Source organism: Pleurodeles waltl, chromosome 4_1 (genome assembly GCF_031143425.1).
Source record: "Pleurodeles waltl isolate 20211129_DDA chromosome 4_1, aPleWal1.hap1.20221129, whole genome shotgun sequence".
NCBI lineage: Eukaryota > Metazoa > Chordata > Amphibia > Caudata > Salamandridae > Pleurodeles > Pleurodeles waltl.
Window position 1 is genome coordinate 184868139 of NC_090442.1, and position 1119371 is coordinate 185987509.

A 1119371-nucleotide genomic window follows, 5' to 3' on the forward strand; every position below is an offset into this window, starting at 1 on the left:
ACTGTCCAACTCTATACTCCACTCTGTTCCTGTACACATGATTGTACAACACTATTCCACTATATAGCATTTTTCTATATGGCACACCCCTCCATCCTACTGTACAAGACCCCACTCCAATGTATAACAGTTTACTACCTATGCTCTACCACTACACTACACTCCACGCCACTCTACAACACACCAATACACTCTATTGTACTTTACTCCACACTACATTCATCTATTCCACGCAACTCCACCCCACTGTATGAGAGGTTACCTCACTTTATGCTTCTATACAACAATCCACTCTTTGAAGCTCTACTTTTGACACACTCCTGTACTCTATGCAACTCCACTGTACAACACTCTACTCTACACTGTACACTACACTGTATGCCTCCCTCTGACACTTTGCTCCTATTTATACCCCTACACTCTACTGTACAACATTGTACTATACTGAATGTCACTGTACAGCACTCTGCCCCACTCTGTGATGCTCTACAATACTCTAGTCCACTACATGACATTGTATGCAACCCTTTGTATGCCATTGCATCCCACTTTACTCCGCTCTACTCTATGACACAGTACCCCACTCTATGCCACACACTCTACCCCACTCTATGCCGTTGTACAGTGTAACACTATACGTCAATCCACTCTACCACACTCTACAACTACTGTAGTGTACACCACTCCACTCTACAAAACCGAACTAGGCTGTAGGCCACTCTACTCTAGTCTACATCACATTCCAATACAGTACAACACGCCACTGCACTCTACTGAACAGCACAGTCCTTAAATGTATGATGCTTTAATTGACTGTATGCTACGCCACTCTGCTGAATTCCATGCCACTATAGTCTAAGATACACAACTCCACTCTATGACACTCCACTCTACACCACTACTCCAGTGTACTCCTCTCCACTCCACTCCACTCTACTCCACTTTATCTCATTCTATACCAAAGTACCATACTGCGCTCTACGCCACTCCAATGTCTGGCACTCTACTCCACTGTATGCAACTCCACTCTACAACACTGTACTACACTCTGTGACACTCTACATCACTCTACGCACATCCACTCTGTGCCACTGTACTACACTCTAGGTGTCATGTTTTGTGTGTAACAAGGTTTTTTTCTGTCACATCTGATGACATTAGGTCAGGAGGAAACTAATCATTAATAATTCTTATTTATCTAGAGGATTGTGTTAGGTGTTGTTGCGTTATTTTCTGTATTGTGATTGGCTGATCCATTGTAACTCACCCTGGACAGACAGTGTGATTTTTGCTGTATATTTTCCTAATAAACAAGTCTTATTGTGGAGGAGAGACAGACTTGCTTTGTGATTTGCTCTGCTATTGGCCTTGCCTGTCTCTGGGAGCTCTTCTCTAATTCACAGAAAACAGAACTATACTCTCAGATTTACTTAAGACGTTCTTCAGGTCTTCTCATGCCGCATCAATGCTATTTGTCTGATTATTGATTGACTAAATCTTTCTGCCTTCTGTAATGATTTTATAATATTAATACAGCTTCATTATTTCAAATTTGCTGCTGACTCAAGAAGGCTTATTTCTTGAATTCTCTATTTAATTCATTGACAATGATGACTTGTTATGGCCACATTACCTCATGTACTTTTGAGTTAAACACTGCCCCGGATCCTTCATACATGCTTTTCCTTCGAATCTTATCAGACTATCAAAGATTGAATCAAAAAATCAACAGAAGCATGGGAAAACATACGGCGTTGGAATCATGAAAAACGTAGCAATTTATTAGAGAAAGCCACCGAGCTGTGGCAAATGATGCCAGTGATGCAGAAGATGGGAGTTTATGGTCAGGCTGAATTTCTGCAGACCCCCGCCCCATTTTGCTAAATATACTTGGGCATTTATAACGGAAAAAGGTACAGGTCTGTCTGCTACACTCGGAGAGGGAGGGTCAACAAGGCCAGGATCTACTCAAGCTGGGAAGTGGTGGGCTTTTACAAAGTTCAAACCCGTCTGAGATTTGAGATCATGGGAAGGTGAGCTAGAACTATTCCCATGTCTCCAGATGCAGGTACAGTTCACCAGAGGGCCACATTCTCTCCAGTCTAACTACTGATTTTGTTCAGATGATTGTAAAGTTGAAGGTGCAGGAGTCCCAGTGAAGGATGACCATGATATAGAATTGTTGGTGTGCAACTGTGCAGAATATGGTGGTGGAAGGTTTTACGAACTGGATTGGTTGCTGAACCTAGTTATTTTAGTCTGCTTCGAAAAAAAGTTTTTTTTATCGAATGGTAATGCATGTTTATCTTCAGACAAAGTGGGAGTAGGAGCAGGGCAGGAATGTGAAGAAGGCACTCACATCCTAGGCAGGAAACTTTGCAGACAAAGCATTTCCTGCATTACAAAATAGGGAGAGACTCAGGGTACTACGTCATGCAGCATAGAGACCCATCTTATGCATGTAAAATGCTGCACCTCGTTGGTAACTGCATTTCTCTGTGTCTTCACAAAGAAGATCCTCTTAAGAAGATGTGGGTTCCAAATCCTTTTATCAAGAGCACTTTTAGGCAGAGGAAACTGCTGGGTGATGACCTAGCTTCTACATGGCTTTGGTGGCTAATCAAAATATTTTTGTAAACCTAGTAAATACACCAAATCAACTTAACTCTGCATTAAGAATTTGTTTTCCTGGGAAAATGTGCCTCCTTCATTTAATGTCGTCCAGACGGGGACTGTATTGAACTGTGTGCCTCCTATGCGTGAGTCCGACTTAACATTTATAATCCAGTTGCATAGGAAATACACTCCTACATTATCTGCTGAGGGAACAGTGATCTCTCACAGAAATAACAAATGCAACACAAGCTCAAGGAGAATCCTATTTAGCTTCCAGCAGCCCTCATAAAACTATTTTGTGCTTAGTGGGGCCAGAAGTATCTATCCGGTGGTCCAATAATGGTCTTCTCTGGAGGGTAGAATTATTTGTCTACTAGGGGAGCGTGCAACTCCAAAACTGCTTTGCAACAGTACTCAACAGGTGGCAGGATATAAGACAGGACATTCCATTGGCTCACAGATGGCACTAGGTGTCCTTTCCTGTTAATTGACAGTTGTATCCAGATAAGGGGAAATCCTATTGTGTTCCTTTTAGGACTTAAACTCCTAATGAGCCTGAAAACCCAATTCTAAAAATGCACCTGCCTTGGTTCTCACAAAATAGACCTTGCGGTGGCTCATCTACACTCTACCAAGAAGAGCTTTGTGGCTGACATTCAATAGAAGACCTCTCGTGCCCACCATTACTTTCTCCAGGTCCACTGTGGAACGTTTTTTATTTTGTTTTGGCATCAAAGTCTGATCATAGACACCTGTATGAACTCTGCTAGAATACAACAGGATCAATATCCTGGTGCAGGTTCAGATATTTATCTCTTCCTTGCATCTTGCCAATGTTCGGACATAAGAACTTCAGAACATGACCAATGGACCACTCCATGCAAATGCCTCACTCTTAGAATTCCAAGAAAAACCTCATCATTTATCCCGAGTGAGAAAAAGGAATGTGGAATCTGAAGATGAGCCATCAAAGTCAAAAAGTCAAGAGCATAGCATGTTCATCAGGCAATCACCACCCCTCCTCTTGCTTGGAGAAATGTCTGCTCTCAAACTAAGATGACCATGAGCAATGGGTAATTTCAGGACTTCACACCTTCTTACTGTAGTGTGGTTAGTTTTACGTATTCTTTGCGCTTTAGCTTCAGGATTTAGGCCTTTGTGCATTTTGCCCTGAATATGTTTTATTCATTTGCTGACAGCTTAGAGCCTCTGTGCACTCTGCTCTACATGCTTTTTATTAGGCTTCGTACTGTTATTTTTCAAATAGCCAGTTCTACGGTGTTGTTTTTTATTCATATCACACTGTTTTGCCTACTTCAGCACTGGAGTTCTCCATAACATATTTACTCTGTGCTTCAGTCAAGGATACAGTCTGGTACATTGCCGATAGACGTGGTAAGAGTTTAGACTTGGCATTCCTGCGTAGGGACATTTTGTGATCACGATGACTTGTTAGTTATAAAATCACTTCCTTGTCCCAATACACGCGAGAGGGAGATTCCGACCAGGGAACCACAACTTGACGCTGACTGCCTCGTTGCAGATGCTGAACCAAGATCACAGGTCTTTGCTCAGGTATGAGGGCTGATATCCCCATAGTGATTCTAATAGGCAAGCTAGAAGCTTAACATGCTGTGCTCTAGATAGAACAAGCAGAGGGAGAGTAGAAACTGTTTGACAATATGATAGCATTGTTTTTATGTTTTACTCTCCTGGTAACTATTACAATCCTACTGTGTTGTATCGTTCTGGTTATTGCGGCTCACGCCTTAATATCTAAAATACAGTCGTTTTATTAAAACATTATATAAAACTTATACTGTCTTTGTCATTTGTATATGAGATCATATTGGAAATAAGAGAGTTGGTTTGGATCTGAGTAACCACGACTTCCCTGAGAAGTTCCAAAGATGTCATGCGCTCGGCTGCCAAATCATTCCTTCCACGTGGGAGAAATGAGGCACTGCTAGTTAGCCGGAGCAAAAAACGGATTTAGGGTGACAGAGTTCTTTACACGTGGGTCAGACTCAGTCCCCCACACCGTTATCGATCCTGCTATCTAGAAATCCAGTAGTCTCATTTAGAATAATGAGAGCCCACGCGACATTACGACACCCTCAGCTTTATATCCTGGAAAATATATTTCTTAAAACAAAGGAGTAAGACAGAAGGTAACTTTGTTCCATGAGACAAACCTCTGCTGCTGGCTGGCAAGGCCCCTTTCCAGTCACATTTTAAAAATAGAGCCTCATCCTGCTAAAGAAGTTTGTAGACATTTTCTACCATCAAATGGTTTTCGTGGCCACTTAGACTAAACTGTTAGTGTAAGGCTCTCTTCTGACTTTAATTTCCACCTACCAGTCCTTTTTATTTCAGCCCACTTCGGATATTATTGGTTTTAGTTTTTACGACAGTTTTGTGTGATCTAGCAATATTGTGTATTTCGTTCCAAGCCTTTCTTATTCAGTTCGTTTCAGAATTTCCTTTGAGAGGACATTACATTGTTTAGCTTATCTGAGTCGTGCTGAGTCCTCCTCAAGAGTATGAATAGATTCTGCTACATCACCCCTACTCTGATAGGACTCCACTGGATCCCATCACCCGTCCATATCATCATTAAGACTAGCTGCATTGTCAGCATAGCCACTGCAGTTGGCATGCCTGCCTATTCTGGCTGGGAACTTTATCACTGGTGTGCCTTAAGCAACATAAGTCATACTGCGAAGAGGGAACACGCGGACACTGGAGTTGTATGTAACCAGATTGCGGGCACAAGATCTCAGCTTCTTTTGATTATTCCGGTCACCTCTCCAGTGATGTGTATGAGGGATGTATGCATCTGTGAGTGGCATCCCTCTTCAGAGAGAAGGGTGTCTTAAAAGACACCACATGCCTCCCAAAAGCAATGAAAATGTCAAAAAGTCCATCAGGGAAAACCAAACCGGGCACCACTGTAAGTCTACCAATCCCATACCCAATTAGCAAGACAGTGGAGCATGCCAAACAAATAATGTAAGCTGCAGCAGGACATTACTACTCGAGTTCATACTTTAACCTGGTGGTGAGTCAGGGCCCAAGCACTGATCCATAGGGGTCAGGATGCAGTGACGAGCTTCAGATGTTCCATTGGCATACTGGCAGGAGGATGCCTGGAGAGTCTGAAGTCAGTCCATGCTTCTGATACCTTTGAGTGTTTCTGTTTATTGTTCAGAAATCAGAGAAGGCTCATTGCTGGAGTCACTTTGGCTGAAGACTGCATTGAAGAGACCTGGAAGCTTTTCAATAAGTTTCTGAGGTCTTCTTCCAGGCCACCTTTGAATTCCATATTCCTCAGTGGAAGGGCACTGACCCATCTCTCGAACAGCAAGATGCTTTGTACATGTTACCAGGGGACCTCTTGTGGTCTGTGTTGAGGCTGTGTGTGCACAGCATGTGGGTTGCTTCAAGACCACCAATGAGCTGCTGCCAGGTCACTTGTGGGACACCTTTGTGCAGGTGAGTCATGGTCTAGGTGAGCTGAAGATGGTAGCAGGATACTGTTGGGCTGAGCAGATTGAACGATGATGGGTATGGCTGTCTCTTCAAAGTGTCATGGATGCTTCTTGATCTTTGTCATAGTATTGGTGACAATCCACTTAGAAATTGACTCATTTTACACATGGTAGCAGCGATGGATTACTGGAAGCAACTGGAAGGATGTTGTTGTCCCCAGCTCACTCACCCTCACAACAAGGATATCTGGATTGTTTCCTTTGTTGATATTGTCAGGATCGATTGATTGGATTAGGGTGGTGAAGGTGTAGCAGAGATGTAGCTATTATAAACTTTAACTGAAATGGTTGTAACTTCAATTTGTAACGTCTTGATGGTCAAAAGATTGGCCATAGATTTGCAGTGGTTCTTTCTTGGTGTGTTGAGTCTTCTCATGAGAACAAAGAGGCTGTGCATCATGTAACCGGATAGACTTATTATAATTGCTGGTGATGGATGAGCATCTTCGACCTGTGCAATATGTTGATGATTCTTCTAAGTGAGGATGCCAAAGTAAGGCAACCGGTGACAGTTTTTGAGCAGCTGCTCATTGAAGGTATGGGTAGAAGCCCTGGTGTGCGTGCAGGGGGCTTATTCCTGGTTCTCCCACTAGGCCTTTACTACGTTTTTGTCACTGTACATCAGTGGTTTGCTATGTGTGGCTTGATGCTTCCACTCACAGTCTGCAGTATGAGCCCTTGTGATGTTGTTATCTTTTCGGGTAATCTAACCTGATCAGAGTCCATGGCGAATTCTCCTTTTCATGGTCAGGAGCGGTCGTCAGGACAATCAGCGTAGAGCTGCAGGTTACTCCCTGTGTCTGTTCTCAGTATTCAGGCTTGGTACCGTCTTTGAGGTCAGGCCAATGGGGCCTCTGGTGGAGTCTTGACAGTGAGGGAGGGCACCTCGTTGGTGCATGTCAACTCTCACTAGTGGACTTCAGGCACACTCAGATTCCTGAGCAGAGGAAGAGGCAGCAGGGGCTGTGGGCAGGAGTACTGGCATGATCAGCCATTGTGGTTTCATCAGCAAGAAGCAGTAAGTAGTCTTTGGGGCATACTTTGGCAATGGGACATGCACTCCATTAGTTTGCTAGAGTGCAGTAAAGCAGAGCAGGACAATGTCTGCGGGTGATCCTTGCAGGACCCTAGGGGGCATGTTGGGTTTCTGCTCCTCACCTTTTTATTTCTCAGAGAGGAGAGCTGAAGGCTGGGCAGTGCATGTGTGTTTCAGGCCTCTCAGTCTTCTTACTGACTTAGCCTGGGGCATAAGCTGCTAGTAGGTGCAGAGGACAGGTGGGTGAGTGGTGCGTCATTTATTCAAGGCTGCAGGGACGGGTGACACTGAACTCTGTCAGGTAGGCTAGGTAGGCAGCAGGCAGACCTTCCTCCCAGGCACAGGAACCGCGTCACTGTGGGTCTCCTCAGGACAGGCTGCGGAGCGCCAGGTCTTCAGCCATCATGGGGACAGGTAAGCTGCTTTCCTGATACCAGCAGCTAGCAGGCGCACCTAGCGGGGGACACTGCGGGGCGAGATGGCAGCACTAACTGGGATTGGGCTTCCCAATGATGGAAGCTGCAGGCAGGGTCACATACTCACTCTCACCACTGAAGTGTCCTGTGTGTTCAAGGGTTTAAGGCTGCGCAGAAAGGAAGGGTTACATGGACACTGGAGGTGAAGTTAGTTAGAGTGGGGTCTGTTGCAGCTTATTCAGTGAGATTTGGCGGGGCGGGGGAGTGACTCACAAATTTCCCAAGTAAAAAAGCAGTGGGCGTCAGTGTGGAGATGCGACATTACCGAGGTTCTGGATGGACTCCTTCCATTAGGATCAGGGTTAGTAATGATTCCCATTTGGTGGACCTCTGTCTAGAGTGGCACACAGTGGGTTGGAATGCTAATCCGAGCCATTGCCATTGGTTAGACTATTTCCAAATATTCATTCCATTACCTTTTGTATGTTTGATCACCAGTACTATTCCTGCAAGATTGAGACTGGCACAGCTTTCCAATCCTACTATTGCTAACGTTTGTGAACCCAAAAAAGTAGTACATTTGAACTCATACAAGGAGTTTTTCTATAGGTGCAGATTTATTACTTTGGTGGTAAACCAGTCCCCACATAAATTTAAGATACAGATCCAAAAAATTAACCAGTTAAACCCTCTAAGTGAAATGAAACAATGCAGGCCCGACTCAGGGACCCGAAACCCAAATACCAACCCAAGAATGCATCTGAGAGGTATCACATCCCAAATGCCCGCACTGAAGCTACACCCTTGCCTGTGCCACCTGGGTCTGGTAGTTCTCCCTCCATGCTTATGACTAATGTCACGTAAAACAAATCAGCCTAGAGTTCCTGCCCTGGGATCACTTATTTTCAATGTATTTTTTCTGCAAGCACTGTTCTTCGTCTCTGTTACAAGAAGCCTTGATATTAGAGTTGTCAAGTCGGTACTTGAGGCAGGGCTCCATGTTTGTAGTCCTCGCCATTTACAAATGATTTTATCAAGTGACTGACGGCCCCATGTACTAGACTTGAGTCTCAAATGGAGGAGTGCATGAAGGCGGGCGGAGTCAGAAACAAGCCATGGGTATGGCTTGACAGCAAACGTTTGCATATGAGCTGAACCATGAACACGTTTGGCATATATATCATGCAACAAAATTAATATGAATATATTATACAATCTCTTCAAAGTTTAAAAAGTGTATCTCTTTAACATGTGGAAGCCTTTCACCTTAGTACATGAGATTTAACCTTAGCACTGCATAGACAGACATTTATTAAAAGTGATAGTTTTTAGAAACATCCATGGCTCGGTCCCAACAACAATGCCACTGGTGAACTTAGAGGCAACTCAGTAGTTCTGTAAACCTGAAACGTAGCCTAGATCCTTATTATAGATGGAGCAACACTATAGTCTATTAAGTCAAACGTAAGAGGTGCTTGTACAATGCACATCCTGAACTCAAGTATTTAAAGTGTGCTTACATTTGGTAATAAATTAAAAAGGAGGCTCATACAGTTTGGACAAGCAGAAAAACCAATATTAATTCCAGGGTATCCAGTTTTACATGTTGAAATGTAACCACCAGATGGGTATTTCTGTCTCTCTCTCCCTTTTAAATAAAATCTCACTGTTTTGTTTTTCATTCTTGGCACAGGACGAGAAAAAACAACAGAGGGATAGCAGACCCGACTCTAGCTACCAAGCCAAGAATGGATTTATTTGGGAGGTGTCACACCCCAAGAACTCCCCCTGAAGCTACGTCTTTCGTGTGGATACAAACACGTGGCCCACATTTTTTTAGCCCAGACACCGGACCAGTGATGTAGGTGAGGGATGGGTGTAGGAATGTGTGTGTGACTACTTGGAATCGGCTGCCCTTAGACCTGTCTTAATGGATGCGCCAACCATCTTCGGAGGCTTTAACTAGGAGCTATGGCACTGGCAAATTAGAACGAAAAAATGATCAAAGGAAAGTAAACCGTAAACAGGCCTTCTTCTATGCACCCAGGACCTGGAACAACATTGCTATATCCATCAGCACTCTTTTGCTTCAGGAAAGAAGTGAACAGACAATTTTCAAAGGGCACGACATCTCAATGCCTTCTAAATTCTCCCAAACCTACAGCTTCCCAATGTTTCTCCCACCCAGACATCATTTACCAACGCTATTCATGGCAACATTTCAGAAGAGGAAAGGGGGAGATTTAACAAAATAATCTGGAGAATGTTTTCCCCCCACAGACTTCTATTAAAGCACAGGTAGCTTCAGGCGGGAGCCATTTTTGGCTTCAAAAATCAGGAGTCTCCAAGTTGAATTGGGTCTATTGGCATTTACAGTTACCGCCCCTCCACTTCCCCCAGCCCTCCTCCTCCTGCCCAGCGGCCTCTGATTGCACTCTTTGCATTTGGCCCTCTGCACTGTTATGATGCTCCATAGGTTTGCACTATATAAATACCAAATTCTTACACTCCCTGCCAAGCCCCTCAACACACGTTAATCGAACGTGTTTCCATGCATTTTCCCACATTGCCACACTGACATGCAATGTCACATTTTACCAGCTGTACTCTGTCCAGTGCCCCTGGTATCAAGTGCTGGAGCAGTCAGCTTGTGAATTACTGCCAATGCGATCTGCCATCGGGGGCTCTTTACATGCCTGGGGTGAGATGAGGCGAATGACTGCTGTGGATAAAGTCAGACTCCTGGACCCAGCTTGTTTCTATTTCACCCAGGTAGTGGCAAAAGCAGCACAACACCCCCTCAGAGCCGAGCGGGGGACCAACAGTGAGGAACATCCCTGCAAGCAGTGCTTAATTTGAGCTGGTGGTTGCCGGTAAGGTGCACCAGCACTCATTTTTCGAGACGCACTTAAATCTCTACATCAGACATTTCCCAAGACCAACAGAGGGAAAAACAAACAAAGCAAAAAGACGGACAGAGAGAAATACAGAAAATCTGTCACCAAGGGAGAAAGCAGAAACCCGTAAGATTGCAATAACGGGGTAGGGAGTGTCTGGCAGTGAATTAAAGAGGCCTGGGGTGGATTCAGGCTGTGCACCCTTGCTATTCGCATCCTCACATTGTATAGCACCAGCTGCGGTGTCTGAGCAGCGCTTTGAGCACCAGCACTTATTATTTTACAAATAAAGCACTGGGTGCAAAGTATCACCAGCCCAGCTCAGACTAGTAAAGCTGTCAAAGAGCGCGCCTGTCCGGCAACAGAGAAGGCAAGCATCTGTCACAATTATCTGACTGAAAATGTAAGTACTGTATTTCTAAAATATCGAAAATTGCAGCTTCTTGAAGAGGTCATGAGACTACAATGAGGCCTCATTCTCCGCCATTGATGAATCCCAGCTCATCGGTGCTGCAGACTCCCTTCCAGTGTCATGTACAAGAAAGGCAGCTGGAGCTGGGAGGAGCATCGAGTCCCGCAGGTCTGGCTCTGTTTACTGAATACTCGGTGAGCATACGTGTGTGCTGTGTAGAATTTGTTGTATTATTTTTTGGTAAAGAAGCTCTGCACTTTCACTTTGCATGATATTTGTGCCATGAAGGGCATGAGTGACCTTTCAACAATCTTAATTGTCAACTGGTTCTCCAGTTTTCCCATTCTGGGCCTGCATTTAATAAATCAATCAAAAAAAATTATAAAGCGCGCTACTCACCTGTGAGGGTCTCAAGGCGCTTGGGGGGGGGGGCAGGAGGGTCATTGTTCGAACAACCATGTCTTGAGATTCTTTCTGAAGAGCAGGAGGTCTTTGGTTTTGCAGAGGTTGGTGGGTGGGGAGTTCCAGGTTTTGGGGGTGAGGTAGGAGAAGGACCTGCCTCCTGTGGTGGTGCGTTGGATGTGGAGGACTGTGCCTAGGGCGAGGTTGGCTGATCGGAGGTTGCGGGTGGGAGTGTGGAAGTTTACTCTTTCGTTGAGGTATGTCGGGCCAGTGTTGTGGAGGGATTTGTGTGCGTGGATGAGGATCTTGGGCATTTACTTACTTGAGCCTTTATTTAGCATTTACTGTGCATTTACTTAACTCTGAATTGCAGTTGTAGTTGTAGCCTTTGTTCCCCTTCAATCAAGTGGACTCAGATATCTGAAAACAAAACACTATTACATAACTGGAAAGCATAGACTTTAAAAGTACCGCCCTCCAAAAAAGCAGAAATATTGCAACCTTTTATTTTAAGAGATAGTGTGTCTGCAATGAGTATATTGTATGCAGAGCTCCCAAATTTCCCAGGTTGATATTTGAGTGCCTCATCTAATCCAGGTGGTTGCTTTGCATTCTGGGACTTGTAGTCCTGGTGTTTCTAAAGACAGGAAATCTCAGGATGTAAAGTGAAAGCCTGTATTGGTAGACCTATATACATGTAGGACTTGGGAAACCAGAGTTCCTTATATATGTTTTCTGTTGAACAAACATAGGGTTTGCAGTAGCAATGAGAGGGTTGTTTCGCGAAACAGGATTTTGATCCTGTCATGAGTGAGATATTAGTTTGATGAGGACAGGTACTGTATATGTACTTTATTTCATGACAAATAAATGTAAACTGACCCCATGCTAACAAAACAATAATAATAATACAGTGGTGTTGTGTCTGACCTTAAAGAGACTAACAGCAGTTTAAAATCCCAAGAATTGCAACAAAACTGAGACTGCATGCACACTAGGTCCAAAGTCACAGACAGGTGTATACCAACTAACCGACTGTTCGTTATTTCCATTCCTGCTCTCAGACTTATCAACAAAGAAATAGCTTTGTTGTACTCGCAATAAAGTATCACTCAAAGTGGCACACGTTAGGCATTGAAATGTCACACATATACGTATAAAAACGTCACACAAAAGGCATTGAAATGTAACACAGACGCAATATGAAAATGTTATACATAAGGCATTGAAATGCCACGCATACACAGTATGAAAATGCACACATCAGGCATTGAAATGTCACACATAAGCATACTAAATACTTGGCATTTGTGCATAGGTACATACATAGGAGCTCATTTATAAGCTCCTTGTACCGCCGTTTTGTAATTATTTTATGCCATGGTGGCGCAGAACAGTCCCGCACCTCATGCCATATTTACAAATTGGTGCAATGGTAACATTGCGCCAGCTTGTAAATCCTTGTGCCACATTATACCTGTGCCAGGTATAATGCGCCTCATTTATGAGGTGCCACCAGAGTGTCACATTTTGAGACGCTCTGGTGGCGCTGTGCAGTGCACCATATCTACAAGGCAGCGTTAAGCCACTTTTCCTGGGTTAACGCTGCCTTGTAGATATGGGCCAACCGCGATGCAGTTTTCTGTGGCTAAGGGGCGTGCAATGGGTGCTGCTTTGGGTGTATCCATGCAACACCTATTGCTTTTTGACAATGCATCACATTTATGAGAAATGCAAACCTGAGGCAGCCTTAAAAACTAGTGGCGCAACGAGGAGAAATACATTTATTTCTCCTCATTGTTTGCTCTTTCTATGGGTGCTGGATTCTGCAGCACGCATAGAATGAGCAAATCGCAATTAAAGATTGTTTTTGTGCAGGAAGGAGTCCCTTCCTGCACAAAAAGAATCTCCCCCACAATGCAGGCATCCTTTACCCATGGCGCAAGGGTGGCTCCATTGGCACTAGGCAGCTACTTTAGCGCCGGCGTTGGGGGAAACACGGGATGTGTCATATTCTTTTAAATGCGGCGCATCCCTACATTTTGGAAATGACGCAGCTCGGAACAGCAAGATTGCTTGCAGCACCGTGCTGCACCATTTCCTTGTAGAAGAGGCCCAGTGTAAGCAAAGGAGGCGTTCCCCTGCTAGGAGGACCGCAGGAATGGCGGTGGGAAAACTAGAAAATGTCACTGCGTCATTATAGCGTCACTTTTTAAAGCCTCCTCAAGAGCAGGCGTTAAAGTGATGCTAGGCTGTTTTAAATGGGCCTCCCTGAGCCTTGCTGGACTAGCGTCAAAATAGTTTACATAGTCTAGCAAAGCTGTGCTGACGAGCTCCATGATGCACTGTATTGTAAATACAGTGCTACTAAGGTGTTGTTAGGTGGGCACAGGGCGGCACAAGCAAACTGGCGCATTGTGATCGGTGCGCCAGTTTGTTGTAAATGAGGCCCATAGTGTTTCCAATTCTTTCTCCAACTCTAGACTTTTCCACTGGTCCCAGTTATTTCTGCAGTGACAGACTCATCTACTCTTTATAATTCTATCTCTAATGCTAAACCTGCAGTTCCAGACTCTCTCAGAAGAGAGCAGCAGAGCACTTTTCTTAATGTTAATCTGCGTATTCAGTCCTGCTCGTGGAGTCACATTTGTTGCTATTTCACGTACTTGAGCCATCTATACTTAGGAACATATCACCATGTTTTTCTAAAAACTATTTTAGTTTTGTTTTCACTTCTGAACTTGTAGCACTCCTTTTTCTTCCGTGAAATGCTGGTGTGTTATTACATCTGACTGTCACTCTGAAGTGTTTCGTGCTAGGGTTAGATGCGCCCACTTTTATAGCGGTTTCCTTCACATCTGGACAGGTTCTGAAGAAACTGAACGAAAGTGTGGTCAAATCTTTTAAAGAAACCCAATTTTTACCCTCCCTCGAAGTTGTATTATATCCTCATCTCACTTCCATTATTAAAGCAAAAATTGGAGAAAACCAGTTTGCAAAATGGTTATTCGAGTATTTTAAGCAGAACGGTCTTATGGAGCTGGCACGGACTGGTTTCATGCCAGGTGTGGGTGCAGCGGCTCACAGTCACCCTCACACAAATGTGCCCATATACTCACACTCACGGGGCACAGTCCAGCTATCACAGTCACTGGTCTTCACCCACAAGTACGGGTGTGGAGGAGCCCTGCTTTAATAAACATGTTTCATTAGGCTCCTAAGGCCTCAGGGCTCTGGTGTCACTTCACCTGCTGCACTAGTAAAGTGGCCCGCCTGACTCGCTCGACCTCCCTCTCAAAATCTCCACCTCACTTGTTTAACTCACTCACACTGCCCTCACTTTCACTTATTCAGATCCCCCTCACCCTCACTCATTGATTCTCACACTCGTTCACTCCCATTGATATTCTCAAAGACTGAATTAACACGCTCTATCACTGTATCTCACTCTCTCCCAATCACTCACGAGCGCACTTTCACTCACACATACACACAGAAATAGCGCTGTACATTTTTTCTACTTACAGTTCCACAGTAGGTTGTATGAGACACCCCACTAACTGCAATACTTCCCCACCACAATTTGCCTGTTCCCATAATATCAGGGGGGCAGAAGTTTAAGGACAACATATTAAAACAAAATATTAAATGGTAAGAAACTCCACATATATGTATCTACATGGTAGAAATATCTTCAAGGTACGTAAATACGTAGAGAATATTCAATCTATACTTCCTTACATGCAATTACCTTTTGATACTCTGTCCCTCGATATTTAGGCCCATATTGAATCTTTTTTAGCGCTACATTAGCATCATTTTATGACGCAAAAGCAGCGCAAACTTACAAAATACAATTGTAATGTGTAAGTTTGTGCCGCTTTTGCGTCAAAAAAATGATGTAAATGCGGTGCTAACAAAGTATAAATATGGGCCTTAGTTCCTCGATATTCTTGTACCACAATATTGTTGGTGTCGATACTCAGTAGTACACCAGTCCTTCATCCGGATCAACCCTTGTGCACAATTAATCGGCAGTTTAGCTGCAATTTAAATCTAGGCACTTAAGCATTGCACTTTGTCATTTTATTATAGCTCTAAAAGTGCAGCTGTGGGTGGCGCAACGAGGAGAAATACATTTATTTCTCCTCATTTTTTGCTCTTTCTGTGGGTGTTGGATTCTGCAGCACACATAGAAGGGGCAAATCGCAATTAAAGATTGTTTTTGTGCAGGAAGGAGTCCCTTCCTGCACAAAAAGAATCTCCCCCACAATGCAGGCATCCTTTACCCATGGCGCAAGGGTGGCTCCATTGGAACTAGGCAGCTACTTTAGCGCCGGCGTTGGGGGAAACACAGGATGTGTCATATTCTTTTAAATGCGGCGCATCCCTACATTTTGGAAATGACGCAGCTCGGCACAGCAAGATTGCTTGCAGCACCGTGCTGCACCATTTCCTTGTAGAAGAGGCCCAGTGTAAGCAAAGGAGGCGTTCCCCTGCTAGGGGGCCTGCAGGAATGGCGGTGTGAAAACTAGAAAATTTCACTGCGTCATTATAGCGGCAATTTTTAAAGCCTCCTCAAGAGCAGGCGTTAAAGTGATGCTAGGCTGTTTTAAATGGGCCTCCCTGAGCCTTGCTGGACTAGCGTCAAAATAGTTTACATAGTCTAGCAAAGCTGTGCTGACGAGCTCCATGATGCACTGTATTGTAAATACAGTGCTACTAAGGTGTTGTTAGGTGGGCACAGGGCGGCACAAGCAAACTGGCGCATTGTGATCGGTGCGCCAGTTTGTTGTAAATGAGGCCCATAGTGTTTCCAATTCTTTCTTCAACTCTAGACTTTTCCACTGGTCGCAGTTATTTCTGCAGTGACAGACTCATCTACTCTTTATAATTCTATCTCTAATGCTAAACCTGCAGTTCCAGACTCTCCCAAAAGAGAGCAGCAGAGCACTTTTCTTAATGTTAATCTGCGTATTCAGTCCTGCTCGTGGAGTCACATTTGTTGCTATTTCACGTACTTGAGCCATCTATACTTAGGAACATATCACCATGTTTTTCTAAAAACTATTTTTGTTTTGTTTTCACTTCTGAACTTGCAGCACTCCTTTTTCTTCCGTGAAATGCTGGCGTGTTATTACTTCAACACGCCAACGGTACACAAAGTTTCTAACATTAAATCAGCTCGTCAGCGTGACGCTCACATTCACCCATAGAATTTATGGAATTCTCTTCTGAGCAGCGAGCAGCGCCTACTGGTAATTCTATGTCGCAGATTCATGAGCTACTCGTCTGTTGACATTCATCAAGCCCTGATCCCCGGATGACTGTCACTCTGAAGCGCTTCATGCTAGGGTTAGATGCGCCCACTATTATAGCGGTTTCCTTCACATCTGGACAGGTTCCGAAGAAACTGAACGAAAGTGTGGTCAAATCTTTTAAAGAAACCCAATTTTTACCCTCCCTCGGAGTCGTATTATATACCCATCTCACTTCCATTACTAAAACAAAAATTGGAGGTGTGGGTGCAGCGGCTCACAGTCACCCTCACACAAATGTGCCCTCACACTCACGGGGCACAGTCCATCTATCACAATCGCTGGTCCTCACCCACAACTACGGCTGTGCAGGAGCCCTGCTTTAATAAACAGGTTTCATTAGGCTCCTAAGGCCTCAGGGCACTGGTGTCACTTCACCTGCTGCACTATTAATAGCGGGATGCAGGTGGGCACAGAGCTTGCAGGTCCACTAACATTCTTCCTACTTGGGAATGAGGAAATTATCCCCTGTGGACATTTCAAAGGAGCTGGGAGTAAGGCAACTTGGCACTGGCCAAAGGCACATAGTGCTGCAGTGGAGAGCTTCCTCGCGATTGGGTAAAGGGCACGTCAGTTATCCAAGGCAGCAAGGACGGGTGACACTGAACTCTGTCAGGTAGGCCAGGTAGGCAGCAGGCAGACCTTCCTCCCAGGCACAGGAACCGCGTCACTGTGGGTTCTCCTCAGGACAGGCTGCGGAGCGCCAGGTCTTCAGCCATCATGAAGACAGGTAAGCTGCTTTCCTGATACCAGCAGCTAGCAGGCGCGCCTAGCGGGGGACACTGCGGGGTGAGATGGCAGCACTAACTGGGATTGGGCTTCCCAATGGTGGAAGCTGCAGGCAGGGTCCCACACTCACTCTCACCACTGAAGTGTCCTGTGTGTTCAAGGGTTTAAGGCCGCGCAGAAAGGAAGGGTTACATGGACACTGGAGGTGAAGTTAGTTAGAGTGGGGTCGGTTACAGCTTATTCAGTGAGATTTGGGGGGGTGGGGAAGTGTCACACAAATTTCCCAAGTTAAAAAGCAGCGGCTTCAGTGTGGAGATGCGAGATTACCGAAGTTCTGGATGGACTCCTTCCATTAGGATCGGGGTTAGTAATGATTCCCATTAGGTGGACTCTGTCTAGAGTGGCACACAGTGGGTTGGAATGCACATCCTGAACTCAAGTATTTAAAGTGTGCTTACATTTGGTAATAAATTAAAAAGGAGGCTCTGTAAAATACAATATCTGCACAGGATCATACAGTTTGGACAAGCAGAAAAAACAGTATTAATTCCAGGTTATCCGGTTTTACATTTTGAAATTTAGCCACCAGATGGGTATTTCTGTCTCTCTCTCTCCCTTTTAAATAAAAGGTCACTGTTTTGTCTTTCATTCTTGGCACGGGACGAGAAAAACCAACAGAGGGATAGCAGACCCAACTCTAACTACCAAGCCAAGAATGGATTTATTTGGGAGGTGTCACACCCCAAGAACTCCCCCTGAAGCTACGTCTCTGGTGTGGGTACAAACACGTGGCCCACATTTTTTTAGCCCAGACACCGGACCAGTGATGTAGGTGAGGGATCGGTGTAGGAATGTGTGTGTGACAACTAGGAATCGGCTGCCCTTAGACCGGTCCTAATGGATGCTCCAACCATCTTCGGAGGCTTTCACTAGGAGCTATGGCACTGGCAAATTAGAACGAAAAAATGATAAAAAGGAAAGTAAACCGTAAACAGGCCTTCTTCTATGCACCCAGGACCTGGAACAACATTGCTATATCCATCAGCACTCTTATTTCAGGAAAGAAGTGAACAGACAATTTTCAAAGGGCACGACATCTGGATGCCTTATAAATTCCCCCAAACCTCCAGCTTCCCAATGTTTCTCCCACCCAGATATCATTTACCAACGCTATTCATTGCAACATTTCAGAAGAGGAAATGGGGAGATTTAACAAAATAATCTGGAGAATGTTCCAAATACCCCCTCACCCCCCCCCCCCCTCCCCCCCACAGACTTCTATTAAAGCACAGGTAGGTTCAGGCGGGAGCCATTGTTGGCTTAAAAAATCAGGGGTCTCCAACTTGAATGGGGTCTATTGGCATTTACAGTTACCGTCCCTCCACTTCCCCCAGCCCTCCTCCTCCTGCCCAGTGGCCCCTGATTGTACTCTTTGCATTTGGCCCTCTACAATGCTATGACGCTCCATAGGCTTGCACTATATAAATACCAAATTCTTGCACTCCCTGCCAAGCCCCACTCAACACAGGTTAATCTAACGTGTTTCCATGCATTTTCCCACATTGCCACACTGACATGCAATGTCACATTTTACCAGCTGTACTCTGCCCAGTGCCCCTGGCATCAAGTGCTGGAGCAGTCAGCTTGTGAATTACTACCAATGCGATCTGCCATCGGGGGCTCTTTACATGCCTGGGGTGAGATGAGGCGAATGACTGCTGTGGATAAAGTCAGACTCCTGGACCCAGCTTGTTTCTATTTCACCCAGGTAGTGGCAAAAGCAGCACAACACCCCCTCAGAGCCGAGCGGGGGACCAACAGTGAGGAACATCCCTGCAAGCAGTGCTTAATTTGAGCTGGTGGTTGCCGGTAAGGTGCACCAGCACTTATTTTTGGGGACGCACTTAAATCTCTACATCAGACATTTCCCAAGACCAACAGAGGGAAAAACAAACAAAGCAAAAAGACGGACAGAGAGAAATACAGAAAATCTGTCACCAAGGGAGAAAGCAGAAACTCGTAAGATTACAATAACGGGGGAGGGAGTGTCTGGCAGTGAATTAAAGAGGCCTGGGGTGGATTCAGGCTGTGCGCCCTTGCTATTTGCGTCCTCACATTGTATTGCACCAGCCACGGGTGTCTGAGCAGCGCTTTGAGCACCGGCACTTGTAATGTTACAAATAAAGCACTGACTGCAAAGTATCATCAGCCCAGCTCACATTAGTAAAGATGTCAAAGAGCGCGCCTGTCCGGCAACAGAGGAGGCAAGCATCTGTCAAAAATATATGATTTTAAGAGGTAGTGTGTCTGCAATGAGTGTATTGTATGCAGAGCTCCCAAATTTCCCAGGTTGATATTTGAGTGCCTCATCTAATCCAGGCAGTTTCTTTGCATTCTGGGACTTGTAGTCCTGGTGCAATCTCAGGCTGTAAAGTGAAAGCCTGTAGCGGGGGACCTATATACATGTAGGACTTGGGAAACTAGAGTTCTTTATATATGTTTCCTGTTGAACAAACATAGGGTTTGCAGTAGGAATGAGAGGGTTGTTTGGCCAAACAGGATTTTGATCCTGCCATGAGTGAGATATTAGTTTGAAGAAGACAGGTGCTGTATATGTACTTTATTTCATGACAAATAAATGTAAACTGCCCCCATGCTAACAAAACACTAATAATAATACAGTGGCGTTGCGTCTGACCTTAAAAAGACTAACAGCAGTTTAAAATCCCAAGAATTACAACAAAACTGAGACTGCATGCACACTAGGTCCAAAGTCACAGACAGCTGTATACCAACTAACCGACTGTTCGTTATTTCCATCCCTGCTCTCAGACTGATCAACAAAGAAATAGCTTTGTTGTACTCGTGATAAAGTATCACTCAAAATGTCACGTTAGGCTTTGAAATGTCACACATATAAGTATAAAAACGTCATTGAAATGTAACACATACGCAATATGAAAATGTTATACATAAGGCATTGAAATTTTCTTTTTTTTAAAAGAGATTTTCACTGTATTTTGGCTAATTTCTTGGCCTCCTTCAGGGGAACCCACAAAGTCTGGGTATCTCTAGAATCCCTAGGATGTTGGAAAAAAGGACGCAAATTTGGCTTGGCTAGCTTATGTGGACAAAATGTTATGAGGGCCTAAGCGTGAATTGCCCCAAATAGCCAAAAAAAGGCCTGGCACAGGAGGGGAAAAGGCCTGGCAGCGAAGGGGTTAACGCTGCCTTGTAGATATGGGCCGCCCGTGACGCCGTTTTCTGTGGCTAAGGGGCGTGCAATGGGTGCTCCTTTGGGCGTACACCTATTGCTTTTTGGCAATGCATCAGATTTACGAGAAATGCAAACGTGGGGCAGCCATAAAAACTAACGCCTCCCCAGGGGCGGCGTTAGAGTGGCGCAACAAGGAGAAATACATTTATTTCCCCTAATTTTTTGCTCTTTCTATGGGTGCTGGATTCTGTAGCAGACATAGAAGGAGCAAATCACAATTAAAGATTGTTTTTGTGCAGGAGGGTATCCCTTCCTGCACAAACAGAATCTCCCCACAATGCAGGCATCCTTTACCCATGGCGCAAGGGTGGCTCCATTGGCATTAGGCAGCTACTTTAGCGTCGGCACTGGGGGAAACACAGGGATGTGCCGTATTCTTTTAAATAGGGCGCATCCCTGCATTTTGGAAATGATGCTGCTCGGCACAGCAAGATTGCTTGCAGCACCGTGCTGCACCATTTCCTTGTAGAAGAGGCCCAGTGTAAGCAAGGGAGGTGTTCCCCTGTTAGGGGGCCCGCAGAAATAGCGGTGTGAAAACTAGAAAATGTCACTGCATCATTATAGCGTCAATGTTTAAAGCGTCCTCAAGAGGAGGCATTAAAGTGACGCTAGGCTGTTTTAAATGGGCCTCCCTGAGCTTTGCTGGACTAGCGTCAAAATAATTTACGCTAGTCTAGCAAAGCTGTGTTGACGAGCTCCATGATGCACTGTATTGGAAATACAGTGCTATTAAGGTGTTGTTAGGTGGCCACAGGGTGGCGCAAGCAAACTGGCGCATTGTGATCGGTGCACCAGTTTGTTGTAAATGAGGCCCATAGTGTTTACAATTCTTTCTCCAACGCTAGACTCTTCCACTGCTCCCAGTTACTTCTGCAGTGACAGACTCATCTACTCTTTATAATTCTTTCTCTAATGCTAAACCTGCAGTTCCAGACTCTCCCAAAAGAGAGCAGCAGAGCACTATTCTTAATGTTAATCTGCGTAGTCAGTCCTGCTTGGGTAGTCACTTTTGTTGCTATTTAATGTACTTGAGTCATCTATTCTTAAGAACATGTCACCACGTTTTTCTAAAAACTATTTTTGTTTTGTTTTCACTTCTGAACTTGCAGAACTCCTTTCACTTCTGTTATTACTTCAACACGCCAAAGGTACACAAAGTTTCTAACATGAAATCAACTTGTCAGCGTGACGCTCACACATAGAACTTATCGAATTCTCTTCTGAGAGGCGTGGTAATTCTATGTCGCAGATTCATGCGCTACTCGTCTGTTGACATCCATCAAACCCTTATCCCCGGTTGACTGTCACTCTGAAGTGCTTCATGCTAGGATTAGATGCACCCACTATTATAGCGGTTTCCTTCACATCTGGACAGGTTCTGAAGAAACTGAACAAATATGTGGTCAAATCTTTTAAAGAAACCCAAATTTTACCCTCCCTCGGAGTCGTATTATATCCTCATCTCACTTCCATTATTAAAGCAAGGGTGTACTTTCTGTGCCTGCTTGTGTCCCCCCCGATGCCCTACAAAACCCCCCTGGTCTGCCCCCCGAAGACGCGGGTACTTACCTGCTGGCAGACTGGACCGGGGCACCCCTGTTCTCCATTGAAGCTTATGTGTTTTGGGCACCTCTTTGACCTCTGCACGTGACCGGCCCTGAGCTGCTGGTGTGGTAACTTTGGGGTTGCCTTGAACCCCCAACGGTGGGCTGCCTTGGCCCCAACTTTGAGACTTGTAAGTGTTTTACTTACCTGCAAACCTAACCTTTACTTACCTCCCCAGGAACTGTTGATTTTTGCACTGTGTCCACTTTGAAAATAGCTTATTTCCATTTTTACAAAGACTGTATATGATATTGCTTTTATTCAAAGTTCCTAAAGTATCTAAGTGAAGTACCTGACATTTAAAGTGTTTAATGTAAATCTTGAACAAGTGGTTCTTAAAATAAACTAAGAAAATATATTTTTCAATATAAAAACCTATTGGCCTGGAGTAAGTCTTCGAGTGTGTGTTCCTCATTTATTGCTTTTGTGTGTACAACAAATGCTTAACACTACCCTCTGATAAGCCTACTGCTCGACCATACTACCACAAAATAGAGCATTAGAATGATCTCTTTTGCCACTATCTTACCTCTAAGGGGAACCCTTGGACTCTGTGCACACTATGGGGGTTATTCTAACTTTGGAGGAGGTGTTAATCCGTCCCAAAAGTGGAGGAAAAGTGACGGATTTACCACCAGCCGTATTACGAGTCCATTATATCCTATGGAACTCGTAATACGGCTGGTGGTATATCCGTCACTTTACCGTCACTTTTGGGACGGATTAACACTCCTCCAAAGTTAGAATAACCCCCTATGTCTTACTTTGAAATAGTATATACAGAGACAACTTCCTACAGCAAGCATCTGTCAAAATTATCTGACTGAAAATGTAAGCATTGTATTTCTAAAAAATTGAAAATTGCAGCTTCTTGGAGAGGTCACGAGACCACAATGAGGCCTCATTCTCCGCCATTGATGAATCCCAGCTCATCGGTGCTGCAGACTCCCTTCCAGTGTCATCTACAAGAAAGGCAGCCGGAGCTGGGGGGAGCATCGAGTCCCGCAGGTCTGGCCAGCAGAGCACTATTTTTAATGTTAATCCGCGCAGTCAGTCCTGCTCGGGGAGTCACATTTGATGCTATTTCACATACTTGAGTCATCTATCCTTAAGAACATGTCACCATGTTTTTCTAAAAACTATTTTAGTTTTGTTTTCACTTCTGAACTTGCAGAACTTCTTTTACTTCCGTGAAATGCTGGCGTGTTATTACTTCAACACGCCAACGGTACACAAAGTTTCTAACATTAAATCAACTCGTCAGCGTGACGCTCACACATAGAATTTATGGAATTCTCTTCTGAGCAGCGAGCAGCGCCTACTGGTAATTCTATGTCGCAGATTCATGCGCTGCTCGTCCGTTGACATCCATCAAGCCCTGATCCCCGGATGACTGTCACTCTGAAGTGCTTCGTGCTAAGGTTAGATGCGCCCACTATTATAGCGGTTTCCTTCACATCTGGACAGGTTCCGAAGAAACTGAACGCTAGTGTGCTCAAATCTTTTAAAGAAACCCAATTTTTACCCTCCTTCGGAGTCATATTATATCCTCATCTCACTTCCATTATTAAAGCAAAAATTGGAGAAAAACATGTGGCAAAATGGTTATTCGAGTATTTTAAGCAGAACGGTCTGCTGGAGCTGGCACGGACTGGTTTCATGCCAGGTGTGGGTGCAGCGGCTCACAGTCACCCTCACACAAATGTGCCCACACACTCACGGGGCACAGTCCATCTATCACAATCGGTGGTCCTCACCCACAAGTACGGCTGTGCAGGAGCCAGCTTTAATACACAGGTTTCATTAGGCTCCTAAGGCCTCAGGGCCCTGGTGTCACTTCACCTGCTGCACTATTAATAGCGGCCCGCCTGACTCGCGCGACCTCCCTCTCAAAATCTCCACCTCACTTGTTTAACTCACTCACACTGCCCTCACTTTCACTTATTCAGATCCCTCTCATCCTCACTCATTGATTCTCACGTTCGTTCACTCCCATTGACATTCTCAAAGTCTGAATTAACACACACTATCACTGTATCTCACTCTCTCCTACTCACTCACGAGTGCACTTTCACTCACACATACACAGAGAAATAGCACTGTACATTTTTTCTACTTACAGTTCCACAATAGGTTGTAGGAGACACCCCACTAACTGCAATACCTCCCCACCACAATTTGCCTGTTCCCATAATATCAGGGGGACAGAATTTTAAGGACAAAATATCAAAACAAAATATTGACTGGTAAGAAAGTCTAGATTATCTACACATGTTTCCACATATATGTACCTACATGGTACAAATATCTTCAAGGTACACAGATACATAAAGAGTAGTAAATCTGTCCTTCCGTATATGCCCTTACCTTTCGATACTCTGTCCCTCGATATTTAGTTCCTCGATATTCTTGTACCACAGTATTGTTGGTGTCGATACTCAGTAGTACAACCAGTCCTTCATCCACTCAACCCTTGGGCACAATTAATCAGCAGTTTAGCTGCAATTTAAATCTAGGCACTTAAAGCATTGCACTTTGTCATTTTATTATAGCTCTAAAAGTGCCTCTGTGGTCTACTTTTTCTGCACCCCTAGTTTGCCTCAGTATTTCACAGGGCCTCCCCAGCACTGGCAGCCGTCATGGGGCAGCATCTGCAACGCACAGTTCACCTGTTGAAGGTGTCCCAAGAACCACTTGAATGCAATGTTTTAAAATGTTACTGCATAATCCAGCCGGTTAAAAAAGCAGAGCTAAAATGAACACTACTAGGATATTTGGACATCACGTGATTCAGTGTCATTCGCATCGTTCATTAAACCAAAGTCTGAGACCGCGCTTCACTTACACAGACGGACAGCGGCAGCGCAGCCTTTCATGCACAGAAGAGATGCAGCTCCAGAGAGAGGCCCAGGGGTCTCTCACATACAGAGAGGGCCCAGGGGTCTCTCACATACAGAGAGGGCACAGGGGTCTCTCACATACAGAGAGGGCATAGGGGTCTCTCACATACAGAGAGGGCACAGGGGTCTCTCACATACAGAGAGGGCACAGGGGTCTCTCACATACAGAGAGGGCATAGGGGTCTCTCACATACAGAGAGGGCACAGGGGTCTCTCACATACAGAGAGGGCACAGGGGTCTCTCACATACACAAGGGGTCTCTCACATACAGAGAGGGCCCAGGGGTCTCTCACATACAGAGAGGGCACAGGGGTCTCTCACATACAGAGAGGGCACAGCGGTCTCTCACATACATAAGGGATCTCTCACATACAGAGAGGGCCCAGGGGTCTCTCACATACAGAGAGGGCACAGGGGTCTCTCACATACAGAGAGGGCACAGGGGTCTCTCACATACAGAGCAGGCCCAGGGGTCTCTCACATACAGAGAGGGCACAGGGGTCTCTCACATACAGAGAGGGCACAGGGGTCTCTCACAAACAGAGCGGGCACAGGGGTCTCTCACATACAGAGAGGGCACAGGGGTCTCTCACATACAGAGAGAGGCCCAGGGGTCTCTCACATACAGAGAGGGCATAGGGGTCTCTCACATACAGAGAGGGCACAGGGGTCTCTCACATACAGAGAGGGCACAGGGGTCTCTCACATACAGAGAGGCCCAGGGGTCTCTCACATACAGAGAGGGCACAGGGGTCTCTCACATACAGAGAGGCACAGGGGTCTCTCACATACAGAGAGGGCACAGGGGTCTCTCACATACAGAGAGGGCACAGGGGTCTCTCACATGCAGAGAGGGCACAGGGGTCTCTCACATGCAGAGAGGGTACAGGGGTCTCTCACATACAGAGAGGGCACAGGGGTCTATCACATGCAGAGAGGGCACAGGGGTCTCTCACATACAGAGAGGGCACAGGGGTCTCTCACATACAGAGCAGGCCCAGGGGTCTCTCACATATAGAGCAGTCCCAGGGATCTCTCACATACAGAGAGGGCCCAGGGGTCTCTCACATACAGAGAGGGCACAGGGGTCTATCACATACAGAGAGGGCACAGGGGTCTCTCACATACAGAGAGGCCCAGGGGTCTCTCACATACAGAGAGGCCCAGGGGTCTCTCACATACAGAGAGGGCCCAGGGGTCTCTCACATACAGAGAGGGCACGAGGTCTATCACATACAGAGAGGGCATATGGGTCTCTCACATACAGAGAGGGCACATGGGTCTCTCACATACAGAGAGGGCACAGGGGTCTCTCACATACAGAGAGGGCACGGGGGTCTCTCACATACAGAGAGGGCACGGGGGTCTCTCACATACAGAGAGGGCACGGGGGTCTATCACATACAGAGAGGGCACGGGGGTCTCTCACATACAGAGAGGGCACGGGGGTCTATCACATACAGAGAGGGCACAGGGGTCTCTCACATACAGAGAGGGCACAAGGGTCTCTCACATACAGAGAGGGCACAAGGGTCTCTCACATACAGAGAGGGCACAGGGGTCTCTCACATACAGAGAGGGCACAGGGGTCTCTCACATACAGAGAGGGCACAGGGATCTCTCACATACAGAGAGGGCACAGGGGTCTCTCACATACACAGAGGGCACGGGGTCTATCACATACAGAGCAGGCCCAGGGGTCTCTCACATACAGAGAGGGCACAGGGGTCTATCACATACAGAGAGGGCCCAGGGGTCTCTCACATACAGAGAGGCCCAGGGGTCTCTCACATACAGAGAGGGCACAGGGGTCTCTCACATACAGAGAGGGCACGAGGTGTATCACATACAGAGAGGGCACGAGGTCTATCACATACAGAGAGGGCACAGGGGTCTCTCACATACAGAGAGGGCACATGGGTCTCTCACATACAGAGAGGGCACAGGGGTCTATCACATACAGAGAGGGCACGGGGGTCTCTCACATACAGAGAGGGCACGGGGGTCTCTCACATACAGAGAGGGCACGGGGGTCTCTCACATACAGAGAGGGCACGGGGGTCCATCACATACGAGAGGGCCCGGGGGTCCATCACATACGAGAGGGCAAGGGGTCTCTCACATACAGAGAGGGCACGGGGGTCTATCACATACAGAGAGGGCACGGGGGTCTCTCACATACAGAGATGGCACGGGGTCTATCACATACAGAGAGGGCCCAGGGGTCTCTCACAGAGAGGGCCCAGGGGTCTCTCACATACAGAGAGGGCACAGGGGTCTATCACATGCAGAGAGGGCACAGGGGTCTCTCACATGCAGAGAGGGCACAGGGGTCTCTCACATGCAGAGAGGGCACAGGGTCTCTCACATACAGAGCGGGCACAGGGGTCTCTCACATACAGAGAGGGCACAGGGGTCTCTCACATACAGAGAGGGCACAGGGGTCTCTCACATACACAGAGGGGTCTCTCACATACAGAGAGGGCCCAGGGGTCTATCACATACAGAGAGGGCCCAGGGGTCTCTCACATACAGAGAGGCCCAGGGGTCTCTCACATACAGAGAGGGCACAGGGGTCTCTCACATACAGAGAGGGCACGAGGTCTATCACATACAGAGAGGGCACGAGGTCTATCACATACAGAGAGGGCACAGGGGTCTCTCACATACAGAGAGGGCACATGGGTCTCTCACTGTAGGAGGCTGGACTGGCTTGTAGTGAGTACCAAGGGGTACTTGCACCTTGCACCAGGCCCAGTTATCCCTTATTAGTGTATAGGGTGTCTAGCAGCTTAGGCTGATAGATAATGGTAGCTTAGCAGAGCAGCTTAGGCTGAACTAGGAGACGTGTGAAGCTACTACAGTACCACTTAGTGTCATATGCACAATATCATAAGAAAACACAATACACAGTTATACTAAAAATAAAGGTACTTTATTTTTATGACAATATGCCAAAGTATCTTAGAGTGTACCCTCAGTGAGAGGATAGGAAATATACACAAGATATATATACACAATAGCAAAAATATGCAGTATAGTCTTAGAAAACAGTGCAAACAATGTATAGTTACAATAGGATGCAATGTGGGAACATAGGGATAGGGGCAACACAAACCATATACTCCAGAAGTGGAATGCGAACCACGAATGGACCCCAAACCTATGTGACCTTGTAGAGGGTCGCTGGGACTATTAGAAAATAGTGAGAGTTAGCAAAATAACCCTCCCCAAGACCCTGAAAAGTGAGTGCAAAGTGCACTAAAGTTCCCCTAAGGACAAAATAGTCGTGTTAGAGGGAAAATGCAAGGAAAACACAAATCAGTAATGCAACAACGATGGATTCCTGACTGAGGGTACCTGTGGAACAAGGGGACCAAGTCCAAAAGTCACAAGCCACTCGGAGATGGGCAGATGCCCAAGAAATGCCAGCTGTTGGTGCAAAGAAGCTCTTACTAGGCTGAAGAACTGTGAATACTGCAGGAACGACAAGGGCTAGAGACTTCCCCTTTGGAGGATGGATCCCCCACGCCTTGGAGAGTCGTGCAGAAGTGTTTTCCCGCCGGATGGATGCCAACAAGCCTTGCTACACGCAAATCGTGCGTTTGGCGTTTTTGGACGCTGCTGGGGCCCAGGAGGGACCAGAAGGTCGTAAATTGGACCTGCAGAGAGAGGGGACGTCGAGCAAGACAAAGAGCCCTCACTGAAGCAGGTAGCACCCGGAGAAGTGCCAGAAACAGGCACTACGAGGATGCGTGAAACGGTGCTCGCCGAAGTTGCACAAAGGAGTCCCACGTCGCCGGAGACCAACTTAGAAAGTCGTGCAATGCAGGTTAGAGTGCCGTGGACCCAGGCTTGGCTGTGCACGAAGGATTTCCGCCAGAAGTGCACAGGGGCCGGAGTAGCTTGCAAAGTCGCGGTTACCAGCAATGCAGCCCAGCGAGGTGAGGCAAGGACTTACCTCCACCAAACTTGGGCTGAAGAGTCACTGGACTGTGGGGGTCACTTGGACGGTGTCGCTGGATTCGAGGGACCTCGCTCGTCGTGCTGAGAGGAGACCCAAGGGACCGGTAATGCAGCTTTTTGGTGCCTGCGGTTGCAGGGGGAAGATTCCGTCGACCCACGGGAGATTTCTTCGGAGCTTCTGGTGCAGAGAGGAGGCAGACTACCCCCACAGCATGCACAAGCAGGAAAACAGTCGAGAAGGCGGCAGGATCAGCGTTACAGAGTTGCAGTAGTCGTCTTTGCTACTATGTTGCAGGGTTGCAGGCTTCCAGCGCGGTCAGCGGTCGATTCCTTATCAGAAGGTGAAGAGAGAGATGCAGAGGAACTCGGCTGAGCTCGTGCATTCGTTATCTAAAGTTTCCCCAGAGACAGAGACCCTAAATAGCCAGAAAAGAGGGTTTGGCTACCTAGGAGAGAGGAAAGGCTACTAACACCTGAAGGAGCCTATCAGCAGGAGTCTCTGACGTCACCTGGTGGCACTGGCCACTCAGAGCAGTCCAGTGTGCCAGCAGCACCTCTGTTTCCAAGATGGCAGAGGTCTGGAGCACACTGGAGGAGCTCTGGACACCTCCCAGGGGAGGTGCAGGTCAGGGGAGTGGTCACTCCCCTTTCCTTTGTCCAGTTTCGCGCCAGAGCAGGGGCTAAGGGGTCCCTGAACCGGTGTAGACTGGCTTATGCAGAATTGGGCACATCTGTGCCCAACAAAGCATTTCCAGAGGCTGGGGGAGGCTACTCCTCCCCTGCCTTCACACCATTTTCCAAAGGGAGAGGGTGTCACACCCTCTCTCAGAGGAAGTTCTTTGTTCTGCCATCCTGGGCCAGGCCTGGCTGGACCCCAGGAGGGCAGCTGCCTGTCTGAGGGGTTGGCAGCAGCTGCAGAGAAACCCCAGGAAGGGCAGTCTGGCAGTACCAGGGTCTGTGCTACAGACCACTGGGATCATGGAATTGTACCAACAATGCCAGGATGGCATAGAGGGGGCAATTCCATGATCATAGACATGTTACATGGCCATATTCGGAGTTACCATGGTGAAGCTACATATAGGTAGTGACCTATATGTAGTGCACGCGTGTAATGGTGTCCCCGCACTCACAAAGTTCAGTGAATTGGCTCTGAAGAATGTGGGGGCACCTTGGCTAGTGCCAGGGTGCCCTCACACTAAGTAACTTTGCACCTAACCTTTACCAGGTAAAGGTTAGACATATAGGTGACTTATAAGTTACTTAAGTGCAGTGTAAAATGGCTGTGAAATAACGTGGACGTTATTTCACTCAGGCTGCAGTGGCAGGCCTGTGTAAGAATTGTCAGAGCTCCGTATGGGTGGCAAAAGAAATGCTGCAGCCCATAGGGATCTCCTGGAACCCCAATACCCTGGGTACCTCAGTACCATATACTAGGGATTTATAAGGGTGTTCCAGTAAGCCAATGTAAATTGGTAAAATTGGTCACTAGCCTGTTAGTGACAATTTGAAAGTACTGAGAGAGCATAACCACTGAGGTTCTGGTTAGCAGAGCCTCAGTGAGACAGTTAGGCACCACACAGGGAACATATACATGCACACCTATGAGCACTGGGGCCCTGTGTGACAGGGTCCCAGTGACACATACATATAGGCCACAAACCTATGAGCACTGGGGTCCTGACTAGCAGGATCCCAGTGACACATAACAACCATACTGAAAACATGGTGTTTTCACTATGAGCACTGAGGCCTGGCTATCAGGATCCCAGTGAGACAGTGAAAACAGTGACAAACACCCTGACATACACTCACAAACAGGCCAAAAGTGGGGGTAACAAGGCTAGAAAGAGGCTACCTTCTCACACTCACATACAGAGAGGGCACAGGGGTCTCTCACATACAGAGAGGGAACAGGGGTCTATCACATACAGAGAGGGCACGGGGGTCTCTCACATACAGAGAGGGCACGGGGGTCTCTCACATACAGAGAGGGCCCGGGGGTCCATCACATACAGAGAGGGCACGGGGGTCTCTCACATACAGAGAGGGCAAAGGGGTCTCTCACATACAGAGATGGCACAGGGGTCTCTCACATACAGAGAGGGCACAGGGGTCTCTCACATACAGAGAGGGCACAGGGGTCTCTCACATACAGAGAGGGCCCAGGGGTCTCTCACAGAGAGGGCACAGGGGTCTATCACATACAGAGAGGGCACAGGGGTCTCTCACATACAGAGAGGGCACGGGGTCTATCACATACAGAGAGGGCCCAGGGGTCTCTCACAGAGAGGGCACAGGGGTCTCTCACATACAGAGAGGGCCCAGGGGTCTCTCACATACAGAGCAGGCCCAGGGGTCTCTCACATACAAAGAGGGCCCAGGGGTCTCTCACATACAGAGAGGGCACAGGGGTCTCTCACATACAGAGAGGGCACAGGGGTCTCTCACATACAGAGAGGGCCCAGGGGTCTCTCACATACAGAGAGAGGCCCAGGGGTCTCTCACATACAGAGAGGGCACAGGGGTCTCTCACATACAGAGAGGGCACGGGGTCTATCACATACATAGAGGGCCCAGGGGTCTCTCACAGAGAGGGCACAGGGGTCTATCACATACAGAGAGGGCACAGGGGTCTCTCACATACAGAGAGGGCATAGGGGTCTCTCACATACAGAGAGGGCCCAGGGGTCTATCACATACAGAGAGGGCACAGGGGTCTCTCACATACAGAGAGGGCACAGGGGTCTCTCACATACACCGAGGGCACGGGGTCTATCACATACAGAGCAGGCCCAGGGGTCTCTCACATACAGAGAGGGCACAGGGGTCTCTCACATACAGAGAGGGCACGGGGTCTATCACATACAGAGAGGGCCCAGGGGTCTCTCACATAGAGGGCACAGGGGTCTCACACATACAGAGAGGGCACAGGGGTCTCTCACATACAGAGAGGGCACAGGGGTCTCTCACATACAGAGAGGGAGAGGGGTCTATCACATACAGAGAGGGCCCAGGGGTCTATCACATACAGAGAGGGCCCAGGGGTCTATCACATACAGAGAGGGCCCAGGGGTCTCTCACATACAGAGAGGCCGAGGGGTCTCTCACATACAGAGAGGCCCAGGGGTCTCTCACATACAGAGAGGGCACAGGGGTCTCTCACATACAGAGAGGGCACATGGGTCTCTCACATACAGAGAGGGCACAGGGGTCTCTCACATACAGAGAGGGCCCGGGGGTCTATCACATACAGAGAGGGCACGGGGGTCTCTCACATACAGAGAGGGCACGGGGGTCTCTCACATACAGAGAGGGCACGGGGGTCTCTCACATACAGAGAGGGCACAGGGGTCTCTCACATACAGAGAGGGCACAGGGGTCTCTCACATACACAGAGGGCACGGGGTCTATCACATACAGAGCAGGCCCAGGGGTCTCTCACATACAGAGAGGGCACAGGGGTCTCTCACATACAGAGAGGGCACAGGGGTCTCTCACATACAGAGAGGGCACGGGGTCTATCACATACAGAGAAGGCCCAGGGGTCTCTCACAGAGAGGGCACAGGGGTCTCTCACATACAGAGAGGGCACAGGGGTCTCTCACATACAGAGAGGGCACAGGGGTCTATCACATACAGAGAGGGCACGGGGTCTATCACATACAGAGAGGGTCCAGGGGGTCTCTCACATACAGAGAGGGCACAGGGGTCTCTCACATACAGAGAGGGCACAGGGGTCTCTCACATACAGAGAGGGCACGAGGTCTATCACATACAGAGAGGGCACAGGGGTCTCTCACATACAGAGAGGGCACATGGGTCTCTCACATACAGAGAGGGCACAGGGGTCTCTCACATACAGAGAGGGCCCAGGGGTCTCTCACATACAGAGCGGGCACAGGGGTCTCTCACATACAGAGCAGGCCCAGGGGTCTCTCACATACAGAGAGAGGCCCACGGGTCTCTCACATACAGAGCGGGCCCACGGGTCTCTCACATACAGAGCGGGCCCAGGGGTCTCACACATACAAAGAGGGCCCAGGGGTCTCTCACATACAGAGAGGGCACAGGGGTCTCTCACATACAGAGAGGGCACAGGGGTCCCTCACATACAGAGAGAGGCCCAGGGGTCTCTCACATACAGAGAGGGCCCAGGGGTCTATCACATACAGAGAGGGCCCAGGGGTCTCTCACATACAGAGAGGGCACAGGGGTCTATCACATACAGAGCAGACACAGGGGTCTCTCACATACAGAGAGGGCACAGGGGTCTCTCACATACAGAGAGGGCACAGGGGTCTCTCACATACAGAGAGGGCACAGGGGTCTCTCACATACAGAGAGGGCACAGGGGTCTATCACATACAGAGAGGGCACGGGGGTCTCTCACATACAGAGAGGGCACGGGGGTCTCTCACATACAGAGAGGGCACGGGGGTCCATCACATACGAGAGGGCACGGGGGTCTCTCACATACAGAGAGGGCACGGGGGTCTCTCACATACAGAGAGGGCACGGGGGTCTCTCACATACAGAGAGGGCACGGGGACTATCACATACAGAGAGGGCCCAGGGGTCTCTCACAGAGAGGGCACAGGGGTCTCTCACATACAGAGAGGGCACAGGGGTCTATCACATGCAGAGAGGGCACAGGGGTCTCTCACATGCAGAGAGGGCACAGGGGTCTCTCACATACAGAGAGGGCACAGGGTCTCTCACATACAGAGCAGGCCCAGGGGTCTCTCACATACAGAGAGGGCACAGGGGTCTCTCACATACAGAGAGGGCACAGGGGTCTCTCACATACAGAGAGGGCACAGGGGTCTCTCACATACACAGAGGGGTCTCTCACATACAGAGAGGGCCCAGGGGTCTCTCACATACAGAGAGGGCCCAGGGGTCTCTCACATACAGAGAGGCCCAGGGGTCTCTCACATACAGAGAGGGCACAGGGGTCTCTCACATACAGAGAGGGCACGAGGTCTATCACATACAGAGAGGGCACAGGGGTCTCTCACATACAGAGAGGGCACATGGGTCTCTCACATACAGAGAGGGCACAGGGGTCTCTCACATACAGAGAGGGCACAGGGGTCTCTCACATACAGAGAGGGCACGGGGTCTATCACATACAGAGAGGGCCCAGGGGTCTCTCACAGAGAGGGCACAGGGGTCTATCACATACAGAGAGGGCACAGGGGTCTCTCACATACAGAGAGGGCACGGGGTCTATCACATACAGAGAGGGCCCAGGGGTCTCTCACAGAGAGGGCACAGGGGTCTCTCACATACAGAGAGGGCCCAGGGGTCTCTCACATACAGAGCAGGCCCAGGGGTCTCTCACATACAAAGAGGGCCCAGAGGTCTCTCACATACAGAGAGGGCACAGGGGTCTCTCACATACAGAGAGGGCCCAGGGGTCTCTCACATACAGAGAGAGGCCCAGGGGTCTCTCACATACAGAGAGGGCACAGGGGTCTCTCACATACAGAGAGGGCACGGGGCCTATCACATACAGAGAGGGCCCGGGGTCTCTCACAGAGAGGGCACAGGGGTCTATCACATACAGAGAGGGCACAGGGGTCTCTCACATACAGAGAGGGCACAGGGGTCTCTCACATACAGAGAGGGCACAGGGGTCTATCACATACAGAGAGGCCCAGGGGTCTCTCACATACAGAGAGGGCCCAGGGGTCTCTCACTTACAGAGAGGGCACAGGGGTCTATCACATACAGAGAGGCCCAGGGGTCTCTCACATACAGAGAGGGCACAGGGGTCTCTCACATACAGAGAGGGCACAGGGGTCTATTAGAAACAGAGAGGGCACGGGGTCTATCACATACAGAGAGGGCACGAGGTCTATCACATACAGAGAGGGCACAGGGGTCTCTCACATACAGAGAGGGCACATGGGTCTCTCACATACAGAGAGGGCACAGGGGTCTCTCACATACAGAGAGGGCACAGGGGTCTCTCACATACAGAGAGGGCACAGGGGTCTCTCACATACAGAGAGGGCACAGGGGTCTCTCACATACAGAGAGGGCACGGGGTCTATCACATACAGAGAGGGCACGGGGTCTATCACATACAGAGAGGGCCCAGGGGTCTTTCACAGAGAGGGCACAGGGGTCTATCACATACAGAGAGGGCACAGGGGTCTCTCACATACAGAGAGGGCACAGGGGTCTATCACATACAGAGAGGGCACAGGGGTCTCTCACATACAGAGAGGGCACAGGGGTCTATCACATACAGAGAGGCCCAGGGGTCTCTCACATACAGAGAGGGCCCAGGGGTCTCTCACATACAGAGAGGGCCCAGGGGTCTATAACATACAGAGAGGGCACAGGGGTCTATCACATGCAGAGAGGGCACAGGGGTCTCTCACATGCAGAGAGGGCACATGGGTCTCTCACATACAGAGAGGGCACAGGGTCTCTCACATACAGAGCAGGCCCAGGGGTCTCTCACATACAGAGAGGGCACAGGGGTCTCTCACATACAGAGAGGGCACAGGGGTCTCTCACATACAGAGAGGGCACAGGGGTCTCTCACATACACAGAGGGGTCTCTCACATACAGAGAGGGCCCAGGGGTCTCTCACATACAGAGAGGGCACAGGGGTCTCTCACATACAGAGAGGGCCCGGGGGTCTATCACATACAGAGAGGGCACTGGGGTCTCTCACATACAGAGAGGGCACGGGGGTCTCTCACATACAGAGAGGGCACGGGGGTCTCTCACATACAGAGAGGGCACAGGGGTCTGTCACATACAGAGAGGGCACATGGGTCTCTCACATACACAGAGGGCACGGGGTCTATCACATACAGAGAGGGCACAGGGGTCTCTCACATACAGAGAGGGCACAGGGGTCTCTCACATACAGAGAGGGCCCGGGGTCTATCACATACAGAGAGGGCCCGGGGTCTCTCACAGAGAGGGCACAGGGGTCTATCACATACAGAGAGGGCACAGGGGTCTCTCACATACAGAGAGGGCACAGGGGTCTCTCACATACATAGAGGGCACAGGGGTCTATCACATACAGAGAGGGCACGGGGTCTATCACATACAGAGAGGGCACATGGGTCTCTCACATACAGAGAGGGCCCAGGGGTCTCTCACATACAGAGAGGGCCCAGGGGTCTCTCACATACAGAGAGGGCACAGGGGTCTCTCAAATACAGAGAGGGCCCAGGGGTCTATCACATACAGAGAGGGCCCAGGGGTCTCTCACATACAGAGAGGGCACAGGGGTCTCTCACATACAGAGAGGGCACAGGGGTCTCTCACATACAGAGCAGGCCCAGGGGTCTCTCACATACAGAGAGGGCCCAGGGGTCTATCACATACAGAGAGGGCCCAGGGGTCTCTCACATACAGAGAGGGCACAGGGGTCTCTCACATACAGAGCAGGCCCAGGGGTCTCTCACATACAGAGAGGGCACAGGGGTCTATCACATACAGAGCAGGCCCAGGGGTCTCTCACATACAGAGAGGGCACAGGGGTCTCTCACATACAGAGAGGGCACAGGGGTCTCTCACATACAGAGCAGGCCCAGGGGTCTCTCACATACAGAGAGGGCACAGGGGTCTCTCACATACAGAGCAGGCCCAGGGGTCTCTCACATACAGAGAGGGCACAGGGGTCTATCACATACAGAGCAGGCCCAGGGGTCTCTCACATACAGAGAGGGCACAGGGGTCTCTCACATACAGAGAGGGCACAGGGGTCTCTCACATACAGAGCAGGCCCAGGGGTCTCTCACATACAGAGAGGGCACAGGGGTCTCTCACATACAGAGAGGGCACAGGGGTCTCTCACATACAGAGCAGGCCCAGGGGTCTCTCACATACAGAGAGGGCACAGGGGTCTCTCACATACAGAGCAGGCCCAGGGGTCTCTCACATACAGAGAGGGCACAGGGGTCTCTCACATACAGAGCAGGCGCGGCAACGCTGCTAACACACTTGAAAGGGGTCGAGAAGAGTTAAATATCTACTGTGCAACCCACTAACAAAACAGAATATGAATACGTGTGATTGCACAGATAAACATTGTGGCAAAGAAAATAAAGGTAATGCATGTAAATATGATGAAAATGAACAGGTCATTAGTTGACATGAAGTACAAGACTATTGGAAGTAAGAGCCAAACCACTCATGACATTATCATACATTCGTGCACTGACACTGAATGATGAACGTTCGCCTATCTAGTAAAGTATTATTTGTTATCCGGTTCCCCAGCTAGCACTGGGAACCATCCAGGAGTCCCAGTCCCACTCTCCTGATTGTGGGTTCCCTAGTGGGGGTAAGCCTATGTCCCTTATATTCACACGTGAGTCTTCCATTTGTTGTACTGTCACACCAGCATGAAAACATTGTATGGGTGGACTAAATATGTTTTTAATTGTGTCTTCCTGCAAAAGGACTAAAACAGAAGGGTTGGGCAACAGGCCCTGCTTGTCTTTTCAATAAACCTGCTGTGCCACTTATAGATTAGCCTTATATGGTCAGGCACCTTCCCCAGGATTGTAGGCCTCAGGATCTCACACTAAGTCTTGTGAAACAGTTCCCGCTTCCTAGCACATATTTTGCAAATGCATCCTTTGTATCCTTTGTTTATTTCATAAGAGGGAACAACAGCATTGATAACATCCCTTCTCAATTGAACAGGTACATCTTAGGGAGGAGCAGTGCATGTGTCTCTCCCCGTCAGGGTGGGTACAGCTCGGGCAGTAGCACTGCAAGCTTTCCCACTCACAGGGCAGACACAGCTTGGGCAGCAGCCTTGCAAGCACTGCTTTCTCTCAGAATGGGTATAGCATGGCACTAACAAAACAAGATACCACCCCTCACATAATGCAGCCCCAGCTCAAGCGTTCTCTCCTTGCAGAAATAATCCAGCAAGGCACAAGAGTGTAAGCTTTCATTGTTTGCAAAACATGCATAGTTAAGGCATGAGTGGTATACATAGTTTACAAAAAGAAAAGATCTATGGGATACACTCTTACAGGTTCACTTCTATATATGGACCAGTAGATTCTGTTTCACCCTTAGAAAAGTACAGGTTTCAACAAAATTACCAGCTTCAGTAGGAGAAACAGAGGCTGTGTCCCTTGTATCTCCCATCATTTATATGGAACTAATACGTATCGGGTAATGATCGATCCTAGCGAAGACTGTTAGGAATGCATTTTATTGGTGCATAGACATGTGGACAAAATATCATGTCAAGAATATCAAAGTCAATTTTTTTTATGAAGGTAAGTTTCTATGGGTAAGAAAAGTTTCAATATAGATAACTCCACATATATGTACCTTGATTATATATATATATATATATATATATATTAGATCCACGTAGATAAGTTAAGAACAGTAAATCTATACTTACCTATTTGCACTTACTTTCTTGATATTTTGGTCCCCGATATTTTTGCCATAATATTCTGTCCACATAATATTTTTGTTACTGATATTCTGTCAGTGATCCATTTTATTTATTTAGTTATGGATTACTAGAATACAATTTAACAAAGGATGCACACATAAGAGCCCACAGTGTTTTTGTAAGAGGCTTTATTAGTATTGTTAGACCTGTCAGACTTAAGGTGGTCTTTCCCCAAACCTTTTGCCTGCGTGCCTCCATTTTTTCTGGATTTTCGCTCTGTTCTCCTTAGGTCTCTGTGCTCTTTATCACTGCTGACCAGTACTAAAGTGCTTGCGTTCACCCCCTAAACATGATTAGATTGGCATGGTTTGACTGGCATATACCTGATTGAAATATTTAATTTACTTGGAAGCCCCTTGTAGACCATATATCCAGGGCCAGTAAGTTAAATGCTACCAGTGGGTCTGCAGCACTTATTTCGCCACCCACTTAAGTAGCACCTTAACACATGTCCCAGGCCTGCCATTGCAGCATGAAGGTAGTGTCTCACTGTCGTGTCAACTTGGCAATTAAAAACCCTTGCCAAGCTTTAAACTCCCTTTTCATTACATATAAGTCACCTTTGAGGTAGTCCCTAGGCATCCCATAGGGCAGCGTGCTGTGTAATTAAAAGGTAGGACATGTACTTTTAAGTTTTACATGTCCTAGTAGAGAATAACTACCAAATTCGTTTTTCGCTACTGTGAGGCCTACCGCTCCCATAGGATAACATTGTGGCTTCCTTATTACATTTAAAAAGCTGCAATTCCTAAATAAGAGGAGGTTGCCATGGCATGTTTGGTACCTATGAACTTGTAATAATAAACCCTTGTTAATGGTAAAGTCAAGTTTATCATTACAAGTTTGAAAATGTACTTTTAGAAAGTTAGCATTTTCATGCCCTTAGCCCTCTGTGCCTGGAGACTGCCTTAGGTCACCTAACTGGGTGTAACTGACAGTTGAGGCTTTGTTCACCCCACACAGTCACACAATAGTGGGATTAGCTGAGTCTGAATGGCTTTTCCACTGGCAGGACTGGAGGGGGCAGAGCTGAGCACAGCCTCACTTGCACCTGACCTGAACAGGATGTGCCCTGGCTCCTCACAATAGGCTTAACAACCCTGTATTGTCAGTACAGCCAGCTTGGGGCCAGAGCAGGGTAGGCAGGAAACTCCAAGAACATCAAAGAACCTTCCTGGAAAAGTCTCCCACCTTCTAGGAGCAGGGCACCAGGGTATAACAAATAGGGCTGTCAGACCCACTATTACAGAAGGACTCTCAGAACACTGCCTGCTGCCGTGACCATCTGTGCACTCTACCAGTCTGCTGCTATACCTGGAAGGATTGCATTACTGACAGGAGCCTGCCTGGAACCCTCAGAGGCCAGCCCTGCCGATGAGCCCTGCATCTTCACCTGCACCTGGAACTTCCAGAAGTGACTCCAAGGACTAGTTTGCTGACCTCCTGTTCAGAGCCACAGGGACATAACAGGCTCCTACCATCTTGAACCCGCACCTGGACATAGCTTGAGTGAGTCCTGAACCCCTAAAAGGTCTACATCCACTCCTGGACACTTGATTGTGGTGCTAAAGGTGCCCAGATGACCAATTTCCAAAACTGAGGATATAGACAAAATTTGGCCAAAAACTCCTTGGAGAACCAAAAGGAGATCGTGACCAGCCTGCTCGCCTATCTGTCTGAGATGCTTCACCAGTCGAATTGACTTTGCGACTTTTTCCACTACATTCTTCTCAGCAGCAGCAAATCTGTTTCAGCAGTCCTTTGCCAAAGAGGTATCCGACCTCATGGTACTGTTTTCGGCCCACTGAGGATTTTCGACTTCCATCTCGACGACTAAGCCCAAAGGTAAAAATCTTCACTGCGGCTTCACTCCAGGGCTATCCAACGGTGGTGTTCCCTCCTGGGACACTCCTGCAGCATTGCTGTGCTGAACATCTACCTTCCCAGAGAGTTTTCTTTTAAAGCATTTTCTAAGTCTGAAGGTAAGCACTGACCAGGCCCAATCCACTTTGTGTATCCGAACCATGCTTCATTGCGGTCGGCCTTAACTTTTGACTTTGCCCCAGTCTAGCGTCACCAGAAGTCTGCCGTTGGCGTTTTTTGCTTTTAAATGCTATTATGAATCTTACATTTAAAAAATGTATAACTCCGGTTCTACTAATTGGATTTTTGTCGTTTTGGTGTAACATAATTCATTACAATGTGCTCTATTTTTCTAACTTGGTTTGGTATTTTTATTGTATTGTGCTTTCACACACATACTTTACACATTGCCTCTAACTTAAGCCTGACTGCTTTTTGTGCCAAGCTACCCAGAGCTAAGCACAGGTTAATTTAGTGAATTTATGTGGTTCACTCTGCCAGGGACTGCAGCTGTTGCTTGACCCTGGCTCACACCCCAGTCAACCAACAACCCAAGGTCTCACTAGCAATACCAGGCTGGGACATGTTTCGGGGGGCTACTTAAGTACATGGCACAATCAATGCTGAAGGCCCACTGGTAACATTTAACTTACAGGCCTGAGGTGTACTCTCTTAAATTAGGATTACATAGTCTCCATGCATCAATAAGAGACCTCTGAGTTATTGTAATGAGAACCTGTTCATGCATTTTACTTGAAATAAAAGTTAATTTAGAATTCCTTTCCAGAAAAGGATCAGCTATCTGGTTACAATCTCCACCAAGTATTAAATTGTCATCAGAAAATTCCATTAACTTTTGAGAAATTGTACACCAGAAGGCATTGTCAATTTGGCCAATATACAATAAAATAGTGAAAGCAACATTCCTACTAAGTAACTTAACAGCCACCCATCTTCCTTCATCATCATTCTCACGAGAAATAAGTTGAACGTCAAAATGTTTATCATATCAAATTATCACTCCATCTCTTTTTCCTGAACCTGGAGAGAAACAAAATAGCATACCTCACCTAGGAGTTTTTAAGCTTCAGTATTTGTTTTTCAACCATATGTGTCTCCTGCAAAAATGCAATGCTTGCTTTAATTGTCTTTTAATAGTAAAGCCTAGGGGGGATCATCTCCCCTCCGGGGGACATGGGATCTTTCTGAGAGTGGCTGGCTAGTTACAATGCTAATGCTCCATTGGAGATGTTTACCTATTTTGCCTTCACTTCATTGCTTGTTGTACATGGTGGGATGAGATGCTCCACCTCCATGTTGTGGGGGGGGGGGGGGGTCTTCTGGTTGGGAATTGGGCATGTATGATATTGTGGTTTAGTCCTACTTGTCCAGGGTCTTGGAGGAGAGGGGTTTTTATGTGGATTCACTGCCATCTTGACATGAGGAGGAGTGCAATGTTTTACCTGCATGTAATTAGACATAATGAGTACACCTGGAACGTGTAAATTCTTCTCTTGGAATGTGCAGGCTTAGGCTCCTACAAAAAGTTCTACAAGGTGTTATCACTCCTTAAGAGACACATCTGGTCATTATGACCCTGGCGGACTATTGACTGGCAGGGTCGCGGTGGCGGTCTGACTGCCACATTATGACCGCAGCAGTAGCGCCGCAGTGGGACCATCAGCATGGCCACTCTTCCGCCACAGGATGGACCGGCGATGCTGGTGGTCGTAATCTGCCAGGCCAGCGCTGCAAGCAGCACTGCCCTGGGGATTACGACTCCTCACTCTGCCAGTGGTTTCATGGTGGTACACCGCCATGAAACAGCTGATGGACACGGGGCGCAGGGAGCCCCTGCATGGGCAGTACAAGACCCCCCCCCCGGCCAGCCCTGTTGTGATGGTACCTGTCTGCTTTGGCTAGTTACAACACTAATGTTTCATTGGAGATGTTTACCTATTTTGCCTTCACTTCATTGCTTAATGTACATGGTGGGATGAGATGCTCCTTGTCCGTAAGGAGGTGTAAACCGTCCGCTGAAGTCATAATGACCCCCACAGTATTGTTGTTGCCGGTCTGCAGGAGACCCACCTTATGGATGTGAAGGCTATGAAGCTGGCCAGGAAATGGCAAGGCCAGGTGCATTATGACAATTTCTCATCCTTCTCACAAGGGGTTTTGATTTGGTTTGCATCTGAGGTCCCTTTTGCATTAACCTATACAAAGGCAGAATCAACAGGGTGGAGATCACCATTGTCAATACATATAGGCCCAACATTCATGATGCATCCTTTTTATCTATCTTTATGGGACGTTGTTTCCACTGCTCTGGATTCCTGGGAGCTATTGGCTGAGGATTTTAATTGCATGATGGATGGTACTCTTGATCGACAACCCCCACGTACTAATGCTAAACCTAAAATGACATCTGCGCTGCAGGAGGGCATGGCGCAACTGGGTTTATGTAATATCTGGAGAGCTTCCCACCCCAACACTAGGGAATATACATGTTATTCCCTAACACAAAGTACATTCAGCAAACTTGACCGTATCTTGTTGCCTGCCACACAGGGCTCTAGAGTCTTAGAGGTGATGCACTTATCCCGTTATTTGTCTCATCATGCCCCTGTATGCTGGGTGATTGACTGGGGAGGGGTGCCCAATCACCTTATACCTGGAGGTTCCCTTCAGACCTGTTGCAGGACGCTTCGGGCAGGGATACGCTAGCATCTTACCTATGGAATGGGTGCAGAATACAGATTGAGCTAATACAGAAGAAGGAAGACTCGGTGCTCATTCAACAGCACCCCCCAGATGATGTGGAGGACCACGGGGGGGAAGTGCCTGCTATCTGGCAGGTGGTGACTGTACGGCAGCTGCTATGGAGGAGGACAGACTTGAGTGGCTCCGGGCCTAGATACTGCACCAAGAGATTGCCCACCATCACATTCTTCATCTTAAGTCCTCTCAGGGGTGGGAGGTTTACACGCAGAAAGATATTGTGGACGTCCTTAAGACCCACCTGGAACAAATATATCGTAATCCGCAGCTGCCTGACCCAGAGTGAGTTGCTTGCTTTTCAACTGCTCTACTGATCTCGTGACTGGACGATGTTGCAGCCCAAGAATTGGACATGGCACTGGCGGAAATCTGGACAGAGCTTGCACTTCCTGCCCAAGGGGAAGGCCCCGGGTAGTGATAGCTCCTCTTCCGAATGTCACCAGCCCTACATCCCCATACTCACACAGTGACTGCTGGAGGTGTACCAGGAGGCAAGGGGCACTGCAAGACTGTCTCCATCCATGCGGGACAGCTGCATTCCAATGGTACTGAAACCTGGCTCTGATGCATCAGACCCATCGGCCTATGATCCTCTTATGATGATTAATACAGACACGAAGTTGCTTTGTAAGGTGCTACCCCTTCGATTGGATCCATGATGACCAATGTAGTTTTGTACCTGGGCGAGGTACCACAATGAATTTAGAGCGGCTGATGCATGTCCTGCATGAGGAGGAGGGTGGATTTGAGGAATTAACCGTTGTCTCCATCGACAGAGCCAAAGCATTTGACATGGTTGATTGGCATTATCTCATGATGGTGTTGAAGGAAATGGTTTTTGGTCTAAATTTCTGAGCCTGGGTGTGCTTGCTATACAGTGTTCCAACGGAGAAGGTAAAAGTTAGCCGATTGTTTCCGAGCCTATGGAGGGTAGCGGCACCCGCTAGGATTGCCCATTGTTCCCCTTTCTTTTTGCTATGGCACTGGAACCTCTGGCCATCCAGATTCGTCAAGCCATGACAAACCTTGGCATCAAAATGGGCGGTTACTCATCAGGTGTCCCTTTATGTGAGTGACACCCTTTTTTTATCACTCAGCCCTTCGGAGATCCCTCCCTCTAATACTGCACCACCTGAATGTCTTTTGGGAACTGTCGGGTCTTAAAATTAATCACAAAAAAATCACTGGTGTTCTCCCTGGGCTCTTTAGCTCCCCACGCACCAACCGCCCTCCAGAAATCGCCTCTGCGCTGGGAGACAGATCAGTTCCACTACCAAGGGTTCATGGTCGCACACAGACACAACAAAAAGCACATACAGTATAACATTGGAAGGATTGCTGAAGGCCTGTGATCATCCGTTCACTTTTGGAACACCCTCCCCCATCCCTTATGGGCCAGGTGGTGATTGCTGAGATGGTGTTTTTACCACGTTGCCTCTATTCTATGCAGCACTCATTCATCATCCTTTCCCGCGCGGTCTTCAGGATACTACACTCCCTCCTTACTACAGTGATATGAGCTGGAGGCCTCAGTAGAGTAGCACAGGACTTCCTGTTTTGGTCCTTGGTGGAGGGGTCTAGCAGGCCCCAATCTGGACTTATATTATTGGCCGCTCACATTTATCATGTGGCGCAGTGGCTCACTGATGGGGTAACTGGGAGAAATTGCTCATAGACTACGGGTCATCCAGCTGTTGATGTCGAAAGGGGTTGGGCGTGGCCCAAGTGCCATACCTTGTCAGACACATGGCCTCTTTGTGGGAGAGAACTGTCAGGGTGGTACAGGGGAGGGCCCCTTTCGCCAGGGAACTTACCTTCTGAGACCTACCAGCATTCCGAGTTCTTGCGACACGGTGGACGTGACTGCTTGGAGGGGGGTGGTTGCAAGGCCCTGGGAGACTTGTACCCCAATGAAGAGTGGGGTGGCACAAGGTCGTTATGGAGTGGAGCCTGGGCAATTCCTCCTCTATGCTAGTACATTAGCTGCGGCTCCAGCCACTTCGCTCATTTTCCTGGCTCTGTGGAGTTTGGGGGCTGCCATCTGGTCTCCCATTTTTAAAGAGCCATGACAGCTGATGGTAGGTGCATTCCTTACCCTGCCGGGCGGCTTGAAAACACTGACTTGGGGACCCCACTAGAGGATGCACAATTACCCATTTTAATTGCCTGCATCGCACGTTCGTAACGCAGGTACTTCTACACAAAATGAACCCCAGTAAGTCCTGTAGCTGCCCCAGATGCCAGGCTCCACTGATGTATTTTTTTCATTTGACATGGAACTGCAAAGTGTTGCATACATTGTGGATGACGGTTATGGCGCGAGTGGCTAAAGTGTTGAGAACACTGATTGTGGCGGACCCAGTTGTTTGCCAGTTGGGCGGTATCGGATGGTGGAAGGGCCAGAAAATAGAGTTTACGTTTTTACACTTGCTGTTGCGCCTGGCAAAGCGATGAGTTGCAATTACCTGGACAGGTCAGATTGGCCCTGGTGTTGAGCGATGGGAGATGGATGTGGCTAAATGGGCAGTAGCTGAGGTGGTTTGTGCCTAAAAAAATGTAGAAATGATGAAAGGACAAAGGAAGACTTGGGGGTCTAGGCGGAGCTACCTGCAAGATTTGTGGACCCAGTGGGCTCTCAGGTGTTCTCCTCCACCGAGGATGTCATCCCACTGACAATGATGGATGACGACCCCCTCCAAGGTGAGAGGGGGTTAATTTGGGTGTATCATCATATGATGTGTTCATGTATGGCACAAACTGTATCTTTGCAGATCTTTGTCAAAAGGTTACAGATGGCTATTGTTGATGTTTTTATTGTTATTGTTCTATTGAAACCAATAAAAAGGTCTTAAAAATAGTAAAGTCTAAACCCTTGCTGTTCCTTGAAACTACTCTTAGTACTGTACTGAAACAATAAGTTAAAAGCTAGAAGGCTACACTTGAAAGAAGTGACAAAGAAGAAACACAGACTCAAAAACATGAATTTATGACATTGAATAGAATTATGTTAAATTGGAAAAGGAGAGTTTTGGAAAATGGACAAGAAAGGGAGATAGAAAACAAAAGACAACGAAAGATAAGGAGGAACAGTAAGCACAAGAAGAGAACAAACAAAACAAAAAGTTGGGGTTGGTGAGGTCACAAGATGAAAACGACATGCCTGCACTCCAAACTTCTCAGCATAATAAACCCACACTGATGCCAGTGTGGGATTTATTGAAAAATGCTTCCAGGGAGCATCTTAGAGATGTCCCCCCTGTATGTTAGCCAAACTGCTAATGAAGGACTGACCAGTCTGTGCCAGCCTGCCACTTGTGGCCAGAAACAAAGCCTGTCCTGCGTGGCGTGGAGGTGCTTCACACCTCCCTCCCCGGAACTGTAACACCTGGCTGTGAGCCTCAAAGGCCCAAGCCTTGTGTTACAGTGCCCCAGGGCAATCCAGCTAGTGGAGTTGCCTGGCACCCGGACATAGCCCCACAATTGGTGGCAAGTCTGGTGGGAAAATTAGGGAAAACAGGGAGGAATGACCACCCCAGCTAGGACCACCCCTAAGGTGTCCAGAGCTGAGGTGACCCCCTCCCTGCAGAAACCTCCATCTTAGTTTGGAGGACAGGGACCAATAGGGTTAGGTTTGTGTCCCCCTCCCCAAAGGGAGCGGACCCAAGAAGGGTGTAGCCACCCTCAGGGACAGTAGCCATTGGCTACTGCCCTCTGACCTTTGTAATGCCCCTTAATCCAGGATTTAAGGGCCCCCATGAACCCAGATTGTCAGATTCCTGGCGACCTCACAAGAAGAAAGAAGGACTGCTAAGCTAAAACACCAGCAGAGAGGAAGGAAGACGAAAACTGACTTGGCCCCAGCCCTACCGGCCTGTCTCCTGCTTCAGAGAACCTGCAAAAGAAGGTGGCGTGTCCTGTGGGTCCAGCGACCTCTGCCAAGTTTCCAGATGATTGCCTGCATCACAGAGGACCAAGAACTCCCCTGGACAGCGCCCCTGTCCAGAAAGAAACTCCATCTAAGGACTCCAGAGCCTCCTCGGCACCACTCCGCACCCGACGCCTACGACCCGTGTCCAGGTGGCCCAACCGACTAGAGAGGATCCTCAGGCGATTCCAAGCAAGTGCCAACCTTGGGCTGACCTCTCCTGTCCCCCACAACGACGACTGCAGTGTGAATCCAGAAGACACTACTGACGCTAAAGGTACGGACGAAGATACCTGTTGCCTAAAGGTCCACTACACCTGCAGCCCCCTGGCTTTGGGGAACTCGACCTCCAGTGCAGCAACGTTCAGCAGGCAGCCGTCTTACTTGTCCAGCCTGTGGTTTTCTGAAACCGACCCCCTAGACCCAGCCTGCAGCATCTAAGTCATCCCCAGGGTCTCCTCATTGGAAAGCATTGGGAGCTCGACGCTCTGTTTGCACCCTGCACCTGGCCTCCCCTGTGCCGCTGAGGGTGTGTGTTTGGTGCCTACTTGTGCCCCCCCCGGTGCGCCTCTAAACGCCCCAGGTCTGCCCTCCGAAGATGCACGTATTTACCTGCCAGCAGATCTGAAACCAAATGCTCCCAGTCTCCTTAGGAGCCCATGTTAAATTTGCCTCAACTTTGACCTCTGCACCTGGCCGGCCGTGTGTTGCTGGTGGTGGATGTTTGATGGTTAACTTGAACCCCAACCTGTGAACTTCCTAACCCCCGGAGACTGGAACTGTAAGTCAAGTACTTACCTGTAAATCGTACTAACTTTTCTTCCCCCCAGGAACTGTTTCTGAAAATTGCAGTGTCAACTTTTAAAACAGATTGTTGCCATTTATTCTTAAACTGAATAACTTACCAATTCCAAACAAAGTAATATTGATTCATATGTGAGATACATATTTATTGATGTACTTATCTGCAACTTGACTCTTGTGGTTCTAGAAATAAATTAACAAAATATATTTTTTCTATATAAAAACAATTGGTCTGGAGTTAAGTCATTGAGTGTGTGCTTCTTCTATTGTCTGTGTGTGTACAACAAATGCTTTGCACTACCCTCTGATAAGCCTAACTGCTCGACCACATTACCACAAAAGAGAGCATTAGTATTATATACTTTAGCCTCTGTTAGTCCTCTGTCTGAACCCCTGGACTCTGTGCACACTATGGTGGTCATTATGAACATGGTGGGAAACACCTCACCGCCGGCGGTGGCGGTAACTACCGCCAACAGTCTGGCGGTCCTGACCACCAAATAATGAACCACATGGGAAACATCCAGCGTGAAATCCACACACCGCCAGCATAGGAGTGTCGACAGAGACGGAAGAGGCCGCCCACAGGCCGACGGAAAGGCCCCACCCACCCAACAAATAATGAAGCACAAGACCGCCGTCAGTTCCGGGGCAAAAACAAACCAAATAAATAGCAGACATGGAGATAGAGTTGCAAATAATGCCAGTCCTACTCCTTGCAATGTACCTCCACGACCGTGACCGCCCACGAAGACGATGACGGTAAGTACCGCAACCTAGTAAAGACGGGAAGAAAGGGCATAGTTACACACCCACCCACCCTGCAACGCACTCCCAATCCCTCACACCATCACAAGCCATACACACCAGGACAAGCGATACTTACCTGACACAAGGCCAGTAAAATCTGGCCAAAGTACAAACATGTGCACACCACACCCACACAATGAACGATGAACCACGTCTCCAGATTGTGCCAACAGCAAAACTGGGCACACAATTTTTAATAAATGAAGAAAACTGTAATGTCCAAATAAGGCCATCGGCCAGTCCATGTGTAACAGGCTGAAGGGCCCAAATGGCCCGAACCTTACTCCCACATGTGCACATGGTACTCCACCATAAAGGGACATCAATGGGGCAGCCAGGCACCTCAGGGAACAGGGGCAGGGGGTGGTGGGGTGGGGACTTACGTCTGGGACGGGGGGCTTGGGCTTACGTGTGGGAGGTGGAGGGGGTTTGGATTTGCCCTTGGGAGGTGGGGGAGTGGGCTTAGACGGGGGTGGCAGATGGACCTAGGCCAGCACAGGGCTTCTTTCTCTCTGGGGAAGGGGCACAGGAATGGGAAGGGCAGACTGGGGCAGACTTTGACGTGGAAGGAGTGGGCAGGGCAAGGAGGTGGGCATGTTTAGGGACGAGACGGAGTTGGCCAGTGGGTTCAAACAGGTCAACACGAACAGGAAAAGGTTTTTAGGGGCAGTTGGGGTGGACATGGAGGAAGGTGTGGGAGTGGAGGTAGAGGGAGTGCTTGTAACTTGTGTAGGTGTGCTGGATGTGGATGCAGGTGCCTGTACATTATGCTGAGGTGTGGTGGATGTGTGTTGTCTGGGTGTCTGCAGGTCTGGTGAGTGTGCTGCATGTGACAGTCAATGTTGTTGTGGTGAGTGCAGGTTTGGTGTCTGGGGTGCATGACTGGATGTCTGATTTTGTGGTGTCTGCAAGAATGGGGCCTGCAACAGTGCTTGTGGGTGTGCATGTTGAGGTGACAGGCAGGGAGGCAGGAGAGGTGGACACACTGGGGGGGGTGGATGCTATTGTGTGTGCCATTATATGTTGGCTGTGTGTATCCTTGTGGTGGGAAGTGTGGTGCTTGTGTTTCTGTGTGCGCTTCTTGTGTGTTGAGGTGTGTGCATGGCTGTCTGAAATTGTGCTTGGGATAGGTGAAGGGAGTGGGGTGCTGGAAGGTGAAGAGGTGGTAGGAGGGGGAACGGAAAGACCAGGGACACTGGCTGCCGTCAAAGAGGAGGCCAGAGCCTGAAAAGATCTCTGTAGGTCAGACATGGCACTGTGAATGCCATCCAGGTAGGCATTGCATTGTTGCATCTGGGATGCTAGCCCCTGGATGGCATTCACAATGGTTGTCTGCCCTACAGAGATAGTCCTCAGGAGGTCAATAGCCTCCTCCACGAGCGCAGCAGGACTGACTGAGGCAGGAGATGAGGTGTCTGAGGTGAAGGAGACGCCCCCCCCCCTTCTGGGCGAGCGGGCACGGGCAACTGGGTGGGGAGCAACTGGGAGGACGGTGATGGTATAGGGGATGGCAGAAGGTGACACAGAATGGGTGGGCCCACTAGGGTTCACCACCACCACGGAGCTCCCATTGGAGGAGGTATCAGAGTTACTACCGCCAGTGGTAGTTGCCTCCCCCGTGGTACTCCCCTCGCCCTCCAACCCACTGGTCACCTTGGCGTCGGTCGACTCTGCCTCCTTGGTACCATGGGCTGCTGCACCCCCACTCGCCGGTGCCACTGCTCCCACGCCAGATGATGCTAATGTACACAAAGAACACAAGAGCACAGGGGTAGGGGAACAAAACATGAGAGAAATCTGTAAATACCTGAATGGATGTACATACTTGGCGCACACACACTTCCACCCAGCTACACACCTACACGCAGCACCTACAACAAATGTCATGACTATGCCCCTGACTAGTGGCCAATACCCCAGCATACAACTCATTTCCCACATGACACAAGGACCTGAGGAACTGCCCAAATCATCTCCATGCCCATGGGGGGCAGGACTGCTGGTAGACAACTGTCAGAGTTCCTGGCACCAGACAGCATACAAACAACAGCACCCCAGACATCCATCAAGGAGGCATGAAATGGGGTTGGTACTCACCCCCTTGTGGCTGCTGTGCAGCCTTGAAGCGCTGATCCAAATCTGGATATGCCACAGCCAGAATGCAGCACATTAGAGGGGTCAGGGTCTGACGGGCACCCCTTCCTCGTTGGGAGGCCTTCCCCAGTTGGGCCTCGCAGGTCTTCCTGGCCCAGTGCCGCAGGTCCTCCCACCACTTCCTGCAGTGCGTGCTCTGCTGGTTATAGACCCCCAGGGTCTGCACCTCCCTGGCGATGGCCTGCCAGAGTGCCCTCTTCTGATGGGCGCTGACCTGACACACAGAAAAGAAAAACAGAGTTCAGGATGTGTCCATATGATACAGCTGACTATACGTCCCCTATGGGATGGACACTTCACAAGATGATTTCACCAATTCACTCACAGTACTTGCCACACATTCTACGCCTGTGCAGTTTCATATCGACCACACATACATACTGCCATCCGCCACCATCACAAACATCCATGCAAGGCAACCGCCTACTCACCTGCTCCTCTGGTCGCCCATATAACTTGGCATACAGGGAAAGGACCCCGTCCACCAGTGTTTCCAGCTCCTCTGTGGTGAAGGCCGGGGCTCTTTCCCCTGTGACTCATGCCATTTGAGTAACCAGAGTCAGGACACAGCAGCATACTCAGTGGAGTACTTCCATGCATGGGATCCGGGAGTCAAGTGAAATCATGGTGACGAGATGGCGTACACTCCGCGGTGGTGTGCACCATCATCACCGGCGGCAATCATGATAGGCCCAGGTTTCCCATTAACAACCATGTTAACCAATGAATGGGTGCACGGCGGTGAACACCGCCTTACGCAATCAGAACAACCGCCAGCGGAATGAGGTCACTTCCACTCCTACATATCTGGATGGCAGGAGGCTGCCATTTTGCTAGCACCACATAAATATTTCATGGTCAAGGGCCCCATTCAGGCCCTAGAATCCCAGTCCTTAGTCGCATGCCCACATGAGTGTCTGTTCCTCACATCAGACCGGAGATATCACTGCATACATGTCCCTAATGTAGTACATCATACATCGCTTGTGTTTGTAAACTACATGTTGTGCAGCAGTTATTCTTACACAACATGTTTTGCATATGTATGTGTGTCCCTCATATGTGTTCTCTCCTCCCCATAGGTACAGACCCATGTGGCGAGGGAGGGCCCCATCTGTGTACAGACCTCTTGTTGATTTGGATACCATGGTGGAACGTTTCATCATTGTCACCTACAGACCCAATCGTACAGCAATCCATGACCTATGTGCTTTACTGGATCCTGTACTGAGACCGGCTAATCGGAATCAGCATGCCATTCATACTGAAGTGCAAATGCTCTCTGTACTCCATTTTTTGGCTACGGGCTCATTTCAGGTGACAGTGGGCATGGGAACAGGGTTCTCACAGCCAATGTTTAGCCTAATCCTGTCCAAATTCCTGGATGCATTTGTACAACACCTGCAGCCATATGTAAAGTTTCCCCAAAGTGCTGAACTTTCTGCCATCAAGTCTGACTTTTATGCCTTTGCTAACATTTCCCATGTGATAGGTGCCATCGATGGTACCAACATAGCCCTCATCCCCCCAAGAGTGAATGAACAGGTGTACAGGAACAGGAAGAACTTCCACTCAATGAACATACAATTGGTGTGTGCTGCTGACCAGTAAATTTCACATGTGAATGCCATGTTTCCAGGATCAATTCATGACTCCTTTGTCCTGAGGAACAGCAGTATGCCACACATGATGGACCAACTACAAGGGGACAGAGGATGGCTCATAGGTTTACTCCAGACAATGTTGTGTGTGGGGTACTATTCTTGCAATAAAGGTCTGATTATGGAATTGATTGGCACATGCATTCATAATTACAATTGATTCTACATTATGACAGGGGACATATAAATTGGTGTAAAGGTGTTTTATTATGTGTCACAAATGCACTGGTGTGCAGTACAGTGATTGGGAGTGGGCTAATGGTGGATGTCCATACTAGGTACATGGGTTCAGCAATTGGTGGCAGTGGGTATAGGTCCATATGTCCCTTGCAAGTTGTTAAGTTACTATTGGCGGGTGAGTATGGTAGGACAGTGGCACACTTGGGAGACAGTCCATGTCAGAGTCACTTCTTAGTGGGGGCCTTGGTCTTGGCAGGTGTTCCTGTGCCATATCTGGGTCTGAGGGCCCATTTGAGGGTCTGGTGCAGGGCTGCACGGGTAGGGGTGCTGGTCTCTTGTGTCTCCTCTGCCAGTGCCACTAGTCCAGTTTCTGCTGCTGATGTTGAGGGCTGGTCTGTGTCCTGGGCAGTGGTAGGGGCTTCCTGGTTTGTGGGAGTCTCAGGCTGGGTTAGGTAGTGGTGCTGCAGCACCCCTGCAATGGTGGCCATGGTGGCATTAAGTTGTTTCCATAGCTCCATGGTCTCTTAATGTTGAGCTATCTGCAGCCTTTGCCTCTGTTCCAGGGTGGCCAGGATCTGGCCCATCCTGTCTTGTGTATGGTGGTATGCTCCCAGGACCTTTGAGATCACCTCCTGGGCTGCAGTATCCATCCTTTGGCCTCCCCCCTAGGCCACTGATACCCTCCCACTGGGCCTAGCCCCCTGTGCCTGTGTCGCCTGTACAGGTATGGCAGCCCCACTTGCACTGGAGCCATCATCATCCTGCCTGTTAGTAGGTGGTGACTCTGGCCTCTGTACTTGTGGTCCACCAGTCTGTGACCTGGAGACACTGGTGAGCGGTCATCTGAGCTGATGTTGGTGGCTGGGTAATAGGGGTGTCAGTGGTGTCCTGGGGGGCTGCTGGAGGGTGACAGTCCAGGACTGTGTAACAGTCCAGGGTTTTCCTCATTGTCCACACTTCCCTCTCCAGTGTCCTGAGTGGGGTCTCTGTCTCCATGTGGGGTGCTGGCACTCCTTGGCCTTTCCGTCAGGGTGGCATGGGTGGTGGTGCCTGTGGGGGGGAATGGACATGTGTGTTTCATGTAATTATTCGAATGAGGATGCACAGCTCTGCCCTATTTTGTGCTGTGTGTTCCCCTGTTGGGCCATGCAGGGAACAATTGTGGGGTTGCCATTACATTTTACATGGGATGTGGAGGTGCATTGTGGGTGCTGTAGTGCCATTGTGATTCCTTGCAGGGGTAGGTGGCTGTGCACCGGGGGAGGGATGTGGGCCTGTTGGTGGGTTTGTGGGCATGCAGGGTGACTGGATGTAGTGATTGTGGCCTGGGTGGGATGTGGTCCTGGTGGTAGTTGGAGGGGTGGGGTAGTACATGCATTACAGGTGTGATGGATATGAAGTATTTGTAGGTGACTTACCCGAGTCCATTCCTCCAGTGAGTCCAGTGAGGCCCTCCGGGTGCAGGATAGCCAGTACCTTCTCCTCCCAGTCGGTGTTGTTGGGGGGTGTAGGTGGGGGTCCTCCCCCAGTCTTTTGGACTGTGATGTGGTGCCTGGATGCCATCGACCTCATCTTCCCGCGCAGGTCGTTCCATCTCTTGCGGATGTCATCCCTCGTGCGTGGGTGGTTTCCAACTGCGTTGACCTTGTTTACTATTGTCTGCCATAACTCCATCTTCCTGACGATGGGTGTGTGCTGAACCTGTGCCCCGAAGATTTGTGGCTCGACCTTCAGTATTTCGTCCACCATTGTCCTTAGCTCCCTATCTGTGAAGTGGCGGTGCTTAGGGGGTGCCATGGTGTGTGTTGTGGGTGGTGTGTTGTAGGATTTTTGGTGTGGGTGCTGTTGTGTGGTTGGGTGTGTGTCTTGTGTGATGTAGAGTTCAGTGTATGCGTGTTGTTTTGTCAATCTCAGCTGTCCTATTGGTGTTGCAAAGGATTGTGGGGTGTGTATGTGAGTGTTTTATAGTGTCATGGATGTGTGTCAGGTGTGTGGGTTTCAAACTTGCCAATGTGTGCATTTCTTGCTGTTGGGTCCACTTGCTGGACGTGTCGGTCCGTACCGCCAATGGTCGTTCGGCATCCACTATCCGCCGCAGTGATTTGTGTATCATTATTTGGAGGGCGGGGGATTTGTGTGCTTGGCGGTGGCGAGGTTGGGTGTGCTGCCTTTCCGCCATCAAGGGCCCTGGCGGTGGCTGGAAGTAGCAGAATTGTTGGAGGTTTCTGTTTTTGGCATCATTATATGACATCATTATGTTCGCCGCCAATGGCGGTCTTCTGTTCACAGTCGCCACGGCGGTCGGTGATGTTTCCCGCCATGTTCATTATGAGGACCTATATCTCTTTTTGATATAGTATATAAAGAGCCCGCTTCCTACAGTCATCAATCTATGTGCTCTTTGAATTTTCATAGAAGCTAGTGATGGTAATTCTTACACCTTAGGTATGAAGGTTTGAAAAACCTGAATAGAATCATTCCCCTTTGATTCACCTGGCAGGCCATAAATTCTGAGATTATTCCCCCTGTTGCGATTTTTCAAATCCTCTGTTTGTTTTTGAAGAAGAGATATTTGTGACTGCATTTTGTTGATCTTTGCACTAGAGTCCTCTAAGTCCCTCACCCGTTATTCAATATCAATCATTCTTTTTTCAAGTGAGTACATTTGTCATCCAGTGTTTGTAATTTCTCATTAGTTTCTTCAATATATAGTTACAAAGCTCTGATCTCTTCTGATAGTAATTCCATTGATATGGAGGAATGTGTTTTTACTGGTGAAGAAGGATAATTTTTAGGCCACTTATGTGTAGAGCCGCCAGGCTTTAGGGTCACTTTAGGTATAAAGTAGATGGACGTGTTTGCTGCTGGAACCAATTTTGGTATCAAGGATGGGGCATTTCCATTTTGCTTGACAGTATAAGGTTATTCCATAGTTTCAGGAGAAGATCCTTCTAAATTCAAAGCATTTCCAGAAGATTGAGAATAACAAGTAATGTTGGTATAATTTTTCTCATGCAGAAACCTGGCTGGTGAAATATTGGTAAACATCTCAGAATTAGAGGAACTACTGGCTGCTAATGACAAACGATATCACAACTCGAACTATAGTAAGTTAATGTAGCATTTAGAAACGTGTTGGTTTTAACTGCTTTCCTTGGGCCTATGCCATCCACATGGATAAAGGTATTTATCAGTAAACACAAATGAAAGAGTATAATCCCTATACGATGAAAGGATCGTTGAAACAATAGCAGACAATGAAAAGAGCATTTGGCATTTTTAATTCTCTAAACTTGATGCTCCAACAGCTTATTAAAAAGTAAAGCTCAAAAATTATTTTTTTGTGGGACATTTTACTTACGTACACATAAATAAAATGCCATATTACCTGTCAGTAAGCAAAAGATCGTAACAAATGTGAGGTGCAGCCTCTTTCAAAAAGCAACAGCACACTCAAGAAGCTGACAATAAAACTACAAAATTACACACCCTTCTTCTCTATTTGGTTTTTCAATATAAACCCATTGCAATTTGCATTTCAATTGAAGCTAGACAAGTGGCTTCCACTGTTGGAGATTTATGGCCTGCCTGTGACCTTTAATATATAGCTTGATAAAGTTACCATATTTTCTCTCTGGCTGTAATGCCTTTTAATTAATCTAAGCAGTGTTGGAGCTTTTAAAGTGGATCTCACAAGTAAACAAATATAGTCAGCAAGATCTCCATGCATGATGGCCTCAAGCTGAGGAGGCAACTGGTTGCTTTATGCAAAAATGCCTTTCTGTACCAACAGCACTGAAAAACATTTTCAGTTTCTGAATGAGAGAAAGGGCTGACTCACACCTTGTTATCTTGTAATTTTGTTATGTACAAAATAAATAAACTGCTGTCATTGTCAAATCATTCCAAGCCATCATTGAGCTGAATAAGCAGGCGACACGCTTCTCGGCGTCAAGACACACCCCATCTAACTATCCTTTCTCTCACATTCCTTTCTCATAATTTCCTCTCACGTGGCTTATAGCTTAACATTCTCGTAAACGCTCTCTCAAAGATTCAACTCTCTGTTCCAGACACTTTTTTTTAGGAGCGAGCGCAAAGCACTCCGTCCCATGTTGTAATCTCTCTTTGGGCTTCTAACCACGCCCGGCACGTCAGTCACTTTCATTGGTTTGTGGGCTTGCCTTTTAAAATCCGCTTACTTTCATTAGTGAAAGGCATGCATACACCATGCCTTTTCAGGTGTTTAGCCCTCCTCGAGCGCACTGACCAACTATTGAAAACATATGAGGCTCGATGTTTTCCGTCCGGTTTCTGGACTACTTTTTCTCTCTATTTAGCAGCGCGATCTCTCTGGGCAGTAGTCGAGCGCTTTGCATGACATCGACCCTATTACATAGGTAATTGCACTTTGCCAGACACATAGATAATTGCACTTTATCCGGTAGGTTTAACTGCGAGTGAACTTTTATTTCCCGTTGTGTGTCTGCGTTGCGCTGATGACGGCCGTCAGCTCACTTATGTGAAGCTTTTACTTTTCAGTGTATATTGCAAGAAAAGTTTGGTTAGTTATGTGAAACTGTTTTACTTTTCATTTTCAATTTATGTGGCAAGAAAAGCAGAGTTAGGAGTTTACAATGCTAATAGCTCTAACCCGAGCAAACGCGAGACCCATTGCATTGCAAATGCTTGTTTTACCAATCCATTCTGATTAATATGCACTATTATACCCTCCTCTCTCACTGAAATGCTCCTCTCACATGTACGCACAGATAGATAGGCCGAGATATATGGTGGCCCAGCGCCATTCCAAAGCCACATTAGCGTCATTTTTTAATATGCTAATGTGACGTTGGAAGGGCAAAAACGCCACGCCATATTTACAAATACGTGCAGCGAAAAACGTATTTGCATGTAGGAACCAGACCAGCAAGTCTGTTTTTTAGTTCCTTCTAGAATACACTGCAATGGACACTACCTAGGGATGCTGAACAATGTGCATATTGCATGTCAAAGCAAATAAGACACCTGCTGCTAATACTTTTTAGAGATTATAAGTGTGTGGTATCAATAATCTTGGAAAATTGAAGCAAATTGCCCTTGACTATCCCATTTTTTAGCCCCATGTCTGAAATCTTTGAATGATAATCAGGAGATAAGGTCATTTTAGACTATGACAGAATTTTCTTTCTATAGTCTGATGCCAAAAAATTACATTTTAAGGCTTATTTTTGTAAGGTTTGTGGTAACATAACTAAATATTTGTGCACATGATTGTTGATGTCATATATAAAAACCTGTTTTTTGTCTATAAAACTGTGAAAATTATACACTAAAGATTTAAATTCTAATGATCATCGGTCCACACACTCAAGAGATTGATAAACTGAAGTTTGAGCAGGTGAAACAGAAGTATTGGTGTTGCCTACATGGTCTTATTGTCAACTGATGCTAAAATCTTGTGCTGTGGAACAAGCTGCCTTTGTGTTTTCAATTGCTGAACCAGTTTAGCACGTGTCCAAAAACACAATCTGTAATGATGTAGTCTATTCTTATTAAATAAATATTGTTCCAAATCCTTCACTTCCTTTATATTCCTTCACTCCAGCTGTGGTACATTAGTTAATTGTACTTGACAGAGCCATATGGTCACATAGTTAACACATTTCACCATGGCATATTGTGCCTTGGGCTTTTATAGGGCAGACATGAGGACTAGATTATATATATATATATGTGTGTGTGTGTGTGTGTAAAGGTCTTATACAGTCTGATGTTATGTGCACTGTGGTAAGACCTGAGGACAACTGAACATGACACGAATTTCCATCCCACTCTTTGCCTCTTTGTGTAACGTCAGAGTATATGAGACTGAGACCATGGGATTTATTATGATGACATGAGTAAGAGGTGATGAAACAATTCCTTATGTTAATTTATGTAGGTCTTCCCATTCATAATTAACTCAATAAATTGAATTGGAGAGAACATGCCAAGATCAGTGCAGCGGTGCATACGATCATAGGAGTAAGGATGGAAGGACCTGATGTTACAGAGTTAGTTGATCTACAAACTTATCACATAGATCCTACCAAGACAAACACAAATTCAGTACTATTATATCAGATCTACAAAAACATAAAAAAATCTATGATGCTTGAGGCATATTTTAAAAAGACAAAGAGGGTAATTACAACATTGGCGGTAAAAGCCGCTTACCGCCGTGCAGAAGACCGCCAACACACCGCCGCGGCAGCGGAAATCCGCCATAGCTATTATGACCCACAGCACGGAATCTGCCAAAATTCAGACACCCACACAAGTCCGCCACACCAAAGGTCAGTGATAAACTGGCGAAAACAAAACCTCCACCGTCACGCCAACAGAAATACGCCCACACTATCATGACCCACGAATCCACGTGGCGGTCTTTCAACCGCGGTATTCCATTGGCGGTACACACCGCCGCACTCAAAATACACACACATATACAAAACACTACCACATTGGACAATTCGAAATACACACACCTGATACACATACACACACCACTCCCACACACCCATTACAATATAAAACACACACCCACATCACCCAGAAACCCCTACGACAACAATTACTGAGAGAAGGCCAGAGAGAGACACCACCATCAACAATACTAACATCCACAAGCACACAACACCATCACCCACATAACTTCTACGCACCTCACACTACACACCACTACATATCAGCACACTTATCACCCCACACACCACCCCACACATCACCTACACCACCCCATGGCACAGCAAAGACACCCCAGGTTCTCGGAGGAGGAGCTCAGGGTCATGGTGGAGGAAATCGTCCGGGTAGAGCCACAGCTATTCGGAGCACAGGTTCAGCACACCTCCATAGCTAGGAAGATGGAGCTATGGCGAAGAATAGTGGACAGGTTCAACGCAGTGGGGCAGCACCCAAGAAATCGGGAGGACATCAGGAAGAGGTGGAACAACCTATAGGGGAAGGTGCATTCTGTGGTCTCAAGACACCACCTGGTGGCTCAGCGGACTGGCGGCAGACCCCCTCCTCCTCCCCCACAACTAACGACATGGGAGGAGCAGGTCTTGGCGATTCTGCATCCTGAGGGCCTCGCAGGAGTAGGTGGAGGAATGGACTCTGGTAAGTCAAATCTTAACTATTACATCCCCCACCCTACCTGCATGCCAGCACATACCCCCACCCTCACCCCCATCACTCTAACTCTTCACAAATGTCCCAACATCACAAACCACACATCCTAACACCAAGCCCTGCATGCAACAACAAAGCATGGACACCCATCACTAAAGCATGCCCACTGCACATACCCATACACATACCCATACACCCCCCTAAACCACCATCACACAAGGTCCCACACAGGAATGCAAGCACTGGGGTACACGGTCACCCACCCATTGCACACCATGCCACACACAGATGTAATAAACATCCTTTTATACCCCTGCAGGACCCCTACCCAACGTCACCGGACAGGAGGGTCCACACATGTCCACACCACCAACAGAAGAAGCCCACAGTGATGACAGCACCTCTGTCCAACTGGATCTAGATGACCAGCACGGCCCATCGGGGACCTCGGGACAGTCGGTTCCCCTCACCCAGTCACAGGCCACCACAGACCTTCCCCCCTCTGGAAACACCAGCACAGCACCCACCCAGCGGGCCCATACCTCCGTCCCCAGGACACGTCAATCAGCAGTGTGTCCACCACTACAGGGAACCCAGGATAACCCACCACCCCAACAACAACAGGGACCTGGGGGCAGTGGTAGTGGGCACACGGTCCAGGGGACGGAGGCCCAGGAACACAGGGGAACTGGGAGGGCTGCTGTGCGACAGGGGGCGGACAGGCCCAGGGAACCCACTCTCCACAAGGCCCTCATGGAGCCTACCACCACTCCCAGGAGACGATGGCAACGGTACTGGCCAAGTTTCAGGAGACCCAGTGCCTGCAGGAGGAACAGTATTCGGGCTTCAGGGAGGAACTCAGAGCCATTAATTCCACCCTGGGCACCATCATAGGGGTGCTGAAGGAAGTACTCAACACCAGGAGGGACACTGTGGCACTATAAGGGGGCCCTGACACTAGCATGGACGATGAGCTGCCCACCACCTCCACTGGCGCTAGTGGATAGGAGGCACCGCCACAGGACCACCACACCAGCACCCCACCCCCTGCAGAGGGAGAACCACCTCGCAAACGGTCCCTGAGATCCAGGACAAAGACACAGAACGATGCCAAGACCCCCACCAAGAAATGAGACCACTCTGATTTGTCATCCTACTGTCCCACTTTATCACCCTGTCCATCCTTAAACTGCTCCAGCTCCACTTCCTATGCCCATTAGAGCAATGCACCTGTGTGACTAATAGACTGGACTCTGCCGTGGACATTCCTCCACCATCAACCCTCACCATTTTGCTATCCCCTCCAATATTGAGCACTTAAATAAACACCCTTAAAGCACAAAACAATCTGGAGTCAGTCCGTGATTTCGGAATACTGTATTAGCAGTCACTGTGGCAAAAAGCTCTTTCATTTGTAATGTCAACATACCTATGTCACACAGCTCTAGTCCATGAGGAATCAAAGCAGATGTCACACCGTGGGACCCACATCTGTGAAATCGTAAGGGAAATTGACAACTCAGTGACCATAAACTGGGTGAAAACGACAGACAGTAGAGAGGTAGTAGTGTTTAAGTACATGTAGTAGGCAGGTTTGTATACTTACCTGTGTTTCACTGGAAATATTGCTGGATCACTGAGTCCCTGTTGTCCATGTCTTCTTCTTCTGCTTCCTCGTCTTCACTGTGCACAGGCTCCACAGCTGCAACAACACCGCCATCTGGACCCTCCTCCTGCAGAAAAGGCACCTGTCGTCGCAAAGCCAAGTTGTGAAGCATACAGCAGGCCACAATGATCTGGCACACCTTCTTTGGTGAGTAGAATAGGGATCCACCTGTCATATGGAGGCACCTGAACCTGGCCTTCAGGAGGCCGAAGGTCCTCTCGATCACCCTCCTAGTTCGCCCATGGGCCTCATTGTAGCGTTCCTCTGCCCTTGTCCTGGGATTCCTCACTGGGGTCAGTAGACACACACTAACCTGTAGGGTTATCCCCAGACACACAAAACCATTCCTACTGACTTGCTTCCAGGTGCTCACCTGATAGCCACACACAGTGCCTCTGGAGTTGACCCATCACATAAGGGATGCTGCTATTCCGCAGGATGTAGGCGTCATGCACTGAGCCAGGGAACTTGGCATTCACATGGGAGATGTACTGGTCTGCCAAACATACCATCTGTACATTCATCGAATGATAACTCTTCTGGTTTCTGTACACCTGTTCACTCCTGTGGGGGGGGTACCAAAGCCACATGTGTCCCATCAATGGCACCTATGATGTTGGGGATATGTCCCAGGGCAAAGACATCACCTTTCACTGTAGGCAAATCCTCCACGTGAGGGAAAACGATGTAGCTCCGCATGTGTTTCAGCAGGGCAGACAACACTCTGGACAACACGTTGGAAAACATACGGTGGGACATCCCTGATGCTATGGCCACTGTTGTTTGAAATGACCCACTTGCTAGGAAATGGAGCACTGACAGCCCCTGAACTTGAGGGGGGATTCCTGTGGGATGGCGGATAGCTGACATCAGGTCTGGCTCCAACTGGGTACACAGTTCCTGGATTGTGGCACGGTCAAGCCTGTATGTGATGATCACATGTCTTTCCTCCATTGTCGACAGGTCCACCAACGGTCGGTACACCGGAAGATGCCGCCATCTCCTCACATGTCCCAGCGGACGGTGCCGATGAAGGACAACAGTGAGCACAGAGTCAAACAACTCAGAAGTACGTAAACACAGCTTACACAGAACACCAATCATAATCTAAAAAGTGGCCTGTATGTGTGCTGAGTCTAGGCCTAGGTATGTGTGACGCAGTTGAAAATGAAGCCATGTGGTCCCCTGAAATGGTGGCTGCCTGACCTCTAAAGTGGGACAATGGGATGCGAGGTAACTGCGCTGGCGTTGTACACCGTCGCGGTAGGCGGTCGAAGCCCGCCTGCGCAATGCTGCATTGGTTAACATTGGACCCTAAGGGTCCCAGGAGCCAATGACGATGTACGCCGGCAGTGACGGTACGCACCGCCGTGGACGTGACTGCCATTTTCTATCTGTTCAATCACTCAATACCTGATCTTCGACAGGAGAGGACCTACACTGCAAGTGCTGCTGTGACCTCGGTCTGGAAGAGACAATGGCTCGAGTGTCTGGGGAAAGGGCCCCTGCCTTCACATCGGAGGAGTTGGAGAAACTAGTGGATGGGGTCCTCCCCCAGTACACGCTACTCTACGATCCTCCAGACAAACAGGTAAGTACACTGGGAGCATGCTGTATGGGCTACGCCTGTGTGGAGAGGTGTGGATGTAAGAAGGAAGGGGGGAGAGTGCGCCGTGCATGAATCGACGGTGAGTGCATGTGCCACATGGCAAGGGTAGGGATGGGGGCCAATGACTGTGACGGTGCAGTTGCTAATAAGTTTCTCTTCCCCCTGTACAAATCATGTAGGTCAGCGCCCAGCAGAAAAAATATATTTGGCGTGCCATCACCAAGGACGTTCGGACCCTGGGGTCTACCACAGACGGAGCACCTACTGCCGGAAAAGATGGGAGGACATTCGCCGCTGGAGCAAGAAGACGGCCGAGGCTCAGCTGGGGATGGCCTCCCAACGTGGAAGGGGTGCCCGTTGCACCAGGACCCCCCTGATGTTCAGGATCCTGGCGTGGCGTACCCGGAGTTGGATGGGCACTTGAGGGCATCACAGTAGCCACAAGGGGGTGAGTACACTCTCATTCTGCTGATTTTGCGCGCAGTGGAGGTGTCTGGGTGGGGGAGGTGGGCTGTGGGTTTCCCTAGGCCAGGGCGAGTTCCGTAGGCAAGGTCCTTCCGTAAAGGCAGGCCATGTGGCACCCCACTGCACCTCTGTAGCGTGCCAAGTACACCTAGTCATGCTCCTGTGTCATCCATGTGTGCAGATGTCGTCCATAGCCTAGTAGGCCATTTCCCAGGAATTGAACAGTGGAGCCCAAGAGCGCGGCGTAGTGCAGGTGGCTTGTGTGTCTGTCGTGTCCACCAACAGTAGCGGTAATGCATGCACTGAACATGTCTTTCTTTTGTCGTCCCCTCCCTTTTTGTGGTCTCCCTGTTTCTGTGTGCATTAGCATAATCAGGCAGAGGAGCAGTGGCACCGGAGCACGAGGGGCTGCATCCCACATGGCCATGGAGGGCCACACTACGGAATCAGACTTCACCAGTGGGACGGAGGGCGAGGGGAGCTCCACGGCGGGGACAGGAGCGGAGACCAGCGACATGAACTCGTCCTCTAATGGGAGCTCCCTTGTGGTGGCGACAACATCTGTGCATCCCCCATCTACAGGCACAGCCGCCACCCCCCCCTTCCAGCACCACCCTCCCAGCAGCTTCTCAGTCTTTGCCCCATGCCCGCTCACCCGAGAAGGTGGGCATCACCTTCGCCCCAGGCACCTCAGGCCCTGCCCCTGTCACCCCTGCTGCCCTCAGTGAGGAGGCCATTGACCTCCTCAGGTCCCTCACTGTTGAGCAGTCTACCATTTTGAATGCCATCCAGGGTGTAGAAAGGCAGTTGCGACAAACAAATGCATTCCTGGAGGGCATTCCTTCTGGTCAGGTGGCCCTTCAGCGAGCTTTTCAGACTCTGGCCTCAGCACTGATGGCAGCCATTGTTCCTGTGTCTAGCCTCCCCCCTCCAACTTCCTCCACCCAGACCCAATCCCCTGTACCCCAGCCTCTCCCAAGCACACCTCTAGACCAGCATGCACACACATCAACACACAAGGGAAGCTCAGGCAAACATAAGCATCACACATCCCACAGGCACTCACGCAAGCATCACACACATGCAGACACACCAACATCCACAGCCTCCACTGTGTCCCCCTCCTCCTCGTCTCCCTCCTCCCTCCCAGTCTCGTCTACACTAACACCTGCATGATCTACCTCTACAGCCACTACTACCATCACCAGCACACCCACCACCACACCCCGCTCACGCGCAGTCACCACCCCCGCTACCATTCATACGTCCCCTGTGTCCTCTCCCAGTGTGTCTGTGACGCCCCCTCCCAAGATACACAAACGCAGGCACACACCCACCCAACAGCCATCCACCTCACGACAGCCTCCAGCGCATGCACCTTCACCCAAAGTCAGCAAACGAACACCTCCTACAACCACAACCTCTTCCTCCACTCCCAAACCCCCTCCAGCTACCCATCCCAGTGTATCAAAAAAACTTTTCCTGTCCAACCTTGACCTCTTTCCCACACCTCCCCCACCCCGTCCGTCTCCTAGGTCCCGAACTAGCACCTCAGCCACAACATCTCCGGGACAAAGTGGTGCCTGTAGTCACCGGAATCTGGAGTGCATCGGCCACCAGGGCAGCCAGTGTGGCACGGAGCCACAGCACAGACAGCCCCCCACCTGTGAAGCATCAGAAGTTGGCCAGTGGAAGGGGGAAGACTCCAGCCACCAAAGCCGCTCCCAGGGGCCCGGTGGGAGTGTGGAGTCACCTGCGACACCTTCCAAGGTGGGGAAGGGCCACAAGAAACCAGGAAAGTCTGGGAAGAGCAGCACGGCGGAGGAGACCCCCATCATCCCCGCTGCCCAGGAGGTCACAGCCGTCATCCCTGCTGACCAGGAGGCCACAGCCGTCATCCCCGCTGACACAGAGAGGACCGCCAGCACAAGCACCGCTGGGCTAGAGAGGACCGCCAGCACAAGCCCCGCTGGGACAGAGAGGACCGCCAGCACAAGCCTCCCTGGGCTAGAGAGGACCGCCAGCACAAGCCCAGCTGGGCTAGAGAGGACCGCCAGCACAAGCCCCGCTGGGACAGAGAGGACCGCCAGCACAAGCCCCGCTGGGCTAGAGAGGACCGCCAGCACAAGCCCCGCTGGGCTAGAGAGGACCGCCAGCACAAGCCCCGCTGGGACAGAGAGGACCGCCAGCACAAGCCCCGCTGGGCTAGAGAGGACGCCAGCACAAGCCCCGCTGGGACAGAGAGGACCGCCAGCACAAGCCCCGCTGGGCTAGAGAGGACGCCAGCACAAGCCCCGCTGGGACAGAGAGGACCGTCAGCACAAGCCCTGCTGGGACAGAGAGTACCGCCAGCAGCTGAGTCACTAAAAAGGAGCCCGTCTCTCCAAGCACCGCTGAACAGGGCACCGTCGTCTCAAGCACCGCTGAACAGGGCACCACCGTCTCATGCACCGCTCAACAGGGCACCGCCGTCTCATGCACCGCTCAACAGGGCACCGCCGTCTCAAGCACCGCTGAACAGGGCACCGCCGTCTCAAGCACCACTGAACAGATGATGGGTTAGTCTCTAAATATAAATAGAGAGGACATTCAGAATATGAAAACAATATAAAACAAGCACTGGCAGACCCAATAGGTCTGGCCTTTACATACGAATGGAATAGTTATTAAAAGTTTAAAAGCAATAAAAAAGCAAAAATACTGCTGCCTAAAGGTGGGCTGCCCAGGCTTGCTACGAAAAAAGTAGAAAATTGACCATTGCTAAAAAAAAAAAAAAAAAAAAAATAGCAGGCTTGCCAAGGCCAAAGCTTTTGGCTTTGTCAATACTTGTTTAGTGTTGCTGTTTCTCTTACCCTTTGTTTATTTTCTATCAAAAGGTCAATCATAGTTCCAGGCAAAAGTGTTATGTGACAAATTTGACAAGGACTTTTAAGAATGTTTTGCTTCTTTTGCTCAGCTGAAAGGTAAAAAGCACGAAGTGGAATGAGATAACGATAACTGGCAAATTACAGTGGTTTTGTTAGTTTCAAATGGTATGTTTTTCTTTACATTTCACCTAACTATAACATCCCATTGAACTTTTTCAGTGAATTTTTAAGGTTCTTTTTAATGTAGAACAATTTCTATAACGTCACTTTAACATTAATTTTTTGCAAGTGAATTTTGAGGGTTGTTTTTAACCTAAAATAGGATATCCATTGCAATGCACAGTGGGGGGGGGAGGGTTGGATACATTGCCTGGCCTGGCATTGTCTATTGTGCAGCCCCCGCCCCCCCAGCCCAAGCTTGATGCCTCTGTACCCTTCTTCTTGCCATCCATTGTCCAAATCTATTCCCCTGCCCCCTCATTACAGCCCTATTGGGCTATTGTTCTACCACTGCCCTGCCCACCAGCACTGAACTTTTAGGTTGCTGACACACTCACCTCATCCCTGCCCTCAATTGTCCATGCACCAGCCCTTCCCTACTGTCCTCCTGTCCTGCATGGTCTGATGTGCTGCCACTGCCCTTTAATTAGCTTGCTACCCCTGCCGTCTCCTCCTGCCCCCTGCTACTCTAATCCATACCTGTCACTGCCCTCCTGCTTAGCCTCTGTCAGTAGCTTGCTGCCACCTACCTGCTTCCCCATGCCCTCCGATTTCAGTGTACTTCCCCCTACTCCCTCCATTTTTCCCACCATGTTCCATGGAGTTGCCCCTCCCATCTACTCTGAGTGTTCTGTTGCCCCTGCCGCATGCCCAGCACAGTATAATGGCTGCCACCTGTCCCTGCCTCCTCCACCCTGCCTTCCATTGTCTGTGTTCCATGCATCTATAGCCTCTGCCCTGCACTCCATGGTCCATTCTGCTGCCACCCTTTCCGCCCTCCATGCTGTGTTGGGCTGCAACTGCTCCTGCTACCACCCTTCATGATCTGTTGTGAAGCCCCTGCCCCCTTTCTCTGCCCTCCGTAGTCTGTGACCAGCCTCTACCCCTTCCTTCTGCCCTCCATGGTCTTTTGTGCATGCCCCTCCCCCTTGCCCAACATGGCCTTTGTGCTGCCCCTAATGCCCCCGCTTGCAATGCATGGTCTTTTGTGCTACAACCGCCTTCCCACATGCCCTGTGTTGTCAGCACCTCACTGCTTCCTACACAATAGAGGAGAATTCCAGGCACTTGCCATCACATGCTGCACGTCATCCTTGCAGTTTCTGCTGAGACCTGTTGCCTTCTCTGCCTTCATGTGGAGGGACTCTTGGTAGACCAACAGACCTCTTCTTTACCCACAAATACAGGTATGGGGGACATGTTCCTTTCGGGGGGCCTGATGTGCAGATTAGGGCTTACACTGCCATGCTCTTGTATAGAATATTAGTAGTACAGGTAGAGATTCTAGAACCATTGTTGTGCCAGTATGGTGAGACTTTTCCTATGTTTCACTTTCTTTGCCACTGCCTTGCTTTTATTATGTTTTTATCATCCTTATAATTGCAATACATGCCTTTTTACATAGAATGCAGTTGATTCAATAAAATGTATCGAACCTAGGGCCAGATGTAGGAAAGGATTTGCAACTCGCAAACGGCAAAAACTGCCGTTTGCGAGTTGCAAATCGCATTTTCCTATGCAGAAATGCATTCTGCGAGTCGGACCGACTCGCAAAATGCATTTTAGAATCGCAAATAGGAAGGGGTGTTCTCTTCCTATTTGCGATTCCTAGTGGTATGCAATACCATTTGCGACCGCATATGCGGTCGCAAATGGTGTTGCAGTTACCATCCACTTCAAGTGGATGGTAACCCACTCGCAAATTGGAAGGGGTCCCCATGGGACCCCTTCCAGTTTGTGACTGGACCCAAAAACATTTTTTCAGGGCAGGGAGTGGTCCAAGGGACCACTCCCTGCCCTGAAAAAATACTGAAACTAAAGGTTTCGTTTTTTTTTTTAAGTGCAGCTCGTTTTCCTTTAAGGAAAACGGGCTACACTTAAAAAAAAAATAAACTGCTTTATTTAAAGCAGTCACGAACACGGAGGTCTGCTGACTACAGCAGGCCTCCATGTTTGCGAGTGCCCATAGTCGGTATGGGGCCGCAATTTGCGACCCACCTCATGAATATTCATGAGGTGGGTCATTGCGACCCCATACCGACTCGCAGACGGTGTCTGAGACACCGTTCTGCATAACATTTTGCGAGTTGCAAATAGCGAGTCGCTATGACTCGCTATTTACAACTCGCAAAATGTTACTTTGCTACTTCTGGCCCCTAGTTCTGCTTTTGGTTGCCTTTGTATGTGTGAGACGTGTGACTGAGAAAAAGGGGTAAGATCTGTTCCACCACGGTTTCCCTGAGAAATCTAGATGTCATTCAAAGGGCTGCCAAAAATCACCTTTACTCTTGGGTACTGGTGAGGTTCTGCTAGTTGGCCGGAAGGGTTAAGCTGATAGCTGTCACACAATGCAGGATCAGGCACAGTTCCCCATGCCCGGTGGTGCTGCCGCCAAACTCCAGCAGTCTCATTACTATAATGGGATTCTATATGACAATGGTCTGTTGTACACCAACAGCACCTCTGGCCTGTCCTGTATGGTCAGATTGCTGCCTGGTCTCCTTACCCCCACCCTCTATAGTCTGTATGCATGGCATTGTGCTGCACTACCCTCCCACTTACCCTGTGTGGTGTTCTGCTGCAACAGCTGATGCCTGCCCTGTTAGGTCTGTTTGATGCCCTTGCCACCTCCCTCCTGCCCTCTATTGTCCAATTCCATGCCCCTACCTCATCCCGCCTGCCCTCCACTGTCCATTGTACCATACATGCCAACAATTTTGAACTTAGTAAGAGGAAGATTTAAAAAAACATTTGGGGGAATTGATGTTTCCCATTGACTTACATTGAAAAAGAAGTGATTTTAGGCAGGAGACAGGTCAAGTAAACCCCTTTTGGGCTTAAACAAATTGTGAGTCTCCAGTCTGAATTGGGTCTGCTGGCATGTATGGTTGTACTGCCACTACCTCTCCTTTCTGCTCGCAATGATCTGTTGTGTTGCCACACCCTCGCTTCCTGCCCTACATGGTTGGTTTGATGCCCCTGCCCCCTTTTTCCCTGCGCTCCATGGTCCGTTGTGCTGCCACTGCCCCTTCCGCCTGACTAGCAGGGTCAACTTGCTGCCTCTGGCCCCTCCTCCCTGCCCTCAATTGTCTGAGTCTGTGCCCCTGACCTCTGCCTCCCCACAGTGTTCTAATGTACAACTAGACCCCTAGCATTCTGTATTTATCAGAAAAGTGTAGCACACTTTAAGCCATCTTGATGGAATCAAGACTGTAAAACCTAAATCATTTCCTTTAGAAATGATAAAAATGAGGGGGTCTTTCTCCCATAGAAATTATGGATAGTGCTCTAAAAGCTTAAATGAGGACACATTTTCTGAGTTCTCAAATAGCGACAAAGTACATTTGTTATTTGCTATCTCTATGTTTTTTACCCAGTAAATCACTTGATTATTTGTTGCACTTAGGGGGGTGAGGATGTGGTGTTATGGCCAGAGCTGCAGACTTTGGAACTGGGGAACCAGGTTTGAGTTTCGTCATCAGCTTATCCTCTTTTGATTCTGGGTAAATCACTTAATCTTCCCATGCCTAAAACCAAAATGAATATGTCCTTGTGTAATGTAACTGATGCTCATGTAAAGCACTATAATACCTTTGAGTCACATCTGTGCTATATAAAAATAAAATTAAAGCATTTTGCACACTTCTGTCATTGGGCTATACTTGGGCTATGTTCGGGTGTGTGTGTGTGTGTGTGGGTGAGAGAGAGAGAGAGAGAGAAGAGATACCTGGGCTACATTTGTGCTCTCTTTTTTCTCTAGCAGCCATCTTGGGAGACTTGTTGTTAAGAAGCGCACCAATTTCCTCATTTACTGTAGTATCCTTAGTAGAATAAGCTTTCAGTTTTCCATTTCAATTCAAGATGGCAATCAGATATGCCACACTTTTAACATAAATTCAAAATGTTACCTGTTAGAAATGGGGTCTCTATTTGGCAGTCGGTTTGCACCCTGTCCAAGTAGGGACCCTCACTCTTGTCAGGACAAGGGAGATACCTGCTCAGATAACCCTTGCTCACCCCGTTGGTAGCTTGGCATAAGCAGTCAGGCTTATCTCAGAAGCAATGTGTAAAGTATTTGCACATAACACACAGTAACACAGTGAAAACACTACAAAAGGACACTACACCAGTTTTAGAAAAATAGCCAATATTTATCTGTGTAAAACAAGACCAAAACAAGACCAAAACGATACAAAATCGACATACAGTAATAGAGTTATGAATTTTGCAAGATTTAACTTAAAAATACAGTTCCTTGAAGTTGATAGCTCCACCTGGGGCTTTCACGGCATCGTGATCAACAAACCAACAGTTTGGCCGGCTGCGGCAACGCAGGCCAGTTATGGTGTTGGGAAGACCCGCAAACAGTACCTTTGGATTTGCAGGGCATCATGGTCCTTGTGGTGAGCTCCGGAGAGCGGCGTTGGGGTGTCAGTTCTGGAGTCAGTGTGGGGATCGTTGGGCCCTTGAAGTCACACGTGTTGCGGATCGAACTCCGGGCTGATGAAGTCTGAAACACAGGCGTGGATGGCGTCTGGGCTGTGGTGTGAAGCGGGACGATGCGATGTGCAGTGTCCACAGGTCACGGTGCAGGCAGCGGCTCGGTGACGGCGTTCAGCAGCGTCTGTAAGACCAGGGCTGCGGTGTGAAGCGGGGCAGTGCAGCGTGCAGTGTCACCAGATCACAGTGCAGACAGTGGCGTCGTCGTAGTTGCTGAAGAGATGTTGTTGGTAGGCTTAAGTCGGCAGTGTGGCGTGGGACAGGCTCCGTGTGGCGTCCACGGGTCGCGGTGCAGACAGGGACATCTATTGACGACACTGGAGTCAATGGTGCTGGCGTCGGTGGACTGGGCTGCGGTTCGGGATGGGATGGTGCTTCATGTTCCTCACAAGCCGTGTCCACAGGCCACAGTGCATGCAGCGGCACTGGTGTCAGCAGGAGCGTCATTGTTGAGGATGCCCAGGCTGTGGTGTGAGCAAGGTGATGCCAGGGTGCGGGGCCCACACGTCACGATGCGAGCAGCAGCTCAGTGAAGTCGTCCGATCACGGCGTCGGTGAGACCAAGGTCGCGGTGCAAGGCAGGGCAGTGTGGCTCCGTGCGGCGTTGGCAGGACACGGTGCAGGCCAGCAGCATAGTTGATGGTGTTGCTGTGTTTTTTCTCCTTGAACAGCACACAACACACAGTTCCCAGTGCTGTAGTAAGAAGAAGCTGAAGTCTTTGATATCCCTGAGACTTCCAACAGGAGGCAAGCTCTACTCCAAGGCCATGGAGAATTTTCTCAAACAGGATACACAGCAAAGTTCACCCCTTTCTCTCTTTTAAGGCAGAATCCACAACTGCAGGCCAATCCAGCAAAGCAAAACTGCAAAGGGACAGTACTCCTCCTCCAGCTCTTCAGCTCTTCTCATTGGCAGAGATTCCTCTTGATTCCAGAAAGATTCTAAAAGTCTGGGGTTTTGGGTCCACTACTTATACCCCTTTCTGCCTTTGAAGTTGGCAAACTTGAAAGGAGAGCTTCAGTTCTTTACAACATCTTTTCTTGTCCAGGCCAGGCCCCAGACACACACCGGGTGGTTGGAGACTGCATTGTGTGAGGGCAGGCATAGTCCTTTCGGGTGTAAGCGACCACTCCTCCATCCACTCTAGCTCAGATGGCTCACCAGATATGCAGGCTACACCCCAGCTCCCTTTGTGTCACTGTCTAGAGGAGAGGTGTAAACAGATCAAGTGACCCAGACAGGGAATCCACAAATAGGCAGAGTCACAGGGTGGTTTAAGCAAGAAATGCTCACTTTCTAAAAGTGGCATTTTCAAACTAACAATCTAAAAACCAACTTCAATAAAAGATGTATTTTTAAATTGTGAGTTCAGAGACCTCAAACTCCATATTTCCATCTGCTGTCAAAGGGAATCTGCACTTTAAAGTTATGTAAAGGCAACCCCCATGTTAACCTATGAGAGGGATAGTCCTTGCAACAGTGAAGCCTGAATTTAGCAGTATTTCACGGTTAGGACATGTAACACGCATCAGTACGTCTCACTTTTAACATACACTGCACCCTGCCCAAGGGACTACCTAGGGCTTACCTTAGGGGTACCTTATATGTAGTAAAAGGGAAGGTTTAGGCCTGGCAAGTGGGTACACTTGGCAAGTCGAATTGGCAGTTTAAAACTGCACACACAGACACTGCAGTGGCAGGTCTGAGCCATGTTTACAGGGCTACTCAGGTGGGGGGCACAATCAGTGCGGCAGGCCCACTAGTAGCATTTGATTTACAGGCCCTCGGCACCTCTGGTGCACTTTACTAGGAACGTGCCAGTAAATCCAAAATGCCAATCCTGGATAAACCAATCAACAGTACAATTTTATAAAGGGAGCACTTGTACTTTAGCACTGATTAGAAGTGGTAAAATACACAGAGACAATAAACCAGCAAAAACAAGAGTCCAGTGCACCATAAAAACAGGAGGTCAGAAGGCAAAAAACCAGGGGAGACACACCAAAAAGCTGCCAGGTCTAACATTACCACTCTAGTTGCTCATCAGAACACTGTGGTAAAGCTGCTGTTGGTCGCTAGGGAGTTAACGGGCAGTCTGCTTCTGGTGTTGAAAGTGCATGTTTCAGTCTGCATGTCAGAATGTTTTACTGAAATAGATGAGGAAGATATTTGAGAGCTCATTTAAAATGTGTCCTAATTGTGCTTTTAACAGCACTAATCATAATGTCTATGAGAAAAAGATCACCCTCATGGAAGGACTGAGTTAAGCTGGAAGGCCTGCGTTGCCATGAAAGGACTGAGTTAAACTATTTGAATCCTCTCTGAGAGCAAGAGGAGGGGAAGGATTAATACCTCTATGGAAATAACATATTATTTTATACAATTTAGGAATATACGAGAGGAAGGTGTATGAAACCCTTCGTGAACTATATATTGGGGAAGGCAAAGGTGCAGATGAATGTATGGACGTATGCCAAGTTAAGTTTAGAAAATTAGAAGAGTAATTTGGATAAAAGATTAATGTCAGACTAAAGAGGCATAGATTCTTTAGTAGAGTGAAAGGGAAACAAGAAAAGATAACCAATTACACGGCTGTCCATAGAGATAAAAACACTTCCCACGTTGGTACACTGTGTGATTTCCTTATAAGGGACCAATTAGTAAAATGCATCAACATTCGCTGTATTAAAAACAAGTCTGATGGCACAAGAAACCCAATCTCCAAGAAGCTATTGATATTGCTAAAGACACATAACATGCTGCAGAGAGTATGAAAGAGAAGAAAATATCTATTGAATACCTCTTGAATTGGTTAATGAAATTGGAGAAGCAAATGTGAGGAAGTGTACAAGATAAGAGAAGTAAAAGTCAACATCCTGACTAGCAGTCACATTGCCAACAGTATGAGTTGTCAAGCTTGGAATGTAGTGTGCAGAAAATGCAATATAAGAGGACATTTTGCTGGCACGTGCTAGGCACACAATGGTAAACAAATTCATTTGATTGAGTATGAAACTCAAGAAATTAGTAAAATGGTGCTCCAATTGTAGGATGGGGATGATACCTGTAACCTATATTAACCACTTTGTGATATCTTGTTAGATCACTTTTCCAGTATATGCTGCTTTGTGCTCACCGCATATCTTAATTGACAAAAAGATATTTCAAAAGAGGTTTGGCAGGAAAGGGTACACAATTGTCAACACTGATGTCACTTTGGGAGGGGTGGAGTATGATGGAGATCCTATTTCTCTATATGTCAGGATGCACATTTCTTTTAAAGGTCACTCTACAGGAGGAAAAGTGTACCTTGCTAAACATTGTTCTAACTTATTAGCATGGAGGTACCAGAAGGAATTAGGAATACATGGTCTACGAACAACGACGAAGACGTCATTTTGGTGGAGAGTTTTATCAGCATTGATGGCATTTCTGAAGAGTTTCCTGAATTATTTTCTGATTAATTTGGACTGCTTCACAATCTGTAGCATAAAATCAAAATTAAACCCTGTGTGTGGTACAGAACGGCTGATCCATACCACATTTTTAATGAAGAGCCTTGAAAAGAAGAACTGAAAAACTAATTAATTTAGGGATTATAGAGTCCATAGAGTCCTTGAAGTGGTTACTTCCCGCAGCAGTTGCTAACAAAGCTGATGGGAAGGGCATCCAACTATATGTGGACTTGAATAAACTCAATGCTAATATATGGGTGGATAGAAATCCCCTACCCGGATTTAATGAGATGTTATGTACTTTGGAAGCATGATTGATTTGTCCAGAGCATACCATCAAATTAATTACACCCAAAGTCTAGGTTGATTACTTCTTTCATTGCTCCCTTTGGAGTTTACATATTCTGCTGACATCATATGGCTTGGCATCTGCTATGCAAAGATTCATGCTACATGTTATGAGTGGAACACACAACAAATTGTGGTGATGCTGGGCTTACCATCAAAAGAGAGAAATGTCAAAATGGGGTGGGCTTTGTAGATTACTAGGGACAAATATTAAATCTAAGAGCAGTTTGACTGTCAAGAATTCCCCTTGACTATCCAACACGGAGGAACTTAAATCATTTTTAGGTATAGTGGAATTCATGTTAACATTTGCAAAGAATGTTGTGGCCATTTCAAACACCCTGAGAGAACTTTTAAAGAAGGGCACACTCTTTTACTGGGACCCCAAGTGCCATGAAGCCTTTGATGAAATAAAGGAAACCATCATCACAGCTCCTTCTCTGGGAACCTTTGATATTAACAGGTAAACCACATAACTACCAATTCAAGTACAAAATGACTAGGACTCACCCTTTTCCAAGTGGTAGAGGGGCAATAAAGGATTGTATTGTTTGCAACCTTGCCTCTCTTGGTTATGAACATAACTGTTCGACCCAAGAGAGGCAAGCCCTGGCCTGCTATTCAGCAATAAATAATTTCAGATTTTTCTTGGGGGGTCTACAATTTACCTTAAGAAAAGATCACCGACCCCGTATATTTGTATTTGCCACTAAGGATGCAGAATCCACCTTTCTTATATTGCTAGATGGGTACCTGGGATGGAGGGGTAAGGTTTCAGAGTGGATTACCCGTAATCTGGATTACATATTTTGCAAGCATGTAGATAGTAAAGAGGAAAAAGATCTGTGTAAAGAAGTACTAGTCTTGGTTGTTAACACCCCTGCCATTTTCAAGGGAAAATGGAATGGATGTGTGGTGAAAGATTAAACCATGACCAAATAAGAGAGAAAAGCTTCCCAAATGTCCTAATGGAGGACTTGAAAGGTTTTTCAGAAGTAAGAAATTAGTTAAGTTTTGGTTAGGACAAGGTATTTAGAGGGAACAAATTAGTGCTACTAAAGAAATTGTGGGAAAAGTATAATTGAATTATCTCATGAGGTTGGAGCCATACTAAGTGATATTACTATTGCTTACTAGAGAAGTAGAGGGCTTCCCAGGCATAAATTCGATATCGAGCATAAGGCATTCTCAAGGTACTGATAACAAATAAAGGAGTACAATTTACATCAGACGAAATTACAGATGTTTTTGCCTGAAATGTTTATATATCACCAGGAAATAGCACTGTGGTGTCCCAAGGCCAATGGGTTGGTAGAAAGAGTAAACCACATAGTAAAAACAAAAATGCATCCAATTGGCCAATGTGAATGGTAACCCTGTAGCAGGGTTATTCAATGCATGTTACGATGTTATCACATCACCTTTAGCATGATCACCTGAGTTTATTATTTTGTGCCCCGTAAGAGTAGACAAAGTGGCACTGTGAAATCTCCAAGTGGTTGAATGCTGGAGATCCTCTGTGGGTTAATAGAAATGTCACTAAAGCTAATGTGTTAAACATCAATACAGGTATAAGAAAGGGTATGATAGTTAACAAAGTGTGAAAGCATGAAACTGGGTTGCGGAGGACTGGATAAGGTAAAAAGACATGAATATTGTAAAAATAAGTCAAGTGTGTTTTCAAAACCCATGAAGATCACTCATATAAAACTCAATGTAGCATTGATGGACAATGGACAAACTTGGAGCATGGACATGCTGGATAAATGCCCATTAGTGCCATACTCGAGGTAAACCTTAGAAGAGCCACAATGATAATCTATTGCAAAATTGAGACTATGTTGCACACCTAAATGTCACAAACACTATCAACTGAATTACTCTTAGGGACACCTCCTTGTCTCACTGTAAAAGGAGATGGTGCTGTAATCCATATTTGGTTGATTATATAGTTTCCTCTTTAAAATAACATATTTAACCTGTTCCTATGATGCAAATATACACGATTATGTTTGATATATTCCTCTTCCAACCCCTTCACCCTTGCCCAGCCTCATAGTATGTTCCACCGCTATTGGCATTTTGACATGTTGGCGTTCTTATCTGAGAGTGACTGAGCAAAGGTTCGAAGCAGACAGGTTAAAGTTTATCTTCTATATCCATTAGTTTTCTTTTCTTTTTATCAGAAGAGTCAAGAAGTTAGGCCTTTACTTATAATAATTACTCAACACTGGCGAAGGGGGAGATCTGAATTCCACATGACTTGCATCCTGATACACGCCCGTCCTCTACTCTGCCAGCCTACATCATGTCTTCACCCTCATCTGAAGTTAAGAATACAGCGAAAAGTGATGCAACATGGCGCCTCTGCAGATCTGTAACCCTGATCCATGTCACAGTCCCTGACTCACTGTCCATGGGAGACCGGTCATCTTTCATTCTAAATGACACCCACAATCTGGGGCCAAGGTGATGTAGCTTAGTTAAAGAATTTGACGTATATACTGTCTCATTTGGCACTGAGAATGAAAGACACCTCATCTGCCTCCTGATGCATTGTGTTGGCCCAGACACCCATGATCTGATGAAGAGAAGGGAGTGTGGTATGATGGATTAAAGAGGATTCTCATGGTGAATTTCCTTTCAAAGAACATCAATTAAGAATACAACTTGTTCCTTTCAAGTTCACCAAAAACTGGCAAAACAATTGATTTATTCATCACAAGTCGGAAGCAACACGTTCAACACTGCAATTTGTAAAATTACAGCTGTAGAGAAACCATTGGCTGGTTGTGAATCTGATGTGTTCCACCAGAGACTGCTCCAAAAACCAAGGAAAATTGACAATATTTTTTGTGTCATGGGTAGGACAGATCAACATTCAACTATCAGGCATAGGTCATTCGCCACAAAAAAAACCATCAAAAATGTAATTGATGAATCCATTAACTGTGTCAAAGGCTTGCTGAACAGGGACCCCGGAGAACATGCTCTCACTGTGCTTTCTGCCTCCTTTGCCACCTGAAACTGTCTCAGCTCTTGGCTCCTTTCTGTACCTGGACAGCTACTATTCCTGGCACATACTTGACTTTGCATCAGTCAGTGCGTCCCTACGTGAACTCACAAGGAAGGGGTACATTTTCCTAAGGTCCCCCCAGTGCCGGCAGCATTTGAGGATATCCGTGCAAGAATGACTGACGCAGGAAATCTCACATATCTTGACCATTCCCTACTCACTGAGCAGGTGGTTGGTTCTTGTTGGTTTTAGGGCCGTTATTGCTCGAAGACACATGGATTCTGAATTCTTTTGATGGTCATTGCATGTGCCAGTGGGGGCCTCACAGACTCTGAGAAGCCTACCCTAATGAAGCACAGGAGAGCCTTGCTGTGGTGTTGGCCTGCAATCGCTTCCATCTATTTCTATGTGGTAAACCTTTCGCTGTCATAAACGATCACCAAACACAACTCTCAATCTTTCGAAACCCCAAGACAAAGATGCCACTATGGACCAAGAGATGGGGACTTCATTTACAGGGCGAAAAATTCAAAATCATCCATGCAAACACAAAAAAACCCTACTGATTTTGTCTCCAGATGCACACTTACCACATAGAAAACAAAGCCTTTGGTAACTGAAGAATACCTTCTCTATGTGATCAGAGAGTGAAGTCCATGGGCACTAAGGAAACAAGACACGATCTGAGCTCTGCTGAATGATATGACAGAGATGACATGGAGAGATATTGTGTGCACAGAAACACTGCTTTGGCAGAGCTGTACCAAAGATCTCAAGGCATTCAGGCATGCTCACAATAAACTCGCCTGGCACCATAGTGGACTAATAGTGAGATCGTTGGGTTTTTTTTGGTTTATTTTTTATTTGTCGTGGCAGCACAATAAGATATACAACTGAGAAAATTAGATACCATTGACCATTCAAATGCTGTAGGAATGCCTATGTATAATACATTTACTGTCGAATGGTTTGTATAATTGACATGCACTGTGGTCACGTAAAAATGATGTGCACCGTACAATGCTCAGTAAAATGCAATAAACTATGCGTTAGAGAAATCCTCAAGAAGACAAATCAGGTTGTCAAGATCTCACACCGCCCCATTTCGGAGACAATCAGCCAAATCCCATGTGACTATAAGACACCCCTCAGAGTAGGACTGGTGCCTCTCTTGCTGAAGTTATGTTTGGAAGTATAATTTGTACCAAGCTCCATCACTCCCTTTAGGAGCTGGCTCCCTGTTCCCCTAAAGTGTAGAATCTTGAAATGCTGTTAGAACATACAAATGAAGTGCTAGGAAGATATGCAACTTCACACCGCTTCCCTCTGTTCCCTCTTCTGTCACATGGCAACGTGACTTTGGTCCAAGTTGGAAAGTAGGTGCCTGACTGAGGGTGGGGGACAGAAGAAGAAGCAGAATGCAAGGGGTCACGGAAGCGGGATGATGCCTCACTCGGCGCTCTATATCTTATGCCTTCCTGGGAACTAAAGGTGTTTATAAATTAGTACGCCATAGCTATATCTCCTAAAAATGTGATTCCAGCTAACCAGTCTCATTAACGTGAAAACTCTGAATGAAAGAAGGTTGATTAAGTCAAGAAGGTCTGAATTTACTTGTTACAAACCATCAACTCAACCACATGAGGATCTGAATTTTGGTCCAGAGGTCTCTTAACTGATGAAGCCTTAGCCTGCATTATTGTAAAGTTTTCAAGATTGTGAGTGTGATCTGTTTTCGCTTTTTCCTTCAGATGCACTTCATGAGGATGTAATTTAAGAGTGTATAAGAAACAAAGCAATTATGCAATGGTTGTGTTGCTTAACTGCATCAGTGAGCTGTTTGAGTAGGTCCTGGTTGTACGGTTACTGAAGCAGAAAAGAAAGGGAGAATTCCTGATAACTTACACTGGATTCAGAGAGGGTGCATCTTCCTGTGGATTTTGGTAGGTAGAACAATGATACGTAGAACAACTGTATTATATTGCAGTTTTATTTCTCAGCAGCATCCGATGTAGTTGGAGATATCAATATCTCATCAAAACTTAAAGCTGGGTATAAAATTACCATAATTATATTTCATCCCACGCTCATACTCTGCTACTTCAACCAGACTCAAACTAGGAAGGACCGGCATGCAAACACCAAACAGTCACACTACAAATAAACAGAAATAAGGCTGCATTGTGGTTTTGTTCGCCTATGCTGCTGCATCCCTGGGGGCCGGGCCATTTCATTAATTTTTAACACATAGACTACTGAAACCACCCAAGTCTTTTGATTTGTCTACCTACAGCGATGCTAACGGTACTCCAGTCCTGATTAACTGTTCTTCTGATCCATTGGATTGGTAGTGCTCCTACCTGAGACCAGTATTCTTATCCATGTCTTCTAATCAACTAGCTTACCACAGCCCAAGTTAGATTATTGGAAGTCTTTTTTTTTTTTTTTAGCAAGAACTGTTCTAGGAACCAAAGATCTCTACCACTGTGAACAGAGATTTTTTGATTCTCAGACTCCCAGATGTTTTCTCCTCTGTTAGGCCTAACCACCAGGTTTAATGCAGGGGTCATCTTCATGTTATCAGGATTCTACAATGTGAATGGTGCCTTCTTGGGCCAGCTTTCAGACTAATTTAGAACAAATGTTTCAGAAAGCAGCTGTCCAGATATTGCCAGGAGCTCAGAACAGAGATCACTTCTTCCTACTCTGGCATCCGTTCATTGCTTACCAGCGGCACATAAGATGGAAATTAAGATTATTTTTGTTGCGATGCTCGCGCACAGTGTGTGTTAACACTAGGCTCGAGCATCGCTAGGTAACGGGGGGTTCGAAGGGAGTTGGAGAGGAGACGATTGATGGTGAAGACGCGTTTCTGATGTTGTCCTGTTATCGGGGTCGCACTCACGTTACGAATAAAAGCTTGCCAATCTCATGATTGTCGTAACGTTTCTTCTTAACAAAATTGGCGACGAGCGACCCCGACGAAGAACCCACACGTACATCAAGCACATTTCTTCACAGCTTGAGGCTTGAGGCAGGATCTCCAGGAAGTTGTATTACTCGTTTTTTCCTGCCGTTTTCAACAGGACTTTGGGATTGCTGTAGCGGTAGGATTAATATCTTGTTTACCATTGTGTTTCATAAAAACATCCTGGTGCTACTTCAATGAGCTTTTCGGTTGTTGTTGTTGCCAAGCAAACCAGACTAAAAACGTCTTCGCGCCGCATCTCGCGCTCTGAAGTTGTCTGACGTTGCCAAGCAACCAAGTCTCTTCGTGCTCTTGCGCAAGGCCTGCGCACGTTTTTTTTCATTTCGCCATTTTCAAACAGTGTTTGCAGTTGCTTAGCGACCTAAACTGGATGAATAAATATTTTTCTCCTTTCTTTCTTTTCCTTTTAAAAAAAAAAACTTGCTAATTTTTCAAAAATAAGAAAATATTTGCTTTATAGTTTGTTTCATCATATTTTTTGTCATGGCTTCAGGAAATGCATGGAATCTTAGCGCTCCTGAGCCATTCTTGCCTAAAGATGGAGAAGCTACTTTAAAATGGGAGGAATGGCGAGAATATTTTGTAAATTACATTTCTACATTTGAAGATGAAGAGGAACTTACTCCAGAAAAGAAGAAGAAAATTCTTTTACACTGTTTAGGTGCAAAGGGCCTGAAAATTTACAACAGAATTAACAAAAAAATTAGAGCACCTGACCAAGGAGATGTTTTTAGTCATGCTCTTGAAGATCTTACGGAGTATTTTAGACCTGCCGTGTGCGTGGCTGTTGACCGATTTAAATTTTATCATAGGAAGCAGCAATTTGAAGAAACTGTTGATGATTACGTTGCTGCACTCAAGAATTTGGCTTTGTCGTGCAAGTTTGGTAACCTTCATGACGAACTTATTAGATTCCAAATTATAATGCACACTGCCAATCCACATATCCAAGAGAAACTTTGGTCTAGAGGGGAAGCACTGTTACGAGAGGTTATTGATATGGTCAAAAGCGCTGAACTCACTGGAAGATGCGCAAAGGCTGTTCTGCGCAGTGAGGAAAAATCATTTTCGAAGTTGGAAGACAATGCTACTATTGCCATGGTCAAGAAAAACAACGAATTGTCGACTAAGAGAGTCTATTCGTATCAAGGGGAGAAAAAGAATTCAGTTCTGAAAGACAAAATATCTTGTTTTAGATGTGTCAGCATGTTTCATCTGGCAAATGATAGGAAATGTCCGGCTCGGAATCAGAAGTGCTCAAACTGTGGTGTTTTAGGACATTTTGCTAAAGTGTGTTGCAGAAGAAAATTTGGTGGGGGTGACGTGAGTGTTAAATGTGTGAGAGAATGTGACAGCGGTTCATCGGAGGAGTCTGATTCTAATTTATGCAATCTTAATGTTGATGATAAGGTACAGAACGTCAAAAACAACATTAGTAGACCCTTATGTCATGTCACGATTGCTGGCATTGATATTTCGGTTGTTGCTGATTCTGGTTCTCCCTACACTATCCTTAATGAGGAAATTTGGCAACAATGTTTTGAACCTGTCTTAGGTAATTGCTTTGAAAAAACAGATATTTCTCCAAAAACATTCACGGGTGAACCCATTAGAATTGTGGGTTACAGAAATTTGCTAATTGAATTTAAACACAAACAAGCGCACTGCAAAGTATATGTAGCGGTTTCTGGGCCGTCTGTACTGGGTTGGAAGGACCAAGGAAAGCTGGGTATTATTTTTAACCCCAGTAGTAGTTCACCTGTGTCTATTGTACAACATACCGAAGATTTCTCAGGAATTATTGCAAAAAAAATTCCCAATGTCTTTTCTGGCCAAATTGGAAAACTAAAGGGTTTCCAACACAAAATACAAATGAAAGCTAATGCCACACCTTGTATTCACAAAGTCAGAAACATACCTGTTTCTGTGAGGGACCAGGTAGAAGAAGAACTTAAAAACCTTCAGTCAGACGGCATTATTGAACCCGTTGAATCTACAGAATGGGTCGCACCTTTAGTCGTAGTTAAAAAAAAAAAAAGGCAAATTGAGACTATGTGTGGATCTCAGAGATCTTAATAAGAGTATTTTAGTTGATCAATTTCCCTTGCCAAAAATAAACTAAATGTTAGCTCGCACTAAAGGTATTAGATGGTTTTCTAGTATTGATCTTAAAGCTGCTTACCATCAGGTGCCTTTACATGCAGAGAGTAGAAGTTTAACAACTTTTGTGACACCTTTTGGTTGTTACAGATTTAAAAGAGTACCTTTTGGGTTGGCTTCTGCAGCCGCTATGTTTCAGAGGTTAATGCACAAGGTATTATCGGACATAAAGGATGTACTAATTTTTCAGGACGACATCTTGATAATGGGGAAGGACAGAAATTAACATGATCGCAATCTAGATAATGTTTTGCATAGACTGAGCACACATGGTTTAACGGCAGAAATTGATAAATGCAGATTTGCATATAACAAAATTAATTATTTAGGTCATGAAATTTCAGATGCTGGTATTAAACCCAAATTGGAATTAGTTAATGCTGTCATAAATGCCCCTAGACCTCAATCTAAAGATGATTTGCAAGCTTTCTTAGGATTGGCCGAATTTAATGCCAAATTCGTACACAATTTCTCAGAAAAAACGTATGTTCTGCGTCAACTTCTTAAAACTAATGTTAAGTTTGTTTGGAGTGAGGCATGCGATAAAGCATGTGAAGTAATAAAGAATGATGTGGCTAATGCCCCACCACTTCATGGATATGACCCCATGTTGCAAAATGTTGTTACAACGGATGCCAGTTCTAAAGGCATAGGTGCAACTTTATCCCAAATCAATGAAAAGGGAGTTGAATGGACCATAGCTTTTGCCTCACGTTCGATTACACCGACTGAGGAAAGGTATTCTGTGATCGAGCGTGAGACACTTGCATGTGTTTGGGGTTTGGAACATTTCAGACAGTTCATTTGGGGTTTTCATGTTTTATTAAGATGTGACCATAAGCCGTTCACTAAAGTGTTGACAACAAAAGGGTTAATTTCAGCATCACCCCGTATAGCTCGTTTGTCTGTTAGACTTTTAGATTTCAATTACAGTGTACAATATGTTCCTGGGGTCAAAAATGTGGTGGCAGATTTTTTAAGCAGAATGCCTTTACCTGTTTACCTGTGATGAGGATACTGATATTGAAAATTTTACATTAGCCAATGTGTTAGCTGATTGTCCAGGTATTACCAAAGAGGACTGGGAACAAGCTCAACCTCAAGATGACATCTTTGGTGTAGTTAGCAGATATATCAAGAATGGATGGCCTAATAAACATTTGTTAGATCATAGTATGCGTGTGTTTTGGGAATTGAGACATGAACTCTCTCTGGAAGGTGGTCTAATTTTTAGGAATGGCAGGGTTATTCCCCCCACATCTATAAGAAATAGGATTATTGATATATGTCACGAAGGACATCTTGGCATTGGTAAAACCAAATACAAAATTAAGTGTACTTATTGGTGGCCAGGTTTGGACTCAGACATTGAAAGGAAAGTTAGAGATTGCTATGCCTGTAATTCGTCCGACAAGTCTCAGGTAACATTCAGACCACCTCTCCATCCCATTCCGTGTCCAGATGGACCTTGGGAAAGGATAGGCATAGATATTGCAGGGCCAATAATGTATGATGATAAACAAAAAATGTTATTAGTGTTGGTTGACCATTTTTCATAATGGCCAGAGGTTGAGATTGTTAATAGGGCTGATGTGGATTCAATTGTGCACTTCCTAGACAAGGTGTTTCTGAAAGAGGGTTTACCTAAGTGTATAGTAAGCGACAATGGACCTCAATTTATTTCTCGCATTTTCAAAGATTTTGTACAGGGGAAAGGTATTGTACATAATACTACTGCTTTATATCATCCGGCAGGGAACGGTGCTGTTGAGAGATTCAATCGGGTGATCAAGGGTGTCATCCAAATGGCAAATTGCAACAATTTGGATTGGAGATGTGAATTAATGCAGAATTTATGGTCATACAGATCGACACCTTGTGTTTCTACAGGGTATTCTCCCTTTGTGTTGATGAGAGGGAGAATTCCCACTGGGAAAGATAATGTGGGTTGGAGCTCTGGGGATAAGAAGGCTGATTCGACACTTAAACAAGTTAAACACAACATTAAAAGTTACCAAGAGCAAAGCAAAATGTACTATGACACAAAACACAAATGTAAAGAACAAGTCATAAAAGTTGGTGATGTGGTGAGAGTTAAGAAACCAGGTTTCATAAAAAAAGGTAATCGATTTTCAGATCCCCTTAAAGTAGATAGAATTTTTTGCAATTCTGCATTATTAAGTGATGGTAAGGTTTGGCACATGTCATCATTGTCCATGTGTAGGAATGTTAATTCTGGGTTGGTTGGGAAGGAAGGAAAAGTTATCAGCCCAGAACGCAAAGAATGCAAATTTGACTGGTTAGATGATTGGAAATATACGCCTTCCTGTGATCCTGGTTATAACTCAAATGTACAGCCTAATGTTCCTATTGTTAACAATCATTTTTGTGTGCCTGCAAGGAAAACAAGCAGGTGTGGTCGTTTAGTCAGGACACCAAGCAAATTTCAGGATTATGCCTGTTTTGCATAAAGCTAAGAATGTGAACTTATTATTCTTTGAGGGTAAAATTGTTCTTGTGTTGAAATTGTATTTTTTTCCTTTATTTGTTGTATTTTCTTTTTGTTAGGGGGAAGATGTGTTGCGATGCTCGCGCACAGTGTGTGTTAACACTAGGCTCGAGCATCACTAGGTAACGGAGGATTCGAAGGGAGTTGGAGAGGAGACGGTTGATGGTGAAGACGCGCTTCTGATGTTGTCCTGTTATCGGGGTCGCACTCACGTTACGAATAAAAGCTTGCCAATCTCATGATTGTCGTAACGTTTCTTCTTAACAATTTTATGATGGAACAGGCGTACTATGTGTATGAGCCTCTATTTCTACAAAAGTATCTCTTCCCAACACCTTGTGGACTCCGAACTTCACCAATGCCATTTTCATAAATGTTCTCGGGGTCCATCAGGACTGCACCGACTATCCATTGTTTTCTACCTATGCACTGACTCTGGAACAATAGTTTTTCGCCAAAAATCCTGTTTAGAGGTACACCCAAAACATACCATTTTTTAAAAGAAAAATGCACAATCAAGTTAGTATCCCACCTTCTTCTCTTCCAGGGCCAAGAAGGTTTAGCGTCTACAAGAACTTTATGGAGCAAAATAACATGAGATAAAATGTAAAACCTAAAAGAAACATTGGATCTCATGCACCCTCCAGCAAAGCTCCTGGTTTGAGGAGAGCCACGTACGTTTGCCAGTTTTTCTCAGAACGGCTAAACTTCCCAAGAAAACGGGATACAAAACTGTTCTGATACTTGCTTCTTCTCTGCGGATTTAAATTTTTTTTTTAGAAATCTCCCAATTTCATTTATATACTCCGCTGCTACAGGGTGAGGTCTAGGGATTGAATGTTTTGAATAAGTCAGTACAGGCACGGCAGAATTTCGGCTTAAGGAAATTATTATAATGGTGCCATCTGATAACCTGGAATCTATTAATTCCACAATTTGGCGATCAGATTACTCCATTATGGTTTAGTTTCCTACAAATAACTACTTTCCTAAAGAATAATTATAGCGCCATGAAAGCAAGAACGTATACCATAGCCTTTCATCTATATAAGAAAAATGTTGGGAGGAGTAGGTAATTGGTACAAACTACTCCATCAGCAGGTGAGTGAGGTTATACTTCCTGACTTACTGATTAACAAGTTGTTGATACAGCATTAAGGAGTGGCAATACCTTTCTGAGACAGGCTATAGGTCCATTTGTGCGGCTAATTTTAAGAGAATGGTGTTCCTGTCTCGCTGGGCAGCCTATTATACTCCAGCAAGGTTGCACAAGATGATCCCCTCATATCCAGATCAGTGCTTTAGATGTAGATCGGTAATTGGGGGAGGATGGCCTCACATTTTCTATGAATGCCCAATGCCTCAACTTTTCTGGGAAGAGGATTTCAAGCAATAAGTGAATCTTTGAGGGTGAGATTCTCTCCCTCGTCAATGCTGGGTCTTTTTGGCACAGGCTATGAAGTTTCTCATCTATTAAAGTATCAACAATATTTTATTTCCATAGTGGTAGCAGCGGCAGGGTCTTTGATTCTTCAAATGTGGAAGACAGAGTTGCCACCCACGTATGCGTATTGGCACCGTGAAATGGTTAGGACCTGGACTTTCGAGAAGGCTTGTGCTAAGCGAGTGGGAGCCCTTCTGAGATTCATTTTGATGTGGGAGGGGTTCGGTTAGTTGATCAATGGAGAGCTAAGAAGGGAATTCAGGTAGCGCATAGGGGAATTAGTTTAATATAAGGGATTGAAGAGCATAACCTTTACTTCATCTGTTGTTTCTTACTGATGTCAGTGGGGCAAAGTACACTTGGGAAATGTCTGCTTAGCTAGTTTGTTAGATATACTGCTTGCATTTTTAATATATTTTTGAAATCGCAAATGCATCCCTGCTCGATAAGTCGATTATTTTTAAAAATCAAGTAGAACTGTTTAAAAACTTAGAAATAATGAACTCGATACAATATGCAGTCCTAATTTTGATCAAATATATTGCTGCTTGATAAATTGCTATTTTTAGAATAGGCCAGAATTGTTTATATGTTGAAATGTATTAAGTTTTTGATATGATATGGACTGTTGATTTTGTTCCCCACATCTTGCTCAAATAAAAAAGATATATAAAAAAAAATAAAGTGTCTCCTTATGGTATAATGTTGATGGATAGGACACAGCTGAGTTCACAGATGCTAGTTATAGTGCTGGAAGAGCAGAATAGACTTAACTCTCTTATGGTTCATTAAAATGAGACACAATTGAGTGTTTGGAAAGTGTTTTTGAATAAGTCTGTTCATTAACCATTTTGATTAAAAACAACTGAATGTTTTTTATGTTCACCTGGGTTAGAGTTTTGCTTTTGTGTATTCCTACAAGGTACATCAAGTAGTGGTACTCAGGTTGGTACAGTGACCTCAGGCTTTCAAGGGACTTGGAGCAGAAAAGCCCACAGAGTGAGAGGAGGTGCATATTATATTGATGATTTTATGCCAAACTATTGAGAAAAAAATATACTGTGGAGCAAAGAAATAGAGGCTTATATGTTGAGAACTAAAATATTGTGAAGATAGGGGTACAAAGGTAAGTACGCAATTACTATTCTCAACACCGCATCCGAGTACTTTGACGACGTTTATGAGTTTTTCTTGATATTTTGATGGAAACCTCTGTGAGACCATTGAGTCTCCTACCATGGCCGAAACTCTGGTGAAAACAACTTCTTGAAACAAGCGAGTCCTGACAGCCCTGATTTTGTCAAGCAATATTAAAAAACGTTCACAGAGAAGGCTCGACATGGGTAGCCTGATGTATGTTTTGTATTAGAGCTGTATCTGGCAACCTCAAATACACAGAACTGAATGAGACAGGACTGATGACAGCATGAGGAAGTGTGAAAGTAGTGTAGCACGACACTAGCACGCTGGGGAGGTGGGGGCATGCGGGCAGGTGGGGCTTATGCCCCAGCTCCATATTTCCTGGCTCCCCCACTTTTGAACCCCACCAACACAGCTGCAGAATGTAGAAAGAGGCAACACACATCAAACAACAGACACTGCTCCTTGCGATGCACATTAATTTATCCAACTACTTTTCATTTCGAAGCAGTGCTGTTTGCTTAAAATGTTTTAATCTGACTTTGTAAACTTCCTCATACCTGTTTAATCAATCCTTTCAAGATTCTCCAGCCTTCATTATCTGAAAGAATCTTATGAATTCATACAGTCAGTAGTCCGATGGAGCTCTAGTTGATGTCACAGTGTTGACAGTTATTACTACGTGCAGATTTTAGTAGGGTGTAGTTATAAAAATGTAGCCTCAAATGATTGGCATGGGGTTTATAGCACTGCACATTTACCTATTGAAAGGAAGGCTACTGCATGCAACTGAGCTGAAGGCTACTCAGATAGACTGGGGCCCTCATTACGAGTGTGGCGGTCTGAAGAGCACCACACTTGCGGTGGGGGTCTTACCGCCACGGGCTCAGTGGTAAAGACCGGCATATTATGCCACAACGCCGCCAGTACCACCAGGGCCGTTGGACCGCCGAGCCGGAGGCGAGCACCTCCGGCCCTGGGGCAGCCATAAAACCACTGGCGGTGTTATGACTCAGCAAACCACCAGACTTTTCACAGCAGTCGCACTGCCACGAAAACCCTGGCGGAAACGCACCCGGTGACAGGAATCCCTATTCCTGTCACTGGCACACGCACCCCCACACGTCCACTCACCTGCAGACACGCACTCCCACTCACACACTTCCTAACACCCCCCCCACCCAACCACACGCACCCACACAAACACCCCCACTCACACGCACACAAACAGATATGCACCCCCATCCGTCTGCATACATTCACACCCCCACCCCCTCCGCATACTTACACACCCCCACCCCTCCTTCACATACTTACACACCCCCTACGCATACTTACATACCCACACAACCTCCACGCACACATACATATATACACACACAAGCATGCGCACACACACACACACACACACACCCCTTTCAGTCGGTCCACCTACCTTTCTGGGCGAGGTGGTCGTGCTGGAAGGGGATTGGTATTGGCACTTCCACTGCCAGTGCCGCACCACCGTGCAGGGACCGCCGTGCTGTATTACGTCTCGTAATATGGTGGGCGGAGTCCCTGTGGTGTGGTGGTGCTGGCGGATGAACCGCCTCTTACCCGCCATCAGTCGGGCCAACGGTGTTGGATTTCCACCTGTCAATGGGCAGAAATCTGTTGGTGAGTCATTATACGGTGGTCTTCGGACCGCCAACACTGGTGGTATTTTGGCGCCCGCACTGATGGCGGTCTTGTCAAAAGACCGCCAATGTCATAATGAGGGCCTGAGTGTGTGATGTCAAGAGTTAAAGTCCATAATTAAAGTGTTGTTTCAATAAAATGTCTCTATTCTTTATGTATCAGGAGTTCTTACTATGGATGACAATGCCAACTCGTGCCTACCCTCCAGTCCGAGTACATGTTCAATTATAAACAAGCACTACGCAAAAGACTCTGGAGAAACAGGGACACCTCTCCATACTCATCCACCACCTGTGATGAGACACAGTACATATTAGATACAGTTATATCAAGAATGCTATTTATTGGTCTCAACGCTGCAGGTTGCTGGTGAGACATCACCCACTCCGTGAGTAACCTCCAGTCGCAGACTCAGAGCAGATGTTGCAGAAAGTACACTAATTCTTTATAAGCAAGATTGGTGGTAGCAGGTTGCAGGAGTGGAGTTACTGAAAGATAAGCAGGTAAGCACCAAAGGGAACTAAAAGGCAATGAGCAATCAATAAAGGTGCATAAAGAGAGGAGAGCTGGGTGCGTACTGGAATTACAATGGAGAAACGGAACAAAATAAAACATTGCCAATCAAAGCATTCTGAGTAGCACAGGGTTATATACTGTCCTTTTCCATGTTAACCCGGAAGCAACACCTTCCACCATCTTGAATTGGGAAGGGATGCATACTCCAGGTTAGCCACAGGTACCATGATGGAATGAGAAGAACTCTAATCCTCTGCTTGCACTTTTTGATGTCTCCTGTCATGTGTTATGGGACTCCATAATCTCCATGTCCTTGTATATTATCTGCATCTCAGTGACATTATGTTATTGTATCTATGAAGACAGTGGGTCTCCCTTCAAATCCTAACGTTATCCTCGCCTTTCGTGAACTTGGGGAAGGTTACGTCAGTTAAAGGTGGGAATAATCCTAGGATCTAAAAATACATTAAACAGTCTAACTGGGAAACCCAGTTGCTTTGTAGCAAAGGTGCTTGCATGTGTTGTAGTTAAGGATTGGTACTTTATGCAAATGTTTTTTTTACAGTTATTTATGATGTAGTTTTATCAAGAGGAACATGTTTCCTATAGTAACGCCAGAGAACTTGACAATGATTAAATGAAATAAAACATTGCAGCACATCGTCAGAGTCTAGGTGGATGGGGATTGGTCACAACACTTGTTCTGTTTGAGCTCAAATCACTGCAAGTGTGAATAATTTGCTTTTGAAAGGTTTAATGGGTCGATTGCTGTTTGGGTCGGATCTCTGGTTGTGGCTGACAACATTTCAGAACCTAAGCCCTTGTAACCCAGTGATCTTCCTGAATGATCTTTGGTTGATCTGATGGGTGGACATTGAAAGAATGGGGTACAGTGAGGTGCCAGTTTATATAGGTACACCGGGTCCTTCCAGTGTGCTGTATGTACTGTGCACAAGACTTTAAATGTGATCCTGGCAACAACGGAGTCAGTGTGGTAAATCACTCACTCTACGCCATGCAGTGCACAAATATGGACTAAGTCAACATGCATTAAAGCCTATGGTGCATGCCACAATTATCAACTTAAAGCAAAATGTGCATGCACATGGCACCTCCATAATAGATGTGCAAGAGATACCTGCATTATTCCAGTTACACGATTCAAGACAAATGGGTACCACTTGCCCCATCATCAACTTGCATCTTCTCTCAGTAGCCTGCGCCTGCCAACTATCCAGCTACTGGCAGGATACATAGAACCCACCAGTACACTACATTTGGTGACATCACGTAGAGTCACCAGGTCATTATGATGCATCAGCTTCCATGGTTGCTCATGTGGACTTCGAAAGAAAACTCATCCACCACAAAACATTAACATTACATGTCTCTCCTCATAAAAATATGAATCTGTTCTTATCTGAGCATGAAATATTGCGACATGCGCCAGAAAGAGATGCTGTGAAATAAGTGAAAGGATACCAAAAGGACAAGAATCGTAAATGGTAACATGAACAGTAGCTATGCACCATTTTAGATGATTTTTTATTCTTGTATTTGTTCTTTCTTACGATCATTATTTTTTACAGTAGAAACACCGTCTACTGCTGAATAAATACATCCCATGAAGGAGGAAGGAAGTGGAAGAGAAATCGAGGCTAGCAACCTGAGCAGAAACTACATGTTTTAAAGGCTAGTCCAAAGGGAGCCAAACTCTTGAGTAGGGTTTGTTCTTCAAGCCCGTCTCAAGCTTTTTAAGGCTCTTAAAAGCAGACAAGCCGGGCTGTGGTTCAGACCTCAGCCAGACTGGCACCCAGCACATGCGAAGGTAAGAGAGATGTTGCTGCCTCAACAATGCAAGAGTCTGCCTTGTGTTACCCTGCTTGCCTCCCCCTCCATGCGAGCCCAATACTCTTCTTGGATCCCAGAGATCCTCTTTCTTACTAATCTATATAAGGAGGCACCCTCCTGACCTTCTAGAATTTCCTCCCAGAAAAACTTCCTCTTTCATTATTAGTAGTGAATGAGATTTCAGGGTAAAAACGAGACAATGTGGCGGATGGGAACTTACTCTGCTTCTATTATTTCGGCTATGGCAGCAGCATGGCACCAATTTGGTTGTAAATTGTCCAATCTTAACCCGACAAAGTTGACCCTTGGCCCGGTTCTCCCTGTTAATTTGTTGGTTCGCCCACCTACACTTATCAGTGTAACCGCCCTCCTTGAACACTGGCAGGATATTGTGGCTCCCCGGCTCTGTTTCAGTTAAACTAATCAGTTTTTAGTCAAGGTGACAGACTGGTATCCCCTAATCTTCTACTTGGAACAAAAGACTATTGCCGAGCTTCATGAGCTCTAAGGGGTAGAGGGAAGGGTTTCAAGGTACAACTACAGAGAAGAGACAGGAGCTAAGATTGCATCAGATGCCCATTTACAAAGTTTGATCTAATATAAATTCTATATTGAATATTGCTCTTGGGTAAAGAGGTTGATTAATGGTATTTGCTGTGATTGAGGCGCTGACTTTCTACCCCCTGACTGTTTGGGATACTGATATTATAAACATAAAAATAGTCCCCAGTCTTCCATTACACTTATGTTTGTACTTTTTTCAAGAAAAACATTTTGACATTTTATACATATTTTGTATGGTTGGATTAACTTGTGATACTTGTTTGGTAAGAGGAGTGATTTATCCAGTGGCTGAGTTGCAGTGTGTAACCAGGAACCTGGGTTGAAATATAATACTGGCTTCCCCACTTGACCAAACGTGTGTGATCCTACACAAATCATTACTTTGCTGTTCTTCATACCAGTTGAGTGGCCATTCTTAAAGAGATTCAGTTCAGAATGTGCCCTATATGAAAACATCACTCATACATGATTTAGGCGACAATAAAGTTTTGTGGCAACGTATAACAACATTGCTCATACATACATTGCACATGAGAAGCTGGTATCTCTTAGTGCATGCATTGTAGTGGCATCAGGGAGTAGGGGTAGGAAAAAAAACAACTGTATTACTAAAGACAGATATACAAGATTATCAAGGACAGTTTACAGAGCGACAAAATATCGAAAGGTAGGTGCACATAGGGAAGCACAGATTTACTATTCCTAACTCCATCTCTATGTACCTTGAAGATATATGTACAATGTAGGTACATATATGTGTAGTTAGGTACAGGTTACTTCCCTATCAATATTTGTTTTCAATATTTTGACCCCGATATTTAGAACCATCAATATTTTGACTTCAATATTTAGTATGGACACTGGAAACTACAACTTTTAACAGATGTCAATGAGTGATACATTCTACAGTACTAAAGTGAAAGAGCAGCACTCAAGGAATAACCTATTTTTAATCTGAAAGAATCTTTATCACATTTGTGCATGAACTATGCAGTACAAAAGACATGCCCAACCCTTTGGTGGCTCAGGTTTCTGGAACCAGACCCCAGACTCAGCTCTGGCTTGGCTCTTCCAGTGAGTGTATTTGCTCGCTCACCTCTATATGATGTTCAACCATTCCTTCCACTGCTTTGTATGATGCCCTCAACTATAGATATCATTTAGGAGTTGCCAGGGGTCGCTGCTGTTAATATTTTATTATTTACTATTAGTGTAATGAGAAAAGGAGCAGCAGGAACTGAAACTGGACCTTCACAGGCAGCTAGTAAAAATGCATTTATATGTATGTTGTGTGCATGATTGTAGGTGAGACAGAATGTGTGTATATTTGAGCATGTGTTATGTATGAATGAGCATGTGTGTGAATGAAAGTGAGAGCCAGTGATGGGCTTTGTGTGAAAATTAGTGAGGTTGAGCACAAAGTGGTGAGTATGAGTGTTGGGGAGTGAGAATGAGTGTGTAAGAATGAGTGTGAGGAAGTGTTAGATAGTATAAGTGAGACTGGTTGTGAGTGAGAGTGAGTGAGTGACATTGAGTGAGTGTAACTGTGAGAAACAGTGAGTCAGAGAGAGTGAGAATAAGTCAGAAAGAGTGAGTGTAAAAGTGAGTGAAAGTGAATATGAGTAAGCATGAGTGAGAGTAATGAGTTAAAGTGAATGTGAACGCATGAGTGAGTCAGAGTGATTGAGAATAAGTGAGTGTGTGAGGATGATAGAGTGAGAGCAAAAATTAAAGCAAGTGAGTGAGAAAGTCAAGTAAGAGTTAGAATGAATGAAAGTAAGTGAAAATGAGTGAGCGGGAGTAAGCAGGAGTGCGAGTGAGAATGAATGAGAGCGAGTACAAGTGAGAATGAGTGTGAGTGAAAGAATGTTAGTGAGCCTGAGTGACAATGTCATATTATGCTTGCAAATCTGCCATTGGCCCTGGCATAATGAAGATTATTCTTGGCTTACAGAGTCACCCATGGCAAAACACTGGTGCTAGCATACCAGAGTAAATTCTTAGCATGACAGGCACCTATGATAAAATACTGGCACTAGCATACTGAAGGTAATTCTTGGCATAATGGACACTCATGTTAAAATATTGATACTGAAATACCAGAGGAAGTTCTTACCTTATGGGGCAACAGTGGAAGAAAGCTGGTGTTGACAAACTTGACGAAATTAATGGCATAGGGGGACCCATGTCAAAATGTTGGGGCTAGCACACTGGAGGTAATTCGTGCCATAAGGGAAGACAATTGTGGCATAAAGGGGTGGGGGCAGCCATGATAAAATGCTGTAGTAATTTTGGCAGATAGTACTAGTGGCAACATTCTGACACTTGCATATTGTGTGCAATTTTTGGCATAAGAGGACACCTATGGCATGGATGGGGGCCTTCAGGCTCCCTCACGTTCCCAGCCAGCTCTCCGTCTTCTGCGGGAGCCGACACTTCTGTCACAGAGAGGGAGCTGCAAAAGATGTGGAGAAGTGTGGCACAATGGTTAGTGCAGCAGACCCTGCTGCAGAGATCTGGCCCAGGACCAGGGTTCAATTCCCACCTAGGCGGGTCTTGGGCTCAATTCCCTTGGACCAGATAATTCTTGCCTCGGTGCCTCATCTAATTAATGGGTCCCACTCTGTAACTCTGGGCAATAGCTTGCTTAATCTCCACAATGGCCCTCACAGCGCTTGGATGCCTGGATTCACCCTGGGGCTGTCCAGGAGTGGGCGCCTTACAGGGAAAAGCCAGGAGGGGTTCCACAGCAGTATGCGAACAGCGCCTTGAGACCCTAACAAGTGAGTAGTGCACTATACAAGTGCAAAGATTACAGTTTTTTTAAAGATGTAGTTCCCTTTCTGTAAGAGCAACTGTTTCCTCTGTGCCCCTGCCTGTATCTCTGCAGGCATGAAAACAGAAGAAACCTCCGCTTCCAGCAAGTGAGAACTGTTTGACAGCTCTCCTTTTCTGTAAACGGAGTGTTTCTTCTGACTTGGCAGGAGATGTCAAAGCTCCCGCCAAGTCAGAGCAAACACCTATGTCCTGGGGTGGGTACTCAGGGACATAGCAGAAGCGGGCCCTGGGGGGGGGTGGCATTCCTAGGGCCATTATTGGCTCCTCAAGGAGGTTGCGTGGCCCTCCTCCAACACTAGAATTTGCCCCGGGAAGGAAGTGGTCCCTGACTGGTCTGCAATGGATCCCTTTCATTCCTTTATTTTAGCCCCAGGGAGGTGGCGGTCCCCGGGGCTGTGGGTGGGCCGCACCCCCCCCACACTTCAATCAACATTTGCCCCGTGGAGATGGCGGTCCCCTGGGCTGCAGAGGGGGGTCACACGGCCCCCTGCATATAATTTAACATTAGCCCTGGGGAGATGGTGGTCCCTGGGACTGTGGGAGCCGTGCCCCCGCATTTCAATCAACATTTGCCCTGGGGAGGTTGTGGTCCCCCTGGGTGCGGAGGAGACGCGTGGTCGCCTGTGTTAATTTAATCTTTAGTCCCGGAGGGGTGGCGGTCCCCAGGGCCCTGGGGGAGGCCATATGGGCCTCCCCCATGTCAATTTATCGTTTTGCCCTGGAGAATTGGTGGTCCCCAGGAGAGTGGGGGTGTGCAGTCTCCCTGACCATTAGTCTCCGATTGCCCTGGGGAGGTGGAGGTCCCTTGGGTGCGGGGAGCACCGTGTGACGCCCCCCTGCATATTTGTCTCTGATTGGCCCATGGAGGTGGTGGTTCCCAGGGCAAATACAAGCCCTACAACAGGGGTCCCATGCGCTCCCCTCCTTTTTAAAGCCCCCAATGCCCCTGTGACCTGGCCCTCCCGGGGGAATTATTTTTTAAAAGGGCAGGAGACCGCCCTTTTTTTTTTAAATGCCAGGAAATTACGCAGATTCCGATTTTCAGGACATAAAAAAAAAAAAAATGCTATTTAGCCCTGGCGGAGTCCGTAAGGGACTCGTAGACCAAGGTTAGGGGCTCAAGGTGACCCTACCCTGGCCCCTTTTCTTTTTTGCTTTCACTTTTTTCTGGGACTCGGCTGAAGCAGAGTCCCAGGATGGCTGCCAACACTTCTTTGCTGAAGTGTTGGCAGACAATCAGATATCAGCACGGGTCCAGTTGGACCCACGGAGTATCCACGTGCCCATATATATATATATACATATATCTTTTGCCCTTTAATATCTATAAAACCATTGAACAGATTTACATCCAAATCACAAAAATCTTGCTTTCTGAGCCAAAAGTTAGCTTTCTGACAAATTTGGTGTCATTCCATCCAGCAGTTTGGGCTGTAGTCGTGATCAAAAATGTGAAAAATCCCATTGGCATAGAATGGGGGGAAAGTGTTTAGGGACCCCCCTTCTTCTCGGCCCCTGCTTGACAGATCAGACCCGAAACTTTCAACACAGCAGCTGAATGTACTAAAGTATGTTTCGCAAATTTCGCAAAGATTTGTCAAGCGGCACAAAAGTTATTGGCAAAACAAAAAACGCTTTGTCTATGGAAAAATAAGGTCCTAACTATAACTACCTATTGGCAACCGCCAGTAGATAATATATATATGTATATACATATATATATGTATGTGTGTGTATATATATATATATATGTGTGTGTATGTGTACATATATACACACACACATTTACAAGCCTACCGTATATATATATATATATATATATATATATATTATATATATATATTTATTTTTATTTTTACCATATATATATGTTTAAGTGAATTTGGATGTTTTTTCAAAATTCTATTTCCTAACTATAAAATCCCTGTAACTTTTGTTCAGCGAAAAAAAAAAATATATATATATATATATATTATATATATTTGTGTCTCTAGTGTCTATCGCAAACCACTTTGGGTTACCTCAACATGTGGTGGCAATATTGTGGTAACTTAGGTCCTGACGTGTCCTTGAGTTAAAGGTAAACATTAAAAGATTGACATGGGTTCTTATGGTGTGGACAGTGCACTGAAATTCCCCTGCTTGGAATTTGTGGCCCGAGAGGGATAATCTGCTGTGTCACAACGATGACTGTTCTTACAAGACGTGACCTGCTATGGCTTGCAGCTGTGTTTTTTCACATGACTGCACGTACGCTGCGCCAGCTGCGATGGGTGTTCTCCTGGTACATTGCCCTACACCGTGAGTCACGTTTAACTGTAAAGCGGTCTTCTATTGAACTGCTAAAACCCGGAAGTTCCCGTTCAGTGACGTGTACAGCGCGTGTAGGAAATCCCAGCCTCACCCCTCCGTGCCGCCCCAGTTTGCGAACTTCCAGAAAATATTCAATCTAGCCTTGAGATAATAATTAGCAAAGTACGTCACGGAGCCAAGGAGGAAGAAAATGTTAAAGTTCCAAAACCCGGGCAAACCGTTTAGTGAACATTTTTGTGGTCACAAGCGCTCCGATTTAGTTTGCGACCACAGATATATATATATATATATATATATATATATATATATATATATATATATATATATATGTATATATATATATATATATATATATCATCTATGTCTTATTTATGAATGAAATAGCAGTCGTACATTATCGAGAAGAGTTACCGACCCCCAAGTTGGGGTAGTAACCCATTCCTAAAACAAAAGGCGGTACTGGGTACACGGGTTTCCTCTGAACGATCACCTGCTGGCTTATGAAGCTGTCTGGGTCCCTTTCCTTTTCTAGATTCACTGTTGATCCCACGGGAGCCCCGAGAAACCCTGTAGGGTAGGAAGCAACTGGGATCTTGTGAGCTGGAACCGTGCGCACACCCCACCGCTGGGGGCTTCTTGCTGAACAGACCTGCACACCTGGGCCTATCTTAATAGGTGAAGCGGGGACTAGGGTAAATAGGTCGGCGTTCGAGCCTTTTCTTTATGCTATGTAGATGTGGGCATGTTGATTGGTAGTGGGTTTCCATATATTTAGTGGATTTTATTCTGTTTTTTTTTTTAATTTTCCTCAAACTGGGACCCTCATGGCACTAGACTTGGGGTGGAATGTGTCATCAACTAGAAAACTTATTGTGTATTTTGTACTGTTGATATTATGGATGTACTTGTATACACAAAATAAAAATATACAAGACCAAAAAAGAAGGGGTTCCCTTGGGATTCCTTTCCCTTTGTTAATGTTTAAAACAAAAGTTGTTGAGGAGTAGTCAGTAATCCAAGTGACCACTGCGAACTCTCAACCTAGCAAAAAAAAGTGCAATGTTCTTTTTGAAATCACACCCATTTCCTTTAAGGAAAACAGGATGCATTTAAAAAAATGTTTACTTTGTTGAAAGGCATTCACAGACATGGTAGTCTGCTGACACAAGCAGGCAACATCCTTGTGATGCTCTCCAATTAAAGTGAGGCACAATTTCTAACCTATTTCATGAAAATTAATGAGGTAGAGTCAATTGCGACCCACTAGGTACCTCAATTTTTCGGACTGACCTATTCGTACTTAGGTCAGTTTGGAAAATGATTTGCCAGTCGGAAACATACCGGTTGAAAACTGCGACAAGTATTTTGTAAGCAGTAAATAGTACATCTGGCGCACAATCCTTTTTAACTCTTGTACTTGGACAGTATCTGACCAGCATTGAAAGGACACTTTTTCAGTCCATTATGCCATTGATGAAGCAGAATGACAACAAACGCCACAAAAAGTGCCATCTTAAAGTCCACAGTGTGCTTTATGAAGCACAGAGGTCTCCGAACAAATAGTGCAATAATATAGTAATAATGTAATTGGATTTAAGGATCTGTCTGCAAAAATTTACCTGAATAACCTATGCTCCTTTTATGTTTAAGGGCTTTCCTTTAGTCAGTGGCAAATCAAATACAATTTTCTGTGCCCCCTTACTTGTACCTCATTTGTTTGGTTAGGTATCTAGGTATCTGGTGCTCAGAAGAGGGACCCAGTATAACCCAGTATAATTTGGGCGTGTGGTTGGTCAGAAATAGTGATGAGTGTAGATTGGTCTTCTTGACCTTCACGTGGGCTGTGTTTTATGTGGTTCAAGGAGCTGTGCATGGGCCATCCAACTTTGATTTCAGAGTGAACATTTTATGTGGGTGGTGGTCTGGAGTGAAGAGATTTGTAATTCTTGCTTGGTTAGATGATTCACTGAGTTTTGGCTGTAGACGAAGCACCAGGCATTTATTCCCCAGGATCACAGAGATTGCACAGTAGGTGAAAGCACAGCTTTTTTGTTAGTTCTGTACTGTGCTGGGCTGAATGTCTGGTGCATTGATTTAAGAGCTTGTGGGAGCCCCGGAGGTGATAACGATGGTTGGAGGCTAGATTTGTGCGCAGTGGGAAGGCATGAATGAGGAGAGTGCCAGAAATTGTTATGGTGTGTTCACCCATGCCCAAGAGAAATGTGGGCAAACTTTATCGGTGGGTCCAGCAGCAGAATCTGGGTAAAAGTTGGTTAGTTGTCAGCGGCCGCAGTTTGTAAATTGTAAATGGGTGGCTTCTCAAGGCTGGGAAGCCACGTATGTCTGACTACCAGAGTGAACGCTAGCTGGAAATAGGTTTTTCTTTTTTATTTCAAGAGTGTTTTATTGGGATTTTATACAATAGGAAAATTAAATAACATTAATGAAAAGAAACAATACATTGTACGGTACCATCAAATCAAATGAGAATAGTAGTTTAGGGTGTAGCATCAGGAGTCTGTCCACATTTACAAAAGTAGAGGGGAGAGATAAGTGTATTTGTTTGCAATTGTGAGGTGAGGTTAATCAGTGTATGTATTGTCACAGAGGGGTTTTTGATGTTGTGGTGCATGATTAAGGTACCTCAGTTGTAGATGAATGAGTCAGAATAAAAGAGAGAGGAGACGAGAGACGAGATGAAGAAGGTGATAGGGGGTGAAAAGTAGAGAGTACATGGGGAAGGGGAGATGGGTAGGGAGAGGAGGAGGAAGTGAGTGAGTGGGGAGAGAAAGGGCAGGGTGGGAGAATGAGTGAGTGAATGCATGTATGATTGAGTGATCAGATGATCGTGGTTACATAGACGAGTGAGACATAAAGTTGTCTCGTTTGCACCAGAGTTTGCCATTCTTCATTGGTGATGTCATCAAGTATAGGTTTAGTGAGTTACAGGCAGTTCTGGTGATTTGGACCCATTCTCACCACGTGTGGGGGGAGAGTTTGGTTGAGTCTTTCCATTAATTGAGGATAACTTTAAAGGCCAGTATTGGCTCGAATGTCCCATAGGAGATGGTCCTCTTTGTTTAATGTTAGTAGGGAGGATGCCCAGTGTAATAGAGGCTAAAGTAGGAGCCATTTTGTATGAAATTTTTTAGATATTGTATTACTGATGTCCTGCCAAAACATTTTGGTGGGGGTGCACTCCATTAGCTTGTGTTTTAAGTCTCCTGTTTCCTTCTCACAGCACTCCAGCAAGTTTTGGAGGATCAGAGGCCCAGTTTATAAAGTTTGGCTGGAGTCCAGTGGGTCATATTGCCAATCTAGTATCTGCATTGTGCTAGTGATGGAGTTATTATGTTGGAAGTGAGGTTACTCCAGGTAGATGGCCAGTCCGGTGAGACCTTTGGAGTGTTGTTGGAGTCTATAGTAGAGTTTCCCTCTTGTCTTGTGTTGGTTTATTTAGTCATGTTTTTATAGGGGCTTTAGGGGGTACAGTTTGGAAACTAGATGACCGCCTTTGGTAAATGTTTCTAATGTGTCGGGTAGTTGGGGGTGGGGGGGGTTGGAGGTTTATGTTTGTTATAAGTGATTTTATTTTAAGGAAATGGTAAAGGTCTAGGTTGTTTAAGTCAAATTTGTCTTTAATATGAAAAAATGGTATGGGTTGCCGATATCTCTTACCAGGATAATATATTTTCCTGCCCATTGTTCTATATACATAGTTCTCCCTTCTAGTTTTAAGTTTTCACTGTGTCATAACAAGGCTAGACATGAGGGTTTAATTTTGGTGGGTAGTTTGTTGTCAATTTTTTGGAGTGCCTATGCTGGATAAAATGTTTATAGAGTTGTGTGTTTTAATTTTTTGACTGTTTGCAATGAAGTAAGGAATAAGTGTTTAGTGACAGTGATTTCAATAGAGAGCCATGGCGGCAAGGGATTGGTGGTGGTTAGGAGCCAGCTGCTCCTCTGTTTTGCTAGGAAGGCATGTTAGTATCTCCAGTAGTTGGGTAAGTTTAGGCTGCCAAACTTTTTAGGAAGACTCAGTTTCTTTAGGGCAATTCTGGGCTATTTAGACTTCCAGAGGAATTCAGTAAGTAATGTGTCTATTTTAGTAAAAAAGGTGTCTGAGGGGTATAAGGGGGACATGCTGATTAAAAAGGTAATGAGGGGGGTAATCATCAATTTGATAGATTCTGTTCTACCTCACCAAGTAATGAACCTGGTTGACCATTTGTCTAGGCTATGTTTCATGTTATTGAGCATCTTTTTCTCGTTGATATCGATGGAGTCTTTAAGGTTATGGGTGAACCACATACCCAGGTATTTTATCTTTTCTGGGGCCGATTTGAGTCCATAGGGGCTGATTTGTGAACTGTTGCAGTACACATTGAGAGGAAGAACCTCTCTCTTTTCCTTGTTGAGGCAGTAGCCTGGCATCTTAGAGTAGTCATTGATGGTGTATATGATGTGCGGCAAGACTGAGGCCCTCATTACGGGTACCACCATCAGGACGCCTGTGTGGCCAGAACACCGCCTGCCCTATTAGGAGCTCACCGCAGGGCCTTAACATTGACACCGGCTCCTAATCGAGCCAGCACCAATGTGGGAGTGCGGCAGGTGCAGCAGCACCCGTCACACTTTCCACTACCGTAATTTAGGCAGTGGAAAGCTCGATGGGGCTGTCCATGGGGGGCCCCTGCACTGCCCATGCCAAGTGCACCCCCTTTCTGCCAGCCTTTGCATGGCAGTGCTACGGCCATGCAAAGGCTGACAGAAAGGGTACTCGTAATCCCCAGGACAGCGCTGCAAGCAGCGCTGCCCTAGTGTATCACAACTGCCAAGACAGCCAGGCTGTTGACTTGCAGCACCCTGGCAGTGCCGGCGGTGCTTAAGCAGCTTTGGCGGTGGTCCGAATGTGACCCTGGCGGTCTGGTGACTGCCAGGGTCCTAATGAGGCCCCGAGTCTGCCTGGGTGGTAAAAAAGGAGAATGTCATCCGCGTAGGCGATTTGTTTTTCTGGGCCTGATGAGAAAGGGATACCTGCGATGAATGGATTTTCTCTGATCAATGTTAGTAGAGAGGAAAGATGGCATGCTTGTCTGGTTCCTTGTTGGAAGTAAAATGGGTTAGACAACATTCCACTGATGTTTATCCTAGCTTTCAGTTCTTTGTATAGAGCAAGGATCATTTTTGAGAGAGCAGGGCCAATGTTGAAGAAGGTGAGTGAGGCTTAGAGGAAGGTCCACGATACCTTATCAAAGGCCTTCTGTGCATCTAGTGCTATAGCGAAGGTTGGTTGATGCAGGATTTTGCCTATTTCAATCGCGTGGCCAAAAAGTGTGATATTATCCACGCTGAATCTCCCTTTGGTAAATCCTGCTTGAGAGGGATGTATTATGCTTTTGACAATGGGCTCTATTCTGAGGGCTAGGATCTATGAGTATATTTTGCAGTCTGTGTTTGTGAGGGATATGGGTCGATAGTTCTTGGGATTGGACCGGTCTTTCCCTTATTTGGGTATAACAATTATGGTTGCCTCCCCGGCGGAGCCCTCAACGGAGCTGGTGGAATGGGCGAATAAGTCTTCTAAGGGAGTGGTTAGGGAGGTACTCAAAGTTCAAGAGAATTATGCCGGGAAGCCATTTGAGCTCGGGCCTTCCTGGCTTTCGCTGTTTTGATCGCGTTTATGATTTCTTTGCAAGAAATCGGCTGTTCTAGTGACTCTTTGGTTGATTCATCAATCTTAGTTCCATTAATTTTGTTGAGGTAGTTTAAGCATATGCCATAAGATGTGTTATTAGTTTTGGAGTAGAGGGTATGGTAATATTTTTCAAAAGTATTTAGAATGTCCTTCTCGTTTGTTGATATGACGCCATATTTGTTGGTTATACAGGTTATTCTTGTCTTCTGAAGGGTCTGTTTTAAATAAGACAGAAGTATTTTGCCAGCATTTTACATCCACAGAAATTGATGCCTTTGTATTTTTGGACTATTAGGTGAGCTTTGTTACTCAGAATCTTCTTGTATTCATACTTGAGTTTAATTAGATTGTTTAATTGAGTTTTGTTTTTGGTGCATGTGAGATTTTTCTCTAATGCTTTTATTTTTAGTTCTAGTTAGTCTAAGGTTTTGTTGTCTAATTTGTTTTTCTTTGACATAAGTTTAATCATATGCCCTCGGATAGTACATTTCAGAGCATCCAGATGATTTGTGCTTTTGGACCAGAAGACCTATTGAGTTCTATGTATTCATCAATCTTTTTTTGATTATTTCCTTGAAGGGGGGTTACTCTGTGAGGAGGTTGTTCATTCTCCATGTTTTTGTTCCTGGTGTATTGCAAGCAATATCGTAGAGTAATGAAATACAGGCATGGTCTGAGACTAGGATTGGTTCAATGGTTGGGGAAGAGGTGGCTGAGACGTGAGATTTGTCAATTAAGATATAAATCAATGCGAGAAAATGTATTGTGCAGATGGGAGAAAAATGAGTAATCTTTCCCTGTGGGATTGAATAGTCTCCATATGTCTGCATTTAAGAGAAATGCACATTTAGCATTTGTTTATAGGATTTGCTGGGTTTAAATTGACATGCAGAATTCCTGTCAAGTATGGCATCCCAGGGTAATTTGAAATCTCCTCCAAGAATCATTCTGGAATTGGGAGGTGCTGATGCTGTACCGCATGAGCAAAAGGTGAAAAAAAGTTGAAAAAAGGTACGATGAAGTGATCACGTTATTTGTATTCTATATGCGCATACGTGAGAACTTATGCATGCATGTGTCATTATACAAGTATGCCTCCAAAATTACACAAGTCTCTTTTCTTTAATTCACCAATTCGAAATGGATCTGTGAACAAAACAAATGTGATAAAGCACACTTTTTGATACGTATCAAAAAGGTAAACATCTTAATAAACAAAGAAGACTGGTAGGTGGGCTGGCAATGGAGGAAGGGGTGAAGGCAGGAAGTAACAGGAAGTGGGAAGGAGAGTATAACACTGAACACAGGGGAACACATAGATGAAAGAGAATATAGAGCATAGAGAGTGAGAGAAGGACAAAAGGGAGACAACTGAAGAACACATACACTCTCAAGGGGTGCGCGTAAAAATCTAATAGCATCAGTTATTTAAAAAAAATATTCCTTTTCAAAATTGGTTTTAACAATAAACTTCCTGTAGTCATTCAAAGGATGACAAATAAAAGTAATGTACTCTATAGCTTGAATGCCACCCACATAATTTACAGCTTTTGCTTATTAATCCTATATTGTTCCAATTACTCTAACTAAGAAATAGAGTTTGAATTCCAGTGGATCAACAGGACTACATGTCCCAGATTGCATTTTGATCTTTAATGAAAATCCATGACTAGACCACTGCCTCCTTGATGATATTAACTAATCTGGTAACCTTATTTACAGGCCGTACTAAAAGAATGTATTGTGACCTCACACCACTGAAAGGCCTCTATAACCTTTGTGTAACGACAAGAGCTCTGACCAGTTTATACATGGTTTAATGCTGTGCACAAGAGGTTGTGGTAAATGGGGTATGAGTTCACTGGCCTGCAGTGCCACCACTCAGATATGAACACCTCTCCAGCAGTGATGTCACTGTAAGGTCTCTCAAACGGTGACAGATGTCCAAGTCCAAAAATGACTGCAGGGTATATTGCAGGATATCAGGCAGCCATTACATTAAAAAAAAAATATGAATTGCAAGTTATTTTACAAATTAACAGAAGTATACATATAAAAGGTGGTAAGTGACTTTTGTGGGTGTTGTGCAACAATAAAATAAGATGTAGGAAGAGATCACAAAAAACAATCCCAAGTGTTTGAAGTCAGTTCAGCCTTCAGGAAAATGTCCAATGTTTAATAAAAGACGAGAGTGTGGAGATGGGATGGTTGCCCGGGGAGACCACCCTACAGTGTCAGAGCTTTGGACGAGAACCACAGACAAACTTTAGTGTGAAAAAGGCTGCTTTAATGAAGCACATACACCCCACAAATAAATGCCTTAGGCAAATCGCCTTACAAAACTACCAGCCTGACAATACAGCAATAACCACCTACTGTTTGGCCTACCCCCCAGCCTTAGGTGTCTCCTCCTTGTGTCCAGTACCCCAGCTCAACTGCCTGTCACTGTCACTATACTCTACCTATTGAACTTATTTTTACTTATTAAAACTGTAATCTTTAACTGCCTGCCTTCAGGAAGTGTAAACGTACTCCTACCCTCCCATTCAAACTGCTTCACCCAACAAACTAGCAAAAATAATGATTCAAACCATGTAAACATCTCAGCAAACCACCTACAAAAAAACTGCTCATCAGCAATAATTCCATTACAACAACTTGTGCTTCTTGTCCATATGTATGTCACTTCTCATGCGCTACCCTTCCATCTCATGACAAACAAGGTGTTGGGTGGAATGGCCAAAAATTGACCTATACTGATCTACCAGCCTCCATGTTAAATTACCACATAATGGTGGATGGTAACCCAATCTTGTTTACCTTAATAATCTTGCCCTGCCCCATTCCTGCCTATCAATATAGGCCAGAACTAGCTGGAGTCCTCTGGATTGTACCATGGCCCAAAAACGCCCTGGCGGGCACACAGACCATGATCAGCTGCCCCCCAAACCGTAGTTTAGGAGCTCAGCTAAAAATGTGAGGCCAAAGGACCGGTCTGTGCCTCACCATACTCTGCATGGACGATGCTCTGCTTCTCTCCCTTCTGTGTGTGCATCACCCCTGGCCCTCAGGAATGTTAGCAGTACACATCTCTTGTGTCAGGGTTGCACTTCTCCAGCCTCTGCAGCCCCTGTGCTTCCAAAATAGAAAAACACAAAAGGTGATAGGGGAATGCCTGCAATTATTCTAACCTTCAGCACTGTGTTATCAAACACTACATTCTTGCTCACCCTGTGCTTCCGTCAAGGCTACAGTCTGGTACATTGCCGGTACACGTGGTAGAAGTTTAGTCTCTAGTGTCCGTAGACGATACACATCCTTACGTAGGGACATTTTCTTAGAACACCTGCGTGTTAGTTATAAAATCACTTTCTAGTCCTAGTACAGGTGAGAGGGAGATTCCGACCAGGAACCTAAAACTAGATGCTGACTGCCCCGTTGCAGATGCTGATGCAGCTTACAGGCCTTTGCTCAGGTATGAGGGTTGATGTCCTCCCGGGGGAACCTGAAAGGCAGGCTTAGAGATTCACATGCTGTGCTCATAATATAACTTAGAGAGAACTTAATATAGTTGCACTATGATAGCCTTATTCTTGTGCTTCACTCTCATTGTTACTATTTTAATCCTACTGTGTTGTTTCGTTCTGGTTATTGCAGCTCACGCCTTACTATACAAAATGCAGTCGTTTTATTAAACCAATCTTTAAAACGTAAACTGCTTTTGTCATTTTTATATGAGACCGTACTGTGTATGAGAGCACCGGTTGTGACCTGAGTGACCACGACTTCCCTGGGAAGTACTAAGATGTCATGCGCTCGGCTGCCCAATTGTCTCTTCCCTGCGGGAGAGATAAGGCACTGCTAGTTAGCTGGAGCATGACCCGGATTTGGGGTGACAAGGGTCCTTCACCGTGGGTCAGACTTAGTCCCCCACACTGCGAACGGTCTTGCCGCCCAAAAATCCAGTAGTCTTATTAGGATAATGAGAGCCTACGCGACAAAATCACCCTTGACCTTGCTTCAGTATGAACAGTCTAGTCTGAACTGCCGGGCCAGGTCCTCCCTAAGCTAGAAGACAAGCAACCCAAGACCGATTTCACCCTGATTGTATCTCTTCAGTTGGGTGTAGCTTGGTTCCAGTGGCACAGTGAGCACGGGACCAATGACTGGACATACTGTTGCCCAGTTAAGGTGTTACATCAAACATAAAAAAGGTGATGGGAGGAATATCTCGCAAATACTTTTTGCGAGCATTGCTTCCATCACCTATTGTGTGTTTTTCTCCCAAAATGGAATCCACAGCCCTATATGTTATGAACCATCCACTGACACACGCATGCAACACAACAAATACATGCACAGCATGCACACATAGGTATCACGCATTGACAAGTGCTGCATGTAACCCACCCAGGCCAAGGAAGAGATAAGTACACAGCCTGGATCTTTATACAAGTGGACTGTATGCCCCACTCCTGTGACACAGGCTTGGTCACATTATTGATTCTACTGAACACAAACACAGGTATGCTGCCACCACCGTGCTTGTGTCACTTAACTCCAGGTAAGGGCAGTAGTCCTGTATCTTTATGACGATAATGCCTGGTGCCCACCTCCCAGTCTAAGCAGGCTGCAGTACCATGAGACAGGCCTAGGTCATGGAGCACACACATGATACATGTTCACTCATCACCAAAAATCAGTACCAACGATGGTGTTATTTTTGCAGCTGGGGCACTCAGGAAAAGGTGTGTGTCTGTCAGCATGTAGGGGACTTTTCCATGCCAACTTCTCCGTTCTGGAACTTGAAGGAATATGTGTAGTCTTTGCCTGCTAGAACAGCATTTGCTGCAAATTACTTCAAGGCAATTACTCTTTATGCCAGTTCTTTAGGCCTCGTGGCTCTCTGCAAGGATGTAGCTCAATCATGTCATATGAGAACTAATCAAAGTGGGGGAGGTGAGAGCAAATATTTTATTTTCATTTAGGATACCACATATTCCTGGCAGAGTCAATAACAGGTGGTAATAGTGTCAACTGATTAGCTCTAACTTATTGAATCTAAGGAGTAATAGAATATGTATTAGGCATTAAACACAGGACTTGTCAGTCATACAGACCCAAAATTAGGTGTGTTATCCCAGTAAGCATGATATTTTGAGACATCTACATGTGCGCAACCTCAAAACAAGCAAGCCTCACATTCTGATAACCAGACTGAAAACTTTTGGGCAACAGATAGAATTACAAATATTTCATGAGCTTACTGTCATTTCACAGAAGGAATTAGTGAAAAGAGTTGTTGTCTTGAAATAGCTTTGTGAAAACTGGTCAACGTTTTAGAACAAAAAAAGTGGGAAATTTAAAAAATAAATAAAAGGGGCACGGATTAGCCCCACTGACTTTTTTTTTAAGCAGACGCAAGTTCAAGCGGGAGACAGTTAAAATAAAGTTGTTTTAGGCTTCATAAATTGTGACCTGAATCAGATCTATTGGCATGTATGCTGGTTCTAAAGTGCTTTGTATTAGAACAGGGTTTTTTTGTCGTCAAATCACGCATTCCCCTTTGTTTAAAAGATTTCTGTCAGTGGTAGGGTGACCAGATTTTGAGAAGCAAAAACTGGGACAGGTCAGACATAAAAGTAGGACTAAAGTCTTTCATGTTACCTTTATGTCTGGCCTGTCCTGGTTTTTGTGTAGCCATGTAAATGCATGTGTGTATATATATCATAGGGACATAAAAGAAAGATTAACGTTTTTCATATTTCTGGCCTTTCGCCGGTTTTTGCATAACCATTTAAATGCATTTGTGTGTGTGTATATATATATATATATGCATATATATATATATATTCATATATTTACAAGCATATACAAGGCTACATTATATAACATCAGCTGTGGCAGGCCCTCCAACCTGAGCCCCGTCCTCCCTTTCCTGTGAGCACATAGCCAACCTTCTCCAGCGTTGCCTGAAAGAAGCAGACAATAGATTAAATCACTTTAGATGCATCTCTTGAAATGAGAGCATAGTCCTATTCTGCTTTGCAGAATTACTTTCTCTGTGTCCCAAAAACCGTGACATTTATTGAAAATTAGGGAAAGTGCTGGAACACTAGAACTGTCCTCTAAAAAGTGGGACTACCTGGGGAAATACAGGATGTTTGGTTACTGGTCTTTAAGCATTGCCAAAACCACTAAAAACGGTTTTGGGTTTGACCCTGTGTTTAACCGGTTCTGTGCCTTGGACGAGGTGATCTCGTCCTCGGCGCCGGTTCCCCGGTGCCTTGGACGAGATCACCTCGTCCTGCACCCGGCCCACATGGGGGAGCACTAGCGCTCACCCCGTGGGCCCCCCACCCACACCCCCGGTCGTGGATGGAAGGGGAATCCCTTCCCATTCCACCCCTGACTCCCCCCCTCGGCAATCTGATGACGTCAGCGTGCTCACAGTGCGCCGACGTCATCAAGTATTGCCGAAGACGCGCTGGAAGCCATTTGCTTCCAACGCGTCGGGGGAAAGGAACTCAAACAGGTGAGTCCTTCCCTTGTTGGGGGTTTTGGGGGGGAAAACAGACACGGGGGAAGGAAAGGGTTTTTCCTTCCCCCGTGCCTGTTTTCAGTGGATTCCTGGTCCACGATCGCGGGCGAGGCCTGCAATGGTGGACCCGGAATACCCACTAGACACCAGGGATTCTTTGTCTGATTATCTTTGGGAGCGACCCCTTGGGCAAGGGTCGCTCCTATGGGGGGCTATTTTTTTTTCACATTTCGGCCCCCCCTGGGGGCAGATCAGCAGTTTTTTTGGCCGATCTGCCCCCAGAGGGGGTCGAATCCCCACTAGACACCAGGGATTCTTTGTCTGATTATTTTTGGGAGCGACCCCTTGGGCAAGGGTCTCTCCCATGGGGGGCTATTTTTTTTCTTCATATTTCAGCCCCCCTGGGGCAGATCGGCCATTTTTTTCGGCTGATCTGCCCCCGGGGGGTGGGTGGGGGTTGAATCCCCACTAGACCAGGGATTCTTTGCCTGATTTATTTTTGGGAGCGACCCCTTGGGCAAGGGTCGCTCCCATGGGGGGCTATTTTTCTTCAGATTTCGGCCCCCCCTGGGGGCAGATTGGCTGTTTTTTCGGTCGATCTGCCCCCAGGGGGGTCGAAAGCCACTAGACACCAGGGATTTTATTTTCACTAGGATTTTTGGGGGGAGCGACCCCTTAGGCAAGGGTTGCTCTCCTTAGGGGTATAAATAATCCTTTTTCGGCCCCCCCTGGGGCTAGATCGGCCATGTTTTTGGCTGATCTCGCCCCCGGGGGTTGAAACCCTCTAGGCGCCAGGGATTGTTTGGTGTGTGTTTTGTGTGTTTGGGGCACCTATTGGGCATGGGTCTCCCCCCCAAGGGGGGGAAATTAATATTGGCTATTTCTGCCCCCCTTGGGGGCAGATGGGCCTATTTTTTTTAGGCCCATCTGCCCCCCAGGAGGGCAGAAACCACCAATACGCCAGGGATTTTTTATTTTTTTTTGTTCTGGGGGTGCCCCCTTTGGCAAGGGTAGTCCCCTAAAGGGGGCACAGAGCTGTTGGCCATTTCTGTCCCCTTGGGGGCAGATCGGCCTATTTCTTCTAGGCCCATCTGCCCCCATGGGGGGCAGAAGCCACTTAGGCACCAGGGACAGTTTCTAAGTTCTTGGTGGAGGGGTGTTTGTCAACTGGCGAAGTATTTGTATTTGTGATTGTAACAGTTTATTTCTTCTTTTTGTTCTAGTTCAAAGCTTTTGCTTCCTTTGCTGTGGATCTTTGCGGTTATGGCAGTAGTTGTCCTGCGGTTTGCATAGTTGCATGTTTTAGGTAAATGAAAGCAATGTACTCCAAAGGAGTATTGTTGACATGCATGAATGACATGTTTGTAGGTGGTGTACTAAATGTTGTATTGTGTGTGAAATTTTCCTTAGATTTCGGCACAATGATATTTGTGTTGTCATATGTCTAATTTTCTTTTTAGTGGGATATCATTGGTGATTGCTGTGTCTGTGCAGAGTAGTTGCTGGTGAGTAGCTTTTTCAGGCAAGTGAGTGGTATAGTTTTTTAGTAAATAACGCTTTGTGATAAAGCTACACTTTGTTTATTACTTATTTTAGTGCTGGTGGTTGTTGGCAATCCATTTGTTAGTGAGGATCATGGCTAGCCGCAGAGTGACCGCTCAGCAGGTTTTTGGCATGCTTTTTTAGTTGTCTTCAGACCATGATTACGAGACTGACTCTGCATCTGAGGCAGAGGAGGAAGTGAGAGATTCTGGCAGTGAGTTTTCTGTCCGAGAGTATTCTTCTGATGAGGAAGCCACTTTTAGTGCAGATGAAGGGCCTGTTGTAGAGGAGGACATTCATGTGCCAAGAGTGCAGCAGCCTGGGGCTGAAGGGTTTCCCATTAGAAGATCTGACACCTGGATTGCCCCAAACATGGAGCAGCCACAGTTACCTGCATTTACTCGTCTCCCAGGGTGTAGAGTCAATACGGAAAACGTTTTGCCTGTCAATTTCTTTCACTTGTTTATGGACAATGTATTTTTGGAAGAGATTGTGGAGCAGACTAATGTGTATGCGGAGCAATATTTGAGTGACAACGCTGCCAGTTTTTAGGTTTGACTTTTTTGATGGGGTTGATAAGGAAGACGTCACTGGCTTCTTATTGGTCTACTAGTCCCTTGATGGCAACGGCTATATTTCCTGCAACTATGACTCGTAACTGCTATTTGCTTCTTCTTCGTATGCTGCATTTTGTAGACAAAGCTTTAGCCTTGCCACGAGATCACCCTGATTGTGACCGTCTTTTTAAGATTAGGCCTGTCCTTGATCATTTTGTAGATTGGTTTTCAGAGGTCTATGTTCCAGGCAAAGAAATAAGTGTGGACGAGTCTTTGGTCCTTTTCAAGGAGTGTTTAGTTTTTAAGCAGTACATTCCTAGTAAGAGGGCACGGTATGGGATTAAATTGTATATGCTGTAAGAAAGCAGTACAGGATACGTGTATAATTTCCAGGTCTACACTGGTAGGGATTCCAGTATTGACCCTCCTAGTTGTCCGGCCACTTTTGGAGTTAGCAAAAAAATTGTATGGGAACTTGGTAGATGACTGTTTAACAAAGGTCACCATTTGTACATAGATCATTTCTACACTGGAGTGAAGATGTTCAAGGAGTTGTTTGGAGTGGACACTGTTGCTTGTGGCACAATCCGTTCTAACCGGAAAGGTTATCCAAGGGAGCTTGTCTGAAAAAAACTTGAGAGGGGACAGTGCAGTGCCTTGCGGAATAATGAGCTGCTAGCTCTGAAATTTTCAGACAGGAGGGATGTGTACATGCTATCTACCATCCATGATGAGAGTACTTCCCCTGTGACTGTTTGGGGCCAGGTTGCGGAAGGCAATAGGCACATGGGTGGTGTTGATAGAGTAGATCAAAGGTTGGAACCTTACACTGCTCTACGTAAGTCTTATGTGTGGTATAAAAAGTTGGCCCTACATTTATTTCATTTGGCAACTTTTAATGCCTTTATTGTGTTCAAGGATTGTTCACCTGAATCTAGGATGACATTTGTTAAATTTCAGGAGTCGGTGATAGAGAGCCTTATTGTGGTGGAACAGGCAAGAGTTCCTAGAGTAGCAGTGGTGGAGGATGTGGCTAGATTGAAAGATCGCCACTTTCCAGATCACATTCCTCCCACTCCCAAGAAAGACTTACCCACTAAGAAATGTAGAGTATGTGCCCGAAGAGGTATCCGGAGGGAGAGCCGGATGTACTGCCCCAGTTGCCCTTCAAAGCCTGGGCTGTGTGTGCCCGCCTGTTTCAGAAATTACCACACTAAGAAAACTTTGGGGGAAACAACGTGAGCGTCAACTGCCTATTTTATATTTTCGTATGTTCAGTTTCGTGGTTGGCATTACTGTCATGTATTTAGTTAGAGCTGTTGTGTTTGTAGTTTTGTACTTTTTTATAATTAGTTAGTGGTTTCTTTGTTGTTTATAAACGTGAAAAAAGTGATGGTGTGTGTGGGGTAGCGCTTGGCTGGCGGTGTGTGTGGGGTGGCACTTGGCTGGCGGTGTGCTTGGGGTGGCGCTTGGCTGGCAGTGTGCGTCGGGTGGGGCTTGGCTGGCAGTGTGCGTGGGGTGGGGCTTGGCTGGCAGTGTGCGTGGGGTGGGGCTTGGCTGGCAGTGTGCGTGGGGTGGCGCTTGGCTGGCAGTGTGCTTGGGGTGGCGCTTGGCTGGCAGTGTGCGTGGGGTGGAGGTGTGCGTGGGGTGGTGCTTGGCTGGTGGTGTGCATGGGGTGGCGCTTGGCTGGCTGTGCCAGCCAAACGTCAGTCCTCACACTCCCATCAGCTAGTGTGACTGCTGTATCGCTTGGCTGGCAGTGTGCGTGGGGTGGGGCTTGGTTGGCAGTGTGCGTGGGGTGGGGCTTGGCTGGTAGTGTGCGTGGGGTGGCGCTTGGCTGGCAGTGTGCTTGGGGTGGTGCTTGGCTGGCAGTGTGCGTGGGGTGGTGCTTGGCTGGAGGTGTGCGTGGGGTGGTGCTTGGCTGGAGGTGTGCGTGGGGTGGTGCTTGGCTGGTGGTGTGCATGGGGTGGCGCTTGGCTGGCTGTGCCAGCCAAACGTCAGTCCTCACACTCCCATCAGCTAGTGTGACTGCTGTATCAAGTATGTGGGTGTATGTAAGTGATGTGGGTGTATGTAAGTGATGGGCCCTTGAGTGGCGCTGTCTGTCGATGCGAGTGTTGTAATGTGCTGGGCCCGTGGCTGGTGGCGTGAATGTTCTGGTGCATGTCATGTATGAAAGGTGTGTGAATGGACTGTAAAACTGTTGGTGCCTTGACGCGGCTTTACAGCTCACGAGCTGTGAGTCATTGGTTCTGTTTTTTGGCCTTTCAGTTATTAACAGTGCATTTCACTTTTGTGAAATCTCTTGTTAATAAAATTTGATCTACTGAACCATCACTCACACTCGTGCCAAATCCAACCAGTATGTGTGGTACAAATGACAAAACCTGCTCCGCTGTAATCAGGCATCACAGCACACTTGTGACACGCTAGGTGTCTCAGGTGGGACCCCGATGATGAAGCATGCCACCAACTTGGTTGGTGGGTGAGGGGTCTTTTTCACATAACCTAAGTGTGTTTCTTTTCACAATTTTAGTGTTTGGCACATCACGGACGTACGTGGACACATCAAAATGATATATTGCAAAACTACCTGTGTTTGGGGGGGCACCTATGTTTTTGGTCATGGGTGCGGCCTTCATCTAGGGAAACCTACCAAACCCAGACATTTTTTAAAACTAGACACCCCAAGAGGTCCAGGGAGGTGTGGCTTGCGTGGATCCCCCAACATTTTCTTACCCAGACTCCTCTGCAAACCTCAAAATTTGCTTACAAACGCATATTTTCCTGACTTTTCTTAGTAGGATCACCGCTCCAGCACAAAATTCCTACTCCCCAGCGTTCCCCTCAGTCTCCCAAGTAAAATGACACCTAACTTGTGTGGGTCCCCAAAGCAGAGTCAGCCTAAAGATGTATAAAAGAAGAATATGTCCTTATCAACTTACTGTGCTATCCCCTCTATCTCTATAAGTTTTTGGCCTTATTCTGTTGCAGGCACCTGGCCAACCCACACAAGTGAGGTACCATTTTTATCAGGAGACTTGGGGGAACGCTGGGTGGAAGGAAATTTGTGGCTCTTCTCAGATTCCAGAACTCTCTGTCACCGAAATGTGAGGGAAAAGTGTTTTTTAGCCAAATTGTGAGGTTTGCAAAGGATTCTGGGTAACAGAACCTGGTGAGAGCCCCACAAGTCACCCCGTCTTGGATTCCCCTAGGTCTCTAGCTTTCAAAAATGCACAGGTTTGGTGGGTTTACCTAGGTGCCGGCTGAGCTAGAGGCCAAAATCCACAGGTAGGCACTTTGCAAAAAACACCTCTGTTTTCTGTAGAAAAATGTGATGTGTCCACGTTGTGTTTTGGAGCATTTCCTGTTGCGGGCACTATGCCTACCCACACAAGTGAGGTACCATTTTTATCGGGAGACTTGGGGGAACGCCGGGTGGAAGGAAATTTGTGGCTCCTCTCAGATTCCAGAACTCTCTGTCACCGAAATGTGAGGAAAAAGTGTTTTTTAGCCGAATGTTGAGGTTTACAAAGGATTCTGGGTAACAGAACCTGGTGAGAGCCCCACAAGTCACCCCGTCTTAGATTCCCCTAGGTCTCTAGTTTTCAAAAATGCACAGGTTTGGTAGGTTTCCCTAGGTGCCGGCTGAGCTAGTGGCCAAAATCCACAGGTAGGCACTTTGCAAAAAACACCTCAGTTTTCTGTGGAAAAATGTGATGTGTCCACGTTGTGTTTTGGGGCATTTCCTGTCGCGGGCACTAGGCCTACCCACACAAGTGAGATACCATTTTTATCGGGAGACTTTGGGGGACATAGAATAGCAAAACAAGTGTTATTGCCCCTTGTCTTTCTCTACATTTTTTCCTTCCAAATATAAGAGTGTGTAAAAAAGACATCTATTTGAGAAATGCCCTGTAATTCACATGCTAGTATGGGCACCGCAGAATTCAGAGATGTGCAAATAACCACTGCTCCTCAACACCTTATCTTGTGCCCGTTTCGGAAATACAAAGGTTTTCTTGATACCTATTTTTGACTCTTTATATTTCAGCAAATTAATTGCTGTATACCCGGTATAGAATGAAAACCCACTGCAAGGTGCAGCTCATTTATTGGCTCTGGGTGCCTAGGGTTCTTGATGAACCTACAAGCCCTATATATCCCCACAACCAGAAGAGTCTAGACGTAATAGTATATTGCTTTAAAAAAATCTGACACTGCAGGAAAACGTTACAGAGTAAAACGTAGGGAAAAATTGCAGTTTTTTTCACCTCAATTTCAATATTTTTTTATTTCAGTTGTTATTTTCTGCAGGAAACCCTTGTAGGATCTACACAAATTACCCATTGCTGAATTTGGAATTTTGTCTACTTTTCAGAAATGTTTAGGTTTCTGGGATCCAGCATTGGTTTCACACCCATTTCTGTCACTGACTGGAAGGAGGCTAAAAGCACAAAAAAATCGTAAAAACGGGGTATGCCCCAGTAAAATGCCATAATTGTGTTGAAAAATGTGGTTTTCTGATTCAAGTCTGCCTGTTCCTGAAAGCTGATGATTTTAGCACTGCAAACCCTTTGTTGATGCCATTTTCAGGGAAAAAAACACAAGCCTTCTTCTGCAGCTCTTTTTCCCATTTTTTTTTTTTTAAACGAAATTTTCTCTGTATTTTGGCTAATTTCTTGGCCTCCTTCAGGGGAACCCACAAAGTCTGGGTACCTCTGGAATCCCTAGGATGTTGGGAAAAAAAGGATGCAAATTTGGCGGATAAAAAGTTATGAGGGCCTAAGCGAGAACTATTCCAAATAGGCAAAAAAAGGCCTGGCACAGAAGGGTGAAAAGGCCTGGCAGCGAAGGGGTTAATACTCACAATTGCTATCCTGACCTTCACATACGGCCCCCTGATCAACAGCAGCACTGGGCTGCTGTTCACGGGACTCAGCACTCACATTAAAAAGATGTTAAATATTGAGGCAAAAGCCTTTATTTAAAGGTTTAGTGAAGTTAAAGAAAGGAAGTAAGTAGGTTGTCCTGTACCACCCAACTTCAGTAATTTTCAAAGCCATCTTGCAGCAAAAGTGTAAAAATATGATAAGATCTCTTCAAAAAGTGTATTTCATTAACATCAAGAGCCATTTGACCTTACTGTATCAGCTTATGTCAGTGCATTGAAAAGTATAGCCAGTATGGTTTTAGGAAGGGACGAGGTACGCTCGACCAGTGCATCAATCTTGATCTACTGATCGGGAAGTACTAACTATGGGGTGAAATAACTAGGATTACCAAGGCGCTCAGGATTCAAAAGGACCAAAGATCTCAAAGTAAGAGGGAACCTGCACGAGGGTAATCACCCGACCCTCCAAAAGGTTCCAAAGAGAACCTACAACCTAAACACATCAAAGTGCGGTACCCCTCATGTAACAATTAAATGGATTGTAATCTGAATAAAAATCACTTCCCCACAGAAAAAAACAATTCGGAAAGTTGAGATTTAGCCAAAAAAGTCAAAAAACATTAATTGTTGCTCTTGAAAATTACACTTCGGTATGATTACAATTTCCAAAATCACTTTGGACACACAGTGTAACTTGTCCAACAAATTTTATAATTCAAGTCAATTTATAACAATTCATTCATTGTAATACACAATATTTATAACAATTCATTCATTGTAATACACATTTTTCATGCAATTCACGCCACAATTCATTTAAGAATTCGAGCCCGCCAACACGTGTTTCGTCTCAGGACAGTGTTGTCTCTTGTCCCAAACGACTTCTTCAGGGCACTTGACTCTGATAATTCGTTCCCACTTATTTACAAGTCCTACTACTTCCAATTTTCCATCACAACTTTGTATGTGACCTAATCCAATGCGAATCTGGCTCAAACAGGCGATTGTTTGTCAGTAATCGGCACTGAAACACGCAATGTAGTGAATATATACAATGCGTGAGTTCAATAACTCCAGGGCATATCTGAGTGCCTCCGACGGCGTACTCGCAACACGGCGGTCTTACTGTTCTGAACGTCGGCTTTTGATTCCCGTCGGAGGCACTCAGATATGCCCTGGAGTTATTGAACTCACGCATTGTATATATTCACTACATTGCGTGTTTCAGTGCCGATTACTGACAAACAATCGCCTGTTTGAGCCAGATTCGCATTGGATTAGGTCACATACAAAGTTGTGATGGAAAATTGGAAGTAGTAGGACTTGTAAATAAGTGGGAACGAATTATCAGAGTCAAGTGCCCTGAAGAAGTCGTTTGGGACAAGAGACAACACTGTCCTGAGACGAAACACGTGTTGGCGGGCTCGAATTCTTAAATGAATTGTGGCGTGAATTGCATGAAAAATTTGTATTACAATGAATGAATTGTTATAAATATTGTGTATTACAATGAATTAATTGTTATAAATTGACTTGAATTATAAAATTTGTTGGACAAGTTACACTGTGTGTCCAAAGTGATTTTGGAAATTGTAATCATACCGAAGTGTAATTTTCAAGAGCAACAATTAATGTTTTTTGACTTTTTTGGCTAAATCTCAACTTTCCGAATTGTTTTTTTCTGTGGGGAAGTGATTTTTATTCAGATTACAATCCATTTAATTGTTACATGAGGGGTACCGCACTTTGATGTGTACTGATCGGGAAGTATACTGAAGCGAAACCCGGTTCCCTGTATCTTTGTTTTGCTGACCTGAGCAGCGCATTCGATATGGTAGATCATTCCATTTTATGGCCAACTCTGTTAAATTTAGGAGCCCCAGAAGGCATAATCTTTTTCCTCGCTAGGTTATACGAGAAATTTAAAACTAATGTACGTTTTGGAACCAGAGGAGAATGTACTCCAAAAATCTGTGTTACACGAGGAATTAGACAGGGTTGTGTTTTGGCGCCCCTTTTATTTATTAATGGAATTGATGATATTTTAAAAAAGGTTAATGCTGATGCTCCCCAGATCAACGGTGTTCCGGTGCCGGTGTTACTATATGCCGACGACGCTGTTTTACTCTCTCGAACACCTGTCGGATTACAACGACTAATGGATAGTTTTTCCTCCTTTGTTAAAGATAGAAAACTAGTAATTAATAAGGGAAAAACGCATACCATGACCTGCGGAGCTAAAGCTAAAACGTTAAATGCCTTTTTCATAGACGGCGAAAAGGTGCAACAGGTGGATAAATTTTGTTACCTAGGTATTACCTTCTCTAACGACAGGAAATGGAACAATGAATTTAATAACATCCGGAATAAAATGGCAAAAATGCTTATGGTATTTATAGATTTGCTGCAAAAGTTGGGGATCGTCGAACCAGGGATATGCTCAAGATTTACCAAGCTAGATGTGTGACTATTGCTCTGTATGGGGCAGGAGTATGGGGTTATAGCTGTACCTACAACTTACAGTTGGAGGAAAATATGTTTTTAAAAAAGCTCCTGTTTTTGCCCATCTCTGCCTCAACTGAATTAAGCCATCGCGAATTAGCCATTAATTATTTAACTGATCTGATATCACTTAGACCATTGATGATCTGGCGGTCTTTTTGGCTTGGCGATGAGAAGCTACTTAACAGGACTATTGTTGAGGATTGCCTACGTTTGGATAAATATCGAGATATTCCCTGGGTTAAATATGTTGTCTGTTTTTCAGACATTTTTAATCTGAATATTTTAAATAATCCTAGTGCAGCAACCACGATCTCCAAATCAGAAATGAAAAGTATATTCCTAACTTATGCAGAAAGGAAACGAGCAACCATAGCCGGATCATTGTCCTCCGTCATTTTTTATAATAGATACAATCTAATGGAGGGTTTTCCATCTTACCTAACTATGGTGACTAGGAACTCACATAAATTTGTGCTAACCAGACTAAGATTTGGGATGGCACATTGTTTAGTAGCCCATCCAAACATTAAGAAACACCCGATTGGGCCATGTAGGTGCGATAATGTATCTACACAGAGCACTGTGCACCTTCTTCTGTTCTGTAAACTGTATACATGTTTTCGTATAGTATTTTTGAAACCTCTGTTTGTTAAATACGGAACACGTACGGTTAAACATGCCATGGCTTTAATTTTTAATCTGCAATCGGCAGATATTTGTTTTTACACTGCCACCTTTTTAAATCAGTGCATCAATTCCAGGAAAAGTATGAGTTTTTAATGTATTTTATATTCATTTTATATATTTATGAATGATCATATGTATTACTCAATGAGCCATTAACTATAATTAATAACTGTTAGTTTTAATTGCAACGTCTTTGTAAATACGTACTGTTGTCTTTTTTTTTTCTTCTTTGTTCATGCTTTTATGGTCATTTGTATGTGCCGAATAAAGCTTTATGAATTGAATTGAAAAGTATTTTTAAGTGATAGTTTTCAAACATGAATTTAGACACATTCATTCCTCGCCCCCCACAGACTGACAACAATGCCAATAGTGAACTAAGAGGCAAGTCAGTTGTTATGTGCACTCGTAGGGTGGCCTGGGTTCCTATTCTGCATGAACAACATTATAGTTTAATAAATCAAACACAGGAGGAGGTTTTGTATCACGCACATCCCGTAACCATGTACTTCGAGGTCCCTTTGTATATGATAATAATAGAAAAAGGAGAGAAAGCTACATAAAACAATTGCCAAGGATCACACAATTTGGTAAAATGGAAACTAGGAGTAATCCCAGGTGTTCTGGGTTAACGTTGTGCAATTCAACTACCAGATGTTTGGGCTTCGCTTCCCCTATTCCCACCTTACCCCAAACTCCTCCCCATCGCAGAGTAAACTTTCTGGCCCTTGGGAAAAAGTTTGCAAGTATCCGTGAATTAAAGCTGCCACAACACTGCTGATGCATTCGCCGCCGCGACTGCGTCTCCTTCTGCAACGAGGGAAACTCCCGGCGGCTCTCCCCAAACGAACAGATTAACCACGAGCGAGCAGTAAAGCGGGTATCTGTATCCCTGCCGGTCGCATAGGACAGAGTGACGCGGCGAAGTTTCTTAGCCCCGCCCCTCCAGGGGCTACGTCTCCCCGCCCCTCCCTCGCGGGGCACTTTTGCAACTTTCAGCGTCACTTCTCACTGACAGTTTCTAGGAAGTGGAAGGCGCCTTTACGTTTCCCTCCTGCAGGTAAAACGCTGAAAATGGATTTAAAATCTGCCGCTTTCAATCTTTCTTTTAAGGAGCTTCGTTCGGCGCCGAGATGGGGGCGAGCATCATCCCGTTTCATTAAACACGGCAAATAGGGTTTTGTTTTAATTTTTCACATAGAAAGGTTTGGGGCTGGCCGGCGCAGGTGTTTCACGTGCCCTTCAGACAGACTTCCAGGCAGTCCCCTCGACCTCATACTTGGTGTTGTTTGTATTTGAAAATGCGGCTTTTCACTTCAGGGGCTGTTGTGTGTAGCGCCACAACTTGTCTGCGGTATTTCGGGTGTAGGTAGTTCGCCCATTTTCTCTCTTTAACCTCAGTGCTTGATGGTAATTGTGGTTCCGTGTACAACATGGGGGCGGCGTAACAAAGTATCTGAATGCCAGAAAACCTGACCGTTGTGGACTTTAGACTCCCTGATGCAACGTAGCCTTTTTTTGACTATTTTCAAGCTTCGAAGCACATATAAATGAGGTATTTATTCCCTTTTATAGTCCATACCTTAGTTTCTTCAAGGAAGCATACATGCCAAGCTTCAGAAGTCCATGTGCGAGGAGCTAGCCCTGGCGTTTTCCTTGCACTCTGGCGTCTGGAACTTGTTAAACCCATGCATGCCAACCCTCCCGATTCAGGCGGGAAACAGCCGATTTCGAGGGTAGTTGCCCGCCTCCCGGTTCCTGCGTGAAGAAATCCGATAAAGATTGCCAATTGTGATCTGCTGGACACAAGGCAAAAGGTGAAATGTTGATGCCTGGCAGGAACGCTCCTAACCTCCTCCCCCCCCCCCCCACACTCTAAGAATTACTTAGGACATTATAGGTTAACAGTTTGTAATTAGTTGAGGTTGGAGATCAGAGCGCGACAAGCCTCAACACTTTATTTTTGACAGTTTTCCATAGCGCATGCAAAAACAGAGTTCACGATGTTACCCAATTTTATTAAACTACCAAATATAAAATGCTGATTGTCTCTCACCTTACATGCCAAAGACCCGCTTTAGGCAGATTGCCTCTGCTTCGCTATAAAGTCAATCGGGGGGGGGGTCCATTCTCCCAACTTTTTTTTTAAAACATTCCACTTGCATCTTCTAAAATGTTGTCATGTATGTAAACTGGCTTCAAGTGGATCGTGGCCGCCAGGTCTCAGCTCTGCTAGTAATTAAAACGGACATTGAAACGGGTCCCTATCAGGTCCTATATTCATGTCGTTTACTAGAAACAACACTGATCCAGTTTCTGAACTGTGATTGTAAAACATGTCAATCTTATCCACGTCAGCGAGTTAGTTTCTGTTTGTCGTTCACGTTTTACTGACTTTTGCGTTCCCTAGTAATGTTATCTATTTCCTGGATGTTGTGTTTCCGTATTTTTTCAGTTTAGTCCATTACGCCTTTAAAGCGCATACTTTGAACCGAGGCACCCCCGAGTGTTAAAAATGAGCCACAATCGGGAGCTACTGAGTTGAAGCTGAAAGCGGTGCACACGTCTTACAGTGGTTGTCAGTGGATCCTAATTGTGTTCTGAACACATGATCATTCAATGCTTGGCCTCTCTGTCGAGCGCACAGAGCAATGGTCACATTTTCAGTCACAATTGTGATTCTGAAATGTGTATGAAGGCGGTTCACGGTTGTGAAAATATTGAAAAGTTAAAGAAAGCCCAGTGCTTACAGGTGAGTGGGTGATGTGTGTTTAGAGGGTGGTGAAGTGAAAGATGCAGTAAGTGAATTCAGGAGAGAGTGAGGGAAAAAACGATCCAAGAGGAAAGAGATGATGGACGAGATATGCGGATGGACGAGATGTGTAGAGAAACAGTGCCTACGCCTCTATCACAGAGTGAGCACAACAGGAGTGATTGTCTCTCTTAAGACAGCTACCCCTTCAACAGCCCTCAATAATGTTTAATTCAGTCTCTTAATTTCAGAATTGAAACATTTTCATTACACTTTCAAAATTATTCACAACAAAATAATTGTTGCTTATTTATCTAAATAAGTGAACAACCATTGACAAAGCCAATAGTCCTGGTTGGTTAGGTGTATGTCAGCTGTTTGCTATATATCTAGATGCAATAACAGAAAGCTCAGTGGAACCAAAATGCCAGTCAGGACACCTGCTACAATAATCACAGGAATGTAATCTACGTGTTTAAGCCGTTCCCTTAATTACGCAGGCCAGGCCCGTTTATAGACCCTCCTGCACCACACTTTTTCATCCCACTGAAAGCCCTGGTTGTAATCCCCATAATTCATGTTTACCACGTGGCCATTACCACGCAGTTAAGTTCCATGAGAGCTTTCTATGGCACTTCACAGCACTGAACTTTACCACACAGGTAAGTGTTTTTTTTTGTGTTCATTGCATTAAATAACAAAATTAAAGGAATATGTTTTTAGGGGTGGGCAGCGGTATGGGGTAGTAGGATTTCAGAGGGGTGCAGATGAATAATTAGGATAGCTAATCTATGGATTATATATATTACCCAGTGGCGGTCACCGTTGGGTAGTTATAGTTAGGACCGTGTTTCCATAGGAAAAGCATTTTTTGTTTTCCTAACAACTTTGGCACCGTTTGAATGTTTAGAAAACTGTACAAAAGAAACGTTTTTCCCCCCAGCTCCTGGAAAGTTTTGGGGTCATCCGTCGAGCTGAAAAAAAAGTGGAGGTGCCAGAACGGGTTTTCCCCATTCATTTTTCCATAGGAATTTTAGAGACGGCTACAGCCCAAACGTCCGTGCGGCTTTACACCCAATTTGGCACAAAACTGGATTTGGGTCCATAAAAAGTGCTTTTTGTGATTTGGTGTGAATCCATTCAGTAGCTTTTGGGCAATTAAGGCTCAAAAACTTTGTCTATATTATGCCGCGGAGGCTCAGCGGACACGAAAGATCTCATGCTGAGATATGACTGGCTGCCACCACAACAATAAGGATGTGGCAGCCGGCTTAAGACTCTGGACTAAGTCCTGAGTCCTACAAAAAAGTTGAAAGAAAGACATAAGGGAGCACAGTAGGGTTACCCTGAACCCCTAAAGTGGGGGGGAGGAGCAGTGGTGGACCTTCACCTGCTGTGAACTTGCAGAGGATCTGTGGATCCGCAGCAAAATATATATATATTTTTAAAAAGCACTACTATTGAGAGAGAAAAATCTGGGGTTGGCCAGAGCCTGGGGGCTGCAAAACATTCTTTAGGGGAGGTAGGCATGTAGCTCCCTCCCTGAGCCTCTTGGAGGCCCGGGGGACCCAATCCCCTGGGAGTCATGAATAGTAAGGTGAGGGGGGTCCATGCCCCCTTTCCCTGAAGCTCTGTAGGATCCATGAAAGGCAGACCCCCGTCGCGCTCTTACGGTTCACAGATCACATTCCGGGCCATTGTGACTCTGCCTTTCATCATCTGTGCTCAATAAAGGTCTTTATAGTTACCGTAGAGGGCACATTGATTCCAGAACTGTGTCTACACGAGGCACCTATACCTGAGGTCAGGGCAGAGAAGATGGGCACTGAGGGGACACCCCCCGCTAGAGTCACAACTCTATTTTAAACTAGTGAGGGTAATGCTTATGCAGAGTTCATTTGTCCAGATTCCCAAAACATTTTTGCATTTGCATAACATACATTGTCTGTGTAAGCCGCATGCAAATGGACATGTTCTAAGGTTGAGGTAAGGAACAGAGTTAAAGGTATGGCAGACGACAGAAGCAGGCACTGCGCTTGTGTCCGTCCCACTTCTGTCAGACCCTGGCGCCTGACTCCTGCAGAAAAAATGTTCCAAGCACACAATTGTGCTCCATACACGCATCTCCACTGCGCTAACCACGGGCACATCCAAAACTTGTTACAAATCTCCTCATAGGCCTGTTCATAGCAAATAGCTCCCACGGACACATGGTTTTGGCATGAGGGTAATTGTGTGTTTGTGGTCTGTTTTGCCCAAGTCACCCTCATTCCTTGGTGCCATGTCTTATCGTGTTTGTTTTTCTGTTTCCTTCTTTTAGCCATGCTGCTGTACAAACATGGCTAAAAAACATTTACAAAGGCAATCGCTCTCTCGTCGGTGAAACCGATTGGCTTTGCCATTGCTTGATTTAACTGTATCCATGACAGTTGCCAGTTTATGTGAAGCTGAATAGGCCTGTGTTGTTTAAGATGCAAACCTAAGGATACAGGTTTGATCAGTAGGAAAGGTCATATCAGATTTCATAGGTTTTGACTGTTTAGTATGAAATGCTATGACAAAGCCAGTAGGCTTGACGTACTTATAGTGAAACGTATTAATTAATGGTAATAGGCTTTTGAAGGTAGATTGTTATTACACTGTGCTAAAGCCTGCAGGCATGTATAATGAGTACCCTAATATGCAGGGGATTTGTTGTTAGTGACCCAAACCCAACTGAACACACTGTAGGGTGAGAAGATGTGCACTGCAATAATCTGTATGTCTGTTGGTTGGTTGTGGGAAGGGTTACATTCAGTGCAGCAGGTCTGAGATGCACTGATTTATGGTGACAGCCAATGATAACAACTATAGACCTGTCTAGTGCACTGGGGAACGCTGTGCCACAAGCCTTGGATCTGGTTGGTTTGTTTTGAAAAGGTGTGATAAAAGCAGGAAACCTAACTTTTTTGATAAAAGCATTTTTTTAAAGCCAATTAGGATTTCAACAATGAATGAACAGTTGTCAGGCTGTAGACAGGTATTTTGTTACATGTGTGCTCACAGATTACCAAAGTAGGCAAGGGTTTCAGCTATGGTCACCCACTCTGGCAAACCTTGGAAGATTTTCACTGTGATGATTCTAGTTAGGACCTATTCAGCAAGGTTGTATATTATTTTGCCAACTACATTTGTGTACCTATTTGTATAACTTGATGGTTGCCAGCTTATGCACACTTCAGTAGGCTTGTGCTGTATGTACTATAAAGCCAATAGGGCTTATTGGTTCCTTGGGTGTGATCTGTTAATAATTAAGTTATAGCAAAGCAAGAAGGCCTGACTTTTTTTTTTTTTGTTTGTTTTTAAACAATAAACATGTGTTAAGGGTATTAGGCTGTTAAGGGTGGATTTTTATTACACTGTACTAAAGCCTGAAGGTGGGTATATTGTTATATGGAATCTAGCGGACTACAGTAGTAGGCAAGGGCTTTAGTGTTGGTGACCCACCCGAACAAACCATGAGGTTAGAATATTTGCTCTATGGCAGCCCTTAATAAGCTCTATTAGGAAGGATTTTAGATTGTGATGACAACTCTAGATTTGTACGTATTTTATTAATGTACACGTGAAGGCTGTCTTGTGTGAAAGCATACACCTACCACAATAGGTCTGGGTTGGTTATGGTGACAATGCAATGATAAGTGTTATAGACCTGATTGTTCATTATGAGATGTCACAATAAAGACAGTGAGCCTCACATGTGTTTAAAAACATATGTTAAAGTCAATAGACGTTTAAGGGTGGATTGTTGTAACTTTTTATAAGAAAGCCTACAGATAGGTGTCTTGTTACATGGCATCTAATAGATCACTGAAGGAGGCAAGGGTTTTGGTGTTGGTTACCCCTCTCTGACAAACCATGTTTATAGAAAATTTGCACTGTGAGAATCCTTTTAAAGCCCTCTGATGGGAGATCATATTTTGTTTTGCCAACTGTAATTTAGTATACATCTGTAATGTGATGACTCTGTGCCACATGTTTGCCTTGTGGGAAAGCGTAAGCTCACTACTATAGGCCTGGGTTGGTTATAGTGATAAGTCATTACTACTAGCTATAGGCCTCAGTGATTCACTAGAAAAAGGTGTTTCAGATACTGTAGCTTTGATCTGCTTATTACTAAAAATTATGACAAAGACAGAATGCCTGATTTTATTTACTATGTAGCACATCTGTCAAAGCCAACAGGCTTTTCAGGTTGGATTGTTTTTGCCCTATGTTAAAGTCTGCAGTCCAGTACTTTGTGACACAAAATCTAATAGCTTACTACTGTAGGGAAAGGTTCTGGTGTTGGCTATCTCTCTGACAAACCCTAGGAGGTTTAATTCTTGCTAGAATCTCTTTGGAAACCCTGACATGCTTAGCTGTTTGTCAGGATCTTGTAATAAAAAATCATTAAATATCTATATAGATGCATAGAGGGCTTTTGGTTCAGCCTTCTGCCATTGGTCTGTCTGTATGTCATTTGCACTTTGCGTCCATCCATGGCAGAGTAGTGCACCAGGTAACGCTCCTGTCCGTATCCTTCATTGGCTCTCTTGCCCTGTAAAAATTGGCCTTTTCTTATCACATGTGGACACCCACCTGAAAATACGTGTGATTCAGTGTTGGAGCAGGTTGGCCAGCTCTTTATTTTTCAATTTTCTCTCTTTTTTTTTTTTTTTTGTATTTTTTATTTTTTTAATTCCCTATTCATTTTTTTGCTTCTCATTTTAATTTTTATTTAGCGGATACTACAGATGTCCCGGCAGTGCTAACGGGTCGCTTGCTTGATGCTCATTTCATCTGCAGTGTGCTGTATCCCACGAGGCTTCTTTCTCTAAAACCGGCAACAATTATGAAAAGCATTTGAATATAGGGTATCATTGTTTTACCATTCTAAGATGACCATCACATTTATTCCGAATGTGGCAACCATGCTGTAACTTTGTAACAACACTGGAGTTGGTACAATACCTCTGCATCGTACACCGGCGACTGTGGTTAGTTGCGTATTGCAAGCATGTGCAGAATGTGGTTAGAGGCAGCATGTTTTTGTTTCTCAATATGTATTCTTTTAATTTATCTTGCTTAAGTTGAGTTTGTGTTTTTATTGTGGTCGTGTCAGAAGGCAAATGCAAGAATGAGTCGATGGATGGATTGATGCATGAGTGAAAAAGTGCATGTATGTTGTGTTTTTTTTTTTTTTGTTGCCTAAACCCATCAGTGACTAAAAGGCACTTTCACTCATAAATCAGACCTACTAACATTGCCAATACTTTTAAGAGTTGTAGGCTAATTAGATGGATTGATAAACTTGAAAGAATATGTAAAAAGAAAGCCCCTGACTAGGAAACCAGCGTCGCAGTCACAGGGTTTTCTCTCGTAACCTCATTGATAACTCTTGATGTTTTCTTTCCATTTTGGTACTTGGATTCCTACGTTTGTAGCTCTGTGTGTTGCAGTTAGTCAAACCGATTTATTGCCAACAGTATACATAGTGTGCTTTGAATCCTCCCCTTTCAAACACTGGCTTTTTCAGCCCACCCTTTCCAGCAATTGGCTAGAGACTTTACCAATCACACTCGATCTGGTGAAGTATTTCTCGCTTATTTAAATCTGTTGGCTGTGGCCTTTCACATCCTCTTAAGTGCTTGCATCATGAGTGCTATAGCCCTCTGTGCGGGCTGCTTCAGTATGTCTCATTCTGTGTTAACACTGCATGCATTAGCACAGCATTTCCCAAACTGGGTCGTGAGCCAATGTTTGTTGTTATTGTGGCTCAAGAAACCTGCGCAGTAAATAAGGATGCCTTTAAATTCTGTGGTTCATCTTATCACATTTTCCAGGCTATATGTTCTGACAAATTGCTGCTTATTTTTTTTAACATGATTTGTGTTTATTTTGTCTTAGTCTAACTGCAAAGTGAGAACAGTTTTTTTTAAGTGACGTATGTGACAATCTTGCTGAATTACAGAGTGTGAAAGGGAAGACTGTAAAATGATTTTTGCAACTCACAACAACATGTAAGTACCTGTAAATTGATTGTCTACATTCAGCAGTTAGGGAAGGAAAAATTACACACTTTTTTAAAAATAGTTTTGAACTGTACTGGGAACAGATTTTAACCCCTTAGCTACTAGGCATCTTCCCTCCCAGTGCTGAGCCATGTTTTTGGCTATTTAGGGGTAGTTTGCGCTTAGGCCACCGTAACTTTTTGTCCACATAAAATATCCATGCCAAATTTGCGTCCTTTTTTCCCCAATGTTCTGGGGATTTTAAAGGTATCCAGAGTTTGTGGGTTCCCCTGGAGGACGCCAAGAAATTAACCAAAATACAGCTAAAGAAAGTTTTTCCTCAAACGGGGAAAAGGGTGCTGCAGAAGAAAGCATGTGTCCCCCCACCCCCCCACCTCAAATGGCAATAACACAGTGTTTGAGGTGCAAAAATTACCATTTTCTCAGCTTTCAAGAACAGGCAAACTTGGATCAGAAAACCTCTTTTTTTTTTTTTTTTTAACACAGTTTTGGCATTTTACTGGGACTTAACCCATTTGTACTTTTTTTTGTTTTGTGTGCTTTCACTCTCCTTCCAGTTAGAGACCGAAACAGGTGTGAAACCAATGGTGGATCCCTGACAGCTCAACATTTCTGAAAAGTAGACAAAATTCTGAATTGAGCAAGGGGTCATTTGTGTAGATCCTTCAAGATTTTTCTACAGAAAGTAACAGTTGAAATTAAAAAAAATATTGAAGCTGAGTTGAAAAAAAAACAGCCTTTCTGACTGGTTTCTTCCGTATCTCTTTCCAACTTTGAAAGATTTTTTTTAAAGCAATATACTGTTATGTTTGTTGGACCCTCCTGGTTGCGGGGTTGTACTTGTAGGTTCATTAAGAACCCGAGCGACTCAGAGGCAAGAAACGAGCTGCACCTTGCAATGGGTTTTCATTGTATACAGCAATTCATTTGGTAAACTATAAATAACGAAAAATAGGTATCATGGAAACCCTTTTGTTGACGAAATGGGCACAAGATAGGGAGTTTAGAAACGGTGGTTAGTTGCACATCTCTGAATTCAGGTGTCCCCATACTAGTATGTGAATTACAGGACATTTCTCAAAATGACTTCTTTCTTACACACTAGCTACATTTTTGCCTTCCAAATGTAAGATAATTGGCAGTTCTTCTATTCTGTGTTTCCCCCAAGTCTCCCGATAAAAATGGTACTTCATTTGTGTCGATAGGCCTAGGGCCCTTGACCGGAAACTCCCCAAAAAGCAACATGGACACATCACATTTTTCGATTGAAGAAGGATGTGTTTTTTGCAAAGTGCCTAGCTGTGAATTTTGGGCTGTAGCTCAGCCGGCACCTAGGGAAACCTACCAAACATATACATCTATTGTAAGTAGACACCTAGGGGAATCCAGGATGGGTTGACTTGTGGGGCCCTCCCTGGGTTCTCTTTCCTCAAATTACGGTGCTGCAAAGTTCTGGAATCTGAGGGGAGCCACAAACTTCCTTCCACCCAGCATTCCCTGAAGTCCCCGATAAAAATGGTACCTCACTTGTGTGGGTAGGCCTAGTGCCCGTGACAGGAATGGATCACACAACAGACAATGTTAGTCCTTACATGAGGTCAACTGTTGACGCTGGGATCATTCCTGACACAGGCATTAGGCACAGGCCCTTAAGTGAGGTAGCGTTTTTATCAGGACAGGTGGGGAAACACTGGGTGGTAGGAATTCTGTGGATCCAGCATATTCCTGTAGTTTGTGTAACAGAAATGGAAGAAAACATAGTTTTTATTCAACATTTCACATTTGCAGGGCATTCTGGGTAAGTAACTTTTGGAAAATAGACACAAGCCACACCTCTGTGGACTCCCCCGAGAGTCTAGTTTCCAGAAATGTCTGGGTTTGGTAGGTTTCCCCATATGGCCGCCGAGCCCAGGACCGAAAACTCAGATGCCCGCATTACAAAACCAGGTCGTTTTGCGATAGATAATTTTGATGTCTTCACAATATGATGTGGGCAGTGGAATTTGGGGCTGAAGTAAATTGGGGAGCTCCCAAGAGAGCACTTTGTCTGTGCTTGCCACCACATGCACCTGATCTCTGGGTTGGATTAACCCCCAATCGCCCCGCTGTACAGGCTGTACTTGTGAAGGGACAGCACGACTGCCCTCATCACCTCCCTCAGAATCACTGGAGTTGTCGGATGGGACTTCTACTGAAAAATCACTCTGAGTCTGCTCCATTGTCCTATCCCTGAGATGCTGTCCCAGCATCTCCTGTCTCAGAGACGCCATCTCTGCCAAACTGTCCCTCTAAAACACTAGACTACGTAGACAGTCACAAAATTGTCTGTGTGCTGTGTGCAACAATAAAGGTCAGTCACCTTACCTTTGCGTGTTCCCTCAATCAGCAGGTTCTCTGAAGACACTGAAATAAACAAAAAATACACTATTACTTCACCTTGCCACATACTCATCGTCACAGTCTTTAGCGCCTGTGGCACCCAGCTCGACAATCATTTTTAGTGCTGCCATGACCTCCTTCTCGGAATCCCTCACTACCACCCAGCCAAAGTGACCTTCATCTTTCCATAGCCCCCCTCGCATATATATATATATATATATATATATATATATATATATATATATTTCTTCTTCTTCTTCTTCTTCCCGATCGCAGCCCCCAGGGAAACCACACATCTTGCCCTGCTCACGGGTGGCCCCTGTCATTTACAAAAGTTTTTTAAACTTATTTTTAACCCCTGGGAGGCACAATCGCACCCCCCTCCCCCCCCAAAAAAAATAGGTGTAAACTTACTTATTTAAAAAAAATTGTTTTCTGAGTGCCCAAGCCCTGTGTCCCCAATCCCCCTTCCAAGGGTAATCCCTGGTGTCAAGTGGGGTTTCCTGGCCATGAATCTCCCCTTTCAAACAAGGCCTTCCGGAAAGGTGGAGTGCCCTTTTGGGCCCATTTTCCCCACCGGAGCAGAAAGCGGCCTTACCTGCTGCTGCCTGCTCTGGTGGGGAAAACAAACGGTTACGTCACTGGGGGGCTGACTGGAACCCTATTTCTACACATTTTCAATTGTGTGCTGTATAGTTTTATCAATAAAACTGTATGTCTGTGCAAAGTTAGTGACCATTTCAAGGGGAGTGTTCTGTCTGTAAATTACAATGAGCTACGCCCGACAGCGAATGAGGTCTCGGTGATGAACCTGCTAAACTAAACCGGTGGCGTGCGCATTCCAAGCTAAGTATTAAAGTATCAGACCCCCGCCCCCCCTCTCGACCAGGCCTCTTGCATACCAGTGGTAGCACCAAACAAAGCCCACATCACATCAGCATAGGGTTACCAGACGTCCCGAATTTCCCCGGACTGTCCCGGTTTTTAGAGGACTGTCCTGGTGTCCCAACGCTTCTCTGAATTTTAAACAAATGTCCTGGTTTTCGGGACAAAGGTCAGATCATTGAATACATGTCCCTGTTTTTGGGACAAAGGTCAGATCATTTAGGGAAGCATAAGTAAAGTATGAAATATTTAAAGTAATTTATCTGTTACTGTCAGGCAACACAGTCCTGTGTTTGCTCCCAGCAGAGAGATGGAGTGGGGAGCAGAGAGAGGTGAGTGGGGGCGGGTTGGGTGTGCAGGGTCGGAGGTCAAACCATAGCTAATTATATATTTGGAGTCTTGTAAATGTGTGAGTGTATATGTGCGTGATATATATGTATATATATATATATATAGATATAATCACGCACATATTCACAAAGCTACGCAAAAAGAAACGGGACAGACCTGAAATAAAAGTGAAAGTAAAGTCTTTAGTCCTTCTTTTATGTCTGACCTGTCCCGGTTTTTTCTCCTCAAAATCTGGTCACCCCACATCAGCAGTGGGCACCATCACCTGTGGGTGAGGAGGGTGGTGCGCGCGGCGGTCCAGCTCCGTGACCTTTTGTCTTTCAGAGTGAGCGCGCGCAGTGGTGGCGGCGTCCCTCGTGGAGTCCGTGTAAAAGGGCAAGGGGTCGTGACTCACTCGAAGTACAGTAGTATCGGTAGCCCTGGGGCTCTAGTCGTGAACCGTACCTACCACAGCTACAACCCAGGAACCAATGGGTGAGAACGCTACTAGCTCGTTGCACTCCATCCGAGGGGCTCTCGCCCACCATACTGCACCGTATGTGGATACTGCAGCAGCCAGTGAACAGTAAATGCGTACACTGCAGTCTAGTAGTGGTACAAACACACTACGCTACCCTGTGCCCTTCACTTTAGGGACAGTAACCGGCCGAACTGCTTTCTCGAAATACTAATCCTGGTGCCACGCATACGGTTCATCGCACCTAGTACACTTTTTTTTCCCCTTCACATGTTTACACAGGGACCCCGGGAGCTGAACTGACTTGCCCAGAATCACACGGTTGTTGGTCGAGTGCCAGAGCCGGAATTGGATCGCTACACGAGGCCAGCCTTCCAGCTACATGACTATCTCCTCCGTAAACATTATAAAGCGTCGTTCAAGACTCGTTGCTCCGTTTGTACCACAGCACAGACTGGGCAGACTCCCGCCCACGAGGGCCTGCAGTTACCAGAGGACTAGAAAGAAGATGGGCCATAGCAGCTCCATAGCAATATTTCATGTTAAGCTAGAGCACTGTGCAGCCTGCGCCACACTCGTAAAAAATGCATACAATTCATGTTAACAATGTTTTTTTTGTTTTTTGTTTTTTTTAGTCATTTACACTTTTGAACTTGTTCCAGTCCAGCAGGCCCGGTTCTAGCGGGTGGGCCAGGTGGGTTAGGCCCACCCAAACATGACCTTTGGCCCTCCCAGTAACAGCAAAGGAGGCCACAGAGAAAGTACCTGTTGAGTGCTTCCTCCATGTGCCAATGTGACTTTTTGCTTAACTTTTGATAACTTTAATTATCAGTCAGGAGTCAATGAGAAAACTCTAGAATACATTTTATAGTGCATTGTTTTAATAATAGCTGTTTTACTTGTGTACTGATAGGGAGAAAAATACCACCATTATATATATATATATGATTTTCCCTATTTTTCTACTCTGAGACAAAACTCTGGGCATGCTTGTGAAAAGAAACCAGTCCAGTAGTACGCAGTATTCATAAAAGAGCGCTTGCACGATGACATGGGCTGTATCCTACCCCTTGCGCTTCAGCAGAGGTACTTTGGATTTTATTGTACGTTGGCATAACGTGTTCCAGCAATTTCTTACAAGGCCATGTCCGTGGGCTTGATTTGTGCTTGTTCTAGTAAGCACCACCACCTTGATGCAAAACGTTTATGAATGTATTTGTTTTGTAGAGAGACTGGACAAATTCAAAGGGATATGAAGGTTGGCTTTGGTGATTTCGCCAACTGGCTGTCATATCCTCCCTTCTGTTATCACTTTACCCAGTTTCTCTTAGTAGCTACTGGTACCTTAGAGCAGAGGTCTTCAAACTGGGGGGCGGGCCCCCCTAAGGGTGCCTCAAGTGAGTCTGGGGCGGGGGGGGGGGGGCACAATACTCTAGCCAAAAGAAACATTATACAGATAACAGGCCTTTGGTTTAAGCAGAAGCATGTTACTGCATTTTTAAAAAGGTAACAGTACTTAACTGCAATGTTTAAATTGATCTAGACATATTTAAAGATTGCCATCTATATAAAATAATTCAGAAAAATTCTGAGGAGGGCCCCAATGATTTTTATTTTTCAACTGGGGAGGGGGCATGACATTAAAAAGTTTGGAGACCACTGCCTTAGAGGCTCTTCTGCGCTGATCTTACCTGTAAGATTTTTTTTTTTAAAAGGCACTTGTACCACTTGACGTTCAAAGCCTGAACCTCTGAATTGACTATTTTTTTATTTTTTTGTTTCTTCTGGAGAGAGTTAAATCAGCAGAGCTCTTCTTGTGGTTGGCCTGAAGCTTCAGAACCAACCTGCTTTCATTGGTTTGGCCTGAAGCCTACCAGAAACCTGCTTCTTTTGGCTGGCTTGGAGCAAAGTGGTCCGTCTCCTTCTATGGACTTTTGGCAGTCTGTCTGCTTTTAGCACCTTGCCTGGTGACTAGCCACCTATGTGCCTCAGGAGCGTAGCAGACCACCCTCCTACTAGTGACTGTCATGGAGGTAAGCACCCCACCTAATTTTATAGACTAGTTTTAAACTTGGCACTCGCTTTTGTAATGCATATGCTGCAGCTTGGCAGCCCACCTGCTTCTAATGAGAAGGCTAAAGCTTGGTGGTCCACTTGATTCCATGCTGGTGTGGAGCTTGGAATAGATGGGAGGGTGCTTAGCGGACCTCTTGCCAATAATGCGTAACCTGGAGCTTATAAGTCAGCCTACTTCAACTTTGTTTTCCTAAAGCCTAGCAGTCCCCCTGCTTCCATAGGCTGGAATGAAGCCTAGCAACCACCTGCCTCCATTGGCTGACCTGAAGCCTAGCAGCCAAACTGATTCTATTGGCTGGCCTGAAGTGTGACAGCCTTTTTCCTTCAATGGATGCCTGGCAGTCCACTTGCTTCTAGTATCTGGCCTGGGGCATGGCAGTCCATCTGCGTCTATTGGCTGGTCTGGGGCGTGGCAGTCCATCTGCGTCTATTGGCTGGTCTGGGGCGTGGCAGTCCATCTGCGTCTATTGGCTGGTCTGGGGCGTGGCAGTCCATCTGCGTCTATTGGCTGGTCTGGGGCGTGGCAGTCCATCTGCGTCTATTGGCTGGTCTGGGGCGTGGCAGTCCATCTGCGTCTATTGGCTGGTCTGGGGCGTGGCAGTCCATCTGCTTCTATTGGCTGGTCTGGGGCGTGGCAGTCCATCTGCGTCTATTGGCTGGTCTGGGGCGTGGCAGTCCATCTGCGTCTCTTGGCTGGTCTGGGGCGTGGCAGTCCATCTGCGTCTCTTGGCTGGTCTGGGGCGTGGCAGTCCATCTGCGTCTATTGGCTGGTCTGGGGCGTGGCAGTCCATCTGCGTCTATTGGCTGGTCTGGGGCGTGGCAGTCCATCTGCGTCTATTGGCTGGTCTGGGGCGTGGCAGTCCATCTGTGTATATTGGCTGGTCTGGGGCGTGGCAGTCCATCTGCGTCTATTGGCTGGTCTGGGGCGTGGCAGTCCATCTGCGTCTATTGGCTGGTCTGGGGCGTGGCAGTCCATCTGCGTCTATTGGCTGGTCTGGCGAGTGGCAGTCCATCTGCGTCTATTGGCTGGTCTGGCGAGTGGCAGTCCATCTGCGTCTATTGGCTGGTCTGGCGAGTGGCAGTCCATCTGCGTCTATTGGCTGGTCTGGGGCGTGGCAGTCCATCTGCGTCTATTGGCTGGTCTGGGGCGTGGCAGTTCATCTGCTTCTGATAGATGGCTTGGGAAGTGGCAGTCTACATGCTTCTAGGCTGGGGTACTAGAGCTTAGCATTCCATCTCATTCCTAATTGGTGCTTGTCAATTCACCTGCTTCTAAATTGACGTGCTGGAGATTAGCTTTAGTTCTGGTGGTGCCCCGTGTGTGTGTTTTTTTTTATATATATATATATATATATATATATATATATATATATATATATATTTTTTTTTTTGGAGCCTTCCCCCATGACTCCATCATGGATTCTCTCACTACCACCCTCTAACAGTGTCCCTCACCCTCCCAGAGCCGCTCTCTCACATGAAATCCATTTCTTGTATAGCGCTACTCATACCAGTGGAGGGTATCACAGCACTTCACATCTCACACACATTATACAGACACAGTGAATGGTGCATGTGTAAATTAGACTATAGGAAATGTTACATAAGGCAATGAAGATCACAAGGTGTAGGAATCATGTCATATTAAGTCTGGAGAAGCACAAACTCAGGATTTGAAACGTACACCACACTTTTGAGCTGGCTTTTCTCATAAAAGTGTATTTCTACTCAAACTAATCCTTTTTAGTAACGTTAGGAAAGTGAGAGTGGGTGGAGGGGGAACATAGCGTTCTAACCTATACAATGCAATTTGCACGCAGCTCTTTGACAGTTAATAGGTCACTGTGCTGTATTAGAATGGTAATTTATGATCTGCAAATAGCAATAGGATCTCTGTGAGAAAATCAGTAACCCACTAGGCCATCCACATAAAATACAGGTCTGTGAGCTGCATGGTACACGTTCTTTGCAACAGGCATATTAACCCACTGCACTACTTTATGAGCTGAAACTGCCATTAGACAAAACAAAATCTCTCCCCAGCAGGAACTGTAATCACTAGGGTTATCTTGACATGTTTATTGTTGCCTTCAAAGCTTCTGAACACAAAAGGAGCTCTGCAGCAGGTGCTTTTAAATCCATAAATTATTCTTAAACACTGTACCCCGCCCAGCTCAGTGCCAGGTGTGGCTGCCCAGGTCGCACCACCCTATAGCTGGCCATGCTCGGCTGGCACTGTGCCTATAAAGACTCACTAGGTATTTGTTGGTTGACCTGCTTCTAGGCTAGCGTAGAGCTTGGCAGGACATCTGCTTCTAATGGATGGATGGATGGGTGGATGGGTGGGAACCTAATGGTCCACCTGCCTCTAATGGCAAACCTGCCTGCAGCTTAGCAGTGTACCTGCTTCTGCCTGGATTTCCTGAAGCGTAGGAGCCCGCTTGTATCTCATGGCTGGCCTGAAGCTTAGCAGACCTTCTATTTGCTGGCCAGGAGCTTATCTAACCACCTGCTTTTGTTGGGTGGCCCAGAGCTTAGCTGTCCAGGCTGACTGGCATAGAGCTCGGTTGTCCACCTGCTTCTAGCAGCTGATCTCGTGCATAGCCATCATCTACCTACAATGGCAGGAAAAGAAGATAGGCCCTCCTCCTTTATAATGGATGTCTTGAAGCTTAGCAGTCCACTTGCTTTTGGTAGCTGACCTAGAGCTAAGTTTCCCCTGCAGTTACATCTTCTCTGACACTTCCTGTCAAAAATCAGAAAAATGTATTGCATCACAATGGCGCTGCCATATTTCCCAGCACACTAGGCTACATCTCAGTCTGGCTTCAGGTTTGGCCACAGCACACAGGCAGCTGTGGCTGTGATGTAGTTTAACCTCCATCGAATATTAGGTGTCACATGCAGCTCCACTGATCCCATCTGTGGGGTCCGATTCCTCGGATCCTCTGATCCTTTTGGAAGGTGCTGAGGCTGTGGAGCGTTTGGTGATGCCTTGAAATGGCCCTCAGCATTTCTGTTGGAGTGAAGCAGGTAAAAGCTTTCTGATGCGCCTTTTTTCTGTCCTGATCCTGGCCCGGTTTCCTTCCTTTCTGTTTTTTTCTGCGTTCTGTCGTTGAGTATGGTAGAGGGTGTTAGATTGGCTTGATTCCCATCATGCACATATGAGATGCCACCTTATGTCTGTGCTTAGGGTTGTTATACCACCAGATTAGCCTTCAGGGCCTGGTAGTTCAGGAGTAGAAGGGACAGTTCCAGGAACCATAGCTGCAGTGATCGGCTTGGGTGACACCAACGAGAAGCTCAGTCAGATGGCCGTATTCTTGGCAGAAGAATTAGTTGAAAGTGACGTGAAGGAGAGTTGGGCTTGGCATGTTTGCTGGTTGGCGAGCGGGATGTTACATAGTAAGACGGCTTGTGTGATTAGGGTTCTTGTACCCCTTCAGTGTTCCAGGGCTTGTGAGCTGGAAGTGTGACTCAGATCAAGGTCCACATGCATTCTGGCTGGAATGGGTTCTAAAGGTAGATAATGCATGGTAAGTCAAATTACCTTGGTGAAGGCCCCAATGTGAACTCTTGGCTCTGTGGAGAGCCACTGGTGGATTCTGAGCATGTGGCAGCACTGCCCAGAACGACGGCCACAGAACATCTTAAAGGAGCAGATGGAATTGGCTTGTTTCTAGGAATTCCAAACTGAGAGGTGTTGAAATCCAGTAAGCAGTCTGCATTTTGGTAATTAATGGAAGGATCTGTTGTGGAGTGCACCGTGCTGGTGTTAGAATCACACTCAAATGGAGAGTAGAGTGTGTGCTGGTTATGGCACATAAAACACAAATTGCTCACACCAAATGATGAATGTATTGTTTTGTTTAACAGTTTTATGTAGCGCCAAGAGCTGAAAGGCGTTTACCAAGAACAGCAGTGAAGCAAAGGTCTAGATGCAACAATCCTAGAACTGGTAATAGCTACACTATATTGATTTATTGAAGGAGTACCAGGGAACTGGGCAATGAAAACTCGGAAAAAGTTCAGAATGGGAGATAATGGGTCGGAGGTGATAGGTTGAAGAAAGGAGGAGGGCAGGCGAGGAGGAGAGAAATTGAGGAGAGAAGGGGACTGAGAGTGGGTAATAGAAGGTGAATTGTCTAGTTAATACTAACATGAAAAATTCCCCATTTTAACTGTGCAGTAAAAAAAATTCCCCAGCAGTGGAAGAATGTAATCGGTGTAACACAGGAGCAGTATTTCGATACAATGTCCTGCTTAAAAATAGTAAAAAACAAAAAACTGCAGCAGTCCGCAGCCAGCAATTAAGTCGCTGATCTACATCTCTGGTCAAGAATGCATAATAACTTGTATTTTTGTGGTGGGGGGACGGGGGAGAGTAAAGGATGGTCTACCATTGCAAACCGTGTTAAAACTTAGTCCCAGTTTTAACAATACCTCGTGGCAATTCTGTGCGAAATATTCCACCCTTACTTAACCTTGTAGACAATTGGCTGATTTTTTTTTTTAAATATTGCTATAAATTCTTACAGCTGTGGAATTATTTTCATGATATATCAAGGGATGTGTCATTGCCTGACATTCGCATATACTTAGGGCTCCAAGTTTTATGTTACTTATGTTTTTTAACATTTCCATCTATATTTATCCATTTATTTTTTTTGCCCATTTTATTGGTATTTTTCAATATTTATTTTGTATTTTCAAAAATAAATAAAACTGTAAAATGGTATATTTCGACATTTAACTGATAAATGTACCCCTTCTCTTTGCTGTCTGAGGTGTGTTAGCAAATTAAGCAGCCAAACTTAAAACACTAGAACCGCAGGTAAATATTAGCATTATACTACAAATATACGTTAACATATGTCTGTGTTTACGGGACTCCTGTTTTTTTTTTTTCTTCTTTTTTTAATACTCCCTATGCTGTCTATCTGCTCAGTTGGTAGTCTGAAAACTGCATGGAAAGTCCCTCACTAGAAGTCCAATTTTCTATATTTTTCAACTTTGAAACATAACTAGAGACAGGAAACAGTGTTTTAGGTCTGTTTTTATCTGGAAGAATGGGAGCCTTGCATTTACTGCATTAGCACCTTGCCAGCAGCACCTATGCATTATCTTCTGCCTACCCTGGGTCTATGGCCCCCTTGGCCACCTCCGATTTCACACACTTACCTTGCTGTGCCTTAAGGTCCACACTGACCGCTATACCACTAAACCCCCACAAACTCGTGCACTTCCCCCACCCACTACTTACCTTTTTTACTCATCCCCGATTGACACTCGCCAAACATTTCAGAAAGAGCCAACTTGTCACAAAGTGAGTTTATGGATGCCCTTAGAGCTCCAGATTTAGTGATAGTCTGAGTAACTAAATCGATACTGGCCTTCTCTATGCCTCGTTGTGTTCTAAGACGTAGATTAGTAACCCAAGTGCTACAGTCACCGCAGCTGCCCTTCACCCCAACCATGTCATCTTCTCCCACAATCCAGAGAATTTACCCTCCTTAAGGAAGGTGAGAAAATACTATTACATTGCCTTGAAGGGTCTATTTACATTTTGAAATGTATCTTGTGCCCAAGATGCAAAGTGTAATTTCAAACATGGATTAAATTTACTATGATAAAGCACTTTTTCCTCTGTACTGCAGTGCTTCTGCCAATGAGAGAACATTCACTTGATGTGGTTTTTGTATACCTTTGTCCACTCTGATAGAGCAGACTACCAAGGTGTTGGTCTTCACTTCGGCTTTTCACTCTACATCATACCTGGACCTGGATGAGCCTTCTTTGATCAAATCACCACCACTACACTTGCACCGTATTTAAACTCCACACTTTTTTGTAATCTACTGCGAAAAGCCAACCACACCACTGTGATCAGAGGAACCTTCTTTGAGGCGGCTTTGGACCTTATCCAAATATTTCTTGCTCTCTATCCTCACCCCCAGCCTATATTCCACCTGTCCCCAATCAGTCTATTCATTTCCACCCATCACTTGCCACCCCTGAACTGCATATTGCATCCACTATAACTCCTTCATGAAAAAGGTGTAATATCTCACCCAACCCAGTCACTCTCTTATCGAATACACAGTTGCCACCTCTGATAATTTTCAATTACATGCTGTAGTCTACTTATTTATTTTTTCAAACAGATTTTATTGAGTTTTAACTACACGTACAATCATCAGCATAACTGTGCCATGGTGCAAAAACTGTACTTACATCCGTACTACAGCCATAGTATTCCTTCTACAATTATCTGATTTTAGTGACTGTGTGGGACATATAGCCTATTCCAAGGTAGATAGATATCCTCCTTCTACCGACCTATGCATTTCTTGCAAATCAAGTTGCCGAACAGTAATCCAGCCCACCCTCCCCAAAATTGGCCCTATGTCCATTGCTTATTCAGATAATACTGTAAATAGATTCTGTTGCTTTCGCGTAGTATTCAGTAATCATACCGTATTCAATAAGTTTCCCGATGCCCCTTCCCGTGCCGCCTCCCCAACCCGACCAGTATCCTGTTGTGTGCAGTTCATATAAGCTTGTGTGTTTATCAACTGAACTACTGGGGGTTTCAATGTCAATAGTCCTATTGAGCGAGTTCCTCAACGGACTTGTTCTTACACTATTCTAGGAGGTGTTCATTCTTGTTTCGTGGCGGATGGTGTGGATTCTCTAGGCTCAGTGAGGGATAACCTAGTCATATCTTTTAGGGCTTTAACCAGTTGCTCCCACGCTTGTGTTAATTCTGGGGAGCCCCTACCTTGTCTGGCCTCTCGTGGTAACACTAAGCTTTCGTGTTCTGCCCATAGTGCTAGTTCCTTCTTCCAGTAAAGAAGCCTGGGGCCTAATGGTCGCTTTCAGTTCCTTGTTGTCTCTCTTTTGGCCAGGTTATATGCGAGGTCCTGTAGCCTACTAGTGGCTTTATTCTTGGAAGTATGTGGAAACCAATGAAGTAGACAGTGGCCCGGCGTGCAAGGTATATCGCGGTAAACCTCCGCTATATGAGTCGTTACTCCACTCCAATATTCGGTTAGGTTCGCACAAGCCCACATCATGTGTATGAAGTCTGCAGCTGCTTCTCCGCAGCGTGGACTCTGTGCATCCGCTACCCGTCGAGTGAAATATGCCCTGTATATTACATAAAAGTGTATTAGTTTGAACCGGGCATTTCGAGATACCTTTGGTGCCCTCTCTAATATCTGCCCCCCAGGATTTCTCCGGTATCGGGATCCCCAGTTCTGTTTCCCATTTCATTCACAGGCCCTCCAGGGGGCACAATGCTCCTCTACAAATTTACCCGTATAAGCTGGTTATGGCCTCATATTTACCTTCCAAGGTTATTATATAGTTGCTGACCTCATGGGGTTGCGGTTCTACACCTTCCAGGTGCCAGTGTTTTTGATGGTGTGGGTAACTGCTCTGTGTAGCAGGAACTGACCTTGTGGGAGATCATATTACTGTCTGAATACCTCAAAGAGCAACAGCCTCCCATCTCTATACAAATCTCCCACCTGTGTGGCCCTCCCGTCCACCCAGGTTGCCAGTCCTCCCCATTTTCCTCTGTGGGGCATCCATCCTAGCCAAGCCATTGGGTTATCAGGTGAGTAAGGTGTGCTTGTGTCAGTCTTTTGGAGACATCTCTTCCAACATTTACGAATGACACATACCTCCGGGGTATCTGGATCAGACCCAGTGAATTGAAAGATCAGTCCCACCAATTTAGGGAGATGAGGAATCGTTGAGGTCGGTTTGGAGTCGACACCCCGCCGTCCACTGGGTCAGCCATTGTGATTGGGCTGCCAGATGGTATGATTCGTAGTCCGGAACTGCCAGCCCCCCTCCACTCGTGGTCTTTTCTGTGTTGTGATGGCCCCCCGGCATCTTCCGGACCCCCTTATGAACGCAGTGATCAGGGAGTCGCTCCCTGAAAAGCACGGCAGGGATCCAGAGCGGCAAGACCACAAAATAATGAGTCTTGGTAGCACCACCGCCTTAAGGAGTGCTATTCTCCCAGCCACTGACAATGGAAGTGTCTCCCAAAATTCCAGACTGGTTGTCGGCGCCCCAGTGGTGCTATCTATGTTACCCTATAGTATAGCAGCCCTGGTGTGATAAACCTTGACTCCCAGGTAGGCCATACATCGAGGCTCCCAAGAAATATGTCCCAGCTCTCCCGGTGGGTTGTAGTCTGCTGAGAGTGGGTAGAGGTGGGATTTCAGCCGTATTACCCATAGACCTGTTAGACTGCCAAATTGTTCTAAGAGTGCCTGGGCTCCCTCAAGGTCTGATCCCGTAAGAACATGAGTAGATCGTCCGGTTAGATTGCTATTCAGTGAGAGTTGTCCTTGTATAGTAGACCCTGGAACCAAGTAGCAGTCCATGCTTGGACAGCCAATGGCTCCATTGCCAATGCAAATAACAAGGGCGAGAGGTGGCACCCCTGCCTTGTGCCCCTCTCCACCCTATATAGTTTGGATATGGTGGTCCCGGTTCTAACACGGGCTCTGGGATCTGTGTATAATAACTGTGTCCATCTAATGAATCCCTCTCCCAGCCCCATATGCTCTAGGACTGCATATAGGTATTTGCATTCCAGGCTATCGAATGCCTTCTCTGTCTACTGCAAAGACCGTCGCAGCTCTTTTGTCTGGTATGTCAGCGTCCAATAGGTGGATAACCTGGCGGATATTCTGGTCTGTGTTTCGGGTGGGGATGAATCCTGCCTGGTCTGTATGGACCAGGCAAGTAATGAATGGCAGCAATCTCGTCACTAGAATTCAGCTAAGAATTTTATAGTCTGTATTAAGCATGGGCCTACAGGCTCTACTGTCATTTGACGGTTTACCTGGTTTCAGTAGTGGAACTATCTGGGAGGCAATTCTGTTCTCTCGCTGTCTTATAACTGCGTGAGTTTAGGGGTCAGATCGTTAATGTATGTGGCATAAAAGTCTATGGGGAGCATGTCTGTGCCTGGGGTTTTCCCACATGCTAGACCCTTGATGGCATCCCTAATTTCTGTCTCTTCTATATTTCCTCCTATAGTTTACTTCTCTTCCTCAGTGAGGTGCTGGCGTGGGAGAGGTTCAAGGAAAGCCCTTATGTCACCCTCCCCACCCTGCGCAACACTAATGTATAGAGTGGTGTAGTACTCTAGGAAACGGTTGTTAATCTCTTCCTGTCGTAATAATCTCTGTTCCGTGAGGGTGATGATTTCTATAATGGGTGTCCCCCTCTTTGAGGGGTTGGCTAGTAACGTGCCTGTTTTTGTCCCTTTCAGCATGGGCTCCTACAATCTAATTTTTATAGTCCAAGCAGTGGAGTCTTCCAGTGTACTCCACTACTTTCTCCCTGGCCTCGCTCCCTTCCCTTTGTAGCTTAGGATGTTCTGGTCTTTGTTTTTCCAGTGTGCATAACTTATCTTCTGTTGTCCTGACCTCCCCTAGTAGCGTCTTCCGGATTCCCATCGATGCGTCTATGCAATTCTCTCTAATCACTACTTTAAATGCATCCCACATTATCTGGGGATAAGGGGCAGTAGCCTCATTGTTCTCAAAATATCGTCTGATGTGTCCCCTCACCTGCTCTCGAAAGGCTGGGTCTTCTAAGGATTCTGGCTTGAGGCGCCTGGTTGGTATTCATGGCTTGGTTCTCTCCCAGGCAACCTGGAGAAGGACAGGATTGTGATCAGAAATTGTCCTCCCCAAATATTCCATTTCCTGGACCTGACTATGTACTTCGGGTGTGCAGAGAAATGTGTCTTGACGTATATGTAAGTCATGTACATTGAAAAAGGAGTGGTGTTTGGGTAAAGGTGTCTATACGAGTCTATCAACCACCACTCAGACTGCCACCCTCAGAACATTCCAGCCATTCTGCCCACTGGTGACCCCCTTAGTGGGGGATGCGTTCTGTCCAACTCTGGGTCGGCCGCACAATTAAAATCCCCCGATCAAAACTGCGTGTAGTCGGTGAGGGGCTAATGTTCCCGAAAGGTGTTCCAAAAATGTTCTGTGTTTGGTGAATATATACTGATAAGTAGTATGTCCTTTCCCTCTTGGTGGCCAGTAACCACTACATAGCGACCATTTTTGTCAATAAGTGTCCTGTTTTTTTTAGTTTATTTTTTTAAATTTATTTAAAAGGGGACTCCCGCCCTGATCCATATGAGTCCCCCGCGCACACGCTGAGTAGGCTGTATAGTACACCTGGCCTCTCCAGCTCTTCTGCAGCACCACTCCCTCTGCCACAGTCAGGTGTGTTTCCTGCATCATCACTATATGGGTCCCTCTTCTTTGTTAAAAGGAGAATACTTTGTACCTTTTAGTCATATTGTGCATATCCCTAATAATCCAGAATGGAACCTTATTGGTTTGTGAGTCCCCCGTTAGGTTTGCTTGTAATGTGACTGTTACTATGCATCCCCTTTCCATGGACAGGTTGTATTGATGCAGTATCCTTCTTCAGGATTACTCATCGGGTGGTACAGCAACCGGGTTCCCTTAAAACAGCAACCAATTAACTTCTCAAGTCCCATACCCCAGGACAGGTGAAAATACAACCCCCCCACCCCATCCAAACTAGTTGTAATCAAGAAAACTCTCTAATGAGCTGCATGTGACTAAGCCCGTAGCGGTGCAGGGCGCTCTGCTCCAGATCCACCGCATCCAGTTTCATCTGATCCTGGAGCTGTGTAACCTGTCCACTCTTAAGCACCCTGCAGCGGGCTTTTCAATGTTTTTGTCCTGGTCTCTCACAGGAGTTTCATATGATGTCTTCAGAGGTCGTTGGTGTCACTATTGGTAGCTCCACACTAGGCGCCGGCGAGCCTCCAGATTCTCCATCTGACTCAGAGCGCTGCACATGTCCCCCTTTTGCCACAGAGCGGGAGCTGGACTCCCCGCTCAAGGATGCCACGCCTGCAGTAGCTCGTATTCTTTCCCTCCATACCTCCTCCAAAGATGGTGCTGCTTCACTGCGCCAGGGTCCACATGACCGCTGGCTCCTGGGTCAATTCTTCCGGTGTGTGTAGGTGTCAGCTGCTCCTGATCTACCATCCAATCAGTCTTGTGCCTCTTGCGGGGTTCGAAAGAAGTGTGCTCCCTGGCCTTCTGCCACACTCAGCGTGGCCAGGAAGAGCATAGCATATGGAATGTTCAGTGTCCTCACTTGCTTCTTGATCTCCAGGAACGCGGCCCGTTTTTTCTGCACTTTCTGGGAAAATGCGGACCATGTTGTTCTCCACTTTTATCTCTTCTTGTTTCTGGGCTTGCCCGAGGATGTGGTCACGATCTTTGTAGTGCAGTAGCAGGGCCACCACCGGTTGTGGCGGGGCCCCCCAAGGAGGTGGCCTAGTCGGGACTCTGTGTGCTCTCTCAAAAACATAGAACTGTGATAGGCCCCCTTCACCCTATACTATCATGTGAATTCGCCAACCTAAAAGATGTACAAATACAAGGCTTTCTGGGACATAATCACGATGCCAAGAGAGAGGAAACTGTACTTCCAGTTCCAAATAGGCACCTTGCCACTAAGATTACTTACCAGTCGCTGGTCACATGAAGAAACAACCATCTCCCCAGCTTGCAAAGCACCCATTGAAAACCTCCCTCATGTCTAATTTGTCTGCCCTGCATACGCTGTGTCTTGTAGGAAATGGCTGTCCCCAACCTGTAGACTGCTGGGGGTTCGCAGGTCCGACAAAGCCCTTCGAATTCTCAGACCAGACACTTGCCCTACGTTAGTGATTGCTGTTGCCAAGTTCCTTGGGGCAAGTTGGGTTGTTAGAGGAAAGGTTTTATCTGTATTATGGTTTTAGCAAGAATGTATCAATTCACTCTGGGAGTGCATTTAATTTTATTTAGTTATGTGCTGTGAGAAGGTAGCCTCTTTCTAGCCTTGTTACCCCCACTTGTGGCCTGTTTGTGAGTGTATGTCAGGGTGTTTGTCACTGTTTTCACTGTCTCACTGGGATCCTGATAGCCAGGCCTCAGTGCTCATAGTGAAAACACTATGTTTTCAGTATGGTTGTTATGTGTCACTGGGATCCTGCTGGTCAGGACCCCAGTGCTCATAGGTTTGTGGCCTATATGTATGTGTCACTGGGACCCTGTCACACAGGGCCCCAGTGCTCATAGGTGTGCATGTATATGTTCCCTGTGTGGTGCCTAACTGTCTCACTGAGGCTCTGCTAACCAGAACCTCAGTGGTTATGCTCTCTCATTACTTTCAAATTGTCACTAACAGGCTAGTGACCAATTTTACCAATTTACATTGGCTTACTGGAACACCCTTATAATTCCCTAGTATATGGTACTGAGGTACCCAGGGTATTGGGGTTCCAGGAGATCCCTATGGGCTGCAGCATTTCTTTTGCCACCCATAGGGAGCTCTGACAATTCTTACACAGGCCTGCCACTGCAGCCTGAGTGAAATAACGTCCACGTTATTTCACAGCCATTTTACACTGCACTTAAGTAACTTATAAGTCACCTATATGTCTAACCTTTACCTGGTAAAGGTTAGGTGCAAAGTTACTTAGTGTGAGGGCACCCTGGCACTAGCCAAGGTGCCCCCACATTGTTCAGAGCCAATTCCCTGAACTTTGTGAGTGCGGGGACACCATTACACGCGTGCACTACATATAGGTCACTACATATAGGTCACTACCTATATGTAGCTTCACAATGGTAACTCCGAATATGGCCATGTAACATGTCTATGATCATGGAATTGCCCCCTCTATGCCATCCTGGCATAGTTGGCACAATCCCATGATCCCAGTGGTCTGTAGCACAGACCCTGGTACTGCCAAACTGCCCTTCCTGGGGTTTCACTGCAGCTGCTGCTGCTGCCAACCCCTCAGACAGGCATCTGCCCTCCTGGGGTCCAGCCAGGCCTGGCCCAGGATGGCAGAACAAAGAACTTCCTCTGAGAGAGGGTGTGACACCCTCTCCCTTTGGAAAATGGTGTGAAGGCAGGGGAGGAGTAGCCTCCCCCAGCCTCTGGAAATGCTTTCTTGGGCACAGATGTGCCCAATTCTGCATAAGCCAGTCTACACCGGTTCAGGGACCCCTTAGCCCCTGCTCTGGCGCGAAACTGGACAAAGGAAAGGGGAGTGACCACTCCCCTGACCTGCACCTCCCCTGGGAGGTGTCCAGAGCTCCTCCAGTGTGCTCCAGACCTCTGCCATCTTGGAAACAGAGGTGCTGCTGGCACACTGGACTGCTCTGAGTGGCCAGTGCCACCAGGTGACGTCAGAGACTCCTGCTGATAGGCTCCTTCAGGTGTTAGTAGCCTATCCTCTCTCCTAGGTAGCCAAACCCTCTTTTCTGGCTATTTAGGGTCTCTGTCTCTGGGGAAACTTCAGATAACGAATGCAAGAGCTCATCCGAGTTCCTCTGCATCTCCCTCTTCACCTTCTGATAAGGAAACGACTGCTGACCGCGCTGGAAGCCTGCAAACCTGCAACATAGTAGCAAAGACGACTACTGCAACTCTGTAACGCTGATCCTGCCGCCTTCTCGACTGTTTTCCTGCTTGTGCATGCTGTGGGGGTAGTCTGCCTCCTCTCTGCACCAGAAGCTCCGAAGAAATCTCCTGTGGGTCGACGGAATCTTCCCCCTGCAACCGCAGGCACCAAAAAGCTGCATTACCGGTCCCTTGGGTCTCCTCTCAGCACGACGAGCGAGGTCCCTCGAATCCAGCGACTCTGTCCAAGTGACCCCCACAGTCCAGTGACTCTTCAGTCCAAGTTTGGTGGAGGTAAGTCCTTGCCTCACCTCGCTGGGCTGCATTGCTGGGAACCGCGACTTTGCAGCTACTCCGGCCCCTGTGCACTTCCGGCAGAAATCCTTTGTGCACAGCCAAGCCTGGGTCCACGGCACTCTAACCTGCATTGCACGACTTTCTAAGTTGGTCTCCGGCGACGTGGGACTCCTTTGTGCAACTTCGGCGAGCACCGTTTCACGCATCCTCGTAGTGCCTGTTTCTGGCACTTCTCCGGGTGCTACCTGCTTCAGTGAGGGCTCTTTGTCTTGCTCGACGTCCCCTCTCTCTTCAGGTCCAATTTGCGACCTCCTGGGCCCCAGCAGCGTCCAAAAACGCCAAACGCACGATTTGCGTATAGAAAGGCTTGTTGGCGTCCTTTCGGCGGGAAAACACTTCTGCACGACTCTCCAAGGCGAGAGGGATCCGTCCACCAAAGGGGAAGTCTCTAGCCCTTTTCGTTCCTGCAGAAACCTCAGCTTCTTCTGTCCAGTCGAAGCTTCTTTGCACCCGCAGCTGGCATTTCCTGGGCATCTGCCCATCTCCGACTTGCTTGTGACTTTTGGACTTGGTCCCCTTGTTCCACAGGTACCCTAGATTGGAAATCCACAGTTGTTGCATTGCTGGTTTGTGTCTTTCCTGCATTATTCCTCTAACACGACTATTTTGTCCTTAGGGGAACTTTAGTGCACTTTGCACTCACTTTTCAGGGTCTTGGGGAGGGTTATTTTGCTAACTCTCACTATTTTCTAATAGTCCCAGCGACCCTCTACAAGGTCACATAGGTTTGGGGTCCACTCGTGGTTCGCATTCCACTTTTGGAGTATATGGTTTGTGTTGCCCCTATCCCTATGTTTCCCCATTGCATCCTATTGTAACTATACATTGTTTGCACTGTTTTCTAAGACTATACTGCATATTTTTGCTATTGTGTATATATATCTTGTGTATATTTCCTATCCTCTCACTGAGGGTACACTCTAAGATACTTTCACATATTGTCATAAAAATAAAGTACCTTTATTTTTAGTATAACTGTGTATTGTGTTTTCTTATGATATTGTGCATATGACACTAAGTGGTACTGTAGTAGCTTCACACGTCTCCTAGTTCAGCCTAAGCTGCTCTGCTAAGCTACCATTATCTATCAGCCTAAGCTGCTAGACACCCTATACACTAATAAGGGATAACTGGGCCTGGTGCAAGGTGCAAGTACCCCTTGGTACTCACTACAAGCCAGTCCAGCCTCCTACATTGGTGGCAGCGGTGGGATAAGTGCTTGAGACTACTTACCACTCTTGTCATTGTACTTTTCATAAGAGAAAAATATACAAAACAAGGTCAGTGTATATACACATAGCCAAAAAGTTTTGCATTTCCTCTTTTCACTCTTTTCTAAGTGCTGAAAAGTACTCCTAAACTTTCAAAAAGTTCTGCCTCCTACATGTGCTGTACATATTTTACATAACCTTGTGTATTTATTTATTGCTGGTATGTGCTTTTATGGCTCTTGTAGCCGAAATAAAGTTCTCTTGACTGACTGACTGTTAGACCCCCCCCCCGCTCAACCTTTTGGGGCAGTCCCACTTTTCAGATATTATTTTGGTGTGATCTATTTTCGGCGTCCTCAGCGCGGACAGCGAGGGCCTTCACCTGCTGTTCCAAAGCAGCCAGTTGGTCTCCTGCCGCTGATAGTGTTTGGGTTGATGTTCACAACATCCTGCTCCGTCGGTGTCATTCTCTCTGCCAGTCGTCTTAGATCTTCGCGCAACAGGCCCAGATCAGTTGTCAGCATGTATATCTTGGAGCCAGGACCTCCCTAGAGGTCGTGATAGCCTGCAGTATGGGATGAGTTCACAGCCAGCCTATCTGTAGAGGCCAGTTGTTCAGTCCTGGTGGTAGGTGTCTTGGACTGCAACCCAGTGTTCCCCGCCATTTCTCCTTTCTTACTAGGTTGTCCCATATTCAGCGGCGGAGACACCAAATGTTCCTGCAGAAAGTCACGGCAGGGGCTTTAGTAGGGGGCGGCTTAGACACAGGATTATCTCCTTTGTGTCCCTCTTCTCCTGGTTCCGGCAATATGGAGCTGCACGCACTGTGTCAATGAAGGGTGCTCACTCCCAGTTGCTGCAGGGTAGCCCAACGCCTCCTTCCTGAGGTTTATGCCGCCAGACCTGCTCCGAATTACTTTCCGGTGGGGGGGAGAATTCGCAGCCAGTCTTTTGCCCCATCTCCTATATCTCGCTGTCCTTCCGCTGGTCCCAACAGGGGGAGGCGAGCAAGGAGCGCACACCCCGCTCCAGTCCACCTACAGTGCCTGCCAAGGCCCGGCCTGCTCCCTGTCACCACCATCGGGCCTGGCGAACGCCGTACGCTGTGTGTAGGAAAGTACCATCTTGCCTGGCATGTTACCCCCATTTTTCACTGTATATATGTTGTTTTAGTTGTATGTGTCACTGGGACCCTGGTAACCCAGGGCCCCAGTGCTCATAAGTGTGCCTGAATGTGTTACCTGTGTGGTGCCTAACTGTCTCACTGAGGCTCTGCTAATCAGAACCTCAGTGGTTATGCTCTCTCATTTCTTTCCAAATTGTCACTAACAGGCTAGTGACCATTTTTACCAATTTACATTGGCTTACTGGAACACCCTTATAATTCCCTAGTATATGGTACTGAGGTACCCAGGGTATTGGGGTTCCAGGAGATCCCTATGGGCTGCAGCATTTCTTTTGCCACCCATAGGGAGCTCTGACAATTCTTACACAGGCCTGCCACTGCAGCCTGAGTGAAATAACGTCCATGTTATTTGACAGCCATTTTACACTGCACTTAAGTAAACTTATAAGTCACCTATATGTCTAACGTTTACCTGGTAAAGGTTAGGTGCAAAGTTACTTAGTGTGAGGGCACCCTGGCACTAGCCAAGGTGCCCCCACATTGTTCAGAGCCAATTCCCTGAACTTTGTGAGTGCGGGGACACCATTACACGCGTGCACTACATATAGGTCACTACCTATATGTAGCTTCACAATGGTAACTCCGAATATGGCCATGTAACATGTCTATGATCATGGAATTGCCCCCTCTATGCCATCCTGGCATAGTTGGCACAATCCCATGATCCCAGTGGTCTGTAGCACAGACCCTGGTACTGCCAAACTGCCCTTCCTGGGGTTTCACTGCAGCTGCTGCCAACCCCTCAGACAGGCATCTGCCCTCCTGGGGTCCAGTCAGGCCTGGCCCAGGATGGCAGAACAAAGAACTTCCTCTGAGAGAGGGTGTGACACCCTCTCCCTTTGGAAAATGGTGTGAAGGCAGGGGAGGAGTAGCCTCCCCCAGCCTCTGGAAATGCTTTCTTGGGCACAGATGTGCCCAATTCTGCATAAGCCAGTCTACACCGGTTCAGGGACCCCTTAGCCCCTGCTCTGGCGCAAAACTGGACAAAGGAAAGGGGAGTGACCACTCCCCTGACCTGCACCTCCCCTGGGAGGTGTCCAGAGCTCCTCCAGTGTGCTCCAGACCTCTGCCATCTTGGAAACAGAGGTGCTGCTGGCACACTGGACTGCTCTGAGTGGCCAGTGCCACCAGGTGACGTCAGAGACTCCTGCTGATAGGCTCCTTCAGGTGTTAGTAGCCTATCCTCTCTCCTAGGTAGCCAAACCCTCTTTTCTGGCTATTTAGGGTCTCTGTCTCTGGGGAAACTTTAGATAACGAATGCAAGAGCTCATCCGAGTTCCTCTGCATCTCTCTCTTCACCTTCTGAAAAGGAATCGACGGCTGACCGCGCTGGAAGCCTGCAAACCTGCAACATAGTAGCAAAGACGACTACTGCAACTCTGTAACGCTGATCCTGCCGCCTTCTCGACTGTTTTCCTGCTTGTGCATGCTGTGGGGGTAGCCTGCCTCCTCTCTGCACCAGAAGCTCCGAAGAAATCTCCCGTGGGTCGACGGAATCTTCCCCCTGCAACCGCAGGCACCAAAAAGCTGCATTACAGGTCCCTTGGGTCTCCTCTCAGCACGACGAGCGAGGTCCCTCGAATCCAGCGACTCTGTCCAAGTGACCCCCACAGTCCAGTGACTCTTCAGTCCAAGTTTGGTGGAGGTAAGTCCTTGCCTCACCTCGCTGGGCTGCATTGCTGGGAACCGCGACTTTGCAGCTACTCCGGCCCCTGTGCACTTCCGGCGGAAATCCTTTGTGCACAGCCAAGCCTGGGTCCACGGCACTCTAACCTGCATTGCACGACTTTCTAAGTTGGTCTCCGGCGACGTGGGACTCCTTTGTGCAACTTCGGCGAGCACCGTTTCACGCATCCTCGTAGTGCCTGTTTCTGGCACTTCTCCGGGTGCTACCGGCTTCAGAGAGGGCTCCTTGTCTTGCTCGACGTCCCCTCTCTCTGCTGGTCCAATTTGCGACCTCCTGGTCCCTCCTGGGCCCCAACAGCATCCAAAAACGCCAAACGCACGATTTGCGACTAGCAAGGCTTGTTGGCGTCCTTTCAGCGGGAAAACACTTCTGCACGACTCTCCAAGGCGAGAGGGATCCGTCCACCAAAGGGGAAGTCTCTAGCCCTTTTCGTTCCTGCAGAAACCTCAGCTTCTTCTGTCCAGTCGAAGCTTCTTTGCACCCGCAGCTGGCATTTCCTGGGCATCTGCCCATCTCCGACTTGCTTGTGACTTTTGGACTTGGTCCCCTTGTTCCACAGGTACCCTAGATTGGAAATCCACAGTTGTTGCATTGCTGGTTTGTCTCTTTCCTGCATTATTCCTCTAACACAACTACTTTGTCCTTAGGGGAACTTTAGTGCACCTTGCACTCACTTTTCAGGGTCTTGGGGAGGGTTATTTTTCTAACTCTCACTATTTTCTAATAGTCCCAGCGACCCTCTACAAGGTCACATAGGTTTGGGGTCCATTCGTGGTTCGCATTCCACTTTTGGAGTATATGGTTTGTGTTGCCCCTATCCCTATGTTTCCCCATTTCATCCTATTGTATCTATACATTGTTTGCACTGTTTTCTAAGACTATACTGCATATTTTTGCTATTGTGTATATATATCTTGTGTATATTTCCTATCCTCTCACTGAGGGTACACTCTAAGATACTTTGGCATATTGTCATAAAAATAAAGTACCTTTATTTTTAGTATAACTGTGTATTGTGTTTTCCTATGATATTGTGCATATGACACTAGGTGGTACTGTAGTAGCTTCACACGTCTCCTAGTTCAGCCTAGGCTGCTCTGCTAAGCTACCATTATCTATCAGCCTAAGCTGCTAGACACCCTATACACTAATAAGGGATAACTGGGCCTGGTGCAAGGTGCAAGTACCCCTTGGTACTCACTACAAGCCAGTCCAGCCTCCTACATTGGTTGTGCAGTGGTGGCATAAGTCCTTGAGACTGCTTACCACTCTTGTCATTGTACTTTTCATAAGAGAAAAATATACAAAACAAGGTCAGTATATATACACATAGCCAAAAAGTTTTGCATTTCCTCTTTTCACTCTTTTCTAAGTGCTGAAAAGTACTTCTAAACTTTCAAAAAAGTTCTTAAAAGTTTAAAAAGTTTTTTCTGTCTTTCCAAAAAGTTCTGAAAACTTTTTTCTCTTTTTCTATCACTTTAACTCTCTCTAAAAAATGTCTGGCACAGGCCAAAATGGTGATCTGTCCAAACTTGCATATGACAACCTTAGCTGGAAAAGAGCAAGGAGTCTCTGTATAGAGAGAGGTTTGAGTGTAGGGAAAAATCCTTCCTTGGAACTGTTACTTAACATGCTTAGAGAACAGGATAAGGCCATAGGTGCCTCATCTGTTGAAAAAGTACCTAATAGTTCCCAATCTGATTCAGGGACTCCCCCAGGAAAAGATTCAGGAAAGAAACTCCCTAGCCTGCCCATTACTAGACAGTCTAGCATAGTTGGGAATGATGATGAGCCACACCATACAAATAGTGTAGTCTCACATCATAGTAAAAGCATTAATTCTCACCATACTGGTAGTAATGTTTCTGTTAACCAAGCTGTTAGGGTGGCTTCTGTAAGGGACAGGTCTCATTCTGTTCATTCCCATCATACCTCTGTATCTAGGAATGTCCCTCCCACCAACCCTGATGACAGAATGTTAGAGAGGGAACTCAATAAGTTGAGGGTGGAACAAACCAGACTGAAGCTTAAAAAGCAACAGCTGGATTTGGATAGACAGTCTTTTGAATTAGAGAAGGAAAGACAGAAGTTGGGTTTAGATACCCATGGTGGCAGCAGCAGTATTTCCCATAGTCATCCTGCAAAAGAGCATGATTCCAGGAATCTGCACAAGATAGTTCCCCCTTATAAGGAGGGGGATGACATTAACAAGTGGTTTGCTGCACTTGAGAGGGCCTGTGTTGTACAGGATGTCCCTCAAAGGCAGTGGGCTGCTATCCTATGGCTATCATTTAGTGGAAAAGGTAGGGATAGGCTCCTTACTGTGAAAGAAAATGATGCTAATAATTTCCAAGTTCTTAAGAATGCACTCCTGGATGGTTATGGCTTAACCACTGAACAGTACAGGATAAAGTTCAGAGAGACCAAAAAGGAGTCTTCACAAGACTGGGTGGATTTCATTGACCATTCAGTGAAGGCCTTGGAGGGGTGGTTACATGGCAGTAAAGTTACTGATTATGACAGCCTGTATAACTTAATCCTGAGAGAGCATATTCTTAATAATTGTGTGTCTGATTTGTTGCACCAGTACTTGGTGGACTCTGATCTGACCTCTCCCCAAGAATTGGGAAAGAAGGCAGACAAATGGGTCAGAACAAGAGTGAACAGAAAAGTTCATACAGGGGGTGACAAAGATGGCAACAAAAAGAAGGATGGTAAGTCTTCAGACAAGGGTGGGGACAAATCTAAAAATGAGTCTTCATCAGGCCCACAAAAACACTCTGGTGGGGGTGGTGGGTCCAAATACTCCTTTAATCAGAACAAGGAAAAGAAACCATGGTGCTATTTATGTAAAATAAAAGGCCATTGGACAACAGATCCCAGTTGTCCAAAGAAAGGCACCACAGCTCCTACCACTACAACCCCTACTGCTACACCTAGTGTCCCTACTAATAGCAGTGGTGGTGGGAGCAAACCTACTAATAGCCAATCCAAGGGAGTAGCTGGGCTCACTATTGGTAACTTAGTTGGGGTTGGTCTGATTAGGGAGACCACAGAGGCTACTTTAGTCTCTGAAGGGGCTATTGATTTAGCCACTTTGGTTGCTTGCCCCCATAACTTGGAGAAGTACAAGCAACTAACCCTAATAAATGGTGTTGAGGTCCAGGCCTACAGGGACACAGGTGCCAGTGTCACAATGGTGATTGAGAAACTGGTGCACCCTGAACAACACATACTTGGACACCAGTACCAAGTAACCGATGCTCACAACATAACACAAAGCCACCCCATGGCTGTTGTAAATCTCAACTGGGGGGGGGTAACTGGTCCAAAGAAAGTTGTGGTAGCTTCAGATTTACCTGTAGACTGTCTATTAGGGAATGATTTGGAGACATCAGCTTGGTCAGATGTGGAGTTGGAGGCCCATGCAGTAATGCTGGGCATCCCAGGGCATATTTTTGCTTTGACAAGGGCTCAGGCCAAAAAGCAAAAAGGACAGGGAAGCTTGGATCCTGGAACAATGGACCAAGTGCTCCCTAAAGCTAGGGCTAGTAGAAGCAAACCACTTCCTACTATCCCTCCCTCTACAGTGGATTCTACTTCTGAGGAAGAAGAATTCCCTCCCTGTGCAGAACCTACACCAGAGGAGCTGGAAGCAGACACTGCTGAGCTTTTGGGCGAAGGGGGGCCTGCCAGAGAGGAGCTGAGTGTGGCACAGCAAACCTGTCCCACATTAGAGGGTCTCAGACAGCAAGCTGTCAAACAGGCTAATGGGGATGTCAGTGACTCTCACAGAGTTTACTGGGAGGACAACTTCTTGTACACTGAGCATAGGGATCCTAAACCTGGAGCTGCCAGGAGATTAGTGATTCCTCAGGAGTACAGAAAGTTCCTCCTAACACTGGCACATGACATTCCCTTAGCTGGGCATCTAGGACAAATGAAAACTTGGGACAGGCTTGTTCCCCTGTTTCATTGGCCTAGGATGTCTGAGGACACAAAGGAATTTTGTAAGTCCTGTGAAACCTGTCAAGCCAGTGGCAAGACAGGTGGCACCCCAAAGGCACCCCTTATCCCACTGCCTGTGGTTGGGGTTCCCTTTGAAAGGGTAGGGGTTGACATAGTTGGCCCCCTTGACCCTCCTACTGCTTCAGGCAATAGGTTTATCTTAGTGGTAGTGGACCATGCCACAAGATATCCTGAAGCTATTCCTTTAAGGACCACTCCAGCAACTGCAGTGGCAAAGGCCCTCCTGGGAATATTTTCCAGGGTGGGCTTCCCAAAGGAAGTAGTATCAGACAGAGGAAGCAATTTCATGTCTGCATACTTAAAGGCCATGTGGAAGGAGTGTGGTGTAACGTACAAGTTCACAACACCCTATCATCCACAAACAAATGGACTGGTGGAGAGATTTAATAAAACTCTCAAAGGCATGATTATGGGTCTCCCTGAAAAACTCCGCAGGAGATGGGATATCCTTCTACCATGCCTCCTTTTTGCCTACAGGGAGGTACCCCAGAAAGGAGTGGGCTTCAGCCCCTTTGAACTTCTTTTTGGACACCCTGTTAGGGGTCCACTCACACTTGTAAAGGAGGGTTGGGAACAACCTTTAAAAGCTCCTAAACAGGATATTGTGGATTATGTACTTGGCCTCAGATCAAGGATGGCTGAGTACATGAAAAAGGCCAGTAAAAACCTTCAGGCCAGCCAAGAGCTCCAGAAGCAATGGCATGATCAGAAGGCTGTTTTGGTTCAGTACCAACCAGGGCAGAAAGTGTGGGTCTTGGAGCCTGTGGCCCCAAGAGCACTCCAAGATAAATGGAGTGGTCCCCACACAATTGTTGAAAAGAAGGGAGAAGTCACCTATTTAGTTGACTTAGGCACTGCCAGGAGTCCCCTTAGGGTGCTCCATGTCAACCGCCTGAAACCCTACTATGACAGGGCTGATCTCACCCTGCTCATGGCAACAGATGAGGGACAGGAAGAAGACAGTGATCCTCTACCTGATCTCTTCTCTTCCACAGAACAAGATGCTCTTGTGGAAGGTGTAGTTTTGGCTGATTGTCTTACTGCTGAGCAGAAAGATAATTGCATAAATCTCCTATATCAATTCTCTGAACTCTTCTCTACTGTGCCAGGTACCACTTCTTGGTGTGAGCACACTATAGATACTGGAGACAGTTTACCTGTCAAAAGTAAGATCTATAGGCAGCCTGACCATGCCAGGGACTGCATAAAGCAAGAAGTTCAGAAAATGTTGGAACTAGGAGTGGTTGAGCACTCTGACAGTCCATGGGCTTCTCCTGTGGTACTGGTACCAAAACCCAGTTCTAAAGATGGAAAGAAAGAAATGCGGTTTTGTGTAGACTATAGAGGTCTCAACTTGGTAACCAAAACTGATGCTCACCCTATACCCAGGGCAGATGAGCTTATAGATACACTGGCATCTGCCAAGTATCTAAGCACTTTTGATTTGACTGCAGGGTATTGGCAGATCAAATTATCAGAAGATGCTAAACCTAAGACTGCATTTTCTACCATTGGAGGACATTACCAGTTTACTGTAATGCCTTTTGGTTTGAAAAATGCACCTGCCACTTTTCAGAGGTTGGTGAACACAGTCCTGCAAGGGCTGGAAGCTTTCAGTGCAGCATATTTGGACGATATAGCTGTCTTTAGCTCCAGCTGGGATGATCACCTGGTCCACCTATGGAAAGTTTTGGAGACCCTGCAAAAGGCAGGCCTCACTATCAAGGCTTCAAAGTGCCAGATAGGGCAGGGTAAGGTGGTTTATCTGGGACACCTTGTTGGTGGGGAACAGATTGCACCACTTCATGGGAAAATCCAAACTATTATTGATTGGGTTCCCCCTACCACTCAGACTCAGGTGAGAGCCTTCCTAGGCCTCACTGGGTATTACAGGAGGTTCATTAAGAACTATGGCTCCATTGCAGCCCCTCTTAATGACCTCACATCCAAGAAAATGCCTAAAAAGGTATTATGGACAGCAAACTGTCAGAAAGCTTTTAAGGAGCTGAAGCAGGCCATGTGCTCTGCACCTGTCCTGAAAAGCCCTTGTTACTCTAAAAAATTCTATGTCCAAACTGATGCATCTGAATTAGGAGTAGGGGCAGTCCTATCACAACTTAATTCTGAGGGCCAGGATCAACCTGTTGCTTTTATTAGTAGGAGGTTGACCCCTAGAGAAAAGCGTTGGTCTGCCATTGAGAGGGAGGCCTTTGCTGTGGTCTGGGCTCTGAAGAAGTTGAGGCCATACCTGTTTGGCACTCACTTCATTGTTCAGACAGACCACAAACCTCTACTTTGGCTAAAACAAATGAAAGGTGAAAATCCTAAATTGTTGAGCTGGTCCATATCCCTACAGGGAATGGACTATACAGTGGAACATAGACCTGGGAGTAGCCACTCCAATGCAGATGGACTCTCCAGATATTTCCACTTAGACAATGAAGACTCATCAGGTCATGGCTAGTCTTATTGTCCTTCGTTTGGGGGGGGGGGTTGTGTAGGAAAGTACCATCTTGCCTGGCATGTTACCCCCATTTTTCACTGTATATATGTTGTTTTAGTTGTATGTGTCACTGGGACCCTGGTAACCCAGGGCCCCAGTGCTCATAAGTGTGCCTGAATGTGTTACCTGTGTAGTGACTAACTGTCTCACTGAGGCTCTGCTAATCAGAACCTCAGTGGTTATGCTCTCTCATTTCTTTCCAAATTGTCACTAACAGGCTAGTGACCATTTTTACCAATTTACATTGGCTTACTGGAACACCCTTATAATTCCCTAGTATATGGTACTGAGGTACCCAGGGTATTGGGGTTCCAGGAGATCCCTATGGGCTGCAGCATTTCTTTTGCCACCCATAGGGAGCTCTGACAATTCTTACACAGGCCTGCCACTGCAGCCTGAGTGAAATAACGTCCACGTTATTTCACAGCCATTTTACACTGCACTTAAGTAAACTTATAAGTCACCTATATGTCTAACCTTTACCTGGTAAAGGTTAGGTGCAAAGTTACTTAGTGTGAGGGCACCCTGGCACTAGCCAAGGTGCCCCCACATTGTTCAGAGCCAATTCCCTGAACTTTGTGAGTGCGGGGACACCATTACACGCGTGCACTACATATAGGTCACTACCTATATGTAGCTTCACAATGGTAACTCCGAATATGACCATGTAACATGTCTATGATCATGGAATTGCCCCCTCTATGCCATCCTGGCATAGTTGGCACAATCCCATGATCCCAGTGGTCTGTAGCACAGACCCTGGTACTGCCAAACTGCCCTTCCTGGGGTTTCACTGCAGCTGCTGCTGCTGCTGCCAACCCCTCAGACAGGCATCTGCCCTCCTGGGGTCCAGCCAGGCCTGGCCCAGGATGGCAGAACAAAGAACTTCCTCTGAGAGAGGGTGTGACACCCTCTCCCTTTGGAAAATGGTGTGAAGGCAGGGGAGGAGTAGCCTCCCCCAGCCTCTGGAAATGCTTTCTTGGGCACAGATGTGCCCAATTCTGCATAAGCCAGTCTACACCGGTTCAGGGACCCCTTAGCCCCTGCTCTGGCGCGAAACTGGACAAAGGAAAGGGGAGTGGCCACTCCCCTGACCTGCACCTCCCCTGGGAGGTGTCCAGAGCTCCTCCAGTGTGCTCCAGACCTCTGCCATCTTGGAAACAGAGGTGCTGCTGGCACACTGGACTGCTCTGAGTGGCCAGTGCCACCAGGTGACGTCAGAGACTCCTGCTGATAGGCTCCTTCAGGTGTTAGTAGCCTATCCTCTCTCCTAGGTAGCCAAACCCTCTTTTCTGGCTATTTAGGGTCTCTGTCTCTGGGGAAACTTTAGATAACGAATGCAAGAGCTCATCCGAGTTCCTCTGCATCTCTATCTTCACCTTCTGATAAGGAATCGACGGCTGACCGCGCTGGAAGCCTGCAAACCTGCAACATAGTAGCAAAGACGACTACTGCAACTCTAACGCTGATCCTGCCGCCTTCTCGACTGTTTTCCTGCTTGTGCATGCTGTGGGGGTAGCCTGCCTCCTCTCTGCACCAGAAGCTCCGAAGAAATCTCCCGTGGGTCGACGGAATCTTTCCCCTGCAACTGCAGGCACCAAAAAGCTGCATTACCGGTCCCTTGGGTCTCCTCTCAGCACGACGAGCGAGGTCCCTCGAATCCAGCGACTGTCCAAGTGACCCCCACAGTCCAGTGACTCTTCAGTCCAAGTTTGGTGGAGGTAAGTCCTTGCCTCACCTCGCTGGGCTGCATTGCTGGGAACCGCGACTTTGCAGCTACTCCGGCCCCTGTGCACTTCCGGCGGAAATCCTTTGTGCACAGCCAAGCCTGGGTCCACGGCACTCTAACCTGCATTGCACGACTTTCTAAGTTGGTCTCCGGCGACGTGGGACTCCTTTGTGCAACTTCGGCGAGCACCGTTTCACGCATCCTCGTAGTGCCTGTTTCTGGCACTTCTCCGGGTGCTACCGGCTTCAGAGAGGGCTCCTTGTCTTGCTCGACGTCCCCTCTCTCTGCTGGTCCAATTTGCGACCTCCTGGTCCCTCCTGGGCCCCAGCAGCGTCCAAAAACGCCAAACGCACGATTTGCGACTAGCAAGGCTTGTTGGCGTCCTTTCAGCGGGAAAACACTTCTGTACGACTCTCCAAGGCGAGAGGGATCCGTCCACCAAAGGGGAAGTCTCTAGCCCTTTTCGTTCCTGCAGAAACCTCAGCTTCTTCTGTCCAGTCGAAGCTTCTTTGCACCCGCAGCTGGCATTTCCTGGGCATCTGCCCATCTCCGACTTGCTTGTGACTTTTGGACTTGGTCCCCTTGTTCCACAGGTACCCTAGATTGGAAATCCACAGTTGTTGCATTGCTGGTTTGTGTCTTTCCTGCATTATTCCTCTAACACGACTACTTTGTCCTTAGGGGAACTTTAGTGCACTTTGCACTCACTTTTCAGGGTCTTGGGGAGGGTTATTTTTCTAACTCTCACTATTTTCTAATAGTCCCAGCGACCCTCTACAAGGTCACATAGGTTTGGGGTCCATTCGTGGTTCGCATTCCACTTTTGGAGTATATGGTTTGTGTTGCCCCTATCCCCTATGTTTCCCCATTGCATCCTATTGTATCTATACATTGTTTGCACTGTTTTCTAAGACTATACTGCATATTTTTGCTATTGTGTATATATATCTTGTGTATATTTCCTATCCTCTCACTGAGGGTACACTCTAAGATACTTTGGCATATTGTCATAAAAATAAAGTACCTTTATTTTTAGTATAACTGTGTATTGTGTTTTCTTATGATATTGTGCATATGACACTAGGTGGTACTGTAGTAGCTTCACACGTCTCCTAGTTCAGCCTAGGCTGCTCTGCTAAGCTACCATTATCTATCAGCCTAAGCTGCTAGACACCCTATACACTAATAAGGGATAACTGGGCCTGGTGCAAGGTGCAAGTACCCCTTGGTACTCACTACAAGCCAGTCCAGCCTCCTACACTGTGCTGCTGGGCCTCGGCCACCTCACCGCGGATGCGGGCAGTCTCAACCGGGGTAGTTGCCACCCGCACTCCATTCTCCATGCATGATACCCATGCTCCTCAACGAGGGGGCCATCTCCGCCCGGCTCACGTGGTCTGCAGGCAGTTCCTGGGGAATGGGGGGAGGAAACGAAGGGTCCCACAGCAGTCCCTCCCCCCCCCCCCCCCATCCCCTGGCCTCTTTTCACGCTGTCAGCACTCGGATGGGGGGTGCCGTCTCAGCCGCTATCCGCTCCTCGCACTCGTCCCTACTGGGCCCACTCTCCATTGCTTTGCCTGGGCCGGGGTCCTTGGCTCCCACTCACCTGGGTCTTGGCCAGCACAGCCCGGCCCCCTCCATTCCCTCTCTGCTCTGTTACCGCTTGTTCCGGCCCAAGCCACGCCTGCCTTTTTGGTAATGGCCGCTCCCGGGTCCTCTCTCCATTTCAGGCTGGTTTCAAGCCCTGCTGCGGCATCTCATTTTCAGGCGCCTTGCCCCCACCCCCTGCTGAAGGGGTTAGGGCTGCCGCAGCTCCGGGTTCATCTTTGCAGGATGGGCTCTGATGGGGGGGTTCCCGTGCCGGAGCTCTCTGCTTTAGCTCCTCGCACCTTTGGCACCAAGCAACAACTCAATCATGCTGTAGTCTGTTTATAACTCTCATTACCTTCTCTACAGTCTCAATCCTAAAGCAGCCCCTGCACTTGTGCCATGGTATCACAGATGTGCACCCACTCACATACATGTTGGAACTCCTGCATCAATCTTTTTTCCAATATGATGAGAATGAATGGGTAGTAGCATTCGCCTCACGTGCCTTGTCAACTGCAGAAGAAAAATATGCAGTTATAGAAAGAGTGATTTTAGTAGGCTTGTAGGGTCTTGCTCATTTTTGGCAATATTTATGGGGCTACAATGTATTTATTGTTGAGAACGGACAACAATCCCTTGACAAAAGTTCTTTATACTGTCATGTTAGCTCTCATACTAATGAGACTGCTGGATTCGGACGGCAGCACCACCAGGTTGTGGGAACCAGTCCAATTCCATACCTAACTCTTCCGGCCACCCGGCAGTGCTTCACCAGCATCTCAAGGTGGCAGTGATTTGTGGCAGCTGTGTGCATGACATTCTGATTTTACAGGTAAATCGTGGTGTAACAGATCTCAGCTTTTTCTCTCAGTTGCGTTCGTCTCACACATGCAAAAATAAACACAAGCATAGAAATTCGTTCAATGTGTTTTATTGAATCAAATGTGTTCTAGATAAATTAGCATGTACTGCAATGATTAAGATGATAAAACATGATAATTGCAATGTGGTGACAAGGAAAGTGAAACATAAGAAAAGTCCCAACATAGTGTCAGAATGTTATGGGTTGGAATTCCTACCTACGCCACTAGGGTACTGCTAGAGCACAGCAGTGTTAGCCCTAATCTGCCCCTCAGGATTCCTAGAAAGACGCCATGCCCCATACCTGAATATGATACTAGTAAAGAGGGCTGTTGGTCTACATGAGATTCTCTCTCATTTAGGCGGAAAAGAGGTCAAGTCTCAGCAGACAGCTCCAGTGAAGCGACCGCATGCAGTGGCAGTTTTCTAGCTGGAACTCTCCCTCTAACGTTTAGGGGGCAGAGGGATGTTTTTATAATAAAACAGCTGGTGTTATGAGAAAACAGTCCTAACATAAGAGCACATGTTTCCCGTGAAGTGGCACAGATTGTGGTGTCTCTAATTTGTGCTAACAACAATATCGGGTACAACCTTGAGCAGGGTATTGAACCAGAATGTCCTACTTAGAAGAATGAAAACAGTTCCTAGGCTAAAAGTGTATGACTTAAAAGAAATAAAACATCACGCAGGCCTCTGGCTAAAACAACGGCCCATAAAAAGCTAGCTGAAACAACCTCACAACAATACCACAGGTTTTAGAGCACTTCTTCCAGGTTAGTACGGATGTCCACACCAAGCCCACTCCAAAGTCGCCATCTTAACTTTCTTTTACACCTGCCCACTTTACACTTTGTCCAGTCTATCCGTTGGTGACATTAGGTTGTGTTTTTTTCCACAAATACCACCAATATGTGTATTTATTTTCGTTACTTTGTTTACATTTTAGTGACCTTTGAATTTTTTTTTTTTAAATCTGGGCTCAACATTGTCTTTAGCACCTGTAATGCTGTCTGTTAGGATGATTATTTGGCGTTTTCCAGCACCCAGATAATTCGTATAAGAAACGTATAAATTAAACAGGGCTGGGACATGGTAATGATGTGAAACCAACGCCGTGGCTGGTGCCATTTCTCTAGTGAATGCAGCTGTTTGAGTGAAGCTAAATCAAGCAAAACCAAGATGTGTGGAATCGGGAATAATTTCTTGCCTTAGCTAGGTCAGGCTTCCTTCAGTTTGGTTTAAAAAAAAAAAATACAATTCTCGTTCAAGAGCCATGGTACCATAATCCATGTTGTTGGTTTTATGCAAAGACCATGAAAAGGGAACATCGAGACTCTCTTGGGCAATCTTCTTTTTTTCCCTTCACTCTGCAGGATGGCTCCAAAGGAATCGACCCTCTAATAATCAAGTGTCGGATGGATGGATGCATGTGGAGTGCTTCACATGCATCACCAGTCGCATCTCCTTGGATACTGGAATGTTAGGCTGCAACGTAAAATGTGTAAATGCAGAAGCTGCACCATCTATCTTCCCAGAGTCTCCAGGGCTTGAGCTTCAATCCTATCTCACGTTTAAATGACAAGGATTCCCGCGTCTGGATCATTTCTTTATTTGTGTAAAACAAAAATGCAGGTGCCACACTTGGTGCTGCCAAATGCCAAGGATTCCTAGTATTGATTCTCTCTCCTGCCCCTTTCTTCCATCACCCTACACTTCTTGTCTCTAGCCTGCACCTACAGGTTCATTTCAGTCCTCGCTTTCTCCCCATGTCACGGTTTTCCCTTCTTCCTCCTTGTTCCTTTTCTGCCACTCTCGCTAAATTCGGGTCAAACCTTTGTGATGAAAAATAAGTCCTGCCCAACAAAAATGAATATCCTTCTCACCGCCTGCACAAAGTGAGCCTGAAATGAAAGGTAACTTACAGCTAAAGACATTCTCTACACAACAAAGGTTAAGGGGCGCCCACAAGGTTTGATTAAAATAAAGTATACAACTAAGAGCTGCCTCTTCCAGGTCTGAGAGGAGTCCACTGAAAAGGTTGCAATGTCTTAGAATTGGGAGTACAGTCAGAGTTTGACTCTAAACTTGCAAGGGGGCCTGGGTGAACATCATTAAAACCACTTTATACACAAGTTTGCTTCCTCCCGCTTAAAGCCTTTGTGCCATCTTCTGAATTGAGGGAGTCCATCTGACAAATGGCTACAGCACTAGATTTGGACACTGAATTGAAATAGTTTTCTTCGCTGGTAATGCTCTTTCTTGGTCTCCATCCCACCACCTCCAACTTGAATGGGAAAAGTTAAAACATTTAATGCATAGAATTCCTAATTTAACTTGAGACTCTTGTCTCCAGTGTGTGTAAGCTCTAGATCGAGAAAGCGATGATTCAGATTTCACTAGCCATTACTCAACCGAGATTGCCGTTTCTAATCCAAGTAAGGAGGGGCAGGGAGGTCCATTTGTTAAGATCATTAAAACCGTCTACTTAGAGTATTTCAAAGCCCTCTACTGTATTGCATAAAATTGCAAGTAGCTCTGCCATATGTAAAGATGAGAATTCAAGTAAGATGTAATTTTCGATTCTGGTGACGTCTGGTTTCGATTGTGCAAGAGCACCTAATCCCCGAAAGGAGTGATCAGAAGGTCCGGTGCTGGTCAATAGCAATCTTCTGATATTGTCTCATCGATGTTTGTTTAAGGCTCTGGACTTAGACAACTGGTAGACGAAGCACAATCAAATCCTCATCATCCTGATCTTTGTTTCTACAAAAAGCCACACAATAATTATAAAAGTAAAAGAACCATTAAAAAAATTACCGAGCCTATGATCATGTTGAAGAAACAAGTGCAAGTGGCTGAAGTGGCACTTGAGTAATATTCTTACAAGCTTGGAGTCTGAATTGGTTGGGTTTTTAAAAAGGTGCTCATTTTGTAGAAGTCCCTGGCTAGGATCACGTGCTCGGCTGTAGCCAGTGGAAGCCTAGGTGTTCATTGTACAGCTCCTAGCCTGATGGCTTGGGGGAGGGGGAGGGGTCATACACTTTTGTAAAAAGTTTGGAAAGTGGCTTTTTAAAGCTCTGTTTTAACTGCATAACTGATAATAGTTCCACTGTTCATGCAACTAGCTGTGAGCTCTTTTGCTGCAGTAAGCTGTGCATTGAGACATAGTGTGCCCCTGTACATAGATATGCTGACGAGGCATGAAGAGAGAGAGAAATCGAGAGACTGGTACAGTTCTTGTGTGTGGGATCATGCCGAGCTGGCAGGCGGTCCTCTTTCTCTGTGCCTGTGTCTTGTGGGAGGTCAGTCACATCCCCTTTGGGGCCCGACCTGGACATAAAAATCCTGATAAAATGGAGACCTTGGTTTTCTCAGACTTTGAGGTAGTCTCAAATAATTCTGTTCTCCAAGGAAAATACTTGAGGGTAAACAACTTTAAAACATGTTATGCGTTATTATTATTTTAAAGTACTTTGTGCTTCGGTTATGAGCTCCCAATCAATAACTTTTTCCATTCCCTTAAGACTTAATTTGTTTTAAATATTTTTCTTACTTGAGTAGTTAACTGCCTTCAGTCTCTGGAACAGGAAGTGGCATCCGAGGACTGCGGTATATAAATAATGCAGATCTATTTGAACAAGAAAGGAGTTGTATTTTCTTGTTGCTATAAAGTAAACAAAAAATGCAACATTTTCAATTGGCACCTTTGCTACTGTAATAAAAATTCACAGGTCACTTCCTGTCCTTCTTCGACACTTCCTTTTCAAATGGCTGAAAACAAGAATTTAGATTTGCTTATGAAAAAACTGTCTAAGGAAACAATACTGATTTGATCAATCCAGCAGAAGTTATAAAATTATTGCTTAGAAACAGGATACATAACAAGCATTTGCAATGCAATAGGTCTCGCATTAGCAAGATTTAGAGCTGTTGGCATTGTAAATGATAATGACAACCTTGCATTTGGGACCCTATGGATATTTAGCCATGCAGCGCTTTAAACCTTTATCAGAAATAAACTGTGTTTGTGCATTCCTTAATACACTTGGCTTTAGACTGTAATGGTCCGAAGAGCACCTAGGGAGCACCAGAGTAAAATAGCATTTGGAAGAAACATGGTCATGTAACCATGTATTCAGCCTTTAGAGGGCATAAGTGCATAAAAAAAGAATGATAAAGAACATTGCAGTGTAACCATATAATCAGTCCACAAGGGTGTAGTGCCGCAGGTCATTACTAGATATCCCTGTAGAGTCAACAGCAGAAGGTGCAGTACCACTAGTCGCGGCAAGATATTCCTGTGGAGCCTACTAAGTAGTTTATTTTGGGCAATTATCATCCTTCAGCCCTTGGAGAGCATAGTGCATTATACATTTGCAGGCTGAGCAATGCTGTCAGAGTATTATTACAAACAAGGCCCTTATAACACAAATTTCTCTGAGCTATAAAAACAAAAGTTGCAACTGTAAGAGTTTAAATATGCATTTAATGGTGAAAGAGGTTATGATTTTTGGGCCCCCTCTAACCTAGTGTGACTGACCCTTAAGGTGGCATTGGCATAAAGAGCACATTGTTCTGAATGTTTTGGTGGGGGTCCCAATGCCCTATGACCACCGTAGGCTGAGATATGGGCAAAAATGTGTTGTAAAAGGAATGCTTGCAAAGCATCATGGGGTGAGTTTTCCAGAGTGCAGTGAATATTGTAGTATCGGCTCTCCCACTGTGAGGGGGAGCGCTGTTGAGGATTCAATACCTGCCTTGATTTCATGCTATATAAATCCACAAACAATGTACAAAACACACGCACACAAGACACCACTACATGTATTTACTGATTATGTAAAGTAAGGACCAAGTGAAGGGCAAATGCGGAAAGCGCATGAACATGAGTGCTTACTGACCAAAATGAAAGGCAGGAAACAAAACAGTCCGTCCACAACAGAAAAACAATGCAGGCGTAATTAAACTGTACTTGGTCGGTGCATCTTAGCCAAGTACAGGAAGTGACCTATAAGCTGCCAAACCAGTTAAGAGGCAGCAAAACAAGAGCAACACTGCCTTCAACCTATGGTAAGGCGGCAGGCAGGAGCACAGTCCTATACTCATTCCAAAAGGTCTTGCAGACAGCGCATGTTTGTTGTCTAGGCACAACCTAAAAAGCGCAGATGTGTATATTTCAGATTAATACAAGCAGACATGGCATACTTTGAACAAAAGCAGGTAATAACTATGTTCTCTCTTCATCCTATTTAGGCTTCCTTCAGGCCTTGTGAATTACAGGGTAATTCCTAATCGTATTTCTAAAACTGCTATGAATATGGTTCTCCAGGAATTCCTTGCTGATTAGAAAGTGAATACTGACCTCATTGGTGTGACATAACCAATAATACCAGTGTAAAGTGGGAACCCCAAAACCAATTGGGCACCATTACTGACAGCACAGAGACTTTGCCTATCTGCTAATTGGACTGTCAGGTGTTCAGAAATGGCACTCCGATGTTTGCTGTCACACTGGAGCCCCTGGCATGGATGGTTCGACAACAGCTGCATATATCAGGTTTCCTTTTTGGTAGGGGGTGGCGGGTTGGATGTGAGGACTCCACTATATGCCGACAACATCCTATTGTATGTTACCGGCCTACACGCAACACTACTGAATGTGTTCAGACGATTTGAAAGGTATGGAGCTCACTCAGGATACACAATAAACTAGGAGAAGCCAATTCCAGCATAAATCATACTAACAGTTTTTATGTGATGGGAAAGGAGCCAAGAAGTTTTTGACAGAGATCCAGATAACTGTATTGGCAGCAGGGAAGCATAAGGGTTAGGGTACCAAACTCCCCTATGGGAGGCAACACGCCTGACGGAATTTAGGAAATTGCAGGGTTGCGGACATGAGACCCTATTGCATCTCCAAACTGGGAGATCTGATAGAGGAGGGAAATCTCAAGTCATTCGACAAAGCGATACCAGCTAGCTTGGCAGGCAGAGAGGCTAGACTGTACAGAAATTCCCGACTTTGCACCACTTGAGGGCAGATTGCAGCAGGGATAAATAGATGGGAAAGCGATCTCCTTCACCTACAAAACAATCAATAATAATATGCCTGACACACTAAAGGAACTACAGGAGAGATGGCAAAGGGCCTTGTGAGAGATGGATGACACAGACTAGGAAGGAAGTCTTGATGCACCTAAGTAAAGTGGCTACAAAAACCTGATTAAGGTTGATAACATTTTAAATCCTGCCTAGGGTGTATTGCCACAGGGCATGCCTACACATGTTCATGAGAGCAGCGCCCTCCCCCCCCTACTGTCCAAGGTGTGCGGAGACAAGGGATCATTTCTTCACACTCTTGGACTGTTCTTGCATACAAACATACTAGTTGGCAATCCGGAGGTCTGGGTGAAGAAATCCCAGGTGACCCTAAATATGCCCTACTGGGAATACAAAATGATATAGACGTTCCACGGCCCAGGGTTCTTTTTTAGTAATCTAGGTCTAGCAGTGGCCAAAAGGGATGTGGATAAATGTTGGTGAGCCTCAGAGATGCCCACTATTAGGGAATGGAAAATGGGGATTAACGTATGTATGATGGCCGAAAAGGTGATATAAAGCTGGAGGATGCCCAAAAAAGTTCCACAAGATTTAGGGCCCTGGGAGGAAACACTAAAGCTTTGGCGAAGTGGATCAGGGTCGAAGAGCACTCGCTCGAAACAGTTCCAACATCCTACAGCGGAGATTGGCCTACCTAGATCACAAATCCTCCGATGCTAGTCTGATGGTTATGCCTTTATTGTACTAAACTGTAGCTTTGTGAGAATTAAACGAAAGCAGATCTACTCCAATGTAACTATCGATCCAAGTGCTCAGTCAGACACCATATTTTGTTTGACGAAAATGGCAATAAAAATAATTATTAAAAAAAAAATGATACTCTGAGGATGCTGTACTCCTTTTCATGCTCTCCAGCAAAGAACCAAAGAGATTGTATGTAACAAAGGTATGACAGCTGCATCAGCTGGAAATAAACTTAGTGTATTTTTCCTTGTTTATTCATCAACATACAGAAGAGATGGTACACTTGCCCACGTCTCATAAAAGATTCTAGTACAGTGCAACTGAAAGAATTCAGGAACTGTACTGTCCAGAACACAGGCAAATGATCCTTGGCAAAGCCAGAATGTCTTGCTTTTGGGACCTATTGGCTTTGTCAATGGTTCTTACCCTGGCTGTACAACTTCCTCAGTGCCGTGCAGCATGGCTTTAAAAAACAGTAAAAAAAAGTGCTATGACACTGGGGTAAACAATTTGGTAGGCTTGCACACTATACATGCCTACAAAATGAAGCAAGCATTCGTTTTTAATTTACTGATTTTCGATTGGTAAATACATAAAAAAAAGTAGCAACGATGCCTGGGAAGGGAGCAATGCAGAAGGCCATTGTAGGAGGAGCATGGGAGTGCAAAGGAGAAGCAATGTGTCAGAGCAACGTGGAGCAGGTGGGTGAGAAGCACATGGGCAAGAAGGCAGTGTCCGAATACAAGAGGGAGAGTGTAACATTCAAGGTGGTATGGGGGAGAAGCACACAGTTGACAGACTAACACAGAGTGTAAGGGAGAGAAGTACATTAGGGAGACAGCTGGAAAAACCCTGTACACTCTTGAAGTGCTAAACCCAAAAGGAACAAGCACTTGCATTGCAATAGTTCTTACATTTGCTTAAGTTAGAGCTATTGGCGTTGTAAATGCATAACTGGACTCTTCTTGCCACATAAATTGGTCAACCCTGCAGCATAATTTGGTCCTGTCTGCCACATAATTCCAGTAGCCCTGCTTATAATTAAAGCATTTTCATTTACTTTCTTTCTCTGCAGCAAACAAAATGAAAATATTGCCATTACTATATTTTTTTTATACCATTATTTTGGGGTCCCCAGCCGCCCCAACCTAGTCTGTGGACCCAGAGATGACCTAGACAGAAAGAGCAGGTCATGCGGTGAGTTATGGGCAAAACTGATTCTGAGACAGCGACTATAGTAATATCTTGACTGTAACGCTCAGAACAGCCCATAGAGGGCACCACTATGAAAATAACATATGTAAGAAACCTGGTCGGGTAACCATATAGTCAGCCTCTAGAGAGCATAACCATATGGAACAGAAATATTTAGCCCCCTAGAGTTTGTAGTGCATTACACATTTGCAGGCCTACTTGAATAATATTACATACAAGGCCCTTAAAACACAAACTGCTCCCAGCTGTAAACGAAAATGTCCAGCCATGAGAGAACTCAAAAACTCACTGACTGGTGGGAGGGGTTATTATTCTGCCCACCTAGTGTGAAGACCCAGATGTGCCCTAGAAGGAAAGAGTGTGTTGAGCTGAACATTTAGATGGTGGTCACATTGTCCTAGGACCACCACACGGACAGATAAAGGAAAAAAAATTTGGGAAAAGGAATGCCCCGCCAAGCATTATGGGTGGGTTTCCTGAGTGCAGTGAATATTGTGGTACTGGCTTTCCTGCTGTGCTGGGAGAGCCGCTTTGAGAATTTCTGTGATTATTTCTGTTTTAAGTGCTCCTGTTTGTATTTTTTCGACTGCTAAAGCTGTAGGCAAGTGGTACTCATGTAAAATGCTCCTCAGATAGAGGTTGCACTATTTGAAATTTCAGGTAGTCAAAATTTCAGGTAGTCATGTAAAGCGCTTCGTTGGTTGACTTTGTGCTATATGAAACTTCAGCGCTCCTCCAATCGAGTTTGCGTTGTATGATCTTAAAAAAAAAAAAAAAATTAAATAAAAAACCTTCTAGCTTGCAGCCTTTGCGCTCAGACACCACAAAGAAACTGCGGCATGCCCCAAACAAGGCAGAGAAAGAGACAACATATGGCCACACAACGTGAAGCGCAGCGGCGAAAGAAAAAAAAAAAAGTAATGCGCCCACAATAAAGTATATGGCAGGTCTTGCAACAATCCATGTAACTGGGTCAGTCTGCAAGGTGTAACAAAGCAGCCTCGAGGCAGGACAAACAAAGCATTTACCAATTTAATCAAGCAAATTTTGAAAGGCAGGCCCAGGAATGAATGAACGTGATGGGGGTGAGATAGGCATGGTTAAAGCCCACAAAGTAGATTACAACATGTCAAAGAGCGACGCTGCTAAACTCAACTGAAAAAAGTGTGGTTGAATAGCTAGCAGCGGAAACATGGAAATTAGCCAATCAAAAGAGGTAGTAAATAGCCTTTGCTCCATGGGAGTAGAAAACAAGATTGACAAGTTGGGACATGAAAAAGCAGTTGGCAAATGATTGACAGGAAAGCTAAACGATGGTGAACCATGGGTGGGCTGCAAACCCCTGTATGTCCTTGGTAAGCTTACAGGCTGTCACACAACACACAGCTCAAGAAATGTCTAGTAGGCTGACCCTAGAAGTAGAAGGTAGACGTAGAAGAATCGGGCTTGTCACCATGCCCCTACGACATATCTGGTTATACCCAATGCTCCCCTTGTTTTACATCTACGGCTCTGAATGCAAGATGCTTCAAAACCCATCCTTAATACTCGTACTGGTGTATAAACCCTAAGGAAACAAATAGATGGAATGTGTCCACTTATACCTGACACGTTTGCTCTTTTGAAGCATGTAATTGTGTATGTGGTTAACAGGACTTTGGAGTCTAATAAAATGTAAGAGCTATACAAAATACTAACAGCAAATGAGGTAGGAAGTGGTCTTTCAATGTACAGTGGCGAAAATAATTTGGGGCGATAGTAGTTGGACATTGCGCCGTGGATAGCGATGTGCACTGCCTAGCCGTGCATTACACCTGCACGATAGCTCAATGAGTTGAGCACTCGCTGCTTCGGGGAGGGGATGAGATCTTTATAGTTGACTTAGTTGTATTTTGTCCCAGATGAATACATTTGGTACCATTCACATATGTAATAGGATCACCTGATATTTACAACACTAAGAAAACGTGAATGCATTTTTTTTTTATTACAGGATTAAGAAGCAAGTTTGAAAATATTATTCTGCCATTTCATCCTGGTGAAAATGAAGCAGGTGGGCTTGCTGAAGGAGGAATGTTGTTGAATGGGCAGTGCGAGGGGGGTATCATGAGTCTTGGATCCAGGAGAGGAATTCCCTGCATTTGAAGGAAGCTTACACCGTGTAATTCTCTTTGGCTGAAACGGTAGGTCGATAATGTAGCCAATTGCTTACATATTTCTTCTTAATCTTAGGAGCTGACGCCATCTGAAAAGTGAGATAAGGAGAGTTCATTGGTCATATTACTGATGAAGACGTGACCTTTGAACCATAGGTCCACAATAGGGTTGGCTACTTTTTATTACCCATGTCCTCCTTCCAACACATAGCTGTAATAGTGGAAGCAATAACTTCCCAACTTGACCATGGCAATGGTCTCTACATGCGGTCCAAAGTGCAGCTGTCGGGATGAGCGATGCCTGATCGCGGCACTGGTTGGTGTGGTAGAAGTGCCTAAACTTTAAGTGCCTGTAGGGATGTATAGTAGTATCCATCGCTCATTTTAAAGGTTATACATTAGGTGGAAAGCTTTCTGCACTAAGACCCCCATGATAGTGGGTGCATTTGAATAACTAAATGTGGGTGCAATCGAACAGTTGAATAAAACGTGTCTGGAAGGAATAGCTTTACTCCAAATAGTAGTTGGTTACAAATGTGTCTTACATGGGATAAAGTACCCCCTGCCACACACAAGGATATTCCAAGTTACAGATGAGTTCCGCTACCTGTAGAATGAGGCCGAAGGCCAAGTCCTTTTATAAGGAAATGGAACTCCTAGATGACTTACAATATCCTTAATGTTTGGAAGGGGTTTTATAGAACATGGCCACACTATTGCACTTCCTGCAAGCCCCTTACGTCCTTGGTGTCTTGCTTTTTTAAATAAAAGTGGTAGTATGGTTGCAGTTTGGAAGAAAAAAGCGAAATTTAATGTGAAATAAAACGGTTAGTAATTTGTTACAAAAATATATTTAAATCAGTCGAACACAAGTCCGAATAATGATTGATGTTATACATAGGAAAAAAAGCAGAGCGGTTCCATTTTTCCTGTATTGACGTTTAGTGTGCAAAATAAAACATTTTGATAAATATCTTCTTTCTGCTTATCACCGTTCATTTAAGAAAAAACGTCATGCGCATGAAAAGTCAGTTTTTAAAACTACAGCTGCAGTTGTGATCCCTGACCTACCTTTCACTTTGCTGCTGGCTCTGGCAATAGACAGTGCGATATGAGAACCCAACTGTAATAACTTATTACAGTTGAGCACCTACCTCATTTCATTATTTACAGTTGCCTGTAATATATGTTACCATACCCCCTACGGATATTGCAAGTCACAGAAGAATTCCAGAACCACACAGAGGAGTGAGGCTGAAGATCACACTTGGTCACGCCATCACATTTCCCAGAAACCACTTCAGTCCTTGGTGCATAGTTATTTCGTATGAAAGAGAGGGCATGTTTGCAAGCACAAAGAATAAAAATAAAATATCTACTGCAAAATTAAATACATAAAAAAACTGTTAGATATTTGTTAAAAAAAGATGTTAGAATCCGTTTATAACAAGCCAATAGCTCAGAATGTGTGGAAACATGCAGAAGTATTCGAACTTTTTCTGTAATTACCCAAGGAGTGCAAAAAAAAAACATGTTTCCATAAATATCTTCTGTCTGCTTGTCAATATACAGCTAGAAAAACAGAACAGAAACATAAAATCTGTTTGTTTTGTCCTTTATATAGCTTCTTTAATTATGCTCTGTGACACAACCTGCCTTTTCCCCTCAGCTTCTGGATCTGGCAGCAGGCAGTGCGATGTCAGAACTCAGCTGTAATTTAGTCGAGTTCTGTTCTGCATTTCGTTATAATCAGCAAAACAATAATATGGTGCAATAAATGTTTCTTATTAAACTAATAACTGAACATTTCACTGAAAAATAGCTCAGACTGAAGAACTGTAAATAAAGTTCTTTCTTTCATGATTTTAACAGGGCTTTTAATTCTGCTCCATGATCTATATACACAATGCCTGCTGCTGCTGACACTGTAAATAAAATAAAAAAAATGTTTTTATTGACTTTTTTCAACATTTTAACATGAATGGTCTGGTTTAATGTTTGATGGATGGGGTTACTCCGTTGGAAATGTGACAGAAATCCCGTCCGCTGTATAAGATCATATTATGTCCTATGGGTATCGTAATACACGGGATGGAATATCTGTTGTGTTTCGGATGGAGTAACCCATCCACCAAATTCTAATTCAGGCCCTAAATTGAGACTAGAGAATCTCTCTACAGGGAATCTTGAAATTAAATAACATTGTAAAGTAAATGGTAAGTCACGGCTACACCACGAGTAACATAGGATATTCATCTGGAAAAGTAGTATTGTATTCCCAAGTTCCACAATGATAGGTGTGCAAATGTATAACCTCAATATATATAACAGTAACTGAGAGATTAGAGGTGGAGGGTGCAGACATAGGCTCAGTGAGTAGCCGCAGTGATTCAGTGCAGGAAAAATACTTTTGCAATGTATTTTTGTAGGACAGAGGTGGCAGGTCAGGACGGCAAGGTCTGTGGGCATCTCTGCCATAAGAAGTGAATAGGAGGGGAGAGGGTTGAGAGGCAAGTGCAGGTGGCGGCATATCGTGGGGTGACTGTGCACATGCGGAGATAGAGGGTCAGCGCATGATAGTATAGGACTCAGAAAGGGGGGCCCATCTGGGGACATATGTTGAATGAATTGGTTGAAGTATTTCCTGTTCTTGGGATTTAGGGCGATTGCAAAGGTGTCTCAATTCTTTGTATCATAGGACTGTTCCTTTGGTGGGCCTCCACTTGCACATTGTGTTCTGGTGCGCTAGACCTTCCTTTGTAGTGTAAGTTTCCTCTTGGTGAGTAGGAAAGCCAGCCCAACAAAACAAGTGCGCAGGGAGAGTTTCTTCCTTTACTTAAATACGCCTAAGGCTCATTCCTCCCAGGTGGATAGGTCCGTAAGTTCAGTAAATTTGTACATCGCAACGTGAAATACCCCTCCAGTAGGATGGCCAGGCCAGCATGTGGTGAAGATTCACATCCCCATTCTGGCAACGCGGTATTTGGTCAAATAGTGGTGAAGCTACACAAGGGTTGGATATGCCCAATGAAGGACATGAATCTGTATGTTTTTGTATCTGGCATTCCTGGAGACAGTTTGTGGAAAGGCCAGTACCTGGTCCCACTCAGCATCATGCAAGGCCCTTCTCCCACTTTGCGTGCAGGGGATCGAGGGAAGCCCCAGTGTGGGGTTGTAGGACTTGATAGAGCCAGGTTATCAGATGACCCCCATCTCCTATGATGTGGAGTGCCTGAAAGATGGCGTGAGTTGGTGGTTCTTCATGTTAAGAGAACCACAAGGTGTAGCATATTTTGTGCAACTGTTGACACATTAGGAACTGGTCTAATGGAAGGCTGTGTTCTGTTTGTAGTCTGATGTGGAGTATGTCCCTGGGTATCGGGGGGAAAACCTTGTAGTTTGTACCCTGGAGTGTAGTGTTGTCGCATGAGGAATCACACACTATTGATGCATTTGCAGGCAATCACTACCTGCAAAGAGGATGGGAAGTCAGGCACCAGCCGTAGAAACAGGAAACCTCGGATGGTAGCAACAGTGAGGGGATGCGTAGTGTGACATGTTTTCCCCAAGTTGCTGTTTACTAGCCACCTGGCCACCTACTGCAGTTCGGCTGCCAGGAAGTAGGCCTCAAAGGATGGAGCTCCCAGGCTGCCTTCCCCCACAGGTAGTTACTTCAGGGCGGTTTGGTGGCAGCCACTGCCCCATGTGAGTTCCACCAACAGTGTCTCAAGATCATGAAAGAAACTGCAAGCTGGTATGCTGGGCAAGTTGGTGAAGTAATATAGGCGGTGGAGATTACCTTCTAGGTCAGTTGGAGAGTGATATAGGCCAATGCCCTGATATCAGACTGCAGATCTTTGCCAGGTAAGTGGGGCCCCACCTATGCAAATTGCCCATGGAGGGAAGTCAGGATTTAATGGGTAAACAGAGGATTTGGCCCTATTAACCGCCAAGCCACTGCACCTAGCAAATGAGCAGAGCATATCTTGTATGGAGGGGCAGGAGGGGTCAAGTCCATGCGTGTATTCTGGAAGTACACGAGGAAGTCGTCTGCACTCAGCAACACTACGTGTGTCCTGTCCACAAGGGGAATGCCCCAACCTTGTCTGTCTGTTGGATGGCTAATATTTCCAAAGCATCCACAGAAACCAGGGGTGGGGGGCAGGAGGGGTTAGAGGACACACCTGCCTGGTGCCGCGTTTGGCCAGGAATGGGGAAGAGATGTATTGCTCCAGCTGGAACTGGGAAAGGGACTTGGTATACAACAGTGGTTGACACAGCGCAAGATGTCTACCAATACCCATCAGTATGAGGACCTGAAACAAGTAGTCCAAGTCAAGCAACTTGAGCACCTTCTCCAGGTCCTGGATCAGGCATGCAGCATGTGGGACGCTGTCCTGTGCGCGATCTTTTATATGGCACAGGCGTCAAAGATTGTGTGATGTACTATGACCTGGGACAAATCCATTTTGATCTGGGTGTATAAATTCTGGGGGGATGTGTGCGTATCTGGTTGAGAGAATTTTACCTAGCATTTTGTAGTCCATTGCCAGTATGGCAATGGGGCGGTATGAGGAGACATTGGTGGGTTTAGGGGGAGATCAGTAAGGAGCCCTGAAGGGATGGTGGTAATTCTCCTAGGCTAAGTGCCTCATTGTACTCTGTGGTCGGTCGAGAAGCTAGGCTACTCGCTAAGGTGCTGTGGTACTCTTAAGAGCAGGCTGTCAAGGCCAAGATTCTTGCTCCCTGCTAAGTCCTGTATCACCTGTTTGACGTCTGCAGTGGTTATGACAGCACCTAGGGCTTCCCACTGCACTGCAGAGATCGGTGGTAGAGACAAATGTGCGAGAAACAAGGTTTAGCCCCTAAACGGCACGTGAACAGTGGTACCGTATATTTCTGAATAATACCTGTGGAATGCCCAGAGGATTTTGTGTTGAGTGTTTAGGGTTGTTCCAGCTGAGGATTGGAGTTTGAAGATTGGTGTGTCCCTTTTATCCTTGACGGATCGGCCAAGCCAGGAGGCGACCAGGTTTGTCTCCTTCCCTGTGGGTTTTAGCCTCATAGGCGGTTGGGTTATAGCGTCAAAGGCACTTTGAGAGCTGCATGATGACTCTTCGCCTCCTGTAATGCAGCACTACCTGCTGAGGTATGTTCTGCTTGCTGCTCCAGAAGCGGTAGGAATTGTTCTGCCTCTGAGATTTCTCTATGCAGAGTTTGGCGAACACTCCCAATCTCCTGAATACACATCCCAAGGGTGACCACCTTGAAGGCGTCCCAATCTAGTGTCTTGTCAGATGCCATGCCTTCGTTCTCCTTAAAGTAATTACATTTCTGGGTGCTTTGGGCATCCTGAAAAACAGGATCCTCCAGGTAATCCCAGGGTAGGTGCCACATTGGGGGTCAGAGGATGTGGGACACCCCACTGCAGATCCACTGGGTGAGCATCATGATCCGAGACTATACAGCCCAGATGTCCGTAGCGCAGACCTGGGGCAACAGGGTAAGGGAGCACAGAATTCGATTGATGCGCACATATAGATTGTGTGGTGCTGAATAGGAGTAAACCTGGGAGTTTGGGTGTATTGCCCTCCTTCAGTCTTCCAGGGCCCAGTGTGTTACCCAGTTAGCAAAGCGTTCGGCCTGGGTGGAAAGGGGAGCACGTAGTAATGGTGGGTGGGAACAATTCAGGTTCAAATTTGCACTTGGCTCTTGGCTGAACTATTTCCACAGTCATCTCAAACGTACATATCCAGAGCTATGGTGGTCACAGAAGCTCAAATATTCTGAATAGGCTTTCTAACGCGGTCCCATGACGAACGTCAATAATAACAAGAAGGTAGAAAAGACACTCGTGGCGGTAGTTCAGATTCTCGCTCCCTGCACCGGCGTGTACGCAAGAAATGCTAAAGGATGTGTGAGCACCATAGCTCTGGATATGTACGCTTGAGATGACTGTGGAAATATTTCAGCCAAGAACTCCATCAATATATTTAAGTGTATTTTGGGATCATAAACAGTCTAGGATTAAGTTTCTAAGCCCTGAGGAAGTCAGTGAGATTATCCTCTCGGATGACGAAACACGTGTTGGCTGTTGGTCTTTGACCGTGTACCAGGAGAATAATCATCATTAATGAACAGAAGAATGGATTTAAGCTGCTGACTTTTGAATACATTTACATTGAGTGTACTTGGATCACAAGAAGAAGACACCATTTGCTTTAAACACGGACATTAAAGTCTCTTATCATTTGCACGAGTGCCTTGGTCCCTTTGAATTTTGTCTGTTTCTCCCGAGAAACTTTGGAGGAGTTGGGAGGACCCTCCTTCCAGGAGCACCGTGGTATCGGTTATTTGCTCATAAATACTATTTGGTGACTTTCTGTGAGCGCCTGTTCCTATAACCAATCCCCCCCCATTTCTTTTCTTTATTCAAAGGTGAAAGGACCCCTGCGAGATTATCGGCTGTAGAGAATAGTTATGTTTGATCTGTAATGAACAGCTGTGTTCAGAGCTGTAGTTCCTAGTGTCACAAGGAGAATCGGAAACCATACATGGGGGTGGTGCGGCCCGCTCTATCACTGCAGCTAGAGCCACTTGTGAGGGGGAAATTTGGCCTCCGACCAGGCAACTAGACAGTCTCTGCACTGTGTCACAAAATGAGCACCGAGTATTGTGCGTTGCTTAGGGTATAGCCTGGGCCCTGGAATACAGCTGTTACTTTGGTGCATCACGGGGGAGGGGGGTGCTCCCTGCCACTTGGGCCACTCCACATTTCCGGGCCCATGCAGGTTTGATGATTTGAGGATGGCTCGCTGCTATTGATGGTCATGAGTCCCCCACCCAGTACAGTCCCGATTCCCCAGGGCTGTGCGAAAAACTCTGACTCAGTGCGCCATGGTGGTGGCTTGCCATGGTGTAGTTATCGATAACAGCTTGGATCAGGAGGTATCCAAGTTGTGGTGGGCAGGAGGTAGTCCCGATGCGGCTGGTGACAAGGAGGGCAAGTGCTGAGCCCCAGAAGGTGGGGTCCGCCAACCCACAGCGCTGTGCCTTGGGATTGGAAGTTGTTTATTCTCATTGTGTGGGCCCCAGAAGTGATGATGGCAGTATTGTAGAGCGAATTGCCGGTTCAATCATTTAAATATGCCCTGATGCGGCCCGAGCGTTGGTTGAAGCGGGGGAAGCCCCAGTTGCTGCAGGAATAGCACACCCCTGGGAGACCACAAGGGTGTAGCGGTGCGAGGGGGGCCTGCCAAATGGGGGTCAGGGCCGGCCGATATCTGATGGGTCTGTGACAGGGCTCAGATTGGTGGCCTTGACGGTGGCGAAACAGCAGGGGATGTTCCCCCTGCTCGTGCAGCCTTACCTGAGGGCGTATGAAAAGTTCCTGGTGATGGGCAGTGGAGGTTGTGGTGGTCAGCAGAGGACAGGCGCTGTCTGCTGATGTTGAGGTAGGTCTTCTCACCTCATCCCGGGATCAGCAACACATCGTGCTTTTGTGGGGTTGTCTGAGGCCCCCGAGGGCTCACTGCCTTGGCAATCTGATCCCATCTCCCCTGTCCAGATGAATGTGGACTGGCTCCTGGTAGGGTACAGGATCAAATTTAAGATACTATGGGCCTCATTTACAAGAAACTGACGCATCAGCCCGATGCGTCAGATTTCTTTCGCTGCCCAACAATTCCCTAATTAATCCATGGATGCACTGTATTTACAATACAGAGCTCCATGGCGCACGTTTCACAGATGTCCGAATTTCTGACACAGCTGTTGGCGCTAACCTGATGCATTGCTGGACTAGCATCAAAAAAATGATGCTAAACCAGCAATGTGAGGAAGGCTCTAATAGGAAAAAACCTTGTGTCAGTTTAATGCCTGCTCTGAGCAGGCGTTACATTTTTGATGTACTGAAATCACAGACCGACGCAGTGAATAGTTTTAAATTTCACTGCATCATTTCTGCATGGCTTTTTGCCTAGGAACGCCTACCATGCAGATCATTGCTGGTAGCTGGCACTCAAAGGTGAAATGTGATGCTAGAGGCCTCTAGGGTCACTTTGTAGATTTCAAGTTGTTATTGCACCGCTGCAGCGTAAAAAAAGAAAAAAAACGCTGTGGCGGTGCAAGGGTCGTGTAAATAAACCCCTATGTATCACGCACAATGCTCTTCACAAATCTGGTCCAAACTGCCTTAATAGTCTGGCTTCACCACATTAGCCAAGATGGAACCTAAGATCAGTCAACAAATCAACTCATTCAACGCATGCCACAGAGACTGGGGTAAGGGAAATCACCAAAATTCCTGGGTGCATGATTTTGAAATGACCCCATCCTCACCTGGAGGCATATAGAGAGCTATTGCCAATTCAGGAAAGGCCGCAACACCTTTCTGTTTACTGATGTATTCAATTGGTGCCCCTAATCCTAAACCACCTGTTAAAATGAAGTAACTCCATCACACGCCTGGTTTCTCACATAGTTTAAATAGCCCGAGGGTTCTTCCTTCTTATGCCATTTTTTCATCCTTAGGTGGATGTATTCTTCCTATTTTTTCCTATTCAACATGCCTTATTGTTCCTATCATGTCCTCGCCTCTTATAGTGCTCGGAAATGGCTGTAAGGCAATGCGCAAGCACTCCATAAAACTCCTTAAATTAATACTCCAGCGGGGCCTCATTACTTTCCACTAACTAGGTCCCCAAACCTTAATATTGTGTCACTTGGACGACTGATCTCCTGTGCCTCATGGTAGTCGTTCTTCCCACCCTACTGGCCTCCTGCTATGGAATCTCACCACGACTAGTCTAAACTCACCTCTTGTTTTCACTCAACAATTGGAGTCACAACCCACATTATTTATTAGACAGTTTGATTAAGACTCAGATAGATCAATGGGGCCTTGTGCACACATCTCCTTACCCACTGGAGTCTCACAAATACATTTTACCTTTATCACAAAGCAACTTGCAAGTAACTCAGAACGTATAAAGACGGTATCCACAATAAAACCTATATCCCCGACATAGCAGTCTTAAAAAGTTTCTGCATACAATTGTGGCAAGCCGATTGTCAAGTTATCTGTGCTGAACAACACAAAATCAGTTTTAGGTTGTGTTCAGTATTCCTTGGCGGAGTGATCATGCTCACCCTACATGGTCCCGCGTTTAAGGTGCCCCAGCGACACACGTCCTAGGCTACAACTGAATATGCACTCTCTTGCTTCACTCAATCCCATTGGGTTGTTTAGTGTCTTGATCATTAAAGGACCCAATGAAATGAACAAAAACCCAGAGGGGAAGCCCAGACTGGAAAGTCCGAAATCTATACATATGTAAGTGTTCTCATTTGTTTGGAGAAGATTGGGGTTCACCAAGAGTTCTGAAAGTCTTACTGAGCAGAGCCTGTCTGCACAACAGACATTAATAGCATTAGATACTTTGCAACAAATTTTCAGTCAGTCGCTGTTTCTTGTTCATCTCGTACTTCTGTTTTTTTTTTTTTTGTGGTTTTTAACCGTCCCCATCACTTGCTGTTATCTTGTTGGTGTAGGAGCATTGCTGCTGTTTTTTTTTTTAATTATTCATTGATATAAGGTTTGATTAAAAATCGATCTCCATGTACAGAATACAGTATGCGTACTTTCATTCACTGACTGTGATATAAGTGATCTACATCAGCGAAGCATTTAAACAATTATTTAACTTATTCCTCTTTGGAACGCAATGGATTTAAAACACTGCATGACCTGGTTTCACAAGGGGTTTGTGGGTTCGCACCTCTAAATCCAACATATCTGTATAGTGTCAGAGCGGGGCGTGCCCGCGCAGGCAGTGGTGGCAGACCTGCTTTGGCATCACTCTGTCCCATCTACACTGCCATCGCAATCACTCCCAGTTCTGGGCTCAGCACCGCCGCCATATGTAACCACCCAGGGTACACCTTGGGATTTGCCAACACGCCACCAGAGATCTTAACAGTCTCCCGCGCCTTAGGCTCTTCATGACGACAGGATAGCAGAACCACGCCCTTTGGGGGGGGGAAATGGCATCCAGAACCAGGCCCTGAAACATTGGCCTTGGGACCTGACAACTTCTTACATCCTCAGTGCTATTTCAGGCCTAAGCAGCTAATTGGTAGAAAACGAAGGATCCTGTTGTGACTATTTGCAGCAGGTCCCTGACGGTGACTGGGTTTTTATGGTGTCGTGTACTAATTCAGCCTTTCAGGATAATGTTAAGTTTGGGTTTTCTTTTTACTGCTAAATGTTTCAAAGGGTCAAGCTTCAAGATGGAATAGTATATTGGGTAGTAATGGACCAGTCACTGGATATCTAAGATAAAGGAAGAGGAAAGAGAACTGCACTGCTACAGCTGTGCGTCACCCGCATCTTAGTAGACCAATAGGTTCTGGTTTGAAACAATACACTCACACAGCGATTGGTTGTTGACGTATCATATTGTTTGTTTTCACAAGGTCTTCCAACATGAATTCTGAGATGGAGACCGGCATGCAGGAGATACCACTAGAAGATGTTGATGAAGACAGCATGGAATTTAAGTTGCTTATGGCATTTGCCCAAAGAAATTTATCTGACAGCAGATTCCAGGAGCTTATCAAAAACCGCGATGCCCAGGTATGGGATGAAAAGAAAGGGAAAATGGTTGAGCCGATGAATGGACAGGGTGGAAAGGCCCCGAGAGACCTTTCTCCGAACGCCCCTTTGACTTTCGATTCCAAGCACACCAAAGTAGATCAAAAAAAGAGGAAAAAAGCTCGTTGGAAAAGGATGATCCCTCAGTGTATTCGAGGAGAAAGGTTGGAGTACGTTGGCATTATAAAAGAAGGTGAGCAACTGGAGATGAAAAATGAAAAGGGCGCAAAGGAGTCTGAGGCATCCCTAGAGAGTGTGTTCAAGCAAGAAGGTGGTGAGTTGGGATCAATGCCTTTTTTTTGTGTTTTATTTAGAGTGATTTTATCTGAGGCTTCTTCAGGATGTTCAGAATGACACAACAGGCCATCAGTGAAACATATGCATTTAAATAACCCAAACACTGTAATTCATATAAAAACTACAGTCATAACTATTGAAGTTTAAAAAAATAAAAAAAATACTTGCCTGGAGTTCACTCATACTTGCGTACAACATCCAGGAAATAAACCCATACTTCCTATCTGTCACAGAGGCATTAACTTTCCTATTAATACATTTGCCCTCCCTTGACAATTTTACACCTGAGAAAAAGTAAAGAGCACTGACTTTAATAATGCCATATTGGTACAGATTAGTCAAAGGGGGCAGAGTTGTCAGGTAGATCCCAAAAAGGACGTTGACTACTTACTAATGCAGGATGACAAGTTGTTAGTGTACAACACTGCTCATCAGGTACTGAACTGAAACTATTCCTAAATAGCAATATTTACTCAGTCCAAACAATAAATGTGCATCCTTCAGCAGTGGTTCCCAACCTTTTGACTTCTGTGGACACCCACTTTGTCATTATTGGAACCTGTTGACCCCCAAGGAATCATTATTGTAATACTGGGATCCCCCACTGAGTCATTACTAGAAGGCGGGGACCCCAACCTTAACACTGTCGAAGATTTGAACAGCAACATAATACACATAAAATACAGACGAAAGCATTCATCAAATACATACACAAATGACAACACTTTATTTAATTTGCAAACAAAGGTAAATTTAAAAAAAAAAAAAAAATGAATTTTAATAGGAAGGTTGGAGCTTTTCTGAGTTCAATTCGTCACACATCGACCGTACTGTATTCCGAGCATTCTAATTTTGTTAGCCTCCAGTTATCAAATTCCTTGTCACTTACAGTACGTTTTAAAATTTTCAATTGTAGATTTAGCCACTTAATTTATATACACTTTATTAATCTGTTAATATTATTTCATTTTCTATGCTGCACGGACCCCCGGAGGAGGCTTGGTGGACCCCCAGGGGTTTCCGGGCCACAGGTTGGGAACCACTGTCCAACAGTATTAAATAGTTCATCTTTAAACAATAATGATCTGGATGATATAATGCAGTATAAAAATGAGTGCAGTTGTAAAGAGGTGACGACTGGGATAGGATTTAGGGTTACGTTACCAATTTAGGCCTTCTATTCATACTTTTTTTTTTTTAATTTGGGGCAGTTGGACACCACTGCCCACCGACCTCAAAATCGGAGGCTTAGGAGGGTCACACCATATCGCTTTCCCTTGTCATAAAGAGGGTCAGAATAGTTGGTGTTTTTTTGGTGTTTTTTTTTTTTTTCTTTTTTTTTTATATCTTTTGTCTACATAGAGGCCCCTACCTTGCTTATTACTACCACCACCAGGAGAAGCCACTTGTTTGTTAGGCTGACTTTAAGTACAATATTTCTATTCACATATTGCATTTTTCCTCTCACAATGGCATTGCTTAGTCCACTAGTGTGGATAAGCAAAAAAATATATAAATGTGACTCAAAAATTAAGTCTTCCGCTATTCAATATGGACAGGCTGAGAAATTCACAATTCAATGATCATTGCAAGGAGCCCAATTACTTAACATTCTCCGCAGGGTCTTGAGACATAGAAGGTTAAAATATGGTTATTCTTGGAAGCCTTCCTGTTAGGAAGTCTCCAGAAGGACAGGTTGATCTATGCCAATTCAGAGTTTACTTCCTTGGACTGGTTTTGAGACTGACTTGGTCGGTTGCCCCCTTGCCCATACTAGGTGAATGTTGGACCGCTGTCAAATTCTGATTCCCCTCTTCCCCACCATCGTTGTCCTGTGCAGTTGATATCACCCAGGGTGACGAGGTGGTTCTGGTCTTTGCTCCTTTCAGTGTTGTTGCTTTGGAGTCTAGGTTTACTTCCCTTTATACATTTGGAGGTTCAATAGGTTGTTGGTTTACTTTTGCCACTTTTCTGCTGAAAAGTGCTTGAGCCTACACAAGTACAGTGACTTTTCACCCAGATGGAGACCGAACACTCTGCCAGTGAACAGATTTGCGCTCACCGCGATAGAGCCTAGCAGAAGCGGAGTTTCTAAAGAAGAGCTTTCTGGTTTCTTGCTATTCCACTAGAAGCAAATAGTTGCTAAGGAGAAGGCAGCATTCTTGACCTCCTCTCTGTGGAAGGCATGTCAAGAATACTGGAAATGTAATGCTGCTGATAACAAAGACTCCAGATAAGGATTTGAAGATGGATTTTTTTTTTTAATCAATGTTTTGATAAGTTAATTGTAACAAGGTGTTTACAGGAATAATAATTTAATTGTAATTCCTGGCCTGGGTATTTGTAATTGGAAAAAAAAATTGATAATATAGGATTAATTTTCAGACCACAGTTATTTTAGGTAGCTTGCTCTGTAGAGCTGGAGAGTCATGTATATGAAAGTGTACATTTTGCCGTGGGTCTCCTGTTTGATTCAGGCACCAATATTAGTGCTGGTGCTGCTGAACAGTACCTCCTAAGACTAGGACCCTTCATGCACTGGTAAGAAGAGCCAGCAGCTTGCAGGACGGGAGTCCATTGTGAGAAGCCAATCTTTCCTTGGCATGGGTGAAAGAGTGGTAGATTTAAGAAGGGAGCGTTCTGTAGGCAACATCACTATTACTGGAACCTTGGACCTAGAGTTTAATTGCTACAGGTTAATTACTACAATACAAGTTCCTTTATAAGGTCATGGAACTCCAATGTGGCTTGCAAAATGTGAGAAAGTGGGTATTTTATTGCCTGTAATACATTACCACACCATCACATTTCCAGCATAACACCTACATCCTTGTTTACATCTTAAATTCTATAGGTGTGAGGCTGGGAAATCTTAAAGACGGGACTGTGTACCGTGAGAAGAAACACATTTCTCGTATGATCTTCTGCAGTCCTTGCCTGACATGCATGTTAAGTGTTTCCCTGTTGCTGTAGCAACAACATGTTCTCCAAGGCTTGCTACTTTGACAAATTCTTGTTTATAGCAATGATTGTCTTGCCAAATAAAACATTTATTTGGGCAAATTTCAGTGACTGAATAGCCTGGTCTTTAATCAGTTCTTAGGGGTAAAGTAGCATTAAGGGCCACATGATGTTTCAGACATCAGCGTCCAGTGTTGTGGTTTTTAACATAGGGCCTGAGAACTTGTAGCCAATGGGTGTGGATTTGGTTGAGAACGATTTGGATCATTGACACATTTTTATGGGCCTTCCAGGGATTTGTCAACATATTTCTATGGCCACATAGGCTAATTTGAGTCCATACCTGATTTGATTGATAATGTGTGCCTGCTTTATCAAATTTTTCATGTTTGAAGTAATATCCTTCTCAAGGACCACTATAACACCAGAGTGCTTAACCACTGGGTGGTACTATATTTGGTAACCTATTTCATCCAGAAATGCTAAATGTCTATCAATGCAAAATGGTGGCATCCCATCCTGTGGAAGCTAACTCTGATATCATGAACTAAAGTTGTAAACTGTTACTGTCTTAGGCAGAAATTGCTGTAAGAAAATGATGCAGCTACCAAATTACTCCCCAGCCGTGATTCACAAAGCCGATATATACCTGTAATAAGCGTATGAAGCCAAGAGAATTAATAACAAATAAAATGATTAATGCCCAGCAAGAAAAAACACTCCTCGGTCCTAAAAGAAATGTTCCTTGGCTGTGCCCCATCTCGCTGAGCTCTGTATCCCTTCCATTTGTCATTGGCAGCATAAAACAGGACAAGCAAATGGAAGATCTCGAAGGAAGAATTCCACGTATGCACTCTGTGCTGTAATTCCATTTTCTATCCATCAACAGGAGGCCACCATACCCATACACATTTCCAGCCAGTATATGAATAGCTACTGTTTCAAAGAACGAGAGCAGCGAACATGCCACGGAATGCATTCCAAAGAAAATGGAAGAACCTCAGTCTCAGTGCGTGCGTGCGGGGTGTGGAAATTATTTTTTTTTTAAAAAGGAAACTTCCTCACCATCGCTCCGCTCTGCTCCACTGTCTTCTTGCTGCAAGCACAGGCTCCCAGCCTGCCCTGTGCCAATCCTGACACTGCTCAGGGCAGCGTCAGGATTGGCTGGGAGCACCCAGCCAGGGCGCTCCCAGGCAGACTAGAAGCCTGTGTAGGCTTTTTCCAGCCCGGCAACTATATTGCCGGGATGGAGAGAGCCTACTACACAGAGATGGCTGGCCACATATGTGCTGTGAGGAGGAGTGCTGTGCACTGCTCGTCACCCATGTGGCCATGCCCCTTCCTCAAAAAACGATAATAAATACAGTTTGTCTTTTTTTTGGGAAAAGGTTTGCAGCTGCTGGTGGGGGTAGAGGGTAGCTTGATGCTCCTCCGCCCTTATGGAGGAGCCACCCCTGAAGAACATTACAAATACAGACTACCTACAATGCAGGATCTGACTAGTTTCATGGTAATTTGCTGTCTGTACAAGAACATATGACAAAAGATGGCTACTCAGAATCGTGGATACTGGTCGTTGCATCTAGAGAAGTGGTTCCCAACCCTTTGACTTCTGTGGACCCCCACTTTAGCATTACTGGAGCTTAGGGACCCCCACTGAATCATTATTGGATTCCGGGGACCTCCCACTGGTTCATTACTGAAAGCTGGGAACCTAATCTGATAATATTATTTAATTTTCTCAGCAGTCACGGACCCCCATGGTGGCTTAGCTGACCCCCAGGGGTTGGAAACCACTGATCTAGAGTTTTACTGGATACCAAGAAACTCCACGGACAGTCGTATGTGGACAAAAGTAGCCCCTAACAGGGCTGACCTAGTACAGAGAGGCCAGGGCACGGTTGTTTTACGATACAGAACAGGGACACCCGCTCCCCCAATCCTGCGAAGAATTACTTACTGCCCACCATTTAAGGCAACTTTTTCCCCTCTGTGGTAAAATATTTATTGTGCATGGTACGTCCTCCAGAAGTATATGAAGATAACTTTAGATTGATAAATCCTTCAAACTTGTAATGTATGCAGTGCAGCATGTAGACATCCTGGCGTTCTGTAATGTTAAAAGGCACGAACACTCTATGGACTGACCATATACTTTAAGAAAACATTAGATCATACGTGGTGACAAATGAAAGTTAATTGCACTACAAATTAACCCAATCTAATTTTAGTGTCTGCAAGCAATTAAATTGGCAATCAAAATTAAATCAATAGGCATTTTACCATGTCTAAAGCACTGTTTTGTGTTGTTATTTTTATACTTGAGGTCCATAACGACTGTAATCCATTTTTTTTTACCAACCACTGATTGAGTCCGATGCAAATGTCTTTTCCAGTTTTTGCTGCAAACACAATTCTGTGATCGCAGCCCCTGAACAAACTTGCTGTTCCTTCTAATAGTTTAATAGTGCTCGGTATCCTAGAGTAAATGCCGGTATAATGAACATGAAAGAACTGAAGAAAGATCTGAAATGAGCATCAAAACTTTACTGGTGGAAGTGGAGCTGTCCGACATCCGAGTGCTCCAAATAGAATGGCAATTTTGCTGACCTGCGAGAATGGGTAATTCGAACTACAAGGTATTTTTGTGGGAGCCAAGCCCTTTTAGTGTATTTTTAGGAATACCAGAAAATGGACACTTGAGCCCTGAAGAAGTCCTTATGGACAAAACCTGTTGGCTACTATGATCACTATGAATTGGGAAAACATTTGTTATGGACATTATGAACCATAGAAGAAAATGATCATCATGAATATTTTTGTGAATAAAGATTTGTTCAATTAAGAAAGTGTTGGAAATTTGTGCCATTTACTACTCTGGAAATAGACTTTGTCGAATCATTTACATTAACATGGAACACATGAGTGCTGAGTCTCACGAAAATAATTGCTTTGTACTGGTGTTTTGAGGGCTGGTCTTTAAGACTTGTGCACCATGCACATGGTTGAAATTTACATATCTACTAATGTGGAAAGGTGCAGCACCAGCCGCTTTGGCCCTTCTTCTTTCTTGAATGCCCTTTTAGTGTATGGTTTAGGGGTTTTAACAATTGTTTTTAAAAAATAGGTCCATAAATGACAATTATATTGATGAGTTCAGGACATTATTAAGTGATACAGTCTCTCAAAGTAAACTGGGTGACCATGTGGTGCCATCAGCCTGATGTGGAGCTGATATTACTGAACTTCTATAACTTCCTTTCATACAGTTAGAATTTTTTTTTATGTTAAATTGTTTTTTAGATCACATTCCTAATATATCTTTCAGGCGATGTAGATCCAAAGAAGCCGTCCTACCAGTCAGGCCACGTGCGGAAATGCAAGTTCAGATCTTCCTTTCACTCATCTGACCCGGAATCCCAATGTCTGAGTGGTTCCGTCAGTGTTGAAGACAACGAAGTGTCAGGTTAGCAGGCGGAACCTCTACAGGAGGGTGGTGTAGGACCAGAAAAACTGGCTCATTTGAGATCTGAAATTTGTTATGTAAACGAAAAAAATGAGTAGAAATTGCAGAGGAATAATATTAAGAGGCGGGTCTAGGATGCGGACCAGTCAGTGACGAGTCAAGCTGGTGAAACAGAGTACTAAATTTGAGAGTGCGGGATTTTTGAATGGCAACAGGGCCGGCCTTGGGTATGGGCGAGCTGGACCCGTGCCCAGAGCGGGGCTTTCAGCGGTGGGCACAAGGAGCTGTCAGTTCATACAACAGCAGTCCCACTCTGAAATGGCTTTAGCAATTTAGCCCAAAAAGTATTTAATCATTCTTGTTTTTTCTTGTACAGGCTGCACACTCCCTTTAAAATACTCTTGCTCTCTCATCTCTTCACACTTCTCGTTTATTTACAATTTGGCACTTGCAGGAAGAAGCTGAGCTGTGGGTGATTCAGGTGAGAATGGGACAGAGTGGGCAGGATTGTGTAACCAGCCAGTCTGACCCCCCCCCTTCTCCCCCCTCCCCTCCCCACCAAAGCAACACTGTCCACTCCGTTGCTGCATTTTACTTGGTGGTAGCAGCAAGGAAGAAGGGACAGGAGGCATCCTGGCGGGGAAGGTCTTAGTTGGAAGCAGCTGATCCTCTACAAAACTAAATTCTGAATATTATTTTCTAAACATGAAACATCTTACATCTTTCTGGTCACATAATGCTGACAAATACATACGAACTGTGATACTGGATTCGTAATATTTTATTAAGTTCTACCATTTCCCTCTGGATTCTAGCCCTTGCAGGCCTGCTGCTCCTCACTATAAATACAGAACTTCCAGTACCAGGATGTAAAGAAAACGCATATTTGCTAAATTAATGGTTTGCTCCCTGTATATCTCAAATTACAGATTACAATTAAGATGGAAAGTGCGGGTTTCAGGGGCACCACATTTAGTTCTGCCGAGGGAGCTATTTGAGCAAAGGCTGGCCCTGCCGACAAGGCAAGCACAGCAGACTGAGCTGTGCTCGCCTCGTCAGCACAACATATGTCCACTGTCGATTTGTTTTCTGCTCATCTCAAGCACCAGAGTCGGAAGCAATCATGGCTCATTGCAATCTTTATTTCAGAGTTTCCCTTTCTAAATCACTTTTTTGTTTTTTTTTTGCTCGACTAGATGTGCTAGTTATTGAGCGTTTACGTTGCTTTAGTCAATTTTCCTTCAGGGTTACTTTCTCCCCGGGTTTCTTTTAGACCATCAGATTCATTTAGTTATTCATACACCTTTTAGATCAGCCAGTGACTTTGAAATGGCTTATTGTGTTTTCAGGATTCTCCTAATTAAGCCAAAAATGTTGTCATTTGTTTATTTTCTTTTTAATGGTTACTTCTATTTTTTTGACCAATTTGTAGGGGAGTTTTTATCTTAGCACCACATAAGTGCATGGCAAACATACAGTTCCATGTTACATATCTATGTTTAGTAATCCCACCATTGTCTCTGCAAATGCATTACAATATATCTGGTCCACCAGGAGCGACTGGTCCAAAGTAAGAACAAGCTAACGTAAGTAACTAAAGGTCATAACAGGTGCATTTGCAGATGACACAAAAGCAATACAGTTGTCACCCTCTCTTGTGCCCACCCAAGTGCCCAAACCCTTGTACACAGAGATGGCGCTGCATGCATGCAATATGACACCCACCCCCTAAAATCCCTTCACATTGTGTTTTACACATTTGTGGCAGTCGGGCTCAGAATGTAGACGGGAGAATCGCCAGGCCCTCGGAGCTTGGTGTCAATCAGCAACCGGGCACTGTCCATCCTCAGTCAGGGATATCCTCCTTAAACTCTTGCAGCTAGTGTAGGAGATTGTCCCACTCCTCAGCTGTGGTACTGTACGCAGTCCCCGGGTCTCCTCACGCCTAAGCGCCACCGATTCAGCTTTGCCCAAAGTAAGCTTTGCCGTGCGCACCAATCTTTTAACCCCGGTAGGTACACTCACCATAGTACATAGATCTGTACATGCCTTGTGGGGCCAGTGGTTTCCATCAGTCAGTGAAGCCTACCAACATTAAGAGTGGTGGATCTGCCAGGGATGAAGCCATTCTGCCCTGAGTGGACTAGATGGGGAAGGTGCTCGAATAGGCATACTGCAAAGATTTTGTAATCCATCCCAAGCATCAACAGTGGGCGATATGACAACCTCTCTAGTGGATACCTGTCAGGCATAGGGCGGGATACAAGTAGCGACTCACAGAGCGACTGCTGAAGTAGGCCATTGATCAACACACAGCCTGATCTAGTTCCAGCATCTTGGCAACCAAGAGGTCCTCATAGACTTTGTGAAACTCTACTGGCAGACTGTCCAACCTCGTAGTCCTGCGTCTAGAAGTGCCCCTAATGGCTCCTCGGATTTCTTGCTCTGTGATAGGCACATTGAGTTCTTCCCTGCCCAGCGGATCAATGACTGGCAGTATGACCTTGTCCGGAAAGTCACAGATGGGGGTCTGGCGGTCTACAGGACATTGCAACTGCTCGATCAGCTGGGCATGGTGCTCTGTGGCCATCAGGAGAGCTGGTCGCACTTTGATGTGCGTGCTGCCACCTCCAGGGCACCTGTCTGGACCAAGTCTCTATGTATATTAGCCCTCACACCTACAACTGATTGGATTCACTGACCATGGAGCACTACCTTCAGTGCCTCTCATACTACTGATCAAGTGGTAGCTGTGCCCTGATTCTCAGACAGGTGGTGGGAGAGCGCCTCTCAGGTCCCATCCCTAAGTAAAGGGTCTTCCAGCATGGTCGGCTTCAGTCTCCATGTGGGGACCAGTGGCTGCGGTGCTTCCCTGTCAAGATGTAATTGGAGCGAGTTGTGGTCTGAGAATGGTTTCCCTAAATATTCAGCATTAATGACTTGCATCTGAGTGGCCGAATGACAGAGTATACAATCCAAGCGCACATGAAGCTCGTTTGGGGGTGAATATTAAGAATATTCTCTGGCAATTGGCTTGAGGGCACGCCAGGTATTCAATAGGGAACAGTGTGAGCCACTGGGAGAGACAAGCGGCACCAGCCACAACAGGAGAGGTCTGCAAAGAAGGATATGAACAATCGAGTTGCAGATTTAAATCTCCTCCTATGACCCAGGGGATGTGTGCCTACCTGGTAAGGACAACAGCTAGGCACGCCAGAAAGGCTTGTTGGGCTACATTTGGCATGTATACACTACCCAGTAGGAGGGGCTAGCCATTGAGCTGTCCCTCCAGTAGGACAGAGCATCCCTCAAGATCTATTTCCATGGCTGTGCATCTAAAAGGGATTGCAGGCGTAATCCATATGAGAGCTCCCCGGGCAAAGCCAAAATATGTGGTACTATAGCATTGACCACGCCACGTTTCTGTAAGCGTGTGTCTTTTCCTCCAGATATGTGGGTTTCTTGGAGAAATGCAATCTGAGCATCTCCCCTCCTGATGTAGTGCTGCACTGCTTGTTGTTGCGCACATTCCCCATGCCCTGGACATTCCACATTAAAATGCGCATTCTAGCGATAGTGCTCATTGCAAAGAAGGGAGAGAGGGGTTGGGGGAGGTGCTTCACAACGTTTCCCAATGGTGTTGGTAGGCAGCACACAGGGCTAAACAAGGACCCCTGTATGACCGTATGAACAAGAAGATCTGAACATCCAACTGAGGGTGGCCGAGCAACCTCCAACTACCCAAAGAAACAGTCACATAGGTGGGATTCTCCAGGCCGTGTATTAGTATACAGGACATTTTCCAAGGAGAGTGTTAGGAGGGTGGCTAGTGTGCCGCGACCAGGTGCGGCCTAGCTATGAAGTGCATTGGCCATGGGTAACTCAAGGGTAGTGTAGTGGACCTGCTTCGTCTTAGTGAGTCAGGAGTAAAAAATAAAATAAAATCTGAAGTGTGTCCCACCAAAGACTTCCACAGGTGTGGGGAAGGAGTGGCAGCCCATTTAACAATAGTGCTGAGGGGAGGCAGACAAGCACCCACCCCCAATCAGTCACAAAGCTCAATGGGGCAATTCTCAGTCATGGCCCGAGTTTCTTGCCTGTAGTTCCCTGACACTAGGGAATCTGCAGTCTGCGGAGTAAGGTCTGATAAGAAAACTGATGTGGTGTTTGAGCTGGTTTCAGAGCGTGCCCTCAGAAGCCTGGGGCGGGGGGGGGAGTGCTGCTTGGCTCATAAGGTGGTTGCAGCCAACATCACCTGAATCTGTTCTTCTCGGGCCTGCAACAGGGTGGGGGTGCTATTAACCCTGGGATCTTCATTCCCACGGTTCTGGTGTTTACTATGCTGACGGGTTCAGGCCGTGAGGGCGCGATATTGGTGTTGATGGAGACGAAGACTCATAGCGGCGCTTCTCCACCCAGTCCCAGGCATCCTGCAGTTCAGTAAAGAAGTAGATGGCCCGATTTACTATGATCTTCAACTTTGCTGGAAATAGTAGCGAGTAGGTCAAGCCTACTTGCCTCAGTCGCTTCTTTACTCCCAGGAAGGAGGCTCTAAGGCATTGTACTGCCAGAGTGTAATCTGGGAAGAGAAATACGCATGTGTTTTCATACAGAATCATCTGCGCAGTCCACACAGGATGGCCTCTTTATCTCTGTAGTTCCTTAGTCTGGCCACCACCTTTCTGGGTGGTGCACCTGGCGGTGGCCTCCACACCGGCAGTTGATGAGACCATTCCACTAAATATTGAGTTGACAGTTCCACAGGCACCACTGCTTCTGCCAGCCATGTCTCGAAGAATGTCGCTGGGTCTGAGCCTTCTGGCCCCTCGGAGAAGCCCATAATTCAAAGATTGTTGCGACAAGATTGTCCCTCTGAGGCTTCCACTCTGTTCTGTAGCTCAAGAACCTTGGCCGTTGGAGATCACTGCTGCCCTTCTAGATCAGATACAGCGAGCCGAAACTCATCCGCTGCACTCTCCACTTGTGACGTGGGTACTGAGTCTTCATTGATCATCTTGCAGCAGTCCCACTTTAACTTTTACCGCATCAACCTTTCTCGTAAATCTTGCCAGGTTTTGGCTATTGTAGCAAGGATTTTGTCCAGCTTAGCGTCCGCTAGGGGTGTGTGTGGTTCTTCCTGCTGTGCCGTCTGCTCGATCTTTTCAGTGTTTCCCACAACTGAACACCCCAATCATTGGGATCCTCCTCCCCCGCTTCATATCATTGTTGGATGTAATACATCAGGCAGTGGCGATGCTGGACTTGCAGACTCCAGGAGGGGAAGCGCCATGTTTCAGTGGGCTTCCATCAGCCACGGACCTGCCTGTCCCCCGGCGTCCACTGCAGGACCACGGGCTGGTCGGCATGTGCAGTCCGGGCAATTGAGTCTGCTTCATCAGTATTTCCCAAAGGATGTCATTGGTATGGTGTAGTGTTGTTGTGCACGACTTGGGGCCCACAGGGACGATAAGTGATACACAGAGGAAGGCAGTGCTGCCAATAAATTATCAGCCAGAAGTCCTGGTTGGGGATTCCTGTTGGCTTCAGTTTCTCAGTTTTGAAAGGAGCAACCTCACCCCCTCCCCCCCCCCCCTCCCCCAGCTTAGCTGGGGCCCAGCGGGGTGGGGGGGTGGCACAAGCAGTCCAGACTCCACTCAGGCCCTTACAGAGGCAGTCAATGGGGGAGGAGGAAGATAGAAGGTGATTATGTCAGACCCCAGCAAGGGGGAAGGATGTGGGGCTGGTGGCTGCCACACACCAGTCTACGTACTCTACAGGAGGCACCCTAACACCCCCAGCAGTGGTTCCCAGGTGACCCAGGTCTTCCAACAAACACAGGATGCAGCACTCACCAGGCTGATGGTTACAGCAATCAGCAGAATGTTGCAATTATAGGGCTTGTCCAGGCAATGCATGGGAGGTGGTCCAAGGTTGCACGATCAACCCCACAGCTACCCCAGAGCAGAGGCCGCTATTTGGGTTGCCCAGGCTCTTCAGGGCCCATATTCTGCACCCCATGCTTGGACACGTCTCCCATGATGGGAGTTGTCCACTGCGCCAGCATCCAGGATGACAAGCATAGTCATGGTAGTACACTGGGGACACATCTCAGTCAGCGGGGGAGTGGTGGAGCGGGGGGTTCCCCCTGAGAAATGCACACCCAGTGCAAAGGGCACGGTATCCATATGCTGCGGACCGCAGCTTGTTCAGGCCCCTGGGGGTGTGGGCCTGAACCCCCTCGCCTCCACCGGAGGATGGGAAAGCGACCACACCGCAGCATAGGTGCCCCTCAGCAGTCCACAGAGCCTGACAGTGTCTTGCTGGCTCACCTTGCACCACTGGTTGGCTCGCGTTCTGGCTGCGCATTCGCATCAGGCTAAAGGTGCAATGGCGGATTTGTAGTAGCCTCCCAGGTCCTAGAAGCAGTTAATGCAATGCGGCCTGCTCTCTGCACCACGGCCCCCCACTGCCAAAGTCTGAATTGCAGCAGATGTCTTCGGATCACTGGCTGGAGCGGTCTCAAAGCCTGACCGCCATCTTGCCTTGGCTGGCCATGCACCCTTGATAGATACTTCTAACTGCAGATACCTCGTCTTTAGACTATCCCTGACAGGATCCGGAGAGTTTTTCAGCAATGGTCCTGCACTCTTATAAGATGGCTCTGTGCGGCTCTGCATGAGTTCTGTACCACCTTAAAAGTGACAGAATAGACTTATAAGCCTCACCCTATGCACTCGCATATGTCCATTTTATTCTGCGCATTTGATGTGGATCTGGAGCTATACCTCCATCTTTGTCACTCTTCCAACAACTTTACAATTTAGACAATGTACCAGGGAAGATTTCTTCCCAAAAACACTAGCTTTCAATCCGTGCTCTGACTGCAGGAAGCAGATGGTCACAGACTTGCAGAACGTTAGTCTTTTGTGCTTAGGCTTCAGTCACAACCCACATTTTGTGATAAATGTTCTCTCATGCTCCTGTGTCAAGCTCTTCATCAGCAAGCATAAAAAAAGGTTGCTGTTCAAACAGAAGTCCTGCTCCAAGTCAAGGGGCCACTCATGATGCCATTCAAGTAGCTGGTCCCATGTAAAGTCCTGTTCCCACTCAGTCTTCCTGTTGTCCTGTAAGTCCATGATAGACAATGAGCACACGAGAGATGAGTAGAACTTGACCCCATCCTGACACTCAAAATCAAACGCAGGTGCAAGGATGTCACAAGCGCCTTCTGACATGGAGCGGGTCCCTCAACAGCCCTGGCTTGCCCTACTTCCCTAGGCCATTGTTGATGCCGCAGCAAATCGCGACGTTCAAGGAGACAATGCTGCACCTCCTTCAGATGCCGCCTGGTCCCCCGAGTGTGCCTTCGGGCCCATGCTGCTGCAAGAGGCTCCAATTGGACTATGGCCAGTGGGCGCCTTGGTGCCAACAGACCCCGTGGGACTTGTTTGTCAGCCGTTTCCGACAGATTCATGCTTCACTCCAGCCTCTGCGTCCACACCACCAGTCAGTTCCATGCAGGTTGTGGATGGAAGTAGAAAATACAGGCAATATGTGAAGGTGGCCTACAAACAAGCCAACTGGCACCTCTCTCATGTTTACCATTTTCTATCTTCACTGTAGTTTGCATTTCTATCCTGAGTGTCGCAGCAAATTCACGCTCTCCCCAGGCTAACTCAACAACATGTATTCTTGGGTTTCCAGATACTGCAAAGTTCAAAAGGCCAATTGTCAGCTGTGCCTGGTAAAAACCTCGTCCGTTTGTAAAAACACTCGCCCTCCTCAACCTGAAGCCATCAATCGGACAAACAGTGCGATGGAGCACACAAATAAAAACACATTGCAACCAAGTAAAATGCAAGGGCAGATTCTGCATGTGGATGGAAGTAGAAATTAGACTCCAGCCTGTGTAAAGGCAACATGTGAAGGTGCTCCACAAACCAGCCCTTCCATGTTTACCATGTCCTGTTTCTACACTAGTTTGGATGTCAATCTTTAATGTGAACAACATCATCTCTCGGACATGAAAAGAGCATAAAACAAACAGTCTCGTAGAATAAACCTCTACAACCTTTGCAGATTTGGTTCTTTTCCTAATAGGATTGCAGTGTCTCAACCACATAGCCTGGAAATAGAGACAGAGGTATAAGGAGGTTGGGGGATGCTGAGGGGTTGTCCTTAACTTGTATATTCAATTTTTTTTATTCAGTCAAACGTAAGCGGACATATAACATACAATTGCATATAAAAAAGTTTTATCCAAAAAGCATCCATTTAAAAACGCATTTGTTAAAAACAAACATAAGAACGTTATTCAAACACATTAGTTAAACAGTTACACTTTTCACAACAGGAAAACTTGCATTTCATGTCAATTTAGTATTGCAAGGTTACCTTGTATGGAATGGCACTGTAACTAACTTACTTCTGCAAAACACAAAGTAGGTGACGAGAGAGATTGCAAAAAGACCCAAAAAACATTGCAATCCTACATTGCCTAAAATTTGGTTGGCTTAACACCGGTGCTTAATGTTTCCTCTGTGCAAAATAGAACTTAGAAATAGCAAAATGCGCATCGAGGTTTGTGCAGAAAAGCCAGAGTCACATTCATGACTTCATGACTTACACGCAAATTCTTGAAATAAGAGCCCGGTGCTGGAAAGGCCACCAGAAGGTCTGCACTATTCGGCCTCCATCTAGTCCGCAAGACTCTAATTCTTCTTCGTGACCCAGGTGTAAGATAAGGTTCTATGCCAGGAGAAGTGCCTGTCACGTCGTAGTTGGAGACTGTTTATATCCCAGACTCATTACGGAGGCTGATAGTAAGGGTCCCAAGATATTTTTTTTTTTAAATTAAAAAAGTCAGGCAAGTTCAACATAGGGCTGTCTTTGTTGATGTATGACAGCCATGGAATCTTCAAGGCCTCATCCAATCTTAAGAAGTCAATTAAAACCACTGTATTAAAAGTAATCTTCTTGCCCCATACCTTTAACCGTAATAAGTGGCTGAAGCTTGATCAGATCCTTAATGTAATCAAGGTCAGCCTCTGCTTGGCAAATGTGGGTAGCAGTAGTCATGGGAACTGCCAACAATCTTATAAAACCATTCTCAACCCTCCGCGTGGGTAAGTGGTCTCTCTCGTGCCTCCGAGACCAGACCCATAAATGGCGATTGACCGGCATTTTGCATTGCACATCTTTAGGAGCTTTTGACTGGTTTACTGCGGAGTTTGTAAGTGAAGCTGAAAACAGACTTTGTACTACTCACTTATGCTGCAGCTTTAGCCCTACTTAATGGACCCCACTTAAAGCTGTCTAATAAAACACCCCAATTCGGCAACGATGACACGCACTAATTTACTTACTATTGACAGTGAATGAGGTAGTTTCCTCCTTATATGGGCCAAAAACTATAATGTGAGTTTTGTCTCGATTGACAGTCTGATCTAAATTAGCCATGAATATACAAAACTGGTCTAGCATTCGCTGAAGGCCTGTTGCGGTCCTAGCAAAGAGGACCGCATCGTCTGCATACAGTAGCGCGGGGGCAGGGCACTCTCCTGCGTGAGGTAGATTAATATCATAGCTGAGCATGTGTTTTTCCAGGCCAGTTACATCTAAAGAAGAAAGGGGCAAAGAGACACTGCTGGCACACACACCTGTCTAATCTGAATGCCTGTGTGGTCTTCCCGCCTCGCCCATATCTGACACTGGCAGTCATCTCAGAATGGAGTTCCCTAAGAAAACTAACAAGTTTGATCTCCATCCCTAGTTCTATCATGATGTTCCATAATCTTCCGCTATTTTATAGAGTTCAATTCCAAACTGAGGTCCATAAGAGCTAATTATGTCATTCCCTCCTTAGCCACTGTATATTTATGATACGGTAGAGGTTGAGGGAGTACCCAATCGTGTCAGCACAAAGTCAAAATTGTGAATCGGATAAGATGTCTTGAGTAAACGCTGTAGTAAAATCCTGCACATTACCTTTGCGGTAGAATGAATAAGTGATATTTTTAGGGTTTACAACTCTTCTTAAAGATGGGCACAATAGTGGCACATGACCAGGTTTTACGAGGGCCAGTGCTTATTATTGTCTTCAGCACGTTAGTCCAAAGAGGGGCCCATAGGGCACTTTTATCATTAAAGAGGTCCATCTGGCCTCAGGGCCTTGCCACCAGTGTACTGCTTTTACTGTATCCTCTTGCTACATTGAAGCAAAAGGATTAGGGATCCCCATGACGTGACTGACAATCATGAATCTTATCGTGTTGGACTGTACCAGAATATACCCTGGTCCGAGTCTGGAGAGTCCTGAAAAAACAGCTGATGGACAACTTGCCAAATCATTTTATTATCTTTGAGAGTACTGGTCATACTTAAGGATTGATATGACTTATCGCGTACCACAGTTTTCCAGTCTGTTGGTGCTTTCTTGTACTCCTGCCTACATCTGCACACAATATCCGAGTCTCCCCGACTGTTTTCAAAGCAGTCGATAAGTTGCTGTGTGCGTTGAACAATTTGAATGGAACCAGCTCGCATATTTCTTGTTGCGGGACCTCAAAGTATTGGGGTTTAGAGTTTTAACCGTACCACACACTATGCCAAAGCTGCTAATAATGTCACCAACGTCCATCATTCTCATCTAAACACTTGAATACAGTATTACTGGCACCAGTAAAGTCAATGAGAAACCCATCCTTGTCAACATGGACCATCTCACTAATGCGCCCTTATTTCTGGACAAAACCAGCGACCATTGGTTCTTCCGAACCTGTGGTTTAGTAAAAAGAAAATTATCTAAGATAATCGCTAAGCAACTATGATTACTGTGAGCATTTAGTTAAAAGAAAAATACAGACAAAACTTTAATTAAAAGTAAATTAAAGCATCACTATATAGACTGTGACAAAAATTATGCGCGAGTGTGTCCCCTTCTTGACCTGTCTCCATGACCCTTTAGGGGACAGTTGACAGTGACAAACATTAAAATCACCCATCTAGGTGAAAGATGAGGGCTGCTGGAGGAACACTAAACCAATGAAGCCTCCTTTGGTCCTCCCTGAGCTTACAGGAGGCTCAGGAGTGAAAAAAACTGTAGAACCATCAATATAGCCAGAGAACATTGCCCAGGTTTCTCGGTAGCATAATGCACCATAGCTCTATATAGCTCTTCACCATTCTCGAGTTGATAGTTCAATGACCAGTCCTGTAATACTCCAGGAGGAAAATGTATAAGAAGAGCTTGTTGGTCTAGCTGGTATGTTAATGGTGCGACTCCTGTCCCACCCACCAGATTCGCTGCCCTATGTTTGTCACGTAGTGGTCCAGAATCACCAAGCCTCTCATTAAGCCAGTGGACTTCTTTGTTGATTAATTGGTCATAATTCTCGAATTGTCCTGGCCTTAAGGAAGAAACCTCCATTAGAACTGTTGTGTAAGGTGTAGCTTCCAAGGATAAGTGCAAAACAGGTGGAGTCCCCTCCCCCCACCCTTGGCTTCCCGCTGATTATTAATGGAGGCCTGGACATGGTTTTTACAGGCTACGGACTTAGTTAATGCAGATGGGCTTGAAGAACAAGAAAAAAAGACTAGAACGGATTTGAGTGATAAGAAACAGTACAGACTTGAGTTTGAGACTGTGGTAGCTTAAGGTTATAAGTATTGAACACCTCGGATCCCCAACTTTATGAGTAATCATCTCCCCGGAGATGTAGGGTTCCAGATGAGTCCAAAACACATGGATTTGGTCTTCTGTTGCCAGCCAGTGCCGGTGATGAGACAATATCCAAACTCCCAATCCAAATCCCTTCTTTCTGACTGTTCCCCGATAACTGATCTTTCAATATGTTTAGATGTTCCTCAAGTACCAATTTCTTGCTCAGTAACCCCATGGCATTCGTGTGGAGTATCAATGGAGTTAGAGAGGGTTTTTTCCTCACTATTGAATGTAGATTTCCTCTTAGCTATTTCAATGGTATCTGGGCGTAAAGATGTTGGGGCCAAAAATATATTGCAAAGAGAGGTGGTGCAGCCCAGCCTGCTCTTGGGCCAGTCTTCGCCTGGGCACATCCAGCTGTGCAACCCCCTCACCCCTATTCAGCCAGCGATTCTGGGACTTGTACTCTAACCAACAGCAGTCTTGCTGCAGAGTGTCCCACGCAGCAGGTATCTGAGGCTTACTTTATGTCCTCGATGGTGCCAAAACCAGCCACCACCCCCCGTTCAGCCAAGCATCCTGGGGCTTGAAGACTACCCCACAACAGTCTGGCTATAGTGCGTTTAGAAAATCTGTACAAAGTGAATCCAGTTTCTGACTGCTCCAGGAACAGGCTTGACTTCCACATTGATCCTGCTGCTAAGGCACTCCCTGAAAATAACTTCATATTTCATAACCGGTAAAACAAACAGGAAGACAATACCACGTAACACGCCGTATGTATAAAACTGTGGTTTGTGTGCAGTAGATACTTGCTTTACTTAGCAGTGACACACCTGTTAAACCTGATCTAGATATTTTGGACCCCTGAGAGTGTTTGTCTTTATGTAGAAGAGGTCTACTGTGCTTCACATTATTGTAAAGTGCTGAAGTGAGACCTGGTTGTGACAGTCCAATTCACACCAAGGATTAAACTGCTAGATTCAGATTTTGAGCAGTCGCACATGGGGTGTCCAGATGAAATCTCTGAAGAGACCAGGATTGATACTGTTGCCTGTGCAGACTCCATCTGTCCCAGCACCAGATGCAACTCGAATGCTGGTCTCTAACCCGTAAACTCATTGGCCTGCTTTAGGCCAATGCTGCACTAGAAGATTAGAAAAGTGTAATAATTAACTGTAATAATGGTGTTCTCGCAGAGTGTTTAACTACTGGTTGGTAAGAAATTTCATAATCTATTGAATCCAAAAATGCTAAATGTCTATCGAAACAAAATGGCGGCATCTTATCTTGTGGACATTAACTTTGATGCCATAAACTAAAGTTTTAAGCCATTAGTGCCCAAGGCAGAGATTGTTGTGAGAAACTGATGCTGCTACCAAATTCCACCTCCCCCTGCCAACTCCCAACCAACCAGCCACTGATGCTCAGGGCAGAAATGGGATACATTCCTACACCTGAAACAACTGTATGAAGCCAAGAGAGTTACGAAAAAAAATTGATAATGCTTAGCACGAAAGCTAAGTTCCTTAGTTCTGAAAGAAAAGTAGTATTCATTGGCTGTGCCCCATCTCTCATTGAACTTTATACCACATCCATTTCTGAAAGGCAACATAGAGCGGCATACGTAGGCCAAACAAATGCAAGTCCTTGAAGGAAGAATTCCAAGTGTACAATCTATGCTGTAATTCCATTTTGCAGCCTTCAAACAGGAGGCCACCATATCCATTCACCCTGCCATCCAGCAAGTAACACCCTACGAATTGCAATCCAAAGAAAATGGAAGATCACAAATACAAATTATGTACAATGGGACATCTGTCCATTTTCATGTTAATCTGCTCTCTGTACAACACAGGCAACAGAAGACTGCTGCTCAGGATAGTAGATACTAGTGATTACAGGTACGACATATGGTTTATACTGGTTACTGAGAAACTCCACGGTCAGTCGTACCTGCTCAAAACTAGTCCCTTCATGGGCTAGCCTAAGATGGGCAGCTCAGGGCATGATTGGTTTACTATATGGACGAGGAACCTGCCCCACTCCCAGCAGTTCTGCAGAGCATCACTTATCAGCATTTGATACATCTTTAGCTCCCTCCATAGTAAAGTATTTCTTCTGCATGGTATGTCCTCCAGAAGTACATTAACATAACTTTTTATATTGGGAAAAGATTGAAACTTCTAATGTATGCAGTATGATATGCAGATATTGTGGAATTCTGTAATGCTGCAAAGCACTAAGCCTCTTTGTAGGGGCTGACTGTTACCCCAATCTCGCTCCATTGTTCATAAGCAATATAATTATGATCATCGATTTATGGATAGTCAAGAAAATGAAATCAGTAGGACTTGTACGATGGCCAAATAAGCATGTTCATGTGTCTTCATACTTAAGGTCATTAGTGACTGTAAAACTTTAATTTTCTTATCACATACTGATTGGTTCAGCAGCAAATGTCCTTTCCAATCTTTGCTGCCAGCAAATTTATGTGATCACAGCCCTTTAACAAACTAGCAGTTCCTTCTAATGAATTAAGGGTGCCATCTGTCAGTTATGGTATGATGAACATGGAAGAATTGAAGAAAGGTAAGTAATAGGCATCTGATCTTTATTGGTGTAGATGGACCGGCTTGTCTGTCTGGGAACTAACGGCTTCAGATAGCTATAATTTCGCTCGCTTGAGAGTGATGAACTGCCTGGTGGTTTTGTGGAAGTCATACCCATTTGGTGTATGCTTTAGGGGCTTTAGCAAACTGAAAAACAGCACAGGTACATAAATGACTACCCTGTTGAGTGCAAACCACTGTAACATGATACAGTCTCTCAAAAGAACCCTGGTAACCACGTGGGGCCATCAGCCTGATGGGCAATGATGTTACTGAACCAATGTAACATCCTTTTGTACAGCTAGAATTTTATAAATCTTTATAAAAAATGTATTAGAGCACATTACTAATCTATCTTTCAGGTGATTCAGCTCCAGATCCTGTGGAACATATTGCAGACCACCTGGTGGGGATTCTCCATGATGCCCCCGATTACTCATCTGACACGGGATACCGAGCTATGAGCCGGTCCTTCAGTGTGGAAGCTGATGGAATATCAGGTGAGTAGACAAATTCTACAGGAGGGTGTATGGTCAGAAAAGCTGGTTCGTTGAGGATCTGAAATTTGTTATGTAGATAAGGAAATGAGTAAAATGGCAAAAGAGGAATGTCATGAGGTGGGTGTGGTACGCAGAACTAACAGTGGCGAGTCAGGCAGGTAAAGCAAACAAAAATGGTAAGTTTTGGGCTCAGGAATTTATGACCAACGAGGCAAGCAGAGCAGACCGAGCTATTGCTAAAACCAATTTTCCTTCAGAGTTAATTTTCCCACCTTCCTTTTGAACTGTCTGATTCACTGCACTCATTCAGACACTTTTTAGTCCTGGCAAATAATACTTCAAGTGCAAATACCTTTCCTTTAGAATAGCTCCAGGTGCCAGACTGGATATGGAAAATGTTGCTGCAATGTTCCCTCTCTCTGATAGATGGCTCTGTGATGACTACATGCCATCCTGGAAGTTACAGAGAACAGACTCCTCACATAAGCGTCACCCTGTGAGCTGACATCTGTTCCTTTCAATCTGCACCCTTGGTGCTCTACTTCCTACTTTGTCAGTCTTCCAACAACTTCAAAGATTACTTCAGAATAAGGTGCCAGGGAAGGTATCCCCCATAAAAAACAGGAATCTTTACATGCCATGACTGCAGGCAGCAGTTGTTGGTCACAGACCCATACAACATGTGTCTTTGGTGCTTTGTCGTCAGTCACAACCCAAAGTTGTCCGATACATATGCCCTCATGCACCTGTAAGCTATACACAAGATAAAACTCTGCATTGCTGAGCATAAGAGGTTGCTGTTGAAACAGAAGTCCTGTTCCAAGTTGGTGGGCCACTCATGATCTTGTTTAAATAGCCAGTTCCCGGTGAAGTCCTGTTCACACATAGCCTTCTGGTAAGTTGATGATGTTCCTTAAGCAAAGAAGGATAAGCAGGAACCAGCCCCATCCTGCTACTCCAAATCGGATGGAAAAACTGTAAGGTATCATAAGCACCTTCTGACTTGGAGCCAGTCCTGCAACAACCAGATACACCTTAATTCTCTAGGCATTGTCAACCCTGCAGCAAATGGCGGTGTTCAAGTTGGCCATGCTGCAGCTCCTTCAGTTGCTTCCTAGCCCTCTGGTGTCCCTTGGAGCCACAAGGGACTCCAGTTGTACTTTTCCCATCGGGCACTCCTTCGCTGCGAACAGACGATGTGGGACCTATTTCTGAGCCCTTTCAAATGCCAGTTCATACTTCGCCCCAGCCCCTCGGTCTACACATGTCCATTTCATATAGGTGCTAACTTCCCCGGCCCGGATGTGACTCTAACACTGATCTCCAACCCTGAGCCATTGTTTGCCTGCTTCAGACCTATGTCGCACTATGGGATTACAAAGTGCAACCAGACTGATCCTTGGCTTTTGTCTCAACACAGTACTATTAGGGGAGAGGACTTATTTGGATTAGACTGAGACCAGTCACGGAATTCCAAAAGTTCCACACAACACTGTTGATAAGGCTGACAAACTGCTTTTACCTTATTATACTCATAACTTGCTATACGTGGATTTACAAAATGCCAGTGGGCTAGATAAGTCTCCAAAGACTGCTCAGGACTCGCTGCCTGGCCACCAATAGGAAGTAGGTGTGCAAAGGGCAGCAGGAGTGCTAGGTTCAGTTTCTTACTGTTGAAACAAAAGTAGACTTGATAACTGAGATCTTCAATCATGTCCTACCTCTTCAGAACCACTATTGCCATTTAGCGAGGCCCTCAAGGACACACTTTTGGGCTCCTGGTTTACACTGTGCTCAGGCCCTCCCCAATGCCACCCATACTCCCCCCTTGCCCCACCCCAGTGCAGCTAGCCTGTGGCTGATGGAACATCTAAGCACCGGATGATGTTTTGCAGACAAACAAATTCGATATACTCACCGTGTGTCACACTTTCTGCTCTGGATGCTTGAGTCTGAATGGCATCTCTGGACTTGCAGGATGTGTATTTTCATAGACCCATCCTGCATCCCCACAGATATTGTTTTCGGTTCACAGTGGAGTCAGAGCACTTTCAATTTGCCATGCTTCCCTTAGGAATTACTTCACCATGTTTGGTGTTTATGAAAGTGATGATGGTTTTCACTGTCCACCTTCAGAGGTCATGGATGTGTGTGTGTTCCTCTACCTCGACAACTGGGTGCTCAAGTAGGGCTTGCCACAGTCGGTCATAGACCACCTCTGGATGGCAGCCACACTCTTGACATTTTTAGAGTTTTCTATCAATGAGCCTAAGTCCCACCTGGAACCGAAGCAGAGGAATTCCCTTCATTATGGCTGTTTTAGACACAGTGGCATTCAAGACATTGCCACTGCTGCAGCTAGTCTAGGACATTCAGTCTGGGAAAGTCAGGATATGATCCAGATGTCTTGGGCTCAATCGTAGGCCTCAGTGAGGATGGCTCCGAAGCTTCTTGGACTTCTCTATTTATAAATCCTCCTTGTTCAGAATGCTAGGTTGCATATTTGGGGCGTGCTGTGGAACTTCAGATTTCAGTGGGCCTATCATCAGGGCTGCCACTCTGTCTCAAACCAGATCTAGCATGAGACCGGTCAGGGTCTTCTGTGGTAGCAGATGAGTGCCAACCGGGCCAGTGACAGGACACTTTCAATTCCCCAGCCAGATTTTCAGTGTCACTGCTGGGTTAGGGGCATTGATGAAGTGGAAATTGTAGGCCTATGGGCTCTGGTGGAGAGCCAGCCCTGTCAGTGTCCTGGAACTTTTGGTGATCGGTCTGTCCCTGAAAGCCTCCCTGCCACCCATCAAGGGGAGACCGGTGCAGGCCCTCATGGACAACCTGACTTCGGTGGATTTTAATCCTGTGACAAGAGGCCCTATGCCTCTGAAGGTAGCTGGACCAGCAGAACATCTTTTTTGGCAGCTAACCATCTCTGAATACCAAGACAGATGAGCTGAGCAGACGTGGTCTAGTGGATCACAAGTGGTATCTCCATCCTGATGTGTCAGAACTACTGCATACTGGAGTTTCTTCCAGCAAAGTCACTTGGAGACTCATTCTAACTGTGACCAAACCGGAGTCTCCTGTGAACGTTTTTGCCAGTGTCTGATCTACCTGTAGTTCAGAACGAAGTCATGACAGACCAGGCCAAAGTCATTAATAGACCCAGGCTGGTTTAGGAGACAATGGTACCCAGGGCCCCGGAGCATGAATATTGCCCTCCAAGCCAGCTACCACTTCAGGAGGATCGCCTGCCCCTGCAACAGGAAAGGATCCTGAGTCTTCAGAAACTACATTTCCACAGAGATTTAATGCATTTAATTGCCACTGCTCAATCTGACGTTGCAGTAGTCTTTGTCAATCTTGCAGCCCAACACCCTTCAACAAAGTCAATCTGTTCTGGTAAAAATTAATTTGCCTAGTAGGGCGCTTGCCATACTGACCCTCTGCAGGCCAAACATTTGGATGTATTATTTGTTCTCTCGTTGGTCCAGAAAGGCCTTGCAGTGGGACCAGTTAATGGTTATCTGTCAGCCCTTTTGGCCTCTTCATCTGACCTTCTCTTCTCTATTTCAGTCACCTGTTGTAATGCACTTTGTTGAAGATCTGACTTGCATGTTTTCTCCAAAGCGATTTGTTATGCCCAAATAGTATCTGAACTTAACTGTAGACATTTCTCAGGTGCACGCCTTTTGAGTGGATGCAGGGCTGCTCACTTCATCTGATTGCATCACCACAACATTCTGCATGATGGAACTGTAGGTGCTCTCTGTACAACCATCCTATGCCACTTTCTTCCCTAATAATTTATTCTGAAGGCCTCGGGCAGCTTTCTTATCCAAAGTTTTGACACCTTTTCAAAACTTGGAATCTATAACTCTGGAAGGGCGAGGTGATGCAAAAACACATTGGCAAAAGAGGAGGCGAGGCTCCATCTCCTCTACAATAACAGGGCTCCGAGTTTCGACATCAACTGCATGAAAGAACATTGTGTGGACGACCAGCTCTTTGTGGAATTCTCTGGTGTGAAGAACGGAAATCCAGTGCAGAAAAGTACCTTGTCAAGATGGATAGCCCCCTGTGTCAAATCTGCTGTGTGCTGACCAAGCAGCAACCACCTGTGAAGGCCTGCTGGCTCGTTCCTCCAGGGCCTTGGCTGCCGTGGTGGCATTGACCAGGGAGTTGGGTTGACCGTTCTGGACATTTTACAGGCTATAACATAGGCGTCTGTGCACGTTCACAAAATGCTGCTGCCTTGACAGCCAGGTCCAGTGGGTGGGCCAGTTTGCCTGTTAAGTCCTGCAAGATTACCTAAATTAAGGCTACTCCTCGGACCCTACACTTTTGGTAGGAACTTCTCTGGTATCTGTTCTATAGACGAGGACTCTGCAGTTAGAAGTAGCCATCATAATAGCAAGTTACTTACCTTTGATAACACTCTAGCTGCAGAATGTTCACAGTTCTCTCACCTTCCCCTTTTGTGAATTGGACTCCTGAACATCATGTTAAGGTTCCCAGTTAGATGTCTGCACACTGTCACCTGTAATTAGTTTGAAGTACTCGGTGCATGAGGATGCAAGGAGAAGAATTAATCCACTGTCGTCAGCGTGCACAGTTGCCGCTTATGTGTGGCTCCACTCTGTCACTTCTGGGACAGTACGAAGTCACCATGGACCCACATGGCATCACCTATTGGCACACGGTAGCATTGATGTAAAATTCTCCAAATCCAATATGGCACCTGGGGATATACTAAAGGTGAGGAATCTGCCTGTAGAGTATTCAACAGAAAAGCGTTAATGAAAGGGAGTAAGTTGTTCTTGCTGAAAAAGATAGGTCTTGTGTCCATCATGTTAGTATTTTTTATTTTGTCCAATAACTTCTGGCTGTGCATCTTTGAAAGATCCTAGTCTCTTTTGGCATTTGTTTTTAGTGTTTTTTTCTTCTTCTTGCTTCCTGGAATTTTACAACTAAGTAGACATAGCCTATTCTAATGCCCTACTCCCCCACCCAACATGCAATAATGTATACATAGCTACATGCTTGAAACTGAATAACAGGACATCACCAATTTTGACCAGATTTCCCATATCTGCCAAACTCTAAGTGACCTTGTTGAACTTCTTCTGGTGTTTAGCACTCTAACCATAGGCGTTTTTTCTGTCCTTAGAAATTAATTAATCGCTCAACGCTCCCTCGCTTTCAGAAAGTATTTACTGCAAGTTGAGTTTTGTGTGTATATGTGCTGCTGAGTATAGTGCTTTCCATATTCATACGTCCCAGGCAACTTGGCTCCTGTTGACTCCCTCGGTTTGGGATCCTACCCATTCCTGGGATGGACTTAAGTACATTTAGGTTGTTCCTGGTTTTCAGTTGTCTTACTTTGTGTGGTTTTTACTAAACATGTGTGAGAGGTCTGTGTAGAAACCTGTGGATCTACCTTTGTACCTCCGCATTATAATCCAATGGATTTGTGACATTTTTCACCACCCCTCTCAAATTGCTGAAAACACACTTTGATTTTCATCAGTTAAACTAGCAAAGAAGCTGCTCCAGTGGTTAGGAAGCTGAATTAACAAAGGGGAGAAGAGGTAAAAGTATCTGTGGTCTCGTGCAACAAGACAAACCTGGTTTACCTTTAGAGCAGTACTTAGCCTGATTTTTGGCTTCTGATCACCAAATATGATGGATGTTGACTGTATATCTCTTGTGAAAGACAACTTGCTGAACGTTCTAGCCAGCAGCAGTCTATAGTTCATATTGACTCCTAGCCCAAGGAGGGGCATAACCCGCAGAACACTAGGAGTGCTGGAACAAGGCACTCGGTGGGCAAAAGGCTCGATGCTGTTGGGCTCGTCTAAACCATATGCTGCTTACATGCCAGGGCGTGTTCTATTGCATAAATGTAGTGTAGCCCAACTCGTCTTGTGACATCTCTCTGCCCCCTGGCAGGAGACAAAGGCCTTTAACAATTATCTGCTAGAGACAATCCGCGTTTAAGTCCTATCTTAACTCTGCCACAAGTGAGAGCTAGTCGAATTGATGGAGGTCCCCTCAGCTGTTTGTCCAGCTTCATGCATGCTTACGTCTTTGCAGTTTGAAGTTTCATTCTCAATATTGTGTTCTTTTGGGACAGTTTAATAAATTATGTTTTTTAGAGATGGGGCAGCCAGGCCCTCCTAGACGTGGAAATTTCCTTTCCCTTGTCGAATGACCTATTCGATAGTGTGCACAGGACCTTGTATGTTCAGAGGTCACAGAGAATAGGACTAGAAATTCACCTTCAAGTGTATTAGAGAGTACATCAGTTAAACTTACAATAATGTGTAAGGAGTAGAGTTACCCTGCCCAAATGGATGCCCCTCAACAGTAAACCTACCCAAACAGGATGCAAGAATGAACCCTGGTAGGGCAACAGCCTCTGCCTGTGCAAGAACATGCAGGGACAACACAGCCTCCCTTTGAAAGAGACTCCTGTAGGGAAGGGGCAGGGCACTAGCTGAAGTCAAGCAGTTTGGAGGAGTATCTTGGGCAGTCATTATTTTAAACTCACAGAATATTGCCTGCATCCTAGCAATTAATGTGCACACCAAGGAATGTCTTAGGCCAGATCTATCCATGTGTAGCTAGTAAGGGCTGAAAACACACATCACGCTCCCTGAGGAAGCCCTTTTAAAAAGTCAACCCTTTTATGTCAGTCTTGCAGGTTTTAAGTTGAGTCAAAGGAGATGGATGGCATAGTCCTAGAGTAAAACGTGGCTTATTGCTATTCTGAAGGTGCTGCTGCACTTGACACTGGCCCAATCTGACTGATAGATTTGTAGTGATGAGAAATTATCATGACTTCTGTAGAATCAGCTCGAGCGGATACATCTGTGTTCGTTTATGACGAAAACAGATGTCTGGCGAAACATGGTGCAGGAAAATACAGAAGTCAGAGTGAGAAACTGTGTGCACTTGAGAAAGACCTCACCCACCAACTGCACCTGAAGCCAGGATCTTGTTGACTACGTTTCATGAGAATGAATCCTTTGTTTTACTTGCATGAAGAAAAGAATTGGAGAAACCACAGAGGCACCAACTCAAATAATGCCTACTGGTGTTCAGTGCAGATTCCTGCCAATGAAAAGTTCTGCATATGTTGGAGAAAATGGATGTGCCAAACCCAAGAGAAGGGAATAATATGTTTGTGCAGTCTTGTAGGACGTAGAAGCAAACCGATCATGCCTTCTCGTCCTCACCATCAATATGCTGCAGATATTGTACTTTGGGTTGGTGTTGTTGTGACTTGCGGAAGAGCTTCTAGCGCCTAAAGAGCATGATGGCATTGAATGAAATAAGGTTGGGTGAGGAACAATCCATTCCAGAGTATGTTTAATGCGGGGGTCCTTGCGGCTGGCAGGAATGATGCGCACCATAAGTAGAAGATTTGTAAAAACAGAGCATTGAAGAGGGTGCCCCACAAACTGAAGTACTGTGCACCGAAGACTTGAAAAACAAACTTCAGATGAAATGAAGTCTTGGAGGTAGGAACAAATACGGTGAGGACGAAGCACAACAGGATAAACCAGGTTTATTAAGAATGCACGGGTTGGTGGCAAGAAAAACTGATGCAGGCTGAGAGCTACACGGGGAAGATCTGTACACGAGGGGGAGAGAAAAGGGCCTGTCGAGAATAGAACATAGGATGCTAGAAAATCCAATCCTACCACGGTATGAGACTCGGCAACTAAGAGAATGTTAGAAGGAGCACTAAAAAATCTATTTAATTGAAATCTGGAAGCACAGTTAGACAGGAATAAGATCAGAACTAACCAGATATTTTATATGGATTTGATGAGGAGGGGAGCAGGAAAAAAAATGAGTCTGTTTAGAGCAGGCAGACTCGCTGCTTATGTCCTATAGAGGTCAGGATCAGTTTGGGCGTGAGGGTGCTCGGCTTGTGACAAGGGGAGCTGGCTCTTGCGGGATGGAACTAAAGGAGAGATCCCAGCGTTGCATCACTTATATTGTTTGCGTTTCAGATGAAGAAGCTCTGATCCAACAAATCGCCGCAGTTTTGAGGGAGTCCGGGGATCGCTTGCAAGAGGAGGTAAGTGGATCGCGCTTCTCAATCTTTCCTCTGACGCTCAGGAATGTCCTCCCCGCATGACCAGCACCGCTGGTCCATTTATTGTAGGCTCACTCGAGAGTGGAGGGTATATGGTGCGGCTGTCAAACACCAGGTGGTTGGAGATCTGAAAGAAGGCTGGAGCTGCACAGTAGTAAAACATGATTATGATGTGCTTGTAATAATCTGGTAGTATCTGGTGCAAATTATGTGGTTAAAATGCACGCTTTTATAGTTTGTGCACCTCCGTAGAAGGGGAAGTGGGCACGTTAGCATGTCGCCTTGTTGCAAGGTGTGCCACTCGGAATGATGTGGTCATTGTGCGCCCACTGAAGGGCTCTATTTGTTGGGTGCTCGCTTACACTGGGGGCTGCACAAGCACAGGAATGCGGCCAGTCACTGGAGCGCGGGAGGTTGTAGTGTGGCTCTGAGATGGCTTCCTTTACTTATTTTCTGGCTCCATTTCACTCATAGATTTGTAGTGATGAGAAATATCACGAACTCTACAAAATCAACTTGAGCGGACACATCTGTGTTCGTTTGTGATTAAAAACAGATTTTGGTGTAAACACGGCGTAGGAAAATACAGAAGTCACTGTGAGAAACTGATCGCACTTGAGAAATGACCTCATCCACCAACTGCACCGGAAGCCAGGATCTTGTTGACTGAGATTCTCACGTTTTACCACAAAGCTGCTGATCCTCTCTGCTGACAGATCAGACGCTACTTAAAACCTCCAAAGAGGATAATTCATCTCGACCATTTACGAGCAGCGCTTTATAGTTATTTTGTATAGCTAAAATTTCGTTTTTTATCTTTACAGCTATCAGCTAAGCTCTAGACAACATCCGTCTGTTCCTAACAATATGTTTTTCAAAAACTTTTATTAGTGTGACTAATGCATCAAAAAGGAATGTTCTCACGTCTTTCAATTCCTGCTTTACCAGCCGAACACGAATGCCAACCCAGTCTGAAAGCGGTTCTTCAGCAGCTGCAGCGCTCTTGGTCGCATCGGGCATCGTACTACTTTTTTTTCTCAGCTGCCAGGTATTGTGTGAGAGGATGTCCTATTTTTAGCTGCCAGGTATTTTGTGAGAGGATGTCCTATTTTTTAGCTGCCAGGTATTTTGTGAGAGGATGTCCTATTTTTAGCTGCCAGGTATTGTGTGAGAGGATGTCCTATTTTTAGCTGACAGGTATTGTGTGAGAGGATGTCCTATTTTTAGCTGCCAGGTATTTTGTGAGAGGATGTCCTATTTTTTAGCTGCCAGGTATTTTGTGAGAGGATGTCCTATTTTTAGCTGCCAGGTATTTTGTGAGAGGATGTCCTATTTTTTAGCTGCCAGGTATTTTGTGAGAGGATGTCCTATTTTTAGCTGCCAGGTATTGTGTGAGAGGATGTCCTATTTTTAGCTGCCAGGTATTGTGTGAGAGAATGTCCTATTTTTAGCTGCCAGGTATTTTGTGAGAGGATGTCCTATTTTTAGCTGCCAGGTATTTTGTGAGAGGATGTCCTATTTTTAGCTGCCAGGTATTTTGTGAGAGGATGTCCTATTTCAGTGATTTTTTTCGCCAGCTATCCTTTAGGGGGATGGTATTGTGCATTGTCTCAAGGGCTGTATATTTTCCAGAAGTGCCAAAATGTTGCACACATTGAGACACCTCGAGCGGGGGCGATTGTAACTCCCCCATCCTACAGAACACTGAGCTGGTAAGATCAGCATTGCAGCCTAGGTTCTTCCTTTGGCATTTAGCTGCCCAGTCTCTCTTTTGGGCAGACCCACTAGGTTAATGGCCAGGCCTCGCTGTGGTGGCTCCTACCACATGCTCTTTCATTCCCGAACATTCGTGTTGCCATACCCTCTTAAAATTCAAAGTATTTCCTTTCCCTTCACACTTGTGTCACCTATTTATGGATTTTCAAATTCTTTGCTTCTGTCCTTTTTTTATTGCCAAAATGACATGCGCAGCAAAGTACATTGATTAAAGCTCCATTTATTAAGCTCTTCCTGCTATGTAACTCGTAACCCTTACATAGATACATTTCTCCTATCTAAATAATCTTTTTGATTCTTTACCTCACCACTGGAGACCACGAAGAAGCTGGTCTTCTTTTAATGCCATCTCTTACTGAAGGACTCCTTTATGTGCTAAGGAAATCCAGGTTTAACCCCATTGATTGCCAGAACCCAAACGCTTAGAATGACATATTCTTTGCCCGCAGGGGCTTCGAGTATTTTTGTTCATGAAATGATAGCGGTGCCAAGGTTTCCTATTTTAAACAATATTGTTTATTGGACTCGGTCATTTCTACAGGCGCAATCAGCCTTACTTCATCCACGGATGTTTCTTTGCAGTGTTTTGCCAAAGACAAGATTTCATTTTGTAATCTGTATTGCAATGATTTTAATAAACCTCCGACTAGATTCTACAGATATCAAATTACCCATAGGATGTGGATTTGGGAAGCCCAAGGCAATTTCTTAGTATCACAAAGCATTTATTTATTGACTTTTACATCACTATTTTGCAAATATTTCTCTGTTTTGGAATCTTTGATTGATCACATTTTAAGAAGATTTTCATCGATTCTATCCCATAAAAATCGTTGTTGATTTTTAGGAAGTAGTATATCAACCACAACTGAGACGCATGGAAGAAAATTAATAATCTCTCGACTCTAGATGCTTTCCGTCTCCATAGCCTATTAAACCAAATAGTTTTGATTTTGGCATTGATCCGAGCCACCTATTTTGCTCAATCTCTCACGTCTCCCTTTCCCAACTTATAGAGACTCTTCTGCAACAAATTAATGATGCTAGGATTAGGGTACTGGAGAATTCTTGGGGTCCCCGATTAGGGTCATAGAAGGGATGCCAGATTCCATTACCATTCACCAAAACAACTCTTCTGTAACTATCATTTACCTGAGGTTAATAATTGTTGAAGAAACCTCAAGGACCTCATCCGGCTTCGATCCTCCTACACCAAGTATGTCGTGGAGCGAAACACTGTCACCTTTTAGGCCTCACCAAGTTAGTCTATCAGGTTGGGCAATGTCTGCAAAAACCTTGTGAACTAAGCACAATGCTTTGAATTTATTGTGCTGAAGGATGGGTAACCCAACAGGTGTGATGGATTGGCATACTGTGTGTTGGTAGCTATCCATCTTGCTACATTTTGCAGGTGTTGCATGTGAGTCAGCATGTATTGGGGAAGCAAAAACTTATGCCATTACTGGAGTGGAGTTGAGAGGCAATTAAGACCCCAGCATCCATTCTGTGTTTGGGCTTTGGTAGAACTGGAAACATTTCCTCATGATTGAAGTGGAAAAGATTTCGATTGATTCGTATCCACGGGTTCCTGAAGTCATTTTGTTACAAGTGTCCTATCGCCCGCTGCTCTTCCTCCAAAACTCAAAAGAAAACAATGCACTCTTCTCCCTGCACTCTCCATCCCCTCCACACCACCAGACCCTACGTAAAAACAAAAGTTGGTCATTTCATCTGTCATCATAAATCAAATGTTGATGTGCATGTTTACGGTACAAATAAAGAAAACAAATATAGATTGCACTCCCAGAACAGAGTACTGAGGCTATTGCTTAGAAATGCTGTTTGTGTAGTAAACACATTGAGGAATTTCAAAAAATTATTTAAATGGCACCTTCTTAACAAATCAAAACTGATCCAGCTATCATCTGAAAAACAGGTAAGAAGATACTGTAATTATTCAATGCTTATTGGTAACCAGATAATCCATTAAATCACTCCAGCATAGTTCTCCTCTTGAATTATTCGTCAGTGGTACCTTTTGTGCAATCCATTTCAACAATGAAGTGGTTAGAGCATTAAATACCTGGGAGGTATTTTGGCTAGACCTGTTAAAGTAAATGTTGCTATAAATGTAATTAAGTCCCCTACCAACATTATGATATTGGTCTTTTTTTACACATGACATGTTAGGGTAGATTTGCAGGTTGGTAGCTTGGTCAGTAAGATTGAGGGGGTGTGAGGTTCAGATTTTCCGACAATCAGGCTGGTATATAATGTTTAAATACATTATAAGACACGTAGTGTGGATGAGAGGGGCCAAAGAGGCAGTGGAAAGGGAGAGGAATGCGGTTCGGTAGGAGTACTGAGAGAGAAAAAACAATATTCTGCAAAATAACCAATATTTTCGGGACTTTCAAATCTCAGGGTGAGTGTGTGTGCATTTTTGTCTTTGTGAATTTAAAAACTGCTGCTGAAATCCGACTGACATCACACAATACCCGAATGAAATCACCTATACTCAACAATCTATCAGAAAGTACATTTATTTGGTGGGGTGTTGACACCTCAAAAAAACCCTGAAGCTAAGCCCCTGTCGAGTTGGTGCACTAAAAATTGCTTTATACAAATTATATTTACTTGCTCTTCTTCCGTTGCACTTTAATGCATATTGTTTTATGAAACTGCATAGCATATACTCTTTTATTGATTAAAAAAGCTTGTAATAAGTGCAAAAGTAAATCTTATAATGAAGAAGGGGGTGTTAACACTGCAGGGATTTTTGATATTGCAAGTTTTCTAGTTAACAAAAAAAAAAACAAGGGTTTCTCTAGTTTCCAGTGTTCTAATCCGGATATTAAAATTACTTGTAAAGTATTTAACTGGGAGAAATTGTATGAACAGCATCTTCCGATCAGATTGCTTCTCTGAGCCTTATAATAATTATAATGCGTGTATGATAGGTATAAGTTACTTTGTAGCAAGTTTTTATGAATTACCTAAACTAACAGATTTATATGATATTTATTAAATGGATCATTTAACTGCAGTGATTCTAAACCTGTTGACCACAATGTTTCTTTTTTAGCTATAGGTGTAATGGACACATGGAACCATTATACTGGTATACATGTTTGATGGGCCTGGGGGTTTCACCTATGGTATTTTCATATGGTAGTCTACTAACTTATATCTGCCCATTTATTGCTGTTCAAAGAAGGTGGGTTTCCAGCTCAGCACTCAACAGTTCCTCTCAATTTTTGCAGATTAAATCAGACCAGACATTATACCAGGGCATCCGCAAACTGCTTACATCTTACAGTTACTTCACGAAAGTGACGGACCTGTACGTGGGAAATCAGGTGATCGAGGAAGAGATGGAAATCCAGCAGCAGAGCGTGAAAATTGCGTTTGCCATGGACATCACTACCAAGCTGACGGCCATCGACAACCACCCCATGAACAAAGTGCTAGGATTTGGGGTTAAGTACCTTAAGGAAAAGTTCAGCCCCTGGATCCAAGAGCATGGAGGATGGGTAAGGCAGGCTATAAATTGATCATAGGCTGATGTGATACATGCTCAGAAAAGTAACTGTCCTTTAAGCCAAACTATTTCTATTTCTGGCTTCAGTGCTGATTACATCGACCCATTTACATTTTAGGCAGCTACATACCTGCCGTGGACAATTTTTGTACCAACCCATTAACAGATCTCATACATTTTTGGTCTGGCACAGTCAAAGGATGTTAGTGTGGGATTGTTGAGAGTGTTTTCTTTTTCTTTTTTTTTTTCCAGTAAGGCGCATCTGTACCTTGTTCATTGAAAAACTATGTGTGTGTAGGTGTGTGTATGTATATATATGTGTGTGTGTGTATATATATATATATATATATATATATATATATATATATATATATGTGTGTGTGTGTGTGTTACAGTGACTTAAATTGTGAGTTAAAACTGAAAAGTTAAAGTTTACTGAAGTAACTGTGGCTTGTGCCCCACCATGTACAGGGTTGTCATTAATGATGTTATTTTAGATGTTATCAACAATGTCGTAGAACATGTCAAGAGTGAAGTAATTTTTGAGGTCATAAGTAGTGCATGGCGAGTTCTGCCTTCTACTTGACGGGAGAGGATGTAGTGCAGCGGTCAGAGCGACCGCCTTGGGAGCTAGAGATCGGGGTTCGATCCTCCTCGACGGCGCTACATCCTGTGATTCTGGGCAAATCACTTAATCTCCCTGTGCCTATGGACAGCACCTTGAGACCCTTACAGGTGATAAGCCGCGCTATATAAATCTACATTTTTACTTGAAAGACATTTATAGTAGGAACAAAGTGGGTCATCTCCAACAGGTGTCTTGCTTCTCTTTAATTTGGACTGTGTTAGAGTAGTTTGTGTTTGACCTCGATCTGGGGACTAAATTACTCTAGGTTGATTCATTTCACAACTCCTCCTGTAATTTTTGTTTTTGTTTTACTATTTGTGGCGCTGAAGGGGAAACCAAAAGATATTTGCATGATTGGCTCCATAGCCTGATGGGAGTGCTGCCTTCTAAGTTTGGATTTGAGAATTTATTCACAAGGGGCAACAGAAGGCCCTCAGATGCATCTGCTGTGGCCTCCCGAAAGCTCCTGAAGCTTACCACCGAGTTATTAGCTTGTTCCCCCAGTTTTGTAGTTTGCTGGAGACTAAATGGCTTTTGTAACCACATTCTGAAAGCATTTCCTTGGCTTTATCCCCTACATTCAATGATTCACTTTGAGGTATTTTCATGTCATGTACCAAAACAACTTGTGTTTTTTAATTCCTCTTGTACCTCAGGGAGAGATTTATCTAGAGTTGGTGGATTCTTTATAAATGGTAATATGGACGCATGTCTGAATCTCCTGGCTGTCTTCCCTTGTCAGCTCACTAGAGTTTCTGGTCATATTTGGAAAGGCAGGGCAGATAGAATGGCACAGGTCGGTCAGAGCAGTAACTCTGGGCACGCCTTGCTGGTGGAATATGGTCCTGGCCCACTTTGAGCAGAGGGAATGGGGTGCTCCTATGCTGAAATACAACTGACCTACTTGCAGCCACCATTTCATATATATTTCTATGGCCTCTTGTCTTTGGTCCTAGATAATTTAATTGAGTAGACTTTGGAGGCAGTGGGAGCTGCATCCCCTAGGTGTGCTTCTGGGGCTAAAAGTAACAGGTTGCAGTGAAGCATAAGTATTAATCCCACTGCTGCAACTCTCTCTCTAATCCATGTCTTCACTGTGGGAAGTGGGCTTCTAAAACATCCAGCTCTCTGGGGCTTCACCAGTACCACTGCCAGAGCTGCAGAACATCTGGTGGTACAGGGAACCTGTGTCCCAAAGCGTAGACACACATTGATACCTCCAACTATCAGTGACCCTTCCTGGATGCCATGCCACTATATAGTTCTACCAATACTAGTGATCAACACATGGGTGCGGGGAGCTTGCCTGGACCCAAAACCATGGACAAAAAATAAGAGTAGTGACTCATCATCGCTTATGTCAGTGAGATGAGTAATTAACTGTGACTCTGCTTACCCCATTATGCATCTTCTCAAGTTTTAAGCCATGTTGTGCTGCACTCAAAAGCATTTGTAAATCAATGCCACCTCCATTTCACTTGTTGTGTATGACCCTTCAGGCACTATCCCCCGGTCTATAGCAGGACTAGGAATACAAATACTTGGTCAAGTGCACTTGTTACTCTTCAGAAGCCTTTTGGTTCAGGTCGATCGGATGTCCATCAGCCCGGGACCAACGCTCTCTGCAAGCTGACATGGGTCTTACAGAATTTTGCAAGGTTATCAGCATCAGTGAGGGTGTGTCATGCCATTGATGTTGACCCTTATCTTGGCCAGGCACTGCATAGGGTCTATAATACTGTTTGACCAAAGCAGTTTATTCATGTCATTAAATTTGGGCCAGGCATCTTGGACTGTGGGATAAAGTCTGGTTATATGAAGGTTTTTGACCCTTGGTATTGTAGCATGTCTTTTTCTCTGGACATGCATAGTTTGAAAGCTGAGTAAATGTCCAATTAGTGGCTGCGGAATAGTCTGTGGGAGGGGATGTGTTTCAAAGCAAGAGACTTATGCGCCCTCTCAATTACAGTGGAAGGTGTAGAATTTGAGTGATCAAAGACCCATACAAAAGTTTTTTTTTTTTTTTTTTTAACAAACAAATATTTTAGGACTCAAGCTGGCTTGCAATGTGAATACTGTTGCAGCATCACCTTGCCTCAAGGTATTCGTTTTTGGTGGCGATGACCATCAAAGGTTTCTTCATTTTCAGCAGTTTGTTAGGCCAGAGATCCGCCACTCTTCATGCCCTTCCGCAATGCAGTTATTCACGAGACGCAGCAGATCATTACTCCTACACTGCATGTTCCTCAATCAGTGAAGTAATAACCATCCCAAATCATGGCCTATGTTGGGCAGAGAAGCATACAAAGATTTTCTTTTGTAATAATAGAAGCACTTATCCGTAGATGGATCAGAACTCCAGGTTTGAAGTGGCCTAGATTACCCCTGCATGTCCTCATGCTATGGGGTGAAGGGAATGTATGAGCTAAAAACCCCGCCACCCCTCACCACCACCCAACAGATCTATGGAGGCCACATATCAAGAGGTCTCCAATGGTGCTGGAAGTGCGCTGCCATTTAATTCATCCCAGTGTACTGACCAGCAGCTATGGTAGTGAAAGGGCTGTCAACCAAGATGGTGGCAGCGAGCTCTCCCGGCTGGCCATAGCCACTGCTCCTGCCGGTACAGCACTCACCCACAGCTCCTCAGGTCAGAAGGGATGAGAAGAGGAGTCAAGTATCTGGATGCATGCTGCTGTGTTACCCATCACAGCGGGTGAAGTGTACGGAGAAAACTGCAAGCGGGTGAAGTGTACGGAGAAAACTGCATCCAAGTTGTTCCGGGCCATATGATTTCCCATACTACCCTTATAAAAACCCTAACTAACAGAACAACGATTGATGGCACTGTCTGAAACTGGCTTTAATGCTACCTGTTTAGCTGGTCTAATATAGTTAACATCATATATATATATATATATATATATATATATCTATATATATATATATATATATATATATATCTCAATCTCTCTCTCTCTATATATATATATATATATATATATATATATGTCTTTCTCTCTCTCTCTCTCTATATATATATATATATATATATATATCTATCTCTCTCGCTCTCTATCTCTCTGTATATAAATATCTATCTCTCTCGCTCTCTATCTCTCTGTATATAAATATCTATCTCTATAGATATATATGTATGTATGTATCATATTCATTTCTTAATTATTTCAGATTTTCTAACCCATAAATCAAAATTTTCTTTTCTCCTTCTAATCCTCATTTAAACAGCATAAGATAACTCTATTAAGCCTAATTATGTATTCCGATTCCATCTTCCTCAGAACTTGTTCCCTGTCTCCTCCTCGTGGGGACAGCAAAACCCTGTCAATTCCAAAAAATACCAGGATGAAGAATTGTATGTACATATGGGATGATATGAAATATATGAGGGCCGGGCGCTAAATGATGTAGTCTACACCACCGTATAAACTTTGTATTGATATGGACTCCTATTATATTTGATTTATTGAGTCAATGTGTTAATATGACATAGAAGAGAAAAAAGTTTGAAGAGAAATATGAGGTAGGGGTTATCTTATAATGTTTAAATGAAGATTAAAAGGAGAAAAACGTTTGATTTATGGGTTAGAAAATCAGAAATAATTAAGAAATGAATATGATTGAATTACTATTGTATATAGATGTATAAAGTAAAATAATGGAGCAATAGGATGACAAATAGTAATATTGTTAGTAGTATAGTTTAAGATGGATGCGTAAAGGGGTTTTGTTTTAGGATTTCTTCTGTGTTCATTAACGGACAGTATATAATGTCATGGGGTGGTGTAGCTTGTTTTTTCATTTGTAAAAAGGTGGGCTATTAAGATCGATTTGGTTGAAATGCGTTGCCCAAAACCTTAGAAGTTTTTCAGTTTGTACAGTCGGTACGTGAATAAAGTGATTATTGTGCAATGAGTTTGGAAGGCCGGCGTCTCCTTCACAAATGTGAATGGGAAGAGAATTGTTGAAAATATATAGTGTGTGTTCGATGGCATGTGTCCCTGCAGATACACTTGCTATGCATAGGTCCTGCCATCTAATGTTGGGCCCGGAGTGTTAAAAGTTGTTTTCTTTTTTTTCTAGTCACAGGATTGAATGACTCCTCCTTTTGGTGATAGTGCGCAAGTGCATCGACTCCTTTGTTAGATTGTTTTCCCACAGAAGGGTGTAGGAAGGAGTGATAGAGTGAAAGAATGTAAATGTTCAACTAAATGTAGTAAGTAAATAAGATGTCCGTGTAAATGTCCATGTTCTTTAGAAGAAAAACAACTTGTAACGCTCCGAGCCCAACACTAGAGGGCGGGATCAGTACATATCATGTGAATATATATATATATATATATATATATATATATATATATATATATATAGAGAGAGAGAGAGAATATCATCTCACCACACCCTTTTAATTGGAGCAGCTTTCAGTCTATAAATTACCACATGCTAGAGGGTTACACTTGCAAGTATTAGCTTATTGTTCTGATCTCTGTTGCCCACCTCCTATATCCCTGCGTTACCGTACTGCCTGCTGTGCTCCTGATCACTGCTGTGCTTCCCACTTCCCCATGAATCCTCTCCTTCACCTTCCTCTCTTCATTTTTTGGCTACCCTCGAGAAACCTTAATTGTCTCATAGTTGTTCTGATCCTGTTGTAGAAGCCGTCTGAACTCCAAGAAGAACTGAAAGGGTTATGCTGACCTTCAACTGGAGTCCTACCAGGCACTGTAATGAATCTCGAGAGGACCCCTCCAGTTCCTTTACTAATATCACGTTATACTGGGTATTCCCATCCTTACAAAGAGCAGGGATCCACAGAAACCACAGGTGCCATGTGTCACAGTTGCTCTTAAGCCTCCCGGTGGGTTGCATGGTGTCCGGGGTGCCAGTCTGGATCTCCAGCATTTGTACATCTATCTAGTTAGAGTCCTCTCTTTCGTGCCAAGACTGACGGACAGTCAACTCAAAAAGAAATTGTTGGAGGATGTCTTAGTCTAATACTTCTCCAGTGAGATGTTAGTGATGGCAGTGCCTCGGTTTCTTATGTCTACTAATGTCTGCAATTTTCTCACCCTTTCAGGAAAAGGCCTTTGCGGTCATGGACGAGGAAGAAGTTGATTGACCGCTCCGATGGGACTCCTCCAAGTCAAGAGTGTGCGAGCATCAGTGGAGCTAGGATGCATGTGATGCTGTGCTAGTGTCCACCACAACAGGAGGGGCGCTCGCAAGGAAGGACAGACCCATGATGATGCTGTCTTTCAAATGCAGTATAAACATGCGCTTTTTAACAAACTAGACTGTGAAAATTAGTTCTCCTTTGTTTCCAGGTCTGTTTTTGAACAGCAAAAATGTCCCTCTGTACATGAAGACCACTGAATCAAAAGAACTCTGAGAATTGATGCACAGCAAAAAAAAAAAAAAATTATCAAGTTCTGAACTTTCCATGCATCAGCTTTTATCATAGCCAGAGGGTGCTTGCTGTCCAGGCTGATCACTTCTTACTTCCAGATTCACATGTGCCTCTCTGTTGCTCAAGCAAGGGACAGGGGATGGGACACAAAGAGTCTGTGTTGCTGCTGTTTTGTAGAAGGGAAGGGTGTTCCTGGGAATCCCTGAATCCGGTCTTCTAGGTTTCCTACTCTTGGGGTTTGGATCAGAATGTGATTACTACTACCTCCTAAGGCTCTAAGGTGGTTACGTTTGCCTTAATTCTCTTGCTTAACAATCACCTTCTGCTGTTTCTTAGCAGTTAGGAGACTGCTGAAGGTATGAACATTTAGATCTATCGTTTGCTCGGGGATAGTAGCTGGTACCATATGGGGGCAAGTTCGTCCCCCCTAGTATAAGCAGATATTGCATTTGATATTTACATGACAGACCTAAGCCTCAGTTGTATCCAGATGCATATTTATATCTTACTGCAGTTGGCAGAATAATATAGTTCATGATCAGAGTGCAGAACTCCCTCAAAGAGTGGTAAGATTGCAAGTTTTGTGTTTTTTGGACACCACCGATAGCCCTCAGATGTACCCAGCTACTACAGGGGATGCAGTGTCTTGAGTAGAAACCAGTATTAAAGAGGAAGCTTTAGATAGTTGTCTCGATATTGCACCTTTGGGTTTAGCAGAATTGCCTAGTACATTTGTCCAGAAAAGGTGCAAATCTTAAGCGCAGCTGCCACATACCTTTCCAAAGAATGTCCAGAAAATTGCTCCTCTGAGGAGAGCTTATAGGTTTTTATACGTATCTGAATTGGAAAGTAAAGCTGCACTGATTTTCCAGTGGGATCTAACGACACTAGCAAATCCCATAGTGGAAATTCACCATTGCTAGTTTCTCCATGTTCGCGACCTTGGGGCGGTATTTCCCTGCAGTGCACTGAATGTCAAACACCGCCTCTACATGTGGTGAGGGCAGTCTCTGGTTCTACCGCTCACTCTCCTGGTCTGCTCCTCGGAAGGCTGTTGTTGCGTCAATGCCTCCTTGGAAGCCCCAGCCTCCCTCCCCACAGTTAGAGCCGCAGATAGGTAGATGAAGGCTGGAGTGATGTCCCCCTCATTGCCTGTCTTTGCTCAGCTTCCACTGGAGGCACATGCTCCCCTCTGTGGCAGTGAATTCATCCTGATGAATCCTGGGCAGTAGGTGGCTACTAGGGATTTCCCAGGGGCGAATTGATCAGATATCTGGTACGACTGGATTGAAAAGCCAAAGGCAGATTCCGACCTAAAGGAGGTGGGCACATTAAGATCTGTATTTGTGTGTTAGGATGGGCATTTAGTAACTGAATATGTGTAAATAAATTATTCTGCATCAAACACTGAATGTTGTGTTTTTTTGTTTTTATTTTTCTCATGGACCATTTGTTGGCTGGTGCTTGAAAGCTGCCCTTTGCAGGATTGAGGTGTACTTAACTCATAACCAATATTCTTAAAGGCTGGGCCCTGAAATATTTTAACAATGTCTTTATAATTAAAATAGAGTGTAAAAAAAAAAAAAGAAATACTAACTTGAGAATAATTTTTAAAGCGCTTCCATAGTCTGGGTACACAGAGAACTAAGTTCACCTTTGCCTAAATCACTCCCTAAGTTGTATTTTCTGATCGATCCATTGTGTTTGTTTAAAACAAAACCGTTTTTGACTAAATAAAACGTCTAAAATAGACGTCAACTTTTCTTTCTGAAATCTCACTGCTGAGTAAAGTACATTCCTTTCACAGAATAAAAATTCCAGAGCTACTGACAGGGGAATCGGGTGTCTCCAATCATGCTCAGTTCAGTATCCCAAGCTGCTGCTGTGGACAGGCAGACCGCGCCCATCCTTTCTTTCTGCTCAATCTGATGAGACTCTGAAGACGTGAACAGAAGAAAATACATTAGTTCACAAGTAAGGAGGTGAACTGTGTTACACTCTTCTAGTTTCCCGAGTTTTCACTGGGATCCTGCTACCGGGGACCCCAGTGATTGTGCTCTCTCCCTCTAAATTTGGTTACCTAGGACTTTGCACACCCCACAATTGGCATACTGGTGCCCCTATCCAAGTCCCTAGTATATGGTACTTAGGTACCCAGGGCACTGGGGCACGAGGGGTTCCCCATGGGCTGCAGCATGTATTGTGCCGCCCATGGGAGCCCCTGCAACATGTGTCTGTAGGCCTGCCACTGCATCATGTGTGAAGAGGTGCATGCACTCTTACACCACAGGTCACTAAACCAGGTCACTGTAAGTGACCCCTATTGTAGGCCCAGAGGGCAGGGTGCAGGTCCCTGTGTGTGAGGGCACCCGGTCATGAGCAGAAGTGCACATTTGGTGCCCTCCTCGCATAAACTGGTGTGCACCAGTCCAGGGATCCCCAGTCCCTGCTCTGGTGTGAAACTGGACAAAGGAAAGGGAAGTGACCACGGTGGTGCCAAGAACTCCTCCAGGTGGCCACTTGATTCTGCCATCTTGAATCCAAGGTGGGCAGAGGCCCCTGGGAGCATCTGAGTGGTCAGGTCCAGTAGGTGACTTCTCAGCCCCCTCCTGATAGGTGGTCACCCTGCCAGGTGACCAATCCCCCTCTCTGGGCTATTAAGGGTCGTCGCCTTGGGTTGGTCCTCAGATTTGACGTGCAAGATTCCAGCAGGACTCTGCATTGTTTACTTCATCTTCTGGTCTCTAGGACTGCAACTGGACCCTCCAGGAACTGACGATCTGCAACTTCAACAACTCTGCTCTGCAACATTGTTTCTCTGGCTCCTTCCAGCAACTGCAACATTTATCCAGCTGTGCATTCTCTGAGTGTGGCGAGTCTTCAGCCTGCACAAGAAGTAAGAAGGAATCACCCTTGGAGGGAAGGAGTCGCTCCCCTGCATCTGCAGGCAACGACTACCAGCTGCTTGGATCTGATCTCCTCCAGATCTGTGTGGATCCTGCATCACAGGTGGTGGTGGTCTGGAGTGGTCCCCTTGGTCCTTTCTGGCAGCTGTCCAACTTGGGAGACGGTAAGCCCTTGCCTTTCCTTACAGGACAGTACCCCTGTGCACCGCGCCTCTTGCAGCTACTGAGACTTGTTTGCTTCTCCTCCAAGGGATGTTCAGGCTTCCTGTAGCCCCGGCCCCCAGCACTTTTTCCTGCCAAGCACAGTCTCCTATCTGCTGCTCCAGTGACCTGGGACTCCTCTTCAGGTGTGCTAAGTGGACCTCACTGTGACTGCTGTGCCTGCTGCCAGTGGGTTGCCTGTTTGGGCTGCTTCCTCTTCTTGTGACTTTCCTGACTGCTGAGGGTCATCCCGGACTCCCATCCTTGGGTCAAGTCCCCTAGGCCTTGCTGGGCCTCTTCAGCCTTGCAACTAGTTTTCTTCTTCTTTTGCATGTGCCAAGGCTTGGTGGTGTCTCTCCAGCACCACTGACCAACTGCAACCTGACAGATGACTTGGGACACAATTTGCATCACTTCAGGAACTTCTGTTCATCTGTGCTGCACAGCTGGTCGTCTTCGTCCCTCGTCGACCTGGTCCTGCATCCACAGAAGGGTGGGTAGTGGCTCCTGCCACAACTAGACACTACATCGCAAACTGGACATGGTTCCCTTCCTTTGAAGGTCCTCTTCTGCCAGAATCTACCTTTGGGTTCTTCCAGTCTTGTTTGGGTCTTGCACAATCCTTTTCCAACGTCCTCCTGTTGGGTTTGGGGAAAACCAAGTACTTACCTATGCTCTCGTGGTCGCTGAGGGTCACTCTGGTATTCTCCTCCTGGGGTTCCTAGTTCCTCCAGCTCCCCTTCACAGATTCCACATCCTTAGGTAGGGGACTCCATCTCACATTCCACTTTCTTAGTATGTGGTTTGGCCCTCCCCTAGGACCTGCACTGTTTTCTATTGTTTTTGCCAATGTCTATTGCTTTCTATGCTGATTGCTAATGTGTATATAATAGTGTGTTTACTTGCCTCCAGTTGGGGGAACTGCCTATTAGTATTCTAGTATTTGTGTTACCATAATAAAGTACCTTTATTTTTGTAACACAATGTGGTTCTTTCAAGTTGCTGTGTGACTATTGTTGTATTGCATAAGTTTTGCATGTCACCTAGATAAGTCTTAGTTGCTCATCCACAGCTACCACTAGAGGGCCTAGCTTCCTAGACACTGCCTACACTTCACTAATAGGGGATACCTGGACCTGTTATAAGGTGATAACACTATAGGTGCTCACAACACACCAGGCCAGCTTCCTACAGATTATGCTAACCATTAATATCATAAACATGTTATGTGACCTAGATACCCATCAGAAAGAGGAATATGATCATCTGTGAGAACAGATCATGCACATTGATTCCATTGGCTGCCTTCCCCTTGTTGGTGGTCAAGTTACTGAGGAAATGGGAGGCATTTGCTAATATGCTGTTGAGCGTTCAGTGTCAATAAAAACGAATACATCCTACATTTTAAATCCAACGTGTATGCTGTCAATGTCAAACCCTAACAGCTCAAGAGCCTCCACCTCAGTATTATCATCAATTACACATGCTCCAAAGTGACCATCATGTGTATTTGAGATTACAAGTCTAGATTGTGGTGTACGAGGGCTATTGCATGCCACTCTTTTCGGCCTAAAGGCTAACTGGAGACTATTTTCCCAGTGCATTGCAATTGTAGCTACTCCTCTAAATAAAAGTGCCATTTTCATCTACCCATTGCTGGATCAGTGGTTGTGAACATCAAGCAGCTACTAAGGACTGCAAAGTTTCAACAACTACGTTGGCTAGGCCTTTCTTTGCAAAGTGATTTAAAACACAAGCAAGAAAAGGAGTTACTTCCGATAGAACCCGTTCCTCAATTTTTCAGTTGAGGCTTCCTCCCCGAAGGCTTGTAAAGTGGGATCACTGCAGTCATTATTTAGCACACTTGCTTGCCTCATCAATTTGGTCCCCCAATGCCAGACGTAACCTGAAATCTCTGCAAAAACGAAGGTTTGTGATCACAGAGGAGATCCAAGACTTTGTAAAGAATCAACAGCATGAAGGAAAGCCCTCACATCAACATAACTAGCATTTATGATGCATCCCATAAAGGCTATGGAGACAATTTGTGCTAAGGTACTCATCAATAATGTTGTTCCAGAGACTGCTTTACTCAGGGAAGGTAGAACATGGAGTGGTCCTTCCTAATCTAAGCCCTTCCTCCAAGAGGTTTGTCTGTGGCATGAAACAAAATCAAACGTATTTGAAAGTACCTCAAACACACTGGATGGAATGATTCCTTTTTTAATTTTTTTTAATTTTTAGTACATTCATGTGCACTCACTTCTCAAACCTGCACGTATTTCAAAGGATATTTGAATGTTAGAAGAATCACAAACACGTTGCATCTCTTAAGGTTTCAATCGTAAACCCTTAGTCCCGGTGCTATACCCTTTTTGATGTTTAGGGCACTTCATTATTACGTCTTCTTACATTTGTTTCCCCACAACGGCACTGAGGCCAAATGTGTGCCCTTCTCTATCCTTCTACTCCCCCTCCCCAACATGCTGTAGAAGAAAGCAGGCCCCCCTCCCCTTAAAACTTGCATATAGAAAATGTTTGCTGTACTGAGATCACCATCCTCCCAGTTTTCAAAACAAGCAGAGTTGTAAAAGAAAAATGTTAGACCTGACATCCTTGGTGTTTTCTTCCCCCAAACCTTTTGCTTTCACTCCTCCCATTTTCTGAATATCGTTCTTGTTGGCATTAGGACTCTTCACTTTACCACTGTGCTTGTGCTCTCTCCCTAAAACCTGGTAAAACTGGCTTGTACCTGATTGGCACGTTTAATGTACTGAAGTCTCTGGTATATTGTACTACATGTATGCATGGTTTGTAAATTAAATGCTACTAGTGTGTCTGCAGCACTAATTGTGCCACCCACTAAAGTGGCCCTTTAAAACAGCCCAGGCCTGCTATTGCAGATTGTAGTGCAATTCAACCCAGTAAAATAAACCTTCCTTTTTAATACATGAAACGTCACCCCTAAGGTGGTGTAGGAAGCTGGCTCTCTGCAGTGTACTTCATTTTTAGTGCACTATATACAGAGTCTAGTGGATCCCCTGAGGTTTGCAGAGGCAGAAACAGATTAATCTAGTGCTCTTTTTGTGGTAGTGTGAGCAAGCAGTTAGGCTTATCAATGAGACGTGTTACGCATTTGTTGTACTCACGGAGGCAATAAATGAGACACGCATTCAGAGAATAAATTCCGAGACCAATTAAAAAATAACAGTTGCTTATATATATGCTTTGAACCAAAGAACTTCATTATAAGCAGTTTTTAAATTGAAAATACTTTGCGGTTTCAAAAATCAACAGTGCAATTTTACAAATTATTTCAATGTTTTCCTATGAAAGGAAAACACAAATGCAGTTTCTCAGGTAAGTACACAACTTACCACCCAGGGTTTTAGGCTAGGACCAGGCAAGGTTCAGGTTGGTAACAATCGTGCACCCACAGTGGCACGGGAGCGGCTGGGTACCAAGGTAGAAGTCCGAGTCGGTGCCCAATGTTTGTCAATGGAGACTGAGCAGGACTGAAGATGCGCTGCGCCCAGGAAAGTACACGTAGTGTCAGAGGTTGGTCTCTGGGTGTTGCTGTGGAGTCCAGCAGATGTCACCTCACAATAGACTCTGGTTCAGAAGCACTGGGGAACCTTCACTGAACTGGTGGTCCACCTGGACTTGGGCCATGGGCGTCTGGTGCAGAGGTGGTTCCAGGTAGTGGTTTCGCAGTTCCTCAGGCAGAATTCTTTCTTCTTTGGAGATGTCTCTTTTGGACTGGTCCACTGTCCATGGGAGTTCTTGTTCTTTATTGAAGGCAAGCAGTCCTTCCAAGGCTTTGGAAGTCGCTGGGCTGCAGGACACGTCGTCTTCTTGTGCAGGTTCTTTGAAGGCTGCCAACAAGCTGGTAGGGATGGGGCCAGGTTAGTGGATGTCTTCATTCTTATCTGCCGGTGCGGCTTTGTGTTGTACAGCTCTTAAGTCAACTGGAATCTGATTCTAGGGTTCAGGGGAGCCAGCTAAATACTGAATTTAGGGGCGTTACAGGGAGTGCCAGGTGGTAGCCACTGGGCTAATCACCTTTAGAGTAACCACACCCTTCTTATGACCACTTCCTTAGGGAAGTGGCATACCCCTAACCCTATTGGTTTAATTCCTTCCGTGCAAGATGGAGGAATTTAAAAAGGAGTGTCCACTTCAGCTCGTCCACCTTAAGGGTGGGACTGGCGCTCCTCATTTTCCTGCCACCAAAAGTGGGGTTAGGAACTGGCCTGAGTCGCATTTCAAAGGCGTCAAAACCTTTGATGCTCCCTGCCCTGGAATAACCATCCTCCCTGGGAGAGGAGGTCACATCTCTGCCCAGAGCAGGTCTTTGTTCTGAGCCCTCAAGAGCATTGGCTGTCACCTCAGGGGGCCAGAACGCTGTCTTAAGGAGGCTGTACTGGTTTTGACCAGTCAGTGCCCACACTAGGAGTTGGTAGGTTTTCAGGGGGTCACCTCTAAGGTGCCCTTTGCGTGCATGTATTATTAAATCCATCACTGGATTCTTTGAGGGTTTAATAATACAAGATGTTTGATCCCTCTTGTCAGTGAAGCCATCATGTAGCTTGCGAACTCATAGTGACCAGTGTCCAGCAGATGTATTTACAATGGCTTCACTGTTTACTCACTATGTCTGAGAACTGACAAAGCCATAGTAGGGGCATATCTGCTCATGCAGGTATGCCCTCACATGTAATATAATGCACTCTGCCTTTAGGGCTGGAAGGCCTGCTATCAATCAATCAATCAATCAATCACATTTATAAAGCGCGCTACTCACCCATAAGGGTCTCAAGGCGCTGGGGGTGAGGGGGTCAGTGCTCGAAGAGCCAGGTCTTGAGCTGCCTTCTGAAGGGGAGGTGTTCGGGTATGGCGCGAAGGTGACTGGGCAGGGAGTTCCAGGTCTTCGCTGCCAGAAAAGAGAAGGATTTTCCTCCGGCGGTGGTTTTGCGGATGCGGGGAACGGCTGCCAAGGCCTGACCGGTGGAGCGCGGAGGAGTGTAGAAGGAGACGCGGGAGTTGATGAGTTTGGGTCCGAGGTTGTAGAGGGCTTTGTGTGCGTGGGTGAGGAGTCTGAAGGTGATCCTCTTGTTGACCGGGAGCCAATGGAGTTTTCTCAGGTGTCCGGAGATGTGGTGGTGGCGAGGTATGTCCAGGATGAGTCATGCTGCGGCGTTCTGGATCCGTTGAAGTTTCCTCTGCAGCTTGGTGGTGATGCCGGCGTACAGAGTGTTCCCGTAGTCCAGACGGCTGGTGACGAGGGCGTGGGTGACGGTCTTCCTGGTGTCGATGGGGATCCAGCGGAAGATCTTGCGGAGCATGCGGAGGGTGTTGAAGCACGCTGAGGTCACCGAGTTGACCTGTCTGGTCATCGAGAGGGAGGAGTCCAGGATGAAGCCGAGGTTGCGTGCGTGGTTGGTCGGTTGGGGAGTGCTGCCTAGGGCGGGGGGCCACCAGGAGTCGTCCCATGCGGAGGGGGTAGGGCCGAGGATGAGGACCTCCGTTTTATCTGTGTTCAGTTTCAGTCGGCTGTCTGTCATCCAGGTCGCTACTTCCTTCATGCCGTCGTGCAGTCTCGTCCTTGCTGATGTGGGGTTGTTGGTGAGGGATAAGATGAGCTGGGTGTCGTCGGCATAGGATATGATGTCGAGTCCGTGTTTGCGTGCGATGTTTGCCAGGGGGGGTCATGTAGACGTTGAATAGGGTGGGGCTGAGGGAGGATCCTTGGGATACGCCACAGATGATCTCCGTGGCTGCGGATCTGAAGGGGGGGAGGCGGACTCTCTGGGTCCTTCCGGAGAGGAAGGAGATGACCCATTCCAGGGCCTTGCCTCTGATGCCGGCGCTGCAGAGGCGGTCTATCAGGGTGCGGTGGCAGACCGTGTCGAAGGCTGCAGAGAGATCCAGGAGAATGAGGGCCACGGTTTCACCCTTGTCGGTCAGGGCTCGGATGTCGTCCGTGGCTGCGATGAGGGCGGTTTCGGTGCTGTGGTTGGCCCTGAATCCGAACTGAGTGGAGTCGAGGGAGTCGGAGGTTTCCAGGGCGGCGCTGAATTGAGCGTTAACGATTTTCTCAATCACTTTGGCGGGGAACGGTAGGAGGGAGATAGGCCGGAAGTTTATGAGTTCGGTGGGGTCTGCTGTAGGTTTCTTTAAGAGGGCGTTGAGTTCTGCGTGTTTCCAGCTTTCAGGGAAGGTAGCAGTGGTGAGGGAGGCGTTGATGACGTCTCGGAGGTGGGGTGCGATGATGTTGTCGGCCTTGTTGTAAATGTGGTGAGGACAGGGGTCGGAGGGTGATCCCGAGTCGATCGAGTTCATGACGCGGGTGGTTTCCTCGGTGGTGGTAGGGTTCCAGGCGAGGATGGTGGAGATGTCGTTTGCTGCTTCCGGGGGCGGGTTCATGTTGGTGGTCGTGAAGCTGTTGTAGATGTCGGCGATCTTACGGTGGAAGAAGGTCGCGAGGGAGTCGCAGAGGTCCTGTGAGGGAGGGATGGGGTTGGTTTCTGCGTCCGGGTTGGAGAGCTCTTTGACGATGCCAAATAGTTCCTTGCTGTTGTGGGCGTTGTTGTCAAGTCTGTTCTGGTAGGCTGTTTTTCGTGCGGTGCGGAGGCGTTGGTGGTGTTGGCGGGTGGTGTCCTTGAGAGCTGTCAGGTTTTCCTCTGTCGGGTTGAGGCGCCATGTCTTCTCGCGGAGGCGGCATTCTTTCTTGGAGTTTTTGAGTTCGGTGGTGAACCAGGAGTTTTTCTTGTGGTTGTTGGTTTGGGTCTTCAGAGGGGCCAGGAGGTTGGCGCAGTCGGAGATCCAGTTAGTGAGGTTGTTGGCGGCCTCGTTGGGGTTGCTGGTGCTGGTGGGTTGGTTCAGGGAGAGCGTTGCTGCGAGTTGTTCTGTGGTGATTCGGTTCCAGTGTCTTTTTGGTGGTTGCCGGGTGTGGTGATGCACGGTGGTTTTCTTGAAGCTGAAGTGGACGCAGCTGTGGTCCGACCATGTGAGTTCGGTGGTGTGGCTGAAGGTGATGTGTTTGCTTGAGGAGAAGATGGGGTCGAGCGTGTGTCCGGCGTAGTGGGTGGGGGTGTTGACCAGTTGTTTCAGTCCCAGGTTGGCGAGGTTGTCTAGAACGGCGGTGGTGTTGTTGTCGGTGTGGTTCTCCAGGTGAAAGTTGAGGTCTCCTAGGAGGATGTAGTCGGTGGATGAGAGTGCGTGGGGGTTGACGAAGTCTGCGATGTCTTCGCTGAACTTGGTGCGGGGTCCTGGTGGTCTGTACATGAGGGTGCCTCTTAGGGTTGTCTTGGGGTCGATGTTGATCGCGAAGTGGAGGTGTTCGGCGTCGGGAAGTGAGTTGTCGGTGTGGGTCGAGATGCTGATGGAGCTTTTGTGTGCGATGGCGATGCCTCCTCCGGTGCGGTTGAAGCGGTCTCTCCGGATGATTTTGTAGCCGTTGGGGATGGCTATGGCGATGTCGGGTGCCGAGGAGGGGTTCATCCAGGTCTCGGTGAGGAAGGCGATGTCTGGGTTCGTTGAGTTGATGAGGTTCCACAGTTCGATGGCGTGCCTGTGGACGGAGCGGGTGTTGACCAGGATGCATTCGAGGTTGCTTCCGGGGGCGTCGTTCTTGGTGGTGGCGGTGTGGGTCCGTAGGCAGGTGAAGCGGCAGTTGCTGCAGGTGAAGGGTCCGTGGGTTCGTTTGGGGGTGGCGCGGTAGCAGCCCGGGGCGCGGCCGGGGTTGAGGTTGGCGGAGTCATAGGTCAAGCGGGGGCCAGGGGTTCGGGTGCTGGGCGCGGTCCAGGCGCGGACTGGCGCAGACGGGCTTGCCTTCGGCGCGCCCGCGGCGCGCCCGCTGCGCGGCCTCGCAGCGGCCGCCATTTAAGGGGTAGGTGGGGAGGCGGGGTCAGCTGGGAGGCGGGAGGCGGGAGGTGGGCGGGCAGGGGAGCTGGAAGCGGCAAAAAAGAGCGGCAAAAAACGGCGGGAAAAGCGCGGTAGGAGCGGCAGGGAAAAGCGGCAAGACGGCGAAAAGGGAACAAGAGCCTACTAAAATCTACTAAAAAGGAGGGGCTGAGAGGGGAGGACGGCGCACGGCACTCGGGGGCACACGCACGGGATACAAGGAGAGAAAAGGGAATTTCAGTCACTCGGGGGCACACGCACGGGATACAAGGAGAGAAAAGGGATTTTTAGTCAGCACCAGCACAAGCACTCGGGGTACACGGGCAAGAAGGGGGGAGCACACTCACAGTAGAGGAAGGCAGTCAGGGACTGGAGGCGCTGCGTGAGCAGGGGAGCGACCTACCCGAGGGTCAGTGGTCGCTACCTCTGCCTCGCAGCGGCCGCCATTTAAGGGGTAGGTGGGGAGGCGGGGTCAGCTGGGAGGCGGGAGGTGGGCGGGCAGGGGAGCTGGAAGTGGGAAAAAAGAGCGGCAAAAAAGAGCGGCAAAAAACGGCGGGAAAAGCGCGGTAGGAGCGGCGGGAAAAGCGGCAAGACGGCGAAAAGGGAACAAGAGCCTACTAAAATCTACTAAAAAGGAGGGGCTGAGAGGGGAGGACGGCGCACGGCACTCGGGGGCACACGCACGGGATACAAGGAGAGAAAAGGGAATTTCAGTCACTCGGGGGCACACGCACGGGATACAAGGAGAGAAAAGGGATTTTTAGTCAGCACAAGCACTCGGGGTACACGGGCAAGAAGGGGGGAGCACACTCACAGTAGAGGAAGGCAGTCAGGGACTGGAGGCGCTGCGTGAGCAGGGGAGCGACCTACCCGAGGGTCAGTGGTCGCTACCTCTGCCTCGCAGTGGCCGCCATTTAAGGGGCAGGTGGGAGGCGGGAGGTGGGCGGGCAGGGGAGCTGGAAGCGGGAAAAAAGAGCGGCAAAAAACGGCGGGAAAAGCGCGGTAGGAGCGGCGGGAAAAGCGGCAAGACGGCGAAAAGGGAACAAGAGCCTACTAAAATCTACTAAAAAGGAGGGGCTGAGAGGGGAGGACGGCGCACGGCACTCAGGGGCACACTCACGGGATTCAAGGAGAGAAAAGGGAATTTCAGTCACTCGGGGGCACACGCACGGGATACAAGGAGAGAAAAGGGATTTTTAGTCAGCACAAGCACTCGGGGTACACAGGCAAGAAGGGGGGAGCACACTCACAGGAGAGGAAGGCAGTCAGGGACTGGAGGCGCTGCGTGAGCAGGGGAGCGACCTACCCGAGGGTCAGTGGTCGCTACCTCTGCCTCGCAGCGGCCGCCATTTAAGGGGTAGGTGGGGAGGCGGGGTCAGCTGGGAGGCGGGAGGTGGGCGGGCAGGGGAGCTGGAAGCGGGAAAAAAGAGCGGCAAAAAAGAGCGGCAAAAAACGGCGGGAAAAGCGCGGTAGGAGCGGCGGGAAAAGCAGCAAGACGGCGAAAAGGGAACAAGAGCCTACTAAAATCTACTAAAAAGGAGGGGCTGAGAGGGGAGGACGGCGCACGGCACTCGGGGGCACACGCACGGGATACAAGGAGAGAAAAGGGAATTTCAGTCACTCGGGGGCACACGCACGGGATACAAGGAGAGAAAAGGGATTTTTAGTCAGCACAAGCACTCGGGGTACACGGGCAAGAAGGGGGGAGCACACTCACAGTAGAGGAAGGCAGTCAGGGACTGGAGGCGCTGCGTGAGCAGGGGAGCGACCTACCCGAGGGTCAGTGGTCGCTACCTCTGCCTCGCAGCGGCCGCCATTTAAGGGGTAGGTGGGGAGGCGGGGTCAGCTGGGAGGCGGGAGGTGGGCGGGCAGGGGAGCTGGAAGCGGGAAAAAAGAGCGGCAAAAAACGGCGGGAAAAGCGCGGTAGGAGCGGCGGGATAAGCGGCAAGACGGCGAAAAGGGAACAAGAGCCTACTAAAATCTACTAAAAAGGAGGGGCTGAGAGGGGAGGACGGCGCACGGCACTCGGGGGCACACGCACGGGATACAAGGAGAGAAAAGGGAATTTCAGTCACTCGGGGGCACACGCACGGGATACAAGGAGAGAAAAGGGAATTTCAGTCACTCGGGGGCACACGCACGGGATACAAGGAGAGAAAAGGGATTTTTAGTCAGCACAAGCACTCGGGGTACACGGGCAAGAAGGGGGGAGCACACTCACAGTAGAGGAAGGCAGTCAGGGACTGGAGGCGCTGCGTGAGCAGGGGAGCGACCTACCCGAGGGTCAGTGGTCGCTACCTCTGCCTCGCAGCGGCCGCCATTTAAGGGGTAGGTGGGGAGGCGGGGTCAGCTGGGAGGCGGGAGGTGGGCGGGCAGGGGAGCTGGAAGCGGGAAAAAAGAGCGGCAAAAAACGGCGGGAAAAGCGCGGTAGGAGCGGCGGGATAAGCGGCAAGACGGCGAAAAGGGAACAAGAGCCTACTAAAATCTACTAAAAAGGAGGGGCTGAGAGGGGAGGACGGCGCACGGCACTCGGGGGCACACGCACGGGATACAAGGAGAGAAAAGGGAATTTCAGTCACTCGGGGGCACACGCACGGGATACAAGGAGAGAAAAGGGATTTTTAGTCAGCACAAGCACTCGGGGTACACAGGCAAGAAGGGGGGAGCACACTCACAGGAGAGGAAGGCAGTCAGGGACTGGAGGCGCTGCGTGAGCAGGGGAGCGACCTACCCGAGGGTCAGTGGTCGCTACCTCTGCCTCGCAGCGGCCGCCATTTAAGGGGTAGGTGGGGAGGCGGGGTCAGCTGGGAGGCGGGAGGTGGGCGGGCAGGGGAGCTGGTAGCGGGAAAAAAGAGTGGCAAAAAAGAGCGGCAAAAAACGGCGGGAAAAGCACGGTAGGAGCGGCGGGAAAAGCGGCAAGACGGCGAAAAGGGAACAAGAGCCTACTAAAATCTACTAAAAAGGAGGGGCTGAGAGGGGAGGACGGCGCACGGCACTAGGGGGCACACGCACGGGATACAAGGAGAGAAAAGGGAATTTCAGTCACTCGGGGGCACACGCACGGGATACAAGGAGAGAAAAGGGATTTTTAGTCAGCACAAGCACTCGGGGTACACAGGCAAGAAGGGGGGAGCACACTCACAGGAGAGGAAGGCAGTCAGGGACTGGAGGCGCTGCGTGAGCAGGGGAGCGACCTACCCGAGGGTCAGTGGTCGCTACCTCTGCCTCGCAGCGGCCGCCATTTAAGGGGTAGGTGGGGAGGCGGGGTCAGCTGGGAGGCGGGAGGTGGGCGGGCAGGGGAGCTGGAAGCGGGAAAAAAGAGTGGCAAAAAAGAGCGGCAAAAAACGGCGGGAAAAGCACGGTAGGAGCGGCGGGAAAAGCGGCAAGACGGCGAAAAGGGAACAAGAGCCTACTAAAATCTACTAAAAAGGAGGGGCTGAGAGGGGAGGACGGCGCACGGCACTAGGGGGCACACGCACGGGATACAAGGAGAGAAAAGGGAATTTCAGTCACTCGGGGGCACACGCATTTTTAGTCAGCACCAGCACAAGCACTCGGGGTACACGGGCAAGAAGGGGGGAGCACACTCACAGGAGAGGAAGGCAGTCAGGGACTGGAGGCGCTGCGTGAGCAGGTGAGCGACCTACCCAAGGGTCAGTGGTCGCTACCTCTGCCTCGCAGCGGCTGCTAGAGGGGTGACTTACATATATTGCAGGTAGTGCACAGGGGACAAGGCATGCAGGCTGTGTGCCATGTCGTGTTTCCATTTTAGTTCTGCACCAAGACACGCAGCCTGCAAAAGCAGAACTGTGGGCCCAATTCATGCTGCATCCCTCGGGGGCATTTTACTAGGAACTTAGTCATAACTAAAGGTTTGCCAATTGAGAAAAAGGACTGCAGGTTTAGGGAAAGAGAACTTGTACTGGTGACCTGTTTAGCAGGGACCCAGTGCACTTCCTGTTGAAATTGCACCAGAAACCCAGAAAAAAAAATTTGTGGGGGGGGGGGGGGAGAGAGAGGGGTGTGGACCATGTCAAAAGATGACCTTTCCTACAGGTAGGGTCTAAACAGTCACATAGGCAGGGTGCATTGTATTTAAAAAGTTTTACATGTCCTTGTGGTGTAAAACCCCTACATTCTTTTTTTCACTACTTTAAGACCTACCTCTCCCATAGGATAACATTGGATTACATTTAATAGGTGCTAACTTATCATTGGGAAAGCTAGAAATATGTTTGGACTCAAATTTACCATCACAGAGGATTTAAAATTATAATTCATTTAAGTCATAATTCTGAAAATGCTACTTTTAGAAAGATGCCATTTTCTTGTCCTAACTATTTAGTGCCTGCTGCCTGGGTCCTGGTTCACCTGACTGTAAATAGCTTAGGTGTTGGCCTTTATGTATTGCTCCCAGACAGTGAGACACAATGAGACTAGGTGGAGCAGAGTTGGTCCCTGCCCCACTTACATTTCAAAGAGCTGCCTGCAGCACAAATACAAAGGAGCTTGACACTAGTCTTTTGTCACCCCAGACTTCTTGGAGCCTTGGCAGGGAAAGGAAGGAACTTTCCAGGACAAGATGTGGGGTGAGCCTAGAAGATTTCATCACTTCAAAGGCTGGCACCAGGTATAAATATTGGACCTCTTGAACCACTTGTGGACATGTGAAGGACTTCAGACGGACAGCCTTGGAGCTCTAGGGGACTGCCCTGCTGCTTGAGTCCTGCCTTGTACATCAGAGGACTTCCTGCTGCAGGAGGCCTGCCTTGCTGCTAAAACCGAGGACTACCGGAGTGAAGGCCTGTGCGAGCTACAGAGCCATAAGTTCCAGAGACCTTAAACCATGTATCTGCCCTCTGCTGGGGTAAGTCCTAATCCCACAAGTGGTGCCCCTTCAGTCTGGACCCTTGGAAGTGATGTTGGCAGTGCTGCTCCTGCCTAACCCTAAAAAACAGGTTTTGTCAAAATTTCTACCAAAGGTAAGCGGAGACAAAGTCCAAACCACCTCATGTAGCTGAACGATACTCCACTGTGGTCCGCCTTAACTTTTGACTGTGCCCCAGTCTCACACGACCAGATATCGGTTGGCACTTTGAAATTTTTACTCAAAAATAGCTCCTAAAAGATCAGTCAGTAGAGCCGGAGTTAAGAACCTTTTAATTTGTTTTGGTGTCATCATTTTAATTAACAAATTCTCTATTTTCTAAATTGTGTTGGGATATTTCTTGCGGTTTCACTTTAATACTGGTTGTGCCACTAAATTAAGACTGTTTTTCTGCCAGGCTACCAGTGGGTTAAGCACAGGTTAATTTAGTGACTTTTGTGGTTCACCCTGACAAGGATTAAGCACCTGTATACCCTCTGCAGTGATTAGTGTGCTATACAAATCAATATAATATAGTGGTAGTTTTATGCGCCCCTGCCCCCACAACCAAATTGCTTATGAAAAACAATTTTTTTACCACAATTTTTACAATTTTCTAACTGTCCATTTTTCCTATTTCTGTGGTTTCAATCCACTTGCAGTTTGGTTTCACAGCTGTGTCCACCACAGAGGGTGAACCTGGAAAGCTATAATTTCTGAAATCTAGACCATTCCAAATTCAGCAAGAGATCATAAGTGTAGATTGCTCATGGTTTTCTAAGATAAATAAATTGCTGAAATGAGAACATACAGAAAGAAAGAATAGCAACTGGTGACAATGGTAGCGTGAAGTTTTGTGCCTCAATGGCCAATTTACAAAAGAAACCTACTGTTACATCCATGAGACCATTTGGTTGAAGGGCTATATGTATAGACAGATTCATTCAGAGAAAATATAAAAACAAAGATATAAGATCTGGAGAACTAAAAGCGAGATTTCGGACAAGAGGGGAATTACTGAATAAACCAATGAAGAACACATCACAGAATGACTCTAATATAAGACTAGTAATGACATACAGTAAGGAGAGTCATATAATTTTGAACATCCTTAATAGCTATTGGGATGTGATAAAGGATCCCGATGTTGGCAAAATGGTGGGTTACAAACCAATGGTAACTTATAAAAAGGTACCGTCTTTACAAGACTTATTGGTCAACAGTCATTTTCAGATGAAAAAACAGCCAAATTAGCTTACAGTTCAAGCAATTGATTTTGTATGCTGTGGCAAGTGCAAAGCATGCCGCATAGGGATAAATATGAAATAATTTTTGAATTATTGTGGCAACAAGGTGAAGATTAATAAAAGGATCACTTGCAATACAATCTATGTGGGCTATATAATCAAATGTACCTGTGGATTACGCCACATGGGCAGTACAATCTGCCCGCTCAAAAAACGTATCTTAGAACATATCAGAGCTGTGCAAAATAAGGATCTGACTTATGCCATGGCCAAACACTTGATGATACATGATGAAGCCAGTTGGACAGATATGAAATTCTTTGGAATTGCAAGTGTTGACAGTAATGAGAGGGGGGGGGGAAGACTGAGAGTTGAAACTAAGACGGTTGGAATCATGATTTATAATACAGTTAGGAACCTAGAGCCCAAGGGGTCTCAATGGGGATGAGGAACTTCATTATCACTTATAATCCAAGATGCAATAAGATGTATATCAATAGACATCATATAGACACATACTCTGTTTATTATAGAATAGTAATGGAAATATCTGGTAACAACTAGAACCTTTATAAATATGTGTTATTGACAGCATAGTAAAGTGGAAATAAGATTAACATTCATAGAAAGCGAAAGAAGCTTAACTTTTATGATTACCAGCTGTGGTGAGATGAGTGAATCCCATAGAGCAGTATTACTGTCAAAGATAATTAACATCATTTCATAGCATAGGCTCTCCTGTTTGGGTTCTATTCAGACTTTTAAATCATCAATTGTATTCCAACCATGCAGCAAAACATATGGTAAAATCTAATGAATGAAAAATGGATATGAAGGAAGTGCATGTATTTTTGAAGTGTGTGCAAGATACAGAGTAAGGAATAGTGGGAATGTGTACACTTCTGAATTTGGGGTTACACATACTATCACGATTCAGAGGGCATTTACAAAATGTGTTCTTTATTGCACACTGGCTTACGTGTGAAAGTCAAACCTGGAGAGAAATACATTTAGTAATTAAGTATTTTCTACTATTCTGTGTTTCCCCAATTCTGTTGATAAAAATAATGTCCCAGGTGTGTGTTTCTTTGAAGAAAAGAAGACATTTCTTAAAATTAGATCGGCAATAGAGTCTAGAATGATGTTATTTTTGTGGATCCTGCTACATTTCCTTACCTGCAATGCCCTGCAAACCTCAAACTTTGGACTTTCTCTCACAGAAATGTGAAGAATGTTAGTGTTTTGGATGTATGTATTTAGCACGCATGCATACACAACACATGCATCAATTACAAATCATTGCCTTTACCGTGCAAACCTTTACCACGCATGCCTTTACAGTGGAAGTTAAGCATATATATATTTAAATATATATAATATATATTTCTTTTAACTGGGGCAACCCAATTTCCTAACCCACCATTAAACCTAAAAAAAAAAAAACCTTACCACCAAATTCCCTCACCAACCTATACCCTCACTCATCCCTGAACATTAAAAAAAAACAACCTTAACACCCAATTGCCTTAGCCACCCTTAAACCTTAAAAACACCGCACCACCCAATTCCCTTAGCCACCCCTAAAACCTAAAAACACTTACCACTCATTCCCATAGCCACCCTAAAAACAACCTTACCACCCAATTCCCTACACACCCCCAAATCATAAAAACACCCCAACCAGCCCATACCAATCCAAAACCCCTCTCATAACCAAATTCCCTTATCTACTCCAAACCCTAATTACACTATTACCACCAAATTTCCTTACCCACCCCCAAACCTTAAAAACACCATTACCACCCAGATCCCTAACCCACCACAAACCCCATAAAACTCCCTTACGAACCTATACCTTTGATCACCCCTAAACCCTAAAAACACCCTTAGTACCCAATTTCCTTACCCACCCCTAAAGATTAAAAAAAAAGTACCCTTACCACCCTACTCCCTCACTCACAAACCCTAAAAAGACTCACCACCCAAATCCCTTACCCACCTCTAAACCCTAAAACAACCTTACCACCCTATTCATCACCCACCCTTAAACCCTAAGATTACCCTCACCACCCAGTGCCCTTATCCACCCCTAAACCTTAAAAAAACCCTTTCCATCTTTCATCCACACCTCTAAACCCGGTCACCCTTACTTTAATTATATATATATATATATATATATATATATATATATATATATATATATAAAGAAATGGCTCCCTGTTGCAGTTACCCCCCACTTTTTGCCTGATACTGAAGCTGACTTGACCGAGAAGTGTGCTGGGACCCTGCAAACCAGGCACCAGCACCAGTGTTCTTTCACCTAAAATGTACCATTGTCTCCACAATTGGCACAACCCAGGCACCCAGGTAAGTCCCTTGTAACTGGTACCCCTGGTACCAAGGGCCCTGATGCCAGGGAAGGTCTCTAAGGTCTGCAGCATGTCTTATGCCACCCTAGGGACCCCTCACTCAGCACAGACACACTGCTTGCCAGCTTGTGTGTGCTGGTGGGGAAAAAATGACTAAGTCGACATGGCACTCCCCTCAGGGTGCCATGCCAACCTCACACTGCCTGTGGCATAGGTAAGTCACCCCTCTAGCAGGCCTTACAGCCCTTAGGCAGGGTGCACTATACCACAGGTGAGGGCATATGTGCATGAGCACTATGCCCCTACAGTGTCTAAGCAAAACCTTAGACATTGTAAGTGCAGGGTAGCCATAAGAGTATATGGTCTGGGAGTCTGTCAAAAACGAACTCCACAGCTCCATAATGGCTACACTGAATACTGGGAAGTTTAATATCAAACTTCTCAGAATAATAAACTCACACTGATGCCAGTGTTGGATTTATTAAAAAATGCACACAGAGGGCATCTTAGAGATGTCCCCTGTATTTTACCCAATTGTTCAGTGCAGGACTGACTGGTCTGTGCCAGCCTGCTGCTGAGAGACGAGTTTCTGATCCCATGTGGTGAGGGCCTTTGTGCTCTCTGGGGACAGAAACAAAAGCCTGCTCTGGGTGGAGGTGCTTCACACCTCCCCCCTGCAGGAACTGTAACACCTATCAGTGAGCCTCAAAGGCTCAGGCTTCGTGTTACAATGCCCCAGGGCATTCCAGCTAGTGGAGATGCCCGCCCCCTGGACACAGCCCCCACTTTTAGCGGCAAGTCCAGGAGAGATAATGAGAAAAACAAGGAGGAGTCACTGGCCAGTCAGGACAGCCCCTAAGGTGTCCTGAGCTGAGGTGACTGACTTTTAGAAATCCTCCATCTTGATTTTGGAGGATTCCCCCAATAGGAATAGGGATGTGCCCCCCTCCCCTCAGGGAGGAGGCACAAAGAGGGTGTAGCCACCCTCAAGGACAGTAGCCATTGGCTACTGCCCTCCCAGACCTAAACACACCCCTAAATTCAGTACTTAGGGGCTCCCCAGAACCTAGGAACTCAGATTCCTGCAACCTAAGAAGAAGAGGACTGCTAAGCTGAAAAACCCTGCAGAGAACACGGAGACACCAACTGTTTTGGCCCCAGCTCTACCGGCCTGTCTCCCCCCTTCTAAAAGACACTGCTCCAGCGACGCTCTCCCCAGGCCCAGCGACCTCTGAATCCTCAGAGGACTGCCCTGCTCTAGAAGGACCAAGAAACTCCTGAGGACAGCGGCTCTGTTCACCCAAGACTGCAATTTTGTAACAAAGGAGCAACTTTAAAACAACTTACGTTTCCCGCTGGAAGCGTGAGACTTGCTACTCTGCACCCGACGCCCCCGGCTCGACTTGTGGAGAACAAACACTTCAGGGAGGACTCCCCGGCGACTGTGAGACCGTGAGTAGCCAGAGTTGCCCCCCCTGAGCCCCCACAGCGATGCCTGCAGAGGGAATCCCGAGGCTCCCCCTGACCGCGACTGCCTGCTTCCCAGATCCCAACGCCTGGTAAAGACTCTGCACCCGCAGCCCCCAGGACCTGAAAGATCAGAACTCCAGTGCAGGAGTGACCCCCAGGAGGCCCTCTCCCTTGCCCAGGTGGTGGCTACCCAGAGGAGCCCCCCCCTTGCCTGCATCGCTGAAGAGACCCCTTGGTCTCCCATTGATTTCAATTACAAACCCGACGCGTGTTTGCACACTGCACCCGGCCGCCCCCGCGCTGCTGAGGGTGTACTTTGTGTGGACTTGTCCCCCACCCCGGTGCACTACAAAACCCCCCTGGTCTGCCCTCCGAAGACTCGGGTACTTACCTGCTGGGAGACTGGAACCAGGGCACCCCCTTCTCCATTGAAGCCTATGCGTTTTGGGCACCACTTTGACCTCTGCACCTGACCGGCCCTGAGCTGCTGGTGTGGTAACTTTGGGGTTGCTCTGAACCCCCAACGGTGGGCTACCTTGGACCCAAACTTGAACCCCGTAGGTGGTTTACTTACCTGCAAAAACTAACTAACTCTTACTCCCCCCAGGAACTGTTGAAAATTGCACAGTGTCTAGTTTTAAAATAGCTATATGTGATTTATATGAAAACTGTGTATGCTATTTTGATTATTCAAAGTTCCTAAAGTACCTACCTGCAATACCTTTCATTTGAAGTATTACATGTAAAATTTGAACCTGTGGTTCTTAAAATAAACTAAAAAAATATATTTTTCTATGCAAAAACCTATTGGCCTGGAATTGTCTCTGAGTGTGTGTTCCTCATTTATTGCTTGTGTGTGTACAACAAATCCTTAACACTACTCCTTTGATAAGCCTACTGCTCGAATACACTACCACAAACTAGAGCATTAGTATTATCTCTTTTTGCCATTATCTTACCTCTAAGGAGAACCCTTGGACTCTGTGCATACTATTCCTTACTTTGAAATAGTGCATACAGAGCCAACTTCCTACAAAATATATATATATATATATATATATATATATACACACACACACACCCACACCCTCTCTCACCTTATATATACACTTACCATTTTGTTGTACAGGCGTGTGTGGTAAAGGCACATGTATGGTTAAAAACATCTGTGGTAAAGGAACTGCATTGTAATTGATGCTTGGTAAAGGCGTTACAATTGAAATGTATGTGTGGTAAAGGCTGCTCCCCAGTGGTTTTAGACACTCTATAGGAGCCACAAAGTTCCTACCATCCAGCGTCCCAACACTTGTGTGGCTGGACCTATCGCCCATGTCATGAGAGACCCAAAAACGCAACACAAAGACATCAAATTTCTGCACAAAAAAAGAACCCCTTTGGGGAGTGTGGGAGCTACAGTATTCTGATGGATAGTTCTAACTGCAGATTCCTCACCTTTAGAATATCTGCAAGTGGCAGTCTGGATCAGGAATATTTTTCTTTCCGCAGAGCCCTGGCCCAGTGGTCGGAGGTGTTCTGTGGCTCCAAGTCTGCTCTGTTCAGCAAATAAGCATCATCTAAGTGCGCTGACATGTTTCTTTCTGTGCCATCATACACCATTTTGAAGCTAGCTCCTAACGTTCTCATCAGTTGGCAAGATTTGTTTTTCCCACAGTTCTTTTGCAGTGTGTAAGGTTACATGTCAATGTCCTAAATTACAGGGCTTAAGCCTTGTAGGCACTGTCACAAGCAAGCTTCCCCCAACCCCCATGATATGTTTCTGGTATGTTAGCCATGACTCCAAGTCATGTGAGCAGTGTACCTATAAGAACCTGAAGGTGAACCGAGACTCCAAAACCAGTTGTAAGTTTCTGAACACTGCAGTAAGTTGTGGAAGCCTTATTCCCCACTACGTTGAGAGCTCTATGGGCTATTCCTGCTACAGGTCTTTGTTACTGTCCAAGTTTTCAGGTAGGTCTGTGTGCAAAGAGAAATGTAAGGCGGTCAAGCAGGACTTGTCCCAGTCTTGCCACTCTCCCTCTGACAAAATGCGAGGATGTCAAGGTGCCCCCTCCCTCACACTCATCCTCTGGGGAGTCTATCTCCCAGCTAACTCCAATGCACACAGAATTTCTGGGTCCAGTAGCTACCTCAAACAAATGGAGGCTTTCAAGGAGGCCAAGTTGCACATCTGTGGCACCCTGCTGGCGCGCTTTCAAGCTCTTCAGAAGCCTCCAATCTGGTTACTGTTGGCAGAGCCATACTCGACAGCATCTGTGCCTCCTGAACCAGTCTGGACTCAAGACAGATTCCACATCTGGCAGCACAACCCACGCCCGTTCCTTGCATGGTGACAGCAGTCATGATGCTGGTGGTATTGCCCTGTCCAACTCTGAACTGGTTCAGTCTCGCCAAAGTCATGTCCTGCAGCAGGTCCGATGTGACTGGCCCAAGTTTACTTGGATTCATGCAAAACTGCACCTTTGCCTTGGAGTCACGATCCAACAACTCTGATCAGACTCAAACCAAAGTCAGCCTTTGGTGTTGATGCGGTTAAATTTCCTCCACAATATTACTTCCTATTTGACCATATGTGAGCCTAGGGGGTTGGTCACTTCCCCTAACATGGGACTGAGTGCTCCCTCTGATCCTCAGAAGGAAGAGACCACCTCTTTTGCAGTGGGCATCTAACGGGCAGCTGAAGTACTGCAGTTACAGTTGACATCTTTTGAGGTAAAAACCCAATATCCTCACAGACGTTTTGCAGCTTGGCAGACCACGTCTGAGCCCTTGCTGCCATTCAATGAAGCCCTGACACTGTCATGGGCAATGTGAGAAAGTAGCCTCTTTCTAGCCTTGTTACCCCCACTTTTGGTCTGTTTGTGAGTGTATGTCAGGGTGTTTTCACTGTCTCACTGGTATCCTGCTAGCCAGGGCCCAGTGCTCATAGTGAAAACCCTATGTTTTCAGTATGTTTATGTGTCACTGGGACCCTGCTAGCCAGGACCCCAGTGCTCATAAGTTTGTGGCCTATATGTATGTGTTCCCTGTGTGATGCCTAACTGTCTCACTGGGGCTTTGCTAACCAGAACCTCAGTGGTTATGCTCTCTCTTTACAAATTGTCACTAACAGGCTAGTGACCAATTTCACCAATTCACATTGGCATACTGGAACACCCTTATAATTCCCTAGTATATGGTACTAAGGTACCCAGGGTATTGGGGTTCCAGGAGATCCCTATGGGCTGCAGCATTTCTTTTGCCACCCATAGGGAGCGCTGACAATTCTTACACAGGCCTGCCACTGCAGCCTGAGTGAAATAACGTCCACGTTATTTCACAGCCATTTACCACTGCACTTAAGTAACTTATAAATCACCTATATGTCTAACCTTTACCTGGTAAAGGTTGGGTGCTAAGTTACTTAGTGTGATGGGCACCCTGGCACTAGCCAAGGTGCCCCCACATCGTTCAGGGCAAATTCCCCGGACTTTGTGAGTGCAGGGACACCATTACACACGTGCAATGTACATAGGTCACTACCTATGTACAGCGTCACAATGGTAACTCCGAACATGGCCATGTAACATGTCTAAGATCATGGAATTGTCACCCCAATGCCATTCTGGCATTGGGGAGTCAATTCCATGATCCCCCGAGTCTCTAGCACAGACCCGGTTACTGCAAAACTACCTTTCCTGGGGTTTCACTGCAGCTGCTGCCGCCATCCCCTTAGACAGGTTTCTGCCCTCCTGGGGTCCAGCAAGGCTTGGCCTAGGAAGGCAGAACAAATGGACTTCCTCAGAGAGAGGGTGTTACACCCTCTCCCTTTGGAAAAAGGTGTCAGGGCTGGGGAGGAGTAGCCTCCCCCAGCCTCTGGAAATGCTTTGATGGGCACAGATGGTGCCCATCTCTGCATAAGCCAGTCTACACCGGTTCAGGGATTCCCCAGCCCTGCTCTGGCGCAAAACTGGACAAAGGAAAGGGGAGTGACCACTCTCCTGACCTGCACCTCCCAGGGGAGGTGCCCAGAACTCCTCCAGTGTGCTCCAGACCTCTGCCATCTTGGAAACAGAGGTGCTGCTGGCACACTGGACTGCTCTGTGTGGCCAGTGCCAGCAGGTGACGTCAGAGACTCCTTCTGATAGGCTCTTACCTGTGTTGCTAGCCTATCCTCCTTCCTAAGTAGCCAAACCTCCTTTTCTGGCTATTTAGGGTCTCTGCTTTGGGGAATTCTTTAGATAATGAATGCAAGAGCTCATCAGAGTTCCTCTGCATCTCTCTCTTCACCTTCTGCCAAGGAATCGACCGCTGACTGCTCTGGACGCCTGCAAAACCGCAACAAAGTAGCAAAGACGACTACTGCAACCTTGTATCGCTGATCCGGCTGCTTTCTCGACTGTTTTCCTGGTGGTGCATGCTGTGGGGGTAGTCTGCCTCCTCTCTGCACAAGAAGCTCTGAAGAAATCTCCCGTGGGTCGACGGAATCTTCCCCCTGCAATCGCAGGCAACAAAAGACTGTATCACCGGTCCTCTGGGTCCCCTCTCAGCATGACGAGCGTGGTCCCTGGAACTCAGCAACTCTGTCCAAGTGACTCCCACAGTCCAGTGACTCTTCAGTCCAAGTTTGGTGGAGGAAAGTCCTTGCCTCCCCACGCTAGACTGCATTGCTGGGTACCGCGTGATTTGCAGCTGCTCCGGCTCCTGTGCACTCTTCCAGGATTTCTTTTGTGCACAGCCAAGCCTGGGTCCCTGACACTCTAACCTGCAGTGCACAACCTCCTGAGTTGTCCTCCGGCGTCGTGGGATCTTCTTTTGTGACTTCGGGTGAGCTCCGGTTCACTCCTCTTCGTAGTGCCTGTTCCGGCACTTCTGCGGGTGCTGCCTGCTTCTGTGAGGGCTCCCTGTCTTGCTGGGTGCCCCCTCTGTCTCCTCACGCAATTGGCGACATCCTGGTCCCTCCTGGGCCACAGCAGCATCCAAAAACCCTAACCGAGACCCTTGCAGCTAGCAAGGCTTGTTTGCGGTCTTTAACACCTCTGCAAGCGTCTTCACGACGTGGGACATCCATCCTCCAAAGGGGAAGTTCCTAGTCCTCTTCGTTCTTGCAGAATCCACAGCTTCTACCATCCGGTGGCAGCTTCTTTGCACCCTCCGCTGGCTTTTCCTGGGCATCTGCCCAATCTCGACTTTGCGCGACTCTTGGACTTGGTCCCCTTGTTCCACAGGTACTCTCGTCCGGAAATCCATCGTTGTTGCATTGCTGGTGTTGGTCTTCCTTGCAGAATTCCCCTATCACGACTTCTGTGCTCTTTGGGGAAATTAGGTGCACTTTACACCTACTTTTCAGGGTCTTGGGGTGGGCTATTTTTCTAACCCTCACTGTTTTCTTACAGTCCCAGCGACCCTCTACAAGCTCACATAGGTTTGGGGTCCATACGTTATTCGCATTCCACTTTTGGAGTATATGGTTTGTGTTGCCCCTATACCTATGTGCTCTCATTGCAATCTATTGTGACTGTACATTGCTTGCATTGCTTTCTAGTGCTATTACTGCATATTTTTGGTATTGTGTACATATATCTTGTGTATATTTGCTATCCTCATACTGAGGGTACTCACTGAGATACTTTTGGCATATTGTCATAAAAATAAAGTACCTTTATTTTTAGTATATCTGTGTATTGTGTTTTCTTATGATATTGTGCATATGACACCAGTGGTATAGTGGGAGCTTTGCATGTCTCCTAGTTCAGCCTAAGCTGCTCTGCTAAGCTACCCTTTTCTATCAGCCTAAGCTGCTAGACACCTCTTCTACACTAATAAGGGATAACTGGACCTGGTGCAGAGTGTAAGTACCCCTTGGTACCACTACAAACCAGGCCAGCCTCCTACAGGCAACATGGCTAAACCTTGGTATTGCCCACTGTAAACAAGCAAATGGCGTCAGGCCAGACATGTAGCTGGTGATCCTGCTGCTTTGAAGCAACACGCTACTCCATAGACTCCTATAGTTCAGGCTTCCACTCATGCCTTATAAGACATGGTTGCAGAGATCTTGCCAGCATTCCAGCAGAAATTCTATTGCCACTTGGCCATACCATTGGGGTGCAGACAAATATGTCATATGGTCAAGCCTAGACACAACCAACTGTTTAGGCAGAACTGTCAGAACTAGCATGGTTCTCTGGAACCAGGCACGCATGAAATCCATCGGCTTCTCAGGTGATGGGGTGTCACTGATAGGTATGTCTTTTGAATGGTCTTCCCTATTTGCTGAGAAGGCTGATTATGCTCTAGGACACTTTAAAGAAAGCAGAGCCACAGCATGTTTCCTCGGTCTCTATAAACCAGCAATGCAGTGTCCCTAATAGTTTTGTCCCTTTTGAGGCATAGCCAAGGGCACTGCATACTGGCAACCTCAAGGCCAACTAACACAGCAAGAGCATCCCAGTCCAGTTGGGGTAGGCTTCCAGCAGACAGAGTCTAGGCCCACAGGAAAAGCAATCCTTTCAATCCCCCTGTCCTCTGGTGGCTGCCTCCAAGCTGCTTTAGTTTGCCATAGGCAGCACAGGACCACCCAAGTGAGAGGCAGAATCAGTCATTTTCTCTCCACATGACTGGCCATAACATCAGACAGGTGGGTCTTGTAGATAGTTCAGCTGGGCTACACCTTGCCATTCCTTTCCAACCCCTTGTCTCTTCCACCCACATCAGAGCAATTTTCGGATGAGCTTTTGCCCATTGTGCTGCAGTAAGTTCAGACAAAGGAACCATTGAGTGTGTCCTGGCCTCTGAAATCAGAACTGGATGATACTGTTATATCCTAGTGCTGAAAAAGGGTGGAGGCCTTAATCTTATTTTAAGTCTCCAACTTCTTAATTTTTCTGCAGAGGGACGAATTCAAAGGAGAACAGATTGTAGCTTTGGACAAGAAGGACGTCTTTTTGCATGTTCCTGACTGGTCTCTCCACAGTTGTTACAGGCAGTTAAAGGTGGGCCATAAGAATTTTCAGTTTTCTGTGCTCCCTTTCAGTCACCCATGATCACGAAGGTGATGGCAGTGGTCACAGCATACCTATGGAGGTCTGTGTGCCAGTCTTCTCTTACCTTGATGATTGGCTGCTGAAGGTAGGCTCAACACAGTCACTGGCCATGTACAAACATCACCAAACATTATGACATCGTAGGGTTTACTAGCAACTTGCCAAAGTCACACATGACTCCTTCACAGAGGCTCCCTTTCATCTGAGCCATCCTGGCTACAGTGCATTACCGGCCTTTCCACGGGATCAGTGTTCAGGACATTTGGGCTATGAACCCCATGTTTCAACCTCGGTTTCAGTAGCTGTGTCTTTGAGGCTTCTTGGACTATGAGAGGCATATTTATGAGAGACTTGCGCCACCGTTGTGAGGCAACAGAGGCACAGACCTTTCAACCGTATCTGTGAGGCCACACAAAGCCAGTGTGTGGCTTTGAATGGCCTCATAGATATTGAGTAAGGCAGCGTAAATCGCCGCATTGCCTTACTCTGTGCCAGGGAGCATTTCATGGGCTTTGTGGTGGGTGCTTCCACGCAACACTCATGGGTTTTGACACATCCCCCAGATTTACAAGGCCACGTAAACCTGGGGATGCGCCAAAAGCTTACACCTCCCCAGGGGAGGCATGATGAGGAGAAATATCTTAATTTCTCCTTGTTTTTTTCCTCTTTCTATATGTGGGATGAGGAAAAAGCCTCCCAGTATTGTTTTATATATTTTGTTGTTTTTATTTTTGGTAAAAAAAAATTAATGAGGAAAAAGCCTCCCAGTATTGTTTTTTATGTGTATGTGTATATATATATATATATATATATTTTTTTTTTAATGAGGAAAAAGACTCCCAGTATTGTTTTTGTGCAGGAAGCTGCCCCTTCACAAAAATAATCCTGCCTACAACGCAGACACCCTTGCACCAGAGTGCAAGGGTGCAGGGACCAGTGGAGGGGATAAGACAATCATGCGCCATATTGCATAGATGAGGTGTAGGAAAGTACCCTCTTTTTGGCATGGTTACCCCCACTTTTTTTTTGCCTATCATCAGTGTGCTTAGACTGTTTTTTTGGGATCCTGCTAACCAGGACCCCAGTGATTGTGCTTGCTCTCCAAATTTGGTTACCTTGGACCTTTGTGCACTCCACAATTATCATACTGGTGTCCCCTTATAAATCCCTAATGTAGGAAGTTGGCTCTATATACTATCTCAAAGTGAGAGATAATGGGCACAGAGTCCAAGGGTTCCCCTTAGAGGTTGATAGTGGTAAAATCAGATAATACTAATGCTCTATTTTGTGGTAGTGTGGTCAAGCAGTAGGCTTATCAGAGGGTAGTGTTAAGCATGTGTTGTACACACACAGGCAATAAATGAGAACACACACTCAGGACTTAACTTCAGGCCAATAGGTTTTTATATTGAAAAATATTCTTTTCCTAATTTATTTTAGAACCACAAGATTCAGAATTCAAGTAAGTACGTAAATTGTGAGTTACTTTGCATAGGTAAATATGGAACTTTGAATTAAAACAGTAATGTACACAGTTTTGGCAATAAGCTATTTTAAAAGTGGACACTGCAAAAATCAACAGTTCCTAGGGGAGGTAAGTATTGGTTAGTTTTAGTTTTTCAGGTAAGTAAAGCACTTACAAGTTCAAGTCAACCCCAAACACCCAGCAATACAGTGCCGGTCAGGTGAAGAGGTCAAAGTAGGGCCCAAATATCATAGGTGCCTATGGAGAATAGGGGTGCTCCGGTTCCCGTCTGCTAGCAGGTAAGTACCTGCGTCCTCGGAGAGCAGACCAGGGGGGTTTTGTAGAGCATTGGGGGGGGGTCACAAACAGGCACACAAAATACACCCTCAGCGGCACAGGGGCGGCCAGGTGCAGTGTACAAAGTAGGTGTCGGGTTGTAGATCATAATCAATGGAGGGACCCGGGGGTCACTCTGGCGATGCAGGCAGGGCACAGGAGGGCTTCTCGGGCCAGCCAAAGACTGGGCAAGGATGAGGGATGCCTGCGGGTCACTCCTGCTCTGGTAGTTGGTTTCTCTCGGGCGGGTGCAGTGCTCCTTCCAGGCGTCAGGTTCCTTTGTTACCGGGTAGTCGCAGTCAGGGGTCGCTGTGGGGGGTTCAGGGAGGTCGTCTTAGGGTGTCCACATCGTTGGAGTTGCCTGGGGCTCCTCTCTGCAGTGTTGGTTCTTCTGGACACGAGCAGGGAACGTCAGGTGCAGAGTGTTGGGGACTCACGCTTCCGGCGTGAGGATGCAGTCCCTTCAAAGAAGGTTGTTTCTTGGACAGAGCCGCTGTCCACTGGAGTTTCTTGGTCCTTTGGGTGCAGGGCAGTCCAAGGAGTCCTCAGAGGTCGCTGGTCTCGCTGGATGTGTCGCTGCGCATGTTCTTTGAGTCTAGAGACAGGCCAGTAGGGCTGGGGCGGGCTGGGCCCAAGTCAGTTGTCGTCTCTGCGGGACTTTCAGGTCAGCAGTCCTTTTTGTAGGTTGCAGGAAACTGATTTCCTGGGTTCAGGTGACCCCTAAATACTCAATTAGGGGTGTGTTTAGGTCTGGGGGCAGTAGCCAATGGCTACTGCTCTGGAGGGTGGCTACACCCTCTTTGTGCATCCTCCCTGTGGGGAGTGGGGGGCACATCCCTAATCCTATTGGGGGGAATCCTCCAAAACAAGATGGAGGATTTCCTAAGGCAGGGGTCACCTCAGCTCAGGACCCCTTAGGGGCTGCCTGACTGGAGGGTGACTCCTCCTTGTTTTTCTCATTATCTCCTCCGGACTTGCCGCCAAAAGTGGGGGCTGTGTCAGGAGGGGCGGGCATCTCCACTAGCTGGAGTGCCCTGGGGCGCTGTAACACCAGGCTTGAGCCTTTGAGGCTCACCGCCAGGTGTTAAAGTTCCAGCAGGGGGAGGTGTGAAGCACCTCCACCCAGTACAGGCTTTGTTCCTGGCCACAGAGTGACAAAGGCACTCACGCCATGTGGCCAGAAACCCGTCTGGATGTGGCAGGCTGGCAGAAACTGGTCAGCCTAGCACTAGTAGTTGGACTAGTACACAGGGGGCATCTCTAAGATGCCCCCTGTGTGCATTTCTCACTAAATCCCACACTGGCATCAGTGTGGATTTATTGTGCTGAGAAGTTTGATACCAAACTTCCCAGTATTCAGTGTAGCCATTATGGAACTGTGGAGTTTGTGTTTGACAAACTCACAGACCATATACTCTTTATGTCTACCCTGCACTTTCAATGTCTAAGAATTGGCTTAGACACTGTAGGGGCATAGTGCTCATGCAACTATGCCCTCACCTGTGGTATAGTGCACAGTGCCTTAGGGCTGTAAACCCTGCTAGAGGGGTGACTTACCTATGCCACAGGCAGAGGGTTGTGGGCATGGCACTCTGAGGGGAGTGCCATGTCGACTTGGTCTTTTTCTCCCCAACAGCGCACACAATCTGTGAGGCAGTGTGCATGAGCTGAGTGAGGGGTCCCCAGGGTGGCATAATACATGCTCCGCCCTTCGAGACCTTCCCTGGTCACAGGGCCCTTGGTACCAGGGATACCATTTACAAGGGACTTATCTGTGTGCCAGGGCTGTGCCAATTGTAGAGACAAAGGTACAGTTTAGGGAAAGAACACTGTTGCTGGGGCCTGGTTAGCAGGGTCCTAACGCACTTTCAATCATAACTAGCATCAACAAAAGGCAAAAAGTTAGGGGTAACCATGCCATCAGAGGCATTTTCCTACACCTAGTATATTTTTCTTAGGTACCCAGGGCACTGGGACACCAGGGACCCCCCATGGGCTTCAGCATATATTGTGCCACACATGGGAGCCCATGCAAAATGTGTCTGTAGGACTGCCATTGCAGCCTGCGTGAAAAGGTGCATGCACTCTTACACCACACGTCACTACACCAGGTCACTGTAAGTCACCCGTATGTTAGGCCCTCCTATCCCAGAGGGCAGGGTGCAGGTCTCTGTGTGAGAGTACCCAGGCATGAGCAGAAGTACCCCTACAAACTCCAGTTCCATTGCACTGGACTTCGTAAGTGCTGGGAAGCCATTTTACCTGTGTATTCTGGACACAGCACTACCAGTGCCCAGCTACATATATAACTCTGAACCTGGGCATGTTTGGTATCAAACATGGCAGAATCATACCTGAATACCAATGCCAGTATTGGTTGTATGATTCCATGCACTCTGGGGGCTCCTTAAAAGACCCCCCCCCCAGTATTGCTCCTACCAGTCTTCCAGGGTTTTCCAGGCAGCCTGTGCTGCTGCAGCCCTTCAGACAGGTTTCTGCCCTTCTGCTTGACCAGCTCAGGCAGGGGAAGGCAGAACAATGCATTTCCTGTGGGAGAGGGGAGACAACACCCTTGGAAATAGGTGTTACAAGGCTTGGGGGAGAGGGGGGTAGCCTCCCCAAGTCACCAGTTTGCTTTGAAGGACACATTTGGTACCCTCCTTGCATAAACCGGTTTGCACCAGCTCAGGGACCCCCAGTTCCTGCTCTGGTGTTAAACTGGACAAAGAAAAGGGGAATGACCACTCCCCTGTCCATCATCACCCCAGGGGTGGTGCCCAGAGCTCCTCCAGGTGGCCACTCGAATATATCATCTTGAAACCAAGATGTGCAGAGGCCCCTGGGAGCATCTCAGTGGCCAGGACAGGCAGGCGACGTCAGAGACCCTTCCTGATAGGTGGTCACCATGCAAGGTGATCAAACACCCTTTTAGGGCTATTTAGGGACTCCCTTGCGGGTGGGTCCCCAGATTCGACATGCAAGACTCCACCAGCACTCCTCTGCATTGTTTACTTTTGGTCCTGGCCACTGGAACCGCAACTGGACACTTCAGGAACCAACAAGACTGCACCTCCTGAGACAACTTCGCCTTACGATATTGTTTCCCTGGGTCCCTCCAGCAACTGCAACATTTCCCAGACTGTGCATCCTCTGGGGTCGGGAAGACTTCAGCTGCAAAATGAAGCAAGAAGGAATCTCCCTGGAAGTGAAGGAGTCACTCCCCTGAAGGCACTTACAGCATCAACATCCAGATGTTTGGATCTGCTCTCCTCTGGAACTGCATGAATCCTGCATCACAGGTGGTGTTCTGGAGTTGTCTCTTTGGTCCTCTCTGCCCTTGCCTCTCCTTGCAGGACAGTACCCCTGTGCACTGCGAGTCTTGCAGCAACCAAGGCTTGCTGTCTCCTGCTCCAAGGGATCTTCTGGCTTCGAGTAGCCCTGGCCCACAGCACTTCATCCTTGCAAAGACAGTCTCTCCTCTGCTGCTCCAGCGACGTGGGACTCCTCTCCTGGTGTGCTGATTGGGTCTCACTGCAACCTACTGTGCCTGCTGCCAGTGGGTTGCCTGTGGGGGCTGCGACTGCTTCTGTTGACTTCTCGACTGTGGAGGGTCAGCAGGGATTCCCCTCCAAGGGTCGAGTCCCTGGACCTTGCTGTTCCTCTTCAGCCTTGCAACACTCGTTTGCCTCCTCTTGCATTTGCCAAGGCTTGTTTGTGGTTCTCCTGACCGGTGACCATCTGCAACCCGTCGAACGACGTGGGACACCATCTGCACCGCTCAAAGGATTCCTCTGCAGCTCCTGGGCTCCACAGCTGGTCTTCTTCCCCCGCTGACCCAGATCCTCACCCGCAGAAGGGTGGGTAGTGGCTCCTGCCTTTACTGGACTCTTCATCGTGGACTGGACTCTGGACTGGACTCTTCCCCTTCTTCCAGAGTCCACCATTGGTCTGTTCCTGTTCTTGCACAATCCATAAGTCCTCTTGTTAGTACTTGGAAAAACCAGGTACTTGCCTCTGCTACCCTGGTCACTGGGGGGGATCACTATGGTACTCACCTCTTGTGGTTCAGAGTTCTCCCAGCTCCTCTCTACTCCATACCCTTGGCTGGGGGACTTCACTTTGCATTCCACTATTTTAGTATATGGTGTAGCCTTCCCCTAGGGCCCTAGCTATTTTCTACAATGTTTGTTGTTTTCTATGCTAATTTCTGCTGGCGAGTGTGTGTATTTATTTATATATATATTAATATATATATATGGAAAATGTCACTTACCCAGTGTACATCTGTTCATGGCATGTAGTGCTGCAGATTCACATGCTGTGCATATATCGCCATCTATTGTAGGGCTCGGAGTGTTACAAGTTTTTTTTCTTCAAAGAAGCCCTTTTTTTCAACTCACGGGGTCGAGTGACTCTTCCTCTTGGTGATAGTCCGCATGGGCATCGACTCCTTTGTTAGATAGTTGTCCCACCGGAGGGTGAAGTAAGGAGTGAAGAATTGTGTATGTACACACACATATATATAGAAAGTAAAGAAGATGTCCATGCAATGTATATACAGATTTACATACTTTAAGTACTACAGCTTCTGGGGAGGAGGGAGGGTGCATGTGAATCTGCAGCACTACATGCCACAAACAGATGTACACTGGGTAAGTGACATTTTCCATTCAATGGCATGTGTAGCTGCAGATATACATGACGTGCATAGACTGAAAAGCAGTTCTCCTGAGTAAGTGGTGGTTAGCCCGTAGGAGTTGAAGTTGTTTGAAATAGTGTTTTAAGGAATGTTTGACCAACATTTGCTTGTTGTCGAGATAACCCATCCACACAGTAGTGTTAAGTAAATGTGTGTGGTGTGGACCATGTGGCTGCTTTGCATATGTCTGCCATTGGCATATTTCCTAAGAATGCCATTGAGGCACTTTTTTTTTCTAGTGGAATGTGCTTTTGGAGTTGCTATCTCAAAGCTAAAAGGCACCTATTAGTAAGTTTGAATACACTTTACAATCCATCTAGCTATTCCTTGTTTGGAAATAGGATTACCTTTATGTGGTTGTTGGAAAGCAACAAAACGTTGTTTAGTTTTTCTAAAGTCTTTAGTTCTGTCTACATAATACATTAGAGCTCTTTTGAGATCAAGGGTGTGGAGGGCTCTTTCAGCAACAGAATCTGGCAGTGGAAAGAAGGCAGGCAATTCGACTGGCTGAATAATGTGAAAGGGTGAAACCACTTTAGGTAAACATTTTGGATTTGTCCAAAGTACTACTTTGTGTTTGTGTACTTGGAAGAAGGGTTCTTCTAAAGTAAATGCTTGAATTTCACTTACTTTTCTACCAAGAAAGCAACCTTCCATGAGATAAATTGAATAGTGCAAGAGTGCATGGTTTCAAATGGTGGACACAAGTCTTGTGAGCACAGTGTTAGGATTCCAGGCAGGAGCTGGTGGTACTCTAGGTGGAATAACTAGTTTAGGCCCTCCCATAAATGCTTTTATGAAAGGAATCCTAAACAGATCGGTATGTTGTCTCTTTTGAAGGTAGGCTGATATTGCTGTTAAATGATTTTTGATAGACAAATATGCAAGATTTGCTTTTTGTAAATGAAGCAAATATCACACAATATCCTGTACTGATGCTTTAAGTTGATCAATGTTTTTAGGTTGGCAGTAATAGACAAGACGTTTCCATTTATTTGTATAGCACTGCCTGGTTGTAGTTTTAGGTACTTGGTTTAGAATGTCCATACATTCTGATGGAAGCTGTAGGTATCCAAATTCAAATTCTATGACCTCAGGAGCCAAATCGCCAGGTTGAGCATACTGGGATTGGGATGCCTGATTTGACCTTTGTTTTGAGTCAACAGGTCTGGTCTGTTTGGAAGCTTCTGATGTGGTACTGCTGAGAGATCCAAAAGTGTTGTGTACCAGTGTTGACGTGCCCATGTGGGAGCTATGAGTATCATAGTGAGGGAAGGGTGACACATTTTCTTGACCAGAAATTGAATTAACGGGAGAGGGGGGAAAAGCGTAAGCAAATATCTCTGACCAAATGATCCATAGAGCATTGCCCTTGGATTGAGGTTGTGGGTATCTGGACGCGAAGTTTTGGCATTTTGCGTTTTCGCTTGCTGTGAAAAGGTCTATGTTTGGTGTTCCCCACATTTGAAAGTATTGAATTACTTGCATATGTATTTCACATTCATGTATTTGTTGCTGCGTCCTGCTTAAGAGGTCTGCTAGCTGGTTTTGTATCCCCGGGATGTATTCCGCTAGTAGCTGAATGTGTTTGTGCTAGAAAGGACAATTGGGATGAGTGTTCCCCCCACCCCCCCATCCCGTTGTTGCAGATAATACATTGTTGTCATGTTGTCTGTCCTTATTAAGACTGTTTTGTGTTTGATCAGTGGTTGGGAAGCTTTGATGGCTAAGAACACTGCCATTAATTCCAAGTGGTTTATGTGGTAAATTTGCTGGATTGAGTTCCATTCTCCTTGTATTGTAAGATTGTTGAGATGGGCCCCCCAACCTGTTAGTAATGCATCTGTTGTGAATATGGTCTGTAGCACAGGGTCCTGAAATGGGTTCCCTTTTGATAAGTTGGTGGGATTCCACCATTGCAGAGATTTTTAAGTTTGGCTGTCCAACAATAATAGATCCTGCAGTTGACCCTGCGCCGGAGACTATTGGTGCGAGAGACACTGCTGCAGTGGCCTTATGTTTAGACTTGCATTGGGCAATATTGTTATGTATGATGCCATCATTCCCAATGGTCTCATGACAAACCTTACTGTGTAAGTTTCATTGGCCTGCAATTGGGATATGTGAGTCTGAAACGCTTGTATTTGTTGTGGATTTGGGTAGGCTAATTCTGCCTGAGTGTTCAGAATTGCTCCTAGATAAGGTTGAATTTGTGCTGGCTGAAGGTGAGATTTCTGGTAATTGATTGTGAACCTTAATTTGTGTAGGGTATTTATTGCGTATTGTGTGTGCTGTTGACACTTTCGAATGGTGCTGGCTTTTATTAACCAGTCGTCTAGATAAGGGAAGACATGTATGTGCTGCCTTCTGAGGTACGCTGCAACTACAGCGAAACTTTTTGTGAACACTCTTGGTGTGCTGCTGTTACTCCAAAGGGTAGTACTTTGGATTGATAGTGCTTGCCTGCTATCACAATACCTGCGGTGAGCTGGATGTATTGGAATGTGGAAGTAAGCGCCCTTTAGGTCTAACACTGTCATGTAATCTTGCTTTTGTAGCAAGGGAATGACATCCTGCAGAGTGTTCATGTGAAAATGCTCCAACAGGATATATAGATTTAGAGGCCTGAGATCGAAAATGGGTCTGAGAGTACCATCCTTTTTTGGTATAAAGAAGTATAGGGAATATACTCCTGTTCTTTGCTGAGTGATGGGGAACTATTTCTATTGACTCCTTTAGTAGTAGAGATTGTACCTCCTGTTTGAGCAGAGTTGTGTGTTCTAGAGAGCCTGTGAGAAAGGGGTGGAATGTTTGGTGGAGTAGAGATGAGCTTTAGGCAACAACCATTGATCTTTTTTTTTTTTGCCAGTGAGAATAGAATTGTTGCAGTCTTCCTCTGGGAAGTCATTGTTTTGTGGATGACGAGGCACCCTTTGAGGCAGGGAATTTACCTCTGGATCTGAAATTCTGTCCTCTGTAAGAGCCCCTAAATGACCCCCTTGTGCAATACTGCTGTCTTTGTTTTGAGTGGGAGGTGGAAGACTCTAATGTTTGGGGTTTAAATCCTCCTCTAAATTGCGGTTTTCGAAAGGAACCCCAAAATGGTGTAGTATAAAGGGCTCCCATGGCTTTTGCTGTGTCTGAATCTTTTTTTAAGTTTTTCTGTATTTGTGTCCACCTCTGGTCCAAAAAGCTGTTGTTTGTTAAATGGCATATTAAGGACCGCCCTGTTGTATCTCAGGTTTGAAACCGGAGGACCTCAATCAAGCATTTCACCTAATGATAATACTAGTATTGATTCCTCTAGTTGCAGTATCAGCTGCATCTAGAGCAGAGCTAATTTGATTGTTCGTGATGGCCTGACCTTCCTCTACAATTTGCTGCGCCCTTTTTTGGTGTTCTTTGGGGAGATAGTGCAAGAATTCTTGCATCTCAACACAATGTGCCCTGTCGTATCTTGCTAACAGGGCCTGGGATTCACAATACACCATTGATTGGCCGCTTGTGTTGCTACCCTTTTCCCTGCCGCATCAAATTTACGGCTTTCCTTGTTGGGGGCTGGATGGTATCCCCAGAGGACTGACTATTGGCACACTTCCTGGCTGCACTGACCACAATAGAATCCAGTGGTAAATGCTGCAAAATGTAAATTCGGTCTGTTGTTGCTGGCTTATATTTTTTGTCAATTCTTGGTATTCGAATTCTGGTTTTAACTGGCTCTTTGAAAATATTGTCTGAATGTTTAAGCATGGCAGGAAGCATTGGTAGACACTGGTATTGGTTATGAGTTGAGGATAGGGTATTGAAAAGGAAATCCTCCTCTGCATGCATTTGCACTCCATGGTATGCGGCTGCTCTGGAGATAACGTGGTTGTATGCTGTACTATCCTAAGGTGGAGATGGTCTGGTGGGATACAAATCCGGATCATTTGATGGGATTGGATCTGAATCGTACAAATCTCATGGATCTACGGTGTAGCTAGAATCACCCCTTTCTTCATCTTATGAGGAAGTGTGAGTGTGTGGGTGAATGTGGTGGTGGTGGAGTAAGAGGTTGTGTTGAAAAGGAAAGTTGTGGTGAATGTGGTGGAGAAAGCTCAACAGGTTTTGGCTCTTCCTTTTGCTTGCAGATTTTTGCCAGTGGTGGGGCAGTATCAGTATTCAGAGTTTCCTGGAATTTTAACTTCTTTTAAGTATGTGGAGGCAGAGAAGTAATAATTTTTCCAGTCTCTTTCTGGATTTGAATTCTCATTTGTTTGCTGTCCATAACCTCCAGAATGGGTTGAATGTCTGATTCCTCCATTTGATGTTCTGAAGCAGGTTTTGTTCTTTTAGAGGAATGTTCAGTACATTTCTTGGGCACATGCTTTGAGTTGAAAGCCCCGTTTCTTCTGTGTAGGATGATTTTCTTCGGCTCCAAAGTTGGACCGAGGTGTTTCGGCTCCGAAGCTGTTATCTGAGGTTTCGGCTCCGAAGCAGAGCGTGCTTGTTTCAGATCCAATGCTGTGGGATGTCGACTCGGTTCGGAGGTGGAGACTTGCAGTTGTGGCTCGACCCAGACACCAAAACAGGTGTAGTAGCCTGTTGACGAAGTGCCCTGGCCTTTCTCGGCGCCGAACCCAAGGGTCGGTCGACGATTGTTTTCAGGTGGAACCATGGCTAAAAAGCAGTGATGCACCCAAGACCTTGCCTGTTTTGTTTTTTTGTTGGTGTTGGGGCAGGTATACTCAAGTACTGCGCTGCCGATATTGCCTGGCTGTCCTCTTCCATTGTCTGGAATCAAAACTGCTGTTTGTGCCTGCTCTTCGCCAAGGACGTCAGGGGGGGGGGGGGGCTCTGTGATTTTTTTTTTATGCCATCTCCAATCTTCTTACCATTTGATCTATCAACGTTTTCTTCGATCGAAAAGACCAGCACGCCTCACAGCTTTCTTCTCAATGTTCTGGAGAAAGGCAGAGATTACACACCAAGTGCTGGTCGGTGTATGGAAACTTGGTGTGGCACTGAGGACGGAATGGGAATGGAGTCTGATCAATGAGCCTATGACGCAGTAGGCCCAAACAGGAGGGCACGGGTGCCCGAAAGGGTGTTTATTTGATCCTGGCGGTACTATTGGATCAAGTGCAGAAGGAAACCGCTTTTGAAACAATACCAACAGTATGAGAAAAGGTAGAAAGTTTCAAGAATTTCCAGACCAAAAATCCCAGAGCGAGAGGGAACATGTCCGAACCTGACAGCAGAAAGAAAACAATCTAACAAGGGAGTCAATGCCCATGCACATTTATCACCGAAAGGAGTCACTCGATCCCATGACTCGAAAAAAAGGCTTCTTTGAAGAAAAACAACTTGTAACACTCCGAGCCCAACACTAGATGGCAACATATGCAAAGCATGTGTATCTGCAGCTACACATACCATCAAACATTATATAGTGTTTCTTCACCTCAGATTGTGGTGGGGGTGGGTAACTGCCTATAAGTAATCTAGTGAAGTGTAACCGTAATAAAGTACCTTTATTTTTGTAACACTGTGTGTTTCCTTTCATGTGTTATAAGTTGCTGTGTGACTATTGTGGTATTGCATAAGCTTTGCATGTCTCCTAGATAAGTCTTGGCTGCTCATCCACAGCTACCTCTAGAGAGCCCGGGTTTCCTAGACACCGACTTCATTTACTAAGAGGGGTTGCATGGACCTGCTTTAAGGTGCCAATACCATAGGTGTCCACCACACACCAGGCCCGCTTCCTACAGGAATAAGACAGGAATGTGCTATATTACATAGATAGGGCACATTCCTGCTCTTTTCCTTTGATGTAGGGCAGCGCAGCAAGGTGATGCTGCACGCCCAGCGCCAAAAAGTTGTAAATCTGCCTGTTAATCTCCTGCACCTGCTTGTCGACCATGCCTTATGGCATATGCAGGCTATGCATTAGGATCTTGTCTCAGTGGGCCCACTACCAAGGGAACTTGTCAGACTCCATCCAGGTTTTGCAGGAGATTGCACAAGATCTGCAGTGGTGGCTGCTCCACTTTAGTTGGACCAGAGGTGGAGCCCTATCCTTAACCCACCCAGAGCTGATGGGGTTATCTTGGAGAGGTGAAGATTAGGGGTGGGCTGGCAGCTCTGCTAGCGGAGGTAACAGAATTAGCAGAATGGAGCTCACCTGCTGTGTATTGCAGTCCAGTTATGGCCTGGCAGCTTTTGTAGCCTATGGCCCTGGCCTGAATTCAGGCCAGGGCCATGGGCAGCAAAAGAAAGCTGCAGTTTCAGGCCTCTTGTGCACCGACCTGCCTCATGTGCAGTGTACACAGGACAGGCCGATGCACAAGAGGCGTGAAACTGCAGCTTTCTTTCACTGCCTATGGCCCTCTCCTGAATGATCCCGATCTTGGATGCGCTAAGCAGGGTCAGTCCTGGCTAACCAGTCCCGACCCTGCTAAGTGCTTCTGAGATCGAGCGCATTCAGGACTCTGCGGGTCATGGGACTCTGCCTTCACGTAATTCCATGTAGTTTTTATTCCACAGAGTCAGACTCTGCACTCCATCCACGCCTAGTAGAGATCAGATTAGTCTACATGAACCTGTTGGAGTTGCAGGCCATCAGCTTGACGTTGAAGGCCTTCCTGCTAACCATCAGGGGAAGGCTGGTTCAGGTTCTCATGGACAACACCACTGCAATGTTCTACTGCAATAACCAGGGTGGGTGTCCGTGGCCCTGAGATGGGAGGCCCAGCACCTCTAGAACTAGATAAATTGAGGGTATTTCTCAGTTCATGAACCCCCTGATGAGTTATTTAAACACCAGGGTAGGTAAACTCCACTGGTGACAGCTAGCAGATCACGTATGGCAGTTTCACCCAAAACCGATAAAAGACGTCTTCCAACTATGGAGAGCTCTGGCTCAATCTCATTGCCACCTTAAGGAGAATGCGCAATGTCAACACTTTTGCACAATGGAGTTCCCAAGCAGGCTGACTCTACAAGACACATTCTGCCTAGAGTGGAGCACGGGCCTCCTGTACGTCTTCCTGCTGCTACCTTTGCTGCCTGGTCCAAGACATCCTAGTCACCCTTGATTGGGCCAGGAGAATGTGGTACCCAGAATTACTGGGCATGTCCATCTGTCAGGCTGCCATTTTTTAAAGGATCTTCTGTCACAGCAGCGATGGAAAGTCTGCACTCAGGCCTGCGCAATCAACACCTCCATGTGTGGCGATTAAGCACCAGCAGTTGACTGTGTATGATCTTCCCTCTGAAATAGTTGCTGTCGCCCTTGCAGCCAGGCCTCCGACAAAGTCTATTTACACGAGGCACTGAGACAAGTTTGTACCTTGGTGTGGCACCCATTACACAATCCTGTTGCAGGTCAAAATGTCAGACGTCTTGTTTGATTTATGTTGAACCCAGCAAAATATTGTACTAGGCACTGTTAAATGTTATCTGTTCAACCTTTTTATGTTTACTAAATCAACTGTTGTTGTTCAAATCACCTGTTGTGATGAAATTTCTAAATCATGTTGTGACGTATTCTAAAACAATCCTTAAATTGCTCCTATACCCTTTGAGATGCCACAGTGGGACCTTAATTTGGTCCTTACTTTCCTAATGTCCTTGGCCAGCTGTCCTCTACATCTCCTGGAACTGATGATGGTCTTTCTAATCTCAATAACTTCAGCTTGTGAGTGATCTTCAAGCTGTCAGTCCTGCCACCCCATACCACCTTCTTTCGGAACAAACTGGTGCTAAGGATTGATATGCATAGAGCTTGTCCTTTATATTTGTCAGGCCACAACGTGGGCATCAGTGCACACATTCATGAAGCTTACTGCCTTGACAGTCAGGTCGAATGGGGAGGGCATCAAGGGAGGTACTGCTTTGTAATCTATTCAAAAGATGAGGAATCTATGGTTAGAAGACATTCTTTTTGGTGGATACTCTATCAGAGTGAAGATTGCTTGCTGCTCTCCCACCTCTCGGTTCTGTAGAATGGCGCCTTTCCCATCTGAAAAGCCCCAAATTAGAGTCCTGCACACTTAATTGTTGTGCTTCATCTTCAAAGGCGCACTGAGTGTCAAAAAGAGAAACAAGTCTGTATGTTTGTGTGGTCCTTATATACAGCTCCAACCGTCACTTCTGGGGTGAAATACAGTTGATCTGGAGCCACACAACACCATCTGCCAGCACACAGCGGCTATGCTGAAAGAAATTCCAAATCTAGGCTGGCTCGTATGACTATTTTAAAGGTGAGTAATCTGCTGTTAGAGTATCCGCCAGAAATAGCATCAAGTCTGTGGGAGCACAGGGAACAAGCTTGGGAATAAAGCTGGTCCCAGAGTCCTTAAAGCAGTGGTTCTTAACCTGTTGTCCGGGGAACACCTACGGGTCCGCGACAGTAAGAAATTAATTAATACGTTAAAACATTAATAAAGTGCACATAAATAAAGAAGCAAAATGTAACATTTTAAAACATTATGTAAACGTGGAGGCATTTTGAATCTGAGGCTAAAAATTAAATTAGTATCCTCAGATTGATGCATGGGAGCAGTTCAAGTAACTCAAACAGTATATAGTATGGATGAAAAGTATCCTCAATTAAATTTACAAAATCTCCATCATGCCCATTAAAATTAAAAAATGTATATTTGTGAATAAAACAACATTTCATAATGTGCTTGATAAATGCTAATTTGTGTCTACTGTTTGGAATTCAAATCATGGAAAATACTTAGGCTGGGGTCCCTGGCTTCTAGTAATGACTCAGTGGGGCGGGGGAGGGGGGGGGTAGGTCTCAGAATACCTATAATAATTTTGTGGGGTCTCCGGGTTCCACTAATAATTAAGTCAGGATCCACAGAAGTCAAATGGTTAGAACCACTGCCTTTAAGGATTGAAAACATTAAAGAAAGCCTTCACAGGAACAGTACCATTCATGATGCTTCCAGTTAAGGCTAGGGTGACTGTCCTAAGCTACACTTCACTAATTTTGTTCCAAAGGGAGGGACAGTTTTATCCTCTCCACTCCTACAGATGATAGAACACAGAGATTCCTTCCTTGTCTAAAAGCCTTCCTACCAAGGATTTTGTCTAGAAGAGAAAAAACCTTATCTATTGCATAGTATTCCAAATGCACTGGTTGGAATGCTTTTGTAGGAAGTTGGCTCTGTATGTGCTATTTCAAAGTAAGGAATAGCATGCACAGAGTCCAAGGGTTCCCCTTAGAGGTAAAATAGTGGTAAAAATAGATAATACTAATGCTCTATTTTGTGGTAGTGTGGTCGAGCAGTAGGCTTATCCAAGGAGTAGTGTTAAGCATTTGTTGTACATACACATAGACAATAAATGAGGTACACACACTCAGGGACAAATCCAGCCAATAGGTTTTTGTATAGAAAAATATCTTTTCTTAGTTTATTTTAAGAACCACAGGTTCAAATTCTACATGTAATATCTCATTCGAAAGGTATTGCAGGTAAGTACTTTAGGAACTTCAAATCATCAAAATTGCATGTATACTTTTCAAGTTATTCACAAATAGCTGTTTTGAAAGTGGACACAGTGCAATTTTCACAGTTCCTAGGGGAGGTAAGTATTTGTTAGGTTAACCAGGTAAGTAAGACACTTACAGGGCTTAGTTCTTGGTCCAAGGTAGCCCACCGTTGGGGGTTCAGAGCAACCCCAAAGTCACCACACCAGCAGCTCAGGGCCGGTCAGGTGCAGAGTTCAAAGTGGTGCCCAAAACGCATAGGCTAGAATGGAGAGAAGGGGGTGCCCCGGTTCCGGTCTGCTTGCAGGTAAGTACCCGCGTCTTCGGAGGGCAGACCAGGGGGGTTTTGTAGGGCACCGGGGGGGACACAAGCCCACACAGAAATCTCACCCTCAGCGGCGCGGGGGCGGCCGGGTGCAGTGTAGAAACAAGCGTCGGGTTCGCAATGTTAGTCTATGAGAGATCTCGGGATCTCTTCAGCGCTGCAGGCAGGCAAGGGGGGGGTTCCTCGGGGAAACCTCCACTTGGGCAAGGGAGAGGGACTCCTGGGGGTCACTTCTCCAGTGAAAGTCCGGTCCTTCAGGTCCTGGGGGCTGCGGGTGCAGGGTCTCTCCCAGGCGTCGGGACTTTAGGTTCAAAGAGTCGCGGTCAGGGGAAGCCTCGGGATTCCCTCTGCAGGCGGCGCTGTGGGGGCTCAGGGGGGACAGGTTTTGGTACTCACAGTATCAGAGTAGTCCTGGGGTCCCTCCTGAGGTGTCGGATCTCCACCAGCCGAGTCGGGGTCGCCGGGTGCAGTGTTGCAAGTCTCACGCTTCTTGCGGGGAGCTTGCAGGGATCTTTAAAGCTGCTGGAAACAAAGTTGCAGCTTTTCTTGGAGCAGGTCCGCTGTCCTCGGGAGTTTCTTGTCTTTTTGAAGCAGGGGCAGTCCTCAGAGGATGTCGAGGTCGCTGGTCCCTTTGGAAGGCGTCGCTGGAGCAGGATCTTTGGAAGGCAGGAGACAGGCCGGTGAGTTTCTGGAGCCAAGGCAGTTGTCGTCTTCTGGTCTTCCGCTGCAGGGGTTTTCAGCTAGGCAGTCCTTCTTCTTGTAGTTGCAGGAATCTAATTTTCTAGGGTTCAGGGTAGCCCTTAAATACTAAATTTAAGGGCGTATTTAGGTCTGGGGGGTTAGTAGCCAATGGCTACTAGCCCTGAGGGTGGGTACACCCTCTTTGTGCCTCCTCCCAAGGGGAGGGGGGTCACAATCCTAACCCTATTGGGGGAATCCTCCATCTGCAAGATGGAGGATTTCTAAAAGTTAGAGTCACCTCAGCTCAGGACACCTTAGGGGCTGTCCTGACTGGCCAGTGACTCCTCCTTGTTGCTTTCTTTGTTCCCTCCAGCCTTGCCGCCAAAAGTGGGGGCCGTGGCCGGAGGGGGCGGGCAACTCCACTAAGCTGGAGTGCCCTGCTGGGCTGTGACAAAGGGGTGAGCCTTTGAGGCTCACCGCCAGGTGTCACAGCTCCTGCCTGGGGGAGGTGTTAGCATCTCCACCCAGTGCAGGCTTTGTTACTGGCCTCAGAGTGACAAAGGCACTCTCCCCATGGGGCCAGCAACATGTTTCTAGTGTGGCAGGCTGCTGGAACCAGTCAGCCTACACAGCTAGTTGGTTAAGTTTCAGGGGGCACCTCTAAGGTGCCCTCTGTGGTGTATTTTACAATAAAATGTACACTGGCATCAGTGTGCATTTATTGTGCTGAGAAGTTTGATACCAAACTTCCCAGTTTTCAGTGTAGCCATTATGGTGCTGTGGAGTTCGTGTTTGACAAACTCCCAGACCATATACTCTTATGGCTACCCTGCACTTACAATGTCTAAGGTTTTGTTTAGACACTGTAGGGGCACAGTGCTCATGCACTGGTACCCTCACCTATGGTATAGTGCACCCTGCCTTAGGGCTGTAAGGCCTGCTAGAGGGGTGTCTTACCTATACTGCATAGGCAGTGAGAGGCTGGCATGGCACCCTGAGGGGAGTGCCATGTCGACTTACTCATTTTGTTCTCACTTAGCACACACAGGCTTGTAAGCAGTGTGTCTGTGCTGAGTGAGGGGTCTCTAGGGTGGCATAAGACATGCTGCAGCCCTTAGAGACCTTCCTTGGCATCAGGGCCCTTGGTACTAGAGGTACCAGTTACAAGGGACTTATCTGAATGCCAGGGTGTGCCAATTGTGGATACAATGGTACATTTTAGGTGAAGGAACACTGGTGCTGGGGCCTGGTTAGCAGGGTCCCAGCACACTTCTCAGTCAAGTCAGCATCAGTATCAGGCAAAAAGTGGGGGGTAACTGCAACAGGGAGCCATTTCTTTACACAAGCCCCCCCCAGCCCACAGGCCAGGAGACTCAGCCCAAGCTGGGAGAGTCTTCCTAGTCTGTCAGGCAAGGAAGAGTAGGAGAAATAGGCTGGTTAGTTGCAGGGCCTACTCTGCCTTACATCCTTCTGTTCAGGTCATTCCCTTTGGGGAACTGACCCACTTCCACAGTGATAGGACCTAGTCTGAATTGCCTCTTGTCTGCCTCTTCAATGTCTCCACCCATTCTTTCTATTTTGGTCTTAGAGGTATCCACCTCTGCTAACCTTATCTTGGCCAGGGTTACCCCTAGCTTACCCAGAGAGGTTACCCAGAGCTGGAGTAACCCCACCATGACCAATAGGGTCAGGGGGCCTAACTTGCTATTTGGCATGGGGTCAGACCACCATGCTAAGGATAGTGCAGCCATAAAGGCTAACACCCAGCAGAGGCCACTGACAGCTGTCAGTGCCCAGAACCACACCTTTAGCTCTTCACCTAAAAGGGAAGGGGCTAAGTTACAGGCCTCTTTGGGTTCAGGTTGCCTGTCTGCTGTATTAGAGTGGGGGGTTACCACATCTTGTAGTAAACACCCTTCTTCCACTCTTTCTTCTGTTAGCTGAGGAGCCACCCACTCAGGTTTAACAGTTGCCTGACTAGCCAGGACTTCTTGTGGGTCAGGTTGGACTTTATCAGGGCCATTTTTGGAGTTCTCCCCTACTGGAGCAGAATCTCCTTGGCTTGCTGTAACCTTGGCTAAAGGTTGTCCACCCTTCCTACTCTGTTTTCTTTTCTTCTTCTTCTGGGGCCTGCTTGCATGTACTGCAGAGGCAGGACTTCCAGAATCCTTGGGAGAGGACTGGCACTGGACCAGTTCCTCTCTTGGGCTCTGACTAACCTCTGGGTAGTCATTTCCAAGGAGACAATCAAGGGGGAGGTCTGTACTGACTACTACCCTTCTCCAGCTAAGAGTGCCACCCACTTCTATGGGCACTAAAGCCACAGGCCTCTTAGTGACCCTGTCTAGGCTAACTCTTACCCTGGCAGTCTCACCTGGGATGTACTGGTTTGAGAGCACCAGCCTGTCATGCACAATAGTGTGACTGGCACAAGTGTCTCTCAGGGCAGTGGTTGGGATTCCATTCACCAGTAGGTGGTGGAAGTGTCTACTTCCCTCTGGAATCTCCAACTCACCTGTTGGGCCCTGTTTCCAGTTGAAGGCTAGGAAGACCTCCTCATCTGAGGAGTCATCTCCCATGGCTACACTGGTTACCCCTGGAATTTTGTTCTGGGGTTTGTTTTTGGGACAAGAAGTGTCCTTGGTGTGGTGCCCAGACTGTTTACAGTTGTGGCACCATGCCTTAGTGGCATCCCAGTTCTTACCCTGGTACCCACCTTTGTTTTGGGTTGTGTCTTGGGGCCCACCCACCTGTTCTGGTTTTTGGGGGCCTACAGAGGACTCTTTTTCTTTGTTTCTAGTGTCACCCACTTTCTCCTGGGGAGTTTTTGTAACCCCTTTCTTTTGGTCACCCCCAGTGGAAGTTTTGGTTACCCTAGTCTTGACCCAGTGGTCTGCCTTCTTTCCCAATTCTTGGGGAGAAATTGGACCTAGGTCTACCAGATACTGATGCAACTTTTCATTGAAGCAGTTACTTAAAATGTGTTCTTTCATAAACAAATTATAAAGCCCAACATAGTCACACACTTCATTTCCAGTTAACCAACCATCCAGTGTTTTTACTGAGTAGTCTACAAAATCAACCCAGGTCTGGCTCGAGGATTTTTGAGCCCCCCTGAATCTAATTCTATACTCCTCAGTGGAGAATCCAAAGCCCTCAATCAGGGTACCCTTCATGAGGTCATAAGATTCTGCCTCTTTTCCAGAGAGTGTGAGGAGTCTATCCCTACACTTTCCAGTGAACATTTCCCAAAGGAGAGCACCCCAGTGAGATCTGTTCACTTTTCTGGTTACACAAGCCCTCTCAAAAGCTGTGAACCATTTGGTGATGTCATCACCAGCTTCATATTTTGTTACAATCCCTTTGGGGATTTTTAGGATGTCAGGAGAATCTCTGACCCTATTTACGTTGCTGCCACCATCGATGGGACCTAGGCCCATCTCTTTTCTTTCCCTTTCTATGGCTAGGAGCTGCTTTTCCAAAGCCAATCTTTTGACCATCCTGGCTAACAGGGGGTCATCTTCACTGAGAGCATCCTCAGTGATTTCAGAAATGCTGGACCCTCCTGTGAGGGAAGCAACATTTCTGACTATCATTTTTGGAGACAGGGCTTGAGAGGCCCTGGTCTCCCTATTTAGGACTGGAAGGGGGGAATTGCCCTCCAAGTCACTAATTTCTTCCTCTGTGAAGTCATCCTCAGAGGGGTTGGCTTTTTCAAACTCTGCCAACAGCTCCTGGAGCTGAATTTTGGTAGGTCTGGAGCCAATGGTTATTTTCTTTATATTACAGAGAGACCTTAGCTCCCTCATCTTAAGATGGAGGTAAGGTGTGGTGTCGAGTTCCACCACATTCATCTCTGTATCAGACATTATTTTGCTAAGAGTTGGAAGACTTTTTAAAGAATCTAAAACTGTTTCTAGAATCTAATTTCAAACTTTTAACAAACTTTTAAACTCTAAAAGACAATGCTAAACAGGGACTTAACACACAAGGCCCTAGCAGGACTTTTAAGAATTTAGAAAAATTTCAAATTGCAAAAATGAATTTCTAATGACAATTTTGGAATTTGTCGTGTGATCAGGTATTGGCCGAGTAGTCCAGCAAATGCAAAGTCTTGTACCCCACCGCTGATCCACCAATGTAGGAAGTTGGCTCTGTATGTGCTATTTCAAAGTAAGGAATAGCATGCACAGAGTCCAAGGGTTCCCCTTAGAGGTAAAATAGTGGTAAAAATAGATAATACTAATGCTCTATTTTGTGGTAGTGTGGTCGAGCAGTAGGCTTATCCAAGGAGTAGTGTTAAGCATTTGTTGTACATACACATAGACAATAAATGAGGTACACACACTCAGGGACAAATCCAGCCAATAGGTTTTTGTATAGAAAAATATCTTTTCTTAGTTTATTTTAAGAACCACAGGTTCAAATTCTACATGTAATATCTCATTCGAAAGGTATTGCAGGTAAGTACTTTAGGAACTTCAAATCATCAAAATTGCATGTATACTTTTCAAGTTATTCACAAATAGCTGTTTTGAAAGTGGACACAGTGCAATTTTCACAGTTCCTAGGGGAGGTAAGTATTTGTTAGGTTAACCAGGTAAGTAAGACACTTACAGGGCTTAGTTCTTGGTCCAAGGTAGCCCACCGTTGGGGGTTCAGAGCAACCCCAAAGTCACCACACCAGCAGCTCAGGGCCGGTCAGGTGCAGAGTTCAAAGTGGTGCCCAAAACGCATAGGCTAGAATGGAGAGAAGGGGGTGCCCCGGTTCCGGTCTGCTTGCAGGTAAGTACCCGTGTCTTCGGAGGGCAGACCAGGGGGGTTTTGTAGGGCACCGGGGGGGACACAAGCCCACACAGAAATCTCACCCTCAGCGGCGCGGGGGCGGCCGGGTGCAGTGTAGAAACAAGCGTCGGGTTCGCAATGTTAGTCTATGAGAGATCTCGGGATCTCTTCAGCGCTGCAGGCAGGCAAGGGGGGGGTTCCTCGGGGAAACCTCCACTTGGGCAAGGGAGAGGGACTCCTGGGGGTCACTTCTCCAGTGAAAGTCCGGTCCTTCAGGTCCTGGGGGCTGCGGGTGCAGGGTCTCTCCCAGGCGTCGGGACTTTAGGTTCAAAGAGTCGCGGTCAGGGGAAGCCTCGGGATTCCCTCTGCAGGCGGCGCTGTGGGGGCTCAGGGGGGACAGGTTTTGGTACTCACAGTATCAGAGTAGTCCTGGGGTCCCTCCTGAGGTGTCGGATCTCCACCAGCCGAGTCGGGGTCGCCGGGTGCAGTGTTGCAAGTCTCACGCTTCTTGCGGGGAGCTTGCAGGGATCTTTAAAGCTGCTGGAAACAAAGTTGCAGCTTTTCTTGGAGCAGGTCCGCTGTCCTCGGGAGTTTCTTGTCTTTTTGAAGCAGGGGCAGTCCTCAGAGGATGTCGAGGTCGCTGGTCCCTTTGGAAGGCGTCGCTGGAGCAGGATCTTTGGAAGGCAGGAGACAGGCCGGTGAGTTTCTGGAGCCAAGGCAGTTGTCGTCTTCTGGTCTTCCGCTGCAGGGGTTTTCAGCTAGGCAGTCCTTCTTCTTGTAGTTGCAGGAATCTAATTTTCTAGGGTTCAGGGTAGCCCTTAAATACTAAATTTAAGGGCGTATTTAGGTCTGGGGGGTTAGTAGCCAATGGCTACTAGCCCTGAGGGTGGGTACACCCTCTTTGTGCCTCCTCCCAAGGGGAGGGGGTCACAATCCTAACCCTATTGGGGGAATCCTCCATCTGCAAGATGGAGGATTTCTAAAAGTTAGAGTCACCTCAGCTCAGGACACCTTAGGGGCTGTCCTGACTGGCCAGTGACTCCTCCTTGTTGCTTTCTTTGTTCCCTCCAGCCTTGCCGCCAAAAGTGGGGGCCGTGGCCTGAGGGGGCGGGCAACTCCACTAAGCTGGAGTGCCCTGCTGGGCTGTGACAAAGGGGTGAGCCTTTGAGGCTCACCGCCAGGTGTCACAGCTCCTGCCTGGGGGAGGTGTTAGCATCTCCACCCAGTGCAGGCTTTGTTACTGGCCTCAGAGTGACAAAGGCACTCTCCCCATGGGGCCAGCAACATGTCTCTAGTGTGGCAGGCTGCTGGAACCAGTCAGCCTACACAGCTAGTTGGTTAAGTTTCAGGGGGCACCTCTAAGGTGCCCTCTGTGGTGTATTTTACAATAAAATGTACACTGGCATCAGTGTGCATTTATTGTGCTGAGAAGTTTGATACCAAACTTCCCAGTTTTCAGTGTAGCCATTATGGTGCTGTGGAGTTCGTGTTTGACAAACTCCCAGACCATATACTCTTATGGCTACCCTGCACTTACAATGTCTAAGGTTTTGTTTAGACACTGTAGGGGCACAGTGCTCATGCACTGGTACCCTCACCTATGGTATAGTGCACCCTGCCTTAGGGCTGTAAGGCCTGCTAGAGGGGTGTCTTACCTATACTGCATAGGCAGTGAGAGGCTGGCATGGCACCCTGAGGGGAGTGCCATGTCGACTTACTCATTTTGTTCTCACTTAGCACACACAGGCTTGTAAGCAGTGTGTCTGTGCTGAGTGAGGGGTCTCTAGGGTGGCATAAGACATGCTGCAGCCCTTAGAGACCTTCCTTGGCATCAGGGCCCTTGGTACTAGAGGTACCAGTTACAAGGGACTTATCTGAATGCCAGGGTGTGCCAATTGTGGATACAATGGTACATTTTAGGTGAAGGAACACTGGTGCTGGGGCCTGGTTAGCAGGGTCCCAGCACACTTCTCAGTCAAGTCAGCATCAGTATCAGGCAAAAAGTGGGGGGTAACTGCAACAGGGAGCCATTTCTTTACACAAGCCCCCCCCAGCCCACAGGCCAGGAGACTCAGCCCAAGCTGGGAGAGTCTTCCTAGTCTGTCAGGCGAGGAAGAGTAGGAGAAATAGGCTGGTTAGTTGCAGGGCCTACTCTGCCTTACATCCTTCTGTTCAGGTCATTCCCTTTGGGGAACTGACCCACTTCCACAGTGATAGGACCTAGTCTGAATTGCCTCTTGTCTGCCTCTTCAATGTCTCCACCCATTCTTTCTATTTTGGTCTTAGAGGTATCCACCTCTGCTAACCTTATCTTGGCCAGGGTTACCCCTAGCTTACCCAGAGAGGTTACCCAGAGCTGGAGTAACCCCACCATGACCAATAGGGTCAGGGGGCCTAACTTGCTATTTGGCATGGGGTCAGACCACCATGCTAAGGATAGTGCAGCCATAAAGGCTAACACCCAGCAGAGGCCACTGACAGCTGTCAGTGCCCAGAACCACACCTTTAGCTCTTCACCTAAAAGGGAAGGGGCTAAGTTACAGGCCTCTTTGGGTTCAGGTTGCCTGTCTGCTGTATTAGAGTGGGGGGTTACCACATCTTGTAGTAAACACCCTTCTTCCACTCTTTCTTCTGTTAGCTGAGGAGCCACCCACTCAGGTTTAACAGTTGCCTGACTAGCCAGGACTTCTTGTGGGTCAGGTTGGACTTTATCAGGGCCATTTTTGGAGTTCTCCCCTACTGGAGCAGAATCTCCTTGGCTTGCTGTAACCTTGGCTAAAGGTTGTCCACCCTTCCTACTCTGTTTTCTTTTCTTCTTCTTCTGGGGCCTGCTTGCATGTACTGCAGAGGCAGGACTTCCAGAATCCTTGGGAGAGGACTGGCACTGGACCAGTTCCTCTCTTGGGCTCTGACTAACCTCTGGGTAGTCATTTCCAAGGAGACAATCAAGGGGGAGGTCTGTACTGACTACTACCCTTCTCCAGCTAAGAGTGCCACCCACTTCTATGGGCACTAAAGCCACAGGCCTCTTAGTGACCCTGTCTAGGCTAACTCTTACCCTGGCAGTCTCACCTGGGATGTACTGGTTTGAGAGCACCAGCCTGTCATGCACAATAGTGTGACTGGCACAAGTGTCTCTCAGGGCAGTGGTTGGGATTCCATTCACCAGTAGGTGGTGGAAGTGTCTACTTCCCTCTGGAATCTCCAACTCACCTGTTGGGCCCTGTTTCCAGTTGAAGGCTAGGAAGACCTCCTCATCTGAGGAGTCATCTCCCATGGCTACACTGGTTACCCCTGGAATTTTGTTCTGGGGTTTGTTTTTGGGACAAGAAGTGTCCTTGGTGTGGTGCCCAGACTGTTTACAGTTGTGGCACCATGCCTTAGTGGCATCCCAGTTCTTACCCTGGTACCCACCTTTGTTTTGGGTTGTGTCTTGGGGCCCACCCACCTGTTCTGGTTTTTGGGGGCCTACAGAGGACTCTTTTTCTTTGTTTCTAGTGTCACCCACTTTCTCCTGGGGAGTTTTTGTAACCCCTTTCTTTTGGTCACCCCCAGTGGAAGTTTTGGTTACCCTAGTCTTGACCCAGTGGTCTGCCTTCTTTCCCAATTCTTGGGGAGAAATTGGACCTAGGTCTACCAGATACTGATGCAACTTTTCATTGAAGCAGTTACTTAAAATGTGTTCTTTCATAAACAAATTATAAAGCCCAACATAGTCACACACTTCATTTCCAGTTAACCAACCATCCAGTGTTTTTACTGAGTAGTCTACAAAATCAACCCAGGTCTGGCTCGAGGATTTTTGAGCCCCCCTGAATCTAATTCTATACTCCTCAGTGGAGAATCCAAAGCCCTCAATCAGGGTACCCTTCATGAGGTCATAAGATTCTGCCTCTTTTCCAGAGAGTGTGAGGAGTCTATCCCTACACTTTCCAGTGAACATTTCCCAAAGGAGAGCACCCCAGTGAGATCTGTTCACTTTTCTGGTTACACAAGCCCTCTCAAAAGCTGTGAACCATTTGGTGATGTCATCACCAGCTTCATATTTTGTTACAATCCCTTTGGGGATTTTTAGGATGTCAGGAGAATCTCTGACCCTATTTACGTTGCTGCCACCATCGATGGGACCTAGGCCCATCTCTTTTCTTTCCCTTTCTATGGCTAGGAGCTGCTTTTCCAAAGCCAATCTTTTGACCATCCTGGCTAACAGGGGGTCATCTTCACTGAGAGCATCCTCAGTGATTTCAGAAATGCTGGACCCTCCTGTGAGGGAAGCAACATTTCTGACTATCATTTTTGGAGACAGGGCTTGAGAGGCCCTGAGAGAGGCTTGAGAGAGCCCTGCTGGGCTGTGACAAAGGGGTGAGCCTTTGAGGCTCACCGCCAGGTGTCACAGCTCCTGCCTGGGGGAGGTGTTAGCATCTCCACCCAGTGCAGGCTTTGTTACTGGCCTCAGAGTGACAAAGGCACTCTCCCCATGGGGCCAGCAACATGTCTCTAGTGTGGCAGGCTGCTGGAACCAGTCAGCCTACACAGCTAGTTGGTTAAGTTTCAGGGGGCACCTCTAAGGTGCCCTCTGTGGTGTATTTTACAATAAAATGTACACTGGCATCAGTGTGCATTTATTGTGCTGAGAAGTTTGATACCAAACTTCCCAGTTTTCAGTGTAGCCATTATGGTGCTGTGGAGTTCGTGTTTGACAAACTCCCAGACCATATACTCTTATGGCTACCCTGCACTTACAATGTCTAAGGTTTTGTTTAGACACTGTAGGGGCACAGTGCTCATGCACTGGTACCCTCACCTATGGTATAGTGCACCCTGCCTTAGGGCTGTAAGGCCTGCTAGAGGGGTGTCTTACCTATACTGCATAGGCAGTGAGAGGCTGGCATGGCACCCTGAGGGGAGTGCCATGTCGACTTACTCATTTTGTTCTCACTTAGCACACACAGGCTTGTAAGCAGTGTGTCTGTGCTGAGTGAGGGGTCTCTAGGGTGGCATAAGACATGCTGCAGCCCTTAGAGACCTTCCTTGGCATCAGGGCCCTTGGTACTAGAGGTACCAGTTACAAGGGACTTATCTGAATGCCAGGGTGTGCCAATTGTGGATACAATGGTACATTTTAGGTGAAGGAACACTGGTGCTGGGGCCTGGTTAGCAGGGTCCCAGCACACTTCTCAGTCAAGTCAGCATCAGTATCAGGCAAAAAGTGGGGGGTAACTGCAACAGGGAGCCATTTCTTTACAGCTTTGTTAATGTTTTTTAACTGCACTTTTAAAAGACATTCATGTTCATATAATATATTTCTCAAACCTTTCAAAAGGGCATTTAGATTTGAGAAGAATCACAAATTAACTGCATCTCTTTTAGGGTCCTATCTCTCCAATTGTAAAGTGCCTAGCCCATTGTGTTTGTTGGGATAGGACTTGCCCCTGCATGTAAACCGATGTACCTCTGCTTAAAGTTCCCAACTGCAAGTGAAGTTTGCATCCCAACACTTGACACTGGCGTCACATTAACCTGTTCTGTGACCTGGAAGAGCACACCAAATGTACCCTAATAGTAGACAGTGGACTGCTCTCCTTGCCCTGGGTCTATCACAAAGCTGTGGTGGAAGCATACTATGTTTTTGAGACTATAGCGTGACCAATTTCACCCTCCCCTTCCCACCACTCTACCATGTAAAGTTCCTCTATGATGTAAAACCCAGAACCTTGTGCGGATATCCTGTGAGCATGGCTCATGCTTGTGCATTGAGTGCTATGGCAGAGCTCTGTGTTTTGTCAGTCTTTGCAGTGGTGCTAGTGGAATCTATTTTTTATAAAACCCTGGTTTAGTGTGTTACAACATGGAGTATGAGGACAGCTTCCCTCGGGCAGTTGAAGCATAGTGCCCACAATTCTGAGGGTGGTGACTCAAATACTGAAGTGAAGAAGAGATAGACCTTTAGGAATTCCATGAGGTCCTTGTTGACAAAGGACTACTGATTAGTTATTCTGGAAGCAGAACTAAAATCTGGTAGATTGTAAGGGGGACAGATGGATGCAGTTTATGGTGTTCAAGGTGAGGAAGTTTCTAGGCTGAGTGCACACACTTTTGTCTATCTCAGATTACTGCTTCAGCAAAGCAGATTAAACCAGATACAGAGTTTGCACCTCATTTGTTGGAGCCAGCCCCATTGCACAAGGGCGGTATTTGAACAGCAGCCTGGAAATGACATTTGAAAGAGAAACAACCCAAACCAGTTTAGAAAACAGTAGATCAAAATCAATTCCCCCTCCCCACCCCAAAAAAATAAATACATCTGGAAAATGTTTGTAAAAGTGAGATCCAAACCATCCCACTTATTTCTAGCCCATATTCTTCTTAACCAAGTAAGGAGTGCTTCACAGAGTATTCTGACAGCTGCATTGCAATCAAGACTGGTGTCTGTGTCAGCCAGTCTCCCAGAGGGGGGGGGATGACATCACTTAAAATAGTCACTTTTCTACTGAAAGAGGTGTGGGGTTGCCTAAAGAGCTAAATGACTGGTTGCTGAGAAAGTGTGTAGGCTGTCCAGGTGAAGAAGCCCAGCATGATCCCAGAGTGAGAACTACCCAGAGAAAACTGACGACCCAAGAAAGCAAGCCATGGTTGACCCGTTCAGCGAGGAGCTCTACCCAATTTCCATGCAGTTCGAGTGACCTGTACCAGAGTATGCATTCCTGTGTCACTGAATAGTTGTTTTCAGGCTCGATGGAAAAGCAGAAAAAAAACACCAAAGCAAATGACCCAGAGGCCACAACTACTTCAAAGAGACCACCACAAGGAATTCGGTCTAGAGGCCACAACTGCCACTTTTGAGAGCATGTCTGCAGCAGCTGCCAAAGACTGTTGCTGATGCACAATATCAGTCCTGCAAGCCTTACCACAGGAAAGATGAGTCCTCACCCCGAGAGTGGAAATTCAACCAGCATTTGCCACACAGCTTGTACCGTCATGAACTGCCAGTGGTAAACTGGAGGCTTAGTCTGCACCAGGGGACAAGAGACTGAGGTGCACAGGCAAATTCACGACACCTACTTCAGATTAGTTTCCGAAAGGCATTAAAGTGAGTTGCTCCTGAACCAGTGATAGGCAGGAACTGGGTGCAGATGTCTTAAATGCTAAGTCTGCAGTGTATTGCAGGACCATAACCAGAGGGAGAATCAATCAATCAAGATTTTTTAGAGCGCACTAATCACCTGTTAGGGTGTCAAGGCGCTTGGGGGGGGGGGGGAGCTACTGATCGTAGAGCCATGTCTTGAGGCGTTTCCTGAATGTCAAGAGGTCTTGGGTCTGGCGAAGGTGGAGCGGTAGGGAGTTCCAGGTCTTGGCGGCTAGGTGAGAGAAGGATCTTCCTCCAGCGGTGGTGCGGCAGATGGAGGCGAGGGCGAGGCTGGCAGACTGAAGATTGCAGGTGGGGGGTGTGGAAGGTGAGTGTCGTTGAGGTAGGCTGGGCCTGTGTCGTGGAGGGCCTTGTGTGCGTGGATGAGGAATTTGAAGGTGATCCTCTTTGATACTGGTAGCCAGTGAAGGTCTCTGTGGTGGGGGGAAATGTGGTCACAGCGTGGGATGTCCAGAATAAGGCGGGCGGATGCGTTCTGGATTCTTTCCAGCTTTGTTAGGAGTTTGGTTGTTATTCCTGCATATAGGGCATTTCCGTAGTCCCATTGGCTGCTGACCAGGGCGTGGGTGACAGTTTTCCTGGTTTCGAAGGGAATCCACTGGAAGATTTTGCAGAGCATGCGGAGAGTGTTGTAGCAGGAAGAGGAGATGGCATTGACCTGCTGAGTCATGCTGAGTGTGGCATCCAAGATGAAGCCTAGGTTGCGTGCGTGGGTGAGGGCGCGGTTCCTAGGGAGGTGGGCCACAAGGAGTCATTCCAAGTTGAGGGGTTGATGCCAAAGATGAGGATTTCTGTCTTGTCTGTGTTTAACTTGAGGTTGCTTGTTTCCATCCAGCTGGCGATGGCGTGAAGTCCGTTGTGGAGGTTGTTCTTTGCAGTTGTAGGGTCTTTCGTGAGGGAGAGGATGAGCTGAGTGTCGCCTGCGTAGGAAACTATGTTGATGTGGTGGGTTCATGCGATATTGGGGAGGGGGGCCATGTAAACGTTGAAGAGCGTGGGGCTGAGTGAAGATTCTTGGGGAACGCCACAGATGATTCTGGAGTCTTCTGACAGGAACTGTGGGAGGTGGAGTCTCTGGGTTCTGCCTGAGAGAAATGACGAGATCCAGTTGGGTGCCTTGTCGCGGATTCCAGCGTTGTGGAGGCGTGTGCAGAGAGTGTGATGACATACCGTGTCAAAAGCTGCGGAGAGGTCCAGGAGGATGAGTGCTGCTGTTTCTCCGTCTTCACGCATGGTCCTAATGTCATCTGTGGCAGAAATTAGTGCAGTCTCGGTGCTGTGGTTTCTGCGGAATCCGGATTGGGACGTGTTGATTACCTTGCTGTCTTCCAGGAACCAGGATAGTTGGCTGTTTACGATTTTTTTTTCTGTTTACAAATGGCTATTGGGAAGGAGGGGTGTCGCACTTCACTATTCGAATGCAACTTATGGCAACCCTGTATAACATCATCAGATGGTATACTATTTACCTCTGTGGTGAAATTAAAGAACGTTCTTCTCCACAAGATGAGCATTGGACATGACATTTTCATGTCTGTAGAGTTCTAAGATATTGCACCCCCCACCACCCCCGAACACTGAGTAGCCTGTGACTGCTTACACCCTTGCTACTCTGAGATTCAAATGCAGAAGAGGTTGTACTTGGCCCACTTTACAGATCCATAGTAGGATGAATCCTATCACACCATTGGTAAATGACCTAAACCACCACATTTTGTTGTACCCTCTTCTTGTCCTGTTGGCCCCCTGAACGGGATCAGACAATGGACACCAACCACCGTCAGATCTGCAAATGGTAGCCCGTCTGGAAGAGAACAATAAGTTCAGCTGAAACACATCAGTATCTATACAGTACAATTGCAGATATAAGACTGGTAGGACTAGACCCTGACACCCTTCCTCTTAGATGAGATTTGTGGATGGAAAACCCAGAAACAAGGATCATTGTAGGTTTTTTAAAGGACAAGTTAGGTGGTAGGGCCGAAAATCTAAAGGACTGATGAAGGATGTATGATGGAACAACTCATCCAAGAACTACACAGTCGGAACAACCGCGTTAGTTACCAAAAATGCCTTTACCACGCATGCCTTTATAACAATTTTTGCCTAGTAAAGGCATGTGTGGGAATGGCGTGCCTGGTTCTAGCATGCCACCCCCCACCTGCACTAAGGCCCAAAAGTACCCCAGCTCTAATACCAAAACTACCCCAACCCCGCCCCCCCACCTGCCCTGAGCCCTAAAATCTTCCCGACCCCCCCACCTGCCCTGAAAACAACCAACCCCTGTACCCTTAAAAACATAACTCACCCCTGCCCCTAAAAATAAAATACCCCAACACACCCCCACCCGCCCTGAGCCCTAAAACCTTCCCCCACCAGCCATGAAAACAACCAAACCCCCGCCCCACCCTTAAAAACAAAACTACCCTAACCCCACCCCCAAAAACAAAACTACCCCTCATGTCCCACCCCCCCAGCCCTAAAAACAACCGACCCCGCCCCTAAAAAACAAACTACCCCAACCCCCACCCCATGCCCTTAATTCACCCCATCCCTAAAAACTACCACCCAACCCTGCCCCAACCCCACTTACCTGACCAAATTACCTCAAGCCCCTCCATCCTTGCCCCTAAAAACCAAGGTAACCCAATCTCCCCAAACCAAACTACCCTGATCCCCTCATCCACACCCCTAAAACAAAAAAAACAAAAAAAATACCCTAACCCCCACCACCCGTGCCCCAAGCCCTTAATCCACCCCACCCATAAAAGCTACCCCCAACCCTATCCAAACCCCACTTACCTGGGCAAACTGCCCGACCACCCCCTCACCACCCCTAAAAACCAAACCACCCCGATCCCCCACCCCAGAAGCCAAACTACCTCGCCCCAAGGCCTTAACCCACCCCCACCCTCACCCCTAAAACTAAACCCTAACCCTGCCCCAACCCCACTTACCTCACCGCAACCTCTCCTGAACGCTGCATGGATTTTTCTCTGCCTTTACCATGCATATGCATAGTTCAGCACATACGTGGTTAAGGCAGAGAAAGCCATGCGTTGTTCCAGCAAGCGTGGTTACCCTTGTGTTGTAGACAACATTGTTGTTCTCGAGTCATGGTTCAGGACGTTTCTCCTGATGAAAGCACCATATTGGGAACACGGGGAGTAGCTTGGTAAGCTGTAGGGTCTGGCTTTATTAGCACGATTCCCTACAGACACACCCCATTAGCTTTCCATTGATTTCCAATACGTTCCCGTATTCAAGGTTATCATTGCCCCAACCCCAGGAATTCTTCCCTTTAACAAGTTGTCTGAGTGAGACCCTGAACCTGCAATTGGCCTTCTAGAAAGCAAAGGCTGAAATGGAGTAGAGGGCCAGGGATTTCAAGAGATAATTTGAGATGAGCTCACAAGGAACAAGAAGAAAAAGAGGCAAGTGAGATAGGAGGAATGGACTAGAGAGCAGAAAAGGGAGAGGGGAAAAGGAGAAGGATTTTGATAGAGGATAGTCTTAGGGAATGAAAAACTCAGGGGGATAACAGACAGCTATATCTGGGAAAGGTGATTTCCCCCGCCCCAGCTCTGCAGGAGTACCTAAAAAGGTTCCAAAAGAGCTTGTGCGCATGTATGCGGAAGGCCAAAATGCTTTTGAATGGTTTCAGTTTTGGGATTACTTGCAGAGCACAGGCATTTAATGATGTACCTCAGGCTGCCAATTTAATGAGATGCTTGCCCATAGAAGGAGTTTAACATACTGGGAAAATGCATGTAGCTAACCAAATGAACGGAGTGAAAGAAGGAAGTTGTGATCGGATTGTGTGGGTTGAAAGCAACTCAGTACCTTAAAAGACTGAAAGAAAGCAAGAGAGCAGATGGTGTTATGTTCAAAGCTTGGTTTCATGGTATGTTGCGTGATTGGAATGAATGGGTGAAAGGAATGGAGGCCTAAGCTTGTCATGCCCATAACTAGGTAATGGTAGCAGAGCAATTCATGAAGACATACTCAAACCTGCTTAAGCAATACCTGTCTGACTTGATAGAAAAGGATCTACAGAAGCTTAAAGTACTGTCTGACAAGTGATTAGCTAACGGGTATAAGAAAGGGCTGGAGCAACATGACTAAGACGAAGGAAGAGAGGAACACTCCAAAACAGAGGGTACGGTCAAGGGCAAGGATCTAAATGAGGGTATACGGCAAAAAAGCTTCACATTCAGGAACACAAGGAGAAATGAGGCATCACAGGAAGGGGTACTACAAAAGGGACTGTCAGGTGAAAGGCCCTATAACAGTGACATCTATCATAACAGGTGTGCTAATCGTGGGTAAGTGACTTGCGCCAGCCCTGTAGTACTCAACCTAGTAAAAATGCACATTTGAGAAAGGGACCCAGATGCTCTACAATACCATCAAACCGGTGTTGGAAGCTGGTATCAATGTGTGGAAGGTATATGCTTCGATGGATACTGGTGCAGGAAAATGGTTGACAGGGAAGTATCTATACCCAAGGAGAACCTCACTGCTATTAATGCAAAGACTTGTGGAGTGGGGATGGCACAGAGTACTTGATTGCTTGAGCTTATGTAGAAATGAATGGCAATCAGTCATGGTCGATGAAACGGTGAGTGAAAAGCAAGGTGCTGGATGTTTCTTGCGCAATGATTTGATTGCCCCTAAATCAGTCCCAGAACCAGAAGCCTACATGACTTGGAACGTGTCAGCTGTGTTGCTCAAGCACAGGCTACATGTCGGTATCAGGAAGAGACAGACTAACCCATATTTGAAAGGACTAGAGAAATGTAGGGGGAAGATGAGGGTACAGCCCGAGAAGACCACACTCCAGAGGGAAAGGAGAATGTAATCCCTGAAGGTGACCAGATGTTGGCATCTGGGTCAATCAATCAGGAATTTGAAAAGCACATTAATCACTCGTGAGGGTTTCAAGGCGCTGGGGAGGGGGTGGAGGGGATAAGGGGGTGGGCGGTGCTGCTACTGTTCCAACAGCCAGGTCTTCAGAAGTTTCCTGAAGGTAAGGAGGTCTTTGGTCTGGCACAGGTGGGTGGGAAGAGTGTTTCATGTTTTGGCGGAGAGGTGTGAAAATGTTCTACCACCTGTTGTAGTTCTGCAGACGTGTTGGGGTGGTTGCAAGGGCGAGGTCAGCGGAGCGGAGATGCCGGGTCGGGGTGTAGAAGGAGAGTCATCTGTTGAGATATTCTGGTCCGGTGTTATGCAGTGCTTTGTGAGCGTCGGTGAGGAGCTTGAAGGTGATTCTCTTGTTAACTGGGAGCCAGTGCAGGATTTTAAGGTGGTCTGTGATGTGGCAGTGGCGGGGGATGGCCAGGTTGAGGCGTGCGCAGGTGTTCTGGATGCGTTGCAGCCTCTTCTTGAGTTTGCCCGTGGTTCCTGTATAGAGAGCATTGCCGTAGTCCAGCTTGCTGCTTATGAGGGCTTGGGTGACTGTTCTACAAATGGATACCCACTGAAACCAGAAGATCTTTCAGAGCATGCAGAGGGTGTTGAAGCAGGAGGAGGAGATGGCGTTGACTTGCTGGGTCATAGATAGGGAGGAGTCCAAGATGAATCCTAGGTTGCATGCGTGGTTGGTGGGTCACTGCCAGAGCTGCAGGGTTTTCTAGTTGCTGGAAGATCCACTCAGGAGGAATTCTGCCACGCACAAATTGAGTGCCCTACACTTGTGTGACTTTAGAAGGAAGCCCAGGAACAGCTCAGGAAGGGAGTGGTTGGAAAGCATTACATTTGCTGGGATGTTGGACTACTATACCGTAAAACTTAATCCTGAAGAACAAGTTACCTACCTTGGTTAACATTGTATCTGGAAGAGACTATATCAAGCTGCAGATTCCTGGCCTTTGAATGTTCCCAGGCATCAGACTGGACCTGGAAGATTTTCTGGGAGCAGTTCCCTGCGTCTCAGTAGGCAGCGTCGTTCGGCTCCACATGGCGTTGTCTGCCTCGAAAGTGACATTCGCCATGACAACCCAGACCCAATGACATCAGTTTTTTTTCACGACTTTCCATGGCAGAAGCACGGAGCAATGAAGAGCACTGATTACTGGTGTGGAAAACTACAGCCTTGAAAGGGAAACAGCCCTTTCCCTAGAAATCTATTTGTGGAGCGGCAAGGATGGGTGGGTTGGTAAGGAATCTGCAGCTGGTCTCTACCAGATAAGGCATTATCAAAGGTAAGTAACTTGCTCATCTGATGGACTTCTAGCCACAGATTCCTTACCTTAGAATAGATACCTAAGCAATACCATCCCCGGAGGTGAGTCTGCGGACCAACTGCAGATGAGGGAGACTTGCAGGACCGAACGGGCGAAGTGCCCATCCTGACGGACCCGACTGTCCAGGCAGTAGTGTTTTGTTAACGTGTGCAAGGTGGCCCATGTTGCTGCCTGGCAGATGTTTAGGACCAGAACTCCACATGCTGACTCAGTGGTCACAGAATTAGCTCTGGTGGAATGAGCTTGTAGGCCCTCGAGGAGCTGCTTTTTGGCTAGTACATGGCAGATTTTAATAGAGTACAACCCATCTGAAGATGGTCTGCTTCTGCACGGCCTGTCCTTTCTTTGCTCCAACATAACCTAAAAAGAGTTGGTCAGCTACCCTCAACTCTTTTGTTCAATCAAGGTAGAATGACAAACATTTTGGGCCCAGACGGTGGAGTCACTCCTTTTCTTTGGAGGGATGTGTAGGAGAATAAAAAAGTAGGCAAAGTGATGGATTAGCTTGTGTGAAATGGGAATGACCCCTTGTAGGAAGTTGGCTCTGTATGTGCTATTTCAAAGTAAGGAATAGCATGCACAGAGTCCAAGGGTTCCCCTTAGAGGTAAAATAGTGGTAAAAATAGATAATACTAATGCTCTATTTTGTGGTAGTGTGGTCGAGCAGTAGGCTTATCCAAGGAGTAGTGTTAAGCATTTGTTGTACATACACATAGACAATAAATGAGGTACACACACTCAGAGACAAATCCAGCCAATAGGTTTTGTATAGAAAAATATATTTTCTTAGTTTATTTTAAGAACCACAGGTTCAAATTCTACATGTAATATCTCATTCGAAAGGTATTGCAGGTAAGTACTTTAGGAACTTTAAATCATAAAAATTGCATGTATACTTTTCAAGTTATTGACAAATAGCTGTTTTAAAAGTGGACACAGTGCAATTTTCACAGTTCCTAGGGGAGGTAAGTTTTTGTTAGGTTTACCAGGTAAGTAAGACACTTACAGGGTTCAGTTCTTGGTCCAAGGTAGCCCACCGTTGGGGGTTCAGAGCAACCCCAAAGTCACCACACCAGCAGCTCAGGGCCGGTCAGGTGCAGAGTTCAAAGTGGTGCCCAAAACACATAGGCTAGAATGGAGAGAAGGGGGTGCCCCGGTTCCGGTCTGCTTGCAGGTAAGTACCCGCGTCTTCGGAGGGCAGACCAGGGGGGTTTTGTAGGGCACCGGGGGGGACACAAGCCCACACAGAAATTTCACCCTCAGCGGCGCGGGGGCGGCCGGGTGCAGTGTAGAAACAGGCGTCGGGTTCGCAATGTTAGTCTATGAGAGATCTCGGGATCTCTTCAGCGCTGCAGGCAGGCAAGGGGGGGGTTCCTCGGGGAAACCTCCACTTGGGCAAGGGAGAGGGACTCCTGGGGGTCACTTCTCCAGTGAAAGTCCGGTCCTTCAGGTCCTGGGGGCTGCGGGTGCAGGGTCTCTCCCAGGCGTCGGGACTTTGGATTCAAAGAGTCGCGGTCAGGGGAAGCCTCGGGATTCCCTCTGCAGGCGGCGCTGTGGGGGCTCAGGGGGGACAGGTTTTTGTACTCACAGTATCAGAGTAGTCCTGGGGTCCCTCCTGAGGTGTTGGATCTCCACCAGCCGAGTCGGGGTCGCCGGGTGCAGTGTTGCAAGTCTCACGCTTCTTGCGGGGAGCTTGCAGGGTTCTTTCAAGGCTGCTGGAAACAAAGTTGCAGCCTTTCTTGGAGCAGGTCCGCTGTCCTCTGGAGTTTCTTGTCTTTTCGAAGCAGGGGCAGTCCTCAGAGGATGTCGAGGTCGCTGGTCCCTTTGGAAGGCGTCGCTGGAGCAGGATCTTTGGAAGGCAGGAGACAGGCCGGTGAGTTTCTGGAGCCAAGGCAGTAGTCGTCTTCTGGTCTTCCTCTGCAGGGGTTTTCAGCTAGGCAGTCCTTCTTCTTGTAGTTGCAGGAATCTAATTTTCTAGGGTTCAGGGTAGCCCTTAAATACTAAATTTAAGGGCGTGTTTAGGTCTGGGGGGTTAGTAGCCAATGGCTACTAGCCCTGAGGGTGGGTACACCCTCTTTGTGCCTCCTCCCAAGGGGAGGGGGTCACAATCCTAACCCTATTGGGGGAATCCTCCATCTGCAAGATGGAGGATTTCTAAAAGTCAGTCACCTCAGCTCAGGACACCTTAGGGGCTGTCCTGACTGGCCAGTGACTCCTCCTTGTTGCTTTCTTTGTTCCCTCCAGCCTTGCCGCCAAAAGTGGGGGCCGTGGCCGGAGGGGGCGGGCAACTCCACTAAGCTGGAGTGCCCTGCTGGGCTGTGACAAAGGGGTGAGCCTTTGAGGCTCACCGCCAGGTGTCACAGCTCCTGCCTGGGGGAGGTGTTAGCATCTCCACCCAGTGCAGGCTTTGTTACTGGCCTCAGAGTGACAAAGGCACTCTCCCCATGGGGCCAGCAACATGTCTCTAGTGTGGCAGGCTGCTGGAACTAGTCAGCCTACACAGACAGTCGGTTAAGTTTCAGGGGGCACCTCTAAGGTGCCCTCTGGGGTGTATTTTGCAATAAAATGTACACTGGCATCAGTGTGCATTTATTGTGCTGAGAAGTTTGATACCAAACTTCCCAGTTTTCAGTGTAGCCATTATGGTGCTGTGGAGTTCGTGTTTGACCGACTCCCAGACCATATACTCTTATGGCTACCCTGCACTTACAATGTCTAAGGTTTTGTTTAGACACTGTAGGGGTACCATGCTCATGCACTGGTACCCTCACCTATGGTATAGTGCACCCTGCCTTAGGGCTGTAAGGCCTGCTAGAGGGGTGTCTTACCTATACTGCATAGGCAGTGAGAGGCTAGCATGGCACCCTGAGGGGAGTGCCATGTCGACTTACTCGTTTTGTCCTCACTAGCACACACAAGCTGGCAAGCAGTGTGTCTGTGCTGAGTGAGAGGTCCCCAGGGTGGCATAAGACATGCTGCAGCCCTTAGAGACCTTCCTTGGCATCAGGGCCCTTGGTACCAGAAGTACCAGTTACAAGGGACTTATCTGGATGCCAGGGTCTGCCAATTGTGGATACAAAAGTACAGGTTAGGGAAAGAACACTGGTGCTGGGGCCTGGTTAGCAGGCCTCAGCACACTTTCAATTGTAAACATAGCATCAGCAAAGGCAAAAAGTCAGGGGGCAACCATGCCAAGGAGGCATTTCCTTACACAACCCCCCCCCAAACGAAAGAGGATGAGACTAACCTTTCCCAAGAGAGTCTTCATTTTCTAAGTGGAAGAACCTGGAAAGGCCATCTGCATTGGCATGGGCAGTCCCAGGTCTGTGTTCCACTATAAAGTCCATTCCCTGTAGGGAGATGGACCACCTCAACAGTTTAGGATTTTCACCTTTCATTTGCATCAGCCATTTGAGAGGTCTGTGGTCAGTTTGAACTAGGAAGTGAGTCCCAAAGAGGTATGGTCTCAGCTTCTTCAGGGACCAAACCACAGCAAAGGCCTCCCTCTCAATGGCACTCCAACGCTGCTCCCTGGGGAGTAACCTCCTGCTAATGAAAGCAACAGGCTGGTCAAGGCCATCATCATTTGTTTGGGACAAAACTGCCCCTATCCCATGTTCAGAGGCATCAGTCTGCACAATGAACTGCTTAGAATAATCTGGAGCTTTGAGAACTGGTGCTGAGCACATTGCCTGTTTCAGGGTGTCAAAGGCCTGTTGGCATTCCACAGTCCAATTCACTTTCTTGGGCATTTTCTTGGAGGTGAGTTCAGTGAGGGCTGCCACAATGGATCCATATCCCTTCACAAACCTCCTGTAATACCCAGTCAAGCCAAGGAATGCCCTGACTTGAGTCTGGGTTTTTGGAGCTACCCAGTCCAGAATAGTCTGGATCTTGGGTTGGAGTGGCTGAACTTGGCCTCCACCTACAAGGTGGCCCAAGTAAACCACAGTTCCCTGCCCTATCTGGCATTTGGATGCCTTGATAGAGAGGCCTGCAGATTGCAGAGCCTTCAAAACCTTCTTCAGGTGGACCAGGTGATCCTGCCAGGTGGAGCTAAAGACAGCAATATCATCAAGATAAGCTGTGCTAAAGGACTCCAAGCCAGCAAGGACTTGATTCACCAACCTTTGGAAGGTGGCAGGGGCATTCTTTAAACCAAAGGGCATAACAGTAAACTGATAATGCCCATCAGGTGTGGAGAATGCTGTTTTCTCTTTTGCTCCAGGTGCCATTTTTATTTGCCAGTACCCTGCTGTCAAGTCAAAGGTACTTAAGAATTTGGCAGCACCTAATTTATCTATGAGCTCATCAGCTCTTGGAATTGGATGAGCATCTGTCTTGGTGACAGAATTGAGCCCTCTGTAGTCCACACAAAACCTCATCTCTTTCTTTCCATCTTTGGTGTGAGGTTTGGGGACTAAGACCACTGGGCTAGCCCAGGGGCTGTCAGAGCGCTCAATTACTCCCAATTCCAGCATCTTGTGGACTTCCACCTTGATGCTTTCCTTAACATGGTCAGATTGTCTAAAGATTTTGTTCTTGACAGGCATGCTGTCTCCTGTGTCCACATCATGGGTACACAGGTGTGTCTGACCAGGGGTTAAGGAGAAGAGTTCAGGAAACTGTTGTAGGACTCTCCTACAATCAGCTTGCTGTTGGCCAGAGAGGGTGTCTGAGTAGATCACTCCATCTACTGTGCCATCTTTTGGGTCTGATGACAGAAGATCAGGGAGAGGTTCACTCTCTGCCTCCTGATCCTCATCTGTTACCATCAACAGATTCACATCAGCCCTGTCATGGAAGAGCTTAAGGCGGTTCACATGGATCACCCTCTTGGGGCTCCTGCTTGTGCCCAGGTCCACCAGGTAGGTGACCTGACTCTTCCTTTCTAGTACTGGGTAAGGGCCACTCCATTTGTCCTGGAGTGCCCTGGGAGCCACAGGCTCCAGAACCCAGACTTTCTGCCCTGGTTGGAACTCAACCAGTGCAGCCTTTTGGTCATACCAAAACTTCTGGAGCTGTTGGCTGGCCTCAAGGTTTTTGGTTGCCTTTTCCATGTACTCTGCCATTCTAGAGCGAAGGCCAAGTACATAGTCCACTATGTCTTGTTTAGGCTCATGGAGAGGTCTCTCCCAGCCTTCTTTAACAAGAGCAAGTGGTCCTCTTACAGGATGACCAAACAGAAGTTCAAAGGGTGAGAATCCTACTCCCTTCTGTGGCACCTCTCTGTAAGCGAAAAGCAGACATGGCAAGAGGACATCCCATCTCCTTTTGAGTTTTTCTGGGAGCCCCATGATCATGCCCTTTAATGTCTTGTTGAATCTCTCAACTAAGCCGTTAGTTTGTGGATGGTATGGTGTAGTGAATTTATAAGTCACCCCACACTCATTCCACATGTGCTTTAGGTATGCTGACATGAAGTTGGTACCTCTGTCAGACACCACCTCCTTAGGGAAACCCACTCTGGTAAAGATACCAATGAGGGCCTTGGCTACTGCAGGGGCAGTAGTCGACCTAAGGGGAATAGCTTCAGGATACCTGGTAGCATGATCCACTACTACCAGGATATACATATTTCCTGAGGCTGTGGGAGGTTCTAGGGGACCAACTATGTCCACACCCACTCTTTCAAAGGGGACCCCCACCACTGGAAGTGGAATGAGGGGGGCCTTTGGGTGCCCACCTGTCTTACCACTGGCTTGACAGGTGGGGCAGGAGAGGCAAAACTCCTTAACCATGTTGGACATATTGGGCCAGTAGAAGTGGTTGACTAACCTCTCCCACGTCTTGGTTTGTCCCAAATGTCCAGCAAGGGGAATGTCATGGGCCAATGTTAGGATGAACTTCCTGAACAGCTGAGGCACTACCACTCTCCTAGTGGCACCAGGTTTGGGGTCTCTGGCCTCAGTGTACAGGAGTCCATCTTCCCAATAGACCCTATGTGTTCCATTTTTCTTGCCTTTGGACTCTTCAGCAGCTTGCTGCCTAAGGCCTTCAAGAGAGGGACAGGTTTCTTGTCCCTTACACAGCTCCTCCATTGAGGGTCCCCCTGGGCCCAAGAGCTCAACCTGGTAAGGTTCAAGCTCCAAAGGCTCAGTTCCCTCAGAGGGCAGAACTTCTTCCTGAGAAGAGAGGTTCCCTTTCTTTTGCTGTGTTGCAGTTGGTTTCCCAACTGACTTGCCTGTTCTCTTGGTAGGCTGGGCCATTCTTCCAGACTCCAGCTCTACTTGTTCACCCTGTGCCTTGCATTGTGCTCTTGTTTTCACACACACCAGTTCAGGGATACCCAGCATTGCTGCATGGGTTTTTAGTTCTACCTCAGCCCATGCTGAGGACTCCAGGTCATTTCCAAGCAGACAGTCCACTGGGATATTTGAGGAGACCACCACCTGTTTCAGGCCATTGACCCCTCCCCATTCTAAAGTAACCATTGCCATGGGATGTACTTTTCTCTGATTGTCAGCGTTGGTGACTGTGTAAGTTTTTCCAGTCAGGTATTGGCCAGGGGAAACCAGTTTCTCTGTCACCATGGTGACACTGGCACCTGTATCCCTCAGGCCCTCTATTCTAGTCCCATTAATTAAGAGTTGCTGTCTGTATTTTTGCATGTTAGGCGGCCAGACAGCTAGTGTGGCTAAATCCACCCCACCCTCAGAAACTAGAGTAGCTTCAGTGTGGACCCTGATTTGCTCTGGGCACACTGTTGATCCCACTTGGAGACTAGCCATACCAGTGTTACCTGGATGGGAGTTTGGAGTGGAACCTTTCTTGGGACAGGCCTTGTCTCCAGTTTGGTGTCCATGCTGTTTACAGCTATGACACCAGGCCTTTTTGGGATCAAAGTTTTTACCCTTGTACCCATTGTTTTGTGAAGAGGCTCTGGGCCCACCCTCCTGTGCAGGTTTTTGGGGGCCTGTAGAAGACTCTTTACTATTTTTAGTTTTGGTTGTCTCATCACTCTTCCCCTGTGGAGTCTTTGTGACCCCTTTCTTTTGGTCACCCCCTGTTGAAGTCTTGGACACCCTTGTCTTGACCCAATGGTCCGCCTTCTTTCCCAATTCTTGGGGAGAAATTGGTCCTAGGTCTACCAGATGCTGATGCAGTTTATCATTGAAACAATTACTTAACAGGTGTTCTTTCACAAATAAATTGTACAGCCCATCATAATTACTTACACCACTGCCTTGAATCCAACCATCTAGTGTTTTCACTGAGTAGTCTACAAAGTCAACCCAGGTCTGGCTCGAGGATTTTTGAGCCCCCCTGAATCTAATCCTATACTCCTCAGTGGAGAATCCAAAGCCCTCAATCAGGGTACCCTTCATGAGGTCATAAGATTCTGCATCTTGTCCAGAGAGTGTGAGGAGTCTATCCCTACACTTTCCTGTGAACATTTCCCAAAGGAGAGCACCCCAGTGAGATCTGTTCACTTTTCTGGTTACACAAGCCCTCTCAAAAGCTGTGAACCATTTGGTGATGTCATCACCATCTTCATATTTAGTTACAATCCCTTTAGGGATTTTCAACATGTCAGGAGAATCTCTGACCCTATTTATGTTGCTGCCACCATTGATGGGTCCAAGGCCCATCTCTTGTCTTTCCCTCTCTATGGCTAGGATCTGTCTTTCCAAAGCCAATCTTTTGGCCATCCTGGCTAACTGGATGTCCTCTTCACTGGGGTTATCCTCAGTGATTTCAGAGGTGTTGGTCTCTCCTGTGAGGGAACCAGCATCTCTGACTATTATTTTTGGAGTCAGGGTTTGAGGGACCCTGTTCTCCCTAGATAGGACTGGTAGGGGGGAATTTTCCTCCAAGTCACTATCCTCTTCCTCTGAGTTGCCACCCTCAGAGGGGTTGGCCTTTTCAAACTCTGCCAAAAGCTCCTGGAGCTGTATTTTGGTAGGTTTGGGGCCCATTGTTATTTTCTTTATTTTACAGAGTGACCTTAGCTCCCTCATCTTAAGATGGAGGTAAGGTGTGGTGTCGAGTTCCACCACAGTCACATCTGTGCTAGACATTTTGCTTCTAAAAGTTGGAATACTTTTTAAGAATCTACAACTGGTTCTAGAATCTAATTCAAACTTTTACAAACTTTTAAACTCTAAAAGAAATGCTAAACAGGATCTAACACAAGGCCCTAGCAGGTCTTTTAAGAATTTAGAAAACTTTTCAAATTGCAAAAATCAATTTCTAATGACAATTTTGGAATTTGTCGTGTGATCAGGTATTGGCTGAGTAGTCCAGCAAATGCAAAGTCTTGTATCCCACCGCTGCCACCAATGTAGGAAGTTGGCTCTGTATGTGCTATTTCAAAGTAAGGAATAGCATGCACAGAGTCCAAGGGTTCCCCTTAGAGGTAAAATAGTGGTAAAAATAGATAATACTAATGCTCTATTTTGTGGTAGTGTGGTCGAGCAGTAGGCTTATCCAAGGAGTAGTGTTAAGCATTTGTTGTACATACACATAGACAATAAATGAGGTACACACACTCAGAGACAAATCCAGCCAATAGGTTTTGTATAGAAAAATATCTTTTCTTAGTTTATTTTAAGAACCACAGGTTCAAATTCTACATGTAATATCTCATTCGAAAGGTATTGCAGGTAAGTACTTTAGGAACTTTAAATCATAAAAATTGCATGTATACTTTTCAAGTTATTGACAAATAGCTGTTTTAAAAGTGGACACAGTGCAATTTTCACAGTTCCTAGGGGAGGTAAGTTTTTGTTAGGTTTACCAGGTAAGTAAGACACTTACAGGGTTCAGTTCTTGGTCCAAGGTAGCCCACCGTTGGGGGTTCAGAGCAACCCCAAAGTCACCACACCAGCAGCTCAGGGCCTGTCAGGTGCAGAGTTCAAAGTGGTGCCCAAAACACATAGGCTAGAATGGAGAGAAGGGGGTGCCCCGGTTCCGGTCTGCTTGCAGGTAAGTACCCGCGTCTTCGGAGGGCAGACCAGGGGGGTTTTGTAGGGCACCGGGGGGGACACAAGCCCACACAGAAATTTCACCCTCAGCGGCGCGGGGGCGGCCGGGTGCAGTGTAGAAACAGGCGTCGGGTTCGCAATGTTAGTCTATGAGAGATCTCGGGATCTCTTCAGCGCTGCAGGCAGGCAAGGGGGGGGGGTTCCTCGGGGAAACCTCCACTTGGGCAAGGGAAAGGGACTCCTGGGGGTCACTTCTCCAGTGAAAGTCCGGTCCTTCAGGTCCTGGGGGCTGCGGTTGCAGGGTCTCTCCCAGGCGTCGGGACTTTGGATTCAAAGAGTCGCGGTCAGGGGAAGCCTCGGGATTCCCTCTGCAGGCGGCGCTGTGGGGGCTCAGGGGGGACAGGTTTTTGTACTCACAGTATCAGAGTAGTCCTGGGGTCCCTCCTGAGGTGTTGGATCTCCACCAGCCGAGTCGGGGTCGCCGGGTGCAGTGTTGCAAGTCTCACGCTTCTTGCGGGGAGCTTGCAGGGTTCTTTCAAGGCTGCTGGAAACAAAGTTGCAGCCTTTCTTGGAGCAGGTCCGCTGTCCTCGGGAGTTTCTTGTCTTTTCGAAGCAGGGGCAGTCCTCAGAGGATGTCGAGGTCGCTGGTCCCTTTGGAAGGCGTCGCTGGAGCAGGATCTTTGGAAGGCAGGAGACAGGCCGGTGAGTTTCTGGAGCCAAGGCAGTAGTCGTCTTCTGGTCTTCCTCTGCAGGGGTTTTCAGCTAGGCAGTCCTTCTTCTTGTAGTTGCAGGAATCTAATTTTCTAGGGTTCAGGGAAGCCCTTAAATACTAAATTTAAGGGCGTGTTTAGGTCTGGGGGGTTAGTAGCCAATGGCTACTAGCCCTGAGGGTGGGTACACCCTCTTTGTGCCTCCTCCCAAGGGGAGGGGGTCACAATCCTAACCCTATTGGGGGAATCCTCCATCTGCAAGATGGAGGATTTCTAAAAGTCAGAGTCACCTCAGCTCAGGACACCTTAGGGGCTGTCCTGACTGGCCAGTGACTCCTCCTTGTTGCTTTCTTTGTTCCCTCCAGCCTTGCCGCCAAAAGTGGGGGCCGTGGCCGGAGGGGGCGGGCAACTCCACTAAGCTGGAGTGCCCTGCTGGGCTGTGACAAAGGGGTGAGCCTTTGAGGCTCACCGCCAGGTGTCACAGCTCCTGCCTGGGGGAGGTGTTAGCATCTCCACCCAGTGCAGGCTTTGTTACTGGCCTCAGAGTGACAAAGGCACTCTCCCCATGGGGCCAGCAACATGTCTCTAGTGTGGCAGGCTGCTGGAACTAGTCAGCCTACACAGACAGTCGGTTAAGTTTCAGGGGGCACCTCTAAGGTGCCCTCTGGGGTGTATTTTGCAATAAAATGTACACTGGCATCAGTGTGCATTTATTGTGCTGAGAAGTTTGATACCAAACTTCCCAGTTTTCAGTGTAGCCATTATGGTGCTGTGGAGTTCGTGTTTGACCGACTCCCAGACCATATACTCTTATGGCTACCCTGCACTTACAATGTCTAAGGTTTTGTTTAGACACTGTAGGGGTACCATGCTCATGCACTGGTACCCTCACCTATGGTATAGTGCACCCTGCCTTAGGGCTGTAAGGCCTGCTAGAGGGGTGTCTTACCTATACTGCATAGGCAGTGAGAGGCTGGCATGGCACCCTGAGGGGAGTGCCATGTCGACTTACTCGTTTTGTCCTCACTAGCACACACAAGCTGGCAAGCAGTGTGTCTGTGCTGAGTGAGAGGTCCCCAGGGTGGCATAAGACATGCTGCAGCCCTTAGAGACCTTCCTTGGCATCAGGGCCCTTGGTACCAGAAGTACCAGTTACAAGGGACTTATCTGGATGCCAGGGTCTGCCAATTGTGGATACAAAAGTACAGGTTAGGGAAAGAACACTGGTGCTGGGGCCTGGTTAGCAGGCCTCAGCACACTTTCAATTGTAAACATAGCATCAGCAAAGGCAAAAAGTCAGGGGGCAACCATGCCAAGGAGGCATTTCCTTACACCCCTCTTGGGGAAAAAAGGAGACCCTAATGCAAAGCACCAGTTTTTCACAATGAATGGAAAGGTATGGAGGATTGGATGATAAAAGCTCATTCACTCGTGGAGACGTGATTGCCACAAGGACGGCTGTTTTGGAACAGCGCCGCTATGAGGCCTCATTGCCTTACTCCTCAGAGCATCAGCTTCGCAGAGCCAAGAACACGAACAAGAGAAGAGTACCACACCGCCCCCTGAAAATCCCGGTACAAGGGGTGCTCTCACCGGAGCAAGCCAAGGAGGAACAGGCCCAGGTGCTGACCGCAGCGGTCTCCCTATGGCCGGACAGACGCTCACCACAGGACTTCGCTCCAGATAACGACATGGCTGAATCTACCTCCATGCACTCAGAGGACTGCATAACTTAATTATTGCCTAATGTGACACCCCAAACGGCAGATAAGATCCTGTGATACCCACCTTGTGGAGGCAGCTGTGCTTATAGTGGACACACTCTCTTCCGGTGGTTATGGGTGGGGGTGGAGACATAAGAGTGTCCGAAGAGAGCGATCATCTAGACAACCTGGGTTCCTCAGCTCATTGCTCACCTATGTACTGCAACCTGTTTTTTATTGCAGTGATATTCGTTCTCAACAGGGCTGGACACCCCCTCACCCCTCTTGAAGTTTGACTCCTAGATGCATTTGGAGCCCATGGAGGCCACATATGGGTTGTAATTTCACTTGTTTGGATGGCACCAGGTTTCAGGGTTGCCTGGGTTGGGATTACAGGTTGTATGAACAGTTGAACCATGTGTTGTGTTAAACTCTTATTTGCATTACATTTGTTGGTGTCACAAAGGCACAGAGCCAGCCTTCATGTGGCGCACCTTACTTACGCTGGGCAGATGGTTAGATTAAGATCATTATGTGGAACGTCCAGGGTATGGGCACCACTAGGAAGAGACATGCAGTGCAGCAATAGTGAAGAAGGAGGGGTGCACAAATAGCATTTCTGCAGAAGACGCATGTAATGAGATGGGAGGAAGTGAGTTTGCAAAGACAACGCAGGGGACAATGCTACTGTACCACATATTCGAGTTTCGCACAGGGGCCTTAATCTAGATTCGCCCAGGAGTCCCATTTCACCTCCCAAATACAGACATTGACCCAAAAGGCAGATGTGTTAACACTGTCATAACATCCAGGAGGCCTTCTGCTATTAGGCAGTATATACACCCGTAACATGGCACAAACAGCGTTCTTCTCTCAACTCTCCACAGCATTAACACACTGGGGTCACATCCTGTGGATACTATGGGGCTATTATAACTGTGTAAATGACCGCTCACCCCCCACTGTTCCCTGGCTTCCCCGATATATTGGCAGCAGCTTCAACAATGGCCACTCCTAGACGTCTGGAGATCCCTATACCCGAAAATGACCGATTTTTCATATTACTCAGCTGTGCACGACTTACATGTCAGACTAGATATGATCCCCTACTCCCACCTAGAGTGCTCCGGTGGGTCAGCATATGCAGTTTCCTCGAGGTTGGCCTCCCCATATTAACCCCATTAGAGATAGGACCTCAATGCTCCTCTCACTATACCAGAAATTTGACGATTGATTCGAGGAGCAGCCTCCAATAAAATACCAGGGCCAGATGGGCTTCCCATTGAATTTTACAAAGCATATGAGCGCCACCTTGCTCCTAAATTACTTGAACTTCATCATATAGCGGCGGATGAGGGCCAACTGCTCTAAAGTATGCAGGAGTCACTATTAGTCTCCCTTTCTAAATGGAGTAAGGATCCTGAGGACCTTGCCTCCTACCGCCTGCAGTCCATGTTAGGATCGGACTACAAGATACTGAGCAAGACCTTAGTGGACCGCCAATATGGGCTTATGAAGAGGCTGGTGTATCAGGACCAGAGTGGGATCACTCCCAGGAGATCCACTACATTGAACATAAGCAGACTATTCAGTGATGAATTGGCCCCATCCCGCTGGTCGTTCACTGTGTGCCTGGTATTAGATCTAAAGAATGCATTTGACACGGTAGAACAGGAATACATCTTCTCCACGTTAAAGGCGTTTATGATAGTGGGGAGGTTACAAGCTTTAATACGGCTATTGTATGTAAAGAAAGAGGCGAGGGTCACGATAGGACAGTTCATCTTCCCACTGTTCCAAGTAAAACGAGTGCCGTGGCAGGGATGCCTGCTGCCCCCCTGCTCTTTGCCCAAGCCATGGAACCTCTGGCCCAAAAACTACAACAGCTGGGGGGAGTTTGGGGTGTTCCTGTGTTGGGAGAAATTCACATAGCCTCCCTATATGCGGATGATGTCCTGATAAATTTCTGGGACATTTGTAACAGCTTTGCGCCGATCCAGGTCCTTCTGCAGGATTTCCACACGCATCTGGGCTGCGGTGCATTGGGCAAAGTCCAGTTTATTCCCCTTACTTCCACATTGCCGCCCCCCCCCACCCCACACACACACAGGACTTCCTTACAAAAGGTCACCGACTGAAGAGGGATGCCCACACGTTTCAATACCTGGGCATCAATATTTATCACGACAAAGGATTTATTAGATGGCAATTTCACGAAGGCTGTAACATCACTAAGACCTGAGATGCCCTTTTGGAGCACATTACCTCTCACAGTCCAAGTGTCTGTAGCTAAAATGATGATGCTCACCCGCCTGTTGTACTTCTTCCAAAATCTGCCGATCAGCATACAACAATCCACCTTTCATGCTCTGCACTCCTACTTTGGGGTCCTTTATATGGAATAAGGGTCGCAGCCGAGTAACGCTTTGAAAATTACAGCTACCCTTAATAAAAAGCAGCCTAGGTGCTCCTACCTTCGAGCATTATTTGGCAGCACAGCTGCAATGGCCTACGTACTGGTTGGCGGGATGCTACACTGAGGAGTTGGGCCCCTGCGCATGCACGGGCAGAGCTGCAATGTGCTTTCTTGCCACAAGCACACCCACCACCAGGGGCGAATGGATTGCTGCGGATTGCATTCGAACGTTTTCACTGTAGCCTTCAACTTGTGCCAAAAATGCCACATTACTCTCCTGACATCTCACTGCAATCAATATCCACCTTCCACAAGATGCTCGGAGAGGTGGGAATGAACACAAGATCGAAGGCTGGAGTGGGCAGAGCTAGGTGCTCTGTTCCAGGAGGGCTCACTCCTAACCTATGACCAGCTGCAAGATGAGTATGGACTACCTGCAGGACATTTCCTAGCCAATGCCCACCTACTATTGGATGCACTCCGTCTCTGGGGCATCAAAGACACGAAAACTGACCCACACCCACTCATGCATATATTGTAGACGATGGGTGAAGGGCGTAAACTTGTAACATGACTAGCTCGGGCACTTGAGCATGCTATGTGAGATCCCCTCAGGCAATGGGAGAAGGACCTGGGCAGGGAGTTCCCCACTAAAGAATGGGAGAAAGTTAGAGTGCCCAAGGTGAGTATCACGTAATGCAAAATTTCAATACATCCAACATAACATCCTACAAAGCGTGTACCTTACACCTGCCTCCCTCTCTCGCATGTTTGGCTCTGATGACATGCCTACATTGCCAACGAAACCGGTAACTGGCTGCACAGATCTGCACAGAATGGAGGGGTCACGACAGCCTTTTTCGCAGGCCACTAGTTGCTAAAGCCAGAAATAGGTTTGTTGACCTGGTGCTGCTGTTAGCCCACAGACTTATTGCTATGCATTGGAAATCCCTGACATTGCCCAGTACAGCACATTGGCGGGCGGCGATACTCAAGTGAGGACGGGCAGAGACAGTAGCCTTGAGGTGAGAAGTTAGGGGCTTGTGGAAATATCCTATAGCGACGGATTGGGAAGCATTACTACTTGACTTGCACACCCCACCCAATGGACCCTGATGCCACTCAGGACAGCCTCTGAGGACCACCTATCACTTGCCTGTTCCCTTCCCACTACACACTGCTTTACTTGAACCCATCCCCATTTATCAAACATCTCGGGCCACAAAGCACAATGCCCTTGGTTTAAGCCAGTGTCACAGACCATATTAGAACACACATCTGCACACTGGACACATTAGACGCTTCACATGGTAGGCTGTTATGTTATATATGCATATTAAGCATACAAACCGTTTGCTATTGAAGTTCGACTTCTGTGTCCTGTACTACATGATGGGATTTATAAATGGATATGTATGTAATAACATTACTCTGCTTCTTGTAATGAGTTGCATGATTGAATTCTCAATAAAAATTGTTAAAAAAATAAATAATACAACGAAGGCTGTTTTTATTAAAAGTAAGCAGAGAGGACAATTATGGAGTGGCTCAAAAGAGCGCACACCAAAAAGTTAAAACAAGATTAAGGTCCCACTATGGCATGATAAATGGTGAAGGATGATCAAGGTGAACAAGACCTTTAAGAAACCTATGTACAAGAGGGGACTTGGAGGGAATGATGGTCTGCTGAGCCCTTTTTTGGCTATTTGGGGTAGTTCGGGCTTAGGCCTCCATATCTTTTTGTGCACATAAGCTATCCATGCCAAATGTGTGTCCTTTTCTCCCCCCCCCCCCCCCCCCCCCAAACATCCTGGGGAACCTAAATGTGCCAGGGTTTGCGGATTCCCCTGCAGTGGACTGAGAAAATAGGCAAAATATGGCACACTTTTTGTTTTTTGAGAAAATCAGGGGGAAAGTGCTCCAGATAAATATCTGTTTTTTTCCTTTAGAAATGGCATCCATGAACGGTTTGATGTACTAAAGTCACCATCTTCCCAGCTTCTAGGAACATGCAGACTTGAATAAAAACACACTTATGGGAGAGCCAGAAAAAGTATAGATTTCAGAAAAGTAGACAAAATTCTGAATTCAGCAAGGGGTCATGTGTGTATCCGTCAAGGTTTTCCCAAGGAAAATAACTGTTGAAATATTGAAAATGGCTAGGAAACAATGGGCATTTGTGACATTTATTTGTAACCTTTTGTCACAAAGCCAGATTTCAAAAGCAATATACCATTACGCCCACTAGACCCTTCTGCTTGCGAGGATATATAGGGCTAATAGGTTCTCCAAGAACTGAAGGTACCCAGAGCAAAAAACCGAGCTGCACCATACAATGGGTTTTCATTAAGTACCAAATATAGACCAATTCTTATTGCAAAATAAGCAGAGTGAAAAATAAGTATCAAGGAAAATTGTGTATTTCTGAAATGGGCACATGATATAGAGATTAGGAGCAGAGATTATTTATACATCTCATTGTGGGTATCCATACTAATGTATGAATTGGAGGGTATTTTTCAAAATGTCCTCTTTCGTATACACTGTCTTACATTTGAAAGGCATAAATGCAGCGAATTCCAACTGATAATAGCAAATGTACTATTCTATGCTCCCACGAGTCTCCTGATAAAAATAGTACCTTACTTGCATGGGTAGGCCTAATACCCGCGACAAGAAACAGCGCAAAACGTAACATGGATGCTTCACATTTTTCCACTGAAAACTGACCCTCTTTTTCTGATGTCTGTAGCTCTAGATTTTGGACCCTAGCTCAGCCGACAACCAGAGAAGCCTAGCTAACCTGTAATTTTTTTTAAACTAGACAACTAGGGGTATCCAGGGTAGGCTGACATGCATGGCTCTCACCATGTTTTTTACCCAGAATCCCATGCAAGCCTCAAACATTGACTAAAAAAAACCCCACTGTTTCCTCACATTTCTGTGATGGAAAGTTCTGGAAACTGCGGGGAGCCACAAAATACCTTTCACCCATCATTCCCCCCACTCCCACCTAAGTCTCCTGATAAAAGTGGTACCTCACTTGTGTGGGTAGGCCTTGTGCCTGCAATAGGAAACAGCCCAAAATGCAACATGGATGCAGCACATTTTTCCAGCTCATTTTTCCACTGAAAACTGCCCCTTTTTTTCTGATGTGGGTAGCTCAAAGTTTTGGAGCCTAGCTCACCCAGCACCTAGGGAAACCTAGCCAACCTCTATTTTTGACAACCAGACATCTAGAGGAATCCAGGACATTGCGACTTGCGTAGATTTAATTAGTTTTTTTTTTTCTTTAACCCAAAATGCCCTGCAAACCTCAAACTTTGCTAGAAATAGCGAATTTTCCTTACATTTCTGTGATGGAAACTTTCAGAATCTGCAGGAGTTCACAACATTCCTACCACCCAACATTACCCCACCAGTGCCAATAAAATTGCTGCTCCACTTGTGTGGCTGGACCTACTACCAGAACAGGAATAGATCAAACTAAGGACAATGGGAGCCCTTGCCAGGAGACTCCTAATGACCACTGGTTGGATCCGTTCCTGTCACTGGCGCTAAGCGCAGCCACACAAGTGTTTATCAGCACAGGTGTGAAAATACTGGGTGGCAGGAATTTTGTGGATTCCTACAAATTTCGGAAGTTTCCATCACAGAAACATAGGGAAAATGTGCAACTTCAGGCAAAGTTGGAGGTTTGCAGGGAACTTTGTGTAAGAAAATGGTGTAGAGTGCATGCGGAGTACACCACCCTGGACTCCCCCTAGATGTCTACTTTTCAGAAGTGTCTATGTCTGGTAGGTTTTTCTAGGTGGCAGCCTACCCAAGCCCAAACAGTGCAGCCATTCACCGTTGTCAGTCGGACAATACTGAGAGTTAGACAAGCTCTCCTGGTCTGTATGTAAAATCAACACCCAAAAGAGTCAAACATCCTGCCATTGGAATAAGATGCTTTAGTCTGCAGGGGGATCAGAAAGACTGTTTTCCCCTTCAGTTGGGGGCAAAATCAAGCCCATGGTGGTGGGTGCCCCCACAGCTCTATTTTTTTTCTTTAAAGTCCCTGGCATCTAGTGGGCTGCCTGCCACACTGGGGCGGATAGGGGGTAATTACCCCATCTGCCTCCCCAGAGAGAAAGAACAACTTTGTCCACATATAATTCGGGTGGCGTCGTGGTCATGCCCCACCCCTCTTCTTTATTTAAAGGCATCTAGAGGGAAGTGCAAGGATAATAATGTAGTGTGCATCCTGCCCTCTAGGGTGGGCAGATTGGGGGCTATTATCCCCATCAGCCCCACACAGCTCCAGCAGGTTGATGTGGAGTCCAGTTTCCACCAGAGACCACAGTCCTCTGATCGCCACCTCTACCAGATAGCCACCCAATCCCAGGAGTGCAATCTGTCACTTATGTCAGATCTGGTTAGGGAAGGGAGATGGGGCTACCACTGACCCAATCATTGTTAGCCGCCATTGCAGCTCTTTGGAGTTCCCTCTGGTGTCTGGACCATTTCGGAGAGATTCCCTTGATACTGTGTCCACTTTAACTTCAAGTCCCACTCCAGAATCAGCACACGCCAGTGGGCATGTGTCACCAGTATGATGAAGCCTCAGTCTGTCTCACCAAAATCAGGGATAGAGACTGAATATCAGTATTTTAGCCTGAATATACTGGACTAGCCGTTTTGGAGGACAGGCCCGAAACTGCTCCGTATGCAGAACACCTCAGATGTGTGTGTGAGAGGGAGTCAGATGTGGCTTTGGCATGTTGACAGTGATCTCCAGCGAATGCAGGATGTCGGCCGTAATCTGGAGGTAGGCGACAGCCTGGGGTGAGCCCACCTTCAACAGCTAGTTGTTGAGACGGAACGACTGACACCCCTGATCTCCACAAATGAACTGGAACCACTTCCATCACCTTGGTGAACACATGATATGTGCTGGCAAGGCCAAAATAGAGCAAGGTGATCAGAAAATGCTCTTGGTCTACTGTGAACCGCAGGGTAACTCCTGCGGGCAGGTGGAATTGTGTCTGCAAGTCCAGCACTACCATCCAATTTCCTGGGTCCAGGGCAGACGGGACCTGAGCTAATGTGAGCATTCTGAACTTCTTGAGGAAGTAGTTGAGGGAGTGTAGGTCTAGGATAGGACGAAGGACTCTGTCCTTTTTATACACCAGAAAATAGCGGGAATAGCAACCACAACCCATTTCTGGCATTGGCACCCTCTCTATTGCTTCCTTGGCCAAGAGAGCCGTGACTTCCTGGCAGAGAAGGGTTAGGTGATCCTCCATCAGCCTGTCATAGGATGGTGGCATGAGGGGGGGGAGGGGTGGTCATGAAAGGGAGGGAGTATCCCCTCCGGACGATCAGCAAATCTCCCCACCCCATGTTATGGATTGCCAGTGGGGCAGGTGATGGCAAATCCTTTAGCCAACTGGATGACCATGATGGTATGAGGCTAGATTAGTTGGGCTTGGGGCTGCCACTGGGGGTGAGGGAGACAGAATCTTCGTGGCCACGTAAGCATCGAAAAGTGGATTGAGGGTGATGAGGGGTCATAGAAAGGCCCAAGGTCCTGGCGTACCCTGACTCTCCTTAAAGGGTTCCAGCGCCGAATCCGCCTCATCTCCGAAGAGACAGGCACCATCAAAGGGAATGTCCATCAGAAACAAAGGGACATCCCCCGAAAAGCCAGTTGTCCTCAACCAGGCATGGCATTGGCTTGCGCAACTGTGTCCCACAAAGCATGGGAGTAGTGGCAAAAAGGCATGCATTGGTCATGGACCAGAATGCCAGGCTGGTGGAAAAGAACATCATCTTTCCCTAAGTGTCCAGCTTCGTAGATTCTGTCTGGTGGTGCAGTGGGGAATGCGCAAGGATTTACATGGGGCACAGAGGCTTGGACCACTAAGCTCTCTGGTGTTAGGGGGCTGGGTGAGGACTCTTGGCCCCTCTGGAGCAAGGCAGTGGTGACAGGCATTTCCCCAATTCACAGGAGCCCCTATGCTGGGTTTGGACCATGTCCCCAGTAGGACGTCAGTGAGGGCCTTGAATGGTTGTAGTGGTTCTGAAGGGGAGACTCACAGCTACAGCACCCGCATCAGGGTGTTAGCCTTGACTACCACTGAGGGCAGGCTAAGGTCAGGGACCTCAGCTGCTCTCCATACTACCATAGCAAAGGACACTCACTCATTCATAGCCACAGTAGGGGGAGAAAGCATCCCCCGTATCTGGAGAAGTGTCCAATATGCTGGCTTCACCCAGTTCCTCACACCACTCCATGTTAGGGTTTCTTCATAGTGCTGGTATTTGTCAGGGTCCAGCGACCCCTACCATTCCTCCCTGAAACCTAGTCCAAAGGAATAGGGCTTAGGCTGTAGCCTGGAAGGCATGGCTCCAGACGGAGCTTGATTCACCCCTCCGGCTCTGTGTTGGAGCTGGGATTAGAATGGGGACGTCACGGCCGGTGGGTGCAGAGTGTCAGCATCAGTACCAGTGTTGGGGAAGGGTGAGATGGTACGGCTGATGCCTGTTTAGATACAGGAACAGATCCTTGGGGCCCTACTGGAGTCGAAACTGCCAGCATGCGACCAGAAAGGGCCCCCTGCTGACCCATCAGGCGAGCTGGAGGTGGACCCATGAGGTGCACAGCGTCACAGAATTTAAGTTGGGTGGGGGGATCACTATGGCTAACGGAAAATCAGGAGGCACGGAAACAGCCCAGGCTCTACTGCAGAGCCAAACCTCGAATGCAGATGCTTCTGCATCTCCTCAGCCAACAGAGAAGTCGAAGACCTCTTCAATGACAACTTTCTGTGGCAGGACTTACCCGAGTGGCCCAACAACTTCGAGTGCAATGAAGATTTCAGGCTCTGCAAGCCCTCCCTTCCTCTCTAACAGGACCTTGATTGTTGCGAGTTGCACGCTGAGCCGCCAGGAGCTTGAGGGAGCTCTCCCTCAAGGCCTTGGGGTTTATGGCCCAACAATCGGAACAAGCCTTGGGGTCATGGTCGTGATCAAGGCACCAAAGGCCTTCATTATGCAGGTCAGTAACCGGCATTGGTCGATGACAGACACTGGAGGGCTTGAAGCCTGACTTTTTCTATGACATTCGTGCCACACCAGGAGGAAAACCTCAATAAGGATTTGACTGAATGTTGCAAAAAGTTAGAGTTGACTAAGAGTAGCTCTTCTCTGGATCCCCACTGGCTGGCACGGAAAGAAAGGAACTGATGTCAGGACGCCTTGGAGTGCCAAGGTAGGAACAGAAAACATCACATCCGGTGCAGACAATGTCACATGGAGCCGAATGATCCCACCTACCGGCGAACAGGGGTCCTGCTCACGAAAAATCTTCCGGATCCAGTCTGACAACTGGAAAACTTCTAAGATAAATAATCTGCAGCTAGAAAATCGAGGAGCTACCAAGAGGCTAGTAGTTCCCTATATGCCCAGTAATCTCCTATTATCACTAGCTCAAGAGGCGCAGTTAGCAGGACACTTGCACGTACAAAAAGATCCAGGATAGACTGAACTATTTGTTCTACTGGCGGGGTAGGCACAGTGGACGTGTCAACTGAGTCGTCAGACAGTTGGTAAGACCAAGGCATCATCATTGCCACTGCCACTAGTAGGTGTCCAGTTTGAATAAGTGGACGTTTTTGGCCTGACACTCCCATTTCATCATCATCATCCTCAGGCAATAATCATATCTTGGTTGTATGGGATAATTTTACCAGGTATCCAGAAACAGTACCCCAAAGATAAGTTACTGTCTAGTGCACACCCAAGGATCTTTTCAAGTGTTGGATTTCCAAAGAGAGTGATTTCAAACCGGGAACCCAAGTTTCTCTCTTACATGAGAAATATGGGATCAAGGTAGTGTTGCCTACCATCTTCAAACGAATTAGCTGCTTTAACAGCACTTTTTAGCGTACAATTGGAACTCCGTTAGAAAACCTCAGGAGGAAATGAAATGTTCTCCTTCCATTGCTCTTATTCGCCTACTAAGAAATTCCACATATGTGAGGTAGGCTCATTCCCTTCGAACATCTATTTGGGCACCAATTGTGTAGCCCACTCACCTTACTTGGAAAATGTGTGAATGAACTTCAGAATCATGTCAAAAAGATGCAGTGGCCTATGTGATTAGCCTCAGAAAGCGAATACCGCAATACATGAGCCAGGAGAAGAAAAACCTTCAGGCGAGCAAAGAGCTGATGGAGTGGTATGACAAAAAAGTGATGCTGAGTAAGTACTAGGAGGGTTAGGAGATACTGGTGTTGAAGCCCATTTTTCCAAGTGCTTTGAAGGATAAGTGGTGTGTGCAAAGTATGATAGTACAGAAGGTTCTGAGGTAAAGTACATACTGGAGATAGGTGCCATGTGAAACTGCTTAAGCCACATCTCTGGAGAGATTTCACAGTAAGCATCACCACAATAAGAGGAGGTTAATGAAGATAGAGAGCCACTTTCTGGCCCATAGCAAAGTGATGTGAAGCATGGTTCCGAGTATGGAGAGCCATTGCACCTCAACTGTCTAAACAGCAAAGGATATCTCACAGTCTAAGAGCGCATCAATGCAGAGGTTGCCAAGATATTGAACTTGAAGGTGATTTAACATTAAAGCACACAAAAGGTGATGGGAGAAATACTTGCAATTTATCTAACCTCCGACACTTGCTTAGAGTAGAATTCAACCTATCGTCCAGTTATCCATCATACCACCTCAATTTTTACTGAGCCATATACAAATAAGTCTTGACCCTGCTCCAATAGGAACTATCCAGCACTAACTTACAGACAAGGACCTCCCTGAACTGGAACACACGCAACCCAAGACCAGCTTCGCCCTAATTGGGGTTCGTCATTTGGCTGTAGCTTGGTTCCAGTGGCACTGTGAATATAGGATCCACATTTTGGCATAATCTTGCCACTTGGGGTGGTACATCAAACACAAAAGGTGACGGGAGGCGTGCTTGTCAATGGTTAGACTTACTGCTGTTACCAAAACGAGCAAGCTTGAGAACTGACTGGGTGCTGCTCACTATTTGATCTGATCATTGTCTACTGGCAGATCTCGTTAGCACACAGTTCTAAGGAGAAGACTGTATTCTTTCTACCAGATATTTTATACCAGTTTAGGGTCATATCATGCCCACCTGAGGCACATAGAACAGGTGTTGGTCAGGATACATTGGGGCAAAACTAATCAAAGGCAACTGAGTGCCAGATGTACTCTACCTTGGGCATCAGGCTGGCCACGGGATGATAAACTCGCTGGATGCAAAGATCATGTTTGAGTTGGAATTGGAGGGTTCCACCATCCAGGTGTGGAAGAGAGCCTTCTTATAAGTCACTGGATGCCACAGAAACTTTATGGCTAAGGCCAAAGCTGCGCCCATGACAGTCCTGACATCTAAGATGCAGCCTAAGAAATTCATGTGGACTGAGGCGTGAAACTTTGAGGAGCTGAAGACAGCTCCAGGTAATGCACCCGTGTTGAAGGCACTTGCCTATAGTCAGTTCTTTGTTGTACAGACTAATGCCTCGGTTAAAGGAGCTGGTGGGGTACTGAATCAACTGATGACAAATGTAGACAGCATTCAGTGCCCCTCATCAGCCACAGATTGCTTTCTTGGGTACAGAACCGGCTGCCTCTGAAAATGAATGGTTTGTGTTAGTGTAGACTTTGAGGAGGTTCTAGTCTGGGTTGCGTGGTACCACATTTATGGTCCAGATACATAACAAATAACTCATGTATTTGGTGGCAATGAAGGGTGGGAATCCCAAGTTGCTGAGACAGTCTATAGCATAACAATGCCTTCATTTCACAGTGAGGCACAAAGCTGGAATGAATCATGGGTTGCAGATAGACTTTCCAGTAACAATTACCAAATTGATGACTAGACGTATCCAGTGTGGTTACTTTATTCTGGAAGGGGCTTCTGTTGAGATGAATATGCCTCCTGCATAGTTTAAGGGTGTGCACATCTGCACAAAATGCCTGATTGTAAATGAAACTGGTATCTCTTATTTTGGCTCTGGTGAAACGCTCATGTAGTGTGCACAGATTAGCAATGTCTGACAATTCAAGGACGAGAACCTGTTCTGTGACTTAGAGGGGCACACCTGGCATGCCCTAATAGTAGGTGTGCACAACAGTCTTTGCCCTGGGTACGTCACAGAAAAGCAGTAGTGCAGTTTACTATGTTTTTGAATTTATAGTATAACTAATACTTTTTCCTGTGTTGTGTGAAGGATAGTGCAGTCTACTGATCTCACTTGAGTAAAGTTCTGCTGTGATTTAAAAAAAAAAAACGAAAAAACGAAAGCCTGCGCAGATTTACATAGAGGTCATGCAACACTGGGCAGCAAGTAACGTTGCTGTGTTGCATGAATGGGAGAGATTAGATATTGTTCTGTTCTACCGAGATGTGGTGGTGTTCTGCGTTCTCTCTGCACTGGTGCGCTTTAGACAACAGTGCACCAATGCAGAGACCCTTGAGCCATAGTGTAATAGTGTCTGTGTTGTAAAAAAAAAAAAAAAAAAAAGCATCGGTTTTATGATGGAAGGGGCCCCTTTCAGTACACAAACTAGCTTTAAGGCATTTCCTACTGTGCTTTTGTGCTGTGCAATGGAACACATGTAAAGTGTGAAAAACGATGAGAAATGAAAACATTTCTGCTAGTTAAACCTACCTCAAGGAGGTATAGAATTTTGGCACAAATCCCTGTAAGTCTGACATGAAGCGTTTATAAATCTGGGCCCCTACGTGCATGTTAAATGTGTCATATGTATGGTAGTAGGACTCGGTCATGACAATCTGAATACTGGGGCCAATGCCATTCATTTTAGATGTTCCTGATTTGGCATAGCACAAGATTCGAGATAAAAACAGCTTCCCATAGACAGTGAAAGTGTATAGGTTGGAGGACACAAACACACACTGAAGAAATGAGGATGAAATGGAACTACCTTTAGAAATTCTATGAGGCCTTTGTTCGCAAAGGATGCTAAATATTTCTTCCGGAGTACTTCCATCTGGTAGGTGTTGGGGATGGGGCTGTAGTTTCTGCTGTTCAAGATGAGAATGGCACATCATTTTGCCAGTTTTGGATTACTGCTTAATGAATGCTTATGACAGCACAGAGTAGACAACTAAAACATTATTGTGCTCATGTTCTGGGTACTCCTGCTTGGGTCCATACTATTGCTACCTACTTTGCAAGGCATCACTTTGCACAAAAACATATGTCAGGAGAGCAGCCTGCAAATCACATTAATTTAAAATTTGATCCCTAATGTTTTGCGATCATGTTTCTAAGAATTCAATACAGGGATTGTGTAGGAAGTTGGCTCTGTATGTGCTATTTCAAAGTAAGGAATAGCATGCACAGAGTCCAAGGGTTCCCCTTAGAGGTAAAATAGTGGTAAAAAGAGATAATACTAATGCTCTATTTTGTGGTAGTGTGGTCGAGCAGTAGGCTTATCCAAGGAGTAGTGTTAAGCATTTGTTGTACATACACATAGACAATAAATGAGGTACACACACTCAGAGACAAATCCAGCCAATAGGTTTTGTTATAGAAAAATATATTTTCTTAGTTTATTTTAAGAACCACAGGTTCAAATTTTACATGTCAAAGCTCTTTTGAAAGGTATTGCAGGTAAGTACTCTAGGAACTTTGAATCATTACTTTAGCATGTATACTTTTCACATAAAACACAATAAGCTGTTTTAAAAGTGGACACTTAGTGCAATTTTCACAGTTCCTGGGGGAGGTAAGTTATTGTTAGTTTCAACAGGTAAGTAAGGCACTTACAGGTTTCAGTTTTTGGTCCAAGGTAGCCCACCGTTGGGGGTTCAGAGCAACCCCAAAGTTATCACACCAGCAGCTCAGGGCCGGTCAGGTGCAAAGGTCAAAGAGGTGCCCAAAACACATAGGCTATAATGGAGAGAAGGGGGTGCCCCGGTTCCAGTCTGCCAGCAGGTAAGTACCCGCGTCTTCGGAGGGCAGACCAGGGGGGTTTTGTAGGGCACCGGGGGGGACACAAAGTAGCACAGAAAGTACACCCTCAGCAGCGCGGGGGCGGCCGGGTGCAGTGTGCAAACATGCGTCGGGTTTCCTTCAGTTTTCAATGGGAGACCAAGGGGTCTCTTCAGCGATGCAGGCAGGCAAGGGGGGGGCTCCTCGGGGTAGCCACCACCTGGGCAAGGGAGAGGGCCTCCTGGGGGTCACTCCTGCACAGAAGTTCCGTTTCGTTAGGGGCTGGGGGCTGCGGGTGCAGGGTCTTTTCCAGCCGTCGGGAAATGGAGTTCAGACAGTCGCGGTCAGGGGGAGCCTGGGGATTCCCTCTGCAGGCGTCGCTGTGGGGGCTCAGGGGGGGACAACTTTGGTTACTCACAGTCGTAGAGTCGCCGGAGGGTCCTCCCTGAGTTGGTTGTTCTCCACCAGTCGAGTCGGGGTCGCCGGGTGCAGTGTTGCAAGTCTCACGCTTCTTGCGGGGAATTGCAGGGGTCTTTAAATCTGCTCCTTGTAACAAAGTTGCAGTTCTTTTGGAGCAGTGCCGCTGTCCTCTGGAGTTTCCTGTCTTTTTCGAAGCAGGGCAGTACTCAGAGGATTCAGAGGTCGCTGGTCCCTTGGAAAGCGTCGCTGGAGCAGGTTTCTTTGGAAGGCAGGAGACAGACCGGTAAGTCTGGGGCCAAGGCAGTTGGTGTCTTCTGTTCTTCCTCTGCAGGGGTTTGTCAGCTCGGCAGTCCTTCTTCTTGTAGTTGCAGGAATCTAAATCTTTAGGTTCAGGGAAGCCCTTAAATACTAAATTTAAGGGCGTGTTTAGGTCAGGGGGGTTAGTATCCAATGGCTACTAGCCCTGAGGGTGGGTACACCCTCTTTGTGCCTCCTCCCAAGGGGAGGGGGTCACATCCCTAATCCTATTGGGGGAATCCTCCATCTGCAAGATGGAGGATTTCTAAAAGTTAGAGTCACCTCAGCTCAGGACACCTTAGGGGCTGTCCTAACTAGCCAGTGACTCCTCCTTGTTATTCTCATTATTTTCTCCGGCCTTGCCGCCAAAAGTGGGGGCCGGGCAACTCCACTAGCTGGAGTGTCCTGCGGGGCTGTGACAAAGGGGTGAGCCTTTGAGGCTCACCGCCAGGTGTTACAGCTCCTGCCTGGGGGAGGTGTTAGCATCTCCACCCAGTGCAGGCTTTGTTACTGGCCTCAGAGTGACAAAGGCACTCTCCCCATGGGGCCAGCAACATGTCTCTAGTGTGGCAGGCTGCTGGAACCAGTCAGCCTACACAGATAGTCGGTTAAGTTTCAGGGGGCACCTCTAAGGTGCCCTCTGTGGTGTATTTTACAATAAAATGTGCACTGGCATCAGTGTGCATTTATTGTGCTGAGAAGTTTGATACCAAACTTCCCAGTTTTCAGTGTAGCCATTATGGTGCTGTGGAGTTCGTGTAAAACAGACTCCCAGACCATATACTCTTATGGCTACCCTGCACTTACAATGTCTAAGGTTTTGCTTAGACACTGTAGGGGCACAGTGCTCATGCACTGGTACCCTCACCTATGGTATAGTGCACCCTGCCTTAGGGCTGTAAGGCCTGCTAGAGGGGTGTCTTACCTATACTGCATAGGCAGTGAGAGGCTGGCATGGCACCCTGAGGGGAGTGCCATGTCGACTTACTCATTTTGTTCTCACTAGCACACACAAGCTGGTAAGCAGTGTGTCTGTGCTGAGTGAGGGGTCTCTTAGGGTGGCATAATACATGCTGCAGCCCTTAGAGACCTTCCCTGGCATCAGGGCCCTTGGTACCAGAGGTACCAGTTACAAGGGACTTATCTGGATGCCAGGGTGTGCCAATTGTGGAATCAAAAGTACAGGTTAGGGAAAGAACACTGGTGCTGCGGCCTGGTTAGCAGGCCTCAGCACACTTTCAATTCAAAACATAGCATCAGCAAAGGCAAAAAGTCAGGGGGTAACCATGCCAAGGAGGCATTTCCTTACACAACCCCCCCCCCCAAACGAAAGAGGATGAGACTAACCTTTCCCAAGAGAGTCTTCATTTTCTAAGTGGAAGAACCTGGAAAGGCCATCTGCATTGGCATGGGCAGTCCCAGGTCTGTGTTCCACTATAAAGTCCATTCCCTGTAGGGAGATGGACCACCTCAACAGTTTTGGATTTTCACCTTTCATTTGCATCAGCCATCTGAGAGGTCTGTGGTCAGTCTGAACTAGGAAGTGAGTACCAAAGAGGTATGGTCTCAGCTTCTTCAGGGACCAAACCACAGCAAAGGCCTCCCTCTCAATGGCACTCCAACGCTGCTCCCTGGGGAGTAACCTCCTGCTAATGAAAGCAACAGGCTGGTCAAGGCCATCATCATTTGTTTGGGACAAAACTGCCCCTATCCCATGTTCAGAGGCATCTGTTTGCACAATGAATTGCTTGGAGTAATCTGGAGCTTTTAGAACTGGTGCTGTGCACATAGCTTGCTTCAGGGTGTCAAAGGCCTGTTGGCATTCTACAGTCCAGTTTACTTTCTTGGGCATTTTCTTGGAGGTGAGTTCTGTGAGGGCTGTCACAATGGATCCATATCCCTTCACAAACCTCCTATAGTACCCAGTCAAGCCAAGGAATGCCCTGACTTGAGTCTGGGTTTTTGGAGCTGCCCAGTCCAGAATAGTCTGGATCTTAGGCTGGAGTGGCTGAACTTGGCCTCCACCTACAAGGTGTCCCAAGTAAACCACAGTTCCCTGCCCTATCTGGCATTTGGATGCCTTGATAGAGAGGCCTGCAGATTGCAGGGCCTTCAAAACCTTCTTCAGGTGGACCAGGTGATCCTGCCAGGTGGAGCTGAAGACAGCAATATCATCCAGATAAGCTGCACTAAAGGATTCCAACCCAGCAAGGACTTGATTCACCAACCTTTGGAAGGTGGCAGGGGCATTCTTTAAACCAAAGGGCATTACAGTGAACTGATAATGCCCATCCGGTGTGGAGAATGCTGTCTTTTCTTTTGCTCCAGGGGCCATTTTGATTTGCCAGTACCCTGCTGTTAAGTCAAAGGTACTTAAGAATTTGGCAGCCCCTAATTTGTCTATTAGCTCATCAGCTCTAGGAATGGGATGAGCATCTGTCTTGGTGACAGAGTTGAGACCTCTGTAGTCCACACAAAACCTCATCTCTCTCTTTCCTTCTTCGGTGTGAGGTTTGGGGACTAAGACCACTGGGCTAGCCCAGGGGCTGTCAGAGTACTCAATTACTCCCAATTCCAGCATCTTGTGGACTTCCACCTTGATGCTTTCCTTAACTTGGTCAGACTGTCTAAATATTTTGTTTTTGACAGGCATGCTGTCTCCTGTGTCCACATCATGGGTACACAGGTGTGTCTGACCAGGGGTTAGGGAAAAGAGTTCAGCAAACTGCTGCAGGACCTTCCTGCAGTCAGACTGCTGTTGGCTAGAGAGGGTGTCTGAGTAGATCACTCCATCTACTGAGCCATCTTTAGGGTCTGATGAGAGGAGATCAGGGAGAAGTTCACTCTCAGCTTCCTGGTCCTCATCTGTTACCATCAACAGATTTAAATCAGCCCTGTCATGGAAGAGCTTAAGGCGGTTCACATGGATCACCCTCTTGGGGCTCCTGCTTGTGCCCAGGTCCACCAGGTAGGTGACCTGACTCTTCCTCTCTAGTACTGGGTAAGGGCCACTCCATTTGTCCTGAAGTGCCCTGGGAGCCACAGGCTCCAGAACCCAGACTTTCTGCCCTGGTTGAAATTCAACCAGTGCAGCCTTTTGGTCATACCACAACTTCTGGAGTTGTTGGCTGGCCTCAAGGTTTTTACTTGCCTTTTCCATGTACTCTGCCATCCTCGAGCGAAGGCCAAGTACATAGTCCACTATGTCTTGTTTAGGCTCATGAAGAGGTCTCTCCCAGCCTTCTTTAACAAGAGCAAGTGGTCCCCTTACAGGGTGGCCAAACAGAAGTTCAAAGGGTGAGAATCCTACTCCCTTCTGAGGCACCTCTCTGTAAGCGAAAAGCAGACATGGCAGGAGGACATCCCATCTCCTTTTGAGTTTTTCTGGGAGCCCCATGATCATGCCCTTTAATGTCTTGTTGAATCTCTCAACAAGGCCATTAGTTTGTGGATGATATGGTGTAGTGAATTTGCAAGTCACTCCACACTCATTCCACATGTGTTTTAGGTATGCTGACATGAAGTTGGTACCTCTGTCAGACACCACCTCCTTAGGGAAACCCACTCTGGTAAAGATACCAATGAGGGCCTTGGCTACTGCAGGGGCAGTAGTCGACCTAAGGGGAATAGCTTCAGGATACCTAGTAGCATGATCCACTACTACTAGGATGTACATATTTCCTGAGGCTGTGGGAGGTTCTAGTGGACCAACTATGTCCACACCCACTCTTTCAAAGGGGACCCCCACCACTGGAAGTGGAATGAGGGGGGCCTTTGGATGCCCACCTGTCTTACCACTGGATTGACAGGTGGGGCAGGAGAGGCAAAACTCCTTAACCTTCTGGGACATGTTGGGCCAGTAGAAGTGGTTGACTAACCTCTCCCACGTCTTGGTTTGTCCCAAATGCCCAGCAAGAGGAATATCATGGGCTAAGGTCAGAATAAACTCTCTGAAACCCTGAGGCACTACCACTCTCCTAGTGGCACCAGGTTTGGGATCTCTTGCCTCAGTGTACAGGAGTCCATCTTCCCAATAGACCCTATGTGTTCCATTTTTCTTGCCTTTGGACTCTTCAGCAGCTTGCTGCCTAAGGCCTTCAAGAGAGGGACAGGTTTCTTGTCCCTTACACAACTCTTCCCTTGAGGGTCCCCCTGGGCCCAAGAGCTCAACCTGATAAGGTTACAGCTCCATAGGCTCAGTTCCCTCAGAGGGCAGAACTTCTTCCTGAGAAGAGAGGTTCTCTTTTTGGTGTTGTGTTGCAGCTGGTTTCCCAGCTGACTTTCCTTTTCTCTTGGTAGGCTGGGCCATTTTTCCAGACTCCAGCTCTACTTTTTCACCCTGTGCCTTGCACTGTGCCCTAGTCTTGACACACACCAGTTCAGGGATACCCAGCATGGCTGCATGGGTTTTTAGTTCTACCTCAGCCCATGCTGAGGACTCCAGGTCGTTTCCAAGCAAACAGTCTACTGGGATATTTGAGGAGACCACCACCTGTTTCAGGCCATTGACCCCTCCCCACTCTAAAGTTACCATTGCCATGGGATGTACTTTAGTTTGATTGTCAGCATTGGTGACTGGATAAGTTTGTCCAGTCAGGTATTGGCCAGGGGAAACCAGTTTCTCTGTCACCATGGTGACACTGGCACCTGTATCCCTCAGGCCCTCTACACTTGTCCCATTAATTAAGAGCTGCTGCCTGTATTTTTGCATGTTAGGGGGCCAGGCAGCCAGTGTGGCTAAATCCACCCCACCCTCAGAGACTAATGTAGCTTCAGTGTGACACCTGATTTGCTCTGGGCACACTGTTGATCCCACTTGGAGACTGGCCATTCCAGTTTTAGCTGGATGGGAGTTAGAAGTGGTATCTTTCTTGGGACAGGCCTTGTCTCCAGTTTGGTGTCCAGACTGACTACAGTTACGACACCAGGCCTTTTTGGGATCAAAGTTTTTACCCTTGTACCCAGAATTGTTTTGTGAAGAGGCTCTGGGCCCACCCTCCTGTGCAGGTTTTTGGGGGCCTGTAGAAGACTCTTTACTATCTTTGTTTTTGGCTGTCTCACCACCTTTCCCCTGGGGAGGTTTTGTGACCCCTTTCTTTTGGTCACCCCCTGTGGAAGTTTTGGACACCCTAGTCTTGACCCAATGGTCCGCCTTCTTTCCCAATTCTTGGGGAGAAATTGGTCCTAGGTCCACCAGATGCTGATGCAGTTTATCATTGAAACAATTACTTAATAGGTGTTCTTTCACAAATAAATTGTACAGCCCATCATAATCATTTACACCATTGCCTTGAATCCAACCATCTAGTGTTTTTACCGAGTAGTCTACAAAGTCAACCCAGGTCTGGCTCGAGGATTTTTGAGCCCCCCTGAATCTAATCCTATACTCCTCAGTGGAGAATCCAAAGCCCTCAATCAGGGTACCCTTCATGAGGTCATAAGATTCTGCATCTTTTTTAGAGAGTGTGAGGAGTCTATCCCTACACTTTCCTGTGAACATTTCCCAAAGGAGAGCACCCCAGTGAGATTTGTTCACTTTTCTGGTTTCACAAGCCCTCTCAAAAGCTGTGAACCATTTGGTGATGTCATCACCATCTTCATATTTAGTTACAATCCCTTTGGGGATTTTCAACATGTCCGGAGAATCTCTGACCCTAGTTATGTTGCTGCCACCATTGATGGGTCCTAGGCCCATCTCTTGTCTCTCCCTTTCTATGGCTAGGATCTGTTTTTCCAAAGCCAATCTTTTGGCCATCCTGGCTAACTGGATGTCCTCTTCACTGGAGTTCTCCTCAGTGATTTCAGAGAGGCTGGACCCTCCTGTGAGGGAGCCAGCATCTCTGACTATTATTTTTGGAGTCAGGGCTTGAGAAGCCCTGTTCTCCCTAGATAGGACTGGTGGAGGGGATTCTTCCTCCAGTTCACTATCATCCTCCTCTGTGTTATCCACAGAGGGGTTGGCTCTATCATACTCTGCCAACAGCTCCTGGAGCTGTACTTTGGTAGGTCTGGAGCCCATTGTTATTTTTCTTATGTTACAGAGTGACCTTAGCTCTTTCATCTGGAGATGGAGGTAAGGTGTGGTGTCGAGTTCCACCACATTCATCTCTGTACTAGACATTATTCTTCTAAAAGTTGGAATGCTTTTAAGAATCTAAAACTAGTTCTAGAATCTAATTCAAACTTTTACAAACTTTTAAACTCTAAAAGAAATGCTAACAGGGACTAACACAAGGCCCTAGCAGGACTTTAAAGAATTTAGAAAACTTTTCAAATTGCAAAAATCAATTTCTAATGACAATTTTGGAATTTGTCGTGTGATCAGGTATTGGCTGAGTAGTCCAGCAAATGCAAAGTCTTGTACCCCACCGCTGATCCACCAATGTAGGAAGTTGGCTCTGTATGTGCTATTTCAAAGTAAGGAATAGCATGCACAGAGTCCAAGGGTTCCCCTTAGAGGTAAAATAGTGGTAAAAAGAGATAATACTAATGCTCTATTTTGTGGTAGTGTGGTCGAGCAGTAGGCTTATCCAAGGAGTAGTGTTAAGCATTTGTTGTACATACACATAGACAATAAATGAGGTACACACACTCAGAGACAAATCCAGCCAATAGGTTTTGTTATAGAAAAATATATTTTCTTAGTTTATTTTAAGAACCACAGTGTAGGAAGTTGGCTCGGTATGTGCTATTTCAAAGTAAGGAATAGCATGCACAGAGTCCAAGGGTTCCCCTTAGAGGTAAAATAGTGGTAAAAATAGATAATACTAATGCTCTATTTTGTGGTAGTGTGGTCGAGCAATAGGCTTATCCAAGGAGTAGTGTTAAGCATTTGTTGTACATACACATAGACAATAAATGAGGTACACACACTCAGAGACAAATCCAGCCAATAGGTTTTTGTATAGAAAAATATCTTTTCTTAGTTTATTTTAAGAACCACAGGTTCAAATTTAACATGTAATATCTTGTTCGAAAGGTATTGCAGGTAAGTACTTTAGGAACTTCAAATCATAAAAATTGCATGTATACTTTTCAAGTTATTGACAAATAGCTGTTTTAAAAGTGGACACTTAGTGCAATTTTCACAGTTCCTGGGGGAGGTAAGTTTTTGTTAGCTTTACCAGGTAAGTAGGACACTTACAGGGTTCAGTTCTTGGTCCAAGGTAGCCCACCGTGGGGGGTTCAGAGCAACCCCAAAGTCACCACACCAGCAGCTCAGGGCCGGTCAGGTGCAGAGTTCAAAGTGGTGCCCAAAACACATAGGCTAGAACGGAGAGAAGGGGGTGCCCCGGTTCCGGTCTGCTGGCAGGTAAGTACCCACGTCTTCGGAGGGCAGACCAGAGGGGTTTTGTAGGGCACCGGGGGGGACACAAGCCCACACAGAAATCTCACCCTCAGCAGCACGGGGGCGGCCGGGTGCAGTGTAGGAACAAGCGTCGGGTTCGCAATGTTAGTCTATGAGAGATCTCGGGATCTCTTCAGCGCTGCAGGCAGGCAAGGGGGGGATTCCTCGGGGAAACCTCCACTTGGGCAAGGGAGAGGGACTCCTGGGGGTCACTTCTCCAGTGAAAGTCCGGTCCTTCAGGTCCTGGGGGCTGCGGGCGCAGGGTCTCTCCCAGGCGTCGGGACTTTGGATTCAAAGAGTCGCGGTCAGGGGAAGCCTCGGGATTCCCTCTGCAGGCGGCGCTGTGGGGGCTCAGGGGGGACAGGTTTTGGTACTCACAGTATCAGAGTAGTCCTGGGGTCCCTCCTGAGGTGTTGGATCTCCACCAGCCGAGTCGGGGTCGCCGGGTGCAGTGTTGCAAGTCTCACGCTTCTTGCGGGGAGCTTGCAGGGTTCTTTCAAGGCTGCTGGAAACAAAGTTGCAGCCTTTCTTGGAGCAGGTCCGCTGTCCTCGGGAGTTTCTTGTCTTTTCGAAGCAGGGGCAGTCCTCAGAGGATGTCGAGGTCGCTGGTCCCTTTGGAAGGCGTCGCTGGAGCAGGATCTTTGGAAGGCAGGAGACAGGCCGGTGAGTTTCTGGAGCCAAGGCAGTTGTCGTCTTCTGGTCTTCCTCTGCAGGGGTTTTCAGCTAGGCAGTCCTTCTTCTTGTAGTTGCAGGAATCTAGTTTTCTAGGGTTCAGGGTAGCCCTTAAATACTAAATTTAAGGGCGTGTTTAGGTCTGGGGGGTTAGTAGCCAATGGCTACTAGCCCTGAGGGTGGGTACACCCTCTTTGTGCCTCCTCCCAAGGGGAGGGGGTCACAATCCTAACCCTATTGGGGGAATCCTCCATCTGCAAGATGGAGGATTTCTAAAAGTTAGAGTCACTTCAGCTCAGGACACCTTAGGGGCTGTCCTGACTGGCCAGTGACTCCTCCTTGTTTTTCTCATTATTTTCTCCGGCCTTGCCGCCAAAAGTGGGGCCTGGCCGGAGGGGGCGGGCAACTCCACTAGCTGGAGTGTCCTGCTGGGTTGGCACAAAGGAGGTGAGCCTTTGAGGCTCACCGCCAGGTGTGACAATTCCTGCCTGGGAGAGGTGTTAGCATCTCCACCCAGTGCAGGCTTTGTTACTGGCCTCAGAGTGACAAAGGCACTCTCCCCATGGGGCCAGCAACATGTCTCGGTTTGTGGCAGGCTGCTAAAACTAGTCAGCCTACACAGATAGTCGGTGAAGTTTCAGGGGGCACCTCTAAGGTGCCCTCTGTGGTGTATTTTACAATAAAATGTACACTGGCATCAGTGTGCATTTATTGTGCTGAGAAGTTTGATACCAAACTTCCCAGTTTTCAGTGTAGCCGTTATGGTGCTGTGGAGTTCGTGTTTGACAAACTCCCAGACCATATACTCTTATGGCTACCCTGCACTTACAATGTCTAAGGTTTTGTTTAGACACTGTAGGGGTACTATGCTCATGCACTGGTACCCTCACCTATGGTATAGTGCACCCTGCCTTAGGGCTGTAAGGCCTGCTAGAGGGGTGTCTTACCTATACTGCATAGGCAGTGAGAGGCTGGCATGGCACCCTGAGGGGAGTGCCATGTCGACTTACTCGTTTTGTCCTCACTAGCACACACAAGCTGGCAAGCAGTGTGTCGGTGCTGAGTGAGAGGTCTCCAGGGTGGCATAAGACATGCTGCAGCCCTTAGAGACCTTCCTTGGCATCAGGGCCCTTGGTACTAGAAGTACCAGTTACAAGGGACTTATCTGGATGCCAGGGTCTGCCAATTGTGGATACAAAAGTACAGGTTAGGGAAAGAACACTGGTGCTGGGGCCTGGTTAGCAGGCCTCAGCACACTTTCAATTGTAAACATAGCATCAGCAAAGGCAAAAAGTCAGGGGGCAACCATGCCAAGGAGGCATTTCCTTACACAACCCCCCCCCAAACGAAAGAGGATGAGACTAACCTTTCCCAAGAGAGTCTTCATTTTCTAAGTGGAAGAACCTGGAAAGGCCATCTGCATTGGCATGGGCAGTCCCAGGTCTGTGTTCCACTATAAAGTCCATTCCCTGTAGGGAGATGGACCACCTCAACAGTTTAGGATTTTCACCTTTCATTTGCATCAGCCATTTGAGAGGTCTGTGGTCAGTTTGAACTAGGAAGTGAGTCCCAAAGAGGTATGGTCTCAGCTTCTTCAGGGACCAAACCACAGCAAAGGCCTCCCTCTCAATGGCACTCCAACGCTGCTCCCTGGGGAGTAACCTCCTGCTAATGAAAGCAACAGGCTGGTCAAGGCCATTATCATTTGTTTGGGACAAAACTGCCCCTATCCCATGTTCAGAGGCATCAGTCTGCACAATGAACTGCTTAGAATAATCTGGAGCTTTGAGAACTGGTGCTGAGCACATTGCCTGTTTCAGGGTGTCAAAGGCCTGTTGGCATTCCACAGTCCAGTTCACTTTCTTGGGCATTTTCTTGGAGGTGAGTTCAGTGAGGGCTGTCACAATGGATCCATATCCCTTCACAAACCTCCTATAGTACCCAGTTAAGCCAAGGAATGCCCTGACTTGAGTCTGGGTTTTTGGAGCTACCCAGTCCAGAATAGTCTGGATCTTGGGTTGGAGTGGCTGAACTTGGCCTCCACCTACAAGGTGTCCCAAGTAAACCACAGTTCCCTGCCCTATCTGGCATTTGGATGCCTTGATAGAGAGGCCTGCAGATTGCAGAGCCTTCAAAACCTTCCTCAGGTGGACCAGGTGATCCTGCCAGGTGGAGCTAAAGACAGCAATATCATCAAGATAAGCTGTGCTAAAGGACTCCAAGCCAGCAAGGACTTGATTCACCAACCTTTGGAAGGTGGCAGGGGCATTCTTTAAACCAAAGGGCATAACAGTAAACTGATAATGCCCATCAGGTGTGGAGAATGCTGTCTTTTCTTTTGCTCCAGGTGCCATTTTTATTTGCCAGTACCCTGCTGTCAAGTCAAAGGTACTTAGAAATTTGGCAGCACCTAATTTATCAATGAGCTCATCAGCTCTTGGAATTGGATGGGCATCTGTCTTGGTGACAGAATTGAGCCCTCTGTAGTCCACACAAAACCTCATCTCTTTCTTTCCATCTTTGGTGTGAGGTTTGGGGACTAAGACCACTGGGCTAGCCCAGGGGCTGTCAGAGCGCTCAATTACTCCCAATTCCAGCATCTTGTGGACTTCCACCTTGATGCTTTCTTTGACATGGTCAGATTGTCTAAAGATTTTGTTCTTGACAGGCATGCTGTCTCCTGTGTCCACATCATGGGTACACAGGTGTGTCTGACCAGGGGTCAAGGAGAAGAGTTCAGGAAACTGTTGTAGGACTCTCCTACAATCAGCTTGCTGGTGGCCAGAGAGGGTGTCTGAGTAGATCACTCCATCTACTGTGCCATCTTTTGGGTCTGATGACAGAAGATCAGGGAGAGGTTCACTCTCTGCCTCCTGATCCTCATCTGTTACCATCAACAGATTCACATCAGCCCTGTCATGGAAGAGCTTAAGGCGGTTCACATGGACCACCCTCTTGGGGCTCCTGCTTGTGCCCAGGTCCACCAGGTAGGTGACCTGACTCTTCCTTTCTAGTACTGGGTAAGGGCCACTCCATTTGTCCTGGAGTGCCCTGGGAGCCACAGGCTCCAGAACCCAGACTTTCTGCCCTGGTTGGAACTCCACCAGTGCAGCCTTTTGGTCATACCAAAACTTCTGGAGCTGTTGGCTGGCCTCAAGGTTTTTGGTTGCCTTTTCCATGTACTCTGCCATTCTAGAGCGAAGGCCAAGTACATAGTCCACTATGTCCTGTTTAGGCTCATGGAGAGGTCTCTCCCAGCCTTCTTTAACAAGGGCAAGTGGTCCCCTTACAGGATGACCAAACAGAAGTTCAAAGGGTGAGAATCCTACTCCCTTCTGTGGCACCTCTCTGTAAGCGAAAAGCAGACATGGCAAGAGGACATCCCATCTCCTTTTGAGTTTTTCTGGGAGCCCCATGATCATGCCTTTTAATGTCTTGTTGAATCTCTCAACTAAGCCATTAGTTTGTGGATGGTATGGTGTAGTGAATTTATAAGTCACCCCACACTCATTCCACATGTGCTTTAGGTATGCTGACATGAAGTTGGTACCTCTGTCAGACACCACCTCCTTAGGGAAACCCACTCTGGTAAAGATACCAATGAGGGCCTTGGCTACTGCAGGGGCAGTAGTCGACCTAAGGGGAATAGCTTCAGGATACCTGGTAGCATGATCCACTACTACCAGGATATACATATTTCCTGAGGCTGTGGGAGGTTCTAGTGGACCAACTATGTCCACACCCACTCTTTCAAAGGGAACCCCCACCACTGGAAGTGGAATGAGGGGGGCCTTTGGATGCCCACCTGTCTTACCACTGGCTTGACAGGTGGGGCAGGAGAGGCAGAACTCCTTAACCATGGTGGACATATTGGGCCAGTAGAAGTGGTTGACTAACCTCTCCCACGTCTTGGTTTGTCCCAAATGTCCAGCAAGGGGAATGTCATGGGCCAATGTTAGGATGAACTTCCTGAACAGCTGAGGCACTACCACTCTCCTAGTGGCACCAGGTTTGGGGTCTCTGGCCTCAGTGTACAGGAGTCCATCTTCCCAATAGACCCTATGCGCTCCATTTTTCTTGCCTTTGGACTCTTCAGCAGCTTGCTGCCTAAGGCCTTCAAGAGAGGGACAGGTTTCTTGTCCCTTACACAGCTCCTCCCTTGAGGGTCCCCCTGGGCCTAAGAGCTCAACCTGATAAGGTTCAAGCTCCAAAGGCTCAGTTCCCTCAGAGGGCAGAACTTCTTCCTGAGAAGAGAGGTTCCCTTTCTTTTGCTGTGTTGCAGTTGGTTTCCCAACTGACTTTCCTGTTCTCTTGGTAGGCTGGGCCATTCTTCCAGACTCCAGCTCTACTTGTTCACCCTGTGCCTTGCACTGTGCTCTTGTTTTCACACACACCAGTTCAGGGATACCCAGCATTGCTGCATGGGTTTTTAGTTCTACCTCAGCCCATGCTGAGGACTCCAGGTCATTTCCAAGCAGACAGCCCACTGGGATATTTGAGGAGACCACCACCTGTTTCAGGCCATTGACCCCTCCCCATTCTAAAGTAACCATTGCCATGGGATGTACTTTTCTCTGATTGTCAGCGTTGGTGACTGTGTAAGTTTTTCCAGTCAGGTATTGGCCAGGGGAAACCAGTTTCTCTGTCACCATGGTGACACTGGCACCTGTATCCCTCAGGCCCTCTATTCTAGTCCCATTAATTAAGAGTTGCTGTCTGTATTTTTGCATGTTAGGCGGCCAGACAGCTAGCGTGGCTAAATCCACCCCACCCTCAGAAACTAGAGTAGCTTCAGTGTGGACCCTGATTTGCTCTGGGCACACTGTTGATCCCACTTGGAGACTAGCCATACCAGTGTTACCTGGATGGGAGTTTGGAGTGGAACCTTTCTTGGGACAGGCCTTGTCTCCAGTTTGGTGTCCATGCTGTTTACAGCTATGACACCAGGCCTTTTTGGGATCAAAGTTTTTACCCTTGTACCCATTGTTTTGTGAAGAGGCTCTGGGCCCACCCTCCTGTGCAGGTTTTTGGGGGCCTGTAGAAGACTCTTTACTATTTTTAGTTTTGGTTGTCTCATCACCCTTCCCCTGGGGAGTCTTTGTGACCCCTTTCTTTTGGTCACCCCCTGTGGAAGTCTTGGACACCCTTGTCTTGACCCAATGGTCCGCCTTCTTTCCCAATTCTTGGGGAGAAATTGGTCCTAGGTCTACCAGATGCTGATGCAGTTTATCATTGAAACAATTACTTAATAGGTGTTCTTTCACAAATAAATTGTACAGCCCATCATAATTACTTACACCACTGCCTTGAATCCAACCATCTAGTGTTTTCACTGAGTAGTCTACAAAGTCAACCCAGGTCTGGCTCGAGGATTTTTGAGCCCCCCTGAATCTAATCCTATACTCCTCAGTGGAGAATCCAAAGCCCTCAATCAGGGTACCCTTCATGAGGTCATAAGATTCTGCATCTTGTCCAGAGAGTGTGAGGAGTCTATCCCTACACTTTCCTGTGAACATTTCCCAAAGGAGAGCACCCCAGTGAGATCTGTTCACTTTTCTGGTTACACAAGCCCTCTCAAAAGCTGTGAACCATTTGGTGATGTCATCACCATCTTCATATTTAGTTACAATCCCTTTGGGGATTTTCAACATGTCAGGAGAATCTCTGACCCTATTTATGTTGCTGCCACCATTGATGGGTCCTAGGCCCATCTCTTGTCTTTCCCTCTCTATGGCTAGGATCTGTCTTTCCAAAGCCAATCTTTTGGCCATCCTGGCTAACTGGATGTCCTCTTCACTGGGGCTATCCTCAGTGATTTCAGAGGTGTTGGTCTCTCCTGTGAGGGAACCAGCATCTCTGACTATTATTTTTGGAGTCAGGGTTTGAGGGACCCTGTTCTCCCTAGATAGGATTGGTAGGGGGGAATTTTCCTCCAAGTCACTATCCTCTTCCTCTGAGTTGCCACCCTCAGAGGGGTTGGCCTTTTCAAACTCTGCCAAAAGCTCCTGGAGCTGTATTTTGGTAGGTTTGGGGCCCATTGTTATTTTCTTTATTTTACAGAGTGACCTTAGCTCCCTCATCTTAAGATGGAGGTAAGGTGTGGTGTCGAGTTCCACCACAGTCACATCTGTGCTAGACATTTTGCTTCTAAAAGTTGGAATACTTTTTAAGAATCTACAACTGGTTCTAGAATCTAATTCAAACTTTTACAAACTTTTAAACTCTAAAAGAAATGCTAAACAGGATCTAACACAAGGCCCTAGCAGGTCTTTTAAGAATTTAGAAAACTTTTCAAATTGCAAAAATCAATTTCTAATGACAATTTTGGAATTTGTCGTGTGATCAGGTATTGGCTGAGTAGTCCAGCAAATGCAAAGTCTTGTACCCCACCGCTGATCCACCAATGTAGGAAGTTGGCTCGGTATGTGCTATTTCAAAGTAAGGAATAGCATGCACAGAGTCCAAGGGTTCCCCTTAGAGGTAAAATAGTGGTAAAATAGATAATACTAATGCTCTATTTTGTGGTAGTGTGGTCGAGCAATAGGCTTATCCAAGGAGTAGTGTTAAGCATTTGTTGTACATACACATAGACAATAAATGAGGTACACACACTCAGAGACAAATCCAGCCAATAGGTTTTTGTATAGAAAAATATCTTTTCTTAGTTTATTTTAAGAACCACAGGTTCAAATTTAACATGTAATATCTTGTTCGAAAGGTATTGCAGGTAAGTACTTTAGGAACTTCAAATCATAAAAATTGCATGTATACTTTTCAAGTTATTGACAAATAGCTGTTTTAAAAGTGGACACTTAGTGCAATTTTCACAGTTCCTGGGGGAGGTAAGTTTTTGTTAGCTTTACCAGGTAAGTAGGACACTTACAGGGTTCAGTTCTTGGTCCAAGGTAGCCCACCGTGGGGGGTTCAGAGCAACCCCAAAGTCACCACACCAGCAGCTCAGAGCCGGTCAGGTGCAGAGTTCAAAGTGGTGCCCAAAACACATAGGCTAGAACGGAGAGAAGGGGGTGCCCCGGTTCCGGTCTGCTGGCAGGTAAGTACCCGCGTCTTCGGAGGGCAGACCAGAGGGGTTTTGTAGGGCACCGGGGGGGACACAAGCCCACACAGAAATCTCACCCTCAGCAGCACGGGGGCGGCCGGGTGCAGTGTAGGAACAAGCGTCGGGTTCGCAATGTTAGTCTATGAGAGATCTCGGGATCTCTTCAGCGCTGCAGGCAGGCAAGGGGGGGATTCCTCGGGGAAACCTCCACTTGGGCAAGGGAGAGGGACTCCTGGGGGTCACTTCTCCAGTGAAAGTCCGGTCCTTCAGGTCCTGGGGGCTGCGGGCGCAGGGTCTCTCCCAGGCGTCGGGACTTTGGATTCAAAGAGTCGCGGTCAGGGGAAGCCTCGGGATTCCCTCTGCAGGCGGCGCTGTGGGGGCTCAGGGGGGACAGGTTTTGGTACTCACAGTATCAGAGTAGTCCTGGGGTCCCTCCTGAGGTGTTGGATCTCCACCAGCCGAGTCGGGGTCGCCGGGTGCAGTGTTGCAAGTCTCACGCTTCTTGCGGGGAGCTTGCAGGGTTCTTTCAAGGCTGCTGGAAACAAAGTTGCAGCCTTTCTTGGAGCAGGTCCGCTGTCCTCGGGAGTTTCTTGTCTTTTCGAAGCAGGGGCAGTCCTCAGAGGATGTCGAGGTCGCTGGTCCCTTTGGAAGGCGTCGCTGGAGCAGGATCTTTGGAAGGCAGGAGACAGGCCGGTGAGTTTCTGGAGCCAAGGCAGTTGTCGTCTTCCTCTGCAGGGGTTTTCAGCTAGGCAGTCCTTCTTCTTGTAGTTGCAGGAATCTAGTTTTCTAGGGTTCAGGGTAGCCCTTAAATACTAAATTTAAGGGCGTGTTTAGGTCTGGGGGGTTAGTAGCCAATGGCTACTAGCCCTGAGGGTGGGTACACCCTCTTTGTGCCTCCTCCCAAGGGGAGGGGGTCACAATCCTAACCCTATTGGGGGAATCCTCCATCTGCAAGATGGAGGATTTCTAAAAGTTAGAGTCACTTCAGCTCAGGACACCTTAGGGGCTGTCCTGACTGGCCAGTGACTCCTCCTTGTTTTTCTCATTATTTTCTCCGGCCTTGCCGCCAAAAGTGGGGCCTGGCCGGAGGGGGCGGGCAACTCCACTAGCTGGAGTGTCCTGCTGGGTTGGCACAAAGGAGGTGAGCCTTTGAGGCTCACCGCCAGGTGTGACAATTCCTGCCTGGGAGAGGTGTTAGCATCTCCACCCAGTGCAGGCTTTGTTACTGGCCTCAGAGTGACAAAGGCACTCTCCCCATGGGGCCAGCAACATGTCTCGGTTTGTGGCAGGCTGCTAAAACTAGTCAGCCTACACAGATAGTCGGTGAAGTTTCAGGGGGCACCTCTAAGGTGCCCTCTGTGGTGTATTTTACAATAAAATGTACACTGGCATCAGTGTGCATTTATTGTGCTGAGAAGTTTGATACCAAACTTCCCAGTTTTCAGTGTAGCCGTTATGGTGCTGTGGAGTTCGTGTTTGACAAACTCCCAGACCATATACTCTTATGGCTACCCTGCACTTACAATGTCTAAGGTTTTGTTTAGACACTGTAGGGGTACTATGCTCATGCACTGGTACCCTCACCTATGGTATAGTGCACCCTGCCTTAGGGCTGTAAGGCCTGCTAGAGGGGTGTCTTACCTATACTGCATAGGCAGTGAGAGGCTGGCATGGCACCCTGAGGGGAGTGCCATGTCGACTTACTCGTTTTGTCCTCACTAGCACACACAAGCTGGCAAGCAGTGTGTCGGTGCTGAGTGAGAGGTCTCCAGGGTGGCATAAGACATGCTGCAGCCCTTAGAGACCTTCCTTGGCATCAGGGCCCTTGGTACTAGAAGTACCAGTTACAAGGGACTTATCTGGATGCCAGGGTCTGCCAATTGTGGATACAAAAGTACAGGTTAGGGAAAGAACACTGGTGCTGGGGCCTGGTTAGCAGGCCTCAGCACACTTTCAATTGTAAACATAGCATCAGCAAAGGCAAAAAGTCAGGGGGCAACCATGCCAAGGAGGCATTTCCTTACACACAGGTTCAAATTTTACATGTAATAGCTCTTTTGAAAGGTATTGCAGGTAAGTACTCTAGGAACTTTGAATCATTACTTTAGCATGTATACTTTTCACATAAAACACAATAAGCTGTTTTAAAAGTGGACACTTAGTGCAATTTTCACAGTTCCTGGGGGAGGTAAGTTATTGTTAGTTTCAACAGGTAAGTAAGGCACTTACAGGTTTCAGTTTTTGGTCCAAGGTAGCCCACCGTTGGGGGTTCAGAGCAACCCCAAAGTTATCACACCAGCAGCTCAGGGCCGGTCAGGTGCAAAGGTCAAAGAGGTGCCCAAAACACATAGGCTATAATGGAGAGAAGGGGGTGCCCTGGTTCCAGTCTGCCAGCAGATAAGTACCCGCGTCTTCGGAGGGCAGACCAGGGGGGTTTTGTAGGGCACCGGGGGGGACACAAAGTAGCACAGAAAGTACACCCTCAGCAGCGCGGGGGCGGCCGGGTGCAGTGTGCAAACATGCGTCGGGTTTCCTTCAGTTTTCAATGGGAGACCAAGGGGTCTCTTCAGCGATGCAGGCAGGCAAGGGGGGGGCTCCTCGGGGTAGCCACCACCTGGGCAAGGGAGAGGGCCTCCTGGGGGTCACTCCTGCACAGAAGTTCCGTTTCGTTAGGGGCTGCGGGTGCAGGGTCTTTTCCAGCCATCGGGAAATGGAGTTCAGACAGTCGCGGTCAGGGGGAGCCTGGGGATTCCCTCTGCAGGCGTCGCTGTGGGGGCTCAGGGGGGACAACTTTGGTTACTCACAGTCGTAGAGTCGCCGGAGGGTCCTCCCTGAGTTGGTTGTTCTCCACCAGTCGAGTCGGGGTCGCCGGGTGCAGTGTTGCAACTCTCACGCTTCTTGCGGGGAATTGCAGGGGTCTTTAAATCTGCTCCTTGTAACAAAGTTGCAGTTCTTTTGGAGCAGTGCCGCTGTCCTCAGGAGTTTCTTGTCTTTTTCGAAGCAGGGCAGTCCTCAGAGGATTCAGAGGTCGCTGGTCCCTTGGAAAGCGTCGCTGGAGCAGGTTTCTTTGGAAGGCAGGAGACAGGCCGGTAAGTCTGGGGCCAAGGCAGTTGGTGTCTTCTGTTCTTCCTCTGCAGGGGTTTGTCAGCTCGGCAGTCCTTCTTCTTGTAGTTGCAGGAATCTAAATCTTTAGGTTCAGGGAAGCCCTTAAATACTAAATTTAAGGGCGTGTTTAGGTCTGGGGGGTTAGTAGCCAATGGCTACTAGCCCTGAGGGTGGGTACACCCTCTTTGTGCCTCCTCCCAAGGGGAGGGGGTCACATCCCTAATCCTATTGGGGGAATCCTCCATCTGCAAGATGGAGGATTTCTAAAAGTTAGAGTCACCTCAGCTCAGGACACCTTAGGGGCTGTCCTGACTGGCCAGTGACTCCTCCTTGTTATTCTCATTATTTTCTCCGGCCTTGCCGCCAAAAGTGGGGGCCGGGGCCGGAGGGGGCGGGCAACTCCACTAGCTGGAGTGTCCTGCGGGGCTGTGACAAAGGGGTGAGCCTTTGAGGCTCACTGCCAGGTGTTACAGCTCCTGCCTGGGGGAGGTGTTAGCATCTCCACCCAGTGCAGGCTTTGTTACTGGCCTCAGAGTGACAAAGGCACTCTCCCCATGGGGCCAGCAACATGTCTCTAGTGTGGCAGGCTGCTGGAACTAGTCAGCCTACACAGATAGTCGGTTAAGTTTCAGGGGGCACCTCTAAGGTGCCCTCTGTGGTGTATTTTACAATAAAATGTACACTGGCATCAGTGTGCATTTATTGTGCTGAGAAGTTTGATACCAAACTTCCCAGTTTTCAGTGTAGCCATTATGGTGCTGTGGAGTTCGTGTAAAACAGACTCCCAGACCATATACTCTTATGGCTACCCTGCACTTACAATGTCTAAGGTTTTGCTTAGACACTGTAGGGGCACAGTGCTCATGCACTGGTACCCTCACCTATGGTATAGTGCACCCTGCCTTAGGGCTGTAAGGCCTGCTAGAGGGGTGTCTTACCTATACTGCATAGGCAGTGAGAGGCTGGCATGGCACCCTGAGGGGAGTGCCATGTCGACTTACTCATTTTGTTCTCACTAGCACACACAAGCTGGTAAGCAGTGTGTCTGTGCTGAGTGAGGGGTCTCTTAGGGTGGCATAATACATGCTGCAGCCCTTAGAGACCTTCCCTGGCATCAGGGCCCTTGGTACCAGAGGTACCAGTTACAAGGGACTTATCTGGATGCCAGGGTGTGCCGATTGTGGAATCAAAAGTACAGGTTAGGGAAAGAACACTGGTGCTGCGGCCTGGTTAGCAGGCCTCAGCACACTTTCAATTCAAAACATAGCATCAGCAAAGGCAAAAAGTCAGGGGGTAACCATGCCAAGGAGGCATTTCCTTACAGATTGGCACTGTCTTGTGCTACTGAGAAGTCAAAGAAGCATAGGTTTCATCTTTTGTTTCAATCTTTCAGTCCACACAGTACAGCCCTCACTGAAGGGCCGCAGAGGAATCAGACTGTTTCTTATTTTTGTGTTGGAGTTGCACACTTTCCACACAGCTTTTAACACATTCACTTACAATACAGTTCAACCTGCAACACACTGCTTAGTTTATCGTTAACTACTGGACAACAGATATATAACTCACCTTGGAAACTGCAAGCATTAGCAAAGCCCTCTAGCTAAGCCTCCCCAAAATAACAGAAATCATGCACCCACAACCCAATGAATGAGAAGCTGCCACCGGATTTTTGACATGAAGAGACAATTTTTCTTTTGAATGAACTGGCCAAGGATCACACTGGGAAAGTACCTAGAGAAACACAAGAAGACTGTTCCCTCAACCATACCCTTCAACTGAGACTCAAATAAAAATCTTAAATTTGAGTTCAAAAGCATCACACAACCAACCTGCCTACAAGGCCATACTAAGAGCAGACTGGGTGCTATACAAGTGCCAGCAGAATTCCATTACATAAAATTAAACACAACTTTTCAAGAGTTTGTTGTAGGATTCCTCATACTGCTCAAATGTTTTCCACTAGTTTTGGAACATCTTTGGTTTTATATTCTGACATGCTGCCTGAACACGTTCAACCGGAAAACAATTGTCTCACATGAAGTGCCTTTTATTCCCTACAAAGCTGTTGTGACATTGAGGACATAAGCTGAAAGCTATAATGTCCATTTAAAGGAAATATTGTTGTATAAATGATTTAAAATAAGAAAAAAACGTTTGACATTTTATACATTAGTTACTACCGAGTTGTCAGAGAAAGTGATGCTCTTGATCGTTATCAATGCACAGGAGTTCAAGCCAAATAAAGCTTCTGATTATACTAGTGAATTAAGTCTTTGGAGGAAATCCATTCATTGTAACTATAATAAGAGGTCATTTGGACATGGGCTATTTGGTGGCTCTGGTACAAATAAACTAAGGAATACAATTATAGAAACACCACTAGGACACATCTGCATCCAACCACTAAGTTGCAAGATACTGACTACATGTGAATCTATATTAAGTTCATGCAGCAAATAAAAAAGTAAACATGTTTTCAAATGTACATTTTCAGTGATGCGGGAAAATTAGACCTCAATATGTGATTAATTGCATTCAAGTTATACGGACAGTGCTGCTCCTCAGTTGTAACAATTCCACTTAGGAGAAAAGAGTCTAATCACCCTCATGTCTAGCCTAATTGAATGACAGAAGTGAACAATGCGGTGTTTTGAAATTGGTTTTATTATAAAAATCAACATTTGTTACAATTCCACTTACAGTAGTAATGAGCAGGTTTTGTACAATGGTATTTATACACAGCTTACAAATAAAGTATTTACTTTACAAAAAAAGAAGTGGTAGAGGACTAGTGGCTAAAGTTGACCAAATGTTGGCCATTTGACAGAAACATCCTTGCAACGTAACATTGTACAAAGGCGGATGTGAACAATAAACACCAATTTTTAGACAACAACAACAATGATTAAAGCTTTAAAAATATATATATATATATATATGTATCAAAACAATGCTAGAAAGAAGCACCAGATCCTTCATTTGCAATTGAGGCAGTCTGAGCTCTGGCTGCTCTGGTGCCTTTCCTGGAGATGTCTAAGCAGAGTTGTGTATGAACTTTCAAAGTCATATTGCCTGACACACATATTACTGCTTCACTGCAGCACACAATCACATACAAATGTGACATGTAAACTACTTACCTATAGCTACATAGTGGTAATGAATACCCATGGCAGGATGATCACCTTTGTGCTATAAAAATGAGAAGTGGTTATTTGTAGACAACCCCTAACCCTCTTAGACTGCCAGAGATGTCACAGCTGGTGACCGTGTTACTGCAAACCTGCAACATTGTTAACAATCATCAATGCATTGTTTTCATTCTGATGCTGCAGCACTTGCGAGAGTGACCAGTGTTCAGCTCATGTATTATGTCAATTAATGTCCAAATATTGGGTTTAACACATGCTACAGAGAGAATTCACTAAAAGATTACTAAGGGAGAAAACAATAATGCTCAGTACTGCATATTCAGACTTACAGCCATGGAACTGAGTCCATGGGCTCATCCACATCCATAAATGGTCAGAAATTAAAATGCGGTCAACGAATCAGTCAAATTTATTTAAAAAAAATAGTCACAGGAATTTTCCTTCTCATGCACATGTACAACTCTAAAATGAGTTGGCTTTCTTAAATCAACAATATGACCATTTCCTTCATTAAGACCAAGGGCCCTCCGTTCTATCAGCTTTTAGATTAAAAGATGGTACACTCTTCAGACATACCAGACTGGTTCAACCCTCAAAGGGTAGAGTAAAAGAACTTTTAGGTCACATGAGATAAACCTCAGTAATTCTATACCTAGTCATGGACAAAAAGTCAGAGTGTAACAATTGGCTTTCCTTAAGAAAGGAGCTATTTCCTCTGAAGTCATCAAAATAAATGGAGAGGAAATTAAAAACCAGTACACTACCTGAAGAGTAAGAAAACGGTCTACGTTTCAGTCTACTGCACATCCAGATCCACAATGAGCACCTGTTAAGTTGCCTCTTCCATCAGAGAAGCTTATTAAGGACAAACATGACGAAGATCCAATGAGCAATAGCTGTATTTAACTTATCTAACAAACATGTCTATCACCATTTTACAATGCAGTTTGCTAATGATCTATTTGCTAAGCTCCAGGGCAAACCAAAATATAACATAAGATGAGGACCACTAAATGGATTTTAATGGTGTGGTTTGTAAGGGTGAAAACAACCTCCCTTTACAGTAGGCTTCACACACCTATGCGACAGGACTCCAATGTTCAGCAGAAGGCTGAGATGTGCTGCTTGATGTGGCAAGATCAATTAGGTTATAGCCACCTAAGAAAGGTGAAATACAGCAATGATTCGGTCACAAAAGGTAAATGGGGTCACATACATGAAATAAGGAATCTGCCTTAGGTAAGTGGGATCAAGCACTTAAAAGCCAGAGAACTATCAAAGTTGCTGATTTTCAAACCTTCAAATCATCCTTTCCTCCAGAACAGAAGCCACCACTTTGGAATGACTCTGCATAGCACAGTCCCCAGTATGAGGACAAACGATTTGTGATAAGGAAATGGACCTTTGAAAGATCTCTCAACTATGGCTTCAAGCCAGCATGCTGTAGGATGCAGCTAATAAGTTGGAGAAATCAAAGCTTATCCTGGTCTCTTCTAGGATAAGAGTTGTCCTCATTCTCATGAGAACACATGGAAGTATGTGAACAAATGAGACCATATAATTTAGAAACCTTTAAACAAATGTATAGCTGGGACAGCATTGTTATGAAATTGTTCAATTAATGGCAAAGGTACTGAGAGCAAACACATCTAGACGGCTGTCCAAGAATGTCCATGGCTCAATAAAATTTAAGAAAGAGTAGTAAGAGACCATGGCTGATTAAAGGAAGCCCTTGCAATGAAAGCTGTCACTTCTGGACTGGAAATTGACTACTGAGATTAGGATCTGACCGATTTTTACATAACAGTGGCCATCAATCCTCGGCACCAGATATATTGCAGCAAACCCACTGTCAAAATATTGAGTGAAAATATATAGCACACACCAGTGCCTCAGTGAAATTTCACTTTGATAGAACAGCTATTGCAAGAGTTTAAAGAGTTGGAAAGAAAGTAAAAAGATACACATCACACTTTTCGGTCACAAATCTACCTTAGAACAATCTTAGGTTTGTCACTACCTACCCAAACTAGAACAGAAACCAGAACACGTGCCAAGGTTACTTTTTCAAACTGATAATAAAGACTTGCTTGCAAGAATGTATAGATACAAACTTGATGGAACGAGGGACATAAAATTCTGAACAGTGCCTAGAAGCTCTATGCAGGCTTCGAAGGAAAGGGAACAACAGGGATCTGCAGAATTAACATTTCCTTTCTGTGCGGACAATGTTGTACACTAAGTCTAGCTGGTTTCCTTGAATATGGTAAGGGATCAAAAGACTAAGACCTATGACTGAAAATCTTTAACAAATTTGATTCAGTTGCAGGTCTAGCCATAATGGCTACAAATGGCTGTGAGAAAGTAGTTAAGATTAGTTCTACAGGCATTCTGTTTTAGAATGTCACTAATGTTGCGAGAAATTATACCATCAACAGTACATGTGACACTGAATTACTCAATGTCAAAATAGGTTTGTGATTCTGGCAGAGATACACAATTCTCCAGAGGTAGCAGACTCCTGTCTAGCATCACTACTTAATTCATTAAGGAACATTAAGCCTCTTGTGACAAAGGTGTAGGAACGGACTCTGTTAAAAAAAACAATGGAGACTTGCATGACAACAGGTAAGTGGGCTCACTAAGCTGCACAGAAGTTGCCATGGGAAAGCACTAGCTGAAAGGAGTCACCAATCTATAGAGAAATGAATAGTAACAAGATAGTTTTTAGAGTGAAACACGATTAAACATTGCAGAGGATAATACGGCTAAATGAAAGGAACCTGGGCTGCATGTCCTAGTGCTCTCAAGTTAATTAATATCATTGGATGAGTATGGCATGTAAGAGATATTCCCGTTAGTAGCTGTGACCAGGTATAACATAAGGGGTAATTGCATTTTAACCCCTAGCTTGGAGGTTACACGTACTAAGGATCAGAAGAAGCTAGACTAGGTATACTCAAAGTATTTTTGTGCACAGTTTGGAAGACTAATATCAAACAAAATGTTACTGGTCAAATCCAGGCAATGAATGGCAATATTCAGTGATTTAACATCGAGATCCCTTCAAAAGAGCAGACTATGCTCTCATCTATTATCATTTCTTAAACATATATTGTAACTTACTATTTCTAAGCACCAATCACTGGTTCTTCAGTCATTCACGTATCGCCTCAATCCGAAAAAGCGTGGACATTTAGAATGGCAGAATGAAAACAAATATCAACACAAATGCTGCACTTCTTATTGCTGTAGAAGTCTTTAAACTGTCTTTCAATATATTCGTATGCAACTTCTCAAAATCAAGAAAGACCAGGTGCATTGTGACTGCACAGGTGCACCCTTATACCACAAAACATAGGCTGTGTATATCCATTTGGAACACCACAAAGCTAGTATCATACTGCAAGCAAAACATTGAAATAAACTAATGGTACAAAGTGTAAGTAAATAAATGTGTTTGCAACTGGATGTCCTTTTGGTCTCCTTAGAAAGAAAGCAAACAAAAAAGGGCCTGAAAAGCAGATTTTAATACGAAAACTGGTTTGGAGTGCAGTCTGCTCCACCATAAAACCTATTAAAAATAACTGTGGAGATACTATTTTGTCATTATCTTGCAGGTCAGAAGTAATTTTTCTATCAGATCTGTAACTGCAAAACCCATTTTATCAATATTAGGACGAGTGGGGTATTTTTTTTTTTTATCAAATATTACTCCAAAGAGTAATTTCAGAGCAAACTGTGCATCTTTTCTCAATATTAAAGAGGCAATTTTTCATATACGCTATCACCTTATCTAGCCATATTCAAAGTGCAGAAAAGTGCATTAGGAAATACCACACAAACTATTCTCATAACAGAAGGATAAAGAAAGCAGCTGCTGAGGCATTTCCCAGAGTCTTAACTATAACTTGACATTCATTCAAAGCATGCTGTTTAACTGTAGGGTATACATATTCTACTATATTCTTCTGCAGTTCAGACCAAAGGCCATATAAGATGAATTTATTGTGAAATAGGAAGAACTACTTGATACAACTGAAATGCTCAAAACTGAACCAATGTAGAAAGCCACATTAAAATTGTCAACACATCCTGCCATGATTTGAAAGTAAAATAAATACTATATGCTATATGACACTAACAAATTAGTATGCAATATCCCTTAGTTACCAAATTACATTTTCTTTTAAGATAGGAGTGGAAGGTGATGAAATCTTCACAACACTCGATGACAAATATTAAATGGGTTTTGCTAATAGTTATTAAGTTGATTGGTCTGCAGCCCTAATGGCCAAGATTCTCCACACACTGGTCAGAATCAATTGAAATGAGTGGCACACTTTCATACTCTCCTTTCTACTCAAAACTAATTTGTAACTTGAAGATTTGATTTTCTCTTGTTTATCAAAATATGCAAGTTTGCCTGATAGTGAAATCTTAATTTTTCCAGACATCACTTTTGATATCTCCAGTTCCAAAGTGATTTCATCAACCTTCCTGCCTGCCCCTTTACAGAAAATTTGCACATATACAAAAACACAACTAGTAGACGACACAGACAAAATACAATTGGAGTCTTTTTAAATAAACTTTTAAAGGTGTAAAAATTAAAGGTTTCAATGCAGAAATGAGATCACATCAACTGGCTACTTTCCAAGAGCCTTGCTTAACTGGATAAATGTCAATGGGGTGATGAAAAAAGTGAGTTCAATTGCTTCCGAAAGGTCGTATGTAGAACAGTCTTTTTCTTGGTAAGAGGGGAAGTAACATACAACGCATGATTTGTATACTTTGATAATACAATATACATAATGTACTGTGAAGATAAATGGTTCATTTAGTGTTAATATAAGTTTACATTTAGAATTTATAAATAGGTTATCAACAATACATGTGGTACGAACAATTAAGAAAGTTTTGAAAGCATATGCTATTTCTTTTTTGAAAAAGCGCTGAGGATAGTCTAGTCTTGATGAGGTTAAATAGGTCACGGTGACTCTTGAAGTGTATTACATGGATTAAGGATTCTGCGGAACCTTTCAAGCTGCACTGCTGATGATCATATTCAGATAGTACCAATTATACAGCCCAGAAACAAATGATTAATCATTCTATTCATTATTTTAAAAAAACAATCCAGTCACTCCAGGCGTAGGGGTATTGTCATCAGGATTGTCACTTCAGTTCATAGCAAAATAGCCAGCACCCTTCCCTCTGCACCTTTGGAGGCAGATTACATTTGGGTTTCAACCATTACCAACATATCTCTGTGAAAGTTTGATGTCCTACAAAGAGAAATGTGAAAAGGACAAGCGGGATTTGGACAGGAGTGAGAAATGTTGTTGATCTTCGAGGGCAAGTTGATTCCAAACCCGCACTAACACATGCTCTTCCCTGACTAAATTTGATAGTTCCAATATACATTTAGCAGCTATGGCAACACCAACAATAGCACTCCATTGGACAGTCTTTTTAGTGTTCAGAGGTGCGTCTTCGAACAATACCCAGCTGCAACACATCCTGCCACAGTACACAGCAGAACACAATTTAGATCAAAGGTGAGGAGTGTGCACAGTTTACAAGTTCAATAAATTCAGCCATAAGTCAGTCATCCAATGAAGAATATCTTTTACTCATCATATCAAATGAGGAAACCTATCTATTTTTTATTAAATAAAACTAAAATTAGCCATTTTCACTACTGATAAAGGATAAAACATTGTTTTACCTCAAGTGATATAAAGCATAAAAATGATTATTAATTGGATCACGGCCCTACGGCTGAAATTAAAGTTGCGTATTGTGTGCTCTACTATGATCTCATGTCCCAGCTGTAACTTCCTGAAGTATAATGTCTCTGCCCCAAAGTCTTCAAATAAAATGTTACAAACATACAGAGCTGCTGCAGTGTGTTGCCATTTCCTTCTGGGTATCCTTAGTTTTTGTTCGCTTTTTGGTATTGAATTCCATTCCTGGCTGGACTAGTGATACACTGGATCCTGGTCCTCCTAATTCTTAGTTGGTCACGTCGCTGGATTAAGGCACCATTTGTGTCTCCGTATGCAAAAATAAACAATTTGTACAAATCAATTGGTTTTATACAAAAACAATGTATGGCACAAGCAACAGGTGCTGTTATGAAAATATATAAATACCCATTTTCTTCTGTACAAATATATTCAGAGAATTGAGCGCCCCCCCCACCCCCCACCCTCATTAAAGCTCAACTTGCAAGCATCACCTTTAACTGGCTGCTCTATTTTCTTCATCCAAATGCAGTTTGACTCAGATAGTTAAAATGTATGCAGTAAACACTGCATACAGAAATAAGATACAACTTTACAGTTGAGGACACTTCAAGGTATGAAAACAACCACAGTGCAACTTACTGTGCCACAAATGGATTCAAATTTTGGGCCATGTAGCTTAGTAATATTCCATTAATGGCCACCCAGAGCTACCACTCCCATGTTCGTTTTATGGGAGAAATTTAAGCATAGAAAAATATCAGTATGAGGAGTATTATTTCACCTAGATATTTAAAGAACTTAAAATCTAAAATAATGTGCGACAGTGAATCTGTGGTCAGTGTGAATTCACAACTGCACCGGGTGAAGAAAAGGAGTATGTTAACGGGCAGAATGCGATCTCTGAGAACTATACACGGCATGGTCAGCTGCGATATTTTCCTACCTCCCTCGTCCCTTCATAAACAATTTCTATTTACAGGTGTGTACAGAAGCAGAATGATAGGAGGGGCTCACGAAGAGTCTGTACATGGTGAGGGTGGGGGCGGGTACAAGTGGTGAGCATAGCTGCGCTCTGTGTAGGGTGAAGGAGGGCAGCTTTCATAGTTCTCTTCGGCAGAAAGGTACTGACTCCTTGGTGTGGGTGGGGGTGGCACTGGTTCAGAGTCATAGTTCAGGTCGCTGGTATAGCCTTTGCCCCCTGCCATTGGGACACGTCGACTTGGGGTGTAGTCACTGTCACAAACATCAGTGCTGCAAGGCGTTGTGGGAGGAGCAAAATGTCTGTAGCTGTATGGTCTGTAGCTGTGTAAGAGAGTTTAGAGAAGACATTAGCTTTATAAAACACAAGTAAAACAATAGCAAAAAACATTTATATGACTGGTATAACAAAGCAGAAATCAGCAAGCTTAAATTCAAATATTTTAGTTTGTTTTGAAGATCTACAACTTGTTTCCATGTATCCAGGAGCAGGTAGGTACTGATAAGATTGGACATATTTTCAGGGTTATTGAGACAATGTTAAGTTGTGACTCTCAATGTGGGTAATATAAAAAGGGCTACAGACGTCCAATGTCCAGGAAGTGCAATGAAAAGCATTACAGTCCAGGTTGTTTTATATTTATTTTTGATTTTCAAAAAGGAAATGAACAAACAATCTGAATAGTACATCAAGTATTAATTAATCTTGAGGACAAATTACACAGTGCGGTTTACAGGCTGGGGACTGAAGGAACGCAAAAAGGGCCTGATAAGGTAACAAAGGTACAGTACAGCATTAAGACAACCTTCATGCAGTTAGCGGGCAGTCTGGCAGTGCAGTGCCTTTCATAAATATGTGAAGTAGGAGTGTCTATGCTGGCCAAGTAGAGCTGAACCGGGGCCCTAAAATATTTTGGCCTACCGGTTGGGGAAAGTATGGGATAGTATGTCAAGTTGTTTGTTCTAGTAGACTAAATCAGACAACCATGTTTTAAGTATGGTGTTACATTCACTTTAGTCATGGCAGATATTTGCTACAGCTCCTTGCACCAAGATCTAATCATTGGACAACTCCATGCTTTAAGTGCATGACATAGTAGCAGCTGTTTGAGCACTGTCATGTTGCATGTAAAGCACCTCAAGTTTACGTACATCAAGCTCTAGCTTGTGCAGGTGAACTAGGAAAGCCTTCCATATGCCATGCTGCTTAGCTACACAGATACTGTGTACAAGGCTTTAAAGGCCTCCTCTAAAGTGTACCCACAGAGCTCAGTGATCTCTTGTTTAGGTGGAAATAATTTATGATCTGTTCATAGCACTTTAACTAGCGATTATCACCTTTTGCTCTCCTTAACACTGTATTTAGATGCGCAATGTTGTGAGGTAGGTACTTCGACCACCAACCTAACAGGTAAGTTGGATGAGAGACTGTGGAAAGTGATCAATGGACTTTACGTGAAAACATATGTCCCATGTATTCATCCAATAATCTAGACAAGACCAACAGCCGTGCATGGAGGACACATGTGTTGTCCTTAAGCGAGGGTGTTGGTATCTCCATATACCACCCAGGCCATATTCCTCCAGAATATGGAGTAATGATTCTGCGGTAGAGATGGGTGCGACTCACAGAGAGGGTGCAGTCCATGGTCTTATTAACCACTAAATTTATATTCCCACCCCACAGTATGGTCGGAGGTGTCACTGCTGCATATTTGTGCATACCTGCCACAGAAAGGCAGGGTCATCAGTGTTGGGTACATATACATTGACTGTGACATGTACTATAGCCTAGATCAAATGAGATCATCCCTTTGGGTTGGGGGGGAGGGGTGGGAATCTCTCAGAGGAGTCTGAAAGGGGTTCCAAGCTTAATGAGAATGGCAGTACCTCTTGCATAGGAGGAAACGTGGCTAAGGCTTTATAAAAATGTTATGTAGTAGTAGTTTTGGGACTTGAAGGTTTATTTTTGATTCACATGTTGTGCATTATTTCACCATCTAGTGGCTGTGTCCGGAATTGTCTTTTATAGTCTTTTTTTTATTTTATTTTTTTAGGTTGAGCGCACAAGCTCTATGACCTGTTGCAAGTATTGTAGGTTTTTAACCACACCCACCTCACACCCACTACTTTCATTTGTTCGTGGGCTTGCATTTCAAAAATCACTTGATGTAATTTGTAAATGCTTTACGTTTGTCCCTCATTGGGGCGGTTTGGTTACCGCCTTGGACACCAACCCTGTTACAGGGATAATTGCTAAATTGCCTATATAATTCAGCAAAGGCGAACTACTTGTTTCTTTTGTTTGCGCTCCATGGCAGTCATGGCGCTCACAGCGCAAACTCGTTTTTATTTCTTTTCATTTCCATGTGGCAGGTTTTCTTTTGTCTGCACTCCATCTCCGTAGCTGCCATGGTGCTCCAAGCATTCAGAGCGCAAATTAATTCTCAGTTTGTTTTGTTTTTATAGTTGGCATCACATGCAATACTCAATCGTCTAAACTGTCCGCCTTTCAAAGTGTAGCGATGGGTCATTGAAAAAACGGTCCATAATGAACTTTATCATGAAGTGCACGTTGCAGAGACGGCTCACAGTGAGACGTACCTGTGTGTTTTTTATTTTTACTAAAATTGTCTTCCCCTCAGGGTCAAGTGAAAGCTATGGCCTCTGAGGCGTTACATAGTGACTTTGATGTGAACTTCAGCGTCTTTGGTGTGGTATTTTTCTTGGACTATCCTTCCCATGACATCCAACAGTTTTCTCTCCCTCCTCAATCTCTCTGAATTCCCAATGCAAACACGCCGCTCATCGTGCTTCAGATATCGCGTGCTGCAAACAGCCCTCCTCCCCTGTGGAATGTCTTTGACCCAAATGATGTGTTCCACTGAATAGAAAAGCAATGGTCTTGAAGGGCACTGTGCCTCCTGCTGCCGCCACAAGCATCTACAACAACAACGGAGGCTGGAATAAAAAACAATATACTGTGAACAGCACTTGTAAAATGAGCCGCTCAGGGGGGCAGAGGCGCTTATTAGATCCCAGCAGGAAGTGATTCTTGATTTACACGCTGGACCACCAGACATTCTGACAAAACGTCTGGGCCAAGGACATCGTGAGGGTCAGATGTTTTAACGGGTGCCCTCCTTTCAGCCTGTACCATAACTAGCTTATTTTTATCCTATGCTGTTTGAGTATTTTCAACAACACTTCACTTCGCAGGGACAGATCTCAGCATGCACAAACACTGTCGAATACATACAAGGTGCTCACTGAAAATGTGATACATTAGCTGCCACTTTAAAGGAATTCACAGCAAATTTGGCCGTACATGCCACGCATTTTCTCCATTAGAATAGAGGTTTATGCTTCTTTTAGATCACCTGTACAGGAATATGGTAGGTGTAAGATCTACTGAGGTGATGTCCGTTTCCACAGGCCTGGACATTCACAGGTAGAATGATATAGAACCGAGACACCCCACGTTTCAAACAAGGCTAGACAGATATTTTTGGTTATCATTAAAGTGCCTAAAACGAGAACTGTTCACAAGCCAAACAACCTAAGTCCCTAGATACTTTCAAATACAAATCTAATGCTGACTGTCAGCCCAATTAGGAGGATATTGGTTTTTCCACTTGACGGTGTGCATCAGGTTGTTTGACCTTTGTTTTCGTTATGTTACGTAGACATCTTCGGGCTTAGAGCAGCTGTCGGAATTATAGAGCAAGGGTAGACAAATAATGCAGCATATTGAGGTAAATGGTTAACCTTAGAACAATGTGGCATGACACTTTTCTCGAATTATTTTAACACATGGGCCTTTATAAAATAGCAACCTCAATGCTGTATAGAATGTTTAAGAAAGCTAGTATTCTGAGCAATAACTGAGTAAGGTAAAGTCACTGACCATTCATGGCTTGATTAAGAGTTGGGTGGAAATCTAAGATCAACCGTTTTCTGGAGAAAGCGCTAAATACAGAGGACCATCATAACTACTGTATTTTCCTACATACAGGAATGCATAGGAGAGAAGTCCACCAATGGAATGTACCTCAGATTTATATGTTCAGAAATCATAAGCTTTTTTTGTTACTATACAACTTTGATTCAAGTCATTTGGACAGAATCGTAGGAAGCGCATTTTATTAATACTGTCTTTTATATCCAAGAGTAAATTCATTTTTGTTCAAGTACATGCTGCATCAGTAGAAAACAAACGCACATACTTTTAAAAATAGGTGCATCACTTTTACTCTGCACATTCCAGAAAGTTTTTAAAATCTGACTTTTCAAACTCCGGGTCATGTTTACTCAGCAATAACTTTATATTACGTCAATCATCTCAATGAACTTGTAATTGGATTTATAATGACAGTCCACACTCATTTTATTAGGGATATCCAACAAAACAACATAAAGACAATGTGGACATAAATTTATACAAAAATGTAAAACATAAAAAAGAAAAAATAATATAATAAATCATTCTAAGGCATTTACTGTAGGTCATCACAAATTGGAACTTTTTCATTTTTTGCTGCAGATAAAGGAAATAGGTAACTGGAAGTGCTTTAGTTACATGCTTTGGCCACTGGAATTATATGGCAGGAAAAGACGAAATTATGAGGCATGGTTGACCAATTTATGTGGCAATGGTATCCTTTGCGGCAGGGTAGTCCCTTGTTGCGTGGGTGATGGATGCGAAGAATTGTTCCTCCTTACTGACAGTCTTTCCTAGACAGTACATAGTTACCCTTCTTACAGCCAGCATACATAGTGTCCTTTCTGCTTGTATTTCAGGCTGTTAAAAAAGGCTGGTAACTGTATGCTCTGGTTCACAAGGAAACTTGATTCTACCCTTATTATGAATCTAGAGTTTTGTCCTACTTACCATATTATCCTCATATAAGCTATGTGGTGGCAATTTGGAAGGCCCGCTTTAGGATTAGGAATTTTAGTTCTGCACTGACCCAACCGGTGATATAATCAATTGTGTTAGTACTGCAGTCAAAGTCCAAAAAAGAATTGTTGTACTTCTTGATAGGGACATTTTCTTTGCTCACTCAAGGAATATTTTTATCACTGGAGTGGTGAAGAAACTGTTCCCAGTTACTAACCTTGCATATGCTACAGAGGCTGCTAGTTGTACCTTCAATGAGGCCCAGAGAAGATTCTTATCCATGGTTTTGTGACATGGGTGATCACTGTGATGTCACATGACTAGTCTGCAACATCTTTCTTTGTTGCACCAATGAATTAACCTGTTCCACTTCTTAGTGTAACATTTCCTTGTAGTAGGTTGTTTTGCTTCCTTAATTATTTGCATTGATCCTGTTAGTAGGTTCAGATATGCAATCTCTACATTTGCAGGAGCCATGCCTTCAGGCTCATGGTAGCTGGTTCCAGATGGCACATTTGTCCCCCTCGTATTGGCAAAAGGTATTGGTGTGTTGGAAGCTTCATGACTTGTCCCTGCGATACTTCCAGCAGATCTGAGAATGATGTTAGTCTATCCCATTGCGGGGCTACGCAAATTAGCATCACTTGTTCCGGTTTGAACCTCTACATTACAAATGGTAACAGAGGTAATTGGAAAAAAGCATAAGCAAATATCCCTGACCATTTTAATGATAGGGAATTCCCTAGGGATCTTGGGTGGTGAGATCTAAATGTGCAGCTTTGGTATTTGGCTTTTTTGTAGGTTGCGACCAAACCCAACTGTAGCGTGCCCCACTGGTCGAAGATTTCTTTTATTAGGTGGAGCAGCGTGCATGCGCTGTCAGCAAGACATGCTGTATTCAGTCTACGTGTTTTAACCATGCCCACTATTGCCATTCGTTCTTTGTTGTGCTGGTCTTAAATGCTTCCTTTTTGGCTCCAGCCCCAGTTTCTGCAAGCCCATCCCTTTCTGTCCAAAACAGTGTACTTGATTCACACTGCCACAACTAGAAGCACCATCACAGAGTGACTGTCTCAGCCAGGACCGGTTTACGTAGGGCCAGGGATCAGCACCCTCTTGTTGCTGTCACTTAACCTATTCGTCCATTTACTGCATGGTTAAACACTTGTAAGTTCCCAAAGGCGAGACCTATTGGCTATGTCAATGCTTGTTACTACGTCTTAACTCCCATTCATGTATGGTGTTAACACCGGTCTGCTTCTGTGTTGAGTTATCATGGCAGGTATATCACCTGCAGAGAGATCCTTTCCTCAATTACCCTTTTCCATATTTGTTGGGCTACTTTAGGCAACGTGTGTGATCTTGAGCCCCCTTATTTATTGAGGGAGAACACCGTTGTTGTGTTGTCTGTTTGAAATAATACTGCCCTTCCGTTGAGATACTTTTGGAAGGCTTTCAGGACTTGAAAACAGTCTAGAATTCCCATGTTTTCATGTACTGTACCACTTCTAAAGGGTGTCATAGGCCCCTGACGATTAGCTTTATCATGTAATCTCCCCATCATGTGTGGGATGCATCCATTGTAATCAATTGTAATCCATTGTAATCAACTTTGAAGGAGTTGTCTCCAAAAATTGTTCCTACTGTAAAACTGCTTTCACTCCACCACTTTATCTCTCTGTGTACTTGTACTATAACCACCACTAGAGCGTCCAACACTTAGCTGCTTGTGAGTTGTTGTAGACACTCCTAAATTGGTCTTGTGTAGTCTAAGCTGGGCTATTCAGGGGTTACATGAAATCATCATGACCAACATTTTTTCCATGGTCATCACTGTCAGACGTTTCCCCTTCTGGTAGAGGCTAGTTTGGTCTAGTATTGCCCATACTCTTTTGGCCACTGGGAAAGGATGTTCAACAACCACTTGCAGGTGTTCTATTCCTCGGTTGCATGCTCCCTTGAGATGTTCCTCTATATTACAAAGTCCCCATGGCGTTTTTTTGGGGTGGGAAAAGACTGTTTCATGAACAGGGCATCTTGATAATGGAAGATAGTACTTCCTGTTTGAACGCAGACACGCTTAGCAAGGCATACCATGGCAGGGTTGTGGGACAGTATAATTGCCCACTGGATGTATCAGCAGTGTCCAGTACAAACTAAGCAGATACTTGCCATTTTCTTGCTTTCCTGAACCAAGCTATTGCACTTCTTTAACTCTTAAAGTCTGCATGAGTTTCTCTACCTCATCAGATTCTTGGTAAGCTTAATGATTAAGCAGCACATTAGAGTTTGCAATGCGCCACACATGACCTCTCCATTTCTTTTTTTTTTTACTTACCATGCCCACCCTTTTTGTTCTCTTTATTGGTGGTGGACTGTTGAGGCTGGAGTATCAGCTATTTTGCAGGCTGGAGCCATAACAGAGTCCTCTGGGACAATTCCCTGGATGTAAAGATAGTCTACTAGATAGCTAAGATTTATTTTCCACCCTTGGAGTGATGGCTTTTGCTACTGCAGGAATGCTTCCCCACCCTGGTTGAGGACAGTGGGATGCATTAGAAGGAACTGGTTCCTCATTTGGTCAGGTAGTAACGTTTCAAGCAGGAAGCATTATTCCACTTGTTCTTCCTCCAACCGTAGCCCAAAAGTGGTAGCAGCTCTCTTTATAACCACACTGTATGTGGTTACGTCTTACTACTCTTGCTCCTCTGACTTTTCTCCTTGGGAAGGGTCATGTTTGACAAACTCTTCTTTCCCTTCTTTGTAGTGCAAAAGCTCTCCCAGTGAGAGTGGTAGTTCCAGCTCAGCAGGTGCATGCTCTGGTCTTGCTTCAAGACTTGAGGTCTGAGAGGTGTATTAAATGTTTTTGAGAGTCTTCAAATTCACTCTTTTAGCACATACTTGTTTCCATTTAGTTGATTGTTTCACTTTTCTTCATTGTAGAGCCGTTGTTAGCCAAAGACGTCTTGTCCCTCTCAGGCTCTTAATCTTATTTCAAGGTCGAAGGTGATTGTAGGGTCAGTCTCCAGCAGTATCTTTGTTTGGATCCATGTGCTCTTTCGTCTGCTGTCAGCCCCTGAGTATGAAACTTTTGGCATCAATGACCTTACATGTTTAGAGTCTGATATTCTCAGCTTGGCCGCTGTTCGCTAATGTGGTATATTCCTTTTCATTGTCCTTTGTCTGCAGCATCTGCTTCTTTAGCCTCTGCACTTAGACTACCTCCTCTTCTTCCTGGGGCCACTTCAGGCGTGTCTTCCTCCTCACTCGACAGACCCAGTTCTTTCAGGAACTACTTCACCCTCCCCCCAGCTTCTGTCTTACCTTCAAGATCTTAGGCAGAAATTCTGTGCACAACTTCAAACAGTGCTACCTTGCTGCAGACCTTCTGGCTGTCTATACGCACCTAAAGTGATACTTGGGTCAAAATCAACCCTGTGTCTGTAGTAGTGGGCCCTCTCACCTCTTTGGTGTTTCTTTGTTATTCTGTTCTCTCCCAGGACATCTGCCATGTGTTTTGCTGTTTTCAGTGGAGCTTTTATGAGTAAAACATTCTTCCTTGGTGAGTTTTCTTTCTCTAAGTGTTCTCTCATGCTTCAAAAAAGGAGAGACTACCAAAGAAGCCTGGATGGAGCAGAAAGGGGGTCAACAGACCCACACATTTCTTCCAATGTCTGGCATATACCGTCTAGGTGGAGGCAGAAGGTCAAAAGCTGTCAACTGTCACCGCACAATCTCTACGCAAGAAAGAGTGGACAGGTTCTGGTGCAGAACACTCCCCTGCTGCTGTAATAGAAGATCCTCCCAAAGGGGCAGTCTGATCGGAGGATCGACAGATATACTCAACAAGCTTGGGATACCCAACTCTCCTTGCCCAGTCCGGAACCACAAGGATCACTTGGGCCCTGTCGTTCTTGATCTTCTTCAGAACTCTGGGTAGAAGTGGTTTGGGTGGAACGGCATACAGAAGGCTTGAGTTCCACTCGAGATGTAGACCGTCTTCAAGCAATTTGTGCCTTGGAAATTCAAATGCGCAATATTGCGGACATTGCATGTTCTCGGAGGAGGCAAACAGATCTAACCAAGGTTCACCCCGCTGCTGAAAGAGACCTTGCGCAACCTTAGGATTAAGAAGCCATTTGTGATCCAGTAGGCATTTTTGACTGAGTTTGTCTGCTCTGGTGTTCAAAGAGCCCACCAAATGTTGAACAACCAGGGATATGCCCTGCAGTTACAGCCACGTCCAGAGGCCCAGAGACTCTTGTCAAATCATCCATGACCCCACCCGTTGCAGAACCACATGGCGGTGATGTTGTCCGTAAACGCCTGCACTATCTTTCCCTTGACCGAGGGAAGAAAAACATTCAATGTTAGCTAGATTGCATGGAACTCCAACAGGTTGATCTGGAGTCTGGATTCCCACCGCTCCCAGATGGCCACACCATCTCAGCAGTGTCACATCTGTTACTACTGTCAGATTTGGTATGGGGAAGGAGAGGGATCTGCTTCTGACCCAATAGCGGTTTGTGAGCAACCACTGCAGATCTTGCGCAGTTTCCTCAGAGAGCTGGACCTTGTCGGAGACAATCCCCTGATGCTGCTCCAACTGGGACTGTGACACCAGCAGTATGTGTGAGGCCATGAGGCCCAGCAGACTCAGTCATTCTCATCGAAATCCAGGATAGGGGCTGAAACATCGGCAACATAGAATGAATATCCTGGACTCGCTGCTCAGGAGGGTAAGCCCAAAAGTGCACTGTGTCCAGAACAGTTTTGGCTGAAAGGGAGTGTCAGAGTGTGTCAGGTGTGACTTTCGGCACATTTAAAGTGAACTCCAGCAAATGCAGGTCAAACTGTAGTCTAGAGGTGGGAGAAAGCCTGGGACAAGCCAGCCTTCACCTGCCAGTCATCGACTGAAACCCATGATCTGCGCAGATGAGCTGTAACCACCACGATCACCTTGGTGAAAACCCAAGGGGTGCTGGCAAGGCCAAAGGTGAGCACGGTGACCTGAAAGTGCTCATGGCCTACCGTGAACCACAAGTAACGTCTGTGGGCAGACGGGACAGGAATATGCAAGTAAACGCTTTGCAAGTCCAATGTTACCATCCATTCTCCTGGGCCCAGGGCAGAAAGGACCTGAGCCAGAGAGAGCATTTTGAACTTCTCCTTCAGGAAGAGATTGAGGGACTGAAGGTCTAGGATAGGGTGGAGGCCCTTGTCCTTTTTGGTACCAGAAAATACCAGGAATAGCAACCACAACCTACTTCGAAGTTGGTGGATCCCACGTCCCCGGCCACACAGAGGCTGGGCAGCATGTGCGGCACCGGTGACTGGACAGGAACGAACATGGTGGGACGCCCCTTCTGTAACCACGAAAGGTGTGGAAAAGCACACTGTGGTGGTTAGGAGCCATCGTGAATGCCAAGGACTTGGCCATTGCACAAGAGTCCTTGAAGCGCTGAAGTGCAGAGTCTGATTTTTCTCCAAAGAGATGGGTGCTATCAAACGGCATGTCCATAAGATTGGCTTGGAGATCCTCCAAAAAGCATGAGGTCCTCAACCAGACATGGCACCTGAGGGCTACTGTGTACATGAAACTGCTTGGCCAAATGTGTCTGTAGAGTCCAGTCCAAATCAGATTGTGAACTTTGCTGCACCTCTCCCATCAGCAACTGCTTTGAAAAGTACAGCCCGGGTCTCCTCTGGAACTTGTGGCAGCGCTTCCCAAGTGCAGCCAGCCTTTTGGACTCCCTATCCGGGGGTGCAGAAGGGAATGCACCATGGGAGGCGGAGGCTTGGATAACCAAGCTCTCAGGGGTGGGATGTTTCATCAAAAAACATTGGTCGTCCAGAGCCAGAGCGATGGGGGCAGGCGATAGTCCTGTTCATAGCTTTTGTTTCGTTTGGAGAAGGAGGCAAAACTGTTTTAGTCTTATGGAAGGGCTTAGTCCTATCAAAGTATACATAAGTGCTCTTTTGTAATCTAATGTGTCAAGAGCTTGTTCTGCTCCTGAATCCAGATGAAGGAAGATCAATGGGAGTTCTATAGTTGGATTAAGGTGGAAACTAGAGCCCACTTAAGGAAAGAATATTTGGTCTGTACTGAGGACTACCCTATTATGGTGTACTTCGATAAAAGGTTCTTCCAGAGTAACCACCTGATGCTCACTGGCACGCCTCAGGGAAGTGACAGTTCCCAAGAAAGAGACTTCTCTTTTTATACTGATCCAGCAGGTGTTGAAGGGACTCCATTTCACTGGGAAAGTAAGCTGAGAAAGTAGACTAATGGAACTGGCAATACACCAATTAGCAGCAGATTGGGCAGCGACGAGTCTTCCTGCTGCATCTATCTTCCTAAACTTCCGTTCGAGAGGGGGTGCATCCCCTGTGCCCTCAGTTACCATATTTTTGAACAGTGTGGACAATCAGGGAGTCAGGCAGCATTTGACCCCTGATGTAGGGAGGGTCAGAAGGAGATTCTTTATATTACTTGTCTCCTCTGGGCATGATGACTAGCACCTTTACTGGCTCCTTAAAGATGTCAGGAGCAGGCTTAAGCATCCATTTTAACATGGACCTCTGGGTGGAGGAGAGTGTCTCCATGAGGAAGTCGTCCTTCTCTGCTTGTTTGTGCGTCATCACCCTGAGGAATGCAGCTGCCCTTTGCAATACCCCATGGTAGGAGGTTGGGTTGTCAGCGGAGGTCAGGGTTGGTATCAACAGGGGGCTCAACAAAATTGTCCCACAGGTAGTTATGGCGGTGTGGGTCATATGGTGCATCATATGGGTCATAACGAGAGTTGTGACTATCACCTGCAAACCCAGAAGGATGGGAACCCCGAGGTAAATCTGGCAAAGGGTCCACTGGCAGTAGTGGGGAGGGTCGGTGTGGAGTAGGTAGAGAGGAAGGCAAAGGAAGAGGAACATGAGGAGGTTGGCAGACAAGGCAATGGTGGTGGAGCAGAGGTGCCTTTGTCATGGCACCGAGGCTGCTTAGGTACAACTCCTAATCTTGATTCAAGGCTTCCTTTTTTTTTTTTTTTTAAATAAATATATTTTGTATTATGTTATTTGCATTGGAGGTAAACAACAATAGCACATCAACATCAATCTGACAACTCCACAGTACCTTGTAGACAGCACAAAACCAATCTTGATCCCTATTCTCTAACCCCACTCCAAGTTCCCCATCACTTGCATTCAGTTCCTTCCTCATACCGAATACTGCCCGATGCACCTTGTGTTATGTCCCTCTTTGTATACGTGGTCTCACACCTTTGGTTCTTTCACCCTGTAGACTTTCCCAGGGGCCTGTGGTGTGTTTCTATATACTCAGTGGCAAACCGTCCTCACCATGACCCCAGGTCCGATTCAAAGCTTCCTTGAAAGTTAACTTCCTTCTGGGAGGAACAGGGTCCTTTGCCTTGAGAGGAGGGCGGGGTAAGATCCGCCCAGTGTCTGGATGGATAAATATGCACAGCTGTCTGGCATCGAGCTTCTCTTGAAGGCACAGGACGATAGGTTGGTCTTGATCCTCCGAAGCAGCAGAGGAAGCTGCCCAGGGGCACATCATTTTTTTTCCCGGAGCTGAGAATGTCTCTTGGCCTGCCCGCAATAATCCTGACTCCGGATCAGATGGCCTTGACTCTGAGGCTGGCTTCGCAGGTGTCTTCGAGGCTGGAGCCAAAGAAACAGCTGAAGCATAAGAGTGTGGCTTCGAGGAGGACTCCCGACGAGAAATGCGAGAGTGCTCCAGGTCCAACTCAGCAGTTTGGTGCCATCCATAGCTTTGCGACAGTGGGGGACCAGGGGCCTCATGACAGGCCTGCAAGCTCAAAGCCAGACTCCTTGGAGGGCGATGCTTTGTTTCCGAGTGATGTTGAGGGGTGAGAGGTAGTATGTCTGTACTCAGTGTAAGTTTTTAGGCACAATCTTCGCTGTTGAGGAAGCAACGGAGTCCGAGAAGGGCGAGGCCCTGTACAGGGCAAATGGGTTCGAACGTGAAGCCAAAGAAAAAGGGTGCCTCTTTCTTTACGTTTTCTAACTCCCTTTCCTTTAATTCGGTCACCACCTTCTAGAATTTGGAGGTCAGTTTTCTTTTTACAGGTGAAACTGAACACATGCTTTACATTGTATGATAAGATTACAGAGGTCTAATTCTGCCACTTATACTTGTAGTTCATTCAGAAAAAATGTTTAAACACATGAAATATCAACTTCAAATATACGCTATTTGATGCATTGTTCTGCTGCTTAAGCATCCCACTCTTACTGACATCAAAAACCGGTGTGAGTGGTTGTTTGTAGGGGGTGGTGTTACATTGCTGCAAGTATTTCAGGCTAAAAAGAAAATGGCATAAATGTAAGTGATTTGTTTGTTTTGGAACAATTTGAATATTCGCCAACAGTGAACAACCAAGCTCAGTAGAAATGCAAAGATATAACCCTGTACCCAAACTCCTCACTCTGTCCATTTACACTGTTGTTGCAACATGACAGTAAGGTGGAAATAATCCTAGAGGACCTGAAATTCTACAGGAATCATGAAACCAGGGTGAATAATGGGTACAGTGGGCAATGTACTAGTGCACTGGAATATTAGCTGTGAGGATTTGGCTGTTGTAGATGTATTGACATACACTTCCATGTTCAAGTCAAGTTTTGGCAGGGGATACTCTGAATGTCAGTGTGCTACCCACCCCAGATTGAGAAGAGTGGAGATGTCTCAATTGGGAGTGACCAAGAGACAAAAGCTTAGACAAGTCTGCTGCACATTCCACTGTTAAGAAATGAATGTACATCTCATGTGAGGAGGCGACAAATCTGATCAATATTTTCTCACAAATATGCTGAGTGGTTAGGGTAGTATTAACAATATGAAATGGCAATTAAATTCAACTACTCTGCTATGCAGGCCAAATATCAACATTTCACATCTACACACCAATCAATGTTTGGATTTGGAGACAATTCCACACAAAAATAAAAGCTTCGAGCCTTTATGTCACTGCTATGTAGATTCCCCATGCATGATGTACTCAATTTCTACCAACCACATACAATGGAAATAATGCAAGTGTTTGTGCCACTAGAACCATGGGCATGACACACCCCTATATAAAGCCACATGCAAAATTATTTCCTGCTAGCAGATAAAGGTATTGGTTTACTACTAACATCTCAAACGAAAATGAAATCATGACCTAAATTATCTTTCATACCTGGGAGAGAAAAGCTTCAATGTTAACCAAAAGTGAAATCCTTTAAAAAGAGAACAGCTCATCAGTGAGCCACATAGCAGCAATTTTTCTACTGAAGCCGATGGAAAAATTACCTGTATGATCTGTGAGTGGACGGACTGTTGGATGAGTAACCAAACTCCATAGTGTAATGGGAGCGCTCAGTGGCTGGCGATGGTGGTGGATTCAAAATCTTCACAAGAAAAAAGGTAAAATGCTTTTTAATTACTATAGCAGCAATATTAACAGAACTCTCAGTAACCATGCAAGCAAATTAAGTCCAAGAAGGTGTTTGGCAGAATGGCATCACACATTGAAAATGGATGTATGAACAGCATTATAATGGAAGTTTTGTTGGGGTGCTTCTCAATAGATTAGCAACTGTAATGTTTAGTTACAAGATAGTAGTGAGAGGTATTGTTCCCATAAGAAAAGAATTTCCTCAACCAACTAAAAAGCAACATTTTTCGATCTGTGCACCTCATTCATCATTAATTGCCCATGAAAGAACTTCACTAAGGTCAATCCCAATTCATATTCATTTGAACGCTGTAGAGGAGTCAAACTTGAAAACGAATTAAAATAAAATGTCTTTTTTTTTTTTTTTTTTAAATCTAATTAACCCTAAGATGTGACAGAAATTGCATAGAATGCAGGTAACCAAAAATACAGACACCTGTGACAGAATTGATGTGATACGTTTGCTACCCCCGGCAAGTGGAATATGAGGCGGAGCTATCTCCGCAATGGTCTGGTGGGACAGTAGCCTGCCAACCTCTCCATACCCCACTCGGGCATGCACAAGGTACGCGCCAGGCTAGGCTTGTAAGCAGTGGCCCAATGAGGCTCACTTGTCTAATGATGAGCGCCTCTAGAAGCCTTTGGTAGCGGGTCTTGGTGTGCCAACCCCTGTTCAAAAACTGCCCCCTTGGCCCTGGTGGAAAACCAGAAATATGCACCATTATGTCACCAACTCCTAACCCAGTTGTTATGGTGATCTGGAGTGAATGTACAGCATTGGGTGGATGGTTTCTATAGATTTTTCCTCATGGCAATATCTGGATTATAAGATTTGACCTATGGCTTTATTTGTGCAAAATTAGGAAATCAACAGCCAAACTAAAAACCCATGAAACTACAGATAAACACCAAGAAGAACCCTTTACAGCTAGAACATTACATATACATGCAACTCAGACCTGATATGCCCCTCTAATGGTGCTGTTGGTGGCTCCTCACAGCAAATGACATCAAGATGCACTATGTACAGAAAGTCCACCATTGCACATCAGACAACAGTTTTTAAAATATAGAGAGATGAAAGTTGTTACACAACCACCAATACCAGGCCTAGACACACTTTGTTCACCAAAGATATGGCAAATTATCTGCCAAAGTGAAGACTAAACATGCCCACTCGCAGACCTCTCTTATGCACATCATTCACCAACAGCTTACTGGACAGAACATGCCATCCAAAAACATACTTGTGTGCCAGATGCACATAACGAGAACATGTGTACTGGGGACAATGTCTGATATTCTTTGAGAGCAGTTGAGGAAAAACAGAAAGGAAAGCCACCAAAAAATCATACTAACATCACAAAACAGATTTTCTAATTTAAACACTGCCATTGAGTAAAAGGAAATAAATTACTTCAAATTAAATAGTCCTAAAATAGCCCAGTTTTATGACAATTATAAGTAGTCCTAAAACACACATCAGACTTTAAGTGCCTATATTCATAAGGAAAAAGTTGCAGACCTGGAACTTGTGTTGCGTGGAGCTGAGGTGCCCCTGCAGGAGGGGTTGGGGAGCTGGCAGTGGGGGAAAGGTGAATAGTGATGGACAGGAATCTGCCGGCGGATCTATCTTGCACTGCCCATCTCATAACAGACACCGACCTACAACCATACCCAACTGCCCAGAGGGGAGGTTGGAATAGCTCACCATCCTCTAGCATGTTATTCCCCCTGGACGGGGCCAGCGTGTATACAGCACTCAATAATTAAGCATCAAAGCTATGATTCAGAGTACACAGTTGCTGGATCACCACAAAGATCATGGGTGGTTGCATTTTGAGTACTGTTGCCTGTTTCTGACTGTCAGACGATCTAGCTGGTGCTATGATGCAGCAGACTAGCGTGCAGGGGCGTAGCATGGTGAGTAAGATTTATGGGCTTCAGATTCCCTAACAATTATGTTGACACAATGTTAAAATACATTATATGCCAACCAGGGTGCACAGGAGGGGCCTAAGGGACAGTGGAAAGTGATGAATGTGAAGTGGACGGGACACCAAGTGAGAGAAAGCACATTATTTTGTAAAATAACCAATATTTTGAAGTCTCTGCAAACGAAGGGAGAGTGTGAATGCTCGTTTTTGTCTGTGTGTGTAAAGTTTCCTAGTGATATCCAACAGACACTGCACCATACCCGACTGAGAACACTTGTACCCAACTATGCCCCACAAAGTACATTTATTGAGGGGTATAGCATCCCAAACAACACCCCCTGCAGTTGCATAGCAGAAGACCGCAGATACTGGCGAACAGTCTCCAAGAATTATGAATTTATATTATTTGTTACACCCTAGGATTTTTGCACTGAGGCAGGGTGTGCGTAGGACTGGTATCCTAGATAAACTGTCCACAGGAGACACTGCTTTTTAATCAACTCAAGGCTATGAGAAGATAACCGGTTAAAAATTATTTTTTTTGCTTATACCGATTTTCCAAAAGGTACAAAAACATTGCAGAATAATACAGAAATATCGCTGAATAAACATCAGACACATATTTGTATTTTATCCATATACATACCTAGTTGGACACAGGCCCACTTACTGACATGCAAAGTGGAATTCAGGTATGAAGTCATGAGCTATCTCAGGGTGGGCACTCGAAATACATACAAGGTGATACAGTGCAAGGCAGAACTACTATAGCACGCGTCCCATACTTTGTTAGAGGCTGGATCATCATTTACATTCAGTAAATAGTATTGAAGTGGCCAGATGTTTCTTAGGATGTTAAGTGGGGGCAGAGTGCCAGCATGAGTTTCAAGACATTCCAGGCAATAGGTCATACATTTGAGCAACGTCTTCCAGGTGGGAGTGCATTTGAGAACCATTGACATGTCACTCATTTTCACTAATAGGAGGAGCAGGGCTGTTAACCTCCATACTCCAGTAGAAACCCTATGAAAAAGGGCCAGAAGACACATTCAGAGGTCTGGGAAAATATATTAGAAAGTTAAGACAGCATCTCACATAAGTAGTTGTTTAGGCTAAGGCACATCCATGCTAAATGTGTGCAATAAGCCTCTGGCACATAGCAGCAAGATTCTGTCCCGTGTTTAGTTTTCATTAGGCTTCGAGAGAGGCAAGGAAAGCAAATCAATAGTAAGCAGTGATTGGGCTCCAAGTCCCCCTATGCTCTTGGTAAGCCATAATATGCCTTGCAACATATTGCGCATGCGCCATCAACCTAAAAAGATCTTTCTAGGAAGACACTTAAACTCAGTTGAAGCAGGCCTCTATGACAGGCATTTATTGGTGAGCTACAGTAAAGATAAAAAGTGAAGATGGTATATATTTAAAATAGACTAATCTGTTGAGATGTGACCAGAGCTCAAATGGATTAGCTTCACACACAATGTGCAATATATATTTAACAGATAGTCGCCTCTAGGGGTGGGGGCGGATCGAGGTGGGATGTGGAGGCAGCAAAGTCCTCACTATGCTCTCATTTCACCAATTTAAGGTTTTTTTCCCCAAAGTCTTTAAGCTACTTACATGTGCATGTTTATAGCCTCTTAGACTAACATTACATCTCAAGTTAAATGTTAAAATAGAACTTCCAGCCATGTGAATCCATGAAAGAGTCATTTAATATTGAGAATAAAAGATAGTTTGATGTAGGGAAACATGCTTGGGTTGTGTTTAATTTTACATAGTGTTTCTGAACGACCAAAAATGCATAATAATGGACAGAAATGTTCCTAATGTGGTCAGGGATCCTCCTTCTGAATGCAGAGGCGTTCCACCAAGCACATGACCTTAGACTTTAAAGCCATAAAGCAAACTGATGCATTTAAACTAATCACTAAAATGCAAACCACTCAAAATAAACAATACCTTAGTCATTCTATGGCACAAGATCACCTCTTAGTATCTTTTCTCCAAATGAAGATCAAAAATACAATACAGAAACATTCACATTACTTACTGGAGGGAAATAAGTGCCCTTGGTGCTTGAAGAGCTGCTAGAAGATGCTCCAGTTACATGTGCCCTGTCGTAGGGAGGTCCACTACTTCCACCCATAATGCTTAGTGAGCTGATCACAGATTTACCTCGAGACATTCCTACAAAATAGCAAACATATTGGAACTAAGTAAAACATCTGTTCTGTAAAGTGTAAACAGAATCTTCAACCAGAAACAGAAGGGGATAACAGTGTGAGAAAGTGTGGGAAAATTAGAGAGAGATTAGTAATGCAAGTTAACGAAATATGACTAAAAGGTGCAACCAATTTTCGCCTTTATAATGACATTATTGCAGTAACTCATTTACTTGGTTCTGACATTTGGAAGTCTCCCCACGTGTAAGTCCCTAGCATATGGTACCTAGGTACCCAGGGCATTGGGGTTCCAGGGGATCCCTATGGGCTGCAGCAGTTATTCTGCCACCCATAGGGAGCCCATGCAAAGGGTTCTGCAGGCCTGCCATTGCACTGTGCGTGAAACGGGTGCACGCCTCCGGTTTCACTGCACGTCACTGCACTAGGTCACTGTAAGTCACCTCTATAGTAGGTCCTCTCATCCCAGGGGCAGGGTGCAGGTACCGGTGTGTGAGGGCACACCCTGCACTAGCAGAGGTGCCACCACAAACTCCAGCTCCATTTCACTGGACTTTGTGAGTGCCGGGAAGCCATTTTACACATGTACTGGACATAGGTCACTACCTATGTCCAGATACATAATGGTAACTCCGAACCTGGGCATGTCTGGTATCAAACATGTCGGAATCATACCCCAATACTGTTGCAAGTATTGGAAGTATGATCCGATGCACTCTGGGGGATCCTTAGAGGACCCCCAGCAGTGCTACCACCAATCTTACACGGTTTTCCCGGGCAGCCCAGCTGCTGCCACCCCTTAGACGTGTTTCTGCCCTCCTGCTGTTTGACCTGATGAAGCCCAGGAAGGCAGAACAAAGGATTTCCTTTGGGAGAGGAGGTAACACCCTCAACCTTTGTAAATAGGTGGGACTGGCTTGGGAGGAGTAACCTCCCCAAGCCACTGGTTTTGCTTTGAAGGCCACATCTGGTGCCCTTTGTGCATAAACCAGTCCACACCGGTTAAGGGACCCCTCCCCCCCCAGTCCTTGCTTTCATGCCAAACTGGACAATGGAAAGGGGAGTAACTACGCCCCTGTCCATCACAAACCAGGGGTGGTGCCCAAAGCTCCTCCAGAGGGTTCCTGGGTTCTGCCACCTTGATTCCAAGGTTGGCAGGGAACTCTGCGAGCATCTGAGTGGCCAGGCTAGACAGGTGACATCGGAGGCACCCTCTGATAGGTAGTTACCTGGTTTGGTGACCGAGCTCTCATGGAAACTTCTATTCCTCACAATTATTCCACATCATTTCACCAGCACTTACATCTTATTATAATGCATTTCCAAATCCATTCTTTTTGCAAAACTTCCAGACCCCCACCAATTAGAGGGTCGCATCGACATGAGAGGTCCATATCCAGGAGATGTCGAGCACTGTGCTGATAATATGAACAATAATTAAGATGGTTTCCTCACGTCACTGGATATGATATAACTCCAGCACTGCTCTGGACTAAAAATACCAGAATTCCTTTCATGGCCACAAATTCACTGTGATCAAGACCGTAAAGGGAGAAATGAGTTAGTGGCAGTGGCTCTTTAAATACGACAGCTGATGTTAATTAAATTAAGCAAATTTAAACTCCCTGGAGTGCAGGGTCAGTTTTTGTTTGGAGATATATATGTCACTTACCCAGTGTACATCTGTTTGTGGCATGGTCCGCTGCAGATTCACATGCTATGCATACGTCTGCCATCTAGTGTTGGGCTCGGAGTGTTACAAGTTGTTTCTCTTCGAAGAAGTGTTTGAGTCACGGGATCGAGTGACTACTCTTCTTCGGCTCCATTGCGCATGGGCATTGACTCCATGATAGACTGTTTTCCCGCAGAGAGTAAGGTAGGAGTGAGAGTATAAAGAAAAGATGTCCATGTTAATGGAATATATATACATATGTACAAGTGTTTGTTTAACTTAAACGGCTCACATGCAGTTGGGAGGGTGCATGTGAATCTGCAGCGGAATATGCCACGAACAGATGTACACTGGGTAAGTGACATTTTCCGTTCAATGGCATGTGTAGTTGCAGATACACATGCTATGCATAGACAAGAAAGCAGTTATTCCTCCCATAAAAGCGGTGGTTAGTCTGTAGGAGTTGAAGTTGTTTGAAATAATGTTCTTAGTACAGCTTATCCTACTGTGGCTTGCTGTGCTGCTAAAACATCTACACAATAATGTTTAGTACATGTAAGTGGTGTTGACCAAGTAGCTGCTTTACATATTTCAGCCATTGGTATATTTCCTAAGAGGGCCAATGTAAAACCTTTCTTCCCTTTGGAATGTGCTTTAGGAGCAACTAAGAGTTGTCTTTTAGCTTTAAGGTAACATGTTTGGATGCATTTTACTATCCATCTTGCTAAACCTGGTTTTAAAATGAGGTTACCAGTATGAGGTTTTTAAAAAGCTACAAATAGCTGTTTAGTTTTACTGAATGGGTTTGTTCTATCTATGTAGTACATTAGAGCTCTTTTAATGCCTAATGTATGTAGAGCTCTTTCTGTCACGGAATCTGGCTGTGGTAAGAAGACTGGTAGTTTCACTGTTCGATTGATATGAAAAGGTGATACTGCTTTAGGAAGAAATTTAGGGTTAGTTCGTAGTACGACTATGTGTGTACTTGTATGAACGGTTCTTCAACAGTGAAAGCTTGAATTTCACTAACTCTGCGCAATGATGTAATTGCGACTAGGAAGGCAACCTTCCATGTTAAGAATTGCATTTGACATGAGTGCACTATGTTTAAATTCCACGAAGGAACTGGAGGTGTTCTGAGTGGAATGATGCATTTTAAGCCTTCCATGAAGGCTTTGATAACAGGTACTCTAAATAAAGAGCTGTGCTGTATATTTTGCAAATATGCGGAAATTGCATTGATATGTATTTTTATGGAAGAGAAGGCTAAATTTGATTTTTGGAAATGAAGTAAATAGCATACAATGTCTTGTATTGATGCTGAAAGAGGGGCAATTTGTTTAGATTGACAGAAATATCCCTATCTTTTCCATTTGTTAGCATAGCACTGTCTGGTAGTGGGTTTTCTTGCTTGCTTCATTACTTCCATACATTCAGTTGGTAGTTGTAAATACCCAAATTCTATGACCCCCAGGAGCAATATCGCTAGATTGAGTGTGTTGGGATTTGGGTGCCTGATCTGCCCTTTGTTTTGTGTCAACAGATCTGGTCTGTTTGGGAGTTTGGAGTGTGGTACTACTGACAGGTCTAGTAGTGTTGTGAACCACGGCTGATATGCCCACATTGGCGCTATGAGTATCAGATTGAGAGTGTTCTGGCGCAATTTGTTGACTAGAAATGGAATGAGTGGGAGAGGGGGGAAAAGCATAAGCAAATATCCATGACCAATTGATCCATAGAGCATTGCTCTTGGATAGGGGATGTGGGTATCTGGATGCAAATTTTCGGCATTTTGCATTTTCGCTGATGGCGAACAAATCCATGCCTGGTGTTCCCCATTGTTGAAAGTATTTTTGGAGTACTTGAGGGTGAATCTCCCACTTGTGTGTCTGTTGATGATTTCTGCTGAGAACATCCGCTAATTGGTTGTGTATCCCTGGAATGTATAGCGCTACGAGGTGAATTTGGTTGTGTATTGCCCATTTCCACATTTTTTGCGTTAGGAGGGAGAGTTGGGACGAATGTGTCCCTCCTTGTTTAAGTAATACATGGTGGTCATGTTGTTTGTTTTGATCAGGACGTTCTTGTGAATAAGGAGAGGCTGAAAAGCTTTGAGTGCTAAGAAGACAGCTAACAGTTCTAAGTGATTTATGTGTAGCTGTTTGTGTTGGGCATCCCATTGTCCTTGAATGTTGTGATTGTTGAGGGGAGCTCCCCAGCCAATCATTGATGCATCTGTTGTAATTATGGTCGGAGGCACAGGGTCTTGAAATGGCAACCCTTTGTTTAGATTTGTGGAATTCCACCACTGAAAGGACATGTATGTTTGGCGATCTATCAACACTAGATCTTGAAGTTGACCCTGTGCTTGTGACCATTGTTGTGCAAGGCACTGTTCCAAGGGCCGCATGTTTAGTCTTGCATGTGGAACAATTGCAATACATGATGCCATCATACCAAATACTTTCCTGACACATTTGACAGTGTACTGTTGACCTGTTTATTTGTGCCAAAATATTGTGGAATGCTTGTATTCTCTGCGTATTTGGACTTGCAAGCGCTTTTTGATTATTTAGTATTGCCCCTAAATACTTTTGTATTTCCGCAGGCTGTGGTTGTGACTTTTGGTAGTTTGAGAACCCTAGCATGTGCAGGGTTTGTATTACATAATGCGCATGGTTTTGACACTGCGTATGACTGTTTGATTTTATTAGCCAATCGTCTAGATATGGAAAGACATGTATGTGTTGTCTTCTTAGGTAGGCTGCAACTACCGCTAGGCACTTTGTGAATACCCTTGGAGCTGTTGTTATTCCAAAGGGTAACACTTTGAACTGATAGTTCTTTCCTTGAATGACAAATCTGAGATATTTTCTGTGCGCAGGACGGATGGGTATGTGAAAATACGCATCTTTGAGGTCTAATGTTGCCATGAAATCGTGTTGCTGAAGTAGTGGGATAAAATCCTGTAGGGTTACCATATGAAAATGTTCTAACAGGATGTAAAGATTGAGGGTTCTGAGATCTAATATTGGCCTTAAGGTGCCATCCTTTTTGGGAAGGAGGAAATACATTGAGTAAACTCCTGTCCCTACTTGATTTTGGGGCACAGCTTCTATTGCGTGTTTGAGTAATAGAGATTTGACTTCTTCCTGTAACAGAGTGATAGGGTCTGTGGACAGCCTGTGTGGTTTTGATGGAATGTTTGGTGGAGTTCGTATCAATTCTAGGCAATAGCCATTGCGGATAACTGATAATACCCAGTTGTCTGTGGTAATGTTTAGCCAATTGTTGTGGAACTTTGCAATCTTCCCCCCACAGAAAAGGTGCGGATTGGAAAGGAATGGTACAAGTCACTGTATACTTTGTTGTGAGGCTTGTTTTGGTGTTTGGTATTTTCCCCTGCCCCTTGGGTACTGGCCTCCATAAGTGCTTTTGAAACCACCTCGTTGGTATTGAGGTTGGTAGGCCGGCTTTGGTTGTGATGTGGATGCCTCTGCAGTTTGGGCTCTAAATCCACCTCTAAACTGGGGTTTACGAAAGGATCCCCTGTATTGTGTGGTGTATAGTGCACCCATGGCTTATGCGGTGTCTGAATCCTTACGCATTTTTTCTATAGCAGTGTCTACCTCTGGGCCGAAAAGCTGTTTTTGGTTGAATGACATATTCAACACTGCCTGTTGGATTTCAGGTTTGAATCCCGAGGACCTAAGCCCTGCATGTCTCCTTATGGTTACAGCAGTGTTGATGGTTCTGGCTGCTGTACCTGCAGAGTCTAGGGCCGACCTAATTTGATTGTTAGTGATGGCTTGCCCTTCCTCCACTATCTGTCGTGCCCTCTTTTGTTGTTCTTTGGGAAGATGCTGGATTATATCTTTCATCTCGTCCCAGTGGGCCCTGTCATATCTAGCCAACAACGCCTGTGAATTGGCTATTCTCTATTGATTGGCTGCCTGAGATGCCACCCTTTTCCCTGCAGCATCAAACTTCCTACTCTCTTTGGTGAGGGTGCATCACCTGACAACTGCAAGTTTGCCCTCTTCCTGGCAGCGCTTACCACTACTGAGTCTGGAGGTAGTTGTTGGGTAATATAGACAGGATCGGAAGGAGGTGGCTTATATTTCTTCTCTACCCTAGGAGTAGTTATTTTAGCCTTTATAGGCTCGCTAAATATTTGGTCACCATGTTTTAGCATGCCGGGGAGCATAGGAAGCGACTGATATGTTGCATGCGTGGAGGAGTGTGTATTAAATAAGAAATCATCCTGTAATGGCTCAGTATGCATGGTGACATTATGATATGTTGCCGCACTAGCTATTACTTGAGTGTAGCCTGTACTATGCTCTCGTGGTGAAAGTTTAGGATAGCAATATGGGTTATTGTCTGGAATGGGGTCTCAATCAAAGATCCCATGGGTCCACATTGTCCTGCTGTGAATCAAATGAGTGCAATGGTGACTACATAGGTGTAGGACTGATAGGAGGAGAGATATGTAGATGTGGAGAGTGAGGAGGTGACTGAGGAGGAGAAAACTGAGGAGGTGGATGTCTCTCCTTTGTTTTTGGCACTTTAGCTGGAGGCTGTGTAGTGTCCAACTCCTCCTGAAAGGCTAATATCCTCCTTGGTTTTGGAGGAGGTGCAGTTAAAATTCTGCCAGTTTTTTTATGGATGTGAATCCTGGCTTGCCTTTCCTCCTTTGCTTCCATGATTGGTTGCATTTGTGAGTCCTCCTCAGTAGATTATTGGCTTTCTCTAAGTGCTTTTGAAAGTTCATGCTCCTCAGTATAACTAGGTTTTTTCGGCTCCAAAGCTGGCTTCTTCGGTATCGAAAAAGATGGGGTTGAGGATGGTCTCGGCTCCGAAAATGATTTTCAAGATTTAGACTCCGAAGAGCGGTGTTTGCTAGCATTGGAGACGGAGTTTCGTCTCGAGTCCGATGTCTTCGGAGAGGTGGCCTTCTTCGGTGTCGAGCTGGTGGGTTGGTCAGCGAGCGTTTTCTTTCGGGTCGAGCCATGGCCTTCCGGCAGTGACATCCCCAAGGCCGTATGTTTGGGCTTCGATGACACAGGAGCAGCCGTACTCATGTGCTGTCCTGCCGTGACCAGTCTGTCCTTCTCAGAATCCTGGTCGGAGTCGGATCCTCGAACGAAGACTGCAAGCTGCATGATTTCATCCTCTTCAATGTCGAGATGTTCGATGCTCTTTGATGCCATCTCGAGTCTCCGTGCCTTTCTGTCCCGCAGTGTCTTTTTCTACCGGAAGGATATGCAGGCCTCGCAATTTTCTTCCCGATGGTCAGTGGAAAGGCAGAGATTACAGACGAGGTGTTGGTCAATATAAGGGAATTTAGCCTGGCACCGAGGACAGAATTGGAATGGAGTCCGATCCATGAGGCTTCCACGCGGTCAGCCCGACCAGGCCCGAGTTAGGTGCGCGTGCCCCCCGAAGGGTGAGTAAAGATGTTTGTTTCGACAGTACGGAAGTGTTGATCGAAGGTGTAACGCAATTGAAAACAATACAGACGAGAAATGAAGAGTTTAAGCTTTTCCGAATCGAACTATCAGAGCGAAAGGTAACACGGCAGAACCCGATGGCGGAAAGAAAACAATCTAACATGGAGTCGATGCCCACGCGCAATGGAGCCGAAGAGGAGGAGTCACTCAATCCCGTGACTCGAAAACACTTCTTCGAAGAAAAACACTCCGAGCCCAACACGAGATGGCAGACTTATGCATAGCATGTGTATCTGCAGCTACACATGCCATCGAACATATATACAGATGGAAAATGTCACTTACCTAGTGTACAGTTAGCACTGCTTGCCCAACACTGGCTTGTTGTCTAGATATGACATCCACACAGTAATGCTTTGTGAATGTATGTGGTGTGGACCATGTGCCAGCTTTGCATATATCTGCCATTGATATATTTCCTAAGAATACCACAGAGGCACCCTTTTTTCTAGTGGAATGTGCTTTTGGAGTTATTAATATTTGCATTTTTGCCTTAAGGTAGCATGTTTGAATACATCTTACAATCCATCTAGCTAATCTTTGTTTTGAAATGAGGTTGTTGGAAAGCAACAAAAAGCTGTTTAGGTTTCTTAAAATCCTTTGTTCTGTCTACATAATTCATCAAAGCTCTTTTAAGGTCAAGAATGTGTAGAGCTCTTTCAGCAGTAGAGTCTGGCTGTGTAAAGATGACTGGCAATTCCACGGACTGATTAATGTGAAAAGGTGAAACCACTGTAGGCAAGAATTTTGGGTTTGTCCTAAGTACTACTTTGTGTACTTGGAAGAAGGGTTCCTCTAGAATAAATGCTTGAATTTCACTTACTCTTTGTAAGAAGCTGGCTTTGTATATACTATCTAAAAATGAGAGTTAGTGTGCACAGAAACCAGGGGTTCCTCAAGAAGCTTGACAGAGGCAATAATAGATAATACTAATACTCTATTTGAGGTAGCGTGGTCGAGCAGTTAGGCTTATCAGAGGGTAGTGTTAAGCATTTGTTGCACACACACAAGCAATAAATGAGAACACACACTCAAAGACTTAACTCCAGGCCAATAGTTTTTGATATAGAAAAATATTATTTTCTTAATTTATTTTAGAACCACAAGATTCATATTGCACGAGTACATTAAAAGTAAGGTACTTAGCATACGTATAGATAAAACTTTGAATTAAAGCAGTAATGTAAGGAAATTCCTCCTTGGCATGGTTACCCCCTGACGTTTTGCCTTTGCTGATGCTAAGTTATGATTTGAAAGTGTGCAGGGACCCTGCTAATCAGGCCCCAGCATCAGTGTTCTTTCCCTAAACTGTACCTTTGTCTCCACAATTGGCACAACCCTGGCACCCAGGTAAGTCCCTTGTAACTGGTACCCTTGGAACCAAGGGCCCTGATGCCGGGGAAGGTCTCAAAGGGCTGCAGCATGGGGACCCCTCACTCAGCACATGCACACTGCTTCTCAGCTTGTGTGTGCTGGTGGGGAGAAAAAAAAATCACTAAGTCGACATGGCACTCCCCTCAGAGTGCCATGCCAACCTCACACTGCCTGTGGCATAGGTAAGTCACCCCTCTAGCAGGCCTTACAGCCCTAAGGCAGGGCGCACTATACCACAGGTAAGGGCATATGTGCATGAGCACTATATCCCTACAGTGTCTAAGCAAAACCTTAGACATTGTAAGTGCAGGGTAGCCATAAGAGTATATGGTCTGGGAGTCTGTCAAACACAAACTCCACAGCACCATAATGGCTACATTGAAATCTGGGAAGTTTGGTATCAAGCTTCTCAGCACAATAAATGCACACTGATGCCAGTGTGCAATTTATCGTAAAATACACCCAGAGGGCATCTTGGAGATAGTCCCCTGAAAACATACCCGACTTCCAGTGTAGGCTGACTAGTTTTTGCCAGCCTGCCACACACCAGACATGTTGCTGGCCACATGGGGAGAGTGCCAGTGTAGCTCATAATGGCTACACTGAAAACTGTGAAGTTTGGTATCAAACTTCTCAGCACAATGAATGCACACTGATGCCAGTGTACATTTTTATTGTAACATACACCACAGAGGGTACCTTAGAGGTGCCCCCTGAAACCTTACCCGACTATCCGTGTAGGCTGACTAGTTTTAGCAGCCTGACACACACCAGACATGTTGCTGGCCACATGGGGAGAGTGCCTTTGTCACTCCGTGGCTAGTAACAAAGCCTGTACTGGGTGGAGGTGCTTCTCACCTCCCCCTGCAGGAACTGTAACACCTGGCGGTGAGCCTCAAAGGCTCACCCCCTTTGTTACAGCGCCACAGGGCATCCCAGCTAGTGGAGATGCCCATCCCTCCGGCCACTGCCCCCACGTTTGGCGGCAAGGCTGGCGGAGATAATGAGAAAAACAAGAAGGAGTCACTGGCCAGTCAGGACAGCCCCTAAGGTGTCCTGAGCTGAGGTGACTAACTTTTAGAAATCCTCCATCTTGCAGATGGAGGATTCCCCCAATAGGATTAGGGAAGTGCCCCCCCTCTCCTCAGGGAGGAGGCACAAAGAGTGTGTAGCCACCCTCAGGGCTAGTAGCCATTGGCTACTAAACCCCCAGACCTAAACACACCCCTAAATTCAGTATTTAGGGGCTCCCCAGAGCCTAGGAACTCAGATTCCTGCAACCTAAGAAGAAGAGGACTGCTAAGCTGAAAAACCCTGCAGAGAAGACGGAGACACCAACTGCTTTGGCCCCAGCTCTACCGGCCTGTCTCCCCACTTCTAAAGACACTGCTCCAGCGACGCTTTCCACAGGGACCAGCGACCTCTGAAGCCTCAGAGGACTGCCCTGCATCTAGAAGGACCAAGAACTCCCGAGGATAGCGGCTCTGTTCACCAAAGACTGCAACTTTGCAACAAAGAAGCAACTTTGAAACAACTCGTGTTTCCCGCCGGAAGAGTGAGACGTGGCACTCTGCACCCGACGCCCCCGGCTCGACTTGTGGAGAATAATCACTTCAGGGAGGACTCCCCGGCGACTGCGAGACCGTGAGTAGCCAGAGTTGCCCCCCCCACTGAGCCCCCACAGCGATGCCTGCAGAGGGAATCCCGAGGCTCCCCCTGACCGCGACTGCCTGCTTCTAAGAACCCGAGGCCTGGTAGGGACACTGCACCCGCAGCCCCCAGCACCTGAAGGATCCGACCTCCAGTGCAGGAGCGACCCCCAGGTGGCCCTCTCCCTTGCCCAGGTGGTGGCTACCCCGAGGAGCCCCCCCCCTGCCTGCATCGCTGAAGAGACCCCTTGGTCTCCCATTGCTTTCTATTACAAACCAGACGCTTGTTTGCACACTGCACCCGGCCGCCCCCGTGCCGCTGAGGGTGTACTTGCTGTGTGGACTTGTGTCCCCCCCGGTGCCCTACAAAACCCCCCTGGTCTGCCCTCCGAAGACGCGGGTACTTACCTGCTGGCAGACTGGAACCGGGGCACCCCCTTCTCCATTGAAGCCTACACGTTTTGGGCACCACTTTGACCTCTGCACCTGACCGGCCCTGAGCTGCTGGTGTGGTAACTTTGGGGTTGCTCTGAACCCCCAACGGTGGGCTACCTTGGACCCAAACTTGAACCCCGTAGGTGGTTTACTTACCTGCAAAAACTAAAACTCTTACTCCCCCCCAGGAACTGTTGAAAATTGCACTAAGTGTCTAGTTTTAAAATAGCTTTATGTGATTTATGTGAAAACTGTATATGCTATTTTGCTAATTCAAAGTTCCTAAAGTACCTACCTGCAATACCTTTCATTTGAAGTATTACATGTAAATCTTGAACCTGTGGTTCTTAAAATAAACTAAGAAAATATATTTTTCTATACAAAAACCTATTGGCCTGGAATTGTCTCTGAGTGTGTGTTCCTCATTTATTGCTTGTGTATGTACAACAAATGCTTAACACTACTCCTTTGATAAGCCTACTGCTTGACCACACTACCACAAAATAGAGCATTAGAATTATCTCTTTTTGCCACTATCTTACCTCTAAGGGGCACCCTTGGACTCTGTGCATACTATTCCTTACTTTAAAATAGTGCATACAGAGCCAACTTCCTACACCTTTGCAAGTCTGAACATCCCTGCATTTACTTTGCTAGTGCTTCTGACTCATTTTGTGATCTTGGCCGGCCACATAGTGCCTATTTGCTTTATATCCTGGTGCTGTTTACTGCCTTATGCGACCTTGGCAAGCGACTTTACTTCCCTTATCCCCATTCATATCCATGCCCAATTACAGAGAAAGGGACTGACCTTGCTTAGTCACTTGCTTAGGAAGCGTGGCACATAGATGTTGCTAATTTTTGTATAATCCTAGCTTGGAATGTTCAATGTGTTCCTTTATTATCCTCCAAGTTAATTTTAGGAAAACACCCTCAATCTGTGCTCCTATGGATATGTTTAGGGTGCGCAGTCTACCTCTGGCTTCACAACACGCACTACTCATGTGAATACTTGTCCCTCACCATACCTCCAATTAACACATACTGCTTTAACTTGATTAAAATATTGTTTTAGTGGCCACTGTACAGCTCACAACTATAGCAAGTTCTGCCTCAGTTGAAACCACACAGATGCACTAAATTATAAAAACTGAAAAAAAAAAGATCTGAATTCCCCTTGCATGAAAGATGCTAATAGCACATATGAACGAAAGTGTTAAAAATGAGGATTTACAGCCCACACATCTAAATCCTCAAGCTTCAAAGACGAACAGTATACATCTGAATAGACCTGGTCTTATCAGAGTTGCCATAAAATTAGCCATTTGTGGGGGAGGAGGTACGTTCGGGGTGGTGGGTCAGGACCACAGGGAATGTACTACCACACTGTGACTCAGTATACCCCAACCCTTTACATTAAAAAGAAAAGGGTGTTATACATTATATCTTACTAACACTTATCAAACTACACCTAAAAAAGTAAGGTTCAATGAACGTTTTCCACTTACCTGGCAGTGACCCAGAGAGCGAGCTTGGATGAGGCACATAGCCAAGTGGTACAGAAGCTGGCCCATGCACTACATAGTCGTTGGTCATTGTCTCGCCATCACCTTTCATGCGGGGGCACAGAACCCTCTGACAGATAAAGTACATGCCACCAACTACAAACACTGTAAGGATAACCCCAATGATTGACCCAATTGTGTTGGTAGATGGCGGTGGTGGCTCCTCAGTTGGATCTAAATTAAAGGAGAGAAAATGTGGTCAACTTATGGCATGGCAACAGTACATATCATTTAAGCGTCTGGGTAACACCCTCCTTTCTTAATCACCAACCCACAACTTTCCAAACTGAATTTGTCCAGAAGTGATCTTTAATGGTTTAATTCATTTTACTGGTGCAGCAAAACAGGTTTAACTCTATTAAGGAACCAGAGTACAAGATAAGGGAACACTGACGTATCATGGAAGCACGTAGTCACAACTGCATTCACTGTAGGAAGCTGGCCTGGTGTGTGGTGGACACCTATGTTGTTTGCAACTTTTACCAGGTCTAGACAACCCCTATTAGTGAATGAAGACAGTGTCTAGGAAGCTAGGGCCCTCTAGTGGTAGCTGTGGTGAGCAGCCAAGGCTTATCTAGGAGTGTAAAGCACTTCTAATACCACAGCAGTCACACAGCAACCTATCACACCTGAAAGGAACCACCACAGAGTTGCATAAACAAAGGTACTTTATTATGGTAACAGTGACTTAGATTACTTATATACAGTCCCCCAACTGGAGGTACGTACACTATATATATATCTATATATATAGATATATATAATATATATATATAGAGAGAGAAAGACACACAAACACACAATCTAACTAATTATTAGGAGTTAGCATATAGGAACAAGCATTAGCAAAAATGAGTGAAAAATAGTTAGGTCCTTATAGGGGAGCTAGTGGAATGCGAAGTGAAGTCCTTCACCCAAGGATATGGAGTAGTTAGAGGGAAGCTGGAAGAACCCCAAGAGGTGAGCACCTAGATGACCCTCAGAGACCAGGAGAGCTGAGGTTCGTACCTAGTTTTCCCAAAGACTAACAAGGAGACTTGTAAGGTGGAGGATTGCAAGATCAGGAGCAGTCTGATGGAACCCAACAGTGGATTCTGGCAGAAAAGGACCTGAAAAAGAACTGGTCAGAGTCCAGTTCACATAGGAGTGTCCAGACGGGGCAGGAGCCACTATCCATTCTTCTATGGATGAGGATCTGGATCGACGAGGGAAGATGAAGATCAGCTGTGGAGCCCAGGAGCTGCAGAGAGGTCCTTGGAGTTGTGCAGATGATGTCCCATGTCGGTCACAGGGTTGCAGATGGTCAGGAGGTCCTCTAACAAGCCTTGGCAAATGCAAATTGGAGCAAAAGTAGATTTTCAGTGGAAAAGAGGACCAGCAAGGTCCAGGGGACTCGACCCTTGGAGGGGAGTCCAGGCTGACCTTGAGCAGTCGGAAGAGTCAGAAGAAGCAGTCACAGCCCCCAGAGGCAACCCACTGGCAGCAGGCACAGTAAGTTGCAATGAGGCCCAGTCAGCACACCTTGACAGTAGTCCCACATCGCTGGAGCAGCAGAGAAGCAAGGGCTCACGTCTCCCAAGTTGGACAGCAGGTAGAACGGACCACTCAGACCCACCACCTGTGTTGGAGATTGTTCCTGGAGCCGGACAGCAGAAGATCCTAGCAACTGGTCATCGTTGTCGAAGGTGCCAGCAGGGGAATTACTCCTTCACTCCAAGGGAGATTCCTTCTTGATTCTTTGGTGCAGCTGAAGTCTTGCCAACCCCAGAGGATGCACAGCCGTGGAAATGTTGCAATTGCTGGAATGAGGCAGTGAAACAATGTTACAAGGCAAGGTTGTCTCGGTAGTTACAGGCTAGTTTGGTCCAGCAGCTGTTCCAGTGGCTAGGAGCAGAAGGGGACATCGCAGAGGAGTCCTGGTGGAGTCTTGTGCACCAAATCTGGGGACCCACGAGCAAGGAATCACCTAAATAGCCCTACCAGGGGGACTGGTCACTCTGCGGAGTGACCATCTATCAGAGGGGGTCACTGATGTCCGACATCTGTCCTGACATACCAGATGCTCCCAAGGGCCTCTGACCATCTTGTTTTTATGATGTCAGAATCAAGTAGGCACCTCTCCTGGGGTGGTGATGAACACTCCCCTTTCCTTTGTGTGTTTTTGTGCCAGAGCAGGGACTGGGGCCCCCTGGATTGGTGCAAACCGGATTATGCAAGGAGGGCACCAAATGTGCCCTTCGAAGCAATCCGGTGGCGTTGGGAGCCTACCCCTCCCTAGGCAGGTAACACCTATTTCCAAAGGAGAGGGTACTGCCTCCCTCTCACACAGGTATCATTTGTTCTGCCTTCCCCTCCTTGAGCTGGTAAAGCAGCAGGAGGGCAGAAACCTGTCTCTGGCGCTGCAGCACTGCAAACCCTAAAAGACTGGTAGGAGCAATACTGGGGGATCCCCTAGGGAGTCCCCAGAGTGCATAGAATCATACTACCAATACTGGCATTAGTATTGTGGTATGATTCCAACATGTTTGATACCAAACATACCTAGGTTTGTAGTTACCATTATGTAGCTGGACCACAGGTGTGGCAGTACACGCTTTCCCGCACTTACGAAATCCAGTGCATTGGAACTGGAGTTCGTAGGTGCCCCTCTGCTCATGCAGGGGTGCCCTCACACACAGGGACCTGCACCCTGCCCTCTGGGGTAACCACGCCAAACAGAGTGACTTTCCTACATTCACTGCAACAATCTCCATCCTTATAAAGATAGACCATTTCTAATGTCACTACACCACATTATCTGTGTGTATATCTCCTTAGTACCTATGGCAGAGGATGAAACACCTGAGGGAGAACTCAGGTAGGGCTTAGACTACTAAAGTTGGTACTGCAAGTATCAAAAGATTTAGAACATTAAAAAAGATTTAATAGTTAAATCAAATGTAATTTCACTAGTGGGTAAAATGCAATTTTAGGCGTTGCCACTGTACAGGGAGTGCAGAATTATTAGGCAAGTTGTATTTTTGAGGATTAATTTTATTATTGAACAACAACCATGTTCTCAATGAACCCAAAAAACTCATTAATATCAAAGCTGAATATTTTTGGAAGTAGTTTTTAGTTTGTTTTTAGTTTTAGCTATGTTAGGGGGATATCTGTGTGTGCAGGTGACTATTACTGTGCATAATTATTAGGCAACTTAACAAAAAACAAATATATACCCATTTCAATTATTTATTATTACCAGTGAAACCAATATAACATCTCAACATTCACAAATATACATTTCTGACATTCAAAAACAAAACAAAAACAAATCAGTGACCAATATAGCCACCTTTCTTTGCAAGGACACTCAAAAGCCTGCCATCCATGGATTCTGTCAGTGTTTTGATCTGTTCACCATCAACATTGCGTGCAGCAGCAACCACAGCCTCCCAGACACTGTTCAGAGAGGTGTACTGTTTTCCCTCCTTGTAAATCTCACATTTGATGATGGACCACAGGTTCTCAATGGGGTTCAGATCAGGTGAACAAGGAGGACATGTCATTTGATTTCCTTCTTTTATACCCTTTCTTGCCAGCCACGCTGTGGAGTACTTGGACGCGTGTGATGGAGCATTGTCCTGCATGAAAATCATGTTTTTCTTGAAGGATACAGACTTCTTCCTGTACCACTGCTTGAAGAAGGTGTCTTCCAGGAACTGGCAGTAGGACTGGGAGTTGAGCTTGACTCCATCCTCAACCCGAAAAGGCCCCACAAGCTCATCTTTGATGATACCAGCCCAAACCAGTACTCCACCTCCACCTTGCTGGCGTCTGAGTCGGACTGGAGCTCTCTGCCCTTTACCAATCCAGCCCATCAAGACTCACTCTCATTTCATCAGTCCATAAAACCTTAGAAAAATCAGTCTTGAGATATTTCTTGGCCCAGTCTTGACGTTTCAGCTTGTGTGTCTTGTTCAGTGGTGGTCGTCTTTCAGCCTTTCTTACCTTGGCCATGTCTCTGAGTATTGCACACCTTGTGCTTTTGGGCACTCCAGTGATGTTGCAGCTCTGAAATATGGCCAAACTGGTGGCAAGTGGCATCGTGGCAGCTGCACGCTTGACTTTTCTCAGTTCATGGGCAGTTATTTTGCGCCTTGGTTTTTCCACACGCTTCTTGCGACCCTGTTGACTATTTTGAATGAAACGCTTGATTGTTCGATGATCACGCTTCAGAAGCTTTGCAATTTTAAGAGTGCTGCATCCCTCTGCAAGATATCTCACTATTTTTGACTTTTCTGAGCCTGTCAAGTCCTTCTTTTGACCCATTTTGCCAAAGGAAAGGAAGTTGCCTAATAATTATGCATACCTGATATAGGGTGTTGATGTCATTAGACCACACCCCTTCTCATTACAGAGATGCACATCACCTAATATGCTTAATTGGTAGTAGGCTTTCGAGCCTATACAGCTTGGAGTAAGACAACATGCATAAAGAGGATGATGTGGTCCAAATACTCATTTGCCTAATAATTCTGCACTCCCTGTAGTTGGCCAAGGTATCCATTTTCCTTTTAAGGTTGCACACAACGGTCCTCACACACAACCTTCTGTCCTCCTGGAGAGACGTGTGAACGACTTCCAGGAAAGAACTCGAAAACCCTATGAGGGGGGAAAGGTGTTACATCTCTGGTAGGAATTGACACAGATACTAGCCCAAAAGTAAAGCTTCAAAGGGGAAGCCGCCTTTGCATGGCAAATACGTACGACTATTAACATTTTTTAAAATAAATAAAAGGGAAGTTTACTAGGATGAGAGTTCCAGACTCAACCACTAGATGGCAGAATAATGCACATCATGTGAATCCACAAAAGAATCACAGCAAAACAAGTTGTTAAACAGGTTTTTCAGGGGTGTGCAAGCCACACCTCTGGGTTGGGCTGGGGAGCTCAGCACGCTGGAAGAGGATTTCTGCCATGTTGGCAGTGGGCAGACTATAGCCTTCTAGGATAGCTAGATGCCATACCTCACAGGTAGTCATCAGGTGGGAGAGCACCTGGTAGCCCACTGGCTAGTGACTGCAACCTCCCCTGATGGCATTTTGAGCATAAATAGAGCACCCCTGGTGCCCAGTACTCAGACCTCATTGGAATGGAGAGAGACAAAAGAAGGAATGCCCTTCTGCACCAAGAACCCAGCAACGAGAGGCTGCACCTGGTGCCTAGCAAAGGAAAGGACTGTGCCTGATATGTCCTGCTTATGGAGAAGTCAACTTCTGAGCTTACCCGAAGCAAGAGACTCCAAGGGTCAGCTGGCTGACCACCTGTTCCCAGCACAGAGCCACGACAGCTGAAGAAGCCTGCTGGGGCAAGTTGGTATCCTGGATTCTCGGATCACCCCCTCCTCACTACCATACATCCCAAGAGACCAGGACCTGATGCTCAAAAAGATGCCAGCGGGGGCATGGTGTGTCAAGGGTTCTAGTGTGGGCTCCACAGTGGATGGTGGTCGATGAAAACTGTAGTGGTGGTGATGATGAGGAAAGGGCGGCGGCGGTGAAGGAAAGAGACGAAACACTATTTTGGAGCCAACCATTAGATGACACATAGATGCATAGCATGTGAAACCAGAAAAGGATTGAAGCTGCAAAATTGGACGTTACACATTTTTAGAAACGGGGAGTTTAAGTAATTTCCCTGTTTAAAGTCATTTGCCCAGAAACACAGGATGTTTAACTGAGGCCAGGATTCAAACCTGCTACCGCAGTTCCAATGTCAATAGCTCTATTCACTCGGCAACATCTCATTGCAAAAGGCAACCAGACCAGGCATTAGTCTAAAACGTGTCATTTGTGTAGGCAAGCCATTCAGAGGTCTATTAGGAGTATACTTCGAAGGCGTAGGTTAGTGTACCGTTAACTGTCACTGACCGCACACAAGGGTCAACTCAAAATTTTACCTCCCTAAAACAAAATCATAAATGTAGGGAACTAAGCTTTTTTGTTGCATTAACCCTCTTGTCCAATGTTTTGCCTGATAATTGATGCAACTATGACTGAAGTGCACTGGGTACCTGCCAAACAGGTCCTCAGTGCCAGTGTTCTTTTCCCCCTGAACTGTCCAATTGGCAAATCCTTTAGCACCCTTTGTAAGTCCCTAGTAAATGGTACCACTGGTACCTAGGGTACTAAGGAAGGTCCCTAAGGGCTGCAGCACGAATTGTGCCACCTTAAGGGACCTCTCAACAAGCACACAATGGACTGCCACTGCAGGCTGCGTGCCTTGGTGCAGACAAAAGTGAAAACACAACATGTCACATATCCCTGTGTGACATGTCCCCTACCACTGCAAGTAATATTGGTAAGTCACCTCTACAGCAGGCCTGACGACCCTAAGGCAGGGTACTTAATATTACATGTGAGGGCATACCTGCATGAGCAGATATGCCCCTGTGCTGGTCAGTTCCATTACTGCCAGTGCAAGTAACCAGAGAAGCCATTTCAAACCATGTACTGGACACTGGTGAAAACGAGTTCCCCAGCTACATGATGGCTTCACTGAAGATAGTGATGTTTGGTATCAAACATCTTGTACTGGTGAACCCACATTTCATTAGTGTAGGATTTGCCAATACATGCACCCAGAGGGCACCTTAGAGATGCCCCCTGAAATCCTACCAGTCTATGGTATGCTCACTGACTGGTTTCTACCAGCCTGCTACCCGAGACAAGGTTCTGGCCCAATAGGGTGAGAGCCTTCTGCTCTTAGGAGGTCCAGCATAAAGAGGGTGTAACACCCCTTCCCACATGATGACCTGCTGATTAGCCTTCAGGAGCTGTTGGCTGGCCTCTAAGATTTTGGATGCCTTTCCCATGTACTCAGCTATTCGAGAGTGAAGGCCAAGCACATAGTCTACTATATCCTGTTTACGTTCTGAGAGATTTCTCCATCCCTCCTTCACAAGACTAACAGGTCCCCTCACAGGAAGCTCAAACAGAAGTTCAATGGGGGAAAAACCTACTACTCCCTTCTGTGGCACTTCCCTGTAAGTGAAAAGCAGGCATGGAAGTAAGACACCCCATCCCCTTCTGAGTTTTTCAGGGAGTCCCCCAATCATACCTTTTAATGTCTTGTTGACTCTTTCAACAAGGCGACTGGTTTGTGGGTGTTATGGGGTAGTGAAAGTGTAGGTCACACCACATTCAGCCCACATATGTTTCATGTAGCCAGATATGAAGTTTGTACCTCTCCCTGATATCACCTCCTTTGGAAAGCCCACTCCGGTAAAGATACCAATGATGGTCCTAGCTACTGCAGTGGCAGTAGTAGTCCCCAGGGGACTTGCCTCAGGATACTTGGATGCATGATCCCCTTCAGTGTAAATTGGTTTCCTGATGCTGTTTGAGAGTCAAGCGGACCAACAATGTCAATCCTTACCCACTCAAAGGGGACCCCAACCACTGATAGTGGAATTAAGGGTGCCTTTGGGTGGCCACCTGTTTTGTCACTGGAATGGCGCAAACAAACCTCCTTTACCTTCTGGGACATACCTAGCCAATAGAAGTGGTTCACCAACCTCCTTCAAGTTTTAGCCTGGCCAAGATACCCCGCTAAGGGGATTGTCATGGATCAATGTGAGGACAAATTCTTTAAACTGCTGAGGCACTACCACTCTCTTAATGGCAACAGGTTTGGGTTCTCTGGCCTCAGTGTAAAGGATTCCCTCCTCCCAATAGGTCCTGTGGGAGTCACTGACAGCTTCCTCTTCTTAATCATCAGCAGTTTGCTGTCTCAGGCCTTCACGCGCTGGACAGGTCCTCTGCCTTTGGCACATATCTTTCCTAGAGGGTCCCCCTGGGCTCAAGCGCTCTGCTGTATAAGGCCCAAGTTCCTGAGGCTCAGTTCCCTCTGGTGCTGACAGGTCTTCTCCGTAAGGAGAGGGGACCTGATCCAGTATCTGTTTCAAAGCTGGTTTCCCAGACTTCTTGCCGTTTCTCTTGGTAGGTTGGGCCATTATTCCATTCTCCAACTCCACCTTTTCACCCTGGGGTTGCACTGTGCTCTTGTTTTCACACCCACCCATTCAGGTATACCCAGCATAGCTGCAAGGGTCGTTCTTTTGACCTCAGCCCATGTTGAGTATTTCAGATCATTGCCTAGCAGACATTAATTATACAGGTATTGCACAAGATACCACCACTGTCTTTTGGCCAGTAACCCCTCCCCATTCTAAGGATACAATTGCCATGTCCTTAGCCTGATTATCAGCGCTGACGACTATATATGTCTCACCAGTGAAGTACTGAGCTGAAGGCACCAGCTGCTCAGTCACCATGGTGACAATGACACCAGTGTCTCCCAGGGTTTCAACACTAACCCCACTGATATGTGACTTTTTTTGTATCCCTCCAGAATACTGGGCCTGCCATCCAGGGCAACTACATCCATCACCCATCTGGAGATTTACCACTGCATTTACTGCAGGTGTACTAGAGGCATTATTTGTGTGGGGCCAGGTAGGGTCTCCAGTTCGGTGTCCAAGAACCTTGTAGTCATGACACAAAGCCATTTTGGAATCACAGTTTATACTTTAGTACCCAACCTTTGGATTTGGAAGAGTCTTGGGGCCAACACTCATGAGAAGATTTTTGGGGGCCTTTAGAAGACTCTTTTTATCCTTTGCTTGGTCACCATCAGGGATTTTTGGCCTCTTTCTTATGGTCTCTACCCCCTCCCCCTTGCCCTCATACACCCCTCCCCCCTCCCCCCACACACACTGTTGGCTCTTAGGGCTCTCTCAAATATTGTGAATCATTTGGTGATATCATCACCTTGTGAGTACTTTGGGACAATCCCTTTGGGGATTTTAAGGTCACAAATGTCTTCGCTAGTTATGATTTTGCTGCCACCAGACATGGGCAATAGGCCCATCTCAGCTCTTCTTTTTCTATAACTAAGAGTTTAGCCTCTAATGCTATCCTCTTGGCTAGCTTCTGAAGAGCTGCATCTTAAGTATTATTTCTTCCGAGACACTACTAAGGGGTATTAAGGGGTTCCTCAGTGGAGTTATTGTCTGCAGTCGGATTGAACCAACAGTGGGGCTCAGTGCGGACGTGCTCAGGCGGGCACCTTTGGTCCTCTTTTCCACAGCTCAGGGGTGACGTGTGCAGAGGTGCCTTTAGATGGCGAGTTTTTCTTACCGGAGCGGTCAAGGTAGAGGGGGGCTGCGTGCAGAGGCTGCAGGCATCGCCAAGGAGTCCAGGAGAGGTGAAACCACAATGGAATCAGACTCTGGAAGGCTGGGGAACCTTGTAGGCACTGGTGGGTCCACTTTTGAAGTCTTGAGTCTTTTTCAAAGGCAGGCAGTCCTCCCTGGTTTCTGGAGTCACAGCTGCAAGACAAGTCAACTTTGGTGCAGTTTTTCGACGACGGATGCAGGCAGGTGAGGTTGTTTCCAGGTCAGCTGTTTCCTTTCTCTCTTTTGCTTTCATGGCTCTCCAGGGTCCTTGGGCTTCTTAGGTCATCAGGATCTGCTTCTCTAGTGCCAAGTGCTCCCCTAAATACCAAATTTAGGGGCATTAGGGGTGTGTAGGGTAGTAGCTAATGGGCTGACCCTGGGGGTCACTGTGCCACCTATTTGACCACTTCCTGTGGGAAGTGGGCATAACCCTGTCCCATAATTCCTAGGTACGCCATCTCAAAGATTGCTTCCTCTGAAAAATCGTATTCACCTCTGCTTAGCCCACCTTAGGGGTAGTATCAGCCTGAGAGGGACACGTATACCTGACTAGCTAATTTTCCCACCTGCCAAGGTGACAAGTGGGCTCTAGACAGGGTGGTAGCTTCCTCTCCTGTGAGAGGAGCCAGATTTGTACTTCAATGGCAGCAGCCTTTGAGGCTTGCTGTCTTAGGAAGGCTAATCAGCAGGTCATCCTGTGGGAGAGTGTGTTATACCTTCTTCCCGGACAGGCTTTTGTTTCAGGCCTCCTGAGAGCAGCTGGTATGCTTTTTGGTGGTGCCACTCTCTTCGCTCCTTCCAAGAGCCTTTTAATTACTGGTGACGTTAAATTTCTCCCAATATGTCTTCTTGTATACACTACTATTTGTGGGAACACGAGGCTCGTCTGCTCAATCTGTCAGGTTCAACAACGTTCTTACCTGGGAGATATATGGCTGTAACACTATTTTCCTCTGTATAGCCCATTTCCATATTTGTTGAGCTAACCTTAGTAAGAGTGCTGACTGAGTCCCTCCCTGTTTATTTGTGTAAAACGTTATGGTATTGTCTGTTTGAATCAATATTGTTTTCATCACAAGTTGTCTTTGAAAAGCTTTAGAGCCAAGAAGACTGTCTTTAGCTCCAGTATACTGAAGTGTTACACTCCACCCTGTTCTTTCCAAATCCCTCATATCTTGAGTGTACCCATGTGAGCTCCCCATCCCACATGCAAGGCATCTAGGGTTATCACAGTTGGAGCTGGCTGTGCAAATATTATCCCCTGTGTAATGTGTGCTGTGTTCCACCACGCTATTTCCTGTGCTACCCTTTGCGTGACAACCACTAGATCATCCCAACTCCCTGTTGCCTCCGACAACTGATTTTGAAGCCATCCCTGGATTGGCCTCGTGAAGTCTTGCATATGGAATTAAAACGATGCCATGATGCATGATGCCATTTTTCCCAGTAGTATACCTACCGCCCACACTGTCAGAGCTCACTCCTCTGGCAGCAGTGAATTTCTGTCAGTAGGGATTGAATCCTATTTTCGCTGGGGTACACTGCTCCTTGTTTGGAGTTGATTTTTGCTTCCAAGAACAATTTCTCCTGTTCTGGTTCTGGAGAGGACTTTTCTTAATTCAAAGAGAAACGTGTGTAAAGGGTCTCCATTACTTCTTGGATGTCCTCTTTGCATTTTATGTAAATGTTTGCTCTTACCAACCAGTCGTTGAGGTATGGGTATACAGGTATACCCCTCCTCCTCAACTGACAGTTTGTAAACAATCTTGGTGCTGATTCGATCCATAACGCCAGAAATGTAAACTGGTATTTCTTGTTCTTTCCATTCGCTGGATTGTGCTCACAGGCATCTTTTAGGCCTATTGCTGCCATGTACTCTCCTTGCTGTAGCTGAGGTATAACCTCCTGTAAGGATCCCATTTTGAATTTGTCTGTTTATAAACTTGTTGATGAACCCGAGAGCCAGAATTGGACGACTTGTACTGTCCACCTTTGGGATTAAGAGATATGCTGAATAGTCTGACTTGTTGATTTCTTGTTTTGGGACCTGTTCGATTGCTTGCTTATTCAGTCAATCTTTGACTTCATTGAGGAGTAGAAGTGTTTCTTCTCTGGATTGGACTTTGGACCTTTGTCCTCTTGGTGGAAATTTTGTGAGTTTTATACAATACCTAAATTGAATTGTTTTAGTATCCATTAGTCTGAAGTTATCTTTCTCCACTCCTGGAGAAAGGGGTTTATTCTTTCGCCCACAGGTGTTTTGGGTTTGAATTTGTACTGACTGTGACTTTAACTGATGGCATTTGTAGGAAGCTGGCTCTGTATATACTATCTCAAAGTGAGAGATAGTATGCACAGAGTCCAAGGGTTCCCCTTAGAGGTTGATAGTTGCAAAAATTGATAATATTAATGCTCTATTTGTGGTAGTGCGGTCGAGCAGTAGGCTTTTCTGAGGGTAGTGTTAAGCATTTGTTGTACACACACAGGCAATAAATGTGGAACACATACTCAGACTTAACTCCATACCAATAGGATTCTATATAGAAAAATATTATTTTCTTAATTTATTTTACAAACACAAGATTCAGAATTCAAGTACATACATTGTAAGGTACTTGGCATAGATAAATATGGAACTTTGAATTAAAACAGTAATGTACACAGTTTTGGCAAACATGGCAATAAGCTCTTTTAAAAGTGGACACAGTGCAAAAATCAATAGTTCCTGGAGGAGGTAAGTATTGGTTAGTTTTTCAGGTAAGTAAAGCACTTACAAGTTCAGTCTCCGGGGCATAGGCAGCCCACCGTTGGGGATTCAAGTCAACTACAAACACCCAGCAACACAGGGCCCGTCAGGCGCAGAGGTCAAAGTAGGGCCCAAATAATATAGACACCTATGGAGAATAAGGGTGTTCGGGTTCCCGCCTCCTAGCAGGGAGCAGACTAGAGGGGTTTTGTACAGCACTGGAGGGGTCACAAACAGGCACACAAAATACACCCTCAGCGGCACAGGGGCGGCCAGGGTGCAGTGTGCAAAGTAGGTGTCGGTTGTAGATAGAAATCAATGGAGAGACCCGGGGTCACTCTGGCGATGCAGGCTGGGCACAGGGGGGGCTTCTCGGGCCAGCCACCGACTGGGCAAGGATGAGGGCACCTGCTGGTCACTCCTCCACCGGTAGTTGGTTTCTCTCAGGCCTGGGGGCTGCGGGTGCTGTGCTTCTTCCAGGCGTCGGCTTCCTTTGTTACCAGGCAGTCGCAGTCAGGGGGAGCCTTCGGATTCTCTCTGCAGGCGTCGCGGTGTGGGTGCAGGGAGGTCGTTTCAGGGTGTCCACTTCGTGGGAGTTGCCTTGGGGTCCTCTCTGCAGTGTTAGTTCTTCTGGACATGAGCCGGGGGCGTCGTGTGCAGAGTGTTGGGGACTCACGCTTCCGGAGTGAGGCTGGAGTCCCTTTAAAGATTGTTTCTTAGTTTCTTGGACAGAGCCTCTGTCCACTGGAGTTTCTTGGTCCTTTGGGTGCAGGGCAGTCCTCAGAGCTCACTGGTCCTGCTGGATGTGTCGCTGTGCAGGTTCTTTGAGCTTGGAGACAGGCCGGTAGTGCTGGGGCCAAGTCAGTTGTCGTCTCCGCAGGGCTTTCAGGTCAGCAGTACCTCTTGTTGTAGGTTGCAGGAATCTGGTTTCCTGGGTTCAGGGTCACCCCTAAATACTCAATTTAGGGGTGTGTTTAGGTCTGGGGGTTAGTAGCCAATGGCTACTAGCCCTGAGAGTGGCTACACCCTCTTTGTGCCTCCTCCCTGAGGGGAGGGGGGCACATCCCTAATCCTATTGGGGGAATCCTCCATCTGCAAGATGGAGGATTTCTAAAAGTCAGAGTCACCTCAGCTCAGGATACCTTAGGGCTTGTCCTGACTGGCCAGTGACGACTCCTTGTTTTTCTCATTTTCTCTCCTGGACTTGCGGCCAAAAGTGGGGGCTGGGTCCAGGGGGCAGGCATCTCCACTACCTGGAGTGCCCTGGGGCATTGTAACACGAAGCCTGAGCCTTTGAGGCTCACTGCTAGGTGTTACAGTTCCTGCAGGGGGAGGTGTGAAGCACCTCCACCCAGAGCAGGCTTTTGTTTCTGTCCTCAGAGAGCACAAAGGCCCTCACCACATGGGGTCAGAAACTCGTCTCTCAGCAGCAGGCTGGCACAGACCAGTCAGTCCTGCACTGAACAATTGGGTAAAATACAGGGGGCATCTCTAAGATGCCCTCTGTGTGCATTTTTTAATAAATCCAACACTGGCATCAGTGTGGGTTTATTATTCTGAGAAGTTTGATACTAAACTTCCCAGTATTCAGTGTAGCCATTATGGTGCTGTGGAGTTCATGCATGACAGACTCCCAGACCATATACTCTTATGGCTACCCTGCACTTACAATGTCTAAGGTTTTGCTTAGACACTGTAGGGGCATAGTGCTCATGCACATATGCCCTCACCTGTGGTATAGTGCACCCTGCCTTAGGGCTGTAAGGCCTGCTAGAGGGGTGACTTATCTATACTTCATAGGAAGTGTGAGGTTGGCATGGCACCCTGAGGGGAGTGCCATGTCGACTTAGTAGTTTTATCCCCACTAGCACACACAAGCTGGCAAGCAGTGCGTCTGTGCTGAGTGAGGGGTCCCCAGGGTGGCATAAGACATGTTGCAGCCCTTAGAGACCTTCCCTGGCATCAGGGCCCTTGGTACCAGGGGTACCAGTTACAAGGGACTTACCTGAATGCCAGGGTGTGCCAATTGTGGAAACAAAGGTACAGGTTAGGGAAAGAACACTGGTGCTGGGGCCTGGTTAGCAGGCCTCAGCACACTTTCAAATCATAACTTGGCATCAGCAAAGGCAAAAAGTCAGGGGGTAACCATGTCAAGGAGGCATTTCCTTACAGAATGTTTGCTATCTTCCTGGCAGTCAATGTTATTATGGAATCCACAGGGATAGTTCCCCTTCATGTACGCCAGATCTTTTGAAGAGTATTTACACTTCTTTTCAGCTCTTGGAGTAACAGCTCTGCATGTGGCTGTATGCTTCAAAAGCCTCTTTACCTTGATTGAGTATGTGAGGGAACATAGGTAAAAACGGATTCCTTGCCTGACTGTTTCCACCACAAAATTTCCTGCTGCGTGCTTGATGACTTGACTATACATTCCAATGTCTTGATGGATAACAGTCAACCTTTTCCTTGGGTGAATCTTTCTCGAGGTCTTGCCATTGAGACTCAAATGAACCGTGGCACATTTCTGGTAGTTCTTACTCTTTAAAGAAGAGCTCTTCCTCTTCTTTCTGAGGTTCACGAGTGAGGCGAGATGGGGGCGCGTTGTAAATCCTTGACTCCCTTTTCAGTACTCTTTCAGCATTGAAGCCTTTAGTGGGATTCTGAATGCCTTCTTAGGGTCATTAAACTCTTTCTTTTTTTGTATAAGAGGGGACATTTTGCCCTGCAGTCTCTTACACTGTCTTTCAATCTCACTGACCCTTTCTTCGGGGTTAAGACCCTTATGAGTCTTTCTCTCGTACGCCAAAGAATCTTTCGACAACGTATTGATCGAGCTTTGGTGTTCTGCTCTTAACCCTTTCTTTTTTTCCAATGTCAAAGCATCTTTCTCCTGTACGTTCTTTGACGCTTTAGGCTTTTCGCAAGTCTTTCTTCCACTAGAGTCTCCCTTGAGGGATCTGCGGGGCTTCTCTCGGGACGTGTCCGCAGTCGGCGACAGTTTCGATGCGGAGGCCCCCTTCGATGTCCACAAGTCAGATTTCCTTGACTCGGATGATTTTTTTCGAGACCAAAAGGTTTCCCTTACCTTGTCCCTTTTCTCTTTCATCGCCTGCTCCCTCACGTTGATGATCTGTACCTCCCTGTTCGACATCTTTCCTCCTGCTTCTTTGACAACATTGCCTTCCTCATCCCTAGAGGGGCATTTGTCCCTCAGGGATGGTGTCGTCTGCTGGCTATGCATACTGTGGTGTACCAGTCTCGGTCTCACCCTTACTTTCGACTTAATCGACGTAACCACAGAGCAGTCATTACAAACTTCACTCTGGTGTCTGACATTTCGGGAGACGCAGACCCGGGTAGGTTACCCACCGTCAGGAGCACCCTCAATAAAGTAGTTCGGCGCCTGACCATTGGTCCGTGGGGTCCCATGTGGCGCGCTTCCTAATGGGGACGGGCGACAGTAAGGATTAATAAATAGTTCCTTCCATACTAGTGTAAGTGATTGGATACGTTTGTCCTGACAATTTCAGGTTGTAGTTATCCGCGTTTTTTACGATTAGGAGATACATTTAGTCAACTGGTCCTGATGAAGCGTCATTGGACCCTTATGGGCCACGAGAGACGCGAAACATGTTGACCCTTATGAGGGATGGCTTGGAACTTCCCCACCCTCTTGTTATAGAGTGATTGACCATTATCTCTGTTTCACTCTTGTGATTATTTTTAACCTTGGCCTCTGACCCCCGTTTGGACTAATAAACAGATTATTCTCTTGAGGTTTAGAGAGTCAATTTTAAACTTCCTACTTTTGATCTTCCTTTACACTCACACTTAGGGTCGTGGCATCATCTCAGATAAGATCTCCAGCAAAGAGCCCCCCCCACTTGGGGAGGTGCCCGTCAGACATTGCAGCACCGGTCTGACGAGGAGCAACTCCGATGATGAAGCATGACACCCTTCTGGGTGTGTGAGGTTTTTTGCTCCTAAAAATTAGTACCCCTCTTGCATATCCTTTCTCTTTCTAGCTGGAACAGTGTATTATCTTTATTAGCATATCTCCTGGGAGGCTATACACTGGATCAATATTCCTCCCCATCCCCTCGTTTATTGCTCGTTTGACAGGGAGACAAAGGTTGCAGACTGAATGCTTATCTTTTTGGGCGAACTTGTGATGGCAGTACTGGCAGAACTGAACAGGTGTTTTCTCTATTGAGGACCCCCTGAACAGACATTCTCTGAAGTTCGCCCCAAATTCTACCTTCCTTCTCCTAATCTTCCTCTTTCAGTTCTCCTTCTGTGGTGAAAAACTAATCTGGTTTGGCGATTTCTGCAACTTTTTAGTTGTGAACTTCTTCCCTTTGTTGAGATCCTTCGGTGTGCTTCCAGATCTAACAGCAGAAAAAAAAATCTGAACTTGTCTATTAACAGTGTGAGCTTCCAGAGGAAGCAGGACTACGTCACAAGGGACATCAAATTGCACGGCTGTCGACACCCATCAAACGGAAAAAAACTTAAAAGTGAAGGACTACTAAATAGTGGAGAATTCCGGACCCAACCACTAGATGGCGGAATAATGTATACCATGTGAATCCAGATAAGATTCACGCTGCAAAAAAATAAGGGTCTTCAAAGGTTAATAAATACATTTCACTAACTTTTCTTACAAGCTTCAAGGAAAGCCACCGTCCAAGATAGGAACTGCAAAGGACATGAGAGAGTGGTTCAAAAGGTGTGGACACAAGTGGTGTAAGCACCACGTTAAAGTTGCATAATGGTATAGGAGGTGAATGTGGTGTATTTACTCTTTTTATACCTTTCATAAAAGCTTTAAATTACCCGTATTTGAAAAAGTGACTAATGTTTACGATTTTGCAAACAAGCTGGAATGGCTGCTTGATGCAGTTTTATGGAAGTGTATACCAATTGTGACTTTTGTAACTGTAGCACACTAGCTGATGCACTGTTGGCCGCCTTGCTTCTTTAAGAATGTCCATGCATTTTTGAGTCAATTTAAGTATCCAAATTGTATTTTCAGGAATTAAATTGCTAGGCTAAGTTGTTTGGGGCCTGGGTGCCGAACTCTGCCCTTTGTGTGAGTGAGAAGGTTTGGTATGTTGGGAAATTTCTCGTGATGTACTAGGGACACATCCAATAATTTCATTAACCAGGGTTTTCATGCTCAGTTTAGAGCTACAAGAATGATCTTGAGGCATGTTTGTCGTACCTGTGAAGGACTTGTGGTTGGAGTTCGTTCCTAGACATGGACTTGTTGCTGCATCCTGCTTAGTTTGTCTGCTACTGAATTGTCCACCCCTGGAAGATATTCGGATAGAAGTTGAATGTGGTGAGGAATAGCCCAATACCAAATGGCCTGTGCTATTTAGGACAACTGTACTGAATGCGTCTCTCGGTTTCTGAATGTAATACATTTCAGTCATGTTGTCTGTTCTTCCCTACTATTTGGGGAGGAAAGCCTTGAGAGCCATCTGTAGGGATGTGAGCTTTAGAACATTGATGGAGTGTTTGTCGGAGAACCATCCACTTCCCCTGTTACTGTGTTGTCCTCCACGTGTACTCCCATTCCCACGAGAGAAGCATCCATTGTTATAAGGCACTTGCGGAATTGGGTGTAGGAAAGATCTGTCCTTCAGGGTGCTGTGTGCTTTCCACCACTATTGATGGACCATGGGCAAAACCAACATTAAACCCTAAAAATTGCCTACCGCTTGTGACCACTGAAATGCTAGATTCTCCTGTAATGGGCACATGCATAGCCTGGCATGTGGGACTATTGCTATACAAGAGGCAAACATGTCAAGCAGATGCATCACTGCTCTGACTGTTAGGTGACAATGTGGCTAAAAAGAATAGCCCGTTGAATCTGAAGAATGATAAACCTTTAGGAAGTGGAGTAAGCTTTGGCTGAGATCAAACTGAGTGTTGTTCCCAAATATAGTTGTACTGGTAGAGGTTGTAAGTGGGATTTTGTGGCATTTATTGTGAATCCCAGCCTGTGTAGCAGATTGAGGGTGGCCTGTGTGTCTTGTAGGCATTGAGAGTACATCCTCTTGCTTTGGTGTCTGTGTGGGACAGGCTCTATGGCCCCTTTTGCAGCAAAGCGTTACCTCTTTGAGAAGGTGTACATGCTAAGGGTTGAGGATTTATGTGCAAGGAGGAATGTTTGATGGGTGATTTTTTTTTAACTCTAGGCAATATCCCTCTTTGATAATGTCCAGCACCTGCTGGTCTGATGGTACTTTTGACCACAACTGGTAGAACTGTTGTAGTCTCCGTTAACAGGAGTTGTGTGATCTTTGGGGGGGGGGGGGTAAGTCACTGCTTAGAGGTAGAGGCTCCCTTTGTGGTTGTTCCTCTACTTTTCCCTCGTGGGTTAAATCTCCCCCCATTATAGCATTTGCTAGCTTGCTGGTGGTATTGCTGATGCTGTTTTGGGGTGTCAGGAGTGATGTATTTGTAAACTCCCCTTCCCTGATAACTCCAAAAGAAATACTGTTTGGGTGTTGTAGTCTGCAGGGCTTAAATAGATTTAGCAGTCTTGTGTCTTTTTTTAATGTTTTCTAATTGGGAGTTTACCTCTGGCCCAAATAGATGTTCCCTATCAAACTGGAAATAAAGTAAATGTTGCTGCACCTCCGGCTTATATCCTGAAATGCATAACCACGCATGTCTATAAAGCTGACCAGGGGAATTATTTCCTCTTCCGGCCGGGTCTGCAATGTCTAGAGCACAACATATACTTGCATTAGACACTTGTCTACCCTCTGCAACAAGTTTGTCTCCCCTTTTTCTAAACTGTTCAGGGAGACTTGAATGAGATCTTTCATCTCATCCAACGTTGCCTTGTAGTATCCAGACGGAAGTCCCATGGAGTTAGCAATGCGCCAGTGATTGGCATGTCCAGTTGCTAACCTCTTTTCTGCTGCATCAATACGCTTACTCTCCTTATCAGGAGGTGGTGCATCTCCAGTGGCTTGAGAAGCTGCTCCCTTTTATAGCTGTCACTACCAGGGAATCAGCTTGTAGATGTCCTTTAATGTAAAGAGTGCCGTTGAGTGAGAGTTTATTTTTCCTCTATATGTAAAGTGAGGACTCTGGTCTTGACAGAGTCTTAACAAATTCTGTTGAGACTTTAAGCATGGACCCAATAATTGGGCGTTTTTGCACTGTACGCTCCGTTTTGAAAGTGTTTCCACTAAGAAGTCTGTTACCTCCTCTGTGGTATGCATTTCAACCATGTGGCATTCAGCTGCATTTTGAACGACACTGTGGTACGGTGTATCCTCTGGGAGATGCTTTAGTTCGTAATGGGGGATCTATGTCAGTGTCTGGTTGCACTATGTCATAGTCATCCCAATGGTCTGAGCAATGTGGGGGACCTCCTTGGGAGTCTTGAGTCATGATAAGTATAGTAAATTTGATTCTCTGCCTCGTCCCCTATTAAGTGTGTGGAAAAAGGTGATAACGGCTGTGGAGATGTATTCAAGTCCAGTGGCATAGGGTATCTGTCCTTATGCTCTGTGGGTGTCTTTATTGGATTTGGCTGAGGTATATCAGTGTCCCGCCTTTCTCTTTTTTGTTTTTTCTTGTCAAATGTTTTTCCTTCATTATCTCCTAAAGGTTGTCGAAAAAATTATCTTCAGTGCCAGAAGTCACAGTTCTTTTAGCTGGCATATCCTTTCCAGCATGTTTATGCTTTGCCTCTGTAGAGAAATGCTGTCTTGGCACCGAAGTGGTCAACGCCATAGTCATCTTTGGAGAAAAGTTGTGGCTGTGCTCCAACACCTCCTTTGAAGTCGATGCATACTTCGGCTCCAATAAGGTGCGTGTCGACACTGTTAGCTTGGCTCCGATGATTTTGTCTATGCCAGTGGATGGCAAGGTGTAGATACTGTCTTCTATGCAACAGTCGAGGTTTCAGCACTGGGTGCTGCTGCATGTTAACTCCATGCCTGCCCCTATGGCCTGTAGCCCCATCGAGATAGTAGGGGCTCGCCCTGTCTTGGCTCCAAGGCATGCTCTCCGCGTCGACCAGCATCCAAAGGTTATGGCGCACTAAGGCATTGCTGGAGTGCTGGATGCTTACTTTATCTATGTGTGGTTGGTCTTAAGTACTCGGTCTGCATTCCTGGTCTAATCTTGGGGACCAACTCAGATGGTCTCTGTTCTTGCGATGCCTCCCTGACCAGCAAGTCCAAGTCTTTATTTTCCGCTTGGTGGCTGAAGTCATCAGAACCTATGTAGTGTGGACTGGTGACAATGGCAACATCTGTTGTATCACCTCTCCTTCCTCCAAAGAATTGAAGTTGTTATTCATCTTCCTCTTGTGAGAATTCTGCTTCCGCCGCCATCTCAATATTATGGGCTAATTGTTTGGTCTCATCTGGTTTGAAGTGTCTTTTTGTTCTTGAACAGGCTGCATAGTCATGTTCTTTGTGATCAGGCAACAAGAAGAGATTGCAGACATTGTGTGTGTCTGAGTAAGTGTATTTAGCAACACATTGGGGGCATTTATGGAAGAGACTGTCTTTTTTTACATCCATCACTTGGAGCTGAAGATTCAACAGGTCTTGAAGGGAGTTTTCAGAAGTTGATGGTCTTCAGAACCTTACCCTCATCAGAAGACTGATGATGGTACAGAAATTGTGTGTTAGTTGGAGCTGGGCGATAATGATTAGCAACCTGGCATGGGATGGCCTTTGCGGAGGCCAGCTTACACCAGGTGGATATAATAAGGCCTATGAGGGCCTCCTTAAAAGGCAAGAGGGGCTCTGAGGTGGAGGAATGAGGGTGAAGGATTTCTTTCAATAGGTTTGACTTAACATCTGCAACTGCCAATAACTCCAGCAACTCCACACCACCCCTCCCCCAACCTAGGATCGTCTTAAAAGAAAGTTAAAAAAAAAAAAAAACAGACTGCAGAGTCAATAAGGGCTAATCTGAGAAAAATTATCCCCACTATCCTTGGAGCACTCTGAAAATAGATCCAGAACTGGCATCCTACATGAGGTTTGTATCTAGGCCAATGCTGAAGCAAACAGAAAGGTCTTCGGTCAGCTAAAAAGGTGTGTCAAGGTGGTGTTGGTAGCATTAGCAAAATCACCTCATACTCTGGGACAGGTCAAAATAAGAGAAACGGTCAAGATTCCTGCAGGTGCTCTTGAGACGAATGCACACCAGAGGATGACAAAACAGTTTGAAAAGCCAGTGTGAAAGTCCCCACTTGTGGAGGGTATGCACCAGGAGCCAGAAAAGGCTGTGTGTGGTTCAAGCAGCACCGTCTGAATAGAGACAGGGAACAGAAACAGGCTCTCCCTCCAGAACAAGAGATGGCTTCGAAGAAGACGTTGAAGTGTGAGATGGCGAACAGGTCCATAACACCGAAGGAAGTAAAGACCTTATCTACCTTTAATCACAAAGAGACCGGTGCAGTACTCTCTGTAAAAAGAAGCTATTTCTATGCAGGTCTTGCTCCTCAATTTCCTCACAAAAATGGGTCAGGCATTGAGCGAGAACACAAGAAGAAAAACAGCCATGTACAGAAAATGTGTGTGATTTTAACTATGGACAGATCCTTGTTATAATTGTTTTTACCTCGAGTTACACTTACCACATCGGGGTGTTGTGGCTCGACTGGGCGACATAGCAAACACAGCAAAAAGTGCTTCTGGCTCACAGCCCAAAAATCTATCAACATCCATTCACCCAAAAGGAGAAATTACTTGATACCCCGAATAACAATGCTACGGAGAGATGCGAGGGGTCTCCTGTCTGCTCTAACTGCATTCTGATCCTTTGAAGGCAAGAAGGGTAACAGTCCTGGCCTACAGATGCAGGGAACTGCCGTCTCTGATTTGAGATGGCAAAGCAGCCAATGGTGCTTATGCCAGCCAGGGGCCTGGTGGAGCAAGCCAGTACCCTAACAAGCTGCACATCTGCATCTGGTGAAGTAAAAAGCCCCAGCTTTCAAGGAGGAATTTTAGAAAGGGCAGCCGATGGGGCAGCATTGCAGTGCTGAAGCCTGGTTCGGCTGTTTAGGCAAAGGTTGACATGGGTACGTTTCAAATATACATTTTTTTGGTGGAACACCCATGAACCACTATTATGACTGCAGACATGCTGAGAAGGAGAGTTAGAACCACTGGAGGAGGAGGCAAAATGGATGGAGGCCAAGATGGTGCTGCAGGAAGGGCCAGCTCTGAGGCTTCCTTGCCTCAGCAATTTTCAGGCAACAATAAATATGTCAAGATAACGCTGGTGATTAATGCTCGCCTGAAGAGAGATCTGAGTTTCCTCTACTGGATATTTTACTGTATTGCAGGGGGTTAATATGCCTACTGCAAAGAACGTGTACCATGCAGTTCACTAAGTGCATGTAATGCACTCAGGTTATTGGGATACTAATTTTGTCAGAGAGGTTCTTTTGTTACTTGCAGTTTATAAGTTAAAATCCTAATATAGAACAGTAAGATATTAGCTGTCAAAGAACTGCATGCATACAGCAACGTATAGATTAGAATGTTTGGATTCCACCCCCCCCCCCCAAATCTTTCCTTAGGCTAATGTTGCAAAAAGGGCTCATTTGAGTAGAAATCTTATTAAAGAGAACCCCCAACTCTGGTGTTACATTTTAAATTCTGAATTTGTGCTTCTCCAGGCCTAGCACTCAAACTATATAGCCTACCAGTATGGATGATGTGACTCATACACCTTGTGATCCACTAGCTTATGTAACATTTCTTATACACCGATTTACACACACATGGTTTTCTCAGTGTAACATGTGTGCAATGTAAAGTGCTCTGACACCCTACACTTTTGCGAGTGGCGCTATAAAACTAATTACAAGCATCTGAAAATGCTTATGGAGTCTTGAGGGGCACTGTGGGCACTGTTAAAGGGTGGTAGTGAGGGAATACGTGGCAGAGGTGGTCAGTGAAAATTGTCGCACAGGGCACCACCAATGCTAAGTTCCAGCCCTAGCTGCAGGAAATGGTAATTGTGTCCCGGGGTCACCTGATCCAATTTAATGTATTGCACTGCATCTATTAAACTCCAGAGAAACTTTGAAGGATACAAAATAGACAGTTGCCAACAGAGGTGCTATTTAGAGGTGGGTGGGTTCTTGGACATGGTCTGGGCTTGTCCAACAATTCAGACTTAGTGCCAACAAATGAAGGACACACTTTCAAGGGTATGCCATTGTCTAGCATAACAAACAAAGTGGGCGACCTTGGTATCATGGAGGACTAAAGTGAAAGATGATCACTGGGCTACCCTCTTAGCTAAACGTGATAATTCACAACACTGGTGCTCAGCTACAGCACACCCAGCACCAGTCCCCACTCACCACCCAACTTGAATGAGGTTTATGGATTTCTTGGATCAAGCGGAGAAAGCTCTGTTAAGGATTGAGATGCCTGGAGGAAAGGATTTGAGGCCCGTGGAGAGAGTACTTCATTTAAGCCAACAATTTATTGGTTAAAATTACATTTTCACTGTATGATGTATTCTGTATGAATTTACAATTTGTCACTATCAATGACTCAAGTATAACTATTTACTTGATGTAATTGCGCATATCATTTTGACGTATATACAAGACCTAGCAAAGTTATTTAGAAAAAAATAACTTACAACATCCTTGCTCATCAGAGCCATCGCTGCAGTCTGAGTTGTGATCACACTTTTTGTGTTTCCCAATACACTGTCCACTGGTACATCGAAACTGATCTGATGAACAAATCACTGCAAAAAGGAGAGGCAAGTGGCAGGAGTCAGTCAAATTGTCAACTGCACCTCATACAGGTGTGTCTTGAACATCTATATAAAGAAGGTACCCACAAAGTTATTTGTTAGCAAATCCAACATCAAGTGGATCTAATATTTTGAGAAAATCAACAACGGAATACAGTTTTTATTTGAATGGCAACTAGCCATATCAATGGTACAGAAATTCAAAGTCTTAATGGGTGCTTTGTTAAGCTTTATTTATATGGTAGTCAGAACCCCAATTATGACTTTTTGCAGCACTGCTAATAGCAGTTTTAAATATCAAATGTAAAAGTACTCAATTTATTGCCTTCTAAAGGAAGTGGTTCTCCTGATCCTGGCTGCACAAGAGAGACCAACGAGAGGATTAATTAAAAAAGGAGAGTTTGGAAGTTTGAAAATTAGCACAACGATTTAGGGTTGAGATTTCTAATAGCAATTTTAATGCGCAGACAGTCCAAGTGGCTTTCACATCAACATGTAATTTTCCTAACCTAATCTTCAAAAACGTCATAATTCCAGTGTTTTCTTAGTTGAATTAAGGTCTTCGCTGTCATAGGTACTGGCATCACAACTTTCACCACAAAACTATACCTGAACAGCTACAAGGGAAATATTTATAGTTGTTTAATCAATGGCTACTCTCTCAAGCTTCCTGGATATCCATATATGGCCATGGAACGACCAATACAAAAATAATGACCTTTAAAAGTAGTTGGATCAATGCTCTATAAGATTCGTTAATTATACTTGGACTTTCCAGTAAGACGCTGTGGAATTTTGCTAAGTTATACAAAAACTCCACAAGATTCCGCCGAGTTCTGAGAGGTGGCGGAATTGGGCATGTCATGCTGTTCATACTGATTTTTTAGCACTGGAAGCTTCTTCCGTGCAGTAAAATCAGAGCAAACGTTGCACGCCAGCGGGCACTGCTTATTTCTGCCGCTCAAGTAGATTTTCTACTTGAGCTGCAGCTTTCTCAATGCAAACGGTTGCGATCTGCTGCGATTGCCTGCGTTGAGAAATCTTGCAGTGAAGTGTCGTTGCGCCCAAAGATCTTGCTAGAGAATGCAAATTCTTACTCACCAACTTAACGGTGAGCCGCGCGCAAGGAAATAACTCTGCCACACAGCATTTTGCTGCAACTCTGCTCTCTTGGAGCACGGAGTGAGAAAAACTCTGCGAACTCCGCTGGCAGAGCACAATTTTTAGCCCACACCTACTTTCCAGTTCACAATTTTGGGGTCAGAAGTCATCTTAATACAGGGTATGACAAAAGGAGCAAACCTTCAACACTGATCTGATCTTGTAACAAATTGCTGGAAACAGCTATTCATGATAGAAAGATATAGACAAGCAAATCAGTTTAGGTCTCTTGGTACCTCTCATGCAAATAGATCCTTGAAGATCTATTGATGTAATCGACAATGTTCCAGTATGCAGTTGATGTATTCAACAAAAACAGGATCATCAGGCTAGGTATGTGAGTTTTGTAAAGTACTGTCAGAGTATTGAAGAGACAGTACTGGTAATTGGATCAATTCTCCGGAAAGAATTTGACAATTGAGACCTTGAAAGAATCAAATCAATTGCCTGGTGTTCTTCAATGTACTAAGTAAACGCAAAAAAAAAAAAAACACAAAAACAGCAAGGGTAGAAATGACACTGTTCAAGATCCAATAATCTGGGTTTGCTTTGATATCATGGAATGAATGTAATTGGGGTACATTCATTAAGTCAAGGGCCAATGTAAGCATTTAGGGCACAAACATCCTGAGGGGTTATATGCGATATCCAGGGACACATTAAGGTCCAGACAACTAAGACCAGGACTTGACTTCCAGTCTAACCAGTTCAAAGCCAGTATTTGCCTCATCTGAAGTATCCTGCCTAATATTCTCGCCATGTCACTGGAACAATGCAGGTCATTCAAACTGTACCCTGTGCAAAACATAGGTCCTATAAGGAAATGTTAAAAAGCAAACCTGCTCACACAGTAATGACGATAGAGACCTGTTTAACACGTTCTAATGTTTGCAATGGAGACTACCAGGATCACCAGCATGCATTTTTATACAGACTACTATTCAGAAAATTAGGACATTATAGGACAGTAAAGAGGTAGAAATAAATAGGAGTAGTGGGTAACTGACGACAAAAGCAACAGTGCAGCTGGACCCCATAAAGAGTCTGAGGGCTAAATGCAGGTAGGTGGAGGGGCAGAAGACCTGGGACTAGCAATCCATTATGAATATACACAGGTATGTTACTGTGATTATTAAGACATAAAACACACATTTTCAACGTTTTATCACAATTTATGCTGAATATGCATACGATAGACTAGCTGCCACAAGTTACCTTCACAGTTTTTCTCATCAGACTTGTCCTGGCAGTTTGCATCACCATTGCATCTAAGTGCCCCATCAATACACTGTCCACTAGAACACTGGTACTGTGAGTCTGAACAGACAGGACAGTTGTGTTCATCGCTGTGGTCCTCGCACTCAGTGAAGCCATCACAGCGCCAGGCCACCGGGATGCAGTCAATTTCGCCAGTTAAACAACTGAACTGCTGAGGGGAACATGTTGGAGGTTCTTAAAGAAATAAATAAAAAATGACAGGTTACTGGAGTAGAACATTTCAACATTTTACTGTGCTCACAATAAATAGTCTCTTTGGGTGCTGTTTTAACCAACACTGTCAGTCAAAGAGCACTTTCATATAACCACATTTTGCAACTTGAGCCAAATGAAGATCTTACCCCTTGAAATAGGAGCCATGGACCACAAATGCACTCTTCGTGCACAGACCTGACCTCTAAAATATATGCCCTATGACTTCATTTGTACACATCTAAAAATAAGTATCATGCTTATAGGAATAAGATATAATGAAGACAACATGTTGAGGAAACAGATTCACTAAATTAACAATACTCTCCAACATATATAGAAATGCTTTCAAAGGGGATCTCAGAAACTCACACAGTCGTCCACCAGAACTAAAAAAAAAACATCCTGACTCTGTAACATAACAGGTTACATTACAAATTTGTGTAGACTATAAATAAGCAATGGTTGGAAATGCTTGAATTAATGTTAGCCATTGGTATTTACTTGGGCACATTCCTTGTCATAGTTTTTAAGTTGTACGGACCAAGATAGAAATTCACCAACAGAATGGTGTATTTTTTTTTCCACTCAAACAAAATGCAAGGCCAATAATAACTCCGGCATGAACAAGAGATATTAGTAAAAATAGCGGAGTTAGGTGGAGGCTATGGGAACCAGATTGCAGTTTGTGCTGTAATTTAACTTATGATTGATTCTGAAAGATTAAGTTAAAACAGACAAATGTGCTACCCTATCGAATTAGGTTTAGAGGAAAGTTACTCGGTATTCAAGATCTAATGAGAGCATGCTGACCTTTCTCTGATGATGTGGGAGTCCACTTCTCAGTCTGTCTACATGTTCTTCATTCTCACAAGAGGAAAGTGTAGGAAAGTGCCCACTTTGGCATGGTTAACCCCACCCCACACACACACACTTTTTGCCTGGTATTAATGCTAACGTGACTGAGTTCCAAAGGGAGTGGGCACAGGAAGGGAGCCACCCTCAGGGACAGTAGCCATTGGCTACTGCCCTCCGACCCCTATAACGCCACTACATCTAGTATTTAGGGGCACCCATGAACCTTACTCACCAGATTCCTGGTGACCTCAAGAAGAAAGAAGGGCTGCAAAGCCGATCCCCAAGAAGTGAAGACTCCAGATGACAACTGACTTGACCCCCAGCCGTACCGGCTTGTCTGCAGCTTCAAGACTCCTGCTTGAAAAAGGTGACTCATCCTTCAAGTCAGCAACCACTTCAAACCCCCAGGAGTGTGAATATAATATATTATATATATATATATATATATATAAATATATATATATGAAAAATGTCACTTACCCAGTGTACATCTGTTCGTGGCATGAGTCGCTGCAGATCCCGCCATCTGGTGTTGGGCTCGGAGTGTTACAAGTTGTTTTTCTTCGAAGAAGTCTTTTCGAGTCACGAGACTGAGGGACTCCTCCCATTTCGACTCCATTGCGCATGGGCGTCGACTCCATGTTAGATTGTTTTCCCCGCAGAGGGTGAGGTAGGAGTTGTGTATGCGAGTAATAGTGCCCATGCAATGGAGTGAATACGTATGTACATAATGAAGTTTAAAGTAATATATTTACAAATTTATAAATGTTTAAGATCAACTTCTAAACGGCTACAGGCTCCCGGGGAGGCGGGTGGGTGCATGTGAATCTGCAGCGACTCATGCCACGAACAGATGTACACTGGGTAAGTGACATTTTCCGTTCGATGGCATGTGTAGCTGCAGATACACATGCTGTGCATAGAATAGTAAGCAGTTATCTCCCCAAAAGCAGTGGTTTAGCCTGTAGGAGTTGAAGTTGTTTGAAACAATGTTCGTAGTACAGCTTGACCTACTGTGGCTTGTTGTGAAGTTAACATCTACACAGTAGTGTTTGGTAAATGTATGAGGCGTAGACCATGTTGCTGCCTTACATATTTCGTTCATTGGAATATTTCCTAGAAAGGCCATGGTAGCACCTTTCTTTCTGGTTGAGTGTGCCTTTGGTGTAATAGGCAACTCTCTCTTTGCTTTAAGATAGCAGGTTTGAATACACTTAACTATCCATCTAGCAATGCCTTGTTTTGAAATTGGATTTCCTGTATGTGGTTTTTGAAAGGCAATAAATAGTTGTTTTGTCTTTCGAATTAGTTTTGTTCTGTCAATTTAGTACATTAGTGCTCTTTTGATGTCTAATGTATGTAGTGCTCTTTCAGCTACAGAATCTGGCTGTGGGAAGTACACTGGCAATTCTACTGTTTGATTCAAGTGGAACGGTGAGATTACTTTTGGTAAAAATGTATGGTTTTGTCCGTAGAACGACTTTATTTTTGTGTATTTGAATAAATGGTTCTTGAATGGTAAATGCTTGAATTTCACTCACTCTTCTTAGAGATGTAGTGGCAATAAAAAATGCAACTTTCCACGTTAAGTATTGCATTTCACAAGAGTGCATGGGCTCAAAAGGTGGACCCATGAGTCGTGTTAAGACAATGTTGAGGTTCCATGAAGGAACTGGTGGTGTTCTTGGTGGTATAATTCTCTTTAGGCCTTCCATAAACGCTTTTATGACTGGTATCCTAAATAATGAAGTTGAGTGCGTAATTTGCAGGTAAGCTGAAATTGCAGTAAGATGTATTTTTATGGAAGAGAAAGCTAGTTTTGACTTTTGCAAATGTAGTAAGTATCCTACTATATCTTTTGCAGATGCGTGTAATGGTTGAATTTGATTATTATGGCAGTAATAAATGAATCTTTTCCACTTATTTGCATAGCAGTGTCTAGTGGTAGGCTTCCTAGTTTGTCTTATGACCTCCATACATTCCTGTGTGAGGTCTAAGTGCCCGAATTCTAGGATTTCAGGAGCCAAATTGCTAGATTCAGCGATGCTGGATTTGGATGTCTGATCTGTTTTGTGTTGTGTTAACAGATCTGGTCTGTTTGGTAGTTTGACATGAGGGACTACTGAAAGGTCTAGTAGTGTTGTGTACCAAGGTTGTCTTACCCATGTTGGTGCTATTAGTATGAGTTTGAGTTTGTTTTGACTCAACTTGTTTACTAGATATGGAAGGAGTGGGAGAGGGGGAAAAGCGTACTCAAATATCCCTGACCAGTTCATCCATAGCGCATTGCCCAGAGACTGATGTTGTGGGTACCTGGATGCGAAGTTTTGGCATTTTGAGTTTTCCTTTGTTGCAAATAGATCTATTTGTGGTGTTCCCCAAATTTGGAAGTAAGTGTTTAGTATTTGGGGGTGAATCTCCCATTCGTGGATTTGTTGGTGATCCCGAGAGAGATTGTCTGCTAACTGATTCTGAATTCCTGAAATAAATTGTGCTATTAGGCGAATGTGGTTGTGAATCGCCCAATGCCATATTTTCTGTGTTAGGAGACACAGCTGTGTTGAGTGTGTCCCTCCCTGTTTGTTTAGGTAATACATTGTTGTCATGTTGTCTGTTTTGACAAGAATGTATTTGTGTGTTATCATGGGTTGAAATGCTTTTAGCGCTAGAAATACCGCTAACAGTTCTAGGTGATTTATGTGAAATTGTCTTTGCTGTATGTCCCATTGTCCTTGGATGCTGTGTTGATTGAGGTGTGCTCCCCACCTCGTCATGGAAGCATCTGTTGTTATGACGTATTGTGGCACTGGGTCTTGGAAAGGCCGCCCTTGGTTTAAATTTATACTGTTCCACCACTGAAGCGAGATGTATGTTTGGCGGTCTATCAACACCAGATCTAGAAGCTGACCCTGTGCTTGTGACTATTGTGATGCTAGGCACTGTTGTAAGGGCCGCATGTGTAACCTTGTATTTGGGACAATGGCTATGCATGAGGACATCATGCCTAGTAGTTTCATTATCATCTTGACTTGTATCCTTTGTTTTGGATACATGGCCTGTATTACACTGTGAAATGTTTGAACTCTTGGAGTAGCAATCCCTTTTGCTGTGTTGATTGTTGCTCCTAAGTATTGCTGTGTTTGACACAGCAGAAGGTGTGACTTTGCGTAGTTGATTGGGAAGCCTAGTTTGTGTATGATTTCTATGACATATTTTGTGTGTTGTGAACACCGTTTTAGAGTGTTGGTTTTGATTAACCAATCGTCTAGGTATGGGAACACATGTATTTGCTGCCTTCTGATATGTGCAGCTACTACTGCTAGGCATTTTGTAAAAACTCTTGGCGCAGTTGTTATTCCGAAAGGCAATACTTTGAATTGGTAATGTATTCCTTCGAATACAAACCTTAGGTACTTTCTGTGTGAAGGATGTATTGGTATATGGAAATATGCATCCTTTAGGTCTAGTGTTGTCATGTAGTCTAGTTGTTTGAGCAGTGGGATTACGTCTTGTAGAGTAACCATGTGAAAGTGGTCTGATTTGATGTAGGTATTTCATGTTCTGAGATCTAGTATAGGTCTCAGACTCTTGTCTTTTTTGGGTATCAGAAAGTACAGTGAGTAAACTCCTTTGTTTAATTGTTCTGTTGGTACTAATTCTATTGCTTCTTTCTGTAGCAATGCCTGAACTTCTAGTCCTAGAAGATCTATATGTTGTTTTGACATACTGTGTGTTTTCGGTGGGACGTTTGGAGGGAATTTGTGAAATTCTATGCAATAACCATGCTGGATAATTGCTAAGACCCAAGTGTCTGTTGTTATTTCCTCCCATTGTGTGTAAAACTTGGTTAGTCTCCCCCCCCCACAGGTGTTATGTGTTGGGGATTTGTGACCTTGAAGTCACTGTTTGTTTGGAGGAGTTTTGGGACTTTGGAACTTTCCTCTGTTTCTTTGAAACTGTCCTCCTCTATATTGTCCCCGAAAACCTCCCCGCTGATACTGGCTCTGGTAAGTGGGCTTTGTTAGTGAGGTTGTGGCGTCTGTGGTCTGCCCTCAAAACCCCCCTCGAAATTGTGTCTTTCGAAATGTGCCTCTGCTCTGCGGGGAGTAGAGTGTGCCCATGGCTTTGGCCGTGTCAGTGTCTTTAAGTTTTTCTATTGCAGTGTCCACCTCCGGCCCAAACAACTGCTGTCCGTTGAATGGCATATTCAGCACAGCTTGCTGCATCTCTGGTTTAAATCCTGATGTACGCAGCTATGCATGTATCCTTATTGTCACTGCTGTGTTGACAGTTCTAGCAGCTGTGTCTGCAGCATCCATTGCTGATCGAATTTGATTATTGGAGATACTCTGTCCCTCCTCTACCACTGCCTGCGCTCTTTTTTGGAACTCTTTTGGTAAGTGTTCAATAAGGTGTTGCATCTCATCCCAATGGGCCCTATCATATCTGGCTAACAAAGCTTGCGAATTTGCAATACGCCACTGGTTTGCTGCCTGTGCTGCCACCCTTTTGCCTGCCGTGTCGAATTTTCTACTCTCTTTGTCTGGAGGTGGTGCATCTCCTGAAGTATGAGAGTTGGCTCTTTTGCGCGCTGCTCCAACTACAACAGAGTCTGGTGATAGCTGTTGTGTGATGTACACTGGGTCTGTTGGTGGCAGTTTATATTTTTTATCTACTCTTGGAGTAATGGCTCTCCCTTTGACAGGCTCCTCAAACACTTGTTTGGAGTGTTTCAGCATTCCGGGCAACATTGGAAGACTTTGATATTGACTGTGCGTAGACAACAGTGTATTAAAAAGAAAGTCGTCTTCAATGGGTTCTGAGTGAAGGCTGACATTGTGAAATGCTGCTGCTCTTGATACCACTTGAGCGTAGCCTGTACTATCCTCTGGTGGCGACGGTCTCGCTGGATAGCATTGAGGACTATTATCTGACACTGGTGCGTCGTAAAGGTCCCATGCGTCAGGGTCATCTTGACTCATTCCCGTATGAGTTAGGGATTGCATCATTGGTGGAGTGGCTACTGGTGATGGTTGTGGAGAGTGATGTGGGGATGGTGGTGGTGTTACTTGTTTAGCCACTTTTGCGTGTGGCTGTTTGTCCTTGTCTTGGAAGGCAAGTTGACGTTTCATTCTGATTGGAGGAAGAGTGCTGATCTTCCCTGTATCTTTTTGAATAAAGAGCCGCCTTTGCGTGTGATCTGGCTCTATTGTTTCTAATTCTTGCTCAAATCTGTGTGTCTTCATTTGTGAGGACAGTCCTTGTTCCTCTGAATAGGAACTTATTTTCGGTTCGGAGGCCGGATGTTTCGGTACCGAAACCTTTTCGGCTCCGACAAAATCTTTTTCACTTTTGGCGTTGTGCCCTCTCAGTGCCGACCCATTTCTGTGCCGCTGTCTCGATGCCGAATCTTCTCGGAGCCACTCTCTCGGGCCCGAGATTGCTGTGTGCCGGTATCTCGACCGGAGTCGGATGACTTCGACACCAGCTCGCCCTTTTTCGGTGCCGATGGACGGTCACTGAGTTTTCGGGTTAAGCCATGGCCTGTTGGCGGTGGCGTCCCCTGGGCTTTAGCGGTCTTTTCGTGAGTCCTTTGTTTCGACGTCTTACTCACGGTTTTCGGCGTTTCTTCGTGATCGATCTCCTCCGAGTCCGAATCCTGGATGGAGAATGTTTCTTCCTCCTCCTCGAAACACCCTTGTTCTGTCGGCGCCGACGCCATTTGCAGTCTTCTTGCCCTTCGGTCCCTGAGTGTCTTCCTGGACCGAAACGCTCGACAGGCCTCACAAGTATCCTCCTTGTGTTCTGGTGACAAACACAAGTTACAGACCAGGTGTTGATCTGTATATGGATACTTGTTATGGCATTTTGGACAGAAGCGGAAAGGGGTCCGTTCCATCAGCCTTGAAGAGACACGTGGCCGGGCCGACCAGGCCCCGACGGGGATCGAAAAAACCCTGAAGGGCCTCCGGAGCTCTTCTTAATTCGGTGTCGATCTGTTGTAACTAACCCGATACCGAACGCAAACAATACCGACGATTTTTCCGAGATTCTAACTAACTTTCCGACCCGAAACACGGAGCGAAAACGAACACGTCCGAACCCGATGGCGGAAAAAAAACAATCTAAGATGGAGTCGACGCCCATGCGCAATGGAGTCGAAATGGGAGGAGTCCCTCGGTCTCGTGACTCGAAAAGACTTCTTCGAAGAAAAACAACTTGTAACACTCCGAGCCCAACACCAGATGGCGGGATGTGCACAGCATGTGTATCTGCAGCTACACATGCCATCGAACATATATATATATATACATATATATATACATATATATATATATACATATATATATATATACATATATATATACATACATATATATATACATACATATATATATACATACATATATATATACATACATATATATATACATACATATATATATACATACATATATATATACATACATATATATATACATATACATATATATACATATACATATATATATACATATACATATATATATACATATACATATATATATACATATACATATATATATACATATACATATACATATACATATACATATACATATACATATACATATATATACATATATACATATATACATATACATATATACATATATATATACATATATATATACATATATACATATATATATATACATATATATATATACATATATATATACATATATATATACATATATATATACATATATATATACATATATATATACATATATATATACATATATATATATATATATATATATATAGATGTAGATGTAGATATATGGAAAATGTTACTTACCCAGTAGACGTTTGTGGCATGAAGTGCTGCATATTCACATGCTTTGCAGTCCTTTCCGATAGAGTGTGAAGTCCTCTGGCGGGAAACGTGCAGTCTTTGAAAGTTGCTTCTTTGTTGCCAAGAAGTAGCTGGTTTTTAACAGGGCCGCTGTTCACGGGAGTTTCTTGGTCCTTTAGTCCAGGGCAGTCCTCTGAGGCTTCAGAGGTTGCTGGTCCCTGTCGGATGCGTCGCTGGAGTACCAGATTGGAGACAGGTAGGGCTGGGACCAAAGCAGTTGTCGTCTTCCTCCTTCCCTTCAGGCTTGTAGGTCAGCAGTCCTTGTTTCTTCAGGTGGCAGGAATCTGATTTCCTGGGATCTGGGGAGTCCCTAAATACTGACTGTAAAGAAATGGCTCCCTGTTGCAGTTACCCCCCACTTTTTGCCTGATACTGATGCTGACTTGACTGAGAAGAGTGCTGGGACCCTGCTAACCAGGCCCCAGCACCAGTGTTCCTTCACCTAAAATGTACCATTGTATCCACAATTGGCACACCCTGGCATTCAGATAAGTCCCTTGTAACTGGTACTTCTAGTACCAAGGGCCCTGATGCCAAGGAAGGTCTCTAAGGGCTGCAGCATGTCTTATGCCACCCTAGAGACCCCTCACTCAGCACAGACACACTGCTTACAAGCCTGTGTGTGCTAGTGAGAACAAAATGAGTAAGTCGACATGGCACTCCCCTCAGGGTGCCATGCCAGCCTCTCACTGCCTATGCAGTATAGGTAAGACACCCCTCTAGCAGGCCTTACAGCCCTAAGGCAGGGTGCACTATACCATAGGTGAGGGTACCAGTGCATGAGCACTGTGCCCCTACAGTGTCTAAACAAAACCTTAGACATTGTAAGTGCAGGGTAGCCATCAGAGTATATGGTCTGGGAGTCTGTTTTACACGAACTCCACAGCACCATAATGGCTACACTGAAAACTGGGAAGTTTGGTATCAAACTTCTCAGCACAATAAATGCACACTGATGCCAGTGTACATTTTATTGCAAAACACACCCCAGAGGGCACCTTAGAGGTGCCCCCTGAAACTTAACCGACTGTCTGTGTAGGCTGACTAGTTCCAGCAGCCTGCCACACCAGAGACATGTTGCTGGCCCCATGGGGAGAGTGCCTTTGTCACTCTGAGGCCAGTAACAAAGCCTGCACTGGGTGGAGATGCTAACACCTCCCCCAGGCAGGAGCTGTGACACCTGGCGGTGAGCCTCAAAGGCTCACCCCTTTGTCACAGCCCAGCAGGGCACTCCAGCTTAGTGGAGTTGCCCGCCCCCTCCGGCCACGGCCCCCACTTTTGGCGGCAAGGCTGGAGGGAACAAAGAAAGCAACAAGGAGGAGTCACTGGCCAGTCAGGACAGCCCCTAAGGTGTCCTGAGCTGAAGTGACTCTAACTTTTAGAAATCCTCCATCTTGCAGATGGAGGATTCCCCCAATAGGGTTAGGATTGTGACCCCCTCCCCTTGGGAGGAGGCACAAAGAGGGTGTACCCACCCTCAGGGCTAGTAGCCATTGGCTACTAACCCCCCAGACCTAAACACGCCCTTAAATTTAGTATTTAAGGGCTACCCTGAACCCTAGAAAATTAGATTCCTGCAACTACAAGAAGAAGGACTGCCCAGCTGAAAACCCCTGCAGCGGAAGACCAGAAGACGACAACTGCCTTGGCTCCAGAAACTCACCGGCCTGTCTCCTGCCTTCCAAAGACCCTGCTCCAGCGACGCCTTCCAAAGGGACCAGCGACCTCGACCTCCTCTGAGGACTGCCCCTGCTTCGAAAAGACAAGAAACTCCCGAGGACAGCGGACCTGCTCCAAGAAAAGCTGCAACTTTGTTTCCAGCAGCTTTAAAGAACCCTGCAAGCTCCCCGCAAGAAGCGTGAGACTTGCAACACTGCACCCGGCGACCCCGACTCGGCTGGTGGCGATCCAACACCTCAGGAGGGACCCCAGGACTACTCTGATACTGTGAGTACCAAAACCTGTCCCCCCTGAGCCCCCACAGCGCCGCCTGCAGAGGGAATCCCGAGGCTTCCCCTGACCGCGACTCTTTGAACCTAAAGTCCCGACGCCTGGGAGAGACCCTGCACCCGCAGCCCCCAGGACCTGAAGGACCGGACTTTCACTGGAGAAGTGACCCCCAGGAGTCCCTCTCCCTTGCCCAAGTGGAGGTTTCCCCGAGGAACCCCCCCCTTGCCTGCCTGCAGCGCTGAAGAGATCCCGAGATCTCTCATAGACTAACATTGCGAACCCGACGCTTGTTTCTACACTGCACCCGGCCGCCCCCGCGCCGCTGAGGGTGAAAATTCTGTGTGGGCTTGTGTCCCCCCCGGTGCCCTACAAAACCCCCCTGGTCTGCCCTCCGAAGACGCGGGTACTTACCTGCAAGCAGACCGGAACCGGGGCACCCCCTTCTCTCCATTCTAGCCTATGTGTTTTGGGCACCACTTTGAACTCTGCACCTGACCGGCCCTGAGCTGCTGGTGTGGTGACTTTGGGGTTGCTCTGAATCCCCAACGGTGGGCTACCTTGGACCAAGAACTAAGCCCTGTAAGTGTCTTACTTACCTGGTTAACCTAACAAATACTTACCTCCCCTAGGAACTGTGAAAATTGCACTAAGTGTCCACTTTTAAAACAGCTATTTGTGAATAACTTGAAAAGTATACATGCAATTTTGATGATTTGAAGTTCCTAAAGTACTTACCTGCAATACCTTTCGAATGAGATATTACATGTAGAATTTGAACCTGTGGTTCTTAAAATAAACTAAGAAAATATATTTTTCTATATAAAAACCTATTGGCTGGATTTGTCTCTGAGTGTGTGTACCTCATTTATTGTCTATGTGTATGTACAACAAATGCTTAACACTACTCCTTGGATAAGCCTACTGCTCGACCACACTACCACAAAATAGAGCATTAGTATTATCTATTTTTACCACTATTTTACCTCTAAGGGGAACCCTTGGACTCTGTGCATGCTATTCCTTACTTTGAAATAGCACATACAGAGCCAACTTCCTACATTGGTGGATCAGCGGTGGGGTACAAGACTTTGCATTTGCTGGACTACTCAGCCAATACCTGATCACACGACAAATTCCAAAATTGTCATTAGAAATTGATTTTTGCAATTTGAAAAGTTTTCTAAATTCTTAAAAGACCTGCTAGGGCCTTGTGTTAGATCCTGTTTAGCATTTCTTTTAGAGTTTAAAAGTTTGTAAAAGTTTGAATTAGAACCTAGAACTAGTTGTAGATTCTTAAAAAGTATTCCAACTTTTAGAAGCAAAATGTCTAGCACAGATGTGACTGTGGTGGAACTCGACACCACACCTTACCTCCATCTTAAGATGAGGGAGCTAAGGTCACTCTGTAAAATAAAGAAAATAACAATGGGCCCCAAACCTACCAAAATACAGCTCCAGGAGCTTTTGGCAGAGTTTGAAAAGGCCAACCCCTCTGAGGGTGGCAACTCAGAGGAAGAGGATAGTGACTTGGAGGAAAATTCCCCCCTACCAGTCCTATCTAGGGAGAACAGGGTCCCTCAAACCCTGACTCCAAAAATAATAGTCAGAGATGCTGGTTCCCTCACAGGAGAGACCAACACCTCTGAAATCACTGAGGATAACTCCAGTGAAGATGACCCCCTGTTAGCCAGGATGGTCAAAAGATTGGCTTTGGAAAAGCAGCTCCTAGCCATAGAAAGGGAAAGAAAAGAGATGGGCCTAGGTCCCATCGATGGTGGCAGCAACTTAAATAGGGTCAGAGATTCTCCTGACATCCTAAAAATCCCCAAAGGGATTGTAACAAAATATGAAGATGGTGATGACATCACCAAATGGTTCACAGCTTTTGAGAGGGCTTGTGTAACCAGAAAAGTAAACAGATCTCACTGGGGTGCTCTCCTTTGGGAAATGTTCACTGGAAAGTGTAGGGATAGACTCCTCACACTCTCTGGAAAAGATGCAGAATCTTATGACCTCATGAAGGGTACCCTGATTGAGGGCTTTGGATTCTCCACTGAGGAGTATAGAATTAGATTCAGGGGGGCTCAAAAATCCTCGAGCCAGACCTGGGTTGATTTTGTAGACTACTCAGTAAAAACACTAGATGGTTGGTTAACTGGAAATGAAGTGTGTGACTATGTTGGGCTTTATAATTTGTTTATGAAAGAACACATTTTAAGTAACTGCTTCAATGAAAAGTTGCATCAGTATCTGGTAGACCTAGGTCCAATTTCTACCCAAGAATTGGGAAAGAAGCCAGACCACTGGGTCAAGACTAGGGTAACCAAAACTTCCACTGGGGGTGACCAAAAGAAAGGGGTTACAAAAACTCCCCAGGAGAAAGTGGGTGACACTAGAAACAAAGAAAAAGAGTCCTCTGTAGGCCCCCAAAAACCAGAACAGGTGGGTGGGCCCCAAGACACAACCCAAAACAAAGGTGGGTACCAGGGTAAGAACTGGGATGCCACTAAGGCATGGTGCCACAACTGTAAACAGTCTGGGCACCCCACCAAGGACACTTCTTGTCCCAAAAACAAACCCCAGAACAAAATTCCAGGGGTAACCAGTGTAGCCATGGGAGATGACTCCTCAGATGAGGAGGTCTTCATAGCCTTCAACTGGAAACAGGGCCCAACAGGTGAGTTGGAGATTCCAGAGGGAAGTAGACACTTCCACCACCTACTGGTGAATGGAATCCCAACCACTGCCCTGAGAGACACTTGTGCCAGTCACACTATTGTGCATGACAGGCTGGTGCTCTCAAACCAGTACATCCCAGGTGAGACTGCCAGGGTAAGAGTTAGCCTAGACAGGGTCACTAATAGGCCTGTGGCTTTAGTGCCCATAGAAGTGGGTGGCACTCTTAGCTGGAGAAGGGTAGTAGTCAGTACAGACCTCCCCCTTGATTGTCTCCTTGGAAATGACTACCCAGAGGTTAGTCAGAGCCCAAGAGAGGAACTGGTCCAGTGCCAGTCCTCTCCCAAGGATTCTGGAAGTCCTGCCTCTGCAGTAAATGCAAGCAGGCCCCAGAAGAAGAAGAAAAGAAAACAGAGTAGGAAGGGTGGACAACCTTTAGCCAAGGTTACAGCAAGCCAAGGAGATTCTGCTCCAGTAGGGGAGAACTCCAAAAATGGCCCTGATAAAGTCCAACCTGACCCACAAGAAGTCCTGGCTAGTCAGGCAACTGTTAAACCTGAGTGGGTGGCTCCTCAGCTAACAGAAGAAAGAGTGGAAGAAGGGTGTTTACTACAAGATGTGGTAACCCCCCACTCTAATACAGCAGACAGGCAACCTGAACCCAAAGAGGCCTGTAACTTAGCCCCTTCCCTTTTAGGTGAAGAGCTAAAGGTGTGGTTCTGGGCACTGACAGCTGTCAGTGGCCTCTGCTGGGTGTTAGCCTTTATGGCTGCACTATCCTTAGCATGGTGGTCTGACCCCATGCCAAATAGCAAGTTAGGCCCCCTGACCCTATTAGTCATGGTGGGGTTACTCCAGCTCTGGGTAACCTCTCTGGGTAAGCTAGGGGTAACCCTGGCCAAGATAAGGTTAGCAGAGGTGGATACCTCTAAGACCAAAATAGAAAGAATGGGTGGAGACATTGAAGAGGCAGACAAGAGGCAATTCAGACTAGGTCCTATCACTGTGGAAGTAGGTCAGTTCCCCAAAGGGAATGACCTGAACAGAAGGATGTAAGGCAGAGTAGGCCCTGCAACTAACCAGCCTATTTCTCCTACTCTTCCTCGCCTGACAGACTAGGAAGACTCTCCCAGCTTGGGCTGAGTCTCCTGGCCTGTGGGCTGGGGGGGGCTTGTGTAAAGAAATGGCTCCCTGTTGCAGTTACCCCCCACTTTTTGCCTGATACTGATGCTGACTTGACTGAGAAGAGTGCTGGGACCCTGCTAACCAGGCCCCAGCACCAGTGTTCCTTCACCTAAAATGTACCATTGTATCCACAATTGGCACACCCTGGCATTCAGATAAGTCCCTTGTAACTGGTACTTCTAGTACCAAGGGCCCTGATGCCAAGGAAGGTCTCTAAGGGCTGCAGCATGTCTTATGCCACCCTAGAGACCCCTCACTCAGCACAGACACACTGCTTACAAGCCTGTGTGTGCTAGTGAGAACAAAATGAGTAAGTCGACATGGCACTCCCCTCAGGGTGCCATGCCAGCCTCTCACTGCCTATGCAGTATAGGTAAGACACCCCTCTAGCAGGCCTTACAGCCCTAAGGCAGGGTGCACTATACCATAGGTGAGGGTACCAGTGCATGAGCACTGTGCCCCTACAGTGTCTAAACAAAACCTTAGACATTGTAAGTGCAGGGTAGCCATCAGAGTATATGGTCTGGGAGTCTGTTTTACACGAACTCCACAGCACCATAATGGCTACACTGAAAACTGGGAAGTTTGGTATCAAACTTCTCAGCACAATAAATGCACACTGATGCCAGTGTACATTTTATTGCAAAACACACCCCAGAGGGCACCTTAGAGGTGCCCCCTGAAACTTAACCGACTGTCTGTGTAGGCTGACTAGTTCCAGCAGCCTGCCACACCAGAGACATGTTGCTGGCCCCATGGGGAGAGTGCCTTTGTCACTCTGAGGCCAGTAACAAAGCCTGCACTGGGTGGAGATGCTAACACCTCCCCCAGGCAGGAGCTGTGACACCTGGCGGTGAGCCTCAAAGGCTCACCCCTTTGTCACAGCCCAGCAGGGCACTCCAGCTTAGTGGAGTTGCCCGCCCCCTCCGGCCACGGCCCCCACTTTTGGCGGCAAGGCTGGAGGGAACAAAGAAAGCAACAAGGAGGAGTCACTGGCCAGTCAGGACAGCCCCTAAGGTGTCCTGAGCTGAAGTGACTCTAACTTTTAGAAATCCTCCATCTTGCAGATGGAGGATTCCCCCAATAGGGTTAGGATTGTGACCCCCTCCCCTTGGGAGGAGGCACAAAGAGGGTGTACCCACCCTCAGGGCTAGTAGCCATTGGCTACTAACCCCCCAGACCTAAACACGCCCTTAAATTTAGTATTTAAGGGCTACCCTGAACCCTAGAAAATTAGATTCCTGCAACTACAAGAAGAAGGACTGCCCAGCTGAAAACCCCTGCAGCGGAAGACCAGAAGACGACAACTGCCTTGGCTCCAGAAACTCACCGGCCTGTCTCCTGCCTTCCAAAGACCCTGCTCCAGCGACGCCTTCCAAAGGGACCAGCGACCTCGACATCCTCTGAGGACTGCCCCTGCTTCGAAAAGACAAGAAACTCCCGAGGACAGCGGACCTGCTCCAAGAAAAGCTGCAACTTTGTTTCCAGCAGCTTTAAAGAACCCTGCAAGCTCCCCGCAAGAAGCGTGAGACTTGCAACACTGCACCCGGCGACCCCGACTCGGCTGGTGGCGATCCAACACCTCAGGAGGGACCCCAGGACTACTCTGATACTGTGAGTACCAAAACCTGTCCCCCCTGAGCCCCCACAGCGCCGCCTGCAGAGGGAATCCCGAGGCTTCCCCTGACCGCGACTCTTTGAACCTAAAGTCCCGACGCCTGGGAGAGACCCTGCACCCGCAGCCCCCAGGACCTGAAGGACCGGACTTTCACTGGAGAAGTGACCCCCAGGAGTCCCTCTCCCTTGCCCAAGTGGAGGTTTCCCCGAGGAACCCCCCCCTTGCCTGCCTGCAGCGCTGAAGAGATCCCGAGATCTCTCATAGACTAACATTGCGAACCCGACGCTTGTTTCTACACTGCACCCGGCTGCCCCCGCGCCGCTGAGGGTGAAAATTCTGTGTGGGCTTGTGTCCCCCCCGGTGCCCTACAAAACCCCCCTGGTCTGCCCTCCGAAGACGCGGGTACTTACCTGCAAGCAGACCGGAACCGGGGCACCCCCTTCTCTCCATTCTAGCCTATGTGTTTTGGGCACCACTTTGAACTCTGCACCTGACCGGCCCTGAGCTGCTGGTGTGGTGACTTTGGGGTTGCTCTGAATCCCCAACGGTGGGCTACCTTGGACCAAGAACTAAGCCCTGTAAGTGTCTTACTTACCTGGTTAACCTAACAAATACTTACCTCCCCTAGGAACTGTGAAAATTGCACTAAGTGTCCACTTTTAAAACAGCTATTTGTGAATAACTTGAAAAGTATACATGCAATTTTGATGATTTGAAGTTCCTAAAGTACTTACCTGCAATACCTTTCGAATGAGATATTACATGTAGAATTTGAACCTGTGGTTCTTAAAATAAACTAAGAAAAGATATTTTTCTATATAAAAACCTATTGGCTGGATTTGTCTCTGAGTGTGTGTACCTCATTTATTGTCTATGTGTATGTACAACAAATGCTTAACACTACTCCTTGGATAAGCCTACTGCTCGACCACACTACCACAAAATAGAGCATTAGTATTATCTATTTTTACCACTATTTTACCTCTAAGGGGAACCCTTGGACTCTGTGCATGCTATTCCTTACTTTGAAATAGCACATACAGAGCCAACTTCCTACACTGACTTTAGGGGGTGTGTTTAGGTCTGGGAGGGCAGTAGCCAATGGCTACTGTCCTTGAGTGTGGCTACACCCTCTTTGTGCCTCCTCCCTGTGGGGAGGGGGGGGGCACATCCCTAATCCTATTGGGGGAATCCTCCAAACTCAAGATGGAGGATTTCTCAAGGCAGGGGTCACCTTAGCTCAGGACACCTTAGGGGCTGTCCCGACTGGTGGGTGACTCCTCCTTGTTTTTCTCATTATCTCCTCCAGCCTTGCCGCCAAAAGTGGGAGCAGTGGCCGGAGGGGCGGGCAACTCCACTAGCTGGGATGCACTGGGGCGCTGTAACAAAAGGGGTGAGCCTTTGAGGCTCACCGCCAGGTGTTACAGTTCCTGCAGGGGAAGGTGAGATGCACCTCCACCTATTACAGGCTTTGTTCCTGGCCACAGAATGATAAAGGCACTCTTCCCCATGTGGCCAGCAACATGTCTGGTGTGTGGCAGGCTGGCAGAAACTGGTCAGCCTACACTAGAAGTCTGGTAGGTATTCAGGGGGCATCTCTAAGATGCCCTCTGGGTGTATGTTACAATAAATTGCACACTGGCATCAGTGTGCATTTATTGTGCTGAGAAGTTTGATACCAAACTTCCCAGTTTTCAGTGTAGCCATTATGGAACTGTGGAGTTCGTGTTTGACAAACTCCCAGACCATATACTCTTATGGCTACCCTGCACTTACAACGTCTAAGGTTTTGCTTAGACACTGTAGGGGCATAGTGCTCATGCACATATGCCCTCACATGTGGTATAGTGCACCCTGCCTTAGGGCTGTAAGGCCTGCTAGAGGGGTGACTTACCTATGCCACAGGCAGTGCGAGGTTGGCATGGCACTCTGAGGGGAGTGCCATGTCGACTTAATCTTTTTCTCCTCACCAGCACACACAAGCTGTGAAGCAGTGTGCATGTGCTGAGTGAGGGGTCCCTAGGGTGGCATAAGACATGCTGCAGCCCTTAGAGACCTTCCCTGGCATCAGGGCCCTTGGTACCAGGGGTACCAGTTACAAGGGACTTACCAGAGTGCCAGCATTGTGCCAATTGTGGAGACAAAGGTAGAGTTTAGGGAAAGAACACTGGTGCTGGGGCCTGGTTAGCAGGGTCCCAGCACACTTTCAAATCATAACTTAGCATCAGCAAAGGCAAAAGTTAGGGGGTAACCATGCCAAGGAGGCATTTCCTTATAGAGGAGGAAAGGCAATCTTTCCAGTCTCTTTCTGGATTTGAATGCTCCTTTGTTTTGGCCCATGACCTCAAGAATGGGTCCTATGTGTGTTTCATCTGCTTCCTGTTCTGAAGATGAAACCTGTTTGCTGCCCACTAATGAATGGTCTGCAAACTTGGTGGCAAGCATGTTTTGTACGGGCCAAAAAAGTGGTCTGATCGGTAGGGGATACTTTTTTTTTCGGCTCCGAAGAGGGTCTTTGATGTTTTGACTCTGAAGAGCAGCTTGAATGTTTCAGCTCCGAATTGAAGCCTCCATCTTTCGACTCGATGCAGAAACAGGCGTGACAGTATGTTTGTGGGAGTGAATTTTGGCCTTTTTTGGCACCGAACCCAAGGGTCGGTCGACGATTTGTTGCTTTCGGGTCGAACTATGGCCAGCAAGCATGGAGACTGCTGTCTGTGCTTGTTCCTCACTAAAGATGCAGGGCTTTTGTTCTGTGGATTGACACCACCTCTAACCGCCTTGCTCTTTGATCCCGTACTTTGATCCGTTCTTTGATTGAAAGGACCGACACGTCTTGCTGGTCTCTTCTTTGTGGTTGGGAGAAAGGCAGGGGTTGCAGACCGAATGCTGGTTGGTGTAGGGGAACTTGGCGTGGTACCGAGGACAGAATCAAAATGGAGTCTGATCCATGTGCCTGTGACGTAGTAGGCCCAAGAAGGGAGCCGGCACCCAAAAGGGTGTTTACTCGATCCCAACGCTACAATCAGATCAAGTGTAGTCCGAAATGCATTTGAAAACAATACTGACGTTGAAGAAAATTTAAGAGAAGTTCAGATAGTACCGAACCCAAAACTAACCGAAGCGAGGGGGAATACATCTGAACCTAACAGCGGAAAGAAAACAATCAAACAAAGGACTCGATTCCCATGTGCACTATCACCGAACTTGAAAAAAGCTTCTTTGAAGAAAAACAACTTGTAACACTCCAAGACCAACACTAGATGGCGGACTTATGCAAAGCAAGTGTATCTGCAGCTACACATGCCATTGAACATGCCATTGAGTAATCCAGTTCAGTGCTACTGTAAAAATAAGTACTTTCATTTTTTCTAACACTGTGAGATTACTTTCATTTGTGATAAGTAACTGTGCGGCTGTTGTGGTATTGCAAGTGCTTTACACTCCGCCTACATAAGTCTTGGCTGCTCACCACAGCTACCACTAGAGAGCCCTACTTCCTAGACAATGTCTCACTCACTAATATGGGTTGCCTGGACCTGGTATAAGGTGCAAACATCACAGGTGTCCACCATACACCAGGCCAGCTTTATACAGATGACATGGAAAATTCAGAGTGTGCCAGGACCAATTGTTAGGCTGTGTCGGATAAGGGTGACACCCCAGGTGTGGAATATCTATTTTGATGCCATTGTTACTTCTCCCTATACTTGCGAGGGCAGCATGGTTTTGGGTCCGCTTTTCCTTCTTGCGCTTATACCTAGACTGGAATATTTGGGACTGAAAAGTGGATTTTGTCAGGAACAGACCTAAGCCCAAGACAAGGCCAGTGACTGAGTAGGTTCTGTGCTTCAACATTTTATGTTTGGTGACCTAGTGCTTCGCTTCCTGCAACACCTTTGGGTTCGTAACAGCACACTTGCCGTATGACATAAGAGTTGAGTTGGGTGTCCAAGCACCACAAACACACCATGTGCTGGTGCATGACAGACATCTGCTTCCTGAACCCTCAGTATGGCTTAAATTCTGTTTTCATCACCCAACCCAATGCTGCAGAAATCTGTAAGTAGTTAAGACCTACAAAGTCGGGAGCAGAGCTCTGCATCCAAGGTTGGGGGGGTGGGGGGAGGGGGGAGACATCAGTGCGTCGGGTGGGGTTTATGTGCAGCTTGGCTACGTCACTTTTGGGGTTGTATAGAGTCAATGTGGAGCCTTCACAATTCCATCTACTGGTGCATGGGCGCACTGCTAAATAAATACCCAGATCCACTTTGGTGTCTTGTAATATTTTAAACATCGAAAATCTGCAGTCAAATCATAACCTTACTTTTAAAACATGTTCCACAACCTCAATGACATTGGGGGTGATAGTGCTATAGATAACAAGCATGGCATTACAAGCATTTCAAATTACAGAAATTGCACCCCAGTAATTTTTTAAAATGTGACCAGACTGGAATCATAAAATTAAACTGAAGAACACTGATTTAATTACTATTTATAAGAAACAGAATAACCATCAAATGATTCAACTGTGTAGGAAACTAGCCTCTTTCTAGCTTGGTTACCCCCACTTTTTACCTGTTTGTCAGTGTGTTTGACTGTGTTCACTGGGATCCTGCTGGTAACTTTTCCTTCCCACAATTGGCATACTGGTCTCTCCCATAAAAGTCCCTAGTACAGGACACCTAGGTACCCAGGGGCATTGGGGTTCCACGGGATCCCTACGGGCTACAGCAGTTATTCGGCCACCCACAGGGAGCCCATGCAAATGGTTCTGCAGGCCTGCCATTGCAGCTTGCGTTAAACGGGTGCATGCACCCGTTTTCACTACAGGTCACTACACCAGGTCACTATAAGTCACCCCTCTGGTAGGCCCTCTCAGCCCAGAGGCCTGTATGTGAGGGCACCCCTGCACTAGCAGAGGTGCCCCCACAAACTCCAGATCCATTTTACAGGACTTTGAGTGTGGGGACACCATTTTACACATGTACTGGCCATGGGTCACAACCTATGTCCAGCTACATAATGATAACTCCGAACCTGGGCATGTTTGGTATCAAACATGTCGGAATCATACCCCAATATTGTTGCAAGTATTGTTAGTATGAGTACATGCACGCTGGGGGCTCCTTAGAGGACCCCCAGCGTTGCTACCACTAGTCTTACAGGGTTTTCCGAGCAGCCTAGCTGCTTCCACCCCTCAGACAGGTTTCTTCTCTCCTGCAGCTTGATCTGATCAAGCTGAGGAAGGTAGAACAAAGGATTTCCTTTGGGAGAGGGAGGTAACACCCTCTCCCTTTGGGAATAGGTGTGACTGGCTTGAGAGGGCCAGCCTCCCCAAGGCACTGGTTTGCTTTGAAGGGCACATTTGGTGCACTCTGTGCATAAACCAGTCCACACCGGTTCAGGGACCCGCCCGCACCCCAGTCCCTACTCTGGCGAGAAACTGGACAATGGAAGGGGTGGTGCTCAGAGCTCCTCCAGAGGTTCCCTGAGTTCTGCCATCTTGATTCCAAGGTTGGCAGGGAACTCGGGGAGCATCTGACTGGCCAGGCAGGTGACGTCAGAGCCCCCTTCTGATAGGAGCTTACCTGGTTAGGTGACCAATCCCCCTTTCAGGGCTATTTACGGTCTCTCTCTTGGGTGGGTTCTCAGATTTGGCTTGCAAGATTCCAGCAGGACTTCTCTGCAACCTCTGCTTTGACTTCTGGCCCCCGGAGCCCCAACTGGACCCTCCAGGAAACCTACAAGCTGCAGATCCACGAGGAAGACTCTTTTGCAACATTGTATTCAGAATTCCTGCCAGCTTTCCAAAATTTCCCCGCCCGTGCATCCTCAGAAGACTGCAACTCTTCAGCCTGTACAAGAAGGAATCTCCCTTGGGGTGACGGCATCACTCCCCTGCTTCCACAGGTACCTGGGTGCATCGACGACCGGCTGTGTGGATCTTCCTTCATCCTGAGTGGCATGGATCCTGCATCACTGGTGGTGGTCTGGAGGGGTCCCCTTGGTCCTCTCTACCAGTTGTAGCACTTTGGTGTGGGTAAGTCCTTTCCACTCTTTTGCAAAGTCATCTTTTTGCCCTGTTCATCCCCATTTTTTTGTTGCTGACTGGTGCTGATGATAACTGACTCGGACTGTGCCTTGGACTCTGTAACCCAGGCCAGTGCTATGTTAAAACACACACTTGTTGTAGAGTACACTAGGTATTAGGGTACCCTTTCGATTGTCCTGACAGACCCTGTGAGTCCCTAGTATATAATGGGACAAGGGTGTACAATCTGCCTATAAGGCCCTAAATAATAGGGCATGGAGATTAGAGGCCCAGCAGAATTTCTGCACTTGCATGTGTCCACTGCTGTGTGCTTCCTGTCCTTTTAAATGCGGACCTGCCTTGCAGCCGGTCTTTAAAAGCTACATTCCTACCATTTGCATGACAGCCCCTGTAGGCCCCTAGTAAACAATGTGGCAAGGGGGGGTGCCAACTACCTATAAGACCCTCGTACATAATAGGGCATGGAAGTAGAGACCCAGCTGAATTGCTGCCCTTTGCATGTGGGCACTGCTGAAGGTTTTCTGTCATTTTAGAATGCAGCCTGACTCTGCAGACTGAATTTACATGCAAATGGTGTCCCAATTCGACTTTGGTGCTGTGGGCACTTTAAATGTGATGATCTACCTTATTTTCACATATTAGGTACCCCCCAGGATCTCCCCTAGGTACCCCAGGGGCGGGGGTCATGTAACCATAAGCAGAGGTCTTATAAAAGATGTTTTATAAACCCAGGTAAGGGAAAAACTGATAATTTCATTTTCCCCCACTATAGATACTTGCCTTCATAGGCTATCATTGCTATATGGTATTGTCATGGTAATAATAGTAAGGAAAAGCGCAGAAAAGTAATTCAAGGACTTAAAAGATTTGTTTTGATAAATCCAGCAATTTGACATTGGTGAATTTATCACAACTTGTACAGAAAATAAGTTAAGGCTTTTCTTTCTGTAAGCCAAAATTCAGCCTTCTGACTGTCCCCTCTGATTGGTCAGTGCTAACAGGATTAGCAGAGCTGCTTGATTAAGTGATAAGTGGCTGTCCAGGGGGGGAGCATATCTGGTGAAGGGCAGCTCGGGGACTACACAGGAACTCATGAGCAGGGGGGGTGGGATAATAAAACATACAGCCTCAAAGGAGAGCAAGTCAGGAGAGAATGCCAGATCACCTAACCCCCACCTTCTGGACCCCTCAGCCAGATACTAGGCTTAAGGAATGAATTTGCAGATGTTAGAAGGAGGAGAGCTATGGAAATGATCCACACTGGAGGATGGTTTAGTCAGCTCTTAGTTTCAGACATCATGGATGTAGGAAGTTGGCTCTGTATGTGCTATTTCAAAGTAAGGAATAGCATGCACAGAGTCCAAGGGTTCCCCTTAGAGGTAAGATAGTGGCAAAAAGAGATAATACTAATGCTCTATTTTGTGGTAGTGTGGTCGAGCAGTAGGCTTATCCAAGGAGTAGTGTTAAGCATTTGTTGTACATACACCTAGACAATAAATGAGGTACACACACTCAGAGACAAATCCAGCCAATAGGTTTTTGTATAGAAAAATATCTTTTCTTAGTTTATTTTAAGAACCACAGGTTCAAATTCTACATGTAATATCTCATTCGAAAGGTATTGCAGGTAAGTACTTTAGGAACTTCAAATCATCAAAATTGCATGTATACTTTTCAAGTTATTCACAAATAGCTGTTTTAAAAGTGGACACTTAGTGCAATTTTCACAGTTCCTAGGGGAGGTAAGTTTTTGTTAGGTTAACCAGGTAAGTAAGACACTTACAGGGCTTAGTTCTTGGTCCAAGGTAGCCCACCGTTGGGGGTTCAGAGCAACCCCAAAGTCACCACACCAGCAGCTCAGGGCCGGTCAGGTGCAGAGTTCAAAGTGGTGCCCAGAACACATAGGCTAGAATGGAGAGAAGGGGGTGCCCCGGTTCCGGTCTGCTTGCAGGTAAGTACCCGCGTCTTCGGAGGGCAGACCAGGGGGGTTTTGTAGGGCACCGGGGGGGACACAAGTCCACACAGAAATTTCACCCTCAGCAGCGCGGGGGCGGCCGGGTGCAGTGTAGAAACAGGCGTCGGGTTTGCAATGTTAGTCTATGAGAGATCTCGGGATCTCTTCAGCGCTGCAGGCAGGCAAGGGGGGGATTCCTCGGGGAAACCTCCACTTGGGCAAGGGAGAGGGACTCCTGGGGGTCACTTCTCCAGTGAAAGTCCGGTCCTTCAGGTCCTGGGGGCTGCGGGTGCAGGGTCTCTCCCAGGCGTCGGGACTTAGGATTCAAAGAGTCGCGGTCAGGGGAAGCCTCGGGATTCCCTCTGCAGGCGGCGCTGTGGGGGCTCAGGGGGGACAGGTTTTGGTACTCACAGTATCAGAGTAGTCCTGGGGTCCCTCCTGAGGTGTTGGATCGCCACCAGCCGAGTCGGGGTCGCCGGGTGCAGTGTTGCAAGTCTCACGCTTCTTGCGGGGAGCTTGCAGGGTTCTTTAACGCTGCTGGAAACAAAGTTGCAGCTTTTCTTGGAGCAGGTCCGCTGTCCTCGGGAGTTTCTTGTCTTTTCGAAGCAGGGGCAGTCCTCAGAGGATGTCGAGGTCGCTGGTCCCTTTGGAAGGCGTCGCTGGAGCAGGATCTTTGGAAGGCAGGAGACAGGCCGGTGAGTTTCTGGAGCCAAGGCAGTTGTCGTCTTCTGGTCTTCCGCTGCAGGGGTTTTCAGCTGGGCAGTCCTTCTTGTAGTTGCAGGAATCTAATTTTCTAGGGTTCAGGGTAGCTCTTAAATACTAAATTTAAGGGCGTGTTTAGGTCTGGGGGGTTAGTAGCCAATGGCTACTAGCCCTGAGGGTGGGTACACCCTCTTTGTGCCTCCTCCCAAGGGGAGGGGGACACAATCCTAACCCTATTGGGGGAATCCTCCATCTGCAAGATGGAGGATTTCTAAAAGTTAGAGTCACCTCAGCTCAGGACACCTTAGGGGCTGTCCTGACTGGCCAGTGACTCCTCCTTGTTTTTCTCATTATTTTCTCCGGCCTTGCCGCCAAAAGTGGGGCCTGGCCGGAGGGGGCGGGCAACTCCACTAGCTGGAGTGTCCTGCTGGGTTGGCACAAAGGAGGTGAGCCTTTGAGGCTCACCGCCAGGTGTGACAATTCCTGCCTGGGGGAGGTGTTAGCATCTCCACCCAGTGCAGGCTTTGTTACTGGCCTCAGAGTGACAAAGGCACTCTCCCCATGGGGCCAGCAACATGTCTCGGTTTGTGGCAGGCTGCTAAAACTAGTCAGCCTACACAGATAGTCGGTTAAGTTTCAGGGGGCACCTCTAAGGTGCCCTCTGTGGTGTATTTTACAATAAAATGTACACTGGCATCAGTGTGCATTTATTGTGCTGAGAAGTTTGATACCAAACTTCCCAGTTTTCAGTGTAGCCATTATGGTGCTGTGGAGTTCGTGTTTGACAGACTCCCAGACCATATACTCTTATGGCTACCCTGCACTTACAATGTCTAAGGTTTTGTTTAGACACTGTAGGGGTACCATGCTCATGCACTGGTACCCTCACCTATGGTATAGTGCACCCTGCCTTAGGGCTGTAAGGCCTGCTAGAGGGGTGGCTTACCTATACTGCATAGGCAGTGAGAGGCTGGCATGGCACCCTGAGGGGAGTGCCATGTCGACTTACTCGTTTTGTCCTCACTAGCACACACAAGCTGGCAAGCAGTGTGTCTGTGCTGAGTGAGAGGTCTCCAGGGTGGCATAAGACATGCTGCAGCCCTTAGAGACCTTCCTTGGCATCAGGGCCCTTGGTACTAGAAGTACCAGTTACAAGGGACTTATCTGGATGCCAGGGTCTGCCAATTGTGGATACAAAAGTACAGGTTAGGGAAAGAACACTGGTGCTGGGGCCTGGTTAGCAGGCCTCAGCACACTTTCAATTGTAAACATAGCATCAGCAAAGGCAAAAAGTCAGGGGGCAACCATGCCAAGGAGGCATTTCCTTACACAACCCCCCCCCCAAACGAAAGAGGATGAGACTAACCTTTCCCAAGAGAGTCTTCATTTTCTAAGTGGAAGAACCTGGAAAGGCCATCTGCATTGGCATGGGCAGTCCCAGGTCTGTGTTCCACTATAAAGTCCATTCCCTGTAGGGAGATGGACCACCTCAACAGTTTAGGATTTTCACCTTTCATTTGCATCAGCCATTTGAGAGGTCTGTGGTCAGTTTGAACTAGGAAGTGAGTCCCAAAGAGGTATGGTCTCAGCTTCTTCAGGGACCAAACCACAGCAAAGGCCTCCCTCTCAATGGCACTCCAACGCTGCTCCCTGGGGAGTAACCTCCTGCTAATGAAAGCAACAGGCTGGTCAAGGCCATCATCATTTGTTTGGGACAAAACTGCCCCTATCCCATGTTCAGAGGCATCAGTCTGCACAATGAACTGCTTAGAATAATCTGGAGCTTTTAGAACTGGTGCTGAGCACATTGCTTGTTTCAGGGTGTCAAAGGCCTGTTGGCATTCCACAGTCCAGTTCACTTTCTTGGGCATTTTCTTGGAGGTGAGTTCAGTGAGGGCTGTCACAATGGATCCATATCCCTTCACAAACCTCCTGTAATACCCAGTCAAGCCAAGGAATGCCCTGACTTGAGTCTGGGTTTTTGGAGCTACCCAGTCCAGAATAGTCTGGATCTGGGGTTGGAGTGGCTGAACTTGGCCTCCACCTACAAGGTGTCCCAAGTAAACCACAGTTCCCTGCCCTATCTGGCATTTGGATGCCTTGATAGAGAGGCCTGCAGATTGCAGGGCCTTCAAAACCTTCTTCAGGTGGACCAGGTGATCCTGCCAGGTGGAGCTAAAGACAGCAATATCATCAAGATAAGCTGTGCTAAAGGACTCCAAGCCAGCAAGGACTTGATTCACCAACCTTTGGAAGGTGGCAGGGGCATTCTTTAAACCAAAGGGCATAACAGTAAACTGGTAATGCCCATCAGGTGTGGAGAATGCTGTTTTCTCTTTTGCTCCAGGTGCCATTTTTATTTGCCAGTACCCTGCTGTCAAGTCAAAGGTACTTAAGAATTTGGCAGCACTTAATTTGTCTATGAGCTCATCAGCTCTTGGAATTGGATGAGCATCTGTCTTGGTGACAGAATTGAGCCCTCTGTAGTCCACACAAAACCTCATCTCTTTCTTTCCATCTTTGGTGTGAGGTTTGGGGACTAAGACCACTGGGCTAGCCCAGGGGCTGTCAGAGCGCTCAATTACTCCCAATTCCAGCATCTTGTGGACTTCCACCTTGATGCTTTCCTTAACATGGTCAGACTGTCTAAAGATTTTGTTTTTGACAGGCATGCTGTCTCCTGTGTCCACATCATGGGTACACAGGTGTGTCTGACCAGGGGTTAAGGAGAAGAGTTCAGGAAACTGTTGTAGGACTCTCCTACAATCGGCTTGCTGTTGGCCAGAGAGGGTGTCTGAGTAGATCACTCCATCTACTGTGCCATCTTTTGGGTCTGATGACAGAAGATCAGGGAGAGGTTCACTCTCTGCCTCCTGATCCTCATCTGTTACCATCAACAGATTCACATCAGCCCTGTCATGGAAGAGCTTAAGGCGGTTCACATGGATCACCCTCTTGGGGCTCCTGCTTGTGCCCAGGTCCACCAAGTAGGTGACCTGACTCTTCCTTTCTAGTACTGGGTAAGGGCCACTCCATTTGTCCTGGAGTGCCCTGGGAGCCACAGGCTCCAGAACCCAGACTTTCTGCCCTGGTTGGAACTCAACCAGTGCAGCCTTTTGGTCATACCAAAACTTCTGGAGCTGTTGGCTGGCCTCAAGGTTTTTGGTTGCCTTTTCCATGTACTCTGCCATTCTAGAGCGAAGGCCAAGTACATAGTCCACTATGTCTTGTTTTGGCTCATGGAGAGGTCTCTCCCAGCCTTCTTTAACAAGAGCAAGTGGTCCCCTTACAGGATGACCAAACAGAAGTTCAAAGGGTGAGAATCCTACTCCCTTCTGTGGCACCTCTCTGTAAGCGAAAAGCAGACATGGCAAGAGGACATCCCATCGCCTTTTGAGCTTTTCTGGGAGCCCCATGATCATGCCTTTTAATGTCTTGTTGAATCTCTCCACCAAGCCATTAGTTTGTGGATGGTATGGTGTAGTGAATTTATAAGTCACTCCACACTCATTCCACATGTGCTTTAGGTATGCTGACATGAAGTTGGTACCTCTGTCAGACACCACCTCCTTAGGGAAACCCACTCTGGTAAAGATACCAATGAGGGCCTTGGCTACTGCAGGGGCAGTAGTCGACCTAAGGGGAATAGCTTCAGGATACCTGGTAGCATGATCCACTACTACCAGGATATACATATTTCCTGAGGCTGTGGGAGGTTCTAGTGGACCAACTATGTCCACACCCACTCTTTCAAAGGGAACCCCCACCACTGGAAGTGGAATGAGGGGGGCCTTTGGATGCCCACCTGTCTTACCACTGGCTTGACAGGTGGGGCAGGAGAGGCAAAACTCCTTAACCATGTTGGACATATTGGGCCAGTAGAAGTGGTTGACTAACCTCTCCCACGTCTTGGTTTGTCCCAAATGTCCAGCAAGGGGAATGTCATGGGCCAATGTTAGGATGAACTCTCTGAACAGCTGAGGCACTACCACTCTCCTAGTGGCACCAGGTTTGGGGTCTCTGGCCTCAGTGTACAGGAGTCCATCTTCCCAATAGACCCTATGCGTTCCATTTTTCTTGCCTTTGGACTCTTCAGCAGCTTGCTGCCTAAGGCCTTCAAGAGAGGGACAGGTTTCTTGTCCCTTACACAGCTCCTCCCTTGAGGGTCCCCCTGGGCCTAAGAGCTCAACCTGGTAAGGTTCAAGCTCCAAAGGCTCAGTTCCCTCAGAGGGCAGAACTTCTTCCTGAGAAGAGAGGTTCCCTTTCTTTTGCTGTGTTGCAGTTGGTTTCCCAACTGACTTTCCTTTCCTCTTGGTAGGCTGGGCCATTCTTCCAGACTCCAGCTCTACTTGTTCACCCTGTGCCTTGCACTGTGCTCTTGTTTTCACACACACCAGTTCAGGGATACCCAGCATTGCTGCATGGGTTTTTAGTTCTACCTCAGCCCATGCTGAGGACTCCAGGTCATTTCCAAGCAGACAGTCCACTGGGATATTTGAGGAGACCACCACCTGTTTCAGGCCATTGACCCCTCCCCATTCTAAAGTAACCATTGCCATGGGATGTACTTTTTTCTGATTGTCAGCGTTGGTGACTGTGTAAGTTTTTCCAGTCAGGTATTGGCCAGGGGAAACCAGTTTCTCTGTCACCATGGTGACACTGGCACCTGTATCCCTCAGGCCCTCTATTCTAGTCCCATTAATTAAGAGTTGCTGTCTGTATTTTTGCATGTTAGGCGGCCAGACAGCTAGTGTGGCTAAATCCACCCCACCCTCAGAAACTAGAGTAGCTTCAGTGTGGACCCTGATTTGCTCTGGGCACACTGTTGATCCCACTTGGAGACTAGCCATACCAGTGTTACCTGGATGGGAGTTTGGAGTGGAACCTTTCTTGGGACAGGCCTTGTCTCCAGTTTGGTGTCCATGCTGTTTACAGCTATGACACCAGGCCTTTTTGGGATCAAAGTTTTTACCCTTGTACCCATTGTTTTGTGAAGAGGCTCTGGGCCCACCCTCCTGTGCAGGTTTTTGGGGGCCTGTAGAAGATTCTTTACTATTTTTAGTTTTGGTTGTCTCATCACCCTTCCCCTGGGGAGTCTTTGTGACCCCTTTCTTTTGGTCACCCCCTGTTGAAGTCTTGGACACCCTTGTCTTGACCCAATGGTCCGCCTTCTTTCCCAATTCTTGGGGAGAAATTGGTCCTAGGTCTACCAGATGCTGATGCAGTTTATCATTGAAACAATTACTTAACAGGTGTTCTTTCACAAATAAATTGTACAGCCCATCATAATTACTTACACCACTGCCTTGAATCCAACCATCTAGTGTTTTCACTGAGTAGTCAACAAAGTCAACCCAGGTCTGGCTCGAGGATTTTTGAGCCCCCCTGAACCTAATCCTGTACTCCTCAGTGGAGAATCCAAAGCCCTCAATCAGGGTACCCTTCATGAGGTCATAAGATTCTGCATCTTTTCCAGAGAGTGTGAGGAGTCTATCCCTACACTTTCCAGTGAACATTTCCCAAAGGAGAGCACCCCAGTGAGATCTGTTCACTTTTCTGGTTACACAAGCCCTCTCAAAAGCTGTGAACCACTTGGTGATGTCATCACCATCTTCAAATTTTGTCACAATCCCTTTGGGGATTTTTAACATGTCAGGAGAATCTCTGACCCTATTTATATTGCTGCCACCATTGATGGGTCCTAGGCCCATCTCTTGTCTTTCCCTTTCTATGGCTAGGAGCTGTCTCTCTAAAGCCAATCTTTTGGCCATCCTGGCTAACAGGAGGTCATCTTCACTGAGAGCATCCTCAGTGATTTCAGAAATGTGGGACCCTCCTGTGAGGGACTCACTATTTCTGACTAACACAGTTGGAGACAGGACTTGAGGGGTCCTGTTCTCCCTATTTAGGACTGGAGGAGGGACATTGGCCTCCAAGTCACTAATTTCTTCCTCTGTGATGTCATCATCAGAGGGGTTGGCTTTTTCAAACTCTGCCAACAGCTCCTGGAGCTGAATTTTGGTAGGTCTGGAGCCAATGGTTATTTTCTTTATATTACAGAGAGACCTTAGCTCCCTCATCTTAAGATGGAGGTAAGGTGTGGTGTCGAGTTCCACCACATTCATCTCTGTATCAGACATTATTTTGCTAAAAGTTGGAAGACTTTTTAAAGAATCTAACACTGTTTCTAGAATCTAATTTCAAACTTTTAACAAACTTTTTAAACTCTAAAAGACAATGCTAAAACAGGGACTTAACACACAAGGCCCTAGCAGGACTTTTAAGAATTTAGAAAAATTTCAAATTGCAAAAATGAATTTCTAATGACAATTTTGGAATTTGTCGTGTGATCAGGTATTGGCCGAGTAGTCCAGCAAATGCAAAGTCTTGTACCCCACCGCTGATCCACCAATGTAGGAAGTTGGCTCTGTATGTGCTATTTCAAAGTAAGGAATAGCATGCACAGAGTCCAAGGGTTCCCCTTAGAGGTAAGATAGTGGCAAAAAGAGATAATACTAATGCTCTATTTTGTGGTAGTGTGGTCGAGCAGTAGGCTTATCCAAGGAGTAGTGTTAAGCATTTGTTGTACATACACCTAGACAATAAATGAGGTACACACACTCAGAGACAAATCCAGCCAATAGGTTTTTGTATAGAAAAATATCTTTTCTTAGTTTATTTTAAGAACCACAGGTTCAAATTCTACATGTAATATCTCATTCGAAAGGTATTGCAGGTAAGTACTTTAGGAACTTCAAATCATCAAAATTGCATGTATACTTTTCAAGTTATTCACAAATAGCTGTTTTAAAAGTGGACACTTAGTGCAATTTTCACAGTTCCTAGGGGAGGTAAGTTTTTGTTAGGTTAACCAGGTAAGTAAGACACTTACAGGGCTTAGTTCTTGGTCCAAGGTAGCCCACCGTTGGGGGTTCAGAGCAACCCCAAAGTCACCACACCAGCAGCTCAGGGCCGGTCAGGTGCAGAGTTCAAAGTGGTGCCCAGAACACATAGGCTAGAATGGAGAGAAGGGGGTGCCCCGGTTCCGGTCTGCTTGCAGGTAAGTACCCGCGTCTTCGGAGGGCAGACCAGGGGGGTTTTGTAGGGCACCGGGGGGGACACAAGTCCACACAGAAATTTCACCCTCAGCAGCGCGGGGGCGGCCGGGTGCAGTGTAGAAACAGGCGTCGGGTTTGCAATGTTAGTCTATGAGAGATCTCGGGATCTCTTCAGCGCTGCAGGCAGGCAAGGGGGGGATTCCTCGGGGAAACCTCCACTTGGGCAAGGGAGAGGGACTCCTGGGGGTCACTTCTCCAGTGAAAGTCCGGTCCTTCAGGTCCTGGGGGCTGCGGGTGCAGGGTCTCTCCCAGGCGTCGGGACTTAGGATTCAAAGAGTCGCGGTCAGGGGAAGCCTCGGGATTCCCTCTGCAGGCGGCGCTGTGGGGGCTCAGGGGGGACAGGTTTTGGTACTCACAGTATCAGAGTAGTCCTGGGGTCCCTCCTGAGGTGTTGGATCGCCACCAGCCGAGTCGGGGTCGCCGGGTGCAGTGTTGCAAGTCTCACGCTTCTTGCGGGGAGCTTGCAGGGTTCTTTAACGCTGCTGGAAACAAAGTTGCAGCTTTTCTTGGAGCAGGTCCGCTGTCCTCGGGAGTTTCTTGTCTTTTCGAAGCAGGGGCAGTCCTCAGAGGATGTCGAGGTCGCTGGTCCCTTTGGAAGGCGTCGCTGGAGCAGGATCTTTGGAAGGCAGGAGACAGGCCGGTGAGTTTCTGGAGCCAAGGCAGTTGTCGTCTTCTGGTCTTCCGCTGCAGGGGTTTTCAGCTGGGCAGTCCTTCTTCTTGTAGTTGCAGGAATCTAATTTTCTAGGGTTCAGGGTAGCTCTTAAATACTAAATTTAAGGGCGTGTTTAGGTCTGGGGGGTTAGTAGCCAATGGCTACTAGCCCTGAGGGTGGGTACACCCTCTTTGTGCCTCCTCCCAAGGGGAGGGGGACACAATCCTAACCCTATTGGGGGAATCCTCCATCTGCAAGATGGAGGATTTCTAAAAGTTAGAGTCACCTCAGCTCAGGACACCTTAGGGGCTGTCCTGACTGGCCAGTGACTCCTCCTTGTTTTTCTCATTATTTTCTCCGGCCTTGCCGCCAAAAGTGGGGCCTGGCCGGAGGGGGCGGGCAACTCCACTAGCTGGAGTGTCCTGCTGGGTTGGCACAAAGGAGGTGAGCCTTTGAGGCTCACCGCCAGGTGTGACAATTCCTGCCTGGGGGAGGTGTTAGCATCTCCACCCAGTGCAGGCTTTGTTACTGGCCTCAGAGTGACAAAGGCACTCTCCCCATGGGGCCAGCAACATGTCTCGGTTTGTGGCAGGCTGCTAAAACTAGTCAGCCTACACAGATAGTCGGTTAAGTTTCAGGAGGCACCTCTAAGGTGCCCTCTGTGGTGTATTTTACAATAAAATGTACACTGGCATCAGTGTGCATTTATTGTGCTGAGAAGTTTGATACCAAACTTCCCAGTTTTCAGTGTAGCCATTATGGTGCTGTGGAGTTCGTGTTTGACAGACTCCCAGACCATATACTCTTATGGCTACCCTGCACTTACAATGTCTAAGGTTTTGTTTAGACACTGTAGGGGTACCATGCTCATGCACTGGTACCCTCACCTATGGTATAGTGCACCCTGCCTTAGGGCTGTAAGGCCTGCTAGAGGGGTGGCTTACCTATACTGCATAGGCAGTGAGAGGCTGGCATGGCACCCTGAGGGGAGTGCCATGTCGACTTACTCGTTTTGTCCTCACTAGCACACACAAGCTGGCAAGCAGTGTGTCTGTGCTGAGTGAGAGGTCTCCAGGGTGGCATAAGACATGCTGCAGCCCTTAGAGACCTTCCTTGGCATCAGGGCCCTTGGTACTAGAAGTACCAGTTACAAGGGACTTATCTGGATGCCAGGGTCTGCCAATTGTGGATACAAAAGTACAGGTTAGGGAAAGAACACTGGTGCTGGGGCCTGGTTAGCAGGCCTCAGCACACTTTCAATTGTAAACATAGCATCAGCAAAGGCAAAAAGTCAGGGGGCAACCATGCCAAGGAGGCATTTCCTTACACAACCCCCCCCCCAAACGAAAGAGGATGAGACTAACCTTTCCCAAGAGAGTCTTCATTTTCTAAGTGGAAGAACCTGGAAAGGCCATCTGCATTGGCATGGGCAGTCCCAGGTCTGTGTTCCACTATAAAGTCCATTCCCTGTAGGGAGATGGACCACCTCAACAGTTTAGGATTTTCACCTTTCATTTGCATCAGCCATTTGAGAGGTCTGTGGTCAGTTTGAACTAGGAAGTGAGTCCCAAAGAGGTATGGTCTCAGCTTCTTCAGGGACCAAACCACAGCAAAGGCCTCCCTCTCAATGGCACTCCAACGCTGCTCCCTGGGGAGTAACCTCCTGCTAATGAAAGCAACAGGCTGGTCAAGGCCATCATCATTTGTTTGGGACAAAACTGCCCCTATCCCATGTTCAGAGGCATCAGTCTGCACAATGAACTGCTTAGAATAATCTGGAGCTTTTAGAACTGGTGCTGAGCACATTGCTTGTTTCAGGGTGTCAAAGGCCTGTTGGCATTCCACAGTCCAGTTCACTTTCTTGGGCATTTTCTTGGAGGTGAGTTCAGTGAGGGCTGTCACAATGGATCCATATCCCTTCACAAACCTCCTGTAATACCCAGTCAAGCCAAGGAATGCCCTGACTTGAGTCTGGGTTTTTGGAGCTACCCAGTCCAGAATAGTCTGGATCTGGGGTTGGAGTGGCTGAACTTGGCCTCCACCTACAAGGTGTCCCAAGTAAACCACAGTTCCCTGCCCTATCTGGCATTTGGATGCCTTGATAGAGAGGCCTGCAGATTGCAGGGCCTTCAAAACCTTCTTCAGGTGGACCAGGTGATCCTGCCAGGTGGAGCTAAAGACAGCAATATCATCAAGATAAGCTGTGCTAAAGGACTCCAAGCCAGCAAGGACTTGATTCACCAACCTTTGGAAGGTGGCAGGGGCATTCTTTAAACCAAAGGGCATAACAGTAAACTGGTAATGCCCATCAGGTGTGGAGAATGCTGTTTTCTCTTTTGCTCCAGGTGCCATTTTTATTTGCCAGTACCCTGCTGTCAAGTCAAAGGTACTTAAGAATTTGGCAGCACCTAATTTGTCTATGAGCTCATCAGCTCTTGGAATTGGATGAGCATCTGTCTTGGTGACAGAATTGAGCCCTCTGTAGTCCACACAAAACCTCATCTCTTTCTTTCCATCTTTGGTGTGAGGTTTGGGGACTAAGACCACTGGGCTAGCCCAGGGGCTGTCAGAGCGCTCAATTACTCCCAATTCCAGCATCTTGTGGACTTCCACCTTGATGCTTTCCTTAACATGGTCAGACTGTCTAAAGATTTTGTTTTTGACAGGCATGCTGTCTCCTGTGTCCACATCATGGGTACACAGGTGTGTCTGACCAGGGGTTAAGGAGAAGAGTTCAGGAAACTGTTGTAGGACTCTCCTACAATCGGCTTGCTGTTGGCCAGAGAGGGTGTCTGAGTAGATCACTCCATCTACTGTGCCATCTTTTGGGTCTGATGACAGAAGATCAGGGAGAGGTTCACTCTCTGCCTCCTGATCCTCATCTGTTACCATCAACAGATTCACATCAGCCCTGTCATGGAAGAGCTTAAGGCGGTTCACATGGATCACCCTCTTGGGGCTCCTGCTTGTGCCCAGGTCCACCAAGTAGGTGACCTGACTCTTCCTTTCTAGTACTGGGTAAGGGCCACTCCATTTGTCCTGGAGTGCCCTGGGAGCCACAGGCTCCAGAACCCAGACTTTCTGCCCTGGTTGGAACTCAACCAGTGCAGCCTTTTGGTCATACCAAAACTTCTGGAGCTGTTGGCTGGCCTCAAGGTTTTTGGTTGCCTTTTCCATGTACTCTGCCATTCTAGAGCGAAGGCCAAGTACATAGTCCACTATGTCTTGTTTTGGCTCATGGAGAGGTCTCTCCCAGCCTTCTTTAACAAGAGCAAGTGGTCCCCTTACAGGATGACCAAACAGAAGTTCAAAGGGTGAGAATCCTACTCCCTTCTGTGGCACCTCTCTGTAAGCGAAAAGCAGACATGGCAAGAGGACATCCCATCTCCTTTTGAGCTTTTCTGGGAGCCCCATGATCATGCCTTTTAATGTCTTGTTGAATCTCTCCACCAAGCCATTAGTTTGTGGATGGTATGGTGTAGTGAATTTATAAGTCACTCCACACTCATTCCACATGTGCTTTAGGTATGCTGACATGAAGTTGGTACCTCTGTCAGACACCACCTCCTTAGGGAAACCCACTCTGGTAAAGATACCAATGAGGGCCTTGGCTACTGCAGGGGCAGTAGTCGACCTAAGGGGAATAGCTTCAGGATACCTGGTAGCATGATCCACTACTACCAGGATATACATATTTCCTGAGGCTGTGGGAGGTTCTAGTGGACCAACTATGTCCACACCCACTCTTTCAAAGGGAACCCCCACCACTGGAAGTGGAATGAGGGGGGCCTTTGGATGCCCACCTGTCTTACCACTGGCTTGACAGGTGGGGCAGGAGAGGCAAAACTCCTTAACCATGTTGGACATATTGGGCCAGTAGAAGTGGTTGACTAACCTCTCCCACGTCTTGGTTTGTCCCAAATGTCCAGCAAGGGGAATGTCATGGGCCAATGTTAGGATGAACTCTCTGAACAGCTGAGGCACTACCACTCTCCTAGTGGCACCAGGTTTGGGGTCTCTGGCCTCAGTGTACAGGAGTCCATCTTCCCAATAGACCCTATGCGTTCCATTTTTCTTGCCTTTGGACTCTTCAGCAGCTTGCTGCCTAAGGCCTTCAAGAGAGGGACAGGTTTCTTGTCCCTTACACAGCTCCTCCCTTGAGGGTCCCCCTGGGCCTAAGAGCTCAACCTGGTAAGGTTCAAGCTCCAAAGGCTCAGTTCCCTCAGAGGGCAGAACTTCTTCCTGAGAAGAGAGGTTCCCTTTCTTTTGCTGTGTTGCAGTTGGTTTCCCAACTGACTTTCCTTTCCTCTTGGTAGGCTGGGCCATTCTTCCAGACTCCAGCTCTACTTGTTCACCCTGTGCCTTGCACTGTGCTCTTGTTTTCACACACACCAGTTCAGGGATACCCAGCATTGCTGCATGGGTTTTTAGTTCTACCTCAGCCCATGCTGAGGACTCCAGGTCATTTCCAAGCAGACAGTCCACTGGGATATTTGAGGAGACCACCACCTGTTTCAGGCCATTGACCCCTCCCCATTCTAAAGTAACCATTGCCATGGGATGTACTTTTTTCTGATTGTCAGCGTTGGTGACTGTGTAAGTTTTTCCAGTCAGGTATTGGCCAGGGGAAACCAGTTTCTCTGTCACCATGGTGACACTGGCACCTGTATCCCTCAGGCCCTCTATTCTAGTCCCATTAATTAAGAGTTGCTGTCTGTATTTTTGCATGTTAGGCGGCCAGACAGCTAGTGTGGCTAAATCCACCCCACCCTCAGAAACTAGAGTAGCTTCAGTGTGGACCCTGATTTGCTCTGGGCACACTGTTGATCCCACTTGGAGACTAGCCATACCAGTGTTACCTGGATGGGAGTTTGGAGTGGAACCTTTCTTGGGACAGGCCTTGTCTCCAGTTTGGTGTCCATGCTGTTTACAGCTATGACACCAGGCCTTTTTGGGATCAAAGTTTTTACCCTTGTACCCATTGTTTTGTGAAGAGGCTCTGGGCCCACCCTCCTGTGCAGGTTTTTGGGGGCCTGTAGAAGATTCTTTACTATTTTTAGTTTTGGTTGTCTCATCACCCTTCCCCTGGGGAGTCTTTGTGACCCCTTTCTTTTGGTCACCCCCTGTTGAAGTCTTGGACACCCTTGTCTTGACCCAATGGTCCGCCTTCTTTCCCAATTCTTGGGGAGAAATTGGTCCTAGGTCTACCAGATGCTGATGCAGTTTATCATTGAAACAATTACTTAACAGGTGTTCTTTCACAAATAAATTGTACAGCCCATCATAATTACTTACACCACTGCCTTGAATCCAACCATCTAGTGTTTTCACTGAGTAGTCAACAAAGTCAACCCAGGTCTGGCTCGAGGATTTTTGAGCCCCCCTGAACCTAATCCTGTACTCCTCAGTGGAGAATCCAAAGCCCTCAATCAGGGTACCCTTCATGAGGTCATAAGATTCTGCATCTTTTCCAGAGAGTGTGAGGAGTCTATCCCTACACTTTCCAGTGAACATTTCCCAAAGGAGAGCACCCCAGTGAGATCTGTTCACTTTTCTGGTTACACAAGCCCTCTCAAAAGCTGTGAACCACTTGGTGATGTCATCACCATCTTCAAATTTTGTCACAATCCCTTTGGGGATTTTTAACATGTCAGGAGAATCTCTGACCCTATTTATATTGCTGCCACCATTGATGGGTCCTAGGCCCATCTCTTGTCTTTCCCTTTCTATGGCTAGGAGCTGTCTCTCTAAAGCCAATCTTTTGGCCATCCTGGCTAACAGGAGGTCATCTTCACTGAGAGCATCCTCAGTGATTTCAGAAATGTGGGACCCTCCTGTGAGGGACTCACTATTTCTGACTAACACAGTTGGAGACAGGACTTGAGGGGTCCTGTTCTCCCTATTTAGGACTGGAGGAGGGACATTGGCCTCCAAGTCACTAATTTCTTCCTCTGTGATGTCATCATCAGAGGGGTTGGCTTTTTCAAACTCTGCCAACAGCTCCTGGAGCTGAATTTTGGTAGGTCTGGAGCCAATGGTTATTTTCTTTATATTACAGAGAGACCTTAGCTCCCTCATCTTAAGATGGAGGTAAGGTGTGGTGTCGAGTTCCACCACATTCATCTCTGTATCAGACATTATTTTGCTAAAAGTTGGAAGACTTTTTAAAGAATCTAACACTGTTTCTAGAATCTAATTTCAAACTTTTAACAAACTTTTTAAACTCTAAAAGACAATGCTAAAACAGGGACTTAACACACAAGGCCCTAGCAGGACTTTTAAGAATTTAGAAAAATTTCAAATTGCAAAAATGAATTTCTAATGACAATTTTGGAATTTGTCGTGTGATCAGGTATTGGCCGAGTAGTCCAGCAAATGCAAAGTCTTGTACCCCACCGCTGATCCACCAATGTAGGAAGTTGGCTCTGTATGTGCTATTTCAAAGTAAGGAATAGCATGCACAGAGTCCAAGGGTTCCCCTTAGAGGTAAGATAGTGGCAAAAAGAGATAATACTAATGCTCTATTTTGTGGTAGTGTGGTCGAGCAGTAGGCTTATCCAAGGAGTAGTGTTAAGCATTTGTTGTACATACACCTAGACAATAAATGAGGTACACACACTCAGAGACAAATCCAGCCAATAGGTTTTTGTATAGAAAAATATCTTTTCTTAGTTTATTTTAAGAACCACAGGTTCAAATTCTACATGTAATATCTCATTCGAAAGGTATTGCAGGTAAGTACTTTAGGAACTTCAAATCATCAAAATTGCATGTATACTTTTCAAGTTATTCACAAATAGCTGTTTTAAAAGTGGACACTTAGTGCAATTTTCACAGTTCCTAGGGGAGGTAAGTTTTTGTTAGGTTAACCAGGTAAGTAAGACACTTACAGGGCTTAGTTCTTGGTCCAAGGTAGCCCACCGTTGGGGGTTCAGAGCAACCCCAAAGTCACCACACCAGCAGCTCAGGGCCGGTCAGGTGCAGAGTTCAAAGTGGTGCCCAGAACACATAGGCTAGAATGGAGAGAAGGGGGTGCCCCGGTTCCGGTCTGCTTGCAGGTAAGTACCCGCGTCTTCGGAGGGCAGACCAGGGGGGTTTTGTAGGGCACCGGGGGGGACACAAGTCCACACAGAAATTTCACCCTCAGCAGCGCGGGGGCGGCCGGGTGCAGTGTAGAAACAGGCGTCGGGTTTGCAATGTTAGTCTATGAGAGATCTCGGGATCTCTTCAGCGCTGCAGGCAGGCAAGGGGGGGATTCCTCGGGGAAACCTCCACTTGGGCAAGGGAGAGGGACTCCTGGGGGTCACTTCTCCAGTGAAAGTCCGGTCCTTCAGGTCCTGGGGGCTGCGGGTGCAGGGTCTCTCCCAGGCGTCGGGACTTAGGATTCAAAGAGTCGCGGTCAGGGGAAGCCTCGGGATTCCCTCTGCAGGCGGCGCTGTGGGGGCTCAGGGGGGACAGGTTTTGGTACTCACAGTATCAGAGTAGTCCTGGGGTCCCTCCTGAGGTGTTGGATCGCCACCAGCCGAGTCGGGGTCGCCGGGTGCAGTGTTGCAAGTCTCACGCTTCTTGCGGGGAGCTTGCAGGGTTCTTTAACGCTGCTGGAAACAAAGTTGCAGCTTTTCTTGGAGCAGGTCCGCTGTCCTCGGGAGTTTCTTGTCTTTTCGAAGCAGGGGCAGTCCTCAGAGGATGTCGAGGTCGCTGGTCCCTTTGGAAGGCGTCGCTGGAGCAGGATCTTTGGAAGGCAGGAGACAGGCCGGTGAGTTTCTGGAGCCAAGGCAGTTGTCGTCTTCTGGTCTTCCGCTGCAGGGGTTTTCAGCTGGGCAGTCCTTCTTCTTGTAGTTGCAGGAATCTAATTTTCTAGGGTTCAGGGTAGCTCTTAAATACTAAATTTAAGGGCGTGTTTAGGTCTGGGGGGTTAGTAGCCAATGGCTACTAGCCCTGAGGGTGGGTACACCCTCTTTGTGCCTCCTCCCAAGGGGAGGGGGACACAATCCTAACCCTATTGGGGGAATCCTCCATCTGCAAGATGGAGGATTTCTAAAAGTTAGAGTCACCTCAGCTCAGGACACCTTAGGGGCTGTCCTGACTGGCCAGTGACTCCTCCTTGTTTTTCTCATTATTTTCTCCGGCCTTGCCGCCAAAAGTGGGGCCTGGCCGGAGGGGGCGGGCAACTCCACTAGCTGGAGTGTCCTGCTGGGTTGGCACAAAGGAGGTGAGCCTTTGAGGCTCACCGCCAGGTGTGACAATTCCTGCCTGGGGGAGGTGTTAGCATCTCCACCCAGTGCAGGCTTTGTTACTGGCCTCAGAGTGACAAAGGCACTCTCCCCATGGGGCCAGCAACATGTCTCGGTTTGTGGCAGGCTGCTAAAACTAGTCAGCCTACACAGATAGTCGGTTAAGTTTCAGGGGGCACCTCTAAGGTGCCCTCTGTGGTGTATTTTACAATAAAATGTACACTGGCATCAGTGTGCATTTATTGTGCTGAGAAGTTTGATACCAAACTTCCCAGTTTTCAGTGTAGCCATTATGGTGCTGTGGAGTTCGTGTTTGACAGACTCCCAGACCATATACTCTTATGGCTACCCTGCACTTACAATGTCTAAGGTTTTGTTTAGACACTGTAGGGGTACCATGCTCATGCACTGGTACCCTCACCTATGGTATAGTGCACCCTGCCTTAGGGCTGTAAGGCCTGCTAGAGGGGTGGCTTACCTATACTGCATAGGCAGTGAGAGGCTGGCATGGCACCCTGAGGGGAGTGCCATGTCGACTTACTCGTTTTGTCCTCACTAGCACACACAAGCTGGCAAGCAGTGTGTCTGTGCTGAGTGAGAGGTCTCCAGGGTGGCATAAGACATGCTGCAGCCCTTAGAGACCTTCCTTGGCATCAGGGCCCTTGGTACTAGAAGTACCAGTTACAAGGGACTTATCTGGATGCCAGGGTCTGCCAATTGTGGATACAAAAGTACAGGTTAGGGAAAGAACACTGGTGCTGGGGCCTGGTTAGCAGGCCTCAGCACACTTTCAATTGTAAACATAGCATCAGCAAAGGCAAAAAGTCAGGGGGCAACCATGCCAAGGAGGCATTTCCTTACACAACCCCCCCCCCAAACGAAAGAGGATGAGACTAACCTTTCCCAAGAGAGTCTTCATTTTCTAAGTGGAAGAACCTGGAAAGGCCATCTGCATTGGCATGGGCAGTCCCAGGTCTGTGTTCCACTATAAAGTCCATTCCCTGTAGGGAGATGGACCACCTCAACAGTTTAGGATTTTCACCTTTCATTTGCATCAGCCATTTGAGAGGTCTGTGGTCAGTTTGAACTAGGAAGTGAGTCCCAAAGAGGTATGGTCTCAGCTTCTTCAGGGACCAAACCACAGCAAAGGCCTCCCTCTCAATGGCACTCCAACGCTGCTCCCTGGGGAGTAACCTCCTGCTAATGAAAGCAACAGGCTGGTCAAGGCCATCATCATTTGTTTGGGACAAAACTGCCCCTATCCCATGTTCAGAGGCATCAGTCTGCACAATGAACTGCTTAGAATAATCTGGAGCTTTTAGAACTGGTGCTGAGCACATTGCTTGTTTCAGGGTGTCAAAGGCCTGTTGGCATTCCACAGTCCAGTTCACTTTCTTGGGCATTTTCTTGGAGGTGAGTTCAGTGAGGGCTGTCACAATGGATCCATATCCCTTCACAAACCTCCTGTAATACCCAGTCAAGCCAAGGAATGCCCTGACTTGAGTCTGGGTTTTTGGAGCTACCCAGTCCAGAATAGTCTGGATCTGGGGTTGGAGTGGCTGAACTTGGCCTCCACCTACAAGGTGTCCCAAGTAAACCACAGTTCCCTGCCCTATCTGGCATTTGGATGCCTTGATAGAGAGGCCTGCAGATTGCAGGGCCTTCAAAACCTTCTTCAGGTGGACCAGGTGATCCTGCCAGGTGGAGCTAAAGACAGCAATATCATCAAGATAAGCTGTGCTAAAGGACTCCAAGCCAGCAAGGACTTGATTCACCAACCTTTGGAAGGTGGCAGGGGCATTCTTTAAACCAAAGGGCATAACAGTAAACTGGTAATGCCCATCAGGTGTGGAGAATGCTGTTTTCTCTTTTGCTCCAGGTGCCATTTTTATTTGCCAGTACCCTGCTGTCAAGTCAAAGGTACTTAAGAATTTGGCAGCACCTAATTTGTCTATGAGCTCATCAGCTCTTGGAATTGGATGAGCATCTGTCTTGGTGACAGAATTGAGCCCTCTGTAGTCCACACAAAACCTCATCTCTTTCTTTCCATCTTTGGTGTGAGGTTTGGGGACTAAGACCACTGGGCTAGCCCAGGGGCTGTCAGAGCGCTCAATTACTCCCAATTCCAGCATCTTGTGGACTTCCACCTTGATGCTTTCCTTAACATGGTCAGACTGTCTAAAGATTTTGTTTTTGACAGGCATGCTGTCTCCTGTGTCCACATCATGGGTACACAGGTGTGTCTGACCAGGGGTTAAGGAGAAGAGTTCAGGAAACTGTTGTAGGACTCTCCTACAATCGGCTTGCTGTTGGCCAGAGAGGGTGTCTGAGTAGATCACTCCATCTACTGTGCCATCTTTTGGGTCTGATGACAGAAGATCAGGGAGAGGTTCACTCTCTGCCTCCTGATCCTCATCTGTTACCATCAACAGATTCACATCAGCCCTGTCATGGAAGAGCTTAAGGCGGTTCACATGGATCACCCTCTTGGGGCTCCTGCTTGTGCCCAGGTCCACCAAGTAGGTGACCTGACTCTTCCTTTCTAGTACTGGGTAAGGGCCACTCCATTTGTCCTGGAGTGCCCTGGGAGCCACAGGCTCCAGAACCCAGACTTTCTGCCCTGGTTGGAACTCAACCAGTGCAGCCTTTTGGTCATACCAAAACTTCTGGAGCTGTTGGCTGGCCTCAAGGTTTTTGGTTGCCTTTTCCATGTACTCTGCCATTCTAGAGCGAAGGCCAAGTACATAGTCCACTATGTCTTGTTTTGGCTCATGGAGAGGTCTCTCCCAGCCTTCTTTAACAAGAGCAAGTGGTCCCCTTACAGGATGACCAAACAGAAGTTCAAAGGGTGAGAATCCTACTCCCTTCTGTGGCACCTCTCTGTAAGCGAAAAGCAGACATGGCAAGAGGACATCCCATCTCCTTTTGAGCTTTTCTGGGAGCCCCATGATCATGCCTTTTAATGTCTTGTTGAATCTCTCCACCAAGCCATTAGTTTGTGGATGGTATGGTGTAGTGAATTTATAAGTCACTCCACACTCATTCCACATGTGCTTTAGGTATGCTGACATGAAGTTGGTACCTCTGTCAGACACCACCTCCTTAGGGAAACCCACTCTGGTAAAGATACCAATGAGGGCCTTGGCTACTGCAGGGGCAGTAGTCGACCTAAGGGGAATAGCTTCAGGATACCTGGTAGCATGATCCACTACTACCAGGATATACATATTTCCTGAGGCTGTGGGAGGTTCTAGTGGACCAACTATGTCCACACCCACTCTTTCAAAGGGAACCCCCACCACTGGAAGTGGAATGAGGGGGGCCTTTGGATGCCCACCTGTCTTACCACTGGCTTGACAGGTGGGGCAGGAGAGGCAAAACTCCTTAACCATGTTGGACATATTGGGCCAGTAGAAGTGGTTGACTAACCTCTCCCACGTCTTGGTTTGTCCCAAATGTCCAGCAAGGGGAATGTCATGGGCCAATGTTAGGATGAACTCTCTGAACAGCTGAGGCACTACCACTCTCCTAGTGGCACCAGGTTTGGGGTCTCTGGCCTCAGTGTACAGGAGTCCATCTTCCCAATAGACCCTATGCGTTCCATTTTTCTTGCCTTTGGACTCTTCAGCAGCTTGCTGCCTAAGGCCTTCAAGAGAGGGACAGGTTTCTTGTCCCTTACACAGCTCCTCCCTTGAGGGTCCCCCTGGGCCTAAGAGCTCAACCTGGTAAGGTTCAAGCTCCAAAGGCTCAGTTCCCTCAGAGGGCAGAACTTCTTCCTGAGAAGAGAGGTTCCCTTTCTTTTGCTGTGTTGCAGTTGGTTTCCCAACTGACTTTCCTTTCCTCTTGGTAGGCTGGGCCATTCTTCCAGACTCCAGCTCTACTTGTTCACCCTGTGCCTTGCACTGTGCTCTTGTTTTCACACACACCAGTTCAGGGATACCCAGCATTGCTGCATGGGTTTTTAGTTCTACCTCAGCCCATGCTGAGGACTCCAGGTCATTTCCAAGCAGACAGTCCACTGGGATATTTGAGGAGACCACCACCTGTTTCAGGCCATTGACCCCTCCCCATTCTAAAGTAACCATTGCCATGGGATGTACTTTTTTCTGATTGTCAGCGTTGGTGACTGTGTAAGTTTTTCCAGTCAGGTATTGGCCAGGGGAAACCAGTTTCTCTGTCACCATGGTGACACTGGCACCTGTATCCCTCAGGCCCTCTATTCTAGTCCCATTAATTAAGAGTTGCTGTCTGTATTTTTGCATGTTAGGCGGCCAGACAGCTAGTGTGGCTAAATCCACCCCACCCTCAGAAACTAGAGTAGCTTCAGTGTGGACCCTGATTTGCTCTGGGCACACTGTTGATCCCACTTGGAGACTAGCCATACCAGTGTTACCTGGATGGGAGTTTGGAGTGGAACCTTTCTTGGGACAGGCCTTGTCTCCAGTTTGGTGTCCATGCTGTTTACAGCTATGACACCAGGCCTTTTTGGGATCAAAGTTTTTACCCTTGTACCCATTGTTTTGTGAAGAGGCTCTGGGCCCACCCTCCTGTGCAGGTTTTTGGGGGCCTGTAGAAGATTCTTTACTATTTTTAGTTTTGGTTGTCTCATCACCCTTCCCCTGGGGAGTCTTTGTGACCCCTTTCTTTTGGTCACCCCCTGTTGAAGTCTTGGACACCCTTGTCTTGACCCAATGGTCCGCCTTCTTTCCCAATTCTTGGGGAGAAATTGGTCCTAGGTCTACCAGATGCTGATGCAGTTTATCATTGAAACAATTACTTAACAGGTGTTCTTTCACAAATAAATTGTACAGCCCATCATAATTACTTACACCACTGCCTTGAATCCAACCATCTAGTGTTTTCACTGAGTAGTCAACAAAGTCAACCCAGGTCTGGCTCGAGGATTTTTGAGCCCCCCTGAACCTAATCCTGTACTCCTCAGTGGAGAATCCAAAGCCCTCAATCAGGGTACCCTTCATGAGGTCATAAGATTCTGCATCTTTTCCAGAGAGTGTGAGGAGTCTATCCCTACACTTTCCAGTGAACATTTCCCAAAGGAGAGCACCCCAGTGAGATCTGTTCACTTTTCTGGTTACACAAGCCCTCTCAAAAGCTGTGAACCACTTGGTGATGTCATCACCATCTTCAAATTTTGTCACAATCCCTTTGGGGATTTTTAACATGTCAGGAGAATCTCTGACCCTATTTATATTGCTGCCACCATTGATGGGTCCTAGGCCCATCTCTTGTCTTTCCCTTTCTATGGCTAGGAGCTGTCTCTCTAAAGCCAATCTTTTGGCCATCCTGGCTAACAGGAGGTCATCTTCACTGAGAGCATCCTCAGTGATTTCAGAAATGTGGGACCCTCCTGTGAGGGACTCACTATTTCTGACTAACACAGTTGGAGACAGGACTTGAGGGGTCCTGTTCTCCCTATTTAGGACTGGAGGAGGGACATTGGCCTCCAAGTCACTAATTTCTTCCTCTGTGATGTCATCATCAGAGGGGTTGGCTTTTTCAAACTCTGCCAACAGCTCCTGGAGCTGAATTTTGGTAGGTCTGGAGCCAATGGTTATTTTCTTTATATTACAGAGAGACCTTAGCTCCCTCATCTTAAGATGGAGGTAAGGTGTGGTGTCGAGTTCCACCACATTCATCTCTGTATCAGACATTATTTTGCTAAAAGTTGGAAGACTTTTTAAAGAATCTAACACTGTTTCTAGAATCTAATTTCAAACTTTTAACAAACTTTTTAAACTCTAAAAGACAATGCTAAAACAGGGACTTAACACACAAGGCCCTAGCAGGACTTTTAAGAATTTAGAAAAATTTCAAATTGCAAAAATGAATTTCTAATGACAATTTTGGAATTTGTCGTGTGATCAGGTATTGGCCGAGTAGTCCAGCAAATGCAAAGTCTTGTACCCCACCGCTGATCCACCAATGTAGGAAGTTGGCTCTGTATGTGCTATTTCAAAGTAAGGAATAGCATGCACAGAGTCCAAGGGTTCCCCTTAGAGGTAAGATAGTGGCAAAAAGAGATAATACTAATGCTCTATTTTGTGGTAGTGTGGTCGAGCAGTAGGCTTATCCAAGGAGTAGTGTTAAGCATTTGTTGTACATACACCTAGACAATAAATGAGGTACACACACTCAGAGACAAATCCAGCCAATAGGTTTTTGTATAGAAAAATATCTTTTCTTAGTTTATTTTAAGAACCACAGGTTCAAATTCTACATGTAATATCTCATTCGAAAGGTATTGCAGGTAAGTACTTTAGGAACTTCAAATCATCAAAATTGCATGTATACTTTTCAAGTTATTCACAAATAGCTGTTTTAAAAGTGGACACTTAGTGCAATTTTCACAGTTCCTAGGGGAGGTAAGTTTTTGTTAGGTTAACCAGGTAAGTAAGACACTTACAGGGCTTAGTTCTTGGTCCAAGGTAGCCCACCGTTGGGGGTTCAGAGCAACCCCAAAGTCACCACACCAGCAGCTCAGGGCCGGTCAGGTGCAGAGTTCAAAGTGGTGCCCAGAACACATAGGCTAGAATGGAGAGAAGGGGGTGCCCCGGTTCCGGTCTGCTTGCAGGTAAGTACCCGCGTCTTCGGAGGGCAGACCAGGGGGGTTTTGTAGGGCACCGGGGGGGACACAAGTCCACACAGAAATTTCACCCTCAGCAGCGCGGGGGCGGCCGGGTGCAGTGTAGAAACAGGCGTCGGGTTTGCAATGTTAGTCTATGAGAGATCTCGGGATCTCTTCAGCGCTGCAGGCAGGCAAGGGGGGGATTCCTCGGGGAAACCTCCACTTGGGCAAGGGAGAGGGACTCCTGGGGGTCACTTCTCCAGTGAAAGTCCGGTCCTTCAGGTCCTGGGGGCTGCGGGTGCAGGGTCTCTCCCAGGCGTCGGGACTTAGGATTCAAAGAGTCGCGGTCAGGGGAAGCCTCGGGATTCCCTCTGCAGGCGGCGCTGTGGGGGCTCAGGGGGGACAGGTTTTGGTACTCACAGTATCAGAGTAGTCCTGGGGTCCCTCCTGAGGTGTTGGATCGCCACCAGCCGAGTCGGGGTCGCCGGGTGCAGTGTTGCAAGTCTCACGCTTCTTGCGGGGAGCTTGCAGGGTTCTTTAACGCTGCTGGAAACAAAGTTGCAGCTTTTCTTGGAGCAGGTCCGCTGTCCTCGGGAGTTTCTTGTCTTTTCGAAGCAGGGGCAGTCCTCAGAGGATGTCGAGGTCGCTGGTCCCTTTGGAAGGCGTCGCTGGAGCAGGATCTTTGGAAGGCAGGAGACAGGCCGGTGAGTTTCTGGAGCCAAGGCAGTTGTCGTCTTCTGGTCTTCCGCTGCAGGGGTTTTCAGCTGGGCAGTCCTTCTTCTTGTAGTTGCAGGAATCTAATTTTCTAGGGTTCAGGGTAGCTCTTAAATACTAAATTTAAGGGCGTGTTTAGGTCTGGGGGGTTAGTAGCCAATGGCTACTAGCCCTGAGGGTGGGTACACCCTCTTTGTGCCTCCTCCCAAGGGGAGGGGGACACAATCCTAACCCTATTGGGGGAATCCTCCATCTGCAAGATGGAGGATTTCTAAAAGTTAGAGTCACCTCAGCTCAGGACACCTTAGGGGCTGTCCTGACTGGCCAGTGACTCCTCCTTGTTTTTCTCATTATTTTCTCCGGCCTTGCCGCCAAAAGTGGGGCCTGGCCGGAGGGGGCGGGCAACTCCACTAGCTGGAGTGTCCTGCTGGGTTGGCACAAAGGAGGTGAGCCTTTGAGGCTCACCGCCAGGTGTGACAATTCCTGCCTGGGGGAGGTGTTAGCATCTCCACCCAGTGCAGGCTTTGTTACTGGCCTCAGAGTGACAAAGGCACTCTCCCCATGGGGCCAGCAACATGTCTCGGTTTGTGGCAGGCTGCTAAAACTAGTCAGCCTACACAGATAGTCGGTTAAGTTTCAGGGGGCACCTCTAAGGTGCCCTCTGTGGTGTATTTTACAATAAAATGTACACTGGCATCAGTGTGCATTTATTGTGCTGAGAAGTTTGATACCAAACTTCCCAGTTTTCAGTGTAGCCATTATGGTGCTGTGGAGTTCGTGTTTGACAGACTCCCAGACCATATACTCTTATGGCTACCCTGCACTTACAATGTCTAAGGTTTTGTTTAGACACTGTAGGGGTACCATGCTCATGCACTGGTACCCTCACCTATGGTATAGTGCACCCTGCCTTAGGGCTGTAAGGCCTGCTAGAGGGGTGGCTTACCTATACTGCATAGGCAGTGAGAGGCTGGCATGGCACCCTGAGGGGAGTGCCATGTCGACTTACTCGTTTTGTCCTCACTAGCACACACAAGCTGGCAAGCAGTGTGTCTGTGCTGAGTGAGAGGTCTCCAGGGTGGCATAAGACATGCTGCAGCCCTTAGAGACCTTCCTTGGCATCAGGGCCCTTGGTACTAGAAGTACCAGTTACAAGGGACTTATCTGGATGCCAGGGTCTGCCAATTGTGGATACAAAAGTACAGGTTAGGGAAAGAACACTGGTGCTGGGGCCTGGTTAGCAGGCCTCAGCACACTTTCAATTGTAAACATAGCATCAGCAAAGGCAAAAAGTCAGGGGGCAACCATGCCAAGGAGGCATTTCCTTACACAACCCCCCCCCCAAACGAAAGAGGATGAGACTAACCTTTCCCAAGAGAGTCTTCATTTTCTAAGTGGAAGAACCTGGAAAGGCCATCTGCATTGGCATGGGCAGTCCCAGGTCTGTGTTCCACTATAAAGTCCATTCCCTGTAGGGAGATGGACCACCTCAACAGTTTAGGATTTTCACCTTTCATTTGCATCAGCCATTTGAGAGGTCTGTGGTCAGTTTGAACTAGGAAGTGAGTCCCAAAGAGGTATGGTCTCAGCTTCTTCAGGGACCAAACCACAGCAAAGGCCTCCCTCTCAATGGCACTCCAACGCTGCTCCCTGGGGAGTAACCTCCTGCTAATGAAAGCAACAGGCTGGTCAAGGCCATCATCATTTGTTTGGGACAAAACTGCCCCTATCCCATGTTCAGAGGCATCAGTCTGCACAATGAACTGCTTAGAATAATCTGGAGCTTTTAGAACTGGTGCTGAGCACATTGCTTGTTTCAGGGTGTCAAAGGCCTGTTGGCATTCCACAGTCCAGTTCACTTTCTTGGGCATTTTCTTGGAGGTGAGTTCAGTGAGGGCTGTCACAATGGATCCATATCCCTTCACAAACCTCCTGTAATACCCAGTCAAGCCAAGGAATGCCCTGACTTGAGTCTGGGTTTTTGGAGCTACCCAGTCCAGAATAGTCTGGATCTGGGGTTGGAGTGGCTGAACTTGGCCTCCACCTACAAGGTGTCCCAAGTAAACCACAGTTCCCTGCCCTATCTGGCATTTGGATGCCTTGATAGAGAGGCCTGCAGATTGCAGGGCCTTCAAAACCTTCTTCAGGTGGACCAGGTGATCCTGCCAGGTGGAGCTAAAGACAGCAATATCATCAAGATAAGCTGTGCTAAAGGACTCCAAGCCAGCAAGGACTTGATTCACCAACCTTTGGAAGGTGGCAGGGGCATTCTTTAAACCAAAGGGCATAACAGTAAACTGGTAATGCCCATCAGGTGTGGAGAATGCTGTTTTCTCTTTTGCTCCAGGTGCCATTTTTATTTGCCAGTACCCTGCTGTCAAGTCAAAGGTACTTAAGAATTTGGCAGCACCTAATTTGTCTATGAGCTCATCAGCTCTTGGAATTGGATGAGCATCTGTCTTGGTGACAGAATTGAGCCCTCTGTAGTCCACACAAAACCTCATCTCTTTCTTTCCATCTTTGGTGTGAGGTTTGGGGACTAAGACCACTGGGCTAGCCCAGGGGCTGTCAGAGCGCTCAATTACTCCCAATTCCAGCATCTTGTGGACTTCCACCTTGATGCTTTCCTTAACATGGTCAGACTGTCTAAAGATTTTGTTTTTGACAGGCATGCTGTCTCCTGTGTCCACATCATGGGTACACAGGTGTGTCTGACCAGGGGTTAAGGAGAAGAGTTCAGGAAACTGTTGTAGGACTCTCCTACAATCGGCTTGCTGTTGGCCAGAGAGGGTGTCTGAGTAGATCACTCCATCTACTGTGCCATCTTTTGGGTCTGATGACAGAAGATCAGGGAGAGGTTCACTCTCTGCCTCCTGATCCTCATCTGTTACCATCAACAGATTCACATCAGCCCTGTCATGGAAGAGCTTAAGGCGGTTCACATGGATCACCCTCTTGGGGCTCCTGCTTGTGCCCAGGTCCACCAAGTAGGTGACCTGACTCTTCCTTTCTAGTACTGGGTAAGGGCCACTCCATTTGTCCTGGAGTGCCCTGGGAGCCACAGGCTCCAGAACCCAGACTTTCTGCCCTGGTTGGAACTCAACCAGTGCAGCCTTTTGGTCATACCAAAACTTCTGGAGCTGTTGGCTGGCCTCAAGGTTTTTGGTTGCCTTTTCCATGTACTCTGCCATTCTAGAGCGAAGGCCAAGTACATAGTCCACTATGTCTTGTTTTGGCTCATGGAGAGGTCTCTCCCAGCCTTCTTTAACAAGAGCAAGTGGTCCCCTTACAGGATGACCAAACAGAAGTTCAAAGGGTGAGAATCCTACTCCCTTCTGTGGCACCTCTCTGTAAGCGAAAAGCAGACATGGCAAGAGGACATCCCATCTCCTTTTGAGCTTTTCTGGGAGCCCCATGATCATGCCTTTTAATGTCTTGTTGAATCTCTCCACCAAGCCATTAGTTTGTGGATGGTATGGTGTAGTGAATTTATAAGTCACTCCACACTCATTCCACATGTGCTTTAGGTATGCTGACATGAAGTTGGTACCTCTGTCAGACACCACCTCCTTAGGGAAACCCACTCTGGTAAAGATACCAATGAGGGCCTTGGCTACTGCAGGGGCAGTAGTCGACCTAAGGGGAATAGCTTCAGGATACCTGGTAGCATGATCCACTACTACCAGGATATACATATTTCCTGAGGCTGTGGGAGGTTCTAGTGGACCAACTATGTCCACACCCACTCTTTCAAAGGGAACCCCCACCACTGGAAGTGGAATGAGGGGGGCCTTTGGATGCCCACCTGTCTTACCACTGGCTTGACAGGTGGGGCAGGAGAGGCAAAACTCCTTAACCATGTTGGACATATTGGGCCAGTAGAAGTGGTTGACTAACCTCTCCCACGTCTTGGTTTGTCCCAAATGTCCAGCAAGGGGAATGTCATGGGCCAATGTTAGGATGAACTCTCTGAACAGCTGAGGCACTACCACTCTCCTAGTGGCACCAGGTTTGGGGTCTCTGGCCTCAGTGTACAGGAGTCCATCTTCCCAATAGACCCTATGCGTTCCATTTTTCTTGCCTTTGGACTCTTCAGCAGCTTGCTGCCTAAGGCCTTCAAGAGAGGGACAGGTTTCTTGTCCCTTACACAGCTCCTCCCTTGAGGGTCCCCCTGGGCCTAAGAGCTCAACCTGGTAAGGTTCAAGCTCCAAAGGCTCAGTTCCCTCAGAGGGCAGAACTTCTTCCTGAGAAGAGAGGTTCCCTTTCTTTTGCTGTGTTGCAGTTGGTTTCCCAACTGACTTTCCTTTCCTCTTGGTAGGCTGGGCCATTCTTCCAGACTCCAGCTCTACTTGTTCACCCTGTGCCTTGCACTGTGCTCTTGTTTTCACACACACCAGTTCAGGGATACCCAGCATTGCTGCATGGGTTTTTAGTTCTACCTCAGCCCATGCTGAGGACTCCAGGTCATTTCCAAGCAGACAGTCCACTGGGATATTTGAGGAGACCACCACCTGTTTCAGGCCATTGACCCCTCCCCATTCTAAAGTAACCATTGCCATGGGATGTACTTTTTTCTGATTGTCAGCGTTGGTGACTGTGTAAGTTTTTCCAGTCAGGTATTGGCCAGGGGAAACCAGTTTCTCTGTCACCATGGTGACACTGGCACCTGTATCCCTCAGGCCCTCTATTCTAGTCCCATTAATTAAGAGTTGCTGTCTGTATTTTTGCATGTTAGGCGGCCAGACAGCTAGTGTGGCTAAATCCACCCCACCCTCAGAAACTAGAGTAGCTTCAGTGTGGACCCTGATTTGCTCTGGGCACACTGTTGATCCCACTTGGAGACTAGCCATACCAGTGTTACCTGGATGGGAGTTTGGAGTGGAACCTTTCTTGGGACAGGCCTTGTCTCCAGTTTGGTGTCCATGCTGTTTACAGCTATGACACCAGGCCTTTTTGGGATCAAAGTTTTTACCCTTGTACCCATTGTTTTGTGAAGAGGCTCTGGGCCCACCCTCCTGTGCAGGTTTTTGGGGGCCTGTAGAAGATTCTTTACTATTTTTAGTTTTGGTTGTCTCATCACCCTTCCCCTGGGGAGTCTTTGTGACCCCTTTCTTTTGGTCACCCCCTGTTGAAGTCTTGGACACCCTTGTCTTGACCCAATGGTCCGCCTTCTTTCCCAATTCTTGGGGAGAAATTGGTCCTAGGTCTACCAGATGCTGATGCAGTTTATCATTGAAACAATTACTTAACAGGTGTTCTTTCACAAATAAATTGTACAGCCCATCATAATTACTTACACCACTGCCTTGAATCCAACCATCTAGTGTTTTCACTGAGTAGTCAACAAAGTCAACCCAGGTCTGGCTCGAGGATTTTTGAGCCCCCCTGAACCTAATCCTGTACTCCTCAGTGGAGAATCCAAAGCCCTCAATCAGGGTACCCTTCATGAGGTCATAAGATTCTGCATCTTTTCCAGAGAGTGTGAGGAGTCTATCCCTACACTTTCCAGTGAACATTTCCCAAAGGAGAGCACCCCAGTGAGATCTGTTCACTTTTCTGGTTACACAAGCCCTCTCAAAAGCTGTGAACCACTTGGTGATGTCATCACCATCTTCAAATTTTGTCACAATCCCTTTGGGGATTTTTAACATGTCAGGAGAATCTCTGACCCTATTTATATTGCTGCCACCATTGATGGGTCCTAGGCCCATCTCTTGTCTTTCCCTTTCTATGGCTAGGAGCTGTCTCTCTAAAGCCAATCTTTTGGCCATCCTGGCTAACAGGAGGTCATCTTCACTGAGAGCATCCTCAGTGATTTCAGAAATGTGGGACCCTCCTGTGAGGGACTCACTATTTCTGACTAACACAGTTGGAGACAGGACTTGAGGGGTCCTGTTCTCCCTATTTAGGACTGGAGGAGGGACATTGGCCTCCAAGTCACTAATTTCTTCCTCTGTGATGTCATCATCAGAGGGGTTGGCTTTTTCAAACTCTGCCAACAGCTCCTGGAGCTGAATTTTGGTAGGTCTGGAGCCAATGGTTATTTTCTTTATATTACAGAGAGACCTTAGCTCCCTCATCTTAAGATGGAGGTAAGGTGTGGTGTCGAGTTCCACCACATTCATCTCTGTATCAGACATTATTTTGCTAAAAGTTGGAAGACTTTTTAAAGAATCTAACACTGTTTCTAGAATCTAATTTCAAACTTTTAACAAACTTTTTAAACTCTAAAAGACAATGCTAAAACAGGGACTTAACACACAAGGCCCTAGCAGGACTTTTAAGAATTTAGAAAAATTTCAAATTGCAAAAATGAATTTCTAATGACAATTTTGGAATTTGTCGTGTGATCAGGTATTGGCCGAGTAGTCCAGCAAATGCAAAGTCTTGTACCCCACCGCTGATCCACCAATGTAGGAAGTTGGCTCTGTATGTGCTATTTCAAAGTAAGGAATAGCATGCACAGAGTCCAAGGGTTCCCCTTAGAGGTAAGATAGTGGCAAAAAGAGATAATACTAATGCTCTATTTTGTGGTAGTGTGGTCGAGCAGTAGGCTTATCCAAGGAGTAGTGTTAAGCATTTGTTGTACATACACCTAGACAATAAATGAGGTACACACACTCAGAGACAAATCCAGCCAATAGGTTTTTGTATAGAAAAATATCTTTTCTTAGTTTATTTTAAGAACCACAGGTTCAAATTCTACATGTAATATCTCATTCGAAAGGTATTGCAGGTAAGTACTTTAGGAACTTCAAATCATCAAAATTGCATGTATACTTTTCAAGTTATTCACAAATAGCTGTTTTAAAAGTGGACACTTAGTGCAATTTTCACAGTTCCTAGGGGAGGTAAGTTTTTGTTAGGTTAACCAGGTAAGTAAGACACTTACAGGGCTTAGTTCTTGGTCCAAGGTAGCCCACCGTTGGGGGTTCAGAGCAACCCCAAAGTCACCACACCAGCAGCTCAGGGCCGGTCAGGTGCAGAGTTCAAAGTGGTGCCCAGAACACATAGGCTAGAATGGAGAGAAGGGGGTGCCCCGGTTCCGGTCTGCTTGCAGGTAAGTACCCGCGTCTTCGGAGGGCAGACCAGGGGGGTTTTGTAGGGCACCGGGGGGGACACAAGTCCACACAGAAATTTCACCCTCAGCAGCGCGGGGGCGGCCGGGTGCAGTGTAGAAACAGGCGTCGGGTTTGCAATGTTAGTCTATGAGAGATCTCGGGATCTCTTCAGCGCTGCAGGCAGGCAAGGGGGGGATTCCTCGGGGAAACCTCCACTTGGGCAAGGGAGAGGGACTCCTGGGGGTCACTTCTCCAGTGAAAGTCCGGTCCTTCAGGTCCTGGGGGCTGCGGGTGCAGGGTCTCTCCCAGGCGTCGGGACTTAGGATTCAAAGAGTCGCGGTCAGGGGAAGCCTCGGGATTCCCTCTGCAGGCGGCGCTGTGGGGGCTCAGGGGGGACAGGTTTTGGTACTCACAGTATCAGAGTAGTCCTGGGGTCCCTCCTGAGGTGTTGGATCGCCACCAGCCGAGTCGGGGTCGCCGGGTGCAGTGTTGCAAGTCTCACGCTTCTTGCGGGGAGCTTGCAGGGTTCTTTAACGCTGCTGGAAACAAAGTTGCAGCTTTTCTTGGAGCAGGTCCGCTGTCCTCGGGAGTTTCTTGTCTTTTCGAAGCAGGGGCAGTCCTCAGAGGATGTCGAGGTCGCTGGTCCCTTTGGAAGGCGTCGCTGGAGCAGGATCTTTGGAAGGCAGGAGACAGGCCGGTGAGTTTCTGGAGCCAAGGCAGTTGTCGTCTTCTGGTCTTCCGCTGCAGGGGTTTTCAGCTGGGCAGTCCTTCTTCTTGTAGTTGCAGGAATCTAATTTTCTAGGGTTCAGGGTAGCTCTTAAATACTAAATTTAAGGGCGTGTTTAGGTCTGGGGGGTTAGTAGCCAATGGCTACTAGCCCTGAGGGTGGGTACACCCTCTTTGTGCCTCCTCCCAAGGGGAGGGGGACACAATCCTAACCCTATTGGGGGAATCCTCCATCTGCAAGATGGAGGATTTCTAAAAGTTAGAGTCACCTCAGCTCAGGACACCTTAGGGGCTGTCCTGACTGGCCAGTGACTCCTCCTTGTTTTTCTCATTATTTTCTCCGGCCTTGCCGCCAAAAGTGGGGCCTGGCCGGAGGGGGCGGGCAACTCCACTAGCTGGAGTGTCCTGCTGGGTTGGCACAAAGGAGGTGAGCCTTTGAGGCTCACCGCCAGGTGTGACAATTCCTGCCTGGGGGAGGTGTTAGCATCTCCACCCAGTGCAGGCTTTGTTACTGGCCTCAGAGTGACAAAGGCACTCTCCCCATGGGGCCAGCAACATGTCTCGGTTTGTGGCAGGCTGCTAAAACTAGTCAGCCTACACAGATAGTCGGTTAAGTTTCAGGGGGCACCTCTAAGGTGCCCTCTGTGGTGTATTTTACAATAAAATGTACACTGGCATCAGTGTGCATTTATTGTGCTGAGAAGTTTGATACCAAACTTCCCAGTTTTCAGTGTAGCCATTATGGTGCTGTGGAGTTCGTGTTTGACAGACTCCCAGACCATATACTCTTATGGCTACCCTGCACTTACAATGTCTAAGGTTTTGTTTAGACACTGTAGGGGTACCATGCTCATGCACTGGTACCCTCACCTATGGTATAGTGCACCCTGCCTTAGGGCTGTAAGGCCTGCTAGAGGGGTGGCTTACCTATACTGCATAGGCAGTGAGAGGCTGGCATGGCACCCTGAGGGGAGTGCCATGTCGACTTACTCGTTTTGTCCTCACTAGCACACACAAGCTGGCAAGCAGTGTGTCTGTGCTGAGTGAGAGGTCTCCAGGGTGGCATAAGACATGCTGCAGCCCTTAGAGACCTTCCTTGGCATCAGGGCCCTTGGTACTAGAAGTACCAGTTACAAGGGACTTATCTGGATGCCAGGGTCTGCCAATTGTGGATACAAAAGTACAGGTTAGGGAAAGAACACTGGTGCTGGGGCCTGGTTAGCAGGCCTCAGCACACTTTCAATTGTAAACATAGCATCAGCAAAGGCAAAAAGTCAGGGGGCAACCATGCCAAGGAGGCATTTCCTTACAATGGATTTTGGAAAAATTGTGCTTTCTGGGGCAGGAATATGCCACACTTTGCAGGAAGTGGTCATGCATCTGGGCGTCACTCTGCATTCTATTGGTTGTGAGCCCCCTTACTGATGCCCAGGAGCTAAATATGTGAGGGTGCATCGCCTCTCAGATCTGCTGCCCGAAACTACAACAGAAAGAAGGACCGCCCTGCTGGAATCTGGATCTGCAACCTTGGCCTGCACTTCTAAGTGAGCTGTACCTGCTGCACAATCTGGTACTACAGCCCTAGGGACGGTGCCTTGCTTCAAGAAGGACTCAGGAGTGGACTCCCTGCAGCTACAGGTTAACAGAGCTTCACCTGCATCATCCCCAACAAAAGTCCCCAGCCTGGAGTGCATCCAGTGGACTTTTAAGAATTTGTCCAGGTGCAATGTGGGAATTGTGGTCGAACTTTCCAAGGACCATCCAGGAGATTCCAGACCCTTGGATTTGTGTTTTGGACCCTCTGTACCTGCAAGGAGGACTTCAGGAAACGCCTCCTGAAGACTGAAGAAGCTTGGAGAATTTTAGTAAAATTGGCACTTTGTGTTTCTAAGCACTAGGAAGTGTTTATTCTTTTAAAAAGTAATATCTCCGGTTCCATGGACCCACCCGGAGATTCCAGACTCTTGGATTAGTGTTTTGGACCTTTTGATCCTGCAAGGAGGACTTCAGGAAACACCTCCTGAAGTTTGGAGAATTTTGGTAAAGTTGGCACTTTGTGTTTCTAAGTGCTAGAAAGCGTTTATTCTTTTAAAATTCATATCTCTGGTTCCCTACATTGGATTTTTGTCATTTTTGTGTCTATTCACTCATAAAAATATAACCTATTTTTATAAATTGGTGTGGGATTTGTATTGTGTGTTGTGTCTGACTTATTTACTGTATTGGTGTTTTTTAATGTTTTCCACTATTGTCTCCTAACTTAGGCATGCCTGCTCGGTTATAGCTACCAAGGGTTGAGCAAGGGGCAAATTTACTGGGACCTGTACTGAACCTACATTTGGTCAGTGGCCTTAGTGCCAGTGGAAGGTTCATAGTTACCACTGCCAGTAACCCACTTTCCAACACACTCCACTTAAGACAGCACCCCTGTGCACCGCGTCCTTTGCAGCTGCCAAGGCGTGTAAGCTTCACCTCCAAAGGGAACTTCAGGCAACGTGTAGCTCCAGCCCCCAGCACTCCCTCCTGCAACTCCTGGGCCTCTGTGTGGTCCTCTGGCGACATGGGAACAATTTCTGTGGTGCTGCTTCAGCGACTTTTGTGTCCCTGTCCTGTGGGACAGCTTGGGTGCTGCCTCTGCTCCTGTGAGCCTTCTGCAATGTGGAGGGTTCCCTGTGACTTCCCCTCCTGGGTAGTCCTCCTGGACTTGGCTGATCCCTGGCAGCACCTCTTTTCCTACAATCGCAAATTTGCCATTGCCAAGGCTTGTGGAAATCCTTCACCTACACCCGTCTGCAATCTTCCTTCGGCGTGGGACATCTTCTGCATCCATGCGGTACTCTTCTCTGGCTCCTGGGCTGCAGTGCTGACCTGTTCTTCAGTACTGCCGACCAACTCCTGCATCCTCAGCTGGGTGGGTAGTACCTCCTACTCCTGGACTCCACTGTGACTCTTGGACTTGGTCCCCTCTCTCCATAGGTCTTCTTTCGTCAGGAATCCAATGCTGGTTTTCTTGGAGTCTTCTCCAAGTGTCTTCTTTTTCATCTTTTTCTCCTTTCAGGTGGTTTGAGGAAAATCCAGTGTTTTACTCCTGCATTCCTGGTCGCTGAGTGGTACTGTGTTACTTACCACTGTGGTTTTCTAGTATTCCCCGCTCCCCTCTACACATCTTACTTACCTAGGTGAGGGTACCATGTTCACATTAATTTTTTTTTGTATATGGTGTGTGCGCTCCCACTAGGGTCACTATTGGTTTTTACTGTTTGCACGTTTTTCTAACCTTTTCTATGCCTATTTCTGATTGCTAGTGTATATATTTAGTGTATTACTTACCTCCCAAGGGTGGGTCACCTGTCTAGTATTTTGTGGCGATTTGTGTAAAAAATAAAAGCACCTTTATTTTTCTACAACTGAATGTTTTCTTTCTTGTGTTTAAGTGCTGTGTGACTACAGTGTATTGCATGAGCTTTGCACGTCCCCATAGATAAGCCTTGGCTGCTCATCCACAGCTACCTCTAGAGAGCCTGGCTTCTAGACACTGCCTACATTTCACTAAGAGGGGATACCTGGACCTAGTATAAGGTGTAAGTACCATAGGTACCCACCACACACCAGACCAGGCCAGTTTCCTACAAACTGCATCAAGTCATGAGGCCACCATAAAGCTCCTTGAATGCCTAGCAAGTAATGAAGAAAGCTCATTACAAGTCAAGACTTTAGAACATTGTACAGTGTATGAAAGAAGAGATCCTTAAATTCTTACCTCCGCAAGACAGCTCGTCTTGCAGCAGAACCAGATGCACCGGACAGGAGCAGCGAGTGGTCCCATCTCCTTTCACAATACAGATGTGGGAACATCCTCCATTATCCTGTGAACATGGATGCTCTTCTGCAGAGGGGTGAGAAGAAAGTAGATGGCTAGGGTGGATATTGAGCCCAATTTACATCTACTGTGTTACCAACCAAGGACCTAACTAGAAAACAAATGAAGCAGCATGCTGTGTGGGTACCCAATTTGTGAATAAAAACTGTTTGTTCTACTAGTATAGTACAGTTTTTCAATTAATAATTTGTCTTCTCTAAACACAAGATTAGGAGCACACACGATGAGCAACAGCACACAGTTACAAGAAGAATTGCTCACCTAAAAGCCAATCCAACTTATTTTAGCAGGATTACCAATGCTGTTATATCCTCCAACGTGGAGTCTCCAACTGGTCGATCGCTACCGATCAGTGACTCACTGACAACCTGTTAGTAGCATGCAGCCGATGCCCACTTTTGTATCCTGTCATTTTCTTTATTTTTAGGCCTTTTTGGCCTCTTTTCCGTTCTTGCCCGCTGTCACACAAACCGACTGCTCCCATTGGCTAAGACTCGCTGGGGCGGAGCAGGTCGAAGTGGGTGAGCATGATCAGCTCGGCATGATCAGTCTTTTACCACGGGGAACTGACACCAGCCTTCTGCTGCCCGGCATCGTGCTTTGATCCTGCGCGGCTACTGCTCCCAGAGGAGCAACCTCAGGCACAAACAGACCTCTGGCATACAGCATGTGTCAGATTATTATTATTATTTTTTTTAAATGCACTTGAAATGCTTTATTCGAGGCATCAAAATGCGAGATACTTTATTTTTTTGAAAATCCATTTGAAACAATTTAATCATGTAAATTAAAGCAGCATTTCACAGGGCTGTTTTATTTATAAATATATAAAGTACACTGCAAGTCGTTCCTGGCCACAAACCGGAGTCAGGTATATCAGTTTACATTTATTTTCATTAAATTGTAATGAAATAATGAGAGAAATGTAAAATAGCTTCCTGGCTCCAGTTTGTGCCTAGGGTATACTTGAGAGGTACTTTATTTTCAAAAGCACATGTAAAAAACTGCATCAATTTAATGAAATAAGTGGAGAAATTTAAATTGAAGTGTACATCTTATGGCACAATGAACATAAGGCTTAACACATCACTTAAAATGTATCCCATTTGAAAAAACGTACCTCACCTGTAATTGCTACATTTTTCTGTTTTAAATGTGACCATTAAAGCACATGAACCAAGCTTAGGTGTATGACCCTTTCATTGCAAGAGCCCAGATTTGATGATAATGCAAACAGTGACACAAAAGTTATACAAAATTGCTATCTTAGAAATAAAAGTAGATTTTTTTTTTAAATATGCGGAAGCATTTAATCGGAGCATCAATTATATCACTGCATTGAGAGGCATTTTTAGAAGCGATAGTTTTTAAACATGAAATAGTCATCGACTCCCACGTCCCCGATGACAATGCTATTGTATAGTGCACACCCTAAACTCAAGCATTTCAAGGTACCGTCATGTGATGATAAAGAAAAAGAAGGCACAGTGTAATAATAAAATAACTGTATTGCAGCATTTATATAGCTCTTATAACCTTTATGTGGGATACTAAAACACTCACCTACATGGTTAGGAAGCTATGCCATGCAGGGTGTGTGATTAAAATGGTGTTGTCATTGTTTTGTGTTCCTATGTGAGAAGTGTTTCCATGCCATGCATGATGACCACTGAGGTGCATTTTCCGTGTTATGGAACATAGTGTGGAGGATGAAAAAGTATGAGACACACTTGTGAAGTTTATGGCTTTCGGTATGCTGGTAGCTTTGCACAACTCTGCAGGTCCCTACGATGTCTTATGATTGTAGTCTACTTAGCTGGTGACTGCAGAGAGCAGGATCTCACAGTATATTGAAGAGGAAAGCAGGGACTAATGTCAGCTTTTCTTGTTTCATGTTGCACATTGCATACACTAAATGGGTAGCTCTTTCTCTGTAGAGGCCCTTTAGTCAATGAAGCTGGGTATAGTGGGGGAGGGGGGAGATAGAGAATAACGGGTCTCTAGGAACAATGCACACATTGCCTGGCCTTTAGTAGGTTAAAATAATTTTCACTGATCAGAAGTAGATCCTAAGAAAAAGTTGGAGACCCCTGCAAACCTTGTTTGGGTGTAAGTTGAATGAAAGGAATTTCCACTCATTGGAATGTTGAATCTCATAGTCATCACCTGTATTTTATACTCTCATTTAAACCCAAAATAAAAACAGCATCTAAAACTGGTTCATGAATGTATTAAACTCTGCTTTACAGGTAAAATTCTGGTGCAAATGATCTCACAACTACATTGTGACTGCAGTGTACTTTAACTCCAAATATGCTTTTTCTAACTGTAGGCTTGCATAAGTATGGTTTAAATGTGAACACACACATGTATAGCGGAGGGCAGCAAAAGAGAAAAGAAAAGAAACTATACACACACTAAGGAAAATTGAAACCTAGAAGATCGCTGCTGTTATGTGAGACTGAAAACCATTTCCAGGTAATTTTTAAGGAATGTCCTAAAACACCTCTTAAGGCAAACACTATATTCAGAGGACCGAAGGATCTCTACAGGTTTGGGCTTAGGGTACAGTCGATGACTGACACCGATGATCATGGCTAAATATTTTTGGATAGGTGCTCAGAGTGGTTATAAACTGGAAACCCAAACATCTGACTAATGCTTGAGAAACTTAAATGAAAATAAGGAGAGGAGGAGCAAATACCCCCAACAAGCTGCTAACCAACTTACGGGTAAGGTATTAATGACAGCCCAAGATTAATGGTCTCTAATGGAAATCTGGGCTTCACCGAGTAAATGGTGAGAATATTAAATCCCACGGCCTGTTTCTCTCACAGTATGCCACAGGTGAAGATCACTGTATTAACTCACTTCCAAGTACTGAGGTCGAACTCCCACAGAGTATATCACCTGCACAAATGGATGTAATGTGCAGTGACTTTACCTCTTAGTGCCAGAACTTAGCAGTGATAAATGTATCATCTTATTTCTAAGTTCTCATGCCGCAGCCCCAAATGACATTTCCCACACAGGAATGTCTGTACGTTTAAGTGTGAGAAATGAGAGTAAGCGCAGTGGTATTCTGAAGGTCTCTTCATGTGGCTTCTTTAGGCGCTGCTAACAGGCTTGCTCTATCAAACAGGGTTGAGGGTCGGGGAGTTAGAGGATTAAAGATCAGTGACTGCTCCCAAGTCAAATGTTGAAAAAGGGGAACGACGGGTGGTGGGAATGGGCTAGTGCCCCAAAGGTCGACCTCCAAATGCACAAATTATAGCAGTTATCTAATGGCATGGCTACCTCAGGATCTTGAATATTTTCTGGACAAATTAGTTTCCAGTAATGACTGTCGAAAGATTTAGGGCAATGGTCAAGTCACACCTCTGAAATGAATTGACTTCACAACTGTAAAAGTCAAGACGGTTAAACCTATTCCAAAAACAAGGTGATCAGTCTCAGCGAACAGGCCACTTCCATAAGAGCTAAAGGTGAAAAGGAAAAGACCTCTGCGCTGTTTGTTGTCCTCTCAGCTACAATAAGCTTGACACACTAATCATAAAGTATGATAAGGACTGGGTTGAAAAAGGGTCACTACAATCACATACCTGGAAAGTCTCCTCCTGGACCCCTATACTATTGCTGAGCTGTATGTCTGGCTCTGCAATGGCATCATCAGTCAGAAACTGGATTTAGAAAAGGCAAGATGGACAACTCAGGTAGGATTACACTCAATGCACTGCACTGCAAAACAAAGGCACGCTCAAATGTTGATGCTGGGCTGTGCAGGATATGGATGTGTACTTCTATTCAAATGTCTAAATGTCTAATGCGACTTTTCAAAGCACTGGGCCTCCACATAAAAGTGGGTACCTTCACTTTGTGCTACATTCATGTAACATCAAGACCTCAACATTCACACTTACAAGGGACTTTCTAGCTTGGGTCAAGTAAAACACACGACCTATCCAAAGTAGGGGTGGGATTAGTAAGAGAATGCAGGCTTTAGTGTGCGTGGGCAGCTGGTGGAGTAGTTCATTTTATCAATGGGGCCTACTTGACACATTTACTAGCCTAAACAGCATAGGACAGATTTGCCTTAGCACTGACAAAATATAAAAGTAGTATTTTGCTGTGCAAGATCCTTCAGAATAAAGATGACAGTGCTGCTTCCACTTTACAAGCCTGCTGCCTCGTAGCAATCAACTGGAGGAGGGGCTTGGGCTATGCTAGTGTGTTTTGTCAGAAAAACGTTCTTGTACCAAACTTTATTTTACTGGAAAGATAGGATATGCAAATTGATGTGTGATCCGATTGTTAATGTGTACTAGGTGCCATCCATAGGCATAAATTTGGGCAGTACAAAGCCTGATTGGCTAATGTGGCATTCATGCCCTTCTCGCTATTATCAGCACCACCATGAATTCAAATGATAATAGTGCTAATTGTGGTGGTGTATGCTACCTGCCCCTTCTACAAGATCAGACCCATTAGCAATTCAACTTCAAACTACTTACGGTATTCCTGAATATTCAGTTCTTTCACAGCATGGATGTCAGTCAGCAGAGGGATACGCGCCTGAATCTTTGTGCGGCCTTTTTGCCCAGTCTTGTCAATTCTCTCAATCATCTGTTGTTGCTTGTCAATCCAGTACAAATGGTTACCAAACACAGTCAGCCCAACAGGCTGCAAAACATTTGAATCTTCAAGTACAATGCGATTGGCACCTTTACAAAGAAACACATCAAAAGATTAATGTTATATTTCTATTCATTATTTTGCACATCGCTTACTTGACTCATGTTTATTTAAACAGCTGCAGACATTTACAGACTACATGGTTACCTGGCAGCGTAAACAATGGTAAAATGAAAGACACTAAGCAAAGGCATTTGGTGTGAAGAAGCCCTTAACAGGTTTGAGGCCAGTAAACTATTTTGTAGGCACTACTACAATAGCCCTAGTAAAAATACATCTTTGGCAGAACTGCTATTTTATGACATATTCCAATTACTGATTCCATTGAGCTTGACAGGCTCGAGGTAGGCAATCACCTTCTCGAAAACTCTTTTATTGATCCAATGCCACCTTACAACAGTCTTTTCCATGCTAACATAATTTCAGAGATGAGAACAACCCAACTAATAGGCTTTGTGTTGTGGTTAATAATATGTGAGGATAAGTTCCAATATCCATTCAAACCAGGCTGTAGTACAAACTGTGATGCTACCAATTATTGATGACAACCAATGTGTAATGCAGAGGAAAAACCTACCTCTGTTTTACTGAAACTTCCAAACGCTTTCAACAGTGAAATCATATTCAACGTCACAAGGGCCCTCCATTTAATAAAAATTTCCCGGCCAGTTTGCCTTGGTCCCACACCTACCACCCCATACCAATAAAGCAAGACACCTCAAAGTCCTTAAAAGGGACCATGCCAAACAGGGTACCCCACGGCTCCATATGTTTTACTGTGCTTTTCAAATTTATCTGATGATCACGTTTGAATCCAACCAAACCAGACTCAGTCTTCCATCCTTCAGAGATATGTACTGTGTATTAGAACATTGGAATGTTGGGGGCTCCATTGCAGACAATGGAGTGCTCCGGGCTTTTTATTGGCTGGTAAAAGCCTGGAGTGTCAACGTTCCAATGTCCTCTGTGTTCAAAGCAACAGCTATGAACAAGGCTTTACGGAGCCGGAGGGGATTTTCATGCCGTCGAGCGTCGTGAGGAATTTGTTTTATTTGATAGAGCATTCTGCCCTCAACTGGCAGAATTTTCTAATAGCCTTAGAACCCGCCATAGCGGGTTCTACCGGCCATTAAAGGCCCTCTCCCTTGTTAAAGGCCCTCTCCCTTGTTAAAGGCCCTCTCCCTTGTTAAAGGCCCTCACCTTCGGCTCGGGCTTTTAACGCGGGAGCAGGCATTTAATGGATGGTAGAGTCCACTACAGCGGGTTTCTAAGGCTATAATAGAACACCAGTTATTTATCACACTTTGAAACGCAGCAGAGCAGGCATTCAACCGATGCAACTGCCTGCTGCATCCTATGCACTCCTTAAAGCAAGTTGTGGACTGAAGGTGCAAAATCAAAAGTGACAGCACAAATTAAACAAAAGTTCTAGGGGGGGAGGGTTTGACAACAAAATACTGGCATTACTGTGCAACCTGGAAGAAAGGGCTAGCAAAGCTAATACTTGTGATGTGCAAGTAGTGGGAGAGAGAACTTCAACCATTCTCTCTACAGAATTTTCTTTTCTGGCACTCTGTGTTGGTACATGCAATTCCAGCCAGTTGGGACAATGGAAAGATGTAGGAAGCTGGCCTGGTGTGTGGTGGGTACCTAAGTTACTTACAACTTATACCAGGTCCAGGTATCCCCTATTAGTGTAGTGTAGGCAGTGTCTAGAAGCCAGGCTCTCTAGAGGTAGCTGTGGATGAGCAGCCAAGGCTTATCTAGGAAACATGTAAAGCTCATGCAATACCCACTGTAGTCACACAGCACTTACACATAGGAAAGAAAACACAACAAATATGTACACTAGTAATCAGAAATAGGCATAAAAAGCAGTAGAAAACAGTGCAATAGAAAATAGACAATAGAGAGCCTAGGGGGAGCACAAACCATGTACTTAAAAAATGGAACGCGAATGCCTGACGCCCGACCTAGGTAAGTAGAATCCATAAAGGGGAGCTCGGAGAACTAGGAAACCCCCAAAGGTAAGTACCCTAGTGCCCCCCCGCGACCAGGAAAAAAAGGAGTAAGTTGCAGAATTTCCCCCAAACCACTAGAAGGAAAAGAAAATAAGGATATTGCAACACCCAGACAAAACTGCAAGAAACCATCAGTGGATTCCAGAAGAGGAAGACCTGAAAAAGAAGGGGACCAAGTCCAGAAGTTGCAGGAGTGCCCGGTGGTGGCGGAAGTCACTACCCAACTGCCTGTGGTTGCAGGAGTTGGTCAACAGTAGGACGAAGATTGTCAGCAATGCAGCCCTGGAGTTGGTGAAGAGTTCCTGGAGGATACAGTCGACGTCTCACACCGGATGGAAGATTGCAGTCTGTTGTGTGGAAAAGCCACCAACAAGCTGCGGTAAAGGCAGAAGTCATGGTGAACGATAAGTGGAGCTGCCGGGGACCAGCAATGTCCAGGAGGACTCAACCCATGGAGGAGTCCGGGGGGGGGGGGGGCCTCAGCAAGGCAGAGAGTCCACAGAAGAAAAGGCAGACGAAACAAGAGACCCACTGGAAGAGGAAACCAGGAGTCACTGGGGAGCCCACGCAGCACCACATGAAGAAGGGTCCCACGCCGCAGGAGAAGTACGCAGAGGGCTGTGTGTTGCAGGGAAGAGTGCTGAGGTTACATGGAGCCTGATGATCCCTTAGAGGACATGCCAACAAGCTTTGATAGCTGCAAGAGATGCGGTGCACAGGGGTGCTGGCCTGCGTGGAAAGGCAAGGGCTTAACTTCACCAAAGTTGGACAGCTGGTTGAGAGGACCGAGAGGAGCACTCCAGACCACCTCTCGTGATGCAGCATCAACGCAGCTCAGGATGAGAGGAGATCCACGCAGCCAGTCGTTGTTGCAGTTGGTGCCTGCGGTTGCAGGGAAGTGATTCTTTCACTCCAAGGGAGATTCCTTTTCCTTCTTGTGCAGACTGAAGACTCGCCAGACTGGCAGACTCGCCATCCTCTGCGAATGCACAGCCGGGGAAACAACTGCGAATGCACAGCCGGGGAAACAATGTTGCAAGCAGAGTCTTCGTCATGGATGCAGATTGACGGATTCCTGGAGGGTCAAGTCGCAGTTCCAGTAGCTGGCATTCAAAGTAGAGGTTGCAGAGGAGCCCTGCTGGAATCTTGCAAGCCGAATCTGAGGACCCACCCAAAAAGGAGATACTAAATAGCCCTGGAAGGAGAATCAGTCACCTAGGAGGGTGAGCACCTATCAGGAGGGGGCTGTATCATCATCTGCCTGACCTGGCCACTCAGATGCTCACAGAGACCTCGGCCCACCTTGTATTCAAGATGGCAGAATCCAGGGGCCATCTGGAGGAGCTCTGGGCACCACCCATAGATGTGGTGATGAACAGGGGAGTGGTGACTCCTCTTTCCATTGTCCAGTTTCGTGCCAGAGCAGAGGCTGGAGGTCCCTGAACTGGTGCAGACTGGTTTATGCAAGGAGGGCACCAAATGTGCCTTTCAAAGTCTACCAGTGGCTTGGGTGGGGAGACTATCCCTTCCAAGCCTGTAACACACATTTCCAAAGGAAGAGGGTGTTAATCTTCCCTCCCCCCCTCCCAAAGGAAATACTTTGTTCTGCCTTCCTGGCCTTGAGCGGGCTAAGCATCAGGAAGGCAGAAACCTATTCTGAGGGGTGGCAGCGGCTTGGACTAGGAGGGCCTACCATAGGGGTGACAGAGTGACCTGGTGAAGTGACTTGAAGGGAAAGGGTGCATGCATTTTTGTTTTACGCAGGCTGCAATGGCAGGCCTGCAGATATTTTACATGGGCTCCTAAGGGTGCATAATACATGCTGAAGCCCATGGGGGATTCCTGGTGCCCCAATGCCCTGGGTACCTGAATACCATACACTAGGGACTTATAAGGGGCACCAGTATGCCAAATGTGGGGTGTGGTGGTCCAAGCAACCAAATTTAAAGGGAGAGAGGACAGTCACTAGGGTCCTGGTTAGCAGGATCCCAGTGAACACAGTCAAACACACTAACAAATAGGCAAAAAGTGGGGGTGACCATGCTAAAAAGAAGCTACTTTCCTAAAAAAGAAAGAACACAAGACAACAAGACATACACTCTAGAAGAAAGTTTGGTTTTAGTTTGTAGAGAGCTACTTCTAGGCTAGCAGCGACAAGATCATCTCACAGCAAATACTACATTTAATAACAACAAACTGTGATATGTATCACAAAGAAAAAATATTCCTGTCTTCACCAATTAACAGAGTGCTTGTCGATATCTCTTGTTTTAATGATGTGAAATTCCATAACCAGCCTGCTGCTCCTTTTTAGGTATGGTAGATATGATAAGGCCGTCTTTATCATGCAAACAACACTACTGTCTACTCAAACGGACAACCATATCAACGCCTGCCACACCCTTCATACTTCAGAACAAAAGCATTCAGAGTGCACACATTAGTCGTATGTCAGGCGTATACATTCCAAAGGCCAATTGTTAATTCATGCAGATGCCGGAATTTGTTCGAATGCCAAGTCATGCAAGGTCAAAACCTGGAACTCTTCATAGGCCTCAGTATGAGGAACAAAGGCCTAGGCTTTTGAATTGTGTGTATGTTTGAAGGTAGGTAAATTGACATTTACTTTTCTGAATGACACCTGACTCAAAGATGTGCTTGCACCCACCACTGTAACAGAGTTCAGAAGCTAGCTATTGGTGTACTAAAATTCACTCTCCTTAAAACGATAACCTACCAGACGAGAATAAACATCAAATGAAGTAAACTGTTACATGTATTACGAAGCACCAATAGGAAATACATGCATACAATCTATTTTATGTAATACAAATAGACAGATCAGGGGAAATCAATGTCACACTGCCTACTCAGCAACCAGACAGGAAAGAGAAGGGAATGAGCCAGAGTCTGAAAGACTGGGTGTTTGGACAGTAACTTTGAGGACTATTTAACACAAGAATAAGCGGGTGATCTACATAAGAAGAAGAAATCATGCCTGCGTATGCTATGCTAGTCAGTTAACTGAGATGAGGACTAACGCAGAAAGGTGGAAGGATTTTATGAAGCAAAAAAAACATTCCTACGGTCTAGTGCAAGAACAGTCAAGCCCTCAATTTGTTCTGTCTTTATTGGATTGTCCGATAATTCTTGAATAGCTAGACAAATGTTGCTTTTGAACCCTGTCGACTCATCCCAACTTCCCCTCGACGCGGACATCGTAACTTGAACACAACTGACAATTCACCTGGTAAGGCCGGCTTTGGAAATGGATTTCCGCAAGTGGGGCTTCCCAGAAATTACAAAGAGGTGCTTTTTCTTTCTGAGGCAGTCGTTCCCAGCCTTTTGACTTCTGTGGATCCCCACTTTATCATAATTCGAATCTGTGGAACACCCTCCCCCCCACTGAGTCACTACTGAAAGCTGGGAACCTACTCTGTTAATAATATTTAGTTTTCTAAGCAGTCGCGGACCCCCCTGAGGAGGCTTTGCAGACCACCCCAAGGGCCCCCCGACCACAGGTTGGGAATCACTGTTCTGAGGGATTTAGTAAGTTCTATACAGCATGAGTGTTTTCCTGACATATGAAGTTTGCATGGCCCTTTCCCCAATCAACTGAATTGGCAAATCAATGGTTTAAAATGATGTGAAATTGGGAATACTACCTTATCCAGAAAAAAACAGGTTTGCTCCAAAAACAACCCGATCTACTACTAGAGCTTGCAGTTCACTACCCCTATAAAAGGGAATGAAAGCAAGAAGGCCACCTTCCTTGAAATAAGCTGTTGTGGGAAAAGGTTTAACCTGTTAGGTGCGGGCGTCGGCCACTGGCCGACGCCCACACACCCTCCCTGGTGCGGGTCACGACCAGTGGCCGACACCAGGAAGGGTATCAATAAATCCTCGGGTGCGTGCGTTTAAACCCCCCCCGGGAGACACGGAAGCTTCCGTGTCTCCCCCCGCCCCCCCCACCCGCCCCTTTGTGACGTCAGCGCGGCTCGCGGCGCGCTGACGTTGCAAAGGTGTTTTCCCCATCAAAGAAGGAAGCAGCCTTGCGGCCGCTTCCTGCTTTGATGGGGAAAACGGCCTTTCTCACGTTCGGGAAGGCCTCGTAAGAAAGGGGAGTGTCTCCCCTTTCTTACGAGGCCTTCCTGAAAGTGTTTCCTGGCACAGCTGCGATCGGGGGGCCAGGAAACACTTTGAAAAGGCCTCGTAAGAAAGGGGAGACTCTCCCCTTTCTTACGAGGCCTTCTCAAACTGTTTCTGGCCCCCGATCGTTTGAGACAGTTTGAGAAGGCCTCGTAAGAAAGGGGGAGAGTCTCCCCTTTCTTACGAGGCCTTCTCAAAGTGTTTCCTGGCCCCCGATCGCAGCACAGCTGCGATCGGGGGCCAGGAAACACCACTAGACGCCAGGGATTTCACTTTGGGGGGGCGGCCCCCTCGGAAAACGGGCCGCCCCCCCCCCCGGGGGCATAATTAATAAAAAAAAAAAAGGTAGGTGCCCCCTGGGGGGGGTGGGGGTGGGGTGGGGGCGATCGCGCCCCCCACCCCCAGGGGATTGTTTTTTTTTTTTTTTTTAAATAATAAAAAAACAAAACAAAAATGACAGGGGGTCGCCCGTGGGCAGGGTGACCCCCTGTGGGGGCAATTTTTTTTTTTTAGATGTTGTAGGGTTTCCCTGGGGGCCATTTTGGGCCCCAAGGAAACCATACAACAACTAAAAAAAATAGATCTATATATAGATCTATATTTATATATCTATGTAGATAGATATATCTATGTACATGGATATATCTATAGATATATCTATGTACATAGATATATATATATATATATATATATATATAGAGGTAGATCTATATATACCAAAGAGATTTATAAAGTGTGCTACTCACCTGTGAGGGTCTCAAGGCGCTTGGGGGGGGGGGGGGGCGGGGGGAGGGAAAGGGGCTGGGAGGTTCACTGTTCGAAAAGCCAGGTTTTGAGGCCCTTCCTGAAAAGAAGTAGGTTTTGGGTCTTGCGAAGGTGGGTTGTGAGGGCGTTCCAGGTTTTGGGTGCAAGGTAGGAGAAGGATCTGCCCCCGGTGGTGGTGTGTTTGATGCGGGGGACAGAGGCGAGAGAGAGGTCAGCTGAGCGGACGTTTCGTGTGGGGGTGTGGAAGGTGACTCTCGTTGAGGTAGGCAGGGCCTGTGTTGTGGAGTGATTTGTGTGCGAGGATGAGGATCTTGAAGGTGATCCTTTTGTCAATGGGGAGCCAGTGGAGGGATTTGAGGTGTGGAGAGATGTGTTCGTGTCGGCGGAGGTCGAGGATGAGTCGTGCTGCTGAGTTCTAGATGCGTGTAGTTTGCGCTTGAGTTTTAGAGTGGTGCCGGCGTACAGGGCGTTTCCGTAATCAAGCCTGCTGCTGATGTGTGCGTGAGTGACAGTTTTTCTGGTCTCTGTGGGGATCCATTTGAATGTTTTTCAGTATACGGAGTGTGTTGAAGCATGAGGAGGTGAGAGCGTTGATTTGTTGGGTCATCGAGAGGGAGGAGTCTAGGATGATGCTGAGGTTGCGTGCGTGGTTGGCGGGGGTGGGTGCAGGGCCTAGCGTGGTGGGCCACCATGAGGGGTCCCAGGTGTTTTTGTGTGGGCCAAAGAGGATTATTTCGGTTTTGCTTGAGTTGAGTTTCAGGTGATTGGCTGTCATATATATATCACTTTTGTCAATATGTGTGTGGTTTCCCTGGGGGGAAAAGGGTCCGACTTGTCTAGTGGCAGTTTTAGTGCCATAAAGAAGCGCAGAAGGTTTATATGCCTACTACAAAGAGCAAATCTGTATTTTATGTAAATAGCTGAGTACATTAGCAAAGTCTATGGAGAGATGAAGGGCACTTTTGCTGGGTGGTAATGAGGGAATCCGAGGAGGAGGGAGTGGGAGCACCAATAATGATTGTTGGACTGGGCGCAGGAGGTGCTAAAGACTGTGACGAATGGTATGTGACAAGGTGTTTTTTGAGTGTCTTGAAAGTATGTGCTGATTGAGGGAAGAAGCGCAGGTAAGGTGGCCTCTACTGTTGCACGTATCTCACACACCATCGATTTTGTGACTGTCTACGTAGGCTAGTGTTTTAGAGCAACAGTTTAGCCAATAGCAGAGATGGCATCTTGATGGATGACTGCTGCCTACACTCGGGTTATAGAGGACCGCTCTGACATAGGATCAGAGACTGAGACATCAGATACTGAGACAGCATCTGAGGGATAGGACAATGGCGCAGACTCTGGGAGTGATTTTTCAGTCAGAGGATGTAAGGAAATGCCTCCTTGGCATGGTTGCCCCCTGACTTTTTGCCTTTGCTGATGCTATGTTTACAATTGAAAGTGTGCTGAGGCCTGCTAACCAGACCCCAGCACCAGTGTTCTTTCCCTAACCTGTACTTTTGTATCCACAATTGGCAGACCCTGGCATCCAGATAAGTCCCTTGTAACTGGTACTTCTAGTACCAAGGGCCCTGATGCCAAGGAAGGTCTCTAAGGGCTGCAGCATGTCTTATGCCACCCTGGAGACTTCTCACTCAGCACAGACACACTGCTTGCCAGCTTGTGTGTGCTAGTGAGAACAAAACGAGTAAGTCGACATGGCACTCCCCTCAGGGTGCCATGCCAGCCTCTCACTGCCTATGCAGTATAGGTAAGACACCCCTCTAGCAGGCCTTACAGCCCTAAGGCAGGGTGCACTATACCATAGGTGAGGGTACCAGTGCATGAGCATGGTACCCCTACAGTGTCTAAACAAAACCTTAGACATTGTAAGTGCAGGGTAGCCATAAGAGTATATGGTCTGGGAGTCTGTCAAACACGAACTCCACAGCACCATAATGGCTACACTGAAAACTGGGAAGTTTGGTATCAAACTTCTCAGCACAATAAATGCACACTGATGCCAGGGTACATTTTATTGTAAAATACACCACAGAGGGCACCTTAGCGGTGCCCCCTGAAACTTAACCGACTGTCTGTGTAGGCTGACTAGTTCCAGCAGCCTGCCACACCAGAGACATGTTGCTGGCCCCATGGGGAGAGTGCCTTTGTCACTCTGAGGCCAGTAACAAAGCCTGCACTGGGTGGAGATGCTAACACCTCCCCCAGGCAGGAGCTGTAACACCTGGCGGTGAACCTCAAAGGCTCACCCCTTTGTCACAGCCCAGCAGGACACTCCAGCTTAGTGGAGTTGCCCGCCCCCTCCGGCCACGGCCCCCACTTTTGGCGGCAAGGCTGGAGGGAACAAAGAAAGCAACAAGGAGGAGTCACTGACCAGTCAGGACAGCCCCTAAGGTGTCCTGAGCTGAGGTGACTCTGACTTTTAGAAATCCTCCATCTTGCAGATGGAGGATTCCCCCAATAGGGTTAGGATTGTGTCCCCCTCCCCTTGGGAGGAGGCACAAAGAGGGTGTACCCACCCTCAGGGCTAGTAGCCATTGGCTACTAACCCCCCGGGACCTAAACACGCCCTTAAATTTAGTATTTAAGGGCTACCCTGAACCCTAGAAAATTAGATTCCTGCAACTACAAGAAGAAGGACTGCCTAGCTGAAAACCCCTGCAGAGGAAGACCAGAAGACGACAACTGCCTTGGCTCCAGAAACTCACCGGCCTGTCTCCTGCCTTCCAAAGATCCTGCTCCAGCGACGCCTTCCAAAGGGACCAGCGACCTCGACATCCTCTGAGGACTGCCCCTGCTTTGAAAAGACAAGAAACTCCCGAGGACAGCGGACCTGCTCCAAGAAAAGCTGCAACTTTGTTTCCAGCAGCTTTAAAGAACCCTGCAAGCTCCCCGCAAAAGGCGTGAGACTTGCAACACTGCACCCGGCGACCCCGACTCGGCTGGTGGCGATCCAACACCTCAGGAGGGACCCCAGGACTACTCTAAGACTGTGAGTACAAAAACCTGTCCCCCCTGAGCCCCCACAGCGCCGCCTGCAGAGGGAATCCCGAGGCTTCCCCTGACCGCGACTCTTTGAGTCCTAAGTCCCGACACCTGGGAGAGACCCTGCACCCGCAGCCCCCAGGACCTGAAGGGCCGGACTTTCACCGGAGACGTGACCTCCAGGAGTCCCTCTCCCTTGCCCAAGTGGAGGTTTCCCCGAGGAATCCCCCCCTTGCCTGCCTGCAGCGCTGAAGAGATCCCGAGATCTCTCATTGACTTCCATTACAAACCCGACGCTTGTTTCTACACTGCACTCGGCCGCCCCCGCGCTGCTGAGGGTGAAATTTCTGTGTGGGCTTGTGTCCCCCCCGGTGCCCTACAAAACCCCCCTGGTCTGCCCTCCGAAGACGCGGGTACTTACCTGCAAGCAGACCGGAACCGGGGCACCCCCTTCTCTCCATTCTAGCCTATGCGTTTTGGGCACCACTTTGAACTCTGCACCTGACCGGCCCTGAGCTGCTGGTGTGGTGACTTTGGGGTTGCTCTGAACCCCCAACGGTGGGCTACCTTGGACCAAGAACTAAGCCCTGTAAGTGTCTTACTTACCTGGTTAACCTAACAAATACTTACCTCCCCTAGGAACTGTGAAAATTGCACTAAGTGTCCACTTTTAAAACAGCTATTTGTGAATAACTTGAAAAGTATACATGCAATTTTGATGGTTTGAAGTTCCTAAAGTACTTACCTGCAATACCTTTCGAATGAGATATTACATGTAGAATTTGAACCTGTGGTTCTTAAAATAAACTAAGAAAAGATATTTTTCTATATAAAAACCTATTGGCTGGATTTGTCTCTGAGTGTGTGTACCTCATTTATTGTCTATGTGTATGTACAACAAATGCTTAACACTACTCCTTGGATAAGCCTACTGCTCGACCACACTACCACAAAATAGAGCATTAGTATTATCTCTTTTTGCCACTATCTTACCTCTAAGGGGAACCCTTGGACTCTGTGCATGCTATTCCTTACTTTGAAATAGCACATACAGAGCCAACTTCCTACAGAGGAGTCCCATTCGATAACTCCTCTTCCAGTACATTATGAGGGAGGTGATGAGGACAGTCCTGCTGTCCCTTCGCAAGCTGTTTGTGCAACTGGGTAATAGTGGGTTAGGTCAACCCAGAGAGCAGGTGAATGCGGCGGCAAGCAGAGAGAGAGTGCTCTCTTGGGAGCTCCCCAATTTAGTTCAGCCCCAAATTCCACCACCCAAATCATATTGTGGAGACATCAAAATTATCCATGGCAAAACAAACTGGTTTTGTAAGGCAGGCATCTGTGTTTTTGGTCCTGGATTCGGCGGCCATATAGAGAAACACACTAAACCCAAACATTTCTGGAAACTAGACATTCGGGGGAGTCCACAGAGGTGTGACTTGTGTGGCTTCCCCAAAGTTTTCTTACCCAGAATACCCTGCAAAGCTGAAATGTTGAAAAAAAACTCAATTTTTCTCGCATTTCTGTCACACAAACTACAGGAATATGCTGGGATCCACAATATTCCTACCACCCAGTGACTCCTCACCTGTCCTGATAAAAACACTACCCCACTTGAGTGCCTACACCTAGTGTCTGTGTCAGGAATGGATCACCCCAGGGTCAACAGCTGCCTCACGTAAGGACCAACATTGACCGTTGTGTGATCTATTCCTGTCGCAGGCACCAGGCCTAACCACACAAGTGAGGTATCATTTTTATCGGGAGGCTTGGGGGAACGCTGGGTGGAAGGAAATTTGTGGCTCCTCTCAGATTCCAGAACTTTCTGTCACCGAAATGTGAGGAAAACTTGTTTTTTTAGCCACTTTTTGAGGTTTGCAAAGGATTCTGGGTAACAGAACCTGGTCCGAGCCCCGCAAGTCACCCCTCCTTGGATTCCCCTAGGTCTCTAGTTTTCAGAAATGCACAGGTTTGGTAGGTTTCCCTAGGTGCCGGCTGAGCTAGAGGCCAAAATCTACAGATAGGCACTTTGCAAAAAACAGCTCTGTTTTCTGTGATGTGTCCACGTTGTGTTTTGGGGCATTTCCTGTCGCGGGCGCTAGGCCTACCCACACAAGTGAGGTATCATTTTTATCGGGAGACTTGGGGGGACGCTGGGTGGAAGGAAATTTGAGGCTCCTCTCAGATTCCAGAACTTTCTGTCACCGAAATGTGAGGAAAACTTGTTTTTTTAGCCACTTTTTGAGGTTTGCAAAGGATTCTGGGTAACAGAACCTGGTCCGAGCCCCGCGAGTCACCCCATCTTGGATTCCCCTAGGTCTCTAGTTTTCAGAAATGTACAGGTTTGGTAGGTTTCCCTAGGTGCCGGCTGAGCTAGAGGCCAAAATCTACAGGTAGGCACTTTGCAAAAAACAGCTCTGTTTTCTGTGATGTGTCCACGTTGTGTTTTGGGGCATTTCCTGTCGCGGGCGCTAGGCCTACCCACACAAGTGAGGTATCATTTTTATCGGGAGACTTGGGGGGACGCTGGGTGGAAGGAAATTTGAGGCTCCTCTCCGATTCCAGAACTTTCTGTCACCGAAATGTGAGGAAAACTTGTTTTTTTAGCCACTTTTTGAGGTTTGCAAAGGATTCTGGGTAACAGAACCTGGTCAGAGCCCCGCGAGTCACCCCATCTTGGATTCCCCTAGGTCTCTAGTTTTCAAAAATGTACAGGTTTGGTAGGTTTCCCTAGGTGCCGGCTGAGCTAAAGGCCAAAATCTACAGGTAGGCACTTTGCAAAAAACAGCTCTGTTTTCTGTGATGTGTCCACGTTGTGTTTTGGGGCATTTCCTGTCGCGGGCGCTAGGCCTACCCACACAAGTGAGGTATCTTTTTTTTCGGGAGACTTGGGGGAACATAGAATAGCAAAACAAGTGTTATTGCCCCTTATCTTTCTCTACATTTTTTCCTTCCAAATATAAGAGAGTGTGTAAAAAAGACGTCTATTTGAGAAATGCCCTGCAATTCACATGCTAGTATGGGCACCTCGGAATTCAAAGATGTGCAAATAACCACTGCTCCTCAAAACCTTATCTTGATCCCATTTTGGAAATGCAAAGGTTTTCTTGATAGCTCTTTTTCACTCCTCATATTTCAGCAAATGAATTGCTGTATACCCAGTATAGAATGAAAACCAACTGCAGGGTGCACCTCATTTATTGGCTCTGGGTACCTAGGGTTCTTGATGAACCTATAAGCCCTTTATATCCCCGCAACCAGAAGAGTCCAGCAGACAAAACGGTATATTGCTTTCAGAAATCTGACATCGCAGGAAAAAGTTACAGAGTAAAACATAAAGAAAAATGGCTGTTGTTTTCAGCTCAATTTCAATATTTTTTTATTTCAGCTGTTATTTTCTGTAGGAAAACCTTGTAGGATCTACACAAATGACCCCTTGCTGAATTCAGAATTTTGTCTAGTTTTCAGAAATTTCCGGGATCCAGCATTGGTTTCACACCCATTCCTGTCACTAACTGGAAGGAGGTTGAAAGCACCAAAAATAGTAAAAATGGGGTATGTCCCAGTAAAATGCCAAATTTGTGTTGGAAAATGTGGTTTTCTGATTCAAGTCTGCCCGTTCCTGAAAGGTGGGGAGATAGTGATTTCAGCACCAGAAACCCTTTGTTGATGGCATTTTCAGGGAAAAAAACCACAAGCCTTCTTCGGCGGCCCTTTTTTCCCATTTTTTTGGAAAAACTAAATTTTCACTGTATTTTGGCTATTTTCTTGGTCTCCTCCAGGGTAAACCACAAACTCTGGGTACCATTAGAATCCCTAGGATGTTGGAAAAAAAGGACGCAAATTTGGCGTGGTTAGCTTATGTGGACAAAAAGTTATGAAGCCCTAAGCGCGAACTACCCCAAATAGCCAAAAAAGGGCTCAGCACTGGGGGGGAAAAGGCCCAGCAGCTAAGGGGTTAACAGCCCAATAGTGGACTTATGAGCCTAACAATAACACTACTGAGGTCACACAAGAGGAGTGGTGGTTCTCTAGAAGGGATTATTCTTTTGAGGCCTTCCACTAAAACGCTGACTGCTGGAATTTTGAATACTAACTTAAGGTACCAATTTTGAAAGTAGGCTGTGAAGAAAAGTGTCCCTTTTTGGACATGGTCACCCCCACTTTTTCGCTCATTGGTACTGATGCTTTTTTTGATGGAGGTGCACTGGGCTCCTGCTAAACAGGTTTGCAGTGCTCTTTCCGAAGTAAAAGGCCTAATTGTACACAGTTAACACACACTCTAGTAGTACCTCTGTAAGTCCCTGGTAAATGGTACCCCTGGTACCTACCGCCTGGGTACTAGAACAGGTCCCTAAGCTTGCAGCATGTATTGTGCCACCCTAAGGGGACCCCCCCTACACATTTCACACAGCCTGCTATTGCAGACTCTCTCTCATGGTGCAAGCCATGAGTGAAAACACGGCATGGCACACAGTCTGCCATGCCCCAGTCACTGCATCTAAATATATAGGTGACCCCTATGGCAGGCTTTAGAGCCCTAAGGCAGGGCACATTGTATTTCATGTGAGGACATATCTGCATGAGCAGATATGCCCCTGCTATGTCTAGTTTAATTACTTCTGCATTGCAAGTGCACAGGGAAGCCATCTTAAGGTATGTACTGGGCACTGGTCAACATGAGTTATACAGATAAACTATAGCTTCACTGAAACCTATGGTGTTTTGAATCAAACAGCAGGTCATAATAAACCCAAGACTGATAACACCCAGAGGGCACCTTAGAGGTGACCCCTGAAATCCTACTAGTCCTATACAGTGAAGGCTAACTGATACCATCTGACCTGCCACCACAGACATGTTTCTTACCCAACTGCCCCAATCTAGAGGCGAGAGTCTGATCTCTCAGAGGCCAGAAACAATGCCTGCTCCAGGGAAGCCAGACAATGCCTGCCTCCTCCAGCAGGACGGCCAGTGAACCTGCAAACCAAGGCCAGGGACTTCAAAGACCTTGCACCCGCAGACCTGGGAGTTGCCACCGCCCCCTCCCCCCCACCCAAGGCCCGGTTGGCAGGATAGTCACATTCCTAGGATGGTCAGCCTGATGTGCTCCACAAAAGAAGGGTTCCACCATCTTGTTCTTGGTGGACAAGGCTATGCACACTGTATGAAGCTGGGTTCTGTTTGCAGCACCCACCTCCCCCAACCCGAAGGCCTAGCCTTTGATGCTACTTTGACTGAAGTGCACTGGGTTCCTGCAAACCAGGAATCCAGTGCTAGTGTTAGTGTTCTTTCAACAAAACAAGGCAACTGGTCACTTGATCCCTAAGTGGTCAGGCCCTTTAGCACCTCTGTAAGTCCCTAGTACATGGTACCTGTGGTACCCAGGGCTGGGGTACTAAAGATTAGGTAATAAAAAGGATCCCTAAGAGCTGCAACATAACTTATGCCACTCTAATGGACCCAGCACCAAACTCATGTATACTACCACTGCAGGCTGCGTGACAAGGTGCTCCAAAACGTGAAAACACAACATAGTACACACTTTTGTGACATCTCCCCTAACACGGTCTGTAATATCCGTAAGTCACTCCTACACCAGGCGTTACAGCCCTAAGGCTGGGTGCATTACAGTACAGGTGAAGGCAAATCTGCATGAGCAAATATGCCCCTACTATGTCTTTGTCGATTCTTAGACATGGTAAGTGAACAGGGAAGCCAGCTTAAATGGAAGTGCTGGACACTGGTCAGTACGAGTTCCCCAGCTACATGATGGCTTCACTGAAAATAGGGAAGTTTGGTATGAAACATTTCATATTAATAAACCCTCACTGATGGATTTATTAATACATGCACTCAAAGGACACCTTAGAGGTGTCCCCTGAAAACCTACTAACTGCTGGTAGGGTAAATGACTAGTTCTAGCCAGCCTGCCACCAACGATGAAATTCTGACCCCTAAGGGAAGCGTCTTTGCTCTCTGGAGGTCAGACACAAAGCCAGCTCTGGCAGGGGTGTTACACACCCCTCCCAACAGGATGGCCTGCAAATCTGCATTCCAAGGCAGGAAGCTTGGTATGCCAATCTGGCTCTCCTCAGAGGGAGATGCTGATCCCCCCCCCTCGACCCAGGGCCCATTAGGTGCCCGGGCAGGCTGTAAAGGTAGCTATGCAGGAGGCATATTATAATTGCAGGCTGGACACGCCCGAGGGTAGCCAGCCTAAAGTAAACATAGCCTTTGGAATTCTGCCATCTTGTGTATAGTGGAATAAGTTATTCTAGGACAGGGTGATGGCCACTCCCAAAAGCAAGTGGTCATCTCGGGGTGAAGTGACAGTCAGTAGCCCATTTGCTTCTACCCTTCACTCCTCTTTATGCCCCCTAAATTGAGTACTTGGGGAACCCCCTAATACCAGGAAAACAGATCTTCACTGGACACAAAAGAAGGAGTGGACAAGAAGCCTCCTGATCAAAGAACCAAGGAACACGACCGACCTGTCGCCTACCCTGCCAGCCTGCCTGCTGCACCCAAGCCTTGTGGAGCAACTAACCTGTCCTGCCGCTGCAGCATCCAAGAAACGAGGGGAACTGGCAGTGCTTGGCAAATTGCCAAGAATAACTCCCTTGGAGCAGAGGAGCTGATTCCCTGCACCTGCTGGCAACCAAAGAAAAAACTATGAGGACCGGGACCGCCAAAAACCCAATATTGGACATCACCACTGCACCCGATCCACTGAGACAGAGCTGAAGTAGGCCAAGAGTGTCAAAATGGTCCCGACACACTCCAGAGATGAATCCCACCTTCATTTTGCCCACTGTGGACTTCCTGATTGCGTCTGCAGCCTCTCTCTGCAGACCTCCCCTTCACCGTGACCGCCTCCCGTGATGAAGATTGAACGGTCCACTTCACCTCTGCACCAGGACACTCCAGACCAAGTATAGGACCACTGGTGCCCTTACGGCCCCAAGGTTCGTGAGACATGAGCCCACTTGTTGGTTCGGGTGGACTGGTCCACCAGTCCCCGCCTGCAGCCTGTTGCTGTGGGCCCTTTCCACCACCACCGGTGACTAAAAACCAGACATCAAAACCACCTCTGCACCCAGGCACCCCGGAGTAAAGAGAACAGGTCCACTGGGGTCCCTACGTCCCTGAGCATCACAAGAAACGAACCCCCCTTAGTGGTTCAGCCAGACCGGACAAGGGGCACCCAATGTTGAACTGTGCCAATACACCAGGCCACCCCGTGCTGCCCCAGGTGACTTGTTGTTGTGGTCTAGGACCCTACCCTGATCTCACTAAGTCCAGAAGATTGGTCCTGTAAGTTGCTGTGAAGTACAGGTTTTCTCTTCCACATAGTAACATTGCGTCTACAGAGAAATGCAGTGTCGACTTTTGAAAACTCTAGAAATTCCTATCTCGAACATGATTACTGTAATTTTGGTATCTAAATTTACATAAAAGCACATGTTATTTTTATAAAGTGGTATCTCATTTCTTTATTGCGTGTGTGTTTCACTTACTGCCTATGTGTGCGCCTTACATGCTTAGCACTACCCTCTGATATGCTTAGCTGCTCATCCATACTACCACAAAAGAAGGCATTTGGGGTGTCATATGTGGCTCTGTAATGTCTCTGGGGTTTGCCTGGACTCTACACAGTGCACCTATTTTTGGGCCACTATATAAAGAGGCAGCTTTCTAGACCCACTTCCCACAGGAAGTGGTCGTATACTAGATGTAGTCAAGGGTAAGTGCCCATTGGCTAATACACTACACTCCCCTAAAGCCCCTAAATTCAGTTTCTAGGTGGCCCCTGACACGGAACAGATTTGTCTGACACAAGAAGAGGCCAAGAAGAGATGAAGAAGCGAGAACTGCGGACTGCTGAACTTTTGGCCCAAACCCTGCCTGCTTACCTGCTACTGTCCCGACAATCACAACAACCCGAATCATCCTCGTCCTGAATGTGTGCAACCTCCAAAAGCCTAGGACGACTTCCAGCACTTTGCCAATCCATCAGCAACTCCCTTGAAGTGGTGGAGCCACTTTCATGCAGCCTGAAGGCACCCACTCCAACATCACGTTCACTGCTCTGCTGACCACTGTCTCCATCAACACAGCAGCCACCCAGGAGGAGGTCACCAACCTCCAGCAAAAGTTAACTGTCTCCCTACCAAGTGAGATGACCCCCAGAACCTATTGCAGCCAAACTGCACCAGTACCCAGGGTACCGGACTCCTTGCAGCAACCGTTTGAGTCCAGACTGGACTCCAACACAGAGACCGGGAACCCCGGACGTCAGCATCACAGAGGCTATCACCAAGACTGATCTGTTTTTGTCCCCTCTTAGCAGGTATACCCAAGAATTGTGGGTTCCTTGATGCAGGAGCACCCAACGACCAAAGCCCGCTGCACCTGAGCTTCACGGACCGGGTCCACAACAACTGACAGTGGTCCCTTGCTCCCATGACCCCCACCAACCAAGCACACCAACCGAGTCCCCCCCCCTTTGCAGCCTGTTTCTAGGTGCCCCCACCAACGGTACAGATCGCAAGGCACCCAACTCGTGAAGCATGACTGCACCCTGAAGCTCCAGGGCAGGTATAACTGTGCTACTGGTGAAGTAAGTGACCTTGCTCCCCCTAGCACCCTACAAACGACAGGAGACATGCGTAAAAATGCATTTCAGTAAAACTGTTACCTACTTGCACATCAATATCTAGCAATATTACTTACGTACTTTGGAGCTTTTCTGGTGTTGAAACATAATATTTAAAAAAGCATTGGGGCATGGTCAAGATGGCGGCAGAGTAAGATGTACTCTCGTCTCTTTGCCACCCTAGACAGCAACATAGCATCCTTACAGGACCCAGAACAACTCCGCCGCATGATCCTGTCAGTCACCAGCGCGGCATGAGCCCTCAGACCACTGCGAGGGCTTGACTACCCTCCCAGATGTACCAATGGCTTTAGACTCAAGAAGTCTGTCCCCTGTGTGGGACAAATTAAAGGAAGCTCACTCCGATTGGGCCTCTGGTGCTTAAATGGGGGACTGGGAGGCTTGCACACAGTTGACAGACTCTACCTACGTCATTGTGGTCCCTATAGGAACCTGGTAAGACTATTTTTTTTACTTTCCGCATAGCTCCCACAAGCTCATCCATCACAACATTATTGTTCCCTCCTTTCCACAAGTGTCCAACTGCGGACTTTAATGCTGAGCAGGGCACGATCTTCCCAGGGACATTGCAACATGCTGCCACTGGCATTTCGCACCACAGCCCTTTCTAACCTCACTCCCGCTCACTGAATCCCTCAGCGCAGCACCCCCACTGCAGTACTTCTCTTGGGGCCCCCTCAGTCCAACCCACTTAGCACACAGATATCACAGAACTAGAGCTACCGAGCCATCGACTGCCATTGCTGCCGAATACTCCCAGCCAGTAGTCTCATTGCTTTACCTATACTGACTTGAGGTTCTACTGCTACGCCACCTGGGAGCCTCCCCCCTCCCCCCCCAAATTACCTGCGACTACTCGATGCCGCACCCCCGCTTGAAAGCCAGCAAAGTCTGTGGACTCCCCTTGCAATATCCGGTCTCATTCACATATTTGAAGGAGCCTGCTAACCAGATCACCCTCCGGCGCCTCTAACACTGATGCCACTTTACACCTCTGCCTTGCCCTCCCAATGCTGTCTCTAAGAATAAACAGGACCAGTCTGTTAGGGAAATGCTCACCCACTCTGCACTAACCCACAGAAAAAACTTGGCAAGAAGCTCTCAATCTGCCACTCAATATGAGCTAGGAAACAGCTGATCCAAATTCAGCCCCGGTGACCCAGGGCTGTCTTACATCTCTCTTCAACTCACTGAAAAAGGACCTTCTCACACTTAAAAGACCTCTCACAAGACATGCGGGATTTACAACAAGACTTGACCTCCCTGGGGGACCGAGTCTCCTTTTTGGAAGCAAATGAAACTTCTTGATAGGGGTGGGGTGGGGGTCAGGGGGAACCCTGTGGGTGCAGACGATTCCTATGTTAGTGAGTATATCCAAGCGCTCTTTTGCTCTGTCCTTGAGTGGGACGACAGCACCGAACTACGACTCGACAGAGTCCATCGGGTCGATCCGGACATCCTGCATGGGCCCATGACTTCCAGATTAAGGAAGAGATTCCGAGAGCAGCCAGATCGAAACAAAACCATCAACTTCCAAAGACACACAATTGGCCTCTTTCAAGATATCTCCCTAATAACTTTTCAACATTGTTGGAAGTTTAAACTTATAGCCAACTCTTTGCACTCCAAAGAGGTGTCCTAAGGATGAGGAGACCACTTCAGACTGCTCTTCCGCTGGGAGGGGCAGCTCCATCAACTTCAGTCACTGAGAGATGCTGGAAGAACTCTTTACTTACTCGCTGAACCTGCCTCTCCTACTGACGGTTGGTCCCCTGTGACTCTCCGACTCTGGCATTGTAAGGAAATGCCTCCTTGGCATGGTTACTGTAAAGAAATGGCTCCCTGTTGCAGTTACCCCCCACTTTTTGCCTGATACTGATGCTGACTTGACTGAAGTGTGCTGGGACCCTGCTAACCAGGCCCCAGCACCAGTGTTCCTTCACCTAAAATGTACCATTGTATCCACAATTGGCACACCCTGGCATTCAGATAAGTCCCTTGTAACTGGTACTTCTAGTACCAAGGGCCCTGATGCCAAGGAAGGTCTCTAAGGGCTGCAGCATGTCTTATGCCACCCTGGAGACCTCTCACTCAGCACAGACACCCTGCTTGACAGCTTGTGTGTGCTAGTGAGGACAAAACGAGTAAGTCGACATGGCACTCCCCTCAGGGTGCCATGCCAGCCTCTCACTGCCTATGCAGTATAGGTAAGACACCCCTCTAGCAGGCCTTACAGCCCTAAGGCAGGGTGCACTATACCATAGGTGAGGGTACCAGTGCATGAGCATGGTACCCCTACAGTGTCTAAACAAAACCTTAGACATTGTAAGTGCAGGGTAGCCATAAGAGTATATGGTCTGGGAGTTTGTCAAACACGAACTCCACAGCACCATAATGGCTACACTGAAAACTGGGAAGTTTGGTATCAAACTTCTCAGCACAATAAATGCACACTGATGCCAGTGTACATTTTATTGTCAAATACACCCCAGAGGGCACCTTAGAGGTGCCCCCTGAAACTTAACCGACTATCTGTGTAGGCTGACTAGTTTTAGCAGCCTGCCACAAACCGAGACATGTTGCTGGCCCCATGGGGAGAGTGCCTTTGTCACTCTGAGGCCAGTAACAAAGCCTGCACTGGGTGGAGATGCTAACACCTCCCCCAGGCAGGAATTGTCACACCTGGCGGTGAGCCTCAAAGGCTCACCTCCTTTGTGCCAACCCAGCAGGACACTCCAGCTAGTGGAGTTGCCCGCCCCCTCCGGCCAGGCCCCACTTTTGGCGGCAAGGCCGGAGAAAATAATGAGAAAAACAAGGAGGAGTCACTGGCCAGTCAGGACAGCCCCTAAGGTGTCCTGAGCTGAAGTGACTCTAACTTTTAGAAATCCTCCATCTTGCAGATGGAGGATTCCCCCAATAGGGTTAGGATCGTGACCCCCTCCCCTTGGGAGGAGGCACAAAGAGGGTGTACCCACCCTCAGGGCTAGTAGCCATTGGCTACTAACCCCCCAGACCTAAACACGCCCTTAAATTTAGTATTTAAGGGCTACCCTGAACCCTAGAAAATTAGATTCCTGCAACTACAAGAAGAAGGACTGCCTAGCTGAAAACCCCTGCAGCGGAAGACCAGAAGACGACAACTGCCTTGGCTCCAGAAACTCACCGGCCTGTCTCCTGCCTTCCAAAGATCCTGTTCCAGCGACGCCTTCCAAAGGGACCAGCGACCTCGACATCCTCTGAGGACTGCCCCTGCTTCGAAAAGACAAGAAACTCCCGAGGACAGCGGACCTGCTCCAAGAAAAGCTGCAACTTTGTTTCCAGCAGCTCCAAAGAACCCTGCAAGCTCCCCGCAAGAAGCGTGAGACTTGCAACACTGCACCCGGTGACCCCGACTCGGCTGGTGGCGATCCAACACCTCAGGAGGGACCCCAGGACTACTCTAAGACTGTGAGTACAAAAACCTGTCCCCCCTGAGCCCCCACAGCGCCGCCTGCAGAGGGAATCCCGAGGCTTCCCCTGACCGCGACTCTTTGAACCTAAAGTCCCGACGCCTGGGAGAGACCCTGCACCCGCAGCCCCCAGGACCTGAAGGACCGGACTTTCACTGGAGAAGTGACCCCCAGGAGTCCCTCTCCCTTGCCCAAGCGGAGGTTTCCCCGAGGAACCCCCCCCTTGCCTGCCTGCAGCGCTGAAGAGATCCCGAGATCTCTCATAGACTAACATTGCGAACCCGACGCTGGTTTCTACACTGCACCCGGCCGCCCCCGCGCTGCTGAGGGTGAAATTTCTGTGTGGACTTGTGTCCCCCCCCGGTGCCCTACAAAACCCCCCTGGTCTGCCCTCCGAAGACGCGGGTACTTACCTGCAAGCAGACCGGAACCGGGGCACCCCCTTCTCTCCATTCTAGCCTATGTGTTTTGGGCACCACTTTGAACTCTGCACCTGACCGGCCCTGAGCTGCTGGTGTGGTGACTTTGGGGTTGCTCTGAACCCCCAATGGTGGGCTACCTTGGACCAAGAACTAAGCCCTGTAAGTGTCTTACTTACCTGGTTAATCTAACAAATACTTACCTCCCCTAGGAACTGTGAAAATTGCACTGTGTCCACTTTTAAAACAGCTATTTGTGAATAACTTGAAAAGTATACATGCAATTTTGATGATTTGAAGTTCCTAAAGTACTTACCTGCAATACCTTTCAAATGAGATATTACATGTAGAATTTGAACCTGTGGTTCTTAAAATAAACTAAGAAAAGATATTTTTCTATAACAAAACCTATTGGCTGGATTTGTCTCTGAGTGTGTGTACCTCATTTATTGTCTATGTGTATGTACAACAAATGCTTAACACTACTCCTTGGATAAGCCTACTGCTCGACCACACTACCACAAAATAGAGCATTAGTATTATCTATTTTTACCACTATTTTACCTCTAAGGGGAACCCTTGGACTCTGTGCATGCTATTCCTTACTTTGAAATAGCACATACAGAGCCAACTTCCTACATTGGTGGATCAGCGGTGGGGTACAAGACTTTGCATTTGCTGGACTACTCAGCCAATACCTGATCACACGACAAATTCCAAAATTGTCATTAGAAATTCATGTTTGCAATTTGAAATTTTTCTAAATTCTTAAAAGTCCTGCTAGGGCCTTGTGTGTTAAGTCCCTGTTTAGCATTGTCTTTTAGAGTTAAAAGTTTGTTAAAGGTTTGAAATTAGATTCTAGAAACAGTTTTAGATTCTTTAAAAAGTCTTCCAACTTTTAGCAAAATAATGTCTGATACAGAGATGAATGTGGTGGAACTCGACACCACACCTTACCTCCATCTTAAGATGAGGGAGCTAAGGTCTCTCTGTAATATAAAGAAAATAACCATTGGCTCCAGACCTACCAAAATTCAGCTCCAGGAGCTGTTGGCAGAGTTTGAAAAAGCCAACCCCTCTGAGGATGACTTCACAGAGGAAGAAATTAGTGACTTGGAGGGCAATTCCCCCCTTCCAGTCCTAAATAGGGAGACCAGGGCCTCTCAAGCCCTGTCTCCAAAAATGATAGTCAGAAATGTTGCTTCCCTCACAGGAGGGTCCAGCATTTCTGAAATCACTGAGGATGCTCTCAGTGAGGATGACCCCCTGTTAGCCAGGATGGTCAAAAGATTGGCTTTGGAAAAGCAGCTCCTAGCCATAGAAAGGGAAAGAAAAGAGATGGGCCTAGGTCCCATCAATGGTGGCAGCAACTTAAATAGGGTCAGAGATTCTCCTGACATCCTAAAAATCCCCAAAGGGATTGTAACAAAATATGAAGATGGTGATGACATCACCAAATGGTTCACAGCTTTTGAGAGGGCTTGTGTAACCAGAAAAGTGAACAGATCTCACTGGGGTGCTCTCCTTTGGGAAATGTTCACTGGAAAGTGTAGGGATAGACTCCTCACACTCTCTGGAAAAGATGCAGAATCTTATGACCTCATGAAGGGTACCCTGATTGAGGGCTTTGGATTCTCCACTGAGGAGTATAGAATTAGGTTCAGGGGGGCTCAAAAATCCTCGAGCCAGACCTGGGTTGATTTGGTAGACTACTCAGTAAAAACACTAGATGGTTGGTTAACTGGAAATGAAGTGTGTGACTATGTTGGGCTTTATAATTTGTTTATGAAAGAACACATTTTAAGTAACTGCTTCAATGAAAAGTTGCATCAGTATCTGGTAGACCTAGGTCCAATTTCTCCCCAAGAATTGGGAAAGAAGGCAGACCACTGGGTCAAGACTAGGGTAACCAAAACTTCCACTGGGGGTGACTGTAAGGAAATGCCTCCTTGGCATGGTTGCCCCCTGACTTTTTGCCTTTTGCTGATGCTATGTTTACAATTGGAAGTGTGCTGAGGCCTGCTAACCAGGCCCCAGCACCAGTGTTCTTTCCCTAACCTGTACTTTTGTATCCACAATTGGCAGACCCTGGCATCCAGATAAGTCCCTTGTAACTGGTACTTCTAGTACCAAGGGCCCTGATACCAAGGAAGGTCTCTAAGGGCTGCAGCATGTCTTATGCCACCCTGGAGACCTCTCACTCAGCACAGACACACTGCTTGCCAGCTTGTGTGTGCTAGTGAGGACAAAACGAGTAAGTCGACATGGCACTCCCCTCAGGGTGCCATGCCAGCCTCTCACTGCCTATGCAGTATAGGTAAGACACCCCTCTAGCAGGCCTTACAGCCCTAAGGCAGGGTGCACTATACCATAGGTGAGGGTACCAGTGCATGAGCATGGTACCCCTACAGTGTCTAAACAAAACCTTAGACATTGTAAGTGCAGGGTAGCCATAAGAGTATATGGTCTGGGAGTCTGTCAAACACGAACTCCACAGCACCATAATGGCTACACTGAAAACTGGGAAGTTTGGTATCAAACTTCTCAGCACAATAAATGCACACTGATGCCAGTGTACATTTTATTGTAAAATACACCCCAGAGGGCACCTTAGAGGTGCCCCCTGAAACCTATCCGACTATCTGTGTAGGCTGACTGGTTCCAGCAGCCTGCCACACTAGAGACATGTTGCTGGCCCCATGGGGAGAGTGCCTTTGTCACTCTGAGGCCAGTAACAAAGCCTGCACTGGGTGGAGATGCTAACACCTCCCCCAGGCAGGAGCTGTAACACCTGGCGGTGAGCCTCAAAGGCTCACCCCTTTGTCACAGCCCAGCAGGGCACTCCAGCTTAGTGGAGTTGCCCGCCCCCTCCGGCCACGGCCCCCACTTTTGGCGGCAAGGCTGGAGGGAACAAAGAAAGCAACAAGGAGGAGTCACTGGCCAGTCAGGACAGCCCCTAAGGTGTCCTGAGCTGAAGTGACTCTAACTTTTAGAAATCCTCCATCTTGCAGATGGAGGATTCCCCCAATAGGGTTAGGATTGTGACCCCCTCCCCTTGGGAGGAGGCACAAAGAGGGTGTACCCACCCTCAGGGCTAGTAGCCATTGGCTACTAACCCCCCAGACCTAAACACGCCCTTAAATTTAGTATTTAAGGGCTACCCTGAACCCTAGAAAATTAGATTCCTGCAACTACAAGAAGAAGGACTGCCTAGCTGAAAAAACCCCTGCAGAGGAAGACCAGAAGACGACAACTGCCTTGGCTCCAGAAACTCACCGGCCTGTCTCCTGCCTTCCAAAGATCCTGCTCCAGCGACGCCTTCCGAAGGGACCAGCGACCTCGACATCCTCTGAGGACTGCCCCGGCTTCGAAAAGACAAGAAACTCCCGAGGACAGCGGACCTGCTCCAAGAAAAGCTGCAACTTTGTTTCCAGCAGCTTTAAAGAACCCTGCAAGCTCCCCGCAAGAAGCGTGAGACTTGCAACACTGCACCCGGCGACCCCGACTCGGCTGGTGGAGATCCGACGCCTCAGGAGGGACCCCAGGACTACTCTGATACTGTGAGTACCAAAACCTGTCCCCCCTGAGCCCCCACAGCGCCGCCTGCAGAGGGAATCCCGAGGCTTCCCCTGACCGCGACTCCTTGAATCCAAAGTCCCGACACCTGGGAGAGACCCTGCACCCGCAGCCCCCAGGACCTGAAGGACCGGACTTTCACTGGAGGAGTGACCCCCAGGAGTCCCTCTCCCTTGACCAAGTGGAGGTTTCCCCGAGGAACCCCCCCCTTGCCTGCCTGCAGCGCTGAAGAGATCCCTAGATCTCCCATTGACTTCCATTACAAACCCGACGCTTGTTTCTACACTGCACCCGGCCGCCCCCGCGCCGCTGAGGGTGAAATTTCTGTGTGAACTTGTGTCCCCCCCGGTGCCCTACAAAACCCCCCTGGTCTGCCCTCCGAAGACGCGGGTACTGACCTGCAAGCAGACCGGAACCGGGGCACCCCCTTCTCTCCATTCTAGCCTATGTGTTTTGGGCACCACTTTGAACTCTGCACCTGACCGGCCCTGAGCTGCTGGTGTGGTGACTTTGGGGTTGCTCTGAACCCCCAACGGTGGGCTACCTTGGACCAAGAACTGAACCCTGTAAGTGTCTTACTTACCTGGAAAAACTAATCAAAACTTACCTCCCCTAGGAACTGTGAAAATTGCACTAAGTGTCCACTTTTAAAACAGCTATTTGTCAATAACTTGAAAAGTATACATGCAATTTTGATGATTTGAAGTTCCTAAAGTACTTACCTGCAATACCTTTCGAATGAGCTATTACATGTAGAATTTGAACCTGTGGTTCTTAAAATAAACTAAGAAAAGATATTTTTCTATATAAAAACCTATTGGCTGGATTTGTCTCTGAGTGTGTGTACCTCATTTATTGTCTATGTGTATGTACAACAAATGCTTAACACTACTCCTTGGATAAGCCTACTGCTCGACCACACTACCACAAAATAGAGCATTAGTATTATCTATTTTTACCACTATTTTACCTCTAAGGGGAACCCTTGGACTCTGTGCATGCTATTCCTTACTTTGAAATAGCACATACAGAGCCAACTTCCTACATTGGTGGATCAGCGGTGGGGTACAAGACTTTGCATTTGCTGGACTACTCAGCCAATACCTGATCACACGACAAATTCCAAAATTGTCATTAGAAATTGATTTTTGCAATTTGAAAAGTTTTCTAAATTCTTAAAAGACCTGCTAGGGCCTTGTGTTAGATCCTGTTTAGCATTTCTTTTAGAGTTTAAAAGTTTGTAAAAGTTTGAATTAGATTCTAGAACCAGTTTTAGTTTCTTAAAAAGTATTCCAACTTTTAGAAGCATAATGTCTAGCACAGATGTGAATGTGGTGGAACTCGACACCACACCTTACCTCCATCTACAGATGAGAGAGCTAAGGTCACTCTGTAAACTAAAGAAAATAGCAATGGGCCCCAAACCTACCAAAGTACAGCTCCAGGAGCTTTTGGCAGAGTTTGAAAAGGCCAACCCCTCTGAGGATGGCAACTCAGAGGATGAAGATAGTGACTTGGAGGGAAATTCCCCCCCTCCAGTCCTACTTAGGGAGAGCAGGGCTTCTCAAGCCCTGACCCCACAAATAATAGTCAGAGATGCTGGTTCCCTCACAGGAGGGACCAACAACTCTGAAATCACTGAGGATAACTCCAGTGAAGAGGACATCCAGTTAGCCAGGATGGCCAAAAGATTGGCTTTGGAAAGACAGATCCTAGCCATAGAGAGGGAAAGACAAGAGATGGGCCTAGGACCCATCAATGGTGGCAGCAACATAAATAGGGTCAGAGATTCTCCTGACATGTTGAAAATCCCCAAAGGGATTGTAACTAAATATGAAGATGGTGATGACATCACCAAATGGTTCACAGCTTTTGAGAGGGCTTGTGTAACCAGAAAAGTGAACAGATCTCACTGGGGTGCTCTCCTTTGGGAAATGTTCACAGGAAAGTGTAGGGATAGACTCCTCACACTCTCTGGACAAGATGCAGAATCTTATGACCTCATGAAGGGTACCCTGATTGAGGGCTTTGGATTCTCCACTGAGGAGTACAGGATTAGGTTCAGGGGGGCTCAAAAATCCTCGAGCCAGACCTGGGTTGACTTTGTTGACTACTCAGTGAAAACACTAGATGGTTGGATTCAAGGCAGTGGTGTAAGTAATTATGATGGGCTGTACAATTTATTTGTGAAAGAACACCTGTTAAGTAATTGTTTCAATGATAAACTGCATCAGCATCTGGTAGACCTAGGACCAATTTCTCCCCAAGAATTGGGAAAGAAGGCGGACCATTGGGTCAAGACAAGGGTGTCCAAGACTTCCACAGGGGGTGACCAAAAGAAAGGGGTCACAAAGACTCCCCAGCAGAAGGGTGATGAGACAACCAAAACTAAAAATAGTAAAGAGTCTTCTACAGGCCCCCAAAAACCTGCACAGGAGGGTGGGCCCAGAGCCTCTTCACAAAACAATGGGTACAAGGGTAAAAACTTTGATCCCAAAAAGGCCTGGTGTCATAGCTGTAAACAGCATGGACACCAAACTGGAGACAAGGCCTGTCCCAAGAAAGGTTCCACTCCAAACTCCCATCCAGGTAACACTGGTATGGCTAGTCTCCAAGTGGGATCAACAGTGTGCCCAGAGCAAATCAGGGTCCACACTGAAGCTACTCTAGTTTCTGAGGGTGGGGTGGATTTAGCCACACTAGCTGTCTGGCCGCCTAACATGCAAAAATACAGACAGCAACTCTTAATTAATGGGACTAGAATAGAGGGCCTGAGGGATACAGGTGCCAGTGTCACCATGGTGACAGAGAAACTGGTTTCCCCTGGCCAATACCTGACTGGAAAAACTTACACAGTCACCAACGCTGACAATCAGAGAAAAGTACATCCCATGGCAATGGTTACTTTAGAATGGGGAGGGGTCAATGGCCTGAAACAGGTGGTGGTCTCCTCAAATATCCCAGTGGACTGTCTGCTTGGAAATGACCTGGAGTCCTCAGCATGGGCTGAGGTAGAACTAAAAACCCATGCAGCAATGCTGGGTATCCCTGAACTGGTGTGTGTGAAAACCAGAGCACAATGCAAGGCACAGGATGAACAAGTAGAGCTGGAGTCTGGAAGAATGGCCCAGCCTACCAAGAGAAAAGGAAAGTCAGTTGGGAAACCAACTGCAACACAGCAAAAGAAAGGGAACCTCTCTTCTCAGGAAGAAGTTCTGCCCTCTGAGGGAACTGAGCCTTTGGAGCTTGAACCTTATCAGGTTGAGCTCTTGGGCCCAGGGGGACCCTCAAGGGAAGAGCTGTGTAAGGGACAAGAAACCTGTCCCTCTCTTGAAGGCCTTAGGCAGCAAGCTGCTGAAGAGTCCAAAGGCAAGAAAAATGGAACACATAGGGTCTATTGGGAAGATGGGCTCTTGTACACTGAGGCCAGAGACCCCAAACCTGGTGCCACTAGGAGAGTGGTAGTGCCTCAGCTGTTCAGAGAGTTCATCCTAACATTGGCCCATGACATTCCCCTTGCTGGACATTTGGGACAAACCAAGACGTGGGAGAGGTTAGTCAACCACTTCTACTGGCCCAATATGTCCAACATGGTTAAGGAGTTTTGCCTCTCCTGCCCCACCTGTCAAGCCAGTGGTAAGACAGGTGGGCACCCAAAGGCCCCCCTCATTCCACTTCCAGTGGTGGGGGTGCCCTTTGAAAGAGTGGGTGTGGACATAGTTGGTCCACTGGAACCTCCCACAGCCTCAGGAAATATGTATATCCTGGTAGTAGTGGATCATGCTACCAGGTATCCTGAAGCTATTCCCCTTAGGTCGACTACTGCCCCTGCAGTAGCCAAGGCCCTCATTGGTATCTTTACCAGAGTGGGTTTCCCTAAGGAGGTGGTGTCTGACAGAGGTACCAACTTCATGTCAGCATACCTGAAGCACATGTGGAATGAGTGTGGAGTGACTTATAAATTCACTACACCTTACCATCCACAAACTAATGGCTTAGTTGAGAGATTCAACAAGACATTAAAAGGCATGATCATGGGGCTCCCAGAAAAACTCAAAAGGAGATGGGATGTCCTCCTGCCATGTCTGCTTTTCGCTTACAGGGAGGTACCACAGAAGGGAGTAGGGTTCTCACCCTTTGAACTTCTGTTTGGTCATCCTGTAAGGGGACCACTTGCCCTTGTTAAAGAAGGCTGGGAGAGACCTCTCCATGAGCCTAAACAGGACATAGTGGACTATGTACTTGGCCTTCGCTCTAGAATGGCAGAGTACATGGAAAAGGCAACCAAAAACCTTGAGGCCAGCCAACAGCTCCAGAAGTTTTGGTATGACCAAAAGGCTGCACTGGTTGAGTTCCAACCAGGGCAGAAAGTCTGGGTTCTGGAGCCTGTGGCTCCCAGGGCACTCCAGGACAAATGGAGTGGCCCTTACCCAGTACTGGAGAGGAAGAGTCAGGTCACCTACTTGGTGGACCTGGGCACAAGCAGGAGCCCCAAAAGGGTGATCCATGTAAACCGCCTTAAGCTCTTCCACGACAGGGCTGATGTCAATCTGTTGATGGTAACAGATGAGGATCAGGAGGCAGAGAGTGAACCTCTCCCTGATCTTCTGTCATCAGACCCAAAAGATGGTACAGTAGATGGAGTGATCTACTCAGACACCCTCTCTGGCCAACAGCAAGCTGATTGTAGGAGAGTCCTACAACAGTTTCCTGAACTCTTCTCCTTAACCCCTGGTCAGACACACCTGTGTACCCATGATGTGGACACCGGAGACAGCATGCCTGTCAAGAACAAAATCTTTAGACAGTCTGACCATGTTAAGGAAAGCATCAAGGTGGAAGTCCACAAGATGCTGGAATTGGGAGTCATTGAGCGCTCTGACAGCCCCTGGGCTAGCCCAGTGGTCTTAGTCCCCAAACCTCACACCACAGATGGAAAGAAAGAGATGAGGTTTTGTGTGGACTACAGAGGGCTCAATTCTGTCACCAAGACAGATGCTCATCCAATTCCAAGAGCTGATGAGCTCATTGATAAATTAGGTGCTGCCAAATTTCTAAGTACCTTTGACTTGACAGCAGGGTACTGGCAAATAAAAATGGCACCTGGAGCAAAAGAAAAGACAGCATTCTCCACACCTGATGGGCATTATCAGTTTACTGTTATGCCCTTTGGTTTAAAGAATGCCCCTGCCACCTTCCAAAGGTTGGTGAATCAAGTCCTTGCTGGCTTGGAGTCCTTTAGCACAGCTTATCTTGATGATATTGCTGTCTTTAGCTCCACCTGGCAGGATCACCTGGTCCACCTGAGGAAGGTTTTGAAGGCTCTGCAATCTGCAGGCCTCTCTATCAAGGCATCCAAATGCCAGATAGGGCAGGGAACTGTGGTTTACTTGGGACACCTTGTAGGTGGAGGCCAAGTTCAGCCACTCCAACCCAAGATCCAGACCATTCTGGACTGGGTAGCTCCAAAAACCCAGACTCAAGTCAGGGCATTCCTTGGCTTGACTGGGTACTACAGGAGGTTTGTGAAGGGATATGGATCCATTGTGACAGCCCTCACTGAGCTCACCTCCAAGAAAATGCCCAAGAAAGTGAACTGGACTGTGGACTGCCAACAGGCCTTTGACACCCTGAAACAAGCAATGTGCTCAGCACCAGTTCTCAAAGCTCCAGATTATTCTAAGCAGTTCATTGTGCAGACTGATGCCTCTGAACATGGGATAGGGGCAGTTTTGTCCCAAACAAATGATGATGGCCTTGACCAGCCTGTTGCTTTCATTAGCAGGAGGTTACTCCCCAGGGAGCAGCGTTGGAGTGCCATTGAGAGGGAGGCCTTTGCTGTGGTTTGGTCCCTGAAGAAGCTGAGACCATACCTCTTTGGGACTCACTTCCTAGTTCAAACTGACCACAGACCTCTCAAATGGCTGATGCAAATGAAAGGTGAAAATCCTAAACTGTTGAGGTGGTCCATCTCCCTACAGGGAATGGACTTTATAGTGGAACACAGACCTGGGACTGCCCATGCCAATGCAGATGGCCTTTCCAGGTTCTTCCACTTAGAAAATGAAGACTCTCTTGGGAAAGGTTAGTCTCATCCTCTTTCGTTTGGGGGGGGGTTGTGTAAGGAAATGCCTCCTTGGCATGGTTGCCCCCTGACTTTTTGCCTTTTGCTGATGCTATGTTTACAATTGGAAGTGTGCTGAGGCCTGCTAACCAGGCCCCAGCACCAGTGTTCTTTCCCTAACCTGTACTTTTGTATCCACAATTGGCAGACCCTGGCATCCAGATAAGTCCCTTGTAACTGGTACTTCTAGTACCAAGGGCCCTGATACCAAGGAAGGTCTCTAAGGGCTGCAGCATGTCTTATGCCACCCTGGAGACCTCTCACTCAGCACAGACACACTGCTTGCCAGCTTGTGTGTGCTAGTGAGGACAAAACGAGTAAGTCGACATGGCACTCCCCTCAGGGTGCCATGCCAGCCTCTCACTGCCTATGCAGTATAGGTAAGACACCCCTCTAGCAGGCCTTACAGCCCTAAGGCAGGGTGCACTATACCATAGGTGAGGGTACCAGTGCATGAGCATGGTACCCCTACAGTGTCTAAACAAAACCTTAGACATTGTAAGTGCAGGGTAGCCATAAGAGTATATGGTCTGGGAGTCTGTCAAACACGAACTCCACAGCACCATAATGGCTACACTGAAAACTGGGAAGTTTGGTATCAAACTTCTCAGCACAATAAATGCACACTGATGCCAGTGTACATTTTATTGTAAAATACACCCCAGAGGGCACCTTAGAGGTGCCCCCTGAAACCTATCCGACTATCTGTGTAGGCTGACTGGTTCCAGCAGCCTGCCACACTAGAGACATGTTGCTGGCCCCATGGGGAGAGTGCCTTTGTCACTCTGAGGCCAGTAACAAAGCCTGCACTGGGTGGAGATGCTAACACCTCCCCCAGGCAGGAGCTGTAACACCTGGCGGTGAGCCTCAAAGGCTCACCCCTTTGTCACAGCCCAGCAGGGCACTCCAGCTTAGTGGAGTTGCCCGCCCCCTCCGGCCACGGCCCCCACTTTTGGCGGCAAGGCTGGAGGGAACAAAGAAAGCAACAAGGAGGAGTCACTGGCCAGTCAGGACAGCCCCTAAGGTGTCCTGAGCTGAAGTGACTCTAACTTTTAGAAATCCTCCATCTTGCAGATGGAGGATTCCCCCAATAGGGTTAGGATTGTGACCCCCTCCCCTTGGGAGGAGGCACAAAGAGGGTGTACCCACCCTCAGGGCTAGTAGCCATTGGCTACTAACCCCCCAGACCTAAACACGCCCTTAAATTTAGTATTTAAGGGCTACCCTGAACCCTAGAAAATTAGATTCCTGCAACTACAAGAAGAAGGACTGCCTAGCTGAAAAAACCCCTGCAGAGGAAGACCAGAAGACGACAACTGCCTTGGCTCCAGAAACTCACCGGCCTGTCTCCTGCCTTCCAAAGATCCTGCTCCAGCGACGCCTTCCGAAGGGACCAGCGACCTCGACATCCTCTGAGGACTGCCCCGGCTTCGAAAAGACAAGAAACTCCCGAGGACAGCGGACCTGCTCCAAGAAAAGCTGCAACTTTGTTTCCAGCAGCTTTAAAGAACCCTGCAAGCTCCCCGCAAGAAGCGTGAGACTTGCAACACTGCACCCGGCGACCCCGACTCGGCTGGTGGAGATCCGACGCCTCAGGAGGGACCCCAGGACTACTCTGATACTGTGAGTACCAAAACCTGTCCCCCCTGAGCCCCCACAGCGCCGCCTGCAGAGGGAATCCCGAGGCTTCCCCTGACCGCGACTCCTTGAATCCAAAGTCCCGACACCTGGGAGAGACCCTGCACCCGCAGCCCCCAGGACCTGAAGGACCGGACTTTCACTGGAGGAGTGACCCCCAGGAGTCCCTCTCCCTTGACCAAGTGGAGGTTTCCCCGAGGAACCCCCCCCTTGCCTGCCTGCAGCGCTGAAGAGATCCCTAGATCTCCCATTGACTTCCATTACAAACCCGACGCTTGTTTCTACACTGCACCCGGCCGCCCCCGCGCCGCTGAGGGTGAAATTTCTGTGTGAACTTGTGTCCCCCCCGGTGCCCTACAAAACCCCCCTGGTCTGCCCTCCGAAGACGCGGGTACTGACCTGCAAGCAGACCGGAACCGGGGCACCCCCTTCTCTCCATTCTAGCCTATGTGTTTTGGGCACCACTTTGAACTCTGCACCTGACCGGCCCTGAGCTGCTGGTGTGGTGACTTTGGGGTTGCTCTGAACCCCCAACGGTGGGCTACCTTGGACCAAGAACTGAACCCTGTAAGTGTCTTACTTACCTGGAAAAACTAATCAAAACTTACCTCCCCTAGGAACTGTGAAAATTGCACTAAGTGTCCACTTTTAAAACAGCTATTTGTCAATAACTTGAAAAGTATACATGCAATTTTGATGATTTGAAGTTCCTAAAGTACTTACCTGCAATACCTTTCGAATGAGCTATTACATGTAGAATTTGAACCTGTGGTTCTTAAAATAAACTAAGAAAAGATATTTTTCTATATAAAAACCTATTGGCTGGATTTGTCTCTGAGTGTGTGTACCTCATTTATTGTCTATGTGTATGTACAACAAATGCTTAACACTACTCCTTGGATAAGCCTACTGCTCGACCACACTACCACAAAATAGAGCATTAGTATTATCTATTTTTACCACTATTTTACCTCTAAGGGGAACCCTTGGACTCTGTGCATGCTATTCCTTACTTTGAAATAGCACATACAGAGCCAACTTCCTACAGTGACCAAAAGAAAGGGGTTACAAAAACTCCCCAGGAGAAAGTGGGTAACACTAGAAACAAAGAAAAAGAGTCCTCTGTAGGCCCCCAAAAACCAGAACAGGTGGGTGGGCCCCAAGACACAACCCAAAACAAAGGTGGGTACCAGGGTAAGAACTGGGATGCCACTAAGGCATGGTGCCACAACTGTAAACAGTCTGGGCACCACACCAAGGACACTTCTTGTCCCAAAAACAAACCCCAGAACAAAATTCCTGGGGTAACCAGTGTAGCCATGGGAGATGACTCCTCAGATGAGGAGGTCTTCCTAGCCTTCAACTGGAAACAGGGCCCAACAGGTGAGTTGGAGATTCCAGAGGGAAGTAGACACTTCCACCACCTACTGGTGAATGGAATCCCAACCACTGCCCTGAGAGACACTTGTGCCAGTCACACTATTGTGCATGACAGGCTGGTGCTCTCAAACCAGTACATCCCAGGTGAGACTGCCAGGGTAAGAGTTAGCCTAGACAGGGTCACTAAGAGGCCTGTGGCTTTAGTGCCCATATAAGTGGGTGGCACTCTTAGCTGGAGAAGGGTAGTAGTCAGTACAGACCTCCCCCTTGATTGTCTCCTTGGAAATGACTACCCAGAGGTTAGTCAGAGCTCAAGAGAGGAACTGGTCCAGTGCCAGTCCTCTCCCAAGGATTCTGGAAGTCCTGCCTCTGCAGTAAATGCAAGCAGGCCCCAGAAAAAGAAGAAAAGAAAACAGAGTAGGAGGGGTGGACAACCTTTAGCCAAGGTTACAGCAAGCCAAGGAGATTCTGCTCCAGTAGGGGAGAACTCCAAAAATGGCCCTGATAAAGTCCAACCTGACCCACAAGAAGTCCTGGCTAGTCAGGCAACTGTTAAACCTGAGTGGGTGGCTCCTCAGCTAACAGAAGAAAGAGTGGAAGAAGGGTGTTTACTACAAGATGTGGTAACCCCCCACTCCAATACAGCAGACAGGCAACCTGAACCCAAAGAAGCCTGTAACTTAGCCCCTTCCCTTTTAGGTGAAGAGCTAAAGGTGTGGTTCTGGGCACTGACAGCTGTCAGTGGCCTCTGCTGGGTGTTAGCCTTTATGGCTGCACTATCCTTAGCATGGTGGTCTGACCCCATGCCAAATAGCAAGTTAGGCCCCCTGACCCTATTGGTCATGGTGGGGTTACTCCAGCTCTGGGTAACCTCTCTGGGTAAGCTAGGGGTAACCCTGGCCAAGATAAGGTTAGCAGAGGTGGATACCTCTAAGACCAAAATAGAAAGAATGGGTGGAGACATTGAAGAGGCAGACAAGAGGCAATTCAGACTAGGTCCTATCACTGTGGAAGTGGGTCAGTTCCCCAAAGGGAATGACCTGAACAGAAGGATGTAAGGCAGAGTAGGCCCTGCAACTAACCAGCCTATTTCTCCTACTCTTCCTCGCCTGACAGACTAGGAAGACTCTCCCAGCTTGGGCTGAGTCTCCTGGCCTGTGGGCTGGGGGGGGGGCTTGTGTAAAGAAATGGCTCCCTGTTGCAGTTACCCCCCACTTTTTGCCTGATACTGATGCTGACTTGACTGAAGTGTGCTGGGACCCTGCTAACCAGGCCCCAGCACCAGTGTTCCTTCACCTAAAATGTACCATTGTATCCACAATTGGCACACCCTGGCATTCAGATAAGTCCCTTGTAACTGGTACTTCTAGTACCAAGGGCCCTGATGCCAAGGAAGGTCTCTAAGGGCTGCAGCATGTCTTATGCCACCCTGGAGACCTCTCACTCAGCACAGACACCCTGCTTGACAGCTTGTGTGTGCTAGTGAGGACAAAACGAGTAAGTCGACATGGCACTCCCCTCAGGGTGCCATGCCAGCCTCTCACTGCCTATGCAGTATAGGTAAGACACCCCTCTAGCAGGCCTTACAGCCCTAAGGCAGGGTGCACTATACCATAGGTGAGGGTACCAGTGCATGAGCATGGTACCCCTACAGTGTCTAAACAAAACCTTAGACATTGTAAGTGCAGGGTAGCCATAAGAGTATATGGTCTGGGAGTTTGTCAAACACGAACTCCACAGCACCATAATGGCTACACTGAAAACTGGGAAGTTTGGTATTAAACTTCTCAGCACAATAAATGCACACTGATGCCAGTGTACATTTTATTGTCAAATACACCCCAGAGGGCACCTTAGAGGTGCCCCCTGAAACTTAACCGACTATCTGTGTAGGCTGACTAGTTTTAGCAGCCTGCCACAAACCGAGACATGTTGCTGGCCCCATGGGGAGAGTGCCTTTGTCACTCTGAGGCCAGTAACAAAGCCTGCACTGGGTGGAGATGCTAACACCTCCCCCAGGCAGGAATTGTCACACCTGGCGGTGAGCCTCAAAGGCTCACCTCCTTTGTGCCAACCCAGCAGGACACTCCAGCTAGTGGAGTTGCCCGCCCCCTCCGGCCAGGCCCCACTTTTGGCGGCAAGGCCGGAGAAAATAATGAGAAAAACAAGGAGGAGTCACTGGCCAGTCAGGACAGCCCCTAAGGTGTCCTGAGCTGAAGTGACTCTAACTTTTAGAAATCCTCCATCTTGCAGATGGAGGATTCCCCCAATAGGGTTAGGATCGTGACCCCCTCCCCTTGGGAGGAGGCACAAAGAGGGTGTACCCACCCTCAGGGCTAGTAGCCATTGGCTACTAACCCCCCAGACCTAAACACGCCCTTAAATTTAGTATTTAAGGGCTACCCTGAACCCTAGAAAATTAGATTCCTGCAACTACAAGAAGGACTGCCTAGCTGAAAACCCCTGCAGCGGAAGACCAGAAGACGACAACTGCCTTGGCTCCAGAAACTCACCGGCCTGTCTCCTGCCTTCCAAAGATCCTGCTCCAGCGACGCCTTCCAAAGGGACCAGCGACCTCGACATCCTCTGAGGACTGCCCCTGCTTCGAAAAGACAAGAAACTCCCGAGGACAGCGGACCTGCTCCAAGAAAAGCTGCAACTTTGTTTCCAGCAGCTCCAAAGAACCCTGCAAGCTCCCCGCAAGAAGCGTGAGACTTGCAACACTGCACCCGGCGACCCCGACTCGGCTGGTGGCGATCCAACACCTCAGGAGGGACCCCAGGACTACTCTAAGACTGAGTACAAAAACCTGTCCCCCCTGAGCCCCCACAGCGCCGCCTGCAGAGGGAATCCCGAGGCTTCCCCTGACCGCGACTCTTTGAACCTAAAGTCCCGACGCCTGGGAGAGACCCTGCACCCGCAGCCCCCAGGACCTGAAGGACCGGACTTTCACTGGAGAAGTGACCCCCAGGAGTCCCTCTCCCTTGCCCAAGCGGAGGTTTCCCCGAGGAACCCCCCCCTTGCCTGCCTGCAGCGCTGAAGAGATCCCGAGATCTCTCATAGACTAACATTGCGAACCCGACGCTGGTTTCTACACTGCACCCGGCCGCCCCCGCGCTGCTGAGGGTGAAATTTCTGTGTGGACTTGTGTCCCCCCCGGTGCCCTACAAAACCCCCCTGGTCTGCCCTCCGAAGACGCGGGTACTTACCTGCAAGCAGACCGGAACCGGGGCACCCCCTTCTCTCCATTCTAGCCTATGTGTTTTGGGCACCACTTTGAACTCTGCACCTGACCGGCCCTGAGCTGCTGGTGTGGTGACTTTGGGGTTGCTCTGAACCCCCAACGGTGGGCTACCTTGGACCAAGAACTAAGCCCTGTAAGTGTCTTACTTACCTGGTTAATCTAACAAATACTTACCTCCCCTAGGAACTGTGAAAATTGCACTAAGTGTCCACTTTTAAAACAGCTATTTGTGAATAACTTGAAAAGTATACATGCAATTTTGATGATTTGAAGTTCCTAAAGTACTTACCTGCAATACCTTTCAAATGAGATATTACATGTAGAATTTGAACCTGTGGTTCTTAAAATAAACTAAGAAAAGATATTTTTCTATAACAAAACCTATTGGCTGGATTTGTCTCTGAGTGTGTGTACCTCATTTATTGTCTATGTGTATGTACAACAAATGCTTAACACTACTCCTTGGATAAGCCTACTGCTCGACCACACTACCACAAAATAGAGCATTAGTATTATCTATTTTTACCACTATTTTACCTCTAAGGGGAACCCTTGGACTCTGTGCATGCTATTCCTTACTTTGAAATAGCACATACAGAGCCAACTTCCTACAGTTACCCCCTGACTTTTTGCCTTTGCTGATGCTATGTTTTGAACTGAAAGTGTGCTGAGGCCTGCTAACCAGGCCCCAGCACCAGTGTTCTTTCCCTAACCTGTACTTTTGTTTTACACAATTAGCACACCCTGGCATCCAGGTAAGTCCCTTGTAACTGGTACCCCTGGTACCAAGGGCCTTGATGCCAGGGAAGGTCTCTAAGGGCTGCAGCATATCTTATGCCACCCTGGGGACCCCACACTTACTGCGGGGCGGAGGAGGTGGGAATCTGAACTAAGCAGAGCACTCTCGGACAATGTTTGCAAAACAATTCCTACAGAGCACTGCACACAATACGTCCAGCACAGAAACAGCGTATAAAATAGTTTTGCTCGGGTACCAGACTCATGATTGTATTGCGTCCTGGAACCTAGAACGCACAAAGGAGTGCTCCTGGGGATGTGGAGGGACCGGGAGACAAACATCTACTGTGGCACTGTCTGAAAATAACTCGCTTTTGGGAGCAAGAACTCAACGACACTGACCCAGCATTTGACACATTGATCCATAGGTTCCCAGCATACACTATAATTGGCCTTTCCAATGCCATGAGGTTTCCACTCTACTTACCGCAAGGGAGGCAAATGGTACTAGCATTATTGACTGCTCACCAAGTGCTCCTCGCTCTATGGGGAACAAATAAGAGCCAACAAACACCTATAATGGTTACACAAACTTTGGTTTATAATGGGCATTGAAAAGATTTCCCTCACAGTTGACCAGAAAGCAGAGCTTTCACCATACATTGGCCCCTTTAATACGCATTCTATCTTCCGAATTTAACCAATTAACATGCCCAGAGTACTTGAAATTGTTACGACTAACTACGTTGTCATATACATCTCCAATCCACACAGCCACCTAATTCTATAGGGCATTTAAATCTAGCCAACTTGGCCTTAGGCCATCAGACTCTTATCTTTGACCATTTAGCTTTATTTTCCTCAAGAAACAGGGAGGAGGGAGTGAATAAAATACCTCAGACTTGCTGCCGGCCTCAGGGTTGTAGGCAAAAAGCTGTGCACTCTCGCCTTTTCGAAAACTGAGCTCGGGCCCCCAATGTGGTTGTAGGTAATCAGCTGTACATACGCTTTAAATAAAGCTATAATAGAATTGATACATAAGAAAAAAAATCTATATTTTTCTAATGGTCTTGAGATTCTTCTTGAGGGTGTGTCCCATTCATTGACTCTGTTCAACAAATGCTTAGCAATACCCTCTGGTAAGCCTAAACTGCTCGCCCACACTACCACAAAAAAAAACATTTAGGATTTTTACTTTTAACCCCTATAAACCGATAACAGTTATATGGGCTATCTGAATTATGTCCCCTTCCATTGGCACACTACATAGATAGCCAGTTTACTACAGGCTACCTCAGCGGCTAAACGCATCCTGTGCAACAAGTAACATATCTTGCACACAGGTCTGTAAGGGATGCTTATGTAGACAGAGGACAAACGGTTACAGGGCTCCTTAAGAATTAGCATACACTCATTTGGGGGTTGAAGATACTCAAGGGTGGAGACCTCAGGTGGCAAATTACAAGATTCAACGTGCTATGTTGCAAACGACTGTGATGCTGTGGAGGGGGTCTCTGCCTAGAGGAAGCCTCTTGTGTGGATGTCCACATCTTTCTAGAAGCAATGGGTACCATTGCAGGTGTGCCAAGATGAGTGCTAAGAGGATTAGTCTTGTGGGAGACTATCATTTTCCTCACAATGCATGGCATTAGTGGAATTGGAAAAGGGTATTCAAGTATCCCAGTCCAGTCCATACATATAGCATTGCCTACGAACTGTGCAGCTCTGAAGGCAACATTTAATGTTCTCTGGAGTGACAATCCATGGGGCCCCCATTTATGACGTTTTTCTGAAGTGCAAGGCTGTTGATCTCCCATTTGAATGTTTGGTGATATGCCCTGCTGAGCAGGTCGCAAAAATATCATCTACTCCACGGTAGTTCCTTGAGGAGAAGAAATGGATGGCTAATGGCCCAATGCCAGATTACTTGTGCTAGCCTGGACAATTGTGGTCAGTGCATGGCCCCCTTGTGTTTGAAGGTAGTACATTGTGGGCATGTTAATGAAAACTATTTGGTTGCAAATCAGTTTGTAAAATGCGTGGAGCGCTACATAAAGTGACTTCGGCTCCAGTACGCTGATTTGCAGACACTGTTCTTGAGAAAACGACTGCCCATGGATTGCCAGACGGCCTGGAGGGATCCCCACCCTGTGAGGGAGAAGTCTGTATTAATGATCACTTGCAGTTTGGGTTTGAGGAGCGACCTGCCCAGTGTCAAGTTGTTTCATTATAAGTTTCTTCTGACCAAAGCACTCCACCAACATTAGATCTTCCGAATAATCAATACAATGTGACCACTGTCCGGCAAAGCAATACTGCAAAGGACACCTTTTATTCCCTTCGCTGCCAGGCTTTTTCCCCCTCAGGTGTCAGGCCTTTTTTTGGCTATTTGGGGCAGTTCGCGCTTAGGCCCTCATAACATTTTGTACACGTAAGCTACCCATGCCAAATTTGTGTCCTTTTTTTCCAACATCCTAGGGATACTAGATGTACCCAGAGTTTGTGGGTTCTCCTGAAGGAGACAAATAAATTAACCAAAATACAGCAACAATTTATTTTTCTTTTTTTTAACAAAACAAAATGGGAAAAAAGGGCTGCAGAAGGCTTGTGTTTTTTTCCCCCTGAAAATTGCATCAACAAAGGGCTTGCGGTTCTAAAATCACCAGCTTTCAGGAACAGGCAGACCTGAATAAGAAAACCACATTTTTCAACACAATTTTGGCACTTTACTAGAACATAACCCATTTTTTTGTATTTTTTGTGCTTTAAGCCTCATTCCGGGTAGTGACAGAAATGGGTGTGAAATCAATGCTGAATCCCTTAGAGACCTTCCCTGGCATCAGGGCCCTTGGTACCAGTTACAAGGGACTTACCTGGGTGCCAGGGTTGTGCCAATTGTGGAGCAATGGTACATTTTGGGTGAAAGAACACTGGTGCTGGGGCCTGGTTAGCAGGGTCCCAGCACACTTCTCAGTCAAGTCAGCATCAGTATCAGGCAAAAAGTGGGGGGTAACTGCAACAGGGAGCCATTTCTTTACATTATGCCACCCTGGGGACCCCTCACTCAGCACAGACACATTGCTTGCCAGCTTGTGTGTGCTGGTGAGGACAAAACGAGTAAGTCGACATGGCACTCCCCTCAGGGTGCCATGCCAACCTCACACTGCCTATGCAGTATAGATAAGTCACCCCTCTAGCAGGCCTTACAGCCCTAAGGCAAGGTGCCCTATACCATAGGTGAGGGCACCAGTGCATGAGCACTGTGCCCCTACAGTGTCTAAGCCAAACCTTAGACATTGTAAGTGCAGGGTAGCCATAAGAGTATATGGTCTGGGAGTCTGTCAAACACGAACTCCACAGCACCATAATGGCTACACTGAAAACTGGGAAGTTTGGTATCAAACTTCTCAGCACAATAAATGCACACTGATGCCAGTGTACATTTTATTGTAAAATACACCCCAGAGGGCACCTTAGAGGTGCCCCCTGAAACCTTAACCAACTACCTGTGTAGGCTGACTGGTTTTAGCAGCCTGCCACACTCGAGACATGTTGCTGGCCACATGGGGAGAGTGCCTTTGTCACTTTGAGGCCAGTAACAAAGCCTGCACTGGGTGGAGATGCTAACAACTCCCACAGGCAGGAGCTGTAACACCTGGCGGTGAGCCTCAAAGGCTCACCCCCTTTGTTCCAGCACCACAGGGCACTCCAGCTAGTGGAGTTGCCCGCCCCCTCCGGTCACGGCCCCACTTTTGGCAGCAAGGCCGGAGGAAATAATGAGAATAACAAGGAGGAGTCACTGGCCAGTCAGGACAGCCCCTAAGGTGTCCTGAGCTGAAGTGACTCTAACTTTTAGAAATCCTCCATCTTGAAGATGGAGGATTTCCCCAATAGGGATAGGAATGTGACCCCCTCCCCTTGGGAGGAGGCACAAAGAGGGTGTACCCACCCTCAGGGCTAGTAGCCATTGGCTACTAACCCCCCAGACCTAAACACGCCCTTAAATTTAGTATTTAAGGGCTCCCCTGAACCTAGGAATTTAGATTCCTGCAACTTAAAGAAGAAGAGGACTGCTGAGCTGAAAAACCCTGCAGAGAAGAAGACACCAACTGCTTTGGCCCCAGTCCTACCGGCCTGTCTCCCTTCATCGGAAGAAAACTGCTCCAGCGACGCTTTCCCCAGGACCAGCGACCTCTGAATCCTCAGAGGACTGCCCTGCTTCCAAAAGACCAAGAAACTCCCGAGAACAGCGGCCCTGTTCAACAAAGACTGCAACTTTGTTTCCAGAGGAGCAGATTTAAAGACCCCTGCAATCCCCGCAAGAAGCGTGAGACTTGCAACATTGCACCCGGTGACCCAGACTCGACTGGTGAAGAAACAACGCTGCAGGGAGGACCCTCCGGCGACTCCAAGACTGAGTAACCAAAGTTGTCCCTCCTGAGCCCCCACAGCGACGCCTGCAGAGGGAATCCCGAGGTTCCCCCTGACCGCGACTGCCTGCTCCTCGGATCCCGACACCTGGAAAAGACCCTGCACCCGCAGCCCCCAGGACCTGAAGGATCGGAACTCCAGTGCAGGAGTGACCCCCAGGAGGCCCTCTCCCTTGCCCAGGTGGTGGCTACCCCGAGGAGCTCCCCCCTTGCCTGCCTGCACCGCTGAAGAGACCTCTTGGTCTCCCATTGAAACCTATTGAAAACCCGACGCTTGTTTACACACTGCACCCGGCCGCCCCAGCGCTGCTGAGGGTGTACTTTCTGTGTGGACTTGTGTCCCCCCCCCGGTGCCCTACAAAACCCCCCTGGTCTGCCCTCCGAAGACGCGGGTACTTACCTGCTGGCAGACTGGAACCGGGGCACCCCCTTCTCCATTGAAGCCTATGCGTTTTGGGCACCACTTTGACCTCTGCACCTGACCGGCCCTGAGCTGCTGGTGTGGTAACTTTGGGGTTGCTCTGAACCCCCAACGGTGGGCTACTTTGGACCCAAACTTGAACCCCGTAGGTGGTTTACTTATCTACAAAAACTAACAAACTCTTACTCCCCCTAGGAACTGTTGAAAATTTCACTGTGTCTAGTTTTAAAATAGCTATATGTGATTTATGTGAAAACTGTATATGCTATTTTGCTAATTCAAAGTTCCTAAAGTACCTACCTGCAATACCTTTCATTTGAAGTATTACATGTAAATCTTGAACCTGTGGTTCTTAAAATAAACTAAGAAAATATATTTTTCTATACAAAAACCTATTGGCCTGGAATTATCTTTGAGTGTGTGTTCCTCATTGTAGGAAGTTGGCTCTGTATGCACTATTTCAAAGTAAGGAATAGTATGCACAGAGTCCAAGGGTTCCCCTTAGAGGTAAGATAGTGGCAAAAAGAGATAATACTAATGCTCTATGTTGTGGTCGAGCAGTAGGCTTATCAAAGGAGTAGTGTTAAGCATTTGTTGTACATACACACAGGCAATAAATGAGAAACACACACTCAGAGACAAATCCAGCCAATAGGTTTTGTTATAGAAAAATATCTTTTCTTAGTTTATTTTAAGAACCACAGGTTCAAATTCTACATGTAATATCTCATTTGAAAGGTAGTGCAGGTAAGTACTTTAGGAACTTTGAATCATTACATTAGCATGTATACTTTTTACATAAAACACAATAAGCTGTTTTAAACGTGGACACTTAGTGCAATTTTCACAGTTCCTGGGGGAGGTAAAGTATTGTTAGGTTTCACAGGTAAGTAAGTCACTAACAGGTTTCAGTTCTTGGTCCAAGGTAGCCCACCGTTGGGGGTTCAGAGCAACCCCAAAGTCACCACACCAGCAGCTCAGGGCCGGTCAGGTGCAGAGGTCAAAGAGGTGCCCAAAACACATAGGCGTCAATGGAGAGAAGGGGGTGCCCCGGTTCCAGTCTGCCAACAGGTAAGTACCCGCGTCTTCGGAGGGCAGACCAGGGGGGTTTTGTAGGGCACCGGGGGGGGGGGGGGGGGGGGGGGGGGGGGACACAAGTCAGCACAAAAAGTACACCCTCAGCAGCGCGGGGGCGGCCGGGTGCAGTGTGCAAACACGCGTCGGGTTTTCAATGGTTTCCTATGAGAGACCAAGGGATCTCTTCAGCGTTGTAGGCAGGCAAGGGGGGGGCTCCTCGGGTAGCCACCACCTGGGCAAGGGAGAGGGCCTCCTGGGGGTCACTCCTGCACAGGAGTTCCGTTCCTTTAGGTGCTGGGGGCTGCGGGTGCAGGGTCTTTTCCAGCCGTCGGGAAATGGAGTTCAGGCAGTCGCGGTCAGGGGGAGCCTCGGGATTCCCTCTGCAGGCGTCGCTGTGGGGGCTCAGGGGGGACAACTTTGGTTACTCACAGTCTTGGAGTCGCCGGAGGGTCCTCCCTGAAGTGTTGGTTCTCCACCAGTCAAGTCGGGGTCGCCGGGTGCAGTGTTGCAAGTCTCACGCTTCTTGCGGGGAGTTGCAGGGGTCTTTAAATCTGCTCCTTGAAACAAAGTTGCAGTTCTTTTGGAGCAGTGCCGCTGTCCTCGGGAGTTTCTTGTCTTTCTTGAAGCAGGGCAGTCCTCAGAGGATTCAGAGGTCGCTGGTCCCTTGGAAAGCGTCGCTGGAGCAGGTTTCTTTGGAAGGCAGGAGACAGGCCGGTAAGTCTGGGGCCAAAGCAGTTGGTGTCTTCTGTTCTTCCTCTGCAGGGGTTTTTCAGCTCAGCAGTCCTCTTCTTCTTGTTAGTTGCAGGAATCTAAATCCTTAGGTTCAGGGGAGCCCTTAAATACTAAATTTAAGGGCGTGTTTAGGTCTGGGGGGTTAGTAGCCAATGGCTACTAGCCCTGAGGGTGGGTACACCCTCTTTGTGCCTCCTCCCAAGGGGAGGGGGTCACAATCCTATCCCTATTGGGGGAATCCTCCATCTGCAAGATGGAGGATTTCTAAAAGTTAGAGTCACTTCAGCTCAGGACACCTTAGGGGCTGTCCTGACTGGCCAGTGACGACTCCTTGTTTTTCTCATTATCTCTCCTGGACTTGCCGCCAAAAGTGGGGGCTGTGTCCAGGAGGCGGGCATCTCCACTAGTAGGAGTGCCCAGGGGCATTGTAACACGAAGCTTGAGCCTTTGATGCTCACTGCTAGGTGTTACAGTTCCTGCAGGGGGGAGGTGTGAAGCACCTCCACCCAGAGCAGGCTTTGTTTCTGTCCTCAGAGAGCACAAAGGCTCTCACCGCATGGGGTCAGAAACTCGTCTCTCAGCAGCAGGCTGGCACACACCAGTCAGTCCTGCACTGAACAATTGGGTAAAATACAGGGGGTATCTCTAAGATGCCCTCTGTGTGCATTTTTTAATAAATCCAACACTGGCATCAGTGTGGGTTTATTATTCTGAGAAGTTTGATACTAAACTTCCCAGTATTCAGTGTAGCCATTATGGAGCTGTGGAGTTCGTTTTCGACAGACTCCCAGCCCATATACTCTTATGGCTACCCTGCACTTACAATGTGTAAAGAAATGGCTCCCTGTTGCAGTTACCCCCCGCTTTTTGCCTGATACTGATGCTGACTTGACTGAGAAGTGTGCTGGGACCCTGCTAACCAGGCCCCAGCACCAGTGTTCTTTCACCTAAAATGTACCATTGTTTCCACAATTGGCACAACCCTGGCACCTAGGTAAGTCCCTTGTAACTGGTACCCCTGGTACCAAGGGCCCTGATGCCAGGGAAGGTCTCTAAGGGCTGCAGCATGTCTTATGCCACCCTAGGGACCCCTCACTCAGCACAGACACACTGCTTGCCAGCTTGTGTGTGCTGATGGGGAGAAAATGACTAAGTCGACATGGCACTCCCCTCAGGGTGCCATGCCAACCTCCCACTGCCTGTGGCATAGGTAAGTCACCCCTCTAGTAGGCCTTACAGCCCTAAGGCAGGGTGCACTATACCACAGGTGAGGGCATATGTGCATGAGCACTATGCCCCTACAGTGTCTAAGCAAAACCTTAGACATTGTAAGTGCAGGGTAGCCATAAGAGTATATGGGCTGGGAGTCTGTCAAAAACGAACTCCACAGCTCCATAATGGCTACACTGAATACTGGGAAGTTTAGTATCAAACTTCTCAGAATAATAAACCCACACTGATGCCAGTGTTGGATTTATTAAAAAATGTACACAGAGGGCATCTTAGAGATACCCCCTGTATTTTACCCAATTGTTCAGTGCAGGACTGACTGGTCTGTGCCAGCCTGCTGCTGAGAGACGAGTGTCTGACCTCATGCGGTGAGAGCCTTTGTGCTCTCTGAGGACAGAAACAAAGCCTGCACTGGGTGGAGGTGCTTCACACCTCCCCCCTGCAGGAACTGTAACACCTAGCAGTGAGCTTCAAAGGCTCAAGCTTCGTGTTACAATGCCCCAGGGCACTCCAGCTAGTGGAGATGCCCGCCTCCTGGACCCAGCCCCCACTTTTGGAGGCAAGTCCAGGAGAGATAATGAGAAAAACAAGGAGGAGTCACTGGCCAGTCAGGACAGCCCCTAAGGTGTCCTGAGCTGAGGTGACTCTAACTTTTAGAAATCCTCCATCTTGCAGATGGAGGATTCCCCCAATAGGTTTAGGGATGTGACCCCCTCCCCTTGGGAGGAGGCACAAAGAGGGTGTACCCACCCTCAGGGCTAGTAGCCATTGGCTACTAACCCCCCAGACCTAAACACGCCCTTAAATTTAGTATTTAAGGGCTCTCCCTGAACCTAGAAACTAGATTCCTGCAACAACAAGAAGAAGGACTGCCTAGCTGAAAACCCCTGCAGAGGAAGACCAGAAGACAACAACTGCCTTGGCTCCAGAAACTCACCGGCCTGTCTCCTGCCTTCCAAAGAACTCTGCTCCAGCGACGCCTTCCAAAGGGACCAGCGACCTCTGCATCCTCTGAGGACTGCCCTGCTTCGACGACGACAAGAAACTCCCGAGGACAGCGGACCTCCTCCAAAAAGACTGCAACTTTATCCAAAGGAGCAGCTTTAAAGAACCCTGCAATCTCCCCGCAAGAAGCGTGAGACTTGCAACACTGCACCCGGCGACCCCGACTCGGCTGGTGGAGAACCAACACCTCAGGGAGGACCCCCGGACTACTCTACGACTGTGAGTACCAAAACCTGTCCCCCCTGAGCCCCCACAGCGCCGCCTGCAGAGGGAATCCCGAGGCTTCCCCTGACCGCGACTCTCTGAAACCTAAGTCCCGACGCCTGGAAAAGACCCTGCACCCGCCGCCCCCAGGACCTGAAGGACCGGACTTTCACTGCAGAAGTGACCCCCAGGAGTCCCTCTCCCTTGCCCAAGTGGAGGTTTCCCCGAGGAAGCCCCCCCCTTGCCTGCCTGCAGCGCTGAAGAGATCCCTTGATCTCTCATTGACTTCCATTGCGAACCCGACGCTTGTTCTAACACTGCACCCGGCCGCCCCCCGCGCCGCTGAGGGTGAAATTTCTGTGTGGGCTTGTGTCCCCCCCGGTGCCCTACAAAACCCCCCTGGTCTGCCCTCCGAAGACGCGGGTACTTACCTGCTGGCAGACTGGAACCGGGGCACCCCCTTCTCTCCATTGAAGCCTATGCGTTTTGGGCACCACTTTGAACTCTGCACCTGACCGGCCCTGAGCTGCTGGTGTGGTAACTTTGGGGTTGCTCTGAACCCCCAACGGTGGGCTACCTTGGACCAAGAACTGAACCCTGTAAGTGTCGTACTTACCTGGTAAAACTAACAAAAACTTACCTCCCCCAGGAACTGTGAAAATTGCACTAAGTGTCCACTTTTAAAATAGCTATTTGTGAATAACTTGAAAAGTATACATGCAATTGAAATGATTCAAAGTTCCTAATGTACTTACCTGCAATACCTTTCAAACAAGATATTACATGTTAAATTTGAACCTGTGGTTCTTAAAATAAACTAAGAAAAGATATTTTTCTATACAAAACCTATTGGCTGGATTTGTCTCTGAGTGTGTGTACCTCATTTATTGTCTACGTGTATGTACAACAAATGCTTAACACTACTCCTTGGATAAGCCTACTGCTCGACCACACTACCACAAAATAGAGCATTAGTATTATCTCTTTTTACCACTATTTTACCTCCAAGGGGAACCCTTGGACTCTGTGCATGCTATTCCTTACTTTGAAATAGCACATACAGAGCCAACTTCCTACATTGGTGGATCAGCGGTGGGGTACAAGACTTTGCATTTGCTGGACTACTCAGCCAATACCTGATCACACGACAAATTCCAAAATTGTCATTAGAAATTGATTTTTGCAATTTGAAAAGTTTTCTAAATTCTTTAAAGTCCTGCTAGGGCCTTGTGTTAGTCCCTGTTAGCATTTCTTTTAGAGTTTAAAAGTTTGTAAAAGTTTGAATTAGATTCTAGAACCAGTTTAGTTTCTTAAAAAGTATTCCAACTTTTAGAAGCATAATGTCTAGCACAGATGTGAATGTGGTGGAACTCGACACCACACCTTACCCGCATCTCCAGATGAGAGAGCTAAGGTCACTCTGTAACATAAGAAAAATAACAATGGGCTCCAGACCTACCAAAGCACAGCTCCAGGAGCTGTTGGCAGAGTATGATAGAGCCAACCCCTCTGTGGGCAACACAGAGGATGAAGATAGTGACTTGGAGGGAAATTCCCCCCCTCCAGTCCTACTTAGGGAGAACAGGGCTTCTCAAGCCCTGACTCCACAAATAATAGTCAGAGATGCTGGTTCCCTCACAGGAGGGACCAACAACTCTGAAATCACTGAGGATAACTCCAGTGAAGAGGACATCCAGTTAGCCAGGATGGCCAAAAGATTGGCTTTGGAAAGACAGATCCTAGCCATAGAAAGGGAAAGACAAGAGATGGGCCTAGGACCCATCAATGGTGGCAGCAACATAACTAGGGTCAGAAATTCTCCTGACATGTTGAAAATCCCCAAAGGGATTGTAACTAAATTTGAAGATGGTGATGACATCACCAAATGGTTCACAGCTTTTGAGAGGGCTTGTGAAACCAGAAAAGTGAACAAATCTCACTGGGGTGCTCTCCTTTGGGAAATGTTCACAGGAAAGTGTAGGGATAGACTCCTCACACTCTCTAAAAAAGATGCAGAATCTTATGACCTCATGAAGGGTACCCTGATTGAGGGCTTTGGATTCTCCACTGAGGAGTATAGAATTAGATTCAGGGGGGCTCAAAAATCCTCGAGCCAGACCTGGGTTGATTATGTTGACTACTCAGTGAAAACACTGGATGGTTGGGTAACTGGAAATGAAGTGTATGACTATGTTGGGCTTTATAATTTGTTTATGAAAGAACACATTTTAAGTAACTGCTTCAATGAAAAGTTGCATCAGTATCTGGTAGACCTAGGTCCAATTTCTCCCCAAGAATTGGGAAAGAAGGCAGACCACTGGGTCAAGACTAGGGTAACCAAAACTTCCACTGGGGGTGACCAAAAGAAAGGGGTTACAAAGCCTCCCCAGGAGAAAGTGGGTGACACTAGAAACAAAGAAAAAGAGTCCCCTGTAGGCCCCCAAAAACCAGACCAGGTGGGTGGGCCCAGAGACACAACCCAAAACAAAGGTGGGTACCAGGGTAAGAGCTGGGATGCCACTAAGGCATGGTGCCATAACTGTAAACAGACAGGGCACCACACCAAGGACACTTCTTGTCCCAAAAACAAACCCCCTAGCAAAATCCCAGGGGTGACCAGTGTAGCCATTGGGGATGACTCCTCAGATGAGGAGGTCTTCATAGCCTTCAACTGGAAAAAGGGCCCAACAGGTGAGTTGGAGATTCCAGAGGGAAGTAGACACTTCCACCACCTACTGGTGAATGGAATCCCAGCCACTGCCCTGAGAGACACTTGTGCCAGTCACACTATTGTGCATGAAAGGCTGGTGTTCTCAAAACCAGTACATCCCAGGTGAGATGGCCAGAGTAAGAGTTAGCCCAGACAGGGTCACTGATAGGCCTGTGGCTTTTGTGCCCATAGAAGTGGGTGGGACGTTTAGCTGGAGAAGGGTGGTAGTCAGTACAGACCTCCCCCTTGATTGTCTCCTTGGAAATTACTACCCAGAGGTTAGTCAGAGCCCAAGAGAGGAACTGGTCCAGTGCCAGTCCTCTCCCAAGGATTCTGGAGTGCCTGCCTCTGCAGTAAATGCAAGTAGGCCCCAGAAGAAAAAGAAAAGGAAACAGAGTAGGAAAGGTGGACAACCTTTAGCCAAGGTTCCAGCAAGCCAAGGAGATTCTGCTCCAGTAGAGGAGAACTCCAAAAGTGGCTCTGATAAAGTCCAACCTGACCCACAAGAAGTCCTGGCTAGTCAGGCAACTGTTAAGCCTGAGTGGGTGGCTCCTCAGCTAACAGAAGAAAGAGTGGAAGAAGGGTGTTTACTACAAGATGTGGTAACCCCCCACTCTAATACAGCAGACCGGCACCCTGAACCCAAAGAAGCCTGTAACTTAGCCCCCTCCCTTGTAGGTGAAGAGCTAAAGGTGTGGTTCTGGGCACTGACAGCTGTCAGTGGCCTCTGCTGGGTGTTAGCCTTTATGGCTGCACTATCCTTGGCATGGTGGTCTGACCCCATGCCAAATAGCAAGTTAGGCCCCCTGACCCTGTTGGTCATGGTGGTGTTACTCCAGCTCTGGGTAACCTCTTTGGGTAAGCTAGGGGTGACCCTGGCTAAGATAAGATTAGCAGAGGTGGATACCTCTAACCCCAAAATAGAGAGAATGGGTGAAGACATAAAAAGCACAGACAAGAGGCAGTTCAGACTAGGTCCTATCACTGTGGAAGTGGGTCAGTTCCCCAGAGGGAATGACCTGAACAGGAGGATGTAAGGCAGAGTAGGCCCTGCAACAAACCAGCCTATTTCCTCTACTCTTCCTCGCCTGACAGACTAGGAAGACTCTCCCAGCTTTGGCTGAGTCTCCTGGCCTGTGGGCTGGGGGGGGCTTGTGTAAAGAAATGGCTCCCTGTTGCAGTTACCCCCCACTTTTTGCCTGATACTGGTGCTGACTTGACTGAGAAGTGTGCTGGGACCCTGCTAACCAGGCCCCAGCACCAGTGTTCCTTCACCTAAAATGTACCATTGTTTCCATAATTGGCACAACCCTGGCACCTAGGTAAGTCCCTTGTAACTGGTACCCCTGGTACCAAGGGCCCTGATGCCAGGGAAGGTCTCTAAGGGCTGCAGCATGTCTTATGCCACCCTAGGGACCCCTCACTCAGCACAGACACACTGCTTGCCAGCTTGTGTGTGCTGATGGGGAGAAAATGACTAAGTCGACATGGCACTCCCCTCAGGGTGCCATGCCAACCTCCCACTGCCTGTGGCATAGGTAAGTCACCCCTCTAGTAGGCCTTACAGCCCTAAGGCAGGGTGCACTATACCACAGGTGAGGGCATATGTGCATGAGCACTATGCCCCTACAGTGTCTAAGCAAAACCTTAGACATTGTAAGTGCAGGGTAGCCATAAGAGTATATGGGCTGGGAGTCTGTCAAAAACGAACTCCACAGCTCCATAATGGCTACACTGAATACTGGGAAGTTTAGTATCAAACTTCTCAGAATAATAAACCCACACTGATGCCAGTGTTGGATTTATTAAAAAATGCACACAGAGGGCATCTTAGAGATACCCCCTGTATTTTACCCAATTGTTCAGTGCAGGACTGACTGGTCTGTGCCAGCCTGCTGCTGAGAGACGAGTGTCTGACCTCATGCGGTGAGAGCCTTTGTGCTCTCTGAGGACAGAAACAAAGCCTGCGCTGGGTGGAGGTGCTTCACACCTGACCCCTGCAGGAACTGTAACACCTAGCAGTGAGCTTCAAAGGCTCAAGCTTCGTGTTACAATGCCCCAGGGCACTCCAGCTAGTGGAGATGCCCGCCTCCTGGACCCAGCCCCCACTTTTGGCGGCAAGTCCAGGAGAGATAATGAGAAAAACAAGGAGGAGTCACTGGCCAGTCAGGACAGCCCCTAAGGTGTCCTGAGCTGAAGTGACTCTAACTTTTAGAAATCCTCCATCTTGCAGATGGAGGATTCCCCCAATAGGATTAGGGATGTGACCCCCTCCCCTTGGGAGGAGGCACAAAGAGGGTGTACCCACCCTCAGGGCTAGTAGCCATTGGCTACTAACCCCCCAGACCTAAACACGCCCTTAAATTTAGTATTTAAGGGCTCTCCCTGAACCTAGAAACTAGATTCCTGCAACAACAAGAAGAAGGACTGCCTAGCTGAAAACCCCTGCAGAGGAAGACCAGAAGACAACAACTGCCTTGGCTCCAGAAACTCACCGGCCTGTCTCCTGCCTTCCAAAGAACTCTGCTCCAGCGACGCCTTCCAAAGGGACCAGCGACCTCTGCATCCTCTGAGGACTGCCCTGCTTCGACGACGACAAGAAACTCCCGAGGACAGCGGACCTGCTCCAAAAAGACTGCAACTTTATCCAAAGGAGCAGCTTTAAAGAACCCTGCAATCTCCCCGCAAGAAGCGTGAGACTTGCAACACTGCACCCGGCGACCCCGACTCGGCTGGTGGAGAACCAACACCTCAGGGAGGACCCCCGGACTACTCTACGACTGTGAGTACCAAAACCTGTCCCCCCTGAGCCCCCACAGCGCCGCCTGCAGAGGGAATCCCGAGGCTTCCCCTGACCGCGACTCTCTGAAACCTAAGTCCCGACGCCTGGAAAAGACCCTGCACCCGCAGCCCCCAGGACCTGAAGGACCGGACTTTCACTGCAGAAGTGACCCCCAGGAGTCCCTCTCCCTTGCCCAAGTGGAGGTTTCCCCGAGGAAGCCCCCCCTTGCCTGCCTACAGCGCTGAAGAGATCCCTTGATCTCTCATTGACTTCCATTGCGAACCCGACGCTTGTTCTAACACTGCACCCGGCCGCCCCCGCGCCGCTGAGGGTGAAATTTCTGTGTGGGCTTGTGTCCCCCCCGGTGCCCTACAAAACCCCCCTGGTCTGCCCTCCGAAGACGCGGGTACTTACCTGCTGGCAGACTGGAACCGGGGCACCCCCTTCTCTCCATTGAAGCCTATGCGTTTTGGGCACCACTTTGAACTCTGCACCTGACCGGCCCTGAGCTGCTGGTGTGGTAACTTTGGGGTTGCTCTGAACCCCCAACGGTGGGCTACCTTGGACCAAGAACTGAACCCTGTAAGTGTCGTACTTACCAGGTAAAACTAACAAAAACTTACCTCCCCCAGGAACTGTGAAAATTGCACTAAGTGTCCACTTTTAAAATAGCTATTTGTGAATAACTTGAAAAGTATACATGCAATTGAAATGATTCAAAGTTCCTAATGTACTTACCTGCAATACCTTTCAAACAAGATATTACATGTTAAATTTGAACCTGTGGTTCTTAAAATAAACTAAGAAAATATATTTTTCTATACAAAACCTATTGGCTGGATTTGTCTCCGAGTGTGTGTACCTCATTTATTGTCTATGTACAACAAATGCTTAACACTACTCCTTGGATAAGCCTACTGCTCGACCACACTACCACAAAATAGAGCATTAGTATTATCTCTTTTTACCACTATTTTACCTCTAAGGGGAACCCTTGGACTCTGTGCATGCTATTCCTTACTTTGAAATAGCACATACAGAGCCAACTTCCTACACAATGTCTAAGGTTTTGCTTAGACACTGTAGGGGCATAGTACTCATGCACATATGCTCTCACCTGTGGTATAGTGCACCCTGCCTTAGGGCTGTAAGGCCTACTAGAGGGGTGACTTACCTATGCCACAGGCAGTGGGAGGTTGGCATGGCACCCTGAGGGGAGTGCCATGTCGACTTAGTCATTTTCTCCCCACCAGCACACACAAGCTGGCAAGCAGTGTGTCTGTGCTGAGTGAGGGGTCCCTAGGGTGGCATAAGACATGCTGCAGCCCTTAGAGACCTTCCCTGGCATCAGGGCCCTTGGTACCAGGGGTACCAGTTACAAGGGACTTACCTAGGTGCCAGGGTTGTGCCAATTGTGGAAACAATGGTACATTTTAGGTGAAAGAACACTGGTGCTGGGGCCTGGTTAGCAGGGTCCTAGCACACTTCTCAGTCAAGTCAGCATCAGTATCAGGCAAAAAGTGGGGGGTAACTGCAACAGGGAGCCATTTCTTTACACTCATTTATTGCCTGTGTGTGTACAACAAATGCTTAACACTACTCCTTTGATAAGCCTACTGCTCGACCACACTACCACAAAATAGAGCATTAGAATTATCTCTTTTTGCCACTATCTTACCTCTAAGGGGAACCCTTGGACTCTGTGCATACTATTCCTTACTTTGAAATAGTACATACAGAGCCAACTTCCTACACAGAGGCTTTTGCATATACAGTGGGAGCATTTACCGAAGTAGCTGAAAGAGCAAGAGAGGCGTGCCGCTGGAGTGGAGCCTAGGAAAGGCCACGTGGACGTCCGAGTCAGCCTAAGGTTCATGGGTGACAGGAAAGGCTTCACATTGAACTGACACGTTCTCTACTCTGCGCCTTCGGACTTACCAAGGTCCTTGGCCTTTTCCTTACCTGGGGCTGTACACAGATTACTGCCTGTTCCACCCCCCTGAACTACTTCCCTGTCACCCATGAACCTTCGGCTGACTCGGACGTCTATGTGCCTTTAACACCACCTTCCCTGGATACGGTATTTGCGTATTCTTAGGAGTTACAGTTCAGTCCATTATACTTTTTACGATAACTGAGCAATACGCTATATGAGTGCGGTGGTTATCTCTGTTCATTTCATATTGTGTACCAGTTACACTTTACAGTGCCTTTCTGGTAGTGGGGCACCAGACCACACGCGCCAACCATCTCTTACCTCTATATACTTTACCACTGTGGACACTGTTCTTGATGTGCAATCAATACCATTCACTACCTCCTTGTTGTCGTTTTCTTTGTGGGTTAATAATGACCAACAATGAGGGTAACACTGACTCGCCAGTGAGACTTCCTAAGAGGCAGTAAACATGACTTCTGGCAAACCTGAATTTTCCCTATATGTGAAGAGTATGGCAAAAAAGACAGCTGACAAGTTTGTCTGCTCTGAGTGTACTGCATTTCCCCCAAGAGGTATGTCCCGTAAAGATCAGCAGCAATCATCTCTCAACCACACAACTAGCTAACAAAAACAAGCAACATATCAAGTCATTAAAGAAAAATAAGAAACAGAATGACCGGATAAATAGATTGAGTGAAAACACTATGCACATAAATCCATTCATTAAATAACGGAAGTGAAAAAGCAAAATGTGCACTGACTGAAAGTGTCCTTTTTGAGCAGAATTAAAGGAAAGGCACTCCAAGTGGTGAGACTCAGGTAAATGTCAAATAGGAAGATTTGGGAATGTGAGACAAAACTAATGTTTTTTTTAAAAGTAACTATTACAGGCTAAACATGGCATAAGATACAGTTGTTTTCCTTTGCAGGTAGGGGAAGAACGTGGAAGAGAAAATGCAACAGCGTGCACCAAACTATTTGTTCACATTGAAACAATAATGCCCATTTTAGTGCAACTGTCTCAAACGTGCCATGGTCCAAGTCTTTCTTGTTGAGAGCATAATGCTGCTTCCATCCATCTGCAAAACAACCAGTATTCTTTGCAAAGGGCAAACACTGGTAAGATTTGGCAGATGGCTCCAAGCCAACAGGGCATGTTTACACGTCCTTGGATTCCTTTTAGAAAACAATGGTCAAGGACTAGTTACTTCAAATTGGGGAGGTCCAGCGTAGATCTATGATGGTCAGATCTATTCCAGATTGTCAGTATAAATCTCAAACTCTGTAAGTGACATTCATTTAGATTCCCAGTGTTTTCTCCAGGAGGTAGATATCTTGAACATCTAAGATGGTATCAGCCTCCTCCTGGTTGAAGTTCGGATGACCCTGCTTTGATTGATTCAACTGAAGTCAATACAGACTTCAATGTCTGCAATGAACAGATTTGTTAAATTAATACCTTGGCCTGGAAGCTTGAAGCTGAGCTGACAATACCCCACTGTAGAGGAAGCTGGCCCTTAATGTGGTATGTCAATACTGTGTAATTGGTCCAGGAGTTCCCCAGTGAGTGGAAAGGCAGGTTATGCAATCCCAAAGTGCTCTATTTAGGGGCTGTAAGGAAATGCCTCCTTGGCATGGTTACCCCCTGACTTTTTGCCTTTGCTGATGCTATGTTTTGAATTGAAAGTGTGCTGAGGCCTGCTAACCAGGCCCCAGCACCAGTGTTCTTTCCCTAACCTGTACTTTTGTATCCACAATTGGCACACCCTGGTATCCAGATAAGTCCTTGTAAGTGGTACCCCTGGTACCAAGGGCCCTGATGCCAAGGAAGGTCTCTAAGGGCTGCAGCATGTCTTATGCCACCCCGGAGACCCCTCACTCAGCACAGACACACTGCTTGCCAGCTTGTGTGTGCTGGTGAGAACAAAACGAGTAAGTCGACATGGCACTCCCCTCAGGGTGCCATGCCAGCCTCTCACTGCCTATGCAGGAATAGATAAGTCACCCCTCTAGTAGGCCTTACAGCCCTAAGGCAGGGTGCACTATACCATAGGTGAGGGCACCAGTGCATGAGCACTGTGCCCCTACAGTGTCTAAGCAATACCTTAGACATTGTAAGTGCAGGGTAGCCATAAGAGTATATGGTCTGGGAGTCTGTCAAACACGGACTCCAGAGCACCATAATGGCTACACTGAAAACTGGGAAGTTTGGTTTCAAACTTCTCAGCACAATAAATGCACACTGATGCCAGTGTACATTTTATTGTAAACTACACCCCAGAGGGCACCTTAGAGGTGCCCCCTGAAACCTTAACCGACTATCTGTGTAGGCTGACTGGTTCCAGCAGCCTGCCACAACCGAGACATGTTGCTGGCACCATGGGGAGAGTGCCTTTGTCACTCTGAGGCCAGTAACAAAGCCTGCACTGGGTGGAGATGCTAACACCTCCCCCAGGCAGGAGCTGTCACACCTGGCGGTGAGCCTCAAAGGCTCACCCCTTTCTGCCAGCACCACAGGACACTCCAGCTAGTGGAGTTACCCGCCCCCTCCGGCCACGGCCCCCACTTTTGGCGGCAAGGCCGGAGAAAATAATGAGAATAACAAGGAGGAGTCACTGGCCAGTCAGGACAGCCCCTAAGGTGTCCTGAGCTGAAGTGACTCTAACTTTTAGAAATCCTCCATCTTGCAGATGGAGGATTCCCCCAATAGGATTAGGGATGTGACCCCCTCCCCTTGGGAGGAGGCACAAAGAGGGTGTACTCACCCTCAGGGCTAGTAGCCATTGGCTACTAACCCCCCAGACCTAAACACGCCCTTAAATTTAGTATTTAAGGGCTTCCCTGAACCTAAGAATTTAGATTCCTGCAACTAACAAGAAGAAGAGGACTGCTGAGCTGAAAAACCCCTGCAGAGGAAGAACAGAAGACACCAACTGCTTTGGCCCCAGACTTACCGGCCTGTCTCCTGCCTTCCAAAGAAACCTGCTCCAGCGACGCTTTCCAAGGGACCAGCGACCTCTGAATCCTCTGAGGACTGCCCTGCTTCAAGAAAGACAAGAAACTCCCGAGGACCGCGGCACTGCTCCAAAAGAACTGCAACTTTGTTTCAAAGGAGCAGATTTAAAGACCCCTGCAACTCCCCGCAAGAAGCGTGAGACATGCAACACTGCACCCGGCGACCCCGACTCGACTGGTGGAGAACCAACACCTCAGGGAGGACCCTCCGGCGACTCAGAGTCCGTGAGTAACCAAAGTTGTCCCCCCTGAGCCCCCCACAGCGACGCCTGCAGAGGGAATCCCGAGGCTCCCCCTGACCGCGACTGCCTGAACCTAAAGTCCCGACGGCTGGAAAAGACCCGGCACCCGCAGCCCCCAGCACCTGAAGGAACGGAACTTCTGTGCAGGAGTGACCCCCAGGAGGCCCTCTCCCTTGCCCAGGTGGTGGCTACCCCGAGGAGCCCCCCCTTGCCTGCCTGCACCGCTGAAGAGACCCCTTGGTCTCTCATTGAAAACCATTGAAAACCCGACGCGTGTTTGCACACTGCACCCGGCCGCCCCCGCGCTGCTGAGGGTGTACTTTTTGTGCTGACTTGTGTCCCCCCCGGTGCCCTACAAAACCCCCCTGGGTCTGCCCTCCGAAGACGCGGGTACTTACCTGCTGGCAGACCGGAACCGGGGCACCCCCTTCTCTCCATTGAAGCCTATGTGTTTTGGGCACCTCTTTGACCTCTGCACCTGACCGGCCCTGAACTGCTGGTGTGGTGACTTTGGGGTTGCTCTGAACCCCCAACGGTGGGCTACCTTGGACCCAAAACTGAAACCTGTAAGTGACTTACTTACCTGTGAAACCTAACAATACTTTACCTCCCCCAGGAACTGTGAAAATTGCACTGTGTCCACTTTTAAAACAGCTTATTGTGTTTTATGTAAAAAGTATATATGCTACTGTAATTATTCAAAGTTCCTAAAGAACTTACCTGCAATACCTTTCAAATGAGATATTACATGTAGAATTTGAACCTGTGGTTCTTAAAATAAACTAAGAAAACATATTTTTCTATAACAAAACCTATTGGCTGGATTTGTCTCTGAGTGTGTGTTCCTCATTTATTGCCTGTGTGTATGTACAACAAATGTTTAACACTACTCCTTTGATAAGCCTACTGCTCGACCACACTACCACAAAATAGAGCATTAGTATTATCTCTTTTTGCCACTATCTTACCTCTAAGAGGAACCCTTGGACTCTGTGCATGCTATTCCTTACTTTGAAATAGCACATACAGAGCCAACTTCCTACAGGGGCAGTGTGGTCAAGCAGCCTTAGGCTTAACACAGGAGAGTGCAAGACATCCACAAATACACATTAGTCAATAAATGAGACCCACGACTCAAAAAAGGAAATCCACACCAATTTATAAAAATAACAAGTATCTTTACACATGTTTAGACCTCAGAGAAAAATAGTTCAGGTAAGTACGTTTTTAAAAAGGAATTATTCTCATTTTAAAAAGTGCACACTGCAATTTCTGAGTTCTGTAGTGTTATCTTATGGGAGGAAAAACAAGTTCTGCAGACAGGTAGAGTACATGGACTTACAAGAGCAATCATCCAGAGTTAAGGCCAGTAGTGAGTGAGGTCCAAGGCACCACGAGCAGTACACCCTCAACGGCAATGGGGCGGCCATGTGTGGAGTGCAAAACATCATCAGGTGGCCAATGCGTTTCAATGGAGATTGGTCACTGCGAAAAGAGGCTGCAAGTTAGGTCTATGTGTCCGGTTTGGGTGAACCACAAAGTGGGCTCAGGTCTTGAGAAGCTCAGGGACGGAGGGACACCAGTGGTCCTCTTTCTCATATGTATGGGGTGGCTGGGTGCAGAGGGTTCTTGGACCGTTGGGTGTCCATCACTAGTGGCAGTCGCGGTGGAGGGGGGCAAATATAAAGGCTGCAGACGAGGACTGGGGGACAAGTCTGGTTGAACCAACAAGTGGGCTCAAATCTCACGAGCCTGAGGGATGCAAAGACATCAGTGGTCCTCTTCTACTCTGTCCGGGGGCAGTAGTGCAGTGGACCGTCGGGGTTGCAGTCACCGGAGGCAGTCGCAGTTGAGGGGGGCCTGCCTAAAGACTGCAGTTGTCTGAGTGAAGGTCACAGTGGGGAAACCCACGATGGACTGTCTCTGGAGAGGCTGGGGACCAGGTTGGTACCGTTGGTCCACTTCAACACAGGCAAGGAGGCTCAGTTGCAGTGGTGCTGTCCAGCTGGGGTTTTGGCGGTCCAGAGCACTCTTCAGCGGTTCTTGGGTGTAAGGAAATGCCTCCTTGGCATGGTTGCCCCCTGACTTTTTGCCTTTGCTGATGCTATGTTTACAATTGAAAGTGTGCAGAGGCCTGCTAACCAGGCCCCAGCACCAGTGTTCTTTCCCTAACCTGTACTTTTGTATCCACAATTGGCAGACCCTGGCATCCAGATAAGTCCCTTGTAACTGGTACTTCTAGTACCAAGGGCCCTGATACCAAGGAAGGTCTCTAAGGGCTGCAGCATGTCTTATGCCACCCTGGAGACCTCTCACTCAGCACAGACACACTGCTTGCCAGCTTGTGTGTGCTAGTGAGGACAAAACGAGTAAGTCGACATGGCACTCCCCTCAGGGTGCCATGCCAGCCTCTCACTGCCTATGCAGTATAGGTAAGACACCCCTCTAGCAGGCCTTACAGCCCTAAGGCAGGGTGCACTATACCATAGGTGAGGGTACCAGTGCATGAGCATGGTACCCCTACAGTGTCTAAACAAAACCTTAGACATTGTAAGTGCAGGGTAGCCATAAGAGTATATGGTCTGGGAGTCTGTCAAACACGAACTCCACAGCACCATAATGGCTACACTGAAAACTGGGAAGTTTGGTATCAAACTTCTCAGCACAATAAAGGCACACTGATGCCAGTGTACATTTTATTGTAAAATACACCCCAGAGGGCACCTTAGAGGTGCCCCCTGAAACCTATCCGACTATCCGTGTAGGCTGACTGGTTCCAGCAGCCTGCCACACTAGAGACATGTTGCTGGCCCCATGGGGAGAGTGCCTTTGTCACTCTGAGGCCAGTAACAAAGCCTGCACTGGGTGGAGATGCTAACACCTCCCCCAGGCAGGAGCTGTAACACCTGGCGGTGAGCCTCAAAGGCTCACCCCTTTGTCACAGCCCAGCAGGGCACTCCAGCTTAGTGGAGTTGCCCGCCCCCTCCGGCCACGGCCCCCACTTTTGGCGGCAAGGCTGGAGGGAACAAAGAAAGCAACAAGGAGTCGTCACTGGCCAGTCAGGACAGCCCCTAAGGTGTCCTGAGCTGAGGTGACTCTGACTTTTAGAAATCCTCCATCTTGCAGATGGAGGATTCCCCCAATAGGGTTAGGATTGTGACCCCCTCCCCTTGGGAGGGGGCACAAAGAGGGTGTACCCACCCTCAGGGCTAGTAGCCATTGGCTACTAACCCCCCAGACCTAAACACGCCCTTAAATTTAGTATTTAAGGGCTACCCTGAACCCTAGAAAATTAGATTCCTGCAACTACAAGAAGAAGGACTGCCTAGCTGAAAAACCCCTGCAGAGGAAGACCAGAAGACGACAACTGCCTTGGCTCCAGAAACTCACCGGCCTGTCTCCTGCCTTCCAAAGATCCTGCTCCAGCGACGCCTTCCGAAGGGACCAGCGACCTCGACATCCTCTGAGGACTGCCCCTGCTTCGAAAAGACAAGAAACTCCCGAGGACAGCGGACCTGCTCCAAGAAAAGCTGCAACTTTGTTTCCAGCAGCTTTAAAGAACCCTGCAAGCTCCCCGCAAGAAGCGTGAGACTTGCAACACTGCACCCGGCGACCCCGACTCGGCTGGTGGAGATCCGACGCCTCAGGAGGGACCCCAGGACTACTCTGATACTGTGAGTACCAAAACCTGTCCCCCCTGAGCCCCCACAGCGCCGCCTGCAGAGGGAATCCCGAGGCTTCCCCTGACCGCGACTCCTTGAATCCAAAGTCCCGACACCTGGGAGAGACCCTGCACCCGCAGCCCCCAGGACCTGAAGGACCGGACTTTCACTGGAGGAGTGACCCCCAGGAGTCCCTCTCCCTTGACCAAGTGGAGGTTTCCCCGAGGAACCCCCCCCTTGCCTGCCTGCAGCGCTGAAGAGATCCCTAGATCTCCCATTGACTTCCATTACAAACCCGACGCTTGTTTCTACACTGCACCCGGCCGCCCCCGCGCCGCTGAGGGTGAAATTTCGGTGTGGACTTGTGTCCCCCCCGGTGCCCTACAAAACCCCCCTGGTCTGCCCTCCGAAGACGCGGGTACTTACCTGCAAGCAGACCGGAACCGGGGCACCCCCTTCTCTCCATTCTAGCCTATGTGTTTTGGGCACCACTTTGAACTCTGCACCTGACCGGCCCTGAGCTGCTGGTGTGGTGACTTTGGGGTTGCTCTGAACCCCCAACGGTGGGCTACCTTGGACCAAGAACTGAACCCTGTAAGTGTCTTACTTACCTGGAAAAACTAATCAAAACTTACCTCCCCTAGGAACTGTGAAAATTGCACTAAGTGTCCACTTTTAAAACAGCTATTTGTCAATAACTTGAAAAGTATACATGCAATTTTGATGATTTGAAGTTCCTAAAGTACTTACCTGCAATACCTTTCGAATGAGCTATTACATGTAGAATTTGAACCTGTGGTTCTTAAAATAAACTAAGAAAAGATATTTTTCTATATAAAAACCTATTGGCTGGATTTGTCTCTGAGTGTGTGTACCTCATTTATTGTCTATGTGTATGTACAACAAATGCTTAACACTACTCCTTGGATAAGCCTACTGCTCGACCACACTACCACAAAATAGAGCATTAGTATTATCTATTTTTACCACTATTTTACCTCTAAGGGGAACCCTTGGACTCTGTGCATGCTATTCCTTACTTTGAAATAGCACATACAGAGCCAACTTCCTACATTGGTGGATCAGCGGTGGGGTACAAGACTTTGCATTTGCTGGACTACTCAGCCAATACCTGATCACACGACAAATTCCAAAATTGTCATTAGAAATTGATTTTTGCAATTTGAAAAGTTTTCTAAATTCTTAAAAGACCTGCTAGGGCCTTGTGTTAGATCCTGTTTAGCATTTCTTTTAGAGTTTAAAAGTTTGTAAAAGTTTGAATTAGATTCTAGAACCAGTTGTAGATTCTTAAAAAGTATTCCAACTTTTAGAAGCAAAATGTCTAGCACAGATGTGAATGTGGTGGAACTCGACACCACACCTTACCTCCATCTACAGATGAGAGAGCTAAGGTCACTCTGTAAACTAAAGAAAATAGCAATGGGCCCCAAACCTACCAAAGTACAGCTCCAGGAGCTTTTGGCAGAGTTTGAAAAGGCCAACCCCTCTGAGGATGGCAACTCAGAGGATGAAGATAGTGACTTGGAGGGAAATTCCCCCCCTCCAGTCCTACTTAGGGAGAGCAGGGCTTCTCAAGCCCTGACTCCACAAATAATAGTCAGAGATGCTGGTTCCCTCACAGGAGGGACCAACAACTCTGAAATCACTGAGGATAACTCCAGTGAAGAGGACATCCAGTTAGCCAGGATGGCCAAAAGATTGGCTTTGGAAAGACAGATCCTAGCCATAGAGAGGGAAAGACAAGAGATGGGCCTAGGACCCATCAATGGTGGCAGCAACATAAATAGGGTCAGAGATTCTCCTGACATGTTGAAAATCCCCAAAGGGATTGTAACTAAATATGAAGATGGTGATGACATCACCAAATGGTTCACAGCTTTTGAGAGGGCTTGTGTAACCAGAAAAGTGAACAGATCTCACTGGGGTGCTCTCCTTTGGGAAATGTTCACAGGAAAGTGTAGGGATAGACTCCTCACACTCTCTGGACAAGATGCAGAATCTTATGACCTCATGAAGGGTACCCTGATTGAGGGCTTTGGATTCTCCACTGAGGAGTACAGGATTAGGTTCAGGGGGGCTCAAAAATCCTCGAGCCAGACCTGGGTTGACTTTGTTGACTACTCAGTGAAAACACTAGATGGTTGGATTCAAGGCAGTGGTGTAAGTAATTATGATGGGCTGTACAATTTATTTGTGAAAGAACACCTGTTAAGTAATTGTTTCAATGATAAACTGCATCAGCATCTGGTAGACCTAGGACCAATTTCTCCCCAAGAATTGGGAAAGAAGGCGGACCATTGGGTCAAGACAAGGGTGTCCAAGACTTCAACAGGGGGTGACCAAAAGAAAGGGGTCACAAAGACTCCCCAGCAGAAGGGTGATGAGACAACCAAAACTAAAAATAGTAAAGAGTCTTCTACAGGCCCCCAAAAACCTGCACAGGAGGGTGGGCCCAGAGCCTCTTCACAAAACAATGGGTACAAGGGTAAAAACTTTGATCCCAAAAAGGCCTGGTGTCATAGCTGTAAACAGCATGGACACCAAACTGGAGACAAGGCCTGTCCCAAGAAAGGTTCCACTCCAAACTCCCATCCAGGTAACACTGGTATGGCTAGTCTCCAAGTGGGATCAACAGTGTGCCCAGAGCAAATCAGGGTCCACACTGAAGCTACTCTAGTTTCTGAGGGTGGGGTGGATTTAGCCACACTAGCTGTCTGGCCGCCTAACATGCAAAAATACAGACAGCAACTCTTAATTAATGGGACTAGAATAGAGGGCCTGAGGGATACAGGTGCCAGTGTCACCATGGTGACAGAGAAACTGGTTTCCCCTGGCCAATACCTGACTGGAAAAACTTACACAGTCACCAACGCTGACAATCAGAGAAAAGTACATCCCATGGCAATGGTTACTTTAGAATGGGGAGGGGTCAATGGCCTGAAACAGGTGGTGGTCTCCTCAAATATCCCAGTGGACTGTCTGCTTGGAAATGACCTGGAGTCCTCAGCATGGGCTGAGGTAGAGCTAAAAACCCATGCAGCAATGCTGGGTATCCCTGAACTGGTGTGTGTGAAAACAAGAGCACAATGCAAGGCACAGGGTGAAAAAGTAGAGCTGGAGTCTGGAAAAATGGCCCAGCCTACCAAGAGAACAGGAAAGTCAGTTGGGAAACCAACTGCAACACAGCAAAAGAAAGGGAACCTCTCTTCTCAGGAAGAAGTTCTGCCCTCTGAGGGAACTGAGCCTTTGGAGCTTGAACCTTATCAGGTTGAGCTCTTAGGCCCAGGGGGACCCTCAAGGGAAGAGCTGTGTAAGGGACAAGAAACCTGTCCCTCTCTTGAAGGCCTTAGGCAGCAAGCTGCTGAAGAGTCCAAAGGCAAGAAAAATGGAACACATAGGGTCTATTGGGAAGATGGGCTCCTGTACACTGAGGCCAGAGACCCCAAACCTGGTGCCACTAGGAGAGTGGTAGTGCCTCAGCTGTTCAGAGAGTTCATCCTAACATTGGCCCATGACATTCCCCTTGCTGGACATTTGGGACAAACCAAGACGTGGGAGAGGTTAGTCAACCACTTCTACTGGCCCAATATGTCCAACATGGTTAAGGAGTTTTGCCTCTCCTGCCCCACCTGTCAAGCCAGTGGTAAGACAGGTGGGCATCCAAAGGCCCCCCTCATTCCACTTCCAGTGGTGGGGGTGCCCTTTGAAAGAGTGGGTGTGGACATAGTTGGTCCACTGGAACCTCCCACAGCCTCAGGAAATATGTATATCCTGGTAGTAGTGGATCATGCTACCAGGTATCCTGAAGCTATTCCCCTTAGGTCGACTACTGCCCCTGCAGTAGCCAAGGCCCTCATTGGTATCTTTACCAGAGTGGGTTTCCCTAAGGAGGTGGTGTCTGACAGAGGTACCAACTTCATGTCAGCATACCTAAAGCACATGTGGAATGAGTGTGGAGTGACTTATAAATTCACTACACCTTACCATCCACAAACTAATGGCTTAGTTGAGAGATTCAACAAGACATTAAAAGGCATGATCATGGGGCTCCCAGAAAAACTCAAAAGGAGATGGGATGTCCTCCTGCCATGTCTGCTTTTCGCTTACAGGGAGGTACCACAGAAGGGAGTAGGGTTCTCACCCTTTGAACTTCTGTTTGGTCATCCTGTAAGGGGACCACTTGCCCTTGTTAAAGAAGGCTGGGAGAGACCTCTCCATGAGCCTAAACAGGACATAGTGGACTATGTACTTGGCCTTCGCTCTAGAATGGCAGAGTACATGGAAAAGGCAACCAAAAACCTTGAGGCCAGCCAACAGCTCCAGAAGTTTTGGTATGACCAAAAGGCTGCACTGGTTGAGTTCCAACCAGGGCAGAAAGTCTGGGTTCTGGAGCCTGTGGCTCCCAGGGCACTCCAGGACAAATGGAGTGGCCCTTACCCAGTGCTAGAAAGGAAGAGTCAGGTCACCTACCTGGTGGACCTGGGCACAAGCAGGAGCCCCAAGAGGGTAATCCATGTGAACCGCCTTAAGCTCTTCCATGACAGGGCTGATGTGAATCTGTTGATGGTAACAGATGAGGATCAGGAGGCAGAGAGTGAACCTCTCCCTGATCTTCTGTCATCAGACCCAAGAGATGGCACAGTAGATGGAGTGATCTACTCAGACACCCTCTCTGGCCAACAGCAGGCTGATTGTAGGAGAGTCCTCCAACAGTTTCCTGAGCTTTTCTCCCTAACCCCTGGTCAGACACCCCTGTGTACCCATGATGTGGACACAGGAGACAGCATGCCTGTCAAAAACAAAATCTTCAGACAGTCTGACCATGTTAAGGAAAGCATCAAGGTGGAAGTCCACAAGATGCTGGAATTGGGAGTAATTGAGCGCTCTGACAGCCCCTGGGCTAGCCCAGTGGTCTTAGTCCCCAAACCTCACACCAAAGATGGAAAGAAAGAGATGAGGTTTTGTGTGGACTACAGAGGGCTCAATTCTGTCACCAAGACAGATGCCCATCCAATTCCAAGAGCTGATGAGCTCATTGATAAATTAGGTGCTGCCAAATTTCTAAGTACCTTTGACTTGACAGCAGGGTACTGGCAAATAAAAATGGCACCTGGAGCAAAAGAAAAGACAGCATTCTCCACACCTGATGGGCATTATCAGTTTACTGTTATGCCCTTTGGTTTAAAGAATGCCCCTGCCACCTTCCAAAGGTTGGTGAATCAAGTCCTTGCTGGCTTGGAGTCCTTTAGCACAGCTTATCTTGATGATATTGCTGTCTTTAGCTCCACCTGGCAGGATCACCTGGTCCACCTGAGGAAGGTTTTGAAGGCTCTGCAATCTGCAGGCCTCTCTATCAAGGCATCCAAATGCCAGATAGGGCAGGGAACTGTGGTTTACTTGGGCCACCTTGTAGGTGGAGGCCAAGTTCAGCCACTCCAACCCAAGATCCAGACCATTCTGGACTGGGTAGCTCCAAAAACCCAGACTCAAGTCAGGGCATTCCTTGGCTTGACTGGGTACTACAGGAGGTTTGTGAAGGGATATGGATCCATTGTGACAGCCCTCACTGAGCTCACCTCCAAGAAAATGCCCAAGAAAGTGAACTGGACTGTGGACTGCCAACAGGCCTTTGACACCCTGAAACAAGCAATGTGCTCAGCACCAGTTCTCAAAGCTCCAGATTATTCTAAGCAGTTCATTGTGCAGACTGATGCCTCTGAACATGGGATAGGGGCAGTTTTGTCCCAAACAAATGATGATGGCCTTGACCAGCCTGTTGCTTTCATTAGCAGGAGGTTACTCCCCAGGGAGCAGCGTTGGAGTGCCATTGAGAGGGAGGCCTTTGCTGTGGTTTGGTCCCTGAAGAAGCTGAGACCATACCTCTTTGGGACTCACTTCCTAGTTCAAACTGACCACAGACCTCTCAAATGGCTGATGCAAATGAAAGGTGAAAATCCTAAACTGTTGAGATGGTCCATCTCCCTACAGGGAATGGACTTTATAGTGGAACACAGACCTGGGACTGCCCATGCCAATGCAGATGGCCTTTCCAGGTTCTTCCACTTAGAAAATGAAGACTCTCTTGGGAAAGGTTAGTCTCATCCTCTTTCGTTTGGGGGGGGGTTGTGTAAGGAAATGCCTCCTTGGCATGGTTGCCCCCTGACTTTTTGCCTTTGCTGATGCTATGTTTACAATTGAAAGTGTGCTGAGGCCTGCTAACCAGGCCCCAGCACCAGTGTTCTTTCCCTAACCTGTACTTTTGTATCCACAATTGGCAGACCCTGGCATCCAGATAAGTCCCTTGTAACTGGTACTTCTAGTACCAAGGGCCCTGATACCAAGGAAGGTCTCTAAGGGCTGCAGCATGTCTTATGCCACCCTGGAGACCTCTCACTCAGCACAGACACACTGCTTGCCAGCTTGTGTGTGCTAGTGAGGACAAAACGAGTAAGTCGACATGGCACTCCCCTCAGGGTGCCATGCCAGCCTCTCACTGCCTATGCAGTATAGGTAAGACACCCCTCTAGCAGGCCTTACAGCCCTAAGGCAGGGTGCACTATACCATAGGTGAGGGTACCAGTGCATGAGCATGGTACCCCTACAGTGTCTAAACAAAACCTTAGACATTGTAAGTGCAGGGTAGCCATAAGAGTATATGGTCTGGGAGTCTGTCAAACACGAACTCCACAGCACCATAATGGCTACACTGAAAACTGGGAAGTTTGGTATCAAACTTCTCAGCACAATAAAGGCACACTGATGCCAGTGTACATTTTATTGTAAAATACACCCCAGAGGGCACCTTAGAGGTGCCCCCTGAAACCTATCCGACTATCCGTGTAGGCTGACTGGTTCCAGCAGCCTGCCACACTAGAGACATGTTGCTGGCCCCATGGGGAGAGTGCCTTTGTCACTCTGAGGCCAGTAACAAAGCCTGCACTGGGTGGAGATGCTAACACCTCCCCCAGGCAGGAGCTGTAACACCTGGCGGTGAGCCTCAAAGGCTCACCCCTTTGTCACAGCCCAGCAGGGCACTCCAGCTTAGTGGAGTTGCCCGCCCCCTCCGGCCACGGCCCCCACTTTTGGCGGCAAGGCTGGAGGGAACAAAGAAAGCAACAAGGAGGAGTCACTGGCCAGTCAGGACAGCCCCTAAGGTGTCCTGAGCTGAGGTGACTCTGACTTTTAGAAATCCTCCATCTTGCAGATGGAGGATTCCCCCAATAGGGTTAGGATTGTGACCCCCTCCCCTTGGGAGGGGGCACAAAGAGGGTGTACCCACCCTCAGGGCTAGTAGCCATTGGCTACTAACCCCCCAGACCTAAACACGCCCTTAAATTTAGTATTTAAGGGCTACCCTGAACCCTAGAAAATTAGATTCCTGCAACTACAAGAAGAAGGACTGCCTAGCTGAAAAACCCCTGCAGAGGAAGACCAGAAGACGACAACTGCCTTGGCTCCAGAAACTCACCGGCCTGTCTCCTGCCTTCCAAAGATCCTGCTCCAGCGACGCCTTCCGAAGGGACCAGCGACCTCGACATCCTCTGAGGACTGCCCCTGCTTCGAAAAGACAAGAAACTCCCGAGGACAGCGGACCTGCTCCAAGAAAAGCTGCAACTTTGTTTCCAGCAGCTTTAAAGAACCCTGCAAGCTCCCCGCAAGAAGCGTGAGACTTGCAACACTGCACCCGGCGACCCCGACTCGGCTGGTGGAGATCCGACGCCTCAGGAGGGACCCCAGGACTACTCTGATACTGTGAGTACCAAAACCTGTCCCCCCTGAGCCCCCACAGCGCCGCCTGCAGAGGGAATCCCGAGGCTTCCCCTGACCGCGACTCCTTGAATCCAAAGTCCCGACACCTGGGAGAGACCCTGCACCCGCAGCCCCCAGGACCTGAAGGACCGGACTTTCACTGGAGGAGTGACCCCCAGGAGTCCCTCTCCCTTGACCAAGTGGAGGTTTCCCCGAGGAACCCCCCCCTTGCCTGCCTGCAGCGCTGAAGAGATCCCTAGATCTCCCATTGACTTCCATTACAAACCCGACGCTTGTTTCTACACTGCACCCGGCCGCCCCCGCGCCGCTGAGGGTGAAATTTCGGTGTGGACTTGTGTCCCCCCCGGTGCCCTACAAAACCCCCCTGGTCTGCCCTCCGAAGACGCGGGTACTTACCTGCAAGCAGACCGGAACCGGGGCACCCCCTTCTCTCCATTCTAGCCTATGTGTTTTGGGCACCACTTTGAACTCTGCACCTGACCGGCCCTGAGCTGCTGGTGTGGTGACTTTGGGGTTGCTCTGAACCCCCAACGGTGGGCTACCTTGGACCAAGAACTGAACCCTGTAAGTGTCTTACTTACCTGGAAAAACTAATCAAAACTTACCTCCCCTAGGAACTGTGAAAATTGCACTAAGTGTCCACTTTTAAAACAGCTATTTGTCAATAACTTGAAAAGTATACATGCAATTTTGATGATTTGAAGTTCCTAAAGTACTTACCTGCAATACCTTTCGAATGAGCTATTACATGTAGAATTTGAACCTGTGGTTCTTAAAATAAACTAAGAAAAGATATTTTTCTATATAAAAACCTATTGGCTGGATTTGTCTCTGAGTGTGTGTACCTCATTTATTGTCTATGTGTATGTACAACAAATGCTTAACACTACTCCTTGGATAAGCCTACTGCTCGACCACACTACCACAAAATAGAGCATTAGTATTATCTATTTTTACCACTATTTTACCTCTAAGGGGAACCCTTGGACTCTGTGCATGCTATTCCTTACTTTGAAATAGCACATACAGAGCCAACTTCCTACATTGGGTACCTGCAAGGATGCATGGGAGCAGCTCGGCTACTCCATGGGAGTTCCCTAGTGCTAGTATGTAGGCAGGCAGTCTTCCTGGACTTTTGGAAATTTCAGCAGCTGTAGGACAAGGCAGTTTTAACACTATTGTCGAAGTTGGCAGGCAGGCTTGGTGCAGAGTCTGTCAATGGTCTTCAGTTCTCGCTTTTGCATCTCTGGAGTGTCCTTAAGGCCAGGGGGATCTGCTTCTCCGGTGCCAGTGGCTCCCCTAAATACTGAATTTAAGGGTGTTATGGGTGTGTAGGATAGTAGCCCATGAGATACTAACCCTTGGGGTCACTGAGCCCCCTATATGACCCACTGCTTGTGGGAATTGGGCATAACCCTGTCTCAGAATTCCTAGGTATGAGATCTCAAAGATGGCTAACTCTGAAAAATCTTGCCACCTGGCAGTAGCTCAACTTAGGAGTGATACTAGCTTGGAGGTGGCACGCCTACCCGGCTAGTTAATTTTTCCACCTATCCAGGTGCCAAATGGGCTCTGGAGGGGGTGGAGGGGTGCTTCCTCTCCTGTGAGGGGAGCAAGATTTGCATTTTAAAGGTGGCAGCCGTTGAAGCTTGACGCCTTAGGAAGGCTAATCCGCAGGTCATCCTGTGGGAGGGGGTGTTACACCCTCTTCCCAGACAGGCATCTGTCCTAGGCATCCTGAGAGCAGGAAGGCTCTCACCCTAGGGGGGTCAGAAAGGAGTCTTGGATTGGGCGGCTGGCAGAAACCAGTCAGGAGCACACCAGAGGCTGGAAGGGTTTCAGGAGGCACACCTCTAAGGTGCCCGCTGGGTGTATGTAATGGTAAATCCAACACTGGCATTAGTTTGGGTTCACCAATTTGAGATGTTTGAAACCAAACATCGCTATTTCCAGTGAAGGTATCATGCAGCAGGGGAACTCGTATTGTCCAGTATCCAGCACATGCCTTTAAAATGGCTTCCCTGGTCACTTATTATTGACAGACACAGCAGCGGCATATCTGCTTGTGCAGATATGCCCTCAAATGTAATATAACATACCCTGCCTTAGGGCTGTAAGGCCGCCTAGAAGGGAGACCTACATATATCGCATGCAGTGTTAGGAGACCGTTGTGTTTTCACTTTTGTTTGCACCAAGACACGCAGCCTGCAATGGCCACCTGTCATGTGCTTGGTGATGGGTCCCCTAGGTTGCAACAATTCATGCTGCAGCCCTTAGGGACATCCTTTTGTGGTCCTGGGTACCACTTACTAGGGACTTACAGAGGGTGCGAAAGACTACAGTTTTGGGAAACAACTGTGCAGTTTTGGGAAAGAGCTCTGGCATTGGGGACCTGGTTAGCAGGATCCCAGTGCACTTTCAGTCGAAATCACATCATGTACCAGGCAAAAAGTGGGGGGTAACTGTTCAAAAGACACTTTCCTACACATTTTCCTAGTAGCTTGTCAGTATTGTTTCAAAATATCTTCTGAATTAGAATTTGTACACTCAGAAATAACTGCAAAACTATGATGAGGCACACTGAGGTACTCCCTTTAAGATCGACTTTGCAATGCTCTCAAACGGTGCATGGTAGATAAAAATTCAAAACATACCGGAGAGATCACTGCTTTCTATGCGTCTTAGATCAGAGTCTGCCCAGTAAAGCTTGCCCAGTTTGTTGTCTAGGGCAAGAGCAATGGGTTTACTCAAGCCTGTAAGTACAAGCACCTCACGCTCTGTACCATCCAGCGCAGCCCGCTCTATCTTTGCTGATCTTTCTTGAAGGTTAGTAAAGTACATGTACCTAAGAAGATGAACAAAACATAAAATGTATAAGTAGCAAAGGCCATCCTAACAACAGTGATTGCAAATTGCTTTGATTAAAAAAAAATATACACCGTCTATTAACATCTTCACATTTTAAAGTATACCAAACTGCTTCTTTCAGGTTTTGTAACTGTCTTCCTCTTCCTCTCTTGTAGAAGACAGATCTGAAAGTGGGCTGACATGAATTACTGAATGACCAAGTTTGGGTATTTTATATTCTAAAGGCCTGTGTCCTTCATTTCCGGACTGTGATGTGTAAAAATCATTATACTAGCTAAACAACTGAGCATACACGATAGGTAAACAGTCACATTAATATGTAGAAATAGCCAAGCTTAGAAAACTAAAAGGGAATAAAGATTAAACAAGAAAATAGACATCTCACTCCAAAGGCCAAATATGTCATCATTGGGACCATACAGTTAAACAATGTTTAGTTTCTGAATACTCTTCTGCGAACATTCCAAAAGACGAGAATTCTCATTCTTAGGGCACTTAATGGCTGGTGCTTCAAAACCTAGAAATGTGTAGCTTCACCATGTATAATGAAGTTATAACAGCTCTCGTCTCCCAGTTTCACCAAAGGTTGCAACTGAGAGACCAAAAAAAAACACTGGCACCTTAAGATTTGCTACCATTAAAAATAATGAGCACTACTACTAAGGCCCTTTTCTAAGCACGGGTCCTAGATTCTGACAGTTCCTTAACAGTGCAGGAAGAAAAAAAAAAAATCAGCCTAGCAGTTACGGATGCACATATCTGTAATAGAGATCAGAAATGAAGGAGAGTGCTGCTCCCTTCTTTCTTATGGAATGTGCCTGTGGTTTTTATTTTCAAGATAACTCCTGCTGCTATATAGCATCTTTGTATCTTCTGGACCATCCATCTTGCTATAGTTGCCTTGCTTACTGGTGAGCCCTCTGCACAAAAAGCTAAATTGTTTCCCCTTTCTTTCTATTTGAGTGTATCTCCTAAATATAATACAAGACAGCTCTTCTGACGTCTAGTGTGTAAATAGATTGTTTTGCTGAAGATTTTGGTTGCTGAGGAAAAAGCTGGTAGATGTATGGCTTGTTTAGGTTTCGAAGAGTGAGACCACCTTGAAAGGAAGTGTGGGTTTATTCAAATTACCATTCCGACTTTATGGATTTGAAGTTATGGCTCTTGTACTGAGCGAGCTTGTAATTCGTTCACATATCTTAAGGACATGAACCACCAAAAGGCCATCTTTAAAGTTAAACAATTCAGTTCGGCACTGTGTATCGGCTCAAGGGGTGGTTCCATGAGTAGGATAGGCACAATATTAAGGTTCCGCACTGGTGTTTGCAAATATCTTGGCGGTGTCAACCTCCTTGCACCTTCCAAAAATCTTTTAATGACTGATGTTTGGAAGAAACTCCTGCCTTTTACACCTCTCGAGTTAGCTACAATGACTACTAAATCTTCTTTTAGTGAAGTGTGGGCGAGACCAATGTAGAGTAGTTAAGTGAGGTATTATAGTGTGGTCATGTCATGTGGCTAGTTATTTTCAGGCACTGCCCTGGTTCACTTCTGTTTGAATGTGTTCCATTTTCCACTGAAGCACCACCTTGTGGATGGTCTTCTAGCTTCCCTTAACACCTTCAGCATTCTTTCAGACATAAATAGGTTTTCAAACCAGTCCTCAAGAGCCATGCAGCTAAGCTGAGTGTGTGTGCCTTCAGATGAAACACCTGCCCCAGATAATTAAGGGCCAGATGTAGCAAATGGTTTTACCCATTCTGTGTCTATGGGAAAATGTGTTTGTACATATGGCCCTAAGTCTTACCCATTGGTGGCAGATTAAGATTATTGTCAAGGTTGGTTGTTTGCACTTCTTTATCACTAATGATATCAAAAGCACTGGGGGGAAAACGGTAACCGAATTTCCCTGATCCTTCAATTGACAGAGAGAACGCCAACCAGTGGTTTTAGATTGTGGATGCAAAGCTTTGGGATTTTGTGCTTTCCTGCGTGTAGGAGGCTGGCTCAGTTTATGGTGTACATCTATGGTGTGGCACCCTATACTGAGTTCAGGCAATCCTTAGTGATAGTGTTTAGGTGTCCAGATTCCAAAGGCTTTTTAGAGGTAGCTATGGTGAGCAGCTAAAGCTTATCCAGGGGGAGTGTAAAGCACTTGCAATACCACAATAGTCAGCCAGTAACTGTTCACAAGAAAGAACCACACCAGGTGTTACAAAAATAAAATATTCTTTATTACAAAACTAAGGCTATACTAACATTGGTATATCTCCACTTGGAGATATCTCCACACAAAATATACACTTAGTAACAAGTAGAAAAAGCACAGACATACATGGAGCCTTAGGGAGAGGGGAGGGAGCAAACCATTTACTAAGAAAGTAGTACAAGAATGGAGGTGCCCAAGGTAAGTGTGCTAAAATCCCGGAGGCTGGGGGAGTAGTAAATTACCAGAGGTAAGTACTAGAAATCCCACAGGTGCCCGGGTGCAGAGTTGTCTTCAAGCTGGGTGTCCCATAGCCTAAAAGCACTGGTGTGGTTGGATTTTTATGGATTCAAGACCCTTCCAAGTGGCCCCTGAAGAAACCAGTTGGCACAAAGACGGCTGGAGAGTGCCACCAGCTGTGAATACTCAGAAGACCGGAGTACCTAGACCAGGGAGCCCAGGTGCATAGGGGTGAAGTGGTGTCAGAAGCCCTCGTTTAAGTCAAGCCTTGCTTTTCCAGCTGCTGTTGCGACCCCTGGACCAGGCCGGTGGAACCAAAAGTTGGATTCCGGACATGAAGAATCTTTAAAAGAGGGGGGCAGTGTCCAGACCACTCTGAGATGCCCACCTCCTTGGAGGTGAAGTTCCTGCAGGACGGTGAAGGAAGAAGTCCAGCTGCGGAGTCCAGGGGATGCAGGAGATCCTTGGAGTTGCACACGAGCTGTCCCGTGTCGGTCACTGGATTGCAGGAGGGTCAGTGGCCAGCAGGGCCACCAACAAGCCTTGGCAAACACATAGTTGTTGCAAGAAAGATTTGGGAACCATTAAGGTCCTAATGACTCGACACATGGAAGAGTCAGGGCAGGCAGTCAGCAAGAGGGAAAGCTAGTTGGGAGTCAGAGGAGCCCCCACGAGAGACCCACTGACAGCAGGCACAGGGAGTCGTAGGGAGGCCTCAGCAGCCCAACAAAACAGGAGTCCCACGACGCAGGAACTGCAGAGTGGAAGCTGATCTTGGAGTTGCAGAGTGTCGGAGGCAAGGACTTCTTGGAGATCAAAGATCTCTTGGATGAAGAGCCAACACGCCTTGGCAAGAGCAACAGTCAAGGTGCACAGGGGTTCCGTTACAGGGTCTGCACTAAGGGTCCACAACAGAGCCACCTCCTGTGAGCAGAGCCTTTTCGCTGTCCGTGGGACTGCGAGATCCACCAGCCGGTCACTGTCATCCTGAGGTGCCGGAGGATGCAGGGGAATTACTTTCACTCCAAGGAAGATTCCTTCTTGCTTCTTGGATGCAAACAGAGTCCTTGTGACCCTAGAGGATGCACAGCCATGGATGTTGCAGAAATCTTATAGGAGCTGAAGAAAAATGGTGCAGGGGGAGCCCTCCCAACTGGATACAGTCTTGTTTCAGTTTCAAAAACAGACGAGCAATAGAGTCGGAGGCCAGGACCAGATAATGTCTTGCAGAGAGTTCCTTGAAGAGTCATGCTCGACAAATATGAGGACCCACCCACATGGGATCTCTTCAGTCACCCTAAAAGGGGGTTGGTCACCCTCTGTAGTGACTCACCTATCAGAGGGGGTCAGGGTCATCATCTACCTGGCCTAACCAGTGAGATGCTCCCAGGGGCCTCTGCCCACCTTGTTTCCAAGATGGCAGAATCAACCTGCCACCTGGCAGAGCTCTGTGCACCTCCCTAGGGGAGGAGCTGGACAGAGGGGTGGTCACTTTCCTGTCCTTTGTGTGGTTTTGCGTCACAGCAGGAACTGGGGATTACTGGACTGGTGCAAACCGGATTATGGAAGGAGGGCACCAAATGTGCCCTTCAAAGCAGTCTGGTGGCGCTCAGAGTCCACCCACACCACAGCACAGGGACACCTATTTCAGAAGGGAGAGGTCACACCTCTCTCTTGCATGAAATACTTTGTTCTGTCTTCCCCTGCTCGAGTTAGGCTCACCAGCAGGAGGGCAGAACAGTGTCTAGGGTCGACAGCAGCGTAGGCTGGCAGCCAGACCCCGTAAGGCAACACAGGCAGAACTGGGGGATCCTCTAAGGAACCCTCAGTGTACATCGGATCATGTACCTAGCACTACATGAATCGGAATAGTTGCATGATTCCAACACGTTTGATACCAAACATGCCTAGGTTTAGAGAAGTCATTATGTAGTTGGACCACCAGTGTTGGCCAGTGTCCACTACATACCTTAAGATGGCTTTCTTGCAGTTACAAAGCCCAGGGAATGGGGTCTGAGGTTTGTAGGATTAACCTGCTTATGCTGACGTACACTCACACTTAGGGACATGCACCCTGCCTAGTGTAAGATGATCTCTCGTCTGCTTAACCTGTCCACCTGTGTTTTGTACTTGTGGTAGGTGCATTCCAACCAGCGCAATGTGTCTCTGTATAGCCCATGTCCAACTTGCCTGTGCTGGTGCAGACAGGTCAAGTGGCCCTGCCTTCTCCCTTATTTGTTTAGGTAAAACATGGTTGATGTGCTGTCCTTTTTGGACTTGTACTGTACTTCTAGTTATGTTTGTTTAAAGGTGTTTTAATGCTAGCAATACTAAATTGAGTTTCAACACATTGATATGCTTTACTGTGTCTTTTGGCTTCAAATGGACATATCTTTAGTTTACCCATAAGGGTCTCCCCGCCCCATGTGCCAGGCATCCCTTGTAAGAGTGACAGTGGGAATTGGGTGTTTGAATCGTGTGCCCATTGCAATATTTGCTGTGGTCCAGCACGGTGGATCTGTGCAAACTATCTTTTATAACCACTAGATCCTCCCAAATCCCTGTCGCCTGTGACCATTGCCTCTGAACCCACTCTTGGTCTCATTAGCAGTGGTGTTGGTAGTTGGTGATATGCAGGAATGCCCATCAATTTCCCCACTGTCCTCATTGTCAGAGCTTTCTCCTTCCAGTAAATGTGAAATGTGCTGTTAATGCCAAGATCCTCTTTTCAACAGGGGATGCCTTGGCTACTCTTGCGTTTAGTCTTGCTCCTAAGAAGTTTTTTTTTCCATCTGTGGAGAAGGTGACGATTTGTCTAGGTTTATGGAGAAACCTTAGTGGTGCAGAGTTAGTATGCAGTGTTTAACCAGTCCTGCCATCTTGTGAATGGCTTTGATTTTACCAACCAGCCATCTAATTATGGGTATGTGTGAATTCTCTTTCTCCTTAGGTGAGCTGCCACAGTAGCCAAGCATTTTGTAAATAACCTGGGAGCAGACTATCCCATAAGGCAAAACTCTGAACAGGTAATGTACACTGTCCACAGCGAACGTCAGGAATTTGTGGCCACTGGTCTTCGGCACATGTAGATGTGCATCTTTTAGCTGTACTGTTGCTAGCTTGTCTCCCTTTCACCGCCATGGGATGGCCTATTGCAGAGTTGTCATCTTGAATTTTTGGTTCTTGATGTACTTTAAGACCCTCAGGTCCAAGATGGGTCTCAAACCCTTGTCTGGCTGTTGCACAAGGAAGTACACAGAGCATAATGCCTGACCTATCTCTTGCTGGAAAGCTTTCTGTCGTCAGTTTGCAGAACAGATTCTTTACATCCTCTTTCAAGAGACCTTGTTCGTCACTGTAGACTGCCCTTGATTTTGTTCTGCTGTTTGGTGGCCGTTTTAGTAGTTCGATCCAGTACCTGTGCTAGATAGGATTTAAAATCCACTTGCCAGAGGTGATGGTACTTCATTGCTCCATTTCTCACACATCACTGGAGTTAATTGTAGGGAGACCACTGGTGTATAATCACTTGCTAGAGGGTCTTGGCCCTTTTGAGGTTGATCCTCTACTTTATGTTCTCCACAGAAAGGGCGGTCTTGGTATGCGACTGAAAAGATGTGTGCTGCTACTGGTTGGACCCATCAACTTTTTTTTTTGTGGTTTGGGGGGGGGGGGGGAGTTTTAGGTCCTTTTCCTTGGGGTTTGGTGCTTCTCTGAAGGGCCCCCTGAATTGGGAAGGCTCCTGTCAATCTTCCAGTCTCGTTGCTTTTTTCCATGCCCTGGAGAGCCTCCTCCACTGTGTTTCCAAACAGGGTGTTTCCAGTGAAAGGCACATTGATGTCTGCTGTTTGTACATCCTACTTTAAATCAAACACCCGCACCAATGTTGTCTCATCAAGGTATTGCTAGTGTAGTATCTGCTGCACCCAACACCAATTTCAAACAGTATCATACTCTTAGATCTTTTGATCTTGCTCTGCTAGATGGTGCATCAAATGTGTTATTTCTCCCTTCGCTGATGCCTGTACGTGTTAAGCAGCACATCTAAATTGGCTATGTGCCACTGAGCTGCAGCAGAGTGTTCAATTTTCCTTCCCACTATATTAATCTGCTTGTTTTCTCTATCAGGCAGTGGCCCCACGAGGACCAATGTGTATGCTCTTTTCCGAGCTGTTGTGACAATAATGAAGTCTGACCACACACTTCCCAGTAGGCTTAAAAGCCTCCTTTCCTTGGTCCAGAATGCAAATTAGCATTGGAAGGTACTGATTCTTCCTTTCAGGAGGCATGCATTTTTCCAAGAGAAAACTGGATTCACTCTGATCCTCATCTAATTTTACCCCATGTTTGTCTGCAGCTCTCTTTATGATTGTGTTATATGTACAAATGAATATTATCTGGCGGTGAAGGCCTTGAGTGGTATGTGTCGGTGACCTGTTCAGAAGGATCTGCCATCCTCCGATTGGGCACTCTCCACCAAAGAACGTTTGTTCAAACTGACCCTCACAGGATTGTCCTTGGTACTCCTAGAGCTCTGCCTCTGGGTGGCTGGGTCTGTTTGCTCTATCTCTGGTTCTTTCTCTTGAAGAAACTTTTTGAGGAGAAAGGCTGGGGATCTTGTACACATTTAAGGATCCAAACTCCTTCCGTTGAAGCAAAGCTTCCATTTTGGCTTTGAGCCTCTGTTTCTTTATCTCGACTTCAAGAGTCTTTAGTTCTATAATGTTTTTGAAGGTCTCTTCTTCAGCATCTAAGATTAGGTTTCACAAACTTCCTGCATTCTCTAATGCCTTTTGGAATCCACAAAAGATTTGAGGGTTTGTCATCAGCAGTATCCTTGGTGTTGGATCTATGAGACTGTGTGTGTTTTTCCCCTTCAACTACCAAAATGGTTCGGCGATGGGGTGGTTCTACAGTGTTTCAAATCGGATTGTTCTGGCTCCATACCAAAACACGGTTGTGGTGTTACCAATGCTTGCCGTCATAGGTGGACTTCTTTGGTGCCATCTCCTTTCTCAAGTCCACTCTTTCTTTGACCTCTGAAGATTCTTCCTACACCAGGTCATTTCCCTCCGGATTTTTTTTTTGTGCTGGAGAGTTCCAGCTCTTCCCTGGGAGTGTGTTTCTGTGTCTGTACCGTTGCGTGGGTAAGCCCACTTTTGTTTCTTCCTCGTCTTAGGCTAAAACTCAACACACACACACAGAAAATACCTTATAGCTGACCTTTTGGGATATTTTGGTTGGGAGGACATAAGCTGTACTATACTCTCTTTTCATTCTCTGATCCACATGATTGATGTCTCTGTGAGCCTTCAGAAACTCTTAAATGCCTTCCAGAGTTTTCCCTCGACTTCTGTAGGGAGTTATAGGTTCTTCGCCTTAATCCAATGTTTTTCATTTGTTTTTCCTCAAAAAAACAACCCTATTGCTTTCCGACCCATAACTCTTGTCTGTGCTTTTAGGCCCAATGTTGAAAAAAAAATTAACCCAACAATGGCAACCATGCAGCGGGGCTCCAGGGGAGTATATCGGACATCATCCAAGGAGAGACATAGCACCAGAAGGCCGAAGCCCACATTTAGAACTTTGAAAAACAAAAAAGAGAGAGACTGGAGAGACTATTCCATACACAACCACTAAATGGAGGTATAATGTAGGTTTACCCAGAAAACAATTGTACTGTAAAATTTATTTTTTTCCTTTGCAGAGATCCTCCAGAATTGTGCTGTTTGCTACAGCTCTAATTAGGTATTTTGAGACTGGAGTGAACTCTGCATCATGTGAAAATAACCACATCAAACAGAGTTTAAGAATTCCCACACATTATACATAAATATATGTTGACTACCATTTGTCTTTGCTAAACAGGTTCATAGAATACAAAGACTGACTAACATACCCTCTTTCTGGGTTCACCAAGATGGCTCTGGGTCGGTCATGCTCTCCTTTCAGCACCACTCCAATAGGTCTCCCATCCAGCCGTGTGACACTGATGACATTGGTGGCCTCACATGTCCAGTAGATGTAACGGCTATATATGTCAATACTGAGATCATATGGTTGCATTTCTATATTCTGGTTAGGAGCGGCGCTTGCCACTACAGTAAGGCTCTGAAAAATAAAGTGACATTTTCATTAACTTTCTCAATATTTCACTTTAATAATGATGCAGACATTAAACGTTCAACATGTGTGCTCCTTGCACTATAGCTACCTCTTTTTCATAGTAATATTAGTTATATATTTTTCTTTCTCACTTTCGAAGGCATAGTGGATGCATCGCCTAAATAAACCTTGTCCTAATGCACCTTTTGACTTCTTCCAAGTTCTAGGTCAAGTCTATCCAACTATATGCATTTCATAGAGTTGGGATCAGAGTGGTGATGGAGTCAAATCATGTTGAGTAAAGGGGGTTGCAGGACTAAGGTTTAAGAGTAACCTGCACTTCCATCCTAGCCCCACTTTTGCAACCAAAAGGCATATTTCAAAGAATTAGAATTCAGAAGCCCAAATTCATGAAGGCCACTCAAGCTAACAAAACTGAGGCATAACCAAATAAGTTCAGCAACATGGCTTGATAAAACCCAGTGTCTGACCTATTACGGACATGTTGGGCTTAATGCTTTGGGGAAAAAAAGAAAAAAAAAAAAAAAAGAGTCTACCAAACAATTGCACTGCAGATCTCATGCAACATAACAAGTTGCTGAAAATATGGACAACTACTACAGGAGAATGGCAAAAATGTTTCACAAAATATATAAATATATCTACAAACATCAAGACAGATAGTTTACAGCTTAGAGTGGGTGCTTGATGCAAAAGAATAAACAAAGAAGCTAGCCTAGGTGACAAACTGAAAAAAGGTAAGTGAAATTGAGAAGTACATAACAGGCCCTGAGAGAATTATTACTAACATTCAGTGCACTAACTAGAAATTCAGACTAGAAAGCAAATGTTTACTTATGTGAGTCAATGGGAATCAAGAGGGAATGTGGCTACATAGTACAGAGTAATGCAAAGAATCCCATAAGACTGGTACTGCTTTGCATGGGGCATAGAACTGCTGCCAAGAAAGGTGTCCGACTGGTGAAAGTTCTAGATGAGAGCAGAGTACAACAGTAGGACCGCAGGGACATAAAATATGTAGCGCAGCTGGATCGGTGACTGTTGTCCCTGTCTAAAGGGAAATGTTAAGCAATGTTCTGTTAAGATTTGTATGGCGTATAGCTAACAGATACAGTCACCATACATTGTCATAAGGAGTCTGTTCTGGAATGAGAGAAGAGCAATACCAAACATGAAAGAATGAAAATGGGAATATGTAAGGAAATGCCTCCTTGGCATGGTTACCCCCTGACTTTTTGCCTTTGCTGATGCTATGTTTTGAATTGAAAGTGTGCTGAGGCCTGTTAACCAGGCCCCAGCACCAATGTTCTTTCCCTAACCTGTACTTTTGTTCACACAATTGGCACACCCTGGCATCCAGGTAAGTCCCTTGTAACTGGTACCCCTGGTACCAAGGGCCCTGATGCCAGGGAAGGTCTCTAAGGGCTGCAGCATATCTTATGCCACCCTGGGGACCCCTCACTCAGCACAGACACACTGCTTGCCAGCTTGTGTGTGCTGGTGAGGACAAAACGAGTAAGTCGACATGGCACTCCCCTCAGGGTGCCATGCCAACCTCACACTGCCTATGCAGTATAGATAAGTCACCCCTCTAGCAGGCCTTACAGCCCTAAGGCAGGGTGCACTATACCATAGGTGAGGGCACCAGTGCATGAGCACTGTGCCCCTACAGTGTCCGAGCCAAACCTTAGACATTGTAAGTGCAGGGTAGCCATAAGAGTATATGGTCTGGGAGTCTGTCAAACACGAACTCCACAGCACCATAATGGCTACACTGAAAACTGGGAAGTTTGGTATCAAACTTCTCAGCACAATAAATGCACACTGATGCCAGTGTACATTTTATTGTAAAATACACCCCAGAGGGCACCTTAAAGGTGCCTCCTGAAACCTTAACCAACTACCTGTGTAGGCTGACTGGTTTTAGCAGCCTGCCACACTCGAGACATGTTGCTGGCCACATGGGGAGAGTGCCTTTGTCACTCTGTGGCTAGTAACAAAGCCTGCACTGGGTGGAGATGCTTATCACCTCCCCCTTGCAGGAGCTGTAACACCTGGCGGTGAGCCTCAAAGGCTCACCCCCTTTGTTCCAGCACCACAGGGCATTCCAGCTAGTGGAGTTGCCCACCCCCTCCGGCCACTGCCCCACTTTTGGCGGCAAGTCCGGAGGAGATAATGAGAAAAACAAGGAGGAGTCACTGATCAGTCAGGACAGCCCCTAAGGCAACCTGAGCTGAAGTGACTCTGACTTTTAGGAATCCTCCATCTTGCAGATGGAGGATCCCCCCCCAATAGGGATAAGAATGGGACCCCCTCCCCTTGGGAGGAGGCACAAAGAGGGTGTAGCCACCCTCAGGGCTAGTAGCCATTGGCTACTGCCCTCCATGACCTAAACAGGACCCCCCGGCGACTCCAAGACTGAGTAACCAAAGTTGTCCCCCCTGAACCCCCACAGCGACGCCTGCAGAGGGAATCCCGAGGCTCCCCATGACCGCGACTGTCTGAATCCAAAATCCCGACGCCTGGAAAAGACCCTGCACCCGCAGCCCCCAGGACCTGAAGGATCGGAACTCCACTGCAGGAGTGACCCCCAGGAGGCCCTCTCCCTTGCCCAGGTGGTGGCTACCCCGAGGAGCCCCCCCCTTGCCTGCATCGCTGAAGAGACCCCTTGGTCTCCCATTGAAACCTATTGAAAACCCGACGCGTGTTTGCACACTGCACCCGGCCGCCCCCGTGCTGCTGAGGGTGTACTTTCTGTGCTGACTTGTGTCCCCCCCGGTGCCCTACAAAACCCCCCTGGTCTGCCCTCCGAAGACGCAGGTACTTACCTGCTGGCAGACTGGAACCGGGGCACCCCCTTCTCCATTGAAGCCTATGCGTTTTGGGCACCACTTTGAACTCTGCACCTGACCGGCTCTGAGCTGCTGGTGTGGTAACTTTGGGGTTGCTCTGAACCCCCAACGGTGGGCTACTTTGGACCCCAAATCTGAACCCCGTAGCTGGTTTACTTACCTGCAAGAACTAACAATAACTTACCTCCCCAAGGAACTGTGAAAATTGCACTAAGTGTCTAGTTTTAAAATAGCTATATGTGTTTTATTTGAAAAGTATATATGCTATTGTGATTATTCAAAGTTCCTAAAGTACTTACCTGCAATACCTTTCATGCAAAGTATTACATGTAGAATTTGAACCTGTGTTCTTAAAATAAACTAAGAAAAGATATTTTTCTATACAAAAACCTATTGGCCTGGAATTGTCTCTGAGTGTGTGTTCCTCATTTATTGCCTGTGTGTATGTACAACAAATGCTTAACACTACTCCTTTGATAAGCCTACTGCTCGACCACACTACCACAAAATAGAGCATTAGTATTATCTCTTTTTGCCACTATCTTACCTCTAAGGGGAACCCTTGGACTCTGTGCATACTATTCCTTACTTTGAAATAGTGCATACAGAGCCAACTTACTACAGAATAAAAATAGGAAAAAGCTGTAGCTCGGTTCCTGTAAGGGCTAGCCAGAGGAATGGGATCATCAAAGTGTGCAGAGGGATGACCCACCGATGTTTTGGGAGACTAAAGGTGGAAAGAAATTAAAAGTTCAAGAGAAAGAGGTGCAATGAAGGAGGTTAAGTAGATCAAAAGGAAGCTTATAGGAAGAATCATTTTATACATATAACAGATGATTAAGATTGCTTGCTTGGATGAACCTACAAAAACCTTACTTTCAATTAAACATAATACTGCTTTTGTCCCCGAGTGTACAAGCATGGTTACAATCTGAAAAGAGATGGTGGGAAAGGCAATAAGGACCTTTGGCTGTGCAATATTCCATGATTTAAGAGACCCACAGGGAAATCCCAATCTTCTGACCAATTTGCAATCTCAGAACTAGGGAACCTATCCCCCAGATCGGGGGAGTTGGCATACTCGCAACATGAATTGATGATCAAGGAGAGGAGACCAGATAAAATGTTTACCGATTCGTCACAGCAGAGATCGGTGTAAGAATATATTCTTCGAAAGATAAATGTTCGCTTTTACAGATTCCCTTCAAGGATTAGATTATGGCTATTTACTATTGCGCTCGACTCACTCCCTTAGGAGCATTTTAGCACTTAGCGAAGCAGACAAAAGTAGCATTATCAAGAAACTCAGAAAGGTATTTAACAACCATGTTTTTAGTAACCTTTTGAATATGGCATGAACCTCCCAGGAGACAACAGGAAAGCGCAGTTTGTTCCAATAAGATGGGGCCAGATAAGAAAACAATATGCCTCCATATCTAGCTGTGCAGGTTCAAGGTGTTTTTACATAGACCATGTGAGAAGCTCTCAACAACCGAGAGGCTGGTAGAAATTAAGTGTGGCATGCAAGCAAGTGGGCAAGCCCTTGTTCAGGGCCTTCCGGGTCAGGCAGCATTTCTTGAAGATTATACATTTCTTTATGGGCAAACAGTGGAGATACCTTAAGATGGGAGCAGTGGATGTGCGGCTAGGCAGGTTATGGGATTAGCTGGGCCGCTGGGTTCTGCACATCTTAGTTTTGATAGCAAGGTGTCATTGGCTGCTCCTAAAAGTGCATTACCATAATGAAGGCGGATGGTAACAAGGGCCTGGACTAGAATCTTTTGCTATCTGGGAGGGAGTCACAGAAAGGTCTACCTTAAGAGTCGCATGCTGACATAGCAAGTACTACAAGTGAAATCAAACTGGGATTTCATAGAAAGGGCTTGGTCGATTTTAACCCTCAGATTTCTTTTTACCACCTGATTCAGAACAAGAATTGGGCCAAGCTCAGATGGCCACCAGAAGCTGATCAGATTTCCTGTACGTTGTCAAAAAGCACAATCTGTTATATATCCATTTAATTGGAGACATGTATTGGTCATCCAGGACGCAATTTCATGCACAGTGCGCCAAACGTGGATGAACTTTTATTAGATTAGGCCCGAAAAAGAGTAATCGTATATCATCTGCATAAAATACAAACTCAAATGCACATGGCTCTTACTATTTGTGCTAGAGGTGCCTTGTAGATATTAAATAATGTAGGGCTCAGGCATGAACCATGTGGAACTCCTTTGTTGATACTTAAGGTTTTGGACCTAAAGGAGTCTAGAAAAATATTTTGGGTTCGGTTGTCAAGAAAATCTCAGAGTCAAAACAGCTAAATCAAGGGGCTGTCGCATATGCCAGCCTTATACAGTCTGTGGATAGAATGGGATAAGAGACCATATTAAAAGCCACTGAAATTCAAAAGAACCAGCACAATTATGGTCCCAGCATCTAAGGACAGTCTAATAGTATCAGAGATTGCCACTAGTGCTATCTCCATACTGTGAGATGCTTTAAATCTTGACAGTTACCTAAGATCTTGCGTTCTTCAAGAAATGATGTCAATTGGGAGTTATCATAACTTTCTAGAATTTTAGCAAGCAATGGTAAAAGAGAGATTGGGCAATAGTTAGAAAAATTCTCATGGTTGGCCGAGGGCTTAAGAATGGGTAAAACATGGGCACACTTCGAGTTTGCCAGGAGCTTGGCCTTGTTTAGAGAGAGAGATTGATAAACTCCATTACAATTGTAACAATGACCATGTTAAGATTAACAGTTACACTAGACGGACAAGGGTCTAAAGGGGATACAGTTTTGGCTAGCGAACACTACAAGATTTATTTTTAACTTTACCTCAGTCACCCATGCATTATTTAGCGAACAAGTTACTTACTTCAGCAATGCCTTATCTGGTAGGCTATATAGCTGCAGATTCCTTACCTCAGAATTATCCACAGGCGTCAAACAGGATCTGGAACTTGTTTTGTGTGAGCAGTACCGCTGAGCACCACTAGATGGCGTTGATCGGCTCTGCGCTGGAAGTGACATGCACGATGCCTATAAAGGTGCCATTCCAGCACACTGAAGTCAGTTTCTTTTTGCGATAGAGATGCACACGTTGCTGCCTGGCAGATGTCCAGGACTAGAACTCCATGTGCTGACGTATTGGTCGCAGCCTTAGCTATGGTGGGATGAACAAGCAAACCCTCAGAAGGTTGCTTCTTCGCCAAGACATAGTAGATTTTAATGCAGATCACGATCCACCGGGAGATTATCTGTTACCCTTCTTTGCTCAGACACATGCCAAGAAGAGTTGATCGTCCACCAGGAACTCATTTGTGTGGTCATGGTAGAACGACAAATCACTTTTTGGATTCAGACCATGGAGTCGATCCTCTTCTTTAGAGAGATGTGGCGAACCTCCAGTAACCTGGAAAGATACAGACTACAGTCACATATCAATGGGATTAAGGTTGAAGCACTGAGAGACCCTGGTGCCAGTGTCACCATGGTGACTAAGCTACTGGTTTCCTCCGAACAGTATCTGACTGGTGAGACATATACAGTCCTCAACACTGATAATCAGGCTAAGGTACATCCCATGGCAATGGTATCCTTAGAAAGGGGAGGAGTTGCTGGCCAGAAGAAGGAGGGGTATCTCCTGCAATACCTGTACAATGTCTGCAATGAAATGATCTGGAGTACTCAGAATGGGCTTAGGTCGAAAGAAAGACCCAACCAGCTATAATGGGTATCTCTGAACAGGTTTGCATAAAAACAAGAGCACAGAGCAAGGCCCAGGGTGAAAAAGTAGAGTTGGAGTCTGAAATAATGATCCAACATACCAAAGGCAAAAGTCTGGGAAGACAGCTTCCAATCAGAGACCAGGCCCCCTTTCCTCAGGGAGAAGACCTGTCAGCCCCAGATGGGAAGAGCCTTGAGAGCTTGAGCCTTACAGGAAAGAGCTTTTAGGAACAGGGGGACCCTCTATGGAGGATCTGTGCCAGGGACAAAGGACCTGTCCCACTCCTGAAGGCCTGAGACACCAAGCTGCTGATCAGGAAAAGGGAGATATCAGTGGCTCCCACAGGACCTATAGGGAGGGCGGACTCCTTTTCACTGAACCCAGAGACACCAAACCTGGTGCCACTAGGAGGATATTAGTGCCTTAACAGTTTAGATAGTTTCTCCTCACTTTGGGCCATGATATCCCCCTTAGCTGGGCATCTTGGCCAGGCAAAAACATGGAGTAGGTTGGTAAACTACTTCTCCTTGCCAGGTATGTTCCAGGGTGAAGAAGTTTTGTAACTCCTGTGCCAACTGTCAAGCCAGTGGCAAGACAGGTGGGCCACCCAAAGCCCCCCTTAATATCACTTCCAGTGGTTAGTTTGAAAGGGTAGGGATTGACATTGTCGGTCGCCTTAACCCTCCAACAGCATCAGGGAACAGATTCGTACTGGTTGTATTGGATCATGCAACCAATTACCTTGAAGCAATTCCCCACCATGCCAAAAGGGCACTTTCCCACAGAATACAATTGCCCGCTATCCTCAGATTTCTAAACCCGTAGGGTATTTTTTCATCAAGTGGAAGTGGAATGTTTGCCCTGTGTAGCATTGTATGCATTTTGGAAAAGAAAACAAGAAGCAATAATTATGCGGATAGATACAGGGTCCTACATGTATTTGAAGCCAAATCCCCCTTGTACTGATGGGCATGATAGACTATAGCTAATCCAAGAACTGATGCATGGATAGCTAAAAGAACTTTCAAATTTATTGTTGGGACTCTTTTGAACTTTTAAAAGAACGGCAAAACATAGGGATGTTACAAGTCTGGATGTTTTTTGTATGTAATATTTGTGTGCTGTATTTTTTTGTACATAATTACTTTTACCTTCAGTTTATTGTAATAAGATATTGTTTCTAGGACAATGGTCATATGAGCAAGGGGGAATGTTTAAATAATTTCTAAAGGAGTTTTGTGAAAAAATTTTTTTTTAGAGTTTGATATGAAATAAGGTAATCATTGACACGCAGAACTGAGGCACTGTTTGGTTTTTTTGAAAAAATTATTCTATAGCTAGTGGGGGATCTTCGATGTAATCATAGGAATAAGGCACTGGCTCCATCATGGAGGTCCGTCCGCACCCCCTCCGCTCATAGGAACCAGAACAGGAGTCGCAATACACCTGTCCAGCTCTGAATCGGCGTCAGGGATGATGGGGATGGCACCGGAAACTCGGTGAGATCAGCACTAGAGTCAGCAGTGGGGAAGATCGAGGTGGCTCGACCACTGCCGCTCTGCACCCATCCATGGATCAAAGGGGCTCGACTGGTGCTGAGGACTAATCCACAGGCGGAAGACCAGTAGGGGTCCCCCACAAGTCCACGGGGCCCAAGGCGCTCCAGCAGAGACATGCCACCCAAATATGGGGTGCATAGCCTCATTAAATTCATGATGCGGGGACAGGCCACCCAAATATGAGGTGAACAGTTGCAAAAAATTGACGTAACTGGGAGGGGGGGGGCTCCAGCTCCCAGAACTCTGGAAGGCACAGAGCCTTCCACCATAGAGCTAGGCCTTGAGTGCTGTCGCTCCCTCATCTCATGGGATGACTTAGAAGGATGAGGCAAAGTTACTGAACTTCTGCAACTTCTTGTTCTTCTTGTGTTTGTGGGACTTACCCAAATTCTCAGACAACCTCAACTGTGACAATTGTTTGGAGTAGCTCCATGACAAATCCCGCAACCTACCTCTCGACTGAGTTCATGAAGGGTTGTGGCAACGCACATTGAGCAGCGAGGAGCTGGAGGGCCCGCTCTCTCAAGGCCTTGGGCTGCATGGTGTTGTAAGAGCCGCAGGTCTTGGCATCATGGTCGCGCTCCAAGCAAAGAGGCACACCAATTGCAGAACTGTGATCGATACCTGTCAATGACAGAAGCCACAAGGCTTGAAACCCGATTTCCTAGTGGACAGCCTCAAAGCACCAGGACACAAGTCTAAAAAAATGTCGACAAAAAGTCAAAAAAAGTTAGTTTAGAAGACTGGGGATAGTTTTCCTCTGGATAATCGCTGAGTGGTGCAGAAAGGAAATGACTGACGTCAGCGTGCTGGGGTGGCAGCTACACAGGCACAGCAGACGTCACTTCTGGTATGGACAACACTGATGACCGCATGCAGAGCCAAATGTCGTCACCTACCAGTATGCATGGGGCATTGTTCATAAAAAAGTTCCCGATCCAGTCTGATGCTTGGGGAATATTCGAAGGTAAGGAATCTGTGGTTAGAAGTCTCTATCAGATGTAATTAACAATCCACCCACTGCATTATTGGGTAGCAAAACACTTTATCTAATGCGACTCTTGCCTTTGCCACAGTTTGTTGGTGGCTTTTCCATGCCAAAGACAGACTGCAATCTTCCATCTGGTGTGGGACGTCGATTGCATCCTCCGGGAACTATTCACGGACTCCAGGGCTGAATTGCTGACAGTCTTAGTCCTGCTGTCGACCAACTCCTGCAACCAAAGACAGGTGAGTAGTGGCTCCTACCACCACCAGACACTTCCACGAGTTCTGGACTTGGTTCCCTTCTTTTTCAGGTCTTCCTTCTTCAGGCTCCACTGCTGGTTTCTTGCAGTCTTGTCTGGTCGGTGCATTTTTCTTCTTTTCAGTCCTTTTGGTGGTTTGGAGAAAAACCAGTAACTTACTCCTTTCTTCCTGGTTGCTGGGGGGCAGTGTGGTACTTACCTTTTGGGGTTCCTAGTTCCTCCAGATCCTAGTTCCTCGAGCTCCCCTCTACAGATTCCACTCACCTGGGTGAAGGTCCTGCATATGCATTGCATTTTTTTAGTACATGGTTTGGGCGCCCCCTAGGGTCACTATTTTCTATTACTATTGCACTGTTTTCTATTGTTATTTATTCCCATTTCCAACGACTAGTGTACATATTTAGTGTTTTTACTTACCTCCTGTTGGGATATGCCTATCTTGTGTTTTTGGTACTGTGTTACTGTAATAAGGACCCTTTATTTTCGTAATACTGAGTGCTTTCTTTCATATGTGTAAGTGCTGTGTGACTACAGTGGTATTGCATGAGCTTTGCATGCCTCCTAGATAAACCTTGGCTGCCCATCCAGAGCTACCTCTAGAGAGCCTGGCTTCTAGCGTACATTTCACTAATAGGGGGACCCTGAAACTGGTATAAGGTGTAAGTACCCACCACACACCAGGCCAGTTTCCTACATCACAGGCAAGACCTACTGGTTTTGCCAATACTTGTCTCTCTAGGTTTTCAATTTAAGCCACCCCAGGTGGATTTTACCCTTCACATTCCCTGCTAAAAGGTTGTTTTTTCATATTTGAATGCTGCAATGCAGTTCTGGAAAATTGGTTTAAACATTCAGGGAGAAATGATGCCCCTGTTAGGATTCCATTCCACCAACCACAATACGAATTAATGGGTGATGGGAGAGAAAACTGCAAAAAAAAAAGTGCTCCAGGCTCTGCGCATGCAGCAGGGAATTACTAAAGTGTTTATGACTTTAATTAAGATGTTATGATGTAGTAGTAAATGGGTTCTTTTGCAGCATGATCTCTTCTAGATTTGTGTAGGAAGTTGGCTCTGTATACACTATTTCAAAGTAAGGAATAGTATGCACAGAGTCCAAGGGTTCCCCTTAGAGGTAAGATAGTGGCAAAAAGAGATAATTCTAATGCTCTATTTTGTGGTAGTGTGGTCGAGCAGTAGGCTTATCAGAGGAGTAGTGTTAAGCATTTGTTGTACACAAACAGGCAATAAATGAGGAACACACACTCAGACAATTCCAGGCCAATAGGTTTTTGTATAGAAAAATATATTTTCTTAGTTTATTTTAAGAACCACAGGTTCAAGATTTACAAGTAATACTTTAAATGAAAGGTACTTCACTTAGGAACTTTAGGAACTTTGAATTAGCAAAATAGCATATACAGTTTTCACATAAATGACATATAGCTATTTTAAAACTAGACAGTGCAATTTTCAACAGTTCCTGAGTGTTTGATAGTTTTTTCAGGTAAGTAAACCACCTACAAGGTTCAAGTTTGGGTCCAAGGTAGCCCACCGCTGGGGGTTCAGGGCAACCCCAAAGTTACCACACCAGCAGCTCAGGGCCGGTCAGGTGCAAAGGTCAAAGTGGTGCCCAAAACACATAGGCTTCAATGGAGAAGGGGGTGCCCCGGTTCAAGTCTGCCAGCAGGTAAGTAACCGCGTCTTCGGAGGGCAGACCAGGGGGGTTTTGTAGGGCACCGGGTGGGGGGTGGGGGGAGGGGTCACAAGTCCACACAGAAAGTACACCCTCAGCGGCACGGGGGAGGCCGGGTGCAGTGTGCAAACGAGCGTCGGGTTCGCAATAGAATTCAATGAGAGACCAAGGGGTCTCTTCAGCAATGCAGGCAGGCAAGGGGGGGGGCTCCTCGGGGTAGCCACCACCTGGGCAAGGGAGAGGGCCGCCTGGGGGTCGCTCCTGCACTGGAGGTCAGATCCTTCAGGTCCTGGGGGCTGCGGGTGCAGTGTCTTTACCAGGCGTCGGGTCTCTGAAGCAGGCAGTCGCGGTCAGGGGGAGCCTCTGGATTCCCTCTGCAGGTGTCGCTATGGTGGCTCAGGGGGGGTCAACTCTGGCTACTCACGGTCTCGTAGTCGCCGGGGAGTCCTCTCTGTGGTGTTTGTTCTCCACAAGTTGAGCCGGGGGTGTCGGGTGCAGAGTGCAAAGTCTCACGCTTCCGGCAGGAAACGTGGGTTGTTTCAAAGTTGCTTCTTTGTTGCAAAGTTGCAGTCTTTGGTGAACAGAGCCGCTGTCCTCAGGAGTACTTGGTCCTTCTAGATGCAGGGTAGTCCTCTGAGGCTTCAGAGGTTGCTGGACCTTGGGAACGCGTCGCTGAAGCAGTGTCTTTAGAAGTGGGGAGACAGGCCGGTAGAGCTGGGGCCAAAGCAGTTGGTGTCTCCGTCTTCTCTGCAGGTTTCTCAGTTCAGCAGTCCTCTTCTTCTTAGGTTGCAGGAATCTAGTTTCCTAGGTTCAGGGGAGCACCTAAATACTGAATTTAGGGGTGTGTTTAGGTCTGGGAGGGCAGTAGTCAATGGCTACTAGCCCTGAGGATGGCTACACCCTCTTTGTGCCTCCTCCCTGAGGGGAGGGGGGCACATCCCTAATCCTATTGGGGGAATCCTCCATCTGCAAGATGGAGGATTTCTAAAAGTCAGAGTCACCTCAGCTCAGGGCATCTTAGGGGCTGTCCTGACTGACCAGTGACTCCTCCTTGTTTTTCTCATTATCTCTCCTGGACTTGCCGCCAAAAGTGGGGGCTGTGTCCAGGGGGCGGGCATCTCCACTAGCTGGAGTGCCCTGGGGCATTGTAACACGAAGCCTGAGCCTTTGAGGCTCACTGCTAGGTGTTACAGTTCCTGCAGGGGGAGGTGTGAAGCACCTCCACCCAGAGCAGGCTTTGTTTCTGTCCTCAGAGAGCACAAAGGCTCTCACCACATGGGGTCAGAAACTTGTCTCTCAGCAGCAGGCTGGCACAGACCAGTCAGTCCTGCACTGAACAATTGGGTAAAATACAGGGGGCATCTCTAAGATACCCTCTGTGTGCATTTTTTAATAAATCCAACACTGGCATCAGTGTGGGTTTATTATTCTGAGAAGTTTGATACCAAACTTCCCTGTATTCAGTGTAGCCATTATGGAGCTGTGGAGTTCGTTTTTGACAGACTCCCAGACCAGATACTCTTATGGCTACCCTGCACTTACAATGTCTAAGGTTTTGCTTAGACGCTGTAGGGGCATAGTGCTCATGCACCTATGCCCTCACCTGTGGTATAGTGCACCCTGCCTTAGGGCTGCAAGGCCTGCTAGAGGGGTGACTTACCTATGTCACAGGCAGTGTGAGGTTGGCATGGCACCCTGAGGGGAGTGCCATGTCGACTTAGTCATTTTCTCCCCACCAGCACACACAAGCTGGCAAGCAGTGTGTCTGTGCTGAGTGAGGGGTCCCTAGGGTCGCATAAGACATGCTGCAGCCCTTAGAGACCTTCCCTGGCATCAGGGCCCTTGGTACCAGGGGTACCAGTTACAAGGGACTTACCTGGGTGCCAGGTTTGTGCCAATTGTGGAGACAATGGTACATTTTAGGTGAAAGAACACTGGTGCTGGGGCCTGGTTAGCAGGGTCCCAGCACACTTCTCAATCAAGTCTGCATCAGTATCAGGCAAAAAGTGGGGGTTAACTGCAACAGGGAGCCATTTCCTTACAATTTGCAAGCTTTGCTCAGACTACGTAGCTGTATTTCCTCAATTAGGGAGAAGGATTAGGAGCGAGATGTATAAATACTTCTTGGCCCACTGCAACTACTATGCGTGACACAGTCTAAGCAGTTTTTGAGATTCGGTGCTATGAGGACTATGTGGCTATTCTGCAAGGGTCTTTCATGGAGACTGTAGGAAGCTAGCCGTTTATGTGTTATGCTAATACCATGTAAAAGTCCAGAGGTTACCCAGTGAGTGAACAGTTTGCGCTAAGTGCTCCATTTAGGGGTAGTGTGGTCGAGCAGCCTTAGGCTTAACACAGAGAAGTGCAAGACATAACAACAGTCAATAAATGAGACATATAACTCATGAAGGAGATACACACCAATTTATAAAAATATGCGTCTTTATATAGGTTTAGGCATCACAGAAAAAACGTTCAGGTAAGTATGTTTTAAAATAGGAATTCTTTTCACTTTAAAAAGTGGACACTGCAATTTTTTGAGTTCTGCAACGCTATCCTATGGGAGGAAAAACAAGTTCAGCAAGCAGGTAGAGTACAGCGACTTACAAGACCAATCTCCTGAGGTTAAGGTGAGTAGAGAGCAAAGTCCAAGGCAGCAGCCACAGTACACCCTCAGTGGCACAGGGGTGGCCGGGTGCAGAGTGCAAAACAGATTGGGGTGCCCAATGCGTTCCTATGGGGATTGGGCACTGTGGAAAGAGGCTGCAGGCTATGGCTAGGGGGCCAGTCGGACTAACCCAACGGCGGGGCCCAGGCCTCACGATGCCTGGGCACAGACAGGCATCTATGGTCCTCTTCTCCAAGACTCGGGCCATAGGCTGCAGAGGTGTTCTTAGGCATCGGGATTTCTGGACTAGAGCAGTCGCGGTATTGGGGGGGGGGGCTGCATGCAGAGTCTGTAAGTGTTGGGGAGTCCAGGAGAGGTGAAACTAAGATGGACTTGGATTCTGGAGGACTGGGGAACCTTGTGGCACAGGTAGTCCACTTCAATTCGGGTCAGAGACTTCAGGTGGTGACCTCAGGTGTCAGGTTTTCAGAGTCCCTTCTTTTGGAGTTGCTAGAGAACAGGTTCCCTGTTCACTTGAGGTCCAGAGTCTTTTTTGAAAGCAGGTAGTCCTCCAGGGTCTCTGGGGTTGGTGCAGATTTCGACGAGAGATGCAGACAGGTCAGCGGGCTTGGTACCAGGTGTAGGAAGTTGGCTCTGTATGTGCTATTTCAAAGTAAGGAATAGCATGCACAGAGTCTAAGGGTTCCCCTTAGAGGTAAAATAGTGGTAAAAATAGATAATACTAATGCTCTATTTTGTGGTAGTGTGGTCGAGCAGTAGGCTTATCCAAGGAGTAGTGTTAAGCATTTGTTGTACATACACATAGACAATAAATGAGGTACACACACTCAGAGACAAATCCAGCCAATAGGTTTTTATATAGAAAAATATCTTTTCTTAGTTTATTTTAAGAACCACAGGTTCAAATTCTACATGTAATATCTCATTTGAAAGGTATTGCAGGTAAGTACTTTAGGAACTTTAAATCATAAAAATTGCATGTATACTTTTCAAGTTATTGACAAATAGCTGTTTTAAAAGTGGACACTTAGTGCAATTTTCACAGTTCCTAGGGGAGGTAAGTTTTGGTTAGTTTTACCAGGTAAGTAAGACACTTACAGGGCTTAGTTCTTGGTCCAAGGTAGCCCACCGTTGGGGGTTCAGAGCAACCCCAAAGTCACCACACCAGCAGCTCAGGGCCGGTCAGGTGCAGAGTTCAAAGTGGTGCCCAAAACACATAGGCTAGAATGGAGAGAAGGGGGTGCCCCGGTTCCGGTCTGCTTGCAGGTAAGTACCCGCGTCTTCGGAGGCAGACCAGGGGGGTTTTGTAGGGCACCGGGGGGGACACAAGCCCACACAGAAATTTCACCCTCAGCGGCGCGGGGGCGGCCGGGTGCAGTGTAGAAACAAGCGTCGGGTTCGCAATGTTAGTCTATGAGAGATCTCGGGATCTCTTCAGCGCTGCAGGCAGGCAAGGGGGGGGTTCCTCGGGGAAACCTCCACTTGATCAAGGGAGAGGGACTCCTGGGGGTCACTCCTCCAATGAAAGTCCGGTCCTTCAGGTCCTGGGGGCTGCGGGTGCAGGGTCTCTCCCAGGTGTCGGGACTTAGGATTCAAAGAGTCGCGGTCAGGGGAAGCCTCGGGATTCCCTCTGCAGGCGGCGCTGTGGGGGCTCAGGGGGGACAGGTGTTTGTACTCACAGTCTTAGAGTAGTCCTGGGGTCCCTCCTGAGGTGTTGGATCGCCACCAGCCGAGTCGGGGTCGCCGGGTGCAGTGTTGCAAGTCTCACGCTTCTTGTGGGGAGCTTGCAGGGATCTTTAAAGCTGCTGGAAACAAAGTTGCAGCTTTTCTTGGAGCAGGTCCGCTGTCCTCGGGAGTTTCTTGTCTTTTCGAAGCAGGGGCAGTCCTCAGAGGATGTCGAGGTCGCTGGTCCCTTTGGAAGGCGTCGCTGGAGCAGGATCTTTGGAAGGCAGGAGACAGGCCGGTGAGTTTCTGGAGCCAAGGCAGTTGTCGTCTTCTGGTCTTCCGCTGCAGGGGTTTTCAGCTAGGCAGTCCTTCTTCTTGTAGTTGCAGGAATCTAATTTTCTAGGGTTCAGGGTAGCCCTTAAATACTAAATTTAAGGGCGTGTTTAGGTCTGGGGGGTTAGTAGCCAATGGCTACTAGCCCTGAGGGTGGGTACACCCCCTTTGTGCCCCCTCCCAAGGGGAGGGGGGGTCACAATCCTAACCCTATTGGGGGAATCCTCCATCTGCAAGATTTCTCCGTGTCAAAAACTCCTTTGTAAATGCATTTGTAAGTATCTGCAAATATGTGCATTTGACAATTTGGCGCCCGAACAGGGACCTTCCAGTGGATATCTTCAGTAGCTCTGTCACGAGACGTGCTGCCAGTGGGGGGACGCCGTTCCGGAGGTGTAGATTCCAGGGGCCCCTGCACAAAGACTTAGTTTCAAAAGCAGCTGCATCTTATCCACCGGGCAGGCCTCTCCCCGCTTTCTCATGATGTCCCAGCGAAGTCCCTGAAACATCGGTGTTTATCTTGACTGATTAGTCTGACACGGGCGGCCGGAGAGAAATCCAGGAAAAAGCAGATAGTCAGGTAAGACTGTTCCTCGCAGGCTATTTGTCTGCTTTAACTTGCATTTGAGAGAATAATTGTTTTTGGATAACTTATCATTTTTGGGAATGATTAGTTCTTGGTAAATTTGCATTTGTACAAGGTACCATTTGACAATTTGTATTACACGTGTTTTTCTTGTTTGAGTAATTTGCCCAGGCCTGGAGCAATTTGTAAGTTGGTAAACATTTGAAAAAGGTTTTTTTTTCTTCTTTGGTGCACATTTGAAAAAGGTTTTTTTCCTCTTTGGTCCACATTTGAAAAAGGGTTTCTTTGGTGCATGTTACATTTTAAAGTTTGGTGTGTGTTGTCTTTTGAAAATTTAAAAGGTTAGATATGGGAAATAAGAAATGTTGGCAAGGGTTATGTCTTTGTTTTCGCCGAAATCATGTGCCACGTTTAGATAAAAAGCAACCGATCCCAAAAGAGGGAACACCAGGGTGGGACATGTTAAAGGATTATGGTTTAGAGAATAATTTGTATAATAGTATATGGCGCAGGTATACTAGACATTGTCCTGACCTCCAGTGGCCAGAGGATGGGTCTTTTGATTTAAAGAAACTAACCTACCTACAGGAATGTTTGTTTCATAAAAAGGCTAGACAACATATGTTTGAGGTATACAGAAAATGGGAAATGGAGGCCAATAAAAGAAAAATTAAATCAGATAAACTGATAGAGAGGGAAAATAGGAGAACCATCATGCAAAAGGCCGCCCTTTATCACCAGTCCCAAACCCAGAAAGGGATTGAATCTGAAGATAGAGTCCATAGGGCTCAGGTGGAGGGAAGTTATGTATCAAAGCCAACAGAAACCAAACATGCATTAGAGGAAGATGAGGTAATGCTACAGCTATTAGATAATAGCCCTACTGCACCTCCACCTTACACACCCCCTGCAGTAGCCCAACCTATCATGGGGGCACAGCAACAGCAGCAAGGGCAAGGACACAATTTGGGAAATCCAGGTGCACCACTACAGCAGCATGTGCCACAACCACCACAGCCTCTAGCCCAAGCTACCCCAATAGCCCAAGTCCTAATCCCTCCACCACCTGCCCCACCACTACCAGCCAGCACTGCAAGGTTACAAATAATGTTCCCTGCCCCTAATACCCCAAATGGACAACGCCGACAGTGCACAGCCATACACTCACTTTCACCCATATGGAGCACACCTATTAAGTCGATTTCGCCCCCTAGTACCCGCTCCACTATTGGGGATGGGGAAAAACGGGTTATCAAGAATCAGTCAGAGAACTGGATGTCACATCCTATTTACACCCACACCGATATTATGGACACAATACAACAGATGTCACATTTTGGACAGCAATTAGCACTGCTGTATATGATTGAAAAATTGGAGAGGGATTGGAAGTCTTGTATTACAGATTCTACCCCTCTCCCTTATGAACAAGAATTAAACCAATTATGGCGGGACAGTCTGGCTTGTATTCTTGATAGTAACAGCATAAATGAGGGAGTACGCATTTGTGTCATAGCCAGGGAAGATGTTCTAAATAGATATGACAAGGGGTACCCAATGAGGGAAGTGCACCCTGATATGCCCACTGCAGCTGCAGTTGCAGCAGCAGCTGCCGCCGGACAACCAGCTCCCGGGCCGGTGGCCCAATTTGTCCATATACCATGGAAAAGGGAGGAGGTAATGGCTATAAAGAAAGACTTGCCAGACCCTCGAAAGAATCCAGCTGGATTCTATCGGGACCTTAGAATTGCCATTTCCACCACAACCATGACACTCAAAGACATTGACTATTTTTTTGGTGTTTTATTGGGTCCTGAAGTTTGGCATAAAATTAGAAGAGTAGATGATGCACCTACTTTGGGAAATACATGGGGGGGTTTAGAAGCACGAGAAGCACAAAGGGCACCAGGAACCCTGCCGCATCAGGATATTTTAGATTTACCTAACCGGATATTGACTAAGTTAGAAACTGTTATACCTCTTCAGACTGTGGATTGGGGAAAACTTGCCACTTATAAACAGAAAATAGGTGAAGATGTCCCAGATTATTTTACTAGAATTGAACAAGCTTTCATAGATTTTAGCGGTCAAGACCTCGCCACCGTAACAGGTGTCACACTATTTGTAGAACGCTTTGTTAATGGCCTTCTACCTGAAATATCACAAAAATTAAAAGCAACAGAGAGTTCGTGGATGACGAAGGGACAGGCAGAGATTTTGCAGATGGCGCAATACTATGAGAGCAGGTACAAGGAAGAATTAGAAAAGAATGAGAAGTCAGTAAAAGAGTTGAAGAAAAAGGTATTATTACAGCAGGCATACCCTCAGTGGGATACAACCCCTCAGCAAAGGGGTGGCCCACCAAGGGGACGGGGAAGGGGTCGAGGCCGAGGTGCATCTGCACCACCCCAAGACCGCCGATTAAATATCAACCAATGTGCCTACTGTAAGCAGGATGGACATTGGCGTGATGCTTGCCCATTACTGGAAGGAAGACAAAGTATGTCACTTAATAGAGGGAACGCGGCAGGTAATGCACGAGGACGAGGAAGAGGTAGAACTGATCAGAACTCGCAGAATGAGAATCAGGTCCCGCGTAACACTAATATTTTTGACAATGCATTTGAACGACAATATTATGCTGATGATTTCTTTTCTGAATCCTACAATTATTAGGACAGCCACAGACAGGGCCAGGTGCGAGTAAGTATTCCTGTAGATCAAAATGGTCCCTACATTGATGTAAAAATCGAAGGAGAGGGCCATAAGTTTCTTCTAGATACTGGTGCCACCAGAACATCTATTGCACATTCTGCAGTCCCCGGGGCTCCCCTGTCTGGGCTTCATACCACATCAATTGGGATTTCTGGAATCCCCGTGGTGAGCCCCATCTCAACACCTATGAGAGTAACTGTAGGCCCATTTACAGTACACACGCCACTCTCTTTAACATCAGGTTGCAATGAAAACTTGTTTGCATTAGATTTGTTAAAGAAATTAAATGCAGTTATTCACTGTTCAATGGATGGTGTCTATGTAACTATGGATAGTGTTTCCCCAACTCGGTGCATGTTTTCACAGGAATACGACTTACCCCCAGAGCTAAAGGAAATAGACCCTCGCTTATGGGCCAAAGGCAAGAATGATGTAGGCATTATGGATATCGACCCTATTGTAATAAAAATCAAACCAGGTGCCCGGTTACCTCGTGTTCCTCAATACAAATTACCTAAATCAAGCGAAAAAGGGCTCAAGGCAGTCATATCTGATCTTGTGCATGCAGGTGTCATAAAGGAAATAGTGAGCAGCCCATGTAACAGTCCAATCCTTCCTGTTGTAAAGAAACGAAATGATGCTAATAGATTAGATGGTGAGCAATCATTTACTGATAACACAGTATATCGATTAGTTATTGATCTCCGAGAAATTAATAAAATAGTAATTCCCCAGTTTCCCGTGGTCCCAGACATGAATAGTCTTTTCACCATGATTCCACCCTCTGCGTGTTTTTTCACCGTAATCGATTTGAAGAATGCGTTCTTCAGCATTCCAATTGCCGAAGAATCTCAATATTTGTTTAGCTTCGCGATTTTTGGTAGATCATTCGCGATGACAAGAATTCCACAGGGATTTGTTGAGTCCCCGAGCATATATAGTCAATGTCTTAAACGTCAATTAGACCAATTCAATCCACCTTCAGGCTCTGCATTGTTGCAGTACATTGATGATATTTTAATTGCCTCAGATTCCATGACACAATGTAAGACTGATACTGTTGCATTATTACATCATTTAGCACCTCTGGGCCATAAGGTGTCCCTTCCAAAATTGCAGTATTGTAGAGAGGAGGTCACCTATCTAGGACACCTCCTCTCTAAGGAGGGAAGGAGATTACATCCAGACAGAATTAAACTGGTTCATACAATGACTGCACCACGCACCCCTTCTGAAGTCCGAGCATTTTTGGGATTTACATCCTTTTGCAGACAGTGGATTCCAAATTTTTCACTTATAGCAAAACCATTGACTGCTCTGACACTTTCAGATGTGCCCTCTCCTGTACCTTGGACTGACAAATGTGAGGAGGCTTTTCAAGATTTAAAAAAGGCGATGTGCTCTGCTCCTGTATTGGGTAATCCGGATTACAGCAAACCATTTGTTTTATTTGTGCATGAAAAGCATGGCTGTACATTGTCTGTTTTGACACAGGACCAAGGTGGGAGACAACGCCCTTGTGCATACTTCTCTTCCACCTTGGACACTGTGGCGCAAGCTTTGCCTACTTGTCTTAGAGGAGTGGCTTCTGCAGCAGCTGCGGTGAAAAAAAGTGAAGGGTTTGTTGGTGGCAATCCGCTCACTGTGATGGTTCCTCATGCCGTTGATATTTTGTTAAACAAGACACAGACGCAGCACCTCACCAGTGCTCGTCTAACGGGTTACGAATTAACATTGTTCAGTCCAAATATTACTTTGAAGCGGTGCAATGTCTTGAACCCAGCTACGTTACTACCCCTCCCTCAGGACAATGTGGAATTTGATCATAATTGCATTTTTGCCACTGAGGAAGAAACCAAGGGACGGGTAGACTTAACAGACACTCCCCTATCTGACCCACAGGGAGAGCTGTTTGTAGATGGGTCTTGCTTCAAGTTACCAGATGGTACGACCACTGCAGCCTATGCCGTCACCACAGTCAAAACAGTGGTTGAATCTCATAGAATCCCGCAAAATTCGGCACAGGCTGCAGAATTAATTGCCCTCACCAGAGCTTGTGAAATAAGTGAACATTTTAGTGTTAACATCTACACAGATAGCCAATATGCGTTTGGAGTAGCTCATAATTTTGGGCGACTCTGGGCGAATAGAGGCTTTATCACGTCACATGGCACTACCAGCAACTTGATTGTGACACTTTTGAATGCTCTCAGTCTGCCCCGTCAGGTCGCAATCATTAAGTGTAGTGCCCACAAAAAAATTACTGATGATATAGGACGAGGAAATGCTTTTGCAGATGCTACAGCGAAAGCAACAGCACGAGCACCAGTTGACAATGCATATGTTGAGAGTAGCATCAAGGGAGAGCCCCAGTACGAAGTATTAGAAAATACCATGCAGTGTGTGAGAGATATTCAAGCAGAAGCAACAGCAGAGGAAAGGGAACAGTGGGAGAAGAACGGTAGACTAGACAGTGAGGGTTGTTACACAGATGACACAGACAGAAGATGGATGTTACCTAATTGTTATGTACACGCTATGGTTACTATGGCCCACAGTCCTGCACACATCAGTGCCCAAGGCATCAAGACAATTTTGGACCATGTTTGGAGTAATCCTCTGATATCCAAAGCTGCTAATAACCTGGTTAAAAGTTGTATGGTGTGTGCAGTGCACAATGCAGGAAAAGGGACCCCTACGCCCCCTGGCCACTTTGCCCCTCCTGATCTCCCCTTTGAAGCTATACAGATGGATTTTATCCACATGGAACCGTGTAACAAACTGAAATACGTGTTAGTGGTAGTATGCATGTTTTCAAAATGGATAGAGGCCTACCCATTAAAAGACAATGGTGCCCTCTCTACCGCAAAAATATTACTAAAAGAATATTTTCCTAGATACGCCTTGCCACGATTAGTCTGGAGTGACAATGGCAGTCATTTTTCTAATGAGGTAATGGAGAAGGTCTGTACCGCCCTTAACATCAAACATCGATTTCATGCTGCAAATCACCCACAATCAGCGGGCCTTGTAGAAAGGTATAATTACACCTTGAAGAGCAAAATAGCTAAGATTTGTGCTGAGACCAACTTAAAATGGCCAGATGCTTTGCCCCTAGCATTAATGTCCATCAGGATGACTGCCAGTAGCAAGTCACGATTATCCCCCTATGAAGTTGTCATGGGGAGGCCAGCCAATATCTGGGGGGTACCACGACCAAAGAAGCTTTCTGAAGTGCAATATCCTTTGTTTGTAGATTACTGTAAACAATTGACTAAAGATTTGCGTTTGATCCACCAACAGGTCAAGGCCAGCCTACCAACTCCTCTTGAAGGCCCTGGTCACCCTTTTAAGCCAGGGGATTGGCTTATGACAAATAATTTTCAAAGAACCAACAGTCTTCAGCCCAGGTGGCGGGGGCCAGCCCAGGTACTGCTTGCAACACAGACAGCGGTGAAAGTGGAAGGAAGGAAAAACTGGATACATGCTAGCCACTGTAAGCGTGCACCAATTCCACTACAAAGTACTCTAACAGCAGAATTACCATTGTCTCCTGATTACAGAAAAGTAGGGAGACAGGAAACACCTCCACAGGTTTCAAGTGCTACTTCTGCTCCTGAGGTGACACAGCTGCCCAGTGACGAAGAGTTACTGTTTGAAGATCAACAAACTCATCGATACAACCTGCGTCCTCGCCCATCTAAATGAACAGAATTTTGAAGGTGCGTAAGGTGGTGACCCCTACGAAAAGCTACATTTACATCACCCTGATAGCTCCTAGCTTGGAACTGCAAACTGAGGTCTCTTCTGAATGGCCAAGGAATCCTTTGCTTAGCAGAATACGGCACGCTTGCCTTCATGAAATACAGTTCCCCGCTTTCACCGCCACCGGCATTTCCGATGCCATTGATGTACCAGCATTAAAACGAGCTATCCTCACTGTTGTTACGCACACCTTGGGCGACGAGGTTGTAAATGACTGTGATGACTAAATTTCCAGCATGAACACGGGTGACTAGCCTGTGCAACGACACCAGAACATTGGTCAGAACAATTGTCTCAACGAGAACACAAGCATAGTGGGATGCAGCTTGTGCAACGCTATTCAAGCAGTGGGTAAATGGAGTTAACAGTTCTGTGACTGGCGAGAAAAAAAAACAAGTACCAGTTCTACGGAAGCGGCCAGCCATTAGGGTTGGTGCGGTTTGTAGTCCCAGCGGTAAAAAAAAAAAAAAAAAAGGTGCCCTTTTTCTGTTTAATACCCAAGCACATCACTGATCTGGTTGAAACTTGCTGGCCTCCGCCCTCATTTTTGCCGAGACACTGAACGAAACTGACAAACTATACTGAAGACGAACTTTGAAGTATCGCGACTTACTCACTGGGAGTTGAGACTCACCAGGAGTTAAAACTTGAAAAGGAGAAGATAAGGGACCTAGGATCAAGCCAACATCTATTGTCCTGTATTTGATAAAAAAAAACTTGTTCATGGACCAACCAGTGCAGCCTAACTGCTAGAGTGGAAAGCACGGCGGTGCTGAACCCTAGTGGGTGTGAACATTGAAGGAAAATTCACTTATCTGTATCTATACGTATATGATTATTAGTATAGTGATATCAATATTTTGCATTTACATATTTGGTAATTGTGTGGGTATATTTTTGAACACGCGTAGGCGGTTGAGACGAGTAAAACGGTATCATAGAAAGGTTGTAGGACCAAGGAGGAGAGCACAATAAAATTATGAAAATATATCCATTTGGCAGGACAAATATCCCTCTAGGGAATAGGGAAGAGTGGCCTTATAACTATTTTTACAAAACAACAATGAAGTACCTAGTGACCCTTATGTTAATATGTATAATGTCCAGTGGTGTTGCATCATTGTTGCAAAATCCTACCTTACATCCATTGATAAAGGTTCATGGAAAATTAGCGGAGACATTAAGTCTCACTGACTGCTGGATTTGCCGGCACTTGTCTAGACACCCCGAGGATCCTATAGGCCTTTATGAAGTACCAGTATCACCAAGCGAATATGAAAGAGGGGAAGTGTGTCTTGTACCAAATACCACTTGGAGATGTGACCAACAAGAATATCAATGGTACCCTAGGTGTGCGGTGCTCCCTAATACTCAGGCAGAATACAAGCTCTCCCCGATGCCTGGAGAGAATGCCACACTTAAAATGTTTCCCATATGTTTTGGTACCTATTTTTATGGGCAAAACCCAGAGGCAAAATACATGGGAAAGATCCCTCCTGAACAGTGTGTTTACACTTTGTTATTTGATATAAAAACAGGGAATTGGGATCTTGAAGGAGAGGAGAAAATAGACAGAAATTGGACAGCGTTAATTAATGGGACTCATCAAAATTACACTGTAAATTATTGGAACCTGACTGTGGGAGAAAATGAGATTCTAGTAGATCCAGAAGGATTGTTATATGATCCCTCCAGAGAACAAGATAGAAATGGGAAAAATTCACCTGTAATATTGTCCCGGGTTTTCCTTGGCCCCCTCTGGACGGCTAGATGTTCATATGTTGCACCCTGGGCAAATGTATCATTGCTAAATACAATCTGGGAAGATTACAAATATTGCAATAATTCTGAGCATGACACCCCAGAGGGTGTAGGATTGCCCCGAATAAAATACAGCATTATAAATTCACAAATCCAGGGAGGCATGTACTTCGTATGTGGAAGAACTGCATATAAAGTACTACCTCTAAACTGGGAAGGGATATGTTCACTGGCATATTTGGCACCCAACATTACTGTGATATCAAATATATCATCTTCCCAGCCCCTTAACATGGGGAGTTTTGCACATAGGTACAAACGAGGGACACCCATACTGGAGGAGCGAAAGAACTGGGTATTTCAAGTATTACATGTTCTTATTCCCGGATTTGGAATTTTCGATTTACAACTGGCAATGATGAATATGTCAGCTGAATTAGCCATTGCATTTAATGCCACCAGGGAGGCCATAGGAAGTATACAGATAGAGATAAACTCTGCAGCCCAATTGGCGATACAAAATCGGCTTGCCCTAGACTTGATTACAGTACAACAAGGAGGAGTATGTGTTTTAATCCAACATCAGTACCAGCAAAAGTGCTGTTATTTTGTCAACAAGTCATCAGAGATAGAATTGGATATTGGGAAAATAAAAGAAGCAGTACAGGTATTTGAAAAGGGGGGCCAATATGAAGGAGGCGATTGGAGTTTATCATGGTTATGGTCTTGGTTTGGGGGGTGGGGCTGGTTGTTTAAAGACATACTTTTTATAATAATAGCTATTGTATTAAGTTGTTTATTAGTACAGTGCTTACCTGCTCTCTGTTCCTGTTTAAAACTGTGTAAACTTCCGCCAGTGAAAATACTAGAAACCAATCGAGCTATGATGCAGAGAGAATAGATAAATTCCCTAATGGCTATTGACCCCACTGTCCTCACTACAGATACTGGTTGCTCATACCCATCGGTTGTTTATGTCCCCATGAATGCAAATTTCAATGAAGTAGGAGTAAAATTCAACATATATGAGGAAATTTAGAACTATTCAAACGTTGATTATGTTCAGAAGAAAAAAAACTCAAAAAGGGTCGATTGTTAGAATCCATTTTGAATTGCTTCGTTTCTTTTACACGTGTAAGTTTGAGCTTTTGTTGTCTCTGAACGCACTGTCTATCACATATGTTATCTTATGTATATTTGTTTAGGTAAAATAAGCCTGGTTCCACGCCATAGGTTTGCAGCTGGTTTCTTTCCCTAACTGGGGCACTGTACTCATTATACTTGTGTGTTCAAATAACTAACTGACCTCAGCTGTGGTATTTTGGGGAGGGAAAGGCTGATATCTATACCTTTGAACCACGTAATCCTTTGAAGGGTCTCAAGAATGTGGGGAGTCAGGCAGCTGCAGAAGGGAGGCAAGGACAAAGCTGGGAATGGAACCAGTGTGTGGAAACTGATTAACTCCTTAAAATATCTGTATGACGTATATCATTATTTACACATTTTATGTATCCTTTGATGTATGAGTATAAATATCACTGTTAAACGCTTTATGCTAGCACACTTTACTTCGGGCCTGGGATGCCAGTGGTAAACCTGTCCTCTTTGCTGCAGCAAAAATAAACAGACCTTTGGTCATTGATTTTTCACTCCGGCTCTCCGTGTCAAAAACTCCTTTGTAAATGCATTTGTAAGTATCTGCAAATATGTGCATTTGACAGAAGTGAGTCCCAAAGAGGTATGGTCTCAGCTTCTTCAGGGACCAAACCACAGCAAAGGCCTCCCTCTCAATGGCACTCCAACGCTGCTCCCTGGGGAGTAACCTCCTGCTAATGAAAGCAACAGGCTGGTCAAGGCCATCATCATTTGTTTGGGACAAAACTGCCCCTATCCCATGTTCAGAGGCATCAGTCTGCACAATGAACTGCTTAGAATAATCTGGAGCTTTGAGAACTGGTGCTGAGCACATTGCTTGTTTCAGGGTGTCAAAGGCCTGTTGGCATTCCACAGTCCAGTTCACTTTCTTGGGCATTTTCTTGGAGGTGAGTTCAGTGAGGGCTGTCACAATGGATCCATATCCCTTCACAAACCTCCTGTAATACCCAGTCAAGCCAAGGAATGCCCTGACTTGAGTCTGGGTTTTTGGAGCTACCCAGTCCAGAATAGTCTGGATCTTGGGTTGGAGTGGCTGAACTTGGCCTCCACCTACAAGGTGTCCCAAGTAAACCACAGTTCCCTGCCCTATCTGGCATTTGGATGCCTTGATAGAGAGGCCTGCAGATTGCAGAGCCTTCAAAACCTTCTTCAGGTGGACCAGGTGATCCTGCCAGGTGGAGCTAAAGACAGCAATATCATCAAGATAAGCTGTGCTAAAGGACTCCAAGCCAGCAAGGACTTGATTCACCAACCTTTGGAAGGTGGCAGGGGCATTCTTTAAACCAAAGGGCATAACAGTAAACTGATAATGCCCATCAGGTGTGGAGAATGCTGTTTTCTCTTTTGCTCCAGGTGCCATTTTTATTTGCCAGTACCCTGCTGTCAAGTCAAAGGTACTTAAGAATTTGGCAGCACCTAATTTGTCTATGAGCTCATCAGCTCTGGGAATTGGATGCACATCTGTCTTGGTGACAGAATTGAGCCCTCTGTAGTCCACACAAAACCTCATCTCTTTCTTTCCATCTTTGGTGTGAGGTTTGGGGACTAAGACCACTGGGCTAGCCCAGGGGCTGTCAGAGCGCTCAATTACTCCCAGTTCCAGCATCTTGTGGACTTCCACCTTGATGCTTTCCTTTACATGGTCAGACTGTCTAAAGATTTTGTTCTTGACAGGCATGCTGTCTCCTGTGTCCACATCATGGGTACACAGGTGTGTCTGACCAGGGGTTAAGGAGAAGAGTTCAGGAAACTGTTGTAGGACTCTCCTACAATCAGCTTGCTGTTGGCCAGAGAGGGTGTCTGAGTAGATCACTCCATCTACTGTGCCATCTTTTGGGTCTGATGACAGAAGATCAGGGAGAGGTTCACTCTCTGCCTCCTGATCCTCATCTGTTACCATCAACAGATTGACATCAGCCCTGTCATGGAAGAGCTTAAGGCGGTTCACATGGATCACCCTCTTGGGGCTCCTGCTTGTGCCCAGGTCCACCAGGTAGGTGACCTGACTCTTCCTTTCTAGTACTGGGTAAGGGCCACTCCATTTGTCCTGGAGTGCCCTGGGAGCCACAGGCTCCAGAACCCAGACTTTCTGCCCTGGTTGGAACTCAACCAGTGCAGCCTTTTGGTCATACCAAAACTTCTGGAGCTGTTGGCTGGCCTCAAGGTTTTTGGTTGCCTTTTCCATGTACTCTGCCATTCTAGAGCGAAGGCCAAGTACATAGTCCACTATGTCTTGCTTAGGCTCATGGAGAGGTCTCTCCCAGCCTTCTTTAACAAGAGCAAGTGGTCCTCTTACAGGATGACCAAACAGAAGTTCAAAGGGTGAGAATCCTACTCCCTTCTGTGGCACCTCTCTGTAAGCGAAAAGCAGACATGGCAAGAGGACATCCCATCTCCTTTTGAGTTTTTCTGGGAGCCCCATGATCATGCCTTTTAATGTCTTGTTGAATCTCTCAACCAAGCCATTAGTTTGTGGATGGTATGGTGTAGTGAATTTATAAGTCACTCCACACTCATTCCACATGTGCTTTAGGTATGCTGACATGAAGTTGGTACCTCTGTCAGACACCACCTCCTTAGGGAAACCCACTCTGGTAAAGATACCAATGAGGGCCTTGGCTACTGCAGGGGCAGTAGTCGACCTAAGGGGAATAGCTTCAGGATACCTGGTAGCATGATCCACTACTACCAGGATATACATATTTCCTGAGGCTGTGGGAGGTTCTAGTGGACCAACTATGTCCACACCCACTCTTTCAAAGGGAACCCCCACCACTGGAAGTGGAATGAGGGGGGCCTTTGGGTGTCCACCTGTCTTACCACTGGCTTGACAGGTGGGGCAGGAGAGGCAAAACTCCTTAACCATGTTGGACATATTGGGCCAGTAGAAGTGGTTGACTAACCTCTCCCACGTCTTGGTTTGTCCCAAATGTCCAGCAAGGGGAATGTCATGGGCCAATGTTAGGATGAACTTCCTGAACAGCTGAGGCACTACCACTCTCCTAGTGGCACCAGGTTTGGGGTCTCTGGCCTCAGTGTACAGGAGTCCATCTTCCCAATAGACCCTATGCGTTCCATTTTTCTTGCCTTTGGACTCTTCAGCAGCTTGCTGCCTAAGGCCTTCAAGAGTGGGACAGGTTTCTTGTCCCTTACACAGCTCCTCCCTTGAGGGTCCCCCTGGGCCTAAGAGCTCAACCTGATAAGGTTCAAGCTCCAAAGGCTCAGTTCCCTCAGAGGGCAGAACTTCTTCCTGAGAAGAGAGGTTCCCTTTCTTTTGCTGTGTTGTAGTTGGTTTCCCAACTGACTTTCCTGTTCTCTTGGTAGGCTGGGCCATTCTTCCAGACTCCAGCTCTACTTGTTCACCCTGTGCCTTGCATTGTGCTCTTGTTTTCACACACACCAGTTCAGGGATGCCCAGCATTGCTGCATGGGTTTTTAGTTCTACCTCAGCCCATGCTGAGGACTCCAGGTCATTTCCAAGCAGACAGTCCACTGGGATATTTGAGGAGACCACCACCTGTTTCAGGCCATTGACCCCTCCCCATTCTAAAGTAACCATTGCCATGGGATGTACTTTTCTCTGATTGTCAGCGTTGGTGACTGTGTAAGTTTTTCCAGTCAGGTATTGGCCAGGGGAAACCAGTTTCTCTGTCACCATGGTGACACTGGCACCTGTATCCCTCAGGCCCTCTATTCTAGTCCCATTAATTAAGAGTTGCTGTCTGTATTTTTGCATGTTAGGCGGCCAGACAGCTAGTGTGGCTAAATCCACCCCACCCTCAGAAACTAGAGTAGCTTCAGTGTGGACCCTGATTTGCTCTGGGCACACTGTTGATCCCACTTGGAGACTAGCCATACCAGTGTTACCTGGATGGGAGTTTGGAGTGGAACCTTTCTTGGGACAGGCCTTGTCTCCAGTTTGGTGCCCATGCTGTTTACAGCTATGACACCAGGCCTTTTTGGGATCAAAGTTTTTACCCTTGTACCCATTGTTTTGTGAAGAGGCTCTGGGCCCACCCTCCTGTGCAGGTTTTTGGGGGCCTGTAGAAGACTCTTTACTATTTTTAGTTTTGGTTGTCTCATCACCCTTCCCCTGGGGAGTCTTTGTGACCCCTTTCTTTTGGTCACCCCCTGTTGAAGTCTTGGACACCCTTGTCTTGACCCAATGGTCCGCCTTCTTTCCCAATTCTTGGGGAGAAATTGGTCCTAGGTCTACCAGATGCTGATGCAGTTTATCATTGAAACAATTACTTAACAGGTGTTCTTTCACAAATAAATTGTACAGCCCATCATAATTACTTACACCACTGCCTTGAATCCAACCATCTAGTGTTTTCACTGAGTAGTCAACAAAGTCAACCCAGGTCTGGCTCGAGGATTTTTGAGCCCCCCTGAACCTAATCCTGTACTCCTCAGTGGAGAATCCAAAGCCCTCAATCAGGGTACCCTTCATGAGGTCATAAGATTCTGCATCTTTTCCAGAGAGTGTGAGGAGTCTATCCCTACACTTTCCAGTGAACATTTCCCAAAGGAGAGCACCCCAGTGAGATCTGTTCACTTTTCTGGTTACACAAGCCCTCTCAAAAGCTGTGAACCACTTGGTGATGTCATCACCATCTTCAAATTTTGTCACAATCCCTTTGGGGATTTTTAACATGTCAGGAGAATCTCTGACCCTATTTATATTGCTGCCACCATTGATGGGTCCTAGGCCCATCTCTTGTCTTTCCCTTTCTATGGCTAGGAGCTGTCTCTCTAAAGCCAATCTTTTGGCCATCCTGGCTAACAGGAGGTCATCTTCACTGAGAGCATCCTCAGTGATTTCAGAAATGTGGGACCCTCCTGTGAGGGACTCACTATTTCTGACTAACACAGTTGGAGACAGGACTTGAGGGGTCCTGTTCTCCCTATTTAGGACTGGAGGAGGGACATTGGCCTCCAAGTCACTAATTTCTTCCTCTGTGAGGTCATCATCAGAGGGGTTGGCTTTTTCAAACTCTGCCAACAGCTCCTGGAGCTGAATTGTGGTAGGTCTGGAGCCAATGGTTATTTTTTTGATATTACAGAGAGACCTTAGCTCCCTCATCTTAAGATGGAGGTAAGGTGTGGTGTCGAGTTCCACCACATTCCTCTCTGTATCAGACATTATTTTGCTAAGAGTTGGAAGACTTTTTAAAGAATCTAAAACTGTTTCTAGAATCTAATTTCAAACTTTTAACAAACTTTTAAACTCTAAAAGACAATGCTAAACAGGGACTTAACACACAAGGCCCTAGCAGGACTTTTAAGAATTTAGAAAAATTTCAAATTGCAAAAATGAATTTCTAATGACAATTTTGGAATTTGTCGTGTGATCAGGTATTGGCTGAGTAGTCCAGCAAATGCAAAGTCTTGTACCCCACCGCTGATCCACCAATGTAGGAAGTTGGCTCTGTATGTGCTATTTCAAAGTAAGGAATAGCATGCACAGAGTCCAAGGGTTCCCCTTAGAGGTAAAATAGTGGTAAAAATAGATAATACTAATGCTCTATTTTGTGGTAGTGTGGTCGAGCAGTAGGCTTATCCAAGGAGTAGTGTTAAGCATTTGTTGTACATACACATAGACAATAAATGAGGTACACACACTCAGAGACAAATCCAGCCAATAGGTTTTTATATAGAAAAATATCTTTTCTTAGTTTATTTTAAGAACCACAGGTTCAAATTCTACATGTAATATCTCATTTGAAAGGTATTGCAGGTAAGTACTTTAGGAACTTTAAATCATAAAAATTGCATGTATACTTTTCAAGTTATTGACAAATAGCTGTTTTAAAAGTGGACACTTAGTGCAATTTTCACAGTTCCTAGGGGAGGTAAGTTTTGGTTAGTTTTACCAGGTAAGTAAGACACTTACAGGGCTTAGTTATTGGTCCAAGGTAGCCCACCGTTGGGGGTTCAGAGCAACCCCAAAGTCACCACACCAGCAGCTCAGGGCCGGTCAGGTGCAGAGTTCAAAGTGGTGCCCAAAACACATAGGCTAGAATGGAGAGAAGGGGGTGCCCCGGTTCCGGTCTGCTTGCAGGTAAGTACCCGCGTCTTCGGAGGCAGACCAGGGGGGTTTTTGTAGGGCACCGGGGGGGACACAAGCCCACACAGAAATTTCACCCTCAGCGGCGCGGGGGCGGCCGGGTGCAGTGTAGAAACAAGCGTCGGGTTCGCAATGTTAGTCTATGAGAGATCTCGGGATCTCTTCAGCGCTGCAGGCAGGCAAGGGGGGGGGTTCCTCGGGGAAACCTCCACTTGATCAAGGGAGAGGGACTCCTGGGGGTCACTCCTCCAATGAAAGTCCGGTCCTTCAGGTCCTGGGGGCTGCGGGTGCAGGGTCTCTCCCAGGTGTCGGGACTTAGGATTCAAAGAGTCGCGGTCAGGGGAAGCCTCGGGATTCCCTCTGCAGGCGGCGCTGTGGGGGCTCAGGTTTTTGTACTCACAGTCTTAGAGTAGTCCTGGGGTCCCTCCTGAGGTGTTGGATCGCCACCAGCCGAGTCGGGGTCGCCGGGTGCAGTGTTGCAAGTCTCACGCTTCTTGCGGGGAGCTTGCAGGGATCTTTAAAGCTGCTGGAAACAAAGTTGCAGCTTTTCTTGGAGCAGGTCCGCTGTCCTCGGGAGTTTCTTGTCTTTTCGAAGCAGGGGCAGTCCTCAGAGGATGTCGAGGTCGCTGGTCCCTTTGGAAGGCGTCGCTGGAGCAGGATCTTTGGAAGGCAGGAGACAGGCCGGTGAGTTTCTGGAGCCAAGGCAGTTGTCGTCTTCTGGTCTTCCGCTGCAGGGGTTTTCAGCTAGGCAGTCCTTCTTCTTGTAGTTGCAGGAATCTAATTTTCTAGGGTTCAGGGTAGCCCTTAAATACTAAATTTAAGGGCGTGTTTAGGTCTGGGGGGTTAGTAGCCAATGGCTACTAGCCCTGAGGGTGGGTACACCCCCTTTGTGCCCCCTCCCAAGGGGAGGGGGGGTCACAATCCTAACCCTATTGGGGGAATCCTCCATCTGCAAGATGGAGGATTTCTAAAAGTTAGAGTCACTTCAGCTCAGGACACCTTAGGGGCTGTCCTGACTGGCCAGTGACTCCTCCTTGTTATTCTCATTATTTTCTCCGGCCTTGCCGCCAAAAGTGGGGGCCGGGCCGGAGGGGGCGGGCAACTCCACTAGCTGGAGTGTCCTGCGGTGCTGTGACAAAGGGGTGGGCCTTTGAGGCTCACCGCCAGGTGTTACAGCTCCTGCCTGGGGGAGGTGTTAGCATCTCCACCCAGTGCAGGCTTTGTTACTGGCCTCAGAGTGACAAAGGCACTCTCCCCATGGGGCCAGCAACATGTCTCTAGTGTGGCAGGCTGCTGGAACTAGTCAGCCTACACAGATAGTCGGTTAAGTTTCAGGGGGCACCTCTAAGGTGCCCTCTGGGGTGTATTTTGCACTAAAATGTACACTGGCATCAGTGTGCATTTATTGTGCTGAGAAGTTTGATACCAAACTTCCCAGTTTTCAGTGTAGCCATTATGGTGCTGTGGAGTTCGTGTTTGACAGACTCCCAGACCATATACTCTTATGGCTACCCTGCACTTACAATGTCTAAGGTTTTGTTTAGACACTGTAGGGGTACCATGCTCATGCACTGGTACCCTCACCTATGGTATAGTGCACCCTGCCTTAGGGCTGTAAGGCCTGCTAGAGGGGTGTCTTACCTATACTGCATAGGCAGTGAGAGGCTGGCATGGCACCCTGAGGGGAGTGCCATGTCGACTTACTTGTTTTGTCCTCACTAGCACACACAAGCTGGCAAGCAGTGTGTCTGTGCTGAGTGAGAGGTCTCCAGGGTGGCATAAGACATGCTGCAGCCCTTAGAGACCTTCCTTGGCATCAGGGCCCTTGGTACTAGAAGTACCAGTTACAAGGGACTTATCTTGATGCCAGGGTCTGCCAATTGTGGATACAAAAGTACAGGTTAGGGAAAGAACACTGGTGCTGGGGCCTGGTTAGCAGGCCTCAGCACACTTTCAATTGTAAACATAGCATCAGCAAAGGCAAAAAGTCAGGGGGCAACCATGCCAAGGAGGCATTTCCTTACACCAGGTCAGTGGATTCTTTTCTCCTCTTCCACTTTTGCAACTCTTTGTCCTTGGTCTTCTTAGGTCATCAGGATCTGCTTCTCCGATCACAGGGTGTAGTGCTGTAGATTCACATGCTTTACATTTGCCTGCCATCTAGTGTTGTGCTTAGACATTTGCAATTTGTTTTCCTTCAGAGTCTTTCAAGTCATGAGGTGGAGTGACTCCTCCCTTACTTGGCAATGCACATGAGCACAAGCTCCATTGTTAGATCGTTTTTGCACAGCAGATGAGCACAGAGCTAGAGCCGTAGATAGGACAGTTTTGAGACCATGCAAGAAATTGTATATAAAAGAGTTTAAATATGTGAATGAAGAAGGCTACTTCTGCAACAACCAAAGGCCCCGGGAGGGCACAACTGAATCTACAGCACTTCGAACAGATGCTGACAGGGTTAAGTAACATTCTGTTTTTAACGTGAGACTGCAGATACACATGCTCTGCATAAAATGTAAAGCAGTGTTTCCCTCAGCTGTGGTAAATCAGTGGATGGTGCAGATGGTTGAAAAAAACTTCTTAGAATGGTAGGATTCACTCTACCTTGTTGGAGTCCTGAGACAGTCACACAACAATGCTTGGTAAACACGTATGGAATGGACTATGTAACTTAACTGCCTTACAAATGTCAGCTATAGAGATATTCCCAAGGAAAACTATAGTGGCCCCTATTTTATGTGTGGAATTCAGATAGGCGGGTCAGGCAAAGATCTATCAACTTTAAAGTAACATGTATGAATGTATTTGAAAATCCATGTGGCTATGCCTGCCTTTGATGAAGCAAGTCCTTTGAGATGTTTGGCAAAAGCAACAAAGGTGCAATAGTTCAGTTTGTGACGGGTGACCCCTTTGCTGGATTTGGCACATCAACAGTTGGTTCCCCTTGCAAAAGAGTTTGGTCCTACCAATGTATTACATGATGACCCGCTTGATGTCAAGAGTATGAAGGGCTCTCTCTGCAACAAAGTCTGGCTGAGGAAAAAGATGGGGAGCACTATGGATGGTTGCTTGAACATCACATTTGGAAGAAATCTAGGTTTAGTCTTTAGGACAACCATTCTTTTTATGAAACTGTAAGAAGGGATCCTCTAAAGCACGGGCCTGCAGCTCGCTAACATGTCATAAGGATAAAACAGCGACAAGGAAGGTGTCTTCCAATAGATGAACTGCAAAAGGACATCAGCATAGTCCTCATTTTATGAGGACAATTTTATGCTGAATCCCCAGAAACAAAGCCTTGAGAGCTATCTGGATGGCCAAGAGCCGAGGTAATTGAGGTGGAGACCCTGCTTTTGTGGTGACCACATGCTGTGGATAGTTAGGTGTTGAAGATACACTCCCCATCTTGAGTGAGGTGTTCGTGGCTAGGGTCATCTTCAAAAGGGGGTCTGTGAAGGGCTGGCCCTGCAACAGATTGTTGCTGTTCCACCACTAGAGAAAGCAATAGGTGTCGCCCATATTAACACTAGGTCTTCCAAGCGACCCTCCGCCTGTGACAATTGTGCTGCTTAACTATGCTGAAGCGAACAAACGTGCTGTCTGGCATAGGGGACTATGGCTACGCATGAGGCCATCATTCCTAAGAGGAATGTTACTGTTCTGGGAGTTGATGATCTTGCTGAAAAGGGGGCAATAGCTGCTGGAATGTCTGCACCCTGAGTTGGCTGGGATAGGCCACGCTGATGGCCATTATCACTACGGTCCCCTAAGAGAGGCTGAACATGGAGGGACTGGAGGTGTTCTCTGCTGCATTTATGGTGACTCCCAGTCTGTGGAGGAGTAAAGGATGGTGTGGTTTTGAGCAAGACAATGTTGCTATGTGCCACTGCATGGCGGTTACCTTGTACCTTTTCCTTCCTGCTGCTTATAATCTTTTGCTATCTGTCATGCTGTGGTCCTGAGGAAGAGATTATTTGCATCTATGAGCCTTTTTGTGTAAAGTGGGTCTAGGAAGGAAAAGCTATTGTCTATGCACTATACATGAGGCTGTTGGAGTTATAAGTACGTGCTTGCAAAAAAAAAAAAATCTTCATGCTCTTCAATTTAAATGCCATCAGTTGCTCTTTTATTAAACCCTTGATATAATGCCGTATCATATGCTAGAGAAGACCAGATGATATCCTCATTTCGCAAATGTGGTTAACTGTCATCCACATTTGGCAGGTGTTTCTATAACCCCATATTCAGCAAAAGCATAATCTTCCTCCACTTCATGAGCTTCTTAAAATATATGACTATGTTGTTTTTAAGGGTCTTGTCTTGGTCCGGTATTGTCTGTTACGTCTTTGCTGTGTATGAATTGTAAGATCATCAGCAAAATACTTTTTTTTAAATATTTTTTTCTTTTTATCAAGACTGAAATTCTGCTAAGACTTTTCAGTCTCAATGCCTTATCTCTTTTCGGGATTGATGGCCTTCAAGGTGTTTTCAGGATAGATAACCTTCCAGGTCTTTTGTGGGTACTCTATTCAATAGCAATCTTTCAGAGTTGGCTGTGCTTTAAAGTCTGTTGGTAGAACTTTGGCTTATTTCTGAAACTTCTCCTTGACGAAGACTCTTCAGAGAGGGCAGTTTAAAACCTTCAGGCCCACTATAGGTGCAGAAGGTGCTACAGGTGACCATATTGGGCACATCAAGGCCTAGTTAATCTGGATTGACGACAAACCATGCTTATCTCTCGGCTACAGCTTAAGAAACTTTGCCTCCCACCCCTAGATGTCTTGGCATGCATGAGGCTACACTTCTTACAGGACCTGAGTTGTGCCTGGGTCCCAGGCACCAAAGACAGACATACGCATACACAGATCAACATCTGTGATGGGAACAAAGGCTAAAACTCTGAAATGTTCAGGGGAGATTTACTATACAACACTGCTAAAAGCATAATTTGAATAAAACCACTTTGAATTTGTGTTAAGGGTGCAGTAGAACAAGTTACTTACCTTCAGTAACAATCTTTCTGGTTGATACTCTAACCACAATTCCTCATCTTGTGAATATTCCCCAGGCATCAGACTGAATCCACAAACTTTAAAGCACCACTCCTGCACCCTAGTAGGTGATGGTGTTTGCGCCGGAAGGGACTAGTGAAACCATATATAAGAACCACACGTGTGATGACATCTGTGGCTTTCTAGGCTGTCCAAGCCCTCAGATGCAGAGCCATCGGCAGATTGGCATGACTAGTGTGCAGATCTATAGATTGGGACATTTTTAGAAGGATAAAGAGTAGAGTTCACAGAACAGGCAGGTGGGATGGTCGGTAAGGAATCTGCTGTTAGATAGAATACCCACCAGAAAGATTATCACCGAAGGTAGGTAATTTGTTCTTGTGATGGATACTTCTCACCGCAGTTTCCTCATCTTGTGAATCAATACCATAACATTACCTCCCTAAGGCGGTGGGTCTGTGAACTGGTTAAGACTAAAGAAAGTCCTGAAGTTCTGACTCCACCTCTTGCTTGCAATGCACATGGTCATTGGCTCCATTCTTAGATTATTATCTGCACAGAGGGTAAGGATGAAACTGGAGCAAAGCGACACAGAAAAGAGAAAGCGAGATTACCATGCAAGAGAAGTAGGAAGTAATAATAACAAACAGCCAGAACTGTCTGGGAAAGGGCCATGTGACTCTACAGCACCACATGCCACGAACAGATGCTTACAGGGTAACATCTTCAGTTAGAGGCACGCGTGGCTGTAAATACACATACTTTGCACAAACTGTAAAGCAGTCCTCCACTAAGCCTTGGCTAGCCTGAACATGTTGCAGAAGAATGAAAGAGGGTACGCAGTACAGCCTGACCACCACTGGCATGTTGGCCAGTTAATATGTCTAAACAGTAGTGTTTAGTGAAAGCGTGTGGTGTAGACCAAGTAGCTGCATTGCAAATGTCTGCTATTGGTGTGTTTCCATGGAAGACTATTGAGGCCCCTTTCTCTTTGGTAACGTTGGCCCCAGGAGGAGCAGGCAAAGCTTAGTTTTTGTGTAACAGGTTTGGATGTATTTAACTACCCACCTGGCTATGCCTGATTTCAATAAGGCCTTTCCCTTATGTGGTGGTTGTTTTTTTTTTTTTTTAAAGGGCTTTATGCTATGTACATAGTACATTAAGGTTTGCTTTACGTACAAGGTATGGAGAGCCCTTTCTGCAACTGAATCTGGTTGTGGTAAGAAAACTAAATGGTTATTTAACAGCAGGACTAGTTTTGCAGCCTGAAGAGTTTTCAGGATTCACATACTGTGCATTATTCCGCCGTCTTGTGGTTGGGTTCGGAATTGTCTGTCCACCCTTTTTGTCACCACCCCCAGCTCCCCCCACCCACCTCTTGGGTGTCGTTGACCACAATTTTTTTGCTTGGTCTGTCCATTGTGTGACGTCAGATGGCACCCTGGAAGTTCTTGTGCATGGTAGCTATCTTCAGATTCTTGTACTGTTCTTATCTTTCTCTCTTGTTTTAAAGAACAGTTTATCTTTAGATATGACCTCTTCCCCACCCGTCTGTCTTGTGCTCATTTCCAGGGAGGTGGGTGGGTCGTATGTGAATCCAGAAAACTCTTCAGGCTGCAAAATTACTCCTGCAGGTAAGTAACAGTTTCGTTTTGCAGCATGAATCCTTGCTGTGGATTAGATTATGTAGTTTCGCCTTCCTTGGGTTGAGTGGGGTGAAATTATGAGCTCATAAAGATGTGCTGTAGTACCTTCTATCCCACTTGATCTTCCTTAGGCATTTGTATGTCCTCACAACAATGCTTGGTGAATGTGTGTGGGGATGCCCATGTTGTTGCTGCGCACATTTGCCATGAATGCTAGTTCTGCACCCTTGTTCAGTGTGCTTTAGGGCGATAAGGTAGATATTTGCCAGCTGAGGTGTAGCACGTTTGTATTGTCTCCACAATCCACTGTGAAATAGTTCCCTTTTGTGACAGGTGACCCCCTTGCTGGATTTGGCATATGAACAGTTGGTTCCCCTTGCAAAACTGTTGGGTTTCCTCTAGGTAGTATATCAGTGCTCTTCTTACACCAAGAGTAAGTAAAGTATTTTCCAGTTGTGTCTGTGGATTCTTGAAAAATACTGGCAACTGGATGCTTTGATTGATGTGGAATTTGCTCACCACCTTAGGTAGGTATTGAGCGTTTGCCCTGAGGACTACCTTGCCCTTGTGAATTTGTATGTATGGTCAGGAAGGCAGTTTTTAGAGTGGTAAACCGGAGCTCTGCTTTGTGCATAGGCTCAAATGTTTTTTTCATCAACTGTGTTGGTTCTCTCCAGGAACCTTTTAATCACAGTGCAGTGAAAAAACTTTACCCAAAGCTCCCCTGGAGTAGCTCACAATTGCTGCAAAGTGTACTTTAAGAAAGGAGTGGTTGATCCCACTGTCCAGCAGGTGTGTTAGATAGGATATTACTCTTTCCTGTCTAGATATTGTCTCCAAGGTATTGTTCTCTGTGCACCATTTTGTGTCCAGTTTGTTGCATAGCGTCTTGTTAGCTTTCTAGCCTCCTTCCTTAGTTCCATGGTCCAAGGTAGTAGGTTTAGGTGTCCTAATTCTATGTATTCAGGCGCCATGCTGTTAGATTGAGTGTTGCTGGTTCCGGGTGGAACACTCGCCCCTTCTGCATTGTGAGCAGGTCTTGCTTTACCTTGATCTTGATCATTTATTCTTTGGACAGCTCGAGTAGGTTTGAATACTGGGTTTGTCTGGCTCACTGTGGGGCTATTAGGATAGAGTTAATTCCTGGTTGCCTGAACTTCTCTAATACTTTTTATTAGAGGAATCAGTGTAAAGGTGTAGACAAATCACCCTGGCCAGTTTAGTGACAGGGCATTCCCTTCTGATTGGTGGTGTTGAAACCTGGAGACGAAGAGTTGGCATTTCCTTTTTCTGCTGATGCGAACAGGTTGATTGTTGGTGTGCGCCAAATCTTGAAGATTTTTTCTAGGCTTTCTTGTTTTATCTCCCACTCGTGCGGGCTGCATTCCTGTCTGCTCAGTCTGTCTGCCTCTATGTTGTCCTTCCCTGGCACGTGGATTGTTTGTAAGTTGATCCCTTCGGGTATCGCCCATTTCCACATCTCTTGGGCTAGTTTGCTTAGGTGAATTACCTTGTGCCCCCTTGTTTGTTCAGGTAAAACATTGGTGTTGTATTGTCTGTTTGGATTACAACATTTTATCCTGTTACTTGTGTTTCAAAGGCTTTAAGGGCTAGTAGACCTGTCTCCATCTCTAGGAAGTTGATGTGTTTTATTGCATCAGCATTGTTCCACCAGACCCAAATTCTCATGTTGCTTGTGTGTGCTTCTGATTCCTTGTGAGATGCATCTGTTGTAATAGTCACCAATGGAGTTGTTGTCTTGAAAAGTCTCCCTTTGGTTATGCCCTGGAATGGGCGCATGTGGAGTCTCACATGGGTTCTGAGGAGGATGCATGATGCCATTATGGCCATTAGTTTCATGACTGTCCTCACTGTCATGAGATTGCCCCCAAGGTAAAGGCGGGTTTGCTCTGTTTGCCTATACTCTCTTTTGAGTTGGGTATGCGTGTGCTTTCATCGCATCCAGTCTTGTTCCTAGGAAAAAGATTTAAGTTGTGGTTGTGAGGATCATTTCTTGTGTTCTAGGAGGAAGCACAAGTCTCCCTTCTCTTCCTCTAGAGGCACATCATAGGTTTTAGCTGCCCCTCTTTATCAGGTTTTTGTAGAGTGTGATGTTGTCAGAGGGCGAAGGCCTCGAGGTGTAGCCGTCTACCTCCTCTTCTAGGCTCTCTGTGTCGATGTCAGTTTGTTCGTCTTCAAAGCCCCTCTGTTGCCTCTTCCCCTTCAGGGTCATAGAAATACTCCTCTGCCTCCTCTTCGTGGGGCTTAGGGGGTTGCCGACACCTCTAGAGCAGCCTCTTCCAAGTCTGTGGTCGTGGAAGGCTTAGCTGGAATCCTGAATTCTTTCAGTGTGTCTTCGAAGTCCTTCTTGCGTTGGAGTGCCGCTATTTCTGCCTCTAGTCTCCATCTCTTCTTCTCCACCTCTAAGCTTTTTGATGTCCTGCATCGCCGATTGTCTCTTTCGCTGCAGGCGGTTCTTCCTCAGATGGTTTCATGGTTTCTTTTCCTGTGGAGGTTTTCGTCTGTTTCAACGCTCTGCTTTCCTCATCTGGGATCTGTGGGCCTGCTTTGTTCGTCGCTGACCCTCGATTGACTTTTTCTTGGACGTTGGGCCACCTTGTGCGACTTTTTCTCAGGGATCTTGTCCTCTGAGGTTTTCGGCAGTCTCTTTACCTTCTCATGTCTCTTTTCGACGTCCTTCATCACTTTGTTCACCGCACATTTTTTTCTCTGCGTCCCCCTTGAGAATTTCTACGTCTGACCCTCTGTGGGTCGATTTTGTGCCCCCAACCTGCTCTTCATTATCACTGAAAAGGCACAGATCCTTCAGGGACGCCTGTGGTTTCTGGCTGTGCATTGCTGCGTGGTGTTCCTCTATCTGCTTTCAGCGCACCTTGAGTGTTTTCAGTACGAATGCAGCGCAGGGCTCACAGTCCTTGTGGTCTTTTGGCAAGCAGAGGTTACAAACTGTGTGCGGGTCGTGCTAGGCGAATTTATATTGGCAGTTCGGGACAAGTTTAAAAGGGGGAGTTTTCCTTGACCCCTACACCATGCTTCATTCTCCTGCCACCTGCCATGTGCGAATTCTGTCAGAGTACCCCGCTGGGAAGTGTGACCGGCTGTTCCCTTCTCTCTCGCTGTTTCCATCTCTCATTTGGCAATTATTTCCAAAAACTAGATTTTTTCAGGATTCTTTGGTGTTGCTCCCAAAACCTTCGGAGCTCCAGACCCAATGGTGGAAAAAATAACCTGAAGATGGCTACCACGCACAGGAACCTCCGGCACGCAGTCTGACATCACACTGGAACAGACCAAGCACCAAATGTGGTCTATGATGCTTGGGGGGTGGGGGGGAATTGGTGCTCTACATAAAAGCTTTAATGACTGGAGTCCTAAAAAGCGACATGGTGTCTATTCTGGAGATACGTAGCCAGAGCAGCCGAATGGAGGTGAAGCCAAGTCCATGTTTGGAGGTGTAGTAGGTATCAAACGATGTTTTGAAGGGTGGCTGCTAGGGGTCAATCTGGTTTGAAAGGCAAACATTTTCCATTTGGCAGCATAGCAGGCACCAGTTGTGAGCCAGCCTGCTTCAAGAATTCTCAGGCATTTAAGGAGATTGAGATAACGAAATTTTAAGACTTCAGGAGCCAGATGGCAAGGTTGAGACTCTTGGGATCGGTGTAAGGTTGAGACTCTTGGGATCGGGGTGCCTGATTTCTCCATGGTACTGCATGAGAATCTGGCCCGTTTGGGAGCCTCATGCCGAACCCTGAAAGCTCGATGAGTGGTGAACCAGTTGTCTAGTCCATGTAGAAGCAACTAGGTTGAGAGGGTTGCTGCAACTTCTGAACCATGAATGGGATGAGGGGGGAGAGGTGGAAATGTGTAAGCAAGTATCTCTGACCAGTTCATCCATTGTATATTGCCCATGGACTGTGGATGTAGGAATCTGGGGGTGAGGTTTGGGCATTTTGCAGTTTCTGCTGTGGCAAAGAGCTCTACATCTGGAAACCACCAGCACTGGAAGTACCGTAGGATGACTCTTGGATGGAGTTTCCACTCGTGGATTTGTTGCTGTATCCGGATGATGAGGTCGGCAAAGTCATTGTCCACCTCCGGGAGATATTCCACCAACAGGTTGATCTGTAGTGGAGAGCCCAGTGCCAGGTAGACTGAGCTAATAAAGAAAGCTGAGGGGAGCGAGTGCCACCTTGCTTCTAGATGTAACACATAGTAGTCATGTTGTCTCTCCATATGAGTACCTTGCCTACTATGTGGGGAAGAAAGGTTGTGAGGAATAGATAGGCTGCTAACAACTCCAGATAGTTGATATTGAGACCCTTGTGAGTGTTATGTTCCAAAGATGACCCTCCCCTCCTTCAAAAACAATCCCTCCAAGAGATGCATCTGATGTAATGGTTATCTGGGGAACTTTACACTTCTGGGGAACTGGATTGCGAAAGGGTCACACCTGCAACCAATTTGTGGTGGCTAATCAACACTAGATCTTCCCAATGACTGTCCTCCTTAGACCACTGATGCGATAAGCACTCCTGCAGCAGGAGCTTGTACAATTTTGTGTGGGGGTACTACAGCGATGCAGGACGCCATCATGCTTATGAGGTGCATAACTGTCCGGCCTGTGACCTGTTAATTTGGCTGAAAAAGAGGCAGCAACGCTTGGAAGGACTGGATCCTTGCTGGACTGGGCTAGGCTTTGCTGACCTTTGCATTGGGGATGGCTCCCAGATAGCGTTGAATTTGAAGTGGTTGGAGAAGGGACTTTACAGCGTTGATGGTAAAGCAGGTCTACAGTGGCTTGAATGTGCGCACAGCACTGCTGTTGCATTCTTTATCAGCCAGTCTAGGAATGGGAATACAGGGACTCCCAGTCTTCGCAGTGGCATGGCTACTTCTGCAAGGCATTTGGTAAAAAGTTGAGGTGTGGTGGTGACTCCAAAGGGCAGTACTTTGAAGTAGTAGTGTTGACCACTTACCGCAAACTGGAGGTAGTGCTGATGCTCCGGATGAATTGGGATATTGAAGTAGGCATCTTTAAAGTAGAGAGTAGCAATGAAGTTGCCTTGCTGTAGCAGAATTAACTGTCCTTTTTGAAAATGAGACGGTAGAGGGAATACACCTCTGAGCCCCGCAGGTGTTACGGCACAGGCTCTATGGTCTTTGAGTAGGCACCCTTGGAACTCTTCCCAAAGCAGGTGTTGGTGTTCTGATGGAGGGGGAGGGTAGGGGAAGGGGTGGTAAGTTGTGGGGTGATGAGCTCCAGGCTGTAGCCCTGCTGAATGATGTCTTACACCCACTGGTCTGAGGTGACATGAGTCCAAGCAGGGAAGGACACCTGAAGCCGTCCCCCGACAGGTTTTGTGTGATTGGTGGGAGGCGTGTCAAGTCATTGTTTGGCTGGGGCAGCTCCCTTAGAGGAGCTACCTTTGGCACTCTTTCCACAGTGGGCAACCCTTAAGAAGTCCCTGTGGAAGTTTGTCAGGCAGGCTGGCGTTATAAGGACTTGGAGGCTTCGGGCAGGTGGTCTTGGAGCCTCCGCAGTACACTTAACGTCGAGAAGACCAACACAGGGTAGGCATCTGCAAGGCGCCTATGGCTTCCACCACCTCCATGTCTTTTTTGATTTTCGTCAGCATCTAGTCAACCTGCAGCCCAATTAGGTGTTTCCCATCGAAGGGTAGGTTCGGGAGATGGTGTTGTACGTACAGCGTGAAAAGTCAGACACCGAGCCAGCATGTCTGTGGAGGAGAACCCTGGAATTGATCTCCCGAGCAGCAGTGACCACAGGGCACATCTGATGGTTTGCCTTCTATGATCAACTCACATCCTTTCTTACAGTGCTCCAGGAAGATGTTGGAGGAGCTCCTCTATTTCGTCCTAGTGGGCCCAGTCAGATCTAGAGAAAACCAATGGAATTGGCGATGAGCCAGTGGTTGGCACACAGCTACACATTTACCAGATGTGTCTTTTTGCTCCTTTTGTCCGGCTAAGTATTTGCTGGCTTAAGAGCAGTATGAACCACGGAGGAATCTGGTGGGAGTTGGCCCCTAACATAGATGGGATCTGAAGGGAAGGCTTTGTATTTTTACTCAAACGGGACAGTAATAACCTGAGCCTTGATCGGTTCCTTGAAGAGGTCAGGAGTGAGCTTTGATCATCCTCTTAAGCATGGGCAGATACTCCAAGGAGCAATGGGTTGAGGTAAGAGCTTCAAAGAGGATGCTCTTTTTGACAGGCTCTTTATGCATCTGCACATGATAGCAAGCAACAGCCCTACCTAGAACCTCATGGTTTCTGCATTCTGCAGGGAGGGGTGGGCTGGATGAAGGACAGGATCAGTACCCCAGGTGGATCCCAAGAACCTCCCTTCAGGGGGTGAGCATGTCATAAGTATGCCCTCCACCAATTTTACCCATGTTACAGTGAGGTGTACCCTGTGGAGTGAAGGATAGTCGGTGAGGCAGAGAAGGAGGTGGGGAAGGTGATGGAGAGGAAGGTCTGGGTGGGGTGGAAAGAAGGAGGTTGCAGCCGAGGTTCAGGAAGAGGACTGGTGGCATTATCATGCTTCTTCTGTTGCTTTGGTGGTAGAGGGGGCTTCAGAGCGTCCTCAAAAGTGAGCTGCCTTTTAGAAGGCTGAGTAACCGGTGCTGGAAGTTGAGTGAGGATTCGGCCCGTCTGGGGATGAATGACTATCTGCCTCTGGCAAACAAAGCTTGTCCTGTAGTTTCCTGAAGACTGGTTCAACAGATTTGAGGTCTGATTTTCTTGTCAGCAGTGAATCTTTTGGTGCCGGTCTAGGTGCCAACCTGGGTTTTGATACCAACAGATTCGGATCACAATCCTCAAACACATTTCCTAAATATTTATATTAGCTTACATTCTTGACTGAGTGGAGGGAAAAGAGCCAAGATTTACTCTGCTTGTTGAAGCATGTACCACTAGGCTCTCAGTTGTTGAGTAAGAAAGGCAGGGTCACCAGGTGTGGAACAATGGTGACAGAGTACCAGCTGTTGAACAGACGGACGTGAAAATGGTTTTGACAAAGTGCACAAAAGGGTATCAGTAAGGGCTGCATTAAAAGATAACAGGGGCTATGTAGGAGCCTGACCTATTTGAAGCAGTTCATTTAACACATTAGTCTCCACTTCCATAGTTTGAAGATGTAAGCAGAGAGCTTCTACCAACCTTCACATAACTGTGAAAGAGGTGTTTTTCTCCATAGCAGGACCAGGTGAAGACACACCAGTTATCTGGAGAAGTATCAAGGACACTGTCATCTTTAACTTCCTCATACCAGCTAGCCTCATCATATTGGGGAATATAGTCATCCCCCTCATCATAGCTGTCCTTGTCTGAGTCAGTGCCAAAATTATTGAGCAAAGTTTGGGCCCTACAATGTGGTAAGAGCAAGGTACCAGCGTCTGAAGGATCCCGGTCGACGTGGATTCTGCTGAGCGTCTGATAACACGATGGGCTGTACATCCTCCTTCGGCGTTGATATGTAGAGAACTAAAGCAGGTAATGATGCCAAAACGGAAGCTGGTATCAGAGTTGGTGCTGGACCCGATGCTGTGTCAAAGGCCACAGATGATGCGGAGAGGAGTCTGACTGGAGGTCTGTAGATGCGTGGGGCATTAAGGTACACCAGAGAAAGCCAGTAAAGTGCTGAAAATGCCCAGCATGGTCTCTCTGAAGGCATCTTCTTGCTACATTGTTGCTGACTGATCTGGACATTCAGGGTACGCTGAGAACAGACAATTAATACACTCCGACTGAGAACAGGACAGAGACTGGAAGGCGCCTTGATACCCCTTTGCGCCCCCTCTGAAGTCCAAGAGTGGCAGGAGGGGGATGACTTCTGCTTAGATGACTTATGCATTTTCTTGGAATTAAAGACTTCAACAATGACTATGGCTCTGCAGAGGGACTAAGAACTTCCTTTGGCTGGTAATGGTGCGGAGTCTTCTTGTGTTTGGCAAAGTAAAGTTTGGCCTCTCAGTTCCGTAGGGCCTTCGGGCTCAGTTGCTGTAGGAGTCGTGCTCTGACCATAAGCACTGTAAGCAGACTTTGAGGGTCTTCCTACAAGATTTAAACCCTGTCACTAAATGGATGATATTTTCCTTTGCACGCTTGTTAATTGTGGAGAAAATTAATGGTCTGAAAGACAGGAAGAAAGGAACAGACATCAGCCCGCATGGGTGGCACTTATATACAGCTCCACTCCTTAGTTCCAGAGTGGAAAGATGTCAGCGCAGTCACAATTCATCACCTACTGGTATGATGGAAAGTACTGCTTTAAAGTTTCTAGATCCAATCGGACGGCTGGGGAATATTCACAAGTTGAGGAATCTGCAGTTAGAAGTATTTATCCCAAGAAAATGAACGGACGTTGGTTGCTAGGATGGAGCTTTTAAGGGTCTTTGATGTTATATCTGGAATGGACCCTAAAGCTGAGTTTGAGCCGAGGAGCTATCTATTAATGTAAGAGACCCATTTCAACTTTCTGGATCCTGGAGGCGAGTTAATAAGCGAGGAATCTGCAGTCACATGGAAGCGAGTCAAAGGAGGAACCTGCAGGCAAGCCACCAGAATGTGTTTTATTTATTTTTGCCATGTCTTGGTGGAGACTATTTATAAATAAGCAAGTACAGACAACTTTCACGTACCTGGCTTCCATCCTCCTGAGCCCTTCTGATATTCTGACGAGAGTCGATCCAATATAGCTGTTTATCGAGTGGGTCATAGTCAATGGCACGCACATTGCGCAAGCTATGAATTGGGAGGATGATATCTGGGCTCTGCTGCTCGTCGATCACCATTCGATTAATGGCATTCTTTTGGCTGTATAGCAGGAATGTTGTAGGAGCTAAAGAAAACAAATATATAAAATGGGTATAAATAAAAGTGCATTAGGCACAGGTATTAGTCATATTTTGAGAACTGCCACCAGCACAGTTATGGGAACATCTCCCGCCTGCCTACCAGCTGATGTCAGGGACATATAAAAGGCCTTCACTATTTAAACAAAGGGAACCAGGAAGACACATACAGTCACTAGCAAGCACCAACGGCTATAGGTCCCTTACAAGAAGGGTTGTCTGCTGCTTGCATCCAAACAGCAAAGTGTAAGTATTAAAAAGCTACATTTCTGCAAAGCCACACAAGCTGCTTTTGCTTGAGATGACAATTTTAGGAGAGCTGTTTTTACAGGACTTAAGCTATGCTAAATTAAAATAAAACCAGTCACTTGAAGGACTATAACCTGGCTATAACCAGGAACACTTTCCCTGAAACAGTAAAGAGGCACTAGACACCTTAAATAGGAAAGACAGGATCATGTCTTGGACATAATATATTGGGGTCTCTCCCAAGCTCACAAATCACAAAGAAAGGAATATTCTATAAGAGAATGATTCTTAACTGATAATTAAACTCTGAAGTGACTTTCAGTATAGAACCGGACCGGCAAGTACTACAATGCATATGTAAAGCCCACATCCTAAACGTTGTGTACATAGAGACATTGATGCCAGGGGTGGCATTCTTTCAGGAATTTATCAGTTAATAAATCATCCGAAAAAAGAAGGTACATTAAAAGGTCAGACGTTTGCCTGATATCAATAAAGAAATCGTAGAGCCCACCAAGGTGGGGTGTGTGGGGTGTGTGGTGTGTGCATGTGTAAAATGTCACTTACCCAGTGTACATCTGTTCGTGGCATGTAGTGCAGCAGATACACATGCTGTTTATATCCGGCCATCTAGTGTTGGGCTCGGAGTGTTACAAGTTGTTTTTCTTCGAATAAGTCTTTTTTTTTTTTTTTTGAGTCACTGGATCTAGTGACTCCTCTCGGTGATAGCGCGCAGGGGCACCGACTCCTTTGTTAGATTGTTTTCCCACAGAAGGGTGAAGGAAGTAGTGAAAGATTGTGTATGTACAACTATAGATATATAATAAGATAGATGTTGTAAAGAAATGGCTCCCTGTTGCAGTTACCCCCCACTTTTTGCCTGATACTGATGCTGACTTGACTGAGAAGAGTGCTGGGACCCTGCTAACCAGGCCCCAGCACCAGTGTTCCTTCACCTAAAATGTACCATTGTATCCACAATTGGCACACCCTGGCATTCAGATAAGTCCCTTGTAACTGGTACTTCTAGTACCAAGGGCCCTGATGCCAAGGAAGGTCTCTAAGGGCTGCAGCATGTCTTATGCCACCCTAGAGACCCCTCACTCAGCACAGACACACTGCTTACAAGCCTGTGTGTGCTAGTGAGAACAAAATGAGTAAGTCGACATGACACTCCCCTCAGGGTGCCATGCCAGCCTCTCACTGCCTATGCAGTATAGGTAAGACACCCCTCTAGCAGGCCTTACAGCCCTAAGGCAGGGTGCACTATACCATAGGTGAGGGTACCAGTGCATGAGCATGGTACCCCTACAGTGTCTAAACAAAACCTTAGACATTGTAAGTGCAGGGTAGCCATAAGAGTATATGGTCTGGGAGTCTGTCAAACACGAACTCCACAGCACCATAATGGCTACACTGAAAACTGGGAAGTTTGGTATCAAACTTCTCAGCACAATAAATGCACACTGATGCCAGTGTACATTTTATTGTAAAATACACCCCAGAGGGCACCTTAGAGGTGCCCCCTGAAACTTAACCGACTATCTGTGTAGGCTGACTAGTTCTAGCAGCCTGCCACAAACCGAGACATGTTGCTGGCCCCATGGGGAGAGTGCCTTTGTCACTCTGAGGCCAGTAACAAAGCCTGCACTGGGTGGAGATGCTAACACCTCCCCCAGGCAGGAATTGTCACACCTGGCGGTGAGCCTCAAAGGCTCACCTCCTTTGTGCCAACCCAGCAGGACACTCCAGCTAGTGGAGTTGCCCGCCCCCTCCGGCCAGGCCCCACTTTTGGCGGCAAGGCCGGAGAAAATAATGAGAAAAACAAGGAGGAGTTACTGGCCAGTCAGGACAGCCCCTAAGGTGTCCTGAGCTGAAGTGACTCTAACTTTTAGAAATCCTCCATCTTGCAGATGGAGGATTCCCCCAATAGGGTTAGGATTGTGACCCCCTCCCCTTGGGAGGAGGCACAAAGAGGGTGTACCCACCCTCAGGGCTAGTAGCCATTGGCTACTAACCCCCCAGACCTAAACACGCCCTTAAATTTAGTATTTAAGGGCTACCCTGAACCCTAGAAAATTAGATTCCTGCAACTACAAGAAGAAGGACTGCCCAGCTGAAAACCCCTGCAGCGGAAGACCAGAAGACGACAACTGCCTTGGCTCCAGAAACTCACCGGCCTGTCTCCTGCCTTCCAAAGATCCTGCTCCAGCGACGCCTTCCAAAGGGACCAGCGACCTCGACATCCTCTGAGGACTGCCCCTGCTTCGAAAAGACAAGAAACTCCCGAGGACAGCGGACCTGCTCCAAGAAAGGCTGCAACTTTGTTTCCAGCAGCCTTGAAAGAACCCTGCAAGCTCCCCGCAAGAAGCGTGAGACTTGCAACACTGCACCCGGCGACCCCGACTCGGCTGGTGGCGATCCAACACCTCAGGAGGGACCCCAGGACCACTCTGATACTGTGAGTACCAAAACCTGTCCCCCCTGAGCCCCCACAGCGCCGCCTGCAGAGGGAATCCCGAGGCTTCCCCTGACCGCGACTCTTTGAACCTAAAGTCCCGACGCCTGGGAGAGACCCTGCACCCGCAGCCCCCAGGACCTGAAGGACCGGACTTTCACTGGAGAAGTGACCCCCAGGAGTCCCTCTCCCTTACCCAAGTGGAGGTTTCCCCGAGGAATCCCCCCCTTGCCTGCCTGCAGCGCTGAAGAGATCCCGAGATCTCTCATAGACTAACATTGCGAACCCGATGCTTGTTTCTACACTGCACCCGGCCGCCCCCGCGCTGCTGAGGGTGAAATTTCTGTGTGGGCTTGTGTCCCCCCCGGTGCCCTACAAAACCCCCCTGGTCTGCCCTCCGAAGACGCGGGTACTTACCTGCAAGCAGACCGGAACCGGGGCACCCCCTTCTCTCCATTCTAGCCTATGTGTTTTGGGCACCACTTTGAACTCTGCACCTGACCGGCCCTGAGCTGCTGGTGTGGTGACTTTGGGGTTGCTCTGAACCCCCAACGGTGGGCTACCTTGGACCAAGAACTAAGCCCTGTAAGTGTCCTACTTACCTGGTTAACCTAACAAATACTTACCTCCCCTAGGAACTGTGAAAATTGCACTAAGTGTCCACTTTTAAAACAGCTATTTGTGAATAACTTGAAAAGTATACATGCAATTTTGATGATTTGAAGTTCCTAAAGTACTTACCTGCAATACCTTTCGAATGAGATATTACATGTAGAATTTGAACCTGTGGTTCTTAAAATAAACTAAGAAAAGATATTTTTCTATACAAAAACCTATTGGCTGGATTTGTCTCTGAGTGTGTGTACCTCATTTATTGTCTATGTGTATGTACAACAAATGCTTAACACTACTCCTTGGATAAGCCTACTGCTCGACCACACTACCACAAAATAGAGCATTAGTATTATCTCTTTTTGCCACTATCTTACCTCTAAGGGGAACCCTTGGACTCTGTGCATGCTATTCCTTACTTTGAAATAGCACATACAGAGCCAACTTCCTACATTGGTGGATCAGCGGTGGGGTACAAGACTTTGCATTTGCTGGACTACTCAGCCAATACCTGATCACACGACAAATTCCAAAATTGTCATTAGAAATTCATTTTTGCAATTTGAAATTTTTCTAAATTCTTAAAAGTCCTGCTAGGGCCTTGTGTGTTAAGTCCCTGTTTAGCATTGTCTTTTAGAGTTAAAAGTTTGTTAAAGGTTTGAAATTAGATTCTAGAAACAGTTTTAGATTCTTTAAAAAGTCTTCCAACTTTTAGCAAAATAATGTCTGATACAGAGATGAATGTGGTGGAACTCGACACCACACCTTACCTCCATCTTAAGATGAGGGAGCTAAGGTCTCTCTGTAATATAAAGAAAATAACCATTGGCTCCAGACCTACCAAAATTCAGCTCCAGGAGCTGTTGGCAGAGTTTGAAAAAGCCAACCCCTCTGAGGATGACTTCACAGAGGAAGAAATTAGTGACTTGGAGGGCAATTCCCCCCTTCCAGTCCTAAATAGGGAGACCAGGGCCTCTCAAGCCCTGTCTCCAAAAATGATAGTCAGAAATGTTGCTTCCCTCACAGGAGGGTCCAGCATTTCTGAAATCACTGAGGATGCTCTCAGTGAGGATGACCCCCTGTTAGCCAGGATGGTCAAAAGATTGGCTTTGGAAAAGCAGCTCCTAGCCATAGAAAGGGAAAGAAAAGAGATGGGCCTAGGTCCCATCAATGGTGGCAGCAACTTAAATAGGGTCAGAGATTCTCCTGACATCCTAAAAATCCCCAAAGGGATTGTAACAAAATATGAAGATGGTGATGACATCACCAAATGGTTCACAGCTTTTGAGAGGGCTTGTGTAACCAGAAAAGTGAACAGATCTCACTGGGGTGCTCTCCTTTGGGAAATGTTCACTGGAAAGTGTAGGGATAGACTCCTCACACTCTCTGGAAAAGATGCAGAATCTTATGACCTCATGAAGGGTACCCTGATTGAGGGCTTTGGATTCTCCACTGAGGAGTATAGAATTAGATTCAGGGGGGCTCAAAAATCCTCGAGCCAGACCTGGGTTGATTTTGTAGACTACTCAGTAAAAACACTAGATGGTTGGTTAACTGGAAATGAAGTGTGTGACTATGTTGGGCTTTATAATTTGTTTATGAAAGAACACATTTTAAGTAACTGCTTCAATGAAAAGTTGCATCAGTATCTGGTAGACCTAGGTCCAATTTCTCCCCAAGAATTGGGAAAGAAGGCAGACCACTGGGTCAAGACTAGGGTAACCAAAACTTCCACTGGGGGTGACCAAAAGAAAGGGGTTACAAAAACTCCCCAGGAGAAAGTGGGTAACACTAGAAACAAAGAAAAAGAGTCCTCTGTAGGCCCCCAAAAACCAGAACAGGTGGGTGGGCCCCAGGACACAACCCAAAACAAAGGTGGGTACCAGGGTAAGAACTGGGATGCCACTAAGGCATGGTGCCACAACTGTAAACAGTCTGGGCACCACACCAAGGACACTTCTTGTCCCAAAAACAAACCCCAGAACAAAATTCCTGGGGTAACCAGTGTAGCCATGGGAGATGACTCCTCAGATGAGGAGGTCTTCATAGCCTTCAACTGGAAACAGGGCCCAACAGGTGAGTTGGAGATTCCAGAGGGAAGTAGACACTTCCACCACCTACTGGTGAATGGAATCCCAACCACTGCCCTGAGAGACACTTGTGCCAGTCACACTATTGTGCATGACAGGCTGGTGCTCTCAAACCAGTACATCCCAGGTGAGACTGCCAGGGTAAGAGTTAGCCTAGACAGGGTCACTAAGAGGCCTGTGGCTTTAGTGCCCATAGAAGTGGGTGGCACTCTTAGCTGGAGAAGGGTAGTAGTCAGTACAGACCTCCCCCTTGATTGTCTCCTTGGAAATGACTACCCAGAGGTTAGTCAGAGCCCAAGAGAGGAACTGGTCCAGTGCCAGTCCTCTCCCAAGGATTCTGGAAGTCCTGCCTCTGCAGTAAATGCAAGCAGGCCCCAGAAGAAGAAGAAAAGAAAACAGAGTAGGAAGGGTGGACAACCTTTAGCCAAGGTTACAGCAAGCCAAGGAGATTCTGCTCCAGTAGGGGAGAACTCCAAAAATGGCCCTGATAAAGTCCAACCTGACCCACAAGAAGTCCTGGCTAGACAGGCAACTGTTAAACCTGAGTGGGTGGCTCCTCAGCTAACAGAAGAAAGAGTGGAAGAAGGGTGTTTACTACAAGATGTGGTAACCCCCCACTCTAATACAGCAGACAGGCAACCTGAACCCAAAGAGGCCTGTAACTTAGCCCCTTCCCTTTTAGGTGAAGAGCTAAAGGTGTGGTTCTGGGCACTGACAGCTGTCAGTGGCCTCTGCTGGGTGTTAGCCTTTATGGCTGCACTATCCTTAGCATGGTGGTCTGACCCCATGCCAAATAGCAAGTTAGGCCCCCTGACCCTATTGGTCATGGTGGGGTTACTCCAGCTCTGGGTAACCTCTCTGGGTAAGCTAGGGGTAACCCTGGCCAAGATAAGGTTAGCAGAGGTGGATACCTCTAAGACCAAGATAGAAAGAATGGGTGGAGACATTGAAGAGGCAGACAAGAGGCAATTCAGACTAGGTCCTATCACTGTGGAAGTAGGTCCGTTCCCCAAAGGGAATGACCTGAACAGACGGATGTAAGGCAGAGTAGGCCCTGCAACTAACCAGCCTATTTCTCCTACTCTTCCTCGCCTGACAGACTAGGAAGACTCTCCCAGCTTGGGCTGAGTCTCCTGGCCTGTGGGCTGGGGGGGGCTTGTGTAAAGAAATGGCTCCCTGTTGCAGTTACCCCCCACTTTTTGCCTGATACTGATGCTGACTTGACTGAGAAGAGTGCTGGGACCCTGCTAACCAGGCCCCAGCACCAGTGTTCCTTCACCTAAAATGTACCATTGTATCCACAATTGGCACACCCTGGCATTCAGATAAGTCCCTTGTAACTGGTACTTCTAGTACCAAGGGCCCTGATGCCAAGGAAGGTCTCTAAGGGCTGCAGCATGTCTTATGCCACCCTAGAGACCCCTCACTCAGCACAGACACACTGCTTACAAGCCTGTGTGTGCTAGTGAGAACAAAATGAGTAAGTCGACATGACACTCCCCTCAGGGTGCCATGCCAGCCTCTCACTGCCTATGCAGTATAGGTAAGACACCCCTCTAGCAGGCCTTACAGCCCTAAGGCAGGGTGCACTATACCATAGGTGAGGGTACCAGTGCATGAGCATGGTACCCCTACAGTGTCTAAACAAAACCTTAGACATTGTAAGTGCAGGGTAGCCATAAGAGTATATGGTCTGGGAGTCTGTCAAACACGAACTCCACAGCACCATAATGGCTACACTGAAAACTGGGAAGTTTGGTATCAAACTTCTCAGCACAATAAATGCACACTGATGCCAGTGTACATTTTATTGTAAAATACACCCCAGAGGGCACCTTAGAGGTGCCCCCTGAAACTTAACCGACTATCTGTGTAGGCTGACTAGTTCTAGCAGCCTGCCACAAACCGAGACATGTTGCTGGCCCCATGGGGAGAGTGCCTTTGTCACTCTGAGGCCAGTAACAAAGCCTGCACTGGGTGGAGATGCTAACACCTCCCCCAGGCAGGAATTGTCACACCTGGCGGTGAGCCTCAAAGGCTCACCTCCTTTGTGCCAACCCAGCAGGACACTCCAGCTAGTGGAGTTGCCCGCCCCCTCCGGCCAGGCCCCACTTTTGGCGGCAAGGCCGGAGAAAATAATGAGAAAAACAAGGAGGAGTCACTGGCCAGTCAGGACAGCCCCTAAGGTGTCCTGAGCTGAAGTGACTCTAACTTTTAGAAATCCTCCATCTTGCAGATGGAGGATTCCCCCAATAGGGTTAGGATTGTGACCCCCTCCCCTTGGGAGGAGGCACAAAGAGGGTGTACCCACCCTCAGGGCTAGTAGCCATTGGCTACTAACCCCCCAGACCTAAACACGCCCTTAAATTTAGTATTTAAGGGCTACCCTGAACCCTAGAAAATTAGATTCCTGCAACTACAAGAAGAAGGACTGCCCAGCTGAAAACCCCTGCAGCGGAAGACCAGAAGACGACAACTGCCTTGGCTCCAGAAACTCACCGGCCTGTCTCCTGCCTTCCAAAGATCCTGCTCCAGCGACGCCTTCCAAAGGGACCAGCGACCTCGACATCCTCTGAGGACTGCCCCTGCTTCGAAAAGACAAGAAACTCCCGAGGACAGCGGACCTGCTCCAAGAAAGGCTGCAACTTTGTTTCCAGCAGCCTTGAAAGAACCCTGCAAGCTCCCCGCAAGAAGCGTGAGACTTGCAACACTGCACCCGGCGACCCCGACTCGGCTGGTGGCGATCCAACACCTCAGGAGGGACCCCAGGACCACTCTGATACTGTGAGTACCAAAACCTGTCCCCCCTGAGCCCCCACAGCGCCGCCTGCAGAGGGAATCCCGAGGCTTCCCCTGACCGCGACTCTTTGAACCTAAAGTCCCGACGCCTGGGAGAGACCCTGCACCCGCAGCCCCCAGGACCTGAAGGACCGGACTTTCACTGGAGAAGTGACCCCCAGGAGTCCCTCTCCCTTACCCAAGTGGAGGTTTCCCCGAGGAATCCCCCCCTTGCCTGCCTGCAGCGCTGAAGAGATCCCGAGATCTCTCATAGACTAACATTGCGAACCCGACGCTTGTTTCTACACTGCACCCGGCCGCCCCCGCGCTGCTGAGGGTGAAATTTCTGTGTGGGCTTGTGTCCCCCCCGGTGCCCTACAAAACCCCCCTGGTCTGCCCTCCGAAGACGCGGGTACTTACCTGCAAGCAGACCGGAACCGGGGCACCCCCTTCTCTCCATTCTAGCCTATGTGTTTTGGGCACCACTTTGAACTCTGCACCTGACCGGCCCTGAGCTGCTGGTGTGGTGACTTTGGGGTTGCTCTGAACCCCCAACGGTGGGCTACCTTGGACCAAGAACTAAGCCCTGTAAGTGTCCTACTTACCTGGTTAACCTAACAAATACTTACCTCCCCTAGGAACTGTGAAAATTGCACTAAGTGTCCACTTTTAAAACAGCTATTTGTGAATAACTTGAAAAGTATACATGCAATTTTGATGATTTGAAGTTCCTAAAGTACTTACCTGCAATACCTTTCGAATGAGATATTACATGTAGAATTTGAACCTGTGGTTCTTAAAATAAACTAAGAAAAGATATTTTTCTATACAAAAACCTATTGGCTGGATTTGTCTCTGAGTGTGTGTACCTCATTTATTGTCTATGTGTATGTACAACAAATGCTTAACACTACTCCTTGGATAAGCCTACTGCTCGACCACACTACCACAAAATAGAGCATTAGTATTATCTCTTTTTGCCACTATCTTACCTCTAAGGGGAACCCTTGGACTCTGTGCATGCTATTCCTTACTTTGAAATAGCACATACAGAGCCAACTTCCTACAGATGTCCATGCAAAAAAAAAAGAAAAAATATATATATATATATGTATATATATATATATATACACATACACACACACACACACACACACACACACACACACACACACGCTTATGTACAAATGAGTACTACAACGTCTACAGGCTCCGGAAGGAGGGAGGGCGCATGTGAATCTGCAGAACTACATGCCACGAACAGATGTACACTGGGTAAGTGACATTTTCCGTTCAATGGCATGTGTAGCTGCAGTAAAACGCAGTTCTCCTCCCACTTAAGTGGTGGTTAGCCTGTAGGGGTTGAAGTGGTTTGAAATAGTGTTTTTAGCACTGCTTGTCCAACACTGGCTTGTTGTCTTGATAAAACATCCACACAGTAATGCTTTGTCAAGGTATGTGGTGTGGACCATGTGACAGCTTTGTATATATCTGCCATTGGTATATTTCCAAAGAATGCCATAGAGGCACCCTTTATCCTAGTGGAATGTGCTTTTGGAGTTATTAATAGTTGCCTTTTTGCCTTAAGGTAACATGTTTGAATACATCTCACGATCCTTCTAGCTAATCCTGGTTTTGAAATGGGATTACCTTTATGTGGTTGTTGGAAAGCAACAAAAAGTTGATAAGTTTTCCTAAAATCTTTTGTTCTGTCTACGTAATACATTAGAGCTCTTTTAAGGTCAATAGTGTGTAGAGCTCTTTCAGCAGTAGAGTCTGGCTGTGGAAAGAAGACTGGCAATTCCACTGACTGATTAATGTGAAAAGGTGAAACCACTGTAGGCAAGAATTTTGGGTTTGTCCTAAGTACTACTTTGTGTTTGTGTACTTGGAAGAACAGTTCTTCTAGAGTAAATGCTTGAATTTCACTTACTCTTCTTAATGAAGTAATTGCTACTAAGAAAGCAACCTTCCATGTGAGGAAATGAAGAGCATAAGAGTTCGAATGGTGGGCCCATTAGTCTTGTGAGTACAATATTAAGACTCCATGCAGGAACTGGTGGATTTCTGGGTGGAATAATGCGTTTAAGTCCTTCCATAAATGCTTTTATGACAGGAACTCTAAAGAGATAAGTATTTTGTATGGTTTGTAGGTATGCTGATATGGCTGTTAGATGAATGTTAAGAGGAAAAGGCCAGGTTTGCTTTTTGTAAATAAAGCAAATAGCACACAATATCTTGTACTGACGCTTTAAGTGGATCTATATTTTTAGGTTGGCAGTAGTATACAAATCGTTTCCACTTATTTGTATAGCATTGTCTGGTTGTTGGCTTACGTGCTTGTTTTAGAACATTCATACATTCTAATGGAAGCTGTAAATATCCAAACTCTGACTTCAGGAGCCAAATCGCTAAGTTGAGTACACTGGGATTGGGATGTCTGATTTGACCTTTGTTCAGAGTTAACAGATCTGGTCTGTTTGGAAGTTTGTGATGGGGCACTTCTGATAGATCCAGGAGTGTTGTGTACCAGTGTTGGCATGCCCATGTGGGAGCTATGAGTATCATGGTGAGAGAGGTGTGACGCATTTTGTTGACCAGAAATGGAATTAACGGAAGAGGGGGAAAAAGCGTAAGCAAATATCCCTGACCAGTTGATCCATTGAGCATTGCCCTTGGACAGAGGGTGTGGGTGTCTGGATGCAAAGTTTTGGCATTTTGACTTTTCACTTGTTGCGAAAAGGTCTATGTCTGGTGTTCCCCACATTTGAAAGTAATATTGAAGTATCTGTGGGTGAATCTCCCACTCGTGTATTTGTTGTTGCGTCCTGCTTAGAAGGTCTGCTAGCTGGTTGTGTATCCCTGGGATGTATTCCGCTAGTAGGTGAATCTGATTGTGAATTGTCCATTTCCATACTATTTGAGCTAGAATGGACAATTGGGATGAATGTGTCCCCCCCCCTTGTTTTTTCAAATAATACATCATTGTCATGTTGTCTGTTCTTATTAAGACTGTCTTGTGTATGATCTGAGGTTGGAATGCTTGATGGCCAAGAACAAAGCAAATAATTTCAAGTGGTTTATGTGTAAGTTGGTTGTATTGAGTCTCATTCCCCTTGTATGGTTAGGTTGTTGAGATGAGCTTCCCAACCTGTCATTGACGCATTTGTTGTGATTATGGTCTGTGGCACTGGGTTTTGAAAGGACTGCCCTTTTGTTAAGTTGTTGTGATTCCACCAGTGCAGAGATTTGTAAGTCTGGTGGTCGAACAACACTAGATCCTGTAACTGACCCTGTGCCTGAGACCATTGTTGTGAGAGGCACTGTTGCAATGGTCTCATGTTTAGTTTTGCATGCTGTACTATTGCTATACATGATGCCATCATTCCCAACAGTTTCATGATAAATTTTACTGTGTAAGTCTGATTGACCTGGATTTGTGATATGAGGTATTAAAAAGCCAGTATCCTCTGTGGATTTGGGTAGGTCAATGCGGTTTGAGAATTGCACCTAGATAAGGTTGCATCTGTGCTGGTTGAAGATGAGATTTTTGGTAATTGATTGTAAACCCTAAAGTGTGTAGGGTATCTATTGTGTATTGAGTGTGTTGTTGACACTGTAGAATAGTGCTGGAGTTTATTAACCAATCGTCTAGATGAGGGAAGACACGTATGTGTTGTCTTCTGAGGTGAGCTGCTACTACAGCTAGACATTTTGTGAAAACCCTTGGAGCTGTTATCCTGAAGGGTAGCACTTTGAATGGGTAGTGGTTGAATGATATTACGAACCTTAAGTTCTTGCGGTTAGCTGGATGTACGGGAATGTGGAAGTAGGCGTCCTTCAGATCTAACACGGTCATGTTTTTGTAATAGGGGGAATGATGTCCTGTAGAGTGACCATATAGAGATTTAGAGGTCTGAGATCTAGAATGGGTCTGACAGTGCCATCCTTTTTTGGTATAAGGAAGTATAGTGAATATACTCCTGTCCCTCGCTGTGAGATGGGAACCATTTGTATTGTCCCTTTTAGTAATAGAGATTTTACCTCTTGTTTTAGTAGAACAATGTGTTCTGGAGAGAGTCTGTGAGAACGAGGTGGAATATTTGGTGGAGTAGAGAGGAGTTCTAGGCAATAACCATTGCGGATAATTGAGAGTACCCACTGATCTGTGGTGATGTTTTGCCAGTGAGAGTGGAATTGTTGCAGTCTTCCTCCCACAGGAGACGTGTGGGATTGTGGGATGTTTGGGAAGTCATTGTTTTGTGGGTGTAGTAGCACTCTTTGAGGCAGTAAACTTACTTCTGGCTCTGAACTTTTATCCTCTGTAAGAGTCTCTAAATGAACCTCTTGAATAATACTGCTGCGTCTGATTTGGATGGGAGGTGGAAGCCTCTGCAGTTTGGGATTTAAAACCTCCCCTAAACTGTTGTTTCCGAAAGGAACTCCTTCCTTGGGTAGATACTGCAAGAATTCCTGCATTTCATCCCAATGTGCCCCATCATATCTTGCCAACAGGGCCTTGGAATTGGCAATACCCCATTGGTTGGCTGCTTGTGTAGCTACCCATTTCCCTGCAGCATCAAGTTTTCTACTTTTGTCAGGGGGTGGAGTATTCCCTGAAGACTATTAGCCCGTTTCCTGGCTGCAATGACCACAATAGAATCCGGTGGCAGTTGTTGCGTAATGTAGACTGGGTCTGTTGGTGCAGGCTTATATATATTTTTGTTTTATCAATTCTTGGGGTCAGAACCCTAGCTTTGAATGGTTCTTTGAATATGTCTGCGTGTCTAAGCATACCAGGTGTCGGTGGACACTGTATATTTCAACACTATCTCGAGTCTTTTTGCCCTTCGATCACGCAGTGTCTTTTTCGATTGAAACAAACAGCAAGCTTCACAATCTTCTTCTCGATGTTCACAAGAAAGGCAAAGATTACATACCACGTGCTGGTCAGTATAAGGGAAATTTTACGTGGCAGAGGATAGAATCGGAATGGAGTCCGATCCATCAGGCTATGGCGATAGAGGCCCGAAAAGGCCCAAGAAGGGCGCAAGCGCCCAAAAGGGCATTTTCTTGATCCCGACGGATCGATTGCAGATGTAAACGCGTTCAAAAACAATAATGATAAAGCGAATATAAAGTTTCCAAATCGTAAGTTTCGGAGCGAGAGGTAACACGCCCGAACCAGACGGCGGAAAGAAAATAATCTAACAAAAGGAGTTGATGCCCATGCGCACTATCACAGAGAGGAGGATTCACTCGATCCTGTGACTCGTAATACGACTTCTTCGAAGAAAAACAACTTGTAACACTCCAAGCCCAACACTAGATGGCAGGATATGCACAGCATGTGTATCTGGAGCTACACATGCCATTGAACAGATATATATATATATGGAAAATGTCTCTTACCCAGTGTACATCTGTTCGTGGCATGAGTCGCTGCAGATTCACATGCTGTGCACATCCCGCCATCTAGTGTTGGGCTCGGAGTGTTACAAGTTGTTTTTCTTCAAAGAAGTCATTTCGAGTCACAAGATCGAGGGACTCCTCCCCTTTCGGCTCCATTGCGCATGGGCGTCGACTCCATCTTAGATTGTTTTCCCCGCAGAGGGTGAGGTAGGAGCTGTGTATTATAGTAATAGTGCCCATGCAATGGAGTGAATATGTATGTACATAATGTAGTTTAAAGTGTTATATTTACAAATTTGCAAATGTTCAAGATCAACTTCGAAACAGCTACAGGCTCCCGGAGAGGCGGGTGGGCGCATGTGAATCTGCAGCGACTCATGCCACGAACAGATGTACACTGGGTAAGTGACATTTTCTGTTTGATGGCATCTGTAGCTGCAGATACACATGCTGTGCATAGACTAGTAAGCAGTTATCTCCCCAAAAGCAGTGGTTCAGCCTGTAGGAGTTGAAGTTGTTTGAAACAAAGTTCGTAATACTGCTTGTCCTACTGTGGCTTGTTGTGCTGTTAACACATCTACGCAGTAGTGTTTGGTAAACGTATGAGGCGTAGACCATGTGGCTGCCTTACATATTTCAGTCATAGGAATATTTTCTAGAAAGGCCATGGTAGCACCTTTCTTTCTAGTCGAGTGTGCCTTTGGTGTAATAGGCAGTTCTCTTTTTGCTTTGAGATAGCAAGTTTGAATGCATTTAACTATCCATCTAGCAATGCCTTGTTTGGAAATCGGATTTCCTGCATGAGGTTTTTGGAAAGCAACAAATAATTGTTTTGTTTTCAGAATTTGTTTTGTTCTGTCAATGTAGTACATTAACGCTCTTTTGATGTCTAATGTATGTAGTGCTCTTTCAGCTACAGAATCTGGCTGTGGGAAGAACACTGGTAATTCTACTGTTTGATTCAAGTGGAACAGTGATATGACTTTTGGTAAAAATTTAGGATTTGTCCGTAGAACTACTTTATGCTTGTGTATTTGAATAAATGGTTCTTGTATGGTAAATGCTTGAATCTCACTTACTCTTCTTAGAGATGTGATGGCAATTAGAAATGCAACTTTCCATGTTAAGTATTGCATTTCACAAGAATGCATGGGCTCAAAAGGTGGACCCATGAGTCGTGCTAAGACAATGTCGAGGTTCCATGAAGGAACTGGTGGTGTTCTTGGTGGTATAATTCTCTTTAGGCCTTCCATAAACGCTTTTATGACTGGTATCCTAAATAATGAAGTTGAGTGCGTAATTTGCAGGTAAGCTGAAATTGCGGTAAGATGTATCTTAATGGAAGAAAAAGCTAGCTTTGACTTTTGCAATGTAGTAAGTATCTTACGATGTCTTTGGCAGATGCGTGTAAGGGTTGAATTTGATTATTATGGCAGTAATAAACAAATCTTTTCCACTTATTTGCATAGCAATGTCTAGTGGTAGGTTTCCTAGCTTGTTTTATGACTTCCATACATTCCTGTGTAAGTTCCAAGTGTCCGAACTCTAGGACTTCAGGAGCCAAATTGCTAGATTCAGCGATGATGGATTTGGGTGTCTGATTTGTTGTTTGTGTTGAGTTAACAGATCTGGTCTGTTTGGTAATTTGACATGAGGCACTACTGAGAGGTCTAGTAGTGTTGTGTACCAAGGTTGTCTTGCCCAAGTTGGCGCTATTAGTATGAGTTTGAGTTTGTTTTGACTCAACTTGTTTATCAGATATGGAAGGAGTGGGAGAGGGGGAAAAGCGTATGCAAATATCCCTGACCAACTCATCCATAACGCATTGCCCCGAGACTGATCTTGTGGGTACCTGGATGCGAAGTTTCGGCATTTTGCGTTTTCTTTTGTTGCAAATAGATCTATTTGTGGTGTTCCCCAACTTTGGAAGTAAGTGTTCAGTATTTGGGGGTGAATCTCCCATTCGTGGATCTGTTGGTGATCCCGAGAGAGATTGTCTGCTAACTGATTCTGAATTCCTGGAATAAATTGTGCTATTAGGCGAATGTGGTTGTGAATCGCCCAATGCCATATTCTCTGTGCCAGGAGACACAATTGTGTAGAGTGTGTCCCTCCCTGTTTGTTTAGGTAATACATCGCTGTCATGTTGTCTGTTTTGACAAGAATGTGTTTGTGGCTTATTATGGGTTGAAATGCCTTTAGCGCTAGAAATACTGCCAGTAGTTCTAAGTGATTTATGTGAAACTGTTTTTGCTGAGTGTCCCATTGTCCCTGGATGCTGTGTTGATTGAGGTGTGCTCCCCACCCTATCATGGAGGCATCTGTCGTTATTACATATTGTGGCACTGGGTCTTGGAAAGGCCGCAATTGGTTTAAATTTATATTGTTCCACCATTGAAGCGAGGTGTATGTTTGGCGGTCTATCAACACTAGATCTAGAAGTTGACCCTGTGCCTGTGACCATTGTGATGCTAGGCACTGTTGTAAGGGCTGCATGTGTAACCTTGCGTTTGGGACAATAGCTATGCATGATGACATCATGCCTAGGAGTTTCATCACCATTTTGACTTGTATTCTTTGTTTTGGATACATGGCCTTTATTACATTGTGAAATGCTTGTACCCTTTGTGGGCTTGGAGTGGCAATCCCTTTTGCTGTGTTGATTGTCGCCCCCAAGTATTGCTATGTTTGACACGGCTGAAGGTGTGACTTTGTGTAGTTGATTGAGAAACCTAGTTTGTGGAGGGTTTCTATGACATACTTTGTGTGTTGTGAACACCGTTCTAGCGTGTTGGTTTTGATTAACCAATCGTCTAGGTACGGGAACACATGTATTTGCTGCCTTCCGATATGTGCAGCTACGACTGCTAGGCATTTTGTAAAAACTCTTGGTGCAGTTGTTATTCCGAATGGCAACACCTTGAATTGGTAATGTACCCCTTGGAATACAAACCTTAAGTACTTCCTGTGTGAAGGATGTATCAGTATTTGGAAATATGCATCCTTTAGGTCTAGTGTTGTCATGTAGTCTTGTTGTTTGAGCAGTGGGATTACGTCCTGTAATGTCACCATGTGAAAGTGATCTGATTTGATGTAGGTATTTAATGTTCTGAGATCTAATATAGGTCTTAGAGTCTTGTCCTTTTTGGGTATGAGAAAGTACAGAGAGTAAACTCCTGTTCCTTTCTGTTGAATTGGTACTAATTCTATTGCTCCTTTTTGTAGTAACGCTTGGACCTCTAGTCCTAGAAGATCCATGTGTTCTTTTGAAATATTGTGTGTTTTCGGTGGGACGTTTGGAGGGAATTTGAGAAATTCTATGCAATAACCATGCTGGATAATTGCTAGGACCCAAGTGTCTGTTGTTATTTCCTCCCAATGTTTGTAAAACTTGGTTAGTCTCCCCCCAACAGGTGTTGTGTGTTGGGGATTTGTGACGTGGAAGTCACTGCTTGTTTTGAGGAGTTTTGGGACTTTGGAACTTCCCTCTATTTTTTTGGAATTGTCCTCGAAAAGTTTCCCGCTGATATTGGCTTTGATAAGTGGGCCTTGCTTGTGAGGTTGTGGCTTCTGTGGTTTGACCTCGAAACCCCCCTCTAAATTGTGTCTTGCGAAATGTGCCTCTGCTCTGTGGGGAGTAGAGTGCGCCCAGTGTCTTTTTTAAGTTTCTCAATAGCAGTGTCCACCTCCGGCCCAAACAACTGCTGTTCATTAAAAGGCATATTCAGCACAGCTTGTTGTATTTCCGGCTTGAATCCTGACGTACGCAACCATGCTCGTCTTCTTATTGTTACTGCAGTATTTACAGTCCTAGCAGCTGTATCTGCTGCATCCATTGCTGACCGTATCTGATTATTTGAGATACTTTGTCCTTCCTCCACCACTTGTTGTGCCCTTTTCTGGAACTCCTTGGTTAAGTGTTCTATGAAATGCTGCATTTCGTCCCAATGAGCTCTATCATATCTTGCCAGAAGTGCTTGTGAATTGGCAATGCGCCATTGGTTTGCTGCTTGTGCTGCAACCCTTTTCCCCGCAGCATAGAATTTGCGACTCTCCTTGTCTGGAGGTGGAGCGTCTCCTGAGGTGTCAGAGTTTGCTCTCTTGCGAGCTGCCCCTACAACCACAGAGTCTGGTGTTAACTGCTGCGTAATATAAACAGGGTCTGTTGGCGGTGGCTTGTACTTTTTCTCCACCCTTGGAGTTATTGCCCTGCCTTTCACAGAATACTTGTTTGGAGTGTTTTAGCATTCCATGGAGCATAGGTAAACTTTGGTATTGGCTATTAGTGGAGGATAGTGTATTAAACAAAAAGTCATCTTCAATCGGTTCTGCATGCAAGGTGACGTTATGAAAAGCAGCTGCCCTTGAGACCACCTGCGTGTAGGATGTACTGTCCTCAGGTGGCGACGATCTTGCAGGGTAATAGTCTGGGCTGTTATCTGATACCGGGGCATCATAAAGGTCCCATGCGTCGGGATCATCTTGACTCATTGCAGTATGAGTCGGGGATTGCATCAATGGTGGAGTGGCTACCGGTGATGTGTGTATTGATGGTGGTGGAGATGGTGGCGGAGTTGTCTTGCCACCTTTGCCTGTGGCTGCTTGTCCTTTTCTTGAAAGACAAGTCTTCTTTTCATTTTAATTGGGGGAAGTGTGCTTATCTTCCCTGTGTCCTTTTGAATGTGGAGCCTCCTTTGAGTGTAGTCTGGCTCCATTGATTCAAGTTCTTGTCCGAACTTATGTCCTTGCATTTGGGAGGACAACCCCTGTTCCTCTATGTAGGAACCTGTTTTCGGTTCCGAGGCTGGGTGTTTCGGAATCGAAACCTTTTCGGTCACCTTTTTGGGCTCCAACGAAACCTTCTTTATTTTCGGCGTTGTGGTGTCTCGGTGCCGACCCATTTCGGTGCCGCTGTCTCGGTGCCGAACTTGCTCGGAGCCGCTGTCTCAGGCCCGAGATTGCTGTGTGCCGGTATCTCGACCGGAGTCGGATGACTTCGACACAAGCGTGCCCTTTTTCGGTGTCGATGATCGGTCACCTATTTTTCAGGTTAAGCCATGGCCTGTTGGCGGTGGCGTCCCCTGGGCTTTTGTGGTCTTCTCGTGAGTTTTATGTTTCAACGCCTTACTCACGGTTTTCGGCGTTTCTTCGGGCTCAAGCTCGTCTGAGTCCGACTCCTGAATGGAGAAGGTTTCTTCTTCCTCCTCGAAACGCCCTTGTCCTGTCGGCGCCGACGCCATCTGCAGTCTTCTCGCTCTTCGGTCTCTTAATGTCTTCCTCGACCGAAACGCTCGACAGGCTTCACAAGTATCTTCCTTGTGCTCTGGAGACAAACACAAGTTACAGACCAGATGCTGATCTGTATACGGATACTTGTTGTGACATTTTGGGCAGAATCGGAATGGGGTCCGTTCCATCAGCCTTGAAGAGACACGTGGCCGGGCCGACCAGGCCCCGACGGGGGATGGAGAAAAAAAAAACGAAGGGCCACCGGAGCTCTTCCAAAGTCGGTGTCGATCTGTTGTAACTAACCCGATACCGAACGCAAACAATACCGTCGCTTTTTCTGAGATTCTAACTAACGTTCCGACCCGAAACACGGAGCGAAAAGGAACACGTCCGAACCCGATGGCGGAAAAAAAACAATCTAAGATGGAGTCGACGCCCATGCGCAATGGAGCCGAAAGGGGAGGAGCCCCTCGATCTTGTGACTCGAAATTACTTCTTCAAAGAAAAACAACTTGTAACACTCCGAGCCCAACACTAGATGGCGGGATGTGCACAGCACGTGTATCTGCAGCTACACATGCCATCGAACATATACATACATATACACCCATATACATACAATATATATGTATAATTTCTTCCACAGAAAAGCCATATTGACGTGCAGGACTTAAGTAGCCTGTATTATTCTGCTCCATTTCCTCTATGGATAGTTATTAATTTGACTGTTACCACCAGCAAGCAAATTGCTGACTAAACTGGTGGATCTGCTTAAGGACTGATGCAGTGTTCAACTGAGGCAGAGAGTGGCTCAGTGAAAAGAACAAACCTCACCCACGGGATACAGGTTGTTTACACATGGTGATCTGTAGGACACTGAAGGAGTGACCAAGTGGAAGGCCAGGAAACCAAACCTTAAATAAGGTGGCACCCTTGAGGAGTAAACCTGCCCTTTGATCCTGCCAATCATAGCCAAAGATGCTTTCTGTCAATCAAGAGAAGGTGATACAAACTCAAAAAATCTATGCAGCCTTTTCTCATCCAAATATTATTCATGCCAATCCTTCTTGAGACACCCAGGACAAAAAAGTCACAGAATATCCAAGACGAGAAAGCTTTGAAAGAGGACAACCTTGCATTAAGAGGGAGAACGTTAAAAAAACAAATATAACACAAATGTGACCCACAGCTGCCCATAAAACAGGGTAAAGCAGGACAGAAGCCAACGATGACCATGATACTTGTAACCACGCTCCCCCACCAAGACACCTGTCTTCATAAAGCAAATTAATTCCGAATATGCCAGCATGCACTAACTTACTAGTAATTTACTGTCTTTGTAGCTCTAGTGGCCTTTGTATCTGGAATTTAAACAATGCAGATGCAATGCAAATAGTTTTCTTGCGAGATTAGGCGTGCTTGATCTACTAAGGACTACAGGACTGTGAGGTGTAGGGTCAGATTGATTCATGTAGACTACAGCTGAGGCGATATCCTCGCAAGCCAGTCAATAGTTTAACTGGCTCTTCAGGAAATTCTCTCCTGATTATACCACATCAGTTGAAACATTATGATAAATATAAATTCCATAAGTTGATAAGCACTGTAACACTGTTCCTTCGTTTCTACAAAATATAAAACTCAAATGAAAGGACATGGAAATAATGTAAGTATCTACACAATAAAGAATAAATCAAAGTATGGAGCACTTAGAACGTAAAAGGAAATTAGCAAACCATAGTAATAATGCTGACCCGATGCGGATGAGATCTTGTCACAATCGCTTTTCTCACTAAATGCACACTTCCAAATGTGTCTCTTGCATCTCCAGCACCCACCAACACTTCACTGCTGCCATAAGTGACAACTTCTTCAACTTCCCTTAAATTCACTGTTAATCATCACATCCTCTTCCACACTTCAACACCTGCCACCTCTTTGCTAGATCACCCTTCTCCTGTTCCACCTCTGACTAATTTGTAATTTCAGTTAGTCCTCACAGAAACTACCTTGCAAGGTCCTTTAAAACTGGAGAGAACTAACCCACCTTGCTGGGGCACCACCTGGACCTAATCACCTTATCTCATTCACTCTTCACTGATATTGTCTCCTCCCTCAGTCGTGTTCCCTTCTCTGTCAGCTCATTGACTCAAACTGGCATGTACTCCTCCCAAGCCATGTAACACCTATTTCCCAGGGAGACTGTGTTACCTCCCACTCCCAGAGAAACTCTTTTGTTCTGCCTTCCTCTGCCTGAGCTGGTCAATGAGCAGGAGGGCAGAAACCTGTCAGAGGTAGCAGCAGCGTGGGCTGCCCGGAAAACCCCAGAAGACTTGTAGGAGCAAGGCTGGGGGTCCTCTAAGGAGCCCTCAGCGTGCATGGAATCATACAACCAATACTGGCTACAGTTTTGAGGAATAATTCCGACATGTTTGCTATCAAACATGCCCAAGTTCGGAGTTACCATTATGTAGCTGGGCACAGGTAGAGAGTGATCTGTGTCCAGTACAGGGGTTTAATGGTAAAATGGCTTCCCCGCACTTACAAAGTCCAGGATAATGGGGCTGAAGTTCGTAGGGGCACCTATGCTCATGCAGGGGTGCCCTCTCACATAGGTACCTGTACCCTGCCCTAGGAGGGTCTGCTATAGGGGTGACTTAGTTACCTGGTGTAGTCACCTGTAGTGAAAGGGTGCATGAACCTTTTTACGCAGGCTGCAATGCCAGGTCTGCGGACACATTTTGCATGGGTTTACATGGGTGGCACAATACACAATGCCCTTTGATGGCTCCCGTCTCTTTGGAGACAAGGCGGACTCATCTTTGGAGAGGTTCAAGTACTACTAGGCTACGGCTCTGTCCCTCTGCTTTTCCACTGCCTCTCGTCCCAAACAGTCCCCCATTTGCCCCTTTCATTGCCAATGGAAGGTGCTCCCTGTCCGTCCCTATCCCAGACACCATGCCACTCATGCTGGTAAGCTGCTGCATGGCTGGGGACGCGGAATCCCAGGTGATTGTGGGGCAGGAGGCCAGGGGTCTACCCAGTCCATTCCAGCTGCAGCCTCCAAACCCTCATAGTCGGCCCTCTCACTCCGGTCTAGTTGGCGGCAGGATTAGCCACCACCTGCCCCACTGAGAATCCATCACTATGAACAGGTGGGTTTTGCAGATCCTTCAAAGGGGCTACTCCCTCCCCTTCGAACCTGCGCCACCAGCCATGCCTCCATCAGTCAGCCGTATTCCGGAGTATCATTGGCACTTCTCCGCCAGGAAGTTGTGGCTCTCTTGGCCAAGGGAGCCATAGAGAGGGTCCCTACGCCAGAAGTAGGTCATGATTGTTATATCTGCTACTTTCTGGTGCCCAAAAAAAGACAAGGGCTTACGTCCTATCCTAGACCTTCGGGGACTAAATGCTCACCGTGGGTCAGGTCCTGTCTGCCTTGGAATCAGGAGACTGGGTAGTAGCGTTGGACTTGCAGGACGCTTATTTCCATATTCCCATCCTGCCTGCCCACAGACGTTACCTACGATTCGTGGTAGGTCACAAGCACTTTCAATTTACTGTGCTCCCTTTCGGCCTTACCAGCGCCCCTCGGGTGTTCACGAAAGTGATGGCAGTGGTTGCACCTCTTCAGCACAGGTTGGGGTTTTCAGTCTTCCCCTACCTCGACGACTGGCTGTTGAAGGCGGACTCGCCCCAGAAAGTCATCTCCCTCCTTCAGACTACGGGAGACCTCCTGCACACGCTGGGGTTCACTATAAACGTGCTGAAGTCACACCTGACTTCCTCTCAGACGCTCCCTTTCATCAGAACTGATCTGGACACAGTGCAGTTTCGGGCCTATCTTCCAGAAAAAGCGAGTCCAGGATATTCAGGCTATGATTCCGATCTTTCAGCCTCTATTTTGGTTTTTGATGAGTCTGACTACAAGGCTGCTGGGCCTCATGGCCTCCTGCATCCTGCTAGTGACACATGCCAGATGGCATATGCGGGCTCTGCAGTGGAACTTCAAGTTCCAGTGGGCGCAGCATCAGGGAAATCTCTCCAACATAATGCAGATCTCAGATGGAACTGATAAAGTCCTCCAGTGGTGGCTTTCAAATCTGCATAGGGTCAACAGCAGATCCCTCTCCCCTCCCCAGCCAGATCTATCCACAGTGACGGACGCATCACTTCTGGGGTGGGGTGGCCACATAGGAGGGGCAGAGATCAGAGGCCTCTGGTCTCCAGCGGAGTCTGGGCTCCATATCAATCTTCTGGAGCTCCAGGCAATCAGGTTTGCGTTGAAAGCATTTATTCCCTCTCTCAAAGGGAAAGTAGTGCAATTGTTCCCGGACAACACTACCGCCATGCGCTACTACAATAAGTAGAGTAGAGTCATGGACCATTTGTCAGGAGGCACTACGCCTCTGGACATGGCTGGAACATCAGGACATTACCCTGGTGGTTCAACATCTGGCAGGCTCTCTGAATGCCAGAGCAGATTAACTCAGCTGTCTATGCATAGCCGATCATGAACGGCATCTCCATCCGGAGGTGGTGCAAGGTCTCTTTCAGCAGTGGGGAGAGCCTTGGTTAGATCTGTTCGCCTTTGCAGAGAACGCGCAACGTCAGCTGTTTTGCACGTTGGAGTTTCCAAGGCGGCACTGGCTTAGAGACACTTTTCATCTCGAGTGGACCTCTGGCCTCCTTTACTCCTTTCCGCCTATACCACTTCTTCCCAGAGTTCTCAAGAAGATCAGGAAGGACTGGGCCCAAGTCATCTCGGTGGCTTCGGACTGAGCACGGAGAGTATCATATCCATAGCTATTGAGTATGGCACCGATCCTCCACTCAGACTGTCTCTTCGGGAGGACCTTCTGTCACAGCACCAGGGGACAGTTCTCCACCCAAACCTGTCCAATCTCTGCCTTCATGCATGGAGACTGAGCGGTGGCAGTTGACGGTTTTTGACCTTCCACCCGAAGTCTGATGCTATCTTGGCAGCCAGGCGTCCATCCACCAAAACGGTGTATACCGGTTATTGGCATAGATTTGTGGCATAGTGTACCAACAAATCTGTTGATGATCTCTTTGCTCCTCTTTCTGAAATTCTTTTGTTCATTTTTTCTTTAGCCCAGCAGGGCTCTGCTTTGGGCACCCTTAAAGGTTATTTATTGGCTATTTCAGCCTTTCTTAGGTTGCCTGATCAGCCTTCACTCTAAGTCTCCTATTGTTAGTCGATTCCTTAAGGGTCTCACCCATTTGTTTCCTCCCACTCCATTTATCATGCCTCAGTTGGACCTCAATCTTGTGTTTCTTTCTTAATGTGTACTCCCTTTGAGCCGATGCACAATTGTCAATTACGGCTCCTTACTTTCAAGGCTGTGTTGCCATCACTTCTGCTCACAAACTGAGTGAGCTTCAGGCTCTTTCTTCCAAGTCCCCATACTTGTATGTGCACTCTGACAAAGTGGTGTTACGCACTAAGGCTTCCTTCCCAAAGTCGTTACACCTTTTCATGTAGGCCAGTCCATCACCTTGCCTACTTTTTACACTCCCCCCACATCCTTCTCATTAGGAGGAGAGACTCCACCGTCTGGATCCAAAAACAGTATTGGCGTTCTCTCTCAATCATACTAAAGATTTCAGGGTGGACGATCAACTCTTCCAACTCTTCTTTCTGTGCTTCGGAGGGCAGACCAGGGGGGTTTTGTAGAGCACCAGGGGGGGGGGGGGGACAAGTTAGCACAGAAAGTACACCCTCAGCAGCAAGGGCAGGCCGGGTGCAGTGTGCAAACACGCGTCGGGTTTGTAGTTGAAATCAATGGGAGACCAAGGGGTCTCTTCAGCGATGCAGGCAGGCAAGGGGGGGGGGGCTCCTCGGGGTAGCCACCACCTGGGCAAGGGAGAGGGCTTCCTGGGGGTCACTCCTGCACTGGAGTTCCGATCTTTCAGGTCCTGGGGGCTGCGGGTGCAGAGTCTTTTCCAGGCGTCGGGATCTGGGAGTCAGGCAGTTGCGGTCAGGGGGAGCCTCGGGATTCCCGCTGCGGGCGTCTGCAGGCTTCGCTGTGGGGGCTCGGGGGGGGGCAACTCTGGCTACTCACGGTCTCGTAGTCGTCGGGGAGTACTCCCTGAAGTGGTTGTTCTCCACAAGTCGAGCCGGGGGCGTCGGGTGCAGAGTAGCAAGTCTCATGCTTCCGGCGGGAAACGCAGTTGTTTTGAAGTTGCTCCTTTGGAAACAAAGTTGCAGTCTTGGGTGAACAGGGCCGCTGTTCTTGGGAGTTTCTTGGTCCTTCTAGAGCAGGGCAGTCCTCTGAGGATTCAGAGGTCGCTGGTCCCTGGGGAAAGCGTCGCTGGAGCAGTGTCTTTAGAAGGGAGGGGGACAGGCCGGTAGAGCTGGGGCCAAAGCAGTTGGTGTCTCCGTCTTCTCTGCAAGGTTTTTCAGCTTAGCAGTCCTCTTCTTCTTAGGTTGCAGGAATCTGAGTTCCTAGGTTCTGGGGAGCCCTTAAATACTAAATTTAAGGGCGTGTTTAGGTCTAAGGGGGTTAGTAGCCAATAGTTGCTAGCCCTGAGGGTGGGTACACCCTCTTTGTGCCTCCTCCCAAGGGGAGGGGGTCGCATTCCTATCCCTATTGGGGGAATCCTCCATCTGCAAGATGGAGGATTTCTAAAAGTCAGAGTCACCTCAGCTCAGGACACCTTAGGGGCTGTCCTGACTGGCCAGTGACTCCTCCTTGTTATTCTCATTATCTCCTCTGGCCTTGCTGCCAAAAGTGGGGCCGTGGCCGGAGGGGACAGGCAACTCCACTAGCTGGAGTGCCCTCTGGTGCTGTAATAAAGGGAGTGAGCCTTTGAGGCTCACCTCCAGGTGTTACAGATCCTGCAGGGGGAGGTGTGAAGCACCTCCACCCAGTACAGGCTTTGTTACTAGCCACAGAGTGACAAAGGCACTCTCCCCATGTGGCCAGCAACCTGTCTGGTGTGTGGCAGGCTGCTTAAACTACACAGATAGTCGGTCTAGGTTTCAGGGGGCACCTCTAAGGTGCCCTCTGGGGTGTATGTTACAATAAAATGTACACTGGAATCAGTGTGCATTTATTGTGCTGAGAAGTTTTGATACCAAACTTCTCAGTTTTCAGTGTAGCCATTATGGTGCTATGGAGTTCGTGTTTGACAGACTCCCAGACCATATACTCTTATGGCTACCCTGCACTTACAATGTCTAAGGTTTTGCTTAGACATGTAGGGGCACAGTGCTCATGCACTGGTGCCCTCACCTATGGTATAGTGCACCCTGCCTTGGGGCTGTAAGGCCTGCTAGAGGGGTGACTTATCTATACTGCATAGGCAGTGTGAGGTTGGCATGGCACCCTGAGGGGAGTGCCATGTCGACTTAATCGTTTTGTCCTCACAAGCACACACAAGCTGGTAAGCAGTGTGTCTGTGCTGAGGGGTCCCCAGGGTGGCATAAGATATGCTGCAGCCCTTAGAGACCGTCCCTGGCATCAGGGCCCTTGGTACCAGGGGTACCAGTTACAAGGGACTTACCTGGATGCCAGGGTGTGCCAATTGTGGAAACAAAAGTACAGGTTAGGGAAAGAACACTGGCGCTGGGGCCTGGTTAGCAGGCCTCAGCACACTTTCAAATCAAAACTTAGCATCAGCAAAGGCAAAAAGTCAGGGGGTAACCATGCCAAGGAGGCATTTCCTTACACCTAGTAAATCAAATAAGTCAATCATGGATAAACCAATCACCAATACAATTTAGACAGAAAGCACTTTAGCACTGGTCAGTAGTGGGTAAGTGCCCAGAGTCCTATAACCAGCAAAAACGAAATGCAGCACACAGTCAGAAACAGGTAAGAGGCACAAACGTTTGGGGATAACCCTGTGTAGGAAGTTGGCTCTGTATGCACTATTTCAAAGTAAGGAATAGTATACACAGAGTCCAAGGGTTCCCCTTAGAGGTAAGATAGTGGCAAAAAGAGATAATACTAATGCTCTATTTTGTGGTAGTGTGGTCGAGCAGTAGGCTTATCAAAGGAGTAGTGTTAAGCATTTGTTGTACATACACACAGGCAATAAATGAGGAACACACACTCAGAGACAAATCCAGCCAATAGGTTTTGTTATAGAAAAATATATTTTCTTAGTTTATTTTAAAAACCACAGGTTCGAATTCTACATGTAATATCTCATTTGAAAGGTATTGCAGGTAAGTACTTTATTCCAAGTTCCTAATCACAATAGCATATATACTTTTTACATAAAACACATTTAGCTGTTTTAAAAGTGGACAGTGCAATTTTCACAGTTCCTGGGGGAGGTAAAGTATTGTTAGGTTTTGCAGGTAAGTACACCACCTACGGGGTTAAGATTGGGGTCCAAGATAGCCCACCGTTGGGGGTTCAGAGCAACCCCAAAGTCACCACACCAGCAGCTCAGGGCCGGTCAGGTGCAGAGTTCAAAGTGGTACCCAAAACACATAGGCTTCAATGGAGAGAAGGGGGTGCCCCGGTTCCAGTCTGCCAGCAGGTAAGCACCCGCGTCTTCGGAGGGCAGGCCAGGGGGGTTTTGTAGGGCACCGGGGGGGACACAAGTCCACACAAAAAGTACACCCTCAGCAGCGCGGGGGCGGCCGGGTGCAGTGTGTAAACTGGCGTCGGGTTTCCAATGGGAGTCAATGGGAGACCAAGGGGTCTCTTCAGCGGTGCAGGCAGGCAAGGGGGGGTTCCTCGGGGTAGCCACCACCTGGGCAAGGGAGAGGGCCTCCTGGGGGTCACTCCTGCACTGGAGTTCCGATCCTTCATGTGCTGGGGGCTGCGGGTGCAGGGTCTTTTCCAGCCGTCGGGATTTTAGAGTCAGGCAGTCGCGGTCAGGGGGGGCCTCGGGATTCCCTCTGCAGGCGTCGCTGTGGGGGCTCAGGGGAGACAACTTTGGTTACTCACAGTCTTGGAGTCGCCGGAGGGTCCTCCCTGTAGCGTTGTTTCTCCACCAGTCGAGTCGGGGTCGCCGGGTGCAGTGTTGCAAGTCTCACGCTTCTTGCGGGGATTGCAGGGGTCTTTAAATCTGCTCCTTTGAAACAAAGTTGCAGTCTTTTTGGAACAGGGCCGCTGTCCTCGAGAGTTTCTGGTTCATCTTGAAGCAGGACAGTCCTCGGAGGATTCAGAGGTCGCTGGTCCTGGGGAAAGCGTCGCTGGAGCAGGTTTCTTTAGAAGGCAGGAGACAGGCCGGTAGGACAGGAGACAGGCCGGTAGGACTGGGGCCAAAGCAGTTGGTGTCTTCTTCTTCTGCAGGGGTCTTTCAGCTCAGCAGTCCTCTTCTTCTTGTAGTTGCAGGAATCTAAATCTTTAGGTTCAGGGAAGCCCTTAAATACTAAATTTAAGGGCGTGTTTAGGTCTGGGGGGTTAGTAGCCAATGGCTACTAGCCCTGAGGGTGGGTACACCCTCTTTGTGCCTCCTCCCAAGGGGAGGGGGTCACAATCCTATCCCTATTGGGGGAATCCTCCATCTGCAAGATGGAGGATTTCTAAAAGTTAGAGTCACTTCAGCTCAGGACACCTTAGGGGCTGTCCTGACTGGCCAGTGACGACTCCTTGTTATTCTCATTATTTCCCCCGGCCTTGCCGCCAAAAGTGGGGCCGTGGCCGGAGGGGGCGGGCAACTCCACTAGCTGGAGTGCCCTGTGGTCCTGGAACAAAGGGGGTGAGCCTTTGAGGCTCACCGCCAGGTGTTACAGCTCCTGCCTGGGGGAGGTGTTAGCATCTCCACCCAGTGCAGGCTTTGTTACTGGCCTCAGAGTGACAAAGGCACTCTCCCCATGGGGCCAGCAACATGTCTCGGTTGTGGCAGGCTGCTGGAACCAGTCAGCCTACACAGATAGTCGGTTAAGGTTTCAGGGGGCACCTCTAAGGTGCCCTCTGGGGTGCATTTCACAATAAAATGTACACTGGCATCAGTGTGCATTTATTGCGTTGAGAAGTTTGATACCAAACTTCCCAGTTTTCAGTGTAGCCATTATGGTGCTGTGGAATTCTTGTTTGACAAACTCCCAGACCATATACTCTTATGGCTACCCTGCACTTACAATGTCTAAGGTTTGGCTTTGACACTGTAGGGGCACAGTGCTCATGCCCCTACAGTATGCCCCTACCTATGGTATAGTGCACCCTGCCTTAGGGCTGTAAGGCCTGCTAGAGGGGTGACTTATCTATACTTGCATAGGCAGTGACAGGCTGGCATGGCACCCTGAGGGGAGTGCCATGTCGACTTACTCATTTTGTTCTCACCAGCACACACAAGCTGGCAAGCAGTGTGTCTGTGCTGAGTGAGGGGTCTCCAGGGTGGCATAAGACATGCTGCAGCCCTTAGAGACCTTCCCTGGCATCAGGGCCCTTGATACCAGAGGTACCAGTTACAAGGGACTTACCTGGATGCCAGGGTGTGCCAATTGTGGATACAAAAGTACAGGTTAGGGAAAGAACACTGGTGCTGGGGACTGGTTAGCAGGCCTCAGAACACTTTCAATTCAAAACATAGCATCAGCAAAGGCAAAACGTCAGGGGGTAACCATGCCAAGGAGGCATTTCCTTACACCCTGCAAAAAAGGGCCATTTGCAATAGCAATAATCTGTTTTAAAAATGTGCAATTTTCAGAACAGTCCCGGGGGGAAGAAATGTTAGTTCGATTTGCAGGTAAGTACAACAGTTACAGTTTAAATCTCAGGGTTTTAGGACGTCCACATGTTGAGGTTCAAGTTAACCCCAAACACTCACCACCAGGCAACACGGGGCCAGCCGGGTGCAGAGGTCAAAGCTGAGACAATTTAAGGTGGGCTCCTATGGAGACCGGGGGTACTCGGAATCCAGTCTACCTGCAGGTAAGTATCCAAGGCTCAGAGGGCAGACCAGGGGGGATTAGAGGAGCACTGAAGGGGCCACAAGTAGGCACCAAACACACAGCTTCAGCAGCACAGGGGCGGCCGGGTGCAGGGTTCAAACAGGACGCCTGTTTTCAATGCTGGTCTATGAGGAGACACTGGGGGTCAGTCAGAGGCTGCAGGTGAGGTCCAGGGGACCGTCTCAGGCAGACCACAGGCTGGACAGTGAGGAGTGCTGCCTGCTGAACGTAGCTGCACCAGGGGTCAGGTTCCCCAAGGCCTGGGGGGCTGCGGGTGCAGTGTCTCTTTAGGCATCTGATATCTTTGTCCAGAGCCTCGCAATCAGAGGGGTCCTCAGGATTCCCTCTGCAGGTGTCACCGCGGAGGGGTAGAGAGGTCAACCCAGGGTGGGCACTTGCTCGCAATCACCTGAAGACCCTCTCTTGCTGGGTGGACCACCTGGACACAGCCCGTGGGCGCCGGTTGCAGAGTAGTCATGACTCATGCATCCTGAGTGAGGTGGGAGTCCTTGGTAGTTGGTTTTTCTTAGACAGGGCTGCTGTCCTCAGGAGTTCTGTGCTTGTGCACATTTTCCAGGTCAAATGTATGACAGCAGTTAGGGAAGAATTCAAAGGGTGTATTCTCCATCTCCCCTTACTGTGTAACCACCCTGCTTTCTACAGCTATATGCTCCCAGACCGCAGTCTCTCCTGGATGGGGCAGCAATCAAAGGAGTCCCCCTTTCCAGCTTATTCTCGTTGACTGGGGACATGGCTAGCAAGATCCCAGTGCACTTTCAGTTGACTTTACATCAGATACCAGACAAACGGTGGGGGGTAGCCATGTCAAAAAGTGGCACTTTCCTACAGCCTCTATTTACACACAATCATCTTTTACTAGTCTTTATGGGAGCAAGACCAACCAGGCCCTCTTTTGGATCTTCTTGCCCCCCCTATTGGCCATGAAAGACTCAGACTTGATAAGCATTTAGTATGGCTCCTCTTATGGGTGTTTGCACCAGGGCTGACTTCATCCTGTCTGCTCTCATGTTGAAGAGTTGGTGTCAGTGACCTAAGAGCAGGATATCATCCAGTGGCTTTCCTGGTTCATGCAGTATCATCCTTCTGAGCAAGGATGGCCTGCATTTCTGTATTACTGTGGCCCTGATTTCTTGTATAGGGCTGCTGGTGCATGTCACAGCTATTTCTCACATTCTTGTGTAGAACCCAACAATGATTTTGTGCATGCGTTAAGTGGCCTGGCAGAGTCCGAAACACTCAAAGTCTGGGTTGAGCAGATGGTTAAAGTGGGCCTCAAATTCTGCAAGCACCCCTTCATAGTCCTCCTCACCACCACTCGTTTGTTAGGTTGAACAGCATAAACTTCCCCTTTCCTATGTGATGGAGAGGCAGTATTTTACATGCATGTCACGTTCTTTAGTGGCCATGAAGTAATGTGGGCAAGCCACACACTCCTGCAGGGGGCTGCTGTTGCTAATATGCCAACTCACAGAACAGGGGTTAACGGTTGCAAGCTACTCCTCTCCCATGTGGTGCATATGGAGTGTCATGAGCGGGGTAAATGAGCCACTATGAATTAGGGTGCACTAATAAGGGTGACACCACCTGAGCCAGGCACATGTGTATCAGTCCCTCCCCTGGGGAGCGAAAACACTCACCTTAGCCATTCATTGAGTTGCATGTGCAGCAGGAGTAAGTAAGGCAATGCCACTGCAGTCAGCCAAACTCATCTTTCCAGAAGGGCCTTTCACATGAATCCACATGAATAAATGCGATCACTGTTCCTGTATGCTAGCAGCCTCTGCTAAGAGTTGTAAACGCAGCAATGTTTCGCCGAGGCCATAAGTGCGGATTACCTTAAGAGGTTCTTATTAGGACTTCTGACCGGCAATCCAGAAAACACAAAGCTGTCCAAAAGGGTTGCCTTACTGATGCAATCATTCAATCAGGACATTATATATGCAGTCACAAATGGCAAGCAGAACATCCCCCGACCCCAAAGCAATTGTTGCTCCCATATGCCGTAAAAACACTGACAAGCAACGTTGAAATCATTCACACTCTAAACAGAAACAGCCATGGGATTTCATACTCACAAATGGAAGAAAAAGATACCACCTTGTCTCTTCAGAAAATTGCTGCTACCATAAATGAGCAAATTCTTCTTCCAGCCGACACTCAGCATCATGTCTTCACTAACTTAGCATGGGATAACATGAATAGGCTGGAAAAGACTCTTACTGTTAAGGGGACAACTCATCAAGTCAACAGTATAGCTGTGCAGTCCACGTTTTTTAGACCACAACCTTTTAAAGCTCCTCTCCCAAGTATTGAGAAACAAAAGCAGAGAACATTGACCACCACAAATACTGACAAATTGTTCATGTAGGTTTCTGGTAAATGAGCTGGGCCTCAGTCATTGATGACAAGTACCAAAGTCATGCAGGAATGTGTTGCCCAACTGAAGCTTGCACAAAATGAGAAAATAATCTGGGTTATTAAAAGACGAGAAGCGAGCCTCGCACAGAAAATACCAAGTTTGACAAGATTTAACCTCAGTTCTAGAGACCTAGTTAGTGAATCATAGGATTCTATTGGCTACTTGCCCACCATTAATGCCCCTGCAACTAAGTTGACAACTATCTCTGAAATTTTGAAACAGTCAGAGCTGATAAAGGAATCATTGCATTTGGCAAGACAGACACCTAGTTCAATTGGGAGTGAGTGGAAGTTGATAAAACACAAGGGAGCAGAGCAACTGGTCGTGGACTGGATGGAGGGGCGGCCAGCACCTCAGGCTATGTTAGATCTACTAGTTGGATACTGCATTAAGAACTGCAAACTGCCAACATGCGTCTGCTGTCTAAATGACCTCAAGTGCACCGACGTGCAGACTTCTCGCCTGTGAAAATCAAACAGACACAGAGAATGATGACACATATTAAGATGATGATGATGATTACGACAAATGTGGATGATAAAATTGCGTTCATGTTCACTCATTACATACATTGCCTATGTAAGATGTGACAACTATTATTTGAAATTGTAAGTGAAAATTATGCATAAAATCCATGTCAATATATGAGGAATACAAAGAAGTTTTATTGTTATTAAGGACTATATTGTAATTACAATCAATCAATTATTTTTAAATGATATGAATGTAACCAATCTGGTGGAATTAGATTTATTTTTCCACATATTATGATGAATTTGTATGCTACTTAAAATATGAAAACCATTATTTTTTCGGCAATGGGTGCTAATTCAATAATATCAGACAAAAGGCAAAGAGTGATGACTTGCTAACATTTTCCATCTCCAGGAATCCATACCTTGCAAATCAATCATGCTAGCACCCATCCCCCTGAGTGGTACCAATGGCCTAAATTTGGGGTCCTGGCTCATGACCTATTCCTGAAGGAGAAAGTTTCTCCTCTGCAAGGCTGCGCTCTTCCTCGTGCATGTCCTCAAAAGGGCTGGTGTTCCTGTTACTGCCATTGCTGTGAAAGTGTCTGAGCTTTGCTTGCGTGTAGGAAGTTGGCTCTGTATGTGCTATTTCAAAGTAAGGAATAGCATGCACAGAGTCCAAGGGTTCCCCTTAGAGGTAAAATAGTGGTAAAAATAGATAATACTAATGCTCTATTTTGTGGTAGTGTGGTCGAGCAGTAGGCTTATCCAAGGAGTAGTGTTAAGCATTTGTTGTACATACACATAGACAATAAATGAGGTACACACACTCAGAGACAAATCCAGCCAATAGGTTTTTATATAGAAAAATATCTTTTCTTAGTTTATTTTAAGAACCACAGGTTCAAATTCTACATGTAATAGCTCATTCGAAAGGTATTGCAGGTAAGTACTTTAGGAACTTCAAATCATCAAAATTGCATGTATACTTTTCAAGTTATTGACAAATAGCTGTTTTAAAAGTGGACACTTAGTGCAATTTTCACAGTTCCTAGGGGAGGTAAGTTTTGATTAGTTTTTCCAGGTAAGTAAGACACTTACAGGGTTCAGTTCTTGGTCCAAGGTAGCCCACCGTTGGGGGTTCAGAGCAACCCCAAAGTCACCACACCAGCAGCTCAGGGCCGGTCAGGTGCAGAGTTCAAAGTGGTGCCCAAAACACATAGGCTAGAATGGAGAGAAGGGGGTGCCCCGGTTCCGGTCTGCTTGCAGGTAAGTACCCGCGTCTTCGGAGGGCAGACCAGGGGGGTTTTGTAGGGCACCGGGGGGGACACAAGTCCACACAGAAATTTCACCCTCAGCGGCGCGGGGGCGGCCGGGTGCAGTGTAGAAACAAGCGTCGGGTTTGTAATGGAAGTCAATGGGAGATCTAGGGATCTCTTCAGCGCTGCAGGCAGGCAAGGGGGGGGTTCCTCGGGGAAACCTCCACTTGGTCAAGGGAGAGGGACTCCTGGGGGTCACTCCTCCAGTGAAAGTCCGGTCCTTCAGGTCCTGGGGGCTGCGGGTGCAGGGTCTCTCCCAGGTGTCGGGACTTTGGATTCAAGGAGTCGCGGTCAGGGGAAGCCTCGGGATTCCCTCTGCAGGCGGCGCTGTGGGGGCTCAGGGGGGACAGGTTTTGGTACTCACAGTATCAGAGTAGTCCTGGGGTCCCTCCTGAGGCGTCGGATCTCCACCAGCCGAGTCGGGGTCGCCGGGTGCAGTGTTGCAAGTCTCACGCTTCTTGCGGGGAGCTTGCAGGGTTCTTTAAAGCTGCTGGAAACAAAGTTGCAGCTTTTCTTGGAGCAGGTCCGCTGTCCTCGGGAGTTTCTTGTCTTTTCGAAGCAGGGGCAGTCCTCAGAGGATGTCGAGGTCGCTGGTCCCTTCGGAAGGCGTCGCTGGAGCAGGATCTTTGGAAGGCAGGAGACAGGCCGGTGAGTTTCTGGAGCCAAGGCAGTTGTCGTCTTCTGGTCTTCCTCTGCAGGGGTTTTTCAGCTAGGCAGTCCTCCTTCTTGTAGTTGCAGGAATCTAATTTTCTAGGGTTCAGGGTAGCCCTTAAATACTAAATTTAAGGGCGTGTTTAGGTCTGGGGGGTTAGTAGCCAATGGCTACTAGCCCTGAGGGTGGGTACACCCTCTTTGTGCCCCCTCCCAAGGGGAGGGGGTCACAATCCTAACCCTATTGGGGGAATCCTCCATCTGCAAGATGGAGGATTTCTAAAAGTCAGAGTCACCTCAGCTCAGGACACCTTAGGGGCTGTCCTGACTGGCCAGTGACTCCTCCTTGTTGCTTTCTTTGTTCCCTCCAGCCTTGCCGCCAAAAGTGGGGGCCGGGGCCGGAGGGGGCGGGCAACTCCACTAAGCTGGAGTGCCCTGCTGGGCTGTGACAAAGGGGTGAGCCTTTGAGGCTCACCGCCAGGTGTTACAGCTCCTGCCTGGGGGAGGTGTTAGCATCTCCACCCAGTGCAGGCTTTGTTACTGGCCTCAGAGTGACAAAGGCACTCTCCCCATGGGGCCAGCAACATGTCTCTAGTGTGGCAGGCTGCTGGAACCAGTCAGCCTACACAGATAGTCGGATAGGTTTCAGGGGGCACCTCTAAGGTGCCCTCTGGGGTGTATTTTACAATAAAATGTACACTGGCATCAGTGTGCATTTATTGTGCTGAGAAGTTTGATACCAAACTTCCCAGTTTTCAGTGTAGCCATTATGGTGCTGTGGAGTTCGTGTTTGACAGACTCCCAGACCATATACTCTTATGGCTACCCTGCACTTACAATGTCTAAGGTTTTGTTTAGACACTGTAGGGGTACCATGCTCATGCACTGGTACCCTCACCTATGGTATAGTGCACCCTGCCTTAGGGCTGTAAGGCCTGCTAGAGGGGTGTCTTACCTATACTGCATAGGCAGTGAGAGGCTGGCATGGCACCCTGAGGGGAGTGCCATGTCGACTTACTCGTTTTGTCCTCACTAGCACACACAAGCTGGCAAGCAGTGTGTCTGTGCTGAGTGAGAGGTCTCCAGGGTGGCATAAGACATGCTGCAGCCCTTAGAGACCTTCCTTGGTATCAGGGCCCTTGGTACTAGAAGTACCAGTTACAAGGGACTTATCTGGATGCCAGGGTCTGCCAATTGTGGATACAAAAGTACAGGTTAGGGAAAGAACACTGGTGCTGGGGCCTGGTTAGCAGGCCTCAGCACACTTCCAATTGTAAACATAGCATCAGCAAAAGGCAAAAAGTCAGGGGGCAACCATGCCAAGGAGGCATTTCCTTACACAACCCCCCCCCAAACGAAAGAGGATGAGACTAACCTTTCCCAAGAGAGTCTTCATTTTCTAAGTGGAAGAACCTGGAAAGGCCATCTGCATTGGCATGGGCAGTCCCAGGTCTGTGTTCCACTATAAAGTCCATTCCCTGTAGGGAGATGGACCACCTCAACAGTTTAGGATTTTCACCTTTCATTTGCATCAGCCATTTGAGAGGTCTGTGGTCAGTTTGAACTAGGAAGTGAGTCCCAAAGAGGTATGGTCTCAGCTTCTTCAGGGACCAAACCACAGCAAAGGCCTCCCTCTCAATGGCACTCCAACGCTGCTCCCTGGGGAGTAACCTCCTGCTAATGAAAGCAACAGGCTGGTCAAGGCCATCATCATTTGTTTGGGACAAAACTGCCCCTATCCCATGTTCAGAGGCATCTGTCTGCACAATGAACTGCTTAGAATAATCTGGAGCTTTTAGAACTGGTGCTGAGCACATTGCTTGTTTCAGGGTGTCAAAGGCCTGTTGGCATTCCACAGTCCAGTTCACTTTCTTAGGCATTTTCTTGGAGGTGAGTTCAGTGAGGGCTGTCACAATGGATCCATATCCCTTCACAAACCTCCTGTAATACCCAGTCAAGCCAAGGAATGCCCTGACTTGAGTCTGGGTTTTTGGAGCTACCCAGTCCAGAATAGTCTGGATCTTGGGTTGGAGTGGCTGAACTTGGCCTCCACCTACAAGGTGGCCCAAGTAAACCACAGTTCCCTGCCCTATCTGGCATTTGGATGCCTTGATAGAGAGGCCTGCAGATTGCAGAGCCTTCAAAACCTTCTTCAGGTGGACCAGGTGATCCTGCCAGGTGGAGCTAAAGACAGCAATATCATCAAGATAAGCTGTGCTAAAGGACTCCAAGCCAGCAAGGACTTGATTCACCAACCTTTGGAAGGTGGCAGGGGCATTCTTTAAACCAAAGGGCATAACAGTAAACTGATAATGCCCATCAGGTGTGGAGAATGCTGTTTTCACTTTTGCTCCAGGTGCCATTTTTATTTGCCAGTACCCTGCTGTCAAGTCAAAGGTACTTAAGAATTTGGCAGCACCTAATTTGTCTATGAGCTCATCAGCTCTAGGAATTGGATGAGCATCTGTCTTGGTGACAGAGTTGAGCCCTCTGTAGTCCACACAAAACCTCATCTCTTTCTTTCCATCTTTGGTGTGAGGTTTGGGGACTAAGACCACTGGGCTAGCCCAGGGGCTGTCAGAGCGCTCAATTACTCCCAATTCCAGCATCTTGTGGACTTCCACCTTGATGCTTTCCTTAACATGGTCAGACTGTCTAAACATTTTGTTTTTGACAGGCATGCTGTCTCCTGTGTCCACATCATGGGTACACAGGTGTGTCTGACCAGGGGTTAGGGAGAAGAGTTCAGGAAACTGTTGTAGGACTCTCCTACAATCAGCTTGCTGTTGGCCAGAGAGGGTGTCTGAGTAGATCACTCCATCTACTGAGCCATCTTTTGGGTCTGATGACAGAAGATCAGGGAGAGGTTCACTCTCTGCCTCCTGATCCTCATCTGTTACCATCAACAGATTTACATCAGCCCTGTCATGGAAGAGCTTAAGGCGGTTCACATGGATCACCCTCTTGGGGCTCCTGCTTGTGCCCAGGTCCACCAGGTAGGTGACCTGACTCTTCCTTTCTAGCACTGGGTAAGGGCCACTCCATTTGTCCTGGAGTGCCCTGGGAGCCACAGGCTCCAGAACCCAGACTTTCTGCCCTGGTTGGAACTCAACCATTGCAGCCTTTTGGTCATACCAAAACTTCTGGAGCTGTTGGCTGGCCTCAAGGTTTTTGGTTGCCTTTTCCATGTACTCTGCCATTCTAGAGCGAAGGCCAAGTACATAGTCCACTATGTCTTGTTTAGGCTCATGAAGAGGTCTCTCCCAGCCTTCTTTAACAAGAGCAAGTGGTCCCCTTACAGGGTGACCAAACAGAAGTTCAAAGGGTGAGAATCCTACTCCCTTCTGTGGCACCTCTCTGTAAGCAAAAAGAAGACATGGCAAGAGGACATCCCATCTCCTTTTGAGTTTTTCTGGTAGCCCCATGATCATGCCTTTTAATGTCTTGTTGAATCTCTCAACTAAGCCATTAGTTTGTGGATGGTATGGTGTAGTGAATTTGTAAGTCACTCCACACTCATTCCACATGTGTTTTAGGTATGCTGACATGAAGTTGGTACCTCTGTCAGACACCACCTCCTTAGGGAAACCCACTCTGGTAAAGATACCAATGAGGGCCTTGGCTACTGCAGGGGCAGTAGTCGACCTAAGGGGAATAGCTTCAGGATACCTAGTAGCATGATCCACTACTACTAGGATGTACATATTTCCTGAGGCTGTGGGAGGTTCCAGTGGACCAACTATGTCCACACCCACTCTTTCAAAGGGGACCCCCACCACGGGAAGTGGAATGAGGGGGGCCTTTGGGTGCCCACCTGTCTTACCACTGGCTTGACAGGTGGGGCAGGAGAGGCAAAACTCCTTAACCTTCTGGGACATATTGGGCCAGTAGAAGTGGTTGACTAACCTCTCCCACGTCTTGGTTTGTCCCAAATGCCCAGCAAGGGGAATATCATGGGCTAAGGTCAGAATAAACTCTCTGAACGACTGAGGCACTACCACTCTCCTAGTGGCACCAGGTTTGGGGTCTCTGGCCTCAGTGTACAGGAGTCCATCTTCCCAATAGACCCTATGTGTTCCATTTTTCTTGCCCTTGGACTCTTCAGCAGCTTGCTGCCTAAGGCCTTCAAGAGAGGGACAGGTTTCTTGTCCCTTACACAGCTCTTCCCTTGAGGGTCCCCCTGGGCCTAAGAGCTCAACCTGATAAGGTTCAAGCTCCAAAGGCTCAGTTCCCTCAGAGGGCAGAACTTCTTCCTGAGAAGAGAGGTTCTCTTTTTCTGACTGTGTTGCAGTTGGTTTCCCAACTGACTTTCCTTTTCTCTTGGTAGGCTGGGCCATTTTTCCAGACTCCAGCTCTACTTTTTCACCCTGTGCCTTGCACTGTGCTCTTGTTTTTACACACACCAGTTCAGGGATACCCAGCATGGCTGCATGGGTTTTTAGTTCTACCTCAGCCCATGCTGAGGACTCCAGGTCATTTCCAAGCAGACAGTCTACTGGGATGTTTGAGGAGACCACCACCTGTTTCAGGCCATTGACCCCTCCCCATTCTAAAGTTACCATTGCCATGGGATGTGCTTTAGTCTGATTGTCAGCGTTGGTGACTGTATAGGTTTTTCCAGTCAGGTATTGGCCAGGGGAAACCAGTTTCTCTGTCACCATGGTGACACTGGCACCTGTATCCCTCAGGCCCTCTACACTTGTCCCATTAATAAAGAGCTGCTGCCTGTATTTTTGCATGTTAGGCGGCCAGGCAGCTAGTGTGGCTAAATCCACCCCACCCTCAGAGACTAGAGTAGCTTCAGTGTGGACCCTGATTTGATCTGGGCACACTGTTGATCCCACTTGGAGACTAGCCATTCCAGTGTTACCTGGATTGGAGTTTGGAGTGGAACTTTTCTTGGGACAGGCCTTGTCTCCAGTTTGGTGTCCAGACTGACTACAGTTTCGACACCAGGCCTTTTTGGGATCAAAGTTTTTACCCTTGTACCCATTGTTTTGTGAAGAGGCTCTGGGCCCACCCTCCTGTGCAGGTTTTTGGGGGCCTGTAGAAGACTCTTTACTATTTTTAGTTTTGGTTGTCTCATCACCCTTCTGCTGGGGAGTCTTTGTGACCCCTTTCTTTTGGTCACCCCCTGTTGAAGTCTTGGACACCCTTGTCTTGACCCAATGGTCCGCCTTCTTTCCCAATTCTTGGGGAGAAATTGGTCCTAGGTCTACCAGATGCTGATGCAGTTTATCATTGAAACAATTACTTAACAGGTGTTCTTTCACAAATAAATTGTACAGCCCATCATAATTACTTACACCACTGCCTTGAATCCAACCATCTAGTGTTTTCACTGAGTAGTCAACAAAGTCAACCCAGGTCTGGCTCGAGGATTTTTGAGCCCCCCTGAACCTAATCCTGTACTCCTCAGTGGAGAATCCAAAGCCCTCAATCAGGGTACCCTTCATGAGGTCATAAGATTCTGCATCTTGTCCAGAGAGTGTGAGGAGTCTATCCCTACACTTTCCTGTGAACATTTCCCAAAGGAGAGCACCCCAGTGAGATCTGTTCACTTTTCTGGTTACACAAGCCCTCTCAAAAGCTGTGAACCATTTGGTGATGTCATCACCATCTTCATATTTAGTTACAATCCCTTTGGGGATTTTCAACATGTCAGGAGAATCTCTGACCCTATTTATATTGCTGCCACCATTGATGGGTCCTAGGCCCATCTCTTGTCTTTCCCTCTCTATGGCTAGGATCTGTCTTTCCAAAGCCAATCTTTTGGCCATCCTGGCTAACTGGATGTCCTCTTCACTGGAGTTATCCTCAGTGATTTCAGAGTTGTTGGTCCCTCCTGTGAGGGAACCAGCATCTCTGACTATTATTTGTGGAGTCAGGGCTTGAGAAGCCCTGCTCTCCCTAAGTAGGACTGGAGGGGGGGAATTTCCCTCCAAGTCACTATCTTCATCCTCTGAGTTGCCATCCTCAGAGGGGTTGGCCTTTTCAAACTCTGCCAAAAGCTCCTGGAGCTGTACTTTGGTAGGTTTGGGGCCCATTGCTATTTTCTTTAGTTTACAGAGTGACCTTAGCTCTCTCATCTGTAGATGGAGGTAAGGTGTGGTGTCGAGTTCCACCACATTCACATCTGTGCTAGACATTATGCTTCTAAAAGTTGGAATACTTTTTAAGAAACTAAAACTGGTTCTAGAATCTAATTCAAACTTTTAACAAACTTTTAAACTCTAAAAGAAATGCTAAACAGGATCTAACACAAGGCCCTAGCAGGTCTTTTAAGAATTTAGAAAACTTTTCAAATTGCAAAAATCAATTTCTAATGACAATTTTGGAATTTGTCGTGTGATCAGGTATTGGCTGAGTAGTCCAGCAAATGCAAAGTCTTGTACCCCACCGCTGATCCACCAATGTAGGAAGTTGGCTCTGTATGTGCTATTTCAAAGTAAGGAATAGCATGCACAGAGTCCAAGGGTTCCCCTTAGAGGTAAAATAGTGGTAAAAATAGATAATACTAATGCTCTATTTTGTGGTAGTGTGGTCGAGCAGTAGGCTTATCCAAGGAGTAGTGTTAAGCATTTGTTGTACATACACATAGACAATAAATGAGGTACACACACTCAGAGACAAATCCAGCCAATAGGTTTTTATATAGAAAAATATCTTTTCTTAGTTTATTTTAAGAACCACAGGTTCAAATTCTACATGTAATAGCTCATTCGAAAGGTATTGCAGGTAAGTACTTTAGGAACTTCAAATCATCAAAATTGCATGTATACTTTTCAAGTTATTGACAAATAGCTGTTTTAAAAGTGGACACTTAGTGCAATTTTCACAGTTCCTAGGGGAGGTAAGTTTTGATTAGTTTTTCCAGGTAAGTAAGACACTTACAGGGTTCAGTTCTTGGTCCAAGGTAGCCCACCGTTGGGGGTTCAGAGCAACCCCAAAGTCACCACACCAGCAGCTCAGGGCCGGTCAGGTGCAGAGTTCAAAGTGGTGCCCAAAACACATAGGCTAGAATGGAGAGAAGGGGGTGCCCCGGTTCCGGTCTGCTTGCAGGTAAGTACCCGCGTCTTCGGAGGGCAGACCAGGGGGGTTTTGTAGGGCACCGGGGGGGACACAAGTCCACACAGAAATTTCACCCTCAGCGGCGCGGGGGCGGCCGGGTGCAGTGTAGAAACAAGCGTCGGGTTTGTAATGGAAGTCAATGGGAGATCTAGGGATCTCTTCAGCGCTGCAGGCAGGCAAGGGGGGGGTTCCTCGGGGAAACCTCCACTTGGTCAAGGGAGAGGGACTCCTGGGGGTCACTCCTCCAGTGAAAGTCCGGTCCTTCAGGTCCTGGGGGCTGCGGGTGCAGGGTCTCTCCCAGGTGTCGGGACTTTGGATTCAAGGAGTCGCGGTCAGGGGAAGCCTCGGGATTCCCTCTGCAGGCGGCGCTGTGGGGGCTCAGGGGGGACAGGTTTTGGTACTCACAGTATCAGAGTAGTCCTGGGGTCCCTCCTGAGGCGTCGGATCTCCACCAGCCGAGTCGGGGTCGCCGGGTGCAGTGTTGCAAGTCTCACGCTTCTTGCGGGGAGCTTGCAGGGTTCTTTAAAGCTGCTGGAAACAAAGTTGCAGCTTTTCTTGGAGCAGGTCCGCTGTCCTCGGGAGTTTCTTGTCTTTTCGAAGCAGGGGCAGTCCTCAGAGGATGTCGAGGTCGCTGGTCCCTTCGGAAGGCGTCGCTGGAGCAGGATCTTTGGAAGGCAGGAGACAGGCCGGTGAGTTTCTGGAGCCAAGGCAGTTGTCGTCTTCTGGTCTTCCTCTGCAGGGGTTTTTCAGCTAGGCAGTCCTTCTTCTTGTAGTTGCAGGAATCTAATTTTCTAGGGTTCAGGGTAGCCCTTAAATACTAAATTTAAGGGCGTGTTTAGGTCTGGGGGGTTAGTAGCCAATGGCTACTAGCCCTGAGGGTGGGTACACCCTCTTTGTGCCCCCTCCCAAGGGGAGGGGGTCACAATCCTAACCCTATTGGGGGAATCCTCCATCTGCAAGATGGAGGATTTCTAAAAGTCAGAGTCACCTCAGCTCAGGACACCTTAGGGGCTGTCCTGACTGGCCAGTGACTCCTCCTTGTTGCTTTCTTTGTTCCCTCCAGCCTTGCCGCCAAAAGTGGGGGCCGGGGCCGGAGGGGGCGGGCAACTCCACTAAGCTGGAGTGCCCTGCTGGGCTGTGACAAAGGGGTGAGCCTTTGAGGCTCACCGCCAGGTGTTACAGCTCCTGCCTGGGGGAGGTGTTAGCATCTCCACCCAGTGCAGGCTTTGTTACTGGCCTCAGAGTGACAAAGGCACTCTCCCCATGGGGCCAGCAACATGTCTCTAGTGTGGCAGGCTGCTGGAACCAGTCAGCCTACACAGATAGTCGGATAGGTTTCAGGGGGCACCTCTAAGGTGCCCTCTGGGGTGTATTTTACAATAAAATGTACACTGGCATCAGTGTGCATTTATTGTGCTGAGAAGTTTGATACCAAACTTCCCAGTTTTCAGTGTAGCCATTATGGTGCTGTGGAGTTCGTGTTTGACAGACTCCCAGACCATATACTCTTATGGCTACCCTGCACTTACAATGTCTAAGGTTTTGTTTAGACACTGTAGGGGTACCATGCTCATGCACTGGTACCCTCACCTATGGTATAGTGCACCCTGCCTTAGGGCTGTAAGGCCTGCTAGAGGGGTGTCTTACCTATACTGCATAGGCAGTGAGAGGCTGGCATGGCACCCTGAGGGGAGTGCCATGTCGACTTACTCGTTTTGTCCTCACTAGCACACACAAGCTGGCAAGCAGTGTGTCTGTGCTGAGTGAGAGGTCTCCAGGGTGGCATAAGACATGCTGCAGCCCTTAGAGACCTTCCTTGGTATCAGGGCCCTTGGTACTAGAAGTACCAGTTCCAAGGGACTTATCTGGATGCCAGGGTCTGCCAATTGTGGATACAAAAGTACAGGTTAGGGAAAGAACACTGGTGCTGGGGCCTGGTTAGCAGGCCTCAGCACACTTCCAATTGTAAACATAGCATCAGCAAAAGGCAAAAAGTCAGGGGGCAACCATGCCAAGGAGGCATTTCCTTACATTGCGGTTCAAAAACCCTGATGTGGTGATGTTTCAAGAAAAACTTCCTCTCCCTGATAGTTTTCTGTCCAGTGGTGTTCCTCTCTGTAGGTTACCTCTGAATTGTGATGTTCCCCTAGATTTTGCTGTTTCATTGTCTTTTCTTTTTTTAAAAAATAATTGTTAAAGGGTCTCATCAATTGCCCTACCGAACAACTGCTCCCCACTGAATGGTGCATTAATGATCTTTGCCTGAACTTCTGGCATGAAACCTCACACTATTAACCATGCTTGGCGCCGTAGATTTGTCCCATAGCCATAATTTGTCGACTTGCCATGCCTGCTGCATACAATGCTGACTTGAGACATGCATTTCTAATGTTATTCTCTCCCTCAGCCAGAGAAGCTGCTTCTTGCGGGACTGTTCGGGCAAGTGCTTCATCAGCTTTACCATCTTGTCCCACTGCTGTATACATAACTACTGAGGGGAGTGTTAAAGTTGGCTATTTTCTACTGGGTAGCCCCCCACCCTCTCTCAAATTCTCTGCCTGCTAAATCCATCTTCTTGCTCTCCTTGTCCGGTGGTGGTCCAGATATTCCTGGGATGTTTGCCCTTTTCCTAGCTGTAGCTGCAATAATGGGCGTCAGCTGACACTGTTCCCTCAATGTGCAAGCAATCCTTTGAGGAATGCTAGTATTTTTCTCTGCCCTCAGAGTGACTGTGCTGTACATTGCAGGCTCCTTGAAGGCTTCTCTACCTTAATCAAGAATGCTGAGTAACATTGGCAAGTACTGGTTTTTGGTTTGAGATGGCAGGAGAGCATTCGCTATTTATCTGCTGCCATTTTTTTATCAGTCGACCATACACTGCAATGTCATCCGGAGGTGATGACCTTGACGGCTAAGTATACAGTCCCTCTTCAGGGGAATCTGTTCTAATTTCCTGCCACTGGATTTCAGCATACTCTGATCCCCTAGAGTCCCGAAACATGGCCATGTCCAAAGCCTCCTCTTCCTCGAGGAAAAATTGCTGTTTTACTTCCTCTTCCTCTGGAGTCAAGGGGGAGCCTAAAACTTCAACGTCGTCCACTACCTCTTATTTCAGCGTCAAAGGCTTTAGTGGGATTCTGAATTCCTGAAGAGAAGCATCAAATAATTTTTTCTTTTGCAGAAGTGCAGCCATTTTGGCTTTGACACCTCTTTTTTTTCCTCTCAATTTTGTCGGATTGTTCCTCGGCGTGGAGCATCGTCAAAGATCTTTTCGACGACAAAGAATCCTTCAAAGGTGTTTCGCTCATTTCCTTTTTCAGCGTCTCCTGGGGTTGTTTCTCTTTCAACATCAAAATCAGTCTTTTGACATTGTGGTCTTTTCTTGTTTTTGGCCGCTTGCAGTATCCTTGGTATGGGACCCGAGAGGTTCATCTGCTTGCCTTTGGGAAGCGACTTTCTTGGTGGCAAGGCAGTTTTCGGTGACTTAGACTGAGGTATTTTTTCTTTTGACTTCCTATATTCCATCTTGACAAATTGTGTCGATGTCCGAGCCTTATCCTTCTGCCCCTTCAGTGATGTTTTCTTCGTTGTCACTCGACAACCCCACGTCTTTAAACGACTGAGTCTCCTTTTGGCCCTGCATGATGTAGTGAGCCTTTATCTCACCCTCAAGGTCTTTAGCTTAAAACCTGCAAATGTGTCGCACTTGTTGCTGTTGTGATTGATTGGGAGGCAATGGTTTCACACTTGATGGCTGTCTTTTAGAGTGAATTTGTGGTGGCACTTCAGGCACATTTGGAACGGTGTGTTCTCCATATCACGCGGAACAGGGGGCCTCCTGTCCGGGCATTTGCCAATATGGTCTAGACGTATGCGATCGACGTAGTCTAATCCTGTACCTTCTCTGTAAACTTCTTTGGTGTATTTGATTAACTTTATCCAAAACTTTGTTTCTTTGTAGATTGGAGCGCCTTCAGCTATGCTTCCACACCCGAAGGTGGAAAAAAGAATCTGGAGACAGTGACCACGAGTAGGAGTCTCTCGGGGAGGGCGTATGACGTAGACGTGGCTGGACAGGATACCAAATGGTAGGTCTGTTGATGCCAAACAACAACAACAACAACAACAACAAGAAAGAGAGATGAAGGACTACTACTATACTGGAGAATTCCAGACCAAACCACTAGATGGTGGAGTAATGCACAGAATGTGAATCCAGAAAAGATTCATGCTGCAAAACCACCATAATCCTAGACTAGTTGAAGACATCCTTATATCAAAAAGAAAGATCACTCTTCCAGAAGCTAGGGGATGCTCATCTTTAACGGATTCAGACGTGTATCACATAGAAGTAAGATCAGTGACTTGCTGAGCCTACAGCAAGGGTACTGTACTGAAATAACAAGTTGACACGATCTTGCTATTAAAATATTGTCCTTTCCCCCATCCTACATGTGATGAAGTGTATTTATAAAGCACAGCTACTACCCTGACAAGGTGTCCTGGCGCTAAACAACTGGATCACCTTATGTCTGCTAAAACAACCATATTTTCGAGCCCTTCAAAACCTCAAGTGATTGTATTCAGGTAACTAATAGAAGCGTAGATTATGCCATAATTGTGGGGCAAGGAAGGCTAAAGATCTCCCCTATCTATGGTCAGATTTGGTTGGGGCAATTACAAAGAATAGAGCCTCTGCAGTTGTAGAGATCTGCTTGGCCGGTACCTGTTCAACTTCTCTGTGATAATCTCAGGGCCTAGTTTGTAGCAAGCTGAGGGCCTTACTCTTTTTTTTTTTTTTTTTTTTTTAACTAGTAACCAATGCAGCTTGTACGTTTGAGGAGACAAACAAAACATTTAACTCTTGTTAACAGTCTTGCTGCCAAGATTTGTACTCTTTGCAGTCTAGCTGTAGTTTTGGCAGGGAGACCTAGATACAATACATTGCTGTAGTCCAGGTGTGAAAGAATAAATGCCTGGACTACTATCTAGGAAGCAAAGGGAGCAGGAGCACTTGGGCGCAACATCGTCAGATGCACGAAGCCAACCCCAACTTCATATGTTTACTTATTTTAAGGTCTTTAATTAAGGAAGAATCCTAAATGTTTTTCTGCTAAAGCCAGGACCAGTGAACCTCCCAAATCTGCTGGCCGACACCTAGATCAGCAGGTGATGGATAGGGGACCAAAACCAAGGAATTGTCTTGTCCCTGTTCATTTATATTTCATTAGTGAATGTCCATTGTGTTACTGCCACCATATAATCATAGAAGTTGTCATTATGAAAACGGCGGTTTTCACTGCCGTGTTCAGGCTGGCGGTCATTTCTACTGACCACCAGCCCCCCCGGGGACCCCGGTGGCCGTATAATAAACATTGTTTCCACCCGCCGGCCCAGCAGAATGCCTGGCTGTGACATTGCCGGTGGCTCCACATGGAGCAGCCATCAATGCCTCTGTGCGGCAGGTGCAGCTGCACCCGTCGCCTGCGCGATGGGGCACTGCACAGGGGCCCCTGCACTCCCTATGCCTAGTGCATTGGCAGTTCAGGGGGGCCCTGGACCACCCCTTCCGCCAGCCTTTCCCTGGCGGGGAAACCTGCCAGGGAAAGGCTGGGGGAATTGGGATCATTATCCAAGGTGCAGCAGCGCTGCCGTGTTGGATAATGATGCCGTCCACCGTCAGGCTGCCTGTTGGAGGCAGCCTGGCGGTAGAGGAGGGCCGCCTATGGCAGCCCTCCATGTCTTCATTATGTAGCGTTCTGGGCCGCCATGCCGGATGGCAGGATTTCCCGCCAGCATGGCTTCCCAGACAGCCTAGTTCATAATGAGGGCCTAAGTATTGGTAAATAAGGAAATTATGCAATTGGGAACCAGTATTTTAAGATCAGAAAAAAATGCAGACTCAAACAGAAGACCTAGCTATGGCAGTGAGTAGAAATGGAGGACGTGGGGAAGGGGTTGAGGACTATATAAGTGCTACAGGTTAAACATGTGACTAACTAGAGTAGGACATGTCAGGGACACATCATGGGTATTAAGTTTTTTTCCTTTACATTGTACAAATGTATTTACAAATCTGATAATAGTGTCTTACCTAACCCAAACACCCCAACAGACCAAACTCTCTCATATCTGTCTTATGCAAATATTTTGCAAACCTCCACTGTCTCCCACAAATAATTGGCAATGCTCTCCTCACATCTTGGTGATCACACTCCTCTTCCAACAGCCATAAAAGAAATCGATACAATGAGAATCTACAATCACATTGCTGTTACTCTTATTCCTACAGAGTGTAGTTCTGTCATTTGTCTAACTGGCACTACTACCAAGAAGGCTGCTGGTATACTACTATGCCCACTGGAACAGCATTATGAATAAAACATTAACTCCTTCTCAATATTCTGTTTGATGCAATCACCTGAGATACTAGGGAGCAAAGAGGGCAAATAAAAAAGGAAGATAGGCTAAACAAACTCTGTGTGTTTTATTTCTAATAAGGGATTTACTTTGATACTATGGATTTGTGTACTGGAATTTGGTATTTCATATGAATTAGAAGACAAAGTGAGTGGTGAAACAGGGCAGTAATCCTCAGATCAGGCAAAGCATGCTTCAAATACCTCACTGTTAAAATAGCAAAAATCTTTATAGATCCCTCTTTAGAAAATATCACATTTTGAACATTATACTCTCATTACATACGCTGCCAAAACAATGAACACAAAGCACCTAGCTTACCACTGCAAGTCTTGTTATCAGCATTAAGGTAGTAATGAGCTGGGCATCCACAGACATAACCACTGACTGGCACTGCCAAGCAGAGGTGGGAGCATTGGCCATTGCTGGAGGCACACTCGTTCCATCCAGCCTGCCGGGAGGAGTGGAAAACCAGGATATCCATCACATAGTCCAAATGAGCCTGGATGATCGTGCGGTTTTGGCCACTAGTCTTGTTGGCACGCTCAATGCTGCGCCTGCTCCAGTCAGTCCAATAGATGTAATCATGGTACTGAGTCAGACCAAAGGGATGTGGAAGGTCATCTGCTATCACGTCGCGATCAAGGCCTAGTTTCATATAAAAAAAGAAAGAAATGGGGTAAAATAACAGAGAAAGAAATACAGTTGTTTATGATACTGAAAAGCATGTGTTTAATATTTATCCTGCAGAAACAAACGTTAATGCTAATCAGCCAGGCAAATAAGTCAGCTAACATCTGCCATTTATCCATCTGTACGCTGCTGCTATGCTCCGCAAGCACATTCCAGTGTAAGAAGCAGACAGAGTGCCTATCACCATACATAAGCTAAGACTTTAAAGCTGCTTGCATCCCTACAGCATTCACTAAACATCAAGCCTGCTGATTTAATTAGGATTATGCATACCAAACATAAATCTACTGCCAAGCTTCTTGATTATATGCCAAACAGCTCTGGCATACATTAAGTGGCCTTTCTAGGTTAAAGAAATTAGACTGATTCTGTACGTACGGCCACCTACAACACCTGCTGAAGGACGTTATGCTGTTTTGTAATCAGGACTTTCAACATCTCATATACAGAAATATCTTCCAAGTGTGGCACAGTTTGACTGCAAGTTTTCACATAAAATAGCTTTAAACAATGGTAGGTAATCAATCAGAATAATTGTGCAGCACCAAGAGCCTCTATCAATTGATGTGTGCAATACATGTGGTGCTATAGCAATATCTTTTTATCTCTTCGTAGGAATCCATACTAGGAAAGGCTAATGATATATAGTCAGAACATGCTGTAATACAATTTAGTTGTAGCACTGGACCATTGGAGTCAGTCCAGCAGGTCTTATTTCAACAAGAACAAGCATTCAGTGTTTTCAATTCATGGTCATTCTCCGTGCCCAGTCACTGCATCACCATTTTGCTCCATTGTTCCAGGGTCTTCTCCTAACTCACTTTGTGTTTCACTCTTGCTACAAGTAGCATGCAGCCACAAAGTCAGACTTTTAAATAAGAAGCTTCTGTCTTTGATGGACATGGCTTTAGACATAGTCCATGTCAAGAAATTGAGTGTATTATATGGTGTGGTTGTTTGACCTCACCGTGTGGTAAACTACGAACCCATTTAGGGCCAGTCAGGTTTCATGTGTTAAACCTTAGCTCAACCCTGGGTAGCTGTGGCTCTGAGCAGGCAGGCTTACACAAAGGAACAAGTGTTCATCACAAACAGCATGAAAACAATTAAAAACAACCATTTGCAAAGCACTGGGTCTCACACTTGCTCGGTCGGTGCTCTTTTAAAACTACTGATGCAAAGGGCGAGTGGAGTGTTTTGGCAAACTGCTGCCGCTCGGCAGACAGTAAAAGCCTGAGGCCTGCTAGAGCCTGGCTGAGTTATTGGCTCCCTCTGTGAATATCTAGAAAGGATTGCAGCTGGGATGGAAGGCAAACCGAAACCACAGGAGGGGCCATCACACGCTGTAACAGGAGGAAGCGTGGCAGAGTGCTGTAACAGAAAAAAAAAAAAAAAAAACTTTTACAAGTTGGAACACGGTTACTTAAGAGTAACTTAAGGCGAGCAGCTCCAGCAGGGAGCCTGTCATGGAGACTGTAGGAGGCTGGACTGGCTTGTAGTGCGTACCAAGGGGTACTTGCACCTTGCACCAGGCCCAGTTATCCCTTATTAGTGTATAGGGTGTCTAGCAGCTTAGGCTGATAGATAATGGTAGCTTAGCAGAGCAGCTTAGGCTGAACTAGGAGACGTGTGAAGCTACTACAGTACCACAAGTGTCACTTGCACAATATCATAAGAAAACACAATACACAGTTATACTAAAAATAAGGGTACTTTATTTTTATGACACTATGCCAAAGTATCTCAGAGTGTACCCTCAGAGTGAGGATAGCAAATATACACAAGTTATATGTACACAGTACTAAAAATATGCAGTATAGTCTTAGAAAACAGTGCAAACAATGTATAGTTACAATAGGATGCAATGGGGGCACATAGGGATAGGGGCAACACAAACCATATACTCCAAAAGTGGAATGCGAACCACAAATGGACCCCAAACCTATGTGACCTTGTAGAGGGTCGCTGGGACTATTAGAAAATAGTGAGAGTTAGAAAAATAGCCCTCCCAAGACCCTGAAAAGTGAGTGCAAAGTGCACTGAAGTTCCCCCAAAGACAAAGAAGTCGTGATAGAGGAATAATGCAGGAAAGACACAAACCAACAACTGTGGATTTCCAATCTAGGGTACCTGTGGAACAAGGGGACCAAGTCCAAAAGTCACAAGCAAGTCGGAGATGGGCATATGCCCAGGAAATGCCAGCTGTGGGTGCAAAGAAGCTTCTACTGGACAGAAGAAGCCGAGGTTTCTGCAGGAACGAAAAGGGCTAGAGACTTCCCCCTTTGGTGGACGGATCCCTCTCGCCGTGGAGAGTCGTGCAGAAGTGTTTTCCCGCCGAAAGAACGCCAACAAGCCTTGCTAGCTGCAAATCGTGCGGTTAGCGTTTTTGGACGCTGCTGTGGCCCAGGAGGGACCAGGAGGTCGCAAATTGGACCAGGAGGTAGAGGGGACGTCGAGCAAGACAAGGAGCCCTCTCAGCAGCAGGTAGCACCCGGAGAAGTGCCAGAAACAGGCACTACGAGGATGCGTGAAACGGTGCTCGCCTGAAGTTACACAAAGGAGTCCCACGTCGCCGGAGACCAACTTAGAAAGTCGTGCAATGCAGGTTAGAGTGCCGTGGACCCAGGCTTGGCTGTGCACAAAGGATTTCCGCCGGAAGTGCACAGGGGCCGGAGTAGCTGCAAAAGTCGCGGTTCCCAGCAATGCAGTCTAGCGAGGTGAGGCAAGGACTTACCTCCACCAAACTTGGACTGAAGAGTTACTGGACTGTGGGGGTCACTTGGACAGAGTTGCTGGATTCGAGGGACCTCGCTCGTCGTGCTGAGAGGAGACCCAAGGGACCGGTAATGCAGCTTTTTGGTGCCTGCGGTTGCAGGGGGAAGATTCTGTCGACCCACGGGAGATTTCTTCGGAGCTTCTAGTGCAGAGAGGAGGCAGACTACCTCCACAGCATGCACCACCAGGAAAACAGTCGAGAAGGCGGCAGGATCAGCGTTACAGAGTTGCAGTAGTCGTCTTTGCTACTTTGTTGCAGTGTTGCAGGCTTCCAGCGCGGTCAGCAGTCGATTCCTTGGCAGAAGGTGAAGAGAGAGATGCAGAGGAACTCTGATGAGCTCTTGCATTCGTTATCTAAAGTTTCCCCAGAGACAGAGACCCTAAATAGCCAGAAAAGAGGGTTTGGCTACCTAGGAGAGAGGATAGGCTACTAACACCTGAAGGAGCCTATCAGAAGGAGTCTCTGACGTCACCTGGTGGCACTGGCCACTCAGAGCAGTCCAGTGTGCCAGCAGCACCTCTGTTTCCAAGATGGCAGAGGTCTGGAGCACACTGGAGGAGCTCTGGACACCTCCCAGGGGAGGTGCAGGTCAGGGGAGTGGTCACTCCCCTTTCCTTTGTCCAGTTTCGCGCCAGAGCAGGGCTAAGGGGTCCCTGAACCGGTGTAGACTGGCTTATGCAGAATTGGGCACATCTGTGCCCAAGAAAGCATTTCCAGAGGCTGGGGGAGGCTACTCCTCCCCTGCCTTCACACCATTTTCCAAAGGGAGAGGGTGTAACACCCTCTCTCAGAGGAAGTCCTTTGTTCTGCCATCCTGGGACAAGCCTGGCTTGACCCCAGGGGGGCAGAAACCGGTCTGAGGGGTTGGCGGCAGCAGCAGCTGCAGTGAAACCCCAGAAAAGGCAGTTTGGCAGTACCAGGGTCTGTGCTACAGACCACTGGGATCATGGAATTGTACCAACAATGCCAGGATGGCATAGAGGGGGCAATTCCATGATCTTAGACATGTTACATGGCCATATTCGGAGTTACCATTGTGAAGCTACATATAGGTATTGACCTATATGTAGTGCACGCGTGTAATGGTGTCCCCGCACTCACAAAGTCCGGGGAATTGGCCCATAACAATGTGGGGGCACCTTGGCTAGTGCCAGGGTGCCCTCACACTAAGTAACTTTGCACCTAACCTTTACCAGGTAAAGGTTAGACATATAGGTGACTTATAAGTTACTTAAGTGCAGTGTAAAATGGCTGTGAAATAACGTGGACGTTATTTCACTCAGGCTGCAGTGGCAGGCCTGTGTAAGAATTGTCAGAGCTCCCTATGGGTGGCAAAAGAAATGCTGCAGCCCATAGGGATCTCCTGGAACCCCAATACCCTGGGTACCTCAGTACCATATACTAGGGAATTATAAGGGTGTTCCAGTAAGCCAATGTAAATTGGTAAAATTAGTCACTAGCCTGTTAGTGACAATTTGAAAGAAATGAGAGAGCATAACCACTGAGGTTCTGATTAGCAGAGCCTCAGTGAGACAGTTAGTCACTACACAGGTAACACATTCAGGCACACTTATGAGCACTGGGGCCCTGGTGAACAGGGTCCCAGTGACACATACAACTAAAACAACATATATACAGTCAAAAATGGGGGTAACATGCCAGGCAAGATGGTACTTTCCTACACAGACCACCTAGGTCCAAGGAAACAGTTACCTCCCCAAGAAAAGCAGTCATTAGCTCATTTACAGTGGCAGTGGCTCCTTGTCGTAAACGTCTGTGGAATGGTCCTGAAGAATGGGATATAGGTTACTAAGGATACTTAAGGATGATGAAGATGGTGTGCAGTCGACAGAGGTATTCCTGGGGCTACTCCTCAGTTCAGTGTCCTGGTAAGGTGGTTGGCGCTGGCACATTTGGTGGAAGGATAGGTTGCAGGTGACAACCAACCCTTGGAGTGAGTGTGACTACAAGGATGTGTCCCGCCAGTCTGTAAAAGGTAAATGGAGACACCATGGAGGCAAGACACAATAGCATGCCTTCAGATCAGAGGCACGAGCAAGTAGGCCAGCCTTGCACTTTGCATGTTTGGCTATGACCTACATGTATCACTAACTGGAAAAACAGTCTGCTCATAACTGCAACCATACCATTGAAAAAACAAGATTTGATTATTAGTCCTGTAAAAAGGGAAACCAGGGTATCCACTGTAGGAAGCTGGTCTGGTGGACACCTATGGTGTTGGCACCTTATACCAGGCCCAGGCAACCCCTGTTAGTGAATGTAGGCAGTGTCTAGGAAGCCAGGTCTCTCTAGAGGTATCTGTGGATGAGCAGCCAAGATGTATCCAGTAGACATGCAAAGCTTATGCAATACCACAATTAGTCACACAGTAACTTATCCACGAAAGGAACCACACAGTGTTACAAAACTAAGGGGACTTCATTACAGTAACACCACACTAGATTACTTATAGGCAGTCCCCCAAATGGAGGTAGGTACACTATATTATTTTATATATATATATATATATATATATATATATATATATATATATATATATATATATATATATATATATATATATATATATATATATATATATATATATATATGGAAAATGTCACTTACCCAGTGTACATCTGTTCGTGGCATTAGTCAACACACACACACACACAGCAATAATTAGAAATTGGCACAAGAAACAATTAGGGCCCCATGGGGGGACCAAACCAAATACTAAACTAGTGGAATTCAAAGAGAAGTCCCCCACCCAAGAAAATGGAATAGTTAAAGGGGAGCTGACAGACCTAGGTAACCAAAGTGGTGAGTGGCTGCATAACCTGGCCACTCAGATGCTCCCAGGGGCCTCTGCACATCTTGGTTTCAAGATAGCAGAACTGAGTGGCCACCTGAAGGAGCTCTGGGCACCACCCGTGGGGTAGTGATGGACATGGGAATGGCCACTCCCCTTTCCTTTGTCCAGTTTCGTGCCAGAGCAGGGACTGGGGGTCCCTGTGCTGGTGCAAACCGGTTTATGCAAGGAGGGCACCAAATGTGCCCTTTAAAGCAAGGCTGTGGCTTGGGAAAGCTACCCCTCCCAAGCCTTTTAACACTTATTTCCAGGGGAGAGGGTGTTACCCCCCCTCTGCACAGGGAATCCGTTGTTCTGCCTTCCCCTGCTTGAGCTAGTCAAGCAGCAGGAGAGCAGAAACAAGTCTGAGGGGGTAGCAGCAGCGCAGGCTGGCCGAAAAACCCTAGAAGGCTTGTAGGAGCTATAGTGGGAGGTCATCTAGGGAGGCCCCAGAGTGCATGGAATCATGCAACCAATACAGGCAACAGTACTGGGGCATGATTCCGACATGTCGGATACCAAACATGCCCAGTGTAGGAAGTTGGCTCTGTATGCACTATTTCAAAGTAAGGAATAGTATGCACAGAGTCCAAGGGTTCCCCTTAGAGGTAAGATAGTGGCAAAAAGAGATAATACTAATGCTCTATTTTGTGGTAGTGTGGTCGAGCAGTAGGCTTATCAAAGGAGTAGTGTTAAGCATTTGTTGTACCTACACAAGCAATAAATGAGGAACACACACTCAGAGACAATTCCAGGCCAATAGGTTTTTGTATAGAAAAATATATTTTCTTAGCTTATTTTAAGAACCACAAGTTCAAGATTTACATGTAATACTTCAAATGAAAGGTATTGCAGGTAGGTACTTTACGAACTTTGAATAATCAAAATAGCATATACACTTTGTGTTGTGCAATTTTCAACAGTTCCTAGGGGGAGTAAGAGTTTGTTAGTTTTTGCAGGTAAGTAAACCACCTACGGGGTTCAAGTTTGGGTTCAAGGTAGCCCACCGTTGGGGGTTCAGAGCAACCCCAAAGTTACCACACCAGCAGCTCAGGGCCAGTCAGGTGCAGAGGTCAAAGTGGTGCCCAAAACGCATAGGCTTCAAAGGAGAAGGGGGGTGTAAAGAAATGGCTCCCTGTTGCAGTTACCCCCCACTTTTTGCCTGATACTGATGCTGACTTGACTGAGAAGAGTGCTGGGACCCTGCTAACCAGGCCCCAGCACCAGTGTTCCTTCACCTAAAATGTACCATTGTATCCACAATTGGCACACCCTGGCATTCAGATAAGTCCCTTGTAACTGGTACTTCTAGTACCAAGGGCCCTGATGCCAAGGAAGGTCTCTAAGGGCTGCAGCATGTCTTATGCCACCCTAGAGACCCCTCACTCAGCACAGACACACTGCTTACAAGCCTGTGTGTGCTGGTGAGAACAAAATGAGTAAGTCGACATGGCACTCCCCTCAGGGTGCCATGCCAGCCTCTCACTGCCTATGCAGTATAGGTAAGACACCCCTCTAGCAGGCCTTACAGCCCTAAGGCAGGGTGCACTATACCATAGGTGAGGGTACCAGTGCATGAGCATGGTACCCCTACAGTGTCTAAACAAAACCTTAGACATTGTAAGTGCAGGGTAGCCATAAGAGTATATGGTCTGGGAGTCTGTCAAACACGAACTCCACAGCACCATAATGGCTACACTGAAAACTGGGAAGTTTGGTATCAAACTTCTCAGCACAATAAATGCACACTGATGCCAGTGTACATTTTGTTGTAAAATACACCACAGAGGGCACCTTAGAGGTGCCCCCTGAAACTTAACCAACTATCTGTGTAGGCTGAGTGGTTCCAGCAGCCTGCCACACTAGAGACATGTTGCTGGCCCCATGGGGAGAGTGCCTTTGTCACTCTGAGGCCAGTAACAAAGCCTGCACTGGGTGGAGATGCTAACACCTCCCCCAGGCAGGAGCTGTGACACCTGGCGGTGAGCCTCAAAGGCTCACCCCTTTGTCACAGCCCAGCAGGGCACTCCAGCTTAGTGGAGTTGCCCGCCCCCTCCGGCCACGGCCCCCACTTTTGGCGGCAAGGCTGGAGGGAACAAAGAAAGCAACAAGGAGGAGTCACTGGCCAGTCAGGACAGCCCCTAAGGTGTCCTGAGCTGAAGTGACTCTAACTTTTAGAAATCCTCCATCTTGCAGATGGAGGATTCCCCCAATAGGGTTAGGATTGTGACCCCCTCCCCTTGGGAGGAGGCACAAAGAGGGTGTACCCACCCTCAGGGCTAGTAGCCATTGGCTACTAACCCCCCAGACCTAAACACGCCCTTAAATTTAGTATTTAAGGGCTACCCTGAACCCTAGAAAATTAGATTCCTGCAACTAAAAGAAGAAGGACTGCCTAGCTGAAAACCCCTGCAGCGGAAGACCAGAAGACGACGACTGCCTTGGCTCCAGAAACTCACCGGCCTGTCTCCTGCCTTCCAAAGATCCTGCTCCAGCGACGCCTTCCAAAGGGACCAGCGACCTCGACATCCTCTGAGGACTGCCCCTGCTTCGAAAAGACAAGAAACTCCCGAGGACAGCGGACCTGCTCCAAGAAAGGCTGTAACTTTGTTTCCAGCAGCCTTGAAAGAACCCTGCAAGCTCCCCGCAAGAAGCGTGAGACTTGCAACACTGCACCCGGCGACCCCGCCTCGGCTGGTGGAGATCCAACACCTCAGGAGGGACCCCAGGACTACTCTGATACTGTGAGTACCAAAACCTGTCCCCCCTGAGCCCCCACAGCGCCGCCTGCAGAGGGAATCCCGAGGCTTCCCCTGACCGCGACTCTTTGAATCCAAAGTCCCGACGCCTGGGAGAGACCCTGCACCCGCAGCCCCCAGGACCTAAAGGACCGGACTTTCACTGGAGAAGTGACCCCCAGGAGTCCCTCTCCCTTGCCCAAGTGGAGGTTTCCCCGAGGAACCCCCCCCTTGCCTGCCTGCAGCGCTGAAGAGATCCCGAGATCTCTCATAGACTAACACTGCGAACCCGACGCCTGTTTCTACACTGCACCCGGCCGCCCCCGAGCCGCTGAGGGTGAAATTTCTGTGTGGGCTTGTGTCCCCCCCGGTGCCCTACAAAACCCCTCTGGTCTGCCCTCCGAAGACGCGGGTACTTACCTGCAAGCAGACCGGAACCGGGGCACCCCCTTCTCTCCATTCTAGCCTATGTGTTTTGGGCACCACTTTGAACTCTGCACCTGACCAGCCCTGAGCTGCTGGTGTGGTGACTTTGGGGTTGCTCTGAACCCCCAACGGTGGGCTACCTTGGACCAAGAACTGAACCCTGTAAGTGTCTTACTTACCTGGTAAAACTAACCAAAACTTACCTCCCCTAGGAACTGTGAAAATTGCACTAAGTGTCCACTTTTAAAACAGCTATTTGTCAATAACTTGTAAAGTATACATGCAATTTTTATGCTTTAAAGTTCCTAAAGTACTTACCTGTAATACCTTTCGAATGAGATATTACATGTAGAATTTGAACCTGTGGTTCTTAAAATAAACTAAGAAAAGATATTTTTCTATAACAAAACCTATTGGCTGGATTTGTCTCTGAGTGTGTGTACCTCATTTATTGTCTATGTGTATGTACAACAAATGCTTAACACTACTCCTTGGATAAGCCTACTGCTCGACCACACTACCACAAAATAGAGCATTAGTATTATCTCTTTTTGCCACTATCTTACCTCTAAGGGGAACCCTTGGACTCTGTGCATGCTATTCCTTACTTTGAAATAGCACATACAGAGCCAACTTCCTACAGGGGTGCCCCGGTTCCAGTCTGGCAGCAGGTAAGTACCGCGTCTTCGGAGGGCAGACCAGGGGGGGTTTGTAGGGCACCGGGGGGGGGGGGGGCGGGGGGGGGGGGGGGGGGGGGGAGACACAAGTCCACACAGAAAGTACACCCTCAGCAGCACGGGGGCGGCCGGGTGCAGTGTGCAAACACGCGTCGGGTTTTCAAAAGGTTTCAATGGGAGAACAAGGGGTCTCTTCAGCGATGCAGGCAGGCAAGGGGGGCTCCTCAGGGTAGCCACCACCTGGGCAAGGGAGAGGGCCTCCTGGGGGTCACTCCTGCACTGGAGTTCGGATCCTTCAGGTCCTGGGGGCTCCGGGTGCAGTCTTTACCAGGTGTCGGGATCTGAGGAGCAGGCAGTCGCGGTCAGGGGGAGCCTCGGGATTACCTCTGCAGGCGTCGCTGTGGGGACTCAGAGGGGGCAACTCTGGCTACTCACGGTCTCGCAGTCGCTGGGGAGTCCTCCCTGAAGTGATTGTTCTCCACAAGTCGAGCCGGGGGCGTTGGGTGCAGAGTAGTAAGTCTGACGCTTCCGTCAGGAAACGTAAGTTGTTTCAAAGTTGCTGCTTTGTTTCAAAGTTGCAGTCTTTGGTGAACAGGGCCACTGTCCTCGGGAGTTCTTGGTCCTTCTAGAGCAGGGCAGTCCTCTGAGGATTCAGAGGTCGCTGGTACCTGGGGAAAGCGTCGCTGGAGGAGTGTCTTTTGAAGTGGGGAGACAGGCCGGTAGAACTGAAGCCAAAGCAGTTGGTGTCTCCGTCTTCTCTGCAGGGTTTTTCAGCTTAGCAGTCCTCTTCTTCTTAGGTTGCAGGAATCTGCGTTCCTAGGTTCTGGGGTGGCACGATGTTGACTGGCGCGGACAGACTGTGTAGACCAGTGATTCCCAATCTTTGTACTTCTGTGGACCCCCACATTATCATTACTGGAACCCGGGCACCACCGATGAATCATTATTGGAATCTGGGGACTCTTCCTTCCCCCACCCCCCCGTCCCCTCCACCCAATGGAGTCATTACTGAAAGCTGGGGACCTCATCTGTTAATATTTACATTTTCTAAGCAGTCGCGGACCACAGGTTGGGATCCACTGTTGTAGACTGATTTCGGGCCGTAAACCTTGCCAGCACAGTGCGGGAGGAAGAAAGTTGCTGGTTTGAAAAGCAGCTTCGAAGTGTGGCCCTGTGGAGCTGAGATTGGAGAACAAAGATCTGGTGCTACCAGGAATCCTCCTGCAGAAGTCCAGATAATGATGCAGTAAAAATACTGGCCCTGGCAGAAAGTCACCGGGTCGTAGAGCGTGCCCTGGCTCTAATTTTATAAGACAGGAAGCCCTAGAAGACTCACTAACCTAGAGGTCAGCCCCGAGTGTTCACCTCAGGGGTGCCATACCTCAGTGTCGGGGAGACTGGATCTGCCATCCATCTAGGGGCGAGACAGCCAATTTAGAGAAGTGAGTTGACGACCTGGATAAATGGAAGCTGGTGGGTGGAAGCCCACAGAGGAAACTACAAGCAAGCTAAAAACAGGCATCATGTCTGCACAAGATGAGGTCATAGCTAGGAGACTAAGAAGGGCCCAGAACCAGAGGAAATAGCGCCATCAACCCAGGTTAACAAGGGAGCCCAGCGTCAAGGAAGGTAATGGTAGGAGTAGTTTTGCAACTTGAAGAAGTTTCTGGATTCACACACCATGCAATTTTTTTGCCATCTAATGGTTGCGACCAGAATTCTCCTTTGTGTTAGTCCTTTCTCCTTTTTTGTTGTTGGGCATCGGACGATCGCACCATTTTTGTGCTTTATCCAGCCTCTCTCTTCAGGTTACTTCCCCACACCCCCACTTTGGGCTTTCCTTGAGGTACATGTTTTAGGTTCTTTATTCACTTTTGCTTCCTCATCTCTTGGGGATGTAGGTGGGTCACATGAGAATCCAGAAAATTCTCCAAGCTGCAAAACTAGTCCCACAGGTAAGAAACCATTTTGTTTTGCAGTGCGACTCTTTTCTGGATTCACATGCTGTGTATTGATTTTGCAGAGGTTTTTATCCTTGTGGAGGTGGAGATGAGTTTGAGCATGCAAATAAATGCTTTAATACTCGCTGTCCCACCTGCGCTTCCTCGTGCATCTGTATGTCGACAGCAGTGCTCAGTGAATGTGTGCACTAATGACCAAGTGGCTACCATGCATTAGTCCAGCAAAGGGATATTTGTCAGAAAGCTTACTGTAGCCCCTTTCTTACGTGTAGTGTGCTCTTGGTTTGAATAGTAAATGCCATCTGCCGGGTGACACATTTGGATTGCCTGCGTATCCATCTTGTGATGGTGTTTTTCGTAACTGGTTTTCCCCTGTTTTTGTCTGCAAAGGACACAAAGAATTATTTTATTTTCCTGATTGTTTTTGATCGTTCTCTATAGTACATTAGCACTCTTCTGGCGCCTAGTGTATGCGCTGCTCTTTCAGCCGGAGTCTTAGGCTCTTCGAAGAAACTAGATATTTGGATTGTTTGATTTATGTGAAAATGGGACATGACCTTTGGTAGGAATTGTGGGTCTGTCGCATGACTATCCTATCCTTCTTTATTTGCATATAAGGTTCTTGGATAGTGAGTGCTTGCGACTCACTCTTGGGAGGGATGTTACTGCAAATAAAAAGGCAGTTTCAGTGTGATCAATTTTAAAAAGGCCTTGTGGAGTGGTTTAAGGGATTTCGTCAACAGCTGAGTTGGAACTGCATTTAAGTTCCATGTAGGTGTTGATACATGTCTTGACAGAGCTATTCTATTTGCTCTCTAAAGGAATCTTTTCATTACAGGGGTTTAGAAGAAACATTTCCTTGTTGCTGGCTGTCTTGCTTCTCTGAGAACCACCATTGTTTTCGCAGGAAGATGTAGATGTCCAAACTATGTCTTCAGAAGCGAAGCTTCTAAGCTCAGGGAGTTTGGCTCTGTGTGGAGAATTCTTCCTCCTTGCATGTAAAGCAGGTTTCTCCATTAGGACTGAGAACCAGGTTTGTCTCGCCCACTGTTAGGCCATAAACATTAGTGTCATCTGTGATTGTTTGCATTTGTTGACTATTAAAGATAACAGTGGGATCAGGGGAAATCTCCCTGACGAATCTATCGATGAGCATTCCCCCTTGGAGTGTTGGTGTGGACGGCTGCATGTGAAGAATTGGCATTTCACGTTCTCTGGTGTTGTGAAGAGGGGTATTTCTGGTGTTCCCCAACTTCTGAAGATCTATTTGAGTACTGTTTGATTCTGTTCCTACTCACATCAGGTGGATGCTTGTCTTCTCATCTTGTCGGACTCTACATTGTCTTTCTCCAAAAGGAGTGTTGCTGTTATGTTTATTTGCTTCTGGACAGGTCCATCTCCAGATTTCTTTAGCTAGTTTTGAAAGTATGACTGATTTGTTCCTCACTGCTTGCGGAGTCAGAACATTGTTGCTATATTGTCCGTTTGATTTAGTATTGATTTTAACCACATCTGTTTCTGAAAGGCTCTTAAGGCTAGGTACACTATTTTCAGTTCCAGCACGTTTATGTGTTCTACTACTTCCTTTACTCCTCAGATTCCTCTGATCTTGAGTGATCCCATGTACGCTTCCCACCCCATAAGCAAGGCGTCCGTTTTAATAGTTACTGTTGGGAGATGGAGATACGAAAGGCCTTCCAGTTGCTAGATTTGTTCTGTTCCAAAATGCCATCCCCTTCTGTACTTTTTGTGTGGTAACCACTAGAGCTTCTCAACTCCCCAAAGCTTGTTAATCTGAATGCTAGCACTTTGAATTGATAGTGTGTTCCATCTACAACAAAGCTCAATTTATTGTGCTTGTGATTCATTGGGATGTGTAGATATGCATGTTTTAGAGCTATTGTTGCCAGTTAGTACCCTTGTTGCAGCTGCGGAATGACATCTTGCAACATTGTCATTTAGATTTTTTGTGTCTTTATGACCTTGAGGTCCAGTATAAAACGTAGAGATCCGCCTTGCTTTGTTATCAGAAAATAGGTTGAGTAGTTTCCCCGGTTGATCTCTTTTAGGGGGGAATCTTTCTATTGCAATCTTTTGTAAACCTTCTTTTACTTCAGAAAGATCCTTTAGAGTACTTTCTGGTTTAGTTACCATTTGTGGGAGCAAGACACTTAAGACACTTACCTGCTGAGCTTGTCTGTTTGCGTATTGCTCTTCCTGGGAAGGTGGCTCGCTGTTTACAATATTTTCTTTTGTATGGCCCATTTTCAGACTTCTTGGGCTAGCTTTGATAACTGAAGGGACTGTGCCCCCCCCTCCCCCTCTTCATTGTTGATGCAAAACATTGTTGTAGTATTGTCTGCTTGGATCAATACAGTGTTCCATAATAACTGCTTCTGAAAGGCTCGGAAAACAGTTTTTAGTTCTAGAAAGTTGATGTGTTGTGTAGGAAGCTGGCCTGGTGTGTGGTGGACACCTACGGTGCTGGCACCTTATACCACGTCAAGGCAACCCCTATTAGTAAGACATTGACTAGGAAGCCAGGGCTCGCTAGTGGTAGCTGTTGTAAAGCAGCCAAGACTTATCAAGGAGGAATGTAAAGCAGCCGCAATACCACACAGTAACCTATCTCACATGAAATGAACCAGTGTTACAAAAATAAATGTTTTTTATTACGGTAGCACTGAACTGAACCACATATAGGCAGTCCCCCAACTGGTGGTAACTACACACTATACACACACACACACAATGAGTTTTAGGAAATTAGCATTGTAAAAGACGTTTCTGCAAGAAATAGCAGAAAATAGCGGGGCCCTATTGGGGGGGGGGGGGGGGGGTTGGGGGGTGGGGGGGGGGGTGAAACCATACACTAAAATAGTGGAATGGGAAGTTGTGAGCAGCAGAGGAGAGACTGTCCTTGCAAGGATAACGTGTTGCAGACGGCGGTTACACGGAGCCTGAGGATCCCTTCGAGCAGGAGTAAATAAGCCTTTGGTTGGTGCAAGAGTGGTGGTGCACAGGGACACTGTCCTGAAGGAAGAGGCAAGGGCTCACAGTCTCCCAAGGTGGACAGTAGGTAGAGAGGACCCAGAGGAACCCTTCCACACCACCACCTGTGTTAGAGATTATTCCTGGAGACGGATGTCAGATGATCCCAGGAGCCGGATATTGTTGCCTTGGGTGCCTGCAGATGCCGGGGAGTGACTCGACTCCAAAGGAGATTCCTTCTTGATTCTTTGGTGAAGCTGAAGTCTTGCCGACCCCAGAAGATGCACAGCTGTGGAAGTGTTGCAATTGCTGGAAGAAGCCGGGGAAACAATGTTGCAAGGTGAGGTCGTTTCGGGAGTTGCAGGCTTGTTTGGTTCCTGTGAAGTCCAACAGCAGGTCCGTGGGACAGCAGAAGAGGTTGATGCAGAAGAGTCCTGGTGGAGTTTTGCATGCCGAATCTGGGGACTCACCTGTAAGCGAGTCTCTAAATAACCCTAACAGGGGGGTTTGGTCACTCCGATCTATCAGAGGGGGTCACTGATGTCAGTCACCTGTCCTGACCAATCATTTTCTCACAGGAGCCTCAGCAAATCTTGTTTCCAAGATGGAAAAATCAAGTGGCCACCTGGAGGAGCTCTGGGCACCACCTGTGGGGTGGTGATGGACAGGAGAGTGGTCACTCTCCTTTCCTGTGTGTGGTCTCGTGCCAGAGTAGGGCTAAACCATAATGTGCCCTTCAAGGCAAGAAGGTGGGGAGGCTACTCCTCCCCAGCCTCGCAAAACCGATTTCCAAGGGAGAGGGTGTTGCACCACCTCCCCCACAGGAAATTCTTTGTTCTGCCTTCCCCTGCTTGAGCTGGTCAAGCAGCAGGTGGGCAAAAACCTGTCTGAACGGAAGCAGCAGCGTGGACTGCCCGCAAACCCTGGAAGGCTGGTAGGAGCAATATGAGGGGTTGGGGGGTCCTCTAGGGAGCCCCCAGAGTGCATGGAGTCATGCCACCAATACATTAGTATTGGGGTATGATTAAAACATGTTTGATACCAAGCATGTCTAGGTTCGAAGTTGCCATTATGTAGCTGGACACAGGTAGTAGGACCTGTGTCCAGTACACTGATAAAATGGCTTCCCCGCACTTACGAAGTCCAGTGTAATGGATCTGGCGTTCACAGGGGCACCTTTGTTCAGCAGGGGTGCCCTCACACACAAGGACCTACACCATGCCCACTGGGCTTGGAGTGGCTACAACAGGGGTGACTTACAGCCACCAGCAGTGAAAGGGTGAATGCACCTTTTCACATAGGCTGCAATGACAGGCCTCCAGACACAGTGTGCATGGGCTCCCATGGGTGGTGTAATACATGCTGCAGCCCATGGGGAACCTCTGTTGTACAAATGCCCTGGGTACTCAAGTACCATATACTAGGGACTTACAGGGGTACACCAGTATGCCAATTGTGGGGTCTAGGGGGGTACCAAAGAAACAAAATTTAGAGGAGAGAGCACGATCACTGGGGTCCTGGTTTGCAGGATCCCACTGAAATCAGTCTAAACACACTAATAAACAGGCAAAAAAGTAGGGGTAGCCATGCCAAAAAGAGTGACTTTCCTACATGTTGTACTGCATCCATTTCTTTCCAAACTCTTCTGACTTTGAGCGAGTTCATGTGGGGCCATTTCTGTTGTATTTGTTACTGAAGGAGATGGTTGGTGAAATTTCATGCCCCAAGTTATAGTTGCCATGTTCCTCCACGCTATTTCCTCCTGTATCTTTTGCATGACAACCACTAGATCCTCCCAACTCTCCAATGCTTGTGACCATTGGGTTTGTAACCGTTCTTGAAAAGGTCTCATGTGAAGTCTCACATATGGGATTATGGGAATTCATTAAGCCATTTTCCCTAAAACATCTTCGACTGTCAGAGCTTGCCTATTCTGCTACAGCTGAGTCTCCTCAATCAACGATCTTGCTCTCTTCTCGTTGGGAAATATTTTCCTCTGAATTGAGTTTATTCTCGCTCCAAGAAATATCTTTTCCTGCTCTGGTTCTGGAAATTATTTCTCTACGTTTATTGAGAATCCTAGTGAGAATAAGGTTTCTATTACCTTCTGCATGTCGCTTTCCATTTTAGGTAAGAATTTGCCCTTAGTAGTCAGTTGTCTAGGTATGGACAAACATGTATGACTTGCCTCCTGAGATGCAAAGCTGCTGTTGCTAGGCACTTGATGAAGACTCGGAGCCGATTTTATTCCAAACCCCCAGTACTGTGAACTGATAGTGAATCTTGTTTACCAAAAAGCACAGGAATCTTTTGTGTTGTGCGTTCTTTGAGATGTGCATGTAGGGGTCCTTTAACTCTATTGTTGCCATGCAATCCCTTTTTTGTAACTGAGGGCTAACCTCTTGCAATGTCATCTTGAATTTTGGGGTTTGTATGAACTTGTTTATGAACCTGAAGATTACAACTGATTGTAGCAAGACATCTACCTTGGGAAGTAGGAAATAAGTTGAGTAGTTTCCTTTGTTGGAAATCCTCTTGATGCATTTTCCCAACAATTCTTCCACCTCATTGAGGAGATGGGCTGTTTCTTCTTTTGAGTGAATTTTTTTATTTGGCCCCCTTGCTGGTGGGAATTTTAGAAATTCTATACAATATTTGAACTAGACTAAATTTAATATCCATTTGTCTGACGTTATTTTCCTCCACTCCTGAAGGAAATGTTTTATTCTACCTCTTACAGGTCGTGTAGTTTGGAATAGTTTTTCTTTGATAGTAACTCTCTTTGATGGTATCTGTGAAAGGATTGTTTGATAATTTTTTTTATTTTTTATTTTTTTAGAGTAATTTGTGTGTGGGAGCTCCTTTGTGGGGTTGGCCTCTTCCATTAAAAAGAGGTCTGTTTTGTTGCCGATATTGCCAACCTTGTTGTGTTGGACGGTTCGTCAGGTTCCCTGAAAGCCTTGATGCAAAGAGTTTGTTTGGAAAGCGCCTCTCCCTGTGGGGCTGCATAATTGTGCTGTACTCCTGCGCACTCCTTCACGGAACTGCAATGCTCCTAATGATTTTGCAGTCTCATTATCCTTCTTTTTCTGACTGAGTTTTTCATCAACTGAGTGTCTTCTGGGTGTTACTCCCATCATCATTTGGCTCCAGCAGTGGAGATGCTGCAGAATGCGGACAGGAGTTGCGCAAACAATGTTGCAAGGAGAGGCCGTCTCAGGCAATGCAGTCTTGTTCGGTTCCTGTGCGGCCCAGAACCGGTTCCGGGGGCCAGGAGCAGAAAATGTCTTTGCAGAGTTCCTGGTGGAGTCTTGCATGACTAATCTGGGGACCCAGCCTCAAGGGAGTACCCAAATAGCCCACAAAAGTCACTCTCTGGGGTGACCACCTATCAGGAGGGATCACGGACGTCAGCTACCTGGCCTACTCTGTCAGATGCCCCCCAGAGGCTTCTGCCCACCTTGGTTCTAAGATGACAGAACCATGTGGCCACCTGGAGGAGCTATGGGCACAACCTTAAAGATTAAGCTGGACAGCGGAGTGGACACTCCTCTTTCCTTTGTGTGTTTCACCCCAGACAGGGGCCAGTGGTGCCTGGACTGTTGCAAACCAGATTAAGCAAGGAGGGCACCAAATGTGCCCTTCAAAGAAATTCGGTGGTGCGGGGAGGCTACCTCTCCCCAGCCCAGCTACGCCAATTTTAAAGAAGACGATGTTGCACCCCTCTCCTACAGGAAATCCTTTGTTCGGTTGTCCCCTGCTTGAGCTGGTCAAGCAGCAGGAGGACAAGAATTGTGTCGGGGGAGGGGGACTGCAGCAGTGCGGGCTGCCTGCAAACCGCAGAGACTGGTAGGAGCAGAACTGGGGGATCCTCTAAAGAATCTCCAGAGTGCATGGAATCATGCCACCAATACTGAAATCAGTATTGGAGTATGATTCGGATTGGATACCAAACATGCCCAGGTTCAGAGTTACCATTATGTAGCTGGACCACAGGTAGATAGTTAAAATGGCTTCCCTGTACTTACGAAGTCCAGTGAATTCGAACTGGAGTTCGTAGGGGCACCTCTGATGATGTAGGGGTGCCCACACATAGGAACATGTACCCTGCCCTTTGGGCTGAAAGGGCATACCATAGGGGTGACTTGCAGTGAACTGGTGTTGAGACCAGCAGAGTGTATGCACCATTTAACGCAGGCTGCAAAGGGCAGTCCTGCAGACAGTTTGCGTGGGCTCCCTTGGGTGGCGCAATCCATGGTGCAGCACATGGTAGACCCCTAGTGAACCAATGTCCTGGGTACCTAAGTACCATATACCAGGGACTTACTGGGGTACACCAGGATGCCAATTGTGGGGTGTAAGAAGTACCAAGACAATCAAATTTATAGGAGAGAGCACAACCACTGGGGTCCTGATTAGCAGGGCTCCAGTGAAAAGAGTCTAAGCACACTGACAGAAGGCAAAAATTGGGGAGTAACAATGCCAGAAAAAGGGGACTTTCCTACCGATCCCTTATGTGGGAAAAGTTCCATATGGAGGCCCTAAGCACGAACTACCCCAAATAGCCAAAAAAGGGCCCAGCAGCTAAGCTGTTATTATGCCTTTTGAAGTCTTGCCCTCTGCTTCTAATGACAGTCCTTTCACCTCCACTGGATGTAGGAAGCTTTATCACTAATGTTATGGCCCTGGAATCCTTGAGAGAGAAAGGCTCAACTGAGTGAACAGATTTGAAAAGACCACCTTGAGAGATTTGGAATCCCAGTGTTTCTTTACCATCGGATACCCAAGGCGGTTAAGCAGGGTTAAAAATATCAGTGAGTATGGTAGGTTACCTACTCTTCCAATTTGGTGGTCCCCTTTCCAGAAGTACTCACATATGCAAGCTGCTGCAGTAAAGCCAAAGCCTCATACATACATACCTTTAAACTGACCGCCTTAGGCTTTGCTGATTCAGCTAACAAGAATATATGATTTTTCCAAACTAACTCAATCGTAGCTTTCCAAACATGAGATGCAGGCTGTGTGACACCAAGAACTGTCTCCTGCACTTAGAATGCTCTGCTTCTAGACCACAAACACCATGTTTACAAAAGGGAAGCTTAGGGAAAAAAAAAGTCTCAAAACAGGAAACAGGCAATGGCAAAGCAAATAGGGCTGAATCTGTGTGCCAATCGTTTCCACTTTGTCAAGCCTTGTTTAGTTTTCCAATAGCTTTCATAAAACTATTTTAAAAAAACATTACAAAATTGCCACCTACGTGCACACACACACACACACACACACACAAAGGATAGCCAGCTACATGAAAGTTAATACATTTTTCAAAAACCAATTAAGGCGGGTGCCTTTGCGAGTGCCTGCAAGCCCATACAGGCAGCCAACCTTGAATTATTTTTATAGAAGTAAAAACCATTGAAAGATGGCTGCTTATGTTTGCATGTGCACACAAAGCCCTCCACTGGATCTCATCCTTCCTCTCCGACAGAACGCAGAGAGTCCGTCTCTCCCCTTTCCGCTCCAAAGCCACCAACCTCATCTGCGGCGTCCAAGGATCCTCCCTCAGCCCTACGTTGTTCAACGTCTACATGGCCCCCCTCGCTCAACTGGCCCGCCAACATCATCTCAGCATCATCTCTTACGCCGACGACACCCAGCTCGTCCTCTCCCTGACCAAAGACCCGCTCACCGCCAAAACAAACCTCCATGAGGGACTCAAATCCATCGCCGATTGGATGAACAACAGTCGCCTGAAACTCAACTCCGACAAGACGGAAGTCCTCATCCTCGGGCGCACTCCCTCGGCCTGGAACGACTCATGGTGGCCCTCCGTCCTCGGACCCCCGCCCACCCCTGCCAGCCACGCAAGAAACCTCGGCTTCATCCTGGACTCCGCCCTCACCATGTCCAAACAGGTCAGCGCCGTCTCCTCCTCCTGTTTCAACACCCTTCGAATGCTCCGCAGAATCTTCAAGTGGATTCCAACAGAAACCAGAAAGACGGTGACCCAGGCCCTCGTCAGCAGCAGACTTGACTACGGCAACGCACTCTACACAGGCATCCCAACCAAAGACATCAAACGACTCCAACGCATCCAAAATGCCTCCGCCCGACTGATCCTCGACATACCCCGCCAAAATCACATCTCCCCTCACCTAAAGGAACTCCACTGGCTCCCGGTAGACAAGAGGATCACCTTTAAACTCCTGACCCACGCTCACAAGGCACTTCACAACACCGGACCCTCCTACCTCAACACCAGACTGAACTTCTACACTCCAACACGTCAACTCCGATCCGCCAACCTCGCCCTCGCCATCGTACCCCGAATCCAGCGCAAGATATCCGGCGGCAGATCCTTCTCCTTCCTCGCCGCCAAGACCTGGAACTCTCTCCCCACATCTCTTCGCCAGACCCAGGCCTCCTCGCATTCAGAAGGCTCCTCAAGACCTGGCTCTTCGACCGCTAAATCAGCAGCGCTCCCCCCCCCCTCCCCTCCTCTCAGCGCCTCGAAACCCTGACGGGTACATAGCGCGCTTTATAAATACTATGATTGATTGATTGATTGAGATCTCTGAATGGTTTTTATTAAAAATCATTAAAAGTAGTGTCCTCATGCACATGGGCATGTTTTTTTAGCCAAACATTAATTTTGTGCATGATACGTGAATATGATGATACGAGTTGTCTGCTGTAGAGCTGGAGTATCACTGGTTAATACCCATTTTTTTCTACGAAAAGGCACAAACTGCCACAGTACTGCATGGCTCCAAAGGAGACTACATTTAGAGGGATGTGTGTCCTGATCAAGAGCAGAATGCCATCACATACAGCGAAGTAAGTGAATGGCTAAAGAGGGCTGATCCAGTTTGTATTCTACAGCGAGTGGGCGAAACATGTGAATGACATCAGAGTAATGAATGAAGGGTGTGACTAAAGGCTCATACGACTAAATCATATACTTTATTAATATCAAAAGGTTTTGGCTAACAAACTTTAAAAACAAATGCCATGTCAAATACAAGAAACCAGAAAATAAAGACATCCCACCAGAAAAAGAGAAAGTGTCTAAGAAAAATTATTTCAACCTTCTGAGAGTCAGAACAACAGGAACTGGGCTCAGACAGCTGGTAACTGTATATAGAAGGTGGCACAGATTAGAGGAGAGCATGGCATTCTAGTGTTTAGGCACGTGACCACTCCTTTTCAGTCTAGCCTATGACGGAAGAAATTCTCAACATGATAGGAGACACAGATACAAGATTAACAGGAAAATAATACCCAAAAAACGCCTGCACTGATAAGGAGCAAAATGATAGTTTTGTATTCAAAGCACCAAAACAACGGAACTAGCTTCCCAGGAGCATTCACACCAAAACATACCACTTACCTTTCAGGGGTAATATCAGATTTTCTAAGCCTATTGAGCACCTACTTCAGGTAACAAAAAGTGCTTCCAGACAAATCAGTATGCAGGAACCATGCTTTCATTAATTCAAGTTCAAGACTCACCAAGCATGTTTGAGGATTCAATGAGCGTGGTGTCCAGATCTGTCCAGTAGAGTCTCCGCTCTGCATAATCTATTGTAAGGCCATTTGCTCTCCCCACATTTGGTACCAAGGTCACTCTGGAGCTTCCATCCATTGCAGCTCGGTCAATCTTTGGTTTTCCTCCCCATTCTGTCCAGTACATAAACCTATGTTTATAGTAAAAAAGAAAAGACCCCCAAAGAGCAGACATTATTTCTGAGAACACAGTCTGCCAATGTCCCAATAACACCATACAAACAGAACGAATGAGTACTAAAAATAGGCTGGGTGGAGAAGTAACCAGATAAGGTTATGTAAAATATTACCAACAGGCCATGTATGGACACATAATGAATTATGTCAGCTTCCCCATATGTTTCCGGGCACACACAAATAAAGGTTCAGTTTCCTGCTGTTCTGAAGGCACGATTTTCCAACAAATAGTTATTTGGCAGATGTTTAACACTAGGACATTTCATAAGTAGGCTGTTTCCACCTTTCCCTGTGTGGGCTTTGAGTTTACCTGTAAGAGGTCTGTTGAATAATTTGAGACTCTCTCAACATCTAAAGTGTGAAAAGACCTTCCTGAAGAAGAGGGATTACTGAAGAAATCTGGTAAAGAAACAGATTGACTGATGGGGAACTCAGATATTCCTTTTGGGAGGGAAACGCTGATGTGTTTTTGCAAACACTTTTTATGGAAAACCATGTAGGGCTCTATTGTTATGAGTCTATACATCTCACTTATTAAGAGCGCTGAAGTAATGGCCACTAGAAAAGCAACCTCCAGGATGAGATGCTCATACACAGGCTTAACAGTGGAGCCACCAATGTAGCTAAACCAGATTGTGTGGAGTAGGCTGTATTCTAGAAGGTTAGTTTTTATTAATCCCTTCTAAAAATACCTTAATAACTGGGATCATTAAAATGAGCCAGGCTTTTCCTAGTGCTATAACAGCAACTAGATGAACTTTTATGGAAACAAACTGTAGATCTGAAGTACTCATGAAATAAGCACATGCTCCTGGAAGGACAATGTCAAGATTAGGACGTTAGTACTATTGAAAGAACTGTGTCCTTTCAAATGCAAAGGATGCACTTGTGCGAATGGTCATGCATTCATGAGGTAAATTTGGGTGTCTGTATTGCACAATTTCAGGAGCGACGTCACCAAAATCAATGATTAAGATGTTGAACTGGTTCTGTTCAGGAAATTTGATTTGGTATGCAGCATTCCCTATGGTCTTGACAGATGAAGCAGCTCTGGGACAATCAATACCTTGGCCAGTGGGGGGCAATGAGAAGCATCTTTACATTACCATGCTGAACTTTCACAGGCAGAGATGGGGTCAGTGGTATTAGCAGAAATAAGTACAGGCTTTTTTGACCAATCTATTTAAAAAGGCACAACAAGGGATTGGTGGACTACTTGAATTAATCTCAGCCACTTGAGAGTCTATGAATCCCTAATCGTTTTTTGTTTGCCCACCATACCAGAAACCAGCCATGGACCAGATCAAATAGGAAGAAGTCGAGCTTCAACTGAAAGGCTAGTTCACTCTGAATGGGAACATAAGCAACCCCAGATTGCTGTTGGCCTATTGGGCCGATTCAGCAGGGTGGAGCTTGAATTCGATAGCACAGTAAGCAAGCAACCTACATCTGGACATGTCTGTGGAATGCTTGAATTAATCGGAGGTGGTTTGGTAGGCAAAAAATGGTTTAATGCAGCCTTGTGTAACTACCGGTGGCTGAGATTAATTCATGCATTCCACCCATTGCTTTTTTTAGGGTGATGTGGAATGGCCCATCTAATGAAGACCATAGGCCTTTGAGCTCCACCTCCTGCATGTTAAGCCCCAACCCAATAATGATAATGCTGGTCACCATTATCAGCTATGGGTGGAGAAGAGAGTACTCTGCCAGAGGACAGACTGATCAATCAGCCACCAATGCAGATCTTCTCCTCCGAGAATCGTATCATGTCAGAAAGGCAACCCTGATGCTGGGTCCACTGGGATTTTAGGTTGCACTACAGGGCTCCCATGTGCAACTCAGCATAGTTGACAAGGTTACTGCGAGGCTACGGGGAAAAGAAACCTCAAACACCCTCATCAGGAGCCATGAGTGATTCTGAAATATCAGGTTCATTGCCCTGACTCACTATGGCAGAGGAAAAGCCTGTAACTCCACTGTGTACAGGATCACCCTCAAAGAATGGAAGCATTTGAGATGGAATCAGGTGGAGCTTTGCTCTTTGTATGAAGCTGGCTCAGTATACACTATCTCAAAGTGAGAGAGTGTGCACAGAAACCAAGGGTTCCCCTTAGAGGTTGATAGTGGCAAAATTAGATAATACTAATTCTCTATTTTGTGGTAGTGTGGTCGAGCAGTAAGCTTATCAGAGGGTAGTGTTAAGCATTTGTTGTACACACACAGGCAATAAATGAGAACACACACTCAAAGACTTAACTCCAGGCCAATAGGTTTTTATGTAGAAAAATATTATTTTCTTAATTTATTTTAGAACCACAAAATTCAGAATTCAAGTAAGTACATACATTGTAAGGTACTTGGCATAGGTAACTATGGAACTTTGAATTAAAACACTAATGTACGCATTTTTGGCAGAAATGCAAATAGCTATTTTAAAAGTGGACACTGTGCAAAAATCAACAGTTTCTGGGGGAGGTAAGTACAAGTTAGTTTAGCAGGTAAGTAAAGCACTAACAAGTTCAGTATCCGGGGCATAGGCAGCCCACCGTTAGGGGTTCAAGTCAACCCAAAACACCCAGCACCAGCAACACAAGGCCAGTCAGGTGCAGAGGTCAAGGTGGGGCCCAAATAACATAGGCGCCTCAGCGGCACAGGGGCAGCCAGGGTGCAGTGTGCAAAGTAGGTGTCGGGTTTTAGATAGAAATCGATGCAAGCTGGGCACAGGGGGGCTTCTCGGGCCAGCCACCGACTGGGCAACGATGACGGCTGCCTGATGGTCACTCCTGCACCAGTAGTTGGTTTCTCTTGGGCCCGGGGGCTGCGGGTGCAGTAGTTCTTCCAGGCGTTGGGTTCTTTGTTACCAGGCAGTCGCGGTCAGGGGGAGCCACTGTATTCTCTCTGCAGGCGTCGCTGTGGGGGTGAAGGGCGGTCGTTTCAGGGTGTCCACGTCGTTGGGGTCGCCTGGTGGGTTTCTCTGCAGTGTTGGTTCTTCTGGACACGAGCTGGGGGCGTCGGGTACAGAGTGTTGGGGGCTCACACTTCCAGAGTGAGGCTGGAGTCCCTTTAAAGTTGGTTTCTTCTTGGTTGTTTGGATAGAGCACTACATCAGGGGTAGTGCAGTCTCATCACAGAGCAAAGTGGTGCCACCTGTCGGCGCACACAAGCACTACTACAACATTTTCCAGATCCAGTTTGGTGCCTGGGGCTATTCTAAGGGAAGGAATACACACAGTTAGGAATATCCAAGATAAAGATGACACTGGGAGGTGACTACCTTGTTGCAAAGTTGTTGAAGTCTGTGTAAACAATGAGTAAGTTGATGCCTTATCTGACTATTCAATATCACTTGGAGAAAGAGATGGTAATCTCTTGGGCTTGTATTTATGAGGAGACTTCACAGAAGCGGTCGAGTTGAAAAGTCAGTCTCTCATCTTTCGCATTGGCAACAGAGATATGCCATTACACAACACATGGTTTTACAAGTAAGTGCAGAGGTTGCAAAGGTTTCTGCAGTGGGTTTACCTCTAATCAGTGGTCTCAATAGTAAAGATGCATACGGAGACAGTGAAAAAGACACAACCAGCTGGTGACATCGATATCCTGGATGCCAATTATATTGATGGCAATATTTCTGACGTCGAGTGGAGATGAAGATTGTCTCAATGTCTAATCCCTGAATGTCAGATGTCTCAACGGTGAAGGCTTGATAACCAGTATTCAGACAGACTGGCTGCAGGCGTTTTCCTTCAATGTTGGGGTGCTGTCATAATTCTGCACTACTGTTGATCCCTCTGTGGTGCTGGCCTTCCAAGGTGAGTGAAAGTGCTCTGCAGAACAGGAAGGAAGGCAGGCAGTGCACAATCTATAGCATCCAGCAGAAAGGGAGGTGCCAAAAGTAAGTAACTTGTTCTTCACACATATACTTCTAAACTTAGACTCCGGACTTTGTGAATCAATAACAAAACAATGCCCTTTCAACGTAGTGGGTATGAGGAGTGGACTTTACATCAGGCAGTTAGGTAGACTGAGTACGGAAAATCATACTCTGCTGACTTGAGAACTGATACAATAGTGGATGGCAAAAGAATGGATGACTGCCAATACGGCAACCTGGCAGATGTCCAAAACGTGAATACAAAGCCAGGGCTGTTATTGTGGTTTATATTTTTATGGAAGGTGCTCTACAGGGCCTTCTGAAGGGCCCTTCTTTGCCAAGGCATAATAGTGTGATGTAAGGAACAATCCATTGAGAATCCAATAAAAAGCTGATCACCTGTGTGTTACTCTTCTGCACTATCAATATAGAACCTATGGGAATGCCTCAGATCCAACTTGTCCAGCCAGGCGTTGGGCCTGCTTCCAGGATCTGTCCCAATGAAGAGGTGTGGAGAATGAAGGGGGCCACATGGGAAACCCCTTCCACCACTTTGGAGTCCCAAGACTCAACTTACACGTTGAAATGGGGACTGACCATTTCGAGGTTGAAAGTCCATTATGCAGAGCTCTCTACGGGGGGAAAGCAGGTAGACCAGTGGTTCCCAACCTTTTCGACTCCTGAGGACCCCCAATGAATCATTACTGGAAGCCGGGACCCCCAGCAATTTGCACGATTGAATTTTCCAACATTAAAACAGTAATTCGCAAAAAATATAACAAGTACACACCAAACAAATAAATTACTAAAGATAAAATTATTTTATATTGAAAAAATATGCAAAAATTAAAACATCTTATTGGGAAGGTTGACGCTGCATCTCGGCAACTACCTTTTCAATGTTTGGTTTTATTTAGGAAAGGTGAATCCTCAGTTCAGATTCTACATTTCCGGAGCGATTTCGGTTTTTATTTTTTAGGTATGCAAGATCTGAGAAAGCTTTTTCAGATAAATAAGTGAAGGGGAAAGGAAGAAAACCATAAGGGCCTCATCTCTCCCTAGCCTCTCTGTTCCATGTACTTCATTTGTTTTAGCACCTCTCTCATACCACTGCAGGGTGTCAGGGCACTTTACAGGGGTCTACAAGGTCTAGGATTCACATGTCATCCACACTGGTAGGCATTTTCTAAGAGTGCTTGGTCTGGAGAAGAACAAACTTAGTATTCAGAACACAGCACAGTGATTAGCGATGACGTTAGCACAGTGCTTAATTTGTAAATAAAAACGTGCTGGTGCCCAAAGCCCTCCTCTTAAACACATGGCTGCTGCAATTAAATGTGGGTACACGGAATACTGAGGCAGCATAACCCTAAACCATCTCAGGCCTCTTCAATCCATATAAAGCCACTCCCTGCCACTTCAGCTCACTCTAGCAGCTTTCTACTTTCTCCCTTTGTGGCGCTTTTTCGTTTTTCCCTTCCTCCGTCTTTCCCATATGTGTCTTTTGCTTGCAGCAAATGCTTGAGGCAGAAGAATAAGCCCCTGCTCTCAAAAATAAGTGCCGGTGCTCAGCACCGGAAACAACATGCACAAATTAAGCACTGAGTTAGCAATAAGAATTTATTTCTACACAAGCAAAACCTTTTTTAGCAGCATAAGGAAAATTAAAGACTAGGAAAAAAACAACTTTCTAATTTGTGCCATGCGGTTTGCATGCAGCTCTTTAATGGGAGGTCGCAGCTCACTGTGCTAGATTAAGATTATGAACTGCATAGTAACAAAAGAATATCTGTGAAAAAAGCAGTAACACACGGTGCCATGCACATAAAATACTGTTTTTTGCTTGATACACATTCTTTGCAGCAGGCATATTAACCATCTGCGCTACCTTTGAGTCAAAACTGCCGCTGCACAAAACTCAATCTCTCTCCAGCAGATACATTAATCACTTTAGTTAGCTTGACGCTTTTATTTTTGCAGTACAAGAAGCTTTGCAGTGCGTTTAAAACTGCTCAACAAAGGAAGTAATAAATATGAAAACACACACGCACGTGTTTGTCAGAGGCCCCAGATAGAGCAGTGTCTTCCTCCCAGCCCAGGCCTACGGACCCCCTGGGAATGCGCCACAGGTTGGGAACCACTGAGGTAGACAATCTGAAATTAGCATACTGAAATCATGGTGTCCCCAAACACGCTCATTTACTCTTTCACGGATTTATCCTTAGATACAAAGCTCTCTCCTCAGAGAGCCAGGTTGAGGGTTTACTGATATCCTAAGTGTGCCCAACTGGAACAGATTCCAAGGACCTCTTGGTGAGAAAGACACATTGAAGTTAAGGCAGCACTTTGCATACCTGCAGCCCATGACCTGATCTATACGGTACATTCATGGCATTGATGTATACTCACAAATGATTGAAGGGATGATGAGAGCAAATAAACACTCATATACTTATGTTACCACCACCACTATATACTGTGCATGATTGCAAGGCTGACACAAACATCCAGCCTAAAAAAATATGGAAATGTTGACCACTTTAACTTAGGTGACGGTATAAAACTCACAGAGTGCAGAACCTAGTCAGTGTAAAGTAATAAACAATAGGAAAATAAATGCAAGTTAACGTCAATTTCCTGTGAAATTTTAAAGTAAAGAAAGTTGACAAACTGCTTAAACCTGTGCAATATAAGACTATCCACTAACGTTCCTTTAAAACCCAAGGGAAAAAGGCTCCCTCCATACAATTTTTCTCACATTAAGATCAGTCATTTATTGAGTTCTTTTTAATCTGGATTCCATGATAAACATCGAGGACAAGCAAAAGTGGCCCTCCAAGTTCTCTATGACACCCTAAGCATACTAAATGGAGATATCTGCTTTTTATATTAATGGACTTCTCGGCTGCATTTGACACAACTGACCATCAGACTCTTCTCCACATCCTCTTCTAGACTGGGAAAGGAAAACCAAGTTTTGAACTGGTACTACTTCACGATAATATGACATTTTGCACAATACATTATTTTTAAAATCTGCTTGTAAAAACCACTGGATTCCCCCAGAACAATGTGTGAGACCACTGTTTCATCAGAAACTAGTGCACATGGTTCATATGCACACTCGAATGAGGTATTAAATTAGTGTGAAGCACCATAGGTTTGTTATTGTTCTCACTGTTAAGAGACCAATGGTGGTGAAGGCAAGCCTGAACCTTAAGTTGTTTGGATATCTGCACTATTATTGCTGTGCTGGGGAATATTTTTTCATATTCATTGTGAAGTCCCAAAAATATAGGAGCAAAAGGAGGTTTCCCTTCACCACACAATTGTCTAAGTTTAAACCTGCATGGTAGGTCGTCTTAGAGGAGAAGCTACCACTGCTAGACATTCTGGAAACGCTCTTACCTAATCTCAGAGGAAAACGTTGAACCAACAGTTAACTCCCAGCATCACTAACCATGAGATATTTAGGTCTACTATGTCCAGAAAATACTACTGTTGTAACAGGGGTATCACATGCTACAGCCCTGTCACTCTGGATCTATGTTCCTCATAATCTTGTTTAAGAAGTGTAAATTGGGAAATGGAGACATGGTTGGGTGTTGTTTTGGTCTTAGAAAATAAGCAGAGTAAAGCCCATGGGTTCTCTCTATGTATCTCTATTGATCCTTTGAGCTCAAATGTTTGTACCTGTGGATGCCGTAGAAGAACGATCTTGCAACAAAATTATGTTATTGCTAATAGGTCTCTCTGGTTTTAGTGCAGATTTCATAATGAACTCTATGCAGTGGCTGTATTGGATAATATGTATCGCCCTTATTTCTCAGATTACATTTTTTGTGTATTGGGTAACCAACAACTTCTTGAAACACTCCAATGACAGAGTCCTCTTGTAGGGTACGGCTTGGCAGAACTCAAGAAGGTCAGCTCGAGCTAATAATTATTCAACTAAAAAACCACACAATGCCTGTAAGGGGCATATGAAAAGATCACACAATACAAAACCACGAGCACTGCACTCAACGTACTTTTCACAAGGGGTCACCTTTGAAACAGGAGGGCAAGTTCGTCAAGTGCAGTGCTCCTGGTTTTGATTTTGTCCTACCTGTCCTTAATTTTCGACCGACAAGGACTGTTTTGATTTTTGTATTACGTTTGAATGTTTAGACACTGAGGGCACATGTTTAAGAATCAGAAGCTTTTGGACTATGCAAGCTTATCCTCTGACACTAAATGCCATCTTTTGACATTATTATTATAATAGCTTCTAGGGATGAACACCATGACTTCTATAATATAAGATGGAAACACGTAGACATCTGAAGCAGGTCACTGTTCTCCCTATCCCTCATCAGTGCCTTCAACATTACATAAATCCTTCACAGAAGCCATTTTCTCCCATGGTTGGCTGCTTGGTTTCATACAGGGAATACTTAAGAGAAGGGAACTGTGAATAATGTGGTCCCCCTAATCTCTGTATTGAACAGTACATTGCTTTTGCAAGTAATATCTGTGCCTACCAGGCTTATTAAATAGCACTGTTCACTTCAGTGCCAGGTCACAGCTTTAATGCAAAGCCACAATCTTTCGTTGCACAAGAGGATCGTTTTGTAGGGGCTAGTCAGGACATGCCACATTCCAACTGACAGATTAATATCACAGGTATTTGCCATACTCTGTAAAAAAAAAAAAATAATAATAATAATAATTCAGTGCGCAATTGAGATGCCACATCCCATGGGCAAAGCATGCAATCTCCTTCCAGGACGCAGCAGAGGAGTCTCCAGAGTAGTAGCCTGTTCACTTCCCTGTACTACTGTATAGGCGAATCATGTGGACTGCAATATAATTTTTATTTTGTGGGGTTTTTTTTTGTTCACGTTCTGGTGCAGCGCTCATCTGCAGCTGTTGGTTACCACACACAGCAGGATTTCTGCAGATGCATGTGGTTAAATAAGTAAACGTGTTGTGAAATAAATGTAGGGCCTTTTTCCTCTGGATGAGGTCCATAGGGGTCAGGAGACCTGCTAGCCACACAGATGTAGAGCTGAATATCTCTGCAGTATGCATCAGAGTGGGCCCTCAACCTAACCAGGTTCAGCTGTGGAAGTAGAACCAGTTGCTTGGGGCTCACCGGATCCCATACTGCACAAGTCAGTTACTTTGCTATGTGCAAGTCGACTGTTAGAGATGGAGGGGTGGTGTTAGCTGTTAATTGCCTCTGTGTAGTTGTGTTTTGTCAGCTGGGCCTAGAAATAGCATATTATCATCTCTTTAGAAACGGGATTGGGTGCACTGTCTACCTTGGGTAGGGAGCTGTAATCCTTCCTAGGTTCGGTCACAAACGTAGATTTTCGACAGCGACTGAAAAACTTCACCTAGGAAACTATTTCCCAGACTGGAACTGAAAAATAGTTGAAATAGTTAAGTGCATACAGAGATGCTTAGGCTATGCGCACACTTCACCAGTGCACATTCCACTGGAAGAAGGGAGTAACTATGGCCTCCTTAGGTTACATACCAATAGTAGAGATCTGCAAAACTGCTACAAGATCAACACCACACACATTCAATAAACACCGTGTTGACAGTCAAGTATGTCAAGGAGCTCTAGTTGGCCAAACAGTCTTAAGAATTGTATTTAAAATATCCACATCATCTGCTCGCTAGCCTTCAATATTTTACATGTTATGCCGAGCATGTCATCCACCGCACCACATGCTAAAAACTGAAAACCTTCCCCTGTAAGCATTTGTTCGTAGGTTGGAGGGTGTAGAATCACAGACACCTTCCTGCCTTACACAAACTAAGAGAATTTAAATCACAGTTTACAAAATAAATAAGTGGAAATCTAAGAGCTTGAAGAACAAGTAACTTACCTTTGGTAAAGCTCTTTCTGTGGGTACTCTATCTAATCGCAGGCTCCTCACCTTCAGAACATTTCCCAGGTGCCAGACAGCACCCAGACGTATTCACAGCAGCAGATGGGTGATGTTGTGGCGCTCTATGGGTGCACCAATCTGCTACAGAAGTGACTTAGTGAAGCTGCATATAGGTGCCACACTTTGCTGTCAGTTTCTTGATTCACCCTTTCCGCACCCTTGGACGAAGAGCACAAGACATTTGTTGGTACAAATGTGCAGATCTCTAATTTGGGACCTTTTAAGATGGTAAAAAGTCTGCACTTTACAGAACAGGGAGGTGGGGGTAAAGTGAGGAATCTGCAGTTCGAGTATCCACCAGAAAGAGTATTACCGAAGGTAAGTTACTTGTTCTTCTGATGGCTACTTCTAACCCCAGATTCCTCATTTTTAGGATACATACCAAGCACTAGCTCCCTAATGAAGAGGGTGCGTAGAGAGGGCTCGGACTAAAATGTCCACAGGACTGATTGAGCAACATGCCCTTCCCATCGGACTTGGCTGTCAAGGCTGTTGTGCTTCCGGAGAGTGTGAATTCATAGCCACATAGTGGCCTGGCAGATGTCGAAAACAAACGCACCTAATGGCAACACAGTGGTAGCTGCCTTAACCCTGGCAGCTTCTTGAATAACGAGTGGCAAATCTTAATGGAGAGGACTACCCACCATGACAAAGTTCTTTTCTATTCCACTTTATCTTTCTTTGCCCCAGAGAAACCCACAAAAGCTGACCATTAATCCAGTGGTCTTTGGTGCAATTGATGTAAAAGCTCAATGCTCTTTAGGGTTTCAGACAATGGAGTCTCCGCTCCTCTTTTGAGGGGTGAGGAGGGCCAATGAACAGTGGAAGAGTGATAGACTTAAGACAGAAAAGCTGCCCTGGTTCTTAACTCCAGTTTGCCAGGGAAAGGGGTGGAGTATGGCAGCTGCACCGATAGAGACTGAGGTCCACTCACATGACAAATTGAAATGATCGCAATGAGGAAGATGGTTTTGAGAGTCAGATTATGCAGTGAGCAGCTGTGCATTGGCTCGAAGGGAGTACACGTGAGGAATATTAGGATTAAATTATGATTCTCACAGCAATATCATAAAGAGTTTTGAAGGGAACATGTGTGTCAAACCTGTAATGAACTTGATTGCAACAGGTGATTTAAACAAAGACTGCTGGATGTGCAAATGCAAAAAGGCTCGCAACTTCTGATGTGGGCCACTGTACAAGCTTGCTGTGCTAAAGAAAACAAACTGCTAAATATCTGACAGTTTGGCTTGTAGTTAGTCTGTACTGCAGACTCCACACCAGGCAACAAATGTGTCCCAACTCCCTGTTTAACTAGATTTTCTAGAGGGGCACCTAGCTGCAAGGAGAATATCCACAACCACTACCATCTCAAGAAGCGGAGTGAAGGCAGTCAATTGCTGCCGCTCAATCTCCACGCATGAAGATGTAGATTGCAAAGGCTCTGGTGCAGAAGCCTGAATTACAACAGTGACAGAACATCCTCCTGAAACAGCATCCAGATCGGATGTTCCAGATACCACACACTCCTGGTCCAACCCATAGCCTCTAGAATGGCTTGGGCCTGGCCGTTCCTGATCTTCAGAACTCAGGGAAGGACAGGCAGTGGCAGAAAGGTGTACGGCAGGCCATACTTTGTTCAAGCTTGAATGAGTCTCCTAGGGAAGGTGTTCATGAAAACTTCAATATACAGAGGTTTTGACACTGCTTTCTTGACAGTGGTCAAAGGACCTAGCTGGGACATTTAAAGGTCCCGCTAGGGGGTTCATGGTCAAGGAGATGCGCTAATGCAGCAAACTCCAGAGGTGCAGAACCTATTGGCACAGGACAAAGGACCTCAGTCCAACCTAGTTGTTGCTGTACTACATGGCAGTAGGGTTTTCTGTGAGAATCTGTACCAGCCTTCCCTTGAAGGACACCCACCAAGCAAATGGCCCGCATTCACCTATTTGCATTACACTAGCTTTAAGAGTTGCTCGCCTCTGGTTTGTCAATATAGCGCTAGGACAGTCCGTGGCATAACAGTGCCCTTTATAAATTAGTTGCTCTTTCATTTATTCAACACCAACAGATTTATGTGGAAACAGACTTTCGTGGGAGACCAGAGCTCTTTGATTGCTACCCCAGCCCAGAAGGGATACAGTCACCAAGGTCATTTTTAAGTAGCTGGGTCTTCCGCAAATTGAGGTCTAGCAGCCTCTATAGCAGATCTTGTGCAGTAACTTCTAACAGGTTTCCTTGGTGCTGGGCCCACTGAGACTTAAGGTCCCACTGCAGGGCCCACATACGCCACCTGGCAAAGTGGACAAGCAGCTTGAATGAGGCCAACAGGGCAAGCAGCATCAGAGCAGCCTATCACCCATATTTTGGACTAAAACATCAGGACCATAGCCTGAATGTCCTGGACTTGTGACAGGGGAAAGGCCCTGAAGTGAACTATTCTCTAGAACTGCCCCTATAAAGGGAATCCACTGTAAAGGAGTCAGGTGTATTTTTCGCTCCTTGAGAACCCAAACAATGACAGACTGGCAGTCATCTGGACAGGGTCTAAAAGTGACTGTAAAGCCCACCTTCAAACCCCCCTTCAACAGCCAGTTGTCATGGTAGTAAAAACTGGTATCTCCAACCTTCGAAGATGGGCAGCAACCACTGCTATCACTTTCGTAAGGGGCACTGGTAATGTTAAAAAGGAGTACAGCAAACTGAAAACTCCATATCCAGGGCAGAAAAGTCAGCATCCACAGGAAAGAGAAGTTGGGCCTGTGTGAGCATTTTCAATTTGCCCTTCCAGAGAAAGGGATTCAAAGGGAAAATGTTCCAAACAGGATAAAAGTCTCCATCCTTCTTCAGCACAAGGAAATAGTAGAAGTGACAACACTTCCTTACTTTCAGGGTCAGCACCCTCTCAATTGCCCCTTTGACCAATGCAGCCTGCACCTCTTGCAGCCACACTGATTTGGGAGGAAGATGAGATGGGTTGGAAATGAAAGGCAGTGCATAGCCTTGCTAGACTATCTGAAGGACCCATCTGTTGGAGGCAATGGTCTTCCACTCAAAGAAAGTTCATGATCCTGCCTTTCATAGGATGGCTGTGCACATTCAAGCGCAAAATAAAGCTGCCTGGAGGCTGATGCTGCAGGGGAAGAGGACTGGGTCAAATGTTGTCCCTGGTGATCTGCATGATGTCTGAGCCCCATCCCTGGCCATGAAAGGACTAGGGTTACTGCTGTGGTGGTGGCAGGGCCTGGCCTCTGGAGTAGCCTCAGAAGGGTCAGGGCTTCTTAAGAAACTGATCAGCAGGGGTCGAACAGTCAAAGGATCGCCCAGTAGCACCACTTTCTTTAAAGCGTTTTGAGGGCAGCATCAGCCTTTTCCCCAAAGAGGTGGGGCCCATCAAAAGGCATATCAATACAGATGCCTGCATGCTCTCAGAAAAGCCAGTAAGTCGCATTCATGTGTAGCAGTGGAGAACCATACTGAGGCCCATCGCACACCCCAAGCAATCGAGCAGTATCCACGCCAGCGCTAATAACATTTAGCTGCATACTGGCAGTCTTGAATGCTTTGAGCCAAAGAGCCCTGCTGGCAAGATCTCACTGCACATGTCCCAAAGAATAACTGTTCAACAGGCAGATTGCACTGAGAGCCCTCAATACCAAGAAGCCGGAAAAGAACATTAGCTTCCTTAATGCTTCAGTTATTTTCGACTATGTCTGGAGGTTGACAGCACCCAACTCTCAGGAGTTGGGTGCTGCATAAGAAAGTCAAGGTCTATCAGTGCCGGTCTGTAACACCTGGCCAACTGCCTGTTCATCAGTGGACAACAGCACGGCCTCAGATGGAGCTGGACAAAGCTGCAAAACCCTTGTAAGGACATTTGTCTAAGTCTTCAACCTGAAGGCAGCTGTACGTCCAGGACCCCTGCTGCACATCTAATCACTAAAGCAAATGATGCACTCTCCTACGTCAGGGTCCATGGGGTGAAACCAACCCAGTGTGAGGGGAGGTATGCAGCCAATGGCCTCCTGCAAATCCATAAAACATCACTTGTTGTGTGGGTGAAAATCATCCTCACTACTATCCTTACCAGGTTGATCAGAGCTATAAAAAAGTGACAAGATCTCGGAGGAAGGCCTCATGGAAGAGGAAGTGTTTTGTCTGAATAAGAACCTATGGAGAATGGGTGCACTGGAGTGAGGTCAAATCATTACTTCTGTCAGGGGCAATGCGGATTTGGCTGAAGGCAGACCGCAAAGTCAGCAGAGGCTCAACCTCCAGCACTGGCGATGTCAGGACTGGCTTTGGTGGGGATCTTGGAGCAGGAATGGAAGCTTGACCCTGACCTGGTGCGGAACCAGAGGCGGGTTCGTGGGGCACAACCAGCATAGAGGATAGAGCCACCAGTGGTGACCCAACTAGAGGACTCTGCCAATCCTTAGAGCCCGAAGGAGCGCTGAGGTAATCGGAAGAGTGACAAAAATAAGCAGCATGGCCTCTTTAAAGGACTTGTCATTTGCTGATGGCCCGGAGAATTGGGGGCACAATGGGAACAATTTAGGGACTAGCTCCAAATAGAGGATAGGGAGAGAAATTGACTGGCAACTTGACACCCTTCTGACGTCTCTTTGGACAGAGAGTCAGTATGGGGTTGAGTCTCGCTTCAACTTCTTCTGCTTTTACAGTTCGCTTTGGAGTTACCAGACTGCCTCGATTGCAAAGAGGACCTGCTGCAGGAGTGAACTTGAGAGCGGGAACAAGCCAGCACCCTAGACTTGGAGCAGGCCTTCCACGACCTCTGTGACTTCTTTCAGTGTTCTGTGATATACAGCTTCAATTCACAGTTCCAGAGCACCTTTCCGCGAATAAGTAAACATAACTTGAAGTCATGCCCAGGTCCAAACACCAAAAGGCAGACGTCATGAAGGTCCCTCACCGACATCTTTTTCCAGCCATCATTCCGTAGGTTTTAACCCTGTGGTTTCTTGGAGGAACATCATTCTCTTGCATACTAGAAGTATTTTGGACGGAATTGGTCAACTGATGAAAAGGGAGCAGAGCTTGGGATTTGCGTTCTAAGACACAAAAGAAAGGAACTGTGGTTGGCACGCATAGGTCCCAAGTAGATATAATGCTCTCTGGCAGAGCGCAGGAGCACTGTCATGAAAACGTCTGGATCCAATCTGGAGCCTGGTAATTATTTTAATGATGAAGAAACTGCAGTAAGATGGATCCATAAGAATTTATCATTACACAATGAACAAATAAAACCTGTGCAAAACCTCTTAATTTAAGATAGCCTCCTCTACCATAAATTATCTTGGGACTGGAATTACACCAAGGGATGAATACAGAGCCAAATACCCAGAATTGAGAGATATTTTTTTTTTTTTTGTTTAAGTAAGGCGTTTGTTTACCCACTTAATTTGGTAAAACTGTTGGAATACAGTAAACATGTAACACCAGGAACAAACCCAGGGTTTAGCTGAAGCTTCTACAGCACAGTAAGGTAAGCGGCAGACTCAATACCAGACTTCAAATTTTATTACTAATTGTAGCACAATTGAGAACCGAGATAAAATGGCTAAAGGACAGACATGGCCTGTTTTGGCAAGGAATGCGCAGTACAAGGTTGGCTACTCATTTAAAATAACGAAAGAGCACCCGCCCGCCAATGTTTAACAAAGTACATCAGTCACCATTACACTTCAAATACTGGAGTATCCTGATGATAAAACAGCACCTTACAACCTTCCATTCCCCATATAAACCCTTCACCCACACCGCAGTGGCACAGGTAGGACCACTTAATAAAGATGAGTAGTTGGTTGCTGACTTATCTAACCTTTTCCAGACAGGCTCCTTCAAATCATTCACATAAAGCAAAACTGATTTCCACTTAGATTAGTTAGAACATTTACAACATGTGCTAGTAAGGTAATGAAACAAAAGCCTCTATCTTTTTTGGGCCCAAAACGTAGTGTGAATAATAACCATGTTCTACTTCTGGAGCTGGCACTCTCTTGACAGACCCTCTGGTCAAAAGGGCTTGCACTTCCTGCTGCAAAATGGAGACATGGTCCTCAGTCGCTGGGGGCAACGATGGAACATACATCGCAGAAGAGAGGAAGGTAAGGCATATAACCCATGAATGATCTGCAGGACCCACCTGTCTAAATTTATAGCTATCCAACTCTGTGTTGGGATAAGATCTGCTTTTGGATATATGCGCCACTAAACATTTAGGGGTGCTGAGAGACTACCACAGGTTTGCCTAGGTCAGGCCGATTGGGTCTCGTTATCTAAGGGGCCACAGCAAAACTTGGTCTGAGTCCCCAAAAAGATATTCGTTAGTGTCTCATTAACTTTTGGGCTAAATGGTATAAGGCAGGGATGTGGAATTTATTAAAATATCTACTTGTCCAGGGGACAGGTTGCTTCTCAAATCTACTTGTCCTGTAAAAAGATCTACTTGTCCCTTTGGTGCCATGTAGTGTGGCGACAAATTATGGCAGCAATCTCATTATGTAAGAGCTCTGATAATAGCCTCTCTGATTATGCCAGGGCTACTACCATAGTAGTGCTTGAATACTTGCAGTTTCAATCCCTACTGTAGCAATTTCCTTATTTTGTCACCTTTCTGCAGATCTGCATACTGGGGCTGGAGGAAGCAGTAAGCAATAGTTCCAGGGCTGGAATGCCTTTGAGTCTGCAAACCTACTAACCTGCATGTTTTAAAGATTTTCACCAACTTCTCTCTAATATTTTCCCATAATAAGAAAGGTTGGACATTTACTCCGGACAATGGCAGAATTAGAGCTTCTTCCAGGGTTGGGAAGAAAGTGGCCGGAGGGAAAATGAACTTGCAAATGCTCAATAGATTTTCACATGAGCAAATCTACACATGCATATTTACCCATGCTAAAATACAGTTCACAAATATGTTATAGGGGTACGACATATACCATGGGTGCACTTTTGTGACTTTAAGAATTTGGGGCCACATGTAGGTAGGTTCAGATTTGCGAGTCGCAAATCTGAATGTAGGATGTTGTCCCTGACACCATCTGTGATTCGCAAGGGCTTCGCAAATGCCCACCTAGTGAATATTCATGAGGTGGGTCGCAATTTGCAACCCCCTTGCGAATAGCGGCCCTCACAGGGATGGTGGCCTGCTGGAGACAGCAGACCACCATGTCTGTGACTGCTTCCTTAAAGGAAAACGAGATGCATTACAAAAACTAAAAATGAAACGTTTTCGTTTCATATTTTCAGAGCAGGCAGTGTTCCACAGGACCACTGCCTGCTCTGAAAAAATGTTTACAGTGACATTCACAATGGGGAAGGGGTCCCATGGGGACCCCTTCCCTTTTGCGAAAGTGTTAGCACCCATTTGAAATTGGTGCAAACTGCGATTGGTTTGCGCTCGCGGTCACAAAACAATCCTACATTGTACTGCGAGTCGCAATTAAGAAGGGAACACCCCTTCCTAATTGCGAATCGCAAACCCATTTTGCGATTCGGTAACCAGGTTACTGAATCGCAAAACTGGGTTTGTGCATCGCAATGTGCTTTTTGCACGTCGCAATTACCTACATGTGGGTCTTGGTCCCTAATTAGGTCTGGTGTTAACAAAGACATTTTGTTTTTATTAAACTTCTATTTCTCTCTCTTTCGGCTGGCTTTACTGTGAGTGATCGCATTGTGCTCTTCCACAAGGAGCATATTGGCACACAAAGTAGTTTTGTTCAGGGTCAGGAACTACAGTGGCAATCAGTGACGTAACGAAACTGGAGGGTGCCCCTTTGCAAAAAACATGGAGGCGCCCCCTCTCCAGACTCACTCAGGGCAGGTTCTGTGCTGAAGGGGCCCCCTGGAGGGCGGCTGCGGGGGCCTTTGTTATGCCACTGGTGGCAACGTGTGCTTTTAGAGTTCAAAAACTTTTGGGGGGGGGGTTTGCCAGTGTTTGTTACAATGTTGAGGGCCTGGTAGCTCCCACAACAATAAAGTGTTACAAAAGCCATGTCAAAACAAGACACGCATTGATGAAACTAAAAGACTTATAAAAATATGTCAGACCAGTTGGCTTTGTCAGTGTTTGTTTATTTTCATGCTTCCCATATTCGTGTTGAAAATGGTTCCACTGATTTTCCATTAGAAATATTTTTGGGAAATACTAGCATGCATCAACACATTTTACTAAATGACACTTCATTTGCATCTAATCAGAGAGCATTCTAGGAGCAATATACTTAGCCTCATAGCCTAAATTTTTCAAACATGTGTATACACTTTTTTATTTTTGTACTGGAACCAACGTCAGTAGTGAAGTGTGACCTTAAAACATTTATTTACAGCACTCACCCTAATAATGAAGGCTTTCAAATAATGAACCATAAATACAAGTTCGAACAGCATTATCTTTTGGAAACACATTATCTCAACTGCAGAGAGTTCCACTCTCTGTAAACAGGCAGCCAAAGGGTTTGTGCTGCAGAGGGGTGCCTACTTGTCCCAAGGACAAAGTAAACATAAAAACTTGTTGCCCTTGACCCCAAACAAGATGTCCCAGGCGTCGGGCTATAGGAATTCCACATCCCTGATAAGGGTAAAAATGTCTGCTCTGGAACAAGTTGCAGGCTCAGCTCCCAAGTCAGCAGGCAACAGCCGAGAGACTGAGATCCATGGCGCCTTCCCTGTACCTTCTCAGAGTTCTCGGACAAATGCAAGTGGCAAGAAGGGGTCAATTCTAGCTCCGATTATTTATGGTTTTTTTCCATGGACTTACGGGAAGACTTAGATCTCAATGAAAACCGGCCTATTTAGTGACTCCTAAGTGGGATGCACCATTGGACTTGGACCACGACTCAGACAGGTCTTGTTGCAGAGTCTTCTTGTACTGGGCGATATCAAGCTTTTGCTTGTAGTTCCAGAAAGTCTTCTGGTTCATTGACAAGCAGTCACTGCAGGCCATTGTTTGCAACAGCCCCTTAAGGGCTTAAAACCTGTTTTTTTGAGGGGTGTAATCCCTTGCACTATTTACAAAATATAAGTGTCTCCGAGAGATGTGCTGGAGCTCAAGATCTACATCTGGTGGAATGGAAGGAAAGGAAGTGATGTCCGCACGTGGATGAGGTGCCAATATACACTGGGCATGTCATTTCAGTAGCGGTCAGCACAGAGATACTGCTGAAAAGGTTCCAGGTACAGTCTTACACCTAGGGATTGTTTAAAAGGTGACGTATCTGTGGCTAAAAGTCTATCAGAAGTAAGCACTGTCTCAAATGGGGAGCTGCACAATCATTTTAACACTAACGGCCATTCCAAGTAGCACTCAAAAGATCTGGCTCTGTTTCCAAGTGAGCAGCAGTCTGCTAATTTGTGCCCATCCTGGTACCACTGCTACCCTGTTATGTGGCCCCTCCTTGCGCACAAGACAACAACAACAAGGGGCACCTCAATAAGCTATCCAGTGCGGACACAGAACTAGATTTCCACAGGTAATCCATTTCCTGAGAGTTGCAGGGGAGGCTGGAGTTAGTTGTAGCTACTGAAGGCACACTCCAAACAACCTACAATGGCAGCAGTTACCAAAATTTCAGTATTGGAGGCCAACTGAGTGGGACAGCACTGTTCAACAAAGACACCAGTTGTTTAAGACCAGCTGTACCAACACCTCTGCCAATAATAACAGTAAACTAGACTTGTCAATTGTTGCATTAAAGAACTGGGGCAGGAGTGCATAAGAAGGGGACATCTTTAATTTAGCCCAGTGCCAACTCCACAACTTAAGCAGAAACTGATTGCATAGAATGTTAATATTCAAAGGACGATCCATGCAAAAAGAGAGTCAAACTAATAAGAAAGAGGCAACTGTGTGGTAAACATGTATTCATTTCCCACTGCACTAATACACAGAATAGTGTTCAATTTATTTCAGTCAGAAAACAAAAATGTTGATGATCACGCAACACTTGTATCATCTAACAAAAACGTTTATTTTCAATTGCTACTGCGTAATTCCTTGGAGCAGCATTCTTCAGGTTACAATACAAAAAAGGAAACTATTATGGAAATTAGTTTGTGTTTCAGAGAAGCGTGGCAGCTACAAACACACAACCTTAGGACACTACCTTCCTATTTGTAAACACTTAGGTGTAGTGTAGGAAAAGGAGTTTGGTTGTTTTTCATACAGCTTGTGTAGTATCAACATGATCGTTCACTAATCAAAAAGATACAAGTTGTGTCGTGCATGCTCTTCCTCCACTTCTGTTCCCCTTCACGATCAATTATTGTGCTGTACTACTAATATAGTGTTGTTCACCTGACTAGACATCACAGAATATTTTGGTCTGCCTTCAACATGTTGGTTATGAAATAATCTGATAAAGTTCTCACCCATCAGCTGGATCCAGGGCTAAGGCGCGAGGGCTGTCCAGATCTTTCCACACAAGAACTTGTCGGTGCTGACCATCCAGCTTGGAGACTTCAATGCGATTTGTTCCAGTATCTGCCCAATAGAGGTTCTTTCCAAGCCAATCTACTGCCATGCCTTCTGGATAATCTAAGCCAAACTGCACCACATGTTCCAGTGCACTGCCATTCATAAATGCACGGCTGATGGTCTGTAGAAAACGGCGTAAAAAGCAATAAAACAGAAGTTTAACATTTCATTACTTGCGTGAGGCTTGGTCGCAAAAGGAATGGGTCCAGTTCAATAAGGGTGAAAAATATTCCCCAATAAAGACAAACTGGAAATATATGCAAATATATCATGACCAAGATAATTATGAGTAGGTTTTTGCACACCTTATATAATACATCTTAACCCTAAACAGAGATTCCCACCCTTTTCCAGGACCTGAACTACAACATAAGCTCCATCGATGTATGTCACTGGTACACCCGACAGATCACTGCTGAACTGGCTACTGGAAGTCAGACATCTATGTAAATTCTTGTGATGCTACTACAGTACCAGAACTCATCCACATATGTGTCGACACTCTGATACTTAAGAACAATCACACAAATCAACCAACAGGAAAGAAGCACATGTACCTACAAAAAATGATCTGCTGGGATCAGGACAAGGGTGGTAAGAAAGCGGCCAGGTAATAAAACAACAATCTGAAATATCATATAAAAAAATCTTACATCTGCAAACTAAAGACTGAACAGCCTGGAAATGTTTGCTATTCAACAAGAGACATGCTGCAGTAATATACACAAGGAAGCTACAGCAACAGAAACCAGCATTATTAAGAAAGAAGAAAAGAAACTAAGATGGGGTAGGAGAAGTAAAGAGTAGCTCCTTGTGAAGGGAATGTAAAAGCAACAGAGTACGCAGTGCTGACTAGGGCCATTCTAGCAAATTGGAGATCTTAATAAACAGTTGGTTGGAACAACCTTGGGTTACGTTTAACCACTTATTTTTTTAAGTAAATCTCTCTTTACAATGTCTAAGTTATTGTACTTTGTTTTTGTAGTTTAAGGAAATTCACAGCTGCTTCCCTGTATTTTTGGTTAGCTTTCAAAGGAAATTCCATACTTCATCATTAGCACTAAACTGGCCCACCCATTAAGAGGTCCCTTTAGTACATTTCATAAATAATTAACTTTCTCCCCTTTTAATTTGAAAAGCTAACGAATTTCAATTAAAATCAATTCTGTAACCTATTAAAAGGCTAGATTTGTTAAATCTGTAGGACCCTGGCTCTTTGGTATGTGAATACCGTTTAAAGGGCCCAGGGGTTCCCCAGGAGTGGCCAAGGCTTGCTATGCAATCCCAAAGTGCTCTAATTAGGGGTAGTGTGGTTGAGCAGCCTTAGTCTTAACACAGGCGAGTGCAAGAAATCTTCAAATACACACAATAGTCAATAAATGAGGCACGACTCAGAAAGGATACCCACATCAATTTATAGAAATAGTAAGTATCTTTATAAATGTTTAGGCATCAGACAAAAATAGTTCATTAAGTTGGTTTTTAAATAGGAATTCTTTTCAATTTAAAAAAAGTGGACATAGTGTGATTTCTGAGATCTGCAATGTTATCCCATAGGAGGAAAAACAAGTTCTGCAAATAGACAGAGTACAGCGACTTACAAGACCAATCTTCAAGAGTTAAGGTGAGCAGTGGACAAGGTCCAAGGCAGCACACCAGCAGTACACCTTCAGCGGCATGGGGGCGGCAGGGTGCAGAATGCAAAACAGCATCAGGTGTCCAATGTGTTCCAATGGGGATCAGTCACTGCATAAAGGCTGCAGGCTCTGGCCGGGAGGTCAGTTGGACTGAACCAACAGCAGGGCTCAGGCCTCACGATGCTCAGGCACAGGACCTTTGGTCCTCTTCTCCACAGCTCAGGAGCAACAGGTGCACAGGTGGCCTTAGATGTTGGATTTTCTTTAATGAAAGAATCGTAGTAGAGGCGAGCAGAAGGCAGAGGCTGCAGGCGTCATCGAGGAGTCCAGGAGGGGTGAAACCACGATGGACCCAGACTCTGGACGGCTGGGGAATCTCATTGGAACTGGTGATCCACTTCAACTTGGGTCAGAGACGGCAGATGCAGTGGTGAATTCAGGTGTCTGGTTTTGGTCGTTCTAGAGGCTTCAGAGTCCATTCTTTTGGAATTTGCTGGAGAACAGGTCCACTGTTCACTGGAGGTCATGAGTCTATTGAAGGCAGGCAGGCAGTCTTACCGGGTTCCTGGAGTCACAGCTGCAGGACGAGTCGACTTAGGAGCAGATTTCAATGAGGGATGCAGACAGGCCATCAGGGTTGGTACCAGGTCAGCTGCTTCTTTTTCTCCTCGCCTGCTGCTGCGGCTCTTCAGTGTTCTTAGTCTTCTTAGGTTGTCAGGATCTGCTTCTTTGGTGCCAGGGGCTCCCCTAAGGCCCTTGGTCACTACAGCCCCTATATGACAACTTCCTGTGAGAACTGGGAATTACCCTGTCCCGGAATTCCAGATATGGCATCACAAAGAGGACTACTTCAGAAACTGTGTCCACCTCGCAGTAGCCAACCGTAGGGGTGGTACTTGCCTCGAGGTGGCATTCCTAACTGACTAGCAAATTGTCCCACCTGTCCAGGTGGGAGGTGGGCTTTCGATAAGGGGGAAAAGGGGTGGGGTTCCAATCCTGTGAGGGAAGCAAGATTTGCATTATAAAGATGGCAGCCCTTTGAGGCTTGCCACCTTAGGAAGGCCAATCAGCAAGTCATCATGTGGGAGGGGGTGTTACACCCTCTTACCAGATAGGCATGTTTTTTGGACCCTCCTGAGCACAGAAGGCTCTCACCCTAGGGGGCCAGAACCATGCCTTGAGTGGCAGGCTGGCAGAGAACCAGCCAGCAAGCACACCAGATGCTAGTAGGGTTTCAAGGGGCACCTCTAAGGTGCCCCCTGGGTGCATGTCAATACCCAATGGAAATCCATCACTGGAATCAGTGTGGGCTTATCAATACGAGATATTTGATACCAAACATACCTCTCTTCAGTGAAGCCATTGTGTAACCTGGGGAACATGTAATGGCCAGTAAATGGCTTCCCTGGCCACTTTCGAAGTCTGAGAATTGACAAAGACACGGCAGGGCATGTTTGGTCTTGCAGAAATAACTTCACATGGGATATAATGCACCCTGCCTTAGGGCTGTAAGGCTTGCTCTAGAGGTGACTTACTTATATTGCATGCAGTGTTGGGGGACATGACACACAGGCTGTGTGCCACGTCGTGTTTTCGCTTTTGTCTGCACCAGGACATGCAATGGCAGTCTGCCATGTGCTTGGTGAAGGGTCCCTTAGGGTGGCAAAATTTGTGCTGCTGTCGTAGTTTGGACTCTTGCTCTAGGCAATACTGCTGGTTTAAGGATGACAGTACTAATGTTTGTAGGCGACTATGCCTATCCTACAAATCGTAACAGTCGTCCCAACCTTTCCGGCTCTCTAGCAGCACCTCACCAAAAACCCAAATAGTAAAATGTGATTTGTGGCAGCCTTTACGCATGGACTCGAGAGTATGACATCTCAGGGAGTGTCGTGGTTAAACGGAGATAACCCCTTTCTCACAGATACATCATGTCTCAACCAAACAGGCAATAACGAAGATGCAGTAAAGTTTCAATAGTTTTTATTTAACACAACTGCAATCTGTGATAGGGTGCCTGGGCTGCAATGATTAGGATAATGAACAGTGCGAGAAACAGAATCGTAAAGACAAGAGTCATTACTACAAAGACCCCCACCATCTTGCAATAACATGAGAAGACAGAGTGTGTAATATGTCCTAATACACTATCATGATATGCCTAACCTCCTATCTAAAGGAGAGCTGGGTGTTAAACCTAATCTGCCAATGCCATGTCCATGAGAGGAGACCCCAACCCTCGTTAACTTGAAATGAGGTCTCTATCTCAAACTCCGTACGGACACGAAGACTGGGTCAGCGTCAAGACGACGGGCAGCATCGATATCAGTGATGGTGGCGATGCCCTCTGGTCAGAATCCCTCTAATTATCTGTCTAAAGTGTGGTGTATTTATACAGATCTACTTGGACCCCTGACGTAGGTGTGTTCCCAAACAATAGATAACAGGCATGCTTGGGACAGCAATTAATATAAACAATTCCCTCGAAAGCATGAAGAGGAAAAGTCCCTAACTGTGAACACCTACAGTTTGTTTGTCTTTTACACTTGATCTTGACGCCTTAGCGCGGTGGCACTGATAATGCAAATCATAATAAGTGACCTAACTATAAACAAGGCAGCCATCTCAGAAGAATTAAATAATTAAATGAGCTAAGACAGAGCAAGCTAAGTAGGTTAAAAGTCACTAGGTGACGGGGGCACAAAAGGCTAAGCTAACTCCTGTTATCCCATTAAAACAAACTAGGATTCACTACACTGCGGCCCCTCTTTAGCACCTCAGCCCCAAGTTACCAGGGATAACATTTACAAGCGATTTACAAAAGGTGCTAAAGGATGTGCCAATTGGGAAAACAATTATACGGTTTAAGGAATGAGATCTGGCACTGGGGACCTGGTTGGTAGGAACAAATTGCACTTTCAGTCAAAATCACATCAGATACCAGGCAAAAAGTGGGGGTAACTATGTCAAAAAGAGACACTTTCCTACAAAATCAATTCATTTATTAAAAAAAAAAAACATCTAATTGTAAAACATCGACAAGATGAAAAAAAAAAAAAACACACTGAAACTTTTTTTTTTTTTTTAATAAAAGTGAAGGATAAGACAATATATACATATATACTTCAACCATGCAAGGGAGAGAAAATTAAAATTGCAGCTTAAAGGAATTTCAACATTTCAATATTCCACCATGCCCTGTCAGTGCTAGTTGCTCCAGTTCCTTTTCCAGCTACTGGTGGCAGGATTCTGACGTACTTGGAAAGTTTTCCAAGCCTTCTTTAAAAAATATTAACTCAACATCCCTAAAGATAATGAGCTTTTCTCTGTTTTCTGTGAAACTATTTTTCTATTTCACAGACGCCACCCACTGCAGAGATTTTCCAAAGTGTGATCTGATTATTCCATCTGCGACAGTGTAGTACAAGGCTCAGAGTTCTGATTGCATTTGGGATTGAGTGAGGAAAGAGACAAGGATATAGCTTTAGGTATTTAATTATCAGTGACTTAAATCTGTGTGAGTCTATAAGTGGAAATGCCAAATTATTAAAGATGGAATGGACTGTGAAAATAATTAAAGGAAAAAGGAAAAAATAAGGTAAACTTACTATAATCAGTCAAATACTTAGTTCTTTCTCTGTCGTGCTGCCTTCTCAACTTTTTAGGAATTGCATGCATTTCAGACATGATTGGAAAATGCATTATAAAAATAATTGTTACCACATTTTGGTGAAGGAACAGGGCCAGAGACTCATTGCACTTATAGGTCGCATTTACTACCTACATTCTAAAGGCAGAGCTCCGGTTTTACCTGACATGTATGAATGGAGCATGGTGCACACCTAACAAGCGAATGGCTGGGGTTTTGTATTTAGAGGAATAACATGACTGCCTTTAATCCTTACTCAATCACTCTTGAATGGCACCTTTACAAATAGATGGTAACCTAATTCCACAGCCTCAAAACACAAATAAGAGCAGATGCTAGAGTTTACAAGCAACTACAATGGAACAACTTAATTATCAAGGGTAGCATGTTTGTGGAAATATGCATCCTGTTTGTTTAGTGCTTACAAAGGGTGTAGGGGGTCAAACTAAATGGCTGCCCTGGCGTTGGGCACAGCTCTGGAAAGTGATCGATACAGACTTAAGCTCTGGTGGTATGAGCATGATGATTTCGAGGCAGCTGAATATCTCTATGTTCCTAGGCTACTCCTTGAAATAGATGTCAACCCTATGGCTCACACAAATTGAAAGTCTATTTTACAGCAGACAGTCAGCTTTTTTTAATGTCCCCTCAGTCAAACAACGAGAATCCTGTTTAGAAGACTTGAAGATTTTTTTCCTGGCACGTGTTCAATTCTGCCAAAACCTTTCGAATAAAAGAGGTGGGGTGTTATTCTCAGCATAAATGTGGCCTTTCTGGAACATGAAGTAATGTTCTTTTGAAGAAGCATTAGACTCACTAGTCCCTTTTCAGAGGTCCCAATGACCAAGAAAATGGTTTTCGACACCAAGTCACTAACACCACAAAGTTAGTTAGCTTTCACTTATTTGTGTGACAAGTGCTAAACTGAAGTCACAATGCTGAAAAATGTATCCCAACAGAAGTATGCAAATAATAAGGACAATCAAAATGCATCCCAATTTTTAAGAGAAAAAAATCTCCAGTCCTATTAGCCTATCCAGCAACAGCTGAGATTATCTACAGTAGACTATAATGATTCCTGCTCATCTAGATCGGTCACAGAAGTTAGGAATTCGTAAGAAGATCTTTGAAAGCCTTAGGCAATGTTTTTTAAAGCCCTCATAACAAAAGGAAAAACAATGTTTTCTCACGTTACCATCAAGCTGATTTTTGCCATGCTGCAAAGACCACCACAACTTGTTTCTGATAGACCCAATTATACATACAATAGGTTTTCGGGAAGCACAGTGATAGTAGGGAAGGATGGAGAATACTCCTCAATTACAAATACATTATCTTGAAACAGGGGGGTACTTTGGACAGTATGGGCTTTGGAAACTAGATGTGGGAGAGAAGGAATAGTTATGAGGACCAAACTTGGCCTGGCTGAGAATGTCCAATGTGTTGAAATTGAAAAACTGCTCTGCAAATGAGGAGCTAGCTGAAATGCACTGGGGAGTTCTCCCAACAAGAGCTAAACTTTGAGAACTGATGATTGCTATTTGTGACAGCACAAACTACTAGAAGACACCCACTACTTAGATAATTGAACGAACATTTAGCTGATTTATATGAGAAGCATGGCACAATAATGGAATGTCACCTAGGTAATCCAACCACTCTCTCTGATGAAAGGCCTTGCGTGGAGCCAGTCCAACAACATAAAATGACCTGATAGAAAAAAAAGTGAGTGGACATTTCTGTTTAGGTCTGGTGTTAGCCAAAGACCTTCTTATTTTACTAACCATATATATTTATTATACTTATACGGGCATACCTCTAGCTAGCTCCACAAATTTTTGTCTTGTGTCAGTCAAATTGTTTTTTCGGCCCATGACAGAAGAAGGCATGGGACAATCGGTCAGCTTACTTCAGCCATTAGCTAACTTCAATAAGTGCGACAGCATTCTGCTCTTAGACAAAGATCACATCCAAAGAAAAAGGTTCCCTTCAGTATGAGGGGGGCAACTATGGCAAAGTGTGCTTGGTGAATCTAAAACATATTTTTGTTTTGTTCGATATATTTTTATTTTTATACAGGCAAGGACTGAGCAGCTCCTCGAAAGTACAAGTTACTTACCTTTGGTAACAATACATCTGGTAGAGACATTCTAGTTGCAGATTCCTTACCTTAGAATTTTCCTCCAGGCGTCAATCTGGATATTTGTTTCTTCAAGCAATACCCTTGCGGGTCGACAGGTAGCGTTGGTCGACTCTGTGGGTGTCATTGTCACCGTGATGACGTCGTGAGTAGCACATAGACGCCGCCTCAGTGCAGTGACGTCGGTTTCTTTTAACGACTTTCCACGTCAAAGCGCAGAGCCGCTAAGAAAACAGAGATTGGTGCGCCAGAGCTAAGGACCTGAAGGATGCCCACGTAGATGCCCACGTAGCTGCCTGCCAGATATCCGGGACAGGAACTCCGCGTGCTAATGCAGTGGAAGCAGCGGTTGCTCTGGTGGCGTGAGCACGCAAGCCCTCAGGGGGTTGCTTCTTGGCCAAAGAGTAGCACATCTTGATGCAAAGAAGTACCCATCGAGAGATGGTATGTTTTTGCACCACCTTCCCTTTCTTCGCACCCACATAGCCAACAAAGAGTTAATAGTCTACCCAGAAATCTTTACTACAATTTAGATAGAAAGCCAATGCTCTTTTTGGGTGCAGACGGTGGTGTCTTTCCTCCTCATGTGAAGGATGTGGAGGTGCATAAAAAGTAGGCAAGGTGATGGACTGGCCTACAAGAAAAGGCATAACAACCTTGGTAAGGAAGGGAGCCGTAGCGCGCAACACCACTTTGTCAGGGTGCACAGACAAGTATGGAGGCTCGGAAGAAAGAGCTTGAAGCTCGCTCACTCTGCGAGAAGTGATGGCAACAAGAAAAACAGTCTTGAAAGTGAAGAGCCATCAAGGGCAATTGTGCATTGGCTCAAAGGGAGTACACATTAAATAAGTAGGGATAAGACTGAAGTCCCACTGAGGCATGATAAATGGAGTGTGTAGGAAGTTGGCTCTGTATGTACTATTTCAAAGTAAGAAATAACATGCACAGAGTCCAAGGGTTCCCCTTAGAGGTAAGATAGTGGCAAAAAAGATAATTCTAATGCTCTATTTTGTGGTAGTGTGGTCGAGCAGTAGGCTTATCAGAGGGTAGTGTTAAGCATTTGTTGTACACACAGAGGCAATAAATGAGGAGAACACACTCAGACAAATTCCAGGCCAATAGGTTTTTGTATAGAAAAATATATTTTCTTAGTTTATTTTAAGAACCCTAGGTTCAAGATTTACAATCAATACTTCAAATGAAAGGTACTTCACCTAGGTATCATAGGAACTTTGAATCAGCAAAATAGGATATACAGTTTTGGCAAAAATGGCAATAAGCTATTTGAAAACTAGACATTGCAAATTTCAACAGTTCCTGGGGGAGGTAAGTATTTGTTAGTTTTGCAGGTAAGTAAACTACCTACAGGGTTCAAAGTTGGGTCCAAGGTAGCTCACTGTTGGGGGTTCAGGGCAACCCCAAAGTTACCACACCAGCAGCTCAGGGCCGGTCAGGTGCAGAGGTCAAAGTGGTGCCCAAAACACATAGGCTTCAATGGAGAAGGGGGTGCCCCGGTTCCAGTTAGGTAGGTAGGTACCCGCGACTTCGGAGGGCAGACCAGGGGGGGGGGGTTTTGTAGGGCACCGGGGGGGGGGGGGGGGGGGTGAGGAGGGGTAGCCACCACCTGGGCAAGGGAGAGGGCCACCTGGGGGTCGCTTCTGCACTGGAGGTCGGATCCTTCAGGTCCTGGGGGCTGCGGGTGCAGTGTCTTTACCAGGCGTCGGGTTCTTAAAAGCAGGCAGTCGCGGTCAGGGGGAGCCTCTGGATTCCCTCTGCAGGTGTCGCTGGAGGGGCTCAGGGGGGTCAACTCTGGCTACTCACAGGGTCGCAGTTGCCACGGAGTCCTCCCTGTAGTGTTGTTTCTCCGCAGGTCAAGCCGGGGGTGTCTGGTGCAGAGTGGAAAGTCTCATGCTTCCGGCGGGAAACGTGCAGTCCTTTAAAAGTTGTTTCTTTGTTGCAAAGTTGTTTCTTCTTTGGAGCAGAGCCGCTGTCCTCGGGAGTTCTTGGTCCTTTTAGATGCAGGGTAGTCCTCTGAGGCTTCAGAGGTCGCTGGACCCTGGGGGACGCGTCGCTGTTGCAGTTTTTCTTGAAGTGGGGAGATAGGCCGGTAGGGCTGGGGCCAAAGCAGTGGTGTGTCTGTCTTCTCTGCAGGGCTTTCAGGCCAGCAGTCCTTCTTAGTCTTCAGGTTGCAGGAATCTATCTTGCTTGGTTCTGGGGGGCCCTAAATACTCAATTTAGGGGTGTGTTTGGGTCTAGGGGGTTAGTAGCCATTGGCTACTAGCCCTGAGGGTGGCTACACCCTCTTTGTGCCTCCTCCCCGAGGGGAGGGGGGCACATCCCTAATCCTATTGGGGGAATCCTCCATCTGCAAGATGGAGGATTTCTAAAAGTCAGAGTCACCTCAGCTCAGGACACCTTAGGGGTTGTCCTGACTGGCCAGTGACGACTCCTTGTTTTTCTCATGATCTCCTCCAGCCTTGCAGCCAAAAGTGGGGCCATGGCCGGAGGGGGTGGGCATCTCCACTAGCTGGAATGCCCTGTGGCGCTGTAACAAAGGGGGGGAGCCTTTGAGGCTCACCGACAGGTGTTACAGTTCCTGCAGGGGGAGGTGAGAAGCACCTCCACCCAGTACAGGCTTTGTTACTAGCCACAGAGTGACAAAGGCACTCTCCCCATGTGGCCAGCAACATGTCTGGTGTGTGGCAGGCTGGTAAAACTAGTCAGCCCACACTGGAAGTCGGGTATGTTTTCAGGGGGCACCTCTAAGATGCCCTATGGGGTGTATTTCACAATACAATGTACACTGGCATCAGTGTGCATTTATTGTGCTGAGATGTTTGATACCAAACTTCCCAGATTTCAATGTAGCCATTATGGAACTGTGGAGTTCATGTTTGACCAACTCCCAGCCCATGTACTCTTATGGCTACCCTGCACTTAAAATGTCTAAGGTTTCGCTTAGACACTGTAGGGGCATAGTGCTCATGCACCTATGCCCTCACCTATGGTATAGTGCACCCTGCCTTAGGGCTGTAAGACCTGCTAAAGGGGTGACTTATCTATGCCAAAGGCAGTGTGAGGTTGGCATGGCACCCTGAGGGGAGTGCTGTGTCAACTTAGTCATTTTCTCCCCACCAGCACACACATGCTGGCAAGCAGTGTGTCTGTGCTGAGTGAGGGGTCCCCAAGGTGGCATAAGACATGCTGCAGCCCTGAGAGACCTTCCCTGGCATCAGGGCCCTTGGTACCAGGGGTACCAGTTACAATGGACTGATCTGAGTGCCAGGGCTGTGCCAATTGTGTAAGCGAAGGTACAGTTTAGGTAAAGAACACTGGTGCTGGGGCCTGGTTAGCAGGGTGCCAGCACACTTTCAATCAAAACTTAGCATCAGCAAAGGCAAAAAGTTAGGGGGTAACCATGCCAAGGAGCCATTTCCTTACAGCAGCTTACTTTTGTAAGATTAGCGCTTCCAATGCTGCTCCTTCAGGAGAAAGAAACTCAGCCTACTTGTCTATACGGACTCCTTTTTTGTAAATGACAGGAGGCTTGATAATAGTATGTAGCATATAGTAGAATTCTGATAACTCTTTCTCCACTTTTCTCACAGGTTTCCACCCGTTTATCCAGCAATAAACAAGTAAGATGAAAGACCTTTCCCGCTGTCTAAATGTCCTGTGAAAAAAAGCATGCCAAGAAGTGGAATTTTGCATTGTAACAGAAGGCTCATCTTTTTGACTCAAAGTGTGAGATTCTCCACAATTAATTTGACTACTCGAAAGTACAATGCACCATTTCGGACATTGACTACAAGAGCTTAAAAGGGGCAAATCTACAAAATAGACCTATGGCAGCAGAGTTAAACGGTGGAAATGATTTCAGATCTTTTATGACTTTGTGCATAACAGCATGAAAACGTGTTGGCACAGGGCAAGTAAGTCTAAATAAGGAAAAACTCTTCAGGTGAAATGTAGGAGTGAAAAGAGTTGTAAACTCATGCCTCGAAGGAGAAGCAATGGGTTCCAAGGCAGTTTAATAGACTGCAAATCATCATCTGATACTGCACAACTATAATCTCTACTAGTCTTTCTAGTTTGGTTAACCTCTGAGGGACGAAAGGTAGAAACGGCAAAACTGAAATTCCAGCTTGTTGAATGCACGTCTCTGGGCAGGCCATCAGTCTACAGACTTATTTTATGCAAACCATTACAGTGCAGAAGGATGTATAGAAACAAAACAATTCCTAGATGCTTTCGTGAAAAGTCTACAACAAAAAGTGTGCTTTTTTATAAACAAATTACAATTAAATTGAAAGACTATTTATAGAGCAAAAGTGTATACTTATAACAAGTTTGGAGATTTGTTGTCTCGTGGATTTTGAGTCCATAATAAATCTTTAACCATCTCTTAAGACTTCAGTTAACAGTGAGGTAATTAAAAAAATGGACACTTGTGCAGCTCTTTGGATTAGGCCAGTGAAAGGCAGAAAGTCTCCACAAAGAAGGCCACGAGCAGAAATTCGGAACACACTCATACACGCTGTTGTGGGCCATTACAGACTGTGCCCACCCCCATTTCATGGCACGTTGTACACCACCATACTTTCCCTGTAACAACTTTGTGAAATCTCTTTTGAGGGAAATCTCAATTTCTACACTACTCTAGTCAAAATCATTCTTATACAGGGTTGGTGTTTGGAGCTTGTTTCCATGCCAACAATTTACAATTCAGTGCTAAACCGCGCAACCATCCCCAACAGCTAAATTATTCTCAAAGAGCAACCTTTCTCTTGTTGGTTTAAGACGGTCTTGCCTTTGACACGATCACATGCAATATGTCACCTTTAGAACCTGAAGGGAGTTTTTTCATCAAACACACAAGGACTTCTAAAAAATATCAGTATCAACAGTAAAACAAATAATCTTACATTACATATGGCTTGACCATTAATTTTAGTGAAAGAAATTAAATGTCCTTCAGTTACTAATGTATTTAATAATACATCAAACCTCTGTAGATCTCATCTCCTATGAGCAGAGAGATCAGAAGAATACGCTAGTGCCTAAATGCAGTAAAAATGCCAATTACAAATGAAATAGACCATACAAAACGGGACAGTGGTAGACTTGAATTCCATTTCATTCACCAGAAAAACCTGAATTGATGGTTGAGATATAGGACGATTTCAAGGGGTGAGTCAGGGGTACAGTGACGACTTGGGCTCACTAGCAGTTAGCTGAGAGATTTTCTAATAATGTCCACTGGATAGCAGCATTTCCATACGTTGGGAAGAGACAGTACAATTTAAGAGTGCTACCTGCATACCACAGGTTTTCAGTACAACCTACAACTCATCACTAAAAAAAATTCTGCCATTGTACATGAATCCAAAACAAACATCCACTTCTTAGGCCAATGTCAATCAAGCAAACTGTGCCTCTGTATTTCAGGGTAAGCACAGGAAATCCTTTCTAAGTTTAAGAGTCTTGTATTGACCCGCAAAAGAGTTTTAGCCTTTACCTGGTTAAGTCTTACAAGTCTAAGTGAAATGTCATACATAGTTTAATTGAACAAACTACTTGAATTTTGATTTCCAATTTCTCCACAGATGCTCACACACCATTTATGCAGCTAGATTGCAATAAGAAAAACGTCACACCCTCCTACTACATTACCTTTAAACTGATGTCTGTCCAGTAAATGCGGTTATCAGTCACATCAAAGTCCAAAGCAGAAGCCTCCTTCACACCAGTAAGGGGAATAGCCACGTTGTTATTGTTGGTTTCCAGAGAGATACGCCGAATGTCTGCTCTCCGAGAGAACAGGAGGAAGGCTTCAGGTACAATACAGGTCTTCATGTCACTGATCAGCTCCAAGCCAATTGGGCATCCACAGCGGAGACCCTGTGGTCGGTAGAGACAGAGGTGACTGCAATCTCCGTTGTTATCCGCACAAGGGTTGGAACCTACGGAGGGTAAAAAAAAAAAAAAAAGTTACTTGTTTATTTTGGTTCTTCATCATAGGTATTCCCTCTAAATTCATAAAAAGTATAATATCTCTAAATAAGTTTGAGATCCCAAAACACAAGTTTAAGATTATTTTAACGTTTTCCAAATAAAAAGAAAATATGCCAAAATGGGTGTCTTTTTTTAAACAGCTAATATACTACAAACACTACATTTAGATGGACACTACTAAAAAAAAAAAAGTGAACAGAAGAAAAGCCGTTATGATGCCACCAAAAACACACTACACAGGACAAAAACAGACCCTGTTCCTTTAAGAATCTTAGAAGCTGCACTATGCCATGTCCAGCAGGATGCCAGGCAGTTTTCTTTTAGAACTTGTAGCAAGATCAATTACAAAAACATGTTCGAAATCTACCTCCAAAAGCAGAAGGAGCATGTGGCTTTAAAAAAATAATTAAATGGTTACAGTGCGAGTAGTTTTGCAGCATGAATTTTCCTAGATTCACATGCTGTGCATGTATTCTGCCATCTAGTGGCTGGGTCCAGAAGTGTGAGTGTGATGAGTTGCGTGTGCACAGTGATCAAGTTCCACACAGACGTTGGTACTGTTCTTAGTGGCACCACTCTCTTTGACCCTTCCAAGAATCTTTTCATTAAGGGTGATGTGAAGAGGGTGCTCCCTGTTGTTCCCATGGTGTAAGTCTAGCGTAGGTCAAGCCATTGTCTAGGAGGTGGGTAAGGTACAATAGCAACAACATGTGCTCTGTTCCTGAATATAGCCTTTCTTGGTCTCTGGACCGGTAGATGTATCTTGTCTATTTGGCTCTGTAGCATCTTCAGGTGCTCGGTTTCCTTGAATTCTTCAGGATTTTCAGTGTCCTGGAGGGCAGGTGAAGGTGCCCAAACTATGTATTCAGGAGCCACGCCACTACATTGTGTGTGGCTGACTCTGGGTGATGCACTTGCCTGTTCTGTATGGTAACCAGGTCCTGAGTTGCCTCAATCAGTATGATCTGTCATTAGGCATCTCCAGCAGATCTGATTACAACATTGGTTTGACCTATTGAAGGGCGAGTATTATGAGTGCCATTCCTAGTTCTCTGTCCTAGTCCAGTACTCTTGGGATCAGGGAAAAATCTGTGGAAAGGCACAGGCAAGTTTCCATGACCAGTCTATCGACAGGGGATTCCCCTCAGACTGGAAGTGTGGAAACCTGGCTGTGACGTTTTAGCATTTTGCTTTTTCTGGGGTTACGAACAGGTCTATGCTTGGTGTTCCCCACCGTCTGGCCACACTGTCCAGTACTTCTTGCTTTACCTGCCACTCTTGGGAGGTGCTGTGTTGCCTGCTCAGTCTGTCCGTTTCTGTGTTCTGCTTCCTGGGAAGTTGTATAGTAACCAGGGTCATGATCTGTTGGATTGCCAACTTCCATATCTCCTGTGATAGTTTTGACAGTGGGAAAGACTTTGCTTCTCCATGCATGTTGAAGTAGAACACAGCTGCTGTGTGGTCCGTCTGTATAATCACTGTTCGCCCCTTTACATATGCCTAAAAGGTTTTTAACGCTAGGAAGAGAATCTTTCATGGCTTCCACAGGGCAACAGAGACTTCTGATCTTGAGATTCCCCATGTGTGTTCCCCAGCCTGTGAATCTGTTATGGCCACCAAGGGAGTTGGTAGCTTGAAAGATCTCCCCACACTCATGTTCGTCAGGTTCCACCATTTTATCTCCTTCTGAAACCTTAATGTGACAACCTCTATATCCTGCAGTTCCCTGTGGCTTGTGACCATCAGCTGAAGATCTATTCGATTATTATTCATATATGCACTCTTGAATGTGGTCTTAGGGAAATGGATGAAGCCATCATGCCCATTAGCTTCATGACAGTACTTACTGTCAGAGTCTGTCTCTGCGGGTACAGGAGAAGTTGCTCCGCTATTGTTGAAACCCTCTTGGAGACTGGGTATGCTTGTGCTGTCCAAGAGTCCAGAGTGGCCCCCAGGAACACATTCACCCTCTCCAGGAGTGATGACTTTTTGTGGTTTATGGTAAACCGAGATTTGAAGCATGCTGATGACTGTATATCCGTGTGGCATTTTTCTTTTAAGTCTGCATTAACAAGACAGTTGTCAAGGTATGGGTGGGCATGTAAACCAGGTCTTCTCAGGTGTGCTGCCACCCCTGTCATGCATTTTGTGAATGCCACTGGTGCAGATTGTATCCAGAAGGGTAGCACTCTGAATTGGTAGGGCACTCCGTCCATAATGAATATGAGGTATTTCTTGTGCCTCTGGTTCACTGGTATGTAAAGGCAGGCATCTTTTAGGTCTAGCGTGGTCGAATAGTCGTCCCTTCTTAGGAGCGGGATCACCTCTTCTAACAGTGACATTTTGGAATGTTGTGTTCGTATGAACTTATATAGGTACCTGGGAACTAGAACTGGTCTCCGTGTTAACTCTTGTTTTGGTACTAAGAAGTATGCTGAGTAAATGTCACCACCAGTCTCCAGCTGAGGGACGTTCTCCATAGCTCGTTTTTTGAAGAGTTCTTAGACCTCTTCTCACAACTGTGCAAGTTCTTCTTTCCTTAATGTTCTTGTCTTTGGTGGGGGATATTAGGCAGTATTTTAGGGAGTTCTATAAAGTAGCCGTTTCTTATGTTTACAATCCAATTGTCTGATGTGACAGACCTCCATTCCTGGAGGAATTCTCCTATTCTCTCCCCCCCCCCCCCCGGCCCCCAACCTCTCACCTCACTGGTGTTGTGTGCCAAGGTTGTTGGTGATGTGAGTCACTTGCTTGTTCCTCCTTTCGCGTGCTGGCAATGCCTCTGGGCTGGCCGAGAAAGGGCTGCCCCACCGGGAGTTGCCACTGATGCTGAGCAGGTTGTTGAGTTGTTGTGTGGCCTGATAATTAAAGCCCTGCTGCTGATGATGTTACAGGTTGTTGAGAAACACACCCTACCTGCTGGTATTCTGCAGGAGACACCTCCCTTCTTGAAGGATCCTCTGAACTGTGAGGCCCCAATGGAAATAGCCTCTTCGTTGACCTTCTGATTTGTTGGAGAGCTTCGTCCACAGCGGTCCCAAAGAGAGCCTCCTCTGTAAAGGGCATGGTTATGATGGAAGCTTGTACCTTGACTTTGAAGTCAGAGACCTGAGCCATGCCTCCCTTCTCAGTGTGGTGCCTGTATACATCGGTCTGTTGGCAGTGCCCACTACGTCCAGTGCTGATTTAAGGTAGGAGTTGGCGATGTTCTTGCCCTAGAATGACTGCTTTTTCTCTTTTCTGGAACTCATCTGGGAGGTGTTACATCAGTCCTTCCATCTCCACCCACTGCTGGTGGCTTTATCTGTTGAGCAGAGCATTGGAATTTGCACTTCTCCATTGCATCCCCACCTCCCTTTAGATCTTCCTACCAACCAGGTCCTTCCTCTTGCTTTCCTTGTCTGGAGGTGGTCCAGTTGATGTGGGTGCGCTGTTACTTTTTCTGGCTGTGGCCACTATGACAGAGCATGCCAGTATGTTCCTCTTGATGTACTGAGGGTCTTGAATTGAATTGTTATGGTTCTTCTCCACTCGGGGAATAATCGCCCTAGCTGTGGCAGTTACTTAAAGGCTTCCTAGGACTGGTCTATAATACTGGGGAGCATGGGCAGGTAAAAATTCGTCTTCTGAGATGGCATTATGGTTTCGAGGAGGAAGCATGCTTCTCCTCTCTCTTCCTCTAGATAGACCCCATATGTGTGCCACCTACCCTTGATTAGTCCACTGTACCTAGACAGGCCGCCTGGGGGTGAGGGCCTCGAGGGACAGCTGTCAACCATTTCCTCTGGGGATTAAGTAACGGGATCCTGCCACTCATTGTGGAACCACTCCTGTTTCTCTATCACACTCAACGACGACTCCTCGTAATCGGAGATGTCCTTTTGTTCTTCCTTGTGTGGTTCCAGCAATGACTGCGCCTTGATGTGTGCCTTGATGTCCGACAAGTCTTCTCCCAAGTCCATCAGCTTTACGGGTTTAATTGGAATACCAAAGGTCTTTTTGGGAGGGGGGGGGGGGGCAAACTCCTTCCACTGCAGGAGTGCTGCCATTCCAGCTTCAAGTCGGGGCCTATTCTTTTCAACCTCGAGAGAGCGCTCTGCATCGGTCATCGAGGAGGGCTTCCTCTTTGAGACACTTGAAGCCACGTCCTTTGCCTCTTGCCTTTTCCTTTAGAACCTTTGTGCCTGGTGGCATCACGGGTTGTCTTAAATGCTTGCTCCCATCCGTGCCCTTTGGTCAGGACCCATGTGGCTCCTTGTGTTTGTGCCAATCATCTGTTGTCGAATGTTTCCATGTCAAGTGGCCTTTGGGGCTTTTGTCATCTTTCTCTTATATGCGTCCCTTGCTACTTTTGCTCTTTTGCTGCCGACATTACTCCCTGTGCTGACTACTTCTTCAACGTTTTATTTGTTGTCACTGGAGAGACCCAGGTCATTCAGGGATTTTTATGGTTTATGAGTGTCAGCTATGGGTGTAGTGTGCAAGTCATTGCTTCAATCTGGCTTTGAGGGTTTTTGGTAGTAAATCGGCACAGGTGTTGCAGTATTTGGCACTTTGATCAGTAAGAACACATAGGCTACAGACATTGGGTCGATCCCTCTGCGCAAACTTGTGGTGGCAGATTGGACAGAATTTAAAGGGGGTGTTCTCCATCTCCCTTCCTTTGTCCCTCTCCTCTGCTTTTGCCGGCCACATGTCCTACAGAAAAGCCTTCCCCCTCCCTCCTCTCCAGGATTCCCGTGACCTCTGGCAATTTTCAAGGCTTTTTCGAGCTCTTTTACTTTTCTTCGCTGCAGATCCTAGAAGATTTTTCTGAGCCCCTCCAATGTGACTCCAGAATCAACGGCAAAAAAAAGAATCTGTAGATGGCCGCGATGCACAGGATCTTCCAGGTAACAGTCAGTCGTCATACAAGGGATGGACTTACCACCAAATAGAGGTCGATGATGCACACAGAAAACAACAAAACAACAAAACAATGCCGAAAAAGGGCAAAATATTATACCAAACCCAACTACTAGATGGTGAAATAGATGCACAGCATGTAAATCCAGAAAACGGTTCATGCTGCAAAACATTTATTTCTACCACCCCCATATTATTGTTTTTAGTTCCTGGGGTCTTCTGACCTTTGTCTAAGTCTGCAGCAAAGATATTACAAGATATTAAGCCCATAAATTACCAAGTTAAGCCTGTCCAACTAAGGTATCAGTCCTGAAATCAGTGTCCAGAAAATGTTTAGTAAAAGTTTGGACAGCCCTCCAAGTAGCAGGTTTACAAATGTCAGGTGTGGTGGACTGGGTCTTAGACTTGCCAGGTAAGGGCCTACTTGCTTTGTCAGAACAGGCAATAATGCAGGAAGGAATCCACCAGATTGTGGTATGTTTAGAAGAAGCTAGGCCTGTCTGAACCACACCATTGCTATTACAGAAATGTTTAACCTTTCAAAACTCTAGTCCTATGTTGCCAATAACGTGGCTTCCTTTGACATCAATATATATAATGACCTCTCTATCAGAGACGATGGGCTAGGGATAAGGTAAGGCATGAAATCGTTTGTCCATTGTGAAAATCAGACACCAAGATAGGAGATAAGATAGTGTGTGGTTTAGCCGACTGTTGTGATGGACACTCTCCTTTAGTGGCAGGCAGATTGGCCAAAGCTCAAGCAGGTTCACGTGGGACTTCTATTTCATGGGAGACCACAAGCCTCAAGGTGACAAAAGGACTGCCACAAGAAAGGACAGAAGGGCTTCTAGCAAGTGAGCATGAATGTCACTCTCCCTCCTGACAGATGTAACTGTAGAAAGGCAATTTTCCAAGAAAGATGTCTAAGTTGGCCTTGGGCATAGGCTCTAAAGGAACTTTTAATTTGGAAAACATCACTCAATTCGGAGGGAGGCGATCGTCTGGCAGGACATTCTGAAAGCCCACAGATAATGTACCATCACCCAAGCTTTATGAGAATGTGACCAAGACCACAGCTTAAGGGCCTTCAGACACAGGGGGTATGAGTCCACGTCAATCTGCTTGTTGACATATCGCATTATGGTTGTGTTGTCTATCTGAACTGCAGGACTGCTTTTATGTCCAGGCTCAATGCTAAAGCTCAAGCAGGTTGAGGTGGTACTGGTCGAAGGGAGACCAGAACCCTCTGATCTCCAAGGTATCAAGATGACTGTTCAAATCAAGGGAGAAGTCATCTTACACCACAGTCAGGTGTTTTGTCACCATCCGCAACTGCAGGTCCTGTGCGGCCCTAGGGGAGTTAAGAACCCCCAGTGCTGAGCCCGCTTTAGATAGATGTTACTTGTAAATACCAATGAAAAAACTATCTTTCCTCAGGAGCTCTTCTGAATCTTCTCAAGCCGCCATACTAGATTTAGAGACCAGAACCTCTCACAACATGATTTTGGAGAGCAGTACATAGCACAAAATGGTATGCAGACATCAGTTCTGGCACTTCCTTCCGGGCCCTCAGAGACAAGAATAACCCTAATGACAGAAGAAAGTGTGCAAGTATTACCTTGGGACCTCATCAAAACAATATCACTCTTTAGAACAGGGAGAGGTGCTTGACCAGGGCAAAGCACATTTTGATGCTCAGAATGATCCAGCTATTAATATTCTGCTTCTGAATCACTCTGACCTTGTTGGAGTCAGCTTAGCCCATGAAAAGTTAATTATCAACCTGAAAATTGTGGATTCTGTTAAAGAAGAAAATGAGCACCATGATGATCCAGGTGATGCAGTCACTCTTCTTAGTGTGATGGAGACAGAACATTCTCAAGTTGATGGACTGACCCCACTTGACATGGGGAGTCCAGTTTAAGAAAGTAAGGATTATGTTACTTATCCCGTAAGCATCTGTTCGTGGAATATAGTGCTGTAGATTCACATGCTGTGCATACTTCTGTCATCTTGTGTTGGGTCCGGATGTATACAAGTTGTTTTTCTGTGATGAAAGCTGTTGGAGTCACAAGGTAAAGTGACCCCTCCTCTCAGTTATAGTGTGCATGGGCATCTACTCCCCTATTAGATTGTTTTCCCACAGTCGGTGAGAATGGAGTGTGAATAGTGTTAGAAAGCGATTTCTATGAATCTGAAGTGTTATATATATTTAGTACTGCAACGGCCACCTGTGTCCAGGGTGTCGCCTCCAATTCTTCACACTGCATTTCTTTTCTACACGCCCGACAATTATGCAGCGTCTTCTTTGATCAAAAAGATACAAGCCTCACAGCTTTCCTCATCGTGGTCAGGAGATAAGCAGAGGTTGCAAACAGAGTGGAGGTCTGTGTGTGCATATCTGGCTTGACACCTCGGACAAAATCAAAAGGGTGTCCGCTCTATTGGCAGCACATTCTCTTTACAAACCAAATTGTGAGATACAAGTAAGGGAGCCCGACTGGGCAAGGCCCAGAGGCCAGGAGCAAAGCTCATTGAACCGACAAAGTGGGAGTTTCCCCTGTTTTCGATAAAATGTGCACAAAGAAAAATAACGACGAGTACAGAAAGGTAATTTAGCCTGAAGCTAGCCCGAGGTGATCTCAAACCGGAGCACAGAGGAACACTTCCCAACCATATGGTGGAAAGAAAACTAACAATGGAGTCGATGCCCATGCGCATTATCACTGAGAGGAGAGGTCACTTTACCTTGCGACTCCAACAGCTTCTTCTAAGAAAAACAACTTGTACACCTTGAGACCCAACACTAGATGGCAGAAGTATGCACAGCATGTGTATCTACAGCCACACAAGCCATCGAACACCTTATTGTGCAAGAACAGCTTGTCCAGAAAATAAAATGAAGTGACACAAGGGAGGACAGACCAAGCCTGCAGCTTGCTAACCACCTGAGCTGAGGTAATGGCGATCAGAAACACAGAAAGGGGCAACTGTTCATGGACTCAAAAGGGGAACTCAATCATGGAAATGAATAATGAGAGACCTGAACAACAACAGCTGATACAGCAAACAAAGAAAAAGCATAAGGGCTAACAACCATTAACAAAGCTATAGGAAAGTCTTGCTGAGCCAGCAATGGCCCAGGATGAAAAGCATCAGACAAACATCATGAGGGAACCACAAGTTAATCATTAACACATCAAGAAACGAAACATGACTAGAGTCCAGAATAAACAGTTTTGGCTGAGGGGTGATGAGCTGATAAGATGAAGTCCACCAGCTCTACAAGCAGATGAATAAAACTAAAGATGTTCCAACTAATCTCCAGACATGAAGCTGGAGGTTCTGGAAGGTTCCTATGCAGAATCTGCCAATCATAAAGCAAGAGGAAACCGCCTGAAGCGGAAGCAGACGACAACACCGGAAAAGGCAGAGCACATCAGGATAACATCCTCGAGACCAGTCCAGTCAAGGACACATGAGTACAGACCTGACTCTGCTTCTTAAGAGCCCAAGGAAACAGAAGGATGGGTGAGAACTCATATGAAACTGAAACACCCACCTTAATCGCATCTTCCCAAGGCTCCTCTCAGCTGAAACTGCAAAGTGCATAAAAGAGCAGTGACTGTTTTCACGACTGTCAAATAGAACCACCAAAGGAGTACCTTGAATGAAAGATGGACCAAACTAACTCCATCTGGAGTCATCACTTATGATTGACAAGAGGACACCAACTGAGATATGCTAGCTCCACATTCAGAGAGCTCATAGATGGTGTATGACCAGTCAGACAGCTGGTGACTGTGCCCACAACCACAGCTTCATAGTCCTCAAACACAGGGAGCAAGAGACAAACGAGACCCTGTTTGTTGACCTATCACACTGTGGTTTGTGTAGGCTGTCAGGATCAGAAATGACCAGCCACAGATGGAGGAAATCACGCTGGGGAGCTTCGGGGGCTTACAGTAGAAAATACAAAGTGAGTCAAATGACCCCACCCTAGTCGACATCCATATGTTAAAAAGATCAACAAAAAACACAACTACTATGAACACTTTTAGACCCAACTGCTAGATGATACAGTGTAAATCTAGAACACGGTTCAAACTGTAAAACAAAGGCAATACTGAAATGCTTGGATGTGGAAGCTGCAGAATGTAGGCATGGTTTGCAGAGGTGACAGAAGGAACAAAAAAATGGGAAGAAGCAAGCCTTGAAAGACAACTGCATAGCCTAGTTGGAAGAGGACAACTTAAAAATCTGCAGAAAGACAAAAAGAAAACAAAAAGCATCAGTGCTGTGCTGCAGGGTGGTGCTATATTCGGATTTGTGAGGTTCTATCTAGACACAACAGGGGGGAAGGGGCAGTCATGCTGGAGCACTGGGGCCACTTTATGACATTGGGAGAACACCTTCAACTTTTCCAGATCCAATCTGGCGCCTGGAGGAGATTCAACAAGTGAGGAATTAGCAAGTATCCTGGCTTGTTCTCGTGCAGGCTTGTTTGTTGCTATACCATATGCAGAACCTCTTCTATTAGGATTCATATTAATATCCTGTGCAAGGTCACTTTGCCTCTCTCAAGATGGACATTTTGGTCAGAAATGTTGTGTGCATACTGCAAAACCTCAGGGAAAAGTCTGTCAAGTTCAGTGACAAAAGTCATGAATGGGAGATTCTGCCAAACATTCTGGAATGGACATCTGCAAATGTAATGAAATCTGGTGCAATGAGAAACATCTTGGTGTTGCTGAGGCAGATTAGCCTGGTGAGAAGTGTTAGAGTAATCCTCTCAACCAACTAATCAAAAATGCAATCCCCAGAAATCAAGACTCAAGAAGATAGGAGACATAAGGAGGGCATTTTACTTTTCTTTCTGTTGCAAACAAGCCTATTTGTGGATGATCCCCAACAAGAGAAAATGTCTGCCTGCACTGCCACTTAAAAACCATTGGCAATGGTTTTCAAAAGCATGCTCAGCCTATGTATGCTGCTAACCTGGAAGGTGAACTAAAGTCATCCGGCTACCCCTTGTTAGCATTCAATTTCATATGGTTTGAGCTTCCTGGAAGACAGTTGTAGGAAGTTGGCTCTGTATGTACTATTTCAAGGTAAGAAATAGTGAGCACAGAGTCCAAGGGGTCCCCTTAGAGGTAAGATAGTGGCAAAATTAGATAATTTAATGCTCTATTTTGTGGTAGTGTGGTCGAGCAGTAGGCTTATCAGACGGTAGTGTTAAGCATTTGTTGTACACATAGGCAATAAATGAAGAACACACACTCAAAGACTTACTCCAGGCCAATAGGTTTTTATATAGAAAAATATATTTTCTTAATTTATTTTAAGAACCACAGGTTCAAGATTTGAAGTAAACACATAAAATGCAAGGTACTTCACACAGGTAAGTTAGGAACTTTGAATAAAAGCAATATCACATACAGTCTTTGTTAAAATGGCAATAAGCTATTTTAAGAGTGGACAGTGCAAAAATCAACAGTTCCTGGGGGAGGTGAGTAATGGTTTGTTTTTCAGGTAAGTAACACACTTAAAGTTCAAGTTCCTGGCCATAGGCAGCCCACCGTTGGGGGTTAAAGGCAACCCCAAAGTTACCACACCAGCAGCTCAGGGCCGGTCAGGTGCAGCGGTCACAGAGGTGCCCAAAACACATAGGCGAGAACAGTGGTGCTCCGGTTCCAGTCTGCCAGCAGGTAAGTACCCATGTCCTTGGAGGGCAAACCAGGGGGGTTTTGTAGAGCACTTTAGGGGGAGAGGGGTCAGTGTGCACAGCAGGCATCGTTTTTTTAATAGGATTCATTGGAGGGACCCGGGGGTCACTCTAGCGGTGCATGCAGGCACAGGGGGGGGGGGGGGGAGCTCACTCCTGCAGTGAGGTGAGGTTCCTTCAGGTCCTGGGGGCTGCAGGTGCAGTGCTGGTTCCAGGCCTCGGGTCCCTTGTTACAGCAGTTGCTGTCAGGGGGAGCCTCTGGATTCTCTCTGCAGGCAGCGCTGTGGGGGACCAGGGAGGTTGTCTTGTGCTACTCACGGGGTCGCAGTCGCTGGGGAGTCCTCCCTGTAGTGTTTGTTCTCTGGATCTCAAGCCGGGGGCGTTGGGTGCAGAGTGGGAAGTCTCACACTTCCATCAGGAAACGAGAAGTCTTTAAAGTTGTAGAAAAGTTGCAAGTTTGTTGCAGGTTGTTGAGCAGAGCCGCTGCTCACGGGAGTTTCTTGGCCCTGGGAGTCAGGGCAGTCCTCTGAAGCTTCAGAGGTCGCTGGTTCCTGTTGGATGCGTCGCTGGTTGCAGGTTTTCGACTCTGGAGATAGGCCGGTAGGGCTGGGGCCAAAGCAGTTGTCATCGTCCGTTGTCTCTGCAGGCTTGTAGCTCAGCAGTCCTTTGGTTCAGGTTGCAGGAATCTGATTTCCTGGGCTCTGGGGTGCCCCTAATTACTAGACTTAGGGTGTGTTTAGGTCTGGAAGGGCAGTAGCCAACGGCTACTGTCCTGGAGGGTGGCTGCACCCTCTTTGTGCCTCCTTCCTGTGGGGAGGGGGGCACATCCCTAATCCTATTGGGGGAATCCTCCAAAACTAAGGTGGAGGATTTCTAAAGGCAGGGGTCACCTCAGCTAAGGACACCTTAGGGGCTGTCCTGACTGGTGGGGTGCCCTGGGGCGCTGTAACAAAAGGGGTGAGCCTTTAAGGCTCACCGCCAGGTGTTACAGTTCCTGCAGGGGGAGGTGAGAAGCACCTCCACCCAGTACAGGCTTTGTTCTTGGCCACAGAGTGACAAAGGCACTCTCCCCATGTGGCCAGCAACTTGTCTGGTTTGTGGCAGGCTGGCAGGAACTGGTCAGCCTACACTAGAGGTCGGATTGGTATTCAGGGGGCATCTCTAAGATGCCCTCTGGGTGCATGTTACAATAAATTGCACACTGGCATCAGTGTGCATTTATTGTGCTGAGAAGTTTGATACCAAACTTCCCAGATTTCAGTGTAGCCATTATGGAACTGTGGAGTTCGTGTTTGACTAACTCCTAGACCATATACTCTTATGGCTACCCTGCACTTACAATGTCTAAGGTTTTGCTTAGACACTGTGGAGGCACATATGCCCTCACCTGTGGTATAGTGCACCCTGTCTTAGGGCTGTAAGGCCTGCTAGAGGGGTGACTTGCCTATGCCACAGGCAGTGTGAGGTTGGCATGGCACTCTGAGGGGAAAGCCATGGCGACCTAGTCTTTTTCTCCCCACCAGCAAACACAAGCTGTGAGGCACTGTGTATGTGCTGAGTGAGGGGTACCGCAGGGTGGCATAAGACATGCTGAAGGCCTTAGAAACCTTCCCTAGCATCAGGGCCCTTGGTACCAGGGGTACCAGTTACAAGGGACTTTTCTGAGGGCCAGGGCTGTGCCAATTGTGGAAGCAAAGGTACAGTTTAGGGAAAGAACAGTGGTGCTGGGGCCTGGTTAGCAGGGTCCCAGCACACTTTCAATCAAAACTTAGCATCAGCAAAGGCAAAAAGGTAGGGGGTAACCATGCCAAGGAGACATGTCCTTACACCACTCATGATGACATCCCTTCCTGCTGGTTGATGATGTACAGGATGGATATGTCAGTCTCGGCAGAAGGTGGCCAGCTTTCCTCCCTGGCAGGAAGGTCATCAAAGTTGGTGAAAGGCTTTTAATTCAACCTTGTTGATGCGATATCCTCTTTCAGCTAGAGACCACAACCATTCTTTTATAAAATCATTCACACGAGTGTTCCCACTTTCCAGAGCTATCTACCACTAATTTCTGAGTGGCGGTCAAAAGTTGAAATGGAACTCTTGTTGCAGGACTCCCCCCCCTTTCCCACTCTCTTGCAACACCAGCGTAGAGACTCAAGAGCATTTGAAGAAAACTGAATTCTGTAGTCCTCATTATCCTTTATATATATTTGAGGCACTCCTGATCCACAAAACACTCCATTACCTGCCATAGTGAAGAAGGCTGACAGATACATTGTAGGAAGTTGGCTCTGTATGCACTATTTCAAAGTAAGGAATAGTATGCACAGAGTCCAAGTGTTCCCCTTAGAGGTAAGATAGTGGCAAAAAGAGATAATACTAATGCTCTATTTTGTGGTAGTGTGGTCGAGCAGTAGGCTTATCAAAGGAGTAGTGTTAAGCATTTGTTGTACATACACACAGGCAATAAATGAGGAACACACACTCAGAGACAAATCCAGCCAATAGGTTTTGTTATAGAAAAATATCTTTTCTTAGTTTATTTTAAGAACCACAGGTTCAAATTTTACATGTAATATCTCATTTGAAAGGTATTGCAGGTAAGTACTTTAGGAACTTTGAATCATTTCATTAGCATGTATACTTTTTACATAAAACACAATAAGCTGTTTTAAAAGTGGACACAGTGCAATTTTCACAGTTCCTGGGGGAGGTAAAGTAATGTTAGTTTTAACCGGTAAGTAAGTCACTTACAGGTTTCAGTTTTTGGTCCAAGGTAGCCCACCGTTGGGGGTTCAGAGCAACCCCAAAGTTATCACACCAGCAGCTCAGGGCCGGTCAGGTGCAAAGGTCAAAGAGGTGCCCAAAACACATAGGCTTCAATGGAGAGAAGGGGGTGCCCCGGTTCCAGTCTGCCAGCAGGTAAGTACCCGCGTCTTCGGAGGGCAGACCAGGGGGGTTTTGTAGGGCACCGGGGGGGACACAAGTCAGCACAAAAAGTACACCCTCAGCAGCGCGGGGGCGGCCGTGTGCAGTGTGCAAACACGCGTCGGGTTTGTAATGGTTTTCAATGAGAGACCAAGGGGTCTCTTCAGCGATGCAGGCAGGCAAGGGGGGGGCTCCTCGGGGTAGCCACCACCTGGGCAAAGGAGAGGGCCTCCTGGGGGTCACTCCTGCACAGGAGTTCCGTTCCTTTAGGAGCTGGGGGCTGCGGGTGCAGGGTCTTTTCCAGCCGTCTGGAAGTGGAGTTCAGGCAGTCGCGGTCAGGAGGAGCCTGGGGATTCCCTCTGCAGGCGTCGCTGTGGGGGCTCAGGGGGGAAAACTTTGGTTACTCACAGTCGTAGAGTCGTCGGAGGGTCCTCCCTGAAGCGTTGTTTCTCCACCAGTCGAGTCGGGGTCGCCGGGTGCAGTGTTGCAAGTCTCACGCTTCTTGCGGGGAGTTGCAGGGGTCTTTAAATCTGCTCCTTGAAACAAAGTTGCAGTTCTTTTGGAGCAGTGCCGCTGTCCTTGGGAGTTTCTAGTCTTTCTTGAAGCAGGGCAGTCCTCAGAGGATTCAGAGGTCGCTGGTCCCTTGGAAAGCGTCGCTGGAGCAGGTTTCTTTTGGAAGGCAGGAGACAGGCCGGTAGGACTGGGGCCAAAGCAGTTGGTGTCTTCTGTTCTTCCTCTGCAGGGGTTTTTCAGCTCAGCAGTCTTCTTCTTCAGGTAAGTTGCAGGAATCTAAATCTTTAGGTTCAGGGAAGCCCTTAAATACTAAATTTAAGGGTGTGTTTAGGTCTGGGGGGTTAGTAGCCAATGGCTACTAGCCCTGAGGGTGGGTACACCCTCTTTGTGCCTCCTCCCAAGGGGAGGGGGTCACATCCCTAATCCTATTGGGGGAATCCTCCATCTGCAAGATGGAGGATTTCTAAAAGTTAGAGTCACTTCAGCTCAGGACACCTTAGGGGCTGTCCTGACTGGCCAGTGACTCCTCCTTGTTTTTCTCATTATTTTCTCCGGCCTTGCCGCCAAAAGTGGGGGCCGTGGCCGGAGGGGGCGGGCAACTCCACTAGCTGGAGTGTCCTGCGGTGCTGTGACAAAGGGGTGAGCCTTTGAGGCTCACCGCCAGGTGTTACAGCTCCTGCCTGGGGGAGGTGTTAGCATCTCCACCCAGTGCAGGCTTTGTTACTGGCCTCAGAGTGACAAAGGCACTCTCCCCATGGGGCCAGCAACATGTCTCGGTTGTGGCAGGCTGCTGGAACCAGTCAGCCTACAAAGATAGTCGGTTAAGGTTTCAGGGGGCACCTCTAAGGTGCCCTCTGTGGTGTATTATACAATAAAATGTACACTGGCATCAGTGTGCATTTATTGTGCTGAGAAGTTTGATACCAAACTTCCCAGTTTTCAGTGTAGCCATTATGGTGCTGTGGAGTTCGTGTAAAACAGACTCCCAGACCATATACTCTTATGGCTACCCTGCACTTACAATGTCTAAGGTATTGCTTAGACACTGTAGGGGCACAGTGCTCAAGCACTGGTGCCCTCACCTATGGTATAGTGCACCCTGCCTTAGGGCTGTAAGGCCTACTAGAGGGGTGACTTATCTATACCTGCATAGGCAGTGAGAGGCTGGCATGGCACCCTGAGGGGAGTGCCATGTCGACTTACTTGTTTTGTTCTCACCAGCACACACAAGCTGGCAAGCAGTGTGTCTGTGCTGAGTGAGGGGTCTCCAGGGTGGCATAAGACATGCTGCAGCCCTTAGAGACCTTCCTTGGCATCAGGGCCCTTGGTACCAGGGGTACCACTTACAAGGGACTTATCTGGATGCCAGGGTGTGCCAATTGTGGAATCAAAAGTACAGGTTAGGGAAAGAACACTGGTGCTGGGGCCTGGTTAGCAGGCCTCAGCACACTTTCAATTCAAAACATAGCATCAGCAAAGGCAAAAAGTCAGGGGGTAACCATGCCAAGGAGGCATTTCCTTACACAACCCCCCTCCCCCCCAAACGAAAGAGGATGAGACTAACCTTTCCCAAGAGAGTCTTCATTTTCTAAGTGGAAGAACCTGGAAAGGCCATCTGCATTGGCATGGGCAGTCCCAGGTCTGTGTTCCACTATAAAGTCCATTCCCTGTAGGGAGATGGACCACCTCAACAGTTTTGGATTTTCACCTTTCATTTGCATCAGCCATCTGAGAGGTCTGTGGTCAGTTTGAACTAGGAAGTGAGTACCAAAAAGGTATGGTCTCAACTTCTTCAGGGACCAAACCACAGCAAAGGCCTCCCTCTCAATGGCACTCCAACGCTGCTCCCTTGGGAGTAACCTCCTGCTAATGAAAGCAACAGGCTGGTCAAGGCCATCATCATTTGTTTGGGACAAAACTGCCCCTATCCCATGTTCAGAGGCATCTCTTTGCACAATGAATTGCTTGGAGTAATCTGGAGCTTTTAGAACTGGTGCTGTGCACATAGCTTGCTTCAGGGTGTCAAAGGCCTGTTGGTATTCTACAGTCCAGTTTACCTTCTTGGGCATTTTCTTGGAGGTGAGTTCTGTGAGGGCTGTCACAATGGATCCATATCCCTTCACAAACCTCCTATAGTATCCAGTCAAGCCAAGGAATGCCCTGACTGGAGTCTGGGTTTTTGGAGCTGCCCAGTCCAGAATAGTCTGGATCTTAGGCTGGAGTGCCTGAACTTGGCCTCCACCTACAAGGTGTCCCAAGTAAACCACAGTTCCCTGCCCTATCTGGCATTTGGATGCCTTGATAGAGAGGCCTGCAGATTGCATAGCCTTCAAAACCTTCTTCAGGTGGACCAGGTGATCCTGCCAGGTGGAGCTGAAGACAGCAATATCATCAAGATAAGCTGCACTAAAGGATTCCAGCCCAGCAAGGACTTGATTCACCAACCTTTGGAAGGTGGCAGGGGCATTCTTTAAACCAAAGGGCATAACAGTGAACTGATAATGCCCATCAGGTGTGGAGAATGCTGTCTTTTCTTTTGCTCCAGGGGCCATTTTTATTTGCCAGTACCCTGCTGTTAAGTCAAAGGTACTTAAGAATTTGGCTGCCCCCTAATTTGTCTATCAGCTCATCAGCTCTAGGAATGGGATGGGCATCTGTCTTGGTGACAGAATTAAGGCCTCTGTAGTCCACACAAAACCTCATCTCTCTTTCCTTCTTTTGTGTGAGGTTTGGGGACTAAGACCACTGGGCTAGCCCAGGGGCTGTCAGAGTACTCAATTACTCCCAGTTCCAGCATCTTGTGGACTTTCACCTTGATGCTTTCCTTAACTTGGTCAGACTGTCTGAATATTTTGTTTTTGACAGGCATGCTGTCTCCTGTGTCCACATCATGGGTACACAGGTGTGTCTGACCAGGGGTTAGGGAAAAGAGTTCAGCAAACTGCTGTAGGACCTTCCTACAGTCAGACTGCTGTTGGCTACAGAGGGTGTCTGAATAGATCACTCCATCCACTGAGCCATCTTTAGGGTCTGATGAGAGGAGATCAGGGAGAGGCTCACTCTCAGCTTCCTGGTCCTCATCTGTTACCATCAACAGATTTACATCAGCCCTGTCATGGAAGAGCTTAAGGCGGTTCACATGGATCACCCTCTTGGGGCTCCTGCTTGTGCCCAGGTCCAACAGGTAGGTGACCTGACTTTTCCTCTCTAGTACTGGGTAAGGGCCACTCCATTTGTCCTGAAGTGCCCTGGGAGCCACAGGCTCCAGAACCCAGACTTTCTGCCCTGGTTGAAATTCAACCAGTGCAGCCTTTTGGTCATACCACAACTTCTGGAGTTGTTGGTTGGCCTCAAGGTTTTTACTTGCCTTTTCCATGTACTCTGCCATCCTTGAGCGAAGGCCAAGTACATAGTCCACTATGTCTTGTTTAGGCTCATGAAGAGGTCTCTCCCAGCCTTCTTTAACAAGAGCAAGTGGTCCCCTTACAGGGTGGCCAAACAGAAGTTCAAAGGGTGAGAATCCTACTCCCTTCTGAGGCACCTCTCTGTAAGCGAAAAGCAGACATGGCAGGAGGACATCCCATCTCCTTTTGAGTTTTTCTGGGAGCCCCATGATCATGCCCTTTAATGTCTTGTTGAATCTCTCAACAAGGCCATTAGTTTGTGGATGGTATGGTGTAGTGAATTTATAAGTCACTCCACACTCATTCCACATGTGTTTTAGGTATGGTGACATGAAGTTGGTACCTCTGTCAGACACCACCTCCTTAGGGAAGCCCACTCTGGTAAAGATACCAATGAGGGCCTTGGCTACTGCAGGGGCAGTAGTCGACCTAAGGGGAATAGCTTCAGGATACCTAGTAGCATGATCCACTACTACTAGGATGTACATATTTCCTGAGGCTGTTGGAGGTTCTAGTGGACCAACTATGTCCACACCCACTCTTTCAAAGGGGACCCCCACCACTGGAAGTGGAATGAGGGGGGCCTTTGGATGCCCACCTGTCTTACCACTGGCTTGACAGGTGGAGCAGGAGAGGCAAAACTCCTTAACCTTCTGGGACATATTGGGCCAGTAGAAGTGGTTGACTAACCTCTCCCACGTCTTGGTTTGTCCCAAATGCCCAGCAAGGGGAATATCATGGGCTAAGGTCAGAATAAACTCTCTGAAACCCTGAGGCACTACCACTCTCCTAGTGGCACCAGGTTTGGGATCTCTTGCCTCAGTGTACAGGAGTCCATCTTCCCACTAGACCCTATGTGTTCCATTTTTCTTGCCTTTGGACTCTTCAGCAGCTTGCTGCCTAAGGCCTTCAAGAGAGGGACAGGTTTCTTGTCCCTTACACAACTCTTCCCTTGAGGGTCCCCCTGGGCCTAAGAGCTCAACCTGATAAGGTTCCAGCTCCATAGGCTCAGTTCCCTCAGAGGGCAGAACTTCTTCCTGAGAAGAGAGGTTCTCTTTTTCTTGTTGTGTTGCAGCTGGTTTCCCAGCTGACTTTCCTTTTCTCTTGGTAGGCTGGGCCTTTCTTCCAGACTCCAGCTCTACTTTTTCACCCTGTGCCTTGCACTGTGCCCTTGTCTTGACACACACCAGTTCAGGGATACCCAGCATGGCTGCATGGGTTTTCAGTTCTACCTCAGCCCATGCTGAGGACTCCAGGTCATTTGCAAGCAAACAGTCTACTGGGATATTTGAGGAGACCACCACCTGTTTCAGGCCATTGACCCCTCCCCACTCTAAAGTTACCATAGCCATGGGATGTACTTTAGTCTGATTGTCAGCGTTGGTGACTGGATAAGTTTGTCCAGCCAGGTATTGGCCAGGGGAAACCAGTTTCTCTGTCACCATAGTGACACTGGCACCTATATCCCTCAGGCCTTCTACACTTGTCCAATTAATTAAGAGCTGCTGCCTGTATTTTTGCATGTTAGGGGGCCAGGCAGCCAGTGTGGCTAAATCCACCCCACCCTCAGAGACTAATGTAGCTTCAGTGTGACACCCGATTTGCTCTGGGCACACTGTTGATCCCACTTGAAGACTGGCCATTCCAGTTTTAGCTGGATGGGAGTTAGAAGTGGTATCTTTCTTGGGACAGGCCTTGTCTCCAGTTTGGTGTCCAGGCTGACTACAGCTACGACACCAGGCCTTTTTGGGATCAAAGTTTTTACCCTTGTACCCAGAATTGTTTTGTGAAGAGGCTCTGGGCCCACCCTCCTGTGCAGGTTTTTGGGGGCCTGTAGAAGACTCTCTACTATTTTTGTTTTTGGCTGTCTCACCACCTTTCCCCTGGGGAGGTTTTGTGACCCCTTTCTTTTGGTCACCCCCTGTGGACGTTTTGGACACCCTAGTCTTGACCCAATGGTCCGCCTTCTTTCCCAATTCTTGGGGAGAAATTGGTCCTAGGTCTACCAGATGCTGATGCAGTTTGTCATTGAAACAATTACTTAACAGGTGTTCTTTCACAAATAAATTGTACAGCCCATCATAATTACTTACACCACTGGCTTGAATCCAACCATCTAGTGTTTTTACTGAGTAGTCTACAAAGTCAACCCAGGTCTGGCTCGAGGATTTTTGAGCCCCCCTGAATCTAATCCTATACTCCTCAGTGGAGAATCCAAAGCCCTCAATCAGGGTACGCTTCATGAGGTCATAAGATTCTGCATCTTTTCCAGAGAGTGTGAGGAGTCTATCCCTACACTTTCCTGTGAACATTTCCCAAAGGAGAGCACCCCAGTGAGATTTGTTCACTTTTCTGGTTACACAAGCCCTCTCAAAAGCTGTGAACCATTTGGTGATGTCATCACCATCTTCATATTTAGTTACAATCCCTTTAGGGATTTTCAACATGTCAGGAGAATCTCTGACCCTATTTATGTTGCTGCCACCATTGATGGGTCCTAGGCCCATCTCTTGTCTTTCCCTTTCTATGGCTAGGATCTGTGTTTCCAAAGCCAATCTTTTGGCCATCCTGGCTAACTGGATGTCCTCTTCACTTGAGTTATCCTCAGTGATTTCAGAGAGGTTGGTCCCTCCTGTGAGGGAACCAGCATCTCTGACTATTATTTGTGGAGTCAGGGCTTGAGAGGCCCTGTTCTCCCTAGATAGGACTGGTGGGGGGGGAATCACCCTCCAAGTCACTATCATCATCCTCTGAGTTGCCATCCTCAGAGGGGCTGGCTCTTTCAAACTCTGCCAACAGCTCCTGGAGCTGTAGTTTGGAAGGTCTGGAGCCCATTGCTATTTTCTTTACTTTACAGAGTGACCTTAGCTCCCTCATCTTAAGATGGAGGTAAGGTGTGGTGTCGAGTTCCACCACATTCATATCTGTACTAGACATTATGCTTCTAAAAGTTGGAATACTTTTTAAGAATCTAAAACTAGTTCTAGAATCTAATTCAAACTTTTACCAAACTTTTAAACTCTAAAAGCAATGCTAACAGGGACTAACACAAGGCCCTAGCAGGACTTTAAAGAATTTAGAAAAATTTCAAATTGCAAAAATCAATTTCTAATGACAATTTTTGGAGTTTGTCGTGTGATCAGGTATTGGCTGAGTAGTCCAGCAAATGCAAAGTCTTGTACCCCACCGCTGATCCACCAATGTAGGAAGTTAGCTCTGTATGCACTATTTCAAAGTAAGGAATAGTATGCACAGAGTCCAAGGGTTCCCCTTAGAGGTAAGATAGTGGCAAAAAGAGATAATACTAATGCTCTATTTTGTGGTAGTGTGGTCGAGCAGTAGGCTTATCAAAGGAGTAGTGTTAAGCATTTGTTGTACATACACACAGGCAATAAATGAGGAACACACACTCAGAGACAAATCCAGCCAATAGGTTTTGTTATAGAAAAATATATTTTCTTAGTTTATTTTAAGAACCACAGGTTCAAATTTTACATGTAATATCTCATTTGAAAGGTATTGCAGGTAAGTACTTTAGGAACTTTGAATCATTTCATTAGCATGTATACTTTTTACATAAAACACAATAAGCTGTTTTAAAAGTGGACACAGTGCAATTTTCACAGTTCCTGGGGGAGGTAAAGTAATGTTAGTTTTAACCGGTAAGTAAGTCACTTACAGGTTTCAGTTTTTGGTCCAAGGTAGCCCACCGTTGGGGGTTCAGAGCAACCCCAAAGTTATCACACCAGCAGCTCAGGGCCGGTCAGGTGCAAAGGTCAAAGAGGTGCCCAAAACACATAGGCTTCAATGGAGAGAAGGGGGTGCCCCGGTTCCAGTCTGCCAGCAGGTAAGTACCCGCGTCTTCGGAGGGCAGACCAGGGGGGTTTTGTAGGGCACCGGGGGGGACACAAGTCAGCACAAAAAGTACACCCTCAGCAGCGCGGGGGCGGCCGGGTGCAGTGTGCAAACACGCATCAGGTTTGTAATGGTTTTCAATGAGAGACCAAGGGGTCTCTTCAGCGATGCAGGCAGGCAAGGGGGGGGGCTCCTCGGGGTAGCCACCACCTGGGCAAGGGAGAGGGCCTCCTGGGGGTCACTCCTGCACAGGAGTTCCGTTCCTTTAGGAGCTGGGGGCTGCGGGTGCAGGGTCTTTTCCAGCCGTCGGGAAATGGAGTTCAGGCAGTCGCGGTCAGGGGGAGCCTGGGGATTCCCTCTGCAGGCGTCGCTGTGGGGGCTCAGGGGGGACAATGAAAATGTCACTTACCCAGTGTACATCTGTTCGTGGCATTAGTCGCTGCAGATTCACATGTTTGGCACAGTCCGCTGCCTGGTGTTGGGCTCGGAGTATTACAAGTTGTTTTTCTTCGAAGAAGTCTTTTTGGTCACGGGACCGAAGGACTCCTCCCTCCTCGTAGAGTCGTCGGAGGGTCCTCCCTGAAGCGTTGTTTCTCCACCAGTCGAGTCGGGGTCGCCGGGTGCAGTGTTGCAAGTCTCACGCTTCTTGCGGGGAGTTGCAGGGGTCTTTAAATCTGCTCCTTGAAACAAAGTTGCAGTTCTTTTGGAGCAGTGCCGCTGTCCTCGGGAGTTTCTAGTCTTTCTTGAAGCAGGGCAGTCCTCAGAGGATTCAGAGGTCGCTGGTCCCTTGGAAAGCGTCGCTGGAGCAGGTTTCTTTTGGAAGGCAGGAGACAGGCCGGTAGGACTGGGGCCAAAGCAGTTGGTGTCTTCTGTTCTTCCTCTGCAGGGGTTTTTCAGCTCAGCAGTCTTCTTTTTCAGGTAAGTTGCAGGAATCTAAATCTTTAGGTTCAGGGAAGCCCTTAAATACTAAATTTAAGGGCGTGTTTAGGTCTGGGGGGTTAGTAAGCCAATGGCTACTAGCCCTGAGGGTGGGTACACCCTCTTTGTGCCTCCTCCCAAGGGGAGGGGGTCACATCCCTAATCCTATTGGGGGAATCCTCCATGTGCAAGATGGAGGATTTCTAAAAGTTAGAGTCACTTCAGCTCAGGACACCTTAGGGGCTGTCCTGACTGGCCAGTGACTCCTCCTTGTTTTTCTCATTATTTTCTCCGGCCTTGCCGCCAAAAGTGGGGGCCGTGGCCGGAGGGGGCGGGCAACTCCACTAGCTGGAGTGTCCTGCGGTGCTGTGACAAAGGGGTGAGCCTTTGAGGCTCACCGCCAGGTGTTACAGCTCCTGCCTGGGGGAGGTGTTAGCATCTCCACCCAGTGCAGGCTTTGTTACTGGCCTCAGAGTGACAAAGGCACTCTCCCCATGGGGCCAGCAACATGTCTCGGTTGTGGCAGGCTGCTGGAACCAGACAGCCTACACAGATAGTCGGTTAAGGTTTCAGGGGGCACCTCTAAGGTGCCCTCTGTGGTGTATTGTACAATAAAATGTACACTGGCATCAGTGTGCATTTATTGTGCTGAGAAGTTTGATACCAAACTTCCCAGTTTTCAGTGTAGCCATTATGGTGCTGTGGAGTTCGTGTAAAACAGACTCCCAGACCATATACTCTTATGGCTACCCTGCACTTACAATGTCTAAGGTATTGCTTAGACACTGTAGGGGCACAGTGCTCATGCACTGGTGCCCTCACCTATGGTATAGTGCACCCTGCCTTAGGGCTGTAAGGCCTACTAGAGGGGTGACTTATCTATACCTGCATAGGCAGTGAGAGGCTGGCATGGCACCCTGAGGGGAGTGCCATGTCGACTTACTCGTTTTGTTCTCACCAGCACACACAAGCTGGCAAGCAGTGTGTCTGTGCTGAGTGAGGGGTCTCCAGGGTGGCATAAGACATGCTGCAGCCCTTAGAGACCTTCCTTGGCATCAGGGCCCTTGGTACCAGGGGTACCACTTACAAGGGACTTATCTGGATGCCAGGGTGTGCCAATTGTGGAATTAGGGAAAGAACACTGGTGCTGGGGCCTGGTTAGCAGGCCTCATCACACTTTCAATTCAAAACATAGCATCAGCAAAGGCAAAAAGTCAGGGGGTAACCATGCCAAGGAGGCATTTCCTTACATACATAAACAAATCTCTCCTTCTGAAGAAACTTTTTTCATGTATTCAGTGTAGCAGAGTGCCCCTTTCGGACATGGTCACGCTCACTTTTGCTCACTAGTATTGAGGTTTTTCGACTGAAGTGCACTATGGCCCAATTAAACAAGTCCCCAGAGCTGGTGCTCTTTCCCTAAAAACAAGGTAAAAGGTCTAACTGTACACAATTGGCACACTCTAGTACCTCTGTGAGTACCTAGTAAATGGTACCCCGAGGTACCTAGGGCCAGGGTACTAGAGAAGGTCCCTAAGGGCTGCAGCATGTATTGTGCCACTCTAAGGAATCCCCTACAAATTGCACGCAGCCTGCCAACAGACTGTCTCATGTCATGGGTGATAGCACAACATGGCACACACATTCTGTGCCATGCCTCAGTCACTGCATCGAAATATATGTAAGTCACCCCTACGGCAGGCCTTAGAGCACTAAGGCAGGGTGCATTATATTTGATGTGAGGGCATATCAGCATGGACAAATATGCCCATTTGATGTCTAGTTCAATTACTTAGAAAATACAAGTGAACAGAGAAGCTATCTTAAGGTATGTACTGAACTATACCCAGCTACATAATGGCTTCACTGAAACCTTTGGCGTTTGGTATCAAACCACTTGTGTTAATAAATCCAGACTCATGCAATTATTGGATTTACCATGACATGCACCCAGAGGGCACCTTAAAGGTGTCCCCTAAAACCTAATAGCCCTCTAGTGTGCTGGCTGACTGGTGTCGACCAGCCTGCCAACACAGACCTGTTTCTGACCTCCTGCAGGTGAGAGCCAGCGCTCTGAGGCCAGAAGCAATGCCTGCCCTGGAGGAAACTGTTATCACCTCCTCAATAGGATGGTTAGTGAGTTTGCATGCCAGAGTTCTCAAAATCCTTGCTGCCTTTGTTATGTGACTCCAGTTTGCTAGACCTCGGAGCTGCCACCCTCTCCTGCCCAGAGGCCCATTTGGCACCGAGACGGAGGTGAAATTAGCTAAGCCCATAGGCGTGGTGCACTACCAGGCAAGTCACACCCCACCCCTGAGAATTGACTGCAAAGACCCCTATGCAGTAAAAGTGCTTTAGCCAAAGGAATTCCCTTTACAGTAAAAGTGCTTTTGAGTGAAGTTACTAAATTGCAAAAGTTGATACTCTGCAACAGTACTAACCTTCTTTTCAAGTTTTTCTGGTGTTCAAACATTCTATAAAAGTAACTACATTTTTCTAAACATTGGCCTCAAGTTTCTTCTTGAATGCATGTCATTTATTAACTGTGTTCAACAAATGCTTAGCACTATCCTCCTATAGGCCTAAACTGCTCACCCGCACTACCACAAGAGAGAGCACTTGGGGATTATTATTTCAAACCCTGTAAACCAATAAAGGTCACCTGGACTATCTGCATATTGTCCCCTTACATTCAGTACACTACAAAGATAGCCATCTTCCTACATTCGGTATAACAGCATAGAATACTCAAGAGTTTGAACCAGTGTTGGCTTCTTGAAATTGACATGAAGACTCAATTTGAACAGCAAGTATATTGTTAACTTAAGGTCTTTAAGTCTTAATATTGACATTTTATCATTGTAAAGATAAATTACCACCTTGCTCGGAAAAGACGGACCCGCTAACCTTAAAACCTATTTTTTTAAAAAAAAAATTTAAAACACTCTGGGAAATAGGCATATTGTACACCTAACGCACCCAGCAAATTGCCTTGCTGTACTTGGAGTAAGATATAGAGGCGAGCCAACATCTTCAATTATTTTTGTTTTCACACATCTCTTCACCTCCTTCAGGTCTAGAATAGGAAGAAACACCCTTGCATATTCTGAGGAGTTGAAAAGCAGTAGTCTCAGCTGATCCAGGTCAGTCTACTGTTTGTTCCTCTGTTGCATTCCACACAAATTCAAGGCGAATTACTGTCCAGGAGAAGCTGAAGAATCAATGTAAAGTAGCCTCTAGGAACATCAGGGAACTTCCTAAAAGTTACTTTTCATTAATATCGATGATTAAAAAACACTTTATGGAATTGGATTTTAAATAACTATTAAAATAGTTACTTATGACCCTAGCTGATACCATTCTGAGTTACAGTATTAGTATTTTAAACTGTAATTTGTTTTTCAACATTAGCCTGCCACAATGAAAACAGCTTTTAGGTGCTTGTCACTGTAACATGTTAACATTAAATTTCCGCACGTCCCATTTTTTAAGAGCATGCACCCAGTCTTGTGAAAGGACTTATTAATTTTTTAAAAGAAAGGTTTTGACAGTTTAAGGATTTATTTTGAGAGGTCGAATTGCAGCACTGCTACGGACAGGCTATAATTGTAGACCTGAGTCCATATTCGTACTGCCACTGTAATGGATGGCACAATGGGTGCTGTAGTCCACTAGTAGCATTAAACTTCCAGGCCATAGGTACACATAGTACCATATATAAGGAACTTATAAGCAAGGTAATTATGCCAATGAGGAATATGCCAATCCAAGCATAAGGTGAAGGAGTATTACAGGCACTTTACTACTGGTTAGCAGGGGTAAAGTACAAAGAGTTATAAAGTTAGTAAAAATATACAGTCCTGCAAAAGGTGAAAAATCTGCAATGCACTGCACTGCCAGGGCCTTTCCAGCAGCAGTGGCAGGCTGCTGACAAGCTGTGGAAGTCTTCCGACCAGCATCACTTGCATGAGTTGAACTGTACAATTAAAAGCACTGCTGTTGAGCTTACTACTAAAGATGGCACTTTCAGAAAGCTATGTATGCATGCTGGTTACTCTTCGAAAGCCTGTGAACTGGATAATAGTAAACTCATTTCCAGAATTCAAGTGATGCCAAGGTCTCTGCCGCAGGTTTCATCCTTTGTTTCTCCTCTACAGTCTGTGGTCCAGAACAAAGAATCCACAGAACGGAACCTGCAACATCTTGAGCTAAGCATGTGATGTTAAAAAGGTAAGTTTAAACCATGCATAATGTCTGACAGCCATGCCCAGACATCCCAATCAAGCTATTCGATGTGACCCTGCCTTAATTTCCTGAAAGTCTCATCTAATCTCTTAGAAGAAATTTCAAAAACTGATTCGTTGAGTGCTCACAGGACCTACTGTAGTGAAAACAGACAAAGATCTGGCAACTCCAACAATGCCTACTGATGTCTAACAAACATTCTTGCACAGATTGTACAAACCTCTGCTCTTTCTCCAGTGGGTTTAAAAAAAATAGAACATGCAGCAATGTATTTCTTTCTTGCAGCCGCTATTAGGGTGAAGTCAGTGGTACTCACACTCAGGATTTTCAGATTTCTATACAGAGGTCTAAATTTCTTCTACAGCCAAGTCTTCGCTGGATGCACAAAGAAAGGATTGTCAAATGTGTCCATCATAAATTCCAACAGGCCAATGACCAAGGGAACCACTGTTCACACCTTAAGTGTCAACTGGATAGTTTTAAAAATAAAAGACCTGTTGATTTTTAGATTTTTTTTCTTGAATGTTGAACTTCCTCAATGCTCTGCTGAAAAAGCTTGTTAAAGCAGATCAGCTCATCAATCACAAACATTTGTGAAGGAGTTGATTGAGGTGATACTGGTGGAAGATCACACCAAACTGGAGAGGAGGTCGAATCAGAGTCTGATCGGAAAGAACTTGTGCCTACTGGGGGATTCAGATCTCTGTCCAATTCAGGCTCCCCAAGTCATCTTGAGAATAGCAACAAGAGGAAACATGTCTACCTTGTCAGCTGTAAATAAAAAATAAAAAAAACATCTTTCCAATGAAGAAGAGAAGGCTGGTCCACTAGCATCAAGTGTTTGAGGTTGGGTCCTATGAAGACAGCTGAGCTCCTCAAGAGAGATGGGATGATCATCATCCTCCGCTGACTGTTTAGCAACCACAGTTGTTAAAGCCGATGGCATATGCTGCTTATCACCCTACAAGCTCATGGATTTGAAGGCCATATGAAGAAATACTTGAAGATTGAGAGCCCACAAGTCAGAGTACCCACTTTTCCACATTAAGATGTAGGTATGCTTTAACACTGAAAGATAATTCAGATGGCCTCTTCATGATGACTTGGAGCAACTAGTGACTGAGATACTGCACACTCACCTCCTAGAAGTGATGTCATGAGAGGAATAGCAAGTGGAAGCTGTCCCCTTCTTCCCATGGATGATTTCTGAGCAGAAGGTGGGGACTCAACAGACTCCACAACATAGGCATTCAACAAAGCACCCTAAAGTGGGTCGCCTCTTTCCTCTCCGGCCTCACACAGAGATTCCATCTTCATACCTTCACCTCTACACCCAAGAACATCATCTGCGGCGTACCCCAAGGATCCTCACTCAGCCCGATCCTGTTGAACATTTACATCCCCCCCTTGCAGACATTGTCAGATCCTACGGACTCAATATAGTCTCCTATGCTGACGACACTGAAATAATCCTCTCACTCACTGAAGACCCCCACAACGCCAAAGCCAACTTTCGCAACGCCATGACCAACGTAGCAACACGGATGAAAAACAGCTGCCTCAATCTAAAATCCAACAAAATGGAATTCCTGACCTTCTGTGAGAACACCTCCATTTGGGACCAAAGCTGGTGGCCATCAGAACTCAGACCAAAGCACTCTCCATCCGACCAAGCATGAAAGCACAGCATCATCCTCGACTTCCAACTATCCATGAATTTAAAAGAAAAATCTGTCACCATCTTGTACTTCTTCATCCTATGTATGTTCCACTGAATCTTCAAATGGATCCCTACTGACACCAGAAAGACATTCACACACGTCCTGGTCACCAGCCACCGACAATGGCAATGCTCCTTAAGCCGGTGTGTCCTCCGAGCTACTTAAGGGCTCTCCACAACCTTCTTACATCAACTATCGGCTGAGCTTCTACGTCACAGCAAGTACTCTCTGCCTCGCTAAACCTCGCACGCACCCCCACATCCATCGCAGAAGAGGCCACTCCTTTTCCTACACAGCAGCCAAGTCCTGGAACAGCCTGCCCCTCCACCTCTGAACAGCTCCCTCCCTGGCGGACTTCAAAAGGAGACTCAAGATGTGGCTTTTCGACTGAGACACGGCACCCTCAGCCCCACCCCCAGTGCTGCACTTTACAAATGCTATGATTGAAGAACACAACATAATGTAACCAGTGGAAACTGTGGCACAGATCATCTGAATATCTACACAATGTTTTGCAAAGGTGTGTGGTGATGCCCATGTAGCTGCCCCGCAAACTTCGTCGACGGTCATGTCTGCCAAGGACACCAGTATTGCTTTTTTTTTTTTTGATGTGTGTTCTGGGGCGTACAGGTAGGGTTTCCCCACCCTAGAATAGCAAGTTTGTATTGTTTCCACAATCCATCTGACAATAGTTCCTTTAGTTACTAGTGAACCTTTGCTTGTTGTGGCAAAGCAAACAAACAATTGGTTTTCTTTATGAACCTCCTTTGTTTCCTGCAGACAGTACATTAGAGCTCTTCTGACATCCAATGCTGCAGGACTCTTCTGGACTGTGTTTTTGGTTCTTTGAAGAAGGGTGGTAGCTGCATGCTTTAGTTGACATGAAATTGGGTCATCACCTTGGGTAGGACATGAGCATTAGTTCTGAGGACCACCTTGTCTTTGTTGATCTGTAGATATGATTCCTGTATCGCTACTGACTATGCGTAGCGATGTGATCGCAATTACAAAGTCTGTCTTGAGTAAGAGATTTTAGGTCCAACTTGTGCATAGGCTCAAAAGGCTTTCTCATCAAGTGAGTGAGTATAGTGTTCAAGTTCCACAATGGTGCTGGAATCTATCTTGATTGGTGCTAATCTTTTTTATAACGTGTCAAGAATCTTTACCACTAGGGATGTGAAGAGACCTACCTGAGACACCCCTGCTGTAGGTTACTATTGCTGCTAGGTGTATGTTTAGTGATGTGTAGGCTAGGCCACTGTCTAGTAGGTAAGTGAGACATATTCGTACAGTTTCCTCTTCCAACCTGGTTTCCATTCTCTTGTTATATGTGCACCAATGAATGTATACATTCCATTTTGCAGTGTAACATCTCCTTGTGCTTCTCTTAGGGTTTTCATCGCCCTGGGTAGCAGCCGTAGATGTCCAAATTCTAGATATTCAGGAGCCAGGCCGCAGAGAGTGGCTGGCTCTGGGTGGTAGACTTTCCCCTCCTGCATTAATAGTAGGTCCTGTTCTGCTTAGAGTGTGATCATCTGCCCCTTGGACAGTTCTAGTAAGTCCGAGTAGTAGGTTTGTCTGGCCCATTGTGGGGCTATAAGGACGAGGCTCGCCCCTGGTTCTCTGGCTTTGTCCAGTACCTTTGAAATGAGGGGAATTAGTGCAAAGGCATACGCAATTCCCCATGACCTGTTTATTGACAGGGAATTCCACTCTGACTGTTGGTGTGGAAACCTGGAGGTGAAGTGTTCGTGTTCTGCATTTTTATGTGGTTGCGAACAGGTCTATTTTTGGTCTTCCCCAGACCTTGAAGATCTTTTCCAGTGTTTCCTATTTTATCTCCCATTTGTGGGAAGGGCTGTCCTGCGTGGTTAGTCTGTCTGCCTCCATGTTTTGTTCTCCTGGTAGGTGAAATGTGTGCAGTGTGATCTGTCTTTGGCTCGCCCATTTCTATATCTCCTGGGCTACTTTGGACAGGGTGAATTATTTTGCTTCTCCCTGCTTGTTGAGATAAAACATGGCTGTTGTGTTGTCTTTTTAGATTAGTACAGTTTGACCTGTTGTGTAAAATTGGAAAGTCTTCAGGGCCAGGAATACTGCTTTCATCTATAGGTAACTGATATGGTTTACTGTATCCGTGCTGTTCCATAATCCCCGTACTTTCAGATTGCCAGCGTGCGCTCCCCAGCCCTTGTGGGATGCGTCCATTGTTATGGTCACCGTGGAAGCTTGTGTCTTGAATAGTCTTCCCATGGTCATGCTTGATTTCCACCATTGTATATCCTTTACCACCCTTGCTGTGGCAACCACTAGATCCTGCCAGCGGCTTGTAACGATTATCGCAGATCCATTCCTGGCCAGGTCGCATGTGTAACTGCGCATGTTATGAGTGGGATGCATGATGCCATCATGTCCATGAGTTTCATGACAGCCCTCACTGTCAGAGACCGACCCCTCTGGTAAAGGACAGTCTGTTCAGCGACTGCCTCTGCTCTCCTCTGGACTGGGTATGCTTGTGCTGTCTTGGAATTTAATGTTGCTCCCAGGAACACATTTACCTGTTCCGGTTGTGGTGGAGACTTTTTGTGAATTACTATGAATCAAAGGCGTTGCAGTGTAGCAATCACTGTTTGTATGTCCCAGTGACTGACTTTTTCTTAAATTGTGTTTTTACTAACCAGTCATCTGAGTAAGGGTAGGCAGATTCCCTGTCCTTTTCGGCAGGCTACCACCACCGCCAGGTACTTGTGAAGACTCTTCAACCTGAATTTATGCCAAATGGTGGCACCCTGAATTTGTAGTGTATCTTGTGCAATGCAAATCACAGGTACTTTTTGTGTTTTTGATTCATAGGTATGTGTAGCTAGGCATCCTTTAGATCTAGAGAGGCCATAAAATTCACCTTCTTTAGGAGTGATATTACTCCTTGAAGTATTGTCATCTTGAAATGTTGAGAATGAACTTGTTTATGCATATGAGGTCTAGGATTGGCCTTAAAGTCAGATCGTGCTTTGGCACCAGAAAAACGGGTGAATAGTTTCCCTTGTTTGTTTCCCTTGCTGGGACCTTTCCTACAGCTCTCTTTTGAAAGAGTTTTTTGACCTTCTTTCGGAGTTGTATGATCTCTTGTCAATATATTTGCGGAGATTCATTGATCAGTTCTATGCAGTATCAGTGACGTATTATGTTGTTTAGCACCCAAATTCTGAGATAATCTTTTACCACTCGAGGGGTAATACCTTAATCTGCCTCCCACAGGTGTTTCGTGGTGGGATAGGATGCTGTATAATTCACTTGCCTGTTGGTCCTCCCACTCTGGGAGGTTGGGCTCTTACCCTTTCTTTTCCTCGAAAGGACTGTCCTGCAGGGTGTTGCCACTGCTGGAATGATATTTGCAGTGTGGCAGGGATCGTGTGCTGGCTTCTGGCTGCTGCTGTTGTTGTTGGCCAGATAGGAAGGGTGCTCTGCCAGCTGGTCTCCTGGCTGCGGTTCCTCCTCTTCAGAAGGAACCTCTGATTGTAGTGCCCCATTGCTTTTGCCATCTAGTTATCCTTTTTTAACTGCTGAAGGGTGTCATCCACCACCTGTTCAAACAGGGTGTCACCTGTGAAAGGCATTTTGATGACTGAGGCTTACACCTCTGGTTTAAAAACTGATACTCTGAGCTAAGCATGCTTTTTAGTGTCGTTCCTGTGCACATCTGTCTGCTGGCAGTATCTGCTGCATCTAGTGCTGACTTGAGGCAGGTATTTCGCAATGTTTTTCCCTTCATGCTTCACTACCTTGGCGATTTCTCTGTACTCCTTTGGGAAGTGCTGCAAGATGGACACCATCTCACACCATTGTTGGTGGCCGTATCTGTTTAAGAGAGAGCCGGAGTTAGCAGTCCTCCATTTCATTTCGTGGCTGCTTCTCTTTCCATTTTTCTTCCCACAAGATCAAGTCTCTTATTCTCCTTTTCTGGTGGTGGACCTGTGGATATGGGAGCGTTGGTCCTTTTTCTAGCAGTTATCACAATAATCAAATCTGCTAGAGCATTTCTCTTAAAGTATTTAGGGTCCTGAGTGGAAGGCCTGTACATTTCCACTCATGGTGTTACAGCCTTTGCAGTTGCAGGCTCACGAAATGCCTCTTTCCCTTGGTCCGTGATGCTAGGGATCATGGGTAGATATAGGTTTCCCTTGTATGAAGGCATTCATTTTTCAAAAAGGAAATATGAATCCCCTTTTCCCTCTTTTAGCTGTACCACATATGTCTCTGCAGGCCCCTTGATTGTAGCGGGATAGGTCGACTAGTGGAGATTGTAGGAAGGTATCCTCTTTCTAGCCTTGTTACCCCCACTTTTGGCCTGTTTGTGAGTATATGTCAAGGTGTTTTCACTGTCTCACTGGGATCCTGCTAGCCAGGGCCCAGTGCTCATAGTGAAAACCCTATGTTGTCAGTGTGTCGGTTATGTGTCACTGGGATCCTGCTAGCCAGGACCCCAGTGCTCATAGGTTTGAGGCCTATATGTGTTCCCTGTGTGGTGTCTAACTGTATCACTGAGGCTCTGCTAACCAGAACCTCAGTGTTTATGCTCTCTCTGCTTTCTAAATTTGTCATTGCAAGCTAGTGACTAAATTTACCAATTCTCATGGGCACACTGGTACACCCATATAATTCCCTTGTATATGGTACTTAGGTACCCAGTGTATTGGGGTTCCAGGAGATCCCTATGGGCTGCAGCATTTCTTTTGCCACCCATAGGGAGCTCAGACAATTCTTACACAGGACTGCCGTTGCAGCCTGAGTGAAATAACTTATGTCACCTATATGTCTAACCCTCACTGGGTGAAGGTTGGGTGCCAAGTTACTTAGTGTGTGGGCATCCTGGCACTAGCCAAGGTGCCCCCACATCGTTCAGGGCAATTTCCCCGGACTTTGTGAGTGCGGGGACACCATTACACGTGAGCACTATACATAGGTCACTACCTATGTATGGCGTCACAATGGTAACTCCGAACATGGCCATGTAACATGTCTAAGATCATGGAATTGTCACCCCAATACCATTTTGGTATTGGGGTGACAATTCCATGATCCCCCAGGTCTCTAGCACAGAACCCAGGTACTGCCAAACTGCCTTTCCGGGGTTTCCAATGCAGCTGCTGCTGCCAACCCCTCAGACAGGATTCTGCCCTCCTGGAGTCTGGGCAGCCCCAGCCCAGGAAGGCAGAACAAAGGATTTCCTCAGAGAGGGTGTTACACCCTCTCCCTTTGGAAATAGGTGTGAAGGGCTGGGGAGGAGTAGCCTCCCCTAGCCTCTGGAAATGCACAGATGGTGCCCATGTCTGCATAAGCCAGTCTACTCCGGTTCAGGGATCCCCCAGCCATGCTCTGGCGTGAAACTGGACAAAGGAAAGGGGAGTGACCACTCCCTGACCAGTACCTCCCAGGGGAGGTGCCCAGAGCTCCTCCAGTGTGTCCCAGACCTCTGCGATCTTGGAAACAGAGGTCTTGGGGGCACACTGGACTGCTCTGAGTGGCCAGTGCCAGCAGGTGACGTCAGAGACCCCCTCTGATAGCCTCTTACCTTTCTTGGTAGCCAATCCTCCTTTCTTGGTAGCCAAACCTCCTTTCTGGCTATTTAGGGTCTCTCCTCTGGGGTATTCTTCAGATAACGAATGCAAGAGCTCACCAGAGTTTCTCTGCAATTCCCTCTTCGACTTCTGCCAAGGATCAACCGCTGACTGCTCCAGGACACCTGCAAAACCACAACAAAGTAGCAAGACGACTACCAGCAACATTGTAGCACCTCATGCTGCCGGCTTTCTTGACTGTTTCCTGGTGGTGCATGCTCTGGGGGGCTGTCTGCCTTCACCCTGCCCTGGAAGCCAATAAGAAATCTCCTGTGGGTCGACGGAATCTTCCCCCTGCTAACGCAGGCACCAAAAGACTGCATCACCGGTCCTCTGGGTTCCCTCTCCTCCTGACGAGCGTGGTCCCTGGAACACAGGAGCTATATCCAAGTGACCCCCACAGTCCAGTGATCCTTCAGTTCAAGTATGGTGGAGCTAAGTCCTTGCCTCCCCATGCTAGACTGCAAACCTGTGTACTGAGTGATTTGCAGCTGCTCCGGCTTCTGTGCACTTCTCCAAGGATTCCTTTGTGCACAGACTAGCCTGGGTCCCCAGCACTCCGCCCTGCAGTGCTCAACCCTCTGAGTTGGACTCAGACGTCGTGGGACCCTCCTTTGTGACTGAGCCAGCTCGGTTCACAAATCTTCTAAGTGCCTGCTCCGGTACTTCTGTGGGTGCTGCCTGCTTCTGTGTGGGATCTCGGAGTTGCTGAGCGCCCCCTCTGTCTCCTCCTCCAAGGGGCGACATCCTGGTCCTTCCTGGTCCCCAGCAGCACCCAAACAACTCTACCGCGGCCCTTGCAGCTAGCAAGGCTTGTTTTTGGTATTTCTGCGTGGAAACACTCCTGCAACCTCCAGCACGCCGTGGGACATCTTCCATCCAAAGGAGAAGTTACTAGCCCTTTTAGTTGTTGCAGAATCCTTGGCTTCTTCCACCCAGAGGCAGCCTTCTTGCACCTTCATCCGGGGTTTCCTGGGCTCCTGCCCCCCCCCCCCCCCCCCCCCGGACACTACTGCGACTCTTGGACTTGGTCCCCTTGCCTTGCAGGTCCAGATATCCATCTTCAGTGCTCTGCTGGCATTTGTGGTTCTTGCAGAATCCCCCTATCACAACTATTGTATCCTATTGGGATAGTAGGGGTACTTTACGCTTACTTTTCAGGGTCTTGGGGTGGGGTATCTTGGACACCCCGACTGTTTTCTTACAGTCCCAGCGACCCTCTACAGGCTCCCATAGGTCTGGGGTCCATTCGTGATTCGCATTCCACTTTTGGAGTATATGGTTTGTGTTGCCTCTAGACCTATGTTTACCTATTGCATCCTATTGTAATTCTACACTGTTTGCATTACTTTTCTTACTATTACTTACCTGTTTTGGGTTTATGTACATATGACTTGTGTATATTACTTACCTTCTGAGGGTACTCACTGAGATACTTTTGGCATATTGTGATAAAAATAAAGTACCATTATTTTTAGTAACTGTGTATTGTGTTTTCTTATGATATTGTGCTATATAAGTGGTATAGTAGGAGCTTTGCATGTCTCCTAGCTCAGCCTAAGCTGCTTTGCCATAGCTACCTTCTATCAGCCTAAGCTGCTAGAAACACCTCTATTCTACTAATAAGGGATAACTGGACCTGGCACAGGGTGTAAGTACCACAAGGTACCCACTATAAACCAGGCCAGCCTCCTACAGAGATGGCTTCAAAATATAGGTGTTTACCCCCCTCCTCTGGGGGGTTTGCATCAAGATCATGCTGTGTCTTCTCAAACTAATTATCAAACACTGTTGTGTCTTCAACCTCCCTGAGTTTGTAGATCTCTTCTTGCCCCTCTTAATGAGATTCTGCCAGTGCCTTTGTAAACAGACTGGTTATTTTCGGCTGCAGTGGTTGAGGAAGGCCGGAATAAGGAATTCACACAGAGTCATCGAAATCCTTCCTCTGTAGGAGGACAGCTATTTCGGCCTGGAGCCTTCTCTTCTTGCGTTAGACATTTAGAGTTTTTTGTTTGGCATCAAGCATCAACATAAGTCTCTTTTTCGGCATCGATAGTTCTTCCGCCTACAACACCTTGCTTTTGTCTCTCGCTCCCTCTCGAATAGACAGATGCATCAAGGTTTTCAACAGTGCTTTGCCTCCATCTGTATTTCTTGGTCAGGGTCCATGTGGCTCTTTGTTTTGTCTGGCCTTTGGTCGATGAATGCTTCAAAGCCGAGGAAGCCTTTTGGCACTTATTGCCCAAGGACTTAGTGTCTGAGCTTTTCCGCAGTCTAGTTACCTTCTGTTTCTTCCTCTCAGCATTTTTCATCTCTTTTTGCCATGTGCCTCTTTTCTGCGTCCGACTCTTCTCCACAAGCTGTTTCAGACTCCTCAATGTTCTCCTCCCCATCACTGTATCCCTGAGTCATACCCAAGTCTTCTGAGTGCTAGCCATGATGTAGTGTTATAGCCTCTGTTGTCGAATTACCTTGAGAGTTTTAGATACAAGTTCATCGCAGGTTTCTCAGTTTTTGTCCCTGGAGTCTTTCAGGAGACAACAGTTGCAGACCTCGGGGGGGGGGGGAGGGGGGCGTCTCTCTGGGCAATTTTGCAGTGGGAGTGGTGGTAGAATTTAAAGGGGGTGTTTTCAATTACCCTCATCAGCCTCTCCCTACTTCAATCTCAGACCACGTGGTTACCAACAGGGTCCCCGTCGGGATAGAGAAGGATTCCCTTTCTCTGGTTGATTTTCTCGCAGTATTTGGCGATTTCATTACTCTTCTTACTTCTACTTTGGTTTTCAAAAAAAAAAAACACACTCCAGAGCTCCTCCATCTTGTTTCCAGACCCAATAGTAGAAAAAAGAATCTTAGGATGGCAACTACACACTGGAACTTCCGGGGCGGCGTCTGACATCACAAAGGGGATGGATATATCACCAAATGGACCCCCACAAAAAAAAAAAAAAATTAAAAAGTAAACAAACCAGAACAATTCCAGACCCAATCACTAGATGGCAGAATAATGCACAACATGTGAACTCAGGAAAAGATTCATGCTGCAAGACCTAGATTAGATTTACGACTGCTGAATTTTGCCTTGGCAACAGCTAAAGAGTACATAAAGTGAAGGATGGATGGAATGCCTGAATTATTCTCAGCCACTGGTAATTACTCGGGCCGCGTCCCAGTCCATTGTTGCTATACAGACCATGCCAGCTCAGTTTGTACCTACCTGTATGTAAATCAGTCTAGATCCTGCTCCAATGGGAATAGTCTAGCCTGAACTGCCAAGCCAGGTCCGCCCTGAACCAGAACACAAGCAACCAGGACTTTGAGGCTTTGAAGCTTTTTCAAAAGAATTGTTAAACGAAAATGCTTTCTCCTCAGATGGGCAGCTATTACTGCAATGCGCTCGGAGGACATTCTAGGGGCGGATTTGAACTTGAATGGACAACCTTGAATTGGTACTGGTGATTTCCAACAACAAACCTCAAAAACCTTCTATGTTTTGAATTACTGATAAATGAAAACTTACATCCTCAAGGTCTACTTCACACATCAAATCCCCTTTTTTTAATTGAATGTGGATTTGGCATAAGGCAGGCATCCAAACCAGAAAGTAATGGAGATGAAGACATTTTCCTTATTAGGGATGGAAGGGAGGTTCCTTAGCCTTTTTTCCTAGTTTGTTAAAGGCCTTTTCTTGACACTTCTTTATTCAGTATTCTGGAGCCGGTATTTTCTATCCAAAGTTCTTTATCCAGTAACTTAGGCTGTCATAACTGCTTTGATTTTAAAAGAATAAACTTACTTTTCTGAGAATAGTACTATATTTTTATTTAATATAGTGCTCCTGGATCCCATAAATCATTTTATATTGGTAGTTACATTGCAGGAAGTACATCAGTAGTATCTTTATTTCACATCTTTGATGGTATATGATTTTTGCTTATCATATATTAAAGTTAGTTTACGCTAATGAGTGTTTTGTAAAGTCATCTTCAATTCAAAATAGTTAATTTATTTTGTTACATTTAATGCTTTATTTGTTTTACTATAATTTTTATTTTATTATGTATTCATTTTTAAAAAGTTATATTTTAATTTAGAACTAGGTTTAGAACTAGGTTTAATTTGTATATTTACATCTATGTAAATACATATAAAGATATATGGGTGTTTTAATGAGGTAAATTAAACTGATCCCTATTTTATTTTAAATATTGTCTATCTTCTTTTGGGGGCAACCCCCTACTAACCACCCGCCCCCCACCCTTTTTTTTTTTTTTTTTATAAAGTCGAAGCCTACAAGAAAGCGCAGCTCCCTGGTCTACAAAGACTTCTTGGAGACATTCTGAAAGCTTCTCTGGGAATGCATTCTGCCCTTTACTTGCTTTGTGGTTTGTAACACATTTGCCTGATTTTTATATGGCTTCTTTTTTATTTTAGGCTGTCCAACATCTTTGTCTCTCCTGCAGAGTATATCCTATTTAAGGTATTCTTCCATGAGTACTGGCTTTCTGTAAATTTTGTTCTTTTCTCATGCTCTGTCTTCTAAGGGAGCTTGGTGTTTACTTTTCTTTCTCTTTTCTTTCTCTGACTTCAAAGAAAGAGGATTTATATGACAGTCTTGGGGTGTGAAAGAAAAGTTTTTTTTCTAGCACACAATAACATTTAAATGTCTGTAAATGAATTGCACAGATATTTGAGAATATAGCAGAATTAGAAAAGCAGTACTGAATGAAGCATATTTTTTTTAAGCTGACTCCACGAGACCCTCCTCCACCCTATGAGACCCTCCTCCAATCTGAGAACCTACTCTGATATTCCACTCTACAACATTACTCCACACCATTAAATTACAGCTATGCTGAACGACAGCCACGCTGGTGTACAACATGGCTAAAATACATTGGCAAATCTAATAGCTCTTGCATAGGGTAGATCTACTGGCTGTGCCAATGCTTGTATAAACATTAACTTCCCAAATTCTGTACAAAACTGTAAATTGCACTTAACTGTCCCATATTCAATAAGCTCTCTTATCTGTCAATAACTGAGTCTGCCTAAGGGATACCAATTTCAAACCACCGTTAAAATAATAGTCTACATGTCTCCTTGGATCCAACCTGAAGGCAAGATTTAACGTTCAGTTGCATTCACTATGCTGGCATGACCAAGACCTAAGAGAGATAGAATTTATGTATCTGCTTTTCTTACCCATTATAGGATGTACACTGGTTGCCTTCAGCCCCATGAGATCTGGCAGCTGGTCTATAATGACCTCTCGCTCAGCAGTGCGCTTGTGCACTCTTTCGATGCTCCTTCGCTGCCAGTCGGTCCAATAGATGAAATCTCCAAGCAGAGTGAATCCAAAGATATGGGGCAACTTATCTTCCACCAAAATCCTTCGTCCAGTGCCTTCAGTAGTCATAACCTTTAAAGGGGGAGACAAAGTGAAACAGGCTCTCTTATTGAATCAACAAAAGATCTGAAGTATCTAACTGCACCTCCTAGGTAGTAGTGTAAAATGCTGTACTATAAAAAAGAAGAATGAACCATTTACATAAATACAGTAAAAACAAGGGCACCAAATACTCATTTTTCAAACATTACCAGAGTGTGGCAAACAAATGTTTAAGACGACCACCATAGTTATAATACATAGTTGCTCAAACAGGAGTGTTAATGTTATGTATGCTTTCAGCTTTGCTCCTCACAGTAGTCAAAGATCTTGCTAAGGCATAAAGTGATTTATTCTCTTTAACTGACTGGCAGGAAGGTTGATGTTAAGTAAAGGGAACTTCAGAGCATCTGAACTGCAACACGCACATAAGAGTATTTTAAACTCAAAGCAAAAAATTGCTTTTTATTCAGAATTATCTCAAAAATCAAATTAATATTGTCCATTCTGACAGCATGCACCACAAATGTAATGGTCTCATAATCCCTTAAACGACCTTTACAAAGCAAACCTTCCTGGGATGAAACCTTTGCTCCTGTCGAAGATGTTATTCAATGTTAATTCGACTATGGCAACTCCTTTACTAACTGGGATAACTAAATTCCACCTGGCACCACAGAGAGTGGTCCTAAATTCGGGTGCAAGACTTGTCAAAGGAAGGAAGAAGAATGTCAAGATCAGCCCTGCCTTGCTCTCCCTAATCTGGCTCCTGTTAGAAACGAGAAGTACTCTGATCTTGGCCTGCATTATTCACAAATCTTTTTATTTCTCCCCTCATCCTCTTATCGGGATCAAACCTTCCCTTCTAAGTTTACAAGACTGAGATAAGAAAACCAGTATTTCAACAATTCCTCTGATCAGGCCCTATTATGTTCTCTCTGTATTCTAACTTTCTCTGCAGAGCCTTCAACAAGTTCTCTAAACTGGCTGATATACTTGCCATTAAATGAACTATGAATGTTGCCTATTCCACTGATTTGCACAGAGGAATCCAACTAGTTCCAGTTCTGCTACACTTGAGTAATTTTGTACCGGAACACAGTTATCACATAGTCATAAAGAAGGGCGACTTCATACTCTGAAGTCCTCTGCTTCCCCTTGGCTACAAAAAACCACACATAAGCGTACTTCATCAAACACAGATCGATGCCAGATGGTTGGTTTGTTAGAATTCAAGCCTGTTATCTACAGTAGGCAAATAACCTATCAAGCTACCACATGGACTACAATATGTATTTTCGTAAATCTGACATTTCAAACAGCCTGGTAGTTGTTGATCCAGGACTGAGCCATTCTTTAGCAACAGAGGCAGTTACCAGTCTGCCACTAAAGGTGTTGGAGGAATTTCATTTCTTACACAAATACCTCCTTACACTGAAAGAACCGTAATTACCCACCAACTTGAAATGCGTAACTAGTTAAAAGTTTGGTGACTCCATACATAACTAGAAGCTGCAGTCTCTTACACATGCTACATTCAGTTCAAGGGAACATGACAGGAAGGTCAAGAGTAAAGAAGGTCTAAAGCAGCCAACTGGCATTTCTTCACTTATACTAGCTGCTGTTTTTCACATATATTTAGCTTGCAGCATTTCAACTGCATGGTACATCATCTTCAGGTTACCGGTTTTGTAACAGAACACAGAGCAGAAAGTCTCTGAAAGCCTGAAAAAACTGTTGTAGACTAGTAGAAAAGTGCATCTCATGTTAAATGAGACATTCACATGCACTGGCATATATAAAGATTAAGGCGACAATCATAAAATAAAGGTTCTATCAGTCATCCATTATTATATATAAAAATGTGCTTTCTCTTGCAGACACCTTAAGGATTCCACCCCAGGATCACGGCACAAGAAAGAACTTTGTGCATATCAATTCGAACAAAAGAAAGCACCTTGTTTTGGGTAAAGAGATCACCAGCAAGAAGAAAAAATACACACTTTACAAGTGGTGTCCATTAAGACGTGACTAACAGCTAAACAATGACATCTGTTAAAGAGCATTCAGGCTAGAGGGGATGTAGGATACATGGCAACTACAAAGATATCTGTGGGAGTCAATAAAACATACAAGCTCAGTGATCACCACATGGCAGCAATTACTGAGCTAGTATGATTTTCAGGTACTACGGTGCTGTCATGGGTAAAATCCTCAGTAAGTCATGGGGTTTTTGGCCAAAATCATGCAGCAATGTTTAAGTCAATACCTGCAATGCCGAAAGCAAAACTATAAATACTGGAAAGAAATGTGCTGACGACAAAAGCCAGGACTCCGTGAAGAATGGTATGGGTTCAATTGACAACTATATGTATAATAATAATGTCTATCCAATGCACAGCTGATGGGTGTGGGAATGTTTTGAGTTTGGGCTGTTTAACCCTCTCTTTAGGTGTTGTCGTATTTCTCTTTATTTAAAGGATTACTATAAAGTTCTACGTGCTACCTTAGGTTCACTTTAGCGCAACCTATGGATATTAAGAATGTGTAATTTAGTGAGTGCCTTGAGAAGGAGAATCCTATGCACCTACATGTAAGATAGTTGGTAGCGTGGTTAACAAGGGAAGAGAACATAGTACGCATTGTGACGAGTGCAGTTACAATCTGCCATTAAGTGGTGTGGGCCCATAAGCAACAATAGATGGTCACCACCACCAAGATGCAAGGCTAGTCTGAATAGTCCAATTTTTTAGGAATACTCTGAAAGCAGGTAGTTTGAGTATGTTCTGGAGTATCAGTTACATGGCACAGTCTCGGAGACCCCTGGGGATCAGTTTAAGATATAGTCGTTGTTCTACTGATTTACTTACTTATGACTACCACCACCACCACCACCCCTCCTGGGGTGTAGGCCATCAACTAGGAACTCCAGCCATCTCTGTCCTGGGTTTTTTTTTCAATTGGACACCAGGTGTAACCCATCTCCTTGCATTTAGCCACAAGGCCTCGACACCTCTTGGCTTTCCTCTTTTCCTTTTCACTTGAGGGCTCTAGGTGAGGGCTTGCCTGGTGGTGTTTGATAGAGGCTACAGAAGGACATGACCTATCCATCCCCAGTGTCTTTTAATGATTTCTTCATGTGAATGGAGTTGGAAAGTCTGCTTCCATAGGTAGCTGCTGCTGAGGGTGTTTGTCCAGCGGACTTGGGGCATTTTCCTCAGACAGGTGTTGATGAAGGTCTGGACTTTGGTGGGGGTGATCACTGCTGTCCTCCAAGTTTCAGCTGCATACAGAAAGACTGATTTTAAGTTGGTTTTAAAAGCCTGAGCTTGGTGTTAACGTTGGTCCTTGGAGCTCCAGAACGCTTTTAGCCCAAAGAAGGCAAGCAATCTAATCTTTTGTACTATATCTGTTAAATGAATGTCTTCATTCATTCTACGGATATAGTACAAAAGATTAGTTGGGTTGCATTCTGCACAGCTAAAGTCGGAGCAGTAGGAAAAGGAAAACTGTAGCAAACTGAGTGCAAGTGGCTACTGACCTATCAGAGTCAAACTGTTTACAGCAGTGCAATCTCTAAAATGGCTCAAGAGTTTCGTGTGCAGAAGGGACAGTTGTGCACAAACCAGGCTTTGAAATTTACCTGTGAAAAGGAGGCATGCAATCTCTCCCACCCGTGCCCAGCAACCTGGATGCGGAGGAAGGTCTGACTGTTCTCTGCAAGAGTGAGCATACTGTGCAACTGAAATGATGCAGGAAAGCAGAGCATTAAAACTACATAAGAGTTTTTCATGCTTCTACATGCCTTACTGAATGAATGCAGCTGTGGGAACGAGGGACAGGGAAATGGATTGGTGATGGAGGGCAAAATGAGATTAGCGATGCAAGGTGGAATAGCAAAGGAACCTGTGTTATGTCCCTACTTTTTTCCATTTTCCACTTTTCTACTTTTAGAAGAGATTTATCTTTTTGTGGATGTGATCTTGGCGAGATTAACTTGCGAATGAGCAATACAATGTCAAAACCACAGAGTAGTGATCAACCTCAAAGTCTGAAAAACAGATAACCAGATCAAGGTTCAAGCAACACCAAAGCTTCCTATAGCCACTTTCAAAATAAAGACCCCACTCCCTCTTTATGCAATGACTAGCTCTGGGTATATTACAACTGCAGTTAAATGTACCAATCTTGGTCTAGTCTAAATAATGTAGGCCATGAAGCAGATGACTGGGATCAGGATATAATCTTGCAGCTGGTGTCAAATGCCTTGCTGACTGCAGCATCATCATCATATCTAATACTCAGCCCAACCTCACCCTTGTGCATCTAATTGCATATCTTGTAATCTACCATACATCAGTTAAAGGTGGTTTCATAGGGATCCTCTCGTTATACCATTGTAAACCAGACAATAGTTGGGACAGCAGTTTCCAAGACAGGACACATTCTACCAGTCAGCTTCAAAAACTACACACTGCCCTAGCTTAAAGCTGGAATTTAGTGGCTCAGCTCTGCATGACATCAAGGGGCTACATACTAAATGAATCCACGAATAGTAGTCCTCGACAGGGAGCAGAAAATGAGAAACTGACACAGGTTTTCAGAATTAAGGTTATAAGACGACTACAAGATGACCAAGACAACCAGTTGACAGTTCAGTTCCTTCTACACAAAGCAGTCATTTTGGGAGATGTAGTCAACTGAATCAAAACATCTAATAAGAAAATTATCTGCAAAAGGAAAGACTGGGACTAACTGTTCTGGTGATAGATACGTGGAGTTTTGTGCAACTCTATCCGGGGTAGCATAGGTGGAAGGTTTGCAAATGGCTGTGACTGAATATTAGCCTTGCATTTTTAACACTGTCTTTAGTGTAATTTCTAGGCTACACCAAATCATGTCATGTAGATTCCCAATAGCTACAAATTGCATAAATGGGTAAGAATACTTTTTAATTTCCAGAGAAATTGAAAGAGTAGGGTAATTCTACAGTGTGCAACAAAAGCACTATTTTTGCGAGTTAATTTACCCATCTACTAAAAATTACATCTTTTATATATATATATATAAACACTTACATTATCAATGATATCTGCAAGAACACTAAATAGGCCTTGAAAATGATTTCCTTCATTTACATCAGTGTTGAACACTTGGCATCAAAGGAGAGTATGACGCACTTCCCAAAAATGTTTTTCTTGAACAAAAAAGGCCTACAGTTTAATAGTAATGTAAGGACTTGCTCTGGGATGGTTAGATTCCTTATTATTCCACTCAGTACAACAAATTGTCTTGGTGCTGCATAGCTCGACTGAAAGGTGTCATGTGGGATGTCTCAGAGGTCAACTTTCAGCCCCTGACTTTTCAACACATTACTCCTTTAGCTCGACTGATCAGACAGCCTGGACTGCTTTTCTTACAGACTGTTATGCGCACAGATCCATCTTGAACGCATCCCCTGAGATCAGACCTGAGTACAATGCATCAATGCAAGCAAAATATGATTTTGCCAGCTGCAGAGCAGAGTGCTTCGTATCTAAGACTAGGACGCACTGAGCTCCTGGTCACGGACCTAAAACATTAGGAAAACCATCCCCATCTTTCAGCTGCCGTGCAAAACGTAGTTCAAAGTAACAGACAGCTTAATTATGATGCACAGACAGGGTCTGAAGTAAAATCCTTCCTTTTCTTATATGAGATCCTGAGGAAGCATGGTCTTTACTTCCGCTGTATGCAAACAAGGCAGAGGAGGTAAGCATTTATGCGGCCAAGGATGGATTACTCAAATGGTCCACATAGAGCTTTCAACAACTGCCGACATGACTAGATAGGGTTCAAGACACCACAGGTCATATTTTTCCAGGCACCGACAGATGTACACGGAATACTTCCACGTCCGCTTCGTTGGTGCCGCATACAACAGAAAAATAGATGAGGTGCGCAGAGTTCTCAGAAGCTCCTCAATGGCACTTATTTAATGCACCGTCGGACAATAATAGGTGTTCTGCTTCAGCATAGGGATGATGGGGCAAACTTTCACTGTTAAAAAAGCATCACCATGGAAATGTATTCCAGATGAGCTACAGAAGCTTACAATTAACTGACCTTTTCCATACGCTGCTGAAAACACAACTCTTTGGAAGTAATATTAGAAAGTCTGCTTCGAGAATGTTTCACGTTAGTTAACTAAAGCAAGACACATTGAGCAGTGTATGTAGATTCAATAAAATACTGACAGGATTGCAGTAAAAACATCTGTAAAAAATGCGTGAATAAACATGAATTAACTTCTAATAACTTTTGCAAAAAACATTCAAATATGGCACTAATTACAAATGCAGTATCAGGGACTAAGCAACATACACTTTCTACGACTAGCAACAAAAAAACTCTCAGCAGAGCGTAATTCTGCAGGGATTCTTAGCATGTAGGTAAGCGCCAATCGAATGTTGTCTAGCGATGCTTTTGTGTTTCTTTTTTTTATTTTTTCTGCCAGACATTCGGTCTTCGTAGGCTCTTAACCATCGTAGGAAATCTGAAAAGGCCCTTTGTTTCACGACTTGTGGAATTGGATATGGTATCTGATATTTGGCCAAAACGCTACATAATTCTTTATGGAATTTCGCAAAGGATAGCTCTAGATCTGATGACTAATAGGGAAAGCAAAATGAGGTGGAAATAAACTGTGCTAAGTTCCTGTACAAGACTGAAGTCTGCAGTTTGCATTCAGGCGCCCTCACTCCCCTCCCCCGCCGCCTGCTCTTCTTATTAACGTGAACAGTCCCGAGTGGCTTCTGCTGTCGGGACCACGAGGTGGTGTGGGGTTTCACATGCTGAAGCGAATCGAAATTCTGAAAACCACAGAGGAGAGAATCACAACAGGAAACATATGTGGTTTTAACCACATACACCACCTTCACTGGGCTGAAAGAGGACAGGTCCCAGGAGAACAGAGAAAACTGCTGAAGGCAGACTCGAAGCCGAAAGAGTTTACGGCATCGAGAACAGCCTGCACTCGGCATGGTTAGGAGCCTCTAAAAAGCGTGGATTACTGCTTTCTAAAACTGCATCGGCGTTTTCAAACCAACTAAGTGTTCCAGCTGCTGAAGCGACTGACTGTGGATCCAGAATGCGGGCACACACTATTAATAAAACAATTATTTCTGGGCACCAATACATGGCATACACTGCTGCAGGGACTACACTGCAAACCACTCAGACATGTCGAGCAAGAGAAAGCAAGAAACCAGGGCTCTCTGATGGTAGGTGCCGCAAAAAGCAAGGATCTGTGGCTAACCCGCCTTTGACAAGTTGAAATTCCATCAAGCGTGACTAACCAGTCACCTTAATAAGAAAATTAAGGTAACAAAATAGTTTCAAGCGCGTGCCATTCAACCACTAATTTCTAATCAGAATAAAAAATCTGCAACACATAGTCCGAAAGTTTACAACACGTCATCAGAACTCCTTCACAACTATTAAACAAGGCTGACCTGCTTTCAAGGAAACCAGACTCGCAACAGCTTCATTTTAAGGGTATTTAAGTCAGACAAGGAGACTGACGATATTTATATTTTGCACAAAAGCTGCAAAAATGGCAGTCTCACGGGCGAGTTTGAGTAAAATTCGTCACGGTTTCCTTTTAAGGAAATCTAATCCAGAGAAATTGTATTTACGACTTTGTTATATGGCAGTCTGGAAGCTTGAAGTATGTCCCACATTACCTGGCACTATCACTTACAGGTGCACGAGTAATGTGTGGCATGGTCCCGATCCCATGGGATTTCATGACAAAATGATCCTTGCACGAGTAAACGTGTGGCATGGTCCGGATCGCATGGGATTACATGACACAATGATCCTTGCACGAGTGAACGTGTGGCATGGTCCGGATCGCATGGGATTACATGACACAATGATCCATGCACGAGTGAACGTGTGGCATGGTCCCGATCCCATGGGATTTCATGACAAAATGATCCTTGCACGTGTGAACGTGTGGCATGGTCCCGATCCCATGGGATTTCATGACAAAATGATCCTTGCACGAGTGAACGTGTGGCATGGACCCGATCCCATGGGATTTCATGACAATATGATCCTTGCACAAGTGAACGTGTGGCATGGTCCCGATCCCATGGGATTTCATGACAATATGATCCTTGCACAAGTGAACGTGTGGCATGGTCCGGATCGCATGGGATTACATGACAAAATGATCCTTGCACGAGTGAACGTGTGGCATGGACCCGATCCCATGGGATTTCATGACAAAATGATCCTTGCACGATTGAATTTAAAGATTAATTTTTTACTTGTGATGGGATTATGCTTTTGCAGGGTTTGTGGAAAAAAATTGAGGACATTACCAAGTCAATTTGTGAGAATTTTCTTGGAAGAAGGTGGAGATAACCAATAGAGCCACCAAAACACTGCATCAACCTGTATAAAGCCAGTACTGCTTTTACATTGTAAAATATATTGAGAAGAAATAATTTACATTATATACACTGATCAAAATAGAGTGATGAGGTGAATGACTGAAGAATGAGTGGGATGATTGTGAATAAACACTTCTGAAAACTTTTAGAATGGAAAAAAAGGAAAATGTTACTTACCCAGTGTAGGAAGTTGGCTCTGTATGTACTATTTCAAAGTAAGAAATAGCATGCACAGAGTCCAAGGGTTCCCCTTAGAGGTAAGATAGTGGCAAAAATAAATAATACTAATGCTCCATTTTGTGGTAGTGTGGTCGAGCAGTAGGCTTATCAGAGGGTAGTGTTAAGCATTTGTTGTACACACACAGGCAATAAATGAGGAACACACACTCAGAGACTGACTCCAGGCCAATAGGGTTTTATATTGAAAAATATATATTCTTAGTTTATTTTAAGAACCACGGGTTCAAGATTTACAAGTAATACTTTAAATGTAAGGTACTTCACTTAGATACTTTAGGAACTTTGAATAAAAGCAATATCACATACAGTCTTTGTAAAAATGGCAATATGCTATTTTCAAAGTGGACAGTGCAAAAATCAACAGTTCCTGCTGGAGGTAAGTGAAGGTTAGTTTTGAAGGTAAGTAAAACACTTACAAGTCTCGAGTTTGGGGCATAGGCAGCCCACCGTTGGGGGTTCAAGGCAACCCCAAAGTTACCACACCAGCAGCTCAGGGCCGGTCAGGTGCAGAGGTCAAAGAGGTGCTCCGGTTCCAGTCTGCCAGCAGGTAAGTACTTGCGTCCTCGGGGGGCAGACCAGGGTGGGTTTGTAGAGCACTGAGTGGGACACAAGCAGGCACAGAAATTACACCCTCAGCGGCACAGGGGCAGCTGGGTGCAGTGTGCAAACGGGCGTTGGGTTTTAGATTGAAAATAATGGAGGGACCCGGGGGGCACTTCAACGATGCAGGCAGGCACAGGGGGGCTCCTCAGGGTAGCCACCACCTGGGCTAGGCAGAGGGTCACCTGGGGGTTGCTCCTGCACTGGAGTTCGGTTCTTTTTGGTCCTGGGGGCTGCGGGTGCAGTCTTGGTTCCAGGCGTCAGGTCCCTTGTTACAGGCAGTCGTGGTCAGGTGGAGCCTCTGTATTCTCTCTGCAGGCGTCGGTGTGGGGGCTCAGTTGGGTCGTCTCTGGTTACTCACGGGCTCACAGTCACCGGGGAGTCCTCCCTGAGGTGTTTGTTTTCTGCAGGTCGAGCCGGGGGCGTCGGGTGCAGAGTGGGAAGTCTCACGCTTCTGGCGGGAAACGTGAAGTCTTTGGAAGTTGCTTCTTTGTTGCAAAGAAATTGCAGGTTTTTGAACAGGGCCGCTGTTCACGGGAGTTTCTTGGTCCTGGGGGTCAGGGCAGTCCTCTGAGGCTTCAGAGGTCGCTGGTCCCTGTCGGATGCGTCGCTGGAGCAGGTTTTCGAAGTTGGAGACAGGCCGGTAGGGCTGGGGCCTAATCAGTTCTCGTCTTCCTCCTTCTCTGCAGGCTTGTAGGTCAGCAGTCCTTCTTTCTTCAGGTTGCAGGAATCTGATTTCCTGGGATCTGGGGAGCCACTAAATACTGAATTTAGGAGTGTGTTTAGGTCTGGGAGGACAGTAGCCAATGGCTAGTGTCCTTGAGGGTGGCTACACCCTCATTGTGCCTCCTCCCTGAGGGGAGGGGGGCACATCCCTATTCCTATTAGCTATCCACTAGCTGGAGTGCCCTGGGGCATTGTAAGACAAAGCTTGAGCCTTTGAGGCTCACTGCTAGGTGTTACAGTTCCTGCAGAGGGGAGGTGTTAAGCATCTCCACCCAGTGCAGGGTTTGTTTCTGGCCTCAGAGTACAAAGGCTCTCACCCCAGGGGGTCAGAAACTAGTCTCTCAGCCGCAGGCTGGCACAGACCAGTCAGTCCTGCACTGAAGGATTGGGTAAAATACAGGGGCCATCTCTAAGATGCCCTCTGTGGCATTTTTTAATAAATCCAACACTGGCATCAGTGTGGGTTTATTATTCTGATAAGTTTGATACCAAACTTCCCAGTATTCAGTGTAGACATTATGGAGCTTTGGAGTTTGTTTTTGACAAATTCCCAGACCAAATACTTAACATGGCCACAACTGTACTTACAATGTCTAAGAATAGACTTAGACACTGTAGGGGCATACTGCTCATGCAGCTATGCCTTCACCTGTGGTATAGTGCACCCTGCCTTAGGACTGTAAGGCATGCTAGAGGGGTGACTTACCTATGCCACAGGCAGTATTTTATGGGCATGGCATGCTGAGGGGGGATGCCATGTCGACTGCCTTTTTCTCCCCACCAACACACACAATCTACAATGGCAGTGTGCATGTGTTAGGTAAGGGGTCCCTTCGGGTGGCACAACATATGCTGCAGCCCTTAGGGACCTTCCCTGGTCACAGGGCCCTGGTGCTGGGGCCTCGTTAGCAGGGTTCCAGCACACTTCTCAGTCAAGTCAGCATCAGTATCAGGCAAAAAGTGGGGGGTAACTGCAACAGGGAGCCATTTCCTTACACCCAGTAAGAATCTGTCCATAGTGCAGTGCTACAGATTCACATGCTCTGTATATTCCTGCCATCTAGAATTAGGCTTGGATGTGTGCAACTTATTTTTCCTCATAGTCGTTTATCAAGTTATGACGTGCTGTGAGAATGGGCACACGATAATCTAAAATAATACATGGTACAAATGGATACTTACAAAGTAACCGTTTATTTTGTAGCACATGTAAATAAATACACATGCTCTGCATAGGGTGTGAGGTAAGAGCCTCCATAAACTGGGGTTATTAGCATGTGTATGATGCAGATGTCTGCAAAACTGTTTGGCCAACATAGAAGTGCTTGGTTAAAGTGTGTGATATTGATCAGGTGGCCACTTGGCAGATGTCAGCTAGCAGAATGTTCCAAGACACAGGTTGCATGGAGTACCAGGACTTCCTGGCCCAAGTGGGAGCTACCAGAATGAGAAATGGGGATACCAGTCTCATTTTCCTCACCAGGTGCGGGAGGAGTGAGAGGATGAAAAGCATAGGCAAAGAACCCTGACCAGCTCAGCCATTGTGCATTGCCCATGGACTGTGGGTAGAACAGAATTTTGGATATTTTCAGGGGTAGCAAACAGATCGAATTGCCACAACACTGGAAAATGTGCATAGGACTTGGATCGTCCAGGGTGGACAACACTTTTGCTGACATGCTCAGATGGATGCATCAGCAAACCTACACATGGAAACTCCACCCATCCTAGGAAGATATTCCACTATGAGCTGATATGTCATAGCGGACCACCCAATGCCAAATTCCCTGCACTAATGCTGAGAGCTGGAGAGAGTTTGTGCCGCTCTGTTTCTGCAAGTATTACATGGTCTTCATATTGTCTGTCTTGATGAGGACTGCCTTCCCTCCAAGGACTTTGAAGAAGGCTTTGAGACCTGACAGCATGGACAGTTCTCTGTACTGATGCAACAACCCTAGTGTTGAGGGGCCCACACCCCATGCACAGTCATGGCGTTCGGATGCACACAGCCTGTGAGGGAGGTGTCCCCAGTGATGGTCAGCTACGGAAATCAGGTATGATAGTGTTGTTCCGCCAGAGCAGGGAGCAGTGAATACAAGCCTTCACCGACATTATATTCTCCCAGTGGCTCTCAGACATTAGATTCACCCAGTGACTCTTGCAAGGCACTCTTATGAGGGTGAGCCCAATGTGAGGGTACAGTGACAATGCACAAGACCAGGCACACCACGGCTCTGAGGGTGAGTTGATGATTGGGGTGAAAGAGATAACAGCTGCAGGGTTGCAAACACTCTTGTGAGTTGGAGTAGGCTTTCCCTGTCCCAAGAAGGGTTGTATCTGTTGAGCAACTAAGTGGAACATGGTGGTGTTTACTGTAAACTCCAGGCTGTGAGCAGAGAATTAGTGCGAGTGGATCTAGGATTTCTGCCTGTGGTTGCTCTTGATCAACCAATCATCGAGGTAGGGGAAGACAGAAGAACCCCTCTGTTGCAGACTTACAGCCACCACTGATAGGTAATCCATGAACACCCTTAAAGCCATGGTGACCCTGAAAGAAAGTACACAAAATTGGTAGCGATGTCCACTTAACACAAAGCGACAATATCAGCAATAATCGACTTGTCGGAGAAGAGGCAGGACACCTCCATGGTTATCATGGAAATGTTCTTGACAGGATGCACTTCTTTAGAGGCTTTAGATCCAGGATGGGCCCTAGGGAGCCATCCTTTTTGGGAATGAGGATGCACTAAAAATAGACACCTTTTTCCTGATGGGGCAATAGAGAGTGTCTACACACCTTTATGGAGTAGTGCTTGAACCTCATCCTCGAGAACACAGGAATGGTCTCTGTTGAGGATGCAGAATGCTGGGAGGGGTTGTGAGAAATTCTAGGCAGCAGATGTATCTGAGTCACTTTTGACCGTCTCCCCATTATGTACCCCTGGTGTAACCAGTTGGCCTGCTGGTGGAAGATTTGCTATTGTCTTTGATAGGAATATAGCTGGTCTAGTGATGTAGTCTTGATTCCATCTCTAGCAAAGTAGCCTCTTACAGCTGGAGTTTGCAGAATACCCATGGACTCGATAATCTAAATGTCCTCATCAACCTGAGGATCAAAGAGATGCTCCCAGTGAAACGAGAAGTTGAGGAGATCCTGTTGGACTTCAGGTTTAAACCCAGAGATTTGAAGCCAGGCGGTGGTAATGCCACTGCGGGCTGTGGTAATGGCGACACACACTGCATAACTAATGTTGGCATTAGAGACTGTCCTATCCTTGGACACCATGGCATCCCCTCTTCTTTCTTTAGTCATAGGGAAGGTGTCTGATGAGTTCCTGAATCTCTTTCCACTGTCGTACCTGGAGTTTGACTGAATTGGCTATGAGCCGGTGCACAGCCACCTCTACCAATTTTTCTGCAGTAAAGTCTTTTACCCTCCCTAGTAGGAATAAGCATGCTGCTTGTGGCTTGGGAGAAGGCCCTCTCACAGTTGAGTATTAACCAAAGAGTCATGGAGAACCTGACCCCTCATGTGAAAAGGTCTGCTGGGAGCTCTGTACGGTCTGACATGAAAGATTCTTGACTAGGAAGTACACTTCATTCTGAACGATGGGTTTGTCCACTTTATGGTGTGCAGCAGACCCCTGAATGACCTCATGGTAGGTCATGGTATCATAAGGTGAGGATGCACTAATCAGATAGTCTTAAGGTCAGGTTCAGGAGAGGCACAGATTACAAGTGTCATTGTGATCTGACCACTTGTACTTCAAATTGCATCAGGGGCAACATCGGAAGGGCGTGCGTTCCATCACCCACTTCAAGTCTGCATTCACCAGTGCCTCAGGCCGAGGGAGCGCACGAGGTCCCCAAAGGGAACAGGGAAGCCACCCAATGTCTGGGGCATCAAGTGGTTGTCAAAGCACTGCTTTTTGTCTGAAACTTTGATGTTTGAAATGAACCATGTGGGCCTGAAAAAAAGTTTAAGGAACACAACTAACTTATGAGACCTCTTGATGTACACTGATGACATGAAGAAGAAAAAAAAATGGCATCCACGCCCATTTATGTTGGGGAAGGAGTCACAGCTCTTCTTGTGACTCAAAAGGCTTCTTCAAAGAAAAACAACTTGTAAACGTGACTGCCCAACACTAAATGGTAGGAGTATGCACAGCATGCGTACCTGCAGCCACATATGGTACAAACATATATAAACACCTATTTTTAACGTTTTGACTATTTGTAAACTTGCATTTTACTATTAACAGTCAATATTGAATTAAAGTAAAAACATTTTGAATAGGGCTTGTGACAGCGTATGATTTAACAATACTAAGTAATTGACAATATTGTTTAGTATTCTGTGTTCCTGAAGGTAAGACCCCTTAGTGTATAGTTCATTCAGAGATAAAAATATCCTGTTGATATAATTCATTCCAGGAGGCATCGGATTTAGGACGGTTGACATAACCCTGTCCCCTTGGTTGTGAGGAGTCACTCTTCTTGTTTTATAGTCATGCCTTTTAAGCAATTTGCAGCTCCCATCAATATGAATATATGGATTTACAGCCATTAAGGGAAAAAATATCAAAATCAGTTTCTTACTGGCTGCACATGGTCCTGGAAGGTCTGCTTTGCTGCGGTTACTGGTGGCAAGGAGGTGGAAGATTGTTTTCCCTGAAAGGGGTCTCAACTTAGCCCCTACTTTACACTACCTTTAAAAGTCAGGCTTAAAAGTAGACTAGATCCTGCTGGTAGCCTCTGAATTTTCTGTACTGCTGATTCATCTGACAAACTGATGAAACCAAGCCTAGCGTGCGCGCCATAACGCAGTTGTCTTGAAAAACTCCAGCACTTAGCATTTTCACCATAGAGTCTGGATCTATCAAAGGGCATGTCCTTTAGGGATGCTTATTCGCCACCGGAGGATACCTCACAACCAGGCATAACATCTACCAACAATACGGGTGCCCTTGGCATTGCCCACACAATCCATTGAGTCAGATGCCCCCCACAAAACATAATGCTAAGTCCTGTCTAACCTGAACTGACTGGGAAAGGATGATTCTATCTAAAATCATTGCAGATGGCCGGCAATATCTTGTGGGTCTTTTTCCAAAGGGCATAAGTTTAATGGCCCAGGAGACGGATAGCATTTAGGTACCAAATGACTAGTAAAACAAAATTTGCTGAATTAGATGATGTGCTTCGTCTCCCAAACTGGCGACACAGAGAGAAATTATGTGGTTTAACTTTGTTCATGGAAGCTTGGCGTACCAGCTTTGGGTCAGATGCTGGGTGAGAATGTCCAGGTCTTTAGTATCTTGCCTATGTCAATCAAGGTGTTTCTGAGGTCCTTGTTGAGTGTCTTCAACAGTGCCAACATGACAGGCTACACTAAGATTAAAGTCAAGAATTCTGCTTTTGTCTCTATAATTGGCAGTTCTAAATCAAGTACTTCTGCTGCCCTGTCGACAACAAAGGCACTTTCTTCAGTTCAAATTCAGTCTCACAATAAGTGTCTACACCACTATCATTTTGTAGGTCCAGGCACAATGGAGCATCAGTGTTGAGGGAGGAACAAATTGTCCACCTGCTCATCTTTGGCATCCTGTGCCACATTGTGAAGCACCTGAACTGTGTCTGAATCCAAGCCAAACAGGGCGTCTTGTAGTACTGGTGTTGGGGTAGAGGATGGGTGTTGCAATTTGGGTATTTCGCAGCATGAACTGGATCTAGTAAATACTGGGTCAGGGATGGACACAGACACCGGGCCCAGATACAGAATAGGAGCTATTGAGGTCAATTTGATGGGGACCAACATGGCCTTTGGGTAGAGTGGAAGTATGACGGGCATTAGCGAGTAGCAGGGAGTAGGCCCAACGGGGTCAGTCGGCAATAGAGAATGACCCATCAGCAGAAATGCCACTGGGAGATCTCTGTGGCTCCACAAGACTCAAAGGTGCTCCATGGGGGGGGGGGGGTTGGCATGGCTTTAAAAAATAAATTTCAGCATGGTCTCTTTGCAGGCCACTATCTACTGCCGGGTCGACAATGGCCCTGGAAATTCGGGTGGCATCGGGGCCAGCTTCGGAATAGGCTTGTAGTGGGGTGTCACTTGTGGCGTCAGACACTTGGAATGCAAACAGCTGTTTTTCGTCTTCATGGGAGTGGAGAGAAGGGGACACATACTGCCTGGTATTCTTGTGCTTCTAAAATGAACTGGCTTATACTCCATGGCTCGGGAGCAGGAACGGGACTGAATATGGGTGCGGACTCACAATTTGGAGCTGGAGCAAAACTAACTTGGAGGTGAAATGGGTGTGTCTTGTGTTCTGTAACAGAGTTTCACTACCCTCTCCTTGATTGCCTTAGGGTGTATGAAGGCACATTTTGTCACACAACTTCCAGACAGGACCCAAACCTAAGCACTCCAGGCAAACATAATGCCATCTCTGACAGACCCCTGCTGCCTCCACTCGTGGCACTGTAGAGCACCTGTGGTGGTCTGGGGGTGAGGGCCTGCGGATATTAAATGTCAAGAATTTGTGTTTAGAAGCATTCATCAGAAAGCTTGTTGATTCTTCATCTCCAGTGCACCTAAAACTGGGCTACAAGATTAGTACTCTTTAGTCCCAATTTCTCTAGACTGCTCTCAGTGTTACATTGGCTTCACAGGTTACCAATAAGCTCTGGAATACAGTTAAATGTTCTATGTCTGTGCCACAAACATTTTCAAAACTCTTTTGCCCAATGCTTATCTTAAACATTGTCCATCTTGATCTCCCCAGTCTATGTTGAGGTCCTTTTCCCACTGTGTTTGAAAAAGGGACTTACATGTGTTCAAAGTCCTGGAGACAAAAGCCCCCCCTCAATATAAAAATCTAGAAATTATGTGCCTCCAAAACCAGCGAGAAGGTGCAGTACCAATTACAGACTTAAGGAGAGATGGAAGTGTTGCAAGGCCTACTCTAGTGTGCGATGGAGTTCTAGACTCCTATTGGAGCCCTAGTTACTGGAGACAGGAGTTGACCGCATGCTTTTGGTAACACGTCACATGCTCAGTAGTCTAGTGGTCAGATTCTGGAGTATGCCGCTCAATTATGTGGCTCATCTGAAGGGCTTGGTAGTAGCATAGTAAGTGGGGTACCCTCAGTCATCCATCCCTTGGATGCCGCATGCAGGTCTGAGCGGAGAGACTTGACCCCAAATAGAAGTCATAAAAGCTGCCTGTACTGGCAGTGCACATAATCTGCTGCAGCAGTCATTTTTAGTACAGCTATACTTCCCACCCAATAGAGGGATTTTTTTTTTCTCCATGCTGCCAGGGTGGATTTGGGGTTATGCAATGGTAGTTTAGTTTGAAGTTATTTTTGCCACAAACCAGGAGATTGGGTATCAGCAGGATACCCAGGTATTTATTGGAGACCAGCAGAATGGCGTTTCAAGCTTCAGGGTCTATGTAACGGTGCACCCTCTAGTACCAGACCATTGGATTTCATCATATTGATCTGAAGGCCTGCCACAGCCTGAAAGTCCTCAAGCAGGGGGCTGAGCGCTTGAAGTGGCTGCCAGGGTTCAGTAAGAATGAGAAATATCAGCTGCCAAGGCGGATAGCTTACATGTATGCTAGCAGAAGGAGACGCCTCTGATGTGGGAATGTTTTCTGATTTTCTGCAAGAGGGGTTCCAATAAAAGATCATAACGAGGGAGGGAGGATACCCCCTGGTGAGTACCCATGTTTACATGTTGATAGGCTTGATCACTGGCTGTAACCCTCGCCCAAATGCTGAAGTGTAAGAAAGTAATCTAGCAAAGAAATCTATTACCAAGACCAAGTCTCCACAGTATATTGAACAACATTCCCCAGTTCATTATCAAATGTTTTTTCAGCATCAATCTACAGAAGTGCCTCCTTACCTTTCTTCCTAGAAATATCTGTGAAATGTACAACTTTCTTAGTGTTATTGCTTGCTGCACAGTTGAGGCTCAAGCCTCCCTGGTCGAGGTGGACCAAGTCTGGCATCAGTTCATTTAATCGATTGGCTATTACTTTAGCATAGAATTTAAGGTTCAGGTTGAGTAGTTAACTGGTCCTTACGCAGGGCAAAGTGTCAGGACTTTTCTGGTTTGAGTATTAGTGTCATACTAGCAACAGCAATCCCCACAGAGGCAGCTTTTTTTTATACTCAAGTGATTGAGCAGGATGGTCAGAATAGGGAGGAGCCGGGGTGCAAAGCGATTACAAACAAGCACAGACAGGTGCCTTTGAGTGTTTTAGTTGCCCAAAAAGGTCTCAGTATCTCCTCTGCTGCAATGGGCTCGTCTAGCTGGGAAGAGGACTACAATCACAGTTTAGAAAGTGGGATCAACTCCAGATAAGCTGTCTCTGTTCCCTGAAAAGCGTGTTTGGTGGTATACAGGGCTTGATAATAAACATGGAAATCCTACAGTTTGCTAGATAGTGTAGTGCTTTTACTAAATTGAATCCAACCCATAGGTCACAAATTTAGTAGGCATGTAGACATATCTGCAAGCACAGGGTCCACCTTGCCCCCTACTTGTGGAAGTGGATGAGTGTGTAGTTTGCTTTGTCCAGCTCTTATAGCCAGAACCCTCCGCCAGACCTTGTTAGAAGGGGTCTTCATTTTGTTGTTCGACTTCTGTTAGTTCTGTTACGAGGCAGACTCTGGTCAACTCACACCTGCTTGTGGTGCTTCCTGGATAACAAGTTCCCCTAGTAACTGCCTCAAGGGTGTCCCATACAACAGGTTTCTTAGTTTACCCTGTATCATTAAGGGACTTGAATTCTGTGAGCTTCCTGTGCACTTCAGCAATAACTACTAGGGCTTTGAGAAAGAAGTAATTCAGACACCAAGAGCATGTCTGCTTTTGAGTGTCCTTTTCAAAGGGTCAGTAACACTTTTTAGGTCTGGCTTGATGAAGCAGTTGTCACCGGACCGAAGTGAAAAACAGAAAAAAGTATTTCTGAAGTACTAAAAGAGTGGGGATTAGACTTCATCTATATGTTGGGTTTCATTTCAGAATTTCATTGGACAAAGGCTGTGTGCTTCCACTGAAAATGAGCACTTGTATAAATGTTTGTCCCGTGGAAAAGCTTATGGTCAAATCAGCAGTGCCATCTTTGTTCTGGTGGAAAGCCAGTGATTCGGGCTATAGGTCTGATCGGTTTGTTATGAAAACTTGTGTTAACAGCAGCATGCCTGCTATATTTGTTGTGCAAAGCATATGCTGTAGTCAATAGGCATTTAAAGTTGGATTGTTATTACTCTATTAATGCCTGCAGGGAGGTATGTTGATAGATGGAATCTCCAATTACTGTAGTGGGCAAGGGCTTTGGCATGTCTATCCCTCTGACAAACGGTGGGAATAAAAGATTTGCACTGCAATAATCCTTGTTAGACCCTCTTAGGAGAAAGTAATTTGTTTTGCCAACTATAATTTTGCATTCATTTGTAATCTTAGGACTATAGGGCTGATGGTTACCTTGTGGGAAAGCTTATGCTCAGTGCAGTAGGCCTGAGTTTGTTATACAAACAAGCCAATGACCATAGGCTACAGACATAATTGTTTCACTAGGAAACACTGTGATGCCATAGGTCTGATCTGTTTATTAAGAAACGTTATGGCAAAGGCAGCGGCCTAGTTTATTTATAGCAAAAGGCATTTTCTAATCCCAATAGAGCTTTAATAGTGGATTGCTTTCAGGCTGTTACAAGGTGAACATTGGTATTCTATTAAATGAAATTGTGCAAATTACTCTAGCAGGCAAGGGTTGTTGGTTTGGTCAACCCCCTTCAGCTGATCCTGAGGGGTAGGTGGGTTTCATTGTAACAATCCTTATTATGCCCTTTTGAGAGAGGTTGTATATTGTTTTAACAATTGCAATTTTGCATGTGTCTAACTTTGCAGCTGTATGCCTGATGGATGCCAGTCGGTTGGCTGTGGCATCAAGCCAATGGTGAAGACTACATTGCCTTATTGCTAGGTTCACTGGGTGAGGTTATGTCAGAAGCTACAGGTCTGATCAGTTTCATTATGAAAATTTATAGCAAAGCCAGAAGACCTTGCTTAATTAGTGTGAAAAGCATGTATTTAAATGCAGTAGGCAGGTGTTTTGTTACATGGAATCTAGCAGATTACTATAGTAGGCAAGGTTTTTGCTGTTGATGGCCCACTGGAACAAACTGTGGAGCTAGAGGACTTGTACTATGATAATTCTTATAAGGTCATCTCCTTAGGGATATTATATATTTTTTGACAACTGTAATTTCAATGATATTTGAGTAGTATACCTGATGACTGCATTGTGGGCGAACTTACTCCCAATACATTTGACATCGGTTGGTTAAGGTGACAAGCCAACGGTAAAGGCTACAGGCATGACCTGTTGATTATGAAAAGTTGTACAAAGGCAAATGGCGGGATTTATTTATTATGAAATGCATAAGATCGAGGCAACCGGATTCGATGGGTGTGTTTACACTATGTTAATGCATGCAGACATGCATACTGTTCCATTAAATCTCAGATTATCTTTGTAGGCAAGGGTTTTGGTGTGAAATATACCTGTTACCAAATCCTAGGCGCATATTTGTACTGTAATAATTCTTGCTAGAATCCCTTCAAAAGGCCTAAAAGCTTTGCTGTCAGACCTCAACAAAACAGGGGTATAGTTACGTTTATATAAATACGGGGTTTCGGTCAGCTTTCTTCTGCCTGTAATTCTTAAAATTTGAATGGTATTTGTCTGATGACTTGTGCACACCTGCCAGCCAATGAGTGTGCTTCAGTAGCAGCATTTGAGATTTCCAGGTTCAACTTTTATAGGCCCCCTTTCATTTTTTTCCTTCTCTCTTTTGTTTTCTTTTTAGAGCATTCTACAGAAACACAAACAGTGCTAATGGGCAACATTTCGCTCATTACCTTTGCATTACCATGTGTCCCACATGACCACGGCCTCCAAACCAGGCCGCCACCATGGAACAGTACTGTCCATAATGCATCATTGTTTTACAACTCCAAGATGGGCAACAACTTGGTTCAAATATAGTGGCCATGCTGGACCTTTAAAATAAAGACACTATGTACAACAGAATTTTAAGATGACCACCCTGGTTATATTTAGTTTTGTTATTGCATGGCATATTTAGGCAGAAGCATTTTTTTTTACCATCTTTTCTTCTCATTTACAAGAGTGAGTCAATGGGTGAATGAATGAGTGTATAATGCACGGATGAGTGACAGGGATGCCTGTGTAATGTATTATTGAGTGCCTAAACTCATTAATAATAACTCTGGAGGTACCTTCATTTAAACGTCAGACCTTTTGGATTTTCGAACGCTTCTTCGCTACTGCGGCACCCCACACATTCCCAATTCAAGCTACCTAGCCAGAAGCACTTGTCCCCCGCATGAAGTCCCATAAAGAGAGGGGAGGGTGGACAGAAAGTCCTACTGCTCAACACTTATGCCATCAGCCCTGTGTGACTCCTCTAACGTTCCCTACGTCCACTTGACTAGTGTGCCACAGTGAGAACAAAGGGTAAAAGGCTCAGCAGATGCATAGATTACAGCGACAACTTTCAAATATTTAGCTGTGCAGAACCAACATTTCTGTATATCTGACAACATCGTTTCACTTTTCATAGCTGTCCATCACACAAAAATGAAAATAGCAGCATAAAGGGACATCCATAAGTAGTACGGTTACGCTACATACAACCCATTTTGAATCTGAGGCTGTCTTTCCCAGGAAAAACAAGAATGTTACCATAAACGTATTGCGCTCCTTCCATTAGACCGGTCCTAAATTCAAGCACATTTTAAAGGAGGCTCTTTTGTAAAGGGAACAATTTCCAGTGTGTATCACTGCTCGGAAGAGGTAACTTCATGATTGTTTCTCCTGACATACACAGCAACAGGTCAGTTAAAAGCGGTATTTAGGATGAAAATTTCCAAAGAACGGTGTGTACAATTCAATGCTACTAATCCAGGTGAAAAATTGGCCACTTAAAATTCAGACATTCTGGAATGTAAGTACATCATTTAATAAAGCCCTCTAGGGATTCTACTTCAAACAACAATTCCAGACTAAGCTGTATTAATTAATCTGCAGGAAAAGAAGGCTGTATGACCGGGGTTGCCATGCAGCCAAACCAGATGGGCATTCTTGCTCCAGAACTATGGCATCCCATAGGGCTGACCTGTTTTTGAGCACTTTAAAGTGTACGTTTGCACAGTTACAAATTAAGTGGAAAGGGCCCCTCCAGTAAAAGTACATGTTACTATAAAAAGAATACATAGTGCAACAGGTACATTTAACAAAAGGGGAGAATAAGCAAATGTGATGAACACCAGTATAGTACATTATTTCCTCCTTCTCAACATTTGAGAAGCATGTTTTAAAAAGCGATACTGCACAACAGGATTAATAATTGCAGAAATAAGACAGCGTGCCTGTGTCCGAAGTGCCTGCTTCCTTGACAATTATTTTTCTTTTAAAAACACGCCCACTCTGTCCCCTAGCCATCGAAGACTTCTAAAATGCTCAGCACGGCTTTGAACCACCGTATGTGATTTTCCTTCGCCGGACAGCCGAAGGGATGGTGGGAAAATTACCCATGAGGTGCCTCTCACATCTCACTCCCTTTACATGAACACTGGCATTAATTGAGATTTCGGCTGAAGTCATTTCCTAGAGCCCAATACTCACTTGTCCACTTTCAAGACAAACAGAGAGGACACATCCCCATCTCTATATAACAACCTTATCTGAAAGCCTCCCTCTCACACAAGTTAACATCTCCTACTTTTATTGCAATTATGAGACCCGTGCTGGTTTGGAGGCATAAGTGACACTGGCAATCTTTTCAGTCGTCAATGTACTGTCGCAAAGTCGGATTCTTACCAATCTGCAAACAATTAAAAGTTTGATAAAGCACCATGTATTAAAAGTCGGACTGAGACAGAAAATAGGCTCCCGGGAACTAAATTATAAAGTTATAAAAGTGGCCCATGTTTACAAACTGGCGCAGTTTTGAATTTGTAAAGACATGCTGTATGTGTGTTTTGCAAAATATGGAGGACTGCATGTATATGCTCTTGCAAGGCTTGCTTTAATATGAAAAAAAACAGTAAAAACCAGCCCAGTAAACCACAAACAGAACAAAAAAAACAGGTCCACACACTGACATGTCAGACGAGCCCTTCAGCCACTATCTGATTGCCTGTCTTACCCTGTTTTGATTGAGGGTGGGCGGGCGGTGAGTTCCGCTGGTGGACTCAGAGTTTTTGGCACTGGCTGCTCTGCTTGGAGTGCAGAATTTGGCCCAAAACTTCCACAGCCCTGAAGCGGAGCTCACTGCACTAGTGTTATGAGCCACACAGCGCAAGCGCAGATTGTCTGCACTTGCGCTGTGTGGCCCATGACTAGACTGCACATTATTCTGTCCTGCCGCCACATCAGCGTGGAGCCGCTGCTGAGGGGCAGCACCGGTGCCACTTACGGATCCAGGCCTCCCTCCTTTCACTGTCCTCCGCAGAGAGAGGCAGAGAACCAGGCCGCTGGCAAAAGTGAACCTCGACCCAAGCAACATTTGAGGCAGGAAAAACCTGCCCCGTTTCACTTTCTCTTCTGTGTGCACACGGGCCAGCATTGGGCATAGACAGTATTTACATATGGGGGGTTGGGGTTCTGTTCTTGGAAAAAAGGAAACATGCAGTCAGAGCTCCACTTGAAAAGAACCTTTCTCCCCAGAGTAAGTGGTGTTATAGGGTACGGTGCTGAGGCCAGCAGGAAGAGCTGGAGATCGGGGGAGCATCAGTTGCTGGGTGGTAGTCCGGCAGCCCCCACCAGATGTGTGTGGCCTGAGAGAGTGACTTAGGGCCACCCAACCCTTCCTTGCACTTCCGAGATCAGACGCATAAGCCAGGGTGGTACGGATTGTCAGGTGGCACTACGCCACATGATACTCCAAGGAATTCCACTGTGACTTTAACCAACTCTGTGGAATTCTGCAGAGTAGAACTCCGTGAGCTCTGCCTGGGCCTAGCTGTTGATACTCAAATACACGCAAAATCCTACACTGTCAAAATCCGTTTGGTGCCTTTCTCAAGCAGGGGGTACTGGGCCACAACCATGGGGGTGGGAGCCCTTTACCACTGATGTCCTGGACCTACTATGGCACTGAACACAGCATCTACCCAACCCCCCCTTTTCTGTTGCTAACTCTCAAAGTAGTAGCCGGAACAGTCCAAGGCTTCTAAGGGAGGTAGTGTGGGGGACAGACTCGCCCCAGACAACCACCCAACAGAACAAAATAGTTGACAAATCTTCATGAAAAAGATAAGTATTTTATTATCCACTGCGTAATATACATAGACTTTAAAGGCACAAGGCTACCAATAAGATCCTATAGGTAAAAGGCATTAACATAACGAGTAAGGCAAAACCACAGGTTCAATCTTACAGTGACAGTGCAAGTAAAGGCTGTCTCTTTGACCTGTATGCCAGTCTGTAAGAGACCACAATCTTAATTCAATTAGGTCCAGGTCTCATTTCTAGGTCCGCATCAGTTTATACATAGGTCTGTTTACAAGCACCTTCTCAAGTGGCAGCAGGACGCGCCCTGCCTCCCCCCCAGACCCCACCCAGACACCAGGCCATGGCTGCCCAGTGCAAATCCCCCTCCCTCGCCCAAACGCTGAAGAACCCACCATAGAGTTCTCAGTGATGCGGTCTGCCCCACTGAAGGCAGATGTCACAGGCAGTGTCCCCACCATTCGCCAATCCATGAGTACAGCACAGGGAAACCATGGGCAGCAGTTAATGCCATCTTCGTTGGCAGGACAACAGACTGAGGCATGACACAGAAGGACCTACTACAACACTCCGGTCATTACATAAACCAATAGATAGAATATATATAAAATATATATATATATATATATATATATATATATATTTTTTTTTTTTTTTTTTTTTTTTAAGAGGGGGTGGAGAGGTAATGTTCACACTCTTGTGCTGCTCTACAGCACAGTTAACCACATGTGATCACATATATTCAGGAAGGATCCACTCCAGCATGTGCTTCAGCTTGTGTTACAGAAATTCTGGAACACTACTGCAAGTTTCAGACTATTTCATATAGTCATTTTCTAAAACGGGAACGTGGATTCTGTTATGAAATATGTTTTGAAGTGGTTTGCTAAGAAAGTGTATCCCCTCTCTCAGCACAGCAGACCCAGCCTTTGTTCCCAGGTAACTGTTAAATAGCAAGGAGTGATGAGGGATGTCTCCAATTAGGGAATGCAAAACAAGAACATAATCCAGCGGGAAAACCTTGCGCATGGCAAGCCATCCACGTTTTGGGAGTAGCACTTCTGGCAGAGAAAAGGTAGGCCCTGGCAGAATGGTTTCCTTTGTACTATTAAGGGGATCACGGTCTCTACCAACCTACACCCTCCATCTAACCTAACCGGTGGGTTCGTGAAGAAATAATCATGCACAGCATTACTGAGATTCAAAGCCTAAGGAATGCTAAAAATACATTTTGCAGGTCTAGGAGACTATGACTCAACCACTTGTACTGTATTTTACCAGGGGCAATCGAAATGGATGTCACCAGTCATATTAACTCGTCTGGCATACAGCTCCATGTTAGCAGTCACCTCGTAATTCCAACCCTTGTATACCATGCATGCACCTGGTTATAGTGATTCAGCTGAGCTTCACAGAGCAAGCCCAGCAGGGTACTCACTGGTTGCCAGAAGATGACAAAAGGGACCAGCCTAGCGCTAATGATTCAACAACGGTATGAAGTCACCACTGCCAAACATCTTGAAGTCAGTAAATGGACAGTATCCCTATAAAGACTGCATGCTGGGTGTACCCCTAAAGACCACAGGGCCCCATTCTGGGTTTCAATATATTTACTTATACCAAGTCTCAACATGCACGCAGGAGGCACAAAAAGACAATCAGAATTATCATGGAAAATCGCAGTTGGGTAACTAAGAGCAAGGGTGCATGCTCACAAAACCCATGCAGGGGACAGCCCTGTCCCAACACCGATACATCTACAGACTGATAGATAGTTGTGTTACACTTGAAAGTGTTCCTTTGAAGTCACACCCTGAGCAAAGACTCTTTGGAGTATAAGTACAGGGGCTCTGACCCCATGTTTGAAAGCACTTTTGGAACTGGTACCGAATCTCTGTCAAAAGGACTGCTGCGCCACACCAAGGACTCATCTGGAGTGCTCTTCTGTTGTTGCCCTGCAGCCTGCTGGGTGGCATAATGGACTCACTGAATTGCTTTTCTGTTTGTTGCCCTGCTGCCAACTGCTCCCTGACTTTGTTGTGTTAAGGCCCTGTGGTGCCACTGAAGTTACTGGCTCTGCTGTGCTAACCTGTCACCTGCTGGATAACTAGGTTGGTGAGCTATGTACAGTTCACTTCATGTGTGTCACTAGCGCATGGGAGCACTTTATTTTCCTCCACAAATTGTTGTACGGTCAGAGCATGTTAAGTGCTTCCTTTCTCATCTCCTCATAGTTAGCTCTTCATTGATTCTCAGCACACTGGGCCACCACGCTAAGGAGGGGAGAGGCATGTGTTCCTCTTGTGACACTGCATTTCTGAAAGAAGGAGACCAACGCCATCCCCGTGGCACCTTCCACCAGACTGGGTACTCCATTGTTGGCCGTTGGTAGTCCCCCTTGACTACTGGTCTAACGTACACAAAGGTAATGTGGGGCTGACTGGGGCTAAAGGAAGATGAGAGTTCGCTCAGCGTTCCTTTGCGGGTGGGCCAGTTTTCACTTACAAGGAGATTGAGCGGCTTTGTTGGCTGCCGAACCCTCCAGAGCTAAGGGGGATAGGGGTTTTCCGAGGCATCACTTCATTGGTAGACAGGAGACACACCCCTGTAGGAGGACCTCAGTGAGTCGGGTTGTCACTGCCTGATAGAAAGTACTGTGCCTCCAAGGCGGATGCTCAGCACACCACTTGTGCGCCTCCACCTGAGGAGGGGTCATCTGCCCTTGTGAGGACTACCGTATGGGTCTACCAAAGGGCAAAGGTACTCCTAACACTAGACCAAAGTGATCTAATTAATGTCATAATGGGACTAGGTGTACCTCCGCTTGTGATCATTTCTATCTTGCTTTGACCAGAATTACTGTATAACACGCAGTAGGTGCACGGGTGTCCCTGAGCCCTACGGTTCACGCATAAGTACTCTCACTTCTGATGAGGTTCCCAGATCTACTGTAATACTGCTGGTAGAAGGACTGAGGCGCTTGGCCCCATGTTTTATGGTTACTTGTGGATCTCATGTGGGTGGCTCTGAAGAAGATTGCATTGACTGGGAAGTATTTGTGGCTTATGTGGTGTACACTGGAATGATCTATATGCTTTATTACTGCCTGCAAAACACTGCCTAATGTGTAGTATTTTGACCCCTGCCTTATCAGGATACCAAGTCTTATTACAATGATCATATTTTCCTGCATAATATTTCTGATGTATGTCGCTTTGGTTCGCCTAGTGTCAGGACAGAGTGACATTTCAGCAATTACATATGATGCACAGTGCTTATGGTTTTAGTTGCTTTGGTCTTCTATGTGTAATATAGAAAAAAAAATTATATGGCCCTGTGTGGAGTCTCTTTTGTGGTTTATTTATTGTGTCACTGGTGTGGGTATATTGCACAAACGCTTTACACATGACCTCTAGGGGTAAGCCTGAGAACTCTGCGTCAAGCTACCGGGGAGTGAGCACAGGATATTTTTGGTGTGTAACTTACTTGTTCTGACTAGAGTGGTGGATTCTGCCTGACTTAGGTTCATACCCTAGCCAACCACAAACCCCATTTTAATAGGGAGCAACTTAGTTAACCAACTAGAGAGTAATAGTAGGTGGCCCTGTATCACCAGAGATAAATGACAATATCCCTAAACAATATTGATGGTCACCAAAAAAAAAAAAAAGAGGAGGCTCCTAATACGCCTTTTGTAACTTGGATTTCAAGCCAATTTTGATCCAGGGAGACATACAGTTCAGAATTTAATTTGTAAGATTTGTGTAGAAACAAAGAAAAAAAAAAAAAAGGAACTACGCAAGCTGATTCTTGGCAAACAAATGCTAGTCCAACAGGCATGGCTGAGATTTTCTTTATCCCAAATTGGGAAAGTGCAAACCCTGGGCTTTCAGTTTAAAAAATCCTTAAACATAGCAGAAGCACCACATGGCAAAAAGGGGATACAGAAGGACAGCAGGGACATAAGTGACCACAGACAGGTGGGATGGGGGAAGGAAAGTAGGAATAATCCTTGATTTTTGGACACAGGTTCAAACACTCACTCTAACAATTGATAGTGGGAATGTACATTTGTGGTACACCACATACTCTATTTTGCTACGGTCTCAAGAAACTGGTGTGATTTCAGCCTCTGGTTTCTCGAGGGATGTTTCAATCTGAAGAATGGCTCTTGGGTTTACAATCCGATGCAATATCTTCGGTGTAATATCACAGTTGGTTGTCAGGTTTCAGGTTTGTGGCAGTCTGCTGCCCATTTCTTATGAGGTTGTCAAAGTTTGTCAACCTCATTTTGCAGTGCTATCATCAATTGTCATACAAATCAATTGAAATGCAACAGAGAAAAAACACTTTTTAATTAGAAACGGTCTTTATGATATTTTTGCAGGTCACTCATGTATCATTTCTTGTGAGATCTTCTAAAGGATAGTAGCTGGCTCAGCCCTTCATTTGAATTTATTTGCACAAACAGTACTATCACTCTTGCAGCATGACTGCCAGGGAAAGGCAGCATCACAGAAGGTGTAACACACAATGCAAATTTATAAACCTGTTTAGTTATTAGCATTAATTGTGCTAAATATGTGAGAACATGCCTAAACTGGAAACCCAGGTAACTAGTGAATGCATGGTCGGTTTCTTGGCGTGCACAGCCTTGGCTGCATTGCACAAAGACATTACACTTCCGCATATAGAGGAAAAACACTAAAGACTGCCTTTAACATCACTAAGTATAGGCTTCATTTTTTTTATTTATTTGATGGTGCCTGGGACAAGAAAATTATTACAGGGGTTGGCACTGCTCATTTCAGCAAACGGAGTCTAGTGAAGAGGCATTCCATGGCAAACTGCTCTCGGATATAAGCTTTTGTATGGGGCAATGCCACTCAAAGCTGCTGCTGCATTTATTTGCAGTCAACATGCCATGCTTGCTAGTGTGCTTCAAAAAGATTTTTATGGGTAATGTTTTAGCCTTTTGGAGACAAAGGGGCACGTAGGTGCGGGTGGGGAAGGCAGCTCTTCTCTAGGACCAGCACTAATCAGGAAGCATGGCCTTGTGACACCCTGTGCCAATATCAAGAGTCCTGACAGTTCCCAATCACTGCCTGGGAGCACTGGAAACCACCCTGTTTACGAACATTTAATTGTCAACTAGGAACCACCATTCTGAACTATCCAAAGCCTCCACAATCCTCATCTCCCTACAATGCACACAATAATATATGAGACAACAGGGTGGTGAAACCTCCCCATTCGAATGCGTTTATTGGTTACTTCTCACAGTCAATGTTCCATGATAACAAAAGCTGTTACATAAATGAACGAACATGATTATGACCCTATGAATGCGATACTGTGTAATGGTAAAGAGTCCGACTTAGAAAAACAGCAATAATGAATAACGTAATGCTCACATTTCAACTGTTAATGTATTGCAAGAAAATGCCTAGTAAAAACACACTGAAAAAAACGCGAACTGTCAGAACCTCCTCTCTGCCAAGGAACAAAGGCCCATTTCCTCAATCTCATAACCGAGTTTTAAGACTTCCACTTACCTTTTATTTACATATATTATTTACATGTCCCCTTCTGCTCAGCGATAAGGTCACTCACCAGGCCAATACTACTAGAGGAAATGTCACTTTGAAAATGAAATGTGAACACAGACTGTTCTGCTTATGTCTATTTGTCATCCTGCAACTGCAAAATAGAATCTGGCACAAAGCCATGCATTTGCCACAAAGCTACGCCGAGAATTTCAGCATGGCAAAACAATGGGATTTGAAAAGAGACATGTAGGCCCATAAGGCTTAATGGAGCAGGAGGAGAAAGATAAATAATACTTTAGTGAATGTTCAAATACGTTTTTCAGGGCCATTCTAAATTTGAGGTTGTTGGTGCGAAGTGAATTGGAAGACAGACCTGCCTAGAACAAGAAAATAATTGACACAATAACTTTTTCAGTAGAATGGTCAACTGAATGCAATTCGCACCTTAGATTGAAGACACGAAATGTATATGTCAGGAATGATGGTCGACTTGCATGGCCATGAACAGTTTGGTGCACCAAACAAGGGGCTTGTCATTGCATTTGTTGTTGGATGGCAGTCAGTGCAAGTTTAAGTAGAAGGAAATGGCAACGTGCTGGATTATTTCCTGCTTTAGATCTTGGGCAAACAGTAAAAAGTTGCAAAAACACAAAAGCGAATAAATAATACATTAAAAATCCATCACAAGATCCATTAAAAGATGACGACCCTGTGAGTGATGCTAAATAAACTGAGAATTCCTAACTATACCCAAGTCCAGTAAAAACAAATTTAAGATAGTCGTTACATGGAGAATGGATATTTACGGGCCACGGTTTAAGCAGATTTTTTTCAGAACTGAAACAAGAGATGAGGTATGTCCGAGAAGACAAATCAATGGCATTCAGCGTTTGGTGAATGGCAGCAGAATCTATTTGACCCAATTCCATTGTACCCCACTGTGGCTAAAACACGTGCAGGAATCATCTGCTAAAAAGCAGGACTGAGGGCAGCGCCTACTTCATATCCCACCACAACAGGATTAGCTGGGCATCACCAGCATACAAGCAACATATGATTTCGAAGGTCTGGACCATTAAAAAGAAGGTGGGGATTTTTAAGAGGGAAGAGCATGGCAAGGTAAAAAAAAAAAAAAAAAATACATATGAAAAGAGCAGAGCCCAGTAGTTCACGACTGTCCTTGATTATTCAAACCGGAGACTGACAATGGTGACTCATAACAAGTAAGGAGATCAAGCTATGAGCAATACTATAAATTAAGTTCGTTACGGGAGACTGCGGGATTTTTTTCTGCTCAGCTTCGGTCATGAAAGGGAAAAGGAACTGGTTATAATCTTTATATTAGCTAACCTACAGGTTATGGCAGAGTGGACCTCACTATTTTAGACATTTTGACAGCATTCAACTCAGTCCCTCACCAGCTGATGCTTACCAGTCTCCACTGCATGTTTTCATACTGCTTTTTATTCTAAAGTACACAAACGTTAATGAGACGAACGCTTTCAAATAGTCTAAACCACTGGCAATTGCTCTGGGTAACATGCAAACCCATTATGTTTCGCCCCTGGTACCTAGCACACTAGTCATAGGCCCTGTTATGCAAATCACTTCTAGCCCTGCTTCTCATTCCCCTACCACCTTTTGTGTACTTCTGTTTCTGAAACCATAACGCAGAAGGGTGATGAGAAATTGCACAGGTAGCTATCACCATACAGAAAAGTCAATGTGTTACCTCCATGAGCACAAAAAAATACTGCCTACAAGAGACAGAAAAAAAAACTACCATAGTAGGTGTCAAATCCTGCAAAAAGTGATAATTCACAAGATTTGTGTCTCATAAGATGCATTGCAGTCCGCTGCACACTCAGTGAAACCCATAATACAACCCACTAGGAAAATCTATTTTGCTGTTTTCAACTCAAGATTGTTGCAGTTTTGAGAAGCATTGCAAATGACCTTGATTTCACGGTTTGCTGTTCAATAATAGTTAAGTGGGGCTAGAAAGGGGTTTCACTCTGAATGATGCTGCCAGCATGGCCACAAATAAATCTGACTGCTGTCATAACATAAAAAGAGAAGCACCAAGACTTTTAAGTGCCCCTGAACACAAATGAAAAAAAAAAAAAAACGACAAACCTCGATTTTATCAGTCTTGGCATCGCCCCAGTACATCTTGCCTTCTGCATAATCCAAAGCCAGCCCATTAGGCCAGCCAAGTGAGGTATTGACCAACACAACCCGGTCAGAACCATCCAACGCAGCCCGCTCAATCTTTGGGATCTCGCCCCAGTCCGTCCAGTACATGAGCCTGAAAGGCAAATAATTGTTTTAAATTAACAGGGGGTTGTTGTTTAGTGTGAGCCAACCTGCTAACAGTTGTGTAAAGTGCTCGATTTGTAAAGGAGAAAAGACAGAGGTGGCAAGATGTAGGAATTTTCAAGGAACAAACAGAGGAAAAACAAAACAAAAAAATAAAATATTATGAATAGGAGTTAAAGAACTGACTGTGACCGTGTGACGAATGAGTTCACTTCATAGATGTAAGTTAGTCTACCATGCATTCAAATGAAGGCAGGTCCTAGAAGGCAGGAGTAGCTCCCACGTTTAATCAAGGGAGCATGGGCATTAAGACATCAATCTACCACTGACATATTCACAGGTCAGAGTGCGGAGTTCAGATGTAAGTGGAATGTCGTGCAAAAATACAAACAATGCTCACCCAGCCATGGGATCTAGTACTATCGCTCTGGGCTCGTACAGGTCTTCAGATATCAAAATCTTTCTCATGGTCCCATTAAGCCTGGTGACTTCAATCCGATCTGTGCCAGTGTCCGTCCAGTAGAGGTTACGTGCAATCCAATCCACCGCAATTCCGTCGGGATGGGAGACTTGCGCCGTGACGATAAACTGGCTATCTGAGCCATCGATGAGGGAGCGCCGGATAGCCCGGACTTCATCGTCAGTCCAATAAATATAGCCTTCCACTGGATCATAATCAATCGCAATAGCATGACGGATGTCATCCAACTGCAGAACAATGTCTGTAAAATCTGGGGTGTCCAAAGAGATGCGCCTTAGATCCGTTCGTCGGGCAAGAAGCAACAATTCTGTGGCACCTGTAGGGAAAAAGTTAAAAAAAGAAATTTTGCAAACACGCACGTTTACAGATGGCAGCCAAGTAAACAGAAACTAGTCTATATTTGCTAGTAACCTCTGGCCAGGAGTCACTGAAAAATTAAATGTGAAACATTCAAAAGTGTAACATTTTAATTGATTCCGTAAAAAATAAAAAAGGGATATTCTGTAGAAATCCATTTCCGATGCACAGGAGATGGAGGTTACATTTTTCTTCTTTTTTTTTTTTTTTTTTTTTTTTACAGTTTAAAACCCTGCAGTTGTTAAAGAGCGAGCAGGCAGTCTCAAACCACCCAGAGTGTTTTTATACGTGTGCCACGTTTGCATACATATGCTTCAATTTCTGCCAATTAGAAAAGGTTCAATAAACAACCTACCCATTCCAGAACCGGAGATGACGATTATAATCTGAAGTCGTCTAGGGATTAAGGAAAACCACAAGGCAAGCAATTTTAAATTTACAGCCCGCTTGGAACTATTAAAACAGAAGTATGCAGAACGAATCACCTCGGAGCTGAACACAGCAAAGGACATAGCCACACTTCATGCAAAGATGCTACTGAGAAGAGCCAGGCCACATCCAAGGGTTCACTCTAGTACCATGCTACATACTAGATGCAAAAATGTGTGAAATGCTAGAGAAGCTATTGAATTTTGGATCTCACTCAGGGGCAAAACTCCTGGAAAAATGTTCACCAAGTAATAGAATAGATATTTAAGAGACAATTCAAACTGATTGTTAGCTGTAAATGACAGAAGCCCTTCCATCTTCGTCAGCTAACATGACCATCACCCCAAAACCATTTAGATGTAAATTGTATAGTTTTTGTTTGTACATTTAACCCTTATGACGGGGGGGGGGGGGGGGGGGGGGGGAGATTTGCTTTTCTGGGGGAAAATGCTGCTGAAGGACAAGATCACCAGGATGAGCAGAACAAAAAGTGATGGATGGAATGCTTCTATTACTATTATTCATTGGTAATTGATTTTGATTCCATTCCAAACCATAATTTTTTCTGTTCACTGTGCACTACAGCCAGACACCGAGCAATTTCAAATCAATCCTTCCCCACCCACATCCCCCAAACAGAAACCGCCCAGGCTGAAAACAGTGGCTAAGTCCCCTTTGTCCGGCAACACAAGCAAAGCCAAGGTTCTGCCTATTTGCATTGCTTTAGTAAGCAATATCGTGAGTCTTCCGCACAGCAATCTTTGGGGGCCATGTCTGAACACAACAGCTCTACATCCGTGTACTCACTGAAAAGAACAAAAAGTGACTGGTGGAAAGCTTGAATTAATTTGAGCCAGGAGGTGTCATTTCAAGAAAAGCGAAGCCTACCAAAAGGGCAATAGATGCGGTCATAAACAAAAGGAATAGTGTAAACAGATGACTAATACAACAAAATGTGCTTCACTAGTCAGATATCGTGAAAAATAAAAACTGTATATGATATTTTGGTACAGGACGAATAAGCTGCCATCCTTCAATAGTTCAAGATCCAGACTACAAACCCTAAGGCAGAGCGAAGAGAAGTCTCGGATTCTTAGTCGTTTTCAAGAGGTCATGTCAGATCTAGAAACAGGAAAGTCAGGTCCTGGAAAGGACAGAGTACAGAAAGGACTGCCAGGTAGAAGGTTACGAATAATGTTTAAGAAATAAGTTATCAGGAAACCCATTCAGCAGGAAGAGATTACCCAAATATTTCTGCAATCCTTAGAAAAGCCAAAAGGCCTCTGTAATGGAGAGTATGAGTGGAAATAAAGCATATTACTCACTCCGTCATCTTCTACCTCACTGCTCAAAATAGCAGGACATCAAAGATGAATAGCAACAAAGATGTAATGCTTTCCTCCTTAAAGCAGAGAAGAAAATGTTCGCACTGCCCGTTCTTCTTTGATATTGCTATGCTATTACCCCAGAAGTGTCTTGTCAAATAAGGTTCGTTAAGGAAGGAAAGTGACTAGAATATACAACTTCTCTCACTGCAAATTCCAGGCTAAGATGCCATCTCGAACAATGTAGACGGGAAATTATAGCTTTTTATGATCACTCAAAGGAGTGTCTGGTGTCACCATATCAGACAAACCAAATGCGGGAAATGACGTGATAATATATTAAATTATTGAGCTACTCTTTATACAATTATGGGTGGGAAGGGCTGGGCTATCCTTACACATGCTTCCATTTACAATACTGACCCCGTTATCCCTGCTACGTTCTAAATGGAGCTTCCCCCTCTTATTTGCTCTACCTGACATCGGAAAAAAATCAGACTAGGAATGTTTAAATCTCCTTCCCTTTGTCGGTCTGCCAACACTATTATAGTGTGGTTGGAGACCTTAGCATTACAGTCCCCAACAATAATTACCTTTGCTGAATGGGCTGTATGTTCATCTGCAAAATTGATTGATTAGTGTTGAGTGCCCCTACTAACCAATTCCATTTAGATACTTCATTTTCTTCAATAACCGCAGGGGAATGATTATTTCGTCCTAGGAATTTAACAGACCTTCCTCCTGACCCTACCGAGATGACTTAATGTTGCATTATTTTCCTGTTCCAAAAGGGAGACACCACAGATGGAGATGTCCTGACAACTTTACCACTGTATACATCAGAACATTACAATTTCTGTACTAGAAAATGAGAGATTAAGTCTATATCTCAGCTAAAGAAAAAAACACAATTGTACAGTATCAGATTAACGGGATGGCGCCTATATACGACCCGCAACGTCATTCAGCCAACGACTGATGCGGAGTCGACCGACACCACCTAACGTGCGCAAGGGTACTGCTCAAAGAAAAATCTCTGGATCCAGCGTGACGCCTGGAGGAAATTCTAAGGTAGGGAATCTGCAACTAGAAGTCTCCATCAAATATATAAAAATCACTCCAAGCTGTTATTTCTGAGTATTGAACATAATCCCAGGTAAATGGAAGGAAGCATTCAGATTAAGTTCCAGCGACCTTGACATATTAGACACAGGATGAGAGTTTATTTTGATGCTACAAAGTAAAGGCAAAGGAATTTTCCTAGTTGATGACGGCTGAGTGACAGAGCTCAAGAAATTTTTATTTATATTAGTGCGACTTATAGGCGAGTTTTCTGTCCTGCAACATGTAGTCGATCACATGTGGCTCAGATGGACCCTTTATAGGCGGATGCGAACCTAGGACACAAGGGAGACCAGGGGTTGTTCTCCTAAATAATTAATTTGCAATACTTTAGTACTTTCCACTAGTGATATATTGCAATCCTCACTATATTTAAAGAAATAAGATGGAATAGTGGATAAAATCTTCACAGACCTATATATTTCAATGTATTCCTTACGGTATTAGATTTTGTTTTTTGACAAATTCTGGAGGAGACTAACTTCACCTATCACAATTTTCTGACTGTCAATTTCATTAGATGGGGAGGGACACCACAGCAAGATGTTGAGCCACAAATAAACATCTGGCCATGGCACGAGTGCCTGTCCACCCCTTCAGACCCTAAGGTGCAGTACTCATGGAAAGCCACCCCTCAGAGTACTGCGATTTACAGGCACCCTTATCTGAATTGGTAATAGTACCTTCATTTACAATGTTTTTCCCTCTTATTGTCACAAATATTGCAATAACGTTTGCAACACTTACAATAACTGAAAATGGTTAAAAGGGACTCTTTCGAGTCCACAAATTCAGAGGACCACAGCAAAATATTGAGCTAAGGTGGCAGAGCTAAAAAGGGATGAGGGAGGTAAAACTCCCTACGGCCACTGCTGGCAGGCTAAGTCAAAAGGTAATTAGTCCCCCTTCATGGCTCTGAGTCCTCAATTTAAAACCAGCAGAATAAACAAATGGTGGGTTGGTGAGCTTCATATACTTCATAAACCGTGGGAGCAAACCAGAAACCTGCCTCCAATACTGTCTCAAACACTCTGGTGTTCGGGCTCACATGCCAGAAGCTCCGTGCTCCACTACCTCTCGCTCTGCCTCAAAATGCTTCAAGTGAGGAAAAAAATGTGTGCATCTCCTTGGAAACAAGCCCGCCAACCTAACGCTGGCTGTCTACACAGACTGCCCTGTTCCTGCAGACTTCTATCTCACAATCCTTTGCTTTCTTTCTTTCTGCAAATTTCCCAGGCTGCTGCTCCACCGCAGCCCCTTCACGTCAGTCCTGCGACCTCCACATTCCTTGCTCCGCATTCTCACTTACCCCAGTGATTTTTTTGGATCTTGAGCCACCGGCCAATCTGGTAAGAGAACCAGGTGCTGCAGCAGCTGCAAAGGAAGTCCTATAGGAACCCTGGTTATTTATTTAGTTTTTTTTTTTTTTGTTGCTGTGGAGAACCACGGATCCAGGAGGAGGAAGGTAGAGCAACACTTGCAGGAAGTCCAGCGTGTGATTGAAGTAACGCAGTTACCCGTTGCTTTGTGTACTGCACGAACGTCGTGTGGAGCGCACAGACACAGCTGCTAGGTAAGTGAAAATTCACAGTGAGTTTGGGAGGTTTACTGCTGATTGGCTTTTCAGTGGCACGAGGTAGATATTGTTGCTATTTCATGACTGTTGTGGAGGAATATAATCCTCTTTAATAGATTACCCTTTGTATGCCATTATTACTACTAGTGCATGAGGCCTGAATTTAGCCAAGACAGGACACAACAATCTTCAAAACAAGCAGGGTCTGTGTAACCTGGCTGTTGTATGCATCTGTAAGCTCTTTCCTGCTGTGCTGTCCATGACCTGTGACTGTGAGATCTATGTAGAGTTCGTTTCAGTGCTTTCTAGTAAACTCTCAGTTATAGCACGTAAAGGGAATGTGAAAAAGTGAAAGATGGTTAAATGCAAAAGTGAACAGCCAATTTTTTTGATTACCCAATTTTTAGAAAAATAAGTGACAAAAAAACTCTTGCCACAATGATTTCACTTGTGTGCAGGGAGTACCTGCCCTAACCGTTCTGGCTGGAATGCTTCCACTGCAGCAGGATCAAGACTGATTTTCATATAGCAGGGTCCCAACTGAGGTGGCATGGTGTGCAAAATAATGACGGACTGGGATGTAGTCCTTAGTAAATACTAGCACTCAGATTATATCAAGCATTCCATTCATCACTTTTTTTGTACACTTTACTGTGATGCCCCAGGTGAGACCAGTATGCCCAGACATGCGTCCCATGCACTCCATGCCATTGAAACCAAGCTATACTCAAAATGGCCAAAGTGGTCTTGGGTTGCTTGTGTTATGGTTCAGGGAGGGCCTGGCATTTTGGGTTATACTGTTCCCATTGGAGCCAAGTCAAGACTTGTTTGCATACGGCTGAGTTCAAACTGAGGTAGCATGGTGGGTAAAATAATCCAGCACTGCAACGTGGCTCCCCATAATCACCAGTGGCTGAGAATAATTGAAGCATTCCATTCATCACTTATGTGTACACCATAATTTACAAGTAGTCTTGGCGATGCTGAACCCCAAAACACTCCAGAGAAAAGTCTGGTTTGCATGTTACATCACAAAAGCATTGAAAAGTTACTTCTAAATCATCTATTAATTCCACCCACCATGTGCATGGACTCTCATAACCCAACCCCCCCGCCAAAGGCAACAGAAGCCAAAATTCACACACATGCATCCATTAGACCTACCCTTTGCACCTGTAACATACACTGGGTGCACTACCTGGACCACCATCTATTCTATGCAATGCCATACATTGACGATAGAGGACAATCCTCTTCTTTGTAGACTGCAATGTTTAAATTATTTTTTTCTGTTTATCTTCTCTGTTCACTTCTGTTCTTATGTGCGACAGAGTAAACTGAGGCACACAATTATAGTGCTCAACTGTTGCTGCCATTGTAAACATTACTGTGATCCCCATCTGATTTTTCGTTGCCAAAACAATTAAAAGAAACAGGCAATGACAGAGTATACTATGTTCAAGCATTACCAAACTCGTTAAACTAAAGAACACAGCACAATAAAATTTACAAACAAATTTACAAAAATAGAGGAACATTTAAAGAGCGAAACGTTTCAAAGATCATCAAAATAGGTTAAGGGAATCCGGAGACATTACTTTTTAAAATGTAAAGGTACAAAGCAGGAAGGAAAAGTCAAGCACTATGAAAAAACAACTGTTTGCTGTGGACCAGTGACCGAGGCACAATTTGAGGCCAACCGCAATATAGCAAAGGTCTGACATACCAAGGTGGTTGTACAACTGCTAGGAAAGATTCTCGTCGGTCCTGCAGGTCCTTCCTCAGGGTTGGCTTCAAAACAACTGGACTCTCTACGGCCAGACCCCCTGCAAAGTTTAGTCCTCTTTAATCAGCTGGATCCTCTTGGAGTCAGGAGTCCCCTGAAGCAGGTAAACAGGAGGCCAACCACATGACCATTGAAGAGCATTGCAGTCCCTGTGTATCTGCACATATTCTGAGGTAGTGGTGCAGGTGCAAGATTTGCACAAGCCAGTGACTTGAGAGAATGTGCCACAATCTTAACTATTTCTTGCAGTGTCCCCTTCTCTTGCAGTGCTGTAAAATTACCCAGGTTCCCATGTTTCAACATGACAGGATCCAACTGCAACTGCAGGCTTGTCTTAAGCTTTTTAGCTACTACTCCACTTGAAAGTGTCAAAACTGGTTTCACATCATACTCGGATTGGTGCCGAATTGTCTATGAGGGTCCTGGGAATGAACAAAACAGGTAGTGTAAAATTTTCCCGGTGTTCTGTGATGCATTGCTATCCACTCCCAGATAGCGAATCCATTCTAGATGGCCAGCAGTTAACACCCATTGACCTTTCCTCGGCTCAAAGATAGGTCATCGATCTCTGAGCCAGGGTTGTTAACTCCTCGAGCCAAGGATGTGTATTCCAGGTATTGAAGTGCAATTAGTTTTAAGCCAATTCTGGCTCAGCCAACCTTACGAAGTTCCTTTTCTGCTTCTGTTATCAAAACTCTGGTTTTACCATGCAGTCAGATTAAAAAAATTAAACAGGAAATACCTGAAGCATCTTTCTTTCTAGCCATTTCCTAAGCAGAGGTGGAAATAAATATTTTAAATACTAGCTACACCTATTAGGGGAAAATCAAGGCTGGCCTACAAAGTTAAATACATTTTGGGTTGTATTTGTTGAGAGGACACAATAACCCTAGTATGTAGCATGCACTACATTTGTGTTGTTGTTGTTGAAACCTACAAGACAGCCCAGCTATCTGGTTTGCTAAAGATTTCGTGGGGACATTCAGAAAGCTTCCCATAGAATGCATTTCACCTGTTGCCTACCCCTGGCTTTGTTGGTTATCACTCACATTCTGGCTTTCCATTTGCACAGCCTTGTTTGTTCTAGGATTTCCAGGTTCAGTTTTGCCCTCTCTGGGAGCAAAGCCTTTTCACACTACCTCTCCTTGTGTTCTTCAATGTGGGATCCTCTCTGTAAACAGGCCTGTAAATCTTGTTTTTATCTTGTCACATTTTCTGATCATAAACAAAAGTAAAATGCCAGGTTCTGTCTTGGAAAGAGCTTAGTGTTTACTTCTTTCTCCAACTTCCAACTTCCAACTGAGGCTTTATGTGACAATCTTGCTGGATACCGAGGGTAGAGGACATTTTTTTTTTCCAGCACATAACATTTAAATGAACTGTGAAAGCATTTCATAATAAATCAGAATTAGCAAGTACAACTGAAGCAAATTTTTTGTTGATTCTGAATTGTGTTGCTAACAAATACTTTAATATGCTCAAAACATATCAATACACTAGATGTCATTTCCGCATTTGTGTGCTGTATACCTTTATCAGTAAAACTGTGCAAATGTAATAGTCATTTCAATAGAAAATGTGTTGTCTGTAATGGCAGTGCCCTACTACGCCACTGATACACCACCGACACTCCACTCTGCGCCACTCTACTGTATGCCAATGCACTCTAAGACACGCCAATACTATATGCCACTCTAAATAACTGCACTCCATTGCCGCTGCACTCTACCTCACTCCACTGTATTCTGCAATATTCTACAATACTGCACTTTATGGCACTCTACTTTGCACCACTCAACCCTAGAGCACTCTATGCCCTCTACTCTGCATCACTGCAGTCTGCGCCACTCCACTACTACGCACCACTCTATTCAATGCTATGGCATTCTATGATGCTGCACTGTACTTCGCTGAACTCCACGTCAATATACTCTGCAACACTACATCATTGCACCCTACTGCATTCCACTATGCCCTTCCACTCCAATGTATGCCACTGCACTCTACTCCTCGACACTGCACTTTGAGGTACTGCACTCTAAACTATGCCAGTAACTTTTAGCCATTCTGAACAGCAGGCACTGTGGTGTATAACATGGCTAAAACACAGTGGCAAAGCCAATAACTCTGGCATACCTGAACTATTGGTTTTGCCAATGCTTCTTTTTGCTCAAGGGAAGCACTGCTCAGTATGAACTTGTTGGGCAAGCGTTGTCTCAGCCCTACTTTGAGCCCCCTGAGTGACCCAAACTCATCTGTTTGCCTCCTTTCCAAACTCGTTTCATCCAACACTAAAATTAGGAAGTTAAACACTCCTGGTCCCACTAACATTGCTTCTTTCTGACATAGTTACCCCTATGTTTTGCCTGGTGTCAGTATGTTTCGACTGTAGTACACTGGGATTATGCTAATCAGGACCCCAGTGTCTGTGCTCTCTCCGCCAACTTGGGTTGCTGGTAAACTTTTACACCCCACAATTGGTATACTGGTGCACCCATTTAAGTCACTATTATATAGTGCTTAGGTACCCATGCATTGGTACACCAGAGGTCTCCCATGGGCTGCAGCATGTGTTATGCCACCCATGGTAGCCCATGCAAACTGTCCGCAGGACTGCCATTGCAGCATGCGTGAAATGGTGCATGCACCTTTCACTTTAGAAATAAGGCTTGCCTTGTAGCACAGTCACTGCACTTGGGCACTAAGTCACCCCTCTGGTAAGCCCTTCAGCCCAAGGACAGGGTGCATGACCTTAAGTGTGAGGGTCCTACTGCATGAGCAGGGAATCCCTACAAAGCCCAGACCTAATGTCCTGGGCTTTGTAACTGTGGGGAAGCCATCTTAAAGTAAGGGCTGGGATGCAGTGGCCTCTGAGCGCCACCAGACTGTTTTGAAGGGCACATTTGGTGCCCTCCTTGCACCAGTTCAGGAATCCCCGGATCCCCCTCTGGCACGAAAACCACACAAATAACAGGGGCGTGACCACTCCCATGTCCAGCTCCTCCCCTAGGGAGGTGCACCGAGCTCTGCAAGGTGACTGGTTGATTCTGCCATCTTGGAAGCAAGGTGAACAGAGGCCCCTGGGAACATCTGACTGGGTAGGTCAGGTAGAAGACGTCCCTGAACCCCTCTGATAGGTGGGTCATTACAGAGGGTGACCAACCCCCTTTTAAGGTTTAAGGGCTCCCCCGAGGGTGGGTCCTCAGATTCATCAAGCAAGACTCTTCTAGGAACTCTCTGCAAGACATCTTGCTCCTGGCCTACAGAACCACTGCTGGTCTGCTTTTGGAAATGAAACAAGACTGTATCCAGTAGGGAGGGCTCCCACTGCAACATTGTTTCTCCTGCAAGATTTCTACAACATCTGTGGCTGTGCATCTTCCAGGTTCTCAAAGACTTTGCCTGCATCCAAGAAGCAAGAAGAAATCTCCCTTGGAGTGACGGAGTCATGCCACTGCATCTGCAGGAACCTCAAGACGACGATGATCGGCTGGTGGATCCTGCTGTTCCACTTACAACGAAAAGGCTCTGCTCACAGGTGGTGGTTTTGTGGTCTTCTCCGTGTCCAACATGTCTATTTACGAACTTGGGCAACGGTGGATCCTTGCTGCAACCAATGGAACCCCTGTGCACAGCAAGTGTTGCTGTTGCCATGGCCGCTTGTCTCTTCCAAGAGATTTCGAGCTCCAAAAATCCCCAGCCTCCAGTACTCTGTAACTTCAAGATCAGCTTCCACTCTGCAGCTACTGCAACGTGCGACTCCTGTTTTGTTGTGCTGCTGAAGCCTCTCAGTGTTTCCCTGTGCCTCACTCATGGGGCCTCCTCAGACTCCGGCTGGCTTTCCCTCCTGCTGAGGCGTGTCCTGCCTCTCTTCCAAGGTCAAGTCACTAGGACCTTGCTGATCGTCCAAAACCTGCAATCTTCCTAGCATCAGCTATTTGCATTTGCCAAGGCTTGTCCGGCTGGCCACTGACATCTGCAACCCAATGACCGGCATGGGACAGCTCGTGGCTGACTCCAAGGATCCCCTGCATCACTGTGGACTCTGCAGTTGGCCTTCTTCCTTCATCGCCCTGAAGGAACTTCACCTCCAAGAGGGTAGGCATTGCCTTCCTGCACCGCCTGGATATCTGAGGGGTCTGGACACTGCCCCCTTCTTTTTCAGGCTCTTCACATCCAGAATCCACCCTTGGGTTCCCATCAGCCTGGTCCATGGGTCGCAACAGCAGCTGGACAACCGAGGCTTCCACACGGACTCCAACAAGGGGTTCCGACGCCACTTCACCCCATGCACCTTGGCTTCCCAGTGTAGGTAGTCCGGTCTTCTGGGTATACACAAGTGGGAGCACTCTCCAACCTTCTTTGTGCCAACTGGTTCCCTGGGGGTCCACTGGGAAGGGTCCTGAATCCATAAGAATTCAACTAGGACGGCCCTGTGTTACTCTATGGGACACCCAGCTCAATAACAACTCTGCACCCAGGCACGTGTGGAATTTCTAGTATTTACCTTGGGTCATTTCTTACTCCCCCAGCCTTTGGGATTCCAACACACTTACCTTGGTTGGGCCACTCCATTCTTATACCACTTTCTTAATATATCGTTTGACCCACTCCCCTATAGGCCCCTATGTATTTCTATGCTATTCCTGTTGTGCGTAGATATCTCCAAGTGGAGTTATAACAATGTTAGTATAGCAGTAGTGTTGTAATAAATACTTTATTTTTGCAATTCCTGGTGTGATCCTTTCTTGTGTGGGAGTTACTGACTATTGTGGTACTGTAAGTACTTTACACTCCTAGAGAGCTTTTACTATCTGGACACCTAAACGCTAATACTAAGGGTTGCCTAGACTCCGCATAGGGAGGCACACCATAAACTGAGCTAGTCTCCTACAGGTTAATCATACGGACATTTTCCATTGATCTCTAATCCTATATCCCTCATTCAACACACGTTGGAATATGCTTACTTTCTCGAAAACCAATCTTTGGACATAGCCTTTATCACAGAAACTTGGGCCCGATGATGCCTCCGGATCCAATGTGATTTCAGCAATTCCACAGGGATACTCCATTGTTAGATCGGATCGCTCTAGGAAGAGAGGCGATGGCCGTGCTATAATTCATTGTGGTTTGTTTGAAACTTCGCGCATAGCACACAAGGCTTCTTGTGAGCTAGAAGCACTAGCTTTGAAAACTGAGCATAGGATGCATCACACTTTCAATGGCCTACTTATTTACGCCCTCCAGGTCCTAGTGCAGCTTCCTCTAATATTATTAAACAACTGTTGGAAACTAAAGTTGATTCCTCTGATTTCCCCGTACTCTTCATTTAGAAACAGTCACCAAGAACGAATCCGCCCACTTTATTAATATGATGGCAGCATGAGCTTAGAACAACTCGTGAAGGGATATACCCACTCAGCAGGTCATCTTCTTGATAGAATTTTCTCAGATAACCCCCTTCTCCGAATTTTAGTTTCTTCCTCTTGTTTGGTCAGATCATCTTGCAGTTTTTTTTAACCTTAATTTTGCAGTGAACAACCCCACAGCCGCTTGCCGTCTCTCCACCAATTCTTGTCGCCCGTGGCATAAAATCATCTGACGAAGTAATAGTAGTTAACAGTTTGTACAGAAAAAAATATTCATTACCATTTAATCACCATTTTTCAACTTTGTTCCTATGTAACCCAGCCAAACCTGAGGGGGCTTTAGTAGAAGTTTGAATTGTGGCTTGGCAATGCAAAAAATTTCTTTGGGGAATGAAGGCAGATATTCATTAAAAACATATTGAAGCAAACAATGAGAAAGTAAGAAATTTCTCCATTAGGAAAAACAAAAATTGCCAAGTGTACATAAACAAGCAGCCCAGCATGCACAAGTGTAATGAAAAACAGTGAAGATTGTATCAAATCACATGATGCAGTGAGCGCTCCAAATAGATTCACATCAGGAAATTAATTTGAAAAGTAAATGGCTTCACTCAGAGGCGGTTTGTATACACTAGTCCACAATAAACTGTTTTAATACTATACATGACACCTTCTGCCTTCAAAGGAAGTGGCATCTATTGATTAAGTCATTTTAATGAAAGATGATATAAAATGTTAGCTATTTTGATATACATTACCACTTCATAAAACGTTGATTCAGCAACAACAAATGACTGATCCTGCAATATACGTTGCCTGCTAAACAAAGAAAGACACATACAAACAAGCATTGGCAAAGCCAATAGGTCTGGCAGTAACTGCCAGTCATTCGGCTGCTTTGTCAATGCTTGTTTTTTTCATGTTTTTTGTTCATTGAGCTACAGTACGCCTCCTTGCCGATATATACAATAGGCCACTGGTAAAAGCAAAAATCTAATCTGTTTTAAAAAGCACATGTTAACAGTAGTCCCCGTCACCTAAGGGAACTACTTTTTGGGTAGATGTGCTCCTTATGAAAGAGACAAATGCCATTTACAGTACAGTTAACCAATGAATGCTGACCACCAGCCCCATGCTGTAACCGACAAAAGTAAAATACAAAAAAAAAAAAAACAGGGCTGAATAAAAGCATCTGAGAATATATATATTTTTTTTCGCTGTGATTATAATATATATATATATATATACATATTATACATTTACTTTTAAGTCTTTTTTTTTTTTTCCAACGGCGCCAAAAATATAGGCAAATCAAAAAAATGATTTTTCTATGGAAACTAAATCCTAACTATAACTACCTACTGGTGACTGCAAGTAGAATGAAAATATATATATATATATATATATATATATATATATATATATATATATATATATGGAAAATGTCACTTACCCAGTGTACATCTGTTCGTGGCATGAGACGCTGCAGAATCACATGCTGTGCATCTAGTGTTGGGCTCGGAGTGTTACAAGTTGTTTTTGTTCGAAGAAGTCTTTTCGAGTCACAAAACCGAGGGACTCCTCCCTTTCGGCTCCATTGCGCATGGGCGTCGACTCCATCTTAGATTGTTTTCCCCGCAGAGGGTGAGGTAGGAGTTGTGTATATAGTAAAGGTGCCCATGCAATGGAGTATGTATGTACATAATGTGTATAAGAATAGTATATATATTACAAATTTACAAGTTTCATCCAACTTATAACAGCTACAGGCTCCCAGGTAGGCGGGAGGGCGCATGTGAATCTGCAGCGTCTCATGCCACGAACAGATGTACACTGGGTAAGTGACATTTTCCGTTTGATGGCATGTGTAGCTGCAGATACACATGCTGTGCATAGACTAGTAAACAGTAATCTCCCCAAAAAGCGGTGGCTTAGCCTGTAGGAGTTGAAGTTGTCTGAAATAATGTTCGTAATACAGCCTGTCCTACTGTGGCTTGTTGTGTTGTTAACACATCTACACAGTAATGTTTTGTGAATGTATGAGGCGTAGACCATGTGGCTGCCTTACAGATTTCTGTCATAGATATATTCCCTAGAAAAGCCATTGTGGCGCCTTTTTTCCTAGTGGAGTGCGCCTTTGGAGTAATAGGTAGATCTCTTTTTGCTTTGATATAGCAGGTCTGAATACATTTCACTATCCATCTGGCAATGCCTTGTTTGGATATTGGATTTCCTGCATGAGGTTTTTGGAAGGCTACAAACAATTGTTTTGCGAAACTGTTTTGTTCTATCTATGTAATACATTAGTGCTCTTTTAATGTCTAACGTATGTAAGGCTCTTTCGGCTACTGAGTCTGGTTGTGGAAAAAAGGCTGGGAGTTCCACTGTTTGGTTTAGGTGGAACAGTGATATAACTTTTGGTAAGAATTTGGGATTTGTACGGAGAACCACTTTATGTTTATGTATTTGTATAAAGGGTTCTTGTATAGTAAATGCTTGTATTTCACTTACTCTTCTAAGAGATGTGATAGCTATTAGGAAGCCTACTTTCCAAGTTAAGTATTGCATCTCACAAGAGTACATGGGTTCAAATGGTGGTCCCATGAGTCATGTTAACACAATATTGAGGTTCCACAAGGGTATTGGTTGTGTTCTCGGGGGTATGATTCTTTTTAATCCCTCCATAAATGCTTTGATGACTGGGATTCTAAAAAGTGATGTTGAATGTGTAATCTGCAGATAGGCAGATATTGCTGTGAGATGTATTTTAATAGAAGAAAATGCTAGTTTCGTTTTTTGTAAGTGTAATAAGTAGCTTACAATGTTTTTAGCGGAAACATGTAGTGGTTGAATTTGATTATTATGGCAGTAATAAACAAATCTTTTCCATTTGTTTGCATAACAATGTCTTGTAGTAGGTTTCCTAGCTTGTTTAATGACCTCCATACATTCTTGTGTAAGGTCTAAATGTCCAAACTCAGACTTCAGGAGCCAGATTGCTAGACTGAGCGATGCTGGATTCGGGTGCCTGATCTGTTGTTTGTGTTGAGTTAACAGATCTGGTCTGTTGGTAGTTTGATATGAGGTACTACTGACAGGTCCAGCAGTGTTGTGTACCACGGTTGGCGAGCCCAGGTTGGTGCTATTAGTATTAGTTTGAGTCTGTTTTGACTCAATTTGTTTAACAGATAAGGAAGGAGTGGGAGAGGGGGGAAAAGCGTAAGCAAATATCCCTGACCAACTCATCCATAACGCATTGCCCCTGGACTGAGGGTGTGGATACCTGGACGCGAAGTCTTGGCATTTTGCATTTTCTTTTGTTACGAATAGGTCTATTTCTGGTGTTCCCCAGCGCAGAAAGTAAGTTTGTAGGATCTGGGGATGAATTTCCCATTCGTGTGTTTGTTGGTGAGCTCGACTGAGATTGTCGGCCAACTGGTTTTGAATCCCTGGGATGTATTGTGCTATTAGTCGACTGTGATTGTGAATCGCCCAATGCCAAATCTTTTGTGCTAAGAGACACAGTTGTGATGAGTGTGTCCCTCCTTGTTTGTTTAGGTAGTACATTGTTGTCATGTTGTCTGTTTTGACAAGAACGTGTTTGTGGGCTATTAGTGGTTGAAATGCTTTCAATGCTAGAAACACTGCCAACAGTTCTAGATGATTTATATGCAGTTGTTTTTGGTGAACGTCCCATTGTCCCTGTATACTGTGCTGGTTGAGGTGTGCTCCCCACCCCATCATGGAAGCATCTGTTGTGATCACATATTGAGGCACTGGGTCTTGGAATGGCCGCCCTTTGTTTAAATTTATAGGATTCCACCATTGAAGCGGAAAGTGTGTCTGGCGGTCTACCAACACTAGATCTTGAAGTTGACCCTGTGCTTGTGTCCATTGTCTTGCTAGGCACTGTTGTAAGGGCCGCATGTGTAGTCTTGCGTTTGGGACAATGGCTATGCATGAAGACATCATGCCTAGGAGTTTCATGACAAACCTCACCTGGTAGTGTTGGTTTACCTGTACGTTTAGTATTGTATTGCGGAATGCCTGTACCCTTTGTGGACTTGGAATGGCAATCGCTTTTTATGTATTGAGTGTTGCTCCCATGTATTGTTCCATTTGGGATGGTTGTAGATGTGATTTTTGGTAATTTATAGAGAACCCTAGTTTGTGTAGAGTTTCTATCACGTATTGTGTGTGAAGAAGACACTGTTGCTGAGTGCTGTGTTTTATTAACCAATCGTCCAAGTAAGGGAATACGTGCATGTGCTGTTTTCTGATGTGAGCGCCTACTACTGCAAGGCATTTTGTGAATACCCTTGGGGCTATTAGCCCGAATGGTAACACCTTCAATTGGTAATGCAAGTTTTGGATTACAAATCTTAAATATTTGCTGTGGGAAGGATGTATGGGTATGTAGAAATATGAATCCTTGAGATCTAATGTTGACATGTAGTCCTGTTTTTTGAGCAAGGGAATCACGTCTTGAAGTGTTACCATGTGAAAGTGATCTGATTTGATATAAAGATTCAGTGTTCTGAGGTCTAATATGGGTCTCAGCGTTTTGTCCTTCTTTGGGATTAGGAAATACAGGGAGTAGACACCTGTTCCTTTTTGATAGTTGGGTGCTAGTTCTAGTGCTTGTTTTTGTAACAATGCTTGGACTTCTAGTTGTAACAGGTCTAAGTGTTGTTTGGACATATTGTGTGCTCTTGGGGGCATATCTGGTGGCAATTGTAGGAATTCTATGCAATAACCTTGTTGGATAATGGCTAGGACCCATGCGTCCGTAGTTATGTTTTCCCAGTTGTGGTAGTATGTGGTAAGTCTCCCCCCCACTGGTGTTGAGTGGTGGGGGTTTGTGACATTGAAGTCACTATTTGGCTTGAGGGGTTTTTGGGCTTTGGAATTTCCCCCTTGCTTTTGGGAATTGTCCACCCCTGTATGTTCCTTGAAAACCTCCTCTTTGGTACTGGCCCTGATATGTGGGTCTGGCTTGTGAGGTGGAAGGCTCTGTGGTTTGTGCACGAAACCCCCCTCTAAATTGTGGCCTTCTAAAAGTGCCTCTGTTTTGTGGGTAGTAGAGCGCGCCCATGGCTTTGGCCGTGTCCATGTCTTTTTTTAGCTTTTCGATTGCCGTATCCACCTCTGGCCCAAACAATTGTTCTTGGTTGAACGGCATATTTAGCACAGCTTGCTGGATTTCCGGCTTAAAACCCGAGCTTCGTAACCATGCGTGCCTGCGAATGGTTACTGCATTGTTCACTATCCGAGCTGCTGTGTCTGCAGAGTCCATTGCAGACCTTATTTGGTTGTTGGAAATCGCTTGTCCTTCCTCAACAACCTGTTGGGCACGCTTTTGGTGTTCTTTGGGCAAGTGCTGTATTATATGCTGCATCTCGTCCCAGTGTGCCCTGTCGTAGTGAGCCAATAGAGCCTGCGAGTTGACAATTTGCCAATGATTGGCTGCCTGTGCTGCCACCCCCTTGCCTGCAGCATCGAACTTCCGACTTTCCTTGTCGGGCGGTGGTGCGTCCCCTGATGATTGGGAGTTTGCCCTTTTCCTGGCTGCTCCCACGACCACCGAGTCTGGTGTCAGCTGATGCGTTATAAAGACAGGGTATGTTGGGGGAGGTTTATATTTCTTCTCTACCCTAGGCGTTATGGCTCTGACTTTCACTTGGTCCTGGAACACTTGTTTGGCGTGCTTTAGCATGCCTGGGAGCATTGGTAAACTCTGGTAAGAGCTGTGCGTGGATGCCAAGGTATTAAACAAGAAGTCGTCTTCTATTGGCTCCGCATGCATTGCTACATTATGGAAAGTAGCTGCCCTTGATACCACCTGCATATATGTAGTGCTGTCCTCTGGTGGTGATGGCCTTGCTGGGTAGCAATCGGGACTATTGTCAGAGACCGGTGCATCATATAAGTCCCATGCATCCGGGTCATCTTGTGTCATCCCGGTGTGTGTTGGCGACTGCATTGGGGGTGTTGCTACCGGGGACAGATGCGGTGAGTGCAGTGGTGAAGTCTGTGGCGAAAACCTTGGTGGTGTTTTGTCTTTTGCCACTTTTGCTTTTGGCTGCATTTCTGTCTCCTGGAATGCTAGCTTTCGCTTCATTTTTATCGGAGGAAGAGTTTGGATTTTCCCCGTGTCCTTCTGTATATGCAGCCTCCTCTGGGTATGGTCTGGCTCTCCCATGCCCAGTTCTTGCTCAAATCTGTGCCCTTGCAGTTGACTGGAAAGGCCTTGCTCTTCTGTATAGGAGCCTTTTTTTGGCTCCGAGGCTGCATGTTTCGACACCGAAGGTTTTGGTACAGTCTTTTTCGGCTCAGAGGAAACCTTCTTGACTTTGGGGGTCTCGAACTCTCGGTGCAGAGATGGTTCAGAGCTGGTATCTCGACCAGAGTCTGATGTCTTCGGCTGCTGGGAGGCCTTTTCGGTGCCGATGTTTGTGTCACCGTGTTTTCGGGTTAAGCCATGTCCTGTTGGCGGTGGCATCCCCGTGGCCTTTATTATGTTTGAGTGAGTCTTTGCCGGGGCTGATTTACTCATAGTTTGTTGCTGCGTTTTCGGCTGCTTGCTTTCGGACTCGTCCGAGTCGGAATCTCAAATGGAGAATCTCACCTCTTCCTCGACGTCGATCTGTTTGGTCGGTGTCGACGCCATCTGGAGTCTCCTAGCTCTTTGATCGCATAGGGTCTTCTTCGATCGAAATGCCCGACAGGCCTCGCAAGTATCCTCTCTGTGTTCCGGAGATAGACACAAATTACAGACCAAGTGTTGGTCTGTATAAGGATAGTTTGCTTGGCAATTCGTGCAGTAACGGAAGGGGGTCCGGTCCATGAGGTTTGAAGATGGACGCGGTCGGGCCGACCAGGCCCCGCCGAAGAGTGGAAGCCCCGAAGGGCCGCCGGAGCGCTTTTTTTTTCCCCCGGTGTCGATGTGCTAACACTAAACCGGTACCGAGCGCGAACAATACCGTTGAATTTTCCGATAACTAGCTAACTTTCCCGAATCGAAATACGGAGCGAAGAGGAACACGTCCGACCCCGATGGCGGAAAGAAAACAATCTAAGATGGAGTCGACGCCCATGCGCAATGGAGCCGAAAGGGAGGAATCCCTCGGTCTCGTGACTCGAAAAGACTTCTTCGAAGAAAAACAACTTGTAACACTCCGAGCCCAACACTAGATGGCAGGATAATGCACAGCATGTGTATCTGCAGCTATACATTCCATCGAGAGAGAGTGAGAGTGAGTGAGTGAGTGTGTGAGTGTGTGTGTCACACCTAATAAGCATTGGTAAAGTGAATAGGTCTGGCTTATGCAAGAGCTATCGGCTTTGCCAATTAGTTTTAGCCATGTTGTACAAGTGGCTGCTGTTCAGCATGGCTAACAATTAGTGGCGCAGAGGAGAGTGGGATAGTGTGCTGTACAGTGGAATGGAGAAGAGTGGAGTGGCAGAGTGTGCTATGTACTGGAGCAGCATTGTGTGGAGTCGCGTAGAGTGGCTTTCACTGGAGTAGCAGAGTGGATTGGTGTCGAGTATTGCGGTGTAGAGTACAGTGGCACTGAAGTGGCATACAATGCAGTGTGCTAGAACGCAGTGACAAATTAGAGTGGTGCATAGTAGAGGGCAGGAGCGCAGAGCTGAGTGATGCAGAGGACAGTGGCATGGGATAGAGTGGCACAGTGTGCACTGGCGTGGAGTGCAGAGTGGACTCAAGTGGCACAGTGTGCACTGGCGTAGAGTGCAGAGTCAAGTAGCATAGCGTGCAGTGAAAGAGGTAGCACAGAATGGTGCAGTAGAGTGGAGTAGCATAGAATGGTGCAGAGTAGGGAGCGGAGTAGCAGAGCAGAGGCAGATAGTGCAGTGATGCACAGTAGACTGTCAGTCAAGTGATGTGGAGTGGCATATAGAGCAGTGGCATAAAGTACAGTGATGTAGAGCAGAGGGAAGTGGTTAAGAGCAGAGTGTCGTAGAGGCAAATGGTAGAGTGGAGTGACATGGACTACAGTGGCAGAGTATATTGTTTCAGAGTAGAGTGAAGTGGTGTAGAGTGCAGTGGTGCTGAGTGGCATAGAGCTCAATGGCGTAAAGTGGCGTGGAGTACAGTGACAAGGTAGGTTAGAGTAGCGTACAGTAGACTGGCGTAGTGTGCAGGGGTAAAGAGTTGAATGTTACAGAGTAAAGTGCATTGGCGTAGAGTGCACTGGTGTGGATTGCAGTGTTGCAGAGCGGCAAAGAGTGGGGTTGTGCAGAGCAGATGTGTGGCCTAGAGTGGTGTACAGTGGCAAAGAGTTCACTGGCATAGAGCAGAGTGGTACAGGGTAGACTAGAGAAGCGAAGCGTGAAGAGGCGTTGAGTGTAGTGGTGTAGAGTGGAGTAGTACATATTGCAGTGTCACGGAGTAGTGTAAAGTGGAGTGGTGCAGAGTGGAGCATTCATGGTGTGGTAGCACACTGCCATTACAGACAACACATTTTCAATTTAAATGACCATTACATTTGCAGAGACATACAGTTTTACTAATAAAAAACTATACAGGGCAAAGACAGAAATGTGTAGAAATTGCATCATTTAGTATAAAAATCTGTTTGATCATAATGACGTATTTGTTTCCAACACACTCCAGAAATAACAAAAATGTGCTGCATTTGTGTTTCTAATTCTAATATATTTTGAAATACTTCGGGTTTTTTTTTAAGCTGTGAGCTAGAAAAAAAAAAAACTCTTGCCTCACTATCCAGCAAGATTGTCATACATCTTCTCACTTTGTATTCACTTTACTATACAGAGAAACCGAAGATGTGACTTTTAGACTTCTGGACTGGGGAGATCTGGGGCCGAGGTGACTTGCTTTGCTCCAGATCGGGGCTTGTGGCCAGTGAAAGCTCCGGGGTCCCAGTCAGTGGAAACTTACACTGATTTCACTTAGGATCTACAAAGATTGATAGGGAAGTGGGAGGGTAATTAGGGTGGGGTTCATGACCCTCTTGACCGCGACTTGAGCCAGGAGGGCTTAGTGGCCACTGCCCGTGGGAGGGGGCCAAGTTGTGAACTGTTTACAATGTTGTTGACATGTTTTTCCTAATAGTTTTGCAATACGATTGAGAAATGAGGGGGAAGGGGCTTCTATATACGACAGCAGATGTGGGCAGACATGGCCCTGTACACAGTGGACAGGATTGATACCTAATGTCTGCATGGACAGAATGGTATCCAGATATACGTGTTTAACATGGAATGTGCATGGGTTAAAGAGTCCAGTGAAATGCAACAGAGTGCTGCATCATCTCAAGAGATAGGGGGCACCCACAGCATTCTTAAAAGAGACCCACACGTGGGGGCTGCATCACACATTGGCAAAGACGATGCCGGGCCAGATCTTCGCTACCTCGTATTCAGGATATGATAGAGGGGTCCTGATCTGGGTAGCTCCGAGATCCCGTTTAAGCCCTCCAGGGTTTAACAAGACAAAAAAGGGTGGTACGTCGTCCTTGAGGGGGCGCTAGATGCACATTACCTCTGTTTGATCAATAAGTATGCACCCAACACTGCTGATGGCGAATTAATGGGTAAGTTTGTAAAAGCAATGCAAGCTTCATCAGAGGTAGAAATGATAGTGATGGGAGACCTCAACTGCGCATCAGACAGGAACTTAGATTTCTCCCAGGTGTGGGATTTAAGCCGTGTGCAACAACAGCTGCACTACAAACACAGAAAAGTCTTCAGGTAACTGACGTATGGCACCAGCGCCACCCAGATGATTGCACATATACCTGTTACACACCAGCGCCACACAGCCGCCTTGACATAAATATACATATATATCTTGCCAGATATTGTAACGGAGCACTCACCCTTGTATTTACCAACATACTGAATAAGCAGCCTGAGGGTCCCACTGTGGAGGCTGCAGAACCGGAAAGCCACAAGTGGGCAAGCAGTGTAATGGGATGCCATGACGTAGTGATAAGAGGGGTGTGCCTGACCACTACTCTAGGGGTGAAATGCGCATCTGAAGACCACATTGCCAGACAGGGAAGGGAACTGAAGAAACTGGGGAATACAATGCCCACGAATCCCCTTGTATTAAAAGACTGGGATAGTCAGAAACAGAAGTTGTGTGAGCTTTGGGAAAAACTGGAGAAGTTCACAAGACATACAGGATAGAGGAGGTGGCATCTTTAGGGGGATAAGGTGGGAAGGATGGCTGCAAACTTGATTAGGTCAGACACTGCACCATATCCCTTATCAGCTATTAGGGACGCGAAAGGTAGTGAGCTCCACACGCAACTGGCCATTAATGCCACATTGGCAGCGCATTTCCGAACGGTGTATGGCGTACCCCACAGTGCAGTACAGGAGCAGGAATTATCAGAATATTTGGGGACAATCCCACTGCAGAGTTTGGACCAGACGGAGGGGGAATCACCGGAGGCCCCGGTTAGGAACTCCTGGAAGCAGTAAAGGCCTTGAAGTCAGCAAAATCACCAGGAAGCAACAGATTACTGGTGGAATTTTATAATGTCTTCCCCAGACCCTGCTAGAAAGATTACTAGATGTGTTTGTCGAGGCCTTTGATAAGGAGGAGAAACCGCAATCGATGAAGGAGGTGCTGAAACAGTGACCCAAAGCCTGCCAATGACCCTTTGGAGAGGGGTCCTACAGACCTATTTCCATGCTGAACGTTGACCTTAAAATCCTGTGTCCTCTACTGGATCAGCGCCTACTTCTGTATTTACCTCGAATAATCCATGACGATCAATCTGGCTTTGTCCCGCATAGAAACACTTTGCGTATCGCACACGTATTGCATTCACTGGGTTTACTTGACGATCCTTATGCGCTTGTTTTTTTTAGACTTCTAGCAGGCCTTCAATTCAGTGATATGGAAGTACATCTGGCAAGTGATGACTAAAATAGGGCTCGGCCCTTGATTTATTGGATGGGTTCAAGTAATTTACAGGAATCCTCGGACAAGGGTACACACAGGACAGTATGTGTCTGGGGAGATCTTTGTGCAGCGTGGCACTAGCCAGGGGTGTCTCCTAACTCCCCTGATTTTTGACACGGCTATGGAGCCTTTAGCATGCAGACTCCGACACATACTTAAGGAGTGGGGAATAACAGGACCATATAGTTTCATTGTATGCTGATGATGCCATGTTGTATCAGCGCCAGCTGACATCTTGGTCCTAATTTTATTAAATATGACTGAATTTTGGGAATTGTCGGGACTGAAACCAAATCCGAACAAACTGGTGCGGTGTCCAGTGGTCAGTTAGTGTACCGGCTGCTTACCCACCTACTGAATACAGGATTACCCTGGACACCGGATAAGGTGAAATAACTGGGTATTTATATTAGACATGACCAGACCCAGGTCTATAACATGGGTCGAGTACTGGATAATCTGTGACCCATCATCCCATTTTGGGGGGGCATGGAAAACCCAGACCTCGAGTTAGATTACTACGCAGCCCAGTTGCAGCATGCCATTCACTGGCCTGACGGAGAACCCAACTGGGAACGATCCCTCTTGGCGACAATCAGCTCAGGCCCTCATGATGAGGGGTAAGGGATCTGCCAGGGGGCCTCCCACACGATTTGCCTGATGAGTGGGATCTGGCAAAGGATTGTGAGGCAGGTTATGAAACGAGCACTGCATGCCCCTGACTTCGACCTCTGGCTGATCTACCCATTTAAGTGAATAACAAGAGTGATGTCAGTTACCAAATGGCAGGAAGGAGGATGTATTATGTTGTCACATGTATACCCCGGAAGCCACTTTATTTCCCTGCAGGATACCATGAACACTTAATTTACGCCTAGGACACTTTCTCCAGTATGCTAAGATAGCAGCAACAGCTCGGCAATTGTGGCCCACATTTCCAGATGTCCCGAGGCCACACAGACCCTGGTGGCACTATTGTCCCTGGCAGGTCGCAAGCTTATTACACACTTGTACCGAGCACTGCACTCTGACAGGCAACTTCGTCCACTGAGGAATAAAAAAAAAAAAATTGCAAAAAAATACAACAGTGAACTGAGGCACCTCATACTCCAAAAGGAGTGGGCTAAAGTACACTGGGGAGAGCTGGAGAGATCCTAAGGTAGCAGGAAGCGCAAAGTTTAAACAGATACAATATAACATAGTCCATATGATGTACTTATCCCCAAAGATTCATTCTATTTGCCCCTCCATTGGACAGGAATGCCCGTAAGTGTGGGACGGGAGAGGCAGATTGGTATGGTACTGCCTCAACCTGGTTTTCTTCTGGGTCCAGGTTTTCGCTCAGCTAAGAAGATTGATGGGCTGGGATATTACCTACACAGTTGATAAATGTCTACTGGGGCTCCTTCCGGAGGATCCTAAACGAAGACTTAGTAGGCGCTATGTTGTACTGGATTTCATAGTTGCAAAACAGTGTATTACCATACACTTGATGAGCTTGCTTACTCCAACGCGAAAAGCCTGGGAGTTGGATTTGGCGGAATGGGCGGGACCGGAGGAAGCCCAATTGAAAACGACAAGGCATGATGAGAAAGCACAAGATGTTCTGATGGCCTGGGCTGCAATGACAGACCCTGCTAGAGTCATCTGAATCCAACCCCATATGGATGCCCCTGGTGCAGGAGAGGGAAGGGGAGCAGGATGGGGCGGGACACACACACACGAAAAAAAATGGATAGGGTGAACATGATAGAGTGTATTATTGTATCTGTGGAAGCTGACTGGAAGAGGGGAGGAACGGGGGAGTTTCTGGCCTGTTGTCAGCTGGGTTGAAGGTTACGAACTTCGGAAAAATGGTGAATCACAACCTCCTTTATATTCTTCCATATAAAGACATGTATGAACACTATATGCTAAGATCCAGACTGTATTTTAATTGTGAAACTGCTAATAAAGAATATTTCAAAAAAATCCTCACTCTGAAGTCAGAGGCCTGGCATTTGAGGGCAAAGCACGTTTAACTAGGTAAGAACAAGACTTATAGGCCTATTAACAGAAAGGAATGGCTAAGGAGGATACTATAATGAAAATGTCACTTACCCAGTGTACATCTGTTCGTGGCATCAGTCGCTGAGATTCACATGGTATGCATGAGCTCGCCATCTGGTGTTGGGTCGGAGTGTTACAAGTTGTTTTTCTTCGAAGAAGTGTCGAGTGACTCCTCCTTCTGTGCTCATTGCGCATGGGCGTCGACTCCATCTTCGATTGTTTTCCCCGCAGAGGGTGAGGTAGGAGTTGTACTATAGTAATAGTGCCCGCGCAATGAAAAATGTAAGTATGTACCTATTAAAGGATTAAATAATATATATACAAATGTACAAAATTGAAGGTAACTTCTGAACTGCTACAGGCTTCCGGGGAGGTGGGTGGGTCCATGTGAATCTCAGCGACTGATGCCACGAACAGATGTACACTGGGTAAGTGACATTTTCAGTTCGATGGCATCTGTCGCTGTAGATACACATGGTATGCATAGACTAGTAAGCAGTTAGTTCCCCATAAGCGGTGGTTTAGCCTGTAGGAGTAGAAGTTGTCTGAAATAGAGTTCTTAATACAGCTTGACCTACTGTAGCTTGTTGTGCGGATAGCACATCTATACAGTAGTGTTTGGTGAATGTGTGAGGCGTAGACCAAGTGGCTGCCTTACATATTTCCTGCATTGGGATGTTTCCTAAAAAGGCCATTGAAGCACCTTTTTTCCTTGTTGAATGTGCCCTGGGAGTAATGGGCAGTTGTCTTTTTGCTTTAAGGTAGCAGATTTGGATGCATTTAACTATCCATCTGGCTATACCTTGTTTTGATATTGGGTTACCTACATGAGGTTTTTGGAATGCAATAAATAGCTGTTTAGTTTTTCTGATGTTTTTTGTTCTGTCAATGTAGTACATTAATGCTCTTTTGACATCTAATGTATGTAGTGCTCTTTCAGCCACAGAATCTGGCTGTGGGAAAAAAAAAACTGGTAGTTCTACCGTTTGATTTAGATGGAATGGTGAAATAACTTTTGGTAAAAATTTTGGATTAGGTCGTAGGACGACCTTATTTTTATGTATTTGTATAAAAGGCTCTTGTGTTGTGAACGCTTGAATTTCACTTACTCTTCTTAGAGATGTAATGGCGATGAGAAAGGCAACTTTCCAGGTTAGGAATTGTATTCCGCAAGAGTGCATGGGTTCGAAAGGTGGGCCCATGAGTCTTGTTAGAACCACGTTTAGGTTCCATGAAGGAACAGGTGGTGTTCTTGGTGGTATAATTCTTTTAAGCCCTTCTATGAATGCTTTGATAACTGGTATTTTATACAAGGAAGTTGAATAGGTAGTTTGCAGGTATGCAGATATTGCTGCAAGGTGTATTTTAATAGAAGAGAAGGCTAGCTTTGCTTTTTGTAAATGGAGCAAGTAATTTACTATATGTTTTGGAGTTGCGTCTAGTGGTTGTATCTGATTATGATGGCAGTACCAAACAAATCTTTTCCACTTACTTGCGTAGCAGTGTCTAGTGGATGGCCTTCTGGCCTGCTTTATGACTTCCATACACTCTTGGCTAAGTTGTAAGTGTCCGAATTCTAGGATTTCAGGAGCCAGATTGCTAGATTGCTAGATTCAGCGATGCTGGGTCCGGGTGTCTGATCTGTTGGTTGTGTTGCGTTAACAGATCTGGTTTGTTGGGCAGTTTGATGTGTGGTACTACAGACAGATCTAGCAGTGTTGTGTACCAGGGTTGTCTTGCCCAAGTTGGTGCTATTAAAATGAGTTTGAGTTTGTTTTGACTCAATTTGTTTACTAGGTAAGGAAGGAGAGGGAGAGGAGGAAAAGCGTAAGCAAATATTCCTGACCAGTTCATCCATAGGGCATTGCCTTGGGATTGCTTGTGTGGGTATCTGGACGCGAAGTTTTGGCATTTTGCGTTCTCTTTTGTTGCAAATAAGTCTATTTGTGGTGTTCCCCAGAGTGTGAAGTAGGTGTTCAGAATCTGTGGGTGGATTTCCCATTCGTGGACTTGCTGGTGATCTCGAGAGAGATTGTCTGCCAGCTGATTCTGGATCCCCGGAATAAACTGTGCTATTAGACCAATTTGATGGTGAATTGCCCACTTCCATATTTTTTGAGCTAACAAGCTTAACTGCGTTGAATGTGTTCCTCCTTGTTTGTTTAGATAATACATCGTTGTCATGTCTGTTTTGACAAGGATGTATTTGTGGGTTATGATTGGTTGGAAAGCTTTTAGTGCTTGAAAAACTGCTAATAATTCTAGATGATTTATATGCAGTTTTGTTTGATGTATGTTCCATTGTCCTCTTATGTTGTGTTGATTGAGATGTGCTCCCCTCCCTGTCATGGAAGCATCTGTTGTTATTACGTACTGTGGCACTGGGTCTTGGAAAGGCCGCCCTATGTTTAAATTTATACTGTTCCACCATAGAAGCGAGAGGTAAGTTTGGCGGTGTAGCAACACCAGATCTAGAAGGTGACCCTGTGCTTGAGACCACTGTGAGGCTAGGCACTGTTGTAAGGGCCTCATGTGCAGTCTTGCGTTTGGGACAATGGCTATGCATGAGGACATCATGCCTAGGAGCTGTAGTATTGTTCTTGCTTGTATTGTTTGGTTTGGAGACATGTGTTGAATGACTCTGTTGAAATTGTGGATCCTTTGTGGAGTTGGCGTTGCTACTCCTTTTGTCGTGTCTATTATGGCTCCTAGATATTGCTGTACTTTGCTTGGCAGAATGTTTGATTTTGCAAAGTTGACGGTGAACCCTAGTTTGTAGAGGGTTTGTATGACTTGATTTGTGTGGTTTGAGCATTGTGTGAGCGAACTGGTTTTGATTAGCCAGTCGTCTAGATACGGGAACACATGTATTTGCTGCCTTCTGATGTGTGCAGCGACTACTGCTAGGCATTTTGTGAATACTCTTGGAGCGGTTGTTAAACCAAAAGGCAATACTTTGAATTGGTAATGTATTCCTTTGAATACAAACCTTAGATATTTCCTGTGTGATTGATGTATTGGTATATGGAAATATGCGTCCTTGAGGTCTAGGGTTGTCATATAGTTGTGTTTTTTGAGCAATGGTAACACTTCTTGTAGTGTGACCATGTGAAAGTGGTCTGATTTGATGAATGTGTTTAATACTCTGAGGTGTAGAATTGGTCTCAGTGTTTCGTCCTTTTTTGGTATCAAGAAGTACAGTGAATAAACTCCTGTGTTTATTTGTGTGCTTGGTACTAATTCTATTGCATTTTTTTGCAGTAGTGCTTGAACTTCTATCTCTAGAAGCTGTGAATGGTATTTTGATAAATTTTGTGATTTTGGTGGTATGTCTGGAGGGAATTGCAGGAATTCTATGCAATAACCATGTTGGATAATTGCTAGGACCCATGTGTCTGTAGTTATTTTGTCCCATGCTTCGTAATATTGACGTATCCTCCCCCCCACTGGTGTTGTGTGGGAGGGGTGAGTGACGTGTGAGTCACTGCTTGTTGGTAGTGGTTTTGGGGCTTTGAAATCTTCCTCTATTCCTAGGGAATTGCCCCCCTCTATACTGGCCCCGAAAACCTCCCCTGTACTGTCCCTGGTAGGTGGGCGGTGCGGACTGTGAGGTGCTAGCTTGTGTGGCCTGACCCCGAAACCCTCCTCTAAAAGGTGTTTTGCGGAAGGTGTTATAAGATCCTCTGCTCTGCGGGGAGTAGAGTGCGCCCATGGCCTTGGCAGTGTCAGTGTCCTTGTTGAGCTTTTCTATGGCTGTGTCGACCTCCGGACCGAACAGAAGTTTTTCGTTTACTGGCATGTTAAGCACTGCCTGCTGAATTTCTGGCTTGAATCCAGACGTTCTGAGCCATGCGTGCCTACGGATGGTAACCGACGTATTAATGGTCCTTGCGGCCGTGTCTGCTGCATCCATGGAGGAGCGTATTTGATTGTTGGAAATGTTTTGACCCTCCTCAACAACCTGTTTTGCTCTTTTTTGCAGATCTTTTGGGAGATGTTCAATGAGATGCTGCATCTCATCCCAGTGGGCTCTGTCGTATCGCGCTAGCAGCGCTTGTGAATTTGCGATGCGCCACTGGTTTGCTGCTTGGACAGCAACCCTCTTCCCGGCTGCATCGAACTTCCTGCTTTCTTTATCTGGGGGAGGTGCATCCCCAGAAGTGTGTGAATTTGCCCGTTTTCTGGCAGCCCCTACCACCACAGAATCTGGTGGCAACTGAGAGGTGATGAATACAGGGTCCGTAGGAGGCGCCTTATACTTTTTGTCCACCCTAGGCGTCACTGCCCTACTTTTAACTGGCTCCTTGAAAATGTCCTTTGCATGGCGTAGCATGCCTGGGAGCATCGGCAGGCTTTGGTAGGAGCTGTGGATTGAAGAGAGGGTGTTAAATAAAAAATCATCCTCTACTTGTTCCGAGTGTAGTTCCACATTATGGAATAGTGCTGCTCTAGCCACCACTTGTGAGTAGGCTGTGCTGTCTTCCGGTGGTGATGGCCTAGTTGGGTATGTGTCTGGGCTGTTATCAGACACTGGTGCGTCGTACAAGTCCCACGCATCCTGATCTTGGTCATCGTGGCTCATGGCGGTGTGAGCTGGCGAATGTGACGGGGTGTAAGTTGGCGAAGCCGGAGTTACAGGTGGAGGCGAGGGAGGAGGTGTTACCTTTTGTGCTTTTTGTTGCTGAGGAGTAAACTGAAGCGTTATCTTTCGTTTGACAGGTGGAAGGGTACTGATCTTCCCAGTCCCCTGCTGAATAAAGATACGCTTTTGCGTGTGATCCACGTCAGTGGATTGCAGTTCTTGTTCAAATCTATGTTTCTTCATTTGTGAAGACATAGAATGCTCTTCAGTATAGGAGCCTGAAACAGGGTCTGATGTCGCTTTTTTCGGCTCCGAAAACCCTGTTGATTGTTTTTTCGGCTCCAAGGTAACCTTCCTCTTTTTCTGTGCCGAAAATTCTTGGCCTCTATGGTCTTCGGCGCCACTGTCTCGGCGTCGATCCGTGTCGACACCGAACTCTCGGTGTCGATGCTTCTGTTTAGCACTCTCTCGGTCCCGAGGAGGCTGCGTGCCGGTGTCTCGACCGAAGTCGGACGATCTCGACACTGAATGGGCCTTTTTCGGTGCCGATTGTTGGTCACCGAGAATTTGGGTGGAGCCATGGCCGGTTGGCAGTGGCGTCCCCTGGGCCTTCTTTCCTTTTTTAAGTTCTGATCTTGACGTCTTACTCACAGTTTTTGTAGAGTCTAGCTCGTCGGAGTCTGAATCCTGGATGGAAAAGGATTCCTCCTGTTCCTCTTCTGTCTCGAACTGTCGACGCTCCTTTGGCGTGGACGCCATCTGCAGTCTCCTCGCTCGACGGTCGCGCAGAGTTTTTCGGGACCGGAACGCCCGACAGGCCTCACAGGATTCTTCGCTGTGCTCGGGTGACAGGCACAGGTTACAGACCGAGTGTAGGTCCGTATATGGATATTTGTTGTGGTATTCGGGGCAGAATCGAAACGGGGTCCGTTCCATCGGCGTTGTTCTCCACGCGGTCGGGCCGACTAGGCCCCGACGGGGTGCCGAAATCTACCCCGAAGGGCACCGAAGCGCTTCGATGTTCAACGCGTCGTCGTATGTGTCTATCTCGAACCGGATCGCAACGATACCGTCTAAAATCTTCCGTTTTCAGCTATCTTTCCGTTCCGAAACCCGGAGCGACAGGAACACGTCCGAACCCGATGGCGGAAAGAAAACAATCGAAGATGGAGTCGACGCCCATGCGCAATGAGCACAGAAGGAGGAGTCACTCGGTCCCGTGACTCGAAAACACTTCTTCGAAGAAAAACAACTTGTAACACTCCGACCCAACACCAGATGGCGAGCTCATGCATACCATGTGTATCTACAGCGACAGATGCCATCGAACTTAAGGTTTTGGCAGGAGAAGGTACAGAACTCAAGCTGGGCAGCCTAAAACAAATAAAGCCAGCAAATGAAAAGCGAGAAAGTGTGAGTTAGAAACCAGAAAGCCAATTACAAGCAACAGGCAGAATGCGTTCCTAGGTCAACTTTCTGAAAGTCCCCAAGATGTCTTTAGCAAACCAGACAGCTGTGTGCTGTCTGGTAGGCTGCGACCTAATAAGCAGTGCACTGGATAGCAATTGGGTAGGGAAGGGCTTTTCAAGTTCAAAACCATGAAAACTGACAACAGCTGGCATGAGAGCACGTGTGATTACCAGCTTAAAATTATCAATCTTAAAAACAAGGTTTCAGCTCTGTCCAGGAGTTTCAGGCGCAATTTCTAGGAGAGGTCTAGAAAAATTTCTTTTAGTCATTTTTTTTTGCCAAATTTTTCAAAGTAATTTTTAACAAGGTCTTCCTTTGCGTCATTATCTTGCGCCTGGCAATTCCCAGGAGTTCTGGGGCGTAGTCCCTAGCCATAAATCTGTACTCCATAATTTGCAATTCTTCTAAGACGATGTCATCCTGACTTACAGTTTCATTGAGTCTAGTCATCTCACCAAGTGGGACAGCCTGAAATTTGTATGTGCACTGCCTGCATAAAGTACTGAATTGCAGACTTAAGGCAAGGGGCTATTCCCCAGAACTCATAGGAATTGCCAGATGCAAGATCATGACTAAAAAAAAAAAAAAAAAGACAACTTGTTAAAAAGGAGTTCTAAATATTTGGCAAACTAACAGGACTATAAGAAAATCTTGTAATCCTTACAGCAGCCAAAACCATAAGCTTTACAGGAGTCTTAAAAAACACTGGTCTGTCTTTACTGCAGATGCTACACTCATGAAAGTGCTTAATAAGAATCCCAACTTAGAACGTAGAAGGGTACACCCATTGGAGACCAGGACTGCCAAAGCTTCATGCAACCTTCCAACACACAACTGAGCACAACATGGTCGACTCACTGGTTAAATGGTTTTCACTAGTATGGTCATTGTAATCAGTACACATATGCAGGTGGCAAACTGAAAACGTTCAGTTACAACACCTATGTTGCACATAATAAATTCCATAATACTAACTAGAACATCAATAATGTGGCATATTCTATTATATATTAACCTTGGACTAATGGACTGACTTTTCTGGTTATCTGTCCTCAAAAAAATGTTATTTAACAAATTTTTGGAGTGCTCAAGTATACTGTTTTATGATTTAGTAGTCTGTTATTCTTTGGAGTAACGCCGTCATTATCCTTACAGGTAGCAGTGGCGTGTGCTGTGAGAGCACCAGTCTTTAAACAAGTATTTTCTGCAGATTTTCTACTCTGACTAGTCTTTTAGTTACGGTCACAGCTACCTATCTGTATTTAACATAATTCGATTTATGTCTCAAGCCACTTAGGTTCTTGGCGATTTAAATGTGTGTCAATGAGTTGCTCATCTAACTATAAAAGACATATACCTTTACAGTCCAGGAAACGAATGCCTCGCTGCGTTGTAGTCGCGATCCTATGGCTCTAGTTCTTACAAAGTCTATTAAAATACTATCTAAATCATTTAAGAAAGAATTTGAGAGCTGAAGTGTTAACATCTGCAGTAGGTAATTCACAATAGATTCAAGTCTAAAAAAAGCCAGCGCATACATTTCCCCAACTAGGTGGCTATTACACAGTGCTCTTGCCATCCGTAGAGTTCTAGTCTTTGTAGGGAGAACAGTGGATAAGGCACTCGGGAACACAGGGAGGTAACTTTAGAATGCACACTGGTGACAAGCTTTGCACGGCCTTGGCATCATGATACGTGAAAGAAACCAGAGGTAATCTAGTGCTACCAGCAGGCAGCATAATATACACTATATTAGAAATGCATACGAACACTTTATACATCTTGGTTTAGTAGATTTTTCAGACAAGCGTTCCTGGAGGTCTTCTTTTGGTTTAATCAGAATGGCAAGGTTGGACTACATGAAACCGTAAGTCCGAATATGACCAGAGCTTTTCGATGATGTGGAAAAAGAAAAAAAAAAAAAAAAAGGGAATCTAGTTGTCTGCAGACTGAACAGTTAACATTTTACAGACATTCTTAATCAGTTCAATCTACACAAATATTCGGAGAACTCCAGAGGTATGCACGCTGCCTATAGCCAACAAAGAAAACACAGAACTCTGTGGGCCAGTTTCCATTTATTGATCTTTGTAAAATACCGGAATATTTCCGTTTTGTTTTACAGCTCAAACCCCCGTTCCCAGTCCCACAATTATCCAGGGAAAGAAAGATGCCGCGCATGCAAAAGCAGCTTTCTTTCTTTGCAATGATCAAAAAAACGAAGGAAACGGATTTGGGGGGCGAGGGTGGGGGCAGACCTAAAGAAAGGCACATTGTTTGGTTCAGTCACATGGCCAAAGCCTTGCTCCCTTTTAAAGCAGAAGAGATAGGCAAAAGAAAAAAAAAATCTTAGCTGACAACTGAAACTATTCACAAGCAGAAATCACCATGGAGACTTGTTTGACCAGGGCCACTCAACCATCGCTTTCACTGAAAGCAGCTTCGATCTATGCAGCGTTAAGCATGTCCTGGGTGCAGAAGACCATCTACCCTACTGCTCCACTGACTAGACACACCCTCTTCATGTGTGTGCATGCACAATGCAGTTCCACCTCAAGCAGATGTGTCATTCATAATGCCTGCACCCACAGCGTAGCAGCAAGAACATTCATAAAAAGAAATGAGAATATTCCTACATCGATTGGAAATCCATGACCAATTGTATTTTATTAAATTTTATTAAAACCACACGGGGAAACAATGTCAAAGTATCGCATTACTTTTCCTACTTTTATCCAACGACATTTGCATTCCCTTTCTCCACAAGCTACTTGCATAGTAATTTACTTGCTCGGCTGCCCGAATTAGTAGTTGACTGGTAAAAAAGTGTCTATCAAAATTGGAGAAAGATCTACACACTCTCACAAGCGATTTGTAATGTTATCTCTACATTAGGATTAGAACCGTTTCAAATACGTGGTTCCTGAGCCGGCGATGCGAGTGCTTGCACACTTTGTGAGGTCAAGCACTGGTAATGCTAATCTAGGGAAAAAACTGAACGGATGTCAGAACGAGCACAGGTCTCGAGTGCTGCTGGAAGAGCCCCTGTAAAGGGCAATCCTAATGGCAAGTTTGATCGGACACGATCTGGTACACTCGCTACTAGATAGGCACTTCATAGAACGTACCTAAAAGACCACTCAGTGATGCAGGGAACCTTTAACATAACTAATATCCGGTAATCCCCATTTCGAGTGCATAATGGGCACTCTTGGGCTCATTCTCACCTTCTCAGCTGATGGCACCTACATAAGCAAGCATTTGCAATGCAATGAGGCTCACGTTTGCTCGAGTTAAAGCTATTAGCCTTGCAAATTCCTACTTGGACTTTTCTTGCTGCATAAATAAAAAGGTAAAACAGTTGACATAAGCAAGGCAATTGAAAGCACCACGGCCGCCATGAGCTTGAGCGCGAAGGGGAGACACAAAAGGAAAAAAGTTTGCTTGCAGTTAAAAATATCGCCAAACGTGCAATTCTCCATGTAACAGGGTCGATGGGAAAGGCGGTGACGCAACTGACCCAAGGTGGGACAAACGTAAAGCATTTACCAATGATAACAAAGGATTTTTTAAAGACAAGCCCAAGAACGAGTGACAGAGATAGCCTTGCAGAGGGCGTGGTTAAAAGCCCACAGATAGTTTATAACACAATGGAGCGCTTGCACGCTCGACCTAAAAATGAGGAATATACACCGACACCTTCTCCTAGACAAAGCAGGAGGCAGAATCCTTTCTGAAGATATCTAGTCCATCTGCTTGCAGTAAAAGTCGGCATACAGGACTCTTACATCATTAGCCAAGTAAAAATGTGACTGTCAAGCTGATACACTGCTAAGAGGAATCTACAGTAACCAGGTCCCGGCCGCATCTCCCAGACCGGTCTCGCTCAACTCTAAGAGAAGGTTTGAGATGGTGCTCTACAATGGCTTCTGTCCTTTCTTTCCTGCTTTTCGCTTTGTAACCTGCATGTTCCCACACCACTTCTTTAAGGCTTATTTGTTTAATGTTTACATGCCCTCGTGCAGCTCTAACATCTTAGGGTTTTCAATTCTATTACTGTACCAATGATACGAAAATGATCTTGCTTTCCACACAATTTAACACTGCCTTTCAGTAGGATAGCACTCTTCAGCCTTGCCTCACAGAGAACATTCATATTTTATTTCAGCCAGATAGTGTCAGTTCTAGTGTTTAGCTTTTCTTCACCTACCTGATCCAATGTCTAGTGGCAACCCCCTATGGACCTGCTCCTAATCTGCCCCCGAGTCCAAAAACAGGGACTCTGACTGATCAGCTCATGTTTTAAACTATGTTATCCAAGCTATCTGGCTTCACAACTTTTCTGAACAGTTTTGCCTTCCCGCGGAACCGTTATTCCAGGCTTAACTACATCCAGACTGCAAAATGGCTGTGCGGTTTATCTGAGGCTTTCGAAAAGAACTTCACCAAATGCAGGTAATAAAACGTCCAGGAGCCCTTTTAGCTCTAGGACTTCCGTGCAATGGTTATATTCTAATTCTTCAGGCTGCACTTGACTGGCTACCTATACTCAAAGGTGCCCTTTTTCAATGCTTTCTGTATTTGCCATAAAACTAGTCTTGGCCCAGGGGCTACCTTTATTTACTTTCACCTTTTTTTTTTTTAGCTATGCACCTTCTCAAATTCTTATGGTCAAGCTCCTCTTAGCTACACAAACAGGTAATCGATCCTGCTCACTTCTAGAATCAAAATGATGGAATACGATCAAATCCTCTAAAACAGCCATCACGCAAGAATCTAAGTCTGGTAAATCGCTGAAATTCTCTTTAGTTCATTCAGCCATCTCTGACTAGTTATTCACTTAGGGCTGACTGCACAAAAACACACCAATCTCCTTGCACTAAGATACCACAATGCAGTCACTGCTCTTTTTCAATTATATTATATTATATTACCGGGACCAAAGGTCCCTCATGACTAATGAAAATAAAAAAAATCAGCATAGATATCCAATGAGTTTATATACAAATATGCAATTTATTAAGTACTGAAATTATTAACAATTTAGTAAAGCACAATTTGTGATACACAAATGAAACCAATCATATATAGAGAAGCATAATTGTCCAAACATCTCAGGCCTATCAGGCTGACATAACCAAAGGAAAAGTTTTTATGTCAAATGGTGCCGATACCTAAATTCATACACGGAAATAAAACTCAATTGTAGCATGAGTTACGGTACCGATGTCGACGTTTCGATCCCCTAAGCAATGAGCACAGGGTCATCATCAGGACTCGCATGCTGTGCCTGAGAAATGTGAATACATAATCAGCTAAAAGAAACAAGGAAAAAGAAGAGATAATCATTAAAATACCTTTACCAGGTATTTTGTTACCGAAGGTAAGTAACTTGTACTTCTGATAGAGGCTTCTAGTTGCAGATTGCTTACCTTAGAATAGCTACGCAAGCAATACCATCCTCGGAGGTAGGCTGCAAACCAAGATAATACTAGGAAGTCCCGCAGGATCGAATGACCAAAATAGCCGCCCGACGGACCTGACTGTCCACGCAGTAGTGTTTAGCAAATGTGTGAAGGGACGCCCACGTAGCTGCCTGGCAGATATCCAGGACAGGAACTCCGCATGCTAACGCGGGGGAAGCAGCAGTCGCTCTGGTGGAATGAGCACTCAAGTCCTCAGGGGGTTGCTTCTTGGCCAAAGCGTAGCACATCTTGATGCAAATAAGTACCCATCGAGAGATGGTAAGTTTTTGCACCGCCTTCCATTTCTTTGCACCCACATACCCAAAAAAGAGTTGATCGTCCACCCAGAAATCTTTAGTATGATTAAGATAGAACACCAACCCTCTTTTTGGGTCCAGACGGTGGAGTCTCTCTTCCTCACTGGCAGGTCGTTGGGGTGCATATAAAGTAGGCAGGGTGATGGACTGGCCTACATGAAAAGGAGTAACCACCTTGGGAAGGAAGCCTTAGTGTGCAACACACTTTGTCAGGGTGCACAGACAAGAATGGAGGTTTGGACGAAAGGGCCTGAAGCTCCCTCACACTTCAAGCAGAAGTGATGGCAACAAGAAAGACAGTTTTGAAGGTGACAATTCTGCATTGGCTCAAAAGGAGTACACATTAAATAAGTAAGGACAAGATTGAGGTCCCACTGAGGCATGATAAATGGAGTGGGAGGAAATAAATGGTGAGACCTTTTAGAAATCTACTTACAATAGGAGATTTAAAGAGTGAGGGCTGATCAGATAACCTAAGAAAGGCCAAAATGGCAGATAAATACCCTTTAAGGGTGCCCAAAGCAGAGCCCTGCTGGGCAAGAGAAAGAATGAACAAAAGAACCTCAGATAGAAGAGCAGAGAGGGGATCAACAGATTTGTTGGTGCACCATGCCACAAATGTATGCCAACGACAGGCGTATATCGTTTTGGTGAAGGGGCGCCTGGCTGCCAAGGTATCACCACAGACTTCGGGTCAAAGATCAAAAGTCGTCAACTGGCGCCGCTCAATCTCCACGCATGAAGGCGGAGATTGGGCAGGATCTGGTGGAGTATCGTCCCCTGCTGCTGCGACAGAAGATCAGCCCGAAGAGGCAGTCTCAGTGGAGGATCGATGGCCATACTCAATAGCACTGGATACCATACTCTCCGTGCCTAGGTCCAGAGCCACCAAGATGACTTGGGCCAAGTAATTCCTGATCTTCTTGAGAACTCTGGACAGAAGTGGTATAGGCGGAAAGGATTAAAGGAGGCCGGACCTCCATCGGAAAAAAAAAGCGTTTCCCCTTGTAAACTCCAACGTACAAAACAGCTGACATTGCGCGTTCTCTGCTGAAGCGTACAGGTCTAACCAAGGGTCTCCTCATTGCTGAAAGAGATCTTCCGCCACCTCCGGATGGAGATGCCATTCGTGATCGGCTGTGCATCAACGGTTGAGTTAGTCTGCTCTGGTGTTGAGAACCCGCCAGATGTTGAACCACCAGGGTAATGCCCTGATGTTCCAGCCATGTCCAGAGATGTAGTGCATACTGACAAAGGGTCCAGGACCCTACTCCGCCCTGTTTGTTGCAGTACCACATGGCAGTCGTATTGTCTGTGAACACCTGCACTACCTTCCCTTTGAAAGAGGGAAGAAATGCTTTCAATGCAAGCCTTTTCACTCAGATCTCCACAAGATTGATATGGAGCCTCTGATTTCCGCCTCTCCCATGTGGCCGCCCCAATCCAGAAGGGACGCATCTGTCACTATAAATAGATCTGGCTGGGGAAGGGAGAGGGATCTGCCATGGACCCAATGCGGATTCGAAAGCCACCACTGCAGGTCTTTCACAGTCCCCGCCATGATCTGGACCATGTCAGAGAGATTTCCCTGATGCTGCGCCCACTGAAACATCAAATCCCACTACAGAGCCCGCATGTGCCATCTGGCATGTGTCACTATCAGGATGCCATGAGGCCCAGCAGCCTCCAAGTCAGTCTCACCAAAACCCAAGACAGAGACTGAAAAGATCGGAATCATAGCCTGAATATCTTCAACTCGCTTTTCGGGAGGATAAGCTCGAAACTGCACTGTGTCCAGAATAGCTCAGATGAAAGAAAGCGTCTGAGAGGGAGTCTGTGTGACTTTGGCACATTTATAGTGAACCCCAGCATGTGCAGGAGGCTCACCGTAGTCTGAAGGTGGGAGACAACTTTCTGGGGAGAGTCTACCTTCAACAACCAGTCAGTCATCGAGGTAGGGGAAGACTGAGACCCCCAACCTGAGCAGATGAGCTGCAACCACCGCCATCACTTTCGTGAACAACCGAAGGGCACTGGTAAGGCCGAAGGGGAGCACGGTAAACTGATAGTGCTCGTGACCTACCACAAATCACGGGTAATGTCTGTGGGCAGGCAGCTTGGGGATGTGGAAATAAGCGTCCTGCAAGTCAAACCATCCAGTCTCCTGGGACTAAGGCAGACAGAACCTAAACCAGGATAAGCATTTAGAATTTCTCCATTTTGAGGAAGTAGTTGAGGTACCGTCGGTCTAGGATAGGACAGAAGCCCCTGTCCTTTTTCGGCACCAGAAAGTAGCGGGAATAACAACCACGACCTACTTCTGGCACAGGGACCTTCTCGATAGCTCCCGTGGCCAAGAAAGCCACAACTTCCTGGCGGAGAAGTGCCAAATGATCCCCCGGGAGTTGGCAGAGTGATGGAGGCATAGCCAGTGGGGCAGATTAGAAAGGGAGGGAGAAGCCCATTCAAACGGTATTCAAAACCAACATGTCCGTAGAGGTGGATTCCCAGTGGGGCAGGCGATGGCCAATCCTACCACCAAACTGGATGGGAGTGAGGGGACGGACTAGAAGGGTTTGGAGGCTGCAGCGGCGGTAGAGGTGTACTGGGCAGACCTCTGGTTCCCTGCCCCATGCTCACCTGGGATTCCGCGTCCCCGGCCACGCAGTAGCTGAACAGCATGGATGGCACAGTGGCTGGGTGGGGCAAGCGACAGGGAGCTCCTTCCGTTGCCACGAAAGTGGCAAAGCACGGACTGTTGGGGCAAGGGGCAGCAGAAACACCAAGGGACCGAGCCATAGCCCGGGAATCTCTCCAAGGCCGATAAAGCGACAGGAGCCATCAAAGGGCATGTCCATGAGAGTGTGTTGGACATCCCCCAAAAAAACAGAACTACGCAACCAGGCGTGGCGTCTCAAGGCCACCGTCGTGGCAACCGATCTAACCAGAGAGTCAGTCGTGTCCCGCCTACATCGGATCATGAACTTCGCCGCATCTCTCCCATCGTTGATAACTTGCGAGACGAAACCATGGGCCTCCTCCGGTATCTGCGGCAGAACTTGTGCAACCGTATCCCACCAAGAGTGGGTATAGCGGCCCAAAAGGCGTGCTGTGTTCTTCTCAAATTGTTCCAGCCTTTTTGATTCCCAATCCGGGGGTGCGGAAGGGAATGCGCCCAAGGAAGAGGAAGCCTGGATGACAAGACTCTCAGGTGTGGGGTGTTGAGACAGGAATTTAGGGTCGTTCGGGCGGGCCGATGGCAGCAGGCGATAGTCCTATTCACAGGAGCCCCTGTTTTGGGTTTGGACCAAGTACCCAAAAGGACATCGGTGAGGGCTTCATTGAATGGCAGGAGGGGCTCATATGTGGGAACCTGGCTGAAGCACATCTGTCAGGAGATCTGACCTGCCCTGAACAGTAGGCAGCTCAAGGCCAAGGACCTCAGCCGCCCTACTGACCACCATAGAATACACCACTCTGCTGTAGCCATGGTAGGAGACAGCATGCCAGCATCTGGCGAAGTGTCCAGGCCATTGGCCTTGCCCAACTCCTGTGCCCAGTCCAAATTAGGGTAATCCTGGTATTCAAAAGGATCCAGGAACCCCTCCAATCCTTCTCCAAATTCGTACCCATAAGAAAAGGGGTCCGAATCCAACCTGGTTTGAATAGGCCCCAACTAAGACAGACATTGTAAGCCAACGCCATTCCAACTCCAAGTCATCGGGGATGAGGATCGGGTCGATGTCGATTGTGGGCACAATCGAACCAGTGCTGGGGAAGGTCTCAGTGGTACGACTGGGGTCGATGCAGATCCGGAAGCAGATCCGGAAGGGACCTCGGTGGTTGGAGCCGAAGCCACCGGGGCGGACCCGAAGGTCCCCCAGGCTATAAGGTGCCGTATCAGGGTGGGCCTTACCAAAAATGAGGCGCATGGCCTCATAAATCTCCTTTAATTGGGCTGAGGTTGCTCCGGCTCCCTGAGACTCTGAGAAGCGTGGAGCGGACCCAGAAGCAGGCTCTGAAGACGGAAACCATGAGTGTCAACGCTCCTCCGGCATCTCATCAGCCAAGCGACGGGATGAAGTCGAAAGGGTGACAGGACCGCTTCGACGACTTCTTTTTACCTTAGCCCGAAGACTTAGCGGAAGAAGAATGGTGGTGGCTCCGCTAGCGATCTCGAGACCTTCCCCTCGAGCAATAGCCGGGACCTACGCTGAGTCGAGCGCCGGGCCGCCATGAGCTTAAGGGACCTCTCCCTCAAGCCTTTCGGGTGCATGGCCTGGCACTAAGAGCACGACTTCAGGTCGTGGTCACACACCAGGCACCACAAACAGACCCGATGCAGAAAAAAGGGACCAGAGTAGCAGTCTCCAGATCAGCGCGTGGCGCAGAAAGAAAAGAACTGACATCACTACGCTGAGTCGGCGTCTATGTACTACTCCCGACATCATCACAATGACTACAACGCTGGGGGGGGTGGGGGGGGGGGGGGGTCGACCAACGCCACCTACCGACGCGCAAGGGTATTGCTCAAAGAAAAATCTGATCCAGTCTGACCACTGGGGGAAATTCTAAGGCAAGGAATCTGCAACTAGATCAGATATTCAGGTTTACAATTTCAGAATCAGTTCAAATGGTTAAGGATATCTTTTTTACAACATGGGGTTTGAGGTGTGTACTCACATCAAAAAATACAATTAAAATTATGTATGCAGACAAGAAATCCTCACAAAGCCGGTCACACCCACCATGCAGGATCGGTGCAAATCATGAGGACACTTTTACGTATGCAAAGAAGTACTGTGCCCCCAGTCCGGGCACAGGAAGAGTCACACTCCAGGATCACATTCTCAAGTCAGCTTTATTGGAAATGCGTTTCAACTTTATGGACTTTTTCACAGCCTACATTTACCAAGTGCAAATCCACCATATACGTGCTCCAAAACAGTAAAAATGCCAATCAAAGCGTTTCGCCTCCTCCATGAACTTAAACAACAAACCCTGATGGGGGCTTGCAGATAGACTCCCGCAAAGGCAAGGGAGGAAGGGGACTCTATATTAAGCACAATACGAAACATATGCAAAATTATCATACAAATGCATTTTTCGCGAAGACCCCCACACCTTGACCCTTACCTTTTAATTCCTTGTAATCTACAATGTGCATATTAAACATGATTAGAGGTCAAGTGACCATATATCCTTACGTATACATTGTGTGAAAATACATTGTGGGTTGTAGAAGTTGGCTCTGTATATACTATCTCAAAGTGAGAGATAGTGTGCAGAGTTCAAGGGTTCCCCTTAGAGGTAAGATAGTGGCAAAATTAGATAATACTAATGCTCTATTTTGTGGGACCCGGGGGAGACTCTAGCAGTGCAGGCAGGGCACAGGGGGGCTTCTCTGGCCAGCCACCGACTGGGCTAGGCAGAGAGTCGGCTGATGGTCACTCCTGCACTGGAGTTCGTTTCCATTTGGTCCTGGGGGCTGCGGGTGCAGTGCTTGGTCCAGGCAGTCGCGGTCAGGGGGATCCTCTGGATCCTCTCTGCATGCGTCGTCGTGGCGTTACAGGGGGGTCGTCTCAGGTTACTCACAAGGTCACAGTCGCCTGGGAGTCCTCTCAGCAGTGTTGGTTCTCTGGAGCTCGAGCTGGGGGCGTCGATGCAGAGTGTGAAGTCTCACGCTTCCGGCGGGAAGAGTGAGGTCTTTGGAAGGTGCTAAAAAGTTACAAAGTTGTTCCTGTTTTTGAACAGTGCTGCTGTTCTCAGGAGTTTTCTTGGTCCTTCGGGTTCAGGCCAGTCCTCTGAGGCTTCAGAGGTCGCTGGTCCCTGTCGGATGCGTTGCTGTGCAGTTTCTTTGAATCTGGAGACAGGCCGGTAGGACTGGGACCAAAGCAGTTGTCTCCGCAGGGCTTTCAGGTCAGCAGCAGTCCTTCTTTGTGTAGGTTGCAGGAATCTGATTTCCTGTGTTCTGGGTCGCCCCTAAATACTAGATTTAGGGGTGTGTTTAGGTCAGGAGGGCAGTAGCCAATGGCTACTGTCCTGGAGGGTGGCTACACCCTCTTTGTGCTTCCTCCCTGAGGGGAGGGGGACACATCCCTAATCCTATTGGGAGAATCCTCCAATCTCAAGATGGAGGATTTCTAAAGGCAGGGGTCACCTCAGCCCAGGGCACCTTAGGGGCAGTCCTGACTGGTGGGTGACTCCCCCTTGTTTTTCTCATTATCTCCTCCAGTCTTGCCGCCAAAAGTGGGAGCGGTGGCTGGAGGGGCGGGCATCTCCACTAGCTGGGATGCCCTGGGGCGCTGTAACAAAGGGCATGAGGCTTTGAGGCTCACCGCCAGGTGTTCCAGTTCCTTTAGGGGGAGGTGAGAAGCACCTCCACCCAGTACAGGCTTTTTTCCTGGCACTCTCCCCATGTGGCCAGAAACTCGTCTGGTTGTGGCAGGCTGGCAGAAACTGGTCAGCTTAGCACTAGGAGTCGGACTGGTATTCAAGGGGCATCTCTAAGATGCCCTCTGGGTGCATTTTACAATAAATTCCACACTGGCATCAGTGTGAATTTATTGTGCTGAGAAGTTTGATACCAAACTTCCCAGATTTCAGTGTTGTCATTATGGAACTGTGGAGTTCGTGTTTGACAAACTCCCAGACCATATACTCTTTATGGCTACCCTGCACTTACAATGTCTAAGGTTTTGCTTAGACACTGTAGGGGCATAGTGCTCATGCACACATGCCCTCACCTGTGGTATAGTGCACCCTGCCTTAGGGCTGTAAGGCCTGCTAGAGGGGTGACTTACCTATGCCATAGGCAGTGTGAGGTGGGCATGGCACTCTGAGGGGAGTGCCATGTTGACTTAGTCATTTTTCTCCCCACCAGCACACACAAGCTGTGAGGCAGTGTGCATGTGCTGAGTGAGGGGTCCCCAGGGTGACATAAGACATGCTGCAGCTCTTCGAGACCTTCCCTGGCATCAGGGCCCTTGGTACCAGGGGTAACATTTACAAGGGACTTATCTGGGTGCCAGGGCTGTGCCAATTGTGGAAACAAAGGTACAGTTTAAGGAAAGAACAATGGTGCTGGGGCCTGGTTAGCTGGGTCCCAGCACACTTTCAATCATAACTGGCATCAACAAAAGGCAAAACGTCAGGGGTTAACCATGCCAAGGAGGCATTTCCTTGCATGGGTGATATAATATGATAGCCAAATATAAATCATCCAATCATATATATGAGGAATTATAATGCAGCCAACGTGCAGATCCCGTGACCCACGCCTTCTGATCGCCTGTATGTAACAAATCAAATTCATGAGATGATTAGAGGTCATGTGACCATACACCAAAAAGGACGTCATAAAACTAAGTATATATACACATGAATAACATATGTTCGTGTTAAGGAGTAGAATTTATGTAGGTCCTATCACGTATGGTATATAAGAGGTTTTAAGGTGCTGGTCTTTAAAGGGCCTGTTTATAAATTGGGCAAAAATTTGCCTTAAAGGATTAAGCGTGTACGACTTTAGGGACTAATAGCTTTGGCAATGCCTTTAGTGATGCTATACAGCATCGTTAAAATGTGCAGCATGGCCAAAGTTTAAAAAATAACGGCGGCCAGCCACAATACTTTGTAGGCAGACACACCTACGAGATGGCACAGGCACTTTATTTTATTTTTATTCTACTGATTCGAGGTGGATCAGTAAATTAAAATAAAATAAAAGAATAAATGTATGCACCCTGCAACAGTATTGCCTGGCCCACCTGAATAAATGATTGAATGAACTAATGACTATGGGGGAAAGCATTACATGAGGGAGAAGCACAAAAGTGAGAAAGGAGCACACAGAATGGAGGAGTTTGGCAGAGGGAAGAAAAACACAAGACAGAGCTTGCAGCACACCGCGGGTAGGGAGCAGGAGCACAAGAGAGCAATCTGAAAAAGCACATGCACTTTGATGCAGTGCCAATCTAAAAAGAAAAAAATATATCTCTCCAAGTCTGACCAGAAGAATGACAGAAGCCAGCTAATCAGAGAGATGGAAAGAAGCTATGCTCCAGGGGAGGACAAACACAAGATGGAAAAGCTGGGACACAGGAAGCAATTGAAAAAGAAACAAGCACATAAGAGTAACAAAGCCAACCAGCCGTAATCAGTGGGAGGGATGTAAACACCTTTAAGCCCACAACTGATTTGGGGCATCTGGGTTTATCTCCATTAAAAAAAAAAAAAAACTGTACATAATATTTTCTATATAAGACGTGGGGTGTTCTTAGGGTGCAGGGACAGGATTAAAGAGATCAGACATCAGGGACTCCGCTTACATATTTATAGATTCTGATAAATAAGGACTTTAAAGACCTTGACAACGCATAGCCCCAAAGACATTCAAAAGAGCAGAAACCTGAGTGATTCCTATCGCAAGAGACTTCTGTACAGCAGATGCTAGAATGTCTGTATAACAGATGCCAAAGGATTTTCTGAATGAAGTAAGCCAACAGGAACTAAGCCCCATCTACTCCAAATACAGACTGGACAGTTCAAAGAAACTGGTTTGTATACCGTAACTTTAACACTCCAGAGAAAATACACATCACGAAGAACACAGAACATATCTTAGAATGTGCTAGGATCCTTCTAAGTAAAGATTACATATGAGCTTTAAAATTAGAGGCAGAATGGAAACTCTTCTCCAAGAAAGGATAAGCCTGCGTCCTTCGCTCTTTGCAACGAATAGTGTAAGATGTGCTCTTAGCCAGGGTAGTACCCTGTTTATCAGTAAGAAACAAACAGAAGTACTCTTGCCAAGTGATACAGTATGATATCTATAAGCTATAGAGTGACACATTGACCATTCAGAATTTTACTTAAAATGTACTATTTTTCCCCTTTCTATGACTTGTCTACAGACAGACGTAACTGTCTATTGTGAGCAATACAATAAACATAGTAGCTTTGAGTCAACCCCTTAATTATTGAGTTGTTAATTGAATGGACTGGTCTACGACACCTCCCTGCTTCTTTCCCGATTCAATGGTGCTCTCCCCTATTCTGAAGAAAAGATGGGACACCCTTTAAGTACGACAGGTATGCCCAGATGCAACTCCAGTGCTCAATGCATCACTGCAATCAAGCTACAAGAAGCCCAAATAGGATGAAATTTGTCTTAGGTTTTCGGTTTTCCAGTTCAGAGAGGATCTAGCTTGACAGTTCAGAAGAGGTATTTCTACTGGAGCCAGACCACGACTAATTTGCATATTTCTAATCTGAGGTAGCACTGTGGTTAAAAAACAAATCGGGGGGTTTGGGGGAGGAGGAGAACGACTCCTCTGTGAGTAATTACCAGTGGCTGAGATTAATTTAAGCCTTCCATCAATTGTCTGTATTCTTCACTGTGAGGACCCCATAAGAAGTGCACTGACCAGAGAGAAGGTAACCAGGGATGTGATCTATCGAGCAGCCATATCCCAAGGTCTACTGCAGCGGATTTAAGGTCAGCTCTCCTACTTCTAATCTTTGTTAGAGTATTTTCGAGTACAACTTTAGGTGGTAATGCCTGAATGTACTAAGAGCATCTTAACTTTAAGAAAGTTAAAGGAAGATGAGGTCCGCGGAGCTAGGAGAAGACCAAAGGCGCAAAGGTTAAGAAAAATATTATAGTTATAACTGAGAAAAAATCTAAATGGCATCCCGAAAACAGACCAGCAGAGAACACAAAAACAAATGGTGGTATTTAACAAAAGCATAATATAAAGAATAAAAATGAGTAATGGGAAAAAAAAAAAAACAGTTGCAATCTGAGATCAAATCTCAATCCACTTTAAGAAAAGAAAAAAAACGCTATTAAATTTCGTGACAATTCAAATCTTAAAACTAAGTACATATGTCTATGAGGTACCAATAACCCAAGATGATCAACGCTTTCATAGGGACATGACTGACCTAATGAGCAACTATGTTGCATGAAAAAGGCTGAATTCATATCACCATCGTCTACGTTGATCACAACACCAAAAAAAAAAAACTAATATTACACAAGCCACAACACCGCAAACCCAAAGCACGCAAAAAATAATAGTTAACAGCCCCAACAGCTGTCCAGCAATTAAACCCATTCCGTACACGCAACCGACATTTAAAACATTTTAAATTAAAAGACCAGACTATTTGTTGAACTCACAATCTGAAACATCCAACTGCAAAACGTCATAAGGCTCTCCAACACAAAAACATTATGCATGCAAACATAACATGCTTGGGTGAGTAATCGCAATCTAAAATCTTGAGAATGTAAACCCACCCTACCCAATTTACTCACTCCGTTACTCTATAATCAATAAAGCCATCTCATGCACTGAAGTTCAAATTAAGATAAATACTGCAAACCCAAACCATAACACCAAAACCTTCTATGCTGGGCCTTAACACATTATACAACAGCCTCTAGCACTCTACATGGCAAACCCAAAACCATGCATTCAAAATGGCAATTAACACTGCACTGCAGCATGCAGTAGGAGTGTGTGAGAGAGAGACTGGCAGATCACAACAAAGTCGAACAGGAAAAAATAGATGTCTCATGAACTTGTAATTACTTCAACCAGCAATCTTTAACTGTCCAAGACAGATCGCAGCAAACAGTTTAGCCTGCAATATAAAGACTAGTGTCAAACGAAATCGACATTTCAACATAGAACAATAAAGTAAATACATATAAATATGGATTTCACAAGTATTTGGTGTGTGTAGATACAGCAAAGCTCACTTCTAATCAGCAGCTTGTTGACGCTCTCAAAATAACTTGCAGCAGCTAAGAAGCAATTTTACCCACTAATTAAACCCAATAGCTTTTGCTCTCATTTTTATTACGTAATTCAATGGTGGCATACATAGACCAGTTACGGAAAGAAAATGTAATAGCTTGTGTTTTTCAGGCTTATAATCCATTTCTTCATGTATCATAAACCTAGGCAATACTTTTGGCTAAAAGAATACCTCAAACTCAAGTTCTGCTGAAATAAATAAAACTAAAATACATACATTTCTCAGTAAAACTACTGCATAAAAGAGCAGAGCAAAACTCTAATATCACACTGATAAGCTTATTTTACCCTCCTAGTCTTTCAGAACCTTCTTACTGAATTCCTTGAAGCCTCAGTCCAATTTTAGTTGCCTTTAAGTACTCCAAATTAATTAGCACTTTTCAGACTACAATTTACTGCACTTTGCCTTTCACAGGACCTATATCGAAGATTCTATCCTGCCTACTCTGACATTTTATGTAAAGATTCTTAGTACAATTTTGCATCTTTTTTGATGATAAAATAAACCTCAATTCCTAACCTGTGATTTTCATATGTTTCAAAAGTGTCTTGCCAGCAAATGTGTTAACCATGAACTGTTCCCTCTTTTGCGGACTATTCCAAATCTAAATCCTCCCAAAGCTGAGCATGTGTCAATAAATACATTTATTTACATCCCATCAGCTAATATGTGCAATTAAGCGTCCCAATAAACAAACATATCAACAAACTAAATAAGATTATTTGTATGCACAATGGGCATAGGGAACTCACCATCTTTACATGTTTTTCCATTCTCCAGGAGACGCACGCCAGTTGGGCACGCACACTGATAATAAGGCTCCATAGGAGACATCAAACACAAGTGCGAACAGCCCCCATTCTGGGCTCCACAAGGGTTAGTAGCTGCAAATTAGAAATCACACTGGTTAAGCTTGATGTAGCACGTTGACAAAAACTTGGCAAGCAGGATACTAGCGGCAAAAAACTAAAAGAAAACCGGCATTGGCAGAAAATGCAAGAGTTATTGGCACTGGCCATGTGAATGGCTTAGCCTTGTTTAACATAGACCGAGAGCGGTCAACCACCTGCTTTAATCCAGAAACCAAAACAGAGAAGCCAGCATGGTAAATAACGTCTGTACCCAAACGGACACTTTCAATTAAAAATCAAAGGAAAAACAAGCCCGCGCAGTACCAAAAAAAAGCTAAAAACAAGCACCACCCCCAAATGACAAAAACAGAACATGAGCTTGTAGTCTTACGTCTATGTCTGCGAGCAGCAGTTGTTTTTGTTTTGAAGATCTGTTCATCTAAAATAACAGAACACATACGTTTTTGGTTTTCCTTGAACTACATGTAATAAGTAAGCTAAGAGTGTGGCCTGAGATGCTGACTTTGGAAATAGGAACTCAGGTTCCAGTCTCCGCATCAGTTCAACATCCTGCTATATTCTGGGTTAATCACTTAGGGCCATATGTACTAAAGCATTTTCCCATAGACACAGAATGGGTAAAACCCTTTGATAGACCTGGCCCTTAATTTCTTCATAGCCGCTGAACACGAGCAGGTGGGGAGGGCGTTAATGGCGTGATGGTGCTAAAGAAGAAACAGACAGTGGAATGGGGGTGAGAGAGAAAAGACCTGAAGACACCATGGAAGTAAAAAAAACGTCTAACTGCAATTCGAAAAATGTTGTCTAGATGATCAGATGCCCATGCAATTTCTTTATATAGGCATGACTTCTAGAAATGTGCGGATACGGATTGTGGAACATCACAGCACCATTAGGTGTAAAAGATGCAACAAAACTGACTTGACACAGGTGAGAAAGGACATGGCGAGGATGAGATGGAATGGTGTGCGCTGGAGAAACTGGGGAAAACACACCTTGATATGACAAAGCCTTCGCTTATTTTCAAGCTACAATGAATTTATCGACTCCTGACATACCTGCTTAGGCTCAATGATGAAGTCCCACGGGGAAGTATAAAAACGTGATTCCCTTTTCATAAGATGACTGGAATGGACTGGGTAACTTCCCTACATGTGGTCTGTTATTATTATGGCTGCACTGAACTGGGTTATAGACTAACTGAGAACAGCAGTCTAAGAGAGGCCCCGCTGATGAAGTCATAATACCCCGGTCGTCAGGAGTTGTGATGAGTGCATAGTTTGTTTTGTCTTGTCAAAAAAAAAAAAGTGTATACTCCATGGAGAATGAACGCTTGGGTCCAAAAGGGGATTATGGAAAATTACCATGTAAATGATTCAGCCCAGGCAATGAGACAGTATAAGTCCCCACTTTCTCTCTACCCTTCTCCTCCCTAACCTAGCCCCCATTTTGTGACGGAGAAGGGACTACATATGCATAGCAGGGTCTCCTTTTCTGGCAGGAAATTAATGCCCCAATCTGTAAAGATAATAGAAAGTAACTGGCCCTCATTTAGAGTTTCAAACCGAATCTTCGGCCCGGATGTGTGGCAGACCACAATTTCCGGCATTCCTTGGACAAAACCCTTGATGACGTATGGAAATGGGTACGATCTGCTGAGGCAATACGCAGTCTCCTGGGAAAGGGGACGAAGTTGACTCAAAGTGGTATTCAAAGTGAGTTCTCAGAGTTTCTCTCGCTCATTTAGGCAATAACAGGAAGTGGATTCGGTGGAAAAGAACAAGGCACCTTTTAGCGTAGTGAGTATGGGGGCATCGCTAGCATGGAAGGTGTAAGATCACGGCAGGGCCGTACTTGAGTGAGTGTGTGTTTTGGGACTATGTCTGAAAATGCAAGACCTATTAGAATTGGCAAGATACGCTGAATGACTCTGTGGTTAAATTATGCCAAAAGCATCATAGGACCTGTTTTTGGCAGGTTTTTACTACATGGTGCAATCCACAGTGGAGCAAAATGCTCGGTGTTTTGAAGGCAACGTGAGAGTAATTGTGCTGAATGAAAAACAATGTTTGAGTGGCAGCTTTAGCTGATGGTAAACATGAGGTGCGGAGGCTGCGCAACACTGAACTGTTCAGAGCGAGGAAGATATGATTGGCCAGATAATTCGTTTGGAGATACTGCAAATATGACTAATGTGATGTGACGTGAGCGACATATATTATGTCTTCTCTTGTATGTCGTCTCTGCTTGGCATGTCCATGTTTTGTGTCTTTGTATCAATTTACAGAGAGCGACTACCCTCTCCTGGACCAGGAAGCTGACATCCCCTATAACTAAGGTAAGAGTGACTAGTGTGTAAATACTCCTAAAAGAGGATTACGTTTAGTAAATCTAGAGATAATAACACTCTACTTTAGTAGAATACTAGCAGTTAGAAAGCATGTATATGGGGGTCTACTGCATGCGCTAGGTCACATCATAAGTGTTTGCAGTGAGGTGTGCTGTGTCATGTTTGATCACAGAGTGATGCTTTAGGGAACTTCTAAATTAGCAAAGGATGTTCTACAAGCTGAGACTATGTTCCTCCAGGTAGCACAAGAAATTCTTGGCACTTATTCAGGTGGGATTTTTCTGCACATAGTTTCCTTGCACTAAATAAGACAAAATAGTCGGCAAGGTTGAGTCGAGATCCATAGCCCTGAAGAATGCCGAGATCCCTTTGGGTTAATAAAAATGGGCAGAAACATGTTGGCCGTATATCAGGTGACTCACACTAGAATTCTCGAGTTATCACTTTTTACTGTTTTTTTGTTTTTGTTTTGTTTTTAACAATACCCGTGTTCCCCACTAATAAAGGTGAAACGCTGGGGTAATAAAAGGTACTTTTAGTTTAGTCAACTGGATCCAAGTTTTTATCCAGTAGTTTACTTTTTAAGAACTCCCTCCTGTGCATAGTCCATCTGGTGGTTAAGTCCACACCAGTGGCATTGTCCTACCAGGGCAGGGAAAGGAAACCGATGATGAAGCATGACACTGCTAGGTGGGTGAGGCATCCTCTCTTCCATAAAAAGAAATGACCCCACTGTGGCCTAAGACCCTGTATTTAGACCTCAAGTGGAGGCTCTTTTGTAAACAGAACCAAAATTGGGCTTCTCTGTTGTTGTAGTCACATTTGGTTGCGTCTTCTTGATTTTCTAGGGGGGTGCATGACTGCTTTTCCTCCTCCTCTCTAATCTTATGTGATTGAACAGAAAAGAAGCAACAGGGAAATGGGGGGGAGGGAGGGGGGGAGGGAAAAGAAGAAACAAGTTACCTGTACACTGTGGTTCTCCAGCATTGTTATCTTTCATATATTCACATGCTTGAATATTACCAGTCATCACAGTGGTAGTCCCATGATAATAATGACAAGCAGTGCCACCCCTATATACGGATTGGAAACCTATGAAAACTGGCTTCAACTCCAGGAGGTTGATGTGCATTCTTGTCTCTGGAGAAGACACCTGCTGTTAATCTTCAGGTTTTGAAGATGAGGCCTTCAACCTTCCAGGGTAGCATCTGTCATTATTAAAAAGTGAGGATGCGTTGGGATGGACAATAGGCCTGCAGAGTTATTTTATTTTCTTCCTCACCATGCCATTGCTAGCCTCATAGTTGGTGTAATGTTGATTAGGTCTTTCAATGTTCCTTGGGTCTTAATCCCTCGGGCATCCCATTGTTCCTACAACATTCTCATTCTGGGCCGGAATTTGGAATTAACAGACAGCAAGGAGACATCTTCCCAACATTGATTAGAACATCCAAACAGAAGTCAACTTTATTTTTGATAGGGATTCTGTTAATGATATTATGCGTTAAATTCTACAACGCTGGACAAGCTTTGGAAGATTTTGTATCTAGAACTGCCCCCAGGAACACTGACAATCTGGATACCGTTAGGTATGACTTTTTTCTGTTTAAGTTCAGACCTAAAGTTTTGAACAATTGAATACAGGCTAAAGTAGGTCTTTTTGGCAACCATGATGGAGGATCTTTGATAAGCCAGTCACCTAGGTATGGGAACACCTGGTGACAGTTCCTTCTCAGGAGTGCCATCATCGGGGGCATGCATTTTGTGAAAGCTCCGGGGGTTTATCTAACTCTCAAGGGGAGTATCCATGCTGTATTACATCTAATAACCACTTGTCTGAAGAGATGCTCTTCTAACGATTGTAGTAGGTGAAAAGTTATATTTCAGATGATGCGGTCGAGAGACCGACGACTAGTGCCTCCAAATCTTCTCTGATGACTGAAGGCCTCTTGGCCCTTTACCCCAGCCGGAAGTAGTCTACGAGCAGGCTGTCATGAGTGCAGGAAAACCAGAACAGGAGGACGCGCCTTCTCCTACCTTGCAGCCACCGCCTGGAACGCCCTTCCTTTTCACATCAGACAAACCACGTCCCTCCTCAGCTTCACAAAGGAACTGAAGACACCTCACCACTAAACATTACACTGCCCCCCCCACCGTGCCTTGAGACCCTAACGGGTGAGTAGTTGCGCTTCACAAGCACTGATTGATTGATTGATGAGTATGTCGCTGCTGGAGTCATTCTGTATTGTTGCGAGGGAGTATTGTGGACGAGAACCTTGTAGAAACTGGGGATAGCGCTGACATCTATAAATTTGGTAAGGAGCTCTGGGCATACATTTGCCTCTTCCTTTGCCTCCCTTAAAGGGCTCAATACACATTTTGCTGTTGTAATGTTTTCAAACAACGAGCAGTATAAGTGTCTGTTTTAAAAGACTGGAGGGCATCAGACATGCGTTCCAAAAAGATTTTCACTGTGAAAAGGTATCTCTAATATTTTGGCTCGCACTTCAGGAGGAAAGGGTCGGCATTAACCATCCTTGCCAGTGTAAAACTGCCACAGCTGCCATCTGTCTGAAAGCTGTTAAGGACACATTCATTGCTTCATTATTTCAGATGAAGCACTCTCAGCTTCCTTTCCTTTATCCTGTGGACAGAAATTTGAGGAAGGCTGCCTTATCTGACCACGTCTGCCCGTCATACTTTCCTAATATAGCCAGTGTGTTCGATGCTCTGATGGATGTCACCACCGCTTATCAATGTTAACCAGACGTCAGCCCTCTTTGTCCAGAGATGCCAAACATGTGGTAGAAGGATTCCTGGACCTTTTTTGGGCTGCCTGCATCACCACTGAATTTGGATGTGGCTGGCCTAACAAAGATATTGACAAATTTTCTGGCACTTTATATATTTTATGCAGTTGAGGAACAACAGCTGCGACAGAAGCATGATTCCTTATAAGTTTTGATCCTTCATCCCAAATGTGATCAACAATGCGAACTGATTTCAAAAGATTTCCTGGCTGAATCCTTAACATTTTAAAGAAAGCATTCTGTCTGCTTCACTGGCAAAGGAGGGTCAAAATGCCTAGAAGCCCATTCCAAGATCTCATGAAAGCCCCTTATGTTTCCTGGAAAGGAGCTAGCGGGCGGAGGTGTGGGAGAAGCAGACAGAGGGGCAACATAATCATCCCACGCCTCACCGGAACCTGATGGATCTTGATACTGTGTCCTTGTGTGCCGCTGACGGTGCCAAAGACAAGGAAACAATCATCTACCTGTCAAAGCAATGGTCATCTGCTTTCAATGACGAGAAAGATGCTGCTATCGCTTTTGTCTGACTCATCGATGATGTAGTCATCACTGCTAAGGCAGCTGCCTACGTGCTAGTCGACCTGTCAGTTGCAGTGCTTAATTTCTGCAAGAAGTTTTCCAGTGCTCAGCACCGGTCCTTATGATACACTTCCATATGGTGGCAGTGTCTGTGTAATTTATAGGTGAGCAGAACAGATGTGTATTAATTCAATAAACACAAAAAACGGCCAAGCCATTCTCAAAGCTTTGGGGTCTGGAAAAGTCTGAACGTTCACAGTCAAAGTGGGATAGTTAGTACTTGCGTAGGTTCTATCATTCGTAGAGCTGGCAATGGCTGGTGCAAGCTGCAGTGGCCTCCTGATGAGGGTCTTTGCTTTATTTATTTATTCCACAAATTAAGCACTGGTCAGCTACTAACGATTTGACAGCCAAAAGCCGGTCCATCGGCAATCCAAATTTTCTTCAACAAGGATTTCTTAAAGGGAATTACAGGCACTGATGTAGATGTGGAAGACCTTTTATGAGATGGCAGTGAATAAGAAACTCTCTTACTCACTAACATACAAATCAGAGTCTTTGCTGTAAGACTATTTTTTTTTTTAATTTCCCTTCATAGTAGGCTGAGCCCTCATTTTTACACATTCTTCCTGGTGAAGTTTGTCTCTGCCCTGCATCCCCAGAAGTAGAGTCATCACAAGTCTTTCTTTGAAGTATCCTGGCCTCACGGTCTTTTAGAGTTTTAGCAAGCAATTCTACAATGCTTGAATTCCTTTGGGTTATGATTAAGGTGTAAGCAAAAAAAGGCATTCCTTTAGGGGGTCCTCAGAAAATAATCTTGTTTTTCCACAAGATTTACATTGTCTGAAAAGTCTTTTTTTAGAACCCTCCGACATGATGCTAGGCAGGAAACAACACAATAGATGTTACCTTTGAGTTACTTATATGGTAAAATAACTCAATTCTGAGAGAAAAACAGGTCTGTACTTGCCTGACGCACTGTAAACTAAGCAGAGTTCTGGGAGACTCCCTCAAACTCAACATGCAGTTAGAAATCTGAGGTATGGTGGCCCTGTAGAGAAAGACTGCTTTAGGGTCTGTGCTCCGTTTGGTTCAAATGTGTTGTGAACTGATTACCAATGTCACTAATTCAATACTGGAGAAGCAAGGGGGGGGGGGGGCTTGTAGGGGCAAAAAACTAACACTTGTATGGAGTGCTTGAGCACAATTTTAAAAAGTAGCTCCAAAAACAGCAACAGTGGATAGGCACAGGTACTTGGTTCATGCTCTACGGGGAAACGGGAACAAAGGATATGAAAGACATTGAAGTGAATAAATGGTAAGCCTATGGAACATGTCTCGAACAGACAGTGCATGCAGTTTAGCTGAGATCTAAGAATTACTAGTTCACATCCACCCTTCCATGGAAATTATTCCTCACCTCACACAGCGAAGACCATCGTAATGTACTCACTTCTGCCACAGATCAGACCATGAAAAAAGAATTTTCCAATATGCTCCACTTTCAATAACTAGTTAGTCTTCTTGTGTCATCTCAGCAACTTTGAAGTCTTTCCATCATCCTCACTGCTTCAGAATTAAAAAGTACACTTTTTAAGTGTGCAAACACTAATATAATCTATGTTGATTACTGCAGCAGATGGAATTGTCTCATGGCTATGCACCCAATACAATTCTGAGGGTATACAACTAAACTAATAAATTACAGTAAACAAAAAGGAATACATTTAATGTATGTTTCAGAAGCTTTGATTGAAAGTTAAACATACATCATAAAGCCTGCAGCAAAATCCGACCAGACATCACACTACAGAAGTCCTTACCCGAAGCGAACACATTTAGCACCAATTTGAGGGGAGAAATAACTAATTTGTATTTCAAATTTGCATCAGTCATAAATGTTATAATTCCTACCTTCGTGAGGGAGTTCTGATTACTTTAACTTCTTACATCTAAAACCTTTGTGAATTTACAGTATTATGAAATGCAAATAACCATACCATAGTCTACCTGATGCAACATTTCCACATTTGTTTTGATTGGGAAGACAACAAAGTGATATTAAATACCTCCTGCAAAAATGTATCTCTCAACATACCAACAGAGGCTTTCTGCTTCGGGTAAGCTTTCCAATCTTTTAGGTGGAGTTCTGTTGCTAGAAGAGGACACTTCATGGTGTGTGACTTCTTTTTATTTTGAGAGTCAGACTGCATCAAGTACTGGAGTAGGACACTTCAATTCAGGTCCGACCTGTGCGGCCTCTCAACCATTAAGATAGATGCAGAGCAAAACCGACAACCAACACACTGGGTCAAGTGAAATTCCATTGCCACATAGGACAAACTGATGGCTTCATTCTTAACTACTGCTAAAGAAACAGCCTAAGGCAAATCTCCAGTGCCTGTAACTCGCTCACTCTCATGGATGATTAAACTGCAACAAGGAAAACATATACAACTAAGGAGAGTAACTTCATAATAGCTCAATTCATGATTTTATAAATTGAGACAATACTAAATTTAGCTGCACTGAGCTATGACGTGATGCAGGAGGTAAAACACCACCTCAAATATTTGAGGCATCACTGGTTGCTCAAACAGAAAAAGCTTGTGAGGCTTCCTCAAAATGAGGACATTTTCCATATCATCACTTCTCACAGTTGAAGATGGTGGAACTTTAGCGGAGCTGTACAAAGCCATCTTGCATTTCAACTCTGCTCACCCTCGCAGAACCTCAACAAAACCCACTGAGTATCTCACCAGAAAAATAATCCCACATGTAATTGTGGGTTATCCACATCAGAATGTCGCTGTGGCAAAAGAAGAGACTGCTTTCCCCTTTCTTTATCAGGTACCACCATGTTAATCTGAGACTACAAAATCGTTGCCCTACTAAACTTTGTATACCAGTTCAAGGTTACTGCAATTGACTGGAAAGGATGAGAAGACATATACAAGTGCGTCCAATGAATGAACAATATACTGCATCTTTCTAAGCAACCCTTATCAGACACAAAACACTAAATAATTTTGGTCAGCTATTTAAAAAAAAAAAAAAGAAGAAGGCGAGAAAGGCTTGAGGATCCTCCCACATTATTAATAGCTGCCTCACTCGACGGACACAATTTAACATCACTTACCTACAGGTCATTAAGCAGCTTCCAACTCGCCCATGTAGCTACTGTGGCACATAACAGAGGTGGTATCACCAGCATATACCAGTTTTTCATTTGGTAAGGAAAGCCATGAGAGCCAACTTAATCATGATGAGCTTCAACTGACTGATGAGAGGATGCCCCAGCTTCTTACTTCAGACCACTCATACGATTCTGACAAACACACTACTGATCCATTCACAAAGCAACTCTTTTCCCAAACCAGAATGCTCCAGGACAGCCCGTTTCAGGGCCCTTCAGCAGCTTGTCATCTTGTTTTAAAACACAGCAGATCCAAATATTTTGCCTTGAGGCACACGTCGCTTTTAAGGTAGCAACCACAGAGTTCTCAATGACCACTGTGACAACCTTATTCATCTTTGCCTGAGGCACCAGAAGTATGCAGGATGCTATAAATAACACCCTCAACAATTAAACTACCAGAATTGGTTTGTCCAGTACGGAAAAAAAAAAATCATCTGTAAGTGTTGATCCCTCTAGCAGCAAGATTAGTTTATTCAGTGAAAATGAATAAAACACTAGACAAGTTTCAACACATCCTCTCCGATATATTAGAAGTCTTTTGTTTGACGTAAGCTTTAACTAATGAAAATTCCAGTAAAACCTCTAGCTCATGCACCAGTGCCATTATTATCTTAAGGGCTAGAAAAACCTTTCCCTGGAAGACATCCATAAAGGTTCAGTTGTCCAAATAAGGAAGTAGCTACACTCAAATTAAATGCAGACAAGCATTCACCCCAGCCCCAAACTTTTATAAACACCAGAAGTCCTAACGTGAGGTCAAAAGACATTTCATCAACTAAAAACACTTACCTTCCAGTACAAATCAGAAAAATCTGAGATTGTTCAGTATCCTGACAGAATTTAAAGACAATATGTCCCATCTATTCAGGGGCACAATCACACTCTGGCCCTTGGCGCCACCAAGACCTGAAAGAACTGTTAAGTGTGCTTCAAATTTCCTATATCTCTTTTCGGGGTTAAAATGTACCTGAAGTAAAACCTTAATCTATTAACCCTGCTGCAGCATTTCTATAGTACACGTTTGTAGAGTCTGAAACTTCCTCTGATAGTTTTTCTTTATGTACTTGGGTTTTGTGGTGCAGTTTGCAAAGAATTTTCTTTAATGTGGAGGATCGTATGTCTTTATAATGAATTGATGGACCCACCAGTTTAAGTTCCGCTTCTTGCAGGACAAGTACAAAATTCGTTAAGACGCTCACCCAGTGGTATAAGAAAAAGGGAGTCATGAAACTGGATTCCCCTGTAGCCAAACTTGAGCTGCAATATTTTTGGCTCCGCTGGTCCTCTTCCCCCAGAAAGCTTATTATCTTGAGAGTGAACTATGATAAACTTGGTTATGCCTGAAGCACTGATCTACATTAAGTAATTAGTAGGGCTTAGACATAGCTGAAAATCCCAAATATTGTAGCAGTTTGCCGAATTCTTCAAAACTCTGCATACTGTTAAACAATGGCTCACCATATTCAGATCAATCTAACATGTGAGCAAAAAATATCTTTCGCCAAAAAAAAAAAAAAAAAAAAAACACAAGATGATCCCTTATGGCTAGGAAGGTATAGTCAAAAGACTCAGGATCAGAGAGTATAATTCGTTAACTGGAATACAAAACAGCCATCAATCACCTGCTCCAAGGCTGAAACTTGGTCATCAGAAAAATGATCCACTCCTTCTCAAGAAACTGCTACAAATACTGGTATCTGCGCCCCTCCCCCCCCCCCCCCAAAACCCCCCTAAAACAAATAGGAGAATCTACACACCACAAAGTCCAAGAACCTGAAGCAAAATGTTACTCTGGCACAGCATCCATTATCCAGGGCTCTGCATCTAAAGGCAAAGTCAGAAAACCATTAGGTCTCCCTCTAGTATTAGCTAAGCTCCATTGGGGGGGGGGGGGGGGGGGGGGGGGGGGGCAACAACAAAAAATCACCCCACCTACGTCTATATTTTAAAGACAGTTATGGGGGGGGGGGGTTGGGGAAATCACACTTCTCCAAGACATCTTTAATGGGATTCTCAAAAACGCCAGTAAACAGGAGGACCAAGTGTCTAATCTCATGCTTTTTTGTAAAATAACTAGTCGTCTGGACATGTACATCTAATAATGAATGGACTGTTGCCTCAACTACTAATGGACGGAGCTTGGGAAAAAATAAATAAAAGAAAATCGGTACTGCAATTTTTAGAAGGAGGAATGGAAATAAACGGAGCAAAAGATGGGACTTGAGGGTGTGAAATGGCAGCGACGATATTTTCTGCATTCAAAACACCACTTTGTGGCCGTTTCAGACACTAACCAGATATGTATTCAAATTACAGTGTTACGGCGGACATAAATTCTACAGTTGCAGCAGAATGGATGTTCCTGTTTCATATCAACTATACCACGAACTGATATCTAATCCATTTGGAAGCCTTGCTAAGTCTATTATCACTCTATATGTGAAATGAAATGGAATTTCCTCGACAGCAACATTTCCCTTTATACTCAGCGGACCACCAGAACACTCCCAAATACACAAAAGCTCCCTCTAGAAAAGCTAACACCGTTTTTACGTGCCCATGTCTCTGCTGATGTGGCATCTTGCAAATGGAAAGTAGTCAGACAGGAAACCAGATCGTGCACTTGGAAAATCAATATCAGGCCTGTCCCTTACTGGTCTAGTGATTCTATTAACTAGCTCCATGTCTCTACCCTTTCCAAATCCACAAACCACACCCACCTTCTGGTCCTGCTCTCATACCAATTTCAGATAGTCATTTCTTTTGTAATGAGCGATGTAACAGACTGACTCAAAATAGGGTGTGGTCACTGCAATTACCACTTTCACTGCTCTAAAAGTAAGGAAATTAACAAAATGAGGGATAGATGCTAGGAACGATTTCTAAAAAATATAGTTCACAATGAAGGCATGCAGATAAAACTCGCATCAGATCACTTCAGGAAGTGGTGGTGAGAAATGTATTCAAGAACAGCCAGTAAGCATTAAAGAAACAGGACTAGGAGAATCTTCAAAATCCTCATGGGTTAGGGGGAAATGAGGGTAAAACACACAAGGTAAGACAGGAGAAGTACGGCCCACACCGAACTACTGGGTCTTTCATAACAATGCTAACTTGGGCATGGTCTGGATTTTTGTTTTTAAACAAAGGAATCATGGGTATGTGCGCACACAGAGGTCAGGGCGATGTTTAATTAAACTTCATGCTGGAGCGTGCCAAGATCTGTTAAAGGTCATTAGACATTGCAAACAGCACCAGCTATTAGAAGATATTTCGGTTTTCTTTGTTTCGTTTCGCTGTGGTAAATTCCTTCGTACCCCATGTTAACTAGAGAAAGGTTACTTACCATTGGGCTGCCTCTGCTGGTTGAAAGCATGTATGTCCATAGGAGAAAAGATGCCAGAGTGAACTTCACGACGTTCCTCCCCAGTATACTTGTTGCAGGCTAGAATAGAGCGAGTGTTCCAGTCAGTCCAAAACAATGTGTCACCGAATAAGGTCAAGGCAAAGGGATGGGGAAGTGAATCTTTCACCACAGCTTGCCTAAAGTGAAAAAAATGAAAGGTAATCAAGCAGATGCAAGTTAATTTAAGAAACTGTACAATCTAGAATAACACCCCTAAATGGCAGTTTAATTGTAACACTGCTTTTACTAGAACAGTGGAAAAACATTTCTTAGAGCCCTGAACTGGAAGGTGGCGGGCTAACCCTCATTAGAGCTCTTATCAAACGCTGAGACACTGCATGCATGGCAGTGAAACCCTAACAAACAAGTTACTTACCTTCAGTAATGACTTTTCTGGTAAAAACTATTGAACCCCAGATTCCTCAACTTGTGCATTTCCCCCCAACAGGCGTCAGACTGGATCTGGAAATTTCCGTAGTAATTCCCATGCGCGCCAATAGGTAGCGTTGGGTTTGCCATCCCTGGTAGGTTTTCTGAGCCACTATCTCTGGGTCACCTCTGCGCGTATCCGTCAGTTTCTTCCTGCTATTTGTCTGCACCAACAAATGTGGAGCCACAATTCAGAATATGACAGTGTGCAGACTACCAATTTGGAATCTTATTAAGGGACTGTATGAGTCCTTTTCATGGAACAGGGAAGAGGGTGGGGTCAGTCTGTAATCTGCGGCTAGAGTCTCTACCAGAAAAGGCATTTTCCAAGATAAGTAACTTGTTTTTCTGATAGAGACTTCTAATCGCATAGTCCTCACCTCGTGAACAGGTATCAAAGTAATACCTCCCCAGGTGGTGGGTCTGTAGAATGGCTCAGACCAGAAAATCCTGCAGAACAGATCAGATGATCTGCTCCTCCCACTGGACCAGGTTATCCAGGCAGTAGAGCCAACAAGAACATATAGAAGGATGACCATGTTGCAGCCAGGCAAATGTTCAAAACTGGCGCTAGTGCAGTAGCAGCAGCCTGTACTCAGGTGGAATGAGTGCAAAAGACTTCTGCAGTTTTCTTTTCGGCCAAACCATGGCACAACTTCATAAATAGCAATACATCAAGAGATGGTCTCTGCACCGTTTTGCTATTCGTTGCGCCAGAGAAAAAGACAAAAAGTTAGTCATCCCGTAGCTAGGTATTCTCTGGTCCAACCAACATAGAAGCTGAGGGCTCTCATAAGTTCGACAATAAGCAGTTCTTATTTGGAGGAATAAGGCATCGCATAGAAAGCCAGCAAGGTGACAGATTGCCCTATGTGGAAGTGTGTGATTACCTTGGGCAGAAATGGTGTGTATGGTGGCACCTCGGACAATGCCTGAATTTTCCTCCCATGCCTGGCAGATGTTATGGCAAAATAGTCTTGATGGTTAGCAGGCGAAGTAAACAACTGTGCATTGGTCCAAAGAGTGCACATTAAGTGAGCGAGAAATAAAATCCAACTGCAGCATAACCTACAGTGTTGGTGGGAACATGTGGATCAGCCCTTTAAAAAACATATTACAACAGGTGGCTTTAAGGATGGCCGCTACAGTAAACATAATAAGGCCGAAAGAGCAGAAATGTAACTTTTAACATCTTAGGTACGGTTGTCGCCCGCTGGCCGACACCCGCACTACCTCCCTGGTGCAGGTCAGGACCAGTGGCAGACATTAGGGAGGGGGATTAAAAAAAATACTCAGGTGCATTGCGCAGCTGCAATCTAGGGCCAGGAAACCCCATTAGACACCAGGGATTTCACTTCAGGGGAGGGGGTGTCACCCCCTCTGAAAACAGATTATATATGAAAAGTCAAGTAACTCTTGTGATTGTTTCTGCTAAAACGGATCTGAGTTTTGTCTAGTGTATGTTTTGATGCCATAAAGTACTGCAGAAGGTTTATATACCCACTGCAAAGATGAAATCTGTATTTTATAAATAGCTTAGTGAATTAGTAAAGCCTGCCATTACCTGCGCTATAATACAAATGAAATGTATGTGCAAGGGGGGGGGCTATGGAGAGATGAAGGGCATTTTTGCTGGGTGGTAGTGAGGGAATCCGAGGAGGAGGTCATGGGAGTGGGAGCACCAATAATGATTGTTGGACTGGGTGCCAGAGGCGCTAAAGACTGACGATTGGTATGAGACAAGGTGAAGTAATAGTGTGTCTTTTTTGTTTTCTTGAGGGAACATGCTGATTGAGGGAAGAAGCGAAGGTAAGGAAACTGACCTTTATTGTTGCACACATCTCACACACACACCAGTATTTTTGTGACTGACTACTTCGGCTAGTATTTTAGAGCAAGAGTTTAGCCAGTAGCAGAGATGGCGTCTCGTTGTTTGAGTGCTGCTCAAGCCCTAACTCGGGTTATAGAGGACAGATGTGACGTAGGATCAGAGACTGAGACAGCAGATACTGACAGAGCATCAGAGGGATAGGACAATGGCGCAGACTCTGGGAGTGATTTTTCCAACAACTCCACTTCCAGAGATTGAGGGAGGCGATGAGGACAGTCCTGCTGTCCCTTCACAAGCACAGTCTGTGCAGCAGGACAATAGCGGGTGAGCCCAACCCAGAGAGCAGGTGCATATGGTGGCACGCACAGAGAGTGCGCTCTCTTGGGAGCTCCCCAATTTAGTTCAGCCCCAAATTCCAACGCCGAAATCATATTGTGGAGACATCAAAATGATCTATCACAAAACAACCTGGTTTTATAAGGCAGGCACGGGTGGAAACTAGACACCCAGGGGAGTCCACTGAGGTGTGGCGTGTGTGGATTCCCCACAGTTTTCTTACCCAGAATACCATGCAAAGGTGAAATGTTGAATAAAAACTTATTTTTTTCGGCATTTCTGTCATAAAAACTACAGGAATATGCTGGGATCCACAAAATAGCTATCACCCAGTTTAGCTGTCCAGGATCCAACATTGGTTTCACCCCCATTTCTGTCACTAACTGGAAGCAGGGTGAAAATAGTAAAAATGGGGTATGTCCCAGTAAAATGCAAAAATTGTGTTGAAAAATATGGTGTTCTGATTCAAGTCTGCCTGTTCCTGAAAGCTGGGAAGATGGTGATTTCAGCAAAGCACACTCTTTCAGGTGTGGAATCGCATTTTCATGGGATCCATTTTGGGGCCTGCTAGGCCCCATGACACCCAATGACAACTAGGCCTGTTTCTGTTGAACAACTAAGGACCTACATGAACTATGGCTACTGATATATTGTTGCTCAGAACGCATTATGTTGCCCGGCTTGCTATTACAACAGCCTCCATGAAATATCACTGCATGCTAGCTGAAGCAATCTTTCTTTAGAAATGTACTATCCTGTGTGCGTGCTGTTCTCAGTTCTGTAGAAAAGTCTAGGACATATTCTGTAATTTCCTTGTCTATGCTTTATTTTACTATATATGGTGCGTTATGAAGAAGTAACTAACCCCTTCACTGCTGAGCTAATGTTTACACTCAGACAACTGCCCATGCAATAAGTGGTTCACATGATACTGGCTAAAGATAAGTCTCTAGGCGATGTCAATTGTTTGACAATATCCTACCTCGCTCAAATGATTACAGTAAATGATTTTTTGATTTATCTGCTCCACAGCAAAGAGCAAATGCTTTCAAAGAATACAGTGAAAAAGCAAAACCCTATTCCTGAAGACTGAATTGGAATGCTGGTAAAAATGCCACCCACTTTTCGTATCAAACAGCCCATACTAGGTTTTGTCATGCAGTACTCAAAAAGACAATAAAACAAAATACATGGAAACAAGAAAAAAATCTCAATCCAATTATTGTTATAAACTAATGAGGGCAACACAAACTGACAGAAGCAACTGGAATAAAAGAGCCAACCAGAGGCTAAACAAAATTGTTGAGAGTCCATACAGGGTAATAAGGGAGGAAAAAGTAGAGCAGGCAATCTGTCACAGTCCTACATGCTTCACGGTTTTAAGTTTGCTAAAACCAACTTATTGTACTATAAAATGTTCATTCAATACATTATAGGAACAAGATCTTTGGGGCAATTCTAGCACGCTAGCAGACAAACTGTTTCTACGAATATTGTAATATGGATTTGGGACTACAGCCAGAACTAAATGCAAAAGACTAAACAACACATGCAAGCCCAGCTAGGATCAGGGTGGGAAGTTGTCAAGACGGACTGGTTTGAACTCAAGATGTTTTTCTGAAAACATATCTACAGGAAATTTAGGGGTGGTAACACTATGTTAACAGTACATATCAACCCTTGCTAGTAAAGGCATAGCGTACAGAATGCCGGAAGGCTCAATATCATTGTTTCAGACAGAACAGTGAACACGGTAAATAAAAGAGGCCAGGTATTTCCATGTTATACCATAATCAGAACAAGATCAAATGATTAAGAAGTATCCAATCACCCGCAAGGAAAATACTTTTTCTGTCAAACTCTGTACCAAAGATCTTCCAAACAAATAAGAAGCAAAATCATGCTTATCTGTTACTTTTTACTGGCAGTATTATAATTTTATTGTTGTTGGATGCATTGTCTTTTTTTTTTTTTTTTTTAAATACAGGTCAAGTCTATTTTGTAAAATATACTAATAAAAACATTTCCATAATTTTCATAGGCTTAAACAATATATGTAAAATGTGACTAAATGTTAAAAGTCTTACATGCAACATACAAAGTAGAACCCAAATTCAATACAATATTTAGATGAAACCTAGTGCTGTTCTACGTTACCAAGCTCTAAATAATATAATATTTGCTTAAAACTGGATAGTCATGACCAATACTGCGAGCTCTGGGCCATCAACTTCTTTCTGCTTGCTTTAGCTTCAGATTATTTTATGACAACTCAAAGCTCTTGGAAAATGCATATTCTTAATTCAAGTGTAAAGCTGCCTGCTTCTGCACTAACCCAGCAGCTCTTTCACCACAGCAGTGATGCGACGCAGATAGGGTCAGACTAACTGGACCATAACAGTGTGGCCAACGTACCGTACTAACCTGATCACCTGAACAAACCCTATGCCCTCTACCTCCTAAAAGAAAGTCCGAAACATCTTAGATAACTTTGATTTGTCATTCAATACTGCGAAGAGCAAGCATCCAGACTCAACAGACCCCTCACCATAAAAACCATGCTTAACTATCTCTATCTTATCATATCCATCCATGACATCTGAGCTCCAACTAAACTTCGAAAACAAAATAATGGCATAAAAATAAGGATTCAAATTGGGATGGCAATGATTTACACAGAAAGACAAATCCTACTGGAAGATACAAAAGACAGGGTACCACAGGAAAGCTCCAGAAGCCAAAAAGACATCCAATCTGTCAACAAACATCTAATCAACCAATATTAATCTTGAACATCTTTTCCAAACAGTCCAAACCTTGGAATGTAACCCTTGCACTTCCCAGTAACAATGTAATGGCCTGCTGCATTATGTCAACTCAAGCACTGTCAAAATCATCAACTCATTCACCAGTTTATTTGCACAATCTCTGTTCTCATATATTACACCACTAATCTCCATTTTTACACCCGTGGAGAATGCCAAGCTGCAGTGTCTGGCCAACAAGATGAGAAAAACTGGGACACTCACTCCCCAATTCCCCCTGTCCCCACTACGCTCATTCTCAAGAACGTCCTTGCCTCATACACAACATAAGCATTAAAGATAAGCATCTTCCTCAGCTACATGGAGGTGCTCACACTCTGAAGCACATCACCATTCTCTGCGTTGTTTTCTTTTTAAAAGAACAAAAACTGAAGATCCTAAGACTTTGTCCAAAAATATTTTTTAAACTCCGGCCTCCCTGTAGCTATTGACAATGTTGACAGCACAACACTGCTAAAGAAGGTGGACCTCTCTGTGCATTAACTAGACTAGCATGGTACTGTACAAAGTTGCTGCTCTTCAACCACAGGCAAAAAGTCATAATTTGGTCACCTGAGTCAATCACACACCAGATGCCATGTAACATCCATACAATGTAATCCCTCTCATGCCTATTTAATAGCTACATACACAGAAATGTATGCAAATGACATACAAATTTGCTTCTGGCTTGACAGTGAATTAAAAAGAAATGGTTATAATGTTTTTTTTTTTTTAAACACCAATATCATCTTATGCTTAAAGCATACTCTATTGGTTGAATGAGGGCCTCCTGCCAACAATGGTCTCAAAACAGGGATAGCCTTAGTATGGACGAAGCTGAGCATGCTACACCTACATCCTATCACTGGTCCTTAGCTCCATGAACAGCTGTCATCAAAGCCAAAAAACGGGGGAATAATGCCAGACTGTGAACTTTTGTTTGTACTCCACGTCAACAGTGGTGAGGGGTAAACTTTTCCAGCTCTCCGGACTCAAAATTGTTCCTCTACAATACACCGACATGTGGGGTCTATAGTTCATACTTCTATAGAGCATGGAAGCATCACAGTGTGCAGTCCCACATAACCATTTAGTCATAGCTAGCAAACTTTTAAGTGAGATTTTAATCCTTCTGTAATTTTTAACAAATTTGCTTTACAATTCAGAGGGGGAAGGAGGGGGTAAGGAGGGGGGGGGGGGCAGCAGGGGAGAGCATGTCATTCCAAGCCTCTGCTGCCATCATGGAAAAGGCCCGTCTCCATATCTACATGTACAGTTTGAATTTTTAGTAGAAGAAAGTTTGCTGAACGCAGTGCTGAGGTGGGACCTAAAGAATAAATTATTTTGCTATCAATTCTGGAGATCATTGATGCACTGCCCTATGTACAATAAGCATTTCTTTGAAGTGAATTCTACTTTTTACCAAACTCCAGTGGAACTGGTGTAAAATAGGCACAATATGCTGTCTTCAGTAAGAGCGGGATAAAGGCCTTGCTGCTGCACTCTCTACCAACTGGAGTTAGTCCAGCACAGTCTCTAGGACTGCTTAACACATAGTTTTCATAATTTAATCTTGACTGGATTGCGACGTTTATGATGGCAACATGAAAGGTCTGATCAAATACTGACAAAGGGTCTTTGCAGTCTACGTTGGCGAAAACTGTTTTTGGTGACACTGGTCACTTGTGCTTTTAAAAACAAGCTAATGTCAATAATATGTTAAGGTTTAGCACTACTGGTGAGGATATCCGATTGCTGCCCATGATTTCAGGTCAATGGTATGGCAGGATTAAATTAATAGTTCTCTGTACCGTTTGCAAAGGCTACTGGGTCAAAGGACTTAATTACTTGTAAAAAATGGTTCTAAAACTGAATCCATGTCAGAAACGTGGGATCACTGTCCAGCTCACTAATCTGTTTAACAATCATTCAAAAGGATAAAAGGGTGGCATGTCCCTGGGAGAACTGGGTTGTAAACTGTGGTGTACCCTTGTTGTACACTTCACCATTAACCAGACCTTCAGATCCAAACCCAACCGTCTACAAAAGGAAGCTACTAAAAACTGAACAGTTTGGTGCCACGATTTAATCGAATGCCTCAGTTTTAGGGTGCGACCAAGGAACACTTAAAAATGACTTCCACCACACTTATAACCGGTCTCACCTCCAATTTCTTTAGAAGCTTAACTTTGTCATTTCTGAGGTAGAGCCTGCGATAGCATGCACTAGTGCATGTGTCTTGCTTGCGAGATACTGATGTTAACATTAAGGGCTTGGAGCCCGCCATTTGTTGATTTGCCTGCCACTTCTTTACAGCCTCGCAGTTAGTCACTTGAGGCCAAGCATCAATTCTGTTCCTCTCTATGGAGCAGGGACCAAACACTGATCGATTCAACTTAATCAGTGCCCGTCTGCTGCTCCCTACATGATTCAGGTACTATTGTGTTAACTTTTAGTGCCATGCAAACAAAGTGTGTGACTGGAAAAAACATGCCCAGCAGGTCAAATAAATTTGCTAAGATTTATTTTCTATAGCTAGCTTTCCCTTATTTTTACACATCTTATTTTCTCACCTTGCACTCATGTTTTCCTTTTGTTTTTGCTGGAGGTCGATGTTGGATGAGGATTATATTGTTCTAAATATTACAAAGCAACATTATTTCTTTCTTATATGTACTTTCTGAAGTGACGCTTTATCACAATCATGCATTGCACTTCAATCCGTCCCGTTCAATTCTGCCCTGTACTAATACAATCCATCCACCCAACCCCGCCCACCAAAACTCCTCCCCTCCCAAGTCTCTCCCCTCTTAACCCCTCCCCACCAATACCAAACCCCTTTAAACCAAAACAAACCAAAACAAACCAAAACAAACCAAAACAAACCAAAACAAACCAAAACAAACCAATCCAATCCAATCCACTCCACCTCAAACCAATCCAATCCAATCCACTCCACCTCAAACCAATCCAATCCACCTCAAACCAATCCAATCCAATCCACTCCACTCCACCTCAAACCAATCCAATCCACTCCACTCCACTTCAAACCAATCCAATCCAATCCAATCCACCTCAAACCAATCCAATCCAATCCAATCCACCTCAAACCAAACCAATCCAATCCAATCCACCTCAAACCAATCCAATCCAATCCAATCCACCTCAAACCAATCCAATCCAATCCAATCCACCTCAAACCAATCCAATCCAATCCAATCCACCTCAAACCAATCCAATCCACCTCAAACCAATCCAATCCAATCCAATCCACCTCAAACCAATCCAATCCAATCCACCTCAAACCAATCCAATCCAATCCACTCCACCTCAAACCAATCCAATCCAATCCAATCCACTCCACCTCAAACCAATCCAATCCAATCCAATCCACTCCACCTCAAACCAATCCAATCCAATCCACTCCACCTCAAACCAATCCAATCCAATCCACTCCACCTCAAACCAATCCAATCCACTCCACCTCAAACCAATCCAATCCAATCCACTCCACCTCAAACCAATCCAATCCAATCCACTCCACCTCAAACCAATCCAATCCAATCCACTCCACCTCAAACCAATCCAATCCACTCCACCTCAAACCAATCCAATCCAATCCACTCCACCTCAAACCAATCCAATCCACTCCACCTCAAACCAATCCAATCCACCTCAAACCAATCCAATCCACCTCAAACCAATCCAATCCACCTCAAACCAATCCACCTCAAACCAATCCAATCCACCTCAAACCAATCCAATCCACCTCAAACCAATCCAATCCACCTCAAACCAATCCAATCCACCTCAAACCAATCCAATCCACCTCAAACCAATCCAATCCACCTCAATCCAATCCAATCCACCTCAATCCAATCCAATCCACCTCAATCCAATCCAATCCACCTCAATCCAATCCAATCCACCTCAATCCAATCCAATCCACCTCAATCCAATCCACCTCAATCCAATCCAATCCACCTCAAACCAATCCAATCCACCTCAAACCAATCCAATCCAATCCACCTCAAACCAATCCAATCCAATCCACCTCAAACCAATCCACCTCAAACCAATCTAATCCAATCCACCTCAAACCAAACCAATCCAATCCACCTCAAACCAAACCAATCCAATCCACCTCAAACCAAACCAATCCAATCCACCTCAAACCAAACCAATCCAATCCACCTCAAACCAAACCAATCCAATCCAATCCAATCCACCTCAAACCAAACCAATCCAATCCACCTCAAACCAAACCAATCCACCTCAAACCAAGAAAATGCACAATGAGGGTCCCCTCTTGTAAAAAAATAAAAGATAAATATACAGTTCCCATAAACATAAATTTCATATATCAGTCCATGTCACACCAAACAGGTCCTAGAGTCATTCGATGAATCCAAAGTTTATTCAGAGTGTGTTTTCACATTAGATAGTCTGAGATCCAAAGAAAATTGCACTTCCAGCCAACACGTGTTTCGTCTTGGGAAATGTTTATATCCCCTACGACTTCTTCAGGGCTTATTTGTCCACAACAATTCAGAATCAAGCGGTAATAAAAGTTATCCGAAAAATCTGTACTCCAAACGTATCTAATATCAAAGTGGAAATTCCGATCCAGATATCCAGGATCACCAAGAAAGTGTAAAAGAGAGCGGCGTCTCAGAGTTCGGACGCCTAGCGAATGCGCTGACCTCAAACCAATCCAATCCACTCCACCTCAAACCAATCCACCCCACCTCAATCCACTTCACCCCAATCCACCCCACCTCAATCCACTTCACCCCAATCCACCCCACCTCAATCCACTTCACCCCAATCCACCCCACCTCAATCCACTTCACCCCACCTCAATCCACTTCACCCCACCTCAATCCACCCCACCTCAATCCACTTCACCCCACCTCAATCCACTTCACCCCAATCCACTCCACCTCAAACCAATCCACCCCACCCCAATCCACCCCACCTCAAACCAATCCACTCCACCTCAAACCAATCCACCCCACCCCAATCCACCCCACCTCAAACCAATCCACCCCACCCCAATCCACCCCAATCCACCCCAATCCACTCCACCTCAAACCAATCCACCCCACCCCAATCCACTCCACCTCAAACCAATCCACCCCACCTCAATCCACTTCACCCCAATCCACTCCACCTCAAACCAATCCACCTCAAACCAATCCACCCCACCCCAATCCACTTCAAACCAATCCACTCCACTTCAAACCAATCCACTCCACTTCAAACCAATCCACTCCACTTCAAACCAATCCACTCCACTTCACCCCAATCCACTCCACCTCAAACCAATCCACCCCACCCCAATCCACCCCAATCCACTCCACCCCAAACCAATCCACTCCACCCCAAACCAATCCACCCCAAACCAATCCACTCCACCCCAAACCAATCCACTCCACCCCAAACCAATCCACTCCACCCCAAACCAATCCACTCCACCCCAAACCAATCCACTCCACCCCAAACCAATCCACTCCACCCCAAACCAATCCACTCCACCCCAAACCAATCCACTCCACCTCAAACCAATCCACTCCACCTCAAACCAATCCACTCCACCTCAAACCAATCCACTCCACCTCAAACCAATCCACTCCACCCCAAACCAATCCACTCCACCCCAATCCACTCCACCCCAATCCACTCCACCCCAATCCACTCCACCCCAATCCACTCCACCCCAATCCACTCCACCCCAATCCACTCCACCCCAATCCACTCCACCCCAATCCACTCCACTCCACCTCAAACCAATCCACTCCACCTCAAACCAATCCACTCCACCTCAAACCAATCCACTCCACCCCAATCCACTCCACTTCACCCCAATCCACTCCACTTCACCCCAATCCACTCCACTTCACCCCAATCCACTCCACCTCAAACCAATCCACTTCACCCCAATCCACTCCACCTCAAACCAATCCACCCCACCTCAAACCACCCCACCCCAATCCACTCCACCTCAAACCAATCCACTTCACCCCAATCCACCCCACCCCAATCCACTCCACCTCAAACCAATCCACTTCACCCCAATCCACCCCACCCCAATCCACCCCACCCCAATCCAATCCACCCCACCTCAATCCACCCCACCTCAATCCACCCCACCTCAATCCACCCCACCTCAAACCAATCCACCCCACCTCAAACCAATCCACCCCACCTCAAACCAATCCACCCCACCTCAAACCAATCCACCCCACCTCAAACCAATCCACCCCACCTCAAACCAATCCACCCCACCTCAAACCAATCCACCCCACCTCAAACCAATCCACTCCACCTCAAACCAATCCACTCCACCTCAAACCAATCCACTCCACCTCAAACCAATCCACTCCACCTCACCCCACCCCAATCCAACCCAACCCACACCAATCCAACCCACACCAAACCAATCCAACCCAATCCACCCCAAACCAATTCAAACCAATCCACCCCAAACCAATCCACCCCAAACCAATCCAAGCCCATCCACCCCAAACCAATCCAAGCCCATCCACCCCAAACCAATCCAAGCCAATCCACCCTAAACCAATCCAAGCCAATCCACCCCAAACCAAACCACTCCACCACAATCCACCCCGTTAAAGCCAATCCACTCCACCCCCGTTAAAGCCAATCCACTCCACCCCCGTTAAAGCCAATCCACTCCACCCCCGTTAAAGCCAATCCAACCCAAACCCATCCAATCCACCCCAAACCCATCCAATCCACCTCAGATCACTCCAGTCCAAACACTCCAAACCAATCTAACCCACACCAAAGCAATCCACCCCATCCCATTTCAAACCAACCACCTCACCCCAACCTAAACCAATCCACCCTATCCCATCCCAAACCAATCCATCCCAGCTTGATCCACCTCACCCGAAACCAATCACAACACTCCACAACAAACTCCACCCCACCCCACGACAACAAAAGGGTAATCTGTGCAAGACACTTTCTAAACTCCTAGCTGACATTTTTAGTAAAAATACAAAAAGCACCACCTGGAAGCGTGAGGCTTTTTACTCAATATTTGTAAAAGGCACATCTCCGGTAACAATTAATCAAGTCACTCAAAGAGCCAAAACAAAAGGTAAGATAGACTATTACTTATATATTCACGATGATTCAGTATTTGTCCTCGGTTTCCATTTGGTGCACTTAGGAAGGGGCTCCCAAGGACGTCGAGATGTTAGAAACCCAGCAATTTTCAAGACACGGGTACATGTTACACTTACACTCATCCATGTTGCACTTAGATGACAAGTGATCGAATGCCTCAATGAGAAACTGCGCTTAGCTGAGTTTTAAAGGTGAAAAATTAGACACTTATCCTTACCCTCGTGGCCCTGCACCAAAGCCAAATAGACCAACTGCTTGATGGCAAACCAAACGCACTGTGTTACTCAACCACACCACACATCCATTCTAAAGAAACATCAGGTTAAATAGCATAAACACCCTTGTCTGCGTAGTATATCTTCTAAATTAGCTAACTGAGCTTTGCAACATATATAGAAATAAATGTGTCCATTACTCATCTGAAGTAATTGACTGTCCAACTAAAAAGGAAACGTCATTAAAACGAAAGTAAAATCCTTCGGCACACACATCCATCCACAAAACACAGAAATCATCCAAGACCCATATCATTTTACTTTCATACTAACCTACACAAAACATTTCAAAACTAAACACTAAACAAACTCTATAATTCCCACAACTGAACAACTAACAGATAGTACACCCATGGCACTCCCAGATGAACACAAAAGGGTGTCCGGGTTGAGAATGTTCTGCAATGGCAACAAAAAAAGTAGAAAGTACTAGACAAATCCCAACATCTAACAAAAAATGGCTTAAGCAGCAAATCAATGTCACCATTCATTAAAAATAGCTTGAGCAGATAAACATCAGTGTACATTTTTTATTTTCTTACCGCTGAGATCCATCCAGGTTAGATTTATGAATGAAGCTTAGTTTAGCATCAGCCCAGTAAAGTTTCTGTTCGTCATAATCCAGGGTGAGTCCATTAGGCCAATAAATTTCAGCATCTATTACAACCGAGCGTCTTGAACCATCCATTCCAGCTCGTTCGATTTTGGGTACTTCCCCCCAGTCCGTCCAATACATGTATCTGCAACCATTGCAAAGAGAATAATTAAGGGAAGAAATAACTGACACTTACAGCATCTCATAAAGGGGTCAAATATTACTGCAAATTTGCTAATGGCAGCGAAGATAAGAAAGTGCTACTTGTTTATATAGCTTATTGCCATTTTCTTTCAAATTTGTCTCTTTCCTTATTAAAAAAAAATAAACACGTCCATGAGAGAAAGCTCAACAGTGCAAGACTTGAAGCATGAAAGATATGTATGCATCTAACTGAATTCTCCAGCACTTACACTTTTTTCCCAGGGATTGGCTCCCTGGAAAGGACTAGTGCTGCAAGGGGTATGTAATCTTAAAACACAATGGTCTGCACAAGCTTAAAACTTAAAATGTGCAGCAGCAATAAACATTTGTTCAGTCAAATACTCATTTTTATGAAAAAAAGACTTATTTTACAGCTACTAACACAAAGGAGAATATATTTTACACAAACAACTTTTGTAGTCCTCGAAGGTTAAGAACCCTAGTGTTTCCTAGGAGGGTCTCCGAGTCACACCCCCTCCTAGTTCTAGCAGTAGTGGTTATTGCCCATTTACTACAGGTGACATTCAGGTGAAGCCTCATTAGTCCAAGTCTCAGGAGCCCCACTGCAACTCTGTATAAAAGTCAGTCTTACCCACACCTGTAGGATCGGAGTGACTGGAATCCATGAGTGTACCGCCTTCGCGGGTGCTGCAGCTTTGTACACATCCCTGGAAGGCTGTTTACAGCAGACCTCTAGTTCCTTGCTCACGGCTGTACAGCTGCAGAGATGGGAGGTTCTTCATGGCTCTTCCATGCTGGGTAAATGCTTTGGTCCTTTCCGGTGGTGGGTGCGCCGGTGTCCAAAAGTCTTGACGCTGATTCTCAGTCACAGTGCAGGCTGATAGGTGCCACCACAAAGGCCTCTCTCCTCCGGTGACAATCCATGTCACATTTCTCAATTGACCATGGTGTCCCCCCTCTGGCATACAGGGTCATCGCCTCTCAGATGTACATGGGCTCCAACCTGAAAGGCACAGCAGAATTCTCCACAGCCACCCACTCCTGGCATCGAAGGTTGCTTGCTCTCACTAACCCAAAATGGCTAGGACCAACTCAGTTAGGCTATCTCATAAAGACAGCCACTACTGGCAGATCGGATTGTCGGTTCCTCACTGCACAGGGACGAGGACCCGTCTGGCGCTGCAACAATCACAGCTCACTACGCTGTGGCCCTCCTCTGGCATACTAGAGTCACAGATTTTTCTCTGTACATGGATAATTAAACAATCGGTGCAGTAGCCATCTGCTCACCCCTTGTTAAGGGAATCCACTCAACGGGATTTCTCTCCCCACATCCCCTCATCATCTCACTCCCTCCAACGCTCTCTTCTTCCTCACAGGGCATAACAGTATTGGCAAGCAGACAAGCGCTGGTGCTCCGGACTCCAAAGAACCATGTCTTGTATTCTGTCGGTGATGTCCCTTAATCCAGCCCCATCCCTCCCCCCAATCCACCCTGACAAAATCTTTGTTACCCATTTCTATGCTAACCTACTTCTTTGCATTTGTTTTTGCTTTAAGCAATTAGTTTCTATGGTAAAACCTTGAATTCATGCTGAATTCAGAATTTTGCCTATTTTCTGTCTACTTTTCAGAAAGTTACGTTTTCACACCTCTTTCCACTACAAGCAAGCTGTAATTAGTTAGAAACACCCCAAAATCTCAACTATCACTCAGAATTTTTTGTTTAAGTCACCACAGTTTTTCCAAACATGTTCTTGAAAGTTGGGAGGAAAGTATCTTATCACCGCAAATAATTGCTCAGCACTTTTGCCACAATGCCCCCCCCCCCCCCCCCACACCCCATTCCCCTAAAAAATTGCATTTGAGCTATTTTCATGGTTCGCTCGAGGGGCATCCACAAAGGTTGTGTATGTTTCAAATCCACCACATGTGGAGCAAAAAAAGACACGAAATTAGCCAGGATCTCTTTTGTGGAAAAAAAAAAATAAGAGATGAATGCTTGAGCCAAAATGAAAAAAAAAGTGTTTAGCGTTTTTGGGGGTTGGACTGTTATCTGCAAAGTGATTAATCTCAGCACAACCACAATTCTGTTTATTAAGGTGTTAAAACTGCTAACGCCATATGTATTGCGATTATATCAAGGACACCTATGTTCCAATGTTTTAAACAGACCTAAATTAACTTCAGATTCCCCGCCCACTGTGGAGTAAGCAATTAAAAAATATATATATTAAAAAAAAATCATTACATAATTCAAATAAAGAAGCAGGTCGTTGTATATTCCTTAAATGTGAACTGTGAATATAAAAAACAGCTGAAGGAGCTCTACAGTGTAGACTGGGCTGAGAATACTCTACCTTACCCCCTCCTTCCCTCCAAACGTAAAAATGAAGTGTCCTTCACACTTTATCGGCTTCCTTAAATAAACATAATAGATAACATTGAAAGATTAAGTGGATATTTTCATGCCTGCCCAATACCAATGAAAAAGCCGTAAAAAGGCAGACTCCACTGAGAACACATACAAAGGGTGGGGGGGTCCGACTTGCGTGAACTTCATCCAAAAATCATGTTTTCATGTTTCAGCGATATACTGAATTACCTTAAATGCTTTACTTTCATATGATATACCATTTTCCGACTGGGAATTTATTTTTCACTACCATTTTGTAATGGTATTCGTGTTTTACCACTGACTCCACGTTGCACTTAGCCTCGCAGCACACCGTCTTTATTATGCCTATTTACTTTATTTTAGCATTAGCCACCGCCACGTTAAAAGCTGCAAGTATTTTTCCAAGATACAATGTGGTTCTTGCTCATGTTTTTATTCTGCATGTTTTTTCTCACCAAGGGCTTAGGCTGATAAGAATGTACTAGGATGGCAGGGAACGGTTTTGTTTTGATAGAGGGCACCTTGGGATTTTGGCTAATTCCCAACATGTTCTTTTCAAAACTGACCCAAAGTAACCAGCATCTTTTGAATAATAAACTTATTGGGAGGGAGTTTCCAGAATTCTCCTCTCTTGTTGTTAAAAGTATATAAGAGACCCAGGTCGACGGTGGGGCGATTCAGAGGCCTCAATCAGGATTGAGACGTAGAATGTCTGATATATTTCCCGTGAGGTTAGCTCTCTCTTTCTCGTTGCAGTCAGGCCAGGGTTAACGACTTGCTGGCAGGAGGATGAAGGAGCAACTATGCCCCATGGTGATGAATTTTTACTAAGTATTTGCTTTGCATTGTGTATTAATATATTTATATCCCAATATAGGTATTTATCTTTGCATGTATATATTTGTTGTTTAAAGACTGAAGATGCTTTGTACATGTTCTCACTTTATTGTGGCGCGCATTTTAAAAGGTGCACTTTCAATTCTACTGACCTTCCTTTACGAACCTTGCAAAGTGATTTAATAAATGTCTTCTTTAGACTAAGAAGCTCATTCCAGAGATTTGTCAGTGCATGGGTGTTCCATCTGGGTCATTAGTGAAGCAAAACATGTGTTCTAAAATTAAGTGTGAAAGATATAATTTGATATTTGCACACGTGGATGTTCATGAAAAAAATATGCAAAATGTGCACCACAATAGCAGCCTGTGAGCAGGTTAACAAGGAAATGTTACTTATAATCCTAGTTCTACACCATATGCATCTTCATTCACAGTTCTAAAACTAAAATATTCCTGCTTGCATGTGGGGACAACAGAACACGTCCAATCTACATAAAAGAAAACATGTCAGCTTCTTTCAAAAGTTTCCCTCTAGTAATACCTTCATTTAAACAGGAAGTGCAACACTGCAGAATCTAACACCTACTTGAGTGTTACATTTAACCTTGTAAACCCCTACATTACAGAGAGAAAATTGTCAGTCAGGTTAAAATGCAAAAGGTTCAAAAACATTTTAAGACAGTCTTAAGTTGGTATATTAAATATGTTTTGACTCTTTTACAGCTGAAGATATTTTCCCCTTAAATGCCGTCCCTTTTCAGGTCGAGCTTTAAAGACCTGTCGTATATACTTTGTGGGCTTACAGCCCACCCACTGCTTTTCATTTGTTTGTTTCAGCGCTATTTTAAAATCCTGGCTTGCTAGTGGTCAATCCTTCCTCTTTGCCCCCCACCCCCTCTTTTGTGTCTTTCGTTTTCTCCCACACAGCAGATACCAAGTACTGTATTTTGACGCTTTGGTTGTTTATCTGTTTGTTTAGGGGACTATTTTTTAAAACATTTATTTCCTGCTCATGCTACACTGTGAGTGGTGTGCAGTCAGCTTCAGCACCCATATTTTGCTTCTTCACTTTCCCCCCTTTATAGAAGTGGAACTGAATTGCAATTTCCAATGCAAACTGGTATTTAGCTCCACGAGTGCTCAATGTTCTCAATAGCTCCGTGCTCCGACTGTAGTTTCTGCAAACAGGGCTGTAAATCTTGAGGAACTTGGGTCCCTTTTTGTTTTAGCACTCCATCTCTGGTTTTACTGCTCTCCACAACACTTTCTGCGCCCTGTCACTCAGGCCCTCTTTTCCGCTGCTCCCGAGCACTACTGCTACCCACCGTTAGGCTCAGGCAGACCTCTGCTGCTTTTACTGGAAGGTTAGAAGATTCTTAGAACTAACCAAGACTAAGCGTGCTAGGAATAAGTGTATTTTAAAAAAATGCTGTGTGAAAACAAGATAAATGCTGGAGTCTGAGGCAGAACACTGCCAGAATTTATGGCCCATGTCACTTATCGGCAGATGCTTTATGTTTCATCAGACATTTGAAGGTACATAGTTGGAAAATGTCAGATAAAAAGATAACTATGAATTTTCAACTCAATCCATTTTCTCGATCAATATACTTTGTTCAGCGCTCATGTACATCTTGAATATCGAATAGATAATTCTTCACCTTGCAGTCACATAGTAGGCTTAAGAAACATGCCGGTTGTCTGTCAAGAGCTTTAGTCAAATGTTATTGACGAGGAAACATCAAATTTTCATACAAACCCCCAGGGACCATGGCTCTTAGCACAGTAACGCCAGGGCTGGGTGAGTGTAGTTTAGAGTCAGTCTGGATGCATGCTTACAAGTAAACAAATCAATGCAGGAAAACACGCTGCCTACCTCGCCGCCATGGTGCCAGTCAGAGCATTTCCGTGCTCCTCTGAACTCACCCATTGAAGAAAATAATCAAAGATAGCGCCATCTGACTGTAAAGAGAGGAGTCAGAGGTCATTCGGTTATTAGGGATTTGTACCATATAACGCCAAAAGCCCAGAATCACGGCGCTTGCTATGGCAAGACAGAGAAAACAGTTTACACACAGGTGTTTTTCATGTCAATTTTGGCAACTCCTACAGATACTTGCTGTGCTGCTTCAGCTCTGCAGTATGGTGACAGCATGGTGTCTGTTACACAGACACTGTGTTCTTGAATGTGCCTGTATAGTGAGGTATGCTCAGATATGTACACAAAAAATAGCTTGAAAAGAAGTGGTGGATAATTCAAAGGTTTTAATGGATGAATGTACCAGTGGCTGCTTTGTCATTTTATTTTTATATTGTCATCTAAAATAGTTGTTTGGGATCATAAGCTTTTTTTTTTCTTTTTAAATAGCGCAACCTTGGCCCAAGGGCATTGCATTTTATGTCAGGAATGCATACTATACCAACAGGTAATCACAGTGGAATGCAACTGACTTGCACAAAAAAGTCTGATAAATAGATATTTGTTCTTCTGGGCTCAAATTTGATAGCAGCTCTGTTTGCATGCAAAGGACTGCAGCAATGCGGTGAATATAATGTGATGAAGATAAACTAAATATCCGATCATAATTAAAAAATAAAATAAAAAAAATGGAGGCTTAGAGTGGCACACAGGGATGCCAGTGAGAGGAGAAATGTAGGGAGAGGTTGGCCCGAGTGTTCCGCAGAGGTATATTTGGCTGCTTCCTTAGAAAGCGCAGCATTTTTACTATGTGCCCTAGCGACCAGGACATCAAACATCAAACCTACCACACTTATGACACCCACTCAACCTCCTTTTGCCCTATTGATATTCTCCAGGGAGCACAATGACGACGACCCTGCCCCCTGACACCCACCCCCAGGATGGTGATTTCTGCAGAAGATCTAGGATCTTTCACCACGACTAGCAAAGATTCCAAGGGGTAGTTTCATATCATCCTTCAAGAAGATCTCTGGTTCAAGCAACTTCAACATGTAGATCTCTGAACAGTCCCACCTTTTTTCTTGCACCCTCTCCACAAAGGCATTAGGAGGTGTCCATTTAAAGCCCCTTCGAGAAATGTATTGGACTCATCCTACACTCCCACATTAATGACCTCTCACTGACAACTTCATCACGTATAAGGCAATAGCCCCAACTCCCACAATGCCTTTTATCTGGTGGAGGGGGGAGTTGTCAGGGGGTAACAAAGCCATAATCAGTCAGTATGGAGTGTTTGAAGTTCCTATCCCTAGCCACAGTGAAAATAATAACCCCGTAAAACGTGGGCATAAAGATGTTCTAAACAGAATCTTTTATGCTTATGCCAAGAACCTAAACCAGACTCGTCAGTCTTGGTGGTCCAGAAGAAAGGTGCACTAGGCCAAAAGACCTCTGTGCCTCCTGACAGAGAGAGCAAGTACACTGATGTAGGAGGTCAAAGTCTGTGGATTCTCAACAACAGTGTTGACAGTGCCACAGTGGAACTAGGATAATATGACAAAGCCGTATGGGAGTCCCTGGTCACTTCTACCTAGAAGCTTCCAAGAGAATGGAGTGCGGATTTCAATGAAGTCATGCAAAGGGAACTAGTGTTCAATTACATAATAAAGTCAGCAGCACTTCTATTGCTTCTGTGGGCCCATCACCAAATGAAACCATGCTATCTACCTAAACATGCTTAATGGTTGCAACTGATACCTTAGAAGTCAAATGCTCAGTAACTTTTTTTTGTTTTTTTTTTTAATTATGAGCCTCCCTTTCACAGAATCAATACTCTTTGGCTCTTGTACGGATGAGATGTACAAAATGCGGTATAAATCTGGCACAATATATGTTGACTTAAGTACTCCTATGTCCAAGCACCTAGGAATATTCTAAACGTGACTACCTGTGAAGATCCTTTGATGCAGAAACATTTTTTTTTATTTTATTTTTTTTAAATCAATTCATCCACTCCAGCCACCCAACAGTCTTAAACTTTTACAAGATATCTCCCACTTTTTGTGACAAAAGGCATTGGCGAGTAGTTTTACAGCTCAAATGTCATAGTGAGTCAAGCCTGCACGTTATCCTTCCAATTCAGTAATAAAAATTACATCAACATCAATAATGAAATGTGGAAATACCGAGTCTGTAGCCAGTAATTGGCAAACTGCATCCTGAGCAGCATTGTAGGCTTGCAACAAGTTGGATAAAACACATCGTAAGCTGCTCACCTCTCACTCAAGCTCTTTGAAAGCTAGGTTGTTGTAGTTGTATTGTTGCTGGCACCGAAAAAATGTTATCGGCTGATATGCAAGCCCTCGACGTCATTGACCCAGAAGGCATGTTAAAACAGACAGTATGAGCAACCTCAATTAGTACAGTCATTATTGTAATCACATCTCATGTACTGAAAACCACAACATTGATTCATACCTCAAACATCAGGAGGGAGGCAAAAAAAAAAAAAAAGGAGCACAAGCCTACTCACTGCGATGCCTCCACAACCCTTTCATCTATCGAGAATCAACATTCCTCCAAAGAAGAGAGACAGAACCACAGGACACGCCTGTGCTTGAAAGGTTGTCAGAATGACTTCCACACAATCGACGATGTCGTGCGTACTAAACCACAGTTCAGGACTTCAAAGTGCAGTCATGCTGCACAGAGGATATTCGCGCAAACTCCGGTCAAACGTTTCTCACAAAACATGCCACTGCAGCCTGAAGGAGGCCTGAGGAGGAGGATTGATCTCATCCACCCTTACCAAGATTTGCGTTTCATACTGCCTTAACAGAGAGTGTATACTTTCAGATGATATTGTTAATGATCTGAATTAGGTAGGGAGAAACGAACGGGGACAGAAGAGTGTACTGAGGGACACTACAAGTGACTATGAAATCAGAGGCACTCTTATGAAGGAAAGAGCCAAACCAGTCAATGAAAAGATTTTACACCACTATTTTGTGTTCCACCGCATTAAAGGCACCTGAGTTAGCTAAATGAATCAGCAGCATAAACTCTCCTTTACCTAGGTCCTCCATTATGCTAGGAACTATGTACACTAAAAGCATGTATGTCTTGTAACGTGGTTAAAAGCCATTCCTGGTACGTGACAGTATTGCAGGTGTTTAGGGGTTATTTCGTGGTCACTTTCTACACACTGTTGCTAAGTGGAGTTCATTATTAGGTCTGTAGATCAAATGGATGAAGAATTAGGTTCTCTTACATGGCTTGCCAAAGGTTAATTTGAAAGCTGTAGGCTCTTCCGCTTCTACAATAAAGGCACGTATTAAACATAGAGCCAAGCATCTTTAATGGAGAGAAGACAAACTATGTAGGTTTATAAAGTGCAAAAGCTGCCCATTTGCAGCCTCTTCAGACTTCGCTTTTATCTGTAAGAAGCAGTAATGAACTTCTCTTAAGAGTTTTTTCATGAAACAGAAGTGGAACTGAACTGCAATTTTCAAGGCGAGCTGGCCTTTAGCTCCAGTTTCTTTTTTACAAAGTTGAATAGTGTTCTTAAAGATCTTGAGTACCCACGAATGGAAGTCAAATTCTTGTTTTGAAGCTAAATATATGTGTATTTATGCTGTATAGTTCAAAATCTTTTACCAGATGTATCAGTCACTTACATTCTAGCAGTTGTTTTTTCTGTGTAACATGACCGTTCCCGAGCGCCAGAGGTGACGCGCCAAGTGTTGCAGCATTAAATGCCATTAGTGCATATGAGAACTAGCCTAGGTAACCAAAGTTTAAATTAAACCCTCGGCAATAGAGAATGATGGAAGAATAGATCACTTCCTATTTAGAGGCACTAAGACTTGAAAATACCCAAGGCCCATATATGCTCCAAAAAAACAGGTCCTTGTCAGCCGGCAAAGAGGATGGGTCAAAACAAAAGACCGTTCACAGAGAAAACAGATAAAGCCAGGCATGACCCTCATTAGTCCCAAATTTAAGTCTGAGTTTGAGAATTTTAAGAAGGCCCTTCTAGCCAGGTCCAGAGAGCCCAAGAGCCAGAAGGGTCCATGCACCAGCATTACCCAATAAGCTCCAAGATTAGAGGGCGCAGAAGTCATAACTTAATGAGTTAACTACAGTGGCCCAGGTTGAATCACTGGTTTCCAAAATGATTTTCATGTTTCAAAATGAGACTGCATATAGCTGTGAAGGAAGGCATATTTTGTGCCCTTCAACATGGAACAATAAGTCAGGATCACGGTCAGATGGAGAAAAGGATGAGTCAGACTGCAGGGTTAGCAGTAAAGCTAGCTTTGCAGGAATGTTCAATCCACAGGATACAGCTTATCCCAGTATAGACGCCACCTCAAAGAGTGGCAGCATATGTTTAACAGCAGCTATAATTGGTAAGGTCCGGAATTAAGAGCAGAGTGATCCAGACCAGTGTTAGAAAGCAGAGCGGAAGCAACTGTAGATATTAACCCCAAAATGTTGATGTTTATGAGAAAGCTTTACTAAGATCCAAAAGGCATTAACTGGATTGAGAGGCTGCTAGGATAAATTAGACATGGTCGGACCCACTGAAAACATTTTTAGATCTAGATATTGTACATAATGAAGATGGTCTCTCTATTGAGCAAGAGACCTTGGCAGGAGAATATAATGCCTTCTAGACAACATCAATTTTCATTATTATGCACAAACTTCCACCATTAGATACCTTGGTGCTAAATGTAGTCTGAAACCATTTTGCACTCTTTCCTCTTAAGCACTATTCTCACTTCATCATCTACAGAGGGTGTCAGATAGCTATGTTTTCAGCGGTTTCCTACTTTATCAGCTTCCTTGAAACTTTTGAGCCACGCTACTCCACAACTGAGCTTCTGGCCTTAAAGGGCTCTGCCTCCAAATTACACTCAATAGTCATTTAGTGTTTTCAGATCGCAGACTGCAGTTCGATTTATAGAATGAACTTTATTGGTAAAGGATTGTGCTGTGTCAGCAGATAATGCAGCTCTACCTTCTTTAAAGCGAAACCCAAATTGGGCCACATCTGGCGCAGTTGCAGCATCAGACTGGCTCCTTTCCATAAACCAGTCAGTCAAAGAGAAAGACAAACGTGTTAATATGTTCATGACAAATTCCATATATTTATCGAGATATTCAAGCATCCCCTTTTTGTAAAGGCCGGCTGTCAAAGGGGGAACACTGACAGACACTTTCTCCAGCAGATTCTAAGGTTTACCTTAGCTGAGGCAGAAAGAATAACTTAACAGACCCAAAGATGCTTTAGATTCATCCCATCCGAGGCCTGAAGTGGCCAGTGGTGATTTGATAAACAAGGGGCAAGCAAATTCTCCTTAAGATTTAAAGATAAGCTCAAACTCTCCTTCCCTTGTAAAACTGGGTGAGGGGAAGAATTTGATAGTTTACCTTAATAAACTGATTTTTACCAAGGACCTTTTACCTGGGTACTGCAAACTAATCAGAGGCTCCTGTTAAATTTTCCAGCACCCTAATTCACCTTCAGGTGCCAGGGAAAATAATGTTCTCTTCCTAGAATCAAATCATGCTTGTCAAGGAAGTTGATCAACTGTTTGAAGACGAAAAAAAAGAGTGTTGGGGGGGGGATCAGATGACAACGGCCCACCATATAGGTTTTCTTAAAGTCTTTCAGATTAAACCCCCTAGGCATATCCTGCATCAAGGAGAACATGTAATGACTGCATTCTTATTCCTTTGAGAGCCTGTGCTTTATCATGAAGGACCCGAAGTCTGAGCTTGTACCCAAAAGGTAGACTGAGACCCTGGGATTCAGGATAGACTACATACCTGACACTTAACAACTTTCCTCAAGCAGAATCATGGCAATCAAAAAATAACTCAGCAGGCTGTTTAAACAGGATAAGATCTCTGAGAAAATTGTTGGTCTGCTAGTGCCTTCAATAGAGGCTAGTTTAAAGGGGCATCTTTACCCGTCACTATTTTACACTACTGTCTGTCTAACAGAACAGGCAAGAAGGTGGTTCCAGAACTGAGCTAATTTCTCGAATGATAGAGGGACACCACTGTATAAAACTTTACATTTCTCACTACAGTCCCTGGGCAGCCAGATGTTGATTAGGAGAAGTGTTGGTCAGGAACTGCATGGGGTTCTAAAAACTTCTATGCTTGTTGTGTACGTAAGCAAACGTTATGAAATTAAGAGTACACTGTTCCTATCTAGAAAGTTTATTAGGGTGAAAAATTACATATATATATATATATATATATATATATACATATACACACAGGAGCAAGAGCCCTCATGCATCACAATGGATGACTGGCTTCATCATTGGGACAGCTCCTCGTTAGGCTGGTGCTGCAATGCCTAACGGGCTCCCCCCATGGGGGAGCTCTTACCCGGGGTGCTCAAAAAAATCGCACATTCAAAAATAGTTTGTTTAGATAAGGTGCCCAATTCGGAGAACCCAAAAATAAGTGGAGTGAATAGAATGAATTAAAATTGGTTCATCATCAACAATTGTCACTCATAATTTAATCAGTTTTATGTGATGAAGACCAAGATTAAAAACAAGGTAGAGAGTCAGGGTGATGAATAATGGTCACCCACTCTCAAAAAACGAGGATAAACACTATACGGTATCACTCTATGATAGGTCTACATGTTTCGCGTCGAAGTGGTCCAGCCGGATCCCATGACGCTTCTTCAGGACCAAGGACCAAAAGGAAATCTACTCCAAAATGTCAGAACTAATATTCAACAATGTCTAAGAGTAAGTAGTGACTTACTTAGTTCTACTCGTACACAAAAGGTCGCCCTAAATAGATAAAACATAACCCTTGGTCAGGTTGTGTCAATAAAAATGCAAAGTTAGTGTATGTGTGAAGTTAGTAAAGTTTACGGTGTCTCACACTTGTGCAAAAAATATATAAAAGTTAGCTTACCATCCCCAATTTCAGGATAGTGCTTAAAAGGATCACGGTCAGGAAAAGGAACTAATATTCTGTTGATGCACAATCAAGAAGAGTTAGTATAATGAGCAGTTCACACATATCATTGGTTCACAAATCGCCAAATCAAATACTACTCCGCATGGCTGTCATTAACAGTATTAGTATGACTTTCATATCAGCAATGAGAACCATCGTTCATAGAAGATTATCATGAGTTAGTGATGATGGAGAAATCAGTGATCATCTCAAAACTACAATCATAATTTAAGGTTACAAGGATTCTTTGTTAATGGAGAAATCAATGATCATCTCCAAACTTTAGTCATAATTATATGGTAAGAGGGACTTGATGTGAATGATCGTTTTTGAAACCTCTTGCCATCATTCACTCAACACGGCTGGGGCTTATATAAGTCTGAAAAATTATCTAGTTTAGCATAAAGTCAACGATCGAAGAGAGTGGATAAAACACTCATCCGAGTCAGTTACATGATTTGTAAAGGACAGTTAACCGTACACAAGTGAATACTCGTCGTATGTTAGTGGTTAAACTGTTATGTTCAAGATACAGAAATCGGCATTAGACACACTGAAAAAAAAAGGGGGGGGGGGTGGGGTGGGGGGGAAGGTAGACGGAAAAAAGGTCCAGGAACAGACTTACTTCTCATTCCTTGACAGTCGGCTGATTAACCTACCCTCGAGACCCGTGCCCTAGTCGAACAGAGGTCCGACGTTGTGCCGGGGTTTATTACGAGGAAATCCGATAAGCAAACGTTAACACATTGGCTCATTTAGAAGAGGTATATTTCCATTTTAGAATACTTCCTTATGGCAGGGGCAACATATGTGACTGTAAGAGCTCTGAAAGCAACAGATGCTTTCAACTGTGCTATAAAGAGTAAATTTGCTTGATTCCACTGGCCTCAGTATATTCCACCAAGATGTTCAACAGTGTGCGCATAACTTCGAAGCTTGCATATTAGGAAACGTCAGAGAATATCACATTTCCAGTATTCTAGTTTTTAAACCAACAGGGTTGCAAATTCAGATCATACAAACACAAAGTAAAACAGATCAGTTTAACGTGTGTGTGTGTGTGTGTGTGTTTGACTGTTAAATTGATATATATCTCAAATACCTTGAAGGTTTCCTATAGGATTCTCAACAAAATATAGTCAATTGAGGTGAAAATTTAAGTTCTGAGGGATACCGCTGCTAATTTACAAATTATTCCTTGTCCGCGCCCGGTCTATTCACACTTAAAAAAAAGCAAAAACAAATGCATTTTCCCCACTCAGAATGCCCTACACTGTGCTGTGCAACTGTGAAGACCACCAAATTGATGACACAGTAATTTTTCAAAATTCTCTCAAACCGCCTCTACCTGAAGTGTTTGCACAAGTAAATTTAACAAAAACAGAATGAAAAATAGCTTAGTCAGCTGTTGGGTTTCTTTTTAACTCTAACAACAATAAAAAGAAGCCCATTTTCCCAAAAGGTTATGCTCATTTATTAGAAAGTTTGGCTTGCATCCAAACAATGCCTAGCAGCTACTTCGACGTGCTTTGACAAACAAGTACATGAGCTTGAATGTCTTAGTGTAACAGGGACCAAATCTAATACAGGTGTCTCCCCCTATCCAGCATTACTCACACATGCACCCATTTTTAGGTTTCGCTTGGACTGTGCTTGCGAAACCTTATGTTACTATAAAAAAATAAAAAATATGAAATATTTCTTCAGAGTGACTTTGGGTTAGATGTACGTAGTTATTTTCTGCTTGCAAATGGCATGATTTGCAGAATCGGGCTGTCTGCGACCCAAAAATAGCATTTTGGTATGTACCAATGCTATTTGGTAATCTATTTACCAAATTGCAAAATAGGTCTGCAAGTCGCTTTTTGGACGGCATGTATGATTGTTTTGCGACCGTGAATGCAGCTGCAAAACAACTGTAGTTATCACCAACTTCAAGTTGGTGGTAACCCCTTCGCAAATGGGAAGAGTTCCCCAAGGGACTCCTTTCGGTTTGTAAATGGGGGCACCAAAATGTTTTCGGAGCAGGAAGTGGTCCCACAGCTTATTCTGAAAAAATGAAGGTTACTTTTTATTCTTTTGTTTGTAATGAAGCCCGTTTTCCTTATAGGAAAACGGGCTTCAATACAAAAAAACAACTTCTTTATTTAAAAAACAGTCACAAGCATTTGGGTCTGCCGTCCCCAGTAGGCCACCATCCCAGTCAATGCAGCCATTCCCAATGGGGTCGCAAATTGCAACCTACCTCATGAATATTAATAAGGTAGGTCATTTGTGACCCCACTGGGAATCGCTGAATGTGTCTGAGACACATTTGTACATTTCATTTTGCGAGTGTTTAATTATGAATCGCAATTAGACTCGCCAAATGAAATGGTCATACATCTGGCCTTAAGAACCCGCTCCTTACTTACTTGAACTTCCCATTTGTTCCTTCAAATGTCACTTCAATTTAATTGCATTTTATTGGCTAGCAGGCCACTTACTGCTCTTTTGTACTGCTTTCTGTTCTGCCTTTGTCGTCGCGTGGAGTGTGGCCAAAGTACACCTTCCAGTTTTTGGTGATTGGTTACTTGTTAGTGTTTGTACGCGAAAATATATACTAATCGCAAGTCAATTTGTGTTGAAATGTGTGTAAATGTCGGCCATCTTGCAACGGAGTACCGAGTGCAGATGAAAAGCCAGCAGCGAGTGGGCTCACTATGTTGTGTTTTTCATTACTTAATTACAATTTTGATACATAAGTTTCAAATATTAAAAGTATTTGTGTGTTCGTTTCTTATTACCACTCATTTTTAAAGAAAACTCATTTGCATAATTGGGCGACGTTTTATTTCTAATTGTTATTCTCTCAGTGACTTATTAACAGGCATTCACAAGTGCAGTTACCTTGCAAGCACTATTGTCGTGATTTGAAGGGTGTATCAGGAGGGGTGGCACTAGGGCCAAAAGTGGTCATAACTCCTCTAAACAGATTATTACTAAATGATTCTACTAAACAGGCAGTCACAAGTGCTGTTACCTTATGGGAATTAAGGTCGTGATTTGAATGGTGCAGAAGGTGCAATGGCATTTTACTAACTACACATTATAATACTCTAATACAATGCCATATTAAATAAGGTACAAATTACGAGTTTGGAACCCTAGGATATTGATTCAACATACATCACAACATAAACAACTATCAATGGATTATTAAATGGTAAATAAACATTATTATAACCTTTTTATAATATTTATAATCCAGTTAGTAGGATAGAATGCAAAAGAAAAAACAAAGGCAAAACCTATTGGCTTTGCCAATGCTTGTTCATAGGACAGTGTCACTCAAATTTCCAACCAAATCCTGTTTTAAGGAATTCAATCTTCAGACGTTTTCTGAACTGAAGTTAAAGTATCCCTGTAAACTCCCCCTCTACATTTAAAAAATTTGAAGAAAAATATTTCTATTGCAGAATCCACAAAAGAGTAGGATGGGGCATCCATGTATTGAAACTTTTGTTCCAATTTTTTTTTTTATAAAGAAGAAATTACTTACCTTCAGTAATGTTTTTTCAAGTGGATACATAATCTAACCACAAAGTCCCCACCTTGTGAATGTACCCTAACAGTCAGACTGGATCTGGAAAAGTCAAACCAGTACTTCTGCAACTGAATGTGGTTTTATTCCATCAAAGAAGAGACAAAAGAGCCACCTACAGGTGGACATTCATGCACACTGACATCCATTTCTTCCGTAGGCTTGCCAATGCCCTCAGAGGGCATTAGAAAAATCAGTATGACCAGCATGCAGACCTCTAGAGCAGGGCCTTTTTTGAAGATGGCAATGTCTCCATTCTATGGTACAGGGAGGTGGGAGGGTAGTTACAGCTCTGTGTTTAGACAGTACAGCCATCAGAAAGAGTTACCGAATTTAAGTAACTTGTTCTTCTGATGGATACTTCTACTCTCACTTTGTTAAAAAAAAAAAAACAATACCTGCCCAGGTGGTGGGTCTGTGAAATGGCGCAGACCAAAAGGTTCTGCAGATCCAAATAGGCAAAATGCCCATCCCAGCAGACAGGCAGTCAAGTCAACAGTTCTTTGTGCACTAATGCTAATGAAGCAGCCTTACATACCTAGTAGAGGTACTCCTCATGCCAGCACAGTAGCAGCAGCCTTGGCTCATGTGGAATGAGCCCATAATCCACCAGGAAGCTGTGTCAGCTAACACAGATAATTTTAACACAGAGGACTATCCACCTCTAGGTGGTTCTTTTCTGCAGTGCCTAGCCCCTCCCTGCTTCTGAGAAACCCACTAAGAATTTATTGTTCACCCAATAGCCCTTAGAAACAATGTAGAAACCGAGGGCTCTCTTGGGGTTCAGAGGATGGATTCTCTCTCCTCTTTTGAGGGTGAGGTGGGCCAAAAAATAAGGAAGGGTAAAAGCCCAAGTGCAGCTTGAGTTCTCTGCACCAGTTTGCCTGGAGAAAATGTGGTGTAAGGCAGCTGGACTCAGAGCGCCTGCAGCTCACACACATGATGAGCTAACGTTACACCACCAGAAATACTTTTCGGGGTCAAGAAGGCATAGCACGCACTGTGCATTGGCTCAAAAAAAGGAACACATTAGAAAAGTGAGAATTAAATTCATGTCTAATTGTGGCATCACTAAGAGCTTTAGTGTAAACTTATGTTGTAACCCTTTAAGAAAACTCATCACAACAGGTGATTTGAGCAAAGATGACTCACCTGGTAACTATGGGGGGGAAAAATCCAAAAGGGTAGACAAATGACCTTTATGCCTGCAAGGCCTAGCTGGGCTAAAAATAAAACAAATAACAAAATGCCCAACAGTTCAGCCTGTGGTCGGTCCATCTGGCAGTTGCCACACAGTCACTAGTGTACACCAACTTTGCTGGAGGGAACCTAGCTGCTAGGATGACATCAACGACAACTGCTGCTATTCAACCTTTAACACATGGTGGTGCAGAAATCTCAGATCCACGTGGAAGACCTTGCCCTGCAGCAAAAAATCCTCCAAGTGACAGCTTGATTGAAGCGAAGATACTCATGCCCACAAGTTCCAAGTACCACACCCTCCTTGTCCAAGCCATAGCCACAAAGACGACTTGGGACCTGTCAGTTCTGATTTTTTTTTTTATTTTTTTATTTTTTTTTTAAGAGCGAGGCAGAAATGAATATAAGAAGTCCAAATCTCCACTATATACTCAATGAGTCACCAAGAGAGCCTCAGTGGGAACTCCAGTGTGCAAATGTGTTGTTGACACTGATTGTTCTTTGAAGCAGGATACCCTGTTGCTGGAAGATGCCTGGTACCACTTCCAGATGTAGCTGCCATTTGTGAACTGCTAAGTGGCGGCTGGGTTTGTCCTCCCTGGTGTTTAAAGATTCCAGCAGATGGTGCACCACCAGAGAAATGCCTTGGCAATCAGCAACTTCCAGAGCTGTAGAAGTTTCCAACACAGAACCTACGACCCCACCTCGCTTGCTGTCCCAACAGGGCACAGAGCCGGAGTGATCACTTTTGAAGGCCAGCAACTAGGTCACTACACCACATCTCTTCTAGAACACCACCACGCACCTCAAAACCTCTGCCCGGACTCGTGGGCATAACACTAACACCAGCTCAAACAAACCAGATAGGAAAAGACACCAACTCGCTGCAGCAATGCTGTGTTAACCTATGCAGATCTGCATAGCGCCCGATCACCTAGGGGCGGGAGGGTATCCTGGCCGGGCATGGCATGTGCTAGGGAATGAACGAAAGGAGCACCTAGAAACAGGACTAGCGATTGGGCACTGCTGGGGTGCTTGGTTATTCTCCGGTCGCGTGAGAGGTCCGACGGATTGGAAGGTAGTGTACACTGCGTTTAGCCGTCAGAAGAAGCCTTGCCCTCACTTGACCAAGGGGTGACCTCGCGGCTACGTCAACTCATGCAGTGATTAGATTTCAAGTCATCAGCAAAAACAAGACGATAAAGGCAGTGATTTAAGAGGGCACGATCACCTACGGGGCAATAATTAAAATCGGACATCGAAAAGGGGAGTTATACTCGTGTGCTTACCTCAGCAGGCAAAAAAAAACACTGACTGATTTCCCAACAATGACCGTAAAAACAGTTCATGTAGGCCATATAGCTCCCTTTTACTTTCCAGGTGTTCTACTTAATCTTGCTTTTCCTAAAGGGTTTGTTTTTTCCAGTACGTTACGTTTGTGTATTTTGTTTTCGTTTAACATTCTTGTATACTGGGTACTGCGAAATGACTCGCCTCCGCGTCTGCGTGAGCTGCGGTTATGAGCAAGTGGTTCTAACGGGTCTTGACTCAGCTGTGGGTTTCTCGGAGTTTCTCACAGTGCCGGTCAATGTTGTGAGTGCTTGCTCGCCCAGAGCAATACTCACGTCTGCCAATTGTAACTGATTCTATGCTTAAGTTTGTGAAGGAGGCACGGCCCTTCCAATGTGCGAGGGTGGTGAAACGAAGGAAATACAAGGAAGCATTTGCAGTAGAGGGAGAAACAAGGATGCCGGACTGCAGAGATGAGCTGTGCGATGTGCTGATAGAAGATTTCAGAATGATGCGGACAGAACAAGCATTGGCAAAGCAAACAAGAATCGCCTATGCGGCCTATTGGCTTTGTCAATGTTTACAGCCCTGTTGCACAGCAGCGCCTCAGGCCATACCGCTTAGAATGGATTCCTACTTATTATGCTTAGGTCACACCCCTTTCAGAGCCCCCACTCTCTCTTTTTTCATCCCACTTACAACCCTGGAAAAGGGCTGAACTATAAGGAGCAGCAGGAATTTACATTAGAGGAAGGAGGACGGCATAGGGGCATAATTAAAACAGTACATAACCTACAACGGAACATAAAACAAGTTCTCTAATGAAACAGTTAAGGCATGGAATCCACCATCCTTTTAACACCGTGCAGAAACTAAAACACGATCAAAACTGTTACAAGAAAAGGCCAGAGCCTAGTAGCAAAAAGCTTAAACTGGGGCAAAATATACAGACAATACACCACATAAAACACTGCAATACTAAACCCAGTGAATAATACATTATGGCAAATTCTAGCAACTTTCTGAATACAGGATAATGAAATTGGGCCCTTAAACTGTTAGCAGGTGAAGACAGTAAACTATAAATATTTCACCAATATGCAGGGGGGGAATCCTCAATACTTAAAAACTCAGGATAAGTCACAAACTAAAAAAAGAGGCAGGACTGCCAGTGTGAGCAGAGGTATGCCCATAGGTTTCCAGCAATCGCAGTTCAGTGGTGGGCGCAACCCTCCACCCTAGAACGCTACCATGATGCTATCTCACACCATTATTCCTTTCCGAAGAAGGAGACTGATGATGAGGAGCAATGCCCTCAACTCCGATCCTGCTCCTCGGATTTATACTTAGCATGTTTCATACAGATTTTGCTTACCTCAAAAAATGTTTTTTTTTTTTTCAGTTCTCTGTCTGTTACCTTAAGTATGTGAGCAGTGGACTCAAAAGCCAAAAAAATGCAAAATGTCACCAGTGTGTGGTTTCCTTACATGGGAATACAATATACGTCCGTCCCAACTGCAGAAATACACAATCAATTTTGAACAGCCCACTAGTCTGGAACACCAAAAAAATGATGTCTGAATAAAACAAATAGTCATCCACTTGCTAACAGAAAACCCATAAAACGCCAGGCTGAAAAAGAAAACTTTGGTACGTTTTACTCCGGACTTCCGGAAGGAGCTGCCATCCTTACTAATGGCAGAATAAGTGCCAATTAACATCAATTCAGGAAAGATTTTAAGAGATGAACCGTGTTATCCTCTAAGATGCAATGACCATTTGGACCTAATAAAAGGCATTAACCTAACAATACGTGCACTTTTTTTTTTTTTTAAAGGAAGTTATGTGTACGTTAAACATGGTGAAGGTGAATGTTAAACCTATAATGGATCATTCCATACATTCTAGATATTTCGTTCTTCGTAGTGCTGCTTTCATTGAAGTAAACAAGAATATTCTTGTTGGGTCTGGTGCTGGCCAAGACCTTTTCATTTTACTAAAACTATGTGTGAAACTGAATTTAATACTAATACATTTGCAATAATTAATAGCTAAGAATTAACATGAATTATACTAAAATAGTGAAATAAAGAGTTATGAAAATATGCCCACCTACCATAAACGTGTGCGACATTAATAAAAATATTAGCTGTTTAGAACTAATATTCATATTCTTGAATATAATGTATTAATGAAACATATAAACATAGTAATGAAATGTTTTGCGTAAAATTACTAGGCATAGTGTAATGGTGAAATAATGGGCGTAGTCAACAAGGCCTCATGCTAAGTTTAAAGGCATAAATAAATGTTTATGAATGTTTTGTAAAAGCAGAGAATTCCCACTTATTCATTGTTCACATAGTGCTGACCAAAGATTTGCAATGTTGCACTAGCTGATGCCTCAAACTTTGTGAGAGCCGTGAGCTGTAATTTCTATGTCGTAACTGTAGTTGTGCATGAGAAACTGATGTTCCCAGGAGAAGACAATAGTACTACTAAATGGAGTTATATTTGCAACAAAATGTTGGCAGACTACGACTGGTGACGGAAAGGAGAGAAGAGCCAATCATCAACGTGTGAAAGACTATCTAACTATATCACAGACTTAAGAATTAATGTTTATTGGTTTTACAGTGAACACCCTACGTATGGACGAATTAGAGATTGAGAAACGGCCTTGCAACTTTAACTTATCCGGACTGTACATAGACAGAATTGGAAATTACAGAAGGAGCAGACAAAGAAAAAGAGAGAGCAGAGTTCCAGATGCCCTTCCCTTCCTTTAGCCTCATCATGTAATTACAGTTATTTATTGCAAATGCTATTGATGCTGTTTTCCATTGTTTGATGCCCATGCTAAACTGGTTCAGTTAACTCAGAGTCCAATCGTGGATGAGCCAATCCCCTTCACTTTCCCCTGCGAACGCTGACCAGACGGATGCCCAACTGACAAAAAGGTCTATGCTTGCTGATCCGTACAGGAGAGATATATCTGCAAATGTCTTTGTTGTAGGTTTTGTCTTTCTTTAAGTACCCACTACTATTTTTGTAGAGCCACAGTCAGATATTTACCAAATTAACTTTTGTCTAAATTACTTTTGCATGAAGCTCAAACATGCCATTCAAATTAGAGGGTTAGTGTGCCACGTGCTAACAAATGTTATTTACAAAGGGTTGATTTTATTCACCAGTTAAGTCTAGATGTATGCCATCTCTTGTTCAGATATTGCTATTATTAATCTATACATTAACCCTTGAATGTTTTAATGATAAATGCTCTGGTTAGATTGAGACTTTTCCGCTGCTTTGGTCATCCTGTGTTGTTTGTATTTGCCTATCATTTGGTGTTGAGATTGATTTATGTGATATTAGCATTGTTAAATCTAGAAAAATCAACTTTCTAATTTTACTAAAAGGTGTGGGTATTTATGACCACATGGGTCATGGTGCGTTGGAGAATTACTGACTTCTAAATGTTGATGATGAATTATTGAACTTGCTGTCCTACTGCTGGTTAAAGTTATGAGAAATATTGGTACCCACGGTGAAATCACTCTTCAGAATTATTCATGTTTGACTGGCCTGAGACAGCCTATGTGCCAGGACATTTGTTTTTTATCCTGACAAGGGTGTAGGAAATGACACACTGATTTCCATTGGTTGACTTCAGTGCCACTCATTTCCTTGCTTTTCATAAGTTGTTGCATGCAGAATTCACTTCGGTTTCCTGTGTTTGCCCCTCCCCTGGAGCATGAATCCAACTACTTGTGTCCTTCCACTGCTCACTTATTCAGGTGCAACTTTTTTAGGTCTCGCATTCAAGACATTTTGTTTACATTTAGGGGGCTTATAGCCCACCCATTGTTTACTGTTTGATGGCGTCCCAGTCACTCTCATTTGCTTGGATGTTGTTGGTCAGCTGCTGTAGGTTTCCATCCTCTTTGACCCTCCTCTGGCGCATGGACGCATCACGTGTGGCGTCCACTGCCCATTTTTCAGGTGCTACTTCTATCTTTGACTTTAAGCTCTCTACCAGTGTGCATCTGTTTCAACTGAGTCCTCAAGCACTTCACCACATCTGTGTACCTCTCCACTTAGTCTGCCAGCCCCCCAACTTGCCTTCCTTTCTGTAGCTGTTTGTTAGCTTGCACAACAACACACCCACCCTCACTTGTTAATGTCGGTCCCCCACATGTCATAACTAAAGAGCTATGACACTGACAACATCATAGTGTTCTTTCCCTCTCCCCATCCTCCATTTTCAGGCTTGCTCACCTCCCCCCTCCATGTTCCCTAGTCTCCTCCCTACCGTACCAGTAAGAAACAAGCATTTGCAATGCAATGGGTCTTGCGTTTGCTCGAGTTAGCGCTATTAGCATTGTAAATCCCTATGTAGGATTTTCTTGCCACATGAATTGAAAATGAAAAGTAAACAGTTGAAAGAAATAAGTCGATTGAAAGTGCCACGGCCACCATCTGCATCATGGCGAAAGTTATGAATGTCTAGAAGAACGAGTTACTTACCTTCGGTAACGACTTTTCTGGTGGATACATTAGCTACCTGTGGATTCCTCACCTAATGAATACTCCCATGGCGCCAGCATTCGACGGAAATCTTCTTACTAGTCTCTGCACGTCGACGAGGACGTCACTGTCTCGCACGCGACGCCGTCTGACGTCATACAGGCAATAAGAGGTCCTCGACGACGTGCGGACGTCAGTACCAATCATTTTTTACGTGCATGAGAACAACCAGGCAATGCAATGAAAGAACAAAGCAACATCCATTATATTGTAAAAATACACCACATTGTATGAATAACTGTAAATCTTTTTATGTACATATATATATATATATATATATATATATATAAAAAACTCTCTCTTTTAAAATATATACACACACCAAGTATATACATAAAGATATATACACATATACCTATATATATATAAATATATTATATATATACATCTATTGCACCCTCAAAGACCAAGAGGAGCGCACTCAAGGATTACTTGGCAAGACCATAAAGGCAACGGGGAGGCGGGTGGGACCGTGAGGAATCCACAGGTAGCTAATGTATCCACCAGAAAAGTCGTTACCGAAGGTAAGTAACTCGTTCTTCTGATGGATACAACTACCTGTGGATTCCTCACCTCATGAATAGAGTCCCAAAGCAGTACCACGCCCGGCGGTGGGTGCCTAAATGGTCAAACCAAGAAATCCTGCAGCACTGACCGTGCAAAATGGCCGTCCCTTCTAACCTCAGAATCCAAACAGTAATGTTTTGCAAAAGTGTGAAGGGACGACCAAGTTGCGGCCTTGCAGATGTCGACCACAGGAACACCTCTGGCTAAGGCCGAAGTGGCCGACTTAGCTCTGGTGGAATGAGCTCTAATGCCCTCAGGAGGATCCTTCTTTGCCAAAGAGTAACATATTTTAATGCAAAGAACAACCCACCTGGATAGTGTTCTCTTGTGGACTGCCTTTCCTCTCCTCTTGCCCACGTATCCAATAAACAGCTGATCCTCCAGCCTGAAATCCTTTGTTCTATCGATAAAGAAGCTCAACGCTCTCTTTGGGTCCAGACGGTGCAGTCTTTCTTCCTCTTTGGAAGGATGAGGCGGAGGATAGAACGTGGACAAAGTAATTGCCTGAGCCAAATGGAAGGGTGAAACAACCTTCGGGAGGAAAGCAGCCTTGGTCCTCAACACCACCTTATCCCCATAAAAAGTTGTATAAGGGGGTTTTACTGATAAGGCCTGCAACTCACTCACTCTCCTTGCTGATGTTATAGCTATCAGGAAGACTGTTTTTAAAACCAAATACCTCAAGGGGCAAGAATGCATAGGTTCAAAAGGGGACCCCATAAGGAAAGTCAGGACTAAGGACAAATCCCATTGCGGCATAACGAATGGCTTTGGAGGATATTGATTTAGAAGACCTTTCAAGAATCTGATAACAATAGGGGATTTAAATAAAGATGGTTGGTCTGGAAGACATATGAAGGCTGACAAGGCCGATAAATAACCTTTAATGGTAGCCACTGCACAACCTTTCTGCGCCAGAGATAGAGCAAAAGACAAAACGTCCGATAGATGAGCATGTAAAGGATCAATCTGCCTCTCTCCACACCACGCAACAAATTTAGACCACCTATTAGCGTAGATAGATTTAGTGGACTGTCGCCTGGCCGCTAATATAACATCCACTACCTCAGGCGGGAGAGAGAAGGAACTCAGGTTGCCCCGTTCAATCTCCAGGCATGTAGGTGCAGACTCTGGAGGTTGGGGTGTAGAACCTGCCCCTGCGACTGTGAGAGGAGGTCTGCCCTGAAAGGGAGACGGAGCGGCGGGCACGTTGAGAGTTGGAGAAGGTCGGAGTACCACACCCTCCTTGGCCAATCCGGAGCTATTAAGATTACTAGAGCCCGGTCTTGGCGAATCTTCCTCAATACTCGAGGAATCAAGGGTATGGGAGGAAACGCGTAAAGCAACTGGCCGCACCAGGTCATTTGAAACGCGTCCCCCAACGCTTCCTGCATCGGATACTGAAGGCTGCAGAACAACGGACAATGCGCGTTCTCTCGAGTGGCGAACAGATCTACCCGAGGAAACCCCCACTTCTGGAAGATTAAACGGACTTGATCTGGATGGAGACGCCACTCGTGGTCTGCCGAGAAGTGGCGACTGAGACTGTCCGCACGCACGTTCAAGACTCCGGCCAGATGGTTTGCTATCAAGCAAATCCGATGGTCCTTTGCCCAGGACCATAGTCGAAGAGCTTCTCTGCAGAGAAGGTACGACCCCACTCCTCCCTGCTTGTTTATGTACCACATCGTGGTAGTATTGTCCGTTAGGACCTGTACCGACTGACCACGAAGGGAAGGGAGGAAGGCCTTGAGAGCCAGACGTACAGCCCGTAACTCTAACAGATTGATGTGAAAAATCTGTTCCTCTGGAGACCAAAGACCTTTGATCTCCAGATCCCCCAGATGAGCTCCCCACCCTAGAGTGGAAGCATCCGTTATGACTGTGGCCACTGGTGGCGACTGCTGGAACGGCTTTCCTTGTGAAAGATTGTTGCTTGCAATCCACCACTTCAAATCCACAGCAGCATCTCTGGAGATCTTGACAGTACCCTCTAGATCCCCTCTGTGTTGAGACCACTGCCTTCGGAGGCACCACTGAAGAGCCCTCATGTGCCAGCGAGCATGCGTGACCAACAGAATGCAGGAGGCAAAAAGACCGAGCAGACGAAGGACCTTGAGGACTGGAACTACCGCTCCATTTCGAAACATTGGAACCAAATCCTGAATATCTTGAATCCGCTGAGGCGGAGGAAAGGCCCGACCCAATGTTGTATCCAGTACTGCCCCTATGAACAGGAGGCGCTGAGAGGGCTCTAGGTGAGATTTGGGCTCGTTCACCGAAAAGCCCAGGTCGAACAACAACTGGGTTGTTGACTGCAGATGACGCAACACAAGCTCCGGGGACTTGGCTTTGATCAACCAATCGTCCAAGTAAGGGAATACTGCTATCCCCTTCCTTCTGAGCTCTGCCGCAACCACCGACATCACCTTCGTGAAGACTCGAGGTGCTGAAGTAAGACCAAACGGAAGGACCGCAAACTGGTAGTGTTGCGATCCCACCACAAACCGGAGATACTTCCTGTGTGACTTGAGTATCGGGATATGAAAGTAAGCATCCTGCAAGTCGACAGACACCATCCAGTCTTCCATGTTCAACGCCAAAAGCACCTGTGCTAGGGTCAGCATCTTGAACTTTTCCTGCTTGAGGAACCAATTCAAGATCCTCAGGTCCAGAATTGGTCTCAAACGACCATCCTTCTTGGGAATCAGGAAATACCTTGAGTAAACTCCTTGACCCCTTTCCTGCTCCGGGACCAACTCCACCGCGCCCTTTAAAAGGAGGACTTCTACCTCCTGTTCTAGCAACAGGAGGTGTTCTTGTGAACAATACGAAGGGCGGGGCGGGATGAGGGGCGGAAACTCCCGAAAGGGAAGGGTGTAGCCTTTTCCCACAACACTGAGAACCCAAGTGTCCGACGTAACAGTCTCCCATTTGGTGAGAAAATGCTGTAATCTTCCCCCTACAGGAGAGGAGTGAGTGGGAAATGGTGGAAGCCTAAGGCTGCTTCCCCTGCTGCACCCCGCCAGAGGATGAGGAAGAGGCAGAGTGCTGCTGAGAGGCTCCCCTGGTGCGGACCCTACCCCTCCCCCTAAAAGATCTATAGGGATGGGAAGAGGCAGGTTGCTGATATCTTCCCCGAAAGGAAGAGGAGGAAGAGCCACGCCCAAATCCACGAAACCTCCTGAAGAATCTGGAAGAGGCCGTGGAAGAAGGAGCTTGGAGTCCCAACGACTTAGCCGTGGCCCTGCTCTCCTTAAAACGTTCCAAGGCCGAATCAGCCTTAGCCCCAAACAGTTTGTCCCCATCAAACGGGAGATCCAACAATGTGGACTGTACATCTGCCGAAAAGCCCGAGTTACGGAGCCAGGCCTGTCTCCTTTCCACCACAGTTGTGCCCATTGCTCTGGCTACCGAGTCGGTGGTATCCAGTCCCGTCTGGATAATTTGGGTTGCAGCAGCCTGGGCATCAGAGACAAGATCCAAAAGACCCTGGGGAAGCTCTGTAAACGAAGAGGAGATGTCATCCATCAGAGCATGAATATACCTCCCCAGGATACAGGTCGCATTAGTGGCTTTTAACGCCAGACTGCAGGACGAAAAAATCTTCTTCGACTGCGCCTCTAGCTTTTTTGAGCCTTTGTCCCCAGGCACCGTCGGGAAAGAACCAGGCGCTGACTTGGACGAACAGGAGGCCTGCACTACCAAGCTCTCCGGCGTAGGGTGCCTAGATAGGAAACCAGGATCAGTTGGAGCCGTCCGATACCTCCTGGCCACGGCTCTGTGAACTGCTGGGGAAGATGCCGGCCTCTTCCACACCTCTAAAACCGGATCCAGCAGAGCGTCATTAAAAGGTAACAGAGGCTCCGCCGCGGCTGAGGCCGGATGCAACACCTCCGTCAAAAGGTTTTGTTTCGCCTCCACCACCGGCAAAGGCAGGTCCAAAAAACTAGCTGCCTTCCGTACCACTGTATGAAAGGAAGCAGCTTCCTCAGTATATTCCCCCGGGGACGAAAGGTCCCACTCAGGGGAAGTGTCCAGCCCACTGGCCGACTCCAGTCCACGCAGCCCATCACCCGAGTCCTCTAGCTCTCCTTCCTCTAGGGCTCGTTGGTACTCCTGCTCTTCTAGTACCCGGAGAGCACGCCTCCTTGAATGCAGTCGTTGCTCAATCCGCGGAGTCGACAATGCCTCCGCCGAAGTCGGAGATCGGCGCCGATCTTCCGAAGCCACCGACGCCGCATCCGGCGCCACGGGTAACTTCGGCGCCGACTGAAGAGCAGCTGAAACAGATGGACCCACCGGAGTCACAGGCCGAAATCTCGACGTCGACGGGATGGAAATCCCTGGGGCCAATCCCTCCGAAGCCACCGGAGCGGCCACCGGCGCCGACACTGGCGCCGAGCCCACGTTCCCAAACGGGAGAAAGGGCATAAAGGGTGCCGGCCGAAGAGGCGCAGGATCACCCAAAGAAAAGGCCAAAGGCCCAGCCGGAGCACCCCCTGGAGCCATCTGTTGGAAGATGGCATACATCGCATTCAAGAATGCGGAACTATCGGCTCCAGGGGTGGGAAAAGCCGGATACTGGGGTGCCTGTCTCGGAGGCGACCCCGACGCCGGCCTCGGCGTCTGCGCCGGAGAAAACACTTGAGGCTCCAATACCTCAATCACCGACGCCTGTCCAGGCGAAGTTGGTGACGCCGGAGAGGGCAACGGCGTCGAAGGATGCGGCGTCACCGTGGGGCTGACCTCCCATGTCTTTCGGCGCCGATCCGGAGACCTGGAACGAGCCTCCCTTGAATGACGCCGAGATTCTCTACGGCGCCGGGAGTCTCGATGACGCCGATGTCTTGGAGAAGACTTCTTGTGATGCTTCTCCTTTGACTTGGCCATAAACAGCTTCGCCTCACGTTCTTTAAGGGCCTTCGGATTCATGTGCTGACATGAATCACAAGTCGAGACATCGTGGTCGGAGCTCAAACACCAAAGGCAATCGGAATGAGGATCCGTCACCGACATCTTGCCTCCACACTCACGACAAGGCTTAAATCCAGACTTTCTCTGCGACATTATTTCCACAGAGAAAGAGTACGCAGCAAGATATACACTGTAACCGCAAGAGTAACAGTTGCTCCCTCGAAGATAACCGTTTCGAATGCACGGAAAAAAGGGAACTGACGTCCGCACGTCGTCGAGGACCTCTTATTGCCTGTATGACGTCAGACGGCGTCGCGTGCGAGACAGTGACGTCCTCGTCGACGTGCAGAGACTAGTAAGAAGATTTCCGTCGAATGCTGGCGCCATGGGAGTATTCATGAGGTGAGGAATCCACAGGTAGTTGTATCCATCAGAAAGGATCGCGGCTGGGATGTAAGGCAAACCGAAATCAGAGGAGGGGCCATCACACGCTGTAACAGGAGAAACAGGCTGTCAGGACGTAGTGTGATGGCCAACAGAAATGTTCGCTTGGTGAAATCGCCTGGGAAGGGAACTCAGCACACAAAAGAGGGACATTTCACAAAATGCACCAATAAAAATGAAGCATTTAAGACAAGCACAACAAAGAATGAATAGCAAGAGTGGGCGTGGTTAAAAGCCCACAGAAAGATTACAACAGTCTAGAGCACTCGCACGCTCGACCCCGAAAAGTACATGGGTGCTTGGAAGAAGAGGGCTTGTAGGGAAGCTATTGCCGGCAGAGGACGGGCCTGAGAGTCTTATGCCTCTCTCACCTATATTCTGTGGCCGTGTGTGTTGCCGGGCCCTGCTGTCAGTACAGCGCTGAGGATGGATCGCATTTAAACCTGTTTTCTGCCAGCAGACTTCATTAGTCACCTTAAACAAGTTATTTTTGAATAGTACATCTTTTTGACGTTCATTTTTTCTGTCCGGTGTCCGTTGCCTCACTAGCACAAAAGGTGTTCATTCCCTCCGTGGCTTTGTTTCTGTTCATTGAACGGACTCCACAAATAACAGCAAATGTAATTTAATAAGGGAAATTCGTTTACCAAAATCACTTTGTGAAAGTTGTTACTAAAAAGACTCCACCAGCGCTCCTTTTTCCAAAGCTTTATTTCAGTCAAGAAGATGCTACCAACCCTGGCAGATACAAAGGACAACTGCCAGGATAGAAGTGTCTTAACATTTCCTCCCACTATGTTGCCCAGCATTCCCAACATTCCAACATATATCCAACATATCTCCCTCCCAAACTAACAAATGTTTCTGGCATGCATATTACAAAAAAAAAATATAAAAAATAACCTACCCAATTTACTAAAAATTACCGACATCTAGACTACAACAATATCATTTAAACTACGTAATCTTTGTGATACTCCGGACTCCTCACAACTCTCTTTTCCCTTCCCCCTCAAATCCACATGACCCTCTTCACTACCACCTCCCTCCATTTAATTTTTCCACCTCCTCAACTCAAACTCATTGCACTTCACTTTCCACATTCCACCTCTTACCATCCTCCAGTTCCACACTGAATATCCTCACCTTCACAATCCGTTTAAGAATAGACCATTTAGATCCCCCATTTTTAGATTTGTCCCAAACTTTTGTTCGCACCCAATCGCCAACTGCCAACTCTCGTTCCACAACACTCCCCATACCCCTACCTTCATATTTTCCTTGCATAACCGTCACACGATTCATTAGACTTCCCTCGCCCACACTTTCCCTACCTGCCTTGCCCATCCACCCCGGCACTGCTCTGGTACAAGGTTTTCTACCTTTCAACAACATGAATGGGGTCTCCATCGTAAGGGAATGGGGGGTGGTGCGATAGCTCCACAACATATCTTTAACCTCCATTTTTCCAATTCAACCCACTTTGCAACGCTAACTGGATGTTTTCCCCCAGCACTCTGTTGAATCTTTCTACCAATCCATTCTCCCTAGGATGCGCTATAGCCGTCTTGATGTGTTTAACCCCACTACACTCCAACTAATTTTCAAACTCTCCAGATGTGAATTGTGGCCCATTATCAGTTACCAGTACCTCAGGGTAACCCTCTTGCCTCCAAATTTCTTCACACATCTCAATCATCACACTAGATCTGACGTCACGGACTAGACTGACCTCAGGCCATTTCGTGTGGTAATCCATCATCACGATGGCAAAAGATTTTCCTTCCCCCCCCCAAATTAAATGGACCACACACATCCATACCTACCCTTTCCCATGGTTTATGTGGAAAAGGTATGGGAACCACAGAAGTACCCTTGCCAATATGCGTCTTGTCACTGCACGCACAACTCAAACAATTCCTGACAAACTTCTCCACATCTTGATCCATGCCCGACCACCAAAAATCCTCCCTCGCCTTCCTCTTCATTCCTGACATACCCCCGTGGCCCTCATGCAGGATTCCCAAAATATCTTCTCTCAACCTGTGCGGCACAATCATCTTGTCACCCCTTCTTAACACTCCTCCCTGCTCAGACAACTCCGACCACAAAAATTTGAAATTTGATACCATCTCCACAACATTCTCATCCAATTCACCCCAATGTTTATCCAAGTTAGTTAATATCATTAGCATCACTACATCCTCCAACATTGCGGTCTTCCAAACTTCCTCCTTTATAGCTTTTGTCACTATAGGGTGTATGTCCACCACAACCCCATCTTCATCCTCATCATATTTTACACCCTCCATTGGTAATCGAGACAAACAATCGTCATTCACATTTGCAACTCCCAGAACATACTCAAGAGCAAAATCATATTCCTGAAGTCTATATAACCACTTTGCTATGCGAGGTGATGCACGGCTGGCACCTTTAGTTGTAAAAATATCCACTAATGGTTTGTGGTCAGTCCGTAAGTCAAATTTTCTTCCCCATACATAGTTCCTGAAATGTTGCACCCCCCCACCAACAAGTAAGAGCTTCTTTCTCGATAGCCGAGAAGGTCGTTTCAGTCTCCCTAAGCGTCCTTGAGGCAAATGCGATTACATTTTCTTTGCCCTTTCTCACTTGTACCAAAACCGCCCCCAAACCATACATGCTAGCATCAGTATAAATAATAGTATGATCATTTGTCACAAAAGGTTTTAGTTCCACAGCGTTCATAATATTCTTCTTAAGCTCTATAAATGCCTGTTGACATACTTCCAACCACTCAAACTTCTGGTTTTTCTTCATTAATGCGCGTAATGGATGGGCCATGTCCGCAAAATTCTTCACAAATTTTGCATAATACTCCGCTAAACCCAAGAATGATCTTAGTTGATCCTTATCCCTCGGATTCGGCACTTTCTCAATAGCATCCAACAATCCTATCCTGGGTTTTATTCCCTCACCAGACACCATATGACCCAAATAATCGACACTCTGGCATTCAAACTTAAATTTTTTCATCTCAACACTCAAACCCGCTTTTTCCAAAATTGAACACACTCTACTCAACACCTTATCATGTTCCACCTCATCTTCTGCTCACACTAACACGTCATCATGGAAAAACGTTACATTCTTAACCTTGCCCAATAAATGCTGCATCACTCTTTGAAAAACTGCAGAAGCAAATGCTAACCCAAATGGCATCTGCACAAATCTATATGCTCCCTCAGGCGTGATAAACAACGTGAGATGTTAAGAATCTGGATGTAATAAAATCTGGTGATACGCATTTGATAAATCAAGGGTGGTGAACACCCCCCCCCCCCAATGAATACTGGCTAGCAACTCATTTATGTTCAGAATGGGATGTCTGTCTATCCATATGTTCTCGTTTAAATTCCTCAAATCAATGCACATCCTGATTTTGCCATTCGATTTCCGAGCTAGCACCACTGGGCTCAACTCCGAAGATTCCACTTCTTCCATTACCCCAAACTGCAACAACCTTGCTAGCTCAACCTTTAACGCATCCCTAAAATGCCAATGGTACAGCTCTCACCTTGTGCACTCTGGGTACCGCACCGTCCCTCAAGAGAATCCTATGTTGAAATTTCTTAAGACAACCCATCTTATCCCTAAACAACGGGAATTTCGATCTCCATTTCTCCACCTTAGGGTCATCATGTAACACAGTTAATACTTGTTCCTCTGAATTAGGCTTCAACACTATGCCTAATGCTCTTTGCTCACTCCAGCCCAATAAGCATCTCCCTTTTTCCACAACATACACACAACCCATGATCTCCCTACGTTTAAAAACAATTTTCCCTAGAAGAAATCCGACAACCGGAATTTTAGTACCCCCATATCCTACAAGTTCAATCATAGATTTGGATAATTCCAACTTTCCTAACTTGAGCCACGTGTCCCTGTCAATAAGTGTATTTGGAGAACACGAATCCGCCCACATGTCAACTACTACACCATTTAAGCTTACACTGCATTTTGGAGGCCTATAACATTAATTCCTTAACTGCATTACACTGTCCCCAAGTGCGACTTCTTCCGTAGGGGCATCGTTCAACATTAATATTTGTATGTGATCATCATCATCATAACATGTTCTTTGCACCTTTTTACTGTCCCCCTGCAAACAATTTACACTTTTCTTTTTTACTCCCATCCCCCCTTTCTTCTGGTTACACACTTTAGCAAAATGACCCATTTTGTTATAATTGAAACACTTTGCATTTGTAGCTGCACAATTTCAGGAAAATGCTAGATGTTTCACGCTACCACATCTATAACAATCTTTTCTTTTTTCTTCCAATTTACAATCGTTACCTGTGCTTTTAACTCTGTCTACTTCTTGCACAGTCACATTCTCTGCTCTGTTTTTGTTCAATTCTTTTATATAACATGATGTGTCTTCGATACGTTGTGCAGTAAGCATAGCTTCATCCAAGGATGGGTCCTTTAGACTCAAAAGTTTTTCTTGGATTTTTAAATTCCTTGTGCGATTAATTAATTGGTCTCTTATTATTTCCTCATGCAAGTCCCTAAATTTGCAGGTATTAACCAAAGTTCTTAATGCACTCACAAATTGGTCAATCGATTCACCATGTGCTTGTACCCTGGAAAAGAACTTGTGGTGTTCGACCACAATGCTCATTTTTCTGCTGAAATGACATTCTAACGCTTGTATAGCTCTCACATACACATCATCACCCTCACCCTCTTCATCAGAACCGTCATCATTCTCAACAACAGCATTAAATGGCAAGGTTTTCAATACTTTCCTGCCTTCAACACCTAGATTATGGATCAATAAGGCTAATTTCCTCTTTGCAGTGAATATGGCTCCTCCTAATGCCTCCAGATATGTTTCAAAAGTCTCTTGCCAATCTTCCCATGGCATAATGGGATCACCTGGAAGCAGTAAAAATACAGGTGGGGGCGCTATGGACTGCATGGTGAATGATGTGTGAATATGTTACCTCTATGCAGCCGATAAAATCGGACACACGTTTACCCTCCTTTTTTTTTCTTTCTTAGTATTTATTTGTCTCAATGCTCCTTCTCTTTACTTTTTAAATGTGACTTTACAATCCCTTTTTGTTTGTCTAAATGCTCCTTTTCTTTGCTTGTTTAAATGCACCCTTTCAATCCTTTATCGATCCAAGAAAATTTGACGGCATCATCATCAAAGGAAGACTTGTATAGTTTTCGCCAGTCAGTTGCCCTTGTCTTGTTAAGTAGCGAGAAACAACGTGACCCCAACGTGTTTGCCTAGACACACCGACTACGCCAATAACAGCGCAAGCGTGAAGCTTCTAGCGCGTGACTCTCCAAACAAATCCGGTGCGCATGAATCCAGTGCGCGTGTGCAGGTCAAAAGCCGGCACTGACCAGTCTCGGCGCGCGGTTGTAGCACGCCAGTAGGACAGGCGCGAGCAAATCCGCTGCGCGCACGCCCGTACTTAACAGTCAGCTTTTAAAGGTAAACAATCGGCTCCGATCAGCTCCCGTGGCTGCTCCATTCGTAAGTAAATGTCGGCAATAGAATATTTCACAGTTGTACGGTGTTCAATGGTCAAAAAAAAAAAAAACGCTACAGCGATGGCCGTCTTGCACTTCAGTACCTTAATTTTTCAGCATACTTGACCCAGACGCGCACATCCAGGTCCTAAACGGTTTTCCTTCCTCAGGCAAATATCCTTAGAAGTCGCCCAAGTTACACAACACGCAGCTTATCAACAGCCACTAAATTTTGACAGACGCCGGACTCGTCAGATGGAGCAATGAAGCCCGTACACACCTCCTTCTTCATGACGTAGGGGTGTAGCTCCACCAGGGTTGGTCACCTTTGGCATCCCATCCTCGTCGCCACTAAAAAGACGCCACCAGCGCTCCTTTTTCCAAAGCTTTATTTCAGTCAAGAAGATGCTACCAACTCTGGCAGATACAAAGGACAACTGCCAGGATAGAAGCGTCTCAACATTTCCTCCCACTATGTTGCCCAGCAACATTACATACCCAACATTCCAACATATATCCAACATTACTGTAGCACTTTTCTATGCGTTGTTGCCTAGCTAGTTTTGGAAAGCATGTGGTCTCAAATACTGGGTAATATTCTTCTCACAGGACCCATACAATGAATGAAATAGCTTTTGCCTTTCGTTTGTAATGTTTGAAGGGACTAGAACTGGTTGGCATGTGATATTTGTATCATTGTTTAGACAGAGAAATGCTAAGAAATATCCGACATTTTGGTGGGAAACATTTTTAATACATGTGTTTTAAAAACAAACCTTTTTAATTTATGTTTGAAACACTTCTGAAGAGTTAAACATTTTGTCGCAAGACGTTCACTGTGAATGAAATGAGTGTCTCAATAACTATCTGTGGCTTGAATTACATGAATGACCAGATCACTGTCTCCTACAGAAATTTTTGTGGACAAAGTTTGTGTTTAATGTGCCCCAATATTTGTATAAAGTTTGTGCGTCTAGCCTGCCCATTTATATTTCTCTCACATGCTTATTTATCTGCGAGAGAGCGAGATAGAGACTGCCTTCATCAATCCGCACACTAGGTAAATGCTATAATCACTTCATCACCACTATCCTCTTCTGCTGGTGTCTGTTGATCATATGTTGTTTGTATAGCGCATGTGCGTGGAATATTATGCACTTTATTTAATAGAAATTGGTTTTCATTTGTCTCTCAATTCATTGTAATAGTTGTTTACTTGTCAATTTGCAAAAAATACTTTGTGCAGAACACTATGTGTTATGTTTAACCATTTGAAATGTACATGTCTGCCCCTTCTCAGTATTTCTCTCTATAGGCATATTACGTGTAGCGGCAGCTCTTATTTACAATAGTTTTGCAGATTTTAGGTACTGTAATTAGCACTATAAGTTATTATTACCGTTACAAACATTGTTGCTCTTATTATTGTCCATGCCTGGATTCTGTGTGTCTTTCAGCCCTAGTGAGCTGGCAGATGCAATACTCTATGCTGAACCAGTATTGCAGAATGCAGTTCATTTACCACAGTGCAATGACAGCATTTTTAAAGTTCCCAATATTCCTGGTCGGCATCAGACGAGAAACGCATTCACAGTAAGTTGGTGAATTCAGAAAGTGATCTCTGCAAACCAATTCCAGGAGCTTCTTGAAGCAGCAGTACACATCGAATTACTTTATTTCTGAGCTAAGAGTTATAGAAGCTAAATAAAGTGCAAAAAATACAGGCGATCACGCAGGATGACTGTGTGAAGCTGGGTTGTGAAAGCGTACACATCAGACACGAACACAATACACAAATCATTTTGGTCGGTCTTTCAAAATTCCATCCTGCATTCAGAAAAGTAAAACTGTTGAGCTTCTTCGAGACAAATTCAAGTTTGATGCCGATAACTGGAATTACAATGTAAGCAGCTCCACGCATGCAGGTTTCAGAGATTACCAACCGTGACATGATTAAACTTACAAAAGTGTGTGTGTTCCGACAATGTTTTAAACAAGCGAGTAAACTTAACACTGAACACAGAACTGGTCCGGATTTGTCTTGTGAAGCAGACTGAGGTGGACGAACCAACAATTTAACAAACATTTTCAGGGCTCAGCTTGTGCACAAGCTCTAGGAGCCGAGCCAGATCCTTGGTTCGGCTCGGCTCCTAGAGTCTGTGCTCCAGCCAAGCCCTGAGAATGTTTGCCATGTAGATCATTCAACAAACATCATGTAAAATATGATAAACTTTTCAAATTTTGAAAAAGCGTATTTCTTTAATATGTGGAAGCTTTGACAGTAATATATCACATAGCACTGGACTGAGAAGTACCCACTACAATTGATATTTTTTTATACCTGAACCATTAGTGAACTAAAAGGGAAAACAATTGTCATGCAACCACTGCACGTGGCCCGGATTCTTATAGAGCAACTATTTTAGTCTATTAACTCGTACACAACAGATTTTCGTACAACTGGTTTACTGAACTTACATATTTCACAGTACTTCTAAATGCGATAATGAAGAAAAATGTATTTTGGTGAAAAAAAAATTGGCCTAAGATTACAACATTTAAGTGGAGCAGCCGTGACGTACCCAGGTTTTCTGTTTCACATTGTACAAGCCAGCCAGTAAATGGGTATCTATTTGCCTTTACTTATGTTAAGGCTTTGTTTTTACATCTTTGTGTGTTTTTCTGCACTTGTTCTATAGCACAAACTCAACCAGGAGCTACTGGGGAGCTTCACAAGAGCACCAGTTACATTACACAGTCACTATTCATTCTTTATAGGGAATGGGAGATAAAGTGATCGGCCCAGAATCACAGGATGTTGAGCCAATGCAGAGACTCAAATCTGGAACACGAGTGTGGGCGGCTGTAAGAAGTGAATGGGGGTTTACCATGCATCATTTACCACACGTCTGAAGTTGACAGCTCTGTCCCTAACGCCACATCCTGGAAGGTGGCAGGCTTTTTCTGGGTTCAAGGTTTTAACAGGAACCTGAGCCAAACTTCAGGCTCAAGCCTGGCTTGACCTTTCAGTAGCTAACCCACCTCTGCAAGCAGACGACCCATGAACAAAGAGATACAGCCTAAGAAGTACTACAAAGTGACCAAGACACATTTTTTTCTGCCAATTTGGAGTGGGGACCTCTGAATCTCATATACACTGCACTAACAGTCGCTCTATCTTTGGAGCACATAAAACTATCATGCAAGCTCTACTGTGAAACCTGTAAAATACTCATAAGTGTCAGCGAAATGTACTGTAAAAGCACCACTCTTCTCATTCAGATTTCCAACTAGAACACGATAAACAAGCAAAAGCAATTGGACTCGAGAGCTATTGGCTATGTAAATGTTTTTAAAGCCATGTTGTAGAGAACGAGGCTGCTGTGCAGCATGGCTGAAAGTGAAAACAAAATGCTCTTATGTGGCCAGCCTCGCTTTGGTGAGACCTATTGCACTGCCAATGCTTGTTCTTTGTCTACGCAGCTTGACTCATTCTGCTTATGCCTACCCCCTCCATTTTGGTTCATTCTCTTTGTTACTTTCCCCTCCGTTGTTTCTTTCCTCTCCTGCTCTGTGTTGCTACTAGCCCACATCCACCTAGTGCTGGCTGCATCATGATATTAAAAAAAAAAGAAGAAAAAAAAACTTTCAGCCATATTGTACTGCAGCAGCGCTGTTGGAAAGCAGTAGAAAACAGTGGTAGAGGGCCAACAATGGCGCTGTGACAGATGCAAGCTTCATAGACATTGTGCTTCAGATTCTTCTGCCCATTAAAAGTTCCTCTCCCTTGTCACAGGCCCGTGATTGTGAACTATTTTGTTGCCAACTTGTGTCTTAAACGGGTAATAGAAGCCTTAATCCACAGCAGCTTTGAACACCATGTTAGTGAAATATTACTTCAATATGAATATTGAGCTCTCAGGGGAAAGAAAAAAAAACAAGACGCAAGCACAAATATAAACAGGCACGATTAACACCAATAGGTCTTTGGGGCCTACTGGCTTTGCCAATGCCATTTAGCCTTTATGAAAAGCATCAGTCAGATACTGAACAACATTGTAAAAAGGATATATAAAATAAAAAAAAATTGCAGGTACATCATTTTGTACCCTCTATTACGCATACGAGATGAATCAGTAAATAAAGAAAATAAAGAAAAAAAGTGAAACAGAAGAAAGACAGACTCCTTGACGCGGAAATAAAATACATAAAGAAAGAGCTCATGGGTGTGTGCGAGAGCAGCATCAGCAGGTGCATGCAGAAACAGCAACAGGTCAAGTGGGTGAGGGAACATCAACAGGGACCGGAGTCATTTTGAAGCGAGTACATACACGCCAACAAAGTGACGCAGGCACATTTTTATGGGCGAGCACAAAGTGCTCTGTCCATTCTGTAATCTCTTTGGGCTTGAAACCACGCCCATGCCACGTCAGTCACTTACATTGGTTTGTGGGCTTGCCTTTTAAAATCTGCTTGCTTTCATTCGTGAAAGGCATACATACGTCATGCCTTTTCCGGTGTTTAGCCCACCTACACAGCACCGGTAAAGTACCAAAAACATACGAGGCTCGATGTTTTCAGCCTGGAGTCCGGACTACTTTATCTATTTTACACGCAGCGCAATTGCGCTGCATTTTATATAGCGCGATCGCGCTGCATTTTTTTTGTTGCTTTACAACGCTAATAGCTCTAACTCAAACAAATGCGAGACCCGTTGCATTGAAAATGCTTGTTTTTCTTGTGATTTACCAATCAGATTGAGCTAAAAAACAAAGTAGCACAAAAGTGGGGAAAAAAAAATCTTTCAACAGGGTAGCAGGTTGGGTGGGTGAGTGACAGAGCAACATGGAGGGAAAGGGGATTAACAAGGCAAAACATCTCTGGGTTAAAAGTGAGAAACGCATACATGAGAAAGCAACAAGAAAGTGGAGGGTAGATGGCAAGCGGGCAAGGAAGAGCAACCTGGAGCACAAGGGAGAGAGGAGCGCATGGGTGAGAGAAGACTAGCACGGGGAGGGGGGGTTTACAGAGCACACAGGCGAGAGAGAAAGCAACAGAGCAGAGGCAGAGAGGAACACGAGTGTGGGCGGCTGTAAGAAGGGGAATCAGTGTTTACCATGCGTCATTTACCACACGTCTTTACCATTCAAGGAAAGTATAGGTAACATTACTATATCTAAATATATAATTTAGGGTTTAGGAGTGGGTAGTGGAATGGGACGGTAAAGGTATTTTTAGGGTTTGGGGTGGGTAGGGGTATGAGTGGTGAAATAAATTTAAAAAGGGGGGGTCCTCGAATAAATATATATATATATATATATATATATATATATATATATATATATATATTAGGGTTAACTTATCCTAACTATACTTACCTTGCCGCCGCCATGGCATGCGCTGTACAGTTAAATATTCTGAAAGAATCACACACACACTCACATGGAGTGCTCAAACTGAAAGAAAAAAAAAGTTTAGCTAAAAGTCAGAAGTGGACAGTATGAAAGTAGGCCAGTAAGAGTGATCGTAAAGAGGCTATGCTTCAGTAGTGACAAACAGAAGATTGACCAGTGGCAACAGGATTGAAATGGAAGCAAGTAAATGAGTGGCAATAAAATTAATCAATGGCCAGGGTTATATAAACCCAGGTAAACCCACAATGGTAGGCTCAACCTTAATAGGAAGGAAAGTACACACAAGCTAACAAACAAAAAGTAAGCAAGTTAAAGCAACAAAGCCAAGGAATGGGTGGGCTCTAAACCCACTGTAAGTTGGCAATGTCACTATTCACAAACAAAGCTTGCGCGGTATGGTAAAAGATTCCTACAAGAGGGCAATGAGCCTTAGTCCTGGGTAGATCACTAGCTGCTGAGCACCACAAACACTCCAGGCTAGAAGTTGACAGAAGCAGTGAAAACAACACTTTCTGTGGTATGAGCAGGCAACAACGGGAAACAACATAAACCCGGCAGCTCTGCATCTGTACTTAACATCAAATGCTTGCTATGCTATTTTGCAGGGTTTCATTGATTTGCATGACTGGGCGAATCTTCCAAATGACTGCATCCCCAACTAAATGCCAACGGCAGTAGCCGTCACAATGTTACACGAGACACTATACAGTACCTGGTCCAATACAAATAAAACAAATTCAAATTAAAAATGTGTTCGATTTTGACGTTCCCTTTAAAGTCCTAAACTTTTCTGATGCACTATTTTAAGCAGCAATTTTAGGAGCCCATCGAATTTTACTCCACAGCCTATCTCCATATTCGCTCGCCATTCAAGAGCGATGGGAAAGTTCTACAGCAGACTGCGCACACTGGCTGACAGATGGATGCAATTATTAACCAGAAGAGAATTCCGCTCACTTTCATTAATCTGCCTAACACGTCCCCGCTACATTCAACAGTGACATCCCAGCTACATACTTCCTTTCACACAGCCTACCACCGGGCGAGCAGGTGACGGGCTTGTAAAGTTCACAAAGTGAGGGGGGAGCAAGGGAGTGAGCTGTCGGGAAGAAATTTACAAGCCATCTGGAGGACGAGTCAGCCTATTCCCCGTGCCAACGCTGTCCGCTTTGGTTCAGAAAAGGCATTCGGTTCACTGGAAGCGGATGAGAATTCCAGCTCAGGCAACGTAAATGTCTATACTGCTAGCAGTTGTTTGTGCATGGCCACGCTTCAAACGAAAAGAAATGCAAAACGCACGGAGGTTTACAATGAACCAGATTCCACATTAATACAAACTTCCACAGCACTTCCAAGGCTAGCGGTTCTCTCAGATTTACTGATTACACTCACAAAAGAAATTAGGCTACAAACCAAATGTTACTGCACCGGGAACTATCCTTCATTGATTTTTTTTTTTTTTTTACACCCAAGTGGTTTATCATTCATTTATTGAGAGTTTTATATAGCACAATACGTCAGGGTGTTCACTTCGGAGCGCTCAAGAAAAAAGGATACATAGCCAAACACTGCAAAAGTGAATTGGTCTTGCCTTTAAAGGGTTCTTTGCATCGACACAAAGTAACTTGCAAGGGGGTAATAAAGAACAGCCATTCGAGATAGCCACCGATGCATGCAAACTTTTTAGCATTTTAACTTAACCATCAGAACATGCCCAATAGCAGTTTAGAACAGTGAAGAAAAAAGTCGGAATAAAGTAAGCAAGAAAAAGGGGAAACCAATGACTCAGTAGAAGTTTGCAGCTGCCGGGGCCTCGGCAAAAAATTAAAATGTAAAAAATGTGGGAGACACATGGAAGCAGTAAGCCCGTGCGGGACCTCATACAAGCAACAATGGGGGTGGAAGTTATTGTATTTATTATTTTACACAGGCGACAACAGTGCCTGTTAACGTATGGTAGGACCAGGATTGCCATTGAAAAGGCATTATTGATAATAACTTTAGCACAGCATGGCATATCAGGACAAAACATTCCAAAAACGAAAATGTGTCCACTGTGGGTTCTTCGTGACAGGTTACGTTCAGATCCATAAAGTGGAGGCCAAAAAAGGGAGGTCAACAGCTGAATCACTGAAGAAAGTCAGATAATTCATTCATGTGCAAGCTAAGTAACCACCTTCTCGCAAACTCTAACCCCAGTTTATTACATGAACCCTCATTCTACAGTATCTTGACGTCTTTGAAAGAGGAGCAAGAAGTTTAACCCTAAGGAGTGGGTGACAAGTTCTTTCCTTGCTGTGGTGATCAGCAATATGGGTAGCCTTACTGTTAGAAATTGGGTTTTTGGTTGGCAGTCAGGTTACCCCCTGTCCAAGAAAAAGCCCTCACTCTAGTCAGGGTAAGTCACACACAATACAAGATTATCCTGTGCCCACCCTCTGGTAGCTTGGCACGAGCAGTCAGGCTTAACTTAGAAGGCAATGTGTAAAGTATTTGTGCAATAAATCATACAATACCACCATATAGCACCACAAAAATACACCACACAGTGTTTAGAAAAATATATAATATTTATCAGGATAATTGTAGGTCAAAAAGAATAAAGTTGCAATGGGAAATTGCAGAGATAACACTGAAAAGTGATATAAAGTGTCTTAAGTCTTTAGAACATAAACAAAGTCTCTTTCAAGCACAAGTACCTGGTTTAGAGTGGAAAAATCTCCTAAGAGGGCCACAGAGGAAGAGGTGCGTGGAAAAAGGATGTGTGCGTCGATTTCTCCCCAGCACACACGGACTTGCGTCGTTATTTTCCACGCGGGGAAGTCGTGCGTCATTTTCCGGCGCGCGGACAGTCTCTTTCTGTGGATCGCGGGGATTACCAGATGTCCCGGGTCTGTGCGTGGATTTTCCTGCTTGTTCTCCGTCTGCGCGTCGAAATTACGATCTCACGGCAGGTGTCGCGTCGATTTCTCCTCTAGACGTCGGTCTGCGGGTGTGCGTGTTGAAATTACGATCTCACGGCAGGCGTCACGTCGATTTCTCCTCTAGAGGTCGGGCGGCGTTGTCCTTGCGAAGCCGTGCGTCGGATTCTCGGTCGTCCCAAGAGCATTGCGTCGATCAGCGTCGGTGTGCAGCGTTTTTCTCACCGCGGAACAAGCTGTGCGTCGAAATTTTCGGCGCACGGAGCGTCCAAGTGAAAAAGAGAAGTCTTTTTGGTCCTGAGACTTCAGGGAACAGGAGGCAAGCTCTATCCAAGCCCTTGGAGAGCACTTTCACAGCCAGACAAGAGTTCAGCAAGGCAGCAGTCCTTTGTAGAAAGCAGACAGGTGAGTCCTTTGAGCAGCCAGGCAGTTCTTCTTGGCAGGATGTAGTTTCTGGTTCAGGTTTCTTCTCCAGCAAGTGTCTCATGAGGTAGGGCAGGGGCCCTGTTTTATACCCAAATGTGCCTTTGAAGTGGGGGAGACTTCAAAGAGTGGCTAAGAAGTGCAACAAGTCCCCTTTCAGTTCAATCCTGTCTGCCAGGGTCCCAGCAGGGGGTGTGGCAGTCCTTTGTGTGAGAGCAGGCCCTCCACCCTCCCAGCCCAGGAAGACCCATTCAAAATGCAGATGTATGCAAGTGAGGCTGAGTACCCTGTGTTTGGGGTGTGTCTGAGTGAATGCACAAGGAGCTGTCAACCAAGCCCAGCCAGACGTGGATTGTAAGGCACAGAAAGATTTAAGTGCAAAGAAATGCTCACTTTCTAAAAGTGAAATTTCTAGAATAGTAATATTAAATCCGACTTCACCAGTCAGAAGGATTTTGTATTACCATTCTGGCCATACTAAATATGACCTTCCTGCTCCTTTCCGATCAGCAGCTGCCACTTCAACAGTGTATGAGGGCAGCCCCAATGTTAGCCTATGAAGGGAGCAGGCCTCACAGTAGTGTAAAAACGAATTTAGGAGTTTTACACTACTAGGACATATAACTACACAGGTACATGTCCTGCCTTTTACCTACACAGCACCCTGCCCTAGGGGTTACCTAGGGCCCACATTAAGGGTGACTTGTATGTAGAAAAAGGGGAGTTCTAGGCTTGGCAAGTACTTTTAAATGCCAAGTCGAAGTGGCAGTGAAACTGCACACACAGGCCTTGCAATGGCAAGCCTGAGACAAGGTTAAGGGGGCTACTTAAGTGGGTGGCACAACCAGTGCTGCAGGTCCACTAGTAGCATTTAATCTACAGGCCCTAGGCACATGTAGTGCACATTACTAGGGACTTATAAGTAGATTAAATAGTCCAATCAGGTATGAGCCAGAGTTACCATGTTTAAAAGGGAAGAGAGCATATGCACTTTAGCACTGGTTAGCAGTGGTAAAGTGCGCAGAGTCTAAAAGCCAGCAAAACAGGGTCCAAAAAGTGGAGGGAGGCAGGCAAAAAGTTAGGGGTGACCACCCTAAGGCATGTCAGGTCTAACACTTACCAAACCCCTATCAATGGGAATTCTTACAAAAAGTATTTAATTGCAAGCAAATGACAAACCCATTAAGCTAACCAGTAGTCAAGCAGGTATCCAATACTTCCTGAAAGTTTGCTTTTGAAGGTGGGAATTCTAACAAATCAACCTAAGCAAAACAGACAAAATACCTTTCTTTTAAATAACAAACAAGCTCAGGCTTGCAACTGCAAGTACATTTACTAAAATCCAGATGCTTTAAGTGTATCAGACACTTATAAATGTAAAGGGGACTACAAAGAAAGGGTTTTGGGCAAATGTAGTTAAAGGCAGCACACGCAGCTATTAATACAGCACGCCTGAAAAAAACGTGCTCATTCTTTTTAATGTTTTACTTTGTGTCACACGGGATATATGGGATGAAATAAATAGTATCAGGTAGTGACTGTTAGGCATGTGCTATAGGTCTACATTATCTTGCTGTCAGCAAAGTTGGCTTCGATACAGGAAATATTTATGGCTACCAGGTTTGGCACTGAAGTGTGCTTCTTCACAAGCATATGTGCCCATGTGAGGATTAAAAAAACAAATGCCATCACTCACAGACCAAGAGAGCCAGTGGGTGAAGTGGGCACAACTTTCCCCCATGCTGTATGCTCTGGTGGACAGAGACAATATGTGAATGACAACTGTACCCCAATGGATTAAGAGGGATCCTCCAAAGCTTCTCTAGAAATGTATGTATTATTTATTTTGTTACGGTCTGCCGTTAGCCAGCGCCTTTTGCGTTTCCTAAGATTACAGGAATAATATAAATACTTCCAGGAAGTTTAGCCACCCTTCTTCTACTGATCTGTTATGTCTTCCAATTATCTTCCAACTTCCAGAGCATACAGAGATGGGGCAAAGAGCCAGGCAACTTACTTCTCTGCATGATGGCATTCTGCCCTTCCACAAGGATCACACCCACACACAAAGTAGTGCCATTCAGTATCCATGACTACTATTGCAAAAAAAGAAGAAAACAAAATATATAGTATCTATATACATTTTAGAGACAAAATATTTCTGGGAGCTTTTTTTTTTTTTTTTTTTTTTTAAATTGCAGAGGGCTTGGCAGATTACCTAACAACGTTTAGCAACAATGATGAAGAAAAGAAAAAGAAAAGAAAAACGACAAAGCCAAAAGCTGGCCACCAACGCAACTTATCTAAAGGCGTTTCCAGGTCCGACATAAAAAAGGAACGCCTAAAACGGCGATTCCTTCACCTTCTATTTTGGTTCTTTTAAGTGGATTTTCTTTCCTTTACCTAGTAGTTTTGTTTCGATAGCGTGATGAGTCCTACCAGTCTAATTCAACCATCATCTTAAACTGTTACCTCCAGATTCTGCCTGGGGATTTCTTTATTTATTTCTGTAATTTTGTTTAGCACGGACATCGCTGGGAGGCATTTGGCAGGGGTTTTATCAGTTTCATTTAAACGAACATTAATGAAAATCCACAAGAAACCCATTTTGTTCCGAAAGAGTAAAGACTTACATTAGAATTTACACAACGTTTTAAACAACGGGTTCATTCGGCTGTTTTATAAACTCTTACAAAAACGGATATCTAAACGCTATCAAGAGGTATTCGCGCTTGAGTCCTTCCTGTCTCAAAACACGAAGGAGCCAACAAGCAAACTTCACAGCTCTACACAACCCACTCCAGCAATCCTACAACTTCTGCATAAATTGTTTTAATTATGTTGCTAAAGCAAAAAGTAAAGACTAAGTAAACAAAAAGGAACGTATAATTTAGTGGAAGAACGATTACAGAGTGAAATTACTTTTAAACGCATTACAGAAATTTGCAAGGAATTAACAGCAGACATTCCAAATGGCACATCAGTCACACGAGAGATTGGATTGCTTTACAAAATGAGGCAAATACCGCACCTTTTTGGCCTAACACAATCACAAAATTAAAAGCCACCTGGAAATGTCCATAGAATAAATAAAACCATAGTACTTATGGCTGGCAAATAATGAAAATACATGTAGAATAGGGAGGAGGTGACTGCATTAATGGTCTATGTTACCTCTCGAGATCTCCCTTGCACCCCTGGGCACTGCCTCCTCCTCTGGTTCCCTCATACCCCTAAGAATAGAGCCACAAGCAGGTTCCAGGATCTGGCTCACATACTAGCTAAGAGAGAAATACCCACATGAAATGCTGATGCGAGAGGCTAGGAAGGGGGAGGTGGGAGGGATTGCAGGATTTGGCTCGGGCCTGGGTACACCTAGTCGACTTAAGTCTGCATACCAGCCACATTTTAAGACTACAAACAAGTCGACAGAAAACTGGAAAAGTCCCACTTTAAGACAGTCTATGTTTAAGGTCCTAATGCCATATATTTGAGAAGATTCAGGTAAACAAAGTTTCAGAAGACGTCGTTGTTAATCCAAAAATTAACGCATTTATTATGTATAGAGGGAACAAAAATATTTCTGAAATGGGTTACATCAGTAAATGGATCCAGAGGGAAGACAACATGGTCAGCCAACACGTGTTTCGCCCCAACTGGCGCATAAGCCGGGGCTTTCTCAAGGCCTTAGAAAGAAGTTCAGCATCATAAGTCACTTGTTGTATACATAATTTCTCCTTTCAGAGAGAAGTGATTTAGAATTATTTATCAGATTTATGGTATTTTTGATAATTCCATTTGTATTTATTTTTTGTTGATTTTATCAGTATTCATCCATATTTATTTTACACTTACTGTACAAAATGTAGCTGCAACGGGTAGATTTCCACAAATTAGCAGCAAATGTTTGCTTATGTTTTAACGTCTAATCACATACAATACAGTCATTTGAAGCCATTTGCACTGTAGAACAGCTGTACTGCTGCAGTTAATTAGGCTTCACTAGTAATTATATATATATATATTTTTTTTTTTTACTTCCCTCCCAGTCATCTGAACAGCTATTGGCCTAGCACTCCTGATTGACAGCAGTGAATATAGTCTAAAAGAAAACCCATTCTGTAAAAAATCAGTAAAAGCTAAAAAGAGGGAGCCTAATTCATAATCTTTTAGCCTAGACAAATACGCCCTGATTAGAAACCAGGTAAAAGTTGTGTCTCAATCATACGGGAAAAGAAGGCTCAACGGCCGCTGATAGGACCTTACTTGAGGACCTAGGACTTGCTGATGCTTGGAGGACTCACCACACTTTCTTCCAAGACTACTCATTTTTCTGGTGCCCACAAGATCTAGACCAGGCTCAGTTACATACTCTTTGATAACCATGTGCTTCCCCAGCCTGACAGACTTAACTCAACACTACCACATTTTCTGATCATGGCCCTGTCGCTTATACGCTAACAGACATAGGTTCCCGGGAACCCAGGGCTGTCAATACCTGGCGACTTTAGGATCACCTTAAGTAATCCAGTGACGGTCACTGACGTTAAAAAGATTGAGGTCTTCCGGTGTTACAATACTGGAGAATTAAGTGCGCCACCTTCTGGGTACAGGCGGTTCTACGCTGTACCAGAAGTTAAACTTCAAGAGGGGCAAATGTATATGGGAGACAGCAAAGTGCTTTCACTTTTTTTTGTTTTTTACACCTACCTGTACACCAAAAAGCAAACAGACCCCCAGGAAGCGCATGGGATATCTCGCAGAAGCCCAGTTACCATAGTTCAGCTTAGCTCTTTAGATATCTACTAGACAAGCTGTTAGAGAAGGAGGCAATACTCACAGCTGTTTGTAAGCTACAATCCTCCAAAGCACCGGGTCCGGATGGCCTCACAGCAGCTTTCTACAAATGCTTCACCCCACAGTATTATACGTCACAAAGTATTTCAGGAGAAAATCAAGACAAGCAGGGATACCCCGACAATGACAGAATGCATGCAGCTCTGATTCTCAAGCATAACAAAAACCCTAATCAATACAGATCCTACCGCCCTATCTCTATTGAACACAGATGCAAACATTTTTACTAAAATAACTCTTAAGCTCCTGATGGACAACTTCATACACCCCAGACCAATTGGGCTTTATTCAAGCGCAACAAGCTAGCAACTCTACTAAGAGGGCCCTCTATATGTACTAACCAGTCTAACATGGTCACCCTGGACTCTGAAAAAATGTTTAACAGGCGATTTCTGAACAGTGTCCTGCCACTGGGAGGGGGGGGCACATGTGGGAAGGTTGGGGGGAATCTGGTTTGGCCAACAGGAACCAAAGTTCACTATTTGCCACTGTTAAACTCATGTCCATAATGGACCCCACAGTGTTCCTTTCTTAGGTACTGGAAGAACTCGGAGCCTCGGGGTTGAAAATCAACTTTACTGAATCTGAAACCCTAAATAGCATCCCTCTACAGACAGTGATAAAACAGGCGCAATTCCTCACTTCCTTGCAGTTGGCTTCCTCCCACATAGATTATCTGGGCCTAACACTGGCCCATACAAGAGCCAAATCCAGAGAGATCAACCTCCAGCAACTGAAACGAGGCATCAAGTGCAAGCTTAGTAGCTGGAAATATAAGTCTCTTTCTTTCCTCTTTAGAACAGCAGCATACAAGATGACCATACTGCCTAAGACATTGCATTTGATCCAGACTCTAACCTTCCGTATACCCGGTAACTAGATAGCCGATCTTTGATCGATCTGCTCCACCTTTATATGGTCGGGCAAGACAGAAAGGATTGGTCGGGAGCAGGGCTCGCCTCGTCCACGACTAGGAGGTTTGGAGAGTACCAACCTGGCACATTATTATGCAGCAGCACACCTCCACTACCTTATCCGCTGTACATAACACACAACTGACAAGGACTGGTGCATGATCGATCACACATTAGCTGCAGGACTCCTGCAGGAAATCCCTTGGGAGCCCCAACCAGGTCAAATGGTAACACTATGCATTTACCCAATCACAAGGGCGATACTAGAGGTCTGGGATAGGGTGGGTGTTAAACAAGGCCTCACTACATTCCTCTATCTACATCCCTTTGGGGAAAGCCAAGTTCACACCCAGCTTGACCAGAACTCCATACGGCAAATGGCTGGAGGGGGGTGCAAAATGCTAAGGAATATGTATATGCAGGGATTGGTCAAATCATTTGATCAACTAAAAGAGGAGTATCACCTCTTAGAGCCAGAACAATACTAGTTCTTGCAATTACACCACTGGCTAGTACACTCTGGGTTTGGCAACTGCCCCTGCACCTTTTGAAAACCACCACAAGAGGACTAATCCAAAACACATTCCAATGGGCCTGGGAGAAGAAGCTGGACATCACTCTAGATCAGGACCAGTGGGAGGAAATCCTGATCCCTGCTAATAACTATGCCTCACCCTCTGTAGGGTAGCAGGCGCTCCTCATGATCTTATACTGAAGGCACTACAGCCCAACACGCTTAGCCAAAATGAAGAAAGGGAGTAGTCCTCATTACTGAAGGAGTGCTTGGAGAACAAATCCCATAAACACATTCTCTGAGTTCCATCTCAAAATTAAACCCTTCTGGTCCTCTATACTGACCACAACTGCGCACATCAGTAGAGGGGACCTCGTGAGGTGTGCCAAGGTCATTCTACTGGGACACCCCTTACCAGATTATCCACCCACTTCATGGCACACTAGCCAAACAGATATCCCATCTCACATTTTTAGACAAACATGGGGCCAGGAAACTCTGCTATCCAAGCACAAATGGGTTGAAAGACTGTGGTGGATTCTAAGCATGGAGAAATGGTTAAAACCGGCACAGGGAGAAGCGAACGCTTTCACTAAACAATGGGGCTACCTACTGAACAACTTTAACACAGACTTTAAAGAACTGTCATGCCGTAAGAGTGCAAGAGCATTGAAAGTCTTCAACCCCTCTAAGCTTGACAACATCACAGTGGTATATAGAGTCCAGTCAGGGACACGACAGGCGCTCATGACAAGATCTGTCACAGCAACTTGATTTTGATAAGGAGATATGGGGGGCAGGGGAAGTGCCTGTTCAATTTTTTAGCGTGATATACCCATTTATATTGCCCAATGGAAAGTTAAACATGGTAACAAAGTGTTAGAAAAATATTTAAACCCAGATGATGCATCGATCTTCTTTGGATGCTTGAGATGTACTTCTACAGCTGAAAAAATGAAGGCCTATGACTCCGATTTCAACAACAGCTAGGATGTGTGTTTTTTTGTTTGTTTTAAATCACAATTTAAGTTTTTCTTTTTTTTTTAAATGTTTTAAAATCACTAATGTTGAATAACATTCAGAAATGAGTTCAAGAATAGAAAATAACATGTTTATGAAGAAAAATTATGCAATGAAATAAAAGATGGAGAAAAGACACCAAGGAGAAAAAAAACCTAAGAGAGTTCAATAATCAAACATTGACAGAATAAACAATACAGCAAGAATATAAATAAAAATAAGAAATGTATACATTCAAAACTAAAATCTCCAGTGTGAACCCAAAGACATCAAGAATGTGAAACCTAATCAAAGTCAACATGAATTTAGAAAAGGACCCCATACATGGTTGAAATGAACCAAATCATTATTCAGTTTATAAATAATTTTCTCAAAATTAGCCACCTCAAACATATCTTCAAGCCAAGAATGACGAGTTGGAGTAACAGTGGATCTTCAAAAACGTATAATGTTATTTTTTTCTAAGCTAAGAGTGGTAGAATATCACTTGACGTTAGAGTGGACATGTGTGGCAGTTCTGAAATATGTAGAAGTGACAACCGATCTGAAAGAGAAAAATTAATAAAGGAATGTGTTCTCAAATAACTTTCAATCTGAAGCCAATATATATGAATGTTGGGACATTCCCATAATATACGAACAATATCACTACCCGAGGGCCTGCAAACAAAGAGAATCAGGACCTAGTTTAGCCGAGTATAACAGACGGGGACCAACCTAACGATGCAGTATTTTGAAATAATTGAATTTACGGCGAAAGTCCCTTAGTCCTTTGTTACAACTGTCTAGGATATTATCCCATCCCTCGTCTTCAAAATTCATCCATATTCAAATGTGTGGACCACCTTAATGTTAAATTATGGGAAGTATTGATAGAAAATGAAGAGTCAATAAGAATGACGTAGAGACTGGAGACCGTATCCTTAAAGTGCTTCCAATTATAAATAGAACATGCAATTGGAGAATGAGATGTTTTATCAGGAATTTTCATCATACTTAGAGCAAGGGCTGAGTTAAGTTGAATATATCTAAAGGAGTGATGAGGGCAACACAAATTCCTGTTGTAAACTGAAGACTGACTTAACCGAGTGACTTCACAAATACATTTGGTATATTATGTGTTTTAAATGTAATTTAAAGAAGCCAATTAAGTTCAGATCCCTTGTATAGAATGTCAGCATTATCCCACAGCGGAGCTTCATGATGGAGAAGGTGATGGGTGTTCGTAAGCTTATGTGCTTTCTGCCATGCTAGTTGTTAAGAGTAAATAATATGATTAGCTGAATTTGTAAACTTCGATCTTTTGGTATTATAAATTAAGTCCAAATCAGATCAAAGGATGGACCATTCCATTATAACCCATAACTGTGTATTCCTATGGGTGGGTAACATGCAATTTGAATTACCCACTTGTTGCTCAACCCAGTAAAATTTGAAATTAGGAAGATGCAAGCCCCCTTTCTCTGATGAGGAATGTAATTTGAAACTGCTTAAACAAGGTTTGTCACACCCAAGACAAACCAAGAGATCATGGATGTTAGTGATTTAAAAATAGATCTCAGGATGGAGAGTGGAATCATTCCAAAAACATAATTCAATTTGGGGGTTGTATTCCTTTTTATAACGTGTATCCTACCCCATAAGGATAACTTTAAGAGCGTCCATCTCGAAAATCTCTAACTCTGATCAATTACAGGATTTCAACTATCCATAATCATATCCTTAAAGCCACTATTAAGGAAAACCCCCCAATATTTTTGTTTTGAATGTAGACCTAAATGGAAGACCATCAATACTGGCTACAGTAGTGACAGAGTACTGGTAGGACTTCCCATTTAGTCCAATTCATTTTACAACTGGAAAATGTTGAAAAAGTATTTGAGAAATCAGAGCATTTGCAGATGATTTCGGGTTTGAGAGGGTCAAAAGTATATCATCCGCATAATAAAAGGCATTGATTTCCTGAGTGGTAGTATTGATACCCTTAGTATCAACATTAGAGCGAAATGGTTATGGCTAAAGGTTCCAAAGCTAATAAAAACAATAATGGAGAAAGGGGACAACTTTGTTTAATACCCTGATGAATGTTTAAGTATGATGATGATGATGATGTGAATATACCATATGAGACAGATGTGATGGGGTGGGTAAATGATACATACCACTTGTTAATGTAAGAAAGTCTTTTCCAAAACCAATCCTCTCCATTGTGCGAAATAAATATCCCTATTCTACTCTGTCAAAGACCTTTTCAGCATCTAATGAAAGAAGAACATTCTCCTCTTTGTCATTCCGTAACTGACGCAATAAATGCAAGATAGTGCGAAGATGATTAGTGGAGGAACAACCTGGGACAAACCCAACTTGAGAGGGATGCATCAAGGAGGTGATTTCAGAGCCAAGGTGATGCACCAGTACTTTGGCTAAAATTATGACATCTGAATTAACTAACAATATTGGTCTAGATATAGAACATTCTAAGGGGTCTTTACCTGGTTTAGGAATTACCGTAAATTGTGCTCTTAGGAATTCAGGAGGGAGATGTCCCCGACATACACCTTCCATAGATACAGATACCAATTATGGGCCAGTAGATGTTTTAGTAATTTTATAAAATTCCATCAGAAGTCCGTCCTCCCCTGGTGAATTGCGAGTAGCCAGGGAGTCAATTGCCCTCAATTCCTCATCATTGGGGACCTCTCCCTCTAGTTTTTGCTCCTGTTCTAGGGTCAGTTTTGGAAGATTACGTTTAGAAAAGAAGGTAGTTTCTTCGGAATGATCTGAACAATCAATGGAAGTATATAAAGTTTCGTAAAGTTTCTGAAATCAAGAAAGAATCTGTAAGTAGAGTACCATCAGAGTTTCTAACGGCAAGGATTGCTTTCAAACGTTTCTTGTTGTTGTAACTGGTAAGCTAGTAATCTCCCAGCTTTTTACCCACGTTCGTAATGACGTTGACAAATTTGAAATAAGTATTTTCCTGCATAAGCAGTATAAAAACCATTAAGATCAATTTTTTTAAAGTATTGGACATTGAGTTTGAGAATAGTTTGAGATAAGGCATGAGATTTCCTTTCCCAATGCAAATCTGGTAGCATTTGTCGGTTTTTAGCAAGGGCAGAATCACTCATTATCATCAATCTTAGTACAGCGTTCCCAGTCCCCCAGAGTACATGAGCAGTAGATATTGAGTGCTTGTTCTTCAAAAACTGTTGCGCATATGAACACAAAACTTGTTTCTCTAAGGAGTTTTAAATGACGTATTGTTGAGTCCAGAGAGATTTTGGGGGCCATGAAAGCCCCAACTCAATATTGATATCAACAAGATCATGATCCAATATACTACAGGCCACAATTTCTACATCTGTTACTAATCGTAAAACAGAAGAGGAAGTCAATAAAAAGTCAATTCTTGTACGTATATAATGGGGACAGTAAGTAAAAGAATCCCTCTCAGATGTAATAATCTCCACGGTTCTTGCAAAGAATAATCACCAATAAAATATTTTAACATAAATCTGCCCATGTTATGTTGTGTATCTATCTGGTTTGCCAGATCTATCAATAAACAGGTCAATAGTGAAGTTCAAGTCTTTTCTAATCAACACCTGTGTATTTCCAAATTCTGCTAATAATCTGCTAAATTGGGATGTAAAGTTAAATTTAGAGTCTTTAGGGGTATATAATTATCCCACTATCAGAAAAGTGTTATGAATTTGAAGTTTAACTAGAATAGAACGACACCCTCATTGTCTTCACATGTTGGTAGTATTTCTTAAGGTAGGTGTTTACTAAAAGGAATAGAAACTTCACATTTTCTAGATGGTGTGTGTGTGTGTTATCTGAGGTTTTGGGAAAATACATGCATGAATTACTTGACCTAGCCAATCAAGTTTTAATTTTTCACTTTCTAAAGTGAGAGGAGTCTATTGTAATAAGGCTATGTCTGGTTTTGTATGGCCAATTTAAGTCCGTATTTTCCTCTGTTTAATAAAGTGTGTTAATCCATGTACATTTAGGGAGACAATTTTCAGAGGGGTGGGCTGAATTAGAAAAAAATAGTGGAGTTGTGAACAATAAAGGCAGGGTTTAAATGTATGTATACTAATATGAAGTTAGTATGAATGTAATATGATTTGGAAGCAACAAAAATCTATGTCAAATTGATGCAAAAGTAGGTCAGTTGAAAATTTATACTATAACAGAAGAAGAAATATAAAAATAAGTCCAACAACAAGTGTTCAGACTACGAACAAGCGTAAAATTTAGCAAACTTTAAAAACTTTTAACTGGGTAGAGCATGTAAGGCGGCGTGAGAGGAAGGATCACTAGACTGAAAACCTTGCAAATAGACAATACCAATAATTCAGCATATAAACAAATACAATAAACATATCAGTAAGGAGCATAATGCAATCTAATCAGTCAAATCCTACACATAAAACATTCATAGAATAACGATAATGTGTGTGTCATATATAGTAGACACAAAACATGAGCTACTATACATCAGGATGAGGAAGCAGAAAGTAAGAAAATGAAAGAAAAAGAATATTGGAAAGAAGAAAAAAAGAAGGATGAGAAATAGAAGTAGAGAAACATTTTAATCCATTTGAAAGGAATAACATAAAAATAAAGAGGAAATCAAATGAGAATATAATCAGGACTTCAATGGCGATCTCGATTTGCCTCTTTGTTGCGAACCCTTCCCAGTTCTAATTTTACTACCAGAAGACCATTTTTGAGAGTTTCCCAGCCACCAAGGTTTTCTTCAATCTTGAGTTGTTGCTGACGGTCTACGTTTATGTTCAATTCCTGAGTTGCCGTCTTCTAGACCATTCAGAAAGGATTCCAAATCATGAGGATCAAAATATTCCTTGGTCTACCCTTCATACATTACAATCATAGTCGCAGGTTCCAAAAGACCACATTTGATGTGCCTTTTCTTTAACCTAGGATGTAAAGCCAAGAACGTTTTTCGCTTGAGATTGGTGGGAGTAGAGAAGTCAGCAGTAATGATCATCTATGCACACCATCATAACTGCAAGGACCATGCTTCCTTGCAGCCATTATGATTTAACAAGCCTACTGATGACGAAGGAAGTAAGCCAAAATATGACAAGGTTGACATGAATGAGCAGAGGTTTTTTTTTTTTTAAGTGTACACCGTGTGCACGATGAAATTCAAGTGGTTGGGAAAAAGTAAGCTCTGTCAGATTGTGAATCATAATAATGAGAAAGTATCATCATTCTCCAATTGCTCTGGAAGACCAGTAATTCTAATGTTGTCCCTTCTACTGGACCTTCCAAGTCAATCATCTTTTGCTGGAAGTACCATATGTCATTACCCTGTTCAGATATATTATCATGTCGAGATTCAACCTCAGAGAGGCAGCCTTCTACTAACTGCATATTTGAATGAAACTGAGCAACGTCACTCCAAAGAGATTGTACTTCCTGAGTATGAGCTGAAACGTCATTGTTAACCGAAGATATTACATTTTTAATGGCCACAAGTTCTTCAAGTATGGTATCCATTGCTGTTGCAGGAAAATCTTGAGATGTTGCTGTATTGGAAAGTAAAGCTGTATTAGATGGAGTTGCAGCCAGGGCCTCACTACAGGACAGATGTCGGATACGCTTAAATTTTGACACCGAGAGAAGACTGATCACAAATAAAACACAGAATTATCTCACTTATATTAGTCCCATGTCAGAGTAAGGCGTGTCCGAAAAATGGGGTATATACAATGTATTAAATAGAACTAATGGAGCAATATGTGTCTTCACCAACTCAATGAAATGATTGGAAGAATGATTCACAGGTAAGCCCCTCCTTAACGTTATGGCAATAAACAATTATGTCAGTCTCAGTTCCAGCATAGTAGATAACAGCCAAAATCATGCATGGGCAATATGTACAAGTTATAGGGACTCACGGGGCAACAAGTATTTTCACTGATTTATTTTTGGGGGCGGGGGGAGAAGCAATCTTTAGAAACGCTTTTCTCCACTTGGAACATTATAGCACTATTTCTCCAATTATGTATATTTTAAGATGAGTTTCAGTAAAAGTCATGTGTGAGAGCGGATCATGTGGGCGATAGTTAGGAATGCTTTTCTGAAAGACTTCCAAGGAAAAAGAAAAAAGGGCAACTTCTAAAAGCTAAAAGGAAACAAATTTCCCAAAGGGCTTCATCGATTTCAGGGAGGACCGTAAAATGGGCACACTCCCACATACGTGCATCCTTTACTTGAAGAGTACTGGGAGGCACACTGTGGCCCAATCAAAATAAACCCGCCAGTGCAACAAGGCTCAGAGGAGCCCACTCCGATGAATACGTGCGTATGAGCAGTTGTCCACAGTACCTGAGGGATCGTATCGTGTAGCTCCCAAAGAGACTCCGTAGCCTCTCCACAGCAAGCATGTAGCCGAGAGGAGCGTACACTTTGCTTCCTCTGAGCTGTGAATAAACTAAGTTAAGTTTCCTTAAGAAATCTTGTTGCCGAATAAAAACAGTGTTCCACACGTGCCGGCAATACTGCGATGAGTGTATTTTCGATTAATATGCAACCAGCTGTGGTTTTTTCAGACGAATAACAACTCCGGTCTCGTTTCCTTCCGTGGAAACTCGGGGAAGAGCCAGCATTACTCTTGGCGACACAATGTGACTTAAGGCAGACCTTCCATATTATTTTCTCCTGCCCTGCCTCTCCAAATAAACACGAGGACGGTCATGTTTCATTCTCAGATACTGGTGGGAGCCGCGAGGTAGTAAAGTCAGTTTAGAAGGAAAAACAAAAAAAATAAGCATTTGCAATGCAACGGGTCTCGCGTTTGCTCATGTTAGAGCTGATCGCGTTGTAATCTCCTAACCTGACTTTTCATCTATCGGCAAAAGTGATTTTATGTACATAACCCAAAAAAGTGAAATTAACTGTGTAAAGCGCTCGACTTCTGCCAAGCAAAATCGCGCTGGGAAAATAGAGAAAATGTAGTCCACGATCCGACAGAAAACAGCGAGCCTCGCATGTTTTCTGTACTTGGTCGCTGCGCTAGAGGAGGGCTAACTACATGAAAAGGCATGCCGCGTGCATGCCTTCCACTAATGAAAGCAAGCAGATTTTACTAGGCAAGCCCACGAACCAATGAAACACACTGACGTTACGTCGACAGGGCTCCGAGCCCATTTCTAATAACTAAAGCGTCTTGCTGCGATACGCATGCGCATGCGCATGCAGCGCAGGCTCGACCCTAAAAAGTGAAACAGCAACACAGCACCGGTCTCCACTTGGAGCCTGAACAGAAACAACTAGCAAAAGTGGCAATATTCTAAAATAAATATAGCACACAGCTCACAAAAACACCATGAACTACTACAGACAGGACCAGCTGCAGGAAAACAGCAGTAAGGAAGCCACTAGTTGCTCTGTAAGTAAAGTGAGCAGGAGTTCATTTTATTGTATCCTATAACTTTAGAGCTGCCTGAATACGTTCAATGCAGCAATAAACGGAGGAGCTAGGGCAGTGGGGTAAGTGTCGTGAGGCAGATGCAACAGAACGAGGCAGTCGGACAGCCACAGACCAGGATGTGGAAAAGTAACACAGAGCATGGGAAGAAATGTGAGGAGAGAAGCAGAAACCAGGAGAGGGAAAATAAAATAAAAATATACATTAAAAAAAAAAAAAAAAAAAAAAAAAAAAAAAAAACACACACACCTTAATTCCCATGGAGTGCAAGAACAAAGACATAACAAGCATTTACAATGCAACAGGTCTCGCATTTGCGAGAGTTGGAGCTAATTAGTGTTGTAAATATCTAACTGGACTTTTCTTACCACACAACCTGAAAATAAAAAGTAAATAACAGATGACATAAGCAAGCCGATTTAATGCGCCACAGCCACAATGAGCGTGAGCACGAAGGATACACACAAAAGAAAAAAAAAGTTTGCTTGCATTCAAAGTTATAGGCAAAAGTCCAATTATCCATGTAACAGAGTTGATGGCCAAGGCGGTACAAAAACACCCCAAGGAGAGACAAACGTAAAGCATTTACCAATGATAAAGGATTTTTAAAAGGCTAGCCCATGAACGAGTGATCTTGCTTGCGGCAATGGGCGTGGTTAAAAGCCCAGGTACATACCAACACGTCAGAAAAGCAGCACCCACGCGCTGCTATGCTCAACCTAAATAAGTAGCTCAAATAACATACATGGAAGGATACGTCACCTAATCAAAAGAATGATAATCTATGCTCCAGCAGGGGGAAACAGATGCAGGAACACCAAGGAAAGTCATTTATTAAGAAGTGGGAATGGCAAAAAAACAATGGTAAGCAGTGGGCTGGCCCAAAGCCCAACTGTGTTGGTTCAGTCTACAATATGTTTGACAACAGACCGCTAAAAGATGATTTTCAGTCAATGTATATTCAGATTCAAAACATCTCTTTGCACACAGCAAGGACACAGATTTCCACATTAGCCCATAGTATACTTGGCTACTGTAAAATTTGTCTGGTAACTACGCCCCTATAATATTTCATTCCAATGGAGAAAATCCAAAATCTCATTACAACGGCAGTTTTGCAATTATCCAGCCACACCTCAACCTCACAACACCACTACAAACCAGGCTGTCAATCACCTTCAACAGAGCTCTACACAAGGTGGTAATCCTGAAATTCAAAAGCTTTAAACTCTCTGAAAGTTAGGTCTTACCTCACAACATATGCTATGTCAACGATAACTTATAATTATAACCAAACATCCAGATGCACTTTCAATTGTTCCCATTTACTGGGGACACTAGCCTGGAACCCTCTTCCTGTTGAGAACCGCTCTACTTCTCTTCACATCACACTAGTGTTTAATAATAATTCATATTACAATAACCTCCTTAAATTACCTAACTCAACACTAATCAGCTACTGTAAATGTGTTTATATGCAAGGCAAATGTATGAACTGGCCATAACTCAAAGTACTCAAATTCAACAAGCTGGCAACCGCCTTATTTAAAAGAAATCCCAAAAGATTAAAATATAAAGTAGACTTCAGCCAAAAATGAATATCCTCTAATACAATAAAAATAAACCTGACACATACTTGCCTTCCATGCTCTACCACCACAAACAAGTACTGGCTTAGGCAAGATGTAACTCCTACTACTGGATTTGCCAATAGTTTTTCGCCATGACATACAGCATCCCTGGTGCTGTGCAGCATGATTAAAGAAGGGAAGAGATGGGCTTAGAAAGTGGTGTGGGCACTTTTTTCCTTATTATTTACTGATCCAGGTTGTAAGCAACTCACGCTGCAGGTATGTGGAGAGGTGAAACCAAGGGGATTGGGGGCACTTAGGTGAGAAAGTAGTGTGGGGCAGAAGCTCTGACTACTACAGAAAATAGGGGCTTGCAGGCTATGCTATATATCTATATCCGGGTCCTGAAGAAAGCTGAAGGCTAATAAATGTTTACCAGTGGGATTAATAGGTGTCCCTAAAATTACTGTGCACATTTTGTTTTTAATAGCCCATCAGAATCCAGCATTAAACATCACTCTGGATGATCTATAAGGATTTTTATCTACCTATGCTGGGTCCCAAAATAACCATATGGAGATACGCATTTCCACCACAAGTACTACCTAAAAATATTTGGGAGTCCCTCTGTCCCCAATGTCAGACAAGCGAGGAAAACTGTTAGCATGCCGCCTAGGTTGGTGGGTGACTAATTGTCTTCACATTTTTTTAAATACACAGCAGAGGTATCCATTAAAAATGTCAATATCTCTGGGTTAGTTTTGTGTCCAGATTGCCTATTTTGATTTTGCAGCGTGCGACTGCGATGACTCAATCCTCGGCAGCTCACTCCTCTCGCTCCCCTCCCTTGAGAATAGAGACTTAAAATTCTTAAACACATTGTGCAATAACACTGATCGAAAACACATGTTTTAGCCAAATTTAAAAACAACTGAAAATGAATCACAGGAAATTTCATACCATTTTATATTTGATTTATGGGACGAAAAACGTTTGGTTTTAGATGGTAATTTCATTAGCATTCAAGATTTTTGATCTGCGTAAGCCTCCCTCCAAGGAAATGTAGACACTACATATTTTAACATACATCGGGGGAACCAAAACTGATGGGGTGTATGCTCATCAAACTAACACATATCAGTACCCAAAGGGTCTCCCTACTCAACGAAAATGCATTTAAATCATCGATTCTAAATACAATAACTTTCACAAGAACCTCGAGTAATCTGCTCAAATCAGAGTTTAATATCAAAAGGAGCCAGCAGTAAAAAAATAAAAAAGAAAAAAAATTACGCAAGCTGAGAAGAGATGCGGGTCACTTACTAAAGTCACGAGCAGGTCGATATCTGGACAGCTACATAGTCCCAAGTAACCAGAAATATGGATAACTCAAAGAAGGTGTAAATTGTGGTAATGCAGCTAACTGAATGCCGATTCAGACAGTAGCAGTCAAGTTATGGAAGCACTTATATTATTTCACTTTTGATTAGAAGAGGAGAAACAAGAAGCCACACCTCACAAAAGAATACCATCTTCCACATTTTGAAATGTTAAGGTTGCAAACCAACCTCAAATCAAATGAAGAAATTAAATTCCATCAACTGAAATGCTAAAGCAGATATAATTCCAAGAGCACAAATTAGTTTTCTTCTCAAACTTTACATATATTTTTTTTTTTAAATCATTTTTTAACACAATGGAAAAAAGTTTAAATATGCTTACCCTCTTACAGGATCCAGTGCAATTGCTCTCGGTTGATCCAGCTCTTGCCAAAACAGCACTTTCCTCAAAGTTCCATCAAGATTAGACACTTCAATCCTGTTGGTTTCGGAATCAGTCCAATAGAGTTTTGCTCCTAGCCAGTCACAAGCCAATCCATCCGGCGAAACAAGTCCAGAAATAACCACAGTCTGCACAGCACCAGTCTTGTTGAATTCTATCCGTTTAATGGCTTCTTCACTTACATCGCTCCAGTATATTAAGCCCTGTAAAAACACAAAGTCCACAGCAGCAGCATCCTCCAAACCGCTGACCACCACAGTGGCATTCCCTTTGCCACCAGAGGCATCCACCAATTGAAGATCACGCCGATTAGCATACAACAGCAATGGTGTCGCTGTCAAAGGAAAAGTGAGAAAAACATGTTAGTTGATGTCTCATTCAAACCAACTGGTAAAAAAATGCTGAAATAATTCCCATTCAAGCATCTGAACGTTAGACAAATCGACGTAGTTCATAGTTAAGGTCGGTGCCTCATTCCATCTATAGCGCTCTTCAAAACTGCAGTAAGAGATAAGCGGCACAAAAACTATTTCAAAATACCCACAAAGGTGCCAGTCATCCATGCAGTCACAACAATTCAAGCCCACCACGCTGTTCATTCCTGTATCCCAGTTCTTCTAGGAGGCAACAGGGTTACAGGCCCAATTCAGACCTGCAAAGGTAAAATCAAGGTTCAAATGAACAGGTTTGAGCATCCGATGACAAAACAAAATGGGCCTTAAACGACTAAACTACGTTAAGAACAGAGAGCTCTACTCTGCACAAAGGTTGTATAAAGATCACTCAAAACTGTGATGACTAAGTATAACTAACACCAGCTACATCCAAAGAACGAAGGGTATAGATTTCTAAACCGGCTACACAAACACAGCCAAACGGAATTAGCACAGGTCAGTTTGCCTGTGACTAATGGAGTGCAAAGGATTCGTTATTTTTGTACTCACACTAAATCTGTAGCCACAGGTCTGTGCCATCCACCACTAGTTTATCTTTCAAATAAAATGACATATAAACCAATCATGCCAGTAGCTAGGAAATGCGTTAGTTAGCGTGACTGGCATCAAACACTACAGTTCACCGTTTTGAGGTACATTTTACCAATTTTATTAAAAGTAAAGAGCGTCTTCCTGTCACAGCATTTCTTCAAAACATTAAGTATGGTAAAATGCAGATTAAATACACACAATTTCGGATCTACCATTCCAAAGGTCATACATTTTGGGTAGGTTTTTTGTGGGGAGGTTCACCCCTCTGCTGTGTCAGTGATCTCCTGTGTGTTTGTGTGGTGATATTCAATAACATTCTGGTTAAAGTGGCTCCACAAAACATGAAAGCACTGCAGTAGACCATGTTAGAGACACCTGGAGGACAGCACGCCTGGGCTTATTTGGCTGGGCGGAGTCCCCATCAAACAGTTAGTTATGCAGACTCTTAATTTATTCATTCCCCCTTAATTATTTCTTGAAAACATCACAAACAGCAAAGAACTACCAAAAGACAAGCAAAATGTGATTTATTTAAATCAATTTGTGGTTTGCAGCCCCAAAAATCATATAGACCTTTATGAAAGGAGTCTTCTACCTCAAATAAAAGCTACAATATCAATTATTTGAGCTTCCTGTAATGCCTAATGGTGCAACAGTCATCGAACTTGGAAAAAATTATCACCCCCCCTTCCAAAAAAGCATATTGCAATGTTCCTGCAGGGCTGACCGTCAGGAACAGAGCTACAATATTGGTGTCGGCTCCCTTACCATAGCACACCAGCAAAGGAGACAGTGCACATTCCAATGGTGCTGACAGAGGTACCCCTGCAATGCCCATGCCATAGGCTGTACCATCTACTCCAACTCAGGAAGGAGGCACCCCTGTGGACCCCTGCACTGGCTTTCCGCAAGACTTTCCATGGCAGGATGACCACCATGGAAAGGCGGGCGGAAAGTTGAGTTGTACTTAGCAAGGTGGTGAGGAGTTCAGCGCCGCCGTGGCGGAGTACAGCTCATACTGCCGTCAGCCCGTCGGGTACGATGTTCCTGGTGGTGAAAGCAGTCGCCTAACAGGTCCGTCCGCCATGTTTGTAATGCGGTGGTCAGACCGTCTGGAGTGTGGTGGTCCGACCGTCACAGCAAGTGTGGAAGTCCTCGGCCCGCCACTCTAATTAGGCCCTTAGTGTGAAATGATTCAGAAGTAAAACATTTTACCTTTTTTTGTAAACGTTCAATTTTAAAATAGTTTCATACATGTAATTGCTATTTTTAAAATCGGAGGCTGCGATGGGAGGATACTGATGTTCGGAAACAAGCACTGGCAGAGCCAATAGCTTTTGCCTATTGGCGTTACCAATGTTTTTAAAGCTGTTGTACTGCAGCACGGGCTGCTGTGCAAAATAGCTTTAAGTAAATCAAAAGAAAGTTTTTTTTTTTTTTTTTGTTTTTTTTTTAATTCTGGTCACGTGGCGGTAGAGGATAGATAGCAGCTTAAAAAATTCTTGGCTCCTTTTGGGCTCAAAGGTTCATGAGGACCTAGAGCTTTAATCAAAGCCGGGCCTCTGTCTCAAGCCTTTAGTGGCTCGCCGTCTCTACTACTTACACACATTTTAAAAAAACGTGCAGTTGTGTGCTGGGAAGCTTTGTAACTTGGCACACTACCTGAAACCCAAGTCATACTAACAGCCATAGTGTGTTTGATTACATGGCATTACTTGGCAAAGTTCATGCCTCCTTCCTGGGTTGGAGTAGATGGTACAGCTCCAGATTGGATTTAGGACCAGCGGTGTGTAGTGATTGCATTCCCTCAGAAGCCTGAGTTTTGTCAGTGCGAAGGACTGATGGACAGATGGTGTAGCAGCAAGCGGACAGGTAGGATAAGGCAGCAACTTTAGAGCCCCATCTTGTAGCAGCCCCATCTTGTAGTGGCAATGAATAAGAGCCAAAGGAGCGCTGAATTACCCTTCTCCTAGGGGGAAAAAGGCATTCTGCTGGCGGCAATCAGACACTCAAAAGTTCCGGTGCATCCCCGAGAGGAGCGTATACGTTCATGATGTTTTGTAAGCAGAGCAGGGGGTGACTGATACGGCAATTTAACACTCAGGTTGCATTATACAAGGTGTCTGGCCATCCAACATGCCATCATTATGAGTTTTTGCGTGGCACGCTTTTTGCTGGGGTCTTAGAAGCCTATTTTTAATACATGACACAAGTTTACAATCACTTTGTAAACCTAAACAAAAATCGATTACAATCACTCTGCAAAACAAAACAATAAATGCAGGAGGTTAAAAGGGAGGGAGGAAATGGTGACAAGAGAGGATGGGCTAGTAGCAAAAAAAGATCAAAATAAAAAATAAAAAAAATAAAAAGTAGCCTTGTTGAGTGTTTTACTGTAAACTTTATATTGCACCAGACTAGAGCAACAGTTCGTTTTACCATCCCATCCCAAGAGGTAACTGGAAGAAAATCACAGATTGAGGCTGTGGATACCGCCACACACAGAGTTCCATCTATAACAAAGTTCAATGAAGAAGCACTCTTGACCCTTGCTAGGCTTAGTTGGGGAAGTCTCAATTAACACAAAGGTTGAAAAGCGGACAGGTTGGTAGAAAACAGACAGCGGGAAGAGAGGGAATAAATAAGAGACAGATGACCTCAGCAGTCATACGTGACATACACAAAGCATTAACCCCGTCGCTGCCAGGCCTTTTACCCCTCAGGTGCCAAGCCTTTTTTTGGCTATTTGGGGCAGGGTGCGCTTTGGCGCTCATAACTTTTTGTCCACATAAGCTACAGACGCCAAATTTGCGTCCTTTTTTTCCAACATCATAGATATTCTAGAGGTACCCAGGCTTTGTGGGTTCCCCTGAAGGAGATCAAAAAATTAGCCAAAAAAAAAGGAAAAAAGGGCTCCAGAAGAAGGCTTGTGTTTTTTCCCCTGAAATTGGCATCACAGGGTTTGCAGTGCTAAAATCACCAGCTTCCCAGCTTTCAGAACCAGGCAGACTTGAATCAGAAAACCCAATTTTCAACACAATGTTGGCATTTTACTGGGACAGCCTCCTTCCAGTCAGTGACAGAAATGGTTTTGAAACCAATGCTGGATCCCAGAAACCTAAACATTTCTGAAAAGTAGACAAAAGTCTGAATCCAGCAATGGGTAATTTGTGTAGATCCTACAAGGGTTTCCTACAAAAAATAACAAATAAAAAAATATTGAAATTGAGGTGAAAAAACAGCCATTTTCTCTATGTTTTACTCTGTAACTTTTTCCTGCAATGTCAGATTTTTGAAAGCAATATACCATTACGTTTGCTGGACTCTTCTGTTTGCGGGGATATATAGGGCTTGTAGGTTCATCAAGAACCCTAGGTACCCAGAGCCAATAAATGAGCTGCACCTTGCAGTGGGTTTTCATTCTATATAGGGTATACAGCAATTCATTTGCTGAAATATAAAGAGTCAAAATAGGTATCAAGAAAACCTTTGTATTTCCAAAATGGGCACAAGATAAGATGTTGAGGAGCAGTGGTTATTTGCACATCTCTGAATTCTGGGGTGCCCATACCAGCATGTGAATTACAGGGCATTTCTCAAATAGACATCTTTTTTTACACTGTCTTATATTTGGAAGCAAAAAATGTAGCGAAGCAATAACACTTGTTTTGCTATTTTATGTTCCCCCAAGTCTCCCGATAAAAATGGTACCTCACTTGTATGGGTAGGCCTAGTGCCCGTGACTGGGAATGCCCCAAAACACGAAGTGGACACATGACATTTTCTGAAAGAACACAGAGGTTTTTTTGCAAAGCGCCTACCTGTGGATTTTGGCCTCTAGTTCAACCGCCACCTAGGGAAACCTACCAAACCTGTGCATTTTTTTAAACTAGAGACCTAGGGGAATCGTAGATGGGGTGACTTGTGGGGCCTCACCAGGTTCCGTTACCCAGAATCCTTTGCAATCCTCAAAATTTGGTCACAAAATACTTTTTCCTCACATTTCAGTGACAGAAAGTTCTGGAATCTGAGAGGAGCCACAAATTTCCTTCCACCCAGTGTTCACCCAAGTCTCCCGATAAAAATGGTACCTCACTTGTGTGGGTGGGCCAAGTGTTTGTGACAGGGAAGAGCCAAAAACACGTCGAAATTGAGGGGGAACCAAAGTGGGTCCAAAAGGGCAGTTTATAAAAAAAAAAAAAACATTTTTAGGCTGACAAGTGCAGCAGAAATTTTATCGGTGTAGATGAGACAATGCTGGGTGGTAGGAATTTTGTGGATTCCTGCAGATTCCGGAAGGTTTCATCACCAAAATGTGGGGAAAATGTGTGCTTTCCAGCAAAGTTGCAGGTTTGCAGGGCATTGTGGGTAAGGAAATGGTGTGGGGTCCAACCTGGAATCAACTATAGGTTTAGTTTTTAGATGTGTCTAGGTCTTGTGGATTTTTCTACATGGCAGCTTCCAAAAGTAAGAAAAAGTGCAGTCCTCACCATTCCAAGTGGAATTTTGAGAGTTACCAAGCTCTCATGGCCCAAATGTAAAACAAAAACCAAAAATAATCAAATGTCCTCTTGCTTGCCAATGGATAAGATGTTTTAGTGTGCAGGGGAGAGCTGAATGACCGTTGGCCCCTTCAGTTCAGGTGGGGGCATAACCAGGCCCATACTGGTATTTTCTTTTATTGTTTGGCCTAGAAATAATTTGTACCCCCAATGAGCGGCCCTTGCCCAAGGGGCCGCTCCCCTTATTTCATATAACAAACAAAAAAATAAATTCCCTTTCCTCTCCTTTCGTGCCTCTCTGCCCCACTCCACGTGATCGGAGGAGAAATGCTTTTGCAATTCTCCTTTGATCGGGCGCTAGAAGCTGAGCTTCCAGCGCTTGGGGGGAGGGGGCTGATGAGGTCAGCGCGCGGAAGCATGCTGACGTCATCAGACGTCACGGTGGGAAGGGTGCTGGGGGGGTGGAAGGGGGGGGGGTGCTCCCCCCGGGGCCCCATATCCAGATGAGACCACCTCGTCCGGGGCACCCAAGGGGTTAAAAATCAATGGGATTCAGGCATGTTTATGACTCAATGCTGGTAACTTAATATTGCAGACAGCCTAAAGAGATAAATACAAAAGATCTGATTCTGTTTATCCATCCAGATGATCATTTTTTTTTTTTTTATCTGAGTACACCACCATAAACTCTACCCATCATGAAAAGTCTCAATTCTATTGAAACAGCACACCGGTTGCCAGCCATAATGTGAGAAACCTACAAAAGGACTTTCAGCAGTACTAAATAGAGGGGCGGTGGCTCTGCTCAGGTTAGTAGCCAAGAGTTCATGTTTTGAACAGGCAGAGGTTGTGTGCTTCCACAGAAGAGGGGCTTGGCCCTCCACACAACTATGATTTATTTTATTAATCCATCTACCCGCGGTAGCTCCAGTATTGTTGCCACAGCTTGAACTTTCAGGGGCGCACACACACGGCATGGTAATGCTATTATAGTGTCTCCGATAGCTTAGTGTTTAGGTCGAGCATAGTAGCGAGCAAGCGCTGCTTTTCTGGCGTGTTAGTGATGGACGTGGTTAAACGCCCCGATAAATACTATCACTCGTTCATGGGCTTGCCTTTCAAAAATCCTTTCTTTTAGTTGGCAACCGCTTTACAATTGTCCCTTCTTAGGGGGGTTTTGTTACCGATTTGGGGACCAACCCTGTTACATGAATAATTACATTTGCCAGTAACTTTGACTGCAAGCAAACTTCGTTTTCCTTTTGTGTATCTCCTTTACGCTCAAACCGGCACTTTGAATTGGCTTGCTTATGTCAACTGTTATACTTTTTATTTGCAGTTTGTGTGGCAAGAAGAGTTCAGTTAGTAATTTACTATAGGCGTGCAATTCAAGGAATGCTATTCCACCTCCAGGGGCAGAATAGGACTGAAAATAGACCCAGGCACCAAAATAAAAATTTACGTGGCCCATTAGTGAATTAGATAGCTTAAAAAAAAAAAAAGTGGTCCTTTGTTTGCAAATTAGCTGCAGCTGTCCAGAACAGGTGGTACAGTGCCAGACGGGCTACAGGGCTCCCACTTCGGGTTACCTGCGTGGCGGTGAGACCGGATGAGCCACGAAGCAGAAGATAAAGCCTGCATTGGCTGGACCGACTTTCATCGACGAGACAGGGCCTCAGCAAATTACTCAAATACGTCTCTAGGCCCCGAGACCAGAGAGGAGCAAGCAGCTGCCTGCTTCAGAGGGGGCCAACCAGCCTGGAGATGACAAACCCAGGGGAATACATCAGGGCTTCCTGTGGCCTGCAGACAGTTTACATACTGAAGCTGCGCCTGACATGGAAATGGTGAGGAGTTGTGGACAAGAGAGCTGCTAATTGAGGCCCAACTGAGCTTGGCTGAGAGGGGGGGGGGGTGGAAGGTCAACTTGATGTCCTCTGAACATCTGGAGGTACACCCCAGTAGATGCTCCCCTTGCGATACCCAATGGACTATTAAACTGCATATCACCCCTACAGCCAGCAGGGGGCCCAGGTCGGCGTGACAGCGGCTCTTAATGGGCAAATGACATGGCTGTAACCTACTAAGACAGTACAGACTGCACAACATACAACCATCACACATGCACCTGGATTCGGCCTAGACCACTCAGTAACTTGGTTGGTGAAATGTGAAATACTGGCTAACATTTTTAACTGACACTACAACTAGGTGATGAAATCAGGGTGGCCACAGTGGGGGGGGGACCTCCCTCTTAGGGACAGGTACTACCACATGTAACAATTAGATCATGGACCGCACCAAGGTAAACCCCCCTCAGTGATATGACAGGACGAGAACCATCCCCAACAGTCAGGCGGAGACCTCTCCCCGCCAATATATGCAGACTGTATTCCCCCCTTCGATCAGTCATACACCGTGGATAAGCTAGGCTTCATTCTGAGGGAGATAAGAGACTCAAGGACAGCCATAGAACACTGCTTAGACTCCCTAGTAGGGGACCTAGGACTATTACGAGATGATCATCGCAAACTGCAATACAGAGTCCACACTGCAGAGGGGACCATTTTGGAAAAAGCCCACAACAGTTCAACAACCGCTGGTATTAAAGAACTTCAGAAGAGAGTTGACTTGCTCCATGACAGGGCTGAAGACGCAGAGGGCAGAGCACGCCACAACAATGTGAGAATATCGGAGGGGGCAGAGGGGTCCAACGATATTCATAGAGGACTAGCTCAAACATGTCGCGGCGTCCCCAGGGCCTATCTCAGATGTTTGGAGTCGAGCGAGAACACAGGGTGCCAACCCGATGCCCCCCTCTCTTGGGGCGCCACTCCAGCCCAAGGTAGCTAGAATTCCAAACTTCAGAGACCGTTACTATATTCTTCAAATGGCCAGGCAAATGTCTCGCCTCACTGAAACTTCTGTGTTATCCACAATCTTCCCTGATTATACCCTTGGAGTACAGAGATGCTGTGGGTCATACCAATCGGTGAAGAAGCAGCTTCATACAGAGGGGCTCCCATATGCTTTATTATTTCCGGCTCAACTGAAGCTCATATACTAGGAACGCTCACTATTCTTCTATACCTCTGAGGCTGCTTGGGATTGGCATGAATTATACCAGAAGGGTGGACCCTGAGGTGGTATGATCACTAGCATAATGTACAGTCATGGGGCAACCAGCATGGGGACACCACACTAAGGGCTCCTGGTGGGATTGGTGAAATCACAAGGTGCGAGTCAGTCCCAAGCCAGGCACGGCCAACGCATGAGTTACAGATGTGTTTGCTGCCCCCCACACCCTTTAGCAACAGCTCATTGTTTTATATGTTGGTTGTTTTTATTTAGTCAAACAGAACTTTCTTGTTGGACCGAGAATTGGGACATTTTTCATTCACACACCAAGCATACGTGTGCTTATAAAAACCAAGACAACATATGCTATGTCCCACTGGCAGGGAACATTATAACAACCATAACATGTCCACCGTTATACAACATTACACTTTACTGACATGGAACGTTCAAAGTTTGGGCTTCCATCACAAATGAGACAGTCCTAGAGCAGCTACACCACAGGAAGGGCTCTATAATATACTTGCGGAAAAACACACTTATCAGCTTCTGAAACTATTAATTCAGTTACGAAATTGAGGGGGCATCTCTTCACTACTACATTCCCGGGATTAGCCCGAGAGGCAGCCATCTGGATCATGGAGCATATCCCTCTCCAATCACATACCACAACAATTGACAAAGAGGAGGTATGTTTTAGTACAGGACCTGTTAGATTGAATAGCGGTAGTTCTGGGGCGTGTATATGCCCCAAATACTGAACTAGATGCCTTCTTGCAACGATTACCTGGGGTCCTGGCTGACTGGGCACACATCCCCTGGTTCTTAGGCAAGGACTTTAACGCAGTACTGGATGGCTCAATGGACCAGCCCAACCCCCCATTACCCAATGCTAAGTCGGCCAGACAGGCCCTGGTACTCACACATTGGGTGTCATACTGGTCCCTGGCGGATATTTGGAGGGTCCACAATGTAGGTTGACGGGAATACTATTTTTTTTCCCTTCCCTCCCCCTCATGGCCTTCATGCCTGACTAGATCATATACTATGCCCAATCATTTGACAATTCTTCTTAGATGCAACTTACCTAGGGAAAACATTCCCAGATCACAACTCATTGGAGATGATCCTGGAATGGGGCCGGGCCCCAGCACCGACCCCAACATGCCAATTGCAGCCGTCCCTCCTAGAGGATAAGACATTTCGTGAAAAGCTGGGACACACTATTGACACTTACTTCACCACTAACGAGGTCACAACTTTGACGCCTCTGATTGAGTGGGACGCATTTAAAGTGGTAATAACAGGGGTGTCCCTAACAAAGACGTCCGGGTCCAACACACTGTGTTAGCACACCTACTCCAAATTGGAAACCACATGGGAACCCTGTAACAGGAAGTGGTCAAATCACCCACGCGCTCACTAGAACTGCAAGAAGTCAAAATACAACAAACAAACACTTGAACAGCTTAGAGCACTTAACCACATCTCTTAAGCTAACAAGCTCCATTCTGAAGCGGATACGGCCGCCACTCTAATGGCCCGCATGATACAGCCCCCTAAACCCCCCCCCCCCCATACTACACGTGGTGTCGCCATCGGGAACTCGTCGTGTACAACTTCTCCTCAGGCATATTACACAAAGTTATATCACAAGGGCCCTGCTCCCTACCTGATGCAAGGGAACAGTATTTTGACAACTTACAGCTCCCAAAGGTATTAGGAGAAGCGGGCACAACCCTTGCAGTCCCTATAACACCTGAGGAAATAAGAGGCTATTAAAAACATTGCACATAATAAGGTGCCAGGAGTAGATGGGCTGCCTAAAGAATTCTATTCTACATTTGCCACTTATTTGGTCCCACGATTAGAAAAACTACACTGAGCAAAATATGGAAGCAGGTCGGCATCTAACCAAGCCCTTGTCACATCACTCTTGAAACTGGCCAGGGACCCAGTGGACATATCCTCACATAGACCGCTGTCTTTCTTGACCACAGATTATAAAATTCTAGTAAGGTGCTGTCCAGAGGCTGCTTCCCCTGCTCTCAGGACAAATATATATTGACCAACGTGGTTTCATACCCCGTAGAAGTACCTCATTGAATATTAGATGCTTTTATCAAATTATGGAGACAGCAGGCTCCCTTTTTTCCGTGGCATGCTGTATCTCGTTAGACCTGCAACAAGATTTTGATTGCCTAGAATGGGATCATCTTTTCTTAGTCCTACACAGATTTAATTTTCCATCCACCTTTATAAACTAGGTCAGGATACTCTATGCACACCCTACGGGCCAGAACAGGGAAACATTGTCTGAATATTCACGTTATTATATATATAGCGCAGAATGCACATCAATCTTTTCATATGCTCAAAGGTGGAAGTTCAACATTTAATCAAACGCGCAAAGACAAAAAAAAAAAATCTGAATATTCAATATCTCGAGGCACAAGACAAGGCTGCCCTCTGTCCCAGTTACTATTCGTGCTGGCGATGGAACCGCTTGTACAGAAACTGTGCCAAGAGGGGACAGGGTGGAATATCCCAGATGGGCAACAGGCACACTGTCTCTTTATATGCTGACAGCATGCTCGTATACACCCGAGATATAACCAAGGATCTGAATTTTCAATCTATTTGGAGTTTTATCTGACCTCCGGGTTAATCATGCCAAATCTAAAGTGTTCTCTTTTCGTGATACTATACCCTCTGCCATGATCTCACTGGGCACAAATCAAATTCCAGTGGCACAACAAACCTTTTCCATTTGGGCATTCAGGTATACAGAACCCACACAGACCTCCTCTACGGGTATCTCTTAGAAGCAAGAGCAGCTCAACGATCCCAAGTCAAGTTTTTGGTCACTCTCCACATCAGTAGCTGGCCATCTAACTTTTGGGAGCATGACCATTTTAGCCAAACTATTATACTACTTTGTTAATCTCCCAATCATTATTCCATCTACCATTGTTCGTACACTCAATTCACTCCTAACTGATCTTATTTGGGCGTTGGGACAGCGTTGCATCAGTCTTTCCAAATTACAGCTGCCAGTCGACAAAGGAGGAATGGGCACACCAGACTTCAGGTCATACTGCTTGGTAGCACAATTGCAGTGGTTTTCTCACTCGTTGGCAGGCATTAATTTACAAGAAATAAGTTACACACCTTCCCAACTACATAATGGCCACCTCCACTCACTATTATTACCTGGGGAAACCAGTTCCCTCCAAAAGCTGCCACTACTATAACACAATGCCATTACATACTGGCACACGGCACCCAGCCTTAAACGAACTACAGTTCCATATGCACAACGCATATCTGGCGATGGGAGGAAAAGGGGTATCAACAGTTTTTGGGGTGGGCTCATTACTTCCACATCACAAATGTATTCAGGTATATGCTATCCCCGGGACCCATTTCCTCACAACACCGAACTCATCCACTTTATAAGGACACACTGGACATATACTGAGGTCGAGCCACAAAACACACAGGTTAGTTCAAGCAAACCACAAAATGAAAAGGGTTAGTAACTTAGTCTGATGGGTCTATAGAGGCGTCCACCCTCACCATCAAATATTACTGTCACTGTTACGAGATAAATGGGAAACAGGAACAGCCCGAACACTACATGAGGAGTGGCGATTCCAACTGGAATATGTCACCCATATACCCCGCAAAACAACATTCAAATGTATTCAGTGCATGATTTTTCACAGGGCTTACCTGACCCCTTTGAAAGTTTATGCGCTCTTCCCCTCAGCACCATCCACTTGTCCTCGCTGCCGCAACAAGGAACCAAATCTGTTACATATGATTTGGGCATGCCGATACCAAACGCCCTTTTAAGCGTAAGTCGTTGACTTAATTAGGTCATTAAATGAGCGTGCACATTGGGACATAATGGAACATTGCATACTGGGACTCTATCCCCTTCAGAAAAACACCTGCACTGAAGCACGTTTCACAGACCTAACCCTGCAAATGGCCAAGCGGCAAATAAGGTGCGGGAAATCTGCAGTACCCTGTGTGCCCTGTCCACTACACACTGCAAGCACTATAGATAATTCACCCCTCTGCCAAGCCTTCCAGCTCTAAGGCAGGGTGCACTATACTGTATGTGTGGGCATAGATGCATGGGCAATATGTCCCTACTGTGTCCTTGCCTAAACCGGGACACAGTAAGGGAACAGAGCAGCCATTTTAATCACATGTGCTGGACACTGGTCAGTACAAGTTTCGCAGCTACATGATGGCTACTCTGAACCTTGGATTGTTTGGTATTGAAACAACTTAATGATAACTGGTACCAGTATTGGATTTACTACAGAAATATACCTAGGGGCCACCTTAGAGCTGGCCCCACAAAAGCTAACTATCCTGGCATGGTTGCTGGCCGGTCACAACCAGCCTGTCACCACCAGACAAGATTCAGAGTCCCTGGGGTGAGAGATCTTGCTCTCTGGGACCCAGAAGAAAGCCCTTCCTGGGTGGAGGTGCTAACATCCCCTCCCTCAGGAATGCACACTGCCCTGCTAGCGAGTTTCATAGGGCTTATCACCCTTGAAACTACCACACCAGGTCTGACGCTAGCAGCAGATGGACGTCCCTGTTGCAAACCTCAACTTTTGGCAGGAGCAACAGCAGGAAACCAGACAACGGACAGGAGGAGTGGTCAGTCCTAGCTTCCACCACCCACAAGGTGTTGTATACGAGGTGACCTCTAAATTTAATTTTCCTCCATTTTGCATGGAAGGAAAATAGCCAATCAGGTGTAGGGGAGTGACCTCTGCCCACAGGAATATGAGCCATTGGTCACTACTATGTACCCCCTAAAACGGCCACCAAAAACATTGTTTAATGGGAATCCCTAGACCAAGAAATCAGATTTCAAGGGAAAAAGAAGACCAGCAACAAAGAAGACCCAAGGCCCGAGGACTTAAGCCCTGCTGCACCAAAAAATGCCACCAAACCCTGCCTGCTGCACCCAAGGCTCGACAATCGTCGCTGAGGGGTTGCTTGCAATCCCCCAGAGGACATCCACTCTTTACAAACTGCCAAAGATCTCCCTCCAGAGTGAAGGCATCACATCACAACATCAAGGAACCAAAGACCCAGTGTAGGCCACTTCACTGACCAGCTGCTGACCAAGTAACCAGACAACGCATCCGGACCAGACTTTGCCCGTTGGATCGTGAGGACAAATCCTGCCAGTGTGCCAAGTTTGGTGGCACTGCATCCTTCAGTGGCCAGACCGTGCATTAGCCCTGGGTATTGGTCACCTCACATCAGAGGCCCAAAAGGACAGTCCATTGTGGACTGGTAAAGGACCAGAAGGAAGCCCCAGTCTAGTGCACCTGCTGACCTACAGGCAACCTTCAAAGTGACCTACACCTTCTGCTTCCAAGGGCACCTTTCCACTCAGCTCCTGGCTCAGCGATTTGCTCTGTAACCGGCCGTCCTGTGCCTTGCACTGAAGATCCACCTGTGCCTTAAGGGTCCCCCACCATATGCGATCTTGACACTCCTAGAGGACCCACCGGACTTAACTTTAAGTCCACCAGTGCAGTGCTTTTCCAAGTGGTCTCCTGCAGTGACCTGGCACCAGCTCCAACTTTTTGCAGCTGCTCTCGCTGAAACCGGGAGCTGGGCAAACTTCTCCAGCTGGTCCATAGTGCCCACCGACAACTTCGACATACCTGTCTCCTTTTATAAATGCACTGCCTGATTTTATATGCATTTTTAAAGTATTTTCTGCATTGATTCATATGGTGCGTAATTACGCGCAAAAAGACTATTTTTAATAAAAACTCCCAAAAATCAGAACTTAAAGTACTTGCACGATTTAGAGGAGCTTGGTCTTAATTTTTTGTAATAAAAATCTGACGTATTTTTGTAAATTGGTCTTCAGATTTTTTTTTGAGAGTTTGTGGTCTCATTTATTGCTGCTGAGAGTGCAACAAATGCTTTGCACTTCTCCAAGATTATCCTGAAAGCTCGACCAAGCTACCATACAAAAAATAGAGCATTAAGTGGACTAGTTTTTACCTCTGTAAACCAATGTGTTGTTGCCTGGACCCCCTGCACAGTGTGCCTAGCTTTGCACGCTACACAGAAGGTCAGCCTCCTACATCAGGCACAAGCAAAGATTCAAACAACATACACCTGCCTCACTCGGAGTGAACTACAAAAAAAAAATGTATCTTAGCACACTAGGAATACTACATCTCAGAGGAATGAAATGTTGAAAAAACAATGACCTATGGAGACTTTATAGTAGCATCCCCCTTCACTCAACCTTATTCTTTACTGCAGTTACCAGAGCTTTAAGTAACAGTTAAAATATATATATATATATATATATATACACACACACAAAAAAAAAACAATGATACAGGAAAAATGGGCAACTAAAAACATCTGAAAGATTCATTCAAAAATATATATATATATATATATATATATATATCACTATTAGGAAGGAAGCAAAGGAGGAAACATAGGTGCCAAACACAGAGGCCTATATTATTAAAGAGAAAAACGATACCTTTAAGTTATCAAAAACTCAAAACGCAAGACAGAACATATAAATACACACACAAATACATATATACACACACAAATACTGGAAAAATGCTTTATCAAAAGGACTACTTACAATGTGCACAAAAGAAGCTACCTTCGAGACTGACCATCTTAGTAACCACCAATCACAAGGGTGGCTTCCCTCCCAAAGGATGTCCTATAAATTCGGCAATAGATTCAATTGGCTCACATGTGGGTGAATACATTTATTTATTCTTAGCTTCAACCATTTATCAGTGATTTGCTTCATTATATACAAGAGACAAATGACATTCTAATCAAGCTACAGAATAGCTTGTGGTTACTTTGTTAACAATAAAGACTGCCTATAAAAACATTCATAAAGACTAAATATGAGATAAGAATCGACCTGGTCAAAGATCAAATGATTATTGAAAATAAGGATTTTCGAGTACACAACAATGTTTTTTTTTCAACAATTATTCAGGGGTGTGGAGCAGCAACAGAAGCCAAAAGGTGGAGCCAATACAAGGGCAGACTTTGATGATATCCTGTTCATCTGGCAAAGAGATCTAGAACAACTTCAAAGATACACTGGATTAGTCAATGATCATTAATTCACCATCAAACCAACTGCACAGTTATGTTTTTTTCCCAAGTTGGCTTTCTTGGTAAATACTACCTGTGAAAAGGTTACATAACGATCTTCTCAAAAACAACCCCATACTAACAAGTTCGAGAGAGACTCGGAGAACAGGCCTCGGACTATCAAAAAGAATTTAAAGGATTTACTTTCAACTCGGTGATCGTTGGTTACTTATATTTAACAGGGTTATCATGAGAGCCATGACAAAAGCCTACCGGAAAATCCCTACTTTCCTAGCCTTTAAATTCCCCAGGCACATCCTGAATAAATTCTCCTAGCACATCCTGAACAGAGATCACTATGTTTGGCTGCTTTCCTACTAAAGGTCCCAAAGAAGTAATTAGTCACACACAGACAGGGCATTTTCTGTTGCAGCACCTAGGTTTTGGAATTCCACGATTCTTCAGTTAAAGGATTAAACTTCTGTAATTGTTTAAGAGAAATGTTGGAAACATTATTATTTATTTTTATTTTATTTTTAAATCAATGAATTAGGTCTTTTCTCACATCCGTCTTTAGTAAACGAACTTGTGATGTGCTATTCCAACAGACACAAGAAGCTTAGATGTAGGAGTGCTAGGCAGATTCAATTAACATAATGTTACAAACAATACAGGCCTTCTTTCCCAAAGCAAGTCTTCTAAATCTATAGCTTCCCGGTATCATCCATGGATCTCACAGGAGCTTCCACTATAAACTGAAAGTGGGCTAAAAAAGCCCAAACATTAGTATAAATGAGCTACCTCCTCGAAAAATACCAAAACTGTAGTTAAAAATAGTGTTTTCTTTATTCAGCTCTGCTTGTTCCTGTAAACCAGGAAGACATTGATTTTCGCACAGCAAACCTTTTGTGGATGCCATTTCTTGAGGGGGTAGAGGGATGACAATTTTTTTTTAAGAGCACTTTTTTCCTATTTTGCGCAACAATAAAAAATAGCTATTTTTGCCTATTTTCTCAGTTTCAAGGGGAACCCTCAAATTCAGGGAACCTTGAGAATCCCTAGGATGTAGGGAAAAGGGAAGCAAATTCGGTTTGAATTCCTTATTGGAGAGAAGAAAAAAAAAAAAGCACAGATGTCTAAGCGCTAATTACCCCAAATAGCCAAAAAAAGGTTTAGCATTCTAAGGGGAAGGCCAAACCAAATCAGACTCCAGTCTGCGATGGACACTGTATACATACTTGGAAAGTCTTATCCAGACCAATAAATGTGCTGCGGTGCACTAATAATGGCCGAAAGTGTGCTATGTACGGTGTAAAAAAAAAAAAAATATATATATATATATATACACACATATATATATATATATGAATAAATACACCACAACTGTCAGTTTTTTTTTTTTTTTTTATATAAACACCAACACAGCCATCGTTAAAAAATAAAATGAGAGTAGCTCGAGTTTATCAGGGAATTTAACGAAAGGAGGGGAAACTGTAATATGGTTCTGGTAAGTCAAGCTTCAATGCTATTGAGATGCTTCCAAATTTTTTATACAAACCAAAAAAAATAAAAAAAATAATAACCACCTCCGCTCATATTGCAGTTCATCACATTTCTCCATAAAGCAACTAGGAAAGGTACAAAGTGTACCATATCCAGACATCTTGTATTTTTGCTCATGTCAACAATGGGAGTCTGTTCTGGTGAACGCAGTTTCATATGTAACAAGAGAGCTTTACATCACTCAAAACTATTAAAAAACCCTTCTAGTCCAAACCAGCGGAGCTTAAAAGCAGCAGTACAAATGAAGTCCAACCATGAGCTCTGTTAAGCTGCACATTTTTCTCCTCCACCGGCTGCAATACTGTGCGTATAAAACCATTATTTCAAAAGTGGTAGAATAATCCATTCAGTCTGTCAGACCAAGAACCACCTGCTCAAAGACAATCCTTAAGGTCAGACAGTGCATACTGACTAATTTTTTTACACTGTTTCCATAGTAATACCAACTCACAAAAAAAAAAAAAAAAAAAAAAAAACATTATAATATATCAGAGAAATTTCTAAGCATCCTATTACTTCATCATCTAGACACAAAATGCGTGGGTCTTCCCCCAACGTGGTGAGGATGCCTGAAGAGTCTTGCTTCAAAGATGCTCTAGTCTGCTCAGGTATTTGCTGAGATTTATTCCCACTACCACCGAACTCAGATGTATGTAGTTAACCCAATGACCGTGTTCTAGCAGCAAAGTTTTAATGGGTTAAATTAAATATTCTTCAATTTAAGTCCCGGATACAGATATCAAGCGCAAATCAGATTCTATGATCAGCAAGGATCCAAACGACTGACTGGTACACAAGAAATCATGAGCAGATACCCACCTAAAGATTCCACTTTAGGAAGCACACCGTCCTTAATGCAGATCTACCAACAGATGTCTTCTAATATTACAATTCTAAAATTCCAATGACTGTCGCACACAAGTTTATCAATATTTTTTCCAAGGTCGGTTTTGTACAAAATAAATAAAAAGAATCTACTCCAATTTGCGAGTATAAAATGGATGACATACCATGCTAGCTACTCTAGCAACCCACCCTAAGGTCTCAGCACTACATCACTGGATCCATCTCTCTTCATTCATTGTCCGTCCTGGTGAGCTTCCATGCCCTGCCCACACCATCAAGGCTCAGTATTGAGCCCTCATTGTTCCTCGTTCTAAGCCATATTCCTCAGTGTCATTCCCTCCTCCTTTAACTTTTATAAACCTCCACATCAAACACCCGAACACTTGCGCATCACGCACACCCCCACCTGCAAATCACAATCTCATATGATCTCAGACACTGGCCAGCTTTAAATCTCTCCCTTTGTTCAAGACTGACAGGTTGCTTCCATGCATCCCTCCAATTAACCCAACCACATCTCTATGGCCTAATATGCACCCCATTAAGGAACCGTGGCCTCAAAACTAACCTCAGACCGGTTATCTCTACTCAGCTCCAGTGCCAATTCTGACCGGCTTCAGCCCCCAAACAGCCTTAAAATTCACCCACAACCCGTTGTCATGCTACTAAAGCCATAATAGCAAGCAATCTGGATTACTGGAGCAGACTCATTTATGGTCTCTTCAGTTCTTCACCACCACCATGGATAAACCTATCAAACCCCCACCCCACAAGCCAGCTGTCTGTCTGCCAGCCCCATGGTACTTCATTAATACTCCACATAATGCAGACTCTCAAGAAGTCTCCCGATACATATTATCATGAGCACAGTGATCTGAAGACCGCAGCCACCTATCTACCTGTCAATCAATGCCCCTGTATTCAACCGAGTATCAGAAACTTAAAAGTATGGCTCCCCGACACTCAAATGGCCTCCCTCACAACACACACCAACAATCCATCCTCTGTTTAAACATAAAATCCATTACATTTAGAGTCTGTACAGTTCTGTCTCAATCCTTAGCAAGTAACACCATCACTTGTCAATGTTGCACCTTCAACTCAATCTTTTCTTTAACACCTTGGAAGGAGCTATGTGCACCTTTTGCGTTTGTAATGCTTCATTCTAAATAAGGACAATTTACAGGCCACAATGAAATCATTTGTGGTCTAGTTCCAGATTGAATGCGTTTTTTGTTTGTTTACCAAATGTAACTGGTCTTAATTTGTAGAAAAGAAATTGTAGCAAGAAGTTACCACTCTTCTGCAAGACAGTTTCGGAAAATACTTAAAGGGCGAGAAGCTGTACGGGGAAAAGAAGTACCTAATCAATATAAAATCCTATGCTATGTATTGGCTCGAAAATGGCCCAAATTGCTTTGAATATTTGCAAACTTAAAAACAGGCTACTCCTATTTGGGAATGGATTTATCACTACATTATAGGAGTATAAAACGCTATGCCCTCATCACAGAAAAGACCTTTCTTCATTAAAGCACGTAAATGTCCACATTAACTTCTAACAAACTAACCAAATCACAGTGAACGTGATAGAATGTTTCGAGAGTTCACTCAAATTATTATTTGTTTTTGGTTTAGTTACAAACGCTTGTGACGCAATGAGATTTATTTTAGACAAGCCTGCAACTAAAACCTTCCTGACTGGTGCTACATCAGAACAGTGTGCTTATCCATAGTAATGAAAATATTTAATAGGCAATCATACTATACAACAAAACAAATAAAATAGTTTTCAGTGCGACAGGCTGGACAAAGGAACCAATACACGATCTCCACGAGATAAGACTGACTGTTGCTTATAAAAGCAGCAGCTTCAGGAAAGGTGACTTAAAACATAGTAAAAATAAAACTTGTCACATAAATTATCAAACGGAGCACTTGCACATTAAAAGTGGCTATCATCTCCTTTACAGCAGCACCACCTTCATCAAATTAAGAACTTGCTGTTTGTCAATGCTATACATCCTAAAAGCGTCAATTTCCAACAGCCCACTGAAACCTCGCTGTTTTCAGCACGGTTCTTCACCCTCATTTCTGAAAACGAACTATACATAGTACTTGAAGAGAGATGAAGCTCATAAACAAAGTTCAATTGTGCGCAGCAAGGTATGGCTATTACACTGTAAAAGAAAAAACACATTTTGAAAACCTCATAGACGTCTACATATGTTTGATGCAAACTAGCATTCAAAAAATACGCCAAGTGTGGATTCTCATCAACGGACCAGAGCTTCGCCCTCCTGGTCAGATGGAACATGTAATATTTTAGATTCTGGAGCTATTTTATACAGTTTTTAGATCTTGCCTAAGGCTGTACATGCACCATCTCCTGTGAGGCCTTTTGTTATCTGACAGGCCGCCCACTGTCTAACATTCGTCAGCTTTATTTTCACTCATTTGTTCTTATTCATCAGATCCACAGACTTTCTTCCTCTTCATATTTTTGTTCTCACTTGGAGCATATCCACGTTACTCCTGTCTTGCTAATTTCTTAGGCACTACTTTTTTTCTCCATTTGAAGAACTCTTCGAGAGTGTGAGCAGTTTTCAGCTGTCTCCCTTATGTACGGCTCCTTCCTCCGAGTTCCTCTGCCAGTCCCAACCATTATCTGTGTCCGTGCCCTAGTCCTCCGTGGACTATGTGCTTGTCCCAGCCTTTCCTATCCACCCTCTGCTGTCCACCTGCTTGCTTTCGACCATTCCGACAAACCTCCGTTGTCAGTGTGATTGCCCAACAGCTCTTCTTCCAACCTGCCTCCGTTGTCCGTATGGTTGCCCCACTCCTCCCACCGACCATAGTTGTTTGTATGCTTGCCAACGTCCCTCCTCTGCTGTCCATATGGCTGCACCCGGCCGTCCAACCCAATATCCGTTGTCCATGTGGTTGGTCTTGTACCTCCCACCCGCCACTGCCCATGTGGTTGCCCCCATTCCTTCTGGCTCCCCTCATTCAAGTCCCACCACCCTCCCTGGCTTAAAAAAAAAATGAAAAAACATTAGCTGTGTCATGGCGCTTTTTTTCCTCATTTTTTTTTAGCTATACTGCGCAGCAGCAGAGCTACTGTACAGTATGGCTCCAAAACATTGTCAAAACCAATAGCTCTCATAGGCACGACCTACTGGCTTTGTCAAGGTTCGTTCTCACTGCAAACACATGGAGAGAAGATCACGTATTGGAGTAGAAACTACACTAGACACTAATGAGCCAGTGACAGGCTCCTTTCCTGTGAAGAGTGCGTGAAGACCTAGATATGCTGCAGTAAGCTAGAGTAAAACAACTGACTTCACTAATTTCTGCAGTTCTTGCTTCACAACAAGGCTACCCTTACTAGAACAGTTTAGATAAATGTACAACATCGAATAACAAATTGGAAGTGTGTCTAAAATGTGTAAACGTGCAGTAATATTAAGGATTCATTGTGATTTAAGCAGGTATAAAAACGACATCGCATTTTTAATACAAACAGAATGGAATATTCATGTTTACATCAATATCATACTACTAATTGTACACAACAAAATAAAAATTAATCCATCTAGGCATTTAGAGGAGCTCTCCGCCACATAGTTTCTTCATTAAACAACAATTTCCAATGCCAACTGGTCATGCTTATAAACCAAACTTCCTCTTCAGTCACTGATGGGTTTGGTTTAGGAACTCAATACACCATATATGCACTGGCACTCACCCATGCATCGATTTTTCCACCTACCCATTCTTAAATTCATCCACTTACACAACCACAATAAAACACGAACTCAACCACACATGCAAGATACATTTAATGAAACTAGAAAAAATGCTGTTGCCTAAACATGCAAACGTATGATTGCAATAACAAATGAAAAATAAGCAGAGCAACCGATGGCCATCTTGCAAAGGTAATTTATATAGTATTGTTGTTCTGAAGTTCCAGCATGGTCAACAAATTGAAGCCAAGTGGTTGGCCATCTTGGAATAGTAAAACAGTGATACAATAGGGCTAATGCCAATCCATGATAGTTCCTTGGTTTAGAGGAAAAGGCTGCGCTATACGCTGTCCTACATGGAAGCAGAGAGCAAATTATACAGGAGGGGGCCAACCCAAATCCCCTATACTTCTGTATATTTATGTCTTTATGGTTGATTTTTTATTACAAGATCCTAGCAAGCAACTAAGCCTTTCAGGCCTTCTGAAGACGTCTTAGCAAAAAATATAATAGTGCAAATCCTCAAACCCTAAGGTTTGTCAAAAGTGCCAATCAGCATTAATATCATTGTCCACTAGGTTAATCAGACATGGCATGCATCAAGATACATAGCTCCAGGCTGTAACACGGTGCAGTACCAATCCACAATTAAAAGCCTCTTGGCTTTAACATGTTTAATAATAAATAATTCAGCCCTACTTTATCACAAGTTTTCATAAACAGATTAGACATATGGCATCTCACATAACGTTTAACAATGAGCAAATCAGATCTCCAGCCTTTATTATTAACTTTGTCACCATAAGCTAGCCATGGCTACTGTACTGAGCACACACTTTCCCACAAGGCTACCATACCCTAATAAAAAAATATCATACAAGCTAGGAATAGTGGTGAGCAACACAGCAGGCAAGTAATATTTGAAAATAGCACACGAGAAACAGCTAGAAAACACATGCACTCATGGAATGCTGATGAAACGGAAAAAGTAGTTCCCTAAAATTAGGCAGTTGAGGGACATAAGTCAGCCATTCAAAAGGACCATAAAGAGGCTATGCTGCAGGGGAGGGATAAACAAGAAAAGGATGGAAAGTCATCGAATAAAACACAAACCAATGAGAGTGACAATTAAGTCAACCAATGGTATGCAATAGATGGGCCGTAAATTAACAATAGGTATTTCACAACCAGTCTGGTAGGCTCCATCTAAAAATAGAGGTAGGTCCTTCCACCCTCAGCGAGTCTTGATGCCTGCTTACTCACTCAACGATCAAAATAGATAATCACACAAAAATGAACAGTTACATCAAAATAAGCCTAGTTTCAGTGAAAAAAAGCAGAACAAGAACATTTAAATATAACTAGATTTTCGGATAGCATTCCACTATGCTGGCTCTTCTGGCAGAAACGTTAATTCTCCAGGATGCAAAGCCAACAAAAAGCTCCACCGTACCTGCACTCAAAGAGCTAGCTTTTGTCTTCATGGCCATGGTACAGACAGCAAAATAATTAAAATTAATGAAAGCAATACCCTCTGTGCACCTTTAGAACGCCCGAAGAAAATTAAGGTATTTAAAGTGTTTACACCAGTGGTTCCCAACCTGTGGGCCGGGGACCCCTGGGAGTCCGCAAAACCTCTTCAGGGGGTTTTGAGACTGCTTAGAAAATTAAATAATATTAACAGATTAGGTCCCTAGCTTTCAGTAATGACTAAGTGGGGGGTCCCCAGATTCCAAAAATGATTCAGTGGGGGTCCCCGGGTTCCAGTAATGATAAAGTGGGGGTCCACAGAAGTCAAAAGGTTGGGAACCACTGGTTTACACAGTTTCTGTTTTGACCAACTCAGCCGTTACTTGTGATGAGTGGCCCAGATAACTCAACATAAATGCTAATGTTTGTTCAAACTTTCTACGGCTATTTATTGCATTCCAAGTCCTATTTCAGGAGTACTAGAGGACAGCTCACCCACCTAAACACCATGAACCTCGGCGCAAAGCTAAAAACTCCACACACCCTTCAGCTTCTTTCCTTTCATTTCTCGCAAACAATGTCCCCATCCGCAAACAGAACCCTGAAATTCGTCTTTGTACACTTTTTACGGGATAGCACTTGCATCTGTTACCAGAAGTTTTCCACAGAATCCCTGATAAAGATCTTCTTGTTTAACCACCACACCACTTTCTATCCTTGGCTTTCATGCTATTCCCACTTGACCACCACTTCCATTCCAGTATTTCAGTTTCTACTGCTGCTTCTTTACCGAAGTATCCTTATATCAGAGCACTCCACCCCTTCAATTAGCACCCTACTCTATGTCAGCCATCATAGGTTTACCCACTCATCCTAAAGCATGTCCTCTCCATCACGGATCCAATTCAGCATTACAAGCATGAACTAATCTCTTAGTTCAAAAATGTGCCACTCAACCCTATACCAGATACTATGCCCTAAATTACACGTTTAGCCCAGCTCCCAGTGCTTATAATGCATCCACTTCCAAAGCTATCCACCCAACAATGCTCAAGTCAAACACAATAACATTACACAAGTATCTCCTACTGCACACCTGGAGATTAAGAAGCTATCACTCATTACTAAGCACAACGTTGCCAGCTCTTCACACACCACTTTCAATAGTCTCCAAACATTTATTTGTATCCTCTCTATTAGCAATCCAATGTAAAGGTTGTCTTCCAAGTTTATAGGTCAGCTTTCAAATGTATTTATTTGCAGATTTATGCTAAACATAACCAAAGGGCTTAAAAGCATTTTACAAGATATTCAAGACTGAGTTTCCTAAAACAATCAGCCATTACCAACTAAGCACGAAATCGATACAGTCATGTTCAGTCAGACATTATGCAATGGAACGCGAATACAACAATGATATGCAAAGATACCAGTCACAACCAAATCTTCTATAAAATCGGAGGAATTTGACATCCATTTCAAAGGCAGCAAGACAGGTGATCATGCAACGAGCTAGTGGAAGTGAATTCCAGATCTTTGTTGCACTACTAGAGAAGGACTGCTTCATACAGCACTTTTAATTATAGGAGGCAGGATTCTGCATCCTCCCACTGACCAGCAGAGATTCAAATTTCTCAAGCCAGATAGTCATATAACATCCCTCCTCGGTGCTGGTTATCTTCACTGCAGTCCAAAACATATACCACACTTTCTCCATTCGCATCCGTCACCTATCCTCTTCTGGTGATCCCTGTTGTTCATGTATGTCTTCGCTAGTCTCCTGCTGCCTTACCCAAGGGCGCCACCATCACAATCTCCCTTTCCATACTACATCACATACCAACCTATCTATAATTCTATGACAGCCACCATGCAATCATTGAGTGACACCACCAAATTCAGGATACTGGCAATACATTTGCCACCAGTGCACTAATTCCAATGCATGTCACAAGCAATGGTCTTTCAATGTTGTTATACTGCCCCTGGTGAAACCTTCATACACGTTCAGATATAGCCTCTATACAAGTACCACTGTTCTATAATGCAACTGAGTCCAGACTAACTTATACACCAAGTAACGCTCATCATTCCCATTCTGTTATAGAACCACCAATTCTCAAGCACAATATTGACCTATGTGCTCTGCTCAAAATAGCATCATGGAATTGCAAGTCTGCCAACTCTTACCCCCAGATGCCACAATGTAGGACACATGTCTGGTGCCATACCATTTCCATGGCAGTTTATCAACTTACTTCATCTGCCTAGACGTACTGCCCTTAATCTCATGCCACCATCACCTATTCTTCCACTACTTGGTACTCTTGAATGGCACCCGTTTTGCCCCTTCACCCATTACCACATTTGTATACATTTTCATTTATTGACCATCTAGAGTGTTGCACCGTTGTACAACTCTATACAACATAATGATAGACTCAGAAACTCGTTTTGTAGCTCTCTATATTAGCAAAAATGTTAGGGGAGAACGACACAAAATGTGTGCAAACGTTACATTGCAATGCCGGTTACAATTGTCCTAAAAAAAGGAAGAAACTGATGTATGAGTGCGACCATATCAAAACCTGGTGCCAACACAAGATAAACCCAAATAATCCAGGGTATACCCACAGTTTCCTTCTCTACACCAAATTAATCACCAAAGCATCCCTCACCCGCTACAACTGTCGGTCTACCATTCCAGCAGCAAAAATACACCCTATGTACTAGTAAGCAACATTTCGAAATCACACCCATGCCTTCAACTCAGGTCGGTCGGATAACAGAATGCCCACACGCCACTCAACGTGTTACTCGGGATGCCTGCTCAACAGGTCCCTTTGGTGCACCAGGCAGCCCCCTCGCCTCACAGCGCCCCCAAAGCTCACAGTGCCCCCTCCATCCCTTCGTCTTCCCTTCTCTGATCTTTATTCCCTCACCCCTGCAACTGAATGCACCCTCCCTGACCCCACTCCCTTCACAGGCTCACACAAGGCCCATGGAGCTCCCGTCTCCAACCCGTGGGGAGCCCCTGCACCCAGCTGCCCCCCGCGTCCCACAGAATCAATGATTTCACCCACAGGGAGAGTCCTCCAAACCCTCCAAGTCATTCTCGCACCCATGGCATGCATCCATCCCCCGAACGCGCTCTGCCCTGACCAGCAAGCACACTCTGCCCCTCCAGGCTGCTGGTCTGCAGCCCCCTGCCCTGGGCCCCTCACCTCGCAGCAGGCAGCAGAGGTTGCACACCAGCAGACTCCTCAGCAAGACGCCCATGGCTCCCCGCGTCCTCTAGCGCCCCGGGGACATGGCCACAGCGCTCCGAACGCTCTAGGCGCTTCTCTCCCAGCCGAGCGCGGCTCCTGCGGTTGCTGGTGTCTGCGGGGCCCGGTGTCGCTGCCTGCTCTCCTCCATTGCGCTACCGCCTGGATCCCCTGCTCTGGCTCCGCCTCCCCCTCCCGTAGAGCCGACCGTGCGCACGGACACCACGGGGACTCGACACCCTGTATCCCTGCGCGGCGTACAAACGGCTCGCTCGCCTGCTACCCCTCTCCAAGAAACATCACAAAAACTTAGAAATATCCTCCGAATCCGTGACTCGCAAAAAAAACGGGTCCTGAATGGACTACCCGGCTGGCAGCCTCGGAATTCCCAGGGACTACTTTTCCTTTTCCCAGGCTCGCTCGTCTTCAGCGGCGGCACTACTTTCAAGCGGCCTTCCTGCGCCGCGCTCCCTGGTGGAGCCCGCCGCTCCCGTGAGCTCGGTGGCGGGCCGGGGTTGCTCCTGGCGTGGGATGCGCTCTGGGCGACCTACGCTCCTTCAGCTTGATATCTGTGTCATAGAAACTCGCCAGCCGTCCAAAGGTCCAGGGATAGCTACCAAACAGAGACTAGAGGGGAGGAAGGCAAAAACCTCACCCCCTCTTCCCGGGATTATAAGAAACACAAAGAACACCTGGCTTTAAACGGGGCCACGCTCGACCATTCGTTCAACTATCACAACTCGCTTCTTGCCAGGAAAAATGCGGATAATGCTCGACTTTGCGCGAAAAGGTTATTTTATTTTTTTAACTCCTAATGTTTTCCTGGCTGAAATTAAGAGGACGGGCCAACTGTTATTAAAAGCCGAGGAGACATCGGTTTGTTTCTCGCGCATTCGTTCGCCCTAGGTCTGCGCCGCTCAGTAAATAATGCGTCACGGCACTACATGTCCCGCCATGCAAAGGTGCGTTTTGTAGTCCAGCTGAACAATGGGCGCTGGGTTGCTCCTGGAATTGTTTGCTGGTATCTCTTAAGAGACACAGTTCCTCTTTCCTTATATCTCCGCATATTCCTCTCTTGGCAAAGAGGGCAGTGTCGTTTTAGTGTTATATTAGCATGTTTCTATGTTAAACTCCCCTTCTAAGCACTATAGTGAACGAAACACTTTTAGTGCAAAGAGGAGCGATGACTGACAGAAAATAAGTCATTTCCACCTTGGGTAATAGAAGCTTCTAGCCCTTCTGTTTAGGGAGCCTCAGAAGGAATAAAAGGTGTAGAGTACATGAGTTCTAAATATTAGAGGTGTCGAGCCACTGCAAGCTCGAGCAGAAGGCTGGCTTGGGGCCCTATTGAAACTACTAGGCCAAAACCAGCCAAGCTTTTATGGGGCGCGATGTAATTTACAGCTGCCGATCGCGTAAGCATAAGAATCCAGGCTCGAATCCTAGACTGGGTTCAACATCCCTTGAACCCCAGCAAGTCAACCTGGGCTCAGAGAAAGGGGTAACACAGTCTGAATTTAAGTGATTTTATGTCCTTGTGCAAGGACTGTGCTAAGTAAAACTGCCAACAATAAATATGGATACTGCCCGTCACTTAATCTCACTTTCCAATAATTTGGGAGAGGATGTGCTTTATGGCCAGAGCTGCTGACTTTGGATCTGCGAACCAGTTTCAAGTCTTGGTGTCTGTCGGCTCAACATCCTGTTATTCTGTTCCTAAAAAAAAAAAAAAAATGGATATTCATGGAAAAAAAAAACAAAGGTTACGGGGATGTTATAGTTAGGTTCTGAATTTACTTCTACAAAAAACACAGCAATTCAGCAATAACTATAACTCACATCCTAAGGTAACTATAACTCTCGCCCTTGCCATGCGCAGTTTTCTTATCAATAATTTTAATGCAAATGTTGCAGTGATAATATCAAAGATGCCATGCAAGATCTCATCAATGATATAATATGTGGAGTAATTAGCTGTGCCTGGTGAGGGCGCGAGTTATAGTACTTGAAAGAACTCAAACTATAACTGCTGAATTTCTGTGGTTTTGCACGAGTAAATTCAGAACCTAACTATAACGTCCCTGTAACCTTTTGTTTTTTTCAGTGAATTTCCATGTCTTTTTAACTTAAAGTAATTTAATTACTATCTGTTATTCCACCCAGGCCGTGCACAGCAGGGGTTAGTCGCCCGGCCTGGTCTGCAGCCACGCTTTGCAGCCAAGCCCTTATAAATTCCCAACCCCATGTCACTCATGGCCTTTGGCTGTGCGCATTGCAGGTTGGCCACAAGGCATGTCTCTGTCAGTGGCTCTGTGAGTGGGTGCGTGAGTGTCTGAGCGAGTCTGAAAGTGGGTGTGTGAGTCTGATTGGGGTGCATGAGTGTTTGAATGGATGTGTCAGAGGGCACATGAGTCTGAGTGCCTGTATGAGTGAATAAATTAGTGTATGAATGAGTGTGGTTATTCTTTCAAATTTTTCCACAGTGGTGAATATTTTGCGAATAATTTGTGAATGTTCACTAATACTGCACATGGTGATGTAAAATTATTTTAAACCCATAATTTGTTCCTAAAACACACCTATATCACACCCCTGGGTCAGAGTACCTTCACCCTGACACCTTAGGCCACTTTCAGTTAGGATTTTCACCCCCGGGACACTGTGTCCTGGAAAATAAAATGGCAGCCACAACTTTCTATTCAGGTTTGCAGTCAGCCAATTACAGCGCTTCTTTTTACACGCACATTCACAAAAATTTGCAAATTTTCATGAAATATTCGCAAAATAATTGCAAAAGCGCTGCGGCCAAAGATGTACACATTTGATTTCCAATTAATTTCTCAAAAACTACTGAACGCATTTACACCAAATAAGCAAAAGCATAATCTGCGTACCTAAAGCCAGATTCCTGCCAAATTTGGTGTAATTCCATCCAGCAATTCAGGCTGTAGTCATGTCTAAAGGTCCTATGGGGATTCAAATGGGAAATGAAACTTTTTTGACCCCCCACCCCTTTTTTCTCTGCCCCCGCTTGACGGATCACCCCGGAACTTTCTGTGCACAACAAAAACACAGCATCTCCTTTTTTGGAAACATTTGTAAAGATTCGTCAAATGGCGCCAAAGATATAGGAAAGTAAAAAAAACACTTTTTCTATTGAAACATGGTCCTAACAATAACTACCTAGTGGCGACCGTCGCTAGGTACGATATATATGAATCTGATGTTATTTAATGTAACTGGTGATCATGTAAAGTGTTCCAATACCCACCGGTCGAGTTTGCACTGTATTAAAAAAAAAAGCAAAGAATTAAAATCAGTACCTTATCCCTTGATGACAGAAACAGATATCCATCTAACGTTTGAATTGCTCAATGGGAAACTGGAAAATCTGGGTTCAGTCCTGGCTTTCCTGCTTGACCAAACTGTTTCATCCTAGGCAAATACTTTTTCACCAATTCTACTTTTTATGTTCATCATCACATATGAGAGCACCTTCAAATGAATGAGTTGGAGATCTGCACTCCACAAAAACCTCTCTTGTGTTTCATATTCAATAACATTGCTCCACCTATGATAATCTAGGCAAATATAGGGTATGCATGACAATTGACTTGCCTCTTAGTTCACTAAAAGCATTGTATCAGGGCTGCAGCAGAAATATTTCTCAGTATATGTTTAAAAACTCTCATACTTCTCAATGGAAATATATAATCTACTATACTAAGGTAAAATGCTTCCTCGTGAAAAAAATACACCTTTTGAAAACACTATCATGATCTAACATGATGTTGCATTATTTACATGCCAGTTATTTTCAAGGCTCAGTATGTGCACTACTTTTAGAACTAGAGATGATTCTTGGCTCAACTCTGGCTCCCCTCTTCATGTTAATTTGTTGTCTCATTCACCCCTAGTAAATATTACCGGTGACTTATCAGAGCAGAACACTTCTCAGCAATTCTGATATATTTGTAGTTATTTGATAGTCTGATCATTTTACAAATTCCCTTCTTAGAAAAGGACGACCAACAGGCATTAAAGCCTGGGTAACAATTTTGATTTAATCGTGTTTTAAATGAGAGGTAGTAAACCTGATCCAGTGCCGGAGAGGCACTCAGATGTTTCCAGTTTTAGTGTCACTGTAGTTGCTGCATTCTGTACTTGCTGAAAGGAAGAGGTGGCATAGCCAGGAAGACTGGTAAATTATGTGGCTGTACCCCAGGAGCAATAAAATACGTTAACCACCAGTACCTGATAGGCAAAGATTAAGAAAGAGAATAATGTGGCAAGGTTTTCTTAGATTAGATTTTTTCACTTTCTTTGTAAATATTTTAGTAAGTTACAGTCATTATACATTGCATCACCATGATAAGTCACACACTTGTGTACCTTATTTAAAATAGAAAAAATATGAAACATTTTATTGTATCTTCATAACCAATTCAAATACTACACATAGTACTCAGGACATGCACACAAAATTGGAAGAGAGAGAGTGGGAAAAAAAACTCAAACACTTATCCTAGATACATTTCATTACAAATTGCTTAATAAACACTCAGCAAATGTTGGAGAACATAACTTTTTTGTAGCAAGATAATTAAGTTTCCTGTAACAAGATCATAATTTTATTACTGTAACTTGCTTTAAACTGCATGTCTCTAAATTAGAATAAAAAAGAGTAATCCTATCTCCATTATGATACATAACACTGGGTTCCCATGAGTAGCGTGCTGCTCCTCTGGAAAAGGGTTTCAGCATCTCATCTGGAATAGTTTTTTTTCCAATTTTTATTTATGTTTCATTTGGTAGTTACAATAATAAATCAATGGCAACAACATTCATAAACAATCCCCAGGACAGTTGTTACACCTGTCTGCTCTTGGCATAGTTTCCCCTGTCTTTTTGGCTTCTGACCTCCTCTTTTGATCCGGTGCTGAATTTTGTTTTTGCTGGCTTTAGGACTCAGGGCACTTTACCACTGCTGACCAGTGCTAAAGTGCTCTCTGTGTAAATTGTATTGAATAATTGGTTTACCCATGATTGGCATATTTGATTAACCAGTAAGTCCCTAGAAAAGTGCACTATGTGTGCCCAGGGCCTGTAAATCAAATGCTACTAGTTGGCCTGCAGTACTGATTATGCCACCCACGTGAGTAGCCCTGTAAACATGTCTCAGACCTGCCACTGCAGTGTCTCTGTGTGCAGTTTTATACTGCCAGTTCGACCTGGCAAGTGTACCCACTTGCCAGGCCCAATTCTTCCCTTTTACTACATGTAAGTCATCATTAAGGTAGGCCCAAGGCAGCCCCAAGGGGAGGGTGCAGTGTATTTAAAAGGTAGGACATTGCCTGGTGTATTTTACATGTCCTGATAGTGAAATACTGCTAAAATCGTTTTTCACTATTGCAGGGCCTATCTCTCTCATAGGTTAGCATGGGCATTGTCTTGAAATATCTTTTAAGTGTAATTTCCCATTGGGTGCAGATAGAGATATGAAGTTTGGGGTCTCTGGACTCACAATTTAAAAATACATCTTTTGGTGCAGTTGGTTTTTAAATTGCACGTTTGAAAATGCCACTTTTAGAAAGTGAGGAATTTCTTGCGTAACCATTCCGTGTCTCTGTCTGTCTGTGGAATACATGTCTCGGTTAGGATGACAGTTGGGCTGTTTGTGAATTCACTCTAGACAGTCACATAAAGGGAGCTGAGGGGGTGCTCTGCATATCCTGATGGGTCTTCCTGAGCTAGAGTGGTGGGAGAAGCTAACACTTGCACCTGAATAGGGCTGTGCCTGTCCTTATTAAAGCAGTCTCCAACTGCCTGAAGTGTGCCTGGGGCCAGGGCAGAAAAGGCAGGGTTTTGTGCACTACAACGACTTGCCTTTGAAGTTTGCTTACTTCAAAGGCAGAAATGAGTATAAGTACTGGACCTCTGGGACCACAACTTTAGAATCATTCTGGACTGAAGACATTCTGCCAGGAAGAAGAGCTAGATGCAGTAGGAGGGAATACCACTTTGCCTGTTGCTTTGCTGCTTGCTGCTTCTTTACTGGGAGTGAAAGGACTGGACTTTGCTTTTAACATCCTGCTTCCAAAGGTTCCCCAAGGGTTTGGACTGAGCTTGCCTCCTGTTAAAAAGTCTCAGGAATATCAAAGACTTCATCTGCAAGCACCTGGGCTCTCTTGCTGAGAGTCCTGACTTACCCAAGTGGTGCCAAATCCAGTTCCTGGGCCCTTGGGAGTGAGTTCTGGTGTTACCAAGAAGAAACAAGCACATCAGAGTGACTTCAGAACTGGCACCGCTGTCCGACTCCATACCGCTGCTTGTACCGGAGCTGTGGTCCCTGCTGAGTGCAACCAACACCACCGCAGCACCTCCAAAGTCCCACCACAGCATGAGTGCCGTGTCACCGACGTCCATGGCATCCCACTTCGCTGCAGCATCTGTGGCCCTGCAGGGTGTGACCGCTACACCGCAAAGTCAACGCCTCGCGCCTTTGCCTGTTTTGACCCCACCTTGTCATAAGGAACCAACGCCGTATCACCTCCCCTGCAACTGTAAGGAACCAATGTCTCAGACCCCCCTGCCTAGCAGTAAGAACCTCCCTGGAAGCTGTAAGGAACCAACGCCGCACCGGCTCCAGCAACGCCTCACCTACTCGACTCCATGCAAGGTCTTTATTTCCTCTATTTCCAAGAATCTGTACATGGGGTCCTTGCAACTGTGTGACTGGCCCACACTCCCTTGCGAGTGCCGTTGGACTGTTGAGGACTACTCTGTCAAGATATTGCGATAGTCATAGCTGGAGCTATTGTGTTTCTAAGCTCTTTACTGAGATTTACATTTTTAATAATTGTTATCTTTGCTTGTGTATGTTGGATTTTTGTCATTTAGGTCTTGTTTTACTCAGATAAATATTGGCTATTTATCTAAATTGGTGTGGAGTACTTTTGTGATGTTTCCACTGTGTTACTGTGTGGGTGCATGTGTACAAATACTTTACACATTACGTCTGAGATAAACCTGACTGCTTGTGCCAAGCTACCAAGAGGGTGAGCAGGGGTTATCTTAGATGTGTGACTCCCTTTCCCTGACTAGAGTGAGGGTGCCTACTCGGACAGGGTGCAAACCACTGCCAAGTAGAGACCCCATTTCTAACAAGTTGGTTATAAGTTGAATGGACCGGCGTAGTCCAAAGCAACTTTATGCCACGGTTCTTCCGGTAGAGGAACTGGATGGAGTGGTTTTCTACATTTCTCCAACGTTTATCAGAAAAAAAGCATTGGGGACACTGGCCAATGAAAGATGTGACTTGACTAATCATGGAAGGCCACCAATAGTGCTCTCTCAATTTCTTTCAAGTAGCTGTGATTCCTAAGTGCCCTTTGTGTGCTAAGGTAAGCAATATAGGTCTCAACAAGCTTGGTGGAACAACACAAACCTTTCTAGTGCATATACTATTTTCAGTGGAAAGTTCAGAAGACATTTGAGCAAATGGTCTTAAAGCGTTGGAAAGATTTCGAACTGGAGGCCAGCCCTTTTTTACAAAGTCCACAGCTTTCAGTAAAACTTCATCTTGAGAAGTAGTATCAATCCAGTCTTTTTTCCGTGACAATTCCCTGACTCCAAGATACAGCATCAATATGTGCCCCAACACACTCAGAGCCATCCTTGATACCATCACAACTGGGTAATGGTAGGCATGAAAGACAGTCTGCTTGAATGTTTTTTCCACCTTATACATACTTGATCAAAAAATCGTACTCCTGTAGCTTAGACTATCAATGTACAATGCAAGCAAATGCTTTACCCAGACCATTACCATTCCATAAGTACACTAAGGGCTTATGATCAGTGTATATGTAAAAGGAGGTGCCCCACAAATAGGTTTTACATTTATAAACAGCCCAGGCACAGGCCAAGGCTTCCCTTTCTACTGTACTATAATATTTCTCAGCTTCAAGTAAACTTTTAGAAGCAAAGGCAATAGTGATTTCTTTACTGTTGACTCTCAGCTCAGACACAGTCCCAATCCTTTCATGCTGGCATGAACTGAGATAACGCATTTCTGCCTAGCAACATAAGGACTTGGAGTAGGGGCATTAATAACAAGTTATGCTGCTGACTGCTTCACTATTTTCTGGAATCCAATCAAATTGGACACCTTTTTTAAATAAGTTCCTTAATGGTTGCAATTTAGAAGCATAGGCTGGCAAGAAGCAGACAGTATTTCCACAAACCTACAAGGGCTCTCAAGGCATGCCTATCATTAGGTGGAGGTGCCTTAAGGATGTTCTCAACACGACAAAACTTAAGTTTGATACAATTGGCTGACATGGTGTGACCACAATAATCAATTTGTTGGACTAAAACTTATATTTTTCAGGTCTAACTGTAAAACTTCTAGAGTTTAAAATATTGAGAACCCTTTCTAGCACTAGGAAATGTTCTTTAGTTTTGGTAAAAATAAGGATGTCCTCCTGGAAAGCTTGAACATTACTTACATCCTTGAACAGTGGCGGCCGGCAGCTTTAGGAGGGAGGGGAGCGGGCGGGAAGCACACACACTCATTCTTTCACACACAGACACGCACCACAGACACGCACGCACATCCATTAACAACACTCATACCATTCAAACATGCACGCACGTACCAAACATTGATTTGAAAACATCACACACACTCGTTCTTTCACACACGCACGCACGCACGCAGATCCATTAACACTCATAACATTCAAACATGTACGCATGCACCAAACATTCAATTTAAAACATCTCACACACACGCCCACAGCCACACCCACCCACCCCTTTAGCCTCTAAGTCCCGGGAGGGTTGGGACTGCTGCCTTCCCTCATCGGCTGACCTTAGGTCAGCCAATGAGGAAAGGCAACAGTCCAAGCCTCGTCACAGAGTGGGATGGGGTCAGTGAGACTGCTGACCCCACCCCACTCTGTGACGAAGTGTCACTGATTGACACTCGCCCTGGGCGCTTCAGGGCTTAAACCTGAAGCGCCCAGGTCGAAGTCAATGGGTGACGCTTTCCTCGTCACCCAGGGGAGGGCCTCGAGGCACCTTTGCTGAGCCGAGGCGGTCACGCCCATAGGAGCTGTGACCTCCTCAGCCCAGCAAAGTTCAGCTCAGGCAGCCAGGAGTCTGTGCAATTTGCGCATGTCTCACTCCTGGCTGTCTGAGCTGAAAATGAAGAGTGTCTGTCAGGCTGGCCTTTGTTCAGCCTGACAGACACTCTTCATGAGAGGCAAAAGGTGGGGGGGTGGGCGAGGCCCCTCCGCCCTAAAGGACGGGCCGCCACTGTCCTTGAATAAGATGTTCATTACCTTCTGAAAAATGATTACTGCCGAAGGGAGACCAAAATGTAGCTTTAAATATTTATGCACTCCAAAAGGCAATATAAGTGTAGTAAGTTCTTGAGAAACAGTGTTTAATGCCATCTGATGTTAGACAAAGTGTTAATCGATGGTAGAAAAGTACCTGGCTTCCCCAGTGTTGGCCAGCATCTCGTGAATGTGTGACAATAGGTAGCAATCAATGAGTATGTTGTTATTGAGTGTCCTCAACTCTACACAAAGATGTAGTTCCCCAGTTGTTGTTTTTTTAGCAAGGATGATGGGTGAAACCCACTTTGATGAATCAGTAGGTGTAATTATGCCCTCTTCTATAAGTTTTCTTAAAAGTTTCTTGAGTTCAGCAAGAACACTGATAGGAACTGGTCTCAACTTGTGAACCACAGGTAAGGCGTGGCTCTTTAATCTTATTTTGTGTTAGAATCCCTGAACAGTATCTGTCTCATTCTTGAAAACCCTGGGAATTTTTAGAAATCATACTAGGCAAAATATCAAAGTCGGCATCAATTGAAAGAATGGGAATTTCACTCAAAACAATGGGATTTTTGTGGCCAGGCTTTAATTAAATACATACCGAAGCTAGATCCATACAGCCAACACATCCTTACCCTTTACTGCTACATAAACCTTAGTGCAAATTCTTCTTCCCAATATGCACAGTACAGGATGAAAGAAGCCCAATAGATCAATATCTCTGTTCCCAAAAGCTGTAGGACAGATATTTGGGGATTCTAGTTCAACATAAGTAGGCCATAATGAATAGAAAGTGTTATATGCCAATACTGTAATAGGGGACCCAGAGTCTGCTATAAGCTGGAGAGATTTGCATTCAATTATAGTTCGGCAGATCGGACCTACTACCTTATCTTTGTCTTGACCAATGTCAATACTTAGAACAACATTAGAGAACCTACTAAAGCTTTCTTGAACATCGGTATTGGTAATGTTGGAGGACTCTTGAACATCTACATTGTGTATTCCTACATTAGTTCCAACACCCTGGGACCCATAAACAGCTTGTAAATATCCTACTTTCTTACATTTAAAATATTTTTTCCACGGTCAGGGCATGAGGGGTTATTGCCTATCTGACAGATCCCTGCAAGTGATGAGTCTTTCTTGCATGATTTTTGAGAAACAATTGAACACCAATTGATGCCTGGTATAAATGTCAACAGAGCTCTTAACCTCACAAGGCAAAGCTAAAACTTGCAAGGCTGCAATGCACTCTTCGACTGATTCATTGCTAGCTTGTTTACGTTTGAAAAAGCTGTGCCTTTCTAAAAGCACGCCAGCTTCTTCAGAGAACTGTTTTTAAAGTGTTTTTTTAATACTGCCTGCCTGAATAAAAATCTTTACACTCCGGTGGTGCAGTGTGACAGCCCGTATTTACAAGGCCAAACAAAGCCACATTACATGGCTTTTCATGGCCTTGTAAATATAGACTCCTTTAATGCATAACACTGCGTCAAAGGGGCAGTCTATGGGTGTTGCTCGGGGTGTTCCCATGCAACACCAATCTTGAAGCAGGGGTGCACAATGACGGGTTGCTCTTCTCCGCTGCTGGAAAATGCACTACTGTTAAAATAACATTGTGATATAACGTTATTGTCAAGTCATCACTGACGCAAATACTGCCTGATAGGCCATTGGTGGCCTTTCTTCTGGGATAGAATACACAGCCAGGAGCATTTTAGTCAAAGACTGCTGAAGGAACTATCTTTTAACAGTCCCTGTCCCTACTTATAAGTACTACTATCAGTCACCTAAACAAACTAACTGTTGCCCAGACCTCACTTTGCACACTCTTAGGACCAGATTTACTAAGGACTTGTGTTGTCCTTGCGTGATGCAAGTTGTTGCAATGCAACACCAGTCCTTTAGTGCTATTAACTAAGCCATGCAAAGCAACTTTGAGTGGCTGTGTGTGGTTTAGTGAAACCAAAGTAACACGTTCCATGGGTGTGATGAGGGAATTCCCACGCATCCACCCATGGATTTTGACACAACCCCAGATTCACAAAGGTCTGTAAACCAGGACTGCACAAAAATGGTGCACCTCCCCAAGCTAGGCTTGACAAGGAGAAATACCTTTATTTTTCCTTATTACTTCCTCTTTGTATGTGTTCTGCATTCTGCACCACACACACAGAGGAAAATGCCTTTAAGGATTGTTTTTGTACAGGAAGGTATCCCTTCCTGCACAAACACAATCCTGCCCTTAACGCAGGCCCCCTGCACCATGGCGCAGGTATGCCTGTGCTGATGCCAGGCAGTCTCAAATCAAGTGCTCCAGTGCTAGCCCTCTGCCGCCCCCACAACCGCCTGCCCCTCCAGAAATGCAAAATATTATGAGTAAAAACAAAATCTGGACTGCCTGATGGGCACTGAATAATTCAAATGCAACACCATTTAAAAAATGTCCCCTTGTCGTGAAGTAAGTGCTATATACATGCAATAACATACAATATAATTTGTGCCTTTTCTGTTTGGATGGACTCAGGCTAAGGTTGGTTGGGAACATGGCAAAGATTATCTTTCAATTGCAGAGGCTGCTCAGCCATCAATCATTAATGGCAATCAATGTATCACCTGTAAAACAATGAGGAATGATAAAGCACATGGCCTTGCACAGCGAGAGCCCCCATCACATGGTCCATGACAGCATAGTTAGAATCATTGGTGACCTCCGCCCCTTCTTTGAAGACACTTTTCAGCAGCACAGAAGCTGAGCGTGTCTTTCTGAATAATAAAAAATGTTTCCAGAACAATGCTATGCCCAGGCACTCCCTGAGGCAAGCAACCAGGAGCTGCAGCCTAGGCTACAGCACACGACAGAGAGGGGCTGAAGCCCCGTTAGCCCATTAGGCATTGCATGCCTGGTCAAATCCACCCATAATGAGCTTTTGAACCAGAGTTTTCATGGATGAAGTAGGCACAAAAGAATCAACTTTCTGAACTTCTTTATCATGCCAAAACGAGTAGATGCATGTTTATTATTATTAATCTCAAAAGAGAGTGCAGCATCGAAGGCGACATCCAAATTTTGTGCTATGGCGCTTGACTCAGGGCATGAGCCCACCAGTTGGAAGACCAAATGGAACACCAAGGCCTCAGTGTTTAGTCTCAAAGCATTGGCACACATCTAATAAGCCACACATTTTAAACACACCTGGTTTCTCCATGCGCCAGTCGTAGATTAATCTGAGTGCCCTCAGCATAAGTAAACCATTGGAACCTAAAGGATGCAATAAGATTAGCCAGGGGGGCCACGAACAGATTAAAAAGAAAAGTGTCCAAATAAGAGCCATTTGGAACCCCAAAACTAAGCTGCCACCGATAAGGAGGCAGATGAAGAGCCTGTGACATTGAGCTCATGTAAGATGTAAACCAGCCAAGCCCATTCTCTTGTAGACCCACTTACCTGAGTCTATCTAGGAGACTGCTTTGTGAGACCATGGTGAAGGCCATTGATAGATTGAGGAGGATGAGGGCAGCTGAGCCCCCAAAATCCAGGATCATGTGGACATCATTACTGGAGACCATCAACACAGTCTCAGTACTGAAAGTTGGACAAAAAACAGATTGAAAGTTATTCAGTATAGCGTTCGTTTTGATATAACATGGGATTTTAGTATTGACATAACTGCATGATTTTGGTCAAGTGGTATAGGACAATGATTGGTCAGAGTCAATGGATCTAAGGAAGGTTTCTTAAAAAGTGGAATAACGGAAGCTGATTTACAAAAAGTGGGAACCTGACCAGTAGATAATAAGATATTAGAATTTGAGGTCAGAACAAGAGCCACCACTGTTTGCATTGTATCCGATAAATCTGTCAGGACACGAGTCTGGGGGAACCCAAAGTAATTGAGTTAAGCTTAGACAAAATGAAGTCCATGGTTTACTAGAAGCAATTAAGACCAAGAACCATGAGTTGACCATAGTAGGTTCAGATGACGCCACCATATCCACAGTTCAACTAGTGTCCGAAGCTGCAGGGAAAGAGGTAGTTCAGAGTCAGAAACTGCAGAGATAGAGAATAAAAGCAGTACTATCTTTTCATGAAAAAGTTGGCTAAATCTGAGCATAAAGTGTGTGACAGAACAATCATCGGAGTCAGAAGATCCTAACTCTGTAATATTGACTGATATAGGGAGAGCTATAGGTGTGTTCAAGAGAGATATAACAGATGATGTGCTGAGAACCAATGGTTACCTCAGCAGATTACCAGGCTGTCCCCTAGAAATCATAGACTACATGTCACCCAGACTTTGGTGCCTGTGACTCATGTGCCCTTAGCTAATGGTGCCTTTAGCACAAAAGAAATCGGAAATCAAGCAACAGGAACAACTCTTCTACCACAAATACTTTTTCCCATGCATATACCCCTGAAAGGCATTTTGGAGACTTGCTTTGTAGCCTTCAATATCTTTGCAAACCTTTTGCCTTCCCCAACCCAGAAGCAAAGATGTCTTTCATGCTATCATAATTATCTGGAGGTCCAGCTACCTGGTGAATATCAGTTGTGAAGCAAAACAGTCAATTATTGTACAACTGTAAGCTTCAGCTGAAGACATAAATCAGCCGAGAGTCTCAGCTGTCCTCAACTCTGTGGAGGTCCTAAATAACATGATACCACACAAGAGAGGCAAGGGAAAAACAAAGAGTGAAAAGAGAGAGCACAGAGGTGCTTGCTGTTGTGGGTTGGAGATGGCAAAACCTGGACTCAAACAGCACTGCCTGGCTCAGGGACACAACACTTTCTCTTGGATTTGAAAAGAGGAGAGCAGAAAAAGTGTAATAAAATTGTAGATGTCACTAAGCAAACATCTCCTAAAGGTGGAATTTCTGAGACCTCAGTTCTGTATACCAGACAGCTTACCCGATTCGTAGGTGGGTGGAGAAATCGTGAGAACAACTGTCAACATGACCCCAAATAGAGTGAATGTCCAAACGAAGCCGAGACCCAGTGCAATTACATGGCGAATTAGCTAGGGAATAAAGCTGTTAAGTATCCTTCTGCCTCTATCAATCCAGAATTGAACTGTAACCTGGAAGTTTCGCCTGGCGGTAGTCAACAGTCTAGTTTTCCAACTTTCCAGTCACCCATCTTCCACAACCTCCATTCTATCCTGTTATAGATTAGTGGCCCTGAATATATTGAGAACAGTCTGATTTACAGACACCATAACCCTCTCTTGGTGCTCTTCTCTTAACAATAATAAAGTTATGGTTAAGCCTGAGTTACATTGAATTTTCAATAAACGTACAGTTTACCAATTAGTACATGAGTTGTTGGACTTCAAGTAGGGAAGGAAAAAATTAATTTCTTATTTAAGACACAGTTCCAACAAATAATATTATAAGCAACCAGGCCCAATGAAATACAGACATCATACCTTTCTCTCTGTGTTCTTCTCTCAACAATAATAAAGTTATGTTTAAGTATGAGTTACATTGAATTTTCAATAGACATATAGTTTAGCCTATGAGTTGTTGGACTTCCTGTAGGGAAGAAAAAAATTATTTACTTATTTAAGACACAGTTCTAACAATTAATGTTATAAGCGACCTGGCCCAATAAAAAAAAGGGAGTCACTGCCCATCCGTGGTTTATGATGAACTTTAAAATATGTTGGCTCAAGTCCCTCGCAGCCCTAGAAATTTTGATGAAGTTATTAAGTTGCTTCTACAACTTGAACATTGTTACCAGAAAGGAGAGGTGAGAAGAGGCCTAGAGAATGGAGAATTAGAGCTGGAGATTTCAGACTGGGGGCCTGATTTAGATCCTGGCAGTAATGGGTCCAACACCACTTTTTGGATGGAAAATCCATCCGCTGGCCTGGCGGGCCACCCTATTTAGATGTTGATGTTCCCATAATGCCCGAGTCCTGTAGACTCCGCCAAAGATTCCCCTCTGCCGCTGAAAATAGTGGCTGGCGGCAGGACTCCAGCTACTCTTACCGCGGTGCAAATTTGGATTTATCTTACCGCCAAGCCAACTGTGTCAGTCTGACCTCTACTTCTGAGTTTTGGGGGTGGGGAATGAGGTGAAAACTCACTTTCTTCCCTGATTCGGTTTTGAACTGGACATGACCTTGCATCGCTGCTATCACTGGACCACAGAGAAAACAACCCCCCCACAACGCTGGACTTGAAGGTAGGAAACCCGCATCTCCAGAGTACTTTGTGGGGGGGGGGGGTCACTGCACATGTGCTCGGGACCACTGCAGTCACATATATGTCACAGTCATTTTTTTAAATCACTGTGGCATGCTTATGTTAGGAACATGGATGGGGACACACTGGTACACAACACATATCCCACACAGACACAACTGTCATTATGGGGCCAGTATTCATTGTCAAATGAATGCTGGCTCCACAATGACATCACAATCGCACTTGTTATCCTTGTCCATGTGTGCACATTGCAAGGGGACATAGACGTGTAATATATTGCTACCAGTTGTGTATGTGAGCCAGTAAGTGTATATGTGTGTGTGTACAAATGGATTGGTCGGTGGAGGGAGGCGTAGTTGTGATGTGATTGTGTCAGACTGTGTGCCACTTGCATATGGGTCTGCTGTTGTTGTGTATGTTTGGTTGCGTGTTGTGTTGCTGTGTGTGACATTCAGGTGAGTGCGGTTGTTGTGTGGTGTTTGTTGTCCTGATGTGTGTAGTTGTGATATTGTGTGAGTGTGTATTGTAGATGAGTGTGTAGTTGTGTTGGTTGTTGTGGTTGTGTCAGGTGTGGGTGTAGTGTCGATAGTGTGTGTTTGTTGAGTCATGGATGTATGGCAATGTGTTTTTTCGGCATGTAAGTTTTGTGGTGGAATGGCAATGGATAACTGTGTGTATGTGGTGTTTTGTGTAGTGCAGTGGGACACATACACTACAGTGTGTGTGTGTGACTTACCTTTATTCAACAGCCACTGCCCGATGTCCATTGTGTCCCTTGATGTCCTCCCTCCACCAGCAATTTGCCACCAGTACACCACCTGTAGAACTGTAACGTAAATATGGTCACCAAGGAAGAGCACTCCATCGTGGCGGTCAGCGGCTCAACCGCAATACATCTAAATACAGGGGCATATCACCATCGGCTTGACAGGGTACTCGGACCCACCGACCCGGCAGAATTGGCATTAGTAATGTCAAGACCTAAATCAGTTCATCAGTTGGGGGCACCAGAGAGCCAGCGTGCAAGATGGCTGCACTCCAATGAGACTCTGCAGGCAGAGGGTACTATGCGGTATTATCTGCGTTCATCTGCCAGCAAAGGCATCAGAAAGAAGTAAAAAATGCTAGCTTAAGTACCAAGGCTGATGCTGTGGGTGAGCAGAGGTCCAACAGGATGCCTGTTGCAGCAACAAGTGCATCAGAAAGAATTGGTGGGCCAGTGTGGCCTGTCAAGTAGGCTGTGCCGATAACTTGGTGGGGCACCACTGGGCGCCAGGTGGCAGCGTAGTGAATAAAGGTGTCCTTGATGAGTGTTCTAGTGTGGGAACTGAGATTAGCCTTGAAGCACTTGTGAGGAGAGGGTGAGAATCCACAGGTGGAGGTGTTGCCCAACACTCACCAGGGTTCAGCCCTGCGCTACAGGCATAGGTGCGGAGTGGCTGAAGTCGTGCACAGAGTACAAGAGGCATTGATTAGTGATTCTCGGGTCCCGTAGATAAACCTGGGTGGTGGCTGGTTGGCATAAGGGAGTGTCAGGGTGTGGGGTGGACAATGGGTTGGGGGGGTCCTGTGCCTTCCTTGGCTCGTTAAATAATGCTGCTGTATAAATATCAGGGAACACCAAGTAGAAAAGTGTTGCAGATACATACATTTAAGGAGGAATTTGTGACACACAGAAGACCTGACCATGGGTGAAGTGGGGGCCCTTCCCCGAAAAAGCAATCTGATTGTGACCCCCCACAACTGAACTGTTTGCTAGATCTGGGCTGCAGACCTGGGGCCTGTTGCTGGTGGTGGGAAGGGCGCACAGATCGCTTGCTAGTCAGCCACCACCTGGAGCGCTTCCTCTGCCCATCATTGCCTGCCTGCTCAATTTTAGAGAACGGGACACTGCTCTTTGCCTGGCTCAAGAGAAACAAACCTGGATTTTAGCAGTAACTTTGTGTCACTGCTCCTAGACTTCACTACAGCAGTTCAGGAAGCGCAGGAAAGGTTTAATTCGGTCAAGCAGAAGCTTCAGTAAACAAACATCCTGTATGCCATGCTCTACCTGACTCATCTTCAAATATCCTTCTGTGGAAAGCAGCACATTGTTCAACCCTACAGCAGGCTGTAAAATTCCTACAGAAGGTGCCATGAGATGACATTCAGGAAAGGAGGTTGCCCATCGTCTCCAGATCCCTCTCTCCGCTGCCCGACCCAGTCTGACAAATTATGCTACCACTGGCATCCCTCCTTGAGTGGCTGGGGATAGCCATCTTTGAGGTGATGGAGCATTTGTATGATCCAATCTTGAGGCAATGGGCCACTGCGTTCCCTCGAAGGGATTAACTAGAAAATTAGGTATCAATCATCTATCACTAATTTACATTGCAACCATGTTTGCCACACAATGAAGACCCAAATCAGAAATAAAGTTAAAGGGTTTTTATACTAAATGAACACTACGTTAATACATACAGATCTCAAAAACAAAAAAACAGAAACAGAAAAAGTCTAAAAAAACAAATAGCTTTATTACAAATTAACACTAGGTTAATGTAGACAAATCACAAAAACATACTGTAATGATGTAGAATAGCAACTGGGTATCCAACTCTTCTAAAGACATTTAGGCAAATTAGCATAAGACAAACCAGAAATTCTGTCACAGCAACACAAAATGTCAGGAGCAATTTCTGGTGCTCACAAAACAACCGCTGATCGGTTCTCTTACACAATAGTGAACATTGAAATCATCTAACCAATTTGAACTATGAAAAAATAAGGGAAATCTCCTGTTAATCTAAACTATTGCAAAAAGGAAAAATTTAACTAAAAAGACATGAGGACATATAGCGAGGAGCAGTAATAGGATAAAAATGAATGAGAAAACAAAAAGAAAAGTGATGGGGAAGGTATCAACATTTCAGAAGCTCGGTCAGGAGTCTTCTTAGAGAGTTAAGTGTAAGTCTATGCCACACTCAGCAAAGCATAGGGACAAAGGGGAAAGTCAGAGGTCTGTACTCTCAAAGTCCATGAGAAAGTCTGCCCTAAAATCAATCAGTGAAAACCCTACTTAATACCACAAAATCCAAACAGGTAGCACCCTCCACATCACACCATCACAAGCTCCACTGTATTCTCTTGTCCCATGGTGTAACTTGCAACATTAGCTCCTTTTCTCATACCAGTCCTGAGAACAATGTTGTCAGTGGCGGCCGGCAGCTTTAGGAGGGAGGGGGGTGGGCGGGAAGCAAACACACACACACACACATTCTCTCTCTCACACACACACACACATGCACGCACATCTATTAACAACACTCATAACATTCAAACAATGCCCAACGCACCAAACATTCATTTTAAAAGTTCACACATACTCATTCTTTCACACACACACACACGCATGCACATCCATTCACAATGCTTGTAACATTCAAACATGCACGCACGCACCAAACATTCATTTTAAATCATCACACACACACACTCATTCTTTCACACAATCACGCACATCCATTAACACTCATAAGATTCAAACATGCACGCACGCACCAAACATTCATTTTAAAACATCACACACACTTACCTTCAGCCTCGGAGGTCCCAGGAGGGTTGGGACTGCTGCCTTTCCTCATTGGCTGACCTTAGGTCAGCCAATGAGGAAAGGCAGCAGTCCCAGCCTCGTCACAGAGTGGGATGGGGTCAGTGAGACTGCTGACCCCACCCCACTCTGTGACGAAGTGTCACTGATTGACACTCGCCCTGCCACTCTGTGACGAAGTGTCACTGATTGACACTCGCCCTGGGCGCTTCAGGGCTTGAACCTGAAGTGCCCAGGTCGAAGTCAATAGGTGACGCTTTCCTCGTCACCCAGGGGAGGGCCTTGAGGCACCTTTGCTGAGCCGAGGAGGTCACGTCCATAGGAGCTGTGACCTCCTCAGTCCAGCAAAGTTCAGCTCTGGCAGCCAGGAGTCTGCGCAAATCGTGCATGTTTGCTCCTGGCTTCCTGACCTGAACATGAAGAGTGTCTGTCAGGCTGACCTTTGTTCAGCCTGACAGATACTCTTCATGAGGGGCAAAAGGTGGAAGGGCGTGGCCCCTCCGCCCTAAAGGACGGGCCGCGTCTGATTGTTGTCCTCTGGACATTGTGTGCAACATGTACGAATAAGGGAGAGTCGTCTCACTCCTAAAGTCTCTATGTTTTTCTCAGACTCTATATTGGTAAAACAATAGCACATCTATGTCCAAACTAACATTTCATGTGAATAAACCTGCAATGAAATGACACGTTAGCAGAAAATGAAGAACGGTTTCACACATTAAAGAAATTCTGGCCTAGTTATGTCAACATTAAACATTATTCAGCAATGCACATTTAATTTCACGTTATAGTGTGCACATACTAGTTTCTACATGTATGTGAATGTCAAATATTTAAATTCAAATAGGATTTTGAGTCACAATCAAAATTAATGCAGACCTTTACTAATACACGAGATTAGATGTGGCAGAGAAGTACATTTCAACATTAAAATATCACACTTTAATGTGCACACCACATAAATTATTACTGTTTCTAATGCCAATACATACACATAACATGAGGGTGCGTATGAAATCATATTCAATGATTATGCTTTAATTAATACCGTTTAAGGCACATAACATACATTTTTCCTAACACTACAGTGAATGCACATCATTATTGATGTTGAGTGCACCACTTTACTTATGTTGAATGTTAAACACACGTTATTTTGTCGGGTTATGGATACATAAAAGTTATAATTGTGACGTTGGAGTTGCAGCAAAATCTACTCTGTTCCAGTGGCTATGAGCTGCTAAAATAGCTTCTATTTTTAATGTAAGACATACGTTTGAGCCTCAATATGTAAAATTCACGTCTCTTTGTATACTGTAGTGATGCACTGTTGAAGAGTGCATGATGTGCACTCTTGTTTATTATTTGATGCCATCATCACTAAGCTGATGTATCAGTTAGTTACCCTGGAATGTTAATTTACTCCCGATGATGAGCTATTTTATGAATATCCCTCTGTCACCCTTGATGATTGCCAAGGGGTTTAGCTCGACAGCCATTCCTCAAGAGTTTCCCACATTTTACATGGAATATGTCTGGTACTGTTAATGTTTCATGGTAGTTTTTCGTATTAATATCTGTGGATTATGCGGCAGGATTCATTGTTCAGGTGCAATTGGGCTGCTAGTGTGGGAGGGTGGAGGATTCTTGTTGGAAGCTGGTATTGTCATTGAATGCATTGTATGGTGGCGTTGCTAGATGGATCAGTGGCGGGAAGTTGATATACACCTTGATGCCTATTCAACGTCCGGGGACACCAAGTGGCATAGTAATTAATTGTGGATGTGGTTTTTGTAACACTGAGATTGCATCTCTGAACTGCATAACATGGAATTTTAGAGGGCTTAACAATCCTCACAATGTGGGACATGTCTTCGCTTATCTTGACCGGCACGGTGTTAACATAGCCCTGCTACAGGAGGTCCACTTGGCCCTGGGTGGGACATGCAGTGTTGCCCAAAGGTAGGCTGCCTATAACTTGTTATCATCATATTCATGCTATGCATTTGGGGTTGCCACTCTAGTTAAGATTTAAGATTTAAGTTAAGGTATTTCTACCTCCTAATGTGGACGATCCTGGCTTTTTTGACCTATGAAGAAAAATACTTGCTTCAAACCCGCAAGCGCTGCTATGAGGAGGGGGATTTTAATTGCACATTGCATGAACAGATGGATAGCTCATATGTCCCACTCAATTGCAGAGGGCTGGCTCCACAATATTTAATTGCAGTACAGAAAAACACAAATTGCTGGATGTCTGGAGAGCTAGGCACCTGCATACTAAGGAAGGAACATATCACTCCAGGGAAAAAGGCTGCTGGTCAAGGCTAGACTACGGGCTGGTATCTAGTGACAGTGATTTTTTTTTTAAGCAAAGTTAATTAAAACCATCTCTGTACAAACATCTGCACTATATAATCAAACATACTCTCTGTTTAAAAATTAAATGCACATAAAAATGTTTTTTTAGCTTATTCTGATCCGAAATCATGTCATAAAATATTAAACATATACATGATTAAAGCCTACTTCACTAGTTTCATCCTTTATTTTTGATCTTAAATTCAGAGACTTTCTTACGCCCGTGTTAAAGTAACGTTGCTTCCTGGTTACTAAGAAAAAAACACAGGCAATTTCCTAAGGTTCATAACACAAAATTATACATAGGTACCAGTGACTAATTGTTAGCTAGGAGCTAGAGTTAACCATTTAGGAACTCTTCAAACATAAACCGAGAGACCGGGCACTCACGGCCTACTCAGCTTTATTCTCCATTTCTTTTTGGGCCTGCACCATAAATTTAGTCCCTCGACAAAAAGACGGAATTGAAAGTCCACTTAGCCAACTGATAACAGCGGGCCTACATGAGCGTATATTTAGTGACCTTAAAATATTTTTCAAATACAATCTCCTGTGGCCTAACAAAGCCGGGCACAAACAAAAGATTTGTTCTAATGACTCTCTTCTGTACCCACATAGTCGGCAAGAATGTGTCAGTGCTTGCTGTCTCCACAGAGGGACCATATCTTTAGTTTCTATCAATCCAAATCGAAAAAGCATGAAATGATGTTTCAATGACTGGGTGAAGGATGCTGCTAGGTATTCCTGAGCCCGTAGATATTTGTATGATGTTATTACAGACCAGGCATGTTGTTGTCTTGCAAATTTATGTTTATCAAAAATTAAGGACTTTAACCTAGTGGGAGCATTTGCCTTCCGATAAAACTCCACTTTGCCCAGGTTCCTCTCCCATGCTTCTCGCAAACCTAAGTCTTTGATACAGTTGTTTAAATGATGACCCCAAGTGCCTTTATCATTGTGACGCTGTTGCTCCTCGATTTCGATCCAGCATAGATTGTTGATGATACCGATCTCTGCTGCATGCATTCTTCAGCAAAATTTAATAAAGGCACATTTACTCTGATGTTCAAAAAATTTCCAACCCTTTTCTAAGCAGACCTGGGCAGGGGATGCTGATCGTGGGATCCGAAAAACTGATTTATAGGCCTTCGTTTGAACTTGGTTATAAAAAGCTACTTTCTTCTTCAGCATTATTTCGGCTCCATAAGTAACGGTGGGCATTAATTAAGTATGGTAAGTCCAGATACCTTTACCTATTCGTCAGGTGCGCTAAAGGACCTTAGGAAAAGAGTAGGAGAGGGCTGCTAAATTTGTCCCAGCGATGCGAGGGAGACATGGTCCTGCCCTAGATGTGATTGGACTCTGGAAAAGCCTATGGGTCCTGACTCAGATCAGGCAGAACCCTCCAAATATAATGTGAGGATTCAGCTAATAAATTGCCGCTCTCTGCCAGCACACAAACTAGACATAAATCTCTTGCTGAGCGAGGGGGCACCAGATGCCCTCTTTTTGACAGAAACGTGGCTCCCTGAGGGTTCAGGGCCGGATTTAGCTCTTGCAGTACCCAAAGGGTATGTGATAGGAAGAACCGATAGAGATAAAGGGAAAGGAGGGGAATAGCAATTATTTTTAAACAAGATTTTCTTTTTAACTATAGTCCCCTTGACCTCGCAGGGTGTGAGGGAATGATTTTTTCCATTACCTTCAATCCTACATTTACATTTACAGGAGTACTACTCTACCGCCCCCGGGGACTTATGATGAATTCCTGAACCTATTACCAGAACGGATGGCAAGTCTTATTTGCAATAGGCCGAATTTTACTTTATTAGGAGATTTTAATATCCAAGTTGATAATTTAGAACTGATGGCAACTAAGCGGTTAGTGAATGGTCTGGAAGCTCTGGGATTACACCAATTGATCATAAGCCCCACACAGGAGAAAGGGCATACTTTAGACCTGGTGTTTAGTAATCTTTCATCGTTGGTCGCACTACCCCCTACCCCTGTAGCATGGTCCGATCATTTTTTAATCACCTTAAAGGCTAATTAAACTAATAGGTTTGGACACCACCACCACTCCAACAGTAAGATTAGGAAGTGGAATAAACTAAAGACAACAGAATGGGTCAATTCACTCAATAGAAATAAAAAATATTTTATGAGGGACCGGCAGATAGACCCTACCTCTTTTAATGAGTGGATCTCTGATAGTCTGGACAGAGTGCTGCCCTATACACCCCTCTCTGGGCAAAAGAAGGGAGGAAAGGCTCCCTGGTTCAATAACCACTTAATGACATTAAAGAGGAACTGTAGGAAGATTGAAAGGAAATGGAGGAAATCACTAAAGGAGGAGGACAGAGAAGAGTACAGAGGTTCAATTAGGTTGTACCAGAAGGAGATCAGATTAGCCCAAGCAACCTTTTATGGAGATAAAATTGAAAAGGCGGCAGGATCTCCTAAAGAATTTTTTGGTGTGCTCAAGGAGCAATTGTATATTCCTGCATACCCGGAAGCAATGGAAGCTTCAGAAGAACATAGTAACAATTTTGCCTCCTTCTTCTTAAAGAAGATTTAGGACATCTATGAAAACTTCTCAGGGGAAGTAGGGGGAGTCGCAGGGCATGCGATGGAGAAGAAGGAAGGTGACAATGTTTTACAGAGTTTTCTTCCCATCTCTGAAAAAGAAGCTTTGGGGCTCCTCAGTAAATTAAAATCAGGCTCTCCACTTGATCCCGCACCTCCCCATATTATTATGCAGGGAAGAGTAGCGCTAAATCCGGTAATAACCGAGCTGTTAAACAGCTCGCTACAAAGTGGGATGGTGCCGGACTCCTGGAAACATGCAGTGGTCAAGCCCCTTCTAAAGAAGCCTAATCTAAATGGAGCGGTCTTTAAAAACTACAGGCCTATCTCGCTCCTTCCCATGATGGCAAAACTTATTGATAAGCACGTAAATATACAACTATCACGCTTTCTGGAAGAACATAAGATTTTGCATATAACTCAAATGGGCTTTAGACCGGGCCACAGCACTGAATCTGCCATGATTGCAGTTACGGAAGAAGCGAGAAAACGAATGGACCAAGGTCAGGCAACTGTAATAATAATGCTAGATTTGAGTGCGGCATTTGAAACGGTCAATCATGATCTACTCATTCAAAGAATCGGAAATAGTGGGATTAAAGGAAGGGTGCTTAAATGGTTAAGCTTGTTCTTACAAAATAGAACCTTTCAAGTCCTGGATCGTTCTTTTTTCTCAGCCCAGTTGAAACTTTTATGCGGAGTTCCGCAGGGCTCATCTTTGAGTCCCACTCTGTTCAACATTTACATGTCCTCCCTTGCAGAAGTCATAGAACCCTTTGGGGTATCCCTGGTGTCATATGCGGACGACACACAGCTGGTGGTTTCCTTCTTCCCCAATAAGGAGGCGGACAACTCGGCCTTGCCTGCCTGTCTCCAAGCGATTGCTGCCTGGATGACAGAAAGCAGGCTGCAACCCAACGAAGAAAAGACAGAAATCATGTTTTTAGGAAAACTGGCCAACCCTGCTAAAAATATAGGACCAGTAATACATTTAGATTACTTACCCCCACCCCCTCCCCAAAAGCTCAGATTAAAGCCTTGGGAGTTTGGTTGGATCCCAAACTCACCATGGAACATCAAGCTAAGAGAACGTCAGCCACCTGTTTTGGGATTCTTAATCTACTAAGGAAGATTATTGGTCTTCTTCCGCCATTGGCCAAAAGATTGGCCGTACAAGCCCTGATTTTATCTAGATTAGATTATGGAAACAGCCTCTTTTTGGGATCTCCAGGTTATGTGGTTAACAAACTACAGGTGGTACAAAATGCTGCAGCACGTCTGCTCTTTAATCTGCCTAGGACCACATCAGCTAAAAAAGCTCTGATTGAACTGCACTGGCTTCCAGTGGCAAAAAGGATAAAGTTTAAGGCTCTTTGCTTCTTCCACAGAGCTCTATATAAAAAGGATCCCCATTATCTAAAATCATTAATTTCACTATATACACCCACAAGAGTTTTGAGATCGGCCTCTAAAGCCCTGGTAGTGGTGCCCAAAGTAAAGAGAACATCATGGGGAGGAAGATCCCTGAAGTACCAGGGAGCCAGACTTTGGAACTCTCTACCCACGAATATTCGCATGATGAATCAGGAGACTGAATTTAGGAAGGCCATTAAAACCTGGCTATTCTAAATTCTCCAGGGAAGTTTGAGATTCCTCCAGTATGTTCTAAACTTTTCAAACTGATCAGCGCTACGAGGCCTCCGGGTAGCTAGCGCTATATAAGTCTCAATAACATAACATATCTTTAGTTTCTATCAATCCAAATAAAAAAAGCATGAACTGATGTTTCAATGACTGGGTGAAGGATGCTGCTAGGTATTCCTGAGCCCGTAGATATTTGTATGATGTTATTACAGTCCAGGCATGTTGTTGTCTTGCAAATTTATGTTTATCAAAAATTAAGGACTTTGACCTAGTGGGAGCATTTGCCTTCCGATAAAACTCCACTTTGCCCAGGTTCCTCTCCCAGGCTTCTCGCAAACCTAAGTCTTTGATACAGTTGTTTAAATGATGACCCCAAGTGCCTTTATCATTGTGACGCTGTTGCTCCTCGATTTCGATCCAGCATAGATTGTTGATGGTACCGATCTCTGCTGCATGCATTCTTCGGCAAAATTTAATAAAGGCACATTTACTCTGATGTTCAAAAAATTTCCATCCCTTTTCTAAGCAGACCTGGGCAGGGGATGCTGATCGTGGGATCCGAAAAACTGATTTATAGGCCTTCGTTTGAACTTGGTTATAAAAAGCTGCTTCCTTCTTCAGCATTATTTCGGCTCCATAAGTAAAGGTGGGCATTAGCCGTGCTGCCATGACAGAAAGCAAGTGAGTGTATGATGGGCAACTCAGTTTTTGTTTTAATACTTTAAAACCGTAGGTCAAGGAGTGGGCTTTAGCTTGGGCACAGCAAGCTGTGGTTTAAAAGTCAAGAGATGGTCCATGGTGAATCCCAAATATTTATATGTAAGGACAACCTCCGCCCTGGTTCCATTTATGAACTATGAAAAGATTTAAACTTCGTATCAACCAGGCGGACACCCTTAGTTTAGCTCAAGTTCATTTCCAGGCCTTGCATTGTTATGTATGTATAAAGTGCATCATTGCTATGCTGTAGTCCGACTGGTGTTTGACTGAGTAAAACTATGTCGTCTGCATACTGTAGCCATGCTATTCCTTTCCTGGCCAATACTGGCAGATGACTATTTATGGGTGCATAGGCATCGGCTAAGTCTGCAAGGTATAGATTGAACAGCGTGGGAGCTAGCACACACCCTTGTTTCAATCCTTTTGCTGTTGGAATTCTGTTGGTGAGGTGGCCACCCTCCCCAATTTTTACTTGCGCCCAAGTGCTTGTATACAGGTCCATCGTGTTCAGAAGGCTGCAGGGTAGACCCCAACCTTTCAATTTCTCCCATAAGCGGGTTCTTGGCACGCAATCAAAATCAGCCTTCAGGACCATAAAACACACAAATAACCGTTTATTCTTGAGCCTGGCTTTATTTCCCAACAGGACTGCAAGATTGGTTGAGGCTCCCATGCCAGCTCTGAAGCCTGTCTAGCATTGTGGAATTAGATGTCTTTCATATATCCATTCCAATAATTGTTGCAATAGACAGGCTGCATAGAGTTTTGCTTCCACATCAATCAAGTTTATTAGCCTGAAGTTCGAGGGGGCTGCAGGATTTCCTGTTTTGTTTATCGGGTGGAGAATACTGCCTTTCCATGCGTCTGGTAGCCCCATAGTGCCCTGGAGGTCATTAAAAAGCAGCGTGAGATAGTGAGCCCAGAATGTGGAATCTCCTCTGAAAAGGGCGTTCGGGATTCTGTTCTGGCCAGCTGCCCCTTCCAATTTTTGTTTCTTAATAAGGCCTGTCAGCTTTTCGATATCTATGTTCATTAGAGTGTGATTTTGTTCATTGTCAGATAAGGATACGTCTGTTTTCATTTTCACTCTAAAGCCAAAGTTTGTCTTACTTGAGTCTTTCGCTGCCTGAGAGGCCATCTCCTTCATGTGATGCTCTGGGAGTGAATACATTGTTAATACGTGGGCATCCCATGTAGCTGTGTCTTTTCCTGCATTCACTTGTTGTTTTTTTCCCTGGATTAGCCCATTTATCAATTGCCAGAACTTTTTGTTGTTTTTCTGTTTGTTAGACATGAGAAGCTTGGTCCACAAATCCTCATGATATCTCTGTTTTGCCATCCAGCAATTTTTCTTGTATTTGGCTCTTAGCTCAAAAAGCCTTTTTTTTATCAGATTTCCTTCCCCAGTGTATGTCCTTTATGACTTTTTTTGTTTCTCTGGAGACTTGGTTTTTCTGTTTGCGCAGTGTTTTGTTGTACCATGGCTGTTCCACTGTACCACTTTTAACTTTGTTATTTGCCTCTGTTACCGAAATTGGGAGGTGCTTTTTAATGGTGAATTTGTTCAATAAAAAGTCACACAAGTGCTTGCAAGCTGTAACCCGTTCTGCTAGAGGTTGTTCTTCTTGTTACTGTTTTCTTAGTATTTCTTTAAGCTCTTCAGTGGTACCTGCACAGCGATACACTTCTTCCATCACTTCCTCAAGGCCCGGCCCCCACATTTCAATTTTTTTGTATCATAAGTCACTGGAGCAGACATTATGATGTTAGCGGAAGGAAGCCGATTCCATTCTTGGATCCTGTATGCCAACATCAGTGGTAGTGTGGTTTCACTTATTAATGTGAAGTCAATATTAGATTGTTTTGTACCAGACAGAGCATCCTTAGGGAGGGGCGTCAAGCAACACAAACCCAGATTTTCTAGCCTTTTATTCAAATGTATTACATTGAAGGGTTTTGTGCTGCCTTTTTTCAAATCTATGTTAAAATCACCAGACACAATGAGGATAGCATCCTTATATTGCTTCTGCAGCATTTTAAAAATAAAATACTGATCAATGTTTCCATATTTTTCCTATTTTGAGCTTTGTTTGGGTAAATATATATGTTGATCAACAGTAAAGTTCTATTGGAACCTGTTAGAACCTGGTGTTCCAACTTTATCGGTAGCAGCACGTCAATTCCCAGATCAGTTTGATCACCCAGTTGATTTTCGTAGAGCAGTATATTGTGAGGCGACCCTTGGGGTGTCCGTGTCTTTGAGGTTGTTTTGCGGAAATATTCATCCCAGTATATCCAGAGATTTGGATTGGCTCCATACACCATGTTTCCTGGAACATGATAATTTCGAACTGTTGTAGGAAGCTCAGAGCCACCTCGTCAGTAACCAGATTTTTTAAACCATGGGCTTTCCAGGAGCATATGTGGATGCTCTCTTCGGCTACTGGATTTTCATCAGGACCAATTGCAGCTGTTGTCGGTTTAGTTTTGACTTCCTACCTGTTTGACTGTTGGGGGCTGGTATCTAGAGCTAAAGGAGCCTGGGTACAAGATCTGGTGCACCTGGCGCATTCCCTCTCTGATCACTCCCCATCTCTGCTAACCTTAAAGATTCCCGATCTGGGATTTTACTGGAGTCTCCATCGAGAGACACTGCAGGAACAAATGTTTACAGAGGAAATATAAAATGAAGTAGCAGAGGTTTTCGCTAATAGCAAGGATTTGGTCGGCTCCGTGGGGATGATATTGGAGACGGTTAAGGCTACCATTCATGGCAGTTTGCTGAATGAATGAAGTGGTGTGTAGGGAATATATATAATGGGCCAAATATGTGTATGGGGAGGGGAAATGGGTAGGTAAGTTGTTAGTATCTATGGTTAAGCAGCCCTGGGCAGCCAATAACATAACTGAGATAGAGAATACAAAAGGGGAGAGGTATTTTGATAATGGTGGCATGCTTTTGGTGTTCTCCCAGTTTTATAAATGGCTTTACTCCTCAAAGGGGACTTATGTGGCAGATAGTGTCCAGCAGTACTTAGAAGACGTGACACTCAGTTAGCTGAGAGATGTACAAAAACAATTCTAGAGCACCCCTTCATGCTGAATTAAATTTTGCAGGTGATTGGAGCATGCCCAACATACACAGTGACACAGTGTCAGGCACTGGTGGCCTTCTGGTGGAATTTTATAAGTGGTAAGCCACACTCCTCGCCCCTCACCTGCTTGAGGTATACAAAAAGGCTCATCAATTGGGGTACTCCCATAGACTGTTTGAGAGGCAGTGCTCTTCTGAAGCCGGGAAAGACTCTGCACCAGCCCAAATGGATGTCACCAAGACATTTGACTTTCTCGAATGGGAGTTCCTCATTAACCGTTTTAGTGCGGGCGTCGGCCACTGGCCAACGCCCACACTACCTCCCTGGTGTGGGTCACGACCAGTGGCCGACACTAGGGAGGGGGTTAAAAAATCCTTGGGTGCTTCACATCTGAGGGTTTTTCTTAATGTAAAAATAACCCGGGAGACACAGAAGATCTTCAGTGTCCCCCCAGCCCCCTACTTGCCCCTTTGTGACGTCAGCCAACTACCAGTTTTCTCCATCGGAGCAGGAAGTGGCCTTGTAGCCCAACCCAGAGAGCAGGTGCATGCGGCGGCAAGCACAGAGAGAGTGCTCTCTTGGGAGCTCCCCAATTTAGTTCAGCCCCAAATTCCACCGCCCAAATCGTATTGTGGAGACATCAAAATTATCTATCACAAAACAACCTGGTTTTGCAAGGGAGGCACCTGAGTTTTTTGGTCCTGGACTCTGCGGCCTTATAGGGAAACCTACCAAACCCAGACATTTCTGGAAACTAGACATCCGGGGGAGTCCACAGAGGTGTGACTTGTGTGGATTCTCCAAAGTTTTCTTACCCAGAATACCCTGCAAAGGTGAAATGTTGAATAAAAACTCACTTTTTTCTTGCATTTCTGTCACACAAACTACAGGAAAATGCTGGGATCCACAAAATTCCTACCACCCAGTGTTTCCCCACCTGTCCTAATAAAAACACGACCCCACTTCAGTGCCTGTACCTAGTGCCTGCGTCAGGAATGGATCACCCCAGGGTCAACAGTTGCTCTCATGTAAGGACCAACATTGACCGTTGTGTGATCTATTCCTGTTGCAGGCACTAGGCCTACCCACACAAGTGAGGTCCCATTTTTATCAAGAGACTTAGGGGAATACTGGGTGGAAGGAGGTTTGTGGCTCCTCTCAGATTCCAGAACTTTCTATCACCGAAATGTGAGGAAACAGTGTTTTTTTAGCCAAATTTTGAGGTTTGCAAAGGATTCTGGGTAACAGAACCTGGTAAGAGCCCCACAAGTCACCCCATTCTGAATTCCCTTAGAGGTCTAGTTTTCAAAAATGTATAGGTTTGGTAGGTTTCCCTAGGTGCTGGCAGAGCTAAAGGTCAAAGACCACAGCTAGGCACTTTGCACAAAACAGGTTAGTTTTCTTTGGGAAAATGTGATGTGTCCATGTTGTGTTTTGGAGCATTTCCTGTCGCAGGCATTAGGCCTACCCACACAAGTGAGGTACCATTTTTATTGGGAGACTTGGGGGAATGCTGGGTGGAAGGAAGTTTGCAGCTCCTCTCAGATTCCAGAATTTTGCAGCACCGAAATCTGAGGAAAAAAGTGTTTTTTTGCCAAAGTTTGAGGTTTGCAAAGGAATCTGGGTAACAGAACCTGATGAAAGTCCCACAAGTCACCCCATTTTGAATTCCCCTAGGTGTCTAGTTTCCCAAAATTTATAGGTTTGCTAGGTGTCTCTAGGTCGCGGCTGAGCTAGAGGCCAAAATCCACAACTAGGCACTTTCCAAAAAAACACATCTGTTTTCTTTGGAAAAATGTGATGTGTCCACTTTGTGTTGTGGGGCATTTCCTGTCGCGGGCACTAGGCTTACCCACACAAGTGAGGTACCATTTTTATCAGGAGACTTGGAGGAATGCTGGGTGCAAGGAAGTTTGCAGCTCCTCTCAGATTCCAGAACTTTGCAGCACCGAGATCTGAGGGAAAAGTGTTTTTTATGCCACATTTTGAGGTTTCCAAAGGATTCTGGGTAACAGAACCTGGTGTGAGCCCCACAAGTCGCACTATCCTGGATTCCGCCACGTGTCTAGTTTTCAAACATGCACAGGTTTGGTAGGTTTCCCTAGGTGCCGGCTGAGCTAGAGGCCAAAATCCACAGCTAGGCACTTTCCAAAAACCACATCAGATTTCAAGACAAAAATGTGATGTATCCATGTTGCGTTTCCTGTCGCGGGCATTAGGCCTACCCACGCAAGTGAGGTACCATTTTTATCGAGAGACTTGGGGGAATGCTGGGTGGAAGGAAGTTTGCAGCTCCTCTCAGATTCCAGATCTTTGCAGCACCGAAATCTGAGGGAAAAGTGTTTTTGTTGCCAAATTTTGAGGTTTGCAAAGGATTCTGGGTAACAGAACCTGGTGAGAGCCCCACAAGTCACCCCATCCTGGATTCCGCCAGGTATCTAGTTTTCAAACATGCACAGGTTTGGTAGGTTTCCCTAGGTGCCGGCTGAGCTTGAGGCCAAAATCCACAGCTAGGCACTTTCCAAAAAACATGTCAGATTGCAATGCAAAAATGTGATGTGTCCATGTTGTGTTTCCTGTCGCGGGCATTAGGCCTACCCACGCAAGTGAGGTACCATTTCTATTGGAAGACTTAGGGGACACAGAATAGTAGAACAAGTGTTAGTACCCCATGTCTTTCTCTACATTTTTACCTTCCAAATGTAAGACAGTGTGTAAAAAAGACATCTATTTGAGAAATGCCCTGAAATTCACATGCTAGTATGGGCACCCCAGAATTCAGGGATGTGCAAATAACCACTGCTTCTTAACATCTTGTTTTGTGTCCATTTTGGAAATACAAAAGGTTTCCTTGATACCTATGTTTCACTCGTTATATTTCACCAAATAAATTGCTGTACACCCAGTATACAATGAAAACCCATTGCAAGGTGCAGTTCCTTTATTGGCTATGGGTACCTAGGGTTCTTGATAAACCTATAAGCCCTATATATCCCGCAACCAGAAGAGTCCAACAGATGTAACGGTATATTACTTTTGAAAATATGACATCGCAGGAAAAAGTTACAGAGTAAAATGTGGAGAAAAAAGGCTGGTTTTTTTTCACCTCCATTCGAATATTTTATTTTATTTCAGCTGTTATTTTCTGTAGGAAAACCTTGTGGGATCTACACGTATGACCCTTTACTGAATTCAGAATTCTTTCTACCTTTCATGAATGTTTAGCTGTTGTGGATCCAGCATTGGTTTCACACCCATTTTTTTCACTAACTGGGAAGAGGCTAAAAGCACAAAAAATAGTAAAAATGGGGTATGTCCCTGTAAAATGCCCAAATTGAGTTGAAAAATGTGGTTTTCTGATTCAAGTCTGCCTGTTCTTGAAAGATGGGAAGATGGTGATTTTAGCACCACAAACCTTTTGTTGATGCCATTTTCAGGGGAAAAAACACATGCTTTCTTCTGCTGTCCTTTTTTCCAATTTTTCTGAAAAAAAAAAACAAATTTGTAGCTGTCTTTTGGCTAATTTCTTGGTCTCCTTCAGGGGAACCCACAGACTCTGGTTACCTTTAGAATCCTTAGGATGTTGGAAAAAAGGACGCAAATTTGGCGTGGCTAGCTTATGTGGACAAAAAGTTATGTAGTCCTAAGCATGAACTACCCCTAATAGCCAAAAAAGGGCTCAGCACTTGGGGGGGGGGAAAGGCCCAGCAGCCAAGGGGTTAAGGTGCTACACAGGATGAGTATGCCAACTGGTTTTATAGAGTGGATATGCTTTCCATATACTCATCCGATGGCCAAACTGCTCATAAATGGAGAGCTATTGGATCCATGTGCGCTGTCAAGGGCACTAGGCATGGATGCCCACTTTCCCATCTCCAGTTTGTACTGGCAACAGTACCATTAGCCTCCAAGTTTAGACAACACAATTCACACCATGCTCTCAAATTCACCTAAATAAGTCATCACATTCTAATCATGCTGTGAATGACATTACTCTCTTTATTTAGGAGCCGGGACATGTCTAAACATGATTCTGAGGAAGTTCATGAAATTCAGGGAGCTCTTTGGCATCCACATAACTTGGGGGAAGTTGCAAATATTTAATTTCACAGTTAATTCGCCCCAATGCTGCACAGATGCGATTAAGTACACAGGAGTTTGGGTACATAGAGATATGGAGGCAGTCATACTGGCGAACTATAGCACTGCACTTAGCACGTTAACTAAGCTGGTGACACAATGGCTACCACTTCCCCTTATAATGCGCTGGACGCATCAAAATCATTAAGATGGCGGTACTCCCAAAATTGCTTTACTTTTTTTTATTCCCCTTACACTCACATCAGCATTCTTCTCAGCAATTAAGGCACAGCTGGTCAGGCTGGCATAGATAGGGAAACTACCTATCGTGAAATGGGAACCCTTGTGTTGCCATTCAGGCGTGGAGGGTTCGAAGCAACGGACATGGAATTAATTGTATTGCTACTCTGTCCAGGTGCATTTTGCAATATTTTGGTTCCAGTTATCAATGACGTCCTTCTGCATGTACCATTGGAGAAGGACTCAATGTCTCTGATAACCCCTCCTTCTTTTATTGGAACTCCCTCCACCAAGAAAGCAATAGGACTGTCTACAGTTGAGTGCAGGATTAGGACTTGAAAGACACTGTGCCAGAAGGTGGGCACAGGGTCTATCTATTCCCCCTAACTCCTGCTGAGCTACCATGCTTTACTACCAGTCACACATGGAGAAACTGGTCAGATCCCAATCAAATAGGCTGCGGTGCTGAGGCGACCTATACCGTGACAGTACTTTCCTATCTTTAGAGGACTATATAGGATTCTGTTGACTCTCACTTGGAGCATTTTATATATTTTCAAATTCGAAGTAGGTGCAGATTGATTATCCAAGGATTTCCTAAGGAGGCCTCAGCTTTTGATACACTTGATAAACTGCTGGATGCTTAGACTACTAAGTATTTGGTTTCTACTCTGTACCGTTCCTTACAAGGTGAAAGTGCCAGGGTGTCTCAGAGGGTGAAGATGGCATGGGAAAGGGAATACGGACAGGAGATCTTGGACAAAGAATGGACTTTCTGTTGCTCTCAAACTGGATTGATCTCCTCCAGTGGTCGGCTGCAAATTATTCACTACAAGTTCTTACAGCAAGCCTACTATACCCTCATGAGTCTATGCCGATTTGATCTGAGAGAGGGAGGACTCTCGCGCTAGATGTGGTATGCATGGCATGAGGCTCCTTCATCAGGACTGGGCTCTTGGTCATCATGGAGGGTATGGCACCTCTGGATCCCAAGGTAGCATTGCTGGACTGTTAGACCTGACAGCCTTAGGGTAGTCACCCCTAACTTTTTGCCTGCCTCCCTCCATTTTTTGGACACTGTTTTTGCTGGTTTATAGACTCTGCGCACTTTACCACTGCTAACCAGTGCTAAAGTGCATATGCTCTCTCCCTTAAAACATGGTAACCTGGAATCATACCTGATTGGACTATTAATATACTTATAAGTCCCTAGTAAGGTGCACTTTATGTGCATAGGGCTGGTAAATTAAAAGCTACTAGTGGGCCTGCAGCACTGGTTGTGCCACCCACTTAAGTAGCCCCTTTTTCCTTGTCTCAGGCCTGCCATTGCAAGGCCTGTGTGTGCAGTTTCACTGCCACCTCAACTTGGCATTTAAAAGTACTTGCCAAGCCTAGAACTCCCCTTTTTCTACATATAAGTCACCCCTAAGGTGTGCCCTAGGTAACCCCTAGGGCAGGGTGCTGTGTAGGTAAAAGGCAGGACATGTACCTGTGTAGTTATATGTCCTGGTAGTGTAAAACCCCTAAATTCGTTTTCACACTACTGAGAGTCCTGCTCCCTTCATAGGCTAACATTAGGGCTGCCCTCATACACTGTTGAAGTGGCAGCTGCTGATCTGAAAGGAGCAGGGAGGTCATATTTAGTATGGCCAGAATAGTAATACAAGGTCCTACTGACTGGTGAAGTCGGATTTAATATTACTATTCTAGAAATGCCACTTTTAGAAAGTGAGCATTTCTTTGCACTTAAATCCTTCTGTGCCTTACAATCCACGTCTGGCTGGGCTTGGTTGACAGCTCCTTGTGCATTCACTCAGACACACCCCAAACACAGGGTACTCAGCCTCACTTGCATACATCTGCATTTTGAATGGGTCTTCCTGGGCTGGGAGGGTGGAGGGCCTGCTCTCACACAAAGGACTGCCACACCCCCTACTGGGACCCTGGCAGACAGGAGTAAACTGAAAGGGGACCTGGTGCACTTCTTAGCCACTCTTTGAAGTCTCCCCCACTTCAAAGGCACATTTGGGTATAAAACAGGGCCTCTGCCCTACCTCATCAGACACTTGCTGGAGAAGAAACCTGAACCAGAAACTACATCCTGCCAAGAAGAACTGCCTGGCTGCTCAAAGGACTCACCTGTCTGCTTTCTACAAAGGACTGCTGCCTTGCTGTTGCCCTGCTGTCTTGCTGAACTCTTGTCTGGCTGTGAAAGTGCTCTCCAAGGGCTTGGATAGAGCTTGCCTCCTGTTCCTTGAAGTCTCAGGACCAAAAAGACTTCTTCCTTTCACTTGGACGCTCCGTGCGCCGAAAATTTCGACGCACAGCTTGTTTCGCGGCGAGAAAAACGCCGCACACCGACGCTGATCGACGCGACGCCCTCGGGACGATCGAGACTTCGACGCACAACCTCGCAAGGACAAAGCCGCCCGACTTTCCAGGAGAAATCGACGCGACGCCTACCGTGAGCGCGAAACTTTGACGCACGGCCTCGCAAGGACAACGCCACCTGACTTCCAAGGAGAAATCGACGCAACACCTGCCGTGAGACCAAAATTTCGACGCACGGCCTCGCAAGGACAACGCCGCCCGACTTCCAAGGAGAAATCGACGCGACGCCTACCGTGAGATCGGAACTTCGACGCGCAGCCCCGCAGAACGACGCGCAGCCGGAAAACAAGCAGGAGAATCCACGCACAGACCCGGGACATCTGGTAATCCCCGCGACCCACAAAAAGAGACTGTCTGCGCGCCGGCAAACGACGCCCGACTTCCCCGCGTGGAAAAGATCGACGCAAGTCTGTGTGTGCTGAGGAGAAATCGACGCACACACACCTTTTTCCGCGCATCTCTTCTCCTGTGGCCCTCTGAGGAGATTTCCCACCAGAAACCAGGTACTCTGTGCTTGAAAGACACTTTATTGCTTTTTAAAGACCTAAGACACTTTATATCACTTCCCTGTGATATTTCTACAATTTTCCATTGCAACTTTATTCTTTTTTGACCTACAATTATCCTGATAAATATTATATATTTTTCTAAACACTGTGTGGTGTATTTTTGTGGTGCTATATGGTGGTATTGTATGATTTATTGCACAAATACTTTACACATTGCCTTCTAAGTTAAGCCTGACTGCTCGTGCCAAGCTACCAGAGGGTGGGCACAGGATAATCTTGGATAGTGTGTGACTTACCCTGACTAGAGGGAGTGCTTTTGCTTGGACAGAGGGTAACCTGACTGCCAACCAAAAACCCCATTTCTAACATGGACCATGTAGCAGATGTTGGGGCGTCACATAGAAAGTTTGCATCACTAGCGTTACTTTTGGCTAAGAAACAGGTTCTATATCGGTGGGACGGGGAGGGCCCCTAAATTTAAGCAGTGGCTTAAGGATTTGGTCTATTGTAACAAACAGCTGGAACTATATGTTGTGCTACTGTCTTATCTAAAGAAAAAATGGACAATTAAGGTAGGTTAAACCGCACCAATCAACTAGTTCTCATTAGTACATGTAGATGTTGCCCACATCCATGAGTCAGCTGCCCAAGATCCAGATACTCAAACTCAAAAGTAATTACAAAACAGGGGAGAGGCAACAGATTAATCAACATGAAATAAATCAGTTCATTAACCACAATGGTTTAGACCGTGCTACGGCAAGTTTGCCATAATTTTATGTGGGACAACTACTACTTCATTTAATTCTGCTGGGAACTACAAAATACGTCAATTGAGTAAACTCACCTTACTTGAGATTGGCCACTTGATTTTCATTTATTCCTATATGTTAATTTTGGAGACAGAAGCCTTGAAAAAATTGCTCCTATAATACATGTATTTTCTGTTTAAGAAGTATTTGCGTATGTAAACATCCATTCATAGAACTGTTAACTGAATGTCAAGAAGTCTTTGATTGTATCGATCCACTCCATTACATTGCTCATTCTGCTTGTATACACAGTGTTAGACCTGTCATCCTTGATGTGGTATTCCTGTAAACATTTTGCCTTCACTCCTCCTGTTTCGCTGTATTTGTTTTTGTTGGCATTAAGACCCTGTGCACATTAGCACTGCTAACCAGTGCTAAAGTGCTTCAAACATGCTAAAATTGGTCCACTTCTAATAGGCACATTTAATTCACTTGTAAGTTCCTAGTAAATGGTCCTGCTGTAAACTAAATGCTACTAGAGGGCCTACAGGACTTACTGTAAAGTAGCCTTTTACTTTAACATCTCAGGCCTCCCACTGCAGCCTGTAGTGCAGTTTTAAACTGCCATTTCGATCTAGCAAGATAAACCCTTGCCAGGCCTAAATCTTCCTTTTTAATGTTAAGTCTCCTCTAATGTAGGCCATAAAGGCTCATAGGTTTGGCTTAAAAAGTAGGGCATGTGTACTGAAGTTTTACATGTCCTGGCAGTGAAACACTCCTAAATTCAGTTTTCATTGTCATAGGTCTATCTCTGCCCTTGACTAACACTGGGTTAACTTATTACATTTAATAAGTTATACCATTGGATTTGGAGCAGATAGACATATGGTGTTTTTACTCAAATTGATTCTAATTTAAAATCCTATTTATATATTGTTAAACCAATTTGTATTGACACATGAAAAAGCAGACATAAGACAGTAATACTCAGAGTAATGTTTACAGATAGCAAATAGGAGGGCAAGTCCGCACTCCTGTGAGGCAGATGTGGTTTCTATGTCCACCATTCATCTGGGTAGCTCAGTGTCAACTTTAGCGTGTCTTTTAGAATAAAGAAAATTAACTATATACAGAAAGAAAGGAAAACAACACCCACTCCCTCAGAAACTCTTCTGGGCAACAGTGGTAAGGAGTACTACCAAGTAGAAAGAGTGTATGAAAGCAGTCTTGCAGTTGAGCAAAGGAAGATGTAGAGGGTCATTCCCGTAGTTAGGTAGATGAGGGCATAGATTGGCAGAAGTGTTCAATGGTTCCATCAGAAGAATAATCCTTTTTAATTGTAAAGGCAGATTTGAAGTCACCATTCTGAAAATGACACTTATGGAAAGTTGGCATTTTCTTGCCTTAACCATTTGTGGCTTCTGTGAGGGTCCTGGGTAACATGACTGCAAATGGCTCTGCTGTTGGAGTCTGTGTATTCCTCCTAGACGGTGACACAAAGGGGTCTAGGTGTGGAATGGATGGCTGGGACCAGAGGTGTGCCCTGCCCTACTTTCACTTCAAAGGGCTTGACTCCAGCACACACAAAATAACTTGGCACCAGCCTTTTGTCACCTCAGACGTTTTGGAGCCATGACAGGGGAAGGGAAGAACTTTCCAGAATCAGATGTAGGGGTAAGACAGGGTGTCACTTCACACACAAAGGCTGGCACTAAGTATAAATATTGGACCTCCACTCTTGATGACACTCCTTGACCTGGGGACGTTACAGGATAAGGACTTCCCTGTTGCTTGAGGACTGCCTGACTGTCTGAGAAAGAAGACTGGACCTGCTTATGTTCATTCCAGGCTAACCTGAGTGACTTCAGGGGTCAGCTGGTTGACCTCCTGTTTGAGCTACAGGGACATTAAAAGCTCCAAAGGCATCCCTGCAATTTTCCAGCTGACCTTCTGCAACTGGACCTGCTGGAACCTCTGCTGGGGTGAGTCCATGATCCCCAAGTGGTGCAACCCAGGTTCTGGACCCTTGGTTGGCATCAGTCTAATCGCCTCCCAAGAAGAAAGGTGAAATTCTGAAGCTTGGGCTCTTCTCAATCGCGAACATGTCCCTTTGTGCTGAAACTCTGCTGCCTGTGATGTTCAGCTCCAGAGAAGACCTCTTCAAGCTACAGCGACCACCAGTGATGACCGGCAATGTGAGATCTGCACTTCACACTACAGCAAAGAAAGCCCACGGTGACTGTCAATGTGAAACTCCAGCAACAACCATCTACTTCACCCGACAGACAGTGAAAAAACGCATTTCAGTAAATATGATAGCTGATATGATGAAAGGATGGGCAGTGAAGAGAGCTCACAGGCTATATGTACAGTCTCAAGAAGAAACTTCATCAGTAACTGATTTCTGAAGCCCATAACATCTGATTTACCAGGAATGCTGAAATATCCGAAACCCTGGAGTTACTGAAAAGACACTACGGGTGGAACAATATAAGAAAGGCTATACAGTTATGGGCTGAGCAACCTGAAACACACTTGGAAAACTCTTGGATCTCCTTCAGCCACTACTTATGACACCTTATCCATGCCATACTATTTTAAGGGATTTCATTGTAGATGTACCATCAGACTGTGGTAGCACCACAATTCTAATGGTGGTGGATGCTTTTTCCAAGGCTATCAGTTTTATTTGTCTAAATGGGGTTCCAACAGCCACCTACTCAGCCAGTACTCATCTGTTACATCATATTGTACAGTTACATGGTTTACTAGAAAGTATCATTTCAAATTGATGTTTGCAATTTCTATCTGAACTTTGGTCTACAATCCTCAAGACATTTAGTGTGGAACTCCTCTCAGCAGCCAGCCTATCATCCTCAAAATCATGGTCAAACAGAATGCATGAATCAAGAACTGCAAAAAAATAGTTGGTATAGATCAGCATGGTAGTGATTTCCATTTGTGAATATAAGAAGCTATGATAAAACATATATATCTTGGAAATGAATTAAGAATATCCTGGTATGGTCTTTAGAAAAACTAGATAATTTATCTGTAATTATTCAATCAGAACTCTGCAAGACGATGGAAAAATTTTGTTATAGGTTGTGCAGTTGATACTTACCAGAAGCAGGTCACGTCTGAATGCTGACCCATGATGCTTTCAAGATAGAATCGTTCAATGGTGGAAATAAATAATTGATATGGCATGAGTTGTATCAGTGCCTTAAAATTAGTGCAGCCAGTTTAGCTATTTTTAATGGGGAAGGCCATCATGGTAACACGTGCACAATAATTATAGGAAACAAAGAGAACCTTAGCTAAAAGTTTCAAAAGGAACAAAATGACAAAAATGCTAAATGAAAATTGATAAAATAGTATACTATTTTTAAAGACTAGCCTGTGCTGTGAAGTCTGCTAGTGGTAAAAGTTAGTACCCACTCTAATGTATGCACACAGACAAAATGTTACAAATAAAAGTTTCACTCACCCACTCAGGTGATTGTGTACCTGGGGCTCTGTGTCAGTCGCCGCACACTACCTGTCACTGAAGAGCTTGAATGCCCTCTTTTGCTGGTGTTACTGTTGCAGACTGTGCTCCTGTAGTACACCTTTAGATGGGAAAAAGGTATACTAGGCAAGATGTCTTGTGGACACCAGAACCCTTTCTCCCTTCTCTTAAGAAGGATGATGGCATCATGTGGGGATTGGCAGAACAGTTATAGTGTGCCTTAGCCTGCAGGAAATAATGATAAGCTGCCTTTTGGATGGCCTGGATACACTGCAGGGGATCTGTGACAAGAAACAGAAGAAGTAGTGATCTTTATAAGCCACATTTTGGGATGGAACCCATATATATGACCAACAGAATGATGATCTCCTCAACAATGAGTGCAATGAATTATTGTAAACAAATTCTGATGGGCTGTCCCCATGCTCCAGATGTTCTGATGCTTCTATAGAAAACATCAAAGATATTGCTCAAAAGACTGGTTCCAGCATTCTGTTTGCCCTTCTGTTTGATAGATTTGAATTGCTCTTTACCAACATGTTACATAGGTTCCTTTCAAAGCAGAGATTCGAAGAGATCAAGCTTCATGTCATTTAGCCAGGTTTGTACTGTATCATGTTTACTTTTCTTGGCAAATTGCATTACCTTTGTCTTGTTTGGGTTGAGCATCAGGTAGGTGCAGGATATCTGGGTCTGTATAATGTTGAAGCAGTGTTTGAGGCACTGGATGTCTTAAGAAGAGGAGGCGCTCAAGTAGAGTTGTGTATCATCAGCATATTGATAAACCTCAATACGGTTATCTTGAGTAAAGCACTCAGCTGCTTCATATAAAGGATGAAGATGACAGGAGACACTTTGGAGCTCTGAGGGACTCCACTAGTGATAGGGATCTTTTGTGACCTGGAGATGCCCAGGAGAACAAGCCGTTTTTGAATGAAAGGTAGCAGTAGAACCAGTGAAGGACTTTGCTAGTGAATCCCATTTAAGAGGCCACGGTGTGTTTAAGGGTAGGATGGTCAACTGTATCAAAACCAAGTTAGAGGTCCAGCAATATCAGGAGGCAGGGATCATCTTCATCTGTGGTCAAAAGGGCATCGGCTATGATGTGTAAGGCTGCAATATTTGTGCTGCAGCATGATCTGAATCTGACTTGTAGCAGTGCAAGAGATGGTTACATTGATACTGTACATTAATGTAAATATCTCTGCACACATTGTTTCCCATGAGGTCACCAGATGTACCAGCCATGCCATCTTGTATCTTTCTCAATCGCAGATGCCATGCTACTAAAAAATCATGGCAACTTTTCATCACCTAGTGGTAGCACTACTTGGTATGTACAGTGCTTTCTGTAAGTACTACAACAACTAGTTTCTCCTCCCGTATCCTTTCTGTATCCATTGTTGAACATCAGTAGCTTCTTGTTTGTAATATATGAGTTCTCAAAAACTAGCTTTGTGGTTGTTAAATAAACAATAGATGGTGAGGAGGGAGGAACTTCCAAATCATTAGTCTGTTGACTAAGTACATCAACATTGCCATAGCTGTTCCCTTGTGACTATGGAGTTAAACCTGAAAAATAACAAAGTCAGTCATATATAACCCACACTGGCATGTTATAAAAGATAAAGATAAAAAAGATTTTGTGATCTTTCTAGGCTGTGAGTTTGCGATTGGCTCCTTGCAGAATATGCCTCCTATATGTGAAGACTAACAATTCTTTGTTTCAGAACGTGTCTGTGAAAAGTAGTCTACGTAATGGAAGGCTTACATCTAAGCATTTGCGCCTGAGGGTCATGTGCCTATTGGATAGGAAGATACATCAGTTTTAACAGCAGGTTAACAGGATGGGGGGATGAGTAGTGGCTGATGAATCCTATATGAATTGTCAATAGAAACTGGAAAAACCCACAAACATCTGTACTTCAATGGCTAATGTTGGAGCCGGCCACTCCAGTATTGCCTTTACTGTAAAATAATCCATACTATTCCCTCTTTCTGAAAATTGAAATCTAAAAATGCAATTATTGGAACTCCAAACAGACTTCTGTGCTTTGGCATGCAGAGTGTTTCCTGGGACAAGTACAGTGTTGTCATAAAGTATCTGAATAGATTGGATTATTTATCATCCAGACATATCTCCAAGTAAATGTCAGGTAAATCACAAAAAAATGTCAGAAACAAAATGTTGAAAGGCAGCTGGAGCACCGCATAGCCCAAAAGGCATAACAAGGGACTCTAAGTGACGATACCATGAATTAAATGGTACACTCAGATCCTCCCTTACTGATTCCAGGCTGTATGCTCCTATTAAGTCATATTGCATAAATACACATAATTTTGCTGTAATTTCACTTAATTACTCAAAAGCAAATTTCACGAATTTCACACGCCCTTATAGGATATACCTTTTTGATGGTAAAAGCATTAAGTTCACTATAATAAATACACAGTTTGTATTCCCTGATCAGTTTGGGAACAAGGAAGATAGACGTTTTTAATAAATTTTTTCTCTACATGTCACTTCAAATACTGGTGTAACATTTCATATTCCATTACTGCTAAGTAAACGACTCTACCATGATTTGTAAGTTTCCCTGACAAAACCTGATGACACAATTCTATTCCCGATGACATCCTGAAAGTCTCAATATGATGAGGGTACTGGGCTTTCTTGCAATTCAGCTTTGTTTTCTGAGATGTGTGAGAACGTATGCAAACAAAACAGGACAGCACCCTTCTACTGCTGGAGACTGGCGTGTTATGTTCACTCCAGTGTTGCTGGCATCACAACCAGCAGTCACCCATACCCCCAAAAGATTAAGGGCCAGGTTTATATTACAGCGGATGAGTTACTCTGTCACAATGGTGACGGATATCCCATCCGCCAAAATATAAGTCCCATTGGATATAATGAAATTTATATTTCGCCGAAAAAGATATCCGTCACTGTTGTGAAGGAGTAACTCCTCCACCGTAATATAAATCTGGCCCTCCGTTTCCTTTACAAAAGAAAGGAGAACTGTCAAGTGTCTTTCACCTCCCACTTAGTGAGCTAGGCAATTCTAGACCAGAAGTGTTGTGACTCAGTCAAACTTGTCAGAGAATCAAGTTATAATAAAAAAGGCCCCTGTCCGATATCAATATGCACACACAAGAATTGGTATTTTACCATTTTAATGGTATTTATTATGCATTACTTGTCTACTGTCATGGTTGCTGTGCTCTTTGCAGCTGTAACCAAGAACATGCACAGGACACGGTGTAATATTTTTAGTTGCATGTCCTTTGCAGCATGCTGCGCTCTGCCACACCCTCCCCAGAAGATGCCAGACCTTGCGGTATAGGCATCTAACTCTGGAACTATTGACAGGGCCATGGGGGCTCACACATTTGCTTGCTATTCATGGGTTTTTCCTGTTACTTTCCTGAATATTTATCTGAGATACTTACCAAAGACATTACCAGCATGTTTGTCCTGAAGATCCTGTATTGGGCTAGAAATGTTCATATTCAGGATTTCTTTGTTATGCTGTCTTTTTCCACAACACAATGGATTCAACTTTTTTATTTGGTCACTTGCCTTGCAGGAGCCCTGGAGTTAGCAGGATTTTCTCTGTCACTTTGTCGCTCTATGGTGGTGTAGGAAGTTGGCTCTGTATGCACTATTTCAAAGTAAGGAATAGTATGCACAGAGTCCAAGGGTTCCCCTTAGAGGTAAGATAGTGGCAAAAAGAGATAATACTAATGCTCTATTTTGTGGTAGTGTGGTCAAGCAGTAGGCTTATCAAAGGAGTAGTGTTAAGCATTTGTTGTACACACACAGGCAATAAATGAGGAACACACACTCAGAGAAAATTCCAGGCCAATAGGTTTTTGTATAGAAAAATATCTTCTCTTAGTTTATTTTAAGAACCACAGGTTCAAATTTCACATGTAATACTTCAAATGAAAGGTATTGCAGGTAAGTACTTTAGGAACTTTGAATAATCACAATAGCATATATACTTTTCAAATAAATCAGATATAGCTATTTTAAAACTAGACACAGTGCAATTTTCAACAGTTCCTGGGGGAGGTAAGTATTTGTTAGTTTTTGTAGGTAAGTAAACCACCTACGGGGTTCAAGTTTGGGTCCAAGGTAGCCCACCGTTGGGGGTTCAGAGCAACCCCAAATTTACCACACCAGCAGCTCAGGGCCGGTCAGGTGCAGAGTTCAAAGTGGTGCCCAAAACGCATAGGCTTCAATGGAGAAGGGGGTGCCCCGGTTCCAGTCTGCCAGCAGGTAAGTACCCGCGTTTTCGGAGGGCAGACCAGGGGGGTTTTGGTCAGGCACCGGGGGGGACACAAGTTAGCACAGAAAGTACACCCTCAGCAGCACAGGGCGGCCGGGTGCAGTGTACAAACACGCGTCGGGTTTCCAATGGAAATCAATGGGAGACCAAGGGGTCTCTTCAGCGATGCAGGCAGGCAAGGGGGGGGCTCCTCGGGGTAGCCACCACCTGGGCAAGGGAGAGGGCCTCCTGGGGGTCACTCCTACACTGGAGTTCTGATCTTTCAGGTCCTGGGGGCTGCGGGTGCAGAGTCTTTTCCAGGCATCAGGATCTGGGAAGCAGGCAGTCGCGGTCAGGGGGAGCCTCGGGATTCCCTCTGCAGGCGTCACTGTGGGGGCTCAGGGGGGGGCAACTCTGGCTACTCACAGTCTCGTAGTCGCCGGGGAGTCCTCCCTGAAGTGTTGTTTCTCCACAAGTCGAGCCGGGGGCGTCGGGTGCAGAGTTGCAAGTCTCACGCTTCCGGCGGGAAACGCAGTTGTCTTGAAGTTGCTTCTTTGGAAACAAAGTTGCAGTCTTGGGTGAACAGAGCCGCTGTCCTCATGAGTTTCTTGGTCCTTCCAGAGCAGGGCAGTCCTCTGAGGATTCAGAGGTCGCTGGTCCTGGGGAAAGTGTCGCTGGAGCAGTGTCTTTTCGAAGTGGGGAGACAGGCCGGTAGAGCTGGGGCCAAAGCAGTTGGTGTCTCCGTCTTCTCTGCAGGGTTTTTCAGCTCAGCAGTCCTCTTCTTCTTAGGTTGCAGGAATCTGAATTCCTAGGTTTAGGGGAGCCCCTAAATACAGAATTTAGGGGTGTGTTTAGGTCAGGGAGGGCAGTAGCCAATGGCTACTAGCCCTGAGGGTGGCTACACCCTCTTTGTGCCTCCTCCCAAGGGGAGGGGGTCACATTCCTATCCCTATTGGGGGGGATCCTCCATCTGCAAGATGGAGGATTCCTAAAAGTCAGAGTCACTTCAGCTCAGGTTGCCTTAGGGGCTGTCCTGACTGGTCAGTGACTCCTCCTTGTTTTTCTCATTATCTCCTCCGGCCTTGCCGCCAAAAGTGGGGCCGTGGCCGGAGGGGGCGGGCAACTCCACTAGCTGGATTGCCCTGTGGTGCTGTAACAAAGAGGGTGAGCCTTTGAGGCTCACCGCCAGGTGTTACAGCTCCAGCAAGGGGGAGGTGATAAGCATCTCCACCCAGTGCAGGCTTTGTTACTAGCCACAGAGTGACAAAGGCACTCTCCCCATGTGGCCAGCAACATGTCTCGAGTGTGGCAGGCTGCTAAAACCAGTCAGCCTACACGGGTAGTTGGTTAAGGTTTCAGGGGGCACCTCTAAGGTGCCCTCTGGGGTGTATTTTACAATAAAATGTACACTGGCATCAGTGTGCATTTATTGTGCTGAGAAGTTTGATACCAAACTTCCCAGTTTTCAGTGTAGCCATTATGGTGCTGGGGAGTTCGTGTTTGACAGACTCCCAGACCATATACTCTTATAGCTACCCTGCACTTACAATGTCTAAGGTTTTGCTTAGACACTGTAGGGGCACAGTGCTCATGCACTGGTGCCCACACCTATGGTATAGTGCACCCTGCCTTAGGGCTGTAAGGCCTGCTAGAGGGGTGACTTATCTATACTGCATAGGCAGTGTGAGGTTGGCATGGCACCCTGAGGGGAGTGCCATGTCGACTTTCTTGTTTTGTCCTCACCAGCACACACAAGCTGGCAAGCAGGGTGGCATAAGATATGCTGCAGCCCTTAGAGACCTTCCCTGGCATCAGGGCCCTTGGTACCAGGGGTACCAGTTACAAGGGACTTACCTGGATGCCAGGGTGTGCCAATTGTGAAAACAAAAGTACAGGTTAGGGAAAGAACACTGGTGCTGGGGCCTGGTTAGCAGGCCTCAGCACACTTTCAAATCAAAACTTAGCATCAGCAAAGGCAAAAAGTCAGGGGGTAACCATGCCAAGGAGGCATTTTCTTACACAACCCCCCCCCCCCCAAACGAAAGAAGATGAGACTAACCTTTCCCAAGAGAGTCTTCATTTTCTAAGTGGAAGAACCTGGAAAGGCTAATCTGCATTGGCATGGGCAGTCCCAGGTCTGTGTTCCACTATAAAGTCCATTCCCTGTAGGGAGATGGACCACCTCAACAGTTTTGGATTTTCGCTTTTCATTTGCATCAGCCATCTGAGAGGTCTGTGGTCAGTTTGGACTACAAAGTGAGTACCAAAGTGTCAAAGGCCTGTTGGCATTCTACAGTCCAGTTTACCTTCTTGGGCATTTTCTTGGAGGTGAGTTCTGTGAGGGCTGTCACTATGGATCCATATCCCTTCACAAACCTCCTGTAATACCCAGTCAAGCCAAGGAATGCCCTGACTTGAGTCTGGGTTTTTGGAGCTGCCCAGTCCAGAATAGTCTGGATCTTAGGCTGGAGTGGCTGAACTTGGCCTCCACCTACAAGGTGTCCCAAGTAAACCACAGTTCCCTGCCCTATCTGGCATTTGGATGCCTTGATAGAGAGGCCTGCTGATTGCAGAGCCTTCAAAACCTTCTTCAGGTGGACCAGGTGATCCTGCCAGTTGGAGCTAAAGACAGCAATATCGTCAAGATAAGCTGCACTAAAGGACTCCAAGTCAGCAAGGACTTGATTCACCAACCTTTGGAAGGTGGCAGGGGCATTCTTTAAACTAAAGGGCATAACAGTAAACTGATAATGCCCATCAGGTGTGGAGAATGCTGTCTTTTCTTTTGCTCCAGGTGCCATTTTGATTTGCCAGTACCCTGCTGTTAAGTCAAAGGTACTTAAGAATTTGGCAGCACCTAATTTATCAATCAGTTCATCAGCCCTTGGAATGGGATGGGCATCTGTCTTGGTGACAGAATTAAGTCCTCTGTAGTCCACACAAAACCTCATCTCTCTCTTTCCATCTTTGGTGTGAGGTTTGGGGACTAAGACCACTGGGCTAGCCCAGGGGCTGTCAGAGTGCTCAATGACTCCCAATTCCAGCATCTTGTGGACTTCCACTTTGATGCTTTCCTTAACTTGGTCAGACTGTCTGAATATTTTGTTTTTGACAGGCATGCTGTCTCCTGTGCCCACATCATGGGTACACAGGTGTGTCTGACCTGGGGTTAGGGAAAAGAGCTCAGCAAACTGTTGCAGGACCTTCCTACAGTCAGATTGCTGTTGGCTAGAGAGGGTGTCTGAATAGATCACTCCATCAACTGAGCCATCTTTAGGGTTTGATGAGAGGAGATCAGGGAGAGGTTCACTCTCAGCTTCCTGGTCCTCATCTGTTACCATAAACAGATTCACATCAGCCCTATCATGGAAGAGCTTAAGGCGGTTCACATGGATCACCCTCTTGGGGCTCCTGCTAGTGCCTAGGTCCACCAGGTAGGTGACCTGACTCTTCTTCTCTAGTACTGGGTAAGGGCCACTCCATTTGTCCTGAAGTGCCCTGGGAGCCACAGGCTCCAAAACCCAGACTTTCTGCCCTGGTTGAAATTCAACCATTGCAGCCTTTTGGTCATACCAAAACTTCTCGAGCTGTTGGCTGGCCTCAAGGTTTTTACTTGCCTTTTCCATGTACTCTGCCATCCTTGAACGTAGGCCAAGTACATAGTCCACTATGTCTTGCTTAGGCTCATGAAGAGGTCTCTCCCAGCCTTCTTTCACAAGAGCTAGTGGTCCCCTTACAGGGTGGCCAAACAGAAGTTCAAAGGGTGAGAATCCTATTCCCTTCTGAGGCACCTCTCTGTAAGCGAAAAGCAGACATGGCAAGAGGACATCCCATCTCCTTTTGAGTTTTTCAGGGAGCCCCATGATCATGCCTTTTAATGTCTTGTTGAATCTCTCAACAAGGCCATTAGTTTGTGGATGGTAGAGTGTAGTGAATTTATAAGTCACTCCACACTCATTCCACATGTGTTTCAGGTATGCTGACATGAAGTTGGTACCTCTATCAGACACCACCTCCTTAGGAAAACCCACTCTGGTAAAAATACCAATGAGGGCCTTGGCTACTGCAGGGGCAGTAGTCGACCTAAGGGGCTTCAGGGTATCTAGTAGCATGATCCACTACTACTAGTATGTACATGTTCCGTGAGGCTGTGGGAGGTTCAAGTGGACCCACTATGTCCACACCCACTCTTTCAAAGGGAACCCCCACCACTGGAAGTGGAATGAGGGGGGCCTTTGGATGTCCACCTGTCTTACCACTGGCTTGACAGGTGGTACAGGAGACACAAAACTCCTTGACTTTCTGGGACATGTTGGGCCAGTAGAAGTGGTTGACTAGTCTCTCCCACGTCTTGGTTTGTCCCAAATGCCCAGCAAGAGGAATATCATGGGCTAAGGTCAGTATGAACTCCCTAAACTCCTGAGGCACTACCACTCTCCTAGTGGCACCAGGTTTGGGATCTCTTGCCTCAGTGTAAAGGAGTCCATCTTCCCAATAGACCCTATGTGTTCCAGTTTTCTTGCCATTGGACTCTTCAGCAGCTTGCTGCCTAAGGCCTTCAAGAGAGGGACAGGTTTCTTGCCCCTTACACAACTGCTCCCTTGAGGGTCCCCCTGGGCCTAAGAGCTCAACCTGATAAGGTTCTAACTCCATAGGCTCAGTTCCCTCAGAGGGCAGAACTTCTTCCTGAGAAGAGAGGTTCTCTTTTTGTTGTTGTGTTGCATCTGGTTTCCCAGCTGTCTTTCCTTTTCTCTTGGTAGGCTGGGCCCTTTTTCCAGGCTCCAGCTCTACTTTTTCACCCTGAGCCTTGCACTGTGCCCTTGTCTTGACACACACCAGTTCAGGGATACCCAGCATGGCTGCATGGGTTTTCAGTTCTACCTCAGCCCATGCTGAGGACTCCAGGTTATTTCCAAGCAAACAGTCTACTGGGATATTTGAGGAGACCACCACCTGTTTCAGGCCATTGACCCCTCCCCACTCTAAAGTTACCATAGCCATGGGATGTACTTTAGTCTGATTGTCAGCGTTGGTGACTGGATAAGTTTGTCCAGCCAGGTATTGACCAGGGGAAACCAGTTTCTCTGTCACCATGGTGACACTGGCACCTGTATCCCTCAGGCCTTCTACACTTGTCCCATTAATTAAGAGCTGCTGCCTGTATTTTTGCATGTTAGGAGGCCAGGCAGCCAGTGTGGCTAAATCCACCCCACTCTCAGAGACTAACGTAGCTTCAGTGTGACACCTGATTTGCTCTGGGCACACTGTTGATCCCACTTGGAGACTAGCCATTCCAGTGTTAGCTGGAGTGGAGTTAGAAGTGGTACATTTCTTGGGACAGGCCTTGTCTCCAGTTTGGTGTCCAGGCTGATTACAGCTACGACACCAGGCCTTTTTGGGATCAAAGTTTTTACCCTTGTACCCAAAATTGTTTTGTGAAGAGGCTCTGGGCCCACCCTCCTGTGCAGGTTTTTGGGCGCCTGAAGAAGACTCTTTACTATTTTTGTTTTTGGATGTCTCAAAACTCTTCCCCTGGGGAGGCTTTGTGACCCCTTTCTTTTGGTCACCCCCTGTGGAAGTCTTGGTCACCCTAGTCTTGACCCAATGGTCCGCCTTCTTTCCCAATTCTTGGGGAGAAATTGGTCCTAGGTCTACCAGATGCTGATGCAGTTTATCATTGAAACAATTACTTAGCAGGTGTTCTTTCACAAATAAATTGTACAGCCCATCATAATCATTTACACCACTGCCTTGAATCCAACCATCCAGTGTTTTCACTGAGTAGTCCACAAAATCAACCCAGGCCTGGCTCGAGGTTTTTTGAGCCCCCCCTGAATCTAATTCTATACTCCTCAGTGGAGAATCCAAAGCCCTCAATCAGGGTACCCTTCATGAGGTCGTAAGATTCTGCATCTTTTCCAGAGAGTGTGAGGAGTCTATCCCTACACTTTCCAGTGAACATTTCCCAAAGGAGAGCACCCCAGTGAGATCTGTTTACTTTTCTGGTTGCAAAAGCCCTCTCAAAAGCTGTGAACCATTTGGTGATGTCATCACCATCTTCATATTTAGTCACAATACCTTTAGGGATTTTCAACATGTCAGGAGAATCTCTGACCCTATTTAAGTTGCTGCCACCATGGATGGGACCAAAACCCATCTCTTGTCTTTCCCTTTCTATGGCTAGGAGCTGTCTCTCCAAAGCCAATCTTTTGGCCATCCTGGCTAACAGGAGGTCATCTTCACTGAGGCTATCCTCAGTGATTTCAGAGGTGCTGGCCCCTCCTGTGAGGGAAGTAGCATCTCTGACTAACACAGTTGGAATCAGGGATTGAGGGTCCTGGGTTCCCTAGTTAGGACTGGAAGGTGGGAATTCTCCTCCAGTTCACTATCCTCATCCTCTGGGTTGTCATCCTCAGAGGGGTTGGCTTTTTCAAACTCTGCCAAAAGCTCCTGGAGCTGTTGTTTGGAGGGTCTTAAGCCAATTGGGATTTTCTTTATTTTGCAGAGAGACCTTAGCTCCCTCATCTTAAGATGGAGGTAAGGTGTGAGGTCGAGTTCCACCACATTCTCATCTGCACCAGGCATTATGTTTCTAAAAGTTGGAATACTTTTTAAGAATCTAAACCTAGTTCTAGAAACTAATTCAAACTTTCACAAAACTTTTAAACTCTAAAAGAAATGCTAACAGGGACTAACACAAGGCCCTAGCAGGACTTTTAAAAATTTAGAAAAATAGCTCAAATTGCAAAAATCAGTTTCTAATGACAATTTTGGGAATTTGTCGTGTGATCAGGTATTGGCTGAGTAGTCCAGCAAATGCAAAGTCTTGTATCCCACCGCTGCCACCAATGTAGGAAGCTGGCTCTGTATGCACTATTTCAAAGTAAGGAATAGTATGCACAGAGTCCAAGGGTTCCCCTTAGAGGTAAGATAGTGGCAAAAAGAGATAATACTAATGCTCTATTTTGTGGTAGTGTGGTCGAGCAGTAGGCTTATCAAAGGAGTAGTGTTAAGCATTTGTTGTACACACACAGGCAATAAATGAGGAACACACACTCAGAGACAATTCCAGGCCAATAGGTTTTTGTATAGAAAAATATCTTCTCTTAGTTTATTTTAAGAACCACAGGTTCAAATTTCACATGTAATACTTCAAATGAAAGGTATTGCAGGTAAGTACTTCAGGAACTTTGAATAATCACAATAGCATATATACTTTTCAAATAAATCACATATAGCTATTTTAAAACTAGACAGTGCAATTTTCAACAGTTCCTGGGGGAGGTAAGTATTTGTTAGTTTTTGTAGGGAAGTAAACCACCTACGGGGTTCAAGTTTGGGTCCAAGGTAGCCCACCGTTGGGGGTTCAGAGCAACCCCAAAGTTACCACACCAGCAGCTCAGGGCCGGTCAGGTGCAGAGTTCAAAGTGGTGCCCAAAACGCATAGGCTTCAATGAAGAAGGAGGGGCCCCGGTTCCAGTCTGCCAGCAGGTAAGTACCCGCGTCTTCAGAGGGCAGACCAGGGGGGTTTTGTAGGGCACGGGGGGGGACACAAGTTAGCACAGAAAGTACACCCTCAGCAGCACGGGGGCAGCCGGGTGCAGTGTGCAAACACGCGTCGGGTTTCCAATGGAAATCAATGGGAGACCAAGGGGTCTCTTCAGCGATGCAGGCAGGCAAGGGGGGGGGGGGCTCCTCGGGGTAGCCACCACCTGGGCAAGGGAGAGGGCCTCCTGGGGGTCACTCCTGCACTGGAGTTCCGATCTTTCAGGTCCTGGGGGCTGCGGGTGCAGAGTCTTTTCCAGGTGTCTGGATCTGGGAAGCAGGCAGTCGCGGTCAGGGGGAGCCTCGGGATTCCCTCTGCAGGCGTCGCTGTGGGGGCTCAGGGGGGGCAACTCTGACTACTCACAGTCTCGTAGTCGCCGGGGAGTCCTCCCTGAAGTGTTGTTTCTCCACAAGTCGAGCCGGGGGCGTCGGGGGCAGAGTTGCAAGTCTCACGCTTCCGGCGGGAAACGCAGTTGTCTTGAAGTTGCTTCTTTGGAAACAAAGTTGCAGTCTTGGGTGAACAGAGCCGCTGTCCTCGGGAGTTTCTTGGTCCTTCTAGAGCAGGGCAGTCCTCTGAAGATTCAGAGGTCGCTGGTCCTGGGGAAAGCGTCGCTGGAGCAGTGTCTTTTCGAAGTGGGGAGACAGGCCGGTAGAGCTGGAGCCAAAGCAGTTGGTGTCTCCGTCTTCTCTGCAGGGTTTTTCAGCTCAGCAGTCCTCTTCTTTTTAGGTTGCAGGAGTCTGAGTTCCTAGGTTCAGGGGAGCCCCTAAATACAGAATTTAGGGGTGTGTTTAGGTCAGGGAGGGCAGTAGCCAATGGCTACTAGCCCTGAGGGTGGCTACACCCTCTTTGTGCCTACTCCCAAGTGGAGGGGGTAACATTCCTATCCCTATTGGGGGGATCCTCCATCTGCAAGATGGAGGATTCCTAAAAGTCAGAGTCACTTCAGCTCAGGTTGCCTTAGGGGCTGTCCTGACTGGTCAGTGACTCCTCCTTGTTTTTCTCATTATCTCCTCCGGCCTTGCCGCCAAAAGTGGGGCCGTGGCCGGAGGGGGCGGGCAACTCCACTAGATGGAATGCCCTATGGTGCTGTAACAAAGGGGGTGAGTCTTTGAGGCTCACCGCCAGGTGTTACAGCTCCTGCAAGGGGGAGGTGATAAGCATCTCCACCCAGTGCAGGCTTTGTTACTAGCCACAGAGTGACAAAGGCACTCTCCCCATGTGGCCAGCAACATGTCTCGAGTGTGGCAGGCTGCTAAAACCAGTCAGCATACACGGGTAGTTGGTTAAGGTTTCAGGGGGCACCTCTAAGGTGCCCTCTGGGGTGTATGTTACAATAAAATGTACACTGGCATCAGTGTGCATTTATTGTGCTGAGAAGTTAGATACCAAACTTCCCAGTTTTCAGTGTAGCCATTATGGGGCTGGGGAGTTCGTGTTTGACAGACTCCCAGACCATATACTCTTATGGCTACCCTGCACTTACAATGTCTAAGGTTTTGCTTAGACACTGTAGGGGCACAGTGATCATGCACTGGTGCCCTCACCTATGGTATAGTGCACCCTGCCTTAGGGCTGTAAGGCCTGCTAGAGGGGTGACTTATCTATACTGCATAGGCAGTGTGAGGTTGGCATGGCACCCTGAGGGGAGTGCCATGTCGACTTACTCGTTTTGTCCTCACCAGCACACACAAGCTGGCAAGCAGTGTGTCTTTGCTGAGTGAGGGGTCCCTCCATGTTCTTTGCAGGGGGACCACCTCCAGTTTCGTTACGATTCCAATTGCCACAGTAGTTCCTGGCACTGAACGAACATTTGTGTGCCAATGTGCTCCTTGTGGAAGAGCAGAATGCAATCACTCACAGTAAAGCCAGCCAAAAGATAGAGACAGAAATAGAAGTTTAATAAAATCAGAATGTCTTTGTTAGGTGCCACACCTAATTATGGACCCAATTCTTAAAGAAAGTCACAAAAGTTCACCCATGGTATATGTCTTTGAATTAGTGCCTTTCATGAATTCACAAGAAATTACAGCAGTAATTCAAGAAATCGTACTCCTAAAAATTATCTGTGAACTGTATTTTAGCACAAGCAAATATGCATGTGTAGATTTGTTCATGTGAAAATCTATTGAGCGTTTACAAGTTCACTTTCTTTCCAACCACTTTTTTCCCAACCCTGGTAGAACGTCTACTGCCATTGTCAGGAGTACATTTCCAACCTTGCTCAGTTTGGGAAAAATTAGAGAAGAGCTGGTGAAAATCCTTAAAACATGAAAGTTAGTAGGTTTGCAGACTCAATGGCATTCCAACCTTGAAACTATCGCTTATTGCTCCCTCCAGCCCTAGCATGTAGATCTGCGGAAAGGTGGCAAAATAAAGAAATTGCTGTAGTGCGGATTGAGATTGCAAGTATTCAAGCCCTACTATAGTAGTAGCCCTGGCATAATCGGAGGGGGTTATTATCAGAGCTCTTACATAATGAGATTGCTGCCATGATTTGTTGCTGCACTACATGGCACCAGAGGGACAAGTATATTTTTTACAGGACAAGTAGATTTAAGAAGCAACCTGTCCCATGGACAAATGGGTATTTTTATTAAATTCCACACCCCTGTGGACAGATGAAGTGCTTTTGTGATGCTGGGAATTCTCTTCTGGGGTTGCCTCTCATTGCTATGGGATAACACTACCTGAACATAAAACTTGGTGCAGGATTGTGCATCAAGTTACATCTACATTACAAGTGCATCAGCGTGCTTATGATCACTATAAACAACTCAGCAGATATCATGCAATTTAGGGTGAAGACCAACAAAACCCCAGACATATTTCATCATATATCCCTATCACATTAGTCCTTTACATGTGCATTAGTCCTTTACATACGCATTTATCTACAATGGTTTTAGCCACTCTACCTAAGTGGGTCTTAGTTCATTAAACCTAAATTTATCCTTACCATGAATAGTTTCCCCACATACCTTCTGCAGTCATCGGGGGAGCATTCAGAATTCAGCCCTTCAGCATCTCCCCTCAGAAACCGGGCTGTGGGGGTCATTCCGACCCTGGCAGTCAAAGACCGCCGCAGTCAGAAAACCGGGGCCGGCGGTTTCCCGCCGGTTTACCCCCGGCTGGGCGAATCCACCATGGCGGCGCTGCAAGCAGCGCCGCCTTGGGGATTCTGCCCTCCTTACCACCAGCCTGTTTCTGGCAGTTGTCACCGCCAGGAAGAGGCTGCCGGTAACGGGTGTCTAGGGCCCCCCTAACAGGGCCCCAACATGCTTTTCACTGTCTGCCTAGCAGACAGTGAAAAGCGCGACGGGTGCAACTGCACCCGTCGCACCCCCGCAACACCGCCGGCTCCATTCAGAGACGGCTTCTGTGTTGCAGGGCTCCTTCCCACTGGGCCGGTGGGCGCTACCTTGGGTAGCGCCCGCCGGCCCAGCGGGAAGGTCAGAATGGCACCAGCGGTCTTTTGACCGCTGAGCGGCCAAATGGCGGTTCCCGCTAGGTGGGCGGCAACCGCCACCCACCGGGGTCAGAATGACCCCCTGTGTGTCTAACCCCACCCCTGCACAAGTACCTTATATACCACTGTTCCTAATGGTGTCTTATTGAGGGAGGATGGGGTCTTGCTTGCCTGGATCCTGCTTTGCTACAGAAATATGCAAACAATGCCTCTTTGGAAACGCATAGGGAAGCCAATGCTAAGTTTCCTTTTTCCTTCCAGGACAGCTCTCCATAAGATTATATTTTCCTGCATCCATATTTAAACATGTACACTAAAGATGTGGATTTTTTCCTTCTGTGCTTTGTTAGTTTGAATAGTGTCAGAAAAAACATGGAGTTTATAATCTGAAAACATCGTAATAGAGCACACATTTGTTCTCCTAGGCCCTTTGCCCTTACATTCATTCTCTAACATTAAATTGAGTTATGTTTCTATTAATGTAGGCATATGTTACATGCAGCATTAGCATACAAGAGCACAGACACACATGTCAGTAGACAATGTTCCAAACCAATGAGGGGAAGAAAATGTTATAAAGGGTGCTTCCCATTTAATATGAGGTTAACCAAATTGTCCCCACCCTCTAGGAAAGGATAGTACTGTAATGATATCACACTTTATTTGTTTTAAATGTACTATCTTTCTACTGACATCTCCTGAAAACAAAGCTGTCTGTGAATTTCTTCAGAGATCTCAGTGATTTGAATTTGTTCCTAGGACTCACATTTATAATCCATTAAACGCCTTGAAGCTCATGAATTTAACAAAGCAAATAGTGAGTAAACCTCTGTAAGTGGTTAGTAAGACTTGGTAATTTTGTAACAGGCCTTTCAATGGTAGTTTTGCTCTTTCCCCATCCATTAGTTACCCAATCTGCTTCCCATGAGTTGAGAACAAGAAAAAACAAAAAGCCCCAACTTTAGATCTCTTTGCAAGAATGATAGGTAATTCAGATTCTTACCTGCACCATGTTTCCTGAGCCTTAATTTGTAATAGTTTTCCATGTGTTTTCAAAGGAGTTATTGTATGCACTCACTTACACTCCAGAATTAAACACAACATACAAAACTTACCACAACATACACATAATTCTTCTTTCCACGTTCATTCTTTTTCTTCTCCAGTGAGGCTGAGTTCTCCCAACTTGCATGGGTTCTTCGTGGAGGGCAAATTAGATCTCATACTTTCATACATTTGAGGCATTATGAATCCAAGCATGCCTAGTATAACCCCTTCTTTCTTGTCTGTGAGTCCTTTGCTGTGCATCAGTTTGTAGAGTTAAATCAATTAAACATGTGATAGAAGTCAGCAGGTTATAACCAAGGAAAATGCATCTTTTAAGTTATCTCTTATTCCCTTGTTGGAAATGAATATAGGTGACCAATTCCTTGCAACCTTGTTTGAGGGTCAACAATCCTGTATGTGCAGCTTGTGCAGTGTGGTGTTTTCCAAAAATGGCATGAAACTTTGTAAGAAATTGACCCCAATGAGAAAGTCAAGGGTTCTGAATCTGAATTATGGCCGTAGCCCAGGTCAGGGTGTCTTTGGTTAAGTATGACATACAAAAGCTATTATAGTTGTATATTGAATGGTATACAGGACCAGCCAAAAAATTCTAATGACACTGATCTAAACAAGAATGAAACAAATGGGGGTCACCTATGTATGTCTCTTGGGGTACTAATGGTAGTGAATTAAATAGACAAGGGTTGTCTGCATTACTGGTACCTTCAGTGGTATGACTGCTCTCCCTGGGTGAAGTTTCTGTAACTCAGTTAGAAGTGGTATTTGTGGTGATTATAGGCATACATTGATTATTCGCCACTATTAGAAACACCCTTTCTTGGTGGACCATCTCTAAGCCTTCTTGTATCTGGGATGAAATGCATCATTACCCGAAAAGAGTTTTGAAGACAGGGTCCATGGCCCTGCAAACTGCTAAGATCTGAATGGAGGGACCCACTGAACACCCTCATCATCTTGAATTAATATGCAGATGTATCCTTGTAACAACATGCATGGAGAAGGAACCAGGGCGAAACAAAAAAAGGTTAAGAGAGAAACACTAGACTGGAATCTCCCTTCAATGGAATTGTCTCAGGTACATGTAAATAACAGGATTTCATGGCCCATGGATCCAGCTCAGGCACAGGTAGGTAATGAACCTCAACAACTACAGGGCCAACCGTAAAACGTAGCTGATGTACACTGAATACCATATACCTGCTAGATTAGTGATTTTAAGCTTTCAGTTTCCATAGACCTCTTCTTCAGAGTTTCCAAGACCTTCCAGTCCTACAAATATTCCTGTGCCTATGCTGTGAGTAACTGCTGACAGGCAGCTCTCTCCCTTCTTCTCCACAGTCCAAAATGGGGATGCCATGCAGCCTCACTGTAGACATCTGTGCACGGATCTCTGTGGGACGCATTAGAAGACACACATGTGGGAACCCCCATGGCGCATGTAGGAAAGTACCCACTTTTTGGTATTGTTATCCCCACTTTCTGCCTGCTGGCAGTATGCTTGGACTATTTTCACTTGGATCCTGCTAACGAGGGCCTTAGTGATTGTGCTCTCTCCTCCTAAATTTGGTGCTTAGGACTTTGCACACCCCACAATTGGCATACTGGTGCCCCCATATAAGTCCCTAGTATATGGTACTTAGGTACCCTGGGCATTGGGGCACCAGGGGTTCTCCATGGGCTGCACAATGTATTATGCCACCCATGAGAGCCCATGCAAAATGTGTCTGCAGGCCTGCCATTGCAGCCTGCGTGAAAAGGTGCATGCACCCTTTCACCACAGGTCACTGCACCAGGTCACTGTAAGTCACCCCTATGGTAGGCCCTCCTAGCCCAGAGGGCAGGGTGCAGGACCCTGTGTGTGAGGACACCCCTGCATGAGCAGAGGTGCCTCTACAAACTCCAGCTCGATTACACTAGACTTTGTAAGTTCAGGGAAGCCATTTTACCTGTGGACTGGACATAGGTCACACTACCTGTGTCCAGCTCCCTAATGCTAATTACAAACCTGGGCATGTTTGGTATCAAAGATGTCGGAATCATACCCCAATACTGTTGTCAGTATTGGTTGCATGATTCCATGAACTCTGGGGCCTCCTTAGAGGACCTCCAGCATTGCTCCTACCAGTCTTCTGGGTTTTCCGGGCAGCCCGTGCTGCTGCCACCCCTCAGACAGGATTCTGCCCTCCCGCTGCTTGACCAGCTCAGGCAGAGGAAGGTAGAACAAAGGATTTCCTGTGGAAGAGGGAGGTAACACTTTTTCCCTTGGAAATAGGTGTTACAAGGTTTGGGAGGGGTAGCCTCCCCAAGCCACCGGTTTGCTTTGAAGGGCACATTTGGTGGCCTCCTTGCATAAACCAGTTTGCACCAGCCCAGGGGCCCCAGTCCCTGCTCTGGGGTGAAACTGGACAAAGGAAAGGGAAGTGACCACTCCCCTTTCCATCACCACCCCAGGGGAGGTGCCCAGAGCTCCTCCAGGTGGCCACTTGATTCTGCCACCTTGAATCCAAGATGGGCAGAGGTCCCTGGGAGCATATAAGTAGCCAGGGCAGACAGGTGACATCACAGCCCCCTCCTGATAGGTGGTTACCTTGCAGGTGACCAAATCCCCTTCTTAGGCTATTAAGGGTCTCCATCTTGGGTGGGACCTCAGAATCGACATGCAAGATTCCACCAGGACTCCTCTGCATTGTTTACTTCATCTTCTGGCCACTGGAACCGCAACTGGACACTTCAGGAACTGACAATCTGCAACTCCTGAGACAACTCTGCTTTGCAACATTGTTTTTCTGGCTCCTTTCAGCAACTACAACATTTCCCCAGCTGTGCATCCTCTGAGGTCGAGGAGACTCCAGCCTGCACTACGAAGTAAGAAGGAATCTCCCTTGGAGTGAAGGAGTCTCTCCCCCACATCTACGGGCACCAACTGCAATGGTGAACGGCTGTGTGGATCTGTTCACCTCCAGAACTGCATAGATCCTGCATCTCAGGTGGTGGTCTGGAGGGGTCCCCTTGGTCCTCTCTGCCAGCAGTTCGATGTGGGAGATGCTAAGCCCTCGCCTCTCCTTGCAGGACAGTACCCCTGGGCATGCGACTCTTGCAGCTACCAAGGCTTGTTTGCTCCTTCTCCAAGGGATCTTCAGGCTTTGTGTAGCCGGGGCCCCTGGCAGTTCTTCCAGCCAAGAGCAGTCTCCTCTCTGCTGCTCCAGCGACGTGGGACTCCTCCTCGGGCGTGCTGAGTGGGCCTCACTGCGACTTGCTGTGCCTGCTGCCAGTGGGTTGCCTGTGGGGGCTGCATCCTCCTCTTGTGACTCTCCCGACTGCTGAGGGACACCCTGGACTTCTCTCCTTGGGTTGAGTCCGCTCGACCTTGCTGGTCCTCTTCAGCCTTACCACACTTCTTTTTCTTATTCTGCATTTGCCAAGACTTGTTAGTGGTCTTCCTGCACCACTGACCCACTGCAACCCAACAGCCGACATGAGACACCATCTGCATCACTTCAGGGACTCCCCTTCAGCTCCTGTGCTGCACAGCTGGTCTTCTTCATCCCCCGTCTACCTGGTCCTGCCTTCACAGAAGGGTGGGTAGTGGCTCCTGCCACAACTGGACACTCCGTCACAAACTGGACTTGGTCCCCTTCCTTTGTAGGTCCTCTTCTGCCAGAATCCACCTTTGGGTTCTTCCATTCTGGTCGGGGTCTTGCACAATCCTTTTCCAAAGTCCTTCTGTTGGGTTTGGGGAACCCCAGGTACTTACCTCTGCTCTCCTGGTCGCTGAGGGTCACTCTGCTACTTACCTCTTGGAGTTCCTAGTTCCTCCAGCTCCCCTCTAATGATTCCACAATTTTATCTCTCATCCCGCTTATTTAGTATATAGTTTGGCCCTCCCCTAAGGCCTACACCGTTTTCTAATACTTTTGCCAATGCTTGTTGTTTTTATGCTCCTTACTGCTTGCTATTGTGTATATGATTAGTGTGTTTACTTACCTCCAGTTGGGAGGGAGGACTGCCTATTAGTGTTCTAGTATTTGTATTACCATAATAAAGTACCTTTATTTTTGTAACACTGTGTGGTTCTTTTATGTGTGATAGTGCTGTATGACTATAGTAGCATTGCATAAACTTTGCATGTCTCCTAGATAAGTCTTGGCTGCTCTTCCACAGCTACTTCTAGAGAGCCCTGGTTTCCTAGACACTGCCTGCACTTCACTAATAGTAGATACCTCGGTCTGGCATACGGTGATAACACCATAGGTGCTTACCACACACCAGGCCAGCTTCCTACAGCACTTGCGTATCTCAGGCTTCAAATGGCATCAAAAGGCAAAGCTGAAACAATAGCCAATGCCTCAGCAATGTGGTAGCTTCCTAATGTGTGGGCATTTGCTCCTCATTGTGCAAGGCCGATGGCTTTCAGGTGAAAGCTAATACTTGTCATGGACTAGTGCTTAACGATTATTATTCTTTTGAAGCAGCCTTGCCTTATTAGTATTTCTGCCTTATGAGTCTGGAAGGAGGTTTGCCCTTTTACCTTAAATACTGGTCCTTTTTTTGTGAGACTTACATGCCTGGAGGCACCCTACAATCTACCTGAAGGGTTAGTTGGGATGATAGTATGCACCCTGTCTGTAGCATGGATTAGTTTACCGAACTTACTGCTCTGTTACTGTGCTTTCCCCTGTGATCTACCTCTGTTCCCAGCCTAGAGCATGTTTTCAACATACACACTGGTTTCTATCAATGTACCCGTGTGTCCTAGACACCTAGAAGAGAGCTTGTTTAGGGGCCTTTTTATGTATGTAGGTAGTATTTCTAGAGTGCAGTGCTATTGCAGATACAAGGCAGAGGAGATTTGTATAGGTTCAATAGCAAATATACAGTCAGTGAATGATTGAAGGGGAAGCTGAGTTCTGAGACAGGAAATTGACTATTAATCTGTCATGATGTGTCTTTGTTCCCTTTCACCCTTTGAAGTTGTCCTTCATCGTTCCACTGGTACCTATCACCCGTGCCCATCTGAGAATATTGAAGCGTCTGCCTCACTCAGACCATAGCAGCATCTTATGCTTCACCACTACCTGACTAAAACAATTCCAGATCCATTTTTCTGTGCATTTTGTCAATCACGAACTTTGTGTCTTTGGCTGTGGTTCATCTATTCATCGATTCTCATGTTGCTTTGTGTCTCAGATGATGTACCTGTGAAGTTCCTGCCTGCAGCAGTTAACCTGAAGAGATAAGGTGTTTTCCTTCCCTGTTGCTGCAAAAGAGTCCAGGGAAAGTGCCCCTGCCTTTTCACAGCTCCAAACAACCAGATTGACCTACTTCCAAAGGTCTTATGGTAAATGTACATAGGTTGGCATTGCTCAATCTCAAATCGCAGCTTGGTGTGTGATTTAGGAAAAATGAGTGTATGTTATGCCTCTATTAAGCTCTTGCTTTCAACCGGGTATAAGAAGTTTGAACTTTTTTTCTTTGCTAGCCAAGGCCAGTGCAGGTCTATGCTGGGCAGAGTAATATGACCAGGTTTATTTAGGTTGAGGCAGAGACTGGCAGCTTGACCTTGTAGTTTCTGAAGTTACAAGACAATGGTATAGCAGTAAAATCTTGATAAAACTAGCACTTCGGTGAGTTCACTGCAGGAGGCAAGCTGCAGCAATGGGAGGATCCTTCTCAGCAAGATGATATGAAAGTTTGTATTTTTGATCCCTCATGTAAATTGATAGCCAATGGAATGTTTAGCATCTAAATATCCATCCAAGCTCCTAGTTCTTCAGAGTAATCAACTGGCAGGCTCTCCCTTCAGAAGTTTACAACTATCAGGCTTTATATTTTTGATTGACTCAGGCAAAGGCAGCTGTCCATCATTTTGTGGTAAACATATTTTAAGCAGGGAGGGTATGAGCTTGCTTATATATATATATATATATATATATATATATATATATATATATATATATATATATATATATATATATATATTCTTGAATAGGATGAGTTGAAAGGAGCAGGGTTTCACCCACATCTAGAGTTTCCAGATGAATGATGCTGCACAGTATAAACCCCTAGAGTACCGGCACGTCTAGCCAGTATTGTGCCAGAATCAATAACATTTTCAGTAGGTCAAGAAGCTGCAAGACTCCGCTTACTCTGCCACTATAAAAACTTTAGCTTTGTTGGGTTTTCCAACTGAACTGCATATGAGTAGGTCATCGGTCTCTGCCAGTTTTTACTATATGGCATTCTGAAATACATTGTAATCACCTGCAGGCAGGAAATACTTAAGAGTTATCTATATGTACTGGCCAAAGCTTTGTTTCCTCTCCATACAAGATATAGTTAGGTGTACCAAATCTGCCTTGGAAGTGCATAAAAAAGGTACAGAAACTTGTTAACAGAAGGGGAGAAAGAACAGATTCCAATGCAATTACACAGAGATTGCTTTTCAGATGTTAAAGATCCATTTTAATATATTGTCCGATATGACGTGGATTTAAGTACATCCTACCACTACTAAGCGAGACATGAAAATATATGTTGGCACACCAATGTGCTAAGGTGTCAAATGCCTCTGAGAGATCAAGCAAAACCAGCAAGTCAGTTTACCAGATGCAGGAGAGATTATCAAGTGAGTTAGCAATGGTTTATGAACATTTTAATTGGTTTTACATTTTAAAATCAAAGAGACAATAACTAGCCATCAAATATCTGCAGCTTTAGAGGTGTATATTGATTACTTTCCAACCTGATAAACAGTTAATCTTTATCTCACTACTAGCAATATGAGAATAATTGCAGGTTCATTGATCTTTTACTCCTTCTCAAAATATACAGCTGTGGTCTTTTCTCCACATAACATGCCTATCATTGTGTCACTTGCTATATCAAACTGTGGAATGTCGTCAATGTACTGCATACTTTTTCAAACCTCCTCGGTCCACCTTTATCTTTGTATGCATATTTCTTAACTGCCATGTACTAGACTATAATATTATACCATCTATCTACAGTAGCCATTTCTACCCCACCCATAGTCTGGAAATAACCAGGCAAGGTACCATCAACTTTATATCACAAAGCAATTTAGTGTTTTTATCTGGTGCAAGCCTCTTCCATACCCCCAATCACAGAACAGTAACATTATCTTATTTGGACATCCTGCCACACTGGTCAGCAGATTTCTCACTTAATTTCAAAATGGCCTAATCTTGGGACATAACCAAACAGTGCTTAAAATGTGCCAGTGTTTTTGTCACCTAATTCATAACACCGACACTTGTTTATGACAGTCCAGGACATGATGGCGCTCTTTAGCTATTTTTAAACAAAGGACATCAATTATCAATTTTGCTCAGGGCAACTTTATGTAACCTAGAATATTACAAATGGTCACATTTGTGGGAATGTGATGACATTTGGCAGTGCTTACAGGGGCAGCGGGTGGGTCAACCTCCAGTGGCTTCTTGTAAAATACCATGTGCCTAGCAATTATTTCTCTACAAACTAAACACTGCAAATGGATATTTACAAAGTCCTCAAATTGGTCACAGCCTTTGAAACCATTATCAGCCTGCACCCTCCTTGGATTCCTGTGTAGTAGATTATATGCAAAATCTTAATTTGTACCAGCATTAAACCTGCTCTGGTTGCTACTTCTTGCTGACAGTGATGTGCTTCTCACTCCTTGTAGCTCAAACACCCCATATCGCCTTCACATCATCATTTTAAGTATTTCATGGTCAAAAGATTAAGTCAATTAATATGTTGCATATCAGCAATTTGAATTTTCTTTCTGAAACACTCCATCCCTGCATTCCCGAATTTGTTCATCACACTTAAGAGGATATCAAATTCAATTTCCTTAGTGCTGCCAAAATATTAAGCTTTGGCTCCTCCCTGTTCATTGTCACATGGATGGCAACATATTGGAAGCCTTTCCTTTCTCCCTAAATAGACACTGAAAACTACTTTGGGAATAACATTCCTTCAATGAGAATAGAAGTGATGTGGCTCTGGTAATACAGGACTAAAATCCCCTCCAAGCACATTGTACAAGTGCAGCAGAGGCAGCCAGTTCGTATTTACAATAAGGGGGGCAGGTGGGGGGGAATACAATAAAAAATAAAATAAAAAAAAAGACACCAACCTGTAGAAGATCTCGCCTCGCAACTCGTCTCTCTCCCAGCTCCGACGTGCGACATCAGGGGAACCAGGAAACTGCACAAGCCAATCCTGATGCTGGTTAGAATGAAACCAGCGTGAGGATTGGTAGGACCTGGCTCTCTCAGCGCTCACATGAGCCCTGGAGGCGTGTGCTTTCTCTAACCCAGCTATCTTATGACAGCTAGGTTAGAGATGTTAAGAGTGTGCATGACTGGCTGGCCGTCGCAAGATGGCTGGCCATAGGGACCTGCGCACTTTAAACAAGTGTACAGCTCCCTGCTGCCACGCCCCATCCTGACACTTCGTTCAGGACAGGGTACAGAAAAATAAAATGGTAATAAACAAAGTTCATTACCATTTTATTTTTCTGTATGGGGGGGCATTTTTTGGTGGGGTGACTCTTCTCCGCCCACGTGGAGGAGCCGCCCCTGATGTGCATTGAAGAGTAGAGTGATGTTCTTCCATCCTATGCGCTACGCCATCTGAGGCCTAATGAGGGATCTTCCGTGACCCAACAATCTAGCACCTCAAGAGCCAGAGTGAAGAGAATGAGTGAAAGGGATAGTCTTGTCTTGTGCTCCTACTTAACTTGAAGGCATTGAAAAGGACTCCATTTACTTTCACTCTGACCATTGGACCCTTATTGTGTAAACTAACGCACGACAGAAACAAAAGTCCAAAATCATTTTCCACATAATTGCAAACATGTACGGCCATGTGATAGATTCAAATGACTTACCAGCATAACAAAAGGTCCATAGTTGGCTTCATTACTACCTGAGTGTAGTCCATATATCCATACAGCCTACTAAGGTTTCAGCCGGTGTTTCTGTTCGTTGTAAAGCCCAATTGCTGTGGCTCTTCTAGTGCTTCAGTCTCCCTTCCAAGCTGATTTGCCAAGGTTTTCAAGAGTATTTTAGTTTCAACATTCAGTAACAATATCATTGCTTACCGGTGAACATCATTACCCCGAATTGGGTCCCCTTCGTCCCAGTCAAACAAATCGTGAGGCAGCCCCACCCCACACAGGCCTGTACTACAAGAAGTCCTATCTTTATGTCCATACATATGATGGACTTAGGCCCATATTTATACTTTTTTAGCGCCGCATTTGCGCCGCTTTTTGACGCAAACTTACAAAATACAATTGTATTTTGCAAGTTTGCGCCACTTTTGCGTCAACAAATGACACAAATGCGGCGCTAAAAAAGTACAAATATGGGCCTTAATGCTTCTCCTCCCTTGCCCATCCTGTGAGTATCAAGAAAACAACAAGGGATGCAGATACACAACCGGAAGGAGGGAGGGGCTCTGTTTGAGACAAAGGGGACTAATTCGGGGTAACAATGTTGAATTTTACTGGTAAGTACTCATTTTATTATTACCCCCGATTGGTTCCCTTCATCCCAGTCAAACATGTCATGAGGATGTCACAAACTTTCAGTAAAGGAATCTACTTCAACCTTTGATGCTACCATAATTTATTATGACCACAACAGTTTCTTAATTGCCGTTTTGCCCATATTCAAACCAAACGTTTCCAATGTTTGAGTCAACACATTCTTTCCATGATGCTTATGAAATGTGTGATCGGGCTTCTAAGTGGCTGCCCGACAATTCCCTGCACAGACATTTCACCCACCTCTGATCATGAGGCCGAAACAGATCTTATAGATTGACCCTGAATCTGAAATGGAGTGGATTCCCTAGTTGATTTATATGCTTGCGATACTGCCTGCCAAATCCACCAGCTCAGGATGGATACAGAAACTTTTGTCTTTTTTTCACATTCCCAAACGAAATTATAGTGACTTTAAGACTTTGAAATCACTGGTGTGATGTAAATAACACAAGAGAGATCTTCACATCCAGAGAAGAAAGATCTTGCTGCTGATTATCTCTTTGTAAGACTGGCAGAATCAACTCCTGCTCAGTATGAAATGTTGACTTAATGTTGAGAATACATTTTGGATCCGGCCTAAAAATCACTCTGCCCGGTAAAATCTTAAAATAGGGGTAAGTAACAACCAGAGAACTCAATTCACCAAGGCCCAGATTTATACTTGCTTTGTGCCAAATTTGTATACATTTTTTTGACGCAAATTTGGCGTAAACCTATCTCCAAATTTATACTTTGGCGCTAGACCCGTCTAGAGCCAAAGTTTTGGCGCTAAAGTCATTTTTTGCATGCGGGAAACTACCTTGCGTCAATGAGATGCAAGGTATGCGTTCATGTGCAAAAAATTACGAAATGGCCTTAGTACCATATCTATTCCCCTGTGCTAAAATCACGCACGGGGGGAGGGGGCCTTCAATAATGGTGCTAAGCTTGCTTAGTGCCATTATTTAACGCCTGGGTCGGGGCATGCGTTACGGCACCTGTGGGCCCATTCCATGGTCAGACACCATGGAATGGGCCCACAGGTGCCCTTCCCTAGCCCAGGGACACCCCCACCCACACCAGGAGGACACCACAGGATGGGGGGACCCCATCTCAGGTAAGTAAGGTAAGTACAGGTATGTATGTATTTTTTATATTTTTTTAAAAGTGCCCTGGGGGGGGGGCTACCTTGGTCCCCATATGTCCCTGGGGCATGGCCATTGGAGTGGTGGACATGACTCCTCTCTTTGCTAAGACAGGAGTCATGTCTATGTGGGTTTTACGCCTAAAAAAATGACGCTAGTGTAGTTAGCCTCTGACCATACTAGCATACACCTCTTGACGCACAATCTCCTGTTCCCACTACGCCTCCCCCACCCGGCTAGCATCATTTTTCATGACGCTAGCCGGGCCTCACCGCCGGCTACCACCATTCCATTAATATGACACCCGGCCAGCCTCTTGGAATGCCGTTTGCTAGCGGAATACTTTTTTTACGCAAAACTGCGTTAGCTCAGTTTTGCGTGGAAAAGTATAAATCTGGGCCCAAGTCTCCTAGCAGTAGTTACAGCCAATAAAAAAGCCAGTTTAGCTGTTAGCCAGATCATCTGACCACAATCTAATGGCTTAAAAGTTATGCACTGTAGTCCCCTCAAAACAGTAGGCAAGTCCCAAGATGGGACCTGAACTGAGGGAAACGGTCTTTGTGACTAGAAACCTGCGTACTAAAGAGGTTAAAGCAGATAACTCACCACCAACCACTCAAAATTATTAAATGGCTGCACTTTGCTTTGAGAGGGTCAAGAGAGCAAAAGTTTAATAAAAGCATCTCTCAAAAAGTCTAAAATCGGGTAAGAGTCAATCTTGAACACCAGCCTGAAAAGAAATTCCAATGTTTTTTATACGAGTGCTGTATTTCCTCCACAACTTGAGAAGAGCAACTCAAGTTCACCAAATGTAGCTTTTCAAGTTCCAAGCTGTTAGACTGAGGTGTTGGACCTGACCCAGAGACACCTTTGAGAACTGTAGCAGTGCTGGGACTAATGGAAACATGAAAAAATCACCCCTTGGATAGAGTCATCAGGAGGGAGAACCCAAGTGGGCTTCTTCGGCCAGTATGGCTTGCACTCTCTCAGTCTGAATCTTCAGAAGCACCCTCCAGAGGAGCGGAATTCGGGGGAAATTATAGAGAAGACCCTGTGGCCAAGGAATTAACTGGGCATCTACTGCCTAAACCTGTGGACAACTGACATCGGAACAAAAAATCTGAAGTGTTGAGTTCTGAGGAGATGCAAGCATGTCTATCCAGGGGCAGCCAAACAGTTGACGTATCTGGTGGAACTGAGGAGTTGCCAGCTGAAATATTACTGAAGGCAGCAAATTGCGACTCAAACTGTTTGCATGAACATTCAGGACCATCTGAATATATACCACCCCTGGGGACAAAACAATGGGTTTGTGCACAAGAACAGATCTCTGGCATTAGACATTTTAGAAGAGAACACTTCATACCCCCCTTTGACTCATTTAACAATAGGCCACTTGATTGTCCGTTCGGATTGTGAGACAGTTTCTCTCCAACTGGGACTGAAAGAACTGTATCGCTGTCGGAACTATAGCCACTTCTCTTCAGGTGGAAGAGCGAGATCTCTTCCCACCTTGTACCATTGTCCCTTGCACTCCTTATCTAACAGAGTTCCACTGCAGCCCCAGAGACAGGCATCCACTGTAAAGGGAGCAGCATCTGAAAAGTGATTCCCTTCTGTAAATTCAGAATTTACATCTACCAACTGAATACCTGTCTTACCTACTGAGTCACTTGAATCCCTGCTTCGTAATCTTTCGATGATGGGTCCAAGTGACCCAGGGGGTCATTCAACAAAGGTTTCAAGTGGAGCAAGACCATGGTACCACAGCTGTCATTGATTCCACAAGGCCCTGGACTCTCAAACAGCATCTTGCTGATGCCGAGATTTGGGTCAGTCATTTCTGAAGGTTACTCTGAAAGGAGAGAAAGACAGATCTGTTCGGTGTCGAATATCGCCCCTATGAACTGTCTCTATCTTGACTAGCATCAAATGCGATTTCTTCAACTTCAATCCCAGATTGCAAAGAAAATCTGTTGATGCCATCACCACCTCCTGTGCCTTAAGGAGAGAGGAGGCACAGATTAGCCAGTCGTCCAAAAAGAGAAAGGTAAAAAAAAAACTGGATCTGTAAAATAGTTACAATAGGCGCCAGTACCTTCGTAAAAGTTGGACTAGTTGACAATCCGAACGGCAACGCTTGAAACAGGAAACACCTTCCTTGCACTGTCAAGCTTCCTTGGCTACGGCCCCCGTGTTTGGTGGCCATAATGGGGTGGAGCGCGTGGCCTATAAAGCTACGCGTCCTATCACAGATAGTTGTTTGCTGTTCTAGTGTCTGTTCTCTGAAGCTTTCTGTCAGGTACCTACCTGATTGTTGTGTTCCTATTTCTGGCTTCTTGGTGACCTCGCAGGTTTTCCCGCCTTCTCAGCGACGTGTTCTCTGCGTCCTTATTTCAAAGGCGCGTTGTAAAGAAATGGCTCCCTGTTGCAGTTACCCCCCACTTTTTGCCTGATACTGATGCTGACTTGACTGAGAAGTGTGCTGGGACCCTGCTAACCAGGCCCCAGCACCAGTGTTCTTTCACCTAAAATGTACTTTTGTATCCACAATTGGCAGACCCTGGCATCCAGATAAGTCCCTTGTAACTGGTACTTCTAGTACCAAGGGCCCTGGTGCCAAGGAAGGTCGCTAAGGGCTGCAGCATGTCTTATGCCACCCTGGAGACCTCTCACTCAGCACAGACACACTGCTTGGCAGCCTGTGTGTGCTAGTGAGAACAAAACGAGTAAGTCGACATGGCACTCCCCTCAGGGTGCCATGCCAGCCTCTCACTGCCTATGCAAGTATAGGTCAGTCACCCCTCTAGCAGGCCTTACAGCCCTAAGGCAGGGTGCACTATACCATAGGTGAGGGTACCAGTGCATGAGCATGGTACCCCTACAGTGTCTAAACAAAACCTTAGACATTGTAAGTGCAGGGTAGCCATAAGAGTATATGGTCTGGGAGTTTGTCAAACACGAACTCCACAGCACCATAATGGCTACACTGAAAACTGGGAAGTTTGGTATCAAACTTCTCAGCACAATAAATGCACACTGATGCCAGTGTACATTTTATTGTAAAATACACCACAGAGGGCACCTTAGAGGTGCCCCCTGAAACTTAACCAACTATCTGTGTAGACTGACTGGTTCCGGCAGCCTGCCACACTAGAGACATGTTGCTGGCCCCATGGGGAGAGTGCCTTTGTCACTCTGAGGCCAGTAACAAAGCCTGCACTGGGTGGAGATGCTAACACCTCCCCCAGGCAGGAGCTGTAACACCTGGCGGTGAGCCTCAAAGGCTCACCCCTTTGTCACAGCCCAGCAGGGCACTCCAGCTTAGTGGAGTTGCCCGCCCCCTCCGGCCACGGCCCCCACTTTTGGCGGCAAGGCTGGAGGGAACAAAGAAAGCAACAAGGAGGAGTCACTGGCCAGTCAGGACAGCCCCTAAGGTGTCCTGAGCTGAGGTGACTCTAACTTTTAGAAATCCTCCATCTTGCAGATGGAGGATTCCCCCAATAGGGTTAGGATTGTGACCCCCTCCCCTTGGGAGGAGGCACAAAGAGGGTGTACCCACCCTCAGGGCTAGTAGCCATTGGCTACTAACCCCCCAGACCTAAACACGCCCTTAAATTTAGTATTTAAGGGCTACCCTGAACCCTAGAAAATTAGATTCCTGCAAACTACAAGAAGAAGGACTGCCTAGCTGAAAACCCCTGCAGAGGAAGACCAGAAGACGACAACTGCCTTGGCTCCAGAAACTCACCGGCCTGTCTCCTGCCTTCCAAAGAACTCTGCTCCAGCGACGCCTTCCAAGGGACCAGCGACCTCTGAATCCTCGGAGGACTGCCCTGCTTCGAAAAAGACAAGAAACTCCCGAGGACAGCGGACCTGCTCCAAAAAGACTGCAACTTTGTTTCAAGGAGCAGCTTTAAAGACCCTGCAATCTCCCCGCAAGAAGCGTGAGACTTGCAACACTGCACCCGGCGACCCCGACTCGGCTGGTGGAGAACCAACACCTCAGGGAGGACCCCCGGACTACTCTACGACTGTGAGTACCAAAACCTGTCCCCCCTGAGCCCCCACAGCGCCGCCTGCAGAGGGAATCCCGAGGCTTCCCCTGACCGCGACTCTCTGAAACCTAAGTCCCGACGCCTGGAAAAGACCCTGCACCCGCAGCCCCCAGGACCTGAAGGACCGGACTTTCACTGGAGAAGTGACCCCCAGGAGTCCCTCTCCCTTGTCCAAGTGGAGGTTTCCCCGAGGAACCCCCCCCTTGCCTGCCTGCAGCGCTGAAGAGATCCGTTGATCTCTCATAGACTAACATTGCAAACCCGACGCTGGTTTCTACACTGCACCCGGCCGCCCCCGCGCCGCTGAGGGTGAAATTTCTGTGTGGGCTTGTGTCCCCCCCGGTGCCCTACAAAACCCCCCTGGTCTGCCCTCCGAAGACGCGGGTACTTACCTGCAAGCAGACCGGAACCGGGGCACCCCCTTCTCTCCATTCTAGCCTATGCGTTTTGGGCACCACTTTGAACTCTGCACCTGACCGGCCCTGAGCTGCTGGTGTGGTAACTTTGGGGTTGCCCTGGACCCCCAACGGTGGGCTACCTTGGACCAAGAACTGAACCCTGTAAGTGTCTTACTTACCTGGTAAAACTAACAAAAACTTACCTCCCACAGGAACTGTGAAAATTGCACTGTGTCCACTTTTAAAGTAGCTATTTGTCAATAACTTGAAAAGTATACATGCAATTGAAATGATTCAAAGTTCCTAATGTACTTACCTGCAATACCTTTCAAAAAAGATATTACATGTTAAATTTGAACCTGTGGTTCTTAAAATAAACTAAGAAAATATATTTTTCTATACAAAACCTATTGGCTGGATTTGTCTCTGAGTGTGTGTACCTCATTTATTTTCTATGTGTATGTACAACAAATGCTTAACACTACTCCTTGGATAAGCCTACTGCTCGACCACACTACCACAAAATAGAGCATTAGTATTATCTATTTTTACCAGTATTTTACCTCTAAGGGGAACCCTTGGACTCTGTGCATGCTATTCCTTACTTTGAAATAGCACATACAGAGCCAACTTCCTACATTGGTGGATCAGCGGTGGGGTACAAGACTTTGCATTTGCTGGACTACTCAGCCAATACCTGATCACACGACAAATTCCAAAATTGTCATTAGAAATTGATTTTTGCAATTTGAAAAGTTTTCTAAATTCTTAAAAGACCTGCTAGGGCCTTGTGTTAGATCCTGTTTAGCATTTCTTTTAGAGTTTAAAAGTTTGTAAAAGTTTGAATTAGATTCTAGAACCAGTTTTAGATTCTTAAAAAGTATTCCAACTTTTAGAAGCAAAATGTCTAGCACAGATGTGGCTGTGGTGGAACTCGACACCACACCTTACCTCCATCTACAGATGAGAGAGCTAAGGTCACTCTGTAAACTAAAAAAAATAACCATAGGCCCCAAACCTACCAAAATACAGCTCCAGGAGCTTTTGGCAGAGTTTGAAAAGGCCAACCCCTCTGAGGATGGCAACACAGAGGATGAAGATAGTGACTTGGAGGAAAATTCCCCCCTACCAGTCCTATTTAGGGAGAACAGGGTCTCTCAAACCCTGACTCCAAAAATAGTAGTCAGAAATGCTGGCTCCCTCAGAGGAGGGTCCAGCCTCTCTGAAACCACTGAAGATAACTCCAGTGAAGAGGACATCCAGTTAGCCAGGATGGCCAAAAGATTGGCTTTGGAAAAACAGATCCTAGCCATAGAAAGGGAAAGACAAGAGATGGGCCTAGGACCCATCAATGGTGGCAGCAACATAAATAGGGTCAGAGATTCTCCTGACATGTTGAAAATCCCCAAAGGGATTGTACCAAAATATGAAGATGGTGATGACATCACCAAATGGTTCACAGCTTTTGAGAGGGCTTGTGTAACCAGAAAAGTGAACAAATCTCACTGGGGTGCTCTCCTTTGGGAAATGTTCACAGGAAAGTGTAGGGATAGACTCCTCACACTCTCTGGAAAAGATGCAGAATCTTATGACCTCATGAAGGGTACCCTGATTGAGGGCTTTGGATTCTCCACTGAGGAGTATAGAATTAGATTCAGGGGGGCTCAAAAATCCTCGAGCCAGACCTGGGTTGATTATGTTGACTACTCAGTGAAAACACTGGATGGTTGGGTAACTGGAAATGAAGTGTATGACTATGTTGGGCTTTATAATTTGTTTATTAAAGAACACATTTTAAGTAACTGCTTCAATGAAAAGTTGCATCAGTATCTGGTAGACCTAGGTCCAATTTCTCCCCAAGAATTGGGAAAGAAGGCAGACCACTGGGTCAAGACTAGGGTAACCAAAACTTCCACTGGGGGTGACCAAAAGAAAGGGGTTACAAAGCCTCCCCAGGAGAAAGTGGGTGACACTAGAAACAAAGAAAAAGAGTCCCCTGTAGGCCCCCAAAAACCAGACCAGGTGGGTGGGCCCAGAGACACAACCCAAAACAAAGGTGGGTACCAGGGTAAGAGCTGGGATGCCACTAAGGCATGGTGCCATAACTGTAAACAGACAGGGCACCACACCAAGGACACTTCTTGTCCCAAAAACAAACCCCCTAGCAAAATCCCAGGGGTGACCAGTGTAGCCATTGGGGATGACTCCTCCGATGAGGAGGTCTTCATAGCCTTCAACTGGAAAAAGGGCCCAACAGGTGAGTTGGAGATTCCAGAGGGAAGTAGACACTTCCACCACCTACAGGTGAATGGACTCCCAGCCACTGCCCTGAGAGACACTTGTGCCAGTCACACTATTGTGCATGACAGGCTGGTGCTCTCAAACCAGTACATCCCAGGTGAGATGGCCAGAGTAAGAGTTAGCCCAGACAGGGTCACTAATAGGCCTGTGGCTCCTGTGCCCATAGAAGTGGGTGGAACTTTTAGCTGGAGAAGGGTGGTAGTCAGTACAGACCTCCCCCTTGATTGTCTCCTTGGAAATGACTACCCAGAGGTTAGTCAGAGCCCAAGAGAGGAACTGGTCCAGTGCCAGTCCTCTCCCAAGGATTCTGGAGTACCTGCCTCTGCAGTAAATGCAAGTAGGCCCCAGAAGAAAAAGAAAAGGAAACAGAGTAGGAAAGGTGGACAACCTTTAGCCAAGGTTCCAGCAAGCCAAGGAGATTCTGCTCCAGTAGGGGAGAACTCCAAAAATGGCTCTGATAAAGTCCAACCTGACCCACAAGAAGTCCTGGCTAGTCAGGCAACTGTTAAGCCTGAGTGGGTGGCTCCTCAGCTAACAGAAGAAAGAGTGGAAGAAGGGTGTTTACTACAAGATGTGGTAACCCCCCACTCTAATACAGCAGACAGGCACCCTGAACCCAAAGAAGCCTGTAACTTAGCCCCTTCCCTTGTAGGTGAAGAGCTAAAGGTGTGGTTCTGGGCACTGACAGCTGTCAGTGGCCTCTGCTGGGTGTTAGCCTTTATGGCTGCACTATCCTTGGCATGGTGGTCTGACCCCATGCCAAATAACAAGTTAGGCCCCCTGACCCTGTTGGTCATGGTGGGGTTACTCCAGCTCTGGGTAACCTCTTTGGGTAAGCTAGGGGTGACCCTGGCTAAGATAAGATTAGCAGAGGTGGATACCTCTGACCTAAAAATAGAGAGAATGGGTAAAGACATAAAAAGCACAGACAAGAGGCAGTTCAGACTAGGTCCTATCACTGTGGAAGTGGGTCAGTTCCCCAGAGGGAATGACCTGAACAGGAGGATGTAAGGCAGAGTAGGCCCTGCAACAACCAGCCTATTTCCTCTACTCTTCCTCGCCTGACAGACTAGGAAGACTCTTCCAGGTTTGGCTGAGTCTCCTGGCCTGTGGGCTGGGGGGGGCTTGTGTAAAGAAATGGCTCCCTGTTGCAGTTACCCCCCACTTTTTGCCTGATACTGATGCTGACTTGACTGAGAAGTGTGCTGGGACCCTGCTAACCAGGCCCCAGCACCAGTGTTCTTTCACCTAAAATGTACTTTTGTATCCACAATTGGCAGACCCTGGCATCCAGATAAGTCCCTTGTAACTGGTACTTCTAGTACCAAGGGCCCTGATGCCAAGGAAGGTCTCTAAGGGCTGCAGCATGTCTTATGCCACCCTGGAGACCTCTCACTCAGCACAGACACACTGCTTGGCAGCCTGTGTGTGCTAGTGAGAACAAAACGAGTAAGTCGACATGGCACTCCCCTCAGGGTGCCATGCCAGCCTCTCACTGCCTATGCAAGTATAGGTCAGTCACCCCTCTAGCAGGCCTTACAGCCCTAAGGCAGGGTGCACTATACCATAGGTGAGGGTACCAGTGCATGAGCATGGTACCCCTACAGTGTCTAAACAAAACCTTAGACATTGTAAGTGCAGGGTAGCCATAAGAGTATATGGTCTGGGAGTTTGTCAAACACGAACTCCACAGCACCATAATGGCTACACTGAAAACTGGGAAGTTTGGTATCAAACTTCTCAGCACAATAAATGCACACTGATGCCAGTGTACATTTTATTGTAAAATACACCACAGAGGGCACCTTAGAGGTGCCCCCTGAAACTTAACCAACTATCTGTGTAGGCTGACTGGTTCCAGCAGCCTGCCACACTAGAGACATGTTGCTGGCCCCATGGGGAGAGTGCCTTTGTCACTCTGAGGCCAGTAACAAAGCCTGCACTGGGTGGAGATGCTAACACCTCCCCCAGGCAGGAGCTGTAACACCTGGCGGTGAGCCTCAAAGTCTCACCCCTTTGTCACAGCCCAGCAGGGCACTCCAGCTTAGTGGAGTTGCCCGCCCCCTCCGGCCACGGCCCCCACTTTTGGCAGCAAGGCTGGAGGGAACAAAGAAAGCAACAAGGAGGAGTCACTGGCCAGTCAGGACAGCCCCTAAGGTGTCCTGAGCTGAGGTGACTCTAACTTTTAGAAATCCTCCATCTTGCAGATGGAGGATTCCCCCAATAGGGTTAGGATTGTGACCCCCTCCCCTTGGGAGGAGGCACAAAGAGGGTGTACCCACCCTCAGGGCTAGTAGCCATTGGCTACTAACCCCCCAGACCTAAACACGCCCTTAAATTTAGTATTTAAGGGCTACCCTGAACCCTAGAAAATTAGATTCCTGCAAACTACAAGAAGAAGGACTGCCTAGCTGAAAACCCCTGCAGAGGAAGACCAGAAGACGACAACTGCCTTGGCTCCAGAAACTCACCTGCCTGTCTCCTGCCTTCCAAAGAACTCTGCTCCAGCGACACCTTCCAAGGGACCAGCGACCTCTGAATCCTCTGAGGACTGCCCTGCTTCGAAAAAGACAAGAAACTCCCGAGGACAGCGGACCTGCTCCAAAAAGACTGCAACTTTGTTTCAAGGAGCAGCTTTAAAGACCCTGCAATCTCCCTGCAAGAAGCGTGAGACTTGCAACACTGCACCCGGCGACCCCGACTCGGCTGGTGGAGAACCAACACCTCAGGGAGGACCCCCGGACTACTCTACGACTGTGAGTACCAAAACCTGTCCCCCCTGAGCCCCCACAGCGCCGCCTGCAGAGGGAATCCCGAGGCTTCCCCTGACCGCGACTCTCTGAAACCTAAGTCCCGACGCCTGGAAAAGACCCTGCACCCGCAGCCCCCAGGACCTGAAGGACCGGACTTTCACTGGAGAAGTGACCCCCAGGAGTCCCTCTCCCTTGTCCAAGTGGAGGTTTCCCCGAGGAACCCCCCCCTTGCCTGCCTGCAGCGCTGAAGAGATCCGTTGATCTCTCATAGACTAACATTGCAAACCCGACGCTGGTTTCTACACTGCACCCGGCCGCCCCCGCGCCGCTGAGGGTGAAATTTCTGTGTGGGCTTGTGTCCCCCCCGGTGCCCTACAAAACCCCCCTGGTCTGCAAGCAGACCGGAACCGGGGCACCCCCTTCTCTCCATTCTAGCCTATGCGTTTTGGGCACCACTTTGAACTCTGCACCTGACCGGCCCTGAGCTGCTGGTGTGGTAACTTTGGGGTTGCCCTGGACCCCCAACGGTGGGCTACCTTGGACCAAGAACTGAACCCTGTAAGTGTCTTACTTACCTGGTAAAACTAACAAAAACTTACCTCCCCCAGGAACTGTGAAAATTGCACTAAGTGTCCACTTTTAAAGTAGCTATTTGTCAATAACTTGAAAAGTATACATGCAATTGAAATGATTCAAAGTTCCTAATGTACTTACCTGCAATACCTTTCAAAAAATATATTACATGTTAAATTTGAACCTGTGGTTCTTAAAATAAACTAAGAAAAGATATTTTTCTATACAAAACCTATTGGCTGGATTTGTCTCCGAGTGTGTGTACCTCATTTATTGTCTATGTGTATGTACAACAAATGCTTAACACTACTCCTTGGATAAGCCTACTGCTCGATCACACTACCACAAAATAGAGCATTAGTATTATCTATTTTTACCACTATTTTACCTCTAAGGGGAACCCTTGGACTCTGTGCATGCTATTCCTTACTTTGAAATAGCACATACAGAGCCAACTTCCTACACGCGTCTATCGTTGGCATCTTGTCAGTATCCTGCCGTGTTCAGTAATTCTAGCTTTTGGTGGAACCTTCAGCGGACCCGTTCATCTGGAGGAGCTCGAATCAAAGAAACCTACGAAGAAGGAAGTAAAAGGAGAAAAGGAGTGAGATGATAAACTTTGGGGTAACGTGCAGCACGCACAAGTTCAAAGACCTATCTTGTGTACTTTGGGCAAATTCAGAGACAAACAATTCTTTTCTTGGAAACAAAGTTTTTGTCGGGACAAATCTGTGAAATAATAAGAAACATTGTGATAAATGTGCCAAAGCTATAACATTATAACATGCACATGCAGGATTAAGGTCATGGATTTACAAGCACAATAATTATGTTGCACTTTGGAAGACTATGGCATATACCTGGATTGCTCAGCATGATGTAATGCACTCAATTATATTTTTGTACCAGTTATTCCTTCAGTGATTATTTATTCTGTTTAAGTTGCTGCTTACCTTAATAGCCCTATTCCGAGAAGCAAGGGGCCATGAGTAGGAGGTAGGCTGATGTTCCATATCTAGATATTGTGTGAAGCAAAATGTGATTGTCAATTACAAAGGATGTTTTCTACATTCCTAGCATGCTTACTAGAAGTCTCTTGGTCCTAGAGGTTCTACCACATAATAGCTTTCCACACATCATATATGGGAGAGGGAAATAACTAGGTATATATAAAAGAAGAAACATATATCATAGGGCGATTATTTACTATTGTGTTAAGATATGTTAGTAATAGTTGTTTATGTTCCAGGTATATGACTTCGCAGACGTTTAGAGTAGCTGTGCTATCTGCGGAATAAGCATCGCCTGTGTGTTTATCTGTCCCTTCCCCTTTTTCCCGTTGTTCCGGAGTAGCTTTGACTGTGTTGGGCTCGCTTGTCTTTTGAGAAACTTGGGACTAAACTCCTTCTACACCCCGACCCGACAGCTTCTCTCAGCCGACCTTGTCATCGCCACCGTGCCACGCATCCACTGAACGACCGCCGATGGTAGATTGTTCTCCCACCTCGCAGCCAAGACGTGGAACACTCTTTCCACCCACCTACGACAGACACATGACCTACTTACTTTCAGGAGACACATCAAGACATGGCTGTTCGAGCAGTAGCAGCTTCCCCTCCCATCAGCGCCTTGAGACCCTCACAGGTGAGTAGTGTGCTTTTCAAATGCTCTGATTGATTGATTGACTCAGCTTCCCATTATCCTCTCACTCTTGCAGAATATCCAGGTGAGATTCTGAAATTCACACCAAACTTCAGGAATGGTTGACTGTCGAGCTAAATAGTACATGGAAGTAGACATATTCCAGATTCAGAGTCCCTATAAAATCACCAGTTTGTACCCATGGAAGGATAATTTGTAACAATATCATGCAAGATTGTTCCAAGAGAACCCATTTCTTCAGTGCCTTGATATGCGCAACTGGGAGGAATGACCTATCCAGTTTCAAAACTAAGAAGAAAGTCTAATAAAACCCTTCTCCTTCTTGATGAGATGACACAGGAATAATCGCCTTTTCCAACAGAATTTTTTCTACGTCGGACAGCATAGTCTTCATTCTGTTGTTTGACAAAGATGTAGACCTGAGCACTGGAAGATGGGAAGGTTCCCTAAAATGAATTTTGCACCCCACTTGGATTATGAAAGGAACCCAAAGATCCATAATTTGGACAGTCCACTGCGGTACGAAGAACTTCAAACTGGCTCCCATCTCCATGTAGTCATTTGGGACTAGTGTCTCACGTAGACTGTCCTTGTGGCTGGGATTTAGTACCAAACCCGGCTCCCAAGCACGAGCTGGACGCAAAAGGGAAACAAACGTTTCCCTCCTGCCACTGCTGAGATTTTTCTTGTACAAACAATTTCTTCCCTCGTACATCTTAAAGGGTTTCAAAATCTTTTTTTCTTTGGCAGATTTTGCCACCATCTCAATAAGTTCCTCTCCAAACAGTTTTGATCTGGAAAAAAAATAGTTTTTATACTAACAATCTCTGGAAGAATTCCAGCTTCCAGAATTTCATCAAGAGTATATGTATACATGCAGCGTCGTAACAAAGGCCCATGCAGCCCATGTGATGTGGGGGGGGTGAGCTCCAGGGGTCCCCCTCACCACAGCACATTATGTCTGGCCGGGATGCCCCCAGGAAGGTCCCCCCTACAGGTACTTTGAGGGGGGCACAGTTTTGTTACGCCACTGTCTCCATGCTCTGGCAACCCCTGCTGCTGAAGCCCATAAATTATCAGAAGTCACAACCGAGAGGAACTGTGACATGACTTTAGGGCGTCTAGTGTTAAGGAGCATGGGGGAAACTGCAATACCATTCATGCAGAAGGCAGGAGATGAATGCACACCGAGCAGTTCAATGCTAAGGGCAGCTGAGACTGTTTATTTAATGGGAGGCAGTGAGGATGGAGGGGTACTACTGCTACTGTGCCGGTTGAGGATTCCCTCTCCCTAAGGGTCCAAGTCAGGGAGTGGTAGACATGGCCTGTTTCCAAAGTGCAGCATAGGTTTTCCCTGGGGTGCTATTGCTGTTGCCTATGTTGGAGTCAACAAAGCTTCCTACACATAAATAGCCAGTGGGAGAGCTCCTATTGCAGTATGTTTAACAGAAGCTTCTCTTCTCTCTGGTGTTGCTAACAAAGTGATAAATTCTCCTTCTGCTTGCCAGATTCTAACATTTGTTTGGTTGAGCATAGCAGCGAGCATGCACTGCTTTTCCGACGTGTTGGTATGTATCTGGGCTTTTAACCATGCCCAACTCGCGCCCACCATTACCACTCATTCATGGGCTTGCCTTCCAAAAATCCTTTATTTTCGTTGGCAAATGCTTTACGTTTGTCCCTCCTTGGGGCGGTTTAGTTAGGACCTTGGACATAGACCCTGTTACATGGCTAATTACACTTTTGCCGATACATTTGACTGCAAGTGAACTTCTTTTTCCTTGATACCATGGCGCTTTGAATCGGCTCACTTATGTGAAACTGTATTACTTTTCATTTTCAATTTATGTGGCAAGAAAAGTCCGGTTAGGAGTTTACAACGCAAATAGCTTTAACTCGAGCAAATGCGAGACCCATTGCATTGCAAATGCTTGTTTTTTCCATGGCGGGCTTTGGGGCTGAAATGCAGGACTGCTGGAACAGCAGAAAATTTGCAGCCTATTAGTCCCCCACCCTCTGACTGCCTCAGACGGTGCCAGGGGTGGGGTCACTATTAGCGCAGCAGCTGGGCCTAGGCCTACCTTCACCACTGCATGACTAAAAAGCTTTTTATAGTTCCCCAGATGCTTGGTGAGAGGAACTTCACTTTTCTCTGAAACAATCTATACATTCTGCGGACTCCTCAGGATAGTGCAGCACTGATTTGAAAATCTTGCAGCATAAAAAAGGAAATTTTGTGGCACACAACTGCATTTATTGAGGCATTTTTGTGGCAGATTTTGTGATGAGAATGAATCTGTTCTTCTGTTAAATCATGAACGTGACTGACAGTGGATTATTCTGTGTGCCCTTTGCTTCCTAAGACAGAGCCTGTTGTTTGGTCATGGATTGCAATCACAAGTAATTTAATGTTTGTTTCAGCAATCAGTAAATACCATAGAAAGCAACAGGCAATAGTAAAAGCAATGGTAAATAGTGAGGGCCAGACCATATAATAAAAAAGTGGAATGTGAAAGGCAGTTCCAACCCAAGGAAGTGGAATCAGTAGAGGGGAGCTGGAGGAACTAGGAACCCCAAGAGGTAAGTACCAGAGTGACCCCCAGTGACCAGGAGGGCAGAGCTAAGTACCTGGTTTTCCCTAAAAACAACAGGAGGACTTTGGAAGAGGATTGTGCAAGATCCAGACAAGACTGGAAGAACCCAAAGGTCGATTGTGACAGGAAGGGGACCAAGTCCAGTTTGTGATGGAGTGTCCGGCTGTGGCAGGAGCCACTACCCACCCTTCTGTGGGTGCAGGAGCAGGTCGGCCGTGGATGAGGAAAGTCAGCAGTGCAGCACAGGAGCAGAAGAGGAGTTCCAGAAGTGATGCAAGTGATGTGCCACATCGGCAGTCGTGATGCAGTTGGTCACTGGTACTGGAAAACCAGCAACAAAACTTGGCAAACGCAAGAGTCAGAGAAGAAGGTTTTGCAAGGCTGAAGAGGACCAGCAAGGTCCAGGGGACTTGACCCAAGGAGGGGAGTCTGGGGTGACCCTCAGCAACTGGGAGAGTAACAACAAGAGGAGGCAGCCCCCACAGGCGACCCACGGGGGGCAGGCACAGGAGTCACAGTGAGGCCCGCTCAGTGCACCTGAAGAGGAGTCCCACATCGCTGGAGCAGCAGGCAGGAGACTGTGCTTTGCAGGAAGGAGTGCTGGGGGCTGAGGCTACGTGGAGCCTGAAGTTCCCTTAGACAAACAAGCCTGGTAGCTGCAAGAGTTGCGGTGCATAGGGGTACAGTCCTGCAAGGAGAGTAATGGGCTTACCGTCTCCCAAGTTAGACAGCTGGTAGAGAAGACCAAGGGGACCACTCCAGACTACCACCTGTGATGTAGGACCACACTGCTCAGGAGGAGAGAAGATCCATGCAGCCATCCGTCGGTGCAGTTGGTCCCTTCACTCCAAGGGAGAGTCGTCGCTGGAGTTGCAGATTGTTGGTTCCTGGAGGGCCCAGTGGCAGTCCTGGTGGCCAGAAGATGAAGTAAATGAAGCAGAGGAGTCCTGCTGGAATACTGCATGTGAAATCTGAGGACCCACCCAAGAGGGAGACCCTAAATAGCTCAGGAAGGGGGATTGGTCATCTAGCAGGGTGACTACCTATCAGAAGGGGGCTGTGATGTCACCTGCCTGAGCTGGCCACCCAGGTGCTCCCATGGGCCTTTGCCCACCTTGGATTCAGGATGGCAGAATCAAGTGGCCACCTGGAGAAGCTCTGGGAAACACCCCTGGGGTGGTGATGGAAAGGGAGTGATCACTCCCCTCTCCATTGTCCAATTTCATGCCAGAGCAGGGACTGGGGGTCCTTGGACTAGTGCAAACCAGTTTAAGCAAGGAGGGCACCAATGTGCCCTTCAAAGCATACCAGTGGCTTGGTGTGGCTATCCCTCCCAAGCCATGTAACAACTATTTCCAAAGGAGAGGGTGTTAACTCCCTCTCCCACAGGAAATCCTTTGTTCTGCCTTCCTCTGCCTGAGCTGGTCAAGCAGCTGGAGGGCAGAAACCTGTCTGAGGTGTGTCACCAGCGCGGGCTGCTCAGAAACCCCCAAAAGACTGCGAGGAGCAATTCTGGGGGTCCTCCAAGGAACCCCCATAGTGCATGGAATCATACAACCAATACTGGCAGTAGTATTGGGGAATGATTCCGACATGTTTGATACCATACATACCCAGGTTCGGAGTAACCATTATGTAGATGGACACAGGTACTGACCTATGTCCAGTACACAGGTAAAATGACTTCCCCGCACTTAAGTAATGTAATGTGTAATGGAGCTGGAGTTCGTAGGGGCACCTCTGCTCATGCAGGGGTGCCCTCACACACAACCTGCACCCTGCTCTCTGGGCTAGGAGGACTTATCATAGTGGTGACTTACAGTGACCTGGTGCAGTGACCTGTAGTGAAAGGGTGCATGCACCTTTTCAAGCAGGCTGCAATGGCAGGCCTGCAGACACATTTTGCAATGGTTCCTATGGGTGGCACAATACATGCTGCAGCCATAGGGAACCGCTGGTGCCCCAATGCCCTGGGTACCTAAGTACCATATACTAGGGACTTATATGGGGGCACCAGTATGTCAATTGTGGGGTGTTCTAAGTCCTAAGCAACCACATTTACAGGGAGAGAGCACAGTCACTGGGGTACTGGTTAGTGGGATGCCAGTAAACACAGTCAAAACAGACTGACAGCAGGCAAAAAGTGGGGGTAACCATGCCAAAAAGAGGGTCTTTCCTACAGTATGCACCGAAAATCTACGTTAATCCCCAAAACGTCGGAGTAGGTCGATCATTATCGCCTCAGATAACTTTTGTACACCTCAGTGTTGGATTTTATCGGATGTGATAATTATCACACCCAACCCGACAGGAGCCATTTCTAACCAGGACCATGGTCTCTAACTTTATTTAACCTGTGCATGGTCATTACTGCTTAACTGTTAAGGAAAAAAATAGTTTTCTTGTATCAGTCTCCTTTCAGCTTTATAATTAAACGAGAAAATACTCCATAAAGTAAATAACTCATGAGATATACCTATTCATTGTCTAGGGATAACGGTTATTCTGTCTCTGTCACAGTTAGGGAGTCTGTCCTTGGCACTGATAACATTAGCACCTTAGCCAGTATGGGTCACATGCAGAACAACCTGTGAGACATCTTGGCTCTGACAACTGACTTTTACAATCTGGAGTATGGACTGACATTATCTAAGTCTGCAGCACTCCTTTACCTACTGCAAGATGAACAAGCATTGGCATAGTCAATAGGTCTCGCCTTTGGGACCTTATAAGTATTTAGCCATGCGGTACATTAAACCTTTATAAGAAATAAACTGCGTTTGTGCATTCCGTTATACACTTGGCATTAGACTGTAATGGTCAGAACATCCCCTAGAGGGCACCACAATCAAAATAATATTTGGATGAAACATGATCTTGTAACCATATAGTCAGGCCCTAAAGGGCATAACCACATGAAAAGACAGAGAGCATTGCAGTGTAACCCTATATTCAGCCTCTAAAGGGCACAGTGCATTACACATTTTTAGGCCTAACAGGCCAGAAAGATCATGTTGTCCTGAACATTGTGGTGGTGGTCCCATTGTCCTATGACCACCACAGGCTGAGTTATGGGCAAAAATGTGTTGTTAAAGGAATGCCCTGCAAAGTATTATGGGGCGAGTTTCCCGAGTGCAGTGAATATTGTAGTATCAGCTCTCCCACTGTGCCATAGAGAGCCGCGTGTGTTTTTTCTATTTAAAGGGCACCAGTTTGTATATTTTTCAACTGCTAAACTTGGGAAGAATTTAGGAATGGGGCTGAGAATTTAATTGGTGCCCGTGTAAAGCATTCAAATCTTCCGGTTGAGTTGGCGCTATATAAATAAATAAAAAAGAATCCCCCTTCAGTTTGCAGCCTTTGTCGGGTGCAGACACACAAAGAAACAGTGAGATGCCAGAGGAAGAAACAATTTACCACAAGCGCAAAGAAGAGATGCAAAAGTAAAAAGTAGTGCCCCAACCCAAAGTATCTGGCTGATCATGCAATAATCCATGTAACAGGGTCAGTCTCCAAGGTGGTAACAAAACAGCCTTAAGGCAGGACAAACCTAAAGCATTTACTTAGTAAATCAAAGGAATTTTGAAAGGCAGGCCAAGAAACCAATGAAAGTGATTGGCATGTGATGGCTGTGGTGAAAGCCCAGAGAAGTAGATTACCGCATGTTGATAGACAGCGCATGTGCACTGCCTAGGCTCAAACTAAAAACTAAGTAGGTGCTCTTGTAACTGTAATTGCATTTATGTAGCGCTCACTACTGCTGACAAGGCATTAAAGCACTTCACACCGGGCAGCATGCTGCTCCGGAACCTAAGGTTGGTGCTTAGTCCAATGCTATTGATATTGTTGGTTATTGGGATTAGTCCTGTGCACTCAGGCTCTCAGATGCGAACCTGCAAAAGTTCCTCTCAGGTTACTTTAGCACAGTGTTACTTAAAGTATGGCTTGGGTCCGCATGTGGCCCTCCTGACCTTTACATGCGCCCCCCCAGGTCAATAGCAGCACTGAGCTGTTGCTTACTCAACTCAGCCCTAATATTGAAGCAACGTTAAATAAACGAGCAAGCATTTATTTAAAGGCTAATTGAAGTTAAAGAAAGGAAGTAACTAGGATGTCCTGCACTGCTTAACTTTAGGAACACCTTCATTCTTAAAGACATCTTGCAGCAAACTTGTAAAAATATATCTTTTGAAAATTTCAAAAGTGCATTTCATTAACATGCAGATGGGTTTCTCTTTAGTACATAAGATTACATCTGTGCATTGAAGTATTTTTTTAAAGTGATCAAATTCAAACATGAGTTCAGAAACATTAATGCGCCCCCTCCCGCCGTACTGACAATAATGCCAATAGTATACTAGGAGGCAAGTGGGTTGTTAAGGTCACCCTTTGAGTGGCCTTGGTTGCTATTATACATGAACAACCTTATACCTTATTTAATCAAACACAGGAGGAGGTTTTGCACTGTGTACATCTGGAAATCATGTATTTCAAGGTCCTCTTATATGTAATAACAAAGAAAAAGGAGGGAAAGTGAAATAAAGCAATTGCCTAGGACCACACAATTTGGTCAAATGGTGAAGCTGGGATTGATCCCAGGTTTTCTGGTTTCACATTGTCAATCCAGCTACTAGATGTACATGCTTCGCTTCCCCTACACCCAACTTATTCCACCCCCCAAAACCTCTACCCTGCTGGCATCCATGCCACCCTCAGTCACTCCACAGATCAAACATTTTAGTCCCTGGGAAAATGTTTCTGAGGACCCATGCTTTAACAGGTGTATTAATGCTGCCTTCAACCACCCAGTGTGAAAAGTAAGGTGAAGTAGGCGCTAAGTGGAGTAAAGCATTAACTTTATTTCCTTAGCCACAAGATTTGGGCAGGAGGCAGTGGCACAGACAAGAACACTTTAAAAGTTAAGTTTGTTTATGTTTTTTGGGAAAGGAGATATCAACCATTGCAGTTGTTTACTTTAAGTTTAACTAAGAGGTGAAGTTTGATGATTTAAAATACTTTTAGGAGGCAGGTTTTTTCCTTTTTTTTTTATAACAAGAATAAAATGTGCTGACAGATTTACAGCACACTCCATTGACGTTTGCCACGGTATAAACAGGCATCAAAGTGTATTTGCTTTTATTGAGGCCTGTATCTTGAAAATCACACTGATCCCTCTTTACAGCTAATTACGCTAGTCTTTGGGAAAAGCTTGAGGAGCTAATGCTGGTGTCAGGGGCTGAACATGTTGAGGTCACAATGTCTTGAAACACAAATTTAAATTACTTCTCTGTTGATTATATTGTCACCATATGTTGACTTAGATCAAATCTTTGTAAGTTGCTACCAGTGCTCTTTCCTCTGTGGTGTAAGGGTGGCAATCAGTTATAAGATGCTTTGAGGCAACCCCATTTGATTTACTAAATCATTTCCTAAAACTGAAACACAAAATGTAACAAACTGTAGTTTTGTTGCGGTAGGACAACTATAAGTCAGTAGCCAACTGTTGTTAATTCACTTCGCTCTTAATTTTTTCTGTTTTCAATTAAAGGTAGGCTGAAGTTAATTCAAAGGCAGGTGCTTCGCTCCATGACAGAATTGGGTGGTTAGCCTGCACTGATAATACAGCTAGACTTCTTCATACATATGCCCATTTGTGTTGATGCAAGCATTTGCCAGCATTTCAACTATATTTCAAGTGCACCTCTTCATTTGCAGGCATCATCCAATGCAGGGTTTCTTACTTGCCCTTGGGCACAAGTCAATATTATGACATAAGGACAGATAGTAACTGTCTGTTTAGCTGTGTTGCATATGCTTGCTAACCATGTGGCCTAGGGCAAGAACAGCAGAAAACCAGCTCGTAAATGGCAATGGACAGGGTTTGCCACTGATGTTAATAAGGGTTTGGGGGAGGGTAGCTGAAGAGGGCATTTTTGGAGTATAGGGGTCTAACATGCACCATTTGAACTCTTTTTATAAAAAAATTGTAGTAAGATGTCTTGATACTTAAACTTTAAAATGAACCGTTGTTTCCAAATTTTTCATGCAACAAGAAAAAACCTGCAAGACGCCTCCTTCAATTCAGATTTGCTTGCTCACTTGTTCAGCGCCCCCCACTTTTGGAATCCACCAGCCGCCTCTGACAAGACCTCCGTCTGGTTTAAAATCGCTGTAGGATCTGCATTTTCTTGGATGCAGTCAAAACGTCTCTTGAAATCTTTTAGAAGGACCTAGGACACATACTCTGTGAATGAACTGGCTCTACTACAAAAATTGGACGCCGCGTAGGACCATTTCAAGGAGGATTCCACTTTTCAATTAATAGGATCAGGTAAAGTAGCTTCCTCCGATTACAGACAGGAAGAAAAAGCCAAGGATGAGAGAATTCAGTTGACCTTCAGGATCCGGGGAAACCTTTCATCAAAACCCTCTGCTAGATATCTTTTATTAAGGAATCGGGGTATATTTTATTTGTGAACATCCTTCCATTCAATTAAAATTGTGTCTTTTAGAATATCATGGAAAGGAATGTCATCCACTGCTGTTCCACAATCCTGGGCATAAAATCTGCCCTCATCCTTAGAAACTCCAATACTTCTCTTATACGGCAGAGCTTTTTAGCATAAGTCTTTCAGATCATCATCATTCTACATTCTTTGTCTTTTAGTTTGCAGGTCATTAACCGCCTCATCAACTGCTTGCTTAATCATTTTTTTTATAAACCTGCCTTTGAAATCTGGAGGGTATCTGTAGTATGCTAACTGGGAGTTAATTGTTCAATTGCACGTGGCAACTGAACAAAGATGTTTTATATGCGCGCGAAGCATGGTTTCTGATGTTCGGTTGCAGCGTGAGTGTTGCGCGGTTTAAACCGAGTTCCGGATGGGACGGCGGTTGGAGTGAGCAGGGCGCTTGGGTGATTTATTCAGGAACGATTTTGAAATAAATGTGGTTTCTTCAGCCTACGGTATGGGTGTGATTTCAGCTCATTTCACGTGGTGACAAGCTGAATCACCCCAGCCGCAACGTTTACCTGTCATCTACAATCGTGTGGACTGTTCACACGCCGACGGTCTTACTCAGAAGGAATCTGATACGGAGTCTCTGGGCAGCTTAACTCACGGTGAGCCCGCACGAAGAATGTCAGGAGTCGTCTGCCTTCATTTCACTTAATGAAGTCGTTGGAGTGTGTGGCTTTAAGAAGGCTTTGTTCTAATGCAAACGTGGCGTTCATCCTAAAGCAGCAAGTCTTCCTAAACGTTTTATTGTAATGTCTGTAAAATATTTACCTTGGTCTCGTTGGTTTATTGGAAATGTTGCTTAAAACTTACCTTTGTGTTTTTTTTGGTGAAAGCTTCAGTTTTTCAGTCTGACATGTAATCTGTTAACCCCCTCCACCATTCTTAGAAACACCTGGGGAGCCAGCTATACCATGGAAACAGTGGTATGATGCATTTGAAACTTATTTGGGTGCTATTGGTGCATTGAGGTTCCGAGCAGAAAGGAAGAAATCTTTATTGCTGCATTCCCTAGGATTTGAAGGAAGGTCAGTTTTTAAACATTTACAAGATGTTCATCTGGAAGAGGGTGAAGAACTAGACAAATTTGAAGAAACCCTTAAAAAACTGGTAACCAGATTTGATGCCCACCTAGTTTGGTTGTAGCGTGATATACGTTTTTTAGGAGCGAACAGAAAAGTGGAGATGTGAATACTTACATATCTGCTTTTAGAAAACTATCTTCAGAGTGTTGCTTTGAAGCATTTACAGATCAATTAATACTTGGCCAATTTATATGTCACTGCTTGGATAAATCCAACAAACAAAAGTTATTGTCCATGGGAGATCCATCTTTATCGGATACTATTAGAGTTGTCAAGAGTATTTAAACAGCAATTAAATCAGCTAAGGAGTTCGAACACGTACAGGTTGATTAAGTTGATGTGCTTCAGAGATCAGATGACAGACCTAAAATGAGCAATCCATCATCCAACAAAGGGGATTTTGCCAGACAAAAGATTTTTTTCAAACAAACAAACATTTGTTTAAGGTGTGGTTACCCGCCACATCAGAAAGGAGGGAAAATTTGCCTGGCAAAGAATGTTCAATGTAGATTATGTGGCAAAACTGGGCATTTTGCCAAAGTGTGTCAAAGTTTCAGAAGTAATAATACTAATGTTAGTGCTGTAGTAGATGGATGCGAGGACAGGGTGGATGATTTGATGAATGATTTGCAGGAAATGGTTCTGGCTGTTGACGAAGTTGACATAAAAAGTGGAAATCCTGACCACTGCGTTGATCCTTACATTTTGGTACAAGGTGGTGATAAGCATTTAAGGTTATTTGTTGATTCTGGTGCCAGGATCACTATGATTACCCAGTATTTGTTTGATCAAAGTTGGGGTACACAGAAACTGAATCCACCAGATAGGTCACCTGTTTCATACGAGGGAAGGAGGATTGATCTAGTGGGTTTTGTTGAAGATGTCCTTGTATTCAAAGTACGATGGATTTTTGGGAACGTGTATGTGGCTGTCAAAGGGTTGAATATTTTAGGTTGGTTTCATCAAGGTCTGCTTGGCATAGTGTTGTGTCCAGGTACGTGTGACCAATTGAGAGTTGAAAGAGATTCCTCTTACATCGACAATTTGCTTAATGATTTTCCGAATGTTTTTTCAGGAGAATTGGGCAACATAAAAGGTTTTAAACACAGAATAAAAGTCAAAGACAATGCCATTCCCATAAAGCATACTTTGAGAGGTGTACCGTTTAGTGTCAGAGATAAGTTAGAAAGAGAAATGGAGAGTTTACGTGTGAAGGGTATAATTGAACCTGTTGAGTCCTCTTTATGGTTGTCACCCTTGGTGGTGGCAAAGAAGAAAAATTGAGAATTGAGGGTATGTGTTGACTTGAGGGCTCTTAACAGGAAAATTTGATTGGACTCGTATCCACTGTCAAAAAATCAGTGAGATGTTTTCTTGTATACCTAGAGCGAATTTTTTTATGAAAGTTGACTTAGCCTGTGCTTACCACCAGGTAGAATTGACACCTGATTCTCGTCACTACACTGCGTTTGTTTCCCCTTGGGGGACTTATCAATAGTGCCGAATGCCGTTTGGGCTGGCTTCGGCAGCGTCAGTGTTTCAAAGAATAATGTCTACCTTACTTAAGGATATTAAAAAGGTGTGTGTTTCAAGATGATGTATTAATTCCTGCTAGTGATTGTCATGAACATGATGTGATTTTAAGTGAATCCTTAAAGTGTTTGATGATGCTGGAGTTGTGTTAAAAAGGGAAAATAGTCTGTTTTTGCAAACATCTGTAGTATATTTGGGGCATGTCATGACACAGGAAGGTGTGTATCCCAAACCTGGTCTTGTAGAAGCAATAGTGGGGGCTCTTGCACCTCAGGACAAAGTGGGCGTTAAATCTTATCTGGGACTCTGTGAGTTTTATTCAATGTTTATTGAAAATTTTGCAATTTTAGTCAGGCCTATTTCAAACTTGCTGAAAGTCAAAACAGAATTTGTGTGGGATGCTGAGTGTGTGGAAGAGTTCAACAATATTAAACAAGAATTAAGTAACGTGAATTTTTTACAATCAAATGATCATAATTTAAAATGTTGTTTGACTGTTGATGCCAGCAAGTTCGATGTTAGGGCTGTTTTGACGCAAGTCAGTGGAAAACCGGAACATACCATTGGTTTTGCATCAAGAGTTCACTACACACCATTGGTTTTGCATGAAGTGCACTATTCTATAGTAGAGAAAGAATTGTTAGCTTGTTGGTGGGCCATTGAGAAATTCAAATCTTATCTTTGGGGAAGACATTTTTTGTTGCAAACTGACCATAAGCCTTTGGTTTATATCTTAAATGGTACCATTGTTAAAAGTAACACCCCAAGAATTGCAAGATTTCCAGCCAGGTTATTGCAATTTGATTTTACACATTTCTGGGGAGAAAAATGTGAGAACAGATTATCTCTCTAGGAATCCGATTTCTGGAGATGATGGTGAAGAAGACAACATTCAGGATGAAAATTGTTTCATTGCTGCTATCGAGTTGGAACGATCTGGTTCCTTTTCTGAGGTGGAATGGAAAAAAGCATCTACAGATGATCCTCTATTCTCTCATGATGGTCTCATGAAAAAAGTTTAGATTTGAGTGCTCAACCCTTTTTTAAGGTATCAGGTGAGCTGCCTATTGAAGATGGGGTTCTAATGAGGAATTACAAGATTGTACCTCTGGGTGTTATTAGATCTGTCATTTTGGAAAAAGCACATGAGGGTCATTTGGTTCCATGCTCACCAAGAAGAGGGTGGGAGAATATTATTGGTGACCGAAAATGGACAAGGACATTGATATATTGGTCAAAGTTTGTTCTACAAGTGACAAGATGCTGAAAACGTCAACACCCCGTTTGAAACCAATTGATTGTCCTTCTGGTTCATGGGAAAAGATTGGTATTGGTCTATTACGGCCTTTCAATTCTCTTCCACCTAAATTACGATATGCTTATGTTGTTGTTGATTACTATTCCAAGTGGCCGCATGTGAAATTTGTAGGAGAGGCCAATTCTAAGTTGGTGGTGTCTTTTCTTAAAAGATATTTTCTTGGAGTAAGAGTTTCCAAAGGAGCTTGTTTACGATAATGGGGTGAAATTTGTATCTGCTGAAGTAGAATGTTTTCTGAATGAATTTGCGATCAAACATTTGAAGAGCTCACTTTCCCAACCGCAAACTAACGGGTTGCTTGAAAGTTTTAATCATGTGGTTGGTGAATGTGTGCAATGGGCGTTAGCTAAAGGGTGTGTGGTTGATGCTGCTGTTCAGAGTATGTTGTGGTTTTACAGAACAACACCCCATTTGAGCATGGGGGCATCTCCATCTGAATCCCTTAGAGGGAAGAAACCTGCCACTTTGTTTAGACTTGCTTGGTTGTCCACATTTTTGAAACACTCAACATGTAAAGAAGACATTGACATTAAGGTTTGTTCTAATATAGAGAAAGCTCAAGCAAAAGAAAAAACATATTATGATAAGAATAGATGTGAGACGAATGTTCAGTTTGTAATTGGTGACTGGGTACGGGTCAAAGTACCTAGTTTTATCAAGAAAGGTGACCCAAAGTACTCTGAACCTCTAAAAATGGACGAAGTGTGTGGTAATGTTACTCGTGTTAATGGACGACATTGGTAGAATGAGGGAAAAGTTGTCAAAATTTCAGCGGAGGGTAAAGACTTGCCACTTGGCATCACTCTTCGCATCCCTCTTCATAATTTAGGACAAAATGTAAATTTGAAGAGGTTCTCAAGTGTGCAAAAGTGCAATTATGTAAAACCAGAGTGTTGCGGACACAATGTTGGATCAGTTGCCTGTTAGTAAAAGTCTTAGGGCTCATAATTTACCTTTGAGGTTCTGTTAAGTAATAATATTTGTGTTATTTTTTTTTTGGTTTCATTGTCTGTTAAAAAAAAATGTTAAAAGGAAAACAAAATTTACATGCACACTATGACTTCTTAGTTTACCTTTGAGGTACCTTTAACTAATTAAGTTTTTTGTTATTTTGTTGAGGGTTCCTAATTCTGTTATATAAACAAAAACATGTAAAAAGGAAAACTAAATGTAGTATGCTAACTGGGAGTTCTTTGTTCAATTGCACGGGTCAATTGAACAAAGATGTTTTGTTTGCGCGGGAGGCATGGTTTCCGATGTTCAGTTGCCGCATGAGTGTTTCGAGGTTTAAACCAAGATCGGGAGGGCAGTTGGAGCGAGAAGGGAAAGGAGAAGTGACTGCTCACACTGCGCTGGGGTGATTTCTTCAGGAACGATTTTGAAATAAATTTGGTTTGTTCAGCCTACGTTACGGATGTGATTTTGGCTATTTCAGTATCCTCATCCTTTAAGGTAGTGATATTGTAGAGCTTCTCAGCTCTATTTCCTGAGCAACCAGACTTCATGACTCTCAGAAGAATGAGAACTTGAACCTTGCTACAACTTCCTATTTACAGTGGTTGCCCAGTATCCAGTTTTCGTTCCACCTGAGACCTGGATGCTGAAGACAACCAGCCTGCAGCTTCTCCTGCTTGCCCCATGCAGTCCACAGGAATCATAAACCTTGTGGAGTCCTGAAATGATCTGCCCGCAGCACGCTGTCTCCTACTCCCCATCCCAGTCATGCACATAGATAAGGAGCACAGCCGCAGGTGGTGCAGAAACTTGCAATACGCTGAGCGCTGAAGCAAGTAAGTAAAATTCAGTTTTAAACAATTCAACAAACAACAAATATGTTGTACCTTTGCTGTCGGCGACAGGAAAACACACAGGACAGACAATAAGGAAGGAGCTTTAGTCTATCATATTCATAGGCATGAAGATTGGACTTATTGTAGGACAGGCCTGTGGTGGGCAGGCCGCCTCATGATGTGTTTGACTGTGATGAGGGGGGCCACTGAGGGAGTAAATATATTGGTCTATACAATTCAAAATCAGTTTTAGACTTTGCAGTGTTATGCATTAGCACTGCAGTGGCCATACGTAACCTGTAGGATTCCCTTTTTCATGCAGTTTTGGACATTTGTAACATATCTTGCTATACCTTACTTGACAGTAGATTAAAGAATTCAGCTGGTAGACCATTGCTGGAGCTCGGTTATGGCCTAAATCACTGTCTCCGCCATTAGCTTCTCCTCCAATCGAGCCCTAAAAATGTGCAGAAATTGTAGGGACAGTTAGTTAATATTAGACCTGGCATCCTTGGTGTGGTCGTGGTTTTATGCCTCTAGACATCCTGTTTTGCTGACCTCGTTTTTGCTGGCTTTAGGACGCTGGGCACTTTACCACGGCTAATCAGTGTAAACATTGCATTGCTCACTGCTTTAAACATGGTAACATTGGCTTATATACAATTGGCATATTTAATTTACTTATAAGTCCCTAGAAAAGTGCATTGCCTGTGCCCAGAGCCTGTAAATTAAATGCTACTGGTGAGCCTGCAGCACTGACTGTGCCGCCCACTTTAATAGCCCTTTCCAACATAACTCAGGCCTGCCATTGCAGAGCCTGTGTACAGTTTTAAAATGCCATGTTGACCTGGCAAGGTAACCCTCTAGTCAAGCCTAAACCTTCCTTTTCAATACATATTAGTCACCCCCTAAGGTAAGCCCTAGACCGCTCAAGGGCAGGAAGCAGTGCATTTGAAAAGTAGGACATGTACTTTTAAGATAACGTGTCCTAGTAGTAAAAAAAACACTACATTTGTTTTCACTAATGCAAGACCTATCTCTCTAATAGGATAACATTGGAATTACCCTATTACATTTTGTAAGTGTAATTTCCAATTGGGAAGAGATGGGGCCCCTAAGTGTGGTGTCTCTGGAATCACAATGTAAAATTACAATTTATGGTGAAGTTGGATTATAAATTGTAATTCTGAAAATGCTACTTTTAGAAAGTTGTCATTTTCTTACTTTAACCATCTGGTACCTTCTGTCTGTCTCTGAATACACATCGAGTGGGTTACATTTGGGCTCTTGTGCATTCCCTCCAGACAGCCACACACACAGGAAGCTTATGAGTGACTAATGGGCCATCCACAGCCTGGTGGGCCATCCTGGGCAGGATGGGAGGGAGGAGATGACACTTACACCTGAATTTGCTATGTCCTGATCCCACACAAAGGGCTGCGTAACCCCTATAGTGTGTCTGGCAGGGGGTCTGTGCACTTCAAAAGATCTCTCTTCCACTTCAAAGGCACCACTGGGTATAAAAACGGGATCTCAAACACCACCAACTTATTACAGTTCTGGACCTGTGGATAATCTGCCAGGAAGAAGGACTGCTGTGCTGCTGAAAGGTCTGTCACTCTGCTGGACTCCTGCTCTGCTGACCTGCTGCCTTCCTTGCCATGTAGTGAGAAGGACTGGACCTCTATCTCTCCAACCCAGAACCAAAGGAACTCCCTAAGCTAGCTGGCTTGCTGCCTGTTCTTCTGAAGTCTTGGGGATATCAAAGACTTCTCTTCATCCTGCAACAGCACCTAGACTTTGCTTGCTGCAAGTCTTGCTCTGCCAAGTGGTGCCAATCCAGTCCTGGGCCCTTGGAAATGGGTATACTGTGTAGCCCCAGTCCAAAATCCATGCATCTATGCCATTTCGCCACTTGAAACAGGTGCATTTCCACTGACACTGAAGCATCGCCACTACTGCGAGGATCGTGGACACAGCATTACCATCAATGCATTGCTGTGAGGATCGGGAACATCCCACTGCAGACTGTATGACGCATCACTTCAATTGCCAGCGTATTTCTGACTTTACGCGGCCTAGAGCCGACACATCACCTACATCGGCGGGACTGATGCCAATACATCCCCTCCTTTGGGCCTCACATCTTGTTCTTGACGTTGATGCAACTCCAAACCAAGGTACTGTTTTCAGCGGGCCAAGGTTAGTCCCTGTATCCGGCCCACACTTCATCGCAGTCAGCTTGACTTTTCAGATTTGACCCAGTCTAGCGGAACCAGATAGCCCCTGGTGGCGCTTTTAAAAACTCATATCTCGACTTCTACTAGTTGGATTTTTGTCATTTCGGTCTTGTTGTGTTCACTAATTTAAGATCTATTTGACTAACATGGAGTAGTATCTTTTGGTGTGGTGGCTCCACTGTTTTGCTGTTTGAAGTCCTGCATAAATACTTTATAAATTGCATCTTGCATTAAGCCTGAATGCTCTGTGCCAAGATACCAGAGAGTGAGCACAGGTTAACTTATGGTGAGTGTCTGACTTACTCTGACTAAGATTGTGGTTTCTGCTTGGACAGGGTGCATACCTCTGCCAACCAGAAACCCAATTTCTAACAGTTAATTTACCTAATTATTCAGTTTAGTATAATTGATCACTGGTCTTGCCTTACAAATGGAACACTAGTATAAGGTGAACGTTTTGATTTCACTATTTCTGTTGATTAAGTATACCACATCTTCATTAATTACATTTTCAAAACAGTTATACCACATGCTAACAACTGTCATAAAATATTTTCTGCATAATCACACATTGTGCATTTGGTTAATTAGCAGCCAAAGTCTGAGATTCAGTCTTTTTAACCAACAGTCTGCTTTTCACCCTGGGATTCCCCTTGTAGCCCCAATAGCTTACTCTCAATATCCATGACACTTTGTATATTTCTTTTTCTGCCAAACTAGAAATTGCCTGTTCCAAACCTACAAACTTGTATTACTCCCATAATACTACTCAAAACTGCACCAACCCAATATTATCCATTAGAATATTCTCTGTAGATTCTCCCGATTATTCACTATTGATCAATCTTTCAACTCCCTTGCCTTAAGCCTCTATCCCTCATACTTTATCCCATTGGTTGTAAACATCACTGTCCACAAAGGTGGGTGGTCAGAACTTTCCTGTACCGAAAACCACTATCTCTGTAGAAGTGTTCATTTAGTGTCAATGAGAAGTCAGTCCTAAATGAGGAGTCATGTACACCTGAATAATAGGAGTACTGCTTCACATCAACATGGTCTCACGCCACAGGTCCCTCAACCTCATCGCACAGGTAAATTGCTTCAACCATGTTTAGCCACTTGAATCTGAACCCGATCTATCTTGTGCATCATCCATTATCAAATCAATGTCACGCCCCACCAACAATATTGACTTCTGTAATTATTATCTGTTCAAGATTGCCTAATATCAGAGGTATGAATGCCAATATTAACAGACCGTCTCACCATCCCTCATTCCAGTCTCTGAAAAATAGCAGTCCTGGGGGTTAAACTATGTTTTCGACAAAATAAAGGCAGTGTCCTTTTCCGCAAGATGACGTCCTCCACTTGAGTCTGATGTGTATCCCAGCCTGTGCCAGGGAAGGGTACATACCTCTACCAAACATGCAGCAGTTGGCACCTCTCAAATGCTTCTCCTGAAAGAACACCATTCCAGGTCCATGTCTCAGTAGCACTCGCATCACCAACCCTTCTTACCCTTTTCCCGTATGTCACTGTCCTTCCATGGAAGTATCTTCAGTGTACCTTGTGTATCACCCACAGCCATTCTTGGGTCAGTCTTTATTAATAGGATTCACATAAAAAATATTCTGCACTCTCATGTCATCATCTGTAATTTTGAAAACAGCACCCATAGAAAGCCACAGTTTAAGCTTGCAACTGCTTGTTGCCCCAGTTGACGGTGTCCCTGTCACCTTAACATGATTATCAAGAGCTCAGTGCATTGCCCTACTATTCTAGAGCATCACTCAAGCATCTGTGTTTCTTCCTTTTCTAACAACTGTTATGGACCTAATTTCCATAAACAATTTCCATAACAGAACAGCCTGCACGTGGGGGGTTCACACCTTAAATAGAGTAATGCACTTCTGCCACCCTACTTTTGAGTTCTGCAGGAAGACATCAACCCACCCCACCCCCCAATTCTCTTTCGCCCCTTAAGGTCACAGTATCTGGCCATGATTCAGAAAAGAGGGATTCCCCAGCATCTTTATCTGCTGCACTTTGCCTGTCTTGAGTGTGTAGCTTTTGGATCCCTTTACTGTTTGCCATCCTTCAACCCAGTCCCACACTTCTCCATTACTCTTAGGCGGGCCAAGCATTGCAACACTTATCCCACGTCTCTCATGAATTCTTCTTCATCACATCGAAGATTCCCCTGTATCACTGCACTACTTGCTAAAGTGGAATTTAGCGTTCTCTGCCTGACACTGGCCACTTTCCTTGCTTGCTACAACTTTGAATGACAAAAACAATCAATTAAAAAAATAAAAACGTAGCTGCTGCGCTGTGGCTCCTGTTTTCTGGTCACTGCAGGCAGGCACTTGCTCCCAGCCTACCCTGCGGCCAATCCTGGTGCTGCTCAGCGCAGCATTAGGATTGGCTGGAGCCCCCAGCCAGTGCCCTTCCAGGCAGACTGGGACCTGTGCCTCGTCTCTCCAGCCCGGCAAAACAGTGCTGGGTTGGAGAGAGCACAGTGCGCATGTGTGTTTGGCCGGCCTGAGATGGCCGACCAAACACGCATGCGCAGTGAGGGGAATGCACAGTGAACTCCCTCTCGTGCCCATCACCTCCCATGACTCTGCCCTTTTAACAACAAAACTATAATAAACACATTTTATTATTGTTTCGTTGTTAAAGTTAGCAGCTGCTGCTGCTGCTTGCGGGGGGTGTACGCTCCTCCGTCATAGAGGAGGAACCGCGGCTGCGGCTAATATGGTCTGCCCCAAAAGAAGAGAAGCTGCCCTGTCAGGTGTGTAGGGTAGCACACCTCTGACCAGGAATAACAAAGAGCAACGCTGGACTGACTGAAGCCTATGTGGAGGTTATCTTGAGACACTGAGCTGCCCAGGACTTTCAAAGCCCTTGTAGCCTAGCACGTCAAAATCAAAATCTAGGATATTCTAATTGACTAGACGATGTAACACCTGGAGAAGGCAATCCAGGACTGTAATTGTGGTATGCCTGCATTCTCCCAACACCACAACATATATCACTTGGCACAATAGGTATATCATACTTGCCCATTTTGAACCTTAGAATGACCCAGACATGTTTTCCTCTTCATCGCAGACTTTATTTCTAAATTGTTGAAATGGTCTTTCTAGCCTTTACAGTACCCATGATACCGCTGTCTGAAATTGTGGTTAGAAGCTAACCATAAATCTCAGGTCCTGGGCCCTGTTGGTGATGTTGAGTCCAGATGATAACTTCAGCCCCAGCCCTGGCTACTGGAAATCTCATCCACAACTCGAGAGCTTTGAAATTATGGGCTCCTAAAGTTGTGGTGCTCCTGAGGGATGTATTTGGGGTGCGAGCCAAATACAAGCAGTCCAATTGCATTCAGTTTGATTTTGGGTCGAATTTGATCGGTGATCCGTGCCTGATCCTCTGGATACCACCTATCAGACCCCTAGCAGCTAAATTAAATAGACTCTAAGTTTTTGACTTTGGGAACTATCCTCTTGTAGAACTAATCTCTGGCACTCTAAAAATATTAACCTTGGCTTCAGTGGGACCCCAGTTCATAGTGGATAGTGAGTTTTGGATAATGTTTCTTTGGGGGACTTTATTTGTGGATACTTACTAGCCTGTCCAGCACTCAACCCACCGAAATGAAGGCAAAGGTCGTATCTTTCAGATCTAGTTTGATACGCTGTAGCAGTGATAATTAACCTTTTGACTTCTTTGGATCTCTACTGAATCACTGTTAGAAGCCATGGACCCAGGCCTAAGCAGTTTCTATAACTGGAACCTCAAAACTATGCATAAAACTACTGAAACAAATATAAATCAAGCAGATACACAAATTATGAAATAGTTTCCTTAATTCACAAACATAAAAAAAACGTTTTTAAAGGGAAGGTTGGAGCTTTTCAGAATCTGTTTTTATTTCTATAGTCAAAGCAATATACTAGACTCTAGAATTTGTCTTTCTTGTTCCTATTGTATACTATTTTTGTCGGCAAGTACTAGGGTTTTTATTGAGGTCACCATATGTCCATCCTCTAATTTCCTTCACATTTACTACTTTAAATTTAGCTTTTTTATGTATGAATACTTTAATCTGCAAATATGATATAATTTTTTTAACATTAGCGGACCCCACAAGTAGGGATTTGCGGACCCACTCTCAAGAACTTCTTCTCTGTAGTATTCTGTTTCACACTTTGTGCACTGATGGCTCTCGTAGGGCAGCACCTGCAGCATGTGTTGCACTTGTTAAAAGCAGGGCACTTCACCGTGGTGTTGTTAGTACGCCACTTAAACAGCACCAAGTTCTAGGCTAAGGATGCGTTCAGAAACAGCAGTGACAGATCATTATTGTTCCTTTCTGTGTGGCTCTAGACGTTGTAAGTGCTGCTGTCTGCATTGTTCTGATAAATTACACAGTTTGAAGGTTTTCTAGAGTGTTAATGTTAGCCCATTAGCATTGACATTCTTGCTTTTACAACTGAAAGGCTATCTCTGCCCTGTCACCCACTTAGTTGTTTAACCTGTGGTTCCCTACAAAAACACAATAGGCAGAAAGTAATGAACTAAATTTTATTTTGCATTTCATTACTCTGCACTTGGCACTACAACATAGGACACAGCATTTATTTTTTTCCAACCAGCGGCATGGTATATAGTGGGGCTTGTGGTTTCATCATGGGCTCAAAACCAAAGCATACACAGTGTTGTTAGCTAAAATGCCAGAAATGGCCCCATATCAACTAGCTTTTAAAACATTACAAAGTCATCTATTGTTTTAAAAAAGTCATCTATTGTTTTAAAAAAGGTTTACCAATTAATTAAAAAAAAAAAAAACTTATTTCACACATAAATCCAAAAGTAAATTTTGCTCACATATTTGGTAAGGGTTCACTCTTTTACTCACATCAGTTATTCAAACAAGCATTGGCAGAGTGAAATTGATGTGACTTATGTGTAGTAGAAAGTTTTACACCAAGCTTCACAACATAAAGTTGATACAAATATAACAGCAGTGTAAACTTCCCTAGCATAAATAACAAGTTTAGGAGAGGTGGTGGAAGCAGAAGGAACATAAAACAGTTCTCTCACACATAGATGACAGGTACAACACAGGTAGCTAATACACTAAAGAGTGAGGGGAGATGTTAAAGGGATGTTGTACGATTTCAGTAAACATGGATGAAGTACACACACTCCTGGAAGAAACAGCCAAACTCCTTATGGGATGAACAAACATTTGTGTATTTATATAGGATCATGGACACTCACCCATCACTGGGTTCTATATCTTGCACTGGGAAGCATTCACGATTACTACTGTTCACTACAGTCTTCTATCTATGGGTTTCCTAGTTTGGGTGTGTTATGTCACTTATATCGACATTTATGTTTACTGTTTGTTAAGATGTCAGAGTTAGATTAAAATTGTAAGTGGATGAGTTAAAATGTTGTTTTCTGGTGTCTCCTTACCACAAGGTCAAAAACAGCAGGGCTGAGCAAACTACACTACTCTTTTCTATCAACATGTTTTAGTGCTCAAATATTGCCCCTTTCGGGACAGGCATCTTCCTCGGGAAGATAGGTAGCTCACATCAAATCTTGGCACAAAGCCTGAGAAGGTAAACCTTCAGCTGGACCAATCTGGGACTGTATCCTTTTGGCCTGAACTTTTAACTTTGACCCGTTCCAGCGCGATCAGATAGCAGCGGTTGGTGCTTTACACATATAAATGTGATATATTGTAGGTCATTCTTTAAAAATTCATCTCTGTTTCTACTGATTGGATTTTTTTTGTTTTGGTCTTGTTTTATTTATTAAATTAAGCTCTATTTTTCTACCCTGGTGTGGGATACTTTTTGTGTGGTGTTTTCACTGTTTTACTGTCAGAAGTGTTGCACAAATAATTTACACATTGCCACTAAATTAACCCTGACTGCTCTGTGCCAATCTATCAGCCCCTGATCACAGGTTAATTTGGGGTTTGCTTGTGCCTTTCCTGACTATGATTGTGGTTGCTGCTTGACCAGGGCCCACACCCCAGTCAACCAGTAACCTAATTTCTAACAGTGCTTAAGTCACTGAGATAAATGTATTGGTGGATGGATTAGTGAATATGCAGGTTCTGACCCCATTCCTGTTTTGATTTTATTCCAGGTCAGCATCCGGAAAGTCCTGCTGCTGTCAGTTGGAGATGTGCTGTTTGTGTCGAATCTTTGGTGTTTCATGTCTTGAGAAGTAGCTGTCACCCAGCCTCATCACAACATAACTAACTATGATCTGGACAGGTGCCAACCTCTTTGCCAGGGTGTGGAGTGTACGCGCGCCAGGCTCCGTGAAATTCAAGTCTCAGTGCTGCACCTGTTCAAAATGTTGAGGGCCGCCAGTGCCTTTATGCCATTAACTGGACATACTAAACACAAAATTTGAGACAGTGTTTGCGGGTGGGATCCACCCACACACATTTTTTAGGACAGCCATTTGTTTTTCCTCAGCAGGTTCTGACCTAAGAGAACAAGAGAATGAAAAACACACAAGGAGAAAAAAAAAGGAGGAAAAATAAGATGGAATAAATGTAACAAAGGAAGAAAGCATGAACCTGTAACAGTGAGATAAAGGGGCAGGGAGTGTCTGGTGGTGGATTAAAGCGGCATGAAGTGGAATCAAGATTAAGCAGTCTTGGCACTTTGCATGCCGACATTCAATTGCGTCAGCCATGGGCTGCTGAGCGAAACTCTGGGCCCCGGCACGTATTCTCTTACAAATTTTTCACTGAACATCACATATTAAAATGGTTGAGGCATGACAGATCTTGAAGACAACTGAGGACGTCCACACATTTTCTCATAGAGCAAGCAATTTAAGTATGCTGGGGGATAGGGGCCTGGAGCACAGAAGGTGTGCGGACCTCCTTTATTTTATGGTGAGTCTTATTTTTAGTGCCTTATATTTCAAGAGTTAAGTAAAATCGTGTTTCAATTATTATTTATTTTGAATACCTGTGCCGTTTAGCATCCGAGTTTCAAATACCTGTTCACGTGCCGCATAGTTCTGGTTTGGGGGTTCTGCAGAAGGGCTCTGAGGGACAGTGGATGCTGGCTGACTGTCGCGCGCACATTCCCTCTTTGGCTTAAGACTGCAGTCGATACACTACACAATCCTGTCGCGCGCGCGGGGGGCGCTTCCGGAGACGTGCTGTGGTTGGATTTGCCTGAGGGTGCCAAGCGGCCTCTCCTGAGTGAATTTGTCCTACACCCAAGCATTTAAGCCGTCAAAGGCAGGGAAGAAGGCGCTAATCGGCAATTAAGAGCAGCTGTTATTGGCTGAAAGGACCCTCATTATCATTCCGGGCCACGGACTGAGCACCGCCCCACGCCCACCCTTTGTGCCCCGGGGCTGAGAACCACAGACACCAGCACTGAGAAGCGTGTCTTGCTTCTAGACACACGCACTGCTGTATTTTTGCGTCTCTGTGAAAATAATTACTGGAAACGCAACGCTGCATTTTATGGTAAAAACAACATGATGATAAGCGTACTTCCTGTGAGTCTGCAGAATAGTAAGGGACAGGACGAGGAAATAACCCCAGGAGGAAATGGTAGTTCTGTGTCCTGATTGCGCTTCTTTCTACCTAGTGATTTTTATCCCGCCACCCGGTTTACTCGGTGGAGTATTGCTTGGGAAGACATGTTTCGCATCACCTTTTAAAGCCTGACACGTTCCACCTGGAGTCCAATGCAGGGGATCCGGTTCAGTGGAAGTGCCAGACATATTTCTGTCAGTGGTTGACTCCTTACATCTCAGCATGGCTGACCCAGCTTATCTTTCACAATGTCAAGAAAACGAGTAGCACTGGATCGAGTTATAATAGAGTTACAGTCCAAGAGGCACTTCACTGTGGCTGGCCAGGGGATGTTAGTGACACGGAGGATCCAGCAAGAACCTGTTACCAGTAGCTTATCCCCAAATAATTCACCATAGCATTTGCAGAGGGTCACTTATAGTAGGGTTGATCACAGCCCATCTATCTATCTATCTATCTATCTATCTATCTATCTATCTATCTATCTATCTATCTATCTATCTATCTATCTATCTATCTATCTATCTATTTGTCTGTCTGTCTGTCTATCAAACATTTGTAAAGCGTGGCACTGTCACCCTTAGCGGTATCTAGGTGCTGTAGTTGCTGTGTCTCCGCTAAACAGCCAGGTCATGAGTTTCTTTCTGAAGCCTGACAGGGAGGGGGGTGTTCAGAGATGGAGGGGCAGGTCGTTCCATGTCTTGGCAGCAATGTAGGATCTATCTATCTATCTATAGCAACTAGTATTATTTAAAAATGGTGGGGCGAGTTGCGGCGCGATGCCGAAAAGACTCACCCATACTGCATGTCGGCCACCTCCGAGTCCCTCCTGGGTGACAAGTGGGAATAAGAAGGTGTTTCACGACTTCCTGTCATGCAAACAACCAATCCTGGAGCTGTCCTTATGCTGTTTTCAGCATGAGTGCAGCTCCAGGACTGGTTGGAGTAGGCTAACTGAGCACTCATTTTGAAGCTGGGAACCTGTGCCAGAAATTCCCCAGCTGTTTCACAGCCCTGGGATTGCTGGGTCTACAGCGCGCATGTCGGATAGGCTGTCTACCAATGGCCTATCGAACATGTGCACTGGCAGCAGTCATCATGCTGCTATTGCAGCCACGCCCCCGCCCTCACGCACGCCCTGTAACAACATGGGCTGGCACTGCAGCACACAGAATAATAAAAAGGTAATGATCATTTTATTATTCTGTGTGTTTACCTGCGCTGCAGGCAGGGCAATGCTCCTCTGCCCGTTTGGAGGAACCGCCGCTGCTATCTATCTATCTATCTATCTATCTATCTATCTATCTATCTATCTATCTATCTATCTATCTATCTATCTATCTATCTTTCTATCTATCTATCTCGTGCTGGTTCTACTTCACAGACTATTGCTGTCTTTCCCACTGAAGGGCAAAAGAGTTAGAGTGCAATCCCCAAGATAAAATACTGATGTTGCTTATTCATAAGCCTGACATATTGCCTGTTGCTCCACTGCCTGGGGATGTTCTGCATTGCCATTTTCTGGTGAAAACGGTACAATAAGTGATCTTGTGCACTGCAGAATGTCCATACGTCATTGAACTGGTGTGGAGGTTATGAGTTGGAAGCAGTGGCATATGCTTCCTGACTGTACTCCTTCCTGGATGCTTTTAATTCATCACAATACTTGCAATACTTACAGTACTTGCAACTTCTGTGTTTCTTTGTTCCCTACCAATTATCACTACCTCTAGGAGGGAAGGAAGGAGGTTAACTTTGACACTGGGTGGGGTGGAGGATGTCAGGCTGGTGTGCTGCCATCATTCACTAAGCTATCATCCATGTGTGAGACTTACATTACTCACCAGATCCTTCCCAGAGTAGTGATCAGAGCAACCCATCCACAAGGACAGACCAGGAGGTTACTTAGGACACCAGGTTAATTCATGCACTAGTGCAAGCAGATACAAGCAGGAAATAAAAATGTAAATAAAAAAGAAAATTACTGCAATGCGGATTGCTTACCGCCCTGATGGAAGCTGCTACTTAAGAGTTATTGACTCTTTTAAGATGGGGTAGCCTTTTAAAAACAAAGTGAAGAGATTCCTCTGAAGTGAAATGTGGCTTAAGGACTGTGCTCAAAGTTGGAAGCTGAATTTGCCTGAGGCTCCAGAAACAAGTTAAGAGAATATTTTGAAATCGACCTTTGATGGTTAACAGTGCAATGAAGAGAAATGTAAAGTTTGTGATTGGGTAGCATGTGTTTGGAGTAATAACTAGAATGCAGCCTCAACAGTTCGAACTCCTGAAAGGCTATGGGATTTCACAGTATGGGAAATTTTGCATCCATGTGCAAACCTGGGTGCTAGTCCCAAGTATGCTTTCATTGTGGTTGCTTCTAGTTGTTCACAGTAGTGTAGTATGAAGTCTGTCAGTTAGTCGAGTACGAGGACTGTCAATAACTACTGGATTGAGACGTTTGTGTGTGAGGGATACCTAACGGAGTACAGCTTGTATTTAGAAAGATGAGGGTATATTTGATCATGCACGTCTTAAATTATATTAGATCTTCTGTTTATTTTCTTAGCAGCATTGAGATGGTTGAAAGATAAAATAAGAGCTTTAAAGAAAGAGCTGCAATTAGCCTTGTGTGATGGGACAAATTGGATATGCACAGTGAAAAATTTGTTGTGGGTGTATTGTTTAATTTTGCATAAGTGTATGGGGAAATTTCCTTTCAGTCTCATGAGGAGCAGAGATGCTCATATCAAACTGAGATAATGTGGTCTCCTTTGTGACGGCAATGTGTAGAATTTATCCAAGGTAGTTGATGATGCCTGGTTTGTTCTGGATAAGGAAAAGTTGGAGATGTTCAGTGGGAATACATGTAAAGATGGCACCGGAGGTGGAAGTGAGAAGTTGGAGTTGAGGCGTTGGAGTCATATAATGGTGGTAATGCAGTGGCAGCATGGCATTGAATCATGGTGATGTTAAGGTTGATTTTGTTTGTTAATCAAGAAGGTGTGAAGGAGACTTTCGATTGAAAATGAGGGGAGAGTGTATCAGAAATTGGCGCATATTTGGATTTGTTGTGTTCATGATGGCCATATTCACCAAATCATTGGTGGGCCCCAGGTGATATGAAGTGTTCCATAGATAAGAAACGTGGAGCGTGGCTCACTGCATGTCCTTACTCAAATGCACAATGCTTCATGGAAAAGTCCAGAAATTAAATAACTCACCCTGACACAAGGACAATAAATGAAGACCACATTTATCCATTTTGTCTAGTGCTAATCAACCAATATAGGACACACAAGCTTACCATCCTTTGAATCTCGAAAGTTGGGCTCAAGTCCCAGAAAAAAATAGAGGGGGAATAATTAGCGTAGGTGCATTGATCTTACTTCACCTTTGAAATGGCTCTCACCATAACAAGCCCTCCTTTAAGTCATAGGTGAGTTAAGAACTTAGCAATGTATATTAAATATATGCAAGTACATATTTTAGACCTGCGCCCCCATGTGTCTAGGATATCTGTTTCAGGGTATTCAGAACCACGTTGTGGTTAACTATGTCCAATGCTGATGATAGGTCAAGTAGGTAAACGTCACCTTTGTCCAGCATTCTCTAAATATCATCCATGATATTAATGCTGTTTCTGACCTACAGCCTGCCCTGAAACCTGACTGGAAGATGACTGAATTCTTTAATGTGTATGTTTGTTGAGTTGAACCAGTGCACACTTTTCAATGACCTTTGCTAGGAATGGGAGGTTGGAGATTGGCTAAAAGTTGTTGAAGATTTTGGAAACTGTCTCTGTTTTTTTGATGAGGTGTGACCTGTTCTACCTTTAGACATTCTATGACTGTACCTTGTGCCAGGCGTAGGAAGCTGGCCTGGTGTGTGGTGAGCGCCTATGGTGTTATCACCTTATCTTATACCAGGTCCTGGTATCTCCTACTAGTGAGGTGTATACAGTGTCTAGGAAGCCAGGGCTCTCTAGTGGTAGCTGTAGATGAGCAGCCAAGACTTATCTAGGAGACATGCCAAGCTTATGCAGTACCACTAAAGACGCACAACACTATCACACGTGAAAGAACCACACACACAGTGTTACAAAAATAAAGGTACTTTATTATGGTAAAACAAACACTGGAATACATTAGGCAGTCTCCCCAACTGGAGGTAAGTAAACACACTATTATATACACATTAGCAATCAGTATAGTGTAGGCCCTAGGGGAGGGCCAAACCATATACTAAGAAAGTGGAATGCGAGAAACAGTCTCCCACCCAAGGATGTGGAATCATTAGAAGGGAGCTGGAGGAACTAGGAACCCAAAGAATTGAGTACCAGAATGAAGCCCAGCGACCAGGAGAGCAAAGGTAAGTGCCTGTTTCCCCCCAAAACGAACAGGAGGACTTTGGAAAAGGATTGTGCAAGACCCAGAGAAGACTAGAAGAACCCAAAGGTGGATTCTATTTACAAAGAAGTTTGAGAAGGCTACACACCTTTCTTTGATGGGGTTTGCAATTGGTGTGCTGGCAGGCTATATTTGATTATGTTGAATAATATGTCTGGTTGGTTTTGGGCTTTGTCTAATTATGCACAGATGAAGGTAGTTTTCTGCTCTGAGGACCTTTTTCTTTCGTATCCCAGAAGAGTGAGTAGTGCAGTTATTAGGTCTCTTATTTCAGTCTTAGTTGTCTTCTCTTTACGTGGAGCTCCTTGTTGAACCAGAAGGAAGATGGGGTGTCACTTTGTCATTTGAATTTAAGGGGGCTACTTGGTTTAGTATGTATGGTTTAGTATGCATGTCATGGAATCAATGTGGTGTGTAGTTAATTTTTCCGCTGTGCCAAAACTTATGCAAGATTGGAGACAAGAGATGATTTTGGCTATTAGGCCTTCTGTATCAGTTTGTTTAAGATCCAGGACCCAACATTTCAGTCGGTCTGTCTGACCTTTTGGTGCTGTGTTTTCCTGGTTGAGGTGGAAAAGGATGGTATAGTGATCTGACCAGTCTACAGCACTTTCCTTAGCAATAATCAGGTCAAATGTTGCCAGTTTCATGTGTTGGCTTTCTGCAGTGTTGTTCAAGGTTACTTGAATCCCAAAATAATTTTATTTGTTTTATCAGAGAGTTGTAGTCGTACCATGTGTATTGAAATTTCCAAGGAATATGTTGTTGGTAGATAGGAGAGACTGTTGCATGATGAGAACTAGTTGTTGTGAGAAGAGATCGTTTTTCCCTGTGGGTGGTAGATGATGTGTAAGTCAGTTTCTTCCTGGGGCATATTTGATCCTAGATGTTTGAATGTGACATATCTCTTTGTTTGGAGGGTGGTAATTATTAATAAATTTAGAGAGTTTCTGTGTATGATCGCTACCTTACTGCCTGTACTGTATACACAAGCTGGGTGTTTTATGGAGAAACTGGGTGGGATTCAGATGTTGATTATAAGCGAAGAGTGTTCAATATATTGTATATGATTATAGGGGAAGAGTGGTCATTTAGCCAGGTTTCTGTGAGAAAAGCAATATCTATTTTTTGAGAGATGATCATTGTGGCTATTTCTGTGTTGTGTTTTGTTAATGACATGCAGTTCTGTAGCAAACATTTGATTGTAGGTGTGAGGTTTACATGTTTATTGTTGCATGTAATCTAAGCAGTGAAGTTGTGGCTAGATGTGTTTCTCTTGCTTCGTCTATGTAAGATGTGGTTGTGGCCTCTGTTACTATCCACAACCTTGATTTTCCTTTGAGGAGGAGGATTTGCAGTACTTGAGTTATAGGAGAACAGTAAGGACTCTGTTTCTGTTTGGGTTGGCCCATGGCCAGTCTTGGCAGGGTGGGTGATCCTGTTTGGAAGTGATGTAGTGGTCCAATAAATAATGTAGTGGATCCAAGTGTGAGAGTATTTGTGTGTGGTGTTTTCTTCATTTTGATAGTTTGAATGACTTAAGGCAGATAATTGAGATGAGACTGCGTTAAGTTTTGCAATCACGGAGAGGGGACTAGTGTTGGTGAGTGGGATGGATGGGGCAGTAGTAGGCATTTTGGACGAGCATGTAGCTGTTTAGGGTGGAAGAGAAGGGGGTGAGTTGGGGAGGAGTAAGGTGGTGTAATGAGGCGGGTACGGGAAAAAGGTAGAAGTCACATTGTAAAAGGGAGGAAAGATGAGTGCCTGGAGGGCATGTGTCAATTGATGGTTGCCTGGTGAAGTGCGGAGTGGCACATTTAGGGAAGCTATTAAGGAGGTGAGTGCTGTATGTTTGAAATGGAATTTTGGTGGTGGTTGACAAAGTTGTTGCTGGTTGTGTGCATGGTTATTGTGTGAATAGTGTGGTCCTGTCCGTGTGAGTGATTTAAGTGGTTCTGGGAGGTGTTGTCTGTAGTACATGTTTTTTTTTGGGGGGGTTGAGGACTGTTTAGTTGAGGGTCTGTGAAGGGTGTCCAATTTGGAATAGTTAAGTGTGTAGTGGGGAGGATCATTGGGAAGGCTGGCTTGTTGGGGATGTGATACAGGTAGCTGTTACTCTTTGGATATATGTTAGACGAACCTCAGAGCATAGTCACTCTGCCTCTTCCACTGAGATAGAAGTTACAGAACATATACAGCAAATTAAGGGCCAGATTGGAGAGAAAATGAAAGTGCCCATTGCTGTGCCCAATTTGGCAATGTCGCTTACCGTAATTTTCCAAAACGCAGGGATGCGCTGTATTTACTAAAATACGGCGCACCCCTGTGTTTCACCCTGCGACTGTGCTAAATATGCTGCTGTGCGCCAACGCAGCAACCCTCGCACCATAATGCAAGGATGGCTGCATAGTGAGGGCGATTGTTTTTGTGCAGGAAAGAACACTTTCCTGCTCAAAAATAATCTTAAATGACGATTTGCTCTTTCTATGCGTGCTGCACAATGCAGCACGCATAGAAAGAGCAAAAAATTAGGAGAAATTAAAGCATTTCTCCTCGTTACGTCATGCTAACACCACCCCTGGGGTGGCATTCGATTTTGGTGCTGCCTCAGGTTTAAATGCAAGGGGTGTTGCTGTGGCATACCCGCAGTAACACCCATTGCAAGTCCCTTCCACACAAAGTGCTGCGTGTGAAGGGGCTGTATTTACAAGGTGGCATTAAGCCTTGTAAATACGATGCAGTGCATAGCGCCACCAGATTGTCACTACAAGTGGCAGTCCGGTGGCAATAGGGGCTCTTAAATGTGCCCCTAAATCTCTAGCTACCACATCCAATGAGCCCTGTGGTGCAGTAATAAGGGATTTTTCTGCTTTGCTTTAAACTAAGAGGAAAAAGATGCCAAGGAATGCAGCACTCCTCGTTTGAGTAATGAATTTATTAAGGCGCTTCCCAGATATCAAAATAAAGCACACAAAAATATGAACATGAGCATTTAACTTGAATGCAGTAAAACAAGTGTAAATGCTAAAATACTCACAGTAGTTAAACAAAGACCGGCATAAAAAAGGTACAATGCATCAACAATGAATACATATGCAGGGAATATATATATATTTGTATCTATATGTATGTGCACACCCAAGCTAGATAATTAAGAATGAAAATGCACCGCCATGGGAATCGAATGGCACATCATCCTGGTGCCAACGTCAAGCTGAGGAACCCTGGACAGCTGAGACAGGAGATAACCTTCACCAATGGGATTGTGTTTTGGGCAATGCATCAACTCCCAAAATGAGTTCCTTGTCCCTCAGTGCCAAGCTTTCCCACCTTATATACCTTAAACAAACCCAAGAGGAATGTTCTGGCAACCTCCCCCTCCCTTCGCGTAAGTTAATGAATTCAAGCGCTGGCTGTACTTGGTCTGCATCAAAAACACACAAAGGAACGGGCCCTGCCCGATGCGCATTCCCAAGACAGAGGAGCAGTACTTTTCCGGAATGAAAACATTGAAAACATTCCCAAGCTGAGACTGTCTTATCACGTCTACTGTCCACAACCCCATGTTATAGCCCCGCACAGTGCAACCAGGTGCCTGTGGGAAGAAGCACAAACACGTTCTATGTAGAAAACAAGCTCAGTGTGGAAAAATCCTCCACCACCGATGTGACAGCAGGCACCTGAAGCTAAACTAAGCACAAAATGGAGTCAGTGGTCAAGATGGAGTTGGTGGTTAAATACAGATAGCATTACAGGGAGGTGTCACAAATCATTCCTATTCATGTGCCTGGAGAAATGCCTATCATACCAAATTTAAAAAGAATAATACGTAGAAAAAGATAGGCAAGTAAAGTTCATTCTCCCCAATCAATAAAAGTTAGCGACATTGATATCCCTCAAACACTAACTAAAACATTTAAATATGAACCCTTCCTTGTGTAAGACCATCTGAATAGAAGTCTCATGTTTGGTGCTCCTGTAACCTGCATACTCAGGAGAATAGTGTAATTTGAATGATGGAGGTAAATTTTAAATCTACACCACATCTGTTCGCTCAAATATACACTATTTACAGTAAAATAAATAATAACACTATACCACTATTGCATGCTTTGCATGCATTGCTACCAGATACGCAGACAGCTATCCATAGTGAATTTTCTGTAAAAGAAAAAATCATAGCTCTGAGAGGATAATGATTGATTTTGAAATGGCAATGATAACTGTTATTAAAAATGTCTCTCAGGCAATGTGGAAAATACAAAAAAAACGTATTTAGAAGCCAACTACATGTCTGAAAGTGTATTACGGTTTGAAATAAACAAATAAGTGCATTAGCTTTTTACCCTCATCCTCACAGACATGATTTGTACAAAGCTATATTACAATCAGAATATGTTTTTCAAAATGAAGAATGATTAGCACCATTGCTAAATTACTGTGAAGAAATATGGATTGTCCATCTAAACAGGTCTGGCTGCAGAAAAACGGTAGCACTGCTATTTAACATGCTTAGAGGGAGGTGCAAAAACGAATAATGCTGCAGAGGGCTGGCATAATTTGTATTATTAAGAAACGTAAGGAGTGCTTTTTGGTTTATTTGCAAAAAGAACATATGATGGACGGAATGCTGAACAATGTCAAACATTCACTCCCAGTCAGAGATCTGGGCCTAAAGCCATTGTTTTTCTTCTCACCACACCATTCCAGTTTGGACCTAGCCATATGCAAATTATTCAGTCTTGACCCTGCTCCCCATGGGAACAGTCCAGACCGATCTGCCAGGCCAGGTCCTCCCCAAACCGGAAACAAGCATCCTGGGACTGGTGTTGGGGTATCACCCCTCATCAGCAAGCCTAGCTTCAATCTGGTGGCATAGCGAGCACAGAGCCACATCTAGCATACCCTTCCCACTTAGGACGGCAAACGCAAAAAAGAACAGATGATGGATGAAATGCTGAATAATGTCAAACGTTCCCCCATAGTCACAGATCTGGGGCATTTTGGTTTAATTGCCACCCACACAACTCTCTACACTCCAAAACAAATGTTGATAATGAAAATAAAGATTACTGAAAAAAACATAGATTACAAAAACAAAAGTATGTAATTTGATAAGGTGTGGGGCCCATGGAGAGAATTCAGGGACATGGAGGATGTTGGGTACCCCACAGTATATGACAATTCAGACAATGCTGTTACACAAAACTAGGATGCAATAATGTTAATATGTTGTTTATGTTTATATCACTTGTCCCTGAACGCACAAAATGAAAAAAAAGTTATATAAAAACAAGAGAGTAGTAGACTAAAAGTAATACGAAAAAGAGAAACAAAATTTGAAATGATCCAAATCAGAAAAAAAACGAATCAAGTACACCCAATGTTCAGCAACCTGAATAGGGGAAAATATTATACATACAAAACATTGATAATATAACACTATTTAACTTGAATAACCTTCCTTAGACTTTCCATTCAGTAACAGCACCCTCATTTAAGTGTTTAAGTAAGACTATAAAGTTTCCTACTTGTCTGATGCAGCAGCAGCATCCACCCAAACTTGACCTTGACACTCAACCGAAAAAAGAAACAAATGTTAACGCTGCATATATGTGAAAATAACATGTTTGCTATAAAAACAGGAAGATGACTATTTCTTTCATAGAAATGTCTGGAAAAGTGTGAGAAAGTGATTAAAAAGTATTAAAGATGTATTTAAATTACAAAAAAAAGTTTTTTTAAACAATAAATTACAAGTATAAAAAGGTGCGTATTGTTATATGAATGCATTTGTTTTTCAAATAAAAGTATACATTTTTATTGATTGTCTATAATAGGATAAGTTGTGTTTTAGTTTTGATATCCCTCTGTTAAAATGTTGTTAATTTAATGATATACTATTGAAATGTTTGAATGTGTATTTGCGAGTAGCAATGCAAATACTACTTTAAAAAATACATTTTGAAACACTAATTATAAGATATATACTCTAAACAAATATAGTTTTTTTTTTTTAAATAGTACAATATTTTATCAAAATCCAAATTACTCCCCACCACGACCCCCCTAAACCCCTAGCATCTCTCTAATAAAAAAACAATCCTTTTTTTCTAAATAATTACTTTAAAAAGTACCAAAATAATGATAGAAATTGTAGTACTTATAAAAATAAATGTTGCCAATTGGTACACCCCTAAAGCAATCTTTCCATTCCTGTCCTGCAGCACCTCACATGTTCCAGAACAAAGCATCACATCTAGCTCTACAACTGCATCTCATACTTAAGCTGCAGCAAACACAGCTAGGCATGGATGTAACCTGGTTTATGAGACCCGGAGATGAGGGCCCAAGGCAGCTGCTTCTATAACTTTGTTACTTTGTCACAAAGTGCACAGCACCAGCCTGGCCACAGGCTGAGTCTGAGAGCTGCAGCCATAGCAGCAAAGCCACCTCTGCTCGATCTGGGCCCGGAAGTGCAGTCTCAACCCACAACTTCCAGCAAAGAAAGGTGATGAAACAGTCCCACTCTCATACAGCACCTCTTGATAGGCTTGAAGTGCTTCAATCAATATGTGTGATATAGCATTTTAGTGCAGTGATATGGACACCAGGACTAAAATGTGTTAGACTAGTCCCCGATTTATGACACTTGTCAGAGCTGCTCACAGACAGGGATCTTTGCCAGGCAGGGACGGCAAGGATCCAATAGGGGCCTAAGAAAATGGTTTAATAACAACCTCATAGCAAACGAGCTGAGCTCACTGCATTTTTAGGTCTCACCAACAAGCAATAGCATACACTGCCTGTTGCAAGACATATTGTTAGCTTACAGTGGGCATAGAGCTTGTCCGTAGCTTACCATTGGTTGGCTTCTTTGTCACTCTCATTCGTTTGTTTCTTATTCATCAGTCGCCTTTTGTGTTTATCTTGCCCCTAGAACATATACACCTTACTGGGTCATTCCACTCCTTGCTTCTTCAAGTGCTACTTTTTTTTATGAGCAGTCTACAATATTAAATGCATTTTACTTCTGTCTCCTCGTGTCGTTCTCCGCCCCCCTCTGCTACACTCTGTGTTCCTCTCTATTGCCCATGTGCTTCTCTCCCACAGCCACTGCATTGCCTTCTTGTCCATGTTCATTAGAGGTGGGCGTTGCACTGAAAGCTTGAGTCAGGCTCACGCCTGAAGCCTGGCTCTGGCTCAACTTGAGATCCTGCTGGAACCTTGAGGCCAAAATGACCCCAGCTTTCACATGGCTTCTGCCTGCCCTCCTCCCTCTGCCCAGGATGTGGCGTTAACCATCAGAACTTTAGGCTGTGCAGCTGGGGAACCAGGTTTTAGTCTCAGCATTGGAATACCATCCTGTGATTCTGGGCAAACCATTTAATCTCCCCAAGCCTATTAACAATGCATGTGACCTTGTGTAATGTAACTGGTGCTCATGTAAAGCACTCCAATACCTTTAGTGCAAGTTTGGCCTGTATCTCAAAAACTGCACAAAAATGCACTAAGAGGTAAAAACAAAGCCTTAAGATAAAGGAAGATAAATAGATACCCATCTACTACCTGATTTGTACAAAATGAAACCAGGTAATCTGGATAAATTGTGTCTTCCCTGCTTAAACTGTGTGATTTCAGGCAAGTATTTTATTTCACCAAAACTTTTTTTCTTCACTATCACCTATGAAAGCACTTTCAATCAATCAATCATGGCATTTATAGAGCGCGCTACTCACCCGTGAGGGTCTCAAGGCGCTAGGGGGGGGGAGTCACTGCTGCTCGAAGAGCCAGGTCTTGAGGCGCTTCCTGAAGGCGAGGTGGTCCTGGGTAGTCATGAGGTGGGCAGGGAGGGAATTCCACGTCTTGGCTGCCAGGTAGGAGAAGGATTTCCCTCCAGCGGTGGTTCGGCGGATGCGAGTGACAGCGGCTAGAGCGAGGCTGGTTGAGCGAAGTTGACGGGTGGGCGTGTAGAAGGCGAGGCGACTGTTGAGGTATTCGGGGCCCTTGTTGTGGAGGGCTTTGTGTGCGTGGGTGAGGAGCCTGAAGGTGATCCTTTTGTTGACGGGTAGCCAGTGCAGGTGTTTCAGGTGGGCGGAGATGTGGCTGTGGCGAGGTACGTCGAGGATGAGGCGTGCAGAGGCGTTTTGTATGCGCTGAAGAAGTTTCTGAAGTTTTGCGGTGGCTCCTGCGTATAGGGTGTTTCCGTAGTCCAGGCGACTTGTGACGAGGGCGTGGGTCACAGTTTTTCTGGTGTCGGCGGGGATCCAGCGGAAGATCTTTCGGAGCATGCGAAGGGTGTGTAAGCAAGAGGACGAGACGGCATTGACTTGCTTGGTCATGGTGAGAAGGGGGTCCAGGATGAATCCGAGGTTGTGTGCGTGGTCTGAAGGGATTGGTGCGGTGCCCAGGGCCGTGGGCCACCAAGAGTCGTCCCAGGCGGACGGGGAGTTTCCGAGGATGAGTTCTTCCGTCTTGTCAGAGTTAAGCTTCAGGCGGCTGAGTTTCATCCATTGTGCGACGTCTTTCATTCCATCCTGCAGGTTGGCTTTGGCGATGGCTGGGTCTTTGGTGAGGGAGAGTATCAGCTGGGTGTCGTCGGCGTAGGAGATGATGTTGATGTTGTGTTTGCGAGCGATGTCGGCGAGGGGGCTCATGTAGATATTGAAGAGAGTGGGGCTGAGCGAGGAGCCTTGTGGGACGCCACAGATGATCTCGGTGGGTTCTGAGCGGAAGGGCGGGAGGTAGACTCTTTGGGATCGGTCCGAGAGGAAAGAGATGATCCAGTCCAGGGCCTGTCCTTGGATACCGGTGGAGCGGAGGCGGGTTATTAGGGTGCGGAGGCAGCCGAGAGGTCAAGGAGGATGAGGGCGGTTGTTTCTCCGTTGTCCAGCAGGGTTCTGATGTCGTCGGTGACTGCGATGAGGGTGGTTTCCGTGCTGTGGTTGGCCCGAAAGCCAGACTGGGAGGGGTCGAGCAGGTTGTTGTCTTCGAGGAAGTTGGTCAGTTGCTTGTTGACGGCCTTCTCGATGACCTTGGCCGGGAAGGGGAGGAGCGAGATGGGGCGGAAGTTCTTCAGGTCGTTGGGGTCCGCCGTAGGTTTTTTCAGGAGAGCGTTGACTTCCGCGTGTTTCCAGCTCTCGGGGAAGGTGGCAGATGCAAACGAGCTGTTGATGATGCTCTGGAGATAGGGGGCGATGATGGCGTCGGCTTTGTTGAAGATGTGATGTGGGCAAGGGTCTGAGGGGGCGCCGGAGTGGATGGTGTTCATGGTGGTTCTAGTCTCTTCGGAGCTGATGGGTGTCCAGGCGTTGAGGGTGATGGTTGGGGCTGTGAGTTCCGTGGTGGTCGGCGGGATCTGTGGTCCGAAGCTGTCGTGTAGGTCGGTGATCTTTCGATAGAAGAAGGTAGCGAGGGAGTTGCAGAGTTCTTGTGAGGGCGTGATGGAGTTGGAGCTGGCGTTGGGATTGGAGAGCTCTTTGACGATGTTGAAGAGTTCTTTGCTGTTGTGGGTGTTCTTGTCCAGTCTCTCTTTGAAGGATGCCCTTTTGGTGGAGCGGATCAGCTGGTGGTGTTCGCTGGTGGCGATTTTGAGGGCTGACATATTTTCTGCGGTGTGTTCTTTGCGCCATGTTTTTTCGAGGGCACAGCAGGTTTTCTTGGATTCTTTGAGGGCGTCTGTGAACCAAGGAGGTTTCCTGATGTTGGTCTGTCTTGGGTGGCTTCTGAGGGAGGCGAGGTTGTCGGCGCAGTTGGTGATCCACTGTGTGAGGCTTAGGGCTGCGTTGTTGGCGTCGGAGGTGATGGCAGGTTAGTTATGGTTGAGAGTGGAGAGTAGCTGTTCTGTGGAGATTTTGTTCCAGGGTCTGCGGGTGATAAGTTGTGGGCGAAGGCGGTGGGTCTTGCGTCTGAAGGTGAAGTGGACACATCTGTGGTCGGTCCAATGTATCTCGGAGGAGTGGTTGAAGGATACGTGGTTGCTGGCGGAGAAGATGGGGTCGAGCGTGTGTCCAGCGGTGTGGGTGGGGGTGTTCACCAGTTGCTTGAGTCCGAGGTTGGCGAGGTTGTCGAGCAAGGTGGCGTGTGGTGGTGGTGTTGTTCTTCTCCAGGTGGAAGTTCAGGTCTCCGAGGTGGATGTAGTCTGGCGAGGCTAGGGCGTGCGGGGAGATGAAGTCTGTGATGGATTCGCTGAATAGGGCGCGTGGGCCAGGGGTCCTGTAGACGAGAGTTCCTCTGAGGGTGGTCCTGGGGTCGGTGTGGATCTGGAAGTGCATATGTTCGGCGGCGAGGAGGGTGCCTTTCGAATATGTGAGTTCAGGTTACCAGTTGTTCAAAGCTATCACTTTTAATAAGTACTTCTCAGTGCGGTGCTACAATGTGCCCTATCAATGTCAAAGCTTCCACGTGTTAAAGAAATAAATTTTTTATAATTTTGAAGATGCTTTATCAAATTTTATGTAATGTTTGTTTTATGATTTACATAGCAATCATTTCCAGGGCTCAGTTCATGCACAGGCTTCAGGATCCAACCATGACCCATGGCTCAGCTCTCCCTCTTAATTTGTTGGCTCGTCCACCTTTAATGTGCATTCTCCCTGCCAGCTCCATGTTGTTGTCTTTCACTGGATTGATACCCCTATCCGCACACCTTGTGATTCTTACCGCCGCCTCCACCCTCTGTTTTGTTTCCGGTCCTCACCCGTGCCCGTGATGCTTCTGCCACTCATCTCCTGTGTTGCTTCTGTCGCCCTTGTTACTTCACCCACACACCCCCTTTAAAAAAATTAATGCTTCTGGGCATTTTTTGCAGTTACTTTAGCTATCAATCAAAAAAGATCAGTATGTATAAGGAAAATAAAAGTGGCTGCGTTATATGGTAGGCGTGCATATGCATGGTGTGTGCACTTATAAAATGACATGCCCACTCCTCCACTGAGGCGTGCCCCAGAGAAAAGCCTCCAGCTGCAGAAAAAAATCCACACCAAGCAGCAGTGGCAGCTGGCATCGAAGGAGAGTGGTGGGGTGGGCAAATAGGTGGTGGGTAGTATTAGTGGCATTCACTATTGTGCTGTGCGCCACAAGCAAAATAAAGAAAATATACTTACCTGACATGCAGGACACGTCCTCCTCCTCACTCCACGTCCTCTTCCCCTGTAGTCCGGTGTTCAAAGCGGTCGCAGCCAACTCTCGTAACCAATCCTGGTGCTGCTCTCACCTGTTAACTAGCATGAGAGAAGCACCAGGATTGAATGGAGCAGCCTCTTTCAGCTCTCCTGAGGGCACTGGAGGCCTATGCTTGCTCTAACCCAGCTGTCATACAACAGCTGGGTTATAGAGGTTTCAAAGTGTGCATGTCTGGCCGGCCAAAGGGACATGCACACTTTGAACTGAAGTGCCAAGGCACCCTCCTCCTCAGCAGGCCGCGCCCCGTCACTCGGTTCAGGACGGGCAGATGAAAAATAAAACGGTAATAAATTAAATGTATTACCATTTTATTTCTCATCCCTTTCGGTCTTTTGGTGACATTTTAATTGTCGGGGCAACGCTCATGCTCTCTAATGGAGGAGCTGCCATGTAGGAGCCTAAGTAATTGGTGACTACTACTGTATGAAGAACGTACAACATTACATAACATAAAAAGAGGGGGCACAGGAAACCTGCTTCCGCCTCGGTCGTAGGGCCTCTTATCATTCTAGAAAGTTAGCCTGCCTGGTTATCTAAGCAGGACTGCAGGAAAAAGCAAGCAAACACTCCGGCGAATGGGACTATCTTTTTTTCTTGGCCCACAAGATGCTTATTGTAGATGTAGGAGAATGCTCCCTCCATCCTTTCATTTACTTAGCATTTAAGGATTCTGTTCTAAAAGATTTCTGATAGCCTCTCTTAGGCCTTCACAACATAGGGTTCCACATACTTTGAGGTTCATAAGTAACTCCCCTACCCCCCACCGCACCCCCCACCAGAATACAAGAATAAAGAAGAATGACCCTATGCCAGGAGATTTAAAAACTATGACGTGCAGGAGGAAGCAAGCAGTGCATTACAGTCAAGAGCAGCAGAGCTGGAGAAAGTTTAATAAAGAGATGCTTTGCAACATTTATATTGGCAGAGAGCTACGCTGCTGTGGCTAACACATCAGGGAATATTTTAATGTTCCTACATACACTTTTTGTGTAATGAGATATTATCCCGCTCTGCGGCATTAACCCCCTCGTGGTCGTGCCACGCTTGCTGACACAGAGCCGCGCAATATAAGGCAGAAGCATGGATTACCTTTTTCTCTTAAATTAGGCCCCAACACCTGCAGTGTGATGGAGGCGGCGCTCTGCGTTTAAGCCCTCGTCGTCTCTATGGTCGAAGGCCACCTGTACCGCGGTGCGCGCGCGAGGGCAGCGCGAGGCCCGGGAGCGAAGGGGTGAGTTCAGGATACACTTACATTATGGAGGTAGAATGGAACGCACGCAGGTCCCAGTGCGCAGCTCACATTTCTGAGCAGTGCTTTTCCAAGTTCTGTGGTCGACATATGGGTCGCATTAGCTCAAATGTGCGTGCATTGGAAGAAACCGTTTCTGTAACACGACACAGTATACCCCAGCACGTTTTTTAGGGAGAGTTCTGCATTTTATAATCCCTGATTTTAATAGGGTCTGGCGTGTCACTCAGCCCTCTTGCCATTTTGTGAGGATGGGCTTGGTCCACTTTGGATCAATGGGAATCATGGGAGCCGAAAGCAGTACTGCCAGGCACCACAACTTTGTCCGCTGTTAAATGTGTTTGGAAAATCTGCTTCCATATTTAGGGTGGATTTCATTTGAAATGTGATTTTGTAGACGTGTTACAACCTTCATCCCTAATTTCTAGCCGGGCGCACGCCTCAGTCCCCACCCTGTTCCCTTTACCGCCATAAAGTGGACGCCAGTGTCACCTTCATGATTTACAGGGCGCCGGGCAAAGGCCTATTTAGGCTCCCCTGTACAGAACAAATTTCAATTTTATTACCTATTTCTTGCTAATTGAAGCCTGCATTATGACCAATAATATTAAACTATATGTTAAACATTAACTAGGTTACACAGAACAGTAGAAATATGCCTTGCTCAGGACCCCAAGCATACTTAAAACAACAGAGGCTAGAGAGTCAGAGGTAGGAAAAGGAGAGACGTAAAGAAAGGGAAATAGGAAACAAAGGGCCTGATTCTAACTTTGGAGGACGGTGTTAAACCGTCCCAAAAGTGGCGGATATACCACCTACCGTATTACGAGTTCCATAGGATATAATGGACTCGTAATACGGTAGGTGGTATATCCGCCACTTTTGGGACGGTTTAACACCGTCCTCCAAAGTTAGAATCAGGCCCAGAGAGTTCAAAAAGAGAAAATAATCATTTTCCTCGTGGACCTTTTGGAAGGTGAGCACCCTGGGCAATTGACCACTTTGTCCATGCCTTAAAATATCTCTGGACACGCCACACCACAGTTGCCAACCAGCCCATGTCATCAGGAGCATCTTTATCCACTTCTGGCCCTATGGTGAATATCATATTGATAGATGAGATTTTTTGTTTCCGTTTTACTATCAGGGGTGTGGGCCTGCAAGTTCAGGCGTGCAAACTGGCGTGGACTGAAAAGCCAGGACGATCTAAAGTTACTCATGACTTTGGGCCAGATGAAGGCTCTTCTGGTGAGGATGTGGGCTGGCAGGAGCGGGGGTGGTTGTGGTAGTACTGCCACCACCCCCTCCCAGGGGTGTGGCACTGAGAATCCATGGCTGAAATAGTTTTACTGATTAGTCAGATGTTAATCCTCTACAGTGCTTCAAATGGAAAAATAGAAGTGCAGGAACTCTGCATCCGAGTACCTGCTTATTTCTGAGAAGTGCTGGTACTCTCCAATTATAAGTATTACGTTTATCTTGAGAAGTGTAGGTACTCTCCCTCTGAAAATAAAAAAGTGATGGTACTCAGTACCGGCCCATTTAAAGCACTGCAAATCAAGCCCATAGGGACTGCAGTGGTTGGTGACACACACCACACTTATGAACAATAGATTAAAAGAGTCTCATAAGTCTTCCTAGGGGACTAACGATAAGCTGGTAAAGTAGCTCAGTGGGTGAACGTGCTTATTGGAGCAATTTTTCCACAATCAAAAACGACTTTAAAAATACCAATATTCTCATAAGCTCAACAAAAAGCAGACATGAACATTTCTTGAAAAGCTCGAACTCCTGACCAAAAATAACCCGTTTACCATGAAAACAGTAACCATACATTTGTGCAGAGTGTAGGCACGAGAAGTGACATTCGCAGGAATGTGAGTAGTGGTGAGAGTGGGTTCACATACTCCACACCCCCTAAAATGGAAGGGATATTTTTACAAACAAAATGAAAAATAATTTTGTGATAATTGTTTCATAATAATGGTGGTCGAAGTAAAGGGTTTCTCGGTGAGATATTTTTTTATCTTTAACCTAGGTCCAAAAAATAAGGGGAATACACATGCTTTTATAAGATGTATTATGTTACAGAAGAAAAGTTCATTTTTTTTTGTTCCAGAGTTAGGCAGCAGATCCTGAAACAGGGCTCACTGATTGCAACCGAGTGGGTAAAGGGGCATTATGTTCCTAACTTATCTGTGCTGAGTTTATTTCATGGGCAGAAAGGCTAGCGATGTGCAGAATGCAATATGCGATGATGCTGAATTCAAAACTACAGTTCCCAGGAAGCGTCAAGGGTAAAGCGACCCCCCCCCCAAAGTGGTGCGCAGGGGCCGGCCGAACTTCTGCCCCCGGGCCTCGCTTTGATTATCGTTCTGGTTTTAAACACTTGTCTAGATCTTGTTTTGTCGTGCATCACATTCTGCCATATGCGCGCTTAGAGAACTAGTCTCGTTCTTGGCGTAACGCTCTTGTTTTAATGCTGTGATTTGTGGGGTCCCATTTCACAGGTCAGCTGGGGAATTTTTTCAACTTTTTGCCTTATCTTTCGGCCTAATCCCCTCAAGCCCATGGTTATCTGACAAGGAAAGGAATGTTTATGTAAAAGCTGTGTTTACAACTGGGGGGCTTACAGTTTTTTTGCATTGTGTTTGTTATTTTCTCGGGCTTTAGCGCAGTGTGGTCACACCTGCCTGGGTAAGTTTATTGTGCGTTGGCACAGGGTTTCAGCCAAAAGAGAGGGTGGCCTCTGTGGTTGCATTAATTACCTGGCTGTTCATGGCTGGGTTAGGTATGTGATACTTGTTACCCTTGATTCACTAGTTAACTGTGATTGTATTCATTTTGTTGCAGGATCATCAATCACACAATTTAAAAAAAAAAAAAAAAAAAAGGATAAATAGGAATTTTCTTGACAATTTCAGAGTAAGAGGGTTTCTTGCATTTACATTTGACCATGCCACCAAAAAAGGCGAGCGCCCCAAAAAGAAATGGAAGGGATCCGGAATCATCCCAGTTGCTTAGATTGCTCCTAGAGAAATTGGGGAGAGGGGATGCAGTCGAGGTCATGGGGTCACCTGTTAAGGATGTCGGTGGGGATAGGAGCAGTCGCCCTAAGCGGTCCCATGTAGCTTCAAGCGCTGCTTTTCCCCCAGTCAAGCGCAAAAGGAATGGTAAAATGCCGGTTTTGGTCTCCTCTACGCAGACCCCCACTGCAGTAGTCATCCCCCCAGTTAATATTGACCTACCAGAACGTCCTGCCCTAGTCGCAGCCCCTTCCCCCGTGTCCTAGGGCGTAGCGGTAAACACCATTGCATCACCGGTTCCGGGGTTGGAAGGGGTCCTAGCGGATATCTGGAAATCCTTGGCCTCCTTGGCACCCACAACACAGTCAGGCCCCCCCACCCCTTTACCAGGGGTAGCTTTGGCCGCAGCAGTACCTGCAGCGCTGCCTGTGCCCCCCCCCCTACCCCTCAGGCTCCCGAGCATCAGGCACAGGTGCAGGACCCATCCAGGCAAGCGTTACTTGAAGTATCCAGGTTGTTAGCCAGTATTATTGCACCACCTAACAACACGCCCCGCCTACAACCCCGTGGGGGGCAGATGATTCTTTGCAGAACACACTAAAAGAACTAAAACGCCAGGTGGACGCACTATCGGCTGCACATACCTCAAATCCTACACAGGCATCTGTTCACAGCCCGAGTGTCACCCTGACACCATGCGCTGTTCTCGCACCACACCCCATAGTTCAAAACGTCCTGCCTAGTACCAGCAAGGTTCCGGGTCAGGATAATTCTACAAAGGAAGGGACAACAGATGTGTTACTATCCAGACCAGGTAAGCTGACAGCACACGTTGGTTCAGAGGTAAAGGAGAAGATCTGGAAGGGGGAATTTGTGGACATCTTTTCCTTGATAAGGGCAAAAAGGAGGGAGGACGAGACTAAAGCTAAAGAACCTCAGTCTTCATCCTTTGGAGATAGGAAGCCCAAGGTGGAGGAGAATATTACAAATTGGTTATTGGGTTTTAACGTATTCATGTCAGTCTTGTTGGAGAAAAAACCTGAGTTGGGCTCCTCTTTAATTTACTACGCAAATAAAATATTGAAGGCCCAGCACACTTATGGGGGGTATGCTTGGTTGGAATATGACAGGGATTTTTGCTGGGCTAAGGTAGAAGATCCATCCATTGGGTGGGATCAAATTGAGGTTAATGTTTGGCTGTAATGCGTTAACAACAAGGTCTCTGGGAGGCAGCCCTTTCGGCCACAGGTGCCTGGTGAGAGGAAGGGCTCCTGCTGGGCATTCAACAGAAAGGTGTGTTCACGGCCTGCAGGTTCCTGCAAGTTCAGGCATAACTGTTCCTTTTGCGGGCACCCTTCCCACCCCGAATTTAAGTGTATCAAGAAGTCTAAAGAGAAGGGCAGAGATCCGGGTAAGCCAACAAATTGACCGCCCTCTGCCTTCCCCTATTAGACGAAACACATTGCTTCCATGGTTACAGGCTTACCCAGCCTTAGATTCCGCAAAGTTACCTCTTCACGGGTTTTCCTTTGGTTTCAGGATCCCCGCCGCAAATGTCTCACCAGTAAATTACTGTAAGAACTTAATCTTAGCATCACAGAACTCTTATGTGGTGGCCAGGAAGCTGGCAAAAGAGCGGGCCCTGGGCAGGCTAGCGGGCCCCCTCAAAAGACCACCTTTACCGGGCTTTGTGTGTTCCCCTTTGGGAGTGGTGCCTAATAGGGAACCAGGGCAGTTCAGGCTGATTCACAATTTGTCTGCCCCCCGGGGGTCATCGGTTAACGATGCCATTGATCCCCAGCTCTGTTTGGTCCGCTATGCATCAGTTGACAATGCATTGGAAAAAGTAAGGGCGTTAGGCCAAGGGGCCTTGTTAGCAAAGACCGACATTGAGTCAGCTTTCCGTCTTCTTCCTGTCTACCCGACGATTATCATCTTTTGGGTTTTCAGTTCCACGGTGAATACTTCTATGATAAATGCATGCCCATGGGTTGTAGTATATCATGTAGTTATTTTGAGCAATTCATCACTTTTCTCCAGTGGGCTTTCTCACTTCGCACTGGTCACTGCGATGTCATTCATTATTTGGACGATTTCCTAATCCTGGGCCCCCCTGGGTCTGACAAATGCGGGTGGGCTCTCCGGGCGTTGAGTGCAATGTTTGAGGAATTCGGGGTTCCTTTGGCCCCGAGAAAACGGCTGGTCCCTCTACGTGCATCACATTCCTGGGGATTGAAATTGATTCGGTGGTCGGGGAGTGTCGTTTACCTCAGGAGAAGTTGCTGGCTTTCAAGGAATCCATTCATGCAATGTTGTCTCAGAAGAAAGTTACCCTCCACCAGCTCCAGGTGCTGATAGGCCAACTAAATTTAGCACTGAGAATCATCCCTATGGCCCGCCCCTTTTCTAGATCTATCGCTCGTTCAATGTCTGGGCTGTCTGAAAAGCATCACCACACCCGGCTATCTGTGGAGGTCAAGGAAGATTAAGGTTGTGGGATCTTTTTCTGCAAGATTTCAATGGTGCTGTCATTTGGGCTGATAAGGCAATCTCCAGCCCAACGCTGGGCTTGTACACTGATTCTGCTGGTAGCATAGGTTTTGGAGCAATATTGGGCTCCCGGTGGTGCAGAGCTGACTGGCCTGAAGATTGGGTCCGCAAGGGTTGGACCAAGAACATAGCCTTTTTGGAATTATTCCCTATTGTTGTAGCGGTAAATATCTGGGCAGAAGTATTGAAGAATAGGGTTGTAATCTTTTGGTCTGACAACATGGCGGTAGTAGAAGTCATTAACCGCCAAGGGGCTTCATGCCCGCTGGTCCTACGCCTGTTCAAGCACCTGATTTTGACTTGTTTGCAACACAACATTACTTTCAGGGCTAAACATGTGTCTGGGGTTCATAACAACGCAGCTGACGCTCTGTCTCGCTCATTAATGCAGGATTTTCTGCGGTATCACCCCCAGGCGATGGAGAAGATGTCGGAGTTCCCAGAGTCTCTGTGGAGAATTGGTGCCCCGCCCTCCCTGATTTAGTAGCAACATCTCTAGCACCACGCACTAGAAAAGCTTACGAGAACGATTTCTACCGTTACAGACGGTTCTTACAGTCACAGCATATTTCCGAACTATTCACTGAGTTTGCGGTTTGCGCTTTCCTGCAGCATTTAAAACTCCTGGGGCGCCCGGTGTCTTGTGCAAAGGCTTATTTGGCGGCGATACGTTTTTTCGCAAAGATCAGAAAACTTGAGGCACCTTTGAATACCTTTATTATAAAACGGGCCATAGCAGGTTGGGCCAGGGTGGCTCCTGTTAAGGCAGATGCTAGGCGCCCCGTTACCGCACCCCTGTTTGAGAACATCCTGGGTGCACTTCCAGGCATCTGCTCGTCCCCCGCCGAGGCAGCCTTATTCTCCGCAGCTTTCGCTGTGGCTTTCTACGGGGCCTTCCGTATTAGTAAATTGGTGGGCTCATCCAAGGGCGACCACGCGGGCGGGTTACAGTGGGGTGACGTTACTATCGGCTCGGGGTTCCTTTCTATACTCTTGCGCAAATCAAAAACGGATCAGCTTAAGAAGGGGGTGTGCATCACACTCAGGGCCGTGCCCGGATCACCGATATGCCCAGTATTGCTTACGAATAGTTACCTCACGGTCCGCCCTCGGGCTGGCTCGTCTGTTCTGTTCATACACCTTAACGGGGACTGCCTATTGCGATACCAATTCTTGGTGATCTTCAAGTTGGCCCTGAAGGCAATAGGGGTGGAGCAAAAAGGTTGCTCCTCCCATTCGTTTAGAATAGGGGCAGCCACACTAGCGGCAGCTGCTGGCCTGTCGGCCACTGCAGTAAAAGGTATCGGGCGGTGGTCATCCGAGTGTTACAGACGTTACATCAGACCCGAATTGATATAAAGGCAGCGCGGTGCTATTATGTGATCCCCTCACGCTCTTTTCTTTTCATTTCAGTGCAATGTCTCAACGTGTAGTTTGGGTTCTGGGGCATTCATTTGTTCGACGGGCGGCGTACCGGGTGCAACAGCTCCGTGGGTCGAATCCGGCGATGGTACAAGGTGTGGCGTTCCGATGGTGTGGAATTGGTGGAGTAGGCATCACTCAGCTACAGCATTTGGTCAATATGGCGAAAGGATGTGGGGGGCTACAGTCCCCGGATCTTATCATTATTCACTTAGGAGGCAACGACTTGGTGCGATTGGGCCGCAAGACTCTAAGAGAAACAGTATTTTTAGAGATTACTAAGTTGGCAAAGCAATTTCCAAATGCTGCAATTGCGTGGTCCCACATGGTGCCACGACGAAAATGGGGCACAGGGATCAGATCAAGGACTATCAATGTTTCGGTACGCCGGCTTAATGCTGAGATGGCAAAACTCTGCCCAGGCCCTGAGCGATTATGGAACATCCCCCACAAACTTTTAAAGGGCTCACACATGTTTCACAAGGACCAGGTGCATCTATCTGATGCAGGGACTGATCAATTCATTCGTGACATGTGGTCTTTTGCTCGTAGTCTGTTTTTAGGTCGGGAGGGCGAAGGACCTTTTGGGCTCTGGTCGCCCTCGTGGCGGAAATTGAGATATAAATGTGACTAGAAGCAACAGGGGGGTTCCCCAAGGTTGGGCCCCCGGGAGGACACCTGGGATAGGATCCTGAAGTTCTGAGCCAACCAACGGATGTACACACCAGATCTAGGGGTAAGGGAGCTCAGATCGCTGGGGGGAACATGAGGCTCCAGCTCTTGGCTGCCCTATTACACCCCGAGTCTGATTGGTGTTTGGAGGGGGGGTGGAACCCGAAGCATGAGGACAAGGTACAGTGTAGTCAGGGTAACTGCCCCTCCTAGGGATACAGGTGAGATATGGGTCACCTGTGTGGTCCAATGGTGGTTCAGGACAGGAAGGGATCCTGTCAGAATTGATTTATGGTCACTAAATTCTCATCACATGTAAATATGAAAATGTAAATATGATAAGTGTTTGGTGAACGGATACCCATTACTCTTGGTATATCTAGTATGCTTAAAAAAGTTATAAGATTTTTTAATGTTTAAATAAACCACTTCCAACGATTTAAAGTTTGTCGGTTTGTGTATTTCTGGTGGGGGAGTGTGGGTTGTCTGGAGGCCTCCGGATCCTAACTCTTATAATGTATGGATTTGAGAGAAATGCAGCAGAGGTTCAGTGCCTGGTAACCAGGGTCGGGCTGAGATCACAATTGGGCCTGGGCATTCCCCCCAAAAAGTGGCCCACGTTCCCGATTGCCCCTTTCATTGATCACCGTTTGCTTAGTCTCATTGGACTAATAGAGAAATGTCGTTAAATTAGACATTTGAACGCTTATAGAGCCGATAAAGTTGGTTACAACTAGAAGCACTGTAGTTTGGTCAGGATGGAAAAGGTAAAATTAAATGGCCACAACCACATTTCTGACTATGGTTCCCAGCTGGCCGTTTTTTTTACCAGCATGACCAGTATTTTAATGCCCTAGCTGGTACGGGAATAAAGAAAATCACCCAAAGCTGGTATTTTTAACTCTGGTTATTACATTCTTTAAAAGCAAACATTATGCAAAAGCACATTAAAATATTTTATTAAAGGTGAGTTAAACCTAGTCCTAGACATAAGCAGAAAAGCCAATTTAAAAAGGAATATGGATGGTTTTATGTAAAGGATCCTCGTTATTTATTACAGCTTGGGCCTTTGCAGAATCTAGCCATTTATTTTTTGTTTGTGTAGCTTTATACAGCGAGAACTCTGCCCAAAAGTACTGGAGCCATTTACATGAGCACTAGTTACACTGCACAAGTTCAAATACATTTTTATTAGGCCTTGAGAAAGTAATTGATCTGCCCACAAGCACAGGATTCTGAGCCATGCTGGGACTCAAAAGTACTTTACAGCCTTTCTATTTTTTTCTTCTCTCTGGGAAAGGTGGTCTCGCAGTGAGGCCTATGCGGTCACACGCCCATCACCAGCCTAAAAGACACTAGGGTCAAGGTTGCAACATCCTCTTCATACTCCCTCCTCCCCTGCTCACCATGGCCAGAATGTGGTGGCAGAGCAGGGAGGTGTCAGGGGAAAAACTGCTGCTGGGCTGGGGCAGACACATGGGGGGTGGAGGGCCTGAGGTGAGAATGGCCCAAGGCTGGCTCGGGTGGGTGGAGGCATGGCCAAGATGAATACACATTGCAGTGGCATTGGGGGCTGCCAGACTGTGAGGGTTTGTAGGCCGGATAACTGAGACCTTAATAAAACCAGCCCACCTCTGACCCCGAGAAACCGGACCATCCGCCGGTCCTGACTACCCACCTTCCCAATCCGACCCTGCTGGTAACGTGTTCCTTTGGGTGTTCACATGATGTATAAAATCGTGGATTGGTGGAGCTGGCTTGCATTTTTCCTACTTTGGCGGCCAGGGCAGAAGGTCTGAACCAACCTAAGTGCAATGTTTTTCACACTTCCTTCCACAATGCTGGATAAGTCTGTCTTCCTCTTTGTTCTTTGGATTTCATAGACGTCTGGGGCAGAGAGTCCAAAATCAGATATGTTTTTGCACAAAAATCCAAATCAGAAGAAGCTCAGCAGAAGTCTACTATTGCTAGACAACATCCTGTGACACAGGAAAAGGCTTAAAGAAGCGAGCCTCGCAAGAGTAATGGAAACATGCACTAAACAAAGGCAGGGGAAAGAAAGCATGTCTCATGCAACAGTTAAGCAAGGTTCAAGGATCGGACCGTGAGCACAGGGACATGCAGGCTGCCTTGTCCATCAAGGACAAAGGAAATCCCATAGGGATTACATTTTCTTGCACACTCCTGCACAGTATCCACTGAATGGACACTAACATTCACTCTTACGTTGTGAAATGCAGGCACATAACATAATACATCATCAACTTATGTCCACCACATGAGGATAGGTAAGGGATACTAGTTATAGGGAATTGGTTTTACTTTTACAACGAAGACTCATTTACAATGAAATGAGGAACTGTATGCTGGAGAAGACTGGAAACTGTTATTCTGGTTGCATAACCATGGCAGGTCACATGTGCATAGTCCAAACTCTTCAGGTTAGTCGGTCAGCACAACACAAATGTGTACACCACCCAAAATTCTACTGTCCGGGGCCCCACAGCGGACAGCACAAACCCGCACTGCACCAGACTGTTCTTGTTCTTAGGCATGTGGGTTTCGGTGCAGCGCTGTGAGGAGCTGTGGAGATTGCATACCTTACATGGCACTGGATATGAGTTATCACTGTTACTTTTAGCTGAGGGTGAGGTCCCAGGAGAGGATCCCAGAAGATGGTCAGGAATGACAAAACTTCAACTGAGGAGGGGGGTGGTGGGGAGACGGTTTCAACCCACAGGAGCCAGACCTACCCATCATGGGTCCTTCATTGAGAATAGGCCCCATACCTGTTTAACAAGATTCCCACCCTATCCCGAATAAAGAGATGGAAGGTGGGTAGGTAACCGGGAGGAGAATTGGGTTTAAAAGAGAGATACTCTTTCAGTCCAGGGTTGGTCTGCACTACCTCTCTAACCCTGGAGGTATTTGATTAACTGTTGGAAATGCAGGAGCTTGTCCGCTCTGCTGGCTGTATTTTTTACTGCAGGCAGTAATTCTAACTAGTGCTGTTTCTATTTCACCAACTTTAATACATAATTATGGTAGCATCCGGTTAAGTTGAAAATTTCCACTGATAGCCCAGGAGACATTGCAGCAGCATCTCCTCTTGAGAAAAATATCTCTCATGCATTGCAATAGAAGCACTCTCTGGGATCGACTAATAATCCTAATAACCAATCCTCTGGTAGTGTGGCAGTGAAGAGGAAATACTCTTGTGAATTACACTTTCTTCAAGCAATGGATGCAGTAGGCTAGTCCAAAGCAACTGATGTCTGAAGGGGGCTGCCTAAAACCTCCCTGTGTGTTTTTTGTTTTGTTCATATAATTGAGGAGGCGCAACACATCAGGAGAACTGCTACCAAGGTGATAGAGAGAAAAGGGTAACCCTGTTTCAGGAAGAAAATTTGTTATGGATCATGTAGTAAATAAGTATGTCCACCAGAAAAATGAAAAACTAATACAGAATACGTAAATATTTTGTTGCACAAATAAAATGTTATGACTTAATCAGATAGGTTCCATCATGTATGCAACTCAACGTTGCACTACTTTTTCACTTAGATCTGGCCACTGGACATTCTCAGAGAAGTGGCAGACGAAAAAAGCTGATTTTCCTCGCTGTTTGGGAGCTGTGGCTTCGAGGGGCTGAGCTGGATAGAGATGGGAGAGCGTTCTGGGATCAGGTGATTGATCCAGAAACACTAGGGCATTTTAGTGCACGCCTGCTTTTCACACCTGTGCAATAGTTGCAGTATGATTTAAAGGAGCATACAAAGAGCCTCCGGTCTGGCCAAACAATGCTAATTTTTCTAACTTAACACTGGAAAGTACTGATTGCATTATAGACAGGAAGCTGACTATTATCCTTTTTGACTAAGACCATTACAAATAGGATCCCAAGCAACATCAGATACGTTTCCCAGAATCCCCTGGGAAGCAAAAGAAACAATGAAAACAACCAAATTGTGTCCAGTAATAGCCTCAGGTTATGCAGAGGAGGACAGAAGGTAACTAATTCTCTTTCACTGGTGCGAAGTGGACAGGCAGGGAAACTAAAAGGAGCAATGAACTTCAGAGTGTATACTTCCCACAGGTTCTCCTTGGCCATCTTGTGGGCAAATATCCACATTGAAAATCTGGATTTTTCCAAGGAGACCTGAAACCTTCCAATACTTCAGCTGAAGAGATCTCGAGAGAATATTTTTGTGGCACTAACCCCAAGGACTGGGAAGGTGCTTATGTTATAGTTTATCTATGAGCACGCATACATCAAAGCTTCTTTGAACTATTACAAAAATAGCAGGAATAAAAACAGCAGTTAAAACAGTGGATCACGTCCTGTAAAACCACCAGAAAGCTAGAGGTTGAATAACTGCAGCATGCGTTTTTTTCATTAAGTAGACAAAGACGCACTTTCCCATAGTTCAAGAGGAAGATTCTTTTGTTCTTGGGTGGCGGCAACGGAAAAAGTCATATCACCAAATGAGACAGGTTTGGTCTTAGGGATATCCATCAAGAGTTTATCAGAAAAGAGCAAAGTCAGTTTAGGAATGTATAACTAGAGTTTGGCTGTGGTCAAATTATGGAAGGCTAAGTTGATTATCCACTTTAAAAGAGACTTAAAGTCATTTTTTACCTAACTGGAAGCCAGTCATAGGATTCCAGAATGGGCCCAATATCATCATTGTGCTTAGTTCTTGTTATGAATTTTGCTGTGATGTTTTGCATGAGTTGAAGGTGATGGGCGAGGTCCAAATAGATATCATTTGCTTCATGTAAACCTGATAAGGGCTGTTGTAACCATGTGATGGTGAGATGGATCAATGTAAAGGAACATTTTTCTCAACTGTTTATTGTGCCAGAAGCAGGAGCTGACAACTTCAGAAATGTGGGCTTCCAAGGATAATTTGGAGTCAATGTAGATCCCAAGATTGCGAATGATCTTGCCAGGGGTAGGAGACATGGTCCTAGTTTCTACTCATAAATGTGGAATCCACTTATTAACACTCAGTTTAATCATCAGGATCTCTGTTTTATTTTTATTCAGTTTTAAGAAATTTGTAGCCCCCCATTTTGTATAAACATGATGATGGAGGGAGAATGCTGCTGATCTCCTGGTTGATGGGTGCAGGTTTCTTGGAGTCTGCGAGTTTGAAGAGCAATTGTGTATCATCTGCATATGTGTAAAGTTGTACATCCATTGAATGGAGAGCATGGGCAAGCGGAAGCATTTACACATTAAATACACACACATTAAAATAACAGTGAAAAGTACAAAACCCTATGATACTCAATAGTTAATTTGATTTTCTTCAGACTTGAAATAAGGAGGAAGAAAGATGGTTTGAATCTTACTGACAGGAAAGAATTTACCCCTTTCAGTGGAACGTCACCAAGGCCAATGGCCTATAGTCTTATAAGGAGTAGGGGACCTTCAATAATATCAAAGGATGGGAATATGATTGGAATATCTATTTGGAACCTCTATTGTCAAAAGACAGTCACATGTATGTGGATGCCTCTTGCCTTCAAGCTTAAGAGAAGAAAAGAGAACCCTAAAATAAAAATAGCCACCTAGGGCTGTATTACAGAAAGTGCCCTGGGGGTGCAATGGGCGTGTGCGTCTGCTTTGTGCTCTTTGGAATTACAGAAGGAGCCGTAGATGCTCCTCCCCTTCTATAATACTGATAGCACTGGTGCATGTGTAGCGGCAGCATTATCTCAAGAAGGTGTTCCCTTATTTTCATCGGGTGTGGCCCCTTGCAAATGGGGGAACCACTTTTCTTCTGCGTCCGTGCTGCATTAGGGATGCGTGCGCAGAGGCAAACATGTCTTTAGGAGGCGTACTGAAAGTTCACCACAGAAAGGTGGCGGACTTTCAGTGTGCCTCCTAAAGGCAGTCCTCTGGAAGGAAGAAACACCCTTGCAGGTGGGAGGAGTCACTCACGTCAGCCGCCTCCAAACAAATCTCAAATCCCTCTTGAAAGTGCAGGCGGTTGCCTCCTGTACTCAAGGGTGCTCTTTGCCAGAGGTCTTTTGAGCACGAGATGCTGATGTAAAATGTAGGGTGTGGGTGCTCTAGGTGTAGATTGGTGTAATGTGGATTAAAAATAGCTAACAGATACCCAATTACATTTAATGAGTGGGTTCTCTTGTTATGATTAAAAAGCAGTGGGTGGCTGAATGTGGAGGTAATGATCCCATACAGCTCATCAAATGGTGTGTATAACGAGCAACATGTTTCGTGCTGCAAGTGTTGTTATTTATCAGGGCAATTCTTCAGGACTGAAAACCTAAAACCTAATCTACTAGTGATAAGGGAGAGTAGGTTAAGCATTAGCAAGAAGTACCCCAATCACACAAATCCAAATCCTCACATGAAAGTATACCTGGGGATGTCTAAAACCCGACCCAAGTTCAGTAAGCTACTGACTCCTTAGGTGATGGCAGAGACCACACTACCTGTGGGACAAAAGTTTTCCAGTGTGTTGACTTAGCTGTGACCTACCTCTTCTCTGCCACCCTGGAGGTTTCAATGATAGCTTTCAGGTCCCTGGCCAGACTAGCTGTAGCGGGCATTGGGCGTTTTCTAGGGAGGCTGGAAGGGTGAGGGCAGGTTTTGAAGTGGTGGGGGCCAGTTTTGTTACTGGGGGCTGGTTTTGCAGCAGTGCTGCGAACACAGTCTCCAGTAACAAAAGCAGCAGTGCTTCGCACTTCCCCCCCTCCCCGACCCGGGAGCTGGTCTGAAAAAATTGCCAGGGCTGTTTTGGTTTCCCAGTCCGACCCTGTCAGGAGGTGCAAATTTGTTTCCACCTTTATGTAAATACTCAACCATAAAACCAGGGGCATAGCTTGGTCAGTAAGATTTGGGGTGTGTGAGCTTCAACTGTCCATGCAATCACGCTGGCATATCATGGTAAAATCCATTAATTATGAAACAGAGAATGAGGGAGCTTAAAGGGCAGTGGGATGGGATAGCAGTGCAGATTGTTAGGGTTACTTAAAAAACAATGTTGTAAAATAACCAACAGTTCAATAACTTCAAAATAGAACAAATACAGAGTGTGTGTATATTTTTGTCTTTGTGCGCATGTAAAAATCCTAGGTGAAACCAGCCCTCCACCTCACCATACCTGACTGAAAGCAACTGTACCCAACTGTTTACTAGAGAAAAGATGTATTGGGGAGGTCTAACTTCAACCAAACACCACCTCTGAAGCTACACCACTGCATAAAACGTGGAATACCCACATGCTTTTTATTTTTCCTGCGTTTTGTTTTCTTCTTTTAAGTATGCTCGAGGACTGCACACAGTGCGTTTCACTCGCAAAAGTTGTGAATATGGGAAGTGAAAATCTGGCTTTTGGGCTGGACATTCTCATCTGATGTTACAATCTATTGGTTTTGGACTGTAGTGTGGTTTCCCAGTTTCCGTTTAAAGATTTTACAAACATTCTGTCTGAGATCTCCTTTATATTTTCCCAGAGGTTTACTATTTTTCCTACACCATTGTTCCTTGCTAGGACTTGGTTACATTTTCATTTCTCCAAGGCAATACCATATAATTCCTGTTATTTAATGTTATGCTTGTTACGTGAAATGCCCAAAATAGCACCATTACACCAGGTCGAGTAATAAGACTGCGGTTCGGGGTAAAATCCTATTGCAATAGCATGGAAACACGATGAACCAACAGAACACAAATGGCAGCTGTAAGGAAATGCCTCCTTGGCATGGTTACCCCTAACATTTTGCCTTTGAAGATGCTAATTTATGATTTGAAAGTGTGCTGGGACCCTGCTAACCAAGTCCCAGCACCAGTGTTCTTTCCCTTAACTGTACCTTTGTCTCCACAATTGGCACAACCCTGGCACTCAGATAAGTCCCTTGTAACTGGTACCAAGGGCCCTGATGCCAGGGAAGGTCTCTTAGGTCTGCAGCATGTCTTATGCCACCCTAGGGACCCCTCACTCAGCACATGCACACTGCTTCACAGCTTGTGTGTGATGGTGGGGAGAAAATGACTAAGTCGACATGGCACTCCCCTCAGAGTGCCATGCCAACCTCACACTGCCTGTGGCATAGGTAAGTGTTGCAGGATTGGCACGAGTAATTACGCAAGACTCGGCTGATACACAGGTAAGTGTTCTTTTATTGGTTGAATATAGTGTTATTTTGTAATGGATGGCTCCCTTGTGTTGTTCTTTAACTCTCTGGGTGTATTCTCCTGGCACTGGTTCACAGTCTCTTCCTCCTGTCTTTCTGTTCTTTCAGGTCTCTCGGGAAGCACATGTGGGAAGAAGAGAAACAGACTTGGTAAGTGTTTTATGTTTTCCCTTTGGTTTTTCCCTGTGTCTGGCTTTCCCTTCTCCGCTGTTGTCTCTTTCTTGTCTTTTGGGTTTGTCTTTTCTCTCTCTGTCTGTCCTTCTCCTGTCCTTTCCCTCTCTGTTTAGGACATAGGTGGTCATTATGACCCTGGCGGTATTACGACCGCCAGGGCCAAAATGACGGGAGTACAGCCAACAGGCTGGCGGTGCCTCCCGCCGTATTTTGACCGCGGCGGTAAAGCCGCGGTCGCACCGCCGGGGCCGGCGGTTTACCGCCACAATGGCCCCGGCGGATGTAGCAGCGCTGCCCTGGGGATTACGACCCCCTTACCGCCAGCCTGTTTCTGGAGGTTTGCACCGCCAGGAAGAGGCTGGCGGTAAGGGGTGTCCTGGGGCCCTGTTAGGGGGCCTCTGCACTGCCCATGCCACTGGCATGGGCAGTGCAGGGGCCCCCTAACAGGGCCCCGGCCAGCTTTTCACTGTCTGCATAGCAGACAGTGAAAAGCGCAACGGGTGCAACTGCACCCATCGCACGGCCGCAACACCGCTGGCTCCATTAGGAGCCGGCTCCTATGTTGCGGCCTCATTCCCGCTGGGCCGGCGGGAATGTCATAATGGGGGCCGCCTGAGTGCGGCCGCATGACGGTTACAGCCTGTAATGACCCCCATTGTTTTTACTTTGCCTTTAACTTTCTTTTCTTGTCTTACCATCTCTGTGTTCTTTCCTACGTCTTCCTGGTATACTGTTTTTCTACTTCGGGTATCTCTCGTGGCCCTTTTCCTTTGATCACCACAACTCTTATTACCTTTTAGTGCACACCCCTTCCCTGTATTCCCCTCCCCTGTGGCTTTTCACTCGTGATATCTTCCCCTCTGATATACAATTACCCTCCTGTCTTCCCTACTGCTCCCAGGCCACTTCCACGCACCTGGGATGCCACGCTTCTCCAGAAGCGTGGCGGGTTGTTGCACTCCGCTTCCCGGAGTCTGCTCCTTTCGTCCCCGATTGGGACCACCAATGCCTTGGACTTTGCACGTCTCCCGTCCCCGCCTGGGACGTACGGCTCCGTGTCTTCTGCGGTTCTTTCGTCCCCGATTGGGACCACCGACGCCCTGGACTCTGCACGTCTCCCGTCCCCTCCAGGGACGTACGGCTCCGTGATCACTCTCGGTCTTCCGCTTGCGTCCTTGTCTGCTCCTCCTGTCTTTTCCTCGTTCACCTCCCCTCCCCGACAACCCGATGCCGGGCTATTTGACCTTCCAATTTCCCGCTGATCCTTACGAAGGCCGCCCGGATTGGTGAGATGGTTGAACACTTCCGGATCAGCAGGGTTAGCGTCAGCACAAGTAGGGGAAACGTGCGGGCCGACCCTGTCTGGCCCGTCACAGTAAGTCACCCCTCTAGCAGGCCTTACAGCACTAAGGCAAGGTGCACTATACCACAGGTGAGGGCATAAGTGCATGAGCACTATGCCCCTACAGTGTCTAAGCCAAACCTTAGACATTGTAAGTGCAGGGTAGCCATAAGAGTATATGGTCTGGGAGTCTGTCAAACACGAACTCCACAGCACCATAATGGCTACACATGGGGAGAGTGCCTTTGTCACTCTGTGGCCAGGAACAAAGCCTGTACTGGGTGGAGGTGCTTCTCACCTCCCCCTGCAGGAACTGTAACACGTGGCGGTGAGCCTCAAAGGCTCACCCCCTTTGTTACAGCACCACAGGGCATCCCAGCTAGTGGAGAGCCCCCTCTCCCCCGGCCACTGCCCCCACTTTTGGCGGCAAGGCTGGAGGAGATAATTAGAAAAACAAGGAGGAGTCACCCACCAGTCAGGACATCCCCTAAGGTGTCCTGAGCTGAGGTGACTCTTACTTTTAGAAATCCTCCATCTTGTGGATGGAGGATTCCCCCAATAGGATTAGGGATGTGCCCCCCTCCCCTAAGGGAGGAGGCACAAAGAGGGTGGAGCCACCATCAAGGACAGTAGCCATTGGCCACTGCCCTCCCAGAGCTAAACACACCCCTAAATTCAGTATTTAGGGGCACCCCAGAACCTAGGAAACTAGATTCCTGCAACCTAAAGAAGAAGAAGGACTGCTGACCTGAAGCCCTGCAGTGAAGACGGAGACGACAACTGCTTTGGCCCCAGCCCTACAAGCCTGTCTCCCAACTTCGAAGAAAACTGCAACAGCAACGCATCCAACAGGGACCAGCGACCTCTGAAGCCTCAGAGGACTGCCCTGCACCCAAGGACCAAGAAACTCCCGTGAACAGCGGCTCTGTTCAACCATCTGCAACTTTCTTGCAACAAAGAAACAACTTCAAGGACTTCACGTTTCCTGCCGGAAGCGTGAGACTTTCTAGTCTGCACCCGACACCCCCGGCTTGACCTGCGGAAAAACAACACAACAGGGAGCACTCCCCGGTGACTGCGAGCCCGTGAGTAGCCAGAGTTGACCCCCATGAGCCCCCACAGTGACGCCTGCAGAGGAAATCCAGAGGCTCCCCCCGACCGCGACTGCCTGTAACAAGGTACCCGACGCCTGGAACCAACACTGCACCCGCAGCCCCCAGGACCGGAAGGAACCGAACTCCATTGCAGGAGCGACCCCTAGGCGACCCTCTGCCTAGCCCAGGTGGTGGCTACCCCGAGGAGCCCCTCCTGTGCCTGCCTGCATCGCTGAAGAGACCCCCGGGTCTCCCCATTGCTTTCAATACAAAACCTGATGCCTGTTTGCACTCTGCACCCGGCCGCCCCTGTGCCGCTGAGGGTGTACTTTCTGTGCCTGCTTGTGTCCCCCCCGGTGCCCTACAAAACCCCCCTGGTCTGCCCTCCGAGGACACAGGTACTTACCTGCTGGCAGACTGGAACCGGGGCACCCCTGTTCTCCATTGAAGCCTATGTCTTTTGGGCACCTCTTTGACCTCTGCACCTGACCGTCCCTGAGCTGCTGGTGTGGTAACTTTGGGGTTGCCTTGAACCCCTAACGGTGGGCTACCTTGGACCCAACTTTTAACCCTGTAAGTGTTTTACTTACCTGTGAACTTAACAATTACTTACCTCCCCCAGGAACTGTTGATTTTTGCAGTGTCCACTTTTAAAATAGTTTATTGCCATTTTTTTCAAAACTGTACATGCTATTGTGATTATTCAAAGTTCCTTAGAATACCTGAGTGAAATACCTTTCATTTGAAGTATTACTTGTAAATCTTGAACCTGTAGTTCTTAAAATAAACTAAGAAAAGTTATTTTTCTATATAAAAACCTATTGGCCTGGAGTAAGTCTTTGAGTGTGTGTTCCTCATTTATTGCCTGTGTGTGTACAACAAATGCTTAACGCTACCCTCTGTTAAGCCTTCTGCTCGACCACACTACCACAAAATAGAGCATTAGAATGATCTCTTTTTGCCACTATCTTACCTCTAAGGGGAACCCTTGGACTCTGTGCACACTATTTCTTACTTTGAAATAGTATATACAGAGGCAACTTCCTACAGCAGCTTTTCACTTTATGCGCTATTTAGTGCTGGTTTTTTTTTTTTACACAAAATAAGTCCTTGTGTCCAAAATGGACGCTGACACATTTTGTGCAAAAATATAGTGCAAAATGACAGATTTTACCTCTTGCACAGAATTTTACAGAAATTCTGCAAAAATGTGTGATGAAATAAAGTATATTTTATACACCGCTATTGGTGAGGTAGATGCTTGTCTTCCGGAATTGACTCCTCCTTCATAGCCTGATCAGTTCTGGGCTTGGCACATGACCCCATTGGATCCTCAGACATTAGTTGTGATCAGAATCTTGGTAAGTTCCCTATGTTTTGTTTTTGTTTTTTTCCTTTCATTATCCCCCTTGCCAGAAATCATCCTTACATCCCCCTTTTCGGGTATAATCTCGCTTGAGCTCTGACATTTTTCACCTTTTTTCTTGGGTGGTTTGTCTTTATTGTTGACGGCCACATTTTTTAATTGCTTCGACTATTTTCTTATTTATTTTTACTTGTTGAGACAATTTTTGGGTGCTTTTTCTAGATACAATGTATTCATGATTTTTTGTTTTCACTGTTGCTCAAAAGTACCAGTTCATTAGATACTTTCAGATGGTCACATGACTTGTATGCTCCTGATTAAGCACCAGCAGCGTGAAATAAATTGAGCAGAATTTTTTTAGACACTTTATTTTCATTTCACTTTTATAAAACAAAGACATGAAAGAAGAAAACACAATAAAAAAGTCATCACTTAAATGGTAATAGTTGGTGTCACATTCCACCTTGAAGCAAACCGCATACTTTTCTTATGCGTATTTACTCCGTTACAAGTATAATTGTGTAGAATTTGATGAAAATACACACTTGATCAATAAACGTTTATTAATTCAACTGAACTTCAACTGAATTTTTGGAACTTTTTAGATTTTCACAAAACCTAATAACCTTAATTAATGAGTTGCAATATCCTACGGAAACATTTCTGCAGCTGGCTACTATCACAAGTGCAAGGTGTAATCTGGACAACTTTCCAGATCTTATTGTACCAAAGATTCATCACTTTACCTCCATATTCCCAAAATGTCTATGAAGTGAGTGAACTCCCCAGAGAAGATCCAGGATGCCTCGCCTGGCACACCATGAAAGTACTGGAATATTTCATGAGTCTGCCTTCAGAAACTTCTTTTTTTTAGCAAATGTATGTGCAAATAGTGCTTTAACATGTTCTACCTTGGCCTATTCCTTCAAACATTTATTTGGGGGAGAACCCCCCCCCCCCCAACCCCCCAACACCAGAGCTTTAAGTGGGATGACAAAAGTGTGTGTGTGGGGGGGGGGTCTCTAAATGGGGAGTGGCCTATGTAATCAAGGGTGTGGATTAAACACATAAACCAGATGTCTGTGATTCTTGTGGTGTGCCACCCGATTGGTATTTTGGTTCCTCTGAGATTTCTGGTATTGCTTCCCTGCATGTAACACTACAACTGAAGTACACTTAAAACCAGCCAGGACAACTGACTTTGTCAATGGTTGTTAGAGATTTTGCTGTTAATAATATTGAAACTGTTTCAATTCTGAAATTATGAGACTGTGAATTAAAGGTTACTGAACCATGTTGAAGGGGTAGTGGTGTTCAGAGTGTCTCAGTCATTCCTATTGTGTTCACTCTATAATAGACATGTGTCCCCTTTTTACCTCCACATCTTTCCATCTGCATATTTTACACCCTCTTTTCACTGCCCCCTGAATACGCTTCCTCACATCCCCTTTCGTTCTCAATCCCCAATCCAAACCCACGATGCCCCCACTCACCTGTAAGCACTGCATTTTCTTTTACTTTTGTCCTTTGTCTACTGCTTAGCCCCTTCACATACATTTGCAAAGAAGAATCTCAGTTGTAATTCAAATACATGGCCACTGCTCTGTGGGCTCTGTTGAGAGGCCAAGGATAGGATGAGCATGTATCCTAAACACCTTTTTGACACACTGACAGGTACAGTGAGAAACTTGCACTGCCTTCTGGTTCTGCTCCAGGGCTCTGTGGCCTGTTATAAACAGCTGGGGGTGACTCAGTTCAAAGCAACCACTATACAGGAGTAGTAAGCTACACAACAAATACATAAACACAACATCCTGGAAATAGTTAACACTCTTAAGAAAGTCAATGTTAAGAAAAATGCTAAATATAAACAAGAACTACATCAGAGTACGTTTGTTTAGATTCAGTGTTCAGAAATCGATGTGTCTGTACCAATAAAGTTAAAGACATGAATATAGGGCCCGACGGGGACCGGTTTCAATGTCCATTTTGAATTACTACCAGGTCTGTGATTCGGCCCATTTAAAGCCCTGCCCCCACACCTATCTGGAGAAAGTGAAGCTCACTTGCTATGCTTGCTCGATTCAATTCACAGATTATATTTACCTTCCACCACTTTCAGAGATCACCAGTCACTGCTGCTTAAGGGCCATCCTAGTGCACAGCCCTAGAGAGTAATGGACTTGCTCGCTACAGTCATTCACTCTGTGCAATGTGCGACTGGTATATTAATTTATACAAGGGCTGCGTTCGTCTCCCAGCCCAGCTCTGCCAACCCCAAATTACAATAGACCTTCCTTTATCATCAGTTGGGCAAGCAGCAAATCAGCCATAGATACACTAACTCAAAAAGACTGATTGAAGCTAAGTACTCTTTCTGCCGGGTCAGTCTCAAACGGCCCTTCTACCAGTCTTGCTCGACCTTGATCTCAACACCTCTAGATTATCTGGGTATAATGATAAAACTCACCCACCGCTTCTCCTTTGTCACCTCTGATTTTTGGTTGTTGGCGATAGGTGTAGTAAAATTTATTATAACCATTTCAACTCGCTACGAATCACAAAATAAGCCTACTATGTCTATGCCTGCAAAAAAACATGGGTTTTTAGAGTTCATTGGTAAATCTAAATCCTCACATTATTTTGACGAAAGTCTAAATATGGATGATAATCCACTGGCTGACCTTCCACCTTCACTGAATGAATGAAATGTAACATGTTAAAGCACAAACAGTGAACCGGGCACCTCATCAAGGTATCCAGCACTTAACCTGAGCACACTAGATGCACAACTCAGTGTTAGAAAGCCAGGTCGTAAGAGCAAAAGTTCCTTAAAAAGCTGGAAGTAGATTCCATTGTCTAGAGAAGCATGGCAGAACCGAGGAATGGGTAAGAGATTGGCCATTATGGGGATAGTATGCTGGAGAAAATTCAGCCAGTGGATTCTAATCTGCATTTTCTCCAGAATTTGGAGGAATTTTAGATACTACTAATTTCTTAATAAGGACGTATATGTCAGTTTGTGAGTCTCATAACATCGAAAGAAAGATTCCCTTTGGGTCACTACTTCAAGTATTTACGTCCCTGCAGATGGACCATCCATTGCATCAGCTCAAAGGAAGCATACGGCAATGTACGAATGCCTTGTTGCAATGTCTTCTTCAATTGTAGAACACAATAACATACACATTTGATATTGAATGTGAGCATCTTTTCTTTTTAAACACCCACTGCGCCCCACCACAATACAACCTACCAAACCAATGCCCATGACCTGACTTACCTCACCTACCTTAGAATCCGTTCCTTGCCTTACACAGAGATGCACTTAGTGCCAAGAGGAGCAGAGATTTTTCAAACCAATACCCAAATCAACAATCCTCACTGTATGATTACTTAACCAGGTAAGGAACTGTGCATTTTTTTTTACTAACCTTTCCCAAGGGCTGGGTCTCCATGCCCTTGTGATCAGGCTTTAGCTCACTCTACAATGTACCGTTTTGCAAGTGTTTTTCACCTCCATTTGAAAGTCACTGTAAAGAAATGGCTCCCTGTTGCAGTTACCCCCCACTTTTTGCCTGATACTGATGCTGACTTGACTGAGAAGTGTGCTGGGACCCTGCTAACCAGGCCCCAGCACCAGTGTTCTTTCACCTAAAATGTACCATTGTTTCCACAATTGGCACAACCCTGGCACCTAGGTAAGTCCCTTGTAACTGGTACCCCTGGTACCAAGGGCCCTGATGCCAGGGAAGGTCTCTAAGGGCTGCAGCATGTCTTATGCCACCCTAGGGACCCCTCACTCAGCACAGACACACTGCTTGCCAGCTTGTGTGTGCTGATGGGGAGAAAATGACTAGGTCGACATGGCACTCCCCTCAGGGTGCCATGCCAACCTCCCACTGCCTGTGGCATAGGTAAGTCACCCCTCTAGTAGGCCTTACAGCCCTAAGGCAGGGTGCACTATACCACAGGTGAGGGCATATGTGCATGAGCACTATGCCCCTACAGTGTCTAAGCAAAACCTTAGACATTGTAAGTACAGGGTAGCCATAAGAGTATATGGGCTGGGAGTCTGTCAAAAACGAACTCCACAGCTCCATAATGGCTACACTGAATACTGGGAAGTTTAGTATCAAACTTCTCAGAATAATAAACCCACACTGATGCCAGTGTTGGATTTATTAAAAAATGCACACAGAGGGCATCTTAGAGATACCCCCTGTATTTTACCCAATTGTTCAGTGCAGGACTGACTGGTCTGTGCCAGCCTGCTGCTGAGAGACGAGTGTCTGACCTCATGCGGTGAGAGCCTTTGTGCTCTCTGAGGACAGAAACAAAGCCTGCCCTGGGTGGAGGTGCTTCACACCTCCCCCCTGCAGGAACTGTAACACCTAGCAGTGAGCTTCAAAGGCTCAAGCTTCGTGTTACAATGCCCCAGGGCACTCCAGCTAGTGGAGATGCCCGCCTCCTGGACCCAGCCCCCACTTTTGGCGGCAAGTCCAGGAGAGATAATGAGAAAAACAAGGAGGAGTCACTGGCCAGTCAGGACAGCCCCTAAGGTGTCCTGAGCTGAGGTGACTCTAACTTTTAGAAATCCTCCATCTTCCAGATGGAGGATTCCCCCAATAGGATTAGGGATGTGACCCCCTCCCCTTGGGAGGAGGCACAAAGAGGGTGTACCCACCCTCAGGGCTAGTAGCCATTGGCTACTAACCCCCCAGACCTAAACACGCCCTTAAATTTAGTATTTAAGGGCTCTCCCTGAACCTAGAAACTAGATTCCTGCAACAACAAGAAGAAAGACTGCCTAGCTGAAAACCCCTGCAGAGGAAGACCAGAAGACAACAACTGCCTTGGCTCCAGAAACTCACCGGCCTGTCTCCTGCCTTCCAAAGAACTCTGCTCCAGCGACGCCTTCCAAAGGGACCAGCGACCTCTGAATCCTCTGAGGACTGCCCTGCTTCGACGACGACAAGAAACTCCCGAGGACAGCGGACCTGCTCCAAAAAGACTGCAACTTTATCCAAAGGAGCAGCTTTAAAGAACCCTGCAATCTCCCCGCAAGAAGCGTGAGACTTGCAACACTGCACCCGGCGACCCCGACTCGGCTGGTGGAGAACCAACACCTCAGGGAGGACCCCCGGACTACTCTACGACTGTGAGTACCAAAACCTGTCCCCCCCGAGCCCCCACAGCGCCGCCTGCAGAGGGAATCCCGAGGCTTCCCCTGACCGCGACTCTCTGAAACCTAAGTCCCGACGCCTGGAAAAGACCCTGCACCCGCAGCCCCCAGGACCTGAAGGACCGGACTTTCACTGCAGAAGTGACCCCCAGGAGTCCCTCTCCCTTGCCCAAGTGGAGGTTTCCCCGAGGAAGCCCCCCCTTGCCTGCCTGCAGCGCTGAAGAGATCCCTTGATCTCTCATTGACTTCCATTGCGAACCCGACGCTTGTTCTAACACTGCACCCGGCCGCCCCCGCGCCGCTGAGGGTGAAATTTCTGTGTGGGCTTGTGTCCCCCCCGGTGCCCTACAAAACCCCCCTGGTCTGCCCCCCGAGGACGCGGGTACTTACCTGCTGGCAGACTGGAACCGGGGCACCCCCTTCTCTCCATTGGAGCCTATGCGTTTTGGGCACCACTTTGAACTCTGCACCTGACCGGCCCTGAGCTGCTGGTGTGGTAACTTTGGGGTTGCTCTGAACCCCCAACGGTGGGCTACCTTGGACCAAGAACTGAACCCTGTAAGTGTCTTACTTACCTGGTAAAACTAACAAAAACTTACCTCCCCCAGGAACTGTGAAAATTGCACTGTGTCCACTTTTGAAATAGCTATTTGTGAATAACTTGAAAAGTATACATGCAATGGAAATGATTCAAAGTTTCTAATGTACTTACCTGCAATACCTTTCAAACAAGATATTACATGTTAAATTTGAACCTGTGGTTCTTAAAATAAACTAAGAAAAGATATTTTTCTATACAAAACCTATTGGCTGGATTTGTCTCTGAGTGTGTGTACCTCATTTATTGTCTATGTGTATGTACAACAAATGCTTAACACTACTCCTTGGATAAGCCTACTGCTCGACCACACTACCACAAAATAGAGCATTAGTATTATCTCTTTTTACCACTATTTTACCTCTAAGGGGAACCCTTGGACTCTGTGCATGCTATTCCTTACTTTGAAATAGCACATACAGAGCCAACTTCCTACAGTGAACTACTAAAGTCAGTGATATAAAAATTAGGCCTTAGCAATTGTATCTCTTTGGGCCAGATTACAAGTTCCCACCCGCCGAACTATCGATGGGGAGGGTGCTGCCATACTGGTTACCTTCTTTTTGGGCCCATTATGACTTTCCCGTTGGACTGACAGTTGTCAGCCCAGCGGGAAAGTGGCGGCAGCATTGTCGCCAGATTAGCAGTCAGTGAGCATTGCAAGGGTGCTGGGCAGGGGGACTCATGAACTGCCTGTGCTAAGTGCATGGGCAGTGCAGGGGCCCCCTGTGGCTCTTTGCACCTGTTCTCCGCCAGCCTTGGTGGAGAACCAGGTCATAATCAGCAGGGCGGAGCTGACTTCAGCACCGCCCTGGCTGATTCTGACCTCTGCCACGTCAGTCTGTCAGGATAGAAGATCCCGGCGGAGACTGCGGTAGGTTGGCAGGGCTGCCCGCAATCCTCGTAATGTGGCGGTCGGACCGCAACAACCGCGGCAGTCCGACAGCCACCGCAAATGTAATCAGGCCCTTTGTCTCTTACTATTTCATGCTCTTTCTCCCCAGGTGGGGTTCTCTCTTTGCCTCATGTTTTTTGCCTCACGTTCTGTATCGTTCTCTCGCTCACTCACTCTGTTCTGCCTCTCTCAGTCACTCACCACTCCATCAGTTTTACTGGTTACCTGGCTGGCTCTCTTGTTCACTCTGTCCCAGACAAACGTATCCTTCTTGCTTTCTTCCCAATGTCGAGAAATTGGTAGGAGCGATATCTGGAACAGATGTGACAGCCTGGCCCAGCATCAGGCCCCCTACCAGGCCATGACAGATGATTTGTATTTTGTCAAGAAAGCTCCCTTTTACTGTTTCACTCCTAATCTCCCTGGGCCTCAGGACCTTGCTGGGTTACATGATGTATGAGGTGAAAGGACGTGGGAAGGAAGGCTCTAATGCCTTCTAGAACATTCTGCAACGCGTCACCTTATTCCGTGCCATACAAAATGAATGTACTTGCTCTCAAAGGACCCTGTTGCACAACCGTGTAGGAAAAGTGGCCAGATATTCAGGGAAATTAATTCTCTTGAAAGCTTTAGTGATCAGTTGCCTTTTGCAAGGGGCTTGGGAATTTGTTGGCAGAAGTCAGCCACTGTTGAGTGGAATCCTAGCTGCTCGATGGAAAAACAGATGGAAGGGGTCCAAGCTACGGTGTTCAGCAAAAGTTGGCATCATAAATCGACACTCAGTTTGAATCTAAGCACAAAGATCTAATGTAAGGCCACCGCTCCCACTCTGCGACATACATTTTGTGGGGGCGAGCAAAAACAGATATCTGCAGTGGGTAGTTTTTCACTGTCGCACTGTTTCCTGTCCTGTAATTTCATTTCACATACCACTACGGCCTGCTCATAGCAGAAGTACTCAAAGAACGGTTGTGGGGCCTGGATCAGATGACTCCAGTTTGAATAAAACGTCGGAAGAACTGCAGGGGGTCTCGAAGTGCAGCGGGCTTACCCACTTGCGAAACGTATGGAATTTGATCCATTTTATGATTGAAAATGGCTATAATATCATTAACGAATCTCAGCTTCTGCCCCCACTGCACACGCACGCTACTGCCCCTCCGAACACGCTGCTCTGCGCTCCTGGTTCCCCCTCTACGTAGCAGTGCCAGTGGTAGGGGCTGGCTGTACGTACACCCAGTGACGCAGCAGCGCAGACGCGCTATTGCACACAGTGAAGCGAGTGCATAGTGCGGTCCCCTTGTTGCCTTTGAGAAACTGAAGTCCAGCGTCTTTATATTAGTACCGACGCAATGCAAACGGCGGCAACTTACTTCTGAAATTTTCTAGTCCTTATGAACATTAAGATGAGAAATCTCAGGGTTCTGCAGCGAAAATGTGAAAAAAATGAAATGCAAAAGGGTCAAAATAGTGATAGTTGACAGATATCCCTTCTGGCGCTGAGAATAAGATGCTGATTCTGCCTCGAACTCTAAAACAGTGAGAAGGTGTGAAGGGAAGTCTCACCGAGAGGCTGCAAATAAATCTCTCCCTGCTGAGGTCTTATAGTACTGACAGGGTACTGCTAGGGACAGCTGACTGTACACAGCGTCCTACAGCACTGAGGAAGGATTGCTTGAGTACGCTCACGCTGCTGGAGACCTCTACCACTGAGAAGGGACTATCCCACAACCTAACGCACTGAGGAAGTGCTACCAGTGGAAGGGCGCACTGAGAAAGAACTTGCCGAAGCCCTGGAAACTTCTGTGACCTTCTAGCATTGAGAAGGGTGCTGGAGGAAGCCATCATTATCTGGCTCTTTTAAACACAGAGAAGACATTAGTGGAGTGTTGGAGTCATCTAGTATAGAAACAGTATTTAATTTACACTCAAACTGCTGTGAATTGTTGAGAAACTGTCTCTCTTACATTGGGTGAGGCCGATGAAGCCGTTGGGTGTCTGCTACTTCTTAAAATGACAGAGGACTCTATGGGGAACCTATGGAGGATGGTGGGACTGTGGATCAGAGCTTGTTGGTGCTGCTGGGCTTTCTCCTCTGCCACGGCCTACCTTTTGGCCACACTGCTGTAGATGATGATAGCACTGTGACCCAGCTCGCTCTCAAGCTGCTGCTGCTAGTCTGACCTTGTGCTGTTTGTGGGCCACCAGGACAGCTCTACAACATGTAAGACTGATGCAAGACCAGTGACCAGAGCCTAAGCTCCTCGACCACTTACCTGACCTAGACTGGCCTGACAGTTGCTCTTTGTGCATTCTAGTTGGGTGGACGCTGGCACCAAGCATGAGCTCTGGATCTTTGGACTGCTTGCAAAAACTGTCTGAAGACAATGGTATGAGGTGCTGGCCTGCTGCTATAGCCAGCTAGTGTGTGCAAAGGTCTCCCTAATTCTTCTCCTTTCTCGTGACTACCTGTGGCCAGGACTCAGCATCTGCTGTGCTTAATTCTTCCCATCCCCGAGGCATGCAAACCTATTGTATTAACCAGTCTAAAAAATGGAGAAAACTGGAGGTTCTTGGAAACTATACCATGACCTCGCTACTGTTCAAATTGATCTTTATTTTTACAAAAAGGTGCCTTAGTTACAAGACAAAAACGTGATCAAAATGGCTTTATTCGTTCATACAATTTAGTGCAGGCCCTTACACCTGTTACTATTCAGAGTTAAGGTTCATATGCTAGTATTCACTCAGCCACGCCTCTGCAGTGGCTCCAGATACGGGTAGAAGGCCAGGGCCACACGAATTATAGCTATTCTTGTCTAGTCACTAATGTATCTTTTACGCCTGCAGCACACAAGTCATCAGTTAGTATTACTGAGGACAGCCTCACTCACTGACTGCATGACGAAGCCCGATCATCATTAATATTAGTCTTAATTAAAGATTGTATTCAAAATTAAGTTGATAGTGATGTAGCATTTTTCTCTTTTCTATGTTTAAAATATATAAATATTGTTAGAAATGGGGTCTCTAGTTTGCAGTCATTTTGCACCCTGTCCAAGTAGGGACCCTCACTCTAGTCAGGATAAGGGAGATACCTGCTCAGATAACCCCTGCTCAGCCCCTTGGTAGCTTGGCACGAGCAGTCAGGCTTTTCTCAGAAGCAATGTGTAAAGCATTTGCACATAACACACAGTAACAAGTGAAAACACTACAAACGGACACCACACCAGTTTAAGAAAAATAGCCAATATTTATCTACATAAAACAAGACCAAATACGATAAAAATCCAACACACAGTAATAAAAATATGAATTCTGCAAGATTTACTCAAAAATACAGTTCCTTGAAGTCAATAGCTCCACCTGTGGCTAGCACGGTGTCGTGATCAACAAAACCAACAGTTCAGGCCTGCCATGGCGTTGCGGGCTAGCTACGGTGTCGGGAAGACCCGCAAACAGTACCTTGGATTTGCAGGGAGTCGTGATCCTCGCGGTGAGCTCCAGAGATCGGCGTTGCGGACGTCGCGGTGTCAGTTCCTGAGTCAATGCAGGAGTCGTCGGGCCCTTGAGGGTACACGAGTTGCGGATCGAACTCCAGGCTGATGAAGTCAGGTGAGCCGGCGTGGATGGAGTCGGGGCTGCGGTGCAAAGCGGGACGATGCGACGTGCAGTGCCCACAGGTCACGGTGCAGGCAGCGGCTCGGTGACGGCATCCAGCGGCGTCGGTGAGACCAGGGCTGCAATGTGAAGCGGGACGGTGTGACGTGTGGTGTCCACAGGTCACGGTGCAGGCAGCGGCGGCGTAGTTGCTGAGCGCTGTCGTCTGTAGGCCCAAGCCAGCGGTGCGGGATGGGACGGTGCTTCGTGACCCTCACGAGCGGTGTCCACAGGCCACGGTACAGGCAGAATGCCTGTTGGCGACACAGGAGTCGATGGTGCTGGCACCGGTGTCAGCAGGAGCAGCGCCGTTGGGGATGCCTTGGCTGCGGTGTGAGCAGGCAATGCCAGAGTGCGGGGCACACAGGTGGCAGTGCGAGCAGCGGCTTGGTGAAGTCGTCCGATGACTGCGTCGGGGTGACCAGGTTCGCGGTGCGAAGCGGGGCACTGCGACTCCCTGTGGTGTCGGCAGGTTATGGTGCAGGCCAGCGGCGTCATTGGCGGCGTCACAGTGGCTTCTCCTCTTGAACAGCACAAAACACACAGTTCCCCGTACTGCAAGTCGAGGAAACTGAAGTCTTTGGTGTCCTTGAGACTTTCAACAGGAGGCAAGCTCTACTCTAAGCCCTTGGAGATTTTTCTCAAGCAGAACACACAGCAAAGTTCACCCTCTGCACTCTTTTCAGGCAGAAGCAGCAACTGCAGGCCAGTCCAGCAAAGCAGCACAGCAAAGGGACAGTACTCCTCCTTCAGCTCTTCTCCTGGGCTGAGGTTCCTCTTAATTCCAGAAACATTCTAAAAGTATGTGGTTTTGGGTCTTCTTCTTATACCCAGTTCTGCCTTTGAAGTAGTCAAACTTCAAACAAAGTCTCAAGTGTTTGCAATATCCTTCCTTGTCCAGGACAGGCCCCAGACGCACACCAGGGGGTCGGAGACTGCATTGTGTGAGGGTAGGCACAGTCCTTTCAGGTGTGAACGACCACTCCTCCCTCCTCTCTAGCTCAGATGGCTCATCAGGATATGCAGGCTACACCCCTTTTGTGTGTCACTGTCTGGAGAGGTGCAAAACAGCTCAACTGTCAAACAGACCCAGACAGACAATCCACAAACATGCAGAGTCACAGAATGGTATAAGCAAGAAAAATGCCTACTTTCTAAAAGTGGCATTTTCAAACAATTTAAAAACCAACGTCACTAAAAGATGTATTGTTAAATTGTGAGTTCAGAGACCCTAAACTCCACATCTGTATCTGCTCTCAAAGGGAATCCGCGCTTTAAGGATATTTGAAGGCATCCCCCATGTTAACCCATGAGATATATAGGCCTTGCACAGTGAAAACCAAATTTGGCAGTATTTCACTGTTAGGACATATAAAACACACTAATATATGTCATACCTTAAACATACACTGCACCCTGCCCCTGGGGCTACCTACGGCCTACCTTAGGGGTGTCTGACACGTAGTAGAAGGGAAGGTTTAGGCCTGGCAAGTGGGTACACTTGCCAAGTCGAATTGGTAGTTTAAAACTGCACACACAGACACTGCAGTGGCAGGTCTGAGCCATGTTTACAGGGCTACTAATGTGGGTGGCGCAACCAGTGCTGCAGGCCCACTAGTAGCATTTGATTTACAGGCCCTGGGCACCTCTAGTGCACTTTACTAGGGACTTACCAGTAAATCAAATATACCAATCATGGATAAACCAATCAACAGTACACTTTACACAGAGAGCATATGCACCTTAGCACTGGTTAGCAGTGGTAAAGTGCCCGGAGTTCTAAAGCCAACAAAAACAGGTCAGAAAAAATAGGAGGAAGGAGGCACTAGGGATGACCTTGCCAAAAGGGCCATTTCCAACAAATATAATGTACCATAACTTGTAACATAAAAATATTTTTACTAACTGTTTCCAAGATTAATAAGCATTTTTAGTTTTCCCTTTGTGTGTGTGTGTATGTATATATGGAAAATGTCACCCAGTTTACATCTCTTCATGGCATGTAGTGCTGCAGATTCACGTGCTATGCATGATTCCGCCATCTAGTGTAGGGCTTGGAGTGTTACAAGTTGTTTTTCTTCAAAGAAGTCTTTTTGGAGCCACAGGATCGAGTGACTCCTCCTCTCGGTCATACTGCGCATGGGCATCGACTCCATTATTAGATTGTTTTCCCGCAAAAGGGTGTAGGAAGGAGTGATAGAGTGTAAGAATATACATTTTGTATAAAAGCAGGAAGTAAAAAATAGATGTCCATGCAAATGTAATGTATATACATATATACAAATAATAAAACTTACAACGACTACAGGCTTCCGGGGAGGAGGGAGGGTGCAAGTGAATCTGCAGCACTACATGCCACGAACAGATGTACACTGGGTAAGTGACATTTTCCGTTTGATGGCATGTGTAGCTGCAGATACACATGCTATGCATAGACTACAAAGCAGTTAATCCTCCCAAAAAGTTGCAGTGGCTAGCCTGTAGGAGTTGAAGTTGTTTGAAATAATGTTTTTAAGACAGCTTGGCCAACATTGGCCTGTTGCTTTGAAAATACACCTACACAATAATGTTTTGTAAATGTATGAGCAGTAGACCATGTGGCAGCTTTACATGAGTCTTCCACTGGTATGTTTCCAAGGAATGCCATAAACACACTTTTCTTTCTAGTAGAATGTGCTGTAGGTGTGATCAAAAGTTGTCTTTTTGCCTTAATGTGACATGTTTGTATGCATTTAACAATCCATCTTGCTAATCCTTGTTTAGAGATAGGATTGCCTTTATGTGGTTGCTGAAAGACAACGAAAAGTTGTTTTGTTTTCCTAAATTGTTTAGTTCTATCTACATAGTACATTAAAGCTCTTTTGAGGTCAAGAGTATAAAGGGCTCTTTCTGCAACTGAGTCTGGCTGTGGAAAGAAGACTGGTAATTCCACTGTTTGGTTTATGTAAAAAGGTGATACTACTTTTGGTAGAAATTTAGGATTTGTCCTAAGTACAACTTTATGTTTGTGCACTTGGAAAAAAAGTTCTTCAAGTGTGAATGCTTGTATTTCTCTAACTCTTCGCAATGAAGTAATAGCTACTAGGAAGACAACCTTCCATGTCAAAAATTGAATCTCACAAGAATGCATGGGTTCAAAAGGTGGGCCCATGAATGATATTAAGATTCCAAGTAGGAACAGGTGGTGTTCTAGGTGGAATAATACATTTTAATCCTTACATGAAGGCTTTTATAACTGAAACTCTGAATAGAGAGGTGTGTTGAATAGTCTGCAAGTATGCTGATATTGCACTAAGATGAATTTTAATGGATGAGAACGCTAGATTTGATTTCTGTAAATGAAGTAGATAGCATACAGTATCTTGTATTGGTGCTGTAAGTGGATCAGTATTTTTAGATTGACAGTAGTAAACAAATCTTTTCCACTTGTTAGCTTAACATTGTCTAGTGCTAGGTTTATGTGCCTGCTTGAGCACTTCCATACATTCTAATGGAAGTTTCAGGTATCCAAATTCTATGACTTCAGGAACCAAATCGCTAAGTTGAGAGCACTGGGGTTTGGATGCCTGATTTGACCTTTGTTTTATGTTAACAAATCCGGTATGTTTGGAAGTTTGTAGTGAGGTACTACCGACAGGTCTAGGAGTGTGGTGTACCAATGTTGTCGTGCCCACGTTGGGGCTATAAGTATCACAGTGAGAGATGTCTGATGTAGTTTGTTGACCAGAAAGGGAAGTAGTGGGAGAGGGGGGAAAAGCATAAGCAAATATCCCTGACCAATTAATCCATAGAGCATTGCCCTTGGATAGGGGATGTGGTTGTCTGGATGCAAAGTTTTGGCATTTTGCTTTTTCGCTTGTTGCAAGTAAGTCTATTTCTGGTGTTCCCCACTTTTGAAAGTACCTTTGAAGTACCTGAAAGTGAATCTCCCATTCGTGTGTCTGTTAGTGGGTTCTGCTTAGGAGATCCGCCAGCTGATTGTGTATTCCTGGAATGTATTCTGCTAATAGATGAATGTGATTGTGAATTGCCCATTTCCATATTGTCTGGGCTAAAAGGGACAGTTGAGATGAATGTGTCCCGCCTTGTTTTTTCAGGTAATACATGGTCGTCATATTGTCTGTTTTTATCAAAACAATCTTGTGTTTGAGAAGGGGTTAAAACGCTTTTAGGGCAAGGAACACAGCTAATAATTCTAAATGGTTTATGTGAAATTTTCTCTGTTTCAAATCCTTGAATGGTAAGGTTGTTGAGATGAGCTCCCCAACCTATCATTGATGCATCTGTTGTTATTGTGGTCTGAGGCATAGGGTCTTGAAATGACCGCCCCTTCATTAAATTGCTGAGATTCCACCATTGAAGGGACGTGTGCATTTGGCGGTCCAACAACACTAGATCTTGAAATTGACCTTGTGCCTGAGACAATTTGTAGGAAGTTGGCTCTGTATGTACTATTTCAAAGTAAGAAATAGCATGCACAAAGTACAAGGGTTCCCCTTAGAGGTAAGATAGTGGCAAAAAGAGATAATTCTAATGCTCTATTTTGTGGTAGTGTGGTCGAGCAGTAGGCTTATCAGAGGGTAGTGTGTTAAGCATTTGTTGTACACACACAGGCAATAAATGAGGAACACACACTCAAAGACAATTCCAGGCCAATAGGTTTTTATATAGAAAAATATATTTTCTTAGTTTATTTTAAGAACCACAGATTCAAGATTTACAAACAATACTTTAATTGAAAGGTATTTCACTTAGGAACTTTAGGAACTTTGAATTAGCAAAATAGCATATACAGTTTTCACACAAATGGCAATAAGCTATTTTAAAACTGGACACTGTGCAATTTTCAACAGTTCCTGGGGGAGGTAAGTGTTTGTTAGTTTTGCAGGTAAGTAAACCACCTACAGGGTTCAAAGTTGGGTCCAAGGTAGCCCACAGTTGGGGGTTCAGAGCAACCCCAAAGTTACCACACCAGCAGCTCAGGGCCGGTCAGGTGCAGAGGTCAAAGTGGTGCCCAAAACACATAGGCTTCAATGGAGAAGGGGGTGCCCCGGTTCCAGTATGCCAGCAGGTAAGTACCCGCGTCTTCGGAGGGCAGACCAGGGGGGTTTTGTAGGGCACCGGGGGGGACACAAGTCAGCACAAAAAGTACACCCTCAGTGGCACGTGGGCGGCCGGGTGCAGTGTACAAACAGGCGTCAGGTTTGCAATGGAGTTCAATGGGAGACCAAGGGGTCTCTTCAGCGATGCAGGCAGGCAAGAGGGGGGCTCCTCGGGGTAGCCACCACCTGGGCAAGAGAGAGGGCCACCTGGGGGTCGCTCCTGCACTGGAGGTCAGATCCTTCAGGTCCTGGGGGCTGCGGGTGCAGTGTCCTTACCAGGCGTCGGGTCTTTGAAGCAGGCAGTCGCGGTCAGGGGGAGTCTCAGGATTCCCTCTGCAGGTGTCGCTGTGGGGGCTCAGGGGGGTCAACTCTGGCTACTCACGGTCTCGCAGTCGCCAGGGAGTCTTCCCTGTAGTGTTGGTTCTCCACAAGTCAAGCCGGGGGCGTCGGGTGCAGAGTGCCAAGTCTCACGCTTCCGGCGGGAAACGTGTGTTCTTTCAAAGTTGCTTCTTTGTTGCAAAGATGCTTCTTCCTTGGAGCAGAGCCGCTGTCCTCGGGAGTTCTTGGTCCTTTTAGATGCAGGGTAGTCCTCTGAGGCTTCAGAGGTCGCTGGACCCTGCGGAACGCGTCGCTGGAGCAGTTCTTTTGAAGTGGGGAGACAGGCCGGTAGAGCTGGGCCAAAGCAGTTGGTGTCTCCGTCTGCTCTGCAGGTTTTTCAGCTCAGCAGTCCTTCTTCGTCTTAGGTTGCAGGAATCTATCTTGCTGGGTTCTGGGAGCCCCTAAATACTCGATTTAGGGGTGTGTTTAGGTCTGGGGGTTAGTAGCCAATGGCTACTAGCCCTGAGGGTGGCTACACCCTCTTTGTGCCTCCTCCCTGAGGGGAGGGGGGCACATCCCTAATCCTATTGGGGGAATCCTCCATCTGCAAGATGGAGGATTTCTAAAAGACAGAGTCACCTCAGCTCAGGACACCTTAGGGGCTGTCCTGACTGGCCAGTGACTCCTCCTTGTTTTTCTCATTATCTCCTCCGGCCTTGCCGCCAAAAGTGGGGCCGTGGCCGGAGGGGGCGGGCAACTCCACTAGCTGGAGTGCCCTGGGGTGCTGTAACAAAGGGGTGAGCCTTTGAGGCTCACCGCCAGGTGTTACAGTTCCTGCAGGGGGAGGTGAGAAGCACCTTCACCCAGTACAGGCTTTGATACTATCCACAGAGTGACAAAGGCACTCTCCCAATGTGGCCAGCAACATGTCTGGTGTGTCGCTGGCTGCTAAAACTAGTCAGCCCACACTGGTAGTCGGGTATGGTTTCAGGAGGCAATTCTAAGATGCCCTCTGTGGTGTATTTTACAATAAAATGTACACTGGCATCAGTGTGCATTTATTGTGCTGAGAAGTTTGATACCAAATTTCCCAGTTTTCAGTGTAGCCATTATGGTGCTGTGGAGTTCGTGTATGACAGACTCCCAGACCATATACTCTTATGGCTACCCTGCACTTACAATGTCTAAGGTTTTGCTTAGACACTGTAGTGTCATAGTGCTCATGCACTTATGCCCTCACCTATGGTATAGTGCACCCTGCCTTAGGGCTGTAAGGCCTGCTAGAGGGGTGATTTATCTATACCTATAGGCAGTGTGAGGTTGGCATGGCACCCTGAGGGGAGTGCCATGTCGACTTAGTCATTTTATCCCCACCAGCACACGCAATCTGGCAAGCAGTGTGTCTGTGCTGAGTGAGGGGTCTCCAGGGTGGCATAAGACATGCTGCAGCCCTTAGAGACCTTCCCTGGCATCAGGGCCCTTGGTACCAGGGGTACCAGTTACAAGGGACTTACCTGGATGCCAGGGTGTGCCAATTGTGGAAACAAAGGTACAGGTTAGGGAAAGAACACTGGTGCTGGGGCCTGGTTAGCAGGGTCCCAGCACACTTTCAAATCATAACTTGGCATCAGCAAAGGCAAAAAGTCAGGGGGTAACCATGCCAAGGAGGCATTTCCTTACACCATTGTTGTGAGAGGCATTGTTGTAGTGGCCGCATATTAAGGCTTGCATGCGGTGCTATTGCTATGCAAGATGCCATCATTCCTAGAATTCTCATGATAAATTTTACAGTGTATTGTTGATTTGGCTGTATTTGTGGTATGAGAATTTGGAAAGCTTGTATCCTTTGTGTATTTGGATATGATAGGGATTTTTCTATATTTAAAATAGCACCTAGGTAAGGTTATACCTGTGCTGGTTGAGATGAGATTTTTGGTAGTTGAGAGTGAACTCTAGTGTATGTAGGGTCTCTATTACGTATTGAGTGTGTTGATGGCATTGTATAAAATTTCTTGATTTTATTAGCCAATCGTCTAGATATGGAAAGACATGTATGTGTTGTCTTCTTAGGTACACTGCTGCTACTGCTAGACATTTTGTGAATACCCTTGGAGCTGTTGTTATGCCGAATGGTAGAACTTTGAACTGATAATGTTTTCCTGCTATGAAAAACCTGAGGTATTTTCTGTGAGCTGGATGGATGGGTATATGGAAATACGCATCTTTGAGGTCTAAAGCAGCCATGTAATCTTGTTTTTGTAGTAGTGGAATGACGTCCTGCAGAGTTACCATATGAAAGTATTCTGACAGGATGTATAGATTTAGAGATGTGAGGTCTAGGAAGGGCCTTAAAGTGCCATCCTTTTTGGGAATAAGGAAGTATAGTGAGTATACCCCTGTTCCTTGCTGAGAATATGTGGCCAATTCTATTGCTTGTTTTAGTAGTAGCGATTGTATCTCTTGTTGTAATAGAACATGGTGTTCTGGGGATAGTCTGTGGTAACGTGGATGAATGTTTGGAGGGGTAGAAATCAATTCTAAGCAATAGCCATTGCGGATAATTGACAACTTCCAATGGTCTGTGGTGATGTTTTGCCAATGAGAGTGGAATTGCTGTAGTCTTCCCCCCACAGGAGATGTGTGGGGTCGAGGGATGGTAAATAAGTCACTGTTTTAATGGTGTAGTGGTTTGTTTTGAGGTTTGGAACTTGCCTCTGTTTCTAAAATATTGGCCTCTGTAAGACCCTCTAAATCCCCTTCTCTGGTATTGTTGCTGCTGTTGTCCTTGCTTTGCCTGGGTGGTAGAAGCCTCAGAGGATTGTGTCTTGAATCCTCCTCTAAATTATTGCCTGCGAAAGGAGCCTCTATACGGTGTTGTGTATAATGTTCCCATTGCTTTGGCAGTATCGGAGTCTTTCCTCAGTTTTTCTATGGTCGTATCGACCTCTGGACCAAACAAATGCTTTTTATCAAAAGGCATGTTAAGTACTGCCTGCTGGATTTCTGGTTTAAAACCAGAAGAATGTAGCCATGCATGTCTTCTTATAGTAATGGCCGTATTGATACTTCTGGCTGCTTTATCTGCAGCATCAAGGGCAGACCATATCTGATTATTGCTTATGACCTGACCCTCCTCTACAATCTGCTGTGCCCTTTTCTGATGTTCCTTTGGGAGGTGCTGTAGGAGTTCTTGCATCTCGTCCCAGTGGGCTCTATCGTATCTGGCCAGCAAGGCTTGCAAATTTGCAATTCGCCATTGGTTGGCTGCCTATGTGGCCACTCTTTTGCCAGCTGCATCAAATTTCCTACTCTCCTTATCAGGGGGCGGTGCATCCCCTGAGGATTGGCTATTAGCCCTCTTTCTAGCCGCACTCACTACTACTGAGTCTGGAGGTACTTGGTGTGTGATATTATCAGGGCCTGTAGGAGCAGGTTTGGATTTTTTGTCAACACACAGAGTAATTACTCTAAAAATTTGGTCTGCATGTTTAACCATTCCACGTAACATAGGAAGGCGCAGATATCTAAAGTGGGTGGAGGATATAGTGTTAAATAGGAAATCCTCTAGGGGTTCAGTGTGCATAAGCACCCCATGGTAAGCAGCTGCCCTGGAAACAACCTGTGTGTATGCAGTAGTGTCCTCTGGTGGAGAAGGCTTGGATGGGTATAAATCAGGGTCATTATCAGGAATAGGATCTGGGTCGTATAGATCCAAAGGATCCACTGTATCCCCATGTGAATACTGTGAATGTCTTGGTGAAGGCAACAGTGGTGGGCTAGTGGGTGGAGGTGAAAAGGAAAGCTGTGGTGAATGAGGAGGAGAAGTAGGGGCAGGTGCTGGCTTCTCCTTCTGTTTATACATTTTTGCTGGTGGTTGAGCAGTGTCTAATTGTTCCTGAAAAGCTAGATTCCTTTTGGTTTGCAGAGGAAGAACAGTAACTATTCTGCCAGTCTCTTTGTGGATGTGAATCCTGGATTGTCTCTCATCCATAACCTCAAGGATAGGCTGAATCTCAGTGTCCTCATCAGAAGGTCTGTAAGATTGTTCCTGCAGTGATTTCGAACTCTGTTTGAGATGGCTCGAAAGTCCTTGCTCTTCTGAATAAGCAGATTTTTTCGGTTCCAAAGATTGAAACTTTTTCGGTCCCGAAAATGGAGTCTGTTGTTGCGGCTCCGAAGCAGGACGCCGAGGTTTCGACTCTGAGGAGTGAGGACGCTTACTCGAGTCCAAGGCAGAACTCTTTACAGATTTACTCTACTCCGAAGTCGACGGAGGAGTGGCCTTTTTCGGCGCCGAACCTGAAGGTCGCTCGACGGTATTCTTTTTTCGGGTCGAACCATGGCCCTCTGGCAGTAGTGTACCAAAGGCCTTTGATGTTTTTTTATATGTGGGCGTAGGGGCAGACATACTCACATGCTGTGCAGCAGTGATAGGCCTTTCTTCTTCTGAATCTTGTTCGGAGTCGGAGTCTCGGATGGAGACCGCTGTCTGCGCCTGTTCTTCCTCCATGACGTCGAGCTGTTCTGTGCTTTTCGACGCCATCTCTAATCTTCTGGCTCTCCGATCACACAGGGTCTTCTTGGATCGAAACGATCAACAGGCCTCACATTCTTCTTCTTTGTGATCAGGAGAAAGACACAGATTACAAACCAGGTGTTGGTCTCTGTAGGGAAATTTAGCGTGGCAGCGAGGGCAAAATCGAAATGGAGTCCGATCCATCAGGCTTCCACGCGGTAGGCCCGAACAGGCCCGAGTCAGGAGCATGCGCCCAGAAGGGCAAAAATCTAGATTCCGACGGTACTATTGGTTTGAGGCTAGATGGAAACAATACTGACGAATAAGTGAGTTTTCTGAAGTTTCTGATTCGAAATCTCGGAGCGAGAGGAAACACGTCCGAACCTGACAGCGGAAAGAAAACAATCTAACAATGGAGTTGATGCCCACACGCAGTATGACCGAGAGGAGGAGTCACTCGATCCTGTGACTCCGAAAAGACTTCTTAGAAGAAAAACAACTTGTAACACTCAGAGCCCAACACTAGATGGCAGAATCATGCATAGCATGTGTATCTGCAGCTGGAAATCACTACAATGACTGTGAAGTTTCCCTATGGTAGAGTGCAGGGAAAAGTTTAAAAAAAAAATTAACTTCATTCTTTAAACCCAGGGGCGAGGCTTGGTCAGTAAGTTTGGAGGGTTATGAGCTTCAGATTTTCTGACAACCAGGCTGTCATATAATGTAAAAAAGACATCATACAACAAGCAGTGGAAAGAGAGAGGAATGCAGATTTGTAGGGGGACTAAGAGAGGGAAAACCCAATATTTTGTAAAATTAACAATATTTTTGAGATCTTTAAAAACTGAGAAAAGTGTATGTGTGAATTTTTGTCTGAATGAATGTAAAAATTCATGATGAAATCCAACAGACATCTCCCCGTACCTGACTGAAAGCATCTGTATCTATTTATCAGAAAATTCATTTATTACGGGGGTGTACCACTGCACAACCCCACTTGAAGCTACGCCGCTGTTCAAACAATTCTGAAATAGTAAGTTGGTGAAATAATTTTCTTTTAATCCATGCCCATTGAATCTCTTTTTCGACTGATGCACTGCATGAGCACGCTTTTCACTTAACACTAAGAAGCAGCTTTTTATGTTTGTTTCATGTAATTCTGATATGTAAGAACTGAATACATCCAAGAAATGTGAAACAAGACCCATATGTGTTTTCATTATTTATTAATACTTTTTTTCAATGAAAAGATATTTAAAGAGCGTTCTATGTCCTCTTTTAAATCAACATTAGTGATTATATAATTAGAAGTTTATTTTTGTGCCCCTGCAGAATAATTCTTACATACTTAGCAGTGTGGGCTTCTTGCTTTGACCTTAAGTGTGCATTCAACCATTGCTGGCAGGCAGCAACTTGGAGAAGGGAGTCAGATTTCATGCTCCTTCAATCCTTGGACTCTCAGCGGGGATCAAGTGGGGATCAAGCACACCACCGCTGTAGGTCCTTACCTGTTTCTTGCTGTAATGCTAACCTACCCTGGTCAAATAAATAAATAATGCAGCATAAATCTACTTGTAAACTCCAGAGTCTAGGTTGGAATACCTGCTGGGCAGTCTCAGGAGGTCAGGGTCCCTTAAAGGATTACGGAGAGCTTGGGAGGGTGAACTGCTCAGGGGCGAAGCTAGACCTAAACTTTGGTGGCTAACATTTCAACCAATGGAGGCGGGGCTAACGCTTCAAACAAATGGGGCACAGCTATCCTTCAGCAGTACCGGGAACTATAATGATAATTTGTGCATTTTAAACATACTGGTCAAACCCAATACAATTACAGCAAACATGTTTTAATACATTTGTGAGTGTTTATAGGCTACTGACAGCTCTTCAAAAGAGGAATGAGTGATGTGACAATTATAAAGCAAATTCTACGGATTTAAATTAAAAAGCTCTTTAGAACCAGCTTTTGCAAAGCTAGTTCAAGATGATGACACTTTTCAATTATTTCCTTGCAATGACACTGAACTCATTAGATATTTTTAATTCCATTGTTTTCAGTCTGCTCTTTGGGACGTTGCAACATATGCTTCTTAGAGGCCGCACACAGGTACAGGTCTCAGAATATTGAGTTTAGTGGGTTAACACACCAAATTTCAGAATCTGTGACTGGCAAGTCACAGATTTGATCCTTAATGCATCTTTATTTCTTCCTGACATTGAATAAGTAAGTGAAAATCAGTTTGCAGTATTACAGCCTATTATTTTCTCTTCCAGCATTCTGTGCTATCCTAAATCAAAATAATATATTTGTTGTTAGCACACAACATCGAGCAGCTTGCTTAAGAGATAACAGAGCTTTATCCATGCCACCAGTGCTAAAAGATTTGCAAAAAGGGTTTATGATAACTTTGCAACAAATTGTGCTCAATCATGCAATGGGTACGAGAATTTCTTCAGGCTCCAGAACACCTGGAATGTGTGGCTGATGGGCAGTGTCCTGCAAGGACAGCACTTCCACAGAAATAGAAATGAAGGTTGCGATTGGCGTACTGAAAAACAACAACAGCCATGCTTTCAATTCTGTTATGAAGTCCCATCACATGGAGTGTTAAATCAACTAAAATGTCAATGTTATTTGTAAATACTGTAGGGGGCAACGCACGTTAGAAAATACAATGTGCTAAAATTTCTCCGAAACTCCTTTGCAAAAAATGACCCTATTCTCTAGATTTTGTATAATAACTGTAGTAATTAACCAGCCCAACATACAGAAAGGGACAACCTTGAATAGAGGGCAAGAGAAATAAGGCAGATAACATGGTTACCACTTTGTCCTGAAACAAGTAGTGTTTTCACTGGGCAATGCATTCACATAGGTGTCCCTTAGACCCAATATCAGAGTTATGCTGTTGTTCACAGACCCAGGCTTAGTATCATAGCAGAAAAGGGCTTGATAAGCATTTGGCTGCCCAACTACTGTAGTTTAACGAGGCAGGACAGAGCAATTTAATCTCTACACAAGGGAAGTGCTGGTGTACTTACTCTGCATAGACAACATCCCGAAGAAAAAAACTCACAAGGCATTTGTAAAAGTAACTTCTTCATGTGTCTTATAATACACTCTGAGAAACGTATCATAGAGGCATGTGCTTCAGGTAGCAGAGGTATGCCTCTGGTTAAACATCATATATTTAGGCTTCCCATAGTTGAACTATCTCTCAGTCTAGCCACAGGACAGAGATACCTGAGCTATCCCTTAAGTGACAATACTCCAACACCAAAGAGAAAGAATTACAACCCATCATTTTTGCTCGATTTCCTGTAAAACTGCCAACAGCCAAGTTTTGTGGCTAAGGACACCAACTAAATTCATTGGTAACATATACATGCAATACATGAGTTGAGTTGTTACTTATAAAGGGCAACAAAAGCCCAAATCCATCTTGGTGCTGATTTAATAACAGTTGCTGTTTACCACACTGATTACAGCATGTTTTGCATTTACGTCTTAGTGTTATATCCCAAAAGATATCCTTAGGGTTTGTTTTTGTGAAACCTGTCAGGAGAAATTTCCAGAGTTTGTCAAATGGTGAATCTCAAGAATTCCGATCTGTGTGCAAATATCCATTTGTGAAAGGATTGGAATTTAAAACACAACTTTGAATCAATGTCTAAGTAAAACCTTTAAGATTATAGAAAGCAGGGATAGATTACATCAATAAAGATTTGTCTAGCTCTATTTTTGGCTTTATTATGGCCTTAGAGTACTGCAGGGTCAGAGTGTGTCGATTTGTATTGTAGTTTTCTTTATACTGTGCTTGTGCCAAAGAGGAGAGGACAGCACGCTACTTTGTGGAGCATCACAGATGGAACAATGAGTGTTTGTCATTCGGCTTATATGAGTTTCTTATGGCATGCATCAAGACTGGGGTCGTTGCTATGCCTCTGCATGAATTACAAGAGAAAATGAGCGTGAAATAGGTTACTTAAGCATTGTGAGTGCAGCTTGGCCCATGCTTGAAATGTTTTTTTGTGTGGATACGGCTGAAAAGGCTGAATCTGTGTCATAAACAAGTGTGTAGCTGTGTTTACTTTTGGGTGTAGGAGAGGTCTGTGAGGCCCGAGTGTGAATCCAATCAGCCCCAAAACAGCCTCAGTGGAAGGAAAAATACATATGAACTTCAAAGTACAATTGGGCCTACAGCACACACACTGCACTTTACTTAAGGCAGTATCTGTGATTAGTAAAGCTGATCGGGTTTGGAGGGCTGGACCATTAATTAGAATCAGTGATAAAACATGGTAATAGAATATATCATTTTCCATTCAGAGTCTGTTTAAATAGTGCCTTATGTTCTGAATGGGTTCAAAGCATAAAGAAAATTAAAAAGGCACATAATTGCTGCCTGTGTTTTGGGCCTCTCAAGGGTTAGGAAAATGCAATAAAACATTACAATACAATATCACTGCTTCTTTCTATTACACTCCAATGGATTCTTGCATACTAAGGCCCTCATTATGACATTGGCAGTAAGTACAGCTTACCGCCATGCTGACTGCCACCAACATACCGTGACCGCAGCGGTATACCGCTACGCGTATTATGACCCACACATAGAAATCCGCCACTATACAGACACACACACAAGTCCACCACAACAAAGGTCGGTGATAAACTGGCGGTACCAAAACAAACACTGTTGCGCCAACAGAAATACGCCTACAGCATTATGACTCACGAATCACCGTGGAGTACATTCAACCGCGGTAAACCATTGGCGGTACATACTGCTGCGCTCAAAATACACACACACGTACAAAACTACACCACATTGGACAATTCAAACTACACACACCTGACACAGATATACACACCACACCCACACCACTATAAACACACACCCACATTATCCACAATCCCTTACAACTCAAGAAAATTGACAACTGAGGGAGAGACATGCTAGGAGCACCCACAGAATCAGAGCCACAGAACCACATCACCCTTACACCATCCACGCACCTCACAGCACACACCCCAACACATCACCCTACACAACCTCACACACACCACTCACACTACACCCAGGGCACCACAAAGACACCCCAGGTTCTCAGAGGAGGAGCTAAGGGTCATGGTGGAGGAAATCATCCGGGTAGAGCCACAGCTATTCGGATCATAGGTGCAGCAGACGTCCATTGCTAGGAAGATGGAGCTATGGCGGAGAGTCGTGGACAGGGTGAACACCGTGGGACAGCACCCCAGAACAAGGGATGGCATCAGGGAGAGGTGGGACGACCTACGGGGGAAGGTGAGTTCCGTGGTTGCAAGACACCAGATAGTTGTACAGCGGACGGGCGGTGGACCCCCACAACTAACAACACTGGAGGAGCAAGTCTTGGCGATCATGCATCCTGAGGGCCTGGCAGGAGTTGCAGGAGGCCTGGACTCTGGTAAGTCAAATCTTTACTACTTTCACCCCCCCCCAACCTGCATGCCATCACAAACTCCCACCCCTACCCTCACCCCCATCACTTCACCACCTCACTCACTATACCCCACCATCACAACCCACCCATCCCAATACCAAGGCCTGCATTCAACACCAATGCATGTACCTCCATCACAGACCTGCATGGACCCCCATCACTACAGCATGCACACTAGTGACAATCACTTAGCCAATCAAATCACAACACACACAAGCCAAATCTGCCTTGGTAATAACAACCATAGAGGGGAACATACCCATGCACAAGATGTCACACGCAGAAACAATAACACTGCATTTACATCCCCACAGGACCCCCACACAACGTCACTGGAGAGGAGGTGGCAGCAACATCCAGCCCCCCCCCCCAGAAGAGGCCCACAGTGATGAAAGCAGCTCTTCACGCCTGGATCAGGATGACCAGCCTGGCCCATCAGGGACCTCTGGACAGTCGGTGACCCAGGCACAGTTCCATACCACCACAGAGCCTCCCCCCTCAGGAAACACCACCACAGCACCCACCCAGCAGGCCCCAGGACACGTCAATCAGCAGTGTGTCCACCACTACAGGGATCCCAGGCAACCCCACAAACACAGGACGATCAGGGACCTGGGGTCATTGGCAGTGGGCACACGGTTCAGGGGACAGAGGCAAGGGACAACAGGGAAGCTGGAAGGACTGCTGTTCGACAGGGGAGGACAGGCCAAGGGAACCGACTCTCCACGAGGCACTCACCAACATCGTGGGAACATACCACCATTCCCAGGAGACGATGGGAGAGATACTGGCCAAGTTGCAGGAGACCCAGCGGCTGCAGAAGCGACAGTACCTGGGGATCAGGGAGGACCTGAGGGACATCCACACCACCCTGGTCACCATTGCAGGGGTGCTGGCTGACATTGCCAACACCATGAGGGAAGCAGTGGCACACCACCGGGCCCCTGACAATAGCCACACTGATGAACAGCCCTCCACCTCCGCTGACGCTAGTGGCCAGGAGGCCCCGCCTCAGGAACAACAGGCCACCAGCACCCCTCCCCCTGCAGGAGAACCAAAAGGTCCCTGCGATCTAGCCAGAAGCCAGAGAACATTGCCAAGACCCCCACCAGGAAATAAGACTCCCCTGAATGTCACCCTTGTGTCCCACTATGTCACCCTGTCCAACTTGAACTGCCATTGCCCCACTCCCTATGCCCCCTTGGACAATGCATCTTTGATACCAATAGACAGGACTCTATCCTGGACATTCCTCCATCATCAACCCAACCAATTGCAATACCCCCTACACTTATTATCACATAAATAAACACCCTTAGAACTAATACAAGAATGGAGTCTTTCAACTGATTGAAATATGTATTAGTTTAACAAGCTGCAAATGTACAGTTATATTTACATAGGTATGACTTGTAGTGGGCAGCAGTAAACACACCAGGAGCCAGAGTGGGGCACAGATATCTGAAAATAGAGATGCCAAAGGGTACAGTAAGTGGCCATAGAATTTGGAAAATCAGGCTGCCATGTACAATGTCCAACACAAAACTGCAATGGAAAGTGAAGTTACAGTGTCTTACCTGTGTGTCACAGGAAGTACTGTTGAATTATAGTTCTTCTGTTGTCCACATCCTCTTCCTCCTCTTCGTCACTGTCCACAGGCTCCACCGCTGCCACACGACCATCTCCAGCCTCATCCTCCTGCAGAAAAGGCACCTGGCGTCTCAAGGCCAGGTTGTGCAACATGCAACATGCAACGATGATCTGGCACACCTTCTTGGGTGATTAGCACAGGGATCCACCTGTCAGGTGGAGGCACCAGAATCTGGCCTTCAGAACGCCAAAAGTGCGCTTAATGATCCTCCTTGTTCGCCCATGTGCCTCATTGTAACGTTCCTCTGCCCTTGTCCTGGCATTCCTCACTGGGGTCAGTAGCCATGAGAGGTTGGGGTAACCAGAGTCACCTGTAAATATTGAGGGATACCTGTTAGACAGACACTCACCCTTAGGGCCAACCCCACATTCATATACCAACAGACACTGGTTGGGGACCATGGGCTCACCTATTAGCCACACCCTGTGCCTCTGGCGTTCAGTCGTCACATATGGGATGCTGCTATTTCTCAAGATAAAGGCATCATGCACAAAGCCAGGATACTTTGCATTGACATGGGAGATGTACTGGTCCGCAGGGCACACTATGTGCACAGTCAGAGAGTGAAAGCTCTTTCGATTTCTGAACACCTGTTTCTCGGGGGGGGGCAAAGGCAATATGTGTACCATCAATAGCACCAATGATGGTGGGGATATGTCCCAGTGCATAGAAGTCAGCCTTCACTGTGGCCAAATCCTCCACCTGGGGGAATACGATGTAGCTGTGCATGTGTTTTATCAGGGCAGACAACACTCTGGTCAGCATGTTTGAGAACATAGGCTGTGACATCCCTGCTGCCATGGCCACTGTCGCTTGGAAGGACCCACTTGCCAAGAAATGGAGCACTGACAGGACCTGCACAAGAGGGGGGATACCAGTGGGGTGGTGGATAGCTGAGATCAGGTCTGGCTCCAATTGTGCACACAGCTCATGGATTGTGTCCCTATCAGGTCTGTAGGTTAGGATAAAGTGCCTGTCCTCCATTGTCGCCAAGTCCACCAGGGGTCTGTACACTGGGGTATGCCTCCATCTCCTATTCATCCTCAGCGGTTGAACTCTAGGGTGAAAAACGGTGAGCAGATGGTCATATTCAAACATATACTCAGATTAATATGCCTTGCATTTTTTTACAGAAACAGTATGTGAACGTGTAGGTCCGTTGATGTGCCTATGTCTGATGTGACGCAGTTAGGTGCCATGGCCTGTTCCCCCCTGCAATGGCGGCCGCCTGATCTGTGAGGAGGGACAAATGGAAATGAGGTAATTCCACTGACGTTGTGCGCCGTTGTGGGTGGCGGTCAACGACCGCCGTGCAACACATCATTGGTTATCATTGGGGCCTAAGGGTTCCAGGAGCCAATGGTGATGTACGCCGGCAGGGACGGTATGCATCGCTGCGGACGTGACTGACATTTTCTCTCTGTTCACTCACTTGCTACCTGACCTTCAACAGGAGAGGACCTACACTGCAAGTGCCGCTGTGACCTGTGTCTGGAAGCGACCATGGCTCGCGTGTCTGGGGATAGGGCCCCTGCCTTCACTTCCGAGGAATTGGAGGGACTAGTGGATGGGGTCCTACCCCAGTACCCTTTACTTTATGGTCCTCCAGACAAACGGGTGAGTACACTGTGAGCACAATGCGTGAGGCATGAATGTATAGAGTGCTGTGTGTGTAAGCCTCGTGTAGGAGGGCACTGAGGGGTCCAGGGCACAGTGCTGCATGTTTGGTGGGCAATGTCTGTGCGTAAGGAGATGGGAGGGATATGATGGGCTATGAGTATAACAGTCCGGACGGTATGACTAATACCTCTTCTTATGTATCTTTTTCTGCAGGTCGGCGCCCATCAGAAAAAGGATATTTTGTGTGCCATCGCCAAGGAGGTGCGGACCCTGGGGGTCTTTAACAGGCAGAGCACCCACTGTCGAAAACAGTGGGAGGACCTGCGCTGCTGGGCAAGGAAGATGGCGGAGGCCCAGCTGAGGATGGCCTCCCAACGAGTAAGGGGTGCCCGTCGTACCCTGACCCCCTGATGTTCCCCATCCTGGCGGTGGCTTATCCGGAGTTGGATGGGCGCTTGAAGGCATCAAAGCAGCCACAAGGGGGAGAGTACAGATTCAGAATCATGAAGTTGTGCGCGTTAAGGTGTTACCTGGGTGGGGGATGTGGGTCTGTGGGTGCCCCTAGGCCAGGGCGAACATGGCAGGTATGTTCCATGATGGGCAAGCTCAGATGCACTCCAACCCCAATAATGCCAGGGTTAATCAAGTGTATCCTCTGTCTCTTCCCCCCACCCCCTTTTTGTTTTGTCACCCTGTCTGTGTGTGCATTAGCATCATCTGGCAGAGGAGCAGAGGCACTGGCGACAGAGGGAGCTGCATCCCACATGGGGCTGGAGGCCGAATCCACTGACGGTGAGGGCACCAGTGGGACGCAGAGCGAGGGGAGCATCACAACGGAGAAAGGAGGGGACAGTTCTGACAGCGACACCTTCTCCGATGGAAGCTCCCTGGTGGTGGCGGACACCTCTGTGGCCACCCCAACTACAGGTACAGTCGCCACCCCTCGTACCAGCACCGCCCTCCCAGCAGCCCCTCACCGAGTTGCCTGTGCCTGCTCACCCAGCAGGGTGGGCATCTCCTTCGCCACAGGCACCTCAGGCCCTGCCCCAGTCAGCCCTGCTGCCCTCAGTGAGGAGGCTATTGACCTCCTGAGATCCCTCTATGTTGGGCAGTCAACCATACGGAATGCCATCCAGGGCCTAGCAGAGCATTTGCAACAAACAAATGTAATCCTGGAGGGCATTCACTCTGGCGTGGCAGCCCAACAGAGATCATTCCAGGCTCTGGCCAACTCACTGATGGCAGCCATGGTCCCTGTCTCTAGCTGCCCACCTCCAACTCCCTCTACCCAGTCCCATTCCCCTCAACCCCAGCCTATGACAAACACACCTTCAGACCTGCATGCACCCAAATCAACATACAGAAGTGGCTCAGGCAAACACAAGCACCACACTTCATCCCACAAGCACTCACACAAGCACCATCCAGATGCAGACACTCCAACATCCACTGCCTACACTGTGTCCCCCTCCTCCTCCTCCTCCTCCTCGTCTACTCCCTCCCAGTAGCGTCTCCACTCACACTTGTATGCACTACATCCTCATCCACTACCTCCATCACCAGCACACCTATCACTACACGCCCCTCACTGGCAGTCACCACCCCCACATCCATGCACACGTCCCCTGTGTCCTCTCCCACTGTGTCTGTGGCCCCTCCTCCCAAAGTACACAAACGCAAGCACTCAGATACCCAACAGCCATCCACCTCACAACAGCATCCAGCCCATGCACCTGCACCCAAACACAGCAGACAGACAACTCCTACAACCACTCCCTCTTCCTCCACTCCCAAACCTTAACCCTCTTCCAGCCCCAGTGACCCTAAAAGGCTTTTCCTTTCCACCCTTGAACTATTCCCTGCCCCTTCCCCCACCCCGTCTTTCACTTCGGGCCAGGGTGGGCCGAACCCATGCCAGCACCTCAGCCACCCAGTCCAAGGCCACTGTAGTTTCTGCAGCTATTGCATGTGTGAGAGGCTCCAAGGAGGCACCCGTCAGCACAGCCAGTGTGCCTGCACCACCTGCCAAGGGCAAGAAGGCGCCGCCAGCTAGCAAGGGCAGGAAGGGAACACCAGCCAGCAAACGGAAGGATGCACCACCAGCCAACAAGGGGAAGGATGCACCACCAGCCAGCAAGGGCAAGGAGGCAACACCAGCTAGCAAGGACAGGAAGGGAACACCAGCTGGCAGAAGCAAGGTGGCACTACCAGCTGCCAAGGGCAGGAAGGGAACAACGCATGCCAAGGCTAATGTAAAAGGAACAGACGCGCAGGCAGGATGTATCTGGTGTCTGGGGCTGGAGCAGCATCTGGGCAAACAACACCAGCCATGGCACTTCAGCCATCCGAGGCTGCAGGGGAAGGGCTGGAGCCTACCCCCACCACTGACCGCACCGCCACCTGCAACACTGCCAGCAGCAGCAGCCCCAGTGGGCAGCCGTCTGAGGCTGCAGGGGAAGGGCTGGAGCCTCATCCCACAACAGACAGCACCGCCACCTGCACCACTGCCATCAGCACCACTGCCAGCAGCAGCATCCCTAGTGGGCAGCCGTCCGAGGCTGCAGGGGAAGGGCTGGAGCCTCCCCCCACCACTGATAGCACCGCCACCAGCACCACTGCCAGCAGCAGCAGCCCCAGTGGGCAGCCGTCCGAGGCTGCAGGGGAAGGGCTAGAGCCTCCCCCCACCACTGACAGCACCGCCACTTGCACCACTGCCAGCAGCAGCAGCCCCAGTGGGCAGCCGCCCGAGGCTGAAGTGGAAGGGCTGGAGCCTCCCCCCACCACTGACAGCACAGCCACCAGCACCACTGCCACCAGCAGCAGCCCGAGTGGGCAGCCGTCCGAGACTGCATGGGAAGGGCTGGAGCCTCCCCCACCACTGACAGCACCGCCACCATCCCTGCCACCTGCTACCACTGAGCAGCCGTCACCGCCAGCGAGCAGTGTGTATTAACTACATGGGCTGTACTGCGTCCTGGCCCCTGCAACAACTGTAGGTGTGACACACAGGTGAGAGACAGTGACCTTGCACCATCCAGGATTTGCATCACAGGGCACAAGGCCTCCTCCAGAACCTGTAGAAGAAGGCATCCAATCACCCCCTCCTTGCCAGGATGAAGCACACTGGGCACAAGGCCCCCTCCAGGACCTGTGGAAGAAGGCATCCACTCACCCCCTCCTAGCCAGGATGAAGCACACTGGGCACAAGGCCCCCTCCAGAACCAGTGGAAGAAGCCATCCACTCACCCCTCCTTGCCAGGATGAAGCACACTGAGCACTAGGCCCCCTCCAGAACCTGTGGAATAAGGCATCCACTTGAGAGACTGTGGCTTTGCACTCCCCAGGCCCAAGCAGTGGGCAAACCACCCACTAGAGAGATGGGGCTTTGCACTCCCCAGGACCAAGCACTGGGCAAACCACCCACTTGAGAGACTGTGGCTTTGCACTCCCCAGGACATCGCAGAGGGCATGTAGCCCACCTCCAGGAGCAGTGGCATTGTACCATCTTCTGGCTGAGGTGCCCCCTGTTCCCCTTCCCCCTGAGGTGCCTGTGTATCTTCGACTTGATGCACCAGCAGTGTTCTCTCAGTATTGAGGCAGGAGTCAAGTGTGGCCTTGGCCTATATGTTATGGCCCTGTGGGCCACGGACATTTTGGAGTGGGCATTGTCCCTCCATTTGTATATATTCTACATACTGTTTTGTGCTTTAAGGACGTATTTATCTAAATTTTTAATACTACACTCAATTTAATCAATTCCTTTTGTCCTTGTGTTATTCTTGATTACGGGGTGGATATGTAATGTTGTTGCATCTGTTTGTGTGTATGGTGTTGGGGGTGTTGCGTATTGCGTGTGTGTGTCTCTCTCTCTTCCCCCCCCCCCTTCCCCCTTGTGTGCTAGGTGCGGTACTCACCGTGGTGGTCTTCGCTGCCGTTCGTGTTCCTGGTGTAGGAGGAGGTAGACCAGCATGGGAAATATGTGCAACTCTGGCTCCATGGCGTCGTGGTTCTTACTTGAGTGTCGAGAGGTGAGTCGTTTCCCTTCTGTGTACTGTGTCCACCGTGCTTTTGATGGCATTGGTACCACCCTGGAAAAGGTGGCCGATTGGCCTCTCATAATACAGTGGGCGGTACATTGTCTTCGGCCTGGCTGTTGGCGGTTACCTCCGCGGTGTTTGTTGCTACCGCTGTGGCGGTCGGAGTGTTAAAGTGGCTGTCTGTGTTGGAGGTTTCCACTGTGGTCAAAATTCCATTTTTTTTACCGCTGGCCTGTTGGCTGTATTACCGCCGCTTTATCACCGACCGCCTGGGTTGTAATGAGGGCCTATGTCTTTTGTTGAAGTTACGGCGTGGTGAAGTACCCCTGCAATATATTCGTACAAATTGTGTTATCTGATAAATAGTCCTTTTATCCCTGTTAATCTATTTCAAGGCACTTTAAGTAGCTCCCCATGGCCTGATTACAAGTTGAAGAGCACTGGAGAGGTGCACACCCCACACCAGTAATTAGATTACTGTGCAATAACTACTCACTAATACCATACAATTACAAGTTAAACCCCACGGAATGGGGAATTACTTGGGCACCATTATTTATGAGGCAAGATTGTGTAGAGTATTCTCTTTCCATTAGGGGCATAACACACACATTTACCACTTGTGGTCCTAGTGTGCACGAGGCTGTTGTAAGCTTGTGGTGAGGAGGGGAAAGGAAGGAGTGGAGAACGTTGACGGAGGGGGGTGTATAATGCTCCCCTAGGCCTTCTCTGAGGTTTGAGCAGGGGTTATGGAAGTGATCGGGGCTACAATGCAGTGTATTCCCACAGTGATTTTACCAGCTGGATTTTCTGATAAAACTGAGTTTGTTTTTCGAGCAAAAAGTAGATTTGAGTTCATGAACACCAGAGCTCTTCTAATTGTGTAAAATTGAACTCTACTCAGGAATTCATCCCTGCACTGTTCCCATTTGGGGCCTGTGTCATTTACAGGCACTGTGTAAGTTAGCTGATTAGGCAGAAAGAGCGCAACACCACAAGGTATGAGAAACAATGAAAAAACAAAGTGCCCTCTACCTGTAAGTGGCTTTTGGATGACTTCAGGGGTTGAAGTGGGTGGGCTCTGTTGGAAATAATATTCTTTTTAAAAAAAAAACATTCTTCATTAACAGTTTCCATAATTTTTATTTAAAAAACAACAGTTCAAGGATGGATGATGCTGACATTTGGGTGCCTCTGGCTGAAGGAGAAACAGGGGGGGGGGTCTCCTGTTCTTAGAAGTGGGTGAGGGACTAAAGGCTCAAGCCAGTTGTCTGATTCTGGCTCAGCTTGGGGTGCTCTTGGACCCTAAATCCACAAATCAAGCTGAAGCTAAGCTTTTGTGTGGTTTCTGCCTGCCACCCACACTCCAAGGAGATGTGGCCTAGAGCGGGAGCTGCTGCCTTTGGGAGCAAGGACCCATGTTTGAATCCCAGCCTCGGTTCTAGATTTAACACTGTGTGATTCTGGGCACATCACTCACTATTCTTGTGCCAAATGTGTGTAAACTATATTTGTGTAATCCCCACTTGATGTACACGATCCTGGAGATCGCCTCCCAACTCCTCACATAATGTGCAGTGTTCTGATGTCTCACAGAAAGGTTTGCACAATATAAATGCAAATACATACATACATCTAACCTGATGCACAAAGAATGAAAAGAAAGCAGTGAGCTCTGATGTAAAAAGGAGAGAGAGAGCCATCTAGTGGATGAACAGCACGATGTGAAAACCGAAAACTTGGGATCAATCCAATCACGGCTTCCCTGGTTGACCAAACGGTGTGATCCTAGGCAAATATATTATTTCAAGCTCATGTTTAAAAATGATCCCTTTTAGTAAATGCCTCTCAATGCAGTGATATAATCAGATATTAAAGAATTTTATATTTGTCACTTAATTTACATTTCACATATTTTTCAAGACTCAGCTCTGAAAGGGCTCTTAGCGCCAAACGAGTCCCTTGGCTCGGTTTTCCCCGCTAATTTGTTGGCTCACCCACCTGTTCTGTGAAGGCAAGGGAGAACCAGACAGTGAAAGAAGAAACAAGCCTTCCAGCCAGAATGCTTGCTACCTGAAAGAATTGTAAATGCTTGCAATTGGTTAATCACTAAATCTAACTGCTGCTTGTAAGACAGAATATGGCTTTCATTTATGTAGTCATTTGAGGCTACATGGTGACAAAGATGTATTATTTTTGAAAGGTAATTCAAGTGTGTTATCAGCCGAGTTCTGAAGTGTGTCCTTCTAATGGAAGCTTTAAGGAAAAAATGTTTTTCACTAGGTTCAGTCCGATTGCTTATGAGCAAAAATATACATTTTAACACACATTTTTTTAATCTTAAACATTAAAGGTGATACGAGCTTGTCAGAATTCAGGTGCTTTTTACTTCTCTGGATATATCACAATACCCGGAGGTATGTTACATATCAGGAGTAATAAATAGCACCTTTAACAAGTTTTTGCGAAATAACATGCAGTTTTTGTTGGTTACTGCACAAAAATCTGAATGGTACATTAAACACCATATATGTCTTCCCTGTTAAATTTAGGCAGGTTTGACCTGCCGAAATGTAACTCAGGGGGACATATGCAACGCAGTTGGTAGTTATGGGCTGCTTTAAATACCACCTAACTCCGAATTCCAATCCTCGTGCAAACAGGGATTTACCCAGAGGACAGAAAATTCTGACCAATTCGTAACCAGGACCTAAATCTCCGCACATTTTGCAGCAGCCTATTTTATACTGTGTGTAATACAATTTTAAAATAACGACTTGCATGTTGACTGTGCTTTCAGTCGCAGGCCAGGACCTTTCAGCAGTATAAATACACTTCACGAGTGCCCGGTGCTCCAGCTAGGATTCAGTTATGTGATTGTCTGGTTACACACACAGATATCTGCAGTGAACGCATTAACCAAATGAGCTTTCACAACATAAAAGTATTAATTTCCCACTGATTGATTCAACTTGCATTTGTTTTTATTTTATAGTGTGTGTTATACTTTATATGAATTTCCTTGAAGGCGAAGGGCCTACAAATTAGATGTAGAATAATCTGTACTTTTAGCCACTTCTCTGGTTAAAACCGCCATTGCAGTCAGAATCACAGTTCCTATACATTTTTTATTTACTTGAACTGCTGAATGACTTGTGAAATGCTTAGTAAGTGGCTGCCACTGATACCACAATTTCAGGGAAGCCCAGCACACATAATCTGAAGAATTGCGTGCCCTGCAAGCTGCAGCAGCCTGGCCAAAGCCACACAGAAAGAAGAGGTAGGGGAAGCTCTTTTAGCCCAATTGTTGTGTGCATACAGTATCTCACAGCCGAGCTTTGAAGTGGCTTCTGCTTGCCTCCCTCTACCCAAGATGTGTTGTTATGGCCAGATCTGCCGACTTTGGAACTGGGGGACCAGGTTTGAGTCTCTGCATCCAGTGATTCTGGGCAAATCGCTTAATCGCTGTATGCTTTAAACAAAAAAAATGAATGTGACCATGTGTAATGTAACAGGTACTGACGTAAAGCACTCCAGAACCTTTAGACTGAGTTCACACAATATAAAAACTGCAAAAAAAATGCACAAAGGGGTTAAAACAAAGCAGTAACATAGAAAAAGAAAGTCAAATAGATACCCACTTAGTGGCTGATTTGTACAGTGAAACCAGAAAAATTGGATACATTGTGGTTTATTAACTTGTGTGTGATCTTAGGCAAATATTGTATTTCACCAAAACTCCTTTTTCTTCATTATCACATGAACAATCACTTTCAAATATGTGGGTACAGAATACCAGTTGTACAAAATCTATTGTGTTTGATTTAATAAACTATAGTGTTGCTTTGTAACAATCTGGGCCACGTACATGGTTTACATGACATCTTTCTTGCCTCTTAGTTCACTAATGGCTCATGTTTAAGAACTATAATTTTTAATAGCTACTTCTCAGTGCAGTGCTATAATATAGCCTTGGAACCCGCCGTAGCGGGCTCTACCGGCTATTAAAAGCCCGCTCCCTGCGTTAAATGCCCGAGCCGAAGGCGAGGGCATTTAACAAGGGAGAGGGACCTTAATAGCCGGTAGAGCCCGCTACGGCGGGTTCTAAGGCTATTAGAACATTCTGCCACACAGGGCAGAATGTTCTATTAAAAAAAAAAATGTTCACGGAGCCCGAGGGGATTTAAATCCCCTCGGGCTCCGTGAGGCTTTGTTCACAGCTGTTGCTGTGAACAAAGCGAACATTGGAATGTTGGCGCTGCGGGCTTTTACCGGCCAGTAAAAGCCCGCAGCACTCCATTGTTTTCAATGGAGCCCCCAGCATTCCAATGTTCTAATATGACATATTGATGGTAAACCTTCCACATGTTAAAGAAATAAACATACTTAACTTTTAAAGAAACTTTATCGTATTTTACATGATGTTTGTTGTATGATTTACATAGTAAACATTTTCAGGGCTTGGCTCATGCACGGGCTGTAAGAGCCAAGCCCAACTGTGGCCATGGATGTCATTTAGTGGTCCAGCTGCGAACCCTGGCTTGCCCTTTGTGGCCCCCTGGTGCTGCCTTTGCAAGCCCTGGCCTCAGAGGTGATAAAATCAGTGCCAGGAACAGAGTGGCAACTCGTCCTTATGGACGTTGGTTGGGGCTCCACACTGTTTTTCTATCAGTGTTTTTATTACTCTATAGTGAATAATTTTTCAATAGTATTCACTATTAGTGTGATACAAAACGGAGTACAATTAGCTGGAACATGACCTTCTCTGGCAGCTGAGGTAAGTAAAAAATACTTTAAAATGTATGTTGTGTGTGCTTGTGGGTGTGTTTACGTGAGAGAGTTTATGTATATAAGTGTGAATGTGTGTGTATGTATGTGAGAGAAATTCAAGGTCAAAGGACATGTGATGTCACTCCTGCTACCCCTGGCATTTTGGTGAATTGACATTCATGCCGTTGGCTCGACTCTGACCCAGCTCTCCCTGTTAGCTGCTTCAGTGTGGGTGTCAGCCACTGGCCGATGCCTGCACTACCTCTCTGGTGCGGGTCACAACCAGCGGCCGACACCAGGAAGGGGGTTAAAAAAAAAACCGAGAGACACAGAAGATCACAGAAGATCTTCGTGTCACCCCCTACCCCCAACCCACCCCTTTGTGACCTCAGCATGCTGCGGTGCGCTGACGTTAATATCTGTTTCCCCACTGGAGCAGGAAGCGGCCTTGAGGCTGCTTGAGGTCGCTTCTTGCTCCGGTGTGGAATACAGGCCAAAACGGGCCTCCCGGATGTTCGGGAAGGCCTTGTTTGAGAGGGGAGATTCTCCCCTTTCAAACGAGAGCTCCCTGAACGGGTTTCCTGGCCATCAATTGCAGCACAGCTGCGATTGAGGGCCAGGAAACCCCTACTAGAAACCAGGGATTTCACTTGGGGGGTGGGGGGAGGGGGGTTGGGTTATCACCCCCCTCGGAAAACGACCCCAGGGGCACATTTTTTTAAAAAATTTTTTTTAGAAAGGTGGGTTTACCCCTGGGGGGGGGGGGGACGCGATCATGCGCCCCCAGGGGTGTAAAAAAATAAAAAAATGAAATTGACAGGGGGTCGCTCGTGAACAGGGTGACCCCCTGTGGGGCAATCATTTTTTTCACAGCTGTATGGGTTCTCTGGGGGCCACTATGAACCATACAGCTGTTAAAAAATATATATATAGATCTATATAATATTATATAGATCTATCTATAGACATTTCTATGTAGATATATATCTATATATAGATAGCTATATCTATATAGATATGTCTATACATAGATCTATATAATATTTGCTATATATATCTATCTATATATATCTATAGCAATCACTTTTATCAAGACCTGTGTGGTTTCCCTGGGGGCTGCGATTGGAAAGCCACACCCACATATAAGTGATCTCTTTACACACACACACATTATTATATATATATATATATATATATATATATATATATATAGTTACACTCCAGCAGGTCCACAGAAAAGGCGCGCTCTTAGCGTCGGTGCCAGCATCAAGGAAAGGACCTATTCCCAATAAATCTTCATGCCAGCTTAACATACTGGTTAAAGATGCCGCACTCACAGAATTCTGTGATTAATCTTCCTTTATTCAACAAGAAAAAACCCCACCAAATAACACCAACGCGTTTCAACCTTCCCGGTCTTGATTACGACCGGGAAGGTCGAAACGCGTTTGTGTTATTTGGTGGGGTTTTTTCTTGTTGAATAAAAGAAGATTAATCACAGAATTCTGTGAGTGCGGCATCTTTAACCTGTATGTTAAGCTGGCATGAAGATATATATATATATATACATATATATATATATATTTGCCCACCAGTTCTCTTGCAGTTGCAGCTTGCGTCTTCAAAGCAATGCACATAATTCAACTGACGCGTTTCAACTGTAGCTTTTAGGCAGCAATAAATAAGTCAAGTAACTCTTGTGATTATGTTTCTGCTAGAAAAGGATCTGACTTTTGGCTAGTGGCAGTTTTGATGCCATAAAGTAGCACAGGTTTATTTGCCTACTGCAAGGATCAAAGGAGATTAAGTGAGTGGGGGGTGAGGACACATTCTCGGCGATCCGAGACTTTGACCCTCATTACAACCCCGGCGGACGGCAGTATAATGGAGAAAAATACTGCCAACAGGCTAGCGGTACTTTTCCCTATAAGCCAAACCACCAATGTACCACTCCGTCCGCCATGGCGGTAACAGCCCCTGGGCTGGAGACTTCAGTCTCCAGCCAGGTGGCCGTCACTAGCTCGCCCACGGGATTATGACCCACCTACTGCCATGGTTTTCGTGGCTTCCTGACCGCAGCGAAAACCATGGCGGTAGGCACTATCACTGACAGGGAATTCCTTTGGGACGGGGTGTTGCTGCCAGCAGCAGCGTCCACCAGCAGAACACCACCAGGCCGTATCATGTGTCATGATACAGTCTGTAGCGGTCTACTGGCGTGGCACTGCTGCTGGCAGCAGGGCCACCTTACCGCTATCCACCGCCATGGCTGCAGCTGGAATTCCGCCATCCTTCTGGCGTAATTCCGGCTACGGTCATAATATGGCGGACGGCTGGTAGCCTGGCGATGGTCTTTTGGTGGTCGTCGCCATGGCAGTAGGCGGTTTTTACCACCAATGTTATAATGAGGGCCTTTGTTTTTTGCTCACGTCCCCACTATCGCTCGCACTGTGTCTTTTACTAGGGAGTGGGGGGTAGCGCACGGCCTGGGATAAGGGCACTGGTTTTAGCTTTTCTAGCTTCTATTAAAATTTTATCCTGGGATCTGGGCACTGTTTTCAGATTCAATGCACATTTTAAATTTATAAATGATTACCTTGTCTTTCATATAACGTGTGTTGCTCTGGTGCCTGCTGCTTCCGCTTCTGGGTGAAGGGCCTGTTAGAGCCCTCCCCTTTTTGGCGGTGGTGGCCATCTTGGAAGTAGGGGACCAGGTTAGCAGACTAGCTGCTATACTGGCGTGCCCGAATAAGCCACCACTTGGCATTTAAGTTGATGGGGATGCTGCCGCACAGCGGGCGCGCCTGAAGCAAGCCCGTCTGCGCCCATCCGCGCCTGGGGGCCGGACATCATGCTTCTGGGCGAGGAGTCTCCCTGCCTCTGCAATACTCTAGACAGGACCTTTTGGATATTTCATCTATGCAGACCCATGAGGGATGTGAGCAAACTGGCCTCGATCAGCTTAAGGGTTGGAGGTGTGGGGTGTGTACCTGGGAGCCTGAGGCAGCATATTGTAGAGCTGACTACACTACTAAGCAGCAGGACCTGCCTCCTTGAGTAAAGTTAGGGGGCAAGTTAGAGGGCAAGGTGAAAAAACACCTTTTATGTGGTTTGACTAATGTGCGCTCACTGAGCAAGCACTGTGTGGAAATTAGAGACATGATTGAAGCCACCAACTTAGATTGCCTCTTTATTACAGAAACGTGGACCAGAGAAGACTCCGACTCAGATTTTTTGTCAGCTTCCCCACCAGGCAAGAGGGGAGGTGGTCTGGCGGCAATTTTTAGGTGCAATTTGCATTGCACACTCAAATCTATTAATCTTAGCCCCAATATTTGCAAAAGGTGCTACATCAAGTTGTGCCTTCAGTACCCTATACTTTTTGAGGGCCTTCTAATTTATCGTCCCCTGGGCCCTAAGAACGCTTTTCTTTCTATCTGGCCTGCCATCATTGAACCGATTGCCATGGCCCCCAAGGTCATATTGTTGGGAGACTTCTATATACATCTTAAAGATAAATATGATACGGCCACGGGTGAGTTTCTGGACCTGATGTCAAGCCTCGATTGGGACCTTACAAGCACGTCTGCCACCCATCACGCAGGACACACGTTGGACGGTATCTTTATCCGTCACGATAATTGTACCCAATTGGAGAGCACTGCCCTGGATTGGACAGATCAACACTTACTTACCTTAAAGGTAGCAAGTACAATAATCTCTACCAATGTTCCCCTTGCCCATAGGCTATCCAGGCAATGGCTCAGGGTGGAGGAGCAGAGCTTGGCTAGGGCCCTTAGGTTGGGCTGGGAACAGGGTAGAGAACAGGACATTTCCAAGCAGGAGGGCTTTGAGTTTCAGCTTAGGGCGGCCATTGACCCTCTCGTCCCTATTGTTAAATTAAGTCCTAAGCCAGGGAGGAATTTATCTTCTCTTTGGTACTCAAAGGAACTCAAAAAGTTACAGAGAATTTACAGACGGCAGGAACGCAGATGGAAGTTTCACCAGAATGATGCGGAGAGCCAAGCTTAGGTCCACTCTTGAGAACTATAAATTAGCTATCAAAAAAGCTAAATCTGATTATTTCTCCCGCAAAATTAAGGAAGCGGATAATGTTCCCAGGGAACTTTTTAAGGTGGTCCGGTCCCCTCCCTCCCTCCCTTATCCCCAGTATTGGAGAATTCTCCTGCTTTCTGCCAAAGGGTCACAGATTTTTAAAAAAAGAAAATTCTCCAGTTCCACGCCAACTTCGTGCAGCCTCCAGTGGAGCTGAGTGTTGAAGCTCAGGGGGGAGCTCTTTCCCCAGATAATGGACCTAAGCTCTCCAGTTTTCAACCTTTACAGGCAAACAGAATTAAAGAACTGTTGTGCAGAGTTAAATCAGGGTCTCCTAACGACCCTTGCCCTCCTAAGATATTGAAGCTAGTACCTGACCTGGTTTCTGCTGCGCTAGAACCGGTTTACCATGGCATCTTGAAGGAGGGGTGCTTTCCTCCCTCCTGGAAGGAGTCCATTGTAATTCCGCTTACAACAAAACCGGGCGGCGCACCAAATGATTTGAAAACTCTTCGACTCATTTCTTTACTCTCCACCACGGCCAAAATCTTGGAGAGACATCTAAATATTGAACTGGCTGGCATTCTACAGGCCAGTGGCGGCCTCAACCCTTCCCAACACGGGTTCCGTAAAGCAGATAGCACGGAATCCGCTCTTGTCTCAACAGCTGACATTATTTGGAAACAAGTGGATCAGGGGGAGGGCGCCATTCTTGTTCTGCTGTATCTTTCAGCGGCATTTGATACCATCTCCCCACAATTGATGAGCCAACGCCTCTATCAAGCAGGAGTTCGAGAGAAGGCCCTAGATATCCTAAAATCTTAATTGTTGGATAGATCAATCACGGTAAGCTGTGGTGACTACAAGGCTACCCTGTTTCAACTCCCCTGCGGGGTTCCACAAGGGTCTTCTCTCAGCCCTACTCTGCTTAATCTCTGTGTCAACCGTTGGCCAGACTGGTCCACTCTTCCGGTTTTCAAGTGGTCTCCTATGCTGATGACACTCAGCTGATCATCCCTGTAAACAGGAATTGGGAGGAGGTGGCAGACAGATTCCACAATTGCATGAGCGAGATTAACAAGTGGTGAGCCATAATTGGTATAAAATGAACTGAGAACAGAAGGGAATTATTTTCTTTGGTTTAGACAGATTTATGGAGCTCCTGTTGGTGGCCGTAGTCCTGTAATGAGCGTCCAGTCCAGAGTTCAACAGCCGGAAACCTCGAAATTTTATTTGATAAGACTATCTTTTGAGCAAAAAGTGAACCACACCATTAAAAGTTGTTACTGGACTCTGAAAATGCTTAAGAAAATCTTTCCTTTTCCTCAGAAGGAACTCAGAATTTCAGTGCTTTCAGCGTTAGTCATCTCTAAACTAGACTACTGCAATGCTCTGATGTTAAAACTCATCAAGCGTTCCCTTTATAGATTACAGCCGATTCAGAATGCCGCGGCTCGCCTAGTTTTGGATCTCCTGCACTCAGCATCTGCCAGTAGCAGCTTGAGGCAGCTGCACTGGTTACCGGTGGAAAAGCGCATTATTTTTAAGACACTTTGCTTCACATACAAAGCTTTTCACTTGGAAGGCAGTAAATACCTTGCCTCTTCCTTGCAGCAACATGTGCCTTGTCATCCTCTCACATCTTCTGCTCTCAATCTAATTTTGGTGCCCTGCTGTCGAAAGACCAGATTGGGGGGACAAAGCCTTTTCGGTGGTGGCGGCGAAACTTTGGAACACTCTTCCGCTGCCCATTAGGAAGGAAGACATGTACCTCCCTTTTCGGAAGCGGCTAAAAACTTGGCTCTTTCCTAATTAGGGAGGGTGCATTTGGCCTGTCACATTGATCTTTGTGTTCACTCTAGTGTACCTCCTGCTTCGCTCACTCATCAGCGCTTCGATGCTACGGCCTGAATGCGCTCTTTAAATACAAATACATACATACATACATACATACATACATTATATGTGAATAGCTGAGTGGATTAGTAAAGCCAGCCATTACCTGCGCTATAATACAAATGAAATGTATGTGCGAGGGGGGCTATGGAGAGATGAAATGCACTTTTGCTCGGTGGTAGTGAGGGAATCGGAGGAGGAGGTAATGGGAGTGGGAGAACCAATAATGATTGTTGGACTGGGCGCTAGAGGCGCTAAAGATTGTGATGAGTGGTATGTGACAAGGTGAAGTAATATTGTGTCTTTTTTGTTTTTTTGAGTGTCTTGAGAGAACATGCTGATTGAGGGAAGAAACGAAGGTAGGGTGACCTCTACTGTTGCAGGTATCACACACACCCACCAGAAATTTTGTGACTATCTACATTGGCTAGTGTTTTAGAGTGACAGTTTAGCCAGTAGCAGAGATGGCATCTCGTTGGATGACTGCTGCTCAAGTCCTAACTCGGGTTATAGAGGACAGCTCTGACATAGGAATCTGAGGGATAGGACAATGGCGCAGACTCTGGGAGTGATTTTTCAGTCGGAGAATTCCCATTTGATAACTCCTCTTCTAGTGATTATGAGGGAAGTGATGAGGACAGTCCTGCTGTCCCTTCGCAAGCACAGTCTGTGCAACGGGGTAATAGCGGCTTAGCCCAACCCAGAGAGCAGGTGCATGTGGTGGCAAGCACTGGGAGAGTGCTCTCTTGGGAGCTCCCCAATTTAGTTCAGCCCCAAATTCCACTGCCCAAATCATATTGTGGAGACATCAAAATTATCTATCACAAAACAACCTGTTTTTTAAGGCCTTTTTGGTCCTGGGCTCAGCGGCCATATAGGGAAACCTACCAAACCCAGACCTTTCTGGAAAATAGACATCCTGGGGAGTCCACAGAGGTGTGACTTGTGTGGATTCCCCAAGTTTTCTTACCAAGAATACCCTACAAGGCTTAAATGTTGAATAAAAACTATATTTTGTCTTGTATTTCTGTCACACAAACTACAGGAATATGCTGGGATCCACAAAATTCCTACCACCCAGTGTTTTCCCACCTGTCCTGATAAAAATGCTACCCCACTTGAGTGCCTGTACCTAGTGCCTGCGTCGGGAATGGATCACCCCATGGTCAACAGTTGCCTCATGTAAGGACCAACATTGACTGTTGTGTGATCTATTTCTTACACGGGCACTAGGCCTACCCACACAAGTGAGGTACCATTTTTATCGTGAGACTTGGAGGAATGCTGGGTGGAAGGAAATTTGTGGCTCCTCTCAGATTCTAGAACTTTCTATCACCGAAATGTAAGGAAAATGTGTTTTATTTTTGCCAAATATTGAGGTTTGTAAAGGATTCTGGGTAACAGACCCTGGCGAGAGCGCCACAAGATACCCCATCCTGGGTTCCCCTAGGTGTCTAGTTTTAAAAAATGCACAGGTTTGGTAGGTTTCATAGGTACCGGCTGAGCTAGAGACCAAAATCCACAGCTAAGCACTTTCCAAAAAACATGTCAGTTTTCAATGTAAACATATGATGTGTCCATGTTGCGTTTTGGGGCGTGTCCTGTCTCGGGCACTAGGCCTACCCACACAAGTGAGATACCATTTTTATCGGGAGACCTGGGGGAATGCTGGGTAGAAGGAAATTTGGGGCTCCTCTTAGATTCTAGAACTTTCTTTCACCGCAATGTGAGGAAAAAGTGTTTTTTTTGGCCAAATTTTGAGGTTTGCAAAAGATTATGGGTAACAGAACCCCATCCTTGATTCCCCTAGGTGCCTATTTTTTAAAAAAAATGCACAGGTTTGGTAGGTTTCCTTAGGTGCCGGCTGAGCTAGAGGCCAAAATCCACAGCTAGGCACTTTGCAAAAAAACACGTCAGATTTCAATGTAGAAATGTGATGTGTCCATGTTGCGTTTCCTGTCGCAGGCAGTAGGCCTACCCACACAAGTGAGGTACCATTTTTATTGGGAGGACTGTGGGAATACAGAATAGCAGAACAAGTGTTATTGCCCCTTGTCTTTCACTACATTTTGTCTTTCCAAATGTAAGACAGTGTGTAAAGAAGAAGTCTATTTCAGAAATGCCATGTAACTCACATGCTAGTATGGGGACCCTGGAATTCAGAGATGTGCAAATAACCACTGCTTCTCAACACCTTATCTTGTG

The 1119371-nt window shown here is 45.9% G+C and overlaps 2 protein-coding genes across 5 annotated transcripts; one reads left to right on the forward strand and one right to left on the reverse strand.

The window, feature by feature from the left end:
- Window positions 1-121471: 121471 nt before the first annotated feature.
- On the forward strand, window positions 121472-227321 carry BCL2L14 (BCL2 like 14). 4 transcript variants are annotated; one of them, XM_069228014.1, is made up of 8 exons: window positions 121472-121575; window positions 174122-174181; window positions 184761-185212; window positions 191525-191662; window positions 206299-206436; window positions 214458-214525; window positions 219583-219852; window positions 225587-227321. In XM_069228014.1, exons 3-8 carry the CDS (start codon window positions 184771-184773, stop codon window positions 225626-225628), a joined length of 1098 nt encoding a protein of 365 aa, XP_069084115.1. In that variant the 5' UTR covers window positions 121472-121575; window positions 174122-174181; window positions 184761-184770; the 3' UTR covers window positions 225629-227321. The 4 variants fall into 4 exon arrangements, with proteins under 4 accessions (XP_069084115.1, XP_069084114.1, XP_069084118.1 ...); XM_069228013.1 differs by having other exon boundaries at window positions 121473-121575; window positions 174122-174311; XM_069228017.1 differs by lacking the exon at window positions 191525-191662 and having other exon boundaries at window positions 121474-121575; window positions 174122-174311; window positions 184761-185131.
- Window positions 227322-340592: 113271 nt separating this feature from the next.
- Window positions 340593-932463, reverse strand: LRP6 (LDL receptor related protein 6). Its single transcript, XM_069228018.1, has 23 exons — window positions 932185-932463; window positions 905564-905957; window positions 844238-844435; window positions 830800-830996; window positions 818456-818587; window positions 769980-770376; window positions 769397-769568; window positions 737180-737396; window positions 697804-698093; window positions 684599-684825; window positions 664154-664338; window positions 641853-642179; window positions 593235-593434; window positions 545898-546109; window positions 537339-537529; window positions 464087-464296; window positions 459456-459581; window positions 400448-400684; window positions 397952-398062; window positions 374274-374504; window positions 361993-362129; window positions 357858-357955; window positions 340593-343944 (listed from the first exon to the last, which is right to left on the reverse strand). Exons 1-23 carry the CDS (start codon window positions 932237-932239, stop codon window positions 343653-343655), a joined length of 4836 nt encoding a protein of 1611 aa, XP_069084119.1. The 5' UTR covers window positions 932240-932463; the 3' UTR covers window positions 340593-343652.
- Between the last annotated feature and the right edge of the window lie 186908 nt (window positions 932464-1119371).

What these genes read in the sequence shown, in the direction of transcription:
- LRP6 (XM_069228018.1), bottom strand. Translation starts at nt 932,239, where the DNA reads ATGGGCGTCTTGCTGAGGAGTCTGCTGGTGTGCAACCTCTGCTGCCTG. An exon ending in CCAGCAGAGGCAGCCCAATG is followed by an intron (nt 818,588 to 830,799) that starts GTAAGTAACCTT and finishes TCTAATTTGCAG; the next exon opens with CTACTAACCCTTGTGGAGCC. An exon ending in CAGTGTACATCCTATAATGG is followed by an intron (nt 698,094 to 737,179) that starts GTAAGAAAAGCA and finishes TACCCTCCGTAG; the next exon opens with GTTCCAACCCTTGTGCGGAT.
- BCL2L14 (XM_069228014.1), top strand. Translation starts at nt 184,771, where the DNA reads ATGAATTCTGAGATGGAGACCGGCATGCAGGAGATACCACTAGAAGAT. An exon ending in TGTGTTCAAGCAAGAAGGTG is followed by an intron (nt 185,213 to 191,524) that starts GTGAGTTGGGAT and finishes TATATCTTTCAG; the next exon opens with GCGATGTAGATCCAAAGAAG. An exon ending in TCCAAGAGCATGGAGGATGG is followed by an intron (nt 219,853 to 225,586) that starts GTAAGGCAGGCT and finishes TCACCCTTTCAG; the next exon opens with GAAAAGGCCTTTGCGGTCAT.